Source organism: Phascolarctos cinereus, unplaced genomic scaffold (genome assembly GCF_003287225.1).
Source record: "Phascolarctos cinereus isolate Bilbo 61053 unplaced genomic scaffold, phaCin_HiC Scaffold_9;HRSCAF=440, whole genome shotgun sequence".
NCBI classification, from domain to species: domain Eukaryota; kingdom Metazoa; phylum Chordata; class Mammalia; order Diprotodontia; family Phascolarctidae; genus Phascolarctos; species Phascolarctos cinereus.
Window position 1 is genome coordinate 200711520 of NW_027556402.1, and position 1153433 is coordinate 201864952.

Here is a 1153433-nt window from a genome sequence, read left to right on the forward strand (position 1 = left end):
AAACCTTCAGACACAGAGGGTTTTGCTCCTGCACTCCTGCACACCTGAAAACGACCTGCCTCCTCCCTACCCACCCCCAGTTCCAACTTAATTGGCAGCATGGCTGAGCCCCTTGGGGGGGAGGGGACAACGTTCGGGGGAAAGTAGGCAGCGGGGGAACTACGGCTTTAATGGATCCTGGGAGGATTCCCCCGCAGCCTTATTTAAACTTCTAATTATGATTCATGGGTGTGATAATATTAATTTAATAATCAAGGAGCTGTGCAGGAAGCATTAACCTCAATTAAGCTCATTAGGGAGGGAGGCTGCGGTGCTGGGGCGGAGGGAGGGGGACTCTGGGGGCCAAGGCTGCCCGACCCTGACTCCTAAGTAAGTGCGTCCTCCCTGCCCTTTGGCCTCTTCTCTCCTGCCTCCTGCCTCTTACCTCCCTCCTCCTGGGCAGGCTTCATTCATGCCCCTGCACTTCCAGCCTTACACAGGGAAAAAAAAAAAGCCTGGGCTCGCTGCTCCTTCCCCCTTTTATTTCCCCTCTCCCATCTCTAGCCACTTGCTCAAGGAGTGGGCCTTGAGTCAGAAAGCCCTTAGAGAACACCAAGGGAAAAGATTCCTGTTCTTTGGGGAAATGGGAAAGGGAGGGAAGGAGGCAGATAAAAAGTTCGATAGACTAGATAGAAGGAAAATGATAGATGGATGGATAGATGGATGGATAGATGAATGGATGGATGAATAGATAGGCAATTAGAGAGATAGATAAATGGAGAGGTGGCCCGACGTGCATGTGGAGAGCTGAAGAGACAAACAGATGGATAGGTGGGCTGATGGATGGAGAGATGGGCAGACAAACAGATGGAAAGACACAGGATAGATAAATGAAGATATGGAAAGACAGACAAAGTAAGGCAGAGATGGAATAGCCTGGGCAGGAAGGAGCTGAAGCATCCCCAGCTAGTGAGGCCTTTCTTCCAGCCTCAGCCTCAGAGTCTCTCTTTCCCAGCTCTCTCTGTTTCCATGAAGCTGTTATTATTGTCCCCGCAGGGAAGGGGGAGGGAAGGGGGAGGGAAGGGGGACGGCTTGGCTTCCCTTCTTTTCTGACCCAGAGCCAGCAACCTTTCTGCCAGTTTAGCAGAGTGGGCTTTGCCCATAGGAAATTTGTCTAAATCGCACATCATCTTCCCATACTACTCAGCCCCTCCCTATTTCCCTACTTCATTCTGCCAGTGCCCTCTCCCACCTTCTCCTTTATCCTTTGACCCCTATAACCTCTCTTCTTCCTTACCCATTCACTATCTTCTCTCCTCAGGAAAGCACACCTGCTGTCCGGGCCCAGAGAGTAGGCAGAGTGAGCAAAACATGCTGAGATTTGGAGGCAAACCCCAGTCCTCATGTGACTCTGAGCAAGCCACTTCCCCTCTTGACCTTCAGTTTCCTCCTCTGTTCAACAGCAGAGCTGGTCTACAACTCTAAACAACCTTCAAAATCCCTTGGAAAAAAAAGATAGAATATCTGCTTTGGGAACAAATGAGACAAGAACTATGGATCTTTACATTCAAAACCTCAGGCAACATGAAATAAACAACAATAGTTGGCATTTATATATGTTCTGAAGAATGTTTTTGAAATATCTCAATTCTTACAACTCTCAAAGGTAGGTACTACAGGTATAGTATCTTCACTTTACAGAGATGAAGAAACTGAGATTCAGAGAGGTTAGCTGATGAGCTAATAGTCACAAAACTACCATGTGACATAGTATGACATAGTAGAGTTCTGAACTTTGAGCCAAGAATATATGGATTCAAATCCCACCTTTTATACATATTAGCTATATGGCTGAGTAAACTGCTCAATCTCTGTAAGCCTTAGTTTCTTCCTTTGGAAAATGGGAGTAATAACACCTACCTAAGACTGCACCTCTGGGACACATACTGGCTGTGTGAACCAGAGCAGGTCACTTAACTATTAGGTGCTCCAGGTCAATGGTGTCAAACTCATATAGAAAGGAGGGAATGGGATGAACTAAGGATGCCTGCAGCTGTTGCTTTCTGAGAGATTTAGAGACCCCTCAAGGACCAGAGTATAGGACAGGGTCATCTGGAGTGAATTCATAGACTCTAGAATTCTTTAAGTCAAGGTGGCAAAGATTTATTGTTATGCTACACAGCATATAGCATATATGTGCTGATATTACTTGGTATTATTATTTCTCTCTACTGAGGTGTTCCTTTGGTGCTCAAACATGGTATATTTCCTGAGGTTTGTGTCAGGGAAACAAAAGAGATTCAGCAGGTCTTACCAATCCAGAAAGGTTTGAAGTATGGCCCTCATATGAGGACTTGTGTGGCCAAGTAAGAGGGCTGTTGTGGAAAGGTGAATGTTTTTGGCTGACAAGGTATGCAATATTCCAAAATGTTGCCTCCTCACCTGCTCGTTACTAATAATCCCTTCATTTTACAGATAATTCAGGGACCAAGAGAATTTCAATAACTTTCCCAAAGACACAAAGCTAGTCAGCATCAGAACAGGGGTTTAAACCCAAACCCCCTGATTCCAGATTCAAAGATATCATACAGCATGGGATGATCAGAAATCCAGATTCTAATCCCATCTCTGACAATTCTTTTTTTAAAAATTATTTTTTTTAATTTTTAGGCAATTGGGGTTAAGTGACTTGCCTAAGGTCACACAGCTAGTACATGTCAAGTGGTTGGTCCGAGGCTGGATTCTACCATGGCGGGCAGAGCTCCTTAGGGAACTTACAACCTAACAGGAATGATGCTAAAGCTTATATAGGAAAAGTAGTGAATTACGTGCCAATTATACTAATTAGGTGATAACATACAACCTTGGCCACAGGTGTCATTCACTACCAGAAACAGGGGAAGAGGGTAGAAGGGGTTCCTAAAGGGTCTATTTTTGGTCTGGTCTGTCTGTAACAAGATAGTTTCAGGAGATGACGTCTATAGCTTGACCTCTGGATTGTATATGGTAATGTGGGCATCAGTCCTTGATAGTTCTGCTGGTACAAGATAGTCCTGTTCATACAAGGGAAATTCTACAGAGGTCAGCTTGTTGTTGTAACAGGGAGAGATAGTTTGCCTCACTGGGCCCACTCATGACTTATTGCCAGAGGTAGGGTCCTTGGGCTGGTGGGAAACTGCCAAGGATAGTGTTTCTGAGGCCAGGGAGAAATTGGGGTCCAAGCACAGGCACCCAAGCACCCCAACACAGCTACGTATTGACTTAGAAAACCACACGTGAATGCTGTTCTATTGTAGTTTTATTCATTTTGTTGACTATTTCCCAATCACATTTTAATCTGGTTTAGGCCTCAGTCACTCCTTTAACACATCTACTCTAGGCAGCTCTGTAAGATTCCCAGATGCAGAGAAGGTGCTTACCTGCATTGACTCAGAGACTTTCCTCAGCTGGGAGTTGCTATATTAATGAAATCACAGGACCTGCCCCTGTCAAGCCTCTAGCCCGAACACCTTCCTTATAGGGTTTTTTTGGTGATACCTCAGTGAGATGCATGTAAAAGTGCTTTGCCACATTTATGGTGCTATAGAAATGTCAGCTGTTTTAAGAATTGTCAGAGGGGCAGCTAGGTGGGGCAGAGAATAGAGCACCAGCCCTGAAATCAGGAAGACCTGAGTTCAAATCCAGCTTCGGACCAACCACTTGAAATGTACTAGCTGTGTGACCTTAGGCAAGTCACTTAACCCCAATTGCCTAAAAATTAAAAAAAATTAATTTTTAAAAAAAGAATTGTCAGAGATGGGATTAGAATCTGGATTTCTGATCATCCCATGCTGTATGATATCTTTGAATCTGGAATCAGGGGATTTGGGTTTAAACCCCTGTTCTGATGCTGACTAGCTTTGTGTCTTTGGGAAAGTTATTGAAATTCTCTTGGTCCCTGAATTATCTGTAAAATGAAGGGATTATTAGTAACGAGGAGGTGAGGAGGCAACATTTTGGAATATTGCATACCTTGTCAGCCAAAAACATTCACCTTTCCATAACAGCCCTCTTACATGGCCACACAAGTCCTCATATGAGGGCCATACTTCAAACCTTTCTGGATTGGTAAGACCTCCTGAATCTCTTTTGTTTCCCTGACACAAACTTCAAGAAATACACCATGTTTGAGCACCAAAGGAACACCTCAGTAGAGAGAAATAATAATACCAAGTAATAATACAGGTGGTATATAGTTATATGCCATCAAGTGAATCTTACGGACATTTATCTATATCATTTTACAATTACCAAACCTTTTTTAGACACTATCTCACTGAATCCTCAAAATAGTTCTAGGAAATCAGTAATGTGATCATTTGAATCACCATTTTATAGATGAAGAAACTGAGCCCAGAGATGGAAAGTGGCCTCTTCATCCAGCAAGATCAATTCAGCCTTAGAACACACACCTCATCAGTACCTCCTACTCCTGTGGCCCTTCCCTGTGAATGGAGGTTGGAGAGCTTCTCCCAGAATGTCCGTTTTAAAAGGGCACCCAGGACATCCATCTTCTTTTTCTGACTGCATGCGCTCCTCTGAACTTCTGCACTATGCCCCCGAGCTGGATACTTTCCCTCTTCCCCTTCTACCTCTTCTTTTTCATCTTTGAATCCACAGGTCCTTTCTGCTTATTTGAAAATAGGCCCAATACATTGGGTAACCACAATCCCACAATATACAGTAATACATTTGTATATGGTGAGGGTTTAATAACTGCTTGATGGTTGATTAAATGAATCCTACCTCTCTTTCACAATAATAATCCCATACTTTTGTCCCTTATAGAGACAAAAACTTTTTACATCCATTGTCTTGTTGAGATTCACAACAGCTATACTGTTATGTCCTGCTACATACAGGTAAACTGAGGCTCAGAGAGAAGTGACTAGTCCAAGTTCACAAAGCTCTCCGTGGCAGAGTTGGCAGTTAGAACCTAAGTTTCCAGACTCCAAATCCAGGCAGGATCCTTTCTAATACACCATGTTGCTTCAATTCTCCTAAACTGCTTCAGTCTCATTCCAGTGAGGAAGAAGATCAAGACAGGTACCCGGGGAGCATTAGGGCAAAGAAACAATCACTTGTGCCAAATGTCAGGTGCATTAATAAAAACATGGTGTCCTGACTAAGATCATTGCCCTATCCTCAGGCCTGGCCAGAACCCATTTGAATTATTATGTTTAGCTCTGGAGCCATGTAGTAGGAAGAATATTGACAAGCTCAAGTTATCCAGAGTAGGCTCCTTTGAAGGACCTGGGGGCACTTAGCTGGCAAAGAGAAGAAACATGTAGAACATGAGCACTGTTATTAAGCATTGGAATAACTGTTATGTGGAAGAGAGATGGGATTTGTTCTACTTGGCCCTATAGAGCATAACATGGAGCAGTGAGAGGAAGGTGCAGAAAGGACAGATTTGGGTCCCATGTAAGGAAAAACTTCTCAACAATCAGAATTGTTGAAAGGTGGAATGGGTTGCCTTGAAGAGTGGTGAGTTCTCCATCCTTAAAGGTCTACAATCACAGGTAAGTGATCACTTACTGGTAAATGTTGGAGTTGGAATAGGGAACCTCTGAAATCCCTTCCAGCTCCCATATACCATGACTCAACAGCTAGAGATCAGGGTAGCCCACTGAAAGAGAAAATCCTGCCTTAGATTTACTAATTGAATGACTCTGGGCAAGTCATTTAAGTTCTCTGTGCCTCATTTCCCTCATTTGTAAAATGAAGGAGTTGGATTCCATGGCCTCTGGGGTCCCTTACAAATCTAAAACTATTCTCCTAAGAGCTTATGAAGGAGCAAAGAGCTGTCCGCAGTGCTGAACTCCTTCTAAGCCCAGGAGGTTAAGGGTCTGGACAGAGAGGATCCAGAACAAGCCCTCCCAGCAGATTGGGAAACCTGATAGACTGAGAGATAAGGATTGCTGACAACAATAATAAGAATGGAGATGTCAACTGCATTTTAACCGAAATTCCCAGGAGAGGGAACAAGGAATAAAACAAAGAATGAAAGTCTTTAGGGGAGGAACAGGGGAGTAGTGGAAAGAGATTTGGAGTCAGGAGGCTGGATTCAAGTCTCTGCCACTAATTGGTTTGTGACCTTTGGCAAGGCTCTTCTCCTGTCTGTCTCATCACCCATAAAACTAGGGGGTTGGAAAAGCTGGTCTTTAAAGTCCTTTCAAGCCCTTACACTGAATCTATAGGGTGTAAGAGACAAATTTTGTTATTGTTGTTATTGTTATTGTTATTGTTCAGCCATGTCTGACTCTTTGTGACCCCATTTGGGATTTTCTTGGCAGATATTGGAGTGGTTTGCTATTTCCCTCTCTAGCTCATTTTACAGATGAGGAAACTGAAACAAACTTGTGACTTGCCCAAAGTCACACAGCTAGTAAGTGTCTTAGGCTGAATTTGATCTCAGATCTTCCTAATTCCAGGCCTACTATTCTATCCACTGTGTCACCTAGCTGCCCCTATGAGGTCTAAGCAGTTTCTTAGTAATGCAGAAGTCCCAGTGATCCCAACTCTTCATTTCAATATGCCAAGCCTTCTCAATTCCAATTTGTAAGTTGGTTGTACATTTGGTAGTAGGAAATGACTCCACCCGAGTACATCCCTAAGAGGCTCCTGGGCAAAGTTTGCAGGAGATCAAGGGCCTCAGGGTAACCACTACCAATAAGATTCACACTCCCAAAAGTAGAAAGAACACAAAAGACTTTCTGAGTTTCATCTTAGACACAATAGTTGGCAAGAGCTTCAGGAAAGTTACTTCTGGACCTCAATCTTCTTTGTAAAGCCTTCAAAAGATGCTTGGTGTGAATACTCCTTCCATTAATGTAAATCACATTTCCATCATACCTTCTCATTTGTGTAACTCTTATCCATGAATTTCCATAAATCTATTAGAGAAGATCCATGGAGATTCACTGGAGACCTTCATTTCAGGTTTTTATTTGTTTGTTTTAAATTTCATGACCTAATCTTGCCACACTGGAGCTGTCCCTCCTTCACTGAATTCTGGCTGCATGACTTGTCTGTGATGAAGATGTCCTTCCATTACATGCTGCACTTACAATTTCTTTTTTTTTTTTTAATTATTTTATTAATTTATTTTGATTTATCAAGAATCACTTCCATATGCTTTTGAGATTAAAATTTTTCTCCCCCTTCCTCCCCACCACCCTCCCCTAGACGGCGCGCAATCTGATATATGCTATACATTTACATCCCTATTAAACATACCTTCACATTAGTGAAGTTGTAAGTACAAATTCTCACTGGTGTTTTGCTTTGACCACTGCCTCCCTCAGTCCCTCCTTCCCTTTCCCTTTCCTTCCCTGTTAGCCTTACTGCTTCTTCCCTCCTTTCTATTCCCCCCTCCCTTTTCTTCCCCCTTTTCCCTCCTACTGCCTATAGGGCAAGTTAGATTTCTATACCTAACTGATTGTTATTCCCTTCTGCACTTACAATTTCTGAGCCTCAATCTTCTCTACTAAATAAAGATAGCAATATTTAGTATTCTACACCTCACTGACACCAGCTTTATGAAGCCACTACTGTGTGCAGAGTCTTACAATCTGACGCTGACACACATACATAAAGTGCAAGGGAAATAGAAGGGGGACCCTGAGGGGGTGAAACAATGCACAAGACTTAGAGAGCTGCAAAATGTACTTTAACATAATCTTACCTCTCATTTTTATAGTACTTTAAAGGTTGACAAAGCACTTTCTTTGCTATGTTCCCATGAGGCAGGAAGTGCTAAGAAGAGCCTGTTCAATTCACAGATGCGTCCATGGTCACATAGGTAGGAAGGATGCCAGCCAGAATTCCAGTGAAGACCTAAGTGCTTCCAGGCTCCTGGTGGCTAGGGGAGAGTGGGGAGGAGAAAGGAAGAGAAGGGAGATGAGGGGGATGGGTAGTGGAAACATCAGCCTTACTCCACCTTTACCAGCTTGGCCTTCTAATTCCTTCCTTCCCTTTTGACTTCCTTCTTGAACCTTTCCCTTCCTGCTTTCCCTCCACTGAATTGGGCCTCCAAACTTTTCCTGATCCCTAAGCTCGAAGCCAAATACAGCTCAGCCCAGTCTGTACACAGGACCTCTTCCTGAGGTACAGATTCTTACTGGATGGTATGGAGAGGCCTAGACCATCCCACACATGGTCTAATATACACACACACACACACACACACACACACACACACACACTCACACGTCCAACCCTCAGAAACTCAGAATACCTGTCAGCATCCTCTGGGCTTTGGGCCGGCCCAGATGAAGCTGGCGCAAGCGGCAAGCAGATAACCAGAGATGGCAGATGGACGGGGATTGGCCAAATGAGGCCCTAATTGACAATCAATTGTGATTAGGAGCAAGGAGATGTCTTTATAGCCTGGACATCACCAGGCAGAGACTTGGGGCTGAGGGAGGGGCTGGAGGTGGGAACAGAATGTCCCTTAGGACCTGGAAGACTGGGGCTAGGGAGTGGGGGTAGAAGAGATGATTTCTGTCCTTTAATGGTTAGCCTAATCTCTTATCTTTCCCCCATCTCTCCTCTCTCACTCATTTCTTTTTTTCTTCCCTCATTTCTTCCTTTCATCTCTCCTGTCTTTTTTTTCTCCTAGTTACTCCCTCACCTTATCTTTCCCCCTTTCCTCAGCTCCCCACTCTTCTCTTCTTCCCTCTTAACCTCTCTAATTCTCAACTTCCTCTTCTGGACAATGTGGGGGTTGAACTAGATGATCACTAAGACCACTCCCAGCTCTAAATCTCTCTCCCCTCTCTATCATTTTTCTCCTGAGAAAGCAGCCCATGGCAGATGATGAAGCCCACTACCATGCCCACCCCAGCGCATTCCCTCCCCTGGTTCAACTTAAACCACCCCCTACTCTGTTCTCCCATGCCCTCTGCCTCCTGCCTCTCCGTTCCCTCCACATAAATTGGAAGCCCTGCCTCACCTCCAGCCAACCCAGGCTTGGACTTGAGGTGGGGGAGGAAGTGGGGGAGTGAGGGAAGGCTCTTGGAACTCTCTCAGATATCCCACTCCTCCCCGTCCTTTCTCTTGATGCTTTCTGGGTCTTACTCATCCAAGACAGCAACTTAAGGGGGCCAAATGTATGTGTCTCCATGTTTGTGCCTTTGTCCCTGTGTTAATATTTATATAGTTATACTCTATTTAAGTGAATACTAATGGCATGTATATATATATAGGGAAGGCTGTCAAACACCTTACTTTACAATTCTTAGTGCATTCATCTGGCAAATGCAAGCAGGAATATAATAAACAGATCCATGCCATCCAGATGTGCTAGTTGTATACCCTGTGTGTGAACAGGTGTACCAAATATGTATGTAGATTCTGTGTATATAAATGGGTGTATAAACATATTAAACCTGTTAAGGATGGGGGTCTCCTTATTCTGCAGGATCCCTGAAACACCATACTCCAAAAAGATATTCAGAAAATTTTCATAGAGTTAATTACTAGCTGTACGTAAGCCAATACACTATCCATATACATTGTTACTATGCATCTATTCTTACTATCTGAATATAGGGTGGGCATATGAGTGGATGAATTCCATCCGTATCTATGTAGCATTGTAGGTAGATTCTTGAAAACCCATGCACTCAATTCACATACATTCACATACACTGTACGTTCTATTCATATGTTACCTTGTAAGTTCTTTGTGGGCAGGGACTATATTCATTTTGTCTATCTTTTGTGTTTCTCTCAAGTGCCTAGTACCTGGCCTCACAGGAAGCAAATCTTCAGAAATGCTAATTGAATTCTGTCGAATTGGTTCTCCAACAACAGAGTGCTTTCCCCCTGTGTATTCTCTGTGTATGAAGCAAAAAATGTATTTTATCAGTAGAGATTTGTCAGAGATAGATAGAGCTGGTCTTGGAGCCAGGCAGACATGGTTTCAAGTCCCACCAGTGACATATACTGGCTGTCTGGACAGCTCTCTGTGATCATAAGTGCCAGAGAAAGTGCTGTTCTGTATTACATTTGGGAGCTCACATTCCAGTGAAATCACATGTTCAGTCCCAGTTTCCAGCCACCCTGCCCCCATTATCTGTATGCTCTATGAGAATAAACACACTCTCCTTTTCTATAGCTATACTCCTTGTACTACTGATATATTCTATCCACTTCTGGCTAGATTATTAGGCCAAGTAATCTTCTATGCCAATACATTCCATCTATCTACATTTGCCTGGTAGTTCTTGCTCTAACCTACCCCTGCATGGATCCCAGCCTCAGCCCCAGTCTGACCTGGTCTGGTGGCTACCTCTGGAGCTGGGCCTTCTGATTCCAAGTGCCTTACCCTCCTCTGTCCTGTCCTCTTCAGGGAAGAGCTGCCTGGTCGTGACACCCCAACACACACACACACACACACACACACCACACACACACACACACACACAAACCTGTGTCTTCTCTTCCATACCTTTCTCCTTCCACTCTCCTCTGCCCCTACTCCACCTCTAGGTGCGGGGCAGGCCTTTAGGAGAGAGGCAGTGAAGACAGATTTCAAGAGCCCCTCAAACTCCCAGTAAGTCGGGGCTCAGAGTGGAGGATGGAGTGGCTGAAGTATGTAGGAAGCAACACCAATATGTATCTGGGTGTGTTCTCAGAACCACCCGCTCAGCATCAATAAAAACTCAGGAAGCTACCAAGGATACAAAAAAGTGCCCAGGTATTGAGATTCAAGAAGGAGCCTGGAGTGGGTGTGGGGGGTTGGGGATACGACAGAGACTATGGGGCAGACATAGAACTTCCAACGAATCTGTCAGGGACCCCAGATAATCAGTTCAATCCACTCATTTTACAGGTGAGGGGATTTGAGGCCCAAAGACAAAAAGAATGTGATTTGCCCAAGGTAAAATAAAACAAACGTTTGTGCCTACTGTAAACAGCCGAATCAGGACTTGAACCCAGGGCTTCTGTCTGAACCCCAGTGTTCTTTGCACTAGACTGCCTGCCCTCCTCTGGCTGCTGGTGTGAGGCTAGCTGGCCTGGAGAAAGTCGGGGGGGTGGGGGCGGTGCAGATTCACGGTAAATAAATACTTCTGTACTGTCAGAGGTTGGGGGATGGACCTTGTCCCAGAGAAGAGTTTGAATTTGAAGATAAAATCTAATGGAGTCGAGGGGCGGGGCGGCTGTTGGCAGAAGACAGTGAATGCAAGATTGTGGATGCTCCCAGCAGTGGCTGAGCTAGGGATCGGGGGAGACCAGGACCAAGGGGCTGGGAAGGAGTGGGGGAAGGCGGAGGCGGGGGAAACATCGAATCTCCCCTGAGTCCCAGCCTCCTGGTGGCTCAGCATGTCCGAGCCCCGGGCCCAAATTACAGCTGATTGTTTTACCCATTATTTTTCCCAACTTTTAATTTCTGCTTTCCAAAGGATCATTGCCCGCGGTAATTGTCAGGGACCTGTCCCTGTAGGCGTCACGGCTCCCAGACACACAGAGGGCCGCACACGCACTCGAGTACACACAGGCTCAAAAACACATATATGCACATACGCACGAAAATACACACATGCACACATAAGCACATACAGAGAATCTTACACTTGCGCGGAATACACATATGCGTACACAAACACATGGACATTGAAACACACAGATAAGGATGTAAATACCAGAAGACGTACAAATAGGCTCACTCTTACACGTACAGTGACCCAGGCACGAACACGGACGCACAGTCTTGTATTCTATTTTCCAAACACTTTTCCCCAAGTGCCAGAGGACGCAGAACCAGGACGTCCCCGCCCAGTGGCCCCCTTGGGACAGACGGAATGAGGGACTGACTGGCGCCAAACCCAATACTGAGTTCTAGCAAAGGGCCCAGGCTCTGACAGCCCAAAGCCTGGACCGCTCATCCTAAGCCTCCCGCGTCTTCCCAAAGCCCCGGAGATACTTTGTGGACAAAGGGCACTCTACTCTTCCCAGAAGCAAGAGCTGAGCCCGGCTTCAGTTGGCTAGGTTATTTCTGGGTGAGATAAACATCAGTCCCGGGTCAGAGGACATACCCCTCTCCAGGGTTTAGCTGGGGAAATGTGTCCGCCCATTTCCACTGCCTGAGCCTGCCCCCTCTGTTGGGGGGGAGGGGAGGGGGGGAAGAGTTCTCAGCGACTGTGATTTAATTTCTTTCCGAATGATTTCTATTTCCAGCTCTCCTACTCTAACGACCTCATTTAAAAATAGCGGGGGGGGGGGGGAGAAGAGAAAAAGGAAGACAGAAAGACAGAAGGGAAAAAAAGAATAGAAAGAGAGCCAAAGGCACAAATAAACGGAAAGAAAAACAGAATACGAGAGAAGAAAGACTGAGGCAGAGTGAAACAGAGAGTGCCACAGCGATTAAAAAAATTTAATAGAAGCAGAGAGAAAGGAAAAGAAACAGAAGAAGAAAAACAGAGAAAGAGAAAGAGGAAGGGGACATAGAAAAGAGAGAGTAGGGGACTAGGCGCTGAGCTCGACAGCTTTTTTTTTTTTCATCTTGAACACGAATAAATGCCTTTCTTAATCTTTTGATCCCATAACCAACTATTAGAATGAGCCAGGGCTTAAGTTGCTGCGTTGTGTGTGGGCATAATATCTCCTCTCTATTGATCCTACAATTATTTAAAAGAAAGTCCTATCTCCTCCCACTTCTCCAAATAAGGTCATTTCGATGTTTTCCAGATGAGTGGAGGTGTACTGAAACAGAGCCGACAACCAAGTATATCACCCGCACCCCATCGCTCACCGCTTGGCTCGCTCCTTGCAAGCCTCTCACACCCCCGAACTCTTCTCTCTCTCTCTCTCTCTCTCTCTCTCTCTCTTCTCTCTCTCTCTCCCTTTTTCTTTTTATCCCTTGCTGTCTGTGTTTCTCAGTAGTTCTGTCTTCTGTGTCTCTGTTCTTTCTATCTCTGTCTTTCCTAGAGATCACAGACTATCATGGGCAGGGGATTAATTTGTAGCCAATTATGATCCACTGCTAAATATGTATCCCTAAGGGCCTCCATCTGCAAGCGTCCCCCCGTGTGGGTGTGAGTGTGAATGTGAGTGTGTCAATGAGTGTGTCAGCCTGTGAGCTCTGTGTGCCTGTCTGCCAGCCTGACTGCCCATCAATGCGGGGGGAGCCCTGACGCCTGAGGAAGAAGGAGCCTCAGCCGGAGTCTGGGAGTTGCCACATCAGTCTCACTGGCGGTGCCCACAGAGATCCCACAGCAACCAGGACCTGGGGTTTTGTTTGAGCTTTTTACTTTTTTTCTGAAGACCATTTTAACTGAATTCTGACTAAAGAGCTACTAGTTCCCGCGTCTTTTTCTGCCATTGGGCCCAAAGCTGAAGTTGAGAGGAGAGAAGAGAGGAGAGGAGGAAAGAAGGGAAGGGGAAAGGGCAGGAGAGGGCAGGAAAGGAAAAGAGAGGAGAGAGGTAAGAGAAAGGGAGAGAGAGGGGTGGGGGATAGGAGAAGTGAGGAGAGCAGAGCAAACGATAAAAAAAGAACAGAGCAGAAGGGAAGAGAAGAGGAAATAGAAGAGAAAAAAGAAAAGAAAGGAGGGAGAGAGGGGAAGGTAGACAAGGGAGAAGAGAGGGAGGGGAGTGAGGAAGAGGAGAGAGGCGAAAAGAGGAGGACGGGAGAGTATTCCTTTAGGTAAAGGAGTGGTGAAGAGGCAAGGTGAAAGAAGGGTGTAGGGAAGAGGAGAGGAAAAGGAGAGAAGGGGGGGCCGAGAAGAGGAAGAGGAAGTGAAGGGAGGAAAAGAGAAGAGAGCAGAGGAGAGAAAAGAAGAGGAGAGAGCTAGGCGCCAGGGGTCGAGGGGAGGGGAAAGGGGGAGGGGGGTCTCCCCAGAGTCATGAATGTGAGCACCAAGGCTGCGCTGGTTGACATCTCCATTCCCTCAGCTGTGACTGTGGCGGCGGCGGCGGCTGCAGCGACCGGCCCGCCTGGGGCTCCGGGCGCCTGCGGCCGGTCCCGGGACAGCATGGACAGTCACGGGGAGCTGCCTCTGTACCCGTGCCCGGGCGGGCGCGAGCGCCCAGGGGCCCCGGAGCAAGCCCCCAGCAACACTCCTGCGGGGCCCGAGGCTGCTGGGGCAGCGGTGCCAGCTGCTTCCCGCCCCACTTCCTTCTCTGTCCTCGACATCTTGGACCCTAACAAATTCAACAGCCGAAGGCGCCGCTGCGCTTTGCTCTACCCAACTGCCCAAGCAGCTCCGGCGGGCCTGGGCCCGGGATCCGGAGCAGGGCCAGAAGCCGGAGCTGGAGCCGGAGCCGGAACAGCAGCGGCAGCAGACTACGGACTGACTGGCCAAGAGAAAGCCCGAGACCCCGGGCCGGACTTGGGCCCCGACGCCAAGACTCTGGCCGAAGTCCTGGAGCCCTGCGGCCCCAAGACCTCAGATCTGACCCGTAAGTACTCGTCCCCAGCCAGCGCCTGCTTCCCAGTTCGGCCCCACACGTCCAGCCCCCAGATGAGGCCCAGCTCCTCCTAACCCCAGCCCTTTCGGCACCCCTTCCCTCCTCAGCAAAGGCCTTGGAAACTCCAGCCAAGTTCGCGACCCAAGGGAGCTCCTCCGGGACAGAGTGGGGCTGGAGGGAGTAGTAAGGTGATGCTCTTCGCGCCAGGAGCCCAGTGTTCCGCACTTTGGTCTTCCTCCCTCCTCTCCCCTTTCCCACCTACCCAAGAATGCCCTAGCCTCCCTTGTCCGAGCAGACCCTGACACCTTATGGTATTCAGGACAAAATTTAAGCCGGTTGGGGTCAAGATGGAGGTCGGGGAAGGGGGTAAAGATTGTTGCGGCGGGAGTACCGCCCCGGACCTGCTGTTGTAATCTTCTGCCCTCGCCAGACTAATGTGGGTCAGGCTCAGCTTCAGCGTGGCTGGAGGCTGAGGGGGAACCTGGGGTGCTGAGAGGCCTGTCCAGAGTTGAAGCGGGGAGCTGGTGAGGTCTGAGCCCGCGGTCCGTCTCCTTCCTAGTCGGACTCCCCTTTCCCCTTCCCCAGGCCAATGCCAGGATCCAATTTTCCCCGGGGTCGTTATTAGTAGTAAATAACAATAATCGTTATCATCATCATCATCATCATCATCAATATCTCTGCTCCAGGTCCTGGTTTGGGCAGGGTACTCTGAACTCTCCCCGGACACATTCCATTTTCTCGTTCCCCTCGAATTCTCTCTCCTCTCTTTCCTCTCTCCTTCTCCCTACCCCCTCTCTCTTTTTTAAGGGCAAATCAGACTAATTGTCACAAAACGCTGGTTATCTCTGGAAAAACAATTAAATTCCTTCGATTACATTTAAGGTAAAATGTGCTTAGCAGCGTAAAGAGGCCGGATAATGGGGGAGCGCCCGGAGCGCCGGCCCGGCGGGGCCGGTCGATATCCCATTATCGAATCGCGCATATCTCTTTCAAACACCTTGCAAACTCTCTGCTAACATCTAAATTATAGGGTCAAAATTCGGATAATTACTCGATTAAAACCTATTACACTTATTAGGGGCCTCTATTGATCGCGAATTGCATTCGACCCGAGCGCCAGATTGCTTTTTTTTTTCTTTTTCGTTTTGCCCCTTTTTCCCCCGGGTCCAAAATATGCCAGCTCCACCCAAGCCCCACGGGAGACCACGGCCAGGGGAGCTTGGGTTGGGCCTGTGTCAAATGCAGGAGAAAAAAAATATTTTAAAAAGAACAACATAAAAATCTCCCGTTTCTATAGCGCTTTACTGGTAAAACGCTTTCCCCTCAACAACCTGATGCAAGCCTTCGTTGTCCCCGTTTTAAAAATCGGAAAATTGAGAGAGAAGTGCACAAGGCCAAAGAGCTAGCAAACATGGGAGCCAAGACTCAAGTCCGAGCCTCCCGACTACAGATCCATAGTTCTTTCCACCACCCCTCACTGAAGAGATAGCTTCAGCCAGCGGTTGCAGGCCCAGGGTGGAAGTTGAGAGGCATGGGCGAGGGAAGGAGGAAGACAATTTCTCTGAAAGGGAGCGTCATGGGATAAGAAGGGAGAGCAAATCGGTGGGGAGCTCCCAGAGTCCGGCTAGCCACGCACAGTGGGATCTGGATTGAGGGGACTGTAATGAAGAGTGCGCCTGTTGGGGCCGCTGGTGGGAGCTTTGAGTGGGTTTCGCCACCATCGCCACCTTTTTAGAGCTTAGAGTCCTCCCAGATCAGTGGACCCCCAGGGTTCGCACCGGTTCCGAAACGCAGTCCACTTGGGGTGGGGAGCCAAAGACTCGTAGGCCTGGAAGTGTTGGAGGCAGGGCTTAGGTAGGTCCTGTGGGGGTGAAAGAGCAGGTAGGAGAGGTTCAAAACGTCACCCCCAAGGCATTGCAGATGGGGCCGTGATGTCAGGCCTAGCGCTCCCAGCACTTCTATCTACACAGTACAGGATTCGATTGTGGCGGCAAATTCGTCTGGGCAGGAGGGCCGAGGTGAAGAGCTTGGATCGAAGAGGGAAAGCGAGACTGACTCGTTACCTAAGGTGAGGCTTCCCAGAGCGAGTAGGCACACCTTTCCCCTCCTGGTATGAAGATTACTCACCGCCTCCTAGAAGCACCTGGAGGCTAGCGCAACCTGCGTGAGATCAGCTGTCCAGGAGGGGTCCTGGTGTAACCCAGAAGAGGCCGCAGCCTCCACCTTTCATCCCAAATCGTGCGACTTTGGAAGAACCCAGGACCCAAACTGACCGAAAACCAAGTTCGTGATGTCTGTTCGGAAACAAATTTTCAGAAGCTGCTGGAGCCTGACCCAAGGACCAAAGTTAATCAGGGTTCGAAAGACCCCTTGTTCACTCCTCACCACCTTCACTCGGTCAGAAGAACGAATGCACTTGGTGGAATTGTTTTTATCCACTCACCTTTCCCCCAAGGAAAATCGGGGCGTATTTGTTATGCCACGCCCCCGGGGGCATTTGTTCGATCACTGGCCTCCGAGACCAGGCTGTGTCTGACTTCTCTTCGGGAGAGGAAGAACCGTTGCGGCAGCCGAATCCGAGTTTTTCAATCTTTGAGTAAAATCAAAGCAGGAGGTCTAGTCCCGACTTTGCCTCTAGCATATTGTGACCTTGGGCAAGTGTCTTCCCTTTTTCGGCCTCGGTTTTTCCCCTCTGCAAAATGAAGAGGTTGGATTAAAAGGTCTGTAAGTCCAGCCCAGGGGGAACACTCTGTAATTAGGTTAATTCCTTGCGGATACAGACCTCTGTCCTGGAAGCTGGCCTACACCATGTCCGTGTTATAAAAGCATGGAGAGTCACGGTGGGGCCACCCGCTAGAGAGACTAATGTGAGAAAGCAGCATGGCCCCAAGTAAAGCCTGAGTGATTCCAGTGCCTGGGAGCCTTCAAGAGGGGATCTTTACGCCTGGAGTGAACGTGGAATAGGCGACCTCCTAATCTGGGAGTCTGGGATATAAACTATCCTGTCTCCCCGGCAGAGTGCCAAGGGCTTGGACGGGTTCAACCCCAAGAGTTCAAAGCGGTGATTTGGGTGCTTGTCCCGAAGCCAACTTCCCCCGGTGCTCCCTTTCCGAAAAGTCTTCCCAGCGGGGAGAGATAACTGGCAGAGTACAGAATGAGTTGGAATCTGGGACCTTTTCCATGTATCCCAGGTAGCGAACAGATTCCTTTCCAAGGCTGAGGAGCCCGCGTCGCAACAAGGCCAAACCCGCCATTACGTCGGGTATGCAAACCCTGTCCACCCTGCGGGAGAACCCGTCCTGGGGTACTGAAGGACTGATAGACGGAACCCTGAGCTGCATCTGAACCAAGGACCTTGGGGTCCCAGGGGCACATCCCCAAGAAGAGAAAGGGATGCAGAAAGGGAAGAAAGGGACTAGTCAGGGATTCAGCCCTCGATCTGAGAATACATATGTTTGCCCCCACTGAGCTCCAAGTCATGGCCAGAGCTGCCCCAGACCCTCCAGGCTGCTGTGGATTTGTGGGGTCTGGGAGCAGTGCCCGAGCTTCTCCGACAGGCCCAGACGCGCCAGCCTAGGCTGAGCTGGGAGAGGCAGCTCGCTTCTAAGTATCGGATAATTGCCTTGTTCGGTGCCCGAGCCCCGTTAATTGGAGTATAATATAAGCCGAAATAAATTAAATGACCGTTAACTAGTTTGTACATTACACAAAATGAGTTTAATTAAGTTTGTATCTGCCCTGCTAATCAATACGAGTATTTACTACAATGTAATACTTCTCAGTTGGAAGCAGAGACAAAACAAATAAGAGGGAAATTAAAAGGGGGTGGGGGAGGTTGACAACGCCTGGTACAGGCAAGTGCAGGGGTTCGGAATGGAAGATCACTGATCCCCGCTTTGCCACTCCTGGTTCAGTGAAATCATGGCCAGTCTTCCTCTTTATAGGGAACCCGAGATGTTTAGTCTCCCTCCTCTTTCGTACTTTACTTCATTTTAAAAAAGAACTAGCCTTTCTTGACTATTTCCTTTAGTGGAGAAAGGAGCTCCGCAGAGAGGATTCCGACATATGTAAAAGAATAACCCCATCGACAAAGGAAGGAAGGAAGGAAGGAAGGAAGGAAGGAAGGAAGGAAGGAAGGAAGGAAGGAAGGAAGGAAGAAGGAAGGAAGGAAGGAAGGAAGGAAGGAAGGAAGGAAGGAAGGAAGGAAGGAGAAGGGAGAGGGAAGGGAAGAAAAGAAAGAGGGAGGGAAGGGAGGAAAGAAGGGAAGGCAGAAGGAAAGAAGGAAGGAAGGAAAAGGGAGTGAGGGAAGGTGAAGGAAAGGAGGAAGTGAGGAAGGCAGGAAGCAAGGAAGGAGGGAAGGAGGGAGGAGGAAAGGAAGAAAGGGAGGGAGGATGGAAGGGAGAGAAGAGGAAAAGAAGAAAAATAGGAAGGAAGGGAGGAAGGAAGGAAGGAAAGAGGAAAGAAAAAGGGACGGAGGAAATGTGAAGGAAATAAAAGGAGGGAGGGAGGCAGGAAAGGAAAGAGGAAGGAAGGGAGAGAGGGAAGGAGGAAAGAAAGAGAGGAAAGGGAGGGAGAGAGAGGGGAAAGAGGGAAGGAAGGAAGGGAAAAAAGGAGGAAGGAACGAAGGGAGGGAGGAAAGAAGGAAGGAAGAAAAAGAGAGGGAGGAAGAGAAAGGGAGGGAAGATAAATGAAGGGAGGACAAGAGAAGAAATAGTAAAGGGAGAAGAGAAGAAGAAAGTGGAGAGGAAGAAAAAGGCAAAAAAGAGGAGAGAGGAGAAGAATAAGGAGAAAAAAGAAAAAGCAGAGAAAAAAGGTAGAAGAAAGGAGAAAGAAAGAAGGAGAGGAGGGAAGGAAGATGAGAACAGAAATAATGAATATAGAGTGAGGGAAGAAAGGGAAAGAAGCAAAAAAGGAAGAAAAATAAGGGAAGGAAAAAAAGATGAGAGAGGAGGAAGAAATAGGGAGAGGAAGGGGGAAAGGAAGGAAGAAGGAAGGAAGGAAGGAAGGAAGGAAGGAAGGAAGGAAGGAAGGAAGGAAGGAAGGAAGGAAGGAAGGAAGGAAGGGGACAAGGGAAGAAATTGGTCATTGCTTTTGTAGGATGCTTGGCATGAAGCAGTGTAATTCAGTGTAACTGTCTAATGCCTCTTTGCCCGGATAATTTGCCAACCAAAAGGCAGAAGATGTAGCTCAGAATGTCCTCCCCCACCCCAACCCTCGCCCAGCCCCGACCCAGCAAAACTTTAGTTCTTTGAGGCAAGTACCTTGTCATTTTGTAGCCTTGCATCCCCAACACCTGGCGCAGGGTCTTTGAATATAGCAAACACTTAATAAAATTATTTAATTGAATTAGGATTTTCCAAGACCTCGAGGTCCCCGGGAGAGTTCGGTTACGGGGGAAGGATGTGCAAAGTGAGTCCGGACTGCTAAGCTAAATGTTGGGCGGCAATATGTTGCGCAGGGGTCCCTGGCTTGGCCCGCCAGCACAGAAATCACAGAGAGTCTATGAAGTTAGAGCTGAGAGCTGCAGGAAATTTCCCACGGGTCGGATCTCTGCTGGATTGAGGGGCTGCGGGTTGGGAGCGGGGTACGATAATTATTAAGGCTCCAGTACTTTCTCCCGCCTTCGGCCTAGACCTCCCTGCTATCCAACCCACCCTCCACTTCCTCGGGAAGCGGAAGACTAGCCAGCGTTCTCCTAGGAGTGGGAAGGCCACACGTGCCATAGCAAAGTTCCAGATAAATGTATGGTGCCTCCCCAGATTCCCTTATCCTCCCCCAACCCGCCACCCCTCACACACACAGCTTACACATCCTCTCAGCTTTCAGCCTGAGGACACACCGAAGAAGAAGGAAGAAGAACCTCAGTCCAAGATGAAGGCTTGTTCCTTTACCCTAACTTGAGAAACTTTTTTTTATCCTTTGCTCCTAACGGTTTCATCGTAGCCTGGGACAGGGAATACTTTCTGAATGCCCTGACGGGAAGGTTGAGGATAAGAGGAATACATTGTCAGGGACCAATGCTGTGGGGAGGATGGACTTAAAATCTAACTGTCCCCTTCTCTTTGTTTCTCCTCTGTTCCCCTGCTTTTTTCAACTTCTCTGTTCCGTCTTCTGTCTGTTCCCGTCTCCTCCTATGGCTCCTTGTTTCACCTTCCATCTTTCCTTTTATCTGTTTTCACCACCACCCTTTACTACTTCTCTCTCTCTCTCTCTCTCTCTCTCTCTCTCTCTCTCTCTCTCTCTCTCTCTCTCTCTCTCTCTCTCTCTCTCTCTCCTGCGCTTGTGTCTCTGTCTCTTCCTCTGTCCCTATCTCTGTCTCTGTCTCCTTATGTGTGTGTGCCTCTGTTTCCTTCCCTCTTAAATTCCTTTACTCCCTTTTCTGTACACATGTTTCTCTTGTCGGTGGCCCTGCACCCGCATTTCTTTCTCCTCTGTCTCTCCCTATCTGTGTGTCTCTCCGTCTCCACCCTGCGCCCTGCAGACACGGACGTCTACAAGACGGAGGGGAGCGAAGTGAACAGCTACAGCAGCAGCGGACGACCCAGCCCCAGTCAGAGCCCCAGTCCTAGTCCCAGCCCAGGCAGCGAGGAGCTGCCAGACGAGTTGTTGGGCGGCGAGGAGACCCTCAGCAGCAGCAGCAGCGGCGGCGCTGGCGGCGGCGGCATCGGAGGAGGATGTGCGGGAGGAGGCACGGAAGCCGAGGTCGGTGCTTCCAGGCACGCGGAGGAAGATGAGGAAGAAGATGCCGATCCTGGGCCTCCTGGGACCACACCGGGCCCGCCTGCGCCGCCGGCCACGCAGCCTACGTCGGGCACTCAGTCTGGGCCGCAGGCGGCAGCCTCCGCAGCCACAGCCGCTAAACCCAAACGCAAACGCACCGGCTCTGATTCCAAGTCGGGGAAGCCGCGCAGGGCACGCACAGCCTTCACCTACGAGCAGCTCGTGGCGCTGGAGAACAAATTCAAGTCTACGCGCTACCTGTCAGTGTGCGAGCGCCTCAACCTGGCGCTGTCGCTCAGCCTCACTGAGACGCAGGTGAAGATCTGGTTCCAGAACCGCCGGACCAAGTGGAAAAAACAGAACCCGGGCGCTGACACTAGTGCCCCAACGGGAGGCGGAGCGGGGCCCGGACCCGGCTTGGGCGGGCCAGGGGCCGGCCTGGCCGGAGGACTAAGCCCGCTCAGCCCATCCCCGCCTATGGGCACTCCCCTAGCCATGCACGGTCCCACGGCTTACCCCGGCCATGGCCCCGGAGGGCTCGTGTGCGCGGCACAGTTGCCCTTCTTACCGAGCCCCGCGGTGCTCTCACCCTTTGTACTGGGCTCACAGACCTATGGGGCGCCCGCCTTCTACACTCCGCACCTATGAATTTGGGCTCAGGCCGCCACTGCCTCCTCCTCCTGCACTCAGGCCCAGGCAGATGGGCCGCAGCCGCCCCACCGCCCCCTCCCCTCGACCGTTGACCCCCAATGCTCTGCCCCGCCTTCCCCATTTATAACCTTTCCCCCCACACAGACTTCTGGTGACTCCACAGCACTGGCAGCGCAGGAAGTGTGGGGCCCAAGGGCACCTGTCCGTTTCTTCGGAACTCCCGCAGCCCACAATCCCCACCTGCCCCTGAAAGAGGAGGCTACGCACTCTTCTCCGACCTGGAGGGTGTGCCCAATCAGGAAGAGGGGAAAGGGGAGAAAGAGCTGTCTGGGTCCCGTCCCACTCCCTACCCGCACTCCACTAGAGAACAACCTCGGGTAGAGATGAGGAAAGAGTGGAGTAGTAGCCAGCGAGGTGCCCAAGAAAGGCTTAGTCCCACAGGAATCAGAGTCCCAGTAACGAATATGCAAAACTCCATTAGACAATTGGTAGAGATGTGATAACTTCGCCAGGTGCTTAGCAGGGCCCCTTCTGGGCTCCGCTGTCCTCCCCAGCGGAAAGCCGTGGAGCCTGATTGAGAGGGTGCGTCTCCTGAGGGCCAGAAATAGGACTGAGGGCTCCTCATCTCTTCGGATCCTGCCTGAACTGGACTCACACGCAACCAAGTGGACACTGCGGGGCCCAGGGCCTCTAGGGCCACGAGGGTACTATAAGCATTTCCCGGACCCCAACACACGCACACGCAACTCCCTTTCCCAGGACTTAACAAGGCGGTATCAGAGCGCCCCTTCTGGCTGAGTGCAGGAAGCAGGACAGAACTGTGTGCACTCTTGGTTCAGCGGGGACCTGGTTGTGTCTGCGCCCAACCTAGCGGAGTCAGAACGGGACAGTGTCCCTGAGTACCTTACGTAGCAGGGTCAGGACAAGACGGTATCTTCGAGCTCCTCCAGGAGGAGTTAGGACAGGGAAGTGTCTGCACGCCTATCCTGACAGGGTCAGGAAAGGTGACTGCCCACGTGCCCCTCCTGGAGGGGTCAGGATAGGACAGCATCCTCGAGTCCCTACTGGAGACGTTGGGACAGGCTGACGTAGAGAGTCAGAAGAGTCTACGGGGTGCACCTACCTTCAAATGCCCGGCTGTGGCGCTGCGAATCCTCTCCCAGGGCCCAGCCCCAGAGACCGCTTGTCTGGAACTTGGACAACTATATGCCCACTTAACTCAGGGTAAGGCCGGGCCGCTCCCCGTTTCCAGCCACAGCTCCCCTCTGGGGCGCCCTCGGCTGGGCTGCAGGGCTTGTGCCACTCTCCAAAATTCGGGGTGTGAAGAAGAATGCGTTCAAACCGGGGACGTTTTTTAAGCAGAGCAGTACCAGGCCAGGGGAATACAGAAAGGGCCGGGAAACCGAGTGCACAGTTGGAGGAGAGGGAGGGAAGCCGCTATGGCGGTGGGTTTGTTTTTTAAAAGACATCAATCATTTATTATGTATATTTCCAATTGTTACAAAAAAAGTTTTAAATTTATAAATTAATGTATAAGGGATTGGGGGAGGGGGATGAAGGGGACGAGTGTGAGTCCAAAACGTTCCAACAAGCACTTTGCTGAACACTTTAAACCAATCAATAAACTTTAAGGAAACCGTGATGCCTCTTCCTTCCTCCCTCCCTGCTTTCCTTCTTTCTTTCTTTCTTTCCTTCTTCCTTATTTCTTTCTTCCCTCCTTCCCTCTTTCCTTCCTTTTGTCATTCCCTTCTTTTCTTCTTGAAACTTTTTCTTTCTTGCATACTTTTCCTCCTATCTTTCTCCTTTATTTTTTATCTTCAACAAATATTTCTTCTCTTTCCTCCACCTTCTTTTCCTCCTTTTCATTTTCTCTCCGTTTTTATCTCTTTAATGTGTCTTCTCTTCTTAATCCATCCTTCTGTCCCTTTCTCCTCGTTTTCCTGACGGTGACTACAGCCTCTACGTTGGGGCAAGGAAAGGGGATCGTCACCTGCTTTCTCCTTCCTTGTTTGTCCATCCCTCTGCCCACTTTCAGACTGTGTGGCCAGAGAGGGGCTGGTTGTCCTCTCTCCTCTCCACCATGCTCACCTTACTTTGTATCATCCCGGGTCCAAGGGCTTGGACCCTCCCCTCAGGACCCAGGCCTATGCAAAAACTAGGTGGCACCGGCCAGGAACCCTCGGTCCAGGCACGACTGACGCGACCCATCAGAGCCTCGAACCTCTAGTGCCTACCAAAGGATACAGCTCCTTTCAGCATACTACGCAATGGCCTTTGGCCACCTTTACAGCCCGCTTCTTCCCACACACCTCCCTCAGCCCTCTCCCAGTCTCCTGCCTCAAGCTCACCACCTGAGCTTTCCAAGTTTCCCCAATTCCCTGCCAATCTTCCGCAGTTCTCCCCCAAACTCTCCTCGGCCCACTCCTAAGCTGACCCTGGCCAGCGGCATTCCACTCTCCTTCTTACCCATGTCTTCTCTCTCCTGTCGCCCCCTGTCCCCGCCAGCCTGCCCGCCCTAGATAGAGACCAGAAACGGGACAGGTTTGAGGAGGCTTCGTTCTAGTCCAGCCTGTAGGACTTACACTGCGGGTGGTTTGGGGCAAGGTATGTTGTACGGAATTGGGGAGCGAGGGAGAGAGGCCCTGCTATGAGGGTAGAGCGCTTTGGAACCTTCAATCCTTCTGTAACTGTGAGTTTGTGTTATTACTATTAGGGAGCCGGGATCTGTCGTGCTGCGGCCCCGGCTGTAGGTAGGATCAGAGGTACTTGGAACTTTATTATCGGGAGGGGAGTTTTGAACAATGTGGACCAGGAAGCAGGGGGTGCGAAGCTTTGGGACCTAGGTCAGCGAGCAGGGGGCCCAACAGTGGGAGAGAGCCTGGTAAAGCTTGCGGAAGATGGAGCTGTAGGGCCAGCGGGGAGGGGTAGGACTGAGGGCAGGGGTCTGTGAGGTTGGGAGCTGGGGGCCCTGGGACTGTCGGGCGAAAGGCAGTGTTCCCATCCCGGGAAGCCCCCGCAGGCTCGGGCCGCTGACAGTATTAAATGATATCTCTCTAATCCCATTAGCTCCTTCCTCTTGTTGGCGTCTTCTGCTGAGCGCTTCTGACAACCTTTACTGCAGCGCCTGGCACTTGAAGCGTGAGGAAGTTATAATTTCTGACAGTGGAATTACATCTCTCTCTGGGGCCTTCTTCCACTCTCTCCCTCCCCACCTCCCCCTTTCTGGACCCGGACGGAGATCCATAGGCAGGCAGACAGATACACAGATTCGAAGACACAGACCTGGGATAAGGGGAGAGCCGGAGAAGTGGGACAATGGACAGCCCCTAGTCTGGGCTAACACAGGATGTCTGCCAAAGGGTGTATTCCATCTCCAGCCCGTTCTATAGCTCCCTAACCCTGGCGGGAGGCAGGCATCAGGTACACAAAGTCGGGAAGGATGAAAAAGGTGAGCAGAACAAGATAGAACACCCAGCAAGAGGTAAGTAGACAGAGGTCACAGTGTCCACTCCAGGACCCAATTTGGTATAGAGGAAATAATAATATAGTATCTGACACTTACATAAACCTTAAAATTTATAAATCTTTTTGCACACTCATTTGAGCTTCACAACACACTGGTGTGGTAGGGACTGCTACTGCGAACCCTATTTTGCAGATGAGGAAATTGAGCCTCAGGAAGGTTAAATTACTTGACCAGGGAAACACAATGCTGGTAAATGTCAATGGTAGGATTTTAAGCCTTTTAAATCGGTACTCTATCCACTGTACCACCTTTTTAGATACAGAACCCTGGAACCATTGCTAATGCAAAGTCAGAAGACCCGAGTTCAAATTCTAGTTCTGTTACTGACTCACTGTATGTCCCTAATAATCCGAACCTCAGTTTCCTCTTCTGTAAAATAAGGAGATTGTGTTAGAATTAGATGGTAGTTAAATAAGGTAAGTTTTTTCAGTCTGAGTCTCTGCAGTACTCCTGGTTCTCTGCCTCTTATTCTAACTTACCCTGGAGCCTGCTCCATACTGACAATCCATCACTAGTGATCTGTATTAGGCATTACTGCCTAGGATTTTACACACACACACACACACACACACACACACACTCCTGAAGCGGGTTGTCAGGAGACCTAGATTCTAGTCCCAAAAAATCTGTTGTGTGAACTAAAGCATACACTTTTCCCTCTCTAGACCGGAGTCCATATTTTGTAAATTGAGGAGTGCAGATTAGGCATTTCCCAAGCTCTAACTCTGTCCATTTTTCATAAGTAATTGCCCCCACAACCACAGGACCATTTATTTGTTTCCCTACCACCATCAGGCCACCCCAAAGCCAGCCTCCCCTTTTTTAAAATTCTCTTTCTGTGACTCCTTATTGGGAGGCACAAACTCACTTCATGCCCTTAGATTGGTCTCAGTTTTGCCTTTGGGAGGCAGCTTTGGCCCTGGAGTCTGCCTCTGCTGATCTAGTCTCTCTGTTCCTGTCCTGCCCATTGCCCCACCGCCAACCTTTCCTGAACTGGTTAGCCCTAACACAAAGTAGCATTCCTCAAAAGGCCCTTTCTCAGCTTGCCTTGGCTATAGACACAGAATTCACCATAGTCTATTGTATAGCCACTTTATTCTAATCCATCCTACTGCCCTCCCAACCACCCACATGGATGAGATGTACTCACAAGCATCTCCCCAGCTGCTAAAAAACCAACCAACCAAACACACAGAAAACCCACTGGACTCAAGAGAGTTAGTACATTGAACTCTTCCATTATCATCCATTACATTTTAGTCTGAAATAAGTTATCAAAGCTACATTATTCAGCTTTCTGCAGCACTGACCAAGATGGATTTTTCTACCTTTGTCTGAATCCAGATCCTCATCATAATAGTCCCCATGTCTACAGGGATGCAAACACTTCCTTCACAACAGCCCTATGAGTTACAGAGTACATGTATTATCTCCCCATTTTATAGATGATGAAACTGAGACCCAGCAAAACTCCAACAAGGGTTCATAACTAGTAAGTTGAAGAACCCAGACGTGATCCAGGTCCTCTGACTCTAAGCCCAGTGTTGTTGTTTTTTTCCTTGTAGGGAAAAGGGTTAGGGATCTGGGATTTCATTGGTATAAGGAACTGTGCATAGGAAGCTCCCAAATGAATGGATTCCCTGTGCCAGTGCAAGTCTGCACCCTCTCTGCCCCTTATGATCTCAGAGGTGTGTTAAATGATTTGCCCAGGGTCATACAGTTTTTTCCTTATACTCAGTTGAAATCTGCATCCCTGTAACTCTATTCCCTCTCCCCCCATCGCTCCTAATTCTGCTCTCTGGAATCAAAGAAGACTTATTATCATTATCAAATAGCAGAGTGGATAGCCTTTGGAGGCAGGAAGACCTGAGCTCAAGTCCATCCCATCTCTGACCAGAACTGACTGTGTGACCCTTGGCAGGCATTCAATGCCTTGGTATCCTTGGACAATTCTCCAAGACTAAAAACCATAGAGCAGTTGCCCATCTGCATTAGCAGAGAGAATAGGAGAGGTATCACAAGACTGGGAGAAGGTAAATCTATCGACTTTCTGAATGGAGCTCCCTAAATCAATGAAATCATAAGTCCAGGCCAAAAATAATTATTATTATCATCTAACATTTAGAAAGCTCTATAATTTACAAATTCTGGGCCCATCTGATTATGCCAATTTTACAGATGAGTCAATCAAGGTTCCTAGCATTGAAGAGAGGCAATATGATACAAGAGGTCAATAAGCATTTATTAAGTGCCAACTATGTACCACTCACTGTGCTAAGTACTGGGGATACAAAGAAAGGCAAAAGATAGTCCCTGTCCTTGAGGTGCTCACAATCTAATGGGGCAGATGACATGAAAGAAGCTATATGCAGGATAAATTGGAAATAATCAATAGAGGGAAGACATTAGTATTAAGAGTTACTGGGAAAGATTTCCTGTAGAAGGTGGGATTTTAGCCAGGGCTTGAAGGACTTCAGGAAAGCCAAAGATGGAGATGAGGAGGAAGAGCATTCCAGGCATGGGGAGGCAGTAAAGCATAAGAGAAAGAACCCTGAATGTGGATCACAGGATCTGAGTTCTAATCCAAACTCTGCCACTTATTGCCTGGGTGACTTTGAGCAAGTCACTCAACTTCTCTGGATCTCAGTTTCCCCTTCTGTGAAATGAGAGGACTAGCCTTGATGACCCTAAGACACCTTGCAGCTCTGAGTCTATGAACCTATAACTTGCCCAAGGTCATACAACCAATAAAAAACAAAGTCTATTGACCCCAAGGCCATTGGTCTGTGCCCCACTTCATGCCACCTCCAGATCTAACCCAACTATCCACGTTATAGAAGAATATATTCTACATTGTCTTCAACAAGTGGTTACTCAACCTTTGCTTGAATACCTCCAGGATGGAGAACTTACTGCCTCCTAAGGTAGTCTATACCATTGTGAAATAGTTCTGATTCTTAGATATTTCTTTCTTCATATAAGCTGATATCCATTTCTCTGTAACTGAAAGGAATACAGGGTCAAAGAATCTCAAACTTTGGAGAGGTCATCTAGTCCAACCCACATCTAAAGCATGAATCTTGAAGGATCTACCCATATTGGAGCAAATTCTGACCCCTGAAGCCAAGCAGAAAAATAAGTTAATTTCTCATCCCAGACAACATTACAAAGCATGGAATTATGGGACTTAGAACTTGAGAAATCTGGTCCAGCTCCATCCCTGATTAAACTGAGGCTCAAAGGTAGTAAGAGACTTGCTTAAATTCATACATAAAATAAATGGATGAGCCAGAACTCTTTTTATTATTAAATAGTATTTTTTCCAATTACATGTAAAAACAATTTTTAACATTCATTTTTATAAGATTTTGAGTTCTAAATTTTTCTCCCTTCCTAATTTCTCCTCCCTTCTCCTTAAGACGGTAAGCAATTTGATATAGGTTATACATGTGAAATCATGTAAAACATATTTCCAAATTAGTCATATTGTGAAAGAGGTAACAGAACAAAAGAAAAAACTACAAAAAAAGTGAAAACAGTGTGCTTTGATATGCATTCAGACTCTATCAGTTCTTTCTCTGGAGGTGGATAGCATTTTCCATCATGAGTCTTTTGGAATTGTCTTGAATCATTGTATTGCTGAGAAGAGCAAAGTCAGTCATAGTTGATCATCACACAATGTTGCTGTTATTGTATACAATGTACTCCTGGTTCTGCTTACTTCACTCAGCATCAGTTCATGTAAATCTTTCCAGGTGTTTCTGAAATCCACCTGATGAGCCAGAACTCTTACAGGCACCAGGCTCCCCCATCTTTCGCTTCCTAGACTCTCAGGCATAGCTGCATTCCCTTGAAGCCTTTCAGAATTTCAGGTTCCTGACAATGCCACCAGAGGAAATTTGAAAGCTTTCATCACTATTGCCTATTGAAGGTAGCATGTCTAGAAAAGTGGATTTAATAAGTAAACAGCTGGCTAAGAAGAATAGTATCCAAGAATGGGGTTTGGATTTCTGGACCAAGGCTTAATGGTCTAGTTCTTGGGTAGGGGTGGAGAGCACTTAATAAGAACCAATAAAAGTATATTCTATAAATATAGATAGGAGTCTTTCTAATGTGATCAAGAGACTTTGAATCAAAAATGGAAGATGCTGTAGAGTGACAGATAGGGCATAGGAAGAATAATGAAAGAGAAGATCAGTGACTTAAGACATACAGTATGCAAAAAGAGAGTCAGGAAGACGACCCATGACCTCTAATGTCAATGTAGGAATGGACAAAGAACGAGTAAAGGACAGAGTAAATGAGAGCTTCTAATGCAAGGAGTCAAATTTGTGCTCATAGGTATCACTGAGACTTGGTAGTGTGTTTCATGACGGAACTACCATTGTGGAAGGGCATGATCAAAAGGTTGTTATTGTTGTTGAGTCATATCCAACCCTTCACGACCCCATTTGGGGTTTTCTTGGCAAAGATATTGGAATGTTTTGCCATTTCCAGCTCATTTTACAGATGAGGAAGGTGAGGCAAACAGGATTAAGTGACTTGCCCAGGGTCACACAGCTAGTAAGTGTCAGAGGCTGGATTTGAACTCAGATCTTCCTGACTCCAGGCATGGCACTCCATCCACAGTGCCACCTAGCTGCCAAGTCAAAAGGTAGAGATTTTAAAAGAGGACCAAAAAAAGACAAAATTACATCATATGTTAAAATAGACCCATGTAAAGAAATTCAAATGATGTCATTTGGATGAGGATCAACAGAGATGAAAAGAGAAATGATATTGTCATGGGAATATGCTATAGATGACTTGGGCAGGAGTTACATGTTTGGAGTTTGGGAAAATAAATGGCATATCTGGCACAAATGCATGGCAGAGAAGTGATGGGTAAATTTATCTAGAGGTGAAGGGAATAAGCACTTATTAAGTGCCTACTAGTAACAGACACTGTGCTAAGCACTTTTACAAATACTATCTCATTTGATCCTCAAAACAACCCTATGACATAAGAGCAATTATTATCTTCATTTTACAGTTGAGGAAACTGAGACAAACAGAGGTTAAGTAATTTGCCTAGGGTCACACAGTTATTAAGTGACTAACGCTAGGTTTTGTCTCAGATCTTCCTGACTCCAAACCCAGTGCTCTATCTAGACACCTGCTAGACCCCTTTCTATTAAAATCAGAATACCTGACAAGTTCCTGACTTGACATAAATATCAATTTATTCTTGAAAACAAAGAAATGGTGAGAACTTCTAGAGTATTCTATATCCCAGAATACTCACAAAACAGGCAGGTAGGATTGCTAAGCTTTGTTAATGACTTTGGAAGTACATTAGAGCAGTGGTTCCCAAAGTGTGGTCCAGGAATCCCCAAAAGCCTTTCAGGAGGTCTTCAAGGCCAAAATTGTTTTCATAATAATAATATGTCAATTGGTAAAATGGTGTGTATTGATAGATATAACCAACATAAACAAAAGCTTTGTGAGTCTTTTTTACTTGTTTTGGATCATTGAAGAGCTGAGTCATTCATAGTTGGTCATCACACAATGCTGCTGATACTGTGTACAGTGTTTTCCTGGTTCTGCTCATTTCACTTTGCATCAGTTCGTACAAGCCTTTCCAGGTTTTCCTGAAATCTGCCTATTTATCATTTCTTATTTCACAAGAGTATTCCATTCCATTCATATGCCACAGCCTGTTTAGCCATTCCCCAATTGATGGGCATCTCCTCAGTTTCCAATATTTTGCCATCACAAAAAGGGCTGCTATAAATATTTTTGCACATATAGGTTCTTTTCCATTTTTGTGACTTCTTTTTGATACAGACCCAGTAGTGCTATTGCTGGATCAAAGGGTATGCACAGTTGGTTGCCCTTTGGGGCATAGTTCCAAATGGCTCTCCAGAATGGTTGGATCAGTTCACAACTTAACCAACAGTGCATTAGTGCCCCAATTTTCCCACATCCTTTCCAATATCTATCATTTTTTCTTTTTCATCATATTAGTCAGCCTGATATGTGTGAGGCAGTACTTCTGAGTTGTTTTAATTTTCATTTCTCTAATCAAAAGTGATTTGGAGCACTTCTTTATATGTTTATAGATAACTTTGATTTCTTTATCTGAAAACTACGTGTTCATATCCTTTAACCATTTATCAGTTGGGGAATGGCTTGTATTCTTATAAATTTGACTCTATTCTAGAACCTATTATTAAAGGGATGGTTTGTGAGCATTTCAAAAGGGAAACAGTAATCACTAAGATACAATATACCTTCATCAAGAATAGGTCATACCAGACTCACCTCATTTGTGTTATTTTTTTAATTCTGTTGGCGTGATTTCAGCAAAGCCTTTGAGAACATCTCTCATATTACCCTTTTGAATGGGATGGAGAGTTGTGGGCTAAATCAATTCAGAAGTTGTTGAATGACTAGGTCCAAATAAAAAGTCTTTAATAAATTAGATATCAGCTTCTAAGAAGGTCTCTAATGGAGTAACAGAATGCAAGGGATCTGTCCTTGTTACTGTGTTCTTGAACACTTTTTTCAGTGACTTAAATGAGGGCAGAGATGACATGTTTATCAAATATGCAAATGACACAAAGCAAATTGAGTGCTGGAACTGGAAACAAAGAAGATTTGGATTCAAATCTCATATCTGACACTTACTAGTCATGTGACCACAGACAAGTGACTGAACCTCTCTGAGTTTCTTTAAGCTATAAAGTGGGAAATAAGAATATCTAGAGTACCTACCTACCTCATAGGCTTTGGTACAATCATATGTGTGTGTGTGTATAATGTTTTGCAAACTTTACACAGTCCTATATAAAAGGCAGCTATTATTTTATAATGGAGTCATGATTCCAAAATAGCTTGATAGATTAGAACAATGGAGTGAATCTTAAAAGATGATATTTAACAGGGATAAATGTAAAATTCTACATTTGGATTCAAATAATTAAGTTCTCAAGTAAAGATGATGATAAATGATGGCTGATGATGATAACAACTTGCACTTCTATGGTGCCTTAAGATTTATAGTGTGACATGACAACCCCTAAATGCTAATTTAATTTTGGGCTTCACTACAGGAAGTGATACCCAGACTAAGGGATGTGACAGTCCCACCTCGCTCTCTCCTAGTAAGAACAGGATGACCAGGATTGTGGTAAGACTCAAAATCAGGTAATAGCATATGAAGACCAATAGAAGGAACATTTGGCCTGGCAAAGAGATGTAAGAAGTAGCTGTCTTCAAGTACCTGAAGAACTGTTGTGTGGAAAATGGATTAAACTTGTTATATTTAACTTGAGAATAAAAGTAGCTGCAACAGAGGAAAGTTCCGAGGAGGGGAACACAGGGTCCATGTAAGAAAACATTCCATAACAATTGGAAATGTCTCAAAGTAGAATGGGGGTACCTTCCTCTGAGGCACTAGGTGGCTCCTCAGTAGAAGTTGTCAAGCAGAGACTGAATAACCACTTTTCAGAGATGTTCAGAGGGATGATGTAATAATCAGATACAAATTGGAACAGAGGCTCTCAAGGACTCTTCCCAGCCTAGAATTCTGGGATTCTCTAAGGGAGTTGGCCTCCATAAAAACTACTGTTGAACAAAAAAAAAGTACTTGTTGAACAAACAACTCATATTGAGTTTAGAATTGGATCTACTATAGTCTTTCTATATCCTGACTCCAAGAGTTGGGCTCTCTGCACCACACAATTCTGCCCAAATGTTTGGAATAGTTCTTAGGACGCATGTAAGAGGGAGCAAGGGTGGAGGACAAAGGTGATGAGTTCAGTTATGGTCACTGAATTGGATGTCAGAGTGAAAATATACAAAGGGCAGTTGAAAATGTGGGTCTATAGCTTGGAAGAGAGAGAACAAGCCTGGAAATATTTTTTTAACATCCACTAATATGCAGTTTCTGGTTCCCATATTACCTTCTTCAACCTGAAGGCTTTAACACAGGCCAGCCTCCTGCCTGGAATGAACTTTATCCTCATCTCTGCCTGTTGAAAAACCTTGTCTTCTTTAGGGTTTAGCTCAGGTGGCATCTCCTCCAATGAGCTTTCCCTGATTCTACCCCATCACTAAGCACATTTCCCTACAGTCCCCTGGCTGAATCTCACTTTTGCTTTAATCATATTCAAGCCATCACCATATTTATTTGTGTATATGCTGTACCCTGCCTTCTAGAACACAGAAATTATGACATTTTGTTATCTCCATGTCCCTAGCTAGGTGGTTTTCAAAGGATAAAGCACTGGGCCTAGTCAGGAAAACCTGAGCTCAGATCTGGCTTCAGACACTTACTAGCTGTGTTACCCTGGGCTAGTCACCTAACTTCTGTTTGCCTTAATCCACCAGAGAAGAAAATCACAAACCATTCCAGTACCTTTGCTAAGAAAACCCCATGGACAGCATTGATGTGCTACGGTCCACAGGGGTCATGAAGTGTTGGGCACAACAAATTCCTAGAATCCAACACAGAGCCTGGCACACAGCTGGTGGTCAATAAATGTCTGTGGAACAGATTTGAATGGTACCAAACTGAATCGAATCATTAGTTGAATTGGGGTTGGGAGACTAGCTTAGAGCACCATTTTCCAAACTAACTTGGTCCTAAGACACTTTGGGCTTTGGAAAGAAAGGCCATAAATGTGACCTGAGGACTTGGGGATCTGGAGGTAAATGCTGCTAAGCTCTGTAACTTCACTGGCATGGGTGATCCCTCTCTACCACTAGAGGGGTAGAGCCCCTCTACCACTTAGCTGATATTCTTTGTAAATTACCGTGGCTGAAAAATGCGTCACCCTAAGGCCAAACTGGAGATGAACCTCTCTGACTTCAGCAAGGGTATGCCTCCAATGACAGACATACAGTCCATTGCCAGGTATTCCTTTTTAAAATAATTATTTTTAGGAATGAATAATATTAAGAATTCAAGGAAGTATGGGAAGACTTAAGTGAATTTATGCAGAGTGAAATGGGCAGAACCAGGAAAACTATATATATATATACAAATATATAAACACACACATATAGACACAGATATACACATAGGTATATATCCATGTTACATGTGCATGCATGTATGTGTATATAGACATCTATCCCACCATATGAACACATAACACATATACAGACATGCATCACAATAGACATATCTACACATATGTAATACACACATATATACCCATCACACGATATATACATGTTCACACATGTGTGACACATATGTATAGAAATGCCACAATATCCATATATCACACATATACGTGCAGATATATATCACAGATACGCATACACACATAAGACACATATGTATAGACAAATACCACACACATATGACACACATATCTCACACACACGCATATTCACAAGAATGGAAATGGAAAGAACAAAGGAAAAATTGATTGCTGCATCATTATTATGAATAAACTTGACCTCAGAGAACAGATGAAAAAAATGCACCTTCCTCTCTTCATTGCAGAGAAGAGCTACGTAATAACAACAACAACAACTACAACAATAATAGCTAGCATTTGTGTAGCTAAAGCACTTTACAAACATTATACCTTATTTGATCCTCACAACTCCCTGTAAGGAAGGTGCTATTATGATCCCCTTTTTGCAGATGAGGAAACTGAGGCAAGGAGCAATTAAGTGATGGGAAGTGTCTGAGGCAGGATTCAAACTCTACTTTGGCTCCAAGTCCCAAGTCACTGTGCCACCCACTTACTGCATGTGCTATTGGACACAGTAGATAATGTATGGATTAATTTTACTCAACTGCTTCTTTTCTGATTCTTCTTAAATCCTTGTCACAAGGGGTGACTCATTCAGTAGGGGAGGGGGGAAGAATGTATTCAGAAATAAATGTGATTTGATACAAGAGGCAGCAATAAAAATGTTAATGTAAAAAAGCCTCAAAAGATTATTTTTTTATTATTAACTGGACAAACATAAACATTTCAACATACAAAGAACAGAGAGAAGATTGTATATAAGACTGTCAGCTTCTATTGCATACTTTTTTTTTTTTAAGAATAAGGACTAGATCTGTGATTTCACTGACGTAGGGATCTTCCAGGGAAGAACTTTCTCTACCTTGATACCTTCTCTGAAACATCTATTTTTTTTAAGGTGGGAGGAGGCAATTGGGGTTAAGTGACTTGCCAAGGGTTACACAGCTAGTAAGCCTCTGAGGCCGTATTTGAACTCAGGTCCTTCTGGCTCCAGGGCTGGTGCTCTATTCACTGTACCACCTAGCTGCCTCCCCCACCCCAATCATCTAGTCTTAAAGCATTGCCAAAAGCACTGAAGGATTAAGTGATTGGATCAGGCTCACAAAACTAATATGGATCTGGGCAAGACTCGAACTCAGATCTTTCTGGCTTTAAGGCTGACTATCCATTATGATATGCTGACTCCCTTAAAAGCGTATATTAAGTTTAATACAGTAACACCAAAACTGTCCTACTTTTCACTTCCTTCTGAACTTTTTTATTTCTGATGGGTTTTTTTAAAGATATTTCATTAACATCCTCTTCTTTCTTTTTTTTTTTAAATCACTACTATCCCTCCCTACAAATCCACTCATAACTCTTACCTCCCCTGAAGACCAAAAACTCCACCTTGGAACAAAAAGTATAGTCAAGCAAAACACATTCACTCATTGGCAGCGTCTAAAGATGGCTGCTTCATTCTGCACCTCTCTGGCAAGAGGTGGGAAGCACATTCACCATCAGTCTTCTGTAATGAGTCATTTTGCTGACTGTCATTCTTGAGCCTTTTTAAGTTGCTTTCCTTTATGTTATTTTTGTCATTGTTGTATTTATCCTGCATATATCTTGTTTGTACATAGATGTTTTCATATTGTCTCCCTCATTAGACTGTGAACTCCTAGAGAACAAGAATTGTCTCTTTTCTTTTTTTTCTTTTTTTTTGGGGGGGGGGGCCTAGGCAATCAGGGTTAAGTGACTTGCCCAGAGTCACACAGCTAGTAAGTGTCATGTGTCTGAGGCTGGATTTGAATTCAGGTCCTCCTGACTCCAAGGCTGGTGCTTTTTCCAGCTGCACCACCATCTTTCTTTTTTTTTTTTTAGCACTTGGAACAGTGCCTAGCACACAGTAAGCACTTAGTCAATGCTTACTGACTGATGACTACTGATTACATTGTTCCCCTGGTTCTGTTCCTCTTATTTTGCAACAGTGCTCCAAGTCTTTTCATCATGGAGGGCCTGCCCGGGTCTATTTACCATTGGTATAGCTCTGGAGAGCTCAGGGACATACCTCCATGCCATGATAAGAGATCAGAGTTGGATTTTGGTGGAGGAGACAAGAAATGAAGTCTAATTTCATACCAAAATATAAGTATTTTATACATCTGTCATATTTAATATTTTAGAGGGGGGAAATATAAACATTATGCAAATTATCTCACAGAGTTCCATTTGGCCTAGAACACCAAAGTTCTCAATTCAATAAATGGTGATTTAGCTGTTCCTCTGACCTTCTGAGCTCTTGGCTCCCTTATTGTCCAGACCCACAGGCACCTTTCAATTCAGCATCTACTGACCAAGGACATCATGCAAGGCCCTCAGGGGTGATGTTGAGGAGAACCTCATTCCTTCCTTCAGAGAGCTTCCAGCTTCCCTGGTTATTCACAAATAACTAAAGGGTACAACATGCTATGAATGTTCAAAGGAATATACCTGGCTACAGTCCTTTGTATTTCTCCACCATATCCCCAGGAACCTCAATTATATCCATTTTAGTATTTATCCCTCATGAGTTCCCTACAGCCTGGGGGTCCTCTGATTGGAGAGCAAAGACATGAGCTCCTCCCAGAACCTCCATTTATGGAAGGCCCCCAGACCAACCATCCCTTCATTTCTCATCTGGCCATAGTCTTCAGGATTTATCATGCTGCTGAGCAGCTTCTTGACATTCTGTGCTGTGCTCTGAGGTCCCTCCAATACCTACCATTCTTCATGCTAAGGTCCTTTCCTTGCCCTGATGTTCTCTTTGAAATTCATGCAGACTGACTTCTTGTGCCTTCTATGAAGCCTTCAAAGGACCCCGGAAGAGGCAGAGTTCATTACGGTATTATAAACATAACAAATTAATGGGGGATGGAATGCCACCACCTTGTCATTATGCAAATTAGAGTGCCAACTGAATCAGATCTTCCACAATCTCTTGGAGGTAACTGCAGGCAGTCTCTACTCAGTGCTCATTGGGGCCAAGCTAATTAGCACCACCTTGAAACACTTGGGTAAGAAGCTTTTCCCTTAACCTTTGGTATCAGGAGTCAAGACTGCTCCCGCATCAAGGGTGAAGGCCAGGAGAGCAGCCCTGGCATGTCACTGGCCAGGAGAAGTTGCAACTTCACCCAGTGAACAAAGACTTAATAGGCTCACAGAATCTCATAGCTGTAAGGGGCTTTATCTAGTCCAAAACTTGGCTGAGTGAGAATCCTTCTACAATGTCCCAAACAAGTAATTATCCAGTCATCATCTGAAAATCTCTAGTGATGGAGAGGTTGCCACCTTCCAAATTGGGACAGTCCATTCCTCTTTGGGGTATCTCTGCCATGTTGAGTCAAAACTCTCCATTGGCCTCCCACTGCTCCCAATTCTGCTTCTGGGACTAACCAGAACAAACCTAGTCCTTTCTTCTTCAATTGCAGTGCTCCAAGTACTTGAAGACAGTGATCACATCCCCATCCCCTCTTGAGCTTTCTCAGTCTAAATATTGTATTCAGTTCTGGAAACATTTTAGGAAAAACATTGACAAGTGGGAGAGCTCAAAGGAGGGAGGCCAGGATAGTAAGGAACAAGACATATTAGGGTTGGTTAAAGGATCTTGAAATGTTTAGCTTGGAGAAGAGCAGATTTAGGAGAACACATCTACAAATATCTGCAGGGCTGGCAGATGGAAGAGGAATTAAGTTCTGCTTGGGTATAGAGGGGAAACCTAAAGACAGCACAGTGATAGGGAAGCAGATTTCAGCTATATGTGAGGAAAGTTCTCCTAAAAATTAGAGATGCTCCGAAGTGAGTAAGTGAATGCCCCACCACTAGGTATCTTTATTTTATTTTATTTTTTTGGTGAGGTAATTGGGGTTAAGTGACTTGCCCAGAGTCACACAGCTGGGAAGTATTATGTGTCTGAGGACGGATTTGAACTTAGGTCCTCCTGACTCCAGGGCTGATGCTTTATCCACTGCACTAGGTATTTTTAAATGAAGCCTAGATGGGGGCAGCTAGGTGGTACAGTGGATAGAGCACCGGCCCTGAAGTCAGGAGGACCTGAGTTCAAATCCGGCCTCAGATCAAACACTTGACACTTACTAGCTGTGTGACCCTGGGCAAGTCACTTAACCCCAATTGCCTAAAAGCAAAAAAAAAAAATTCAAAAAAAAAAATGAAGCCTGGATGATCACTAGTCAAAGAGGCTCAGAGAATTCCTGCTTAGCTATAGGTTGGAGTAGAAGGCTTCTGAGATATCTTCTAGCTCTTAGATTCTATGAACCCCCTAGTACCTTTGAACAAGCCTTGTGTTTGAGGAAGTGGGGTGGGGGAACCAGGAAAGCTCATCACTGCAGGTTTTGAAGCAGAGCCTGAATGACTACTTGTCATTCCCAGAATAAGGGAATCCTGCTTAGAGAGGAAGAGTTGAACCTGATGGCCTCTGAGGGCCCTTTTATTCAGCTCTAGGGTTCTATGGAAAAGACACCAAGAAGGATTCAGAACACATACTCATTTCTGTCCCATTGCCAGGAAGGTCACCTGAAATACAGAGCAAGTTGTGACCCAAGGAAGGACATGGAAAAAGAGGGCCATGTATTCAGAGAGCTAGGTGGCATTAGACTTAGAATCAGGAAGATTTGCGTTCAAATGCTTCCTAGCTGTGTTATCTTGGGCAAATCACCTAACTTTTCTTAGCTTCAGTTTCCTCATCTGTAAAATGGGGGTGATAATTACACCACTGACTTCATAGTTATGAAGACTGAACGAGAGAAGCATTTTGCAAACAAACTACACACACACACACACACACATGCTAGCTATTATCTTTGGGTCTCAGGATGGTCATTTTTGTGGATATTTGGCATTTGATTCCTTCTTCCTTCTCTTCCTTCAAAATCATTAATCCAACTGCATGTGGTATACTGCTCAGGCTGTAAAAGGTAACTATGAGATTCTATGATTCTCTGACCAAAACACAGCTGCAGTCTTGCATCAAGACAGACCTTCCTCTCCTTCCCTCCTCTACCTCTGTCTCCTGACATAGATGTGCAAGACTGGCCATATTATAAGGGCATTAAATCCAGGTATGCTTGGTTAGAAGGTATAGATAACAAAAAACTTTTTTGGGATGGTGAGCAAAAGTTAGGAAGTCTCTGGAGAAAAACAGCAGGGTTCCCATGGTCAATGATCAGGATATCATGGATCCCACTGTGAGAGTCTCTCTACAGATGAAGGAATTATAATAAATTCATTTTTTTTATGCTGGTAAGGTGTGTAATTAGCAGCACAAAAGTCCAGTCCTTGGGAGGGGGAAGTGCCTTATTTCAAGCAAACCCAAGATATTAAAATCTAGAGTCATAAAAATGAATCGATTAGGACCAAAAGGTCTAGAAGAGGAAGGGGCCCTAAATATCATCTAGGTCAGGGACTCTTACCTTTTTTTGTGTCCTGGACACCTTTGGCAATCTGGTAAAGCCTAGAGACCCCTCTCAGAATAGGGTTTCTAAATGTATAAAATAGAATACGTAAGATTACAAAAGAACACCAATGATATTGACATAGCTATCAAAAATTTTTTTAGAAAAGTTTACAGACCCCAGATTAAGAGCCCCTGATTTAGTCTTGCCTTTTTCAAACTATACCTCAAGGAAAGGCTGAGACTTGGAAGCCTAGAATCAGATATTTAGAGCTGGAAAGGCCCAAGGAGGTCAAGTCTGTCCCCTCATTTTGATAATGACAATAGCTCTCATTTATATAGCACTTCAAGGTGTGCAAAGTGCTTTACACGTTATCTCATTAGATTCTCACAGCGACTCTGGGAGGTGGGTACCATTATCACCCTCATCTGGCTGAGCCTACAGATGAGGAAACAGAAGCCAGATGAAGCGATTTTCCCAAGGTTACATGTGTTGTAAGCAGCAGAGCTGAAATTCAACCTCTGTCCAGTCTCGAAGTCCAGGGCTCCTTTCACTACATTCTGTTGCAATTAGGGGAACAGAACTACATTTTACAAAAGGATGAGCCATAGGACTAGTGTAGCTAGCTGGCTCTCCTAATACAATCATTCGTATTCGGCAAGCATTTAGAGGCACCTACTCTTCGTAGGGCATTGAAACTATGATCCAATTCATGAAAACCCTAGTTACAGGGTCCATGAAGAGAAGCAACACTTGGCTGCTCACCACAATGCCCCCTAGTGGTTTCTTGGCTTATAACAAGCCAGTGACTATGGAAAAGGTAACTGAGGGAACTCAGGATCCCTTAGCTTATTTTTCTATGACCGCTTTCCATACATAGCCAAATTTCCCAAGAGGCCTCTCTTTCAAGGAGAGCTTCATAGATTATTCCGTGTCACAAAACAATAGATTTAGAGCTGGAAGGGACCCTAGAGGTCACCTAGTCCATTCTATAGATTAGGAAACTGAGATTGAGTTTCTGAAGGTCATACAAATAGGAAGGGGCAGAGTCAGGATTTGAAACCAGCGCCCGACCAAATCCAGTGCTCTCTCCACTCTAACATAGGGTCCCCAGAACCTGTATGTGTAATACAAATGGTCACAGCTTTCATCTCCTTAGCATTTTGTGGTTTACCGTTTGAGTATAGGTATCATCTACATTTAAAGATGAGGAGCCTAAGGCGCAGAGCCTGTGGTCTCATAGCTAATAAGCATTGGGATCAAGTCTCTTGTTTCACAGGTCAGCACTCTCCCTAGTTACCATTTAATTTGGGGACAGCAGAGTCCTTCTGAGCCAGTGTAAGTGGCAACAAAAAGTTCTTTTTCCCTGTCTCTAAGGGCTCCAGAAGCACAGACAATTTAAAAGAAAGAAAAGATAGAATAACACCACAAAAAATAACAATTTGTATTTCCCTGGTTAAGGTTTACAGAGCACTTTCCTCACACAGGATGACAGAAGTAGAAGGGATTTGAAGAGACCATCAAGTCCCCTCATTTCACAGATGGGGAAACTCAGGCCCACAGAAGGGAAGTAACTTATTCAAGATCATATAGTAAGTTAGTTGTAGAGCTGGTCTTGAACCCAAATCTCCTGCCTTCCATGACTCATTCTACAACATTACGCTGCCAAAGAGGACTTTCTATGCATTACATAACAATGAGAAAATCATGTTAACAATAGTTTTAATTATAATAGTTAATACTAATAATTATTATTACAAACAATAATTTAAAACTCATGTAAGGCTCAGGAAAGTTACAAAGAACATCACAGTGACAAATGTGGTCCTATGTAATATAATACAAATTCATTTCTCCCCAGCCATAGTCTAATTCCCTTCCAGTGTACCCCTTCCTTTAAAAGCAGGCAGTCCCTCTCCATGCCATGCCTGGCATAGCGCAAGCATGGGGTAGCACCAGGGACTGTACCCAATGCGGGGGGCAGGATTTAAAGAGCTTCAGCTGGGTGCTGACATCAAAGGGCATCCGCACACTCATGGAGCTTAACAGACCAGCCCAGGCCCCAGAGACTGGGGGAGTCGACTGCATCACCCCATGAGCAAGCAAAAGCCCCCAGAATTTAAATCAGAACACGTACAGGACATTCCACAGAGCTCATTATGTTTACTGTCATATCCAAGTAGTCACCAGCTGATGTTCAATACACACAGTCGTGTCTGGCCCTGGTGTTATTGCTAAAAACCATGTTCATTATCAAATCTCAAAGAGTTAACAGATGGCTGGGGAGGCAGGCCAGAACCCACGTGGTGTGAGACACCACGAGATCTTGGTAGGTTCCACCAACACTTAGTTCCAGTCCCATGAATGTTGTGGCCTCTCCCCAGGGATCGGTTTGGAAACAACTTAATTTAATGCGTAGTTAAACTGGTTGGCAAACTTCTCGTGCTTCTTCTGGTCCATACGATTCATAGCCTTTATCACCCGTTTCATCGCCCCTCTGCCAAAAAAAAAAAAAAGGAAGTCACCCAGAAGAGTCAGTCATAGAACACATTGAGCAGATATAGGAGACAGATGGAGGGGGTAACAATCATAAAATCATAGACTGAGGGTTGGGATGGCCCAAGAGGCCATCCAATCCAATTTCTTCATGCCACAGATGTAGAAACTGAGGCACAGAGAGGTTAAATGACTGGCCCAGTCAAATGACTAGTGTCTGAGGCAGGATTTGAAGCCAGAGTTCCCTGACACCAAAACTAGAACCCTATGCATTCCATCCCACTGCCTCTCAAATGTCCACATAAGGGCCACCTCCTCCCTATGAGGTATCTGTGGGAGGTCATGCATTTTTTCACTGAGGCTGCCATCACTGCCCCAGCATCTGAACTATTCTAGGGGAATGGCCTTCATACTCAGCAATACAGGCATCTCCTCCATGCAAAGAGGAGGAGGAGGTAGGGGACAAAACTTCCTCCTCTGAGGGTCACTTTAATTTCTGGGAAGGATCATGACTCAACCAGAGCTCAGCCTGGTAAAGGTGGTCACACTTTGTGAAGCTGCTTTGGGTCTCAAGTAAGGAGGGCAATGACCAGAGTCAGAGTTCTCTGGCCACACCCACGGATGCATCTGAGCTCCTGTACCTTGCACTGGCAAGCCCACGGAAGACATTCCCAACCCAAACAAGGGTCTGCTCTGGAGCGGGCAGCTGACCTGTGGGCTGCTTGTTATGAAGCTTGTTTCAGGACTTGACAGTGATACCTCACAGTCTGAGCAGAGAGTAGCAGATGCCTGGAATGCTAAGTGCTGGAAGGGTCTTCCCTAAGAGGCCAGCCATTCTGAGCCCTGCCTCTGACAAAGGCTTAGGTCCTACAGGACATCAGCAGCAGAGCCATGGCTTAGACCCGGGCATCTTGACTTCTAGTCTGCTGCTCTCTCCATTAAACTATGATGCCTGAGTCATGAAAGAATGCTTAAGAAGGTTTGCAGAAAAATTGAGGGAGGGACAGGTAGAACAAATTTGTCAGGTTAACAAAATTAGCTCTTGTGATATGCAAATAGTTTTCATTTAGCAAGGCCTTATGAACAGGAATAAACAAGTTCACATTTTATTTATCCCACTCCAGTATCACACTGTTCTTGGTGCATGGCTCCACCTTCCCTAGACGGGCACCAGCCCAACAGGTGGCATTGTACACCCACAACAGCCCTGAGGTTGGCAGGGCAGATATCATCGGTTTATCTGGAAAAGGAAGTTTAGGTCATGACGCAGGAGCAAAAGTAACAGGTACAATGCTACAGTTCTGCCTGGGTATTGAGGAAGTGGTCCAGAACTAGAGGAAGGCAGATTTTCCGTGGAGGGCCTAGACAAGGAGCACCCAGCCCAGGCATGCCCTCCTCTTTCACCTCTTCCCCCTCCTTGCCTGCCACCTTGCTTCCTGGAGAAGCCTCCGCCCCAATGTCCTGCTCTCCTGACAGGTAACTCCCTCAATGAGACCACCCTTCACCTCACTCACATTCTCTCATCATCTGCCTTGATCCCCTGGAAAGGCTTTCAAATTCTGCTCTGACAACTCCCACCCAACAGCTTCTGCTTCCAGTCCCCTGCGGTCCTCCCCCATCAGAACGTGAGCTTGTTGAGGGTAGAGACCATCTTCTTGGCTTCATTTGAATCCCAAGTGCTTAGCCTATTGCCTGACACATTGTAAATGCTTAGTAACTGCTCTATCAGTCTCTCCATCGATAAGAAAGGGTGGATGAATGGTTATGGCATGTGCCAGGGCAACAACTAACCACAATGATGAGACTGTGAATCCCCTGGAGGAACAAAGTATTCTCACCACCATGTAAACCCAGGTCTTTTGCCTCCAAGTCTAAGGCTCTTTGCACTATGCCAGGCTCTTCATCAGTAAATGGTAAATATTCTGAAATAAACTCCTTGAAAAGGGAGAACCTACAGCTGCAGCTCATCTGTGATATGTCTTTCTAAATCTAGTTGGAGAAGGGGAAAGCGAATCCTTAGAGTTGCTAGGGGAGTTGGTTCTCTGGCAGACTGGGGGCTCGGCTCAGCATGCTTCGGGTAGGGGACATCACTTACTTGTCAAACACCTTTTTCCCAATCCTTGCTCGGGACGTATTGACTTGCTGCCTCAGGTCGGTCAAGTTTGGGTACTTCCTTTTCTTTCCTTTGCTTTTCCCCTCTGTTGCTTTTTTACTGTACCTGGCAGAGCCAAGGTCCACTCCAGTAGCCGCTTCAACTTCCTTCATAAACTCCACATCTTGCCACTCTGTTAAAAGGAAATAAGTGTTTTAGAAAAATACTTTGTTTTCACTTTTCTTCTATATTCCAAAGGCCTCCAAAAAGCCTCATTGTGGCACAGGTGATCCTGGCTTCACTAAGGCCATTCAGCAGGGCACAATTTCTGACAGGCTCTACCAAGCTGAAGGGCTTTCAAGTATGGACCTACTTTGGTCAAGTACAGGACTGCACCTGCTGTGTGAGTCATTACCAGGAGGATGGCCATTATTAGATAACGAATTATTCAGCCTTTAGCAACCCAGGAAAGAGAAAAAATTACAAAACAGACATTAGGTGTAGCCTCCTCTGTCCCTACAGGGACAGAGGCAAAGAAAAGTGGATATAGGGGCAGCTAGGTGGTGCAGTGGATAGAGCACCGGCCCTGAACCGAACACTTGACACTTACCCTGGGCAAGTCACTTAACCCCAACTGCCTAAAAAAAAAAAGAAAAAAGAAAAGAAAAGAAAAGTGGGCATAGAGCACCAAGAATCACACACGTGTTAGACCATCTATAAAGTAATTGAATCATTAGTATTCTAAATGTGATATTTACTACTAGCACATAGTAGGTGCTTAATAACAGATTTGTTTGTTGACTGATCCTTGTCCAATGACCACCTAGTCTATAATCGTACTGCAGGAACTGAACAATGTCAATGATTCCATTCTTGCCATATATGAAATCAGAAAACAGCTAACTGGAAGGACAGCTTGAAGAGCTAACAAAAGAGTTGACAGGATTAGTTCCATAGTATGCCCAAGGGCAACAAGAAATGTCATTTCATGAGACATGATCATCTCATCTTGAATGAAGATAATTACAATTTTTATGCTAACATCTGTTGCAAAGGATGAAGAAAGAAATTCAACAAAGAATTCAACAAGATCTTCCAAATGTATAAGTACACACACACACACACACACACACACACATTTGTTGACTTCAATGAAAGGCACAGGGGAAGAAGGCAAAAAATTTGCTGGAAAATATGATTCAGGATTAAGAAACAAGAGATCAAGAGGCTTACAGACTACTCGGAAGCCTCATGCCTATATATCATTAATACTTTCTATAATAAAAAAGGTGAAAGGTACTAGACATGGTGAGAACAGAATGAAATTGATTATACCTTAACAGTCAGAAAATTACCCATTAGTAACATAAGAATCATTTATAAGCAATGGGCTATATGTAGTCTGAAACCGTTTTATTATAACAAAAGTCAAGATCAACTCCAAATTAGAAGAAAAATAACGATAAGCAGATACGATGGGCAACTACAACAGCTTCACCCTGCCATATTCCAATAAGCTGCTGACTTTGAAAAAACAGGAAATGGATAAAATAAGATACTGACAGAGACTATCACTATTGGAAGTTTAACCAATGCAAAGCAATTAAAATAATGATGAGGCTAAAAGAGACCAGAACTTGCCTCATCTAGTAAATACTCAACCTCCTTGTCAACTGGAAAGACAGTAGCCAATGGCCACATTAGTTTATCATACAAAACAGTACAGAGGAAGATAGTGGAAGATTACAAACAATATCATTTCATAAAACAGTAAAGTACAGTGGGCGTGGGGGGAATGAGTCTTTAAAAGCTTGATATGAGTCTGAAAGAGGTCATGTTATTTCAAGAATACTTATAGTCAACTTTGAAAGAGGATAACAAATAAGTAGAAAATGTAACAGATCTGTCAGTTTTTCGATAACAAATGATTTTCATCAGTGACGGCAGTGGAACCACATCTAGGTTCTAACGCTTCTCTAAGGTGCTACATGAGAAAGGAAAAGTACACCTAAGAACACAATGACGGGAAAAGTGGCCAGAATAAACTTAGTACATTCAGAAGAAATCCACGCTGGAGTCGGCACAAATTTGAAAACATTGAGGAATAATTTACTCAGGATATCTGAAAGAGCAGAAGATACTACATGAATGGAAAAAAAGCATGAATGTTATTGTCAAATAAAAAGATAATAAAGATGGTGTTAATTATTCATATGCCTACTTTCTCATCTCTAAAATTTTTATGAGAATGATCTACACATGTATGAAGATATCTGATGAAAATAAAAGCAAGAAACAGGAATATATTACAAATATATTTCTACCTAAGACTTCATCTTTAAAGTAATCACACAATTGATTAAAAGCTATAGAAACTATAAGATCCTACTATTTGTTGACTGCAAAAAAAAAAAGTATTGACAGAGTAGGAAGAAACTGAAGCCTTAAAGGCTCTTTTCCACCATCTTGTTTCTCATTCATATATCAAGGTATTACAAGATTCCCATCCAACAGTCCTTTGATTATCAATGTCAAGGCCAGGCAGGTTAATATGTGCTTCCTACAGACATCTGCCAATGCCATCTTGCATACAGTCTAAATGCACGAAGGATTCCCTATGACAGTAAGGTCTTCCAGATGCTCTTTTCTGTAGATGACACTGGCATGACTGCTGCAGGCCCCAGAATACTGCAGCATTTCCTCAATAAGATCCATGATCACCCAGAAGAGATCAGTCCAATATGCCACATAGGAAAAAAAAATGAATGTAGAATGCCTACGTCCAGACAAACAGCTTTGAGTTAGTCTGTCAGTACATATATCCTGGAAAGGTATGCCAGATAGACAATCGACTAGACGTAGAATGAATCGAATAGGGAAAATGGAAGGGGCTGCATTTCATTGGGGAAGTACACAGTGCTCTCAACAATTCTGAGCTGCTGCTCCCTGAAACAAAACCACATTATTCAAACACTAGGAATCTTCCCAGTGATGCTGTAGGAGTCATGACAGGCCACAATCTCCGAAAAGCAAAATGGAGAACTAATGGGAGAACACAGACATGAATCACACAGGATGAGAAGCTATGAATGGATTGTAGTCCACCCTGTGGGAGAGGAGAAGCCACACGGATGACCTCATGGATCCAATTAAGCGCATGTAGTAATGAGCTCACAAGTGAGGAAGGTCAGTGACAAGTTGTCATGGTCCCTTGGGCTTCAGATAAGAAAACTGAGGCAAGGAAAGATTTAATTGTTCACAGAATCACAGAGTTGGAAGGGATCTCAAAGGTGACCCAGCCCAACAAATTCCTGAAACTCTTCTTCAATAACCTCAACAAGTGGTTACTCAACCTTTTTGAGAAGAGCTCCAGTAAAGAAGAAATGCATCCCATCTTTAGGCAGCCCAGTCCACTTAGGGATAGCTCTAAGTATTCAGATATTTTCCCTATCTTAAATCTGAATCTGCCTTTCTGCAGCTTCAACCCACTGATCCTGGTTTTGCTCTCTGGAAGCAGAGCAAACTTTTCAACATGGTAACCCCTCAAATATTGCCATTCTGTCCTCTGCCCTCACAAATATTCTCTAGTTCCTTTATCCAATCCTCAAGGCTAGACTATCATTCTTGGACACCCTCTGATGCTTTCCAGTTTGTAGACAACCCTCCATAATTATGTCCCCCAGAATGAAATACAATACTCTTGATATGGTCTGACCAGGGTAAAGGCCAGTGGGATTATCACCTTCCTAGTGCTGGACACTGTGTCCCCCTTACAGCACTAGTGGGGTTTTGACTGCCATATCCTACTATCAACTCATGTCGAGCTTTCAGTCCATTAAAATTCCCATATCTTTTTCAGATGAACTATTGTCTAGCCAAAGCTTTCCCCCTTTGGACTTGTTAAGTCGATTCTGCAAACTGAATTTAAGACTTTACATTATTCCTGTATTCAGTTTCCTTGTATGAGATTCAATCTATATTCTAGTCTGCTGAAATTTTTTTTAATCCTCACTCTATCATTCAACTTGCAAGCTCTCCCTCTCAGCTTTGTTTCATTTGCAAATAATTTGATAAGTATACCATTTATGTCTTTAACCGTGTCATATTCAAACATATAATACTTACTATGAATCATGCCAAAGGTGAATGAAAAGATAAAAACAAGTATATGTAGTTTGTTACCCAAAACGATTTGAAAGATAAAAGCAGGTATACACCCCAAAATGACTTGGATATAAGAAATGGCAGAAAAGACATTATTGATCTATCTACAAGTATTTATTAAGTGCCTACCTGCTATGTGCCTAGAATGGTGCTAAGCACTGTAGATACAGAGAAAAAAAATTAAACCATCTCTGATCTTAAAGAACTCACAATCAATTAGAAGAGGCGACGTGTATTCAGATAACTATTTACAAAATACGTGCAAATAAATGCAAGGGAATTTTGTTGGGAGTGGGAAGATCAGGTGGTTGTTATTATTGTTTATCTTTAGTTCCCAAAGAGCACCATGGCATTGGGAAGGCAAAGCTATGACTTGCAAGTGAACTGGATTTAAGTGAGGGAGGGCTGTGAAAAGTCACCAGCCTTACTTTCTCCTCCAGGACCATCTGAGTCCAGTGGCCAGATATAGATCAGGACATTAGTAAAGATGGTCACAGATGGGAAGATCAGGAAAGACCTTATATGGGAGGTAGAGGGCATACATAAAGAGATTATATATTATACAGATGAAGTTGAGTGCATCCATACCAATGAAATCCCCAAATCTTTTAAAGTATTTAAATATTTTTGCAGTTGTTTCGGGCTGGGAATGCAGAGATGAAAAAAAATTCAGGCCTTGCCTCAAAGAGCTTACAATCTAGTAGGAGAATAATTATGACACAGATGAGAACAAAGCACAGCTAAGGGAAGGCTTTATTGAGGGAGTGGAAGCTGAGTTGTCTATTTATTTGACTGAAATGATTGGCCATTGCAGTAAAAATAGTCAATTGATATGGTCACTCCTAGACACTGAGCTTCAGGATGGTGAGATATCCCAGTGCCTATCACCAGGCTAAGCAGAACCAGGCCAAAGGAGGTTGGTGGAAGGAAGTCTCAGTAAAGATAACCTTTTTCCCCACTTTAACCTAAAGATAGCTAACTTCTACCAGGCAAGGCTCTGTAGAGAAAGAGGATGCCTGGTGGACACAATCAATACATATTTGAAAAGCAGGATTTTCATTCCCTTAAACAACATCCTACCTACCCAATCAATTTAAATATACATTTGTTCTAAGCTACAAACATATGGCCCCCTGAGATCCATATGCCACCGAGGAAAGAAGAAGAGATTACAACTACCAGAGGTAGGAGAAGAAATCTCTCCCTGTTGTCCCATACAATCTATAAGAGCAAAACAAATCTCAAATCACGCCACATCCATCCTGCCCAACGCTAAACAACTCCAAGAAAACCCCCATAAGTCTGGGCACAGTTTGAAATGGACCAGGAGATAAATATTATCAACTTATTAGCTCCTGATGTAAAACATTAGCTTTCAATAACTTCCCAGCCCTCTGAGTGTGGAGTAGGCGCTTAATAAATGTTTGTTAAATTGAATGGAAGTAAAAATGAATGCATGCTGAGAACAGACCTGGCCTTTCTCCAGGCACTGTCATTGGACCAGCATTAAAACCATAAGTGCACGTGGCTAAATGTGTAAAATTAAGAGTCAGACTTAAACACAGAGATAGAAGGAGAAAGAAAATGAAGCTGTGAAGCAAAAGTTAAGAAAAGAAACACCCTGGGGAATACAACACATACATTTGACAGATAAGAAGACTTCGCCAAGTTTATTTTTCTGAAGTGAAGGAATACGGGGGAGCACAATTCAGATACAGGAACGATTAATCCAAGATTAAGGAAAACTGTCTAAACAGTTTATCTCCCAGTAATAAGAAGGCGTCACAGTTTAAGAACCCAGTGAATGGAGCAATTGTTTAAACACAACGAAAAAATGCCCGCATCCAGTAGAGACGAAATGAGCATTGGAGTAAAATGAAGGAGCAATTTAAAAGCCTTTGAAAAAAATCAATAGACTGGCAGGGAAGAGCAGCCTTTTTGAGCATTGATGGGCCCCTAAAGCTCTTCATACATTGTTACTGAGTTTAGCAGCCGGGAAAAGAAAATTACACAGTTTGCAAGGGTAGGCGGGAATCAATACTGTAGTTAGTAAAGAGATGCTATTTCACATCTGACTGGCCAGAGGCCTGCCTTCCTCGCTTGTCCTGATACCTGTTTGTTAACAAGTCACTAAGGGCTGAAAAACCAGATACTCTTCAGGGTTGACACAAAAAATAGGCACTTAATTTGCTGCCCTGTGCGCACTATTGGGGAAGGATGAACGCGGCAGATTAGCAGGGTCAGTGTAATCCCTCACAGGGCATTGTTTCAGGCCTGGGGTTTCACAGACCATTTCTGGGCACTTAGTTAAAATCTCATATTTTAGACCAAGAATCCCCATACACCCACAGCAGTCACTAATTATGACAAATAAAAAGCAGAGAGTGGCACTGTTGCTCAAAAAACCTGGGCCGGGTACTCCCATGAACTCTATTATTCTCCCAGTGTATTCATTATTGCTTTTCCTCAACGTTATATCACCTGAGGTTGAAAATGTAATTTCTCTTCCAAAGGAGCCCAGAGCAAAGGAAGCAGTGCTAAGATCATGTTCCAAATGTGTAATTTTTTCCTTTGGAAAAATTCTTCCAATAAAATAAAGATTGAACTCTTATTACACACTAAGATAGACAAACAGGGGAAATAACATCTTATGAACTTAGAAGCATTAACACAGAACTGAAGAAGGCAAGGCAAGGCAAGAAGTATTTCTGTAGTGCCTACTAAGTACCAGTCACTGTTCTAAGCTCTTCATAGGAATATTATCGCATTTTATCTCCATGATATCTTCTAAGGCAGGTGTTATGAATATCCCCATTTTACAACCAAAGAAACTGAGGCACACAGAGGTTAAAAACCAGTGAATGGGGACATGACATCCATAAGTACACAAGGTGATGGTAGGAGAAGAGCATGTTTGGAGTCCTAAGCCTGGGGTTCGAATTTTGGCTCTATTCCTTAACTGCCTGTGTGATCTCAGGCAGGTCCAGGGATCTGCTTGGGCCTCGGGCTCCTCATGTACAGAGTGAGGGAGTTCAGCCAGATGATCTCAAAGGTCTCTTCTATCTCTGAACCCCATTAATCTGTGGCATTTGTTGGTATTACCTAGAGCATAAGGCGGCGGACCTGGACTCCCACAGAACGCTTAATAAGTATATTCTTAGGACTTAGTGATGAAAGCATCCTTAAAATCTGTCTAGTACAAACCCTTCATTTTCCAGATGAGGAAACTGAGGTCCAGGAAAAGGAAGGGACTTATTCAAGGTCCCACTGGCTATAAAGAGCAAAGCTTGGAGTCACACCCAGGCCCTCTGACTCTCAATCTTAGGTGGCAGAGTATGTATAATTCATCTTCCTGAATTCAAATCTTAAACTAGCTGTGTGACTCCAGGCAAGTCACTTCACCTTGTTTGCCTCAGTTTCCTCATCTGTAAAATGAGCTAGAGAAGGAAATGGCAAACCACTCCAGGATCCTTGTCAAAAAAATCCCCGATGAAGTCACAAAGAGTGGGCACAACTGAAATGACTCAACAACAACCCACTGCCTCCCTTTAATGGTCTCTGATGCTGACGAGGGCGAGGAAGGATACTTCCCAAGTGTCCAACAGCAGGAAAGATTATCTCACATGATAAGGCTGTACTAAAGAGCAACTCAGGCACCAAGCCTGTGCATTTAAAAGAGGGTAGGAGCCCAACGTTCTGGTTTCCGAGCACCTAATGAATACAAGTGCATTTTATCATACCTAGTAGCACATCAACTTAGCTGCATTTTCTCTCTTTAAAAAAAAATTAATTTTTTTCAATTAACAAAAATCTACTTTCTCTCCCTTCTACTTCTTCCACCCTTTGGGGGAAAAAAAAGAAATGAAACAAAACCCTTGTAACATGTATTTAGCTATACTTTCAAAAGAAACTGAGTTAACACTCACCAATTTAATGTGATTTAAGCTCAATATTTACTGGCTAGAAAACAGTCTTCAGAAGGCAAGGCAGTTAAAGGCTGACTTGCTTTTGATGACCCTATTCAGGGAAGTCCAGTTTAACGACCCTGTGTTTGGACTAAAGTGATCCCTGGATCCCTTCTAGCCCTAGTGCTCTGTTCTTTGTCCTAACAACCCTCCCGGCTCTGTGCTTTGTGATTCCAAGTTGAAATATATTCTTCAGGTTTTTGAAAACTCTAATTTTATTACCTCTGACCACTTGCTAAGAAGCCAAATGCAAGAAGTCTTTCTCCTAACTGCACATTCTTACCTGCATGGTCTCCGCAAGCAGCCATGGGGCTATCTCCCCTTTGAGCCAGACGAAGGATTTAGAACTTCATTTGCTGGGAATTAGTCAACATTTCACAATGGCTCATTATTGTTATTGTTCATCCTCTGAAAACCTGTCTCCAGGATGGTTAATGGCTGAACCAATTGCCAGTTTAAAAATCACTTCAGAATGGGTGGAACTCTATTTGACACAGGCGGGCTAAGAGATAATGTGTCTCACTGGGAAGAAATGAGGTTAGTTTCTAAGTAAGTACTATGGCTAAGTCAATTAACTTCTCTTGCCTCACTCAACTGCTTCATCAAAAAAACAAAAACTTTAATCCTTTAAGGATCTGTGAATCCCCACTGGTGGGCTTCTCTCCACCAATGCAGATCATAACTTCTCTAGGAGATAGATGGTCTTCATGAATTCATGAAGTGGCTGAAAAATGCATCACCCTGTGACCAACCATCTGGTGACAAGTAAGACTCCCTACACTTAGCTCAGCTGGTCCTTAGACAAGAGTCCATCACTGGGCTGTGCTCAAGGTCTGTCTCGCTTGACAGAAGGTATTAGAAGCTGACTGTACTGAAATAGCCTTTGAGAATGTCCATAACACAATTAGGTGTCAGAGGAAGGGTTCTGAAGGAGAACGGGAGAGAAGAAGAAAGAAAGAGAGAAAGAGAGGGACAGGGAGAGAGGGGGGAGAAAGAGGGAAGGGGGGAGAGAGAGAGAGAGAGAGAGAGAGAGAGAGAGAGAGAGAGAGAGAGAGAGAGAGAGAGAGAGAGAGAGAGGGAGGATGTATAGAACATGGATACGCACAAGCAAATGAAAGTGACCCAGTCTTCAAGGAAAAATGAGACTGTTTCCAGAAAGTGAAGGATATACTCATGTTTTATATTCAATAGCACTATGAAACTGGAACCAGAACAGAAAGGTTCACATGTTTAATAATTAAATCAATCTAGGAAGCAGGAGACCTTCCACAATATGTATCTTCCTTACATAGAAATATCATGTAATCAATCCTAATACTTCTCATGAAAGCACATACCAGTCTGCCTCAAACTGATGGAGTTCCTGAGTTCCAAAAGCTTATTTCTAAGTCAGTGGTTGGGAACTCAGGGCCCATTTTTCCATTGCTAGAAAGGGGCACATAATCACAGAATCTAAGAGGCTAGCTAGTCCAACCTATGTCTGATGAAATGTTTATAACAAGAAATCACAGAACTAAAAAGGACTCTCTGAGGCATCAAGTACAACCCATTCCTGAACAACAATCTCTTGTACAAGATGACTGACAAGTGTCATACAATCTCTATCTGAACTTCACCCTCCACAACGAAGGGGAGCCCACTGTTTCCCAGAGCTATAAACAACATGTGTGTGTGTGTGTGTGTGTGTGTGTGTGTGTGTGTGTGTGTGTGTGTGTGTGTGTGTGTGTGTGTGTGTGTGTGTGTGTGTGTGTGTGTGTGTATATATATATATATATATATCTTTGGGACAACCACAGTGCTAGAAAGTTTTTCTTTGCATTAAGCCAAAATCTTCCTCTCTACAACTTCTGCCCTCTGCCCCTAGTTCTGTCCTCTGGAACTAGCCCAGTCCAAAAAGCCCTTCACTGAAGTCTTCCTCCAATGGCTCATTGTGACATGGAAATTACTATGGGCTCTCAAAGACTGGGCCTGGGGCAGCTAGGTGGTGCAGTGGATAGAGCACCGGCCCTGAAGTCAGGAGGACCTGAGTTCAAATCTGACCTCAGGCCAAACACTTAACACTTACTAGCTCTGTGACCCTGGGCAAGTCACTTAACCCCACCTGCCAAAAAAAAAAAAGACTGGGCCAGAAAAACACAAGCTTTGTCAAGTGGTACCCAAGCTGGAAAGCCTCCAAGTACAAGCTGATAATGGGCCATACATCCACCATCTAGGAGGAGCCCAGATACAGGGGGAGAAGTTCACCCTTAGAGAGTTGGCCACCAAGCAATGTTTTTGGTCCACAGCCAACTTAGGAAAACCATCTGCTAAAGCCTGCTAGGGTTGGAATTAGAGAAAACTGAGGGGGGAGCCATACCTACAGAATCACTGAAGTAGCTAACTAGCACTAAAATGGAACTACAAGACTAAGTTGGGTTATGTGGCAGCAGGAGGGCAGAAAGCAAGGTCCTCATAGGAGGGAGGAGGGAGGACAGCACAGAGCTCTAGGCAAAATTCTGAAATAGGGGAAGGTTATCTTTGGAATCCTCTTGTATAATTCCACATATACCAGCTGTCACTTTTCAGTGCCCTCTCCTTTCCAACCACAATCAAACCTCAGTGAAGCTATCAGTTAAGTTCTTAGGAAAAAAGGAAAGTTTATTGAGCTAATTTACACTAAGGTGTGAATGACTGATGGTCACTTAATATTTCCAAAGGCACCTGAATTTTTAAATGAGGCCATGTGGTTAATTCAAATCTCCGATTAGTAGAATTTCAAACAGGTTATCTGGGAGCAATGGGTAGATCAAGCCTGCCTGGGAATTTTCTCAGTATTAGTTTCTCTATGTTGTTCCCGCTTTCCCCAATTCCTTCCCTTTCTCTACTTCTGAAACCACAAGCTTTATGGTAAGAGCACCAAGTGCCAGAGGAGGAGGAGGGAAGGGAGGAAGGGCTACCGTTAGGATGGTAATGACTGAGGGGAGGACAGGGTTTGCCATTTACATGGGAGTCGGCTGTTCCCTCTTTATCAGGTTTTAATGGAAACATGTCCACCGTAACCGGTCCTTCTCCCTCCTGGAAACCCCATTTCACTTTCTTCCACCTGAGACCCACCTGGGTGCTGTGCTTGCTTCTCAAATTTCTTCTTTTCCTCTCTGGCTTTGTCTTCTGGGTTGATAGGATTTCCACACTCATCCCGGGGAATGATTTTCCCATGGAATGGGCACTAGTAAGAAAAAATAAAAAGGGTTTGGATCAAGGAGGGAAAAAGCCATGTCTACAACAGCCTCCCATCCATGCTGGAAGGCCAGGAACACTTAGGGAGAGGAAGTATGGTTTAGTGGAAGGTGAGTTAGACCTGAAGTTAGGACTCTTGGGTTTGAATTCTGGTTCAGACACTTATTAGCTAGGTGACCACTTGGGCAAGGCACTTACCCAATCTGGGCCTCATTTTTCTCATCTGTAAAATAGGAGTAAACAAACACATCTGATAGACTGAAGAATTCTGACCAACGGAATGACCATCCATGATTACAGAGGACTGATGATGATCTAAGCTACTCATCTCCTACCAGAGAGAAGATGGATTAAAGACGTGGAATGGGACATACATTTCTGGACACAAATGATGTGGGGATTTGGTTTACTTCACTCAGAATATTTGTTACAGGGTTTTTCTCTTCTTTTTTTCTTTCAAGTTGGGGAGAGAGGGTGGGAGCCAGAGAAAATAAATGCCTTTTCATTGGCTGTCCCTCATACCTAGCATGCTTCCCCTCTTCAATTCTGCCTCCTGGCTTCTCTGGTTCTCCTCAGGACTCAGTTCAAATCTCATCTTCAACGAGATGATTTTTCCACTCTCCAGTATATATCAGACATGTACATAATTGTTTGCATGTTATCTCCCCCATTAGAATGTGAGCTCCTTGAGGGCAAAGACCAAGTCTGTGCCTTTCTTTGTATTCCCAGGGCTTAGCACAGGGCCTGGCACATAGTAGCAACTTAATATATGCTTATGGATGATGATGATGATGATTTGCTAATTAAAAATAAAATCAAATAAAATTATAGATTAAAAAATAAAATAAGGTAATAATTTCACTTGTACTACCTATCTCCTGGTATGTCCTGAGGAAAATGCTTCGTAAACCATAAAAGTGCTACAAAAATGTGATTTGTGACTCACTGCTCCCATGTTGATAGGTAAGAAATTCCCACTCCTGAAATCAAGAAGTTCAAATTCTATAAAGACATCACGGCTGTTAAGAGTTCCAAGGAAGCCAAGAGAACCACTAGTCCAACCCTCTCATATTATGGTTGAGCAAACTAAGGCCCAGAGACACCCAAGCTCACAGGATCATATATCTCCTCAAAAAAGTGAAGGCCAGAAAAATAATGTGACTTGCTTGAGTCACAATTAAACTCTGCTCCTCTGACTCCCAATGCAGCCTTCTCTCCACTCTTCCATGTGGCCTGAAGTGCCAGACAAGCTAGAAAAGGGACAGATTAACCTTGGGCAGGAGACCCAGATCTTCTGGCTGCAAGCTCAGCGCTCTTTCCTTCATGCCATGTTACAAAATTATTTCTGATCTAGGACCTCTGGAAAGAAATGACTAATTTGGCATAGGAAATTAAAATCTCAGAATTTGTTTGAGATTACAAGGCTAAAAATTCATGTGCTACCAAAACTTCTTCATACTTTCCCTAGAAAGGAAAGAAGGAAGGAAGGAAGAAAAAGAAAGAAAGAAAGAGAGAGAGGAGGAGAGAGAGAGAGAGAGAGAGAGAGAGAGAGAGGAAGGAAGGAAGGAAGGAAGGAAGGAAGGAAGGAAGGAAGCAAGCAAGCAAGCAAGCAAGCAAGCAAGCATTGTTAATGCTTTTACAAGTGACCAGTTATATGAGAAGATAGAAGTCAGGAGTTTCAGAAGGGACTTTTCCTGCATCAAAATCCTCCTCTCTGAGATTCTGAAAGGAAAGTAAAGACTAGCGCTTATTTGGAAGAATAGGACCAGATTACAGGATCACAGATTTTATAGTTGGAAGGGACCGTAGAGATGATCTAAGTTTCCTTTTCTTTGTCATTCTCCTCCCATCTCCATTTTATAGTTAAGGAAACCATGGCCCAGCAAGGGTAAGGGACTTGCCCAAGGGCACATAATTACTAAGTAGAAGAGGAAGAATTAGAATCTATGTCTTTGGACTCCAAACCCAATTCTCTTTCTTCTTCAGCATGTTTCCATAATTCTATTCTCACTATCACATACAAGGTTTCTTTTAAGCTAATTTAAGAGCAGCCCTCTTCCCCATCATTTAAAATATTTAACACAATCCACCTCTCAGAACAAGTGAAAAAGCATCATTAAAATAACATGATTTATATAGGCTTGACTCCCAGGCATTGCATGGAGGATGCTCCAGGCATTATAGTTTTTTATGCTGGACAGACTTCTACTGCTCCATGAGATCTCTTTTGTTTTCTGCAACATTAGTCAAACTGCTTCTATCCCAAGAAAGTAGTTCCTAAGTGGGTGTAGCCTTCAGGAAAAATCCTGGATTCTTCCCTTTTTCCTACATTCATATCCATATGAAATTAGGTTATCCTTCCCTGGAGAGCAGGTGAGAGGAATAAAGAAGAGAAGAGGGAGACCCAAGTGATGATGATCCCGTAATGATGATGATAGAGAAAGATGAGGATGGGTTACTAAGAACTGGAGTTTTCTGTCTTTGTATAAAATCAACCCTGAGCCTCTGCCAGCAGAGTAAGCTTGGGATAATTGATTCATTTTCTGTTTCCTAGTGATGATGATCTCTCTGCATATCTTTAATATTGTTTTATTAAACACAATATATATGCAAAGAACAACAACAACAAAAAAGATTGTACATGAGAAGTAAAGGTCTCTACTATGACCAGCTTGCTTTTTAAGCATATACTACAACCTACTTATAGCTTTTAAAGCTGTCCTGCTGGTCTGGCCTTCCTTCTGTTCTTTCCATTTAAAAAAAAAAGGTGCTTCAGTAACTCTCTTTTCTTTCTCTCCTTCTTTCCCTTTTTATCCTACCATATCCCAATCCTCTCTTATCCTCCTTCTTAGGTCCCCCTTTCCCCTGGAAAAAGCTAAAAGCCGAGCCCTCCTGGCCCTGGGCGCACCTTCAGCCGATCCTGCCTCTCACAAAGGCTCCCGTTGGGCATCAGGGCCCCACACTTGTGCTTCACAGGCTCAAACTTGCCAGCAAAGGTGATGTAGCGGCTCTTCAACATCTCAGCAATTTCTGTACTTTCCACTTCCTCTTCTGTCTCATTTGGTTTCCAGAACCGATGCTCGGAACCAAATCTGTGAAATCAACAAGGGAGATAGTGTTACACATAAAAACATACTTTTTTCAAATCACTCCAGAGTTCCAAACTCTCTGTGGGTACATCCTGGTTTTTGTTTTGCTTTTTAGGAGACCAAATCAGGTACCTTTCACAGCTACATTGACCAAACAAGAGATAGATGTAATTACTAAAGATAAAATAATTAAATACAGTTTGATTACATGAAATTTTTCACAAACAAAATTAATACAACTAAGAAACAAGATAAATGATCAACTATAAAAAAAATCTTTGCACCAAAAATCTTTGATAGGAGTCTAATATCAAAGATATATAGGCAACTAACAGAACCAGCAGAACAGACCAAAAGCTATTCCCCAATAAATAAACGACTTAAAGATATGAAGACACAGTTCTCAAAAGAATTGCAAACTATAAATGACCCTATGAATGGTGCTCCAAATTACTAATAAGAGAAATGAAAATCAAAGCAACACTAAGGTTTCATCTTACACCCAGAAAATTAGCAGAGTTGATAAAAGATAGGAATAGTCAATCTTGTGGCAAGACAGACATACTGTACTGTTGGTGAAATTGTGAATTAGTCCAACATTCCGGAAAGCTTTTTGAAATTTATACAAAGAAAGTACCTGAAACATCCATACCCTTTGATCCAGAGATTCCACTGATAAGCATATGCCCCAAGGTGGTCAACAATAAAGAGAAAAGTCTACCAAATATGCACAAAAATATGTATAGCAGCATTTTTTTTTGTAGAAGCAAAGAATTGGAAACAAAGTAGATGTCACTGATTGGAGAACAGCTAAACAAGCTGTGGTACATGAATGTAATGGAATATTATTGTGCTGTGAGAAAAGACAAATATGAGGAATACAGAAAAGCAAAGGAAACAGAACCAGGAAAACAACATGCATGATGACAAAATAATGTAAATGGAAAGAACAACAAAAAAAAACACCTGAAATTGAATGCTCCCCGGAGGGAACTGAGGCTCAGAGAGGAAAAGTGATTTGTCCCAGGTCAGACGATGAATTAGAGGGAGAACAAAGATTAGAATACTAGATTCTTTACTGATGAACTCTGTAAACCTTAAAGTGCTCCAGAAACATGAGCCGTCATTATTGTTATTGCTATTACTGTTATGACTTCAGAAATGCCCTGGGAGTCAGATAAAAGCAAAGCCAGAATGTCACAGGCAGCAACTCATACACAGCCTTCTTCAGGAAAACTTCAATTGCCCCAATTCTCTTCCTGTACTAGAGGAACTACATGAAGTACCCACCAGGTACTTTTTGAGTTAACCCTGGGGGAAAACTCCTATGAAGTGGTGTAAGGGAACAAGGGAGATCTAACACTCTCCTAACTCAAACAGGCTTTGTTTCTCCTAGACCAGAGAAGAGAGCAGGAAGGACATAGGTCCTCAAGGCAGACGACCATGATGGAACAAGCACTGGTCTGGGAGCTGGAAGGCTGGGGCTGTGGTCTTAACTCAACCATCAATTCACTGTGTGTGACCTACAACATGTCCTGTTCTCTTTCAGGGAAATCCCAGATCCCTCCTATTGCCAATGAGAGATTCAGACTAAATAATCTCTAAGCTATAGTCTAGCTTGGATGTTCCACGTTCTAAGATCCCACTCCTACTTCTAATGATCCATGTTCTAAGGTTCTCCCCCCCAGTCCCTGATGTTCCATGTTCTAAGATCTCTCCCAGTCCTGATGTTCCACGTTCGAAGGCCCCTCTTGGTTCCTAAATGAGTTCTTTTGCTCCACTGTTCCTAAATGAGGATTCAGGCCCAACTATAATGAAAGGGAAACCAAAGTTCTATTGTTCATCACAAGGATCCCGGTACATTTAAACATAATCCAACTGTCTTACACTCCATCTCAGTAATATGGCTAAGCTAACATATACTAATTTGATCATCCTGGCACCTGGAACCTGAAAAAGAACACAGTGGGTTTTCTGGAATGGTGTTGATTAACCAAATGTTGGATAATCTAAAGATAGAAATGGGATGACCACCATACTCTGTGCTAGATGCACTATCCCACATACTGCAGAAAGCCAACTATACCACTATATCCAGAACCACAGAATGTCACAGCTAAGAGAGAGCTTGGGGATCCAGTCTAATCCTTTCATTTTATGGACAGGTGAACTTAGGCCCAATGTGGTAAACTGAGTTGCCCAAGTTCACACAGCAAATAACAGCCAAGATACAAACCTCAGTTTTCTGATTTTCCACTATGCCATCTTTCTCTCTTCTGGTTCTTTTGACAATGGATAGAAATCAAGGAACTGTTAACTTTCAGAGTAATACAAACCAAAGTCCAGACTTGAGTGAATCCCTAAGAAGGCCTCCTTCATGGTCCAGTGCTTGCTATGGGGCTACAACATGCTTCTGTTCTGGGCTAAGTCAAAGGCTTGGCCAATACTCTGTAATCTCAAGCATGCGTGCCGGCCTGGCGTCTCTGTAGGCTGGGAAGTCACTATCTGCCCTTAGTTTTAGTGGGGAGAACAAATACCCAACAATTCATCAAACCATTGGTAGATGCATCTGATTTCACTAAGGATTTGAAAAATTAATTTGCAATGCAAGTTAGAGCTTCAAGACAGTTTGGCTAATCTCATGGGCAAATATTCCTCAAGACCTTTGTGAAAATTTAACCATCCTAAAGGCTTTAAAAGGCTGGCTTAGTTTAGAGGCCAAGAGAGAAGCAGCCTTGGCAGTGGAAAGCTGCTTCTGTGTCTAATAATCTCTTAACGAGAAAAATATGAAAGGCAATGAACCATAATGCTTCGTGACGGTGGTCTTGAAAACACAGAAAGAAAAGGAGAAATATATCGTGGCCTAGTAAAAAGAGGCAGCCCTGATAGGAGACAGAGAGCTGGCCTAAGAGCTGGAAAGACATAGGTTTGAATCCTGCCTCTGACACATAAGGGCTGTGTGACCTTGGGCAAGTTATTTAACCTCTCAGTGCTCTAGGCAACAGCAACTATATATTGTAGAAATGATACCACCCTACACTGTTAGAGGGAGTTTTCTGACTTGGAAGTTCCCTATGCTAAGTCCCTATAATGAAAATCCAGCATAAGGTAATAAGCTTTATAGTATAAATGTTTAACTTCTAGTATAATCTACAACACAGTATGTTATAATATGTATTATAGGATGAACATTGAACTTATACAGAGGCAGAATCCAACCTCCTGGTCCAGCACTTCATGAGCTAGACTTTCACAGGACCCTAAGAATTTGAGACCTCCTAGTCCAAAGCCCTAATTTTACAGATGGCCAAACTGAGGCTTGTCATGGTAAGCTGACCTGCCCAGTACCACACCAGCAGCTAACAGCAAAGCTGGAATTCAAACCTGGATCCTTCAGGCTCACATTCTGGGTGCTCTTCACTTTATGAGGTCAGACTTACGTACATGGTCTCCTACAGAGCAATATGGCAACAGATCCACAGAATGCCATGTAACTGTGAGTTATTATGAAGCAGACATATGATCCTCTCGTCTACAATCCAGATACATTAAGCGTAAAAAGATACAGGAACAAAGAATGGTTCCTGGGGTACAGTTACAATTACAATCCAACTCACCCAACACTTATGCTCCTACTGTTATGTACACTGTAATACTACCAGGCCCTGAGAGTACATTCTCAAAGTAATTCCAGGTTTACGAGGCATTTTCCTTATAATCACTCTGTGATACAGACTATGTGAGATGATCCTCATTTTACAGATGAGGAAACTGAGGCTCAAAAAAAGATAACTGACTTGCCCAGGATTAATAGCCAGTCAATGTCAGAGTTAGGATTCATACCCAGGTTTCCTGAATCCAATCAAAGTTCATGAATCTCTCTACCAAACCAAGTCACTGCCTGCAAAAACAGTTGCTGAAGGAAATATCAAGTCTAGATAAGACAGTCTGGGTTCTTATGGAGCTTGACAATCTCCAAAAGGGGTACAACATACCAAAGGGGTTATTATTAGAAATGTAATAGTGTAAGAAATGTTGAAGTGACAGGGGAAAATGGCAATTCGGGGCAGAGCAGCAATATATCAAACTAAAGAATTATAGATAACATTTAGTCTATTATTCTGAATATGTTAGGTAATATTTATCTTTTACCACTCTTTACAAAGCTAGTTAATTTTAAGGATAAAGATGTTATAAATAATATGGGTCTACTCTAGAGTTTCACCTCATGCCCTTCAAATTGTAAAAACAACAAAAGATGAAACAATGTGAGACGGTCTGTGGGAAAATGTGCACATGAAAGCATTCTTGGTGGTGCTGTGAACTGGCCCAACCATTCTGGAAAGCAATTAGGAATTATGCCGAGAAAATGACTAAAATGTCTATACCCTTTGGCTCAGAGAGTTCACTGTTAGGCATACGTACCAAGGAGGTCAATGATAAATAAAAAGGTCTCATATACACCAAAGTATTTATATAAGCCTTTTTCTATAGTAGCAAAGACCGGAAACAAATCAGGGACCTATGGATTAGGGAATGCCCAAACAAAAAGTGATACATGAAGTAATGGAATATTACCGCTTTGTAAGAAATTATGAATAGGCAGAATAATAAAAATAGCACACATCGACATAGCTCTTTAAGGTTTGCAAAGTGCTTTGTACATTATCTCATTTGATCCTCACAACAAACCTGTGAGATAGGTGCTAGCATTAGCCCATTTAGCATATGAGGAGACAGAATACAGAGAAGCATGGGAAGACTAACATGAACTGACGAAAAATGAAGCAAGCAGAATCAGGAAAATAACACACACAAAGACTACAACCATGTAAATGGAAACAACACCACGAAAACAATCAAAACCAAATTCAAAGACATCACGCTAACTAAGCTTGGCCCCAAAGGAGAGATGCAAGGAGGCGCCTCGCCTGGCTTCTCTGGCTACAGGAGTGCAACACTGCATATAATGTCAATGCTCACTATCTCGGTGGGTTTTGCTGAACTTTCCCCTGCCACCACCACCTTCTCTTGTTGACTCTTTGGTTCTCTGAGAGAGGGAGAGAAGTACACCCTGGGAAATGCAGGCGAGATATAAACAAGATATCAATGGATTTTAAAAAATGAAAATGGAAAGAACAACAACAAAACCCAAATCAAACTGTGAAATTATCATGACTGAGCCTGGCCTCAAAGAAGAGACAGGAGAAGGCACCTCCTTCCCTTCTTTACAGAAACAGAGAACCAGCAGCTCTCTAGATACACTGCATATCATATCGGGCTTGGTTGCTGTCTTGGTTAGTTTGGCTAAACTGTTTACCCCTGCCCTTGTGCTCCCCTCACATGACTGTCATGAGACCACATGAGATCACATATTTGATCGGAAAAGTAGAAAACCCTTTAGAAATGTAAGATGCGACCCCAGGAAAGTAACACACTACACACCTCCCAAGGCCAGTGTTAGGTGATAGATGGACTCGTGCATCTGCACAGCATGCTATGTGCACACAGTGCTGGTGCTGACTTGGGAGGAGTATTTCCAAAGAAAGACCAATGCCTCTTGTGTGCTGCTGCTGACCTTAAAGGCATCTGAAGTTTTCTACTCTCCTTTCACCAGTATTTGTAAGAACAGAGTCATGGAGAGTCTCAAAAAAGCAAAAAAAAACCCCTTGGTTTTAGCTGGATCATGTGGTAGGGGCTACCTGAGAAAGGGACACACATTGTCTGATTTGGGTGCAGTGGTTGCCATAAGGAATTTGGTACACAAATATTTCCACTACGTAGTTCTAGGAAATCATTTGGGGGAGTAAAGGTCAGGTAGCAAGATCTTAAACATTTTACTGACTATTTCAAAAGCAAAATTTTCACACGCTTCTCAACTTTTTGAAATACTGAACAAGCTCTCAGCCACAAAAATAATGGCCCCCAAAGCTTTCTGCTTCGGCTTATTCTGGGCCTGCATATCTCTAGGCACTTATTCTCGAAGAAGAAAGACAAAAGGTGTCCAGTCTGCTCAGAGAACCGCTCTAATAAAAGTGAAGACACCTAGTAGAACACCAGGGAGGCGAGTGCATGCGACCTCAGGCACCACTGCCCTTTCCCAGAGACAGTAAGCCACAAAGTTCAATGTTCTTTTTATCCTTTTATTTGGTTTTTTTTTAAATGTATAGATTCTTCCTTCTTCCCTAGGGCCATAAACATTTCTGTTCTTTCTTTCTTTTTTTTTTTAAGGCAATTGGGGTTAAGGGACTTGTCCAGGGTCACACAGCTAGTAAATGCCAAGTGTTTGGTCTGAGGCCGGATTTGGACTCGGGTCCTCCTGACTTCAAAGCTGGTGCTCTATTCACTGCACCACCTAGCTGCCCCCACCATTAACATGTCTACATTAACATTCTACATTTTCTCCATAGGTCTTTTAGAACTTGTTATGTTGTTTTTTGTTGTTCAGTTGTTTTCAGTTCTGTCCAACTCTTTGTGAACCCATTTGGGGTTTTCTTGGCAAAGATACTGGAGTGGTTTGTCATTTCCTTTTCCAGCTCATTTTACAGATGAGGAAACTGAGGCAAACAGGGTTAAGTGACCTGTCGAGAGTCACACAGCTAATGTCTAAGGCCGGATTTGACCTCAGAAAGATGAGTCTGACTTAAAGCCCATTCTATCCATGGTACCCTGTTATACTATTACCACTAATTAGTTAAAAATAAGAATCTAGAGTATTTGTTCCATTTATATATTCCCATCCAGATCACAGGATCATAGATTCAGAGCTGGAAAAGGACCTTAGAGATCACTGAATTCCATGCTCCCCATTTTACAGATCAGGAAACTGAGGCCTAGTGAGGTCTACCTAATACAGCTATTAAATGTCCAAGGCAGAGTATGAGCCTAGGTCTTATGGCCTCAAAGTCCAGTACCCTGTGCACTAAATCAGAGCTTCTTAAACCTTTTCCACTCTTGACCCACAGTTTAAGAAATGCTGCACAAAATCACATGGAGACAACTTGGCAGGAGGGGAAAAACAATGGACTTGTGATTAGCCTGGGCACCACCTGGGTGTGCGCTTGGGCAAGCTGCTACACCTTGGGTCTACACCCAAACACAATAACTTGCATGCCTAGAGAGGCAGAGACATTATGCTGTGCTGCCTAGGGGTGTGTGTGTGTGTGTGTGTGTGTGTGTGTGTGTGTACGTTTATTTATAGTCAGAAGACAGGCAGTGACCTTTTCTGCCTTGCAGTGGTTTTGTTCCTAAAGACAACTCACACACGTGTATTCCCATCAGACCTTGTCCCTCACAACCATCTGTTGTACAGGCAGATGCCACCTTATGTTCAGTTGAGGGGGAGGGGGATGGACAAGAACAATAATCACCTGTAACTGTGTATTGAGCTGACTTACAATAAATTTACATATATTGAAATATACAATGTACTCCTTCTAACTAAAAAAAATCCTGTCCTACAGATTTATATTCATAAAAATACAAATACCATTCATTCAAAAAACACTTATAAGTGCCAGTTGTGTATGAAGTTCTGTGCCTTGCTATAGGCACGTAGAAACTCTCATCCCAACAGGCTCTCCTTGCAGTCCAAGGGGAAGGCATGGGCACAGGTGACTGTGACAACGAGGGGGCAAAATCGATTGCAAAATCAGGTCTCCAAGCAAAGGGATCCGAGGAACCAGGGGTGGGGGAAGGGCATCTGGGGGATGGTGTGTGAGTGGAAACTAGGAGGAAGGAGGAGCTTAAATAGAGATAGGACACTGGGGGAAGGGCAGGGTGCTGAGAGAGAAATTGGGGGAGGAGGGAGTCCATTCCAACAATGAGTGAGGAAAGAGTTTAAGAAACATGAGATGGAGGGCAATCGGATTTGGTTAGAACAGAAAGTACTTGAAAGAAAGTAGCATGAGATATGGCCGGGCAGGAAAGTAACACACGCATTCATATTACACAGATGTAAATGACAAAGAACACTATTCTGTGCCATTAGTGGGGCTGGGGGAGGTACCCATTCGATTGTAAGTTCCTTGAGGGCAGGGACTTTTTGCCACTTTTTGATTCCTCAGTGCTCAGCACATAGGAGACACTTAATAAATGTTTACTGAATTGTATACACTCACAATGGTGGGACAGAGGTGTATCTCTCTCTACCTGATAGGTCGGCTGCTCTGCTCTTTTCCTAGTGACCTATGTAAGCTCCCCCATAGTTTTCCATAAACAAATGCTAAAACAACACTAAAAAGGTTTAGTACCAGCCCATACACTGATGCTACTTGGAAATGGCAGCTTCTGGTTCCAGCTATTTAACATTAGCAGAGTGTATGCTACAGCATAGCAATTCTTAGGTTCATTATCTTGTAATAAGAGGTGCCTCCAAAGGACCTTTGGGAAATGCACACAGGGCAGAAATTTCACAGGAAAGAACATGCAATATACGTGTGGCACAGTCAGATCAGAAAATTTTGGCCACACACACACTTTTTTAAAAATCCCAACAAAGTCTCTCTCAGATCATCTTCCCTTAGGCCCTAAGCAAAAACCCTTAGCTTTAATCACAATAGAAGTATATTTGCTCTATATCTAATTTATGGAGCAAATTAAATAACTTAGTATAAAATCAGACAATACTGCACTGGTTTGGAACTTGCGAACACTTTGGAAATCGCTCCAGTTATTAGAAAAATGAAAATAGAACAGAAGTGAGGTTATGTGCCTGGCTCAAAATTTCTACAATTGGCAATGTGTTGACACAACATTCCCACCAGACATCAGTGACACTGGCACCTGGACAATGGGCCATAGTGGAAAGATAATTAGACTTTGAGCCAGTCTGAAGAACTGGGTTCAAGTCTTGATCTGTTACTAACTTCCTGTGTGACATGAGGGCACATGTGACCTCTCTGAGCTTAGTATCTTCATCTGTAAACTCTCATCAACAAGTGCTTATTAAGCGGTCACTGCGGACTGGGCATTACCTAGGCACTGGGGGTACAAGGAAAAGCCAAAACAGCCCCTGCTTTCACAGAGCTTGCATTCTAACATGGAAGAGAACATATACACACAAGTGCACATATAATCAAGAAGAGATGGAAGGCCCAACAGCTACAGAGACCAGCACGAGTCTCCTGCAGGCGGTGGCCTTGGGCTGACTCTTAAAGAAGCCAGGATTTGGGGCAGCTAAGTGGCGCAGTGGATAGAGCACCAGCCCTGGAGTCAGGAGGACCCGAGTTCAAATCCGGCCTCAGACACATAAACACTCACTAGCTGTGTGACTCTGGGCAAGCCAACCCCAACTGTCTCACCAAAAAAAAAAAAAAAAAAAAGAAGCAGCAGCAGCCAGGATTCTATGAGGCAGAGGGTAAGAAGAAATGGACAGATGTCATGAACATTCCAGGCATGCAGCACAGCCAGTGCAAAGACATGGAGATGGGAGATGAGCACCACGTGTGAGAAACAGCAAGTGAGCCAGTACAGCTGCTCTCATGGAGCCTGTGAAGGGGAGCAATGGGTTAAAATGCTGCAAAGACAGGCCATGGCCAAGTTGTGAAGAACTTGAAATGCCAGACAGAGCAACTTATATTTGATCCCAGGGTAACAAGAAGCCACTAGAATGCCCTGAGCAGGGGATCGTCATGGTTAGACCCACACTTTAGGAAGACGTGCAGGACAGATGGGACTGGGAGATGTGAGGCAGTGAATCCAAGCAAACGGCTGTTTCAATGGCCCAGACATGAAGTGACTGAGCTGGTGGTCATGTGACTGAAGAGGACAGATGTGAGAGGAGCTGAATGGAGAGGCGAGGGATAAGGGAGCTGACAGCCTCCTCCACACCAGGGTACTGTGGAGACCAAATGGGGCGTCTGCTCGATGTGATGTGAACTAGAAATGCTGCACACGTGGGAGCTATGAACACAAGGTTTATCTTCTCCCAGCGTACTGATGAGCAGAACAGAGAGGCCTTCCAAGGGGAGTCTGAGGAACGTTGGTATTGTCACATTTCAGCGAAGACTGCCAAGTTGAAGGACCAGGGAGGCTGGAGTGTCAGTCCCTTTTAGGAGATTTTTAAGAAGAGGGTCAATTGTCTACTGAAATGACAGACAAGGATAGTCCACCCTGAAGGTCGGGGGATGTCACAGGTGACCTCTCACCATCTTCCAGTTCTAATATTACAAATGACACTTAAAAGGTGATTCAACTACAGGTCTCTGACTAAACAGGAAGCAAAAAACTTGCTGTAGAAATCAGACTGCTTTTTCTCACTCTGCAACTCCTACAGAGACATGAGGAAAAGAGGCAGCAAAAGCAGCCACGGAAGGACGTCCAGGAGGTAGAAGAAGGCTATCCATGGAACATTAGAACCAGCAGGGGCTCAGGGATCACCTAGTCTGTTGATTGTAGATGAGCAGACTGAAGCCAAGGGAAGAAATCATTTGCCCAAGGTCACACAGCCAATTAGTGGCAAAACTCAGACTAGTTCTTTCTCCTATATGATATAGCCTTCCAGGAAGAAAGCAAAGGAAAAAAGGGTTTTAAAACCAATTTAATGGTTAACTCTGAACAATGTTCATAGTTAATTATCTCATTATTGTTTCTTAAGCTCTCTTAAGGGTATCATCAGGCTGATTGGGCACTAATAATAGGAAAGGGAAGTACTGGTGGTACTGTAGCTACTGCTGTTCCCTAAAGAGAAATGGATAGAAAGGACACCCAAGGTCTCCATCTGGAAAAGGAGGTGACAGAAGTGAGTCATCAGGCAGTTCCCTGGGCCCCTACCAACTATGGTCATCATTACAGGGCACTTAGAAAGCTGTATAAATCATAGGATCAGAGAATATCAGAGCCAGAAATGATCTATGACATCATGATGGTCCAACCTCCTGCTTCTAAAGATGAGGGCTCTGAGGATCAATGACCTATCCAAGGTCACACAGCCAGTAAGTGGCAAAGCAATGATTCCGGGGAGTCCAGGGAGGCTGATTCCAAATCCTGTACCTTTTGCAACATAATACCATGCTCGTCAACATTACCATTTCCAATCATATATTTCATTTTTTCAAACTATTGCCTCCTGTTTCATAACCACTCATAGAAGACTACCGAAGCAACGACTTCCTCTCTGACAAAAACTATTTCAAAGACTGGAAAGCGGTTTGGAAGAAATTAGGTTTAGACAAACATTCTGCACCATATATTGAACAATAAGGTTCAAATGGACACATGGCCTAAATATAAAAGGACACATCATAAAAGAATTAGAAGAGAAGAGAAGGAGGTACCTTGTGCACCTATGGACAGAGAAAGAATTCTTAATTAAATGAGGAACAGAGGTGATCAATGAAGACAACATGGACAATTTTTAATACAGAATATTGAAAAGTGTTTATATGAACAAAATCAAAGCAGCTAGACTAGAAAAAAGCAGCTAACTAAGAAAAAATAGCACAGCAAGTATCTTTGGCAAAGGTCTACTGTCCATGATATGTGGGGAATTGTCACAGACATGTAAGAAACAGAACTATTCCCTAATAGAAAATTGGTCAAAGAACATGGAAAGGTAGTTCTCAAAAGAAGAAATTCAAGCTATTACAATATGAAAAAAAAGCTCCAGGTCACTAACAGTAAAAATAAAGACTAAAGATAAATCAAAATTTAAAAATCTCAACAGTTTCATATCACACATTAGATTGTATAGATGACAAAGATTAAAATGGTCAGTGTTGGAAGGGCTGTGGGAAGACAGGGACACTAATGCACTGAGCACGGAGCTGTACCTTGTTCCAACTGATCTCGAAAATAATTTGGAATGAAACAAAAAAAGTCACTTTGCTGTACATACCTTTGAGCTAGCAGAAACACTACTAGACATAGACCCCAAGGAGCAAAGTCAAAGACAAAGAAGCCCTACATATACAAGAACAGTCATAGTACTCATGGAAAGATCAGTAATAACAAAAATAACCAAAACTGAATGTTGTAAAATTATCATGACCAAGCTTGATCTCAAAGAAGACATAAGAGAAGGCACCTCCTTCCCTTTCTTGCAGAGGCAGAGGATCACAACAGATAATGTCAGGCTTTTTTAATGCATGGGTTAGTTCTGCTCAACTGCTTTTCCCCCATTCTTTTTTATAAAGGGCAGTTCTCTAAGAGGAAAAAAGGAGGATGGATACATTTGGTGATATCAAAACAAAAGATATCAATAAAAATTTCTTTATAAAAACATAAATTCTGCTATAGAAACAAACAACAACAATAACAAAAAGCAAAAGGGAGAAGTGAGGTAGGCCCGTAGCTAGATGGCACAGAAGAATCCCAGCAGCTGGGAAGAGAGTCACTTCTCCTCTTCTGGGGCCCACACAGACACAGGTACTCACTTAAGGATCTTCCCGGCAGTCGGCTGCTCCTTTCCCCAGTAGTAAAGGTCCATCCCAAATGGCATCACAGGTGCTCTTGCTCGCTCTTCTGCAAGCTTCCTTTCCTTGCTGTCGTCAGCCTCTCCCAGAGAAGCTGCTGGGGCACTTCCAGATACACTAGAAATCACAGGAAAAGCCAATGATGAAAGACAGTTAACAAGGGCCTCCTGAGAGAGGCCACATAGCTTCCTGGGAAGAGCAATGGACTTGGGTGGAGCCTGAAGGCCCCACTTCCTAGCTGACACTTCCTAACTTTGTGGCCATGAGGAAGTTATTTAAAGTTATTTCCCTTTGTGAACTACAGTCCTTTCTACTGTAAAATAGGGAATGATAATTCTTCTGCTTCCTATTTGTGCCAGAAACTATTTGTTACAGGGAAAGTCAGAAATGTGAGATCTTATTCATGGGCATGTCTCCTGTCTTTGGCTGCTTAGGTAAACAGACAGGGAACTCTTCCTAATTTCAGATGAGAAGCTCCTGAATTAGACATAGAACATCCAGTACAAGCCCACCTTGGAGATGGGCACCTCCACTCAAGTATGGTTCAATGAGGGCCCGTGCCTCACATCTTAATCAGGAGGAGCCCCAGGCAGAACGGTAACCATGAAGAACACTCAGCTCTGTATTTTTTTTTCCACTGACCCAAGAAGGCTAGCCCAAGATCATGGGATTTAGAGCTTGAGAAGACCTCAGTCCTGCCAACCCCTCATTTTATAGGTGAGGAAACTGAAGCTGAGAGAAAGAAGGGATTTGCCCAAGGTCACATAAGTCTGGCTCTAAATTCAGTAGTGCTCTCTCAAAAAGGCAACTTGGAGAAAAAAGAATTGGTTTATCTACTTCAGAAAGTAATGATTCCTTAAATCCATAATTTTTAAAAGACTACTTTGCAAATACGCTCTATATACCTTTTGAAAATATTTGGCCAGTTGTGAAAATCCATTATTACTTTTCATCAATAAACATAACAAAATGCTCTTGAAAATAAAATGTCCATCTTTATTCTTTTAAAACCTAATATAGCCAGAGCAGTCCTGGAAAATCTTTACCATAGAAAAGAATATTCTTTTTCCATGATGGTCTGCTATGGCTTTCACATCCTTCCTTCTTTCCCCCCTCCTTCCTTCTCCAGCCACCCATCTTCTACCCCTCCCACCATGGCCCAGAGGCCATTTTTACAATTACAAAATCATCCTGTGACCCTGTAAAGATATGAATAATATATTCATAGACTTTCAAGGTTGGAATGGTCCATATAAATTACCTAATTCAATCTCATGTCCAACTGATGAATCTCTTCTACAACATCTCCAATAATTAGTCATCCAGCCTCTGTTTGAAGACCTCCAGCATTGGGAAACTCACTACCTCTTGGGCTACTCCATTCCACAAAGTGTGGGTACTCTGTTCCTCTGGAATTGGGCTTAAGCCTATCCTAGCATTAGATAGCTTTGCTTATTATTATAATTATTTATATTGAGCTAAAACCTGCACCTCCTGCATCCCAGTAACATCCTCCCACTGTCCCCAGTCCTGCCCTCTAGAACAAATCTATTCTCTTCCACAAGAAATCCCTTCAGATAGCTGAACAGAGGGGCAATCCCTCCCAGCCCCCCCACCCAATCTTCTCTTCCTATAAAATGTGAACCATTCATGAAGGCTTAACTAAAGAATAAGCCAGACTGGTCGTTAAAGCCTAGAGTTCCAAACAACACAGTGCCAGAAAGGCACCTCAATTATTTGGTAGCCTTAGGGATCAGTCTGTGCAGCAAGGCCCATGGGCACAGCATTTCTGGAGGAACACAAAGTCTAGAAAGAGACCTGCTGGACAGAGGAGAGAACGTGGGGAGCCTATCTCGGAGCACCCTCAGGGTAGCTGCAGCACAGGTTGGGTCCAATTCTTCTTCACTGGGTCTTGGCTTAGCAGATGAGCTGAGACCTACTGACTTCATTCCTCCTCCTTTCCTTGGGGCTGACAGATGTAACAGGGGCTCTAGCCCTAGAACAAAGAAGTGTCTGTTAGTGGTATCTTCACAGGTCAAGGTGTTTCACAATTTGTCACTGAAATCCTCTGGATTCTCTATTTGGTCAGAAACTGAAACGGGCTGACATGCTCCCACTATAGGAGCAGAGGAACAAAAGGATAGTGGGATTAAGGCCTGGCCAAAGTCTCACAGCCAAAAAGTAAGGCAGTTAGTAAGAGATGTCTTCCAGATCTGTGAGGCTCACTCTCCATTTGCTAAATCACATTGTTTCTCAGTTTAAATAACCTTTAGAATAACACAACTTCCCCTTATTTGCTACTCTTCCTGAAAAAGGAAGGAGCAAAACGATTAGCATTCTAAATCCACTCTGTTTTTTGAGCCACCCTCTCAAGGGCCTTGGGGCTCTCTAACTAAATACACAGTTCCCAAATACTTAATTCTGAAAAGGAAAATTGATTCTTTCCAACTGAACAGCCAAGCTAGGACAAAAGAGAACCATCAAAGTGACCCACCACCCCAAGACCAACTCTTAGATTACTCACTGAAGCAAGTTGTTAAATTAGCCCAATCCAGAGGCAGACTAAAAAGAAATGGTACATTTCTGTTCTACAACATTCTGTTATACAGGTTGAGACAAGAATTTAAATATGTAGACAGTGGAAAACCGATAAGATAAAATCCAAATGAAATTAACTTGTCTACAAAAATAATTCAGCAATACCTTGATTTAAACTATAATAAAGAAGGAATAAAGCAGACTTACCTTCCCCAAACATCATGCTCCATCTCCCGAGTTTTAGTAGAAATATCAAAAGAGGCTGAGACTGTCCCCCTCAAAGCCCACACAAAGAAACAGCAGCATAGTAATTGGTTAAGCCTCATACCCCCAAATCTATCTTTCTCTGTACCTTTTAGTTTACAGCTAGACCCACATCCCCTGACCTCTCCAGTGCAGATACCAGAAGGGCTGAAAAATAACTGATAGGTGACAAGAGAGGACCGTATACGTTGATAGTTCTTAAGGATACTCACTTTGGGGAACAGAGATCTCAGGTAAATTAATCCACTGAATCCCAAAAACCACCAGTTAAGCTAACAGTTTAAGGAAAATAACACTGCATTTACATACAGAACATTAAGCGTTCAAAAATACGTTACACACATTACTCCATGTAGTTCACACAACAGCCCTAGAGGGAGGTACCTACCTTCTATCATATACATTGATAATCCTAGTGATCATCTCATCTAGCCCATCCTCATAAGCTCTGGGAGGTGAAGATCACACAAGTAGGCCTGCTGGTTCCAAGCCACCCCTTCTTGGCCCCATATCCTATACAGAAACTACACTGTCCTCAGCTGAGTTGTGACCCACAAGCCCCCTTACTCACATTATGGATGTTCTTATGGTGAATGTTCTTACAGCCAGAGGAGTAATAAAAAGTGCATACACCCCCCCCTCAAAGTGGGTGATGCGATAAGTCTCGATAATTCACAACACTTAAAACCTGGACCCCTAGATAACTGACAGCTGAGTTCTGCTTCAGTGCCAATGAGACTTTGGGAACACTCAGAACTTTTTAAACTAGAACTAGAACTAGACTTTTTAAAAATGAAAAGAACTTCCCAACAAACACAATGATCATCATCCCAGGAAACAGCATTGGGCTTGGATTAAGAGTGCCTGGGTGTGTGGATAGAGCACCGGCCCTGCAATCAGGAGGACCTGAGTTCAAATCCGGCCTCAGACCAAACACTTGACACTTACTAGCGGTGTGACCCTGGGGAGGTCACTTAACCCCAATTGACTAAAAATTAAAAAATTTTTTTAAAAAGAGTGCCTGGGTGCCAGTCCTCCCTCTGCTTCTTACAGTCTACAACCAGTATGATGTTAAGCAAGTCACTTAACTTCTGAGCCTAATTTGTAGCCCCATAAAATAAGGAAGTCATACCAGATAATCTCTTAAGATCTCTTCCAGTCCCAGATCCTACCATTATCTTGCAACAGAAAGACAATTCTTAAAGTCCTGAATGAGAAAATAATACTCATTTTTTATGATCATTTTACCCCAACTAAATCCTGTTAAAGATAGATATCTTGCCAACATAAAAAGTATAAAAGTGGGAAAATAGCAAGCTTAATGAGTCAGAAATCCAGCCTCTAAGAATGTCAGAGCAATCAGGCTCACAGTCAAAGGAACAGACACCTCAGAGCAGACATGCCTATGTTCAGCCAGGGGGATATTTCAAAAATGAGACTTTTTTCCCCCTACTTCCCCTTTGGTAAGAGTTATTTATGTTGCTCAGCTATGTTAGCAAAGGTTTTCCCCCTCTAAGACTCAGTCATCAAAAGAAAGCTAAATTAAAACAATATGATTCAGAAATCTTTTTAGTAAATCTCAATTCTGTTATTAAAATCCCTTATAACGAAATCTGTTCTTATGAAATGCCCTATAACATTTTTTTTCCTCAAGTGAGGAGTCAGGATAATTATTCTGATTGTGGGTCAGTTCAGAGGGAACAGGTACAAGGGGAGGAGACGTACACTTACAAGGATCACTGGAGCTCAGGAGCCCCTAAGCACTACACCTTACCATGTGAAAAGGAATGTAAAGAAATGATCTTTCTAAAATGTGTTTTTTGGTATGGATTCAAAAGATAGACAGGGAGAATCTCTGTCCAAAAGCATCATCCAAAACAATGCTCAAATTTCCAATTTCTTGCACAATTTCAGGGGCAAACCCACTTATTGACAATGACATACATGTACAAGAGCTCGTGCACACACGCGCACACACACCCCCTCACTCACCCCCACTGAGGAAGGGCAAGACTGATAAGTGAACAATGTGACATTTAGATAGATACAATCACAACTAAAAGATCAATACAAGAATTCCTAAGAGTTACAAGAATGAAATATATTTTTCATTGATTTGTTGTTTCAAGCCATTAAAAAGATGGGTAAGCGTGTTAAAGAAGGGTAAATACTAACAGTGTTTAAAAAAAAAGCCTCCCATTTTAACATTGTTGTAGAAAATCAATCTCACTGACATACTTTTAAAGTAAAAGTCCCTAAAGCAGACAGCATTCCTCAGACACCAAGAACATTCATTTTCAGAAAGAATAATGGGCTCTTGGTAAAACAAGAAACAAAATGGGATGGTTACAAACACCCAAATCAAGGAATTTCAACTGCTTCTTGCCTCCCGGCAAATACAAGTACAGTGGCTTGGCTCAACTGTACTCCCAGAGTTGCTTTTAGAAAGAATCATAAAAATGTCCAAATCCCCTTTTTTGTTTAAATTGACCAAATGGCTCCTATTTGCCTGAAGCAATAAAGCAGACAGTGTTCAAGAGATAAATCGATAGGAGGAAATAGAGAGGCTGGGGTTTCAGCTGAAAGTTAGGCTGCTGAATGCGGACATTATTGATTTTACCTAGTTCAGCTGGCCTTGTAATTAAAATGTAAATTTGAGAAAGAGATTATGTCCTGACAGAAATGGTGGGATTAAGGGGAAGATAAAAGCCCCTCAGTGAAAATTCAGAGAAAGAAATGAGAAAGAAAAAGAGCCCAGGTTTCTTCAGCTGTGTGGATTTAGCCTAAATCTAACGACTTCAGATTCACCTAAGTTTAATTGAAAATACGGTGACAGAATATAAACTAATGTTATGAACTGCAACTCACCCAAAGGGCCATATATACTATGGAGTTTGGGTGGTACCTTTTATGAACTCCAATGTAAAGCAATCTATCCCTGCTGGGGAAAGATAACCAACTGTATTTTAAAAAATATTTTTAAAGTCATGCAGGTCCCCGGGTGCTTTGGAGCCTTTCTGCAACATCCCTTCACGGGGGGGGGGGGGGGGGGGGGGGCGGTACAGGGGGCCTCTGGAAGCCAGGGCAGGGCCAGGCAGAGGCTGGGGCTTTTTAACTCACCCTAGAAGGCGCTGGCCTCAGCACTGGACATAAGCAGATCTTTCCTATGTGCTCACTGATGAGAAAGATCAGGAGATTCAGTCAGAAGGGTCACTGGAGGTTCAACTCCCTCATTTTACAGTGGTTGAAACTGAGAGGGGAAGGGACTTGGCCACAGTCACGAGGGACAAGCATGCACATCCTCTGACTCCTAATCCAGTAAGAATCCTGTGAGATCTGGTAGGGACCTCAGAAGAGAATGCCAACACAGCCAACACTGCCAACCTTAGAAGGAAGGACACTGGTGACTCATCAAAGGGATGAAAGGCCATCTCTACAAACATGATCACATCTCCCAGAAATGGTTTTCAGCATCCTGAAGTGTTCTTGAGGCCAACAATGGTCATCAAACGAGGGGCACGGAGAAAAAAAAAAATCAAAGCAATTATCCGAAGACTTATGCTATGATTACCAGACTTTTTGATACTGTTATGCTCCAATGATGATTTTATTTCAAGATTCAACCTCTCCTTCATGAAGACCTGCATGGGACATGAGGCACCTTTAACAAAAGGGGATTAAAATTCATTGCACTGATTTTTCCACAGTAATATCATAAATCAGGGCTATTGAGTATTCAGTGGTTTATTTCAGCCAAAAGCTGTCTCTTAACCAATGTTACACATGACTCCAACACTCTACAGTCCAGGCACACTGGTCTTCTTATGGCTCCTCACACACAATCATCCATGTCCCATCTCTAAGTCTTTGCACTGGCTGTGACACATACCTGGAATGCCCTCCTTCCTCGTCTCTGCCTCTCAGAATCCATTGCTACCTTAAAAACTCAACTCAAATGCCTCCTTCCACCTGAAGCCTTTCTGATCCCAGCTGCTGGTGCCCTCCCCCTCAAATCCTCTTGCATTTATTTCACATACATTTGGAATGTATGTGAAATGCATGCATTTTTTCCCTGTCCCTCTCCAAATATATGGACGTTGCATCTCCCCATCCAACAGCACTGCAGCTCACTGAGGTTAGGGCCTTTCATTTCTGTTTTTGTATCTTCAGGCCCTGACTCCGGGAAAGGGCTTGAGGAATTCTTGTTGACTGAATGACTGATTGACTGGTTGATAAATTTGTTCTGACACCCACCAGTGACTTTGGTTAAGTCACATCAGTTTCATCGGCCTCATTTTACTTACCTGCAAGATGGTGATAAACATACTTGCAGTAATTCCCTCACAGGGTAAGGATAAAATGAGATTATGTGAAGTACTTTGTAAACTCTATTACAAATGTCAATTACAAATATCATTACTAGCACTATCAGCACTGAAAGGCAGCATGGAGCAATGGAAAGAAGGCTAGAGGGGCAACTAGGGGGCACAGTGGATAGAGCACTGGCCCTGAAGTCAGGAGGACCTGAGTTCAAATCTGACCTCAGACCAAATGCTTGACACTTGCTAGCCGTGTGACTGTGGGCAAGTCACTTAACCCCAATTGCCAAGAAGGAAGGAAGGAAGGAAGGAAGGAAGGAAGGAAGGAAGGAAGGAAGGAAGGAAGGAAGGAAGGAAGGAAGGAAGAAGGAAGAAGGAAGGAGGAAGGAAGAAGGAAGGAAGAAGGAAGGAAGGAAGAAGAAGAAAGAAGAAGAAAGAAAGAAAGAAAGAAGAAAGAAAGAAAGAAAGAAGAAGAAAGAAAGAAAGAAAGAAAGAAAGAAAGAAAGAAAGAAAGAAAGAAAGAAAGAAAGAAAGAAAGAAAGAAAGAAAGAAAGAAAGAAAGAAAGAAGGCTAGCCTGAATCCAGAGGAGTCAGGGCTCACAGAGGCCAAATGACCTAAATATGAGACCATGACTCGAAGTCAGACACCAGCTGCTGAGCTGCAGCAGGGAAATCCATTTCCACAAAGGGAATTCCCTATAGGAATTAGTTAAGAGGCACAGACACCCCCAAAACACAATTACCCTCAATAAAGGCTTTACCCAGCTTTGAAAGTGCTTTATAAATGGTAAGAGCCAACAGAAACATGAGCTGTTCGCATTCAACTCCATTCAAGTCAATTCAAATCAGAGGCAGTGAGGTCTAGTACAAAAGCATCAGACAGAGTCACAGACTGAGTTCAAATCCCAGCTCAGGTCACTTAATTTGAGTCTCAGGCTCTTCATCCACAAAATGGGAGTGACAATGCTTATGCTGCTACTTCACAAAGTGGTTGTGAAGAGGGCCCTTTGTAAAACCCCAGAAAATGATAAAAAAATAGGACGCTATTAGAATCAAACATAGTATTAACATTCTCATTTACTAACCACCTCACAAGGAAGGAAACAAGCATGCATGAAATATCTACTATGTGTCAGGCACTGAGCTAAGTTCTTTATCATTATTATCTCATTTGAGCTCCAAAACAACACTTGGAAGTAGGTGCTACTTTTATCCCTATTTTACAGAGGAGGAAACTGAGGCAAGCAGATCTGAACCACACAGCTAGGAAGTAGATGAGATTGGATTTGAATTCAGGTCTTCCTAGCTCCAGGCCCAGTAATCTATCTACTTCCCCTAAGCTCTAGAGAGATGTGAGCTATGATTATTATTGGCTTAATGTATTCTACAGAGTGGTCAAGTCAATATCAGCCATGGAGACTCAAAAGCCTAGGCTGCATAATGGGCACCCTGCTCCTCCAGTTTGTCTCTGTCCTGTTACAGTCTGTTCCTTCCAGTTCTTGCCCCACTCGTCACCCTAAAACGATAAGTTCCTTAAGTGTTGGGACAACATTGTACTTCTCCTGTCTCCACCACAGCACTTAGCACCCAGTCGGGCACCTAGGACAAGAGGCACTCAGCAAAATTTGAGCTGCTTGACCTTTACTTTGCTTCCATTTCTCTGCCAGGGACAATGCTCTTTGGTGAGGAAAGGGCAGAATAAACATGATTAGCAGGGGATAGGTACCCCAGACCAGCAGGACCAGCACCTCACTGGCCCTGAGGAGTTGAAATGGCCAGATCACAATGGCCTGTGTGGCAGGGCTCTGAAATAACTGCTGAGCCGCTGTCCCTGATCTCTGAAAGATGCAGAGAACACAGGAGTTAAGCACCACAGGATGAGGGAAAGGAAGATGCCCTAATTTTGGGAAAAGGGACAAGGAGGGAGTGTGCAGATTACAGGCCAGACAATCTGATTTCCATTCCTTTCCACGAAAATTCTAGAACGTGTCATTTGAGGGGATAGTCAGTGACCGTGTAAAAGAGGTAAAGCAGGTCACAGTGGCCAGCAGAACTCTATCAGTAGCAGGTTGCGCTGGCCAGAATAACATCATTTCTTTTTTTTTTCCTCTTGACACCAATACTAGACTGGCTACTCTCAAGGGAGATGTTGTAGATGTTGTTTACCTGGATTTTATCAAAACATACGACACAGCCTTCTCCTGTACTATTGGACTATTCCTGTAGACACAATAGAGCACAGGGGCTAGGTGGTCCAGAGTTGGATGGACTGAGAGCAGGGTGGTCATCTGGATCCCAAGAGTAGTTATTAAGGGTCCCGTGTTAACATGAAGGAAGTCTCTAGAGGAGGAACTCAAGGGTTTCTGCTTGGTTCTGCGCCCTTTAACAATTTTGTTAATAACTTGGATAAAGGCATAGCTGGAATGCTTAATGACCTAACACAATGAATAAGTCAGGCTCCAATAAGGTCTCAGTTGGTTAGAACTTTGGGCCAAATCCAAGATAATGCAATTTATTACTGACTCAATTCAATTAAATGAGCATTTATTAAGCAGACACATACCAAGCCCACTGTGTGCCAGGCTTTGGGTGAGGCACAGTCTCTGCCCTTAAAATGCTTTAATTCTACTGAGGAAAAACAACTACAGCTATCATTGAGACTTTGCCCATTGCAGTTTCAATGTATTGCAGGTTGGCATAAGAAATTAAATAGGAATTTTGGGGGAGTTTTGCAGAAGCCACAGATGACACATGAAGGCCGGCATACAACATAGAGCTTACGGCCAAACACCTAACCCAAATTTTACAATGAGGTACTGTAAACACCCCATAAAAGAAAAAGAAAAAATGCAGACTTCTCTGGTACAAAGGGAAAGCCAAAAATTTTTACACGAATTTTCCAGATCACTTGCACCCTTGACCCCCACAATGTGGAAGGGATAATTGTATAAAGATAACTAAATTTAAAACATAAACAAAATAAATATAATCTTGAGAGGGGAAATGCCAATAATTGGGGGGATGAGGAAAGGCCAGGGATAGAAAAGGACACTTGAGGTCCCAGGGGAGCCAGGGATTCCAAGAGGTGAAAGAGAAGAGGGGAAGCCTTCCAGGAATGGGCCAGAGCCTATGCAAAGGCATGGAGACATGAGGTATAAGACTATAATTTACAGAGAACAGCAAGTGGGCTAGTTTGTGTGGAATATGGCATATGAAAATGGAAGTCATGTTAAATAAGTTTGCAAAGACAGGATGAAACTGTGAGAGGACATGAATGCCAAATAGAGGAGTATGCATTTTATCTTGGGTCACCAGAGAGCCACTGGAATTTAGGGAGCAACGGAGTAACATAGTCAGGCCTGTGCTTTAGAAAAGTCACTTTGATAGCTGTGCAGGGCATGGGTGCAGAGGGGTAAGGGTAGAGGCAGGGAGAAGGCTGCTGTAATAGTCCAGGTAAGAAGCGACAAAGACCTGAACTAAGGTGGCGACAGCATGAATGAAGTGAAGGAAATGGATGCAAGGTGAAGGTAGAGTGAGAATCAACAAACCTTGATAACCAATTGACTGGGGGGGGGGGTTGAAGGAGACAGCATAAACTCAAGGGCCTTCACCCTCCTGGATGCCTTACTCTGAACACTTTCTAGCCTATCAATATCCTCTCTAAAACAGGGTGCCCAGAGCCAAATAGAATCTTCCAGAGGCAGTCTGACTAGGAGAACTGTCAAATCCCAAATTCTGGACACTACAACTTCCCTAAAACAAGCCCAAGATCATACTGGCTTTTTTGATTATTCTATCACATTTTTGGCTCATATTGAGTTTAGAATTCTCTAAAAACCCTCAGGGGTTATTTTTTCCAAATAAGCTATGATTTAGCCATGTTTCCCCCATCTTGTACTTGTGAGGTTGATTTATTTTTAAGACTGCAATTTCAATATAAGTTAAAAGCGTGATATGGTGGCCAAAAGTAACAATTCCATCTTAGGCTGCATTGAGAGAGGCAGAGGGCATGGGACTAGGGCAGTCATGATCCTGTGATGCTCTGTCTAGATCAGACCAAACTACTCTAGTCAGTTCTGGGTGACATTTCTAGAAGGACAATAATAAGCTAGAATATGTTCAGAAGACTGATCACAATGGTAAAGGGCCTTGAGATAGTGCCATCTTTGGGTGTTGAAGAACTGGGGATGGCTAACCTAAAGAAGAGGATGCTTGGGATAGCATGATCATTGGTCTGAAGCATCTGAAAGGGTGTCACACAGAAGAGGAATGAGATTTGTTCCTCTTGGCCCTCGGAAACAGAAGTAAGAACAACGGACACGAGATTCAAGTAGAGGTAGATTTAGGCTAGAGGTGAGGAAACAATTCCAAACAAATAGAGCTGACCGAAACAGGAATGGGCTGATCCGGAATTAGTAGGTCCCCTAAGGAAAAGCTGGATGTTGGGATACAAGGGGCTAAAAATTCATCTACTGGTTGGACAAAAGATTCTCTGGGGTCCCCTCCATCTCTGCAATTCTGTGAAAGTCTATGAAGTATCACGGCTGGTGCCCAAAGATCTGGAACGGTGTAGGCTGGCAGCGAAAAGGCACAGGGCCCATTAGCGCACACCTTTCCTTGCAGTGAGAGTACAGGGCTCCAGAAGAATGAGATAGAGACCCCTTTCACTAGACTGCTTTCAGAGCTCAATGGGGAACAAAATAGACAGAGCCATCAGTTTCTGTCCTAGCAACCTCAATGACAAGAACCAATGAGAGTTTGCTGCAAACACACATCCTTCTTCCTGGCTTGTCCTTGAGGACTTGTCAGCAGCCTTCATTCAGCAACGCTGATGAGGTCTGTTTCGCTTGTCTCCGACCTCACACAGAATAGGATGGAGCTTCAACCTCAAATTTTCCAGGAGTTGGGATCCAGCTAGTCATCCTCACTACAATGTCATCAAGCCCACATCTTTCCATCTTATCTACAAAAATTGCCTGAGAATCCCTGTCAAATATCAAATGCTTTGAGCACACTTACTGTTTAGTCAATAGGCTTCATTATCAAATGAGATGTACAGAATTTTAAAGGAATGTTCTAAACTAACTAAAAGCTAATCCTTTAAATTCTGTAGTTCTTGTGGTTAATTTCCCCTTCCCTTCCCCTCCAAGTCTCAGTTTTCTCCTCTGTAATATGCAAATAATAGTAATTTCACAAGGATTTTTGAGGAAACTACTCAGTAATAATAAAAATAATACTTCACATTTATATCATACTTTGAACAATGTGGAGAAATGGAGCTATTATCACCGTGGCTGGTTGATTAGGCAACATGATGTACTAGAAACAAGTCCAGATTTGGAATTTAAAAAAACCTTGGTTTAAATCCCAGCTCTGCTGCCTACTTGGTCTTGTGTGACCTCAAACAAATCACTTCCTCTTTTGGGCCAGTTTTCTCAAATGCAAAATGGGGGGGGGTTGACAAAGTGACCTCTCAGGTCCCCTCCAGCTCTCAGTTCTCATCCTTTTTGACCTCTCTACAGCTGCTGGCACTGTTTATCACCCTCTCCTCTCTAGGTTTTTGGGACACTGCTCTCTCCTGACTCCTTCTCAGTCTCCTTTGTCAGATCTTCCCAGGTCATGGCCACTAATTGTGGGTTTCCCCCAAGGCTTTGTCCTGGGCTCTCTTCTCTTCTCCCTCTATGCCATTTCACTTGGTGATCCCATCCACTCCCATGGATTCAATTATCACCTCTATGCAAATGATTCACAGATTTATTTATCCAGTCCTATCATGACCTCCAGTTTTGTATCTTCAACAGCCTATTGGACACCTCAAACTGGTTATCTCATAGACATCATAAACCTGTCCAATATGTCCAATAATGAACTCATTACCTTTTCCCCAAAACCTTCCTTCTGAACTTATCTTTACTGCTGAGGGTACCAGCATGCTCCCAATCAGCCAGGCTCACAACCTAGGCATCATTACTCTCTCTCAACATATATACACAATCTTGTCAAGTCCTATCATTTCTACCTTCACAGTATCTCTTGTATGTATCCCATTGTCTCCTCCAACATAGCCACCAGTGTGGTTCAAGCCTTCATCACTTCAAACCTGGACTACTGAAATAGAATGGTAGCCACTCTCCATGCCTCAAGTCTTCCTCCCTCCAATCCATCCTCTGTTCAGCTCCCAGGGTGACCTTCCTCAAAGTGAACATCTAACCCTGTCACTGCCATACTCAATCCACTCTAGTGACTCCCTTATACTTCTAATATCAAATAGAAAAACTTCTGGCTTTTAAAGTCCTTCACAACCACTACCCCCTTCCTACCTTGCCAGTCTTCTTCCATTTTACTCCTCTCTATACATCCTACGAGACAGTGAAACTGGCCTTGTTGGCATTCCTCTAATGACACTGTACCTCCCAACTTGGTGCCCACCCTTCCAATGGCTGTCCTCTCTGCTTCTTCTTTCCACATCCCACACTATCTTCCTCTTCATTGCAGGGTTCCAGAGAGCCTGTTTCTAAAAATCAATCCATTCCTTCCACTGCCATAAAAATCTTTGCTTTGCATAGATCTGTTCACATCACTCCTCTGCTCAAAAATCTTCAAGCCCTCTCCAATGCTCCAAGCAGCTCTCTGAAGAGCCTGCCCCATCATCACCAAGCTAGTGTGAATTCATCAGAGCCAAGGATTTAGAGCTGGAAGGGGACCCTGATGCCATCTTGTCCAACCCCCTAATTTTACAGATGAAGAAAGTAAGACCCAGGGAGGTCAAGTGACCTGTCCCAAGGTCACCGAGCTAATCAGTCACATAATCAGGACCTGACCCAGGCCCTCGGATTCTAACATAAGTGCTCTCTTTCACTATGGCATTCTGGCCATGCTGGTCTACCGACCTATCTTCTCCTCTTGTATAGCCTCTCTAGCAAAGCAATGTTTCAGGAAATACCAGAGGTTATGTCAGCCTTCTGGAATCATAAATAAACCACCTCTTTCTTTCCAGGGTTGATGTGGTTATCCTAGTCACCCCATCTACTAGTTAATTACCTTTTAAACTTGCTGACACATCCTCCATTTAAATGGTGGCTCTGTGTGTCTGAGATAAAATGCCAAGTTTACATTTTATCTTCTTCCAGGAAGGCTATGAGAGCCTGCAAAAGACATAGCCTGCTGTCCCAGCAGACCCCAGGTGTGCATAAGGGTAAATAGGGATTATACAAATGAGAGGTCATTAAAGGGCTGGTAATGTTAATTTGGCATGACACCCCTAATGGGTTATATCTTCACACTTGAGTTACCTAATCATCTAAATTCTTTTAACAAATTTACATTTCATTTTAGAGATCCAGATTCAAATTGACTTGTCCTATATCACCAACAAAGCTTTAGGTTTTGTTTTTATTTGCTAACCTACCCATCACTTAAGTTTGACTTTTGGGGTCTAGAAATATGCTTAGGTATAAATTTTTCTTCCAAAAGGGGTCTAAAACCCTGGGATGCCAAAAATTCACATTGTTAATGTAATTCAACAAACGTTTATTATGCCCCACTATGTGCAAGGCACTGTGCTCAATCCTGAGAAATAGAAAGATTAAAATGTGATAGCCTTTGTCCTTAGGAGTCCCCATTACATACTCCAGGGCACAGCACATACACACAGGTAAGTATAATACATGTTAGAATGTAATAGGAGTAAAGAAGAAATCTAGACTCTCAGATACAAGATCAGTGGAAGCTTCACAGATTATAACTGGGCTAAGCATAATTGAGAAAGAGAAGAATTCTGAAAGGCAGAAATGACAAGAACGATGCATGAGGGAGGAGAGGGAGAGCTGAAGAGGAGGGGATGGCCTAATCTTGGAGTCAAAGAATCAGATATGGAGAAATCAATAACAATAGTAATAGTAATAATGGCGAGCATTTATATAGCACTTTAAGGTTTACAAAGCACTTCTCATTTTATCTTCATGACAACACTGAAAGTTAAGTGCTATTATGATCACCATTTTGAAGATAAGGAAACTGAGGCAGGCAGAGATGACATGATTTGTCCAGAGTCACATAGCAAGTGTCTTCCTGACTCCACCAATCTATCCAGTTCACTACCTAGCTGCCTCTCAACAAGCAACAAGTAGGAAAGAGGCTGTGAGAGCTTTTGTGTCCAGGAGGCTAATCTGAATGCCTGGGATTCTGGAGCCTGATACAGAAGCTATCCCTATGCACCTCTTTTTACCTGGTTGTTTTCATCATGTCACCCTGCACCTACTCCCTTCACCCCCACCCCAACTTTTCTACCTCTTGCTCTCATAACTGAAATCAAAATACAACATCACCTACATGGTCCTATTGTTCCCCTCACCAGCTTTATGACTTCCCAGACTGTAACTCCCTACCCCTGGCTACCACTCTCCTATATGTATTGTCTCCCCCCTCAAACCATAAGCTCCTTGAGGGTTAGAGACTGTCTTGATTTTGTCTGTATCTTCAGCATTTAGCACATATTAAGTATTCAAAGAGTGTTTTTCATTCATTCATATACCTAGTAGACTACTTGACCTAGAATGTCTGAATGTGTGAAGGGGTATGATACAAAAGAAGACAGGAAAGGCAAGCTGAAGTCAAGATTGTGGAAGGCCATGAATGCCTGGCTAAAGAATTTGTGTTTCTTAATAGAGGCATTAGGGAGCCACTGAGCAGGAGAGTGACATGAACTTGAATTCAAAGGTAAATATTTTTTTTCTTTTTGAAAAATTAAAAACCCACAACACGCTTCTCTAGAATAAGTAACAAATGAAGTGTTCAGATTAAACTGTGGAGTCTGAACCTTTGTAAATTTCAAGAAGTGTGTATTATGGGTTGCTGTATCATATAATAACACAAACAGTAATTTGATTACTTGCTCAATGGGGAGGGAAGGGGTTAAGCCTACAGTTATTGAGACAGATGATAAAATACAAAAAATGTGAAACGGTAATGGAGATAAAAACAATGCCAGTCATATTAAAATTTCTTACTACTGAAAATGCCTATTCCTAAATGCTAATTTTAAAAGTTAAATCTCAAACCAATGAAACTTGGTGGCTAATTATTACAATGTGCTACAGTAGTAGCACATTGCATTTTTTTTTAAGGGCACTAAAGGGGAGGCAGTAAAGTCACCACTTCAGCTTCATGCTAATGCCCAACCTGCCCTGAAGGACGGCACACACTCTGCTTGCTGGGAATTCTGGCTGAGATCAGGTCCTAGGATAAGTCCTGCTGATAAAGGAATCTATCCTAACAGGACACAGTGGCCAGGGTTCAACTGTGCCCAGATAGTACCACATGGGAATGTCCCTGGGTCTGTCCTGTGCTACTATCTGTCAAAAAATGGTAGATGTCTGGCCTGCGGCTTGGATGCTGCCCCCTCTGATAGAATAAGGACTCCTCGGGCCTACACATGAACAAAAAGAAGCAGCATCCAACATGTAATGTATTTTGTTAAACAGACTGGCACTTTTCTTTCTTTTCAGTCTCCTTAAGATACTTGAGAAATCCCCATAAAATGCTTCGGATAAGAACAAAGAGAGAGGAAGAAACTGGGAGCAAAGAGCAGAGAAGAGGAAGGGCTATAAATGAGGATTCAATACTAAATCAGTGAAGAATCTATGTCAACACACTCAGTGAAGGAAGGAATCTATAAGTCATTTTGGTCAAATCAGTCAGTACAGTCTACTGCCATGGAAACTCTGATGTAAGAGAGCCAGGAGTAGAGACAGAAAAAGTATAGTACAGTGGACAACCCACAGACCTTGGGGTCAGAAGATCCAAGGCCAACTGCCCTCAACCCATGACCTTGAACTGGTCATTTTCTCATGATAGTGCTTTCACTACATATTTCACAGGGTTGCTGGGAGGAAAGTGCTTTGGAAACTACAAAATACTATACAGATGTCGTAATTAGAAGCATCCATCGATTTAATCACACCACTTTATACTCTTTAAGTTTTTGAAAATCAGAAATTAATTTAGGGCTCATGTAATTATGATCATCTCAGTTGACATTTATATAGCGTTTTGCCATTATAAAGTGTTTTAGATACACGAATTTGATCCAACAGCCCTGAGAGACAGATAGTGAGAGCATCTTAATCCCCATTTTACCGAGGCTCCAAGGCGTGAAATGATTTGCCTGGTAGCTGAGGGTGGAGCCCAGGCCTCCCAGCCCCAAGTCCTGTGACCTTCCATTAACAGGGCCTCTCAAAGTTCAACAATCTGGGCGAGAACTCAAGTCACTCTCCATCCGTATCTATGATAAAGGTTCATCACCTGGGGCATAATGCCCTAGAAACAAAGGACTACTGGGAAAACCAACATACAAAACATGTTGAACCCTCTGTGAACATTAAGCTTCAAAGTAGAACACAGAGAATCTAAATAATTTTGGATAATAAAATGAGCTCTGAAACAAAAAAGGTTTTGGGCTGGGAAGCCACAGCCCTCAGAGGGGACAGACCTGATTAACTTTCAAATACAGAGCACCTTATTTTTATCCTTTTAACTGAAAAGAGCTGTTCTTTTGGTTAGTGCAGAAGCTAAATTATTTTCCCTGAACATCAAGAGACTGGAGTACTAATGATAATAATATACTGAGCAGGACATCATGGTACATTTTCAGTGATATCCTATTAGACTTTGAAGCAGGGGAGGGAGGGGTTAGTTGTTTGTTAAAACTCTTCTCACTTGGTTGAAAATGTTGAAAACAAATCTCTATTAGTGGACTCTCAAAACCACAAAACATCAACACTGGAAAGAACATTAGAGGCCACCTAGTCCAACCTCATTTTACAAAGGAAGGAAATGAGGCTCAGAGAGTGAAAGGGACATACTTGCCCAAAGTCCCACAGCTCTTCTAGCCACCATCACCACACATCTGATGCTCTAGAAATGTCTTTTTTGAAGAACAGGCCACACAGCTCTTCCTCCTGGGCACTTGTGCCTCTCCTGACAAGGAGCCAGCCCCAGCCCAGAAGATCTAAGGCCCTTCTTACTGAACATCAAAGGCCCAGGTAGCCCTATGCTCTGCCAGTCCCCTGGTTTCTGCCAGTTCCCTAGCTGATGGTAAATCTACATTCCCCAAACGAGGAGAAGGGAGCAGAGAAAAGATAACTGTGAACCACAAAACACTTAAGGAAACCACACTTTGTGTGTAGCTGGAGCATGCCTGGTTCAGTGGAGTCAGAAAGTGCTGGGGAAGAGATCCAGGGCACAGGCCACAACTCATTTCCCCTCTTTTATCCTCAATTTCCTTATCTATAAAATGGGGCTAACAATATTTGCACTATTTGAGCAGCTGGAATGAGTTTTGGACCTGGAGTCAGGAAACCAGTCAGGAAACCTTGCCTCAGGAACTCACCAGCTATGTGACCCTGGGAATGCCTATCTGCCTCAGTTTCCTCTTCTATAAAATGAGGATAACAAAAACACCTACCTCCCAGAGTTGTTATGAGGATAAAATGAGCTCAAATTTGTAAAACGCTCTGCAAACTTTAAAGCACTACGTAAATGCTAGCTATCATTTACCTTGTAGAAGTATTAAAAGGATCAAAGGAGAAAACTGTATCAGCTACAAATTTGTCATCATCATCATTATTAGTACAGAACAGAAACTGGAATCTGGATGGAACGGTTTACAATAGGCAGGGCTTTGTTTGGGCTTGAAGCTCAGACCACCCCAATCTCTCATTGGCAGTGTCCTCACAAGGCATCCTGTGTACCCCAGCAAGGGGCGCTCATTCCATAAATCCATCAGCTGCATTCTGGAAGGCTGTGGGTGGCAGAGGGGGAGCTGTACTTGATGGAACTATCATTTCAGTTCTTTATGGTCCACTAATTCACCTGTCAGCTTTATTAGTGCCCAATAATGTGTTTAATCCCCCAAACCTTTCCCTAGTGGTTGGGAAGGCGGTAAGAACAAAATCCCATCTGGTCACTGATGGGCAACAAGCCCCCAAAGCACTTGGTCTGTGCCCCAGCGACCACTCCCCATCACCTTGCAGGCAGGCGAAGCCCGGCTGCCAAAAAAGACCTGAGCTGCTGATATTGTAATTGCAGCAAGCAGTGCAAAATACTACCCAGTTTCACCAAGACCTCATCATCCAGATTTCTACCCACTGGCTATTTATACACTTAAACTTTTTTCTCCCTTTGAGCAAATAAATATCTCTGTTTCCCAGGCACCCAGCAGCTTTCCTCAGCGAGCCATGGCAGAGCCCAGCTGAATGAAATAAGTGCCTGGGCTCTCGGTGGCTGCTTCTCCTCGAAAGTATTTGTTTATCTAGACCCAATCACAGCTCCCCTATCTGTGTAATGACTTCCTCCCAGCAGCCAGAGAGATTACCCACACCACTGATCACTTTATTACTTCATAATGGCTGTTTATTTACTTTACTGCAGCAGTAACACGGAGGGATAAAGCCTTTCACAGCTGGGCAAACTCACCATACTCCTTCCGCAGGTGGTCTGGAATGTGGGGCTCATAACCTTCCTTCTCGGGCACCTCCACAAAATCCACTTCATCTTCATCGGAGTCGGAGTCGGCATCTAAGGCTCGCCTCTAGGGAAAGAAACGCACTATAAGCACAGACAAAAACTCATTTGGGGCCACTTCAAGTGAAAATATTTCTCTACCAAAAGGGGGGAGGGCGGGTATCTATGAAACACCACACCCCACCTCAGTAAATTCATTTATAACTCAAGTTTTCTCCCTATGACTGGAGGACAAGTCATTATCCATTGCTGGACTATATTTCAAAATATTATCTCCCAAACCATCCTGAATCCTTAAAATCTTTCCCTAAAATGTGAGCTTTAAGGATTCTCCCTTAAAATATGTCATTTGCCAATCCAAAACCAGTCTAAAAGGAAATAGAAAGCAGGCCTATCAAAATAGCAGTCAGCTCCAAGAGCCGGCCTTCCAGGCGAGCCCACAGCTTTCTTTGTTGATGTCTTTGCTGTCAGGATTGTATAAAATAATCACTGTTTCACAGGACAAACTGATGGACAGAAAGAAAGAGGACAGAAGAATGGGGGATTTAATGCTGATAAAAGCAAGGAAATTCAGCCTGGTTTCAATGTATTTTTACTCTATCAATCCTTCCCTCTTTTCTTAAAAGCATGAAACTTAAGAGGAGCTGAAAATTCTCAGGAGTCCATGTTCTTCAGGCTTGAAAAATTTATAAAACCTATTATTGCAAAAAACATTAACCAGGCCAAATCGAACATTTTTAATTTCTTTCAGGTACAGTATATACAGTATGTGGTAACCACGTACACAATGAATACCAAATACACCATTCAAGAACAAACTACACTTCTTGAAACCAAGGCAACACTAACCTTGCTAGATACATTTTAATATTACTTGGCCGTTAGTTTAAAATGTTCTCCTTTTGAATAGCTTTAAATAAAAATAACTCATCTAAGTCACCATACCAACTTGCAAAATGAAACTGTAATCCCAGTGAACGCTAGCTAGTACCAAACTGGCTGCCTGTCAATGAGGAACATTCATGGCCAAATTCTACCTAAATGCCTGAAACCCTACCAGTCCCCCAGGCCACAGAAGTCTCAGAATGGTGATGGTTTCACATTTAATTTGCTTTCCCCCTTTTCTGCAGAACGAAAGAATTCTGCTTACTCCATTTTATTAAAAAGCAACAGAAATCAGCATGTGTTTATATTGTCTGCTCTTTTTCTGGAAATCAAAACCAAGCTACAGACTGAGAGTCAAGCTGAGGGGCACTCCTCACAGGGAACAAACGCGAAAGCCAGGTGAGCATGATGACTTCAGGGTCCCTGTTCCTTTCCAAATAGGTCTTTAGCACGGATATCTATATAAACCACTGGGTATATGAAGAAGAGGGGAGAGGGAGAGGAATATGATTTCCCCCGGCAGCAGTGTCATACCAACTCAATTCACTAATCTAATCATGTGTCACAGCAGCATAGGCTGTGATACTGCAGTTTAAAAGAAAAAGAAAAAAAAGATAGAAATCTAGAGTGGGGAAAAAAAACCAAACTCCTAACCCAGTAACCTACACCAGCACTGCATCACTTCTTGATCAGCAGTTCTTATGGACAAGAGTCAAAGCCCCTCTCCAGCTCTGCAGGCGGCAGTTTTCTCAATTGCCACTGTGACCTACTACTGTTTTTAAAGAGATCAACAGATGTACACAATAATTGTGGAAAGTTAATTCAACATTCCCTTCTACAGAATCCCCTCCCAGAAAGATACTTGCTTAAAGGGGGGGGGGCGGGAAGAAAGAAAAGAGCTCTTTAATAAATATCCCAGAAGACACAAGGTTTGGGGAGTGTCCACATCAAACAGGTTTTTATTCCCCCTATTTCCCCTTCACTGTAAATTCCTTCAACAACCATGACTAAAACCACCCCTGCTGTTTATGATAAATAGGCCTCAAAATTGAAATCCCTCTGCTGAAGCACTGCTTTCCTCTTCCTTACACAGAGAGAAAGAAAGGGTCACCAGGCTGTGTGAAGTATTTGAAAGCTACATATTTTGCTTCTGACTACAAGCATCTCTCCCTGGCCACAGAAAGGAAACTAGTCCTTCAATTCTGCCTGAAGTATATGGGATAAAAACCTATCCAAGGTGCCACACTTGGGCAACAGGAATGTCAGATAGCACACCACTATCAAAAACCTGCCAAATTATTGGCCAAGGACAAGTGTCCGTTTCCAAAGTCCAGATACAGAACAGCTCCCAGTGTACTCCAGGAAAGCAAAGTACTGTATTTGGGGCTTTTGCTCCAAGCCAGATGGGGCTGCAAAGATTTCCATCATTTAAACTCAGTGAGTCAAGTCTATGGAGCAAGAGATTAAAAGCATGAGGGAAGCCAACGGCTGTGTCTCATTATCACGAAGCTTAGGTAATTCCCATCTTCATTTTGTCAGGCATTTCTGGCCCAAGCATAAATATCCATAGAAAATTTAAAAAATGTAATTGGGAAAAAAAACACAAATTCCCCCATCTATATAGCGGCATCATTTTTATATTTCCAAGAAACAAACCAAAAAACCCAACCAAGAAAACAGAGAAACATTCCCAGTGTTGATGTATCCCTATACTTTTAAAAGGCAAGCTATTAAAGCTATGCACTAAAGGTCCTAGCTTTTAAAAACTTGGTTGTGTTTCCCAAATAAAAGCTCTACTCAAGCTTCTCTGGAAGATGATAATGAGAGGCATCTCAGGATGCTCAGAGATTTGAGCTCCCTTTTTTCTATTGGAAGAGTACAGATCAATGAAGCCCAAGCCACAAGTGTTCCAATAACCACACAAACTAGCCTAAGTTCAATGGTATCCACAACTTTAGGCCATCCTTCCTTAGTTCTCAGAGTCTAGCCTCACAGCTAGGACTGAATTTAAGACACATTATTAGCATGCTAATTTCACATAATGAGAGCATCCCCAGACTGGTATGTTAGCTCCAGCATTCAGCCTGGCAGGGATACTGAATGCCCAGGGTATACCTGTCTAAGACACTCCTAAGCCTATGAAAATCTCTCCTGAGGAAAGGCCTAATCAGATGCAAATTCACTTTGTTTAGGTCCAATCTGTGAGCTGTGCATTTAGGGGCTAGAGGAAACATTAATCATTGGAAACTGTAATTTTTGTTATCAGTCTAACACTAATCAAAAGAGAAACCTGTCACTACCGCTGACCTGTGAAACGTCCCAATTATACTCTTCGGAAATGACAGGAGCACTTAACTTCCTCACTGAGTAAATGACGACGATCAATCAAGTCTGAATAACAATGAGCCACGGAGCTGAAAATTATTTTTTGTATAGAATCTACCCAGGAATTTATGAAAGGTGAAAAGCAACCCAAGGTTTTAGGGGCATTATGGCTCCCAGCTAGTGCAGTGCATATCAAACACTAAACAGAATTTATGTGTTTTAATTTTCTAAAAGGTAGATGTGGACTTGGTGCTACAATGCATAACATATAATGCCAGATTTTAAATATGGGGGTCATTTTCATAAAATATTATGCTTATTGTTTGTACCCTTGAATTTCACTGGGGACTTTGATTAAATTTCTATTTTCTGGAAAATATTTAACTGCTTAGCTAACTAGTAGGAATTAAGCCTTCTTTTCCTCATTGAAAATGTTTATTTGGGCGGCTAAATCAGAAATCTGGGCCTCCTTTTTGTTCTGAAATTAAAAATGATGAGGCTGGGCTCCCAAGCCCAGATGTCTACAAATAAGTATGTTCATTAAGTCATTTTTTTAAAAATACAAAAGCACAACTGATTATCTTTTCTATAGCAAAACAATTCCACTTCTCCTAAAAGGATATTTGTTTAGGAACTCAGCTAGCCTCTTATGCTCTTCCTCCAGAGTTAAACACACATTTTTTCACCTTCATTTTTTTTAACAAGTTAAAAGTAAGGCAATGTATTCCATCTAAATAAATTTGGAATTAAGAGTGTTCACTACTTCTGTTCCAAAGAGTCAAATTATAAATTTTATCTTTCTCAAGCTAAATATCTAACCTTACCATACAACTGTAATACATAAGTTATGCTTTCATATAAAATACAATAAAATTATAACTCAAGGAAAGGTGGCTATTATCTTTGTTAACAACAGTAGTGAATGAGAACTCAATGGTGAGTCTTGACCTCTCATTGCCATGCAAACTAAAAATACTATATGAACTTTGCAACCCAGAGAGGCAATGTGGGATAATGGAGACCCTTTGGAGAGATGGAATGGAAGTGAATCAGTAAAAAATCTCCACTTGACCATTTTTAAACATTTTATTCTTAAGGCAACAAATAAATGGCTCAAGAGGATCACATGATTTAGAGTAATGGTTCTCAAAGTATGGTCTGAGGACTCCTGAAGGTCCTTGAGACTCTGTCATGGAATCCTCAAGGTCAAAACTATTTTCATAAAAATACTAAGACATTATTTACCTATTAAAATATTTCTCTCTTTTCCAACTACAAATCTGTGTAAGGTCAGATTTTCTTCACATACATCAACCAAAACAACCTATCACAACAGAATGAATGCAGAAGTAGATATGAGAATCGAGACATAGCCAGACATTAAAGAGATTTGCAAAAATATGTAAAGCAATGTCACTCTTCTCACTAAATTTTTGTTTTTGGAAAATGGTTGTTTTCCATTTAAATGTTATTTATGTTAACATGTAATTAGCTTATCACTATTGTTTTAAATGAATTAATAAACATTTTTAAATATCAGTTTCAACTTCCAGTATGGCAAATATTGATAGATGAAACCCACATAAACAAAACTCTTTGGGGTCCTCAATAATTTTTAAGAGTGTAAAGAAGTCCTAAAACCAAAAAATTTGAGAACTGTTGATTAATAGCATTTAAAAGGGTTTATAGAGATCTTAATCCAAACTCTTCACTTTACAGATAGGGAAACTGAGGCCCACAGAAGTGAAAGGAACTCTCTGGAGTCACTCAGCTAGCAAGTGGCAGGGCCAACATTTGAAGCCAGGTGTCCCGACTAAAAGTCCAGTTGTTTTTTCACCATACCTGAAAAAGTTGTTATACGATTGGAAGTCTTCTTTTTGAGTCTCAAATCTAGTTGAGGACACTGGTGAGGAGTGATATGAACCAAGCAGAAACTTCATTAAAAAACACCCAGAACTGATACACAGGGCACACTTCCAGAAGAAGACCTTGGCCAGATGGGCCAAAAGAGAAACCCTGTGTCTGATGGAAATGACCTTCAGAACAACCTTCTAAGAATTAAGTCTTCTGAAGAGCAGTTTCCCCAAGAGCAGACTGCTTTCAACTCACCTGAGAGCTGAGTTCTCAAATCATGATTCCAAAAGATGAATAAATAAAACTCTTTTAAAAACAAAACAGCAACAGTCTTTCCCTCACTCTATCCTCCCTCCTCCCCACTCCCCTTTCAAAAATATGTGTTTGAAGAAAATGAAATCATTCATATTTCAGTCTGCACTGTCATTTCTGGGGAAGAATGAGGATGGCAGAGGAATACTCAGGAACAGGTAGGTGTGGCAGGGATCTTTGAGGGCACACCCAAGAAGTGCTGACAGAAGCCTTTGCTGGCCAATCAAACGCTTCCCCTCCTAATGTCTGTTAGTAAAACAGGAACCACGCACGACAGAGCACACAATTGTGATGGGATTTCCTCCTCCTCCTTTTTCTTTTTTCTTTTTTTTTTTTTTAAATTTTAAGTGTTTGAGTGGAGCCCAGAGTGACGGCATCTCATTAAAGTCAAGCACACAATTAATGGCGACGGCTCTCACTCACCCAAAATTAACGCGGCACCAACACAAGCACAAACAGGGCCGCACACAGACCTAACTCACAAGGGAGAGATGAAGAAGTGTCCTTGCTTCTTGCCCTGGTTTTATACAAATTGATTCTTACCCACAGTTAAAAGGATTTAGAAAAATGAGCCCCTGCAATCATAATTAAACAAGCAATAAAGCTGCGAAAATATACAATGCAATCAGTTTACAGAACTCGATGCAGTGAGAACGCTAATTATTTGAGAGGGAAAGAGAGAGAAGGAGCAGAGGCAGTACAGAAGGAAGCCATATCTACTGACTGGAGCCTCCCGCTGGCTGGAAACTACAGCTGGACCATTAAATAAATTTTGTACGGTCTAATTAACTTGCTTCGCAATCTCAATTACTTTTCACCCAAGAAATCACTTTTGTTCAGTTTTATGTGTGTCTGTTTCCCTTTTTTAAAAAAAAATGATGTAAGGCATCCTCAGACAAGTGAACTCTAAACTTCATTTGTCTTTCAGCCGGCTTGATGGCTATGCATTTAAAAACCCATTCTATCTTATAAACTAAAAATTAAATGTACTCAGCTGTGATGGTCGCCATTGCATCTGCTATTTATATGCTAATACCCTCCCTGGAAGATCTTGCAAATTATTCCACCATGCCAATATCTCATGTGCATCTATTCAGAGCCAACTAAACATTTTTTTTTTCCTAGAGGACAGAAGATTTTGGCCAAGGGACCATAATACTTAGCACAGGGGAACCCATTTAAAGAGGCAGCTGGCTGTTGGGTGAAGATATTTTGTATAAAATAAAAATATGCATGGAATTGCAGTCAGGTCTTTTTAAATGAGCATAGCTTGAGCTTCATAAATCCAATCATATATTTACATTACCTGAGTACAAATCTTTCAAAACAAAAACCTAGAAAGAGATGCATTTTACAGAAAAATACCTTCTCGGTTTACATACTCTAAACAGAGTGGGAAAAAAAGATTTCTATCTTAATATTGAAATTTTTTAAGATTACAGGTGGCAATAGTTTTTTTCCCCCCTTTCAAAAAGATGATACTATTCCAAGCTAAACTAGAAACAAGATTTTTAACAAAAAGCAAGACTGGATGATGCATGATTATGTAATTTATATCATACGGCAAAAGGGTCTTTTTTATCTGCCTAGGTAAAAAACCTTTCTCATTTGCATTATTTCAACAAAAAAATACATGAGGACACTATAGCAATATTCTAGAACCTCCCTTTTGTACAACTTCCTATTGCCCAGATGTTAGGAGGCTATTTCCAAAAGCAGCTGATAGGCAGGGACCTAGCAGGTGCCCTGCAGTTAGTACTTCACAGTCTAAGCTTGTTAAATTGAATAGAATTAAAAGGAAATACAGTAGAAAGGGCTGAAGATTTGGGTTCAAATCTCTGTTTTGCTATTTAGTAGCTGCGAGCATGGGTAAGTCCTTTCATCTACATGGACCTCAACTTCTTTATCTGAAAAACAAGGGTGCTGAATTACAGTATGGGTTCTTAACCTGGGGTCCATGGACCCCCAAGGGGTCCTGTGGATAGATTTCAGGAAGTCTATGAACTTGGACGGGAAAAAAATTACATCTTTATTTTCACTCATCTTTAGCTAAAATTTAGCACTTCCATCAATTTACAATTCATTTTTAAATACATTATTCTGGGGCCAGACTGTAATCCAAGCTAACAGCCCTGAGGCTGGCAGGATCTCTTGAGCTCGGGAGTTTTGAGCTACAATGGGCTAAGCCTATCAGGTTTCTGCATGAAGTTTGTTATTAATATAGTCAGCCTTCAGGAAAAGGAAATCATCAGGTTGCCTAAAGAAGGGCAGACTGGTCCAGGTCAGAAAATGAGGTCATAGCTCTCACGCCTATTAGAATGGAAGTAAGCCTATGAGTAGCCCCTGCACTTCTAGCCTGGGCAAGAGAAGAAGATCCAAGCTCCAAAAACAAAACAACACAGTCTGAGGAGTCCACAGGTTTCACTAGACTTCTAAATAGGTAGAGGACACAAAAAAGGGTTAAGAACCCCTGAACTAGATGGTATATTTCTTCTAGCTCTAAATTTCTGATTGCTATTATTAATCCTCTGGTCTAGAGCTAAAGTAAAGTACAACAATATTGAGCCAATGACATACAGAGCTGTCAAATTCACCAACAACCCACCAAACTCAAGTGTGGCCCAAACCAGATTAAAATGTAATTGGGAAATGTTTAACAAATTAAATTTTAAAAAATAACACAACATAAATAATGTTAATTTGTTGTCTTCTAAGGATCCATTTCTATTTGAGTTTGACACCACCGCTTACAATATCTCAAGGCTATATGCTCAATGCTAATACCCAGAAAGGCTAAATGTAGCTACATACATTAACCCTTTCTGTTTTCAGGTAAATACAATGGCAATGCTGCAAGCTGAGTAGCCTATGACTGCTGTGGTTAAAAAAAAAAAATCCATCCCCTGGTGGCCAGGCGCCAGGGGATGAATGACATCACCCTTAGCTACACTGATCTTCAGGTTAGAGACATACAGTATGTTGCAGAGTCTGAGACTCCAGGGTTACCTTCCACCTACACTGAGGTGTCCAAAGAAGACTTTAGTCCAGTTACAAGAGTCATTCTGGTAGGTCTATAGAGACACAGCCTTACACACGATGAAGCAATTTGGCAAAGTATAAAGTCCACTGGGCTCAGCATTGGAAAGCCTGGGTATGAGGGCCACTCCAGCCACACCCTTGCTATAAGAACAGTTTCCTCATCTGTAAAATGGGGAGAAGAATACTTGCCCTATTTACCTCCCAGGGTTACGGTGAGAACTAAATGAGATAATGGATAAGAAAATACTACATAAATATGGGCTATTACAAGTCAGTTGATCTGTTATCTAGTTTTATAAACACAAATTAGCACAATATTGTAAGTTCTATGTAGGAAATACAGTTTATTTTGCTATGTAATTTGCTTACAAAGTGTGTCTTGTGTAGTGGCCACAGAACTAGTTACTGCTGAACACTGAACGGCCTAAAAGCAGTGGTACATTAGAAAAATAGGCCAAGTTATCACTTGGGTTAGTTGAACTTTACATAAAACTAACATCATATTCAATGGAGTGTGTAATAGTTTCTTAGTTAGAGCAACCTAAGATCTCAAAATCTAATAACTCTTATTCACCTCCCTCCAAGTGTTACAGCTCCCCACAGTCAGCTAACTTTGGGTTATGTTGTTCAGTGTACAGGAAAAAAAAGAAACCAATGTCTAGGGACTTGGGTTCATGCTGCTAAATTATTTTAAATGAAAATTTTACATTGAAGATATTTGCACACATGTATTGTGGGAAGGGGCTGGCTGTCTTGCATCAGTGTGTCTTATCAAACACACCTGCTCACATGAATAAAACCACTGCCAAGCGTGTCATTGCAAGTGCTTAATGCAGGCTTTTTGATTTTGATGATGATAAGGATGTTCTTCAAATAAAACGGCACTTAGCAAGAATAATCAACACTAACACTCAAGAGCTAGTGGGCGTACGACTCAATGGATTTATTTTTAACTTTGTGATTTTAATAGTTATTTTCTCTGGTCCTTAACCTTCCTTTGTTCAGTCTGTCATTTATCTAATGTCCATCAATAATAAGAACTCTAGTCCCTTGGATTTACATACAGCTTTGAATATCTACAAATCACTTTACTTATAAAATTCTGGAAGTTTGGTAACAGGAAAACTGTCATCTTAGTTTTACAATAAGGAAACCAAGGACCAGAACAGACAACTTGCTTGTAGCTACATGGTGGGAGAGGGTTGGAGCCAAGATTTGAATCTATCTGACAACTCCCAGCCCAGATTTATCTCCAATACATTGGGCTGCTCCTTTGTGCAAGGTACTGTCCTAGGTACCGTGCTAGGTACTAAAGGGAATATGAAGCATGGGCCCAAGAGCCTACAATTTTGTAGGGCTGACAAAAAATATACATGAAAAGTTAAAAAACAATACCCAGAAATGTATGATACAAGCCAAAAAATGAGAGAGAGAGAGAGAGAGAGAGAGAGAGAGATAAGCGTAAAGGTGTTATATTTCATTTTATCCTAATATTTCCTTTTCTTGGACTTTTTCACTATAGAAAGCCAGGTAGAATACAACCACACCTTCAAAAACTTTTTTCTTAGACCCTAACTCAATACCTTTCACATGTTGTCTGTTGTTCAGTTATTTCAGTCATGCCCAACTCTTCATGACCCCGTTTAGGGTTTTCTTGGCAGAGATCCTGGAGAGGTTTGCCATTTCCTTCTTCAGCTCATTTTACAGATGAGGAAACTAAGGCAAACAGGGTTAAATGACTTGCCCAGGATCACACAGTTCCTAAGTGTCTGAGGCCAGAGTTGAACTCATAAAGATGAGTCTTCCTGACTCTAGGCCTGGCACTCCACCACCTAATTGCTCCAACCTTGCACATAGTAGGTACTTAATAAATGTTCTTTCTTGTTGTTGTTGTTATTCTAACTAAATTTCAGTAGCAGTAAAACTGTGGTCTCACTTATCCAAGTCATCCTGTAAGATTATCCCAGTGAATAGGTTGCCAACTTGTCCCATCTACTAACTGGCCCACACCACACGTGGTGGAATACATTTAGCAGGGAAAACATTTTTAAACACAACACTCTCTGTTCTCTTCTTCCTTTATCCCATATTTCATTTTCTTACCATCACTGGTCTAGAGAGAGGACAAAGGGCCAATAAAAAGGCAAAAATACATATTGATTTCAAATGGATTAGTTCCTACTTCTATGAATGAGTTAATATATTTCCACTGCTAAATTTGTTGCTGCTTCATCAACCCCACATTTGGTACTCTTTTCCAATTAAGTAAAATCATTTTAAAGTTCAAAAAAACTATTACTGCTACTATAAAAATGGACTGATGCTTAAAATGAATTTTTCTAACTTATTGATTATAAGAATATTCAACTATTACTAATTGCACAACATAAACTAATTGGTAACCATAACTGCATAATTAAGCAAGTGGTGATTTATAAGTTTTCAAAGGAATATTATCATTTTAACTGAGAGAACAAGCATGGATTACACCTCTTTCAAAGTTGAAATGGCAAATTATTTGGCCAAGACTAAGTTAGGATCCCTATTTGTTTATTTATGCCACATACCTGCATACTCTCAAAAGGACTTGCTCTCCCTGGGTGCATTTTCCCCATCTGTAAAGTAAAGGGGTTGAATCAGATGATCTCTAAGGTCCCTACCAGCTCCCACATGCTACGATTATATGCCTTAAGGCGATTATTAAAGAACACACAGCAAAAAATAAGTAAACTGAACTATATATCTCTCTAACAAATTGAACCACAACAAAAAAGAAAGGCTATTACCTAAGAACTAATGCCAATGGAAAAGAAGAAATACAGACACAGAGTAAAATCTCATTTGTTCCCATCTATATCATCCTCGAAATAAAAGGACACGTTCACAAATGCACATGTGCTCTAAAATAATATAATGAACAAAAAATGTACAATTTTTTTTCTCCTCAGTCTTGAATTATTTTTTGGTAACCATAATATACAAGTTGTTGTAGTCTTTTACATATTTGTCAAAAGTTTTAAAACATTTAAATTACACATTATCAAATTAATGTTTAAAGCTAAGTCTGTTCTACAGAGTTAACGACGCTGATCCCCTGTTAAATGAGGAAACACTTGAGCAAATGACTTAAACCACTCTGTAAATTTTATTTGAAAATTAGTCAAGAACTCATTCATAATTTTTAATTAAAACAGCTATAATTAACATCAACATTCATTAACATTAGCCCACATCTGCCCTCTGTACACACCATTACAGATGCTTGAGTATTATCTGGTCCAGATCTTTTTCTACTTAAACAGCTTCCCCCTAGGCTACAAGGCAGGACTCCATCATTTACCACCACTCTCTGTCACAATACAAGCTATACCCAAGTCACAAGATAAAATGTGGCACACTCACCTACAGTTGGAATTTCCAACCAACTATGTGAATTCCCTCAACCTACACATTTGTTCTCCTTCTATCTCTCAGGTCTATAAGAGCTAACCTGAGCAAAATTGCTTGGATTTCAGATCCAGTTCCTATTTTTATCAGCTTGTCAGAAAGCATCTGGAAAAGAGTCACTTATATGACAGAGGAGGGGAGCTTTTCCCACTAACTATTAGTTCTAGTACCAACCAAATCAAAATAAGTCCAACCTGACAGACAACTTTGACCAAGGAGCACTCAAAGACCATGAAACCATTTTCTAACTAAATGCTGTAACACATCATTTCAATCTCTCTTGACAAATTCTAAAACTAATAACTCAAAATAAGTGGCCTCTCTCTCTGTGTTAATCTATGTAAGTCACTAAGGCCCTGGGTTTAAAGGGGAAGAGGGAACTAAGCACACCAGATCTAACTGTTCATTGAATGAGCAGCTCTGGCTGTTCCAATTTGCCATGAGCCATCTACAGAGTTACGGGAGTACTAAGGATGCCCATCTCCTTACTTAAAGAGTCATCTTGATGAGCCACTGATCACACCTTGCAGTCACACCAATTCCCTCCTGTATAAGTAGCCTCAACCTCAGTGCACTACACTCAGAAAACTGTGCTAACACAATTTCTTTAACCAGAGAGGTAAGTTAGCATGTCCCAAAAATTTGCTTAAAATGAAGATGAATCATGTCACATTCAATAACTAATCCATCAGGATATATGAAACAGCAGGCAAGCAGGTGAAAAAGAAATACTATGTTCTTCCTTTTACCTTTTAGTTAGATTTTTGGCAGATTTTGTGTTGGTGAGAAAATGTGAAAGTTCAATCTCAAAACTGGAAGAGACTTCCAAAACCCTCTAATCTAACCCCTCCCTGAATATGAACTCCATGCCCCATGCCCCAAGCATTCCTCACAAGTGGTGGGGGGGTTATCTTTTATTAGCAGTGTAGGTAGTATTAAAAAGACAAAAAGGATTTAGAAATAGGCTAGGAAAAATATTAGAATTTCAGATTCTTCTTTACCTGCACATTGACTAAGATTTTATTCATCTCCATTACCAATTAATTTATAACTGAATTATATATGATTACATATAATTTCAATGTAATAAGAGCCTAAGCCAGAAAGAAATGGATAATATTGTTTCAAAAAAAGGAAACAGTTAACTGACTGACATATGTTTAAACCTAAATATATAAGTAATTTATTGACAGCCCACAATGTCTTGTCTTCGTTGGCCTGGTTTTCTAAAGCTATTGGTTTCCCAGAAAAGAAAAATACTTAAAAGGGACAACATGATGCATTATTCTGCAGAAGTTGCAGGATGTATCATAACTAAAAGAACAGGAGAGAGCCTTCTTTCGGAAATATAAATTAACTGACGAGGAGAAAAGGTGCTGCCTCCACAGTCTAACAGGCCATTCCTGCAAAGACTACTATCCTGTGTATTTCACTAGGGTAATCAAAAGAAAGCAAATCTGAGGGATTGTTAGTAATAATCTAACACTGGTATTCATTAACTTTAAAATCATATCAGAATATTCCTAGCCTAGAAAACATATACAGGCATTCTCTGAGCTGTGCACACCTGACTTATTAATACTGTATATAGGACCAACTGATTATATGTTGCCTCTCCCTTCTCCTATGCATCCTGAACAATAACCAAGCCATTCTGGCACTTCGTAAATGACATATGGAACTGGATAAGCCAATATGTCTTCCCTACCATCACCGTTCTTCTCTCTTGTCGGCTATCTTTTACTGCTCAAAGCAGAATTAAATGATTCTTTGTGCAACTTTTTTCCTGAAGAAAACACACCCCTTTGAACTCCCTTCCCCACCTTCCCACAACCTCACACTGATATCTCGCCTTCAGGAAACTCTCTCTCAGTACTCTATTTGTGAACCAAAACATTAACCTGATCATTGTTGACATGCATAAGAATAATGCTAGTGATACAAGGAAAAAGATACCACTAAATTTTAAAGCTAAATAAGACAGGGGCAGCTAGGTGGCGCAGTGGATAGAGCACCGGCCCTGGATTCAGGAGGACCTAAATTCAAATCCAATCTCAGACCAGACACTTGACATAAACACTTACTAGCTGTGTGACCCTGGTTAAGTTACTTAACCCCAATTGCTCGGCAAAAAAAAAAGCTAAATAAATAAATTAAAATAATAATTAATGATTTTAAAATTAAAATAATGAAAAAGAAAATATTATTTTCTTATTTTGTTTAATTATTAATATTCCAAATATTGCATTTATTCATTGCAAACATACAGTTTGCAAATGACTCATAGGTCAATAGAAGGAAGTATGGTAGAAATATAAGTAGGATGAAGCATATTAAGAGCTTAAGAAGAGAAGAAACCCCTGGAATATTTATGACCAGAAAAGGAGGTGGGCAAATCATCTAGAGAAACTGAGGGATAACAGATGGTGAGACCAAGCCTTGAACTTGTATACACAAAGTTTTTCAAGAACAATGGGAAAGCCTGCAGTGACTAGACAGATGTAGGTGCTTTCTTGCCATCCCTCTGTGGATTAGCTCTCATTTCTGCTTTCTGTATCCGGTTTTTACACAGTTGTTTGCATGTTATCTTCCCTAGACTGTGACCTCCTTGAGGGCAGGAACTGCCTTTTGCCTTTCTTTGTATCCCCAGTACTTAGCTCACTGTCTGGCATATAGTAAAAGTTCTTATTAAATGCATGTTGACTTTCAGGAGAATTTGTGAAGGACTTCTGCAAAGACAGATAAAAATTACTGAGTCTAAGAAGGAACAGATGGTTGGTGATTTACACTGGTAAAAGAAATAACTCACACTGGGGAGAGCACAGACCCACTAAAATACTGAAGAATATAATATTCACATGTATGCAGCACATTAAAGTCTGCAAAGTGTTTTGCTCCCAATGACACTGTGAGGTAGGAAGTATGAGAAAAGAACAGGAAATGGGGATCAGAAAGGTTGACTTGCAGAGATTCACAGAGCTAACATATGGAAGACTGAGGATTTGAATCCAGGCCCCCTATGTCAATCCAGCACTTCTTCCACCATATCACATTTTAGCAACATCATGGGTTAAATAGCATTTGGTGGGGTACACTTCCCATGGAAATGTGTATTTTCACCTCACAACTACTAACTGTCCAATGAACTTGGGAGGGTTGCCTGCACTACACTGCTCACAAGGCATTTGGAAGCAGCATTAGCAGCAAGAGCAGTGATGAAAGCAACATGTATTGCACGGCTATTTACATGCAAAATACAATCTGCTCTGATCAGTCTGGTTGATATCAGAAATGGAAATGTTCTGCTACTACATGTAATTTTTTCTGGCCTTTAAATAGTGAAAACTGGAAGATGTTGGCAGAAGTGGAGATCTTTATTCAAATGACTTTCAGCTATGTCACCGAAGTCAAATCATAGTTTTGGCTTTGGAATCGATCTGGCAGTCCTAGGTAGATACAGTTTAAGATAAATGATAACACAGATATGTATTAAAATTAATTCATTACCTAAGTAAGCTAAACCTATACATTATAAGCAAGTTAGGAGAAAAGTTATAAGACTTTAATCCCACAAATGGCTGGTCAAATGACAATGGAAATTTTTTTTGTCATTAATATATTATAAAAAGATTTAATAATAGAAGAGGGAAACAAAGGATGGGAAGGGAACAAGCATTTATTAAGTACCTACTATGTGCCAGGCACTAAGTGCTTTACAAACATTATTTCTATTGATCCTCACAATAACCTTGAGAGGCAAGTGCTATTATTATTCCCATTTTATAGCTAAGAAAAATGAGGCAAACAGCAGATAAGTGACTTGCCCAGGGTCATACAGCTAGGAAGTATCTGAGGTTGAATTTGAACCCAGGTCTTCCACAGCACCACCAGAAGCCTCCATGGATAGAGGTGAACTCATAGGCATGCTGTTTCTATGGAATGGCAGATGGGATGCCTACACAGCTGCCCTCTGACGAGCAGGCATGCCATTCCTGAAAGAAGAGAGCAATGGATGAAATACTGCCAGAGCCAAGGCTCAGGGTCAATAAGGTGCATCAAGTTGTAGGGCAGTGGGGAAAGTGCTAGACGTGAATACTCACTTTGCCACATGGGATCTCCAATAATGGGGCATTCACTACCTCAGGAGGCAAAGCATCCTTCTTTGGACAACTGTGCTTTTCCTTACACTGAGCTGAAATCAGCCTAACAGTAACTTTCCCATAGACAAAGTAACTTATAATCCATTAATTCATTTGGTCCTCAGAACAGCCCTATGTTATAGGCGGGATAGGGTTTATCTCCATTTTAAAAAATAATTTAAATGAAGTTCAGAGAAGTTAAGCCACTTAACCATAGTGGCACAGCTAGGGTTCAAAATCAGGTCCTCTGAGTCCAAGCTTGGGGCACATTCATTCAAGCATTTATGAAGCACCTACCACGTGTCAGGAACTGTGGCTAGGTTCTGGGGCACAGACACAAAAGTAAAGCAGTCTCTATGTACACATTACTTACATTCAACTGGTAAGAAACACAACACAGATAAATAAATACAAAACATAAACTGTACAAAGTAAATATCAAATGATTTGGGAAAAGCAAGGTGCTAGCACATGGGGGATCAGAAGAGGCCAGGCTGGAGCTAAGCCCGGTAGGAAGCTGGTTATTATTCTAGGAGGCCAGGATGAGGAAGGAGTACGTTGCTTGTATGGGCAGACAGGACAGCCTGCACGGAAGGCATCACAGCGATGCGTGATGAGATGTCTTATAATAATGGGGTACACAAGTAGGTCAATTTGACTGGAGCATAGAATATGTAAAAAGGAATAGTATGTATTAAGCTGCAGTGAGGCTGTAAAGGACTTTAAATGCCAAATGGGGGAGTTTACATTTTATCCCCAGGAAGCTTCTCTCAGGCACCATCATCTTGGCATCCTTCATCTAGCTTAGCACAGGGCCTTGCACACAGCAGGTGCTAAATGCCACTCTGCTCAAAACTAAGGCTGGTCTTCTTAGAGGATTGCCCTGTGAAGTATCTGAGCTCAAAGGATCTTATGGGTTACATGAGCTTCACCCACATTTCTCCAGCTCTGCCAGAGAAAGCAGATCATCACCAATAAAGTACCCTTGCTGAGAAATCAAAATGATTGTTCTGATGACTGCTAGGACCTTCTAGAGAAGAGATCCATTCTTATCAGAAAAGTACATTTATTCCCAAAAAAACTTATGCCATTTTGAAAACCTTCCAGAAGCAGGAAAAAAACATTTTCTGTTTTGCCAACTTCTAAAGGCACATCAACTGGGAATTTAGCACTGTTGATGGCAAAAGCTTCTTTCAGACTAGCCTCAATCTTAACTTTCTCAAAGGACTGATGTAACTGGTCCTCTGAGGTTATTTACAGTATCATGAAATGGCTTCCAGTATAGCCTCACTTCAAAAAATGATACAGAAATCTGAGTTCATTATTCTTATTCTAATTACTAATTATTACTACTACTCTGCCTTATTAGACTGATAGAACCATTCATAAGATGGTAAATCTGGAAGGAACCTTAGAGTTAACTTAGCCTAGCCTCCTTACTATATTTCACACATGTGGAAACTGAGGCAAAGAGTAGGTAAGTGATTTGATCAAGGTTACAAAGTTCATTAGCAGCAGAGCTGAGGCTAGAATTCAGGTCTCCTGAATCCCCTCATATGGTTTCTTCATGGTCCCCTTAATGAGTTTATAGGGGAACACTTCCAATTTTTAAACGGACCCAGAAGCATATCTTTTCCAACAACAGTAACCAGTGTGCTTTCCTGAAAGGCATACTAAAATGACTAGCATTTATACCATATTTTGAAGGTTTGCAAAGCACTCAACATGTATTGGCTGGCTCATTTCATCCTGTCAACAATCCTATGAGATAAGTTTGATTATTGTCCCCATTTTACAGATAAGGGAACTGAAACAGAGAAGGTAAGTGACTTGCTGAGGGTTACACAGCTAATGTCCCACGCAGGATCTAAACTCAGGCCTTCCTGTCACAAGGCCAAAACTCCATCTACTGTGCCACTGATCTGTCTAGTAAATTCAGAGTCAAAGAACCTTCTTCTGAATGGAGGTTCTGCTACTAACTCCCTTTTGACCTTGCAATGTATGCAGCCACAACCTCTCTGAGCCTCACTTTCCTGAGCTATCAAACAAAACAGAAAGGCTGGAATGGATGATCTCTAAGGTCCTTCTCAGCTCCTCTAGTTTTCCCAAAGCTCAACCCCAAGAGTACAATGGGATTCACAGGAGGAATTAGTAGGGACACGTGGCTAGCTCCAAAATCAAGCACACTTTGGATGGAACTGCTTTCTCATCCTGGAAGCTACTTCTGCCCCTTTGGCCTTCTCAGTCCAGAAGGTTTTTCCAACTTGGCAGTCCCCTCCTCCCAGAACCTCCATTTTGAGGAAGTGCCCAGGCCAGCCATCTTTCCCTCCTTTCTGCTTCAGACTCTCTGGAGGTCACTACCAGGGTCCACTATGAGTAACTTCTCCTTCCCCTCTCTGCCTTTCATCTCCCTTTTTGGTGTTATCTTCCTCCATTAGAATATAAGCTCCTTGAGGGCAGGCATTACCTTTCTTTTTCCCTGTATTTGTATTCTCAGCACTTAGCATAGTGCCTGGCACACAGTAATCACTTAATAAATGCTTCTTGACTTGGAAATGTTTTCACTTGTTTCAAATTCTTAGAAGAATGTGAAAAATTTTAAAAAAATTTTATTTTAAAGCTTTCTTCCAGGCTTTCCAAGCATCTACATCAGTTTACATTTTTGCATGAAATTTACTAAGTTGCAAAAATAAATGCACAGCCTCTATTACAAAAAGACAAAAGGAAGGGAAGGAAGGTAATGAGCCTAGCACTACTAAGTGCTAAACACTTTACAAATATTATCTCCTTTGATCCTCACAACAACCATGAGAGGCAGGTGCTATTATTACCCCCATTTTATAGTTGAGGAAACGGAGGCTAAGCAACTAACCTGAGGGGCACATGGCTAATGTCTGAGATAGGCAAAAGAAAAATATTCCACGTGTGTCTAGAATAACATTTAACTTCCCAATCTTTAGATACAAAAATGCATCTCAGTCAAACATCACAAAAATATTTCTTCACTGAAAATGAACTCACATTCCCCCATAAAACAGGAAATTTTAGTAAACCCAACAGAAATATGCTTGTAATATTTTAAAATCATAATCATTAAACAGAGTCCTTAACCAGACTAATTTTTATTACAGCAGTTGTATTCTCAACATTAGGCTATAAATTTCCATGGAAACACTTAAAAAAGGTGTAGATTCCCAACGTTTGGAGAAAGCCATGGAGAAAAGGGAACATGCAGTAAGTACTCCCTCTGCTGGCCCTCTTCGGTCACTTTATACACACAAGGAAAAATGATGGAACAGGTTAGAGTAAAACAAATGAAAAATAGCCGATTTTTAACATTTGCAACACAACAGAACTTTTTTCTATCAAGGACATTTGGAGAAGGCGGAGAAACCCTGTCCCAGACATGAATGAATGACTTACCAGAATCAAATGGGAAATCTCGACTTTGCTGCTTTTATCCTATAAATACATGTGTATGTGTACATTTTTTCCCTTATCAAGCATAAAAAAGCTCACATTACAATTAGATGTTGAATTGAGCATTTCGGCAGCACAGTATGTGGAATGAAAGCAAACTTTTAATAAAGAGACCTGGGGGTTCAAGATTCTCTGTTCCCCCATGGTGCTGCTACAATCAAGAACAAGAGAAGAAAATATTTGGCATTAAGATCTGATAACCGATGGCACCCACAGCTGCTTCTCTGTCCTGTGACTTAGGTATTAGTTTGATCTCAGAACACTTGATGCCTATTTCTGCTGCTGCTGCTAAAGCTGTTTTGGTTGTCCCTTAAATAAAGGGAGCCCAATTAATTCTCCCATTCCTGAGAAAATCCCCAGGGCCTCCAGGCCTCTGGGTTGGAATCCACAGACTAGGATATTGGGTTGATTGCTTTGCTTATCTTGAAAAGCAGTATGGCATCCTAGTAAGTGTGCTGCCTGCAGAGGCAGAGGTGTGAGGTTTGAATCCCAGTTCTGGCACTTACTAACCCCACGACCCTGGCCAAATTACTTAACCTCTCTCAGCCTCAGTTTCCTCATCTGTAAACACAGGGATAATAACAACTTATATCATCCCCCTCAGAGGGTTGTTGTGGTGAACAGGCTTCAAAAACCTGCAGGGTTGTAGCAATGTGAGTTATCATTTTTCAAACAGCAGCATTCTGATCCTCAGAAATAACAAACCTGTATTTAAAAAATTATTTCCCTCTTTGACAGATAACCTTTTTGTCTAAATTCAGGATTGAAAAACAGCAAAATCACGTTTGTGGTAAGCACAACATTTCTAAGTTTCCCACTGACTTCCTATCTAGGAAGCTTAAAAGGTTAAATGCCACAGCTTTGACAGGGTCCTCCATTCCTTTATTTCATCATCTTCCTGTTCCCTTTAAAGAAGCATAAAAACAAGGGCAGATTGCCCCCAAAGATCCATAAACTCTTTGTGTCCGAATGAGCTGAGTGTAGGGGAATATAGCAAGCATCCTAAGGCCTTTTCACATATATACACTGAGCCTTCGCCAAAAGCTTGGATCAACAGGAGACAACGTAGGACAGTGGAAAGAGTACTGGCTCTGGAGACAGAGGACCTGAGTTCAAATCCTGTCTCTGAGGCTCATTATGTGTATAACCTTGGGCAAGTCACACTTCCCTTGGGACTCAATTTCCTCATCTGTAAAAGGGGGGTGGGTGTGGATGGTCAAAGCAGCCTGAGAGGCCCTTCTACCTCAAGCTCTGTGAGCCTGTAAATCCACCAGTATGATCACACAACTTCTCAGAGCCTCAGTCTGTCATTTAGAAAATGTGGATAATCCTTGTTCTTCTTATATATCAGGGTCATTCTGAGACAAGTGCTTTACGAACTAGAAGGATTATTGTTTTTGCTAAATATTTAGGAAATGTAATGGCCTTGTTGATATTACAAGACCTTTAAACACTGAGAAATCTAGCCTTTTCTGTTAGGGTTACTGGTATACCTATGGCCATCAAAACTCCAAAATCTAATGTTCAAAGGCTATATGTGCATTAATGTCACCTCAAGTGTGGTCATTTTCTAGCCTAGATTTAGGGTTTTTTCATATTGGCTTTGAATTTGGATGATACACACACACACACACACACACACACACAGACATATACACATATACATATACACACACACACATATTTATATAGATAGATAGATACAGATATAGATATCTGAATTCCAGGATTCAGAGCTGGGAGGGACTTTAGAGGTCCCTAAATAGTCTAACCCCTTCACTTGACCACTGTGGAAACTTGGGCCCAGAAAGGGGAAATAATTACAACGAGGTTAGTAAGTGGCAGAGCTGAGACTTGAACCCAGGCCTTCTGACTTCAAACCCAATGCTCTTTCCACTGCATTGAGATGAAATGTTCTGTGCTGAGAGTGTTCCCTATAAAGCCTGTGGGCTCAATGCTACTCAGTGACTTGGACTAAGTCTCCCCTTTTTTTACCTTTGCTCCTATTCCTCCTTCTGACCACTGACTAGCATGCTCGGGACAGCTGGCTGGATCAGTTGCAGTGTTTAGGGAATCGCCTTTCTCTATGTGAAGCAGCACACTCCATTTAGGAATCAAACCCTCCATAACATTCTCACTTAAAAAATGAGCCTCCAAGATCTTGGGAAATGATTCCATGTTGGTTAAGGAACTAGCTTAGAGACAAGAAACACATGATGGGATAAATGGGTGGAAAACTGTAAACTGTGGGGTTCCCCTCCCCAAACAGGATCAGTCTTATTTCACATTTCTGAAAATTACATAGAAGATAAGAGTACACAGTGAAACTTATCTTCCAAGGGGGAGATGCAGGACGTGTCAAGGACCAGAAAACCAGATCATATAACAAAAGATGGGACGACAAAAGATGGAATGTGGTACCAACACTGCTGCACACTAAATTGAAGTCTACAGAGAAACGATTGTGTCTAACGTCCCACCTAACAAGACAATTTTTAAAAAGTGATATGGTGACTCATTAGCTTTCCTCAGAAATATGCCCCTCCTCTTGCCTTCCCTACTTCTCTTAATGATGGGCATCACCATCCCACCAACAACCCTACTTGTGACCTCAGAGATCTCTTTGACTTCTCTGATTTCCTATATGAACAATCAATCACCAGGTCGTATTGATTCTACCCCCACAACATTATTACATCCATTTCCCCTTCCTCCTCTCTACTCACACTGCCACTGCCCTAATTCAGCCCCTGAACACCTCTTACCTTAACAGCCCCCTAACTGGTCTACCTGCTTCTAGACTTTCCTTCTCCAATTCCTCCTCCAAATTAATCTTTCTAATGCATTTCTCAGGTCACGTCACTATCCTGTCCAAACTCTTCAAACACTCTCCCTGCCCACCAAAAACAGGCCAAATATCAAAGGTTAACATTGAAGGCCCTCTATAATCAAGCAACACTTTCGATCAATTGATCAACATTTATTAAGCACCTACTATGTGCCAGGCATTGTAGTAAGTGCTGGAAATATGAAAGAAAGCAAAGACAGTCCCTGCTTTCAAGGGGAACTTGAATCTAACTATCCTTCTACCCTTGTCTCATACTACTCCCTTCTCATATAATCTCCTCTGTCTTAGACTTTCTTGCCTCTGTGCCTATACTGATGCCAGATCTCACTTGCAACTCCTCAGCGCCTCTGGTCTGCTGAAATCCCAAGGCTAAGAGACAGAAAGTAACTTGCCCAAGGTCATACAGCCAGTTATGAGCAGCTGTGATACACACCCAGGTTATCTGGCTCCAAGCACAATGCTATTTACACTTGGTGTTCACTTTCCCCCAATAATGGGTTTTTAACAAGTCTGCACATTTTGCCAGCAGGACTCAGCAAGGGTAGAATGAAGAATGACATTTCCTGCATCTCCTAAAACTGAGTGAGTGTTTGATGCACTTCAGAAATCCATGACTTCATCAATATGAGTCTTATAGCACACCGCTTGTTATGAGTTGCTATGGCTGAGCCAGCCCTCTGGGGATGAGCCTCTGCACACTTGTCTGGCTGGTACTCGGGCACAATAGGGCCCCCAGTCAAATTGGGGGGGAAGGGGACCTAGCAGGACCTGTACTTTCCCTGGCATACAAGGCCCATGGTCATCCCCACGACATGAGCAGACATCTGAGAAGTACTTTATTGAAGAGGTTTGACACAACTATCAAAACTACACCACTACACCATCCTGTCAGCTTTGAATACAAGAATATCTACATCTGAAGGCAAGGACTATTCATCTTTGTACCTGGAACAAGGCCTTGTATGCTGAAGAGACCTAAAAATGCCAATCATAGAATTTCCGAGGCAAAGACTATCTTGTCCCGTCTTTGCCTAAACAAGCATCTTTTCTACAACATCCCTTCCATGCCTTTGTCTGAAAACTTCCAACTGAAGGGACCTGAGACCTTCTGGTGCAGCCCACTACACCCATGGCTCTAATTGTTAGGAAGATGTTTTTTTTCTGACATCAAATCTGAACTCTCATCTATGCACCTTCTACCCCCTGCTTCTAGTTTTGCTCTCCTGGGCCAAGCAGGACAAATGCATTCCCTCTTCTTCATGACAGTCTTTCAGATATTTGAAGACAGCTCTCGTGTTCACCCTTCTCTTTCCTGGGCTAACCATCCTCAGTTACATCAACCAGTCCTTGTGTGGCAGAGGTTTAAGAGCCTTCATCTTCATCATTACACTTACTCTGAATACTTTCCAACTTATCATTATCTTTCCCAAAATAGGTTGAGGGGTGGGGGTAGGAAGACCTGATCACAATACCTCAAATATGGCAGGACAATCAATTCCTTAGTCTTAGACACTGCCTCTCTAATATAGCCTATTACAGCATTAGCCTTCCTGGTTGCCCTACCACACTGATGACTCATGTTGATCTGGCAGTCCAATAAGACACTGAGAACTTTTTAGATGAACTGATGTCTAGCCACACCTCCCCCATCTTATGCAAGTAAAATTATTTTTTTTTGAAGCTAGTTGGCATGGTGGATAGAATGTTAGACTTGGAATGAGGGAGACCTGAGTTGAAATTCTGTCTCAGCCATTAACTTCGCTGTGTGACCCTGTGTAAATTACTTAGCCTCACTCAACCTCAATTTCCTCATCTGCAAAATAAGGATATTGATAGCATCAACATCATAAGGTTGTTGTGTGGATCAAACAAGATAACACATGTAAAGTGCTTTGAGAGCCTTCAAGCACTCTGAAAACATTAGCTTTTATTATTTTTACGCTTCTCTTCCTTCAATTGCATCTTAACAGTTTGGGCCCAATGTTCTATCCTGTCTAGATCTTTTTTAATCATTATTATTATTATTATTATTCAGTGTGGTGGCTATCCCTCCAAGCTTTGTGTCACCTTGAAATCTGATAAGCATGCCATCATGCCTTTATCCCAATTACTGTTAAAAATGTCAAGTGGCACAAGGCCATCCATGGATTCCTGAAGCACACAGCTAGAGATCTGGTCCAAGTCAGCACTGCTCTTTGGTCCAGTCTCAACCAATTCCAAACCTACCCAAGTGGCTTCCCCTCTGGTCCACATCTCTCAGTTTGTACCCAAGAACTGCTTGAGGAATCTAAGTAAAGCAGTCACAGCATTCCCGTAGTCTCCCAAAGCCTAGTAACTCTTGTCAACAGATTAAATGAAATTAGTCTGACAGGACTTGTTATTGACAAAGCTATGCTGGTTCTTTGTAGTCATTGACCCCTTTTCTAGATATTCACCAGCTAACCCTTTGGTGCTGCACTCTATTGGTCAAGAATACAAGCTGAGCTCACTGGCCTAGAGTCTGGATAAATCCCTTTGTTGGATAAATCCCTTCCCCAGTCTGGGCTTCAGATTCTCCTTCGGTAAAATTTAGAGGCAAGACTAGATGATCAATTCAGGTCTCTTTCAGTGCTCCTGTTCTCTAAGAATGTGACGAATGAGCATCCAGAAAGAGAATTCACATCATATGTGTTAGGATAAAAGCCAAACTTAAACTAAAGCCCAGAGCAGAAGTAGGGGAACCCAGACATCAGGACAGCAGCATGCAGATCTTGCGGATTTGTCACAAGCATCAATACAAAAAGGTCTTGAGGCTGGGAGTGTGGAAATGCAAGAGTAATTCAAGTCTACTTGTATATCCCGTGACTGCTAAATGTATACACAGGTACAGATACACAGATACATAGGACACAACATAATCCACAACCATCTCATAGTCAGACATATGTGACTAGAAAAGATAACACGCTCCCAAACATTCACATTTCCCATCCTTAAATTCTGTATGAGCTATTCTCACCCTCCCCACCCTTAAAACTGGATCACTGTTTAGACTCAGCCTTGAGCAGTGAAATGAAATTTCCTAAGTTCTTATTACTGTCTGACAAAAGTTTCTAAGAGTAGGTCTTCTAGTTCTATCTATGCACTCTGAGAAAGTTAGAAGGACTGTTGGCCAAAGGATCACTGGGCCTGTCCACAAAGCTATACCAGTTTGGCAGGAGGTACCAGGGATTGTACTCCCTAGCACAGCTCTCAAAAGCCCAGGGTGCTCTCTATGGCACAAGAAAACAATGGAAAAGGAATTCAGTGGAGGTGGACCAGAAACAATTATTTAAAATGCAGCACCAAAAAATACATCAGAATTAGGTGTTTTTTAAAAAGAATCAACAAAACGTTTTAAAACACACAGAAGCAAACAAAAAAGTTCAGAAAGGAGACAGCACAATTTTGCCACTACTTTGTAATAGATGCTTTTTTAAAAAAAAACTGTACATAACTAAAGTCTGCAGTTTCTTCTATAGTTCTTTATATATTGAAACAGTGTTTGTTGATGATTATTAAGTTCCTGGTGTAAAAAAGAATTTTAAAAATACATCGTCTATTTGCCTTAACCTGCAAAAGCAATTTACTCAAGTTAGAAAAGAAACTGTGACCCAACATTCATAAGAACAGCTCAATTTTGAAAGATACCTAAAAAAAATGCTCGGCCTGTGCTTGAGGCTAAATTAAGGCCCCCAACACTCTAATGCCTGTCACCCTGGGCACAGGTCTCATGGAAGCTTCTTTCCTTTCAATTCAGTAAACATGTCCTGAGCGCCTACTGAGAGCAGGGGCCTGTGCCTGGTGCCTGGTGCCTGGGAGGCCCTCAAGTTTACATAAAACATGATGCCAGCCTATGAGAGGGATACACAAAAAGATAACATATCTGATATTATATGATAAATGGATCTGAGCAATATAAACAACAAATACACACTTGGTACAATGAACATAGTAGGTGCTTCATAAATGTACCTTAAACTGAACTGAACTCCTATTCAATCACAAAAGATCTTGGAGCTTCTAAAATCGGTTGACTCCATCCCATTGGAAACAAGGGAAAGAAGATCTGGAGTCCTATGTGACCTTGTGCAGATCGCTTCAGTTTCCTCATTTGTCAAACAAGGGGGTTGAGCTCCATGCCTGTTAAATCATCTTCTAGTTCTCAATGTATGATCCCATGATAAGGACAGCAGGACAAATGGACACCTCAGTGAAGCAATCTGAGAGTCACAAAATCGAAGGATGCCAGAGACAGAGAGAACCTTAGAGAACGTCTAGACCAACCTGCTCACTTTCATCAGTAAGAAAAGCAGGGAGGGGAATGGAGACACTCACTAGCTGTGTGACTCTGGGCAAGTCACCCATCCCCAATTGCCCTGCTAAAAAAAACGTTCCTCCAGGGAGTACAGGAAGCAGAGCTCCTTCAGCTACCCCACAGTGCTTCCAACTGTACAGTCTCCTCTAAATGTAGCTTTTCATTTGACAAGACCTCAAGGAGGCCTGGGTTCACCACCAAAGCAACAAGTGCCTCTTCTCTTTGGGACTGGCCAAAGGGGTGAGCTGTAAAGTCATCACACTAAAGGCATCAGGTGAAGAGGAAGGTTGAAAGGGAAGTGCCTTGACTCATCAGAACATTATAGATTTGTCAGTCTAAATGCCTCCTCGTGTTATCCAAAAAGCAAGAAAAGATGTGGAGTCCTGGTGAAACATGGGAGAAGGACTTGGAAGGGTTTTCCAGACCTCTTCCAGGGCTGTAATTCTAAAACAATGGTACTTTGAATCAATAAAACAGATGTTCTCCATAGGTCTCAGTACACTTCCCACTTTAGCCACTAAGAATTCTAATACTCACCATTTTCCTTTTTCGTCCTTCAGGTTCAATGTTCATTTCCTTATATTTTCCAATAGCAATTTCTAATTTCTTCTTAAGATCAATGGCACGTTTCAAACGTTCATCATGAATCCCTGCTCGAGTAAACAGCTGCAAGTCAAGGAATGACAATTACTGGGGTTTTAAATCAGCACTAGGCCAAATCATTTCAAAATGCACTTGCTGCTTCTTTCTGTAGCTTCTTCCTTATTGTAAATTTTTCTTTTCTATTGTGTATTTTTCTTTCATCTGGTTTTCCACAAAGAAAAGTCCTGATAGAAACAGTTACAGATGGCAGCGTTAGGACCATGCAAGCTTCCATCAGTCTTTTTCTGTCCCAGTACGTGTTCAAGAATAAGGAAGAAGAAATGATATTTACATTTATGTAGTGCATTAAGGTTTACAAAACCCTTTCTTCAATGACCCCGTAAAGTGAGCAGAACAAGTTTTATTGGCCCCTCTTTACAGACATTGGAAACTAAGGCTCTGACTTGCCTGTAGTCACAGAGTGAATAAGTGAGGCAGAATTCAAACGCAGGTCTTTCGACTTCAAGGCCAATGCTTGGATCACTGTGCCATACTTTCTCATAACACTTCTTCCATATTTCTATATCATCTTTCAAGTTTCCTCATGTTTTCCATTTACTAATTTTATAGTTTCATCTGAGTCTCACAAAACCTTTGTTACTGCCAATGTTTGGACTTGCCTTAAGGCCACAGCTATGTAACAACTGACAATCCGTGATGCCATCTGATAAGGGTCTTAAGATTTTATGTCAACCAAGGTTTAAAGAATTTAAAATACAAGGAAGAGTAATGCACCAAGATGTGGTGTCACCCAGCTCTTATAAACAGTTAAGAGCCTTACTATGTGCCAGGCTCTGTGCTAAGCATTATTCCTACCTGAATCCATGAATGAACAGAGGGCAGGAACTTATTTTTAATGAGCTTAAGTCCATCCATGGCACTGTTGACCACAGCTCTGTTATCTTCATTCTCATGTACTTGCAAATCTGTCAAAAATAAAACATATCAAGGGCAGTAAGCAAGAGCACACAGCAGGTTTTTTAAGCTCCTGAAATGATGCATGATTATTTATGCATTAGAGGCAGTTATGGGAGTCCGAGATTTACTCAAAGTAAGGTTGGCTCACCTGAGAGGCACTAGGGAACTCAAAACTAAGCTGGAACTCTCCTAAAGTCCTTTGATAAGCAAAATGCACTCATTTGACAGTAACTTTGTAGTGAAAGTTTGAGAGCTGGGGGAAACTCTCAGGCTGGAACTCCACAATTCCTGGCATTTCTCCATGTAAGTTGGAGGACAAAGATGGACAAGCACAAAGGTCAGTTCCCAAAGTAAAAATCCTGGTCATTTTAGTCATAACTTTATGGGCACAGCAGAAAGCTGTATCTCTCTTTGAAAAATCCTCTCCACACACCATTCATTTGAACAGTTGTTTTGCTCATGACTGTTGTAGTTTAATTTACAGAAATAAATAATGTTGACCAAGACAAACTCCAGTTTATCTAGAATCCCAACAAGAAGAAAGAGGCTCCATAAATGGAAACTTTTCTTTGAGGCTAAACAATACAAACGAATTGATACTCACAATGATGATTGCTAGGCATACAAGATCCTGGTCAAAGAAAAAAAGACTAAGTCATGTTCAGTACAACTTTAGGGCAAAGTGAATTTTCGAGTATTCCAGTTCTTTGATAACTGGTAATCACAGTGTCCTAGCTCTGCTATTTACTAGCTGTGTGACATTGGAGGAATCATCTGCTTTCCTGGGGCTTCAGTTCCCTCCTCTGAAAACTAAAGGCTCAAGAGAACTGGAAACAAAATAGATGCCCAAAGTGAGTGAAAAGATCTTGGTTCAAATCCCTCTTCTGAACCTAAAAATCTGTGTGACCCTGATCAAGTCACTCAACTTCCCCGGACCTCAGTTTCCTCATTTGTAAAATCCAAGGGTTGGGCTCAATGGCCTCTGAGGTCCCTCCTAGCTCCAGATCTATGATCCTAGGAAACTGGAGCACATGACCATAAATGGATTACTTTGCAGTAAGAAACAAGAATTATCAGGGATTCAGAGAAACATGGGAATGTCCATATGAGCAAATGCAGGGTGAAATAAGAACCAACCTTGCAGAGTTACGGGAAGAATCGAAGGAGATGCCATGGAAGCACTTTACAAAGACTGGCTTATTATTACTGGGAATATCACATTACCGATTACAGGGAGAAGGCCATTATCAAACCAAAGGAATTGTAACGGTAGACTTCTGGGCACTATACCACCTGAGCAGGAGGGAGATCTGCAGGCAAAGAAGCTTTCCTCCTTCCATGCATCCATGAAAGCTCTTTTGCTTCTGTGATGTGCTAGGAAAGTAATCTCTGCTCTCCTCTCTTTGGGGCTTATCAGAACATATATACCTTGAACTCTCCCATTGGCCTTGCTGTTCCAGGAAGTCAAAGGCTTTGTAAATGTTTTCTGGATAGCCTTGCAGTCTTATTGTGAGACAGGTATGAGATCAGGAAGTATCTCAACTTGGTAGATGGGAAGAACTTAACTGATGGAGTGACTTGTTCAAGGTGATACAAGCTATTAAAAGGCCCTGCCTGCAGTGAACCCAGATACCCTGGCTTCTAGGCCAGGGCCCTTTCTCTCACCCTGCGTGACCTCACCGTGACTGTGGGGTATAGGGATGGCTGGGAGTGTTTCCTCTTTTGCTGTGTTTACCATTGCCTCTCATCCCACACAACATTGACAGAGGCCATGTATGGTGGCTCTGCTCTGAGCAGTGCTGGTGTGTCACTAAGACTCTAGCGAGCATAATGAAATATTAGGCAGAGTGAGTCCTTACACTCTCTGTAGTACGGTAGGTGCATGACAAGAGAACAACTGACATGGCTGACAAGCAGTTCAGAGGACAAATAAAAGTTTAAAGGAAAACTTGATTGCATCCTACAAATCTTAGCCACAGCATAAATATTAAAAAGAGGTAGGTATTCAATAGTGAAGGCCCTGAAGCCTGACTTTGATTCATGGTTAACAAAAAATATAAAGGAGATAACAGAAAACCAAAGGACAGGAATTCAAGGAAAAGCCTGGGCGAGCAAGCTTATAGCCACTGTGAGATAGAAATATCCATTTTCAATAAAGATCATGCCACTCCAGACCAAAAAAAATTTTATTAAAAAAAATTCTCAAGTGGTCTCTCCAATGAACAACTTGTGGTATGACGGAAAGAAAACTAAACTTGAAATTAGCAAACCCTGATTCAAATTCTCCCTCCAATACTAAACTAGACACAGGATCACAGGCAAATTATTTAACCTCCCTGAGTCTCATTTCAATAAAATTAACAGTGAGCATTTATCAAGTGCCTACTATGCACAAGGTGTTATACTAGGGCCTGAAGAGACAAAGGTAAAAATAGACAGTTGCAGCCGTCTGGCAGCTTCATTTCTACTAAGACGATAAGACATAGATAAAGACAAGGAAACACAAGGTAATCTAAGGGAGAGGAGAACCCTAACAAGTCGGAGGAAGAAGGGGTTTGAGGAGGATTCCTGGACAAGGTGGGACCTGAGTTTCACTTTGCAGGTAGATAAGGATTGTGAGAGGCAGAGGTGAGGAGGGGCATTTCAGCATGGGGGACAGCTTGTACAAATACACAGAGGCAGGGGATGTCATGCCAAACCTATGGAAAAGCTAATAATAGTCCAGTTTGGCTGGGATGTCAACATATTACAGAATAAACTAAAAATGAATAATAAATATTCACACTAGCTACTTCATAAGATTGTTGTTAGGAAAGCACACTATATGCCATAAAGCTACAGAAATGAGGGCTGTTTTTACCTGTGGGGATTTCTAAGTTCAGAGAGTATTTATGTGAGCCAAGACCATGGCTTCTTATAAAGTCCTCCCCATCACCATCATCATCATCATCATCATCATCATCATCATCATCGTCATCATCATCATCGTCATTATTGTAGTCGTCCTCCTCCTCCTCCTCCTCCTCATCATCAGAATCATCTTCATCTTCATGTTCCCTGTGATTCACCTCCTTTGGCTCTGGAGGTCTCGACCGCACTGGCCAATCTCTGTTTCCAACCTCTTTCAGGCAGAGAGCTGGAGGAAGTAAGTCTTTGCTGCAACAAGGCTGCTCCTGGTCATCAGGCCTCAAGCCAGATGCTGGGCTTGCGATTGCACCATTCAAGGCCCCCGCCAAGGCTTCTCTCTCTGCTATAGAAACCCCAGCTGCCACTGCTTCTACCTCCATATCTCTCATGGTAAAATCAAAGGGCATTAAGAGTCTGAAGCAATTCTCCACCTCTGTTAGGCACATTTCAATTTCTTCAGACATTTCTGCCAAAAGACAGGGGAGGCATTTTTAGTGCTGCTGGATGGATTAGTAAACACCAAAATCTCAAAAGCAAATCCATACGTAGAGCCTCAGCCCCTCCCTTAGGAGGGAGATGGCAAACTCTCCTATATCTGCCAAACAATGCTCCTATATCTGCCAGAGGAAAGGTTTACTTTTCAGCACCAAATAAGATGGGCTATGATGGGCTGTAAAAGTGTTCTATGTTCACAATCACATTCACATATTCTCTTCTCTCTCTCTCTCTCTGTCTCCATCTCTCTCCCCCTCCCTCTCCCTTAAACACACACACACACACACTCTAAAAACAACCTCTCCCACAGTGTATTCTACTCAAACCCTCAGTGTGTTTATCAATGATGGCTTTTTAATTGCTTAATAAACCATAAAGAACAACAGATGGATCTGCAAGGTTGTTCTCAGAGATGACACTGGGTAATGATGCTGCAGTTCCTAAAACGTATGTTGTTCTGGCAGGCCATTGGTCGATCTATGAATACCAAGTGAGACGTTAGGGCACAAATAGCTTTGGTAAAGTTCGCCTTCGGCTTAGAATTATTAAGGGACACTGAATTCCCAATCCCAAGCTGACTTTTTACTTACCTGAGAAAAGAATAAAGGTCCTATGAATTATTCAACACTCTCATCTGCTTCCTTACTAGTTCTCCTTCCTGCCACTTTTCTTTCTGTAATTGGCCAGTTACTCCAAGTGAAGAAATCACTCCCTGGGAAGGCGGGAGCGAGGGAGGGACGCTCTCTGATGCTTTGGGGTTATTAGAACTTTTATCTAGTGCATTGGTTTCTAATTGGCTAAATGATCCCTTGGTCAGTGTTTCTCAAAGTGGGGCCTCTGGGCAACAAGATCCCCTGAGGGGTTCTCCAGGTAATTTTCAGATAATCAAAATGCAAGGGCAGATCATACTGTCACCTAGGTGAGGATTTCAAACAGCATGGAGAAAATAGCTTTATTTAGGAAACTCACCAACCAAGGCCATGGTCAGCTCAAATAAAATGCTATCTCCAAGTTTTAATTCTGAACCCAAGTCAAAAAAGGAAGGGGACAGTGTGAAAAGGGAGGTCTCATAGAATCACAGAATTACAAAGGTCTTTAGAGGGCATCTAAGTCCAAACTCTGCTTGAGTAGGTATCCCCTCTACAAATTCCCCAAATGAGTCCTCACTTAGCTTTCACTTGGAGGCCCCTAATGATACAGAATTCACAATCTCCTAAGGCAGATCATTCCACTTTTGGACAGTTCTAAATGTTAGAAAGTTCATCAGACTGAGCCTAATTCTGCCACTCTATCCTTCGAAATAAAGAATAACAAGGTCTAGTCCTCATTCAAATACTTAAAAAGCAGTAACAGTTAACTTCCTACACCCAAGTTTTCTCTTCCCTAATTCCTCTTCCCTAATTCCTTCATCCCCAATTCTTCCAACTTATCCCCTCACCCCATAGTCTCCTGTCCCTTCACTATCTTAGTCATCCTCCTCTCGAGCCGCTCCAGGTTTTCAATGCCTTTCCAAAAACACATTCCCCAGAGCCAAACACAAGAGTCCAGGGGTGGTCTGATCAGGACAAAGGAACAACAGGACTACCAGCCCTAACCCCAGTTCTGGGTACTACAGAAAACTTTCTTAAAGGAGACAACCATGACATTTCTGTCTTGTTCCCTCTCCCTCTTCCCCAGACTCCATTCGCCAACCTCTCTAGGCACCTTCCTGACATTTTCTCATGAAATGTAAACTCTGTACTGGTCAACAACGAAGCAGACCAAAGGATACATCACCTAGAAGAAATTCTTTGGCGGACAGGAGTAGACAGGATAGAGAGCTCAGAAATTCTGGCCATCAATGATCCAGAGACCACAATCTGAGCCCCCAGAGCAGGGCTTCTTACCCTTGGAACCACAGCCCCACCCCTCCAGGGCCCATGGACAGATTTCAAGGGATTCAGGAACTTGAACAGGAAAAAAAAATTACATTTTTATTTTCACTAACCTCTATTTAAAATTTAGCACCCCCTTCAATTACGAATTTTTTTTTAAATCTTCTGAGAAGGGGTTCATAGGTTTCACTAGTCTGCCGGAGGTATCCATTACACACAAAAAGGTCAAGAACCCCTATCCTAGGACAGCCTTCCTTAGGAGCAAGGATGGAGCAAGGCCACTAGATGGCGGAGGAGAGGCATTAAAATATCTCGTTACCGTTGCTTTAGAAATTGCTGAGCCATCAGCACACAGTTTGGCTTTCTTTAAGACTTCATTACAGAATAGCAAATATAAGCACAACAATGTATTTATTATCATTAGTATCATTAAATAATGTACATGTGCATCCTTCAAAGATCTGTTCTGAAAAGCAATGCAGATGTGATTATCAGAATAAGCATCACTCTAGTACCTCCTATGTCCCAGGTACTGTGCTAAGCCCTTCACAAATATTATTTCATTTGATCCTCACAACAACCATGGGAGAAAGGGCCTGTTATTATTTCCCTTTTACAGTTGAGGAAAATGAGGCAAACAGGAGTAAATGACTTGCCCAAGGTCACACAGCTAGTATCTGAGGCTGAATTTAAACTCAGGTCTTCCTGCCCCAAGGGCCAGTGCTCCATTGACTGAGCCACCTAGCTGCCTGTTTTAGGAGCAACCTCTCGGGGCAGCTAGGTGGTACAGTAGATAGAGCACTGGCCCTGGAGTCAGGAGGACCTAAGTTCAAATCCAGTCTCAGACCAGACATTTAACACTTACTAGCTGTGTTACCCTAGGCAAGTCACTTAACTCCAATTGCCTCACCCACACAACAACAAAGGAGCAACCTCTCCCTCTCAGAACCTCCAGAGCCACACTTTCCCTTACCTGTCCCAGGCCAGGTCCTATATCCTGCCTTTGGTTGAAATTGGTGTTACTTATGTCAGGAACCAGCTTGAAGTCCTCAACGCAAAGACCCAAGTTCTATGAGGGTAAACAGTGGGCACTGGGGGGAATACCACATTCTGCACTAATATCATCAGTAACTTCACTTATGCTTGAAGGAGCCAACCACTAGCTCACCCAGCTAATGTACTTGACTCAATATTCAGTACTTTATTCAATGACCTGATAAAAGAAGCCAAGCTTAAGAACTGATCCCATTTAACAGGCAAGGAAACCGAGGGTCAGAGAGGATCAGAGCCAAGCCGGAGGTCACACAGCCAGTGAGGGACTTCATTCCATGCTGTAATAGGTACATCATGGGCACTTTATAAATAGATACTTCTTGAACATGGCTATCAGGACTTGCCTTCCATTTCTTTTTCCATTCTTTTGGCCCTTTCCTTATAGATGCTGTCTAATCGTTTTTGTTTCTCTTCATCTCTTTTTCTTTCAGCCAAAGTCCTGGCGCTAACATCTTGAAAATCCACCTGAGAAATTAAAAATAAATATTAGGCCTGTCTGTGAGAAATATCAAAGAGTTTCAAATGTAGAAAAAAAAGTTATCTGCTACAAAGAAGCTTGGAGATCAAAAACAAGAGTGTGCATTTAGGTACAGCCCTTTTTTGTTAGCTGTCTAGTAGCACTTCCACACTCATTAACTTCCCATCTTCACAACAGCCCTGGGAGGTAGAGCCAATGAAAGTACTACTCAACCCATTTCACAGATGGGGAAAATGAGGCTCAGACTTGCCTGGGCTGATATGACTAATAAGTAATAGAGACAGCCATTAAACTCAGGATTCTTTCCCCTCTCCCATACTGTCCAGAATGTTTGTAGCTTCGAACTTAAGACCAATACATTATAAATCTATTAGAAATATACAATAATTCTGGGGGTTTACTACTGATAACAAAGTATGCAGCTACTTTAAAAAAGAAAAAAATTAAAAGCACCAAAAAATGAGAAAGCTAACGGCACTGGGATAGGGATAGTCTCCTCGACAATGATTTGGGAAATAAGAGGTCAGTCAGTTGCCTAGGAAGACAGACGGGGCTAAAGAATGTAGGCTGGCAAGGCTCAGGTGAGAGGCTCTGCCCCACCGAAAAAGAATCAAAGGTGCCACTCTTAAAAGAGGCCAGCACCTTATGAAGGGAAGAGCACCAGATCCGGACTCTGAAGACCCAGGTTCAAGTTTGTGCTTCGGTCACATCACCCAGGTCTGTGGCCTAGACCTCAAATACCAAGGCCTGAAACACGAGACTTTTGTGGACACACAAAACTAAGGGAAGCAGACCAAGAAAGCCACCTGGTTTGAGGGGGAAAGTCCCTTCCCTAAGCTCCATGGCTTAGCCTAGCTGAGGCTTTGCACAGCTCCCCTACCTGTCCTTCTTCCAACACAGCCACTTCTACAGCCACAAGGTCAGGTCAGCTTCGGAAGCACCAAGCCAGAGGTATAGGCTCTCCATACTCTTATATGGTAGGTACAGAGCGGGGAAACCGGTTGGTACCCTCACTAGGGTACCAGGGACAGCAGCTGCTGCCTTCCTGCTCACACAATTCAACTTTCTATTTCCCTCACACGGTAGTAATACATGCCACAGAACGATTTAAAACAGATCAAGGAATTTTTGATTGAGACTAAAGAAAAGGCTCCCATAGAATGTCAGCCTTCTGATTACTTTGTTTTAGTATTACCTTCACATAGTATACAAGACTAGGGGCTCTCCATGTCTTCTCATGGATCCCAAAGAGTTGACTATCTGCTGTACCCTAAGGACTACTGGGCCTTTCCAACTCCCCTGCAGCTGAAACCTCCTCTCCCCAGGGTCTCCTCCTACCAGAGTGTGAGCTCCCTGAGGTCAGGGGCTGTCTTGAGTTTCTGTTTTTAACCAAGAGCTTAGCCCAGTGTTTGACACATAGTTACCACTTAATAAATGCTTCTTCATTCAGTCAGTCATTAAGACTTTTTTTTTTAATCCAAGCTTTGACCAGAAGGAGCCACTTAACTTGATTTTACTAACAAACACAGGAAGTTCCAGGTGGGTGGCAGGAGCTGCCACTGATCTGTGAGGCATAAACTGCTTTCTGAGGTCTTCCCCTAGAGAACTGTCCCCCCAATATGCTCGTGGTTCCCTCAGGCCACACAAGTGACTTCAGCTTACACAAAAAGCAAGTCAAACCCCTAACCTTCAAGAGGCCAAAGTCACAGTGAGAATGGCAAAAAGAGCACGTGATCCAAAGCACATTCTCTCAGCAGTAAGTGCCCAGAACACGCAATCCAACAATGAAAAATAGCTACTAACATCATGGTGACTTCATGGTACAGTGGACTGAATGGAGGACTTGGAGTAGGGAAGGCATGATTATTTTTTTATTAATTCAGATTATTATTAACAATAATAATAATTTTAAAAAATTATGTATGCAATGCTAACTATGTGTTGTGCAATGTGCTAAACATTTTTTTACAAATATCATTTCACCTGATCCTCACAACAACCCTGAGGGGCAGGTGCTATTATTATCACCATTTTATAGATGAGGAAACTGAGGCAAAAAAAACCCATTAAGTGACTTGCCCAGGGTCACACAGCTACTAAGTATCTAAAGCTGGATTTGAACTCAGGATTTCCTGACTCCAGGCCCAGTCTCAGTTTGGGTTAAATTACAGCTTTGTTTCTGAAAGGATGTCAAGCAGCATGCTAGAAGAAAAATGGTATTTTAGGACAACTAGGGTTTTTGTTAAGCCCAGAAGCTTTGAACATTATAATTATGTTGCTTAAGCTACAATCACAATCTTCCATTCCTCCCTAAGATGGAACGTTCCTGGTTTTTTCATGCTATAAAATTCAACAAACCCGCCTAGCCTATTATCTTCTTTTCCCTTACCTTAATGGGATCTAGCACAGAAGATCGAGGTCTCTAACTACTTCTGAAAGCTGAAGATGATTGACTTAAATGCTGATAAATGTTTAATGACTCCATTACATTTTTCACAATAACTTGGATGAAAGGATAGGTGTCACAAGTACATCAAATCTGCAGATGACACAAAGCTGGGAGAGATAGCAAACACATCAGATCACAAAATCAGGGTCCAAAAAGATCTTGACAGGCTAGCTGTAAAGAAAAATTCCTCTGGATTAGAATTATCCAAAGAGGTATGGACTGCCTCAATAGGTAATGAGTTCCCTGTCACTCAAGGTATTTGAGAGCAAGATGGATGACCACTCTCCAGGGGTCTTGTAAAGAGATTCCCATTTAACTACACGCTGTACTAGATTGCCTTCCGGGATCCCTTCCAACTCTAAGATTCTAGACTATAAGAAGCAGCTTGCTACAGCAGAAAGAACTTGGAGTCAGGAGATCTGGGTCCCAGTCTTGCCTCTGTCCCCTAACAGCACAAGTGACCAAGGGACAAATCACTTTATCTGACTGGAACCCCTAACTGGTCTCCATGCCTCCGAGGAGACCAGAAAGTGATTGTTCCCTCCTGAAATTTTTCTAAGATTATTTTGTCTGGCCCTCTCCTTTATCCTATCTCACAGGACAGTAGTGAGGCTCACCAAGATATTGTTTGTTTGAAAGTACTTCATAAATGCTAAAGCACTATGTAAATGTCAATTATTACTAGTATTAAGCTCAGTTCTTCTGTACTTGTGACAACCAGGTTTCATGCTGCCTTATTAAGGGTAGGGAATATTTAATTTTCCTTCTTTGTCTCCCCAGGGCTTTGCCCATGGTAGATGCTCATTAATAAGTATTTGTTGAATTAAATTGAACAAAGATTTTCCCAGACAAGTAGTCTACAAAACTCAACATGGCACGTGCTAGGAGAAAACAGCATTGATTCAATTTAGCTTGTCAGGAAACAAGTCAAATGCCTCCCCCTCCCCCACTCTTGCCTACATTCCAAGTTCTCTTAGTAAATCAAACAGTAACATTTTCTCATTCACAACACTTGGAAATGAAAAACTGCCCTAGCGGTACAGAAAAGAGTCCAGCCACTGGTCAAGTGCTGACCCAGCCATGAAGGTTCCAGGGTTTGAATAATTCCAAAAGCAAAGGCACAAGGTGTTACTGCATATTATTGAATAAGTCTCTTTTATAATGTTTTCAGTTCAGATTACTCATCTCTATTCACCTGTAAAATGGGCTAATAATGTTTCCCTACTACCCAGAAGTATAGTAAAAGTTGAGTAATTGAGCCTTGTAAAATATGTAATGAAGTATGTGATTCTCCTGGTGAGAGGTAGTACAGAATTGCAAATATGTCACCTCTCTTAAATCATCACGTGATAAAAATATTTGCTGCTTTGTCGGGAGAAAATCAAACAGGAAAGGCCACAGCCTCAACCTCAAAATCACACTTCTCTGCTTAACAACATATGTGGTCATTTAAGCCAGTAGAAGGTGTCTCTTCCAGACTCACTCAAGGTGTGTTTGGGTACAAATTCTATTCCAACCTCTTACAAACACCGAACTGAAAACTACTTCATTTATCACCTAGACAGTGGATTCTGTCATCGTTTGTTTAAATGGTTCACTATAGGCTTTAAAAGAGACTGATCTGAAGTTTGAAGTTAAGCAACAACAACAAAGAAAATTAAATGGAGACTTTTTAAAGTTCACTCAAAAGACAGGAGAAAGAGAAGTGCTCATTGTGATGTGACTTTAAGGATTCATTATAAAACATTTATAAGGTACATATGGCCCCCATGTGCCACAAGGTTCATGGAAAAAGATTCATTTATTCAAGCTAGTCAATCCTCTTACCATGATAATCATCTTATTTCTTGTTATCCTTGCTCACGCCTAGCCTAATATAAGGAATGGAGAATTCATATGAAGCTGCCAGATCCTGGGATTTAGACTTGCAGAGAACCCAGAGATCATCTAGTCTAATCTCTCCATTTTACAGATGAGTAAACAGGTCCAGAGACACAGTCACAAAGGTTCAGAGACAGCGCAAGAGTTCATGTCCTGGGCCTCCAAATTCAGTGCTTTTTCCGGCACAGAAACAATTTCATAAGCATCATTCTCCTACCTGCAGTTTTGGGAGGTTCCAAAAAGTATGCCAAGCAACTATCTTCACTATAAACCATATCACGGGAATAATTTCCGTGGTTTAAAGAAAATATTCTATTATGCCATACTCTAGCATGGCCAATAAATAACAGTAGAAATATCCACTAAATGGCGAAGAACTGGACTTTGAGGGGATGCCCATCAACTGGGGAATAGCTAAACAAGTTGTGGTATATGAGTGCGATGGAATACTATCGTACTATAAGAAATGACAAGCAGGATGCTTTCAGAAGAACCTGGAAAGACTTACATGAACTGATGCAAAGTGAAGTGAGCAGAACCAGGAGAACACTGTACACTGTAACAGCAATATTGTACGATGATCAACTGTGAATGACTTAGCTATTCTCAGCAATACAATGATCTAAGACAATTCCAAAGGACTTATGATGAAAAATGCTATCCACCTCCAGAGAAAGAAATGATGGAGTCAGAATGCAGATTGAAGCATACTTTTTTTTTAAAACATTCTTTATTTTTCTTGTGGTTTTTTGTCTGTGTTTTCTTTCACAACATGACTAATAAGGAAATATGTTTTGCATGACTGCACATGTATAACCTAAAAAAGAAAGAAAGAAAAGAATATATTGTACAGGAGTGATGCTTATGAATATTTTATGAGTGCTTGGTTTCTTATTTCTTGATTATAAATCAGATTTCCCAGCACAAAAAAAAAAGAAGAAATATCCACTAAAGCCCTTCTCTGATGTCTCATCATGATATGGAAGTAATCTGGGGTTACAAGAGACTATATCAATGAAGCACATCTACCAAGTGGGCCAGGAAACACATAGCAGCTCCTGCAAGGGCTAGCCTTGCTAAATGTAGAAAGACTCACCATTGGATAGCCAGCCACAAGGGGACAGATTTTGAGGATCACAGGAAATCATTAAACACCCACACTAAGGCATGAAGGGGCTATGACTGAGAAGGAGCATCAACACTGATGAAATCATGAGCATTTGAAATATTGAAGTACAAATAGCCACAAATGCTATATGACTTGGTGGCAAAAATGGCCCCTCATTTCTCCTATCGTCTTTGTGATTTTACGTTTCATTTTCATCTCTGGTCTGAGACTCTGATCTCAAACTAAATACTGCATCTTGTTAGAGCCAATGTGATGATAGCTACTATAGCAAATCACTGGTTTGCTCATTCTTTAAATTCTGAGTACTGTTTGTATGAATTACAACAAAATATATTGACTCATTGACATAAACTCTTCCAGAGTTTCAAATGTTTAATGCTCTACAATTCCAGCCAAAGTCTTTGAGGGAGGAGGTTGCACCTTTCTGCCTCTACTCATTCTCACAGACCTTGAATGAATTTTGGCCACCATCTACTTAAATCTGTCTCTCCATTTCATTTTAGGTGCCACTTTCTCTTCCCTCATCCAATTTTCTTCAAATTTTCTTATAGCCTTGTATATGTCTCCACCTTGCATCAAATATGTGGGCATACTGCAATCCTTCTATTAGACTGTAGGCTCTAGGAGTGCAGGCACTATGTCATTTTTCATCTTGGCATCCCCAAACCAAGAACAATGCTTTGCATCTATCAGACTCTTAAATATTTGTTGAACTGAAGTAACTTTCCACTCTATTTTTTCTTTCACATTAAAAAAAAAACTACCTAGGAAATTAAGAGCAAAATAACCCACCTTACTCGTCTTTCTCTACCCTCCTTAGTATTCTTATGCCTGGCTGAAGGAGAGAATGCAAGGGAAATAAGAGTTAAATGACCATCTTTTACTGTAAGATGCACAACCTGAAAAAAAATTCTAAAGTAACCAGCTTGAAGAGAGAAAATAATAAATAGGAAGCACCACGGCAATTATCTTACTCCATTAGACATCTGCGTAGTTTGCTATCAACAGACCTCTGTCTTGTGGGACACAGGCTAAGGACCATCCCTAGAGTTTCCAGAAAGAAAAATCATACTGTGTCTTCCATCCCAAACCCCTCTGTTTCATACAGGTGAAATAATGTTAGAACTAACAGCCCAGGTAGCCTGGAAGGGGGAAAGTAACAAAAGTGTAGCATGAGATTGGGGAGGAGTTGAAGGTCGAGGGGACTGCAGGGTTTCCAAGCTGACTGTATTTGGACCTGGGGCTTTTCTGTTCCCTCTGCCCCTCCCCAGCTACCTCCCTAAGTCACTACCTAACTGTCAGTCAGATGAGGTTCAAGAGTGGTACAACATCATACTGGCTCTGGCTAGGAAATACCCTTTTTGAATCCTTCAGAGTAAATCAAATAACAAGAGTTCCTACCCAAAATGAAAGAATCCCAAGATCATGTGGAAAGGCTAGTTAACTATATTTTTCTACTATATTCACAGGCAGCTCCATTACATATAAAACATTTATAAAATGGATATATCTGCAAGCAAGCCCTGCCACCTCACCAGAGACCTACCCCAGGGACTGCTGTGTGGTTTCCACAGGCTACAGAAGCAAACCTGGAGGGGAGAAGGAAGGTGGTACATCTTCCTTCTCTACCTCACAGAAGAGTATTCCAACAGTTCTTTTAGCTGCTGTATTAATTCTGACAACACCTTGGTGAAGAAAAGGCAGAAAACATTTTTCCTTTTTTATAACTGAGGAAATTTAAGAGAAGTCATGAACTGCCCCTATATTTTGCATATTTCCACGGTAGGAAAAATTACAGCAATAGAATATATAATTGACAGTGTTATCTCTAAGATTTTATTGAAAATTTCTTTAGATTTATAATCTAATAATTATGAGCTATAAATGATAAAATAAGTGGATCACATTTTCAGCCTACTGATGTTATAATGATCTACACATGGGTTTAAAATAAGCTTACAAAAAAGTTAATAAAACATACATGACTGTTAGGAAGAAACCTACTCTCTACTACATCCCACTGCCTTTCCAAATAAGAAATGGGTCCAGGAACAGGGGTACCACTGCCCCAGGACTAATGTAAACCCTGCAGAATTCAGGAACTGACTACTCTTCTGCAGAAACCTTTTTGGGATACACTGATGTTTACAAATGATGCCAAAAAGTATGTGTTGAAAATAAACAGTAATTCCACAGAACAGAGAACAATCTCCTCAGGCATTGGAAAGTGCAATGAATACTTGCAAATAATGAATATCATTGAAAATTCCATCACAATATCATGGTTTTTGCTTATAAAGGAAAAAACTGAAGGAGTCCTAGTTTAGAGCTGTGAAGCAAAGTATTTTGTAAATCATAAAACATTAGAGAAACATGAAGTGCTATGATGACAAAGATGATGCAAAATACCTTTTTGTTATGTTTTAAGAAATGATATCCAAGAGAAAGCTTCTTGTAGGCATCTCCATATTTCTCATTCCATTCTGTAACAGATTTGAGGGCAGCTTTCTTCAATTTCTGGGCTACTTCTTTTGGGGGTGGGAGAGGCTGCTCATAGTCTGTTTCCATTGTGAGTTCCAGGAATTCTTGGAAGTTGGAAATAATTAATGTCCGAAACTGATGTGACCTGGTAAAGAGCTCATCCACAATCTGAAAAGCTGAGAAACGTATCTCAGCATGTTCTTGATTCAATTGAGTCATGAGTAAATGGTAAGCATGACTGACGTGCTCCTCTGAAGATCTGTTGAAATATTAACAATCCTTAGCCAACAACACAAAGCCTGAAAAACAAATTGATTTAGCATTTCCTCCTAATTTTAAGTAAGCCTTCTTTATATATAAATAGTATATAACTTTAAGCTAAATAACTCAAGATAAGTCCCCACATCAATCAATAAGCTTTTAGCTCTTAGATGTTTTTAACAGGATTCCTAGGCTGAAAACTGTTTTCTTCACACATTCCTAATATTTCTAAGGGAAGTAATTTTCTTTAAATTATCAGAAAATTATCATTCCCTGAAACCTCAGGCATGGAGCAGGAAGGGGCTCCGGTTACATACTAGACATCTTAACCACAATGCCAGAGAAAGTAGGGTAAACAATCCTTTTAAAGGGTCATCCAACAGGTAATTAAATTCATCTGGAAATAAAGATCTTAAAGAAAAAAGAACAGCAAAATCTCAGAAGAAACAAAATTTCAAGTATCCCAAAAGCTAATGGAAGTATGCACAGAGGGTATAAGTGAGCTGCAGCATATTACCAAGAACACGCACATGAGAAATGAAGTCAAAGCAAAAACAAGGACACGCATGTGTGGGGAAAGATGAATTAACCATGCATTACGAATGAGAGCCAACACATAGACAGGGGACACTGGGTACCCTCCATATGTTAAAAGAACCAGAGGAATGCCTTCAGCATCCTGGGTGATTCTTCTGTGAAACATTTACAGAAATATATGGTTAAGAATCACCCAATATGCAAAGGATTGGAAAAGCTGTGATCTGTGGAGGAAAAACTAAGTAAGTAAAGAAGTTGCCTATAAAGAGAAAGTCCAAAAGAAACCCAGCATTTTATTAACATCATTAGGACACTAAAACTTCGCAAAAAAGAATTTGGTTTCACTTCCCACCCCCACCTTCTTTCTTTCTTATAAATTTTTGGCCCAGCAGTGAGATGAAGATCGGAAGTAGAGAAGGAGAAAAGACAGATGGAGATAAGTGTGGCTGGAAGCAGGGCATAAATGGAATAGGAGATGGCTGTCTATGGGGCAGCCACAGGATGACAGATTTCCCACTGCTGCACAAACGATCCCGTGCCTTCCCATCTTCTCCAGCAGACTGCCCTCTCTATCATCCCTACTCTTCACTCATCTTCAGTCTCTCCCTGTCTATTGTTTCATTTACTGCTGCCTACAGACATGTCCACGTCTCCCCCATGCTCAAAAATCCCTCACTTGATCCACCCACCCCTGCTAACTATTGCCGCACATCTCTCCTCCCCTTTGAGGCTAAACTCCTTTGAAAAAGCTTCCATTTCTTCTCCTCTCACCTTCTTAACTCCTTGCTGTTTGGCTTCCAACCTCATCATTCCACTGAAACTGCTCTTTCTAAAGTTACTGGTGGCCTCTTACTGTCAAATCCAATGGCCTTTTCTCAGTCTTCATTCTCCCTGACCTCTCTGCAGCCTCTGAAACTGTTGATCATTCTCTTCTCCCTAGGTTTTTGGGACACTGCTCTCTCCCGGTCCTCCTCCTACCTGTCTGATGCCCCCTCAGTCTTCCTGCTCGATCTTTATCCAAGGCATGCCTGCTAAAGGTAGGGAGTCCCCAGGGCTCTGTGCTGGGCCTTCTTCTCTTCTTCCTCTATACTATTTTGCTTGGTGATCTCATCAATTCCCACGGATTCAATGATCATCTCTACGCTAATGATTCACAGATCTATTTATACAACCCTAACCTTTTCCCTAATCCTCAGACTAGTATCTCCAACTGCCTACTGGCTATGCTGATCTAGATGTCCTCTAGAAATCTTGAACTCAACATGTCCAAAACTGAACTTATCTTTCCTCCCAAGCCCTTCTCTTCCCAAACTTGCCTGTTACTGTTGAGGGCAGCACCATCCTCCCAGGTTCACAACCTATATTTCACTCTCAGCTTTTCAATCTCTCACCACCACCACCACCCCCATATCAATTTGTTACCAGGCCTGTTGATTTTACCTTTGTAACATCTCTCTTTTATGCCCCCACTTCAGGGGCTCCTTATCACCTCCAGGATCAAATATAAAAAACTGTTTGGCACTTTAACATCTTCCTGACTTGGCACTCTTCTGCCTTTCCAGTCTTCCCACATACTGTGAGATCTAATAACACTGGTCTCCTTGCCATTCCTTGCACAAGAGACTCTACTCCCTACTCCAGGCATTTTTCAATGACTGTCTCCCATACACAGAACATTCTCCTTCCTTATCTCTACCTCTTGGATTCTCTGACTCATTCAAGTTTCCGCTAAAATTCACCCTTCTATAAGAAGCCTTTCTTGATCCCCCTTAATGCTGTTGACTGTTTCCAATCAATCCTGTCTACGTCTTATTCATTACATAGTTATTTTCATGTTGTCTCCCCATTAGACTGTGAGTTCCTCAAGAGCAGGGACTGTCTTTTATCTCTCTTTGTATCCTTAGTGCTTAGCACAGTGCCTGGCCATCCCATCCATTCCACGACTCCCTAACCACAGGACATACTTGCAGATTTTCTTCACTTCCTTCATTTTTTCAGGATCCAGCTGTGGTTCTCCTGAAGTGGTGAGGTCCTCCACTAACTGAGAAAGCTTTTGATCCATATCCGGAAAGCTGCAACAGAGAGACACTAAATCGTGACATGGTTCTTTTAAAAATAATTTAAAATTCTTCTGGGAGTCTTCTCTGCGGAAAAGTATAAAAGTCCAAGGTTTTCAGTGGTTAGAGACTCACCTGAAGTATTTACCCTTTTCAGAGCAACTGATGGAAGCCCAGAGCTTGAGAACAGGAAAAACCAGATTTCAATTTTGACTTGGAGACTGCCTCTGATTTAAGCTATTTGCCCAGTTCTATATGTGACTCTTAAATCCCTCCAGCTGTGAAACAAAGTTGTACCCAAATCCCAAGAGTGCTATAAGGATTAATGCTTGCAAAGAATTTTGAAGGTACATAGTACTTAACTATTATTTTGTTCTCAGAACACCCATTTTATCTGTTCTGAAAACAAGTACGTACTGGAAAAACCTATAAAGGAAAAAATAATTAAAAAAACCCCTATCAAACAGGTTTTTATTAGCTGCTAGTGATATCATATATCCCCCAAGGCATAGTGCAAGATGGTCCACATACATCTGGAGAAGCAATTTTAGAAAGGAATACACAACACTGTACATCTCTCCAGACACCCCTTAGCAGATGGCAGACCATTTCTGATAAATAGTGATATCCCATTGCCTTCTACAGTTTTTGTCTTGTGCCAGTTCCATTGTGAACTGGTAACACTGAATTTAACAATGACTTTGAGCTGTTGGGTAGGTGCAAAGAAAGCCATGTTAACAACAAAAAAAATGGAAACAGACTATATGGCTAATGACTGGGAAATGACTAAATGAACTGCGGCATATCAACGCAATGGATTATTATTGCACCATAAAAGGACAAATATGAAGACTATAAATGAATATGGAAAGACATCTGAAGTGATACAGAGAGAAGAAAGCATTCAGAACAAACATACTGCCTATATAAAAAGTAACAGCAACAAAATCTGAAAAGTACACACACACTAAAGAGACTAGAAGCAAGTAAGATGAAAGGAATTATTATTATTGTGATTTTTCTCAGATAAGATCCTTAATGGGAACAAGAACCAATACAAGTTATTACTGTGAATCAGCACCCACCCCTCTCTGCCAAAAAAGAAAAAGAAGAAGAACCCAGTCTGACTGACTAGAATAAAAGGGGTTAGGAGGCTCCAGTGGAAGCTCACAATATGTACAGACAGGAAGCACCATCCTGAGCTGCCAGTATGCATGCAGCATACATTCAGGCCTTTTTTTCTACAACAAAGCAGATTTGAACCAAAGGAGCTGTTTATAATTGTATACTGAGTTTGATTTACTGAAGAACTGGTATCTGATTTTGTGTATAGATTCTGCTGTTTTGGGAAGTGCCTATGAATTGTTACAAGGGTACCACTGAAAAGATTTCAAACAATGCTACAGATTCTTAGGAGTTAAATGGCTTGTGAAGTGACAGAAGTAAGGTATTCAGAGAGGAAGATAATGTCACTGATGTCCTGTACTTCCTGACATCTTATAGTCTTCCCAGATCCTCAAAGAGATATCTGGAAAGGCAGCTGCTTGGGAATCAGCCATCAAACATTTTCTAAGCAGGATTTATAGACTAACATAATGTCCTTCATAGAGAAAGCAGGGTGAAGAGTAGATCATATGTGAAAAATACTGGACAGTACTCCAATGCCAGAGAGACAGGAGTTCAACCCAGAGAAGAGGCTGTCCTTCAAATGTCCTAAGGAGGCCACTGGATAATAATGGTCATTTTCAGGAGGACATGACCATGACCTGGCTAGAACATGTCCAAGGTGCTATAGTAGTGGTGAGGGACTATAGCTATGAACAGCCTTACGTACATTCTGATTATATAGTGTCTTGAAGTCATGGTGCTTAAGTGTTTAGCCAATTTTGTGGCACTGAGAGTGCAGACAACTCAAATGTGACATTATTAAGTGCCTTGCAAAAGGAGGGATAGAAAATGATTTGGAAAATGATCACAGAACCCATGATCACAAAGTGCAGTGATCCCCAGAAAACAGGTGAACTACAAAAGGATTAACTCAAGTGCCCAAGGGGCATTAAAACTCAAAAATAAATGTTAGACTTGACCTGCTCCCTGCCACCCAGGCTCCTGTGTGCAGCCCTCCCTTGTAGCTAGTCATGACACATCAGAACTTTATCAAAAAAATGTTTCAACTCCACCAAAGCCCTACTATACTCAGGTTTCCAGGAGATAGGGATAGGATGGGCAGATAGAGGTACAATGTTTACAAAATCAGAAACACTGAAAAAAAAAGCAAAGCTCTGAAAAGTTCAGGTTCAGCTACTTCTGCTTGCAAGTATCATTAACTGGCTTTACCTTAGGTTATACAGAAAATGAAACATCAGGCTGGTTGTAAACTGGGGCATTTGACAACAGAATACATGGATTTCCCATGTTAACTTTTAGACATTTACCATACTATGAAATAAAGCAGTATGTAAAATGTAATTATTAATGTGTTCCAATTCAATTGAAATATCATCTTGTTTTTGTGTTTTTCAGATTCTCACAACTTTGATCTATGCATATATGGCAAATCCAGCATTTGCTTTATAATGCATCTGGTGGATTAATTGTAATTACCTCTAATATAAAATGCTCAAAAATGTATGGAACTATCAAATATTTGCAAGTCTAGGGGAGCTGAGTGGTATCAATAAATATCTTGACTTGCTTAAAAACATTAACAGGAAGCTCTTGAAGGGAGGGGATACTGTAAATAAACTGCTATTGGTGCACCAATAGTTCCATGAGTGCTTTCAGCTGCTAAGAAATTATCCAGTTGACCAGCAAAGTAGAGGCAGAACATAAGGCAAAGTACTTAGCAGTGATGAAAACAGATCTTTTATGAATCAGAACTAACCAATCAGGTCAGGTGCAGATCACTAAGATTAGAGCTAGGTCTCACCACAATGCTTCAGCCAGTTCTGCTGGAAACTGGACTGATATGCAATCTTTTCAGAGATGAGGAGGTTCAGGACCAGCAGACAAGGCTGCACACTTCAGGGATGGCACCTAAAGAGTCTGACCCAACTATTCTGCTACAGCCTTGAACAAGATAGGCACAGAAAAGGTGGGTGCTCTCAAGAGAAAAATCTGGCTATGGTCCTCCAGCAACTGAAGGCCACCAGATTGACATCAGGAAATGGAGATGCAGGCTGCCCTAGGTCATTAAAAAAAAAAAAGATTAATCCCTGCTCTACTAGCTTTGACCAGATTCATTGTTAAACTTTATATATTTGTATGAACTTTACACACACACATATATAGTTAAACTGTAAATAATCTGGCATTTGTATATTTGTGCATTTATTCCTTATTTTGCTTGTTTTGCTGCAATTGTTAAGTGTATCATAAAAATAAAAAGTCACACCAATACTCACATTCTTAGACACAAAGCAATCAAACAATATTTTTTCAACTCACAAGTTACATAATATGGCTTTAACTGAGTATCAACAAAATACCAGATCTTAAAAGTCTCAATTTTTTTACCTGAAGAATGAGATTGGACTAGGTGACTTCTGAGGTCACTTCCAGCTCTAAAGTTCTTTAAATCTATGGCTCAATGAAATTAGTTAAGTACTTTCCCTTCCCTGCACCAAGAGAACGGAATTGAACTAAATTATGTGGTCCCTCCCAACTCTGACAGTCTATGATCTGATGAAATACAACATTCCCATACATAAGAATGGCTGTCAACACAAGAAATCCTTTCTCATTATAGTACAGTGATATATTCTCAGTCTCCAGCACCAACTCAAAACCCCAGTTTACAAAGAAACAATATTACAAATGGTGGTTACTTAAGTTCCCTAGCTATGTTCTATGTTTGCAATAGTATCACTGCTCTATTTCTGTGTGTATGTATATACACATGTGTATATATGTAAAACACATGTTATATATACACATACATACACATGCATGTGTGCATACACACACATACACACACACACACTGCACATGTACTACCTCTGACATATGTTGGTTTTGTAATCCTAAACAAGTCACTTAATTTCTAGGCAATCTTCTAAGTTAGTAAGTATTTATTAAGCCTCTCCTATCTGTCAAGTCAGGGCAGCTAGGTGGCACAGTAGATGGAGTATGGGGCTCACAGACAGGAAGCCTTATCTTCCCAAGTTCATATTTGGCTTCAGATACTGACGACCTGTGTGACCCTGGGCAAGTCACTTAATCCTGTTTGCCTCAGTTTCCTCTTCTGTAAAATGAGCTGGAGAAGGAAATCAAAAACTACTCCATTATCTTTGCCAAGAAAACTCCAAATGGAGTCACAAAGAGTTGGATACAACTGAAATGACTGAACAACAACTATGCCAAGCACTGTGCCTTTAAGCAAAACACTAGGATACCAGAATTGCAAAAAGGCAGTCCCTTCCCTCAAGGGAGTAAGTCAATAGGTATTTTTTTAATCACCTACTATGTGCAAGGCACTATGCTAAGAGCTAGGGATACAAAAAAGATGCAAAAACAGTCCCCCTCAAGAGGCTCACAATCCCATAGCAGAGACAACAGGCAAACAAATGTGTACAAACATAAGGCTCTAAGTTGCAGAGAAGGTGCCCAACTTTCATTGGTAGAAGGAGTTTCCTCACTGGCAATTCTCTATAGCAATTAAAATACAGGTCTAACCCGTATCCTTATCCCTATCTCCTTCCTGTAACCCATATTATCCAGAGTTTGGAATCCCAGGACTTTATAAGAAGAATGGGATATATTTTAAGAGGTTGGAAGATATAAGAATGTCACACAAAGGAGAAATGGGAAAAAAACTAGAACTAAAAAGAAAACATGAAGCTTTTCTAAAATAAGAGGGAGATGGAGAGTTTGAAGAAGATATGGTTACTTGTGCAGCAAAGAATGATAAGTATACACAGCCATCCACAGCTGGAATTGGAGAGAGAAGGGATGAAGACTGCTAGAAAGAATCCAGAGGAGGGCAAACAAGATGGTGAGGGGGCTTGAGTCCAAGTCATATGAGAATTGGAATTAGGGATAGTTAGCTTTTAAAAAGAGAAGCCTAGGCCCACCCCTCCTGAAGAAAGGTGGAGCCTGCTTCTGGCCAGACATGTCTAAATCCTCCGGACTTTCTTTGTAATAAATTTTCTTGATACTAAAAAACAATAAAACAAATAAAAAATAAAAAAAAGAAGCCTATGATAGGCCATGGAGGAAGAACCAGGTGGAAGGTGCAGGAAAAACTTCCTAACAACTAATGCTATCCAAAAATGGAACTGAGCTGCCACAAAATGGAATGGTTTCGCTTTCTTTAAAGGGCTTCAAGAAGAGACTGGATGTGATTGCTTGCCGAGCATGTTACAGTAGACATTCATTCTAATATGAGTGGAACTAGATGGCTGCTAGACGCTAGAATGACGTGCAGACTTCTCAGACACAAGGAGGTTCAGGATCAGCAGGAAAGCTGCCCACTTTAGGAGTGGCACCTAAAGACTCTGACCTATAATACAATGATAAAAACTAATGTTCAAAGTCCTTTGCAGCTTTAAAACTTTTTGAGTGTGTGATGTGTCAATGCGAAGATTCAAATTCTGGTCTGCCCGGCTCCCCGTTCAACAGTATTTCCATGTACAATGTACAGTATGTGCTGACAGAGACAGAAAGATAAATAGCAAACATCTGCTCTAAGAGAGAGGTGACATAACATTACATGAAGCAGAATTAGAAAAGCAGCTAGGGAGGTTTTCTGTGGGCACACAGACAGCATTCTCCCTCTTTATATTTCCTTTTATTATACTTATTCAGGACAGCCACCACAGAGGATGCTCTATGGACTGAGTGTATCCTGGGGATGAAGCAAAGAGAGGTGCTGTGATAACGAGCTTCCCGGGAGGGATCCTCAAAGAGGGGCGAGGCGCTCCCCTGGGGTCACCAGGTTAGCCCACCCTGATCTCCGAGAGAGGTCCCCTGCAGGGTCTCCTGGCGAACCCCAGCCCGGGGTCCTGGGCGCTCTCTGAGTCCGCTTCGGGGTCAGTGGATCCCTTAGAGACCAGCCCTCCAGCATCGTACAGAGGAGGAAACTGAGGTAAGGAGCCTGGAAGGGGATGGGCTGAGGTCAGAGAGCGAGTCTGAGGCTGAGCAAAGTCAGCCCCCGGAGCCGCGGGAGCTCGAGACCCTCAGGCCGCCCGCCTCCTTCCCCGCCCCACCCCTCTACCTACCCTACCCAAGTTAAAGGTCAAGGCTAATGGCGCCCCCGCCCTCTCCTCCCGAGAGGCAGCCCAGGCCCATCACCCCGGCAACTGCAGCACCTACCGGCCTCGAGAAAGGCCGCGAGACCGGCCTCAGGACTACTACTGCCACTGCCACTGCCGCTGCCGCCGCCGCCGCCGCCGCCAATGCCGCGCCCCCTACTTGGCCACGCCCCCGGAAGTTACATCTATCCGGCCCGCCCCACCCCCGCTCTGGGCGCGACCCAGAGCCCAACCAACCCTTACGTCATGGCTCCCTTCAGGCCGACCATTGGCTAATCCCGGGCAGGAGGGGTGGGGTCAAGGGGTAGGAGGGGACGGGCCTGTCTTGGATGGAAGGGGGCAGGAAGGAGGAGGCCAGAGAACAGTGCAGTGACGTAGGCACGCTCTTTGCGTGCTGCGTGGGAGGAGACGCGAGACGATCAACTAGGAGGTCTGGACAGAATTTTAAAAAAAAAACAGTACGGGCGGGCCCACCACGATCTTAAGGGAACAGTACCATAAACCCTGAACTACGGCTCTGCTTCCTTTCTCCCGTAGGTTCCCTCGAGTCAAATCAAGTCAAGTCAAGCCAACATGCGTTAATTCAGCATGTCAAGCATTGTGCTAAGCGCTGGGAATAAAAATACATCTCCCAGGACCTTATTCTGGAGATTTTCCCCAAGAAGAAGAGAATAGTTATTATAAAGCCTTAATAGCTGCTTGGGGAAACTGAGAATTTTCTGTGACTCATTAGGGTCACCCAGCCAGGAGTTGTCACAGAATCGGGACTTGAACCCAGTTCTCCCTGATTCCAACGTCAGCTTTCTATTTACTGTGCCAAGCTGCCTCCATATCCCCACTTTACGGACGAGGAAACTAAGACCTAGAGAGGGGGACTAGCCCGTGATCACACAAATAATGTCAAGAGTCGGGACTGAGGGGCAGCTAGGTGGCACAGTGGGTAGAGCACAGACCCTGGAGTCAGGAGGACCTGAGTTCAAATGCGCCCTCAGACACATAACACTTACTAGCTGTGTGACCCCTAGGCAAGTCACTTCACCCCAGTTGCCTCACCAAATAAAAAAAAAAGTTGGAACTGAAACTCAGGGCTCTATTTCCCTATTGGAAGGGCGGGGTGGGGGGAGGCGGAAAGGGGAGAGAGAGAGAGATGAGGAGGAGGAGGAGGAGAAGAAATAAAGAGATACAGATATACAGAGAAACATACAAAGCGATACAGAGAGAGATACATATACTTAAAAAGAAACATAAAGAGATACAGAGAGATACATAAAGAGAGAGAGGGTAGGAGGGATATCTGTGTGTGTGCGTGTGTGTGTATACACATGTATAGTTTTGCAAACCTTAAACAGCTATTTAATACCAGTTATTTATTACCATTGATGCCAACAGATAACTGCTGTATCCGATATCACTAATAGAAAAGAGAAAAACCAAGTGCTCTACATGACGACTGACAGGGAGCAAAGGGGCAGGTTTTCTGTAAGAGGTGACTTTTGAGTTGAGCTTTAAAGGATGGTTTAAAAAAAAGCGCATTCCAGATATAAGGAACAGTGTGAGCAAGGGAAGGGGAGAGTGTGTTCCAAGGACAGAGCCTGTTTAGCTCATAGTAAGTGATGGAGATTAATGTGAGGTAGGGCTGGACAGGTAAGTGCCACATGACTGCAGGGGGCTTTGAATACTAGGCAAAGGAGATGAAAGGGTACTCAGGAGGTAATAGGGAACTTGTGGCAGGCCCAGGTCTTCTGACCACACAACCAGTGTACTAAAAATTCAAGCATTTATCCAGATCAAATGGGGCAAAATAGGTTTTCTTGAACTAATTAGGTAATTAAGACAAGATTATTTTTGTTCCGTTTAGACAGATCTTAGAGGCATGGTGGAATCTTTATCATTCTTGCTAACTGAAATTACATGCTTTGGGAAAAGAAAAAAGTGTAAATTTGGAAAGTGAAAAGCTGATGTACAATTTAGTATATGAGAAAAGAACTTGGATTTCTGTACCTTAATTTAAAATGTAGAAATGACAGACTGCTAGCCAGGGGTGGAAAGCAACTAATTTAGGCAAGGTAAAAATCACTTTGCCCTAGAAATAGCATCAGACCCCAAACTATGTCATAAAGTAGTCATTGTCAAACTATTTGATACTAATTAAAAAACAGAAGAACAGATCAGTGGAGTAGCCTACTAAGTAAGAACAAAAAGTAATCAAAAAGAGTAGCCCAGGGTTTGGTGAACCAAATATTCCTAGGGAAATTCTTGAGGGAGGGTGGGTAAGGTCTCTATTTGACAAGAACTGCTGGGAAAAACTAAAAAGCAGGTTGATAGAGATTAGATTTAGACCAAGGTATTACATAATATTTCAAAATAAATTAAATTTGATTAAAGATCATATAAGAATTAGAAGAAAAAAGATCATGCACACTTTATAGCTATGTCTAAAAGGTAAATTCTTAACTAAACAAGGGATAGACATTATTTAAAAAAAAGATTTTAAGGTAATTTTCATTAAATGAAATTATTTTTATAGTATTTTGTAATCTATTTGATACTAAGATTTTTTTATCCCAGTTCCTGCTTCCTTTTTTATAGCATTAACTTTGTTAGTGAAATTGAAAAGCTTTTTCATGAACAAAATTGATACAACAAAAAGTGAAACAGTAACTGTAGGGGAAAACATCTTTGTATCAAATAAATATCTTTGATAAGAGCCTGACATAAACAAGAAAAATGTATGACTAAAAGTCATTCCCCCTACTAGATAAGTGGACAAAGAATAAAACAAACAGTTCTCAAAAGAAAAATTGCAAACTATTAACAATCTTGTGAAAGAATACTCTAGTCATTAATAAGCAATTTCACCTCACACTCAGCAAATTGGCAATGACAGCAAAAGATGAGAATGCTTTATGTTGGAATTGGTGTAGAAATACAGGCACACTAATGCATTGTTGGTGTAGCTGTAAATTGGTCCAGCTATTTTGGAAAACAATTTGGAATTATATGAAGAGAGTGATTAAAAGGCCAATGCCCTTTGATCCAGAAATTCTATTGCCATGAATATACTACAAGAATATGTATCAAAATATTTATAGCATTATTTTTTGTAGTAGCAAAGAATAAACTGGAAACAAAATAGTTTCCCATCAATTGGGGAACAGCTAAAAAAAAAACAACAATGAAACACATGAAGGCCTTAAGACCTGATTCAATGACAAATAAGCAGAACCAGAAAACTATGTTCACAAGGACTACAATAACATAAATTTAAACAACAGAAACAAAAATGTTGAAACTGGCTGCTATGAAATTATAATGAACAGTCTTAGGTCCGAGGAAAAACTTTGAGAAGATACCTCTCTCCTACTTCTTTGTAGAGATGGAGGACTATGGGTGTGGAACACTCCATATAATGCCAGACTGTTATGCTAGTTAGCTTTACTGAAGTTCCTCCTTTCCTTCCCCACCCCCACTAATTTTATATAAAGGATGGCTCTCTGGCAGGAGGGAAATGCATTGGGAAATGCAGGTCATTCAATAAGATCAGTGTTACTGGATTACAAAGCACATTAGAAGGGAGTAAGGTGTAAGAAGACTGGAAAAGTACTAAGAGAACAGGTTATAAAGGGCTCTGAATGCCAAAAGATTTTATATTTCATCCTGGAGGTAACAATAAGCCCCAGAATTTTATTGAATGGAAGGGTAATTGTCTGATTGTCTGGTCTGCACTTTAGGAAGATCAGTTTGACAGCTGAGAGGTGGATGGATTGAAGTAGGGAAAGACTTGAGTCACAGAGACCAACCAGCAAACTGTTGAACTTGACCAAGCATGAGGTAGTGTTAGAGGAGAAAAGCTAAGGGAGGGAACATATGAGAAATATTATAAAGGTACAAATAATAGGACTTGATAACTAAATGGATACGTAGGATGAGAGTGAGGTGTTGAGAATAATACCTAGGTTTTGAGCCTGGGGATGTGAGAGAATGACAGTACTCCTTTTTTTTTTCCTTAATAGTATTTCATTTTTCCCCAATTACATGTAAAGATAGTTTTCAACATTTATTTTTGTAAAATTTTGTGTTCCAAATTTTTCTCCCTCCCTCTCTTCCCTCACCACTCCCCAAGATAGCAAGCAACATGATATAGGTTATTCATGTACAATCATGCTAAACATATTCCCACATTAGTCATGTTGTGAAAGAAGAATCAGAAGAAAAGGGGGAAAGCACAAGATAGACAAAAACAAAAAACAAAAAAAAATGAAAATAGTATTCTTTGATCTGCATTCATACTCCGCAGTTCTTTCTCTGGATGTGCTTAGCATTTTCCATCACAAATCTTTTGGAATTTTCTTAGGTGAGAATGATAGTATTCTTAACAGTAATAGGGAAGTTGGGGAGGGGGTATTGTAGGAAAAGATATTAAGTTCAGTTTTGGATATGTGGAATTTAAGATGTCTATGGGACATTTTAAGTCTCAATAAATCTTAATTACATTTTAATAACAATTAATTGACTGACATCTAGTTCAAGATGGCAGTTGGAGATCCAAGACTAGAGATTAGGAGAGAAGTTTGGCCTGGACAAGTAGATCTGAGAGTCATCAGCAAAGAAGATAATTGAATCCTTGTGAGGTGATGATATTCCCAAACAAAACAGTATAGAGGGAGAAAAGGGCCTATGGCAGAGACTTGGGGGACACCCACAGTTAGTGCATGTGACCTGGATGAAGATCCAGCAAAGGAGACACACAAAGATGGGTAGAAAGAGAACAAAAAGAAAACTTGTCACAAGAACTCAGAGAGCATCAAGAAAAGGGTGATTGACAGTGTCAAAGACTGCAGAGAAGTCAAGAAGGCTGAAGTAATGAAAAAATAAAAGATAGCAATTTTATTTTTTTAATCATGTTTAAAAAAATGGACAAGCCATCGGATTATGTACCTTTCACAACTACAGCTAATAGGAGAGGTCTTAACCAAACAAGGAATGGAGGCAATCATAAACAGAAACATAAATCATTTTAATTGAGTAAACTTTTTAAAGATCTTTTTCACTAATGAAATCAATTAAGATTTAATAAGAAAAGAAATTGACAAGAGCAAAAATATTCACACTAAGTGTCACTTATAAAAATCTAACATACAAAATATATTGGAACTGACACAAATACATAAGACCAAGAGCCAATAACAGAGTACCTAGCACCTGAATGCTTAATAAATGCTTGTGGCCTTCCTACTAGTCAGCCTTTACCTAATACATGAATTGAAAAAGGATATGAGCAGTGTTCTTTTTTTTCTTTTGTTTAGTTGAGGGGAGGGGTTTGGGTTTTTTAATTGAATTTTTTTTTGTTACATTTCAAGTTCTGAACTGTCTCCCTCCTTCCCTATCCCACTCTAGGAAAGGCTGCCATTTGACATACACATATTCACACGCGCACATTTGTAAAACTATACTATGCTTACTTCAATTTATCAGTTCTTTCTCTGGAGATAATTACATTTTCCTCCATAGTCCTTTGTAGTTGACCTGAGTATTTATAATACTCAGAATAACTTAGTCATTCACAGTTATTCTTCAAACATTATTTCTATTACCATATACAACATTCTCTTGGTTCTGCTCATTTCACTTATCATTATCTAATGCAAGTTTTCTCATTTTTTCTACAATCAACCTGCTCATTATTTCTTACAGTGCAGTAGTATTCCATCACAGGGAACCATCCATAGTGATCTTGATCTATATCTTGCCGCTGGACCCAAATGGCTTCAGAGGAGAAAGCGAGGCTGGTGACTTTGGTTTTTTTTTTTTTTTTTTTTTTTATCACAAACACATACTATACAATAATAATCTAGGTCTGATCTCATAATAAAAATCTAATTTCTTTTGGGTTTTTTAAATGACTTACACTAGGTCCCTATTTTGGCCAAGTTCAATGATATCTGAGCACAAAGTGCCCTCAGACTCCAAATGCCATATCTTGGAACATCCTGAAAACCACCACATTTGATTGTTAGGTGATCTTTGAGAAAAGAAATCATTGGCTCTGAATACAAAAATCTTTTGTTTTCCAGCCAAAGACAAGCTTTATTAGAACATCTATCATATTGGGAAGACTCTTAAAGAGTCTGAACGTAAGTGAGCTAGTGGCTAGATTATAAGAATCTGAGCAGTGGCTAGATTTTAAGAATCTGAGCCGGCTGGTGACTTTGCACAGTGCTCCTTCACTTAAATCCAATTCACTTGCAAATCATGGCATCACCTTCCTGATGTCATGGTCCTCTTCAAGAACAAAGGACAAACAATAACAACAATAATTCCATCACAATCACATACCACAACTTGTTTAACTATTCCCCAATTGAAGGATATCCCTCAATTTCCAGATCTTTACCACCACAAAGAGAGTTGCTATAAATATTTTAGAATATAGAAGTTCTTATCCTTTTTCCCTGATCACCTTAGGAAACAGACCTAATAGTGGTATTGCTGGGTCAAAGGATATAAAGAGTTTTCATAACATTTGGGCATAATTCCAGATTGCTCCCCAAAATGGTTGGATAAGTCCACAGTTCCACTGAAGGTGTGCTAGGGTCCCAATTGTTCCATATCTTAGTCAACATTTGTCATTTTTCCCTCCTATTATTTTAGTCAATATGATAGGTATGAGATTACGAGCAGTTTTCAAAAGAAGAATTAAAAATATAAATGACTGTCTGAAAATATGTTCCAAATCAAAGAAAAACGCAAATGAAATCAAACTCAGAGTCAATAGAGATGTCAGGAAATAGGAAGTTAATATTGAAAGGGCTATAGGAAAACAGACACACTAATACACTGCTGGTGGATCTTTGAAATGTTCTAACCATTCTAGAAAACAATTTGTATTTGTGCAAGAAAAATGGTTATTCGTGCCCTTCGATATAGTGATCCTAATACTGTGCATGAGTTGAACAAGAAACAGAGGTCTGATACACAGGATGTCCCAAAAGTCTTAATGAAGAGGGAGAGGGAGAGAGAGTGAGGAAGGAAGGAAGGAAGGAAGGAAGGAAGGAAGGAAGGAAGGAAGGAAGGAAGGAAGGAAGGAAGGAAGGAAGGAAGGAAGGAAGGAAGGAAGGAAGAAGGAAAGAAAGAAAGAAGGAAAGAAAGAAGGAAAGAAAAAGAAAGAATTTAAGAAAGCTAAGATTTTGGAGATACTTTGTAAATTAGATATTCACAGCAGTTCTTTGTGGTATCAAAAAACTGGAAACAAAGCGGGTGCCCTCATTTCTAAATATATCTTACCCCTCTCCCAGCCAGCATGTAGTCCCTTGTTAACAACAACAACAACAACAACAACAACAACAACAAATTAAAGGGGGAAAAAAGCAGTTCAGCAAAACCTTCCAACATATCAAAAATATCTGACAATCTGCGTAATATTACACATTCATAGTCCCTCAACTCTACAAAGAATGGAAGGGAATTCATTTTTCCAACTTTTCTCCAGGGCCATGCTTGGTCATTATAATTACACAGTGCTCAATTTAATTTCTTTGTGCTTTTCTCATTTACGTGATTACAGTCATTGCATATTGTATTTGGTTCTGCTTACTATCTGTATCAGTTCATATAAGTCTTCCATTCTTCTCTAAAGAATTATCTAAATTTTTCCCATTTATCTTTCCTTACAGTACAGCTGGGGTAATAGTTTGTTACAATTCATGGACCACAATTTGTTTGCCTATTGCCTACCGATAGGTCAAGAGCATCTAGTTCTTTCATTAGTTTGTGAATAACCAGTGCAGCACTCAGGCAATCCACCTGGTTTTCCTTACTCTGGCTACATGATCAGTCTACTACCTCCGTTTCTACTCAGGCATGCAAAGAGCATGGCATATAGTAGGGGCTTAATCTATGCTAGTCGATCGATGAACTGATTCAGACATATCTTCAAAAATATAGGGAGACAACTTAGTACATAAAAAAGAGTGCTGGCTTTTGAGTCAGAGGAACGTGGGTTCAAAGCCTGGTTCTGCCACTTATTATCTATGAGGCCTTGGACAAGTCTCTTAACCCCTCATCTATAAAATGAAGGGATTTAGAGTAGACAACTTGTAAGAATCCTTCCAGCTCTAAATCTCTGATGTCGTGGGTTTTTTAAAGACACTTCTCATACATAAATGACAGCTTGTGTACACCCACCATGTGTCCTCTCATTCTTCTTTAAATGCGGTGTTTCAAGTCACAGCTGCTGCTTCCATTTCTGACAGCATGATGCCAGCAACAGAGGAAAGAAGCCTGTCTCAGAAAGAACATTCATCAAGACCATCACCATCCCTCATTAGGAGATGCCTTGTCCCAATCTCCCAATACCAACCCGAAGTGGCAGAGATAAATGCTGCCTCCTAGATGAAACCATGCTGGAACATCACAATTTTATCACACATGATAGCAACAAACTTTTGGGAACATATTTTTGATTGGATTTGTCAAAGACAGCAGGAAAGAGTCTAATTCTTCAAAGTTTACAGGGTATCATGTGGAAGACCTGGCTGGAGGAGGGCAAATTCTCACAACTTCTAAGATTTGGGGGAATCATTAAGGAGAAGATTGTGCAGCTGCTTTGTTTGTCTGGCTTTGAATTCCCAGCAAAAAGTCATGTCATCTAAAGTGCAGATTAAAGCTGGCATTGTAGGCTATACAGAAGAAAGCAAATGAAATCCTAACAATGTCCTACAGCACATGTAACTTTTCCCCCCACATGGCACAAGAGAACTTGTGTTCTTTTAGCACAAGAAGCTACAGGTTAGTAATACCATTCCAATTTTCTCTAGTTAGAAGAGAAGGAAAGGAATTAAGCATTTATATAGTGCCTACTGTGTGCCAGGCACTATACTAAGCACTTTTTACATATCTCAATAGCAGCTCTGCAAAGTAGGGTTTTATTTTACATTTAGAGTTGAGGAAATTTTACAGTCTTACCGTTGAAGAAACTGAGGCAAACAGAGGTTAAGGGACTTGCCCAGAGTCACTAGTCTAGTAAAGGTCTGAGGGCAGATTTGAACTCAGGTCTTCCTGACTCTAGGTCCAGAGCTTGGTCCACTATGCTCTCTCTTCACAACAACCATATGAGGTGGGTTTTAAAAATGGGACCGGTCCATGTTTCCACATCTCACATGCCATTCTGCTGCAAGAAAAGTCTGTTACACCAGGGTGGAGGCCTGTCTGGAGTCTACACATGTGATAGCAAAAGCAGCCTCAACAGCAGCAGCAGCTTCATGAGCTCTCAGCCCAGAGACTATAAGGGGGTCAGACGACTGCTCAGAAAGAGATTACAGGGCACCCTTTGCTGGCTAAAGTTTGTCTAAAGCTAAAGCTGCCACTTTACTTACTATATACTGTTACTGAAGTAACTAAAGTGCTAAAGCTGGTGCTGATTGGCAACTCTATTGGCAATATACAGTTCTGAGGCAGAAAGGAGCACTTGTGATCAGTCACAAGAAAGCAGGGACCCTGGTCACACATCCAAAGCATAGAAGAACACTAGCACTTACAGCTGCAGGGAAGCAGGGACCCTTCCTGGGTAAAGAACAGAGTGCAGAACAGGAGAGCAGTGACCATATCTCTCCCAGGATCACACCACCTTCAAAGCGCCAAAAACTTGCAGACTCACAGAACTGGCTCTGAAAATAGCAGCACACAAAAAAAAAAATCTGAAGCTTGGGACAGTGCTTCCTCATCCCCTGGTGAGCAGAGGCCACCTTGAACACAAAGTTCAAAGTCAAGAAATAGATTGGAAAAATGAGCAAACAACAAAAAAAAGTTTGACCATGATGGTGGTGGTAAAGACTAGGACATAAATTTAAAAGAAGACAACAATGTGAAAAGAGCTACAACCAAAGCCTCAAAAACTAACTGGACCCAAACCCAGAAAAAATTCCTAGAAGAGCAAAAGAAAGAGATAAGAGTGGTGGAGGAAACTAGGGAAAGAAATGAGAGTGATGCAAGAAAATTACGAAAAGAGAACTAACAACTTGGCCAAAGAGGTACAAAATTTTCCGAAGAAAAATCTTTAGGAAGAGAATTGTCCAAATGGTAAAAGAGACATAAAAATCCACTGAAGAGAACTTCTAAAAAAGCAAAACTGGCCAGATTGAAAAAGACATATAACATCTCACTGAAGAAAATAATTTCTCAAAAATTACAATTGGGCAAGTGGAAGCTAATAACTCCATGTGACACCAAGAAACAATAAAACAATGAAAAGAATGAAAAAACAGAAGAAAAATGTGAAATTTCATTGGAAAAATAACAGACCTAGAAAATAGATTCAGGAGAGATAATTTAAGAGTTATTGGACTACCTGAAAGCCAAAATCAAAGAAGGAGACCAGACATCATCTTTCAAGAAATTATCAAGGAAAATTGCCCTGATGTTCTAGAACTAGAGGGTAAAATAGAAATGGAAAGAATCTACTGATCACCTACTGAAAGAGATCTCAAAATGAAAACTACCAGGAATATTACAGCCTAATTCCAAAGGTCAAAGAGAAAATACTTCAAGCAGCGAGAAAGAAAAAATTAAAATATTGTGGAGCCACAGTCAATATCACACATGGCTTCCACATTATAGAAATGGAGGGCTTAGAATGTGATATTCTGGAAGGCAAAGCAGCTATGATTACAACCAAGAATAACCTACCCAGGAAAACTGATTTTAATCCTTCAGGGGGAAAAATGGATATTTAATGAAAAAGAGGACTTTTCAAGCACTCCTGATGAAAAGACCAGAGCTAAATAGAAAATTGGCATTCAGCCACAAGACTCAAGAGAAGCATAGAAAGGTCAACATGAAAGAGTAATCATAAGGGACTCAATAAAGTTAAACTGTTTACAACCTTATATGGGAAGATGATATATAGATATAGATATAGATATAGATATAGATATAGATATAGATATAGATATAGATATAGATATAGATATAGATATAGATATAGATATAGATATAGATATAGATGTAGATATAGATATATAGATATATAGATATGTAACTCCTAAGAATTTTATCATTATTAGGGCAGATTGAAAAAAAGTTTATATAGAAGTGTGGGTGTGAGATGATTATGTTGGAATGATCTCAAAAAAAATGGAAGTGGGAGAAAGAGGAATGTTCTGAAAGAAGGGAGAAGGGAGAGGTAGAATGGGGAAAATTTTCTCATATAAAAGAAGCTGCAAGGAAGAGTTTTTACAATAGAGGGGGAAATGGGGGTGGAGTGGTGGGCAATGCTTGAACCTCACTCTCATCAGAACTGGATCAAAGAGAGAAGAATATGTATGTATGTATGTATGTATATGTATATATATAATCTATGTGTATGTATACACACACGCAGAGAAATGTAACTTACCCAATAGGGAAACAGAATTGGAGAAGGGAAAAGATGAAGGGGATGATAAAGGGGAAGACAGATTAAGGGAAGCAGTGGTTAAAAGCAAAATAGAGTTTTGAGGCAGAATGAGAGAGAGACAGACAGACACACACACACACACAGAGCAGAATAAACAGAAGATGGGATATAGGGAAATACACAGTTAGTAATCATAACTGTTAATGTGAATGGGATGAGTTCACCCATAAAACATAAGTGGATAGCAGAATGGATTAGAAACCAGAACCCAACAAATATGTTGTTTACAAAAGATACTCTTGAGATAGAAAGACATACACACAGAGAGAGAGAGAGAGAGAGAGAGAGAGAGAGAGAGAGAGAGAGAGAGAGAGAGAGAGAGAGAGAGAGAGAGAGAGTGTTAAAATAAAGGGCTGGAGCAGAATCTAATATGTTTCAGCTGAATGAAAAAAGGCAGGGGTAGCAATCATAATCTCAAACAAAGCAAAAGCAAAAATAGACCCGATTAAAAGAAATAATCAGGATAACTACATTATGCTACAATAGATAATGAAATAATATCAAAAAAAATTAGGGCAAGTTTCTCTGATAACGGCATCATTTCTCAAATGTATACTGAGGATAGAACTGAGTTAAATTTATAAAAATAAGAACCATTCCCCAGTTGATAAATGGTCAGAGGATAGAAACAGGCAGTTTCAGAAGAAGAGATCAAAGCTATCTATAGTCATATGAAAAAAATGCTCAAAATCACTATTGATAAAAGAAATGTAAATTGAAACAACTCTGAGGTACCACCTCCCACGTATAAGAAATGACAAATGCTCTAGGAGATGAGGGAAAACAGGTACACTAATAAACTGCTGGTAGAGTAGTGAAGAGGTCCGACCATTCTGGAGGAATATCAAAGGAATTAATGAAAAGAAATGCAAGGAAAGGTGGCCTGGCCATTCCAGATCTTAAATTGTATTATAAAGCAGCAATCATCAAACTACTTGGTACTGGCTAAGAAATAGAGTGGTGGATCATGGAATAGGTTAGGTGTGCAAGACACAGCAATCAATGACTATAGTAATCTACTATTTAATAAACCCAAAGACCCCAGAATTCACTATTTAACAAAAACTGCTGGGTAAACTGGAAAAGAACATGACAGAAACTAGGCATAGACCCAAATCTCACACCATATACCAAAATAAAGTCAAAATGGGTTCATGAGTTAGATATAAAGGCTGATACTATAAACAAACTGGGAGACCAATGGTTCTGGAGAACAATTTAGAACTAGGCCCAAAGGGCTATAAAACTGTGAATACCCTTTAACCCAGCAATATCACTACTAGGTATGCATCTCAAACAGATCAAAGAAAAAGGAAAAAACCTATATTACAAAAATATTTATAGCAACTCTTTTTTTGTGGTGGCAAATAACTGGACATCAAGGGGATGTTCATTAATTGAGGAATGGCTGAACAAGTTGTGTCATATGATTGTGATGGAGTACTATTGTGCTATGGGAATGATGGGGAGGGGGTTCAGGAAAATATGGCAAGACCTTTATGAACTGATGCAAAGTGAAGTGAGAAGAACCAGGAGATCATTGTACATATTGTGTTGTAATGATGATCAATTGTAAAAGACTTGACTGTTTTGATCAATACAATGATCCAAGACAATTCCAAAGTACTCATGATGAAAAAATTCTATCCACCTCCAGAGAGAACTCTGAGTGCAAACTGAAGTATAATTTTCTGACTTTCATTATTTTTCTTCCTTTTTTAAAAATATGGTTAATATGGAAATGTGCTTTGCATGATTTCACATACATAATTGATATCATATTACTTGCCTTCCCTCAGTGGGAAGGAGGGAGAGAATTTGGAACTCAAATTTAAAAAAAAAAAGAATGTTAAAAATAAATATGTAATAAATTTTTTAATCTAAAAAAAGAAAATTTGTAGTGGAGAGTTACATAAATTGAGTTTGACTGCAGCAGCTAAAAAACTGTGTTCAGAGAGAACACAGAGAGATTTAAGACTATTAGCTTTACAGCTCAATTAAAATCAGTTTACAACTCCACTAACAATTCATTAGTGTCCCAATTTCCCACATCCCCTTCAACATTTATCATTTTTTCTTGTCATATTAGCTACATTCTGACAGGTGTGAGGTGGTACCTCAGAGGTTTTAACTTGCATTTCTCTAATCAAGTTATTTAGAGCATTTTTTTTCACATGACTTTGATAACTTTGATTTCTTTGTCTGAAACTGCCTGTTCATATCTTTCAACAATTTATCAATTGGGGAAAACATCTATTTTTAAATGATAAAATTAAATATCCCTAGAATTATAAGAAAACAAAATATGAGAATGTACAGTGTAAGAAAAGGACCAGAAAGATACACAGAAACAAACAGGAATCCAGAGTCACACAGCTAGGAAGTATCTGAGACAGGTTTTGAACTGAGGTCTCACCACTATGCTGCCTAGCTGCCTCTTGTGATGAATGTCATTTTAACATCTTTGAAGAATCCCTCTACCACCTGGCCCCCCCCCTCCATATATCACCTGAGCAACAATCATTCAGATTAAACAAACCAACAAACCACACTAAACTGCGAACCAAGAAGTTAAAGCAAAAGGGCAAAGTTTTAAAAATACTATTACAAAAGATTTAATTCCATTAAAAAAATCTGGATACTTCTATTTATTGAACAAACTGAAACTGAAGAAAATGAATAATTCTGCTTTCCATCTGCCTTGCTGGATGTGAGATTTCTTCTCTATTCATTGATTTTCCCAAATGAAAAATTAGTTACCTGTAGGCTATCACAAATGTCAGGTAACAGGTCATGGAGAGAGAGAGAGAGAGAGAGAGAGAGAGAGAGAGAGAGAGAGAGAGAGAGAGAGAGAGAGAGAGAGAGAGAGAGAGAGAGAGAAGAACTGGTGTGGGGGGGTAAAGGTGGAGGTGACAGGGAGGCATTAGATGTGAGTAATGGGAGAGGAGAAGGAGAAGGAGGAGGAGGAGGAGAGGAGGAGGGGGAGAGGAGGAGGGGAGAAGGAAGAGAAGAGGAAGAGTGGGAGGAGGAGAGGAGGAGGAGGAAGCGGAGGAGGAGAATGATGGGGGGGAGGTTCCTGGAAAGGAAAGCAGGTATGCCACACTTCACTTCTTAATGAATCAGGAACCAGTTAAGAGAAGGCGGGTGGCATGTTGAAACCTTCCTGCAGGTGGCAGTATGGTTTTGTTTACTACGTGTCTGCCGAGAAATATTCTGCTAAATATGAAGACCTTCAGTTGGCTTCTCTTCCAATTTCTCTACTGTACAGAATACAGGACTGGAAACATTATATTGCTTCGGTGCCCCCCAAATGCCCCTGCATGAGTGGCAGATTCTATCCCCTAGATTCCTACTTTCCGGCTCTGCATAGCTACGGCATCTTTAACTGCTGGCTTTTGAACATCAGTTATGAATTTCACGTATATAAAGACTTCATCATTGGCTAGGATACAGTAGCAATAGAGCATGCAAACGAACGAATTTTATGTACTCAGAGTTAGGAGCTCATGAATTCATATGGTAAAATTATGCCAAATAAGGTGGAAAGGAACATTGAACCAAGACCCCAACAGGATTTTTCTTGATGATTAACTGGGGAAAGGGAGGGAGAATGTGTGGGGGGAAGGATAGGAAAGGAACATTGAACCAAGACCCCAACAGGATTTTTCTTGATTAACTGGGGAAAGGGAGGGAGAATGTGTGGGGGGAAGGATAGGAAAAAATACCAATGTCAGGAAACCTTGTTTCAGGTCCTAGATCTGTCACCAACTAATGTGAGGTTCTGGGCAAGTCCCTCTCCCCGTCTCTAGGCCTGTTTCCTTACTTTTTTTTTTTTTAAGAGGACCACGAATCATAGATCAAGTTACCAGTCAATCAATGGACAAATATTTTTTCAATACCTACTCTGTGACAGGTACTATGCTAGATACTGGGGATACAAATACAAAGAATGAAACAAACCCTACTCTCTTTTTTAAAAAATGATTAATTTACTCATGTATTTTTAACATTCATTTAAAAATTTTTTGAGTTCCAAATTCTCTCTCCCTCCAGCCCCTCCCCTCACCCATTGAGAAGGCAAGCAATGTGATACCCTCACTTAAATCAGATGCACTTGCAAGTCATGGCATCACCTTCCTGCTGTCATGATCCTCCTTAAGAACAGAGGACAAATAGTAACAACAATATGATACCTATTATACAGGTGAAGTCACGCAAAACATATACTCTTAATAAGCTTACATTTTAATGGGGAGACAACAGATAAATACAAATATATAGCATAAGTTAGTAAACACATATGTTTACCTGTGTATCTACATACATGCATATATACACACTTATGAACATATACACAAAATAGTTAAATATTTTGGGACAGTGGGTGGCAGTTGGGGTGGGAATCAGGAAAGAAAGGCTTCATACAGAAGGTGATGCCTGAGTTGTATCTTAAAGGAATTGGAGACAGAGGTAAAGAAGGAAATCATTCCAGGAATAGGAGATAGCCAATGCAGAAGCTTCATGTCTGAATGAGGAGCACATGTCTTGGCTCTTTGCTTTGGCTCTCTTTCTCTATGTGTTTATGTTTGTTTGGAGAATGTGTGTGTCCCTCAATCAACTAGCTAACACGGCTTCCACCTTCTGTCTGTTGAGAAGACTAGCCCAAGAGGTTAAGAACAAGTATTTGCTTCTTTCAAAGCAAGGTGCTCTACTTAACCCTTGAATTTGGCACTTAAATCAGGCAGACAGGCACTACTAAATCTCCATCTGCTAGGGCCAGAGTATGGACATATGGACTCAAAAACTGTGGACATGAGAGAAAGTGGGGCCATTTAATGTAATGTCCTCTGGCTTTATTTAGTGTCTTTTACAGATATATTTATGTATCAGACTGGCTTGGTATATGACAGAATACACTGATAGGGTCTCAAGCCAGAGGTATGGATACCTGTTGACTCAAACCAATATCCCCAAACCTGGGAAACAGTGAGGGTTCTGAGAGTTGGTAGTGGGGTATGGGGTGGAGGGGAATATTGTTAAGGGGCTTTGCACAACATGTGAAATGTAAAAATGTAAAAAAAAACCCACCTCATACAACAGATAGAAGAAAAACATATTCTGTAATCACACACAGAGGCAATGAGTTAAAGCAGAGAACAAAATGGATACAGACACAGGGGCAACAAGGAAGAAGCTTCAAGGAGCTTGATCCTGGCAGTGGAGAGGAGAGCTGATCATGGATTCAAGGGAGAGCTAGCTCTGGTAAATGACAATATGGGAAAAGGAACAGAACCTATTAAGCCCATTTGAGCACCCTGCCTGGAAGAGACAATGCACCCAAGGGGGAGTATTGTGAGAGCTCCATGAGGAAAGGACATTGTGACCCTGCTATACCAGGGGCACAAGTTGCCTTTGCCTCATGTGTTCCTTACATATGTGCTTCACTACCATTATAGTATTAATTTGTGCCCACTTTTGCCACGGATGTTGCACAGATTTGTGGGTGAGTATATCCCAGGTGGTTGGCAACAATATTTTATAGCTCTGAGTCTTGCTATGCCTTCTCAGTAAATGCTTTTGCTTTTAGCTAGTTGTGTTTACTGGCTGACTGATAAGGAAGAAACTCACTGGTAGGGACTTGTGAGTACCTGTAGTTTTAGGACACACAGACACACCACAGGACCTGGGAGTAGAAGCTGTCTTTTAGGGCAGCCTGTGAGTGCAAGTTAGGGGGAAGTAGGCCCCAAAGGGGATGCCACATATACTTGTGCACATATGTATGTGTATTCTATCCCCTTAAAGGGGGTATCACACGATGTAATGGTTAGAGTTAGTTTGGAGTTAAAAGATTCAGATTAAACTATAACTTCAGATACTTATTAGCTGTGTGACATTGGGCAAATCACTTTATTTCTTTTGTTTGTTTCTTGTGAACTTTATTTCTGAGTCTCAGTTTCCTCATCTAAAAATGGGAGTGATAATAATATTTGTACTACCTAACTCAAAGGACTATTGTGAGGGAAATGTTTTGTAAGCCTTAGAGCATGATATGTGTGAATTATAATTATTTGCTCCATTTTAAAGCAAAAGCCTGATCAAGACAGGATGTCTATCTAAACTCTTGATCTTGCCCAGTCCCAACCACAGTGCTAATAAAGATTTGTTGAAGTGAATTGAATGGAGGCTCTCTTCTCACAATGCCTGGATTTTTGTCAAGTGCTACAGCACCATGTTCCCTCTCTCCTTACAAACTCCCCCTCATATTGAGCCACAAGCTGCCCAAGGGCTAGCTACAAAAGCCCCAATTTAATTTCTGTGCTGCAATTTGGAACTATGCCCAAAGGGCTATAAAACTGTGCATACCCTTTGACCCAGCAATACCACTTCTAGGTTTGTATCTCACTGTGAACATAAAAATAGGAAAAACACCCACATGTACAAAAATATTTATAGCAGCCCTTTGTGTAATGGCAAAGAATTGGAAATTGAGGGGATGCCCATCAATTGTGGAATGGCTGAACAAGTTGTGTATATGAATGTAATGGAATACTATTGTGCTATAAGAAATGATGAACAGGCGGACTTCAGAAAAACCTGGAAAGACTTGTATGGTCTGATGCTGAATGAAGTGAGCAGGACCAGGAGAACATTGCATAGTAACAGCAACATTGTGCGATGATCAGCTATGATTGACTTACTTTTCTCAGCAATACAATGATCCAAGACAATTCCAAAAGACTTGTGATGGAGAATGCTATCCATATCCAGAGAAAGAACTATGGAGTCCGAATGCAGATCGAAGCATACTATTTTCACTTTTGTTTTTTATTTTTTTTATTTCTCATGGTTTTCTCCTTTTGTTCTGAGTCTTCTTTCACGTGACTAATGTGAAAATGTGTTTAGCATGATTGTACATGTATAACCTATATCAAATTGCTTGCTGTCTTGGGGAGGGGGACGGAAGGGAAGGAGGGAGAAAAATTTGGAACTCAAATTCTTACAAATATAAATGTAGAAAATTATCTTTACATGTAGTTGGAAAAAATACTATTAAGTAAAAAAAAATCTGTGCTGCAGACTTAAGGGGCTCCCCAAAGGAGCGTCATGGGTCTAGGAGGCTCAACAGTAAATAAATGTCCACTTGAGCTGCAGCTCTCTGGCCCATCTCATTCCCAGCCCCATTCTCTCTAATACCTACTCTTTGTATAGGAAATAAAGCTGGGGAAGTTGCTTCTTGCAGGGATCCCCCCAGCTCCCCCATTTGGGTGACCCCGAAGAAAGACTGTTCTGATGCCTAGAGCCCATATCTTCCCTTCCACTCCCTACACCCTGCTCCCCATCTCACAATTTGTTCTCCTGCCAGGACTATGAACACTGAATATAGGCATTCTCATTTGCTTACTAGTGATCATTTGCTGTTTAACGTTCTCCTCAAAATCCCGACCTGGAGTTAAAGAGGTTTCTGATATTTATTTATCCCCTGGGCCTTCTGAGAGGAAGGTGGGACCAGAATTTAAGTGCTGTGTGGAGACCTTTAAATGGGTGACATTTAGCATTCGTAATAGCAAAAACAAGAGAAGCCAGGGAAAGGGTAACAGGGAAGGGTGGAGAGAGTAAAGAAGTTTATTTCAACACTTCATGAGATCCATGATTTCTGTAGTGTGAGTCTGTCCTCCACTGATGCTCGCCATGCCTTAGTAGAGCGTTTGTTTTTAGAGTAGAAAGCAGAATGGGGGTAGGACCCAGAAGTCCTGGGTTCAAATCCTTTCTCTGTCACTACTCTACCTGTATGACCTCAGTTTTATCATCTGTAAAATAAAGGTGTTGGACTAGATAGATGGCTTCTGAAGTCCCTTCCAACTTCAAATCTACAAGCCTGTGATACTTTTTGTTTTGTCTCAATGAACACTTTCCAGAAAAGGCCCAAAGAAGCACCCCTACAAAGTACATTACCTGAAAAGTTCAACAAAGCCACCTAATAGTGTGGTTGGGATGGAGGCCCATCACTTTCCACTATTCTGGTTTACCAATTATTAGCAGAAAGGAAGGATGTATATCCCTCTATATGTACATTTTCTCTCCCATTTAGACAACCTTCAGGGTAGGGACTGTTTTCACTTTGGTCTTTATATCCCCGCTGGGTCACACCACACCTGGGATATTGCAGCAAGCAAGATCTGAATGCCGCATTTTAGGAAGGATAAAGATAAGCAAGTGGTAGAAGAAGACAACCAGGATGGTAAGAGGACTGGAGAATGTCCCATACTACCATACTGGGACTGGCTGACAGAACTGGGGATTTTCTGTGGAGAGCGAAGGGTGCGAAGGAGAGAAGGAGAGCCCTTCTGGGATGTTACCTGATGGGGTGCTCCTTGATGCTGAAGTTGAACATTTGAAACTTTTCAACCCAAAGAGCACACCTTCCTTCTAGACAACTTCTAAGCCTCAACTTGTCTTTCCCCAGGAATTTGCCTGCTCCTTCTCTGCTTTTGAGCTATTTTGGCTTGGATTGAGAAGAAAACATAGATCTAACTCAGCTAAGGGACATAAGTTATGGCTGTTAAGGAGAGAGGCCCAGCTAGCAGTAAGTCCCTGGCCCTTTATAGCTTGTTGGAAATCGATGGGGGGAAAATCCTATTAGAGCTGAGCAATTATTTGCATAGAAATTATCAAAGGTCATTCAACCAGAGAAAAGTAAAAAAAAAGGTGAGTTAACAAGCTGTGTCCTCTCCTTGGGAAGGCCTACATAAACCTTTCCTTGTGCTGAATGTAATTTGGCAAAATGAGAATTTTGGGCTAAAAGAAAATGTGTATGTGACGGGGTCAAGCTTTAGCTAAGGCTCACAGATGGCAGACAATGAGTAGGTCTCGGCAGTGCAATCATGAAATCTCAAACTCAAGAGAATTCTGTGGACTATTCTATAGCAAAGAACAAACATTTGCTAGTTTAAATAAGGTGCTTGACTTCAGGTGTCAGGATTAGATGGAGGCTGGATCTTCACAGTGACATTGAGTACTGGTGAGATTAAAAACACATTCTACTTATTAGTAGGGGCCACCTCCACTGAATTTCTCTGATGTCTCAGTGTGATTATGGAGCTGACCTTGAACTCTCAAAGGCTAAGTCAGCAGCTAGCACTAGCAGGTCCTACCAACCTGGAAAGGCTGCAGGTGGCTGGTGGGGCCCGGCAACAAACAGTGTGTCTGTCTAATGCAGTGCCTATCTAGGTGTCAGCAAAAAAATGTGACAAAGGCTCTCATACTGTCTTTTGGACAATATGTTGACTTCTGAGTACATGATGATATGGTTAGGTAGGTTCAGAATTGGTTGAATGGCTAAATCCAAAGAGTGGTCATCAATGTGTAAACATCAACTTGGGAGGTCTCTAGTGGAGATCCCCAGGGATCTTTCTCTGGTAGTGTGATTGTCGAGATTTTTATTGATGATTTGTATGGGGCTTTAGGAGATGTACCTGCTAAATTTTCAGGTGACACATACCAGGGAAGGCTAGCTGAAACTTTGGGTGGTTGTTAGGATCCAGAAAGATCTCAACAGGCTAAAATGATGAATTTTAATAGGAAAAAACATAAAATTCTACATGTGACTAAAAAAAAATCAGTTTCACAAATATAATGGTACCTGTGGAAAAGATGCAGAGGTATCAGTGAACCACAAACTGATCATGAGTAAAAGAAAAGTGATATAGCAGTCAAAGGGGGGAAAAAGCCACATCATCACAGGCTCCATCAAAAAGGCGTATACCTTCACTGTATTCTGCCTTGCTCACACCACACTTGGGATACTGTGTTCAGATCTGAATGCCACATTTTAGGAAGGATAAAGATAAGCAAGTGGCAGAAGAAGACAACCAGGATGGGAAGAGGACTGGAGAATGTACCGCATGGAGAATGGCTGAAAGAACTGGGGATTTTCTCCTGGAGAAGACTAGTGGAGAGTAGGGGTGGGGAGGAGAGAAGGAGAGCTGTCTTTACGTATTTGAATGATCTATGGAAGAAAGATACATTAGTGCTGAGCAGAGAATTGCAGGCCTAACTCAGCTAAGAAACACATGACTGCTAAGAAGAGAGGTCAACGGGCAGTAAGCCCCTGGCTATGGGTACTTCCTTTCCACCAAAGGTTAGAATGAGGGGAAATAAATGGAATTTGCAGAGGCTTGATGTAAGAAACAATTTCCTATCAATTAGCATGGTGCAAAAGAGGAATGGGATGCTTTAGGAAGCAATGAATTGCGTCTCACTGGAGGCCTTCAAGAGGAAGCCCAAGGACCACTTGTATGTTGTAGAGGGGATTCTTTGTCATTTATGGGTTGGACTAGATGATTGCTGGTGTCCCTTTCAATTCCTGAATTCTGTGCTTTGGAGTTCAAATACATCTCCTTTAGGAGGCCTTCCTGGATTTCTCCATTCAGTAATGACTTTTCCCTCTTCAGACCTCATATAGCTCTTTGCATTTTTATGCACAAGAAACACCTTGATGGAGGGGAATCCAGGAGTCAAAATATGTAAGAGTCAGACCCAATTCTGCTACAGGTTTGCTATGTGACTCTAGGGAAGAAATCTAATCTCTCTGTATCTGTTTCCCTGTATGTATAATAGGAATTACACTCCCTACCTCACAGGGTTTGTAAGTCTTAAAGTACTGTAGAAATGTGAGTCATTAGTAGGATTACATGTTAAAATGATAGGATTATGTGTTAAAATAACATGTGTGTATGTATTTTTCTCCTACTAGACTTGTTTTATCTAAGCTGTGCGTCTCCCCAGGACAGGGCTCTGGGCCTGGTAGGTGTTTATTAAAATGTCGTCAGGAAATGGCCAAAGAAAACAGGTGAGTTTGTGTCTCTCTCTCCCTCCTTCTTGCCCCATTCAAGTTTTTGATGATTGTGTTCCCTGAGAAGGCGCTGGCTTAGGAGACACCGGGTTCAGGACAATTAATCCTTAGACACTCAAGCATGAGCACATTCCTCATTTGTTAGTTGTGGTCCTCTGAACTAGGAAAGCTCCATTACACTCTCTCCTGGGGAGATGGCCTGTGGGTGGAAGCCGAGATAATGGGAAGAGACAGGGAACTAATGGATCATAGCTTTAGAGCCTCAGAAGCCATTTTACAGATGAGAAAACTGAGGTCTGGGAAAGTGAATTGGTAACTCCAAAGTCATGGAATTAATAAGCAAAATAATTAATAATACACATGTATATGATATATAATTATGTATTGCCTATTAATGTATAATAATTAACAATAAGGATAATAACATAGTAATTAATAACCAAGCCTACTCCTGGGCCAATATTCTTTCTACTATACCATGTTGCTGTTGAGTCATTTCAGTTGTATCTGACCCCATTTAGGGTTTTCTTGGCAAAGATATTGGAGTACTTTGCCATTTCTTCTCCAGCTCATCTTACAGAAGACGAAACTGAGGCAGAGTTAAGTGACTTACCCAGGGTCACACAGCTAGTGAGTGTCTGCGGCCAGATTTTAACTTGAGTCTTCCTGACTCCAGGCCTGGAGCTCTTCCCATTGGGCCACCTAGTTGCCTATGTTTCCCACAAACTTCCACAAAGAAATCACAAAACATCTTGTTTTCCACAGATGGGAAATCCTCCAACTTCTGAGAATGTTCCGGGTGGAGGTGAAGAGACCATGCAGCAGGGGAGGAAAAGAAGGGCTTGTGTAGGGATAGATGACCTGACCCTAAGATAACAGCACTTGAGTAAGGCAGAAAACCTTAGTCCAACCCTCCCATTTTCCAGATAAGAAATCTGAGGTCCAGGAGAGAAAAGTGATTTGTCTAAGGTCACAGATATAGTGTTGGTGCCAGGATTTGAACCCAGAATCTTAGTGCTCTTACATATTGGTGTTTCATCTCTTCTTACATGATTGTAAACTCAGTGGAGGCAGGGATCAGGTCTTACCTAAACTTTTGTGTCTCTCCCTAACCCTAAATCTGTGCTCAGAATACATACTTATAAAATATTTGTTGACTGGATTTACATTAACTGATGCAAAATGAGCAGAACCAGGACATTGTACACAGTAATAGCAACAGTATGTGATGATCAACTATAAATGACTTAGCTATTCTCACCAATACAAAGATCTAAGACTATTCTGAAGGATTCATAAGGAAGAATGCTATCTACCTCCTGAGAAAGAACTCATAGAATCTGAATGCAGATTGAAGCACTTTTTTTAAACTTTATTTTTCTTGCGGTTTTTTTGTCTGTTTTCTTTCACAACATGATTAATATAGAAATATATTTTGCATGACTGCACATGTATAATCTATACCAAAGTGCTTGGCTTCTCAATGTGGGGAAGGGAATTTGAAACTCAAAAATTATTTTAAAAAATGACTGTTAAAAGTTATTTTTACATATAATTGAGAAAAAAAGAAACATTTTTAATAAAAATTTTGTTGAACAGAGTTGGTAACTCAGGACTCTAAGTCCTTCAAGTCCTGGAGGTCATCGAGGCCAGAACCCTGGCTGAAGACTGAAATGGAGATATCTTTGTTCATGGGGATCTGTTTTCTCTGTGCGTGGCCCCCTGGTAGAGAGAATGCTCCTGTTACAAAGTCTGAGTAACAAAGCTTCTGGTGCTGTAGGATCCCAGGCAGAGGGGAAGGTCACCTTGAGCTAACGCTAACACCCCCCCCCCACACCCTATACAGTATTGCTGTGAAGAAAATGTTTTGTAAAATTTTAAATGTTATAAAAATGTGAATTATTATTATTTCCAACCATCTATCTACTCTTTCCTCCCCTCTTGGTTCTCCACACAAACACAAAGTGAGGAAAAATGGTGGTGCACAGCATGTGTTTATTTCATCACCTCTTACACAGGTTTAAAGGACTAGGAATTTATTTTGGGGTTAGATTTGAACCCAGTTATCTTTGGGGACAAGTCTACCTTGGTATATCAGTTGAGTCTACGATCTGGCCGACTTGTTGGTCTTGGACAATGGAGGAAGTATTTGATCTGATGGGGACTCCTGGTGATAGTGGGGTGGGCACCGTGAGAGGTGAGCTCATCACATCTCTCTTGTAATGCTGCTCTTAATAGGAGCAAGGATAAGGGTGGCAAATGGGTCAACAGGAATTTGAGGAATCACAGAATGTGAGTGCTGCAAGGAACTTCAGAGGTCATTTAGTTAGTTTATGGGAGACATCTAGGCTTCAACGTGCTAGGAATTTCAATCTCAAGCATTCATTACCTGTGTACTGGGCTTAGAGCCAGGGATTCAAAGACATACACAGGCCGAGAGAAAAACACAAAGAACTATGATACAAAGGAAAGTGAGATAAATACAAAGGGGAGGTCCAGACAAAGTGTTAAGAGAAATTTGAAGAGGGAAGATCACCTTTATCTTAGGGGTGGATGTTAGAGGAGAGGGTTTCATGGAAAGAGGCAGCAACTAAGTTGGATTTTGAAGCTCAGGGCCCTTGATTTGACATAAACTTGGAAATATTATTCCTGGGTACAATGACCATGCTGAAATCACAGATCCAACTTCTTTGCCTGCCACTGGCATTTCTGTGACAGACATATTTCATTATCTGGAAGATTTTAATGCCGTGTCCAAAACCACATTTCCCCATGCACACAGATCAGTTATAAGCATGTTCAATCAGGCACAGGTTAGGTTAGAAACCTACCATTTCCAAAAAGGTATCATTCAAAACCCATTTATCTTTAGAACAATCATGCTTTAGAAACTACAGAGCCCACTAATTATCCCCTCTCGTCCTCCATTCCTGAAAGCCCAATCTGAAAGCTACTTCCTCTAAAAATGGCTAACATTTACACTAGAAATCACTTAATATGTATGATCTGATTTGGGCCTCAAACCCACATATGATACTATATAGATATTATAGGTGTTGCTACTCCCATTTTACAGATGAGAAAATTAAGTGACATGCCCACAAAGTCCAGCAGTACTATGCCATAAATGCCTCTCTAGAAAGCTTCCCTTTTGTTTCTAACAACTTTCCCCTAAGACCTCACAGAACATTTTCAACTTCTCTGATGCACTCATTATATAATTGTGTATCATTCAAAAAGCACTTATCGAGTACCTACTATGTGTCAGGCACTGTGACAAGTTCTGGGAATAGAAAGGCAAAAAACAAAACAAAACCCTCTCTGCTTTCAAGGATGTCAGTCTGATGGGGGAAGATGACATACAAATAATTATGTACAAGCAAAATAATAGGAGAAATTGGAGATAACAGAAACAGGAAAGGCTTCTTGTAGAAGGCAGGATTTTAGCTGGCACTTGAAGGAAGCCAGGGAAATCAGATGGCAGAGATGAAGAGGAAGAGAGCTCTAGGTTCAAGATCACAGTTACGGGTATTTGCAACCTCATTTCCCCAACCAGGCTGTGAGTTCCTTGTAGGCAGGGCCTGAGTTTTGATCTCTCCCAGGGCTCAGTGCAGGTTCTGTGCTCACACAGAAGTTGCCTCACACTTGTTGAATTGGAATTGGTTCGAAGGCTGCAAAGCTGTTTCGGAAGGACTGAAATTGTAGTTCATCCTGTCAGCCAGGAGATGGTACTCTAGGAGAAGCTCTCCATCCTCTCCAGGCCAGATGAAATAGATGTTGCGTCCTTAAGAGAATCACAACAGGATCTCTCATTAGCGTTCATGGGCATGCTTCATTAGGACAAAAAGCCCTGACTGCATTCTCGAGCTCCTTCTGACTGCTTTGGTGCTAATTCTTGGCATAGTAGAGGAAAAAATCATTAATTGGGACCTTGTAGATTGAGATTAAGTGTTAGTTCAAACAGTACCTTTGCTGAAGTTCACCTTTGTTTAGCAAACCTCGTCTTTATAGAGTACAAATTAACCATATGAATAAGACTGCAAGGGCAAGATGTGAAATTCTTTAGGGAGCTTAAAATACTTTTCATGTACCTCCCCTTGTCCTATGACCCCAGTGTTTAGTCATGTATTCTCAGAGCTGGAAGGCCACTCAAAGGGCCAGCCCAAACCCCATCCAAAAAGCATTAATCTTATCCACAACACTGCCCACAGTCATTGAGCTTCTGGTTAAACTCCTCCAGGGACTGTGAGGCCCTCTATCGAGGCACTCTACACCATCTTTGGCACCTCCAGAGGTGAGCTCCACCCTCATCTTCCCAATGTATTAGGCCTAGTCCTGTCTTCTAAGACCCAAGTGGAACAAATCTAATTTTTCCTTTACAAAAAGAGAGACTCTTTGGAAGACAAGCAATTAGGGTTTGTTTGATGTAAAGACCACAGCAACTGAAGTCCACAGTTGGAGACCTGGCTCTGCCACTTCCTGGATGACCTTGGACAGATTATGTTCTGTCTCTGGGCCCCCTTTTCCTCAAGGGGGCTGGACTAAGATGAGTTGTGATACCCCTGTAGTCACTTCTCTTTGAGGCTAAAACAGCCTAAGAATCTAAATATCCTATGGTTTCCAGTTGTGTCCACCTTCCTGACAGGACATGATCCAGGTTGTTAGTATCCTCATATTACTAAAAAGGGAATCTGATAAGGACAGTGGGGAGCAGGAATACCACCTCCTCCCCAGCTCTGGACACCAGATTTCAGATTAGTGTTTAGAATTCTCAAAGTCGCCCCCTTAACCCCCAGTACTATTAGCAAGGTCTAGAGTGCAGGGTCCTGACTATTGTCCCTTACAGAATGGGGAAGGGAATGGTACTCACCACTGCACTTCTTGACCTATGAGGAATATCAGGAAATCTTGGTGGTGGTAGTTGGAACAGGGGGAGCAGAGGAGAAAGGGGCACGGTTGGGACAACCAGCTTGGAGGCTCACGAGCACATTCAGTTTTCCTTAACCCTAGAATAATCTTCTCTTGACCCGTTTACACCACCCAATTGTATTCCATGTATCTCCAACCTTCCACGACCTAACTTCTTGAAACAAAAGGTATTCCCTCCACATCAATCTTTTACAAAGTCTTCCACTCTCACCATTCAGAAATAGCTTTCAGGTTACCAAGGACCTCCTTATTAAATGGCCCTTTTTTTTCAGTCATCTCTCTTGCTCTCACAATGATGCATTTCACAGAGTTGACCACTGCTCTCCTCCTTGATACTATCTTCTCTTGTTTCCATGACACCATTCCTCCTGAGCAGCAGCCTGGTGTAGGGGAAAGAGTGCTAGATATGGAGTCAAAGGAGAAGGGGCCCATCTTCCTCGTCACCAGTAGCAACAACTGCTGACCAGCTGCCACCAACAGGAGGTTAAGCACAGAAGTCATGACAGTAGCAGTACCCCCTAGAGCGGTAAGGCAGCCCTCATCGCCTTCAACAGGGGAAGCAACTTATGAAGAAGAGGCCAGCCATCCCCAACAACTGCCAACCAATGACCACACACAGTGCAGGCAAGGCAACCTGGCAGAAGCAGCCCGAGATGAGGCAGGAGGAAGCAAGTCAAACCATTACCACTATATTAACCACCCTCTTCCTTCAGACCCTGCTGGGGACAGCCCAGGCCCCTGAAACCAAGAGCCTCGGGAATAAAGCATTGACTAATGATTTTAAGGAAGGGACATTAACATCAGCCACTGCACCATAAGAAACACTGATCTTTTCCATTTGACTTGCAGCTAAAACATTCCATATGTGTTATCTCCCCATTATAACTGTGGAACATGCTTATGTCTGCATGTATAAGAAGCAGATATAATGGGGAAGACAACACTTATGGAAAAATACGAGCTCTTTGAAAGGAGGGACTCTCTTACTTGTATCCTCAATGCTTAGCACAGTACTTGACACATATCAAGTGCATGCTTCATTCACTCATTCATTTTACTCAACCTTCTGAGCAAAAGAAAAATGGTCAAAAAATGGCTGTTGAAAGCAGAGCACTGGCGTGGAGGGACAGCACAGGAAGATGAATCATGTGGACTGAATCTATATGGGGTCAGAAATACAATGCTTTTGTATAAGTAAGAAATGGAAAACAATTTTTATTAACATGTTTTACATTTACAATTTTTTTATTAGCTAATCAACATCAACATGCAAAAATAAGCGCTAAATACAAACCTCTACAATATAGTTTTGTTTAAGCTACAATGGTTGGTTGGTTGGTTGGTTTGGAAAAGTTGTCAGTAATTGTCGAAGCTGAACTATTAGTTTCTGCAATGAATATATTTAGACCCTAGACTTATGTCGCCATCCTGCAAGGCCTCTTCAGAAACTGTCCAACGCTAGCTGATTTCCATGTGAATACATTCTCAAAGCAAGAAATAAGGCAGTAGCACTAATGATTTGACATGAACCCCTATGCATCTAACTAAGAACTTCAGAAAGACTTTCACACGAGGAGGGCAGACTGGAAGAGTCTATAAAAACAAGCAGTTTGGTTTGCTTGCCATGCTATGTTTTCTTGGTATGTTGGCAGCATCTTTAAGCTTCTGTTTGGAACAAACAGCTTCTGCTTGACTCTAGGATGAAGTCATCATCTCATGATCATCACATCCCTGGAAGTGCAATGTCTTAAGCTCAGCCCTATCATCACTTCCCTACAGGATCCATAGCAGAGAACGCAAAAGGCTGTCATGGAGAAACCCCCTTGTTTTTCCATGTATGATCATTAGCAAAAAGGGAGAATAACTGGAAAAACAAATGGGGAAAAGAGTTGAGTCACATTGTTAAGTGGGTCTAAAGGTCCCTCAGTGTTTAAGTCCTCCTTAAAAGAAAATTATTTGTGAAAGATTAAAGTACTTTTCAGAAGCATCAAATTTGTGACTTATGTTACAAAATCCTACCAATCAAAACGTTGTTTTCAAGTACAAACTTATTAAGTCATACTCCTCTCTTTCTAAGAGTAGTTATTGTTGCTCATTGATCTTTGGTCGCAAGAAACAACATTGCCACCGACAGGTCTCATCCTCCAGATGGCACATTTTGCTTCTTCGCCATCCCAGGCCGTGCCTAAGGAGGCAGGCCACCCCCTACGCTGTGTCCCCTTCCGGCTGGCGCTGGCACTCCATCCTGGGGCCGTGGGGATCTACATGATGTACACTTTCTCAGCTTGTGAGAAGTTGAAAACTTCTTTGGTTCTTGGGCACACGACTTTGTCATCTTGACGAATGGAAAGCAAGGACTGAAAAACAAGATTAAGACTGATGAATGCAAGTAAATCAAAATGAGACAGCACTCCACAATTCAGAAATCAGGCTATTAAGGATCAAAACGAGCCTGTTTGGTAAAAGTTCTGTAGAAAAGACAAGCCTTTCAAAGAGAACTCTTACACCTTCTCTCCCTTCTCTTCCCTCTGAATCTGCCACAAACCATTTACTTGTCTCACCCCAATGGAACTCAATGTCCAGAAGTATTCTTCATATTTGGTTGAGATATAATTCCAAAAATAAGATTAATGGAAAAACAAAGGAAACCAGAAAATCCTGAACTTTATAAATTCTCTTACTGCAGACACGGCGATGCTCCACAGTTTGAAGCAAGAGAACACTGGACAAGAGCAGAGAACAAACTTACATTGTAGCCATAGACATATCCATTTGGTAGCATCATGGGTGGATTGTTTTCATTCATGACATCTCCAGAAATCTTGCAGACCAGCCGGGAGTTGGCACAATGGGCCATGGGCAGAGGCTGGGCCAGCTTGTTCAGTGACTTACTACACACAGGGCAGTCTGGGTTCTTTGAACTCCCGTCTTCTTTGTAACACTGTCTGTTTCATAATGTGTCAAGGAGTCATAGCTTAACAAGGATTGCTATCATTAGAAAAAACAAGGCAACAACATGGTATGGAGGAAAGAGGGTCAGTTTTGGAGTTAGGAAACCTAGGCTTAAAATGCAGGTTCCATACTTATTACCTGTAAAACCTTAGGCAACTCTGTTGTCCCCACCTGGACAATGAAGGCACTGTACAGCTGACCTCTAAGTCCTTTATGGTTCTAAATCTCATACTCATTTACTCTGGGAAAAGGAAACATTTTTGAGGAACTATTTATTGCAATATATAAGCCAAACAGCAATTAACTTAAAATTTTTACATTTCTGGTATTCTCTGTCAAGTAGGTCTAACAAGAAAATGTAGTGTACTTTTACTGGAATTGAGACAAAAAAGAAGACACTCCTCCCCCTCCACATACATTCTCTCTGATGCAGTGACACCGGCCTCCTGGCTGTTCTGCGATCAAGACACTGCAGCACTCTGACCCAGGCACTGATACTAACTGTCCCCCCTGGCAGCGGTGCTCTCCCTCTGCATCTCTGCCTCTGGGCTTCCTTCAAATCCCTGCTAACATCCCACCTTCTACAGAAGCCTTTCTCAACCCTTCTTCATTCTAGGGCCTTCTCTCCAATTTATCCTGTACATTGCTTGTTATGTACATAGTTGTTTGCATGTCACCTCCCTCATCATACTGAGCTCCTTGAGAGGAAGGAAGGTTTTTTGCCTTTCTTGGAGGCACTAAATAAACGTTTATCTGCTGACCGACACTGGTGTGAATAGGTGAAATAAAATTAATTCGAAGCGCCCGAATGAAAAACAACCCTGCTTTTCGCTTTGCCACCTCCTCCCCTTGCCTGCCCCCAACTAAAAGCAACATAAATGACTGCTGGTGTGCTGATCTGCAAAGGGCTTGACCTGGATTTAAGGATCTGGGTTTGAATTTTGCCTTCAACCTCAATTAGCTTTGTGAACTTGGACAAATAACTTGACCTAAGGTTCAGTCTCCTCCTTTATCAAATAGGGACATTGGTAATCTCTTTTGTTTATGAGAACTGCATGCCTGTAAAGCCCTTTACAAACCTAACAGCACTACAGAAATGTCAGCTGTGATGATGAGGATGACAGAGCCATTTCCCAGAGCCAGATCATGAGGTACTTAAAGGTGATGATGATTAACCATCTCTGGTTATGGAAGTGACCTTCCACGCCAGTGGAAGCTCAGGCAGGTCCCACCAGGGTGCAAAGTTTTGGAGTACTGACCCAGAGATGCATTTTGTGTATACCATGTAAGAATCAAGTTAACTGAGTTTGAAAAGTCTCATAAGCAGGATGGCTGCAGGACAATGAGTATTTGGGTCAAAGAAATTCTTGGAGATCATCTATTAAATCATACTGTAAAGCAATTTAACAAGTCCTTTATAAAACTGCATAATAATTCTGGGAGATAGATGCTATTATCAGCAGGCAGTACAGGTAATATTATCAGAAGTCCTAGATTATAATCTACAGCTAGAAGGGTCTTCAGAGGTCATTCTGGTCAAACCCCCTCACTTCACAAGGCCCGGTGAGTTAAGTCACTTGCCCAAGGTTACAGAGGTAACAGGTCAGAGGCAGAATTTGAGCCCATGTATTCTGACTGCACTATGCTGCTTATTTTATATATGGGAGAAGCTGAGCCTCAGATGGGTTGATAAAGGCCCTGCCCATGGTCATACCCCTCAGAAGTGTGAGTCTTACAAGTTTATGACTCGGGTGTGATCTACAAACAAAAATGGAAGACAGGAAGAGTAAATTACATGGATAATTAAAATGAAAGGAATTTTGTTTCAATTACCTGGCTATTTTAGGAAAATCTATTTTGGCCTGAATTATCTGTGTAAATGCTTAAAGCCTTAAAGAATTGGCTTCGGAGTCAGAAGACCTAGGCATGACACTTATTATCTGAGGACTGTGGGCAAATCATAACCTCTCTGTGTCTGTTTCCTTGTCTTTAAAATGAGGACAGAAATACTCATCACTATATCTCACAGGGTGACTGTGAAGAAGGTTCTTGGTAAACCAAATTACAGAAAATTGGCACTAATCATTATTAATTTACATAGTAATAACAATAGTAGCTAGTATTTATGTAGCACTTTAAAGTGCTTTAAAACATTACACCATTTTATCCTCACACACAATCCCTGTGACGTAGGTGCCATTATTATTCCTATTTATATTTGACGAAACCAAGGCAGAGAGAGGTTCAGGGACTTGCCACTAGCGAGTGTCTGAAGCAGGATTTGAATTCAGATTTTACTGACTCCAAGCCTGGTAGTCTCTCTACTCTGCCACCAGCTGCCTCTTAACATACGAAACCTTTTGCCCATAGGATTCCTTCATCTCTGTTGAATGAAAGTACATTTCATCATTTGTTCTCTACTTCTCACTTCACCTTTAAAAAGGTCATTTTCACTTCCTATTACAGTGCATTATGGATAGGAGAAGAATTTATGAATAAATAAGAGACAGAAAGCACTGTGGGATGTAAAGTGGGTAACTGATTACATGAAATTAAAAAGTTTCTGTCCAAATAAAACCAACGGAGATAAGATTAAAAAGAAAGCAGAAAATTGGGGAAAAAATTTTTACAGAGTTTCTCAGATAAAGGCCTCATATCTCAACTATATAGCAAACTGAGTCAAATTTGTAAGAATTTAAGTCATTTCCTTGTTGATAAATGGTCAAAGGATATGAACAAAAGTTTTTGGAAGAAGAACTCAAAGCCATATTATAGTCATATAAATTTAAAAATGCTCTAAATCATTATTGATTAGAAAAACGCAAATTAAAATAACTTTGAATACCATAAAAGAACTATCAGATTAGCTAAAATGATAGAAGGGGAAAATGACAAATGTTGGTGGGGATGTGGAAAAACTGGGACACTAAAACACTGTTGATGGAACTGTGAAATGATCCAACCATTTGGGGGAGCAATTTGGAATTATGCCCAAAGAATTATAAAACTATGTACACTCTTTGACTCAGCAATAGCACTATTAGGTTTGTTTCCCAAAGTGATCAGAGAAAAAGGAAAAGAACCTGTAAGTTCTAAAATATTTATAGCGGCTCTCTTTGAAGTGGCAAAGAACTGGAAATTGAGGGGATGCCCATCAACAGGGGAACGGATGGATAAGTTGTGGTAAAGATTATGATGGAATACTACTGTGCTGTAAGAAATGATGAGTTTGCCGATTTTAGGAAAACATGGAAAGACACGCATGAAATAATGAGTGCAATAAGCAGAAACAAGAGAACACTGTATACAGTAACAGCAATAGTGTTTGAAGAGTAAATGTGAATGACTAGGCTATTCTGAGTAATATGAATATTCAGATCAACTAAAAAGGACCTGCGAATGCAGATGCTATCCACCTCTAGAGAAAGAACTGATAACATGGAAATATGTATCGTATGGTGCCACATACATATCTGTATCATGGACTTCTCTAATGTGGGGTTGGGAGGGAGGGAGACAACTCAGAACTCAAAATGTAACAAAAGAATAAGTAAAAGAAAATTTTAAAAAAGAAAAAAAATAGAGCGTATTAGTTGTTGAAATGTTATGATTCCAAATGTGGTGACTGCATTGTCATTGGCAATGAGAACATGTTGATTGTACACACTGGCCAATTTTACATTTTTTTTTGTCTATTACACTATTTCTTGTTTTAATCTTTAAATACTGTTGGAATGATTTAGTTTGGTTTGTTTCATGCCCAACTTTCCCCCTACATTGTGTTTCGTGTGTAAATTTCCATCATTTTCCTCTGTACTGTTCTGAAAATAAGTTTGTATGCTAAACTGTGGTTGCTATTATCTGTCAAGTTCTTGCCTGGACCCTTTTGGTTTTCCTGCTGCGGCAAATGCTTTAGATCAATTAATTTTTTTTTTTTTTAGAGAAGTATCCTGGGACAGCTAGGTGGTGCAGTGGATAGAGCACCAGCCCTGAATTTAGGAGGACCCGAGTTCAAATCGGGCCTCAGACACATAACACTAGCTGTGTGACCCGAGGCAAGTCACTTAACCCCACTGCCTAGCCAAAAAAAAAAAGTGTTCTTATCTTTATCCATTTCCTATTTTTCAGCACCAACAGCTTGCCTGAATAGTTCATGCTGAAGTTGTTATAGCTGCAGTGTTCTTGTGAAACCTTTATCTTTGTAATATGGTGTTTACTTAATTAACCTTTTATCTAACCTAGCTGGTATTCTGACCACACATAAACCAGTGATTTGGAGATGATTCTGTTTGTTAAAATTCCCCATTCCCCAATATTCTTGTGGTATATTTTCAGGCATATTTACATGCCTGAAAATCAGGAAATGCTACAAACACTAAAGAATGAAGACTAAGGATCAACCCAGTGGTATTAGAGATATGTATGGAAGCACAGTGTGCTAGACTTAGAATCTGGAAGACCTGGATTTGAATCTTGCCTCTGACACTTAGTGGCTGTCTGACTATGGCTCTCTCTTCATCTCTCTGGGCTTCAATTTCCTCATATGTAAAATGGGGGTTTTGTTCTAGATGACCTGAGGTGCCTTCCATCTTTAGATCTATGACCTACGGCCTTTACAGTGGGAGCTAGAGAAGAATCCAAAAGGTGGTAGGACTATTGCTCAGGAAGGATGGGATTAAAATAACACATGATGGTTGAGAAGGCTAAACTACTCAATGCTTAAATTTGTTTCTATTTTTTCATTTAAGGAAAACGTTCTTTAATGCTAGAAAGGACGCACAAAAAAAGTTAGCAGGGAGAAGAAATTCAAGAAAGATGGTGAAGACAAACAGCCTCTAGCCCTTTTCAGTGAGTTTAAGTCACCAGTTTATGATGAACTACATCAAAGAATAATAATAATGTTGCTATCATTCAGTGTGTGTGACCGCATCTGGGGTTCTTTCTTGGCAAAGATCCTAGAGTAGTTTACCATTTCCTTCTCCATTTTACAGGTGAGAAAACTGAGGCAAAAAGGGCTGACTTGCCCAGGGTCACAACTAGTAAGTATCTGAGGCCAGAGTAACTCTATCTACTGTACCACTTAGCTATCCATCATCATTATCATCATCATCATAATGATAATAGCAAATTCTCATTTCAGTGCTCATCCTTTTTGACCTCTCTGCAGTATCTGACAATGCCTCTTTCTGGATGGCATCTTTTCTTCAGGGCTTTGTGATGCTTTCTCTTCCTACCTGTCTAAATACTTCCACAATCTCCTTTGCTGATTCATTGTCTCTGTTATGTTTCCTAACTGTGGGAGATCCCCCAAGGACCTGTACTGGTCCTTCCTCTCTCTACCTTGGCTCACTTGGTGATCTCAATAATTCCCATGGGTTTAATTATCGCTGAAATTCAGATAATCCCCAAATCCATCTTCTATCTATCCATCTAAAGGATGTTTCAAACTGGATGTTCTGTAGGTATCTCAAGCTCAATATATCCGAAATAGAACTCACCATCTTTCTCCTCAAAACCACCTCTCCTTCAAAGCTTCCCAATTTTTGTCTAGGGCACCACCATCCTTCTAGTCTCCTAAGTTTGAAATTCTGGCATCATTCTTGATTCCTCACAAAGTAAACAGAGCCAAAGTTTGAACTCAGTTCCTTCAGATCCAAATCCAGAACTCTCGTGGTAATAGCTGAGCAGCAGCTCACATGTCTATGGGACTTGATGGTTTACAAAGCATTTTCTTCACAAAGCTGTCAGGTTCAGATTGCTACTATCCCTATCACCATTTTAAAGATAAGGAAATCAAAGCTGGAGAAGGTAAAGTGATTAGTGAGTAAGCAGCAGAAGACAGGATACTTGGCCTTGGGGGCTCCAAGCTAAGTGTTCTTTCCACTTCATTATCTTGCTGTTCATTGAAAGAGAGCTCTTCCCTATGCTAGACGCTTTTTGTTCAGGGAAGGGTCTCTAGAAGAACCGTACTGGGTCTTCTAACTCCAAGATTTGTTGAGTTTGTGGCTACTCTCACAACATACGAAGGACAACTCAGTGGGAATAACGGTTCAGCTGAACAATGAGTTTCATTGTCTAGCTGAAACCTAAAGCAAGGAGTGGTCTAAACCAAACCAGCCGACCTTTCTGAACACAGATGGTACGTCCACAGTCACCTGACTATATATCCTTAGCATCACTACTTAGGTCTTCCCTGTTTCTTTCTTTCTTTTTTTTAGGTAATTGGGGTTAAGTGACTGGCCCAGGGTCACACAGCTAGTAATTGTCAAGTGTTTGGTCTAAGGCTGCATTTGAACTGAGGTCCTCCTGACTTCAAGGCCAGTGCTCTATTCACTGCACCACCTAGCTGCCCCCCCTTGTTTCTTTATTATAAACAGAACAAACTCATTGCTAATAAGTAGCAGCTGCCAGAGAGTGGACACTGGACCAGGAATGAGGGGGCTCCATCCTGACTGTTAAGAGGCACCCTGGCAAAGTCTCTCCCTTCTCTGCACTTCAGTCTTCATCTGTAAAATGAGGGATAAGACTAGAGATTTTCTACAATTTCTCTTCTAGAGCTACCATTCTATTATTCCAGGCCTGGAAAAGGGTACAACCTGCTTTAAAGTCTATTTAGAAAAAAATCAAGTCATTAAGTCCCTGAGGATATAAATTCAGTGGGAAAATATCATTCTACATGAATAACTGGACGACTTTTGGTGTTCACATAAAACCTAAGAGAATTTTCTCTGATTAATTATTTCTTACATCATTCCTTTAGAAATATGGCCATGAAATACTACCAAATTGGTATGTTCACTGGTTAAATCAAAACTAAGGAGCATCTCTGAAGGGTTTCTTCTTTTAAGATCACAGATTTAGAGTGGGAAGAGACCTCAGGGGTCCATCTAGTCCCATTTTCTCATCTTGTGTGTGAGATACTGAGGCTCAGAAAGGTTTTGTGACTTGCCTTAAGTTACACAGACTTGGTGTGCTGGTACTAGGAAGAGCACTCTGGTCCTGTGACTAATTCCAGTGCTCTTTCTACTTTATTACAAACACTCAGAGCAGACAGGGACATCAGAAACCATCTAGTTCTAACCCATTTTATAGATGGAGAAACTGAGGACCAGAGAAGGGAATGGTCCCCTGAATTTGAGTAGGCTGCACACTATGGTGGGAATACATTCCTCCTGCCCCTTCCTTACCTTGTCAAAATCTTTTGTGGAACCTTCCTTGATATTCTCAAGAGGAAAGTGCCACCTTTGCTCATATTTTCCTAGAGCATTTCAGATATCTTCTCTGCCCTTATCCCATTCCACCTAGTAGTATGCTTACCTGTGCACATGTTTTCTTCTTAGCAGACTGTAAATTCCTTACAGAAGGGACTCAGATACTAGGTTGCTGGCAATCTCTGTATCCTCACCTCTGAGCACAAGGCCCTGGCCCCATGTTTAAACCTCTGTCCAAGATCATGTAACTATCAGGTGCTGGGGTGGGATTCAAAACCAGGTCTTTTGACTTGAAGGCCTACTGACTCTTTATATCATATAGAACTACCTAGTGGGTCCCTCTCAACACACTGACACAAATGATCATAAACCTGTGTTTCTTTAAAAATCAGGCCAGGTTCATCATTCACTTCATCTCTTCTGTCATATAGAAAACCTGTTTATTTACCCAGTGACATTCAGGAATTACATGAAAAAATTTTATTTTTGTAAAATAAAATTTCACTTTGTTGTTATTTCAATGTGAACCAAATAAAAACAGGTTTAAGTTTCACGTTATGCTCATAATTTGTAGCCAGGAAAGGATACGGTGTTTTTATGGCAGAAAGGCCTGCCTGGAGTGTGATGGTGAAGACTGAGTTATTTCCCAGCTGATGTAGCCTGTAATTATCATACCTAAACTGCTGAATCAGCATCCTCCATCGGGCAGGGTCCAAAAGATCCTGTAATGAAATAAAAGGAAAAAGACTAGAAACGAGATCCCTTTCTAGCTCCAAGATTCTAGATGAGAACTATTTATCCTCTAAGCAAAATTTCACAGAATGCTCCATAATAATTTCTACCCAGATACTCCAAAGCCATCAGATAATTAAATAACCTGATTATCATAAAAAGGATTTGTTTTAATAAAAAGAGGTGAGGAGGGGGGCAGCAGGAAAAAAAAATCACCAGATGGCAATTATAAGCATTTCATTGGGAGACAGGAGGAAATGAATTTTAAAATGAAAATATTTTTTTCCAATGTAGGCATTTACAGTGTTGAAGGTCATTATTGAAACTTTGTTATTTTTATGCTTTGATTTAAAACCCACTGATGTGACCTTAATATTCTGTATTTAATTTTCTGGAATGTTGGTTTGGTTATGAAGCGAAATTAATACTTTGGAATGTCAGAGTTTTTCAAGCTACTGGGAATTAAAACACATGACTGAGCAAACTTCTGTCAAAGAAATATAAATGTTTTAAGTCCAGTCAGCTCTGCTGCATTAAGTACCCAACAGGACTCAAGCAACGGAAACAAACAACACCTAACGAAGCCAAACCTTCAAATCTAGTATTTCTAGAGCCTGAGGTTCAAGAAGATAGAGGATAGAGGAAGCCTTCATTTTAGAGAAAGGCCTCTGTTATTTCAAAACTGTAACTCAACCTCAGGCTACGAAAACAGGTTTAATCTAAATTGCATTTAAATCTATGGGATTTTAAGTAGAGGAAAATCCTATTTTTAAATTAACCCTGTCCTACAGCAAAAATCAGTCTTCTTGGTTGGTTGAGATAGAACAGAGCAAATTTGACCCCCTAATCCTTGGATGTCCCAGAAGTAGAAATCAGAGTAAGACTGTGGCTCATATAAACAGTTGGTTAGTTGTTCAATTCTAAATAAGTGCCATAGACATTCTGGTATTTGGGAGGCATGTCTATAATATCCACACACAACCCAAAGATTTTTTTTTAATTAATCTAGTAATGTTTTCTTTCATTTCTCATAAAATGTTTTGTAGGGTACAGTGCAAATGAAATACTAAACATGGCATGTGAGCAGCCTACAGATTCTGAGTCACCACCAAAAGAACTATCTTGATTATGAAAAGGCTTGAGCCTGTGTCTTGGAATGGATGAATTAATTCACAATATACAAAATGCACATATATAGACTTAATTAAATGCCTGCACTCAACAAAGAGTTCACAGACTTAACAAGGTTTGCTCTGAAAAAACTGCTTTCTATGCACTCTCTGACATGTGGCTTCTGTAAAGCTAAGTATTTTGTGTTTTTAATTGCCTCTGGGAGTTGGTATGTACCCAAATTCCAACTCTACCTCACTGTGGAGCATGATAAGGAATTTTTTTCTAAAGGTAGTTTAATTTTATTTTTAAATTTAATTTAATTTTTTGGGTTACATTTTAAGTTCTGAACTGTCTCCCTCCCTTCCCCTCCCCACTAGAGAAGGCCACCATTTGACACAGATTTATAAGCAGATTTAAAACTAAACTATGCATACTTCTATTTATCATCTACAAGTATTCCCAAGAGATGCCTAACCACTGTGGTGCCTTGCCCCAGGGTTTAAGCTTCTCTTGGTTAATGCTGGATAGTGTTTGCTCCTGCTGCCTTCACCCCACCATGGGTACTCACTCTCTGTTCTAAACATTTTTCCAGCACATATGCAAACAACTAGTTCTATTTCACACTTATTCGGGAGGGGGAGGGGATATGAATGGCCTACAGTTTTCTGGGCTACTCAGGTGCTTTACAGTTAGAAACAAATGGCAACTAGGGAATTGTTATTTCACAACTCAATGGCTGTAACACCCAAAGATCTTCATTAAGTTTTCTAAGGGTAACGGGGTGTGCACCTACCAACGAAGTAGGTGCCAAACCAGACCATCCTTGTGAAGGGATCAGAAGCAAATATGTGCTACGTTACCTTAAAGTGGTTCGTGCTCTTTGCTCTAGCTTATAACATGCTAGGCAATGTTTATGCACACACCAATAAATACATGTCTGTAGAGGCAAGCTTGGAGAGAAAGCTGAGGAAGGTGGTTTAGTGGACCTCAGAATTGGGTAAGACAGTGCAACAAGGAGGAAAGGTACATGGCGGCAGGATTTGGAAGAAGATAAATTCAAAGGTACAAATTTATCACTTTGTTGGGGGATAATTTTCACATTGATGAATGAATAAAAAAGCATTTATCAAGTACTGACTATGTACCTGACAATGTGCTAAGTGCTTAGGCAAGACAAAAAGCACGATAATTCCTCCCTTCAAGGGGCTTGCACTTTGATAGGGGAAAACAATACAAATAGGACAGCGGAGGGCAGGGAAAGAGTTTTGCTATGGGAAGTTACTGCGATGATGATGAATGGCATCATGGGGCAATTTATTAACCTGGTCTTAACAGTGTTGTTTTAATTACTATTCCTAGAGCTAGACACGAAAAGTAGGAGGTGCAGGGTAGGGAATCAGAAGGAAAACATCAGGATTAGGTCAGAGAGAAATGCGGTAATTAGAGTGACTTGGGAGTTATTCACAGAATGATTTCAACAGAAGCTATAGGAATAGTTGAAGGAGCCTACTGGCAAGGTCAGCCCTGTTCTAGAAAAGGCTGCTCCATCATAATTAGAATGATTCTTTTGAATTGGACTGCCAAAGACCAACGTTTTTAATCTAGCTTAATTCAAGGAATCAGAAATGTGAAAAATAAACAAAAAATTGTATAAAAGTCCCAACAATGAGACTTTTAGCTTAGTAAAACTAAAGAGGGATGAAAGAACTGACCTAAATATTTATGGCTTTCAAGTAAAATTCTATCTCTGAAAGTTAAAGAATTTTTATTATGCAATAGTGAGGCATTAAGAAAACAGAGGAAAAAAGGGCTATTTTCCTAACTAAGTTAAAAAAAAAGACCCGTCAAATGAAATTAATCATCAAACTTGGAGTTCTTTACTGGTCTTCATAAAAGAGGGATTCCTCTACACTGACAAAAATTACAGCCATCTCTCATTTCATAAAAAGCTGATCTGTTGACCATTTGATTATAGTCTTTTAAAAATCTTGCTTGAATGTTTTAAAACTGATGCCTCTGACACAAGGAAACCATCATCAAAGAATACTTTTATTTTCTTTTACCATGAGAAGTCTCTTCCTAATGAGTTGTTGGAATAATTACATGGGAATGAATGTACCACATATATGCCATGTAACCTACCACAGTTTGTAGTACCTTTGATTGAGAAAGCTCACATTCAGCTTAAGACTGTAGCAAAATCAAGACACCTAAGCAATCATACATCAATTTTGCACCTATCATGCCATAATAGGCTTGCATTCACTTTATGTTAAATGTCAAATTTCATTTCAAAGTCAGAAATATTCACAATGGAGTGTGGGACTGTGTAGTTCCATGTTCTTTCATCCTTACGTACAGGTTAAATAAGACAAGTATATAATTTTTCCCTGTCCAATATTACCCTACCCCTAGACAAAAACCCTATTTTGACAATAAAAGACTCAAAATGCTCAAACATTTAAAATGAGCAAGAATTCATTTTCAAATAAAAACAACTTTATTTTCTTGATGTTGTCACAGAAATATTTAGAAATATTTCTTTGTGGCACAAGATGGAAGATGATTTTTTAATCTTCTAAGCATAATTTTGTGTTTTGGGCTGTATTTCACATATCATAGATAAAGGAGTTACCACCTGCTGGGAGTTTTATCTGACAATCTGTTGGATCCTTCAGCTTTCCTGGAAAACTTTCTCAGTTTCTTACCTATTTTGGAAATTTTGAGTTGTGATTGTTTTTTTCTGTCTAAAATACTATGAAATTGCTAATCTGGAAAATTTTATTCCATGTTTAGAATTTCAATGATTAGCCTGGTATTTATATGGGAGACTAAATAATAGGACTTTAACTATCAAAAAAGTGTAACCAAGAAATTGACTGTCCTGAAGAATCTGCTTTGATGAACATGTATTACCAGGCACAGCTAAATTTTGACCATGAAGGGAAGAACAATTTAGGTCATGTAAACACATTATTAAAACCAAACATTGGTCTCCTCAGGTTACTAAAATCCTTATTGCATAACAGTAAAATAGTGAAATCCTTTTAGTAGGGTCCCAAACTTACAGAAAATTCTCACATAATGAAGAGAGTAATCAAAGCTTGAGGTCTTAATTCCACTTCCTGTTTTAGGAAAAATTTTGGTTATTTGAAAATGATTACCTGATTAACTGGAATCCCTAATAAACATGACTCAAAGCCTCTGGACTTCCTGTAATATTTGAATTGAAGAGATAGCATCTACTAAGTTCTAGCTGACCTTTTACATGATGTAGTCAAATAGAGGCTAGAGAATTGCCAGAGGAACGTTCTCGTTTCGGGATACCGCTCTATCTTGTTGTCTCACCTTTGGCTGGGGAGACACCAGGATAATTTTTACATCGGTTTTGTTTCTGAAAGTCCATTTGATTTCTGCTGAGTTAATAATGGCCACTAGGTGACCTCCTGGAGCCCTATGCTAGGAACTAGTAACACATAAAATCAAAACTGTACATCTGATTTGGTTTAATTACAATGCAACCTTAGCAAAACCTTATGACTTAGGGTTTTTTTTTCTCTCTATTACAACTAAAACTTACTTTTTATCCTTTGGTGTCCTGATTGCATGTATTCTTCTTATTTTTTTCCTGGTGCTTTTGTATTTGATTTATATAGTACTATCCAAAGATGGGGATTTTAAGCTCCCCCATTTCAAAATCTACAAGTTTTTAGGCTTTAAAAACCGTTATGCTGCTACTGATTCACTACCAACCAAAGAGGCTTCATTTAGTTACTTCACAATGTAGTACTGAATATTTTCTAGATTTCCTATACTTCTTTATTTCGTCAAGGTACGCAATTCTGGGTGGCTCTAACAGGTTAGCTGGTAACTGTAAATCTGGTTGGGGTATATTTTAGAAGGTACAAAGATGCCTGGCAGAGTTTCCAAGGGCTATTCTGCAGCTCATTGGCCCAAACTGCACAGGAAATTTCCAATCAAATTTGGAAACTTACCCTTCTCATTGGTTCCTTCTTTAACACCTTCCAAAAGTAAAGTTTCTCCCTATCTTGTAAAAACTTTTAGCGGCAGCTAGGTGGTACAGTGGATAGAGCACTGGCCCTGGATTCAGGAGGACCTGAGTTCAAATCCAGCCTCAGACAAAACATCTGACACTTACTAGCTGTGTGACTCTAGGCAAGTCACTTAACCCCAACTGCCTAAAAACAAAAAAAAAAGTTTAAAAAAAACCTTTTAATAAATCCTGTTACTTCTCACTACTAGACTATGTCTTTTCCCTTTAAAACCAAGTTTTTCAAAGGGCTGCCTTCATTTCCTCATCTCTCATGTCTCCTTTTTCCACTTCAGTTTGCTTCCACACTGACTATAACTACACTGAATATTCACCAGTGATCTAATCATCAAAATCAGTGGCCTTTTCTTACTCCCCTCCTTGACTTCTCTGCTATCTTTGGCCCTGCTGAGAGACATCTTCTATCACAATGTCTCCATGAAATATTTCCTTAGAACACTGTAGCTAGTGATCTCATCTAGGCCTGAGCTTCCATGGTTCTTTGTACCTGTGCCCCTCAAGTGGTAGTCAGAATACACTGTCTTATGCTGTAGTGTCTGGACAGTAAATGGTCACAGCACGATCTCAGTTATTTGGGCTCAGAACCAGTCACCCCTGAGTCTGCCTCTCCTCTAAACTTCCACATTGAGTCAGTGGCTAAGTCTCATCAATTCTACCTCTGTATCTGTTGTATTGGTTGTCTTGTTTCTCCCTCCAACTGCTACCATATTTGAAGCTATCATTACCACTTGCATGGTCAATTACAGCAATCTTCTATTTGCTCTCCATGCCTTCACTGTAGGCGTACTCCTGTCTAGTCCATCCTGCAAACAGTGGCCAAAATCATGTTCCTAAAGCACACATCCAAGCACTTCACTCCTTGCTCAAAAGGATTCAGAGGCTCACTACTGCCTCGAGGAGAAAAGAAAATCTCCCTACCCTGGCATTTAAGGCCCTCTACAATCTGGCTTTAATCCATCTTCTCCAGCCATATTTCATATCACTCCCTTTTATATACTTATCTTCCAACCAACCTGGACAGGTATTCTTTCAACTTGATAATCAGTCTCCAGGTTGTATACTCATGTGATCTGTCAGGACTGGAATGAGCACCTTGCACAAAATATTTGCTTAATTAAAGCTTGTTCACCAACTCCTCCATTCTGCCTTTAAGAATCCTTCTCTTCAGGGCAGCTAGGTAGTGCAGTAGATACAGCACTGGTCCTGGAGTTAGGAGGACCTGAACTCAAATCTGGCCTCAGATACTTGACACTTACTAGCTATGTGTCCCTGGGCAAGTCACTTAACCCCATTCCTTCCTACTCGAGCATTCTGTCTAGATATCTGCATTGTTTTTCTCACTTCCTATTTAATATCAGCATATTCCTAATAGAATGTAACCATCCTGAAAGCAGGGATTATGCCATTTTAAATCTAACAATCCCCAATGGCTAGCATAGTTCCATAGCTACAATAGGGGTTTAATTGCTAAATCCTTCACAATGTTTAGCAGACATATGGACTACTAATAATAGCCAATATTTATATACGGCTTTAAGATTTGCAGAGGATTTAACATATCTTCTCTGATTTGATCCTCATAATCTACCAAGGAAGTACAAAAGGTAAATTTTATAACTAAGTAAATAGATTTAGAGAAGTGATTTTCTCATAATCATAAAACAAGTTACTGTGAAAGGACAGATGGGAAACAGGTCCCTCCTCACTCCAAGTCCAGGGTTTTTTGTTTTGTTTTTTTGCATTCTATTCCACAGTCTCCCAAGAAGGCTGTCCAATAAACATTTGTGCAAAGACTAATGGAATGAACCTCTCTTGGCACTCAGTGTCTTCCTCGCTGTACACTCTTTTATATGGTATCAACGACACCTACATTCATTCTTCTTTTACTAGGCTCTAAGATCCATGAGATCTCCACGTCATTTATTTTCATGATCCTCACAGAAAAGGCCCTTTAAATAAGTGGAAGGCACCAAGGCCTAGGGAAGAGCTAACCACTAGGAATGTAACTCAGAAGTACGATGGCACCATAAGAAAACAGAAGAGGCACTGCGGTAGAGTGGATCAAAAGCTGGTTTCTGAGTGATGATGACTGGGGTGAAGTTTCACCTCTAAACCATACTGGCTATGACCCTGGGCAAGTCACTGAACCTCTTGATGCTCTGGTCCAATCTCTAAGATGGCAAGCTGTTAAATGGTGGCCTATCTGACCTAGCAGAGGGGATTTCCTTACTGGGAATTACCTATATCAATGAAATCAAAAGTTTGGACTCAGAAAAAATAAAGAATCAACTGTTGCAGAGTAAAAAATGCAGACCCAGAAAAGGGTAATGATTTTTTAAAAAGCAGCTATAAGCAGATCAAATGCAGCAACCACATTACTTATTCTTGAGGACAGAGGATGAAAAGAACTCCCTTTAAGTGGTAGTAACTACGGTTAATAAATACTGTCTACTCAGATGGAGGCTGTCTCTTGGTTGACTTTTCTGTGTTACATCAGAGTTTGGGGTTGAGAGTAGATACTGGAAAGTGACTGTGGTATAAAGAATAAAAATTCTAAAAAAATACAATAAAAAGTATGATCACACATATAAATAGTGGCACTAAATAAATGTCAAAAGAAAACATTTTGTAGTCGTTAGAAAACTATGGATAGCCACAATCCCATTACATAATAGTTTTATCTCAGTTAGTTGACTATATCGCACAATTATAAAAGTTACCTTATAAGGAGAGATATGAGTGTCTGAAGGAAAGGCTAACATTCCCATCACTTGTCGAACCTCATCCAACTGACTTCCTTCAGCTTGACTGAAGTGCTTTCTTGCGTGTCTAAAAAACAATTTGGAATATTGCAATCTATATTATTCACCTTAATGAATCTGAGATGAAAAATAAAAGCATTTGTATAATCTGTATAAAAATGATTAGGAAAAGGAAAGCTTAGCTGCAAACTCTTAGGGATTCTAGACACAAAATCACCAGTATAACATACATACACTAGACATGAAGAGAGAATTTATTTTAGTATTAAGAGAAGTTATCACATATCTGAAGCTCCAAGCTCAAAAACAGTAACATCATATTCAATTTATCTGCTCATTTCCATCTATCACAGTAATTCCTATCATTTGACAGAAAACTGGCAAAGCAATCAAGAAATCAGATCTCTGTCTATTCTGTTAGAAATAACAGTGGACGTTTTCATGCAAGTCCAAAGGTGGCAAAAGTCGTCATTAACTAAATCATTTCATTTACGAAAATGCAAACCAAGAATGAAATGAAGCAAGTATGTAACACTTTACAGGATATACTAGAGACCACATTAATCATTAGATATGAACTTGCTCATTCACATTTTACTTTCCAATCATCTGTTTTAAAAAATTTTTTATCATGGATTTATATAGCACTCTTACAAAACTATAAGACCCTTCAGTTGCCAAATAGAAACAAATGAGTTCACTTAAATTCACAAACACACTTCAAAGACTAGCTATTCTTCACTTGTCCAAATTCTTTAGACACAGAAAATGGGAATGGGCTGCAGTTAATGGTCTATTAAATTTTTGTCATTTTTTTAAACATCATGATAATTTCCCCCAGTACCCTTTCCCTTCCCTCTCCAAGAGTAATCATGTATAAAAAATATCTTAAAAGTTAAAAAAAAAAAGATGGAAAAAAAATCAGCATAAGTGCTCAGAACTTCAACAAAGTCTGAACATGCCGGCAATGGACAACATACTTGTAGAATTCCTACCTCTGCAAAAGGGGGAGGATAGACATCTTCTCACACTTGTTCTTTCAAGTAATTTTTGTGCTTTGAAATTCGGCTACATTTTCATTCAACTGTTCTTTCCATCTACATTGCTTCAGTCACTGTGCATACTGTTTCCTTAGCTTTGCTTATTTCGAGATGTATCAGGTTCATGGAGATCTTTCTCTATTCGTCATATCATCATTTTTTAGAGCACAGTAACATTCCATTACATTCATGTACCAGTTTGTTGTTGGTCATTCCCTTATCGATGGACATCTACTGTTTCCAATTTTTTGTTATCACAAAAAAGCTGCTATAAAATTTTTGGTGTACATGGGGACTTTCTTCCAAATAATGTTACCTTTGAGGTTTTATATAGTAGTGGAATCTCTGGGTCAAAATGTAGGGACATTTTAGTCACTGTATTTGCATAATACAAAACTACTTTTTAAAATGGTTGTACTGATTGACAGCTCTGCCAATAATGCACTAGTGTGCCTCATCTTCCCACAATTCCTCCAACACTGAATATTCCCATTTTTTGGTTATGTTTACCAATTTGTAGGATGTGAGGTAAAACCTCAAGGTTGTTTGGATTTCCATTTCTCTTATTATTAGTCATCTGGAGCCCTTTTTTGTATAGGGTTGTTAATAGTTTGTAATTCTTCTTTTATGAACTGTTGAGTCAAATCCTTTGTATGATCTATTTTGGAAGCTACTACAATTATGTCAACGGAGTGCAAAGTCTAGGAGGTTCCACAAAGCTGGAAAGGTCTCAAGTATAGTTCCAGTGGTAGCTTGTGTCTGCTGTCTGAGAACCAGTCTTTCTTTGTACAAGAAGACATGACACAAGTAGCTAAGCTCCTAGGTGAGCAATCCCTGGCCAGGGCAAGCTCTGAAACAAGGGAAAAGATGAAATGTTTCTCTGACCTGAGCAGTGCTCTTCCACTCCTACAGTGGCAGACTGGTAACAAAATGGGCAGAAGCTACCCAGAATCAATGTTTTTATGTGATAAACAGTAATTTAATTGTTGGTACTTTAAATACATGATACTTGTTCAATAACCAACAAGCCTATACACTACTCATGGAGAAATTAAATCACATCCATATTGACCTTGTTATATAAATAAAAGCATTAATGAAATGAAAGTTGCAGATAGATGGGAGGACAATTTACAGGTTCTCCTTGTAGAGGAATATAAAGGAGTTGGTGGAGTTGATTCTAGTGGGCATCCAAAGGCAACAAAACTCACTTCATGGAATACTTGGTCATTCTACCTTGTGGTGCTGAACGAGTACAAAGAAAAAGCTACTTTGCACATAACTGTGCCTTAGATCTAGACATCGGCATCAGAGGATAAGAAGGTGGAGAAATTCTATGAAGAACCTGGTAAAATTCTTCAAGTTAAATCAACATACACTTCAAGTTAATGAAAGGCGTATTGAAAAAAAAATGACTTAAGATCAGGAAACAAAAGAGGCCAAAGTTTTTCAGACAAAACAGATACCTCACGTTCACAACTGTGATTACTGTCTTCAAGAAGAGAGTAGAACATTGTCCTTTCTATTAAAATGGTAAGTAAACTACAAGAAGGCAAAGGATATGGACTATTAGTTTCAGTTACTCTTTAGAGAGGTCTTATTTAACTCTTCTTAACTCTGTAGAGGATTTGTTTCTTTTTTGGGAAGTCTCTGGATGTCAAAACAAAATGAAACTTTTTTTTTAAGGCTGAGAAACACTGGCACTGAATGACATGCAAAAATAAGAAATTGAATATATTGAAAATACCTGCTTACAGATGTGGAAGTAATTTCTAAATCATCTGGTTGTTTACTGTAGAACTAGGGATTTGTTAAAGCAGAGAGAAAAACTGCCAGCAGATAAAAATAAAGGAAAAAGATGAGGAGATATGGCAGGAAAACATGACCTAAACTGCAACCTGATATGTTTAAATAAGCCACTGATGTTGAAAAATAAGAAAGGGATAAAGGAACAAACAACACCATACACTATAACCATTTCATACACACACACACACACACACACACACACACACACACACACACACACATATCCAAATACAAAGCAACTAGTATAACAAAGGGTTCAAAGATCCTAGAACCACTTCAGTCAGTAAACACTTGATCTCCTGGCCAAGTAGAAAGATGTGACAGCCAGGGCACCATCAAGTTAGAACATAAAGTCATTCTGAAAACTTTAAGAAGAGAATGGAGAAAAAATATTAACAGTTTGCTCACAAAACAATAGGGAACAATGGAAAAAGAAAGTAAGGTTGCCAAAAGATGGCCCAATTAAATCAGATCATTCTAAGAGCATTTAAAGATAAAATTGGAAGGAGATGGACAAAAACTGGAAATAATCTGTCGACATTTTTATAACAAACTATTTTCTTTTAAAAGTGTCAATGGAGTCACCAAATTTGGACCCTAACATCCCAGCCCATGACACGCTACAAGAAGGAATAAAAAGAAAACTAAACATATCCGGATAAAGGTAGAAGAACAGCTCGATCTAAATATACACAGAGATGTGTGCTGAAACTAAAGCAATTCTGAGGGCCTTTAAAAAAGCAATATTAAAGAATATTATTCCTTCCCCAAAAGTTTATATGAGCAGATATCAATAACTGCTGACCTGCAGGTCTACTACTTCGCCTCTATGGTAATATTTTATACATGTGTCAAGGGTACCTTTGATGAAAAAAAAAAATCAAAAGGGACCATGTAGGCTTTTCCAAATAACATTCTCCAGTGGACTACAACTATAAACTCAGGAGTGATAGAAAAGTAGAGAGAATACAAAAGCTCAGTGTTTGTTGACTATATAAAAAGCACTTTATTTGGTAAACTCTCCTCAAACAAAATAGCTCCCACATGTCAAAACTGTACAAAATTCCTTGATAGATTGCTCTGAGAGACCTTCATTGATGACTCTGATAAATACCGTCATGAGGTGTGAAACAGAGGAAATGTATGCACGACAGATGATATCATGCTTACTACATCAAGTTTTAGAACACTAGAGAGCCTCCTAAAAGAGATTCCCAATTACTTAAGAGTTCAGCCAAGTAATACACAGAGGGAAAACCAAATGGATGACAAATACATACTTTCTAGATTATGGCATATGGTTGAAAGGGCAGTCACTTGAGTGTATCTATCAGCACATCTATCTTGGACAGATATGACAGATGGCTGAGAAATGAATAGGAAGAAGACAGTAGGCTGGATTGCATTTGGGTACTGCAATCAATGATGCTGACAAGTATCCTGAAACAAGTACTCATCTTTTTTAACACTAACATATTCTCAATGATAGGTGTGAATCATAAAGAAACAAAATTGTGGGTCACTAAAAGGCTAATGAAGAGATGAAAGATGGATATGAAGTAGGGGCTGCATCTTCGTATCTAATGATAAACTTTGTGCAAAAAGTGGAGTAAAAGATATCACAGAAATCCACAAGTAGTTTTTTTGCTGAAAAAGTAATTGGGTAAGCAAAAGTAAAGAGTAAGAGATTATTCACAATGACATAATCACATATCAACTGAAGAAGGGGCAAATAAATACATTGGACTTACAGTTTCAGTCCTTAGGGGAGACTCAGGAGCTGTAAGGATAAGCCAGAAGCTTGTTAGACTGAGTTGACACAATGGTGAATTAGGTGCCAATCATCAGGAGAATCCAATAACCCATTTTCCAGTATCTCTTCTGCTCCCCGTTACGTGAATGATGAGTTTATGATCACATTTGCAAGCTCCTTTACTACTCTATGAGGCAAACTGTCTGGGTCTGAAGACTGGAATATTTCAATTAGCTCTCATTTACTACTCTCTAGAGGAAGCTGGGTGGCACAGTGGATAAAACATTGGATCTGGAATCAGAAGACCAAGCTGAAAACTGGCCTCAGACACTTACTGTGTGTCCTTGAGCAAGTCACTTAACTGCTGTCTATCACAGTTTCCCCATGTGTAAAATGCAGATAATAGTAGCACCTACCTCCCAGAGTTTTTGTGAGCATAAAATGAGATATATGTAAAGTACTTTGGAAACCTGAAAGTGCTACACAGATGCAATTATGATTATGATTACTGTTATGATCATTCTCTTTTCTTGAGTTAATTCAATTCTTTTTTTAAAATATAAATTTATTTTTCATTTTTGACATTCACTTCCACAAGTTTTTGAGTTCCAAATTTTCACCCCATCTCCCTCCTCCCCCCACCCCAAGATGGCATGCATTCTGAATATCCCTTCTCCTAGTCTGTCCTCTCTTCTATCTCTCTCCCCTTCTCTTATCCCCCTCCCCTTCTATTTTCCTGTAGGGCAGGATAGACTTCTGTACCCCATTTCCCGTATTTCTTATTTCCCAGTACCATGTGAAAACAATTTTTTAAACATATGTTTTTTAAAACTTTAGGTTTCAAATTTTCTCTCTTCGTCCCTCCCTACCCACCCTCATTGAAAAGGCAAGCAACTCAATATAGGTTGTACATGTGCAGTTATGCAAAACACTTCCATAGTAGACATGTTGTGAAAAACTAACTCTATTTCCCTTAATCCTATCCTGCCCTCCCGTTTATTCTATTCTTTCTTTTGACCCTGTTCCTCCTCAGAAATATTTACTTCTGATTACCCTCTTTCCCAATCTGCCCTCCTCTCTATCAACCCCCTGCTCTCTTGTCCCCTTCTTCCCCTATTTTCCTGTAGGGTAAGACAGATTTCCATACCCAATTGAATGTGTATGTTATTCCCTCCTTAAGCCAAATCCTATGAGAATAAGATTCACTCATTTTCTCTCACCTTCCCCTGTTTCCCCTCCACTGTAAGAGACTTTTCTTTTCTGTTTTTTTTATTTGTGAGATAAGTTACCCCATTCTACCTCTCCCTTTCTTCTTCTCCGAGTATCATCCTCTCTTATCCCTTACTTTTATTCTCCAGATATGACCCCTTAGTCTTCAGCTCACCCTGTGCCCTCTATCTATCTATCTATCTACATATACATACGTATAATTTTTTCCCTCCAACTACCCTAATACTGACAAAGGTCTCATGAGTTATAAACATCATCTTTCCATGCAGGAAAATTCAGTTCTCTCTTAAGGATGTCAGTCCTACTCTTCACATTTTAAAGCTTGTTCTACTAGACTTAGAAGACAGAAAAAAAAATAGGAATGGAATTATTTTGCTTTCTGACTTCATTGAACATGCTACATTCCTCAAACTAAAAACTTTTCTTCTTTGTACATGTTCTTGTTCAGAATTTAGCTGGAAAAAAAAATCTCACCTCATTCTGAGTTCTGGCATTCTTGAAATGACTTATTGCTATTGCTTTGTATATATATTCTTAGTTCTAAGTTCCTTTTGTATATGGTCTTTTAAAATGGAAGAATTATATATCAAAATCATATAAGATGCAAGAATGCATTTAAATGGGAATGTAAAATCTGTGTCTAATCCAAGGAACTATGTTAAAATGAATGAGAAATTATGCAATTTCAAATGTCAGGTGGCCTTTGTAAATAGACTGATATGACTTGATAACAGGCCTGGGGCTGACATCCAGGGGAAGACAGTATTCTAAAACTTAAGGGCTCTGGAACGAGAAAGCTCTCACTCTTGAGCCAGCCGAGATTTGAAAGTCTTTTTTTGAATTAAATTGATCATAATTAAGAGAAGGAAGAACCGAATGTTAGGTAGTCCTTGATCTTTTCAAGAATAAATTCTTCCAAAGCCTTTGAAGATAAGGATCAAAGTTTTAAAAATGTTTGTCATTTTAACTGTCAAAGTTTTGCCAACAGAGACGCTCATTTATGTCAAAGTTTTCTATGTCAATTTTATGACAGCCTTTCATAACACATTTCTATTGTAGGCAGACTGATATTTGTTGATAAATTTTGTAAAGGACATACTTCTTTTATATAATAATTCACCCATTTATGCCCAATAATTCAACCATAGGTCTATCATTTGACTCAGGAAAGTTAATTCACAAGGAATTTGACCCATATTGACTAAACTTAGATCAGATATTACCAAAAACTTCAGGAAGTTAATAGTAGACAGGCCAAAGGAACAACTTATAGTCTCAGAGTTTGTACCAAGGGTACTGGTCAAGCCTGGATCACTGGAAAGCCTGGGGGAAATTAATTTTGACCCTCACAGTTCAGAAGACTACCAGGCACATAGATAAGCTGTGAAGCTCCTCTGCCATGCAAATCTGTCTCTGTGTATTTGTGAGGAGGCAGTCATTAAAGCTAGACTGTCAGGATTCTCCTTCTCCACAGGCCCTTCTGCTTCCTTCACTCTTTTCATACTTTATTCTTCCAGAATTATTTCACTTCTCCATGGGATGAATCTGGAGTCAACATTTTCTCTGAAGGACTGCCATGACAGTAATAACAGTTCATATTTTTATGATACTTTATGGTTTACAAGACATTTTCTTTACAACAATGTGAGGTAGGGAGGCAGGTAATACAAGGATTATCTTCATTTTATGTACAAGTAAATCATGACACAAAAGGCTAGGGAGTAACAGAGCTAGAAGCTGGACCATTCCAGTGCTCTTGCCACTATGCCATACTGCCTTTCTACAGGTTCCCACCAAGTGCTTCAGTTCCCATTCCCAAAATCCAATGGGAGCCATTCCCTAGGGTCAGGCTCTTAACTTCTTCTCACTGACTAGAAAAAACAGCAGCCTTCCTAATGGCTGTGAAGCGATATATGAAGGACTCACCGGCTGGGCGCCATGTTGCTGTTGAGAAAAGAGGATCATCAAGTCACCTCAAAGAGATGCTAAAAGGTCAGTGCTTCAAGTGTGCAGCAGTTTTATGCCCCAAAAGGGAATCCCAACTAGCAACTTCACCAAGAGTTGTTGATTTTTGTCCTTGCTTAACCTAATCTCACAGCCTAGAAAGAGCCATGCCAAGAATATGAAAATCCCTGTAACAGAAAGGAAGACTCCTAAAGAAGCAGGGTAACAGGATAACACAAGACCTGGCAGACTCTACTAAGAAGAGGAGATCTTGGAGTATAATTGTCTAAGCAGTCAAAGAGCCCTAAAACCAAGAAAACCATCTCCTATAAAGCTGTGTATAATTCTACAGGGAAAAAAATGGATCTTCAGTGGAACAGTGGACTTTTCTTGATGAAAAGATCAGAGTGGAATAAGACTCCTGAAATATGAACACAAGACAAGAGAAACTTTCTCTCATGGATTCAACTCTCATCTCTATGCAGATAACTTCCAATTCTATATTTCCAACACTAGTTTGCCAAATTTATATATTCATTTCCAACCGACTGTCTGTCATCTCCAATGGGATGTCCCACAGTATCTGAAAGTTAGCATATCCAAAACAGAATCCATTCTCCTTCTCAGCCCTTTTTACCTTTTGCCCAAACGTCCTGATTTCTTGCAAGGATACCATCTCCCAGTCTCTCAAGTCCACAACCTCGGAGTTATCCTTCAATCCTCATTCTGCCACATCCCACACAACCAATCAATTGCTAAACTGTATATTTCTTCCTCTACAACATTTCTCATCATTGTCTGTCCTCTTCCTTCTTACTTAGGCTCTTCTCACCTCTCACATGGGCTATTAAAATAGCTTTCTAATTTGTCTTCATGCACCCACCTTCTCAACTGTTCTAAAGCACAAATCTGCCCATCTAAGCCCTCTGGCTCAAGAAGCAGCAGTGACTCTCTATTCCCTCTAGGATAAAACACAAACACCTGTACATATTTAAGCTGCCTCATGCTCTGGCTCAAATATCTCTTTTCCAGGCTGATTGCATATACTCTACATTAGAGCCAGTTGGTCTCCTTGCTGTTTTCCATACACAACAAATAATTTATCATCTTCAGGCTCCTGTACTTAGGCATCTCTCCTTCCTCATTCTGGTTTCTCAGAACCTGTAACTCCCTTTAAAGCACAGCTCAAGCTCCATCTCATCCTTCCCCCAGGTTATTATGCAGACTCCTTTCTTTGAAAATTGCATTGTACTTGGTTCTTTGTATATATTTTATTTTTACTTATTTGTGAAGGCAAGCTTCTTTAGGGCAGGGACTATTTTCTTTTTGTCACTGTATCTGTAGCACCCAGAACAGTGCTTGACACATAATGGACATTTAGCTAATGCTTGCTGAATTGCATGATTATCATCAATACAACCGTGTCTAGGATGGTATCACTGCATGCCTGGGTTTTCTGTCCCTTATTTTTTCTCTTGCAAGTTTATACTATAGATAGCCTCAAGAGAATTCTAAATACAGTTTGCACCATCTGTCACTCTTTTCAACAACCTTGGTGGTTTGTTATTGAATATTAGTTCAGCTTTCAATAACCTCCAGAACCAGGTACTTCTTATCTTATTCCTCTCTTTCCCCAGCTCCCCCCTGCATAGACAAGTATTCCCTCTGTGCTTCTCCAAAGGCTACAAATGTGAAGTCTTTATTTCTTTACCCAGAGGCAGATTTAGATCTTCCTTGATTATAAAAATCATACAGCAATGTACTTTCTTTTCATGACCAGTTTCTATCCCTAACCTCCTTCAAAAATAGGTTCAAACAAGTTGTGATATATGATCATACTGGAATATTACTGTACTATAAGAAACATTAAGTAGGATGATTTCAGAAAAACCTGGAAAGACTTACATGGATTAATATAAAGTGAAGTGAGCAAAACCAGGAGAACATTGTACACAGTAACAGCAATATTGTATAATGAACAACTGTGAATGACTTAGCTATTCTCAGCAATACAACATAATGATCCAAGACAATCCCAAAGGACTCAAGATGAAAAATGCTCTCTGCCTCCAGAGAAAGAACTGATGTTGTCTGAATACAGACTGAAGCACTTTCTTTCTTCTTGCACAAAATGACTAATATGGAAATGTTTTACATGACTGCACATGTAAAATCTATATCAGACTGCTTACAGTCTCAGGGAGAGAAGAGAAAGAGGGAGGGATAGAACTTGGAACGTAAAACTTAAAAAAAAAACCACAACAAAATATTAAAAATCATTTTTACATGTAACTGGAGGAAAAATAAAATATTAGTTTAAAAAACAAGTTAAAAATTCTGTTTAAGAAGACTCGTGTGACCTTATTTTCCCCCAGTAACTTTTCTGCTTATCAGTGTCTAATATTGCATATTGTATACTTTCATATTCTCTCAGAAAATGAAAACTTAAATAGAACAAAACTCTGCAAGATCATTTAGCCCAACCCCTCATTTTATAAAAGATGCCAGGGACAACATAACTTCAGAAAAGCTGTCCTACTGATAACTGGAGTTTCTCTAAAGATGGAAAAGTATCCCTGTAGGCTATGCAAATTTGGTCATGATATAGATGGACTTCAGAAAGTAAAGACAGTTAATAACTACTATGGGATTGTCAGACTACCTCTCAGACAGATGCTTGATATCAAGAAGAAACATAACACTAGCTGCATGAAATGACCTGAAAGTACTCTGACAAAGATTGTGACGGGCTGTGGTGTTACTCAATGTAAGGTCAGGTAAGCTGAACTGCACATGTGAGAGTCTGCTAGTGGGCAGCACATGAATGTCTCTGCCTAAAGAAAAGGATCATTGGATAAAGTCTGAGTGCCTTGGCCTTGAGGGTCAAATGGTCTAGTAAGGAGGAAGTAAGCTACTGTAGGGAAAGAACCATGTATCCATCATTTCCTATTTTGGGAAGCAGAGTTTCTGGAGGTGGCACTGTGGGCAGTCAGAAAGACCTCGAGAGCAGAGGCAGACTGATAGTTGCTTTGGCCTTTTTGTGATGATTCACCAGAAGGGTCCTGAGGTCTTACCCTATTTATCTCTTTGGGTAAGAAGGCAGGATGGTCCCTGAATTCAGGGAGGAGGGAAAGACATATCTCACACAAGGTACGTGGATTGCTGAGGCCTGGAAAGTGCTGCATAATCACTTTCTGAAAAAGGCAGCATGATATAGTGGAAAGAACAATACAATTGGAATCATGTGACCTGGATTCAAATTCCAGATCTACTAGCTCTGTGACTGCAACCTCTTTGAGTCTCTGTTTCTTCATCTATAACATGGTGCTTCTATAACATACTAACTACACCTTTCTGGGCTGTCAGGACTAAAATGTTTTGTAAACTTTTAAGTGTTATATAAATGTGAATTCTTTCACTAAAATCCTATCTCCAAACCTTGTTCTGGAGTGGAGATAACTCTGGAGTAATGATGCTCTGATAGACCTTTTATATAAAATATAAAAGGCTTTGAGTATGTGTTAGATGGTGGTCCATGGAGCAGACTGGATAAGTTTGGGGAGGCTTATCATCTCGAGGTTGGCCACACAAATGAAAGGTGATGGATGTTTTAGCAGTAACACTGAAAGACCACGTATAGAAAAAAGAATTGCAATCTGGGGCAGTGGAGAGAACACTCAAATCCAAAAAAATTATAGGTCTTTGGTGAAGAGGAGTGAGAAGCTACTATTAAAAAGGGCATCTTAACCAGAATTAGGGTAGCTTATAGTTGCTGTGTAACCGGGAGAGCTGATCTTTGTTGTCCCTCATTTCTGGGAGATGATGTCTCCCAAATATTTGGGGGATGCACACTAATCTGTAAGAATGCATAGTTAGGTGGCTCCAGAAATCTGCCAGCCTCTTCTATGCCTATTTTTTGTTACTTTAATGTATCAATCTAAGAAACAAGGCTCTGTACTCAAAATCAGATATCACTGGCCTTGGGGGCAGAGGAGGAGGAAAAGTGAATGTTTCTTTTCTTCTTAATATAATGGGAAGCCACCTGATTGTCTGATACACTGAGACTCTTTCAATCTGTCTAATTCTGAGGGCCCTTAAGGACAGTGTGAAGGCTCTACTTTTAATATGTGAACATGGTCAGGCTTTTTCTTGACAAGATCGAGTAACCTGGGTCCCCAAATAACGGGTGTATCTGTTTGTAGATGAGTCTCTAAGAAATGCAACAACTGTTGGTAGGCTGGTGAGGGAGACCTGGCATATCGTAGCTCTTTCTGAGGTATGCTTAGTTCATTAAAACACAGTTAATTACACCTGAAAGTTAAGGAGAAGTGGAGTGAGGTGAGAAATGGTATTAGAAGCCAAGAAAAGAATTTCTTGCCTAGTTCAGGATATGTCAGTGAGTCTTGACAGAAGAGGGAATGAACTGGCTAGGAAAAAACAAAAACAGAAACTTGATAAGTTGAAAAAGTCCTAGACTTGGGAATTAGAGACCCTGAGTTCAAAACCCAGGTCTGGTATGCATTCCCTATAGGGCCTTGGGCAAGTAACTTTATCTCCAAGGCTCAGTTTCTCTGACTGTAAAATAAGGTGGTTAGATGCTATGATCCTGTAAATCTTCTCATCAGATATTTGTTTAAAATGGATGGGGGTTGGACAAAGGGGCCCTACCAAGTTCGAATCTTTCCTTGTTATACTGCTCTACTTTGATCAATGAATTAATAAACATTTATTAAATGCCTACTATGTATCAGGCACTGCGCAAAGTGCTAGGGATAAAGTACAAAGAATGAAACAATCCCTAACTGGAAGAAGAGGATCTATGGGGGAGACAACAAAGACCCATAAAACTATATAAAGCATAAATATAAATTTAATAAATACAAATACATACAAAACAGTTTGAGAGGGAGGACACTGGCTGTTGGGGAGATCAGGAAAGGCTTCCTTAGAAGATGGTGCCTGAGCTGCCATCTTAAAGGAAGAGAGGGCTTCTATGAAGTAGAGGCCAGGGGACAGTGCATCCCAGGCATGGGGAAATGTGCAAAGGCACAGAGAAGAGTGTCACAAGTGGGTGTGGCTGGACTGTAGAGTTTGGAGGAGGAAATAAGGTCCAATGAGGCTGGAAAGATAGGCTGGGACCAGGGACAGGTGATGAAGGTGAGAGATACATCCCACAGATTGTGTACCTGGATGACTTGCTTTGGTTTTGGAAGTTACAAGGAGAAAGAGTTATTGAGAAATGACAGAGTCACCTTTGGTGATCCTGGGCAAATTACTGTCTCTTGCTGTAAAATTGGGGGAAGGGGGTGTTTGGAGTAGACAGGCTTTAGGGCCCTTTCTACATCTAAGATTCCAACTTTGATTCTGTGTGAGTGTCTTTGCTCTCCCCACCCTTTTGTCTGGCAATTTGGGTCCTCTCAGTTATTCGAGAAATAAAGGCCAAGAGTAGGTACACACCCTACCTAACTCTACTCTCCAGTAACTCCAAGTGACTGGGAATGGCCAGAAAGGTTAAAACCTTCCAAAGAGTCTCATCAGCATGACTGTAGTCAACTAAAGGAAAAGCTGACCTTTCCATGTCTTAAAAGAGAAACTTCTTTAATGACAAAATAAGTTGTTGATGGTAAGACCATATGAATGTTAGACTTCTACATACATATGTTTAGTAAACAAAAAAGCCCTCAATGTTCTTTTTATGTTTTTATTTCTTAAACTTTTTGAGAACTATTTTATTACTATCAAAGAAGATATAACAATCTACCTCTGGGAAAAAAAAAGACATACATATTAAAGACATCACTGCCAGGAAAACCCAAAATATAGGAAACATTACATAGTTATCCCATACACATAAAATTGAGTTATCCAGGATTCAATAACTTGGTAAGCTATAAAAGAGGCATCTGAGCTGAGCATGAAGGAAGATGAGCATTCTAAGAGGCAGAGATAAGGAGGGAGTACATTCTGGGCAAAGAGGGACTGTCTGTCCAAAGGCAAAGGAAAGGGCCAGAGACGTAATGCTGAGTTTTAGGAATGGTGAGTAGGTCAATCTAGGTAGGTCATAAAGTGTAAAAAGGAGAACAGGAAATCAGCCTGGAAAGGTATTTAGGTGGAAGTCTACTGTGGGGGACTTTAAATACCACAATGAGGAATTCGAGGCAATAAAGAGTCACTGAGAATTCATGACTAGAGAAGGGACATGTTTGGATCTGGGCTTTAAGAATAGCAATTTGGCAGCTGTGTGAAAGATAGATTAGAGAGGGAAGAGACCAGAAGCAGGGAGACTGCTTAGGAAGGAACTGCAATATTTCAGGTAAGAGATGAGGAGCCTAAACTATGGTTGAAGGGTGTGGGTGGAGAGAGCAGGAGACAGACAGCACTGATAGGTTGCTTTAAAACAGGCAAATGCTTCACATATAGTGTCTCACTGCAGAGGTTGTTGAGATAGAATTGACAAGTGGTAAATGACTAGATGCTGGAGGTTGGGGTAGGGACAGGCAGAAAAGAAAACGGAGTCAAGGAGGACTTCAAGGGCTCAAACCTGTGGGCTTAAACAGATGGTTCTATCTCCAAGTAGTTGAATTTGAGTTGCTGATGGGGGAAACCAAGTTGGAATACCAGTCACACAGTTGGTAAAGTGGGAGCTCGGTAGAAAAACTAGGGTTGCATAGAGCTTTGAGAGTCACCTGGGTAAATATAATTGAACCCCAGGAGAAAATGAACTCACCAAGAAAAAGAATACAAGAAAGAAGAGATCCCAGAACAGAACCATAGGAAATGACATGCTTACTGGGAAGGAGAGGGATGATGATCCAGCAAAAAGACTTACTATTTTGCCACTGTTTCCTCCTTTTAAAAATGAGTGAATGTCAAGGATCTGTAATTTCACTGGTGTGTTCCTATTCTCCAATGATGCAGATTTTAATCCCCTTATAATCTAAGTAAACTTTCTTTATGAGTCGCTATGCCCCAAACCATTCATTACCCAGGAACCAACCTTTTGGCAATGGATCTTTGTGGATTCAGCAGGGTGAATACTCAGACACAAGAGGCACAGTCTATTGCCAATTCTATACTTGAAGTCTTTCCACTTTGGTAGGACCTTCCAGAGCCTAAGCTATACTGACATATCCTAGAAGTCCCCTCCAGACCATAAAGAGACAATGAAAGAGGAGTTGACTAGAAGTGAATGAATTTGAGTGGAAAGGGGGACATCAGTTTCAACTGAGTTTTCACCTATTTTTTGTTTGCATCCCAACTTTAACATTAAACACATAATTTCTGTAAATTCTTAAAGCTTGTACTTTCAAAGCTGCCCTTGGAAACTACTGAAGAGCCACTCAATAACCCACATCATGCTTTTAAAAGCATCAGATATTTAAACATTGTTATTAAATAAGATATATATTTTTAAAGCTCACATCAATTGTAGCCTAAAAGCAACATGTCACTTTGGAGGTTCTCGGTAGGCAGTAAGCAAAGCTTTCAAACTTATTTAAACACCAGCTGCGTTTCCACAAAATGTCAGCTCTCCTACTTCCACTCATACAGGAAACTACTTGGTAAACAGCCTCTTTCTCTGCTTCCTAATGGATGCCTGACCTATTTACTGCACCATGGACACAATTCTGAAAGAATCCTGCTGCAGGCACTTAACACAAGCAAGCTAATAAAAACAGGAGAGGAGATCTGGACTGGCTAACAGCACTGAGAAATTTACACACCTAGCCAAAAGACCAAACAACACTCCTTCCTCTTCTCTCTCAGACCCTGATAAACCACAAGGTAATTTTTCAAGCACTGTGTGGTCATGAAAATATTTTAAAAATACATAAAATGAGAATAAGCTGTTTAACTATTACATGAATCACTGCATTTCTGAAAAGTTGTTTCTTTTAGGACAAAAAACCAGTGAAGAAATACTGAATACAGGCTGCACTATACAATCAGTGAATTGCTTCTGTCAAAAGCACAGGGTTAGGCAAAAAAAAAGGGTAGCTTTCAATTTCTTTCAATTTGTGGAAGTAAATGAATTAAGTGTAGTATCAATATAGTTAGCACTTGAGGAAATAGAAAGATTTTAATTTTTAGATACTTCTATGAAAACTCCCAGCCACCTACTCAGTTTGGAGACTTTTTAGAAAAGCACAAAATGGACGATGGTATTACCAGATTCAACATTCCATTTCAAATCTCCCTTTTAATTAGCCACTGAATGACCCAAACCAACCCAGACCTGGCTCACCTGTTCTCTTTCCTTCCTGAAATGGTTCTACTCAAGTAATCCTTTGCCTGAGAAACACAGTGCTCACATGGGCCCAGTTACAATCTTTTCCGTTAATATCCCTTTAACAGTACCGACTAATTCAAATGAGGAATTCTGCTCTTCTAATTTGAAACACTTGTATGCCTCTCACTCCTATTTACTCAGTAGCATCTCTGCTTTCAAAAACTCATGGAACGTCAGAGCTGCCAGGGACCTGAAAGTAACATAACTGAGTTGTGATGAGGAAATTAAGGCACTGGGACATGAAGTGACTTAGCGACAGTTACAGAGAAGTAGAAGAGCTGAGGTTTTATTGTTCTCTTTGCTTTTGTTCCATTACTTGGAATTTTCTGAAGCTGCTACCATAAATATTATGAAATCATCTCCTTTTTCACAATATCTCTGATTTTGAGAAACTATTACTACAATCCATTTGTGAATATTATTCAGTTTGGGGAAAAATCTCTTCACAAAATTCTGGCACCCATTTACCTGGGATACGTCACCTGAAAACTGATATACAGACCTACTCTGAAAGCTACAGTATAGACAAGGAGGACTGCCTACCTTTCCCCTGTTGTACAGCCCAATGTAACCTGCCATTAAAATGATAACTTACACATATGATGAAGGGAGATAATGAAAAGCAATGCAGAAAGCTTGAGCATAGGACCTCTTCTTCCTCCCCACCCTCAGAAAAGGCCCTTAGGCCAACGACACCCTCTTTTTTGCCCACTATTTGAAAGCAGCATTCCATGAGGCGGGGCCAACTTTAGTCCAGCTCAAGTTAGGTTCCTGATGGAAAGCTGGCACTTGGACAACAGTTCCACTTTTATTTCCTTTTTGGCCTTTCCCATGCTCCTGCTGGTTTCATTCATCATTGGCTTACAGTTCAATCAGGATATATTAAAACTAGGTTTCTTATTTGTGTCTCCCTTTATATATGTTACCAACAACACTATGGATGTTCGGTCCATGGGCAAAAAGCAGTTACAGCCAGACCTCACTTGTATAGCCACAGAGCTAGAACAAAGTAGACTGATTCACTGACATGTTCCCCTATTATCCTCCCTGAACTTTCCCTACCATTTCATCTAGCAACCTTAACTGAGGGTATACCTGTCAAAGCAGTGCAGTGTGGGGAAAAGAACACTGAATTTGGAAGCTAAAGACCTGAGTTATAATCTTGGCCTCGCTCCTTAAACTTGGTATGGTCTTAGTCTTTCTGGGACTCAAGTTTTTCCCTTAACACTGAAATAAGGGTGTTGGCCTAGCCCTAGATGATTTCAAGCTTCTCTGTACTCTCTCTATAATCTCATGAATTATCTTAATAAAGATCAATTTTAATTTCATGCATTTATCATGTGTATGTATATGTCTGTATATAGATATACGAAACTCACAGAATTACTAGCTATTTTTGTTCAACAACTTGGAGTATAATGAAGTTAAACTCTTTGATATTAAATAGAACTTACTTTTACAAAATTTTCCTTTGAACATACATTTTTTAAACTTAGGAACTTAAAGACAGAAATTATTCAATTGTATAATGTGCACATATATGTTTACATATAAACACACACAAATACATTCCTATACACCACATATATGTAAACATTCACAGGCACATAACACTCACAGATACTCTGCTCATCGCAAAGGATATATTTTAGCCCCTTGAAGCACCTTTTCTACATTACTTAAAATCTCTTCCCCCCTACCCTCACCCCCATCTACCTGTTCTTTCATCTTACAGTCCTCTTTCCTAAGTATGGCCTCACATTGCCTTGAGAGAACAGCTAAAGAGAACATACTTATCTTTAGAAGCCAAAAGGAGCAAGGCATTAGAAGGAAATGAATCTACACAGCAAAAGAGCATCACTGTCCTCAAAAGATGTTTACAGCATATCCAGAGGAGTAAGTACTAAACAGATAAAAGATGAAAAGCTTTTTCCATAAAATTTGAGAAGCATAGAGCATTTTTTAAGGCATGAGCCTCCCACCCCCAATTCAAGCCAAATGTCACAACAATAAAAAACCCACTTGGATTCTCTTCTTCCTTTACAAAGACAGTTAAAATCCTAATGGGAACGGCTCCAATATTAAAGACAAAGGTATTATGGATCACATAAAGACAGTATCTGATGTATTGATGCAAAATAATGCTGAAAGAGCACAATGAATTAGTGCACACGTTCTGTGAGCTGAAGATGGTGTATATGCACTGTTGTCTCAGAAGGAATACAGAGATGTCATTCTCACCCTTAAGCACCCTTTCAGCCCCAAAATCTTGGAAGCTTCAGAAAACACTTCAGCTAGAATTCTGCTCAAAGGGTAGTATTTCCTTTAATGGGACTCCCCATTGTGATTTCAAACCTACTACTTCACTAAATTTTTCTGATTTCCCACTTCAAGGTATCCGTTTCTAGACACCTTGTACTGGTCGATCTTTATGCCCCTCTCCTCGCCACTCTCTAATCCAGTTTTTGCTCCAGTCATTCACTCTTATGTTAATTGAGCTAAAGTTCTTATTCAGACTAGATAATGATGTGTTGTGCTCACTTACTGGCCAAGAATTCTCTCTCCTTTAAATCAAAAGTGAAAAGTGAATACTTTTACAAAAGTAGTTTTCAACCATGTGAAAGCCTAATCTTTACGGTTCTTCACCACTGCACTTTTCATTTGCTGTCATCTTCTTTTGTCCACCCCTTCCAGCGTTTAGCACAGTGGCTGGCACACAGTAGGTGCTTAATAAGTGTTAACTGAGGGGCAGCCAGGTGGTGCAGTGGATAGAGCACCAGCCCTGGATTCAGGAGGACCTGAGTTCAAACAGACACATAACACTTACTAGCTGTGTAGCCCTGGGCAAGTCACTTAACCCCTTAACCCCACTGCCTAGCCAAAAAAAAGGAGAAAGAAAAAGTGTTAATTGACTGTTCTGCTCAGCTTTGCTTCTTTCTCTAGCTCCAATGAAAGTTTGGCTCAGGTCCTGCCATCTTCAAGAAGCCTTTCCTGTTCTTCTTCCTCATCAATGATTTTTTTCCTCAAGTGTCATTTAGCCAGCATTCTGGTGAAGCCTGACTTAGCAAAAATGAAGGAAACACCAATGTTAAATTAAAGGTCTTACAACAACCCAATATCTTCATTTTTCAGAAGAAATTAAGGCCCAAAGAGTGGAAATAACTCACCCAAGATCATAGACAAGAACAGCTAGAATTTCTCTGCCTCCACTTCCACTGGTCTGTGCAGCTAATACCTGAAATATGATTGCTTTTTGGTGCAAAGAGATCTCTCTTGTTCTCAAAACTAAATTTCCTTAAGCCACCCCCCTCCACAAAGCACTCTGTAATACATCACTAAAACAAGTAAGGCTATGAACACCAATAATTAAAGGGATATGAACTGTAGAAAAATGGAAAAGCTATAATGCATTCATTTGTGCACCATATCCATTTTTGTGAGCTGATATTTATCTATTAAAGGGGTAAGGGCTTGGTATTGTACAAGGGAGGGATGTGATCAAACACCACACTTAATATTATGTAATCAGAATTTAAATGGGTACTAACATCCCTTTATATTGGATTATAATACATTATAACCCAAATTGCTGGACTGAGGTATAGCTGCTAAGCTGCCTACTAATTATCCAAGGCTCCCAACAGTGATACCTATGATTTTTAGATTTTCCTTTAACTCTTACAGAAAAGAAAAGAAAATCTTAAGGAGGGGGGAAAAAAAGCACAAAGCATTGTGCCCTGTCTCTTTCCTTCAACTTGGTCTTTGAACAATTTAGAATAGCACCCTGCTGTGTTAAGCCTTGGGACAAAGCCTGTCCACTGCTTATAATGACCATGAGGGATGTCTCTTTCCTCTTCCAGCCTCTTTTGCTTGTCCTCAGTATCCAATACAAAGCTCCATCTTAAATTTTATTTTCACCCCAGAGTCTCTTTCTCTGTCCACTCCTCACCCGTCTTCAATGCACTCAGGTGACACTGTGGGTTACACCTGCCCTGTCTATGCACCATCCTAGAGGATGCTCTGCAGAGCGTGCAAATGGAAGATTCCTTATGCCTGGTGAGATTCTCTAGGCATCATTCAAATAGGACACTGTAATGATGGCATCAATATTGGCTGATAACAATGAAAACAAAAATCATTTGATTTGACTGAAGCAAAAAGCATCTTTGAAGGGGCTCCAAAGGCATTTGCATAAGCTGAGATCATCTGGCACCTGGCACAACGCCAGGCCCAAGAAGGCCCCACCAAGGCCTTGCTTGAGGCCAGAAGTCCTTGCCAACTCGGTACAGCAGAGGAAAACGGTCTCTTCAAATCTCAGCGCTCACTGGACATGTCTATTTCCCTTCTACTAAGTCAGGAACGACGAGTGTGGCAGCTACAATGACACCTAAGAACAAAACTGGTTTTGATGAGGGGCATCAGCAAAGGCCTCCTGAAAACGGCAGCACCTAAGGTGAACTTCCAGTGGAGTCAGAGGTACCAAGAGGAGGCACAGTGACAAACCGAGTGGAGGTCTGCGTGACTATGGGCATTAATTCCATGGCATGGGGCTGCTCACAAAAAATAAAGGAGAACAGAAGCGGCTTTCCCAGGGGCCATTACCCTAGAAAAATGTTTTACCGGCCTTTCTGAAGTCTTACACCCCAAAATTGGGCTTGTAAAGTTATGTGGGGAGCAGGGACTCTCAGGCCAAGTATGGAAAGGTTAACAATAAGCCCTAAGTGGTAGGTAACAGGAGGCCAAGTGGACTTTGAATTCTATCAGTTAATACCTAGAAATATTTGAGTAAGACACACAGGAGTGACTCCTAGGGTCCTTAGCGTTTAACACTGCCTTGGCTCTTCTCTAGGACTTGGGTGAATAACTAGGATCAGATGAAGATGGAGATTCAAAAAAATTCCATTTTCTCCTTCCTATCCAATTATGGGATCAGCTTACTGTTCATCTGCTCAAATAGTCAATGAAGTCTGTGCTGTCACCAATTTGGGAGTCCCAAAAATTCAGAGTGCAACTCATGCAGGCACACGTGACTTCTGTTCACTTTCTCCCAAAAGTTCCTGAAGCTCTCCAACACAGAGGGAATCTTTCCTTGACCCAGATTCTGTACTGATTCCCTCCATTATAGTGGCAAAGAGTTCCTGTGAGCATACATTGCTCTCTTTCATGCCTCCCTCGATATTTATCAAGGGCCACTGAATAGATTTACATCTTCCGACAAACCTTGAATGATCTTAATGTATGGATGAAAGACACCTGGTTGTAAAAGAGTTGGTAAGATGACCTTTCATTGGATCAAATGTTTTTTTTTTGTGACCAAACAATAATCATAATGGGACAATATAGTCTCTAAATTTCAGTTAATTGGTGAGATGCTAAAGACATGGCCCATTTTTGACTATTGCTTGCAAGGCTACTCTTCAAGGATGGCCTCAATTCATGTACAGATGACTCTCAAAAATTCTGTATATCTGGGAAAGCAGGTCTAGTAGGTAGTTGTGGATGTTTTCTCAGTCCTATTTTTTGGGGGAGGGAGTGGTAATTAAAAAGGTCTGGGATTTTTCCATGCCTTTGGCAGCTTAGCCTCTTTTAAATACCTTGTACATTGGTCCCTTAGTACCCTAACAACTACAACATTTCCAGAAAGGATTATATATCTACATACATATATGTGTGGGTATATATGTATATATATACAGGCATATAAACAAACACCGGGTCCAATCTGGCTGCTTTTCCTGTCTTTGCTCCCTCCCAGAGCCTGTGCGATTAGGGGCTTAGTGTTATGGTGCCAGTATCCTTCATAGAAAAAAGTCTGTTGAAACTGTTTCCTGCAAATCTTTTCTCTTTTTCTTTTCTTTCCAGCCTTCCTTCTCAACTTCCTCCCATCAGAACGAATTGGCTTTTGTTCTTGAGTCTTTGGGGCTGACAGATGAGCACTGGCCTTATATCTTGCATGAAGCCAGGTCTGCACATAATTTCCCAGCCATATCTGAAACATAACTCTCCCTCATGTTTTAGCTCTCTATTATACAATGACTTTTTCCTTTAGAATGTAAGCTACTTGAGGACAGGGACTATCTTGCTTGCTTGTGTGTATATCCTCAGAGCGTGGACCACTGCATGGCACATAGTAAGAGCTTGATAAATGATTAGTTATCATTGCCTTCATTCTTGAATGAATATCCTTGGTATGACGGTGTTTCGCTGGATATCTTGCCAAGCTTTCTTTCCTTCCCCTTCAGGGCTACTCTCTGCTTTCTGACACGATACTGCTCATAATCATCCATTATCCTTTGTAAGATTTTACAGATTACATTCTAAGCTGGTGCTATGTTTGGCAATCATCTCTTTCCATATGGTCAATCAGATGTTTACTGACTAAGATGATTTCTGGGCTTTTTTGATCTCCTTGTAGCATTTAATTTACATTAGTTTAACTTATTTTATGCCACGAAACCAACATAAATTAAAAAAAAAAACTATTCCCAGTCCTGAGTCTGACACAGAAGATAGGCTCACTATGAATCTAAAATGGTAGAAGTTGGGCAAGTAACTTTCTTATTATGTAGATGGCGCAGTGGATAGAGTGCCAGCCCTGGAGTCAGGAAGAGCCCTGAGTTAAAATCCAGCCTTACGCTGACTAGTTGTGTGATCCTGGGCAAGTCATTTAGCCCTATATGCCTCAGTTCTTCTTTTGTAAAATGAGCTAGAGAAGGAAATGGCAAACCACTGTAATATCTTTGCCAAGAAAACCCCAAATGGGGTCATGGAGAATCAGACCTGACTGAAACAACTCAATAACAAAAATTCATCTTGGCAAAAAAAGTATTAGGTTCTTTGAATGGGTACCAAAAATCAGCAAAATTGGGGAAACATGGCCCATGCCTTTAAATGGCTCATGCCATTCAATCTTTGTGAACTTGCATTTCCTCTTCTGTAAAATGAGGATAAGCATATTTGTATTAAGTGTTAGGCATATTGTGAGGAAAATACATTGTAAATCTTAAAGCATCACCAAAATGGAAAATCTTCTGATAGCTGTGATCAGTGCCTTAACATGATTTAGTATTAGACATTAAAATGAAGTTTTCCAAATATTTTACTTTAGATAGTATGTCTTCTTTCTTTCTTCTTTCTTTCTTTCTTTCTTTCTTAGGCAATTGGGGTTAAGTGACTTGCCCAGGGTCACACAGCTAGTAAGTGTCAAGTGTCTCACCTGAGGCCAGATTTGAACTCAGGTCTTCCTGACTTCAGGGCCAGTGCTCTAACCACTGTGCCACCTACATGCCCCTTTTTGTTTTCTTTTTGGGGCTAGGCAATGGGGTTAAGTGACTTGCCCAGGGTCACATAGCTAGTAAGTGTTATGTGTCTGAGGCTGGATTTGAACTCAGGTCCTCCTGAATCCTGGGCTGTGCTCTATCCACTGCGCCACCTCCCTGCCCCAGTAGTATGTCTTTAATTTCAGTTTTAATCAGATCCAAAGGGTCAGCAATGCAACACGCAACCAAAAGAGCTAACGTGATCTTGGGTTACATTAATAAAGGCACGGTCCGGAAAAAAGAGGGGGCTGGATCCACTGACCTCTTCTCTGGTTAGATAACGCCTGGAGCTCCGCGCTCTGTTGCTGGCACTGCATTTGGGGAAGGACATATCCAGAGAAAGCATCCAGGATGCTAAGAGGACAAATGGTAAGAGGACCATACCGTATGAGGAACTGGAGATGTTCCGTCTTGGGAGGATCAAACTGGGGTTCGAGAGGAAGCAATCAGAAGTTACAGTAAAATTTTTAAGAAGTGCCACATCGAGGAGCAATTAGACACCCTGATTAATGAGAGAACAGAACTAGGTACAACAGACAAGAGCTGCTGAAAGGCACACTCAGTCCATAGGAAAAACACGCTAACGACTGGTTGCAAAAAGTAGAATGGGATATTTCAGGAAGTAGCAAGTTCCACATTATTGGAGGTCTTTACAAAAGGATGGATGACAACCTGTTGGGGATGTCACCTAAGGGATTCCTTGTTCAGGTACGCTTTAGATTAGATGTCTGCTGAAATTACTTCCAACTCTTAGATGCTGTGAATTTATTTTTGTACAATTATAAGAAAACAAATACGTAAACTCTGTGTTATTCTTTTGTTTCACAGCTATCTCTAAGTCACCATGGAAAAAGATGGCAATGACACACCTAAGCATTCTTTACTTTGGAGTCATTGGGTTCATCTGCCAGGGGACTGGGTATTTAGGTGAACAGGGCTCCCATTCTCTCATACAGTGGTCTTCAAATTTCTCTGATCATGCACCCCTATCAGAGTACTTATAACTAAAATATATGCATACAAATATGTATACATGTATCATGCGTTACTGTCCTAATATGTACATTTTAAAATATATTGATATTTTTTTCAAAAAGATGAGATAAAGATGAGATAAAGATAAAGCAAAAAAAAAATTAAAGATATTTTTGTATTTTATATTATTTGTTGAGAGGTACAAAAACTCCTGGGCTGGAAGATGGTCAAGGCATGCTTTGTTGCTGTGGGGGACTTATGGGCTGGGGAATTACTGCCGCCTGCCTATACAGCAGGTGCTTAAATTTCGGCTAATTGATTGCTGCTGCTGCAGTGGGGGTGAGGGAAGGGAGGACAGGGTGCTGACTTGCAAAGCTGGGCTCAGGACCACTAGGGTATGGCTGCCAACCCACCTGATGAGGAATGGAGCGGGCAGGTCAGACAGCACGGAGCAGAGGCAGGAGGAGGAGAGCAGCAGAGGTAGGTGGTCGCTGAAAGGAGCTAAACAGCCTGTCCTACCCTCTCCTCAGTTCTAATATTCTGTGTATTTTACTCCCTGGTTCCCCCTCTCCCTGGGGGATATACACACCCACCTTGGGAGATCACTCCTTTAAGGGCCCAAATGCCTCCAATTTTCCTTGTCTTTTACAGTTCTTGACAATTGCTTCCTGTTATGTAAACCACTGTGGCACCAGGGGAAGAATCCTTGCTATGCCAAGGTGCCACTACTGATAATTACTGAGTATGTTGCTAAAAAGATGGATATGCAACCAAGAGTCTTTTGCACAATGTGTATACCAACTTTCTATATATATCCTTATGATAGCTGAGATAAACATTATTTAACATTTATAAAGTGCTAACTTCATATTAGGAACTGATGAAATAACTCTCCCAAGTATAGCCAAGTACAATTATTTTTCCAATACACAAAATGACTTATAATACTTTAGATTAATTAATTTGCTTTTATGGGTGAGTTTTATTATTAAAGAATAGTTCACAATAACATGCCTCAAAAGATAGCTTAGCATGTCATTTTTGTACACAATCTATAGTTAACACATTGGACATTAAGGTTGCATACAAAATTTGCAAGGTCCCAACATTCATCTGAAAGACAGGATCAAACCAGACCATGAGCCCATTCTATTTAAAAGAAATTAACTATTCCTTATCTTTTTTTTTCTATATCTGTAATTATTACTATTGCTCTTAAAATACTGGTCACATTAAAACTTGCCTCATCACTAAATAGTCTTTTAAATCTGAAGAAGAGCCTGGTCATCTAGAGACCCTGTCTCTACTTTCACAGGACTCAAGATGCTTACACGAGACATCAGGAGGTAGGGGGAGATAAGAGAAGAGACATTAAGGAAAGCAATCACCTTCCTTAGCTCCTCCATAACCCTTGATATCAACAGGACATAAGTGAGGAAAGAAGGTAAGGACAGCAATGCCAATCAACGCAATTCTTCGCTTGTGCCACTGCTGCTAAGCATCTCACACAGGGGCTACAGATTGTCAGAAACTTTATTGCAGTAAAGGAGCCAGGGAAAATTTTTTTTACAAGCCCTGGCAACAACAATATTTAAGGATCACAATCTTATTAAGAAAGGTTCTTTTAAGTATCTTAATTCCATACCTCACAGCATCCAGTCTCTTATTCTGTCGAATGAGTTCAATGAACTCCTGAATCCTGAGGCTGAACTCCAGACAGCTCTGAGATTAAAGATAAGACAAGAGCTTACATACTGCATATCATGTGCTTTGATGACAGCCAAACCCCAAATCCACATAAAAGAACACATATATACATCTCCCACAGACATTCACACACTGTCAGCTAAATCTTCTGTGTATTTGCAGGAAAGGAAGGCCACTTGTTACCTGAGAATATGAGCCCTTAGAATTCTGGCAAGAAGTTCAAGCAAAAATGTCTACTTACTTGTCCTATAAGTAAGGAATATAGCCTAATGCGGATCAACTAATTGGAGAAATGAATGGCTCTATCCTTACAGCAGTAAGAAAGCAGGGTAGGGGTAGGGTGTAGGGAGTGGGTAGGGACAGCTCTGGGCTATAGACGTTCCATTTGTGTAGAAAGGCAATTTATTAATGAGGCTATTAAAGCAGAGGAGCAGGATTTCTTGATGTCTTGGAACAAGAATTGGAGGGAGTAGTTCATGCTCTGGCTGCTCAGCTATGCTTAGCATGTTCACATGGTCATGTTATCATTAATATGACTAGGAAGTCAAAATAGTGTTTGAATCTGGAGATTTGGATTATTTAACAAAGAATTTTTTTTCTCAACTCCAGGAAATGAAAAATAGCAGGAAAATTCTCTTCTAACTCCTACTAAAAATAATAAGGCTTTAATAGATACCCACCCAAATCTCCATAAGAAACTCCCAAACCTTTTCAGCTTTTAAAGGATTCTCTTTGAGGCTTAATGATATAAACAGGTGTTTCTTTAAAGAAATCCATCATTAGGTCACAAAATGTATGAAATATAACCTGCTGAAAACAAATACCCACAGCAGCAATTTTAGATTATAACCCATTATTTTAAAAAGTCTTGAGAAAATGAAAGTAATCTTTGAAGGCCTTCACCTCTCATTTAAACATTTTTCTTCTTTCACTTCTTTATCTGCATGCTACTTTTGAAGTACCACAGATGACATCAATAGAAATTTCCAAGAACTCGTGCATTTAAAAAAAGTAATTAAAAACAAGTAAAAACCCTTAACTGTTTGGTTTTAGTAAATCAAGTGACTTAAGTATCACAAAGAAAGAATCAAGGCTTATGGACTTGGAAAATAATACACTGATAGGTCACATTCAATCAAGTCAGGGTAATCTGCCCTTCAATTAATTAAACTTTTGGAGTTCAAATGTGTTCAAATCACAATACAAGAACGTAAAACAGAATTTTTTTCTCAAACCATGCTATTTCTCTAAAGGACTGGGATACTTAAATTCAAGATTCATTAAAAAGTGAGACATCATCCAAAAATTAAAAACAAAGTCTGAACTTGCAGGTGAATATCTTAAAATATTTATCAATAGCCTACTATCAATAAGCATACCAATCTTACTCTTTTGAAAAACAGGATATAAATTCCATATTGCATCTTCAAAAGCCATTGTAAATTGAAAATTTGCTTCTAAATATGACCAGAATTAAGACAGATTCCCTTCGATGCCTTATCATGTCCCTAATATGTTACCATTAGAATTTTTAGTGTTTGAGGAGGGGAGAGGGAAAGGAGTTGGCCATAACAAAATAAAGGCAAATCCTTTATTCTACATGCTCAAGTTAAAGAAAGTTGATGCTTCAGTATTATTTATAAGCTAAATGAATAAAGTTTGCATAAGATCAGGTATTTATTTATTGAATGATCTAGTATAGGGGTCTCCAACAGCTTTACTTGAAGCCTCTGGCCCCATACCTGGGACCTTGACAGTGATCTGATCAGTAACTTCTCTATTGGCCCCTATTTGGCCACTAGTCCACTCTTAAGGCTTCAAACCACAAATAGGCTGGGGGCTGGGGAAGAGAGGATCATGAGTGAATGTGAAACATTCTACATTTGAAGTGTGTGTTGCTGGCCCAGCTACTATAGGCTATGTCAAGCCTGACTACATCTGTGTCGTAATGCTTTTGCACACTGTGACGTACAGAATGGCTTACTTTTCTTCAGTGTAATGATTTTAGAATTTCAAGACACTCATGGCACTCTATGTCACTCTATGTAGAGTTGGGGTGCTCAGATCAACCGGCCCATTTGATTGCTTTTCCACTTTGGCTTTGTGTGCCTATTTCTTGACCTTCTCTGGATCCTATTAGCTTCAACTTTATTTCTAGGGTAAAAAAAGCAGTAAAAACACATATCCATTTTCAAAATACAGAAGCCATCAGTATTATTTGTATAGATGGATTTTACCTCTGAATTTTCCCAAGGTGAGTGCTACCAGTCAGCAGCATTTATAGAGTGCCCACTGTGTACTGAGTACTGGACCCCATTCATGGCCTTCAAAAGGAATAATGGAGAAAGCCAAAGGGCCCTCCCTCTTAGGAAAAGGAAAAAATTATGGTCTCTGCTCTATGTCTTTGGGGATCCAAGAAGCCCTGCTACACTTGGTATGTCTCTTTGCTGATACAAACCGCCCCCCTATCCCCAGACATGAAATGATTCCAAGAACAGAATTCTTCTTGTGAGTGATGATTACAAGAGACAATCTTTTCAGTAAAACACAAGCTCACTCCCTCTTCCACCCCAAACCCAGGATAACAGAAGGTGCTGAAAGGTGAGACATTTATTTAAACAAAGGTACAGTAACATTGCCCAATGAGCTCAGTTACTCTAATAGGAAGAAGCCTCCATATCTGATTTATGCTCTGGCAAAGCAAGGGTCATTTTCATGTTTGGGAAATGGGAGGTATCTTATATGTTAGCAGTAGTCTATATATTGAGTAGGACTGGGTAGAACTCTGCCTGCCTCCTATAAGCACCACGTTCTTTGCTCTGTATTACCTTCTATTCTCTCTGGATGTCTCTAGTTACACATACCTAGATTTCCTCAGTTAAGTATGGTGCTATAGCTAATACCTAAAGCCAAAACTGGCACAGGATTGAGCATTATAAAAAAATGAGAAAGGACAAAAGTTGAGGTTTAATAAGACTCATATTTTAAACAATGAACAGGAAATTACCTTAACTGTAGCTATGATTTTTCTCAAAATTTATATGTCAGTATTTAAATAATTATTGCCTATTTAAATTATAACAACTTACCTAATCCTTAAATGAACTAACTTCCACATATGCCCAAAATGCATATACAATCCTGGGTGTAGAGGGGTCATCATCTATGGCCACATAAATGGACATTCTAACCTTCTAGTTCTAAAATTCTATGACTATAACATCATGAATAAGTTTTGCACAAAGCATTTCTTGACCTATGATCTCATCTGACTCTTCATGAAGTATGAAATCTAACCTTTCCTTCTGTGTTTTTCTGGAATTCATGTTCAGTTCCAGAAATCACTGGATTAAAGATTTGGGCACTCTAGTCCAACCCTCCCTTTTTACAGATGAGGAAACTGAGGCTCAGGGAGGGGGAGTGCCCTGCCCAAAGTCACCCTGTTGTAATCTCCAGAGACAGGATTTGAATGCAAATCCTTTGATTGAAGAACCAGGGTCTACCCATTTTGTCATGCTGTTTTTAAGTATCTTAAAATTATTTTTAAAGTGCAGTTTAGGGCTTTATTACTTTTCCTTTCACATTAAAAAATTTTGTAAATTAAAAATAATTATGTTTTAGAAGAGGTACAAAATTGCAAACCAAAAATTCAGCTTTAACTTGATTTCCATGTTGGCTTACAATTTCCCTGCAGTTTCAAGTACAAATATCTACGTTGGGCATTCATGGAGCTCCTTGGGGATTGAAATGCTCAGTTTGAATGCAAAGGGCATAGGTAAATTCTCACAAGCTAACCTGAAATTTGCCCAAAGCAGTCAAGTAAGATTCCTCTTCTCCCAACTCTGCTCTTTCAGAGCTTTACCTAATAGATAATTAGGGCTTGCAGAAATAACTTATTTGGGGGAGGGACATTTTCTTTTCTGTTCCAGGTTTTCATATTATAAATTGGTGATGGGAAATGAAAGCCTTGAAAAGCCAGGTTCTTCAGGTATCTGCCATTTCTTATTGTTCGCATAAATACTAACATGACACAAGGGTTTCTTTTTTCTTTTCTTTAAACTGTAGAAGGATGCGACAGTATTTACATACCAATTCTGGTTTTCCTTTTAGGGTTTCCATAACAAGATCATCATTCTCTCTAGGGGAATCACTGGCCGATTTACTTTTGCGTCCCGTCTTCGTTTCGCTCTCGTTTTGACGGCCCTGAGTGACAGAGAATGTCACTCTTTCCTTGTCATAAGTGCACTCAGACAATGCTCAGACAATATTGGGGGGAGGAGGGGAGGTTAAAGAAGCGCTTAGTTTAAAAAACAAAGAACAAAACCTTTCCAAGGAAGGCAGGGATTTCGGTTAATGTCAGTTAAAAACAGATTTCTGCAAGCCCTAGAATGACAACGTATTTTAAAAAGCAAGTTTAAATATTAGAGTTTAATTGTAAATGACAAGTGTATCACGGTTCTTTATCTTCAGCTATTGGTCTGGAGAAAGCATAATTTCACTACTACCAGGCTATAGAATTGGTATTCTTGCTTGACAATTATATTTTAAGTCCATTTTCTAATATTTAAGACTACTCAAAAGCCACAGAAAGATGCTATGTATAACTTGAGTGCTCAGAATACCATTTTTCCGTATGTGTTTTGAAAGTCTGCCTTATTTACACACCATACAGCACGTTTGCAACATAATAAAAAACACTCTATACAACGCCTCATGCTCCTAGAAGAAACAGTGCTCTTGAGATTTAGTCAAGCTTTGGTAAAGGGAGGGATAAAGTTTTCATGTCATTTGATTATCTGCCAAAAAAAGAAAACAATACATAAATATTGTAACCCTCCTCTAAGTTCACAACATATAGGAGCTAAGGGTATCATTTAAGCCAACAGAAGATCTGTAAGAGATCACCATACCTTCATCTTCCTGAGTCTTGATTTGTTATCATGACACCAAGCCAAACAAGTCATGGTCTCCTGTCTTTCCAAAGATTCTTCCACTTCTTTGGCTGTCAAGAACATCTCAATGTTCACCAAGTCCTTAACAGAAAGAAAGAAAAGATTTTCATTAAAATAGTAAGAGAAAAAACAAAAACCACAACACACCCAGAAGGAAGAAGAAAACCAAGATGAAGTTGAGAACATTAAATGGAGTCCATTAATTTACAGTTAGATCTCCTAATAAACAGTCTTCCCTAGGTAGTAACAAACATTTTTCTTTTACAATGAACTGAATAGTTTGATGCGGAAAATTATTTTTAGAGTCATGAATCTGTTACATTAATGTTTTAAATACATTTAAGATCGTGTATTGCCTTCTGTTTAAAAAAACAGGTAGCAGAGCCAAGATGGTGCAGTGAAAGCAATGACTTGCTTGAGCTCTCCCCCAAACCCCTCCAAATACCTATAAAAAACGGCTCTAAACAAATTCTAAAGCAGCAGAACCCACAAAAAGACAGAGTGAAGCAAATTTCCAGCCCAAGACAATCTGGATAATTGATCGGAGAGGTGTATCGCGCCAGGCAGGGAGAGGAGTGCAGTGTGGCATGGGGGCACAGGCTGCAGTGAACCTGGAGCAGGCCTCAGGGGACTGAATCGAGGGCAGCTGTGGTGGTTTCCAGACTTCTCAACCCATGAATGCCAAAGACAACTTGGAAGGTCAGTGGGAAAAGTCTGTTTCTGCAGCGAGAGAAGAGCTAGGTCTCAGAGCCAGTTCCAGAGCGCAGAAAATGGGCGCCTGGGTGGTGGCTGTGTCCTGAGCTTCCAGCCCACAGACTGACAGGGAATTGAGTGACTGATCAGAGGGGGATTGCAGGGATCTCTCTGCCAGTGCTGAGTCAGGAATCTCTTGCCCATGCTTGGATCTGGGTCACAGTTCTGGGCGGTGGTCGTGGGGCAAGGAAGAGCGCTGGTGTGGTGAAGCTTGCAGTGGCTGTGGAGAGAAAACTTCCTCACAGTTCCAGGACAGAAAGGAGTGCTTGTGGTCACTAATAGACCAGAGCACAGTCCAGGAAAGGAGTAAACACCTCGCCCCTTATCATACCACCTTGCAAGAACTGAAATTTACAGGTTTCTACAAGTATCTCTGAAAACAGCTGTATAAACCCCCAAAGCTTGGGACAGTACATTCTCCACATTGGAAGCAGACTCTTGGCTTATTTATTTTAATTTTTTTTCTGATTAGGCAATGGGGTTAAGTGACTTGCCCAGGGAAACACAGCTAGTAAGTGTTATGTGTCTAAAGCCACATTTGAACTCAGATCCTCCTGAATCCACAGCCAGTGCTCTATCCACTGCACCACCTAGTTGCCCCAAGACTCTTATCTGAACAAAGAGTTTAAAACTCAAGTAACTGGCTGGGATCATGAGCAACCAGCGCAAAAAGAGTCAGACTATATTATCTTACTTTGGTGACAAAGAAGATTAAAACATACAACCAGAAGAAGACAACAAAGTCAAGGCTCCTACATCCAAAGCCTCCAAGAAGAATATGAACCAGTTCCAGGCCTTCAAAGGGCTCAAAAGGGATTCTGAGAAGCAAGTAAGAGAAGTAGATGAAAAACTGGGAAGAGAAATGAGAGTGATGCAAGAAAATCATGAAAAACAAGTCAACAGCTTGCTAAAGGAGACCCAAAAAAATACTGAAAAAAATGACACCTTAAAAAATAGCCTAACCCAAGTGGCAAAAGAGGTCCAAAAAGCCAATGAGGAGAAGAATGCCCTAAAAAGAAAACACTGACCAAATGAAAAAGGAAGTCCAAAAGATTACTGAAGAAAATACTTCCTTAAAAATTAGAATAGAGCAATTGGAAGCTAGTGAGTTTATGAGAAATCAAGACACTGTAAAACAAATCCAACAGAATGAAAAAATAGAAGACAATGTGAAATATCTCACTGGAAAAACAACTGACCTGGAAAATAGATCCAGGAGAGAGAATCTGAAAATTATTGGACTATCTGAAAGCCATGATCAAAAAAAGAGCCTAGACATCACCTTTCAAGGAAAACTGCTCTGATATTCTAGAACCAGAGGGCAAAATAGAAATCGAAAGAATCCACAGATCTCCTCCTGAAAGAGATTCCCAAAAGAAAACTCCTAGGAATATAGTAGCCAAATTCCAGAATTCCCAGGTCAAGGAGAAAATATTACAAGCTGCCAGAAAGAAACAATTCAAGTATTGTGGAAACACAATCAGGATAACACAAGATTTAGCAGCTTCTACATTAAAGGACTGCAGGGCATGGAATATAATATTCTGGAGGGCAAAGGAGATAGGATTACAACCAAGAATCACCTACATGGCAAAACCGAGTATAATCTTTCAGGGGGAAAAATGGTCATTCAGTGAAATAGAGGGCTTTCAAGCATTCTTGATGAAAAGACCAGAGCTCAATAGAAAATTTGACTTTCAAATACAAGACTCAAGTGGAATGTGAAGAGGTAAACAGGAAAGAGAAATCATAAGAGACTTATTAAGGTTGAACTGTTTACATTCCTGCGTGGAAAGATGACATTTATAACTCATGAGACTTTTGTCAATATTAGGGTAGTTGGAGGGGGAAAAAATTTTAAATATATATATATATCTATATATGTATATATAGATATATATATATAGATATAGATATACACACACACATATATATATACATTCATAGGTAGATAGATAGATAGAGGGCACAGGGTAAATTGAAGATTAAGGGGCCATATCTGGTGAATAAAATTAAGGGATGAGAGAGGATTATACTAGAGGTAGAATGGGGTAAATTATCTCACAAAAACACGGAAAAGAAAAGGCTCTTACAGTGGAGGGGAAATAGGGGAAAATGAGAGGGAATGAGCAAATCTTATTCTCATAGGATTTGGCTTAAGGAGGGAATAACATACACATTCAATTGGGTATGGAAATCTGTCTTACCCTACAGGAAAATAGGGGAGAAGGGGACAAGAGAGTAGGGGGATAATAGAGAGGAGGGCAGATGGGGAAAGGGGGTAATCAGAAGCAAATACTTCTGAAGAGGGACAGGGTCAAAAGAAAGAATAGAATAAATGGGAGGTGCAGGATAGGATTAAGGGAAATAGAGTTAGTTTGTCACAACATGTCTACTATGGAAGTGTTTTGCCTAACTGCACATGTATAACTTAAATTGAGTTGCTTGCCTGTTCAATGAGGGTGGGTGGGGAGGGAGGGAGAAAATTTGGAACCCAAAGTTTTAAAAACACATGCTTTAAAAAAAATGTTTTCACATGCAACTGGGAAATATGAAACGCTGTCCTAGAGGAAAACAGAAGGGGAAGGGGATGAGAGGTGGGGGAGAGATAGAAGAGAGGGCAGACTAGGGGAAGGGGTATTCAGAATGCATACTATCTTGGGGTGGGGGAGGAGCAAGATGGGGTGAAAATTTGGAACTCAAAATCTTATGGAAGTAAATGTTGAAAACTAAAAATAAATAAATTTATATTAAAAAAATTAAAAACAAAAAACAAAAACAAAAAACCAGGTAGCAGTTAAGTATATTCATGCTTGACAATGAATCATTTTTTCCCCACTTCATTGTTTCACAATATTCAGGGGTGGGAGGGGCCTTACATATCACTTCCTTCAATGCCCTCACTTTCCTCACATTTACCCTGTGAAATGAATAGTGCAAGTATGAACTTTGATAGAAGAGCGCAATTAGGGTTGAAGTGACCAATCCATGACACAGAGCAAACTTCTGAGAAGCTGTTTAATTCAGAGTCTTTGGCCTCAGTACTCAGCACGCTCTTCAATTCACCATTTATTTCCTCTAGATTCGGCAGCTCTTAACTCCCTGTCCAATGCTTTGCTGTATTAATTTAACCTCTAATTATGAAATTTTGCCATGGCCTGAACAATCCTCTCTCTTAGTAGGAGGTTGGATAATTGATGACTTCTGTTTCTGAATAAATAATAAAAATTTAAGGAATATTGATTCAGTACCTACCACATACCATCTTTGGCACTGTAACTACAAAGATAATAAATGGGAACTCTTAGCTCAAAGAATTATATTCATGAATTTCTCATTTTGATGAGTCAGTAGATGCTCAATAAATGCTTTTTAATAGCCTAGAATGCAAATATTTTCTTTGGGAATAATGACACATATAACAAATCCAATAAATTAGTCTTTTAAAAGAATTCTCCTTAACAACCTAGATTCTGTGATTACTAAAGAAACAATTTTAAGTGCACATAGAATATTATTCCATTATCTTTGTTGTTTTCCAAAAAGGAACACATAGAAATGGTGCCTTTCAAGAATTTCAGTCTTTGGGCACTGAAATGAGTTTCCACTGGATCCTTCTTGCCCAAAGGGCAAATAAGGCCAGTAAATGTAAGCCTTGTTTACATGAGAGAGTTTCATGTGGAAAAGAGCATGGATATTTCTTAAAATGGAGAATCAAGACCTTCTGGGAGGCAGCAGCCACAGTCTTCCTAACATGGTGTTGGACTGCAGAAAGAATACAGGATTTCTTACCAGAGGACAGGAATTCAAATCCTAGCTCATTTGCTACTTGTCTGATCAAGGCACTTACAAATGTCTCTGGGCTTCAATTTCCTCACTTGCAAAATGAGGGTTAGGCTAAATAATACTAACTCTAATTAAGTCTAGAGTTAGACTAGCTCTAAATCTGAAGCTCCTATGATCCCAGGTATTACCTGACCCCCTCCCCCCAGTCTCCACTCTGCCAGTACTTCTCAATCATCATTTCTCCTTCTCTCTACCTAGTTCCAATTTAGAGGTTAAAAATGCTGTTGAAGACCAATTCAATCTATGAAAAGAGTGAAATAGGTAAATAAAGTTATAGAAAACCTTATTTGAAGAGGTGGGGCATAGAGGGAGTAGAACTTGGAGGGAATAGGGAAGGATCTGGTTATAGAATAAAAAGACTGAGAACATAATTTTTGGCTGAGACTTTTGCTCTGCATTCTTGTCATTATTAAAATATAGTTTCCTTTGACTTGAATGTCACAGTTTAAAATCTTGCCAGACATTTGTAATACTTCACATTGCTGGTTAGGATTCATGAGAAACCCTGTGGTATGCTGCCATTTGAATAAGCAGGAGATAAAGGATGGGAGAAAACGTGCTGGTGTTTTATTTACAAGGCCAGGGATGGGATACCAAGCAGGATGGCTTCCCTGACATGGCTATTATTCTTATAGCTGTCTATCCAATTAGATATAGGTACCATGCATTAGAGCCAGGATTCTTAATCTGGGGCCTGTGAACTAATTTCAAAAATATTTTGGTAGCCGTATTTTAATGTAATTGGTTTCTCTTGTAATCTTATGCATTTTATTGTATGCATTTAAAAAATTATTTTGAGAAAGAGTACAAGGGGCAGTTAGGTGGCACAGTGGATACAGCACCGGCCCTGAAGTCAGGAGTATGTGAGTTCAAATCCGGTCTCAGACCAAACACTTGACACTTACTAGCTGTGTGACCCTGAGCAAGTCACTTAACCCCTACTGCCTTAAAAAAAAAAGATAAACAGAGAAAGAGTACATAGGCTTCTGACTGCCAAAGGTGCCATGACACACACAAAAAAGATCAAGAATGCCCAGTACTAGAGAAAATACATTCATAAAAAATTACTTGCAATGCCAACCTGGCTGCTGAACTCTACTAACCAAGGTAAAATTGGAAATGTATTACTGTTACTTAGTTAAAAGCTTGCTAAGGACAAAGTTAAGAAAATGGCTGGTCTTGGGACAGGCTGGGCAGTTACTGTTATGTGGGGTTATAATTCCTCCAAGTTTGGTACTACTTACATGTTGTATTGTTATCTACAAATCCAACGTTCACCTCTTCTCCAGTCATTCATACTACAAAATGTATTATTTTTCTGCACACATCCACACAATTATGAATTTATATTGTTCTCATTAATGTCCAGTAGCTATAATTCATACAGCCCAACACGTAAGTTCCCTTGCCAAGCCTGGCCTGTTGATTTTACCTTTGCCATATCTCTAGAACACCCCTCTTTCTCCCTTCTTGTACTGAGACCACTCGAATGCTAGCCCTTGTCACTCAATGCCTGGATTATTGCAATAGCCTGCGGCTGGGTCTGCCTACCTCAAGTCTCTTCCCCCTCCAATCCATTCAACTAACAAAAGAATCTTCCTAACATGCAGGTCCAACCATGTGAATTTCCACCCCCAACTCAATAAACTCCAGTGGCTCCCTATCACCTCTGAGATGAAATACAAAATGCTACTTGACATTCAAAGCTCTTCATAACCTAATCTCCTCTTACCTTGCCAATCTTCTTATCCTTACACTGCATCATGACGGTCCAGTGGCAATGGACTCCTAGCTACTCCACAAAGAAGACACTCCATCTCTTGGCCACCAACATTTGTTCTGGCTGACCCCCGCCATGCTTGGGATGCTCTCTCCACTCCATCTACTGACTTCCTTGGCTTCCTTTAAGTCCCGACTAAAATCTCACCATCTACAGGAAGTTTTCCCCAACCCCTCTTAATTACAGTGCTTTTCCTCTGATAATTAGTTCCTATTCATTCTGCATAAAGCTTGTTTGTATCTCCCCCACTAGATTGTGAGCTCCTTGAGGGCACGGACTGTCTTTTCTTCCTTTTGTTTCCCCAGTGGGATTTTCTTGAAAAAGATACAGGAATGGTTTGCCATTTCCTGCTCCAACTGTCTAGCCTGGGGTCCATGTAGCTAGTAAGTGTCTGAGGCTGGATTTGAACTTAAGTCTTTCTGATTTCAGGCCTGGCACTCTAACCACTGTGCCACCTAGCTGTCCTTAGGAAATGTTTACTTGATTGACTGACTGATTATAGACAGGGACCATTTGTCTTATGCTTCTGTATAACATTGACTACTATTAGTCACGCAATAGATATGTGTACTCTATAAACACTGAGATTGAATTCTTATTACTCAAGACCTCATTCAACAGCTGCCTTGATGATCCCCAAAGCTGGTCTCTCTGTGTCCTTCCTCCTAAGTCTTCACTTTGAGTCTATGCCTGGTCCACAAAGCTTCTGCTAGGAGATCTTATGCATTACTACTTGTGAATTTTTTTTTTTTTTGGTGAGGCAATTGGGGTTAAGTGACTTGCCCAGAGTCACACAGCTAGTGAGTGTTATGTGTGTGAGGCTGGATTTGAACTTAGGTCCTCTTGACTCCAGGGCCTGTGATCTATCCACTGAGCCACCTTGCTGCCCTTCATTTGTGAATTTTTAGTAGCAGTAGGATGCAATAATTATGCTTTGCCAGTGAATGTCAACATTTACTATTACAGGTCTGAACATTCTTTCACTCAGAGTTCATATATTCTACAAAACTGTACACAATTCGATAACATTATATCAATTTCAAAGTTTAAAATCCTTCAACTGTATGCTGGATCATTTCACTTATGTGCTGGAACGTTTCACTTATATGCAACACTGTCAGGTGAAAACCCCAAATTTTCTTATCTCCCCTTAAAGAGTTGCCTATTTCAATTTGAAATGAATAGTACCAACTTCCCTCTTTCATGCTGTCTACATCTAAAAGGCTACCAAATCAAATCAACCCTACAAACACTTGCTGAATGCTAAAGTCAGCAAGTCAGTCAACAAGTATTTATTGATTAAGCATCTACTATATTCAAGGAACCAGGCTAAAGTGGTAGAGACACAAAGAAAGCAAAAAACAGGCTCTGCTTTCAAGGAGCTCGCAGTTCAATGGAGGAGACAACATGAAAACAACTATGTATGTGCAAAATATAGAGAGGATAAACTCAAAATAATCTCAGAGGGAAGGCACTAGCATGAAGGGGGATTGGACAAGACTTTTTGGAGAAGGTGGGATTTTAGCTACGATTCTCCAGGCTGCACTCTGGACTTCTTTGACAATGTCCCAACTCTTCACCCTCACTTCAGCAAGCTATGGCCTCTCCTTCTGACTGGATGGCTCCTTCCATAACGTCCATTTAAGGAAGGCATCCCGGGCAACCATGTCTCATTCTTTTTAAGGCCACACTCTGGACTTTCTCAACCATGTCCTGCCCCCGTTAGGATAGAAGCTCTTTGAGGACAGGCACTATCTTTTTTTCTACTTGTGTCTGTATTCAGCTAAAAGGTTCCTTGAACGTGTCTTCTGCAGTTGCCATGTTTTCTAGAAACACTGGACCCAGAGTATGCAAAAGGCCCTGAATATATCAAGCTTACCCCTACTCCCCACAGCTGACCTAGTGTGTTACTTGCATCCCAAGCTGGGCTCCCTATGTGTCCCTGGGAATCAAGACAGATGCCATGCAGTCTGTACTAGGCTGAGAAATTGCCTGTGCAGCTGGAACCCTTAGAGATAAGCAGACCAACCTATATTCATAATTTAGCAGTTCCCAAGGGAAAAGAGTGTGGCTTTTGTGGCTCCTGCCATCACCTTGCTCCTTCTCTTTGGGAGGGGCTTTGTCCTTTTCCCACTTTTACCAACCTCCCCCCATGCCACACCTCTTTAGGTGGAGATTTCTATCTTCTCCTCCTTCCTTCCTTTGTCCTTCTGTAGTAAATATGCCAACTTCTGTATGGATTGTGAACTCTGTGGGTTCCACATGCATGTTTTCACCTGAGTTTTGTGGAGTTATGCTTGCCTGTTGACAATTCCTGGCACAAAACAAACATTTAATTAATGCTTGCTGACCAACTGAAGGAAGTCAGGGAGGCCAGAAGCTGGAGATGAAAGAGAATTAGAGGCATGGGGGACAGCCAATGAAAATGCACACAGTCCGGAGGTGGAATGTCTTGTGCAAGGAATAGCAAGGAAGCTGGTATCCGTGAATGACCAGGTATGCGGAAAGGAGTAAGGTGTATGAAAATGGATGTCAAACAGAAGATTTTATTTTTGATCCTGGAGGTGATAGGGAGCCACTGGAATTCACTGAGTAGGGTGGTGACACAGCCAGACCTACGGTTTAGGAAGGTATGTTGATAGCAGTGTGGAGGATGTATTGGATTGGGGAAGAAAGACCAACAGTCTAAGAGCGTGGTGACGGGGGCCTGCACCAGGGTAGTGGCAGTGTCAGAGGAGAGGAGGGGGCATAGAAGAGAAATGTTATAAAGACAGAATTGACAAGACTTGGCAACAGACTGAATGTAGAGGATGAGAGAGTGAGGAATTGAGGGTGATGCCGAGTTGTCTTCCATTGTATCTTTTGCAGGTTTTTTTCATTCTTACTGCTACAAATCCTGTCCAGGGCTTTGTCATCTCCCTTCCAGATTGTTACAATGGTCTCCTAACTAGTGTCTTTACCTCTAGTTGCTCCCCCTTAAATCCATCCTGCTCATTATCACCAAATTAATCTTCCTAAAATGCTGTTTTGATCACGTCATTCCCTCACTCAAAAATGTTCAAGGACTCCCCACCGACTACAGATGGAAAAAAAGTCCAAAATCCTTTGTCTGAAGTTGAACATTCTCTACTCTGTGGCCCTAATCTCCTTTCTAGCCTACTTCCCCTAGGTACCTACAACATGCTCTGGGCTCTTCTCCCAGCCTTTTTTGCTCATGTCATCATCCCCTGGAAATTTCCACCTCTCATTTTTGTTTCTCTCAGTCTACCCATCTTTAGGAGCCTGTATTTCACACAGGCTTCTGGGAGGGCTTTCCTCAACATTCCAGCCCCATGACCCTGCCTCTGCTGGATGACTTGGCTTGCCACTGCTGCTATCAAACATTTGGTACTCAGAATCATTAATAATTCAGGGCAAAGCATGGTTTTGTTCATTTTGTCCCCACCAAGATGGTAAACTCTATAAAGTGTGACATTTCTTGGCATCTCTCACCTCACTGAACACAGTCCCTTATATTAAGCTGATGCCCCAAAAACCGATAAAATCGTTATAACAATTACGTGTATGGTGAAGAATGAAATTTCTGTATAACTAAGGATCCCTGGACTAGGTTTCAGTATCCGAAAAGTCTTGATTGGCTCTGTGCTATTCATCCATCCAATAAATACTCACTGAATACCTACTATTGTGCTTGGTACTGTTCTAGGCACCACAGGGTGTATACAAAGAAAATTTAAAGCAATCTTTGACACAGGATCATAGGTTTAGAGCTGGAAGAAGCTTTAGAGGTCACTGAATCTAGTGCCTCTGTTACACATGTGGACATATTGAAGCCTAGAGTGGTTAGGTGACTTGCCCATGGTCACATAGCTAGTAAGTACGAGGGTCAGGATTTGAACCTCAGATCTTCCTGACTCCAAGTCCAGCATTCTATCTATTACAATGCTCTGCCTCTGTCATGTGTAGAAGGCCAGATCCTAGAGCAGAGCTGGCAGAGCAGGGTCTGAATCCCTGTTCTCACACTGACGATCCACGTGACCACCCATGATTCCAGGTCATGCCAGACTGAAGGAGAGCTCCTCAGTCTGCAGCATCCACTGTGATTTAGAGCCTCATTCTTAATTCTTTGTGTACATCTTGCCTCACCAATCAATTCAAGTTCCCAGAAAATGTGCTTTGTAAACTAAATGTTATATAAGTTATTCTTTGTAGTACCTTGAACATGACCCAACATTTACAGTGGGCCCTCAATTGTCTGTAGACCTTACCTGACTTCACCAGATACTAAACAGAACATCCAAATTAGGAAATAAGATGACATTATTATTAAACTGCCCTTGGTGACTCTCACTGATTTTTTCCTGTAACATAAAGCAGGTTAGAAGTTGGCTATAAACAGGAGGCATGGATCTGAGGTCTGCCTTGGACACTCACTGCTTGGGTGGTTGCTAGTGAGCCAATTAAGTATCAGAGTTTCAGTTTCCTCATCTGTAAAATGGGAATAATAATAATATCTGTGTTAACTTAACTCACATGGTAGTTGTGAAGGAACACTTTACAAACCATAAAGCACTACGGATATGGGAGTAGTTATTTTTATTGGGATTATTATAATGGTTAAGAATCCTCTGACAACATATGACTGGATACCATTCACCCAGAGTAAGCTATTAATGTACATACACGCAAAATGATTTCTGAAGTCCATGGATGGAAAAATCTCTTACTGTCTTTGTTCTATCAGCCCTTAGTTAGAATCATAGGTCTTGAGCTGAAGGGAACCCATATGCCATCCAATCTAACCCCTTCACTTTACAGAGAAGACACCAATACTCCAGGGAGGTGAAGGGACTTAACCAAGGTTACATAGGTTTACATAGCAAAGGTGGGCTTGGATTCCAGGGCCAGAGTTCTTTTCCCTGGAACCATCAATAGATGTCACCTTCTTTAAAAATGTCCTCTTTGAGGGTGAAGGCCAGTACTTTTTATATCGCTTGCGTGGCATTTACTTCCCATTTTCTCTAGAAGGGAAGGCTACCTTGCAGCCTGAATGTTTCAATATGACAAATAGCTCTGACACCGAATGAGAACTAGCTTGAATTTAACAAAGGGAGACAAGGAAAAGCAAGGTGACTATTGCAATAATTTGGCATTAACAGATGAACCCCAGTGACTTTCCTCTTTATTCTTCAGCACATTTAGAAACTGTCCACCTGGAAGCAGGAGGACACTAGGGCCCCAACAAGGCTATAATCAGCCACATTCCATTCAGTAGTCTCCAGAGAAGGATCCAGTGACACAACATTAAAATTCTATTGCCTTGAGTGACAATATACACCCCACTGGAAGTGGGAAAGCCTCCCACAAATCCAACCTAACATTAGCTTGCCTGGGGGCAAACATTTAACAGTGCTTATACAGCTTCATATGGTAATTCACTCTGAGCTTTCCATATTCAGAGACAAAGTCAAAATGTGACCGAATATACAACTTTTCAAGACACACAGGAGCAGGTTATTAAAGGATTTCTTCATACACTTGTAGTGAAAAGACTCAGAAAGGTGTTTTCAAACTAAGATGAACTGAATCCATTTTGAACTGGCATCCTCAGAGATTATTCTGAGCTGCATAAATGTGTCATGCTGTGACAACTCATACTTAGAGGGGGAAAAAAACACTCAGTGGGGAACTGCACAATTCAATGTACTGCAAACACAATAATCCAGTGCTAAGAATGTTTGTATTAACATAAAAATGAACTTGTTCCACCAAATTTAAAGTGTATGTATTTTCTAAAGCAGGGTACTGTAAGCCATACAATTGAAATATGCTGAATATGACAGATATTCAGAATAGCTCCAGAATGAACAAAGATGCTGTCAGAGCAAAAGATGGTATTTCAGCTGTTTAAAGAGAACAGCTGAAAACACCAAGACAATTGAAATCTTAGTTTCTGTTGCCTCAAGTGCCATCTAGAGATTTTCTTTTTTCCTTTGGATGGAAAGGAAGGCTGACGAGCAGTGGTCTCAATTTCATTATTATTAATAATGCCCATATAAATGCCAGTTTAATGGCTTGTGAAGTGCTTTATATACATTATATTCATTTAAGCCTAATGCCTACCTGTGAATCAAGTACCCTAGACATTATCCCCACCTTGCAGATGAGGAACAAGCTCGGAGAGTCTAAGCAACTTGTCCAAGATTGGTCACACTGTCAGTGTCAAAGTTAGGATTTGGACCTAGGTTTTCCGACTCCAATTCCGACTCGTTTGACTCCACCACACCATGCTTCCTAATTTGATTCAATATACTTTAAAAAAAATTACTATATCACGTAAAAATTACCATACCAGGTCTTAGGCAAGTAGTGCTGCTGATATAAGGATTCAAAATAGCAGGAAGCTATTTCTTTCTAAACTATTCTGACTTGTTTTACCACATAAGCAAGTTCTTCAGGGCAGTTTCTTAAGGATACTGGAAGACTATCCTTTTCTGTGGGAAGAGACAGGTTTTTCCTGCAAATAATTCCTTATGGGCTGCCTTCTCTTCTCTTGCTTCAAAAGAATAGCAGACTCTAGGAAGAGATGACTTCACCAAAGGCAGATACTGTTGGCTAAAAACACAACCAATCACCAGTGCTGTTTGCTGCATTTTTTTTTCCTTGATGAAAAAAGTTCATTAATATCCAGGTAACCCAAATTCTTTTTTGGACCACTCAGCATTTTGTAAATCAAATACTTTTACTTCCTGATATCATCAATTATTTCATTAAATAAGACTCTTATTTATTGATTTAAATATTTAGTATAAATTAATAGGATGATTTAATTTGTACGTTGGGTTGGCTAATTTTTCGATATTTTTTTATTTTTGGCATGATAAACACATAAGCTGAAAAGAAATGTGATGATTTCATAATGTATTAATAATAAAAAAAGATGTAGGTTTGTGGTTATTGAATTATGATTTCAAGGGTATTTGATCAAAAATGCCACTAACACCCAGCTATTATCAATGTCACTTTTTTTCCCTTAGAGAATGTATATTTAACAAGTGAACATTGAAAAATTATATAGAATTCACTAAGTAGCAAGTAGAAATCCATGGAATAATAAACGAATTGGCTTATAAGGCTTGGTAAGACACTAGATTAGTGGCCACCTTTGTAACAACAGCTAAATCCCATTGGAAGGATCATCTAAAACCACTGTGCCTTAAACCTCTAGCTGCAGCACAAGAGAAAAATGGTCTTGATGGCATAGGGGGACCAAGCAAAAAAAGAAGAAAAAGCTGCTGGTTCATCTCTCCCTGTAGCATTTTTTATAGCTAGTAATTAATTAAGCCCGACCACAAATGGAGGCTCTGTTTCCTTCGAGGAGCACGAGATTACTATCAGAGATTTTAAACTGCCTCGAATTTCCTTAGGTCTCAATTAAAGGTGTCAAAATACAGATCAAATCTTATTATACGAAATCCAGTAGAAAAAAATGTTGTATAACAAAAAAGTACCAGAAAAAAAAAACATTTTCTTAAACAATATTAGCTATAAGAAAACTTAGTACACCACTAGAGAATCTGAGCAATCTCCTGCATTTGTGTGCTTAACTTTATTAAATTCAGGTATTATGAAAGTCAGTGAGATATATTGTTTTGTTTTCCCAAAAATTTTTAATGCTCTAAATTACTACTAATTAGAGAAATGCAAATCAAAATGACTCTGCGGTACTACATCACACCTATCAGATTGGCCAACATGACAAAACAGGAAAATGATCAATGTTGGAGAAGACGTGGGAAAATTGGAACACTAATGCATTGTTGGTGGAGTTGTGAAATGATCCAACCATTCTGGAGAGCAATTTGGAATTGTGACCAAAGGGCTATAAAATTATGCATACCCCTTAACCCAGCAATATCACTACTAGGACTGTATCCCAAAGAGATAATAACAGTGGGAAAAGGACCCACATGTACAAAACTGTTTATAGCAGCTCTTTTTTGTGGTGGCAAAGAATTGGAAATTGAGAGGATGCCCATCAACTGGGGAATGGCTGAACAAGTTGTGGTATATGAATGTAATAGAATACTATTATGCTATAAGAAATAATGAGCAGATGGACTTCAGAAAAACCTGGAAAGACTTACATGAACTGATGCTGAGTTAAATGAGCAGAACAGGAGAATGTTATACACAGTAACAGCCACACTGTGCGATGACTGACTTTGATAGACTTGGCTCTTCTCAGCCATGCAAGGATCTAATACAACTCCAAAAGATTCACGATGGAAAATGCTATCCACTTCCAGAGAAAGAACTATTGAGTCAGAATGCAGATAGAAGCATACCGTTTGCTCTCCTTTTCTTTTGTTGTTCTTTTTTATTGCTTTATTCTTGTGGTTCTTCCCATCAGTTCTAATTCTTCTTTACATCATGACTAATATGCCTAATATGAATGCATAAGTAGAGCCTATATCAGATTGCACATCATCTTGGGGAGGTGGAGAAAATTTAAAACTCAAAATCTTATGGAAGTGAATGCTGAGAACTAAAAATAAATAAATAATTTTTTAAAAAAATGTTCCATACCCAAAGTTTGCTGTGGGGGAGCGGGGCAGGGAGAAGGAAAGGACAAAAGAGAATTTAGAAATACTATTAACCATTCAGTGAACCTTTGTTAAACCATTATTTTAAAAACTTTCCAGTCAAGTGCAAGGGAAGAGGGGAAGGAGGATACAGTTCAGGGGAGAGTTCAGTGCTGTTGAGGAGTTCCCATTCTATACCAACACAATTATAATACACAGGATTAGTTGATAAATCCATATCCTCCCAGATGTGGAGGGGTTTGAAGAAAATGTGAAGCTGCTACCAACTAGGGGATGAGGGATAGACTGGTGGATAAGGTAGCCTTTGAGCTGTTTTTCAAAGAATAGGGAGGACAGAAGAATACAACATTCCAAGCCAAGTCTTAGCTGTATGGAGGAAGGAGAGTGTAGGGCATGTTCAGGGAGCAGGGTTAGTTCCACTATTGCCTAATAAAAATTTCCCAGTCACCCAGGCTTGCAACATAGGTGCCATCCTTGACTCTTCACTCACTCTAGCCCTTCATTTTCAATCTGTTGCCAAGTCTTTTTTTTAAAATTAATTTATCAACAATCACTTCCATAAGCTTTTGAGATTTAAATTTTTCTCCCCCTCCCTCCCCAAGACAGCGTGCAAATCTGATATAGGCTATACATATACATTCCTATTAAACATATTTTCACATTAGTGATTTGTAAGTAAGAATTAGAACCAACAGGAGGAACCACAAGAAAAAGACGACAGAACAAAACAGAAGGAAAAGTAGCAAATAGCATGCTTTGATCTGCATTCAGACTCCATAGTTCTTTCCTTGGATGTGGATAACATTTTCCATCATGAGACCTTTGGCGATGCCTTAGATCCTTGCATTGCTGAGAAGGACTAAGTCTATCAATGTTAGTCATCACACAATGTGACTGTCACTGTGTACAACATTCTCCTGGTTCTGCTCATTTCACTCAGTTCATGCAAGTCTTTCCAGGTTTTTCTGAAGTCCACCTGTTCATCATTTCTTACAATACAATAGTATTCCATTACATTCATATACCACAACTTGTTCAGCCATTCCCCAGTTGATGGGCATTCCCTCATTTTCCAATTCTCTGCCACCACAAAAAGAGCTGCTATAAACAGTTTTGTACATGTGGGTCCTTTTCCCACTGTTATTATCTCTTTGGGATACAGTCCTAGTAGTGGTATTGCTGGGTCAAAGGGTATGTACATTTTTATATCCCTTTGAGCATAGTTTCAAACTGCTCTCCAAAAATGGCTAGATCATTTCACAACTCTACCAACAATGCATTAGTGTTCAAATTTTCCCACATCTTCTCCAACATTTATCATTTTCCTGTTTTGTCATGTTGGCCAATCTGATAGGTGTGATGTGGTACCTCAGAGTTGTTCTGATTTACATTTCTCTAATCAATAGCGATTTAGAGCATTTTTCATATGACTATAGATGGCTTTAATTTCTTCATCTGAGAATTGCTTGTTCATATCCTTTGACCATTTATCAAGTGGGAAATGACTTGTATTCTTATAAATTTGACTTAATTCTCTATTTTAGAAATAAGGCCCCTCAGAGACACTGGTTGTAAAAATTCTTTCCCAGTTTTCTACTTTCCTTCTAATCTTGGTTGCATTGGCTTTGTTTGTGGAAAAACTTTTCAACTTAATGTAATCAAAATTATCCATTTTGTATTTTGTAATGTTCTCTATCTCCTATTTGGTCATGAATTCTTCTGTTCTCCATAAATCTGATAGGTGAACTATTCCTTGCTCTCCCAGTTTGCTTATAGTATCAGCCTTTATATCTAAATCCTGAACCCATTTTGACTTTATTTTGGTATATGGTGTGAGATTTTGGTCTATGCCTACTTTCTGTTGCACTCTTTTCCAGTTTTCCCAGCAGTTTTTGTCAAGTAGCGTATTCTTCTCCCAGAAGCTGGGATCTTCGGATTTATTCAAATAGTAGATTACTATAGTCATTGACTACTATGCCTTGCATATCTAACCTGTTCCACTGATCCACCACTCTATTTCTTAGCCAGTACCATGTAGTTTTGATGATTGTTGCTTTATAATACAATTCAAGATCTGGAACAGCTAGGCCATCTTCCCCTGCATTTCTTTTCATTAGTTCCCTTGATATTCTGGGTCTTTTGTTATTCCAAATGAATCTTATTATTTTTTCTAGCTCTATAAAATAACTTTTTTGGTAGTTTAATTGGTACAGCACTGAATAAGTAAATTAATTTAGGCAGAATTGTCATTTTTGATATTAGCTCGGCCTACCCTACCCATGAGGAAATAATGTTTTTCCTATTATTTAGATCTTGTCAATTCTGTCTTTGTGATATCTTTTATTCACCCCCTTCTGTTCTCTGATTCTGCCATCACTCTGGTTCTGGCCCTCATCACTTCATGCCTGGACTGTTACAGTAGCCTTCTGGTAGGTGTCCTTATATCAAGACTTTTCCCTTAAAAACTGATCTATCTTCCACTATCTGACCATGCCACATCCCCATTCAAATTCCAGTGGCTCCCTATCACCTCTAGGATCAAATATAAAATCCTGTCATTCAAAGCCCTTCATACACAATCTGTCCTCACCTCCCTCTAGTCTTTACACTTTACATCAACCCCCTCCCCCCCCAACACATGTTCTTCTATGACAATGGCCTTCTTGCTGCTCTTCCAACAAGACACTCCATCTTCCTCCTCTGGGCATCTTCTCTGGCTGTCCCCTACGCATGGAATACTTCTCTCTCCTCATTTCTGCCTTGTGGCTTCCTTCAAATCCCAGCTAAAACCCCACCTTCTACAGGAAGACCTTTGTGATCTCTTTTAATTCTAGTGCCTTGCCTCTGCTGACTACTTCAAACATCCTGCACATAGCTTGTTCTTACAATTATCTGCATGCTGATTCCTCATTAGATTGCAAACTACTTAAGAGCAGGGACTGTCTTTTACCTTGTCCTTAGCACAATGCCTGACACATGGATAAATGCTTAATAATGTTTACTGACTGATTAGACTGTCCAGAAAGGATGGCATCACTGAAATGGGGTCAAGCCTGACCCTTTACAATTTGCTTAAAACAAACAAAGCATAACCAAACCACTAGCTGTAACAGAAATGGCCAGAGTAACAACAGCAAATACAACTAGTTTTCAAAAGAGGAGTAGAATGATTTCCCTGAATTTGAGGGGTGGAAGGAATTTCAGTGGCTGCTGAGTCCAACTCAAATAACAGAAGGATTCCCTCTATAATGAAACCAGTAAGTGGTTGTCTGGTATCTGTTTGAGGCTCTCCAAAGGAAAGGGAACATGCCATCTCTCCTGGAAGCCCATTCCACTTGAGCACAGCCTGAACTAACATCTCTGACTTCCACCCACTTCTCCTGGTTCTGCTCTCAGGGACCACTTGCAACCTGGCTCTCCAGAATGCACCACCTCCTCCTCAGTTGCCACCATGGCCACATTTGAGAGTCTCATTCTCCTGACTGGTTACCCTGTCTACCTGGAGCATTATTTTAGAGAGGCCCCAGCACTACTTCACTGTTCCCACTCTTCAGATTTCATCATAAACTTATGAAATCATCAAGGTGGCCAGACACGGATGTCAGGAAGACCTGAATTCAACTCATGCCTCAAGCCACTTACTAACTGGGTGACCTTGGGCAGGTTCCTTCACCATTCTTAGCTTCAATTTCATTTGTAAAACAAGGTAACAACATCCCCTGCTTATCTTAGCTATATTTAGAATGTACAGAAGCTGGATTTAAAATAAGCACAATTCAGAGAGCATTATTTTCTATTTTTATATGCTGAAAAACCCTAAATAACCTGAACCCAAATATCCAAGACCCCCAAATTCACTAGAACAGATGACCCCCCCAAGACTTTAAAAAGATTTCCTCCTTTAATCTTAACATAAGACTGTCCATCAGAAAACCCCAAGGCTGACAGTCAAAGGGAATGCATCTATTATATTTTTGTCTTATCCATTTATTAGACAACTCCACGAGGACAGATCCAGTGACTTATCTAAAACTTTTTATTTTCACAGGACTAACCGAGCCCTGCACTGCTCTGTACACACAGGAGACACTTTACATATGTCTGCTGAATTCTAAAGTTTCCCTGTCTTACAAATGCATTTTTAAGAGAAGGTGGGACCAGGATAAATTAAGCCCAATTTTCTAAATAGCTGGTGAGGAGCAACTTTTTAATTGCAATTATCCCAAGAGCCATGAAAGTCTTATGTCACTGTGGGTCTGACAGGCCCATTAGCCCAAGCTGAGAAAGGCAGTGAAACGTATGAGATTTCTGAGGCAGTCAAGGAGGGAAGTCCCTGGGCATTCCAGTTATAAATGACTGGAGTTTATTCATCCTAGATAAACAAGGATTGGGTTGCCCCAAATAATACACAAGGAAATATGACAACCAAAACTAGGTATTCCAAGTGCAAAAGACTTTATAGTTAATGCAGTGCAATTTAATTCAACTTAATAATTACTTAGTAAGCTCCTATTACAGGGAGATCTCTGTGCTTAAAAATTGTACTAAATTGTACTAAGATGAAAAAAATAACACTCTCTGTCCAGAAGGAATTGACAGTCTAGTAAAAGAAGGTAAACATGTAATCATGACCCAAAGCAGAATGTGACAGGGAAAAAGAAGAGTTTGAAGAAAAAAAATGATCTAGGATAATCTGAGGTGGGAAGATAAGGAGATGGAGTCTGAGTTGAAACTTAAAGTAAGGAGAAGATTCCAAAAGGTAGGGATTATATACATTCCATGAATGAAAGCAATATATTTTGTAGAAAGAAGCAAATTATCATAAGAATTAAATTATTTTGCAACCCCAGCTATCTGGAAATTAGCCAAAAACCCAGAAAGGAAGCAATAGAGGCTCCATAAGAACCAATATAGATGCCACATAATTTTGGAGCAGCACCTGCTCCTATTCTTAACTAGCACAGGATTCACTTAGAATTTACTTACTTCTACTTTACACACAATTATAACTGATTTGTACATTCTTCATTCTAAATTCATAATAGATTAGAATCAAATTAAAAAGGGAGGGGGGACAAGGACAATACAGGCAGATATACTGAACATAGTAAAGAACTGGGAACTGACTAGTGGAAAAACAATATTAAAAGCAGACAAAGAAATTCCAAAGAAATAGCTGGGACCATTAAGTTCAGAGATAAATGGCACTACATCACCCTGAAGGTATCATGCTATAATATCACAGTAAAACATAGTTAACTGAAAGTTTAATAATTTAATTTTAAAGATCAGAGTTCATCATGTTTCAAGTATTTTACCTAGAAAGGCAGAGGATTGTCCAATACTTTTTTTTTCATACTAAATGGTTAAAATAAAGTTTGGTGATTAAAGGCTCACTTTGCTCAAAGGGATTATTTACATGTTTAGAATTCTTTAATCCTTGATATTGGATAAATGAACCACATTCATTGTAGCTAATTAAAAAAAAATTGAACAGAACCAGATAAAGAAAACAACCTGTTAAGAGTTAAATGGGAGGTATAACTAGATTATCCCTCTGCACCTGTGAAAATCTACAATTTTTTTTCTGCTTCAGAACATGTTTGCCTCTAAAAGAAATTTTGCTTTTTAAAAATTATTTTCTCTCATAAAACTGCTGCTAATTTTCCATACCAAGCCCAACAGCTGCAAGAGAGAAAGGGTATTTGAATTAAGAAGACTAGCTTTCAACACAATTAAGCAATGAGACATGCATTTAAATGACATTACTAAAAGGCAAATCCATTTTCCATAGTGACTGGACTAGACTTGTAAGAGAATAATAAAAACACATCAGTGAAGGTTAGTTTTTGAAGAGATGAATAAGGTAGATATTGCATTAAACATTACTTTAATTTAAATATGAAATTGGGTAATGCCTAAAAAACAAGTTAGAAATACAAAGAATAAAAAAGGTCTTCAATTTAATTTGAAGTGAATTCCTATGCTTTTTGAATAGGCTTCAACTAGCTGCAAAGAAAGGTTCAATAAACCTCTCCAATTCATACTAGGGGACTTTAATAAACATGTTGATGTCTTCTCAAACAAAATGGCCTCCCAATCAACCCATCAACTTCAACTGCCATGATCAATACCTTCACTCCTTCTCAACCACACACAGGTACTGGCACATATTCCTTCTCAGCATCACTCAAACATCTGGCCTCCATTTACAATTCTTCAATCAAAACAATCAATGAGCACTTATTAAGAGCCCATTACATGTCTGGTATTTTCCTAAGTGTTAGAGATAAAAAGATAAAAATAGAACAGTTCCTGCCTTTGGGGTGCCTACATTCTGCAAGGGAGAGAAATACACATACACACACACAAAGATATATGTAAAATAAATAGAAGGTGGTGGTGGGGAAGCCAGCAGCAAAGGGCAGAGAATGAAGAAAGACCTTAAGTAGAAGGTGGCACACTGAGTTGAGTTTTGAGAAAACGAGGGTTCGGAAGAGGCAGAGCTAAGCAAGTCCAACATTCCAGGCTTGGGGGCAATCTGGAAAGGCCTCTTCCAGAAAGTGCTGAACCATGAGGCAGAGATGATGAGGAAGGGAATTCCAGACATGGAGGACATACTCTGTTAAAGCACAGAGATGGGAAGGAAAAAAAAAAGTTTGGTTGCATCACAGAGTGGGGAATGATGAGTAATATATAATAATCTTGGAAAGGTAGGCTGGAGTCATCTCGTGAAGGGCTTTAAATGCCAGAAGAGCTCATATTTTATTATCATTGTTTTTCACCCTTTGTACTAGAAGAAGACAAGTGACACATTGACCGTGGCTGATCAGTCCAAGATGAGCTCAGAAGGCTCTACCACAGGTTAGGCTCAAATAATCCATTTGGACATTTGGGATGAAGATGACTCTAGAATTGTACATCTCATGTCTCCTTTGTGCTACTGCAATCCTGCTTTGCTCACAGAGCACAGCGTCTTTTCTGATACAGCCATGCTGGGTGGTCCTGTGCCAGTGTCTCCCATGTCTCACAACTGAAATAAAATTCTTCAGAGAAACCTTGAGAGTACCCTTGTGCCACTTCTTCTGACTTACATGTGAGTGGTTGCCTTGTGTGAGTTTTCTGCAAAATAGTCTTTTAGGTAAACACATGTTTGGCATTTGGGCTCCATGGCCAGCCCATCAGAGCTGCACTCTCTGCAGCAGAGTTTGAATGCTTGGCAGTTCAGCTCAAGAGAGAATCTCAGTGTCTAGTACCTTCACGTGCCAGGTAATCTTCACAATCTTCCTCAGACAATTCAAATGGAAGCAGTTCAGTTTTCTAGTACAGTTCTGGTGACTGTCCAGGTTTTACACGCACAAAACAACAAAGTCAGCACAATGGCTGTGTAGACCTTCAGTTTGATATGCAGCCTAATACTTCCCTCCCACACTTTCTTTTGGAGCCTCCCAAATGCTGAGCTAGCTCTGGTAATGTGTGCAGCAGCCTCATCATTTATGTGAAAATGCCTGGAAAGTATACTGCCAGGAAAGTGAACATATGCACAGCATTCAAAATTTCTCCATTTGTTGCTGTTGTTGATGGCTCCATGTATGGATAGTGTGGTGCTGGCTGGTGGAGAACCTCTGTTCTTTTGGTGTTAAGTGGTAGGCCAAAATTAGCACAAGTGGCAGAAAACTGATCCACACTCTGTGCATCTTAGCCTAAGGGGCTGCTTTGAGTGCAGTATCTTTGAACAAAAAAAGTCAAGCAATTCTCCCTCCACTTTCGTTGTGGCTTGTGGTAGCAGACCAGGATTGGTTTGGCAAAAATGATGGGGGAATTCAGAAGCTGCTAAACAAAAAACAAGAACTACACAGGATGTACCAGGAGGACAGTTTGTCTATCTCTGAGAAGGCAGTGTTTAACTCCATCAAAAGCAAAGAGCAAATGAAGCTTAGAGAGATGCAGAATTCTTGGCTCAGTAAGAAGGCAGATGAGATTCAGTTTTATGCCCATAGCAACAATCCAACACACTTCTATGATGCTCTGAAAACTGTGGGTCAGAGACCTTTGGTGCACCTCAACTACTACGCACTGATGGAGCCACACTGATCAGTGATTAGGACGTGACTCTCGAGAGATAGGCTGACCACTTTCATGGTGTTTTTTAACAGACTGTCATCAACAATACTGAAGCCACTGACCGCATAACTCAGGTTGAAGTCAATCCCTCTCAAGCTGAACTTCCAACTGAAAAAGAGGTATTGAATGCCATTAGGCTCCTCTTGTGTGGCAAAGTGCCTGGCACTGATTCAATCTCAGTAGAGATCTACAAGGCAGGGGGGATCCACTGCTCATACAAAAGCTGACTGAAACCTCCTTGGTTATATGGTAAGAGGTTATCCCCCAGGAGATCAAGGATGCCTCCACTGTCCACCTCTATCAAGGAAAAGGAAACAGGTTGTCCTGTGACAATCGTGGGGGAGGGGGGCTGTCTCCCTCTCAGTCACTGCCACCAAGATTTTTGCCAGAGTCTTCCTTAATTGGCTGATCCTTCACCTAGAAGATGGTCATCTACCTGAGAGCCAAAGCTTCAGAAAGGGTTGAGGGATGGACAACTCCAAGAGAAATGTCAGGAACAGAAGAGAGGTCTGTATGTAACATTCACCAATCTGACCGAGGTCTTTGATACTGCCAGTCATGAGGGCCTGTGAAGGATCGTGGTGAAATCTGGTTGCCTAGAAAAGTCCATGAGGATTAAGCATCAGTTTCACGACGGCGCGTTTTCATGGCTTCTGGATAATGCATGATGCTCTCGCACTTTTCCAGTCACCAATGGAGCGGAGCAGGGCTGTGTGCTTACTCTCATACTATTGTTAGCATGATGTTTTCTGAGATGTTGACAGATGACTTCAATGAGGATAAAAATGGCATCAAGGTCAGCTATTGCACTGACAGCAAACTAATTTATCTCTAGAGGTAACAGGGAGCCGCTGCAGCTTTTTGAGTGAGAGAGTGACTTGAATGCTGCTGTTGTGCTTTAGGAATATCACTTTGGCAGCTAATAGAAAAGAAGGATTTGAGAGGGGAGAGACTGGAGGCCGAGATGCCAATTGTGAGTCTGCTACAATAACCCAGTCTGAGATGACAAGGGCGTGAACTAGGGTGGTTGTAAAGTGAGGAGAGAGAAGGGAATGGATGTGAGTGATGTGAAAGTACAATTCAAAAGACCTAACAGCTGATTCTATGGTTTGCATTGAGGATTCTGAGATACCTTTAGGACACGTGGCTGGGGAAGAATAAATGCAATCAGACACGCAGGACTGGCGCTCAGAAGATATATACATTTGGAAGTCATATGCATAGAGATAACAGCTGAATCCAAGGGAAGTGATGAGCTGAGAAAGAATGGCGAGAAAGAAGAGGAGAAAGGACCCACAACAGGGCCCTGGGGTATACGCATACCCACAAGCTGGGATTTGGACGATGATCCTGTAAAGGAGACAGAAGGGAGGGACCAGCAGGCAGGAAGAGAATCATGACATGGGATCAGCTACGAAGAGACGGCTGGTTCCTCAGAGAAGTGGTTTCAGCTGAATGCTAGGAATGGCAGTCAGATTTCACAGGATTGCGAGGTTAGAGCAAGATGAGAAAGTGGAAACGATGAATGTAAATGCCCCTCTCCTCCCCCTTTTTAAAAAAGGAACTTGGCTTTGAAAGGGAAGAGTTACAGGATGATAGTTTGAGGGGATGGTATGGAGTTGGGGGAGGTGATTATAACTGATTCTTTTAAGGATGGCAGAGATTTGGTCATATTTGTAGACAGCAGGAAAGGAACAGTGGATAAGAGGGCGGTGGCAGCTGTAGACTGGTGACAGACAGCAGACGATTGAAGGGACAAGCTCTCAGGGGAGAAAGGAGGAGATAGATTGCAGGGTACAAGTAGAGGGGCTGGCCTTGATGAGGTGATGGGTCGCTTTTCCCCCCCAGAGACTGTAGCAAAGGAGAGAATGTGGTATGATGTTGAGGTGATTTCAAGTGCGGAAAGGATAGGAGAGATCATAATGGATGGATTAATTTTTTTTGGTGAAAAATGAAGCAAAAATCCTCTGGAAAGCATGATGGGGTAGCATGTGGGGTAATTAGTTTGAGGAAAGAAAAAAGACTTTGGAATAGCTATTGTGAAGAGCTGGATAGAAAGTAAATCAGAGAAGAGTAAAAGAACTGGCATGGTAGCACTGAGGGCTCAGGTGAGACTGGTTAAAAAAATTTTAGGTGGACAAAGTCAGCACAGCTGTATGACTTCCCCTAGAAAGCTTGCTACAGTAAGGTAGGAATAAATACATAGCTGTCTGGAGCCATTTTGTTTTGGGGATACAATGATTCGCTCAATGGGCCCTAAGGACATTTCTGTATTAATGACATATTACAACTACTGATATTTAAAGTGTGACCCTGATCAATTATGTCCATTAATTCAATAATTATGTTCAATATATCCAACTTAAGGAGGTGGCTTGCTCTTATACAGTAATACTAAGAAATATTTCCATCCATCCAAATAGTTAAAATTTTAAAAGTTTTAGGTGCTTAAAATATTCAAGTATTTAGAAAATTTGATTATTTACTGTGACATATCCCCCAGGAATTCCAGCTACCCTAACCTTTATGGAACAACAGCCAGCTTTGGATTTCTTTCAATTCCAAATTTATTTATCACATACCAAATACGTATAGGGGATCATACTAAGCATTTCAAGATTTGTGGGGCCTTTGGCAAATCCTTAACCCTTTCTGGGTCAGGCTCCTAATTGATGAAATGAAAGGGTTGGACTGGATGACCTCTGAGGTCCCTTACAGATCTGCATCTATGATTTTTATTGAGACAAATGAATATTAAAAAATAGCCCTAAAACCAACATCATAAAATGCTGGGTATAATTGTAATAAGAAGGGGCTTACAGAACCTATAGAGCTAAAAAAAAAGGCAAAAGGAAATTGAATGGATAAGTAAACTCAACTGAAAAAAAATCACCAATCCTTAGGGAAACAAAAAAAAACCACCCCAAAACCCTATGAAATAGGCAATATAAACATTCTCCCTCCCATTCTGTGGGTCTGTGAGTTAAGTGACTTAACCATAGTCTCCTGGTCAATCAGTGAAGGAAGACAAGCTGCAAAACAGTACAAAGATTCTAAGACAGAAAGAGGTCCAGACAAGTCACAAAATGGACAAATTAAAGTTGAGTACACTCAGTTCCTAGCTTGCTAAAGTGAAGTTTTACAATTGGCTTTGGCTTTCTAGTGGCAGGTAATTAAAGAATTTGGTTTTGTTAGTTTTTGTTTCACATAACCTCACAGTGATTTAAAAATCATAGTTGGGTGAATGTTTCAATATACAGAATATTTTCAAATCTCTCACTCCACTCTAGGCACAAATGACCATAACTGACAAAGCAAAACAAAACAACCAGCAACCAGGGGAGTTGCAAGTTGCAGGCTTGCCAATATAAGCTTCTAACTTAAACAATACTGTTTGAATTGGCAACAAAAGAGAACTCACTGAAACTGCAAACCAAATTTATCAAAAAACACCTTGCATCAGCTTGAAAGATCCCTTGAGCCCTAAACTTATGATCCACCTCCCTCCACTGCCTAAATACGTGTTTGACTAAGCAGCTGTGCACGTGGAAACATAAGTGGGGGGAGCAGGCTTACTTCGGATGAATAGACGTTACTCCCCTTTCTCTGATATTCACTTGTTTGGTAAGGAAAAGGACTGGTGGTGGATGGGGATGGCTGTCACAAACATCAAGAGAGAAGTACTTAGAAAAAATTCCAAATCCAGACCAGCCTCTAGGAGTTAGGAAAACAAATTTCCTAGTTCTTTTTTGTTTTTAGGCAATTGGGGTTAAGTGACTTGCCCAGGGTCACACAGCTAAGTAAGTATCAAGTGTTTGGTCTAAGGCCTCATTTGAACTCAGGTCCTTCTGACTTCAGGGCCAGTGCTCTATCCACTGTGCCACCTAGCTGCCTCCAAATTCCCTCGTTCTGTATGAAAACAGAGGCCAAAGAATGGTAGATTCAAAGCTTGAAGGGCTTGAGAAATTATTCTAGTCTAATCTCATTATTTTACAGATGAGGAAACTGAGGCTCGTGCAAGGTCACATCATCAGTAAATTTGTACTGTACCACACTGCCTGGACTTAGATATTTGCTTCTAGTTGGAAAAGACCATTTTAGCTCTGCCATATTAATCCTTGTGTGGTTCTGTACAAAATCATTTCCCCCATGTTGGGCTTCATTTTCCTTATCTGTAAAGAGAGGATCAATTAACAGAGTTAGTATGCAATTTTTAAATATCAGAAAACAAACATCAGCAACCTACTCAAACACGAAATCTTGAAAAGTAGGGAATAAAATTGAAAATAAAAGGACTAGAGCTGATAAAGACAAAACAAAAATAAAAACTCTGTAAAAGCAATAAAATTTTTAGAAAAATCAGATAATTTGATTTAAAAAAAGGAAGGAAAATATATTTATCTAGATAAAAAAAATGAGGAAGGTGAATTTATAACAAATTGGAAGGAAATACAACAGTGCCCAACAATTCTTGTCGATATTACTACAACAGCCTCTTAAATGCTTTCTGCTTTCAGTCTCTCCCTTCTCCACAAACTGATACATTAATTCCTAAAATAAAATTCACTCTACTATAGAATACAACGTTTTTAGTGATTCCTTGATGTCTTTAGGAAAAAATACAAAATCTCTACACTACACTGTAAAGGCTTTACAATAAGGCTGAGTGTACCTTTTAATCATTTCCTGCAACTCCTCCTCATGGATTCTGTCTCAGTCACACTGATCTGTTGGCAGGTTCCAGTACTTAGCATTCCATCTCTTGCCTTTTTGTGTGAACTCCCAGTCTGAAGTGCACTCCATTCCTCACCTCTCCCCCTTGTAGGATATCTCTAGCTTCTTTCAAAGCAAACTGCAGGTGCTACTTCTACATGAGGCTCTGACTACTGATTTTCCTCGCTGTTAATGCTTTCTCCATGTTGAAATGACTGTATACTTTTTATATAGTTTGCATACATTTTTCTGTGTACATCTTACTCCTTTTTGCATGAGGGTCAGGATTGATGTTTTTGTTTCTATATGCCTCCACAGCGTCTCTCACAGAGTATTTTGTATAAAGCACACACTTTAAGAAATGTTTGTTGAACTGAATTGTTGCATCACTGAATTAAAAATTTTTCTCTATATGCCAACAAGAATGAGACTTTGAAGGAGAAGGATAGTTACCAAAAGAGAAAATATTCCATTTAATAAAGAAACGGAGATCTCAAACAACCCTAATCTCAGGGACATCAAGCAAGTGATAAATGAACAACCATAAAACCACAGTGGGGAAAACCATAGTGGAGGAAAAAAAGCCATGGTCCAGATGATGTACAAGCGAATTCCATTAAATGTTGAGGGAACGATTAATATCTGGGCCACATAAGTTGTCCTCAGTAACCAAAAAAGAAGGCATCCTATCAAGTGATTTTGAGACAAATGAATGGTCTTGATACTTGAAGTAGGAGGGGATAAAGCAGAGACTTAGAGATCAATTTCATCAATAAAGATGGATGTAGACATTAAAAAAGAAATAGCACAGAGAAGGGAAATGCAATGCTAAATACAGGCAACAATTTTACTAGGACAGAGTCCATGAGGGCTATTAACAGAGAATATCTGAAAGGCAGTCAAAGAAATTAAAACTTAATTAGTGTTTTAAAATTGGTAATTACACTTTGCTTAATACAAACGTAAAATAACAATATCTAACAGAACCACTTATTTTTTAAGACATTAAAGTAAGATTCTGAATATCTGGCACACCATGGACCTGGACCTGTAAGCTTTAGTTAATTATTGATATTCAAAATAAATCCACAAAATTCACCACCACTTCCATACAGTACTAACAAAAACGAACAAGAAAGTGAAAATTCATAAAAATAACAAAGTAGCTGAGAGTTAACCTGTCAAGAGACCCTCAGTATGTATATTAAAATAACTATGAAACACTACAGAAATAAAGAAAAACCTAAAGAGTTGGAAAGATATTGCTTATGGTGGGACCACAATAATTTAATACAATTGACGATACTATCTAAAACAATTTACAGATTTACCAAACTGCCAAAGGGTTACTTTAGAGAACCTGACAAAATAACAAAACAATTAATGTGGAGGAACAAAAGGGTAAGACTCTCAAAGGAAATAATGAAAAAAAGTAAGAATGAAGGGGTCCTAGAATTATTAGATCTTAAACCACAACATCAAGGAGTAATTATCAAACTATCTGGTACTGGTTCAAAATAAAAAAGTAAACCAGAAGAATAGGGCAAGCAAGCAAGATCCAGAAGCAAACTATTCAATAAAATAAATAAAACTTAAATAAACTCAAGAACATAAATTGCTGGGTGAAAAACTCATTATTCAATAAAAAGTGGTGGAAAAAACTGAAAAGTAATTTGCCAGGAAGTGTCTAAACACGCATCTCATACTAGATACCCTCCAAAGCTGCAAATAGATGTTACCCTAAAGTAAAAGAACACACCATAAAATGTCAGAAGAAAATGAAAAGTTACTCCTTTTCATAACTAGGGCTATGGGGTTAATTCAAAACACCATAAGGGACAGAGGAAATTACAAAATACACAACACAAAACCTCAATTATGGTTTTGTACAAACACAATAAATGTGATCAGCATAAAAGATCAAGTATGAAAAAACTACACCAATCTCTGATAAAATCCCATTTAAAATTTGTCAATTCCCTCTAAGAGCAAGAGCCATTCCCTAATAGGTAAGTGGTCAAAGGACATATAAAGTTTTCAAAAGAAAAAAATGCAAACTATTAATAGCCATATGAAGAAGTGTCAATTAAAAGTAACTTCTGAAGTTTCTTTTTTTACGAATATTATGGATGTGAGATGATAAAAGGAAATAGTTAATGTTCAAAGTGTATTTTGGGAAGACCCACAATGTTGGTGAAGCAGTGAACTTGTCCAACAATTTTAAAAATAACTTGGGATTATGGGAGAAAAGTCACCAAACTAAACACACACACTTGGAAAAAGCATAAACCCAAAGGAGATCAGAGGAAGAAAGAAATTTCAGTCTAGTACATGCCAAAATATTCAGAGCAATGCTTTCTGTAGCAATCAAAAAGTAGACAGAGAGTGCATACCCAACAACTGGAGAATATCTAGACAAATGGTCTATTAATCTATAAAACAAGCATTCCTCAAATACCTACTCTGTTACCTGCCAGGCCCTATGTGCTGGGGAAACAAAAAGGAAATAGCTCCTGTTCTTAAGAAGCTTACATTCTAATGAGGGAAACAACATGTATAAATGTATACAAAACATGTATATAGGTATATACAAAACATACATAAATCAGTTATAAAGTAATCTTTGAGAATACATGAGCAGCTGGGGGAACTCACAAAAGCCTCAAGTAGACACAGGCACTTGAGCGGAGGCTTCAAGGAAACTAAGTGCTGCAAACGGTGGCGATGAGGCGGAAAGGAGCGCATTTTAAGTCTGGAGGGCAGTCAGTGGGAAAGGTAGAAAACAGAATGGACTATTACCACAAAAAATGATGAAGGGCAACATGGCCCAGTGGTCTGAGAAGAGGCCCTGGAATTCAGGATGACTTGAGCTCATTTTCCACCTGTGACATGCACTGGAAAATCCCTACCTCTCAATGCACCAGGCAACACTCAGATGAAAACCAGAACAGCTGCTGAGCTGCATCTGTAGAGGGCACTTCTTAATTCACTGAGAGGACCTTAGACTGATGAAATCACAAGTCTGGACTATGCTCTTCCACCAAACAAAACAAAACCAAATATGAAAAATATATGGGAACGGTGAAAATCTTGTTTTAAATGATGTAGGATGGATCAGGGTCATAAGAACCGAAAACAACCCATGAAGGTGGCTGAACTCAAATTAAATGCAATGATCAATTCTGGTTCCAGAAGAGAGCTGAAATATACTTCTCTCTTCTTAGTAGGGTGGTGGGACTGTGGAAGGTGGTAAGGACTGTGGTGTATACTGTGGTGCTACTGCTACATCAAGTTGACTTTGCTGAACATTTTTGGGGATTGTGAGTGGAGGAACATATTGAGAAGAGAGCAAGTATAAAAAGACTTCAATAAACCTTCAAAAACCAATAATAAAAGAAAAATAAAAAATAAATAAAATGGGGGGGGTGCGTGCACGCTACATAAATCATCAAGTCACTTCCAGCTCTAATGCCTTCCCCATGTTAGAAGCAACAGAAAACTAGGAACCAGTGTTTGTCAAGGCAAATGGCAGCCAGGACAAGAGTGAACAAGCCAGAGGTATCTCCAACAACAGGATGTTCCCAGTACTTGCCTTGAGGGATATCACAGATTTGTGGAGCTACTCCCTAAGAGTGAACACCTTTTGGGGTGCCTGTACAGAGAAGCTTCATAAACATTTCTTTGAATGTTAAGTAAAACTATTAATTCTATTCTATGCTTTTAACCAAGTGAATGTGATTTTTAACAAATGTCAAATAAAAAGATCACTTTTGTGAGTGGAAAATGCTGATTAAAAGAGGCAAAGGAAGCGATGTATTAAAAAAAACGTAAAACGTATGAATATAAAGATTTCAAACTAAGACATTTCAGCAACTTGTAATGTCAAGGGATCTGAAGACCACATCCTGAAAGATTAACTACAACCAGATGTTTAAAAGAATCTGGTCAAAGGCTTTTCCAAAAATTGAAAAACAAAAGAAAAAACATACACTTGAGACTGGATAAATTCTAAATAAGCATGTTTTTATTGCTGAAAGACAAATGTAGTGACTTACTATATATATAGATATTTAGGACTGAAAAAATTAGTCACTTATTACATTCCCTTCAGGTCTTCAGGAAAAGATAGTGACTAATTAACAACACACAACCATCATTTATTAAGTGCCTGCTATGTATAAAAGTGTTTAATAACATATGTTCAACTCTTAATTTGCTGTAATGAGGGTTGGGACTACATAGATCATAGGATTTGGAGTTGGAAGGCACCTCACAGACCATCCATATTTAGACACATCTAGAGAATCACAGAACGAGGGCTGCAAGGTGCCTCACAGGTCAACCAGGCCAACTCCCTCATTTTACAGATGAGGAAACTGAGGACCAAGAAAGCTTAATTAATAATAACTACTTCCCAGGATTTCTATAAAGAAGATTTGGAAAAGGCTTTGCAAAGCTCAAAGTGTTACATACATGTTACCATTATTACTGCAGTGAGAATCAAGCTGAAGGTGGATCACATGAACTTTTAATGTACCTAAAGCAGCACTGCTATGTGACTTCCTCTAGCTCTAATTCAGCAGTATTTGAGCAGGCTCAGGAAGGTGGAAAAAGCCAGGGCTGGGGTCTTACAAGGAACATGAGAAGATACAATTAGGCATTCAAAAAGATTTGGGAGCTGGTGACACAGTGGAGCTGAATTGGTACACTATGGGGTCAAGATTGGGAAGGAAGGAAAGTGAAGATAGAGTAGGGGCAACGGCCTAACAAAGTGGTCCAAGAAGCCATGCTGGCTGTAGACACTAAGTTAAACTTTATGAAACAGGGCCCTAAGTGATGGGCAGATAGTTGCTTGGTGGCTACAAATGTTAAGTGCCTTGCTCACAAATAATTGTGGTAGAAGCAGAACAGGAACACATTTGACTTCTTACTAGCCATTTGACTTAGTCAGCAAGTCAAATAAATTCTTCAGAACTATCTTTGGACTTGTTCTTTCCTTTCTGTTCCCACTACCAATCACCATAATCCAGGTTTGGACTGCCCTTTACTGGGCCAAATGCAAAGTCCACCTTTCTTTTGTGAGTACTACCTAGAAAGTATCACACCTTTGCAGGAGGTTGTCAGTGAATTCCTGAGAAACAGAATCTTGAAGAACAAAGATTCTGGAACTGAAGACTACCAAGATTAGTTACAAATAACAAAAACAAATATTCCCAGCCTTTGTTATTTTCTAGATAGAAATCTTCAGATAAAAAGCTAAAATCTCTACTGTTCATATTGAGTAGTGAATTGTAGAGTGTGACGTTATACACATTGACCCCACTACAAGCAAACCTTGTATTAAATACTGAGAGAGAAGAACAAAAGTAGTCAATGTACTCCTTGTTCTCCAGCTGATCTGTCTAATTAAGGAAGCATGAAAAAACGAAAGAAATGCTTAAAGATGATAAGCAGATTATAGCTGATATAGAAACTACTGGTTTCCTGACAGATCGTCCAATTGCTACTCTCCTCCCATTCAACATGTTCTTCACAGCTGTCGGAATCATTTCATGATGACCTCTGGGCTGATCATGTCACTTTTTTGCTTACAAATCTTCAGCATCTTAGATTTGTTTTGTTTAGGTCTGAACCTGTGACTTCATGGGTGTCGGGGAACTGTGCTGAGAAAAGTCCATCTACCAATGTAGATAATTAACTATTCTGCACCTTACAGTTTTAGAACTGCCTGGAACACTCAGAAGTTAAGGGTTCCTCTTGCCCAAGGTTCTACACAGGCAGTATGTACCAAGGAGGAAAGGGGGGAAGGGGTGTTTAGAACTAGGTCTCTCTACCTATGAGGCCAGGTCAGCTCACTATCCACTATGCTTTGCTGCTTCCTTATTTTCCATAGAATAAAGTCTAAACTCACATGCTGGACATTTAAGGTTCTTCACAATCTAACTTCAACATGACTTTCTAGGCTTATCTTATTATTCTCCTCCATATACTACACTTCATCTAAACTGGAGGCCCTAAACGTATCCTGGATTCTCTTGATGCCATGCTTTCATTCCAGGAATGAGATGTTTGCCTTTCTCTCTGTTCATCTGCTAACTTCATAACCATTCTATAAAGCCTAAGTAAAAGGCTTCCATGAAGGCTGTGCCAATAGGCAGTAATCAAGGGCTCCCTTGACTCAACACCTTGGCTCTTTGAGGACAGGATTCTTTCTTATCTTCATTTGGTATCTTCCCAAGCATTGGGCTCTGCACAAGGCTGGTGCTTACTAAACGTTTGGTGGAGAAAGGGAAATGACCTTTAGTGCTATGAACAGAAAGCACAGATCCAGAAGGGGTTGGAAGAGCTCAACATACAGGAGTAAGTGGGTTTAGTGGAAAGAACTCTTTATTTGGCATCAGGAAACTTGAGTTCAAATTCTAGTTCTGCCACTTACCAACTTTGTGATTTTGGGAAAGTCACTTTGTAAAAGTCACTTAAAGTCACAAACTACGGGGGGAAGCTAGGTGGCGCAGTACATAGAGCACCGGTCCCGGATTCAGGTAGGACCTGAGTTCAAATCCAGCCTCAGGCACATAACACTTACTAGCTGTGTGACCCTGGGCAAGTCACTTAACCCCACTGCCTAGCCAAAACAAAAAAAAGTCACAAACTATATATACTCTAATTATTTTTCTCTGCTGTAAATCATATAGGCCTCTAGATGAACAAAACCATTATTTTCACACAAAATAATTTATTTGTAATTTAAATCTCCAAGTATTTCTATCTAGGTCTGCGGAATAAAAATATTTTCATTTCCAGGTCCTCTCAATCTTTCTGGATAAATGGCTTCTATCATTAAAATGCACCTCAAAGGACTGGTTGTTTAAAAAAATGTTTTAAGCATTTTTAACATAATACCTTTGTTAAAACTCACACATATTATTGTAAAAGGGATACATAAAGAACTAGGAATAAAGACGGCAGGATTAATTTTCTTAGGATCTTATTATCCTGGGCTGGAAGACCCCTAGTAGTCTTCTAGCTTAGAACTACAATTGTATAGATGAGGAAACTGAGGCCCAGAGAGTGGTAGTGACTTGGCCATGGTTACAAACTCTAGGTACTTTGATTCTGGTGTTCTGTTTTAATGGCTCCAATTTAAGAGAAGCTGCTTAGTTAAAGCACCACTGTCTATAGAAATCTTTTCCTGTTCCTTTTCCTCCTAACACTGGCACAGTTTTACTGGATAGAGAGGCACAAAGACCTGAGGTCAAATTTATCACATACTAGCTGGGGGACCCTAAGCAAGTAACTTAACCTCTCAGTGCTCTAAGCAACTCTCTAAGACTTGAAGGTGCAGAGAAAGGCCAACCTGTATCAGTAGAAGTTGTTTCCCCATCTAGGAGCTTCCTTATCAATGAAAACCCAGTCCCAGTCCCAATCCCATCCCAAGATCTGCACAATCACACACGTTTTCTGATAGAACAGAAGCTCTTTGAGGGTAGGGAAGAGTCTATCATTTTTGTCTTTGCTATCCCAGCAACTAACATAGTAAAGCCAGCATCCTGGAGAATATGCTTGTTGATTTACAAACATGCCCTGAACCTGCAGTTTAGGTTTTAGATTGCTCACTTTCATTTAGCTAATTGTATTAAATAATGAAAATCTGGTTCTTTCATTATTGCAATTTCAAGAATACTGCTGATGAAAGGAAAAAGCAGGTTAACATTTTCTGAAGTTAGAAATTACATGAAAAACAGGTTAAACTGGTAAACTAACATATTCAGCATATTTTCCAGCCCATCAACTGTTGAATTTGTGCATGCTGTTTACTTTCCAATCAAAAATACAATTAAGGGGTTCCCAGGTTTCTACTTTCCCTACAATCAATAATTTACCTATTCAAGAACAAATTAGGACAAAGTTATCAGAATCCTGGGGTAACTGGAAATTTAAAAAGGTAGTTTAAAAAAAAACCCACATGGAGGAATAAAGCCTATCTTAATATAAGCACTCCCAAATCACTCAAGATAGGAGAACTAGAAGTGGCTCATCAATATCGGGCCAGAAATAACCCTGAGCATTCAAACCTTTTCTCTTGGTACATACTTCATTTCTTATCAGTGTGATGTCTATGCATTCAGAAAGAGTTAAAAGGGCATTGACAAGGTTGAACTATGGGTGCAGTACTGTATTTAGCTAGCTTACTGTTGGTGATACATCCTGTTATTTCTGTGTGTCCTCTCCAGAGTAGGTAGATCAAAGCTAGTAGATGGCAAAATGGAAAGAACCATGGATTTGAAGTTGGAGGACCTGGATTCAAGGCTCAGCTCTGCTAATTACTACCTGACTTTTGGCAAGTCACTTAGCTTCTAAATCCCAACCAGCAGGATGCCCAACAGTGCAGCAAAAGCAGGTGATGAAGGGAGCCACACCCACATGCATGCTGACTGCCTCTCCCTCTTAACCCAAAGCCATGCTTCATGCTGACCCTGGGTTCACTACCCCCTCTTCCCAACAGTTATAGGTTGAAGATATGGCTGCTTTCACTCCTTAGAAAAGTAGGGAGTCACCAACTACATTCCTTTGGGTAAAATAGTGGGCCACTGGACCTTCCAGTTGGTCCTGCCATTACTCCCACTGGGTCTTGCTATCTGCCTTACCAATGTGCCCTTTGGATTCCTCCTCCTCTCCTTAAATGCCATCTCCTGTTGTTCTCTATGGATTACTATCTTCCTTGCTGATGGGGACAAACCAGGGACAACTGGGCCTTTCTATCTACCTGCAGTTAAACCCTCCAGTTTGTGCTGTCTTCCCTAATGAGAATGGGAGCTTCTTGGGGAAAATGACTGACTTGTTTTTCTTTTTGTTATCTCCAGCGCTTGGCTTAGTAAGAGCTTACATCCATGTTTTCTCATACCATTCTCTGCCTCAGTTTCCTCGTCTTTAAAATCAGACGGAGTGAGGAGAAATCAGCATTTCCATAAGCAGTGTCTACTGAGAGCCAACACTGTCCAAGTACTTTTATGTTTTCATTTGATCCTCACAACAACCTTGTGAAGCAGGTGTTATTATTCTCCTCATTGAAGAAACTGAGGCAAACAGAGGTGAAGGGACTTGCCCAGGGTCACATACCTAAATGTTTGAGGTCAAATTTGAACTTGGGTATTCCCAACTCTAGGTCCAGTGCTCTATTCACTGCACTACCAGCTGCCTCCAAAGATGAGAAGACTTAGAGTGTTCTTTTCATTTCTAAAGCTGCCCTTCTATGCTCCTAATCATTATCTGACCTTGAATGAAGCTGAAAGTCTGAACTGGAATTAAGATAGCATTTCCCCATAAAATTAATGTTAGTTTGGTATAACTGAAACAGGGCCATCAATTGTACCCTGAATAAATTATGGATAAAACTAAATTTTCTAAAGCTAGCCTGGTAACTTAATCACCATTTCTAACACAATTTCTGTGAAAAAAACAAATTAGTTCCAAATTGTAAAAAACTTCATAGAGTTGGGAATGGCCTGTACTGGCAAGACTGACCCGCAAAGGCATCCTAGACAAGACTAGGAAGGCCAAGTGGCAACAACAAGCTGTATCAAGTAAGAGCTGGATATGAAAATGACTGGGAGAAAATATTCAAGATTACAAAATAATGGGACAGAATTATCATTTTGTTCAAAGGTAAGTTAACAGTGTGTAAGGTTTTCTGAAAAATTATTCAGTTCCCGACACTCTCCAAGTAAACTCTGAACAAGTGGGACGTCTTCATTTGAGAATCAATTGCACATGGAAGTTATTTAAAATTTAAAAATAACAAGTACACAAGTCTGCTGATAATCTAGCCAAAATACATGAAAGAATCATATACACAGCATGGGACTGGTGAAGCAGAAAGCCTTACTCAGGGAATCAGGAACCCCAAACTGTAGTTCCAATTCTTCAATTTAACTAGTTATATGGTTGTTCTAGGGCAGCAGATGGCACTGTGGATAGAGCCCTGGGCCTGGAGTCAGGAAGACCTGAGTTCAAATGCGGCTCATAATATCGACAGCCACATGATCCTGGGCAAGTCACTTAACCCTGTTTGCCTCAGTTTCCTCATCTGTAAAATGAGCTGGAGAAGGAAATTACAAAGCACTCCAATATCTCCATCAAGAAAACCCTAAATGGGGTCACGAAGAGTTGGACAGGACTGAAAATGACTGAACACCACAACAAGGACTGTTCTGGGTCCACTGAAATTAAAGTTTGGCTCAGATGCCACCTCTTCCATGAAGTACCGCTTGAATCATTTTTGTTTTTCCCTCTCCCATGTTCTTCAAAGCTCAAAGAGACTTTTTCCTTCTTAAATTTGTCACTTCCTTTTGTCTGAACTTTTCTTCAAAGTGATGCTATTCTGCCCTTTATCATAGTTATTTCTGTCCATGTCTTATCTCCTTTCCCCCACCCCAACATTCCGAAGTCTAAGACTTGCAGAGAAGGTGTCAAGTTGCATTGGTAGAAGGAGTTTCCTTACGTGGGAGTTCCCTATACCAACTCAATCACCATTTTGCCTCTCAATCCTTGAGGTCTGAGGAGGATGGATTTCATCTTTGCTTTCCCAGTACAAGCTGGCTGAGATAGGGCCTTACGTGTAGAAAAGTGCTTCAAAGTTTGGGGAATTGACCTGTAATCGCATTCCACGTTATGAAGCTGCTGAAATGTTACAACAGATAAAAAAGTTCTGTCCAAGTCATGCTCCTGGTTCCTTTTAAAGACTCAAACGAGAAATTAAAACACATACACCCCCCCCTTATTTCTGCATTGTCTTTTAATAACAATATGATAAAGTCCAAACTAAGTGACAATAGAAAAGGAAAACCTGGATCGCTGCCAAAATGCTCTCATTCTCAGAGATAAACAAGAAAATTAGAAAAGCCCAACAGCAAATGTTTTTATTTCATACTATTGCAGAAATTAAAAAATAAACAAAAACACAAGCCCACATACAACAGCTTGTCTTCTCCAAAGAATTTTTACCTTAAGGTCATACATTACAGGGAAACTAAAATTCAATTGTAATAATTTTTCCAAAGTGACTTCAAAATTTTGAATACTTTAATACAATTTCACTTGTGTGCTTACTGCATGCACACTGATGAACTTCACTACCTGCAAGAATGAGCAGAGGCTGCAGCCACATGGGGGGGGAAGGGGGTGGAACATCCTCAGGAGTGACTAGGTAGATGCTTGGACCATATGTACAAAGGCCATGGTTGGGCTTATTATTAGACTCTAAACTTGTCTGGCTTTGAGATCTACTGGAGCTCAGACCCCACAAGTAGAGTCATCAAGAAACCAGGGTCATCGCCATACCACAAAGAGGTGAAGAAAGACTTCAGTGATTTTTTTTTAAGGCAATTGGGGTTAAGTGACTTGCCCAGGGTCACATAGCTAGTAAGTGTCAAGTGCTTGGTCTGAGGCCATATTCAAACTCAGGTCCTCCTGACTTCAGGGCCAGTGTCCTATCCACTGCACCACCTTGCTGCCCCTATTTCAGTGATTTTACGGGGCACCAATTCATCAATATGGTGCTATGTAGCTGCCATAAGCTCTAATGGCACACCTGAGGTCTAGAATGTGTGGCCAAACTGAAGAGGGATCAGCTGTTGTGTTTTCTGCCCCCAAAATAACACACTTCAAAACAGGTTAAACATTCCAAGTAAATACAACTTGGATTTGATTATCCTAGTAGTTTCCCCAACTGATCTAACATTGGACGGTCCTCCAGTTCACTCCTGCAACTCCACAGAACAAATGGACCAAAGAATGTGCCTTTGAACTCTTCTACCCCTCTCCCAATCACCCCCCCCAAAAAAGACAAGACTAATTGTGCAGCTGATTCCCACAGAAGGTACCATAGAAAAGTCCTCCTGAAGTCCAGTCCCACAAGACTAACTGCCAGCTGGACGCCTCTACCTGGAAGTCCCATTGGCATTCAGCAAGTCCAAAACATTCCTTATTATATTATCCCCCAAACTTATCTCACCTTCAAATTTCCCTGCTGCTATTGAGGGACCCATCGTCCTTCCCATTCACACACATCTATACCTTCAGTCTTCCTCACCCCCCAAACTCCTCAGTTACCAAGGCCTGCCATCACTGCCACCGCCACCTCTCTCCACTCACAGCTCCTAGCCTCGGGCTCGGAGCTTTTTGCCTAGAGTACTACAGCCGTTTCCTGACTGGTCTTCCTGCTTCCAGGCTTTTCCCTCTCCAAGACAGCTGTCATATTGAGATTTCTAAAACAAAAAGGTGAACATATTTCCTTATTCAAAAACTTCAATGGCTTCCCTTAGCCTTGAGGAGAAAATATAAAATTTCTACACTGTCCCCAAAATCTGCCTCCTGACTCCCTTTTCACTCTCATTTCCTATTACCCACACATTGTCTGTTCCGGTTAAATTGGCCTAATTAGCTATTCTCTGCACATGATTTATCTCCATCTCTATGACTTTGCAAAGGTTGCCCTTTGTCGAGGCTCCTTCACCCCTGCAGCTCAGAATGAGAAGGCAGCATGGTTCTGTCGAAAGGCTGCTAGATTTAGAGTCTGAGGATGTGGGTTCAAATCTCAGTTCTGGGTCAAGCAGTGGAATAGATTAGGCATACGACACATGAAGTATATGAACCTAGTAACCCAGTATTTGATAGACACAAAGACCTTCACCTATTGAAGTAAAGAATTACTATTTGACAAAAACTCCTGGGAAAATTGGAAAGCAATCTGGCAGAAATTAGATGGAAAATTAGACCAAAATTTCACACCATATGCTAAGATAAGCTCCAAATGGATACACAAATTAGATATGACAGTGATATCACAGCCAAATTAGAGAAGCAAGGAATTAAAATTACCCTTTCAAATCTAGGGATAGGGGAAGCCCAGGGATGGGAAAAAGTAATCACAAAATAAAAAGGATAGTTTTGATTAAATAACATTTAAAAGTTTTTGTAAAAATAAAACCAATGCAGCTAAGATTACAAGGGAAACGGTTACCTGGGGGAGAAAAACCTTTCTAGCAAGTTTCTCTGATAAAAGTTATTTCCAGGATACATAAGGAACTGATTCAAATTTATAAGAGACATTCCCCCAATTGACAAATGGTCAAAGGATATGAACAGGCATCTTTCAATAGTCATGCCAAAAAAAGTGTTCCAAATTACTAATAATTTTTAAAAGGCAAATTAAAGTATTTCTGGGGTTCTACTCACAAGCCATTAGATTGGTAAAGTTGACAAAAATGGTAAATGACAAATGCTGGAGGAGCTAAAAGAAAACAGGAACATTGATGCACTGTTGGTAGACCGCTGGTCTAGCCATTCTAGAAGGCAATTTGGAACTATTCCCCAAAAGTTACTAAATTGTGCACATTCTTTGACCCAAAGATAATCTTACTAGGTTCAAATGCCAAGGGGAACAAAGAAAACAGAATACCCACAGGTACAAAAATATTCATATTAGCTTTTTTTGCAGTGGCAAAGAACTAGAAACTAAGGGAACACCCCTAAGGAGGATGGCTGAACAAATTATTGTACATGAATGTAAAGGAATGTTATTGTACTGTAAAAAAAAAAAGAGAGAGAGAAGGGATGATTTCAGGGAAACCTGGAGTACTTTTTTGAACTGATGCCAAATGAAAGGCACAGAATGGGAATGACTTATACTACAGCAATAACAATGTAAAAAACAAACAACTTTGAAAGACTTAAAATGTAACAACCAACCATAATTCCAGAGGACTAATGATGAGCCCTGAAAGAGAGACAATGGATTCAAGATGTAAAATGAGATATAAATTTGGGCACAGCCAATGTGGGAAGTAGTTCTGCTTCACTTTGCATATTTGTTACAAGGGCTTTGTTTTTCTTTTCACCTTCTACTTGGAAGGGGCGGAGGAGAGAGAAAATATATACATGTTAATTAAAAAAAATACTAATTTTAAAAATCTTAGTGCTGAAACTTACAACCTATGTGACCCTGGACAAATCATTCTGCTTTTCTAATCCTTTGGTAGTTCATCTGTGAAAAGTAAGGGCTGAGTAGGTAATCTCTATGACCTTTTCCAGTTCTATTCTATGATTCTGTGAGAATTTCTAGCTTCCTCCAAAGTTTAGCTCGGATTTTACTTCCTCTGTAAAAACTCTTTTGATCCCCTGCTCTCATCCTCCTGAAATTATTTTGGATTTAATTAAATGTGCATACACACATGTATACGTATATGAGGAGAATGATTTACACCTCAGGAACAATATTGTAAAAAACAAGCAACTTTAAAAGACTTAAAAGCTCTGATCAATGTAATGACCAACCACAATTCCACAGGATCAAAGATAATAAAGTACCCTGAGAGATGATGGATTCAAGATATAATATGAGGTATACATACAAATACATGTATGTGTATGTATGAACATCCTCCTTCTAACAGACTGCAAGCTCCTCCACAGAAAGGCCTGTTTTGTTTGCATTTTAGTCTCTAGTACTTCATACACAAAAGGGCTTCATGTTTAACTGCATTAAATATTATTTTAAAAATTATACAAAAATTGTAAAAACATGTAGAAGCAGCATACTTGTAAAATAAGATGTAATTCATAATCTAGGAGTATTATGTCTCAAATTACAAAAAGAAAATACACTTTAGATATTTATTAAACCAGGATTCACATTACCCATAACTTATCACTGTATGCCATATATTTACAATTATTATGGGGTGGTAAAAAGAACACAAGATTTGAAATCAAGAGACCTGGATTTAGAATCTGAACTCTCATATTTACTATTTATCTACACATCACAGGGTGTTTACAAGGATCAAATGAGTGGTAGTTTATTTTAAACCTCCAAGCATGAAATAAATATAAGCCATTTTTACAGCAAGCATGGTGCCCCTCCCAGAGTTGTTACTTAATGTTTGTTGATTCGTCACAGAATTGTTCTATAAAGTAACTTGCTCATGCAGCAAAGTAATTCTTTCCTTGTTAAGCACTGGTTTTAATGTAATGAAGGCAGAGAATGGCTAAAACTACCAACTGGTTGATTGTACTTCATTTTAAAAATCAATCCTCAAAGTACAACCTCATATGAAAAAAAAATTAATAGTTCTATAGTACAGGACAGAACTATAAATTATTTGGATAGCTTTTCACCCTCTAATACTTGCATGTGATGCACATGCATTTTTTTTGGTGCTCCTAAAAGTAAATAATCTGTTAAGAACAGCAACTATTCTGTTCATAAGGAAGCTTACCAATTTCTAAGGCTAATTATACTATGCATTGCTTTGGACCAATCCTACTTCTTGCCCTGTCATTATATATGTATATATATGTGGAGAGAGAGGTAGTACTATTACTTACTTGTATGCATGATCATAAACAAAATTAAACACTTACTGATGATCAAAGAGGCTAAGGATTTAACACAACTAAGAGACTAGGGTATTTCTTGTTCAGTTCAAAAGGCAATTCTCTTGGCTTGCCTGAACTAGTAGAAACCTGACACTTCAGTTCTCAAGCCAAGGTAGATCATTTTACTAATGCTTACTGACTCAGTTTCACCAATTACAGTATTCCAAATGCTCTTCAATTGTTCTGAGTTTCTGGGGAAAGTCATCTCTGAAACAACCTACTTTTGTTGGCTAAGGAGCCAACTTAAAAACATAATAAGGAGTAGAAAATCTAACTCAAGTTTGGACAAGTTATGTTAACTCCACACCTGCTTCCTTACCTTAAAAAAAATAGGTATTAGCATTTATATGGAGAGAATGATGAACTGCAAGTATAAAAAAGACATAAAAATAAAGATGTATTTCTTTTCCAGCCAAGTCTAACACACTGCCCAAAGAGGCAAGTTTGAGTTAAAGAAATAGTTCTGAGGATAACTGAAGAGCAAATTCTGCTAAGTTAAAAGGCAAATATTGGAGGTGATGAACTAAACTTTCTGGGGATTTCTTCGATAAATGATACTTTTCATTAAATAACTGGAGACTTATAAATATGTTTTTGTATGAGAGCTAACAATATGTGAAAAAGCATGGCTCAGTATACTGAACAATGGCCTAGGAAAGCACTAAGACCCAATGTCAACCCTGACCCTGACTACGAGGTGAACATGAGTAAATCATTATCTTGCCAGGGTTTCAGTTACTTCATTTGTAACATAGAGGAAAATGCTATATCCCACCTGCTGATGCAGGGGAGGTTGTGGTGACTGAAGAAATCTACTTCAGGTACCAAAAAGTTCTTTTAATTCAGCAAGAAAGACTAGTCCAAAAGCACCAAATAAAGTAAATATCGTATATTTATGCTAATAATTCATGAGCAATATAAAGGTGGAGGTATGTTTTAAAATTTAAGTTAAAATGCAATAGGATTTTGAATGTAAAAAAGGCTGGAATCAATAAAATATGCAACAATGACAGATAAATGGTTCATGGAGGGATGCTTAACTCAATGCATGAATACAGAGTGGAGGAAATGAAGGTCTAACAGTAGTACTATAAAAAGGGATGAGACTGCGGTGACTGATGAATGGAATAAGCTTCCAGGGTGGAAAGGGAGATACAATAATAGGATGTAGAATTAGGTTTTTTGGTTCTTATATGAAAACATGACCAATGCTCTGAAGTAGTTATTTTTGCTTGGAACCATCATCACAGATGAAAGGATGTTAGCAACATTTAGGCAAAGTAAGGTTTTGACTTGTGAAGTGTATAAACTGTTTCATCTTTAATATCCAACAATCAACTTGATGATTTGTGTGACCTCTAACACAAAGTACTCTTGGTTTTGAGGGTCATTGTTTTCAAAACGATGAAATGCCATCTATTGGGTAACAGAGGGATTTGGGAACAAGTTCCTGTTGGAATGAAAACAGGTATCGTGGCTGCTCATTGTGGACTTCTAGCTGCCCAAGAAGGTTGAATAACTACTGTATAAAACAGAAGGAGATCTAATATTACAGACCTCAACCTTGAAATTTTATGTCAGTCTATTCCTTTGCACAGGTTGGAAAGCAACTATTTTTTTTATTCACCAAAAGAAGTTAAAGAACTAAAGTTAACTTGCAGAAAAGTAGGATAAATGTGGTTGCCCTCTCGACAAGGCTCAGCTGAGTATGCCAAGTAGCTTAAAGTCCAGAGAAACCACAATGAATAAACACAGAAACAAAATTCGCTTTAAGTCAAACATCATTCAATCTTTCGTTAGAGCTTTAATTAAGTACTGAGGGAATGATGTTCTTTACTTAAAAAAAGAAAGACTAAGATAATACATACATTTTATGTCTACAAACCACAAGGGCAATATGTGTTTCTTTCTGCTGAAATGCCTGCCACTGATGAGAGATTTTTGATTCAATTGATTCTTTCCTAAATACTTTCACCAAATGGATTTTACTATTGATGAATGACATAAAAATGTTATAATATGTAATATAGCAGAACACAGAAATATCAGGTACAAATTAACGGATACCTCTGCAGCAAGTTGGAGCTGTATATAAATTTGCAAATAAAATGGTGAATTTATGATGTGCATTTTGCAGCCCAAGGTCATAACAGAATCAAATATCATTACTCAGTCTAACAAGCTAATACTGATGAGCTTCATTTATATGCCATTATACCAAAATTGTTTCTTAAAATCCTACTCATCCCTCCACCTAAACTATGCTTATCACCACTTCATTAGGGAGCCAAAAATATTAACAAATTATCTAAATGAACAACTATAAGTAGTATAGATCACTCACAAGCTATACTGACATACCAGTCCTTGATTATTTTCAGGACATACTTTTCCTATTAACCATTCTTCAGGTTAATCAAAGTAATGAAACTGAACAAAAAGACTTTTAAAAAATGTTATCTGTTACATTTATACTATTTTAGGCATTGAAATGAATACTAGACTATTCACAACTATTTTAAAGAACAAAAGAGGTCAGTATAGACTAATAAAACAACAACAAAAGACTTGAATCATCAACTACTGCAATGATAGAGCCCACTAACAGAATTCAAATGGCTCTGTAGGTTTCTAAACATTACACTAAATCCAGCAGAATCTGTTTTATGCCTCTTTGTAAGAAACTATAACCAAATTCCCAAGCCCCTGAGGTTCAATCCATTTTAGTTTCTCCAAAACGTTTCCAAGTAAACAATGCCTAAAAAAAGATGAAAGGGAAAGGGTAAAATACACCATGGGATTTCTTCACTGTAAAGTAAAACTTACAGGACAATCAACAAGATTATTTGTGAATGAATGTATATGCAAATAGAGAGCAGGATAGAACCAGAAGGCAAAGTAAAGAAAACCTAAAATGATCTTTTTCCTTTTTTGGGCCCCGTAGTGCTTCTGTACTCAAATGGGCAGCTTTAGGTTGCTATGGTGATTCTACATTGGATGCAAAAGCTCTCAGAGCAGTCTTTGCTAAGACTTTACTTGCAACTATGCAGCAGGTCAAAACAATCCTTCTACTGGCTACGTAGAAGCCAAAGAAGAGCTATGAGTCTCCCCCCAAAACCATGAGCAAGTAGACAGACAGAAGCTGTTTGCTCTTCCACCTGTAGGCAGCCACAGAGCTAGCATAGTCCTTCATAGGTGAAGGCAAATTTGGAAACTATTCAATTAAGTGAGCCTCTAGCAGTCTTTTAAAAGTTATTTATAACATTAGTTTTATTTCAAAGAATCCAGTAAAATGTCTTTTAAAACATCTTAACAATGTTCCACATTCTGGCACAATTACATAAAACTATGTGTTGCAGGATTCACAGTCATAAGACTCAGCCACAAATCCAGAAAGAAAAGCCAGGGTTTCTGAGTCTAGTGATGACAATGGATTATTAGAGTACAGATTTTTAGGGAAAAAAATGAATTCATCATGCAGCCATTTACAAACCTATTGTAACATCAAAGTGACAATTTTTAATCGGGTTTGTGCTTGAAATTCTGTTAAAAACAATATTAACATCAGCTTTAAAAAACCCTTCTGACTTAGCAACGTTTTCCAAAGTGATTCGTGCCGATTAAAATTTTCATAGGATCCTAACTTTAAAGGTCATTTAGTTCAACTCTCAATTTTGCAAATGAGAAAACTAAGGCCTGGGGAAGTGTACGACCACGTCTAAGGTCATCACATACAGTAAGTCCCAGAGTGGTATTTGAATACGAGTCCTCAAACCACCCTTCAGGAGTTCTAGCAGCTGCACCAAGGTGTAAATGTGTCTGTAACGGCACCTTCAAATGAACTATTCTAAACTTCTAAATAGGGGAGGTGTATACCCTCCAATTCTGGAAAGACCAAGCAAAAAGATGACAAGGAGGGAAGGAGGGGTACATGGTGTTCAGTGACAAGGCAAAAGACATAGAAAATGGAAAGGGAAGACTACAATGAGTGAGAGGGAAAAAATCCAACTTGAGCCCGAGAATCAATAATAAATTCTTTGGGAAAGTAGTGAGTTTACCTTGTCTAGGAGGTCAAGCACCAATGTATCTTTTAATGGAAAGGAACATGTAAACCGAAAGCAAAGTGACAGACATTTTCTAAGAGACCAAGTTGTAGAGCTTCTTCCCTGCCCCTCCTGTCAGTATCCATATGTTATGACTGCAGTGTCTCCAATTCAGTCCTTCATGTCATAGCAGCTACATCATATCAACTAGCTTCTGGTAGAAAACCCAAACCCAAACCCCAACCCATAACCCAACCCATTCACAATTCAGTTTTTGTAATGAAGGGAGATAGTGCGGTACGGTGAAAAGAATACTAGAGAGATTCCAAACACCTGGCTGCCTCAACCACCAGCCTATGTCAGGCCCTCTCTACCTCTCCCCTGGTTATTGCAATAGCTTGGTAATTCACAATAAACAGAACACCCCCCTCCTTAAGAGCCAGAGGATTTTGTGTGTAGCTCTGTTTTAAAGACTTTCTTCAGGCATTTAGCCTAAATGGACTCTTTGCAATTTTTATACTTTACTCCAGGCTCTGCTCATGTGGGTCAAACAGAACACATCTAATCTTGCCTCCACGTCATGGTTGTTCAAATACCTGAAGACAACTAGTGTATCCAAATTCCCAACAAATTAAACTTCAGAATTTAGGAATAAGAAACCAAAATTTCTAGGAATTCTCAAAACCATATTTACATGCTTTTAAATAATAAGCGACTAAAATAAAAAGTGAATCATTTTTCTGTGATAAGATTACATTAAAAGTTTCAAAGGATGTTTATAAAAATAGATGTAATAATAAATGCATGGTTTATTAATATAAATCACTATTTCGTGACAGTGATTTAAAATATATCTAGCAACGAACTGACTGATTTCCTTTATCTTTCTTTTTTTTTGTCTAGGCAACAGGGTTAAGTGACTTGCCCAGGGTCACATAGCTAGTCCTTTACCTTTTAAGAAACACTTTCAATATTCCTTAAACTCCTTACTTATTATAATGGCTAAGAATTTTGTTGAATAAACAAGAAATATTAAGTTTAATAGTATGTACAGAGAACCGTAGTCTATAGAGAATACTTAAAAACCAGAAAACATCAGTGAACTTTATTGGGTAGAATTAAAATAACAATGCTCAGATCTCCTAGCAAATTTAACAACACTACACTGAATCACGTGCTGAAATGGCCAATCTAAGGACTTATTTCCTACCAAAACTTCTTGTTTCTTGGACCACCATTCACAGAGTTTGTATATTAATACTTATTTTATTTGTAAGAATGACTCAACATTCGCGGCCAACAAACCAACAAACACACTTCTAACATGGCAGCAATGACAAGCTAGACTGATTAGATCGTGATTGCTGTTCTCTGCCATGCTCTAGTCGGGGTGCCCGGAGACATCGACTTTAACCTCTGACTCTACAAGTCAGTGTTCCTGCTCCTGCTTTCAGCTGGATATTAGTGGATTTGTTCAAATTGGCAGTATCTCCATGTTCACTACATGTTAGCCTTTAATTCTTACAGGAGAAGCATAATATTCTTTCCCAATTTCTCAACTGATTTTTCTCAGGATTTGGAAAAATATACAACAAAGTACAACACAGAAGGAAGGAAAGCCAGTTATTTGGAAACTGCCACAAAATGCTACTGCTATGATGGACATCAAACACATTTATCAAAGTGAACTCATATAGCCTTTCTCTGAAGTTGTCACTCTGGTATTTCATCACACACTGCCTTGCATAATTACTTACTTGTTGCATTTGTATCAATGAATTTTATCTTACCAACTAGATCATAAGTTTCTGAAAGCAGGTACTTATTTTTATATAACTATGATATCATACAAGATGAGACATAACAAAGGAAATTAAATATAGCTAGTGCTTTTTAAAACTTGTTATTTAAAAAAATAGAAAGAGAAAGCCTTAAAATAGGACAAGTGACCCTGGGCAAGTCACTTAACCCCAATTGTGTCACCAAAAAAAAAAAAAGAAACGAAATTAATTTAGGCCCTTCATGGCTATACCCATGAAGCCCCAAACTCTAGTAGCTTCTTCCAAAATGGAAGCATAAACTTCAGAGCAATGGCTGAACCGCAGGTGGTTGGGCTTGCCCTCAAAGGGCAAAGTCCCATTGCCAGGTGATTTTTCCTGTGACCACAGCAACTCCTGAAATCCTCTTCCAAGGCTTACAGGTTACACAAATGAAAAGGTGGTAATCTTTTTAAGCACAGAAAAAAATGCACAGAGCTAAAAGGTTCAATTCTATTGATGAAATGCTATACACTTCATTAAAGAAGAACATGGGGGGGGGAGAGAAAATCACATGGTGATTTTGTTGGACATTTGTAAGGCAATGCAAGTTATGTGTAGTAGATTTGCAGTTCATGTGCAATCATCTTTTTTATTGAACTATGTTATGGAAATGCTTGTTTTACTCCATAAATTAAAAATAAAATTTAATAACAAACAAACAAACAAAAAAGAACAAAGGGAATGAACAAGGAAGTGCCACTTATTTCATGGTTCAAATTTGGTCAATCAACATGTATTAAGCAACTCCTAGTGCCAAGCACCAACCTAAGCTTTAGGGATACAAAGGGAGCTAAAAGACAATCTCTGCTCTCAAGGAGCTCTGACTAATGCGGGAGACAACATGAAGGCAACTGGTAGGTACAAGGAAGCTATGGCTATGACAAACTTTAGATGGAATGGACTAGAGTTAAGGGGGATTAGGAAGGACTTGCCTTAGAAAGTATAATTTTAGTTGGCACTTGAAGGAAATCAGAAGGTACAAATGAAGAGGGAAAGAATTCCAGGCCAGGGAGACAGCCAGTGAAAATTTCTGAAGTCTAGAGATTGAGTGTCTTTTTTTTGGGGGGGGTGTTAGGCAATGGGGTTTAGTGACTTGACCAAGGTCACACAGCTAGTAAATGTCAAGTGTCTAAGGCTGGATTTGAACTCGGGTCCTCCTGACTCCAGAGCTAGTGCTCTATCCACTGTGCCACCTAGCTGCCTTGAGATGGAGTGTCTTGTGAAAGAAATATGAAGGGAGTAAGATGTAAGAACACTGGAAAGGAATGAGGGACACAAGTTGTGAAGGGCTCGGAATGCCAAAGAATTCTCTAACTTTGATCTGGGAGTTAATAGGGAGCAACTATAGCTCACTGAAAGGGAAAGGGGACTGTGATCAGAGCTGCATTTTAGGAAGATTGATCTGACAGTTGAGTGGAAGATGGACCAGAGAAGACAGAGACTTGAGGCAGAAAAGCGGATCAGCAGGCTACTGCAACAGTCTAGCTGCCCAGTGATGTGGGTGTACACCCAGGTAGCGGCAGCATCAGAGGAGGGGAGGTGTATATGTGAGAGATCTTACAGACTGGACGTGCGGAGTGCTAGTGTGGAGTCAGAAATGACAGCTAGGTTGGGAACCTGGGTGAATGGAAAGATAGTGGTGCCTTCCTCAATAATGAAGTTTGGAGAGGAGACCGTGTCTAGGAAGAAAGATAATGAGGGAATTAGGATTCTTCCAAGACATTGCTAACCTATGACTGTACATTTCTATGTTACCCAGCCACAAAAGGCCTCAGATGCAACAGAGTCTTTTCAACTGTTTTTAGAACTTTACATCTCATCAAGGACAAAATGATTGAAGCAGACAGTCATTCACTTCCAAGTTTCAAGTTTGTATTTTCATTCTACTCAAAGTTTAGAGACCTTTTATTCTACAAATTGAAAGACTTAATTATAGAGAGATAAAGATAAATGTAAGCTCCTAGAGAGCAAAAGCTTGAGTTATTCCTCTATCTTCCTACACTTCAGTGCAGTGCTCTGCACACAGTAGGTACTCAACGAATGCTTACTGGATTTGAACACTTGATTTCTCCCATTTCAGTGAGTTTCCAGTTGCTGAAAAACAATCTAGTCACTCCTTTCAAACTAAGACAACCTGGAAGGAACAAATTACAGATTCTTCAGGAATGAAAGGCCAAGTTTCATTAACTCAGGGATTCTTCTGCTCAGGAGACCTGAAGTCTGTGACTCCAGGAGGCCTTCTTCAGGCAGGTTTGCAGTTAAAATTTTCCAATGTTATCAAAGCAATAGTTCTTAGGGTTTATTCTTTTTCAAATACAAAAATAGGTATGTTTTTCTATTTCAAATACTGAAACTCCAAACTCATGTAGAAAGTTCAAATAAGGCCAAATTTTGTGTCAAAGATGAGGGCCACATGTTGGGGTGTTACCATAATAGCCTCCTTTCTTACTCTCTCTCAGCTTGGTTTCAAGCATTTTGGGCACCTTGTTAACATCACAATGCCAGCAACTAAAGGCGATGAAGCCTGGAATTCATCCAGACCAAGTTTCTTGCTTCTTTTTAGGGATGTCATAGGATTTTGGAGTAGGAAAAGATCTTAAAGTTCATTTAGTACAACCTGTCAACCTCAGCAGAAATTCCCTTCTGCAGTCTGTCTGGGAAATCATATTCTTTCTTTGGAGAACAACTTTTCTCTGGTCTTCCAAACACAGCCCACCTCAGAAGTAGCCTGAAGCAAACTCACTGTCCCTCTGGCATCCTCTGCCTTTTCTGACATGGGCAGGACTTGTTCTCACTGATTTTCTATTAAGCTATCTGGCTCCTCCCACAACATCACTAAATGAGCCAATCCGACAACTGCCCTTTAGAGCAGTTAGTCTCACTTAAATCACAAAGACTTTACTTCACCCAGTGGTCCAACCACATCACCCTCACCCCGATTCATTAAATTCTAGTAGCTCCCTAAGGCCTCCAGGCAAAATTCTCTGGCATTCAAAGCCCTTCTCACCTTTGCAGTCTTCTTACACCATATACAACATCTCCCTCCCTCCCACCATGTCCTCTTCCATCCAGTGAATCTAGCCTCCTGGCTGTTCCAACAACAAGACACTCCATCTCTTGGCGCCCGCCCCGCCGCGCCGTGCCCAGAATGCCCTCCCTCCTCAATCCTACCTACTGACTTTCCTGGCTTCCTTTAAGTCCCAGCTAAAATCCATCTTCTACAAGAAGCTTTCCCCATTCCCTCTTAATTTTGGTTCTCTCTGTTAATTTCCTGTGTCTCCTACATAGAGCTGGTTTGTGTGTTGTCTTACCCATTAGATTGTGAACTCCTTGACTTTTGCCTCTCTTTGTATTCCCAGTGCTTGGCTCAGTGTCTGGTATGTACTAAGTACTTAATAAATGCATACTGACAGACTAATTGGTCCCAACTATCCAGTGTGATAACTACAAAGTGCTTTGCAAATCTTAAGTAGCTTTACAAATGTTAGCTTTTATTATTGTAATTGTTTTGATGACCTCAACTCAGAACTCTTTATTTTAAACTGTCAGGGAGATATATAACCAAAAAATCTACACAGGTAGAGGGAATGTTTATCCACAATGTTTCCATTACATTCAGAGGTAAATAGATACATTTTTAAAATGAAATAAAAAGAGTGTGCCATTTCTGATGTCTATATTGGTACCATATTATCAAAGTTAAAGGATACATCCTTCCTGTCCCTTAATCACTAGAACATAAAAACAGTGTATGTCACTAGTGGTACAAACCACACAGTTAGTCAGTGTTGCTCAACTATTTTCAGAGTACTTGGCTGGGTGAGGTGGGGGTGGAATTTTCTTGGCAACTTGAGTAAAAGCAAAACGGATCAATATTCTTTTAAATAAATTTGTCAAAACAGCTCTGTGAAGACAGACTTAGTATGAAAAAAATAATCTGCCCTTCCAATTGAAGGACGTGTGGTAGCTGCAGGAGATTTCATAAGACCGTTACTACGAGGAAATGATACAATATATGTAAGAGGAAGTTCCATTGTGAAATGGAAAGAGGACTGGTCTTGGTGACAGAACATAGCATGGCCATTACTAGTGCCGTGGACTCCATCTCTTTGGAGCTCAGGTTTCTCATCAGTAAAATGGGGATAATATTTGTAGTATTTTAACTTCAGTTATGACAGAAATGATTATTTTTCTCTTACATTAATAACTGATTACTGAATTAGGACTAAGGTTTTTCCTCTTTTCTCCTTCCTCATTCAGAAATCAGTCCCTGTAGGTTATTCAGGCAGCCTTTGAAGTGCAGGGCTGATACAGAGAGGAAAAATTCAGATCTGTTTAGAAAATAAGGAAATTTTAGTTTAGGTGAATTGATACATTTTGGCCCATTGTGTTTTACCCAGAACTGGGAAAAAAGTGGATTCTCCCTTTTGTCTAGATTACCCTAGATGGGGCGATATGGATATATAGATAAGTCTCTTTGACCAAGACTGGATGATCAGTCATGTCTTCCATCCCCTCATTAGAATAACCCCACCTCTCAATATAATATTCATTCTTCTCATTAACTGTTAACCAGAGTTGATTGCCACCCTCAGGAACACCCACTCTTCCAAAGGCATATAAGTGGTGAGTGGGTCCCATGAGGGGTCGTTGCCATTTGAAAGTATCACTGGCCCCTTTTATTAATCATTGGTAGCATGATTAATAAAATAATTACCCAGAAATCATGTCTCTTGAACTTTTTATACATCGCAATTATCATCAGGTCCAATGCAGTATCAAATGCAGTAACATTTATGAAGAGTTACATTCGAATTTCTATTATTTAAATAAACTACACATGGGCCTTTTGCCACACTTTTTAATTCAATATTTCAAATAAGCCTCAGGGAATGAATTGTTTCATGTAGCTCAGTTTAACATCATAAGCACAACTGTACAAAAGGTTTTTAATAGCTATCTTATAAATGGATTACAAGCTTCCCAGCCACTTTAAACAGAGTGTACTGAATACAACGTAACCACTGCTTGATAATTCTGGGCCATGAGCACATTTAATACAGCTAGAGCGGAGCACAACTAAATGGTGCCAGGCTCGGCTATCCACGTTTATGTATGATAGGTTCTGCTTTCTTCTTTGCTGACAATTCACAGGTATGTCTAGGCATTTGGGTCTCTGTCTCTCTCTCTTGTCACTTTTAATCCCACATCTTTCTTATTACTTACATACCTTAATACTCCTTTCTCCCCAATTAGACTGTAAACTTCTTGAAGGCAAGGACTGTTTTAAAACTCTACATCCCAGTGCCTAGAACTGTATTCTGCACACAGTAGACACCAAACACAAACTGGATTGAAAACGTCAGTGTATATTATTAGATCCTTTTAACCTAATCTAACCAAGCTTGACAGAACTGTGTCAAGTACGAACAGGTAATATTCTCAGTGAAGTCTAAGAAATTTTCCTATGAGTAAAGTTACTGAACACAGGTTTTGTCACAGCTACTTTGGCTGCTTAGGATCTGGTTCTTAACTTTCAGTTGGTCTTCAGACAAAAGCATTTCAGATAAGTAAAGCATTGTTGTTAGTCTAGAAAGTTTAATTGTGAACTTTCAGAAATTATCAAAATATAGCCTTGTTTTAATTTCACTTCATTAAAGAGAAACAGAATTCCCCTCCCCCCCACAATGGCTTAGAAATCACGTAATTAAAAGACAGGAGGCAGTGATCAGATTCTGACTGATTCAAAATATTTTAACCTAAAAATAATTTATAAACTTGCTGAACAGAATCTATGCAACAATCAGAAGTGGGAAATTATGAAGCTTCACAAAAAAGTATTTGATTGCATTGCTCTAAACACTGCAAGATCACTCCCACTATCTTCCTAATAATAGTTATCTATGTTCATAGAAAAGAAAATCAACGTTAGGCTTTTCAATTTGATGAAACCTAAACATGAGATGTTTAAAAGAACAGATCTCCTCTCTATGTTGGCAGGGTATACTGGCAGGGTAGGAAGCCACCACCCCTTATATTTGACCCCCTCCTTTCACCAGCTTTGGTGGAACACATGTTAAAATATGCACTTTACGGTATAGCTGCCATTGCAAAACTGCAAAAAAAAAAAGGCTGTTAAGTGCTCAGTGGCAATAGCTTACAAGTTTTTTTTAAAATTCCTTTTTGTGTGGGTGTACCTATATATCTGTTTTTCTACTCTCTATTCTTCATTTATCCCATTCTTTTATTTTTTATATTTATTTTTAGGCAATTGGGGTTAAGTGACTTGCCCAGGGTCACACGGCTGGTAAGTGTCAAGTGCTTGGTCTGAGGCCGGATTTGAACTCAGGTCCTCCTGACTTCAGGGTCAGTGCTCTATCCATGGTGCCACTTAGCTGCCCCCAATTTATTTCATTCTTAATATTTCTCTTAAATGGCCATCACAGAGAAAGGAAATAAATCAATTATTTGTTTTGTTTCTAAAATAGTTTTTATATTACCTCTTTTTAGTTTAAAAGTGTTTGGTTAAGGGGCAGCTAGGTGGCACAGTGGATAGACCACTGGCCTTGAATCAGGAGGACCTGAGTTCAAATCTGGCCTCAGACCAAACACTTGACACTTACCAGCTGTGTGACCCTGGGCAAGTCACTTAACCCCAAGTCCCTAAAAAAATTTTTTTAAAAAGTGTTTGTCTTTGATATCAATAAATGAAATTGTTTTTACTTCATTCAGGTCGCCCTTGAATAATTTTCCTTTGGGGGCATGCATGATTGGGACCAGGTTAACACAGTAGAAGTCACGAGAAATATGAGAACATGCTGCTGTTTAAAACAGGAAAGGAAAGCCAGGAAATACAGCTGAATTGTCAATCTCAGTTAATAACCTAAGTAAAACAAGAAGTCTCTACTACTATTTCCTCAGAAGGCAAGGCTTTGATTTGCCTCCTCCTTTTCTTACCCCTCCCCCCAAACTGAAGAAAGGATTAGATGACCTAAGCAAGTTTCCTTTCAACTCAGATTCTAAAGGGGAATATATATAAGCAATTACAATATCTAGCATTTAAATAATGCTATAAAGTTTGCAAAGCACTTTACAGATATTTTCTCATTTTTCTTATCACAAAGTAGGTGCTATTATTACCCCCATTTTACAAATGAGGGAGCTGAGGAAGGCAAAAGTTAAGTGGCTTGCCCAGGATCACACAACTAGTAAGTGTCTTGAGGCTGGACCTGAACTCTGGTTTTCCTGACTCCACGTCCAGCACTCCTTCCACTGTGCCACTCAGCTGTCTTAATTCTGATGGTCGGCGTAGAAAAGCAAACTAAGCTACACAGTTACTGAACAGGAGAAAAATAAAGCTCACAGACTACTTAACACACAAAAATTTTAAAAGTAATATATTCAAATGACATAATATATGAATGAGACAAAATTCCCATGCACTATAATAGAATATGCTGTGTATATAAAAATGTATATACTATACATATACTAAGCTATGTGGATATACATACAGATATGTACATGCCTATGTGTATCTACACATACTCTAGTGAATGGAGGATACAGATATAACCGAACACTTGTTCAGTTAATATATAACTTTTTATCCCAAAATATGAAAAGACGATTAATGTTAGTGTGGTATAATAGGAAAACCCACATCTCTCTGGGAATCAGTAATACTAGATTCCAGATTTGGCTTTGTAACAGACTGTATGATCTTGAGCAATCAATTCACCTCCCCTCCTTGGGTCCCAGTTTTCTCACTGGTAAAATGAAAGACTTGAACCAGGTAATCTATAAAATGGTTTCCAACTCTAAAATTACATGCCTATTAATTTATAGCTCAATTGAGAAAGGGTTCTGAAATGGCCATGGGCAGATTCACAAGGCAATAACAAGGGAAGCTCATCATCATCATTATTACTGTCACGGTGATGGGGGGCATAGGACCCATTCCTAATTTTCAGAGGGTATGTGTCACAGAAAGTAATACCGTCCAGAGACAGACAGAAGGCTGGATTAATTGGATCTGCTCCAGCACAGCATGTCCTAAGGTATCTGCTTCTTACATTATGTGGACTGTAGAGAAAGAGATGGTGCTCATTCTCGTTTTTTATGTTGATGTCATCATAGTTTTAAAAAACGGTTTATCTTCTATCTACAAAAATGGACCCCTTTTCAATTTATTTTTTAAAAAGTCAGATATTAAAACACAGATCATACCCAATGAATAAAATTACAACAAAACTTTAAAAATTTTAACTGTAACACTATTTTAACTAACTAGCTAGTTCTAAGGGTATTAAAGAAAAAAATGCAGATGTTGGAATGGGGGAAAAATCTTCCTCTACAATTTCTCTCATCATGTACTCTCAATTTTCAAAAAAGCAGGAGAGAAAAGTTCATTGACAAATACACACACCACCTGTACAAAGGATAGTCCTTCACTGTTAATTAGTTACAAAGCAATACTATTAGGGAAAAAATTAAAATTTCCAATATGGGGGAAAAACCCACTAAATTTTTAGAGGCATATCTACTAGTTCTTGGTTCCTTTAATTCAATGTTTATTTTGATCAACAGTTTCACCATACTGAAAAAAGTACTCCATAAGCAAATCAATCAATCAATCAATCAATGCATTCAAGGTAGGATAGAAACCTGAAGAATTTAATTCTTCTACATCTCCCTCAAATTAGTCAATAAAATTCATTTAAATATATTCACTCTATCCTAAATTAAAATAATCCAACCAGCCAAGAGAAAGATTGGCCAATGAGCCAAGACAGGGTCAGAAATTTAAATAAATGTCAGCATAATGAAAACTATACAACAATCTAAATTCTACATGTTCTCTCTTTCTGTTGACACAGAATTGAACTAATAACTGTCCTTGTTTATATTTGTTGATATCAAAATGTCCCATTAACAAGTCCTCTTCTGTTTATGCTGATGCACCCTATTAAGATCTTGCCCGACACAAACAGAGGCACCCTGACCATCTGACCCTCTATCCAGCAGCTGTCTAGGCTCTGTAGGTCCTTTGGAGGGAAGTAAGAAACAGAGCACCGAGACTGTACCTATAAGATCTGGCTCTCTTATGGCTCTGGGAAGGATGTAGATCTGAGGAACACTTTCCTTTCTAAGCAATCCAGACACATTAAGTAATGTATTAAATGAGCCATTTCTCCATTTCTACAAATCCCATTTGGGAAAACGCACACCAACCTCAATGCCACTTTGCCTGGCGAGTTTAACTGCTGTGTTGTAGTAGCCGCAGCGCAAAAGATGTTCCACCATCATGCGATCCATTCGTTTTTTCTTCCACATATTGGCAGCTGCTGGCTGATCACTGCTGTGCTCTTTAAGGTGTTCAATTCTGCGTTTGCACAACTTTGCACTCTCATCCTCAGCTTGGATTGATTCGACTGCCTAGGATGTTAGAACAAAGAACAGCAGCTAGACTGGGCATCAGAAATATAGGTGACACATGACACTTACTCATCACAACTGTTTAAAGTCAATTAAAAAAAATCAATGTGGCAAAACTATTCTTCTATATTGTAAAACTCAGTCAATATAATGAAGTCTTTCAAAAACAGATGCCAAGGAAAATGTTTAAAGTAAAATTGAGATGAATTCATAGGTGCAACTGGCAAAAATTCAATGTTTAACTGATACAAAATCTGACTAAATACCCTGTTGATGGAGCTGTGATTTTATCTGTTCTGGAATGCAGTCTGGAATCATGATTTTAAAAAAAAATGACTAAAAAGTTCATACTGTTTGACCCAAGGATCACACTCCAATCACAGGACCAATACACACCCCAATATTCATGGCAGCACTTTTTGTGGTTGCTAAGAACTGGAAACAAAGTAGATAATCATCATTTGGCATATTAACGTAATGAACTATGACTGCGTCCTAAGCTGAAAAGTAATATAGGGTTAAACTATAAGTATGAAGAATTCTGAGAAGCACGATGAACTATTCTAGGACAAAGTAAGTAAAAACAGTATACCCAATGACTATAATGTAAATAGAACAAACACAAAAATTAAATTGTAATTATAATGACCAAGAAGGGTTCAGGAAAAATGACATAATATACTTTCATACCTTCTTGACAGAGGTGCAGGACTATGTTTGTGGAATACTGAATATAGTTCCATTAGAAAAAATAATCCTCTCAGAATTACATAGCTGTTAAACACAACAACAAGCCTATGAGGGAGGTAGTAGAAATATAATTATTCCCATTTTATAGATGAGAACCCTGAGGTGAAGTCCTCATAACAACTGGCTTATCTAGGCCCAGATAGCACATAAAATGGTAAGATTTAGAACTCGAAGTACCTTAGAGATAATCAAGTCTAATCATTTTACTTGGGGACAGCTTATAACTCCAAATATAGGGTTTTTTTACCCCATCAAAAACAATTAAACAAAAACAGAATGTCTTGCTTCCATGACACATTACTTTAGGGGGAAAAAAAGAATAAGGAACTGTTTAGGGCATACACCGTCTTTACAGCTGTGTCATTACATTCCCCACTCCACTCTGGAACTTAGGGAACATTTTCTATAATAGTGGCCCTAAGTGGAGAGCTACTGATCTGGATTATTCACTTTCTCTAAAATTTCTCAAGTTGATTCTACATTAGGCTGAACTTAGATAATAACTCTTGATAATCAGCAGTGCAGACAGATATTGCACTTATCAAAATCAACATTATTTTGTGAAAACTGTACAGTTCTAGATAAGCTAGGCTGAAAAACTTACTTTAAAAATGCTAGACCTGGAGTTTAAATTCAGTTCTCACAAGGTCACTTCAACAAAACTGCTTACTTAGCACACAATTCCTTTTCAACAATGTCAGAATTTAATACAATGCAATGAAACAAATATTATATAGGATATTTCCTATTAAGTTTGATATAACTATCTATGTACAGAGAGACCACCCAGGATCAGATACTTATATGTCCTCCCTAGAAAGGAAAGCATTTTATACTGATATCAGGCCATCAGAAGCAGCCTTCAGGCCCAGAGGAAAAAGCTACTAAGACTTTAAAAGCAGAGACTCAAGGGATTGTTGACGTCTAGAAAAATATTGGTAGGGGCAGGTAAGGTGAAAGTGGATCTTGGCAGATAGTTAAAGCTGGTCTTTCTTTAGAAGAATGGAGATAGGGCCCTGTCAATTAAAATGTCACAGAGAGTTAAGTAAATAAAGCTCTGACCTGATTTTCAGTTTTATCTATGTTATCAGTTCAACTACTACAAAATGAGGTAGATACAACTTCTGGAAGTGAACAATAGCGGTTCTGTACATATTATTAAACAAAAAACCATAAAACTAGCTCATCATATGAAATGAGTCAGAAGAGCCACTGAAGCACCAAAAGCTGAGGTTAAAAACAGAGTTCTTACAGGTGAAACAAGACAGAAAAGGAAGAAGCAGCTTTTCAAGTGTTTCTCCACAGAAAAACACAGCAGGCCAGCAAGTGGCCCAAAGTCATGGCCTCTCAGAGTACTTATTCTATTGATAAAAATGGGAACATGACTCTTGTATTCCCCAAGTGGGTACTTCTGAAAAAAGTGTTTTGGCAATGGAAACTCTGTTGCTCCCAATGCCCTTGATTAGAAGCGGGGTAGGCTCTCTTCTTTCCATGGTCAAATGACACTCAATGTCCTTGGCTTCTTTGACCAGGAGTTGAGCAGTGCACAGGAATGAAAGGTTCTTGCCCTTGGACCCTGAGGAAGGGGTCAGGTTCCTTGTTAACCACAAGATTCTCTGGAGTCTATAGGAGAACCTTTGACTCAAACATTCCAGGTCCTTCTCTTCCAGTCAATCTTTATGTTTTGGTAGGAAAGATGTTACCTCTTTATTAGGTTTCTGTTGCTGATTTATGATGCAATGGAAAGTATGATGTATTTAGAGTTAGAGGAGCCTAATTCAAATCCCAGCACTGTCATTCACTGCCCACTCTCCACGGGCAGTGGCCTGGGAAGATCACTTTACCTCCACAGACCTCAATATTCTCTCATTCTAACAAATGACATCTGCCTTCCAGCTCTGATTCTACCAACTTCAACTCTGGAGTTTTATGAAGACTACATAAAAGCATTACACTTTGTTGAAGTAAATGGAACAAGGATCTGTATGGTTTATAAAGTGCTATTTTTAAAAATCCATAACTGAAAGAGCAATAAATTAACTGTGAACACTAGAAGGAACATTCTAGATGGTAGGATCCTACTTCCAAGCTTGAAGAATCCTGTCTGACCAGTTTCATTTCATAAATGGTTAACAACGCTCAATAACTGGCAAAATCCCATCCTGTAAAATGTCATAGAGCACTCTATGAACTTGTTGCTTAACTGGCTACTCTACTGTTCATCAAAGCATACTCATTTCATGTCACGGCATGGACTTAGCACACCTTATAAAACAAAACAAAACTGAGATTTGTTTTGCAAATAATTTTGTTGTTTGATCATTTCAGTTGTATCTGACTCTCCATGACCCCATTTGGGGCTTTCTTAGCAAAGATACTGGAGTGGTTTGCCATTTCCTTCTCCAGCTCATTTTACAGATGAGGAAACTGACGCAAACAGGATTAAGTGACTTGCCCAGGGTCACACAGCTAACAAGTGTCTGAAGCCAGATTTGAACTCAGGAAGTCGAGTCTTCCTGATTTCAGGCCTGGCAATTTATCCACTGTGCCATTTAGCTGCCTCTATTTTGCAAATAATGACTACTTTTTAATTCTGTTCAGATCTAACTCATCTCTAGCTGCACTTTTAATAGAAATATACACATACAGATACATAAAAAGTAATAAAAATGAAATAACAAAACAGAGAAATCATGTTTTGTGTGTTCATCAAAAAGAAATCTTTACCACTGCTTCTGTAAATGTGCTATCAATAGATAGTTTTAAAATGACTTATCAATTTTTATATATCCAAGCATAATTTTTGAAATAATTAAGGTGACAATTCCTTTTTTCTACTGGCAAAACCTTGCTTTAAGGCAGAACTTAAAAACAAATAAAAACATTTAAAATGCCAAACAGAAGAATCTGGTTGCCCTATGACAGGGCAGAGAATTTCCTAAGGTTTCCATAGTGTTAATTATCCCACCTCTAACAAATACTTTAAAAAACCAAAAGCCCCCCCAACCCCTAAAAAACAATTAATCTTTTCTCCCATCTTTATGCTTTTACCCCCCATCACCCCCCCCATACACATGGGCTCTAATGTGGAAAGGTATCTTGGACAAATTAAATCCTTGGTAGGTTCAAAAACTTCTACCAAAAAAGAAAAAGCAAAAAAAAAAAACCCCAAAAAACCCCACAAAAAAACTTCTTAACATTGTTACTAATTCACTGTTCATCAGGAACACAGAAAAAGATTAAATTTTTAATATTTCTAGTAATTTATGAAGTACTCTGCTTCTTTCATTAGAAGAAACTTTGTGCCATGGTGGCAAGAGCACTGGACTTATAGTCATAGGACCTGGGTCCAAGTTCTGGCTTTGAGAACCTAGAAGCCCTTCATGACACATTTGGCATCCTCTAAAGCTACCACACATCCTAGACAAGCAGAAAACAGCAAAAAATTATTCTCTTAAAGCTATAATTTAAAACTATAAAACATACTGAAATCCATCTGGTTCTTCTATCTTAATAGATACAGATCTGACCTGTCTACTACATGTACATGTATGGATACACTAGTCATGACATTTCAGCAGGCTGACAGATGCCTTTAAAAATGCATATACAATATACAACTATATTAATTCTTTGGCAACTATATTAATTCTTTGGAACTGAGGGGTTTTTTTTACTGTAAGAGTTCATAAATTAAATCCAAGACTACATAATAGAAGGTGCCACTTCTCCATTATTTCATCTTGCAAACAAATCCACAAAAAATTGCAATGTGGTTCTAGGATACAGACTCCTTCACCCCCAATTATGGCTTATATAAAAGGGGAGCATAGCATATAAATAATGCTGTTTTTTTCCAGTGTATCGCTATGTAAATTCATCCTTTTGAGGAAAATTTATATTAAGGATTCAGCAAATTTTATTTTTGTGAGGGGGAAGGGGAGTTGCATAAATTTAGGCTTAAATATAAATAGTATGTCATGTGAAAATATTCCACCAAAAAATACTGAAACAGCACTTACCTTTCTCTTGAGGACACTTAACTTTTCAACTACTCCGTCAAGGAGACTAACAACTGAATCGACAGCAGGACAACTGCTCAGTGTTTTTTCTAATTCTGCAACTACCATGGTGACGTGACTAGTCTCTCGGTCAATGTTTTTCTGTGCAGCTCGAAAACGCTTGTTCAGTGTTTCATAGGGTACCTAAAAAAAGTTACACAAAATAGTAAATTATAAGCCAATGGGACTGAAGTAAATTTTATGAAACAAGACATCTAGACTAGATAAATCTCCATCAGAACCAACTTTTTTTTGTGGCAAAAAAACAATACAGAATCCGATTGTCGGAAGGGATCTCAAAGGGCATCTTGTTCAAAATGTGCCTTTACAGGAATCCTTGAGGTATTCTATCTCAATCTGCTCACTCTCACCTCCTTTACTGACACAGATCATATCCCACAAATGGAATGTATTTCCTTTTTTTTTCCCTCCTATTTTTTACCTGTTGATCTCAATGGTAGTATTTTATTTTTTTCAATTATATGTAAAGACAACTTTTAGCATTCACTTTTTACAAGATTCTGAGTTCCAAATTTTTCTCCCTCTCTGCCTCCCCTCCTCCCTCCTCCTAAAATGGTAGGCAATTTGATATAGGCTATATATGTGCAATCATGTAAAATGTATTTCCATATTAGTCACAGTTTTATGAAAGAAGGAACAGACCAAAAGGAAAAAAATCCACCAAAAAATAAAGTGAAAATAGTATGCTTTGATTTGCATTCAGAGTCCACCAATTTTTTATCTGAATACGGATAGCATTTTCCATCCTGAGTTTTCTGTAGCTGTCTTGGATCACTGTACTGCTGAGAAGAGCTAAGTCATTCATAATAGATCATCAGAGTGTTGCTATTACTGTGTACGAGGTTTTCCTAATTCTGCTCATTTCTCTTTGCTTCATACATGTCTTTCCAGGTTTTTCTGAAATCTGCCTGCTCATTATTTCTTACAGCACAATAGTATTCCATTACATTCATATACCACAATTTGTTCAGCCATTCCCCAACTGATGGGCATCCCCTCAATTTCCAATATTTTGCTACCACAAAAAAAGTTGCTATAAATATTTTTGCACATGTAGGTCCTTTTCTCTTTTTTATGATCTCTTTGGGATATAGACCTAGTAATGGTATTGCTGGATCAAAGGATACTAATAGTTTGATTGCCCTTTGGGCATAGTTCCAAATTGCTCTTCAGAACGGTTGGATTAGTTCACAACTCCACCAATAGTGCGTTAGTGTCCCAATTTCCTGGAATGTATTTTCACCCTTCTTCATTTGTGTCTGTTAAAAATCCTATTCTTCCTTCAGGGCTCAACTTGGATGTTACATCCTCCAAGATTTAGGCCTTCTTTAATCACATTCACCTGAAAGTATTCTCTTTCTCCTCCAGTTTTCCTAGAGTATTCTGTTGGAATTCTCTGTCTCCCCTAACACACTATATTATTATATCTCCCTACCATACTCTACAATCTATCATATTTGTGTACATACAGAAGTATTATGTCAACTTCAGTCCCTCCAAAACACACCTGAAAACCAGATACAAAATATCTAATTTTTTCTTCAAAGTTAACAATACAATTACCTTTCTATTTCCTGGATTAATGGAGTAAGAGTATAAGTAATAAAAGAATCTAAAAACACTCACTTTAGGATTCTAACTTTACTGTTACACTTGAACGTGGGTGGGTGTGGCACTGTAAGAACTCATACAACAGCTCCCACACTCAGGTACAAGTCTTTACCCTTCCTCAATTTTAAACCCTGACTGCTGATGGTTCCAAGACTACAGAAAGTCAGAGTTTCCTCTTGTTCCAACACCATGACAATAGAAGAGTAAATGGCACTTTCAGATAATAATTCCCACATTTTTGCCTTAAGTTGTAAGTAGTTTGAATAACTTTAAAAGAAATAAAAAAGCCTTTAACTGACACACGTATGGCGCTTTCACTACTTTACTTCTGCCACCAAGGAACATCCCGGGGTGGTCCTACCACACCCCCATGTCAGAGCAGTGACGGCGTTATCTTATGCCCTCTATGAAAGCGCTGCTCTAGTGACTCTGTGTCAACAGCGTCCGAGCTCTGGCAGGTTATACCAGGTGAGGTATGCGGGTTCATGGGCTGTACCTGCTGCCCAAGACAGCCTCAAAGTCTGGAGAGGGATTCATCATCTGCTGAGTGTGTGACCATCAGCTGATTCACACCCGAGAGGCAGCTCATCATCACCCGAGGATTAAGGGCCTACCAGTGCCAACGGCTGTACTCGGCACTAGGATAAAGACACGATACAAACTGCCTCAGGCTTGCGCTTCTACCTTCTGCTTTTGCAGGGACGGTAGCGGAGTGGCAGAGGCGATGGTGCTATCAAGCAACTAAAATAAAACGGCATCTCCCAACCTTCTGTTAGCAATCTATTAAAAACAAAAGTTTTAAGTGACAAGTATGATCAATCAGAATCACTATTAAGTTGTTGTACATAACTCTTTGGGGGTAAATGTGCTCAACCAACCATTTATTACATTTGGAGGTGGGGTGGAATACTTTTTCCAAAGTGTATTCTCAGAAACCACAATGAGGAACAGCCAGTGAAAATGCACAAAGTCTGTAGATAGAACACCTTTTGCAAAGCACAGCAAGGCGGCCAGTGTCACTGGTTCAGAGAGTACAAAGAGGAGAGAAAAGTGTGAAAAGACTGGAAAGGTAAGAAGGGGTAGGTTGTAAAGAGTTTTAAAAGCCAAACAGAGAATCTCACATTTGGAGTTCATTGAACAGTGAGGTAACGTGGTCAGATCCACAGTTTAGGAAGACCACTCTGGCAGTCCAGTGGAGGATGGACCGTAGTGTAAAGTGACTTGGGACTGGGAGACCAACCAGCAGGCTACTGTAATAGTCCAGACATGAGGCGACAACTGCCTGTCCCTTGCTAGTGGCTGCATCAGACGAAAGAAGTAGATATATGACAGATGTTTTGAAGAGAGAAGTGAGGACTTAACAACAGACTGGATATGAGAGTGAGCCAGAGTGAGGAAGCAATTATAAGTAGGTTATGGGCCTAGGTGAATGGGAGGATACTGGTACCTTTGACAATAATAGGATTTGAGGGTGGAGAAAGAAAAATAATGAGTTTAGTTTTGGACATGTTAAATTTAAGGTGTCTATGATACATCTGATTCAAGATGTCCAATAGGCAGTTGGAGATGATTAAGGCTTGACAAACAGAACTAAGAAACATCAGCATAGAGATAACAAGTGAATCCAAGGGGAAGGAGAAGCCAGAGGAAGTTTGAAGAGACACGAAACGGCTTGGAAAGGCCACTGTCATGACTGGGAAAATCAACTGATTAGGAAGGTATAATGATTGCCTTGCTGCAATGCAGGTCCACTTAAGAATATGTAACATAGATTTGTAGCAGAACCAGTGAGTGAGAACAATTTCACAATTTTCTCCAACTACATTCAGCAGCAGATGGTTAGAGTAATCTAAAGTTAAGGACTGGTAAGGCTTGGCAGGCCAATGGGGCAAGGGATTAATGAATAGATGCTAATGTAGAGTTGGACTGTTTCACCAAGGGATTAGGATAAGGAAATAAGAGCACAGCTTATGTAGGTCCAATGATCTACAAAAGAACTGAAAAGTAGAGGGACTAAGGTGACAATGAGGATCAGCAACAGGACTAGAGGTCATAAGACCATGGGAAAGATTTAGCATTCAAAGATTATGGTCAGATAAAGGAATTCTGGAGTTCATAAACATGGAAGTGGGACACTTGTGGGTGATGGATCAGATCACAGGCATAACCATCTCTGTGGGTAGCTGAGGTAGAGAAGGTCATGAGAAATAAGGAAATGGAAAGTTAAGTGTTTGAGGGAGTATCGATATGCAAGCTGAATTGCCCTAGTGTGAGGATGGGAGTTGGGGAGGAAAAACTGTGAGCCAGGCACTGAACTCATTGAGAACAGAGGTTCTTAGTGCTGGCTAGAGAACAGCTACCAGACTCTTGACTGGGTGATTAATATGAATTGAATGAATCTCAAAGGAAGAGAGGTTACTACAGAGTGATGGTGGCTAAGTGAGGGTCTGGAAGTATAAGAGGGAGAAAGGAATATTTGGACACCCCCACCACAACCAGCAAGCTGGAAAATATAAAAGAAAGCACAGATGGTTTTGGAAAAGGGGGGCAAGGATGCTGTGCCACCAGAAGAGAGTCAGGTCTCAGGAAGTGCTCCAAGACGGATAGCATAAAACCTTCTAGAAAGCACAGTGGGAGGGGTGAATAAATATGAAACGGGATGGGAATAAGAGACATACAAGTTTGAACCACCAGAAGACAAAAAAGAAGTTGCAGCCAAATAAAAGGATAGCTTATAAGTTTTCAGCATATAAGTGGGCAGAGTCTCACCTTAGGCTAAAGTACGATAATAACATTTCATGAGACATTTGGTCACCTCACCAAACAGTGCCTACAAGCATTAGTTAAAAAAAAAAAGTACTATGAAGACAATAATAGTAGCTGATGAACCAACATCTGTTGAAGAGGATGAAGTACAGAAATTCCATGAAGACTACAAGATTCTGCAAATAAATACATACACTAATACAGGGCGACTTCAACGTGGAGGTATTGAATCACACAAGTGAGAATGCTGAAAAAAGCTGAAAATATGGTTTGAGAGTAAGAAGTTAAAGAAGCCAAAAGCTTGCTGACTACTAAGAAGCATCACATCATATATAATGAATACTTTAAGAGGAAAATAAGAAAGAACTGGACATGCAATTACTGAATGATATAAAAAAGAAACACTGTTCCACAGGAAAGGGCTGATTACCAATGAGGAAGTCATTTCTGAATTACCTATTCAAGTGTGGTCAAATGACTGAATAATTAGAGTAAAGGTCAAAATAATCAAACTAGAAAAAAGGATAAAGACAAGACATTTGTATACTTCTTCAACAAGCCAAAAAATGGGAACGGAAAAATACTGATTCTAATAATCACCATTTCCTACAGAAATTTTACTGACATAAAGCAGTCACTATGCCCCAAGAATGAGACAAACAAAAGAGGTCAGAAACACTTCTATCCTTTCCAAGTAGAGAAGACTTGACAGCCAAGGACAATCATGAGACAGGATATAAACTCATTCACAGAACCTTTAAGAGGAACATGTTGGAAGATTATGAGAAGTATCAAAGAACAGCAAAGTAGAGTGGAGGAGAAAAATTTGTCTGCAGAAAGGTAGGTGCCGAGACTCATTTTAGCCAGATTATGCCCAAGAGCATTTGTAGACGAAACTGTATGGGAAAATATAAATAGATAAAATGGAGTTTTGCTTTGTTTTGTTTTTTAACCATTGAAGACAATGTAACTACCACATCTAGAATAATACCTTAGGACCAAATTTGTTTTATGAGGAAGTAGAAATGGCACTTAAGAAAAAGTTGAGAGGGGCAGCTAGGTGGCGCAGTGGATAGAGCTCTGGCCTTGGAGTCAGGAGGACCTGAATTCAAATTCGGTCTCAGATCAGATATTTGACACTTACTAGCTGTGTGACCCTGGGCAAGTCACTTAACCCCAACTGCCAAAAAAAAAAAAAGTTGAAAAGAGATACAGATCAAATACACATAGGAGAAATGATAATTTTGAAAGCATATTAATTTTCAGGAGATAGGAAGGGGAGATTCTAAATGATTACTCAAATCACAGGTGATATTATTACCAAAAGAGGCTTTTCAATCCATCTTAGATGAAGAGATCTCTTTCATAACATGTGTATGCATGGTTTTTCATAGGTTTTTCACACTGCCCCTTGGAGCAGACTACCTTTAGAGACAAGAATGACTAGATATTAGAGAACATGATATCCTTCTGTTGGTACTGTTTGTTGATTTAAAAAAACCAACAAAACATCTCATTTGGTGGAGTAAAATACTGACCTAACACTCTCCTCCAATAAGTTGTCTTCTCTGTTTATTGAGATCATAAAAGTGTGGAGAGGTAAGTAGGTAGCCTAAGAATAATGAAGGGCCTGGAAAGAAGAGGACTGTCACATGAGGGTGAAGGAAATAGAGATATTTAGCCCAGAGAAGAGAAGACTTAGTGGTGGTGGTGGCGGCAGTGGGTAGGTAAAATGTGCTGGCTGTCTTCAAGTATCTGAAGGTCTGTCACATGGAAGAGGAATCTTACTTCTTCAATGTGGTCCCAAATGGCAGAACTAGGAGCAACCAGTAGAAGAGAAGAGACTCTTTCCCTTCCTTTCCCTCTTCTTCCCTCTCTGACCTCCCTCCTTCCCTCCCTTCCTCCTTCTCATGAGACTGAAACTCTCCATTTTGTCTCAGCTGCAAGTGCAAGAGCTCCTGAAACATCCAATTTCCCTGTTATCAGTCTGGGAGTTCTGATCTGCTCCATTTCTGTCTTGGGATGGTTGGCTCCTCCTTCCTTACTGGAGGAGATTCATAGCTTGTTCAGCCATTCCCCAGTTGATGGGCACCTTTGTTTCCAGTGTTTTGCCACAGCAAAAAGTGCTGCTGAAAATACATATGGGGTTTTCTTCTTATCAATGAACTCTTTGGGGCATATGTCTTGTAATGGAATCTCTGGGATTAACAGATGTTTTTTAACAGAATGGGAGGATATTGTAATCATCAGAATCTGTCATCGAGTCAGCTTTCCTAGATCTTAATTCAATCATCACGTCTAGTCAATTTTATCTCCAAAATATCTCTTATATCTCAATCCCTCCTCCATACTTCCACTGCCACCAACCTAGTTCAGACTTCCCTTTACCTAGATCACTGTGAATAGCCCAACATGTATTTCCAACTCTATCCTCTCCTCCCCAATTCTTCTTTCACAATGTTGCCAAAGCTATGTTCCTCTCTGGTTGAAGGCTCACAGTGGCTCTTTACTGTTTAGCAAATATTTACAACTTCCTTATCCTGACATTCAAAGTCTTCCACAATTTTTCTAAAATCCTCTTTCAAAGCTTCATTTCATATTGCTCTTCACATAATCTATTTTTAGGGTCAAATTATATCACATACCATAGACACCATTTCTTCGACTTGACTTCTCTCTCTAGTCTTCCCATTTGCCACCTCTGCTAGCTAAAATACTTCTCTTCAAGATCCAAATGAGGTGTCACTTCTTCCATACAGCCTTCCTCTAATGCCCTAGGCTGATAAATACCACCCCCTCTTCAAAATTTTACTGCAATTTGTTTCTACCTCTTCTTGACACTTCCATCAAATACATAACTTCAAATATACAAACAAAAAAAGAAGGTAAAAAAAACTACAATAAAATTGAATTTCTGGCTTTTATAGCATTTAACAAAAAATACAATTAAATGTTAAATTAACATCAAACTTATTTGTTTACATATCCTCTCTCTTCCTTGTTCTGGGTAATTTATAGATTGTTACTGTTAATGTTACTTATATATTCTGTATATGTTGTTCTTTTGGTTCTACTTTTTTCTTCCCACTGTGCATCATTTCATGTCTTCCCATATTTTCTGTATTCATATTTGTACTTTATTAAGGAATGATAAAATTCTATTATATTAATCTACTATAATATTCAACCATTCCCCAAATGAATAGAAATCTGGGCTCTTTCAATTTCTGCCATTACAAATAACACTGCTAAAACATTTTGTACAAATAGCTCCTTCCCTTTCTCTCAATGACACTGACTGGTCCATTTAATGGAACAACTGGGTCCAAGGATACAAACACCTCTGTAATGGTTTATGTACTTCCATATTACTTTCCTAAAAGATCATGGCCATTGAAGTCCACCAGCAGTCTAGTAGTGTTTCCCCTTTGCTAAGGCAGCACCTAAGAGTTTTGTTGCAATTCTCTAATTTAAAAGTTTGAAAGCTTCCAGAGATACTGATAACTAGAGAACTATAAAAAAAAATTCCCTTTCTTCCACACTTCTCATGCTCTCACTGATATTCTAGATCAGAGTAAGAGTCTCTACTTTCACCTCAATGATAAAATTTTTTTTTGTTTTTTTTGGCAATTGGAGTTAAGTGACTTGACAGCTAGTAAGTGTCAAGTGTTTGGTCTGAGGCTGGATTTGAACTCAGGTCCTCCTGACTTCAGCACCAGTTCTCTATCCACTGCTCCACCTAGCTGCCCTGAATGGTAAATTCTTGAAAGGTGAAGAATGAAGGACAAACAACGACCTGTGAGTAGTATGGGCTGCCCAACTTGGGACCCATCCCACCAGTTCTAGTTGACTAACACAGTTCCTCACCCTCCCATCCCTCCTTCCCCTCTTGTTTCCTCCTTCTTCTCCCTCTGTCCAGATCTTTACCTGAGGGTGCTCTGCCCAAAGAAATGTAAATTTTGATCACTGAAACCTCGAAAAATATCTTGGGGGTCACAGGCCTGCGTTGATGACATGCAACCAGCACCGAAGCCCATTTCCCCGGCAGCGGAAGCCACAGCTGGAAAATCACTGAATGGAGGATGGACTGGAGTGGGGAGAGATCACCAGGCAGACAGACCTACCAGCAGGCTATTGCAGTAATCCAGGTGATTTCTCAAGGACTGTTTTGAACCATGGCTTTGGGACTAAGATGCTTTTGTTGGGTGCAGCCTGGGTTCTGCAACTCTCTTTCAGTCTTGACAAGGCCTGTTTCAGAAGTTAGGCTGAGGAATATGAGTGTGACCTGGAATGATTGCCAGCAATGCGGGGCCTATCTAACTGTGCCCATCTGACATTTTGCCACCAAGAAAGCCAAAGGTAAAGGGCATCCCCAACCCCGAGTCAACATTAATGCATCCTTGGTGGAGGACATAATCCGTCCGGAAGAGGTAAATGTGGAAATGAAGCCTGTGGTAGAAGCCCTTAAGGATAACTTCAACAAAAATCTCAATATAAGGACTTCTCCAGGGTCCCTGGATCACATAACTGTGACAACTGTGATGGGAAGTTTGCTCTAAATCAGATCGGCCAAATCTCCCTGAAATCGCCTCAGCTGATTTTAGTAAACATGACCAATTTCCCAGAGTGTACAGCTGCAGCTATCAAGGCCATAAGAGAAAGTGGAATGAATCTGAACCCAGAAGTCGATGGGACAGTAATTCGGGTGCTGATTCCCAAAGTTACAAGGGAACACAGAGAAATGCTGGTCAGGCTTGCAAAACAGAACACAAACAAGGCTAAGGAGGCCCTGAGGAAAGTGTGGACAAATGCAATGAATAAACTGAAGAAATCCAAGGTTACAGTGGCTGAAGATACAACTAAACTAACAGAGAAACAGATTGGACAAATGGCAGATGACACAGTGGCTGAGATGGACAAGCACTTGGCATCGAAGACCAAGGAACTCTTGGGATAAGAAGGAAACTCCCAATGAGGCCGGCTGTGGGAAGTCTGCAGAAGCAACAATGTCCTAGGCTGTACTTTAGGCTTTGGAGCAGTGCAGTTGATTGGATTCTACTCTCCTGTGCTTTTTGTATTACTTTTAGGAGATGTCCTTTTTGGATGTCTTATTCAAGCTAAAAGATCGTCTCCTGTCTCCAACCACAACATCAACTTGTATAGGACTGGACCATTATAACTCACAGATGATCTTAATGTGGAGTGGTTTTATGCTGGGCATGCCTCCACTAAGTAAATACTTGTTGTGAAATATACCCATACTAGGCTCGGTTTCCTTCATTTGATGTTCCTAAGGGAGCAAGAATATTAGTAAATGATGACCCTCTGTCTCCTCTCTGTCTGTGACCTTCTGTCTCTCTTTAAGTACTTCCTCAAGGAATCTTCACTGTGCTTATCTTCTTCCTTTCGATTGAGAAAGTGGGTGCATTTTGTACTACTAATTGCTCCTGAGGTTGAACTCCATGTTCACAGTTGGAAAACTTTACCTGTAATTGATAATCTGAAGCTAGGCCCCAATTTTAAATGCCTCTGTATTTTGCCTTTAGTGAGTTTTCATTGATGAATTAGGTCTAAATAAAATGAAATGAATAAAAACAAAACAAAACAAAAAAAAAAAAGAAAATATCTTGGGGTTTATGGGCCAGGTTTCTTTCTTAAAGACCATGCCTTAAACTCAGGGGGCCATCTCCAGTCATCCTGATCCATATCTTGCCACTGGACCCCGATGGCTCCAGAGGAAAAGTGAGGCTGGTGACTCACAGCACAGCCCTCCGTCACTTAAATCTAATTCACTTGCAAGTCAAGGCCATCTCCTTCATAACGCCATGGTCCTCTTCTGAGAAGGTAAGGACAAACAACAACAACGTAAAAGTACAGGTCTGATGATGTCATCCCATTCAGTAAACTTCAGGGACTCCCTATCATTGCCAGGATCAAATAAAAAATCCTGGCTGGCTTTTAAAACCTTTCATAAAACTCTGCCCCTTCCTACCTTTCCTATCTTCTTCTTCTCATTCTTCTCCACATATTCTACAAGCCAGTGACACTGGCCTTCTTTCTCTTCCTTGCACAAGATATTCCATCTCCACACTTTGGGCATTTTCACTGGCTGTTACCTATGCCTACAAAGCTCTCCTTCTTAGCTTCCTTCAAGTTTCAGCTAAAGTTCCAGCTTCTAAAAGAAGCGTTTTCCAGTCCTTTTTAATGCTAGAGCCTTTCCTCTGAGACTACCAATTTATCCTGTATATAACATGTTAGTGTGTGTTTGTCTCTCCCACTGTGAATTCCTTGACAGCAGAGACCATTTTTTGCCTTTCTCTGTATCCTTAGTACTTTGCACAGCGTCTGGCATAAAGGAGGTGCTTAATAAGCGCTACTTGATTATGACTGACTATGGCAATTTGCTTCTTAGGTAGCCTGGTGGGCCAACCTCCCAGAAGGTCACCATATTAGTTCTGGACTAAGTATGGACACCCCGAGCTCATGATCCACGGGCTTCAGCCTTCCAGTAGCAGGGAATCACATGTGTGTGTTACTATGTTCAGTCCTCAATTCAAATAACTCAATTTGTTATAGTTAAAGGCTGGAAATAAAGTCAATACTCACCAAAGGAGAATGAGAGAACTGTGGCATATGAATGTGATGAAATATTAGTGAACAATAAGAAACAATGAATTTGATGAATTCTAAGAAATGAGATCTATAGAAGTTACACAGAAACAAAAAAAGTACCAATTGTAATACATAAAGACAATAGTTTAACAGCAATTAATACATGCTATGAATACATAGCAAAGAAGATGAAAAGAATCATATAAATAAGAATGATATTGACATGTTCAAGATCATAACACTTCTCTTTTGAAATGTTAATCATTAATAGCATAAGTTTATGAACATGGTTTCAATTATTCATAAAATCACTTTGGTGTTTTTGTTTCATCTTGAATGTCTTAATTTTTTTTAATGCTTTTGTTTATACAGTATAATGCCATACTTGTTGATGAAAATTAAAATGAAAAAAGTTCTGGGTGTCAATTTTGTCACTTGGTGTAACTTGCTCTGGCCTCAGCTTCTTCATCTGTAAAATGAGGAATGTTGGACTAGATGACTTGAGTCTCCTATAGCTCAGGCTCTATGATAATGAGTTGTAAATTCAAGTAAACATTAAGGCTTAATGATAGAGCCATAGCATAGAAACAATTCTTCAAGCAAATGGATTCCTTCTACTGAAATAAACCATAGATGGATAAGAAAAAGTTCTCATATACTCCAAAATATTTATAACATTTTTTGTGACAGCAAAGAACAAAGTAGATGGTTATCAACTGGGGAATGGCTAAAATAAACTGTGGTAAAACGAACTGTGATACATGAATGTAATGGACTTTCCTGTATGAATGTAATTACTTTCCTGTAACAAATGATGTGTGTGATGAATACAGAGAAGGCTGGAAAGATCTATATGAAGATCTACATGCAGAATGAAGTAAGCAGAGCCAAGAAAACAATACACACAGTAATTACAACAATGTAAATGGAAAGAACGACACGTGATCAAAAAACTCAAAAGTAAATGTAACAAAATAATAAAGCTCAAGCAGGACTCAAATACAGAGAAATGAGAGGATATCCCCAACCTTCCCCTTTGTGGATGAGGGGGAAGAGAGGAAGGTCCACAGGTACTGCATATTCCACATGCCTTCAGACTTTTTCTATGTTATTGATCACTTGTGTTGATTTTTTTTTTCCTCTCTAAAAATAGTTTGATATGTGAAATGGCTGGGGTGGGGGAGAGGGGAGAGAATACCTGGGAGACTGTGGTGATGTAAGAAATAGAAAATATCAATAAAAACTAATTTAAAAAGAATAAGCCCTAGAGCATGTTCAGATATAGTAATACACAGCATAACGCCTTGAACACAGTGGATGCTTAAAAATGTTTGCTGATAAAGTATTTCAACTTTGTTTTCCCAGATTTTGACAGCATATGTTTGAACTGACTTTATATATTTGTATAGATGCATTCCTTTCCTGTTATTAAGTTCATGTCACTCTTCAGTAAACATATCGATTTTAAATAGTTATTCTGTCTCTAAACATATAGTGAAAGCTCCCCACCCCTCTAAACAGTATAGAAAATTGTTAAAGTATAGTATTTGTAACCAGAGCCCTGCCAATTTTTAAATAAATTAAACAACATTGGTAAAGGAGAAAATCTAGTAAACTGATGGGGAAAAAATTCAAGGATCGCTATCTTACTGTTAGATAGTATTTCTCTACACACCAGAACCATCTGATGGCATCATTCCCATATCAAAATAAACACAGCAGTATACCTCACTAACATGTACATAATTAAGAGTAGACAAGCTGAACCAGGGAACTGTCCATCTCATACAGTATTTAAAAGAATGTTTTACCACATGCAATTCTAATATATCTATCTAGTAGCTAATCAATTGCTGGCATATAGAGGACCTTCAATATTCACATTTATGAATCTAAACTACTTGGAACAGCTTACATTTTATAAACCATTTTACAAACTTTTTATTAGCAGATTAATAATTTGCCCAAAAATGATGATGCTTTTGCGGTATTTCTTTAGCAGACTATGGACTTCCTAGTCATTTTGTTCAGAAGATTATTTTGTTTTGTGTCCTTTTCTTCAGAGAAAGAGAGAGGCTAATTCAGTATCTACTAAGAAGTACTCTGTGGTGGCACAGCATAAGGGAAAGAGAGCTGGCCTCCGCCACGACATCTGGGTTGGAGTACTGTTTCCAACAGTAGTCCTGGGGAAGTCAGTGTCTCAGTACCCCCAGGTAATCGTCTAGGAAAGGGGTTCTTAATACAGCACAGGAATTGGTTTTCAAAAATAATTGAAAACTTGTTTCCTTTGTAACATTATGTAAAATGCATTCTGCATCTAAACACCTGATTCTGAGAGCAGGTCTCCAGGCTTCCTGTTACTTCAAAAGTGGTCTAGGGCACACACAAAAAATCCAGAAGTCCTGATCTAAGACAAAATTTTATCAGTCTTCATCTGTACTAGTAGATTCACCTCCCCCAGCACCTTCCATCCAGCAATACTATGTGACAAGAACTATTTTCGTCTTATGATACAAAGTCTAAGATGCAAACCATACCCTTAAGAATCTTAAAATAGAATTGGCAAAAAAGATACATATTCAAGAAATGTTAATTTTCACATGCTGTACATAGAAAATTTAAAAGGCCAACACGGTGCTTAAGCAAGCAGCACAAGTGTTCAAGAAAGAGATCCCGGAGCTGCCATGGTAAGGGAAAGCTCAGGAAAAAGATGGTGCTTCAACTGAGTCTTACAAGATGCAGATCAGTGGAAAAGGGGCCATGGAGTGGGGAGGGATACTCTATAAAAAGAACAAAAAGGGAACAGAGAAGGAGTGCAACAGAGTAGAGCAAGAGCACCAATCTTAGAGTCAGAAGACCTGGGCTCACATACCAGCTTTTATTAACATGCTCTGTTTATGAACAAGTGACTTCCTCCCCTGACCATCCTCAAGTTTTCTCATCTGTAAAATGGGTATAATGATACCTGTATTATCAACCTTACTGAATTGCTGTATGGAAAAGTACTTTATAAACATTAAAGTACTAGGTAAATGCAAGTTATAGTGTTATTTATGTGTTCAGGAGACAGTGAAGAGGCAAAACTGGCTGACTTACAGTTGGGCTGGTAAATACAGGAGCAGGGTAGGTGAGGATATCAGGCTGATAAGGAATTTGAACTTGATTCTGCAGGCAGTGAAGAATCAGTTTCTGTTCATGGGAACTGTGGGATTAACCTTGTCCTATCTGGTCCAGGAAGGAAGAATTAAGACTAATGGGGTGAATTTATTGGGAAGGCAATTTTTGCTGCTAAAAAAAAAAAGGAAACTCTTCTTAACAATCAGACCTTTTCAAAAATGAAGTGAGCAAATTTGTAAATGGATCTCCCTGTCCCTGGAGGTCTCCAAGGAGGCTAGAAGGCCCCTTGTTGTAGATGCAGCAGAATGTTTTAGGAATGGGTTAGACTAAATCGCCTGTGGGATTCTCGACAAATACAGGAGTCTACGATTTTAAGTGACAAAATAAAACTGTGTTTCAGAAAGATGAGTCTGACAGTAGTGTGCAGGATGAATGAAAGGGGGAAAGAGACCAATCAAGTGGTGCTAAACTTCAGCCCAGCCAAACTGCATCACAATGCGAAGCTAGTGCAGCAGCACGAATGAGACTATGGACATGAAATCAAGGCCACTTGCTTGCTTATCCTTGCTATCATCATCTCCTCCTAACCAAATCCCATGGAGACTAAATTTTAGTTCTCTTATTGCATAATTTAAATATAGATAGTGAGGCCCTGTAAAACGAAAATTAACTAGGAGCCAGACATTCTCCGTTCTAATCCTGGCTCCACCATTTTCCTGCTTTGGGACCCTGTGAACGCAACAAACTTCCCTTGGTCTCAGTTTCTTCATATGTAAAAAGGGAATAATTGATAGGACTAAATGAGAAGACATGCAAAAATACTTTAAAAATGTAAAATACTTTAAGGTATCTTTTTCATGTCAGAGGGCAGGCTGGTTTCCAAAGACCAGCTTTGTTCAACACAGTGAAGAGAGCTCCCTCATGAAGAGGTTTTCCACCACAGGATGAATTTTAGTGACAGCAACTCCTGAATCCTAAATCACATAAAAGGGTTGCTTCCATGGCTGTTTCACATGAAAGAAATTATAGATCCCTAATGGCTCTAAGTATTATTCAAGAATCCTGAAAAGTCTTGCTTCCTTCTGCTCCCCTTCTTGCCTCTCAGAAATTCTATAGGTTCTGGAGGGCCACCTATTTCTTAAGTGACAGAGTAATATTGAATGAATCTTGGGAAAAAAGAGATATCTGCACATCTTAAGGATTCAGAAAAATCAGTTTTCCTTGACTACAGGACAGTACAACAGAGACTAGGCACTGAGACTACCACATATGTTGGATGCCTTCAACCTGAGCCTCAAATCAGATTTTGTTCAATAAGTTATTTGAAGATTTGTGGGTTAATGAAGACAAAAGGCCTTCTCCCCTTCAGCATATATAGGCTAGCATTACCAACCATTTCTTCCTTCTTAAATAAAGCCTGAGAATGCAAATTTTTTTGGCTGAATTCCTCACTACTTTAGAGGCCTAATATTTCTTTAATCATGCAGACTGCTGACTGACGGCTTCCTAAAGTCTCAAGCAAAATAATATCGAGGTTAGGCCAAACATGTGCCATGAAGGACAGGAAGCCTGAAGGCACCTTTTCATTAGCATTCTTTCCATGCAAGAAGGAAGAGACTAAGAATCTTTGCCAGTCACACTAGCTCAGAGGAAGTTTTTGTGACAAGGATGAACGTAATGGGAGAATGAGAAATCCAGAAATATAAGCCCAGATCCATGAAATTATGAAAAAAGAGAGGAATGGGGAGAGGAACATGAACACCCAATGAAGTGCCTGGATTTGGAACCACAACAGCATGCCCTGCAGTTTTTGGATTATTAAAATGGGATTTGCATGAATTTTAGGCAATGTCATAGTCAATAAGCAGTTTTCCTTTGGTATGAAAATAGAAATAAAATGCTGATGGTCATTAAAATAGCAGTTCAGCACCTCTGTGACTTTTTTACATTTGACCTATACAGGAAGCAGTTATGATTCTTCAGTTGCATAAAATAAAATATATAAGATTATAAAAGAAGCCAAATTATATTGAAATAGTTATGAAATTATGTATTAAAAATAAAAACAGGTTTACAGCCCTCAAGTTAAGAAGCCTTGGTCTAGAAGTATGTCAGAGGTACACAGAAGGGACTTGCCCAGAGTTACACAGCTAGTGGGGGGTGAGGGGGCAGGGAACAGTTTGAAGGATGGTTTCCCTAACTCCACGAACTCTGGGAGACTACCTACTGTATCCCAGCGGTAAACAGAATTTTAGATACTAAGAGAAATAAGTTATCCAAATTAGTTTTTTAAGTTTCTCCAGATGTATACAAGACAAAGGGCTTTACCAGCTGTGCTACCAGTATTTTCTGTTGAGGATGGGTAACTATTTCAGCTTTCATTAGACTTTTTTTTCCTGGTAATATTCTAAGAAGTATATTTAATTAAATATTGCAGTCAATATTAAATTCAGGAAGTTTTTTTTTTTTAACATGCCCCTAGTATTTACAACAAAATAGGGATGCAAAGTGCAGCTAGGTGGCGCAGTGGATAGAGCACTGGCCCTGGATCCAGGAGGACCTGAGTTCAAATGCGACCTCAGACACATAATACTTACTAGCTGTGTGACCCTGGGCAAATCACTTAATCCCACTGCCTAGCTGAAAGAAAGAAAGAAAATAGGGATGCAGAATTTAAAAAAAATGCAGTAGTCCCCATGCGCAAAGAGCTTACATTCTAAGAGCATAGTGGGAAAATAGACAGATAAAGCAATATAAGGGAATTTTTGAACCCTAAAACTTCCCTTTCTGATCTTTAATCTTGCCTTTAGTTTCATACCCCCCTAAACCTATCCCTTTCCACTCCCTAGGCCATCACTCCTCTGGCCTCACTTTTTTCTCTTCATAATCTTAAACTTTTAATTGATCAGTTCAATTTTACACACACACACACCACACATATACTCATTCACCACTGATTCCTTTCCTTTCTTGTTTTATAGTAATTCTCTCTTGCTAATTCCCAACCCTGGATCACATGACCAACTCCTTTGACCACTTTACCCCCTAGCTGTACAACATAGTTGGAGGAAGACCAGAATTCTTGGTGAGGCCACTACAAATTCCTGTTATCTGATTTCAAATGGGTCCTTACTACTTACTGCCTGACAAAACTTTTCTCTTTCTCTTCTCATCTCAATCCCACATAATCCCCTCTCCCTTTTTAATATATGCCTTTTGTTATATTACAATCATTTCTGAAGATATCTCTATCATTTCTGACTATATCTTTAACCCATGAGCCTTCCCCTGCAACAAAGACTAAAATAGAATAAAAAAAAAAAGTTAAGCAAAATCAACACCCTGGCTATTTCTGGCAACATAAGCAGGGAGAGGTTCATTTTCTCAGGCCACACTTCCTAATCCCTTTTCTAACTTTCTACTTTGGTAAGAGAATTATCACTTTAGAGATGAAAGGGACCTTAGAGTTCATCTAATTCCCTCATTTTATAGAGGAAGGAATTTGGGCCCAAATATATCCAGCGATTCTTCAAGTTCATACTATAAGAAATTAGCAAAGTGTACTTGCAAATAGAGGCCCAAACTCCACCTTACTATTCTCACATTGGCTCTTAATAGAGGATATGTGCTCTTCTCTCCCTGCCCTCAAAATCCCTATGAAGAGTCTTCATCCTCTTTTCTTTTAATCTTTTCTCTAAGATCACTGACTCTGGGCTCAAATCCTGACACTCTTGCTTACTATTTGTGCGACCTTGGACAAGTCACTTAACCTCCCTTGGCTTCAGCTTCCTTACATGTAAAATGAGATTAGACTGGATGAACTCTAGATTTATAGTCCTATCATCTAAGGAAAAAAATAGCTCTTCTTGTCCAGGCCAACCTACTTTATTGGTTCCCTCTGTCTCATCCTCTCCAATACACCTAAGGAGCTTGCTTTATCTGTCACCCCCTTTCTCATCATCTTCAACTTTTCCCAAGCTCCTGCCTCTTTACAAACATGCTCATAAGCTTATGCTCCTTAAAACAAAATAAATAAAAAACACCCTGATTTGACCCTGACAAGCTTTCAAACTATTGACCTCCCTCCTCCTCTCTTTTTCCTTTCACTCCCAAACTTCCTGAAAGAATTATCAATGTCTGCTGCCACCATTTTCCCATGAACTACTCAATTCCTTACAATATATCTTTCCACCGACCACTTGACTGAAACAGTTTTCCAAGGCTACCAGTGATCTCTTAATTTCTAAATACAAAGGCTATTTCTCCATCTTTGATACTATAATCTGCTCTGACTTCTGGCTCTGCTTCTGCCTTTTGATACTGTTGACCCCTCTGTTCTCCCTTATCTTTGGAAACATAGCTCTTTCCTGCTTCTCTTCTGTGAAAGGCACCCCTACCTTTTCTAGTCACCTGGGTTCAAAACCATGGACTTAACCTTTCTTCCTCCTCCACTCCCCTTCCCTCTTAATCAGTTGCCAACCAAGCCTACTGTTCCACCTCCATTGCAGCTCTTCAATCCACTCACTTCCTTAACTCCATCTATATGACCTATACGACCTCTGAAATTGGCTATTTTAAGGTCTTCCTGCTTCCAATCTTTCTCCTCTCTGTTCCTCCTCCCCAAAGCTATCAGAATAAACTTCCTAAGGTTCAAGTCTGACCATGCCACCCCCCTACTAAAATACCTTCAGTGACTCCCCAAAGCCTCTGGGATAAAAATCCAAACTTCTTAGACTGGCATTTAAGGCCCTCTACAATCTGGCTTCTACCTATTTTTCTAGCCTCATTTCATACCATTCCCCACGATAAATTCTGCCCGCCAGCCGAACTGGCCTATTAGTTGTTTCCTGATCCTAACACTCCCAACTCTTGCATTCAGCTAGGTGCACTCCCATTCCTGGGACATATATACTCCTCCCTTATCCCTGCCTCTCAGAGTTCGTCTTTCTTCAAAGCTCAGGTCAGGTGCCACTGTCCTCCTAAAAAACTGTTCTAATCCTTTCCCACCCTCACCCACCCCCATGAAAATGTAAGCATTTGGAGGACAGAGACTTTCATTTGTGTCTTCACATTCCCAGGCAGCCCCAACTACAGTTCTTTGACTATAGGAGGGCACTTAATGTTTGCCAAATTGAATCTGAGGGAGAAAGAATACTAAAACTCAGGGGGAGGTCAGAAGGCTTCATGGAGGAGTAGCACTGGAACTGAACCTTGAAAGAAAACAAGGGTTCTGAAAGGAGGAGGGCATTTCAGGCAGCAGTGATGACGAATGTAAATACAGAGATGTATTGATAAGTTTGGGGAACACTGTACAGGCAGTTCAGTTTGGTGGGAGCTCTCTGTAGTTCCTGAAGGAGTTAGTACAAAATAAGGCTGGAAAAACAGGTTGGAGGCAGGCAGGAGGGTGCTTTTACAGACAGCCTTCAGTGTGCTCCAGCAGGTTCTTGAGCAGAGGAATAATAATGATGATGATGAACATTTATATATCACTTACTATGTGCCAAGCACTATACTAAGTGCTTTACAATTATTATTTCATTTTATCCTCACCTCAGTCCTAAGGTGGGTGCTAATTACTATCCTCATTTTACAGATGAGGCAAACAGCGACTAAGTGACTGCCCAGTTTCACAAAGTTACTAAGTGTCTGAGTCTGGATTTGAACTCAGTTCTTCCTGATTCCAAGATCTATCCACCTCCCTAGGAAGGTCACTTTGACAGCTGCGAGCTCCATAGGCAAACTGTTGCTAAAGCTTGTCAATTATCCCTCTAGATTAGAACATCTCTCCCATCCCCAATTCCTCCCACTCAAGAAGACCTTCATTCTCAGGGACTCCATCCTAATTCAGACATTTATCACCATTGTTTCAATAGATCATAAATCAGTCTTTGCATTTACAATGTTTCCCCACCATGTAACACTATCACTTGATTAGTTGTGATTGTAAAGCTGCTTTCAGCATGAAGAGCCCTTGTTCAGAGAAACCTTAGATGCTTTTCCCACTGGATCAAAACCTCTCTAAAATTACAGATCAACCTTCATTTCTAAATTTATCACCCATTAGTCCTGTCTTCTAGGTAGGAATCAAGTCAACATCCATATTCCAAACATGTTTTATTTTAGCCTCAATGCTTCACATCTTCATATAATACTTACTATCATTATTATAACTTAAAATCTTCATGTCTTTCTTGCCTCTGTCAATAAGACTATAAGCTTTTACAGGGCAAGTACTGTGTTTTTTACCTCTCTGTAGAGCAGCTGGTGCCTGGCACAATTCTGAATGCATAGTATGCAAAGAAGAAACATTTCATGGAATCCTCAAAGATAGAAAAGTCCTCAGAGACCAGCTAGCCCAATTACTGTCACAATGAATTAATAATTATTCTCATATATTGTCACTCAGCCTTTGCTTGAATACACTGAGCTTAACAAATAACAAATAAATCTGAAAATAACAAATAAAAACTGAGAAGTCAGGTGGTAACTCAGACTAGAAACCAAGCCATTTCAATGAACATTTTTGGGCCCCTAGTATATGACTAGCATTACAGACAAAAACAACGACGACAACAAAAAACAAAACAAAAACCCCCAAAACAAAATAAGACTTGGCCTCTGTCCTCAAGGAGCTTCCAATCTAGTTGAGGAGACAAAGCAAAACCAAACAAATTAAAAAACAAAACAAAACCAAAAACCATACCAAACCACAAGAGAACACTGACGTTTCAAAGAAAATGGCTTAATGGTATGTTTATTAAATGAATGGACGACATAAAGCTGGGAAGGAATGCTTATATACTATGGAATAGAATCAAAAGCCAAAGAGATCTCAATAGACTGGAGCGATGAGCTGAAACTAAAATAATGATATTTAATAAGAACAAATGCAAAATCTTCTACTTCAGTTTAAAACAAAACTGTACAGGGTGTCCCAAACATCTTTGTGCAGTTTTAAGCTTTAGTAGCTTTGCTGTTGTTCATTTGTTTTTGAATCATGTCCAACTCTTTGTGACCCCTTTTGGGGTTTTCTTAGCAAAGATACTGGAGTGCTTTGCCATTTCCTTCTTCGGCTAATTTTACAGATGAGGAAATGGAAGCAAACAGAAGAAGTGACTTGCCTAGGGCCATACAGCTAAGTAAGTGTCTGAGGCCAGATTTGAACTCAGGAAAACCTCTATCTATTGAGCCACCTAGCTGTTCCTGACACCTAAATGCCCCATTAGTAGCTCAAAACTGCACAAAGACTTTTGGGACACCCCATACAAGGAAAGAACGGACATAAGACTAAAATGCATTTTGGGGGAAAAAGCTTCATCAGATGTATAAAGGATTGCATGAACAGAAGTCTGAAACAGGGAAGGCAATAGTCCTATTGCACTCTGGGTCACTCAGAAGATCTTATAAAATACTGAATACCTACCATGCTAATCACTTAGGAGTCATGAGAAGATACAAGCTGCAGTGTGTTCATATGATGGAGATCAGGATGGAAGATAATGAATGTATCGTATGAAGATCAATAGGCTCCGTTATAATATAACTCATCTTATTTATTGTCTTCGATGGCACGAGATATTAATAGAAAACAGAAAACAATCTGGTTCTCCTCCCCCCAAGTTTTTATCCCCATCATAACCTCTTATATAATTCAATATCTTTAATATGTAGAACAACATGGGTTAGTATGTTATGGTGTTGAAAGTTCAATTTTGTAGTTGCTTAATTGGAGTCAATACAGAGTAACAGCAAACACAGGCCTAGAATTCAGAAACTAACCGTAGGTGTTTCTTGACTCAGTTTTCATATTTTAAAATGGGTACAAAATAATTCATTTCTAACATGCCTCAGAATGAGCTAATAGCATAGAGATATGTGTATATATAAAGCACTTGGAGCTCAGAAAAAAAAATGTCCACTAAATATAAGCAAGCCAGCTCCTAACTGAGCAATGGTATATCATGTTTTTTCTCAGAACGAAGGCTTCCTAAGTAGTTCTGCTACCAGCCTTCTTTATCAAAGCAGTCTCCAACTCAAGCTCTATTGTTATACCCCCACTACAAACTAGACTATGTAAAAGACCTGAGATCACATATACTTCCCACACTCTAAGCTACTTGTTAGATTGAAGAATATAATCAATCATTCTTCTTCCTGGCATCCAGATATCATCTTTATAATGCTCAGTTTCTTCGTTCTTGTTACATTTTGCCATTTCCTCCACAGTTTACTTGCTTCCCTAAAATTTATTAGCAGGAGAATATGGGACTCATTTTCTACCTGGTTATTCTAATCACATTCACTCTTTGCTGCTTCTCTTTTCCTCATCATTTAGAATCATGCAACTACCTTGAAAAATGTACAGGTCCTAATAATTACTGAGATACCAAAAGCCTCACCCCTAAACTAACTCACTGTATCAGATTTTATGGGTGAGGGGCACTCCCTCTTCATCCGTGAGGATCACAGTGCTTCTATGACTTAGTGGATAGTTGTTTTAGGCTGAGAGAGATTAGATGACCCACTCTCTACCATACATACAGCTAATGACTGCAGTAGGACTGAACAGAGGTCTTCCAGATTTTTGTATGTCAATTCTAGTATCTTTTACCATGGTGCCTCTCATTTTAGTTTTTCCAGTTTGGTAAACGTTCAAATCTAATTTGTTTATGTGACAACCACAAGAAATGCAGATGATTTGAACTCCCAAGTAATGGAGGTTTAAAAAAAACAAAACAAAACCACTTTCCCACTAAATTTGAGTTGTTCCATTAGCATACCAAAATACTTCATACCTCAGTCTTAGGGAGGGGGGATTTGAGGCTTATATGGGAATTATATTTTTTCTCCATACAATATGAAATTGTGCCAAAAATCATAAAGGAAATGAATCAGAATCAAGAAGCTATATTTACTATTACAAAACTTCTATTTCCTATGCAATTATAAAACTTAATTTGCATGATTTTGTAAAAATATGCATAGAGACATGAGAAATTAGGTATTTCTGGTCACTATTAAAAGAACATTTGCATAGTGCTTTATTAATGATTAAAAAGATACACCTTTTTTACTGCCACTTCATAAGACATGAGGATTCAAAGTATTCACCGGGTCAATAAAAAATTATGATCAAAAGGAAATAAACATTGATTTTAATATTGTCAAAAGATGAGGGGCACTGAATTTAAAGATCAAAGAATCCCTACATTTTATTGTTGCAAGGAACCTTAGTGAATATCAAATCTAATGGTTCTCCAACTTTTCCTGCTCACTGAACAGCATTACTTTTTGCTTTGAGGAATCAAGCATACTACTGGAAAATTACAAATGTAAATTCTATACAACTCCTGGTATACCTAGCCAAAACTAATGTGCCATGGCACACTCTTGGGTAACTATGGATCTAATCTAACATCCTACACTTACAAACCTATTTAAATAGAGTAAAATTAAATTTTTAAACAGACACAACAGTGTCTTCATAGAGACACACCAGATTAGTATGCTCCAGTGTGAAAGATCTGAGAAGTGAGAGGGCTGTCCCTTCTCACTTGGTTGATCAAAGTCAATTCAACCATGATGGTATGGGTAGGAAGAATGCAGACTCGTTCAAATCTCACAAAGATCGCCATACAAAGCACTGTACAAATTACATCTTCTGCCTTTCTTTCACTATCTCCAACCTCCTCAGGCTTACCTTATGGAGGACAAACACTTATTTCCACAAAGCATCCCTTGGTGCCACCGAGGAAAAATAAACACTGGGCTGGTCAGAACATGGGTCTGACTCTTCATGGATTTTTTTTTAATTTTATCTGTCAAATAATTTTATTATAAATTTAATGGTTGTTTCTGCCTTTTTCTTAGGATTACTCTGATCAAGAGTCCTTATAAGATTAACTTATTTCAGTATTCATAATCTAGCATCAACATGCTTTTCTAGACTGATTTTACACTATTCCCCCAACACACTCAACATTCCAGCCAGAGAGAAGGAAAGGAATAAGCATTTATATAGGGCATATTATGTGTCAGTGCTAAATGCTTTACAAAGATCTCATTTGATCCTCACAACCCTGGGAGGCAGGTGCTGTTATCTCCATTTTACAGTTGAGGAAGCAGGAAAACAGAGATTGAGTGACTTGTCTAATGTCACACATTTAGCAGATGTCTGACCGTGGATTTGAACTCAGGTCTTCTTGACTTTAGGCCCTGTCTTCTACCCACTGAGCATCAACCCCGCTGCCTATTTTTGCTGTTCCCTCCCTTTGAGGCTTTCACACGAGTTGTCTCGCCACACATAGATCATTTTTCCCTGTCTGTTAGAATTCGTAGCTGCCTTCAAGAGGCTTGCCTCCAGCTCACCTCCTATAGAAGGACTTCCTGGATCCCCCAGTTTTTAGTGCCCTCCCCTCCTCAAAATGCTTCTGATAGATTTTGTATGTACTTCTCCATATACACATTCTTTCTATCCTGTAGAATAAAAACTTAAGGACAGTGACTATTTTTTTTAACACCACAACTTAGTAAGTACTTAATAAATCATTGCTGAATTAACTAGGAAACTGAGGCCCAGTGACATGAAATGACTTGCCCAAGATGGATTCTTTTGAGCTGCAAGGGCCCACCCTCAGAAGCATTACACAGCTAGTAAACTGCTGAGCCAGGTCTCAAACACCAAGGAACTTGGTGTTCCTTCTGCAAAACCACATTAATCTCCTTATATCAATCATTAAATACCTGTGTCAAAATTTCTGTGCCCAAAATTATGATTTTAATCTTCTTAAATCAATCATTAAACACCTGTGTCAAAATTTCTGTGCCAAAAACTCTGATTATAAGTTATTAACAATTTTAACTCATGACCTTGAATATTAACACACACAAATTCAGTCTTGCAGATATTCACTTTTACCAAAGGCAAATTCCCACCACATGATGTTATCACAAAGTAATAATCCATTATACACATCTCCATTATTTGGTTGCTGTTTCCTTTCCTTGTCTTGGGAAAGGACCTGTCTATCCTGTCACTGGGGAGAGGATAGAAAAGTAAGCATGAAGACAGCAAAACACAATTCAAACTTTCCAAAACCACAACTTCCAGCCATATTCTCTTCTTTAGATTTCTTCTATACATCTTATGATCTTATGTAGCTGAGAAGCTACAGCCAAGATAGAAATTTCATCCTAAGCACTTTATACTCTTCATACCAAGGCTCACAGAAACATCTGTTTTTGCAACTCCATTCTATTCTGTGAACTACATCCTGTTCTTTATTTTGCCATCATCGAAAAACTATTACTCCCAAACCCAAGTTCCTTAGAGCACCCCATTGACGCTCTTCTTTTACTGCATCTCATTCCTAAAAGTATTCTAAGAAATGCTAATTCAGAAATGAAATAACCCATCAACAAACATTCATTAAGTGCTTACCACATGCCATGCACTATCAACTAAGGGTCAAAAAGAAAGGAAGGAATCACATATGACATACATAAAGAATTTGGTAGAAAAAATAGGGGAAATTCAGTTCATCATGACGGCAAATTTTTTTGCTACAATTTTTTTAAATAAACAAAATGAACAAACAAAATAAGTCTGCACCTGGCAAGCCTACTTTACATGCCATTACAATCCTCTCTTTTAGCTGTCAGTCATTATTTAATCAAAGAATGTTGAATAGATCTTTGATCCAAATGATATATTTTAGATTATTAAGTAACAAATACCTACCAACGTTCCTCTTTTTGGGGAAGCTAATTTACTTTCTGCTTACTTTCCATTAAACTGTGGCACGAAAAGAGTTAGGGAAGTTTCTTCTGCAAGGCAATTTCTTTATTCAGTAGCTCAAGTGTACATAGTGCTGCTGTGCCAAAATCCAAGAAAAGCTATGATTCCAACTCCATTTATTGTCAGCAAATAAAAAGGGCCACTGAGAATCAAGAAGAATTTAGTGTTCTTCTTCCTCCCTTTCATAACCCCTTCTACCTTATTTCAAATCTGTCACTAGGTAAAGTCATAGCACACTTTTCTTTTTCTATGATAATCACCTATTTGGACTAAAAGAGACACTAATCTTCCACATTTGCATCAATTCACCTACACTGCGTGAAACACAGATGTGGTTCTATTTCTCATCTAACTCCTTAGTAGACACACAAATACTTGTTGTGTATTAGAACCTCATGCATGTACTATCCTTCCAATACTGACATTATGCAAATAATCCTCTGAATGATTTCCAATAGGGTAGAAAGAGTTACTCTAATTCATAAACACTCTCATTCAGTGGCACTTGTGACTGCCTTAATGGTTCACCAGGATTAAGGAGTGCAGCCTGTTCTTCTGGAAGGGAACAAAGCTGTGGCCTGCCAGGAACTGAATCCATTACTTCTGCTGATTGGTAATTCAGAGCTGCGAGAGATCTTGGCGCATAGCTGGTCCAAACCTTTCATTTTACAGATAAGTAAACTGAGGCCCCGGGGAAAGAGCTTGCTCAAGGTCACACAGGTAGTAAGGTAGCAGGGTGGGGATTTAGATCCAGATCTGATGACTCCAGATCTTGTGTTCTTTTCTTTGTGCTATACTAATCTTCAAACCAAAAAGCCTTTTAAATATATTTCTAATAATCTCATGACCTTGAAATTTTATCGAGCTGGATCCAAAAATCTCAGACACTGCATTCTATTTATTAATGATCAAAGATCTGTTATGTATGTGTGGTGCAAATATATTAAGAAATATATTTGTTTCATGTTACTAAGAGAAGTTAAAGTTTGTGATAATGGTATGTGACGTAGGTAAGTGATTTCTGCAAGGTCACAAAACTATTCATTGAATGGAGAGTGCCATACAACTTTAAAGTGTGTTCAACTGGCCTCGGATTCAAAGGAGAACTATTCTCTGGGTTACCCTGGGAAAATCATTTCCCTCTAAGCTTGAGTTTCCCCATCTATAAAATGAAGGGGGTGGACAAGATGGTGTTTAAAGTTCTTTCCAACTTTAAATCTATTTCATTCAACAAATGTTTATTAAAGGTTCACTAGTATACAAAGATTGAAACAAAAATAGTCCCTGCCGGTAAGCAGTTGATATTCTATTGGAAAAGTGGATACAATATGTACAATTTAGCAAATACAGAGTATACACAAAGCAATGAAAAATAATTTCAAGACACAGAAGGCACTAACAACTGAACAAAGTCCTCATGTCAGTGATAGCACCCAATTCCTGACTTAGAGGAAATCGGATATTGTAAGAGGCAAGTATGAAAAAAATGTGCATTCCTGATACAGGTGAGTACCAGTAAAAGGGCACTAAAGGAGATTAAAAGCCACGCGCAAAGAATCTCAAGTAATCACTGAAATATTGAAACATAGGTATCTATATTGTAAGACAGACTTTATGGGTCTGGTGATGGCTAGCATAATATAGAGAAGCTCATCCCCAAAATGTCTGTATGGTGATGAATTTCTGGTCACAAAAACTCTTGAAGACTTTCTACTAGGTCACAGAGGGGTTGCTATCAGAGGACCGCATTCACACAGATGAAATCAGGTGTCACTGAAGCATGATTATCTGTGCTTGCACCTTATCAAATCCTAAGAAACTGTAATATGAGAATAAGAACTGTGTCTTATCCACAATTTTCACCTCCTTCAGGGTAGAGCATAGGGCCCTACACACAATACCCAACAACTCAAGGAATTAGTGATCTTATGAGTGACATGGAGTATACTGGACAAAGTCATGAAATCCGTAAAAGATGTCCCTCCCTCCCCCCTTTTAGGATTCTTTTTCCCAAGAACTCAGCTAGAACTCATCACCTTGTCATGCGATGTTTACTTGGAAACAGCTGGGCTCTAAACGACCTCATCAAGACAATCTTTCCTTTACTTTCCAAGTGATTTCCTTCCCCACCTCCCACAAATCCTTCTCACCCAGTGGTGGTGTAACCTAAAAAGTCCTACATGTGAAGTCAGAACATCTGGTGAAAATTCCTTGGTCTAATTACAGTGTAACCTTGGGTCTTCTCCCCCTCTCCAAACCTCAGTTTTCTCATTCGTGGAACGAGTTGGATGACCTCTAAGGCCTCTTCTAGCTCTAAACCCTCTGATTTATTCTCCCTCAGGACTGGACGAGGAAGCCAAGTACAGTGAGTGGAAAGCATGCTAAATCTGGGGTCAAAGAACCTAGATTCAAATCCCTACCTTGTAATCGAATACCTGTGTATGGTAATCTATATCCGTTCTCTCATTTGTAAAATGAGAGTCAGACTAGATGACCTCTAAGATTCCTTCCAAGATGGAAGCAATAGCGTCTACGTCCTGGGTTCAAATCCTACCTCTCATTGGGTAATTCCCCTCCCCTCCCCGGACCTCAGTTTCCTCGTCAGTAAAAGGGAGGGGATTGGGCTGAAAGACCTCTAAGATGCGCTCCAGCTCGACATTTACGATCCTCCAAGTCTCTGGTCTGTTAGCCCTCTAAAGGCTCTGAATTCGCTGACTCTCGCTCCACAGCCCCGTGTCCCCCACCCTACAAGGACCCTCGGGTCGTTATTTTATGTAAAAGGCTGTAAAAAGTCAGGACATTCAGGAGGCAGGTGGGGGGCTGTCCAGGCTCATTTCCTCCCCTGGTGACGCTCACCCCATTAACCCTTCCCAGACCAGCTGGGGGCGGGGAAGCCCCAGCCGCCCCCCACCCCCATCCCGGCCAGGACGCCATCCTCCCGGCCCCTCCCCTAGCTGGAGGGTCCCCCGCCCCCAGCCCGCTCTCGCCGCCCCCGCCCCAGCACGGGCCGCCGGGGGCGTGGACAGACCCCGCGCCCTCCGCTCTAGTGCGGGAGGCGAGTCCCCACCCGCCCTGGGCGGCGGGATGGTGTGGTCCCTGACCAGCCAGTCTCTCTCCCGGAGGGGGGTGGCTGGGCTTCCTTTCTCCCCATGGGGGGCTCCTGGGCACCCACCTTGAGGGTTGGATACTCTTGCACCTTCAGGGTCATGGAAAGCTGAGCAGCTGATTCCTGCACCGCCATTTTGGATTGGCCAAAACATTACAGACCAAAGGGAGCCAACGCCGGGGCGCGGTGCATGGCGGGTAACAGACAGCAATCCTTTCCCTCCCACCTCGCCTCCACCCATCACCGGGAGGGAGCAGGCGTTTTAGCCAATCGCTTCCGCCCAACCGCCTGTGGTGGCGGAAGAACGTACAGAACTGGGCAGGGCTGCGTGAAAGGACGTCGGGGTGGCCCAATCAATTCCTTCCTTTCATGGAGTTCTTCCAATCATAGGAAAGGGTAGGCTATGAAGATGTTTTTTACTGGACCGAAAAGAAGGAAGGAAGGCGTATTTCGTTTTTGAGACGCCAGGGGTGCAGTGACGATTCCCAGTTGGCCTGGAGGTCGCCCAGGGGCCAATCAGGGACCTAGTTTGCGCCTGACTCTGACGTGATAGGTGGGTCCAGCCAGCCAGACTTGATTGACGTTACCAGTTCCCACAAATTTAATGGTTAGGGTCCGGGGCCAATGACAAATCTTATTCTGAACATGGAGACCCTGGCGAAAGATGTTTCTAGCTCCAAGAACGTGCGTGTAAAATTGCTTGGGCTACTGAAGACGCCCTACTCCGAGACTTAGATAGTAATAGGGGCCAATCAGAGACGCCCTTATGAAGGACCACCTTTAGGGTGGGAAACCAGCAACTCCCGGAATGTACTGGCAGGGTCTAGGCCCAATAGGGAGAGAAAGCTCTCTTTGATTGACAGCTATCTCGGCAAAACAAACGTGTGAGCTATAGCGGAGGCGGGAGCTAGGGCATAGGGGTGGGTAGGAAGAGGGGGCGTGCCCGGAGGGGGTGGGGAGTTTGAGGAGTTTTGCGGTGTTCGGGGAGATAGTAAGTTGCTTGGGTGGGGGGAGGGGTAAAGGGGGGTGTGGAAGCTGGGGGGGGTGGGGTGTCGAGGAGGGGAGTGAATTGAACACACGAGGCTGCGACACTGGTGGCGGGAACAGGGTTAATTAACCCTGGCGAGACCCCCTCCTCAGAACCCAGTGAGTCCCCCCTCTCTTGTTGCCCCTGTCCCTTCCCCTCCTCTTTGCCTCCCACGCGGAGCTGAAGGCAGCTGCTGAGGGGACCTGCAGAGCAGCCAGGACCCAGGAAGGGAGGCGGGTCTGGGCCCTGAGCGCAGGAAGGTGGGAGGGAATGGGGGTGGGCAGGACCCCCCAGTCCCGGCTCCGGAGTGGGCGGCCGGGACCTCTAAGACGTTCCTAACGTTCTAACCGCCTCAACCGCTGCTCGGCCCGGCCCCGCCCCGCCCCCAGCCCCCCCGTGCGCGCTCCCGCCTTGCGCGCTCCAGTTTCTTCCCCACCCCCCACCCAGTGCGCGCTCTGGTTCTGGCGGAGCGAGCTGCCCTTCCGTTCCCTTCGACAGAAGGAGGAGGGGGCGGAGGGGAAGGAGGAGGCGGAGGGATCTCGGGACGGGGGCGGGCCGGGAGTTCCAGGAATGTCCTCTCGCGCTCTCGGGGCGGGCCCGAGAACTCTCCCGAAAAGTTCGCCGAAACGGCTTGCTTCTCTGCATCAATTCCGCCCCTCCCTCTTTTTAATAAGAATGCTTCTCTGCCTCTCCCCGGTCCGGGAACAAGCCGAGCAGGTTTCCGGGGCGAAAGCCGGCCCCCCACTGCCCCTCCACTGCGGCTGGGCTCTGGCTCTCCCTATCCCCGGCCCAGCGCCAGCGCCGCTGCTCCCGCTGCCGCCTCCTGGGGCGCAGCCGGTGCTGGATGGGCCTCTGGGGGAGGGAGACCCCCCCCCAGTACAGAAATGCCAGGGGTGAAACGCTGGCCGAACCGGCTGCAGAGGTTTCGGATCCCCCTCTTCGACGGGGTCGACGGTACAATTAACCCATTGACCTGCATGTGTCTTCGAGGTGGCGGCCACCTCGTGTTGTCACTCTAAGTGTATTTCTTGATTTCTCTTCTCCAAAATTCCTACTTATTCCTTCGGGACTTCCCCCTCCTCCCCCACGTCTGTCAAAAAGCTGCTATAAACTCCAAGCTTCAGAAATCTTGTCTGATCGAAACTTCGTACCTACAGCGCTGTACCCCATTCATTTTGTGGAAGCTATAAAAGGTACTCTTTTTGGCCTTATTATAGCCCTAGCTGAGTGATTATTAGAAATCTGACCAGGCTAAGGAGATTTTTCTGGTTTCCAACACTTAGGTTTCTGTTGCTTGAGAGACAAGGTTTATTCATTATATGGATTATTATCCATGTGAACTGAAGGCAAGCCTCATCTTCCTGGCACTTTGTTTATGTTTGGCGTTAAGGATTTAATTGTGCACGATGCAATTTTTGATGTTATGCGGTAAATAATAATTATAATATTCCTGGTACCCCCCCATAAGGTAATGTACCATAGTATAGGGCATAAAGTTAATTTACTTTTAAACTAGAAGATTTGGTGAGAAAATGAGTAGCCAAAGTTTAAGGGGTTTACTTAATGGAACAGATGGCTGTGGCACTGGCATGTCAGAGAAAACAGCATGCATTCTTAGTTTAACACAAGAGGGAGCATGTCTAATCTTTAACCTTTAAGTATTGCAACTTCAGAGACGCAGCTTTAATTGCTGAATGTCAACTGATTTACCCTTCTTGGTAGCATGTATAAATATTTATATAGTCTGTGCATTGTAAGCATGTCATCGGTTTAAGGTTACAGTTGTTGGCTTAGAATGATTTCGTGGAAAGCTTCTTAGCTTGAGTTTCTCATCTGAGGTTAGGAAGTCTGATTTCCTATTAAAACTAAGAGAAAAAGACTGAGCATTTCAGATTAATTTATAGATAAGATATTTGTTTAATGGTTGGTTTTCAAATTTTATCTTTTGGGCAGTTGGCATCCAATGTGAGCTGGTAAATTATTTTCTTTAACTTAGTGTTATGTTGTTAAGCTACGGTCATACTGAAGATTAATTGGATAGAAAATAAAGAAAAGCAAGTTTTAAGACACCTTGAATTTCAGCTGATTTATCACTTTTTATGAAAATGATCATAAGGTTAATTGGGAGCCGCATAAAATATTTTCTTAAAATTTGAGAAAACACATATCTTATACTTTGTCTTAAAAAAATCTTTGTATATTGCACTTTGTATACTTCAGTTAGCATTAAAGTTATAGCATCCAGTAGGGTGGAAAGTGATCTGAAACAAATTAATTAACAGAAACTTTTCCTGATTTATCAAGGGGTTTAGAAAAACATTCTATAAGGAAGTGATTACAGGTCTCATATTCAGAATATTTTTAAAAATTTTCTATTAGGAATTAGAGCTTAAATTAAAAAGGAGCTAGTGAAAGCCCGCAGACCTCTAGATGTTGAAGTGGTATCTGGCTTTATACCACACTGAGGCTAATCACCACATTGTAACATAAGACATGGAATAGCTAGCACTAGTGTTTTACTTCTGTGAAGTTTGTACAAGAGGGACCATGTAGCTTAAAATTTTTGTTTTTAACATTAAGGAATTTGTTTTGTATTTGCCGTGCATCTTAAATGAAACACTTCCACTATTAGCTGGGAAGTTCTTTTGGGAGGTAAAGTATAACTTTCCCTTTTGGGAGGAGTATTTTGAGTTTAAATAGTGAAATACTAGGGACCCATACTGTTTGGTCATCTGCATATTAATCAGGCATTCCAAGCAAGGATTTTTCATCTTAAAAAAAATCAATTTACTCACAGCTTTTGGAGGTCTCAGTAGCAAGACCAAGTTTTATAGCATCAAAGACTAATCTTGTTCTTCATTCCTAGAAAGATTGATGGAGTAGTGTGGGGGAAAGAAGTTTATGACCTCTAATCTAACTGTTCTGCAGTTCTACTGGGCAAAGTACTTAAGTATTCTAAACAATTAACCAGTGCCTCTTGTGTGCATTTGCTTTAAAGTTTAAGACAATTTTTATTCATGTAGTTTTGAACACTAATAACTCAATTTTTAAAAGACCCTTAGAAGTGCTGTTGTTTAGTTTTTCTTTGCAAGTGAGTAGAAAGGATGGTAGAACTTAAATTTTTAAAGAAAGTGTTTTATTCATTTGCTAGAAAAAAAATATTATTGGTTGTGGTTGTTGGAAATGCTAGAAAGCATGAATGCTGTTTTCTTTTTTTTCTTAAATAATTTTTTTAAATTCTTAAATCAATTTTTTAAAAAAAGGAATGATCTTTTAAAATGATTTTTAAAATGAACGGTGTTGCTAGGTATTTTCCTGCAAGCATTATTTCACCCTAAAAATGGGGTGTTTGGAGTGAAAGTGCTGACACAGCCTTAACTATACAGCAGCATGAAAGGAACTGCTCTAGTGATCGCCCAGGCTGTGGTTGTTTTCCCTCTTCCCCTCCCCCTCTTTTTTCCTCTCTTCTGCCCCCCCATCCCTGCTTTGCTCTTTACTAATTCATTATTTTAACTTTGGGAAAAGTTTGCAGTGAATTTAAAGCTAATGAAGTGCATAGGAAAACCTGAGGAGTCAGGTTGATAGAGTAGCATGGACTTGTTAATCTCAGCCTGATCTTGTCAGTAACAGCAGAGCAGAGGGAGAGAGAGAGGAACTCCGGCTGGGGCAGCGCTCCAAAGGTTTGTCTGTTATTTTTATACCGAAATTACGCTGCAGCAGCAAACTATTCTGTATTCAGAGTGTTCGGGGGAGTCTGTAGATTCTGTCGTTGCGAATAGGTGTGTGTTTATCAGTATTGTTTGTTTGCAAGAGGGAAGATTTGTCTGTGTGGATGGTAGAGAGTGAGTGTGTGTTACGATCTGGGAAACGCTGAAGAAGAAACCCTGTTGGTTCTCCATGCAAATGACCGCTTTGGTTGTAACAAAAGCCTTGATGTTGGGCTTGGAAAAATGATCTGACAGTGTAACAACCCCAGGCCACTTTCGCCATGTTTTTGTTTATTCATGTTTCATTCCGTTTTGCGATGCTATTGCACAGATGTTCTCAATTTCGCTATTTTTACAATCTTAATCTGCCTTTTTGGGGGAGTTAACAGTAAAATGTGTGAAAGAATGTTAACAAAACGGAGAGAGGTGTTGCAGATGTTTATACTTTAGTTCTTGCCTACTAACGCTTGACGGTGTTGGCAAAGGGAGCCACAGTACATATGAAGGAACGTAAGAAGCAGCTGTTTTAACTACCTAGCCTATAATTTTCAGATGTGCCTATTGTAACTTGATTATTCATATAAATAGTCCAAGTAAACGTGCTTCTTCTGTTAAGTTATTTCTGGTCAACCTTTTTGGTGGTGCTGTTGTTATTTATTATTATTAAGAAGGAAAAGAGCTGATGGAAAGGGATGTGTCACATACCATGTATGCTATTAGGTAAACTCCTGCCATCTCAGAGTGCCTTTAATATTTGAACAGCTTCTGTTAAGTCGAAATTGGCTACCCGAAGAAGCAGAAAGTCTAGAGTTAAGCTTTCTGGAGGTATATGCCTGCAGTTGTTTCAAAATATGACATAAAATAGAATTAATGAGGAAAATACCTTTTATTGAAAATTACTATAGGAAATATAAACGTCTTAGCACAATTAATGAAACCAGAGAAACAATGAATGAACAGAAGTAATATAATAGACAGAAGCATATATCATTTTTTTTTATGCCATGCATTGAAATGTCATGTCTCTATTAACCACATTCACAACAATCTCTGTTTATACTGCCTTCCTGGTTGTTCTACCAATCAATTTGTACAAACCTAAAAAAAAAAGGCACCTCACCTTAAATCTTAAAAGATGACTCAGTGACCAGAGGTCACTGTTTGGAGATGAAAAGTTATTTAACATCTACAAGGCAGGCATATATGAGTTTTTCTTTTTAGATTGATTTGAAGAATCTGAAGAGAAATTAAGGACGCGAGACCTGTAGGCTTAGTCAGTGTGTTGACACTGAACAAACAGACTTGTAGAGGAGGGGCAGAATTGAGATAGAAATTGGCTCCTCACACAGAATGGTTCTTCTTAAAAGGAATCTTCTTTTATAAACAAGGTAGCATTTTGTAATTACCTCTCCCTTCTAACTGTGACAGTGATGTAACTTGTATTTCCTCCATTAGCACTTTTCTTAAATATAGTATATGATTTATTAGAAAGCCACTGCTCTCTTCCCAAGACAGACATAAACCTCAGTTTTCCTATTCTATTCTGTGACAGGAGTAATCCTTGTCATCCATTTTACGTAATAGCAGCTACTTCTCTACTGCTCTCCCATCTTCCGTCCTCTTCTTCCTCCCCCCCAAAAAAACCCTTTGGGGTAAGGAAAACCACATAAAATATTGTGGTGGTGGTATCCATGTATATCTAAAAAAAATCCTAAAGTGATGTTTAAAAAGTGGACATCTTAAAGTGATAAGTACATTAATTTTAAGAAGGCCATTTTGTACTAGAACCTTTACAATTGAGTGAAATTTTGGTTCTGAAGTTTGTTGAAATGCATTGTTAGCAGTGTGGTGAATGGGTTACTAGCTCATATTTGTAGGGTATAGTGCTCAACTTGTTAGGAAAGCTTAAAAAACACTCCTGCTTTGCTAATCTGGAGAGAGATTTAGAAATGAATATTGTTGGTGAGTTTACTCATTTAGCATTGAGTCATAGTGAGATCTCAGAATCTCAGATTTATGGTTGTATTTCTTAAAGAAGTAGATTGTTTAGGATGATTTAGTTTCATTTTGGGGATGGGTATAGGCAAAATTAGAGTATAGAGTAGGTAGAAAAAGGCATATCCAGAGACTGGGTAATACCATTTATTTTTAAAGTCCCTGCAGAGTTTTTGAAAATAGGAAGAATCTAAGCAGAGATGATATGTTAATTTCTATTAAAATTAGGGCTCTTGGGCCTTCTTTATTAATCAAGCCTGTGTGTGATAATGAGTGCAGTAAATGAATAGGTGGAATACATAACATATTCTATATATGTGAAGGTAACTGGAAAGAATTACTCTTTCAATAATACATGAAAAGCATCATACTGACAAGTCTTATGTGGGCATGTGTTTAAAATGAAGTTGATGTTTTTCATTTAAGAATATATCAATAGGAAGTGCAGTATTATCTTTGGGATTTTATAGGAAGGGAAGATTAGGGTTACCAAAGAGAGACCCTCAGTTAACATTTTTAAACCAAAGCATGTATTGGGCCGGCTTACTGGATTTCTTTGAGGGTCAGATTCTTCATCTCTAAAACGAAGGGCTTGGACTAATCTAATCTCCAGGGTCTCTTATAGCTTTGACGTTGTATGATTCCCCATGGAATATAAATTATGTTTTAAAGCCTGCTATAATTAAAAATTAAGGAGCAACAGTGTCACATGGGAGCATTTATTTATCAGCCCTAAAAGTAGGCTAGATGATATGAGTGCTTGGATTACACAGGGTAGTGGTAATGGAGGATTCTTTCAGTATTAACATTTTATAGGGACCTTTTTGAGCCAGTGGTAAGGCGCTCAGAGTAAAGTGTCTTTTATGTTGTTTCACTGCATGACCTTTTATATTTTGGTCTCAGAGCAAGACATAAGTTTGCTGTGCATCCAAATGCTATTTGGAATTTTGATATGAATCCACAGTTGGAAAGATTAAAGAAATATTTAAGGAAAAATATAATACATCAAGGATTTATAATTTCATCCATATGGTTATTCCTCTAACAAGTCAGATCATAACTCCTCTATCACTTAGTAGGTCACTTTTTAGAATTAATGTGGTTGAAAATTCATCATCCAATTTAGTGAAGAGTCTCTGGGGATTTAGCTATACTAATTGTCAGATGTCAAATATATTGCTATCAAAACCTTCCCCCTCGATATAGGGCTTGCCAAAGCTTAAGTTCTATTGACAAAGCCTTTGAGTAGCCATGGTCACATCTGTGCTTTGATGGGACACTTTAAACTTTAGTTAAGGTTAATTGAAATATCTGAAACAATTTCATATGGAGAGATAACATTTATATGAGCTTTACTTTTGAGTTGATATTTCAAAGGGATCATTTTGCCACATTTACTATAGTTTTGAAAGTTAGGAAATGCCAGCTAAGTTTGCATATATATTACTTAAAAACACATAATTCATCAGCCTAAAGAAACGTCAAATAGCTTATATTAAAATTTCTTGGCTATTGAATCAGAAGCCTTTTGAATTTTGTAGAATATTTGTTTCAAAATTAAGAAAATGAAATTTTCAAATTTTCAGAATTTTTTTTAAAGCTGGTTTTGGATAGTCACCTGGAGATTTAATGAAAAGATTGCTCTGATAGTCATCTTTAAACCTATATCCTATAATAGTGTCCAAGGGTTAGTATGACCCTCCTGTTCTATTAAAAAGTATGAAAGGTAAAACTTAAAGGAACAAAATAGGAATTAGATCTTATTTTTGCCATGAGGCATCGTCTTGACTTTATTGATGGCAGAGTCCTCTTTAGAGCTTTCTCCCCTTTGAAGTTTGGGAAATGAGGACTGTGTATCATACAACAAATTTGAGATGGAGGTTCCCTTGCAATGGAAATGGGAATTAGATTTGTATAAAACTATATTATTCCAAGCTCTCAGCATAGGCAGTTTTGGCCTAAACCATAGTTATGTACCAAGTTAGCTACACTGCATGTATTCATGTATTACATGATTAGTTAGGATCGATTGGTATATAGTCGATATACCTTTTGAATGACAGCAGTGGAATATTAAAATTAAATAGGAGAAGTTTGAAAGTGATAGTATAAAATTGGTTTCCTGATTTGATTTTCTTACTTTGCCTATAACCTGATGGCTCCCTGCTGTAATTTAAAAAAAAAATACATTCATGTGCTTACTTGATAAAATCCCAGAGGCATTCAATTTCTGTTTGAGTTTACCTTTTTAAGGATATAATTTAACTGGACACCTTAGGAGCACTTTTATTTGTCATTTTAAAGTCCATAATTTATTCAAAATATAAATTTATTACTTAGTTTTCCATTTATAATGTCTTTTATTCACCGTTGTTGACCTTTTCCAGAATCAGAGAATATTAGAGCTGAAAGGAACCTTGGGCAAACCTCTTCACTCTCTGGGCCTAAATTTCCTCATCTGTAAAAATTAGAGTTAGTCAAGGCAGTGTATAAGGTTCCTCTCAGCTCTCAGTCCTAAGACAGAGTCATGTCCTTTCATATTCTAGGTAAGCAAATTTAAGCAAACAGAGGGCTGCCAGGACTTTGCCAAAGTTGTAGAGTGGCCCTGTCTGTTCTTTCTATTACCCTCATGTTGCCTTTGTAAAGAGGCAACTGTTTCATTGCTATTTGTCATTTTTTAAGCAGATTAGTCTAAACAACAACAACATGTTCATCCTATTTTGTGAAATTGATTAAAACATCAATCAGCCAGCAAATATTAAGGGCCTATTGTGAGCACTGGTTAGGTTGCTGGGGTTATATAGACAAAAAATGAAACAATCCTTCCGTCAAGGAGCTAATATCCTATTAAGGGACGTATTTACACATAAAAGTATTTATAAAATAGATACACAACGTAAATACAAGGTAATCTTTTGAGGGAGGCACTAATAGCTGAGGTATCGTATGGAAGGCGATGCTTGAACTGCTGGGCTTTCAAGGAAACTAGGGATTTTAGAGGCAGAAGTGGAGGAGAGAGTGCCTTCTGAGCATGGACTGGCAGCCTCTAATCCCTCACTCTCCCTTCCCCCCATATCCATTCAATTACTAAGTCTTGTTTCTACTTCCACAATATCTCTCACATCTAGCTCCTTCTCATATCTCACACAGCCACCTCCAAGGTCTACATCACTTCTCACCTGGATTATTGCAATGGCTTCCTGACTGGTCTCTCTACTTCAGGTTCCTTCGCTGTTCTAATCTATCCTCCACATAGCTGTCAAAGTTATTTTCCTGAAGTGCCAGTCTGATCATGTCATTCCTCTGCTCAATAAATTCCAGTGGCTCTCTATTGTCTTCTAGGATCAAAATTAAAATCCTTTGACATTTAAAATCATTCACAGCCTACCTTTCCAACCTTCTTATACATTACACTCCCATATCTGTACCAGCCAAACTGAACTTCTTGTTGTTCTTATGTGATGTCTATCTTCTGTCCCAATGCCTTTGCACAGACCATCCCCCATACCTGAAATGTACACCTTCTTCATATATGCCTCTTTGAATCCCTTGTTTTTCAAGCCTTAACTCAAGCATCACAGATTTTACATAAAGTCTGTCTTGTTTCTCTGAAGCTGATCATACCTTAAGGCCAAAATTATTGCAACTATTTTGTATGTAACTATGTATGTAACTATGTATGTATGTGTTGCCTATTCCCCAAGTACTGTGGAATTCTCCAGGGCAGGAATTATTTCATTCTTCTTTCTGTATTCTCAGCTCCTAGCTTTGTGTCTGGCTCATAATATGCATTTAATAAATGCTTGTCGATTCATGGGGGATAGTTTGAATGAAAGACAGAAGATGGAATGTGTCAGTAATAGCAATAACTCCAATTTTGGCTGAACTGAAGAGTATATGAAGGGAAATAATGTATAATAAGGATGGAAAAGTAGGTTGAAGTCAAATTGGGAATGACTTTTGATGCCCAATGCAGAAGTTTGTATTTGATTTTAGAGTTAATAGAGACCACTGGAACTTCTTGAGCAGGGTAAGAATAGAGTCAGACCTGCTTTAGGAATATCACTTTGTGGAGGAAGGATTTGAGTAGTGAGAGTCTTAAGGCAGGGAGATTAATTAGGAAATATTGGAATAGTCCATCTGATAGATGGTAGCCTGAACTAGAGTTGTGAGGGGAGAAAAGGAGCTTTATGTGAGAGATGTGAAGGAACAATTTATAAGATTTAGCAAGTGATTAGATATATTGGAGGCTGAGAGAGAGTGAAGGATTGTAGTTGTAAACCTGAGTAGCTGGAAGTGTAGTGGTCTCAGTAAAAATAAGGAAGTTTGAAAGATTGAGTTTGGGGAAAAGATAACAAGTTCTGATTTGGCCATCCTGAGTGTTTAAGATGCTTACCAGTTGCAAATGTCCAGTAGGCAGTTGATATTATATTCATATTATATTATATATTCAGGAGAGATACCAGGACTTGATATCTAGATGTGGGAATCATCTATGTAGAGATCATTTGTGATACAGTTACTAAGAGAGTATAGATAATCACAGAGGCCGAGTAAGTAGCCTTGGGTTATATTCACTTTATATTCCTTTAGATTTATATGACATACATGATGAACCACCAAAAGTGACTCAGGAGTGGTCAGATAAAAGAGCCAAGAAACAGTGGTGGCATTAAAACATAGAGAGCAGGGGGTGATGAAGAAGGTTAAATGCTGCAGAGAGGGCAAGAAAGAAGACAATTAAGATAATGTTACTTAATTATACATTAATTGTCATGAAATTTCTGGTTCTACTAAGAACCATTCCACTAAGCATGCCAACCATGTCGTTGTCCAAATCATTGATAGAAATGTTAACACCACAGATCCCAGGGACATTCTTTTGGTGACCTACTAAGACATTCATATTTTTATTTGTCCTCACTTTTTTCCATCTATATGTATAAAACATAGTACATATGACTATTTAATTTTTAAAAGTTTTTTTATTTAATGTTGTCTTATGTAAGTGAAATGCTGATAAGAATGGTTTGCTCCCTGCATTGAAATATTAGTGTAAACTATTGTCTAATGAAATGAGTAGACCAGGAAATAATTTATTGTCATTAAGTATTGTCCTAGTACCCAGAGACTGCTTTTAGAGTCATATCAACAAGCATTTATTAAGTGCCTACTATGTGCCAGGCACTGTAAGGTACAACATTAAAGAACAATGTGAATATACATAGGGGATTCTAGGACAATGAGAGTGTACATAAGGGATTCTAGGTACAAAAAAAAACTGTGGGATACCAGCAATACCAATAAGATGTATCGTGGTGACATTATTCATAAATGTTCACGTAATTAGAATTAATCACTACCTCACTTCTACTTAATGTTTTCTGGAGGAGGTGGGGATTCTATGTGTGTGTATATATCTATATGTGTGTATGTGTGTAAAAATTTTTTAAACTTTCTTTTCTGTGCCCTTCATTTACATAGCCCTCTGTCACCTACTCCTCAGGTGCCCAGTGCTCTCATACTGGCTTTGGCTGCCTGCAGTGCCCCACAGAGACCTGGTCTCTCACAAAGTGCCTCATTCTCTTTCCTTTATTTTTTCCATTACCATCCTCTGTGTAGATCATTTCAGCTAGGTGTTCAGAGAAAGGCATCTGAATAAAGTGGTGCATGCTAAAGCCACACTGACTCATATTCCCCCTTTAAAAAGGGGAGGGCTGTTTTCTTTTTTATTAACTTTTTTCTGTTCTACAAATGTTAAGTGCTTTCTGTGTGCAGTATAATGTATCATTTTTTTTTCTGGAATTCTAAGCACAAAGCATTGTTCATAAAAAAATGTTCAATAAGGATGCTTTAAACATGAGTAGAATTTTACCCAGTAGGGGAAATATTTGTGGTTACTAGGGCATGGAATCATACAGTTGGAAGGGAATTCACAGATGGTTAAATTAGAAGGGACCTCAGAAGCTATGGGGAGTGGTTCTTGGCAAAGATACTGTAGTGGTTTGCTATTTCCTCCTCCAGCTCATTTTACAGATGAGGAAACTGAGGCAAACAGGTGACTTACCCAGGTTCACATAGCTAGTGTCTGAGGCTGGATTTGAACTCAGGTCTTCCTGAATTCAGACTTGGTACTCTGTGCAACTGCACCATCTAATGACCCCCAGAAGCTATCTAGTCTAATACATACCTTAAAAACATTTCCCTCTATAACAGACCTGACAAATAGTCAGTAATCCAGCCTTTGCTTTAAAACCTTAAATGAGGTAGGGGGCTCCCCTATTTCTCATGGTAGTCCGTTCCATTTTTGGATAGCTTTAATTGTTTCAAAGTTTTTCCTTTCATTAAGTCTAAATTTGTCTCCTGTAACTTCCACCTCTCTCTCCTGAGTCTATCTTCGAGGGCCAACAGGACAAATTCAATCTCTTTCAAGTGACAGCTTTTCAGATACTTGTAGACAGCTGTCGTGTTTTCCCAGTCTTCCAGGGAAAATAATTCTAGTTCCTGAAGTTGCTGCTCATGCAATTGGAGTAGTATATTGTACAAACTAGTTTTTCTTCCCTGGACACTTTGTAATGTTATGTCCTTCCTTAAATGTAGCATGTAGAACTCAACACCATAACCTTGATATAGTCAGACCAGGATAGTATAAAGCAGCAATATTATTGCCTTCTTATTCCTGAATGTTATTCATCTTGTAATTCAGCCTGAGATCAAATTGGTTTTCTTGGTTTGGAGATCACATTTGAGACTCCTGTTGCACTGGCGGTCCCCTAAAACCCACATTCTTTCAGACTCACCACTGTCTAGCCATGTCTCCTCTAGCTTTTACTGGTGACATTTATTTTTTGAACCCAAGTGTTTGCCTTTACATTTATCTTAAATTTCATCCTATTAGATTTGGTGCAATAGTTTAACCTAGTCATCGTTTTAAATATTGACACCATCATCCAGTATAGTAGTTATCCCCTCCAGTTTTGCGTAATGTAAATTTGATAAGCTAACACACTAGGTAGAATGCACAAATGGGTAATAATATAAGAATAAGACAAGATCTCTTTGTTTTCAACTTGGAAGGTGGTCACCAATGGAATGTTCCTGAGATCTGTGGTCTTAATGTTTTTATCAGTGATTGGGACAAAGATATGGTTGGCATGCTTATCAAAACTGCAAATGCCATAAAGCTGGGAGGGATAGTTAACATCTTGACATTTACAGTTTAAAATGTCTGGAAAGACTGTAACATTGGGCTGAATGAAGTAATGTTGAGCTGAGAAGGGATAAATGTAAAGCCTTACTCTTATGAAAAAAAAAATCAACTTCAAAAATGTAAGATAGGAAAATATATCTAGAAAGTAGCTCACCTGAAAAAAGATCAGTGAATTTTAGTGAGTTACAACACTGAATAGGAAATAACAATATGATTTGGCGTCTATGAATGCTAATATAACCTGAAATTGTATTAAGAGAAGACTGGTATTCGGAATGAAAAAGTAGTATTAAAGAAGACATGTTAATTATAGTTTTTGGGGACACTCCATTAGAGACTTTCTTCCAGACATTGATCTAAAATCATGGGCAGTAGCCAAGATGGCAGAGTTGGAGGAAGCAGTACAGTCCAACTCCCCCTCACGTCTATTCATAAAGATCTAGAAAGTGAACCAGGACAAGTCCTGATAGGGAGATCCAAGGAAAAATTGCAGTGAGTCAGTTTTTCAGCTCAGGTTGACAGAAAGAGAGACATAGAGGTCTTCAGACATTGTGTCTAGCTAAGAGTATGGCACTGAGCATTCCAGTGTGTGGAAAGTGAACCAAGGACTGTGGCTATGTACCAGATTAAGAGAGTTCCTGAATCTAGTACATAGAGGCCTAATGTTATGCAGGGATCAGAAACAGGTGCCAGTTGGCTCTGTTGCTTATGCCCCAGAGCTGGGACCCAGATCCAGTGAGAAGTAAAAAGAGGGACTACGCCTTGAGGTTTTCAGAGCAAGGTAAGAAGCTGCCCTAAGGCTATGTAGTGGGCAAGGAATAGATAGCAGCTGTGTGGCTTAGTCCCCAGGAGTGAAGTATGGTCTTGGATCCATCTCCCAGCCCTATCTGAGGCCTGGAGGTGAATAACCAAGACCGAGAGCTCAGACCAAAGAGAAGTCTTCAGTTCTGTTGCTCTGATCCTGCAGAACCTTCTAGTTGGCTAACTGTGATTGAGTCCGGCAGTAGTCTTCTGGAGCTCCAACCAGGGACAGGCACCCAGTTGTGTTATTCAGACCTATACTCTACTTAGGAGCTTGCACAGCTTAGACCAGGAGAGCAGCAATCAGATTTTGCCCATGACCTGGCCCCTATATGTCTCCTGAAAGCTGGCAGGTACATAGCCTGAGCTGTCTTGAAATCCTTGAAGAATACAACATTCAATACCCTGAGGAAATAGCAGCAATATCTAAGAAAATACAAAACAAGACTAATCAAGAGTCAGACATTCACTCAAGCAGTGAATAGAACATGGCCCAATACAAAGTCCAAATTGAGGACATAAGGCTGCAAATATGAGTAAAGTCAACAACAACCATAAAGAGCTATTTTAGTGAGAAGGATGTCCAAGATATAAACTCAGAAGAAGAGAATGACCCCAAAATATCTACAAGTGGAACTTCAAAGAAGAATATAGCTTGGGCACAAGTTCAGCTAGAATTATTAAAATAAATGAAGCAAAAGTGTATTGTTTTTGTTGTTTTTAAAGAGCTATATATCAAAAAAACAAAACTCAAGAAACATGGAAGATAGATCAAGGAAAGAGAATTTGAGAATCACTGGACTATCTGAATGCCGTGACCAAACAACAACAACAATAAAAACATTTACATATTATATTTCAAGAAATCATAAGAGAAGGACAGAGTAGAAATGAAAGATCTCACAAGTCAACTCATGAAAGAAATCACATAATTAAAACTCCCAGGAATCTAATAGCCAAAACTCAAGAGTTCCCAAGTCAAAGAAAAAGTACTGCAAGCAGCTAGAAAGGAAGATTTACAAATAATGAGGAGCCACAGTCAAGCTCACGTGGCCATTTCTAAAAGGGTGGAAAAGTTGGTATATAATATTCCCTAAGGTGAAAGAAATTGCTTTATAACCAAGAATAACTTCCTTAAGTGTCCATACCATTTGGTCCAGAGAGTCTACTACTAGTCTTTATGCCCCAAGGAGGTAATTTATAAGAAGAGAGCAACCACATACATCAAAATATTTATAGTAATATTTTTTGTGATAGCAAACAAAATAAATGCCCATCAATTTGGGATTAGCTAAACAAATTATAGTATATGAATATAATGGAATATCACTGTCCTGTAAGAAATGATGAAAGTGATGAATGCTGTGAAGCATGCAAAGATCTACATAAACTGGTACAGAGTGAAGTAATCAGAGCCCAGAAAATAATAGACACAATGACTACGACAATATAAATAGAACATCCCCCCAAAATTAAAAGGTGAAAGTCGTAAAATTACAATGAATAAAAATGGTTCCAAAGAAGTAATATGACACTTTTATCCTAACCCATGCAGACATGAGAGGTCTACAATTATGGTACATTGCACATATTTTCAGAGTTTTATGATATATTGATTAGTTTTGCTCATTTTCTCTCTTTTTGCTTTTTTGTCTTTAAAAATATTTGTTATATGGTATAGCTCTCTGGGAGGGGAAGAAGGAAGGATATTGGGGGAATTTTGGTGATTTGAAAAAAGAAAAAACATCAATAAAACTTATTTTTTAACAGATAAGTATGAGTGAGAAATCATAAAATGACTTAACAGTGATAGTTTTTTATTCTACTGGGGGAGACCTTATAGACCTAGTATCATTAGGGGTCATAGAGGAAATCAAGATAGAGGGTCCTAGAGTAGATTTATTATATTTTAATAATCTTGAAAGGAGAAAGGTAAGGGCAAAGTAGAGTGGATAAAAAGGGAGAGGAAGGGTGAGGAAAACTATTTCACATAATTGACATACATAAATGGAAGACTACACAAACAAGGAGGGAAAAGGTGGAGAGAAAGGGAGATGCTTGAATTCCACTATCATCTGAACTAATGAAAGGGGGAGAAAAGTAAACAGGTTAGATGCAGAAATATATTTCACTTGACAAGGCAACAGGAGGGAAAAATGAGAGGAAAAAATAAGGAGGATAGATTCAGTGAGATATTAGTCCTAAGCAATACAAATTGTAACTACATAGTGTAGATAGATAGGGGTATGAAAGGAAAGAAAGTGTAAGAAATGTGATTGGTCTCTGGACAAGGTAAAGAAAAGAAAGGCAGGGAAACAGAAATCAGTTGCATCAAAGCTAGAGCCTCAGTGCTATGTACACACTTCCTTGCTCACCACCCTACTATTCTGTAAGAAGAGAAGGTAGGAAACAGTTAATAAATGTTAATTAAGCCTTACTCTTTGCCAGGAACTATTCTAAGTTCTTAGGATACAGAGAAAGATAAAAGACAGTGCTTGTTCTCAAGATGAGGGAAGAGTATAATAGCCAACATTTATGTAGTGTAGACTGTGCTAGGCACTGTGCTAAACATGTTACAATTATTATCTTCACAATTATCGTGGGAGATATGTGCTACTGTTATCCCCATTTTATAGATGAATAAACTGAGGCAAATAAGGTTAAGTGACTTGCCCAGGGTCACACAGATAGAAAGCGAGACTGGATTTGAACTCAGGTCTTCATGATTCTGGGTCTGGTGCTGTAACTGCTGTACCACCTCGCTGAGAACTAGATAGAAGAGAATAGGAAGAAAGCAAATAGACAAAGATCATAACAGTGGGATAAACTTACCCTGTAAATGGAAAAGGATAGAAAAATGGGTTAGAAAGTAGAATGCAAGAACCAGGAGAACGTTATACACAGTAACAGCCACGTTGTGTGATGACTAATATTGATAGACTGAACCTTTCTCAGCAATACAAGAATCTAAGACAACTCCAAAGGCCTCATGATGGAATATGTTATCCACATCCAAAGAAAGCACTGTGGAGTTTGAATGCAGATCAAAGCATACTGTTTACTATTTTGTTTTCTTCTGTTGTGTTTTGTTTCCTCTTTCTGGTAGTTCCTCCTATTGGTTCTAATTCTTACCTACAACATTGCTAATGTGAAAATATGTTTAAAAGGAATATGTATGTATAGCCTATATCAGATTGCACAACATCTTGGGGAGGGGAGGGGAGGAGGGAGGGAGAGAAAAATTTAAAACTCTAAAGCTTATGGAAGTGATTGTTGATCATTCAAAATAAATTAATAGAAAAAAGAAAGTAGAATGCAACAATATGTTCAGAGAAAATACTGGAAACAAAGATTCACATGGTTAAAATAAGGGGCTATAGCAAAATCCATTAGACTTCAGCTGGCAGAAAAAGGCAAAAGTAGCCATCATGATCACAGATAAGCATACAACACAAATAGACTTAAATTTAAAAGATACACCAGGAAACTGTGTTTTTCTGAAATGTGACATAGACAGTGAATATCAGTACTAAATATATTTACTGAGTTTCATAACATCAAAATAAAAGTTAAATGAGTTTCAGGGAAAAAAGAGTAAAACTACAATAGAAGATCTCATTGTACCATTTTCAGACCTAGACAAATCTATCCAAAAAACAAAAACAAGAAGTTAAGGACACAAATAGAATTTGAGAAAAGTTAGATATAATAGACCTTTGGTGTGAATAGAGAGGAACTTAAATATCTAAGTTGTGCAAAAATTTTTTTCAGAAATTGACCATGTATTAAGGTATAAAAACCTTATAAATAAACGCAAAAAAGCAGAAATCCTAACACATGTTTTACTGACCATTATGCAAATATATGTGTGTGTGTGTATATATATACATATATATATATGTATTATATATATATATATATATTTCATAAAGAGCCTTTGAAGGAAAAATTAAAATTATGAATTAAATACCAATCATAACAGGTTGGTGGTTTAAAAAATAAATCCTAGAAACAACAATTTCATTGAAGAAAATGACATCAAGACAGCTTACCAAAATATTTTGGATGAAGGCCAAAGCATACCATAGGAAATTTATATCCCTAAACACTTTTATCAAAAGAGAAAAGGTGTATATAGATCAGTGAATTGAGCATGCACGTAATAAATTTAAAAGCCTAGAAAGACAACAATTTAAAAATCCTCAATCAGATATCAAAATGGAAATACTGAAAAATCAAAGAAATAAACCAATCAAACTACCAAAGGATTACTTTTTAGAGCTAGAAAAAAATAACAAAATTCATCTAGAGGAGTTAAAGGTAAAGGGTCTCAAGGGAATTGATGGGGAAAAAAAAGGTGGGAAAGAAGAGGCCCTAGCAGAATCAGATTTCAGACCAAGCAATAATCATCAAAATTTTTTGCTACTATTTTAAGATTTAGGTTGATCAGAAGAAGTGATTAGGTGTACAACATATAGAATCAAGTGGATACAGTAATTTCATGTTTTATAAACCCAAGGACCCCAGTTACTGGGAGTTGTTTCTTTGGTTTTTTACCCTTGACAAAAACTGCTAGAAAAACTACAAGGCAGTCTGGCAGAAACTAGGTCTAGACCAGTACCTCACATATACCAAGATAAGCTCTACGTGAACACATGACTTAGATATAAAGGTGACATAAATCAGAGGAGCAAGGAAAGAATTACCTGTCAGATTTAGGCATAAGGTAAAATTTATTGACCTGAAAAAAAGTATGGAAAGGGGTACAGAAAATGGACAATTTTCGTTACATAAAATTTAAAAGAAAATAAAATTAGAAGAGAAACATAAGTAGGGAACATATTTGCATTAAGTTACTATAATAAGGTAAGAAACTAATTAAAATTTATAAGTAAGAGCCATTCCACAGCATATAAATGGTCCAAGGACGTGAACAGGTAATTCTGTAAGGAAGAAATCCAAGCTATCTGAAAAATTTCTCCAAATCACTGATAATTGGAAAAATCAAATTAAATTGGCTTTGAAGTTCTGTCCCATACTTATAGATTAGCAGAGTTGACAAAAACAGAAAGTGACATGTTAGAGGGTCTGCAGGAAAGTGGGCACATTAATGCACAGATAGTGAAGCTTTGAACTAGTCCAGTCATTCTGGAAAACAGTTTGGAAGTGGAGGGGAGAGAGGAGGGAAGAAAATTTATGTAGCACCAACTATGTGTCAGGTATTATGCTAAGCACTTTAAAGTAGGTGCTATTATTATACCCATTTTACAGATGAGGAAACAGGTAAACAATTTAAGTGCCTTGCCCAGGGTCACACAGCTGATAAGTGTCTGAGGTGGGATTTGAACTCAGTTCTTCCTGACTGTAGGCCCAGTGCTCTATTCAGAGTGACACTTAGTATGCCCCCAGATTTACTAAACTCTGCAACTGATATTGCTACTAGGCTTGTAGCCCAAAGAGATTAAGACAGAGAAAAAATGACCCATAGTTACAAAAACATAGCAGCTTTTTGTATAGGTGGAAAAAACTGAAAATGAAGGGTTTACCCATCAGTTTGGGTGTGGCTGATAAGTTGTGTTACGTGAATGTGATGGAATACTTTTGTAAGAAATGACAAAATGGACAGTTTCTGGAGTAATGTGGAGTGAAATGAGCTGAACAAAGAGAAGAAATTATATAGCAACAACATTGTAAATACAACTTTGAAAGACCTGAAGAACTTTAATAAAGACAATGACCATGATTCTAGGGAATTCATAATGAAGCATGCTGTGCACGTCTTGACAGAGATGATAGTCTCAGGGTGCAAAGTGAGATACGTTTTTAGATATTGCCAATGTGGGAATTTGTTTACTTGCCTATGTATATTTGTTTAAAGGGTTTTGTTTTTGTTTTTATTTTCTCCAATGGGGAAGAGGAAGTGAACAGGAGAGAAAATAGATTTTTGTTAGTTGAAAAAAAATTTAAAACAAAACTCAAAAGCTAGAGCTAACAGCTTAGAAACATAAATATATATCATATTTAACTTGATTTACTAATAAAATGGGAAGTGGGGTGGCATAGTAGACAGAACATCAGACTTGACATCATGGAGATCTGCATTTAATTTCTGCTTCAGACCCTTATTTATGTAACCCTGTGCAAATCATGCAAATTGATCTCTTTCCCCATCTGTACAGTGGAAGTAATAATAGCACTTGCCTCACAATGTTGTGGAGATTAAATTAAAGTATTTAGAGTGCTTTGTTAACTTTAAAGAGCGATGTAATTGTCAGCTATTATTAAAAGTATCAGGTTGGTATAGGCATGTACAGTGTTTGAGGAAAACCAGTAAAGGTGGAAAAATAGTTGCCTGGATTTCATATCTTATCAGCCACCCTTTAGGGTATTTCTTCACTTCAGCTCTGATCAAAATTTGGCAAATTTTGCTGAAATTTTGCTGAAATTTTCTTTATATATGTCTGGCAAGTGGTTCCGAACACAAGTCTGACCTAAAAGATCTCCTGTGCCTCTGATGGAAAGGGATTTGCCACTTATTTAGGCTTCCCATTTTACTTTTGTACTGTTAGTAAGTTTTAGCTTACAGCCACACCTCATTTGATTGCATTTCACTTTATTGTGCTTTGCAAATAATTGTGTTTTTTACAAATTGAATATTTATGGCAATCCTGTGTTGAGCAAGTCTAACTATGCCATTTTTCCAGTAGCATGCACTCAATAATGTCTCTGTGTCACAGTTTGGCAATTCTCATAATATTTTCAGCTTTTTCATTACTATTTCTGTTGTGGTAATCGATGATCTGTGGTCTTTGATGTTACTATTGCAACTGTTTTGGGGCATCACGAATAGGGCCCATGTAAGACTGAGAACTCAATTGGTAGATGTGTGTGTTCTGACCGCTCCACTAATTGGCTGTCTCCCTCTCCTCAGTCCTCCCTATGCCCTGAGATACAATAATATTGAAATTAGGCCAATGAATAACCCTACAATGACCTCTTAAGTGTTCAGGTGAAAGAAAGAGTCAGTCTGTGTGGCAAACTTCATCATTGTCTTGTTTTAAGAAATTGCCACAGCCACCCCAGCCTTCAGCAACCACCACCCTGGTAAGTCAGTAGCCATCAACATTGAGACAAGACCCTCCACCAGCAAAAAGGTCAGAACTCACTGAAGACTCAGATGATGGTTAGCATTTTTAGCAATAAAGTATTTTTTAATTAAAGTATATAAACTTTTAAAAGACATAATACTATTGTACATGTAATAAAGTATCATAAAAGTACTATATACATATATGTATATATAAAGTACTATAAAAATAACTATATGCACTGGGAAACCAAAAAAATTCATGTGACTCACTTTATTGCACTGTTAACTTTATTGTGGTAGTCTGGACTGAACATGCAGTATCTCTGTACTGAGGTGAAGTCTTCTAGAGGCAGCTAGCTGGCAGAGTGGATTGAGCCCAGGACCCTGGAGTTAGGAAGACTTGAGTTCAAGTGCTACCTCAGACAATAGCTGTGTGACACTGGGCAAGTCACTTAACTTCAGTCGACCTCAGTTTCCTCAACTGTAAATGGAGATAATAACAGCACCTACCTCAAAGAATTGTTAGGAGGATAATATGTGATAATATTTGTAAAAAGTGATCAGTACAATGCCTGGCACATAGTAGGTGATTAATAGATACTGATTCCTTCCTTCCTTTCTCTTTCCTTCTTCTATGAATTTTTTATCAGTTGTTTTTAGTACTGCCCTCTAGGGCTAAGCAAAACAAGCATTAGCCATTTTTCATGATAGCCTTTTAAATTATTATGAATCAACCATATTCCTCACAGAGAATGTTCTTGTCCTGAGTAAATGTCATCAATTTCTTTAGTTAATTTTTGTTTAACATTTCCAGACTTGTCATGCAGACCCTGAGTGGACTTTGAGAATCAACTAGGACAATGCTCACATTTTTTTAAGCCAGGAAAATAAGGCCTAGAGAAGTTTAGAGACTTGCCCAAAGGTCATATAGGTAGTAAATGGCAAAGTCAGGATTTAAGACAAAGTCATTTGATTGCAAATCCAGGCCCTTCACGCCCAATGTGGTCTTTTCCCATTGAACACTCTCTGTCTCATCTGTGGGTGGCCCTCCCAAAAATCAGTTCTTAGAACTGACTGAAAAATCATGTAGAACATCTAACCAGAGGAACATCATGGCCTTTCTCTGGGCATTATGCCTCCTTTTATTAACACAGGTTGAAGTTAGATTTACTGTTTGGGACAGCTGTGGCATGCTCTTGAGTCACCTAACTTCTAAGCCACTAAAACTCCAAGGCTCAAAATCACACACTTAGAATTGGAAACCCCTTGGGAGCCATCTGGCCCAGCCCTGTCTGACCAAGACTCAACAAGGCCTCTAGTCAGGAGGATCCCACTGCATCACAAGGAAGTTCAATGCATCTTGGGACAGCCCTTATTGTTTGGAACTTTTCCTTTTATCTTAGCCAATTCGTCTTGGCTGTCTTTCAACTTCCATGTATTGCTTCTAGTTTCTGTCCTCTCACAGGTCTTCATCATTCCAGTTATTTTCCGCTGGACATCCTCCATCTTATTAATGTCCTTCCTAAAGTGTGCTGCTCAGAACCGAATGCAATTCTTCAGATAAAATTGGCTGAGAGGAGGATATAGCAGGATTAACCACCCCTCCAATCTTGATCACTGTGCCTCCTGTAATGCAGACTAAGATCATAACAGGGTTTTTGGCTGCCATATTACATTCTTAACCGATGTGGAGTCCCCTAAAATCACAACATTTTTCCATTAAATGCAAAAATATTTTGTTGAAACATGTAACTATACACATTAATCAATATCACTAGTCATATTTAATGAGATAGAAAATTAAAATAAGTTTTAAGGACATGGTAAAATTGGGTATTTGTCTTTACATCCCCCCATTTTATGGATGCCTTTTGTTTTTATATCATATTCATTCCCAAATGTCCCCATACTCTTGTAAAAGTGAATTTCTATCTAACTATACCTCATATCTTCTCATATTAGGAAAACAAGTTCAGAGAGGCCAAATGATCTGATAGTGGTTATTTTCTTCAATATTTTTTTGGGTCTCCTTTAGCAAACTGTTGACTTGTTTTTCATGATTTTCTTGTGTCACTTTCATTTCTCTTCCCAGTTTTTCCCCTACTTCTCTTACTTGCTTCTCAAAATCCTTTTTCAGCTCTTCCATGGCCTGAGACTGATTCATATTTTTCTTGGAGGCTTTGGATGTAGGAGCTTTGACTTTGTTGACTTCTTCTTCTGGTTGTATATTTTGATCTTCTTTGTCACCAAAGAAAGATTCTATGGTCTGACTTTTTTTGCACAGTTTGCTCATGATCCCAGCCAATTACTTGAGTTTTACACTGTTTGTTAAGGTAAGGGTCTGCTTCCAGTGTGTAGAATGTACTGTCCTAAGCTTCAGGTGTTTTGTACAGCTGTTTTCAGAGATACTTCTAGGGACCTGTAAGTTTACTACTTTCCTGGCCTATGCCCTGGTCTGTGAGTGACCACAAGCACTCTTTTCTGCCTTGGAGCTGTGAAGAGCATTCCCTCTTTACCACGACTATAACCTCTGCCACGCCAGCACTCCTCCTTCCCCCAGGACTGCCACACAGAACTGTAACCCAGATCCAAACACAGGCAAAGCAAGAGAAACCTGCCTCAGCACCAGCAAAGAGATCCCTGCAATCCATCTCTGTTTAGCCACTGGATTCCCCCTCAGTCTGTGGGCTGGAAGCTCTAGAAGCAGCTGCCGCCTTAGGGCCACAGAGGGGGACTGGGATGGAGCTTCTCTCTCACAGTGGTCACATACTTTTCCTAATGACCTTCTAAGTTGGCATTAGTGGGTGGAGAAGTCTAGAAACTGCCACAGCTGCCTGTGATTCAGTCCTGCTCCAGGTTCGCTGAGGTTGTTTTGCCTGTACGCGCACGCTGAACTGTGTTCCTCTCCCAGCCTGGAGTGATAGACCTTTCTAATCAACCATCCAGATTGTCTTGGGCTGGAAATTTGTTTCACTCGGTCTTTTCGTGAGTTCTGCTGCTGTAGAATTTGTTTAGAGCCATTTTTTACAGGTATTTGGAGGAGAACTCAAGCAAGTCACTGCTTTTACTCCACCATCTTGGCTCTGCCTAGAGTTTTTTCCTGTTGTGATTGTAGCCTAGCTTGTTTTTCAACACTCTTAGAATCAAAGAATTTTAGAATTGGAATTGACCTCAGTGGACATCTAGTGCAACCCATACCTAAGGAAGAATCCCTTCTTTAGTGTACTTCACAAGTGGTCATCCAGCGTTTGTTGGAAATCCTTGTGGGGGATGTGGGGAGGAAGACTCTCTACTTCCTCAGGCAGCCTATTCCACTTTTGGATAGCTTGGTTATGAAGTTTTTCCATTTACTAAGCCTAAATTTATCTCTTTGTAAGATCTAGTCCTTGCTCCTAGTTCTACCCTTTAAGGCCAACATAATAAATTTAATCACTTCTGCAAATGATTTTCTCTTCAATATCTGTAAACAGCAATGATATTCCCCTTCAGTTTCCTCATTTCCAGTCTTCCCATTCTGATTTCCTTTAAGTGATCCTGATATATCATGAACTCAGAGGAAAAGTAGTAGTAGTAATAGTAGTAGTAGTAGTAGTAGTAGTAGTAGTGGTGGTGGTGGTGGTGGTGGTGGTGGTGGTGGTGGTGGTGGTGGTGGTGGTGGTGGTGGTGGTAGTAATAGTAGTAATAGCTTGTATTTAAATAGCACCTACTATGAATCTGACACTGTGCAAAGCACTCTACAGATATTATCTCATTTGATCCTTACAATAACACTGTGACGTAGGTGCTATTATATCCCCATTTTACAGTTGAGGATGCTGAGGCAAACAAAGGTTAAGTGACTTGCCCAAGATCACACAACTTACTAGTTAGTAAGTATCTGAATCTGCATTTGAACTCGGGCCTTATGATTCCAAGCCCAGCAATGTATCCTTCACTATACTAGATTTCCTTCTGGATGTTGTCTGGCTTATTAATATCTTTCCTAAAAACTTTGTGCCCAGAATGGAACATAATATCCCAGATGTATTTTGACCAAAGCAGAGTTCAGCAGGATTATCACCTCTTTATTCCTGCCAGTTGTACCTCTCTTAATGCAGCCAAAGATCACGTTATTTTTTTTGGCTATGGTACCATATTCTTTCAGCTTGCTATCTTTTTTGCTTCAATGGTTGGTTGTCCACACTTCTGTCATCTTGAACTTGTGTCCTTGATTTTTTTCAATCAAACTGGGAGACTTTATATCTATACTTACTGTATTTTATATGAATAAATTCAGCTTTTTTTTTTATCTTGTTGGTCTTTTTGGATCCTTGTTTATCATGCGTCACGTTTGTCTTTTCTAGCTCAGTTATCTGAGGATTTCTAAGTGTGCCATCTGCTCTTTCCTGTGAGACATTCATTAAAATGTTGAACATAGTAAAACTACACATAGATGCCTTGGGATTCAAACTTTAGACTTCCCTATGGGTTATTGTCCTTAACTGCTTTTTTCTTTGTCCACTTCTGATAAATTAGCATAATTATACTATTATTCATCCCACATTTCTCTGTCTTGTCCATGAGGATATATCATGGGAAATTTAAAAGGTCCTTGCTGAATTTCAGATATACTGTGGCTCCAGCAGATATACTGTGTCTCCTGATCTATTAGCCCTGTCTCCATGAACCTGTGCCTACTTATGTATTTATTTAATCACTTATTTATTTGTTTATTTGGCTAGGCAGTGGGGTTAAGTGACTTGCTCAGGGTCACACGGCTAGTAAGTGTTATGTGTCTGAGGCTGGATTTGAACTCAGGTCCTCCTGAATCCAGGGCCAGTGCTCTATTCACTACGCCACCTAGCTGCCCCTGATGACCTATTATTTAGAAGCCAGCCTTTTGCCATGCTTAATTCAATTCAACATTTGTGTTTGGCGCAACTCCTGAACCAGGAAAAAAAAAAGTAAAACTATAAAGAAAAGTCTGTAAACATCTAGAAAAGATCCAGAACAATTTTGTGCAAAGACTGAGTTGAGGGTGACTTGGTATTAGAAGACAAACTAGAGAAGATTGAAATCAGCTGAAATAAAAAATATAATTAGACAGTGAAGAGAGCACTGGGGTCTTGATGAGCAGACATTGTAATCAATGAAAGAGAGAAAATGAAATAGCCTAGCAGTTGAGGGAATAGATGGGATAATCTATGTTTCAATAGTTCTTGAAGGCTTGGGTATCAGTGCTGTGTGTTTGATCCACAAAGATAAATGAAAAGTTGAGTGGCACAGGACACCTGAAATACAGTTGCTCCCCTAAAGTCTTCATTGTGCTCTGCTGAAGTCATGCCACTCACTACATTTTGGTAATTAGGAAGCATTCAGAAGTATCTGTTTACCTATGTGTCTGGTTGGTGTCCCTGAATTAACAGTTCCAAAATGGAAAGCATCATCCTTTCCCCAAAACCATGCTTTCTTCATATTTCCTGATTTTTCCTTATGGAACCACCATCCTTACAATCACCTAGAATTAAAACCCTGAGGTCTGACTTTCTCAGCAGCAGCATTCAGTTAGTTGTCCATTCTCTGTCAGTTCTACCTCTGCAAAGTCCTTTCCTTCCTGTTGTTTCAACAACCTTAGTTCAGTACCTCATTACTTCTTGTATGGGTCACTGTAATAACATCCAGGTCTTCTAACCGAATTGGACAATTTACCACTGCCTTTTTGTGTCTTCTTTCTTGCCTTTTCTCAAACAGTATCCTATGCTAAAATGGAATTCAGGCTGTCTCCTATCTTTGAAATGCTTTCATTTCTTTAAGGCTCATGAACATGAAGTGGTTGGTTTTTTTTTAATTTAAAAAAACCTTTTTATTTAGTATTTTATTTTTCCCCAGTTGCATGTAAAAACTGTTTCTAACATTTGTTTTTAAAACTTTGAGTTCCACATTCTCTGCCTTCCTCCCTTTTTACCCTCCTCACTGTCCGTGAAGTGTTACATGCATATCATATAGCCATGTAACACTTTATGACTAAAAAGGACTTTCACATACGGTCTCCTTTGGGCATTGTAATCATTTAGTGAGATACAGAGCAAATATTCCCTATGTTTAATATCTGGGGGATGAATGAGTAACTTCTTACCTCCTCGTATCTAAGCCAGACCATTCTGGGTTCACTCCCGAGTGAGGGGAGGTAGACTTGCCTGGAATATGCCATCTTCTGTCTCCCCCATAGGATGCCTTGCTGTGTTAGCTAGGCTGACTCTCCTGTTCTGTAGTGTTGTCTTTTCTAGTGTGTGGCCTTTATACATACTGATTGCATTGTTTCCTATTCTTTTCCTTTATTTTTGTGGAGTTTTTATAGTAGTAGCAGAAAGCATTTTTATAGTATAGTAGTATTATAGTAGTATATTTTAATATATCTAGTATAGTAAAAATAGTTTGATATAGTATGTATAGTTTAGTGTATATGGTAGTATATTTTATAGTTGTATTAGAAGGTGTTTCCTTGTTTAATTTCAATCTTGAACTTCAGTACAAATATATATTTAGTAAGTTTTGTTTAAATTTTGCATCCTTAATGCTACTTATCAATCTTTGCCTAGCACACAGTAGTAGTAATAGTAATAATAATAATAGCCAACCTTAATAATTAATTAAAATTAATTGAAGGTTTGTAAAATGTTGTGTAAAGTGATGATAATAACTGGCATTGTTTTGAACTGGACATATGATTTCATTGGTAATGGAAATTTAGGAAGAGGAAACTTCCTCTACCAGTGCAAATTGGCACCTGTCCCATAGTTTAGGGGATTTGTTCTGTAAAACTTGGACTGAGTCAAAAGGCTGCACCCAAGGACCTAGAAGGCCACATGTGGTCTTGAGGCTACAGGTTCCCCACCCCTGGGTTAGAGTATTTGAGAGTTGCCTGGAGCTCTGAGAGGTTCAATGCCTTGCCCTGGGTAACTTAGAGGCAGTCTCAGGCAGTATCTAGAGAACTGACCTTGGAGTCAAGAATACCAGCGTTATTGTCACCATTTTATAGGTGAAGAAAGGAAGACTCAGAGAGTGTAAGTGTTACACACGTGGATGTATCAGAAGTGGGATTTGAGCCCAAATCTTCTCAATTCTAGGTACAGCACATGAGTCATGCTACTTTATTTGAACATCATAACAATTCTGAGGTAGATACTCATGTAGGTATGTAAGAAATGTTGGTTACATTGTTAAAATATGCTGTCAACTTCTAGCCTGCAGCTCTCAGTCAGTTTTGATGAAGGGTTCGCTAAATGTGACATCTGGAGCCTTTTACTTCATGCTGTGGAAGGTTTTTTTTTTATATAGTTTCAATAAAGTTGTGGTATCTGTGGGGTTTATAGCTTCTAGCAATATTAACCCTGCTGGTATTACCATATGCTTCAGGACCATTGTCAAAAGTTGGTTTTTAAAATTTTGTGGGCACCTAAGACTTAGGATGATCTCCTATGATAAAGATCTCTTCGTTCATAGTTGGTGGACTACACTAACTCATTCATTGTGATGATGCCCATCCCCCAACTACCTATAAAAAGAAGAAGCATATACATTCGTGAATGTAGTGGAATTCTTCCTAGGATAAAATAATTCTTTTTTAAGTGAGTGGTTTTAGTTCTGGATATATTACATTCTCAGTCTCGAAGTTTATTAGTAAAATGCACAAGAAAACTGAGTGATTTAAATCAATTTTGCAGATTTTAAGATGCTAACCACCTCATTTTGCAATAGAAATAGAGGAGAGAATAGATCGTAATCCAAATTCATGTTCATTTCTCTGATTTTAGTTTCTATTTGGTGAAGGGAGAAGCTGGCAGCACAAGCTCATGCTTTGTTGCTTGACAATGCAGGAGATTACTACTTGATAGAAAGACTAAATACAAGTTTCAAAAACAAACAAAAAATGAAGGGGAAGATACTCTTTTCTGTATAGCCAGCAACCACCTTTATGTGACTGAGGTTCTCAGTACTTGCTATTTTGGCAGAAGAGAAAATATATTTATTTCCCTTAAATTCACATATGAAAGTCTTGTATATATCTAGGAAGCAAGCCTCAGAGTTAGGAAGGCATGGCTTCAAGTCTAGCCTCTGATAACTACTGACTCTAGGCACTCTTAACTTGTCAGTGTCCCAAAGCCTCTCTCTAAGACTTTATGTTGCAGATCAGTATTGATGGAAAGGGAATTTCTTTATTTTTAATTTGTTTATACCAATGATATCACAAGTCTAGATCCCGTACCCTCTCCCCAAATATTTAAATCTTCCCCTACCCCCAGCTCCCAAATACAAAATCACATTTGCTGCCTAAAGTGCACAGGCTTTCTGTAATCTGATCATTTCCAGATGTTCCAACGTTTAATTTTTTTTTTTATAAAATTTGTGCTTTTTATTTTTATTTCTCTCTCATTTCTGGATATATTACTCCCTCCACCTACTGTACCTTCCCTTGTAACACAGATGAAAAACAAGACAAAAATAATTTTGAAACAATCAAAATATTAACCTTATTTGATAGTGTATTTAACATTCTACACCCACATCTTCATCCCATCCCATCCCCACCCCAAAACACAAACAAGAAAGAGAAGGACAGGGGGGCAGCTAGGTGGCGCAGTGCAGAGAGCACCAGCCCTGAAGTCAGGAGAACCTGAGTTCAAATGCCGTCTCAGACCAAACAGTTGACTCTAGCTGTGTGACCTTGGGCAAGTCACTTAACCCTTAATTGCCTTAAAAAAAGAAAGAAAGAGAAGGACAAGCATTTTCTTAACTGTTCTGGGAACCAAGATTTGTCATTACAATTTTTTTTCTGTTGATGTTGTTGTAGTAGTGTATATTGTTTTCCTTGTTCTACTTTATGCTGCATCAGTTCATATCAATCTCCCTGTGTTTCCCTGAATTCTTTATACTTGTTATTTCTCAAAGCTTAACAATATTTCATTACATTCATGTACTACAATTTGTTTAACCACTCACCATTTCCCAAGCAATGGGTTCCAGTTTTTTATTATTGGTTTTATTGCTACAAAAAGTCTGTATCTACTTGCTGTTCCTTAGACATCTGTACCCCATGTGTCATCGCTGTGTCTTTTTTGTATTGACTGCCCCCTATGTCTGGAGTGCCTTCCTTCCTCATTTCCACTTCTTAGAATCCCTGGCTTCCTTCAAGATTCAGCTCAAATGCCGTTTTCTGGAGGAGTCTCTTCACAGTGCCCCTAGCAGTTAGAGCCTTCCTTTTGGTTATTTACTTGCATCTTCTCTGTATGTATTTTATATGTTCCCATTTATTTATATGTAGTCTTCCCGGTTAGACTATAAACTCCTTGACAATGGGAACTGTTTTTGTTATTCTTTGTATCCCCAACACTTAGCACAGTGCCTGGTATACTGTAAGAGTTTGATAAATACTTTTTTATTAATTTAATGTCTTAGAATATATGGAGCAGCTCTTTTTATCTTTGACCTTCTTGGGGATAAACTAGTGGGCTTTCTCGGTGAAAGTGCTTGAACGTTTTATTTGCTTTTTAAATTTAATGCCAAATCTCCAGAATAGTCTGACCAACTCATGGATGCATTAGTAGTGTATTATTGTGGCTGTTCACCGCCCCTGCAACATTGACTCTTGCCTTCTATGCCAATTTGCTAATAAGTGTGAGGGAAAACATCCACATTATTTTAATTTTAATTTTTCTTATTATTAATGATCTGGAGCAGTCTTTTGTATGAGTGTCATTAGGTTAAAATTCTCTTGAAAACTTTTTGTTCCTGACCTTTGATTAACATTTATGCGTTGGGGAATAGCCCTCAGTCACTTATTTTTGTGTTATGTAGCCACCTCCATATCAATAACAATATCAATATCTATATCTTTATATGTATATCTATGTATGTTGACTATTGGACTCTTATCAGAAAGTTTTGGTACATTCTTCCCCTTAAATAACACTTCTTATCCTATCTGCATTAATTTTGTTCCTGCAAAAGCTTTTCAGTTTCATAATAATTGACATTATCTGTTTAGTCTTTTGATATCTTCTTTAATCCCTTATTTTGTTATGAATTCTTCTTCTAACCAAAAAAGGAATTCCATCCATTTTTCTCTGATATTTTATGATGTGACCATTTAATATTTGTTGAATATCCATTTAGAATTTATTGTGGCATATGGTGTAAGATGCTAGTCTAAACCTGTTTTTTTGTCCAGCTGCTTTTCAGTTTTACCAGAAGTTATTGTCAAATTCCAGCAATTATTTTCAAACACCAACACTTTTGCCCATCATTTTCAGTCTAGTACATTGGTTGACTGTTTCTATGGGATTTTTTTTTTAATTTCACAAATAGAACATTGGGGAAAAAGAATGGAGTACATGACATCTCCATTTAAGTAATCTTTTTAAAGGAATATTTCTATTTTATTAATCAAGGGAACTAACATGGATTTTGCTTCTTTTCCTTCTAAGTAATTCCTGGGAATATTCATACAGATTTCTGTCTCTGAATCTTCCCATTCCTACTTTAGGGCTTTCTGGTTTTTGCAGATTTGTGTTATTTTGGAATCATTCATTTATATAAAATTATGAATTTTGATATAGATGTAGATCTTTAGATACTGTTTCTTTCAAGAAATCTTGTATAATTTTGACAAGGATGGGAGGTACCTTGTTAGAAAAGATCTTTTAAGTAGGCATTTTACTCTAGCAAGTCCCATTTTTTTTGAAAAGCTGCCAACAATAAGCATGAATCTTATATTCCATACCTCTTTCATGCAATTAATTTATCGTAAAGTTATGGTCTTCTGTTCTGATGAAATTATGGTCTACTCCAGAATATTACTGCAAAAGCCTGCTTTTTCCATGCTAATGATGCCATTGCTGTGTGTGTGGATTATTCTCATAAAAATTTCATACAGTTGGAAAAATAAGCTTATAAGTTAGTACTAGTTATTTTTTTCTTTAGCTGTCAAGGATTTTCTCCTTTAGGTTTTTGTAAAGATTTACATGATTGCTGTTAGATCTCAGTAATTAAGATTTATGGACATATGTAGTAATCTGAATGTGTGGAAAATAGAGAATTTTATTATTTTTAAGAATATTAGCTGAGATAGCATTTTAAGGTAAGAATTTTGTCATAGCTATAAGTAGATAGAACTCATTTTAAATTTTTGTTTAAATAATTCCTGTACTACACTATTTAAGTAGCTTTTTCTTTCAGTTAGGTTGAACCAATTCTCTGTGAATTTGCTTAGTTAACCCTTTTTACATCGATAGCATAGTTATAAAGTTTACAGTAGATTAAAATAAAATTCTTAAGTCCAGAAGAGTGTTATCTTTGGTGTTTGAGGACCATATGCAGTGTGACATGGCAGAACAAAAGCTAATGTTATTTCTGGCTGGATTACAAGAGGCCTACCGTCTAGAACAGAAAAGGCATTAGCCCTACTCTACCCTATTTCAGTCTGATCATGGCTGTAGGAATCTTGTCACTTCTGGTGTCGCATTTTAGGAAGGTCATTGATAACCTGACCAGCATCCAGAGGAGGGTGAACAGGATCAGGATAGTAGGGGACTGGAGATCATTTTTTTAAAAGTTATTGAATTATTTTATTCCCCAGAATTTTGAGCTGATAGGCAAATTACATCCGTTGGGGACCAAGGAAAATTACCATTGGGGAATTATCTTCAAGTTTGCATTGTAGAGTGAAAATATTAATTATATTCATGGGCTGAGCAGCTCTTCCTCAGCTCTAAAAGAGCTTTGTCCCATCCCAAATAAACCATCCTGAATAGTATTCATGATGTCTGTTCTTCTATGTGCTTCATGAGAGGAGGCTCAGGGGCAGCAACTCCCTCCTTACACATTAATTTTCAGAGGACAAATGGTAATGGATTGTGTGTTTGTCCCTTGTTCTAGGTGGCCAAGCAAAAAAGGGCCTGAGAGGCTCCAAAAAATGTAGAGAAGGGGAAGGAAATATGATAGTGCTTTTGAGAATTAAAAAGGAGCATTTGAGAATCGCAGTTGAAAAACATTCCTAGCTGGTGCATAGGCATCTTCACTTGCTGCCTTAAAAATGGAGAACAAGTCAAAATATGAGAAGCATTTGCTCCCTGATCGCAGCTAAGCAAGAGTATTTCTTGAGGGGACATTTGTTATTCTATGACCGTTGTTCCTCCTTTTCAGGGATTCCTTACAGATACCTGTGGCCCACCCAGATTACTAGTCTCCTTCACAATTTATTGAGAGAACTAGAAATGTTTAGCTTGGAGAAGAGATTTTGGTGTGATGTGACAGCTGTCTTCAGGTATTTGAACGGCTGTCAGGAGGAAGAGGGATGATACTTCTTCACCTTGGTTCCAGAGGACATTTGTAAGAGCAATGGGTAGAAGTTATAGAGACAAATTTCAGATTCATTTAAGGAAAAGTTCCTGACAATTAAGAGCTTTCCTAAACTAGAATCTGTTGATTTGAGTGGCAGTGGGTTCCCTTTCCTTGGACCTTTTTAAGAGGCTAGATGATCACTTGATATTAGTGATGTTGTTGATGGGTAGAAGGGTCAGGTAAGTAACTCTTGAGAGTGATCTCTGAGGTCCCTACCTGCTTTGAAATTCTGCAATTCTCTAAAAGCATGTTGAAATTTCCCCAAGTTTTATCAGATCTTTTAGCCACCCCTACTTAATTATGGGCCCAGGTCAGATAGTCTCTCTATAGAATGTACATATTTTTAAACTAATTCAACAGGCTTTTATCTAACAGCATACTATAACCTGCCTGGGTAATATATGTTTTCATCTAGTTTTTTTAAAAATTATGAATGACTCAATCTCTTTGCCATTTCTGTGGATGTTATGAAAGAAGCATGGTGCTTCAGGGCTCATTTTAGTAACATCTAGTGGAAAGTGTAGTAGATTTGGTTAGAAAACCAGGCTTTGAGTCCTAGTTCTGCTAGGCAAGTCATTATATTTCTTGGGCCTCAGTCTTCTCTTTTATGAAATTAGAAAGTTGAACTAGATCTCCTTATGGGATTTTTTAAAAAATCAGTTAATAAACTTTAATTAAACACCTAGTCTGCCAGGCACTTTACTGGACACAGGGGTTACAAAAACTAAACTGAAAGTCTTTGCTTTCAAGGAGCCTCGATTCTGTTGGGGAACAACAGACACATACAGGGAAATACTCAGTGTTATCAGGAGATTGATTTTTCACAGGGCACAGTGCTGTGAGCTGGGGGGTGTTCAGAAAGGTCTTGTTTAGGAGATGGTGCTCAAATTGAGCTCTGAAGGAAGGGATGGATTCCGAGAGGCAGAGAAGCGGAGGAGGGAGTGCATTCCAGCCAGTGCAAAGTCACAGAAATAGGAAATGGAATGTCACATGTGAGGGACCCAATTGGACAGAACTAGAGAGTATGTGAAAGGTAGTAATGTATAATAACTCTGAAAAGGTCATGTGGAGCCAGGTGGTAAAAAAGGTGTTAAATACCCAGCTGAGCCATTTGTACTTTATTCTACAGGCAGTAAGGAGTTGTTGGAGCTTTTTGAATAGGGGAATGACATGGCATCAAAGCTATGCTTTAGCAATATCACTTTTGCGGTTGTGTCAGTTGCTCAACAAGCATTTGTAGCCCTTACTATTGGAGAATGAAGAAACTGGAGGCAGAGACCAGTTAGAAGAGTTTTACAGTAGTTCAGGCAAGAGGTGATGAGGACCTGAACTAAGGTAGCATCCAAGTGATCATAGAGAAGGGGATGAGTGGGAGGGAGGTTGTGTGGATAGAATGGACAATACTTTCCATAGTGTTATTGATGCTTAATTAATGCTTGTTGACTTAATTGTATATGTAGGTGATAGATAGGAAATTCAGGGATGACTCCACTGTTATGAACCCTGGTGACTGAAATGATTGTAGCTCTCTTGGTAGAAATAGGGAAGTCCTAGAGACATTGAATTTGTGGGAAGGATAGTGAATTCTCTTTTGGATAGCTTAAGTTTGAGATGTCCTATGGAACTAAAATGTCTAATAAAAGATTGTTGATGCAGGACTGGAGCTTGGGGGAGATAGCAGGTTTGTATATATAGATCAAAAAATCTTTTGTATAGAGGTGATCCATTGGCATCATATAAATAGCATTGAGAACCCTTGCTATCAATAGTAAGTTCTTTTATTTGAACTTTATATAGAACATCTTCCAAATTTAATCTCTTCATACTGAAAAATGGGGAAAACATGTTTACTCTGTCACCATTTACTGGAGAAATTTGTCAAAGGTAAAACAATTGCCACAATAAAGAGGCTAAAAGAAGCCAGAAACTGCCTATAGCACCACAATTTCAGTCTCCTTTTCAACAGACACTACAATAAAGGGCAACTCTGATTGAAACTAAGAGAGAGAAGATAAAAGCTATAAGCAGGGTTATCTCTTGGAACAGTCGAGGAGAAAAATCGGCCTGCAGTTTTATAAAGAAGAAATCTGGCTCACCCAGATTATTTAGAGTATGTTTTTACATGAAACCATGAGGAAAATAAGAAGCAAAATTTGAAATAGAACCGATGTGTTAGTGTTGAGTAAATGATTTTTTGTCAGCTGATTAGATTTTACCATCTTCACACTATTTTACTGTGTGGGACATTGTCCATGGGTTAATGGCCAGTTATGTAGTTTAAATGTATGATTTGTCATCAGTCTGTTCTACACATTTCTGTAGGTGGCAGTCTCTAGTGCACGGACTAAATATTGCACTCCCACCCTAAAACTCCCCTCCAAGGAAGTCTGCTCTCCTTGAGAATGCCTTGCCTTGAAATATTTGTTCTTATGGTTTGCCACTAATTACATCTCTCTACTTTTTTGGCTCTCCTGTAGAGTTTGTATTTCAACTTGGCGTGTGAATTTTCTTGGTCTCCTTAGGCATTCTTCTCCAGCCCATTTGGTAGACTTGACTAGGCATTGATCTTGGTTTGCTTCCTTCCGGCTTGCCTTCACTGTGCCACCTCCTGCCTAACTGCTCAGAAGTATTTGCTGGTATTTCTCCTTTACTGTCACATCTTTCAACCCTTTTCCATTGTCCTGAGTTAGTAGCTGCTCTTTGGGCACATTGATTCCATACAGGTATCAAATGAGTACATTCTACCCATTTCTTTGCAATTCTTTGAGCTGACATGGTAGTGGAATGATATTGTTGATTTCTCTTCTGATTCATTTTAACAGTCCTGTTACTTTTACTTCCTGATTACTAATTTATTGATGTGGGACTAGTAAGTAGTTTCACAGGATGTTTTTAAAAACTTTATGTAAATGTTGGTCATCGTGAATGTGAAACTGTTAATGGTATTGATGATTAATAACCCTTTAACTTCAAAATATTTTTTTAAATAGTAACAACTCATATCCTAATATCCTTTTAATACAAATAAATTATAATATAGTGCTTTGGCTTTTGGGAGTTTAGTTGCTTTAAGATCCTAAGCTACTCCACAAACTCTTTAATCAGTTTTGTAGTGTCATAAAATTTCCATTTTGTAGTGTTGTTGTGTCTGGCTACTTGACAGAATTATCTGTGTTAATTAGAATATAGCAGCTGCCACTACTTTTTTATGATAGAAGCTAGAGCAAGTTGATAGCTTTCATTGATGATTCAATTGTATTATAATTATATTATAGGTTTATATATAATTATGATGAATCATCAGTAAGAGAGGGACTACCATATTTAGACTTGACACCTCAATCTCTGAGGTGCTATGGGAAAGATTAAAAAAAAAAAGGAATTTAGGAATATGGAATGCCAGCTGCACCAGACCAAGGACACTCAAAGGAAATCCCTACTGGAAACAACATATAATCTGGAAAGCACTGAAGCTTAGCCTCTCAAGTTGGGAAATACTGAAAGAATGGAAAAATCATGAACTATGTTAATGCTCCTAAAATATTGCTGATCTTTACAAAATCTTTATTTTAAATAGGTTTTTGATATCACCTAGATTCTGTTTCCCCTCCTTCCAATTACCCAGAATCCCATCCCTTGTAAGAAATAATTTAAAAAAAATAAAAAGAGGAAAGGAAGAAAAAATCAGTAAAACTAATCAACACATCAAAAAAAAAATCTGACATTATATGCAGTATACTACAACTGTGGACCCTGATGTCTGCAGAGGAACAGGAGATTTCTTTCCTATGTCCTCTTCTGGGCCAAGCTTGTTCTTTAGAAATATACCATATTTAGTTTCAATTATTCTGTGGTTGTTGTTCTTTACATTTACGTTGTTATAGTTTATGTTATTATGCAGTATTGCTATATTGTTTTTTGTGGTTATATTTTCATGTTTTTTCTTCCTCTGCTTATTTAACTTTGTATCAGTTCACATGCGTCTTGCCATGCACTCTCTTCATTTCTTACAGAACAACATATTCCATTATATTCATGTGCTACAGTTTGTTTAGCCATTCCCCAATAGACTGACACCTACAGTGTTTTCACTTGTGTAAGGATCAAATGAGTCAATTAATCCTAGTTATCTATTTTATCCTAGTTAGCCCTCATACCTTTATCAGGTGATAATACCTCCATTAAGTCAATCAGAGGTATGACCTAAGTGTGAACACAGCCTAGACATTCCTATTCAGTCAGTCAAAGTTTTTATTGTAGGTGAGAAAAAATGGAATGACATTAGGCAGGAAGTATATTTGAATTAGTTGAAGAGACTTAATTCCAAATTGCTTTCCATAGTACTTATATTGATTTACAACTCTACCAACAATGCATTAGTGAGTCTGTCTTTCCTCAACCTCTCCAACATGGTCTCTTTTGGCTTTTATCATCTTTGCCAATTTGCTGAGTATGAGGTGAAATTTCAGGGTTGTTTTGACTTGCATTTCTCTTATTATTGGTCATGTGGAATATTCTTTCATATTAGCTGTTAATATTAATTTTATTTGTGCAGAGCTTTTCTATTTTATGCAATAAAATTGTCTATTTTCTTTTTAATTGCTCCTTTTCTTTGTTGGTTAATAATTTATCCCCTGCCCATCACTGCAAGAGGCATATGATCAACTTCTCTTCTAATTTTTTTTTGCTTTAAACTTTAAAATGCAGGGTGTATGTCCATATTGTATTTATTGGGCAAAATGGTGTGAGATGTTGGTCTGTGCCTAATTTCTGCCAGACTGCTTTACAGTTTTCCTAGCAGCTCCTGTCAACTAGGTAATTATTTACTAGGATTTGGGGGTTTATAGTTATTTTGGGGTTTATAAACACTAGGCTATTGATTCTTCTTTGTCTAGTCTTCATAAAATCCAGATAAGAATGATCTGCGTGTCTATGGAGAAGATCCTCAAAAATATGAAAAGGTAACAGACAGCTCTTCACAAATGATTCTGAATAGCACTTCATGTCATTGTAGTCACTAATTAACTGAAGAGTATGGAAAGTACCCTATGCCCCTTTGTTAATAATTAAGAAGAAACATCCCACTCAGCAGAACAGAACAAAGCCTCAAAACCTTTTCTGTTGGACCTCAAGTCTGTCATTCATATGTTAACCTCATAGAAGATTCCTTGGTGAATATAGCCACAGAGGTAACTGTCCATTGACCTTCCGTTTATTCATATTTAACAGGACATGAAACCATGAAAAATATACTTGCAATATGTTTGCCACGACCATGGAGTATGGGCTCATACAGGGTCCAAATGAAAGAGGTATTCTGTTATGGTAAAATCAAGTCAAGAAACATGTTTTAAGTGCCTACTGAGTGCTATGTGCTTGGGATACAAAGAAAGGCAAAAGACAGTTACTGAGGATCTCAGTTTAGTGAGACTTGTAAATACTTTTGTTTGTGCGAATTATATCACTCCCCACTCTATTACAGAGCATCTTCAATAAGATGCATGATTTTTCAAAACAGATCATCAGCCCAGGAATCCATATAGGGAAAGTTAAATGGATTTTTAAAAAATGCTTATTATCCACATTTATGACATATAGTTAGAAAGCTGTTCCATAATATTAGTATGTAAATAAACATATTTGAGACAGACGTTGCAGATATTCAGTGAGTTGGGTCCAAAATTGATTAGGAATGAGTAGGGACAGATTACATTTGGGAAATTGTGCAATTGTTCAGTTGTGTATGACTCTTCATGACCCCATTTGGGGTTTTCTTGGCAAAGATACTGGAGTAGTTTGCCATTCCTTCTCCAGCTCATTTTATAGATGAAGAAACTGAGGCAAACATGGTTAAGTGATTTACCCAGGGTCATACACCTAGTAAGTGTCAGAAGCCAGATTTGAACTCAGGAAGATGAGTCTTTCTGACTCCAGGCCCAGCACTCTGTCCATTGAGCACTTAACTGTCCCAATATATTCTTTGGCAAGGGCTTAATGCTCTACTTTGTAGATAGGCCGAGGCACCCTGTCAACTTTAAAGGCCTTTATAATAAACAATGTACCAATATTTTATTTAAGGTGTATGTTAATTGATTTAACTGGGGTAATGAAATAACTCCATCCAGTTAAATTTTATTTATCTTAAGAGATTCTCCATAGGGAAGAGTGGCTATTATGCAAGATATGAGTAAGCTATTGCAGACTAGAAAGCTAGAGAGCCAGGGAGGGTCTTTTCTCCTAGACTGGGTCAGATAATAAATATAATGAATCCCTCAGTGATATAGTTTGTATTCTGCCTACTCTGTGTGCTAAAAATATGGGCTTAAACTGTCAAGTGTGAATTCTTCATTCACTCAACAAGCCTTTGTTAAGCACCTACTGTATGTCAGTCTGTGTAACCATTCAGACTGCAAAGATATACTGAAAATGCCCTTGCCTTTAAAGAGTGTATATTCCACTAGGGGAGGAATGTATGACTTACACAAAGATCAGTTGATACCAAGTTATTGCTGAAAGAGAGGATGCTAGCAACTTAGGGGGAATCGAGGTAGACTTTATGTAGGAAATGGTACTTCCTCAGAGCCTTGAAGGATACTTGGTGTTCCAAGAGGCAGAAGTGAAAAGGGTGACTATTCTAAAAGATATGGAGATGGGAGATAGCCTGTCATCTCCAGGGAGCAGCAAGCCAGCCAATTTACCTAGGCTAAAGAGTGTGTCAAGGAGAGTGATCTGCAGTAAGCCTGGAAGATAGGCTCAGTGATAGATTATGAATGGCTTTAAAACAGACATTCAGAATGGTCAACAGAAAAGTTTGTATTTTATCCTAGAGCTTCTTGAGGAGAGTGACATGCTGGACCTCTGCTTTATAATGATCAGTTTGTTAGTTATATGAAACATGGTTTAGAGAGAAGCAGATTCTGGAAGTGGGGACAGGAGGGAGCTGCATCTAGGATTGTCACATATGCTCAAGTTATTCCAAGCTGAAAAGTAATGACAGTTGCTATCTAACCCTATGGCTAGGCTGGAAGACCTGCCAGTAGGAGGTGCTTTCCCTGTTGCCTCCCCTTAAGCCCTCCTCTTTCACCCCACCCAACCTTGTCCAGACCCCATCAAGCTGCTGGTGAGCAAGAGTGATATAGCTGCTTTTACCTACTGGATAAATTGGGAGTCATCCATCCTTCTGGTGAGATGGAACACCACCAGTCCTTCCTGCCAGGATGTGTGAGGTCCTATGGTTTTTGCCACTTGCTTTAAGCTTCTCCCCCAGGCCGTGCTATCTGACTTCCTGTTATGTACTAAAGACCCCAGGTCTTGCTACCTTCCCAGCAGCTGAATTCTCATATATGTGTTGCATAGTAATTATTTAATAAGTTCCTGTTCAGTCATTCATCCCAAGTTTATAAGGTGGTAGGTGGTAGATAAATACCTTCTGTTTTTGTGGTATTTCATGTTTTATAGTAGTCTTTTACTTGTCTTCACTTGATCTTTCTAAACAGTTTTATAAGTTAGGCAGACTTGATATTATAACTTTTTGTCAGTGAGTAAACTGAGGCCTAGAGAATTTGATTTGTGTGTCCCCTAAGGGATAAAGCTGAATTTCTAATTATATTTTCCTGACTTCTCTGGGAAACTTCTGATGAGGGCTTCAACACTTCAACTCAGTTGCCCCTCCTTCCTTGTGCAGTCTTCCTTGTATAGAGGACTCCCACCCTTCAGGGCAGGAGCTAGCTCCCTTTTTCTTGTTTACATCCCTACTCTTGTTACAATGCCTAACCCATGGTAGTCACTTTTAAAATGTTTATTGAGTTAAATTGAATTGAATATGTCAGGTTGTCCCTCCCAAATTAACTCCATCCTGTGTTAAGCTTTTTGTAAATTAATGACTTAAATATTTCTTCCTACTTTATTCACCTTCCCTTTTAACTTCCCAGGATCTTCATTTATTAGAATTGGACTAGATAACCTTGGAATTTCCTTCTACATTTCAGTCCTATTATCTTCTTTTCCTTCTTTCTCAGTTTTTTTATATGGCTATATTCGCCATTGGTGCCCCCATGTCCCCATTTCTTCCCCTTCTAAACTTACACGTCAGCCTCCAGATTTTAAAGGGTAACACTTATTCAGCTGGTTGCTCTTAACATAATATTTTACTGCATGCTCTTTCTCTTTGAGGAGTATAAATATTCAGCCATAACTAACGTTTAAATTTCTGTTGTATGAAGAGTAGTAGTATTAGTAGAGGACACGATTTTTATAAAGATACATCCCTTGCCCTTAAGAAGCTTTCAGTTTAGTAAAAGTATATGTAATTCACATGCATAACCTTACTTCACACTGTTATTGACTGTGGGTGCGTTGGTAGTGGGGAAGATTTCCTTAGAGGAGATTTCAAGTCAGGGTTTTTTAAAATAGGAATTCGGTAAGATATAAAGAAGAGAAGGATTCATCTGTGCCTAGGTAAAGTTGTCCACAAAGGGCTAGGTATTTGAGAGAGCAGAAGATGTTGGGATAGGCATGGGGAGCTGTGCCAGTCTTATGTGGCTGGAAAGTAGAGTGTACGTAGAGGAATTATATGAAAAAGTTGCCTGGATAAGGTAGCGTTAGATTGTAGAAAGCCTAGAATGCCAGGCAGATGAGTTTCAACATTACTCATTAGACAAAGAAGAGTCATTGAATTTTTTTGAGTGGATAGATGGCATGACTAGATAAGTAAGAGAAGTTATTTCAGCTGTGGAATGAATGATGGTGGTAGGAAGAGCTGTAGGGAGGCTATTGCAGCAGTGCAGGTAATGAGAATTTTTATGGGGCGGGGTGGGAGTGGGGGTGGGAAAGTGGTGAGAGGTGGCAGCCATCACAGTCAAGAGCAAAGGAGAGGTGGTAAGAGATATTACAGAGATGGGATCTGTTGGGTCTGGTCATTTTGCTTAGGAGAATTGCGGGGAGAAGAAAGAGTCAAAGATAAGCTTAAGGCCATGAATGTGGGAGATTGCATGAATAGGGGTACCCACAAATGGTAATTGAAGTCAGACAGAAATAGTGCCATTACACTTTGCTAAACATTATTAATTAACCTTTGTATGAATGGGCAGAATAATACGACATACTTCTTTGAAAAGGATGCATGTGGGATTCAAAAATGGTAAAAAAATTCAATTCATATAGAAATCCTTAAAAATTATAAGCATTTAGATTAGCACTAATTTCTTTTCCAATATGCTTATCAACAGGACGGAGTAGAGTGCTTGTGATTCCAGTCCTATCAAGACCAGTGAAGGTCAGTATTATGCATTCATGTTAACAATGCTGCTGGTCTTTTTGTGTTATACAAAAAGGTGAACATAAATGGCCACTGGAGAAGCTTATATGCTAGGCAGTGATCCATGAGACCTGCAGTCACGAGAAGATAAGACTTCACTAAATGTAATGGGACCCAGTAGCACTAAGTGGTACAAAGGACCATTGGCTGAAAAGCTTCAAAGGACAGCCGTGTTTATTCTTATATAGCCAGGGAAGCTTTGCCTTACGTAAATCCTTCATGTATTGCAGGACTGCTTACTATGATTAGTACTTGAGGCATTTCATAGCAAATGTGAAATTTATTTTTCTACATTTTAAAGGAGCAATACTTTTTATAAAAGATTTTGAGAGATAGATGAGCTTCGGGGATTACGTGGGTACTAGATAGATCTGTTTTCACGAAATCCCCTAATTTTCATGCCAGTGTGAGTGGTGATTGATTTAAGTAAAGTGGGGGAAGAATGAACAAAGCCAGGTATGTCTTGCATAGTAGATCAAATGCTCCACTTGGAGTCTGTTAGACCTGATTTCAGATGCTGCCTCACATAGTTCCTAGCTGTAGGACTCTAGGCAAGTCACTGCTTCTCTCTCTCTCTCTCTCTCCCTCTTTCTCTCCCTCTCTCTCTCTCTCCCTCTCTCTCTCCCCTCTCTCTCTCTCTCTCTCTTCTCCCTCTCTCTCTTCTCTCTTCTCTCTCTCTCTCTCTCTCTCTCTTCTCTCTCTCTCTCTCTCTCTCTCTCTCTCTCTTTTAATTGCAGATGTAAATTAGAATTAGTTTTAATAGTAATTTTTAGGTTGAGTATGGTAGCATATGTTTTTCACTAATAATCTGAGTTTTTAGTTTTTAAAAAAATAGCTCTTAAGGGTTGCTCCAAAGACTAAATGTTAATGCCCTCTGATGATATATGGTTTTTGTGGCCATTATTGCCTTTAAAATACTAAGATTTTTGGAAAAATTCATGATAGAAAATAATTTAGGATGCAAGGACATTACTGTTTTTCTTGGTAAGGAAGTGCTTGAATGAATTGTGATGACTTAAAAAACTAGAGTAGCTCTTGGAGAGTCTGCATCATCAGGCAATAAGCGATTTGGATAGTGAAGGTATAGAGGCTATCTGCCAGTGAAAGGAAGGTTTTGCCCTTAAGGGCCTCACAGGAAAATTGTGAAACTAAGGGAGAAGTTCCACCGTTTTTCTGAAGAGTGGTACTCACCCTGCCAAAGTTGTCTTCTAATGGCTTTTTGCAGTTTGGACACAGTGTCAGATTCTCAGTTTCAACTGGTACTTCGAGTTGAGGTAAGTAAATTAGAAAGGCTTCTGATATTGGCAAGTGACAGACTATAGGTCTGCCATCCAAAGTCTAAACTACCTACATCTGGAGTGTATCGTTGAGGATTGGCTCTAGCAACTCATGAAGCAGTATACTTTGGAATAAGGGAGGGGAACTGTGGTTAGCTTAGATCAGGGGTTCTCAACCATTTTTGTGTCATAGACTTTTTTTTGACAACCTGGCAAAGTCTAGGGACTCCTCGGAATACTATTTTTAAGTGCTTAAAATGAAATACATAAAATTTTAAAGGAAACCAATTATACTGAAGTACAGTTATTGAAATATTTTGAATAATAAGGTCATGGGCCTCAGCTTCAGACCCCTCTGTTCTACATGGAGTCCATGATGAAATTACAGATCCGTGATATTTTGAAGTGTAATTTATGTGAAAGTGTTTGGAAGGATTGTTGAGGTCTTTGAAATAGATGTTCTAGATCAGGGGTGGGGAACCTGTGGCCTCAAGATCACTTTAGGTCCTCAAGTTTGACCCTTTGAGCGAATCCAAACTTCACAGAACAAATCCCCTTAATAAAGGATTTGTTAGGGGCACCTAGGTGGCACAGTGGAGTCAGGAGGACCTGAGTTCAAATCCAACCTCAGACACTTGACACTAACTAGCTGTGTGACCCTTGGCAAGTCACTTAACTCCGATTGCCTCACCAAAAATAAAATTTTAAATTAAAAAAAAAAAAGGATTTGTTCTGTAAACCTTAGACTCAGGCAAAGGGCTGTACCCAAGGACCTAGAAGGCCACATGTGGTCTTGAGGCCACAGGTTCCCCACCCGTCTTCTAGATAAATCCAAGCAAATAATTATTTTTGTTAGTTTTCATTATTATTGTCTGACGTCAGAAGTTACTTTACTGTTCACAAGCTGAAGACTCTTCATTGAATAATAGTACTGGGATATGAGAACATGTTCCTTTCACAGAGTTCAAAGAAATTTGACATTACATGTATCATTTTTTTTTCAATCCTTGTGAAATAGGTATTCCTCTTCATGGATAGATAGGTTCTCTGCTTTGAATTTTTCCCATTTATGTAAAATAAACCACCTTTTTGTAAAGTTGGACCCCAATTTTTGTGAGAAAGGATGATGAATAGCGTAAATTGGTAATAATATCCCCTATTAGTATTTAAAAAATAGATTTTAAGGGTTACTCTAAAGAGTATTTGGCAAATGGTGGCAAATATATATATATTTAAATTCTAAGAAAGTTTTTAGAAATACCAGTTATAGGTAAATATTAGCCTTTTGAGGGGTTAGGGGCTAATATATTTCCCAGTGGAAGCTATCATAGTAATGATATTTAAGTAGCATCTATCATTTGTCATTAAATAAGAGTAAAAAAACCCATACTGTTTTCACGTTTTCTTTTTTAAAACATTGGAAATCTGTAGTTGCTGAAGCAGAGTGAGAAAAGGGCAAGACCATGTGCTATGAGAAATTTAGTGGGCCGAGGAAGAATGTTCCATTACAAAAAAAAAAAAAAGAAAGTGAATTTGTATATAGTAAACAATTTCAGAATTTACCTAAAGTTTTGAGCAGTAGCTTTATTTTGGAGGTAAATACGTATCTTCTCAAGGTGAGTACTTTGGAGGCCAATAGTTGTTTGGATGCATAAGCTTTAGTATGTTTGTGTCTGTGTTTGAGTCTCATTATTTTGTAGTCACATTGCCCATTTGAGCTTTAAAAATGGTTGATTAAAGGGAGAAAAGTGTTCTCGTGGTGGTACAATGCCTATAAGCTAATATACAATAATTTTGGCTGAGATGGTAAGAATTTTTCATAGGTTTTTGGGCCTGAGTCCTTAGCACTGTGTGCTTTTGAGTTTGGCTGCCATTTAAGCAAATGATCTGAGACATTGACAGAGTGAAGCTGCAACATGATGACAGAGCAAAGGCTGGAAAATTGAGTTTTACCTAGTGCATTTTAAAGGCAGGTCTTGGATGACAAGAGTGCAAGGTAAAGCTGCCAGTGCTGATGACATGGCAACTTAAGATAGCAGAAAGATTTCTTAGTTTATAATTCAGAAAAAAAAAAAACCCACAAAACCCAAACCTACCAACAAACACGGCCATTTGGTTCTTATTACCTCTACCTGCTACAGGAAAAAAATGAGTTAACAGGGCAGTAAAACAGACCTTAATTGCACTCTGCTGTTGCTTAATACAGGGAGTATAGATCTACCACATATATATATACATATATATATATATGTATATATATATCAGAATTGATCATTTTGGGATTGTTGATTTTAGTCCAAACACTGTATTGCTAGTGTAGGCCACTGAGTGTTTGGCTTCCCTTTTGTACATGTGATCCTGTTGGATCCAGGTTATAAGTCAGATGGTCTGTCCTTTCAGCATGACTTGCCCAGCATCTCTTTGCATCATAAACTGCATCGGTTATGTGTGACAGCCATGACCTTCTGAGGACCCCTTCATTTCTCTCAATTCTACAGTGATCTAAGAATTCTGATGTTGGTATTTACCGAACAGAAGCGTGGGGTCCTCCAGCATGCTCTGGAAATAACGTGCATAATCTTGCTGCATAATTGCATGCCAAATGAAAAGACGTCTCTGGATCAGTTTTTCAAAAAGCCATCGAGTGACCTTAAGCCCTTCCAAGAAATTTCCTCAAAGACACCTGTCAAAATCTACCCCAGAAAACATTCTGAGTGCTATGACCCTGATAGGAGTTCTTTCACCTTCTGATTTGTTGCAGTAATGATAAGACGAATTTAAAAAAGAAATTCAGCTAACAGCTTTGTATGGAACACTGTGATGCTGTATGTCAAGTGCACTTTTCACGTATTTAGTGACTGCTGCCTTTTAAAATTATTTGGTATGCACTTTAAAAAGCTTTATATGAGTATTTGCATTAATTTCTGAAATTCCTTTCAATTTATTAAACATTAAGTGTCTACCATGTATAAAACACCCTTCTTGGTGCTGGAGAAGATAAAAGGTTCAGATAAAGTATGGTCCCTAACCACAGAACTATTTTTTAAAAAATTGGCCATCAGGTCTCAAATTCATTATGTTGCTTATTATTTTAATGTTGTTTCTTCTGGAAAAATGGACTCTATGTAAATAATTTTGACTTAAAACCTTCTTTCTAGGAGCATAAGCTGCTGTCAATGTGAGGACTCCTTGTACTTTTTCAGCTGCAGTTGGATATTATTTGGTATTTTAGTTTTGCTTTTAATAAATTTCTTCATATGTGTCATAAGTTTTTGAGAAGCCATGCTTTCTTCCTTTTCTCAGTGTCTGTATGCCAAGAGAATTATTTACAAGAAAGAAGTCCAAATTGCAGTTCTTGGGTTCTCCTTTCAGAGAACCTTAAAGTCATCTGGGTGATCTGGGGCCAGAGTGCAGGGGGCTCAGGAGAAGACATTCAAGGAGGCACTTTTTTCTGGCGAGTTGAGTTTTCTCTTTATTTGTGGGCACCTTCTTACTTCTTGTGCTCTGTTTGGTGAGCTCACCTGAAACCAAAGCTTGCCTTCTGCATGATGTGCCAATATCATGCTAAGTTATATTCAGCCACATAAAGTGGTGGGGAGAGCACAAAATAAATACCCTTTGTATCTGCATCTGTGCACCAAAGATATAATTTATTCACAAGAAAATTTCATGTTAAGATGTTATTGCTGTCCCTCAAGCTTCCATTTTTCCCCCTTCTCTGTTCTGGCTCACTTGCGTGTTTCTGTCATTATCCCTGACACAGATCCCTTCAGCATAGGGTAGAGAGACTGAGCCAGAGGCAGTCCAGAGGAGGATAACAAAGGTCACGGAGAGCTTTGACTGGCTTACTTACTATTTGGAGGTGGTGTATTCATTTAGCTCAGAGATCACTTCAAGCAGTGATTTCAGACCAATTTTGAGCAGAAAACCTATTGTTGTTTGTCTCATCTCACCATCTTTTTCTTCCATTGCCGAAGTGATTCATAATATGTGTATGTGTGTGTGTGTGTGTGTGTGTTTTTAAAGTGACTTGTGTCATATAAGAAAGTTATTGCACTGAACCAAAGGCCATTACAAGACTTTCACTGAAAAGATGTGGGTATTTTATGATGGATTCCTTTCATAAAGATTTAGTATGTGTATGGAATATACAGAGTGTAGGGGAGATGGAAAGGCAAATAAGATGTAATCCCTGCCCTCTGGTAGCTTACAATTTAATAGGGGGAGTTAAAACATATACAAGATGGTAAAACAAAATCAACATGACAAATATTATCTTTTTGATAAATTATAGAGAAATAGCCACAACAAAGTTTGTGAGTTCAGAGTGCACAAATAGGTAACATTTTAGAAGTAATTTCATAAAAGGAAACTGAGAATCGTGTTTTTAAGAAGGAGGTATACTTTTTTTCCCTGAAAACTCTTTTACATTTCTCTGTCTAGAGCCTGGCCTGTTTATACCTCTTTTCCTAGCTCAGCATGTTTCCTCCAAAAACATGGTGAGTCAATTTTTAAAATTACTTTTGGCTGTAGCTGTCTAGTGATAATCAAGGGTAACCTGACAAAGCACTTGGCTAATTCTGAACTGCTACCTCTGGTTCCTAAGAGTAGATGGGTCAGTCACACCAGTGCCTATCCAGGCTTCTTTCTGTAGCTGTACTTTCTGTTCCATCATCTCTGGTAGTTCCTCTGGCCTGAGGAAGTCAAGGAGAACAACTTGTTTGTCACAGCATTGTTGGAAGGAACTGGTGTCAACAGTACAGAGAGATTTGCCATAGTTTTTACCTGTTTGCTATGTAAATTTTTACATGCTTAGAGTTACATATTGTGTGTGTGTGTGTGTGTGTGTGTGTGTGTGTGTGTGTGTGTGTATGATTTTCTCGATCATATTACAATAAAACTTTCAAATTCTGATTTTGACAATTTTGAGGTTTGGTGATTTGGGCTGGATGTTGTCTTAATAAAAGGAAGAAGGAAACTTATGAAGTCAATGAATAGTGTTTTGGTTTCAGAAAAAACAGCAGACTGACTTTAAACATTTAGAGTATTTGTTTACTTATAAGTACTTATAAACTGCTAACTACTCTACAAATGAGAGCTATTACCATCATCATAACAGAAAATATTATAAATATTAGCAATACAGTAAAGCCACAATGAATGCTATAAAATGATCCCTAAAAAGACTAACTAGAGGAAAGATAAGCCAGAATTAATGAAAAACCTGAATTACAGACTTTTAAAAAAAATTGTGACTTTTAATAATTTCCAAGTCTGTACAGAGAAGAGCAGCTAGCCTGAAAAACCTTTTACCTGAGAGAAATATCAGTTCTATGAATAGATATGAGTGATTTGTAATGAGTGTATCATAAACCAACACCCAGATTGTGTACTTTTCTGATTATATGGGTTTTTACAAATATCCCAGGTTTGACAAGTTTTGTTTTTATTTTTAATTTGTTTTGTTTTTTGTTAAATTAAGCCCAAGTCATTGTTAAGACAAGTTCGTGGTTGGCTTTAGTTTTATCTCAAGCTTCCATTAAGTGTAGAGGTTGGCTGAACACTTTACTAGACATTTTCTAAAAAAGGTTAGTAAAAGATTTACCTTCATTCAATAAATAATTGTAGAGTACATGTTCTGTGTAAGTCATTACTGAATGCAGTGGGCAATATAATAGGTAACACAGTGGATAGAGCCCTGTCTCTAAAGGCAGGAAGACCTGAATTCAAATTTAGCCTCAGGCACACACTTAGCTGTGTGACCCTGGACAAGCTACTATATCTCTGTATGTCTCAGTTTCCTTAACTGTAAAAGGTGGGTAATAATGGCATCTGCTTCCCAGGGTGGTTATGAGAATCAGATGAAATGATAATTTGTTAAGCACTTAGCACAATGCCTGGCATATAGTAGACACTTGAATGATTGTTTTCTTCCTTCCTCCTGCCCAGCGGTACTATTTTCCAGAAATGTGTATTTTAGTGTATAAATCAGCCTTCTAAGAGTTTCTCTGTACACTAATAATGCTCCTACTTTGTCTTTCCTTTAGTAGCACTGCCTTGGGGCAAAAGCAATGCCATCATCATTTGCATTGGAGTAACCCTAAAGCCAACAAGTCAACAAGCATTTTTTGGGTACCTACTGTGTGATAGGCACTGTGCTAAATGCTGAGGATACAAAGAAAGCAAAAAAAAAATTCCCATTCTCCCTATATAAAGAGGGAAACAACATACAAACATCTATGTGGAGATGATCTCAGGGGAAGGTGCCAGCATTAAGTATTGAGAAAGGTTTCTTGTAGAAGGTGGGGCTTTAACTGAGACTTGAAGGAAACCAAGAGACAGAGAGGAAGAGAGAGAGAGAGAGAGAGAGAGTTTTAGGCTTGGAAATAAAAATGACCTATACTCTGTTCCAGTAGACGGTAATTGATGGAAGGGTTGAAGGTAAGGAGGGTGATGGAATAGAGGACTAGGTTTGCCTGTACCTTTGTGAGCAAAAGTCACTTATTCCCTGTGGATCTTGGCTGCTTTATCTGTAAAATGAGAACGTTCCAGTAAGCTCTCTTCAGTATTTTAAACGTATGATCCTCAAAACAATTTGGTATTGGCTAAGAAATAGAGTGGATCAAAGGAATAGATTAGGTAAGAGTAGTAACTGACCATAGTTATCTAGTGTTTGATAAAAACAAGGATGTAAGCTTTTGGGACAAGAATACACTGAGAAAAATTGCTGGGAAAAGTAGAAAGCAGTTTGGCAGTAACTAGATATAGAACAACATCTCACACCACATACCAAGATATGGTCAAAATGAGTACATGATTTAGGCATAAAGGGTGATATAAGCAAATTAGGAGGCCATGGAATATTTTCCCTGTCAGACCTGTGGATAAGGTAAAAATTTATGACAAAATGAGAGATAGAGAGCATTATGGAAAGTAAGATGAATAATTTTGATTACGTTAAAAAGTTTTTGCACAAACCCAATGCAGCCAAGATTAGAAGGAAAGCAGAAAACTGGGGCAAAATGTTTACATCACGTTTCTCTGATAAAGGCCTCATTTCTCCAATATATAGAGAACTGAGTCAGACTATAAGGAGACTAGCCATTCTCCAATTGGTAAATGGTAAAAGGATATGAAGAGGCAGTTTTCAGAAGAAGAAATCAAAATTATCTGGAGTCATATGAAAAAATGCTCCAAATTACTATTGATTAGATTAGAGAAATGCAAATTAAAACAATTCTGGGGTACTACCTCATACCTCTCAGACTGGCTAATATGACAGAAAAGGGAAATGAAAAATACTGAAGATGTAGAAAAATTGGGACACTAATACACTGTTGGTGGAGTTGTGAACCGATCCAACCATTCTGGAGAACAATTTGGAACTATTCCCAAAGGGCTATAAAATTGTCTCTGCCCTTTGACCCAGCAATTTCACTACTAGGTCTATATCCCAAAGAGATTTAAGAAAAAAGGAAAAGGACCTATTTGTACAAAAATATTTGTAACTGCTCTTTTTGTGGTGGCAAAAAATGGAAGATTTAGGGGATGCTCATCAGCTGAGGAATAGCTGAACAAGTTGTGGTGTATGATTGTGACGGAATGCTATCGTACTATGAGAAATGATGAGCAGAATGCTCTCAGAAAACCCTGGAAAGACTTACACAAACTGATGCAGAGAGAATTGAGCAGAACCAGGAGAACATTGCACATAGTAACAGCACTATTATACGATGATCAACTGTGAATGACTCAGCTATTCTCAGCAATACAGTGATCCAAGACTAATTCTGAAGAACTTAGGATGAAAAATGCTGTCCACATCCAGAGAAAGAACTGATGGAGAATGAAGCATGCTTTTTAAAAACTTCATTTTATTCTATATTTTTGGTCTGTTTTATTTTACAACATGGCTAATATGGAATATGTTTTGCATGACTGCACATGTATAATCTTTATCAAATTGCTTGCCTTCTCTAGGATAGAGGAAGGGAGGGGACAAGAGAATTTGGAACTCAAATTTTTTTAAAAGCATGTTAAAAATAGTTTTTACATGTAATTGAAAAAATATATAAATATTGAAAAATAAAAACATTCTGATAAGGGAAAAATTAAATGTGTGATTCTATGTCTTTTTTTTTGTAAGCTTAATACATAGCTATCGTGTTCTCTTGAATGTTGTATCCACTTAAGAAACTTATTAAAATGTTAAATTGAATTAAATTGAATTGCTCTGCTCTAAAGATAACTTGAGGCCTGTGGATGCACACTTAGCCCTTGCCAGTTTGGACAGGTTATAGACAAACTGTACTCTTAGTTGTTTGTCAAACCTGACATTCCATTTTCAGGCTCACTCCTAGGTGACCAAATGCACGTGCACAGTATATTTCGCAATACTGGAATGCATTGTCTTCCCTTTTGTGCCTCCTAGGATCTTCCTTTTTCTTTAAAGGCTACCTGTCTGGGCCACGACCTCCACGAATGTTCCCTTCAGTCATTAGTGCCCTCACTCTTCTCAAATTACGTTGTATCCATGTATCTGTAGACTTGTTTCATCCCACCCAATAGCGTGTTACTTTATTTTACATGGAAGGCATGAGCTGTTTTTTTCTTCCCTTTATGTTCCCGGTGCCTTATACAGAGTAGGTATTTAAATGCTTATTGAATTATTCCTATTCCTGCTGCAGTAGAATCAACACTGGAAGCAGGCCCAACCCAGAGTATTAGATTACTCAAACTTCCTTGGGGTGGAGGTAGTTCCAGTAGCATCATAGCGGAGAGAGCTGTTCCCATTATGGAGGACAGAGGAAGACAGAGATGGAATTCAAGCTGCTTTTATAAAGGAAAAGTTAAGTTGTGATACTTTGCCGTGTAAATTTCTATGCTGATGAATACCGTATGTGATTCAAAAAGATGCTTCAATAGCAGTAGGAAAAAATTATCCTGTACTCTGAGGGAATTGTTTCTTTAATTTCAGTAGCTATTTGTAGTCTAACATTTGTGTTACAACATATGAGTCAATTTAATCTTAATTTGTTCATTTCAAAGTTAATTTATGCAAGATGGCTACAGGACAGAATCTGTTCTAACAATTGCATTTATCAAATTTCCTAAGAAACTTTTCTATTATCTGAAGCTCTTTGATATTAAAAAGATCATAGATGGTGATGTGATTGCAAAAGCATCTGACTTTAACTGATGGAATGCAAGTTGGAATGTTGGTCGTGACATGATTTCTCCAATGGCAAGTCATTTCATCTGTTGAAGCCTTAGTCTCTTCATCTATAAATAGAAGATCTTACTGCTTGCACTGTCTACCTCTCACAGCAAAATTTGTACTTTTGGAAGTGTTTAAATCACTATGGAAATGTGAGTTGTCACTATTTAGTGTCTCCTGCAAAGGAGGAGTGTAGGACAGCCACCCAAAGGAACCTGCAATATAGTTGGAAGATCAAACCAACCAACAAACCAATAAAACCCTCTCGGCTGTCAGTAGGAAAGAATTAGAGCATTTTTTAAAAAACTCAGCTCACGTACAAAAGGCTCCCGATTGGAAGCTGCTAAGCAAAGCATTGCTGCAAGACCTAAGGCCACTACTTGCTGATGCTCCAAAATAATTTGTCATTATTTTAATTGGAATCACATTATTTAGCCTATTATGTTTTAAAGTCAATTTATATTATGCTAAGAAGAAGAGATCAAGCTGACAAAGACTTTGAAATGTCAGTTTGATATCCTTTATGTGAACCCCAAAATCAAAGTGAATGCTTTATGGCAAGATGTGCTACTTCTTTTCTGGCAGCTCTCCCTAGAAAATAATTACTAGCCACATAAAACTGAAAAGAGGAGGTAACAGGGCAAAGCTAGTCCAGTGTGGAACTGAGGTGAGTCTTATGCTCTTTGTGATGGTCATTTGGGCCACAATGTATTGGAGCAATCGCCTGCTATTACTGGCCTTTGAGGCACTAATTAGGTCTCCAGAAGTTTAGATATGGGCATTTAAAATGGCCTGATTCTTCCTTGTGTCAAGGACATCGTGTAGGGCTCTTTGCAGCCATATGCACAAAATACAAGGTATGTCAGAAACTTTCAAGATTGGAAAAGCTTTGAGTAAAGGTCTCAGGGACAGGATGCCTGAAGACCAGTCAGTGTGGAAAGGCTCATCACCCAAAGAATGGGTAGATTTTATAGTGATGACAGCTCACAGAACTGTCTCTTAAGACATGAAGTGCTGTCTGCATCAGTGGAGTGAGAAGTACACACATAGATCTGTGTGTCACCTGAATTTAGCACACAGTTCCTTGAATATAAGAGGCATGTTACAAATACTGATTGAATTATCAGTCAGAACTGGAATGTTTCAAAGAAACCATTTATGTTTGCTAGTACTACACCTTCTCTTGCTGCTAATATTATTGTAATTCTTTTCTGCATGGTCTTTGCTAATTCCCCCCAACTGCCAGTGTGCCCTTATTCCTTCAACTTGTTCAGTTGTGTCTGACTCTTTGTGACCCTATTTGGAGTTTTCTTGGCAAAGATACCAGAGTAGTTTGCCATTTCCTTCTCCAGCTCATTTTCTAGATGATGAAACTGAGGCAAATAGGGTTGTGACTTGCCCAGTGTCACACAGCTAGTAAGTGTCTGAGGTCAGATTTGAAGTCAGAAAATTAGTCTTCCTGACTCTAGGCCTGGCACTGTATCCACTGCACCACCTAGCTGCCCAGTATGGCCTTCGTGGTCCTTTTTTGGAGAAAAGTATATGAGATCGTGTTGCCCTCTAGTGTCTGCCATCCATACTCTTGCATTATTGTCTCAGGACATAGCACAATCAGATGAAACTGAATTCTCTGATTTTTGTGGTGGAACTGATGAGCAGAAGGCTCTTTCAGAGGGAGTATAAGAATCAGACTGAGAAAGTCCCAGATGTATTAGAAAGAGCTCAGGATTTGAACTCAGAAGATGTTGATTTGAATACTTGTTCTGCTTTTTAATATTGGGTCAGCCTTGGGCAAGTCACCTTTCTCTAGACTTCAGGTTTCTTTTTTTTTCTTTAAGTTCAGGAAATTGACTAGATTCTCTAAGCTTCTATCTTACTCAAGATCCTGTCATCTTACATACGAAGGGATGAGCTAGCTTCCAGATTTGGCTCCTTCCTTCCAAGGTTTCTGATACCATGTCTATCCTGGCTCCACTCATTTCATTTCCTTGCATTCTAGAACTGGCCTGCTAACACTGTACCACTGAGGGCATGCTGTCCCCCTGTATTTATACGACCATTGTGTAGAAATTCATGCTCCTCTTGGTGAATCCACAAGGCACTTGGCAGGTTAAGTGAAGAATTTTAGTTATTAAACTAAAGGAAAACAGAATGGAAAATGAAAGTACATAAAGGCTCTGTTTTACCTGGATGAAGGTATAGCTATGTTAGAACACTCCTAAGTATAAATTTCTGAACCAATCTGCATGTTAAATAAAAACATGGATTTTTATTTCTAGGAAAATTAGCATTATTAAGCCCTTCCAGGAATCTAGTTCTCAATTTTTACTCTGGGATCAGGTTTGCTAGCTCTTTCCCTTTTGCCCCAGATAACCTGTACTTAGCAGACACTATTGACCACTCTGGGTCTGTCTTGCCCTATTTCCATGAAATAGAGAAGGTTGAGTTTGTTTTTTAATTTTTCTGCTATCCTAGATATTGCTATGCTTCAGCACTCATCTTGACATCAATTCCTTTGTCTCTTTTGGAAGAGTCTAGTTGTAGACTCTGGAAATTCCATCCTCATTTCTTACTGATTCCTTTCTGATTTTTTTTACTTTGCTTAAAGTATATTCACAAGCTAGCTATTGGTAGTTATGCCTTTCTGTAAAGTGAGGTACCTTGATCTGTTGTTCCTGCCTAACATCTTGTCTGCTCTTTCTGTTATCCATGTGACCTTTGGGGGGCAGACACTTTCTTTCACAGAAGCATCTGTCTCTTCCTCTTTCAGACCTCACTTTTATGTTTCTCATTCTCTTGACTGAGAGCCATGTCCAGAACTTCACTCATCTGCAAAAGAGGTGTTCAGAATGGCCTGAACTCCCTGAAGAGTCCAGCTGCCTCAGTTTATTAGCTCCTCCCAGTTACCTGTGGTGTTTTCTATTTTTTAACTCAATTTTATTTTCAGTTCCAAATTCTCTCTGACTCATTGAGAAGGCAAGAAAAACAAAGCCCATTATAAATGTGTATAGTCATGTAAAACAAATTACAGTATTAACCATTTTTACAATGAAAGCAAGCAAGAAAGATAGAAAGAGAAAAAGAAAGCCTCAGCCTGTACTCTGAATCCATCACTTCTCTATCTGGAGGTAGATAGCATGTTTCATCATGAGTACTTTGGAATTGCGATTGGTCATTGTTTTGATGAGAGTTAATAAGTTTTTACAGTTGATTATCTTTATAATATGGCTTTTGGGCAGCTACGTGACACAGTGGATAGAGTGACATGCCTGAAGTCAGGAAGACTCATTTTCCTGAGTTCAAATCTGGCTTCAGACACTTACAAGCTGTGTGATTATGGGCAAGTCACTTAACCCTGTTTGCCTCAGTTTCCTCATCTATAAAATGAACTAGAGAAGGAACTGGCAAACCACTCCAGTGTCTTTGCTAAGAAAATCCCAAATGGGGTCATGAAGAGTCAGATACTACTGAAACAACTGAACAGTATACCTATTGCTGTGTACAACGTTCTCCTGGTTCTGCTCACTCCTAGTTCTCCTTCACTTTGCACCAGTTCGTACAAATTTTCCCAGGTTTTTTCTGAAGCTATCTCCTTTGTCATTTATAACAGCACAATAATATTCCATCACATTCATATGCCATATCTTGTTCAGCCATTTCCCAATTGATAGGCATTCCCTCGGTTTCCAATTCTTTTCTACCACAAAAAGTGTTCTATAAACATTTTTGTATACAAACGTCCTTTTTTTCTTTCTTTAATCTCTTTGGGATACAGACCTAGTAGTGGTATTTTTGGGTCAAAGGGTATACACAGTTTAATAGCTTTTGTGGTATAATCACCTGTGGTATTTCTTGATGGCTTATGGCTCAAGCGTTCTGAGGAGACTGTCTCTAGAAGTCCCTAATTACATGCTCCCAGGACTTGATATTTTAAACATTAAAACTGTATAACATAATTCTCAACATGAATAACTGCATAGTTTTAATGGTAAATCTGACAGTCATAATTAGATATATAATCTTTACTAGCCATGAATCTTCATTTCAAAAACCAAGCCATTCAATCAATGTTAGCATAAAGACAAGAAGCCCCACTGATATATAAAATTACAGCTGTTTGTGATGACTTTAGCTAAACAGAATAAACCTTCATGAAAAAAAACTTCCCCCAAATTCTTACACAGGTACAAAGCAGAAAGTTTTCATTTAAAGAAGCTGTCAATTTTAGAGGTAGTTCTAGTAGAAACATAAGAAGCTAGAGGTGGTTATTTTTTTAAAGTACAGATTATTTTTAGCACTTCTGTAATTTTCCAGTATTACCCTCTTCCCCTACTAAAACCCTTTGAAAACAAAGCAATGCAGTGCAACCAAACAGATAAACCCCTTGATCATATCTGACAGCATATGCTTTATTTCACAACTGTAGCTTTCCACCTCTACTGGCATCACATGAGAGAGGAGGGAGATCTACCTCATTCCCAGTGCTTAGAGTCAGCATGGGTCAGCACAGTCTGATGACTTTGTGTTATATTCTATTACATAATTGTGGTCATTATGTTTATTCTGTTGACTCTGCTTATTTTGTTCTAAATCATTTTATACGGGTCTTCCCAAGTTTCTCTGAGTTCTTCATGCTCATTTCTTTATGGTTCAATAATATTTCACTACATTCAGAATATCACAGTTTGTTCATTCAGTCCCCAGTTGATGAACATCTACCTTATTTCTAGTTTTTTGCTACCTCAGAAAGTGCTGCTATAAATATTTTATATGTTATGTGAGCATATTTTACTTATGCTTATGTGTTGAGTAGCCTGTTTTCATTAGCAAATACCTGATGTTGACCTCTGATCTACTTTATGATCTACTGGCTTGAGGTGCTAATAGTGAACAAATTTCTACTTGTAGGAGTGAAGCTAGCTAAGTGGGGAGTTAAGCTAGTGTTGTTGTCATTATTGTGTAAAAAACTACAAGTGCAGCTCTTATTTTGGGAGACTTCTAAGTAGGAAAACTTATGAGCTTATATATTAAGTATGGTATATTATAATCCTTTCTTGCATGTTGACTTAAAGTTTCCTTTGAAACATGGCTGCTTATAGTTTCAAGTGGGCACACTAAAAGTTCAATAGGTTTTCTCCCCCTCCCTTGTTTCTTATGTATAATATTTCCCTACAACCTCTAAAATAAATTCTTCCAGGTGTAAATAACTGCTTCCAAGATGGTTCTGTGGATATTTCTTAGTGTCCAAGCTGCTCATCCTGAGATAACTTCTACTTTACCATGTCATCATCTGTATATCATCTTGAGGTTAATTATAAGAAACAATCTATCATAAGTTTCCCCTTCAGTGACATCAAGCACCTACATCTGAGTGTCTGCTGCTGAAGTTCTTGAATGTTGGCCCAGGTGGAATTGCCTCAGACGCCAGTCTGCATGCAGAATAGACTGTCTATGAATTAACTATGTGTACACTGACCAGTTAGTGTTCTTAAACCTTTAAAGAATGGGAACCTTACTGATAGGGAGTAATACCGAAAATAGGCTCCGATTACAGTGATGCTAAAGAATTATCCTGTAGCTCTTATATGGATACTATTACTTATATTGGAGTGGAGAAAGCTGCAGGTGGAACAGAAGATCTGCAGGTCTGGAGGACCACACCTATCATTTGGAAGTACCTAAGTGGCCCTTGGTAACTTTTTTAGTCTTTGAGTTCCCTTTTGGTCCAGGGTCTGACTTGCTGTGGTTCATGTCCTTCAATAAAACTTGTTGGAATATCCATGAGATATGCCTTGGGTTTTGCTTTCAACTTTCAGTAGATCTGGGATAGTGTTTGCCACATAACTCCATTTGGAGGGAATATACTGCTGAATATAGAGGAAAAAGCAGAAAGGCCTTTCACTTTTCCAACTCTTGGAATTAGCCCTGTGAACATAATATAGCCTATTCCTCCAAATTCTTTTTCTTATGTTATTATAGCTAGCCTTTTAGCACTGTGTCAAAAAATTGTAGAGGCAGCGGGCATTCTTGCTTTAGCCCTTTTTTTAATTGGTAAGTCTCTAGAAGTGTTTCTAATAAAACCAAGGTGAAAAGTTTCAAAACTTGCATTACCGTAATCAAGTTTAAAGTACTGTTAATAAAAATATAAAGCCCAAATTGGTTCTGTTTCTCTTAGCTAGCTGAATACTCCTAGACCAGGACATTAATTTTCCCCTCATGTCAAAAGTAATGGAAACAATTCTTAAAGCTTAAAATAATGAATTGAGAAAGTGGGAGGTTTCTAAGTTGTTAATTTTGAAGCAAGGAGTCTAAATACCTTTGAATTGGGAACATTTTCTCCATAAACTCCTTTTCTACTTCTTTCTTGGTTATTTCATCCTATACTTTTGAGCACACAGCTGGCATGTTTTCCTCTCCCATAGTCAGGAAATCATAGAATTTCAGAACTATAAGGCACCTCAGAAATTGTAATTAAATAGGAATCTCCCCCTCCCACCCCCCCCACGAGAAGCAGTCGTCTAACCTCTGCTTAAAGACCTTCTCAGCTAATCACTTCTCTTTTGGACAGCTCTGAATTGTTTGGAAATGTTTGTTTATATTGAGTTAAAAGCTGACTTTATGTCTTTCACTTACTATGAGGAACATTCATAGAATCATAAATTTAGAGCTAAGAAGAAACCCTAATGGTCACTAACATAGATAATTTTACATATTAAGAAACTGATCCCAGAGTGGTCAAGTGACTTGCTCAGGATGACACAATGACATATCAAAAGCAGGGTGCAAACCCAGATCTGAATCCAAGCCAATTGCTCTGTCCGCTATAACACAGCTAGTTTTACTCCCTAGAACCGAGTAGGACAAGTATACTATATAAATCCTCTTCTACACAATAGACTTCCAAAAGGTGTCTTCAGATTGTATCTGAAATTGATTGTTCTTAGAATTTTCTATTTGACTTATGATAATTACTAGAATCATGGAATTTTAGTTTAGAAATTTTGTCCAGATTAACCTTTTCACTTTGTACATAAGGCTGTGAGAACCAGAGAGGATGAAACATGCCAAAGATCATATAGCCTAGGAGAGACCTCGTCTAGGGCCTTTTCTTAATAATGACAAGTGTAAATTGCGTGTTTCATGAGATGGCTGTTCTATGGTAAATTTAACTCTTAGTTATATATTTACACTCCTTAGTTATGTCCTAGAGAGTAAAATATATTGAGTGATATGATTATTTTTCTAGATGATAGGATACATACATACACATATATGCTACATGAAAAAATCCCGCACCTTTGAGTCACCTAAGAAGATTGTACATTCTGTGACAATGCTGTTGGTAAAACATCTTTGGATTTCCTCTTGCTTTAAATGGCTTCTTTTCCAGAAGAAATTCAGCACTGAATTTGACAAAGAAGCTGAATATCCAAACTGGTCAGTACAATTCAAGGTTAAATATAAACATGACCACAGTGAAGTGAGAATCATTTGTGTGACTTAGAAAGAATGGCTTTGAAGCCCAGCCTACCAGTGATCTTGGACAGCTGCAATAACCTGACAGCTCTTCCCATTTCCATTCTCTCCTTCTTAATTTATCTGGTAAGAATATCAATTGGCTACCTATTGCCTACCAAGAAAAGGTCAGACTTCTTTCTTTGGCATTCAAGGGTCTCCAGAATTTGTCATCAACTCCTTTTTCCAGGCTAGTCTCCTGTCACCATTCTCTCCACAATCCATATTCCAGTCAAGCCAGTTTGCTCTCTTCCTTTGTCTTATTCCTCAAAGCATGTCCTTTAATTTCCCAAATCCACCCCAACATTCTGTAATATTTTGCAGTATAGTTTTCTGTGGTCATCCTAGGTAGTAATCCTTTAAGAATGTAGGTGTTCTAGGGAGCAGCAATTATGTCTTAGCCACATCCTTCCTCTCAGGCCTTACTTAACACAAAACTGGGAACTGAGAATGCACAATTAATGAGAACTTCCAAAAAAGTTTTGGATGGTGGCAGTTTAGGAATGTGTGTAGCTTCTCCAGATGATACCTCAGTGATGCAGTAGATAGAGCTTTCAGCCTGGAGTCAGGAAGTTTGTTCAGTCACGTCAATTGTGTCTGACTCTGTGACCCATTTGGAGTTGTCTTGGCAAAGATATCAGAGTGGTTTGCCGTTTCCTTCTCCAGCCCATTTTACAGATGAGGAAACTGAGGCAAACAGGGTAAAGTGACTTGTCCAGTCATTCAGTGAATAAATGTCTGAACCCAGATTTCAGCTCAGGAAGATGTGTTCCTGATTCTAGGCCCAACATTCTATCCACTGCCCCACCTAGCTGCCCCGAGTCAGGATGACCTGAGGTAAAATCTTACCCTCAGAAATTAACAATGTGACCCTGGCCAAGTCACTTAACCTCTGTCTGTCTCAGTTTCCTCATCCATAAAATGGAGGTAACAATAGCTCCTACCTCCCAGTGTTGTTGTGAGGGGCAGTAAAGCACTTAGCAGAGTCTGGCACGTAGTAAATGCTATATAAGTGCTACCTATTATTATTGATAATAATAATAAAGATTCTTATTGTTGGTATTATTATTATTATTATTATTATGACTTTTAAAAAAAATACGTTGTCTTCTGGAATGCTTCCTAAATAGTGACATTCCCTCAGTCTTATAGTAGTCCTGATCTGGGTCTCCTTACACTGCTTCATTGAACTCCGAGAAGAGCCAACACGAAGAACTTTAACTGACTTCTGAAGCTTTTTGTTTGTTTCTGAAAGTTCCACACAGGCTCTTCTTCTGAGTCCAGATATCAGGTCTTCTGTCTGACATTGACCAGCACCTTACCAAGCCAACTGTGGTACCAGTTATCTGAGGGTTTCTGATTTTTCACAGGCCTATTAACCAGCATGATGGAGTTCATCATACCTCTGTGGGCCATTAGAATAAGCTAGGAAGAGTTTAATGGCCTGGCTCAGTTCCCTACAATTGTTTGAGACTTAACCTACAAAATGATGTTGCCCACAACTCTCTTCTTCACCTAGTATGGCTTTCTCTTTTTATCCCTGTCCCTCTTTCTTTGCTCTGTTCTTGTAAATGCTCCTTGTAGTGAATGTCCTGACCTGAGATTTCATTAGTTAAGGGCAGGGATGAGGAGCCTGTGACTTGGAAGTCACACATGGCTTTCTAGGACCTTGGTGCCTTTTGACTGAGTCCAAGTTTTACAGAACAAATCCTTTGATTAAGGGGATTTGTTCTGTGAAGCTTGGATTCAGTCAGAGGGCCACCCTTGAGGACCTAGAGGGCCACATGTGGCCTCGAGGCCACAGGTTTCCTACCCCTGGTTAAGGGGACTTCTAATGAGGAATCCCTCTCACCAATGCAGATCAACAACTGTTCTATAGCTTCTCCTTTTAGAGACTTCCTTGGAGTCACTGAGAGGTTAGATGATTTTCTCTGAATCATATAACCAATACTTATCAGAGACTAGAACTGAATCCAGATCTCCCACTATACCTTAAATATCTCTCATTTGAGCAATACAAGTTATTCCATACATTTTTGTGTATAGATTTGTATCTGTGCACAAAATCTTATTTCTAGGTTAGCCCATATTATTATAGAATTTAAGTCTTTGAACACCTCAAAAAATAATATACATAGTATTTGCAGACATAATTGATATTTCCACTCTTCCAACTCTCCTCTTTATCAGAGGTAGTAGGAAAAACTTACTCTTGCCATTCGGCAATTAGGAATGTTGATTCACCAGTCATTGCTTAGTTGCCAAAAGATGTGAGAGTAATGTTAGGTCCTTTACTCCCCAGTGAATGTTTTTACACAGTTATAATGATAAGACTTTAATTTCCCTTTATTTCCCATCCCAGATCCTTTACAACACTGCATCAATATTATCATTTTGTGAAATGTAATTACATGTGGCCAAATAGGTTTAGTTAGTCCATCACCAAGCTTTTGTTAAGCACCTCTTGTGTGCCAAGCCCTGGGGATATAAAGAATGGCAGAAGACAGACCTTATTCTCGTGGATCTTATAGACCAATGGGAAGACAACATGAAAACAACTGTGTACAAACAAGATATGTACAAGACAGATTGGACACAACCAACAGAGAGAAGGCACCAGTATTAAAGTGTATGGAGCAAGGTCTCTTTTTTAAATTTTTTTTAAAATTAATTTATTTTTAGTTTTCAACAATCACTTCCATAAGCTTTTGAGTTCTAAATTTTCTCTCTCTCCCTCTCCATCTCCTTCCCCAAGATGGCATACAATCTGATATAGGTTCTATATATACATTCCTATTAAATGTTTTCATATTAGCCATGTTGTAAAGAAGAATTAGAACCAATAGGTGGAACCACAAGAAAGAAGAAATGAAACAAAACAGAAGGAAAAAAAAGAACAAGTAATATGCTTCAATCTGCATTCAAACTCCATAGTTCTTTCTCTGGATGTGAAAAGCATCTTCCATCACAAGACTTTCGGAGATGTCTTAGATCCTTGCTTTGCTGAGAAGAGCTAAGTCTATCAAAGTTAGTCATCACACAACGTGGCTGTTACTGTGAACAGTGTTCTGGTTCTGCTCACTTCACTCAACATCGGTACATACAAGTCTTTCCATGTTTTTCTGAAGTCTGCTTGGAGCAAGATTTCTTATAGAAGGTGCATTTTTAGCAATGATTTGAAAGAAGCCAGAAATCTACTTGAGGTAGGGCACCACCAGTTTTCAGTGAGTCAAGGGAACTGATACCATATCGTTGGTAGATCTCTAAGGACATCTTATTTAATTCACTGAGTTTAGCCTGTCCAGAGAAAACATCTTTATATCATATTTCATATTGCTTTTATGAAATAGAGCTTTAACCATATTCTGAGACTGAAAATTATATGTATTTTTTTTTGGACTGAACCTGTGATTTCATTGGTATAGGAACTGCTCTGTGAGGAAACTCCTTGTACTATGTAGGTCATTAGCTTGTAGTACAACTTACAGTCTCATAGAGTTGCCTGTAGACATTGAGAGGTTAAGTGATTTGTCCAGGGTTCATACTGCCAGGATGCGTCAGAGGCTGGATTTGAACCCAGTTCTTCCTGACTCAAAGGCTCAATCTCTATTCTCCATACTATGCTCATAATATCAGACACGATTATCATGTCAGGGAAAATTGTTGTCTGTTGCTTATTTTCCAGTTTTGTCATATCACAATTGTATCTTATTTTAAAGTTCATTTTCTTTTGGTTAGAATACTAAGTATTTAAAATAGTTTTCAGGTTACTAATTCTTTTTTTTTAATTTTGTGTCAATCAAATGCTGTGGTCTTAGGAAGGTACTTAATTGCTTGTTACAACTTTGTGTCTTATTAGGATACTTTCATTTTTGGCTTTTGTGTAGCTTTTAACAGAAATTATATCAAAGTTAGTATCAGAAGAAGAAACTTTTGTAGCAGCAAATTCCTTGAACACAGCTGACTTAAGGAAAACCAAATCTATGACTGTATCCTCCAAAGCTATGTCGTGTATTACATGGTATCTTTCTTTTAGGGATCTTTCAGGTTTAGGGTGGTTTTTTTTTTTTGGAGGATCTGACTGCCTGCCAGGCAGAAGTTTCCATTTCCTTCTTTTGTCAGAATAAAGTGATCCCCTAGACTTTGCTGCTTTCAATTCAAAGCTCAACATGAAACCAGATTCCTTCCTATCTGTAGAATTGCTGATGTAAAGTTCTTTGTTGAGAGCTCTAAGTTTAGGATGCCCAAGGCAAGTCCTGAAGCAGCTGCTAATGTTCCTGAGTCAGCAGGTGAATATTCTTTTGCCCGGACTGGCTATGTTTATCAAGTATTTGAGAAAGTTTGCCTCAAAGTGGGATGAACTTTCTCTCCATTCAGCCTCACTAGACCTGAAAGTGCTCTGCTTAGTGAGATCTCTGTTTCTTTGCATATAAAGAGAATCCCCCAGCATGCCCTAGGTCCTGTGAGTGCCTGTTTCTAAGTCCTCAGGCACCTAAGGACACCAGAGTTATTTGGAGAACAAAGTATACTCATGAACGTAGGATAAATATTGTAACAGGAGAGGTCAAACAAAAATTTCATACCTGAAGGTATGTTTGGGTAGAAAGCCTGTTAGCCTTCTCTGGCTCTCTTTTCCTTAAAAGAATTCATATGAGACCTTCTTTATGGGATAAATATCTGCACAATAAAACCTTCTGGTAGAAATCAGGTTTCTATAATTAACTTCTTTACATTTATCATCTAGATTTCCCCCTTCCTGGAATCCTCTGCCTGTAGGATGCTGGGCTATCCTAACTGAGTTGTTGCCTTATCTTGCCTCTGTGGCACTTCCTGCCCACTTGCTCCAACCATGCCACTACCACCTTCAGCCCTCTGTGCTTTCGAGTTACCCTTTTATTGTCTTAGAGTTGTCTTAGCATAAGAGCTCCTCGAATGGCTGAACAAGTTGTATTATATGAATGTAATGGAATACTATTGTGCTATAAGAAATGATGAGCAGGTAGATTTCAGAAAAACCTGGAAAGATTTGTATGAACTAATGCTGAGTGGAGTGAGCAGAGCCAGGAGAACACTGTACACAGTAACAGGAGCATTGTACAATGATCAACTTTGATAGACTTGGCTCTTCTCAGCAGTACAATGACAAATTGTATACAAAGACAATTCCAAAAGACTCATGATAGAAAATGCTGTCCACATCCAGAGAAAGAACTATGGAATCTGAATGCAGATTGAAGCATCCTCTTTTCACCTTTAAAAAATTTTTTTTTCTTTCTCACAATTTTTTCCTTTTGTTCTGATTCTTCTTTCACAACATGACTAATGTGGAAATGTGTTAAATATGATTGTATTGTATAACCTATATCAGATTACTTGCTGTCTTGGAGAGGGGGAAGGGGAAGGAGAAAAAGATTTGGAACTTAAAATCTTATAAAAATGAATTCTGAAAAAATAATTTGAAAATTAAAAAAAAAAGAATAAGAGACCCTTGAGGGCAGGAACTGCCTTGCTTGTTTGTATTTGTATTCTCCAGTCCTTAGCACAATGCCCTTTGTGTTTGATCTATGTGTCTATCTGTATGTCTGTCTGTCTGTCTATCCATCTATCCATCTATGTATCAATTTGGTAGAATAAAATAGCTAAAAGAAACAAGACATTCTTGACATCAGTTAACCTATAACCTTTGATTAATAATTCCCTGACCCTTTCCTAGAAGTTTAAAGTGATAACAGCATGTTCTCTTTATGTAGTTTTTATAGTTTAGAAAGTCCTTTCCTCCTTAGTTCTGTGAATAAGATAGTAGAAGTGTTAGCCTATTTTACAGTTGAAGAAACCCAGGCTCAGAGGTAGAACATCTCACTAATGTGTGGCTCCCCTCCCCCTGCAGCTAAGAATCGGAATTGGCGCCCCTGGACTCAAGTCTTCTCTTCCCAGTCCTCCTCACTTCTGTGAACAATGAGCCTCAGAGATCAAAGAGGCTGTTGGTTACTCCTCTGCTATGCTCTGTGCTGCTAAAAGTACATTGAGCATGTTATAAAGTTTGGTATGTCATTACAAGGAATATTGACAAACTGGAGGGATAGAGCATGGAATCTCAGTGGGAGGGTGGCACTTCAGAGTTCCTGTGCTCGAACAGGAATGCTTTCCACAATAACCACTAAATGGTCCAGGAGGATTTTCAAATGGATAAGGAAGTGAATTATTTTGTCCTATCTAAGAGAAAATTAGGAACCATAGGCAGAGATTACAGGGAGGTAGATTTCAGTTTAATATAAGAAATGATTTTCAAATGATTAGAGCTATCCAGGAATGGAAAGAACTGACTTATGAAGTAGTGAGCTCCTTATGACAACAGGGGTTCTGTAGAAGAGATCCCTGCTTTGAGTGGGTGACTGAACTATATTACTTCCTAATTGAAGAACCAGGTAATACTGCCATATTGATGAGGTGTGGCCCAAGCCAAGGTCTTTGCCCCTTGCCCCAAAAAGAATCTGGCTCCCCTTTGTCTATAGGCCCCAGCCACTCATCTCCCTTTGAAAGCCCCAGCCCCAACTTTTTGATCTTGTTCAGATACCTTTCAGTTCCTTCATTATCTATTCCCATTGTCTGTTCAATCTCTTAGACATTCCAATCTCTGGGAATTCTCACTTAGACCCTTTTCCTAGACCATTTTCCTAGACCCTTCCCTGGTCACCCAAAGTATATAACATCTACCCCGGACCTCATTTGGGGCTAAGAATCTCACGCTCAAAAGGCTGAGAACCTCTCATGCCTCCTTGTCTTTACGGGTGTCACCTGGCTGAGAATCTCAGGCTCACAAGGCTGAGAACCTCTCATGCCTGCTCATCCTTACAGGCGTCACCTGGCCTAAGTGTTTTATCACTGATAAACTTTTCCTCTGGCTGAAGAAGATTGAGTTGAATTCTTTGAAGCAGGGCATGGTACCGCGATCTTGGGGTTCCAGCAACACCCCAAAACCTCTAGACCTCTTCAATATGACTTCCAAAAAAAACTTTGAAAGTACAAAGAAGAGGAGTGGAGTATAAAAGAAGATCCCAATATAAGGATCAGAATAGGAAGGTTTAGATGCAAATAGTCTGTCAGCTCACTGATGTTATGTACCAAAAAAGGACAGGTACTCAAATTCATTGCTCATTTCATTTATTAGTGTCATTGGACAGTATTTAGAAAGGGACCTAAAGTTGGGGAAATAAACACCTGGACTACATGTTACATAATCCTATTGAAATGATTGTGTCTCATTTCTTACTAGTTTTGCTAGTTTTATTCTTTCACAAGGTAAAGTATTATTAAAAACAAAACAAAACAAGATATATTTGAAAAAACTCTGTGGGTCCTGAATGATAGTTTTGGTGCCTCACAGTTTAGATTTAAGTTAATTAAAATTGTTTTCAATTGAAAATGGAACATATATATTCAATTCAATTCAACAAATTTTATTAAGTAGTGTACTGGTGGCTGGTAAGCTCCATACATACAGCATTTGGCAGCTTGATGAGTTGAGTGGAACAAAGTCATATGATCCTGAAGCTGCAGATTAATTCCAAGGACTTGCTGAACATAGTCTGTTCTCAAAACAATTTTCCAGCACTAATGAAACTGCTGTCGTGATGCTTGGTGATAAACCAAGTGCTCTCGGTTTTCAGCAGTCTAAGGATGGGGCAGCTGTTGATCTAAAGGTTCTAAAGCTTCAGTATCAATGAAAACAGCCTTTGGTGACTGGAAAATGTTTTTCCTCAAACCCATAAAAGATATTGTACATGATATTATAAAAGTACAAGCCACTTCAATCAAGTTTTTTGGTTTTTCTTTACAAAATATGCAGAATCTAGAACCAGAGGACCTGGGTTCAAATCTATTCTGTAGGATTGTAGTACCTGTGGGGGCTTGATTATTACTGAATCTCTCTTGACCACAGTTACTACATCTTTAAAATGAAGGGATTGGACTAGATTGCCTCTGCGTCTTTTAACTACAAGTCAGTGATTCTGTGACCCTGAATTTAAGGTGATTTAACATATACATTTGCCTCCTTTCTAAGAAAACAGACCCCCCCAAAAAAAACCCAAAACTAAACCCCCTAGCTTTTCCTTTTCCTTTTTGCAGATCTCAAGCATCAAAACCTTCATGTTATATTCAACTCCTTCCTTATTTTCTATACCTTGTCACTTATATCCAGTTAGTTAGTAAAGCCTTATTGACTCCTCTTTCATAATTCTTCATCCTTGTGGCACAGTGGATAGATGGCCAAGCTTGAAGTCAGGAAGACCAGGTTCAAATTCTTTCCCTGACAAATACTAACTTTATGACAACTGGCAAAATCACTCAACGTTTCAGTGCCCAGACAATTCTTAAATTTACAGAAGAATTGTAGACTGAGTCACTCATATTGAGAGTTTAACAAACTGAAGAAATCACAAGTTCATCCAGGAAAAAAAAAAGTCTCCTGGCAGTCTTTTGTATTGTAATTTTGGCCCTCATCATCTCCTGCCTAGACTATTGCCATAATGTCCTAACTTGGCCTGAAGTCTTCGCAGTGTAATCCAGTCTTCGCATAGCTGCCAAATTAATTATTCTGAAACATCATTTCTTCTTCCAAGAGCTTTAAAAAAAAATTGATGCCTTTTGTTTTTACATCACATTTATTTCCCAATATATCCAACCTTTTCTCCCTGTCCAGCAAGTCAACCATTATAACAATGATTTTAAAACTTTTAAAAATAAGGGAAAAAAAAGTTCAGCAAAAGCAATGAGTACATTGACTGTCTGACAGTATATTCAATAGTATATACGCATAGTCCACTCATCTCTGCAACAAAGGGATTGCATTTTTCTGAACTTTTCTGCAGAGAAAAACTTGCTCATTATAATGACAAAGCATAGCATGCCATTTTCATCATGACATTCCTTTGGTTTCTCGTGGACTTATGGAATAAAGCCTCTTTGTCTCTGAACTTGTGTTCAGTCTTCTTCCCATTCAGCTGTTCTCCCTTTTCCTCTGTATTCAACTCTAGCTCAACCTCAAGGTTTGACTCAATTCCCAGCTCTTTAATAAAACCGTATGTGACCATAGTTATTGATGTCTTGTTCCTATGGACTCCTAGAACTTATTTCAGAGCATCTCAGATCCTTTCCCTGCCAGGGGGTTAATGAGTCTGTCTTCTGAGGTAGTCCTTTCCATTTGCAAGTAATTGTAATTGTTAAGAAGTTTTGTCTTTTATCATGCCTCATCTATCTCTTTGTAAATTTCACCTGTTAATCTCAGGCCTGCCTTCTTTCACCAAACAAATCACATCTAATTCTCATTTCACATGGCAGTTTTTCAAATATTTGAAGACATCTATCATCTTTTCCCCCAGATTAAATATCCCTAGTTCCTTTAACCATATGACATGATCTCAAGACATTTTAGTTTATTTGTTGCATTACTCTGGATGTTTTCTAGCCTACTGATGTTCTTCTTGAATCCTAATACCCAGAACAGACCATAATAATCTGGATGTGTTCTGACCAGGCTGGAGTACATCAGGACTCTTACCTCCCTGATTCTGGAAAGTGTGCATCTCTGACTGTAACCTAAGGTTGTGCTAGCTTTTGTGATGGCCATATCACATTATTGACTAAAAAAGCTTGTAGTCCATTAAAATATGCAGATCTTTCTCAGAGGAATTACTGTCTAGCCATTTTCCACTTATTTTGTACTTATGAAGTTTATTTCTGGAACTCCAGTTTATTTTTTGAACTATTAAATTTTATTTTATTAGATTTAACAAAGGATTCTAACCTGTCAAGATACTGATTATTAATTCACATGTTAGCTATTCCCTCTAGTCATGTCATATTTATCTCATCTGATATTTAGCCATGAACTGCTTTAAAAAAAATACTGTTTTTATTTGCTTGGTTAAGATAAGGGTGATTAATCTGATACCTGCTTCTTCTACCTTTTCCTCCATGTTTTTTGTATGCCCTTCTTCTCATACACCCCAGTTATAAGTTCTCCCTTCTTCCTCTTTTCTGTACTATTCCTTTTCTGTATATTCCTTTTACCTTCCTTTTCTTTCCCCTTTTATAATCTTCAGAACAGAACCATTCTGTTCAGTATTGTGAATCATTATCCTTTGAAGACTTTAAATTTCTGAAGTCATACTTGTTTTTTCCTTTCCATTAGAATTCAGGGTAAATTAGTTTTAGATGTAAGCCCATGTCTTTTGATTTGGGGAATATTTATGGTAATATTTCTTTCTTCTTATTTCTAGTATCAGCTGCCAGGTCTTGTATGATCCTGGCTGTAGTTTTCTTGTTACTTAAACAACCCATTTCTGGATGCTTATAGGGTTTTTGTTTTGTTTTGTTTTGTTTTAACTTGGGAGCTTTGGATTTTGGCCATGATAATCTTTGGAGTTTACCATTTACAATGAGATGATCAGTAAATTTTTTTTGATTTTTACCTTGCCATCTGGTTTTTAACGGATCTAGGCAATTTTCAGTTATGATTTATTGAAATATAGTATCCAGGCTTTTGAAAAATTGTGCTTCTCAAAGAATCCATTGATTTTTTAAAGTAAACTTTTATTGATAGCTTTTTCCCCACTGTCCTCTTTTCTCCTTCTAGATATCCACTCAATACCCACTAATTTTTATATTCTCTCCCCTTAACCTGTTTTCTAGGTTAGTTGTTTTTGATAATGGATATCTTAAATTTTCTTCTATTTTTTCAATCTTCTGATATTATTTTTAATATTTCTTACTGTCCTATGTAGTCCATGATTTAATTTATTCTAATTTTCTGGGAATTTATTATGTGGGTAAGATTTATCTCTTTCTATTCTAAGTTGTTCTTTTCCCCATTCATTCCTCCAGGGGTTTTATTTTGTTCTTTAAAAAAAAATCTCTTGCTTCATTTCTTCTAGATATTTATATAATACTTGTGAAAATTCTATTTTTTTTTCCTTTTCAGTCTGTTGTTAGTTGTTATGGAGGTATTCTCTTCTTCCATGTTGGATTTTTGGCCATCTGTGTATATATTATTATTTATAGAGGTCAGTGTTTTCTTCTGTTTGCTCATACATTTAGCCTTAGTTCCTGAATTTAGGCTTTTTGCCAAAGCCATTCTCTGCCCTCTACTGTGTTTTTGAGTGGAGTATTTGATCCTGCTTGGTCTTCACCTGGCTTCCTATACTGACCTCTACCACCCCAGAGTTAACCTGCCTGTAAGTTGTTCTCCTGTGTGTCTCTTTCCTTTCACAGACAGTCTCTTAGAAAAAGTAATCTATGTTTGTTGCCCCTACTTTGTCTCTTTCTAATTAACTCTTTTCAATCTGGCTTCTAAACTCATCACTTAAAAAAATTTACTTACACATTTTCTTCATTATTCCACAGATACTTCCCCCAGACACTTAAAGAAACTCCTCCTCTCCAGGCAGCTAGGTGATACAGTGTATAGAGCACTGGCTCTGGAGTCAGGGGGACCTGAGTTCAAATTTGGCCTCAGACACCTGAAACTTACTAGCTGTGTGACCCAGGGCAAGTCATTTAACACTGATTGCCTCTCAAGAAAAAGAAAAAAAACCAATCTGGAGCTATGCCCCTGAAAGGTATTAAAGTCAGTAACCAAAAAAAAAGAAAAAAAGAAAAGAAGAAGAAAGAAACTCCTCCTCCCCCCAAACAGCTGATCAGTTGTTATCAGAAAAGGAAGATGTGTTTAGTCACTTTGGTAGAATGGCGCTAACATTGGCCCTTGTACTTGACCAAAGTTTTGTTGCCTTTCCAGGTTGACTTTATTTACGTTATTGTAGTCTTTGTCACCTTTTTCTCCACAGCCTTCACTATGCTCCCAGATGAAGGACCACTCTGTCCTTTATGGATTTTATTCCACAAATGGACTGTTTTCAGAGGCAGCAAAGGTAAAATGTGAACCAAAAGCAAGGAGGAACACTGATTGAACGCAAACTGAAATAAAATATTCTTTTTTCCCCTGAACATCAAACTGTGCTTCATAGTTGTTTTATTTTCAAAGATTTATTGGCATCTTTCATTTTCCAGTTTACTTCTTTCCCAAGAAAATCGTCCCTTGTTAAAATGCAGTATAATGCAATGAAAATTAGGGGCATGAGTTTAGTGGCAGCGAGGTGGTGTAGATAGAGAGGTGGGCCTGGAGTCAAGAAGATCTGAGTTCAAATCCAGTCACAGACACTTCTTAGCTGTGTGGCTCTGGGCAAGTTACTTCACCTCTGTTTGTCTCAGTTTCCTTTTCTATAAAGTAGGGATAATAATCACCCACCTCCCAGGGTTGTTGTAAAGATCAAATGAGACGCTAGCTATCGATATTCTTATTCTTATTATAAATATGAAGCACTGGAGTTGGAGGCAGAGGACTTGGATTCAAATTCTCACTTTTTGGGGGCAAATCACAAATTCTTTGGGCCTCAGTTTTCTCATCCATAAAAATGAGAGGGTCAGACTAAATTTGGATGACCTTTACTGTCCCTTCTAGCTCTAGGTCTGTGATGGAAAACAGTTAAGATACCATGACAGCAACAGGCAGCATGCACCCCTACTTCCTAAACAAGAAAAGGAAGTATGCTCCACCTGTCTTTTCTAGATCAGGACTGTGCACTCTTTCTTGAAAGAACAGAAACAAAAAAATTATTCCTGGTAAACAATTGTGAACCAGACTTGTGTCTGTGTATAAAACCATTGTCACTGCCTATCATTAAACTGTGGAAGTGACCTGTGTAGTGAAAAATTGTTTTTTTTACCTTAATATGATAGTAATAAGTTTTGTCAGTTTATCATAACTCCATTTTGTTTTAAACCTCCATTTTGTGGAATACTATTGTGAAAAATTATGAATAGGCTGACTTCAGAAAAACCTGGAAAGACTTGTATGGTCTGATGTTGAGTGAAGTGAGCAGAACCAGGAGAACATTGTACAGAGTAATAGCCATGTTGTGTCATGACTAATATTGATAGACTTAACCCATCTCAGCAATGCAAGTATCTAAGGTATCTCCAAAGGCCTCATGATGGAAAATGCTATCCACATCTAAAGAAAGAACTATGGAGTTTGAATGCAGATGGAAGCATACTATTTGCTATTTTTTTTTCTGTTGTGTTTTGTTTCCTCTTTCTGATGGTTCCTCCCTAAATTCTTACTAACAACATCACTAGTGTGAAAAATATGTTTGATAGGAATGTATATGTATAGCCTGTATCAGGTTGTGTGCCATCTTGGGGAGGGAGGTGAGGAAGGAGGAGGAGAAAAATTTAAAACTCAAAAGCTTATGGAAGTGATTGTTGATAATTCAAAATAAATTAATTTTTAAAAAACCCCTCCATTTTGTGATTGCGTTGTTTTTCAATAATAAGATAAACACTTATCTGGTAAAATGTAGTAAACTTGTATGGATTCTTAAGCAATTGAAGCATGTGTGGACCCTCTGATAACTAAGGATGGGGAACCTGCAGCCTTGAGGCCACATATGGCCCTCTAGGTCCTCAAGTGTGGCTTTTTGAATCCAAACTTCACAGAACAAATCCCCTTAATAAAAGGATTTGTTTTGTAAAACTTGGACTCAGTCAAAAGGCTTCATCCAGGGACCTAGAAGGCCACATGTGGCCTTGAGGCCACAGGTTCCCCTGAGATAGACCATCAAGTGAAAACTAGATAATAAATATCTCAGATTGTAAAGGAGTTTTGAGACCAAAGAGTTTGAGATGCTCTGACTTAGAGACATGTAGGATCATAGATTCAAAAGTGGAAGAGAAATTTTAGATCATTTCTTAACGCCCAATTTGCCTAACAGATGAGGAAACTGAGTCCTTGAAAGGTAAAGTGATTTGTTCCAGGCCTCAAAGGGCAGCCAGGTAGTGTAGTAGATAGAGCCCTGGACTTGGTGTCAGGCAGGCCTGATACTAGTTGAGTGGCCTTAGGCAAGTCACTTAATCTGGGTGTGCTTTTAGTTCCTCATCTGTAAATGGGGAGTGATAATGGCACCTCTCTTGCGTGGTTGTTATGAGGATCAAATGACATAATATTTGTAAAGTGCTTTGCCAACTTTAAATCTTCATGTGAATACTAGCTATTATTATTATGTAGCAGAACTGATATTTCAATCCAGTTTTTTCTGAGTCTAAACACACTGTTTTCTTGTATTGCTATTGGACTTTTGTATATCTTGTCCTCTTCAGGTTAGGCAAGGGCTGTATCTTATATTTTGTATCTGCCATAGTGCCATGCACATAATGGGTGTTTGGTAAGTATTGGTTGAATGAATTAATAAAGAAAATTTATCAGTGGAGAATATTTCTCCCTGATAGGCTCAATCTGTTTTGCACCTGCAATGAAAGATAGTGTTTTGATTTTTTTTTTAATCAGCATTGGCTTATCTGAAGTCTATTGCTAGATAGTTGTAGAGGTCACCCTTATGATGTAGAGTTAGTGTCTAGTGTTTTTTTTTTTAATCTTTCTGCTTATCAGTGTTTCTCCACTCATTCAGCCTATGGACCAAAGCCTAATTCAGCAAATAAAATGTTATTGCAGAAAATGTCGACAATGTTGATCACCATGCATGTATTTCAGACTAACATAAAGGCCTTTCAGTTTCATAGCAAAAACACAGCTTTAATGTTGTTGATGCCTTAGATGTTGGTATAAAAAAAAAAAGGTAGAGGGTTAAGGGAGCATTGTTGAAAAGCATGGCTTCTGGTCACAAGCCCAGAAGGGACTCCTTTAGAACTCTGGAAGGCAGGGGAACACAAGGGAGCCTGTGGGGGTTGATTATCAGAAGAGTGAAAGTATACTCTTTATAGTTAGCAAAATGAATGATAGTAGGATAGATGAAGCGTACTAACTGATCATCATATGTTTGTTTCAAGTTTGAAATGCGTCATTTTCAGCCTTTTTAATGGAAAAATTGAGTCAAATCACTGGTTATTGACTGATGGAATAAATTGAGGAAGCTACGTTATTATTTTGGTTTTGAAATTCTGGTATTTGTTGTACATGGCTTCCTTATTTGGACATAGAGTGGAAATGCAAGTTTTATGTTCATTCTTGTTTCTAACTTAACATTTTTAATTTTGTTTTTAAATTTTTTGTTTGTTTGTTTTTGGCTGGGCAGTGGGGTTAAGTGACTTGCCCAGGGTCACACAGCTAGTAAGTATTATGTGTCTGAGGCTGGATTTGAACTCAGGTCCTCCTGAATCCAGGTCTGGTGCTCTATCCACTACACCACCTAGCTGCCCCCAACATTTTAAATTTTTAATATCAAAAGCATGACAGTTGTTTCATCACAGGTACAATAAAAAGATGATGCTTTGTCATCCTGAATTCACTGAGAAAATCCAGGGAGTATTTCAGATGTGAAAGAATTTTGAAAATGCTCTGACTCGGAGCATTTTCTCTGGTTGTCCTTCATGCATGGGATGCTCACTCTTCTCATCTCTGCCTATTGGCTTCCCTGGCTTTCTTCAAGTCTTAGCTAAAATTCGACCTTCTATAGAAAGCCTTTCTCAATCCCTCCTAACTCTAATGCCGTTCCTCTGCTGATTATTTCCAATTTATCTTGTGCATAGCTTCTCTGTACAGAGTTATTTGCTGTTGTCTTCCCACTAGATTGGCAGAGACGATCTTTTACTTTTCTTTGTATTGCCAGCACTAAGCACAGTACCTGGCACATAGTAGGTGCATGGAAGATATTTATTGATTAACTGACATCATCAGTTGCCTTTTGACTCCTCTCATTGAATGTGTCTTAAGCAACTCAAATTCAACATGTCCAAAACAGAACTTACCCTTTCCCCCAAACTCTCTTTTCTGAACTTTCCTGTTACTATCATGAGTACACCATCTTCCCAGTCACCCAGGCTCACCACCCAGGTGTCATCTTTGCCTCCTCATATTCATCCCACACATACAATCTTGTAATTGTTTTCTCTAGAGCATCTTTCACTATATCCCCTTTCCACTCACATAATCATCACCTTGGTACAGACAGGCCTTCATAACCTCTCACCTGGACTCCAGTAGGCTTCTAATTGGTTTTCCTCAGTGAGTCAGCAGATCTGCTTGTGATTTCTAGATGGTCTCTCTTGCCTTTTTTCTCCATTAACCTCTGCTGTCCATTAGAGTCTCTCATACTTCTCTCCATTTATTCTTGTTTGTCTTCTCTCTGTTTATTCTTGTTTGTCTTCTCTTTTGTTCCTGTCCTTCTTCTATGCTTACTTTTTGTGCCTGTAGGTCTTGGGTTTGTGATTGGTCATCAACCACTGACCGCTTGCACTGCCTCTTTTCTAATCTTCTGTTTGCTCTTCTCAGCTTTTGATGTTGGTCATGCCTGACCTCTCAACTTTCAGGTTCCCTGCTGTTGCAGACCATTGAGCATGCCAAACATCTTCATATTTCTTTGGTCTGGATAAATGAAATATCAATTTACCATAAAACATAGCGAGAGAATTAAGTTAGTTGAGGCTTGTTCATGGGTATTTGCCACTATTTTTATTAGACTATAGTGAATTTGGTGAAAATTTTTCACAAAATTTTAGACATTTAGAAAAATGGAATCATTACCCAGTGGTGAACTTGCATGAACTCTAGTAATTTTGACTAAAAGATGGTCATTTTTAGACAAATAGAAGTATTCATTTACAAAAAGCTTTTCTTAAAATATTATTTGACTTGTGATCAAAATAGAAACACTAGGAGAGCAGCATTAAAGGGCTTCATTCATTGCTCATGTCATTAGGCATCTGGCAGGTAAAAAGATTTTTGGGGGAGAATATTGCTAAATCTAATTAAATTAATGAGAAGCTTCATGCAGTAATGGCATGCCCATTAGATATCTCAAACCAAGTGTCCTATTGACATCTTAAACTCAACATGTCCAAAAGTTTCCCCTCAAACTCTTTCCCCTCACACCCTCTTTCCAAACTTCCCTGTTATTGTCAAGAGCACCATCATCCTACTAGTCACTCAGGCTTACAGCGTAGGTGTCATCCTTGACTCCTCACTCTCATTTATCCCTTCTCCCTCTGGACAATCTATTACCACCCCTCCAATACCTCCTTTCCTCTGACAGTGCCACGATCCTGGAGCGGGCCCTCGTGACTTTATACCTGGACTATTGTAATAACCTGCTGCTGCTACTCCTGACCTCGAATCTCTTCCCAGCACAATTCATCCTCCACTCAGCTGTCAAATTAATCTTCCTAAAGTGCAGATCTACCCATATCAACCCTCTCCTCCCATCCACTAAACTCCACTGGCTTCCTATCCCCTCCAGGATCAGCTATAAAATCCTTTATTTGCTGTACAAAGCTTTCCATAACCTGGCTCCCTCCTACTTTTCCAGTCTTGTTACGTTTTACTTCTCTCCACAGACATCTCAATCCAATGATAATGGCCCCCTTGATATTCCATTTCTGGCTCTTGGCTTCCCTGGCTTCATTCAAGTCCCAGTTAAAATGCCATCTCTATGAGAAGCTTTTTCTGGTTCCCCTTCATGCTAGTGTCTTTCCTCTACTGATTGTCTCCTTTGTATACGTGTATACTTGTATACTTCTTGTTTGTTCATAGTTGTTTACATGTTGTCTCCTCCCATTATACTGTGAACTCTAAGAACAGGGACTGTCTTTTGCCTTATTTCCAGAGCTTAGCACAATTCCTAGAATAAAGTAGGTGCTTCATAAATGCTTATTAAATGACTTACCGCCCCTATCCTAATTAAATTAGGTAGATGCATATTTTCACTTAAATGAAAGCTTATTTTAGTTGGGATTTTTTTTTTGTTTTAAATCCTTGGAGACTCAGTTGTACTCTGATTCTTCACACCTTTCTCTACATCTAAATAATAACACCTTTCTTTTGTGCTTTAAGATAAACAAAGTACTTTATCTTCATTATCTGTCTCCTTTGAACCTGAAAGTTCTCTGTGAGTTAGGTAGTATGAATTCCATTTTACATATGAGTAAACTGAGGCACAGAATAAATGATTTACCCAAGATTACATAACTAGCAAATAAATATTATTTGGGATTTGACCTTGGGGCCTCTGCTCCTAGACTCACTGCTCTGTGCATATCATACTACCCCAACCCAGATTTTATTTCTAGGATCATAACATATGAAGCTAGAAATTGTCTTTAAAAAAATCATCTTAACTCACTGACTCATCTTGCAGATTAGGAAAGGAGCCCAGAAAAGTGAAATAACTTGTCCGGCATCACCTAGGGACCACCTAGTAGAATTAGGAGTCAGACTCAGGTACTTTGAATCTTAAGAGCAGCCTTCTTTCTTTCCCATCATAGAGTCTATCCTTCCTCTTAACCTGGCCCAAGGTGATACCCTAATAAGACACCTTAGACTTTGAGTGGAAGGTGTTTGGGCTGTGTCTAGATCGGCTCACTCCTGACCTGGGTTTGGCACTGTGCAAGAGAAGGCTGCTGCTAGACTCTGCCCTTATCAGCCAGCTGGAAAAGTCTGTTGGCTTAGAGTGACAGAATGATAGGCTTCCCTTTAGTCCGGGATTCCCTCTTTGGTTATTCCTCTGCAGGCTGGGCTAGGTGCTAGGGGTGAGACTGCTTTGACCTTGAGGCCTGAACCACACTGTTGCTGCTGTGCACTTCAAACTTGTTCCTTTCTTCATACACAGCTGGGGCCTTCCTACCTGGAAATGCCCCTTTCCTGCCCTAGTCCCCTTCTCAGTCTGCTCTGGATCTGTGACCTGGCACTGGATAGTGGGTGGCAAGGCTGCCAGTTGCTAGCTGTCCGTGTTGCAGTGACCCGGTATAGGTTTGGTAGTACACTGGCTTGGGCATGAGGCCTCCTCTTTCACTGGTACACAGCCTCTCCTTGGGTGCTGGAGTGCTCCAGGTGTAGGGTATCCCTGGCTAACTCTGTCCACCGAATCCACAGACCTCCCTGTCTGTCTTCTGTGATGAAACAGGCTGGACAAATGCCTCTCTGTGACACTTTCTGGATTTCTCCATCAGAATTCAGTCTACTGTATTTTAAAAATGTTTTGGAGGAGTTTGTGGATGGGAGCTGAATACATTGACTCACCCCTCCATCACCTTGGCTTTACCTAGAATTTATTGTCACAAGCAAATATTTGAATAGTATCTATTGTAAGTGTAGCACCTTTGCTTCCTCAAAGCTGATGTACTTATAAACCTTTAAAGCAAGGATTCTTATAGCTAGGCTTATAAACTTATTTTTTAAAAAGTATTTTGATTATATTTTAATATAATTGGTTTCCTTGATAATCTATGTGTTTTATTTTATGCATTTAAAAACATTATTCTGAGAAAAGGTCAGTAGCTTTCACTAGACTTCCAAAGAAGTCCATGACACAAATAAGATTAACCCCCCCCATTCTAGAGTTATTGGTGGTTACCATAAAGACAGGGTGCTTCAGGAAAGAGAATCTCTGTCCCAGTCTGAAAACCTTGTCTGACGACAGACAACGAAAAAGGCAGATCATAGAGCTGGGATGTGAGTTTTTTCCCTCTTGTAATGCAGGGGGAGTAATAGCTATCCAAGGTTAGCAAGTGGCAACCTAAAAGGTCCTTTTTAAAGGAGCTTACATCATGAGAACTATCTACTTGGTTAGCAGATTTCTCAAAAGTTAGGGAAATACCTGTCAAACAAGCCTAAGTCCCTGTAAAAATCTACTTATAAATCTGTCGCCCATGAATTTAGCCAAATCTGTCCTTAACCTATTTATGTTTATAGTCTAGGCAATCTCTGAGAATAATGAGTTCCACCACTTTACCACCTGCTTTGCTTTATTAATACAGGGTTTCTTTTGCTTGCTGTCTTAAATTTGGCTCTCTAAAGCATCAGTTTTGTTCATAGGTAGAGTAGCATTGTTTGTTTTAGTAGATTTCTTGGTGATCCCATTTTGTTGGACTAGGAGGCAGTGTAGTGAAATGGACTCTGTTAGAAAATCTGGGTTCTACTAAAAGCATTTTAAAGATAGTCCTGCTCCCCATTTCTCCCACCAACACACACATATCTCAACTCAGGTGATCCCACTTTGGGACACATCTAAGTATTAGAAAGTTTTTCATCACATTGAACTGAAAATCTGCCTTTCTGTCTCTTCCCTCATTAGTCCTAATTCTGACCTCCAGGGCCGAGAGGGACAAATTTAATCTCTTGTACATGACTGGTCTTCACTTGTTTGAAGGCCACTATCATACCTCCTCTTCTTAGTTTTCTCTGCTCCAGCTTAAATATCCCCATTCAATTGTCTTTCTTTGTGATTTGGCTTGAAGTCCCCTCTCCACCCTGGTTACATATGGTTAGTATCTGCTTACTTCCTAAGAGGATAAAAGGTACCCCATGTGGTCTGACTGGGCTGGAGGGAACAGACAATAGGATTCTCTCTTTCCTCCCAAAGGACACTGTGCCATTAATGTGCCTCAATGTCATATTTGCTTTTTTTAGCGGCCATATCACTCTGTGGATTCCTTTTTAGCTAGCAGTTTGCTAGAACTGCTAAACTTGTTTTATGGGAATTGTTTTTTAGCTTTCCTGTTCTTCTGTAGTTCTTTATTCAAAGTGAAGAATTTGACAGTAATCCCTCTCAAATTTCATCCAGATAATTAAGGTAGCCTCTTAATACTTGCTCTTCCCATCTGCCTCAGCTTACCATCAGCTACTATATGAAGCCTCTCCTGATCCCTCCAGCTGCTAGTACCTCCTTCCAAAAATTACATTGTATTTATTTGTACTGACTTTTATATGTACATATATCCCTCTGATAGAATGTGAGCTCCTGGGCTCAGATGTCTTTGACTTGTCTTTGCATCCCCAGCACTTACCACTAAATCTGACAGAGTAGGTGTTCGAGAAATGCTTACTGATTGATGGATCATAATATTATCTGATAGTTATTTAGCTCTATATACTTTATTTAAAAAAACTCTGCCTCATTTCATTTAAGGAAATCATATCATGGGGGTTTGGGATCTCTATTTTGGCATTCAATATAATAGTAATAGCTAATATTTGTATAGCATTAGATTTGCAAAGTATTTTAATTATGTCATCTTATTTGATAACGTCATTTTTGTCGTCATCATCATCATCATTATTACATAGCACCTATCTCATAAGGTTGTTGTCAAGATGGAATATATGAGATAAAATATGTAAAGTGCTTTGCACGTTTTAAAGCTCTATATAAACACTAGCTTTTGTTATTATCCACATTTTACAGAGAGGGAAACTGAGACTAAGAGAGGTTAAATGACTTGCCTAGGATCACACAGATAGTAAGTGTCTTATGTTAGGATTTGAACTTAGGTGTCCTTTCTCTAAGCCCAGCACTCTATTTATTATACTACCTGGTCATTCCTTCCAATTGCATATCCTGCACAAATCTGAGCAACATGTTATCTGTGCGTTCATTTTAGCTATTTACGAAAGTGAGAGAAGACAACAATGAAGAACTGAATAGTTCTCCCTTCTTTCTCTTGGCACTGTACTGTTCCTAGGATCATACTTATTCTTTCTCTATACTCTTCAAAAATCTAATCTGCTAAAGTATGAAGGATACACTAGAATATATCTGCTTTTCACCCTCCTTATCCATCACAAATTCCAAGGTGATATCAGCATTGTTTCCTAACATTCGAGCCATTTCCACTTCACCTATCAATTAGTCCCATCTTATTACTGATCAGAATCTGTCCTAGATTATCATTACCTCATATTGTTTCCTCTGTCTTCTGAAAGATGAAATTATCAGTATGTCAGGTCAAAATTTTATCACTTGCTCTTTTTAAGTGGAGAAGATCTAGTAGTTCTGGATAGTTGAGGCTTCCCACCAGTCATATACTGCCTCTATTCCTGTTTTGTCTTCTGCATCAGGAACTCATCATCCAGACCTTCTTTCTAGCATGGCATCCTATAGCACACTAAAGGATGACTAAAAGTTGGCTATTATAAAGTGCTTGAAAATTTGCAAAGTATTTAATATACACCATTTTATTTGCTCCTCACGACAACAATATGCTAGATATCTTGTACAGGATTATCCTTATTTTTCACATTACCTAACTGAGCCTCAGAGATTTTGAAGGAGGCAATATTCAACCCAAGTGTTTCTTGATTCTATTTTTAGCTCTCTTTCTATTTCACCAAACTATCTCTTCTCACCCAAATGCTTTACCATTCTTATTCTCTCTGGTTTATAACTGAATATCTTGTACAGTACTGCTTTCTCTCTCCTACCTGATCTGTTCTTTTTGAACAAGATGATCTGTCTTCCTTTGCGATCTTCTAGTTATGAATCATATTCTACTGTATCTCTGTGATACTTGTGATGCCTCTGAAATCATATTTACTTTCCCTATGGAAAGCTCTAATTCATTCACTTTGTTTACTACCTATATTCTATGCATTGGTGTACAGATACTTGAGCATAAGGGTAATGGAATTATCTATATTCCCCACCATTGTTTTTCCTGTAGAGTTTAGCCAGAGTCTTTATTGTTATGTTTATATCATGACTGCTTCTTCTCCTTGTTTGAATGGCATCTAGGCACTTTACTCCTTCCTTCCCTGTCTCTTTTTAGTTTAAAACCCTCAATTGCATACCTAATCAACAAATTCATGTTTCTAATGGCAGTTATGTGTTGTCCCTTATTTAAACCAGAGAGGGACAAAATAACATAATGGATAAAGAGAGCCAGCCTTGGAGTCAAGAAGATTCAGATTCAAGTCTCACTTCTGACATACTCTGGCCATGTCACTGAGAGCAAATGATTTATAGCCCCAGAGCCCCTGTTAACTCTCTAAGACTAAAAGTTGCAGAATTTCTACTTACCTCCATTAATATAAGGAGTCTGATCACTGAACAGTTCCCTGTACCAATGAAATTCAGGCCCAGTATCAAGAAAACCAAACCAAACCAAACAAAACAAAACCCACCAACCCACTAAAATATCTTTCATTGCAAGATGAGCATTATTTTCTTAATAAGATTTCACATTTCTGGTTTTGTCTCCTTGAATTCCATTAAAGAATATCCTTTCCTTAATTCATTATTTATTTGAAATAGATGAATTTAAAGTCCTAAAATGTGAAATTTCTGTGGATACTCTTACCAAAACAGTTACGAACTAAATTAGGACCTTAACGGCATACTTTGAATACCTTTCCTTCACAGAGAAACAGTAAATATAAATCCTTCAAATTTATTAACTCTTTCTTATTCTCTCTTCTCCTAGAAAACTCTTAAAAAGTAGTGGTCCTAGCTGAACTCTCTCCAAATCCTCTCTAAACAACTTTAAGATTACATGTAAATAGAATTCTAAAGCAGCATAACTAACAAAAGAGCAGGTTAAGACATTTTTTCAATCCAGGACATTTTAGGAGGTCAGAAAGAGAGGTCTGTGGTATTGGGGTGGGAGCTGGCTGGGAGTTTAACACAGGGTCCTTGAAAGTTGTGGTCCTTGGAAGCAGTGGCAACAGCAGCAGTACTGAGCTCTCCATTGGAGAATGGCTGTTATTTTTATAAATTTGGCTCAATTCTCTATATATTTGAGAAATGAGGTCTCAATTTAGCTTTGATTTCTTTGTCTGAAAACTGTCTGTTCATATCCTTTGACCATATATAAATTGGGGAATGACTTGTATTCTTATAAATTTGATTCCTTTCTCTATATATTTGAGAAGAGAGGTCATTATCAGAGATATTTGTTGCAAATTTCCCCCCTAGTTTTCTGCTTTCCTCCTGATTTTGGTTACATTGGTTTTGTTTGTGTAAAAACTTTTAAATTTTACATAATCAAAACTATCCATTTTATATTTCATAATGTTTTCCATATCTTGTTTGGTCTTAAATTCTTCTCTTATCCATAGATCTGACAGGTAAACTATTCCATGCTCTCCTAATTTGCTTATGATATCACCATTATGTGGAAATCATGTATCTATTTTGACCTTATCTTGGTGTATGGTGTGAGATATTGGTGTATACCTAGTTTCTGCCATACTGTTTTCCAGTTTTATCAGCAGTTTTTGTCCCAAAGTCTTGAATCTTTGGATTTATCACACACGAGATTACTATGGTCATTTACTATAACATATTGTGTACTTAATCTGTTCCACTAAGAAAGAGAGTGCTCTTTCTTAGCTAGTACCAGATTGTTTTGATAATTATTGCTTTATAATACAGTTTGAGATGTGGTATAGCTAGACCACCTTCCTTCACATTTTTTTCATTGATTCCCTTGATATGGAATGTGGGTACCTTTAAAGAAAGAATTATTTCCTTATTTTTAAAGGTTGTAAAGCTGTATAAAAGACAGAAGTCTATAGAAAACATTTTGGAAATAATTTGTAAATGAAGAAATTGCAGGGACATAACCTCTTTTTATTATTATTATCACTAATGAAAGACAACAAATGGAAGAAAACTAGAAAATATCTGTCAAAATTTTTATAATAAGCTTGTTTCTCTATAAGTGATATTGGAGAGGTCAGCGTAAGTGCTACTTTCTACAAGGAGCCTATCCTGATCCACATCAACCCACTCCTACTTGCTAATGTCTCTCCTCTAAAAACTACTTTGTATATACTTTGCATATATTTTGTACTTAATTTTCTTTGTACATGTTGTCCCCCCCCCAGTAGAATGTAAGCTCCTCAAGGACAGGGACTTTTTCATTATTTTTCTAGGAATTCCCAATGTTTATTATGTAGTAGGAATTTAATAAATAGTTCTTGATTGAATTAATGAAGCTACCACAGATTGAAAATGTATATTATTTATATTACACACAGGACAAACTCAATTGAAACTTGACCAATTGAATATCAGGGCTATATAATGTAATTTTAAAAAATATCTGGACCCTGATTTAATCTGTCTAATCAATTTCTAGGTAAGGAAACTCCCTCTACCAATGCAGATGAGTAACTAACTGTTCTATAGTTTATGGTCCCCAGGTTGACACAGCCAGCTAATATGTGTCAAAGGCAGGACTGACTCCAAGGCCAGCTCTCCTCTACTACCACATTCTGCCTTTCATACTCTGTAATACTAAGGAAGACATTATATCTATCCTTATAGTTAATAAAGGGCTTTGTGACGAATTTTATAACCTGGAAACTACAGATAATGGAATGGAATGACCCTTTTTAGGTTTGGGAAATAATCGTACCTCCAAATACAATTGGTATTTTAGAATCTAAATCTTTTAGTTTGTAGGGGAAAAGTGCTTCTTGATGGCAATTAAGCTATCTGAGCTGGACTTAAAAGTAGATATTGAACTAAACATTTTATTATATTTTATATTTTTTATATTTTATTATTTTATTTTATTTTATTATAATTAATTCATTTAAAAAAACTGAGCTTATTATGATAATATTTTTTCTTCTAGTATGGTTGTCCTCATCTGCTATCAATGGCTTTGGTATACTGGAAGTACATATTCCACTTGAAGTGCTAGGATTAGACCATAAGATCAAACTCATTGTGATCAGACTTGTTTCCATTTTTCATTTATGTCCTCATAAATAGCAAACAAAGCTTAAACTTACTGTTTCAAAACTTGAATCACCTATTATACCTCTTAACAAATGAATTTTTTAAATGAACTTGCCAAACATCAACAAAAGTAAACATTTTTACATATGAATAACAGAAGAGGATTATGTATAAAACCATGGAATTTATGTGTAGCTTTTTTTCACATGTATACTAAATTCAACAGAATATTAGTAACATCTCTCTGTGTTGCTTTGTGAACTTCCTTCTATTTTTTTCTGTGTATTTTTAAATGTTTCATCAATTCTCTTCTCTTCCTTTTTTGTCATCCTTTTCACTACCATACTTATCCCCTCTCTCATAAATCTATTCCTCTATACCAAAAATAAATAAGTAGATAAATCCTTCCAATGTAACAAATATGATCAAAAGGATGGCACCAGGACGGCAAAGAAAAGGCAGAGACTCACCTGAGCTCTCCTAAATTCCCCTCCAAACAACTTTAAAATAATACCTTAAAATAAATTCTGGAGCAACAGAACCAACAAAAAAATGGGGTAAAACAATTTTCTAGCCCAAGACAACTTAGAAGGTTGGCAGGGTAAAGGCCTGTTGCACGTCTATAACATTGGAGCATAGTCCAGCATAGGCTGTGCCCCAACAAACTAGCAACAGGCCTTGGGGGCAATTGAATTGGCAGCAACAGCTTCCAGAGCTCTCAGGCCACACATGATAAGGGGGTCAGACAACCAGTAAGAAGGAGATTACAAGGGTCCCTTTGCAGGCACTGGGTGCAGGAGTCTGTTATATTGCCCATATACTGATCCAGGACACAGTCCTGGATTGCAGTCCCATGATGAGGAAGAGCACTAAAACACCACAGTTTGTGGCATCGGGGCAGTGGAGATCCTGATCACAGTTCCAGGGCAGAAAAGAGTGCTTATGGTCACTCACAGACTAGAACACAGGCCAGAAGACTAGTAAACATGCCTCTCCATAGATCATACCACCTTGGAAGAACTGAAAACTTACACACTCCCAGAACCAGCTCTGAAAACGGTTGTACAAAAAAACCCTGAAGCTTAGGACAGTCCCCCCTCCACCCAGGGAGCAGAGCCCAACTTTAACATAAAGTTAAAAGTCAAGAAATAGGCTAGAAAATTATCAAACAGCAAAAAAGAAGAAAGAAGAAGAAGAAGAAGAAGAAGAAGAAGAAGAAGAAGAAGAAGAAGAAGAAGAAGAAGAAGTAGAAGAACCTGACCATAGAAAGTTACAAAAGAAGAACCTGACCATAGAAAGTTACTGTGGTGACAGGGAAGATCAAAACACAAACTAAGAAGACAACAAAGTCAAAATAGCTATTTCCAAATCCTCAAAGAAAAATGTGAATTGGTCTCAGCATAAAGAGAATTCCTAGAAGAACTCAAAAGGGATTTTAAAAATCAAATAAAGAAGGCAGAGGAAAAATTTGGGGAAGAAATGACAGTGATGCAAAAAAACCTGAAAAAAAGAGTCAATAATTTAGTAAAGGGCATGAAAAATATTGAAGAAAATAACACCTTAAAAGCAGAATAGACCAATTAGTAAAAGAGAGCTGCAAAAATCCACTGAAGAGAACTCCTTAAAAAGCAGAATTGGCCAAATGGAGAAAGATATACAAAATTCACTGAAGAAAAGAATTCCGTAAAAAGTAGAATTGCCCAGATAGAAAAGGAGGCACAAATGCTCACTGAGGAAAGTAAGTCCTTAAAAATTAGAATTGGGCAAGTGGAAACTGATTACTCCATGAGACATTAAGAAACAATAAAACAAACTCAAAATAATGAAAAAGAAGAAGAAAATGTGAAATATTTCATTGGAAAAACAAGTGATGTGGATCTTGCAAGAAATTATCAAGGAAAACTGCCCTGATATTCTAGAACCAGATGGTAAAATAGAAATTAAAAGAATCCACCAATAACTTCCTGAAAGACAACCAAAAGTGAAAATTCAGGAATATTATAGCCAAATTCCAGAACTCCCACATCAAGGAGAAAATATTGCAAGCAGCCAGAAAGAAATTCAAATATTATGGAGCCACAGTCAGGATAACACAAGATGTAGTAGCTTCTACATTAAAGGATCAGAAGGTTTAGAATATGATATTCCAGGGGGCAGAGGAGCTAGGATTAGGAAGGTAGGAGAGGGTAGTGCTTGAACTTTACTGTCATCAGAATTGGCTCAAAGAAAGAATAACATACTTAGTTGGGCATAGAAATCTATCTTACCCTACAGAAAATTAGGAGTGGTTGGGGATAAGAGAAGAGTAGGGAATGACAGAAAGGAGGACAGGTTGGGGGAGGTGGTAGTCAGAAACAAAAGAGTTTTGAGGATAGACAGGGTAAAAGGAGGTTGAGAGAAGGATAAACAGGGGGGAAATAGGATGGAGGGAAACATACATAGTAATCATAACTGAAAAAAATGTTGATAGCAAATTTCTCTGATGAAGGCCTCATTTCTCAACTATATAGAGAGCTGAGTAAAATTTATAAGAATGCAAGTCACCCTCCATTGATAAATAGTCAAAAAATACGAACAGGCACTTTTCAGATTCAGCAATCAAAGCTATCCTATAGTCATGAAAAAATGCTCTAAATCACTATTTTTTTTTATGAGGCAGTTGGGGTTAAGCCCAGGGTCACACAGCTAGTAAGTGTGCCAGATTTGAACTGAGGTCTTCCTGACTGCGGGGCTGGTGCTTTATCCACTTCACCACCTGGCTACCCACTTCTAAATCACTATTGATTATTGTTGTTCAGTTGTTTCAATCATGTCACAGCCAAATGTTGTGACAACATTTGGGGTTTTCTTGGCAAAGATACTGGAGTGGTTTGCCATTTCCTTCTCCAGCTCATTTTATAGATGAGGAAACTGAGGCAAACAGGGTGAAGTGACTTACATAGGGTCACACAGCTAATAAGTGTCTGAAGCTGAATTTGAACTCACTCTAGGCCTGGTACATTATCCATTGTGCCACCCTGCTGTCCACTATTGATTAGAAAAATGCAAATTAAAACAACTCTGAGGTATGGCCTCACAAACTATCAGATTTACTAATATGACAGAAAAAGAAAATGATAAATGTTGGTGGAATATTGGAAAATTGTACTGTTGGTAGAGTTGTGGTGGTTTATACCTTTCATTTCTTTTTAAAATTTTTATTTTTTAAAATTCCGAACTTACATTGCAAAAAAGAGCATTTCCATAAATATAGCAGAACATAAAAAAGAGGATTCTATATGAAACCATGAGTGTCCATTTGATACTACTTTGTTTACAAAGTATATAATAAATTTCATATGCTACTTTCAAAACTGTCTTATTTCTCTGTGCTTCGTTTTGAACTTTGTACTTTTTCTCTGTGCATAAAAAAATAAAAATGTTGCATACCCTTCTATTTTTTTCACATCATTATTGCTAACCTTCTCTTTTCTCCTAACTTAAAACTGAGAGAAGAGGACAGGAATCTTTCAACAAACAAGCTAATCACACAGAAACCATATCTAAAATTGTATGTCTTGGTATCATTTATCCATTTATCCATGTCAAGAAATGGTTAATATGTGCGTCATGATAGGTCTTTTGAGGAAATGGTTGGTCATTGCGTTAATCAAATTTTTTTAAGTCTTTAAAAGTTGTATTTCTTTACAGCATTGCTATATTTGTATAAATTTTTCTGGTTCTGCTCACTTCAATCTGAATCCACTTATACTACCCAGGATTCTCTGAAATCATCTCTTTTGTCATTTCCTATGGCACAGTAATCTTCCATTACATTCGTATACTACGCTTAGTACTAAGCATACTCTAGGCTTTTTAATGAATTTAAATGAAACTGTTGCTTTTTACAGAGAAGAGGATAATGAGTATCTGACACCTATTTCTAGTCTTAAAAGAGATTGGTAGAAGAAGTGAAGCCAAGATGGCAGAATAAAAGCAGGGAGTTACTTGAGCTTTCCCCCAAACCCTCCAAACACCTGTAAAAAAATGACTCTAAACAAATTCTAGAGCAGTAGAACCCACAAAAAAGACAGAATGAAACAAATTTCTAGCCCAAGACAATCTGGAAGGTTGACAGGAAAGGTCTGTTGTATCAGGCTGAAAGAGGAGCATAGTCCAGTGCAAGCTGTGCCAGCATAGACCAGACCCCAGCAAACCTGGAGCAGGCCTCAGCCAACTCAATCACTGGCAGCTGTGGAAGTTTCCAGACTTCTCAACCCACAAATGCCAAATACAACTTAGAAGCTCAATCCAGCCCCAGGGTGGTGGCAGTGATGGCAGCAATGGCAGCAGCTGCTTCTGGAACTTTCAGCCCACAGAGTGTAAGGGGATCAAATAATTGATCAGAATGAGATTACAGGGGTCTCTTTGCTGGCACTAAGGCAGGATTCTGTTGCTTTGCCCATACTTGGATCTGGGTCATACTCCTGGGTGACAGTCCTGGGGTGAGGAGGGGTACTGGCATAGCAGAGCTTGTGGCAGCAGTAGAGGGGGAACCCTCCTCACAGTTCCGGGGCAGAAAAGAGTGCTGGTGGTCACTCACATATGAGAGCATAGTCTAGGAGAGGAGTAAAAAACCTCATAACACCTTGGAAGAACTGAAAATTTACAGGTCCCCTAGAATTATCTCTGAAAACAGCTGCACAAAATCCCTGAAGCTTGGGACAGTACATTCTCCACACTGGAAGCAGAGCCCTACCTTAACAAAGAGTTACAAAGTCAAATAATTGGCTGGGAATATGAGCAAACAGCAGGAAAAAAACTCAGACTACAGAATCTTACTTTGGTGACAGGAAAGATCAAAACATACACTCAGAAGGAGGCAACAAAGTGAAAGCTCCTACATCCAAAGCCTCTAAGAAAAATATGAATTGGTCCCAGGCCATGGAAGAGATGTAAAAGGATTTTGAAAAGCAAGTAAGAGAAGTAGAGGAAAATCTGGGAAGAGAAATGAGAGTGACACAAGAAAGGCATGAAAAACAAGTCAACAGCTTGCTAAAGGAGACCCCCCCCAAAAAAATACTCAAGAAAATAACACCTTAAAAAATAGAGTAGAACAAATGGTAAAAGAGGTCCAAAAATCCAATGAGGATAAGAATGCCTTAAAAAAACAGAATTGGCAAATGGAAAAGGAGGTCCAAAAACTCACTGAAGAAAATAATTCCTTAAAAATTAGAATGGAGGGGCAGCTAGGTGGCGCAGTGGATAGAGCACTGGCCCTGAAGTCTGGAGACCTGAGTTCAAATCCGGCCTCAGACCAAACGCTTGACACTTACTAGCTGTGTGACTCTGGGCAAGTCACTTAACCCCAGTTGCCTAAAAAAAAAAAATTAGAATGGAGCAAATGGAAGCAATGACTCTATGAGAAATCAAGAAATTGTGAAACAAAAACAAAAGAATGAAAAAATAGAAGACAATGCGAAATATCTCATTGGAAAAACAACTGACCTGGAAAATAGGTCCAGGAGATATAATTTTAAAAATTATTGGACTACCTGAAATTGATGATTAAAAAAAAGAGCCTACACATCATCTTTCAAGAAATTATCAATATGCTCTGCTATTTTAGATATTCTAGAACCAGAGGGTAAAATGGAAATTGAAAGAATCCACTGATCACCTCCTGAAAGAGATTCCAGAAGGAAAACTTCCAGAAATATTACAGCCAAATTCCAGAGTTCTCAGGTCAAGGAGAAAATGTTGCAAGCAGTCAGAAAGAAACAATTCAAATACTGTGGAAACACAATCAGGATAACACAAGATTTAGCAGCTTCTACATTAAGGCTTGGAATATGGTATTCTGGAGGTCAAAAGAGCTAAGATTATAACCAAGAATCATCTACCCAGCAAAACTAAGTATAATCCATCAGGGGGAAAATGGATATTCAATGAAATAGAAGACTTTGAAGCATTCTTGATGAAAAGACCAGAACTGAATAGAAAATTTGACTTTCAAATACAGGACTCAAGAGAAGCATGAAAAAGTGTTACAAGAAAGAGAAATCATAAGGGACTTATTAAAGTTGAACTAGTTACATTCCTGCATGGAAAGACGGTATTTCTAACTCATGAGACCTTTCTCATTATTAGGGTAGTTGGAGGGAATATATATAGCCAGATGGTACAGTGGGAGTTGAATATAAAGGGATGATATCTAAAAAATAAAATTAAGGGGCAAGAGAGGGATGTACTGGGAGAAGGAGAAAGGGCGAGGTAGAATGGGGTAAATTACCTAAAAAAAGGTAAGAAAAAGCTATTACAGTGGAGGGGAAAAGTGGGGAGGTGAGAAGGGAATAGGTGAACCTTACTCTCATCAGATTTGGCTTAAGGAGGGAATAACATACACACTCTATTGGGTATGGAAATCTATCTTGCCCTATAGGAAAGTAGTGGGGAAGGAGTTAAGGGGGGAGGAGTGTGTGATAGAAGGGAGGGCAGATTCGGGGAGGGGGTAATCAGAAGCAAACACTTTTGAGGAGGGACAGGGTCAAAGTAGAGAATAGAATAAATAGGGGGCAGGATAGGATGGAGGGAAATATAGGTAGTTTTTCACAGCATGACTATTATGGAAGTGCTTTGCAGGACTACACATGTATAACCTCTGTCAAATTGCTTGCCTTCTTAATGAGGGTGGGTAGGGAGAGAGGAAGGAAGAGAATTTGGAACTCAAGGTTTTAAAAATAAGTGTCAAAGATTGTTTTTACATGTAACTGGGAAATAAGATACATAGTCAATGGGGTATAGAAATCTGTCTCGTCCTACAGAAACATAGAAGGGGAAGGAGATAAGAGAAGGGGTGTGGGGGTGGTGGTGATAGAAGGGAGGACAGATTGAGGAAGGCTAGTCAGAATGTATGCTGTCTTTGGGTGGGGGGAGGGGAGAGATGGGGAGAAAATTTGAAACCTAAAATCTTGTGGAAGTGAATGTTGAAAACTAAAAATAAATAAATAAATATTTTTTTTAACAAAGAGATTGATGGGGTAACTAGGTGGCTCAGTGGATAGAGCACTGGCCCTGAAGTCAGGAGGACCTGAGTTCAAATCCAGTCCCAGACCAAACACTTGACACTTATTAGCTGTGTGACCCTGGGCAAGTCACTTAACCCCAATTGCCTAAAAAAAGAGATTAGTAGAGTTATATGCTAATGGATATAGATGGATAGATAGAGATATAGATAGATAGATAGATAGATAGATAGATAGATAGATAGATAGATAGATAGATAGATAGACAGACAGACAGACAGACAGTGGAGATATATATCTTGTGGGGCCCATGAGGCTGGGCATAGTTTTTCAGCACCACCACTCTAGTAGGCAGTCTTCTAAATTTTAACAAAGTTTTGACTTGCATATGTGAGGAGAGGCCCTACTTGAGGAAATTACATGTAATGTTTGACAGTGCTGAGATATTTGGTGCCTAGCTCTATACTAGGTGTTGTTTGTGATATGAATGAAGAAGACAGCAATCTCTTATCACTTCATGTGTGTTTTGTTCTTGGATTTATTTATTTTTTTAAAATTAGTGGGCCAGATTAGGATCATAGCTTAGATCTGAGAAGCAACTTAGGGACCATCTAGACAAATTTCTTCATTTTATAAATGAGGAAGAGACCCAGAGAGGTTAAGTGACCTCCTTATTATCCCACAGGTAATAAATGGCAAAGTAGAAATGAGAGCTCAAAGGCTGTTACTTCCAAATTCAGCTGTCTTGTTTCTAAAATATACCTTTGCTGGACAAAACATGGTATTATTGTTTTTAGTTCTGATTAACTTATATAGTGAGAAAAGTGATTATTTTTGTATTATATTAATAACCAATTATTAAATTAGCATGAAGGTTTTTTCCCTTTATTTCCTCATTCAGGGACCAACCCCTGCAGGCCAATCAATCAGTCACTGAAGGACTTGCTGGTAGACAACATTGCCCAAATCCTCCAGGAAAGTGCTCCTTAATTTTGGGCAGGACTCCACCCAACTAGAAGACTTTACTTCTGTTTAGAGTGTAAACAGAATGTAATCTAGGTGAATACTTGGCTTTACAAAATAAGTCACTGTACCCCTCCATTGGAGTTTAGGGTAACTCTTCTGAAGAAGAAAACCAATCAGAGTAGTATGGGTAGAGACGATCCCTTTGACCATATTGCTGGAGGCAGCTGAGTTGCATGATCAAGCCGTATTCTCAGTAGGAGGAGCTGAAGGCTTTTAGTTTGCCTCGTCATTAATTGTTTACCAATCAGCTTTGATTTTTACTTGTCAGGGACACCTCCTTTTCCAAAAGTATTTAAGCATTCAGGGATCTCCATGGTTTTGTCTTTAGTTACCAAGACAAACCATTGACTATCAATTTATTGATTATCAACTAGCCTAATTAATAAATTCATTATTAATTACCCAGAAACTCTATCTCTTGAGCTTTTCATTCATCTTAATAGAAGGCTTTTGTTTTGTTTTGTTTTGTTTTAAACTTTCTGTTATCTTTTTTCCTTCAGGAGATGTACAAAATAATCTAACATTAAAGAAAAAGGTATCTCAGAGAAAGTCAAAGATTAAAGTCTTAGATTGATTCCACATTTCTGTGTGGTAAAGAATAAACACTTTAAAAGTGTGCCTCTTGATAGAAAATATACACAGCTACTAAAGGCTATTTCATTCAGAGTGGGGTTTGAGAAATTGTTCTGTGGTGAAGAGCCATTTGCTGGTCACCTCAAGTCTCACAATTGACCCTAGGAGTCTCAAAGGTGGGTGCGGACTGAAGATGGAGCATCATGGACTGAGATGGTGCTAAGAGGAAATCCTGCCAGGAAATTCATATATTTAACTAAGAATTTTCACTCCAGGTGTTCTTGTCAGGGTATATTGGTATAGAGCTGAGGTGTCTTTTTTTCCCATTAAGAAACTGAATTTAATTAATAATATCTATTTATCTTAAACAATATTTAAGATTCTCTAAAAATAGTTACTGTCCTTTTCTTGATCATATGAAAAACCCATACTTTTTACATGGCATTTGTAAAGAGTTGCAGAAATTGATGATAAATGTCACTTGTGGGGTAAAAGAAAGGTCTGTTCAATAGAAGCACCTTAAAGGTAATATTCCAGAGGATGACTGCCTTGCTGTGCAGGTAGGCCCATTTGGAGAAGAGTATCCTTGGAGAACCATCTTTCGCTGTGTACGAAAAGTCTAGGGCTAATGTTTGGCAATATCATATGTGTATTCTTTCTCTGTTCTTTTCTCCCATTTTCTCTCTGCTACTGTCTGTTAGTATTGTAGCCTAGTAGTATCTGATGTGGTTGCATCAGTGCAGAATTGGAGTACTTTAGTAAGGTAGTCTAAATGGAGAGGTTCAGTGTGCCTCAGCAACTGCCTGGGATATTTCCCCTTGGTGGAGTAGGAGCATGCTGACTCTGTGGGATCTGCTTAGGAGACTATTCCTGTGAATCTAGGCATTACAGGCAAAACCTCATCTCCATCTCCCTCCAGCATCCCTGTTGGGGTAATGATGTACTAGGGTGGGAGGAGAGGGGTCAGCTGGAGAACATTTTTGACTTTTCATTGAGTTTTGTGACTTTTAAATCTTCCCAAGAATATACAGAATATGTGTTGTTTATTTAACTTAAGTTTTTACTGTTAGAGAGGTAGATTTTTTCCAGTGCCCTAGGTTATAGGGCTATTAAGGGAATGACCAGATCTTCTCTTAGTGTATTTTCAGACCATACACAAAAAAAAGATGGAAAAGATGGCTTTCTAACTTGTAAATTAATTTTTTGCCCAGGGCTTTAATTTGTGTAGTGAGTAGAAGCTCTTAGCTTATATTGTTGAACTGTGCTGTCTTCTCAACTGGACCAAATAGATGACAGCTGAGGAAATACATTCCTATGGCAATTGGAATACCTTTTCACAGTAAGACTGGAGGTTAGGCCTGGATTTAGTGGCTTCTGAATGTTAATTTTTACACATACATTTATTGCTAGTGAGAATTTTTGGCCTTGATTTTGTTGTTTAAAAAAAAAAGATTCCTTTTTCTGTAGGCAGTAACTACATGGGAAAATATTTCTCTTCAGATATAGCATCAACATTTTGCAAATTAGAACAAGGTCAATATCTCTGGACCTCTGAGCCTGGTAAAATAATCCAGTCTGTTGTTTTAAGTCTGTTTCATTTCAGTTGAGTGACGATAATGAAAGAAGTTTCTTTGGAACTGAGTTATCCAACAATGGTTCTTATAATTGGTTTTAGTGATGGCTTTTAGTTCATAATAGGGGTCAGATATTGATCTCAGTAAAATAAAACTTTGTGGATCGTTAAATCATTTATTCAGTGCTAGCATCAATATGGGTTATTACTTAACTTGTCATTGTTATAGAGAGAATTTCCTGTGAAGTCATTTACTGCTCTATGGGATTTTTAACTGTGTTAATTAATATGATTATTGGTAATTAAAGTTATTTCCTTTGTAATTAAATATCTAAAAAGGCTTTGGGGATCTTATGCCTATGTCCATTAATCTGTCATTTACCACAGTAATATCCAGATGCCTGTATCAATTCAACCTTTCTAGATTATCACTCACTCAGGTCTACAGAGAGAAGTATGTCCTATCACTAAAAACAAAAAATATTCAAGAAAGAGACAATCTATATATGCAACAATCCTAGTTGGTCCTGTGCTCCTTAATGGGTGTTGTCAGGCATAATTTTGTGGTAGCAAGAATATTCTTTTCATGAAAAAGGTTAAGATGGAATTCTGCTTCTTGGATATAACCAATGTTGAAGGTCACTTTGTTTAATGTAGTTTAATACTTCAGAGATCTTCGACTTCATTAGTGTGGATCCTGCTTTCACCAATGCAGATCGGAATTTTAATTCCTTCTAGCAGCTGGTTTTCATGTACTTCACGATTCACCACCTTGTGACCAACCCTTTATTTATGAACTTCTTTGAACTGGCCTTTAAATGATAGACATAGACACCATTACTGTGAGACTATGCCCTCTTCCTAGTTTAGTAGGACCAGGAAAAATTTGCATGGCTGACATACCCTTCAAGAGGCTTGGTACCATAAAACATTGCAGTAGGATTTTCATATAGAACAGACGTTTTTACCCTTTTTTGGGTCAGGCACCCCTTGAGGAATCTGCTGAAGCCTATGAAGCCTTCTCAGAATCATATTTTTAAATGCATAAAGTAATTTAGGATTACTAAGGAATACAGTATCACTAACATAGGATTATAAAGGAAACCAATTATTTTGAAATATAGTTATGAAAATTAAAAAAAAAGTTCATTAAAGGTGGTGGAATAAGAAGTAAGTTGCTTTTACCCTCTGTTATTAACCTCTGAAAGCCCAGAAAATATCACCCCAGGAAAAACTCTGGAACAACTGAACCAGAAGAAAGATGGGGTACAGCAGTCCAGTAGCCCAGGTAGCTTGAGGGATTAATGGGAAAGGCCCCTCTTGCCCTGGGGGAAGGGGAGCAGTACAGAACAGGAGGCATCCCAGCAAGCTAGTGGAAAGCCCCACCTCAGCATACCAGAAAGAGATCCTGAAACCCAGGTGGTGGAGCAGGCAAAAACCAACACCTGGACCCCCAAGTGCCTCAGTGAGGTCAGGGGAATCAGTGGAAATCAGCTTGGAAAACCACTAGGTGCCTCAGCATTCTACAGCAACCAGCTCTCCCAGTGCCTCAGCAAAACTGAGGGGAGCAGCACTCCAAGGGGCCCCAGGTGGATAAACATCCTGCAACATCTGTCTGAAGGGAGCTGAAGAAAACAAAAGGAAGGAAAGGACTGGGGTGAGCAGTAAATCTCCAGGAGCCACACTACCCAATCCTACCCCTAGAGTCTCAGTGTTGCTGATTCCAGCCTAACACCAGATAAGCTGCCAGAACCCTACACCCTCCAACTGCCAGCATTGGAGGTCCCAGCACACAAAGCCAGTGACCAGGCCCTAGGCTCCCAACAGGAGAAGCTTGGGTCAGTGCCCTCTGCTCCCCAGTGAGTGAACTCAATCTTTTTAAAGGCCAGGAAATAAGCAAACACCATGAGCTAAAAGAAACGTAAGATAAATTCTTATTATGGGAAGAGTGAAGATCAAGGCAGAAATTCTGAAGAGGACAACATTGTCAACCAACCCACATCTAGAACCTTAAAAGGGAATATGAACTGGTCTGAAGCCCAGGAAGCCTTAAAAGAGCTCAAGAAGGATTTTAAAAGTCAAATGAGAGAGGTAGAAGAAAAAATGGGAAAAGAAGTGAGAGGTGTGCAAGAAAGAGTCAATAGCTTGGAAAAGGAAGGACAAAAATTAACTGTAGAAAACAAGTCCTTAAAAAATACAGTCGGCCAACTGGAAAAAAATTACACTGAAGAAAACAAGTCCCTAAAAAAATACAATTGGCCAAATGGGGAAGGAGGTACAAAATCTAATAGAAGAAAACAATTTGTTAAAAATTAGAATTAGGCAAATGGAAGCTAATGACTCTATGAGAGAACAAAAATCAGTCAAACAAAAGCAAAAGAATGAAAAATAGGGGGCAGAGCCAAGATGTCCGAGTGAAAGCAGTGACTTGCTTGAGCTCTCCCCAAACCCCTCCAAATACTCATAAAAAATGGCTCTAAACAAATTCTAAAGCAGCAGAACCCACAAAAAGACAAAGTAAAACAAATTTCCAGTCCAAGACAACCTGGATGGTTGATCAGAAAGTCAGATCACGATGGGCTGGGTGCTCAGCTCCTAAATCCAAAGCCTCCAGGAAAAATATGAATCAGTCTCAGGCCTTGGAAGAGCCCAAAAGGGATTTTGAGAAGCAAGTAAGGGAATTAGAGGAAAAAATGGGAAGAGAAATGAGAGTGATGCAAGAAAATCATGAAAAACAAGTCAACAGCTTGCTAAAGGAGACCCAAAAAATACTGAAGAAAATAACACCTTAAAAAATAGCCTAACCCAAATGGCAAAAGAGGTCCAAAAAGCCAATGAGGAGAAGAATGCCCTAAAAAGAAAAATTGGCCAAATGGAAAAGGAAGTCCAAAAGATTACTGAAGAAAATACTTCCTTAAAAATTGGAATAGAGCAATTGGAAGCTAGTGACTTTGTGAGAAATCAAAACACTGTAAAACAAATCCAAAAGAATGAAAAAATAGAAGACAGTGTGAAATATCTCATTGAAAAACAACTGACCTGGAAAATAGATCCAGGAGAGAGAATTTGGAAATTATTGGACTATCTGAAAGCCATGATCAAAAAAAGAGCCTAGACATCATCTTTCAAGAAATTATCAAGGAAAACTGCTCTGATATATTAGAGCCAGCAAAACAGAAATTGAAAGAATCCACAGATCTCCTCCTGAAAGAGATCCCCAAAGGGAAACTCCTAGGAGTATTATAGCCAAATTCCAGAGTTCCCAGGTCAAGGAGAAAATATTACAAGCTGCCAGAAGGAAACAATTCAAGTACTGTGGAAACACAATCAGGATAACACAAGATTTAGCAGCTTCTACATTAAAGGACTGCAGGGCATGGAATATAATGTTCTTGAGGGCAAAGGAGGTAGGATTACAACCAAGAATCACCTACCCAGCAAAACTGAGTATAATCCTTCAGGGGAAAAAATGGTCATTCAGTGAAATAGAGGACTTTCAAGCATTCTTGATGAAAAGACCAGAGCTGAATAGAAAATTTGACTTTCAAATACAAGACTCAAGTGGAACATGAAGAGGTAAAGGAAAGAGAAATCATAAGAGACTTATTAAGATTGAACTGTTCACATTCGTGCATGGAAAGATGATATTTATAACTCATGAGACTTTTGTCAGTATCAAGGTAGTTGGAGGAAAAAAATTATGTGTATATATAGATAGATAAAGGGCACAGGGTGAGTTGAAGATTAAGGGGTCATATGTGGAGAATAAAATGAAGGGATGAGAGAGGATTATACTCGGAGAAGAAGAAAGGGAGAGTAGAATGGGGTAAATTATCTCACAAAAAAAAACACCAGAAAAGAAAAGTCTCTTACAGTGGAGGGGAAACAGGGGAAGGTGAGAGGGAATGAGTGAATCTTATTCTCATAGGATTTGGCTTAAGGAGGGAATAACATACACATTCAATTGGGTATGGAAATCTGTCTTACCCTACAGGAAAATAGGGGGAGAAGGGGACAAGAGAGTAGGGGGATGATAGAGAGGAGGGCAGATGGGGAAAGGGGATAATCAGAAGTAAATACTTCTGAGGAGGGACAGGGTCAAAAGAAAGAATAGAATAAATGGGAGGGCAGGATAGGATTAAGGAAAATAGAGTTAGTTTTTCACAACATGTCTGCTATGGAAGTGTTTTGCATAACTGCACACGTACAATCTATATTGAGTTGCTTGCCTTTTCAATGAGGGTGGGTGGGGAGGGAGGAAGAGAGAAAATTTGAAACCTAAAGTTTTAAAAGCATATGTTTAAAAAAATGTTTTCACATGCTACTGGGAAATAAGGAATACAGGAAATGGGGTACAGAAGTCTATCCTGCCCTACAGGAAAATAGAAGGGGAAGGGGAAAACAGAAAGGGGGAGAGATAGAAGAGAGGACAGACTAGAGGAAGGGATATTCAGACTGCATGCCGTCTTGGGGTGGGGGGAGGGGGGAGATGGGGTGAAAATTTGGAACTCAAAAACTTGTGAAAGTGAGTATTGAAAACTAAAAATAAATAAATTTTTATTAAAAAAAAAGAATGAAAAAATAGATGAAAACATAAAATTTCTCATTAGTAAAAGAATTAACCTGGAAAATTGATCTAGGAGAGATAATTTAAAAATTATTGATCTGCCTGAAAATCACGATGGAAAAAGGAGCCTGGACAATATCTTTCAGGAAGTCATAAAGGAAAACTACCCTGAAGTCCTAGAACCGGAGGGTAAAATAGCCATAGAAAGAATCCACCAATCACCTCCTGAAAGAGATCCCAAATTGAAAACACCAACGAATATAGTAGCCAAATTCCAAAATTACCAGGTCAAAGAGAAATTACTCAAGCATCTAGAAAGAAACAATTTAAATATCATGGAACCACAGTCAGGATTACACAGGACCTTGCAGCTTCTACATTTAAAGACCATAGGATGTGGACCGTGATATTCCTTAAGGCAAAGGAGCTTGGATTACAACCACTGATCCAACTACCCAACAAAAATGAGCATAATCTTTCAGGGGAGGAGATGGAAATTCAACAAAATAGGGGACTTCCAAACCTTCCTGATAAAAAGACCAGAGCTCACAGAAAATTTGATCTTCAAATACAAGACTCAAGAGAGACATAAAAAGGTAAACAGGACAGAAAGAAACAACATGTTATTAATAAGGGCAAACTGTTTACATCCCTACAAGGGAAGATGACACTTGTAACCCTTGAGAGCTGTATTGTTATGACACTATGTTAAAGGGGTATACATAAAGGGAGTGGGGACTTCTGCTTCTGGGAGCCAAGATGCCAGAGTGAAAAGGTAGTAGCTCTCACTCTCCCTTATCAACCTCTGAAAACCCAGAAAATATCACCTCAGAAAAAAACCTTGAAACAGCTGAACTAGAAGAAAGACAGGGAGCATCAGTGCAGCAGCCCAGCAAATGGGTCTCTCAGTGCATCAGCAAAAATAAGAGAAGCAGAACAAGGGGCCCCAGGCAGATAAGTACCCTGCGGCATTCATCTGAAAGGAGGTGAAGAAAGCAACCTAAAGGCTTCCTAAAGCCCTGGCCTTGCTGGTTCCAACCCAACACCAGGTGAGCTGTCGGAGCCCTGCAGCCTCCAATTTTGAAGAAATCCTGAAGCCCAGGTGGTAGAAGGCAAACACCAACACCAGGACCTCCAGTGCCTCAGTGAGGGCAGAGGAACTGGTGGAAACCATCTCAGAAAACCACCAGGTGCCTTGGCACTCTATCACAAAGGAATCTCCCAGTGCATTAGCAGAAACGAGGGAGACAGCACTACAGGGGTCCCCAGGCAGATGAACACCCTGCAGCACCCATCTAAAAGGAGCTGAAGAAAGCTAAAGGAAAGGAAAAACAGGCAACCTAGAATTGCCTGAAAGTTCCAGCCTTGCTGATTCCAGCCCAACACAGGTAAGCTGCCAGAAACCTACAGCCTCCAATTGCCAGCATAAGAGGCCCCAGCACACAAAGCCAGTGACCAAGACCTAGGCTCCCAACACAAGAAGCTTGGGTCAGTGCCCTCTGTTCCCCAGCAGGAGAGCTCAATCTCTTTAAAGGCCAGGGAATAAAGAAACACCATGAGTAAAAAGAAACATACCATAGATTCATATTATGAGAAGAGTGAAGATCAAGACAGAAATTCTGAAGAGGACAACATTGTCAACAAACCCACATCTGCAACAACAAAAGGGAATATGAACTGGTCTGAAGCCCAAAAAGCCTTCTTAGAAGAGCTCAAGAAGGATTTTAATAGTCAAATGAGAGAGGTAGAAGAGTCCTTCAAAAATACAATTGGCCAATTGGAAAAAAAATACACTGAAGAAAACAAGTCCCTAAAAAACACAATTGGCCAATTGAAGAAGGAAGGACAAAAACTAACAGAAGAGTACACTGAAGAAAACAAGTCCCTAAAAAACAAATTGGCCAATTGAAGAAGGAAGTACAAAAACTAACAGAAGAAAACAATCTGTTAAAAACTAGAATTGGACAAATGGAAACTAATGTCTCTATGAGAGAGCAAGAATCAGTCAAACAGAAACAAAAAAATGAAAAAATAGATGAAAATGTAAAATACCTCATCAGTAAAACAACCGACCTGGAAAATCGACTCAGGAGAGACAATTTAAAAATTATTGGACTACCTGAAAATCATGATGAAAAAAAGAGCCTGGACAGTATCTTTCAGGAAATCATAAAGGAAAACTGCCCTGAAGTCCTAGAACCAGAAGGGAAAACAACCATAGAAATAATATCACCAACCTGAAAGAGATCCCAAATTGACAATGCCAAGGAATATAATAGCAAAATTCCAAAATTACCAGATGAAAGAGAAGGTGCTGCAAGCAGCCAGAAAGAAACAATTTAAATATCATGGAACCACAGTCAGGATTACACAGGACCTTGCAGCTTCTACATTAAAAGACGCAGGGTGGAACATGATATTCCTAAGGCAAAGGAGCTTGGAATGCAGACAAGATCAATTACCCAGTAAAAATGAGCATCATGTTTCAAGGGAGGAGATGGATATTCAACGAAATAGGAGACTTCCAAACTTTCCTGATAAAAAGACCAGAGCTCAACAAAAAATTTGATCTTCAAGTACAGGACTCAAGAAGGACTTAAAAAAAATGGGACAGAAAGATACAATATGTTGTTAATAAGGGGGGCTGTTTAAACCCTACAAGGGAATATGACACTTGCAACCCTTGAGAACTGTATTGTTATTACACCTGTTAAAGGAGTATACATAAAGAGGGTGGATATTAGTTGACTTTGATGTAATGATAAAAAAAAACTAATCAAGTGGGTTAAATGGATCCAAATAAGTGGATCAATCTGATCTTAGAAAATGTACTGAGAAAGGAGGAGGCAGACAAGGGTAAATTACATTACAGGAAAAGACACAAAATCCTATTACAGCAGAGGGAAAGAAGGGAGGGGGGAGCATTGTTTGAACCTTACTCTCATCAGATTTGGCTCAAGAAGGGCATAACATAATCAGTTAGGTATAGAAATCTAACTTGCCCTATAGGCAGTAGGAGGGAAAAGGGGAAAGAAAAGGGGGGGGAAAGAAGGGAGGGAAGAAGCAGTAAGATAAAGGGGAAGAAAAGGGAAAGGGATAATAAAAGGGGGAGGACTGAAGGAGGCGGTGGTCAAAAGCAAAACACTAGTGAAGGGGGAAAGGAAAAAGGAGAAAGAAAAGCATAAATGGGGGAAAGGATGGAGAAAAAGACACAGATAGTAATCATAACTGTGGATGTGAATGGGATGAACTCTCCCATAAAATGGAAACATTGCAGAATGGATTAAAAACCATAATCCTACAATATGTTGTTTACAGAAAGCACATTTGAAAAAGAGTGACACATACAGGGTAAAGGTAAAAGGCTGGAGCAGAATATATTATGCTCAGCTGAAGTAAAAAAAGCAGGGGTAGCAATCCTGATCTCAGACAAAGCAAAAGCAAAAATAGATCTAATCAAAAGAGATAAGGAAGGAAACTACATCCTGCTAAAAGGCACCATAGACAATGAAGTAATATCATTACTAAACATATATGCACCAAATGCATCCAAATTCTTACAGGAGAAGTTCAGGGAGTTACAGGAAGAAATAGACAGCAAAACTATACTAGTGGGGGACCTGAACCTCCCCTCTCTGCACTAGATAAAGCTAGCCACAAAATAAGCAAGTAAGAAGTTAAGGAGGTAAATAGAACATTAGAAAAGTTAGGTATGATAGACCTTTGGAGAAAACTGAATGGGGATAGAAAGGAATATACTTTTTTCTCGTCAGTACATGGCACATACACAAAAATTGACCATGTACTAGGGCATAAAAACCTCACAATCCAATGCAGGAAGGGAGAAATATTAAATGCATCCTTTTCAGATCATGATGCAATAAAAATTATATGTAATAAAGGGCCATGGAAAGATAGACTAAAAAATAATTAGAAGCTAAATAATCTAATCCTAAAAAATGATTGGGTGGAACAACAAATAGAAGCAATCAATAATTTCATTCAAGAGAATGACAATAATGAGACAACATACCAAAACGTATGGGATGCAGCGAAAGCAGTTCTTAGGGGAAATTTTATATTTCTAAATGCTTACATAAACAAAATAGAAAAAGAGGAGATCAATGAATTGGGCATACAACCAAAAAATTAGAAAAAGGGAGTGGGTATAAGTTGACTTTGATGTCATGATAAAAAAAAATCTAATCAAGTGGGTTAAATGGATCCAAGTAAGTGGATTAATCTGATTTAACTAAGAAAATGTTCTGAGAGAAAAGGAAAGGAGGAGGCAGATAAGGATAAATTACATTACTAGAAAAGACACAAAAACCTATTACAGTAGAGGGAAAGAAGGGAGGAAGATGAGCATTGTTTGAAACTTACTGTCATCAGATTTGGCTCAAGAATGGAATAACATAATCAGTTAGGTACTAATATTGATAGACTTAACCCTTCTCAGCAATACAAGGATCTAAGACATCTCCAAAGGCCTCATGATGGAAAATGCTACACATCCAAAGAAAGAACTGTGGGGTTTGCGTGCATATTGAAGCATAGTATTTGCTGTTTTTTTTCTTCTGTTGTGTTTTGTTTCCTCTTTCTGGTGGTTCCTCCTATTGGTTCTAATTCTTACTTACAACATCACTAATGTGAAAATATGTTTAATAGGAATATATATGTATAGCCTATATCAGATTGCGTGCCATCTTGGGGAGGGAGGGGGAGAAAAATTTTAAACTGAAAAGCTTGTGGAAGTGATTGTTGATAAATCAAAATGAATTAATTAAAAAACAACAACAACAACAACAAAGTTCACTGACTCCAGATGAAGATATCCTTGTATAGGATCTTGTTTGTTGGCTATTTACAATCCTAGATTTTTAGTCCTAGAAGTGACCTTGTAGATTATTCAGTTCAATTGTTTTATAGATGAAGAAACTGAGGCCCAGTGAGCTTAAGGAACTTGTTTAAGGCCTCACAGTTCATTAGTGACAGAATCAAGGTACTCTAACATTCAATCCAAGGCTCCTGTCCCCCAAGAAATGAATACCTATGGTTGAGTGAGTTGCTTGTTTTTTAAAATATTTATCTCATATATTTTTGACTCTTCATGTTTAACTGAAGCAACCCCACTTACTACTTTACTTTGGCATGTCTTCCACAATCAGAGATGAGAATTTACGTCTAGAAACAGGAAATGAAATATAGGGCAGGAGATCTTAAGGATCTTAATAAGGACTGGAGATTAGAACCAGTATAGAAGCCTAAAGTGGAGAAAGACTGTGACCTAATTGGGATGAGATGATAGTATTACATCAGCTGCTGTAGGCAGCTAGGTAGCATAATAAGTAGAGCCCTGAACATGGAGTCAGGAAGACCTAATTTCAAATGGAACCTCAGACATTTATTACTTGTGTAATCCTGGGCAAGTCACATGAGTGAGTCACCTTACAGACTCATTTCCTCATCTATGAAAAAGAGATAGTAAGAACACCCACCTCCCATAGTTGTTTCCAGGATAAAATAAGATGTTTGTGAAGTACTTTGCAAATCTTGAAGTGATATGTAAATAAAAGCTAGTAGTAGTAGTAGCAGCAGCAGTAGCAATAGTATAAAAGTAAAGAAAATCCTTAGCCTGTAAAGCCCCTGGCAGGTATTTAAATTGCCTTCAATTTTGGGGATTACTCTTTTATTCAATTTTGCCAAATTAGACTTAAAAAATGGCTTCTCTGCACTTTTAGGATTTTCAATTTGACATTTTCATTAAGCATTTGAGAATCACTCTGACAAATTTTTAGAATATCATTTGACTGGCTTTCCCAGTTATCAGTTCATATCTGAATTCATTCTTCCATCCATGGTAGTATCTTTGGCACAAGATAAGCAACAAGTTTATGGATTAGAAAATGGAAATATTTGAAAGTGAGCTACAAAATAGAAGGCTATTGCACTAGTTCGTGCAAGAGAGGTAACAAGGGTGTTTATGGTGAGTGGAGAGAAGGGACCTGATATAAGACATATAGTAAAGGCTAAATTGACAAAACTTGGTAACTGATTGGATATGGAACATAATTAAGAGTCAAGGATGAGAACCTGAGTTGCTAGAAGGATGACAGTGTCCTCAAGTAAGGAAATTAGGAAGAAGAGAGGGTTTTGACATATTGAGTTTATGATATGCAAAATATCCACTTGGAAATGTCTAATGGGCAGTTGATAATGTGAGACTGGAGCTCAGAAAAGAGTTTGTCTCCATTCATTTTAATTGAAAAAAAAATTTCTTAAGTTCCTACTATGTGCAAGACACTGAGCTCTACACTTGGAATATTTTAAGTGTAGATATTACGTAGACCTTGCTTTTATAGAGTTTATAGTCTCATAGGGTGAGGGAAAAGTTATATATACAAATAGCTGACATAAGAGAAAGTTAGGCAAGTGGTCCAAGCTAGCAGAAATCTGAGAATGTCTTCAAGGAGGAGTTGTGAGGAGGTTGTGCCAAACCGGGGTCTTGAAAGACCAGAGGAAGTTCAGCAGATGGAGATTTATGGAAAGGCAAGGGGAGAGGCTGTTCTAGGAATGGAGGAGATGGATTGACTAAAAGCACTAAGATGGCAAAGGGCAGAATGAAAACAAGGGATGGAGAATTATCCCGTTCTGATGTACTGTGAGTCTCTGATCAAAGCGTTGCTTTATGAATCACAGTTTTATACTATCTCATGGGTCCCTAAAAGAAAACCTCCTTTAAAGAGGTGTCATTCCCTTTTGTGCCAAGGAGAGCTATAGCATAACCTGTAGCTCACGATGAGAGTAACAACTTAATTTGCTTTTATTTTTAAGAACTTCTTCGGATTTGCATGCCTATGAGGGGACAAGGGTGAACCAGTTCAACATTTCACATCTTTGAAGACTTGAAACCCCTCTTTGAAAACAATGCTGTAACTTTAGGGCAAATATTGTTAGGAAAAGCATTTTTCTTATAAGACCTAGTTAGGACCCAGGGACCTTTTTGGAAAACTCTGTTCATCATTTTCTACTCTGAAAACCCAGAGTTGTACAGCATTGAGAAGTTATCATTTCTACATCTTTGGAGGGTTTCCAGCTTCATCTTGGGCCACTTATTCCCTTTTTGCCTTTCATAGTAGTGCTTCTGGAGCCTTCTCTCCAGCAGTGTTGTCCAAAGTCTTTGGGTTATTGTGTGCAGAACCTCCATCATTTCCAACCATTATGTACATAGATAATATCCCAGATGGCTGGGGAACAGATTTGGGCCAAGCAGAATGTAAGTTGGGATGGCAGCTTACTTTCCTACTTGAAGTACTCTTGACTCCAAGGCTCATAGACACTGGGCCTGCACTTTCACTGACATAGAGAACTCCCAGATGAGGAAGTTAGCATCTCTTCTGCACCTTATAGAGTTAGAGAGTTGGCTCCAGCACTTCCTAAATGACCTACCCAGGATTATCCAGCCCATATATGTTTGTGACAGGACTTCAACCCAGGTCTTCCTGGCTGCAAGGCCAGATCTTCATAAGCCCTGGCAACCTCACAGGAGTGGCTACAAGATAAAAAGCTGTTTATAAGCAAAAGTTTTATTTTTCTTTTTGGCAGTTGGTTAAGTGACTTGCCCAGGGTCACACAGCTAGTAAGTGTCATGTGTTTGGTCTGAGGCCAGATTTGAACTGAGGGTCCTCCCGAGTCCAGGGCCCATGCTCTATCCACTACGCCCACCTAGCTGCCCCAACAAAAGTTCTTAAGTGCTCTACATCGACATGTATAATGAAGCTAGGGCTGACCTTATTTCCACTACTGAGACCCTCCTGGGAGCCAGATCTGGGATAACAAATAAGATCATATATAGAAAGAACTGCAAACCTTAACATGTTCTATAAATGCTAGCTGTTATTATTCTTAGCAAGTTGCTTTGCTGTCATTCCATTCAGTTCTTACACCTGACAACTGGATTCTGACATTTATGTGGCTCTCTCCCTAACCACTTAGTCAAAAGACAAGTGTACTCTAGCTTGGAGTGCTGCCAAATTCTTGGTCCTGGGCCCTTTCCTATTTCTGTTTTTGTAATCTCAGCAACCTCATCAGTACGTGGTAATGACCCTCTGTAGTCAAGTCATGCCCAGGTCTATACCAGTTGCTCCATATTCCAGGATCAAATATAAATGCCTCTGTCTGACATTTAAAATCCTTCACAACCTGGCCCCTTCCTCCCCTTCTGGTCTTCTTACGATTTGTTCCCCGCCATGTACTCTGCTGTCCGGCTAAATTGGCCTACTCACACACTTTACATTTCCCAAGTCAGCACATTTGCCTTGGCTGTCCCCCATGCCTGGAATGTTTTCCCTCCTCATTTCTAGCTCTGAGCTTCCTTGGGAGGACGTAGCTCAAATCCCCAGTTCTGTAGGAGGCCTTCTTCTCCCCTCCTTGCCCATACCCTTCCTCTCAGATTGCCTTCCATTCACACTGTATATATCTTGTCTCTCAGTTATTTTTATGTTGTTTCTCCCCAGTGGAATGTGAGATTCTTGAAAGCAGGAGCCTGTTTTTGCCTTTCTTTGTGTCTCCCAATTCTTAGCACAGCATCTGGTACATAGTAAGAGCTTAATCAGTGCTTGTTGATTGACTGACTCTATATTCAGCAGTCCTTTCTTCATTCCCATTCTCCTTATGTGAGTTCTCTTATAGCATGGTGCAGTAGAAGGGTCAGAAGACCTCAGCTAAAGTTCCTACTCTTAACCTTAGTAGCAGTGTAAACGGGGCTGTTTCACCTTGACCACTCTGAGCCTCAAATCTTTCCTGTAAAATGGATATGACAATAACAACAGCAACAATATCGTACTTTAAGGTTTTGGAAATGTTTTTACATACCTCATCTCAAAGCAAAATTAAACTGTAACAGTGGCAGGCTCTGTGTCTCATTCATTGTATCCCCCACAGAATAGGGCTCTGCAGATGTTCAGTACTAAATAAATTTCTGCTACATGTTGAATAAAACCATGTTCATTCCCAGAGCTGTTTTGGCCAGGGACTTTGGCGTGGGGAGCATGCTCATAGGATGATAGATAGCTGGAAAAGCCAGAAAGCCAGGAAGGACCTCTGTGTTGCTTTAGTGCAACACTCATTTTACAGAAGAGGAAACTGAGGCCCAGGCATGTTCAGTGACTTCCTGAAGGTAACCCAGGTAGGAAAGGTCAGAGGCAGGATTTGAATCTGGGTTTTCTGATTCCACAGGCAGGGTCCTTATTTGCACAGCCCTCATGTTGTATCACTTGCCTTTAAGGGCTTCAGTTTCCCTCAGGTGATCTCAAAGTGGCCTTCCATTTCTAATAAGCTACAAACTTTGAGGCTGTGAATGATCTTGTTTCAGGTGACTTCTACAAATACACAGGCAGCCTATAGTTTTCTGTCTTTCAGATATGACTAGTAGGAGCGAGAGACTAAAGACAGATTTTCACATGCAAGAAAGTGTAGCCTTTGCTTTACATTATGAAACAATTAAACCTCTGTTAGCTGCTGTATTGTCTCTTTCTCCCTCCCCTCCCCCCTTAGGATCCCACCTAATCACATCACTTTTTTCATACTGCTAATTATCAGACATATTGTCTCTAAACAATGGTTGCCTCCTTCCCATCTGCTTTATCTAGCAGCAATATCCAGGCGTTTTGGACATCATAGCCTTTTCAGTGGGAATAAGATTATATCGCAAACAAAGGATAATAGCTTCACTGCAGAATTAAGCAGGAATAAGCAATGAAACTGGCTAATGAGAGAAGTCATATTGAAATGCAAATATGGGTAGTTAACCGGTACATTCAGATCGTTAGTGATAGACAGATTTACAAATAGGTACAGACTATTAGTGGTAGAGTATGGTTCATGTCTATGTATACATGTGTGTACAGATACACATATATACATATACACCTATACAGTGAGGCATCCTTAACTTGGTCTAATTGGAGGGAAGTCCAGTTCAAATGAGTAAAGTTGGAATTATATAATATATGAAAAGAAATATTTAAAAGTTGGTTCAAACATAAGGTTGTTGGCACATTTTGCTCCTGAAATATTTCCTAGTAGAATCATAGAAGAGAATGTTATTGTTCAAAGGAAACTTGAGGGCATTTGGTTCAGCCTCTGCCTCAGTGCAATGGTCCCCATCCTAAGGAGCCCTGGGAGATGATTTGTCCAGCTTCCATTTGTCCACTCTCAATGATTCCCAGCTCACTACCTACCAAGGTAGCCTGGCCCATTTTCACACTGATTTGATGATGAGAAAAATTTTATTTTGTGCTGAAACCTGCCTCCCCGGCATTGGAAATGATGACCACATTTCCTCTAAGTCTTCTAAGTCTTGACAACATGAACAGGCTAAATAAATGTAGTTGTTATCGTTTTATGGGCTAATTATCACATTCCTTGATCAGTTCTCTCACGTGAAATGCTTTTGTCATCTTTTGGACTCAGTCATCTTTGTCAGTCTATCTCTTGGAATGTCACCCTGGATCTGGAGTCAGAAAAGCTGAGTTTAGATCCTGTCCCTGACTACTTGTGTTACCTTGAGCAAGTCACTTAACCTGGGTACTATGATGGCGATATGGTGTAATCAGGGCAGAAGACCAGAGGGACACAAGGACTGTCATCTCTCTTGATTTGTGCATTTTCTCTAGAATAAAATACACACCACAATGTAATTGGTTGAAAACTACTTTTTAGCCTTTTTTCACATCATTTTCATTCATCTGTGCTATGTACCAATCAGTTGAACTCCTACTTGAATTTACATCTCCAGCCTTCTCTGGAATGTACTCTTTCCATAACTCACCTGTTTTAGTAAACCCTTTCTTCACAAATAATGCTAAGGTGAACTCCTTTAATTCCACTGTATTGGAACACTAACTGTCAGACTGCCAATCAGGGTAGTGAGGCTGAGGGCAGTTTCTTTGGATTCCTGTCCCAGTGCTGAAGTTGCCAAGTCAACAAGCATGTGCCAGGTACTGTGTCAGTAAGCCCTAGTATGTAGCTAGGGTGTTGGCATCTTGTTTGACACTTAATTCAACTGTGTTTGTTAAGCATCTACTATATGCAAGAGAGCTTTCAAGTGCTGATTTTATATATGTGGAAAATGGAAGTTCCTGCCTTCAAAAAGTACATAGTCTAATAGGGTAGCCTGGTGCAGGGGAAGCATTGTTCTTGGGAGGAAGAAGATCTAAATTTCAGTCCCATATCTGCCACTAACTAGCTGTGTCATCCTAGGTGTAACTTCATCTCTATAAGTAAGTCTCAGTTTCCTCATCTCAAAAAGGAGAGGATTGTATTAAATAAATCTCTAAAGGTCTTTACCTTTAAAGGTCTTTAACCTCTAAAGGTCTTTAATAATCCATGAAATGTACAGGAATAAGAGAATTGATCATGACAAGGAGAGAGAGGGGTGGATGGTCAGATTTTGGAAGGTTTCATGGAACAGGTAGAACTTTGTCTGAATCTGAAAGGAAGAAAGGGTTTAACCTCTCAGATATGTGGGACTGAACTCCAGGAAGCTTCCAGTATCGAGATGGGAGAATGTGGATAGAAATTGTTAGGAGTACAGTTTGACTGTCTGCCTGTCTCCCCTGTTCAGGCTCACTCCCTCCTCATCTCTGCCTCTCTGAGTCTTGGTTTTCTTTCCAGACTCAGCTTAAGGTATTACCTCGTGAAGTCATTGCTGATGGCCCCAGCTGCTGAAATGCTTTGTCTTCATTTTGTATATGGTATTTATAATTTCTAACTGTACACATTGTCTCCACTATTAGAATAGAAGACCCTCTAGAGAAGGGCCTGCTTCCCACTTTTTGGCTTCGGATCTACAGTGCTTAAGTCCATGCCTGGTTCATGATAAATGCCTGTTGATTAATTAAGTGAAATGTAGCCGGAAAGATAGGCTAGAGCTAGAACATGGAGGACCCAGAATGCCAGGTTAAGGAGTTTGTATTTTATGTTATAGGCAATATGGAGCCACTGATTGCTTTTTGAGTAGGGAAGTGATAAATTTAGGCCTCCATATAAAAAGGAGGATTCTTTTAGCAGCTACTGGAGAGATAAACCAGACTGGAGAGAGACTGGAAGCAGGGAGACTTAGTACAACAGTTTAGGCTTTTACAGTTGGCTAGGCCAGAGATGGTATGGTCCTGAACAAAACTTCAGAGGGGAGGGGACAGAAGAGAAAGATACATACATATGTCAGGAAATTGGCAGGACTTAGTAACTTATTGCATTTGTTTATGTGTTGGGGGTGGAGGAGGGAGAGGCAAATATGCTTGAGATTTTAAGTCTGTGTATTTGTTAAGTTCATCTTAAGGTAGGCTTATCGTATTCCCTTTTATCCCCATTAAAGAAGAAAAATCTATTGAAATGTATAGTAAATCAAAATAGTACTTTCTGGGTTTAAGTGATCAGGTGGCACATTTTTACATATTTGGATAAGGATCATGATCTAAACATACTTGACTTTGAGATGGCTTTGACCCTTCTGTTCCTATTATCATGTATCCTTTCCTTTCTGTCTCCCCCTCTTTCTGCTCACGCTCCTTCTCTGACTTTTCTCCTTCACTTCTGTGTTGTTTTCTTGACCTTACCTTAGCATAGACCTAGAGACAACTGGAAAGACCTGCTGCTCGAGGAGTTAGAAAAACAAGCTGGTTTTCTACTGTCCTTGTGAACTGCTTTTGTATACACTGGTTCCTTCTGAAAAGCTGTAAGTCAAATTTTATTTTAAATGCTTTTACCAGAGCTATCATTTTAAAGAAAGGCTATAGTAGGTGAATCGTCTTATTTCAGTAGCCCTAATTTACCTTCCTGTAATTCCAGAGTGAATTTTATACAGACTGAATTTCCTTATGTATTTTTTTTGTTTCAGTGTGACTGTTAGGAAAGTACTTCACTGAATATGCTTTTATTTAGCATAATGGAATTTATGTAAATGCATTTTTATATTAATAGTTGCTAAATACAGTCAGCTCTAATAGCAATGGAGATTCAAAAAATGTGATTATAAAGTGCTCTGAAAAATACAAAGTGCTCTAGAAATATAAGTTGTTATTTTTTTCCTATTAATAAACACAGATGGGCTATCAGTATTTCAGTCAGTCTTGCTTCCAAATGATTCTGTTCTAATTCATCATTTCCTTAATTCTTTGCTTTTTCTTTTTTGTGACTTAATGGTCAGGAGACTAGGAACCAGCAGAAAAAGCCTTTGCAATTCAAACACTTACCTACTCCTTGGGGGATTAGAAAGAAGTGACACTGACAACGGATGGATGCGAAGCAGCTCCTGAAGCCCCACAACGACAACACCCCACACTCAGCCCAGCCTTCTTGCTTTCTTTCTGTCCCTCACACCTTCCCCCTTGCCTGAAATGGGCAAAATATCCTATTCCATCGTTGCATTTCCTTTGTTCTAGACATGATTCAGGATCTACCTCCTTTATGAAACCATCTCCACAGGTCATGGTTCTTAACCTTTTTTGTGTCATGGATCCCTCTGGCAGTTTGGTGAAGCCTGTCTTGGTGAACCCTTTTCAAAAACGTGTTTTTAAATATGTAAAATAAATACATAGTATTATGAAGGAAGCTAATTATATTTAAATAACAGTATCAAATTTTTTAAAAAGTTCATAGACCTCAGGTTAAGAGCCTTTTAAGGTTTAAGGAATATCCTCAGCCAAAAATGCTTTTTTTCATCTTGACTTTTTGGACTCCTTATATCCAGCTTGTCACAAGCTGGTGCAATATGTATGTCTTTGCCTTACCTTCCCAGCTAGACTGTAAACTCTTTGAGTGCAGAAAATAAGTCTTGTTCCTTTTTGTGCCCTATTTGGGAGAGTATAAGTCGCTCCCAGAGGAGGTACTTTTGAGAAATATATGTTGAATTTTTAAATTTTTAAATTTTGTTAGCACTGAATTCCCAGAAGATAGAAGCATCCACACTGATGTACAAAAATGTTGTTAAGTTATCCACCAATTTGCCCTCACAATAGAAGTAACTGAAAGTTGGTCTTATAGTGAAAGTCCTTTAGAGTCTAGATTTTAATGTTGCCCAGGTATCTCTCATATTTATGGAATATTTCATTTACTTCTAAATCACAATAACACTCAAGAGGCCTGCATAAGATTGATATGCCTGGAAATAGAGGTGAATCTAAGTAGACAGTCAGTCATTGAATGGGAGGAAAATGTAGAACATTTTAAAATTTAGTCTTACTATTTATTTAAATTCAGCTTGAAATGAAGATAAACAATGCTGGAGAAGGGAACCCTGAAGCAAAATTACTTTGAAATTATCTTCAAATTTGATTTCGTGAGTGCCCAGTTGCTATTTTTAAATAATGAAACTTAAATATACCTTATATGGAGAGATACATCGGTATTTTTAAATAAAACATTTTGAGGTTCCTGGAGGCAAGGAATATTTTACTTCAGAGTTCTTGATTCTGTGTACTAACTCAAAAATGCATGGGTGAAGTTAAATTTATATACTAGTTTTATCTACAGAAAGAAATATCTTATAGCCCCAAATGATAATAGTAGTTTTACTCTGAATAGACTTGCTTTATCAAATAAACTTGAATTTTATTCATCGAAAATTATACTGTCTTTGTGTCTATAAAACAAGACAATCTTCCAGCCTACATATACTATAGTGTGTCTATTCTCAGAATAAAAAAATCACAGATTAAAATTGTATTTTTCCTTTAATTTAAATTATAAAGCTAAGCATTTTCATGCTTTAAATTGTACCTTTTAAGAAATAGATTCATAAAAAAAAAAGGAAAAAGAAATAAGATTCATCCCTTTCCCTCATATCCTCTTGAAGGAACATTTTTTGTTTGACCTCAATTCATCTATCATTATAGATTTCCCCAAAACAACTCAAAGTAGGAACTGATGTTTGAAGATTGATTGGATTAGTTATAATCTGCAAAATATAGAAACTATTATTAATAGTAATGATGTTGTTGTTGCTGTTATTATTGCTATTATTCCTAGCCAACTCTAAATCAGCTTTTGTGGATTACTTTCATCTCCCTCCTGAACATATACTGCAGCTGCTAGAATCCTGGACTGTGATAGGTGAGCTTTCACCTTATCTAGAACCAGGACATCTTGCCATGTTCTATGCCACTTCCAAACCATGCCACTCCATAGTCCCTTCCCCAAGCCCCTCCCCTCTTTCCAACTCTAACTCCTTTATATACCTTTTCTTTTCTCCCATTAGAGTGTAATTTCCTCAAGGGCAGGGGCTGTCTTATTTCTTTTTGTATTCCCAATTCAGTCCTTGTTCGTTGTCTGGTCTCCCCCCCCCCTTCATTATTAAGTGCTTGCTATGTGTCAATCATTATGCTAAATAGTGGGGATATGAAAAAAAAGGGCAAAAACATGGTCCGTGTCCTCAAAAAGCTCATATTCTAGTGGGTGAGATAACATGAAACAAGACTTTATATTGTATAAATGGGAAGTAATCTACAGAAAGGGACTGGAAGAAGGAAAGAGGTAGGGTCCTGAGAAAGGCTGTTTCAGAAGATGGGGTTTGAGCTGCAACATATCTTGAAACAGACCTGCAAAGCAAGGAGGTAGGGGTAAGAAGGGAAAAGAGTCCAAGGCATGGGGGCCAGCCAGTGACAACATGTGGCATTAGGAGATGAAATGTTGTGTGCAAATAGGCCAGTGTTACAGGATTATAGATGAGGAGACTGGAAAGGGAGGAAGAGGTCAGTTGTAAAGGGACCTAAAAGTCAAAACAGATTTTCTATTTGATCCTGCATGTAATAGTGAGTCACTGCAATTTTTTGAATAGGGAGGTGACATGGTCAGCCCTATGCTTTAGGAAGATCGTTTTGACAGCTGAGTGGAGGATGGATGGGAGTGGGGAGAAGTAAGCTAAGTCCAGGTATGAGGTACACAGAATAGTTGAAAGGTCTAAGAGCTAAAGGCAGAGATAAAGAGTGAAATATCTCTTAATGAAAACTCCAACAGTATAGATAGAAAGCTTGTGAAAGAAACTGGAAAAACTTACCAAAACTGTGGAAACCCAGAAAAAAGAATGGAGAAAGGTAGAATTCAAACATTCAGTGATACAAGAAAAAAAAATTACAGCAATGTCAAAAGATAGCACAATTTGAAGAATATGTGAGGTACCTATTCTAAAAAACCCACCTGAAAAAGAGTGTAGAAAGATAAACTAAGAATCACAGGGCTCGCTGAAGAGGCAACTGGGTATTCAGCAGATAAAGCGCGGGGCCTGGAACCAGGAAGGCCTGAGTTCAAATTTGACCACAGATATTTACTGGCTATATGACCTAGAGCAAGTCACTTAATCTCTGTCTGCATTAGTTTCCTCATCTGTAAAATGGGGATGATAATAGCACTCATCACCTAAGGTTGGTAGAAGTATTTGTAAAGTGCTCGGCACAGCCATTTTTGTTGTAGCATATCTATCCTGTGAAAGTTAGAGGATATGAGAGAATCCACTTGAAGGAACAAAAGCAAATGAAAAGGAAAAGTAGAATTAAAGGGGAGCTAGCACTTCCATACCTCAACTTATATTATAAAGTAAAATCACCAAAATATTTATTACTAGTTTGAAAGAAAAAAAAGTAGATCATTGGAAGGTAAGCAAGAATCAGAAATAATTGAACTCAGTATCTGTTTGAATAATTTGAGAACGTAAACTGCTTAGGGGAGGAACTCCCAATTCTACAAGACTTGCTATGAAAACAAAAACAATTTGGCAGAAATTAGGTTTAGACTTATACCATATGCTTTAATAAGTTCAGAATGGATTTGCAGCCTGAATATTAAAGTTCACACCATAGGAAAAAACAGTTCGAAGAGAACCAGAGCAGGTAACTTCACATTTAAGGGAGAAATTCCTAATCAAAGAATATTAGCAATCATAAAATATAAAAATAATTTTAATTATATAAAATTGAAAAGCTCTTCACAAAAAGGGTAGGTACTGATTGGGGAAAAAAATCTTTTCATCTCTGATAGTGTTGTAGTAACCAACATATATAGGAAATTAACACAGATATATAAAAACCAAGACTCATTCCCTAATGGATTAGTGGTCAAAGGATATCAGAAATAGAAAAAAACAGAGCTCAGAAGGCATGTTATATAATTCCCTCATTTTATAGATGAGGGAACTTGAAGCTCAGTTAGGTTGATTTGTCCAAGCTCACCTATGTTCTGAGGTGGAATTTGAACCCAGGTTCTCAGATTCCAAAGCCGGTGTACCTTTTATTGTTCTAGTCTGTGAACCAGCAGTTCTCAAAAGAACTACAGTCTGTTAAAAATCACATGAAAGACTGATACAGATCACTAATAATAAGACGAGAGAAAATGAAAACTACTCTGAGATTTCATCTCATACTCAGATTGGCAAAGATAACAAAGATGGAAATAGTCAATATCAAAGGAGCTATAGGAAGACTGGCACGTGAATGCTCTGTTGGCAGAGTTGTCCAACTGTTCCGGAAAGCGGCTTGGAATTATGCTTTTAAAAATGACAAAATATCCATAACGCAGAGATCTTATTCTGGGAAGGTCAAAGACAGAAAAAAGGATCCAATATGCACAAAAGCACTTAGAGCAGCACTTCTTTTGGCATCAGAAGCCTGGAAACAAATAGGCACCCGTTGATTGGTGAGCAAACACATTGGAGTATATCTTTAATTTAATGGCGTAAGAAATGATGAATAGGAAGAATTAAGAGAAGCATGGGAAAACTTCGATGAACTGGTAGAAAGTGAGGTAAACAGAACCAGGGAAACCATCTACACAATGACTACAATATAAACAGAACAAAATCTCACGCTGAATACTGTATAATTGTAGCATCCAGGCTTGGGTGAAGAACTGTCAGTGTGGAATATCGTATGTGCTGTCAGACATGGTCAATATGGTGGTTAGTTTTGCTAAGCTTTTTTTTTCTCTAATCTTTGTTACAAGGGATAGCTTACTGGGTAGAGGAGGAGCAAAGCATTTGAAAATGGATGTGCTACAAAAGCAAAAAGCATCAATAAAATTATGATTTTTGTAATAAAATAAATATTAAAAACATAATTATAGAGCAGTTGTCAAAGTTTGTCTAACTTAGAATTTGGTTGAGTTTTGGGAATGCAAGAGTGTTAGAAGTCAAATATTATTTATCCCATGGAAGATGTTGAGTTTAGAGAACCATTTGGACATCCAGGTGAAGCTATCTATTATGCACTTGGAGATTTGGCTATAGAAACTGAAATTATAAATTGTGTAGAGCAGAGAATTTAGATCATGATAGAAGGGCTAAGGATGGAGGTTTGAGGAATCCATACGTGCATTAGCAAAATTAGATAGAAAGAGGAAGGGAATCTGATAAGGATAGAGAAAGTATAGTAATTGAAATGAGAGGCAAGGGATAGATGAGCATTTATCAAGTGCTCGCCTCTGTACCAGGCACTATGCTAAGGACTTTACAGATATCTCATTTGATCCTCACAACAACCTGGGAGGGAGGTGCTATAGTTATCCCCATTTTACAGTTGAAGAAACTGAGGCAAACAGAGGTTAAGCAACTTGCCCAGGGTCACACAGTTAGTAAGTGTCTGAGGCTGGATTTGAACTCAGATCTTCCTGACTCTAGTCCCAACACTGCATCCATTGCTCTACCTAATTGTCTATGAGAAGAGCTGTGATGCTAGACCATCACAGAAGCCATGTGAGTAAGTGGGGGAAAATAGCAGAACCTATCTTGAACATAAGTAGAGGAGAGGTCCTAGTATGAACCTGTGGGCAATAGAGGTTGCTAATGTTTTAGGCCTTAGGAGATGGGAATACAAAACCCCCTCATGTGTCGTTCTCGATGGTGCTTGTAAAGCAGGACACTGACCTTTTGTCTGAACAAGACAAGCAGTATGTGTGATTGTACTGTTACTTTGCCCTTTGGTTTGCATAGTGGTTATTAATGTAGTAGGTCATCTGGAGATTAATTTTAAAACATCATATAAAAATGTGTCAAACTCAATATTTTTCTCTTGTTCTACCTTTAGAATGTTAGTCTTTTTAATTCTTTGGCCTTCAGAGAATTCCTCTTTGCTTAAATTAAGGTAAACCTTATATCATATTACACCAAAAGCTTACTGCTCTTTGTCATAAAATTAATTTAGACTCTTTGAATAATCTAAAGCTTTTTCTAGAAATAAAACTCAGGCCATTAAAGTGGCGAATGGTATAGCCTTTGATAGAAATATATCTTCAATAGTTGTATATAAAATATTTGTACTTTGTTAACTATCCTTTGAATATATGTTAAGAACCAGATATCTGTTAGAATATTAGTGGCTGTTTTGACAGTGACTTTGTAAACAAACGTATTTTTTCTTTCATTTAATAGCAGTATGCCATTTTAAAGTTACATTCATCCTTTTTCTGCTGTAACTTTTGGTATTAATATGTTTTATGTATTTTATAAGTATATAATTTATAAATATATAAACATTTGATATTATTGAATAATATATTAATATTTCATGTTGATATAATTAACATATTAACAGAATAATATATCAATAATTAATATATTAATGATATTTTTCCAGGGCCTAACCTTTACAGTATAGATATGTTGCCACAAAGTAGGCTATGCATTTATTCGACATGCATTCAACAAACATTCAGGTTCCTACTTTGTGCAGAGCACATAGTCCTTGCCATCATGAAATTATAGTTTAAAGGGGATGAGGGAGATAAGACATATGCAGGTCACTATAAATATTTGCATTATGTGAATGCATTATAGACTTGCAAAACAAACTATGAGAGGTGGAAGGGGTAGAGGGTGTCAGGGCAGGCTTCCTGGAAGAGCTGGACTTAGCAGCTAGCATCTCTTTAGTCCTTTAGGGTTTGCTGAGTGCTTTACATATAGGCTTTCATGTGGTCTTCACAGCAGCCTGGTGAGGCAGGAGCTATTATTGTTGCCATTTTTAGATGAGGAAACTGAAACTAAGAGAGAGAAGGTGACTTGCCCAGGTGTAGTTGGTTAGAAAGTATATAGGGCAGGATTAGAACTCAAGTGTCCTGACTTCATATCTAGTGCTCCATCCAATATGCCACCTATGGGTAGCAAGGCAGCTAGGTGGCACAGTGGATAGAGTATTAGGAAGACTGATTTTCCTGAATTCAAATCTCTCTAGTATCTTTCCCAAGGAAACTCCAAACGGGGTCATGAAGAATGGAACACAACTGAACAACAAAAGGAATTAGGCTGGGGAAGGGGGAGCACTTTGGGTTTCAAAGTGAGAAGTTCCATGGCATATTCCTTGGGACAGAAGTTAGAGCCCTTTGGCTGGAACATTATAATTTTTTAGAACAAATTATTTTTTGGCATTGACTTCCACAGTGTTATGTAAAAAGTGCTTTCCCAGGGAAAATTTCTTACCTTGCCTCAAAGGATTTGTTTTTCTGGGTGTCATCTGCCTGCCCAACACAACTTCTAGAGATTTTTCTCTTTGTGAGGATATTAAAGTTGGTTTTTAGATGTAGGCTTTGTGTACAAACATATTTTGTCATTAATAGGTTTTCCACTTAACACAGCATAATCCAGTTTGATATCCAGGTATCAAGTTTTGTAAATCTGTCAGTTTCAAATTTTAGATTGACTTAGAACAAAGAATATAGGTATATATACACATATATAATTTGCATATATGTACATGTATAATTTTGTTGTTCAAATGAAATTGATTAGTGTTCTTTTCTCCTTTTTATTTACTATTTTTTATGATTACTTGCTTTTTATAACTATCTTTTTTAATGAAGTTCTAATGTTTATTTCCTGCATTTTCCATTGTGTTTCCTTTGTATTGTGATTCTGTGAAGGTTTTGTTTGGGTCAGAGTAGATCTCCCAGAAGGCCTCGACAGCAGAGAAGCTGCAGGTCATCTAGACAAGTAACAGGGCCTCCTGGGCCCCAGTGTCCTCATCTGTAAACTGAAGAGGCTCCAACTAAATGATCCCGGAGGTTTCTTTCAGTTCGAGAAATGGAAACAAAATCAATCACTCAGCATTTATTAAGTACCTCCTGTGTGCCAGGTTCTCCTTCCAGGTGTTTGAATACAAAGACAGAGGATGAAACTGTCAGGGGCTGGCAGAGAGTTTACATTCTTTCAGCAGGGTGGGGAGGCCAACAGGTAAAAATGAGGTTATACAAAATCAATAGAAGGGATCTTGTAGGAAAGGCTTCCTGTAGAAAGTGGCATTTGAGCTGAGCTTTGAAGGAAACTAGGTTCTAAGAAGTGGAGGTGAGGAAGGAATGTATTCTGGGTGTCGGGAGCAGCCTGTGCAAAAGAATCTGAGCAAGGGAGAGAGAGCTTGCTGAGCCAGAAGAAGAGTGATGATGAGAGTGATAAGGCCTGCAAAGGTAGCACCAGGGCAGGTTGGGAAAGGTGTGAAATGCCAGACAAAGAAGCTTTTATTTAATCTTGCAGAAATAGGGAGCCACTGGAGAGTTTGAGCAGGAGAGTGGCAAGGCCAGGCTTGTGCTTTGGAGGACCATTTTAGCCATGGTATGCAGGATGGGACTGGAGAGGAGAAAAATTTCAGGCCCAGAGACCAACTAAAAGGCCAACTAAAGCACCGCATTGACAGTATAGAAAAGCAGCAACAAAACTGATTTTGTTCTTTTTCCCCTTTCCTATAGTCTTTTAGAAATAAAAGTGCCAGATATATGTATTGGTGATGTATTTTTATTTTTACTGATTTGTTGTAGGGCAACAAGCATTAGATTTAGAATCAGGTTTCAAGTTTGAATCCTAGTCCTACTGGCTATTTCCTGTCTGGATTTTGATTTAATTGAAAGACTTGGACTGAATGGTATCTAAGATACTTTCTAACACTGGATCTCAAGATGTCTGTGTCCTGATGGCCTTTCTGGACCTGTGGCTTCGTCCTAGGGAGCCCCAAATGCCAATATCAGATGGTCCTGATGCTCACTGAGAGCTAGCTTCAAAGGAGAGATCTGGAGGAAAAGCTTTGCTGTTGTGGTCACTTATTTTTTTGCTTATATGAGAGCATAAGCTAATTTATACTGTAATAAAATAGAGGTGAATATTGAGTCCTGTGCCTGGGTTCAAGAATTTACCTGCAAAAGTGAAAGAAATCACATCTGGAAAGTAGGTCATATGAACTACAGTCCTAGTAGGGCTGGAAGCTCAACATGTGTCAGCACTGTGACTTGGCATTTAAGAAAGCTTGCTCAATCGTGTGTTCCATCGAGAGTGTAGTCTTCAAACAAGAGAGGGGCCAACCCCCTTTGCATGTACTCTGCATCTGAAGAATTGTTTAGTTCTGAGTACCCCAGACAAGAATGACTTAAAAATTTATTAGATCAGAATAGGATAAGCCAGGACTAGGAACCATGCCTTATGAAGATTGAATTGAAAAAAAAAATAAGATGGTTAGTTTGGTAGGAAAAAGGAGATTTGTGGGAGGAGAAGGGGCATTATCATTGTCTTGACATAGGAGAGTGCTGCACTTGGGGCTAGGAAGACCTGAGTTCAAATCTTACCTCAGATCTTTAACTTTGTGTCCCTAGACAAGTCACTTGTTATCTCTCAGCCTCAATTTCTTCATCTGTAAAATGTGGTTAATAATACAGGCTTGCCATGAAAATCAAGTAAGCTTAGAACTGTCCCAAAGTGTCATGGGCACTTTTGGGGTGGTGGGCAAGGGGAAGGTGGGAGATGGTGAGTTTCTTGCCCCTGTAGGTCTTCAGGTAGACTTGTCAGGAATGTCATAGAGGGCTTCTTTGCTTAGGTTTGCACTGGGGGACCCTTCTTAATCAGATTCTGTGATGTAGCCTTTCCTCCAAATCTGGACATGTTGCTTTTCTCCAGAGAGCTTCTACCTTCCAGTATGGACAGTCAATTCCTGACCTAGGAACATTGAAGCTTCTCACTTTTCCCAACCTGTACTCCACAGAACAACTTAAAATGTGAATAAATAGAATTGGACTTGTAAACTCTGAAAAATACAAAAGATTCATTGGGACCTCACAAATATTGCATATATGCTTACAAAACACTTTACAGTTGCAAATAACTTTCATATCTCATTTGGTCCTTTCAACAGTGTGAGATAGGCAGAGCAGATACAGAAATGTATAAGTAGTGTGTTAAGTTAAAAGACTTGCTAAGGTTACATGGCAGAACTGAAATGTTACCCCGTTTGCTCCTGGCGACTAATCTAATGATTATTCTACTATACCAGGTGGCTTTCCCTTCTCTAGGCCTTAGATTCCTCATTTGTAAGATGAAGGTGGTTGGTCTAATTATAAGGGTTCTTATACTTACTATGAAAGGTCTTTGAACTTCTTTTTTCTTTTAAATTTTTTTCACAATAGAATTTCAATATGATTGTTTTTTCTTTGTAATCCTATGTAATTTTATGCATGTAAAACTATAGTTCTTAATGATATACGCAAAGGGTCAGAAGCCCCAGACTTAGGTGATGTTCTTTCAATCCCTTTTAGTAGAAATTCTATAAATTTGTAAGGAAAGAGGAAATTAGGTGCATTCCCCTTCCCTCCCCTCTTTGCATAAATGAGGTAAGGAGAGGAACAAGTATTTATCAAGTACTTACTCTGTGCCATGCACTGTGCTCAGCACTTTACAAATATTTTCTCCAATTTTACATATTATGTCAGACATAGTTGATTTTTCTGAACTACTTCGTTCCTTTTTTTTAATCGTTGTTACAAGAGCTATGTATTTGGGTAGGGGAAAAGATGGAGATATATTTAGAAAGAAAAGTGACACAAAAGATGTCAAAGATATTTTTAAATATATTTATATATATATTTTAATATTTGAAAATAGGTATGTGAACTGTGTAGAAACAGTGTTTTGTCCCTTCAGCAGTAGACAGGTCTTTTTCTGCACAGCTCTTTTCACTGCTGATTCTTTATGAGGGCTTAAATTTCCTTAGTTTTTACTTTGGCTGGGTTATTAATCCATTTTACATCTGAAGGTCTTTGTCATTTTCCTTTAGACTTTAGCGACACCTAATGGCAAGGCAGAAATACTTTCTCTCTTGATGTGAAAATACATATTGTAAAGATTTTGTAGATCCTTGAAATTTTCCCCTTTTTCTTGATTTATTGCCCTTTCTTCATGGATAGTTGAATTACTATATGTTTGCTATTTTTAAAGCTTTGATAGTAATGAAGGACTAGCATTTTGGGGCCTATAAATTATGTTTTATTTTAGAGGAAATAATGGATATATGGGGATATATAGTAATTATTCTTAACTTTCTAGGACATCTTTGATAACCAGCTTCTACTTTTTTCCCCCTTGGACTATTTTTTGCCTTGAAAAAATGACATGTAATTTTCAAAATTTTTAGGCCTTCATAAAAAATATATACAAAATGTCTTTTTCAGAAATTCTGTATTTACTATGAAAGTAACATATAGGATTGTAGTATTTCAGAGCTGGAAGAAAGCTCATCTACTCTAAGCTTTGCATTTTAGAGAAAAAGACACTGAGGCCCAGGAAAAGGGGAAATGACTTACCTATAGTCATACAGGTAATAAGCACCAAAGTTGGAATTTAAACCTATGATACCAGGTTTCTAGTGGAATAATTGCCAATTCTCTATTTTCTGTAGCATGGCATAGTGTACAAGCTCCTAGATTTTTTTTTTTATTATGAGGACCCCTCTTTAATAAATCAAAACATTTCATGGATAGTCCTCTCTCCAAAGAGAGTGGTTGTGGCTCTTGGTATCCTTTGTTGAGAAGATGTGATAACAAAAGCTACTACGAAGTCAGTAATGGGTTTTTTGTTTTTTTGCTAGGCAGTGGTGTTCAGTGACTTGCCCAGGGTCACACAGCTAGTAAGTGTCAAGTGTCTGAGTCTGGATTTGAACTCAGGTCCTCCTGACTCCAGGACCGGTACTCTGTCCACTGCACCACCTAGCTGTCCCAGTAATGTTTTAAATTAAGTAATAGCAGTCATCAAAACTATCTGGTAATGGCTAAGAAATAGAGTGCTGAGTCAGTGGAATAGATTAGGTACAGAACATACAGTAGTAAATGACAATAGTAATCTAGTGTTTGATAAATTCAAAGATCCAAGCTTTTGAAGCAAGAATTCACTATTTGACAAAAATTGCTGGGAAAACTGGAAAGCAGTTTGGCAGAAACCAGGCATAGACCAGTATTTCACACCTTATGCCAAGATAAAGTCAAAATGGGTACATGATTTGGACATAAAGGGTCATATCATAAGCAAATTAGAGGAACATGGAAAATTTTACCTGTCAGATCTGTGCATAAGGAAAGAGATAAAAAGGATCATGAAAAGTAAAATAGATAATTTTGATTACATAAAATAAATATTTTTTGCACACACAAAATTAATGCAGCCAAAATTAGAAGGAAAGCAGGAAACTAGAAGGGAGGTGAGGAATTTACATCGGGTTTCTCTGATAAAGGCCTCATTTTTCCAGTGTATGGGGAACTAAGCCAAATTAAAAAAAAAAAAGACCTACTGCCCACTTGATAAATGGTCAAAGGATATAAACAGGCAGTTTTTTTTAGTAGAAGAAATCAAAATAATCAATAGTCACATGAAAAAATGCTCTAAAACAACTCAGAGATACTAACTCATACCTATCAGATTGATTAACGTGATAGAAAGGAAAAAAATGACAAATACTGGAGGGGATGTGGAAAATAGAGACACTAATGTGCTATTGGTGGAATTGTGAACTGATCTAACAAGTTGGTACTATGCCCAAAGACCTATAAAACTGTGTATACCCATTAACCTAGCATTACTACTATTAGGTGTATATCCCAAAGAGATCAAAGAAAAGTGAAAAGGACCTACATGTACAAAAATATTTATAGCAGCTCTTTTTGTGGTGGCAAAGCATTGGAAAGTGAAGGGATGTGCATGAATTGGGGAATGGCTAAATAAGTTACAGTATATGATTGTGATGGTATACTGTATGCTGTAAGAAAAGGACCTACATGTACAAAAATATTTATAGCAGCTCTTTTTGTGGTGGCAAAGAATTGGAAAGTGAAGGGATGTGCATGAATTGGGGAATGGCTAAATAAGTTACGGTATATGATTGTGATGGTATACTGTATGCTGTAAGAAATGACATAGGGGAATGGTTTCAGAAAAATGTGGGAAGTCTTATATGAACTGATACAAAGTTAAGTGAGCAGAACCAGGAAAACGTTGTACATGGTAACAGTAATACTGTAACAATGACCAACTGTGAAAGTCTTAGCTGCTCTAATCAATATAGTCATCTAAGACAATTCCAAAGGACTGATGATGAAAAATACTAACCATCTCCAAAGAGAAGTGATGAAAGCTAAGTGCAGATTGAAGTATACATTTTTTTACTTACTTTATTTTTCTTGTCTCTCTCTCTTTTTTTTTTTGGCAACGTGGCTGATATGGAAATATGTTTTGCATGACTTCACATGTATAATGGATATCTTCTTGCTTACCTTCTCAATGGGCAGGAGAAGGGCTGGAGGGAGGGAGAGAATTTGGAGCTCAAAATTTTTAAAAATCAATGTTACAATAAAAAATAAAGTAAAAAAATAGGTATTTTACCAATCACAACAGCATCTGCCAACATTTGAAAATTGATATTACATGTGTTTGAAATACATATTCAGTCTCTGGGAAGTGTGTATTTCATTTTAGCCAATCTGATAGATATGAGATGGTACCTCAGAGTTGTTTTAATTTGCATTTCTCTAGTGATTAGTGATTTAGAGCATTTTTTTCATATGACTACTGATAGTATAGCTTTCTTCCTCTGAAAACTTACTATTCATGTCCTTTGACCACTTGTCAATTGAAGAATATAAATTTGGCCTGCTTCTCTATATATTTGAGAAATGAGACCTTTATCTGAAAATTTTACCTCATAGATTTTTACCCAGTTTCCTACTTTTCTTCTAATTTTAGTTGCATGGGTTTTGTTTGTGAAAAAGCTTTCTAATTTTATATAATCAAAATGATCCATTTCCCCTTTCATGAACCTTTCTTTCTCTTGTTCGGTCATGAACTCCTCTACTATCCATAGATCTGATAGATAATTTCTTCCATACTCTGCTAACTTGCTTATGATTATCAACCTGTATATCTAAATTTTGTACTCATTTTGAGCTTGTCTTGGTATATAGTGTGAGATATTGGTCTGTGCTTAGTTTCTGCCAAACTTTCAATTTTCCCATCAGTTTTTGTCCAATAGTGAGTTCTTGCTTCAGTAACTGAGATCTTTGGGTTTACCAAACACTAGATTTCCATACTCATTTGCTTCTGTATATTGTGTACCTAATTTGTTCTGTTGATAATATAGTCTATTTCTCATCCAGTACCAAATTATTTGATAATTTTAGCTTTGTAGTGTAGTTGGAGATCTGGTGCTATTGGGCTTCTTTCCTTTGCATTTTTTTCCCATTTATTATCTTGCTATTCTCAAATTTTTGTTCCTCCAGATGATTTTGATATTATTTTTTCTAATTATATGAAAATACTTGATAATAGATTGATTGGCATGTCACTTAATAAGTAAATTAATATGGGTAGTATTGTCATCTTTGCTATATTGGTTTGACTTACTTGTGAACAATTAATATTTCTCTATTTATTTAGAACTGTCTTTACTTGTGTGAAGAATGTTTTGTAATTGTGTTCATATAGTTCTTTTGTATGTCTTGACAGGTAGATTCCCAAGAATTTTATATTGTCTGTGGTTATTTTAAATTTCTCTCTATTACTTACTGTTGGGTTTGTTGATAATATATAGAAATACTGATGATTTGTGTGAGTTTATTGCTTTGCAAACTTTAAATATATGCTTGCTATTGTTTTTCCGGGAAAAGGTATGCCAATTTGCTCCCCTACAACCTCACTTACTATCCCTATAATTTTCTGCCAAAGTGCTCCCCTATGGCCACCACATCCTAATGTATGGTTTCCCTCATTAGTTTGTAAATTCCTTAAAGGCAAAAACTATCTTAGCTTTTGCATTGGTGTCCACAGGACTGAGTACGATGCTTGGCATATTGTTGTTGTTTAGTCATTTCAATCCTCTCTGACTCTTTAGGGCCCCATTTGTGTTCTTCTTAGCAGATACTGGAGTGGTTTGCTATTTCCTTTTCCAGTTCCTTTATAGATGAGGAACTGAGGCAAACAGGGTTCAGTGACTTGCCTAGGGTCATACAGCTTAGTAAGGGTCTGAGGCTGGATTTAAACTCAGGTCTTTCTGACTCCAGGCCTGGCACTTTATCCACTGTACCACCAGGCTGCCCCTGTTTGACACATAGTAAATGTTCAATAAATGCATTTTCATTCCTTCATTTATAGTGGGTGCAAATAGGCTGCAGCATTTTACCAGTGATGACTGGGAAGACAGAAGTATTTATGACCTGAAAAGGTGGGCTTCTCTTTTCACAAAAGTTGAAACATTAACAGAAGTAGTGTAAGGCCTCTAGTCTGGTGAATAGGATCTCTTGGGAGGATTTATGAAAGGATATGGATAGGATATGCCTGACGAGAAACCACGTGACTGGATTCTGGTGCTAGAGCACAGGATGGAGCACTTGCATTGGGGAGATCAGGCATCTACTGAAGCATTTCATTTGTGGGACTTCCCATTGTAAAGAAAGGCACAGACTTTCCGTAGTTTTCAGAAATTTTTAGCCATAATTCCACATGTTAGTAGGGAGTATCTTTTTAAACAGAACTGTAACTTCATCTTTCCAGGTAGCTCCTGATGAAGATCTTTACAATGCAGATCTTTGCTTTTCTCTGCAGTCCATTGTCTTTGAGAGTTGCCAGAACCAATGAGAAGTTAGGTAACTTTCCCCAGACCACCCAGCCAATCTGCGTGAGAGCTAGGGCTTGAACCCTAGTTTTCCTGACTCCAGGCTCGCTATTCCTTGTGCCCAGCTGCCTCTCATAAAACATCTTTGTATTGATTATTCCGGAGGTAGCTGGTAAAGTGACAGTTGGGTTTTTATTTTCTTTAGAGCCTTTGTCAGTTCTGGATATATCTGCATCTGGAGATGTTGACTTTGAACTACTAGTGTTCAAAAGTCATCATTAGTATTTTCTTTATTTTTCTTGCTTTCTACTTCTTCGGAAATGTCAGTCACATAAAGGTTTATGGCACACAAGGCTGAAGGGTCTGGTTTTCTGTGTTGTGTAAGTAACTGAGCATTTATTAGGTTCCTATTTTCCCTGTACATGGAGGGTGATAAGCTTTTCCTGGAAGTTATTCTTACCTAATTCAGAAAGTATATTCTAAGAGGCTTGAGGAAACATCACATTTGCTGCATTATATTCAAACTTCATTAATAAGGAAGCCTAAGCCTGCTGCTATGGGCATAAAAAGGAGGCAGACTTCATTGCCTTTCAGTTGTTTTTCATGGAACCAATTTACAAGGTAAGGAAATTTTTCAAAGGTTTTTGAGAATCTAAATAGATTACACCCTTTGGTTAACTCCTTCCTCATGCATATTTACCCCTCCTACCTCAAAAAACATAATGGAAATTAAACTGGGAGCCTGATTTAGTGGCCAGAACACTTGACTACCACACTCATAAGGCTAGTTAGTTAGCCTGGCTTTGGCTTTTACTAATTAGGTGATTCTAGGCAATTCATTTCAACCCTCTGACCTTCAGTTTCCTTAATTATGAAGTGAGGTTAGTAATATTCCTGCTACAGAGTGTTTCTTTTTTTTGTTTTTGTTTTTTGGGTTTTTTTTTAGTGAGGCAGTTGGGGTTCAGTGACTTGCCCAAGGTCACACAGCTAGTACATGTCAAGTGTTTGGTCTGAGGCTGGATTTGAACTCAGGTTCTCCTGACTTCAGGGCCAGTGCTCTATCCACTGTGCCACCTAGCTGCCCCCGCTGCAGAGTGTTTCTGTATGTTAACATCATTGTCCATCTCCTGCCCCGCCTCCCCTCTACCCAACCCCTCCCAAACCTCTCCAGAGGCTCTTTACTGCCATCTGAATCAAGTCCAGATTCTTTAGCTTGCCATTCAAATCCCCAAATGATTAAGCCATAACCTATCTTTCTAACCTATTTTCTACTACCCCATCAGAGGGCAGAACTGGAAGCAATGGATGGAAGTTTCAAAAAAGGCAAATTAGACTTGTCTGAAAGTGGATTGGACCGCCTGGAAGCATAGTAGGTTCCCCTACCCTGGAGGTCTTCATTGTGGGGAGGGGAAGGGAGATGAATGACCACTTATTCAGTATGTGGGGATTTCTTTGGTATGTAGGTTGGACTACCTGGCCAATAGGGTCACTTCTAACTCAGAATTTGTGATTTGATGATAACAGACTGCTTGCTTTTCCTTAAACAAATCCATTATTCCTCTATCTATGTACCAAGGCTCACACTAATCCCTCGGCCTAGATTCGCTATCCTTTTTGTTCTTACCTTGTTGAAATCCAACCCACCAGTAAAGATGGAACTCAGATACTATGTCTTCCATTAAGTCTTTCCCTGACCACTCATTGCCAGCCAGAATTGATCATTCTTCTCTTGAACCCCCATAGCACTCTGTAGTTCTCTGTGTTTAGTTCTGTTTTGTACTGAACCATCTCCATGCCTTATTTGTTCTTTTAGACTGTGAGCTCTTTGAAGACAGACACATTATTTCCTCCAGCACAGTATCTTGAACATAGTAAATGCATGATAAATATATTCTGAAGGTCACAGTGTGAAGTGCTGTAAAAATTGGTTATCAATTTGCCTTGAAGTGCATAAGACCGTAATAATAAATTGCTAGCATTTCTAGGAGTAGCTAGGTGGCACAGTGGCTAGAACGCTGGGCCCAGAGTCAGGAAGATTCATCTTCCTGAGTTCAAATCTGGCCTCAAACACTTATTAGCTCTGTCACTTAACTCTGTTTGCCTCATCTGTAAAAAATGATCTAGAGAATGAAACCACTCCAGTTCTTCGCCAAGAAAACTCCAAATGGAGTCACAAACAACAACAAAAGCATTCCTAGAGCACTTTAAAGTTTGCACAGTACTTTACATAGTTTATCTCATTCAGACTTTCAGCTAAACTTGTGAAGTAACTGCTATTATTATTCCCATTTTACAGCTGAGGATATTGAGGCTGAAAGAGGTTAAGTGACTTGCTCAGGGTTTGATAGCTATTAAGTGTCTGAGGCAGGTTTCAAACTCAGTTTTTCCTGAGACCAAGAGCAGCCTTCTTCACCACACCATCCAGTGTCTATGGACCATAGGCATCCATAGGCTCCCAGATCTACAGGTGCAAGGGGCAGGGGTGACCAATCTAATCCAATCCTGTCATTTTTTTTAGTAGATAAGGAAACTGAGGCCCCAGACACTTAAATCATTTGCTTTCATTCCCAGAGTGGTCAGGTTCAGGAGGTGGGGTGGGATTAGGCCTGAGGTGCTTTGACTGACCATCCAGTGCTCTTGCCTCTATACCTGGCTCTATAAGGGAAAAAATAACTAAGAATTCTTAGGAAAAGTAACCTGATTTTCAAACTTGATTACCCCCAAATATTGTTTCTTTTGCAATGCTGTTAAGATAACTCTATTTCATATTTAAAATTTTTTTTAACTAATTCTTCTGTATTAGAACTTAAGGTTTTTGGGGTTTGTAGGAAAGATTTAAATAAGTATAAAAGTCTACAATATATTTCTATCTCTAGGCAACTGATAATCCCTATTTAGAAAGGGCAAGATGGTGTTTTTACCAGATTTCTTGGCTGTTTGGCATTCATTGATTTGAATGCTCTGTTTCTGAAGTTGCATGAAAGAACAGCACTGTTTCTTTGTTCATTTCCTTGTTCCTGCACTTCCACCTTTGATAATCACTAGAATGTGTGTAGCTGGGAGAATGGTATTTGTTTGCTGTTCTATTTATATGTAAATTTTTTATTTCCCCACTCATCCAAGATGGTAGGTAAATTTTCAGACTACAGGATATTTTTTATAATACTGTTCTAACCCCTAGAAAAACAAGCAGCTTTATAATTCCTGGGCAGATATGAGACAATTATTTGAAGATTCTTATTGAAACTCATGAAAAAGCTGTGACATTGTGTTATTCATGTCATCATTTCTAAGTATTTTGCCACAGTAAGATTTTAAAATGACACTTCATACTAAAGCAATATCTAAAAACAGCTCAGCAATGAATATAGTAGGCATATGTTTTGGGTTGGTAATGACTTGGATAGGGAAAGTGTTTCTTTTGCTTATCAATTTGATTCCATTTATGCTAAAGCAGCAGTTCTCATTGTAGTCCAGGGACCACTGGCAGTATGGGAGAACCTTTTTTGGGGAGTGGGTGGGGGGAGAGAGAATGTCTTTAAGGTCAAAACTGTTTTCCTAATAATGTTAAGATGTTTTGATTTCAAATATGGCGGATATCAATAGATATAACCCACATAAACAAAAGCTTTTGGGGGTTCTCAATTTTGAAGGTTTAATGGAGGCCTAAGACCCAAAAGTCTAAGAACTGCTGTACTAAGCTTTTCCTTTACTTGTATTCAAAGGCTAGTGTGAAATAAATTCGAAAGCTTTATTGAGATTATCATAAAGAGATATTTCTCTGTCTACAAAGGTGGCTTTTTGATGTGGCTCTCCCCAAAGAATATGTCCTTGGCTTCCATCTTCTTCCCTCCCTTAATATGTCTCTGCCACTATAAGCTTGTCTACTCCTATAACTTCAACTACTTCCTTTATACAAAGGACTCCTAAAATTATATCTTCAACCTCGAACTGTTTTCTGAGCTCCAGATCTGAATCTCCAGTTACCTACAAGTCTAGCCTACCTCCATAGTAAACCTACTTCTCTTGGCTTTGCTGTTTCTTTTTTGGGTACCACATTCAACCAGTCTTCATGTACTTAACCTTGGAATTATCTTTGCTTCTTCCCTCTCACACTCTCTTCTCATATGCTATCAGTTACCAACCTTACTGACTGTGTCCCTGCACATCTTGACTCTTCCTTGCTTTTCCCAAAGCTCTCACCACCCTCAAAAAAAGCTCTCATTAGCATTTAACAGAACTATTGCACTAGTTCCTCTCTCCTCTCTCCTTCCTCTAGTCAACTTATATTGCTGCTAGAGTTTTCTGTATGAATAGGTCTAGGACTTAGTGGTGGGGAACCTATGGACTCGAGGCCACATGTGGCCCTCTAGGTCCTCACCCCTAGCTAGATGTTAATTTTATATAAAAATCCCCAGTGGTACCCTATTGCTCATCAAGTAGAAGACATATATTTTTGTCTGCACTTAAGGCCATCTACAGTCAAATAATACTATATACTCTTTTCAGTGTCATCTCATGTACTCCTGAATGAACCCTACATCCTATTCAAAATGAAGAAATTTGGTTGCCAATTCCCTGTTTCTGGTGTGTCCTTATCCTTCCCCTTCCCCCGTGGCCTATGATTTTTTTTTTCCTTCGTTCACATTATTCGCTACCTTCGCAATGACATGCCCTCTTCCCCCCCTCAGATCTCCACTCCACCTATTGAATTGCTATCTGTCCTTTAATGTCTGGCTGAAGTAATTTTCTTCAAGGAGCCTTCCCTATTGCCTGGGGTGGCATGCTCCCTTGGCAGAACTTAACTTATAGAGCCCTTGCAGAATTAATCTGCCCAAGCATTCTAGAGAGAATAGGGAAGGTTTCCCTTCCCAATGTACTTCTGCTTATTGATCCTTGAGGAAACAGACTATTTTATTTTTATCGTATCACCAGTCACAGTGCCAAAAACATAGCTTTGGGAAATGCACGGTCACTTTCATACTTTACTGAAGCATGAGAGAAGGATTTTAGTATTTATTGTTAGTTAAATATTTCATGTTAACTATAGTAGCATATTAACTTTAAATCTTGAAGTATAAGACATTTTAACAGAATTGAGATGTGCTAGATATCTATTCTACTATATAGATCACAGAATTTATAGATTTAAAGCTGGAAAGGACCTGAGAGGCTATCTAGTTCAGTTTACTAGTTTGACAGATGAGGAAACCAAAACAGAATAAGGTTGAATGACTTGCCCCGGGTCACACAGGCAGTAAATATTGGAGGTGGGATTTGAACCCAGGTGCTCTGGCTCCAGAACCAGTATTCTTTCCACTGTAGTATACTATCTCCCATAGTACGCACTGGGAACTAAGGAGTAATAACAACAACAACAATAACATTTTTTATTGTACTTACTATATGCACTTATTAAATAGGACATTTATACCCTTTCTATAAAACTGGGAAGATGATTGAATATTGTGACTAATATTGTTAGACTTATATCTTTGTTTTCATGGTCATAGTTAATGTTTATCACGGTAAGGAATGAAGTATCTGATACCACTTATTCCTTTGGGATATGTATGATGGACTTTAGAGATATTCTGTTTATGATGGAGATTTGAATCATAGGAACCCATTGTGGCAAAAAAAATGGGGCAAGTCAATGTTCATCTTGTGTATATCATTTTGAAGACTTCAGAGTCAAGAATTATTCACCTCTTAGTGAATTTGGACTTTTTAGAATTCAGTTGTTAATAGCTGTTTCTTTTTAATGGCTGTTTAACCCATGTATCTAATATATAACTTGAAATATATTTGTATCTTTGTAGCTATTCATCTCTGCCACATTCTGTCAGTCTCATAGCTTTGTATAGAAGTGCTCTCAAATCATATTTATTAAGCCCTGTTCTGCTAATGCATAAGGTATGATTATGAAGTTGTGAAGCTGGATTATCCTCATTGCTTTATACTGGGGTGTGTATGTGTATATGTTTTTGTTGATTTCTCAAGGGCAAACTAGGTCCTTTTAGAGATGTACTAATTATATTCTAGTCAGTATATATTATAATGCAAGAAATGATATTGCACAAATGTTTTGTCAATTTCTGAAACTTCCCTGTCTATTGTTATTCACAGAACCAGGTAATTGGTTTTTGTTGTAGAGGTGGACATTTTATTTGCTAATATGCCTAGACTGGTTAGCTTAATGAAAAAGACTTTGCTTGTTCCTAATTCAGTATAAATAGTAAAATCAGCTCTCACTTAAGAATCTTAGACCTTTAGTCATGGAAAGAGACTTTGAGAAGATCCATCTCAATCCTTTCATTTTACAGATAAGAAAAGTGAAGCTCAGAGAGAGGAAATGATTTGCCCAAGGTGACATAGTATGTGTTGAGTAATTAGGTATTAATATCCAGTAGAATGAGTTTTCTACCACATTGTGAAGCAGAATTGTTATCATCGTTGTTGGGTCTTCCTGACTTCAGGCCAGGCACTCCATCCACTGTGCCACCTAGCTGTCCACAGAAGCAGAATTGCTGGAATTCAATTTGTAATTATCTAATTGGCAGCTAGGTGGTGCAGTGGATGGAGTGCTGGGCCTGGTGTCAGAAAGGCTCATCTTCCTGACTTCAAATCCCACCTCAGACACTTACCAGCTGTGTAACCCTAGGCAAGTTACTTAACCTGGTTTGCCTCAGTTTCTCCAAATATAAAATGAGCTGGAGGAGGAAATGACAAACCACTCCAGTATCTTTGCCAGAGAAACCCCAAATATGGTCATAGAGAGTTGGATGTGACTAAAACAACTGAACAACAATAACAAACTGTCAATAACCAGACTCTGCTTTTGCTATTTAATGTATACACTATTGTTTAGCTACAAGTATCTTGATTTAATGTTTGGATTGCTAAATTCTGAAAATTATGTGAAGACATGTCTTATGAACCCCTAAAATTGTTACCAAACAAGTGTATTTAGAAGGCTATCTACAAAACTTTCTCTCCTCTCTCTCTCTCTCTCTCTCTCTCTCTCTCTCTCTCTCTCTCTCTCTCTCTCTCTCTTTTTCATTTGGTGAGACAGTTGGGGTTAAGTGACTTGCCCAGGGTCACACAACTAGTGTCAAGTGTCTAAGGCCAGATTTTAACTCAGATCCTCCTGACTCCAAGCCTGGAGCTCTATCCACTGCACCACCTAGCTGCCCCTTCTCACTCTCTTCTTAACTTCTTACAATCTAGTTTACAACATTTATCATGCCACCAAAATTGCTCTCTCCAAAGTCATTAATGATTTCTTAGTTGCCGAATCCAATGGCCTTTTTCTTAATCCTTATTCTGTTTGACCTGTCTGTAGTGTTTGACACTGTTGATCACTTTCTCCTCCTTGATGTTCTCTTCTCTTTAGGTTTTTGGGAAACTGCTCTTTCCTGATTTTCCTCCTACCTGACTGACTGCTCTTTCTCTGTTTCCTTTGCTAGATCCTCTTTCAGATCATCTACAGTAGGGGTCCTCAATGTTCCGTCCTGAGTCTTCTTCTCTTACCTCTCTATACTACTTCACTTAGTGACCTCATCAACTCCCATGGATTTAATTACCATCCCTATGCTGATGATTCTCAAATTTATCTTTCCTGCCCCAATCTCTCTGTTGACCTCAATCTTACATCTCTAACTGCCTTTCAGATATCTCAAGTTGGATGTCTAGTAGACATCTTAAACTCCGTATGTTATGTCCCAAACAGAACTCATCTTTACTCCAAACCGTCTGCCCCTCCTACCTTCCCTATTACTGTAGAGGGTTCTCTCAGGTTCACAACCTAGGATTCATCCTGAATTCCTCACTATCTCTCACCCCCTCTCCCATATCCAAGCTGTTGTTAAAGCCTATCAATTTCACCTTTCTCCAATATGCCCCTTTTTCTCCTCTGGCACTGCCACCACACCTGGTGTAAGCCCTCATCATCTCATGCCTGTATTATTGCAACAGCCTGGTGGTGGATCTGCCTACCTCAATCCTCTCCCCACTCCAGTCTATCCTCCATTCAGCCACCAAAGTGATCTTTCTAAAGGCAAGTCCAACCATGTCACCCCCTTACTCGATAAACTCCAGTAGCTATTGCACATATTCTTCTACTCAGTGCCACTGGTCTCCTGGCTGATCCACAAACATATCACTCCATCTCTTGGCGCTGTCTCCCGTGGCTAGAACATTCTCCCATTCCATTCTGCCTACTGACCTCCCTGGCTTCCTTTAAGTCCCAACTCAAATCCCACCTTCTACTGAAAGTCTTCCCTAACCCCTCTTAATTCCAATGCTTTCCCTTTTAAATGATTTATTTATTCTATATATAGCTTGCTTTGTATATGTTTGTTTGTATGTTGTCTCCCCCATTAGATTGTAAGGGCAAAGATTGTGTGTTTTGCTAATTTGTGTATCTCCAGAGCTTAGTACAGCTTGACACGTAGTAAGTACTTAGTAAATGTTTAATAATTGATTGATTGAAGGTGTGTAGCATAGCATAGCATAGAAGGTAGTATACTGGAGTATGGAGCCTTGAGTTCAAGTTGAGAAATTTTCAGTTAGACATGACCACTGTGCATTTGTAAAATTAGAATAATTGTACTTTCACTGCTAACCTCACAAGTATGTTATTGTGAGTAAGATGTTTAGCAAATATTAAAGTGCTATATAAGTATTATATAAGTATTAATATTAGCTCATTTGGTCCTCTCTGTACATGAAATTTCTTACTTGTAAAATAGGAGATTGGATTCCAGCTCTAATTCTCTCAAGAGGTAGAGCTGAGATTCAAACCCAGTTCTTCTACCTTTGTGACCATTGTTCTTTCTACTATACCTTATTGGGGTTACATTCCAAGAAAAGGAAAATAAGTCAAAATGAGGCTGATTTTCCATTAGAAAGAATGTCATGAAAGTCTCAGGAATTTAACTCCTAACTTTTTAGTAGAAAAAGCCTTAAACATTTTAATCAACTACTAATGGTGTCTCACTAACCTCACTAGCTTCTATGGAGCTCCTATTGTCTCTGTGCAGATAACTTGCAGAAATATCTATTATATATACAGAAGTGAGTATGTACACATATATGTATATATACATCTATAGCTATATACACATATATTGTGTGTATATACATGTGTATATTTGACATTTCAAATTGTATATCCTGGACATATCTCAAACTCACCCTGTCCAGAAGTGAACTCTCTATCTCCCTCTAAGCCCTCCCCTCTTTCAGACTTCCTATTTCTATCAAAGACATCATCATCCTTCCAGTCCCTAAGGTCATCATCCTCAACATTATCCTCATCTCCACACTCTCCCCCACCCTGCATCTGCAATCAATTGTCAAATATTGCCATTTCTATCTTTACAACATATCTTGCATCTGACTCCTTTTCTCTACTCACCCAGCTACCAGCTTGGTTCAGACCTTCACCATCCTTCACCTACATTATTATGGCAGTCTCAGAAATGGTCTTCTGTCTTAAGGCTTTCATTACTCCAGTTTATCTGACGTATTGCTGCCTGAGTGCTTTTTCCTTAAACATAGATCTACTTAATCTGCTGGCTTCTCTCCTCCCTTCACACACATCTCTTGTCTCTTTGCCTTATAAGTGGCAGTTTCCCATGCCTGGAATGTCCTCCCTTCACAGCTCTACCTTATGGAGTCCCTTTATTCTCTTTAAGACACAGATCAAGCACTATTTTATATATGAAACCTTTCCTGATTCCCCCAATGTGAGTGATTTCTCTCCCAAATTGTCTTGTATTTGACTATTTTGTGTATGATTGTATTTATTCAGTTTATACTTAAGATATATACACGTGCAAGCTCCTTGTAAATAGAGATTGTTTCATTCTTTCTATTTATCCACAAATTTTGCAACTTAAAACTTTCTGTGGTGAATTTTAATCATTCTACACATGATAGCACGTGACAGTTCCTTCTTTTTTAAAATAGCATTTTATTTTCCCCCAATTACATGTATAAACAATTTTTAAGATTAATTTTTAAAATTTTTGAATTTGGAGAAAAGTCAAAGAGTCTCCCCAAAACTCTTCTGAATAGCTTTAATGCTATAAAATAATTCCTGGAGCAGCAGAACCCACAAAAGGATGGGATGAAATAATTTTCCAGCCCAAGACAACTTAGAAGATCAGCTGGAAAGATTTGTTGCAACAGGGTAAGAGTACAGGCCATGGCAGCACAGGCCCAGCCACAGCAAACCAGGAGCAGGCCTTGGCAGCCACTGAATCAGCAGTAGTTGCTTCCAGAGCTCTCAGCCCACAGATGGTAAGGGGATCAAACAACTGGTCAGAGGGAGATTAAAGGGGTCTCTTTGCTAGCACTGAAGCAGGACTTTATTGCTTTGCCCATACTTGGATCCAGGTTGCAGTCCTGGGTGACATTCCCAGGGTGAGGATGAGTAGTAGCACACCAGAGTTGGTGGCCATAGTGGAGCAGGGAACCCTCATCACAGTTCCAGGGTAGAAAAGAGTGTTTGTGGTCACTCACAGCCCAGAGCACAGGCCAGGAGAATAGTAAACACACCTCTCCTTAGATCATACTACCTTGGAGGAACTGAAAACTTACAGGTCCCTAGAAGGATCTCTGAAAATAGCTACACAAAACCCCTGAAGCTTGGGACAGTGCACCCTCCACCCTGGAAGCAGAGCCCTACTTTAACAAAGAGTTAAAAGTCAAGAAATAGTCTGGGAAAATGAGCAAACAACAGAAAAAATTCTGACCATAGAAAGTTACTATGGTGACAAGAAAGATCAAAGCACACACTCAGGAGAAGACAGCAAAGTCAAAGCTCTCACATTCAAAACCTCCAAGAAAAATATGAATTGATCTCAGGCCGTGGAAGAGCTCATATAAAGGATTTTGAAAATCAAGTAAGAGAGGTAGAAGAAAAGTTGGGAAGAGAAATGAGAGTGATGCAAGAAAATCATGACAAATAAGTCAGTAGTTTGGTAAAGGACACACAAAAAAATACTAAAGAAAATAACACCTTAAGAAACAGAGTAGGCCAAATGATAAAAGAGGTATAAAAAGCCAATGAGGAGAAGAATGCCTTAAAAGGCAGAACTGGCCAAATGGAGAAAGAGGCATAAAAATTCACTGAAGAAAAATTTCCTTAAAAAGTACAATTGGCTAAATGGAGAAGGAGGTACAAAAACTCACTGAAGAAAATAATTCCTTAAAAACTAGAATGGAGGTTCCTGGAAGTGGTTCCAGGAGCCAAGATGGCAGAGTAAAAAGATAGTCGCTCTCACTCTCCCCTGTCAACCTCTGAAAACCCAGAAAATATCACCTCAGAAAAAAACCCTGAAACAGCTGAACTAGAAGAAAGACAGGGAGCATCAGTGCAGCAGCCCAGCAAATGGGTCTCCCAGTGCCTCAGCAAAAATAAGGGAAGCAGCACTACAAAGGGACCCAGGCAGATAAGCACCCTGCAGCATTCATCTGAAAGGAGCTGAACTATGCCCAAAGGGCTATAAAAATGTGTATACCCTTTGACCCATCAATAACACTTCTAGGGCTATATCCCAAAGAGATCATACAAATGGGAAAAAGACCCACATGTACAAAAATATTCATAGCAACTCTTTTTGTGGTGGCAAAGAATTGGAAATTGAGAGGATGCCCTTCAATTGGGGAATGGCTGAGCAAGTGGTGTTATATGAATGTAATGGAATACTATTGTGCTATAAGAAATGATGAACAGGCTAACTTCAGAAAAACCTGAAAAGAATTGTATGATCTGATGCTGAGTGAAATGAGCAGAACCAAGAGAATGTTGTACACAATAACAGCCACGTTGTGTGATGACTAATATTGATAAACTTAACCCTTCTCAGCAATACAAGGATCTAAGACATCTCAAGAGGCCTTGTGATGGAAAATGCTATCTACCTTCAAAGAAAGAACTATGGAAGTTGAATTGCTATTTTTTCTCTTCTGTTGAGTTTTGTTTCCTCTTTCTGGTGGTTCCTCCTATTTGTTTTAATTTTTATTTACAACTTCACTAATGTGAAAATATGTTTAATAGGAATGTAAATGTATAGCATATATCATATTGTGCACCATCTTGGGGAGGGTGGTGGGGAGGAAGGGGGAGAAAAATTTTCAACTCAAAAGCATATGGAAGTGATTGTTGATAAATCAAAATAAACTAATAAAATTTTTAAAAAGCTAGAATGGAGCAAATAGAAGCTAATGACTCTATGAGAAATCAAGAAATTATAAACAAAACCAAAAGAATGAAAAATAGAAGACAATGCGAAATATTAATTGGAAAAACAACTGACATGGAAAATATATCCAGGAGAGATAATTTTTAAATGTTTGGACTACTTGAAAGCCATGATCAAATAGAACCTACACATCATCTTTCAAGAAATTATCAAGCAAAACTGCCCTGATAATCTAGAACCAGAGGGTAAAATAGAAATTGAAAGAATCCACTGATCACTTCCTTAAAGAGATCCCAAAATGAAAATTCTCAGTAATATTATAGCCAAATTCCAGAGTTCCCAGGTCAAGGGGAAAATATTGCAAGCAGCCAGAAAGAAACAATTCAAGTGTTGTGGAAACACAGGATAACACAAGATTTAGCAGCTACTACATAAAGGATCAGAGGGCTTAGAATATGATATTCTAGAGGGCAAAGGAGCTAGGATTACAACCAAAAATCACCTACCCAGCAAAATTGAGTGTAATCCTTCAGGAGGAAATGTGGATATTTAATGAAATAGACTTTCAAGCATTCTTTATGAAAAGATCAGAGCTGAATAGAAAATCTGACTTTCAACTGTAAGACTCAAAAGAAGCACAAAAAGGTAAACAGGAAAGGGAAATCGTAAGGGACTTAATAAGATTAAACTGTTTACATTCCTATATAGGAAAATGATACTTGTAGCTGATAAGAACTTTCTCATTATTAGGGCAGTTAGAAGGAATATAAATAGACAGAGGGCACAAGTGTGAGTTGAACATGGAAGGATGATATCTTAAAAAAAATTAAGGGTGAGAGAGGAATGTATTGGGAGAAAGGGAAAGGGAGAGGTAGAATGGGGGTAAATTATCTCACATAAAAAAGGCAAGAAAAAGCTTTTATAGTGGAGGGGAAGAGGGGGGAGGTGAGAGGGAGTGAGTAACCTTACTCTTATCAGAATTGGCTCAAAGAGAGAATAACATACACACTCAATTGGGTATAGAAATCTACCTTACCCTACAGAAAAGTAGGAGGGGAAGGGGAGAAGAGGTTGAGGGGCTGATAGAAGGGAAGGCATATTGAGGGAGACAGTGGTGAGAAGCAAAACTTTTGAGGAGGGACAGGGTAAAAGCTAAGGGAGAATAGATTAAACCAGGGGATGGGGGTGGAGATAGGATGGAGGGGAATACAGATAGAAATAATAACTGTGAAAAAATTTTTGAAGCAAGTCACTCAGAAAAAAGCCTCATTTATGGAGGCCTGAATCAAATTTATAAAAATAATAGACATTCCCTAATTGATAAATGATCAAAAGATATGAAGTTTTCAGGTGAAGTAATCAAAGGTGTCTATAGCCATATGAGAAATGCTCTATTAATTGGAGAAGTGCAAATTAAAACAACTCAGAGGTACTACCTTATACCTATTATATTGGCTAATAGTACAGAAAAGGAAGATGACAAATGTTGGAAGGGATGTGGGAAAAAAGAAACAATAATGCATTGTTGTTGGAGTTGTGAACTGATTCAGAGATTCTGTAGATCATTTTGGAACTATGCCCAAAGGGATAATGCTACTAGGTCTGTATTCCAAAAGAGTTAAAAACAGCAAAATTGAAAAGGACCTGTATGTACAAAAATGTTCATTGCAGCTCTTTTCTGAAGGCAAAGAATTGGAAATTGAGGGGATTTCCATCAGTTGGCGAATGGCTGAACAATGGCTGATTATGATGAAATATTATTGTGCTGTAAGAAATGATGAGCATAATGCTCTCAGAAAAACCTTGAAAGACTTACATGAGCTGATGCAAAGTGAAATGTACTGTGTACAAAGTAACAGCAATATTGTAAGATGATCAGAAGTGAATGACTTAGCTATTCTTAGCAATACAGTGATCCAAGACAACTCTGAAGGACTTATGATAAAAAATGCTATCCATCCTCAGAGAAAAAACTGATGGTGTCTGAATACAGATTGAAAAATACTTTTGTTTAATTTCTTTATTTTTCTTGAGGTTTTTTTTGTCTATGTTTTCTTTCACAACATGACTGATTTGGAAAGTTTTGTATGACTACACATGTATAACCTAAATTAAATTGGTTATCTTCTCAATAAGGGAGGGGGGAAGGAGGAGGGGAGAGAATTTGGAGCTCAGAGTTTTAAAAATGAATGTTAAAAATTGCTTTTACATGAACTGGGGGAAAATAAAATACTAAATAAATTTTAAAAAGTAAAATTGGGGAAAAATTTTTTAAAATAAAAATTTCAGTTCCAAATTCTCTTTTTCTCTCTATCCCCTCCCCCTTCCCTGAGACAGTAAGCAATCTGATATAGGTTATACATGTGCAATTATGTAAAACATTTCCATAATATAACTATTCCTTTTGAATGAGATTCCAACCCCTACATGCCTTAATCTATGTGAATTTTGGTCCCCAAATTTTCTTATATAGTTACCCATCTTTTAGTGGTGAGCCTTTCTGTATTTAACCAGCTTTTCCCTCTGATGACTGACGCATAGTATCATAATTAATCACATAAAATTACATTTAACATAAGTTGTAAGGTTTTTTTATACTGTTTTTAATCTTCATAATTGAGCCCCATTTTTTAAAATGAAACTAATTTCTAAAAGAATTTCAGAACTTGAAAGGCCTTTAGAGATTGTCTGATCTCCTTATGGATGGGGACTCTGAAGTTCAGTGATTTGGGTTAGGTTGTTCAGCACATCATTATCAGAGCTGAGACTAGAACCCAGTCCTATTGCCTTGTAGTGCAATATTCCCTTTTACTCCATCATGGCATTCAGAAAGGTAAGAAAGCACTTTTAATAGAATAAGTTACATTAAATTCCACAAAAGCATCTACTATATGAACAGAAGTAAAAAAGCAGATGGGATTAATTAAATGATTCCCCCACCTTTCACTGAAACAGAGGTTCATCCTTTTAATACTAGTATTCTTCCAGTAATTATGTGTGGCTGGAGTCATGGAAAACTGCATTATCTGAAGATGGAGGCCATGGACAAGCACATTGTGGGTGGGAGCAGGCAGCAGGCACACATACAAATAAAGAATTATGTAAGAGAAGACTAATATGGGATATAATCACACTAGGAAGAAGTGGATAAACAGATCACATAATCTGAGCAGGGGATAGATAATCAGTGAATAGCTCACAGGCTCCATTCATATCCTTGTGCTGTCAAGGAAATGTAAACACCATGGGCAGATGTCCTGCAGCAAATTTATGAGGGGACATGGAGAAGAGCACCATAGGATGAGCAGGCCTGGACTGTTCAAAGGAAGAATGTTCACATCAAGGAGATCCCACTTCTGTTGTAGCACATATGGAAAGCACAGTGTTTAGTCATGGAATTCCATGATGGGGGGTGGGGAGTGAACAGGTGTCTGAAGGAAACTTCTAGAGTGAGTTATACTTAACAGTATTATTTAAAATGGACATTTTAATGGGTTTTTTAAACATTATTTTACATATGTAACATGCCCCAGGGGTGTTTGTTTTGTTTTGTTGTCCACTTTTACATTATATATTTTCCCATAGGAAATAGAGGAATTAGGATGCAGGCTCATGCAGGATCACAGATTTTGAGTTGAAAAGCATCTTAGAGGTCATCCCGTCCAATCCCTTCATTTCATAGAGGAGGAAACTAAGTCCCACGAAGATTTAATGACTTGCCTTACGTCACACAGATAGATATTAAGTGGTAGAGACAGGATTTGAATTCAGCTCCTCTACCTCTAAATCCAGCTCCCCTTCCATCCCACCATGATGCCTAGATTTTCTGTAGCATTCAGAGCTGCTGTCTATTTTCTTATAATTGCCCGGGTGGTGTAGGTTTATTTGGGCTCCCCTTGCCATAAGGAATAGCTAAGATGTAGCTGGCAGAGCTCTATAAATAGACATCACTTTAAGCAGAGGAGATCTGTTTGCCCAGCACAGAACTCGCCAGTGAGGCAGTGGAAAAGCTAATACATCGCAACAACTTGTCTATTTTCCTTTGCACTGATATTGCTGAGGTTAACACTGTTAAGACGAGAGCAGAGTTGTGGTGCTTGTTTTCCTAAGATAGGCTGCAGATTTTTGTTGTTCAGGACCTGAAGTTGTTTAAGCAGTCTGGCCATTATGTAAATTCTTTTTCCTAACCAGTGACTTTGCCATTAAGATTAGTTCATAGCATAAAGAAAATGCTGATAGCACACCAGACACACATAGAAAGGAATCTTGCTTTTGTGAGGGAACCTTCAACCAATTAAATTTCTTGTTGTTGTAAGGTCACAGATATGGTTCTGTGTTGTTTACCTGTGGAGACTTTTTTGCAGCTTAGTGATTGGTGTATAATTAAATGTGAGGCTAGAAAGGGAGATAGGTCTAGTAAACTGTTTTGTAGACTATGGAGTGCTATGCAAAATCAAGCTGTGATTAAGCTCATATTCTCTTTCATATGCAGAAATATGTTAACTTGACTTTGAGGTGACTTGATAAAAAGAGCTTGCTGGTTTTATTTCATACCTGTCATGTTGGGTAATAGAATGTTTATGTTCAGTTTAAATTAATTTATCACTGAACATGACAGAATTGCAGTGAAATTGTTGTCTGGTGCATCCCTGCACATGCACCTCAAAAAGCAAAAACTCCCAAACACACACAAAACAAAATCAGTTTTCTGAGGAAAAACAAAAACTAGCTGTAGCTAATCTTTGCTTACATTATCAAAATGGAAGAAAGGTGGAAAATATTTGACGAAATAAAAATACATTTTTTGAAATGAAAGAAAGGTAACTTAAGGGATTGTTTCAACCAGTTTCTTTAAAAAATTATCTCTGGTAAAATTGTTTTTGGAGGAATGAGGACAATACCTTCACTTCTAACCAAAAGCAGGATTGCTCAGAGACTTTGGGGAGAAAGGACTATTTGGGACATCTGAGTCTCCTTCATTCCTGCCTACCTGCTCCTTTGTCTCCACAAAGGACTTTGCTCAGTTTTTCATTTACTTTACTTTTGTTCTTTGGCAGAATATTAAAGGTTCAGTTTAGATCAGATGTTTGTACCCTTGGGTCCATAGACACCTCCCTCCCCCGCAAGGAGTCCATGGATAGATTTCAAGGGGTCCATGAACTATATGACATAACTTTTTTTTAAACACTTTGATAAATGTATTTCAATATAATTGGTTTCCTTCATAATCTTATGTATTTTATTTTATGCCTTTAAACATCTCATCCTGAGTAGGGGACCAAAGGCTTCATCAGACTTCCAAAAAGGTCCATGACCCAAAAAAGGTTAAGAACTCCTTCTCTGGGCAACAAAATGGTGGGTTTTATTCAGAGAAAAGGGAGAAATATCTATCCCTCATGTTCTCTCTACCTGAAATGAAGGCCTGTTCTTAAAACATGTTTAAATGGTAAAATTGGTTTTGATGCTTCAGTCACCTGATAAACAGCACCTCCTCCCACAGGACCTCTCATAGGACCTATATACAGATGTATATGTGACCTATGCATATATTGTTAAGCAAAACCATCTAATGTACTTTACTAGTTGTGATTGACAGTCTGTGTAATGAACATTCTGTTGTTCTTTTTCCATTCTTTACCAGAAAGGTAGGAAGTGTATTTTACTTTCAGTTTTCTGAAACCAAAATTGACAACAGCATTTGACTTGAATTCTGTTATATTTTTAGTGTGGCCTTCACTTATGTGATTGTAGTCATTGTATATGGCATCTTCTTGATTCTGTATTCCTTACTCTGCATTAGTTGATGTTTCTCTGACCATGTCCTGATAACCCCTCCTCCACACCCTCAGCCTCCAAATACCATATGCAAACATGCAATTCAATAAGAAGTATTATCCACTCTGCTCATCACACTCTATAGGTCTGGAGTGATACAAAGACAATCCTTGCACTTAGGGATCCAACATTCTAATGGCAGAATAAGGCACATGCACAAATAAGTTATAGAAATACTAAGTCAACAGAAAGTAGAGAGGTTATTTTTTAGAGGGAAGAAGAGGAGTAGTAACAATTGGAATTATATTGGAGGTAGCTAGCACCTTGAAGGGAGCCAGGGAGTCTAAGAAGTGGAACTGAGGAGAGAAGATAATCCATTCATGGGGGACAGTCTATAATCTGTGCAAAGTCTTGAAAAAAGATGTATGTGAGAAATAGCAAATTGGCCAATTTGATTGGAATATAAAATATGTAAGGAGAGCAAGGTTGTGAAGAGCTTTCAATGTGAACAAAAGATTTTGTTTTTATCTTTTTGTTTCCTTTTTTTCTTCTTTTCCTGAGCAGGAAAGTGCCATTTTTAGACCTATGTTTCAGTAACATCTCTTTGGGAGCTATATGAAGTATGAATTGGAGAGGCAAGACAATGATAGTGGTCCAGGAAAGAGATATTGATGGGTGGAACCAGCGGGTGGTCAGTGCTCACTTTGATCACAGTGTTCCATTGATCACATACCTCATCAGTCAAACATTTTTTAGCATTTACCCTCAAGATATGTGTGTGTACATTCATTTTTAAATTGTATATATTGAAATATGAGTCAGTTGTGGACATCATAAAATATATACAGAGACAGAAATTAAAAAGAATGTGGTACAGCAGAAAATATTTTTGGTGAGAGCAGTATGATTTAATATACCTAATTATTTGTTAAAAATCCCTATATATATCCTAGAGATATGACCCTTATGAATAATAATTATTTATTACTAATTGATTTTTTCAGTTACTTTGATCGAAGTATCTAGCCATGCAAGTGAATTTTAGTATGAAAAAAATCAATCCTTACCATCAAAAGTGAAACTTAGTCAAAAGAGGCTGTTATCGACCACTGCCTCAGAACCCAGAGCCAATGGAGGGGTACCTCCATTCTTCAAGGTGATCTGGGAGGCTGGGTTAGGGAAAGAATTATTCCAACAGCCTTTGCAGCTACTATGAGTGCTTTGAGTCACAGATCTAACCAGCCTAAGCATCTAACATTTGGCACAGAAAAGAGAGTTGGGAGTTTGTGCAACAAGTCAGACCAACAGAAGAGGCCTGAAGAGGTCAGAAGAGGTCAAGGGGTCAATGTGGTGTTTGACATATGTTCAATGATTGGTTATCATGGGAAGGATGAGATGTGAGTCATCTTTCAACTGGTTGGTCCCATACTCCTTTAGATGTCTTATGAAACCCACATGGAGACCGAAAACTTGGCAACTGATGGAAACAACATGTGCATATATAAGTAGATGCAAAATTTTTCAGTAGCCTTTTTAAATTCTGAGGATCCTTATCCCAATTCCCACTCCCACAGATGAGTCAAGTCTCAAGAGCTTGGCACAATGTGTCTCTATCATTCATTCTCTCCCCCCTCTTCTCTCCCCATTCCTCTTTCTGGGTTCCAGGGTTATTCCTAAGAGGTCAGGGGTGATTCTCTAATTCTGTCAGCTAAAGTCTCCAATAGTCTATTTCTCCTCAGACATTATCAATTGAAAATTATTTTGATTCTTCAACCTTATATAGTTTTAGAAAGGGTAGATACTAAGGTGTCACAGTAACAGTTGGCACAAAAAACTACCTCAAAAGTGTAGGACACCCTCTCCCACAAAGTATGTAGAGAGTTCAGGGTAAAATGGGCTTAAGCTCGGAAAGCACACGTAAGGGGTAACTCACAGTTCCTGGTTATGAACAGTCCTTTTTTCCCATTCCTTAGGAGCATCCTCTAGGTACAGTGCAGTTATATTTGGTTTTTCTGCACTGTAGTCTATCCTTGCCTCCTAAAACACTATCACCAGGTGATGCTGGCCTAGGAGGCTAATGCTAAGATGCTAGAAAGAGGATTGGAATTCCCAAATACTCTAGACTGTTCAAAGCTTACAGGATTTTCTTCTGATTAAGAGGGGTGTGATGGGGTGAGGATGGGGCAGGCTGAAACTGGAGCTGAAATTTCTCCTCCTCCCCCAAGCAGTTCCTTTTTTAGGTATTTAGCTAAACATCCAGAACCCCCATGCTGGCTCCAACTTTAAGAATGAATCCACTTTTAATGAGCTTGGTCAATTCTAGATGACCCCTAGGGCATGGCCGCACATGTTTCTTAGGTAGCATCCAGTTTAAAGGACTTATCTTGCTTAGTCTAAAGCCTTTGATTGATTGATTGAGGTATGTTCTTAACTACTTAAGGTATGGAGACAAAAATGGAGTGGAGTGGTTTCCAGATACAGAAAAAGGTTATTTCAGAGGATGGGGAAGGCACTGGCAGCTGGGGACTGGAAAAAACAGTTAAGGCTAAATGTAGGAAATAACACTTCAGCTAAGCATTTGGAGAGGTAAGGTGGACACCCTCTGAAAATACACAGAGGTGGGTCTCTCTGTGAGGGAGTCAAGTAAGCCAAGATGTCTGGGCAAGAATAGCATGCATGAAGGGAATTAATGTGTAAGAAATCTGGAAAGGTCAGCTGGAGCCATATGTGGAAAGGCTTTAAGTGCCCAACAGAGGACTTTGGTCCTGAGGCCATAGGAAGCCCTCTGGCTTCATGAGGAAACCTGTGTATTAGGAATGGGAGTTTAGTTGAAGATGGATTGAGAAGAGAAGTATGAGGTAGAGACCAGCTTGTCAAGTCTTAGCCTTCCTGGACCTTAATTTACTCATTTGTTCACTCATTGAGCAGGTTAGACTAGATGATTTATGGTCCTGTTATACTATGAAAAAAGGCCTTGTGAGTGGACACAAAGGGATTGGATGAGTGAGATGATATGGAGGTAAAATAGATGATAGTGGGCAAAGTTGAGCATGACACTGAGGTCGGGAACTGGGTTTCTGCAAGGATAACCTTGATAGGAATAATAGTGTTAGAGGAAGAGTGGTTTTAGGGGGAGAGATAATGAATTCATTTTTGGACATTGTCCATTTGAGATTACATTGATTCCCAGTCTACTAAGAGAGACTGAGAAGGAGGAGTTTTGCAGGTATGAGGGGAACCAGGAAAAAAGTGTCACAAAAACCCAGGAAAGACAGTTTCTAGGAGGTGGTTTCAAACAGGGGTCAAAGATCAAAAGAGGTCAAGAAGGATAAGGGCAGAGAACTGGATTTAACAATGGATAGATTATTGGTTATCTGCTGGGTATTTTAACCATTGAATCTATCCTTCCTTTGGTAGCAATAGGGAGGGGAGAATTTTCTAGATAATATATAATGATAGCTAACATGTACATAGCACTTGAATGCTTATAAATATCTTTACATATATCATTTGAGCCTTAAAACGATCCTTTTAGATAGATATTACAAGTACTGTCACCATTGTGCAGATGAGCAAACTGAGGCCGAGAGGTTAGGGACTTGCCTATGATCTTATAGCTAGCAAGTCTCAGAAGTGGGATTTGAACCCAGGTCCTTCTGACTCTAAATTCAGCATTCTAGCTTAAATCTGTAAGCTGTGAAACTTAAAATTTTAATCATTGTTAATGGGAATTGTTCCAAAATATGACTTACACATTTTCCAAATAGCCTTAAAATAATATTAGCAATATTTATATAGTGTTTTATGATTTTATATATGCATACAGCTAGTTCTCTCCAAATGTAAGTGGACTCTTGAAGACCTCCTCCTCCCCTTGCGCCCTCTGCAGCTCTTAGGCAGCAGCCACAGCCTGAGGGCTTCAGTGCCTAGAGGGCAGGACCCTGGGGGCTGCACCAGTGCTGCTGCCTTGCTGCTGCTGCCTTTCCTGCCTTCCCAAAACCCAGGCACTGGCTCCTGCCAGCTACCTGAGGAGTTGAATTTGCATAATGCAAATTTGTAATTTACGTAAATTGATTACTAGCTGTATATCTTGTTGTTTGTCCTTCATTCTTGAAGAGAACCATGGTATCAGGAAGGTGATGCCACGACTTTCAAGTGAATTGGATTTAAGTGAGGGAGGGCTGTGCAAAGTCACCAATCTCACTTTCTCCTCTGGAGCCATCTGTGTCCAGTGGCAAGATATAAATCAGGATGACTGGAGCTGGTGCTGGATGTAGTGAGAGACCTTAGCCTTTAGTTCTACTTTGAATGAGGAATTGCCAATTTAGTGATTAAGGCTAGGTAAGAAATGAGCCAAGGAATGGACCCTTTTACCTAATAAAAAAAAGAAAGAAAGGAAGAAATCAATCTGGGAGGGGAAGACCCTTAGGGTTTCTGGCCAAAATAGAAACAATTACCATTTATATTCACTCTGAGCCATCTGGGCCCAAACAATGACCACTAAGTAGGATTTGGACTGGGACCCAGTGTTGGCCAATCAATGAGAGTCAGAGTGAATTGAGTTTAAGGGATGGTCTTTAAGAAAGAAATCTAACCTGTAAACCCCAAGATATCAAGGTAGGTTTCAGCCATCAAAATTTACATTCCTTTGGATAGAGCACTAGTAGGTAAGGGTGGATATAGACAGGGGAAGGGAAGGGGAAGGGGGAAAGAAGGAAGGAAGGAAAGAGGGAGGGAGGAAGGAGCTGTGTTGCCCAACTGGAACTGGCCAGTTAGGTCCCCACTGGGGCATCTTGGACTACTCACAGGTTGTTGTTTGTCCTTTGTACTCAGAGGACCATGACATCAGGAAGTTGATGCCATGACTTAAGTGAATTGGATTTAAGTGAAGGAGAGGTCTCCAGTCATCTGAGTCCAATAGCAAGATATAGATCAGGATGACTGGAGATGGCCCTGTATGTGTATATCTATGTATACACACATATATGTATGCCATTGTGCATTTTGTATGTATACACACATACATATGTATGTATAATTGTTTGAGATGCATTATCTCATTTCAGTATTCTAAGATTTAGAGCTGGTGGAAGAAAATCATTTAAGATATTTCATTTGTTTTGTGGATGAGGAAATTAAGGGCCAGAGGTCTTGTGAAGTAGGTAGAATGTGGTTTTTAATGCCCCTGTTCCCAAAGATGAAACTGGCTCAGAGAGATAGGAGAACTAGGAATGTCCCCATCTTTGACTCCCAGTCCAGATCTACCAGGCTTTCTGTCACAGGTTACTGACTGGAGCATATCCTTTTCTGTATTTTGGGGGTGTCATTACAAAAAATCACTGGTACTGTGCTCTGATAAACTGATGCCCCTGAAACGTTTTGGATCATGTAGAGCTGTTTGGCTCTATTCTAAATTGTCTCAGGCTGTTACATTTTTTGAATTGTCGCGTCTGTATTTTATAGTTTCTTCTTTCTTTTCTTAGTCAACTTTCACTTTTTTACTGGCAATATGATTCTAGCCAGGCTCTTCCAGTTTTCTTCATCTAATTGGCTATGGAATGGAAAACTCTGTAGCCAAGGCTGTTAGAATTATGTGTAAATAAAGAATAAAGACACTTGGGTTGGGGAGCCAAGGAATCCTTTTAGAAATTGTATAGGCGCTGCTTTATAGCATAGACTTTGACATCTATTTGGGGGACCTCTTTTTTTTTCCCTTAATATTTAGCAGTTCAGATGACTGAGTTCCCTAAGATTTAAGGTGTCACTTTATGTTGTTCTCATCAGTATTCTCCCCTTATTGCTAAACTGTGATGATTGTTAATTCAGTTCAGTCTTTTGGTAGAATGAAATCTAGCATCATAAAATAGCATGCCTTGTCATTTCTCCAAATTATTCATGTTGTGGTTTAGTTATTGCTATAATTGGTATTCTCATAATTATAAGGTTTTTTGTTTTGCCTTCAATATTTCTCATATGTGTTAGGTTTGTTGTCCTTTCCATCATCTGGCAGAATTTCATATTGAAGCTGGCATGATAAGAATGAACTACTCAGAGTTCATCAGAGTGACTTACTACATGACAACTTGTTATCCATAACGAAAAAGCAATATATTTTACTTTCATCATAATAGAAAAACAGTGTGAACACTGGGATTTGGCCTGTACTACTCAGAACCTAGAGACCATGGACAAATGTATCAACTTCTCTGGGCTCTCATTTCCTCCTTATAAATGGGGTGTTTGGGCTAGATGACCTCTACCGTCTCTTCCAACTCTAAATCTTTGGTAATATTATCCCATGGCCAGGTAGGAAGCTTCTAAGTAATGCTTTTAGGCAAAATCTTTTGCTTAAATGGCATTTTTTCAGTACTTGGCATTCATTTTGGAAGTGGTGATTCTTCAGTCATCCTTGTACACACATAAATCGAGAGTTAGAGAAAGGGACTTTTTGAATTACATGATTTGTGGTTTTGCTGTATGTAGCTAGTGCTCCTTTTAGATTTTCTGATTATAAGCATACAGGTTTGTGCCAATAATGTATCATAATGTATTGTTTTTCTAATAGAGTTGCTTTTAGGATCAAATATAAAATCCTCTGTTTTGAATCTAGTACCCTTTCCTGCAAGACTTCTCCTACCTCTCCAATATTTTTTATTTTTTTTGTTAATTTATTTTGATTTATCAACAATCACTTCCATAAACTTTTAAAATTTTTCTTGCCCTTCCTCCCCAATACAGCATGCAATCTGATATAGGCTGTACATATACATTCCTATTAAACATATTTTCACATTAGTGATGTTGTAAGTAAGAATTAAAACCAATAGGAGGAACCACCAGAAAAAGGAAACAAAACAGAACAGAAGAAAAAAAATAGCAAATAGTATGCTTCGATCTGCATGCAAACCCCACAGTTCTTTCTTTGGATGTGGATAGCATTTTCCATCAGGAGGCCTTTGGAGATGTCTTAGATCCTTACATTGCTGAGAAGGGCTAAGTCTGTCAATATTAGTCATGGCACAACATGGTTGTTACTTTGTACAACGTTCTCTTGGTTCTGCTCACTTCACTCAGTATCAGACCATACAGTCTTTCCAGGGTTTTCTGAAGTCTGCCTGCTCATCATTTCTTATAGCACAATAGTGTTCCATTACACTCACATACCACAACTTGCTCAGCCATTCCCCAATTGATGGGCATCCTCTCAATTTCCAATTCTTTGCCACCATAAAAAGAGCTACTATAAATATTTTTGTACATGTGGGTCCTTTTCCCATTTGTATGATCTCTTTGGATACAGCCCTAGAAGTGCTATTGCTGGGTCAAAGGGTATGCACATTTTTATAGCCCTTCGGGCATAGTGCCAAATTGCTCTCCAAAATGGTCTGATCATTTCACAACTCCATGAATCAATGCATTAGTGTTCCAATTTTCCCACGTCTTCTTCAAGATTTATCATTTTCTTGTTTTGTCATGTTGGCCAATCTGACAGGTATGATGTGGTGCCTCAGAGTTGTTTTGATTTGCATTTCTCTAATCAATAGTGATTTGGAGCATTTTTTCATATGACTATAGATGGCGTTAATTTCTTCATCTGAGAACTGCCTTTTCATATCCTTTGACCATTTATGAATTGGGGACCTCTCCAGTATTCTTGCATCTTACTTAAGCCTCTGTACTATCCAGTGACACTAGGCTCTTTACTGTTGCTCAAACAAGACATTGCATCTCCTGAGTGCAGACATTTTTACCAGCTCCTCTGTCTAGAATTCTCCTTCTCTTCATCTCTGCCTCCCAACTTCCCTAGCTTTCTTCAGGTCCTAGCTAAAATCCTGTATGCCACAAGAAGCCTTTCCCAATTGCCACAAGAAGCCTTTCCCAATTCCCCTTAATGCGAGTGCCTTACCTCTCTTGATGAGCTCCAATTTATCCTATGTATATCCTGCTCATACAAAGTTCTTTTCATGTTGTCTCCCCCACTAGTCTATGAGCTCCTTATAAGCAGGGATTGTCATTTGTCTTTGTTATCCCCAGCACTTCACACAGTGCCCAGCACACGGTAGGTGCTTCATAAATGCTTATTGACTGACTGACTAGTCAGAGATAACCCTGAAATTTGGGGAATAATGTTTTATCTGGCAGAAATAGAAGTCAAAAGAAGAAAATGGTTACTTTAGGGGATAAGATAAACTCAACATGTCCAAAACGAAACTAAGATTCCAGGGGGTTGTCTTAAGGCAGAAAACATTTGCAAATGTGAGAGAGATTTGTGGATCCAAGGATCATCTACGGAGGTGATCGATCACCTATGAAGTGGTGAAGTAACTGCATATGCCAGCATTGTGGTTATATAGAGAAAGAGTAGAAAAGAGCCAACGCCAGAACCTTGGCCAGCAGTCATTTGGGTTGAGGGGGAAAAAAAGTCAGAGAAAAGAGGCAAAAACTAGGAGAGGGCAATGGCAGCCAAGCTTCAGTATCTGTAGCTGCTGAGGAGGTTGGGCTGCAGCAGCTGCAGAAGTAGCAAGTGGTAGCTGTGTGACTCTGGGCAAGTCACTTAACCCCAATTGCCTCACTTAAAAGAAGAAGAAGTGGTAGCAAGTGACCAGTAGCAGCAAGTGGTCATATGGGAAGGAAGAACCTTTTGCATTAGCTCCACCCTTCTGCCCAAGTCGTCTTCCCAAGTGTCCTGCTCCAATTATGTTACTCTACTCAGAAACTATCGGTTTGCTTAACAAAGAAAGGAATATAAACTGTTGATCTCAGCCTTCAAAGCCTTCCATAGTTTGACTCCAAATGATCTTTCCAGCTTTGCTCTGTGTTTTGGTCAAACTGAGCTACTCTTGTTCCCCATTCTCATTTGACCATGTCCCTTTGTTTGTATCAGCCTCCATGCTTGAACAGACCTCTCCTTTCTCATTCTCACTGTTTAGTCACCATCTCTTATATACTCTCTCTTTCATCCTTCAAGACTCAACATAGGTGACACTGGAAAGAGATAGGTAAGGGGAAGAATAAGTTCTCACATTTATCAACATTAGACTTTTTTTTTCATTTTCAGGGAAATATGTGCAAAATATTTAATGTACCTGTAGTATAGCTAACCATTTTTAATGGGAAAATGACTCCCAATTTCAATTAAGGATGAAGGAAACCCATCCTAACTTGTAAAGTTGGAGTCAAGCCTCCCACGTCAGAGAAGCAGATACTGATGGGTACCAGTAGCTTACTAATTTGCATATAACAAACCAACTGATTGTAACTCTCCTCCAGGTATTCTAAATTGGGGAACAGGGCAGCAATCCTGTGAGCTGAAGAAAGGGGCTTCTCCCAAGATTTTCTCTCTGTCAGTGTTTCCATTTATAGAATATTTATAAATTTGAATTGACTACATAGTTCTTCAGCAGGCTTAAGAAAGGAAAATAATGACATTAGGTCTTTGAGGAAAAAAATTATTATAAGTGATTTTACTAGAACTTAGCTATTTATTACATGGTGATGCTCCTATCTGGTTGCTAGGAAGGAAGTCTTGTGATAATGAGATCTCTCTTTTCTGCTAGGTTTGAATGTAGCTTTTGGTAAGCTTTGGAGTGATATATTCCTGTGGTGTGAAAATAGGGGTCAAATGATGGTTCTGTTGATTGGGAGTAATATTATCTTGGTCTCCTTCCCTTCCCCCTTTCTCTTGGGTTCCAAATATTACAGGAATGATCATTGTGTATTTTTAAATACACACAATTGGGTCTTTAATTTAAAAATGGACCACTTACTGGGTCATGGTTCAAAAGTCACCTACAGTGTTACTTTGGCCCATGTTCACAGTTATACTCTTAAGGGTCTTCTGCACACAGGCTGTTACTGTGAATGTAAATGGTGGGACAGCTTTGCTTGCTAAGCCTGGAGCTATAGCTTTCATGTCTTTTGGGCTGATATAGAGTCGATATAATCTGAGGAAGGCATTTTACTGTACTTTCTCCTGTGTAACCTGCCTGTAACTTTCTCTTATCTTGTGAGATTCAGAGACAAGACTATGAAAGAGTCTTGGGCTTTTTCCTTGAAAGTGTCAACACAAAGTGTGGACGCCATTTTTATCAGGACAGTTTATTTTTATTCAGTGTTCTGGAAACATGTTCCTGTGACAGAGTGGATAATCTGATAGGACATTTATGGGGCTAGCTGTGTACATATGGGTGTATTACAAGACAAGGTTAGATGTCACCAAGTGACCAAGTCATGCAAGAGAATGCTGGGCCCTGGGGGTAGGTTGGATCGGATGGTCCCACCTCTGTTCATAAGCAGTTTCATTTGAAAACATTTAAGGTGTCTTATTTTCAAAATGAAAATGGAATTTTGAAATAATAAAACCTGGCAAGATGTATCATTAACCTGTATTTTAAATCTTTTTTTTTCTCTTTCAGGTGAAGAGTCCAGGTTCACAGTGGGTTTGTTCCCGTGTTGGGTGAACTGGGGACAAAGCTGGACACCTTGTGCTCATGGCTCTCCTAGAGAAACACAGAGTGAAGCGGCAGCGCCTTGACCGCCTGTTTGAAGGTCAGACCCGGCAACTGCTGCAGCAGGGGGAAGTCACTGGTGTGGGCGCCTTTACATCATGTGCATTTTCTCAATGGTCTTGGTATCTTAAGGAAGACAATTCCTTCATAGTTTGATAATTGGGAAAGTAGACTGGCAGTTGGTTTTGCCTGTGCTTGGAGTAGGAAAGGACCCCTAAGATCACCAGTCTGCAGTATGTACTATCACCATGCTATAATTCCTCCTCTGGATGACCCTCCAAAGTGACAATAGCACTAGCTGCCTAGGTGGTTGTCTACTTGTCTCTGACCTCACACATGTTTGTAATGGGGAGTGTATCTGAAGCTACCTTCTTGATCTAGAATAAGTACAGGGATCCCTATCATGAATTGAACTCATTCCTAGCAAAAGTTCTATGTGAAGTATCTCGCTTACTATCTGAATAAAATGCTGGTTAGAATACTTAATTTGAGAATTTGAAAGGCTTTCAGTGAATTGGGATGCTGGTCTCCCTTAGAGGGATGTTCTGTAACTTTAAGAGAATCTTCTCTTATTTTTATAAGTACCTTTCTTGATTTTTTTTTATTTTATATGTGAGAAGTACATATGTATATATTGTATTAGATTTTTGCTATATACAAAGATAAAGTGGGTAGATTCTTAAATTTTTCCTTTAATATTCAGAGTTGTTCACTTTCTATAATAGATGATTCTGGTGCGTCTGTATAAGCAAAAAAATCTTTTGTTCTTAATCATTTTCATTTTGGGAGGACTTGCCATCAAGGCTGGGTTTGGAGAATATACAGTAACTGTATAAGGGTGTGCATAAGGACTCAGATTGGAACACCTTTCTTTATTTTCCTCCAGACTTGGGATTTCATTGGTTAGGGAGTTCCCAGTGCCCAGTGAGGAACAATACAAATCGACTTGTTACAACTTATAGTTTGAGAAAGGTTAAATGATTTTTCCAGTGGTACAGAGCTACCGTTATGTTATAGGCTAACTGTAATGCTGACACTATCTCAGATACTGAGATGTCACCTCTCAGGATCCTCCTTAAGGTAACAAGAACATATGTTCAAAGATAACTCTATTGCTGTATAGTGCTTTAGGGAGGGCCTCTGGGGACATGTCCTATCAGATTGAATGTAGTCACACCTAGAAGGAACCAAAGGGAACTGTCTTCCTGACTAATTATTATCCAAATTGGCATGACTGCTGAACAAGAGAGTTCATATGTACTGTCTCCTATCATTTTGTATTTATAGCCATAAAGCAACTTTGTGGTCTTGGTAAAAGTGTATTTCTCATGAGGTTTAAAAAACTTGATTTCCTTTTTGTCCCAGTCACTTAGTTTGTTATCAGTATTTCTTTTGGCTGTAAAATATTCAGTGTATGTGCTCACATGTAACTAGGATTGATTTATGTGAATAAGAAAAAAAAACTTGTAGGTTTTTTGAAGTACATCTTATTATTTGAATCACTCTACTTAGAGAGTTTTGCTTATATCATGATCTCAGAAGTGTTTAAATTATAAAATCATCAGAGGTACAGTATTTTAGTGATCCCTTAGAGAACAAGAAAGCAAGTGGCAATTATTCTCTCTAGGTAATACCTAAGTGCTTCTCATGGACTCCTTTACTGTGCCCCACAGCCTAGAGGTCTGAGAGTACGAGAACGGTCTAATTCAGTTCTATTAAACAAATATGTTTTGAGCTCCTACTTTGTGAAAGGCCCTGTGCTGAAGTCTTAAGCTCTCTTGCAATATCTGTTTATATTTTGAACTGGCACTGGTTGCCTATAGAATTCCATGCAAAGTGGAAGGCTTGAGATATTGCGTTCCTTTTGGGGAAAATAAAAGGGTAGATAAACAGAGGCAGCTCTGTTGGAGAGCTGGAGTTTCCAGTTGTGTCTACAGTGGGCTTCTGATGTTCTAATCAACAAGGCAGGATATGAGGATTTAAGTTGTATCCTCAGGGATTTACTGATTTGTGCTGAGTGGCTAAATGAACTCTTTCTTCTCTCACTGTCTTTTACAGAATGCTAAGATATACAATCACGTGTCCATCTACTACACTATATACTATCATTTCTGTATGTATGTATGTACATATGTGTATACACAGATATCATATAGATACAATTATACATACATAGACATATATACTATCAGGTAGCTAGGTTCTTCAGTGGATAGAGCCCTGGGCCTAGACTCAGGGAGACCTGGGATCAGATCTAGCCCTAGCTACCTTCTGGCTGTGTAATCCTGGGCAAGTCACTTCAACGCTGCCTGCCTCAGCTTCCCCATCTGTAAAATGGGGATCCTGAGAGCACCTACCCCCAAGGTTATTGTGAGGATCAAATGTGATGATATTTGTCAAGAGCTGTGCAAACCCAAAAGCTCTCCATAAATGTTAGCTTTCATTTTCTTCTGGATCATACAGAAGCATATGTAGATATATGTGTGTGTATCAGGTATGTGTATAATTTTATAAGCATAGTTTAAATATATAAGATAATCCCTTTGTTATAGTGTGCCCTTCGTTTCAAGGTGCTTCCTTTTGTAGGTACTGTTTTCATGTTTACACAGTCAGAATCCTGGTTAGACAGTCTCACCTGAGGTATGGGGAATCATGGAGGGCTGAATGGATTTTGTAAGCAGCTATGGCTATCCTGCATGAAGGGTCCTAACTAATGCTCAGATTTCACCTGTTCCTAGTTCTAAGAGTAGTCTACCTTCAAAGACTCTCTTTTGCCTTTAAGGCCACAGAAAAGCCTCTCAGCCTGGAATTTGAGGTCCTACACAGTCTAGCTCTAGTGTACCTTCTCAGCGGGGATTCTGCTTAACATACTTGTTGGTTCCAGCCAAACTGGACCGCCTGATGTTTCCCAGGATCATCCCACCTCCTCTTGCTTGTATCTTTTTTCCTAGCCCATCACCTGTGCCTGGAATGTGTTCCCCTCTGATCAGAGTCTGTGGAAATCTTTTGTCTTCCTTTGAGGCCCAGATCACATGCTGCCTTTTCTGTAAAACTTCCCTGGATCTCTTTCTCCTCTCCATTATCACCATTATTACTCAGTATAGTGCTAGAAATGCTAGCTATAACAATAAGACAAGAAAAAGAAATTGAAAGAATAAGCATAAGTAAAGAAGAAACAAAATTGTTGCTATTTGCAGAGAATATGATGGTTTACTTAGAGAACCCTAGAGACAACTAAAAGACTAATTAAAATAATGGACAACTTCAGCAGAGTTTCAGAATATAAAATAAACTCATATAAATCATAAGCATTTCTTTACAATACTAACGAAATCTAGCAGGAAGAGATAAAAAGACATATTCCACTTAAAATAACTACATACACACATGCATATATGTATATGTATATAAAATATACATATATGATAAATATATATAATAAAATATAAAATATTTGGGAGTCTTTCTGCCAAGAGACACAGAAAGGAACTATATGAACACAACTTCAAAACACTCTTTACACAAAGACAGATCTAAGTAATTGGAGAAATATTACTTGCTCATTGATAGGCTGAGCTAGTAGATAGAACACTGGGCCTGGAGTCAGAAGACCTCAGTTTAAATCCAGCTTCAGACACTTACTAACTGTAGGCCCCTGGGCAAGCCACTTAACCTCTGTTTGCCTTAATCCACTGAAAAAGAAAATGGCAAACCACTCTAGTATCTTTGCCAAGAAAACCCCATGGACCGTATGGTGTGCTGTAGTTATCGACAACTGTAAGGAAAAAATGCTGTAAATCATTAATAATTAGAGAAGTGCAAACTAAAACAACATGGAGGTACTCTCATACCCATAAGATTGGTGAAGTTTGCAAAAAAGGAAAATGACAAATACTAGAAATTTTGTGGAAAACGTGCTCACTATTGGTGGAGCTGTCAATTGGTCCAGTCATCTTGGAAAGCAATTTGGAACTAAAAGCTATGTATACCCTTTGACCCATCAATACCATTACCAATTATTTCCCAAAGAGATCAAAGAGAGGAAAAGGACCCATATATACAAAAACATTTATAGCAACTCTTTTTGTGATGGCAGAGTTTTGGAAACTTAGAGAGAGGTTTTTCCTATTAATTGGGGAATGGCAAAACAAATTCTGATATACGAAAGGATGGAATACTATAGTACTTATAAGAAATGGTGAAGGGGATAGTTTCAGAGAAGTGTAGGAAGACTTGAATGAAATGATGCAAGTGACATGAGGGAAGCAAGAAAACAATATATACAATAAGAACAATATTATTATAAAGACAATCAACTTTGAAAGTTGACCCAATCTGATTCCAGCAGACTGATGTTGAAACAGGCTATCCACCTCCTAATAGAGAAATGACGGCTTCAGAATGTAGATTAAAATCTCTTTTGAGGGCATGGCCGATACAGGAATTTGTTTTGCTTGACCAAATATATATTTGTAACAGTGGTCTTGTTTTTCTTGCATTCTCAATTCGTGGTGGAAGGAAGGTGGGAGGGAGAGAAGGAATATCTTCATTTGAAAACAAAATTAATAAAATAAAATGAATAAGTGCAAATATATGCAAAGTAATTCAACCCAAGGTAATTTGGGAGGAAGGGCACCAGTAGTGGAGTGATGAGAAACAGCTTCATGCAGACGTAGTGCCTCCATGAGTGAGAATGGAGGAAGGGAGGCCTTCTAAGCGAGTGGGACTACAGTACCAAGGCACAGATACAGGAGATGGTGTGGCCTGTGTGAGAAATAGAGGAAAGATGAGTTCAGCTGGATCACAGAGTATGGGGTTGGGGGGTAGGGACAATATTCAAATAGTTTGGAAGATAGATTATGAAGAGCTTTAAAACTAAAGTAAGGAGCGTTCTTTTTATCCTAAAAGCAACAGGGAACTGTTGGTGCTGTTTGAGTAGGGATCAGATCTTCACTTAGAAAATATGGCATCATATGTGGTATGGCATGTAGCGATGAGAGATTTGAGGCAGGGGGACCAATTAGAAGTCTATTATAATGACAGAAAAGGAAAATGATAAATGTTGTAGAACATGTGGGAAAATTGGGATGCTAATGCATTGCTGGTAGAGTTGTAAACTGATCCAGCCATTCTGGAGAGCAATTTGGAACTCTGCCCAAAGGACACTCAAAGTGTGTTTACCCTTTGATCCAGCAATACCACTGTTATGTATGTATCCCAGAGAGATCATAAAAAAGGAAAAAGGGGACTGAAGCGGGGCAGAGCCAAGATGGCAGAGTAAAACCAGTGACTTACTTGAGTTCTCCCCCAAATCCCTCCAGATACCTGTGAAAAATGGCTCTGAACAAATTCTAGAGTAACGGAACCTACAAAAGGACAGAGTGAAACAAATTTCCAGCCCAAGACAGCCTGGATGGGCTGGGAGAGGAGCACAGTTCAGCATGGGCCATGCAGGCAAAGACAGGGCCCCAGAGAACCTGGAGCCGGCCTCAGGGGACTGAATCACTGGTAGCTGTGGCAGTTTCCAGACTTCTTAACCCAGAAATGCCAAAGACAACTTAGAAGGTCAGTAGGAAAGGTCAGTTGGACCTGGGTGAGAGAGGAACTTGGTCCCAGCCCCATCCCTGGTGCAGCCCCAGGGTGGTGGCTGCAGGTGCTTCAGGAGCTTTTGGCCTACAGATGGTAGGGGAATCAAGCAGCTGATCAGAGGGGGATTGCAGGGATATCTTTGCTGGCACTGAGGCAGGATTCTCTTGCTTTGTCTGTGCTTGGATCGGGGTCACAGTCCTGGGTGGCAGTCCTGGGCTGAAGAGAAGCACTGGCATGGTGGAGCTTGTGGTGGCAGTGAAGAGTAAATCCTCCTCACAGTTCCAAGACAGAAAAGAGTGCTTGTGGTCACTCAGAGTCCAGAGCACAGGCCAGGAAAGGAGTAAACACCTCTCCTTTGATCATACCACCTTGGAAGAACTGAAAATTCACAGGTCCCAAGAAGTGTCTCTGAAAACAGATGCACAAAGCCCTTGAAGCTTGGGACAGTACACCCACCACACTGGAAGAAGAGTCCTACCTTAATGAAAAATTAAAAAGTTAAGTAATTGGCTGGAAACATAAACAAACAGAGGCAAAAAACCTCAGACTATATAATCTTACTTTGGTGACAAAAAAGTTCAAAACAGACAACCAGAAGACAACAAAACAAAAGCTCCTACATCCAAAACCTCCAGGAAAAATATGAATTGGTCTCAGGCCATGGAAGAGCTCAAAAAGGATTTTGAAAATCAAGTAAGAGAAGTAGAGGCAAAATTGGGAAGAGAAATGAGAGTGATACAAGGAAATCATGAAAAACAAGTCAACAGTTTGCTAAAGGAGACCCAAAAAAATACTGAAGAAAATAACACCTTAAAAAAATAGAGTAGACCAAATGGCAAAAGAGGTCCAAAAAGCCAGTGAAGAGAATTGGCCAAGTGGTAAAGGAGGTCCAAAAGCTCACTGAAGAAAATAATTAAAAATTAGAATGGAGGGGCAGCTTCATGGTGCAGTGGATAGAGCACTGGCCCTGGAGTCAGGAGGACTTGAGTTCAAATCCGGCCTCAGACACATAATACTTACTAGCTGTTTGACTCTGGCCAAGTCATTTAACCCCAATCCCCTTAAAAAAAAATTAGAATGGAGCAAATGGAAGCTAATGACTCTATGAGAAATCAAGAAATTATAAAACAAAACTAAAAGAATGAAAAAATAGAAGACAATGTGAAATATCTCATTTGAAAAACAACTGACCTGGAAAACAGATTCAGGAGAGGTAATTTAAAAATTCTTGGATTACCTGAAAAACATGATCAAAAAAGAGCCTAGGTGTCATCTTTCAAGAAATTATCAAGGAAAACTTCTCTGATATTCTAGAACCAGAGGGTAAAATAGAAATTAAAAGAATCCACTGATCACTTCCTGAAAGAGATCCCAAAAGGAAAATTCCCATGAATATTATAGCCAAATTCCAGAGTTCCCAAGTCAAGGAGAAAATATTGCAAGCAGCCAGAAAGAGATAATTCAAGTATTGTGGAAACACAATCAGGATAACACAAGATTTAGCCACTTCTACATTAAGGTATCAGAGGATTTAGAATATGATGTTTCAGAAGTCAGAGGAGCTAGGATTAAAACCAAGAATCACCTACCCAGCAAAACTGAGTATAATCCTTGGGGGGGGGAGAAATAAACATTCAAAGAAATAGAGGACTTTCAAGCACTCTTGATGAAAAGACCAGAGCTGAATAGAAAATTTGACTTTCAAATACAAGATTCAAGAGAAGCATGAAAAGGTGCTACAGGAAAGAGAAATCATAAGGGACTTATTAAAGTTGAACTGTTCACATTCCTACATATAAAGATGATATTTGTAACTCATGACACCTTTCTCAGTATTAGGGTAGTTGGAGGGAATGTATAGGGCACAGGGTGAGTTGAATATAAAGGGATGATATATAAAAAATAAAATTAAGGGGTGAGAGAAGATTATACAGGGAAAAAGAGAAAGGGAGAGGTAGAACGGGGGTAAATTATCTCACATAAAAGAGGCAAGAAAAACCTTTTACAGTGGAGGGGAAGAGGGAGGAGGTGAGAGGAAGTGAGTAAACTTTACTTGCATAAGAATTGGCTTAAGGAGGGAATAGCATACACACTCAATTGGGTATGGAAGTCTGTCTTACCCTACAGGATAATAGGAGGGAAGGGGGGGAAGAGTGGGGAGATGATAGAAGGAAGGGCAGATTGGGGGAGGGGGTAATCAGAAGCAAACAGTTTTGAACAGGGACAGGGTCAAAGGAGAGAATAGAATAAACTGGGGGTGGGGGGAGTGGGATAGGATGGAGGGAAATATAGTTAGTCTTTCACAACAAGACTATTTTGAAAGTGTTTTGCATGACTACACATGTATAGCCTCTACTGAATTGCTTGCCTTCTCAATGAGGGTTGGTGGGGAGGGAGGAAGGAAGAGAATTTGGAACTCAAAAGTTTTAAAAACAAATGTTAAAAATTGCTTTTACATACAACTGGGAAATAAGATATACAGGCAAAGGGATATAGAAATCTATCTCACCCTATAGGAAAATAGAAGGGGAAGGAGATTAAGAGAAGGGGAGGGTGATAGAAGGGAGGGCAGATTGGGGGAAGGGGTTTTTAGAATGCATGCCATTGGGGTGGCTAGGAGTCGGGAGGACCTGAGTTAAAATCTGGCCTCAGATACTTGACACTCACTTACTAGCTGTGTGACCCTGGGCAAGTCACTTAATCTTGATTTTCTCACCAAAAAGAAAAAAGAAAAAGAATGCAAGCTGTCTTGGGGTGGGGAGAAAATTTGGAATTCAAAATCTTGTGGAAGTGAATGTTGAAAACTAAAAAATTAATTAATTAATTTACTTGATTGTCAGCACTTTCTGGACCGGGGCCGTGCCCTTGTCCTCTTTGTATCTCCTACAGCAGGGAATATTGGGCTTCGTGCATGATAATCGCTTGATCATGAACGAATGAAGGAATCCATCAATCTTTGTGAAGACATTGGTTCTTTCAACGTTGTGGCAGCAGAGGGCGCCAGAAGATCCTCGACATTTTTACTTGCTGAATAGCAAAGGTTCTCCTGCTCTCTCCCCCCACTAAAGCCATACATGCCCAAGAATGCCATTGGGTGAACTTCAGTGCCTTCTCCAAAGTAAATAAATAAATAAATAAAGATTCTATATTGGAAAAATTCCCATTTCCCCCAGCAGTCCAGGCAAATTAAATTGGATTTCCAACAGTAAAAGATACAAAAAGCACTCCTGCAGGGTAGCCATCAAATTTTTCAGCTGTAACTAATGAAGATATTTGAAGCAGCCTGAATTTTCTGCAAATGACCCAATTTTAAGTTCTGGCTACAAGAGGAGAATTTGCTTGGTAAATCAAATATAATAAGGAATGTGGTTTTTTGGGGGGCAGGGAAGGGTGGGATGGGGAATACTTTGTTTAAGAAGAGGAGGCTTCTTTGAAAACTATGGGCTATCCTTCACTGAATTCTTCCCCTGGTTTTTAATTTCTTCTTAAGTCTCAATATTTTATCAGATAAGATTTAGAAACACATGGGAAATATGCAGTGTACCTGTAACATACTGGAATGCTTTCAGTGTGAGTAAGGGAGAATAGAAAAGTATTTCTCTTCCATGGTAATTATTTGTCATCATTTCTACCACTAATGATCCCCAGTCTCTGTGCTATGATGCCTCCTGAGCACTGTGCAGAGTATACCCCTTGGTATTGTGGTGGATTTTCCTGAATAGGAGAGTTCTTTTTCATCGTGAGTCAGATTGCTGCTTTTGTGAATTGATTTTTCTCTTTAATTTGAATCCTCTTTAAGTGCTACCAAAACAATTTTGAATCCATTACAGTGGGGCAAACTTGTTCCAGTTGCTTTGCAAGTAGTTTCAAAGAAAATTGGCTTACAACTATTTTAATCTAATCCTACTTCACAGCATCTACATAATAAAAAGTGTTGCTTAGCAAGAAGATATCCAAAAATCTTGAATCCTCTGATGCGTTAAAAAAAACTTTTAAATAGAACACTTAAAATGTAAAACTGTTTCTTTATTAGAAAATATAACTGAAAAGATGAAAATGTGTGTCTGAAAATACATTTTTTCACCTATATCCACATACGCCTAAGATGTATGCTGCTGATGCATACTTGTGACTCATAAGTCTAATAAGCACAGTACTGTTGCCTAAACATTGTAATACGCATGACAAAGGTATATGTGTCACCCTGAAAAAAGTATCCGACTCCCCAGAAGAAAAGACCTAGGCCACTTTGTTACTTCAATAGAATCTTTTTCTAGGAGACTAAGCTAACTATTGGATGGATGGGAGTGAGAATGAGATAACATAAGTCAAGTGCTTTATAAACTTTAAAGTTCTATATAAATGGTAGTTATTATTATTATTATCATCATTGTCATTATTATCCAAGATGTATGTTATATGGTATTTCAGAGCCTTGCTGTCTTCTCTGTGACTGTGATTTGCAGTCTGAAAATCATCATCTTAGGACATTTGGCCAATGTCTTGTGCTGTTTAAGAATAAATGTATGAAATTGATAGGTGAGATTCTGAATGCATCAGGACTCCAAAATTATAGCTTAGCATTCATCATCATGTTAGTTCCGTGGTGCAAAGCATGCCATTCGCTCTTTCAGTAGATGACCTAAAGATTCTCTGTAGGCCAATTTAAGGGCATGTAACATCTGCCCTCAAGCGTGGAAGGCAGCAGAGAGAACATGCTCCATGTGGTCCTGACATGCCAAGATGCCATCTGGCCCTTTGAAAAAGCATCACGTTCATCTAGCAATGGCCAAGAGAGAAGAATAGTGCAAAGCAACTGAAGTGGGAAAGAGAGGGTTTGTATGTTATAGTAACTGCAGTCTCTGGCCCTCTAAGAACACTTTTACCAACAGAGTGTTACAATCAGAACCCTTGTCTTAGCTGGGCTATCAGCAATAAGCTCAGTCCTTATGACGGAGAGAGGCAGTGAGTCATGGTTGCACCTGTCTGCAGCCTAGAGCTTTGCTTGCTTTCACAGTTCTGTTACATGCTGCATGTGGACTCTGGAGAACCTTGAACTGTGTGTGACTTTGGATGGACACAAAAATCTGGTGTGACCTAACTTTCCATCCTGAGGACATGAGAGGAGACTGAACCAAACACTGTGGCGGTACCTCAGTTTGTCTCTTTCTTGCCCTCATTCCATTAGTTCTCCCTACTAGGTAGAGACTAGTTTGAGCCAAAATGCACCAGCCCCCTTTCACTGAGGCATTCACATGGTCAAATGTCATTTAATTCAGCTGTTTCTTATATCTCTGGTTTATCCCAGGGGAGTCTTCATATGCAATGAGAGGCCACGTATACTGTCTTCTACCTTTGTACCCTTGTGCCCCCAGGATTCCTTATTTTATCTCTTATACTACCAGATAGCTTTTAAAAAGTTATCAATTGAAGGCTTGACCAGTTGTTGTTTTTTTAAAATCATGTCAAGTATATCATTAATAGTTAAGCCAGTGAGGGAAAAAAAGGCGACATTACTAGTATGTTAAGAGCTCTTTAAATCCCACCTATATTAGGCTGAACTATGCTTCAAAAGGAAACAAAATGGGATCCACTCTCGATAAAACCATTTCATTGATCTCCATTTCTATTTCACTGATCTTGTATCTGATCTTACCATATTCTTTCACCCTGATTCTTATTGTCCCTGATTCTGAACTGGTCCCTTCAGCAATTAGCTCCAAACTTGGCTTTGGACTGGCTATTGTTGAGTATTTCTCACCTTTACTGCTCCTTCTGGCCCCCCTCTTGGGGAGGGAGGGAAGGCCTTGTCTAGTGGTTGACCTAAGCTGCCCTCTGGCCTCTGGTTTAGTTAAACTGTACTTGTACCTATATCCAGTGGGTCTGGCCTCCTCTGAACTATAGTGGAGCCTGAGATTGAGCAATGTGGCATGGTAGAATGAGACCTGGGGCTGGGGGTGGGGGTGGGGGAGTTCAGATGCCTTAGATTAGAATCCTGCCTCTGCAACATTGCAAACCTTCATCTACTTATGCCTGGACTGTTATAGCAGCCTGGTGGTAGATCTGCCTGCCTCAAGTCTCTCCCCACTCCAGTCCATCCTCCATAAGCATAGTCCAGTCATGTCACACACAACACACACACACACACACACTAAGTAAACTCTAGTGGTTCTATTATAAATTCTCTCGTCTGCAAGATCAAATACAAAATCCTCTGTTTGGCATTCAGAGACCTTTGTAAACTAGTTCCTCCCCTTCTTTCCAGGTCTTCTAACACCTTACTCACTGACATGCCTTCTGGCTTTACTGACTCCAGGCATTTTCACTGGCTGTTCTCCATGTCTGGAATGTTCTCCACTCCTCATCTCTCGATCCTGGCTTCCCTGGTTTCCTTTAAGTCCCAGCTGAAACCCCACTTTCTATAGGAAGCCTTTTCCAATCCCTCTTAATTCTAGTGCCTTCTCTCTGTTGAATATTTCCTATTTATCCTCTATCTATCTATCTATCATCTGTTACATATATACATATATATAGGTGGGTAGGTAGATAGATAGCTTGTTTGTACATATTTATTTGCATGTTATCTCCCTCATTAGATTGTGAGCTCCTTAAGATTTACATGAACTGATGCGAAGTGAAGTGAGCAGAAACGAGAGAACACTGTACATAGTAACAGCAACATTGGGCAGTGATGAACTTTAATAGCTCCTCAGCAATGCAGTGATCTAAGACAATTCCAAAAGACTCATGATGGAAAATGCCGTCCACACCTAGAGAAAGAACTGAGGGAATCTGAACGCAGATTGAAGTATACTATTTTCAACTTTCTTTATTTTTGTGTATTTTTTTCCTTTTGTTCTATTTCTTCTTTCACAACATGACTACTATGAAAATACGTTTTACATGATTGCATGTATATAACCTATATCAAATTGCTTACCATCTTAGGGAGGAAGGGAGAAAATTTGGAACTCGAAATTTTATTTAAAAAATGAATGTTAAAAATCACCATTACATGTAATTGGAAAAAATAAAATACTATTAAAAAAAAAAAGATTGTGAACTCCTTAAGTCAGGGCCTGTCTTTTGCCTTTCTTTGTATCCCTGTGCTCACCACAGTGCCTGTGGCAGACTCAGCGCTTAATAACTGCTTATTGACTGACTAGTCACCTTTCTTGCTGTCCTTCAGTTGCTTCATCTGTAAAATGCTTAAATGGAATCCCGGATTATTTTTAGGTTTGTTCTGTCCCTCCTCCCCCCACCCCTGGGATTCCTGTCAGATGCTTCTGAAACAGACATCTTATTTCAACTTTTTAGGGCTCTTGGAAGGAATGTACTTTATAAATCCCTGGTGTTGTTATCACAGAGGGGATTCCCATTTCAGATTTGGGTTGAATTTTGATCTCCATGGACCCTTCTAGTTCTGGATCCTAGAACCTGTTCTGGCTCTGAGCTTACCCCTACTTACTACTTTTCAGCATTTACTCAGCTCACCTTTACATTAGGTTAACTCTAGTGTTCGGGATTTATTTTTTCAGAGTTGACAGGAATAAGGAAAAGGCATATAGAAATATGATTGAATGAATGAAGCAGAATTAAGTACTTACTATGTGCAAAGAACTATGCTGAGCACTGCTGATACAAATAGAAAAGTAACACATTTAGAAAGCTTCAGAAGCAAGTCAAATGGAGAAGTCCCGCAATTAAATATGGTACAATGGCAAAGCAGATGTTCATTCTTCTTTAGTGTCATTATTTAATGTCACTGCTCTCGAGGGCTCTGGAGTTCAAGGTCCTGGGCTCTCTCTATCAGTATCTGAGGGGGCATGGTGGTTATGATGATAGTGATGGTTTGAATTGCCTGGCACATTTCTGTCTCTCAGGGGCTTTGCTGCCTCAGCTCCCCTGGTTTGATTACTTTGTGTGTGTGACAGTTGGATGATGGGGATGGCCAGCTCCTCCTCCACAAGAGTTGTTTCCCTAGATGATAGCTGTGAGGCCTGGGATAGCAACAGGAATTGTGGTCTAGAGAGTGCTATCACTCCCCAGAATCCTGGGCATGGAGCTGCCTCTGGAAGGCTTTAAATGCCAGGCCAAGGATTATGAGCTCTTCTTGAGTGTTGGAAGATAGGGTAAAGAGGAAAGGGGGCTTATATTTCATTGGGAGGTACCCTCTGCAGAGAACTGGTTTAACACCCAGTAAAACACCCCCCGTATCTGAAATACATACCTGCTTCCTAAAGACCCGTTGAAATCTTGATGTTCTCTCTAACTCCATCTCAAATACAATTCTTTGTGAAGTCTACCTTACCCCACAACCAAAAATTGTTTCTTACTCTACACTTTCTTGTCAGAATCTTTTCTTTGTTCCTATTACATTTTTTCTTGAGACATCTTATTTATATGCCTATGATATCCCCCATTAAATCATGAGCTTTTTAAAGGTAAGGAGGTATTTTCATTTTTTAATCACCATCACCTAGAATAGTGTCTTGCACACAGAAAGAACGTGTGAATCATTCTGGGTTTGAATTAAGAAGCCATTTAATTAGGATAAACATTAAGCCCCACAGCTGACCTCATCCCTGAGAATCTTTGATTCTATGAACCCATGGAAAGACTACTTTTTGTTGAAGAGGTTTGTGAAATTTTCTTCTGGACTTTTAGAAGTACGAGGTAGATTCCTATTTGTGTGGTATGTAATGAGGTATGAAACTTGGGTTCTAATCCTGAGCACAGCAGTGTGGCCTTGACTCAGTAACTTTCTGGGTTTTAGATAGCTATTCTGTCAAATAAGAGGATTGAACTAGATAACATGTAAGGTTCTCTTCTATTTCTAAATGTCTTTGATGCTATGTTTCTAATTATATAATTTTGCTTATAGGCAGGGAGAAGATCTCAAAATCTTCAATAGTCCCTACCCAACTCTTCTTACACTACAATGCAGTAACATCTCACTTGTACATTTGTTGGCAGCATAAGAGATTCTGGATTAGTGAATTTTCCACATGACTGAAGCTTTCCTATTTGGGTGACAGTTTTTTATTATAACCATTTTTGATGGAAATCTTTCCAAAATATTGTCCTGCCTTGGTAAATAACACATATATCCAGCAGGGTGGGTTTGCTTGTTTTTTGGTAATATTTCAAGGACATTATTCTGAGTTGCCCTGGTGCTGTTCAGTAGCGCAGTGATGCCCTTGGGTAGGTGTGTGTGCGATGTACATGTACACAGGCCTATTTGTCCCTAAGCTAAATTGCCCCATAGAGCAGTGCTCATTTGATTAGGGATTCCTTCTTCTCCTTGCTGTCAGAAGTCAGTTCTTGCTGCTTTCACTGGCTTTGCTTCAGGCAGCCCCCATTGTTGCTCCTAATCTGCTCTCTGCTATGGACTAAGACAAAATGGAAGATGAAACTAGACAACTGCATTTAGTAAATGAATAGCTTTAGTGTTATATTCAATATTCAGTAGTCTTTTGCTTTAATGCAGTTCTGTTCTTTTCTAGTGAGTAAAGTACATGGCTTTGTAACGACGATTTTCATAGCTGTTCATGAACCATCCTTGATCGTTGGGGTTGCTAGCCCCCATAATGGACAATGGATAAATGGGATTGTTTTTACATTTTCTTTATGTGATGTAATATAAATATGTCATCCTTCATTTGTAAGACGTGTCACAGTACACAGGATTTATCAAATCATCCCATTATAAATATGCTCACTTCAGCTGTTGAAGATTACTCCAAACATAAAGATATGATAAGTAATAAAGCTGACTTTCAAACCCAGGTGTTCTGGTTCTCAATTCAGTACTTCCCACCACTGGGGATCTTCTAGCACAGGCCAGATGACCCATGATGATCTTTGAAACTCCTTCCAGTTCTGACTTTCTCTGGTTCTGTTCTGCCGTAGTTTTACTTATCGTGTACAAGGCTTTATAACTTCCACAGACTCACCTCAATGGCTCAGTGAGAAAATGCATTTGTTGGCATACATCTGTGGTTTCTGGATATCAGCTCCCATTTCAGCAGGTGTTGCTTAGTTTCTACAACATCTACCAGCAGTTTTTGGTTGTGTGCAGTTGATCTAACCTACAGATGATTCTGTTTGCCTCTTTCTGTGCTATGCTCTACCAGCTTCCACTTGCATGGAAAGCCCAATCCATTCATTTATCAAACTTAGATAATATGGTAACCGTTATTTCTGCCTGCAGTAAACAAAAGCAGCTGCATGCAGGTGGCTACCCTTATCTGTATGAATGCCTTTTAAAAGGCTGCTCTGACAAATAACATAAAAGTTCCGTTTTTCCAACTGGAATTTGGGGCAGGGAAGTCAGAATGACTTGCTTTGATGTTTCGCAACAATATAATAATGTGGAGAATGAATTAGTTGTCATAGTAACACTTTGTTTTAATAATTTGGTGGGGCAGTGAATAGAAGAAGCACAAATAGAAGTTGTAAGAATTTTAATTACATGTTATGAAGTGTGAGTGGCTTTGTTCATTCATATTAAAATTAATTTGATTTTCCAACTGATTAAAGAAGAGGCATGCATCTTCATTTGGAAAGGCATGAAGAGAATTTTTTTCTTAAACTGGGAGACATCATATTTTACATTTTGTCATTGCAGAGTTCCCAGTTTCTTAATGACAAAATGCATCCTGTGTGCTGTGGGTTGAGTTGTTTTAAGCAGTACGGGTAGGATTTGTTTCTTGACAGCTCTTGGCAGCCTTGCAGCTCCACTAAGGCCGGAGTTTAAGTGGATGTTTTCCTAGATTACTGCCTGTGGGGTGATGGCTCAATGTCTCTTTAGTCTTATTCTTCCTGCTTCAGAGACTACAGCTGAAAAACCTTCATGGAATTAGTCTGTGTTTGCTGCCTTGAACATTCTTAGCTTGAATTCCATATTAAGACATGAAGCCTTGCTAAGGAGCCTGAAAAAACAGAAGCAACAACAAATGAGCATGAAGTACTTTTTACTTTTAAAGAAGATATCTAGGAATAGTTTGCACATATGCAGGTACGGAGAGGGTTCTCTGATTCACTGGTTTGTGAAACACAAAAGATATTTTAATTAATTATCCATTTTAAGTCCTGAATTACATTTCTCCCCCAGGATTTAGCCCATGCCTTCTATTTCTTAATATATGAGCTTTACTTTAGAAAGGTCTATGATCTCATTGGTGTGGGTATGCTTACTTTTGATATAGATTGAAGCCTCTCCATTCCTTAGACAGTTTCATGAGTTACTGTCGTCAAAAGAATTTCTTACCTGATGATCAGCCCTCTGATGATGAGACTCATTACTGACTCTGATCACAGGAAAGGTCTGACCCTGGCCTGGACTTGAAGCATTTCTACCTCCCTTAGTATGGCCTTCAGGAAGCCAAGTTTATTTGGTAGCACAATAAAGTATGAATCAAAGAAGAACTTCAGTGGAGGATATTAGCCTGAATCTACATAAAGAGTAGGAAATGTGTATTGGGGAAGAATAGTATGCTCCAGAAACAAATATGTGGACCTTTGTGAATAAACAGAATCACAGAGCACATTGTTAATGAAAATAACACTCCCAAATTTTTGCCTACTGGATCCATTGTTATTTCAACTGAAGCATAGTAGATTCTGCTCCAGCCCCTTATTTTAACTTTGTGGGTGTCTTTCTGTTTCAAATGTGTCTCTTGTAAATAAAACGTTGTTGGATTCTGGTTTCTTATCCATTCTGCTATCTGCTTCCATTTTATGGGTGAGTTCATCCCTCTCACATTCATGGTTATGATAGCTAATTGTGTATTTCCCTCCATTCAGTTCTCTTCTATTTATCTTTCTCTATTTTTTTTACCCCAGCCCCTCCTCAAAAGTCTGTTTTGCTTCTAACCATTGCCTCCCTTAATGAACCCTGCTTCTTATCATTCGTTCCTCCTTTCCTACTTCCCTCTTGGATAGGATGAATTTCTATACCCACCTGTGTGTGTATGTGTATATGTATGTGTATATTTTCTTCCCTCTTTGAACAAGTTCATATGAGAATGAGGTTCCAGTGTTGCCTGCTCCCCCACCCTATTTTTCTTCTCCATTGTAAAAACTCTTCCTAAAGTGTCTCTTTTATGTGAGCTAATTTTCTCCCTTCTTCTTTTCCCTTCCCCCTTATTGCAGTACATCCCTTCTTCTTAGCCTTCCATTTTTCTTTTGAAATTATCCCAGTATAATAGACTCACACCCATTACCTCTGTTTAGGTAGACTTCTTCTAATTACCCTAATAATAATAAAGTTCTTAGGGATTGTATTTATCATCTTCCTATATAGTAATATAAACAGTTTAACCTTATTAAGTCCCTTATGATTTCTCACTCATGTTTACCTTTTAATGCTCCTGTTGAGCCTTGCATCTGAGTGGCAAATATACTATTCAGCAAGAATGCTTTTCATCAAGAATGCTCCTCCATTTTATTAAATTTTATTAAATATCAATTTTTTTCCCTTGTAGGATTATACTCAGTTTTTCTGGGTAAGTTATTCTTGGTTATAATACTAGCTCCTTTGCCTTCCAGAATACCATATCCCAAGCCCTCTGTTTTTTTATCATGGTGGCTGCTAAATCTTGTATGATGCTGATTGACCAGAAACTCTGATGATCTTCCCTTCCCAGATTGATTCTTTTGTGATGGAAAACTAGGCCATCTTTTGTCTTGATTTTTACCTAGCCCTTAAAAAGTGAATGAGTATTGCCTCAGACAAACTGAGACCAGGAAAAGACCTTAGCTTAAAAAGGCCAAGGTCTCCCACTGCATCCTGGGCCATTGCCAGCCATCTTGATTTATGTCTTGCCACTGGACTCCAGTGACTCTGGAGGAGAGAGTGAGGCTAAAGACTTTGTTCTCTGGTCCTAATATATCTGGGAAGTTTTCTTTTATAATTTCTTGAAACAGAATGTCTAGAATTTTCAGGTAGTCCAATAATTTAAATCATCTCTCCTCAATCTGTTTTCCAGATCAGTTGTTTTTTCTTTGAGATATTTTACATTCTCTTCTATTTTTAAAATTCTTTTTACTTTGTTTTATTGTTTCTTGTCATCTCATGGAGTCATTAGCTTCCATTTAACCAATTTAAATTTTTTTTGGGGGGGTGAGGCAATTGGGGTTAAGTGACTTGCCCTGGGTCACACAGCTGGTAAGTGTCAAATGTCTGAGAACCAATTTAATTTTTAAGGGATCTTTTTTCTTTAGTAATATTTTATGCCTCTTTTTACCATTTTACCAATTTTGATTTTTAAGGAGTTATTTTCTTTAGTATTTTTGTGCCTCTTTTATCAAGCTGTTAATTATCTTTTCATAATTTTCTTGCATTTCATTTCTTTCCCCTTTTTTTTCCTCTACTGATCTTTTTAAAATCATTTTTTTTGTTCTTTACCTCTTTCATTAGCTCTTTTAGAAATTCTTGTTAGTCTTGTGTCCAATTTGCATTGTTTTTGAGGCTTTACTTGTAGATGTTTTTAAGTCATTGCCTTCTTCTGAGTTTGTGTCTTGAGCTTCCCTGTTACCGTAGTAGCCTTTTATGGTCAGATTCTTTTGTTGTTGTTGTTGTTTACTCATTTTTCCCAGCCTATTTCTTGACTTTGAACTTTATGTTAGAGTTGAGCTCTGCTCACCTATGGTGAGGGAGATATTTGGCCAAGTCTTCTGACTTTTATGTCCTTCTGCTTTCACAGTTAGGTCTGAGGAAGTATAAATTTTCATTGCCTATAAGTTAATGGGATCCACAGAAAGTTTTGGTCCATGCCATTCTGGTCTGCTCTCTGGTCCTTAACCAGATAGAGTCCATGCTCCCTCAAGACTATAGCGCTCCTTTCTATCCTGAAACTGCAACCAGGAACTAAGTAATGGGTAATGGAGATGCCGGATGGTACCCAATACTGCACCCAGTGGTGGTAGAAGAGTCCTCTGTAATCTCTTTCCGACTAGGTATCCTGTCCTCTTACCATCTCTGGGTGCTGGGCAGTTCCAGTGTCACTGCTGCTGCTGCTGCTTCCAAGGCCCACAGCCCCAAGCACTTCCACCATACTCCTGGCCAGCCTCCACCCTATTGTCTACAGTCCTCTGTTTTTCTGAGTTGCCCTGGTCTGGAAAACAGTTACTAACTGTGACTTTTTGTTGGTTTTCCCACTCAGAATTTGTTTTGACACACTTTTTAAAGTTGTTTAGAGGGGTATGATGAGAGAACTCAGCAAAAATGCTCATTTAATTCCATCTTGGCTCTACCCTTTGAATAATACAGTAGATACTATAAAGAAAGAATGGAGAAGGAGCAAAACTTCCTATACTTAATCCAATTTTCTCATTTATTTTTACTGTAAAATGAGTGACATTCCGGGGACAATGAGATGGGAACATGTTTTTGGAGGGAAAGGTATCAATCAATCAACACATTTATTAAGTACCTACCATAATACAGGTACTGTATTCATACTGGGGATATAAAATTAGGTGGAACCTCATGGCCTAGCCATTCTGAAAAGCAATTTGGGACCGTGCCCAAAAAACTATTAAGCTATGCATATCGTACAACCCAGTGATACTGCTATTAGTTATCAAAGAGTTCTCTTTGATGAAAGAGAGCAGAGAAAGAGGAAAAGGACCTGTATGTGCAAAAGAAAAAAAGTTTCTATAGCAGCTCTTTTTGTGGTAGCAAAGAATTGGAAAGTAAGGGACTGCCCATCAATTGGAGGATAACCAAACAAGTTATGGTATATGAATGTGATGGAATATTATTGTTCTGTAAGGAATGATGAAGAGGATCATTTCATAGAAACCTTAGAAAACTGGTATAAACTGATGCAAAGTGAAGTAAGCAGAACCAAGAGAACAATTTATATAATAGTATTGTAAAGGCAAACAACTTTGAAAGACTTAGTAATTCTGATCAACACAATGACCAACCACAATTCCAAAAGATTCATGATGAAACATTCTATCCACCTTTAGACAAAGAAATGATGGACTCAGGATGCAGATTAAGACCTTTTTGTTTATTTGTTCAACATGGTAATTCAGGTATTTGTTTTGCTTGATTATACATGTTTGTAACAGCTTTTATTTTTCCTGATTTCTTGGTGGCAGGGCAGGGATTATAAGGCAGAAGATGTGAAGGTGAAAATAAAATAAAATTGATTTTTTTTAAAAAGCTGGTTGAAAGTAAAAGTGTATTTGGGGTAGCCTTAGGGGCTGAGGCTTTTGCAGACAACTGTGGCCGGTGAAGGGATGAATTACAGCCCAAAGTTCTTTTCTTTTAAATCTTTTTTTTTCTAATTACATGTAAAAACAATTTTGTGACATTTGTGTTTTAAAATTTTGAGTTCTAAATTCTCTCCCACCCTACCCTTCCCCTCTCATTGAGAAGACAAGCAATTTGATACAGTTTATACATGTGCAGTCATGCAAAACATCTTATTTGGTCATGTTGTGAAAGAAAACCCAGCTCCCCTCTCCCCAATAAAAACACAAAGAAAAATAAAGAAAATAAAAGAACAGTATGCTTTCAATCTGCACTCAGACTCCATCAGTTCTTTCTCTGATGGTGGATAGTGTTTTTCATCATGAGTCCTTTGAATTGTCTTAGATCACTGTATTACTGAGAATAGCTAAGTTATTCACAGTTGACCATCATAAAATATTGTTACTGTGTACAGTGTTTTCTTGGTTCTGCTCACTTTACTTTGCATCGGTTCATGTAAGTCCACAATTTTTTGAAAACATACAGGTAGCAGTTTTGATGCTTTCTTGGGATGTTACTTATAGCCAGTGGGATGCTGAGAGATCCTTGAGTGAAGAGTCATAATTTGTTGTTTTTTTTTAATTTGATAGATGATTTGAGATAGAGTGATATAGTGGAAATAACATTGGAATTGGAGTCCCAAGTCCTGAGTTTGAGTCCTAACCCTACCACTTAATAACCATTTGACTGTGAGACTTTAATTTTACATCTCATTGCCTCAGTTTTCTCATTTACAAAATGGAAGTTTGGATTAAATTATTGCTGAGGTCCTTTTCCAGTTCTAACAATCTCTGACTCTGTGACTAGATAATGTGTGCAAAAGTAATTAGAAATCTAAAGAAAGGTCTCTAATAGGAGCATGGAGAATTGGGCTGACATTGAGAAATCTATTTTACAAAAGGTATATTATAGTCCACTGAGGGCCAGCCATCAGTGGATGTAAAATGAATTAATTTATCCTGGATAATGAACTTTATACATTATACAAAATGCTATCAGTCATTTGAGTATATTGCTTTAGGATTCAAAGGTTAGTCATTTAATTGGGTATTTTAAAAATAGACATGAGTAAGAGTTATCTGAGACAAGAACAGAAATGAATAACACTACTTGTCTTTATGAGTGAATGGATAAAATTGCCAACTGCTGTCTAATGCTGTTACCATGGGGAACACAGGGAACACAGTTTTGTCTAGCCACCAGTTCATTTGGAGAGGACTATACCTTGAGGCATCACAAATGCTTACTGGTACCAGCCAACTAAATAAAATATGTAAAGTGTTTTATAAACTTCTAAGCTCTAGATAAATGTTATTTTATTATCAAAATATTTTATGCAAAGTATTTAAGACAGAAAAGCAACACAAACAAGAGGAAGAAAATCATGGAATGAGATTATTCTCAACTTCATCCACAAATTAGAACAATACTTACCATTAGGAAGATCAAGTTCCTGTCAGACTCTCTGTGGTGTCCATATTTAGATGGATGTTCTCTTTTAGCCAGAAGTATAGCTTGACAGTGAGGCAGATATCTTTAGTGGTAGCTCTATAATATGCACATTAAGTTCTATGATCTTTTGGCTTTTCCATTAAGCTTCCTACCTTTTACACAGTATCATATTCATTCCTTATTCAGACTCATTCACTGGTGGGGGAAGAAGAAAAATTCCTGGAAAATGAGTTCTCTGAGGGAAAGAAGGTCCTAGAGTTGCTGTTGAGAAAACACCTGCCTGAGTCTCCACACTTCCCCATCTGTCTGAACTCCCTTTGTGGTCTAAGGATTTATGTTATATCCCTGTTCCTCATTCATCAAGCCTGGCTGCTGTGCTGCCATAGACATCATTCACCGAAGCTCTTTGTTTGGCTGCTGCTCTCTATCCTTCACCACCAACCCTGCCCTTGTTCTTCAGACTGCTGAGTTACATTCCGTAGGGACATATCTGAGGTGCTGAGTCCCAGGTACTTGTTCCTGGCCTCAGGGGTGCAAAAAGCATCGTTATTACCACTACCATCACACTACTGGGCCTAGTACTTTTTAAAAATTAATTAATTTTTAGTTTTCAACATTTACTTCCACAAGATTTTGAGTTCCAAATTTTCTCCCCATCTCTCCCCTCCCCCCACCCCAACATGGCATGCATTCCAAATACCCATTCCCCCAATCTGCTCTCCTTTCTATCACCCTCTCCTTCTCTAACCCCATCCCCTTCTGTTTTCCTGTGGGGCAGGATAGATTGCTGTACCCCCTTTGCCTGTATATCTTATTTCCCAGTTGCATATAAAAACAATTTTTAACATTTGTTTTTAAAACTCTGAGTTCCAAATTCTCTCCCTTCCTTCCTCCCTCCCCACCCAACCCTCACTGAGGAGGCAAGCAATTCGATAGGGGTTGTACATGTGTAGTCATGCAAAATACTTTAATAATAGTCATGTTATGAAAGACTAACTATATTTCCCTTCATCCTATCTGGCTTCCCCGTTTATTCTATTCTCTCCTTTGACCTTGACCCTTCTCAATAGTGTTTGCTTCTGATTACCCCCTTCCCTAATGTGCCCTCTTTTCTATCATCCCTCCTTCTCTTATTCCCTTCCTCCCTATTTTTCTGTAGGGTAAGATAGATCTCCATACCCAATTGAGTATGCATGTTATTCCTTCCTTAAGCCAAATCTGATGAGAATAAGATTCACTCATTCCTTATTACCTCCACCCTCTTCCCCTCCACTGTAAAAGCTTTTACTTGCCTCTTTTATATGAGATAATTTACCACATTCTACCTTTCCCTTTCTCCTTCTCCCAGTGCAATCCTCTCTCACCCCTTAATTTTATTTTTTAGATATCATTCCTTCATATTCAACTCATCCTGTGCCCTCTGTCTAGATAGATAGATAGATAGATAGATAGATAGATAGATAGATAGATAGATAGATAGATTCCCTCCACTACCCTAATACTGAGAAAGGTCTCATGAGTTACAAATGTCATCTTTCCATGTAGGAATGTAAACAGTTCAACTTTAATAAATCTCTTATTATTTCTCTTTCCTGTTTACCTTTTCAAGCTTCTCTTCAGTCTTGTATTTGAAAGTCAGTTTTTCTATTTAGCTCTGGCTTCTCAAGAATACATTAAATTCCTCTACATCATTGAATATCAATTTTCTCCCCTCATTGATTACACTTAGTTTGCTGGGTAGGTGATTCTTGATTTTAATTCTAGCTCCTTTGACCTCCAGAATATCATATCCTAAGCTCTCTGATCCCTACTAAATCTTGTGTGATCATGATTGTGGTTCCACAATACTTGAATTATTTCTTTTTGGCTGCTTGCAATATTTTCTCCTTGACCTGGAAACTCTGGAATTGGGCTATAATATTCCTGGGAGTTTTCCTTTTGGGATCTCTTTCAGGAGGTGATCAGTGGATTCTTTCAATTTCCATTTCACCCTTTGATTCTAGAATATCGGGGCAGTTTTCCTTGATAATTTCCTGAAATATGACGTCTAAGGCTCTGTTTTTGATCATGGTTTTCAGATAGTACAATGATTTTTAAATTCTCTCTCCTGGTTCTGTTTTCCAGGTCAGTTGTTTTTCCAGTGAGATATTTCACATTGTCTTCTATTTTTTCATTCTTTTGGTTTTGTTTTACAATTTCTTAATTTCTCATAGAGTCATTAGCTTCCATTTGCTCCATTCTAATTTTTAAGGAAGTATTTTCTTCAGTGAGCTTTTGGACTTCCTTTTCCATTTGGCCAATTCTGCTTTTTAAGGGATTCTTCTCCTCATTGGCTTTTTGGAACTCTTTTGCCGTTTGGGTTAGGCTATTTTTTAAGGTGTTGTTTTCTTCAGTATTTTTTTGGATCTCCTTTAGTAAGCTGTTGACTTGTTTTTCATGATTTTCTTGCATCACTCTCATTTCTTCTCTTCCCAGTTTTTCCTCTACTTCTCTTACTTGCTTCTCAAAATCCTTTTTGAGCTCTTCCATGGCCTGGGACTGATTCATATTTTTCTTGGAGGCTTTGGATGTAGGAGCTTTGACTTTGTTGTCTTCTTCTGGTTGTATGTTTTGATCTTCTTTGTCACCAAAGTAAGATTCTATAGTCTGACTTTTTTTGTGCAGTTTGCTCATGATCCTACCCAATTACTTAAGTTTTAAACTCTTTGTTAAGGTAGGGGTCTGCTTCCAGTGTGGAGAATATACTTTCCCAAGCTTCGGGGATTTTGTGCAGCTGTTTTCAGAGATACTTCTAGGGACCTGTAAATTTTTAGTTCTTCCAAGGTGGTATGATCAAAGGAGAGGTATTTACTCCTTTCCTGGCCTGGGCTCTCTGTGAGTGACCACAAGCACTTTTTTCTGCCTTGGAATTGTGAGGAGGATTCTCTCTCTACCGCCACTACAAGCTCCACCATGCCAGCACTCCTCCTCACCCCAGGACTACCACATGGAACTGCGACCCAGAACCAAGCATGGGCAAAGCAAGAGATTCCTGCCTCAGCACCAACAAAGAGATCTCTGCAGTCCCCCTCTTATCACTGGATTCCCCCTCCATCTTGGGGCTGACAGCTCTGGAAGCAGCCACCAACCTGGGGCTGCACCAGGACTGGGGCTGGGACTGAGCTGCTCTATCACTGCAGGACAGACCTTTCCTACTGACTTTCTAAGTTGTCTTTGGCATTTGTGGGTTAAGAAGTCTGTAAACTGCCACAGCGCCCTTTGATTTAATCCCCTGAGGACTGCTCCAGGTTCACTGAGGCTTCGTCTTTGCCTGCATGTCCCATGCTGAACTGTGTTCCTTTCCCAGCCTGGTGCAACAGACCTTTCCCATCAACCATCCAAGTTGTCTTGGGTTAGAAATTTGTTTCACTCTGTCCTTTTGTGGGTTCTGCTGCTTTAGAATTTGTTTAGAGTCATTTTTTACAGGTATTTGGAGAGGTTTAGGGGAGAACTCAAGCAAGTCACTGCTTTTACTCTGCCATCTTGGCTCCACCCCTGGGCCTAGTACTTCTGTTGACTGGACCCTCAAGCTGTGAGAGCCTGGAAACACTGGGGAGGGAGAGAACTAGTGGCATTGAGGTCATTCATTCTGTAAATCCAATGAATCCTTGCTAATTTTGCACATACAATTTGATAATATCTCCTATCACATATTTTATAAATTCCAAAACTCCCCAAAGAGTCCAAGAGAACAGTGTTATCAAACTCAAATAGAAACAGGGCCACTAAACCATACATAATCATAGGGATTTAGTCTTAAGATGTAATATCTGTGTTTTATTGCATTTTTATTTATTTTTATTTTATTATTTGTAATAGTAATATTATTATTTTATATTTATTTTATTTCTCAAATATGTTTTAATCTGCTTCAGGCTGCCCTAACGAGTACTGTGGGCACACGTGGTCTGCAGCCTGTATATTTGATGTTTCTGGACTAGAACTTAGTTGCCTTGCACTTTGAGAATGGTGACTCCCTTGCCTAGAAGCCCTCACTACGTGTATACACATTGATGCCATTTTTGACCAGTTTATGTATAGAAGTTCAATCAGTAAATACTCAAGTGCCTTCTATATATATAGCATATTTGAGAGGAGATGGTAGGTTTAAGTGAGACTTGCACTCTGCCTTCTGTACCACTTCTTGGCTGGCTCCATGTTATGTTATGTGACCTTATGTCACTTCTACTTAAGACCCCAAACTCATGCTCTTATCCTTAGAACCCTGGATTTCTGATTGAACATTCACCTTATGCTGCCCAGATTCAGACCCATAGCCATGTCTCAGGCATCTCCATTTCCTCTTTCTCCTTCTTCCCTTCCCCCATTTTCCAACTCCAGCTCAGAGAATAGTAATCAAATCAACACTACCATTCCCAGAAAGGACATGTCTGCCAATTACCGTATAACTCTATTCAGCATTCCCTCTGACTTTCCTGTCCAAATCACTCTTCCCTTTCTACTACTCTGCTAGATATATTGTCTTCTCCTATTAGAATGCAGACTCCTTGAAGGGAGGGACTGCCTTGCTTGCATATGTATGTCCAACATTTAGCATAGTGCCTGGCACATAGAAAGTACCTAATAAGTACTTTTAAAATTCATTCATGTAAATGCTGGAGAAGATGGAAAATTGGAACACTAACGCATTGTTTGTGGAGTTGTGAACTGATCTAACCATTCTGGAGAGCAATTTGGAATTATGCCCAAAGGGCTATAAAACTGTGCATATCCTCTGATCCAGCCATACCACTACTAGGGCTGTATCCCAAAGATATCATAAAAACAGGAAAAGGATCCACATGTACAAAAATATTTATAGCAGCTCTTTTTATGGTGGCCAAGAATTGGAAATCGAGGGGATGCCCATCAATTGGAGAATGGCTGAATGAGTTATAGTATATGAATGTAATGGAATACAATTGTGCTATAAGAAGTGATGAGCAGGCAGACTTCAGAAAAACCTGGAAAGACTTATATGAACTGATGCTGAGTGAAATGAGCAGAACCAGGAGATCATTGTACACAGACAGTAGCAGCCACATTGTGCAATGACTGACTTTGATAGACTTGGCTCTTCTGAGAAATGCAAAGATTTAAGACAACTCCAAAAGACACTGATGGATAATGCTGAGTCCAGGGAAAGAACTATGGAGTCCGAATGCAGATGGAAGCATACTATTTGTTTTCCTTTTCTTTTATTTCTTCTTTCTCATGGTTCCTCCCATTAGTTCTAATTCTTCTATACATCATGACTAATGTGAAAATATGCTTAATATAAATGTATGAATAGAGCCTATATAAGAATGCATGTTGTCTTGGGTGGGGGAGAGATAGGGAGGGAGAGAAAATTTAAAACTCAAAATCTTATGGAAGTGAATGTTGAAAACTAAAAATAAATTAATTATTGAAAAAAATTAAAATGACATCAAGAAAAAAAAACAAAAAAAAGTTTAGTAGAATGACCTCTGTACCACAGTTTGTAGTAAATATGAGAACACAGGGCATTGTGTACACTTGGGTAGGGTAAGGAGGTGTTCTTTGATTTCCAGAGTCCACTCACTGTTGCCCTTCTTACTCTGCATCACGGTGTTTTCTAGGAGAGTTTTGTGATGTGAGCCTTATTTTCAGGCAGTGACTTGGAGAGACGGAAGCATGTCATTTTCAGTTTAGCAAATCCTTAAACAAGTATCTACTGTGATCTTTCAAAGTTAAGAAGCCTCGTTTGGGCTCTGTAGTGCCTTGTTACAGAATTAAAGCCTGTTACTTTGTTGGTTGATAGGGAAAAAGATGGAGTTTAGACTAGATTGAGTCCAAAAGGAAGGTCTTAGGTGTGGATCATAATAAAACAATGTCTGCAGAGCCTGCTTGTATTTATATCCCTAGGGCCTGGCACAGCACTTGGTTTAATCAATGCTTTTTATTTCATTTATACATTCATTCAACATAAGTACCTGTTTAGGTACAAAGTAAAGAACTCTATGAAGTCCAATTACAAAATGCAATTCTGCATTATGACATTTTGGCAAGGGAATCAGGGAAGGCTTTTTGAGTCAGGGATGGCAAGTTAGATGGAATGTTAGGTAGTCTATTTTAATTTGGTGTTCAAGGAACATAACTGAAGTTTGTAGGGTAACCTGACCATATTTATACAGATGGTGAAAAGAAAAGGCCACAATGAAGAGCTCCCCTTAACTTCCATTTTAGTCCCTTTATATCCAATTGTATATGACACCAGTGAGAAGGTGGTCTGTTCCCAGTGTTCAGGAAGGAGCTGGACTATTTTAAAACTCTGAAGATGTTTTCCCCAGAAGTATTTTTTGCATTTTGCAGGAGTAACATGTTATTGCTATGAAATAAATCCATAGGAAAAAGACAATGCAGAACTAGAAGGTACCTTACAGATCATTTTGGCTGACCCCCCCTAATTTTACAGGTAAGGAAACTGAGGTCCAGATTGTTTAAATGACATGCCCAATGTCATTCAGTGAGTATTCTTCTTGCTTTTTAGTCCAGTGAATTGTGGGGCAGTAAAATTGATGGCAATGAAGATGAAGAATGAAGATGAAGCCAGAAATTATTTCCCTTAAAAGTAGCATTTAAAAATCCTAATTTCAAGAAGTAAGGATAAACTTACAGTGGAGTTATAAAGTCAGGTCTTAAGAGGAAAATCATATAAAGTCAAAATTACCTTCTCAAAAATCCCTTCATCTCCCATAATGAACATTACATTATTGTAGCTCCACTGCCCTGGTCTTATGGGCTCCTTTAGGAACTGGGGAAAAAGTGAAGAGAAGGGGATACCTGCTGTGGTGGTGTATAAGAGCAGCCAGGAGGTGGGGTGGGGGTGGGGTGCTCTGGGTAGCAACCATACTGTATAGGTAAACTGTCTTGCTAATTGATCATCTTATAGCGGGTAGGGGAAATGTAACTTATGGAATCCACACTCCTGGGGCTGTTGGATAGTTTTGTGTTAACAATATTTATTTCTTTTTCTATCTTATTTGATTGTTCAGTAAATACATAGATATTATTCAATGTGAGTAGGAACTTTTAAAATTAAATAAAACTTATGTTGTGTGATATATACCCGATGATGTAAAAGTTCAGTTTGAAAAAATGTGAAGATATTCATGTAAATTACGTTCTTCTGGATTGGAGTGAAGAGGGACATTCCATCTGGTTGTGGCCTGTGTAGATGTGGTTGGACTTTCATAGAGGTGTCATGGAGAGGTGTCAAGGCCAGAGGGTAAGAAGTATGTTGTTTCTGTCTATCTCCATCCTGGGAACTTGTACATAGGCAGCAACTGTAGAGTGGAATGGAATTTTATAAGCATCGGACCAGGAGTCATAAGAGAACAATTTTAATCTTGCTATAGCCATATACTGGAAGTTAAAGCAAATGAAAGAAGGTGTGGTTAGGATAAAAAAATGTGGCTTTGTGGCCTGACCACAGTATAGTGTATGAGTTCTAGAAAAGTACAATAGCAAGAAGAAATACCAGGCAAGGGTAAGAGTGAACAACAGGGAAGGATGGCATGAACGTTCATGGAGATAAAAGGGGGAAAGGGGCGAAAGGAACAAGCATTTATTAAGTACCTACTATGTACCAGGCACTGTGCTAAGGGCTTTACAAAGAGTATCTCATTAGATCCTCAAAACAACCTGGGAGGTAGGTCCTAGTATTATCCTCATTTTACAGCTGAGGAAACTGAGGCAGACGGAGGTTGAGTTGCCCAATAATGTAGGTGTGGCTAATAAGATGAAGTTAGGGGGCAGCTAGATGTGGCAGTGGATAGAGCACCAGCCCTGGAGTCAGGAGGACCTGAGTTCAAATCCGGGCTGACACATGATACTCACTAGCTGTGTGACCCTGGGCCAAGTCACTTAACCCTATCGCCTCGCCAAAAAACAAAAACAAAAAAGATGAAGTTAGGAGGCAGAAGGATGGCACAAGTCAGAGGTCAGAGAGGGAGAACCAAGTGATGTAGAGCTGCAGGAATCAGAAAAAGGCCCAGGTTCATTTGGAAGAAGAAGGAAGGAAGGAACAGAGACACAAGCAAACCCAGGATCAGGGTGCACGCCTCCTCCTCCCTACCAGATTTGCTGGATTTGTGTAGAAGATAACGTTCACATTCATCTTCTAGCATTAAGGCCATGATGGTACTAGCCTATTTGAATGTATGATTATTGGCTTTCATGTTGCACTTTAAGGTTCACAAAGTGCTGACACACATTATCTCATTTGATCTTCACAGAAACCCTACAGGGATGATTATTTCTATTTTACTGTTGAGGTAACTAAGTCTCAGAAAGGTTGTCACTTGCCCATGGCCACATAGTTGGTAAGTGCTGAAGGCAGAATTTGAACCTAGGTTCTTTACTGACTTCAAATCAATCAATCAATAAACATTGGTTAAGAGCCAACAATGTGCCAGGCACTGGGCTAGCCATCGTTTCCTCCACTACATTGGACTACCTTTTCTGGTCAAGGAAGAATAAACCATTTTCCATATGCACTGTGCTTATCAGTCTAAAATAATAATAATAATAATAATAATAATAATAATAATAATAATAATAATAACAAGAACAAGAATATCTGGCATTTAAATAACACTTTATGGCTACAGTTTGCTTTTCACATTCATTTTAATCTTACCAATAGTGAGCACTCTAGATATGGATGACTATTATGAGGAAATGTCCTAAGTCCTCTAATTAGTGAAGTTACTACATGGGAGATTGTTAGAATAAAGTGTCATAGATGTTTTATGTGTTTATTTTACAATCTTATTCACAAAGGTAATTCCTAAATTGTTTATTCGGTCTAATATTTCTAGACAGAAGCGTGGTGTTGAGAGCCAGAAGATCTAGGGTCTAGTGCTCACTCTGAACTCTTTTCAGTTTGTGAATGTGCATATGTCACATCCTTTCTCTGGATCCCAGTTTAGTCTCTTATAAATTGAGGAAGGTAGGCATAAATATGTTCTGGGACCCCTCCCAGCTCTGACATTCTATAGCTTCTGTGATCGAGTACTTCCTTTGTGCCAACAGTGTGCGATGTACTGTGGGGATTATAAAATAGGCATTAGATATAATTCCAGCTATTAAGGAGCATATAGTTTCATTGGAGAAAAAGATAGAAATATCTATAAAAATAACGGTATAAGAAAGTGTATGATTAGGTGGCAAAATGAGTCATAGAGATAATATGTGATATAGAAGGTTAGAGTAGGAAAAGCTTAGTGTGGGCTGGAGTCAGTAACAGCTTCGTGGAAGAGAGAGGACTAGAGCTAGTGTTTGGAGGATTGGGGAGGATTGGGGAGGATTTGGACCAGCTGCAAGGGAGGAAGAAGGGCATGCAAGTGGGGGCACATTGATTGTCTATGTGTGCTCTGTGCCTTTGATATTTGAATGATTGATGCAGTAAGGAACAGTATTGCCAAGTTACTTTGATTAATCAGCACCAAGTTAATTACTTCAGATTATATTCAGTTCCCTATTTTTTTCCTCTATAAACCAAGTTTTGTATCTGGTATCATTTCAGGGTAGCACATTTTGAAAGACATTTTGAAAAACTAGAGAGATTTTTTAAAGAGGGCAACCAGAATGGTGGGGGTCAGGTGACTCAGAACTATTTCCTATTAGAATTAATGAAAAAACTGGGATCATTTAGCCATGAGAAGGCTTAGGTAGGCGCTGTCTTCAAAATATTTAAGGGCTTGTCATGAGAAAGTACAGGTAAAATGATTATGCTTAACCCTAAAGGGCAGAATTATTGAGACAGAATTTGACTCAGTACACAGTTAAGATTCTCTAAGAATTAGAGCTGTGTAAAAAGGGAATGTGATGCCTCGAAAGATAATGAATTCTGTCACTGGAATTGTGAGGGTCAAAGTGAAGTACCTACTTATGAGGGAATATGTAGAGGAGATTCATGTGTTAGATGGGAAAGGGGACTAGATGATCCTCAAATTTTATTTTAACTATGACATGTTTTATGAACTAAATATGTCCTGGCTCAGTAAATAGAGCACTGGGCCTGGATTCAGAAGCCCTGAGTTCAGATCCAACCTCAGACACTTATAGCTGTGTGACCCTGGATAAGTCACTTAACCTCTATCTGCCTCAGTTTCTTCAAGTATAAAATGGGGATAAAAATGGCACCTACCTCCCAGGGATGTTGTGAGGATCAAATGGGATAATATTTGTAATGTGTTTAACACAGTGCCTGGCACATAATAGGCTCTTAATAAATGTTTGTTTTTCCCTCTTTTCCTCCCTTCCTAAAACTTGGAACTGGGAATTTAATATTACAGTCCTAGCTTTTCAAAGAATATGCTACCATTAGTAAGAATTGAGTAAGTTCTAGGTCTTGTTAATTTCAACATTAGCCTGCTAGCTTACTATGTAGGTAATGTTTTCAGAAGTTGTTGAATGATCAGAGCTACCACTGATTAATGTTTATGATGTCACATTTAAGAATAGATTAAGGCAGTACTAGTTTTAAAATTTTTCAAAGTTCTTACCTGAATTTTGGAAATCCAAGCATTTTTTTTAATCATACATGATACTTAAGAATACTATACCAATATAAAATTCTGCTGTTTTATACATTTGGACTGCTGAACACATAGCACATCTAGGAACTCATCTCAGGTTACAAAACTAGTAAGTGCAGAGGCTATACATAATTCCTGGCCTTTTGTTTCCAAGCCCAGTGCTTTTTTTCTTTTCTTTTTTTTTACATATTTTCACTGATTTAATTTTTTAAAATATCTTCTAGATTTTTTTTTACATTTTTTGCAAACAGGAAAGGTCATATCTATGAAGCTCTGTACTAGAGAAGGCTTATTTACAATAAACTCAAGTATTATGTTTCCCCAGTATATTAAATATTTCCAAAGAAATTAATGAAGTGTGAGTGATGTCATTGAATGGTAATTGACATTTTTTCACCTAGATAGAACCTACCAAAGTTTGAGCCCAGTTAGTCTCACCTTTACTATGATCTCTGTATCTCAATGTTGCATCAGAGAAGGGTATTAGTGGCCTAATATTTAAATTCACAGAATGCAAAATCTTTATACCTTTTAATTGATATGATAGCTTAAGCGTTATGTGTCATTCCTTGTGATTAAAACATCTTATGTGGTTTGGATTTGTTTGTAAATTGTAGGTCTGAAAGGCTTTTCTAGTTTTATGTAGGCCCCAGCAGTTGGGTCCTAGTGATAGAAATACCTCAGCATACACCCTCATGGGCACCAGCAGTGCCTTGAGGACAAATGCGACATTTTCACAACTACATATGGATAAGAACAGATGCAGTATTCTCATAGTTGGAACAAATCGTGGTTTCTCCTAAGGCAAGCGTAAGCCTCATGCTCTGTGGTTTTGGGAGAGGAAGGGTGAAGGTATGCTTTTGAGCCCCTCGGTTCCTTTCTTGTGGCTAGTGGGTAGCCAGGAAAAAATATGTCCTGTAGAGAAGAGGTAAAGCAGTATTGTTGGGGTCTGGGAAGAAAGTGGGGAAGATGGGTTGGCTTGGGAACACTTTCTTATCAGAATATAGGGATTTCTGATTTGGAACGCCAGCCAGGGAAAGCATGTAATGTAAACCAGTGGTGTTTTGGATCCTCCCCTATTTCTGTTGTAGACACTGCCATTCTTCTAGTTCTTCGGTTTCATAACCTTCCTGGTCTCCCTCGTCCCACATAGCCAGTCAACTGCCGAATCTTGTTGCTAGTTCATCACCAAAGGGGGTTGCTAATCTGGGATCTGTGAACTTGTTTTTCAAAAGTATTTTGATAACTATTTCAATATAATTGATTTCTTCTATAAAAATATGTGCATTATTTTATATATTTAAAAATATTATTTAGAGAAAGTGTATATAGGTGTTACCAAAATGTTGAAGGAGTCCATGAAGCTAAAAAAAACAGTGCAGAACCCCTGGTTTATGACATCTCTCATGTCTGGCCACTTTTCCCCATTTACATGGCCAGCACCTTAGTTCAGTCTGTATCACATCTTACCTGGACTATTTCCAAAGACTCCTAATTGGTCTTCCACCCTTAAGGCTGAGTCCTCTGCTCTGTAACCAAAGTGATATTCCTTACATGCAGAAGCTGACCACTGGCATCCCCTTACTCAGTAACCGCTTCCTAAGATCCCACAGCTGTTATCAAGCTAAGCTCTCTTCATTTAACCCAGTGGCCCTCTGTTGCTTCCAGAATCAAATTTAAATTCTTCTGTTTTGATGGTAAAGCCCTTTGCAACCTGAGCCCAAGTCCTTTCTCCAGATTCTTTCCGTGTTATCCCTTCTCCCACACTCTGTGTTCTCCCCACATTGGCTCTCTCTCTGTTCCTCACATAAAGCAATCCATCTCCATCTCCATGCCTTTGCCCTGGCTATCCAGCATGCCTGGAAAACTCTTTCCCCCTTACTTTACTTCATAGAATCAGTCACTTATTTCAAGGCTCAGTTCAGGACCTTCAGCCTTTCCTGGCTGCACTCAACTCCACCCCTACCTTGGACTTGTTGTACTTATTTAGTTTCTGCCTCTTTATTGATACATTGCTCCCCTAATGGAATGTAAGCTCCTTCAAATAAGACTATTTAATTTTTTTCTTCTCCCTGGTACCTTCCACATCTTAGGTATGTTCACTCCCCCGAAGAGGTGAAAGAGGGGCTCATGGGCACCAAAGATTTCACAGTGTCAGATTCTTTTGATATATGGATTGATTTTGTTGGGGGTTTTTTGCTCATCCTTTTTTCTCTTTAAAAAAATTCTTTATAAGGGATGGTTCTCTGGGAGGAAGAATATTGGGGAAATATAGATAGAATAAAAACAAAAAAAGTCAACAGATTTATTTTTAAAATAAATAAATGCTTAGAGATTGGATGCTGCAAGTGGCATAACAAGATCTGAAAAAACTATGAATTCTATCAGTGAGGTCCGTTTTTCCATAAGACAGATCTATGAGGTATTGTATTATACCAGGCCCTCATTCTTAGGCTATGCTATTGCCATAATGTTTTTTTAACTGTGCCTTCTCAGCACTGCAATACTTTGGTAAGGCTGCCATTTCTATGTGTATGTGTGTGTGTTTATTTTCTTGCCATTATTTTTAACCTCATAAATTCCTTTGCTAATATGTCATAATGGCTCAATAGAAGTGAATACATGTGTAGAATCATTTCATTGTCCTAGAATATATTTTTGTTAGCATTTAGTTTCAAATATCAGCATCTCACTGTTTTAGTTTGGTGAGAGTTGTGTGACACTGGACAACTCATGTTAGCTTTCTGGGCCTGTCATCATTCATAAAATGAAGGAGTTGGATGAGATAGTTTGTAAAGGCCCTTCTAACTGAAACAGTGTAGTATAGCAGTTACTTGAGGTTCATTGTCCCAGAGCTAGGCCAGCTACAGGGTCTAGGGATGTCCATGAGGGGTTGGGTTGTCTGTTCTCTATTGAAGCCCCATTCTGGTGTTGCTTCCTTACTGTTAATCTCTAGTCACTGGACCCCAGTACCATTTTTACCAGTTAACATCAATTTGCTTTTAAAAGGGGATATTGACTTTGAAGATAGAGCAAGAATGGTAGTACAAATATACCCCCCCCATCCCAGTATGCCCCGCCCCTACTCTTTGGAGGCATATCTTCCCTATACTACCTTGATCTTTTGGGAGAGTGGGTTCAGAATTAACTCACATTTTACATCACATCAGTCCCACCTGAATTCACATCCAAATTATCATTTTTGAGAGGTGAGAATTATAATTAATTGTTGCTAACAGTCGGAGTTCTTGCATTAGATGGATTGCCAGTTCATCCACTACCACCATGCTTTTCCTTCTCACAGTTTATGAGTATTTCTAGCTATGTTCTTTTTCCCTACCTGCACACAAAGGCAGATATCAGGTAAGAGTCCTACAGCCTCAGACTCTCTTCTCTTAAGGTCTGCCAATAATGTTAAGGTTGCCATTCCCAAAATGTTATTATAATAGGAAGCATTGGGGGAAGCTAGGTATTACAATGGATAGAGCACCAGCCCTGGAGTCAGGAGGACCTGAGTTCAAATCCAGTCTCGGACACATAACTCTTACTAGCTGTGTGGCCCTGGGTAAGTCACTGAACCCCACTGCCTAACCCCCCCCCAAAATATATATATATATATATATATACATATATATATATATATACACATATATATAGGGGAGAGTATTCTTCTCCTCTTTCCCAACATTGATTATTATATACTTGGGACAAATTGATGAACAGCAGTTTCTAAGTCCAGACACTAAGTTTGGACTTTGTGCTTCTTACATCAGTCTCTTATTTTACTCTCTCACTTCTGCCACCTTAATTCAGTCCTTCATTACCTGTCATCTAAACCAGTGTAACAGCCTCTAAGTCAGAGGTTCTTAATCTTTTTTGTTGTGTCATAGACCTCTTTGGCAAGTATGGTGAAGGCTATGGGCCCCTACTAAGAGTCATATTTTTAAATGCATAAAATAAAATGTTATAAGTATCTATTTCATGGCCTCCAGGTTAAGATTCCCTGATCTAAATTGATGTCCCTGTCTTTAATCTTTACCTCCTTCAATCCTTTCTGAACATGCAGCTAGATTAATATTCCAAAACAACTTTGATTGTGTCATTCCACTGCTTAGAAAATATCGCTGGTTCCCTATTGCCCAGGGGTAAAATTCAGACTCCCTAATTTGGCATTAACTCTCCATAACCTTCTAGCTTTTTTTCTACTTCCTGTATGTATGAATTGTGAAACTACATTATTCCTTCCTCTATGAAGAAGACTTGCCCTTCCTTTTCTCTGCTTATGTCATTCCCTTGGTCCCTATTGGTCTTCATGAAGTCTTCCCTGGTCCTTCCACATCTGGGACTTCCCTTAAGACAGTAATAATGTCTTCATCCTGTATTTTTGAATTTTATTTTTCCTATCTCATGGCATTTCTAATATAGTACCTTATAGTATGTTTTTTTTGTATCTTTTCCATTGTATTAGTTTTTAAACTCCAATAGGAAAAAAAACCTCCAAGAGGACATGAAGGTATCTTACTCTTCTTTGAATTCCCCACAGTGCCTTGTACATTGTAGGGCACTCAGTAAATATATTTTGAGTGTATGAAAGTACAAATACATTTTTACCTTTAAACTTTCTGTAAATGTCACTTTTTTTTGTTCTTTTCAAAAGCTAAATTTTTGACTGCTACCACTGGAGGGATATTTAACTTGCCAAGAGAACAACCTTTAATTTGCTGGTTGCCTAGTTATCCTAGCATATTTTCTAATTAATATTTGGGCCTCCAGTGCATATTTTAAAGTAGTAATACTTATTATTATTTTATTACAGAACCTTGAAAATAGTTCATCACAAATCCCAAGAAAATTACATTACAGTACTAAGTAGTACTGGTTGCCTAATCAGACCCAAATATGTCCCTGCAGGCAAGTGATGGTAAGATTATTGTAATTGCCTTCAGAACTATGGTTCTTAGATCCTAAAACCTCAAGGGCTCTCTAACTGCTTTAAAGAGATTCTGCTTGATCATCATAGGAAGAGGAGGGCAGGTACGGACGGAACACTGTGGTTAAGCCCTGAGTATTGGCAGTTCTTCTAACAACCTTTTAGCCAGGATATTCTTTTCAGTTGAACTGGTTTTCAGAGCTTCCAAGAACCTTACAAAGCCTAAGGCAGATGGATGTAACCTTTCATTAGAGAGCTAGTAGTGCTAAATCACAGAGTCTTCTTGGAAACATAAGCCTTAAAAGCTGTAGCAAAGTGTACATTAGTTAGCTTAATGGTAGTGTATAGAGATTGTAAGTTGTATATGACTTCTCTAATCAGGTTTATTAGCAGTCTGTTCCTGTTGGCATAGCAGAAACAAGTCTTTAAATCAACTAATAATCAATAGTAACCTTTATGTGTGATATTCTGGTCAGCCTGATTTTAATTTAATTGTAAAACTTATCTTCTGGAAGTGAGACTGGGCTCATGATGTTTCACACTAGTTATTTTCTGTAGTAGCCAATAAAAATGAAAACAAATTTCTGTAGCACTTTATAGATTAAAAAGTGTTTTCTTAACAGTGCTATATGTTAGCTAATGCAAATGTTGTCATCCTCACTTCCCAAGGAAGAAATTGAGGCATTTAGAGAAGGTTAAGTGACTTGCCCAAAGTTACGAAACTAGTGAGTGAGTGAGTGTACTTTCTATTATACTATGTTCTACCTACTAGAAAGGGCCTAAAATGGTCCTTTCCAGATATCAGGGGCCTCATGAATAAGAGTGGCTGCCTATAAACAATTTTTGAAGGAAGAATTGCAAACTACAAATGACCGTGTGAAAACATGTTCCTACTAACAATAAAAGATATGCAAATTAAAACAACTTACTATAAACATTAGCAAAAATGAGAGGCAGTATGATTCAATGAGAAGAATTTTGATTTTCAAGTCAGAGAACTATAATTCTAATCCTGGCTTTGTTGTTTACTATGTGACCTTGGGCCTCAGTTTTCTTATCTGTAAAATGAGGGGATTGGACAGAATGACCTCATAAATTCTCTTCAGCTTTAAATCTATGATTTTTTAATCCCATAAGATGTTTTTTAAGAAATGGAAACCTAAAGTTGTGGAGGGGCCATGGGAAGACAGGTACACTAATATACTGTTGGTTGAGCTATGAGTTAGTCTAATTGTTCTATATAACAATTTGGAATTTTGCAAGAAATATGACTAAAATATCCTTACTCAGCAATAATACTAGTGGGCTTATACCTCAAAGAAGCCAAAGTCAGAAATAAGGATCTTATTTATGCCAAAATATTCAAAGCAACACTTTTGTGTTAGAGAAGTACTAGAAACAAAGTGAGTGTCCATCCCTTGAGGAATGGCTGGGTGGAAAAATAGTATATTAAATGTGATGGAATATTATTTTTCATTAAGAAATAATAAACATTAGAAATTCAGAGAAACATGGGGAGAATTTTTATGAATTCATGCAAAATGAAAGAAGTCACACCAAAAGGACAGTATATATACAACTTATGAAAAGACGTTAAACTCTGAGTAACTGAAAAACCAATGAAGGTACAGGACAACAGATAGTTAAGCATGCCTCCATAATGATAGAAGATAGGCAGGTACAATTGTGTATGTATGTGCATGTGCGCACGTGTACTTGATAGATGCAGTTGCTATATTGGATATTTTTACTTAACTATAATTCTTTGTCACAAGGAAGATGGTTCAGTAAGGCAGAGGGAGAGGAAGTACAGAAAAAGGACTATTTAAGAAAGTAGCATGATATTATGACAAAATGAAATGATAAGACATACTTAAGTGAATATGCTGAATTCCCAAAGAAAAAAATTCAGGACCAAATCATTTCATAAATGAATTCTATCAAATATTCAAAAAACAATTCCAATATTATATAAACTTTCTATAAAATGAAAAGAGAGCATTCTAGTCCCTGTATATAATACAAATATTGTCTTTTTTAAAATTTTATTAATTTATTTTGATTTATCAACAATCACTTCCATATGCTTTTGAGTTGAAAATTTTCCTCCCCCCTTCCTCCCCCCCACCCTTCCCAAGACGGTGCACAATCTGATATAGACTTTACATTTACATACCCATTAAACATATTTTCACATTAGTGAAGTTGTAAGTGAAAATTAAAACCAATAGGAGGAACCATCAGAAAGATGAAACAAAACTCAACAGAAGGTAAAAATAAGTGATAGCGATTCAACTTCCATAGTTCTTTCTTTGGATGTGGACAGCATTTTCCATCCCGAGGCCTCTGGAGATGTCTTAGATCCTTGTAATGCTGAGAAGGGTTCAGTTTAACAATCTTAGTCATTGCATAACATGGCTGTTATTGTGTACAAAGTCCTCTGGGTTCTGCTCACTTCACTCAGCATCAGACCATATAAGTCTTTCCAGGTTTTTCTGAAGTCAGCCAATACAAATATAATCTTAATACCCAAACCAGGGAGAGAGAAAGCAGAGAAAGAAAACTACAGACCACTATGCCTAATAATCATTGATGCAAAAAAAAAATTGTTCAAGTTAGCAAAGAGTCTGCAACATATCAAAAATTTTATGTGTGGTGACCAGGTTGAGTTTATGGAATGTAGGGCTGATTTAATATAAAGAAGATTATAAATATAACAAACATTATTAATATAAATAATAAAAACTGTATGATGATATTAATAGGTGTGGAAAAAGCTCTTGACAAATGCAATACCTATTTCTGTTAAAGTTTACTTGACAAAGCACGTAGCATCTGTCTAAAAGCAAGAGCAAACATTATATATAATAAAGAAAAATTAGATGTCATTATATAAGATCCAAGATAAAGCAAGGATGCCCATTATTACCACTGCAAGTTAACATAGGGCTAAAAAAATTAGGTATGGCAATAAGACAAGAAAGAGAAATCAAGGGAATAAACAGTCAAAGAGGAAACAAAATTACATTTGCAGATGATATGATGATCTTGAGAACACTAAAGAGTCAACTAAAAATTTGTTGAAGTGATAAATTCAGCAAAGTTGCAGGATGTAAAGTAGATCCACACAAATCATCAGTATTCCTGTGTATTGCCAACAAAACCCATCAAGAAGAGATAGAAATAGAAATTCCACTGCAAATAATTATAGAATGTTTGGGAAATTATCTCCCAAGACACATGCAGGAACTATATTAATACAGCTACAAATACTCTTTAGAGAAAATAGAAAGACTTACATGATTGGAGAAATTGCTCATGATTAGGTCATACCAATATAATGAAAAAATGACAGTACTGCCTAAATCAATTTACTTTTTCAGTACCATGCCAATCAAACTAACATAGGATTATCATATAGAGCTAAAAAAAATAACAAATAACAAAATATATCTAGAAAAACAAAGGTCAAGAATCTCAATGATAACAGTGAAAAAAAAATAGGAAAGAAGGAGGCCTTGAGGTACCAGATCTCAAACTGTACAATAAAGCAGTCATCATCAAAATGATTTCGTTTTGGTTAAAAAATAGAGATCAGGGGTGCAGATGAAGTACATAGCATAGCAGAAGTAAATGAGCACAATAGCATGGTCTTCAGCAAAACCAAAAACACTCCAATTACTGAAGTAAAGACTTGTTATTTGACAAAAACTACTGGGAAAATGGAAATGTATTCTAGGAGAAATTAGGTATAAAACATCTCACATTGAAAAACAAATTGATACTTGACTTACCCTTAAAGGGTGACATGATGAGCAAATTAGAAAGCAAGGAAGAAATTGCCTTTCAGATTTTTGGATAGGGGAAAAGTTCATGACCAAATTAAAGAAAATATCACAAAAGTTAAATAATTTTGATTGTATAAAATTTAAAAGGTTTTGCATTAAACAAAACAAATATAATTAAAATTAGAAGAGAAACAACTAAGTAAATTCTTTGTAGTAAGTTTCTTTGCCAAAACTATATCCAGATATATAAGGAATATATAAGATTCAAGTTTAGAAGAATGAGTCATTCCCCCAAAAGATGAACCATCAAAGAATAGAACAAACAGTTTTCACAATAAATCCAAGCTATCAATAACGAAATAAAAGAAATACCAAGTAAAGCAACTCTGAGGTACTGCCTCATAACCACTGCAAAGAGTGACAGAAGTTGAAGTGGCTTTGGGAGAACAGGCATGCTGGTGCACTTAGAGGAGCTGTAAATTGGTCCAGCCATTCTGGAAAGCAGAAATATTTGCAACTATGTCCCCAAAGTGACTAAACTGTGTTTACACTTTTACCCAATGATATTACTATTAGGTAACCCCAAAGATATCAAAGAAAGAAGGAAAAGGTTAAAAATGTACAAAATATTTGTAGCAGCCTTTTTCATGGTAGTAAAAAATGGAAAGGGATGCTTATTTATTGGAGAATGGCTAAACAAACTGTGGCATATGAATATTATTGTGCCATAAGAAATGATGAAACAGTTTCAAAGGAAACTAAGAAAATCTGTATGAACTGATTGGTGCATAGTGAAGTAAGCAGAACCAGGAGAACAATTTATATAATGGCATTATAAAGGAAAAAAGCTTTGAAAGATGTAAGAATTCTGATTCCAGGCAGTGACCAACCACAGAGGACTGATAATGAAGCAAGCTGGCAACCCATCTTCGGAAGAAGTGATAGACTAAACTGCAGAATGAAACATAAATTTTTAATATAACTAATGAAGGAATTTGCTTTGCCTGACTATGCATATCTGTTGAGGGTTTTCTTTTTTTTTTCCCTCTTTTTGTTCAAGGGGAAAGGGAGAAAAAAGAAGTACTTATTAACTGAAAAACAAAATTAATTTTTAAAAAACTGAATTGCCTTCCTTATACAAATAACTTATAGCTTTATTTCAGTCAGTCAATAAGCATTTATTAAGCCCTACTATGCATTAGGTGTTGCATGAAGTGATAAGATTTGACAATTGGATAAGTGGATTTAATGCAAATGAGGAGTTGAGAATGACACCTAGATTGTGAACCTAGGTGACAGCAAGGATGATGGTGCTTTGGAGAGTAATAGCAAAGCAGGGAAAAGGGGGAGGGTTTTGAGGAAAAAATAATAGAAGAACTCACATTCTGAGTCTGCAGGAGCTAGGAGTCTGACGGCAGCTAGGTGAGTCAGTAGAGCTAGAGACTTGGAGTCAGAGAGACTTGAGCTCAAATCTGGCCTCAGACACTCATAGTTGTGTGATCCTGGGCAAGTGACTTAATCTCTCTGTGTCTTAGTTTCCTCATCTGTAAAAGGGAGATAATGATAGCACCTATGTCACCAAGTTGTTCTAAGGATCAAATGACTTAATGTATATAAGGTGCTTTACAGACTAAAGTGTTATGTAAATACTATTATTATTTAGTACCTATTTTCTTGTTGGTGACTTTGCAAAGGAAAAAAATAATGTCTTAAGAAACCTCTAGGCCAAGTGTCCTTTACTCTTATGTTAAGAAGGAACTACTTTCCATTTCCCTAAATCTTGAGATCACTGGGGTTGGGGTTATAATGTCTTCCAACTGAAGTTACTTTGTGGAACGCGGGAAGGTGCTGACATAAGCTGTACTTCCTTCCTTACTGGAAATTCTCACAAACCATAGGGCAGAAAAGTAGTGTTAGGCTTAAAGGTTTGCTGGCCACAGGAAGTTTTTAGATCTATGTATTGGGGACATCTGCTTTAAAGGATTGACAGGATTGTCTTCTATGTACCTTCATGCTTCTTTCCTTTTCCAAACTACGTGATCATTTTGATTTGGTGTTGTGGTGTGACGTTTACGAATTGAAATTTGACAAGTGACTGTGACATATATAAAGTATACAACATTTACATACTTTATATGAAATACTTATTGTTCAGTCATGTCCGACTCTTTGTGACCCCATGGGCCATACTTTCTATAGGGTTTTCTTGGTAAAGATTCTGGAGTGATTTGCCATTTCCTTCCTCAATGGATTAAGGCAAACAGAGGTTATGTGTTACACATAGGGTTACACAACTATAAGTGTCTGAGGTGGGATTTGAACTCAGGCCTTCCTGACTCTGGGCCCAGTTCTTTTAAAATATTTGTAGTCTAATATTTGAGTATATGGCTTATACTCCTTAACTGACACAAAAATAGGATGTAATGATGGGAAAGTAGAAGTCTAATAACTATAACAAAGTGCTATAAGAGACTTGAGGAAAGAAAGCATCATTGATTTCAGGGGTATTGGATCAGGAAACAGTTTATAAAGTAGCTGGCACCTGATTGGAGTCTTGAAGGAAGAGAGAAGAATTTCAACAGATGGAGATGTGAAGGGAGTGGGTTCCAGAGGTGGAAGATAGCTTGTAAAAATACACAGTGAGAGAGCATAGGGAAAGAACTGGGAATATCTAGTTGTCCAATGATTATAACATATTGAAATGAATGAAAAGTGTGACAGAGTTTCTGAGTAATTAATAATCAATTTATTAATTATGCTAGCAAATAATCAATAAATTGAGGTGAGTGATTTCTTGATAATCAAAGACACACCTTAGAGATAACTGAATGCTTAAATACCTTCGGAAAAGTGAAGGTTTCAGGCAGAGATCAACCTTGATTGGTTAAGAATCAGTGAGGGGGTGGACAGGGAGGTGGGCTGAAAGCCTTCAGCTCCTTCTGCTGAGAATGTGGCCTGAAGAGACTCTGCTACCTCCAGCTATCTGAACCAAAGGATCCGTCTCCACCGAGATCACTTAAGTTTAACAATGAGCCAGAGTCCACATATATTAGATTCTCTTTACCCTTTAATCAAAAATAAACTCTCCCAGTTGGATAGGGTCCCGCCCAAGCTAGAGGAGGATGTTCCTGGAGAGTTAGGCCAGTCTCATCAGCCCTGCCCTTCAGAGACTCATTGACCTAGAGAGACTAGTCTATTTTTATTTTCACTTTTGAAATTTCTCATTTTATTTTATTTTAATATTATTTTATTTTTCCCAATTATATGTAAAGACAATTTTTAGCATTCATTTTTACAAGATTTTGAGTTTCAAATTTTTCTCCCTCCCTCCCCTCTCTTCTTCTTAAAATGGTAAGTAACTTGATATGTTATGTATGTGCAGTCATGTGAATCATATTTCTGTACTAGTCAAAGTTGTGAAAGAAGAAGCAGACCAAAGGAAAAAACCATGAAAAAAATAAAGTGAAAAAAAATATGCTTTGATCTGTATTAAGAATCCATAGGTTCTTTATCTGGATGTGGATAGCATTTTACATCATGAGTACTTTGTAATTGGAGGGATGAGTCTTTAAATGAGGAAGTAAAAAGAGAAAAAAAAACCTGGACCCAATATTAATAATTGGTTATTAATAGAAAAATAATTAATTTCTCTCATTCCCCCCTTTGATTCTTTTGGAAGATGCAGTCTCCTTAATGAATTACTAAAGGATATGACAAATGCTTCATTAAGGGTTTTTAACTGTGGAGTGTATGATGGGAAACAATATGAGTAAGAGAAGGAGAGAGATTGACTGAGGCATTGACATGAACCTTTGGGGGCAGTCCCTTTAGCAAGCTGACCTTACAGATAAAAGCACATAGGTAAATAGCAGAACAATGTAAAATTGTCCATTTCATTGGTCCATCATATCTTAAGGCTCAAACCTCTCATCTTGTACAGCTCTGTGGTTGTCTGGTCCTCTGGAGATCTTATCTTCTGAGGCATTCTGAAATGGGTGGGACTTCGGAACAGCTTCTAGCAGTTAAGGTCACTTGTAGAGATCCCCTTTTCTGCCAAAATCTCTTACAAAATTGATCTTAATACAATTTTAAAGCTTTGTTTTTGTTTTTTACCAATAACCAGATCAAGTAGTAAGAATTATCTCAAACTTTATGTGTCTACCATTAGAATTTATTAGGAACTTTTTGGACCAGAGAATTTACATTTTTACATTAGCCAGTTGTTATGTTGATATATCCAAAAAATTGAAAAATTAGAAAACTCTGAACCCAATTTTTATAGTTGGCATTGTTCATTATGAATGTGTGATGAAATACAGGTGAAAGGGTAAATTGGAGCCGTGCAAAAGCATTAAAAACCAAGACAAGGAGTTTGTATATTTCTGTATTTAATGAAGAGCATTTTTTGAGTGAGGAAAATGAGAACTATGCCTTAGGAAAATTCTTAGGCAGCCCTGTGAAGGATCTGTTGGAGATGGGCTCTATTGGAGGCAGGAAGAACAGTTAGGAGTCTATCAGTTGTTGTCTGGGCCACTAATAACTTAACCAATGTGGATTTATTGAGCACCATTAATGTACCAAGAACTATGCTGGCCACCAGGGCTGCAAATTTGAATCAGCAGGCCTAAGATAAGGTGATAGCAGTGGTGAATATGAAGGAGGGAGCTGATGTGAAAAATAGTGTGGAGGAAGAATTGATAGGTTTTTGTCGACTAATTTCACATGGGAGTTAAGGGAGAGGGAAAGAACCAAGATTACTATAAGATTTTGAGCCTGAGGAAAAATGTTGATGCCATTAACAGAAATAGGGAAGTTGAAAGGAGAAAGAGGATTTGGGAAGGAACTTTTAGTTGTTCTTTTGAAGGGACCTGTAGACTAACCAGATGAAAATGTCCAGAAAGTACTTGGAAAGGAAGGACTGCAACTCAAATGACAGGTCAGACCTAGGATTATAGACTTAAATTATTAAAAAAGAGGATATTATTGAAGTCATAGGTAATCATTGGTAACTTTAGACAGAGCAATTTCAATAAGTGGTCATGTCAGAAGCCATATGTTGTTGAGGCTTAACGAATGAGTGGGGATAACAGAGAGAGGGCAATAGATTGGCAGGGTGGGGTCAAAGGGGTTTTTTTGTTTGTTTTTTGGTAAAGGATAAAGAATCCTTGAGCAGGTGTTCAGGGAAACACACATTAGGCATCTAGTGTGAAAGGATTCTCTTTAGGTCCTACAGGACATAACCAAATTGAGATAAGTAGGGTTTCTGCCCTCAAGGACTCTACGAGGATCTGGAGGAAAGAAGCTAGTAGAGAAGAAAAGGTTGAAGATGAGGGAGAAAGACAGATTTTCTTGGAGGTTCTTTGGAGAAGGTATAAGTTACATGGAAAGAACAATGAAATTTATTTGTCAGTGGTTATAACGAAACCATCATCAAAATACTGTTACATGAGGCCATTCTTTAGGACATAGGAGTAAAAATTGTAATACAGAATCTCGTTTTGTAATGAAATTTTACCTGATACCGTGTATATGTGTCCTATTATGTTTCTGTATTTTTTCTGTGTTGTAAGTTTCTAGAAAAATTAATTGTTGTTGGGAATACTGAATACTGAAACCCAGAGGACTTAAGGGACCTCCTTCTTATTGCTTTGGAACCAAAACTATAGCCTTCCTGGAAAATCGAGTCATATGTCTGAGATTATCGATTGGTAATACCTAGGATTCTCTGAGCCTTTATATACATCTGTGAATGTGCTAGATTAAAATGCCTGTCTGAATTGGTTCCTTCTAACTTAATGCTTCTTTACCTCTATCCAAATAAAGTTGTTCATGATCCAATATATCTTTTTTCTAATCTCAAAAGTACACTGCTGGAGGAATATTCTAATCCACTCTCTACCCTACACATCTTAAGGCATTATCAATTTGTATAGTTTTGTATTTTTAAAAATCTGCTTTCTTACAAATGTGAATATTTTATTTTGTAAACTGAGGGAAAAATAGAGTGTTGATTTTAAATTCCTGATCTTTTTTAATCATGTGGGATATGATTACAGCATGCTATGGAACCTAATGCCACCATCAAGCCAAGTAGGTAGCTAGGGTGTACACTCATTAGATACTTTGTGTCTTTGCTATGCTTCTTAGATGTTTGTCCCCTGAGATGGGTTTTGCATTATTTGATAATAGAAGACATCAAGGAAAAAATCTGAAATCTGGGCAACATGTTCCCTTTAGGGTAGTTTTATAGTAATGTTTATATATATACATACATACACACACACACACACACACACATAATAAATTTTGCCCATTATCTTTCCTTGTAAAATGTAAGTGTCTTGAGGATAGGGACAGTTTTAGTCAGTCAGCAAGCTTCCTATATACCAGGAACTGTGCTAAGTGATGAGGGTACAGAAAGGCAAAAATGGAGCCTTTGCTCTAAAGGAGCTATTCTTTTAATGGAGAAGATGACATGCAAATACCTTGGTATAGACTAGTTATAAAAAGAGTAGGTAGAAGGTAATATGAAAGGGGAAAGCAATAGTAGCTTGGGGAACTAGGGAAGACCTCCTGCATACAGTGGTATTTGACCTGAGTTCTGAAGGAAGCCTGAGAAGCTAAGAGGCAGAAGTGTGAGGAGGGAGAGCATTGAAGGCATGGAACACAGCCAATGCAAAGGATTGGAGATGGGAGAGAGCATCTCTAGGAGTCACTTTGGCAGCTGATTGGCAGTTGGATTGAAGTAGAGGGAAATCTGAGCCAGAGAGATTAATTATGAGAATGCAGTTGCAATAGTCCAGATGATGAGAACTTTTAATTTTCTTAAATAGTCACTTCATGCTTTTAAAATATATTTTATTGATATCTTTTGTTCAACTTTGTCTTTCATGTATATTTCCCAATATATTCACCTTCACCTCTCCCAGAGACCTATTCCTCATAATAAAGGATAAAAAAGAAAAAGAAAACTAGCTAAGCATATCTAACCAACACATCAAAAAATTCTATTCTATACAATGTTTCATACCCATAGTTCCCCTCATTTGCAGAGAGGTGGAAGAGGTGTCTTCTCACGGATTTTCTTTGGGGCTAAACTTGGTCATTATAATTTCACAGCATTCAGTTTTGATTGTTTTGTTGTTCTTTTGGTTTACATCATATATAGTCATTGTATCTGGTTTTCCTGGTTCTGCTTACTTCACTTTTGTTTCCATTCATATGTCTTTCCAGGCTTTTCTGTATTTATTATATTCATCATTTCCTATAGTGCAATAATAGTCTACTACATGTACCCACTGTATATTATGGTTTGGAGCTCACGATCAGGGTTAGACTGAAAGGTTCAGATAGTCAGAAGGTTCTTCCTTGGATATAGCACCATCTCATTGCTAGGTATAATAATAACTCCTCATGAAAAATACTTAAAAATTAGTTTCACTTAAAGGACTATTATAAACTTAGATAATTTTAAAAATTTCTATCTAAATAAGAATTTTTAGTGGGACTGACTAATTAAAGGCAAGGTAGAAGAACATTTTCATTTCTGTTTTGGAGTTCCTAAACATCAGTATTTGGTCCTGGAAATGGAGCCATGATTCTACATTTATAACCTTCTCTTAGTCTCTTTCCTTTGTAGAACTAGGCATGTTAGAAACACTCAAGTGATACGTGCCCTCAATCTTCTTCAGAATTCTCTTTCCATCGAAGAATCACATTTGCTAAGAGTGTATTTTAATTTACCTTAGATGCTGAGAAAAACAAGAAAAATGTTTTGTCTTTCTATACTGTTAACTAAGTGCTATGAGGTAAAATACAAAACAGAAACTGAATTCAAATATGTGATGCATAGTCACATCCTCAAGCTCTGAGGACCGATTTGAACCTGCTTACTGCTAAAAGGAGTGGGTGGGGATTGGGGTTTTGTAACAAGATCAAGGGAAAGCAGGCGAGTGTTTGAACTTGTTGATATATGCATTCATCTGTGCTTCATACTTTTACCTTCACAGTTGAAACATACAGGGCCCTAGCCTATGTGTCACTTTTAACAAGTTTACCAACAAGAATCACTTGTTTGCCATGTTGAGTTTAGAAGAATAAGCATAATTAGGAAGTAGCAAGAGCTCCGGATATTAGTCAGAGGACTGGGCATTATGCCCGATGTACTACTTAGTACCTTTCTGGGCTTCACTTTCTCTTGTCTTTAAAATGACAGATTTAGACAAATCTCTCAGGTTCCTTTCAGTTCTAAATCTGTGATTCTGTGATCCTAAGATCTGGTTGTTGTCATGAAAGTTAAGGAAGCAAATTTAGGGTTGATAGAAGAAAAAACCTTCCTACAATTAGAACCCTCCAAAAATGGAATGGGCTGCCTCATCTGCATCATGGGAGGTCTTTAAATAGATGCAGAAAGAATGCATTTTCAGGTTCAATTTCAATAAAGCATCAGTTCATTCAGTGGTAGGACCCCAAATGCTGAGCTGGAGTGACCCTTAATAAAGGCCATCTAGTCCAGTTCCTGCCTTTTGTAGATGAGAAAGCTGAAGCCTAGGGAGTTAAACAACTTGCCCAAAGCCACACAAGGAGTAAGCATTATAGATGAAAAACTATAGTCAGAGATGTAAAGGGACTCACTTGCCTGTAGTTACACAGGGAGTAGGTAATACAGCCAGAATTTGAAACCCAAGTCCCTGGACTTCAAATCTAGTTTTCTTTTCTCTATAAAATGCTGTATTTACAACATTCCCAGAGGAAAATGCAGCACCTCTTTTATGTTGATTTTTAGTTTTTCATTTATTTTTAAAATGCTTGATTCATTTTGCCTTTACATCACAGCCATTTCTAGACGGGAACCCCTCTCTAACCCTACAGAGTGAATCCTTTCTTGTTACCAAAAGTAATAAGAATAATTAAGCAAATACATGTGATACATTCACTGACAATTGGTAAAAATATTTTGTTATAGTAGGCTCCCCCCCACCCCCTGCCATTTTTCTATGGAGGAAGGAGATATTTCATTACCAATTTGCAAGTTTCTGTTTCTAAGCTAGTTGCTAAATCTTAGATGTAATAAATCAGAGATTAAATTATTCCATTTTGTATGTTTTTTACTAATGAGAAAACTGATGCTTAGAGGTGGTAAGTATAGCTCAGGTCATAGAACTCAGACTAGGACCCATATGTCCTCTCTGCTAAGGGCATGTATATCCCCTATACCTCACAGAAGTAATTGGGAAATGAGATTTGGAGATGTGTTCATAAAAAGAGTAAAGGGCTAGGAAGCAATCCCCCTAAAATGGCAACTCAGAAATTGTAACCTGAGTTAATGTATTCAAGGTCATTCTAAAATCTTTTCTTATGTTAAAGCTTTCTTTGACATTTTCCTACATTTCTCAAATTACTTTTTTAGTTGTTGGTAGGAAAAATTTACTTCTTGCTCCACCACCTCACCATGGCTTGAGTGAGGCAATACCAGAGTTCTACACAGTCTCCTTTCTGTAGTACAGAAGGCCCACTTTGTAAAGTGTTTCTCTAGATCAATTTTAGAGGTGGTGCAAATAGTAATCGTAATTTCACTTTGCGAACAAAGGAGGCCTTTTCAAAATCCATATCATAGAATTAAAAGACGTGGACCTTTTATATAAACAACAGTCAATAGTTATAGCTCTTGTGAACTGCTGTCCAAATATGGTCTTACACGTTGACACAATGACCCTTAAAAGCAAGTCCAGCCTTATAGGAGTGAACTCCTTACCTTAGTAAAGATTTTATCTATATCACACATCTAGAAGAACTTCTTTCTCCACTGACAAATTCTAGAGCCTATTTAGTTTATTCTCAAACACAGCCTACTTTGTCCTGTTTCATAAAGTTTTCCATTATTATTATTATTTCCATCATTTTGCCTGTTTGGATGCTGGAAGGTTTTTAAAGGCATTGTTATTGTCACAAAGTGGACCAGCCACTTCAATCTAGTTCAAGAGAGCTGAGAGCTCTACTACAGGGCAGTAGTCTTGGTAATATCTGGAAACATCCAAGAAAATTTTCCTAACCTAGGAAAAGGATGATATTTACATTATTGTACTTCACTCATTTTCATTAAAACACACAGACACACACACACACACACACACACACACACACACACACACACACACACACACACCCCTAACATGTATGTCCCTTTTGGTAGCATAGAGGACTCTAGAATGTTACTGTTACTGTACTACCTATATACATGTAGTACCTGCTCCAAAAGTCTGCTGAGTAGGGTGGCTGATGGTAGAGTGGAACTGGATATGGTTTGGGAGATTGGGATTAGATAAACTAAGTAGGAGGCCAGGCAAAAAAAATTATGCTATCAAAATGTTTATGTCGATAGCACTTTTTTTCTTAAACCTCTCCAGATGAATAGGTGTTATACTTTTCAGGCACAAATATTGATCCAGTACACTTTAATACATATTTTGATTACAGTTGTTAGAATAGGAAAAAATATTTAAACCAATCAGTGATGATCTTTATTAATGATGTCAGATTATTTAAAAATATATTTTGCTCTGTAGTGACTCCTAATGATGGGAATAATAAATAAAAATCTACTTTTATCATTAAGATCCAAAGATGTTATTAAAAGTAATTTCCAACACAAAGGACTGGCAAGAAAATAATTACTGTGGATCCAATAGCAGATTCTCTAAGCCCCCATTCCGGGCTTTTTGTGTTGTTTTGGTTGACGCTTGTAAAACATGTTTATAGACTATGTCAGCAATGTTCTTCCCCAGTTGCTGTTGCAAAGACTATTTTTGCCGTTTATCACAAAATGCCAGATTTACTCAGCATGTAATTTAATCTTATGCTTGGAAGCTTCCGTGTTACTTAGTTATCATGAAATTATTCTTTAATAAAAATGTATGCTTTGTGATCTATATTTTATTAATTTGGAAAGTCACTCTATCGATTGTCACAAATGCCATGAATGTATCATTTGTCACAGTTATTGGTTGCCTGTCAGCACCAGAGAGTACTTGGCTTGTGGGGCTTCTTAGAAATGTCTGTCTAGATCTGTAAAGGAAAATCTTTTGTATTGTAACTTGTTAATAAAAAGGCTGTTTATATCATCACTCTTTTCCTTGTACTGTAGCATATTTGTATAATAACTCGATTTTTGCAAAAATGGGTGGCATATGAAGGAAGATCAGGGATTGGATTCATGAACGTTTTCTAGAATTGTGCATTGAGTTACACATTAGGTCTCCTTTTGTTTTCAAAACTCAAGTAAATTGTGGTAAATACAAACATTATATATGTGTGGGGGTTTGTATGTGTGTATCTGTGAATGTGTAATATAGATCTGTACATAAAGATTGGATTTGTCTGTTCTAAACTGGCAAGCTTAGAAAAAATGTATTGGCAGGTTTTTGTAGAGCTAGCTTATTAACCATGAAGTTTCTTAAAGAGAAGCAAACTCCTTCTGGAAACTCAATTCCTAACTTCTAGGCCATAGATATAATGTGTTAGAATAATAGCATTTTATTTCAAACTACTTGTCTTTCCTAAGATAAGGAACGTATTATTTATTTCACAAGACCATTATTTAATCTTGTAAATTAACCACTGGGTTAAATTATTTTTTTATTTTAATATTTGTTTCAAAGGAAAATTGTATTTGTAATAATCAACAAGAGGTGCTTGTACAGACTATTCACGTGCTTATGTTTTGATTATGAAATGGATGACAAAGTGTGCATTGGGATCTCTGGACAGTAAGCTCGCCAAGGGACTGCGCAGTGCCTAACATGTAGCTATTTACTATAATAGTATTCTAACGAAGTCCTCCTAAGCCTGAATTTTGATTGAGGGGTGGGGGTAGTTTGGGTTTTTTTGCTGTGAGAATGGCCTTTGGGAACTTCCACCTATGTTTACCTCTCTCTGACACCTAGGGGCAAGAGGAGCCTCTCCACTTGAGGCAGCCCTTGGGCAGCCTGTGTCCTCCTCACCCGTGTATATGGAGTTTTTTCCATACCTGTGCTTGCTGTGTCCCATGGAGCCAGACATCTCTTCCCGCTCCTTCCGCCCATCCTGGGACTCCAGACTCCCCCCACCCCCATCCTAGGAGAAGGTGGGGTCCCTCACAGCTTGCGATGGGCGGGGCCAGGAACCTTCCTTCCCTTCCCTGACTGTCACCTCCCTCCTTTCCTACAGGGTTTTGGGGGGGGAGGGAGGCGGGGGACATGTGTGTTTCAGGCCCCGCCCCTGGCCTTGGGCTGTCGGATTTACTGGGGAGGTAGGAGGTGGTTGGATGGCATCCAGCTGCAGCGCCCGATGAATGGCCAGCCTGGAATGCTTATGCCTCCTCATTGGTTCATAGCCTCCCTGCTTCATAATTTCCTGAGCCCTAGCATATTCTGGTTGAAAAACTGAAGGTGGGGATGCAAGGTTTGTAATCCTTTTTTCCTTTTCCTTGAATTGTTCCCCCAAATGAGGCTCTGGAAGGCTGGTCTCGGCTTCCTGCAGGGCCCCAAGCTTGCTGTAGGTGGCCGGCTGCGGGGCTGGGAGAGGCTCTGGACGGGCCAGGGGTGGCCCGGTGCGGAGCCCAGCACGGGGCAGGATCCCCCAACCTCTCAATCGCCCGCCACAGCCGCAGCCCTGAGCCCCAGCAGCCGCAGCAGCGCCGGGCCCGATAGGGCTAGGAGAGACAAGAGCAGAGAGAGGCTGTTGCAGAGGGGAACCTGGTACATGTAGAGCCAGCGCTGAGCTGTTCCCGAACCGGCCTGCTGCTTTCTGCCTCCCTGAACTCTGAGGCTTGGGATGCTTTGCCTAGAGTGACCCAGGCCAACTTGCTTGCTCCTGGAGATTCCGGGATGCGGGAGTATTTACTGTGTCTGTGGTCAGGCTCTGCTTGCTGAAGGGATTCTTTGTTGTAGGAATAAAAATCATTTATGTAAATACCCCAGAGGGGAGATACAAAGGCTATTGTTCTTCCAAGTTTGTGCCCTGAACCTGCCTCTAGGCAAGACTTCGAGCTTCTGTGCCCCTTCCCTGTCTTTTGCCTGGAGAAGGAAAGAGAGAGTGTCTTCCTAAAATGGTCAATGCCAGCGGCTCTCTGCTGCTTTACAAAGATAATGGCAAGCAGGGGCGGCGCCATCCTGAGCCAGGCCAGCTTCTCAGCCTTGCTTTCCAGGTGGACTGATCAGCATGGCAGCCAGTCCTGGGCTTCCTGCTGCCACCCCTGCTCCAGCTGCGGGATGGGCCTGGGTGCTCATAACTCTTTCGGTGGATCTTGTCACTGGCATTTGCTTTCCCCTGTGGTAGCTGGTATCAGTGACTAACACTGAGATTCTAAAGTGAAATTTGTCAAAGCGGTCCTATGAAATGCCATCCAAAGCCTGGGTTTCATCGTTTTCCTTCTGCCGGAGCAAAATATATTCAGCAGATTTGTTTCGGGTTTACGGAAAAGATACATTTTACACTTTAATGTAATTGCAGCAACAGCCTTAAAGGTAGGAATGAATCCCAGGACTTTGGATTTTTATTTGGAAACAGTTGGGCGAGTCTGGAGATGCCCCTCCCTGACCTGTTGAAAATATTCAGCTTAACAGTTGGAAAGACATAGAACCTTGTGGTAAACTTATTTAAAATGGAAGATTAAAAAAAAATTCACCTCCTTTGTTTGTTCCTATATTCCTACCTCCCAGAGACCTCCTTTGAAGTCCTTTTCCACCGTTGCTCTTTGTGAGTAATTTCAGAAAGCCTCTATGACAGTCTTAAGTGTGTATATTTTTCCGGCTAAATTTGCTCAGTTCCCAGCATCAAAAGATAACCCCTTGATCCTTGGTTAGTTTTAGACATGCAAGTGTTTTTATAATTACTTTATTAAGCTTGCTTTTTAGACCAATTTTTGCTTTCTCTGCCGCTTGTTTATTTAGACCTCTACAATTCAAAGTTTTAACTCCTTAAATTCTGAGTATTCTCTTATTCACTTAAATTTATTTACTTAATATTATAAACAAAACTCATTATAATTCTTATTATATTTATGCATTTTTAACCAAATATATTCAAACAAAATGGGAAAATCAATTTGACAGCATAGTCTGCCATAATTTCTTCTTGGGTTAAGGCTTACTGGTCTCAAATATTTCATGTTAAATATTTTAATGAAAAATAGCCTGAACAGATAGGCTTTTTTCTTTTTTTGAGAATTTTTAAATGTGGAGATTATTTTTCGTTTTTTGTGGGCTTATGTTAATGGTAAATGCAGAGATGATTAAGAATGTCTTTGGGATGATTAGAACCTAGTAGAAAAGATAAGACTTGCAATAAATAACTTCATCTTAGGAAGATCTAACTTCAGAGTAGAGAATGAATTGGAGTGGGAGTAGGGTATGGGGACGGGACTTGAAGTAGAGAGAACAACCAGCACGCTATTGCAGTAGTCCAGGTGTGAGATAATGAAGTCTTGCACCAGAATGGTGGTAATAAGCATGAGGGGAGAGAAAAAGGTCATATAGGAGAGATGTTACAAAGGTCTGGTCATATCACACACTGCTGTGGGCCACCCCCAGCCCCCAAAAAACTCCAGTGGCTCCCTATTGCCTCCAGGAGCAAATACAAATGCTCTGTTCAGCATTTAAAACTCTTTATAACCTAGCCCTCTCCTACCTTACTCCTTGACACATACTCTGATCTAGTGACACTGCCCTCTTGGCAATTCCGGGAAGCTGTACCTCCTCTTCTCCAACTACTGACCTCCCTTGCTGGGATAAGTCCCAACAAAAATCTCTTCTTCAAGAAGCCTTCTTTAGCCCCTCTTAATTCCAGTGCCTTCTCTCTGTTAATTAGTTCCTATTTTTCTTGTTTATAGCTTGCTTTCTATATATTTATTTGCTTATTGTCTCCCCCTTTAGCTTCTGAGTACCTTGAGGGCAGGGACTATATTTTGTCTCTTTGTGTATCCCATGTGCGTGGTAGGCAGTTGATAAATGTTTGTTGATTGATTGATTGATTGCAAATGTAGAAAGAAAAAAAAAGGCTTGGCAACTGATTGTTAAGGAAGAGGAGTAGAAGATACCTAAGTTTCAAGTCTGGGCGAGTGGGTGAATGGTGAAAAGACAGAGATGAAAGGAATGGAGTCTTGTGTTGGGAGTCACATGACATCAACTAATACTCTACTAGGAAATTCATAATATTCCCTTCTATTGCTTCCAGTCAAAATTAGCACTAATGTATGATAGTTTGACAATTAAGATTTCCAAAGAGAAAGATATATAATTTTGGAAGGGGTATCTTGGGAATATCTAATCCAACCTGGTTAGCAGTTCCTTCTGGTTTAGTTTCTCAGTTTTCATGTATTCTTTGTTTTTGTAATACTGATTAAAATAAAGAATAAGGCCAAAAAGAACTGTTAACTTCAAGGAGTTAGGAAGCATTTCCCATGGGCAAATGAAGATACCTCTTCCTCTAAGTCCCGTGGGATCCATTAGTTCTTAGATTTCTCTATCCTATCTGTTATTCAGGGTGGCTCTAATACAAACAGTGAGCAACCTGTGTTCAATGTCAGGGGCTTGGATTACATTAACCTCTGGAATTCTTTGAATTACTATAGTATACTGAAGAGGAAAGATCAGCATGTGTTAGCACACTGCTCTAATTAACTCATTGTCATTAAGCTTCAAGGTCTCAGAAAGTTATTACTCTGGCAGGAACCAGGAAAATTGTTCTGTACTTTTTTTTTTCTTAATGTGTAATTCAGTTGTATGCTTCTTAGTCATGCTTGGCTTTGTGTAATCTAAACATTAAATGTTCATGTTAACTAGCTAATAATCTTAGAACAAGAAAATCAAACTAATATTCCATTTGGAAATGCATAGAAATCAATTTGCAACAATGTTCTAACTAAATTAGACATATGAAAGATCAGAAATTATCATATGGATGAGGCAGCTGTGAGACTGCCATCTTTAAAAGATCATGGAGAATGATAGAGGCACCACAGAACTACAGAAGGGCAAATATTCTGATTTTCCCTCATACTTCCCTACCTCCAGAAAGGGAGATCTATAAACTCCCAGTTAGCTTGATTTTAATTAATGAGCATGATTTCAATACCTGTCAAGATTTTAGAATGTTTTACCTAGAGTATGGTTAGTGAGCATAGAAAAGGAAAGAGGGATCACAAAGAACCACCATGGTTTAATTAAAAGCAGGTCATTCTAAACAAATCTTATTTCTTTTTTTGATAAGATTACTAAACCAAGGGGTTAAGGGGATGCAATAGGTATAGTTCGCCTAATTGTTAGACTGAAATAAAATAGGGATACTTGGGTTCAAAAAACCAACTTTACAAGTACAGGATGGAGAGGCTTGGTTAGAGATCAGTTTTCTGAAGAAGAGCTTGGGGTTTTAATGGATTGTAAACTTAATGAATTTGCAGTATGATGTGACAGGCCCCCCCCCCCAATTATTTGATCCTGGTCTTCATTGAGAAACACACAGCTTTTAGGAAAGAAGAGGAGAGGGGTGGTCCCACTGTCCTCTGCCCTAGTCAGATCACATCTGGAGTGTTGTGCTGAGTTCTGGGAGCGACAGCTTTAGAAGGACATTGATAAATTTGAGTCTCTAGAGAAGGGCATCTAGAATGGTGAAGGGTCTTGAGTCTATGTCATAAGAAGTTTAGTTGACGGAACTAGAGCTTAGCCTGGAGAAGAGACAATTCAGGAAGGACATGATAGCAGTCTGAAGGATTTTCATATAGAGGAGGAATTGAATTTGTTCTGGTTAGATCCTGAGAGCAAAACTCTGAGCAACAGGTAAAAACTGCAAAGAGGCAAATTCAGGCTTTATATCTCCCTATAACTAGAGCTTTCCAGAAGTGGAATGGTGTGCCCCTCTCCCCCACCAATCTTGGAGATTTTTAAGCAGAGGATGGATGATCACTTTTCATCTGTATTATAATGGATATTCCTTTTGGGCACAGGTTAATAAAAATAATAATAGCTAGCATTTCCATAGCGCTTTTTGTAAAACACTTTGTACAAGTATTAACTTATTTGATCCTCACAACAGTCTTTTGAAGTATGGTACTATTATTACTCCCATTTTACAGATGTGGATGATGTTGGTTAAATGACTTGCCCAGGGTCACATTGCTAGTGTCTGAGGCAGAGATTTGAACTCTGGTCTTCCTGAGTCCAAGTCCTATACTTTATGTACTGTGCCATCTCCTCTGAGATCCTTTCCAACTCTCAAATTCTATGATTCTGTGATTCCTAGGATTATAGATTTAGAGCTAGAAGGAACTTTGGGAGTTATCTAATTCAAACCTCTCACTTATAGATGAAGCCTAGACAAGTTAAATAACTTACTGACATCACACGTTGTCTCTGGACAGTATTTGAACCCAGTTTCTTTGACTTAAAAATCCAAGACCCTTAAAGGAATGATGAAAGAGAAGAATAATAGAATCTTGGATGTCACCCAAGGCTTAATTGAAATTTGGCCATAAATGGTGGTTGAATCCCAAAATATGAGTGTTTTCAGTAGTTTAATTTTCTAATTAAAAAGTTAAAGACATTTAGGAAAGAGGGGAAGAAAGGACATCTAAGTATGGCTGGTGATCTTGAGTTTTGATTTTCATACTTTGTAGCCAAAATCTTCTTGTTGAGATTGTAATAAAAAGCAGATATGCATGGCACTTTAGTTTATAAAGCATTACATTCATAACAAATTGTATGGGGGCTTTGGGGTTGGGAGATAAGTTTAATTATTTCTTCTCTCAAATCTTAATTTCAGTTACTTTGAATTTGACTTCATTTTACTGCTCTTTTCACTTACATTATTGTACTCATGTAAATTATTGTCTTAGTTCTACTAATTTACCTCTTAGTCAGTTCACACAGTTCTTCCTATGTTTCTTCAAATTCCTCATATTCATCATTTTTGCCATGGTTATATCACATTATACTGTATTCATATACCTTAAAATTTTTTTTAGTTATTTTTTAATTAGTCACTCAGTTTATTTCTATAATCAAAGGGACAATTCAGTTACTTTTCTTTCATGATTCCACATTGATATTCACAACAGTTAGACTGGTTCATAGCTTGAACAACAATAAGTTTTCTTTTCTTCCCAGAGACCATAAAAATTGACTTTTCCTGCCACCTTTTCTGTCTTCTTTGCCCTTGGATATGGCAAGACCTCAAAGGTATCTTGATTTGCATTCCTCTATTAGTGAATTGGATAATATTTTTGTGTATGCTTTTATACTACATACTTCTAAATTAAAAAATCATAACTTCTGGGTTATAAGCCCAATAAATTGGAGGATTAGACATTTTCTCTAATCCCTAGTAATTCTCTAAAAATCTTAAAAAACTTTGTCCCAAAAGTAGAATGATTACACCTGACTGTAAGGCATACCTATTAAGCACCCATTTAGGGATTTCCCTGCTGCAAAAGAGATTCTGATGACCTTCTGCACCCCTGCCTTTTCTATATTCCTCTGTTAAAAAGAAAAAGAAAAAGAAAATTGACCATATTAGCCAAGTATAGAGGAGGGGGAACTTGCTACTCTGAGTAGAGCATACCCTACATTAGGGAATTCCAAAGTGGCAGAAAAATATATTGCCTAGTCTTTCCTTCAACTCTGCAAAAAGTGGCAGATCAACTGATTAAATGTAGCCTATACTAGGTCTGAAGGAAAGGAAACTGGAGCCTTACTGGGACAAGTCCTGTCTCTTCTCCCTCCCCCCAAATCTACTTGGACAAAAACTAATGTTGGAGAAAAGTAAATCTTCCAAAATGAGAGTAGGCTGAAACAGCATTGCAGTATAGCCACGGGATAATACCCTTTATCAAAGAGGGAGGAGTCAGAATGAGTGACATGAGAAAATAAGAAAAAAAGCCTAAAATTATTCAGGATTTCTAAAGGAAGAAAAAAATGTAATTAAAAATCTAAAAAAACAAAGCAGGTAAATCAACAGAGAAGATAGTACAATTTGAAGGGAGGATGAACTCTGAAACATCCAAAAGATTACAAGCCTCTAAGTAACTATTTTAAAAAAAAAAAGAAAATTGAACCAACACTTGATGAAACACAGAACCATGTTAATTCTCAAGACAGCATTGAACAACAACAAGATCTTCCAGAATATTCTAAGAAAAGAGAAACAAGAATCTTGAAGAAAAAAAAGTTAGAGGGGAACAAATGGTAGAATTTATAGTTTGCACAGCAAAAAATAATAAGTAGACCGGATAAACTTGAATTTATGGTGGCTTATCTCCAAAAAAGTAAGAGAACAGAAGATTTTTTAAACACAAATATATTGAAGAGCAATATGGGAGAAGCAAAAGGCCAGATAATTTAAAGTAGACAACTTGAGTGTAGCCTGAGTCAGATTAAAATATAATTGGGAAATTTTAACAAAGTACATAAAATTACAATACAATGTAGATAATATCAATTTGTGGTTTTCTACGTCAATATACTGCCCACAGGGATTCATTTTTGAGTTTGAAACCAATAACATAAGATCTCTATATAAGCAAAAGCCATTGATTTTAATTACCAGATTTATAGAAACAACTTGAGGACTGTAGATCTCCCAGGAGAACATGAAAGCTGTTTGTATTCTTTGGCCACTTATCTTTTAGAAAATAATTGTTGGTGTTATATATTTGTGCCAGTTCCCTGTAAATTTTGGATATCATTTCATCATAAACATTTGATGAAAATGCAAATATTTTCCCCTTTCTATGATTTCAGTAATCAAATCAATACTTTCATTGCTTCTAGAAAGCATGTTGTCAGTTAACTTCTCAAACCAAAGTATCCTTCCCTAGTCACCACTCTTTTATTTAGGGTGTCTTCCCCTCCTAGAATGTAAACTCCTTGAGGATAGACTGTCTTACTTTTTTACTTGTATCTCCAAAGCTCAATACAGATCTTGGCACATAGTAAGCACTTTATAAATGTTTTCTTTCATTCACTCATATCCCTTCTAATTTTGTCTTCATTGGTTGTATTTATGTAAAGCCTTTTTAATTCTACATAGTCAAAACACCTTGTTTTTCCATTTACTGTTTTATGCTTTTGAATGATGTAACATGACATAATCTAGATCCTTCTTTGTAAGATTTTACAGACTAATTTTAATTTTCATTCACTGTTGGCTGCCATATTTCTTTGCCTGACCAAATATTTCCCCCCCCCCAAAGTAGCTCCTAGAACTTTTGGGCTGCTATTCTACCATTAGCAACTATTCCACCACCCCGTTGTCCCATGCACATCACATGCTCAGCGTTTCCAAAATGGAACTCATACCCCCCTCCCCATCACCATTCTTCCTAACATCCATATTTCAGTTGAGGATACTACTCAGCTTCATAACTTTAGAGTCATGTCTTTGTATAGGCAGTCCCCAGTGCTAAAAAGTTTTCCCTCTTCATCTCTATCTCTAGGAATACTTGGCTCTATTCAGTGCTTAGCTCAAGTGCTACTGCCTACACAAGACCTTTCCTGACCCCTCCAATTATTAATAGTCCTTGCCCCCCAAAACTGATTTGTTTGTATATATGTTTTATGTGTTGTTCCTCCCTAACTCAATAGGATGTATGGTCTTTGAGGCTAGGAGCTGTTTTTATTTTTGTCTTTGTATCCTTAGGACTTGGCACAGTGCCTGGAATATAGTAGGTGCTTAATAAATATTCATTGAATTTAATTATTGTGTCAGTTATCTTCTCTCAATTAAACTGCTTTGGGCTGCATTAATTCTTGTTCTTTTAGCCATTTCTCATTATCTGACATCAGCAGCTTTTTTTTTATTGGATTAGTTTGGATTTATTTTAATTGCACAGCTATGTCATCTTATAAGTTTATTCTTCCTAATTTGATATTGAATTTGATCTTTGCTCCAACAATTTGATGGTCTGGCTGCACATATGGCTCATTTGTTAATGATTCCTAGCACTTCAGTAACTAGTTGTTTGTATTTGTTAGAACATAACTCTTTTCATTTTTTATTATGTTATTCGGTGTTATCCATCTCTCATGTCTCATAGCTCTTAAAAAAACTCTTCATATTTTATAGAGGTGAAATTTACATGTCTACAAACCTTTTGTCCTCTCTCATCTTTTACTCCTGAATCATGCTTTCCAGCATATTTCACCTCCTCCATGCCTATCTTTGTATTGAAGTTACTGATCATTAAAGTATATATTAATTTAATTTGGAAGTTATTTAGTTATTCATGAAATTTCTTTACCTCCTTATCCTTTGTAAGAGATGTTGGTGCATATATTTATTGCATTTAGCTTCATTGTAGATTTTTTGCAGATACTTATCATGAGCCCTGAAGTATGAGGTGGCTAAAAGTAAAAGTGTGCCATCAAATTCTGTTTATTGTTTCCTTTGTACAAGCCATGAAAGCTAGCTTAGCAAGTCCTTAATTTTCTTCTTCAAGAAGAACCTCTTATCTATTAATTTAGTTTTAACTTGTTTAAATCTTCTGGTTTCTTTTGTAGTGAAAATGTTAATATTAATATGATTCTTTTCCTCCAATAGTATGTTCACTTATTGTTACTATGAAGAATCTCACGCTAAGAGTACCAACAGTTAAATTAATGCTTGTTGATAGTTTAAAAGTTTTATGATTCTTAGAGCCCTGTACCTCCTTTTCTACAACTGTGCCATTCTTACTGCAAAAACTAAAGGGAACTATATGATGGAACATTTTTTGTTTCATAATTATACTTAGCTAAACTAGTCCTTTCATAGGTCATAGAAATAGCCTATTGCTGAGATCATATTCATAGCCTTTCTAGAATGGTAGAACCTTCCAAAACTTGAACTCCTGTGACCTTGCCTTCAAGAATTCGGAGTTATTTCCACAGGATGGTAATTCATCAGAGTAGGACTTTTTGGACAAACTAAGTTTGAGCTGAAAATCAACATGAAATTTGGTTGTTTCCATAGTGCCTCTTATTTATCAGCTTCATATCCCTATGTCATGACCTCAGAGAAACCTAAGAAAAGATGTATGATATTATATTAAAAAGAGATAGCGTATTCAGAAGGTAGTATATTCAAAGAGTGTCACATAGTACCTAGAAGGCTGATCTTGGATTGAAGAAGAACTGTGTTCAAATTCCTGCTTATTACACATCCTAGCTTTTTGATCAAAGCAGCTCTCTAAGACTACAGCTATATTGATGGAGGGAGTTTACCCATAGCAACTGTTCCCTAGACTGATGAAATCACAGGTTTCATTTACAAATAATTATTTACAAAATTGATTGTGATACCTCAGCTTCAAAGAAAATGAATTAAATCTTAACAGTTTTTCCATCTATAATACTTGGAATTTTCTTGTGTAAGATACTTAATGTTTTTCATTAAATAACGTACAACTATGTTTTTATAATCTCCTAGGATCTTAATGTTTGCATCTCTAGCAAAAGTCATTCAGCATATGAAAGACCTTCAGTGACAAAAGGACTCACTAACTCATGAGACAGGGTCTTACCCTGTAGGACAGCTCTAGTTTTTTGAAAGTTTTTCCTTATATTAAACCAAAATTTTCTTCCCTGTGGTTTTCCTCCATTGGTAATTACTCTGCCTTGTAAAATATATCTAATCTTTCTATGTGACAGTCCTTCAAATACTTAAAGGATTACAGTCATGTTGCCCCTTTTCCTCTACTTCAGAATAAATACCCCCAATTTCTTCAACTGATGCGTTTATTATGACAGAGTTTCCAGGCTGTCTGCAATCCTGTTTGCCCTCCTCATAAAGGGGTGTAGTTTGTGAGTGCCTATCAGAATAATGATACCCAGTCAGCAAACACACAGGACATATACCACATGTGGCTTAACTAGAAGAGAGTACAATAAGTAGGATTACCACCTCTGAACGTGAGAATTATATTAATTCAATCTAAGATCATCTAACCTTTAAAAACAATTTTGGACTGGCATGTTGCACTGGCCTTTTTCACATGAAATACTATATTGCAACATCTCTTCCATCCTGTACTTGTATGATTGATTTACTTTTTATTCATTTTATATCACAGTCATTTGCGAATAGAATTCCCTCTTCACCTTGAGTTATAAACTCACTCTGGTAACAAAAACAGTTAAGCAAAAACAAACCCACACCTTGACCACTTCCAACAATGTATGCAGCATTTTGTCCCCAGAAAATGGAGGTATGATTCATTATCTACTCTTCAGAGCAATTAATGATTTTTAAATTCTTATTAAGTTTGGCTTGCTTTTAGTGATCTTTTCATTTTTACTGTACTTGTCAGTATGATATTATTCTCCTGTTTATCTTTATATTACTTTGAGTCAAATCATATAAATCTTCCATATTTATCTAAATTCTTCATGTTGCCAATGACATTTCAGTTCTAAGTGCAGAACTTTGCGTTTTTCCCTATTAAGTTTCATCTTGTTAGATTTAGCTCATTATGATATTTTTGGATCCTGATTTTACTATCCACCTATTTAACTATGTATTCTGCCTCTAAAGAGATAGGGACTAGATTTGTCATGTCACTGCTACATATAATTCCTGGGTAAGGAAGGTCCCTCTACCAATACATATTAGCCCAGGGGTGGGGAACCTATGGCCTTGGGACCACATGTGGCCCTGTAGGTTCTCAGGGGATTTGTTCAATTAAGTTTGGATTCAGTCAAAGGGCTGCTCTTGAGGATATAGAAGGCCACATGTGGCCTTGAGGCCACAGGTTCCTCACCCCTGTCCCTTCTTTGAAATCCATAGCCTTAGAGAGTGACTTGGAGCCCTGGAAAACTAAGAGACTTGCCCAGAGTGATATGGGTATATATCAGCATTTGCGACTATGTCTTCCTAGCTTTAAGCTCTCTCTCCACCACACCATAACTGCCTCTTCTCCACGTCTCTGGTATCCACAGACTTGATAAGCATGTCATTTGTGTCTTTAGTCACATCTCTGATGTTTTAAAAAGTTCAGCAATATAGGGCCAAGGACAGATGCCTGTGACATACAACTTGAGATTTCCCTCAAGATTTCCACCAATACATTAATATGGCTGTATTCCAAGCATTTGAATAATTTCAAATCCATTTCTAATTGCACTGATTATCCAACCCAGAACCCCATCTTGTCTGATAAAATTTTATCAAGCGCTTCCCTAAAATCCAAGTATAGCTATCAGGCTCACCAGCCCCTAGTGTGAAAAATCCACTTTCTTTTCTTTGTGTAAATTGGAACATTTGCTTGTCTCTGGTCCAACAATATATTTCCTGTTATCTATGATTTCTCAAAGTTCTCATCAACATTAGCTCAGAAATCATATATGCAAAATATTTCAGAACTCTGCTTTGAAATTGTTCCAGGCCCACTTGATTTGAATTCACTTAAGAGCACCTTCTTACTATCCCTCACTTACCTTGCATTACAATTCTGTTGTGATGATTTTTCTATCCTTCTATGTGTAGAGATATTCCTCTCGATTAAAAAAAAATTTCCCCTTGATATCTTAATCTTAATTTTTTTCTCCCTCTCTCCTATAGCACAAACAAGATAGTCACTGTAGGAAGTGACAAAGGATATTGTAAGATCCCTTAGAGCATGCCCTTTTCAGTGACCTTTGAGATTCTAAAGGGAGGCTGGGGGAAGTGAGTCATATTTTGCTACATGATTTTCCTTGCCTACCTTTCCTTGGAGGCTAAACTGGCTTACCTCAGGTGAAATTAGGAATACAGTAATCTGTAGAATTGGAAGCTTTAGGTTTTGAAGTATTAAGCCTATATATCCATGCAGAATTGCCACCTGGCATTTTTGTTTCTATCCGGCTATGTAATTGTGTTGAGGGGGGAAGGCACAGATTTTTGTAATTCTGTTACATGGATGTTGATTGCAAGCATGTTTTGGTAAGCAAGTGTTTCTCTTTAGTTAAACATAATAATATTTAGTTTTCTTTTTTTGAGAATTGATGATATAAATCACAACAGGTAATTGCTAAACTTGCATTTGATCTAGTGGTATAGATTTTATATGTAATATATATAAGTATATGTATATATAAGTATATATATATACACATATACTTGAAGACTGTTTTATTCTAGACATCATGGAAAATTCAACATGATTTAATTTTTTCTTATTTTGAAATTTATTTCTTCCTTGTCCATTTGCAAATGAAACTTTAAAATCTGCAGTTTTATACTTTTGTCTTTAATGTTGCTCTGCTAGCCTAGAGCTGTTTTTAGTGTCTTTATTGCAAGTAGACAGATGGTGATATTTGGTTTCCTGTCAGTTTTAATGAATATAGATAGAAGTGATAAGAACATTTGCTTCATTTAGCAAACTTCCTTTTCTAGCTTTTAATTAATGAAGTACTCAGTGATATGCTACTGCTTTTGAAGATAGTATGGTTAAATCATAAATTAACTCTCCATTTCAGAGTGCTGGAAGAGGTAAAGAGTAAATTGTATGTCTAATTACTGTTTTTGAAACTTGCTTACTTAGGTTTACTAGGAGTTATCAAATATGTCAGAAATATAAGATTTCTGAAACTTAAAAGTCTTTAGAGTCTCTTCATGGCTAACAATAAATTTTATTGATACTAAGTTCTACCAAACTTTGTCCTTTTTATGTAGAATGGAAGCTATTGAAGGAAATGGTCTCTAACTCTTTCCCTAGTCTGATTACATCGGGAATATTATTTTCAGTTCTGAACATCACATTTTAGGAAGGATGACTTACAAGCTATTGCATGTCCAGTGGTAGGTAAATTTATACCAGAAATTCAAGGATGTTCTTCATTAAAAAACAAGTGTCTTCATGATTCATATTAACAAAAACCACATGGTATCCATAGATACCAAATTCTTAATAATATACAACATTTATTTATGTTAAAATTACTAAAAAGCATGGAATGAAAGAATTTTTTTGTTAATTACCTTCCAAAAAGATTTATCCAAAACCACGAGTTAGTCTTATTCATAATGGACAAACACTGGGAATTTCCCCATCTAGATCATGGATAGTAGGAAGATGCACACTATATGCACTATTATTTTGCAAAGTACCAGAAATGAACAATAGAATGTGAAGAATTATTTAAGTGAATAAGTGTAGTCAAAATAAAGAGAAAATTATCTGTATTTGCAAATAAAACTTTACAGAAAAAACCCTAGTGAATTAACAAAAAATTGAGAACAATTGCTTCAGCAAAGTAGCAGAATGCAAAATAAATCAACACAAATCAGCCTTTCCATGTATCACTAACAACAAGAACAAAAACCATACAAACAAGCCCAGGAGGAGAAGGTGCAGAAAGATCAATTCTATTTAAGATAATGACAAAATATATTCATTATTTGGAAATTAAATTACCAAGACAAATGTTGAACTTACATAAATATAACACCAAAAAGAATTTTTGCAGAAATCAAGGAAGACCTGTATACTGTGAAAGTCTTTGAATTAGATATCAAATAAAAAACCTGATGCCTACAATATGTGTGGATTTGACAAAAATTTATAATATTTATGGTAAAATTATGATATTGATAATATCATTACCTAATAGATAATCATCCGAGAAAGTATTCAAAATCACTATTAGAGAAATGTAAATTAAAACAATTCTAGGAATATCTTTCTGTAGTATTCATTAAAGGAAAGATGAGAAAATCCAATGTTGCAGAAACTGGGGAAAGACAAATTGTGAATTGGTATAACCATTCTGGAAAATGATTTGAAGTTGTTCAAGGAAAGCCTCTAAATTGTTTATACCCTTTGACTTGTAGATTATGGTACTAGTGTTGTACCCTAAGGAGGTCAGTGACAGCAAGCAAAAACCCATTTGTCCAAAAAGTATTCATAGCAAAACTGATTTTTCCAACACTGTTGCTAGAGATAGTCTGTGTAAGCCAACCTTTTGTGTTCATTTTTAAAAGTTTTTATTTGAACTAAAAGCACTCAGAAGCCTAATGCCATGGTTCCCAAACTGCATATCACAGCGCAGGGTGCCACAGAGAATTCTCAGGAGTGCCTCCGAATATTTTATTTTTATTGTCTAATTTAACATTTTTATTTTATTCTGAACTTATGAAATAAAACAAACGTTTCCATAACATAGTAGAATAGAAAAAAAGATGATTGCACATGAAACTACAATTCTATTATGTACAACTTGCTATTCCTTTTAAATGTATAATAACATTATCATGTAATTTTCTTTTTTCCCTTTTTTTCTTCCCTTTCCCTACCCTGGAGATGGCTACCATTAGACACAAATATTTATGTCATAGGTAAAATCATTCTGTACATATTTCTATTTATCAGTTCTTTCTCTGGAGACAGATAGCATCTTCCTTCATAGGTCCTTTGTAGTTAATTTGGGTATTTATAATAGTCAAAATGACTTAGTTGCTCAGTTGTTTTTTTTTAAGGCAATTGGGGTTAAGTAACTTGCCTAGGGTCATACAGCTAATAAGTTCAAGTGTTTGGTCTGAGGCTGGATTTGAACTCAGGTCCTCCTGACTTCAGGGCTGGTGTTCTATCCACTGCACCACCTAGCTGCCCCTCAAAAGTTATTCTTAAAACAATATTGCTATTATTGTGTACAGTGTTCTCTTGGTTCTTCTCATTTTGCTTTTCATTATTTTATGCAAATCTGTCCATGTTTCTCTAACATCATTAAGTCATCATTTCTTATAGCAGAGTAGTATTCCATCACAATCATTTACAACTCGTTTAGCCATTCCCCAATTGATGGGCATCCCTACAATTTCTAGTTCTTTGCCACTACAAAAAGAACTGCTATAAATATTTTAGAACTTATAGGTTATTTTCCTTTTTCCCTAATCATCTTTGGAAACAGACCTAGTAGTAGTATTGTTGGGTCAAAGAATATAGGCAGTTTAATAACTCTTTGGCATAATAACTCTTTGGGCATAATTCCAGATTGCTCGCCAAAATGATTGGATCAGCTTATAGTTCCACCAGCATTGAATTAGTGTCCCAATTTTTCCACATCCCCTCCAAAATTTGTTGCTTTCTCCTTCAATTATTCTAGCCAATCTGATAGCTGTAAAATGATATCTCATGGTTATTTTAATTTGTGTCTCTGTAATCAATAATAATTTGGAGAGCTTTTTCATAGGGCTAAATTTTTTTGATTCCTTCATTGAAAAACTGCCTGTTCATATCCTTTGACCATTTATCATTTGGGAAATGACTCATTCTTACAGGTTTGACAGGGTTCTTTATATATTTTAGATATGAGACCTTTATCTGAGAAACTGTCTATAAAATTTCCCTCCCCCCCAATTTCCTGCTTTCTTTCTGATCTTGGCTACCTTTGTTTCATTTGTTAAAAAGCTATTTAATTTAATATAATAGAAATTATTCATTTTATACCTCACTCTGCTCTCTGTCTCTTTTTATTCTTAAATTGTTCACCTCTCCTTAAGTCTGATAGGTAATATATTCCATATTCTTCAAATTTTGTTGTAATAGCTCTCTTTATATCTAGGTTATGTGTCCATTTTGACCTTTTCTTGGTAAATGGTATAAGATATTGGTTTATGCCCAGTTTCTGCCAGACTGCTTTCCAGTGTTCCTAACAATTTTTGCCAAATAATGAATTCTTATCCCCAAAACTTGTCTTTACTCTTGTCAAACACAAAGTTACTATAGTACATTTGCTGCTGTAAATTGTATGTCTACTCTGTACCACTGATCTACCTTTCTATTTCTTAGCCAGTAGCAGATAGTTTTGATAATTACTGCCATACAATATAATTTAAGACCTGGTATTGCTAAACCTCTTTCCTTTACATTTTTTCATTAGCTCCTTTGACTTTGTTATTTTTTTCTAACTCCGTAAAATAATATTTTAAATTTTAGAGGAAAACAGTGATACTTGGCAATAGTCAGACACCATGAAAACTCCTAATTTAAGGTAGTTTACAGTTTCAGTATTAAATTGCTTAACATTACTTTCAGTGACATTCTTCATTGTTTGAGATACGTTTTTGTTTACTTGTACTTTCATCTACTGTAGTAACTTCTTGAACTTTCTCATTTACAATATAATATCTTTGTGGAGTTGAGTTTTTAGTGGCTGCTATGATAAAAATCATGTACCACAAGAAAATCATTGTGAGACAGGAAATGAAACAGGCAGTGTCCAGTAGGATTCCAAGGACTGAGAAGTTGTACGGTGACCAAAAAGCACATATAGACCATTAATAAGTAATTGTGGTTATTTAAGAATAAAATTAAAATATTTTTCTTTAAATTTTTGTGTATTATTTTTTCAAAGACTACTAAGTTGTTAAGACATAAATACTTACTAAGTTGTTTGGATCTAACTACCTAATAAATGGAACTTTTAGGTTTTTCTTTTAGCCTAGGTATGCTGTGAAAAAAATTACTTAGACCCTAAGGGCACTGTGAACCAAAACAGTTTGGAAACCTGTGGCCTAATGTAAACTAAGCTGAAAGATTAAATCCCTTCTGAATTTTTTTTAAATGTGTCAGTTTTTGCTTTTTTCAAGATCACCAATTTGATTATTTGGTGATATTGTTTTTGCATTTAATTTTAGAAAGTGCTGACCATACAGTGTAGGAGTATTAATATCAATTTTAATGCTTCCTTTCATGCTTCAGGTGGCAAGAGCTGAACGTCTTAGTTTTAAGAGAAAAAGCACATACCTACTCATAGCTGCCTCAAATAGTTTTTGTACTTTTTTGTGTGAATTTTTTTTTTGGAGAATACAGAAAAAAAATAAGCAGATTGGAGGTATTTTGTCCATACATAGAGATACATTTGGAGCTAGAATCCAGTATTATTTTTGTACAAAAAGAAAAAAATTGCTGCTGCTTCCCAGCAGTCATTCCCCTCTGCCATTCAGCTTTCTTTCTCTAACTCTATTTTCCTCAAGTTCCTCCTTTAGGCTAGTTTAACTATTACCAGAACCAAAATAATAATACTATTCATCTCAATTGAAAATAAAATATTCCACTTCTTGATCTTCAGCTTGTGTATATACAAAGACCAAGGAAATTCGTCAACCAAGAGAAAAGAAATGAGGGTGATTTTTGTGACAGCCTCCCCAGATGACTGACTCATCCTGTAAGCTGTGATCCCTTGACCCCAGTTGCTCTTTCCAATCTGTTCCCATCCCAGTCTGTTTAAAGAAAAAGTAGGTGAACACTTAAGGAACCCTTTTAAAAACAGTCATTTCCTGATATGTCCGCCTTCCGTTGAATCTTCCCAGTTAAGAAAACCAACCCAAAAAAGCATATCTAAGAATGTACTGTTCTCTTTTCTTATTATTATTAGCAATAATAAAAGGTATTAGAAAAATCTGTTATTAATAATTTTTTTAAATTTTAGATGCATTAATAATAACAACTGATATTTCTTGAGTTTTTGAAGGTCTTCAAAATGCATTGTACCCACTTCATTTGATCTTCATAATAACTTGGTGAGGACAGTACTACAGGTATGTTATTATTGTATCCATCCTACAAGAGAAAAAACTCAGATAGTGACAATGAATGACTTTTTCATAGGCACACAACTAGTGTTGGAGTCCGAGTTCAAGCCCATTTCTCTCTTGACTCTAAGTCCAGTGCTGTTTTGATTACTCAGTGTTGTCTCCATCAATACTTAAACATGAAAGATCCAGTCTTATTTCTGGACAATGTTAATATGTCCAGGATTTTTACTTTAGTTATTTAAGAAATAGTTTTTTGTTTACTTTCCCCCACTAACTCCAGTGGCCACAGGCAGGTGATGAAAATTTTATCTAGCATTTTCACTGAGTGAACATATTATTCATTCAAAATGTGGGGATGGGGGAAGGAGGGAGGGAATTTGAAATGCAAAAATTTTTTTAAATGAGTGTTAAAAATTTTTTGTGTAATTGGGAAATATTTAACAAAATAAATAAAAATAATTTTTTAAAAATGTGTTGTGCCTATTATGTGCAGGTGCTAGAGATACAAAGATTTTTTTTAAATGATACAATTCCTTCACACCAGAAGTTTACATTCTACAAAGGGGAAGGAGGGTTAGGAATGATATATACAGATCCATATAACACAAGTTTGTAATGGGGGAAAAGGAGAGAACCAGATTAAGTTCTCTAGGAAAGTTTAAGAAGGGAGAAAAAATTGAGGAAGGAGATTGGGGAAGGCTTCACAAAAGATGTGACACATGGGCTAAGTCTTGAAGGAACAGAAAGATACTGAAAGCTGGAAATGAAAGGTATTTCAGTCATGGCAGACTGCATGTTTCAGGGGAAACTGAATCATGCAATTTGGATTTAACAAAGAAGGGACATCTGTCTTTTGAGACCTTCAGAGCTTACATGACTAGTTTTAGGCTATTGTAGAAAGAATCCTAGATTTGGATATGGTTTGGATTACATGTCATTCAGGTTCCTTCCAACTATAAATTTATGCCTGGACTTGGGAGTCAGGAGAGAAAGGGATTTAAATCTAGTCTCCAACACCAGTTTAGTGACCATGAAAGTCATTTATTGTCACTTAGCCTTGGTTTCCTCATTTGTAGGAGATGGATACAAGACTAACACCTGTAGTTACCTTCCTCACAAGGATCTTGGGTCTTCCAGGAGAATAGGGCAGGACAAAAACCCATAGCACCGTAATGAAGGAAATAGTAGAGGAAATCTGCCCAGAACTCTAGGACAAAGAAAAAAGTAAGTATTCCTTGCAAGAAGAGATGAAGACCTGAATTTGGAGAGTGGCCTTATAAGTGGAGAAAAGGAGACAGAAGCAAAAGTGGTGGGAGTGATAGAATTGATAGGATTTGGCATTGGGTTGGATGTGGATGGGGGAAAAATAAAAAGAGGTCCCCAGGATTTGATACTGGATGATTGGGGGGATGATGATGATGACCTCTAGAGAAACAGGAGAGCGTAGAGGGGAAGATGTTGAGTTCATCAGCTTGATGATACTGAACACATTATGTTCCCCTCAAAACTTTCACCTTCTCCAAACTTTCCTATTTCTTTTTTATACTTAGAAAATATTTTGTCAATCTGTAAAGTATCCTTTCGTACTGTTCTGAGTTTTTTTTCCTAGTAATTGCACATACTCTTGATTTTCTGCATATGATTTTCTTTGGACTAGCAAACCAGGTAACCAAGCTTTAGTTCAAACTTAGCAGCCATTTACTAAGTATCTACTATGTGTTAGAGCATTATGCCTTGTACTGGTGATACCAAGATAAATATGCAAGCAGGTCCTGTATGCAAAGTTTTTACAATCTAAAAGTGGGGAGAGGATAGGGCAGGTGGAGGATATGGCATTTATACAAATAACTAATATAAGAGGGAATATGATTGTTGCAAAGGAGAAGTCTAAGTTCAAATCCTGGCTCAGACTCTTAGTTGTGTGAACCTAAGCAGGTCATTTATCTTCTCTTAATCTCAGTTTCCTTATCTGTAAAATGGGGATAATAATAACACCAACCCCCCCCAGTGTTGTTGTGAGCATCAAATAAGATAATAGATGTAAAGCACTTAGCACAGTGCCTAGTACATAGTAAACACTATATAAATATTAGTTATTATTATCGTTGTTGTGATGATCAAATAAGATAGCATATGAATGCTATTATTGTTATTAGAGGAGTTATTTTGTAGATCTTTGATAATGAGATTTTTAGCGTTTTTCCAATAGGATTGACCTACTATGATTTGAAATGGTACGTTTGATGTCTGGCTTGGAGTATTACAGCCGCATTGGTGTTTCACCTGCCATAAAGGCACCATGAATGTGATTGGCTCCCTCAGTCTGGTTAAAAATAAAAGCCCTAATACATCAAGTGCCTAAAGATAACTTCTTTCAGTTTGATAGCATCTTTCATCCTACTATGATCCTATCTTCCTCCAAACACACACACACACACACACACACACACACACACACACACACACGCACGCACACGCACACGCACGCTGTCCTAGGACTTATAAGTATTCTGTTTGATAATATACTTCTTTCTACTTACGAGATCTCGTCTCATCTCATCTCATCTCATCTCATCTCGTCTCATCTCATCTCATCTCATCTCATCTCATCTCATCTCATCTCATGTCATGTCATCATCTCATCTCATCTCATCTCATCTCATCTCATCTCATCATCCTATCCCATCCCATCCCATCCCATCCCATCCCATCCCATCCCATCCCATCCCATCCCATTTTTCACTTTCATGGCCTAGAAGCTTTGCTTAAAGTAGCAATCTGTATTGGTTCAGCAGATCAAATCACTTTCAACTCTACCCAGGAGGACTTCAGCTTTCTGGAGAAGTTTGCCTTTTATAGAGTTTCTTTTTTGGTACCTTAAAGCTTCTGTCTTTCCAGGCTGACATTTGTTCTATTATGAGAATTTAAACACAGATTACTGGCTCCATGAAAACATTCCTTGATAAAACTGCTGCTGCATTTCTAGAAAACTTATCAAAATTTTTAAGTTAGATGTTTTCATATAAACATTCAACAAGAGAAAGAAAACTGCCCTTTATAAATAGATTTCTGAAGATGCTTATCATATATCACCTTAAAATTTCTCAAACATCTTATGTCTTCAATGATTTATGTTATCCTAAAACATAACTAAGTGGAATATTGGTACAATAAATGTTTTGGAGCTAGAATTTATCTTTGAGATTATTTGATCTCAGCCTTCTCATTTGACAGGTGAGAAAACTGAGGTTTAAAGAGGTAAAAAGACTTAAATAGGGCCACAAAATTGATTAGCAGTAACGTGACTCTTGACTCTCAAGCCAGTGCTCTGTCCACTCTATAGTACTAGTTTTAGCTTTGTCACTTTGTGTTAATCTAACAGCAGTGGAGGATTAGAGGTTATTACAGTTGTGTCTGGTGCCATGTATATAGATTTGAAGTTCTCTTTCTGCTTTTTGCCTCTAAATTCTACATTCTACACACTTCCCCTCTTCTTACCTTTCTTCCCCAACTTCAATCCTGACTTTCTTAGATAGCTTGACATATTATAGTGGTTTCAATAGTAAAAGTAAAAAACCCACTTACTGGTTACCATTTAACATAGATTGGATACAAATATTTTGTTTTATTAAATCATCTCTGTGAATTGATTTATTTGCAAGTTCTAGGTACTCTTAGAATGTTTCTGGGCAATTGCCAAGCTATTTGAATAATCTATATGATTGGCAGACCCTGACCTCAAATTTAAGGGCTTCTCAATAATAACATCTGTGGCTTAGGGTCCTTACACCCAGATTTTTCCTGGGAGCATCAAAATCTGACTTGTTTTGCTTCCTACAAAGGGTTTGCTTTCTACAAAGATTTCCCCTGCAAGTACCTAAGATAACAAAGACATTTAGGATCATAAGATCATAGATTTAGAGTTTGAAGGGCCCCTATAGGCTTTCTACTCCTAAATTTCTACTCCTAAAAGCCCCCCTAAATTTTATAGATTAAGATCTGAGGCCAAGAGAAGTTAAATTTCTTATGTCTGAGAGTCAGTGCCAAGATGGTAGAATATAGAAATGCTCAGCCTAGCTCTTTCAAATTCCCCTCCAAACAGTTCTAAAATAACGTCTCAAACAGAATTCTGGAGTGGTAGAACAAACAAAAGGTCAGGTGGAACAGTTTTCCAGCCCAAAACAATTTAGGAGATCAACAAGGAAGGTTTATCTCACCAGGGTGGTAGTGAGCCTCCAGAATGGCCCTGGGGGCAGTTGCCTTGGCAGAAGCAGCAGCTCTGGGAGTGCTCAGACCACAGACAGGAAGGGAAGGGGAGTGTTGAACAACTGGTTGGAAGGAGATTGCAAGGAATTCTTTTCTGGTGCTGGGTTCAGGACCTTGTTGCATTGCCCAGATGCAGTTCCAGGTCTCAGTCCCAGGGCCAAAAGGAGTGATAGCATATAAGGCCACCAAGAAGCAGGAGTCCAGGTCACAGTTCCAGGGCAGAGAAGAATGCTTGTGGTCACTCACAGGGGAGTAGGGACCTACTTCTCACTTCCAAGACAGAGGATAGCACTAGCAGTTGCAGCTGCAAGACAGTGGGGAATCGAATCACAGTCCCAGGGCCAAGAGGAGTGCTAGAGCTGGTGGCTACAGAGGAACATGGTTCCTTTCTGGATAAAGACCAAAGCACAGAGCAGTGATCATACTTCTCCTCAGACCATACCACCTTGGAAGCACTGAAAATCTACATAGCCCCAGAGCTAGTTCTGAAAATGGCAGCAAGAAAGGCCTGAAGCTTGGGACAGTGCCCTTCTACCCCAGGAACAGAGCTCAATTTTAGCCTCAAGTTAAAAGTCAAGAAATAGGGAGGAAAATGAGCAAACAACAACAAAAAAGAACGTGACCATAACAAGTTTCTATGGCAACAGGGAAGATCAAGACACACAACCAGAAAAAGACAATGATGTCAAAGCAGCTACATGCAAACCCTCCAAGAAAAATGTGATTTGGTTATAGGCCGCAAAAGAATTCCTGGAAGCACTCAAAAAGAATTTTAAAAAATAAGAGAGAGAGTGGGAGAACTGGGAAAAGAAATGAGAGTCAACAGCTTGGTAAAAGAGACACACAAAAAAATTACTGAAGAAAATAACATCTTAAAAACAAAATTGGCCAAATGGAAAAAGAGATACAAAAGCTCCTTGAAGAAAATAATTCCTTAAAAATTAGAATTGGGCAAGTGGAAGCTATCAACTGCATGAGACACCAAGAAGCAATAAAACAATATAAAAAGAATGAAAAAATAAAATAAAATGTGAAATATCTCATTGGAAAAACTACTGACCTGGAAAATAGGTTGAGAAGAGATAACTTAAGAATTATTAGACTATCTGAAAGCCATGATCAAAAAAAGAGCCTAGACATCAAAATCATCAAGGAAAACTTCTTCAATTTCCTAGAATCAGAGGGTAAAATCAAAATTGAAAAAAATCCACCAGTTACCTCCTGAAAGAAATTCTAAAATGAAAACTCCCAGAAATATTATAGCCAAATTCCAGAGCTCCCAGATCAAGGAGACAATAATGGAAGCAGCTGGAAAGAAACAATTCAACTATTGTGGAGTCACAGTCAGGATCACAAAAGATTTAGCAGCTTCCTCATTAAAGGATCAGAGGGCTTGGAATATGATATTTTGGAAGGCAAAAGAGCTAGGATTGTAACCAAGAATAATCTATCCAGCAAAACTGAATATGATTCTTCAAAGGAAAAAATAATATTTAATGAAATAGAGGACCTTAATGCATTCATGATGAAAAGACCAGAGCTAAATGGAAAATCTGACTTTCATATACAAGACTCAAGAGAAGCATAAAAAGGTAAACATGAAAGAGAAATCATAAGGAAATCGATAAGGTTAAAATGTTTACGTTCCTATATGAGAAGCTGATACTTGTAACTCCTAAGAACTTTATTATTATTAGGGCAATTAGAAGGAGTATATGTAGACAGATGGGTGTGAGATGACTATGATGGGATGAGTTTTTTTAAATGAAGGGGTGAGAAAGAAGGGTGCACTGGGGAAAGGGAGAAGAATGGTGAAAATTATCTCACATAAAGAAGTTGTGAAAGTTAGAGGTTTTACAATGGAGAGAAAGATGGGGGCAGGGCAATTCTTGAATCTTACTCTTATCAGGATTAGCTCAAAGAGTCAATAACATACACCCTCAGTTGGGTATAAAAATCTATCTCACCAAAAGGAAAGTAGGAGGGGAAGGAAAGAAGACAAGGGGAGGGGAGCTGATAGAAGTGAGAGTGGATCAAGGGAGGTAGTGATGTGAAGCAAAATAAGACTTTTGAGGGGAGACAGTAAAAAGAGAAAGAGAGAAAAATACATAGAGAAGAAATAGGATGGAGGGAAATAACAGTTAATAATCATAACCGTGAATATGAATGGGATGAACTTACTCATAAAATGGAAGTACATAGCAGAATGAATCAAAATCAGAATCGAACAATATGTTGTTTACAAGAAACACACTTGAAACAGAGAGACACACAGAGTAAAAATAGGATGCTGGAGCAGGTTTTGTTATGCCTCCTGAAGTAAATGTTATGCCCAAAGTCATACACATGTAGTATCATAGGTGAGATTTGAACCCAGATCTCCTGACTTTAAATCCAGTACCTTTTCCACTGTACCACAATGCCTTTGTATTAAAATTAGCACAATTTTTTAAGGCAGCAGTGAACACAGAAAACTAATATAAGCTCTTAGAAAAACTTTAGGAAGAACTACTCTTTGTGATCTTAAGACTATCTCTAGAGGATTGGCACAGTATCTGTCCCATGAAGGAAATTCAAGGCCATATTTCATATCCCTCTCCAGTTACCCCCTTTCATCTGAGGAAGCATTTCTATCTCTCTACAGAACTCCAGCTCCTTCAGCCCTGTGATACCTAACTTCAGATGAACTAGGTTCCCTGATCCACTTTTACTTCCTGAGCCTCTCTGCCACTAGGCACTCCGTTTCTCTCTCACATGTGGTCTCACATCAACCAGGAATTCCTATTGGCCCTTACCAGCTACTATCGTCATTACTCCCATCCAGTTTCAATACCTGTTTGGCTCTCTTTTCCTAAAGAGACTTGGTGGTTGTTGTCATTGTTCCGTACTCTGATCTGCTGTCACTATTATCCACTACCCACTATTTCCAGAAAGAGTGGTATCTCTTGCAGTGCAGTGCCTAAAACCAATATGCCTCAGGGCTAATGAACATATCAGGATTTTTTTTTTTAGATCAAGCCTCATTTCTCTATCTTGAACATAAAAGGGTCCCTTTATATCTCTGAGAATACCTCCCTTTCTTGATCTTCTTAATCAATTGTACTTGATCCTTATTCCTAGATGAGTTAGGCCACTCATGAGGTCAGGATTTCCCACAGATTCTTTTTAGTGATGAGGCAAACCACTCTCACTACTTTGCATTCACCTTTTTATCTCCCCTCTTTCCTTCAAACTCCACTAGAGCCCAGGCCATGCAAAAGAGAAGCTTCAAGAAAGCATTAGAAACCCTACCATGACAGCAAAGACACATGTCCCCCATCACACTTCATTCCAGTAGCTTTATTTCAAAAAATTATTTGCGAGAAATATTTTTCTTTGCAAAAAGGAATCCTAGACCAGGAGTCTAGGGACCTGGTCTCTACCTCTGTCTCTGGAACTCTTCTTTGCTTAGGGTCCTTTTGGAATTCTGTATTGAAATTCCTTCAATTGATTGCTTGCCTTCCAGCAAGCCTCCCCAGCTCTTGACCCTTCCTTAACCTACTGCTAATCAGCTGACCTCAGAAGAACTCACCAGTACCATGGTATACTTATGACTCTCCCATACCATGGGTTCCACCCCTGGGCAGGGACAAATTGAACAGGCCAACAATAGGAAAGGGTAGTAGGGGAAAATAGCTATTTCTCCTGAGTGGTAATTAGATTTTAATCCCTTGGGTATCTGAACTATTCACCATCACTGAAAGACAGCCATTTCCTTAGAGACTAATGCTACAATCTGACCCCTGTGTAGAGTCAAGACCTAGAGCTTTAAGTCAATTACATATTTTCTAGAAAAAAATAATTTTATTGTGTTAATTTATTCCTTCCCTGGTTTCCTCTGAAGATTTTTCTTTAAAGAAAGTCTGTGTTCTCATTGCAGATTATCTTAATATTATGTTTTTTAAAAAGACTAAAGCTAAATTTTTGCCCTGGCAAAAGGGTGTTTCTGTTTGCTATAACATCCGAGGTTCTTCCAGTTCTAAATCTATGATCTTGTTCCCTTATGTAGCATTTCCTGCAAGGGTTTTAGGAAAATTTGTCCTTGAAAGCACTTTCTCAGTTGGAGGAGAGCAAAGCTAAAAAGGAGCAAGCTTGACGTTTCTAGTGATGCTGTGTGTGTTCTCTGTCTGAAACATGCTTTCTTCTGCCTTTTGATGAAGGCACAGCCGCTGGCTGGCTGCTAGCACCCTGCCTTCCCTGACAGTGCTGCCAAGACTTGGGGTCTTGTTTTCCCTAGTTCTTTGAGAACAGTAGCATTACCTTAACATAATTCATTTCCTCCTACTCTGACTCATTTTCTGTTAAATTTGCTACAAGTGGACCCCTATTTATTTGGGGAGTAACTTCTCATGATAGTTTGATTCTGACACAGTTATCTTTACACAGTTTTACTCCTCAAGTGGGCATACTTTAAAATATTTTAGAATGTGCTTAAGATTATATTGGCATGTATAGTTGGATATCATGTATAGCGAACACGTATAAACTCGTTTGTAGAGCAAGAGAGTATTTTATATTAGCTTTGCAATCTAACATTTTGTGATAAAGTAAGTTACAATATGTAGCATTTTAAAATATTAAATATGCCTTATGCTCACAAAATATAATACTATAGAATTATAAGACTTAAGCAACATTTTTCCTCTTTCCTGTTGAGTAAATACTGATTTGTGTTTCCATTTGCATTTTGAATAAAGAAATCAAATTAGTAATTTTTTTCTATTACAGTTCGGTGCCTTTTTATGAACTGAAGTAAAAAGAACATTGGTCTGAGAGTTAGGAGACCCTAGGTTCTTTCTAGCACCACACTCTTGTCACTTTGATCAGGTTTGTTGATTGTCAAATGTAGCAGTTTCCAGATCCCTTCCAGATCAAAGCTTCAATGATTCTAAATTTGGATTGTAGGTTTTGTGTTTAAGAGATACATAATTTCTTTATCTAATACATTTCACAGTAACAATTGATTTTTTTCATCATTCTAACTCTCCTTTTGTGCCTAGACTCTTAGAGGCTTTTTCCTGACAACAACCTCTAGTTATCAGTGGTCTTTAAAAGACTGGTAAAACTACTAGTACAGCTAGCTTACTCTCACCCACAAAGATACGTTTCTAAACCTTGGTTAGCTGTATCCAAAGGAGAATTGGCTCTTGTTCTTCATAATGAAAAAGGAGAGAGAGCTTTTGAGTAAATGCCTCCCTAGGCTTAGCTTGTTTCTTTTGTCAGCACAGTAAGAAATGGCACATAGCTACATGATTTCTAAATAGTACTGATGCCTTAATGCTGATTTGGTCAATAGTTAGCATTCTCATTAAAATTCCACCCTAATGCTAATTGATTAATATGATTAACTTATCTGACCAAGTCAGATCACTTTTAAAAATTGTTGGTATATTTTGTTTTGACATAAGAGACAAGAAAGACCAAGCAAGCACCTCACCAGAGTCTGTTCTGGAAGCATCTTGTTGCAGTGGGGAGCCAGAGAATCAAGAGAGCTAGCAAATGACTTATTCTTTCAGACCCTTAGTTTTTCCATCTGTAAAATTTGGATAATTATGATTTCACTACGTTCCTCACAGGATTATTGTGAAGAAAGTATTTGCAAACCTTAAAAGGCCATATAAATGTGAGTTATTTTTTCCTAAAAGCAGTTAAGAGAAACCAGTTAATTATTGATCAGTTAATGCTACCTGTCTCCTTTCAATTTTGTAGTTTGCAAAATAACAGAAAATGTGCATATGTGCTTTTCTTTGATGGTGCAGTACCAATATTGTTCACTGTCTGAACTAGGTTTTTGTTTTGTAGCATTGTCTTTACTTTGATTTAATCATTGTGCGTATTCTTCTTTTGGCTCTGTTGCTTCACATGTTTTCCTGAGTTTTTCTTATTTATCATTACTAGAGGGCAGTAATATTCAATTACACTCACATATGCCAATTTGTTCTGTCGTTTCCCAGCATTTGGGCACATATCTTGTTTCTGGCCTTTTATTATCATAAATAATATTACATTTTTTTACACGAGTCTTAATGTCGTTAACCATCTTGTGTTGTAATCCCAGTAGTGGGATCTTTGAGCCAAAGGGTTTGAATAATTAGTAACTTTTTTGCATAAATCCAAATTATTTTGAGTAACAGTTGAACCTATTTGGTTACATCAGCAATGAAAAAGTGTCTCTCGTTCTACAGCTCCTCCAATAATGATTGTCCATCCTGGTTCAGTGTTATCTCTAAACTCCTCTATTTGGCCTTTAAAATTCTTTTCAAACTGGCCCCTTCCTTACCTCTCTGTTCTCCTTTAAATTACTCCCATCCACTCACTCTTTGTCCAGCCATAGTACCAGTTTGTTCTTTCTCATTTGCAGTGTTGCATCTCCCACCTCCAGGCCTATGAAAACTGCATGGAAATCTCTTCATCCTTGTTGCTGCTTCTTGAAGGCCCAGCTTCCTTTAGGACTCAGCTCACATGCCCTTTTATTTTTTTTTTAGCTAGGCAGTGGGGTTAAGTGACTTGCCCACGGTTACACAGCTAGTGGGTATTTTGTGTCTGAGGCTGGATTTGAACCCAGGTCCTCCTGACTCCAGGGCCAGTGCTCTATCCACTGCTCCACCTAGCTGCCCTATCTTGTATGTATTTCTATCTGCACATGTCACCTCCTCCCTTCTCAAGGGCAGCAACTGTTTTGCCTTTTCCTTTGTTATCTCCAGCATCCAGCTTGAGGCCTGCCGTGTAATAAGTGCTTAATAAATGTATATGAGTGGTTTACCATCTCAAACATATTTCAGTTTACATTTCCTTGATCATTAGTAGTTTTAAACAGCTTTTCAGAGGGCTGTGGATAGCTTCTAGCTCTTTTGTTAAAAATTCTTTGTTCATATCCTTAGACCACTTAGTATTAGGGACAGCATCTTGATCTTAGGGATGTTGCCATAGATTTGCCTATAGATTTTGAATGTCAGACTTTCATCAGAGTTCTTTAGTGCATTCCCCCCCCAACTATATCTTCTGTTTTTATTCAAGTTGCATTTATTTTATTTTACAAAAATATTTTTATGTAAGTGCACATGGTTATTTTGTCTTTTATATAGTCCCTTCTGTTGTGTGTTGCATGACCTTTCAAGATAATTTGAATGTCAATTTAGCAGGCCGGGTCATAGAATCTTAATTGAAAGAGACTTTGGAGATAATTTAATCCCATATCCCACCCATCCTAAGGGTCTCTTCTACAACAGACCCAATTTATACTTGGCTTCTTCTAGTTAGGACCACAAAAGCCCCCTTTCACACATTTGGACACTGGCTGTGAATGTAGTTATCCTATTATTCTTCATTATAAAGACTCACTCGATGATTTTTAGCCAGTTGGAGTATGTTTGCCTGAGTCATATAACATTTTTTTCTCCCTGATGTCTAAATAGAAGCCTCACTGCCTCATCTTTTGAACATTATTTATTTGTCCCCAATTATTATTTTATCTTGGCCTCCTTTACTTTGTAGTGTAATAGGCCATTTGGGGATCATCCAGTGATATAATTCCCACTTATAACTTAATTCTATGGGAAATGAGGCTTTCAGAGACACTATTTTAAGTACATATCCATAGTGTAATGGAAAGAGAATTGGGTTTGTAGTTAAAGGAGCTGGATTTCAATCCTGGCTTTATTACTTACTATATATATAATTTGGGCAAGTCATTTAATCTCTCTTGGTCTCAGTTTCTTCATATGAGAAATCAGGAAATTCAACAAATTGATCTCTGGGGCACGTCCAGATCTAAGTAATGTGCCCTGTGATCCTCTTCCCAATCCTGTAACATCATGTAACTCATCTGAGAGGCAGTATGTCACAGTGGAGATCTGGGCTCAGATCCTGCCTCTGCCACGTACTTACTCAACTATATGGCCCTGTGACTTAACCTTTCTGTGCCTCAGTCTTCCCAGATGTAAAATAGGAGTAACAAGGCCTGAGTGAAATTTTCACTAGCTCCCTCTTCCAACCAGGTTAAAATATAAAATCTTCAACTTAGCACCAAAAGTTCTTCATAGCCTGGCTCCCTTCAACCTTTGCAGCCTTATTTCACATCGTTGTCTTTCAAACTATCGAAGTTCCATCACACTCTGCCTCCCTCCTCTTGCAGGTGACATCCATTTCTGATTCTCCTTCCTCTGCCCTGTCCTTTGGTAGAAGATCCTTTCACTTCCTCCCCAACAAGTTGAGTTGCCACCTCCTCCATGAGGCCTTCCCAGTCCCTCCTTCCACCCCTTGTGGGTGGCACCTTCTCTCTTTAGAAAGGACTTTTCAATAGTTTGTTGTATCTGTTTCTCTGTGTACATATTGTATCCCACCCAGTAGAGTATGAATTCCTTGAGGGCAGGGCCTCTTTCATTTTTGTTTCTGCACGTCTACGGCCTAACTTGATCTATTGCACCTAGTAGTCATATGGTTATTGGTAAATTGAATCAAATGAGTGTCTGCCTCAAAAGGTTGTTATAAGGCCAAAGGAGGTAACCTGTAAGATATGCTGAAAAAAAAAGTGCTGTGTAATTGTCAGATATTATTATTATGCTGAGTGTTACACTGAAGACTCTAGAACCTACATGTGATTATGGTTTAAGCTGATGGAGACATGGGCCACTAGATTTTAGGGCCAAGGAATCATCATCAGTTACTTATCTACCAACTGAATATAGAGATAGTTGCTATTGGCAAGCTAAAGAATTACATTTTGTTACTGCCAAAGTATACTTAACAATTCAGTTTAATTTATTTGTATTTCCAATTACTGGCCTTCCCAGAACTGCTTAAAAGAATAACCACAAAACATTTGTAGTTACTATCCATTTGTATAGAGAGGCAGGGTGGTGGATGGTTTTGGACTTGGAATTAGGAATGAATCAAACAAAGAATCCACAAGTATTTGTTAAACACTTTCTGTGCACCAGTTATTGTGCTAGGTACGAGAGAGGAAAAAACACACAGGTACATAGAAAGAAAGGAAGGAAGGAAGGAAGGAAGGAAGGAAGGAAGGAAGGAAGGAAGGAAGGAAGGAAGGAAGGAAGGAAGGAAGGAAGGAAGGAAGGAAGGAAGAAGAGGAAAGAAAGAAAAAGAAAAAAATCCCTGCTGCCTTCCCAAGAGATTCATACATACAAAATAAATATAAGGTAATTATTTGTGGTGGGGAAACCTTCACAGCTGGAGGGCTCAGGGTGCCTTAAAGTAGAAGGTGGTGCTTAATCTAAGCTTCGAAGGAAACTGGAAATTCTGAGAAGCAGAAATAAGGAAGGACTGCATTCCTGTTACTGAGGACGCAGAGATGCTGCATGAGGAAGGCCTGGATTCACATCTTACCTTTGACTCATGAGCTTTGTGACCATAAGCAAGTGGTTTAACCTTTCTTTTCTCTGAAGGCAACTCCCTAGGTCAAGAGCTTTTAGTGTGTGTGTGTGTGTGTGTGTGTGTGTGTGTGTGTGTGTGTGTGTGTGTGTGTGTGTGTATGAGAGAGAGAGAGAGAGATGGACCCGTCTGACAGTCTAATACATAAATAAATATGTTAATGTTTATTCTATTCTAGGTGTTTCCTTCATTCAAGGTGGCAACTCTGACTAGAAGTCTAAGAATATAGTATATTTAATAAACCATTTAAAAATTGGCTGGTTATAAGGAAGTCACATTTTTGTTGTTAAAGTTTTGAAATCTTATTATTTAGCTGATGAGTTTAAATATTTCTCATGATTGCTGCTGAAAATTAAACATTGAGAGGTATTATCTAACCAGCAAATATTTATTGAGTGCCTATTACTTAATTTTTCAGTGTTTTAAACAACTCTTTAAGACGTTAAGTTACAAAGAAGGTGCCAACCTGCATTGGCAGAGGAACACTGCCTCACCTGTTCCCTACAATAATGAAATCACAGGTCCAGTACTTGACCCGATCCCTGTTACATAGCAAGGCCCTATATCAAGTGCTCTGGGGGACCAAAGACGCTAGAGACTTTATCCCTCAGAGCCACTCTCTCATCGATTGATAAAACAGAAGTGTCTACAGTGACAATGAATAAAAGCAGGAAGTACACAAGAAGCTCAGTGTGAAGTTAGGGTGTTCAGAGAACAAGGAGATTATTCCTCTGGGGTGGTGAGATCAGACAGTACGAATATAGCAAACGTTAAGTGCCCAATAGTTGTAGAGTACGGTGTAAGTCTTTGGTGAGATACCAAACATAGCTAAGACAAGTCCCCTGCCCACCACATGGAGGGAGTAGCTGACACAGGCATGGTTTCTGTAACACTAACAGTGTATAATCAGTGTAGTGGAGGGCACACAATAGAGTGTTCTTTGTATTCTAAGAATGTTGGTTATTACCAACCTGGGATCAGGAAAGACTTCTGGTGTAGGTGATACCTTAAATTAGACTTTAGAGATTGGGGAAGAATTCAGCAGGCCAAGATGAGAAAGAAGAGCATTCTACACAAAGGTTTCAATGAGAACAAAAGCAAAGAATCAGAAGAAATGGGCACATTCCACAGGTCAACTTCTTGGTTCCTTTTACTTTTGTACCAATATACTACACATACACGTGTGTGGGTTTGTGCACATACATACACACACACACACACACACACACACACACACACACACACACTGCCTATGATTCTTTTTCCGTGGGGGTTGGGGGTGGTGTCAATCCTCCTTTAACAAGTCTTGAAAACTGATCCCTCAGTGTCTTCAAAATACTTATCTATGGTACAGCTTTCTTCAGTGTAACTCAGATACTCTTCCTGGTTTTACCTTAAGTACTATTTCTGCTTCTTAATATGCCACACCTTGGGATGCAGAGAGTTGTCCAATAATAGCCTCAAAGTCATTTAATTGGTGAAAGGTCCTCTAGAACAGAAATATCAGACAGGTTGCCCTTAGGCCACATGCAGCTCACAAGACTCCCAGTTGCCACCTGAACCAGATTAAAATGTAATTAAGAAATATTTAACAAAATAAATAAGAATACAGTAAAACATAGATAATGTTGTATTTTAAAACTAAGTCAATATGTGGCCTTCAGGGATCCTTATATGTGGATTTTTGGCCCCATTTCTACTGCAGTTTGACACCAGTGCTGTAGTGGGGTGAAGACCCACAGTTTAAGAAGTGCTGAAAGGGTTGTGAGTGGAAAAAAGTTTAAGAAGGCCTGCTCTAGAAGACCTTCAGTACTTGCCATTTTTGACAGGGTATAGCAATATCTTTTATGTAGACTAGGCTAGTTTTTCTTTAAAAGGTATTGAAACCATTATCATCATCATCATCATCATTAGTGTTGTTACGATCACTATTAATTAGCTCATGACCCACCCCCACCTCCCACAGGTGGGTTCATCTTTAGTAGTCAACTAGTTGATATAATTAGCTCAAAACAAAGGTATTTATTAAAATGACATAGCATGAACAGGAGTAATAGAATTTTCCTCCCTTAAAGCTAGGGTATGTTCTTCTATAAATACACAGGTTTAGCGGGAATAACAAGAACACATGTAGAGTACACTAGGAAAGACACGTAGGGAACACACATGGCACAAGAAGCTCACACCTTGGGTGCTGCAGAGCCCCAGTGTCTTTTCTCATGGGGTCCTCACATTGCTCCCCTTGGACTCAGTGTGTCTGCTGGGCAGCTCACTCCACTGGGCTCTCTCCTCATTGCAGCTCAGCTCAACTCTGCAGCTAGACTCTGGGCCTACTCTCCTATCTCCTGCTGAGAGAGTTGTTCTGCTGTAAGGTGTCATTGTTTATGGGAGAGGAGAGAGAAATCCCCCTTCTCACCCTTTGCCTGCTAGACTGTGGAAAAGGTAAAAAGGAAAAAGCCAAGAGCAATCCCCACTCAAGTGTTGAGTTTTTCCTCTGTAGCTGGCTCAATTCTTGACTACTACAAGTGATTCTCTTCCTTTCTCCACTGTCAAGACAGCTTTCTCTTTAAAAGCCACAAAGGTAGAGCTGTTCCTTCAGCCAACCAATGCCTAGCCTTCTTCTAAGTTTATCATGATGATTAAGGGGTTTCTTTGCCACCTCCTTTACATTAAAATGTAACCAAAATGCCCCTTATTCCCACATCCCTGAGCTCTGAAAGCCCTTATTGTTGCATCACATATTAAACTTTATAATTATTACAGCTCCATGAGGGAGCAATTCTGTATTGTTGCATTCTCATTTTCATTATCATAGTAAATCATTAAGCTAAGGGAACTAGAATGGTGTACAAAGCATCACCTCTTGTTATTATTGCAACATATTATCACTTCTCTGAAGTAGCCTCTTTTTAATCTCCATTTCTTTTAGGTTTAAGCTCTCTCCCTAACCTTCCAGAAAGGTAGATGCTCTGGGTTAATGGAGTAATTATCCCTTACTGTTTAGATTGAGTAGCCAAGCCATGACACCAGTATTTGATGAGCTCAGTTGCTGTGGCCAGTACCTCCTGGAGGGACGTGTAGCTTTCTGTGTGGTTTGTCATCCTAGCAAGCTAGTATGCACTTTGGACTATACTGACATTAAGTCAGAGCCTTCAATGATTTCTGCCAAGCAAAATAAAAAAGACCCAGTTTAATAGAGGCCCTGTGGGATAGGAGGAATGGGGGGGAGGAGAGAGACTTCAGAAATGTAAGGTCAATAATTATTCAAGTTTACATGAAACAGCTGGAATGGCTTTAGGTTATAGTCCTAGTTCATGCAAGCTAATTTTTAACAATTGTAAAAATATCCTATATGGCTTGGTAAGATTGTAACAAGAACTCAAAATTGTGAATTACTTAAAATGTGATCTTATCTTAAATCTTGAACTCATGCTAAATTATACAAAGGTTTAAAATCTGTTTTACATCCCTTATTGAAAAGATGTTTGGAATTTAGCTATATTCAGCAACTAACATAATGCCTTGCACAAGGAGGGAATTAATAAATATTTGTTTAGATCCTGTTGGATTCACTAAGGAAGACATCGTTATATGCTGTTTGGTTTATTTTAAATCCTGCCCAGGGCCTCGGATGCACTTCACTTCCAGCTCTGATGCCTTAGACTCTGAGGAAGCAATTTCGTAGAATCACTCAGAGCCAGAAATGACCACAGAGATCATTGAGGCTAACCTCTTAACTACTAATTCTCCAGAGAGTAGCAGAGGAAGGGGCTGAGAACCTGAGAGCGGAAAGCACACCTTAGAGTGAAGGCATGGACCAGGGTCTCGTTCAGAACCTAGAATAGGGCTTCCTCTTCCATACTGTCATTTCCTCTTTCACCATGAACACATTCACAGTGCCTAATAGAGACCTTTTTTTTGGGAGGGGTGTCAAAAGTTTTATTGATTGTAGACATCTGGAGTACTGTAAAACATGCATTATCTGTAGATTCTAAAAGGAGAAGCCACATCCTCATAGGGACTTAATAAATAAGAATTAGACAGTGTCTTCAGAGGACTCCTCCTTTTGCTATTCACTGTAGTAAACAGACCATAGTTGGTATGAAGAGCTGAAAGAGCCCTTCTAGGTAATCTAATCCAGAATATTTGTTTAATTTACAAATCAGAAAATTGAGACTGTGATTGGCCCAAGATCATATGAGTAGCTGGGATTCAAGTATTAGTCTTCTGTTGACATTGTTAATTGGATCTAGTTTTTTTTTTCTTCCTAACCTTAGGACTCCTTGAATTTACTTAAACATGGTTCTCTTCATAATCTCTCTCTCTCTCTCTCTCTCTCTCTCTCTCTCTCTCTCTCTCTCTCTCTTCTCTCTCTCTCTCTGTCTCTCTCTCTCTGTCTCTCTGTCTCTGTCTCTCTGTCTCTGTCTCTCTCTCTCTCTCTCTCTCTCTCTCTCTCTCTCTCTCTCTCTCTCTCTCTCTCTCTCTCAAATTTGGCATCTCTGTCTGAGTTTCTTAAACAACCTGTAGAGAGAGCATCTCAACCCAGACCCAGCTAAAAAAGACAGTGCTCCAAGGAGCCAGAAAACAGTGGTCCTGGACTGGAATAAATCTGAATTCAGGTTACAGGTGTAGATTGGTGTAGTTCTGGGAGGTACATTAGATATCATCTAGTCCAACCCCCTCAGGAAATGGGCTAAGAAAAATTAAGTGACTTGTGCAATGTCATATAGATAGTAGAAGGCAGAACCAACATTCTAACACATACCCTCTGACTCTGAAGTCTTCTTCTCTTTTCTTTCTGTATATCTTAAAGGCATCCACAGCTGAAGGATCCTTGCAGAACTTATTTTCAAGATGTTGAAAGTTGACCTTTGTAGTTTGTGATTATCTATGTCTGCATATTTCTTATCATTCTGCACTATAGAAAATAAAGTAGGTTTACTAATCAGAGCTGGCCCCAGAGCATTTCAAATTACTTGCTTACTTCAAAGGATATGAGAAAAGAAAGGAGATTGGAAGGGGCAATGTATATGTGTCTGTGTATGTACATATACATATACATAACATACAAAACACACACCTTATCTCCTTTGTGTGTGTGTATATATGTATGCACCTATCCATCCTGAGGTCCAATATAGCAGTTTCTTTATACCTTTTTAATGCACTGATCACATAACTGCCTGTTTCTCCTAGTGCTCAGCGCTTTACTCTATTACATGTATATGTGTTGAATGAATGGATGGATGGATCAATAAATGAATAGTCTGGTAGTTAGAAATACCTCTGAGACTCTTGGGCTATCATACCTTCTTCTCAGATTTTTTAAACTATTCCTCACATCTTTAAATTCTTTTTCTGGTTCTGCACTGTTGCCAGGTCAGCATTTTCTTCTACATTATACATTCTGCATCATTCATCTTCACAACTTGGTCCTTAAACTGAGCTTTCCCCTCCCATTTTGTACCTTAGATGTGAGTATTTTTATGTAAATGATGCTTTTAATCCTTGAGAAAAAGGCATCTCATACTGGTCACTTCACAAACTTTCTAAATACCAATAGCTATATGAAATTATGTCACTATTATTTTATCATAACAATTTGGGTCCTAGCTCAGGTAAACACTTAGGTCCAAGTATAATGTAAACATACCCTTAATAAGAAGCTTGTAGGGTCGTGGATTATAGATTTGGAGCTGGAAGGGACTTGCCTAGTTCCACGTCCTCATTTTACAAATGGTGATTACTTGACTAGTTCTCTGCTAGGATTTTCCTAGGTGCTGTGCCTAGGGATATTGACACTAGTGATACCTTATCATCTGGCTACAGGTTGGAGTCTCCTGGATGGGTGCAGATTCCATTGCTGAAACTCTCTGACCCTTTTTTATGAGTCTTTGTAAAATATATTACACACTTCACTGCCTGAGTAAATATTGAGTAAATACAAGCTTTTGTTGGTTGAATATAGGTTATCACCATGATCATTAGTTAATACATTGTGGTGTTTACTTACTTGCAAAGATAGTGGTAGTAAATGTGAATTGACCATGGAGGGGGGTACTCTAGAATCTTCTCTTTGAAAATGTCTCAGATGTCTACTTGGTTTGGGGCCTTTGCCTCATCCTTCTAAAGCTTGAGTGAAGGTCATGAAGCTGTATGGCTTCCTTTGTACAAAAATAGTTATTGAGTCAAAGGTTATCAGAGTTGAGGGATCAGAGATCTAGCACTAGCAAAAATCTCCACTGGTTTTCTTCCTACAGATGATTCCTTTACTCTCACTATCAACATCCTTTGACTTATCATCTGCACGTTAAACAGCTGTGATTTTGGCGTCATTAACAGCAGCCTGGATCAGCTTCTTCCCACTCTTCTAATTCACTTGAAACCTGCCTAAGTCACTGTTCAAAAAAAAAAACCTTGATTAAATTTTATTCAGCTGTAACTGGATACAGGCCCTTTACAAAAACAGCTCCATAATTTAGTCAGTGTGGGAACTGAGGCATTGCTAGATTTGTTCCAAGAAGTGGTCCTGGATACAAGTGACAGTGCTCCCAGCTTCAGCTGGAGAAGTAGATCAGCAGAAAAGGAGCTATATTTTTTTTTCTAAAAAGACTTCAGCTAGCTGTAAATTACATTTTTTCTCTGGGAGAAAACTGGTCACCATAACTTTTTTCAAATGTGGTATGAAGGAAACATGTTCCAAGAGCAGAAAATTTAGAAAAACAAACCAGGTCTTTGATTACCTTGGAATACGTGAAGGATTCTCAGTGTGAACCCTGACTTTTTAGGCATGAGCAAGCCAGAGAGACTTTGATAGCAAGAGCTTAAGGTTCACAGTCATTCACAAGCCCTGAAAATTTTGATTCCATATTGAGCAAAGCAGGGTTATTTCCTATACATTAGTCCTGTTCTGATGCCTCCTCACGTCACAGAACACAGGTGATCCTTTGTTTGTGGAGATGAATAGCAGAGCAGAAGCTCCAACAGATTCACCCAAGCTGCGGAGACTTGGGTACAGCCCTGAGATGGATTGTGTGTTGGTTACCTGAGGAACATCCTAGTTATGCCTGGAAAGGCTTGTCACCAGAAGGCTGGCCACCAGCTGTTGATTTCTTTTTTTAGCCACAACAGTTAATGAAGACTATCTACAGAGGCATGGATGGGTTGCAATCTACATGTGGGGAGTACCCACACCAGTGAAATTATGATTCTTTTGAAGTATTGAAAGTAGAGTGAGTTATGATTACTTTTCTGAAATTAGGTTAGAATCATTGCTCATGTTTAAAGATATTGGAGGAAAGGTGCTAAATTGTACTGAGAGACTTAAGTGTTTAAAACTCTCAGTGTAGGGGCAGCTAGGTGGCTCAGTGGGTAGAGCACCGGCCCTGGAGTCAGGAGGACCTGAGTTCAAATCCGGCCTCAGACACATAATACTCACTAGCTGTGTGACTCTGGGCAAGTCACTTAACCCTAACCGCCTACCAAAAACAAACAAACCGCCCCCCCCCCAAACTCTCAGTGTATTATCTTTATGTTTATATTTGACCCTTGGTGACACAGCTAATGTTTGTCAGAGCCCCAAACCAAGTCTTTCTGACTCCAAGGCCAGCCCTTTATCCACTGCTCTCCAGTACACTGTAATAAGGTTAAATGAAGGTTTATTTAATGTTCTTTTATTGAATTTAATTTTATAAGCATGGGGGGGGAATTCAGTTGAAGAATTGAAGGGGAAAATTCAACATACAAGATCTTGAACTCAAGAGTCTTACATGATCTTTAGTAAAGACACATGCGTAGGAGGAGGCATCACCTACCATGCACTAGAACATTGCCTAAACAGAGAAGAGCAGGCTCCTAAGCCCTGAAACAGATAGATATACCATGACAGCACTTCTCTGACGTGTGATGTGAAAGGAGAAATAGCCCTTCCTATCCCAAGAACTTGTGCTGGCACATTTGGTGGGGGCTTTATTCCCAAAGCTGCAAATTCTTCCTTATCAAAAGACGGTGATGGCCGCTCCCTATAGAGATCGCATGGGGAGATCAAAAATTACAGCTTCTTGATGTATAACTGTTTAAGAAATTCCCAGCATCAATCATTTTTTAAAGGAATGTTTTGATATTGAAAATATTGTATAATGTTTACATCTGAAATAATGTGCTAATACTTTTCCATGTAATAGAATTCACATTCTGAATAATCCTTTCTTGTATAGAATGAATAAATGAGATAGCATTGAGATGACATTAACATGAAGATGGCAAAAACGTCACCAAGCACTAGCCTAGCTTCCTCACAGTGAGCTTTAAAATATTCTATTTGCAGAGTAGGTTTGAGTGTCTTAGTTAAAGCTTTAAACTTTCCCCACAAGTATAAAACTCTAGTATGCCTAACTTTTTTTTTAAATAAGGTTTTTTTTCTTCCCTTTTCTACCCATCAGGGGCTACTGAGCTATATAATACTTAGCATATCCGTACAACAGATTTCCCCAGATCTCTGTGCGTTTACTAGTTGATGGTTCTGTTTTCTCCATCTTAGCGGTCTCTTTTCTCTGGTGTCACTTCCTAACACTTGTCAGATCTGTTCCTTACCTCCCCGTTAACTGCTTCTATTCACCACTTCTGAGTTGATGCTTTTTCCCCCAACCATGATAATCTCTTCATTCTTTTCTTTTATTTCTTCATCCTCTCTTTTTCTGCCACTTTTTCCATGGTTTTTTTTTTCGGTATCAGTGACAGCAATTTTTCTCTGAAGAGCATCATTAAACAGTGAGAATATTCCTTCGCTTTCTGTCAGTGAACCAACTAGCCATGTTGAATCTACAGCTCTTCTTAGCTAATTTTATTGGTTTGAGACAAGGTTTTTTTTCTAGTAACATTCAACTATGGTCCCTTCTAATGTTAGATATATCTATAGCCATTTTCCTGGTCCATAAAACAAGGGGACTGAACCATATGCTCTTAGGTCCTAGGCAACTCCAAATTATGTAGCTCTGTGTATTTTCCTTATAAAGATCATACACACTCCAGACTTTAATGCAGTGGTGATCTATTGTTGAAGTTATTCCTTCCAGTGATAGAAATCTCAGCCCATTCATACCTGTCCATCTCTTGTTTGTTATGTCCTCCCAGAAATTCTCCACATGATCTCCACCCAACCCAATGTGGGAGTCTTCCTAAAATTCTGTTTGCATTGTGAAAATATGAAAAAAGCAGTCAGGCTGTCCATGGGTTTTCACTTGCTCTTAACTGTATGACCAGGCCATCATATTATTTTTTCATCATTTTTGGTAACATCATTTATACTGTTTCCCCATACAGCTGCCCTCCAAAATATATTTCCTAGTTATATGTAACTTATGTTAATTTGCCAAGATCAAGGCCTAATCTAAGGTAATTTTCACTATAGAAAATTAGAAAAATTTGTGCTTACCCTTGATGTTTTCATGTCTTGATTTTTCATACCTCTATACTTTGTTGCGCATTTACTACTGTTGATCTATAGTGAGAGTTTCTTAAAGGAGTCTATGGATAGATTTCAAGGGGTCAGTCAGTCAATAAGCATTTTTTAAGTACTTACTATGTGCCAGGCACTTTGCTAGATGCTGAGAACACAAAGAAAATTTTTTAAAAATTCACCGTTCTCAGGTATCTCACAATCTAATGGGGGAGACATGCAAAAAACTGTAAAAATAACATACACATAATACATATATGATAAATAGGAAATAACCAATATAGAGAAAGCATTAGAATTATGAGAGATTGGGGAAAAGAATGTGGAATTTTATCTAGGACTTGAAGGAAACCAGGGAAGCCAAGGAGGAGAAGATAAGGAGGGGAAAGCATTTCAGGCATGGGGAACAGCCAGTGAAAATACCTGAAGTCAGGGAAGCCAGGAGGCCATTGTTCCTGGCTCAAAAAGTATGTGGAAGGCAAAAGACTGAAAAAGGTAGGGAAAGATTGGGTTATGTTATTTGAACAAGAGAGAATTTTGTATTTGGTCATGAAGGTGATATGGAGCCACTGGAGTTTATTGGGTACAGACTGACATGTTTGTATCTATGCTTTAGGAAAATCACTTTGGTGAATGGAGGACGGACTGGAGTAGAGAGAGACTTATAGCAGGCAGACCACCTAGCAGGCTATTGCATTAGTCCAGACATGACATTATGAGGGCCTATATCAAGGGTATCAGAGGAAAGAAGGAGGAGGCATGTTCAAGAGATGTCGCAAAAAATGAAATTAACAGGCCTTGGAAACAAATTGGATATAGGGAGGGGAGGTGAGAGACAGTGAGGAGTCAAGGACAGTGTTTAGTTGGTGAACCCGGGGTACTGAGAGACTAGTGGTAGCCTCTACAGTAATAGGAAAGTTTGGAAGGGAGGAGAATTTAGGGAGAAAGATAATATTCAGCTTTGGACATGTCAAGTTTGAGATGTCTACAGACATCTAGTTTGAGGTGTCTAATAGACAACTGAAGATGGGAGACTAGAGGTTAGAGCTAGATAAGTTGAATCATCAGTACAGAGAATCATTAACATAAAGATGACAATTAAATTCATGGAGCTGATGAGATCACCAAGTGAAGTAATGTAGAGGGAGAAGAGAAGAGGGCCCAAGACAAGTTAGTGGGCATGATCTGGATGAAGATCCAACAAAGGAGACCAAGAAGGAGCAGTTGGATAGGTGGGAGAACCAGGTAAGAAGAGGTGTCACAGAAAGCTAGAGAGAAGAGAATATCAAGGAGAAAAGGGTAATTAAGTGTCAGTGGCTGCAGAGAGGTCAAGATGGATGAAGGTTGAGAAAAGGCCATTGGATCTGGAAATTAAGAGATAATTGGTAACTTTGGAGAGAACAGTTTTGGTTGAATGATGAGGTTGGAAATCAGATTATAGAGAGTTAAGAGGAGAGAAAATTGGGGCTTCTACTATAGACTACCTTCTCAAGGAGTTTAGCCACAAAAGGCAGGAGAGATGTGGGATGATAGCAGGGATGGAAAGATCGAGTGAGGGTCTTCTTGAGGATGGGGAGACATGGACATTTTTGTCGGTAGTAAGGAAGGAGCCAGTAGAAAAGAAAAGACTGAAGATAAGTGAGATAGTGTAGATTATAGAGAAGGCAGTTTATTGGAGGAGAAAAGAAAGAATGGGGTCACTTGTGAAGCCTTGGCAAGGAGAAGTACCACCTCTTTGTGCGAGAGAGTGCTGAAATCAGAGATAGTGACAAAAGAGACGACTGATTTGAAATGAGGAGAGAAGAAGAGGGAGCTCTTACCACATGACCTCAACTTTTTCAGTAAAATATGAGGCAAGATTCTTAGCTAAGAAAGTAAGGAGGGGAAAAGCCATGGAAACTTAGAAGAGGGATGAAAGGGTTTCAAATAGCCATTGTAGTGAGTGGAATAGTAATTCGATTAAAGAGGTGTAGAAGGATTGCCTAGCAAGAGTGAGGGCCCAGTTGAGGGTATGTAACATAAATTTGTAATGCACCCAGCCAGAATAGTTGTATGATTTTCTCCACCTTTGTTCAGCAGCACATGTGTAGATAAAAGCAGAGGATAATGGAAGGTTGATCATGGAAGGGCACAATTGACCCTATAATAAGAGGACAGGGGACTGAAGAGAAGTGAATAATGTAGAGTTGACTGGTTCACTACAGAGTCAAGATGGGGAAAGTTGGAGAGTGTGGCTAGAGAATGGGGTGATAGCCTGGGAGAAGAACACTTGTGCAGTCAAGAGTTTGGAGGTTTTGTTGTAGATGAAAAGCAGGGTTTAATATTAGAAAACAGAAGAAGTGAAAAGCCAAAAGATTGTCATTAAATAAGGGAATTTAAGAGTTCATGAACATAGAGGTGGTGCATTTGTGCATCATTTGCAAAACCATCTTTGTATGTAACCAAAGTGGGGTGGAGGAATAAGTCAAGGAAAATGAGTAGGTTGAGGAACTGAGAGGTCAGGATGTTTTAGGAAGTATGCCCCTGAATGAGGGCAAAAGTTGAGGAGGAGAGAGATTATGAGCCAGGTACTGAGCTAATTAAGGAAGGAAGGAGAGTACCATGGAGGTCTGTAGGTAGCAGCTACCAGGATTTTAATTGGGTGGTTGATGTAGATCGCATAGACCTTAAAGGAAAACAGGTTGCTTACCTCTCTACATTCTTGGACATTTACTATCATTGATCTTTAGTTGGGGTTCTTAAAGAATTCTATGGATAGATTTCAGGGGCTCCATGAATTTGTATGGGGAAAAATGCACATTTATTTTCATTGACTTTAAAGTGAAATTTAGCACTTCTTTCAATTATGAATGTAAGTAACAAACCTTTTGAGAAGGGGACTATAGGCTTCACTATACTACCAAAGGGGTCCATCACACAAGAAAGAATTAAACTATTGCTCTGTAGAAATATTTGTAAGCCTTGGAGAGGATGATGAGACCAAGGCAAGGTACAAGAAGGCTTTACCAAGTTGTAGTTGGTTGAACACTACTATAACCTATTAGCCTGAGATATAGAAAGATTAACCTTAAGGCTTTGGAAAGTAAAAGGATATTGGTGAAGTGCATATTTATAATATTTGATAGAATTTCAAACTTAGAATTAGTAATATTCCAAATTGACCATAAGATTCTATTGTTTCATTAAAATTATTTTTCACTTCACTGAAACAAGCTGATATTCCCAAATTTCCTGGAAACATACTTAGCTGACACGTTTTAAATAACTGGAAAGTATGAAACACAATTTTCTCTTTATAGATTTCCTAAAATATCTCTTGTGAGCAATTTCTTGTTGTCTTGCAGGAGGAGGTAGGACATTGGTTGCCATGGTGACTGCTTCTTTCTTTTTTTTTTTCCCCACCACTAGTCAATATAGCAGGGAACCCTTAGGCAATTGGCCCTCTGCTTTCTACAGTGGAGACTCAATTCAGAGTTGGGTTTTATTATATGTTCAAGGTGACAATGCCATGGTCATTATTTAACCCAAAATAACTTTAGGCCAAAGGAACCTTTTGTAGGACTAGAAATAAAAGGAGATTCAAAGACTATCAGCTTTCCTATAAACTTAGACTCATAGAGAAAGAAAAAATGAACAAAACAGATAAAAACAGGGCTGAAGAACTTTTTTCTTTTATGATTTATACAAAAAAATGAAATAATGATGGAGTACCTACTACATGAAAGACAACACATAGAGGCTGTTCGGTTTTCACATGAATGGGACTGTTGATTCAGAGGGCTTGTCTAGTACAGATTGAGACACCCAAAAGAGAAGCATATGCTACAACTCAAGTGTATATGATAGACCTCTAAATAAGCATTGATGACTAGCTGTTTGTTACCTCTCTCATAAACCTAAAGAAAAATTAGAACATTATTGATATTCATGACTCTCATTCAGATACTCTAAACATCTTGACTGTCCTTATTTTCCTAGGCCATTGGTGTGATGGGTGGCTAGGATATGGAAGAGGACCTTGGTGAACCCCAGGGAACCAGAATTCCTTTCTGCCTGCCTCTGCTTAGCTGACCTCTGGCCTTCATCTTGTTTTTAAAGACTAGCCACCCATTCCAGCTGCCCAGAGGGAGACTTGTCCATTAGCCAGGAGCTGCGCCTGATAAAGAATGCGACCAAGGATTCATACAGACTTTACAATTACCTCTTCGTGAAGCACGTGTGAGGATGAACTCAGAATCTCAAGTGTGGGAAAGGGCCTCAGAGGCTATTTAAGCAAATCTGTACCTGAGCAAGGATACCTCCTGCAGTATTTCTAATAAGCAGTCTTACACTCTTTGCTTTAAAACCCCTAGTTAGTGGAAATGTCACTACCTCCTGAGGAAGCCCTTGCACTTTAATCTCTAATTGTTGAAATATTTACCTTCTTCCAAGCCCAGATCTTTTGCCCATTGCTCATAGTTTTGTTTTCTGAAGCCAAATAGGATAAATCTGTGTGCCAGGGCTTCCAAAGCTTGAAGTCAGCCATCATGTATTTCCTGCCTGTCTTCCACTTCCCAAACATTGGGCCTGAATCTTCTTTGCTCCAGGCTAAACATCCCTAGTTCTTCAGCCTATCGACATTTGGCACTTTTCTTCAATGTAATCTCTATCCTGCTTCTCTTTCTCTAGATACTTTTCCACTTATCAGTATCTTTCCTAAAATTTCATACCCAGAACTGAACACAGTATACCAGATGTGATCTGACCAGAGTAAAGTCTAGTGGTACTGTTACCTTCCTCATCCTAGATATCATACTTGTCAAACAGCCTAGAGTAGCATTAGCTTTTTTTTACTTACCAAATCACACTGTTGATTTAATCAGCTTTCAATTTTCTGACACCCCAGATCTTTTTTGGATGTAATTCTACACTGTAGTACCTCTCCCAACTTGTATTTGTGAAGTCTTGATCCTAAGGGCAAGATTGTATATTAATCCATTAATCCCAATTATGTTTCATTGTATTATCCAGTGCTCTAGCTTGTTGAGACCTTCTTGAGTGCTGACTCTTGTCATCCAACCTGTCAGTGCTCTGTTTGAGCTTTGTGGAATATGTCTCACTTTCCTATTTGTCTCTGATACATAGTGGGTACTTAGTAAAAGCATTTGATAAAGATGATTAATATATTGATAAAAATGTTAAACAGCATAGGACGAGCAACAGAGCCTTAGTATACTCCCCTAGAAGTCTCCCTTCAGGTTGACTTTAGTCATAAATTGCTCACTATTCTTTGGATCTAGTCATAGAATCAGTTCTGAATTTGCCTAACTATTGTCATCCTGCCTGCATTTCTCTGTCTTATCCTCAAATATAAGTTGAAGGACACTGTCAAACACTTTGCTGAAATCTAGTTTAAAAATATTTATGGCATGTCCTTGATATATAACTTTGTCAAAAAAGGAAGGACTTTAGTCTAACATGACCTATTCTTAATGAACATATGCTTGCTCTTTGTAATCACCATTTCCTTTTCTAGATGCTTACTAACTGTACTTTTAATAAAGCAGCTCTTAAGTGTGGCCAAGAATCTCTGTTGGTCCTTGAGATCATTTCAAGGGATCTGAGGTCAAAACTATTTCCTTAATGCTACTAGGACTTTTAAATTTTATGGTAACTATTGGTATATATAACCCCACATAAACAAAAGCCCTTTGAGGAATCCTCAAGAATTCTTTAAGGCGTAGAGGTTCCTGAAACCAAAATGTTTGAGGATTGCTTCTTTAATAATTACTATAGATTTTCCCCAAGAATCAAAGTCAAGCTCATTGGTCCATAATTTATAAACTTCCTTATCTTCCCTTTTTTGAAAGCCTTAAAAATATTTTATTTTCCAGCTTTGAGGCATGTTTTCCATTCTCTACAATCTTTCTTTTTTCCTTTTTTAAAATTAGGGTTTTTTTTTAACTTTTAAAGTTTAGTGTAATATGAGAGACCCGTCACATGATACTCAGATTTAGGACAACCTATGAAGAGCACAGTCACTCCAGGGCCTCAGATTGGTCTTTCAGTTTCTCAGAGTTTTTTTTTTCAATCATCTTTTCATTTAAACTGCTGTAGTCATTTTGTGTGTTCTTCTTTTGGCTTTGCTTATTTAATTCTGCATCAGTTCATTCAGATCTTCCAGTGTTTCTCTGTATTTCTCACGTTTATTGTGTCTGACTGCATAATAATTTTCTATTATATTCATATATCACATTTTGTTTAATCATTCCCTAGTTGATGACCCATTTTCTTTCTAATTTTTTCCTACTTCAGGAATTGCTGCTATGAATATTTTGGCAGATAGCGGACCTTTGTTTTTGTCTTTGACCACCTTGAACTTTATTGTATGCCCTATAGTAGGATCACTTGGGCAGCTGGGTGGCACAGTGGATGGAGTGCTGGGTCTGAAGTCAGGAAGACTCATCTTCCTGAGTTCAAATTTGGCCTCAGACACTGAACTGTGTGACCCTGGGCAAATCACTCAACTCCATTTGCCTTAATTCCTCATCTGTAAAATGAGCTGGAGAAGGAAATGGCAAACCACTGCAGTATCTTTGCCAAGAAAACCCCAGATGGGGTTGTGAAGAGTCAAATACGACTGAAATAACTGAACATCAAACAACAAGAATCACTGGGCCAAAGGGTATGAAAAGTGCAGCTACTCTACTTATATTATTCCAAGTGATTTTCTAGAACAATTGGACTAATTCACAACCCCATCAACAGTGTGTTGACATCACACAGGTCCTTCAACTACTTGAGGATATCTCTTTTATCCCCCCAAGTCGTCTCTACCCTGACCTGTCCATCCCAATTTCCTTCATTTAATCCTCGTACATCAAGTTCTTCAGTGTTCTCATCATCTTGGTTGCCTTCTTTTGAAGATATTTTAGTTTGTCTTTCCTAAAGCGTAGACAGTAGGCCCATTTAGACTGACTGGGGCAGTTTGATGGAACTATTGCCTCTCTTTGTGTACGCTGTGTCTCTTAGCACCATGTAGCGTTAGCTTTTTTGACTTCTCTGGAATTCTCTGAACTTGCAGTTCACCAAAATCTACCTTTCTTTTTCACAAGAAATGTTGATGTGCATCCACATTTCCCCAATCCAGGTACTTGTGAAGTTTTGTTTTTAAAAATAAAACCTCTGTGTGACTCTGGGCAAGTCACTTAACCCCAGTTGCCTCACCAATAAATAAATAAATGAATGAAAATAAAACCCAAATGTAGACCTTTACATTTATCCCTATTAAACTTCCTTCCCAATCTAGGCTGTTATTTGATAACCACATTTTAGGTGTCCTTCTGAGTTTCCTATCACCTACACATTGTATAAGCATGCCCCTTATGCCTTTATCCAAATCACTGCTGAACAGTATAAGGCCAAGTCACATCTTACTAAAAAGATCCACCTCATTTCATCTTGACACTATTCTTTTGATACCTCCCTAGATTTTAGGCTCTGTAACTCCATAAGAGGAAGAAGGCTTAATTCATTTAGCACTTTCTAGCTGTTGTTTTTCCGTTGTCACAAGGAAAGACACCTTAGGAGAGAATGGGTATATTTGGAAATGAATATGATATAAAAACAAAAAGAAATCAATAAAACTTACAAATAAATTCACTTAGAATCATCCAAAAACAGGAGGACACAAGATAAAAGCCATTTATCTAATGAAATCTATAGGACCCATTTCCCCTTGTTGCAGCTTTCTAGATTCTTAGAAGCTAGGTTCCCTAAGCAACCCACTTGGGAAAGGTAGACTTAATTTATTTAGTGGACAGAAGCAAGCAAAACAGTAGGATGTAAGACAAACTCCAATAATCTAATTAAATCCACCTGCCTTATTTCTTCTTGCTGCTGTTGTCCAGATAGTTCTCTTCAGTTCAACAAGTATTTCTTAGTCCATACCCCTACATATTAGGTTTTCATTTTAACAGTGCTCTATAGATGTGAGAAATTGGGATTGATATAAACCATGCTACCTAAGGACATTTGGAAAATAGCTTTGGTGAGAGGTAAGGGAGGGGGTGGCAACATGATAGTCTTCAGATGTTTGGAGAGTGGTTGTGTGAAATAGGAATAATATTTATTCTGCTTGGCCCCAGTGGGTAGAAGTTCTAGGTAGACAGATTTTGTATCAGCATAAGAAATACTTCCTATTATATCTGGCCCAAAATAGGCTAGCTTGGGAGTTAATTAGCTCTTTGTTTCTAGAGGTGTTTAAGTAGAGAGTGGATGTTTACTAATGGGAGACTTGGCAGATGAAATTCATGATTTCAGCTGGAGTTGGATGACATCTAAGGTCTATTCTTTTAAAAAAAATTTTATATTTTATTTTTCCCAGTTACATATAAAAGGAATTTTTTACATTTCTTTTTAAAAATTTAGTTCCAAATTCCCTCCCTCCTCAACCCAATCATGCAAAATATATTTCTATGTTAGCCATGTTGTGAAAGAAAACACAGACCAAAAAAACCCACACACACACGAGAGAAAGTTTTTAAAAGTATGCTTCCATCTGCATTCAGACTCCGTTACTTATTTCTCTGGATGGAGGTGGATAGCATTTTTCATCATAAATCCTTTAGAATTGTCTTGGATCATTGTATTGCAATATATAGCCAAGTCATTCACAGCTGATCAGCTTACAATGTTGCTGTTATTGTGTATACTCTTATCTTGGTTCTGCTTCACTTTACTATGCATCAGTTCATGTAAGTCTTCCCAGGTTTTTCTGAAAGCATCCTGCTCATCATTTCTTAAAGCACATGAATGTTCCATCACAATCATATACCATAAATTATTCAGCCATTCCCCAATTGATGGGCATGCCCCTAAATTTCCAGTTCTTTGCCACCATTAAAAGAGCTGCTATAAATATTTTTGTACATATAAGTCCTTTTACTTTTTCTTTGATCTGTCTGAGGTACAGATCTTGTAGTGATATTGCCGGGTCAAAAGGTACACATGGTTTTATAGCCCTTTGGGCATAGTTCCAACTTGCTCTCCAGAATAGTTGGATCAGTTCACATTTCCACCAACAGTGCATTAGTGTCCCTATTTTTCCACATCTCTTCCAACATTTGTCATTTTCCTTTTCTGTCATATTAACCAATATGGTAGGTTTGAGGTGGTACCTTGGAGTTGTTTTAATTTGCATTTATTTAATCTATAGTGATTTAAAACATTTTTTTATATGAGTATAAATAGCTTTGATTTCCTCTTCTGAAAACTGCCTGTTTATATCCTTTGATCATTTATCAATTGAGGAATGACTTGTATTCTTATAAATTTGACTCTGTTCTCTATATATTTGAGAAATGAAGCCTTTATAAGAGACACTTACTGTAAGAATTTTTTTAATTAATTTTCTACCTTCCTTCTAATCTTGCTGCACTGCTTTTGTTTGTGCAAAAACATTTTAATTTAATGTAATCAAAATTATCCATTTTATATCCCATAGTGCTCTCTGTTGCTTGTTTGGTCATAAATTTTTCTCTTATTTGTAGATCTGACAGGTAAACTATTCCATGCTTCCCTAATTTGTTTATGGTATCATCTTTTATATCTAAATCATGTACCTATTTTGATGAAGGTCTATTCTAATTATGAGACTCTAGACTTTTGTTATTCTGACTCTCTAGTTCTAATAGGAGTATTTTTCACATGAAAAACAAGACTGGCCACCCAAAAAAAAAAACCCTCACACTTCTCATTTGAAGTTACCTATGGGAAGCGTCTATAAAAACAAGATTATATACATTCTGAAAAACCTCAACCCTTAACACAAGATATGCAGTTGAACTGAGCAATCAGAACATGGTGAAGGTGATCAAGCAGATACTGATGGGGAAATGGGAAGTTGATAGAGTCATATAGTTGGGGCAGGTGATAAGTTAATATTCCTCACAGAGTCAAGAATCTCTGTAGTAAGGGGCAAGTAAAGGCCAATGAGAGGCAAGCAGTGCTTTGGTTTGGCTGCTTCTCTCAGCAGAACAGATTATTAATGAATTAAGCTGGTGTGTTTCAGAGTTAAGATTCTTTAGGGTCATGAGGACTGGGAACTCTCCTGCTGAGTTGGGATACTGCCCTATTTGTGGGTGTTGCTGGGGAATTCCTTGGAATATGCATATTTGTGGGGTTTAGATACAAAAAGCAATGCTTTTTTGGTGTTACAGGGACATGAGGGGTCCTTTCCAGAGGGCCCCAGTAGTCAGCAGGGAAAAACTGGGGAGCTCATCAGAAGAGGAAGTTGATACTAAGGAAACTTGGCTCCAGAAAGGCCAAGTCAGCTTTTGTCTGGAAGAATGTCTTTGAAGTGTCCCTTATTATTACTTCTTGCATATAACAACAGCTGAGGAAGAATTAAGAATCTTCACATCCTAAAAGCAAGAGTTCTTAGGCTTTTTTGTATTAGGACCCTTTTGACAGTCTAGTGAAACCCATGGATCCCTTCTCAGAATAATGTTTTTGAATGCATAAAATAAAATATATAAATGAAATCACTTATACTGAAATAAAATTATTAATAAAAAAAAACAACTCCACAGAATCCAAGTTGAGATCTCTATGCTACAGTATAAGGGCCTGCTGGTTTGTTTGTTTATTTGCCTTTCTTTGAATCCTTAGCACTTAGCTCTGTGCCTGAGATATAGTAGGCACTTAATAAATGCCTGTTGACTTGACTTGCTGTGTGCTTTCAGTTCTAAGAGTGAACAGCAAATTTGAGCTTCTCCTAATATGTTGGCAGACATTGTATGAAGAAAAAAGATTGAGAGAAAGAGAGAGGAAAAAAAGGGGGGGGAAGGGAGGTGGAGGGAGGAAGGGAGGATTTCTAGACAGAGAGAGAATGGCATGATGTAGAATAGATAATGTAATTCTTTTTTATTTTAGCAAAATGAAGTGGCTGTCCAGGATAAAGTGCTTCCATAGAAAGAAGCCATCCACAGAATTCTTTAAATGAAGACTTAGTGCTAACATCTGCAAATCTAGGTTGAAACCAAAATATGATTGAGAAATGGCCAGCCAACAGGGATAATCATAAGAAATGTCATCAGTTTTACCACCAAAGAATTTTGAAATGTCTTTGGTTCTGTTTCATCCCGTCATGGCTTTACAGTAGAACTGTGGGAAAACCAAAGTACCACAGCTGTAGCTGAGTATGGCTAGTATTTAATAATGATAAATAGTCCTTTCTTAAAAACTATCATCTACTTGTTGTGAAGACTTTTTCTATTCAGGCTACCCTAGAAGAGATGCTGTTTTCCAGTTCCTGAGTATTATACAGTAGTGACTGGTTCCATGTGATTCCTATAATCTTACAGATATTCTTCCAGTTTCTGCATGACACAGGATTGACTTATTAGACCCACAGTTGACCTGTTATATAGGGACCTTGCAAGTATGGATGCCATCTGTCTTCCTGTACTCTTGAACCCCTGTCTGTCTCCACCCTACCCTACTCCCAAAATAGCTGCACTATTCTTCATTTGTGCATTAATCAGTATTTGCTAGTGCCACTTACCATCTAAGGAAAATACCACAATTTATATTTCTTTCCTATTCAGAGTAACAGTCAAACAGGGCCCTAGCAAATGAATAAATAGAAGGTTTTAGTATATAAAAAGCAGATTTACTCTCTCATCCCAAGTTCTATCTGATGCCATTACAGAAGACAGATAACTAACACTGGCCTCGTGGATACCACTGCTGGACAAAGAGCTGAGCAGCCTTGGAGCTTGTGACTGATTCACTTGTTTCAGATTATATTTTAAGTATGAAATTAACCTCAGGGTAATATAACAATTAGTGGGAAGATAAGAATTTTTTCTGGAAAAAAAAATAAAAATAGTTTTGAATTGCTTTGATACTTAGTAAATGACTAAAGCTTAGCTTTATCCTTGTGAAAGAAGAAATTCAATGTTGGAAGGCCTGAACAGCAATTACTGTGGTCATCATGCCACTTAAGATGGAACTGATGAGAGAGAGTGGCATGGTATAGAATAGATAATGTAATTCTTTTTAACTTTGCCAAAATTAAGTGGCTATCCAGTGATAATGTGCTTTCATAGAAGCCAGCTACAAAATTCTTTATATGAAGACTTAGTCTTTACAACACATCTCTAGGGCCTCTAGATGGCGCAGAAGACAGAGTGCTGCACCTAGAATCAGGAAAACCCGTCTTTCTGAGTTCAAATCTGGCCTTGGATATTTACTAGCTGTGTGACCCTGGGCACCCTGTTTGCCTTGGGTTCTTCATCTGTAAAATGACCCAGAGAAGGAAATGGCAAACCCCTCTAGGGTTTGCCTAAATGGAGTCCCAAAGTGTCAGACATGACTGAACAACAGCACAATACGTTCTGAGAGTTTACAACATTGGTTCGATGAAATCTCAAGCATACGTATGTTTAACTTTAGGCAGTAGAAATTCACTGACAACTAGGGTGGCATAATAGATCACTGGCCTGAGAGGAAAGAAACTAGAGTTCTAGTTCCAGTTGCTATGCTTTCTGGTCTAATGTGTGATGATGATGATGATAACAATAACTACTGTTTATGTAGTACTTTAAGGTTTGCATAGCTTTTTACAAATGTCTCATTTTGTCCTCACAAAACCTTGGGAGATAGATGCTGTTATTACCACCATTTTACAGATGAAGGAACCGAGGCTAACAGAAGGTAAGAAGCATGTTACCCAGAGTTACACAATTAGTAGCATTCTGTGGCTGGCTTTGAATTTAGCTCTTGACCTGCTGCACCACATAACTGCCCTCTGACAAGAATCCTGTATTAATTCTATGTGAATAAATTAGTAAAGCAAAGTCCACATACATATAAAATCACTTTCCCTCCTAACCCAGTTTTCCGTTCATCTGAGAGGTGATTTTCATTACTTGAAATTCTGACCATATATACTCATTTATATGCTATATACCTGCAATGTTTTGATGAAAGCCTTTCTTTAAATAATGGAATTAGCATATTTTATTTTAACTTCAACTTTAAGCTCATGTGGTTTTAAGTATTAGATTTAATAAGAAATTTAATTTCTCCTGTTCTGTACCATTTAATTGTTCTTTCAAATTTTGTATCATATGTATTCCCATCAGTGATTGACACTTTCTGAAATCTATTCTGAGATAGCTTGACATGTAGCAGCATCATGAGAGAAATAGCTCATTGTCACATATCAAATTTCCCCACAAATTATCCCAGGCTAATTCCGGGTGAGTGCATGGTACATGCTTACCCAGATGCTTCAGGGTTTGTCTGCAGTGTGGCTATGGGTTAAATGTTTCTATGCGGCGCCTACAGATTACTTAGAATTTTCTATCTGTCCTGGAATTCTGTTCACCCTGGAGTTCATTTAGTCATTCTTGGTGTGCTCAGAATTATCTAGGGCCATCACAGAATCAAACTGATTTTCCATTTTGGGAATATGGGTGAATGACTTCACTTCGCTCGCTTTTTCCCCACGTTGAAATTCTACTATCTTCCATTCCCTCCTTCTTCAATCTCTTCTTACCATACTCCATAGAAACAGCAGGAGGGCGGCTATGAATTGAATGCATCCTATTTTGGCAGATAAATATGGAAAAATAAAAGTGTCTGACAATTATTAGCCCTGTTAACTTTGCTTTTTCAGATCTGTGAAATAATCTAGAGATCTCCCTGGCATTATAGGAGGAATGTCAGAAAAATAAAGAATGATGCCTAAAGAAAAATATTAACATTATTTGCAAAGCAATTGGCTGGTGTCTTTTGAGTGTCTCTCAATCATATGCTCTGACTCCCAAATTTATAGTACTTGGTTAGTTTTTAAGTTGTTCATTTAGTGAATTTCCACTTTATCTTCGAATATGCCTTTGGTCCTTTTAATGGTAGTAGCAATGTTAAGTAAAAGCACAAATTTTCCCAAATTTAACATTTTATTATATTAAAGAAAACTTCACAAATCATCAAGTCACTGTTTTTATGAGAACTTATCTTAATATACAAGGGTGTATGGTTGTTGCCTTAAATATAATATTAAATTATATAGCTGTGATGCTTGTAGGTGACCCCATTCATTCAGCAAACATACATTGAGCATATACTTGTATTCAGGACCCTCTGCTGGATGCTGTGGGGCATACTGAAATGTGTAAAACAGCCCTTATCCTCAAGGAGCTCACCATCTTGTTATGGGCATAGGTTGTTGGCATCATCATCATCATCATCACCAACAACAGCTGACATTTAGATAGCCCTTTAAGGTGCAAAGCACCTTATATACATTATTTCATTTGAATCTCACAACTGGCCTAGGAGGTTGACATTTCAGGTATTATCATTCCCACTTATCAGATAAAGAAACCGAGACTCAGAATGGTAAAGTGACTTGCCAGGCTCACACAGCTAGTAAATGTTTGAGAAGGCTTCAAACTCAGGCCATCCTGACTACAAGCTAGTCAGTCCAGTATTCTGTTCCCTGTACCATATTGTCTGCAGAACTGTAGTACAGAGTGCAGTAGGATTGCTGCTGTAAAAAAAAAGGTACAAAGGCTTTAGAAAAGGGAAAGCTCCATTGTAGCTGGGATGATCAGAATGCTTCGTAGGGGATAGGTATGAGTCACCAGAGATGTGAGGAAGGATTCCAGATGAAAGAAACATTCTGAGTAAAAGATCAAAAGGAGGAATGCAGAAGATGTGTTTGCTAGAACAGCCACTACATATTTCAGTTCAGTTAGAGTGTAGTTTATGCGCAGAGGTAATACATAATAAGTTGGAAATATTGATCAAGTTTAGAATAACAGGCAAAGGAATTTCTTCTGTAGGAGTAGGGAGCCAGTAAAAGTGCAGTGTTTCCCTAGGAGATTTCCCAGTAAATGCAGGCACCAAACAAGGATGTCCTATCTTTCCCTGCTGTTATTTGACATAGTTCTAGAAATGCCAGTGATAACAATAATAGGAGAAAAATCTAATCTGAGCATGATCAAAGACAGGTAGCTTGGCCTAATAATGTGGTCCTCAGCATCCTCAAAAGAAAAGTCATCTCCATTTACAGGTCAGCCAGGCTTAAGCTCCAGTCAAATGCCTACAGGAATTTTCTTATCCTTGTTAGTGTTAAAAAATACTAAAAGATGTTAAGAATCAGGCCCAAGTACATGCCTGTTTACAACTCAGTCTGATCCCAACCCTCTAATGAGCTGGTGAGTTGGATAAGTTGGGTTGGGTAAAGAGCTGGTAAGATGAGGAGTAGGCTCACTGACTCCCTTCTTGAGGTTCATCTGCCTTTTGGGTCTTTTTTCTGACCCAGAAGATGAGTTGCTCAGTTTTTTCCCTTTACTCTCACCCCTTTACTGTATTTCTCTTTATTGTTACAAATCAAAAAATGTTGAAGGACAGGCAAGTACTTGTGCTAGTTAAGTATACATATTTTTAAAAATCTATTTGAAATGGGTTCTGGTAATCTATATGTATCATTTTCTTGCAATGTGGCATTTAGAGCCAAAATATTTTGGTCTTGATTTTAACTTTCAGCATTCTATAGTGTGGTATATCCCAGCCCTGACATTGGCCTTCTTCCAAAACACCACTTTCAAGAATCTTAGCATGTAGAACTGGAAGGGAATTTAAAGATTATTTCATCCAACCCCTTCATTTTTCAGTGAAGAAGCAGAGCCCAAAAAGGACCCCAGGTCACACTGGAAGTGCTTGGCAGAGTTAGGAATGGAAGCCAAGTTCTGTCACACAAACCCCAAGCTCTTTTTCCTGTTCCAGGCTGCCTCCTTCATCAGTGAGGAGCACCTAATTTTAAAAACATGAACATTAAAAATTTTTAAATCTCTTTCTTTAAAAAGAAAAAAGAGTAAGCAGTCTTAGATTAAAACTGAAGTAGTTCTTAGTGTATTGGAGACGAGAGAGGAGAGCTTTCTGGGTATATGCTAAGACTGAATATGTAAATGCTGTGCAGATACCAAGATAAAAATCTGAAATTGTGTCCCTCTTCTTCTGGGATCCATAGCTGTACCAAGGTTCAGAATATTCTCAGCTGTGTAAGCCTCCCAGTTCATAAACAGATTGAGGCGTTTGCTTCATACTTGGTTTTACCTTCAGACTAAAACTTACTAGCAAATGTGTGACTCAGCAACTTGATAAGTATCTCTTGTTTGCCATCATGCAGATAGACGAGGACCTGATGGCAAAGGAAGAAGCCCTGTTGTGAAAAGGAGACTGGATTTGAAATCTGAGATCCCATTTAGAGACCAATTCTGGCTCTGCTCCCTATGTGTGTGACCTCAGGAAGTCATATGATCTTTTGGTAGCATAGTTTCCTTAGCTGTAAAATGACAAGGTTGAATTACACCAGGGGTGTCAAACTCACATAGAAATGGTGGCCATACATAACCCACACATAAGGATCCTTGTAGGCTAAAAACTAAGAAAATGTTTAAATATTTCTTTTTTTATTAACAAATCAACACATTAAAATCAGATAAGAACAAGATGTAACTAACATATAAAAAGAACATTATGATTATACATTTGACAGTTTTCAAAATTTATGTGTATCTTGAATTTTTATTACATACATACAAAATCAGGACGAAACATACAGAAGTACGTATAGAAGCATATAGTTTTATATTTTAATATCAAATAGATTCAAAACCATTACAAAATATCACTACAGGAAGATTAAAAATTAATCTAATCTTGTTTGCTAGAAACTTGGCGTCTTTTGCCAGACAGCATTTCATCAATGTCAGGTGTAAGCTTTTGTGAAAATACAGTTTTCTGTATGGATAATAAATGCTCATTTGTTAATCTTGCACTATACGTTTTAATAGTTTTCAGGAGTGAAAATAACTGCTTGCATAGGTATGTACCACCAAACATTGCTAAGATTCTTGGGTCAAACGTGCACATTTCAACAAAATGTGTTGTTGTGCAAGAAAAAAATTGGATTACTAACTTCATTATGCTTTTTCTTTTAGCGCTGTTATGTTGAATTTCCATAAGTTCTATTTCAATGTTACTTTTTGCTCTTTCAACATCAAAAGAAAATGGAGCACTTAATAGTAAAAAATTATTTTCACACATTTTGAATCCTTCAAATCTCCTTTCATAATCAAATAGAAATTTGTGAATACTTGCTGAAGTCACCAGAACCAAATGACTCTTGATAATTTTTACTTGTAGGAAAATAAGTCAAATCACAATTTTTTACTTGCCTTTCCCAAAGACAAAGTTTTATCTTAAATGCTTTAATCTAGTCATACATAAATGTTACAACCAGATTTCAACCCTGAAGTTTTCCACTGAAATCATTTAAATGCCCCCATAATATCTACAATAAAAGCCAAGTCCTGAAAACCAGTTCTTTTTATTAAGAACTTACTATTGAGTTGTTCTGTTGACTTTCATTTCTAAAACCATTTTGATTTCATGGCAAAGTGACAAAATTGCTTCAAAACCTATAGTGAAGTAAACTTTCCTCCTCACTTTCAGTTTCTAAGAGTAATGAAGAAAACTCATTGAGTCAGTCCTCGAGGATATATAAAGTCACTGTTTTCTGAACAAACTTCAGCACGTGTTCCATTTTCACTATTTTTGAGCACGACATTTCTGGCGTATAATGTAGTAGACACAATGAAACTTACTATCAGAAGGTATTTCATTCTGCTCAGCCAATAATTTAGCTACAAATGTGTTTGTCTTCCCTGTCATTGTTGCTGCACTGTCTGTAGCCATACATTGAGCATAAAAAATTATACTTTTGGGGCAGCCAGGTGGTGCAGTAGATAGAATACTGGCCCTGGATTCAGGAAGACCTGAGTTCAAATCTGGCTTCAGACATATAACACTTACTAGAGGTGTGACCCTGGGCAAGTCACTTAACCCCATTGTCTAACAAAAAAAAACAAATAAAAGTTAACCAGAGTAACTGACATTTAAAAAAAATTATACTTTTATAAAAGCCCATCTTTTCCTTTAAAATATATTTACCTGTTGTTAAAATCATTAAGAGAAAGAATATTAAGCACTCAGGGTAAGAATTTTGTCTTTTGTCTAACCAAACATGGCTACTTGAGCTAATCCATTAATATCCGTGTTTTCATTGACTGCAGTTGAAAAAGTCAGGCACTTTGCCACTTTTGACAAGTTTTCCACCGATGTTAGCAGCAGTTTCACTAATTCTTTCCACAACAGTGTTTAGTAATAATGAAATATTCTGAAAAGTTTTAACTTTTTCAGATAGAGAATTCAGCAGCCTTCACCATAATCCTTCACAAATTCACTTTCACTAAAACACCTTGAGTGTTTAGCTACAAATTCTGAAATAATGTAACTAGCTTTGACCACAATCCCATGGTCTTTATGGATTTTGTAAATGCTTTCTGTTGTTTTTTTTTTTCTTCCCCTGAGGCAGTTGGGGTTAAGTGACTTGCCCAGAATCACACAGCTAGTGTTATGCATCTCAGGCCAGATTTGAACTCAGGTCCTCCTGACTCCAGGGCTAGTGCTCTGTCCACTGCACCACCTAGCTGCCCTAAATGCTTTCTGTTTTTGAAGTGCAGATGTCAAATTTCTTAATTTTTCTTTTCATTTTACCTCAGTGTTGCTCATACTCAGTATGGTGTATTTCATAGTGGCATTTTAAATTGTATTCCTAGGGGACACTAGTACTGTGTCTACAATTAAAAATTTTTTTTCTGTATTAATTTATTTATTTTTAGTTTTCAACATTCACTTCCACAAGATTTTGAGTTCCAGATTTTCTCCCCATCTCATCCCTCCCCCCACTCCAGACAGCGTGCATTCTGAATACCTCTTCTCCTGTAGGGCAGGATAGATTTCTATACCTCATTGCCTGTATATCTTATTTCCTAGTTGCATATGAAAACAGTTTTTAATATTTGTTTTTAAAACTTTGGGTTCCAAATTTTCTCCCTTCCTCCCTCCCCACCCACCCTCATTGAGAAGGCAAGCAACTTTGTACAGGTTACACATGTGTAGTCATGCAAAACACTTCCATAGTAGTCATGTTGTGAAAAATTTAACTATATTTCCCTTCATCCTATCCTGCCCCCCATTTATTCTATTCTCTCTTTTGACCTTGTCCCTCCTCAGAAGTGTTTGCTTCATCAGAAGCCCCCTCCCCTAACCTGCCCTCCGCTCTATCATCCCCCAACTCTCGTATCTCCTTCCCCGTTATTTTCCTGTAGGGTAAGATAAATTTCCATACCCAATTGAGTATGTATGCTATTCCTTCCTTAAGCCAAATCCAATGAGAATAAGATTCACTCATTCCCTCTCATCTTCCCCCACCTCCCCTCTACTGTAAAAACCTTTTCTTGTCTTTTTTATGTAAGATAATTTACCCCATTCTACCTCTCCCTTTCTCCTTCTCCCAGTGTAATCCTCTCTAACCCCTAATTTTGTTTTCCAAATATCATCCATTCATCTTCAACTCACCCTGTGCCCTCTATCTGTCTATCCATATAATTTTTCCCCCTCCAACTACCCTAATACTGACCAAGGCCTCATGAATTACAAATATCATCTTTCCATGTAGTAATATAAACAGATCAACCTTAATAAGTGCCTTATGATTTATCTTTCCTATTTACCTCTTCATGCTTCTCTTGAATTTTATATTTGAAAGTTGAATTTTTATTCAGCTCTGGTCTTTTCATCAAGAATGCTTGAAAGTCCTCTATTTCACTGAATTTCCATTTTTTCCCTTAAAGGATTACACTCAGTTTTGCTGAGTAGGTGATTCTTGGCTGTAATCCTTTCTCCTTTGCCCTCCAGAATATCATATTCCCAGCCCTCCGATCCCTTAATGTAGAAGCTACTAAATCTTGTGTTATACTGATTTGTTTCCACAATACTTGAATTGTTTCTTTCTGGATGCTTGCAGTATTTTCTCCTTAATCTGGGAACTCTGGAATTTGGCCACAGCATTCCTAGGAGTTTTCCTTTGGGGATCTCTTTCAGGAGATGATTGATGGATTCTTTCAATTTCTATTTTACTCTCTGGTTCTAGAATATTAGAGCAGTTTTCCTTGATAATTTCTTGAAAGATGATGTCTAGGCTCTTTTTTTGATCATGGCTTTCAGATAATCCAATAATTTTTAAATTATCTCTCCTGGATCTATTTTCTAGGTCAGTTGTTTTTCCAGTGAGATATTTCACATTGTCTTCCATTTTTTCATTCTTTTGGTTTTGTTTTACAATGTCTTGATTTCTCATAAAGTCACTAGCTTCCAATTGCTCCATTCTAATTTTTAAGGAAGCATTGTCTTCAATGAGGTTTTGGACTTCCTTTTTCATTTGGCCAGTTCTGCTTTTGAAGGCATTCTTCTCCTCATTGGCTTTTTGGACCTCTTTTGCCATTTGGCTTAGGCTATTTTTTAAGGTGTTATTTTCTTCAATATTTTTTTGAGTCTCCTTTAGCAAGCTGTTGACTTGTTTTTCATTATTTTCTTGCATCACTCTCATTTCTCTTCCCAGTTGTTCCTCTGCTTCTCTTACTTGCTTCTCAAAGTCCTTTTTGAGCTTTTCCATGACCTGGGACTGATTCATATTTTGGGGGGGGGGGCTTTGGATGTAGGAACTTTAACTTTGTTGTCTTCTTCTGGTTGTATGTTTTGATCTTCTTTGTCACCAAAGAAAGATTCTGTGGTTTGACTTTTTTTGTGCAATTTGCTCATGTTTCCAGCCAGTTATTTGAGTTTCAAACTCTTTGTTAAGGTAGGGGTCTGCTTCCAGTGTGTGTGGAGAATGTACTTTCCCAAGCTTCAGGGGTTTTGTGCAGCTGTTTTCAGAGATACTTCTAGGGACTTGTAAATTTTCCATTGTTGCAAGGTGATATGATCAAGGGCATAGTTTTTGCTCCTTTCCTGGCCTGTGCTCTGGTCTATGAGTGACCACAAACACTCTTTTCTGCCTTGGAACTGTGAGGAGAATTACTTCTTCACCACCACTACAAGCTCCACCACGCGAGTGCTCCTCCTTGCCCCAGGATCACCACCCAGAACTGTGACCCAGATCCAAACACAGACAAAGCAAGAGAATCCTTCCTCTGCATCAGCAAAGAGATCCCTACAATCCCCCTCCGATCAGCCCCTCGATTCCCCCACAGATGGTGGGCTGAGAGCTCCAGAAGCTGCTGCCACCCCATGGCTTGCCAGGACTAGGGCTGGGACCAAGCTTCTCTCTCACTGAGGTCATAGACCTTTCCTACTGATCTTCTCAGTTGTCTTTGGTGTTTGTGGGTTGAGAAGTCTGGAAACTACCACAGCTGCCCGTGATTCAGTCCTCTGAGGCCTGCTCCAGCTTTGCTGAGGCCTGTTTTGCCTGTGCGCCCATGCAGAACTGCACTCCTGTCCCCGCCTGGCACAATACACCTTTCTGATCAACCATCCAGGTTGTGTTGGGCTAGAAATTTGTTTCACTCTGTCTTTTTGTGGGTTCTGCTGTTCTAGAATTTGTTTTGAGCCATTTTTAACAGATATTTGGAGGGATTTGAGGAGAGCTCAAGCAAGTCACTGCTTTTACTCCACCATCTTGGTTCCTCCTCTGTGTCTACAAATTAAACATAAAATGTTGGGTGATGATCTAGCTCCCATCTTTAATGAAAAATTCTGTGTTCTATGGATCTTATTGCTCTTAGAATATGACATGATTTATACCCTTCCTATAAAATTAGAATAAAGAAGTTTAAAAACAATTCATAATTTTATACTTCTAGTTACAAATAAATTTATAGTTTTCTCATTTTCCATAACTTTCAGTAAACTTATTTTTACTTCTTTTTCTTAATCTCTTTTACCTAATGACTCATTGAATATGAAAGCAAGAAAATAATCATTTCCTGCATACCACTGAATAGACATGAAATTTAGTAGTATATGGATCAAAACTATAAATCAGCTGTGGGAGCTGTGCTTAAAACAATATTAAAGACAGATTTTACTTGCATGTAGGTGGGAGGGAAGCCTTTCCTAGGCAGTTGGTAGAGAGTGAATTTCAAGTCATACCAGGTGCTTCCACGTGGGGGGAGAGAGAGAGCGAGATAGCAAGCACTAGGTCTCTCCGGAATACTTTGGGGAGAGTAGCAATCTGAGGAGAGGAAGAGTTGCCCTACACTTATGCTATTGGCTTCTCTTACTTCTCGGAAATAATGGTCTCATCCTCTTAGTTTCCATATGAACTGTGGGAGAGTGTTTGCTAGACATGGTACTTTGCCAATATGAATGGAACTTCGGAGCAAAAGCCCTCTAATCTATGACAGCTTGAGTACTGCACTGAATGATCAGTTACCTATGCACAGAAATGAATGGCAAGACAAAGTGTTGGTGTGCCACAAGGCCCTTAGTCAAATGAAAAAATGTAATTTACAGTACTAGAATACCTGCTACTATGCAAATGAAAATTGACATTTCCACTTTTTACTAACAGCCCTTCAAATACTAAAAATATCACAAAATTCTTTATAATGAACATTTTGCTACATTTTTCACTGAAAACAGACTGCAGTTTGCAAGGACAAGAGCTTGGCTGCTAACTATGAGACTTCTAGGATTGTTTTGCTCTTTTGCATATATGCTTTTATGTCAGGTTTAGACCTCTGCTTTCCATTGCTGCAAACTTATGTCCAGTTTCTGCTACAAGTGCCAAGCTGGTCCTTCCTATCATCCCTCTCTTCACTACCCTATTCTGAGATTCCTTCCCTCTGACTGCCAAATTACTGCGTAAACCACATCCTTACTTTCTATTCCTGTTACCTCCCTGCCTTCTCCAAAATTTCCAATAACAGTTAAATATCTGAGAATGGAAAATTATTCTTTTAAGATCAAGAGTTGCCATTCCAATCAACACTAATAAAAGAGAATTAGCAAACACATCAATGAACTATTCGTTTTATAATCATAAGACTACATTCAAAGAAAATTTTGGCTTTAAAATTTTTTTTTGTTTTAAAACATAATATCTGTTTTATTGTATTTTTATTTATTTTGTTAAATGTTTTCCAGTTACATTTTAATCTGGTTCAGGCTCCACTTGGGGGTGTTGTGGGCCTCAAGTGGCCCATAGGCCATGGGTTTGACGCTTCTGCACCAGATGACATTTCCAAAGTCCCTTCCAGGGTATATTAGATTGCAATAACAAAACCTAATTTTTATCAGTGGATAAAAAGACAAATTCATGTTTCATGTAAGGAAAAACTTCCATACAGAGAGAGCTATCCAAAAGTTGGATGGGCTTCCTCATGAGGTAGTGTGTTCCCCATCACTGCACATCTTCCAATGAATTTCTCTTTAGATATGAACTGAAATAGATGACCTCTGATGTCATTTTCATCTCTGGGCTTTTGTGACATCTAGAAGTGAGAGCAGAAGTTTAGGAGGAGCTCACAGTAGTAGAACACTATAATCAAGGCCATTCCATGCCTCTTCTAAGAAGTCTTTGACATGAAAAACACTTTCCATGGAGAAAGTTGCATTCTTGTCTCTCACAGGGATGTCAGGGATGAGCTATTTGAACATTTCCATCTTGAGACAAAAGCAGAATGTGAAGATGACATTTTCTTAGGCTGCACTGACAAGTTCCAACGTATGATGTATTTCCAACGTACCTGCACCATCTATGTATTCCATAGGGGAATTCTGCTATTTTCCCCAAGGAAAGTAATGCAAAATGCAAACTGCCAAAACCATGGCTTAAACATCTATTGGAAACACACAGATTCTTTCTTATACTCAGTATGTCATCGGTTTTTATGCCCATAGTATTAAAATATATCACATTGCTATCATGCTTTATATTGATCTTTGTCTCTTGAAAGATGCTATTTTTGTTTATAGTGAGTAGACTTTTCTGTTGTTTATGGAGGGAGTGAAGAAGAAGAAACCAAAAACTCAAAGGATGGATTCCTTGACTCAAGGTGGCCTTTCCTTGCTCTGTTAAGTCCCCCATGCCCTGAACCTCAAAAGTTTGGCAAAAGACTGAAGTGTAGCTTTGCCTGGCTTCTGGGAGGTTTGACTGCCTGATCAGTGACACTGCCTACACATCTTCCCTCTTTGATGTTTAGGGATTTTCACACCTTCAGCAGTTTGGAAACAAGTTTCTGTACATCCAGTCCTTGTTTAGAGCTGTGTAGAGAGACACTTTTTACTCAGTAAGAGGTTTCCAGGGAGTATTTATAGCTGTGCTTGTGAGTTCATGCAGTCCTCTAAGGAAATCACTCTGCTAGATCTACTTATTAGAATTAGGTGTTTGCTTTCTTTGTTAATGAAGGATAAAATTTATATTTTTAAGTTGCAGATAATTCCTCCTTATCAATCAAATATCAAACTATATTTTCTTCCATTCCCAAAACGATCATTTTAAAAGGAAAGTAAATAAAAAGAGGTAACCTCTAATAAACTATTGCTTAAATTCCCAAAGAGAATAAGAGGAAAATATTAGGTATTGCTCTTGTTGTCTTATAATGTTTTATCATCAGTGTGTCTTACTTCAGGCAGTTGACATCTTGAGATGATGCAGGTCATTTTGGGGGTAAATTTAATCACACTTTAAACTTTGTTAATTATTAAAAGGTGTGTTAATTATTAAAAGGAAGAAATAAACACATTAGGCTTCTTTAAAGTAATCTATAGGTCCTGGTTTCTGGCTTTTTTATGCTTTTAGATGCCTAACTTAATCATCTTGATGAAGTTGAGTAATATTTGATGTGTGCTAGTAATTGCTCATTCATTGATTTTTATCAACACCTACCTTAGCATAGATAAGTCAGTAGTGTTACTAAAAAAGCTGGAAGCAATATGGGCCCAAGAAATGGGGGGTGGCTAAATCAATTGTTGTATATGAATGAAGCAAACTGTCGTACCATAGGAATGAGGAAGATGAAGAATTCATTTTTGCATGAACTGTTGCAGAGCAAAGAAAGCAAAACCAAAGGGAGTATATAGACAGTGACTATAACAATATAAATGAAGATGATACTAAAAACAATAGAATCCAGATCAAATACAGTAGACAGTGGTATTCCAGATGACTGAGGACAAACCACTTCCTTTCTGTTAAAAATGGTAAACTAGCTGTAAGCAGAACCAGAAAAACAATAACCATAATGACTTATAATAACCTGAAGGAAAAGAGCACTAAAAGAAGTCAAGCTCCAAGCAATTATAACAACCAGTCTTGGTCCTGGAGATTGAAAGGTGAAAGAAGCATACTCAGACTGCGTGCATAGGGTACACTTCATCAACACATGGTGGATTGACTGGAATTCTCAACCAAGAGATCATCATTGCTGTCCTTTCCCCTCCTGCCTCATCCCGTTTTCTGGAGCTCTTGTTCTTCCTTCATCTTTCCTTCTAATCCCTGTCCCTATCCTTGCCCTTCTGGGACATAAGAGTGCAAGCACAAAAGCAGAATGCCTACATGACACTAACTTTGGTCCAGAAAACCACGTGGTAGCATTTGACACTATTGACCATTTGACCATTTTCTCCTCCTGCATATTCTTTCCTCTCTGGATGGCTGCTCCTCCCCAGACTTCCACTCTCCAAACCCGACCTCCAGAGAACATGCCCAGGAGGAGAGCTAAACCAGGCAACTCTACAATCCTGCTCTATCCCTGTGCTTTCTCAGACCAAAACCCCCTCCCTGATTCCCCCATAACCTGCCTGTTGTCTGCTCCTTTTAGGATGTCAACTCCTTATCTCAGGGACTATCTCACATTTCTGTTTGTATCCTCAGTCCTTGACACAGTGACTGGGACATAGTAAGCATCTAATAAATACTTTTAAATTTTCTAGTCATTCATTACATAAGGGTGAATGAATTGCCAAGACAGCCACCATATCCTTTGGTTTTGGTTAATTATTATTATTATTTTTTGTACAAGGAGAGGTTCACTTCTCAGTTTAGAAGGATTATATCTGCATATGACTATGATAAAAAACTAAGAGCATCAAAAATATTTTTTTATTGAAGGGTAAACTATTACATTGGGAAAAGTACAGTGTTGTCATTCACAATTACTATTAAATGGTTGTGTTTAACTTTCATGGGAAGGTACTATGGGTTAGGCATGAGCTGAAAACAGGTTAGAAATAAATTAAAAAGCAATTATTAGGCCCTTACTGTATGCCAAACACTATGCAAGCAGTAGGATAGAAATGCAAAAATAAAGATAAAAGCAAAGGCCTTGCCTTCAAGAGATTTATGGGGAAAGCAACATACACAAGAATAATAGTGAAGTGGAATTGGTTATAATCCATGGTTGCCCCTACAAGGCAGTGGGGAAGGCTGTGAAAGAGAAGTCTAGGAAGTCAAGAGTGAAGTGAAACATGGTGGCCAGGGTGTGCCTGAAATAGTAGCTGAGGTGAGATGGTCACCAGAGTGAAAGTCACTTGAGGGTGGCAAGGTGGTGGGAAAGGCTGTGGAAAAGGTGGAGAGTGGAGACGGAGAAGAATTATTTATCTAGAACTATACCAGACCTTAGAGGTCAACTAGTCTGACCCATTCATTTCATAAATAAAGAAACTGGAATGCAGAGATTGGTAACCTGCCCAAGAGCACAGCCAGGGACAGAATGCAGGTTCTCTCCCTCCAGAATCAGTGAGTGCTCTTTCTGTTGTACTACAGTACCTCTGACTGAAGTGGCAAAGCAAAATGTATAAATTTTATCAACTTGTAATTTACCCTCATATTGAGTGTAGTATCAGATGTGTGTTTTGAACATAAAGACTGACACCAACTAATGATCTTTCAGAGTTATCTGGTCTTTAAAGACATTATTAAAGAAAATAACTTTGAGATGCATTCAATATTTTTGAAAGTCATTCTAGCATATGAAAACTCCACATACCTCTACATCAGTCTTTCCTGTGCCTATAATGTCCACCCTGTGGTGGCTGTAGGTTACTTCATAAATAATTCCTCATCTGTACAGATATTGTTCAAAAAGAGATCTGTTCTTTCTCTGGGAGCATTTTTCCCAAAATTTTCTTCACCTTCTACTCCATGTTGAAGAACTATGGGAAATATGAATGTGATTTGTTTTATGAAAGCTAGGACTTCTATTTACTTACTAGGTTTCTGGCTTTATTGTTGTTCTTCAGGAAAGTGTGGAACAGTTTAAACTGATTCAGTCATTTGAATTGGGTGTTTTTGCCATCTCCTGTTACAATTTCACAGCACAATCATTGCCTTTATTTTTTGATGATTCTTTAACAACGATCTAGAAGTACATTTCTCGGGCCAACTGGGCCCTTTTAAATTGAGTCCCTAGGATTTGATTGCCATAAAGTTGCTGTTTCAAATGGCATCATTCCAACTACAATGAAATTTCCCCATCATGTTACTCTTTTCTCTCCTTCTACCTCCCTGCTGGCAATCCAGTTATTGAGAACCCTTTTACTTGGTTTGGGGGAAAAGGTCTTATTGTATTTGGAAACTGTTCATTCATTCGTGGAGTAACTGGCAACTGTTTGCTGTAGTCCAGCCTTTCTTAACCCAGGGCAAGACACAGTACATGGTTCAGGGTCCAGATGTGGGGTATAGCACATTGGCACAAACTATGTCACCTTTCATGGGCCCTTAGTTCAACAATTACTACTACTACCTACTACTACTACTACTACTACTACTAATAGTCATAATAATAACTAGCATTTATTTAGTGCTTTAAGCTATGCAAAGTACTTTATAAATATTATCTCATTTTATACTCACAACAACCCTGTGAGGTAGGTGTTGTTATTATCTCCATTTTACAAATGAGGATACTAAGGCAGACATCAGTTAAGTGACTTGCCTGACTCCAGCTTCAGTGCTGTATCCACTATACCATCTGTCTAGAAATGAATATGTTAAAATCTCACTATGCTTAGATGAATCCAATGATCTTATCAATGTGGAAACTCACTTCTCCAGTAGAGATCTTAACTTGTCTATGCTTTCTTGTCCTGCTCAATTTTGGTCCGTTATTGTCCATGAATTCTCTGTCAAGCATCCATATAATGCACTGGAGACCTCCCTTTAGGGCTTTAGCATTTAGTGAACAGCAGCTTATTACTTGGTTTGTCCTATGTAGGATCAGAGATCGAGAGCTGCTTTCATTTTACAAATAAGACGATGGAGGCTCAGAGAAGGGAAGAGACTTGCCCAAGGTCACACAGAGAGTAAGTAGCAGAGCCAGGATACAAACTCAGATTGTGTGTGTGACTCTCAATTCAGCACTCTGTTTGGAAGGGTCCTCATTGGCAACTTCTTCATAAACAAGAATGCACTCTACGCTGTATCCTACAAGTTGTAATCCAGCCTTTGCCAAAGACCTTTAAAGGAAATGCCACTCATTTTCCAGTCAGTCTACTCTAAACAGTTTTCATTGCTAGGAAGCTCTTCCAAAGTGTAGCACCCCTTTGGACTGCCTCCCAGTGCACTCCTTGGCTCCTGGAAGATGACTGCCTCTGGTTCACCATGCTCTGCAAATTTGTATTCCTAAAGCTGTTAACCCCTTTGTAGTGCCCACTATGAACAAACTGTTGTTCTAATTTTTGTCCTTTGGGCACAGGTGCAGCAAATCTAATCTCTTTTCCTTGTATCAGCCTTTCAAAGAGGTTGAAAATTGCCCTCATGTTCCATATAATACTTTTCTTTTCTAGACTAAATATTTCCAGTTCCTCAGCTGATCCTTATGTGGCATAAATGTCCTCCCTAAAATGTAGCCTTCATTTGAAGGGCTGCCATGGAAAAAAATGGATTAGCCTTGTTCAGCATGGCCTGAGGAGCAATGGATAACAGTGGCTTAGTGTACAGAAATTCTTCCAACAATTAGATGTTCAAAATAATCAGCACAGCTTAACTACTCTTCTGATAAAGCATTCTTGATGATTGCTTTTATGCTACTTCCTGTGTATACATTCCCGTTGGTAATATGCTGTAGCCTGGTATACCCATTATGCATTTTCCCATTGCTATTTGGATAACCTGTAATTTTAATTTTTTTGGAGATCATGTGTTTCATTATTTGAGGTCATCTACCATCACCTTGAGAACATGCATGTTAAAAACATGGGTTTTTCTATCAGAGAGCAGCTTGGGATCATTGAAAACACCACATAATCTCCCCCTTTTATTTGGAAAATCCCTCTGTATCATAAATTATCAAGGTACTTAAGGGGTTGTATGAATTCACTACATCAGAGGTTGTCCCATTTCTGCTGGTTCACAAATCAGCTTACTCTATTGCTAAACAGTTCAAAATATTCCAAAGTTGTTGACCACTCATGTGCTGTTGTGTGCATCAGTGACATTTCTAATACTTCTGGAGAAGGGAGGTTTTATGAAGAAAATGACAGAAGATGCCTAAGCCTCACCCCTTAAAACCACATCTAAGCTTATCATCTGATCACTGCCTGCTCCGTAGTTGCTGCTTTTGTACTATAACTTACTTTAGAACTCTAGGACTATGTGTACTATTGAAATAGAACTTATTGTATTTTAAACACCATTTTAAAGCCTTTTTCAAATTACTTAAATGGAGCCCAGTACTATATCCAAAATGATCATAGTTTCACTTAGGCTTATCATTTGGAGAGTTCAGTCTTTTAAAAAACAAAGGGTTTCCTTCCTTGTTTTAGTTCTAATTTACTGACACCTCACCTAAGTTGTAACTTGAAAGAAGAAAGATGGAGTTAGGAATTGAGTAGGAGGGAATGGAAGAGAAGGGAAGAGGGAAAAGAAGGGAACAGCGAAGGGAGTAAGGAATACAATTTGTCTGGAAGCAAATGTGCACAAAAGTGGAATAGCATTAGATATGGCTGGAAATGTAGGTTAAGGCCAAGATGAATGGTCCTTGTATGCCAAGATCATGATTTTTATTGCTATGCTGGAGTCAGTTCATGTTTCAAGAGCTAATTGTTAAATTTTCAGTATGAGTATTTACATCTCAGAAATTGGCAAATGCTATCAATTAGGGCTTGATTGATTGTAATGTTGATTGTCTACACTTAGAAGATGATGGAGAAAATAGTAATAATGCAGAATAACTTTAAAATGTATCATGCATACATTTTTTTTCTCAGAGAGCTGGTTGTTATACATTTACTAGCACACCTCTGATGAATTTATACTTTAGTAAGCAGTGAGGATCCACTGATGATATGGGTAGGAGAGGAACATTGTGGTGTGAAATGACTTATTTTCTATGAGAGAAAAATTGGTTACAATTAATATTTTTATTATATATAATATTTTGTTTAACATTTTGAAAATACCTAGCCCAGGGGTGGGGAACCTGCAGCCTCAAGGCCACATGTGGCCCTCTAGGTCCTCAAGAGTGGCCCTTTGATTGAATCCAAACTTCACCCTGTAAACAGCCCTGTGAACACCTCTGAAGCCAGATGGAATCTCCTGTCGAAATTAAGTCAGAGGCAAAATATCTGTTGGCTTAAAAATGCTAATTTCTTTACTTTAATAAATTAACACATCCTGTGGCTCTGCAAAAACTGTTAATATTGTGTTATTTTTCATAATGTTTGCTTTGTTCCTATCATCAACCAATATTAGTGGTGCTAGGAGCCTTACTTCAACAAAAGCTTAAGTGGTGAATATTCAGATTTTTCTGACTGGGGTATCAATGGATTCTCTTGAAATACTGTAATTTATGACAGGGCTTGCTGCAAGAAGTCTCTTTTGCACACTGAGAGTGGCATTGGTCCCCATGATGCTACTCGCTTTGTACGTATATAGTTTGTCCTTGGTTCAGGCCCAGTTATTTCAGCTACTGCCACACCTCTTCTACTCTGCCCTTACTTGATCTCCTGCTGCCTCTCTCCATTACCCCCTACTTGCTTTGCTTTTTATCTGGTTTGCCTAGATCCTCCATTCTCCAGAAGTATTATTTTTAATGTTTCTTAGATGTTCAAGTCATAGGGTTTTTGTTGAGAATGGTGTTAATATATACATTGCTCCTTTTTTTTTTCTTTTCGGTGAGGCAGTCAGAGTTAAATGACTTGCCCAGGGTCACACAGCTAATAAGTGTCAAGTGTCTGAGGCCGGATTTGAATTCAGGTCCTCCTGACTCCAAGGCCAGATTTCTATCCACTGTGCCACCTAGCTGCCCCCTACGTTGCTTCTTTTCAAAAGCTCTTAACAAGTCTAGAACTCTGGACCAACTCTCTTAGGGTACAGTTTGATAAGGATAAATGTTTAATCTTAACTTAGGTTTAAAGAATCAACTTCACAGATTCAAAGGGGGGAGATGTGGTCATCTATAGAATTATAGATCTAGAGATAGAAGAAATCTTAGAAGCCATCTAGTGCAACCAAGGATGAGGCAACTGAGGCCCAGAGAGGCTAAATTATTTGCTCAAGGTCACACAGGTGGAAGGGAAGGGAATGAGAATGTATATAGTTCCTGCTCTGTGCCATGCACTATGCTAGGCAGCTTTTTACAAATATCTCATTTGATCCTCACAGTCACTCTGGGAAGTAGGTGCTATCATTATCCCCATTTTATAGTTAGGAAACTGAGGTGGGCAGAGGTTGTGTCCAGGGTCACATAGCTAGTTAAGTGTCTGAGGTCAAATTTGAATTCAAGTCTTCCTGACTTCAGGGCCCAAGCTCCATCCACTGAGTCACCAATTTCCTTTTCCTTACACAGGTAGTAAGCAGCAGAGGTTGGGATTTGAACTTAGATCCTGTGGCTCCAGAGCAGTAGCTTTCCACATTAAGTCATCTGAAAATGATCAGAGGGCTTTGGTGAACTTTAAGTCCAGTGAGCCAACATTATGATATGGGAACCAAAAAGGTTGATGTCATCTTAGGCTACATTAAGAGAAGGCGGAGTATCAAGGACTACAGAGTATAGGCCTGACCTTTCTAGACCATACTAGAAGTCTGACATTCAGTTCTGAATATCAATTGTACGAAACACATTGATAAGAGGAAGAATGTCCTTAACCATTAGAGTAGAAACTGCCCCATTAGGATTGGTTGAAGGAACTGGAGATATATAGCCCACAAAAGAGAAGATTTAGAAGAGCTATATCATTATGTCACCAGTCCATAGCACAATGCCTGAGACATAACACATGCTAAATAAATGTTGGTTTGGGTTTTATTTTTTTGGTAATTTTTATTCTGAACTCAAAACATCAAAAAAAAATTGAGCATTTCCATATACAAAGTAGAATATGAGAGGATGCTGTGTGAAACCATGAGTCTCTATTCTGTATAGCTTGCTTTTTAAAATATATACATACATGTATATATATAATATATATGTATATATGTACATGTATATATAAAATATATACATATATATGTATATGTATATATATATAAAATATATACATATGTGTATATATATAAGATCAATTCAATATTACTTTTTAAAAAATAGTTTTTACATCTTTTGTTTTTGTTGTTCAGTCATTTTTCAATCATGTCCTACTCTTCATGAACCTATTTGGGGTTTTCTTGGCAAAGATACTGGAGTGGTTTGCCATTTCCTTCTCCAGCTCATTTTACAGATGAAGAAACTGAGGCAAACAAGGTTAAATGACTTTCCCAGGATCACCCAGCTAGTATGTATCTGAGGCCAGATTTGAACTTATGAAAATGAGTCCTCCTGGCTCCAAACCCAGCACTCTTATCCACTGTGCCACCTAGCTGCCCCATCTCTTATTTTTGTGTTACCTAAATTTCCCTTTGCAGACTTTCCTATCTCTCTTTCAGAGAGCCATCTCATATAACAAAGAATATTTTTCAAGAGAAAAAGAAGGAAAAAACCAGCAAAACTCATCAATACATTGAAAAAAAATCTGAAAATATATGCAACATTTCACATCCATGGACCTCCCACCTCTTCACAGGAGTGGTGGGATGAGAGGCAACATGTCAAAGCTGTCTTGCTTGTCTGTTTCCTTCTGCCCTTCCTTCTTTTTTTTTTCTGTGCACTTAAAAAATGTTTCAGTGACCCAATCTTCTTTTTGTTTTTTGCATAACTTACAAATCATTCTCCTCTCTCATGCCCCAACATTGAAGGGAAAAAAAAACCACAGAAACCATTTTAACAAACAAGCATAGTTAAGCAAAAGAAACCTACACGTTTGGCTACATCCAAAACTTCATGTTTCATTGTGAACCTTGTGTTCATCACCTCTCTGTCATGCTTAATGACATGCTTTATGGGCTGGTCATTGCATTGATCAGAGTTCTTAAGTCTTTTAAAGTTATTTTTCTTTATAGGGTTTATTTTTCTTTGTGCAATTGATGTAATAATTGTTTTCCAGATTCTGTTCACTTTACTGTGCATGCAAATTTTTCTGGGTTTTTCAAAGATTATCCTTCTGGTCAACTCTTTCAGCACAGTAATATTCCATTATATGCATATGCCATAATGTGGTTAGCCATTCCCCAACTGATAGGCACCCCCTTAGTTTCAAGTTCTTTTCTGCAGCAAGAAGTGATGCTATGAATATTTTTGTTTATATGATTCTTTTCCTTTGATCTCTTTGCGATTATTGACTAGCTGAAGTACTGCTGGGTCATACAATACATGCAGTTTAGTGACTTTGGGGTCATGCGGTCAAATAGCTTTCTAAGATGGCTAGACTAGGGGTTTTTAACCTAGGGTCAGTGGATACATTTCAGGGGGTACATGAACTTGAGCTGGAAAAAAATACATCTTTATTTCAAGTAATTTTTTTTGGTAATCCTATGTATTTTATTTTATATATTTTATAAACATTCAGGGATAATAAATACTTGTTGACTAATAGATTGATAACTGTGTATAAATATTTAAAGAGCTGTCACGTAGAAAACTTATTCAGCTTGGCCCTGGAGGACAGAGCCAGGAGCAATGGGTAAAAATTACAGATTCAATAGGAGGAAAACTTTGCTAAAATTAAAGCCATCCCCAAGTGGAATGGGCTGTTTTGGGAGATAGTTCATTCTTCTTAACTGATTTCTACAAGGCTTAATAGCCACCTGTTGGCTGTGTTGTAGAGGCTGTTCTTCCACTGTAGGGTAAATGAACTGGCTGCTGAGGTTTCTCACAACTCTAAAATTCTATGATCCCATCTCCTATTTCCTGTAGAAGTTCTGCCCTTCCATTATCCTTTCTCTCTCTCCAATAATCTTCAACCTCTATCTATTGGCTCCTTTCCTCCTGCTTATAAACATGTCCAGATTTCTCCAGTCCTTTAAAAATTTCACTTAACCTTGCCATTACCTCAAGCTAAAATCTGTCTCTCCTCCCTGTCGTAGACAAATGCCTTAAAAAAAGAAAAAGTGTCTCTACTTGTTACCACCACTTTTTCATCTCCCATTCACTTCTGAAACCCTTGCAATCTGATTCCTTCCCCCACCATTCTAAGAGAAATAGCCCTCTTTAAGATCTTCTAAGAGCTCTTAATTGATAAGTCAAAATAGCTTTTTCTAAGATTTTCTTATCCTTCTTGAGATCTCTGCAGCAATTGGCAGTGGTGACCACCCTTCCTTCTGAATATTCCCTGTTGTCATCTGTTTCGTGTTATTGCTCTCTCCCGCTTCTCCTCTGTCTCAGTATGAATGTCCTTAATCTCCTCTGTAGAATTCATTGCCTGTGTCCAACATCCTATGTGTAGGTATACCCCAGGGCTTTGTGATGGGCCCTTACTTCTTTTCTGTCTACACTTCCTACTTGGTGATCTTGTCCACTCTCATGGGTTCAGTTGTCACATCTGTGCCACATGATTCCCAAATCTAACTATCTAGCTCTTTTCTTTGTGCTGAGCTTTTATCCTGAATCTCCATTGAACTCCATGAGCATTTAATCCTGCTGGGTATCTCCATTAGAAGTCCCACAGGTATTTCAAACTCAACATGTTGAAGAACTGTCTCATTAGCCTTCCCCCTAAACTCAGCCTAATTCTACTTCTCCTCTTTCTGCTGTGGGCACCCCTATTGCAAGCTCAGTTATCTGGAACTCTTCCCTTTTCTTCCATGCCTTGTATTCAAATCAGTTGCCAAATATCATCCATTCCTCTTCTTTACCATCTCTTTCACTGAATTCTTCCTTTCCATAAAAACTACCACCACCCTAGGTCAAGCCCTCACCATCTCTCACCTAGACTGTTGTACTAACCTCCTCATTATTAAGACTTCATTAGTCTTCCTGCCTTCAGGCAAATTGAGATGCCAAATTGAGACTCCTAAAACACAGGATTGACCAGGCCATTGTTTTTTTTTTTTTTTGGCATTCAAAGGTCTTCCCAGTCTGCCTTCCACCTAGAATGCTTTCCAGAATGGTTTCACATTCTATGCCCTCATATACCCGGCCTCCTCACTGTTCCCGTGTGTGATGTTCCATTTCCCATCTCCGTGCCTTTTCTCAGGCTCTCCTCATCCCCGAGACGGTCTCCCTTTTCTCCTCCTTTCAGATCTTGAGCTCTCTTGAAGGCTAAGCTCATGGATCACCTTCTGTAAGAGGCCTATCCTGATTTCTCCATTTGTTTATGTTCTCCCTCTTCCCCATGTCCCCAACAACATAATATGATTTTGTGTATGCTTATCTGTGTATAGGAACCCCTCATAGAATGTGCACTCAGTAAGGACAGAGACTGATCATTTATTTTGTTAAATCATTCTCAACACCGAGCTGTGCCTAGCACATAATAAGTGTTGACTGCATAGAAGATCCCTTTTGTTTTCTCTCCACAAAAGTCAGAGTTCTCTCTGGCAGGTAGAGAGTTGATATGGGGACAGCATTTTGTTTTAAATGGATCCATAATTGCAGAGTTGCTTCCCAGTGGCTTTTTAAAAAATCATCCCGAGGTTTTGTTTCTAGATCTCACCCCTTCACTCAAGAAACTCCAGTGTCTTCCTTCTGCCTCAAGAATAAACTACGAGGAGCACTGGCTCTGGAGTCAGGAGGACCTGAGTTCAAATCTGGCCTCAGACACTTGATGCTAACTGTAGCTGTGTGACCCTGGGCAAGTCAGTTAACCCCATTGCCTAGCAAAAAAACAAAAAAGAAAATAACAAAACAAAAGAATAAAATACCAGCTCCTGCTTGACATTAAAGCCCTTCACAGTAGGTCTTCAGCCCTCACTCCCCTTCATGAGCTCGAGTCAGTCCAGACTGGCTTACTTGCTGTTCCTAAAGCCCTGTATTCCATCTCCTACCTCCACACCTTTGCACAGGCCCAGAGTGCTCTTCCTTCTCACCTCTACCCATTGGAATCCCTTGCTTCCTTCAGAGCTTACCTCGAGTGCCACCTCCTACATAAAGCCCTTGCTGATTTCCTCCTGCTGCTGGTGCCTAATTTCCCTCTCTACCTTTATCATGAATTTAATTTGTGTGTAATTTCTGTCTAATTATATGTGTCTATGTTCTGTCCCGTGATAAAATATAAGTTCCTTAAAGGGAGAGACTGTTTCATTTTTAACTTGTATCTGACGTGCCTGGCACAGTGATGCCTGGTACGGAGTAGGTACTTATTGTGTTCCTTTTAACTGATTGATTGATCTTAGTGATGATACAAAGCAGTTTTGAGGAAAATTGCGTTGAAGAAATGTTCACCCTTTGTGGTGCTTTTTTTTTTAACTTTTAGGCAGTTGGGGTTAAGTGACTTGCCCAGGGTCACACAGCTAGTAAGTGTCAAGGGTTTGGTCTGAGGCCGGATTTGAACTCAGGTCCTCCTGACTCCAGGTGCTGTATCCACTGCACCATCTAGCTGCCCATGTTCACCCTTTAAAAATACATATTGCTTCACTGGACTAAAAAGCAGTAAAGGCCTGTTGGTTTTATTGGATACTTAAAGAATCCATTATCAGGGTAGTCTGAAAACAAAATTTGGCTCAACTGAACCTTTTCCTTCAGAAGACAGAGTTCAAGGGGCAGCTAGGTGGTGCAGTGGATAGAGCACCTGGAGTCAGGAGGACCTGAGTTCAAATCCAGCCTCAGACACTTGACCCTAGCTGTGTGACCCTCAGCAAGTCACTCAACCCCAACTGCCTCACCAAAAAAAGAAAAAAGAAAAAAAGAAAAGAAGACAGAATTTAGGTTCTAAAATTAATTAAAAGAAGCCAATTAGAACACAGCTCAAGAATTGTCAATGTTTGTAGAGTAGATTTACCCCTACTGAAATCAGCACTGTTTTCTACAGGATTTTAATGCCTTATTAGAATAAAATTTTATGTAGGTCATCCCCATCAAGGCAGGCCATGTCTTTGACTACCAGCTATTACATGGATATTTGTTACATGAAATATTTAACGTCTTCAAATATTTTTTCTCATATTTTGGAAGTCATTTTCTGTAGGACATCCTTTACCTAATTCAAGCAGTTGTTGAGCATATATGCTTTTAAAAAGAGGACCTTTTCAGAATATAGGAAAAAACCTATGCTATCTCTTCCTCTGTTGAAGAAGCCAGTATGGTCAATAGTTAATATACTGTTGCTGTTTAGTATTTCTAGAGTACCCTCATGTGCCAGGAACTGGTATTGAGAAACTTGTCTATAAACTAAAGCATTTCTTGCTTTTCTGAAGTTTTTTCCTAAATATGTATACAAAATACATATCAAATCCAGCAAACAAAATGTATTAAATATTTTACATAATGGTAGAAAATGCACAATAACCTGGTTAACATGCCATTTGCACTAGCATGACTATACTCTCTTGGAACATGGACTAGAATAATATGTCACTCAGTCTTGTCAAAAATTCTATGAATATTCAATGAGAATTTTAATGTATTGTCATCAGGGAGGCAATTTCTACACAGCCTTATTAAGCACATTGTCATCTCTTTGGCTTAAATGCATTGTTTTGCCCATGAAGTGACCTGAAGCAATTTTAAAATGATCTTCCTTCCTCACCACCACCATTAACTTCCTCTATCCTCCACCCGAATTGGGCCATGTGATATAAATCAATTTTTTTTTCTTAATAGAACTCTAATAGAGACCCCATAGGTTGTGGTAATTCTAAGACAGCATCATCACCAGGTTTTTGTGTTCAAGCCAACAAATAATAAAAAATGGAATGCTTGAGCTAGGCCACTTACACGCTTCTGCTTATAGGTGAATTATGCTTATTGACTGAAAGCTCATTTCTAGTAGATGGGCTGCTCCCTTAACACCTCCTCTCACCCATTTAGTCATAGGATATAGAGTTAGAAGGGATCATCCAGACCATTCCCCTTATTTTACAGATAAGGAAATTCAGACCAGAAAGCTTAAGTAACTTGCCAAGCTTGACATCTTGCAGTATGTTGTCCTCAGGTGCCATGGTACAGTTATTATATGTCACTCACTTTCTCAAGAAACGTCCATACTCTTTATATCTAAATTTGTGCCCATTCTGACTTTATGAGAAAATACAGACTCCTCAGTTTGGCCCTTCACAGTCTGGCTTCAGCCTCTCTTTCCCCATCGATTACACATTGTGTACTTTAATCCCCACATTCAACACTTTGACCAAACTAGCCAAGTTGTTGTTCCACAAATATCAGCCTTCCCTTTTTGGCCTTCATGCCTTTGTCTCCTATGTCTGGAATGTGCTCCTTCCTTGGTTGCCCTCAAGGCTCAATGGAAAGGACATAGCCTTTTTCCTAAGCCTTCTAGTTGTTAGTGCCTTCTGCCAAACCATGATGTATTTTGCACGTGCCCTATCTTGTGAACGTGTCGTGTCTCCCTAATAATAAGCTTCTTGAGGTCAAGGACTGTCTTACTTCCACTCTTGTATCCTCGTTGCCCTAAAGAGTATCTGACACAAAGCACATATTTAATGAATATGAGTTGATTTATTAATCAGTCAGGTGGCCTGACTAATGCACATGACCCGACATTTCAGTTACCTGTTCCCACTCTTGGATGTTCCATAGTTATTTAGGCAACCTTAGGATTGCCTGCTCCCCAGGCCAGTAGGCACGAAGGCTCCCCCTTTTGACAGTAGTCAATCAATCTATTCATCAACAAGCATTAAGTGCCTTCTCTGTGCCAGGTAGTGTGCTGGGTACTGGGAATGCCAGGGCAAAAATGAACTAGGCTATCTCCTCAAGGAGCTTCCATTTTAACAGGGGAGAAAGACAGCATTTATGTGTATTCATGTATGTCTGCATACACTTACACATACACGTACATGTACACATACAATAAATACCAAGTAATTTCAGGGAGAAGAAAAGCACAAGAAGCTGATAGATTAGGAAAGACCGCAGAAGAAGATACTATCAGCTGAGTTGGGTGAAAAGAATCTCTCCTAGGAACATACAAGGAGAGATTCTGTTCCAGCATGTGAAGGCCCAGGCAGGACAACAAATTAATAAAAGTCAGGTAAATATTGTCATTTAAAAATAGCAATGTATACAAAAACACACATGTTACTTTAGGAAAACTAGAAAATGAGAAGTTATAAAACAGGTAAACAATGATGGGCCAGAGGGGAAGGAGAGTGTAATTTGCATTTTAGAAGGTATGGCACACTGGAAAGAGTGCTGAACTTGGAGTCACAGAGCCTGAGGTGGAATCCTCCGTCTGCTACTTACTGCCTGAGTGACTGAAACAAGTCAACATATCTCTCTCTGTTTCAGTTTACTAATCTATATAATGAGACATCTGGTCCAGATGACCTTCTACCTCTAAAAACTTAGAATTTAAAGCCGTCTTGTCTTTCCACAGCTATGATATGGAAACATCATATTTAGTTGTGTGTGTGTGTGTGTGTGTGTGTGTGTGTGTTTGGACCCAGTGATAGGCCATAGTCTTCTGTCCAAAGACCAGCTGAGTTCAGAGAAGCTCATTGCTAAGGTTGCTGTCATAGTGATGAATGATTTGACCTCACAAGGGTGGTAATGTTCACACTGTCTTTTTAGGTTGTCTCAAAAGTCTTAGTGCATTTAAGTTTTAGTATATTATATATTTAATGAATATGTATACATATATACATTATATGTATGTGATATAGCATTGAATATATGAGAGTTGTCTTTGTCATATTGTATGTATACATGTGTAGTCTATATCTCATATACATGCACATGTATGATATACCTAATAGTTATGTGTGTGTGTGTATATATATATATATATATATATATATATATAAGGCTACCCTTTTTTGCAGTAGTGAAGGAACACACTCAGGTCAAAGTGGGTTGGCTTTTGTCGAGGGTGAGTTGGATTGTTGGTCCTCTGGGGCCTCTCCAGTGCTAAGATTCTGCAATGTGCCACAGAATTGGAAAATGGCTCTGTGGTTGCTGGAGGAGAAGATCCTCTCCAAAATTTCACGAAAACAAGCCCAAAGAGAACTTCTCCAATTATACATATGCACATACGTGTTTTTTATACCGACTCTAGTGTCATCTCTGTAGGGTTCAACTTATTGCTGAGCCTTTATGGACAACTTGTCCTCTGGAGCAATTTGAACAGAAGCCTCCTGAGTCCCTTTCAAGGACTAGAGCCATCTCCAGGCTAATGGGGCTCTGAGGAATGCATCTGTCATCCTCTCGGAGATTGATTTGTTCCACTGACTGAGGTCAGAACAGTCAATGAGAAAATAAATCATATGTTGTGCTCTTGCTGCTGTTCCCCTCCCAATGAATAGAGCGTAGTCCCGTGTAGATTACTAAAGCAACATCACAAATAGTGACTCACTGTGTGAACTTTGCTGCGAAATGAATGATGAGGTACTTTCCTGAGCCATTTATTTTGTATCCATGGCATTTGGGAGTATTTCTCTGACTTGAGTACCTTGCTGTCACCCGTGATGCCTCACTGAGCAACGGCTGCCAATTTGCTGCTGAAGCCCCTCTGGACATCTTTCCAGGCTGAAAACGATGGTGAAGAGATGGCACTGGAAACTAGCAATGTGCAGATGTTGTTGTTAACAAAAACGGGAGAGGAAGAGGAAGGGGCTGTATATATATATATATGGGAGTAAAAGAAATGTTCATGTCACTTTAAAAGCTTAGTGAAGCTACAGCTTGGAACTTCAGGCAACCATTTTAATAAATTCTGAGGGATTAGGAGAAAGTAAAATAGAGGCTGACATTAAATAATCACTGGAGAAAGAGAACAAAAGCATGCATGTTTCATTTGGGGTTGAAGCCAGCCACTTACTGTGAAAATCTGACTTTGCTCTCAGCCTGCATAAGTTGCTTAAAAAAAAACTATTTTAATAGGTACGGGAGTACCGTTGGACTCATCCATCCTCCCAGCATGTTTAAATAACCAGACCTGTATTTGAAATTCATTACCAAACATTGATGGTTAAATGAGAGCTTAATTGGAGAAGAAATGCTTCAACTTCCCCCTTCCCCAAATGCTTATATTCTTTCCATGAAAAACTAGCCTTTTTCTATATACTCATGTGCATATGTTTTAAAAGTATAAGCTAAAATCTTTCAACATTTTATGTCTCTTTCAACAAGTGTCCTTTATAATTGTGTTTGGTGCTTTTTCCATGCTTTTCTGCTACTTTGACTCGGTTCAGAGACGTATCTGTTAATAAAAGATAATATTACTTTCCTGATGCCAATGTAATGTCTTGATAACGCCATGTTGATGTGGAAAGAGCCCTCAATTTGGAGGCAAGAAAGATGTGGTTTTCATTCTGGGCTCCGGCAGCTCTGAATTTATCCTCATTTAATTGAAACCACTGTTTTGGCCTATAGAGCCAGGAGACAGTATCTGCTGACCCAGATGTGTGGCGGTTAAGTGGTGCGGTGTGGGTAAGAGCACTGGACTTGGAATCAGGAAGACCTGAGTTCTAATTTGGCCCCATTTGTTAGTTGTGTGACCCTGGATGAGTCACTTAAATTCTCTCAATCTCTGTTTCCTCATCTGTAAAATGAGGATAATAATAGCACTTATTCCTTAAGATTGTTGTGAAAATCAAATGAAATAACATAGGTACAGTGCTTTGCAAAGCTTAAATTGCCATATAATTTATTATATTGCTAGATGTCCTTATTGTTTTAAGAGGAGTTAAGTGGTTCTTTCATTCCTAGTACCTTGCCTTATTTAGTGAAAAGAACGCAGGCTTTGTAGTCAGAGTCAGTCCACACTCCAGCGCTGATGCTGACGAGCTGGGTGTCTTTTGCACATGTCAGTTCATGTCTCTGAGGCACAGTTTCCTCATCTACAAAATAATGATACCTCTGCTCCCTGTCACAGAGCCCTTGTGAGGACAGTACTTTGTAACCTTAAAAGCCCTGTGGAATTATGAGTTGTACTGGCCTTGTCTGTCCTTTCCATTCCTACTTTCACCTCCCTGAGCACTTGATCAAAAATGTCTGTAGTCCCCCTGACCCACGTCCCTCTAACACATGCACTATTATCAGATTAATGTCCCTGACACAGTGCTTAAACTAGACCTTGCACAAGAGTCTTCAAAGTTTCCTTTCTGCCCAAGGTCCTTTGGCTGGCAACCAAGGCACTTTGCACTCGAACCCAGCCCTACCTCTCCAACCTGATTGTCCACTGGTCTTCACTATATATAGCATGTTGATTCTTGCCTCTGGCCTTTTGCTCTTAGGATATCCTTCTAAGCTGCTATGTAGCTGTAGCTGTAGCTGTAGAAAATAAAATAAAAAGAGGGAATATGTCACTACATAGGAAATGAATTAAAGGTTTTGTCTAATTAGATTATTTGTCTTCGACTTTTGACAAAAATTCATTAATTCTTATTTCTCATAATGCAAATAAAATGCAGGGGAAACTCAGAATGCAACAATGACAGAATTTTTAAAAATAATTGTTAGTAGAATAATTAACAAACTCTTGTTTTCATGGAAAAAAATTATGTGTGTTGAATTGGTATATCATATTTAATCTATATTGAAAGTTTTGCTTTATTTTATAAGAAAAATAAATTCTACCCAAAGTTATAGAGGTTGAAAATTGTGTCAGCACTGTTTTTGAAAATTAAATATTATATGAAATGCTTTGCAAGTAATGATGAGTCTTAGCAATTATCAAAGATGAGTTTTAAAATAGTTCTTTGGTAAACTTGTTCACTAATGCATAGTCCATCATTACTTGTTTCTCCAAGTTTCCATTTTAATTCTACCTTTTGATTTGTGATTGTCATAACAGCCACAGGCAGCTTGCAGGCACTTGGGGAGGAAATGCACCACTGCCCATGCAGTGTGTGAAAGGTTCTTCCCTATGAAAGTATTTGCTTGTATACAACCATATTGAAGGGATGCTTTCTGGCAGAAGGCTAATTTTTGCCTGTCTGGGGGCTATTTGGAGTAAAGTTCATGATTTGTCTTGTCTTCAGCAATTCTCTGGCTTTCTCTAAGTTAGCTCATACAGAGATAGTAGGCCAAAGCTGCCCCTTAGGGGATACACAATAAAATCAGCTACCTCAAATTGAAATTGGGTCCTTCAGAAAGTAATAGGCTTTCTCTCACCAGAGGTCTTTGAACAAAGTGTTGATACCCACTTGTCAGATATATGTTGCAGAGATGATTTCAGTCCAGGTAAATATGGAATGAAGTGTCTTCTCAAGTCCCTTTCCCTTCTGAGTTTCTTTGGTTTAGATTTGCTTTGCTATATTTCATTCTCATTTTAAACTTCTCCTGACATGGGCTTTTTTGCATGTGTGCTGTGCCCAGTTCCTAGATTGGAATCAAAGCTTTGTGACTAATTTATCCTTGAAAGTAATCATGCTATGTCATTCACCATCACTTGGAAGATTTCCTGGAAGCTTGATCTGTAATCAGTTTGTTTATAAAATAAAATTATAGATCTTCCTTAACTATGATAAGGCCATTTAGGAAGATGGCAACGTCTGCATATTTGTATTTGAAAATGTACCTGGGGCTATGTAATTAGGAGTAAAAGTAGTCATTGGAGAGGAGAAATTTTGAAAGCAGTTAGGGTGTAATAGAGTGTCAGTCCACAATTTATATAGCTATTAAATAGATTTGGACAGCAGAAATAAAAGATAGTTCCATTTTTGTATAATGGCAGAGCTGCCAAGGACCTGGAGGCACTGATTTCCAAAGTGTGGTCTAGGGGGCTGTCCTGGTGTCTCAATCCTCTTGTAATATCAATTTGTATAACATGTTACTGTGTCTGGCATAAATTACTATTGTACTATGCTTTCCTGCTTTTATATCTCAGCAAGAAGCATCCTGTTCTTCTGATTGTTGAAATGCACATCCTTTCTCATATTTGCCCTTCAGAAACCTTATTTCCTTCAAGGCCTGCTTCAAGCACCACATTTTCCATTTGACCTTCCCTTCTTCCTACAGCTGAAAGTATTCTCTCTTTCCTCCCATCCCCTTTCTCTCCTTAAAACATCTCATCTGGACTTCTGTTCACTCTCTTTGTTGTATTGAACTTATTCTCTATTTATATGTCTAAATACTCAAATCCCACTTTTCTTGTTTGCTACCTGTGTAAGCTTGAGCAATCTATTTCAACCCCTGCAGACCCCACTTTTCTCTTTTATAAAATAAGAATGGACTAGAAGATCTCTAAGTTTCCTTCAAACTCTAGATGTTTAATCCTGTTATCCTATGAAATACCCAAATGGATTTGTGATCTCACCAGTTTCCTCCACTGATGCAGATTACAATCGATCCATACTTGCCCACCCTTTTTACTGGTTCATCCATGTCTCCATTTATGTCTGCCACAGGGGATCGACCCAATGTACTAAGGGCTTTCTCAAGACGTTTTATAGATACCAGTGCCATAGCAGATTGTCTACTTTTTATCTTTTGCATTTTCCAGGGGACCAACCCATCTTCTTTTTTAATCACACACATATGACATTGGAAGATGATGTGTTGAGTTTAGGGAACAAGTAGTAGTTCAGTTTTATTGCAACAAAGAATACAGGAAGGGCAGTGAAGTAAGGCCAAAAAGATTAAGTTGGCTGCACAATGCTTTGGCTGTACAATGTTAACTTAAGGAGATTATATTATATCTTATGGCAATAAGGAACCACTGAAAGTTTTTGAAAGGGGAAATGACATGGTCAGACCTATGACTTAAGAAAATTATTTTGGCAGCTGCATGGAGGATGAGTAAGAGACTCATTTCCTGCCTCCAATTTGAAGACTATTTCAATAGTCCAATTAAGTAGTAATGAGAGCCTGAAATAGAGTATTGGCAGTGAGTGGAGAGCAAGGGATGGATTAAGAGGTGTTGTAGATATAGTACCAACAAGACTTGGCAACTGATTAGTGTGAGAGTTTATCAGGGATAAGGAAAAGTCAAAAATGACTTGAGTCTCAAAGCTGGATGTCAGAAATAATCATGTTGTTATTATTAAAAGACATAGGGAAGTGTAGAGGAAGGGAGGGTTTAAGGGGAAATATAACTGATCCTTGAGGTAATTAAAGAAAGTATCCCTGTTATCAAAGATTAAATGGAATAGATCCACTGTTTGTACAATGCTTTGGGGTAGAGTGCCTCATGCCTAAGAAAGCATAAAGACGAACCTGGACACATCACAGAGAAGGCTGCCCAGCAGGGAGGTGAACCTATTCCTGTAGGATTCAGGCAGACCAATATCTTTAGATTACTAAGCAAGCAACATAGATAAAAGTCTTCGAAAATATGAAGTAGATAAAGGGAATCAGTTCTCTTTCATCCAGAACAGTGCTCTTTTCCTACTACTGGGTCAACTGAAATTCAAGTTCCATTGTCATAAGTAAATATGAGGAATATGATCTGATAGAGATATAGCTGAAAGTTAACATCCTTTGTGAAAAGCAACAAGCCGTGGTAGAGTATTCTCAAAGTGGTGCTTCTTGAAGCACACTCACAAGAAGAATGTCTTCCTGGCATAGGTAACAGAGTGAATATTTTCCGTTGTGGGTGCTGTGTGATGTGTAGTAGTGGGAGCAGTGCCTTTCCATCCTCTGGCCTGATAGCACTTAGCTTTTATATGCCAAGAAAATATAGTGTTCAAGATTAAAGTCATAAATGGGTAGCAGGTTTCATTTGCCAAGATTGAGTCTCATAAAGCCAAATACTTATATATTAGAGGAGATAATGTTACCATTTCAAGGCATTAAGATTTTTTCAGATTGAATTCTATTATTAAGCAAAGGACTTAGGGTTTAATAAATTTGTTAATGTTTTTCTAGTGTGTAGTACTTGTCATTTTCTCTCTATCTGTACCTATTGGTCTCAAGCTCAGAAGTTTATTAGACTGAGCCTGTGAACCTGTATTCACTTGTGCAAATGTAAAACTACTCCTCCTTCCTCAATGCAGAGTCTGACTTTTCTCATGAGAAGCTCTTTTCCAACTTAAATTAAGAGAGTCTTTTCTCTGCTAGAAGTTCAGTGCATCAATTCTTGTCATTGGGCTAGATCTCTCCTTTGTTGTATTGTTGAGGACCAGGGAGAATGGAAAGGTAGGGGTGTGTGTGTGTGTGTGTGTGTGTGTGTGTGTGTGTGTGTGTGTGTGTGTGTGTGTGTGTAGCTGGTAGCACAGCTGCAGCAGGCACCAATGTGGGAGCTCTTCCAAAGAGAATGTGAATTTGGCAGTGATTTTGGCAAAATAACTGTCCTTTTCGCATAGCTCAACATCTGTGTGTAGTTTAGCGGTTTTGTTACCTCTCTAGGTAATTAGCCACATAGCTTTTCAGTTTGTTTTTAATGTGACAGAACATCCTGATACAAAATATACTAACATTCCCAAGTGTTAAAAGTTTAGTTCAAAAGGATCAATTTATTTCAACAGAGTACCTACTGTGTGTTAATGAGAGATGAGAGAATGTATCTACTCTCAAAGCAGATGAGAAAATGTGTCTACTCTTAAAGAAATCTAAGTCTAATAAGGGAATAGATAAGATACGCAGAAGGCAATATTATACAATTTTATATAACAAATAAGAGGCTTCCTGGTTAGTAGAAGAGGTGACATTTGATTTGGGCTTTAAAGTATAAATAGTAATTCAACATATGGAGACAGAATAAAACATTTTCGGTGCTGTGCTAGATATAAGAAGTACAAAGAAAGGTAATACCATTCAACAATTTATTGTGTACCTACTGTGTACAAAACACCATTGTGCACAAGTGCTATATGGACCCTGTATGCAAGCAGTTTAAAATCTAATAGGGAAGTGGATATATGTAAATGACAATACAAGAGAAAGTGAGATAAATGCAAAGGAGAATTCCAGTTGAAGTGCTAGGACAAATTTGAAAAAGGAGAGATCACTTTTACTCGAAGGGAAGGTGGGAAATAGTATCAAGGAAAGCTTCCTGGAGAAAATGGCACCTGAATGCTTTCAGTGTCTTTGAAACTAACTTTGTTTCCTATATATGGGTCTGGATCTAGATAGATCTACTCATCAGTATCTCATGCCTTCTGGTTACTGCTTTTTGGCCTTAGAAATATTTAAAACCACATATCCCAATAGAAATGAGGGAAAATAGCTGCTGATAGTTTAACAGATAATGGGACTGAAAGTCTTTCTTTATCAAACTGGGAATGGCGAGGGTGGACTGTATGGTCTCTGATATCCCTTTGAGCTTGGTCATTATATCCTGTGTTGTATGGGGCCCTTCAAGCCATTAAATTATGTAACTTTATGAACTTTTAAGTCCCATATGCCTGGAATATATGAAAAGGAAGACAGACCCAGATAATAGGAATGGTTCTCAAGGGAATACATTGTAGGTGTGACTGAGTCTCACACCTTAGAGGTAATCTATTCCAACCCTTACCTAGGATTTTCTTTTCTGTAAAAGTAGACAGAAAGTATTATGAAGTTTTGAAAACAACAACAACAAAAAACCCTTGACTTATATTGGGCATTTCTAGTTTCAGAAATAATTATTTGCATTCCATGACCCTTTCCCAACACAGCATTGCATTACATCTGTTTTGTAATTCATTCACTTGAAGAGTATTAAGTTTCCTGATGAATGAATTTCTTTAGAAGTATATATGGGGAAGGGAAGAGTGAAGGGGGAAGTCAAACTAATGGGAAATTATCTGGTCAAGTAGAGATTATTTTTTTTCTAAGCTACGAAGTAAATTTTTCCTTTTTCAGTATCATTATAGTATCTTTCCAAAAGTAAGCCATTTAGATTTCTCTACAAACCGGAAAGACACTATAATTTGTTGGTAATTTGTCATTAGTTTGTTCTCCATTAAACCATTTACAGATGTATTTAATCATTGGATAAAAATAAAAGTAGCCTGTTTTATTCACAAGTCATTTTCCTTCTAAATCAAAACATAATACTTCTTTTTAAAAAATTGTGATGTGTTGTTATTCAATGAAAATCCATTTTGTTAGCAGTTAAAACAGAATGTTTCTTAATAGTTTACATATTTGGTGCTTTATGATTTTTTTAATAGCCTGACAAAATAAGTAGAAGTATTATTATCCCCATTTTATAGCCAGGTAACAAGCATTTATTTAAGCACTTACTATGTGCTAGGCACTGTACTAAGAGTTGCAGATACAAAGAAAGACATAAACTGGCCTTGCCCTCAAGGAACTCACATTCTAACGAGGAAGGCAACATGCTATCAACCATGTACATATAAGGTATAGTAATCTCAAAGCAATTACACTAACATTGAGAGAAACTGGGAAAAGCATCTTAGAGAGAGTGGGTATTGAGCTGAAACTTCAGGGGAGCCAGGAGGCAGAAGTGAGGAGGGAGAGTATTCTAGGTATGGGGGACAACCAATGAAAAAGCAAAGAACTGGGAAATAGCATGCCCAAGTAGGCCATTGTTCCTGGATTGTAGAATGCATAGTGGGGAATGAAGTGTAAGAGGACTGGAAAGGTAAGATGGGTCCAGATTTTGAAAGGGTTTAAAACACAGCTTTTATACTTCATCCTAGAGGTAATAGGGAGCCACTGGAATTTATTGAATGTGGCTGGGCGGGTAGGTGACCTGGTCAGACCTATGCTTTAGGAAAATCAAAGTGAGAGCTGTGTGAAGGATTGACTGCACTAGAGACATTTGTGAAATGAGGAGACTGACCAGAAGAAAATGGTCCACAGGTGACAAGAGGCTCCATCAGGCTAGCAGCTATGTCAGGAGAGAAAGGGGTAGATGCAACAGATGTAGTAAAGATACAATCAAAGAGAGGACTTCTGCTCTGAATGTGTATTCCAAATTGACATATTGTCTTAGGAAAAAATGTCAATATCCTTTTAAGGAAAAAAATACAATTTCTACTAGGGCCATATTGAGAGTGAAATATTTTAAACTATTGAAATTGTGGTTTTGGTTTATAAGCAAATTGCATGGTCCTTCCTCAGCCTCCACCCGCTCCCCAATTATGGAGAAAATTCAGTGCCATGTCATGGTGAGTTATTCTATAAAGCCACTATATATAAAATAGTCCATTCTATTTTAAAATGTATCTCCAAAGTTTTTTAAAGCCATCAGAGAAAATTTTATTTGATCTTAAAGATAATAGGAAAGACATTGTTCTTGAGTAGGGGAGTGAAATAGACATGCACTTTAGGAAAATCATTTTAGCAGGAGTATAGAAGAGGGATTGGAATGAGGAGAGATTTGAGTCAGGGAGAGAGTTGTAACAGGCCAAGTGGGGAGTAATAAGGGTCTGCCCTAGAATGGTTGTCAAATGAGTAGAAAGTTAGGATCAAACCTGAGAAATATAGAGATATAGAAACAAGATCTTGCGGATGATTGGGGACTGTAGTTACATACCTGGAAATTTTTAAGAATGATCAGCCAGAAATAGGGAAATCGGAGAAAAGGTTGGTTAATGAGTTCTGCTTTGGACTTGTTGAGTTTGACACGTCTCTGGTATATTCTGTTTGAAATGTTGATGATGCAACCCCAGCTTCTGGGATAAGAACCCACTCTTTGAAAGAGACTGCTGGGAAAACTGGAAAAGAGTATGGCAGAATCTAGGCATAAACCCAAATCTCACACCATATACCAGAATAAAGTCAAAATGGGTTCAGGACTTAGATATAAAGGCTGATACTATAAGCAAACTGGGAGAACAAGGAATAGTTTACCTGTCAGATCTATGGAGAACAGAAGAATTCATGACCAAACAGGAGATAGAGAACATTATGAAAAGCAAAATGGATCATTTGGATTACATTAAATTGAAAAGTTTTTGCACAAACAAAGCCAATGCAACTAAGATTAGAAGGAAGGTAGAAAATTGGGAGAGAATTTTTGCAACCAGTCTCTCTGATAAAGGCCTCATTTCTAAAATACATAGAGAATTAAGACAAATTTATAAGAATACAAGCCATTCCCCAATTGATAAATGGTCAAAGGATATGAACAGACAGTTCTCAGATGAAGAAATTAAAGCCATCTATAGTCATATGAAAAAATGCTCTAAATCATTATTGATTAGAGAAATGCAAATCAAAACAACTCTGAGGTACCACATCACACCTATCAGATTGGCCAACATGACAAAACAGGAAAATGATAAATGTTGGAGAAGATGTGGGAAAATTGGAACACTAATACATTGTTGGTGGAGTTGTGAAATGATCCAACCATTTTGGAGAACAATTTGGAACTATGCCCAAAGGGCTACAAAAATGTGCATACCCTTTGATCCAGCAATAGCACTTCTAGGGCTATATCCCAAAGAGATCCAACAAATGGGAAAAGGACCCACATGTACAAAAATATTCATAGCAGCTCTTTTTGTGGTGGCAAAGAATTGGAAATTGAGAGGATGCCCATCAATTGGGGAATGGCTGAGCAAGTTGTGGTATATGAATGTAATGGAATACTATTGTGCTATAAGAAATGATGAACAGGCTGACTTCAGAAAAACCTGGAAAGACTTATATGGTCTGCTGCTGAGTGAAGTGAGCAGAACCAAGAGGACTTTGTACACAATAACAGCCACGTTATGTGATAACTAATACTGTTAAACCGAACCCTTCTCAGCATTACAAGGATCTAAGACATCTCCAGAGGCCTCAGGATGGAAAATGCTGTCCACATCCAAAGAAAGAACTATGGAAGTCGAATCGCTATCACTTATTTTTACCTTCTGTTGAGTTTTGTTTCATCTTTCTGATGTTTCCTCCTATTGGTTTTAATTTTTACTTACAACTTCACTAATGTGAAAATATGTTTAATAGGAATGTAAATGTAAAGCCTATATCACCTCCTTGGGGAGGGTGGTGGGGAGGAAGGGGGAGAAAAATTTTCAACTCAAAAGCACATGGAAGTGATTGTTGATAAATCAAAATAAATTAATAAAATTTAAAGAAAAAAAGAAATGTTGATGATGCATACTTAGAACTCAGGAGAGGGACTAAGACTGGGTATCTAGCTCTCAGGGTCACCTACATACAAATGATAATTCATCCCATGGAAGTCAATGATGTCAACCAAAAGTGTAGAGAGAGAAAAGAAGAGGGCCCAGGATAGAGAATACCTCCATTTAGAGGATGTGATAGGGTGATGATGAATCAGCAAAGGAGATTGAGGAAAAGTTCAATAGATTCGAGAGCCATGAGAGAACAATTTTATAAAAATGTAACAGAGAGAGAGTGTCCAGAGGGAAATGATGGTCAACAATGTCAGATGCTACATAGTGGGAGGAGCGTAGAGAAGAAAAAAACTGTACACAATGTATTCACAGTTTCACATATAATCTCCTTTCTGTTTTTCTTTGCATATTGAAATGTCCATGTTTGTTTATATTTCTTAAGTTCATAATAATTTTAGACAATGTTAGTTCCTCCAAAGAGGACAAGAAGGATGAAGCAATCAGATTAGGCAATTAAGAAATTATTGATCCTCGTGTTGGGGAATGACTAAAATTGTGGCATAAAGATATTATGGAATTATTTTTTGTGCCATAAGAATTGGATGGATTCCAATTCTTCCAAATCCAAGAATTAGAAGGATAATATCTGAGGAAAATGGAAAGACCTCAATGAACTTATGTCAAGTGAAGTGAGCAGAACTAGGTGAATAACTTACACAGTAATAACATTATGGAGAAAAATGTGAAGGACTTTTAGAATTTTGATCATCACAGTGGAGAACCATAAGTCCAAAAGAATGAAGATGAAGCTCACTCACCTCCTGCCAGAGAGGTGATAAACTTGAAATGCAAAGGGAGACATGTATTTTCAGACATGGCTAATGTGAGAATATATTTTGCCAGAGTATGTAGCTATGTATTAAGATTTTTTAAAAAATTTGCTCAATGGAAGGGGGAGTGGAGAAGAATAGATTGATTTTTAAAATTAAAAAAGTATGTTTGGTAAGGATGTAAGGTAAAAGTTTTACATTTTTACGTACAGAATGGACATGGATCTGTACCTATCCACAAAAGCTGAGGAGAAAAAAGAGAAAAATCATTAGTAAGTTTGGATTGAGTAGATTCAGTTGAATTATCAGAATAGTTTCAGATTTCAATGAACTGAAATTTGAATTCAAGTCTTTTGACTCCAGAACTTTTCTATTAATAATACTAGAAATTTTTTGTTACTACATCCCTATGTGAACTATCTGCTTTAATATAGGTGTTTCCACTGTTTCCTGAATATGGCTTGTACTTTGTTTATGCCATTTCCCAACAATTAAGTCCTGTGCATAAGACTCTGCTAGAATTCTACCTTGTGTAGGAGGCTTTTCTTGACAACCCTAACCTAGCCTGATCTCTTTTTTCTGAATTCTTATAGCACTTACTATCTACATCTACACTGCTTGTTCAGCATTTTTCCTTTCCTGCCTTATATTATTATCTTTTCAGGCATACTAGCAAATGGGAGGAATTCTGCTAAGACATTCCATTCCTCCCCCACTGAAAAAGAACATCATTGTAGTTGGTATCTTTGCTCAAGAGTATTGTCATATCTACATCTGACACGGCCAGTCAGAAGGTGTGCTTTCTTGTGTAGTTTGTATCCATGATTTGATAATGACCCACCAAACCCACTACTGTATTCTGTTAATTTTGCTTCGGAGGAGGTTGATGCAATCAGAAAAAAAAAATCTAAACTCATTTTGAGAAAGAAGAAAATGCATTAAGGGAGGGGAAAGCATTTATTAAAAACCTACTATGTGCTAAAACTTTACAAATATCTCACACTGTGTTCCAAGTAATAGGGATACAGACAGAAAGGAGAAACTGTTCTGAAGTTGCCGATAATCTGTTTGTGAGAGACAACACGTCTGATTGCAGTTCACCTGCAAGATAGTTGAAAGACCTGGGAGTCCTAAGGGTTCCACAGCCGTTCAGAAGGGACAAGGCCGGGGATTCTTAGGAATCATTGGCCTATCAGATGGCGAATGTAATGACCGAGTAAATGATAAGGCCTTGAAGACCTCCATCTTACTACTGTAGTTGGTGACTCCAAGTCCAGTGCTCTATCCACTGTGCCACTTAGCTGCAAGGGATTGGGGGGAGGAATCTCTTGAGAGGCCCCATGGTGAGTGAGCTTGAGGCTTCCCATTGAGGAATGGGAGTTCTTGGTCCCTCCCTCACATGATAGGGGGTATCAGTGTTCAGCAAGGAATGAGTGAGAAGAAAGGGGAATTGGCAGGAAGGTTAGTTAGTGGAGGGCACCCTACAGCACTTGCTCCACCAGGCTCCCTGGTGTCATACTGGGTAGTGGTAGACCTAGAGCAGGGAGGGGTACTAAGGACCCTACCCTTACCCCACATAGGTGGGACCATAATCTTCTTATAGGTCCAGGAATATTTCTCATAGAAAGAGAAAGGAGGCTATGGAAAGTGAACAATTTGCTTTCTACATGGTATTGAAGAAAACAGTTAAGGTTTCTGGACTATGATGTAGAATACCACAATAATGACTATAAATAGAGCGCATCTCAAGAAACCTCGGGAAAATGTGTGAGTCAGAAAACTCCTCAATCTGATCGATCCCTTGGGTTGCATAAGAATCCCATCTTGTTGTTGAGTCATACCTGTCCTTAATAAATCCTTTTATCCTTTTTCTCGTTTAAAAGTCATCACTAGTAATATGCTTTAGCTTTCCTCATACCCACCATGCATTTTTCCATTTCCCTTTGGATTGCAATAAGAATCCCAGTTTGTAGACTGTCTACCATCAATGATCTAACTGCTGATATTCTAAATGTGCTTACCTAATATAGATTATAAAATTCTCACAGAGGGATATCAAGGATGAAAGCCTTAATCATCAACATATTTGCTGGAATTGTTATTCTGCTTTGTGGACATAGAATGAAAAAATACATAATTCTCCTAAGATATATGAAGGGTTGTCATATAAAATACCTAAATTAGCTTTATTCTGTTACTCCGAAGAGTGAGACTAGGAATGATTAGAAATGTCCCTTGTAGCGGGCAGCTAGGTGGCGCAGTGGATAGAGCTGCAGCTTTGGAGTCAGGAGGACATGAGTTCAAATCCAGTCTCAGACACATGACACTTACTAGCTGTGTGACCCTGGGCAAGTTACTTAACCCTGTTTGCCTCAGTTCCTCTTCTGTAAAATGAGATAGAGAAGGAGATGGTAAGCCACTCCAGTGTCTTTGCCAAGAAAACTCTATGGACAGTCCATGGGGTCACAAAAAGTCAGATGTAATTGAATGACCGAACAACCAACAAATGATCACAACAGTTACATTAAGGTGTATTCTTACCCCTCTCTCTGACCTGGTGCCGTTATGTTCAACAGAAGGGAGTGGGAAGGAGCTAGGTGAATCAACAGTGAAAAATGACCATGTCAACAGCTCTGAGGAGTCAAAAATGGAGATGGATGAGATGTTTTGGATATTTAGGAAAGATAATCTTAATTCTATGAATTGAGCAATTTTATCTGATCTAATTTCTTTTTCAACTCCCAAATATTAATTTGATATTAAACTAGCCCTTTTCTTATATTAACAGAGTAATCTCAACTCAACAAATCTCCCAGCTTCCCATTCTCTTTCACCTCCCATATCTAATCAGGTGCCAAGTTCTATCATTTGTGCTTTGACGTCATCTCTTGTTATGCCCCTTGCTCATCTCTGACACTGCTACAACCCTGATGCAGGCCCTGATGACCTCCTGCCTGGATTATTTCAGTAGCCTGGGCTCCTTGCCTCATGTCTCTTCCTACTCCTGGCCATTTAAATTGATCTTCCTAAAACACAAGTCTTACCCATATTACCCCCCACCCCTATTCAGTAACTCCAGGGGCACCCTCTTGCCTTGGGGATCAAATATAAAATCCTGTTTGGCTTCTAATGCCTTTCATAACCTGGCCACTTCCTACCTTTTCAGTATTCCTATACCTTACCACCCACTCCCCACCCCCCATCCTGTCCATGTACTCTACAACCTAGAGACACTGGCCACCATCGTGTTCCCAGCACATAACACTCTGTCTCCCATCTCTAAGAGTTTTCACTGGCTAACCCCCATTCATGGAACCCTCTGCCTCCTGGCTTCTCTGGCTTCCCTCAAGTCTTAGCTAAAGGCTCACCTTCTACAAGAAGCCTTTCCTGGTCCTCCTTGATCCTTCCCTCTGAGATTACCACCAGTTTATCCTGTGTATAGCTTGTTTGTGTCTAGTTGTTTGCATCCCCTATTTGACTGTGAGTACTTTGAGAGGAGAAACTGTTTTCACCTTTTTTTTTTATCCCCAGCTCTTAGCACAGTGCTTGATGCTTAATAAATCCTAGTTTACTAATTCAGCAGAGAAACTCTTAATGCAGTCTGACAAGTAAGCATAAAAAAAAGTTGGAATTCTCAAGAGTGTTATAATTATTATATGTTAGAGGTTTCTAAACAGTTGGATAATAGGTAATTCACCATGTCACAAGGTCCCTATCATTAGGGGAGTATAACACAGTCGGCTAAATCACATGCCCCCCTCTCTTCACATGATTTCATTTGGATTAAATATGATTTAGGTCTTACCCTGGGGTTAGACTTGGTTTTTACGATCACCTGTATAGATGGTGCTAACTCTCAACTCTACCTTCATCTTTACTTCAGTGTATCTCTTTCAGCCTAAGTGGAAGAGATGTCCCCTCCTTCCCAAGGTTATCCTATGCTCTTTTATTCTGTTTCCATCTTACCCCCCAAAAGGCATCACTGCCACTCAAATTCCCTTGCAAAGCATTCCTCCCTGCTCAGGCATGTGCAGGTCTCCATTTAACTTTTTAAAAAGCAAAGAAATCTAGCTTCACCAACCTGGTCCTACTACTCCCTTATTTCTCTTCCCTTTGTTTTAAGCTTCTGAGATGAACAGCCTGTGCCCTTTGTCTCTACTTCCTCTCGCTATCTTAATTGCTTGCTATCAGATTTCTCTCCCCTACCACTCTATCAAGACTTTTCTCTTAGAGGTCACCACTAACCCCTTTTTAACCAAATTCAAAAGCCTTTTTCTGTTTCATCTTCCTTGAACTCTTAGAAGTATTTGACACTGCTGAACTACTAGTTCCTGGTTTCTATGGGGCTATCTATACAATCCTGATTCTCCTTCCATCTTTCTGATCTCTCATTATTTGTTTTATTATCTTTCATTTTCATTTTTAAGAAGGCTTTTTGAGAAATTTCTAACTAAGCTTTGTTACATAAAAAACATGTCTGAGTTAGTGTCTCCATTTTCTTTACATTCCTCATCATGCAGTGTTCGTTTGTGTACCTGCCCCTGACACTTTGCCATCGCCAGCAGTATGTGGTGGGTTTGGGAAGTGCTTACCTTAGCCCAAGTCATTTTGGGGCGAGTTTTGTGTAGCCACTCCCCATTTTAGACGTTTGTGATGGGTACAGTCCAGAACACTCTTCTTTACTGTGCTTATATATCCTGTGAAGGAGCTCTCATTTTCCCCTGCTTCTTCCTTCTAGCAGGGAAATTAGGTCTGTCTTTGTCCTTAAAAGAAAAGATTCATGCAAAATAGGATGGTAGTCTTACTTTATTATATTGATGTCCTTGATTAAATTACATCAGAAAAGATAGTCTACATTGAAAACAGTTGTTTCTGGAAGTAGAATTTTAAGAGCCCTAAATGAAGCCTTGATCTAGTGTCCCAGTGTAATAATTCATTTTGACATATTTTCTCTCTTTGCCACAGGGTAAATGGGAGCTACTAATGGCCCAACTCCAGACCTTTTTTTAGAACAGAAAAAAAATTGCTTAATATAATACTGAATTGGGATTACATTAAAAACCCCAGAGCTCCTCAAGATACCCAGAAACAGACAGTCAGGGGTAATAGACCAGGTTTATAAATGTCTTTGGAAACTTAGTAGTGTTTCTCAACCCAAATAATACTATACTCATCCTGGGTATGGGTGTAGACATTTTTGGCTGCATAGTACTATAACTGGGAACATCCAGATAAAGATGGATTGATTCTGACAAACCTGAAGTTTTTCTCTGTTCAGTGTCAGCAGAACAGTGGTGAGGGTAAGGCCCCCAGGAACATTTGTTCTACTCAGAGCTTGTTTAAATTAGCCACATTTTCCATCCTTGCAGTATTGATGCCTCCCGTTCCACCACAGCCAATTTTATCTTTTCATCAAAACTGTGTAAATTGGGCCTGCATCAAACATGGGATCACAGAATTTGAGAGTTGGAAGAGACTTCAACAAGAGTCTAATCCAATCCATTCAACAAAGGAATCTCCACCATAGCATACTTATCAAATAAATGGTCATCTAGCCCAGGCTAGCAACAACAGCAGCAACAATTCCATTTTCAGAGAGCTCTAATAAGTGATAGAAGAAAAATTTCATGTCCTAGGAAGTTTCACATACAATATTTACAAGTAGCTGTAGTATGGACCAGTTGGAAAAGTGAGACTTCCTTAAATACATAAAGCTTGCATTTACCATTTTGTTGTCCGGATGGATAGGAAGCAGTCAGTTATGTAATAATAATAATAATAGGTTACATGAAAAGCCATGAGAGAAGAATTATCTTAAGACAAGGCACATTGATGAGTTGCCCCCACACTCTCTTTGAGCAGCCATTTAATTCAAAACCGTAGAAGTTTATCAGTACAGCCTATAACTTCATTCACAAATGAAAGGAATTATGTTTGTTTCTGGAGTGGTGTTGCTTGTTTTAAACAAATCAGCAAAAAACTGTTATTAAAGAAACACATGATGCTATGGGTAATTTCTCAAACCCATGAGAAAGACTAAGTTATAAGTGCAACTTTTGTGAATAGCATGGGTTGACTGTGTAGGCCCAACCTCTGCTGGCATCACAAAATGGCCTTCATTTTGAATGATTGCAGGCCCCAGTGGGAGACCCTTTGGTAGCCCAAGGCTGCTTCCTCCAGACTTGAACTTTGGCTGAAAACATCTTCTCTCTGTTCTTTTAGCCTAAAAGGGAAAGATAAGTTATGGAACTGGGATTTTATTTTAAATGGAAAATTATTTGTTTTCTTTAGTCTGACTTGCATTTTTTGTGTAATATAGCTCTTTGTTCAGTGAATTACTGTTCAGTCATCTCTTAGAACTCTACCCTGTGCTGTGCTGCTGGTTACCGTGTAATATTCACTGGGCCAAAAGAGCCAGTCCAACCCTCATAGTTACTTATACTTCAGTGGATCCTTTTAGAAATATGTAAAAGATCCATCCTGTTCCAAAAAAGGGATATTCTCTACTATATTCATTTACTGTACTCTGTACTACACTTCTTCTTATTTGTTGATTTCTGTAATGTCCTAGGACAAATGTGAAAAGTTCCACTGAAAGGATGGGGGATACATGTGTGCCTCAGGATTTAAACTTCACTGAGTTTGCCCATTTCTCTTTCCTTTTTAAGGATGCTATGTTACATACACTGTATTTGCTAGCTTTGGCTGCTTTGCAAGTATGGAACTGGAACCACTTGACTTAGGCTTTTGTCCAGCTGCCTTTGCATTTCTCCAGGTAGCCTAGGGGTTTTCTTAGGAAAGGAGCCATGTTGAAAATCACCTAATGAAACTTTAGGACTATTCATATGCTTTATAATAAACCTTCTCAACCCCATGAAAAATAATTTTAAATTAAAGATTTGCTAGTTTATCACATTTTTGTGTTTTATTGAGTGAAACTTAATTCTTTCAGAGTTTGGAAAATTCATTTCTTCATAGTTGGGGCTGGTAAATAAGTGGTAGGTGGGGAGAATAGCAGTTATGAGGAAAAAGACCAGGCCTGGCTTTCCTGGTCCTGCTTAACACTCCTTCCACTTACACAGGAGCATATTGCAGAGCCTCTAGAAGCTTCCAGGGTTCATGCCAAGGAGTACAAGGAGTATATAACTTGGTCCATAAATAACCAAAAGTCTCATATACTTATCTACATCAGACTAAATTGAACTACATAGAACACGAGGCCTTCTAGAATCAGAGACCTGCTTAGACTACAAGAAATAAAAAGTAATAGTCTCTGTGTTCCAACACACCTTTTTTTTCTGTTAGGTAAATGTGCAAACTTTTATGTGAAGAATGAATCTACTGTTAATAGTTGTTGAGTTGAATTTTGCTCTTACTAAATAGTCTGAAGGCTTTAGCTTTGACCATAATGGATATATGCTTCAGGGTAGGCTTTCTTTTTAAGAGACTGTCCTGAAGCTTTTTATTTTTTAATAAATTGATTCAATTTATACCATGTCCAGTTCATTTCACTGATTCATTCATTTTTTCATTCATTCATTTGATAGCCATTTTTAAGCATCTGTTATGTGTGTGTGGCACACAGTTTACATAGACACATGTAATATCCTCAAAAATATGCAAATCTATATAGTAACTATTAGGCAGAATTGAATATAAGAACAAATGAGGTGTACAGAAGACTGTGAGAGATTTAAGGAAGAAAAAGACCGTTATTTAATCTACTCTAATTAATGGACTTAAAACCAAATGCTTTTTCTAAATAGGTTATTAATAACAAATTGTGAATAATCAGATTTGGAAATATTTTATAGGAGGACAATCATTTAAAGCAATGTCACAATATACTGATAATTAAATTTTTCTTGCAAATTAATTGATGAAGGTGGGACCAAGATGGAGGAGCAGGGCAGGAACTTGGCTGAACTCTTCCAAATTCCCCTCCAAGCTACCTAAAATAACACCTCAAAGCAAATTCTGGAGAGGTAGAACCAACAAAAGAATGAGGTGAAACAATTTTGCAGCCTAAGACAACTGAGAAGGTTGACAGGAAAGGTCTCTCTCACTGAAATAAGAGTGGCATGTAGTCCAGTGCAGGCAGCACATGCAGGACGTGCCCCAGCAAGGCAGTAGCAAGGCCCAATGCCCTAGCCAAAGCCAGCAGCACTGTCCCTCAGCCTGACTAGAGCCAGGAGCAGGCCCCACATCAGCAAGGTAGTACAGGCCCTGGGGGTAACAGAATCATCAACAACAACTTCCAGAACTCTCAGCCCACAGACAGTAATGGGGCTAGACAAATGGTCGAAAGGAGATTACAGGGGACATTTTTCTGGCATTAGGTATAGAACTCTGTTGCTTTGCCCAAATAGGGATCAAGGTCACAGATCCAGGTCACAGTCTCAGGGTGAAGAGGAGCACTAGCACACCAGATCTTGCAGCAGCAGAGGAGTGGGATCTTGGTCACCATTACAGAGTAGAAAAAAGTGTGTGTGGTCTGTGACAGAGTATAGTCCAGGAAAGCAGTGATCACACCTCTTCTTAGCTCATACCACCTTGGAAGAACTGAAAACTTACAGGTCTCCAGACTTAGCTATGAAACCAGAAGCACAAAACACCTGAAGCTTGGGACAGAGTCCCCTCCACCCCAGGAGCACAGCCCAACTTTACCATAAAATTAATGGTCAGGAAATAGACTAGAAAATGAGCAAAATAACAACAGCAACAACAACAACAAAAGAACTTGACCATAGAAAATTACTGTGACTCAGAAGAGGACAACAATGTCAAAACAGCTATGTACCAACCTCAAAGAAAAATCTAAATTGGTGTCAGGTCCAAAAGTAACTGGAATAGCTCAAAAAAGGTTCTAAAAGTCAAATAAGAGAAGTAGAAGAAAAATTGGGAAAATAAATGATAGTGATGCAAGAGAATCATGAAAAAAAGAGTCAACAGCTTGGTAAAGGAAGCACAAAAAATGGGAAATGTACAAAAATTCACTGAAGAAAACAATGCCTTAAAAAAGGTGAAAAAAAACTCACTGAAGACAGTAGAATTGGGCAAATGTAAGCTAACACCTCCATGAGAAATCAAGAAACAATAAAACAAAATCAAAAGGGAAAAAATAGAAGAAAATGTGAATTATATCATTGGAAAAACAAATGACCTGGCAAATAGATCCAGGAGAGATAATGTAAGGATTATCAGACTATTTGCAAGCCTTGAGCAAAAAAATAAATAAATAAAAAGAGCCTAGACATCATATTTCAAGAAATTATCAAGGAAAACTACTCTGATATCCTAGAACTGAAGGGTAAAATAGAAATTGAAAGAATCCACTGATCACTTCCTGAAAGAGATCTCAAAATGAAAACTCCCAGGAATATTATAATCAAATTTCAGAGCTCCCAAGTCAAGGAGAAAATACATCAAGCAGCCAGAAAGAAAAAATTCAAATGTCATGGAGACACAGTCGGGATTACATAGGATTTAGCAGAGTATAATCCTTCAGGGGAGGAAATTAATATTTAATGAAATAGAAGACTTTCAAGCATTTCTGATGAAAAGACCAGAGCTGAACAGAAAATTTAATTTTCAAATACAAGACTCAAGAGAAGTATAAAAAGGTAAACAGGAAAGAGAAAACTTAAGGGATTCGGTAAGGTTAAACTGCTTACTGCTTACATTCCTATGTGGGAAGATGATAACTTGTAACTCTTAAGAATTTTATCACTATCAGGGCAGGCAGAAGGAGTACACATAGACAGAGGGGCACAGGTGTGAGTTGACTATGTTGGGATAATACCCAAAAAAAACAAAGTGAAGGGGTGAGAGAAGTGCACTGGGAAGAGAGAGAAGGGAGAGTTAGAATCGAGTAAAAATATCTCACATAAAAGAGGCACAAAATAACTGTTATAGTGGAGGGAAAGATGACAGCAGGGTGACAGGCAATGCTTGAACCTTACTTTCATTGTAATTAGCTCAAAGAGTGACTAACATATAATGCTCAGTTCGATATAGAAATCTGTCTTATGCTGTATGGGAGTAGGAAGGTAGAGGGATTGGGTGTAAAGCCTTGATAGAAAGCAGGGCAGATTTGGGGGGAGGGCAGTGATCAGAAGCAAAATACTTGTGAGGAGGGATAGGGTGAGAGAGAGAGAGAGAGAGAGAGAGAGAGAGAGAGAGAGAGAGAGAGAGAGAGAGAGAGAGAGAGAGTAATCATAACTGTGAATATAAATGGGATGAACTCACCCATAAAACAGAAGCAGATAACAGGGTGTATTAGAAACCAGAATCCTGCAACATGTTGTTTATGAGAAACACATTTGAAGCAGAGAGGCATTCACATAGCCAGAGTAAGGGGCTGGAGCAGAATCTATTATGCTTCAGTTGAAGTATTTTTTTAAAAAAAGAAACAAACAAAGAAACAAAAAAACCAGAGGTAGCAATTGTGATCTCAGACAAAGCAAGGCAAAAATAGGTCTAATTAAAAGAGAAAAAGAAGGAAAATACATCTTGCTAAAAGGCACCATAGACAATGAAGCAATATCAAATAAACATATATATACTAAATGGTATAGCATTCAAATTTTTAAAGAAGTTAAATGAGTTATAGGAGGAAATAGATAGCAAAACTATACAACTTTCCCCCCTCAGAATAAGGAGGTGAACAGAATAGTAGAAAAGTTAGATATGATAGACCTGGAAGCAACTGAATGGGAATAAAAAGGAATATACTTTTTTCTCAGTGGTATATGGTACCTACACAAAAACTGACTATATATTAGGACATAAAAACCTCACAGTCAAATACAGAAAAGCTGAAATATTAAATGCATCCTTTTCAGATCATAATGCAATAAAAATTACATTCAAGAAAGGGCAATGGAAAGATAGATTAAAAATTAATTGAAACTAAATAATCTAATCATAAAGAATGAGTGAGTCAAAGAACAAGTCATAGAAACAATAATTTCATTAAAGAGATAACAACAAGACAACATACAAAAATTTATGGGATGCAGCCTAAGCAGCACTTGGAGGAAAATTTATATCTCTAAACTCTTGCATCAGTAAAATAGAGAAAGAGCAGATGAATGAATTGGGCATTCAACTAAAAAAAAGGCTAGAAAAAGAACAAAGTAAGAATCTCCAATTAAACACTGAATTAGAAGTTCTGAAAATCAAAGGAGAGATTAATAAAATTGAAAGTAGGAAAACCATTGAACTAATAAATAAGACTAGGAGTTAGTTTTATGAAAAAAATAAAATAGACAAATCATTGACTAATTTGATTTTAAAAAAGAAGAAAACGAAATTACCAGCATCAAAAATGAAAAGGGTGAATTCACTACCAATGAAAAGAAAATTAAAAGTAATTGTTAGGAATTATTTTGTCCAACTATATGCCAACAAATTTGATAATCTATGTGAAATGGATGAATATTTACAAAAATATAAATTGCCCAGATTAACAGAAGAAATAGAATATGTAAATAACCCTATTTTAGAAAAAGCAATCAAACAAGCCATTAATGAACTCCCTTAGAAAAAATGTCCAGGGCCAGATTTGTTCACAAGTGAATTCTACCAAACATTTAAAGAAAGATTAATCCTTTAATACTTTATAAACTATTAGGAAAAACAGGCGAAGAGGGAATCCTATCAAATTCCTCTTATGACAAAAATATCGTGCTGATACCTAAGCCAGGAAGAGCTAAAACAGAGAAAGTAAACTACGGACCAATTCCATAATCAATATTGATGAAAAAATTTTCAGTAAAACACTAGTAAGGAGATTATAGCAATATATCACAAGCATCATACACTATAACCATGTGAGATTTATGCCAGGAATGTAGGGCTGGTTTAATATTAGGAAAACTATCAGCATAATTGACCATATCAATAAAAAAAACAGAAATTATATTATCTCAATAGATGCAGAAAAGGCTTTTCACAAAGCACAGTACCCATTCTTATTAAAAACATTAGAGGGCATAGAAATAAATGGAGCTAAGTAGTATCTATCTAAACTCATCAGCAAACATCTGTAGTGTAGTGATGCAAGGATGCCCATTATCACTACTATTGTTCAACATTGTACTGTAAATACTAGCAATAGCAATAAGAGAAGAAAAAGAAATTGATGGAATTAGAATAGGCAGTGAGGAAACAAAACTATCCCTCTTTGCAGATGATATAATGGCATACTTAGGGAATCCTAGAGACTCAACTAAAAAGCTGGTTGAAATAATTAACAACTTCAGCAAAGTTGCAGGATATAAAATAAACCTGTACAAGTCATCAGCATTTCTGTATATTACCGACAAAGTCTAGCAGGAAGAGATAGAAAGAGAAATTTCATTTAAAATAACGTAGGGACAGCTAGGTGGGGCAGTGGATAGAACACCGACCTTGAAGTTAGGAGGACCTGAGTTCAGATGTGGCCTCAGACCAAACACTTGACACTTACTAGCTGTGTAACCCTGGGCAAGTCACTTGACCCCAATTGCCTATGAATGAATAAATAAATAAATAAAGTAACTGCAGAAAATGTAAAAGGAGTCTACCTGCCAAGACAAACCCAGGAACTATATAAGCACAATTACAAAACACTTTTCACACAAATAAATTCAGATCCAAATTATTGGAAGAATATTAATTGCTCTTGGGTAAGCTAAGCCAATATAGTAAAAATGACAATTTTACCTAAATTAATTTATTCAGTGCCATACCAATCAAACTACCAAAAATTATTTGATAGAGCTAGAAAAAATAACAAAATTAATGTAGAAGAACAAAAAGTCAAGAAAATCAAAGGAATTAATGAAAAGAAAGTGTGAAGGAAGGTTGCCTAGAAGCACCATATCTCAAAATATATAATAAAGTGGTAATCATCAAAATAATCTGGTCCTGGCTAAGAAATAGAGTCATGGATCAGTGGAATAAATTAGGTATGTAATATACAGTAGTCTAGTGTTTGGAACTCAAAGTTTAAAAAAAATGTTAAAAATTGTTTACACATGTATTTAGGAAAAAATAAAATATTATTCTAAAAAAAAGTTAACTGACTACATTGTACCTTTATTACATTAGTATCTCATTACGGCAGTTATTAGTCGAGTAGACTAGCCTCTAAGATAGTGTAGTTACCTTGGAGTTACTTCACTTATCCCATAGGCCAAGTCCAACATTAGGAGTAGTTTTCTGTATTGCAAAATCTTGCAGTGGGCCATAGTTAACAACTGCTCTTTCTGGGGAGCACAAATTGAAGTTATTTTAACCAAATTTTACTGCCCTCATAGCAAAAAGACTTTGTTGATCCCATGCCTTTCAAGTCTTCCTAAACTAATTTTGTCATGGAACACTTAGTGATTGAAGTATATTGATAGGACACATAAGTGTTGGAGGAGAGGGGAGTGAAGAAGGATTTGGAGACCTGCAATACCCTGAAATGAACAGGGCTAGAGAGAAGAGGTGTTAAGGAAACTTTGGAACCAAACAAAGGAAATCAAGTCAACTTCCAGACAAAAAAAATTGTGGTGCCTAATAAACATGTTCTTTCATATTTAATTTGAGGGGAGGGGAGGTTCTGTACCTGTGACTTAACATAGGGAGCTTCTGGCGAGGAAAATCAATGTGCTGTTGTTGTTTGTTCTTCGTTTTTCCAAGAAGACCAGTGATATCATAGGGTGATGTCTTGACTCTTGTGCATGAATTGGAATTAAGTGAGGCAGAGTTGCATGAAGTACTTAGCCTCACTTTCTCTTCCTGAGTCATCGAAGTCCAGTGTCAAGACAAAAGTCAGGAAGACTGGTAATGTCCTGGGATGCAGCGTGTGACCTTGTCATCTTCTAAGTCTAACCAAATTCTAAATGCTGCAGTGCCTTCTTCAGATGCCTTCATGACCATTGGAACAAATTGTTCTGCTGTTCTGCCAAGGGAAGTCTTCACATGCTTGGGGTAGATATTCTTCTAACTCACCAAAAGGTTTGCAGCCTGTTAAACTTTGACTTGGTTTAGCCTGTCTGCCAAGATGGTTTTACCGGGACCTGGCCCCTGCACATGCTACAGCTTCTTAAAGCCACAGGTGAGATTTAAGTGCCCAGTAGACACCAAAGATGGATGAGCACCCTGGAAAGGGCTAAGCAAGCCTTCACACCAGAAGTTCTCCTTGAACACCCCATCCAACTCAATGTGATTCAGTATGATTTAAAGTCCTATAACTTTTTTAATCCTTGAGAATTGTCTGGGACACTGAGAGGTTAAATAATTTCCCAAGGCTTCACCACCAGTTTGTGTTGAAAGTGGCAGCTTAAGCTCTAGTTGTCCTAACTCTGAAGTGCACCCTCTCCCCCCTACACAGTGCTGCCTTTCATTCAATTTTTGAAAGAAGGGAAATAGGGGCAGCAAGGTGACACAGTGGATAGAGCACCAGCCCTGAAGGCAGGACTTGTGTTCAAATCCAGCCTCACACCAAACACTTGACACTAGCTGTGTGACCCTCGGCACATCACTTAACCCCAATTGCCTTAAAAAAAAAAAGGGAAATAACTCAGGCTTCTAAATTCCCTTATCAGACTCCCATTTCACATTGTACAGAATACCAGGGATCTGAAGAATATCACTTGGAAAATAAAGTTTTATTTTTCTGTGTTAATTCAGTAGCAATTTAGGTGAAGTTATGAAATTAATTTGCTTTTCTGACACCTAAGCCTGCCATAGGACTGCCCAGGACCTGAGACCAACTGAAAATGTTACTGAAAGTACAAGATAGCCTGGAATAACTAATCAGTTAGCTTGAGAATTAAAACAATAAAAAACTAAAGCTATTTGGATGGCCTATGTTTAGGATGACTTCTAGAGGACTACTGATGTCATCTGTGACAAGGGCCTGTCTGTACTATTTGTCAAAACTAGTGTAAGTGGAGATGTCCTAACCTCCCTTAGAATTCCCTCCCTTACCTTACCATCCATGAATGCTTTCCATGTGTCTAACATAATCCTTTGGATACAGGTGAGCCCTGATTCCTATTGCTAGACTCTCTGGTCCCACAAACTCACTTTGTAGTCAAGACTCCTGAGGCCAGTGCTTTCCTTGGAAAACTTTTAAGTGGAAGCAGTGTGACTGATGCCTCTCCACTCCCCACCCCCAGGTCTTCTTTTCCCCAGACTGAGAACACCTAATGTAGTTCCTTCAGAATGCCCAGTGTCCCTGTCCCAGTCAGGGTGTTTTCAGCCATAGGGGTATGTCCTAGTTCAGGGGTGGGGAACCTGTGGCCTTAAGGCCACATGTGGCCTTCTAGGTCCTTGGGTGTGGCCTTTTGACTGAGTCCAAGTTTTATAGAATAAATCCTTTTTTTAAGGAGATTTGTTCTGTGAAGTTTGGGTTCAGTCAAAGGACTGCACTTGAGGACCTAGAGGGCCACATGTGGCCTTGAGGCTGCAGGTTTCCCACACCTACCCTAGTTAATCCTGATTTTTAGCTAGCAAAAGAGAGTTTACATTTTCTTCTTGAGCAGTGTCTTGTTCTGGACCAGTCTTTTCTCCCAACTTATCAAAATCACTTTAAATTACATTTCTGGCTTCCAGGGTACTAAAAGAATCAACCTTTTAACATGACTTAATATACCAGGGATCTTACTTAATGAGAATGATGAGTTTGTTTGCTATCAGTGTTTTACAATTGGGAAAACTATTAGATGTATAATTGCCCACCTTTCAAGATACTTCATAACAAATTTCATTTTTTCCTTTACTTCATAAGTCATTTTAAAGTTTGGCGTATTTTGTTAAGTGCCATTGTAATGTTGCTGGAAACATGAAACTTTTTTTAAAATGAGAACATAATGGAAACTATTAGAAATAAACCAATTTTTAAAATAGCTCTCATCATTTTTTGTGCATCTTCCTTATTTGAGGTTTGCAGTTCAGAGTAGATGCTTGGATATTTTCCATTAGTCTTAGTGAACACTTATTTTCTTTTTTCTACAGAACTTTGTGCTTTTAAACATAGTGTCCATTGGTACAAAAAAAAGTAACCATTAAAGAAATAAAATAAGAAATTCATAGTAACTATTTTGTACACACTGTGCTGAAGCAGAATGCCTGTCACTTGATACTGCTTCCTAAATCACTGGGCAAATTGCATGATGAATTGTAGAACAATAAGATGTCAATTTTTCAGTCATGGGATTCATTTGGACCAATCTCTCACAGTTTTCTCCAGCAGAATGTGCAAATTCTACACACCTGACAGCTAAGCAGGATGTTTTGTTGGGTATAATCATCTATTGGAGCTTTTTCTCTTTGTGGAACCCTAAGAGTACATGGGACATGTTTGAGAAACTCTGAATTGGAGAATAATAATACCATACCTCACAATTTAACCATTCAGTGCTAAATTATGTGGTCTGGTTAGAGGTTTTAAGGAAAGAGAGAATAATATGGTTAGTCTTGGTTTCTTGGTGGAAGTGAGATGTAATCTGTGTCTTAAAAGACAAGTAGGGATGATAAAGAAAAGAGGAGAAAGAGAATTATAAGGAACAGAATATCATGAGTAAAGGAATGAAGACAGGAATGGGCTTGAAAAGCTGCATCAATATCATATTTTTATAAACCGTATCTTTTTTTAACCTTTTAAGGATATAGGTATCAAGAGGGATTTAATATCTGGAGAAAATCCATTTTGAGCCTTTGTTTAAAGCCAAACTCTTTTTTTTTTTTACCAAATAGAAGAAAGCCCCCAGTTTCTTTGTTGTATAAACATGTCAGCCACTGGAATTGTCTGAAATGCCCTTTTATTTTCTCATTGTCTTCCCAGTCCCCTCTTACTGATGTGGATTGGCAGGTCTTTCTTTGATTCACCTCAGGCTTGATTTGTGAGTTACAGGAAAGAAGTAATAGAATCTCTAAAATTAGGATGTCTGGGTTCTCTTTCTAACAGTCACTGATAAAATGTCAGAAAGTAATCGAGGCATCTAAAATATCTGTCCTTTTTTTCCTGTTGGAAACATGGAGATGAAAAAATTGTCTTTTTCTATGACTGTTAAAGATACAAGTATTAAGAGGGTAAAAAGCACTTTAGAAATGCCATCTGTGTATTTATCAATCAGTATGCATTTATTAAGCACCTCCTGTGTCTCAGACACTATGCTGGATGTTGGGTCTACAATGGCCAAAATGAAACAATCCCTGCTGTTAAGGAGCTTACATTTAACTAGAGGGCTACAACACATTCACAGAGAAGTAAATATAACATGCAAAAGAAATGCACGATGGAGGGGGAAGTTGTGGAGACACTAAACTAGGGGAATCAGAAAAGGCCTCTTCAAAGAGGTCAGCTGCTCTGACCAATACAATGATCCATGACAATTCCAAAGGACTCCTGATAAAAAATGCCTTCCACTTACTTCCAGAGAGAGCGGTGATAAATTCTGAGTGCAGATTAAAGCATATTTTTTCACTTTCTTTATTTTCCTACCTTTTTTTTATAACATAGATAATATGGAAATGTGTTTTATAAGATTTCACATGTATAATGGGTATCATATTGCTTGCCTTCTTAATGAGCAGGAGAGAAGTTCAAGGGAGGGAGAGAATTTGGAATTTAAAAAAAAATTTTGATTTAATGTTAAATAGTGTAGGAGTGGAGTGGGGTGAAGCACTGAAGGAACTAGGACCAGAATAGAGTGGTGAAAGGAGCCAGGGCTTCCTCAGGATGGAGGTGACGAGGGAAGAGCACGTCAAGCAGAAAAGCAGCATATACAAAGGCACACAGAAGGGGAATGGAATGCCATGAACAGTGAGTGAAGAATGATGTGTGTCAGGGGGTGAATGTCCCATCAACTTGAAAAGATAAGCTGGATCCAGATGGGGAAGGGCTTTAACTGCCGAACAGAAGAGTTTGTATTTGGTCCTAGAAACAATAGGGAGCACTGGAACATTCTGAGCAAGGAGTGACAGACATGGCTAGAGCCACACTTTAGCAACATCAATTTGGTAATTGTATGAAGTTTGGATTGTGGAGGGGAGAGACCAGAAACACAGAGGTCAAACTGGAGGCTTTTAGGACAATCCAGGACAGAGATGATAAGTAGTTAAATACAAGATAGTTTGTGATGGACCATGGCCTAACTCGTGTGGTCTGTAAGGTCTGGAGAGGAACTGAATGGAAAAGATGTTGAGGCAGAATCAACAAGACTTGGCACCTGGCTGAACAGAGGCAGTGAGAGAAAATGAAGAGTGAGATTGACTCCTATGTGTTTTGAAGAATGCTGGTACCATTAGCAGAAATAGGTAATTTAAGAGGAGGCATGAATTCATGGGTTCTCTTTTGGACATGCTGAGTTTGAGGATATAAGCTCCTTGAAAGTAGGCATTGTTTCATTTCTCATGGTTGTATCCCAGAACCTAGAACAGTGACTGGAACATAACAGGTATACAAGAAATTCTTGTAGATTAACTGATTGTTTGATCCCCTTAAATTACCATCCTATATTTCTCTTACCTCTCTTAGCCAAACTCCAAGAAAAAGCTTTTTACACTCATTGTCTCTACTTCCTTTTCCCTTCACTTCTCAACTTTTGGCAATCTGTCTTCCATCCTTATCATTAAACTAAAACTGTTCTCTCCAAATTTACTAACAACCCCAATTGCCAAATCTGATGGTCTTTTCTCAGTCCCCAACTTTCTTGACCTGTGTCCTACATTCAATGCTATTGACCACTCTCTCCTCCTGGATACTCTGTGATCCAGGGTGGGGAACCTGTGGCCTTGAGGCCACACATGTGGCCCTCCTGGTCCCCAAGTATGGTCCTTTGACTGAATCCAAACTTCGCAGAACAAATCCCCTTAATGCAAGGATTTGTTCTGTAAAACTTGGACTCAGTCGAAAGGCTTCACCCAAGGACCTAGACGGCTACATGTGGCCTCCAGGCTGTAGGTTCTCCACCCATCTGTCATCTCTGGATTATTGCGACATTGCTCTCTTGGTTCTCCTCCAAACTGTCTAACCAGTCCTCCTCTACTTTCTTTCCTGTTATCTTCCATATCTTCAGACCATTGCATCTCTCTACATTTTCTCTTTAGTGACCTCATCATCTCCGAAGGGTTTAACTATTATCTATTCAGATGACTCCCAGATCTATATGTCCAGTTGAACTCCAGTCCCATATCACTAGTTACTCATTGGATATTTCAAACTGGATGTACCAGAGACATCTCAAACCCAATAGGCCTGAAATAGAACTCATCATCTTTCTACTAAAATCAGTGTTGTCAGACTCAAATGGAAATGGATCCCTGTCGGTGGTATATTGGCTTAGAAAACCTCAAATTAATATTCTCTAGATTGTATTGTATTTTTGTATATTTTGTTCAACATTTCCCAATAAATTTTCATCTGATTCCAGCCTTCAGCTATGCATTTGACACCTCCTCCCTAACTCATCTCCTCTCCCAAATTTCTTTGTTTCTGTACAAAACACCACCACTCTTCCAGTCTCCGAGCTCTTGCCATTGTCCTCCATTGCTCATCCTCTGTTATCTCACTTGTCTAGTCAGTAGCCAAATCTTGACATATCTGTCCCCATAGCATCTCTTACATACAACCCTTTCTTTCGCCTCATATACCTACTGCCTTAGTTCAGGCCCCTATCACTACTCACCTGAACTGTTGTCATAGACTCTAATCAGTCTGATTACTCCAAATCTCTCCCTGATACAGTCCATCCTTCACATTGTTGCCCTAGGACTTTTCCAAATGCAAATCTGTCAGTTCCCTACTCAGTGACCTCTTGTGGCTTCCCATTGGCTCTAATATAAAACATGAACTCCTCTGTTTAATTTTTAAAGCCCTTTACAATCTAATTCCTATTTATCTTTCCAGCCTCATTGGAAATTACTTTCTCTTCCTCTCTCCTCATCCCCGCTCACTCCCCAACAAGTCTCCTTTGTGATCTAGTCAAAGTGGCCTTCTCTCTGTTGTTCACACAAGACACTTCATCTCCATTTCTGGGACTTTGCTCTTTTCAACCCAGATGCCTAGAATATGCTCCTTCATCTCTGACTCATAGAATTCCTCTCTTCCTTTACGATACAATTCAGGTATCACCTTCTGCATGAAGCTCTTCCAGATACCTACAATTGCTATCTCCTTCCCAAACTGCTCTGTATTTAACTATTTTGAATTTATTCTCTCTAAACTTATTTTGTATATAATTAGATAGGTACTCCTTGTCTCCCTGAGAGTAGGGATTGCTTGATTCCATCTATCTCTAGAATCTAGCACAATAGCTAGAATATAGTAAGGACTGCTTAATTTTTGCTTGTTGATTTATTGGAGCTGTCAAGCAGTCTTTCACAGAAAGTCTCCATCTTTTGGTTGATAGCCAATCTAATTAATTAACACATTTATTGCTTTAGTATACCTTTTAGCCAGTTTATTTTTGAAGGGATTTGTCAAATCAAAATTATGGTATGGTGTTAAAATTAATATTAGCCAAGTCTAACTAACTTTAAGTTTTAATTGTTTACCAACAGATCATGAAGTCCCCTTAGCTTCCTTTCTAGAATCAGAATCCATTAGGAGATTAAAATTAAACAGAAAGAAGGGGGAGGGATGATTAAGAGATTCTTCAATAGTAGTTTCCTAAGGGCCCCTGTGGGAAGTGAAATGCAGAATGTACAGGGTCATGCAGCTGGCCAAATGAGGGCTGATGAGTTCTATCAGCCCGCCCAGCTTCTCCCATGTGTATGTAGTGTCTGTAGTTTTGTTGTGGTTTGGGATCTGAGAGAAGAATTTTCAAATGAAAATATTTGAAATCCCCAAAAGATTAATCAAAGTTTGGACAGATTTGGAATCAGGAGCTCTGGGTTTCATTTCAGATTCTGCTACTTAGCAACTATGTGACCTGGAGCTGAACATGGAAGTTGGGGGCAAGAAAGTCGAAATGTATACTGCTCGGGGTTAAATATGACTCTTATATGTGGTATGGATAAACATGCTTTATTTGTCAGATGATGTAATTCACCTCTTAAGCTATGGAGATGCCATGGTTGCACATGTATAACCTATAACAAACTATTTGCCGTGTCAAGGAAGGGGGACGGAGTAAAGGAGGGAGAGAATTTGGAACTTAACTTCTTAAAAAAACTAATGTTTTTATATGTAATTGGAAAAAATGGAATATTATTTTTAAAAAAGTTATGAAGGTGCTATAAACATTAAGCTGTAGAGATCCACAGAATTGGTTTAGTATATATATCCCTTAAATAGAATTTGCAATTCCTAATGCAGTTCATTTTGATATTTTGAAACAAGATAAACAACTATAGAAAAATATTAGGTTTGGAATCTGAGGAGCAGAATTTTAATCTTGAATCTACTCCTTAATAACTAACATTTCTATAGCACATGCTGTGTGCCAGGCTCTGTGCTTATACTTTACTTTTATTATCTCACTTGATCCTCACAACAGCTCTGGAGTCAAGAGGACCTGAGTTCAAATCTGGCCTCAGATACATAACACTTACTAGCTGCATGACTCTGGGCAAGTCACTTAACCCCAGTTGCCTTGCCAAAAAACAACCAAAACAAACAAACAAACAAAAAAAAACAAAAAAAACCCCCAAACAAACAGGTTAAGTGACTGCCCTGGATCACAGAGCTAATAGGTATCTAAGGCCTGATTTGAACTCAGTTCTTCATGACTCCAGACCCAGTGTTCTATTACTTGCATCCCTAGTTGTTCCTTATTACCTGTATGACCTTAGGCAAGTCACAACTTCCTAATAACAACAATAACAACAATCATAGCAATAGCTAACATTTATATAACACTGTGCTAAGCATTATCTCATTTGATCTTCACAACTCTAGGAAGTAGGTGCTATTATTATCCCATTTTACAGTTGACAAATCTGAAGCAAGCAGAAGTCAAGCAACTTGCCCAAGGTCATTGAGCTAGTATGTGTCTGAGGCTGGATTTGAACTCAGGTCTTCTGATTCCAGGCCCTGTACTCTATCCACAGTTGCTCCTTGTTACCTGTGTAACTTTAGGTAAGTCGTAACTTGCTTAGGACTTAATGTCCACCTCTCTAAAATTTGATTCTTAGGCTAGATTCCAAGGTCCCTACATGCTAGCTCTAAAATATTGTTAATCTGAACATTGTTTTGCAAGTATAAAAAGAAACACTTCTCAAATTAGGGTTTTCCTTCCAGACTGCTTAAAAGATGATAGATGTTGGGAGGTGGAAGACGCTCCCAATACTTTCTCAGTTGCACAGCCTAGAGGCTCCAACTCTGGACCCCCAGCTTAGGAACCGGGACTTCTAACAATTCCAAGAGAGATTGACATCAAAGGTACTTGATAAATGGCAGAGTAGCTTGAATGTTCCTTTGCTCAGGAGAGAATTCTTTTCCTCTGTTTTTATTTTTGTTTTTAGTTTCTTTTCATTTCCTATTTGAACCATACTCTGCCGGGGTACCCAGCATTTGTACATGACTCTAAGATTTTAGATAAAATGTAGTTGACTCACTTCACTTTAGCACATTGTAGTGTGCCATAGTAACATTTGCAAATTTTCTGTGAGTATGAACAAAACAAAGACCCTACATATTACTAAAATATACTTTAGTAACAATAATGAAAGTTTTTCATACAAGTTGAATTTCTCGAACCATTGTGAAGGTTTTGTTCCATCCACGTGGCCATCCTTGGCTCAGGCCCTCTTCACCTCTCACCTAGACTGTTGCAACAACCTCCCAATTCATTTTCCTTTTTCAATACAATTTCTGCTCAGCTACCAGCTAAAACACAGACCTAAGTAACCACCATTGGACTCTCTTGCTCAAGAAGCTTCACTTAACTCCCCACTGCTTCTAGGATAAAATGCACACTATTCTGCTTTGCATTTAAAGTCTTTCAGAATCTGGGTTTGATTGAGATTATATCCAACACATTGCTCCCCTTGACATACTCTGTAGTCCAGCCAAACTGGCATGCTTGCTGTTCTTACCCATGGAATTCTGGTTAAGCCACCTCCTCTCTGCCAGGCCTAGAATGTGCTCCGTCTTCACTCTGTTGTTCAGTTGTTTTTCAGTCATATCCGACTCTCCATGACCTATTTGAGGTTTTCTTGGCAGAAATACTGGAGTGGTTTGCCATTTCCTTCTTCAGCTCATTTTATAGATGGGGAAACTGAGGCAAACAGGGTTAAGTGACTTGCCCAGTATCACACGACGAATAAGTGTCTAGGGTCAGATTCGAACTCAGGCCTTCCCAACTCCAGTCCTGGGACTCTGTCCGCTGAGCCACCTAGCTGCCCCTGAAGTGAAGATTATTATGCCATAGTTGGGAGCCGGTGGGGGGTGGGGAGTGGGAAGGTTGCAAAAGCAAAAGACAGGGGAGGGATTTGCTTTCCCAAGTTTGAGAATAAAAAAAAAAGTTCCAATGAAAATGGCAATTTTTGTGTCAGCTCAAAACCATGAAGGGTCAGTCCTTTCAGCAATGGGACCCATTACATTCACTTGTTAGGTCATGGAGTTGTTAATATTTGAATTAGCATTTTAGCCTAACAGTGAAGTTTGGTGGGATAATTTTGCTGTGGAGTCTTTTCCAGCAAAGGAAAGGTTAACACTTCTTGCTCTGCTAGCCAAAGGACAGAGCTGGTTTTCGACAATAACTCCTTTGTCCGGAGTTTGGGATTTCAAGGACTATACATAGGACCTACTCCTAATGTGTAAAGGCTTGAGTCTGAATAGAGGGGAGGAACTAAGGCAGTAAATACACTACTGTCTTCGAGCATTTAAAGGGCTGTCATGTGGAAGAGGGCTTAGGCTTGTTCTGCTTGGCCCCAGAGGGGAAAACCGTGGGCAAAGGTGGCAGAAAAACAGATTTGGGCTTGATTTAAGGAAAAGCTTCCTAACAGTTAGAATTCTCCAAAAGTAGAATCAGCAGAATGATATGGAGGTCCTCCTAACTAGAGGCCCTCCAACAGAGAAGCTAGATGACTATGGAAGGTCAGGAGATGGGAGGCCCACTTAGCCGGTATGTAGACCTGATGCCTGCCAGATCCTCTTTCAGCTCTGAGACTGTGCTGCCACTTTCCTCTTTGCTCTCTCTTCTCCCTTTCTATGTGTTCCACATTGGGCCTTTCTATGTGCTGGGCCTCTGGACCAGTGACCATTCAAATTAATTTGGGGATGGGGAGGTAGGCAACAAGAAGACCAAAGTAGTTAGTGAAGTGGGAAATGGAAACTTGACGTAAACTCCTGGAGGTCAGGGACTATTTTGTTTCTGTCTTTGTTTCCCTGTCACCTAGTACAATTTCTTGCACACAGTAGGTACTTAATAAATGTTTGTTTAATTGAGATGAGATCCCTACTGTATACAGACATTATGATATGGAAAGAATATTGGATTTGTATTCAGATTTGGAATAAGCTTGTTTTAATCACTAGTTATATGACCTTGGTTGGGTGAATCCCTAACCTCTTGGATCCTTAGTCTCCCCATCTGGAAGATAGAAATGATTCTACTACCTACCTTAAAATGTTGTTTTGAAGACCAATTGATGGGATCTAGATAAAGCACTTTATTACCAATACAAAATGTTTAGACTATAAATATGGGCAATTACATGCCAAGCAATGTGCTTCATACTATGGGACATAAGAGAGACACACATCAAACATTAGCAGTACAAGAACTAAATCAAATAGCAGTTGGAAACAATAATGGAAGAGAAATCACAAGGTAATACAGGATTGATTGCCAGATGAATGACTTATAATAAGTTCAGAGGAGAAATGCCACAGCCCAGTGTGTTCAGAAAAGACTATCAGGAAGAAGTCAGATTTGAGCTGCACCTTAAAGGATGGGTAGGAAAAGAAGGGAGCAAAAGCACTGAGGCAAGTTAAAGCACTGTTTAATGGAGAAACATTGAGTAAAGCCATTTTATTTGATTGGTGGGTTTCATTAGGAGAAGTAGAGAAAGATAAGGTCTAAGCCAGGGGTGGGGAACTTGTGGCCTCAAGGCTACATGTACCCTTCTAGGTCCTCAAGTGCAGCACTTTGACTGAATCCAAACTTCCCAAAACAAACCCCCTTAATAAAAGGATTTGTTCTGTAAAACTTGGACTCAGTCAAAAGGCTGTACCCAAGGATCTAGAAGGCCACATGTGGCCTCCAGGCTGAAGGTTCCCCAGTCCTGGTCTAAGCAGTACAGTTGCATTATATTGTAGAAGGCCTTGAATGCCAAGAAAAGGTTTGAGGCAACATCCTACACTGGAGAGAATGCTAGTCTTGAGAATCAGAAAACCCAGGACTGAGTCCCAGTTCTGTAGCTTAGCAGCTTTGTTTCTTTGGTCAGGTCATTTGACCTCGCTAAGGGTTTTCATTTTTGTACCTTTAAAATAAGGGGCTTATTCTAGTCGATCATTAGATTCTCTTTCAGAATCATACTGACTTTGGTCAGTAGGCCCATCAGAGCCATTGACTAGTTTGAGCAAAAGGCACAATGATATAGTGAAAGGGATATTTTCGGAAGATTAAGCTACTGGTTCTATGCAGAAGGGAATTCAGGCAGTGGTAGATCAGGAGTGTCAAACCCAGATAGAAATGAGGGGCCACCCACCCATGCATAAGGCTTCTGTAAATACTGGCGTCATTTTAAACGTGATATTATCTAAGTGTTATTGTATTTTTATTTGTTAATTATTTACCAGTTACAAGACCACATGTGGCCTAGGGGCTACAGACATTTGACATATCTGTGATAGATAACCCATTGGGAGGTCATTTAGGGAGCACTAGTCTAATCCTAATAGATATATTTTTTAAAAATCTGTTAGGGAGCATATTGTGGGAATGGTGACAGAAGAAATAGAAGTAGAGGAAATGCCTTTGAGACCTGATGGAAGAATGATTGCCAGAGATGATTACTGAATTCATTCATTCAGAAAGCCTTCATTAAGTCTCTACTACTAGCCAGGCATAGCATGAGACAATAAAGTTATAAAGACAAAAATGAAACAATGATTGCCCTCAAGGAACTTGTATTTTAATATGGATAGAGAAGAAAGAACCAAAGGTCCTGTTAGCTTTACAAAGAATTTTATTTGTGATTAATAAATCAAATAGTGCATCACATGTTGCTCAGACCAGTGGGGAAAGAAGTAGGCTGTTCTGTTTTCATAATAGCTCATTTGTATTTCTTAAATATAACTTTGTTTTCCTTTTATAAGTTTGGTTTTTACTGTGTAAGTATTCTTTTTGATTGTAGTCCAAGGGTTCTTCTTTGTCCAACTTAAAATGTCCCCATGGAGTCAGTTTTATGATGCCAAAAGCCATCATCATTCAGGAGATGATGTTGACCTAGTTGGCCTGAACGTAGGTGCTCTGTGTAAGTGTGGAGTTTGAGAAGGCAGAGAAAAGGAAGCTATAAAGTCTCTAGATAATAAAGACTGTCCATCTACATGACATCTTTTGTAGGCCATGTTCCATAGTCTTCTCCCTTAAGTAATTTTCTTATTCAGCACATGTCCATGCCATGTTTTAATGTTAACTGAATCCAAAAATGTTCAGTTAAAACAGAACTATATTTTATGTGCCTATTTCTCAAGCCATTACCTAGAAGGGCCAGAGACCATACAGGCATATCTGTGCTAGAACTCTAATGCTTAGCATCTACTGTTAATAACATTACTAATAGAAATGTTCAATACTACTTTATTATATTGACACTTAATATATAAAGCATCCTTGTGAATTTTTTAAGAATGGTCATCAGCTACAAAAGATGGGAACAGTCAGTGTTGGAGGACTGGTGTAAAAATAGGCATACTAATACATTTTTGGCAGAGCTGTGAATTGAAACAACCATTTTTTTAAAGGGATTTAGAATTATTCACCTAAAGTGACTAAAATGTGCACACCCTTTGACCCAGAGATTCCACGGATAGTAATATACCCCCAAGGACTCCACTGGCAACAAAGAAAAGCTCCATATAAATCAATATATTTGTAGTATCACTTTTTGTGACAGTAAAGAACTTGAAACAAAGTAGATTTCCATCAATTGAGGAATGGGTAAATAAATTGTGGTCATAAATATACATTACTCTATTGTTAAAAACTATAAATGTGATTAATACAGAGAAGTATGTAAAGACAGGTGAACTGATACAGAAGGAAGTAAACAGCCAAGAAAATAATATGCAAATTAACCCAAAAGAAAAGATAGGGCCTCTTTGCAGGGGTTGGAATCCATGGATGTGGAACATTGCATATAATGTTAGATTTTTTCAATATATTTCTAAGCTTTGTTGAACTTTTTTCTCTTCTTTTTCCTTTTCTTTTTGTTATAAGGAATGACTTCTGGGAGAGAGAAGGAGTAAGTATATTGAAAGAAATCTAGGTAATATAAAAACAAAAGACATCAGTAAAATATTTTTTAGTAAAAGAATGATCATTAGGAAATAACATTTATGGTAATAGTATTCTAGAGCCATTTGGTTTTCTGGAGTTTAAAAAAATTAATCCTCACCTCATAAATGAATCTTTAAGTGCATTACAAAATACTCTTAACTTTATTATCTAGGATCCAAAATGGCTATTAAGAGTTGATTAATTTGGGAAGTCATATAAGTGAATGTGATGATGGTCAAGATTATTGAAAGTCCTGCAGTTTCCATTATAGTAAAGCTCACTCGATATTTGTTACAGAAATAAGCATTTCACAATCAGTTGTCGAATATTACTTACTCAATAGAAGACTTGATAGTCTTCTTGATAGGCTTGCTTTCCTAGGTAACTGCTTGAGCTCTATCTCCAAAGGTCCAGGAATGCCTCATGCTCATGTCACTTTGTCCCTGTGCTTAGATTCTCTTGAGAGACGGGCCTCCTCTTCATTCAGACCAAAGGCCTTTAATAGATTTATTCTTAATCTGTATTTTTTCCTAGTCCCTTCCAGTCCCACATAAGGAAGAAGGTTCTGGTGGCTGGGATAAGTCAGTGCCCTCAGTCTGTAGCTCAGGTTTAGCAAAGTATCAGAGGCAGTCTGGAAGTTTCTGTTTAGAAAGGCGTTGGGCCAAAGGCCTTTGCCTGCAAGTAAAAATGAAAAGAGCAAACATGACCACATTTGGAATTTTTCCCTTGATATGGGAGAAGGAACAAAAAATCTATTAATCATTGCTTCCATCTGTTCATAGTGCCATTATCAGTTAAGCATTCCCCTTGTCATAATATTATGCACCATACCCCTTTTTCTCCCTCCCATTATACCAACAATTGCACTTTTAGGTCAGTGTTTACCTAAAATAACCACACACAGCATGATCAGATCAATATGTGCTTCCCCAATTATGTTATAGTTTAATCAGATTTTTAATCTGAATTAACTATGTGATGCTAGTTTTCTGTTGCTGTTGTAGGTCATCCCAGGAGTTCAGTTTTTAGCCATAGAGGGGAAAGCCACTGTCTCTCTGTGTGTGGGGTAGCACATCCTGCATTGTTCCCTGTCAGTGTGTAGCCAACCATATTAACAAGCTATTTTGTAATCCTGATATACATTCAGACGCTACAGTTTTGCATTATCTCTTTCTGATTCTCAATTTGAAACAGTGTTCTTTTAGCTAATTTAGCTATACTGCTGTAAGATTTAATTACAACTGCAAAATATGGAATTTCCTTGGTAGAATTGGACACCCTTAAGTAAATGCATCGTAAAACGCTCACGTGTGGTGAACCTGAGAGGAAGTCAAAACATTACTGATAGTTAATCGGTATTTTCTTACCTTGCTCAACCGATTAAAAACATACATATATACACATATATTAAATCAAATCAAAGGAGCTGGCAACAGTCATTCAAATGACATACAGTAACCCAGGAGGCAGAATCAGTGCATGGTGAACTCCTTTCCTCTAAGAAAGAAAAGGGTCCCCGCCTTTAATCTGCTCCATACTTTGTATCCATTTCTCACCAGAAAAAGAAACACCCCCAAAATGGTGTATTTGAGTTGCTCTTTCTTAGATAAGTAACTTTAAAAATATCAAACTCTTTAATAAAAATTATACTCTAGGAGAAAACAGCTCTCATTCTCTCTTTGTAGCTTCTCCTAGAGCCCACCGCCCTCCGTAAGCAGAAGGAGTCTGCCAGCGGGCCTGCTGCAGGACGTGGGTGCACATTTCAGAGCTGGGCGGCTGCCTGCCTACCTCCCCCCTTCCCCCCCAAGCCCTTCGGACACTGGCTCTCGAGGCCTGCTCTTTGAAAGCGGCATGTTGCAGAAGGAGGGAGGGGAAGGGCTGGGCTGTTTTCTCTCGCTGGGCAGTTTGGCCTCAGCAGATTTGTTTCACAGGTTTTAAGTCCACGCCTGTCTAAATGCCAAGGTCTTTCAATTCCCCGAAATTTTTAGAACATAAAGTTTTCAAAGGGTCAAAAAGAAACTCTACACCCAAACTTTCGTCTTAGGCATGCGTTTTAGCGAAAGGAAAAACGGTTCGAGGAGGATGAGTAATTATTTATCACTTGATGATTTGGAGAGACTCTAGGGCCCAGCTCTTGGGGCCCCTGAAAGTGATTAGGCCTTGAAGTGCCCGGCCATTATGGGAGTGAATTGTGTTCTGGCTCGGTCTCCTCTACATACAGTTTAGTGTGTACTGCATTATACAAGTCAGCTGACCCAGCCTGGCTGGAGAGCTCCGAGAACTCAATCTTTCGGTTTCTGTCCTCGACCTTCTCCTCGTCAGCTCCCCTAAGCTTTCTTTGCGACGGTCGGTATGGGGGAAGGGGGGTTACCTGCGGTTTCACAAGAACCTCACAGAAGTAACAGTTTCTGCCTGAAACTGATGGAGGTGCAGCGGACCTCATACATGTTACTCCTGTTTTGGAGGATCGCATTTTGGATTGAAATGTAATGTTTCACTCACTGTATGGAGTTTTGTTGTGATTTGGTTTTGTTTTGCTTATTTGGGGGGGGAGTGTTCAGATCGCTTTAATGAAGGGAGGATTCCAAAAGAGAGAGAGCAGCACTGGACTGCAACTTAGGGAACCGATGCCTCCTGTGATTCAATTTAAAGTTAAGGGTGTGTCCCAGCGTTCAAGTCACCAGAATTTTCTGCTGCCTCTACACCCCTAGGCAAAGAAGGAGCCTCCGATTTGGATTCGGAAGATCTGGTTTTGAATCCTGCTCTGCTATCACCACTCATGACCCTGGAAGTCACTTAATTTCTCAGGGTCTCAGTTTCCTACTCTGTAAAAATAAATAAGAGGACAGGCAGTGTTGAGTCTCTTCCTCTAAGGAGCATCAGGTGATGTCTAGTCCACACTCCCCCCACCCCCATTTACAGATGAGGAAATTGATGCCCTGGGAGGCTTGTCCGACTTGTCCAAGGTCAAACGGGTAGTAAAATCAGAGGCTGTATTGGAAGCCAGGGAGGGCTCTTTCCACCACACTCTGCTCCCTCCCTCACCCAACTCTCTACCAGAGCCATTCTTCAGCACCCATCCCTTCTGTTTCTCATGACTGACCATTGCACTGTCCAGAGGTTCTTGAAACAGATTAGAAAGAAAAATATACGTATACTATTAAGTATATACAGTACTTAATCTTCTGTAGGGGCCTACTTCTGGAGCAGGGCCTTGTTCCTGGAGCCTAGGCACAATGGCTTTTTCTGTTACTAGTTGCTCTCTGATATCCATTGCACTATTTGGTAACCTACCTTTTCTCCTAACCCCAGCACAGATCTATTTCTACCAAGCGTTTTCGTGGAGTAATCTTGATGCTTGCTTTGGCTGTGGACTCACATCCTCTTGACTTTGAGTTTGTGACTTTCAGAGGTGATTTGTTGCTTGGTTCATTTTGAAGAAAGTCACTTTTATCCTGGGGTGGTTGGAGGTAGTTAGGGTGGGGAACCATTTAATTAGTTTTCTGATCACGAGGAAAAGCTTTTTCTGAATGGGAGTAGATTTATTTAGCGGTAGTCAGTCACCTTTTGTCACAAAGTAACAACATTAAAAGCCCAACATTCAGTGGTTTCCTTCACCCCCCCCAGTCTGTCAACTTCCTTATGGATTCTCTGTGAAGATGTATTTTTAATGTTAACTTCAGTTCGAAGAGGAGGGGCAAGGCACTGGACTACAATATTGTAGCCAAGGATTTACCAGAAAACTGCATACCATGTTTTCTTAGGGACAGAATTGCTTTTTATACTTAGTTACTCTCTATGGATTTGATTTCAATAATAGTTAAGTGTCACTGTGTAAGATTCAATCCTTTGAAATGCCTACAGTATGGGCTCGGTGCTGGATACATCAGCAAGCTCTCCCATATTTTTTTTTCCCCCAGCTACTAAATTTGTTTTTCTTGTCATTCACTGACCTATTTTTAAAGGAGACCATCCTATCCGGGGGTCGCGGGCGCTTTTGGGCGGGTCCGCCTTACCCTCCCTTGGGTCTCACTTGCCTTTTCCTTTCTCCCTCCGTGCCTGTTTTGCCGGGCTTTCTTGTCTGGAAACAAGAGATTAATTTTGCTCGCGCCAAGCCCCGCCCGCTCGCCTCTCCCACAGAGGAGACAGCCGCACTCGGGCCGAGGGTGAGGGAGGGAGGGAGGCCGTGTGCGGGGAGTGTGTGCATGTGGGGGGGCGAGGGCGCGCGCCTCGGGGAGAAGCGGAGCGGCCGCCGCCATCTGCGGACCAGCGGGAGCCTCACTCCCCCAACTTCTCCCTCCGCGCCCCCGGACCTGCCTTTCAATGGGAAGTTCGCACTTGCTCAACAAGGGCTTGCCTCTCGGTAAGGACTACGGCCTCGGGCGGGGGGCGGGCTCCCTTTGGGAACGGAGCGGAGCGAGCCGGGGAGACGCCCGGCCCGGCCCGACCTCGGCCCCGGCGCCAGGGCAGGAAACCTGCGCGGGCCGCCGAGGCTGCGGCTGCTGGGACCGGGCCGGGCCGGGGACGAGGACGAGGACGAGGAGGCTCCCCCTCCCCCTCCCTCCTCGCTCCCCCCTTTCCTCCTCCCTTCTCCCTGCCTGCGCCTCTAGCCGCTGCTGTAGCTGCCCGCTGGCTTTGTGTGTGTGTGTGTGTGTGTGTGTGTGTGTGTGTGTGTGTGTTGTGTGTGTGTGTGTGTGTGTGTGTGTGTGTGTTCGTGTGTGGGGGGGTGCGCAAGGCGGAGGGGGTTGGGGCACTAAGAGAACCCTTTTTTCTGGACTTGGGGCCGGGAGGGGGGCGTGCTCCGCCGCCGCCGTGGGGCCTCCTTCAAGTCGAGCCCCAGGGTTGACCCGGATGGTGACTGCGGAATCCTGCAGGCCCCAGGCCCAGGAGGGGGCCCGGCCGCGGCGGGTCGGCGCCTGGAGCTGCTAGCTCTCTCCGTGTGAAACAGGAAGTCCCGCCGAGCCCGGGGACTGGGCTGGGGCCTAGACACCCCTCCCAGTGCCCAGCCCCTCCCCCGCCTGCTGCTCCGGGGGTGGGGGGGCGGGGGCTGTCACCGCCGGTGCTGGGCCTGGGTGTCACTGGGCAGAGACCCTGGACTGCGAGCGAGACACAAAGAGGGCGAGCTTGGGAGAGAGCAGAAAAAACAACTTTATTTTGCCGCCCAGATTTGATTCAGTCTATTGTGTTTCTTTGTTTTGAAAATAGTTTGGGGAAGCAGATGGTCGGTTTTGCCTTTTTGATAATGAGTCAGAGTATCTTCGGAAACCATCTTCTGGGTGAATACTTTTGTAAAAATTTCACCTGTTGTAGCCTTAAATGTCATTCTGGTTTGGAAGCTATCCGTGCATTTCAGTAACCATTGCTTTGAAAAAAAAAATAAAATGCTCGCTTTTAGAGGACAGCCGAGCACCCATCAAAGAAGGGATCATCCTTTTAGCTTCTCTTAAAAGAATAAGGCCGGTAGAACTCTTGTGACTGACTTCTCCTGCTATGTTATTTTTTAACTGCGAATTGGGACAAACAACCGAATTTGTGAGATATGTTTGATGCCCAGGCCCCTTGCAGCCTGAAAATCTATAACTCTGTAATAATGCATCGCAGAAATGGTGTTTGCCAAGTAACTGTGACTCTAAGTACTAGATGTGCACATAGCAACTGCAGTCATTTTGCAGATGGTTAACATCCAGGGATTTTTAACATCATTGCTACAGTATGTTCCAGTGGGAAACGGCCAAGTCATCCAAGTCTGATTTAAATCCTTACTGCAGAAGACAGAAGCACAACTAGGTCATTTTTTTTTATCGTTCTGACTGCCTTTTGGAAAATAAATTCACAAATATGAATTTTAATATCAATGTAAAAACAATTTCCCTGAGGTTTTTCCCACTATTCTAAATATAATTTAGTGCTTTTAGATTAAACCTTTTAGTCACACATAGTAATATTACCTGCCAACTTTCTTATATTAAAAAAAAGTTTCTGGGAATCATATTAGCTTTAAGATGTTTTACTTTAATCAGCACTTTGTAATGTAATATATATATATGATCTGCTTTTGTTATTATGTTAATATAATAATAACCACCAATTTCCATTTAACTCTTCCAACTTATAAAATTAACCTGCAACCTTATAAAGAGACTTTGAAGTTGCTGATTTTTTTTCCCCATGTTTTTTCCTGGCATTTACAAGAACTTTTTGAAGGGGGTGGGGAGGGAGCTGAGAGGAAGGGGAAGTTACTTTTCTAAAGAAACCATTCTTTGGTAAAAGTCATGTCTTCACTCTTAATTTAAAAACTCAAACAGAATGCAACACAATTTAGTCTTTTTGAACAGATGTTGGTAGATGTACTTGAAATAAATATTGTTTACAGTATTCAATGTGTTCCTTTTAAAACCATGTTCACACATTAAAGGCTGCTTTTTCATTAATAGTTTGTTTTTCTACTATTCAGTGGTTTATAAAGTGTTTTAAATACATTATTTTATTTTACTAATGCTATTCTCCAGTTCTTGGATAGAATTGAACTCTAATCCCAGGCATTATGATTTTTTTTAATTGCGCTGATATTTAAAAGTTGTGTAATAACTAACTCCAGGCAGTGGCCAATAACTTCCTCCCACTTTCCATTATTTATGTGTGTAATTAGCAGAAATAGAATGGTAGTAGACTTTGAACAGTAACTGATCTCAAATGATTTCTGTGATCCTCAAATCTAAGAACAGAATACATTTAGGATACTGTAAACTGTTTCTATTTATTTCTCTGCCTCTGTTTGAGTCTTACTTTATCTTTAAAGTGAACAGTTAGACTAGGCTTTATGTAAGGGCCCTTCCAGCTCCAAAATTCCATGTCTTTAAAGCTTTTGTTGGTGCAACTTTTTATTTCCCTGTTTCCTTTAGCATTATTTTATGTTTAAGAAATATAATCTTTTGTTAGGGGCAAGTAATCTCAGATCTGTTCTTTTAACATTTTTTTAAGTTATAAAATTCATGGCACAGTGGAGCTAGCAGTCATGGCTCTCAGTTCAAAAAAAATGTCCCCTATCCAGGAGATCAGCATTAGACCTCACACCATAGTGTGTTACCAGACAGCTCCTGTACTTACGCAGCATTCTTCATTGCAGTTTCACTGCCTTTGTGTCACAGAAGGAAGGAAACCTGAGCATTATACAAATAAAGACTTGGGCCCCTGCAGGAAGGGAACATTTGACTGAAATGGCTTAAAATTTAAGAGATGCATCAGCATGGGAGCTATATTTAATCAGGATTTTTTTGAGAGTAGTCGGTATAAGACAGATACATGGAACATCTTAAGTGATATGGGATAAGGCTTGATCATTTTTACCCAGCTCTTTATGGTACTGCTGTTGTTTTAAGCACTTGAAACCATTGGTAGCTCAAAAGAATTGCAACTTGTTTTTCCTGGCCTGGCACAAAGTGAATTGTTTTATTTTGTGAGTGTTTAAGGGGGCAGGTAGGAAAGCACACAGGTGAACTCTTGGGGCTGTGATCCTAGATCTGTGGGATCTTAGGATCATAAATGTAGAGCCTGAAGAGACCTGAAAAGTCCTCTAATCGAACTCCCTCAATGTACTGATGAGGAAGTTGAGGCCCGAAAAGGCTGAATTACTTGCCCAAGGTTATGAGATCATAGCTCTAGAGTTGAAAGAGACCTCAGAGGTCATCTACTACACTTCTCCATTTTACAGATGGGAAAATTGAGGTCCAAGGTCACCTTGTTAATAAGTGTTAAATTCAGATTTGAACTCTTGTCCAGTGAGTTCAGTGCTCTTTGTCCTGTCCCATGCTACCACTTTTCCTTTTGCAGCTTCTGAGCTGCAGGTGTCAGGATTTTAGTGGTCTCTAGCAGCAAGCAAGCAATAAAAGTAGCATGGCAGGCTTGAAAGCAGGACTCACCCCTGCCTGATATCTTGCCCCCTTTAATGTGAAAGGGATCTACAAAACAGAAATCGTTCCCTAGCCTTTTCCTACAACCCCTACTGTGTGCATAACCCCACATTTTTGACGTGTCTTATTCTAAGGCTTTACCCTCATAGTATACATTTGTTCCCTGGCTAGACTGAGAGAAATTGTTCTCTTGAGAGTATCAGAGAAGCTACCCGAGAAGTGCTGCCTCAGTTAAATGCTAGAACTTTCCTTGGCTAGGGGCCAAAGCACTTGGCCTAACTTCAGGGAAGGGGGTGCCAAAAAGAAAGGGAATTGACCTGGCTCTGAAATTTTGGAAAGTAAGAAACAGAAACATACTTCTTATCATTATTTGAAAAGGTTAGTTTTTATAACACGTATTTTCTATAATAATTTGAAACCAAGATTTATCCATTCAACTTTTTATAGTTTTAGGCTTATAAAATGAGAAAAGATAACTGCCATTAAATAATACTTATTTTATTTGGTTGTCATTAGTAATACTTATCATAAACACTTATCTCTTAGCATCTATCTGTTGTTGTTTAATCCTTAAAGACATACTGTAACTCTGGGACCAGGCTCTTGCAAAACAGGGGGAAAAAAATGAAAAGTTAGAATTTCCATCTGTTGTTTGAGAACTCTAAGGTTGTGCATAAAACTGCTAAGTATGTATGGCCTTATCCTAGAACTAGACTTTTAAGAAATCTAAACCCTTCTTCCCTCCGTGTGCATCTCTGTCTCTCCCTCTCTTTCTCTCTCTCCCCCTTTCCCCACCCCTTCCTTCCCTTTCTTGTAACTCTTAAGATAAGGTTTGAAGCCAGCCCCCCAAGAAGAATGCCTGTATCTAAAACACCTTTCTTGGAAGTGAGAGTATCTCAGGGACAGTTTATTGGAAATGGAGGAGTTAGAAATAGGGAATGAGTGAATAAATGAACAAGAAAGCATTGGAGAGGGGAGGGGGAAATGGGCTTACTATTTAATATACTTGTTTGCAAAATACTGCCCTAAAATACAAAAATAGAAAAGTACACAGGCATAGTACTCAGAGTGCTTCATGAACGTGGCAGTAGAGCTGGACCTTGAAGGAAGGGAAGAATTTCAGCAGCCAGAAGAGTAGACAGTGCCTTCTAGACATAGAAGAGAGACTTCACAAAGCACATAGCGGGGGGGGGGGGGGGGGGGGGGGGGGGGGCAGGATGCAATCCACACAACACAATAAGCCAGTTTATTCTAATAAAGACTACCCCAAAGGGGATAATCTGAAATAGGCTAGAGCAATGTTGTGGAGCCAGTTTGGGGAGGGCCTTGGAAGGCTAAGATAATATAGTGTATTTTATCTAATAGGCGTAGGAAACTACTCTGCATTGTACAATTTTAGGTGACTATTCCTAAAGGAGATATCTACTCTTTTGCGCTGGAGTATGTATATACTGAACAAAGTGGCTTTTTCCAGCCTGTGAGTGTACATTTTTAATAATTTGCTCTCTGGTGTCTAAAACACGTGCTGTACTGCCAATCCCTTTTCTTTCTCTTTCAAAGTATTCCGTAACCACACCTTCGCCGTATAGGATGAAATTGAACTTTTTTTTTCAGTCCATTTACAAAATAAGTGCTTTGTTAGCTGGGGGAAAAGAAATGTTTAGCTGAGCCATGGTCCCATCTTCCACCTCCCTTCTAACCTCAGCACTCTATCCTCTCCTAGCCTCTTTAACCAGCTAAACTGGACTGGGCCATGCTGACTGTCCCATATTATTTTTTTTAATAACTGAAATCTTAAGAATCTGTTTTATTCTTTGTGTTTTAAAAATCTTTGTTAGTACTATTTGAAAGTTTTGTTGTTTTTTTTCTTTAAATTTATTTTCAAGCTTATGGCCACTCCAGCTCATTTGAAATGTAACTTGAATGGATTTAACTTTTATAAACATCTCATAATTCAAAGCCAACGGTTAAATCATCACTACCCAGTAATTTTCAAATTGTACATCACTGTTAACAAAGTAGCACCCATCTTTGTGATTCTTTGGATAGGCTGTGCCTAGCACAGCATCCTAGGCTGTTGTGAGAACTCATGGAGATAAGAGTATATATAAAAATGCTTTGTCAACTCTAAAGTACTATGTATACATAATGATAACATTATAATTCATCACCAAAAGTCACTTTTGTACCCTCTGTTAGAGATAAGTGATGAAAACTTTTTTTTTCATTCACGATTACAGTTATCCTGTTTAGTTATCAAAGTTGTTAATGAAGATCACAAAAATGTATCTTTTTTCTTTTTTCCAGAAGGCTACCTCTGTTGATGTCACAGAGTTTTTACATTGTTACCACAATAGTTTATTCACTTGTTCGGAAGGAAAAGTACCTCATTGTTTTTAAGCGCTTATGTGTGTGTCAGTATATGGTAGGAGAGCTTCCATGGGAAGGGATAACTTTATGTGAACCAGAGGAATGAACACTCAAGGGGCTTTGCCCTTTATGGAATATACAGTCTTAGTCTTTGCAGAGTCAGGCTGCACTACCAGTGTTGCTCAAGATAATTGAAAGTTGATTGACAAATTCTCAAGGTGTTGCCTTTTTCACCTTTGGAAAGTAAATGCCAAACTGATTTATCTGTTTTGAACTGAAGGTAATCACCATTGTTAGGTTTGTGGACTGCTTCAGCAATTGCCTTCCCTGGTGACTCACCAGCTCTCTTTAGTGGATCTCAAGGGCCAGCTTTCTCTTTGTAAAACTGGCAGAATGTAGAGTAAACTGACTGGTGGTGCTTTTGAAATCTTTGCCTAATTTGCCCTGTAATTGCTCCGGAAGTACTTACTCCGTTTGTTTGGACATACTTTAAAAATGTATCTTTTAAGGCTATTTAATGGCATTTGGACTAAAACCACAGACATTAAAATTGTGCATTCTAAGTAAAATGTCCTTAATATGTCCAGGAACTTAAATCCCACAGGCGTGTGTCTTCTCCCTGCCAGGGAAGAATTGATGGTGGGGTGCTACATCCACTTTGCTACGTGGCTCTGACACATGTCCTGTGGGTCTCAGGTCTTTGCTCAGAGGCCCTTGCTCAAGGATCAGTCTCAAGGGCCTTGGATTTCAGACGGTATTCCTGTGGTGGGTTTTTTCTTTGCTTCTTCCCCCACCCTTTAGGCTTCTTGGTCCAGATTTGTTTGTCACACTTGTTAGGAAAAGACAAGTTGGATAAAAGATTGTTTTATGAGCTATGACAACTTTATATTTGCATATAGTATCAAATTTTTAAAAAATCCAACCAAGTACATTTTAAAAAAGAAAGTACTTTTAAAAATTCTTTTTTACTCAGTATAATTCTCTATTAAGATTTCAGTGTTGTAAATACAGGAAATGACAAATTAATTATAGCCAGAGATTTTTCTGTGGGAGTTGAATTTTGTTTACTTAATTTCCTGGGTACTGGGTACAATTTCTGGTTATAACTGTGCAGCAGATTGATTTGTAATGTTGTAGTACATGTCATTATTTCAATCAAAGCAAGAGTTTTCCATTCCCCAACAGATTAGTTCTGTGGAGGTGCTAGGCCTTTGCTCTCAGGTGTGGGTACCCCTTGGCCCAGAGAGGATAGCCCCTATCTGCCCATCCACTAAAGTGAGTTGTTTCAGACCTTATGCCTCAAAAAGACAGGGTATGTTTAGCCAAGAGACAAAAAAGACTTACTTGAATTATTGTTATCCAAAGAATTAGATTTCTCTTTGGCCTTAGAAGGTAAAACCAGAAGCTGAGGGGTGGAGACAAATTTTGACCCGATATAAGAAAAAGATGTCCTAATAATTAGAGCTGTTTAAAAGTGGAATGGGCAGCTAGGTAGCACAGTAGATAGAGCCCCACTAATGGAGTCAGGAAGAATTGAGTTCAAATCCAGCCTCAGACATGTACTAGCTTTGTGACCTTGGGCAAGTTACTTAACCTCTCTATGTCTCAGTTTCCTCAACTGTAAAATGAGGATCATTTTATACCCACCTCCACAGGTTGTTGTGAAGATCAAATGAGACAATATTTGTAAAATACTTAACACAGAGCCTAGAACATAGTAGATGTTTAATAAATTCTTGTTTGCTTCTTTTCTTCTTTTCTTTTCTTAAGAGGCTGGATGGCCATTTGTCAGGATATTTTAGAGGGAGATCCTGCTTCAAGTTGGCTAGATGTTCTCTGATATTCCTTCCAAGTCATATCTGTGAAAAAACATCCAAGGACAGTTGCAAGCTCTGCTTTTCCCCAGTGAATCACTTAAAAACTTATTAAGTGCCTATTATGTGTCAGATCCTGTGCTGGTGTTAGGGATATAAAAGCAAAAATGAACAGTCCCTGCCCTCAAGCAGCTTAGGAGACAAATGTGTACAAATAAATATAAAATCAATACCAGGTAGTTTTGAAAGGGAGAGAGCTGACAGCTTGGGAAGCACGGGAGGATCAGAAAAGAACATGAAAGTAGTGTTTGAGTTAAGTCTTGGAGGAAGTAAGGGACTCTAAGGTGGGGGTGAGGAGTAAATACCCTCCAGATACTGGGGGACAGCCAGTGCACATGCATGAACATGAAACATCATGTATGAGGAGCAGCAAGGAGGACAGTTTGGCTGGACTGTCATGGGGAAAATAACATGGAAAAGTAGGCTTGAGGTAAGGAGATGAAGAGCTTTAACATTCAAAAAGAGAAGTTTACATTTGATCCTAGAGACAACAAGGAAACACTGGAGTTTATTGAGTAGGAGAGTAGCATGATCTGGGGCCTAAGGGAAAAGCCCTTTGAAAACTGTGTGTATGGGTGAGGGTGGGATGGATCTGAGGCAGGGAGACCAATATTGCAATATTCCTGGTGAGAGGTGATGAAGGGCTCAGCCAAGGTAGTGGAGGTATGGATATTCAGTCAACAATCTTATTAGGCACCTACTTTGTGCTGGTTACTGTGCTAAAACTCTAGACATACAAAGAAAGGCCAGAAAAAATTATCCCTGTTCTCAAGAAGTTCACGTGGAGAAGACAACATGAAGGAACTCTGTGTGTGTGTGTGTGTGTGTGTGTGTGTGTGTGTGTGTTGGAGGTAATATCAGAGAGGAGGTACTAGCATTACAGGACACTGGAATTGTATAATGTGGCATTGTATAAGCTTCTTGGAGAAGGTGGCATTTTAGTTTGCACTTGAGGGAATCCAGGGAAGGCAGAACGTGGGGATGAGGTGGGAGAGCATTTGAGCATTGGGGCCAGCTGGCAAAAATGCCCAGAGTCTGGAGGAGTGTCTTGGTTGACAAACATTGAGGGCAGCCAGTGTCCCTGGATTACAGCATTTGGAGCTGAGTAAGGTGTAAGAGTAGAAAGGGAGGAAGGGACCAAGTTATGAAGGACTTAAAATGCCAAACAAAGGATTTTCTATTTGAGGCAACAGAGAGCCATTGGCATTTATTGAAGGTGGGAATGGGGATGTGACCTGGTCAGACCTATGCTTTTAGGAAGATCCCTTTGACAGCTAAGTGGAGAATGCTCTGGAAAAGGGAGACACTTGGGGGGAGGTGATGAGAACCTCCATCAGAGCAGTGAAGAAGGGATCAGTTATGTTGTGGAGGTAGAAAAAAACAAGATTTGAGAAGTACGTGGATATGTGGAGTGAAGGAGAAAAGAGTTCAAAAGGCAAACCTGGTAGACTAGAAGAACAGTAGGATTCTTGACAGAAATATGGAAATATGGAAGAGGTGTGTGTCATGGCAGAAAGATAATGAGTTCTGTTTCCTATGTGGTGTTTGCGATGTTTATGGGACATTCAGTTTTAATTTCTACTGGGCAGTTAGCAATATGGAACTGGAGCTCAGGAGAGAGCCTAGATTTGGGCTATCTAGATCTGGGAGTCATCTGCAGAGAGATAATAATTAAACGCATGAGTCACTATGAGTTGAGGTTACAAAATGAGAGAGAAGAGAAGGCTTTGAGATATATCCACCATACAGATTATGGACCTGCAAACATTAGACTGAGAAGGAACGATCAGAAAGGTGAGAGGAAAACCAGGAGAGAGAAGTGTCATGAAAAGACAAAGGAGAGAATGTGTCTGAGTATAGAGATAGACATGCATCCGAGAGGTAAAGAAGGATGAGGATAGCTTGGGACTGAGCAGTTCCAAGTTGAGTGAGGAGATAAGAAGCCGTATTTCACAGGCTTCAAGAAGTCAATCAACAAGTATTTATTAAGTTCTTCCTTTAAGCCAGACACTGCTAAGTGCTGGGGATGCAAATAAAAGCAAAAAACATCCCCTGCCCTCAAGGAGTATGAAGAGAGGAAATACAGGCAAAGAGTGTAGGCCACTTATTCTTAGTAGTAGTAGTAGTATTTTTACATTTAGCTGAGAAAAGGGGGAGATATAGGGCAATAAGCATTTATCATCTTTGAGAACACAAATTCCATTCAAACGTTAAAGTTTGTCTACTGCATATGCAACTGAAACCCAGATGGGTCGCTGCATGAGACACACCCTAGAAATGCAGTTTCCAGCTTCTTCCAATTTCTGTGCCTAGCCTTTGTTTTAAAACTGCAATTCTCATGAAGAAATTCTAGTATGCTACAAAGTAAGAAGTTCATGTGAGAGGAAATTCTGAAACTAGGAATTTGAATAAATGAACAATTTGTAGCCTCTGAGAAACCCTTCAAGTTATCTTATGATTTTGGACAAATATGCTGTGTGAGACTGGGGGATTCATCCTTTATGCCAGTGTACAGTATCCTCAGAGTGTATGTTCTAGAAAAGCATGGGTGTCTTCCAAGATATCCACCTAAAAGATTTGGCATAGACGCCTAAACATTTCTAAGATTGTCTTTATAAGGGACAGATTATCACTAGTTGGGGACAGCCCACCCTAATCTCACTCCTGAACTCCAGCCCCAAGTCATTACCTGCCTGCTGGCCATTTCCAACCTTTTGGCCTGTAGGCAGCCCAAACTGTTCTGTTGTAAAAAATGGATGCTGAAAGGCTCCGACGGGCCATGCTCTCTTTCATTCTGTAGCTCCAGCCTGGCACTTCCCTCTTCCCCCCACACATACTTTGTTCAGCCTAGCTGCCTAGTTATAATGATAAACATGAAGCTGGCCATTTCACACCCCAACAAAAAAATCTTCAGTGGCTGCTGGTTGCCTCTAGGATGTCTTCTAGGAATTTAAAGCCCTTCACAATCTGGCTGTGACCTATCCTACCAGTTTCATTGTGTGCCTCTGCCATGCCTGCAGTGCTCACCTCCACCTCTGAGCTTCCTTTAATCTCACCTCCAGTCCCACCTGCAGGGTACTCTTTCCGCAGCACTGTCTGGTGCCCTCCCCTTTCAGTTACCTACTCTTTTTTTTTTCAGAAGAGTAAAAAGTTTAATTACCATCAGCTGATGGGCAATTGCCAGGTGGCTAGCAACTCCCTCATCTATTCTTTACATAGTTTCTGTGTCCCTAATTATTTGTAGGTTTTCTCCCCCATTCCAATAGTATAGTGCCTTGCAGACAGGGTCTTTTTGTTTTGTTATGTTTGTTTCTTAATACATTGCCTGGCATATAGATAGTAAATGCTTCATTAATCCTTGTGGATAGACTAATACACTCTGTTCCAGCCACACTGCTCTGTTAGCTATTGCACATGAACAACACTCCATTCTCCACCTCTCTGCACCTTCCAAGGGACTCCCCTTGTCTGGAATGTTTCCTCAGTACCTACTGGTTGAATATTCAGCTCCCTTCAAAGCTTAGCTCATAAGCCACTTCATCCTTGAGACCTTTCCCGGCCTTTCCTGACACCCCCCCCCCCGAAATTAGTAGCACCACTTTCTCCATCTTGAAATTACTTTGTGTTCCTTTATATTGACCTGTACAGTGTTATATCCTTTTAGGAAGCTATGAGCTCCTTCAGGGCTTGGACCGTGTTTAGTCTTTGTCTTTGTAACTCTAGCCCTGCCTGAGCTCAAGCCTTACATGTTACAGGCACTTAGTATTTGTTGAGTGGAGTGGAGTTTAGGGTATATATGATTCTTCTTCAGCTGTCAGATTGGAATAGATGGACTAGTTGATGAGTCATTGCTTCCTTTCAGGGCCGATACAAACCTACATCACACTCCAGGGATGGGTGTATTAGGGATTTGAACAAAGTGAGGGAATGTTTTCTGCCTTTGATTGTACTCATTTGAAGTTTGTGCCTAGCATTACATGGAGGTAGTAGATCCTTCGTGTTTGCTGAATGAATCAACAGAGTTCATTCTTCTCTCTTAGAGACAGATAGATATTTCTGAACCGAATGTTGTATGTTAGTTTTAGTTTTTCATTCAGTGGCATCTCGAAGGGCTGTTTGGTATAGCAAAATAAAGTGTTGGATCAGGAGTCACAAGAGACCCTGGGTTTGATTCCCAGCTCTGTCACTTAACCACATGACCTATGACTAGGTCATTTCAGTTCCTCATCTTCCTTATATGTAAAATGGGGGTGATAATCCATCCATTTTCCTTCATGAAGAGATGAATATATTAATACAGTTGTAGATAAGAAACAACTTTCAATTTAACTTCTGAAATGTAAGAAAAATGATGCATATGCAAAGTGTGCATCTACAAAAGAGATTAGTGAAAGCATTTTGAAATAATGTAAACAGTGTTTTGAACTGCAGTTATGAGAAATAACTCTTTATACATGAGTGACAGTGCTTTTGAGTTGTAACTGGCATCTTGGCTCCATCTTTTTGTCTTCCATAGGCCCATTTTGATATTTTCAGTGAAATTTACTCTTCCTAAATCTCTACTAAATTTTTTTCAGCTCCTTACATCTTGGGCACCTAAATGTATTGGTCCAGTTGGCCAGATAGTCTCATAACTGAGAGAGGCTTTTTTACTGGCCCAGTGCTGGAGCATTTGGACTAATATCAGCTATTATCTTCTCAATCTTTGCAACAGACCATATGATTTCATGTCTGTGATCCACCTCTTTACTACTTATGCTGACGGGAGAGTTTGGAAAGAGGGAAGTGTAAATCCCAAAGAAAGAATGGAACAGAATTCTGCATTTAGGGCTGCCTAAGTAGCCTCTTGGGAATGAATATAGGGTAGCTTCAGTGATGCAAAAGTCTTTGGTTTTGTGATTGTGAATACTGTTGGTGCAGATCATAGCCCCTCTACAACTTTATAGATGCTTTTTGAGAGTTATTATTTAAATTTTTTTTTTTAGGCAGTTGGGGTTAAGTGACTTGCCCACGGACACACAGTTAGTGTCAAGTGTTTGGTCTGATGCCAGATTTGAACTCAGGTCCTCCTGATTTCAGGGCCAGTGCTCTATCCACTGCGCCACTTAGCTGCCACAAAAAAAGGGTTTTTTTCCTCCAACAACCAACCTGATCCTTGGGTAACAAACATGGTCACTAAACCAATTAGTATTTCTTAAATAACTCCTATGTGATAGGCATCAGGGGAGAAAAGACAAAAATCAAACAGTCCCTGGTCTTAGAGGGTTTACATTCTTTCAAAAAAGGCAACATGTACAGTATTTTAATATATACAAATAAATAGGTGATATTGGAGGGGAGGACACTGACAACTGGGGGGAATCAGCAAAGTGCATCATAAATTTTGAAGGAAATGAGGCAAAGATATAGAGGGGAGAGCATTCCAGGTTTGTGGGATAGCCTGGAGAGGGGCTGTGGTATGCCATGTCTAATTCACATCAAGCAGGTCTTTTATCATTGGCCGACCTGCATAATATTGGAAGATTAGTGATGTATGTAATGAGGATAGAAAGGTAAGATGGCCTCTGACTGTGGAGGGCTTTAAAAACCAAACAAATCCAGGTGACCTCTGGTGTACTTCCCAACCATAGCCAGCGTAGGGAATCTTTTGGCAGTCAGCTCCTCTGTGATCTCCACTCCAGAGCCACTCTGGGCTTCACTGTGCAGCTGCCTGAATCCAGATCACTGCAGTACCCCCTGGGCATCTCTAAGCCTTCCTGTTTGCAATTCCTTACCTCTCAAGCCCTTCACACTTTTTCTAGCTCCTTTTTATGCACTGTCTCATCCAGTTCTAATAGAAGCTTCTTGAAGGCAGGGACTGTCTTGCTTGCTTGTGTTTGTATTCTGGGCCCTTCTTTGCCTGTCATGAAGTAACCACTTAATAAATCCTTTCTCTATCTTCTGATCTAAAGCTGGGGCTTTTAACCTGGGGTTCTTTATTTTGATTGCACTTTCCTTTGTGATCTTAGTTATTTTATGCATTTAAAAAGATTAATCTGTGCTGGTCTTCTTCACGAAACTGCCTAAGGGATCAGGCCACTAAACTGGGTTAAGAACCCTTGATCTAAAGATAAGAGGAAGCCATAGAACTTTTGAGTTAGGAGAGTGATGTCAGTCTACTTTAGGTGAACTACTTTGATGTCTGAGTGGCCAGATCTGAGGGAGAGGAGGTGCCTCGAGGAAGGAAAACCAAATTTGGAGGCTGCTGCTGTAGTCCAGGACAGAGGTGCTGAAGCCCTCAGGTTTGGTGGTGAAGGCTCATGTGTGAATGATATTGTGAAGGGAGGAACTGGGCCAGTACTTAATCTGTCACAGATCCTTTACATCCTTGCTGCCCTTGGCAGTGCTTTTAAGAACCCAAGGTCACTGCTAGACCGTGATGAGGCATGCATCAGCCCCAAGAGAGCTGCCTAACTAACTGACTTAAGGTTTGAACAAACAGTAAGTTTATAACATTGTTATAATCAGCAGAGCCGGTTCTTGATGCGTTTTGCAAAGAGTAGCAATTAAGTTTAGCAACATTCTCACATGTGATTCTCATGTTTTCAATTCAGTTCAGCAAATCCTTATAAACCCAAGCGGTATGTGGCGGGCTGAGACTGTTGATTCAGAACAGTAAAATAACACGATCGCAACCCCCCACAAATTTATCATCTGAAAGGGAAGATACACATTGCACACAAATAAGTGTGATATGGAAATCAAAATGTTCTAGAAAAATGTGAGGAGGAAGAGATCTTTTTTTCAACTAGAGAGGATCAAGGAAGGCTTCTTGGAGGAGATGGCAGCTGAGCTGAGCCCTGGAAGATCAAGAAAGGTTTCAGGGGTCAGAGATGTGGAGAGAGTGTGTTTCAAGCCTTCGTTGGGCAGCAGCAGACAATCTATTAGATTGGAACAGTGTGCATGAAATTGGTCAGTCAACGAACATTTACTAAAGTGAACTGTGTGCCAGGTATAGTGCTGGGGGTACAAAAAAAGAGGGAAAAAAATTAATCCCTGTCCTCAAGCAGTGAACATTTTAATGGGAGAGACAGCATGTAAATAACTAAGTATATATAAGATTTACAAAGAGTAGATAGTTGATCTCAGAGGGCCCTGTTAAAGAAGACTGGAGGAATAGGTTAGGAATGGATCATAGAGGAATTTAAATGCCAGGGGAAAGAGTTTATATTTTTATTCTTTTGGCAACAGGGAACTACCGATTTGTTTGGCTAGTGACTATAATTATGAATCAAGAATAGTGAGGGTGGGGGAAAAAAGAATAGTAGGGGATATTAATTTTATTTTTTTATTTGTGCATGTGGCTGTTCTTCACACATGCAGACTTTAGCTTCTCTGTATCTTGGCCATTCTAGCTCATGCTTTAAACAAAGCCTGCTATAGATGAGAATTATTAAGAATAAATAACATTTATATAACACTTTACAAAATGTTTTCCTTCCCATGACCTTGTAAGTGGTTAGAAGAAGAATTCACATTTTACAGATGAGGAAACTGAGAAAAGATAAAGGATGCATGTTAGTCAGTATGAGAGCTGGGATCCAAATTCAGGTCTCCTTTCTCCAGTTTTGTGCTCTCTCCACTTCCTTTCCTTTTGGGATCTCAGGGGTACTATTTTGTCACTTCAAATTGTCCATCTGTCCTCTCATTCTCATTAGATGACTGGCCTACCTCCTTTTCCCAGTCATCCTTATCTTATGGTTTCATTTATAATGGCAGGATCAATGTAGATATGCTTCATTTATTCTAGTTAGTATATCAACTTGCTGGACATTAGAATGCCTGCAGATTAATTAATATCAATAGGCTGCTTTAAAACTATGATTTTTTAACACCTCCTTTTCCAACCATTCTACCACTATAATTTTGAACATAGAAAGAGGGTTGAGTGTGTCTAAGGGCTAGTTTATATTTTTGCTTCATGTGTTGCAATGTACAAGAAATTAATCATCTGGTGACCAGCCTTCTAGTAAGGGTACTGTGTAAGCTTAGTTGAGGTGGCTCTTAGTAGACACAGTCCATAATTAAACATTAGTCTAGTTGGGTGCACCAGAATTTCTTTTTCACTCCCATGGCCTTTAAAAACTTAAGGCCCTCTCTGTGCCAGGATGAGGCATCAGGAGAGGATTTTGATGAAGGATATAATGTAATGTGTAGATTTTTTCCTTGTCCGGGTAACTTCTCTAAACAATGTACTACTTACTATTTGAAAGTATGTTATTTTAGATAATTCTGCAACTTTTGTGGTAAAGACTTGAATAATTTCTTTTTATTAATTTATTTATTTTTTGAATAATTTCTAGATAATGATTTTGAATGGTGGGATTTTAATAGTTTTCCAAAATGTGTTTATTTGCAGAGGAAAGCAAAACCATTGCTCCTTGATAACTTTTTTTTTCTTTTCTTTTTTTTTTTCGGGGAGGAGAGGTAGATCAGTTTGGGACAGGTGTCTTCTGTAGTAGACTGAGAGCTGGCCTCTGATTCGGGAAGTGATGGCTGGGTTCAAGTCTCTGGAAGAGTGATTCTGGGCAAGTTGATTAACCTCCCAATGCCAGGGTCACTCTGTAAGATTGAGTGTCTACTACATGGCAAGCATTTTAAGCCTGTTTATTGAATTGAATTATACTGTTCTTCCTGTTTTTTTCTAACTTCCAGCCATATACCTGGTGACTGGTGTACAAAACTTTTGTTACAAATAATCAGCTTTTTATTCTAATTGAATATTTGTGCTCAGGACAAAATTAGTTGCTTGATTTATTTAGCAGAAAACCAAACTGTGCAGTGAAATATACAGAGGAATTTAAAGCCTTTTAGTAGAGATGAGCCTATCTTTTCATAATATAGCCCTGAAGAATTTGATATAAATTGAATTTTTAAAAATTGGATCATACTTCCTAATTGATTTTCAGGTGGCAAGAGTTCCTGAATTTTGCCATTGTTTCCAAGTTTCTCAATGCTTTGGAACAAATGAAAGATCATTGAGCATCCTTAAGCAAAGTATCAGAGGGTGCCACTGAAAGGATATCTTCTATGGATTGAAAATATTTTATGTGTAAATACTTAAGCCTCAATTTGTTTTTGTTTGGTTGGTTTTTTTTTTAAAGTTGTTTTGTTGCATGTTAGATTTTCCAAAAGTAGAGCAAACCTGAAGTTTAGATTTCTCTTGTGGACACAAAGGCATAGTACCTTGCTAGAAGGGATGGGAAGAGAGGTTGTTTGCAATTCATAGTAGTGATATATAAGATTTAATGTGGTGAAAGGTAAATCACATAATTATGCCTTCTTTGCAGACAATTTACAAAATTTAATTGGCCTGCCAAGAGCCATTTTGCTTGTTACCAATTTCTAGACAGGTCTCTTTTTGATGATTATATTTGGTATGTGAGGACTCTAGAATTTTTCAGTGTTTGTCATAGGAAAACAAGGGGACTTCTGTGTCCAACAAGGGAGTGCAGAAAAGAGAAGTTATTTTCCTAAGAAATATAAAAGTGCTAATTATTTTCTGGAGTATTGTTTTGCGTCTTTGAGCCAGGTGGACCTTATGTTCTTGACCTTGCCTCTCTTCTAAACATGACAGATTGAACTTTGTGTTTCTAATATCATGCAGCCAGAAAAGTCTAGCAGAGTGAATAGTACATGCCACCACTAAGATTAGAAAATTGCATTCATAAAATCTTATAAAGTAAGAGAAATTGTAGACTCTCTCTCTTCTAAAAAACTGCATAGGGCTTTTTCTTAGTGTCTTATTTCTGCTGTGATGTGAAGAGATTCGAGTCCTTTAATAATCATTTCCTTAGATCCTTCCTGTTCAGTTATTTAAATTGGTATTTTTAAAGCAGCTTGTAAAGGTCCCTCTTCTGGAGGATCAACAGACTATAGCTTCAGTACATAAAGTGAGAATTATTCCGACTTATCCCAAACAGTTATGTTTTGTTAAGGTTGTTAGCAATAGGAGAGAAAATGGCATAAAATATTAAATGAGTGGGTGGTCCAGTTTGGGGTTCAGTTATTCAAGTGTTATTATTGAAAATTAAATTCCATTTTAATCACTCAGAATACCTAGTACATAATATAACTGAGATTTCATTTTGCATCAAAATTTATTTTGAGTGCAATTTGAATAGCCAGTGGATTATTTAAAAATATTTTGGCGTAATTTTTGTCCAGCATAACCATATTTTCAGAATAATTTAACCTCATCTTCCTTTAGTTCAAAGGGTCATAGATTTTTGAGCTGGAAGGGCATTTAGGGAGGTCATCTAGCCAACCCATTAATTTTACAGATAAGGAAACTGTAGCCCAGAGGGGTTAAGGGACTTAACCCAAGATCCTATACTCAGTGGCAGAGGAAGGAGTCAAGCTAAGGTCTTCCGATGCTAGATTTAGTGCTCTTTCCACTGTGCCATGCTGACTTCCATATTGAATTCGTTTTGGTATTTATTATGGGCCTGTTATGTGCAGCCCGTTATCCTGGACCCTGGGAATATAGCCTACTTGCTATTCCTCATACATGACATTCCATCTTCCATCTCTGAGCCCTTGTCTAGTTTATTCCTCTATGCTTAGAATTCATTTTTTTTCTCATTTCTGCTTCTTAGAACCCTTAACTTAGGTATGCTTACCATACCTCTTCTGATCCTCTGGTTGTTAGTACCTTCCTTCCCATATTACTTTGATTTACTTTGTATATATAACTTGTTTTTCTGTATACCTTCTAGTTTCCCTCCAGATTGTAAGTTTCTTGAGGACAGGAGAATGATAAATTTTTTATCTTTGTATACAGAACAGTGCCCAGCACATACACACTAGATTTTTAATAAAAGCTTGATAAATGGATGAATTAAAGGGTCTATACCAGGGATAGTTAATCTGGGATCCATGGAGAGATTTCAGAAGGTCAAGGAAGTTGGATGGGAAAAAAATTACAGCTTTAGCTTCACTAACCCCTAATTAAAATTCAGCATTTCTTTAAATATTAGTTTAAAAAACCATTATTTTGAGACTAGGTACATAAGCTTTTAAGATTGCCAAGGGTACTCATGGCAATAAAAAAAGGTTACAAACTCCTGGTCCATCCCAGGCCTTGGAGATAGCCAGACCAAGAACTAAACAGTCCATGGCCCAGTTGGCATCAATACAACACATAGCAAGCGGCAGAAACCTAGTGGGGAAATGGCATCTTAAAGAGGTGCAAAGAGCTTTAGAACTTGAACTATACTGCTTTTCTGAAAGGAAGATAAAATGCTGGAAATTGTCATTCTGTAAGATAGGTTTTGTCCCATAAAAGATCTTTCAGTCAAAGGTGTAAGTGCTCTCCATAGAAACCTCTCAGACCAAACCCTGAGTCTTATATAAAAGAAATCAAGTTAATATGAATACCTTTGGCAGCCTTGAAGGCAAAAGAATTGGAAGAGAAGGTCTCAAAAGGGTTGAAATGACTATCGTGAACGTGGATTTAGAGAGACTATATTCTAGTACTTTATTATGGTGACTGGGGGCAGGAGTGGTGTAAATATTACTAATTCATTTACGTAGTCTATGGAGTGGATGATCTGAGAGAATTATTATTCCCATTTTCCAGATAGCAAAATTGAAAGCTCATGGAGATTAAGTAGCCTGTCTCTGGTCATCTGGGATTGGAATTTGGTTTTCTGACTTCAAAGCCAGTGTTCTTTCATCGGGCCTTGCTCTCTCTTTATGAGTTGACAGTGTCTATCAGCATTAGCTGAGCCATCTCCCCTCTTCCCATTGTTAATCTGGTGACTAGTTCCTGTAGTAGTGTTCTTTCTCCTCAGGAGTTGTCAGCACTGTCAGAGACGGCAGAGAAAAGTCTGAAAGGCAGAAATAAAGAGAGCAGGGTGTGCCTGACATGGGAACTGGTGTGTATAAATGCAAGGAGGCAGAAGATGGTGCATCAAGTTCTGGGAATGTCTGCTAGTTCAGTTGGCCTGGATTCTAAAGTTCATGAAAAGAAGTAGTATGAAATGAGGCTAAAAAGATAGGTGTGAGGAGAGGGCTTTCTGTTCCATTCTAAGGAATTTTGTATGTTATCCTATATATATCTTGGCACCTCTCAGGGTTTTTGAGCAAAGGAATGACATGGTCAGACCTGTACTTCAGAAAAGTTATTTTCGCAGCTGTTTGGAAGTATTAGATAGAAGAGAAGCCAAACACAGGGAAACCAATTAGGCAGCTAGTTTAGTCATCCAGGCGGCAAATGGCAAAGCTTTGATGAGGTAGAGTCAACATAGACTTGAGAAGTGATAGAATATAAGAGTTAAGGGAGAGGAAAAAGGCAGTGATAACTGGAAAGTTATGAACCTAGATGATTGAAGGTGAGATCCATGAATTTCGTTTGGGACATGACAACTTTGAGATGCACGTAATTAGATAAATGCTATATCAGATCTTTACTGGCTTCTCTTTTTTACCTTCTAGACTCTCCCTCTTTCCTTTGCCTAGTGCACATATCTACCAGAAGTTAGGATGAAGTAGCCAGATTAATATTTGGTTGATATCTACCTACAGGTCAGTCTCAGTTATGAGTTGAGGTGGTAAAGGCCATTGTATCTACCTATTGGGCACTTTCTGCGAAGCAACACGTGTTTATTCTCATTAATTCTTCCGGTTTGTGGTTTATTGCATCATATTGGAAGATTCTTACACTCCAAGAGCTTTTGAGAGATGGAAACTGGCTTAGTCAGTTTAGTTTGCCCAAGGTAAACGTGTCATGCCTGGACCAGACTCTTGTTCAATTGTCTCTGTTAAATGGGGTTTCTTTGTATGAAAATATTTTCTCTAGAAAAAGAGTTCAGAACTCCCTTGGCTTCTTTAAGGTAGGGAAGGAACCCTGGTTTTGTCTCTTCACTTGATTTAAGCAAAAACTCCTTTATTGAAGAATGTCAGCCCTTGGGAGTAAGTAGAATAGTTTCATAACAAAGTGATGTGGAAAGTAAGAATGGAGAAAAAGAACTTAATCCCTTTTAGAGTTGGCATTCAAAGTCTTTCTGAACTTACACACACACAGATTTCCAGTCTTCTTTCACCTTACATCCAGCCCATGTCCTCTTCAGTCCAGTGACATTGCCCTTCTTGCTGTTCCTCAAACATACTCTCTTCTCTGGGCTACAGGCCTTTTCATTGGCTGTCTCTCATGCGTGGAAGGCCCTTCCTCCTCTTCTCTGCCTCCTGGCTTCCTTCAAATCCCAACTAACATCCCACCTTCTACAGGAAGCCTTTTCCTTTCCCTCTTAATTCTAGAGCCTTTCCTCTGTTGATTACTTCCTATTTATCCTATATTACAGCTTGTTTGTACATATTTGAGTGTTATCTCCCCCATTAGACTGTGAACTCCTTGAGAGTTCACTGTATCACCAGTGTTTGGCCCAAAGTAGGGGGTTATAATGAGTGTTTATTGACTACAGGTTTGAGGGACGGAATCTTTCAGACTTGTCAGACCTACAGGCAGAAGGTTATTGTAGTGTAATGAAGAGTGCTAGATTTGGATTGAGAGTTAACCTGGGTTGTACCTCAGCTCTGTTACTTACTAATTGTATCATTTTAGACAAGTCACTTAACCTTGGTGGGCCTCAATTTCCTCATCTGTAATATGAGAGAATTAAGGTTATTAAATGTACTGCATGATCCCTAAGGTCCCTTCTGATGTCATCAAACTTAAGCTAAATTCATCCTGCATCTAAGGTCTCTTTTGAAGTTATGATCCTGTGTATTATTAATGTAAAGTAAGACAGCCAAATTTTTATTATTTATTTTATTATTTATTTATTATTTATTATTAAATTTTAAAATTTAACTTATTTTTTTAAACAACAGATGATAAACATCTACTTTGTTTCCAGTTCTTTACCAGTACAAATAGTGTAGCTAAACTTTGGTGTATATGGGGACTTTCTTCTAATCAATGGCCTCCTTTGGGTATAACCTCGGTAGTGGAGTCTCTGGGTCAAAGGGTAAAGATATTTTAGTAACTTTATTTACATAATTCTAAAGTGCTTCCCAACAGAATTGTACTGATTGATAGCTCTACAACAATGCACTGGAGTGCCTAACTTCCCATAACTATTCCAACATTGACTATTACCAACTTTTGGCATTTATGCCAATTTGTAGGATGTTAGGTGAAACTTCAGGGTTATATTGATTTGCATTTTTCTTAGTGATTTGCAGTAGGCTATTCTTTTGAGAACTGTTCGTATCCTTTGACAACTTATCTATTGGAGAATGGCCTTGGGTTACACACACACACACACACAACCACACACACACACACACACACACACAAATGTGTGTGTGTTTTGTTCATACATCTTGAATACCAAATCTTTATCAGAGAAATTTGACACAAAGATTTATTCTCATTTAACTGTTTCCCTTATTATCCTGGATGCATTTTGTTTGTGCTAAAACTTTTCAGTCCCATATAATCAAAGTTATGTATTTTAGCTTTTGTAATTGCCTCTGTCCCTTATTTGGACAATGAATGTCCTACCCATAGCTAGGAGAGGCATATGATCTGTTTCTTTTCTAATGATTTCGTGGTAGTTATTTTTAATATTAAGGTCAACTATCCATTTAGAATATATTGTGGAATATGGTGTAAGGTGTTGGTCTAAACCTAATTTCTGCCAGATTGCTTTCCAGTTTTCCTCATTTTAATCAAATAAGTGTTCTTAAGTACAAAATTTGTTTTAAAGTTTATCAAACATGGAGTTACTGAGTTCTATTGTTTCTGACTCTCCCTTGTTTAATCAGTTTCAATGATCTATTTTAGCTTTTTAAATATTTTTACCAATTACATGTAAAACAATTTCTAACATTCACTTTTTGAAATTTTGAGTTCATCAGGGCAGCTAGGTGGTGCAGTGAATAGAGCACCTGTTGTTGAAGTCAGAAGGACCTGAGTTCAAATCTGGTCTCAGACCCAACACTTGATACTTACTAGCTGTGTGACCCTGGGCAAGTCCCTTAACCCCAATTGCAAAAATAAAAATAAAAAAAAGTTTGAGTTCCAAATTCTCTATGTCCCTCCCCTTCTCCTTGAAAAGGCAAGCAGTTTGATATAGATTATACATGTACAGTCATGCAAACTATATTTTCATAATAGCCACATTGCAAAAGAAAACACAGATTTCCACCTCCACCCCCCCCAAACAAACAAGAAAGATAGTTTAAAAAGAAAGTATTCAAACTCCACCAGTTCATTCCCTGGAGGTGGAAAGCATTTTTCATCATAAGTCCTTCAGAATTGCCTTAGATCGCTGCATTGCTGAAAATAACAAAGTCATTCACAGTTCTTCATTCCACAATGCTGCTGTTACTGTGTACAAATTATTTAGAACTCTTCAGGATATTGTGCATATATAATAGGAGGCTGTATTTTTCCTCTTGTGTAATGCTTAGTGGAAATATAAATTAAGGTTCTTTGTTCCACTTAGCCTCAACTATGAATAACTATGTCTGGAAAGGTGGCTTTACTTCAATGTCTGGAGAAAGGGAAAAGAGACTGTTGAAGGTAAAGTTGTGCTTTTAAAAAAACTTTTGCGAATGGTTACATTCATTTATTGTGTATTTGTGCTAGGAGAGAGAAATCTGAAATGACTTTAGAGCAACTGTGAGGTGGACAGAAAAGAGACCTGGCTTTGTTGCAACATTCTCCTCCTGGAAATTGAGGCAGGTCACTTCCTTTCTGGGTCTCAATTTGGTTATCTTTAAAATGGGATTTAGAATCCTTCCCCTCTCTCCCTCATAGAGTCCTTCTGAACATTAAATGAGATAATGTGTATGCAAGCATTTTGTTAGTTTTAAAGTTGCATATTTTAATTGTTTTAGGTTCTGAAAACCATACATTTTTTGGTTTGTTTGCTTTTTTAAAGTCTTCCCAAGTTATTAAAAAAACTCACCTCTTCATTACACCTGTTCCCCATTGTCATTACCTGGCTGTATGACCTTGGAAAAGTCACTTAACTTCTGGGGACCATCTTGGTGGACTCTAATAAACTTCCTTGCAGCTCTCACCTTTTGTGATGCTGTGTAGGATCCTTGACACCTTCCTTAGCAGAAACAAGAATGAGTTGATATTTCCTGCATTTAATTTCTAAATGATGACTCAATATCCCACAAACATTTATTAAGCACTGAACTATGTATAGAGCCTGGTGCTCTGAGCTTGAGATAAATTCAGCCTCAGTTTGGTGATATCTAGTTGTTCTTTTAGTATTGTCCAGATTTTCCTTAGTCTTGGGGGAGAAGAGGGTGGTGGGAGAATTGTTTTGGTACAGTTTTAGAACATTGAAGATAGCTTTGATTATCTGAATAGAAACCCAGCACCTGGGGTTAGCTATCTCCTTAGATCTCTCCTGTTAGTCATTTTATGATCTACTTTTAGCAGGCGTGTAGGGTTGATGCAGTCGTTTCTTGTAAACTGTTCTTTTCCCCTCAAGACTTTCTAATGCTAGGAGAGGTTGGCTTTGCAGGGAGGAAGAACTTCTCCTTTGAAGTGAAAGTCCCACGTTTGCTTGTGTGGCCTGTAGGTAGGCTTATTGAGGGTTGATGGCTTCTAACTGGCCAAGAAAGGCCACACAGAGATTTTTGTGCTCATTCTATTAAAGCTACTACATAATGATATTATGGCCTCAACTGTATAGGCGGTATTCATCAGGTGTAACTTTGAATTACAAGACTAATTTTTTTTAAAATTTATTTTTAATAACCCGTCATCCACATATCTGAAAGTGTGTTCTTCAAAGTGCTCCCCTTAAAACACCACTGCATGCTAATATCAGCAAGTCTGCCAAGGCTCACTGTCTGAAATTGGCCTTAGAGACGCAGAAAATCAGCTTGCACACTTTACAGTGTGCGGCATATGTATTTAGTACTGTATTTTGATAGTGCCCTAAGAATACAACGAAATAATTTTCCTCTATTCAAGACAGTTAACAAATATTATTTGCACATGGGTTCCATCAAATACAGCAATGTCAAGGCAGTTTTCTAGTTAATGTTTTGTATAGAGGATGTGGGGGGGGGGCCCGGGGAGACTGAGACTTAGATTAGTTAATACTTTTGAAGTGTGTCTATCTTGGTGTATGACCAAGACCTAAGAAGTTGGCCAAAGCAGTGTTTCCCCTTCCGTTGGCTGCAGTGCTCCAAGGCTAAGCTGTATTCTAGCCACCACTGATATTTCCATAGGACCATAGGTTTAGATTTGGAAGGGATCTTAGAGGTCATCTAGTCCAACTTCCTCATTGTGTATAAGAGGAAACTGAGGCCCAGAGAAATTGAGTGACTTACCCAAGGTCACACATTTAGTAGCATTGTTTGAGAGGAAAACTTCTCTAGAACTTTATTCTTGCTATCAATAATTTTATTAAGTTGTAACTAAATGTAACATGGTCATCCAAACCTAGCTTTCCCCTTAAACTGCCTGCTTTCCTTGGCTGCCAGTTTGTTGTTTCTGGCCCAGGCTCCATGAGCTAGTCATTTTTATACATCCTGTTTTCTGCTTTCACAATGCATAGCTTTGAAAAATCGTCCTCATTCCAGATTTTTGCCACTGAGCTAAAGGTTAGCTTCCAGAAGCTCTAGGAGAGATTTGAAGGAAATTTGTGCCTTTTGTGATGCTAGGATTTTGTTATTGTTGTTGTCACTATTTTAATGACTGAGCCTGACAGATTGTTAATAATGACTCTTGAGATTTATCTTTGAAATATGACAATAGAGAACTAAAGTAGTTCTTTACACCAGCAAGGAAATGTTTTTGCATGGATTCATACTTGGAAGTTACAATAGTGGAGAGCAAAGTTTGGCCTGTGATTTCCATTTATTGAGGGGACATATTGTAATAATAATAAACATTCATGTTGCACTTTGGCTGCAAAGTTCTTTACATATCTCACTCCTAATACCGTGGGGTAAGTAGTTTGAGTGTTATACACATTTTTCCAAAGAGAAAACTGAGGCCCAAAGAGAGGTAATAACTACCTCATAACTTAGTTAATCAACTCCAGATAAGTTGCATAAATGCAAAAAACAGTTTTGTTATTTAATGTCTTGACAGCTTAACAGTTTCACTGAGAATCTTAAGACATCTTCCCTTTACCATCTTCCCTTCCCCCAAAACAAACAAAAAACCAGGGATTGTTTGAAGATCTCTTTCTTTTTCTCCTTGAGACAGGGCTGTGGCACTTGGTTTTATGGGGTGCATGATGAATAACACCTGCTGTTTTACCAGTCCTTTAAAAGATCTCTAAGGGAATAATTTCATACCAAGTATTACACTTGGTTACGCTTTGGTTTAAAATATAAGCATCCATAGTTTCACCATATTTTGCCAGTATTCTGCAGGCATATATTTTATGAAATTAAAAGATGTTTCTGAGGGCTCCCTCAGGTTTGTTTAACCTTAGCTTTTTGATAAGGAGAAATAAATGAGTGCCACCCACAAGAGATTACTGTTCTTGGACAAAGTACAGGTAGATTCCTAATGAAATGGGTTTTCATTTCATGCTCAGTGCAAGGGAAAAAGAGATTTTAGTTGATGACTGCTTCACAAGCAGTATTTGAGGCCTAAATAATAAATGAGCATACATCTTTCTTAATTGCTCTTTTTAAACAAAATTAAGCAAAAACATAATTTATGAAAAATGGCAATGAATTGTTGGGACCTCATATTCTTAAAATATCTATGGCAGGTACAGAATGGAAAAAGATAGCCTCTTATTCCAGGGGCCTGTGGCACTGTTACTGAACTCTGAGGAATTGGTCATATTTGGGTAAAAGAGGGTACTATTTTAGACACAAAGCCAATTAAATCTGTAACACAAGTACTAACAAACCTCTGTTCCAAGCAATCATGGGGTAGTTTTACTCTATACACTAGACATCTGACTAAAGATCACACATTTCATTCATAGTTGTCTATATGTTTAAAAAACAGAACAAAACAAAGCTCTGTTGGTTATTCTGGATTTGAATCTGTTCCATATAAACACAAGCTCCTAAATCCTGCTTGTAATAGTAGAGGATATCTTGTTGTTCACTCATTTCAGTCATGTGTGACTCTTCGCGGCCCCCTTTTCTTGGCAAAGATACTGGAATGGTTTGCCATTTCCTTCTCCAGCTCATTTTAGTGATGGGGAAACTAAGAGAAACCAGATTAAGTGACTTGCCCAGGGTCACACAGCTAGTAAATGTCTGAGGCCGGATTTGAACTCAGGAAGGGGGATCTTCCTGACTACAGCCCCAGCTCTCTATCCACTGCACCACCTAGCTGCCTCGATGATGTTTTACTGTGATGCAATTTGAGGTTAGAAGATTGATCGGGGCACTTAATAATAGTTCTACATTTTATCTCTCATCAAACAGATTGCTTTACCAGTTCACTAATTCAGAAGTAGAGACTGCTATATCAAAGTAATTTTGGAGCTGCTTTCAGGGACTTTCTCCCTCAGAAGGTTGGGATCCCTTTAGAATTTGAGGAGTACAGAAAACTCCAAAGTACTACTCTTAAGGACCCTTAGGGGGTAAAAAAATCTTTTGGAACCTTGGCATTATTTCATAGTCCTCAATGAAGTCCATCTTTTGCTTGAAAACTTCCAGCGCACTCGTGAACTTAACCCTTCAGGAAGCAGCCCTTGCAGAGTCACTTGGAGCTTTGCTCTCTGACTGCTTCATAATTTGGTCTCGTGTGTTTATGGGCGTTCTGGTTTGTTTTCTAAGAGAAGAGATCATGTACTAAAAGGATCCTGTGCCTGTAACATGTTAATGGACTGGGCCTTGGCATCTTGGATCTTATACATGTCTTCTAGAACTGAAATTTTGATAAATCAAAAATTGAAAAAGAAAGAATCATAAGTTTAGGTGATATTTGGAAATGTGAATTGTTACTCAAGAACTGAAAATGCTATAATAAAGCTTTAGTTCTTGTATCTGGTGTCAATTAGGATTATTGGTAGAGAGTGTTAGTTGTAGAAAACTTTGTTTTGAAGGTACCATTACTAAAGTTACAAATGTCTGTCTCAAGAAGACCTGAGATCTCCACCATGCCCCTGAGGGTGCCTTCTCCCCCCACACCCTTTTTGCTCCTTTTATGTGTTGTTATCCCCCATTAAAATGTAAGCTCCTTAAGGTCAAGAACTATCCTTTTACTTGTATTTCTATTCTCTGTGCTTAGTTTTGTGCCTGACTCGAATTAAGTGCTTAATAAACACTTGTTGACTAAATTCAGCCTTAGAAACATACTAGCTCGGTACCCCAAGGTAAATAATTTTAATTTTCCCCAACTTTTCTTTCCTTATCAATAAAATGAGGATTAATATCTAGCTCCTGCCTTACAGAGTTGTGACAGTCAAATGACTGCAATAGGTACGTTTTGCAAGCCTTTAAGTGCTATAGAGATGTTAAATATTATTATGGCTAGGCTTGTTGGTGTCTTATCCCCCCACTAGACTCTAAGATCTCAGGACTGGGACCCTGTAGTTGCCAAACTTTGTGTCCCCCTAGTCCTAAACATAGCGCTTAACCCAGTAGGCACTTCGTATTGTATTGTACTGTGTCATACTAGCATGAGATCGTGGGCTTTAAAGATCAGCTACTCCAAGCTGAATGGATACCTAAAGTCTTTCAAGAGGGTCCTTTCATCAGTCTTAATCACTTCAGTGAGAATAAGAGTCTCTAAAGTAGGTTGGTCTGGTAGAGTCTGATGTTTCACATAGAGCTCAGACCTTGAAGTAGTTCTTTCAAAGAATTTGTTTTTTAACAGCCTGTCATCAGTAAATGACCATTTTTAAATGATAGCACTTGGCATACAGCATGTGCTTCAAACATGGAAATTTCCTGGGCTACTACTAGATTTTGGTAGAGCTTTCATTCCCCCAGAGCCTTGCCTTTTTTTTTTTTTTGTAAACCAATTTTATTCAATTAAAACATTTTGCACAGTCATTCACTCTGTTGTTGCCATTAATTTATTTGACACTACAAAGGTGTGATTCATACTGTTTCAAGGTTTCTTTGAAAGCATCTAGTTAATATTAAGCATACTGTTCTAACCTTCACAGCATAAAGGTGTCTCTCTTGTGGGACTTTGTGACAAACTTCTAGGTAGTTAGTATATATTAGTGCTCATATGACTCTTGGAAATAAATGTTTAACAGCTTGACTGTTTCATCCAGTGATTTGTGTTTTGTGCAGGTTTGTGTGACAGCCACGGCTTGGATTAAGAGGTCTTGGTTTTATATCCAGCTCTGCTCTAGGCTCTTAGTGGCACCCTGGGCACAGGAGGGGTATTTGGGCAAGTCATTTAATACCTTTCCTCACTTACCACTCATTTTTCAGCCCTTTATGGGCTACCTTCAGATCCAACCACTTGAATGAAATTGTTTTCTCTATGGCTAATGATAACCTCTTCACTGCTCAGTTTCATAGTTTTCTGTCATTCCTTATCCTGCTTAGCCTTTTTTTCTGTCCTTGACGCTATTGACCAATTCTTTCTCAGTATATAGGTCAATCAACAAACATTTGTTAAGCGTCTACATATATACCAGACCTTGTGCTGTGGGAGGGAGGAAGCAAAGGCAAAAGCAATTCCCTGTCCCGAAGGATTCTCATGAAGAAGATAATATGTCTACATATATAATACTACAGCAATTCTACACATAACCAGTAGGCACTTGTTAGGTAAGTACTAGGTCAGTTGAAATGGCATGCTTGCCAGAAGTGCTTCCTTTTTACATGATCCTACCCAAAGAATATTGCTCCAAGAGACTCTCCCTATATATAATAGGCCTTCCACTACTATGTTAAATTACTCTAGCACACTCCAGAGCTTTGGATAATATCACACCCAGGCCTCAGCTCCTTCAATTCTCAGGCTTATCTGGAATGTCGTTGGACTAGGGGGTTAGGTTTCTGACCTGGAGAAATAAAGAAAACAAGAATTATTATTGAAAGTAGATAAATCCCCTTATTTTAGCTAAATTAGAAGTTTGTCACTTTGTGAACTTTGGTTTCAGAGTTCAATCCTAAGATTAAAGTTTCTGTACACAATTAAAAATTTTACAAATAAATACTTTTATAGGAAACATTGTTTCCCCCCTTTTTTTTGTTTGTTTTTTGTTTTGAGAAGCAATCAGTATTAAGTGACTTACCTATGGTCACACAGCTAGTAATTATCTGAGGCTGGATTTAAACTAATTATTATCCTCAGTAAATATTCACCGCTCGCTTGCTATGTGAAGGATACTTTGCTATGGATGAGGTATGCACAGAGATACAAGAATCTGTGCTTTCCTTTTTTTTTTTTTGTTTGTTTGTTGGGGGGGGGTTGGCCAGGCAGTGGGGTTAAGTGACTTGCCTAGGGTCACACAGCTAGTGAGTGTCAAGTGTCTGAGCCAGATTTCAACTCAGGTCCTCCTGACTCCAGGGCCAGTGCTTTATCCACAGTGTAACCCAGCTGCCCCCTGTGCTTGCCTTTGAAGGGCTTGCAGGCTGTTGGGGGGAGGGAGGAAGGGAGGGCAAAGCTAGGTCCATAGCACCTAGAGGTCAGATGAGGAGTGTGTCAGTCTCTGCCATGGCTAGTAACAAGTAGGGTGACTAGTTCTTCCCCTTTTCAAGATGTGTTCTATAGCAGAACAAACAAAACACCCCACCTTTGTGCTCCCCTTACATACACACACATATAACAACATACACATATGTTCTTGGTTCCACTTTTATTCAGTGATGTTCATAAAAATGCATATTCCACAACTGGCCAGTCTTGTTAAGGGTGACACTTAGCTACCTTTGGCTAAGTTCCCTAAGAGCACATGTCTTGTGCCTTTGGGAACATGGCCACCCTCATGTCTACACAGAAAGAAGCGACATAAACCTAACTGCCCATCTCTTATTTTAAACAGCTTTACAACATATGCCTCTTCAATCTATAGGTCAGCAAGCATTTATTAAATACCTGCTGTGTCCCAGACACTATGCCAGGTGCTGGGGATACATGTACAAAGAATGAAACTATCTCCACTCTCAGGGAGCTTACATTTTTCAGGGGAGACAATAAATGCATATGTAAGTACATAGAGAATAAATATCAAGATAATGAATACACACAATTCGAAGCAGTTAAATGGAAGGTAGTTGATGGGATGAATCTTGACCTGCATCTTCTTGATCTCTGCCTTAGACTCACCAGCGTTTTAATTTGTCGGAAGATGAGGTGCTATCTCCCTTCTTAACTTCCAAGTCTTTACTTTGAAATCTTTTAATCTTTTGGTTGGTCATGCTCCTACTTCTGTAATAGTCCTTGGCGTGTAGCCTAGGCCTGTAAGCCAGGGGTTCTTAACCTGGGTCCAGGCACTTTAAAAATCTATACCTATTTTTATAACCATGTTTCCATATAATTTGTTTCCTTTGTAATCTTATTATTCTAAGAAGCGGCGATAGGCTTTACTAGATGCCAAAGGTGTCCATGACACATAAAAAGCTAAGAACATCTCCTGCAAGGTTTTGACAAAATGTATTTTTATATAAGATTGCCAAGGAATATTGCCAAGCAGCCAGAAATTTTGCAATTGCATTTCACCTATTGGGTGGTGAGGTGTACAGAATTTCACTACCAGAGGTTTTGCTTTTGTGGTTCCACAAGAAACAGTAAAACTTTCTTAAATTTCAGAGCAGATTAGTATCTCTACAAGTAAGTATTTCTTGGAATCAGAAAGAGGTTTTTCTTGACCAGAGGTGCCCATTCTGAATTGCTGATTAATTTATGGAATTGTGAAATGTGGGCAGGCATACATGGTTATTTGGACACTCTCCCAGAAAGGCTGTAATGGCAAAGAGGAATAATTCTTCAGTCACATTTTAATAAGGTACAGAGGGTGCAGAAGCAAATGGCACAGAAAATACAGGACAGATAGCACAAAAAGGGATGCAAAAGCAGACAGCATGGGGATAGGGATTGAGTGGTGGAGGATGGCAGGCAGGAAAGAGAATGGGGTGAGGGAAGGCACAGAGAATCACTCATGTAACCATGGATTAGAGTTGGGAGCATTTAACAACATGGACCCAGCTAGAGATAAAAGAGTGCTGAGGGAGAGGGAGACAGGAATTTGGGGTCTCATTTAATAGGATTTTGGTGGGGGACAGACTAACTCTTATCCATGACACTTTGGATCAAAGTTAACGTTAAATATTTGTAGAATCTATATCATCTCAAAATTATCAGCAGCATTTGGTGTTCTGCTGGTCTTACTGTGGATGTCTGGAGTTTATCTAAGGTTTACGTATCATAGGACCAAAAGGCCCTGATAGGGGCAGCTAGGTAGTACAGTGGAGAGAGCACCAGCCTTGGAGTCAGGCAGACCTGAGTTCTAATCCAGCCTCAGACCACTCACTTGACACTTCTTAGCTGTGTGACCCTGGGCAAGTCACTTAACCCCAATTGCCTCACCCCCCCCAAAAAAAAAAAGGCCCTGATAATAAGGCTTAGATGGCCTCCTCTGTTTTAGCGCAGTCTCAGGGTATGATTTTTAGTCAATAGGTGATACTGTTTGCTATTTATGTTCCTTTGAGACAGTCTGTATGTGATTTCAAGGTTCCCTTTGCAATCTTATTTCCTGCTATTGATATTTTATACCATCTGCTTACAAACTTAATCTACTAACTAGAAGAGGGAGGAGGTGGTCAGAGGGACCAGAACAAGATAGAATTTTAACACAGTCTGCCATTATAGGCGGGCAGATTATGCAAACCTTTGGGCACTAGACCAACCTAACAGTTGCTTCATGGACTTTAGTCCACCCAATTAGTCACTAGACATTGAAATAATAGGATAGATAGATAGATAGCAGTATAAGATCTTATACACTAAGTGCTGCCTATATGTTAGATTAATAAAGTGCCTTTTTGTTTTTGTTCTTTTTACAGAATATAATAGCATCTTTGTATCATAGTTGATATTTTTCAAAGCATTTTGCAAGGTGAACAATGGCTCGTGTTTGAGCCAACTCACTGTGCCAGCCTTTGTGGAATAAGTAATTCTGGAGAGCCAAGGTTTCTGAGGTTTTACTGCTTAAAGCAGCAAATTTATTTTTATCAATTTTTAATAGAAGTCTTTATCTCAAATATATTGTATTTCTCTGCCTTCTTAAGGACTTCTTTCATTGTATGATCTCCATTAGTGCAGATAACAACGCATTCATGCCTTTTCGTTCTGTGTGATTCATATTTGATCATAAACTTTCCATAGAGGGATCTACTTAGTGCACCAAGTCAGCCTTTTAAAGCATTACTCTCTGTGTGTGTGTGTGTGTGTGTGTGTGTGTGTCTTATTTATATACAGTGGTTGCTGGTACAGTACAGAGGCTGTTCATTTGTGATCCCTAGCATTCTGCATTATCCAACTTCATCCTTTTCCAATTGACATTTCATTGATGTTCTATGTTTATGCCGCTTACTGCACATAAGTCATGCCTGTCCGTTTCTTGTAGCCAATTTACACCTACCAAGCATCTTTTACTTGCTCTTTGAGTGGATACAATTTTGGTTCTTGTGAGACTAAAGATTGTTACAGAAATGGATTTCAATTGGAAGCTTTATTAAGTAGAATCTCCTTAGGACTGTTGAGAACCTGTGCTTGAAGAAGTCAATCAGGAGTCAGGAAGCATTTATTCAGACAGCCCCTATTATGGGACAGGCATTCAGCCAAGCACTAGGTACCAAAGGGTCATCATCTTCATTTCGCCTGCAGATCGCGCCAGAGATGTCGGTAAGGTAAGAACAAAGGACAGACCATCTTTCTTTTATTCAGATAATTCAGTTCAAATCAGAAACACTAAACACATATGAAAGGTAGCAGTGTGCCTCAGGAAGTTTGTATTCTGTGGTGGGGGGTGGGAGTTTGAGGGGCACAGGAGGGAGGATTGTAACTTGCACACAGATAAGATGATACAAGGTCATTTGAAAGGAGAGAGAGAAAACTACTGTGAGTGGGAGTAGGATTAAGGCAGAGCTTCCCTAGAGTAAGTCCTGGAAGTAAGCTAGATTGATCTGTAACTGCATTCGGGATGATACACCAGTGAAGTTCAAGTGCACAAATATCTCTGGGACCTTGTCTTTTGACACTTGACAGAAAGATTAGGTCAATGACTAGCCTCCTGATTTAGAGCCAGTCCCTTGTGTTCTTTGGCCTTCCAATACTTATAAAATAGGTGGGTTGAAGTACTTGATCTGCTAAAAATCAGCCTGGTTTAATGGAAATGGAATTGGAATTATAGTCAGAAGACCTATATCCAAGTCCTGTATCTGACACCTACTAGCTTACACAAGTGGACGAGTTGTTCAGACCTCAGCTTCTGCTGTGAAATAGGAATAGTGCTATTTATACTATGGTGATGTTGTAAGGAAAATGCTTTTTAAACCAAAAACAAATCGGGAAGCATTTATTGAGAGTCTACTACGTGCTAGGCACTGTCCTGGCCCCTAAGGAGGTTAGGTTCTATTGAGGTACTTAACATATAGATATGCAAGTATATTCAGAATATATGCAAAAATAAATATAAGGTAATTTTTTGGGAAGGGGTGGCACTAACAGCTGGAGGGATCAGGAAAGGGTTCTTTGACAAGGTAGCTCTGAGCTAAGTTTTGAGGGAAAAAGGCATTCTAAAAGACTTATATAAGTGTAAATGTAAACTGAACTCCCAGAGGGCAGATGATGTAATTGTTTCCTTCTTTGTATTCCCAGAGCCTTGTATAGAGTAGCTACTTACTAAAAGTTTGTTGAATTTATTTAATAGATTAGCATGGTTTTGCTGTCTCCTTTCCTGCTGTTAGCTGTTGCCTGTTACCTGCTGTTAGCTCCCCCTCCTTTGCTTATGTACTCATCCCAAAGGCTATGTATTGAGAAAATATTACTGAATTTATGTGTAAAGTAAGAGCAAATAGGCCTTTAATATGGACCCAAGACAATCGAATGGTAAATCTCCTAGATTTTGTTCCCTCTTTTTATCTTTCTTGCTTCCTTCCTGCTTCCTAACTATGCTGGATAGGGGAGATTGAGTTCTTTTTCAAGTTGACTGCTTGTGTTTGAGAGGAATTCAACTACTTGTACTTCATTGTAAGTCTGTACTAATAGCCATTCCTTTATTTTCTATAGTTAAATTTAAGTGACAGATAACTACTTAGAATGGCAGGCTATTTTCACATCTTTTTTTTTAAACAATGGAAATGAGTTTTATTTATTATATTGGTTAATAAGATGTAGTATAATTATGGTGCAGAATAGCACACTTCATCCAAGACTTAACAGCTTCTCACCTTTTACCAACAATCTAGGATTCAATGTTAACTCTTATAGAAGAGTTATATACTCTTACATACTCAACCAAATTGTTGTTCTGTGAGTGTATGTACACACAGAAGTCTAGGGACATGTACTATGTGCCTGTTGCAGACAAAGTGTTACTAGACGCTGTAGAGATAGCAAGATGGGAAGTGTGCTTCATAAGAAAAAAGTTTGAACTGTAATATTCTCCATTATTCTTCTTTATCCCTAATTACTTGTCAAGCCCTGTTGCTTCTATCTCCCTAATACCTCTTGAGTTCTTCTTCTATCTGTTCTCCCCATCTTTCTGTTTATTCCCATTGCATTTTCCTCCTGGGGATCTAACCATGTTACTCTTATACTAAAAAAACCTTCACCAAATTCTGCTGGCCCACTACCTAAAGCTCAGCCTCCGTAGTCTGGTGACAATAGCTTTCCACAAAGTAGAAGCACCTGGAACTTTCCAGTTTTCTCTCTTCTTCCTTGTGTGTGCTCTACACCTTGAAGTCACCTAACTTTTTCTTTACTTATGTTGTATCTTGGGCCTGGAATGCCCTCTCTCTCTCTCTCTCTCTCTCAACTCTACTGGTTGAAATTATTAATAAAAGAGTGTGAAATTTAAAACTGGAAGGAACCTTAAAAATTATCTAGTTTGACTCTTCAATAGTATAAGTTGAAGTGCCTACAGCCCAGAAGGGTTACCAAAAGTCAAATGAGTAATAAGATTTTCAACAAAGTGTTCTGGTTCTGAATCCAGTGTTTTGCTTTGTTTTTTCCACATTGTCACACTGTTTATCCATCCTTCAAGACTCAGCTGAAATACCACTACTTTATTGAATTGTTTGGTTACTCTCTTGCTCAGTTTGGGCCTCATAAAACACTTAATTATACTTCCTATTTGTGCTTATCATATAAGATTTTGTATTTGTGGTATATGAAGGTGCATAACATCTGATAGATTATAAGCTCTGGGAAGGCAAAGACCGTGTCTTTTTAATTTTTATGTCTTGTTTAGGACCAAGAACAGTGCTCTGCAAACATTTATTAAATATTTGTTGACTTGGGGCAGCTAGGTGGCGCAGTGGATAGAATACTGGCCCTGAAGTCAGGAGGATGTGAATTCAAATCTGGCGTCACACCAAACACTTGACACTTACTAGCTGTGTGACCCTGGGCAAGTCACTTAACCCCAATTGCCTTAACATATATATGTATGTGTGTATGTATGCATGCATGCATGCATGAATGTATGTATATATATATACACACATATATGTATATATGTATATGTGTGTGTGTGTGTGTGTGTGGTGTGTGTGTATCTTTGCTGAGTTAAACCAAATTATAGGCTCAAAGTAGGTAATAAACTGAGGAGACCATTTGTCTACATGTGAAATAACCAAGTATTTTTACAGTGTAATCAGTCAATTAGTGTGGATTACAGCATACTTTTGGTTTGGAAGTACTAAGTAAACACAGATGAATTAGTCAGGTGAGGTAGTAGTTCCAGCATAATTTTTTTTGGGGGGGGGTGGAATTGAAGTTCATGGTTTGTAAAGATTGTCCAAGCAAAAACCTGAAGTGCACATTTATAGGGGAAGATACCCTTTAGCATGGCTCAGCTGGACCTGAGGTATGTAGAGGAACCAAGTCTGTTGAAGCTTTGATGATTGATCACTTCATGTTGAATATTTCTAATTGGCAATGGTTTTTGCAAAGTGGTTGCTTTAACAGAACAGGAGCAAGCATCCCAAACATTGAGTGTTCAAATCTCCTAAATTTCATGTGGCATAGTTAGGAAGCTTACTTATCTGTAATTAGTACCTATGTATGCAGTGGTTTTCTTTATCTTTCTTAATAAAGACTTCTCACTGATGGAACAAGACAATGTTCTTTCTTAAATGTAACAGAAGGCTTATGATCATAGACTATAGCTAGTACTGGACATAGCTCTAGAGGGCATTGAATCCCCTCCCCAGATTCCATGCACACTGAGACTGTTAAGAAACTGAAACCTCTCTGGATAGGTAAGGAGATTTGAACTTTCCCTTCCTCAAGGACCTGTTCCAATGTTTTTAGAACTCTTCTTGCAGTCAGAACACTTCACCTAGTGATATAACATCATGGCAAAAAGAGTGTGCTGGCTCCACTTGGTTGAATTGGAGAGGTTGGCATAAGCACTATTACAAAACAACAGTCATAGTAATGTTAGTGAGAGAGGTTCTTGTTTTCCCAAATACATTTAGATAATGTTAAGGGCCTGACTTGAAGCTACCAGAACCAGTAAATTCAGAGTTAAGGCTTCTCACTCCGTCTAGAGCTCTCATGGCAGTGCCTGGCCATTCCAACACTGGGTCACAGAAAAGGAAGTCCATGCACTGCCCACAAACCCATCCAATTCTCAGGCAAAAGGTTCATCTGATGACTGCTGCCCAGTGTTCCAAGTAGGTCAGCACTGACCACCCCTGCCAAGCTCTGGAATGGACCAGGTATGGCTTAACCTGCCATTGGTAGCAACTGAATGTGACTGGATGGTGATGGCATCTCAGGTCTGGTGGAGAACCAACAGGGACTGGGACAAGGTTAAGGATGCAGTGAGAAGCTTTATCTTTCTTGAATTTCCTGGATTTTGTGAGTTTAAGTCAGACCCTTAATGTTATTTTAATGTATTTTTTGTGTTTAATTTTTAGTAAAAATTTGAACACGATCCAGGCTTCAGTGGTTGCAGTGGATAAGAAGTTTAAAAGCTTTGGTTCAAGAAAATTTAAAGACATGGAAATAAGGATCCAGTGACAGGACGCTATTCTCCCTGGGAATTCTGAAGACTATAAAGCGTTGAAAAATCGAATTCATGATCCTGGAACTCGAGCTCATATTAAGAAATGTCAGGTTGGTAGGGGTTCCTGAAGTTTATAAATAGGCTAAGCTATATCTCTTTTCAGAATTCATTAAGAAGAAGCTAGCATATGGGAATGGGTGCTTTAAATTTTTTCATATGAAATTTAAAATCATACTGCACATTGTAGAAAAGGACAACAGGCATAATCCTGTTATAATGTTTTATCATAGTTCTTGGGGCTTGAGACTCTTTTTTTTTTCCTGTCTTCATTATATCATTTTCTTTGCTATTGACACATTTCTTTAATTTTACTAAAAGTATTAATCCAGTGAGCTTGGTGTACAATTTTATGAGTTCTTCATGACTTCTGGGGGAAATGCCTATTATGTAGCAAATACTTTCTCCAAAGAATTCTGTTATATAATAGGATGGTAGCTATACAAAGTTAACATTTTTTTCTGTTTACTTTCTACCTTAATGTTCCTGTTGCTGACTATGTCTACATGCCATTTTATTCATATTAAATTTTTGCATATTTAAAAGTTGTATCCATGGAGGTTTGAATTGCTACTTTGGGGCACCCAAAAGCCAGGTTATCATAATTCAGGATAGACAGGCATTTCCGAATCCAACCATGGTCAGTGACTAGAAATGGAATATTCTGAGTCATCTTGCTGAGCTAGAAAGGAGACAGTAGTACTTCAGTCCTTGTTTTTAGTTACTTTAGGAATTTTATCATTATGTTATATTCAGAGTACTTCAAGGAGTTTTAAAAACTTGATCATAATTAGATGAAATAGTAATAAAACATTTGAAAACTGTACTTGAGACACTACTTCTGGGAAGAAGAAAATATTAATAGTAAAATAGACCTAAGAATCTAATTTTTGGTTGTTTCTAAAAAGCCATGTCATAATTACTACTGGTCATACTCTGTCTCTGTGGTCTTGAGAGAGATTTATACTGTCCTAGCCTTGGACTTATTCATGCCCTGGAATGATTGCTGAAATTTCCATTCCCCATCTAAGGGCTTGGTGTCAGCTAGACTTAAGTCACTTCATTATGCTCTAGTGGAAAGGTCTGAGCTCTTTTATCTATTTTCAAGACTAAATTTGTTAACCATCTGAGAAGGGAATGTGTAGGGCAAGAGAATGATCTTTAAAATAAATATTCAAAATATGTTCATTTGCCAGGTTTATTTGCCCCAAGATGTATAGCAGGCAGTAATATAATTTATATTAGCATTTGTTGCTACTCTGGCAATAACTTAGTGACTTGAAAAATAGGTGTTACTCATGTCACCAGTCTCTTTTAATTCCCTTTCCTAAACTGGTTTCAGCAAAACCATGACTATCAATATTCTCACTCAACATTTTTGTATTTTGTCTTCTAATATAAATTTTTATAGCCATTGTCCAACTACAAGACTGAAAATTATTATGTTCAAAATTACAGTAACATGTCATTTATCTATCTCATTTATTAAGCAGGTATAAGAATTGAAATGGGTCATTTAGGATCAGGTAAACCAATTCCATATAAGAAATAGGGCAGATGCCCTGAGAGCACTATTATGCCATGGGAAAAAGGACTGGACCTGTAATTTTGTTGGTATAGGAAACTCCTTCTACCAGTGCAGGTCATCTTCTTCTCTGCAAATTAAAGTCTTAAAGAGTTGCTTAGAAGATGTAGAGTTTAAGTGCCTTGCCCAGGGTCATACAGTGTGATCAGAAGCAAGACTTAAAGACCCTCTAGACTGTACCATGCTACATGGTGCCATCACTGATCTTTGTAATGGAGACCTCAAATTATCAAAAATTATCAAAAATGTAGACCATTTAAGAAGCAGAGAAATGTGTCAAACATTTGAAGAAAGAGTTCCATCTGAAGTAGTTAAAAATAAAAAGTATTGGTGCTTTAAGTGGGGTGTCAGTTAGCTGAAATATTTGCTTGTGGAGAATAATCAGTTTCCTAATGATGTCAGATAATTGAGATGTGGGTACATTATACTAAGAGGATTTTGGTTTTGTTTATTTTTTAAGTGAATAAAGAAGTGCTGCCTTTTAATTTATTTTCTTTTCTCCTCATCTGGCCCTGAGATTTCTTTAGAACAGTATCGAGCATTGTAGTAGAAGCTTAAGTAGCTTTTTTTAAAAAAATTACTTTGTTTTGGTCACTAAATTTGTCTATTCATTTTCTCCTTATGACATGCTATGTAATCACAGAATTCCTTAGAGTCTTTTAGTACTAGCTAGAAAAGAAGCATTTGGACATTCTTTTAAAGCTCATAAAATTCTTGTTTTTATGCTACATACAAATAGTAGCAAAAGTAACCCAGTGCTTTGACAGAGTGAGGAAGTCTCAACTATGGTTGTAAATATATAGAATTTTATTTTAGCCTAACATCACCTTAAATTTTTTTAGCTTTCATTGTCATCTTATTTTCTTGACTTCCAACATTGGAACATTGTTCCTTGCTTCTCCTTGGTCCGGAGCAGAATAAATCCCTGCCTGAGAAACTGCTAAGCAGTAATGCAGTGAGCACCTTCCTTCTGAGTTGGCCTACATCCCTTCCAAGCTCCCCAGGGCCTGCTTTATTTGCCTGGGCCTGTCTGTGTAGGAGAAGCTTCTCTGTGTCAGCTTGGTCCCTGTGTAGTTTGGGGATCAGGGGCTGCTTTTGTTTACAGTGATGCCATGTTCCATTTGGCAATAGGAAACACAATGCTTTAGCCAGCAGGCAGTCTTCTTGATCAGTTTTTCACTTGTCTTTCTTCCTTCTCACTCCCTCACTCCAAATGAATTTGTTTCCAGGGAGAGGCAAACTTGGGGCTGTCAATATTTTTAATATATATATATATATTTTTAATTTGCCAACACAAACATTAAGTGGTAAACATTAGTCAGGTTTGTGGTTTGTTTTTTTAAAAATAATTTTCCTGAATATAAGTTGAGTGTTTTTCCTCTTACTTTCTAGGCATTCGACCTCCAATCATGAATGGGCCCATGCACCCACGTCCATTGGTAGCATTACTGGATGGCCGAGATTGCACAGTAGAAATGCCCATTCTGAAAGATGTAGCCACAGTGGCATTTTGTGATGCACAGTCCACACAAGAAATTCATGAGAAGGTAACTTAAAACTATTTCACCTACCTGTTTTCTTAATTAGAAGATAATACTCAGGTGTTTATATTTCATAAGAGAATTTGAACATTAGGCATTTGCCTTCTATCCTAGCAGTTCAATGATGAAAAGCTGATTTGCTTCTGCTTAGAAATGGGGCTTCCCTAGCTCGGCTCTGGTCAATAGAGTTGTTTCTTCTAACTTATCAGCATTCGCATGGAAGTTGAGTTTATGTAAGACTGAGCATTTTGTGTTAAAATCACTGTTTCTAAAAGAATAAAAAGAAAAATAAATTCAAGGAGGTGTGATGATGCTGACCAATCTTGGCTCCAGAGAAGAGATGAGTAAACTCATCTCCCTGCTTTTGTTAGAGAGGGTAGAGGACTATGAGTGTGAAATGTTTTATCTAGTGAATAATTAATTATATTGGTTGGTTTTGCTTTTTTTTTTCTTTATTGTTAAGAAAGGTTCACTCTTGAGGTGAGAATATATATACCAAAATAACTGAGATTTTAAAGAAAATTTCAACAAAACTTTTAGAATAAAATAACTTTCTGCAATACTTTCTGGCCTACCCAGAACAGAGACCTACATGCTGTTCACTCTTGCCTCAGTATGCTTATAAATCACTACTCTCTTTTAACAGCAGCCAAATTTTACCCAAGAAGGTGAGTGAGTAGTGTCAACCCAAGCTAAGGAGAGCAGAGATAGTTCTTGGGAGGAGCCTTTTCTCATGCATGTAGCCAGCAACTGTCAAATATTCTGTAATGGTCAAAATGCAAAAGAAACAGGAGGCTGCCCTCAGAGCAAGCCCTGCCCACAGAGGTTTTCTTGCCTAATTTGTCTACAGCTTGGATGATTTTATATATCTGCTTATTAGATTTATCTGTTATCTTTCCTCTACAGTATAAAATGTATGAATGTGCATAGGACCATGTTTACATAGGAACCTCTCATGACTGGCTATTTTAGGTCTTTGAAGTGGAGGCCTCTGTGGTCAGCATTGTGGCATTTTCAAACTGCATACTCAGGATCCTTTTATATTCAACATATTGCAGGAGGATGAGAGGAATTAGAATTGGAAAAGGAACATGGGAGATCATGTGATCCAACCCTCTCATTTCATAGATGAGGAGACCTAAGGCCTAAGGAGTTTGAAACAATGTATCATGAAAATAATATATTTCAATATTATCATTCAGTATTATTTCAAAGGCACTATCATGCCTTTAATCATAGTACCTCAAAAAGAAATATGATAATAAACAGAATAGGCAGGAAGCTAGGAGAAAGCTATTATTGGATAGCATAATGTTTGTTGAGTTCTTGGTATGTGAAAGCATCTATAACAAGAGATTGTGCCAAGCAAAGGTCTCTTCCTTTCTCCTCTGCCTAACATTGTTAGCTGGTTCTAAGGAAACCTGATTGGAGGTGAAACAATGTTACAAAGTCAGTTCCACAAGAACAATTTTATGAACAGGTAGTAAGCCAAAAGATACTACGGTGCAGTTTCATAGCTTTATGGTTGTGTTTGGATATAATGTATTAATAGTGTAACCACATTAAAAAAAGATTTATTGGGTCATCCTGGGAGAGGGAGGTTGTTTTTTTTTGTAGCTCTATATGAAAGGTAGTATGGCATAGTAGATAGAGAACCAGCCTCAAAACCAGGAAGCCCTGGATGTAAGTCCCACCTCACAAATAAACTGGTCCTGTGACCCTAGGAAAGTCATGTATTCTCACTGTGATTCAGGCAAAGATCATAAGAAAAGGTGCTAAGCTGCATTGACAGATACTGTTTTCTCACCCAGGAATTCCATACACCCATGAAATCAAAGGTCTAGCCCAGGGGTGAGGAACCTGCAGCCTTAAGGCCACATGTGGCCTTCTGGGTCCTTGGATGTGGCCTTTTGACAGAGTCCAAGTTTTACAGAACAAATACTTCTATTAAGGGGATTTGTTCTGTGAAGTTTGGAATCAGTCAGAGGACTGCACTTGAGGACCTAGAGCACCATGTGTGGCCTTGAGCCTAAGGTTCCCCACCACCAAGACCTTGGTCTTTATCACTATAGACTATTTGATCAATGAAGTGGCAAAGCTCCAGGAGTAAGGTAGACTTGAGTTCAAATCCAGCTTAACCCACTGACTAGCTGTGGGACCCTAGGCATGTCACTTAACTATGTTTGCCTCAGTTTTCTTGTCTGCAAAATGAGCTGGAGAAGAAAATGGCCAACTATTTCAGTACCTTTTCCAAGAAAATCCCAAATGGGGCCATGAAGAGTCGGACACAACTTAAATGATACAACCACAACAACCACAACCACTATCACCACCTCTCAGGACCATTGTGAAGAAAGCACTTTTAAAATCTTAAATCCGCATAGAAGTGTGAATTATCATTATGACAAATACAATACATTATTTATTGTTTCCTAATGAAATGTGATTATGGTACTTGGTCATCAGTGCTAATAAAGGTTATCATAAGACTGACTTGCAATGCCCAAATGCTGGCTTGTTCAGTCAGTCAAAAAGCAATTATTGTTCTTTATGTACCAGGCGTTGTGTTAAATAGTGAGAATACAAAGAAAAAGTAAGAACAGTCCCTGCCCTCAGGAAGCTTACATTTGGAGGAGACAATATGTACACAAATAGGTATGTACAAAATAGTTATTGAGTAGATGCAAGTAATCTTAGAGGGGAAGGCATTGTCAGGGTTAGGAAAAGCATCCTGAAAAGGTGGCATTTGAGCTGAGTCTTGAAGGGATCTAGGGAATTCTAAAAGGCAGAAGGGAGAGCCTTCCAGGCAAAGGGAATGGCCACTGTAAAGGTACAGAAATGGGAGACAACGTATGTGAAAAACAGCAAGTAATTCCATGTGGCTGGATCATAAGGTACATGGAGGAGAGTGTGAGAATACTGGGAGAATAAGAAGGGACCAGGTCATGAAGAGTTCTAAATGCCCACAGAGAAGTTTATATTTGAGCAAAGGCAACATGGAGCCTCTGGAACCTGTTCAGTAGGAAGCAGGGCAGGATCAGACCTGCCCTGTAGAAGTCACTCTTGGCTCTGCGGAGGGTGAATTGGGGTTGAAAGATGCCTGAGGCAGGAAACCTAATCAGGAGGCTATTGCAGTAGTTTGTTATAGGTGATAAGAGCCTGAATTAAGATGGTAGCAGTATCAGAGGAGAGAAGGGGGACAAAGCAAAGAGATAGTGTGGACAAAGAAACAAAAAGATTTAGTAATTTATTGTATATGTGGGGTGAATGAGAGGGAGGAGAGCAAAAAGATGGAACTGCTCTTCACCAGAGACTAGAGTAAAAGAAATGGTGGAAACTGATGTGTCCAGGGATATGGGATGGGGAAAAGAGGGATCTTGGAGTGAATCACTTCAGATAGGTTTTTGTTTGTTTGTTTGTTTTTGTTTGTTTGTTTGTTTCCTCAATTGAAAAGGTGGGGATTGGGGGGGGGAACTGCTATGGCTGGGGGAGGAGAAGAGAAGAGATAGTTTTGCACAGTCACCTTGTGAATGGGAGAGAGAATACATTAGGGAGTAACAGGATGCCTTGCTGACTTGAGGACCCAGTTGAGATTAGATAACATAAATTTGTAGTGGTCCCAGTCAATACAGTTTTATGATACCTTACAACTCTGTTTAGCAGTACATGAGTAGGCCATTGGAGCAAGTACTCCAGTGATAACTGGCTATAGTACAAGGGAAGAAGGGATTTGAGAAGATAATATAACATTGAACTAAGTCACTAAAGCCTCTAGATTGGGGAGGGAGGAAAGTATAGGTAGGACTAGGATTATGGCCCAGGAAAGTACTGAGGCAGTTTGGAGGTAATGGCAAAAATGAAGAAGTAGTTAAGAATTAATAAGGCATGTGGAGAGATGGAATTATAAGAGATAATAATTAAACAAAAGATTTTCAGAATTCTTAAGCATGGAAGTAAAACATGTGGGCGACAGCAAACTCACAGGCTTGGCCAACTCTGTGTAGCTGCAGTGGAGTTGAATTGAGGAGTAGAGTGGGAATTGAGTAGACTGAGCTTTTTCAGCTACCATTTACACATTGTCAGAACCAGATCTCTACTTGTTTAAGATCTGATATAAGGTTCATCAGTCAGACAATCAATAAGCAGTTATTAATGCCTGCTATCTGCCAGGCACTGTGCTAGGTAATGAGAACCAAAATCAAAATTAAGTAGTTCTTACCCTCAGGGAGCTTACATTCTATCTGGGGAAGCAACATGCACACACATAAGTATATATAAAACAGATATAAAATATCTGTGAGGGGACCACTAGCAGCTGTGTAAATGGTAGCTTGAGATAAATTTTGTAATAAAAAAGGATTGATTCTTGTTGAGAGGGAGTGCAGAATAGGGGGCAGAGCCAAAATAGCAGATTAGAGGCAACCCAGTCCAACTCTCTTAACATTCTCCTCCAAACAACTTTAATATAGCACCTCAAATCAAATTTAGGAGTTGGCAGAGCCAACAAAAGATCAGGGTGGGACTTTTTTTTTTAGCATAGAAAAATTTAGGAGGTCAGCAGGAGAAGTTTGTGACTTTGGGATGGAGGCCTATCTGGAACCCATATGTGGAGCAGCTGTAGCAGCAGCAGCTTCAGGAGCTCTTAGCCCAGAGATTTTAGGTGGGTAAGACAACTGGACAGAAAGAGATTACAGGGGACCTTTTGCTGGCACTGGGTACACCTGGCAACTGTATTGCCCATACACAGTTCTGGGTTACAGTTCCCGGACAGAAAGGAACTCTCGGGGTCAGTCACAAGGGAGAGGGGACCCTGGTCACAGTTATAAGACAAAGAGGAGTGCTAGTGCTTGTGGCCACAGAGGAGCAGGAGCCCTTCCTGGATAAAGACCAGAATGTAGACCAGGAGGGCAGTGACCACACCTCTCCCAGGATCACACCATGTTGGAAGCACCAAAAACTTGCAGACCTCCAGAATTAGCTCTGAAAACAGCAGTACCAAAAAGCCTGAAGCTTGGGACAGTGTCTCCCCTACCCCCATATGAACAGAGCCCAACTTTAGCAGAAAGTTCAAAGTCAAGAAATAGGCTGGGGGAAAATGAGCAAACAACAAAAAAATAATTTGACCATCAAAAGCTACTATAGCGGCAGGGAAGACCAAGACATAAACTCAGAAGATGACGGCAATTTGAAAACAGCTACAAACAAAACCTCAAAGAAAACTAATTGGACCCAAATCCAACAAGAATTCCTGGAAGAGTTAAAGAAAGCAATAACAGTGGTGGAGGAAAAATTAGGGGAAAGAAATGAGAGTGATGCAAGAAAATTATGAAAAGAGAATTAACAGCTTGGTAAAAGAGGCACACAAAAAAAATACTGAAGAAAATAACACCTTAAAAAACAGAATTGGCCTAATGTTAAAAGAACAAAAATTCATTGAAGAAAAGAACTCCTTAAAAAGCAGAATAGGCCAAATTAAAAAGGAGGTACCAAAATTCATTGAAGCAAGGAACTCCTTAAAAAAAATAGAATTGGCTAAATGGAAGAGGTACAAAAATCTCACTGAAGAATGTAATTCCTTAAAAATTAGGATTGGGCAAGTGGACTGTAATAACTCCATAAGCTATCAACGAACAATAAAACAAAGTCAAAAAAATGAAAAAAAAATAGAAGGAAATGTGAAATATTTCATTGCAAAAACAACCAATTTAGAAAAGAGATCAAGAAGAGATAATTTAAGAATTGTTGGACTACCTGAAAGCCATGATCAAAGAAAGAGCCTAAACATCATATTTCAAGAAATGATCAAGGAAACCGTCCCTGATATCTTAGATCCAGAAGGTAAAATAGAAATTAAAAGAATCCACTGATCACCTCTCAAAAAGAGATCCCCAAATGAAAAGTTCCAATGATATTATAGCCAAATTCCAGAGCTCCCAGGTGAAAAAGAAAATACTTCAAGCAGCCAGAAAGAAACCATTCAAATACCATGGAGTCACAGTCAGGCTCACATAAGATTTAGTGCCTTCCACATTAAGAGAGTAGAATTAGAATATGATATTCCAAAAGGCAAAGGAGCTACCTGCTAGGATTACAACCAAGAATAACTTACCCTGCAAAACTGAGTATACTGCATTAGAGGGGGAAATGGATATTTGATGAAATAGAAGACTTTCAGGCATTCCTGTTGAAAAGACCAGAGCTGATTAGAAAATCTGACATTCAAATACAAGACTCAAGAGAGTCATTAAAAGGTAAACAGGAGAGGGAAATCATAAGGAACTTAATAAGGCTAAACTGTTTTTTTTCCTGCATGGGAAGATGTAAGGAATCGCGTAGTAAAAACAACTGACCTGGAAAACAGAGTAGAGAAAAATTGAAAAATCTACCTGATTTTTCTATGTAACTACCTGAAAACTATTACTAAAAAATTAGCTTAGACATCTTATTTTAAGCATAAAAGAAAATTGCCTAGATGTCTTAGAAGCAGAGGGCAAAGTAGAAAGGATTCACCTGCTACCTCCTGAAAGAAACACCAAAAAGAAAACCTCCATGAAAGTTATAACCAGAAACCAGAGTTTCCAGGTTAAAGAAAAAATTCTCCAAGTAACTGGAAAAAAAGAATTCTATACTGAGGAGCCATAATCAGGATCACACATCATTTAGCAGCCATCACTATAAGCAAAGGGCTTAGAATATGATGTTCCAGAAGGCAAAAGATCTAGGTTACATCCAAAAATAATTTATCCATCAAAACTTAAGTATAATCAGGGGTGGGACAGGGCGCTGGGGGAGGAGTGGACTCATAAGCATTCCTACTAAAAAGACCAGGGTTGAGCAAAAACTTTGAAATTAAAAGACAGGAGTCAATGGAAACATTAAAAAGACAAAAACAAGAAAACATGAACAAGCCATCATAAGGATTAGACAAGTATAAAATATTTACGTTCTGATGTGGGGGGATGATACATGTATTCCCTCAGAATTCTGTCATCATCAGGGTTCATAGAAAAAGTCAGATTAGACGGAGGGACTGGGAGAGGTTCAATTATATTTGGATGATCTTAAAAGAAGAATAAGAAAGGGAGGGAAAGAGGAATATACTGGGGGAGAGGAAAGGGAAAATTTTCTCATATGATTAGAATGTGCAAGTAGAAGTCTATACAATATTAGACGGAGAGAAATAAGAGACACTTAAATCTCATTCTCTGTATTGGTCAGAGGATAGAATAATACACACATACGGAAATACATTTCCCTTAGCAAGGAAATAGGAGGGAAAGAAAAGATACAACAGAGGGTAGTTAAAGGAAGGATTATTGATAAACTCTAAGGAGAATGTAGTTGGAGTAGGATTTAAAAGAAAAGAAAGGGGAGGCGGAGCCAAGATGGTGGAGTAAAAGCAGGGACCTGCTTGAGCTCTCCCTCAAACCCCTCCAAATACCTGTAAAAAATGACTCTAAACAAATTCAAGAACAGCAGAACCCACAAAAAGATAGAGTGAAACAAATTTTTAGCCCAAGACAACTTGGAAAGTCAACAGGAAAGGTCTGTTCCACCAGGCTGAGAGATGAGCACAGTCTAGCACAAAATGTATCAGCACCAACTGAGTCCCAGCAAACCGGGAGCAGGTCTCAGGAAACTGAATCACTGGTAGCTGTGGCAGTTTCCAGACTTCTCAACCTCCAAAATGCCAAAGACAGCTTAGAAAGTTAGTAGAAAATGTCTATCAGACATGGGTGAGAGAGGAGCATGGTCCAGCCCCAGACCCGGCACAGCCCCAGGGTGGCAACAGCAACTGCTGCTGCTTCTGAAGGTCTCAGCACACAGACTGCAGGGGAATTGAGTGGCTGATCAGAGGTGGATTGGAAGGATCTCTTTGCTGGCACTGAGGCAGGATTCTTTCACTTTGCCCCTGCTTAAATATGGGTCTCAGTCTTTGGTGGCACTCCTGGGGTGAGGATTGTGTTGGTGTGGCAGAACTTATGGTGGCAGTGGAAAGGGTTCTAGGGCAGAAAAGAGTGCTTGAGATTTCTCACAGACCAGAGCACAGGCCAGGAGAGAAGTAAATATTTCTTCTTAGATCATATCACCTTGGAAGAACTGAAAATTTATAGTTCGCTAGAAGTGTCTCTGAAAACAGCTGCACAAAACCCCTAAAGCTTAGGACAGTATGCCCTCCACACTGGAAGCAGACCCCTACCTTAACAAAGAGTTTAAAACTCAAGTAATTGACTGGGGAAATGAGCAAACAATGAGGGGGAAAAAACCTCAGACTATAGAATCTTACTTTGGTGACAAAAAAGATCAAAACAAACAACCAGAAGAAGACAACAAAGTCAAATCTCCTACATCCAAAGCCTCCAAGAAAAATATTAATTGGTCTCAGGCCATGGAAGAGCTCAAAAAGGATTTTGAAAAAGCAAGTAAGGGAAGTAGAAGAAAACTTGGGAAGAGAAATGAGAGTGATACAATCATGAAAAACAAGTCAACAGCTTGCTAAAGGAGACCCCCCAAAAATATTGAAGAAAATAGCACCTTAAAAACTAGACTAGACCAAATGACAAAAGAGGTCCAAAAAGCCAGTGAGGAAAAGAATGCCTTAAAAAGCAGAGTTGGCCAAATGGAAAAGGAGGTCTGAAAGATCACTAAAAAAAAATAATTCCTTAAAAATTAGAATGAAGCAAATGGAAGCTAATAACTCTATGAGAAATCAAGAAATTATAAAAGAAAACCAAAAGAATGAAAAAAAAAGAAAATATCTCATTGGACAAACAACTGCCCTGGAAAATAGATCCAGGAGAGAGAATTTAAAAATTATTGGACTATCTGAAAGCCATGGTCAAAAAAAGAGCCTAATAAAATAAACCCACATAAACCATCGCCATTTCTATATATTACCAACAAAGCTCAACAGCAAGAGATAGAAAGAGAAATTCCATTTAAACTTACTGAAGACATTATAAAATATTTGGGAGTCTACTTCCCGAAACAAACCCAGGAACTCTATGAACACAATTACAAAACACTTTTCACACAAATAAAGTCATATCTAAATAATTGGAAAAACATCAGTTGCTCATGGGTAAGCAGAGCTAATATAATAAAAATGACAATTCTACCTAAGCTAATTTGCTTATTCAGTGCCATACCAATCAAACTACCAAAAAATTATTTTGTAGAGTTAGAAAAAATAATAACAAGATTCATTTGGAAGAACAAAAGGTCCAGAATATCCAGGGATCTAATGAAAAGAAATGCAGGGGAAGGTAGCCTAGCAATTCCAGATCTTAAATTGTATTATAAAGCAGCAGTCATCAAAACTGCTTGGTACTGGCTAAGAAATAGAGTGGTGGATCAGTGGAATAGGTTTAATATGCAAGACACAGTAGTCAATGACTATAGTAATCTATTATTTGATAAGCCCAAAGACCCCAGCTTCTGGGATAAGAACCCGCTCTTTGAAAAAGACTGCTGGGATAACTGGAAAAGAGTATGGCAGAAACTAGGCATAGACCAAAATCTCACACCACATACCAAAATAAAGTCAAAATGGGTTCGTGATTTAGATATAAAGGCTGATACTATAAGCAAACTGGGAAAGCAAAGAATAGTTTACCTATCAGATCTATGGAGAACAGAAGAATTCATGACCAAACAGGAGACAGAGAACATTACAAAAAGCAAAATGGATAATTTTGATTACATTAAGTTGAAAAGTTTTTGCACAAACAAAAGCCAATGCAGCTAAGATTAGAAGGAAGGTAGAAAATTGGGAAAGAATTTTTACCACCAGTCTCTCTGATAAGGGCCTCATTTCTTCTAACATATATAGAGAATTAAGTCAAATTTATAAGAATACAAGCCATTCCCCAATTGAGAAATGGTCAAAGGATATGAACAGACATTTCTCAGATGAAGAAATTAAAGCCATCTATAGTCATATGAAAAAATGCTCTAAATCATTATTGATTAGAGAAATGCAAATCAAAACGACTCTGAGGTACCACATCACACCTATTAGACTGGCCAATGTGACAAAACAGGAAAATGCTAAATATTGGAGAAGATGTGGGAAAATTGGAACACTAATGCATTGTTGGTAGAGTTGTGAAATGATTCAACCATTTTGGAGAGCAATTTGGAACTATGCCCAAAGGGCTATAAAAATGTGCATACCCTTTGACCCATCAATAACACTTCTAGGGCTTTATCCCAAAGAGATCATACAAATGGGAAAAAGACCCACAGGTACAAAAATATTCATAGCAGCTCTTTTTGTGGTGGCAAAGAATTGGAAATTGAGAGGATACCCATCAATTGGGGAATGGCTGAGCAAGTTGTGTTATATGAATGTAATGGAATACTATTGTGTTATAAGAAATGATGAACAGGCTGACTTCAGAAAAACCTGGAAAGACTTGTATGGTCTGATGCTGAGTGAAATGAGCAGAACCAAGAGAACATCGTACACAATAACAGCCACATTGTGTGATGACTAATATTGATAAACTTAACCCTTTTCAGCAATACAAGAATCTAAGACATCTCCAGAGGCCTTGTTATGGAAAATACTGTCCACGTCCAAAGAAAGAACTATGGAAGTCGAATCGCTATCACTTATTTTTACCTTCTGTTGAGTTTTGTTTCATCTTCCTGATGTTTCCTCCTATTGGTTTTAATTTTTACTTACAACTTCACTAATGTGAAAATATGTTTAATAGGAATGTAAATGTATAGCCTATATCAGAATGTGTGCCATCTTGGGGAGGGTGGTGGGGGAGGAAGGGGGAGAAAAATTTTCAACTCAAAAGCATATGGAAGTGATTATTGATAAATCAAAATAAGTTAACAAAATTTTTTTTAAAAAGAGAAAAAAACAAAACAAAAACAAAAAAAGAGCCTAGACATCATCTTTCAAGAAATTATCAAGGAAACCTGCCCTGATATTCTAGAACCAGAGGGTAAAATAGAAGTTGAAAGAATTCACTGATCACCTCCTGAAAGAGATCCCAAAAGGAAAACTCCTAGGAATATTGTAGCCAAATTCCAGAGTTCCCAGGTCAAGGAGAAAATATTGCAAGCAGCCAGAAAGAAACAATTCAAGTATTGTGGAAACACAATCCGGACAGCACAAGATTTAGCAGCTTCTACATTAAGGGACTGGAGAGCTTGGAATATGATATTCTGGAGGTCAAAGGAGCTAGGATTAAAACCAAGAATCACCTACAGAGTAAAACTGAGTGTAATCAGTGGGGGGGGGGGGAAATTGGCATTCAATGACATAGAGCAATTTAATGCACTCTTGAGAAGCCAGAGCTAAATAGAAAAATTGACTTTCAAATACAAGACTCAAAAAAAGCATGAAAAGTTAAACAGGAAAGAGAAACCATAAGGGACTTATTAAAGTTGAACTATTTGTATTCTTACATGGAAAGATATTTATAACTCATGAGACCTTTCTCATTATTAGGGTAGTTGGAGGGAATATATATATAGACAGAAGGCACAGGATGAGTTGAATATGAAGGGATGATGTCGAAAAAATATAATTAACGGGTGACAGAGAAATGTACTGGGAGACAAAGAAAGAGAGAGATAGAATGGGGTCAATTATCTCGAATAAAAGACGCAAGAAAAAGCTTTTACAGTGGAGGGGAAGAGGTGGGGAGGTCAAAGGGAATGAGTGAACTTTATTCTCATTGGATTTGGCTTAAGGAGGGAATATAACATACATACTCAGTTGGGTATGGAAATCTATCTTACCCTACAGGAAAGGGGGAAGGCGAGGAGAAACAGGGTCAAAGGAGAGAATAGAATAAATGAGGGGAGGTATGGGATGGAGGGAAATATAGTTAGTCTTTCAGAACATTACTATTATGGAAGTGTTTTGCATGACTACAGATGTGCAACCTGTATTGAATTGCTTGCCTTCTCAATGAGGGTTGGTGGGGAGGGGAGGGAGAAGGAGAGAATTTGGAACTCAAAGTTTTAAAAATTAATGTTAAAAATTGTTTTTACATGCAACTGGGAAATAAGATACACAGGCAATAGGGTATAGAAATCTATCTTGCCCTGCAGGAAAATAGAAGTGGAAGGGGATAAGATAAAGGGGGGGAAGTGATAGAAGGAAGAAGTAATCAGAATGCACACTGTTTTGGGGTGGGGGGAGGAGAGAGAGATGGGAAGAAAATCTGGAACTCACAATCTTGTGGAAGTGAATGTTGAAAACTAAAAATAAATTAATTTAAAAAAAAAAAGAAAAGAAAGGGATAAAAACTTATTGTTGGGCTCTGGACAAGAGAATGAGAAGAAGGGGCAGGAGAGCAGAACATTATACAAAACCAGAGCACTGGTGCTGAGCTCACTCCTTTCTCACTATGGTCTTCTTTATAAAAACAAAAAGGAAAAATATAAGAGATTTGGATGGAGGGAAATACACAATTAGCAATCATAACTATGAATGGAATGAATTCATAAAACAAAAGAGGATAGCAGAGTGAATTAGATAGCACAGTCCAACAATACATTGTTTACAGGACACACACTTGGAACGAAGTTGTGCACAGTTAAAATAAGGGACTGAAACAAAACCTATTATGCTTCAGCTGAAGTTAAAAAAAAAAGGCCAGGACAATAATCATGATCCCAGACAAAGCAACAGTAAAAACAGACTTAATTTAAAAAATAGTAATAATAAACAGGGAAATTACATTTTGCTGAAAGGTCGTAGACAATTAATATCAATACTAAACATATATGCTCCAAATGTCAAGGCATCTCAATATTTATATGAAAATTGAAACATTACGAAGGAGAAATTGACAGCAACATTATAGTAGCTTTATAGTTTGCATCTCTCAGACCTAGATAAGTATGACCAAAAAATAAAGCCCCCAAAAGTGAAAGACCTAAATAGAATTTTGGAAATATGGAGATTACTGAATGGGAATAGAAAGGAGTATATATATTTCTAATCTGTGTATGGCATATTCATAAAACTTGACCATGTTCTAGGGCATAGAAACCTCACAAGCAAATGCAGAAAAGCAGAAATGTTGAACTCATCTTTTATGTACCACAATACAATAAAAATTAAAAAAATTTATTAAAAATTAAGAGGCTAACTTAATCCTAAAGAATGAGTAGATAAAATAACAAAGCACAGAAACAATCAATTTCATTAATGATAATGAAAACAATGTGACCTCATGCCAAAATTATTTGAATTCTATCAAAGCAGTCCTTAGGGGTAAATTCATATCTCTATAAACCATTTTATAAGTAAAAGAGAGAGAACAGATCAATAAATTGGGCGTGCAAAATCTTAAAAATAAAAAATAGAGTAACAATTGTAAGCAAAAAAAATCATTGAATTAATAAATAAAACTAGGAACTGATTTTTAAAAATACCATTAACATGGTTTTTAGAAAAAAATAGTAAATTACCATTATCAAAAATGAAAGGGGTGAATTCATAGCTAATGAAGAAGAAATAAATTATGAAAACTTTCCACTCAGTTATATGCCAATAAAACTGACAATCTAAATGAAGTGTATAGATATACATAAAGGTAGATAATGCCCAGATTAACAAAAAAGAAGAGAGGGGTAATGGCAGATTTACAGAAGGATTAGTCCAGGGATGGGGAACCTGTGGCCTCGAGGCCATACATGTGGCCTTCCTGGTCCTCAGGTGTGGCCTTTTGACTGAACCCAAACTTCACAGAACAAATCCCCTTAATAAAAGGATTTGTTCTGTAAAACTTGGGCTCAGTCAAAAGGCTGCACCCAAGGACCTGGAAGGCTATATGTAACCTCAAGGCTGCAGGTTCTGTATCCCTGGATTAGTCCTAAGCAAAACAAACTCTAAGGATGTATAAAAATATTTATAGCAGCTCTTTTTACAGTGGCGAAGAATTGGAATTTGAGAGAGCGCTCATCAATTATGGAATGATCAAACAAATTGTTATATAAATGTGATGAAATATTATTGTGCTGAAGAGAATGATGAAGGGGGTGGAAATTTGGAAAGATGTATATGAACCAAAGGAAAAATGAAGTGGACAAAACCAGGAGAACAGTTTATTCAGTGAAAGCAATATTGTAATGACAAACAACTTTGAAAAACTTAGGAAATTAACTCTGATCAGTATAACCTACCCACAATTTCACAAGTCTTATGATAAATCACGTTGCTCACGTCCTGATAGAGCAGTGATGGATTCAAAGTGGAATTTGAGCTCCACCCCCCTCCTTTCTGTTTTTGAACATGGCCTATTAATGTGGGAATTTGTTTCATTTTAACAGGAGCTTTTTTTCTCCCTTGCTTTCTCAACTTGGGAAGTGTTTAAAATTTTTAACTTAATGGGGCAACTAGGTTGCACAATGGATAGAGCACTGGCCTTGGAGTCAGGAAGACCTAAGTTCAAATCTGGCCTCAGACACATAATACTTACTAGCTGTGTGACTAGGCAAGTCACTTAACCCCAATTGCCTCACCAAAAAAAAAGAAGGATTTAAGAAAATAATTTTAAAACTTTTAAAATGTTTTAAAAAGAAATTCTTCTGATAATTCAGATGAAGGGTAATGAGGGCCTAAGCTATGTAGCTAGGAAGCCACGTTGGCTTTGGGAGGGTATTAAAGCACTCGTCATATTGCTGGGGAAGGGAAGGAGTGAGGATACTTTGAGATCAGCTAACTTGCTGGCAATTTAATGATTGTTCCTAAAACTGACCTATAAATATAATTTTATAACATTATTTAGGAAGAGTAAAGCCAAGTTGACTGAGATATCCCTCTTCCCAAAGCAAGGAGAACATGAGTGGCAGAGATCTAAGTTTCATCATTTCACCACGGGCACTCTGTTGAAGGCATCATCTCTCCTCACTCCTTCATATGTCACACTCAATCTCACTGCCCTACTCTTTTTAAAGACTAGGTCTCCTCTCATTCAGGCTGAGGGTACTTCTTGGCACAGGATCTGGATCAGTTTGCCCCTCCTTTGGCAAGCTGATGGCATCCCCAGCTCCCAGAGGCTCATCATATTTATGTGAGACTTAATTTGGATACACACTCAGCTAAGGCCACTGCCACTCAGGACTTTGTTGGGGAGTTGGAGGAAGGGAATAACCATTTATAAAGCTCCTGCTATGTGCCAGGCACTGTGCTAAGCATTTTAACAAATATTTGCTATTTGGTCCTCACAACAATCCTGGGAGATAGATGCTGTTATTATCCCCATTTTACAGGTGAGGAAATTGAGGAAGACAGAGGTTAAGTGACTTGCATGTGGTCACAAACAGCTAGTAAGTATCTGAAGCTGGATTTGAACTTGGCTCACCTTAACTCCAGGCCCAGCACTCTTATCTACTGTACCAGAGATTTGCCCAGCTCAGTGTCCTTGGTTTCTGGGATTACTAGCATACACCACCGTGCCTAGCCCCTTCCCCACTTTTCTGAATGAAAATGGGGAAATCTCATGCCCTTCTTACAGTATCTACCTTCTTAAATCCGGTTCTTTCCAGATTTTTTCTTCTTTCCTCCAAGCCATCTACCCAACATACCTTCTAACCCTGAATCCTGGTATAGATTGTGTGAGACAATTCTCTCCTTATCTTGATCCTATTTAACAAATGCTTTCTTTAGGCACAAAAGTTTCCGTATGCTCAAAACCATAGGATCACAGAATGGTGTCCTAGCTCCAGAGGTAGATAGAACCTGAATAACTTAAAGCCCCGATGACTAGTGTTAATGTCCTCATAACACCTTGTGGATCATTTTTGGTGCATAATGAAAAAGATATTAAAAATTATTCTGTAAATTTGCATCAAACCCACACCTATGAAAAAATGATCAAGTTTGCTAAGCAATTTTGAAATCTTTGTAAGCAAGCTTTTTGTTTGTTTGTTTGTTTGTTATTGGATTTCTTAGAAGAGAGACCTTGTTTGGTTTTTTTCTGGCCTCCTGTCTAAATGTGATTTAAAGACCTAGATAGAATCCATAAGCCCTTTTCCAAGAAGTTTCTTTAGATCTGTACTATGGTTAACAATCATTGCCATTATTTAATGCCTCTTGAAATTATATTTTAATCTTTTAACCTTAAAGGCTTTAGTTTGCCAGCTGGAGTAACAATAGACTGTACTGGGTCATTTGGGGTGCCGTTTGGATCAGGGACTGCTCAGCAGCCTAGATGTGATACATGGGCTCCATGTGAGGCTATAAGAAGATTAGGTCTTAGGACCTTTACTTTGGCTTGGAATTAAATGCCATGTTTACTATGTTAGTGCTGGAGCAGACTGGAAATAAGTTCAGCAATAGATTAGGTATATCTTGGAAGACAGTCACAGTACATATGTTAGGGGCATCCCTGAATCTGGGAAGTTTGTTTCAATTGTATTTGTCTACTAACCAAGTTTTGGTGCTCCTGTCAGAGACAGTATCTTAAGCTCCATCGAGCCCTCTTGTGGTAATTGGTCTCTCTTACTGTCCACGCAGCAAAATTGATTTTATGGGAGAAAGTGCTTTATTTTACATTATTATGTGCAAAAGTCCTTCTTCTTTAAGTCTCTCTCCTAATCCATCCAGATTTTAAGTAATAGCATTTCACATGTCTATAGGAGATCAATCACTTAGGGCTTTTTTTTTTGCCTAGTTTCAAGGTTTAGAAAAGAGTTGGAAAAACTTTAAAGAAAAATCAGGAAGTTCTTTTCCCTGCCACAGTAAAGCCTGAGGAATATTTCTTTTTTAAGTTCCTAGCTATTTCTAAAAAGATAATTTTCCTGGCAAGATGAGGATATAAGAAAGCATAAAGGATTTTTAAAAGATCTTTTGGTTTGGCATTTACTTCTTAGATGTTCTTTTAAATTCCAAGCCCTTCTATTATCTTTCTGGAGCACTTGAAAAATAACCACTTCATGAATATTGTCAGTCTTCTATGTATAGTAACCTGATCTCATTCTATAGTCAATTCTAGAGAAGGTAATAAAGGGGGAAAGTATAAATATCTTGAGGTTAGTACAGATGGCAGATACAATGAAAATATTATAATGAAGAAACATTTTTATTGAATTATTTCATGCTTGACAACATACTTCTGTATTTTAATCAATTGAAGTTTCAGCAAAGACAGGTCCAGATGTCTATTTCTTTGTGATTGGACATTGAAGTTTTTTGTACATCTGGGTTAACCCTGTTTCAGCAGTTTTGTGCCTTCAAAGGTTATAGAACAAAGAAGAAAACTGTTTTATTTGATGTATGACCCTAAGAAAATCTCTAAGGTACCAACCTACATTGGGATAGGAACTTAACTTCTTAACTGGAACCACCTCACCTATGAAAACATAGGTCTGGTTGCCACTGTAGGAAATACCAAGAATACAGGTTCAAAGGGACAGCTAGCTGTTATTTATCAATTAAATAAAAGAACCAGTTTCCTCTTTCCTAAATAAATAAACAAATAAAGCATAGTTTGTCATATTCTTTTTAAACAGTAAGTAGAAAGACAGTAGGTGTTAGGAGGCCTAGTTTGAGGCCTGGTTCCAGTGTCTGCTGGTTACATGATCCTGAGCAAGTATCTAGTTCCCATTTATAAAAGGGGACAGTGATCTTTGCACTACCTTGCTGCCAGGTTGTTATGGAGAACTTCTTCACAAACCCTAAAGTGATGTAAAGATGATAGGTTATTGCTGTTCTTTGTGTGATGTTGTGAATGCTTCCAGAGGCTGTTATCCTGGGAGGAATCCAAGGGATCATCTCATCTAAACCCATGCTTATGGAGCATTAAATTTGGATCCAGAAGGGAGAGGGAACAGTCACACAACATGTTCACTGGTGGAAATACGACTAGACCCCAGCTCCCTAACTTTTGTGTTTGGATACCATGCTGATTCCAGTGTAAGGGATTTTTTAAAAAATTGCATGAGTTTAAACTGTCAGTTTTTAGTGAGAACAGTTTGTCAGAATTATGTGGCCAAGACATGGAATAATTGTGATGGCCCTTCCCAGATAGATAACTTGGCTTCACTTAATTAAGTAAGCTTTACCTGGATTCCCAGAAATTTTCTAGAATGTGTTATTTAAAGGGACATAGTCAACATTTAGAAACAAAAAACAGCTGTGGCTTCATCAAGAACAGATCATACCAGATGATCCTCATTTTCTTTTTTGGCAGGACAACTTGACAAATAATCATAAGAATCCAATAGAAATAGCTCACTCAGACCATATCAAAGTGTTTGACAGATTTTTTTATTGTTCTTGTGACCAAGTTAGGGAAATTCAGGTTTAGAAAGGACTGAAGGGGATTCATAATTACTTGAAAGGCTGGATCCAGAGAGTGATGGTATGGCAGCCCAAAAGCTAATTCTGTCTTAGGCTGCAATGAGAAGAAGTATAGGCTAAGACTAGGGAGATAGCAGTCCTAGTTACTCTGCCCTAGTCAAGATCATGTCTATGGTATTGTATTCAGTTTCATTTTAGGAAGGGCATTGATAAGCTAGAGTGTCTAAGATGTAATGAGTTTTGAAATCATCCCATTCACGGAACAGTTGAAGGAATTGACAGCAGTCAGTTATAAAAGTGAAAACTAATAGAGGTAACTGGTGATGGCTGCCTTCAAGTATTTGAAGGGCTGTTGTGTGGAAAAAGACTTAGATTCATTCTTCTTGCCCCAGAAGAGAAGGAAGAAATAGGAATAATCAGTGAAAGTTACAGAGGCAAGTCTAGGCTTGATGAAAGGAAAAATGGCCTCATTGAGCTATTCACAAGTAGAGTGGACTGCCTTGAGAGATGGTGGATTCTCCCTCACTTGAGGTCTTCAAACAAAAACTAAATGATCACTTGTAAGGTCCGTTGGGAAATGGATTCTTGTTCCAGCTATTGGTTGGATTAGATGGCTACTCAAGTCCTTTCCAACTTCGAGATCCTCTGATTTGAGGATGTGAAGGGCCACAATAATTATTGGTTCAATTTGATACTTGTGATGAATGCCATTGATTGTTAGTTTAATATTTAAGAACTGAAAGCCAGAAGGTCCTTTGTTTTAAATAGGAAATCTCTTTAGTATATAGAATTTGCATATATAAATGCTTTGGGATCCTTTGTTAAAGAATAGTCTGACAAACACTGGAAAAACTTGAAAAAGGTCTTCCTTGCTGGATAGAGGTGGGATATAGTTGGAAATGAAGCTGATGTAAAAAATTAAGTTTTTTTTTAACTTGAGAAAGAAAGGACTATTGAAATCTAGGTCAAGTTTTTTATCCTTACTATTCAAATTGTACACAATTTGGAATCTAAAATTCAGTAGGTATTTATACCATCTCTTGATTTTCTTTTAACTTGACTGGAACATTCTTTGGAGTACCAGCAATATCAGGAGGCAGCCCTGGATGTGAAGTCAGGAGCCCTAGCCTGGCATCCAGCTTTACCTAGGGGACCTGGAGCAAGTAACATCATTTCTCTGGGGCTCACTGTCCTTATCTGTGGAAGGGGGAGATGGAGCACCTGTCCTGAGGGCCCTCTGGGCTGGGTCAGTCACAGATGCTGAGAGCAGGGGATCAGTCTGTCTTGTAGTGTTCAAGCTTTCCTGAGGAGAGCATGGGGTTGGAAATGACTGCCAGGCCCCACTAGCTGGGGACCCCTGGCTGTGCCTCTACATCCCCTCTCCAGAGCTGCCTAGGAGTCTCTGGGTACTTTTCCCCTGCTATAATTTCCACAGTGATAATGCTTGTCTCCTGGGCATAATAGAGAAGTTTGGTTCCCATAGCAACACTGTAGCTGCCCAGATTTAAGAACTTCCTGGTTTGCCTTTCACGGCCTCAGAGAAGAAGCCCAGATTCTGAGAGCCTTAAAGCTTTCTCTTACCATGTCTTTGTTTGATGGGTAGGGCTCCTTGGTACCTTCTTCACTGAGTGGGCACCACATTCACATGGGGGCACTTGCTGCTCCCTTGCAATTATTAATCTATCTCAGTATCAAATTCTTGATTAGATTGCTTCTGAGAATGGTAGATTGCCCTCTTCCATTTTCCCTCCCTTTGTTTGGATTTTCGCCACTAGGAAATTATGAAACTATAAACCTCCCAGAACTACAGCAGAGAAGATGAAACACATCTAGTATATTAATGAAATGTCTATTTTCTTTTGTTTTTTTTTTCTTTCCAGGTTCCCTTAAATTGCCCATTTTCAGCTCTGATTGACTCCCCAGAATGTAATATGCTGCAGTGAGGGAAATGGGAGCTACTACTGCTGGAGCCTGGAGTTGGCCTACCAGGGGTAAGTTAAGTGCCATTCTCCCTCTCTAGTGTGGTTTTGCAAGATAATAAGTTTATGTAAACAAAACCTCACAATATGGCAAAAAAAAACCCAACGAAATAAAACTGGCACTTAACGACCCATGTAGGCTAACTCCCTCAGAACTCCTTTAATAATGTGGTGGGTCCTCCAACCTCCTGCTTTCTGGGGCTTCAATTAGAGGAGGCCCATTGTCCTTAGGGTTTTTTCTTATGTGCTAAATGTGCCCCTCAGGAGTCTGACCCTACAGATTGAAGCATTCAGTTTGTTCTATTAACGTAGTTTGATAATATATTAGCAGGGAATGTTAATCCCTGTCCCTGTGCTCAACCCCAAAATGGTTTTATTTCCACCAGCTGCTTGGAGACTGATTGACAATGCCCAGCATAGCTCTAAGCATTCAGTGTTACTATGCTATCGAAAACAGCTTAGAACCTGCCACTATGGCTTGTTCTGGCAGGCAGCAGAGAAGGGAGCTTTTGGTTTCTTAATGCCAAAGAATCTGTTATCCCTTTCTGTACTGTTATCATGCCCAACAGTCTGAAGCAGGAGAATCAAATAAGATGATAAGTGCTGTCAGCCACTTCCCAAATCAGAGCTGTAAACCAAGACTGATCGTCATTTGGTGTCATAGGCTCACTGAGGTCAACGCATAAGCCCTGCCCCAGATCTGTAGGGAGAAACAAGAAAGACCTGCATTGGGTCTTGCTTTCCTAATTTCCCTTTTCTCAGAGGGCTTGAGAAATAGAAGGGAGAAAGATTATCCGTGGACCAGAAAGTAATCACGAGTACTATCTCTGTTCTAAAAAATATTCCCCTCATGTTTCAGGACCAAAGTACTATAGCTATTCAAGAAAGAAAAATTTTTTAACTTCCTCCTCCTGAATAGAGCAAATACTTGACTGATCATGTTTTGAAAGAATAGAAAAATTCAGCATGCTATTTATATCTTATGTAGGTTGATACCAATTTATATTTGTGAAATAAAATTACATCTGTCTATCTTAAGCTCTGTTAAGCTTGTTATTCATAGTGAGGTTCCTTTTCAGGAACATGCCTGTGAACAAGCATGCTAACTTAGTACAATGTACCATGGTTTCAGTGTTTGATGCTAATGGGAACATGAAGTGGTAAAATCCACAGATAACCTAAAAATCTTTTAAATAACATTTTTTGCCTTTACCTTAAAACAGTGCTGCCTCCAAGAAACAACTTTTATTTAATAAAAGTTTCCTTTTTCTTCCTTTCTTGGGCTTGCCAGTCCAGGATTTAATTTTATATTCCCCAGCACTCTGTTTAGCGCCATATACATTGTGGACAATTAATCCATATGGAATTAAGTTGATGGGAGGGCTAAAGAGCAGTGATATGACCAAACAGTAAGTGGAGGAAGAAGAATTAGAGAGAATGAAATAATCTACATTATCAATAGGATAATAGTTTAATGTTAGCCTATATTAACTTATTTCATTCAGTGTTACTGAGTTCTGACTGTTGATATTTAGTTTGGGTTGCAATTGTGTCTTTTATTGCCTGCTTGAAAATACAAAAAAAAAATTATCTCAGTTCCTTTATACAGTAGACTGTTAATTGGATTTCATTAGCTAGGTACAGGCAAAGATAATAGATATTCATAATGGAAGAGCCCCATAATATTTCTGTGAGTCATATTAAAGAAAGAATAAATTATGTTCAGGATACTTTAAGTATTAAGGGTATTTTATTTTAATTCTTTGAAAATTGATAAGACATATATGGAAGGCTTTATCAAGCAGATATTTAATTAGTACTTTCCATACCAAGTAACCAAGTCTAAGGTATTTCCTCAGTTTAAATAAATTAAATCTCTGCTTTGTTTGAACATTTGATACTTAATACAATAGAGACTTCCATTCATTAATGGGATCTAGGAATTACTATTGTAGCAATGAACCCCATTGGTCAAAAAATTCTTTTCTCTATATAAAAATTCATCTTCTGTACCTATTAGGAAAATAATCCCTGTTGCCTTGATATCTTCCAAAGAGCACAATATGGTGAACCTTCCAACACAAAGTACACCCTTGGAAGAAAAGATCTTGACAAAATGTCATGTCTCCAGAGATCATGGCTTGATCTAGTTTTTCTGAAAATTTGGGAGCACTTTAGAAAAACAAGTTTGCTTAACAAGCAAAATTTAGACCTTGTGGAGGCAGAGTAAGTTCTGTTCTTAAGTCTTTCAGTGCCTCAGATACAAACTTGACCTGCTCTGATAGTTAGCAACTTCATTATTGCTTTTATCTAATTGAAATACAACCTAGTGCCATCTCATGGCAGTTTTCAAAATTGCATCAGACTGGGGTCAGGGGGCTTGCTATCTGTGAACAGTAAAATTTTCATCTGACCCAAACAGCTAATGTTTTCCCAATACCGAGTATATGCCTATGTAATTGATACAAGGGGACAGGGTAGGGAGTGGAGGTGCAGCTAGGTGGCTTGATGGATAGAGTGCTGAGCCTGGAGTTTGGAAGACCTCAGTTCAAATCCGGCCTTAAGATACTTGCTAGCTGTATGACCCAGGGCAAGTCACTTAATCCTGTTTGCCTCAGTTTCCTCATCTGTAAAATGACTTGGAGAAGGAAATGGCAAAACTCTCTAATATCTTTGCCAAGAAAACCCCAAATAGTGTTACAAGTCAGACATGACTGGAACAACTGAAGAACAACAATAATTGATACAAGAAAGAATCTCCAACCTGGCTTCATAGTTTCTTTTTTCTTCACAACCAGTCTTGCCTTTTTATTTTTAAATGTAATATCATCTTATCATAGTTGTTCTATCTGAAACCATCGCTCTGTCATCTTTAGCCTTCTCTGCCAAATTAAGTTTAAAAGAGGGTATGAGAGGAGATGCTCACTGGAGGAGAAAGAGCCCTGGATTTGGGGTCAGAATTCTAGATCCCAAGTCTACCACTGTGTTACTGCCTGTGTTATCTTGGGCAATCATTTTCTTGCTGGATCTCAGTTTCCTTGTTTGTAAAATGAAAGTGTTGGACTAGATTAGGAGTTCTTAACCTGGGGTCTGTGGACTTTTTTTCAGTTAGGCAATGGGGTCAAGTGACTTGCCCAAGGTCACACATCTATGTGTCTGAGGCTGGATTTGAACTCAGGTCCTCCTGAATCCAGGGCCAATGCTCTATCCACTGCGCCACCTAGCTGCCCCAGTCTGTGGACTTTAAAAAAAAATTAATAACTATTTCAATTGAATTGGTTTCATTTTTATTTTTTGCATTTAATAACATTATTCAGCGAAGGGGTCTATAGTCTTCCCCCGGCCTGTCAGAGGAGTCCAAGACAAAAAGTTGAAGAACTTCTGCACTTCATGATCTCTAAGTCCATTGTGACTGAAACCTTATTCATCCATGTTCAGCTGCGTTTCTCTCTCCTAACTTATCTTTCTCCCTGACATAGCCATTTCTTGTTCTTTTTTCTCTTCCATTTGAACTTGTTTTCCCCTCCTATTTGTCCTTCCTTTCTTCTTTCCACTTGGTACCTGCCTTCATCCCTTCTACTTAATCAACTCTTGTCTGGGTACTCTCATCGTAAAATAGTTTGATAGCAGTACAGCCAATATTTATTATGCCCCAACCTTGGAGTCATCCTCAGGTCCTCACATTTCTTCACCCCCATGTCTAGTCAGTTGACCAGTCTTGTTGATTATACTTCCCCAGCATCTCCCACATCCATCCTCTTCTTTCTTCTGACATAGATACCACCCTGGTTAAGGCTGTCATCACATCTTGCCTGGGTTATTACAATAGCCTCCTAATTGATCTCCCTGCCTCAAGTCTCCCCTCACTAGTACCTTCATGCAGGTACAAAGTGGGTTTTTTTTGTGGGGGGGAGTGTTTGCTTTTTCATGAGGCAATTAGGGTTAAGTGACTTGCCCAGGGTCATACAGTTAGTGAGTGTCAAGTATCTGAGGCCAGATTTGAACTCAGGACCTCCTGATTCCAAACCAGAGCTCTATCCACTGCACCACCTAGTTGCCCCTCAAAGTGTTGTTTCTAAAGCACAACTCTGACAGTCTCAATCCCCTGTAAAACTCCAGAGGTTCTCTATCACCTCTTTAAATCAAACACAAACTCACCTGTTTGCCATTCATTTAATGCCCTTCATAATCTAGTGCTGGACTACCTTTCCATGCTTGGCCTGTATCACTCCCCTTCATATGCTCTATAGCCCAACTAAACTGGCTTTCTTGCTGTGTCTCACACATCATATTCTATTTCCTCTCTCTGTGCCTTTGCATAGACCGGGTCCCATGCCTGACATGCATTCTCTTCTCACCTCTGCTTCTCGTCGTGCTTAGTGTCTTTCAAAGCTTAGCTCGAGCATCACCTCCTACGCTAGACATTTCCTGAGTGTCCCCTCCCACAGCTGTTAGTATCACCACCCCCACGACCACAGTTCTGTATCTGTTCTGTACATACTTACATGTACTCGAGAATGAATTGAATTTGAACTGAGGGTGTTGTGGATGAGTGTGGGAAATATTTAGTGAATAGTTAGTAAGCAGGCTGCGGAGGAGAAGATGAGAAGCTGGTGCCTTTGCCCAGCCCTCCCTCACTTAAATCCAGTTCCCTGGCAAGTCATGACATCATCTCCCTGATGTCATGGTCCTCTTCAAGAACAAAGGACAAATAACAAGCAGCATGGATTGGCTAAAATTAGATTAAATGAATGGACAAATGAAAGAAAAAGTCTCTACTTGTGCTTACTGTGTGCCAGGTACTGTGCTGAGCACTGAAGAGACAATAGAATGAGACTGTCCCTGCCCTCAAAGAGCTTGCTTTCTAATATACCTAATTCTCATACACCTATATGAGAATGGTGGCCAAGGCAAGGTAATTGGAGAGTTTCAGTTATTCTTTCGATCCTTAATGTAGCTGACATATTCTTTCCAGTAACAATGGCGGTATGTTAGTTATTGATTTGAGAGGGCAGTGGGTTGAAGAGGAGCAATAGGAGGTCAAGGTAGAAAGTCAGGGTGGAACCAGCTTTGAACTTCATACTGAAGAGTTTGAGGCAATCACTGTAGGGTTTCTTGGTTTGTTTTTAAAGCAGGAGAATGATGTGATCACAGGTGTGCATTAGGAAGATTAATCTGACAGCGCTGCATAAGGTAAATGGAACGCTTCGTCTTTCCTGAAGCTTTCTCACACTGTTAAAGACTCTGGTACATTGGAACGCTCTTCAGCGCTCTGCCTTGGGGCCAGAATGCTGTAGTGACCTTGTGACTGATGTAAGCAGGCCAGTCAGAGGCGGTTCACTGCCCTCATCTATTAGCTATGCAGTTTTAAATATCACCCAGGCATTATATAATTGTTTTCCTTGAATGGATAGGGCTAGCCAGAGCTCCTAGTGCCTCTTGGGAATTTATTTTCAAATGGTTCTACTTCATTTTGTATGTATGTCCCTCACTTTAAGTTTGGCTGCTTAATAGAAAATGTGAAGTTTTTTTCAAGCACTGAAAATTCAGTTGCACTTCATGTTCTTTTTGTGAAATTATTACTGAGGGCAGGGATAAATATGCTAATTGATTTCACAACAAAAATGGAATAGTACCTTCAAGCAGGAATCACTTGAAGCAAAAACCAAACCAACCCCTATTATTCTTTGATAAGATAATATTGTCAGATTTTGGAACAATTGTCATGGGCATAGGAACTCTGCAGTAGTGTTTTCCCATAGTGTGACGGGTAGAAGATGCTAATAAATGATTGTTTCATCTTGGGCACTGAGAGTATTCCATGGAAGAAACAATGAATTGTGAGTTTAGGTAGAGGATAAGCGGCGCCCCTTAGAAAATAAGATGTTTTCCCTAGAGAATTGTCTACCAATGACTTCCCTTTAACCTTTAGAGACTCATTCAATTGTATTTTGATCTCATTAGCATAGTGTAAGTTAAATACTCTTATCCCTAAAGTTCCCAGTTGAGTAAAGCTTTTCTAGTCCACTCTAAGCTAGGGAAAGTGGAGCTCTTTGGCATTAATATTATAGCACTGGCAAGTCTCGATGGCCCTGCCACCTGCGTCACTGGCGATTCTCTCCTCCCGTCTGGTAAATCCCTCTCTAAACTTGCCTTCTCTGCCCTCAAGGTCATCATCTCTTTCATTGTTTAGTCATTTTTGGCATCCTCTATTACAGCTTCTTTGGAGGACTTCCCTTTTTCCCATTCTAGATCAGATACTAGGCATTCTTCTTTCCTTCTCTTTGCTCCACTGTGTGTCAGTTGGTCTTAGATTTGCCTCCCTTTAAAAGTGAACCGTCCAACTTTTCCTTGTCCTTGTCTTATCGCTACTTGAAGTTGAATAAAGTAGGATTGCACACTGATTCTGTGACTCATCCATTCTCCACAAGAACTTATCTTTAATCCAGGCCTCTCATTGTCCAGCTTGGTGATAATCTGTTCATTTGTTTGCCAAACTTAACATTTGAAAGTTCCCCTGGCTCCACATTGACCAAGTGTAACACTTTCCCTTCCTTCTTTCTCTTAGGAACTGTCTGCCTCTCTTTTTTTATCTCTGCATTAGTAGTGGCAAACTCAAATAGAAACAAGGCCACTAATCCATACATGAGGATCTCTGCAGGCCACGTATTGAATTAGTTTTAAGAGGTAGTGTCTGTTTTATTGTATTTATATTTATTTTGTTAAATATTTCCCAATTACATTTTAATCAGATTCAGCCTATACTCAGGAGTGTGTCATGTCATGGACTGCATATTGGACAGTTCTGCTTTACGTGTTATCCCTCCTTGAAAGATTCTCCCAGACCCAAAGAGAAATAGGCCTGACTTTCACCTCTCTAGCACAGCCCATGCAGTAACTATTACACAGCAAATCAGCAAAACCAGGAAATACGAAAAGAGAATGCCACTTTCATTGAATTTAGCTTAACAAGCATTTATGAAGCACTTACTGTGTTCCAGGTCCTGTGCTAAGCTCTAGGGTATCATTATCATATCTAGCATTTACTGTTGTTCAGTTATTTTTCAGTCATGTCTGACTCTTTATGACCCCATTTGGAGTTTTCTTGGCAAAGATGCTAGAGTGATTTGCCATTTCCTTCTCTAGATCATTTTATAGACGAAGAAACTGAGGCAAACAGCGCTAAGTGGCTTGCCCAGGGTCACACAGCTAGTAAGTATCTGAGGCTGGATTTGAACTCAGGATGATGTGTCTTCCTCATTCCAGCCAGACACTTTATCCATGGCTACTCACAAGCATTTATGTAGTGCTTTAAAGTTTGCAAAGGGCTTTATGTATGTTAACTCATTTGATCCTTACAACAACACTGTGAGATAGGTGCTGTTATCATTCTCACTTTATAGATGAGGAAATTCAGACACATTAGAGGCTAAATGATTTGCCCAGGATCATATAACTAATTAGTAAATGTCTGAGGCGGAATTCAAACTCAGGTCTTCATGACTTCAAATCCTTCACCACTTAATTGCCTCAGATACAAAACAAATATAATAAAAAAGAGAAATGGTCCTTGCCCTCGAGGAGTTTCCTTTCTAATGCCTGGCAGAATGCCTAGTGTATAAGTATATGTTTAATGGATGCTTTTTGACTGGACAGTGGGGGAAGACCACACATAAAGGGAACTGAGAGGGGAGCAGGTCAGGAAGGACAGGGTACCTATGCCGGGAATAATAGAGGAGTTTAGAGAATCAAGAGAAGAGCCACAAGAAGAATGAAAGTGCTTGCCTGGCCTAGGCACTGCCTCACAATGGAGGTTCCAGGAGGAACTCACCAATCAGAGGATGAGAGCCAAGTAAAAGTGAACACACAGATATACTCGACACTTAGGGCCCAAAAAGGTTGCTTAATTCTTAGTTCAAAGGACTGTATCCAGGAGTCCCATTACAAATTGCCCCCCATCCCATGAGTTCAGCAAATGGGAATTGTGTGAAACTGTGTGTATGAATCAGTACAAGCCATTCCCACTATTTGAGACATTGCCCAAAGACAAGCCAGTAACACCACTTTTGTACTTTAGAAAAACAAAATTTAGAGTATATTATAAAGAAGATGTGGTCTTGCTTTCAGGAATTTCTATCCCACCTAAAGAGCTGTGCTTACAGTCATCAGGAGTATCATTGGTCTGTTTGGCTTATGTTTACTACATCTAACTAAACCTAGCTTGGCTACATTCTCTTCTGTGTCCCAAGGAGGAAAAACTAGCTTTGGCTGTCAGATCACACCCTGGGCCAGAGGACCTCCCTGCCACAAACCAGGCCCTCTGGATTGATTCAGATGAGCCCGGAAGGGTCTTGGCCTCTGCTGCCTCAGTGTGGAAGAAGCATGAGTAGTTCCTTGTCAGAGCCAGCACTTTGAACCTAGAACACATGAACCCAGCATCCCTTTGTCCTTCTATGATTCTGCCACATGTCCTGGACTTGAAGAGTTTGAAAGCAGGTGAACTGGACATAGCTGATAGAAGAAAGGAACAAGGAATTAGGTACTAAAGCAGTTTCCAGGTCTTTTCTCATCTTTAAGAAACAGTCCAGTCTTCAGCTAATACCACCCCCTAGGGCCTGGCTCTCTAAACCCCTAGTCCCGTGTTCTGACTTTGTCCTAGAGAAACAGAAAAGAGGTTCTTTGTAATTTCTGCAGAAATGCAAATTCTGCAGTCTGGAAAGATTCTCACAAATGGGGAATCGTTTTATTGCTGGAGGCCCTGGTATTTAGTTTGAAAATGTTTCCTAGATTGTCCAAAAATTCTTCATTATCTACGGTAGACATTGAGGAACCTTTACCCCAGTGTGTGTTCAACTAGGGCACATATTTGGAAGCTATAGATGTGATAATTGACTAATTCGAGAAGTTGCTCATGGGGTCTTGATAAAGATCCTGTGCTAACAGGGCAAAAAAGGTAGTAAATGAAAGCTCGCTGTCCTTTGTCTCCCTGCCGCCAACCTTTTTTCTGAGTTCCTGAGCTAAACATATTACAACTCCTGATACAATAGGACTTGGAATTAGAGGATATGCATTCCAATCCCAGACTTGTTATTTCATGCCTCTTTGGCCTTGGGTAAGTCTACCACTTTGTGGGCCTCAGTTTATCATCTATAAAATGAGGGCATTGGCTTCTAGCTCAGAATCCTATGATGTAAGTGAATTTCAGTGATTTCAGTGAAAAAAGATTTAAAGCCAAATTTTATCAAGTAAGGCAGTCATCAAAAGCATAACTAGGTCTAATATGAAGAAACTGGGTGGAATTGGATGGCCAAGGGGGAGGGAGCCTAATAGAAATCAAGCCGTGAACCTATGACAGAGTCGGGACCTTTTCATTTGGTTTTCATGGCAGCCTGTCCTCAATGAGCCATGAGCATGTTAGCCATGGACACATGACTGTGCTCTTAGAAGAAGTAAAAAAAAAAATAAATTAAAATAAAGTAGCAGAGACAACTATTTCTGTATGTGGTTGGGACTCATGCAAATCTTCTAAGCCAGCAGACTTTCCCCCCATCCTATTGATGATTTTATAACCTTTTTAATAGTCTTCAAAAATCAGCATTTACGGGACTATTTTTTTATACCCTTGATTCCAGGTACTAAATGAAGCAGTGGGTGCCTTGATGTATCACACTATCACTTTAACACGAGAAGATCTGGAGAAATTCAAAGCTCTTCGAATAATTGTCCGAATTGGCAGTGGTTTCGATAACATCGACATCAAGTCTGCTGGGGATTTAGGTAGGAGTCTTACGGTGAACTGTTATTTGAACTTTTATAGTTTTAAAATATGTGCATGGGAGCCCAGTGTATGCCCAATGCCATCAACATCACAAAAATTGTTCATTTTGAAAACAGAACTTGTCTATTTCTGTTATATAGTTCCTTTTGCCTCTCCCTCCAGAGAATAAAATGAATACACCAGGTTATTGAAGACCTGTTATGGCAGCATGGAACATAAACTAAAACTGGAATAGCAGACGGTAAATGTTAGGCCCGTACTTTCTAGTTTACCACAGTTTAAGAAAATGTTTAAAATAGTTATTCATTACTTTGGAATGATTCAGAAAGCAAAGCTACAATAGTGTAATTTTCACTGATTTCTTCTTTCTTGAAATGATCTGCTTATATTGGTTGTTGTACATGTATTTACTTCTTAGGTGAGAGGAATCATCCTAGCCAAAGCTTCCTTTGTCTTCTCTATTTGTGAAGATTACATCCTTATTGGGAAGCAGTCTTTTGGGTTTTCTTGTTGTTGTTATCCACATGGAGAATTGTTGGGTCTTTCTTAGGAGAAGGCTTAAGAAAGCATAGCCTCCAAGAACTAAGGCCTTGGTTGTGATCATGCAGAAGGGCATTTCTCTGCATTCTGAAGACTAGAGGCCTTTGGGGATTTTTTTTTTTATTCCTTGGGTGTAAATGGACATCCTTTGAACTTTAGTTCTTTAAATGTAATTTAAAATTGTTGGAGCTCCCCTGTGACTAAAAAATATGAGGCTTTGTTCATTTCTCCCAAGTCTTTGCCAGTAATAACAGTTTGAAGTACTAGGATCACTATGCATATTATCTGTGTTTCAGGAGAGGCCTTTTAAGTGTCTTCTGATTTTTCCCATTCACCCCCATTAAAAATTGTAGTTTGGGGAGCCTTTCTCAAATGATCAAAAAAATTCTCTCACATTTGGCAAGTCTGAAAAATAAATCTCTTTTTAAAATGAGGGTCCTATTTGGATTAACTTTAGAAAGGAACTAAAGATCAGAGGTCCATTAAAACTCTTTTTCCTTTAGTGATACAAAATTGTGACTCAAGAAAAGTCTACACTATCAGTATTAATTTGGGGGTTTTGGTTTTGGTTTTTTTGTTTGTTTTTGGTGAGGCAGTTGGAGTTAAGTGACTTGGCTAGGGTCACACAGCTAGTAAGTGTTATGTGTCTGAAGCTGGCTTTGAACTTAGGTCCTCCTGACTCCAGGGCCAGTACTCTATCCACTGTGCCACCTACTGCCCCTTGTTTTTATTTTTTTGCAAGCAAGGGAAGATCCTTCCTGGTAGAGTAAGAGAATTCACATTTTGACGATAATTATTCAGGTGATATTCTTCCTTTTTTTTTTTTTAATTGAACTTAACATCAGTTGCAGAAGCCGCAGTTAGAAATTCATTGTAATGAAATGTTAGCCTTGGCTAGTTGAGGTTTTTCTCCCTGAATATTTGGAGATTATTTTGAGGGTCTTTGAGAAGGAGGGCCCTTGAAACAATTTGATTACGAATCAATGGAGAAAAGAAGATAAGGCCAGTCCAGCTTTTTGTTGTTTCTTGGTGTGTTTATTTCTGTAGTGAGACTTTTCTTGATTGTTTGAAGTCAAACAAAGTTTCACCTCATAAACATAATTGTATGTACTCCATGTGACAGACCCAACTAGCAACCTGGCCATGTATTTGACCTGGGACAAAAAAATGATGCCTAGAGAAGAAGCATATATGGAAGCAGAACAGAAAAGGGACTGCTTCAAGGAGCATACAGACTTTATTTTAAAATGTATTTTAGGATGATTTTGATGATGAAAGTAAGGAGACATGTTTAGTCATTGAAATATCCAAATGTTTGAAATTTTATCACTAGAAAAAATCCTATGGGCAACTCAGAGTTAGAAACAGAGTCCCAATAATACAGACTTTCTGTTGGATTTGTTTCGCTGCTAATTTGATAGAAAATTGATGTTCCTGAGGCATTTAGGAGTCAGATCATTGAAATCGGAAGGAGAGGAGACATTGACTGATGAAGATGGAACTGTGCTTTACTGAATTATTTTCTCCATATCCAGTATAATCTGGGTGTGGTTATAACATCTGTGGATGAAATTTCAAGAGAGAGGAGGCCTAAGGATGGATGAAACATCCAGAATTAGCAAGTTCAGTTTTTCCATCTGTGGCACTGGCCACATGTTGAGACTCAGATAAATCAGTCAAATTCCACTTGGTTGAAAGTCACGTAAAATGCAATATTGTTTCGTGGGAAGTATACCAAGTCATAAGAATACTACTGCTCTTAATGGTATATAAAAGATGAATAAAGACTATTTTTTTAAGTGTTTGCTATGTGTCTTTATTTTTTTTATTTTATTAATTTATTTTGATTTATCAACAATCACTCCCATATGCTTTTGAGTTGAAAATTTTTCTCCCCCTTCCTCTCCCCCACCCTCCCCAAGATGGTGCACAATCTGATATAGGCTTTATATTTGCATTCCTATTAAACATATTTTCACATTAGTGAAGTTGTAAGTAAAAATTAAAACCAATAGGAGGAACCATCAGAAAGATGAAACGAAACTCAACAAAAAGGTGAAAATAAGTGATAGCGATTCAACTTCCATAGTTCTTTCTTTGGATGTGGACAGCATTTTCCATCCCAAGGCCTCTGGATATGTCTTATATCCTTGTAATGCTGAGAAGGTTCAGTTTAACATATTAGTCATTGCACAAGGTGGCTGTTATTGTGTACAAATCCTCTTGGTTCTGCTCACTTCACTCAGCATCAGACCATATAAGTCTAATAAAGACTATTTCTGCATTAAAAGTTTGGCCCTTTTCTCTTAGATGTGGTGATGCCCAGACAAAAACCTGTGTTTCTATGGGACAAAATCAAATTCAGAATTGACAGTGAACCACTTATTTGTGAATCCTAATTTCAAATGAAAAGTTAAAAGGCATAGAAAAAGAAATCCTAATTTCCTCTGTGTGTGTGTGTGTGTGTGTGTGTGTGTGTGTATGTATGTACGTCTGTGTATTTCCCTTGCTTTTTTCCTTCTGTAGGAATTGCAGTATGCAATGTGCCAGCTGCATCAGTAGAAGAGACTGCAGATTCTACCATGTGCCACATCCTGAATCTATACAGACGCACTACCTGGCTCCACCAGGCATTGCGAGAAGGCACGAGAGTCCAAAGTGTGGAACAAATCCGGGAAGTTGCTTCTGGAGCTGCCAGGATTCGAGGGGAAACCTTGGGCATTATTGGATTAGGTATGTTAACTTGGCACTGCCAGTTATTTTACTTTGACTTTCATCTTTTCTTCAAAATTGGGATCTTTCAGGATTAGAGAATTTTGAGCTAGAAGGGACCTAAGAGATTGTCTGGCTTAATCCCCACCCCACCCTTTTTTTTTTTTCAAATAAGAAAACAGAAACCCAGAGAATGACTCTCCACTGCCACTTACAGACACTCCTTCTGTGATTCTATTACTCAGTAACCTCTCTTCTTTGAGGTTCATTCAATCTAAATTTTATTACTCAGTCAGGATTCTGGTAGCTGTTTTCTACGAACCCTCAGGACACTCCCCTTCCTCAGTGATTTCAGGGGCTGGCTCATAGTCTAGAACTCTTCCCCAGCTCCTGCTCTCATACTAAAGGACTTCAACATATATTAAAAACTCCTTCAAACATCCTAATTTCCCACTTCCTGTTAGTCATTTCCTGTGATCTACTCCTCCATTTCAGCCACACACAAAGATTGTCATATTCTTAATCTTGCCATCACCCATGAGTGTTCCCCTTCCATACTCAAATTTGGAAATTTCTTCATCTGATAATAATCATTTGATCATTTGACCATGCCTTCTCTGCCTTATCACCCCCAATCCTGTACTCCGTCCTCACTCACCATGACCTTCAGTCCCTCCATACCTCAGTTCTTTCCTAGACCAGCAATCCTTCACTGGCTGTGTTCTTCTCCTTCCATATTCGGGCCTTTGGGGAACTAGTTCAACTCTACATGTCCCTTTCCCCTTTACTCTGTCACTCATCGTCCCTTGATAAGACCTTACCTTGGGTTATTCTCACCATCCACTGCCTTTAATTTCTGTTAATGGGCTGCTAAACAGAGTTGGAGAAAATCACATAAGCAGGCTGATTGGGGCCATTACAATGTGTTATGTAACAAATGTCACATAATGTTGTGCTACATAATATCAACTGGGTTTTCACTGCAGCACAGCAATCCTTTTATACTTTCCTAATTGATTCTTGTCCCACTGGCATTAGCTATTCCAAACCATTCTGTGTTTCCTCAAGCCTCTCATAGCAGCCCTTCTCCCCTACTCTCAGCTGAGTGACCTAGCCTCACACTTCATTGAAAAAATTGAAACTGTCCACCAAGAGCTCCCTCCTCATCTCATATCACTCAGATGTCTTCTACTATATCTGCCTTCACCCCTTTTCTCAAAAAAATGACATCTCCCTGCCAAGTAAAATTTCTTTTCATGTACCTTTGATCCCATCCTGCCTTCTCCAGCAGAATGCCCCATTTATCATCCCTACCCTTCCACTAAATCTTTTTTTTACTTCAGCTTTATTTATTTCCAAATTCTCTCCTTCCCACCTCCCCTTACCTCACCGTTAAGGAAATATGGAAAAATAAAACTGTTACAAATATGTATAATCAAGCAAAACAAGTTCCCTCATTAGCCATTTTTTTATAAGTATGCTTACCCTGTTGTAGTTATTGTTGAAATTGTTCTCCTGGTTCTGATCGCTTTGCTTTTCATCAGATCATACAGGTTTTCTCAGGTTTCTCTAAAATTCTCATCTTCATGATTTCTTATAGTATAAGAGCATTTCATTACATTCATATGCCATAATTTGTTCAGCCATTCTCCAATTGATGGGCACCCCCCCAAGTTTTCCATTCTTTGTTACTAAAATCAGAGCTGCTATAAATATTTTTATTTATACACACGAGTCTTATCCTTTTTTTTTTTAACATCCCTTTGAGGTATACACCTAGTAGCTGTATCACTGGGTCAAAGTTCAATAGCTTTTGGGGCATAGTTCCAGATTTGTCCAGAATTCCTAGACCAGCTCATAGATCCAACAGCAGTGCACCAGCAGTACCTGTTTTCCCACAGTCCCTTCAGTATTTGCCGTTTTCTTTTTTTGTCAGTTTTGCCAATCATATGCTTGTGAAGTGGTATGTCAGAATTATTTTAATTTGTATTTCTCTAATTGTTAGCAGATTAGAGCATTTTTCCATATGGCTATTAATAGCTTGGATTTCTTTCCCTGAAATCTGCCTTCACATTCTTTGATCATTTATCGATTGAGAAACATCTTTTATTCTTATGAATTTGACTCAGTTCCTTATATGTCTTAGAAATGAGACCTTTATCAGACAAACTTGCTAAAAAGATTTTTCCCAATTTCATGCTTCTCTTCTAATTTTAGCTGCACTGATTTTATTTGGGCGAAATCTTTTTAATTTTGTGTAATCACATTTGTCCATTTTACCTCTTGTGACCTTTCAGTAATGTTCAACCTCCTACAAACACACACACACACACACACACACACACACACACACACACACACACACACACACACACGTCTTTGCATCCTTTAAAAAAAAAACCCTCACTTGACCTAACTATTCCCATTAGCTGTTGTCCTATATTTTTCCTCCCTTTTGTGGCTAACGTCCTTGAGAAAGCCATCTACAGTCATCGTCTCTGCTTTCTTTCCATTCACTCATGTGATTGCAAATCCTGTGCAGTGTGACTTCCAACCTCATTCTAATGAAGCGGCTGTCTCCAAAATTACCAGTGATCTCTTAAATTGCTGAATCTAATGTCCTCTTTTCATCCTCTTCTTTTTCCACCTCTCTGTAGTCTTTGACATTTGATCAGCCTCTTCTCCTGGATGCTCTGTCCTCTCTAGGTTTCAATGACACTGCCCCCTCCTTGTTCTGCAGTCATGACTTAAAGACAGCTATTTTTACTATCTTTCTCTAATATGCAAATTTGACATGCATACTGTCAATTACTATTTTCAAGACATTAATAAATGTGTAAAATAGCTTGTGGTCAAGGACACTTTGCTGAGGAAATTCACTAGAGACAATGACTAGCTTAAAAATCCATCTTATTGGTGAAGATATGAGTCTCAGATCTCTTTGAGAGTTTATTATTTAAGCTAATCTTATCACAAAGCAAGAGAAAACAGAAGCCTCAAGACTGACCCTAACATTGTGCATTTGATCAAGATTAAAAATAGGGGTAATAGAATGTTGTTCACTTACTTGATTTACTTGAAGTGGATGGCTCAGGATTTGAGTTAATCTCATATTTATCACTAGAGTGGTAGTCCCTCTACCACTGGATAAAAATGATTCAGGAATAGCTGGTCTTGCTGTGAGCAGCTATATTTCTTAGTTTGACTTCAGCTCAGTTTCACTGTGAGCAGAGACACCTGTTGACAAAGTTTACCCAGTCTGTTATGCAGTACTAGATACTTGGAGAGTTTGGTCAGGCAGGGGTAGATCTTGACTTCATCGTGTGCTTTCAGTGGTTAATTGAACTGATTCACCACCTGGGTAAATTCTGTAGCCCATAGACCAGGGAGGAAGGGAACAAGCATTTGTTAAGCACCTACTCAGGTCTTCCTGACTCCAGGCCCAGTGCTTTGAACCACCTACCAGCCCCAGGGCTACTTCAGGGATGGTAATGAGGCTTCTCAGCATTCTTTGGCTATACAATGTTGTACACACAAAGACTGTATTCATTCCTCTATTCATTCTTTCAGTCAATATTTCTCAAGCCCCTGTTATGTGTTAAACATTGGTTGAGGGGGGTGGGGGGAGTGATGGTACTAACACTTGAAAGACTTTACATACTCCATCTCTAAAGTAGGAGATTGGGAGAAGAGGAACTAGATTAAATTTGTTTTTTGTGGCCCTGGAAGGACAGAAGTTGTTAAAAAGTAAACTTAAAATTTATACTCGATATAAGGAAACATTTCCTAACAGTTAGAACTACCCAAAAGTTGGAATGGACTTCTTCGGGGTATGTGGAGGGAGGAAGGGAAGTGGTGGGTTCCCCTTCAAGTAAAGGTTAAATGACTACTTGATTGGTATGCTACATATCAAAAGGGGGATCCCTTTTCAGACTAGATGGTCTCTGAGATCTCTTCTAACTCTTGAGATGCTGTGATTATGGATGGTATAGATCATAAATCATAGATTTAGGGCCCCAAGAAACCTTAGTAATCTCTGGTCCAAACTCATTTGAGAGGTGAGAAGACTGAGGCCCAGAAAGGGGCAGTAAGCTGTGCAAGGGCATACAGGCGGTAGTGAATGGCAAAGCCGGAACTCAAGCTCAAGTCCTAACCCAGTGCTGTGTGAGTGATGGAGGAGCTGCACTGCCTTCTGCTCCACCCACTACCGGTTTATGCTGCTGCCTCCCTCCCCCTCCACTTCTCTTTTTTCACGATCAAGGCTGGCTTCTAGCCACCACTGGATGATCCAGACAGAATGGTAACTGTGGTGGCAATGAGTAGCAGTTATATATTTCAAAGTGCCAGTGCTCAAATCCTGGTGGTGCTTTCAGTGAATTACTGGAAGTGTTGGGTTTTTTACTCCTAACCCTTGACTTCATTTGAGTTCGTTCAGGAGAACAACAGGTTGGGCCTATTAAGTGACTATGGCCACGCTAACGGCTTTTAACATCCCAGAGAAATTGGGGCAGCTCTTGGAGTTAACGAAACTGTCTGTGGTTAGAAATCAAGCCGGGCTCGGCTGCTGAATTCATGGTTTCTTTGGGGCAAAAGAAAAGCAGTTATAAATTCCCCTTTGATAGAAGAAAAGTAATGTTCAGGTTTGTTTGCAGTGTCACCTCTGCCTTCCAAATAATGTTCCAGTGATTCTTGTTTTCTGTGTTATTTCAGAATCACTTTGTTCAACACCAAGCTCATAATCTTTCTTATAAAACTGGCTCCCCATCTGCACCTGGCCATTATAAGTAGTAATGCCAGATTTCTTCCAGTCCTAAAGCTGGAACCTTGGAGTCATCATCCTTCAGCCCCTATCTATCCAATTGGTTACCTTTTCTTTTGGATTCTTCTTCCAAAGTATTTCTGGAATTAATTCCTTTTTCTTCATTGCTACCTACTACCTTAGTCCAGACCCCACAGCCAGTAAGGAAGAGTAAGGAAGTCAGCCAACTCAGGTTAAACAACACACAAGGAGACTGGGGGATATTTTACACTATAACCCTTTCTAAATGGGTGAATGTTAAATGCCAGAGACAATTTGGTTCTCCCTAATGCCTAGGAATTGATTTTTGATAAAGAAAGTTTCAGGGGCTGCAGTGAAAGCTCAGAGACTGATGAATAGAAACAGGGCATCATTTTTATACCTTGCCTAAGGCATCAAAATACCTTGTCCCAGCTCTGCCAGATCCTCACCACCTTGTGCCTGGGTTACTTAGCAGTCTCTTAGTTGGTCTTCAGGGGATCCTTTAAAATTTTCCTTTCATCCTGTGCTCTCTTAAAGCACTGCATTAAATGTGTGACCTCTGTTTAAGAATCCCGCATTTAAGGTATAATGGTAACAGAGGTCTGGAATCATATGACCAGTATTCAAAGCTCAGCTTTGCCATCTCTCACCTTGGGCAACTTTCCTATCCTCCCTGGACATCGCTTTCCTTTTTGGAAAAATTAGGAGGTTGTACCAGATGGCTTCAGTAGTCCCTTCCAGCTCTATAGCTATAGTTCTGTGATTTCACAAAATGGCTTCTTATTACCTTGTTATCAAACCCAAGCTCCTCTGACTGACTTTCTAGCCCTTCCATGATCCTGCCTAAACTTAATTTCCACTGCTTCTTAACATAAACTGTTTACTCCAACTCACACACATTTCTTGTTCCCACCTAGCTTTCTCACTACCTAAAATAACTCCTTTGACCTTCTCTAACCATGTCTTAGCTAACCTTAATGACCCAGCTCAAATACCCTGAAGACCTTCTCCATCTGTCTCCCACTCACCACCTTCTGCCCCCAATCTCTCCCTTCTCTCAAATTTTACAGGCTTTATAATCTGAAACACCCACTAAAGATCTTGTTTATATTCAGTTTTGTGGTTTTTTTTTCTTTAGAAAATGTTGGCTGTTATTGTTATTGTTTTCCCAAGATAGGGGTGGGTTGGGGGGTTGAGGTTCCCCAGCTAGACTGTAAATTCCTAAAAGGCAGGCACTGAGTTTCACATCCCTTACATCTCCCAGTTTAGGGATGGGCACATTGATTCTCAATGCCTACTTACTAAAGAATTCATATAATGCAGTAGGATCATACTTAAGTCCAAAGGAAGTAAATTATTTTAACCAAGTATAGAACAAAAAGATTAATTAGCATTCATCTCAGTATCCTCAAACAGAAGAAAGCATAAGCTCTAATTCATCTTCATTTTTTTTCAATAAAGTGTTGAAATCTAGAATCTTCTTATAATTGCCAAATTTTATTAGCCTCTGAGAAATGTCAAATTATTTCTAAAACTTCATTCACAGTTTTAAATAGCAGTCTTGTGAATGTATAGAAGAAATTTGTATGTCTCAACAATAAAATCAGTAAGGTTTTAGTAGGAGAATTGAGTCTATGGGTAGGTCAGTTTAATTTTCAGACTCTTTTAGTGTTAAATAGGAAATCTGGTTTCCCTGCAGTTGCTATTGTTGAAAATCATTATAAAATATATATATATTTCTGCCCAAGTAAAGAAAATAAAACTTAGAGGGGCTTCACACCTCTCTTCCGGTGTGAGGAGTTCATACTGCCTTAGCATCAGGTTCAGCATCAGTAAGCTACCTCCCTTGCTCTGTAACAGTGGAAAATCATTGAACCTCTTTGGGCCAGTTTCATCATTTACAAAATTAAGAGTTGATCTAGATTTCTCTAAGAGCCCCTCCTACCTTTGACATTCTGTGACCCCGTGATAATACTTGATAGAAGCTCCTTTTTTCTGAATTTGCTATTTCTTCCTAACAGTGGAACCCCAAATAAGTTTGACCTGCGGCTTTCAGCTTGTAGAGATAGTTTATTTCAGATAATATATATCTAATTTTCCTAATAAAGATAGACAAGGAATCAAGAGTCATCATGTTGATCACAAATCCCCAATTGGCACCACAGGCCCTGTAAGTCTTTTAAGTAGCCAGTGGCTGTTGCCAAGCCCCGTTCGTGATTCTCCAAAGCAGTGGTCTCTTTTTTGATCCTGTCCTTCCCTGGTAAAAATTTTTGAGCATATGCCCCCCAATTTATGTATAGTTATTTAAATATTTACAAACTATATGCATTTACTGCTGTATATTACAAAACTTGGGGCGGGGGGCAGGATTTGTTGAGCAGGAAGTAACAGTCAGATTTGTCTATTACTCTGGCACTTATGGAAGATGAATTATAGAAAGGAGAAAATGAGGCAAGGGGAGCAGTTAGGATGCTGTTGTTACAATCCAGGCGAGGGGTCATGAGGGCCTAAACTCTAGGTAGTGGCCAGGGACAGATTCCAGAGGTTTTATAGAGGTAGAAGTGACAAGATTTGGCACATGATTTGGGATGGACACCAGGGTTGTGAACCTTGGTCCACAGCCAATCTGACTAGATTGTGGTGCCCTCACCTGTAATAGGAAAGTTGGAAAGAGGGATGGCCTTGGGAGGAAAGATGGTCTGATGCTCGTCAGGGAAGATTACAGCCCTCACCCAGAAAAGAAAAGAAGGGAGACAGCAGGGCTTGTAGCATTCAGTGCCTCCAAGTGCACCTGCCAAAGCCATGAGATGAGCTGAGGGCAATGGGTGTGCGGATGTTGTGGGGGTAGAGAATTTTCCCAGTGGCACCTGCACAGCTGCTGCTTTGGGTGCCTGGTTAGTGGTTAGATTATCATGCTATAACTTCCCCAAGAGGCCCAAACAGGCTCAGAAACAGGAAGATTAAGGGCTTACACAGCAGAGGGAGTGAAGAGTATTAGAGGTTAAGGGGAGGTGGGGTTGTATTGCAGAAAAAATGCAGTTAGCTGTTGAGGAGAGGGTGGGATACTAGGGATCTTCCCACGGTCTAGTCAGTCAGCTAGTAATCATTAAGCACCAGTTAAGTGCCAAGCACAGTGCTAAGCTCTGGAATACAAAGGAAGGCAAAAGAAAGCTCTTGCTCTCCAGAAGCTCACAGTCTACTGGGGGAGACATCATGCAAGCAGCTGTATACTACAATCAATTTACAAGATAATGGGAAATATTCAGCAGAGAGAAGACACTAGATTGAAGAGGTGTTGAGAAAGGCTTCCTATAGAACGTGGAATTTTAGCTGGAGCTTGAAGGAAGCCGGGAAGCATAGATGAGGAGGGAAGCATTGCAGGCATGGAGGATAGCCAGTGAAATGCCTTTAGTCAGGAAGTGCAGTGTGTTGTGCAAAGAGCATGTAGGAGGTATAAGATGTAAGAAGACTAGGAAGGTGGGAGACCATAGATTCTAAAAGTCTTTGAACACCAAACAATTTTATATGTGACCCTGGAGCTGATAGGGAGCCACTTGAGTTTATTGAGTAGGGAGAATGATATGGTAGGGCCTGTACTTTAGGAAAATCATTCTCCATCCAAAGGGATGAATTTGTGGCAGGCATAGCAACCAGTAAACTCTTATAGCAATCCAGGGGTAAGGGGAGGATAGCTTCTGCCCGGGTAGTTTGGAGAGGTGGGAGAAGGTGTTTGGTTTTTATTTTTAGGGGGACGATAACAAGTTCAATTGATATTTATTTATTTATTTTTAGGCAATTGGGGTTAAGCGAATTGTTCAGGGTCACACAGCTAGTAAATGTCAAGTGTTTGGTCGGAGGTCAGATTTGAACTCGGGTCTTCCTGACTTCAGGGCCAGTGCTCTATCCGCTGCGCCACCTAGCTGCCCCAACAAGTTTGATTTTTGACTTGTTAAATTTAAGATATTGATTGTACCTCCAGTTTAGATGTTGAATAAGCAATTAGAGATGTAATACTGGAGGTCAACAGAGGATAGGGCTAATTAGTTTGTGGATCAGCAGCGTAGAGTGGATAATTGAACTTATGGAGCTGATGAGATCTCACAAAGGAGACTGAGAAAGGCAAGTCAGATAATAGGAGAACCAGGAAAGAAGAATATCCCAAAAACCTAAGGAGAAGAGAATGTCACGGAAGAGGGTGATGTGAGGGACGAGGATTGAGAAAAGGCTGTTAGATTTGGCAGTTAAGAGATCATGGTGACTTTGAAGTGAGCAATTTTGGCTGAACGATGAGGTCAGAAGCCAGAATGTTAGGAGTTCAGAGGCATTGGAAGCGTTTATCTTAGGTGGCCTTCTCAGGGAGTTCAGCTGCAGAAGAGAGAGATGTGAGAATGTGAGAATCAAGTGTTTGACTGACCAGACACTCCTGTGGGTTCAGGCCATGGCTGCCACTTTTTGAAACCATTGCACTAGAATGGCAGGAAGCAAGAGAAAATAGCTCAAAACCTAGTATCTCCTGCTTTCTCCCTAAGCACTCAGGGACTTTTAAAAAGCCCCTCCCTCTACTCCAGACTTCAGTTGAGCTTGCTTTCCATAGGGAGTGTGCCTCATTTACATGAGCAGCAGCTAGTTACTATTTACAGTTTGGACAGCATCCTTTCCTGCAAAAGCTTCACTATTTTAAAAATACTTCTTTAGCCATTACTAAAACTAATGTATTTAAGCTCTTTTCCAGTTGAGTAAACATGGATGATCTGTATGTACTTGGAGATTTTTTTCATAATTATTTAAATTTCCCCTTTTCTTTTTCCTTTTCGTTGTGTTTGCTTACTGAATCATGCTGATTCTTATTTGCCCTTTTATGTATAATGTAGTTGAAGGCAACAAACATCTTCCAATTTTAAAAAGAAAAGTTACGTATTTATCTCTCAGTTATGCAAATGTTAATTCATCACTTGTTTAGACCAAAGGAGAAAAACAGATCTGCTTTTGTATTTGAATTATCCCTACACATTAGTAGTGTGTGGGGTGTTCAGGGAGGACTAGCACCTCTGGTGTGAGAGCTGCCAAGCCCTTGTCGGAGCTGCCCCTCTCCCTTTGGCATCCACTTGATTCACCCACCTTTCGTCGGTGGCTGTAAGAGGCTGTAGCATGTGCAGCGGCTACACCTATAAACTGTTGTGGCAGATGGGCTACCAGTGGGCCTCAAACCTGTCAGTGAGTTAGGGAGATGTCTACCCTACCATCTAGAGGGATGTGAAGACTTCCCCCCAGAAGAACAGGAGGATGAGCACAATTTGTTCAGTGGCCGTAGAGGCAGCCAAAGCAGGAACTGTGAAGTGCGTAGGGTTTGATCAGACGTTGAAGGCACCAAGGTCATCTGCTGAATCCCAAGCCATCACTGGGATTTAAATGGCATTACCATGGGTGCAGTTCAACCTTGTGTAAGCAATTAACATTTCCAGTTACAAGTTTCTTTTAATTGGAGCCAGAGGGACAAGTGGACAAAGTCATGCGCTTAACTCTTTGGTTGTAGCAAGCTGTATTCTGCAGTAAGGGCCTAGACAGAGGAGGCTGAGCTGAAGGAGTGTGCTTATCAAAGCTTGCTCGGCTTGCTCACTGTCCCTGTCAAGATTCTAACAAATGGTTTAAGGGAATGAAGTAAACAAAGTAGGGTATTTTTTTTCTGTTATAAAACTAGGGAAATGCAAGTACCAATTAAATGAATGCAAAGTTGTAATTTTTATCTACAAAGTTGTATTTTCTTTCTCCTGTGTTCTATGCCTATAATATTGGATCAAGGCCCATTTTTCAAAGAAAAGCTCATGCCACTTAAAGTATTTTCTGCATTATTCCTTCTTCTCTTCCATATGCACAGTCTCAGCCTCAGCCCCAGAAATATTCCATTTCTCTTCATCCACTCAGCAGTTATTTATTAGGCACCTGCTGTGAGCTATTTTCTCCTGTGAACCTTGAGTGACAGAGCAGCAGCAGGCTGAATCTCTCTGCCTTTGAGGCATAAGAATATTGGATCATAGATTTAGAGTCGAAAGGAACATCTTAAATATCCCTTAGGTCATCTTAGGTCAGCCCTGTCATTTTCTGATCAGGAAACTACACTTAGACTTCTGTTGTGGAATCACAATGTATGTATAGGAAATGAGGAAATGTGATAATAACTAACATTTGCTATGTAATGCTTTAAGATTTGCAAAGCTCTGTGTGTGTGTGTGTGCGCGCGCACGCACGTGCGTGCGCATGTATGTATGTGTGTATTGTTTGATTCTCTTAACTTTAAGAGAATCCACTGAGAAAGTGGATATTATCCTTGTTTTAAGGATGAGGAAACTGAGGTTTTTTAGTGGTTTATCCGAGGTTATACCACTAATGAGTCAAGATTTGAACTCGGGTCCTTCTGACCAGCACTCTGTGCAGCTGCTTAACTGTTTAAACACCAACAACAAATGAGCTTAGCAAGGTCATCAAAGTGTAGCTTACAGCCAGTGTCAAACATGTGACCCACGACCCCCTTGAAGGGATCTGAACTAAATTAAAATATAATTGAGAAATATTTAACAAAATAAATGAAAACAAAACAAGAATAACATTACATTTTAAAACGAAGTCAATATGTAGCCCATGGGATCTTCATTATGGTTTAGTGGTCCCCATTTCTATTTGAGTTTGACAACATTGGCTTAGAGTGTATCTGTGAGAGGTAAAGGAATTTAGAAGAGAATATTGTGAATATAGGGTTTTGTCAAGGAAGACTTCTGATGGGAGGTGACTGTGGAGTGTGAGCTTCATAAGGAGGAGGAGAGGAGGGTTGGGTTTGGGTTTGACCTGTGGCTCCCAAGATCTGTTTCCAGCTCTGCAACTCTGTGGCCTGAGGTCAGCACTAAAAAGATTCAGTGAACATTTGCTAAATTAAGTGGAGACGTTTCTAGTAAAAGAAACGTCACAAATAATAGCCCTGAAGCCAGAATGAACGAGCTGTGCAGGAACAATGTCAAGATTAGCAAAATATCTACAGTGGAATTTTGGAAGATGAGATTTGAGAAGAATACTGACCAGGCCATAGGAGAGACCATATGAATGCTAGGATAGAGATTAAAACTGATCCAGCAAGCCAGAGGTATTCATCTTTTTTCGGAGAAGGAGTTATGTTTAATTTTCCAAAAATCTTATGATAAGGACTAGATATGGTTAACAGTGTAAGGTGAGCAGAATTTGAGACACGGCAGTAGCCTGGTGGTGTTCCCTGCCCATTAGGATCCCCTTGAGCTAGGTAGTAGCCAACCTGCAAGATCAGCCACATAAGGCTTTAAGAGCTACTTGTCATTTATCATCTACGTATTGGAGAAGAAAGCCATTGTAAAATTGGAGGCAGGAAAGTAACATCATAAAAAGGGACATGAGAACGTAGGATGTAGAGTCAGAATGGATCCTGGGCATCGTATAGTCCAACTCCTTGATTAGTTACCAACTATGTGATAGTAACCAATCCTCAGTATAGTGCATTGGTCTGGCATTATTAGGGATGAGCACTGCTTGTGCCGGTTTTCAAGAACATTGGAGATAGCTTCTTTAAACATCACATTTTTAAAAAATTGACCCTTTTGGATGGAAGTTATTCTAGAATGGTTTTATATACTTTTCTGTATTTACAATAAGTGATGGGGTGGTGGTATCAACGTAGGGGAGCTTCCAGTGAAGAAATTCCATCTCCCAATGCAGATGAGCACCTCTTCTTCAGCTTTTGGTCTTAAGAGAGATGTGAAAAGCTGGAGAGGTTAAGAGATTGGCCTAAGGTCATGTGGCACAGGATGTACCAGAGGTAGGACTGGACTCTGAGGTCAACGTTATCCACTCTGCGAGCTTGCCTCTCAAAGTAAAAGTGTATTGAACATAATTAAAGCTTTTCTTGATGACTTAATTATCCTAGAAGGGACTGAGGTGTGGTGGCCTGGACAGAAAAAGACAAACAGAAACCCATGAACACTCTTCATATATCTGCAGGTTGATCTATGCAAGAGGAACTTGCCCCGATTGACTTCAGAGATCAGAACAAGATCAGAACACATCAGAAGTGACTGGGAGGCAAATGTTGGTTCAAACTTCTTAATAAAGTCTCCAGAAATATAAGGTGCTGCTTAGGAAAATAAATAGAGGCTCAATAACAATAATAGCCGTAATAGCTAGCATTGATTTAGCACTTGGAGATGTGCAAACCTGTGCTGTCATTTGTCGCTCAGACCACCCTAGGAGTTAGGACCACTGTCACTCCCACTTACAGAGGATGAACCAGAACCTGAGGATGTGGTCACTCCTGGCCCAACGCCATTCTCAGGATCCCTCTCCCCCTTGGAGAGACACCATAGAAGGATTCCTCTGAATGTGGACATTGGACTGGATCATCACTGAGGTCTTTCTCTAACTGTAATTTAGTTCATGCCACCAGTATTTGTTAAACACCACCTACATGACTGGCGCTGGGCAAAGACCAAAATGACAGAGTCCTTGTCATGCTCGAGCCTTCTGTTCTCCGGGGGGGGAAACAACATGTACACAGGGAAGTAAATACAAAATAATTCCAGGTGAAGTGGCGCTAACAGTTGGGGGGAATCAGCTCAAACTGAGCTGAGCCTCTAATGAAACTAGAGAAACTGAGAGGCAGATGCGAAAACGAAGAGCATTCCCTATATGAGGCACAGCCAGTGTAGACATAGGAGAAAGAAGGTCAGCTATAGGGAAAAATGCGTAAGCCAGTTTAGCTAGAATGTAGAAGATGTGAGGAGAAGTAATGTGAAATCAATCTACAAAGATAGATTGGAGGCAGATTTTGAAGTACTTTAAATGCCAACAGAGGAACTTGTATTTTATCCTGGAAGTAGTGGGAAGCCATCAAGCTTCTTGAACCATATGCATTAGGTAGGGAAGATGGATTGGAGAGAGCAGATACCAGAGGCAGGGAGACCAATGAAGAAGAGACTGTTGCAATAGTCAAAGCAAAAGGTGGTCTGGCATGGTGGCTGTGTGTGAGTAGAGAGAAGGGAATTGGATGTAAGATATAAGAGGTAGAATCAATAAATGTCTATCCACTCATATAGGAAGAGTTGAGTCGTGAGTTGAAGATGACTGATCTCACACATCTTGGAAGATGGTGGTACCCTCAATAGAAATAAGGAAGGAAGTTAAGAATAATCAGTTGTGGAGGAAGGATAACAAGTGATCAATATGAAATTCAATTTTACTGTAAGACTTCAAATCTTTCATGAGCTAACTTTATGAGACTAACACCTGTACTTTAGGAAGGCAAAACCTGATGAAAAAACATTATTAGCACTTGTAAGCAAATTTCTTTTCTTGGGTTCTTTAGAATTAGGTCTCTGCTTTCCTATTCTGTCTTCTCTACTTGCCCCATCCTCCACAGGAGGGTTTTGTGCCTCTTCTTTGGTGGTAACTGTGGACATTATTAGTTGGCGTTATCGAATTGTATTTTATCTTGTGAGTCGTATTACAAATACACGTAGAGATCCTAACCCAGATGGGAAGGACCAGCCTAAAAAAGGCTTGGCATGAGGCTGCACTAAGGGCATGAAATATAATGGGGAAATTTTTGGACCTGGAATCAGGCACACTTAGGTTCAGATATTGCCTCTGACATTGTAGAATGTAAGTGTCATGCACATAGTAGGGATTGTTTCCCTTCTCACATTGGTGTCCACAGCACCCCAAAGAGTGCCTGTAGGTGCAGAGTAGGCAAGTCATAAATGTTTGTTGGTTGATGAATTATTATCTTGTATGACCCTGGGTGGGTCATGTCACCTCTGAGACACAAGTTCCTCATCTAAGGGAAGAAAAAGGCTATCTTATCTGGAGCATCTAAATCACAGGTTTGTCGTGAGGATTAAATGAAATGGTGTACGTAAAACACCTTATAATTCTTTTTTTTCTGCTTTATTTTTTTATTTTTTTTTATTTTATTAATTTATTTTGACTTATCAATCACTTCCATATGCTTTTGAGTTGAAAATTTTTCTCCCCCTTCCTCCTCCCCACCCTCCCCAAGACAGCACACAATCTGATATAGGCTTTACATTTACATTCCTATTAAACATATTTTCACATTAGTGAAGTTATAAGTAAAAATTAAAACCAATAGGAGGAACCATCAGAAAGATGAAACAAAACTCAACAGAAGGTAAAAATAAGTGATAGCGATTCGACTTCCATAGTTCTTTCTTTGGATGTGGATAGCATTTTCCATCCCAAGGCCTCTGGAGATGTCTTAGATCCTTGTAATGCTGAGAAGGGTTCAGTTTAACAATATTAGTTATCGCATAACGTGGCTGTTATTGTGTACAAAGTCTTCTTGGTTCTGCTCACTTCACTCAGCATCAGACCATACAAGTCTTTCCAGGTTTTTCTGAAGTCAGCCTGTTCATCATTTCTTACAGCACAGTAGTATTCCATTACATTCATATACCACAACTTGCTCAGCCATTCCCCAGTTGATGGGCATCCTCTCAATTTCCAATTCTTTGCCACCACAAAAAGAGCTGCTATGAATATTTTTGTACATGAAATACCTTATCATTCTTAAGGCACAATATGAATGTCAGCTGTTGTTACCTTGACAAACAAGTTGATTCCTTGCCGTGACTGTTGTTCATGTGTTTGCCTCTCTGTTTAGGTCGTGTTGGACAGGCAGTTGCACTTCGTGCCAAAGCCTTTGGCTTCAATGTCATTTTCTATGACCCATACCTTTCCGATGGCATTGAGCGTGCTCTGGGGCTCCAGAGGGTGAGCACTTTACAAGACCTGCTATTTCACAGTGACTGTGTAACCCTACACTGCAGCTTGAATGAACACAATCATCATCTGATTAATGACTTCACCATTAAGCAGGTAACCACGTCAGGCACTTGGGTCCTGTTGGTCATTTGGGTTGGTGTGATGTACAGTGTTCAGACAGAGACCTTCTTTTTTTCTGTGGAGCTGTGGTGGCTAGTCTGCCTTTCCTGCCTTTTCTTTGCTGACCCTCATAGTTAGGAAATAGTTGATGCCAGATTTATCTGTTTAGTGGTGCTTTTCATTGGATTTGACTTAAATCAAATTTATAAAATGGGCTAATTAATAGTATCTACCTCCCAAGGTCATTGTGAGGATCGAATGGAATAACACTGCATAGGAGGTTTAATTGTGTGAATTTGCCCGAAAAGCAAAAATCATGGCTGTTTTCTTTATATTACCATCAAATTTGGTTTTAAAGTATAGCTCATTAATTATTTATGAAGCCTCACCCTGCACTGTCCAATGTCCAAAGGCTACACTGGTAGAAACACTGTCTTTGGTGTGAGCTCACTGTTGCTCTGTAATTTACCTCGTCCTGATGAACAGGGTGGGAATCCTGGATTTCCTGGTTTCCAGGGCTAGATGATGAAAATTGTCATAGGTCTACAGAACTCAAAAGACAGAACTTAGAATGGCACAGATCAAGAAATGAGTCAATCTGTACCTGCTTTGCCTTTAAAAGCAAGAGAGCAAGTTGGAGGAGGGAACCACCTGCCCCCGCCACTTTCCCATTTAGACCTCCACTCCTCCCAGGCCGGCACTCCTCCTAAAAGGTAGCCTCCTCAGGGACGGAGCAAAGAAATCTGGGCGTGGGAGAGACACGGCGTGAGGAGACGGCATCGGGTCAGTTCTCCCTGAAATAAGCTTGGGTTATGGGGAAGGGGACAGGGGTCCAAGGCTCCTTCTACCCAAAAGGCAACTTTCTGTATTCCCAGCAGTGAAAGGGGGAAACTGAAATCCGTTGTGGAGCAGAATTCACAACTTGAAATGCCCTTCTTGTTCAGAAACATACCGGACTTGAAAAAGCACCATTGGTGCATTTCAAATAAGCAAGTATTATGACTGCTTAGCGCCCCCTTGTGTTCAAAGCGAATGCTCGCAGAGGCTGATACTATTTAAATAGTAATCTGGACTTGAATTTTCCAAAATTGATTGCTAACTTCTCCAGTCCTTTACAGAGCTTAAGATGTATAATAGATCAGCTTGGGTATCATCTTAAAATTCCTTTTTTTGAAGTAAAATAGCTGGGGATGAACCCAGCTGCTCCTGGTCCTGTGTCTGTGAACACTTAAATGCTTGTTCTTCTTGCTGTGGGAAGTCAAGATTCAAAATCCACAACTTAAAATGGCCCCACTGGAATGGAAGCTTTCTGGAGGGCAGGGACTGCTACTGCCTTTCGTTGTACCTCCAGCACTTAGTTTCTGGCATGTAGTGAATGGTTGCTAAATACTTATTAACTGATGTTTTAAATGATGCCCGGTAGACTTCAATTATGGGATCAGAATCCATGAAGCCTTCTGTCACTGGAATTAAATGTTAGTTTTGATTTCAAGTATAGACTTGGAGTCAAAGTATTTACTTTGTTGAATTGAAATTGGATTAAAACAGTGGAAAGTTTTCTATAGGTGACTTAATTTTTTAATGTCGCCTTGGTCAGCTTTTCCCACATCAGTTTACCTTCATTGTTTACATCAGTACTAGCTATGTCCTTTTGTAGTCATTCAGTGCTTAAAGAATAGTTGTAAGGTTTTATGGTAGTGAAGTTCCTAACAAGTGATTAGTGTAGCTAAATATTGTTAAAAGTTTTGATTAAAAAAAATTAGCTGCCTCTCCACATAAATATTTAAAATAAAATATATTAAGAAAAGTAGATAAGTCACAAGAATAGTTCCCAAAGGTTATTGCATCATTGGATTTAGACCTAGAAAGGGCCTTTTCGAGACCATTTAATCCAACCCCTTTATTTTTCAAAGAAAGAAACTGAGGCCAAGAGAGGTGAAGTGACTTTCTGTGATTCTTTACAATTCACAGAGTGCTTCCCTCCTGACGACTTTGTGAAGTAGGTATTATCACCTCACGTTTTTTTACAGTAAGAAGCTGAAACTCAGAAAACAACCATAGTATTAAAAATATTGTGTATTTACAAATGAGGGAAGTGTCCTTAGAGTAGCTAAGTGATCTTTGAGCAGTCCCTCAGCTCAGCAGAGTTCCCTAGAGGGGACCTTCATCTGCTCTCTCTCTTCCTGCTCACCCAGGCTTCCTCCACGTATGAAGACTTAGGAAGTTACTTTTTTTTTTCAAGAAGTTGAATTTAAATTTAGACCAGAATGATTAAAAGATGAGATCAAAATATTTTCTCACTTGAAATAGCCACCTCAGTGAGACACTAGAAGAATAACATTTTAAGTTAGGAAAGAATGCGTTGTAAGTACATGATCAAAGTGAACTATCTAAAGTTGGCATGTCTGTGTAGGAGGAAGTTTTTCATGCACATCATACAATGTGCATTATGAAGTTTGGCTATTTATTTTTAGAAACATTTGTTGCATAAATGACTGTGCCCCCAGGTCCCCCATCCCCACAACTCAGGATGCCTAGCAGCACACACTGTGTAGGAAACCCCCTCCGAATGGCATGCTCTGCATGTGCATGCTCTCTGTGAGCAGGGAGCTCAAGGTTGCCAAGGGAACCTCAACACTGAATTTCCCTTCCTTTAGAGTTAAAATTGTAGCCTGGCTGTTAATGTAATCTTGTGTGAAAGCAGTTTTCCTGAAATGGCTTCCTACATATGAAATCAAAGTGAGGGTGGGAAGAACTGAGGGGCTGGACAACAGGCTAACTTCTGGCTCACTGGTTTCTAGGAACTGGAGGTTGCAGTTTCCAAAAACAGAATTACTTAAACTTTCATCTGTGTCTAGTTTATAATAGGCTTATTAAAATCAGATTATTTTAAATTGGATCTTGATAACACAGATGAGAAGAGAAGTAGTTGAAGTGCTGCCAACAGAAGGGTGAAGCATCAGGACCCTTTGGGCAAAGGCTTTCCTGGAGCTCGGACACTGCTTGGGCCACCTTGGCCCCATCTAGGAGGGATGTTGTCATTGCCAAGGAGCCAGGGCCAGCCTGAAGAGACATCTAGAATCACTGACTGTCTGTCTTCATTCTAGCCAGTTTTTCTGAAGGCTCATGTCTTTGTGAGTCTTTCTGTGTGACTTTTGCCTCAAGGCCTCTCTTGCTGCCAGAGTCTGTTTGCATCATACTAGGCTGGCACACGAGGATGTGAGAGTTAGCTACAATAGCCTTGAGAATTTCATATTGCCAACGCTGTGTTCCCTCTCCTTTCTTTTCCTGTCTTCTTTCTCTGCCTCTGTCTGTCTCTTTCTTTCTCCTTCTCTTCCTCCCCCCACCCCCATTTATTTTAGGAATACGACAGTTTTTCTTACGACTCCAAAATAGGGTTGAAATCTTCCCCCAATTAGAGATCATAACAGTGAACAGAAATTAAGTTTAATGAGATTGATTTGTCTCTACCTTTGGTTTACTCTTTATTACAAGAGCCTTCCCTCGTCCTCCAAACTCGTTGTCATTGAGGTATGCCCAACTAGTTGTTCTCCCACCTCTTTGCAATTTATGCAGTTCAGTTTCTTTGCAACACTAAAGCATCCCTTCCCAGCCTTAGGCCTGTCTTGGGAATTCTGTTGATAAACTTAGTGACTGAGTGTGCAACACCATCTTAGTTTTGAGCAGCTCAACTCTGACACCACAGATTGAATTGGTGTGAATGACTGTGTTATATCTGAAGCTCAAACAAAAGTTCCTCCCTGGGAAATTGTGGCATAATGTCTTGTTTTTCAAAGTAGATAGAGAGTATAAGGATAATCATTCTCGATGCTTAGGCTTTGTTGTAATGGATGCTTCTTTTGAGTAAATGAGAATGCCTCTACTTTTATTTTATCTTATTTTTAATTTGATTATTATTTTTTAATTTTTCCCAGATGAGACAAGGGGCTTTCCTGGTGAACACAGCACGAGGTGGGTTGGTAGACGAAAAAGCACTGGCACAGGCCCTGAAGGAAGGAAGGATACGAGGGGCAGCCTTAGATGTACATGAGTCAGAACCATTCAGGTGCTTTTCTGTTTGTTCTTTTGTTCCCTTTCCTTATTTTTTCATTATAGTGGATGATGTCGCCAATCAGCCAACTCCCACCCCCACCCTACAACCACCCTCACTGATAGCCAACGCTGTGATCCGTCCAGATGGAGTAAGACCTCTGATTGCATGGGAAAAGTCCATAGGTCCAAGCCCCTTTTTTGTCCCAATGAAGGAAAAGGTAGGGGTAGGAAGGAGATATGGCCATCAATCCATGTCTTCTGGAGAACACTTGGGCATAGTAAATGTCACTCAGAACAAGCCTCTCAGCTGAAGGAAGTCATAGTGATCATTCCCCAAAATACCCACCCAGAGTAGAGAAGGAGAACTAGGCTCTTCCTATGAAATTACACAGATGCAAATGTGATCTTTGAGTGTCGGTATTTAATATCTAAGATGTACATGCCCTTCCAGGAATGATTGAAGCAGGAAGTTACAGTAACCAGAGGAGAGTTCTGTGACAGTCTCATGGGCTTCAGGAAGGCCTGGGCATCACTATCACCCTGTCTCCCATAGGTTTCTGCTAGTATAGATGGAGCTGATGACTACAGTATTCAGCCCAGTAGCTTTCATTTCCTCCTCTACCCCCTCCCCCAACCCTGTCTATTTTTGTTAAGAGCTGGTTTTAAGTCTGCCCATGCTTCTGAAATGAAAGCCCAAAATGCTACTGGCCTTGCTACCTCATCCTGTCCCCTAACAGCTCTGTGAGAAACACTGGAGATAGTGATATCTCCTCAGTCACTATGACCCTGGACCAAATAGAAAGATGCAAGTTCAAATCCATCAGGAGAAAATTAGACTGATTGTTTTAACTATAGAAACCCACATAACACATGAGAAGAGATACTGAATATGGATTATCAGAGACCAGCCACTAATTGATGGTAATCGACAACGAAGTCTTTTACAATCAATCCTAAAAGGTTACTTACAAATAGAAAGCTTGATACTCTATTGCCCAAGAAGCCACCACATCCTCTTGTTTACTTCTAAGTGTAACCATTACAACAAGGTGATTAATAGTGTGTACAAAGAAGGCCTCAGCCTTAATGGCATTCAGAATATCTGATAGAAGAAATGGGGTGGAATGAGATTTCCAAGATAATTTTCTTAAGAAAGTCACATAAACCAGGGAGCAGGCATTACTTGGCATAAATATGTATTGCCTGCCTAAGGCAGTAGCCTGTTACTACACAGTTCTCAGCAGCTAACAAGCCTCAGTTGGATGGAACCATTTCTGGGCTTCATGTCCAGGTCACCTTGTCAAGTCCTTATCCATCTAAATCAACAGCTGTGCTAGAGGTGAGATGGAGTAACACATTAGGGTGTTCACATGTCTCTCCATGTGACCAATGAAAACAGTAGGGGTAGGGCCAAGGTCTGTTAACAGCCTGTGGCTCTATGTGAGGAGGTTATGATACTCATGTTCTGGCTTTGCCATCAATTTTTTGGGTGGCCCTGAGCATAACATTTTCTGTCCACTGAAAAATCTGTCTCGTCAGATTTTATGTTTGAGCCTCATTGAAGGCCTATTGTTGGGGGGCAGGGAATAATATACATATATGTGTATGTGTATGTATATGTGTATCTATACATACAGATATATATAAAATCATTGGTCCTTTATTTTAATCTTTCTTGCCTACCATATATGTTAAAAAGAAAGTATTGTCTTTGTGACTCTTGATGTTATGGGAAGCCTATTTAAAAGCTGATGCCATGAAGTGGGGTGGTGATTATAAGCTAGCTGGTATCAGACTTCCAAGACATGCCAAAGGACACTTTGTAAATGTTTTGATAACTGAAAATCAGCCTTCTCTCACTATATCTGTCTCTTCTCACCCTTTTACGCTTCTGGTTATTCTAATTATGTTTTATGACTGTGTTTAGCTTTAGCCAGGGTCCCCTAAAGGACGCACCAAATCTGATCTGCACTCCCCATGCAGCGTGGTACAGTGAACAGGCCTCCATTGAGATGCGAGAGGAGGCTGCTCGGGAGATCCGGAGAGCCATTACAGGTAGCCATTATACTCTGATAGCTTAGCTTCTCCTCCCTAGGGTTGGGTGGGAAGGGGGCCAGTTGCTGTAATTCAGTCACATGTGAAGAAGGAAAGTACTGTTTATTCAGCCGTTTACCTCTGGCCACAGGGTACTTGGGGGGAAGGGGCTTTTGCTGTGTCATCCTGTGAGTACATCTCCCCAGCAACAAACATTGATTAAGTTCCTGGCATGCTTTGTGCTTAGAAAGATGAAAGTTTTTGATACACTGTTCCCTCAAGAGTGTTGGAGGAGTTGCTAGAAAAATTTTGGCACTAGCAAAGATAATTTGTAGTCAAGAAAACTAGAGCTTATTCTTTAACAAATGAACAAAAAAAAAAGGGCCAGTCTTCATGAAGAAATTTTCAGGAGGGCCGATGCCAGAGAAAGATTCATATTCCTCTGGGTAAGAAGCTGCACTATGCTGAAGGAATCAGGGTCATGCCCAAGAAGTGTGATTAAAGGCCAGGAAAGTAATCACTTTGAACCCATGAAGGATGATAGAGGGTTGAGGGGAGTCATGGGGTTAATAAAAACCTGGTGTCGTATGAGGAAATTGTCATGTAGAAAAGACTCAGAAAAATAGTGAGGCCCGGAAACCCAGCTGTTGCCCACTTTGGTGTGGAATCCTGTAAGGTGCCCAGAGGTCTTAGTGCACGCCATTTTGACTTGTTAAAGCTATGCAAGCTCTTAAAGATTAAGATGACTCTTAAGACCTTAGGGACGCCCTCTGTGTGCATGGAGTTTTCCCTTGACTGACTAGAGCTTACACCCTCATTTTGTGTTATTGCTGGAGACTGGTTATTGGACTAGATTGACCAATTTACTGCAGTGGTTCTGATGTTCTAACTTTTATGACCATTTCCAAGCCATGTTAGCTTTGGATTTTGAGAGCATGAGTAAAGAAACATTTCAGGTAGGAACTGGGTTTGACAGTGGGTGAGGGTACATCAAAGTGAGGCTGAATTAAGGCTCATGGCTACAGAATTATTTTCTGTAGTTGACCATGTTGGTACCAAGAAAACTGAATGAACAGTTCTGGGTAATGTCCTTTAGGCTACTGGACAGATTTGAAAGGAATCTAGACTAGTTTTAAAAAACATAAAAGTATTGGCAATAACAAAGGGGAGTAATCAGTCCTTCAACAAACATTAAGTACCTCCTCTGTTTATCACTGGGGATTCAAATGCAAAAAAATTAAACCATCCTTATTCTCAGGGAGCTACATTCTAGCAGGAGAGGTCACATGAACACAAATAAGTATTTGCAGAATGAAGATAGAGGGAGGACTTGGGGGGGGTCAGGGTGCAAGAGAAGACTTTGTGTAGAAGGTGGTGCTTGAGTTGTGCCCTGAAGGTAAGGAGAGCTCTCTGAAGGGGAGGTGAGTAGGCAGGGCTGTAGAATGCAGGCAGTGCGGCGGAATGATAGGATAGACCCAGGCTGTGAAGGATTCTGGTACATTGGACTCCAGAGACAATAAGGAAGTACTGGAATTTACTGAGGAGGGGGTGAGAGGGCCAGACCTGCACTAAGGAAAACTGTGTTGGCATAAATGTGGAAGATGGATAGGAACAAGGAGACTTGAGGCAGAGAGACAGATTAAGAGCCCTCTGCAGTGGGGCAGACAAGAGGCAACAAAGCCCAGGGAAAGGCGGTGGCTGGGTAAGCGTGGAGTAAGGGATTCGGTATATGAGGTAAGAGACAGTGAAAGAGCTTATGAACCATGAAGATTTGGAAGAGTGGTATTGCCTTCCCCAGAAAAGGGGAATATGGGAAGATGGGTGGGCCTATATCCAGTAGAGAGTTGGTGATGTAAGACTGAAGCTAAGGGGAGAGACAGGTCAGAATCTATGAGACATGTGCATAGGGATGATAATTGAACCCACAGGAGCAGATAAGGTCATCAAGAAAATATAGGAAAAGAGAAGGCCCAAGATTGAGCCTTGGGGAATACCCAGGTTGTGGGCGAGATAGGGTTGGTGAGCCATACCAAAGAGGCCCAAGGAAGAGGAGAAAGAATCACACAGGAAGGGAGGGAGCCAGGAGGGAATCACGTCAAAACTCAGAGTGGAGAAAGTATCTAGGAGGAAAGAGTGATCAAGTGTAAAATGCAGCAGATAGATCTCTTAGCAATTAAGAGATCATTGGTAATTTTGAAGAGAGCAGTTTCAGTCAAGTGATGGGGCCAGAAGCCAGATTGCAAAGCAATGAGTAAGAGAGGGAGTAGGTGAAATGAGTGGAGAGAGCTTATTTGAGGTGTAAGACTGAGAAAAGGAGATGAGAAAAGAGATGATAGCCTGAGGGAATGATAGGACCAAATGAAGGTTTTTTTAAAGATGGGGGAGACTTGAGCATGTTTGAGGGAAGCAGGGAAGGATCTAGTAGAGAGGGAGATTGAAGACTCGAGAGAAAAAGGGGGCATGATTGAGAGGACAATATGCCAGAGAAGGTAGAAGGGGATGGGAACAAGGGCCTGCGTGGAGGGTTGGCTCTAACAAGAAGAAGGGCCACCCCTTTGTCGGAGACTGGGGAGGTGATAGGAGAAGTTTTAGCATGAGGAGGAGGAGTGGGTGGGGAGAAGGTTGAGGAGATAAAGTTTAGGGCGACATCCGTGAGGAGTGAGATGGGGAAAAAATTAGTAAGCAATCAAAGGAAAGCCCACTTGGAGCGAGATGCCAAAAACATGTGTGATTTTCCCTTCTACATCCAGTGCAGGTAAGTGAAGGAGCTGGGCAGCGGAAGAGATCCAAGACTGAGGGTTAACCAGGGGTGCAGGGATTAGAGAGGAGAGGCCGATAATGTGGAATTGAATGGTTGACTGTAGGGTCAAGTCAGGACAGGATAATGGTGGCTTATTGAGGGGCAGAGGGATTGGATATTGTGAGTTGGGGGAAGAACAGGTTTAAGAGGGATGAAGCAGGAAGCTCCCAGTATTTGGGGAGATAGCAGATGTACATGAGAAACAAAATAATCATGCCTTTCTTTTTGTGATGTGAAAAATAGACTCTGGCTTCTTATCTCAGAAAATAATAATGATGATAACAGTTATAATCACTAGCACTTTTATAGTGCTTTGAGGTTTGCAAAGCACTTTACAAATATTTTATCTTCACAACAATCCTGGAGAAAAATGGTGTGATAGGAGGTTACGGTCAGATGGAATGTCAGGAGTTTTTGATCAGGGATATGAGTGAGTTCTCTTTGCCAAAGCTACCTTCCACATGTGCCTTTGATCTCATACTTTCCCATCTTTCCTAATGTGATCATCCCTTTTCTCTTTAATATTCAGTCTCTCCCTGTCTACTGCATCCTTCCCTGCTTCCTTTAACCATGAACAATTTTCCTCCATCTTTCACTTCCTACCATCCCCTTAAGCTATCACCCTAAATCTCTTCTCTCATTCTCAGCCAAAGTCTTAGAAAAAGATATTTGTACTATGGGTAATGATTCTCCTTATGCTTGGCTTAGGTGGAATGGAGGAATATGTCATAGGATTTAAGGAAATTGAAGAATTGGGAAGTTGGAGTGTTTGAGGAAGCATCGCCATGAATTTTGGAGTCCTCTAGTATAAGGGTAGGGATTAGGGAAGAGAAAACAGGGAGCCAAGTGCTAAATTCCTTGAGAAAGGAGATCCAGAGAATGAATGAGTGTGCATTTATTAAGCTCTTGCTGTGTGTGAAGCCCAAGAATACGAATAGAATAGTAATACTAAGCTGAGCACTAAAGGATGACAAGTTTGAAGTGGATTTCAAAGGAGGAGAGGTTACTGAGCGATGGAGGCAAAGAGAGGGTCCGGAAGCCGCTTTGGGGAACAAAGAGTGTTTTGACTCCCCCTTCATAATATGTGAGTGAAAGTGCAGCTGTGGGTACACATCCTGGCCACGGTGACCAGGGTGCCGGTCATCATTAGTGAGAACAAGTAGATGGAGGAAGCTGGGAGGAAGAGGACCAGAGTGAAGAGAAGTTTGTTCATTGTGGAACAAGAATTCCAGAGGCTGTAGTGGAAAGGGGTCAGAGTTGGAGTGCAACACTGATAGGGGCGGTGTGAGAGAGTGATAATTGGAGGTTGGGCATAGTTTGCTTCTATGTAGTTGGTAATTAAGAAACACTGGGACTGGAAGCATAACAACTGGTGTTTTCTAGCCATGGTGTGGTAGTGGGTGGCAGATAGATTCTAAGGCTCGTTTCTACCAAGAGATGTTACAGGGCCTTGGTCTGCCTTCAGCGCTGGGGTGGAGCAGGTCACACTGTAGTAGAGCCAGAGAGGTGTTAGGCTTTGGTCTCCTGCCTGCTGGTAACAGTAACTCAAAGATTTTGAAAAACCATAAATTTACCACAAATTTTTAAAAAGTATTCTTTTTTTCCAATTACATGTAAAAATTCTTAACATTTGTTGTTTTTTTTTAAATTTTGAGTTCCACATCATCTCCCTCCTTCTCCTCCCCCCTCATTGAGAATGCAAGCAATTTGATATAGGTTAAATATGTGCCACAATTTTTTAAAAGGTATGGCAACATTTTAAAATAAGTATACTTATTTCCAGAGATAAATTGCACCTAAACCATTGAAATAAGGTTTTTGAAAACAAAATAGTAGATGTCTACATTTTTTGAAAGCTGTCTTATCTGTAGTTATGACACATTGAAAAGGATATAGTGCAATAACTGAAGAAAACTCTGAATGCCAGATTGAGGGACCAAATAACAAATTATAAACCTTTGTTTGAATCTAGGTCTGTGGAATGAAAGTGTATAAAATCAGTAGTTTAAAACAAATGTATTGTTTGTTTCCTGCCTTTCCCCCCCAATCTCCCAAGGTCGTATTCCAGACAGCCTGAAAAACTGTGTTAATAAAGATCATTTGACTGCAGCTACACATTGGGCCAGTATGGACCCAGCAGTAGTTCATCCAGAGCTTAATGGTGCCGCATATAGGTGAGTGGGGTGGGGGGGTCTATGCTGAGGGGAGAGGGGCTTTCCTTTATTTGTCTAAAATGTTGAGAGCCACATTTCAGCCTAACACCCTCCAGTCCACCGGAAGGAGTACATCAAAGTAGTGTTCTTTAGAAGTTACTCTTATTCCCTTCAAGTCCTATAAAGAGGAAAAAGTTGATTCAGGTGAGCCCGTGGAAAAGGGCTGAACAGTTGTAGACTGTTCAGTCATGTCCCAAGGTGTTTAGTGAGTATTAAGTTACCAGTATTTTGTGGGATAGCAGATGTACATGTGAAACATGAACTATTCATATCTTTGTCTTTGTGATATGAGAAATAGACTCTGCCTTCTTATCTCAATAATAATAATAATTGCCAGCACTTATGTGGTGCTTTAAGGTTTGCAAAGCACTTTGCAAAGATTATCTCATTTTATCCTCACAACAACTCTAGGAGAGAGGTACTATTATTAAATCCTCATTTTTCAGATGAGGAAACCGAAGCTAACAGAGATTAAGTGAATTGCCCAGAGTTACACAGCTCATGAGTGTCTAAGGTTGGATTTTAAGTTAACCAGGTCTTCCTGACCCTGGGTCCAGTGGTTCTCTATCTACAGTGACATCCAGCTGCCTCTTTTCCTGGGATCTGTGATTTTATCCCTGTGGATCCTCCTCTCACTCTTGTCCATCACAGCCCTTGTGTACATTAAGGAAGCCAGTTCACTAACTGTTATGGCCAAAAAAAATTCATTACTCACTAGCCAGCGTTTTGGTGAGAAGAATTTTTGTGATCATCCAGCATTAAAGACTTAGAGGGGCAGCTAGGTGGTGCAGTGGATAGAGCACCGGCCCTGAAGTCAGGAGGACCTGAGTTCAAATCCGGCCTCAGACCAAACACTTGACACTTACTAGCTGTGTGACCCTGGGCAAGTCACTTAACCCCAATTGCCTAAAAAAAAAAAAAGACTTAGAAAATTGACCTTCAAGTAACATTTCCAGTAATATATGGGGTGGGGGTGGGGGTGGGGGTGGGGGGAGGAATCATGCAAAGTAAGGCTAGAGAAAACTATGGACCCTAAAAATATATATATATATATTACAAGGTAAAATACTTGTGACCAAAATAACTATAATACCAAAAAATTGCCAAACCTTGGTAGCAATAACCTGCTTCCTTAAAACAATATTTGATGTGATTGAATCCAGGTCTGACCCAGCAGTTTGGCCAGGGCACATCTATGGACGCACAGGTATTGTAAGGTTCAGCTGAAAAACTGGCAGATGCTCAAGGGGCCACTGACGGTAAAGTCCGTCCCCAACCCCTGCCAACAGGGAGCAGGATGTTAGCAGCAGGCAAGGCCTGCTCAGCCTTGGTGGTCTAGGTATTGCCAGGAGTGAGACGAAAGGCTTCATAGTCACCAAGCATCTGGAAAGGCCATGTCTCCGCTCAGTCTGGCGTTCTGAGCGATGGCGTGGCCGGCACGGGAAGCACAAGCAGCACGTTCTTGGGCTTCTCTGGGCTGGTGAGCAGGAGGTGCCTGCACTTGTCAGGGGCCGGGGAGGACGTTCTCCTCTGGTCATGGCTGTTGCTGGACCTCTTTTTAGGAAGGGGATGTTACAGTGGAAAGGAAAGCCATATGCCAGAAAGGCAGGTTATGAAAGGAATGTCACATTTTCGACAATTTTTTCCCATGGAAACATCATAATATCTGGAATTTTGGCTGTATCCTTTAAAGGAGAATAAAATAGTGATTTGGTTCAAAGTATATTCCTAAACTGAATGACAGAAGCCATAGCAGGCCCCCTTTATTTACCCTGGATAGCAGAATTTTTTTCACTAAATGTTCTTGCTTATCAACCTAGCTCTGCAGTTAGATATTCTAGCTAAGATGAGGCCAGTAACGGAAGCCTGGGCACGTTGAATAAGTTGTTTTTCCAAGTTTAGAGGTGATAGATAGTTGCTTCTCAGTTTGGCTAATGTGATCTAAAAACTTCTGCTTCCCCAGCCTGAAGAGGAAATATTTGAGATATACCCTTTTCCCCTATGGTTTTAGATTCAGAGCATTTTCCCTTAAGAAGAATTTAGCAGCAGCAATGGCTGTTTCATCCTAGAGTGAGCTCCCAAAGGAGCTGGGTGTGTACAGTTTCCTAGAGTTCTTCACTGACAGGGCTGATCCCACATTAGAGTGCTGGGCTAGGTGGGGCACTGGCTGGGGTCTTCGCATCAGCCCTGTGTACTCTTCCCTATGCCCACTCTTGTGAAAAGGAGCTTCAAGCCTGGCATCCCAAGGACTGGCTAATCCCCATGTCATTCAAAAGAGACTTCTTAGCAGTAGGCACCTAATAAATTACCTCTTCTCCTCACTTTATGGATATTGAAGTTAAAATGAGTCTGTTTCCTTAGTACATGTGCTCATAATGAGAAGTGTCCTAGAAGCAGACTTAGGGGTTAGAGGAAAGCAGCCTGGAATTACAAATCGACAGCTGTGGTCCAAATACAGATGATGGAGAGAACAAGTGGTGCAGGGAAGCAATCTTGCTTTTTCTCAGAATTCCAAAGGAGGCTTTGGCTCGACAAGCCCCATGGAGTGGCTCCAAGATTCCTAGTGGTCAGCATGGCCCTTAGGGATCTTTACTGTGTGTTGTTCTTTACCTCTTGCAGCAGATACCCTCCAGGTGTGGTGAGCGTGGCTCCAGCTGGCATCCCTGCAGCAGTAGAAGGAATAGTCCCCAGCGCCATGTCCTTATCCCACGGGCTCCCCACTGTGGCCCATCCTCCCCATGCTCCTTCCCCTGGCCAAACCGTCAAACCAGAAGCTGAGAGAGACCACCCAAGTGACCAATTGTAGCCTAAGAAAATAGCATTCCCAACATTGGAGCTTTCAACTTTGAAGATGACGTGGAAAAAAATCTGGATTTTTGAATAGAGGCAAAACCATGAACTTACAGGAGACCATAATTGTTTTAGAAACTGGTCCAATATACAGATATAAAAGGCAAAAGGTATGGGAGGTGAGAAGAAGATTTGGAAAACTTTTTTTCCTCCGTATAAATTGTAGTTTGTCCCCCGTCCAGTGGACTGATTCACTGTTTCTGTGTCCTATGGGTTCTTTGTTAAGCAAGAGAAGTTAGTAGTTAATTATATCATGAATGTACTTGTCTGTGTACAGTTTTTAGAACATTAAAAAGGATTTGTTTGCTTAGCTGTCAACAAAAAAAGAAAGCAAAAAGGAGGCATTCAAAAAACCAATTTTGAGATGATTTTTTTTATATGTTAAAACATGCCCCAAGATGAGGCAGTTGGCAAACTTCTCAGGACAATGAATTTTTCCCATTTTTCTTTCTACGCCACACAGTGCATTGTTTTTTCTACCTGCTTGTCTTATTTTTTAGACTAATTTAGTAAACAAAAGAAAAACCATTTCTTCTGATTTGGGCATGAATTTCCCTTCTTTCCAAATGAAGACAACATTGCAAAAAGATTTTGAGGAAGATAGAGGTTTTGTATAAATGAGCATTGTGCTTTTGGTCACCAGTTAAAGTATATATTATTGGTGGTTTGCAAAAAGGCACTAGACTGCTGAAGGGTAGCAGCATTTCATCGCCTACATTGATTCCTTCCTGGTAATGTGGTAGGCTAGCAATATTTTTGGTTAAAATCATGTTTGTGACTGTAACCATTTGTATGAATTATTTTAAAGAAATAAAAATCCCAGACAAATATTATATGTGTAACATTTTTATTTCTAGTCATTTTTAGCCAACTGTTAGTTCCATCTCTTAGCTGTCAGTTTGAATCTTACCATTTTGAGAAAACTTGATTTTCCATGGTTGCTAACAAGATGTTGATAATGCCCTCTTGGAAGCTGACAAAGAAGCAGGCCTCACCTTCACAGATTCCCCTCCACAATTAGATAGAGATGGAAAAGATAGTCTAAGAACAAAGTGTCGCGTAGTTAAATACAAATTAACTCATTTTTTCCCCTTTGAGAAGCATTGATTTGGGTTATTGTATTAAAGCTGAGGGTCTCAAGTGTATGGTTCTATTCAGTGCCATCCCAGCAGGTGAGCGGACCCCCTCAGACAAGAGAAGTCGGAGCCGCAGGCCCTAATACAGGGATGCAGAGAAAAAATCCAAACTCCTTTGGTGGACCTTTCCTTCAAGTGGACTCACAAAGTGTGTTTGGTAATCAGTAAGTAGGAGGAATTCTAGGGCCTTCAGACACACTCCCTGTTCCTATACATAATCAGGCCATAATGTGAACAGTGACTTTTGAGAGGAAGATAATTTGAAGTGTCTCATTAATATCCATTTCCCTTCCAATGAATTCCAATCCCTTTACTTCTTCTCTGACTGGCCTGGCAGCAGGAAAGCCTCTCACTGCTTAGATGTTGCATTCATGAACAAAAGGCTGGTTGTCTAACAGCAAAACTGAAACGGCATGTCCAGAGGTGGTACAGCTGAAGCTGATGAAAATGTAATTGGGAAATGTTTAGCAAAATAAATAAAAAGACAGTACTATATGTTACAATGTTTATTTGTTGCTTTCTAAATCAATCTGCAGGCTGCAGAGATTTGTTTCTGTTTGAGTCTGACACCGCTGATGCAGTCTGTCAGACTGATGGGAAGCTGGCCGCAGGACTTGGATGTTTTCATGACCAAAATGACATTTGAGTTGGGCTTTAAAGGATAAGTAGAAATTCCACAGGGGGAGTACATGAATGAGGAATTTAGCATAAATACCTAGTAGAGAGAGGTTAGACTGCTCACCTACCAGAATAGCCTTACTAGCCAGAGCTGTCTTTAGTTAAAAATTGCCTACCACAGCCATTTTCAGAAAGAGGAAAAATTGTTGTTGTTCAGAATTATCCAACTCTTTGTGATGCCATTTGGGGTTTTCTTGGCAAAGATCCTGGAGTGATTTCCCATCCAGCTCATTTTGCAGATGAGGAAACTGAGGCAAACAGGATTAAATGACTTGCCCAAAATCACACAGCTAGTAAATGTCTGAGGCCAGATTTGAACTAAGGAAGATGAGTCTTTCTGACTCCAGGCCTGGCACTCTATCCGCTGTGCTACCCAGCTATCCAAGGGAGAATGGGCAATGATATGAAAAGACATGCCTGGTAACAAGAAACTTAGGAATATGTTACAGTCTAGGGCAACATAGAACTGGCATTAAAATGAAAATTCATGTCACTGAGAAGTAATTTAAATAATTATTTCTTCCCCTGCTTTGCTTTAAAACTTGGAGTCAAGTCCCTTAACCTCTCTTCTACTGTCTGCTTACTTACATGGGATTTAAGGATTAACGTTCTTGGGACCCTAGTAATAAGGAAAGAGTGAGAGGGCCCTTAGTTGTCCTAGATAAGCTCAACCTCCCCCAGACCCAAATGAGCTACTTTCTAAGGTTCCATTGCTGAATTACCCAGTAATCAGATCATGAAGAAGAGGAGTTACTGTGGGACTGGACATGGGCAAATGTTCTGATTTTCAGAAAAGGGAATAAAATCATCTACAAACTGTCAACCAGAAATCAAGCAAATAAACATGTGTTTTGTTAAGCACCTACTATGTGCCAGGCCCTGTGAATACAAACACAAAAGTGAGACAGTCTTGCCCTCAAAGAGCTTATGTTTGTCACAGATAGGTAGATACAGGATACACACACACACAAACACAAAAATTATGATGTTGGGGGGTGGGGCCTACAACAACAAGGGTAATGAGGAAAAGCCTGTGCAAGAGAATTGGTGTTCCTAGCACTGAGAAAGGAGAGCATTCACAGATGGGAGCCAGCCCGTGGAAAGGCATGAGCAGTAAGCCAGGCCATTCTGGCTAGAGCATGTGTTGTGAGGGAGAGTGGTAAGTCATCTAACTGAAAAGATAGTCTGGAGCCAAACCACAGAGGTCCTTAAATGACCACGTAGGAGATACGGTTTTATTCTGTAGATGGTGGTGAGATGACATGGTCAAACCTGCTTTTAGATTATCTGTTTGGCAGCAGCATGTTGACATGTTGAGAAACTTGGGGGCACCAACTGGGAGGACATTGCAAGTCTAGGCAAGAGGTGATGAAGGCCTGAATCAGTATCGTGATTAAGGGAAAGAAGGGGGCAAATGCAAGTGATGCTGAGGAAGTCGAGACAGCAAGAGTTGGCAGGTGATTGGCCTCCATCAAGAAAGAAGCATTTATTAAGTGCCTGTCATGTGACAGTGCTAGATAAAAGAGGTGAAGGATGAAATGGAAGTGTCAGGAATGACCACTAGGCCACAAACCAGAGTGAATAGAAGAGTGATGGTATCCCCTACAGAAACAGAGAAGTTAGCAGGACAGTTGGGTTTAGGGAAAGACGAGTTCTGTTTTACACTAGTTGTTTTTGAGGTGCCTAGAGGATGTTCAGGTTTAGATGTCCAGCAGGAAATTAAGAGATAGGAGACTGGAGCTCCAGAGAGAGATGAGGGTTGGAGATGTAGATTTGGGAGTCATTTGCAGATGGTAGTTGAATCCATGGTAGTGAAGGAGATAACCGAGAAAGAATGTAGAGAGAAAAGAAAGAGACCACGAGCAAAGCCCTCAGGTATGTACATGTATAGGAGTGAGGCAGAGAGGGAGACACAGGAAGCCAACAGACCGATAGGAGAATCAGGAGAGAGCAGTATTATGAAACCCATGGAGCAGAGAGTAGCCATAAGAAGGGGGTGGCCAACAATGTCAAACTGCAGAGAGGTCAAGCAAGATGAGGACTGAGAAAAGGCTGTTAGGTATTTACCAGCTAAGGGAGCACTGGTAACCTTTGGAGGGAGCAGTTTCCTTGAACCTGAGGATGGAAAGCCAGACTGTAAAGTCAATCAGTCACCAGCACTTATTAAGCACTATGCCAGGCTGTGTGTTAAGCTTGGGGAAAGGAAAAGAAAAAAGACAATCCCTGCCCTTAGGGGAGGGGAGGGTGTTAGAAAGGATACCCACCACAGGGGCATGATGAAGTCCTGCAGCCAGGGGTAAAAAGCTGAGATGCCCTCCTCAAATAGAGGATCTAGGAGGAAGGAGCTCAGTCAGAAAGAGGGAGGGAGGGAGGACCCCAGGGACGAAGGGCACTGAGGAGCTATGAGTTGCAGAGTTGATATGATCTTGCAGGAAGACAAGTTTCTGAATACAGGATGAAGTCCAGGAGAGCAGCCAGGTGAGAAGTGAAGAACTGAGAAGTGAGGAGGAGGTGAGAACGAGGAAACAACAAATGGAGGCAATTTTTTCTAGGAGTTTGTCAGTGAAAAGGAGAAAAGTTTTAATAAAGTCAAATAAGCTTGGCTTCAGTTCTTTGTAAAAACAAGAATCCATTATCAAGGAGATGTCTTGTGAACATACAGAAAAGGAAGCAGTGATCACAAAGCTATAGTTTCCTCAAGAATACCAAGACGTTACTGGTATTGGTGATGGTGATGGTGGTGGTGGTGGTGGTGGTGGTATTGATGATAGTGTTGGCGATGACGGTAATGGCAGTGGTGGTGGTGATGGTGGTGGTAGTGGTGCTTTAATCTAGCACAGTTACAGTAACTGGCACGTAATAGCATAATACTAGGGTACATAATAAGGCCCTTAATAAATGCTTGTTGAACGTAATTAAATCGAACAGATTACGCCAGATGAATCTCATTTCCTTTTTTATTTTTAAACAGGATTACTAAACTGGTAGATTAGTGGAATGCTATAGATTATATATAGCTTACCTACATCATAGCAAAGTATCTAATAAAGTCTCCTGCTATTTTTGCAGCAAAATTGAGAGATTTGAGGTTGAAAAAGAATATAGCTAGGTGTATTCAAAGTAGTTGAGCACTGAGATCCAAAGAGTAGTTATAGAATTGAAGCTAAAAGGTATGTTATAACTCATTAAGTCCAACCCTCTTATTTTAAAGATAAGGAGACTGAGGGCCTAAGTGTCTAAATGACTTGCCCAACATTACACAGGCAGTAAGTGGCAGAATCTTCTACCCAGGGGTTGAACTCAATGACCTTTAAGGTCCCTCTAGGTCCTGTACTTCACTGTAGGAATCCCTTCTAAATTCTACCTAACAGGTTGGAATCCATCCTTACTATAGACACCTACAGTGATAAAGAATTCACTTACAAAGCCGGTTCCATTGTTGGATAGTTCTAACTGTTAAACAATTCCTCCATGTGTTAGGCTGAACTCAACCATAATAGTTATTAAAAGTTACATGTCAGCTTGGAAGAAGGTCTCTAGTAGAAGGCCCCAGGGATCTTCACTTGGCCTTGTGCTATTTAACGTTTTGTTTTTTTAATCAATGACTTGGATAAAGGCATGCTTATCAAGTTTGTTGATTAAAAAAAAAAGCTAGGAAGGATAATTAATAAGATAGGGTTTTTTTTAAAAGTTGAGATTCAAAAAGATCTTGGCAGGCTAGAATACTGAGCCAAATCTAATGAGATGAAATTTATTGAGGATCAATGTAGTCTTCTACTTGGCTTCAAATAATTAAGTTCATAAATATGAAAGCAAATAACAGTGTTTATAGAATGCTTTAAGGATTACAAAGCATTTTGCCAACATTATCATCTCATTTTACCCTCACAACAACCTTGTGAGATAGGTGCTAATATTTTATCTCTATTTTACAAATGAGAAAACTGAGGCAGACAGAAATTAAGTGACTTGCCCAAGATCACACAGCTAATAAATAACCGGGGACTGGTTTGATTTCAGATTCTCCTGATATCAGATATAGTCCTCTTACTCACTACCACCTAGGGGCATAGCTAAACAAGCAGTTTGAAAAAGATCTGGGGGTATTCATGGACTGCAAGGTCAGTGAGTACCATTGTGATATGGCAGCTGGGAAAACTAAAGCCATTTTCTTATATTTGAAGGGTTGCCCTGGACTCTATGCAACATGTTTATAAGAGAATGCCGTCTCTTCCCGTTTCCAAACCACGAAAAGGAATAATTAGCCAGAGTGGCCGAGGTTTTCACAATTCATACTCCAAACCAAACTCCCATTAGGCATTTGATTAATTTCAAAAGCCACTGATGAAATCAAAAGTCCAGAAAAGCTTAAAGCTATATTTGATCAAAAGGAAATCTGCTCATCCTAAAAAACATTTAATCCAATTTATCCTTATGTTTTCATATTATTGTACATTATTTGGTTTGGTGTTTTACTCAAATGTTTCTCTGAACTCTTCTCTTTGGATATTGCCTCTGGTGATGCTGAGCAGAACTCATCTGGCCAGTCCTTTATGTACAACTCTTGCTAATAAGTTTGCCTTAGGAGGTCCACTCCAAACGTGCTTGGAGCTCTTTCTCACTTTCTCTGTGAATTGGGAAGTGAGGGTACCAGTGATCAGACCATCTTTTTCTATCATACACTTCCCTGACAGCCTTCACACCCATTTTTCTTCATCGTTCCTTATTTGCTATATGTTGAAGCCTTCTCATACCCACCATTCACCTCTCTATTGGCTTCTGTGTGATAGTTATTCTTAATTCCTCTGAGACTTTAGTGTTCCGTGACTTATGGTAATACAATGCCAGTGTAATATGGTATTTAAAAAGATGGGCCTTTGTTTCTGGGAGAAGTCTGGGGGGAGGGGTCATTAAGTGAACTTTGCAATTTACTGAAGATAATCCAGCCCACTTTTTGGGACCATCTTATTTTCCATTTTCAGTGTTATGTCCGGAGTATGTATTGTGATGGATAAGGTTGTCTATCTGTAGGTTGTTCATCTGGCTACATCATACCATGGGCTGGACCATCTCCAGTTGTCCTGATCTAGATCTTTAAAATAGGATTTTCTAGCTAAGGGAATACCAGAGATGGCAAATGATTTAGAGATCATCTAAAAGAGAAAGAATTGAAGTAAAGTGACATCTACTAGAACAGTACAGCAAACATTTTATAAGTACTTACAATATGCAAAGTACCACACTGAGGGAAGAGAGAGGTTTGAGATAAACGAGTTCCTACACAGACTTCACAAGGGTTTAATAGCTCAAACTCCTAAACTGAAGCGAAATAAAACACTAAGCACAGATAGAGTATGAAATTATACATAACAAACACCTTACAGAAGTGAATACAAAGTGCTGGGAGAAAGTCGAGAGAGAATGTGATTTTTAACAAGGAAAATTCTCCTGGAGATGTCCTTTGAGTCAGGGTTAAAGAATTGGTAGAAATTCAGCAGATAAAGGAGAGGGAGGGGCTCCCAAGATCAACGGTCATTGTATGTTATCAATGTTAAATGTGTATGGATTCATTATAGTGGGATGTATACATCTAAATCCTGAATTATAAATGTAAAATCCTAAATTTTCTTTCATAGGTCAAATGAAAAAATGAGTTAGACTTTTCATGGTTTAAAATACATAGACACATGCCTGTGTATGTGTGTGCACACGTGTGTATGAATATATTGTAATACTGAGCCAAATCTAATAAGATGAAGTTTACTGGAGATCAACGTATTTCCCGAGCAGACTGAATTTCAAGTGATTTAGGAATGTATTCCCTGCTGATCAAGGAAGGAAAATGTTCCAAGAACAGGTATCCCTTTTCTACCACCATCATTGGCCACCCACATTGGCAGAGAAAGATAATAATGGGCCTCTGAAAGGCTACAGAAAGAGAACCCACGACAGATGATAATCCAGCAGCACCTCCGGAGACACCACACAGCCCTACAGAGAATAAAGAAACATTTAAAAGAGAGGGCACACAAAATAACCCTCCTGCAAGGCTAACTAGGGGATACTCAGGGGGTAGACTGCTTCCTCTTGTGAGAAATCATTCATTTGGACCCGTGCTCTATTCTAATCAGTATTGATCAGTTTGATAGTTTACATAAATCATGTAGGATAATTAGATGAAATAGGTTCTTATAGTTGGGCTTGAATTTTAATGTGATGTTCACTTCTTGTTTACCAAGTTACGAGGCTTGCTTGCACAACCACAAGAATGCTGACAAATAGCTCCTTCCTGTTTTGCTCAAATTTCATGTCCAAACCCAGCATGGGTGGGATGCTGGGATTCTTTGAATGTCCCCCAACTTATTTTTTTTACCTCTGCAACTCTCTCTCTTGTCCAACACAAGCAAGTGACCATCTTATGACCGTCTTATGACCATTTAGTCAGTGGAAATACCCCATGTTTCACCCAACCAGAGACCCAGCCCCGTGCTGACAAACCATTTCTAGCAGATGCATCAATTTTTGGCCCTTGAAGCAAGATCTATCAACCAATGGGATTCTGTATTTTATGTAGCCCTTCTAGAGTGTTCAAGTATCCAATCTGGTACCAAGCCTTATAAAAATAAGGCCCTGGAAGAAGGGAACATCTCTGATCATGAGGAAGATCTGAGGTCCACTTCATTAGAGGGGACCATGGATCCTTTAGTAAAGTCCCATTGGATCGGAGTTCTACCTAAGTGGGTTTTCTCGCAGATTGGGTGATTATAATCCCCATACCCTTTTGGATCTGCTACCCAGAGAATTCGTTCTCACGTGTGACCGTGGGATTCAGTCCATCTCTCATTTGTGACTTGAATCTTGCTGTCATCAGAAAATTACTTTTTTACCTAAGTAGTTGATTTGGACAAATCTGTTTCATGGTTAAATGTGGTGTATGTTGGCCAAGAAACTTATTAGTGGAAACATCTCCAACTTATCGTTTACCATTCAGACATTGACCCTGCCAAAAAAAAGCCATAGAATTTCAAGATTGTAAGGGAGGGGCCTCAAAGGCCAAAAGTGCAACCTTTAATTGTTCAAAAAGTCATTTTACAACGTACTGCACAAGGGTCACCCAACCTTTGCTCAAAGATATCCAGTGAGGGGAAACCTATGAGCCCCCAAGACAACCCATGCCACTCTAGGATACTTCTCCTTGTTAAGAACTTTAACCTTGTTATCCAAACCTAAATCTGTCTCTTGGCAGCCTCCACCCATTGTTCCTAATATAGTACCACTCTCTGTAGCCAAGCAGAGCTAGTATGGATAATAGACCACGATGCCCACACACACACACACACACACACACTACCACACCCTAAAAGTTTTCTCATTTCTGGATTAAACATCCTTCATCTAATGTTTTACCATAGAATTTTGAGGCCCTTCTCCATCTGGTTACCCCCACTCTGAGTATTTTCCAAATAATCAATGCTCTTTCTAAAATGTGTCACTCAGAACTGAGAAAGAAAGAGTAATCATAACAACTGACATTTATATAGAGCTTTATGGTTTTCACAATACTTGTTTTCTACGTATTATCTCACTTCAACCTCCCAGCCATCCATGGCAGAAGGTGCTATCGTTAGACCTATTTTACAAATGAAAAGCCTGATGCTTTAAAAAATTAAAAAAAAAAAAACAGCAGCCAACCAACACCCCTAGGTTACTTGTCCAGGATGACATGGCTGGTAAGAGTTTAAGGGAAGATTTTGCTGTGGAGGCAATCGGGGTTTTGTCCAGGGTCACTCAGCCAGTAAGTACATGAGGTCAAATTTGAACTCGGGTTTTCCTAACTCCAAACTCAGCACTATGCCTGATAATGACTCTGATAAGGATAACAATAAAGATCATGCAATGACTTCTATGAAAGAAGGAAGAGGAAAATGAAGAGGAAGGGGAAGAGGAAGAAGAAAGAACAGCCACAGCTCCTATTTTTGTGATGCTGTAAAGTAGGTGAGAGGCAGTGTGGCACAGTATGGGTAGAGCCCTGACCTTGGAATCAATAGGCCCAGAAATTCAATCCTGCCTCAAACACTGGTTAATTGTGTGACCCTGGGCAAGTCACTTGATCTTGCTTGGCCTCTATTCTCCCATCTGTAAATGGGAATAAGAATAACACTTACCCAACAGGTTGTTGTGAGAGTCAAACAAGATAGCATAAGTAAATTGCTTTGCAAACTTTAAATCACTATATAAATGCCAGCTATTATTGGAAAGACCAGGATTCAAATCCTGCCTCAGTCATTTACCAGTTGTCTGACCCTAGGCAAATCACTTAGCCTTCTAGGTTATTATTATTATTTAGGATGGGGCCCATCTCTTAACAGATGAAATCACAAATTTTGGATGTTGTTTTTCCACAGACCGTGAGATTGTAGGATTGAGATCCGGAAGGGACCGTAGAGTCCAAACTCCTGATTTGATGGAGGAAAAACTACTGCCCAAAGAGGTCACAAAGCTAGGAAGTCTGGTACCCAAATCATGAGACTCCAAGATCTGTGCCTTTGCAATCTCAAAACATGGCTTCCCCCATCTCAAGAATGGGAAGGGGACTAGAGAAGTTATGTAGCCTTACCCTCTGCCCACTGAAGGAATTTCTACTCTCACCCCATCCCAGAGTGTGTGTGTGTGTGTGTGTGTGTGTGTGTGTGTGTGTGTGTGGTGGGGAGAGGCTCTGGGGCCTCCAGCTGGGATGTCTCTGGGCTGAAAAGGATGACTCATGAATCAGAACCGCCACTGGAACCAAATTCCTTACAACCCAAACAAGCATTTTCTAAAACAAATAAACAGTAATTAAAAGCAGGAGGGAATGTCGAAGGATTGGGAGGTATTTAAAAGGGTAACCAAGAGCGGAGACAAAGCAAGGAAATGATAGGGTTCAATTCCTTTAATTTGCCTTTGAGTGACCACCTAGGTGGCCAAGCCAGCCCCTTAAGTCCGTGATTAGGGGGCAAGGCGGTACCTGCATGGTGGCATTGGGTAAGTCCCTCCCTTCAACTCCCTTAGTCCAGTTTTCTTACCTGTAAACGAAAGGAACTGAACTAGAAGGCCTGTAAGGTCCCTTTCAGCTCTAGACCTTGAATCCTAAACCAAGAACAGAACCCGGGGGAAATGGTCTGCCTTAGCATGCGCTCTCTCTCCTTTCCTCTCCCTAGGAACCCTCACTGGCTCCCTATAAACTACAAGACCCAAGTCCCCACTTCTCATCCTCACATTCAAGGCTTTCCACCTGCTGATAGCCCGCCTCCTCTTTGTTGTTCAGTCATATCCAGCTCCCCTGACCCCTGCTCTCACTGCTGCACCTGCCTTGAGGGCCCTCTTCTTCTCCTGACCCTTAGCTATGTTTTACCCTTCCTATGAAGACCAGCTCACGCCCGACCTTTATATGAGCTTTATATGTCTCCCGTAGCCCAAGGAGAGCTGCACCCTCTTATTCTACTGGGACAACCCAGTTAGAGAACTGGCCTGGGGGTCAGGAGATGCATCTCAAACAAAGGTTTAGTAACAAGAAAGCTTGAGAAATTAATAACTGGTGCGTGCACTATTTGGAAGGGAGTGTGTGTGTGTGTGTGTGTGGAGGGGATGGGGGATAAGAAGGGATAGACCTAGACTGGTAGGAGGAAGCCAGATTTGAAGAGGACCTTGAATGTCAGATTAGGGAGTTTGTAATATATTTTATTTAATAGGCCGTGAAGAGTGATATAAAATACAAACTATATCGCATCCAAACCGAAGCACCCACTGTTCCCTGGGCTTAGGCATTAGCACACAGGCCATTTCTCACGTCTGTGATCGACCATTTACTACACTTGGGATGTACTAGACATCTAGAGGATGCAGTAGATAGAAGTCTGGGCCTGGCGAGTTCAGGCTCAGCCTCAGACACTTACCAGCTGTTTGACCCAGAGTGAGTCATTTAACCTGTTAGCCTCGGTTTCCTCAACTATAAAATGGGAATAATAATAACACTTACCTCCCAGAGTTGTTGTGAAGGTCAAATGAGGTAATATTTGTAAAGCTCTTAGTGCGGGGCCTGGTATGTAATGGGCACCTGATAAATGCTGGCCATTACTACTACCACCACCACCACCACCACCACTACTACTAGTACTTCTACACTGGGATGTGTGGGGCGTTTAGGAGGACTAGAACCTCTGGCAGTAGGGAAGCTGAGCCTTTTTCAGAGCTGTTCATTCACCTTTGGCATCTACCCAGCACCCAACTCTCATCTGTGACTCCAAGGAGCTGTCGCACGCACAGCAGCCCCATCAATCATCTTGGCAGGAAGACTAACCCAACAGTCCTCAAACCCATTGGTCAGTGGGGGGGGGGGGCCATCTGCCCCACGTGTTTCCAGTCTTCCCCTGGCAAGACCGGGCAGATGAGAACAGTTTGTTCCAGTGGCCAGGAAGGCGACCAAGGCAGGTGCCGTGGAGTGCTCAGGTCATCCCCAGTCTTCCTGACTTTGATCACTCAGGAAGATGGAGTGAAGCTGATGACTTTGTGCACCTCTGCCTCATTTAAATCCAGCGCACCTGAGCGCCAAGACGTCCCCCCATGACATCATCGGTCCTCTTCGAAAAACAAAGTGTGAACGACTGCTCCTGCTGCTAGTATTAGTACCACCACTACTACTGTACTTTCTCAGATCCAGTTGTTATGGCTGCTGTCTTCACTTCCTTCAAGCTCCAGCTCAAGGGGCCACCTCCACCATGAAGCCCTCTCTGATCTCCCCCCAGCTGATAATATTGCCTGCTCGACGTGTTTTCCTTGAGCATTTCATCTGGGTCTTTCTTTTGCCTCTATGCTACTCTCCTTTGAATCATCCTATTTAATTCTGTGCATGTTCTGTATCTCCTTCAGTAGATTTATGACACTGGAAGTCAGGATCTGACATGTTCCTTCTTCGTCTCCCCAGTGCCAACATGGAGTTCTTTCAAATACTGTGGATGATAGATTTAGAGCTAGAAAGGACATCTAGTTCATCTAGTCCAGTCTCTCCCTTTTACAGATGAGGAAACTGAGGCTCAGAGAAATGAAATGATTTACCTTCAATCTCAAAGACAGAAAGTGGCAAAGTCAGGATTTGAACCCAGGCCCTCTGACTCCAGATGCAACATTCTTTCACTTGTATCACCATGTCATTATCTCCTTTTTTTTTCCCTGAGGGTTTTTTTTTAAATTTGGTGTCTTTTTAGCAGTCTAGGAGTTTGCAGGGGGAACCCCTTCCCTTGTATTTAAGATCCACTTAATTAGGCACACACTCCTGGCTCCTTCCTCCATTCCCAATTATCTTATTTCTCCCAAGTAGACCATGGAGGTTTGGCTGATGGCTGGTTTACTGCTGAGAGGGAGTCATGAGATAACAGATTTAGTGTTGGAAGGGGGCTCAGAGACCATCTAGTCCAAGACTCAGAGTAGTAGAGAAAGGGAAAGCTGCCCCATTATCTAGTCAGCCTTCTTCTCAGAAGCCCCTTCCCTTCTATTCCTGAGACAGCTGAATCCAGGGATGTGCATGTAATATTTAACAACCAGCTCTCCAAAAAGGCATAGCACATTTTTAAGTGCATTATTAACATTTTCTCTATTACTCTTTTAAGTCTAGACAATCAACAAAACAATAAACCAAGCCTTAATTTGTAGCATTTGCTGATTTCTGAAGTGTAAATGTGCACTATGAAAATTTAACAGTCAGCTCTCCTGTTGAGCTGACTCTAACACACTTCTGGTTGTATCTGGCTCTGACCTTTAGGCTCTGGCTTTCTCTCATCCAGACTACTAGGGCTAGGCATTGTCCTTCCTCTGCTCTCCCTTTACTGAGTGGCTGCTCCTGGCTAGCCCAGAGCTTAGGGAGTGTCTACAAGAAAATGAAAGATCCTCCTTCTGCTGCCACCTTCCCCCCCCTTCCCAGTCAAGTGGAGTGTAGAGTACAGGCCTGTGAGTGGGAGCGCTGACCAGAAATACAGGCTCTGGGTACTTTTTTTCTATAGGAATGTCTTTGCAGGAAAATGCATCCTTTCTTTTCTGCTTATAGTTTTTGTTACTTTATCTGGTGTGTTTTTTTAGGGGGGTTCTGAGATGGTGGTGGGCAAAGGCTCCCCCTAGCCCAGGACTAGGCATGTCAGGAGTTAGGTTAAGGTGTAGCCTCTCAATCATCCACGTAATAGAGTTGGAATCTCGGCAGATCAATCAATCAATGAGCATTTATTACACTTCTGCTACGTGCCCCAAATGACTCCAAACACTTTATGTTTGGTCAGTGATTTCACAAGCATGTTTAGACTGAGGAGTCTGGAGCAGAATTTAAACCCAGGGTTTCCTAACTGCTGGCCTGGTGCCCTATCCACTACACTGCTTGGTACTTCTAAGACGGAGGGCCTAGGGCTCTGGCTGGTGGAGAGGACTGGCTGCCTTTACCTTCCAGATTTCAGCTCATTGTTACTTAGGGGAATTGAGCTACAAAGCAATGAATTGGGGAAGCACATCACATTGGGGGAGGACGTCATAGAATGATCATGGGCATGGAAGGGACCTTAGTAGTGACTGAATCCTACCCTCTCATTTTACAGATGAGAAAACTGAGACCTGCATGTTAAAGAGACTTGCCCAGAGTCACATAGCCAGCCAAGAAGTGACAGAGGAGAGATTCAAAGGGATGTCAGAGGGATCCAAAGATCTTCCTGGCTTTGTGCAACACTGTTCCCTATATTTAGAGTTGGAAGGGATCTTAGAGATAATTGTAGTCCAACTTTTTCATTTTACAGATGGATAAACTGAGGCTCAAAAAGGCAAAAGAATTTGTGCATGCTCACACACACTGGAACATGAACCCAGGTTTTATGGCTCCTGATTTGCAACTATAGAGAGAAAAAAAAGGCAAGTCATAAGTTACAGGACTTAATGCCCAAAGGGACCACGGAGATCATTTTCTAACTTTTTGGTCTCAGGACCCCTTTAAACTCTTCAAAAAAACTATTGAGATACCCAAAGAGCCTTTGTTTAGGTGGGTAATATCTATTGATGTTTTCTTTATAAGAAATTGAACTGATAAAAATTTTTAAATGTTTACTAATTACTTTAAAAATAATAAATTAATCACTCATTAATATAAATAACATGCTTTTATTAAAATAACTATTTTCTAAAATGAAAAAAAAATTAGAGGAGAAAAGTGGCATTGTTTTACTTTTTTGGGGGGGATGGGCAAATCACATAAATATCTAGCTTACCAAAAGATAGTTGGATTCTCCTACTCATTTAAGCATTCAATCTGTTGCAATATTGTTGTTTTGGTTGAAGTATATGAAGAAAATCTGACCTCCCATACACGTGTAGCTGGAGAAAAGAGGAATACATTGTGTATTTTAATAGGCAAATAACATCTTAGCATTACGATGAAAATAGTTTTGACTTCACAAAGCATTTGAAAGGGTCTCAGGGACCCTCAGGGGCCCACCGACCAAACTAAGAGAGTTGTTGATCTAATTCAATCCCTTCATTTTATATAGTAAAAAAATCTGAGAGCCAGAGAGGTTGTGACTTAGCCAAGGTCACACGGCTAGTAAGAAGCAGAGCTGGGATTCAAAATCATGTCATCTTAAGGTCAACGCTAAAGTTCCTTCCATGGCTCTGGATCAGCCCATCCAGTGCTCCTCTGCTGGCCAGTCTTGTACTTAGTCAGTGGGAGGGGATGGAGGAGCCAGGATGGAAGGACTCAGTTCGTGATATGCTGATGTAAGGTTTAGCAATGGAAGGCTGTTCCCTGGACTATTTTTTTTTCCTATTGCATTATTTAAAAGTTAAACCTTCTCATTCAGGGAAAGGAGAAGGACCTGAGCTGTTAAACTTAGCTCTAAGGTTCTGCCCAATCCTATCATGGAGCATTTTGGTTTCCTATTCATTTCTTCCTTCTGTTTATTTAAATCTAGAGTATGTAAGGTCAGTCAATCAGTAAACATTGGTTAATCACCTTCTAGGTGCTAGGCCCTGTGCTAAGGGCTGAGGATACAGAGAAAGGCAAAAGATAATGCTTGCCCTCAGGGAGCTCACAGTCTAACATGCAAGCAAGTTATAGGTGAGACAAAGAGGAAATTCTCTACAGAGGGAAGGCACTGGAATGAAGAGAAATGCAAGGCTTCCTGGACTTTAAAGCTTGTCCTTTGAAGAGGACATCAAAGGAAAGAATCTTTTTCCTTCTCTGTCCAGGAGGGGGTCAGACCCGGATTAATTCCTGAGGCTCCCTCCACCCAAAATCTATGCAGTTCAAGAGAATAGGGTGTGTGCCCCTCCTCTCTGGCTCCAAGATATTTTTCAGAGCCTTCTCTGGCTGAAATCTGCTTTGAGAAGAAAATGTAAGCGAAGAAAAATGCTGATGTGGGAACGATGTTGTTTTTAAGCTCCAGGGAGAAAAAAACCCTAAAGTTTCTAAAGTAACTCATTGCAATTCACCAAGACTTTGCTGAGCTCTCTCCTCTTTCTGCTGCCCCCTAATGTGCCTAGTCCTGGGCTAGGAGGATCCTCACACTCTGTCCTTCCTGGAGCTCCGGAAGAGCACACTCAGGCTCTGCCCACTGGGAGTAGAGAACGGACAATACAGGGCCTGAATTGTCACAGGCTACATTGTGATCACAGGCTGCATTGTTCAATGTAACTCAACTAACAGTTTATTAAGGTACAGCCCTGAGCCTGCCTTCGATAGCACCCACATTCCTGCCACGTTGTCATTTTTGCAAAGACTTTTTCCCTCTCAACAGCCTTGGTAGGTGGAGAGAGCAAGGCTGGGAGCCTCATTTTTCAGATGGAGGAAGAGGCTTAGATGCCTAGGTTTGTGTGGTACCTAAACTCCAGCCTGTCTTCAGACTCCAAATCTGGTGCTCTTTCCACTCCCCCAGGCTGTCTCTCATTAAATGAGTTAAACTAAGAAAAAATATTGTACGGACAAGAGAGGCTGGTAATAACTGGGGTCCTCAGAGTCCTTCATCACCATCTTCACATCATCATCATCAGGCAGCTAGGTAGAACACTTGAACTGTCATCAGGAAGCCCTGGGTTCAAATCCAGCTTCAGATATTTTACTAGTTATGTGACCCCAGTCAAGTTGTTCCCTGCCTCTATATCCTCATCTGTCGAATAGGGATAAAATAGTACCTACGTCATAGGGTTATTGTGACGCTCAAATGGATTTTTTTGGGGGTGAGGCAGTTGGGGTTAAGTGACTTGCCCAGGGTCACACAGCTAGTAAGTGTCTGAGGCTGGATTGAACTCTGGTCTTCCTGATTCTATCAGTGGATAGTTCTCTATGCACTCCAGCTTCCCCTTGCGGACCTTATAGTGCTATATAAATGCTCGATATTATTATTATTATTGTGGCTGACAATTATACATCACTGTAAGGTTTGCAAAGTGCTTCACACTCATGCTCTCATTTGATTCTCATGAATCTAAAATAGGTATTATTATCCCCCTCATTCTACTGATGAAGAAACTGAGGTTCAGTGTCACATACATCTGAGGTGGAATTTGAACCCAGGTCCTCCTGACTCTGTCTAGACTGTCTCTGATACTTAGTGCTCCCTCCTTTTACAACCTGATCTCAACCTAGCTTTCCAATGGAATTGAATGTTGCTCCCCTCTCTCTCTATTTTCTCATCTAGCCGCTTGGCCTTCTTGCTCTTTCTCACACAGGACCCCATCTCCTGCCTCCACACCTTTGCTTTGGCTGTCTCCCATGCCTAGAATGTCCTGCCTCCTCACCTCCTCCTCTTAGAATCCTTGTTTCCCTCAAAGCTTTAATTAAGTAGCACCTTCTACCAACTTTCCTAATCCCCTCAGCAGCTTCTGTTCTCTCCCCCGTATGCTCCCAAAATTACCTTGCATATATCATCTATAGGCTTTATGTATACATAGCTGGGAACAGACTGTTTACCTTGATATTGCACAATTGCTTGAGAGTAGGAGCCACGTTGTTTTTTATCTTTGTTTCCCTAGCATCCAAAGATGCAGTATCTGGCGTGCTCATAAATGCTTTCTGATTGGTTGCTTACTTCCCATCATTTTAGGGTCAAGAGCTGGAACCTGAAGGGTAGGGAGGATTCTAAAACATATTGCTGGAAACAACGGCTGAGGAGGTAGAAATAAGCCTGGTGTGTTCAGGAACAGCAAAGGGATTTGCCTGGAAGTACAATTAGAACGACCCTTCTATGTCACCTCTACTACTCCGATGCCTCAGTTTCCTCATCTGTAAAATGACAGGGTTGGACTAGATAGTCTCCAAGCCCCTCTAAGCTCTGAGATTCATAAGGTCAGAGAGGTCATTTGGGGCAAAATTGTAGCACATCTTGAATGCCAGGTTTAGAGACACAGATTTGGCTCTAGAGCCCTGGAAAGCCTTTGAAGGGTATGGAGAGGAAAACAATGACATCCAGGTTTTAGGACACTATCCTTCTGGCTGCCTGTGGGTGGAATCACCCTCCCAGAAAGAATGCCAAGGCCTGTATCAGCAGGAGGGGCTGATGCTCATAGCTCCCTCCTTCTTACCAACAGCTGGGTTGCTTGTTTTCTTTCCCATGACCCAAATGGACTCCCTTGACAAGCAGATTCCATGGCAACATTCTCCCACCTCATTCTCTGAGACTAGATCCCTTTTTCTCCTGGGAAACTCTCAGCTGCTACTATCCTTGGCAGGACCAGGAAACTGAGAGGGCTGACCTGGTCAGTTCTTGCCCCTTCCAGCTGACCACAGCTGAAGGCGGGCCATTGAATTAGAAACCAACTGTGTAAGACATCCAAAAAAAGAGGAAAGGGTTTATTTGTACAAAAATATTTATAGCAGCTCTTTTTGTGGTGGCTAAGAATTTAAGAATTGGAAATCAAAGGGATGCCCGTAAATCAGGGAACAACTAAACAAGCTATGGCATACGGTTCTGATGGAATATTATTGTGCTATAAGAAATGATGAGCAGGATGTTTTCAGAAAAACCTGGAAAGACTTACATGAACTGATGCAAAGTGAAATGAACAGAACCAGGAAAATGTTGTACACAGTAACAGCAATACTGAATGATGAAAACCTGTGAATGACTTGGCTATTCTCAATAATACAATGATCCAAGACAATTCCAGAGGTCTAATGATGAAGTGTACTGTCCATCTCCCGAGAAAGAACTGATGTTGTCTGAATGCAGACTGAAGCATGCTGCTTTTCACTGTCTCTAATTTTTTGCTTTTATTCAAGTCTTCTTGTACAAAATGACTAAAATGGAAATGTTTTACATTATTGCACATGTATAACCTCTTGATGGCTTGCTCTTTGAAGAAGGGGGAAGGGGAGGGAGGAAGGAAGAGACAGAATTTGGAACTCAAAACTTTAAAGAAAATGTTTTTAAAAGTTAAAAAGAAAAAGAAAACAACTGTATCCATTTGAGTGAAGGTTCAATAGATCACAAAATCACACAGTGTCAAGATCAAAAGGAATCTTAGAGATTATCTGGTCACAGGACCAGGAGATTTAGAGCTCAAAGAAAGGAGCTTACAGATCTGAGAAGGAGACTCAGAGGGGAAAATAAGACCCAGAGAGGAAAGGGGACTTGACCAAGGTCACCTAGGAGACTGTGTGACAGCCGAGGCTAGAACCCAGCTCTTCTGACCAAGCCTCTTTTCAGTCTATTGAGAGAAAACAAAGTTTAGGGGAAAAGTCAATGGAGCTGGAAATGGAAGGCATGGATTCAAATCTTAGCTCTGACGCTAATTGTGCTATCACTTTGAGTAAATCACTGAACCTTCCATATCTGTAAAGTGGGATAATAATATTTGTATATCTTATTTTCTAGGAGTGTTGTCCAGGAAAGTACTTTGACAATTTAAAGAGCTAGAGCAGGAGTGGAGAACCTGCGACCTCGAGGCCACGTGTGGCCCTCTAGGTCCTCAAGTGCAGCCCTTTAACTGAATCCAAACTTCACAGAACAAGTCTGTAAAACGGGGACTCAAGGCCATACCCAAGGACCTAGAGGTCCACAGGTGGCCTTGAGGCCACAGGTTCCCCACCCCTGGGCTAGAAGGACAAGTTCTTTTGACCACTCCTCCCTTTTCCTTGGACTATGAATGCTCATGACAAATTAATTCACACAGAAGTGCCAATGGAAGACAAACCTCGCTTCTTAGCCACAGTCTGGCTGGGATCATTCGCACTATAAGGAGCAGCTGTGTATTTGGCAGCTGGTGAATAGAGCATTGGTCCTGGAGGCAGGAAGACCCGAATTCAAATCTAGCCTCAGATGCTTACTAGCAATATGACCCTGGGCAAGTCATTTAACCTCGTTTGCCTTAGTTTCCTTATCTGTCAAAGGAGCTGGAGAAAGAAATGGCAAACCACACCAGTACCTTTGCCAAGAAAATCCCAAATGGGGTTGTGAAGAGTCGGACACAGCCGAACAACAACAGCAAAAAATAGGAGCATTTTTGCTTGAAGAGAAGTCCTTTGTCTCCCTCCTCTCCCCCTCTCAGGAACTCTGTTGGGGCCTCAGCAAAGAAAAACAACAGTACATAGTTCAGCTCTGATTTACTTAAATAGAATAGTGATTGTGAATGCAGCAATTCCTCTAGCTAACCACTCCCTCCAAAGATTCCGGGTTCATTCCAGTCTGAAGTGGGCAAAGAGACACCTCTCTTAATCTGCATTCATCAAAAAGACATTCCCACTCAGTCTGATCACAGTAAACAGAGCTTAGTCTCTTAATTTCAGGGAAGCAAAATCCCTCTGTGAAATTGGATCTTCTATTCAAGGAAGACTGATTAAGACTTGATTATAATCATTATTATATAATCATCAGGTCTTTGATTCCAGTGAGACCAAGGATTCTAGGCTGTACTGCTGTCAAAATAGCTCTCTCTCTCTGATAATGAGTTCATCGACATGTACATCCCCAGAAAGTACACTACCAAGGTAAACGAACTCATCCATGGCATTCAAACTTCTCCATATTTTGTAACCAATGGTTTCATGTGTGGGTGGTGTGGTGCTAGCTGATGGAGTATCTGTGCTTTCTTAGCATTAATTGTTAGGCCAAAATTAGCACAAGCAGCAGAGAAACGATCCATATTCTGCTGCATTGAGTGCAAGCAGAAGATCATGCACCACCGCTCCCTCCACTCTGGTGTTGGCTTGTAGCCTTTTCAAGAAGGAGAATTTACCATCAGTGCGGTCGCTGACCTGGATCTCGTGTTCGTCCTCATTGGAGGCGTTTGACAGCCTAGCTGGAAACATCATGCTAAAAAGCAGGGGACAAAGCACACAGCCTTGTTGCGCTCTTAAGAACTTTGGAACTGATTGTGCGACACGGGACACACTTGTACAAGACTGCCCAGCGTGGCGTGCCCTCATCGGAGAAGATTCTGTGCTCTAGAAACGAAGCAGAATTGAAGTAGCTGGAAAGAAATTTGAGATGCACCGATTTAGAGAATCCACCCCAAATGTTCACGTGGACTATCTGTGCCCGGCCTGTGGCAGAACATTCTGAGCTCGTATGGGTCTGATCAGCCACGGCCGGACACGCTGTAATTTGACTCTAACATAGTGATGTCTTTTTGGTCCTCTTTGAGGACAGAGGGCAATTACCGACCAACCATCAAAATCTTGTTCCTTAACATTTCTTCACATGAGCAACATCTTAGTGCTTGCCATATGCTTCCAAAACACTTCATGATTTAATATATTATGGGAGGTCTCTAGGTGGTACAGTGGATGGAACACCGGCCCTGGAGTCAGGAGGATCTGAGTTCAAATCCAGCCTCAGACACTTGACACTTACTAGCTAATGTGACCCTGGGCAAGTTCCTTAACCCCCATTACCTCCAAAACAAACAAACAAACAAAAACAAAATAGGGAATGGGGTCTTTGCCCCAAAGGATTTTGGAGAAATTTCAAGCATGAGGCCAAGCATTGAGGAAAGTTTGGGAGCCCTTTTTGGCCCTCCTAGCATTGCATCCTATAGTTGAGTCTAGTGCTGAGGATAACATGAATGATAAAGGCCCAAGACTGGCTGTGGGGGAGGCCCTGAGAACCTGGGTTCAAGTCTTGGCTCAGCTACTGATAGTCCACTGGACCTCGGTCTTCTTCCCTCGCTGGACCTCAATTTTCTCTTCCGTGTAATGAGATGGTTAGAGTTGACCTCTTGGTGTGGGCAGGTCTCAGAGTCTTTGCTGTCTGGGCCTGTTCCCAGGCCACCAGGTTCCCAGATTCACCATGGCTGAGATGGGGTCTGAGCTCTCTGTTTAAAAAGGGGCTGATTTTCTCCAGCCAGATGAGTGCTTGCATACCTGGGGAGATCAGAACTGAAGAGATTTCTCATCCCTCATCCCCTTCACTACTCCCCAGGTTGCCAGTTAGTTAGTATCTGGCCTGGGCATAGGGTGCCATTCCCAAACAAATCCTCAAAAAGTCTCTCTCAGGCAAATGGTCTTTCAGGGTCCCTGGAGGTGAAGGTGAAATAAAGCTTTGCACTGAATCTCTGGATTTATCTTGCTGCTTTTTGCTTCTTCTTCCCTGGGGGGCACCGCAGAACATGAAGACAAGCCCTTGCAAACCCCCGCTGTCAGACAATCACACACATGCACACACGTGTACCTGTACACGTGTGTCTCAGCATCGCTCACCAGAGAGTGGGGACTCAGGGACCAGAAGACGATGCATAGTGCCTGGCAGAGGGAATTAAAAGCAGGTCTGCTGTATTAACAAAAGATCTCAACCCTGGTTCCTGTCACTCCCAGGGTGGTCGGAAGGCTCACTGTATGGGACTTGAGGATGGTATGAATTCTTTCCATGATGTGATCAGAGCCCAACATGCTTATGGCTTAACCCATGCTTGTGGGCATCCTGTTTGGGAAACAGAAGAAACGCAAAGTAGTTAATTAGAAGGTAGTTTGAGAAGGAGGGCAGCGTAAGCAGTAGAGCAGGGGGTTTGTGCTAACAGACAAGCTCCCCTGAATGCCACCCACCCACAGACACTCTCATACCCTCCGTACTCACATTCTCCCACACACAGTCCCTCCCACTAATGTACATACAGCCCCATGCACAATGTTCTCCTAAGAGATTCCTAAAGGGAAATTTTAAACAGCAATTAAGCTCACCAAGAGCTGAGAATTTGGACAGATACCACTAGACAGACTTACTCCATATGCCCTGCTCACTTCTGTGGCTGACAGTCTTTTCTTCTGCGATCCCTTGACCAGGGAAATGACTTTCTCTTTTGCTTCTCCTCCTCCAAGACCTTCTCAGCCTTGAAGGCCCAGTTCAGCTCCCATTTCCTCCAGGGAGCCTTGGCTTCTTGCCTCCAGACCTCACTGACCCCTTTCTGCTTTCAGTCCCTGCTTGTCCACACTGCTCGTTGTCTACACTGTTCAATGTCTACACTGCTCATTGTCCACACTGCTCATTGTCCACACTACTCAAAGGGCTGCACTTGAGAACCTAGAGGGCCATATGTGGCCTTGAGGCCACAAGTCCCCCACCCCTGGTTTAGCTTCTAAAGCCCCTTTGCCACTTGGCCTCAATCTATCTTTCAAGCCTTATTGGGCATTAGCTCCTCTCCTGCACTCTGCCTTCAAACATGTGCTGGGGACAACTCTGACCACCTCAGGAGAGCCAGTTGTTAAATTTTAGCGTGAGTATCTGTACTTCAGAAATCCATCACGACAAATCATGGCCGGACTTATTGTTTACTTTACTGTCTAGGCTTTTTGAACTGTTAATAATGCAGATTAAATTTAAAAGTGTGTGGGCACATGCTCCCCTCCCCCTCCCCCACCAGCCTCCTCAGCCTGCTTGTTAAACATTTACCCATCCACCCCTGTATTGCTATGAATGTTGCTTGAGCCCAGCAGGAGCGAAGTAGAAGGCTCAGGGAGCAGAGTGATGGCAAAGTGACCAGAAGATAATAATAACAATCACAACAACAGCAGTGATTTAGATAATGCATCAGAGTTTACAAAATGCTTCGTTTGAGCCTCACAACACCCCTGCCTGTAACCCACTGAAGCTGCCCTTTTGTTCCTCTGCAGGTGATGCCCCGTCTCCTCTCTCCACCATCCTGGGAGGAATAGGAGGAAAGGACCCAGATCCTGCCCTCAGGCAGCTCCTTTTCTCCATTCTAGAAACAGCTGATGTGGCACCGTCTACATGAAGCCTTCCCTGATCTCTACACCCATTAATGCCCTCCTCTCAAACTACCTTGTAGTTGATGAAGTTTGTACTTATTTGTACTAATTCTCTTTCTACTGATATATGTACCTGTTGTCTCTCCCATTAAAAGAGAAGATCCTTGTGAGTCAGGATTTTCATTATATTGCATATCTATCGTCTAACAGACTGTTTAGCAATAGTGGGGGGGGTTAATAAATGCTTATTGGCTGATTTAATTATACACCCATAGCCTATCTCTCCAACCTTGAGATGACTCCAAAGTTATGAGGCAACTCATTGTTATTAATTCATCCTTGAAAATGGATGGTTCAAATACAGAATCACCCTGGACCTTCCTACTGGACAAACCATACAATTATATTGTTGCCACTTTCTAGTGGACTAGAAGCTGCCTGAGGGCAGGATCTGGGTCCTTTCTTCCTATTCGTCCCACAGCAGAGCTTGGCACACAGGGCAGTTCATGTTGAGGTGTCACTGGGAGAAAGAAGATTACCCAGTTATGGAGAAAACAGACAGGGGAAGAATTTGAGAGAAATGCCTTTCTGGACCACTGAGGTCCTGTTGTCTAGACCTGAGCTTAAGAGGCCTCAGAGCCATCTAGTGACAGGTAGTTAGCCAGCCTCCTCTAAAGGTTTCTAAATTATGAGAAATTCACACCCTTACAAAGCAAGGAAGGGTCTTAGTGTTTGGTCTTTCCCTTTGTTTCATCTAATTAGGTGGATCCTAATTTCCTAATGGAGATGTAGAGATTTAACCCAAAAAACAACATCATCGATCTAGAACTGGAAGGGACCTCAGAGGCCATCTCATTCATTTTACAGATGAGGAAACGGAGGTCCAAGTTCAGTAAAAACACACATCCTTCATTTCTAAGAACCACCAATGGCATTATGGGCAATATAATTGCACATCAATTGGATTTAAGTGAGGCAGAGTTGCACAAAGTCATTAGCTCCACTTTCTCTTTCAGAGTCATAGAAGCCCAGTGGCAGGATGAAAGTCACCATGGCTTGCAGCAGGTAACCTTGGCATCTTTAATGTCTGACCAACATCTAGGGGCTCTGCAGGGCCTGCTTCAGTGCCTTTATGGCTATCGGAACCAATTGTTGTCATCCGCCTACTATACAAGGAGAAGTCTTCACATGTTTGGGCTAGACATCTCCCTAACCCACCAATGGCTTTGAGATCCCTTGGTTAACTTCAGCCTGGTTCAGTCCGTCTGCTGAGATGGTTTACTGGGAATGTGTCTGCTGCATATGCTATGGTTTCATGGAGCCATGGGTGAGAATTGGGTGAATCAGGTGGACTCCAAGCCCTGAAAAGGGCTGGGCAGCCCTCACACCAGAGGTGCCAATCCTCCCTCTGATTCTACAGGCAGAGATGCTTCCATTGAGCCAAACTCTTCATCTAAGACCTGAACTCAGGAACAAGATTCCAAAAATCATGTCTATCACCTCAAATGGGCTCGAGTGAATTCTTGCTGCATTGGACCATGGGGCCTTGGAGAAAGCTCAGTCCTCACTTGAACCCTAGACCCAGAAATATTCCACAGAAGTCTGAGTCCCTCTTGTAAGCCCAGATTCCTGGAGGCAAAGGCAATTGTTGGACTAGAGAATTTGATTCCTGTCCTTAGGGAAAGTGACCCGAGGATTTTATCCCCCTTGGAAGACTCACCAGTATCACCATGGTGACCAAAGCAGCAAGTGTTGCCATGGAGACCTTCAGAAGTCCCAGGGAGTCCTTATCATCTTTCTATGATGGGACTTGAGAGGTGTGGCTTTGGAGAGAGGAAGGAGAACATGAAAAAGGGTAGAGGGACCAGATGTCAGAACCAATAGCATAGGCCACAAGTCATCAAGGGGAGTAGACGGCTCAGGGATAACTGCTGCTAGACGAGGAAATGCAACCAGGGAGAGCGGATTCCTGGCCAGAAAGGGAGGACCAACAAAGAAAGGATTTCAGCCCTGTAGAGGCGGGTGGGCAGCTAGAATCCCCACTCCTCCACCCCCTAGCTGTGTGACCCGGAGCAAACCACGATCTCTCTGAGCTGCAGTTTCCTCACCTGGAAAATGGAAACAATAATCCCTTTGTACGCCCTACCTCAGAGAGGGATGTGGGAAAGGTGCGTGGTCAACCTTAGAGAAACAGAAGCTGCTTCTATCATCATCATCATCATCATCATCATCATCATCATCATGATTCCTATCACCTCCATTTGACAGAGGTTGAAACTAAAGGGCAGAAAAGTACAGTAAATCAGAATCACAGACTGTCCAAAGTGGGCAGAACCTTTGAGATTATTCAGTCCAACCTCTTCATTTTACAGTGGAAGAGACGGAGGTTCAGACAAGTGATTTGCTCAAGTTAAAAGAACTTGTTAGTGGCTGAGCTAAGATGAGCTCCCAGACCTCCTTCTTGCAGCTGAGGGCTCCTTCCATCACAAACATGGCACCCCTCAAGGTTTATCTAGCTTTTCCAGGAGGCAAAATAAGAAGTAATTAGGGGGAATTTAATAATGTTAGCTAGCATTTACATGGCTATTTAAGGTTTGCAAAATATCTCATCTGATCCTTACAACTGCCCTGGGAGGTAAGTGCTAATATTACCCCCATTTTACAGTTGAGGAAACTGAGACAGTTGGAGATTAAGTGATTTGCCCAGGGTCACACAAGTAGTAAGTGTTTGAGGTTGGATTTGAACTCAGGTCTTCCTGACTCCAGGTCCAACACTGGATCTATTGTACCACTCAGCAGCCTCTTATAGCTTACAGGGGGAAGCTTTAGGTCAAAACTAAAAGAAAAGAAAACAAAACTTCTTCCTAACAAGCAGAACTGGCCAAATACCTTGGAAGACAGTGAGCTTCCTGTCTCTGGAGGTCTGCACTCAATTGGCTGGATGACCCGGTAGGATGGTAGAGAAGGGATTCCTGTTCAGGTCTGGGTGGGATTGGGTCACTTATAAGATTGCAGAAGCAACCTTCTGACTCTGAAATGCTGTGATTCAAGGGAAGGGAGCTCACAGCAGGGAACAAAAGAAAACTTAGAAGGAAGCAAAGCAGAGATGGACAGCTCTGAACACAATGCATAGTATTTATTATATAGACTTTCTTGAAATAGAAATATATTGCTGCATATTTTGAATCCTCTCTTACATTCTGCTGTGTGCATAGCAATGCATTTTTTTCCTTTTCTTATTTTGTATTTTAAAAAAAGTTTTAAAAAAGAAAACTATTGGGAGGCGTAGAGGGATGCCATTCAGAGCATCACAAAATCAGAGAATGTTTAAGTTGAAAGGAACTTTAGGCATCACAGAATCACAGACTTTAAAAGTGGCCTAGGGGCCACCTTGTCTAAGCCATACCCCCAAAAAAGAATACTTTCTACAACACCCTGCAAGTAAGCCATCTAGTCTTTTTTGAAGAGCATCAGTGATGGGGAACCCACTGCCTGTTGAAGTGAACCATGATACTTTGGGATCATCCCTTATGCCTCCACCAAAACTGCCTTCTCCAAAGCTGCCAATGGTTACTGCCAAGTGCAATGACAAATTCCTGGTACTACTCCTCTTCCTGTCTGAGCACCCTTTGCATTATTGACTGTCCTCTCCTTCTGGATACTTCCCATTTTCTGGGTTCTTGAGATGCATGTCTCTTGATTCTCCTCCTGCCTGTCTCACCTGTCTTTCTTAGTCTCTCATGCTGAAACCAAATAACTGTGGGTATAAACCAAGACAGTGGCCTGAGCTAGTCCTGCCCCCTAATTTGACACAAAAGGACATGGAGGCCCAGAGGTAGAAAATGTCTTGCTGAGATGTCACAGGTAGCAATAGTGCAGGCTTCTGATTCCAAATGAGGTCCTCTTTTCAACTACAGGCCCCTAAGTTGGGGGAATGAGCTCCCTCCAGCTGAGTAATCTAGCTGGTTATTTGTAGCTTACACTTTTCATGAGAGGAGAGGTGTTCCTGCTGCTGTGAGGGGCCTGCATAATTGTATATGACAGATGCCAGGGACCATGTTTCTGTGTTAATATGCATGTGGATGCTGGGTGCTGGCACAGATGGAGTCATCACCACCACCCTCATACAAATGACTCATGCTCATGAGAGCAGTTTCCAATTAGCAAGAGCCCCAAGTGTTCACTGTGACTTAAAAAATAGATAAATAACAACAAACTTTATTGCTATCATTTATTTTTATGCCACTTTCATTCCTGGATATACTCCTCTCCCTTCCTCTGCCTGTTGAACCATCCTTTGTAGCAAAAATTTAAGACGAAGAAAAAGAAATCAGCAAAACCAATAGGTCCATCAAACCTGTCTGATAATATATGAGATATTCTGCACCCATAGTCCCCCACCTCTACTGACAGAGTAGGGAAGTACATTTTCCCAACCTTATCAACTTTCTATATTGCGGGTCTGCCTTTGCGTTCATGCAATGAGAGCTGTACCCAAGACATTTCATCTCACCCCCCCCACCCCCACCCTCAACCCTAATCAGTCCCTGGATCACTTAGGACAGTGTAATGTGGTCCACAATTTCCACAGACACTGCCCCTTCAATTCCTGCTTGAATTCTAACACAAAACCAAAGGTCTGTTTCTTCTTCAGTCAGAGTGGATGAAAGGAATTAATGAGGCTGTCTTATGCCACTTCAGCACCATTAAATTGAATGGACAGTATCTGCAGACATTTGAATACTGGAATACCAGGGCATTGCATCTTTAAGAATCACATGAAATTAAAGGCAGATCCCTTAAGGCTCTCCATTAGTTTCCTGTGTTCCTCTGCCTCACTACCCCAGTACTCTTATAAGACCCCTACGGCGTGCCTGAGCCAGGACTCAATGGAATATTCTTCTGAAAGACAGTGGCCTGCCCTAATGACCCCAAATGCTTTTTCCTTGAGGCAAGGGATGGGGCTTGAGTTCAGCGTACCATGACTATATGATCACATATGAGCATAGACTGGGTGCTCTAACAAGTCAGTGGTCTGACAATTCATAGATAGCTAATCTAGGATTGACTCATATCAGAAATGAGTCATTGCTTTTCTATTAAAATACAAATTATTCCATTGTTAGTGACATTTTTGGCATTCTCCACATTCCATGTATCCTGATTCTTTTCTCTAAGAACGTTTTCATGCTTTATAGATATGAGGCTTCTGTGTAGTTCCATCAACCTTTGACCTCTCTCATGCTTCACTCCTAAACCATATTTCCAGGCTGTTTTTCACTGTCCTCTCCTGTATCCACATTAACATTGAACTACAGTGTCAAAATACATCCTGATTTAATTTGAAGTGTCTTGTAGAATTCTTTAATTTTTTTAAATTAATAAGCATTTATTTTTTCTCCCTCCTATTTCTTCTCCTTCCCTAACATTCCCCCCAAAAAAGAAAACCCTTTTAACAAAATGTGCATAGCCAAGCAATTCCCCTATTGTTCATGTCCCAAAGTATCTCATTCTTCACTTAACCCCATTGCCTAGCCAAAAAAATAAATAAATAAAAATAGTGATTTAGAACATTTTTTTTCCATGGCATATACTATCTTTTTGTGCATGGAAACACATTATGAAAAGGTTCTGAAGAAACTCACCAAATATATTCAGGAACAGAATGAGAAGATTTATGCTCCACAGGGCCTCCTTCTGACAGACCCAATTGAGAGAGGACTTTGTGTTATTGAAATTACCATTTATGAAGACAGAGGCATGAGCAGTGGAAATAAACCCTGGAGTCCAAGAGTCCATCTCAGAGTGAGACTCTTCTGTTCACCAGCCAACTGCAGAGTGTCCCCTACCTCCTCTCCAAGCATCATTCCTTTGTAGCTGCTACCAGAGCCATGGTGCCATTCTACTCCAAGGACTAACTTTTTAACATTCCGCTCCTGGGGTGACATCTAGTCACTCAGCATCCGAGCCATCATTGGTCCTCTAGGATTATGGGTAGTCATTACATTGCGTTCTCAAGTCATTCAAAATTTCTCTTTACGCTATTTTTGTTATTGTGTAAATTGTTCTCCTGGTTCTGCTCACTTCACTCTGTATCAATTTGTACAAGTCTTCCCGGGTTTCATTGGACCCACCTCCTTTATGATTTCTTAAGGCATACTACTATCCCATCATATTCCTATCCAATAATTTGTTCAGTTGTTCTTCAATGAACAGACATCTCCTAAGTTCTTAGACAGTTCTATGACTTTCTCTGCTTCCTCCCCCTCTGCCATAACGTTGGCACACAAGTGATAATTATTTTCATAGTGGTTCTTTTGCAAATACTTGTGAGAATTGTGATGTGAAGTGAAGAAAAGTTCCATAAAAGGTTGTTTCTTGTTGCATTTAGACACATGATAAAACCAATCTGTCTACTTCTCTTTCTCTCTCTAAGAACAGGCTATGAGCTGTCCTGCTGAGGTCTCACAGGGGCTCCCATTTGCAGATGGCATTATGCAGGTTGCATCAAATCCTGAAATATTGCAGAGCCTATTGAATGAATGAATGAAAAAGCACTACTCAACATTCACTATGTGCAAAAAGCACATTAAGCATTGGAGACACAAATAGAAAAGCGAGGTGATAATTGGTCTCAAGGAGCTCACGTTCTGTTAAGGAGACTACACATATAGGAGGTTTCAGCTGCAAGTCAGATGGAAAGGCATGAAGCCCCTTGGGATATGGAAGCAAGGCAGATGGGAATACCTCTTCTTTAATGTCACTTCCACTGACAAAACCAAACCCATTTCTGATGCTGAATGCCAAGGGCTTTAGTTTCCCGCATTTTCCTTTCTAAGTCTTCAGTAGTGGCTGCTGAGCAAGGTGGGGCAGAAGCACCTGCAGAGGCTTTGACACTCTGCATCTCCCAAAGGGTGGGTTCCCTGGATAATTAATGGCTTTCAGGTTGGGCTACAAGCAAGGGGTCTGGAGCAGATGGGTTCAAAGTTCTGGCCTCTGAGATTAATCAATCAACAGGTATTTATTAAGAGCCTACTAGGGGAAGGTGCTAGAGAATCTCTACAAAGGATGAAATAATCTGATTCCAAGAAGCTTACATTCTAATGGAAGAGACAAGAACATAAAAGAATACAGTTATTCTTTCCATATCATGATTTCCCCCCTTGTGTGTCGGCATAAGAAATTAAGTGGGAATTTTGGGGGGATTTTGCAGAAGCTTCAGATGACACACGAAGGGCAGACGATGACACAGAACCTATGGCCAAACACTTAAACCAAATTTTACGATAAGGTGCTCTAAACACCTAAAAGAAAAAGAAGAAAATCAGACTTCTTCTCTGATATGAAAGGAGGGCTAAAAAATTTTATGGGGATTTTCCAGATCATGGGGGCCATGCCCTTGATCCCGCAATGTGGATAAAGTGTCCATAGAGCATAAATATGAAGACAGTATGTAAACTAAGTAATTAAATGGAAGGTAGTTTGCAAGGAAGGCCACTAGCCACAGAGGGATCAGGAAAGGCCTTATGCCAAAGAAGGTAGCTGAGCAGCACCTTGGAGAGAGGAACTCTGAGACAGTGGTAAGGAGGGGCACGGGAAAAACTGGATGAAGGAGGAACGCCTGCTGTCTAGAACAGGACGTGCTGCTGGACATATAGAGCTCACCCATCGGCATGTATTACATACGTACCTTTATATAGGTGTACGTTGCATGTATATACATGTGTACATACATGTATATGTTATATGTGCACATATAATGCATGTGTATATGTCCATGTGTATGTATTTATATACATTATATATACATATACATAGTCATTACAAATGGTGAATATGGGAGCGGGAAAATTTCTAAATTCTTTTTAACAATTCCAAGTTTCTTCCAGACAAGAGTCAACCTTTTTTTTGATACAATATTTATCTGGTGATATTTTATAAATAGGAACATAGAACATCACAGTCTCCAAGCTAAGGTTGTGTCTCCATCAAAGGGCAATGGAGAGGCATATGGTGGGTCTGAGTGGGTGATGATATGTTATAAACAAGGAATTAAGTAGGGAGATGTGGCATAATAGAGGTCATCAATCGATGATCAAAAAAAAAATTGTGCTGGTCAGGTGGTAAGAGGCCGGGCTGACCATTAGATAGCCTGGGTGTTGTTCCATTGGCATCCTTTTGAGGTTGAGAATGGGAGGAGGGCTTCTAGCCTATTGGGCGGACCCTCTGTGCCACCCATGAGGAGGCTCACAGAATTGGAGGATTGGGAAGGAGCTCCACAGCCATCCAGCCCAACCGTCCATTAATAGAGTCCCCAGTGCTACACTCCCCCAGAAGAGTCATCCAGTTTCTGTGTGAAGACCTCTAAGGAGGAAGTCCACCACTTCTTGAGGCAGCCATTCCACTTTGAAAGTTCTTCCTGACCTTGCGCCTAAATAGATTTCTCCATAGCTTCTGCTCACTGTTCCTGGTTCTGTCCTCTTAAGCCAAACAAAACAAATTTAATCCTTCTTTCACCAGACAGGCCTGCAAATATTTGAATAAATCTATCATGTCTACCCTGAGTCTTCTCCTTTCCAGCCTACACATGCCCAATTTCTTTGACCAATTCTAATATGATATGGACTCAAGGTCCTTTACCATTCTGGGGCTCCTCGTCTGTCATTCTCCAGTTGATCAAGGTTCTTCTTAAATTATGGCACTCATTCCTCAAGTGATTAATTGTCAAAGAAAACTAGGCAGTTTTCAAAGAAAGAAATCCAGGCTATCAACAGTTACATGGAAAAAATGCTCCGAATTATAATAATTAAAGAAATACAAATTAATGCAATTCTCAAGTTCCACTTCATGCCCATTAGATTTGCAGAGCTGTAAAGAAAAAAAAAGACAATAATAAATGTTGGAGGAGCTGAGAGAAAATAAGCACATTAATACACTATTGGTAGAGCTTTGAATTGGTCCAGTCATTCTACAAAGCAATTTGGAACTATGGCCCAAAATTGACTAAACTCTGCATCCCCTTTGATCCAGTGATAACTCTATTAGGCTTAAACCCTAAAGAGATCAAACAGGAAAAAGACTCATGCAGCTCTTTTTGTAATGGCAAAGAAGCAGAAATCAAGGGAGTACCCAATCATTGGGGAATGGTTGAACAAACTGTGGTCTACAAGTGCAATGGAATACTATCGGGCCGTAAAAAATGATAAAAGAGTTTCAGAGAAGTCCGAGATTTGCATGAACTGATGCAGAGTGAAGTGGGAAGAGTCAGGAGAACAATTTCTATGACTATAACATCGCAAAGACAAGCACCTTTGAAAGACTTAGGAACTCTTTTTGTTTGTTTTAGCTGGGCAATGGGGTTAAGTGCCTTGATCAGGGTACACAGCTAGTGTTATGTGTCTGAGGTCACATTTGAACTCAGGTCCTCCTAAATCCAGGGCCAGTGCTCTATCCACTGCATCACCTAGCTGCTCCAAGACTTAGGAACTCTGATGAATGCTATGACCAGTCCCCAATCCAAAAGGCTGGTGATGATTGCTGCCCATCTCCACTGGAGTGTTTGGAGAGCTAGCCTGAATGTTTGCATGGGATTGGAGGTCCTTTTTCCATCTGTTGAGATCTAGATACTAGGTAGATTCTGGATTCCCGGGAGAAACGCTTGATAGGGGCTAACTAAGCCAAATTCTAACATTTTCTAGGTGGCAGATGTGAGCCTAAAGGAAGGATTTATGAGATATTCCTAAGATGAACCTAGTCTGCATAAGGCCTTAGGTTGTGAGGCACAAGTAACATGATGTCTAGATGGTCATGCCATTCCTTCGATCAAAAATCTTCAACACTACCTATTGAGTCACATCAGGCTTGTTGGCCCGGCATTCAAGGTCCTCCACAATGTGCACCATGACTTCTCTAGCCCGTGCTCCCCTCCTTGTACTCTGCGGTTCAGTCAGCTGTACTAGACCCTGCACCTGAGGCATGTCCGGGAGTCTCCTGCCTTTGTGCCTTTGTTCAGGTGGTTATTGTGCCCAGGATGTCTTCCCTTCTCTTATTCATCTACTGCGTTCCTACTCCTCTTCAAAGCCCAACCCCAATACCACCTTCTCCAGGAAGCCTTCCATGATTCCCACAGGTCAGTGCCAGCCTCCCACCTCAGGTCTTACATAACCCTGTGGCCCTTTCTAATGCACTTAACATGTATTACTGTGGATTACAGTTACCCATGTATGCTTTATCCCTCTACTAGACAATAAGCTCCATGATGGCAGGGTACTATCTAAACTCTGTACAGCTTCTGGTTCAATCCTGTGCAAATGATAATAATTATAATGATAATAACTAATATAGCTAATATTTATATAACACCTGCTATGTGCCAGGCACTGTGCTGAGCACTTTACAAATAAATCTCATTTGGTCCTCACAACAACCTTGGGAGGTAGATGTTACTATCCCCATTTTACAGATGTTTACACGGAGGCAAACAGAGGTTAAGTGGCTTGCCCAAGTCCACATAGCTTGACAGACTGAAATGGTAGATGTTTCATAAATATTTACAAATGTTGTAAATCCCTCTGGATTTGGGGTAGAAAACCCATTGACCCGTCAGTTATTTTCACTGGCTTTGGAGAAAGAGGCCTGGGCTGGGTCAGATCCAGAGCTTAGAGTGCAGTTGCCTCAGAAAGCCCTGGACCCAGGGAGAGACCATTTTGTCCCATTTTGGGGTACAGGGGCCTATAATCCCGTACCCCAAGCTGCTTAGTCAGTGGACAAGCCTTTGTTGCTCCCCAGGAAATGAAGCCAATGGGACTCAGGTTTTCCAAAGCTCTGCCTCCCAGCCCACTCCCCCCTAGGTAGGCTTGGTGCGTTTATAAATAAGAGAAGACAGGAAAACTTCCTTCTTTTCAGCTGTAGACTCAAAGCCAAAGCCACTCAATCATTCACGCCTCTTTGGTTTTTTCAAACCCTTTGCTGGAGAATCCTTTTTCTTTTGTTTGTTAAGGGGGGGCGGGGAGGGGAGAGGGAAGGAGGGAGGAGAATAAAGATGGGCCAATTCGTCTGAAAACCAGCCCCGGTTTTCAACCAGACCTAGAGCTCTCCCCCCTCACCCTCCATGACAAAAAGTCTCGGAAACCTGTAATTGTAGTTGAAGTCTCCAGCAGCCAGATTAATAATGCATGTAATTATAATATACAGTTTTCTGTAGGCATTTCTAATTATGAAAAAATTACCAAGAGCATCAACAGAGTGACTCTGAAATGCTTCCCGTTTATTCTATGGCGCTCTTAATCAGTGCTCTGCCGGGGAAAAATCGAGCCCGGATGTTATTACGGGCTCTCCTTCTGGATTTAATTACAGCAGTAACTCAGAGCTCAAATTCGGAGAAAACACACCAGGCACTTTATGGTTCTGAAGAATGGCTATTAATCGTCCGCTCCCACTTTCTACCTTGGAAGGCCAGCAGCCATGGCGTGGATTTCAAAGGGAACAGGGACCTCGGCACTGAGAGACTGACCGCCAGCACGAGTGATTGTGTGTGCACCGGTGAGCTTGGGCGCCCGAGGGTCAGCGTGTGTGCTTAATGATAGCAATTTCATCTGACGGATATTTCCTCACCAATGAAGAGAGGTGACGGGGGAATGTGGAAGGCCAGGGTTCAAAAGGGGCTCTGCCCCTTCTGTGCCCGGGAGAGAGGCACAACTTTTCTGAGCCTTAGGCAGTTCTCTGCAATTCTCTGTCATGGAGGCTTTAGGGGAGAGAGTCTCCCTGTCCTGATGAAATCTCAGTCCCTTAACAGTGATTAAATGCTGGGGCAGAAATTCTGCTTTCTAACCAGTTTTACACTGAACTACTGTGGGATCACTTACTAGGCGTGGATGGTGGGCAGTCAAGAACACACTACAAATCTAGCCTCAGGCACTCTCCAGCCGTATCACCCAGGGCAAGTCACTTAACTGCTGTCTGCCTCAGTTTCCTCAATTGTAAAGTGGGGATAATCATAGCCTCTAGTCACAGGGTTGTTGTGAGGGTCAAATAAGATAATATTTGTAAAGTATATAGTAGGTGCTTAGTAAATGTTTTCCCTTTTCCCTCCCACTTCCATCTTAGCGCTAGAAGGGACCTCAGAGGCCATCCAGTTTAAACACTTACATTTTATAGAGAAGAGGTGAAGTGATTTGCCCAAGGTCATGCAAATCAACACCACGGAGCCTCCCTAAAAATCAGGATTCCTAAATTATACCAAGGGCAACCCAAAGTGTGGTCTACTCACAGAACAAATCCTCCCTCATCTTGTCACCTGATGGCGTGCTGGGCCTGGAGTTAAGAAGACTCGTCTTCTGGGTTCAAATATAGCCTCAGACACTTACTAGCTGTGTGACCCTGGATAAGTCACTTAACCCGGCTTGCCTCAGTTTCCTCATTTGTAAAATGAATTTCAGAAGGAAATGGCAAACCACCTCGGTATTTTTGCTGAGAAAACCCCAAATGGGGTCTCGAAGAGACACAACTGAAAAACAAATGAGTAACAAGAAGTACTCAATTAATCCTAAATGGAGATAACTGAGTCAGTTCTTGAAATGCTATTTCGTTAGCAAAACAGCCGGACTGATTCCTGTTCTTGAACATGGAGCAATTCATTCTGTGATGAGAAGCACGGATATCTTATCAGCCTGTGTCCTCTAATATTGTCCATTGGAGGGGTTTCTGTCGTCCTTTACTCTGAGGGTGACAGAGTCTGGGACAGCTCAGCTAAGTGGTTCTCTATGAAAATCCCTTAAACTCAGTTGAAGTCATTGTAGGCTCATGCCCAGAAACAGTAGAATCTGGCAATCTAGGTAGTATCATAAATATGTGACGGCCCTTTATCCTCACGGTGCTCACAGACTAACTGGTCCATAGGCTGCATACACAAAGAAGTAGAATACCAGGAAGAAGGTGACAGATTTTTTAAAAATTTTTATTTTTGGGGGGTGTTTAATAATTTATTCCTATTAATTTATTTATTTTTAGTTTTCAACACTCACTTCCACAAAATTTTGAGCTCCAAATTTTCTCCCCATCTCGTCCCTCCACCCTCCCCAAGATGACGTACATTCTGAATACTCATTCCCCTAATCTGCCCTCCCTTCCATCTGTCCCTCTTCCTTCTCTTATCCCCTTCCCTTTCAATTTTCCTGTAAGGTAGGATAGATGTCTATATCCCATTTCCTGTATATCTTATTTCCCAGTTGCACGTGAAAACAATTTTTTTTAACATTTGTTTTTAACAGATTTTTTTTTTAAAGGTGAAGATGTCAGCTTGTGGCAGAGACAGTAGGCAATGCAGGATTCAGAGAGAGTACTGCACACACACACACACACACACACACACACACACACACACACACATTCATACAGTCGATCCCCAGCACAATCACATATACTACAGGGGATTGGTTGATGTAGGCCTGGTCTGGGAGAATGACAGAGGTTTGGTGAGCCTGTTTCTAGAAGTGCCTGCCAATGTGGAATGGAGAAGTCTGGCCCTGCACTTTGGAGCACTCAGAGTCATTCTGACTCTTCTAGAACATCACTACTTGGTACAAAGGAAAGAAAAAAAGCTTTTAAAGTGGTTCTTGAGTGTGCATACAAAAGGCATTAATTGTCCAAATGCCCTTTCTCTTCCCCTACCAAGTTTTCCTCTGAACAAGGCGTGGATGGATAGATGCTAGCCTGCCAGGCCCGTTCACTGGTGGGCTGGATCCTTCAGGTCAGTGGAGAACCTCCCCCCCACTGGCCTGCAGTGGTCCCAGCCATCCCTCCTGGACTCCTGTTTCTTAATCTCTGGATGGCTCCTCTGACCCCCTCCACCTGCCTCAAATCTCCAACAATCCTCTGAGTAAGGGGTGGAAAGAATAGCCCAGACCCAAAACAGCACAGCTACCATGTGGTTTTGAAGTCATGTGGTGGTGATCCAGTTGGGTAGCATCTCTTCCTCTTCATTTGAACTGCTAGGGTAAGAGAGGGAATAACTTGGCTAGTTAATGCCTTTTCTATTCACAATCAATTCCTGCTTAGCCGGCAATCAAAAGTCTTTTCTTTATCCTGTAGTAAGCAGACAGGAAGCAATCACAGATTTGGAGCATAGAGCATGCTGCAAAGTAGAGAGCCAGGCTCCTTCATTTTGTTTCATTAAGTAGGTTCACCAAAAGTCCCTGTGGGTCCCCTGCTCATGCTCTCAGGACTGAGCTCTCCCTGGCCAGTTGTCTTTACCTTTCTATCGAGCATCTGCCACATGCAGGGCACTGTGCTCACTTCTTAGGGAGGTACCAAGATTAGGTGGACTGTGGGTTCCTGCCCTCATAATAAACTCCCTTAATCTCACATACACTGTTTTCTCTCTAGGCTTTCCTACACTGCTGTCCTCTGGTTCTCCTCCTTCCCACTGGACGGTTCCTTTTCTGTTGCCTTTGCTGGATCTTCACCCATGCCATACCCACTAATGTTGGGGGGCCTCTTCTCTTCTCCCTTGGTGACATTTCACTTGGTGATCTCATCCACTCCCATGGTTTCAATTATCATCTCTATGCAAATGATTCTCACCTCTAACCCATTTCCCAAGCTAGTCTCCTTATTAGATATTAGATATCTTGAATTGTATGTCCATAGATATCTTAAACTTAACATATCTAAAACCATGCTAATTTCCTTTCCTCTCAAACCTTCCCCTCTTCTTAATTTCCCCCCAACTGTTGATGGCACCACCATCTTTTTAGTCACCCGGGCTCACAAGCTAGGTGTCGTCCTTAATTCCTCACTCTCAGCCTCCGTATTTAATCAGTTATCATGTTCTGTGGTTTCCATCTTCTTAATGTCTCTTGTATATTCCTCTCTTCTTTCCTGTGACACTGCTAACATCTGGTTCAGACCCTCATCATTCTGTGCCTGGACTGTTGCAATGGCCTGCTGGCTGGCCTCCCTGCTTAAGCTTCTCCCCTCTCCAAACCATTCTCCACTCAGCTGTTAAAAAATTGAACTTCCTAAAGCCCAGCTCTGACCATACCCTCCCCTATCCATTAAAAAAAATTCCAATGACTCCCTATTGCCTCCCAGATCAAATATAAATCCTCTGTTCAGCCTTTAAAGTCCTTTGTAACCTGTCCTGCCTTTCTAGTCTTCTCATGCCTTTCATCCCTCCCTGCCTTGTACTCTGTGATCTGGTGACATGGGCCTTCTTGCAGTTCCTTGAAGACAACACCCTTTCTCCTGACTCCCAACTTAGAAGCATGTTCACCTGCATCCCCTCTGCCTGGAATCTTCTCTCTTCTTATTCCACCTCCTGGCTTCCCTGGCTTCCTCCAGGTTCCACCTAAAATCTGACCTTCTGCAAGAAGTCTTTCCTGGTCCTCCTTCATCTTGGGTTTTCCCTCTGAGAACACACCCAGCAGATGCTGTCTGTAGCTTACCCTACATCATGGTTTTCCTCTTGTCTCTTCATTAACCTGTGAGCTCACTTACAGCAGGGGCTGTTTGGTGTTCTTTTGCCTTTCTTTGTATGCCCAGCACTTAGCCTGATGCCTGGCTTGTAGTAAACACTTCATACACGTTAGTAGTACACTGCCTGACTGGCCCATAATCACGGATTCCCCCAGTCACACACATATATGGCCACGTGTTCACCCAGTCACAGTCTCTCACACTTGAAATAACATATGGTTGCCTACCACTTTGTGTGTCTGTTTTGACATATTTACATTTTCACAACTGAAGGCACACAAATAAACACATTTTCTTACATACTTTGAGGCTTGACTCGTGAGGGAGTAATGAAGGTGTCCAAATGTGCAGGCCTGGGAGAGAAGAATGTGTCTCAGGTAGAGATATAGGTCAGAAGGGAGGCAGTAGGAAGTGACCAGGGCAGGAAGAAGAGTTTGCAGGAAAACTGGCCACGAGATAGTGAGTGAGTCCTGGTCATCAGCCTCTGGGATGTTCCTAGAGAAGGGCAAAGAGGGTCAGGCAGCCTGCCTTCACTGCTGCCAGATCCAGATGTTCCTGGGAGGAGAAAGGAGTTTGGGATTTGCCCAATAGGGGAAATGGCTGGGGTGCCTCTTCTTGTATACTTTGGACTTCAGTTTCTCCGTCTAATAAATGGGCCTAACGATATTTGCCCTGTCATTATTCAGGATTGTTGTAAAGATGAAATGAGATCATGTCTTTGGAAGTGTTTCATAAATTGTAAAGCACCACACGCAGGTGAGGGCTTCTGGTTTTCCCCAGGGCTTCTCACTCCCAGTCAAGGAAGGACTACAGCAGTAGTCTCAAGGGAGCCCAGGTTTGAAAGTATGGATGGTTTCATGCAGTTTCTCCTGACTGCCAGAGACATGGTTCATTTTCATGCGTGAAGGACATTCAGTCTATCATTTATCCAATAAGACTTTATTAATTGTTTCTTGGGGCAGACTTCCATGAGACAATTAGTAAAGTCTAATTGGATAAATCCAGCCTCAGATACTTTACTAGCTGCATGACCCTGGGCAAGTCACTTAACCCTGCTTGCTTCAGTTTCCTCATCTGTAAAATGAGCTGGAGAAGGAAATGGTAAAAATCACTGCAGTATCTTTGCCCAGAAAACCCCAAAGTGGGGGCATGAAGAATTGGACCTGATTGAAATGACTCAGCAATGACAGTGACAATTGTCTCTCCCTGCTGTTTGGTGTGCCCAGTCCTGTGTCCAGTGACTCGGTGAGGGAGACAGAAGAGCAGAGCCAGGTCCTGCCCTTGAAGAGCTCACAGGCTGGAAGGACAAAAGAGGAACAGAGCCAGATCCTTCCTTCAGGGAGCTTGCAGTCTGGGGGGCTGGGGGTGCACAGAAGAGGACGACACCTTTGGGTTTAAGACTAGGTGCTAGAGGAGTAGCTAAGAGCTATACCTGAATAAGTTAGAAGCTGATCCCCCACAAGCCCCATCATGGTCTGGGTTGTGCCTTCCCTAAACCAGATCAAGAGCAGATGAGACTTCCCTGAGAAGGCATCCCAGAATGCCCTAGGCTGGACTCTCCTACCTCCTGCTAGCCTTGGGCTAGATATTTTTCCTCTGAAGTTTGGATCCATTCCCCATTCCAAAGGCCAGATAAGTGTTTCCACTTTCAAGGAAAGAAAAACAAAAGGAAAGAGAAGCCGCCTCTTGCAGTAAGATGTTGGTTTCCAGCCTCAGAGGCAGAGCTCAGTGAGAGGATCTTTCAGGGCCTGCAAAGGGACTTTTGGAAAGGCTGGGAGGACAATATATAAAACTAAGAGGAAATTTCTAAAAATTAAATTAAAAAAATAAAAACAAAACTAAGTTAAATTCTTCAATAGTTAAGTAGTAGTCAAAGCATAACAACAATTTTCAAGATGAGAATTTCAAGTCATCAACAACCTAATGAAAAAAAAAATGTGCTCCAAATCACTAAGAAGAAATAGAAATTAAAACTCTGAGATGTCACTTCATTCCCATCAGATTGGCAAAGATGAAAAAAAGACAAAAATAGTATTAGGAGGACTGAGGGAAGAGAGACACATTAATACACTATTAATGGAGCTGTGAATTGGTGAAATCATTTGGAAAACAATTTGGAATTAATGCAGCACAATTTATAAAGATGTTTAATATTCCTTGATCCCATGACCCCACTATTGGGCACACACCTTAGGTCATTCAGTCAATCAAGAAGCATTTATTAAGGGCTTACTATGTTGCTAGGCACCATGCCAAGCTTTGGGGTTACAAATAAAGACAAAAAACAGTCCTTGCCCTCAAAGGACTTAGATTTTAATAGAGGAGACAGCATGTTAATAACTAAGTACATATGAGCTATAACTGAGTACATAGAAGATAGCCTTTGAGGGAAATCACTGGTCATTAGTGGAACTTGGAAAAAACACCTGCAGAAGGTGCAATTTGAGCTGAGAACTGAGGTGAGACTAAAAGTCTTTTAGTCATATATGACATGTCCTTGTCATATATGACAAAATATTCATAGCACCTTTCGTAGTATCCAAACAAACAAACAAACCTTAAACTTCAAAATCCTAAAAACAGATTGGGTACCTGTTGATTGGAGAATGGCTACACAAATGGTGGTACATGAATGACCATGAGATGTTATGTCATAAGATCAATAAGTATGAGGAATCAAGAGAAACCTAGAAAGACTTATCTGAACTGATAGAGAACAAAGAAGACAGAACTTAGGACAAATAGGTAGGCAAAGACTACAAGAATGGAAATGAGGACAATACTCAGACTTCACTGAAATCAGAGGGAAGGTAATGAGACATTGACCAGAATTTGTTCCAAGAGACAAATGATGAAGCTCTTACCTCCTCCTTTTCTGAAGAGGAGTGAGGGGCCACCATTAGCACGTGTTGCACACGCTGTCAGACAAAGTCTCTGTAGTAGGTTTACATCACTGTTGCTTGGTGACAAGGGAGCTTTATTGGAGGAAAAAAAATCTTAGGATATAGATGTCATTCTGGGCTATTACCCCTCATTGATAATTGGTTGTTAAATTTTGACAATTGGCTATTAATTTTTATAATTGGCTATTGATTTTCTAAATATGAACAAAGATGAGTACCAACCTAAAAACATCCAGAGGCCCAGCTCCATTACTGGATCCATTACTAACGAGGGGATGAGGGTGTGCTTATAATTTTTCAGAAAACTTTGATAAACCTGTCCAGATACCGGAGAAAGATGTCAGAGCACGTATAACAACTCACAGCTTGAATGCAAAGTATGCGGATTCTGGGAAAGCACAGAAGGAGCCAATCTACAGTGACAGTCGCCTTCCCACATGGGGTCCAGTGAAAGCTCCCTCTCATCGAGCGATGGAAGACTCCTGAACTTGTATTTTTAACAATAGTAGCTTTACTTTCTGCTCAAGTGTATAATGCATACAGTGCTCAGCACTGGACTTATTTTTCCTTTTCCACCCTGGATGCAACCTCTCACATATATGGACAAATTGGGACTATATATACACTAATAACACCTGTATATTTGGAAGACAAGAAGATCCCTATCTCCAGGATAAAGTCAAGATTACAATTGCCCTCAGATCTCTAGCATCCAGGACACCTATATGTTTTGGTAAAATTTAGCAACAATATTGAATCATGTCTGTTCCTTGTTACATCATTTGTTAATACCAGTTTATCTATTGGATATGTAAATTTTATTCAATCTAATACTATTTTTGAATTGAAATGATACTTGTATCAATTGTACTCTCAATGTATTGGTCATAATGACTATATTGTACTTTTGGTAAAACAATAATCATTTGTTATTTTCCCTACTAATATTACACATGAATAGTTCCAGAACTCTGGTAAATGTGTTCCTAAAATTATCATTTCCTCCTTAAGTCAATCAAAACAATTTATTTGTCTCCTTATTATTGGTTTAATCATTGTTGCTTCTTTTATTGTATCTACTGCTGTTTCATCTATTATGCTACAATCTGAAATCTAAACTGCATAATTTGTATATGACTTAGCAAAAAATATGTTTAGTACTTAATGCACAAGAAGCTATTGATACATTGTATAAAGTCAATTTATTAGAACAATCAGTATTGTATTTAGCAGATAAGTTAGAACCCTTGAAAACAAGGTTGCTATTGCAATGTGATTACAGATATTCATATATTTACATTATCCTGCTACCCTATGATGCTTTAGATCCTAATATCTCATGAGACAAGACAAGTGCCTGCCTATTGGGGGCCTGGCACAATTCTAAATACCACCCAGGTGATTGCAGATAGTCACTCCCCGGGGATTAACCCAAAAAATCTGGCTGTAGAGATCTTAGAGAAATTAAGTGAGATCAATATATTTAAGAATATACCTGCCTTGTTACTTCATGCATTTTCTTGGGCAGTGTTATTATCCCCTGTATTGTTACCTTAATTAAATCAAGGATCACAGTGTTGGGAATGGATGTTCACCACCTCAAGCTGCTTGCTAATTCGAAAAGGGAGGAAATTGTTGAAGGCCGATCTTAGGAGTCTGATAAGGATTTAGGATCCAAGGTAGAGTTTGACCTCTGCCCAGGCTTTTACCCGAAAGGGCTCAATGATTAAGTGGTACAGCTCTCCAATCCCTTCCTGATTAGGAGGTCCCTGAGACATTCCTTCTCACTCTTTGAACCTTAGATTTACAGATTCACTCCTCTATGCAAGTAGCGCCAAGGCGCCTGGGAAAACCTTGGAAAATACAACCCAATCTAGGAACCCTGATAACGAGGAAATTCATGTTGTCACATCCTCAGCAGATGTTCTGGGGAGTATCTCACTGGGGAGGACTCTTTGAAGTTAGGCTAGATTTTCTATATATATCCTGTACCCTCAGATGAATAAACTGAGTCAGTAATTCTGCTCCGCCTGGCCCATGTCACAAGTTATTTCATGCCTCTCCGTTCAGTGTACAATCTGGTTGCAGGCAACATGTCATGTAAAAAAAAAAAGCCAAGAATAAAACTTTTAAAAATGTGTGTGTTGGATGGAGGGGGAGCCGGGGGGGGGGAATGGGGCAAGGACAGGAGGCTATTTATTTCTGAAAAGAAAAAAAATGAGCACATCTTGCTAGGGCATTTCCTGGTCAAGTATAGAGTAGTGCAAAGCCCTGAGATTGGCAGACATGTCCCTTCCACTCTCACCCTTCCTTGTTAGAGCCTATTAATGAGTCCTTTGGGATTCTCTCTTCTCTGTGAAATGTGAGGAATTGATGTAAGCAATTCTTTATTCTTTGCAGTCTGATTGTCTGGGGTCTTGCTTCCTCTCTTCCGTCTGTGTCAGTCACTTTGAACCTCTGAGTCCCCATCCACCTCCCCCCAAAAAGACTTTGAGGAGTTGTGCTGATCTTTCATATCAGTGATTTCCAAACTTTCCTCAGACCCCTAGGTGTTCCCCCACCACATAAATAGGGATAATAGGATCTAGAACTAGTAGGAATTAGGACATAGAGCACAATGTTAGAACTGGAAGAAAGTAAACTCTTTGAGGGTAGGGGCTGTCTCATTTTTGTGTTAGTTTTCCCTAGGACTTATCACAACACCTGATATGTAGTAGACATTTATTAAATGCATGTAGATTGATTGATTGACTAGGAGGCTCCTTAGAATATAAAGCAGAGAATGTGAGAATGGGTAGGAAACTAAACATATAGAATATTTCTGAGGGAGGGAGTTTAGATCTTAGAATGTGGAATATCAGAGTAAGAAGGGACTTTAGAACCTTGGACAGAGAACAGAAGTTAGGTGACTTACCCTGGGTCACACAGCCAATATGCATCAGAGAAGGGGTCTGGACCCAGGTCTTTCTTTCTTCATGGCCAGTTCTTTAGCCAGCGTACTTCACTTGCCTTTCAAGGCCCAAACTATCTCATCTAAACTATATATCTCTGCACATAGTAGGCAACTAGTAACAGTTTAATTAATGCAGTTGCATTAAGCCCTAGTCCCCAGCACTATTCTACGCAGTATAATAATAATGATAAATCTAGCATTTACATTGCATCTCAAGATTTGCAAAGCACTTTACAAATATTATCTCATTTGATCCTCACAACGACCCAGGAAGGTAGGTGCTATTATCACTTCCATTTCAGAGGTGAGGAAATGAACAGATAGAGGTTGAGTGACTTGTCCAATACCTAGTGAGTGGTGGAGGCAGGTCTTCCTGACCCCTAGTCTAGCACTCTATCTGCTGCAACACCTAGCTTTTCATAAGCATTTATTAAATACCTGCTAGTTTCAGTAAGGTAGGTATTAGAGACAAAAAGAATGAAACAGACCCTATTCGTACATTATTACATCAAAAACTCACAGGCAGCAACTTTTGAGAGATCTGAAAGCAGGTACAATTTCCTCTATTTTGCCACTAAAATTCCCTACTTTGCCCTTCTCCCCTTCTTGCCCAGCAAGTTTGTCAGTATTTCCAGCCCCAGAACGAATGGGTCAATCCTTTTGGGAATCTTTCTCTTCTATGGCAGCAAGAGCATGAGCTTGCCCAGGTGAATTGGAGGCTGGCCCTGAGTCCCTGGCTACCTCTTCCAGTTTGTATTTCTTTTCCTAGACACGGGCAACTGACCTACCAATGATCCTGATATAGCTTGGGTGGCTTCTTGGAATCCAAGAGTTCCTGGGTTCCCAAGTTGGTGTGGATTGTCCAACAGGCAGTACTTCCTGGTGCTTGGGGGTGGGGAGAAGACACCCCACTGCCAGGATCCAAGAAAGGTCAAGCTGGGCCATGGCTGGACTTGTGAGATGCTGACAGAGTAGGTCAAAGAGGAAAGGGAAATACCTGTGGTACCTTGCTTTTTCCCACGAGTGCAACTGGCCCAGCGGGTTTTTGTGTTGTGTTTTCAGTATTTGTTCATGCATACTTATGAATCCTTTGTGTTTTAAGCACTTCTTTGGAGGTGGAGGAAATAGCTCTCCTTTACCTGGGGCACAGGGAAGAAATCTCTCCTGTCTTCCCAAGTAATCCCTTTTCTGTAAGATTTTCCCATCTATTTTCTCACATGATCCTTCCAGCAGCCTGGAAAGGGATTTAGTTCAGGGATTAGTCTCCCAATTTTAAGATTACAGGATTTAGAGCTGGAACACTCCTTAAAAATCTGGTCCACTTTACAGGAGGAGGAACTGAGGCCCAGACAGATCAAGAGACTTCACATTACTCAGTTTGTAGACGTCAGAACCAACCAATTGCAGCAGGGAAATGAGAAGGAGGGAGCAGAGGGGGACGAGGATGGGTGACGTCTCTCGAGCTTCATTCCTGCAGAAGCGGTCGTTGGGGATCCCCGGGGATGGGGAAGGAGCCCAAGGAGAGCGACTCACCCTGAGGCAGACAAGCATAGACTCAGGGAAGTGGATTTCCCAGAAAAAGGGGATGGTTGAAATCTTGAAACTTTGTTCCCAGATTCAAGATGAAAAGAGAAAGCATGAGGGTTTCACAATAATAATAACTCTGAGATTGGTACAGCACCGAAAATTCTCTCCAGACCTCTCCCTTACTTCATCCCATATGTCTGGGAGAGTAGTACAAGTCTGTGGGGTTTTGGGTCCAGCCCCATGATTTCATAAGAGAGGCTAGGTGGCGCCTTGGACAGATCCCTGGATCTGGAGTCTGGAAGATGTGAGTTAAAATCCAGTCTCAGAAACTTACTGGTTGTGTGGTCCTGTGCAAGTTACTTGATCTCTGTCTGCTTCAGTTTCCTCATCTGTGAAATGGGGATAATAATAGCAGCTACCTTTCAGAGTGTCTCCAAGGATAAAATGAGATAATATTTATAGAGCACTTTGAAAACCTTAGAGCTCTATATAAATGCTTGCTATAATAATAATTATTATTGTAAGTATGGGGAACTGTTGGTATGGAAGTTCCCTTCACTGATGCAATTTATTGTCTAAGAGAGTCATCATCTTAGAGATTTGCCAGGGGACACTGAGAAGTAGTTATTTTCTTAATTAAATGTTTTTTTCCATTATCAATTTTTTTCCCTCCCAATCACTGGGAGAAAAAAAAAACCTCTCTAAACAAATATGCATAGTAAGAAAAAAATTCCCTTATTGGTCATGTGCAAAAATGTATGTCTCATTGTGCATCTGGAGTCCACCCCCTACTTCTCTGGCAGGAGGTAGGCAGATGCGTCATCATCAATTCTCTGGAATCATGGTTGATCATTGCATTGATCAGAGTTCTCAGAGTCCTTCAAAGTTGTTCATTTTGGCAGGGTTGTTGTTATAGTACAAACTTTCTCTTGATTCTGCCCATTTCACTCTGCATCAGTTCATACACACCTTCCATTTCTTATAGCACAATAGTAATCCTTTATATCACATGCTGTGATTTGTTCAGCCACTCCTCAGTCAATGGGCAACCCCTTAGTTTCTAGTTCTTGGGTCCTAAGAAGTTGTGACATGGCCTAGGTCACAAGGCCATTGAGTGGCAAAGGCAAGACTTGAACTCAGCTCTTTTTAAATTTATATTTCTTAAGTGTATTGCCTCATACAATAAATTATAACTTTTGACATCTTTAAAACACTTGTATTATGAAAAGATGTTCTGTTGTTGCAATTATTTATACGTGCTTTGGCATTGTTTTTATAAGATTTTGACACATGCTTTAATTCTCTCTTTTTTCCAAATTATTTCTTTATTTTTAGTTTTCAACATTCACTTCCACAAGATTTTGAGTTCCAAAATTTCTCCTTATCGGTCCCCTCCCCCACCCCATGATGGCATGCATTCTGATCCCCTTCCCCCAATCTGTCCTCCCTTCTATCCCCCTGCCCTTATCCCCTTCCCCTTCTATTTTCCTGTAGGGTAAGATAGATTTCTGCACCCCATTGCCTGTGTGTCTTATTTCCCAGGTACACATAGAAACAATTTTTAACATTCATTTTTAAACCTTTGAGTTTCAAATTCTCTCCCCTCCTCCCTCCCCACCCACCCTCATTGAGAAGGCAAGCAATTCAATATAGGTTATACACATATAGTCATGTAAAACATTTCCATAATAGTCATGTTGTGAAAGACTAACTATATTTCCCTTCATCCTATCCCCCTACCCACCTGCCCGTTTATTTTATTCTCTCCCTTGACCCTGTCTCTCCTCAAAAGTGTTGGCTTCTGATTACTCCCCTCCCTCAATCTGCCCTCCCTTCTATCACCCCCCCATCACCTTCCCCCTACTTTCCTGTAGGGTAAGATAGATTTTCATACCCAATTGAGTGTGTATGTTATTCCCTCCTTAAGCCAAATCCAATTAGAGTAATATTCACTCATTCCCTCTCACCTCCTTCCTCTTCCCCTCCACTGTAAAAGCTTTTTCTTGCCTCTTTCATGTGAGATAATTTATCCCATTCTACCTCTCCCTTTATCCTTCCCCCAGTACATTTCTCTCTCACCCCTTAATTTTATTTTTTAGATATCATTCCTTCATATTTGACTCACCCTGTGCCTTCTGTCTATATCTAGATACATTCCTTCCAATTACCCTAATAATGAGAAAAATCTCATGAGTTACAAATATCTTTTCATGTAGGAATGCAAACATTGAACTCAGCTCCTACTGACTTCAGAGCTTATCCTTGTTACCCTATGCTGCCTTTCGAGTATTATTATCCCAATTTTTAATGAGGAAACTGAGGTCCATATGAAGGAAAGGATTGGTCCAAGGTCACACAATCATAGAACGTCAGAGACAAAGAGACCAGCTGGTTCAACCTCCACATTCTCTAGAAGGTGGAACCGAGGACCAGGTTTGCTGAAATTCACACGGCCAGTTGGTGGTCTTATTCTTCCTACCTTTCCACCCAACTTTAAGCTTCTTGAGGGCACAAAATATATACTGTGTAAAGCATTATGTAGGGAAAAGAGCAGATAGACCTTGGAATCAGATTGGATACTTAGACCCTTACTAGTTGTATGACTTTGGGAGGTCACTTTTCCTGCCCGAGTCTTAATTTTTACTTCTGTAAAATGGGAACAAAAATATTTGTCCCATCTCCATCACTGGCTTTTAAAAATTAATTTATTTTGATTTATCAACAATCACTTCCATAAGCTTTTGAGTTGTAAATTTTTCTCCCTCTCCCTCCCCTCCTCCCTTCCCATGATGGGGCGCAATCTGCTATAGGCTCTACACATACATTCTTATTAAGCATATTTTCACACTAGTGATGTTATAAGTAAGAATTAGAACCAATAGAAGGAACCACAAGAAAGAGAAAACAAAACAAAACAGAAGAAAAAAATAGCAAATAGTATGCTTCAATCTGCATATCACCAGTTTTTTAAAAGGAATATATTTTGCAAATTATAAGGTGGTTACATAATTGTGAGAAATTCTTATAAACTCTTTAGCTCTTCAGTGGGCTATATAGGGGACAGGTATGGGACCTCACACATAGGAGGTGCTCAGTAAAAAAAATATTTGAGTCCAAAGCTTAATACAGTGACTGGCATGTAGTAGGCACTTACTGTTTATTGACTGATTTATGGATTGAGTCTCAATTTACTTTTTGTATAACTTTGGAAGAGTCACCTCAGTTTCCTTGTCTATAAAATGGGAATTCACAGGCTTGTTATAAGAAAATTATAGAAATGTGAATTACTAATATAATTTTTGAATTACAGATTTAGACTTTGCCTTTTTGGGAAATGTGAATACCTCCCCCCACCTCCCCAGGAAGGAGATTTAACATTATTAACTCCTCTGAGTGAATTCTCTGATCCTGTCAAGGTTAGGTCAACAGAGGAAAACAGAGTATCAGAACAGAGTTTTGGCTAAAACTCGTATCCAGAAGGCTAAGGGCGTTGCAGGAAGAGGCTGGCACTGGAGGTACACTTTACTGACTTCTCAATCTTCTTGAGTGCTGGCCCCATTTCCGTAAGCTCAGAGCTGGCCAAGACCCTCCTACCATTGACTAAAATTTACTGTAAAGGGTCTGGCCTGAGGTTATTCTAATGTCGTTCAAATCCAGCAGGCCACACACAGCCTGAGCAGCTGGTGCCTCTTTGCAGTGGCCCTGACTAAGGAATTCCAAACCCTCTGAGAGCCTGAGTCCAGCTGGCTACCTCCAATGGGTCAGTGGGCCATCCTCTACAGTCAACGAGCTGAGCCCCCAGAAGAAAAGACTCAGGGGTCACATGGGAGCTGTCTTCAGACATCAGAGGGATTGTCATTGGGGAGAAGGAGTAGAACCATCCTGTTTGGCCCTGAGGGAAGGACTATGTTGTGTGTGTGTGTGTGTGTATGTGAGAGAGAGAGAGAGAGAGAAACACTGGCAAAGAAAAACCTTCCAACAATCAAAACTGTCCCACAGTCCAATGGCTACTGGACATTATTGGCTTTTTGTCATTGGAAATGTTCCAAAGAGCAGAATTTCATCATAATTATTAATAAATAATAAGTCATATTATAGTACTTTAAGATTAATAAAGTTCTGTCTTCTCGGTGACCCTGGTGAAGTAAGTAGTGCAAGTATTTGTGTGTCTTTTATATATATATGGGGAAACTAAGGCTCAGAGATGTTAAATGACTTGCCCAAGATCACACAGCATTTAATCAGTATGAGGGCTAGATTTGAACTCAAGACTCCTTGTAGGTCCAGCATCTTTCTGCAATGAACTTTTCATCAAATCATGAAATCCAAAATATCTCACAGAGAGCAAAACCAGGCAGCACTTGGCAGCCGTGCCCATGAGCTACAGTCAATTCATCAATGAGTATTTTTTTTAAGGCAATTGGAGTTAAGGGACTTGCCCAGGGTCACACAACTAATAAGTGTCAAGTGTTTGGTCTGAGGCCACATTTGAACTCAGATCCTCCTGACTTCAGGGCGGTGCTCCATCCACTGCGCCACCTAGCTGCCCCTATCAATAAGTATTTTTAAATCAGCTACTATGTTCCAGGCCCTGTACAAGGTGCTGAGAATATGAAGGCAAAAAAGAGGGTGTGTCTGTCCTCAGGGGGCTTACATTCTAGGGAGGTGGCATACAATAACTTGTACAAGGGGTCCTGTTTAGATCTTTCAGTGAGGGAGCCCACTCTTCCTTCCCCACCATGGGGAGCTCCATGATGGCAGGACTTGGGTCTTCTTCTCCTTCTCTGCCTTGCCTGTCCTGGGAGGGAGCATCTTCAGGGCAGGGACTGTATCTTCTCCTTCCTGATCACTGGATCAAACACATAGGAGGCCTCAGTTTCCTCACCTGAAAAATAAGGAGGTTGGACTACCCGATGATCCCTAAGGCTCTTCCCAGATCTGACGTTCGATAGTCTGTGTTCTAAGGTTCCCCTTCGCCACCCTCCATAGTTCACATTCGAGACTACTGTGGGGTCTGACTTGTTAATATTCTCCATTCTAAGGTTCCTTCCAGCTCTGACAGTCTAGGGTTCTATTAAGCAGTTGATAGATCCTTGCCTGAGACTTTTGTGCAAAGGCTCCTGGGAGTGTTGGGCTGGTGATCTCGTGGATAAACCTTCTGGATAATGTGACTGCTTTGACCTCAGGGGGAAATAAGAATAATAAATAACATTTATGTAGTGCTTACACCAGACACTATGCTAAGCACTTCATAATTATTATCTCACTTGGTCCTCCCAATATTCCTGCAAGGTAGGTGCTGCTCATATTGCTATTTTGCAAGTGAGGAAACTGAGGCAGATATTGGTTAAGTGACTTGCCCAGGGTCACACAGCTAGGACATATTGGAGATAGGATTTGAAGTCGGTACTGACATTCTGTCCATTGGGCCACCAGCTCCCTGAAAAGTTCAGTGAGTATCATTCTCCTGCCATAGCTCAAGACCCACCCTTACTCTGGTCCTTGCTCTGTCTCTCCACTATACCTTGCCTGTTCAGCCACAGCTTGAAATCACAAATGAAGTGAAACAGAGACTCAAAGGTGAATGTTTTTCTTCCTTCCTGAAAGGCCTGAAACCTCTACTTCACATTTGCTAATTAGAAGATTAAGTCCTGACCCTGGTCCTGACCCCAGTCCCAGATGGATCTATGGCCCTGCTCATAGGCTGAATTTTGACCTGGGCCCCAGATGGAGCCCTGTCCCTAGGCTTGTACTGAGCACAGACTCTGGTCATATATTAAGTCCTGACCTGAGCCCCAGATGGATTCCTGATCCTGGTCACAAGCTGAACATTGACACTTGCCCCAAGCAAAGCTCTAACCCCAGGCCTGCACTGAGCCCAGACCCTGACTCTAGTTACAGATGGAGCCTTGACCTCAGTTTCCAAATTGAGCCCTGACCCTGGCCCTTAGACTGAGCTCTGACCCCAGGCTGCCCCTGTTTGAGCCCAGATGCAATCATATTTAAGATCATTTATGAGGAGGGGATGAGAGAGCACAGAGGGCTCCCCATAGCCTAACCACAGTATCAAGGCCCTATTGACCTTAGATTAATTGTCTAGTCTGGGGTGGGGAACCTGCAGCCTTGAGGCCACATGTGGCCCTCTAGGTCCTCAAGTGCAGCCCACGGGTTCCCCACCCCTGGACTCTAGTCCCTGGATTATTTCAGTCTAGTCAGGACAGAGTCAGTTTCTCTATGCATCACCTAATGTCTGTAGAGTGCTTCCCAGACAGTGAATGGGACGTATTAACAGTGCCCATAGGATCATGTGAGTTTTGCTGCTTTGACTGCTAAAATGACTCTTTCAGGCCCTGAGTGAGGGGATAGCTGAAGTGTGTACTTTCTCCAAGGGACTGGAATGAAGGAGGGACTCCCTGCTTCAGGCAGGGTTTAGAACAGATACCCTGTAAGGAACCTTCCATGACTGAATCGTTAACTTAGGCTATATATTATCCCCCTAGCCCCAGACACACGCATTTTTTTCCCCAAATAGGGAGTGGGGTTGGGGAGTGGAAGGTTGGTTAGGAGACTGAAGGACAGATCACAAGCTGGATCCTGTGAAATTGAGGTTGAGAGATTGCCACTTTAAGAAGTGGGATGCTGGATTGGACACCCACTAAAATCCCTTCAGGATGAGAGTCTAGGAGTCGGTGATTAAAAAGGGCTGGTCCCATTGGAAGCAAACCCGGCATAGTGTCTGAAAGTCCAGACTTAGGGGACCGCCAAACAGAGGGGCTCACCTGGGGTTCCGAAGAGAATTTGTACCTAGCTCTTTTCAATAAAGGCTTTCCATCTGCTGCCATTGAAATAGGATCTAATTGACAAAAAGTCAGTTTGCATGGGTCATAGCAAGAAAAGACATGTTTAATGATATTCCACAAGCCTGTATTAAGTCCCTACAATGGACTGAGCTCTGTGCCAAGGGGATCAAGATAAAAACTGAGGCTGTCAATGCCTTTCAATTCATTTTAGTTCGATGTGTGTCCTCCCTGCCCTCAGGGAGCTACCTGTCTAGTGGAGGGAAGAAGACACAAGCACAGATCACTATAATGTAGAACGTCACATGATAAGTTAGAGATGGACAAACCAAGCCCTATGATCATTGCAGACCAGGGTGATCAAGGAAGGCTTCCGTCTCTAGAGAAATGCACGTCCTTTAAAGACAAAGGCTGTTTTAGTTCTGTAGCTGTATTTATCCCCAGCAACTGGTGCTGTACCTGGTTGTAACTAAATAAATACATGTACAGTTATCCCTTCCACATCGTGACTTTTCTCATGGTGGTTTTGATATATCGCAGGTTGGCATAAGAAACTAAATGGGAATTTTGGGGGAGTTTTGCAGAAGCCAGAGACGACACAGAAAAAGTTTGGAAACTTAGAAATGCATAAAATATATGTATAGTATTTTACAGCATCAACATATTTTATCTTTTAATATCGTAATAATTCAGACTTCTTCTCTGGTACAAAGGGAGGGCTAAAAAATTTTACTCAGATTTTCTAGTTTGCAGAAGGGGTGCCACACCCCTAACCCCCCATAATGTGGAAGGGTTAACTATAGAACTGAATTGAGTTGGACTTTAAAGGAAGGGTAGGAATCCAACATTAAAAGAAAGGGAGAACTGATATCCTAGGCACCACAAGGAGCAAAAGTATAGAGGCTGGGGAGCCCAGTTTGTGTGCCAAGGGAAGAGAATTGTCCAGTTTGCCTGCAGCAACATATTGGGGAGTGATAAGAGATAGGACTGGAAAGACAGAGAGGTGCCGGATTTGAGGGGGCCTTAAATGCAAGGCTAGGGAGTTTGAACTTGACTCATCAGTTAATAGGGAATGACTAAAGATTTTTGAGCAGAGAAATGACTTGATCAGATCTATATATTAGGAAGATTTTTCTTTTTTTTTTTCTTTCCTTTTTAGGCAATTGGGGTTAAGTGACTTGCCCAGGGTCACACAGGTAGTAAGCGTCAAGTAATTGGTCTGAGGCTGGATTTGAACTCAGGTGCTCCTGACTTCAGGGCTGGTGCTCTATCCACTGTGCCACCTACCTGACCCTGGGAGATTTGTCTAGCAACAATATTCAGGCTAAGATGGAGCAGGTTGGAAGTAAGATGGAAAGAACTGGCATGAAGCTTTTGCAGTTGTTTAGGCTGGTGGTAACAAGGTTCTGTGCCAGAGTGGTGGTAATGAGAATAGAATGAAGGGGATAGGAATGTATTTATGACTTTATTGGTATAGGGAACTCCCAAGTGAGGGGATTGCCTCTAAGCTATGCAGGCTGGCATCTCCTCTGCATCTTCTGGTCATGGAGCTCCCGAGAACAATGAGAGGTGACATGATTGGTCACATAGACAGCAAATGTCAAAGGATTTTAACCTATGTCTTCCTGACTTCAAGGGTACCTCTCCGTCTGCCATAATTCAGAAATGAAGACTTGTTATTTAAGAACTATTTCTGAGCTAGAATTTATCAGAATGAATTAGTAGTTCCATGAAAGCAGGGACTGAGACTTATCTAAACTTTATATTTCCTCCAGAGCCTACCCTAGTAGGTGCTTAATTATGCTGGTTTAATGGAATTGGTAACTGACCAAACACAAGAGATGTGTAAGAAGAAAAAGTAAAAGCTTATACCAAGGATTATGGTCTTCCTAACATAGAGGTTTTTTTTTCTGATATAATTTAGAGTTTTCCAACCTCGAATTCTTGGTATAAATTAGTCTGGTTATAGTGTATAATCTTTGTGATTGTTTGTAGCTCATTTGCTAATGTTTTATTTAAAAAAACTTTTGTATCAATGTTCATTAAGGATCTTGGTCTGTATTTTCTTTCTTTCAACTCCTTCTGTTTTAGGCATTAAGATGAGATTTATATCATAAACAATTTAGTATGAGCTCTCATTTTGCTATTTTAAAAATAGTTATTTGGAATTGATCTGTCTTTAAATATTTAGTAGAATTAATTTGTAGGTCCATGGGGGCCTAATTTTTGTTGTTGTTGCCTTTAGGAGTTCATTTATGGCATATTCAATTTCTTTGTCTGAGATTGGGTTATTCAAATTCTCTATTTCTTGTCCCGTTAACCTGGGTAGTTAAAATTTTTGTAAGCATTCATCAATTTTATCAATTTGTCATTTATCAATTTTGTTGGTACATAATTGGACAAATAGTTTTTAAATAATTTCTCTTCATTTGTTGTGAATTCTTTTTCATTTTTTTAAATTGGCAGTTTGATTTTTCTCTATTTTAAAAAATCTGATGAGCTAATGGCTTATTTTATGAGGATTAAAAAAATGACTCCTGGTTTTATTATTGGTTCAGTGAATTTTTTACTTTCCATTTTATCTCTTCTTTGATTTTTCAGAATTTCTATTGTGATTTTTAGTTGGAGTTTCTGATCTCATGCTTTTCTGTTTTTCTATTTTTTTGACTGTATGCCTAATTCATTGGTCTTTTCTTTCTCTTTTTTGTTGATGAATATGCTTAGTGATACAAAATTTTCCCTGAAGACTGTTGTGGCCACATCACAAAAGTTTTGAAATATCATTCCATTGTTGTCATTTTCTTTAATAAAATTATTTATTATTTCTGGGCTCTGTTCTTTGACCCACCAATTATTTGGGGTGAGATTATTTAGTTTCCATTAAACGTGAATCATTTTTTCCCAAAGGCATTTTGTTGCATTATTGTCCGTTAAAAATTTGTTTAATATTCCTGCTTTTTAAAATTTTGTTTGTGAGGTTTTGATGACTTAGCACATGGTCAAATTTTGTGAAGATGTCATGCATAGTTGAGAAATATGTATACTCTTTTCTATTCTCATCGAATGACTTCTAAGAGATTTCTAATATTTACCTTTGTCACAGTTCTATTGATGTCCTTAACTTCTTTCTCATTTATCTTTTTACTAAAATTATCTAGGTCTCTCCAGGTAGGATTTATACCAGGAATGCAGGGTTGGTTCAATATTAGGAAAACTATCAGCATAATTAAGCATATCAACACCAAAACCAACAGAAATGACATGATCATCTTAATAGATGCAGAAAAAGCTTTTGATAAAATACAACACCCATTCCTATTAAAAACACTAGAAAGCATAGGTATAAATGAAGTCTTCCTTAAAATAATAAATAGCATATATCTAAAGCCTTTAGCAAGCATTGTATGTAATGGGGGACAGGCTAGAAGCATTTCCAATAAGATTGGGGGTGAAACAAGGATGTCTATTATCACCACTGTTATTCAATATTGTACTGGAAACGGTTAGCTTTAGCAATAAGAGAAGAAAAAGAAATTGAAGGCATTAGAATAGTCAAAGAAGAAACAAAGCTATCACTCTTTGCAGATGACATGATGATATACTTGGAGAATCCTAGAGAATCAAGTAAAAAACTACTTGAAATAATAAACAACTTTAGCAAAGTTGCAGGCTATAAAATAAACCCACATAAATCATCAGCATTTCTATATATTACCAACAAAGGCTAACAGCAAGAGATAGAAAGAGAAATCCCATTTAAACTTACTGTAGACATTATAAAATATTTAGGAGTCTACCTCCGAAACAAACCCAGGAACTCTATGAACACAATTACAAAACACTTTTCACACAAATAAAATCAGATCTAAATAATTGGAAAAACATCAGTTGCTCATGGGTAGGCCGAGCTAATATAATAAAAATGACAATCCTAACTAAGCTAATTTACTTATTCAGTGCCATACCAATCAAACTACCAAAAATTATTTTATAGAGTTAGAAAAAATAATAACAAGATTCATTTGGAAAAACAAAAGGTCCAGAATATCAAAGGAACTAATGAAAAGAAATGCAGGGGAAGGTGGCCTAGCAATTCCAGATCTTAAATTGTATTATAAAGCAGCAATCATCAAAACTGCTTGGTACTGGCTAAGAAATAGGGAGGTGGATCAGTGGAATAGGTTAAATATGCAAGACACAGTAGTCAATGACTATAGTAATCTATTATTTGATAAACCCAAAGACCCCAGCTTCTGGGATAAGAACCCACTCTTTGAAAAAAACTGCTGGGAAAACTAGAAAAGAGTATGGCAGAAACTAGGCATAGACCCAAATCTCACACCATATACCAAAATAAAGTCAAAATGGGTTCATGACTTAGATATAAAGGCTGATACCATAAGTAAACTGGGAGAACAAGGAATAGTTTACCTATCAGATCTATGGAGAACAGAAGAATTCATGACCAAACAGGAGATAGAGAACATTATGAAAAGCAAAATGGATAATTTTGATTACATTAAATTGAAAAGTTTTTGCACAAACAAAGCCAATGCAACTAAGATTAGAAGGAAGGTAGAAAATTGGGAAAGAATTTTTACAACCAGTCTCTGATAAAGGCCTCATTTCTAAAATATATAGAGAATTAAGACAAATTTATAAGAACACAAGCCATTCCCCAATTGATAAATGGTCAAAGGATATGAACAGACAGTTCTCAGATGAAGAAATTAAAGCCATCTATAGTCATATGAAAAAATGCTCTAAATGTTATTGATTAGAGAAATGCAAATCAAAACAACTCTGAGGTACCACATCACACCTATCAGATTGGCCAACATGACAAAACAGGAAAATGATAAATGTTGGAGAAGATGTGGGAAAATTGGAACACTAATGCATTGTTGGTGGAGTTGTGAAATGATCCAACCATTTTGGAGAACAATTTGGAACTATGCCCAAAGGGCTACAAAAATGTGCATACCCTTTGATCCAGCAATAGCACTTCTAGGGCTATATCCCAAAGAGATCAAACAAATGGGAAAAGGACCCACATGTACAAAAATATTCATAGCAGCTCTTTTTGTGGTGGCAAAGAATTGGAAATTGAGAGGATGCCCATCAATTGGGGAATGGCTGAGCAAGTTGTGGTATACGAATGTAATGGAATACTATTGTGCTATAAGAAATGATGAACAGGCTGACTTCAGAAAAACCTGGAAAGACTTATATGGTCTGATGCTGAGTGAAGTGAGCAGAACCAAGAGGACTTTGTACACAATAACAGCCACGTTATGCAATGACTAAGATTGTTAAACTGAACCCTTCTCAGCATTACAAGGATCTAAGACATCTCCAGAGGCCTCGGGATGGAAAATGCTGTCCACATCCAAAGAAAGAATTATGGAAGTTGAATCACTATCACTTATTTTTACCTTTTGTTGAGTTTTGTTTCATCTTTCTGATGGTTCCTCCTATTGGTTTTAATTTTTACTTACAACTTCACTAATGTGAAAATATGTTTAATAGGAATGTAAATGTAAAGCATATATCAGATTGTGTGCCGTCTTGGGGAGTGTGGGGGGGGGAGGAAGGGGGAGAAAAATTTTCAACTCAAAAGCATATGGAAATGATTGTTGATAAATCAAAATAAATTTAAAAAATTAAAAAAAAATAAAATTATCTAGGTCTCTGAGGTACATTCAGCTTCTCAACTATTATAGTTTTAATGTCTGTTTTACTCTGCTATTCAATTAATGTTTCCTTTTCTTAGATGTTATGTCATATTAGCGTATGTAAATATATGCACACATACACATACACATATACATAAATACACCAATATGGCATAATATGTGTTTGTGTATATAAACACATATATGTATATAAAAATGGCACATCTCTATATATATTACTGATATTATTTTATTGTCTATGGAGAGCTTAAGCCTAATACAGCTTCTCTGTTTATCTCTTTTAACCATGTCTATTTTTACTTTTGCCTTATCTGAGATCATAATTACTACTCTTGTTTTTAAAAATTTACCTAAAACATAATGCATTTTGCACCAGCCCCTCATTTGGACTCTATATGCATTTTTATGCTTCATGTGTGTTTCTTGTAAACAAAATATTTTTGGATTCTGCTTTCTATTCATTCTGCTTTCTTTTTCTGTTTTATGGGTGAGTTGATCCCAGTCACAGTTATGATTGTTAACCATTAATTTTCCTACGTCATATACTCATACTTTTCCCTGTCTTTGCTTCCATCTTCTCTTTCCGTAGAAGAATGTGGTGAAAAAAGAAGAAATGTGATTAATACTAGTGATTTATAATTTTTATCTTTTGCTTCATTTCTTTGACATACTGTTGTAATAAGCTACCCCCCACCTTCAGTCCCCAAGGATCTGTTTGTACTTGAGGAGTTACTTTCTTTTGGGCACCTCTTTGACCCCTATGATTTCTCCACAGTATTTGGTATCTTTTTCTTTTTTTTTCATACCTCCAGGTTAAATTCCTGATTTGAGACTCCATGCCAGGGCTAGGTTATTTCCTTTTCTATACTCTTACATCATATGGTCAAGCCCTATTTGGTCCTGACCTTGATTTCTTGGGCTTTTGCTACTGGCTTTTACCTCCCCTCATCTTTCTGAGCCCAGAGTTCTGACCCTTTTCAATGTCCCTGGTCTGTGGTTGGCTGTCCCCAGTTAGGGCACTGCCACTGACTTCTGAACCTCTCAAAGCCTTCCTAGTTGGGATTCTGCTACAGTGTTCCCTCTTTCCTGGTGTTACCAAGGTCAAGGTGATGCTAAAGGCTTCTGATCCCCCATCAGGCATTCCTGGTTGATGTGCTGCTAAGAAGTTCTGGCCTATTCACTTATGACTTTTCCTGATAAGGCAATAAAGTAAGGTAAGGTAAGGTAATAAATAAGATAAGGTAAACCTCTTTAAGAACTAGAGGTTTCTGGCTGCCTTTGTTAGCAAAGTCTTAGACTGGATGGAGGTATTTACTGTTTCTTTTTTAATTTAATGATAATTTTTCAATCTAGTCTTCTTTTTTAGATTATTGCTGGAGTTTATATGGCAGAGTTGGAATTAGGTTCCTCTGTAGCCTTTCATGCCACCATCTTAGCCAGAAACCTTATGGACACTTTTTCACAACAACCCCAGAATACACGTAGTACAAGGACAGTTGAAGAAACAGCTCTTCTTGTAAGAACATGGATTCCTTCCAATGGAAGAAACATGGGATGGGGAACCAGGAGAATTAGGTTTGAGTCCCAAGTCTGCTACTTACTACATTTATGTACAAATCAGTTCTCTATGGGCCTCAATTTTCATATCTATAAAATGTGAAAATTGAACCAAATTATGTTTAAGGACACATCTAGTCCTAAGACACAGAAAAGTTAGATATCTAGTTAGAGTCAAACTGCAAGGAAATGTTACAGCTGGGAATGTGGACCTGGTCTGCCCATTCCCACTTGGGAATCACTCAAGTTGTTAGGAATTTTTTTTCTTGTAATTGGCAGGAATTTGTCTCTGGGATGCCCCCCCCCAATTGCTCCTAATTCTGCCCTCTGGACCCAAACAGAATAAGTGTACTGCTGCTTCTTTGTGATAACCCCTCCTATGTTTGAGGACAGCTATCTTGCCCCTCTCTCTTCCCCTCCTTGCCAAGACCTCTTTTTTCCTAATGACATATCCATAGTCCTTCAAGTTAAGCCTTGTATTCCTTCACCATTTTGATCAGCTGACTCTGGCTATGCTCAAAAGTTTTTCAGTCTTGTTTCTTAACCACAGCACCCAGAATGGCACCCAATGTACCCCAGATTTGGCTTGAGGCTGAGCACATCGAGAATATCACCTCCTTTGTTTGGACTTATGCAATCTAAGGTGATGCTAGATACTTAAACTCCTACATCTCCCTGTTGGCTCATATGGAGCTTGCAGGCCACTAAATCCCTCACATCTCTTTTATGCAAACTCTGGTCTAGATGTGCTTTCTCCATCCTGTATCTATACAGTTTCATCTTTCAAAACCTTGTGGAGCATTACATTTATCCTTTTAAAATTTTGCCCTCTGAGGTTCGGGCCATAGTGCTAACCTGACAAAAATTAGCCAGTAAGCATTTATTAAGCACCTACTATGTGTCACACACTTTTCTAATCTTTTTAGATTCTGACTACCATACAACCTGTCTTCCCTACTCCTGATTTATGGCATCTGAGAAAAGACAAGCATATCTTCTATACTTTCATCAAGGTCATTGATTAACATATGAAGTAGCACAGGACCAAAGACAAATCCCTGGGGCACTCCACTGGAGACCCTTTCCTTAGGGTGACATCTATCCATTAATCATTTATCTTTAGGTACAGTTATTCATTCAGTTTGAATTCCCCCTAAATGTACCATCATCTAGCCCACATCTCTCCTTGTTCACAAGGGTGACATGAAAGACTTTGTCAGATGCCTTGCCCAAATCTAGCTATACAATGTTCCACTAATTTGGTGACCCCATTAAAGAAGGAAACCAGGTCAGTACAGGACAGCTTGTGTTTGAGCCCTTGATGACTTTTATTGCTTACCACTTCCTTTCTAAACGTACACAAAATCCTACCTCTTCTGCAAGAAGCCTTTCCCAAACTCCCTTGACTCTAGTGTTTTCCCAATGAGATTATTCCCAATTTGTTCCATTTGTATATATCTGTTTGTAGTTGTCTCTCCATTAGACTGTAAGCTCCTTGAGGGCAGGGACTGTCTTTTGGCTTTCTTTGTATTTTCAGTGCTTAACACAGTACCTGGTTCATGTTAGGTGCTTAATACATATCTGTTACTTTCCTTGACTATTAAATTATAAATTCCTTGAGGGCAGGGATGATGTTTAATCTATCATCCTATCTACCACTGACAAATAAGAATGTTATGCATATTACTTGCTTATTATATCAAATTGAATTTGCATCAGTGTGATAAAGGAAGTTACGAGAATATTTGAGATCTCTGCCCCACTCCTAATTTATCCTTTGGCTGGGACACCTTATTGAACAGCTCAGCTACAGAAGCCATAAGTGTCACTCAATGGATGAGGAAGAATGTTGTAATGGAAAGAATAATATTTTGAGCCAGAGGCTCAGATACTTACCATCCTTGGGAAATGGGTAGCTTAACATCTTTAGGCTTCAGGCTCCTTACCTGGAAACTGACAAGATGGTCTTGAATTCACTTTTAGTTCTAACTTTACAATTCCATGAACTTCCAGAGGCACAAATAAAAATAATTCCAAAGAAGAAAAAGGGAAGGTTGTCTAAAGAGAGCAAACAATGTAGCTTCACAGGAAATTCATTAGTCAACTTATCAAACAGATAATATGTAGAGAAGATTGAAGTAAGGGCAGGTAACTGCAGATGAATACAAAGGAAGAGATTGGATTACTCAACATAACAATAACAATACTTACGTTATATTAGGCTTTAAGGTTTACAAAGTTCTTTGCAAGTACTATCTCATTTTATCCTCTCAGTAACCCTGTGAGGTAGGTACTGTAATTATCCCCATTGGGCAGATGAGAAAACAAAGTGAAGCAGAAAGGAAGTGACTTCCCCAGGGCCACACAACTTGTAAGTGTTTGAGGCGAGATTCAAACTCAAGTCCTCCTGCCTCAGTTTGCTTGTGTTCCCGCTCCCACCAATGACAATCTCAGACCAGGGAAAGACAGAGCAAAAATTGTTAATAGATGAAGAGATGAAACCCAAAAGAAGGAAAAAGATGGTGGCTGGCCTCAGTGAGTCCAAGTTACCAAGGCCTGAAGGAACTATACAGGCAGAGGTGATTTCCAAGCCTTTTGAGAATAGTAAAGGTGCTACAAGACTAGACAAAGGGACACGTTGCCCACGTTTTCACAAAAGGGTGAGGGTAGAGCCTAAAAGCCTTGGGCAGTTTGACTTCAACCTTAGCTTCTCTTTCCTTTCTTGTCCTTATCTTCCCCCCTTTCCCCATCTGTTTATTAAAATCTCACCATCTTCCAAGGCCCAGATCAGGTATCAAACCCCCTAGGCAGCCTTTCTGAATTCCTCTGGGTCAGAAATACTCTTTTTTCATTTAATTTGGGGATTGGGGGGACCTTAGCAGCCACCTCTAAAGACAGTCAATAGGTATTAAGTATCTACTATGTGCTCAGAGGCATTGTGGTATAATGGATAGAGAATCAACTTTGAAGTCAAGCAGACCTGGATTCAAGTCTCACCTATGATACATCCTGGCCATGAGACCTTGGGCAAGTGATTCACTCCCTCCAGGGCTCTAGGCAACTATGTGTTGCAAAAAGAGTGAAAACTTGCTTTGGTAGAAGAAGTTTCCTCACCTGAGAGTTCCTTATCCCAGTGAAATCCTAGGTCTAGTTCCTAATCCTACTATTATGTGGGGAACTCTATGCTAGGCATGGAGAACATGAATACAATGAATAAGAAACAATCCCCATGCACAGAAAGTTGACATCCTAGTGAGGGCGACAAATACATATATAAGTACATACAGGAGAAACATAAAGAGAATAAAAAGAAATCCGTGCACAGTAGTTGAATGAAAGGTAGTCTGGGAGGAAGGACACCAGTAGACGAGAGGAGCAGAAAAGGCTTTGTAGAGGTGATGCTTGGGCTGCATCTCAAGAGGGATTCCATGAAGACAGTAATATGGAGAGGAGGGCTGCATTTTGAGCGTGCAGAGATATGGGAAAGGGATCTCCACTTTAAAGTACTTGTAGGCTTCCCACACCATTCCTCTGGCAGCTCTCTGGGCTGGGAATGCAAAGACCAAAACTTATCAGTCCCTGCCCATAAGCAGCTTACAAGATGGGCTTCCTCAAGAGGTACCAGGCTCTCCTTCATTTGAAGCCAAATTACCATTGGCCAGTATGTAATTGGGAGGGAATTCTTATGAGGAAGGGGCAGAATTGGGCTAGATGGCCTTAGAGGTCTCTCAACCATGAAATTCTGTGATTTCTGTGAACTTACTGGATTTTATTTTGGTTATTTCTCTTTTATCACCCCTTCCTGACTATGAATTCCTCAAGGAGAGGGAGGGACTTAATGAGCCAGAAGGTTGGTTTTTATTTTTTTTTTAGGCAATTAAGGTTAAGTGACTTGCCCAGGGTCACACAGCTAGTAAGAGTCAAATGCCTGGTGGGAGGGCAGATTTGAACTCAGGTCCCCCTGACTCCAAGTATAGTGTTCTGTCCGCTGCACCATCTAGCTGCCTCTGAACCAGAAGTTTAAGAAAAAGCTGATCCCTTCTGTAAAGAGTAAGGTTTCTCTAGGACTGAACCCAGTCCCTGTGAGTTCACATCTAAGGCTTCTAATGGGAGGAAGATCCTTGGACATGGACATGGGTGACAAGCTTTATGTCTCAGTTAAAAGCACTGGGAATGTTTAGCCTGGAGAAGGGAAGACTGGGGGGGGGTGGGAGAATGGTGGGGGGAGGGAGGAGGGGGTGTGATAGCTCTCTTGGAGCATCTGATTAGCTGTTTGTCAGGAAAAAGTTGTCTGTCTTGCTCAGTTCCTGATGGCAGAATTGGAAGCCAGGGGTAGAAGTTGCAGAGGGATAAATTTTGGCTTGATGTCAGATACAACTTCCCAACAATTAGAATTCTTTACATGTGGGAGGGACTGCCTCATAAGAAGGGGTTCCTGGTCCTTAGAAGGCTGCAAACAGAGGCTGAGTGATGACCTGTTAGGTATGCTATGGAGGATTGTCTTGGTTATGTCCAGGTTAGACTACAGACCTATCAGTTCCCTTTCAACTCTTGAGATTCTGATTCCACGGGGCAGAAGAGAAGATCCTTTAGGGGCTGTCAGCATCTGTGGAATTGAATTGAGTTGAATAAAAACTGCCATCGGCAGTGAAATGGGAACTAAAGTCTTCCAAATTCATCCTCCATAATTAAAGGGATTCCCCCAGTGGCCAGGGAATGAGACCATTGACCCAAAGAGACCTTGGTTTCTTTCCAGCTGTCATGTTCTTGGATTCTGGAGTCCCAGAAATGCTCTGCCTTAGTCCCTGAAATGAATGTCTCCCCAACTTCTATGGAGGCCTCTGGGAAGACTTGACCTACAGGTTTCTTTCAGCCCTTGCCTCTCTCCATCCCTCCCTCCCTTCTTGCTTTCCCTGTCCTTGGTGGGGTTGGGGGTGGGTGCAGGGTGGAGAGACAGGTGTTGGTTTACTCTGTATTTTTTTGCAAGCCCATTCTGGAGATTCATGCAGTTGCTGGGGTGGGGGAAGAGTTTTAATAATTCATCTTTAAATAGCTCTAGGCCAAGAGATTGCTTCACTATTTCCAAGTCTTCAGGTTTTATTATTCCCACCAAGTCTGAATAAAAACAAGGTTGTTTTATCGCACTTGGCCTAATCAGTGGGTTGCCTCCAGTGCTTTAGGCAATAAATGATCCGGTTTTTCATTTAAAACATTTTTAAAATCAATGTATTTTGTAAAAGAGTCATAAAAAATCTTCAAATTAAAGGTTTTTGAACCATAAAAACAAGTAATATATTTAAGATTTTCTCCCCTTTAAAGGCAATAATATTGTCCTGTAAATCGGAGATGGGCTCCTTGGGTCCTCTGAATGATTATGCAGCAGCCAGCTTGTCTTTGCCCGAGCCTCCCTCCCTAGGAAGGTCACCTTCAGAAAGGGTGTTCCTTCACATCACCACTCACAGAGACTCTGTCTCTTTGTCTCTGTCTCTCTCCGTCCTCATGCACACACACTTTTTTTTTCACTCTGTCATAAGCTGTTGAGTGAGACTCAAGAGTTTTAGGTTTTAATCTTTGCTCTGCCCCTTACCCAGCTCCTGACCTTGGGCCAAGTGTAATAAATCACTTTCACCTCTGTCTGTAAAATGACAGAGCCATACTAGGTGGTTTCTGAGCTTTCCCTTGCTTCATACATTCTGTTCTATGCTCTGACCCTGTCCCCTCAGTCTCACTGCCTGCTCTGACAATCCATGTTTTTCTGTGCTAAGGTCTCTACCAGTTCCAGAACTTTCCTTTCCGTGTTCTAAGGGCACACTCAGCTCTGCCATCCTCCAGGAGGCAGCACAGCCCAGTGCAAGGAGCACTGGTTATGAAGTCAGTGGATCTGGGTTCAAATCCCACCTTTACTATTTATTACTTTGTGACCTTGGGCTAGTCATTGACTTTGTTCATCTGTAGAATGAGGGGATGAGACCACATGGCCTCTGCGGGGTTTCTGAGTTCTTAACTATTTTCTGTTTAAGGCCCCTTCCAATTCTGGCGTTCTTTGTTCTAAGCTCTCTTCCAGTTCCCGTATTTTATTGGGTCCATGGACCAGATGTAGTATTCTCATTCTATTTCATCTTCTGTCTCTCTCTTTCATTCTCTCTTCCTTCATTGTAAACATCAACAGAGCGAAAGTGGTGTAAAAGTCTATTTCGTTGATCTAGTTTGAAGTGAGGGGGAGAAGGCTAGGGTGAAATCTTTATGTTTAATCCCTGAAGCTCTGGGGGTGACAACTCCATGTTTATGTTATGGGCAGTTAGTTGGCACTGGTCCTGGGGTCCAGAAGACTTGAGTTGGAATCCTTCCTAGCTGGGCAAATCACTTAACCTCTCTGTCTCCCTCAATTTTCTCAACTTTAAAACTGGAATAATAATAACACTAACCTCCCAAGGTTATTGCAAGGATCAAATGAGATATTTGTAAAGCATGTTACCAACCTTAAAGAGCATATAAATGCTATGATGATGATGATGCCGGTTGGTAGCTGTGAGGTAACTCTTCTCTGGGTAATATTCTTTTTGAAGACAAACAATGAGTTAGGGGCCATGCTGTCAGACATAGACTCATAGGTAGAGTTGGAAGGGACCTCAGAGGCCATCTAGTTCAATCATTTTACAAATGAGGAAACTGAGGCCCAGAGAATTTTATAAAGTCATATGGGTAGAAAGCATCAAACACAGGATTTGAACTCAGGCCCTATAGTGATGCTAGTCTAGGACCAAGCTTCACCAAGTTACCTTTCTAAGCAATCAGGTAGTCTTCCTGCCTCCAAATCCCACATTCTCACTACTGTGCCACCTAGCTGCGTGTAACATAAAAATATGTTCATCGCCCACAGAGCTTCAGAAAGTTAAAAATAATTTGTCTTCCTGCTTCCATCTCTTCCTTCTCTAAGCTGTTTTCTACACATCTGAAAAATTGGTATTCCTGAAACACAGATTTGACCATGTCCCTCAAGAATCTTCAGTGGCTCCCTATCACTTCTTCTTTTTTTCCTTTTTAAGTGAGGCAAGTGGGGTTAAGTGACTTGCCCAGAGTTACACAGCTAGCAAAGTGTTTCTGGTTGGATTTGAACTCAGGTCCTCCTAACTCCAGGACCAGTGCTTTATCCACTGCACCACCTGGCTGCCCCTTCCCTATTACTTCCAAGATAAAATCCAAGTTTCAGAGCCTTCCACTTAAAGCCCTCCACCTTCTGGCTTCTGGTCTTAGTCCCTTCACTCATTCCCTGTCCAGTCCAACCAGACCACTAGCTGCTCCCTGAATGTGGCATCCCATCTCCTGCCTCCAGACCTTCCAAACCTTTGCAGTAGTAGTATGTTCGCATTAATCACGTATTATTGAATCTTATCTCTCTCCTAGACAGCGAGCTCCAAGAAGGCATGGATAACTACATATTTACACTTTGTATCTCCCCCAGCATTTTGTACCGTGCTCGGGAATTAGGGGACATAGGATACTTTGATAGATTGCATCTTATAAATCACACACAGATTTCTTTTTGAAACCAGGGGCTATACTAATGGAGCACCTGAAATGTAATACACATCGATTAATCTGGGAAATTTTCGTTTCAAAGACAAATATGTTAATCGGCCAAGCTAATTTCAGCACAAGAGAAATTTGACTGCTCTGAATTCTTAATCACTCAAACATGGATCCCAAGAGAATGGACATGAATTATGTACTGCCCCTCAATCCCCACGGAAATATGATCTTGGCTCAGAGGTTTGGAAACACTGGAACCCCCAACCACAACGTCAAGGACCCCCCAGGAGCTTCTGCTCCCTCAGGGCACTCAGGAATGCTAGGCTACAGAGGCAAGGAAGAATACGTGCCTAGTTTTTTATTTTTACCACTTTTAATCTGTCCAAAGGTCACAGGATCACAGATTTAGAGTGAGAAGGAGACCTAGAGGTCATCTGGAACAACCCCCTCATTTTACAGATGAGGAAACTGAAGCCCATGGAGGTTGTGACTTACCCAAGGTCACTCAAGTAGAAAGTGGTAGAGCCAAGACTCTAACCTTGGTCCTCTGACTTCAAATCCAGTTCTCATTTCCTCTTCTCTACTTACTAGTTGTGTGACCCTGGGCAAGTCACCTAACCTTGGTTGCCTCAGTTTCCTCATCTGTAAAACGAGCTGGAGAAGGAAATGGCAAACCCCTCCAGTGTCTTTGCCAAGAAAACCCCAAATGGGGTCATGGGGAGTTGGGCAAGACTGAAAAACGACTGAACAAAAAACAGCAAATAACAATAACAACAACAATGAAACAGGGCAGCTAGGTGGTGCAGTGGATAGAGTGCCAGGCCTGGAGTCAGGAAGAGTCATCTTTCCGAGTTCAAATCTGGCCTCAGATACTTACTAGCTGTGTGACTCTGGGCAAGTCACTTAAGCCTGTTTGCCTCAGTTTCCTCATCTGTAAAATGAGCTGGAGAAGGAAAAGGCAAACCCCTCCAGTGTCTTTGCCAACAACAACATTGTCTCCACCCGCTATGTGTACAAGCTATCTCTCACTCTCAGAGAGCTGGTATCCTCTTTCTTCTGAGTTCTGCTCCTTAGTGGAAGTGATCACTCTTTACAGATGTGCAGATTGCCCAATCAGGTTATGAATCAGTCCCCATCTCGACCCAGAAAATTCCTTCAGTTTGTTACATCACCACCATGGGCTTCATTGATTTGTTTACCAAACATGTTGTATAAAACTTTAATCAGAATGTTAGAAATGAGGAAAGTAAATAACATCATTGCACACAGCAGGGGCATTCTGCTGGAGATAATTAAATCAATTAAGAGGAGCCTGTCTTAGTAAGCACCTACTGCGTCCTAAACGTTGTCCTCAGACCAGCAGCAAGCCCCCCGTCTGTCAGGGTGACCAAAACCGAGAAGCTCTGTTCCCGTCCCAGCCACTCCCACAGAGAGCTAGCTGGCAAAGCATTTATTGTGGGACTTTTCCACTCATGGTAAAACCTCTTGGTGGATTAGTTTCTAGTTTGTTGGAGTGACTCAGAAACTCAGAGCCCTTCTGCTGGTTTCTCCTGAGGCCATGCAGGCTCTGTCGGCAGATGAATCCTTATCAAGGCACCTCACTTCTCCTCTTAATCCCTAAGGTTGTGCACTGGCTTCACTGGCATCCCTTGCACTTTCATACCAGGCAAATGTGGTTGGGAAGGGAGTGGATTTCCCTTTCAGGACATGAAAACTTTGGGTCTTAGTGTCCCGCCCAGGCCGTCGGAGACGAAGGCTACCAGGCTGCCATTTTACCCTCTGCATTTCTTCATCTTCTGCTCAGTCCCTCTTGGAAGCTGCCCAGGTCCTCAGCTTTATCTGTCATTGCCTGGAGCTCTGGAGACCACCATCTACCAGTCACTCAGCCTTGCAAATCTACCTGTCGTCCTCAACTCGGTCTCTCTCAGCCTCACATCCAATCCCTCATCAAGGCTGTCACTTTTACCTTCTTAGCTTCTCTTGTATATGCTCCCCTTCTCTGACTGTGCCACGCTTCCCCCCCGCCCCCAGTCCTCAGACCTTCATCACTCCAAGCCTGGACTATTACAATAACCTGCTGGTTTGCCTCCCTGCCTCAAGTCTCCCCCACCCCCTGCCTCAGTCCATCCTCCGCTCAGCTATCAAATTGATTTTCCTAAAGTTCAGGTCTGACCTTGTTATTCCCCTACTCTATTCCCCTATTACCTCCCGGGTCAAATACAAAGTCATCTGGCTTTTAACGCCCTTCATGACCCCCCTTGCTATTGTCCTGGTTTTCCTACACTTTATATTCCTTCATATTCTGTGATCCAGTGACCCTTGTCACCTTACTCTTCCATTTCCCTACTCTGGGCACTTTCTCTGGCTGCTCCCAAGCCTGGGACTCTCTCCCTCCTTACTTTTGCCCTTTGGCCTCTCTGACTTCCTTTAAGCTAAAGTCCCACCTTTCTAGGAAGCCTTTCCAGGTCTGCACTAATGCTGGTGCCTTTCCTCTGAGACAGCCACCAATTTGGCCCATCTACACCTTGTTTTATAGGGTCATTTCCATTAAACTGTGAGGTCCTTGAGAGCAGAGACTGCTTTTTTCTTTCTTTGTCTCCCTAGTACTTAGCACAGTGCCTGGTACTAGTAGGCACTTAATGATTTCTTGTTGACTGACTGTGGGTGGGGCACAGGCATTCCCCTAGTAAGAGTGAATAGGGGAAAGACAACTCCACTTAGAGTGATGGGACCTTAGTTCAAATCCTACCTATATAATTTTGGTCAGGTTGCTTTACCTCCCCAAGCCTGTGTCCTCATCTGGAAAATGAGAGGGTTGCTCCAAATGGCTTCTGTAGTCCCTTCTAGACTAAATTGATAATGCTGTTATGTAGAACTCAGGTTCTAGATTGGCCATTAAACCAGCTCCCTTATCTGACCATAGGCAAGTTAATTCTCCTCTCATGGTCTTAATTCCCTCTGAAGAGATCATGTTTCAACTCCTAAGTTCTCTCACTTGGCTCTGACGTCTTAGGTCCCAATCTCGAAACCTCAGCTTCCTTTTCTATCAGAGAGGATTTGGACTCAATAATCTCTGAAGTTTTTTCCAGATTTAAATCCCATGATTCTATGGGCTGGAGAGGTCAGGAGACAGAGGGAGGTCAGAAATGAACGGCCAGAAAAAGCCATCCATTTCTGAGTTCTGAGAGGGAAGGAGGCCTGAAGACAAATGCTGCTGAATTCACTTTTTGTTTTGGCCAGCCCTCATTGGGGGTACCAACAAAGAGCCACCTGATATCTCCCTCCAAGGGACAACAATATCATGTGGCCTTCACAGAGGCCTCTGAGCAGGGTCTTCCTCCTCCCTTCCATTCCCTGCAGACTGGGCTGGGAAGGCTCTCTTCAGAATGAATTTTCCAGAAAAAGAGAGAGAATGAAATTGAAGTCAGCATCAGCTGCACATTGTCCTCTTGGCTGCCCCAGTGAGGGACCTCACCTCTGTCTTCTCTCACTGACTTGGCAGCTAGATTTGGAAGATGTTAAGAAAACCATCTGGGCTCCTTGGCCTGAGCCCTTGCCACTACTCAGGGGAAGGAGAATTTCCCTTTGATCATAAAACAAGGACTCACCCCAAAGGCAGGCGGTGAGTGAGCTCCAGACCAGAGTGGACCTAAGTGATGGGTTTTTTCCCTTGGCTTCAGCCAGACTCCTGGATACCCCCAGTTGCCATTTGTAAATATCAGGTCTGAGTCTGGAAGGCTCATTGAGGACATCTCTGTAAGGTCAAGGAAAACCAGAAACACTATCCAGAGAGAGGGCCTAGGCTAATCCAGCTGAAAAGGGGATCTTAACCTGGGATGCACAGATGGATTTCAGGGGGTCCCTGAACTTGGAAAGGAATACAAAATTACATCTTTATTTTCATTAGCTTCTAACTGAAAATTGGCATTTCCTTCCGTTATGAATTAAAAAAACAAAAAACAGCATTCTGAGAAGAGGTCCATAGGCTTCACAGACTGGAGAGTAGTCCAAGACACAATAAATGTTAAGACCTCCTGAACTAGATATTGGGACCTCAGCCCAGCCCTTTTCTGTCACTTAGAGGAGCACTGAGCCTAGAGGTCCTTACTGTATGGAGAGCAGGGACCTTCTCAACCCTCCTTGTTTGGGGGGAAGAGGACGGCCGTGCACTGGGTTAGTGTTTATAGAATTGTTGTTTTTCAGTTGTTTCAGTCACGTCTGACTCCTCGTGACCCCATTTGGGGTTTTCTTGGCAAAGATACTGGAGTGGTTTGCCATTTCTTTCTCCAGCTTATTTTACAGATGAGGAAACAGAGGTAACCAGGGTTAAATGACTTGCCCAGGGTCACACAGCTAGTAAGTATCTGAGGCTGGATTTGAACTCAGGTACTTCTGAGTCCAGGGCAGGTACTCTAGCAACTGTGCCAACTAACTGCCCTGTTTATGGAGTTATAAAATATCAGAGCTTGAAGGGACCTTATAACCTAGAATGCTGTTCTTCGGAGGGACCTTTGAGTTCATCTAGTTCCCTAACTCTATGGATGGGGAAAATGAGGCCCAGAGAAGGGAAAGTTACTTTCCTCATATCACATGGCTAGTCTCCTAATTTCTAGCCCGGGGCTCTTGCCACTAAGCTGCACCTCTACACATGGGGAAACTGAGATCTGGAGAAGGCAAATGACTTGCCCAAGGTCAAAAAGTCTGGCAAAGAAGGAACTGGTGCCTATATTTCTTAGTCCCCAGTTTAGTCCTCTCTGGCCACACTCCTCTCCCTTATTTGATGGAGGTGGTCTGGCAGGTGAGGGATAGCTCTGAGAGTAAGCCAAAACCTTCCATCAACAAATGTAAACCTGCAGTCAAAAAGCAGGCTCCGTGAAAAGCCACCGGCCCCCTCTTCTGTACTCTCTCACTCCTTCTCAACCTTATGCCTTACGGTTAAGCTGATCTTCCTTCTCCAAGGCTGGGCTGCCTGCTGGCAGAATGGGGACCCACTCAATCCTTGTAGTGTACGGGAGGCCCCAGAAGGCTTTCCTCCCTCCTCTCCACACCCCACCTCACTGCGGAGAGGGGAATCATTGGGTAGCTTAAGGAAAACTTGTTGTCCGGATTCCTGGAATCCAGAGAGGACATTTGGGGGGCAAATCTGGATCCTGGCTGGGTGTGAAATTCAAGGCTGATCGTGGGAGGTCCAACATATGATCATTAGCTGCCAGGCAGTAATAAAACTGAAAAAAGGCAGAAGGTTTTTAGTTCCAACAAATGTTTGGGTTTGACAATAGAGCCATAAATTGGACCCTAGTTAGTATTTGTCTACTTAATGCTTTTGCTAATTCCTCTTGTGTTGGACATTAGTAGATTATGGGTCTTTAGTTATGAAATAAGGATGTCAATTAGCTTCCCTGCCTCCCTGACGCTTCTTCCATGGGAAGTGGGTCATAAGAGCTGAGGTCCAGGCCTGCTTTTCTTGGGCAGGCCTGGTTTGGACTACATGGTCTCTGAGGTTCCATCCCCCTCTGAAATTGGATGGAATTTTTCTCTTTGGCCCTGACCTCTTTCCTAAGCTTTAGCCCATTGTCTCCAACTGCCAAGAAAGCCTTTCCACTTGGATTTCCCACCAGCATCTCTAATGCAACATGTCTAAAGGTAACCTCATTCTCTTTTCCCCTAAACTATCTCCTCCTTCTCAGTTCACCATTTTTCTTCCCATGGTGCTACCTTGCACCTGGCCTCACCCACAACCCGATGTCACCTCTGACTCTTCTCTTGACCTCACTTTTCATGTCCAACCCATCCTCAAGTCTTGTCAAGTCCGCTTTGGCAACATTTTTCATATCTGTCCCTTCCTCTCTGTTGCCACAGCCACCGCTTTAGTATAGGTCCTCATTACCATCCACCTGGACTATTGCAATGGTCTCTTAACAGGTATTTGTGCCCCCACTGTCTCTTACAATTTATCCTTCATGCTGCCGAAACAATCTGCCTAGCCACATCAGTCCTCTGCTACAAATTCCTCAATGGCTCCCTATCACCTAAGACAAAAGTCAAAAGTCTGAGCTTGGCATTCAAGGCCCTCCACATTCAGCACTGCCCTGCCTCTGCGGCTTGGCTCATGTGACCCCAGAGCACTCACCTTATGCTTCCCCCAAACTGGGATCCATTACTTTGTGCTTTTTTTCAGGCTGTTGCCTATGTTCAGAATGTTCTCTCTCCTTCCCCCCCTTCTAGCTCCAAATTAGCTCCTAATCATCTTTTAAAGTCTCCAAATCAAATGCCTCCTCCTCCTCCTCCTTGTCCTCCTCTTCCTCCTCTTCCTCTTCCTCTTCTTCCTCTTCTTCCTCCTCTTCCAGTAAACTGTTTTTGATCCTCCCCAGTCGATAACAGCCTTCCCTTAGGACCCACGAGGCATTTGCCATGTGTTCATCTACATGAGGTCCACCAGGGCGGGCACTCTCTGAGAGAAGTTTCCCCTCTCCTGGTCTCAGTTTTTCCATCTGTAAAATGAAATAGTGGGTCTAGATGACCTTTAAAAGCACTTCCATCTCCAAGTGTTAAAACCCTCTGACTAAAAGCTGGCATTTCCCTATGCTTCTCATAGAGGATGCTTTCACAAGGCTCCAGGTCTCTATTGGAAGGTCCTCTTGAGTAGAACCCTTCCAAAGCACCCAAGCAAAAAGGGAGAGGCTCTAACAGGGAGATGGCATTGGAGAGTCAAGTATTGGAGACTCAGCAGTGGGGGAAAGTCTGGGGACAGCTCACTTGGAAACACAAAAATAAGCATCTGAAAAGTCCCATGAGACCAAGAGAGGTATACCAAGAAACGTCTCTTCAGGTAAAGTCCTTCCCAACATCAGGAAGGAAAGTAGGATCCGAGAGGAAAACTTCCCAGACACACCTGGGCTTTGTGGGCTCAGATTCTTGTGATAACCCTGTTGCTTTTGTCAAAATTCTCTAGTAACAGAAGGTGCTCAATAAATGATTATGAAATTACATGGTGCCTGGCTTGGCATTCTGTGGGTGGCTAGTGTAACAGAATGAGCCCCATGCTTGGGCCAGGGACTTTGGTTTAAGTTTCAGTTCTGTCACATAGCTGAGTGACCATGGATAAGTCACTCCCCTTCTCTAGCCTCAGTTTTCTTATCTGGAAAATGGGTGAAATATGACTTGCCCTCAGAGGGCTGTTGTGGTGATCAGATGAGATAATGTATGTGAAAGTACCTTGAAAGCTATAAAGTGGGTTCAAATGCCAGGGAATATTAATTTCTATCCCATTAACATTTATTGAGTGACTACTGCGTGAAAGACCTTGTACTAGGCATTTGGCTAGATATGTTCATAAGGGGACGTTGAAATTCTAACTTTAACATTAGATCTATTTTGAAAGACACTTCCCGTCCAAGGGCTAGCAATGAAAATACATCATGGCTGACATTCTAGTAAACACCTTAATGCCCTAGAGTATATATATTTGACATATAGTAAATAGAGAAGCTAAGTGGTGCAGTGGATAGAGTGGTAGGCTTGGAATCAGGAAGACTGAGTCAAACCTAGCTGTAGACACTTAGTAGCTGTGTGATCCTGGGCAAGTCTCTTTACCCCATTTCCCTCAGTTTCCTCATCTGTCAAATGAGCTGGAGAAGGAAAGGGCAAACCACTTCAGTATCTTTGCCAAGGAAACCCCAAATGGGGTCACAAAGAGTGGGAAACTTCTGAACAAAAAAAAACCCCAAACAGACCAGTATGTTCTTAAAAGAGCCTTGCCCACTAGACAAGCACAATCAGAGGTCCTTGCTGTCAGACACCCTGGGACTGACAAAGCCTAGAACCATATGCACAAGGCGGAAGAAGTGTAGCAATGTACCTACATCGTGTTCTGCTGAACATTTCCCCATTGAAGGCAGTTAGCCTTCTACTATGAGACTACTACAAGTTAGAGTCACCTCTGATGCTGGTAATCTGCTTCTGGCCACTTATGTTAGCCTTACTGAAGGAAGTCACTATAGCAATAACTTTGTGTGATTTCATAAGCAAAAAGGGCAAACAGAACCATGAACTCAGGTCATTTTTGACCCCTCTTCTCCTCCCCCACAGTATTTTGGGAATCAGTCCCTTTCTAACATTGTATAGGAAATCACGTGTCTCCTTCAGGATCCATCCTTTTAGGGTGGGTCCATGGAAGCACATCTTTGCCATGTATTCCCAGGAGAGAAAGGGCCATTGAACTTGGCAATTAAAAGGTCGCTGGTGATCTTGGAGGATTTTCAACTTAGTGGTAGGGAAGGAAGACAGATTGTAGCAAGTTGACGGGTAAGTGGGTGGTAAGAACATGGAAGTGTAGACTACTCTTCCTAGAAGTTTGACTAAGAAAAAAAGAGATGGGTAACTTGGGGAAATAAAGAGTTGATGGAAGGGAGACAGGAGACCTGACTATTTGTAGGAAAAGAGGAAGTAACCATAATAAAGAAGATACCCAAAATTTGAGAGAAAAGGAGTGACTGAGGTCTCAGAGGAGACCAGAGGGGAGGGAATTGGTAACACCAAAGGAGGAGTTAGCTTTGACAAGGAGAAGGGTTTTCAAGGGAAGGAACTGAAGATGTGTTCAGTCATGGAGAGGTTTGGAGAGGCAGAGGACCATAAGCAAGTCATTTCTCTGTGCCACTGTTTCCTCAGAATGCTCTCACTACTTCCTCTCTGGACTACTCCTCTGAGGAAGGGGCTTTAAAAGAACTTTAAAGGAGGGAGAGATTATGAACTGAATGAGGGCACTAGGAGCTTGAGGATGGAGGAAAACTTGTGAAATTCCATAGGGAATCTAGAAAACACACATGGAACTAGGAGGGTCAGGGAAAGGCTGGTTTCTTGACGTGGGGAGTGGATGAATACATGGAGGAATACTTAATGAAGTCCAGACATGAATGTTTTCCATAAATCCGAATAACCAACCCAAACAAAGACCAGGTGAATTCAAGCTCATTTCCAGAAGGGTGTTTTGCAACTCCATGCTTGGTCAGCTTGGGATAAAGGCCATCACTGCACTGGCTGCTGGGGCCCTCAGGCTCTCCTGGTCCTAAGTGACCCTCCCATCCCACTGCAGCCCAGCCTCCAGAGACCACCCAGACTATTGGGAGCTTGGCCAATCATAGGTTCAAAGATTTAGAGCTGGGAGGAACTTTAGAAGTCAAATAGCCCACCCCTCCTCTTCCTCCTCCTTCATTTATCAGGATTTCTCTGAGGAATCTCTCCCCTCAATCACATGTCCCATCTGTTAATTTTAATTCTCATTATAAACACCATAAAACAGCAGAGGGGGAAACCAAGTGGGCTTGAGGACCATCAATTACCCTTAGGCTAAAAAGCAAGCTCTTAACAGTACCACGCAAGATTCCTTGATAGATCTAACCCCAGTGAAGGCTTTTTTTCAATAATCCTCTGAGCACGATACCAAGCAAGGCATAAAACAGGGAGAGAAGAATACTCAGCAGAGACATTGAGTATCATGGAGGCTGTCTTACGCACACTGGGTATTAGCAATTCCCAACCTTTTTTGTGTATGGTGACCCCACTATTTTAATGTCAAGAAATGATGCAAATCCTCCCATGATATACTATTAGTGCTCATGGACTGAAAAAAACACATAATGGGAAAAAGTGAGTGAATTTAAGAAGGCTTTTAAATGTGTATTTCATTCATCCCAATACTGTCTACATACATGCAAAAATGACAGTGCTGCATATATGCACGAGACAGGATTTATTCAGTTTGCAGTAGGTTTATCTGCTTAGTTGTTATGCGGAGGCATGTCTTATATTGTGTGGGAGCTAAGTAAGAGTCAGAGTGATATCATTTGGGGTGCATATGGATTTTCTGACCCCCTGTAATAACTCCTTGGCCCTTAGGGTGCTAAATTCTGGTCTAAATGGAAGCAGGATTCCCTCTATATGTTTGTGGATGACGTTGTGCTGATAACATCTAGCCCAGAGCCTCTTCAAAGAGATCAGTCAGACTATCCACATGGGAAAAGCCAAGTGGGTGAAGGATGCTCAGATTCTAACATGCCTCTGGATGGGCAGGCCAGTGAGTGAGCGTATCAGTCCACATATCTGGAACAAGCACTGCAGATAGATGACGAATGGGGCCCCGCAACTGGACTGGAAGAAGAAGATGGGCTGGTTGGATTATCTTTAGGCAACTGTGCTACGATTCTTCTATTTTTGACACTCGTATTCTCACAGGGATGCTATATGTCTGTTCATTATAGAATCCCAGCACATCAGGAGGATCAAAATGGCGGGTGGCCCCAACTCAGTTAAAGTCAAGAGCCATCTGTTGTCGGTTATCCGTTTAGGTGTGTCTGACTCGTCGTGATCCCATATGGGGGTTTTTGGTCAACAGACTTTTTTTGTTGTTGTTGTTCTTCAGTCACATCCAACTTGTCATGACCCCATTTGGGGTTTTCTTGGCAAAGATACTGGAGGGGTTTGCCATTTTCTTCTCCAGCTCATTTTACAGACGAGGAAACTGAGGAAACTAGGATTAAAGACTTGCCCAGGGTCATACAACTAGTAAGTGTCTGAGGCCAGATTTGAACTCAGGTCTTCCTGACTCCAGCCTCAACACTCTATCCACTGCACCACCTAGCTGCCCTATAGACATTTATTAAGCACCTACTATGTACTAGACATTTTTCGAGTAGCTGGAGGATAACAACATAATTTAGGAAACTCTCAAGGAGTTTATATTTTAGTGGAATGATACAGTACAAAGAAGTAAATACAAAGTATTTTTAAGAGGGGGGGAATGTTAATAATTGGGGATGTGGGGGTTGGGGTAGAGATCAGCAAAGGCTTTGTGTGGGAGGTTAGACATGAATCAAAAATAGACAATGCCAGGTAGTATAGGGCGAAGTGTCCTCTGCCTTGACCAACTCACTTGTGACATCAGGCACGTTTGCTTCTACTCTGGGCCTCAGGCTGATTCCAAGTTAAATAAAGAGATTGGGTCAGACTGCCTTTCAGGAACCTCCCAGGGCTGTTGTTCTGGGTCAAGCTGTAATCTTACCTCCTGCCCCCTGCCCCCTCCTGGGAGGGTTCAGGGACCGGGCTTGGAAGAAGAGAGGAACCTCCTTTTGTGAATCCAAAGGGTTTAATTTATTGTCTTTACTTAATGAAGCCAGAGTCTCTTTTGGGGGGAAGAATAATGGCTTCTGGGCTTCAGGGAGATTTTGTGATTCATGGAGTCATGTTCTCAGGCGCACTCCAATGATATATTTTCCCTTTTAAGCTGAATTTGGAAGAGAAGAAAATGTCACTGAGAAATACGGTCGAGGCATCCTCTTGCAATGGAAAGAGAATTGAATTTGGAGTCTGGAGATCTGGATTTCAGGTCAGGCTTTGCTGCTTATTAGCTATGTGATCTTGGGAAAGTCCTTTCCCCGTTCCAAGTCTCAGTTTCCTCACTCTGAAATTGTAGGAACACTTCTCCTCTGGCTGTGCTCCTGACTCTTCCTCCACCTCCGGTTCCCTTTACCCTCCTTTTCCAGCTCCCTTTTATGCAATGTCTTCCCCCATTAGAATGTAAGCTCCTCTAGGATAGAAACTATCTTTTTTGTTTGTATTTGTATTATCCATACTTAGTGCCTGGCACATAGTAAGCACTTAATAAATGTATCTATCTATTTAACTGGAGTAAACTTGTTATAAGGTTGACTATCATTGTGGATTCATTTCCTCCTTCCTGCTGGACAGTGGCAGAGCCAAATCCTTCCCAGTCCTTGCCTGCATCCTCCATGGACGGTTGTTTAACGTGTGATCTTTCCTTTAGCCACCAGCCTCTCCTTCCTAGTCTCTTTCTCTCTGGAGATCTAATCAGTCGTAGCCAGCTACAACAATGAGCTCGCTTTTTAGCCTAAGGGTAATAGATGGCTCTCAAGTCCACTTGGCTCCCTCCTCAGCTGTTTTATGGTGTTTATATCAGAAAAGAAAAATTAATAGCATAATCTTAATAGCTTAGAGCCCCCAGTTATAAAAATTCCTAACATTCAGTAAGAGGTTTGGCTCAGGCCCTAATTAAAATTTTCGTGTATCTCCAGATACCTCCTGACTTCTCTGTATTTGAGGGAAGATAAGGACACGATAAACATTTGTGTAAAAGAAGTAAGCAGAGTACGCTATACTTTACTTTGTGTCTATTGCTGGAAAGGCATGGGGAAGGGAAGTTGGGAAAGAGTAAATATTTTTGTAACTTCTTTTAGTCCTTCAAGACCTAAGTAAAAGTAATAGCTTCAGCTCCAAGTCCTCTCTTTCAAGATGTCTGTGGAGGCCTGATATTCCACTCTGATCTCTCCTTTTTCTGCGGCAGCTCTTTCCCTCCTTCAGTTTCTTTTTTCAGTTCCTCTTATCTATTGCTGCTCTGTACCACAACCCCTCTCCTTTCTCTCAGTCCGCCCTCTTCAATCAATCAGCCAACATTTACTAAGGGCCTACTATGTTCCACATACTCTGCTAATCTCTGGGGATACAGATATGAAAAAGAAAGACAGTTCCTGCTTTCATTGTTCATTCACTTGTTTCAGTCATGTCTGACTCCTTGTGACCCCATTTGGGTTTTTCTTGATAATGATACTACAGCGAGTTTGCCATTTCCTTCTCCAGCTCATTTTACAGATGGGGAAACTGAGGCAAACAGGGTTAAGTGACTTGCCTAGGGTCACACAGCTACTAAGCGTCTGAGGCCAGATTTGAACTCAGGAAGATAAGGCCCAGTACATTATCCGCTGTACCACCTAGGTCCCAAAATGCTATCTGATTTTCCCAGTAGTTTTTTTTTTTGTCAAATAGTGAGTCCTTACCCTGGTAGCCGAGGTTTTTGGGGATGGTGAACACTAGGCTACTGTCGATTGCTTCAGTGTATCGTGTACCTCAACTGTTCCACTGACTGATTCATTTTTTAAAACTAGCATCGTCACTTTTATAATGACTACTTCATAGCATGGTCTGAGATCTGATACTGATAGGTATTCTTCTTTCTTCCAACTTACTATTTTTCATTATTTCCCTTAAGAGTCTTTGGTTCCTCCAGATACATTTCATTATTATATTTTCTAGTTCCATAACATAATACTATGATAATTTGATTGGAATGGCACTGAATAAGCAAGTGAATTCAAGTAGTTTTGTAATGTTTATTATATTAACTTATCCTACTCATTAGAAAATGTTTCTCCAATTATTTGTCTATCTTTGTTTCCATAAATAGTGTTTTGTAGTTGAATTCACACAGTTCGTATATGAATTTTGTAGGTAGACTCCTGTAGCTTTTAAAATGGAATCTCTCTACTTCTTCTTGCTGAAACTTTTTGATAACATAGAGAAATAATGATGTTTATATGGATTTATTTATCCCACTGCTCTTTCTACCATACTGCAATTCTGGCCATGAGTGGCAACTTGGAGGTACCAGGATGGGGATTTGCTGAGGCACAAGGAAGTGAAGGGGGTATCAGGAACCACAGAGGTCTGTTCAGCTTTTAAAATTTATTTGTGAGAGTGCTGATCTTATAGACAGAAGCATGTTCCCCAGACTTTTGGCAGAGTCTTAGAAAACATCTTCAGATCTGTGTTCTCAGCTCTTCTGTAGGGGAGACTAGAAGTGAAAGAACCTTGAGGAGCATCTAGTGTGATTTAGGAGAAGAGAATCACATACATTGAACAGAAGACAAGACTATGGAATCACAGGCGTGTCAGGATATGGTTGCAACACCACGTGCTGTAGGAAGTCAGAGGAGAGAGTGATCACCATTGACCAGAACAGCCAGGGCAAGCTTCCTGTAAGGGAAAGGATGAGACATAAAAAGTGGGTAGTGTTGAAATGGGTGGAAATGGGTGGGGAAGACAGTTCAGGATTGAGGCAACAATCTTTCAATGAATTAGAGGATTTATTGCTGGAAGGGTCTCCCAGCCAATCAGGTGGCATCTTTCCTTCCCTATGTGAAAGGTCACAGGGCTGTCAGGAACATCTCAAGAAAACCTCCCCAGGCTTGGGTGGAAATAGGGTTACAATTCAGTCTACTCCCCCTCATTTTGCAGAGGAGTAAAACAGGTATCCATGGTCACAGGGGTTGCTGAAGGTAAAGCTTAGGGATGCTCCTCCTCTGTTTCTCTCAGACTGTGAACGCCCATAGTAGGTGCTCAGTCAATACTTGCTAAGAGGAAGTATGCTATGCTGGAAAGGTTACTGGCCTGGAGATGGTCAGGGAAATATGAGTGGCCCCTTGAGAAGTATTAATGGGGTCCCTGCCTTCTGTCAGGGCACCCACCACAACCATGAAGGAGGCTGCTCCTCAGAGACTCCTCCTCACTTCCTTTCCTAAGAACTAGTTCCTTGTAAATCCAGGGAACTCTTGATTGTTGGCAGTGTCATCTCCTGGCATATAACACCTAATTAATCTCTTACACACAGGTTTCTATTTGAAAACAACACTGTATATTGAGGAAACAGAAGGAGGAGTTGAAATACGCACAGGGCTAGTTGTTGGTCTCTTGGATTGTTTTAATTCTAGAAATTAGGATCCAGCCTCTCTTTGTGTCTTACCTATTCCCCCAATAAGAATGGTCCCCTTAGGTCCTGCAATGACAATTTCCATTCCTCTGGGCATAATCATGAGATATTCCTAATTCTAAAGACATTGAAACAAATGAGAGAATTCCTGTTTCAAGATATAGATTAGATCAAAATGGCACCACAGGTCCTTTCTGTGGAGGGGACAACTGGGTCTTTGCCCCTAAGCAATTACCAGCCTTTGAAACAAGCCTGGGTCTATTGTTTCTGTAATATCAAAGTTGGCTCCCCAGGGGAGGAGCACAGGGGTCCTGGAAGGCCACTTCTCAAAAGTATGGAGAAAAGGGATTTTGAACAGACATCCAAGAGACTGGGGTGAAATGTGGGGTGGTGTCCAGGGGAGCTCCCCCCCCCTGCTCCACACCATACCCAGCATGCTAGGCTGAGGCTAAAGGACTTTCCAGGTGTTCAGAGAAGGGTGTGATCGGTACCTGTCAATCTAGGAGCCCCACCTGGCACCAAGGGTGCTTAGCTTTTCCCTTCTGGGCTGAGTTTCCTCCAGCCCTGAACCACCTCTAAGGGCTCCGGCAAGTCTGGAATCTATTTTCCAAAGTTATATACTTCTCCCTCTTTTTCTGCACAGATGGTAATCTTGGGATGTCCCCAAAGAGTACTGGAGAGGTTGAAGAGTTTCCTTCTTCCCTCTCTAGTCCCATAAATGTGGTCTGCCCAGGGGAGAGCTGATCCAAGTTATCGCCTCCTTCTGGTCTGTTGATCTCAGTTACTAGGGGCTGCTGCTGGCCTTTTCCCCTCTGTGGGCCTGTGTGGAAACACACAATTAGCTCTCAATGACCACGTGCCGTCTCTGGTAGGATGGGGATGGGGGGGATGACAAGATGTCCCCATCCCTTTTCTGGACTGAGATTGATTGAGCTTAGGCTATATCGACAGAGGCGACAGTTTGGGGTCAGACTGCATCTGGAGGGCTCTGTCCAGTTCTGGGGCCTAGCGTTGAGCAAGGACGTTGATGAGCTCAAACTGACCGAGAGGACAGTGACCAGGATGAGGGGAGATACCATGCTGTATGAGGATGAGCTGAAGAAACCAGGGATATCTGGCCTGGAGAAGAGAAGGTCTAGGGGGCACATGGTCACTGGCTTCAAGTATTTTTTTTTAAGGCCCATCACAAGGAATAGAGATTGGGCTTATCCTGTTGGCCCCTAAAGGCCAAGAGCATCAGGGGGTGATGGCACCTCATCAGAGAGGCAGAATTAGTCTCAATGTAAGGAAATCTTCTGAAGGGTTAGAGCCAAGCCCTCGGGGAATGAATGGCCGAAGGAGGCTGTGAGCTCCTTCTCCCCTTGGTTGTCTTCAGGAGAAGACTGGATGATTGCTCTTCAGGGATGGGGTGGAAAGGTTGAACTGGGTCCCTCTGAGGGGCCTTCCAGCTCAAGGATTCTGGGATTTCTCCTAATACCAACTCAATCTTTCTATAGCCCCTTAAGGCTTACAAAGTGGTTTCCTAAAAACAGTCCAATGAAGCTGCTTTTTTGGGACTTAGAGGTTTTTTACAGAAGCCAGACTGACCAGCAATTTTAAAAGCAAGAGGCCTTTATTTGTCATTTTTAACTCACACAAGGGAAGGCTTTGTGGTTTAACTTGAGACTCCCAGGGGGGAGGGAAGAAGGAGAAAGTCATTGGATAAGCAATGACACAAAGGGATCTTGAGAGAGGACAAGCTTTATCCTTGATTTGACCAGCAGAGGAGTGGAATAATCTGCATGGGCACTGAGGGAAGGGGAAGGGAAGTGGGTGGTGATGAGCCAGCAGGAGGCAGCCACATTGGCCCTGAGTTCAGGCCAAGCCAAGTTCTCTTCATTTCTTTTAGGTCACGGCTGGACCACCTGGATCATGTCACATCATAGGCAGGAAGTCTGGGGCAGGGTTCTAGAGAGAGGGTCAGGTTCCTAGGAGGTTCAGCCGATTGGTTACCTGTATCTGATGTCACGGGGGGGAGGTGCCCATAGCAAGGCTGGAATTTTCCAACATGGAGGAGAACAAATATAGGGGAAGGGGCCCAGGAAGAGAAGTAGGACAGGGAGGTACCAGGTGGTAGCAAAGACTGTCATTTGCAAGAAAAACTAGGCTCTGCAAACCAAAGATTTGTTTTTGTTTTTGTTTTTTTACTACCTGAGTCTAAATTCTTCTCCTGACATTCTTAGTGAGTGGCAACTTCAGTTTATTTATCTGTAAAATGGGGGTGATTAAATCAATAGTACCTAGTGAAAATAGTAGCCTTTTAAGGTTATTAAAGTATATGTTATCTCATTTGGTCTTCCCAACAACCCTGTGAGACAGGTGTTATTCCTATGTTATAAATGAAGAAACTGGGGCTCAGACAGGTTGTGATTTTCCCAGGGTCGAACAGCTAGTAAGTGTCTGACATGAGACTTGAACTCAGGTCTTCCTGACTCATGTCCATCATTATACTGTGCTGCCTCTGTGGAAAATGCTTTCCAAACCTTAAGTTGTATAGTGCTATATAAATGTCAAAAGACCCCTTTTTGCCTTTCCAGAAAGCTGTTTCTCCAGTCTGATATTATGACCCTGGGCACCCTCTCCTTAGGCCTTCTCTGGCTAGACTGCCACCGTGGGTACCCCATAAAGCAGATAGAATATAGCAAGTCATGAGTTAATTTACTTCATGGCTCTCCCAGACATGTAGCAAAGAGCAGGAAAGAGACAAGTAGGGGAAAGAGCTCTGGTCTGGAAGCCAGGAGACCTGGGTTCTAATCTTGTCTCTACCACTCGCTGGCTATGTATCCATGAAGCAAAAGGAGAAGGGAATATACATTGATTTAGTAAGCTCCTATTTTATTATTTTATTAAATTATTAAGCTTATTAATTATTAACCTTAATTAAGCTTATTAAGCTCCTGTATTACTTTAAAAATATGATTTCATTTGATCAAACAATCCTGGAGGTAGGTGGTATTATTATCACTCCCATTTTACAGATGAGGAAATTGAGGCAAACTGAGGTATAGTGACTTGCCCAGGGTCACATAGCTAGTACGTGTCTGAGGCCAGCTTTGAACTCAGATCTTCATGACTCCAGCCTCAGGACTCTATCTACCTCTTCCCCTTTCTGGGTCTCAGTTTCCTCCCCCATAAAATCAGGGACTGATTCAGATGATCTCAAATATGCCTTTACAACTCTACATCTCTGGTCTCCAGCCAGCTGTTCCTCTGTGCTCATAGGTCACCAACAATTCATCCCGCGTGTGCTAAAGATTAGTCCAAAAAAGTACAAATCTCTGGAGTTTCCATCTTTGCTTGGTTTATGGAAAAAGTGAGCGATTTGTAGGAGAAGCGCCTGGGATGAGAAGAATCAAAATGAGAGCTATTCATTCTGCAATGAATATTTCTTAACATCTGGACACTGAGGGAAGAATCATTGAGCCCAGATCATTTCCCTTTTGATTGGGTGTGAGAGAAGTACTGTGACTGTGGCCGACAGAATCATCGAATTTGGAGCTGCAGAGGACGCGAGAGACCATTTGGTCCAACCCTCTCATTTTACAGAGGGCTTAAGGATTTGCCCAAGATCCCCCAGGAACGGTGTCCAAACCTGAGCCCTCTGATCACCCTTTTCAGTCTACCTTGTCGCCTTTACACAGCTTGGGATGTCTCTGTCCTGAGAGGTTAGGTTCTCACCCCATCCGCTCCTCTTTCCATCTGCCTTACTTATATCCGTATGCATCTCAGACCCTAGCCAAGGATCCAAACAAAGCCACCTCTGACCCACAGTATGTAAGAAAACAATCATTTTGGTAGGATGTCTGGGGTAGCTGGAAGAGAGCTGGATATAGGATAGAGAGGTCTTGCACAATTCCTCCTTCTTTGGTGACCCTGGACATAATTTCTTAACCTCTCTAAATCTGTTTCTTCCTGTATAAAATGCAAAGAGATGATCCCTGAGCTTCCTTCTAGATCCTCTGTCTTACAAATCTTTGAAGCTGCAATGTACGTTCAAGCCCTCTGGAAGGTTCAAAGACTTTTGCAGATGTGTGTGTGTGTGTGTGGGGGGAGTTTGATTCATCATCAATGCCCTCCCCCTCCTTCTTCAGGTTAGTCCCCTGCCCCCTCCAGTATCTTCTTCTCAGGGATTGAGGCCACCACTCTTGTATAACCTGATTCCACTAAGAAGGCATGAATGGAAATTGGAAATGCAGATGTAATCCTGGACCATCAGAAGAGGAAGGAGACCCTGCACTTCATCTTGTCCAACCCTGTCAGTTACAGAAGAGGAGATTGAGGTTCTGAGAAGGGAAAGGTTGATACTGCTTAAGGTTGGGCTGCTCAGAAGAGTTTCGATTTTTCCCCCTTTTTCTCTGGATCTCTTTCCCCTCATTAGCATTTACAACCACTCCTGGCCTGACATCATCTTTGCCAAAGCCAGGAGTCGGGGATTTTCCATCCCCGGTGACAACTGTGCATGTGTTTGTGCAGGATGGGAACCACACGGGTATTTGCAGACTTTAAAATAAGTTATGTCCTGGACCACAGACACATCCAGCCAGATGACACACAGCCCAGACACCTCCTTGTGGGTGGAAGCCTGGTCCTCCAGGCTCCATGTTTGCTATGGTGCCAGGCCCCTAGGAGGGACCAGGACAAGACAGAGAGGAAGCAGAGACAGCATAAGGGGAAACTGGGGGTGAGGAGGAGGAAACAAAGAGTAAAGATCCTTTAAATCTCTACTTTGCTCTCTAGTGACCAGTTACCGTCACACCCATTGCCATCATCAATATTATTAACAACAGCAACACATACAATTGCTCTCTGCTGATACTGTGGCGCACAGGGAAGAGAAGCAGTGGGGGTAGAAAGATTAGGAATCAGGGGCCTGCATTCGAATTCTGGCCCTGATACTTCAAGTTGTGTGACTGTGGGCAAGCCATTTCATTTCTCTGAGCCTCAGTTTCTTCATCTGTAAAATAGGAATGATAATTCCTGCTTTGCAAGGCTGTTAAGAAAATCAAATCGGATCACTTTGCAACCCTTACAGAGCTGATTCCTGTAGGAATATCAGCTACTATCACTCTGTGTTCTTCACACACTTCAATACTTCCAGGAGCCATGTTTTTCTTGATGTGGGCACATCCTTCCACCAATATAGATCACATCCCTTTGTGCCCTGTAGGTTGTCTTCATGAGTTAGGGAGCGTAATAGGAGGAGCTCTGAACTTAGAATCAGCAAGAACTGGGTTCAAACCCTATCTTTGACACTTGAGCAGGTCATTTTAACAACTTGCAGCCTCAGTTTCCTTATCTGTGAAATGAGGGTAAGATTAGCTCTCAGAGTTGTTGAGAAGCTCAAATAAGTTAATGTATATAAAGGGCACTAGATAAAGGTCAGCTATTAATATTAGGACTTGCCGTGGCCAAAATATTCATCTTGGTCAATCCTCTGGGTGATGGACCCCTCTGCACTTAGTGAGGCAGGTCTTCCAAAGACAAATGGCTTACCCAGCTAGGACTGGAAGCTGTCTAGTTTGGCAGAACCTGCTGGAGCTGGCACAGAGTCTTAGAGAATCCGGAGTGACCACCTACACCACAGTGAGGCATCTACGGGGAATCTGGAATGGAGGATTTTGAATATCTTGTGAGCATCCTACTTCCCAATTCTGTCCTGCTTTAAGGTCTACAAAGCACTCTTCTAAAACCCCACCTTCTCTAGGAAATCTTTCCCAAGCCCTTCTGATTCTAGTACCTTACCACCCTTCTTTATTTCCTACTTATCTGCAAATAGCTTGTTTGCACATAAAAGTTTGCTTGTTGTCTTCCCCATTAGATTGTAAGCTCATTGAGGCCAGGGACTGTCTTTTGCCTCTTTTTGTATCCCCAGCACCTTGACATAGTGCCTGGCATGTAGTAGATACTTAATAAGTGTTTATAGACTGACTGATTCTTCTTATAGCAGTCCCTTGAGGTAGCTCAACCATTATGATTATCTCCATCTTATACATGAAGAAACTAAAACATAGTGAAGGGAGGGGGTAGTTTTAGATGGTAACTTGAGAATACACACACACACACACACACGTGTGTGTGTGTATATACATATGTGGAGAGAGAGAGAAAGAGAGAGAGAGAAGCAGTTAGGTGGCTCAGTGGATAGAGTGGATAGAGCATTGGGCCTGGAGTCAGGAACACTGATCTTCCCCAGTTCAAATCCAGCCTCAGACACTTACTAGATATGTGACCCTAGGAAAATCTCTTAACCTCTGTTTGCCTTAATCCATGGGAGAAGAAAATGTCAAACTGCTCCAGTATCTTTGCCAAGAAAACCACACAGATAGCATTGATGTGCTGTGGTCCACAGGGTCATGAAGATTTGGACACAACTGAACAACAACAATGATAAGAGAATGTATTATATAGGTCCCACAACAACCAGAGCACCCAGGAAATTGACCGAGGAAGAATCCCAGCTTGCATTGTGTCAGGAGGTCTCCAGGTTTTTCTTTGATCACTATGGATACTGACTCAGCATTATTCCCATCCTTCTAAGACATGTTAGGAAGCTCAGTGAGGGCAAACAGGTTGTCCGAGATCACACAGCTATCATGAGTCATAGCTAGGACTGACACCAAGATTTCCTGATAGGAATTCCAGTGCTCTTTCTGCTATACCATGAGAAGGATTGAGATTAAAGGGGAAGAAGAAAAGGGGTGGCTATCTAGGCAAGGGCTATTGAATGAGTAAAGCCGCAGAGAAGGGGTGAGCCTGGTGGTGGGATCTTTGGGTAATGAGGAGACATTCCTGGTTCAAGTAGAGAAGGAGGTATCATGGGGAAGAGTAAGAGAGCAGGTTGGACTAGTAGCATGGAGGTATTTTGTGAAGCATCTTGAATGCTGGGCTAAGTGGTTTGGGCTTCTTTGTGTAGGGAACAGTGTCTGTATGAGGTAATAGCAGGCATAGGGAGCTCTGAGTTATCTCCACTCTCTCCCCAGCTACGTTTGGCTATGGCCAAACTTACAGGTTCAGACACAAAGCATTCCTGATAGCAGAAGCTGGAGTTTTTGCCTGTGTGTATCTCATTGGGCTATACAATGGTCACACTGGTGGTTTTAGCCTCAGTGATCCTGTGGCCTGACCACTAAATGGAAGAGAAGGAGCCAGATGTCTGTAGAAGCCCTGGGTCCTCTAGCCTTCTTGGTCTTCTTGCTGTAATTCTTTTTTCATAGCTGGAGAAGAAAATGTCTCAGCCTTGGCTGGCTTGGGGCCCGGCCGTATCTTGGTAATCATGCGAAAATTATGCCATTTCAGAGTCCACATTCGCCATTCCTGGGGCCCCTTTTTTATGAATTTGGGCAAACCAACTTGATGTCTCTAGGCTTCATTTTCTCCACCTGTAAAATAAGTGGGTTTTTCCACGTAGCATTGTTTTCAATTATTCTTCACCAAACATGTGTCAGGTATTGCTATTTTCAAAGCACTGGGTGCACAAAGGCAAATATGAAGAATCCCTGACTTGAGGGATTTTGCATTCTACTGGGGGAAACAATGTGTGTTGCATCTCTGTAGTGCACTCATCATGTCCTACTGTGTATTATATAATGGTGTCTTATTCCACCTGACCTACCTGCTTCCTGCAGAGAGGCAGAGAATTCCCAGAGGGCAATCAATCAATAAATCAATAAACAGTTATTAAGAGTCTGCTACGTGCCAGGCACTGGGACAAGTACTGTAGCCATCTACTTCAAGCCCTTCTTATCAAATCATAGGATCTAGAATTGTTGTTGCTCAGTTATTTCTCAGTCATGTCTGACTCCCTGTGACCCCATTTGAGGTTTTCTTGGCAAAGATACTGGAGGGGTTTACCATTTCCTTCTCCAGCTTATTTCACAGATGAGGAACTGAGGCAAAGAGGGTTAAGTGACTTGCCCAAGGTCACACAGCTAGTAAGTATCTCAGGCCAGATTTGAACTCAGGAAGATGAGTCTACCTGACCCCAGGCCCAGTGCTCTATCCACTGCACCATCTAGCTGCAATAAGAGCTAGAAGGGACCTTACAATTAATCTTATCCACCCCTCCCATTTTACAGATGAGGAAGCTGAGACCTAAGGAAGTTAAGTAACTTTCTCAAAGTCTAACGCTATTCCATTATATCATGTTGCCTTCCAGGAAGGACTCAGATTCAACGCCAAATGAAACCTCAGTGGTTGAATCCAATTCCTTCATTTTGTTAATGAGAAAAATGAAGCCCAGAAGAATAAAGTGACTTTCTGTACTCATACCGGTAGTAAGTGGCAAATCTAGATTTGAACCCTACACTCAATACATTGCCTTGAACATAGTAAGTGCTTAATAAATGCTTTTTGACTGCTGGAAGTCCTTCAGCTCCAAATCTAACACTCTTTCCTCTGGGCCATGTTCCTCCCAGAGTTACCAACAACCAGGCCACATTTATTTTATTTTGGGTGGCTGGCAGATTTTTATTCCCAATTGTTTATCCATCTCTGTAGATTCAATTATTGGAATCATGTTCTGTGGGAGGAAGGATGGAAGAAGGTCAGATGGGAGGAAGAAGCAAGAGGGGGTTCTCCTTTAGTTATTGGCTGTGTGTGTGTGCTGGGGCCAGAGTTTCCTCCCTTTACAGATATTAATGAAATGGCCCCTTTCCTCAAAATGGTTGGGCAAACCAGGGAGCAGCAGGGAGCTCACCACAGAGGCGGTATGAATATCCGGCCAGGAATGGGGTTGAGTGTTCCAACCCTCTGGGGGCTGAGACCTTGAAGACCTTCCACATCTGGAAACCCAACAGCCCAGAAACATTGCCTGACACTTATTAAACTCGAGATCTGATGCCCCAGGTCCCCAGCCTCAGTGTCTAACTTCCGCTGGCTTTTTATGACTTTCTGAAGCCTGTCATGACTCAAGCTGCCCAGAGGAGGACAGAGGATGCCGGATTCGACCTTCTGGACCCCTCTCCACAGTAACCGATGAAATGCTTTCCACTCAGGCTTTGGAGTTCCCTCAGGTCTCTGCCTGAGTTACATTCCCCATATCCTCACAGATGAACTTGGCTTCTTCTCCCTACAATCTCCTTGTCATTGAGCCTCAGTTGTGGTATATTGTACATATCACAATGTAACAATAACATTTATACACACAACAATATTGTGCGCACAAATCCCACCCATCCTCCACTTTTGCTTCCCCTGCATAGATAATAACATAGTAGTAGAAAGTGTTTCCTTCTGTTTGGATTTAGGAGTCAGACTGGAATTCTACTCTGTCACCGGCTCCCTGGGTGACTTTTCCTTTTGGGCCTTGGCTTCCTCATCTGTAAAATGAGTTTTTCAAAAACAGATTAGAGCATCTCAAACATCCTTTCCATGTCTCGGGCTTGTTATCCCACGATTCTTCTGTAGAGAGACCAGCAGTTTTGCTGCTGGCAGAAATACATAATAAAGGCAGGAAGAGACAGTCAAGGTCCCTAGATCTTCCCTGCTCTTCGGGTCTTACTCCAGACTGATGTTCCCAACAACCAGAGACATTATGGAAGCCGGGAAGAACCTGGTCATTCTAGCCCCACCGAGTTCTTCTGTAGTTTCACTCGCGAGAATTCCTGGTATGTTTTCAAAGGATCCAGTCTAAGGTTTCACAGGAAGTAAATAGCTGGTTTGGGATTTGAACCCAGGTGCTTTGACTGAATTTAGGAGTGAATCATGGGCACTGAAATTTTCTAGCCCCAAATAAGATAGGACGACTCAAGTCCAACACAAAGAGGGAGTTCAAAAGACAGACATTATTCATAAAATATCTGAGGGTTCTCTAGCTAGCTGGCTGGGTGGATCTGCCTAGGGGTTTCCTTTAAAAACTCTCTTTCTGTGTATACATATATTGTATACACACACACACACACACAGATATCTATCTAACATATACATATACATATATACATATGTCTATCTCTATCACTATCTCAACATATACATATATACATGCATATCTGTATCTATCTATGGAGAAAGAGAGGGAGAGAGAGAGAGAGAGAGAGAGAGAGAGAGAGAGAGAGAGAGAGAGAGAGAGAGAGAGAGAGAGAGAGAGAGAGAGAGAGATGATCTCTGGGGCTACACTTAAAAAAAAAAAAGAGCCGGCAGACCCCCATCCCTAAGGAAATATAATAGCTGAAGACCAGCAGATGGTAGCAGAGAGCAGCAGCAGCTACAGTCCCATGGAGGCGCAAGAAGAGTCCCAGCAGCAGGAGGAGAGGAGGCATCCAGGAAGGACTCCCAAAGAAAGCGGCAGTGTGAACAGCCGGGGGACATTCAGTATTGGGGATGCATCTGGCAGACTGATGCGAGGCAGAAAGAACATCTCAGAAATTCAACAGAGAAAGCGACATCGGTAGGTCTGCAGCACAACAGCCATGAAGCATCCTGGGTGCATGCCTTCCTGACCTCAAGCTCTTAAGATCATGGACTTAGAACTGAAAGGGGCCTCAAAGGTCACTTCACTTTAGAGATCAAGAAATTGAGGCCCGCAGAGGGGAGATAACCCTCCAGCATCAACGCGGATAGTGAGTGGCAGAGCTGGAATTTGAACCCACAAGCTGAATCTAATATTCTTCCTAGTCCACCGTGTGGCTCTAAGATGTTCCCTACATACCTGCCATGCCATGCATCCTCCCTGTGCATACTCACTCTCTCACTGATGGAGTAGTAACCTTTGTGAGCGTGGACCTACTCGTGTCCGAGGAAATCTTTCTTGTCATTTCTCTTCCTGAGATGTTTAACTAAATGTCTTTTGCTTTGAACTGATGTGTCTTCTGGTTGGCTGGTTAAAAAAAGCTCCTCTGAGGATGCCCATCAATTGCGGAATGGCTGAACAAGTTGTGGTATGTGAATGTAATGGAATACTATTATGCCATAAGAAATGACGAACAGGCAGACTTCAGAAAAACCTGGGAAGACTTGTGTGGTCTGAAGCTGAGTGAAGTGAGCAGAACCAGGAGAACGTTGTACACAGTAACAGCCATGTTGTGCGATGACTAATATTGATAAACTTAACCCTTCTCTGCAATACAAGGATCTGAGACGTCTCCAAAGGCCTCATGATGGAAAATGCTATCCACAAAGAAGAAAGAACTATGGAGTTTGAATGCAGATTGAAGCATACTATTTGCTATTTTTTTTCTTCTGTTATGCTTTGTTTCCTCTTTCAGGTGGTTCCCCCTATTGATTCTAATTCTTACTTACAACATCACTAATGTGAAAATATGTTTAATAGGAAAAAAAAGCTCCTCTGAGCTCTTAGAATACATAAGCTAAACAATTCTAGAAGAATATGCAAGCTGAATGATTCTTTTTGCCTTTAATCATTCACCACCTAATGTTCCCCTTTCTTGTATGAGTACTATCTAACCCCAGACTATGATTTCCCTAAGGTCCAAATCTCATTCATTCCTTTTCTCTTTCTCTCTAGACTGTAAGGCCCCTGAAGGCAAACTTGGTTCTGCTTCCCTATTACCACACTGATACCTGGGAAGAATGGGACCTAAAGTGTTTGCTATAAGGCATCCGCCTCACAAAGTGAAATTTCTTTGTATGCAGTTGTACTTTATTTTTAAAAATATTTTATTTTTTCCTCAGTTACAGGTAAAGACAATTTTAAACATTCTTTTTTTTAAAAAATTGAGTTCCAAATTTTCTCCTTCCCTCACCTCTCCCCTCTCTGAGACCGCCAGTAATATGAGATAGTTTATACATATTCAATTATGCAAAACATGTTACTGTATTAGTCACGTTGTGAAAGCAAACACAGATCCAAAGGGGGAAAAATCCGTAAAAAATACATAAAGTGGAAAAAAGCATGCTTTGCCTTGTGTTCAGACTCCATCAGTTCTTTCTCTGGAGGTAGGTAGTGTTTTCCCTCATGAGTCCTTCAGAATTGTCTTGGATCATTATGTTGCTGAGAAGAGCTAAGTCATTCATAGCTGATCATTGTACAATGTTGCTATAACTGTGCACAATGTTCCTGTAGAGTAGCTCTCTTCACTCTGCATCAGTGCATGTAAGTCTTTCCAGGTTTTTCTGAAATCTGCCTGCTTGTCATTTCTTATAGCACCATAATATTCCATTACCATTAAATACCACAATTTGTTCAGCCATCCCCCAATTGACGGACAGCCTCTCAGTTTCCAATTCTTTGCCACCACAAAAAGAGCCGCTATAAATATCTTGTACAAATAGGTCCTCTGCTCCGCCCCCCCTTTTTGAGCTAACAAAGTTCATTTCTAAATGCAGCTCAGCTGATGAATTCAATCCAGCATCTTGGTATCAGTCCACTGAGCTGGGTTAAGATGCTCACTAGGGGCTTTGCTCCTCATTGGACTTGGCTGCCTGCAAGCTGGCATGGGCTCCCATCCCTGGAACTCAGGCCTCTTTCCTAAGTTTTCAAAGCTCACAAGTCACACCTAATCCTTCACCCTAATACTCCTTCGCCTAAGGCAGGAAAGAATGGACACCAGAAGGATGACTACAACCACAGGGCCATGTGTTCATGGCCAGCAGCAACCACAAAGCCATGTGTTCACGGCTTAATGTCAGCTTCGTTGGGAGCAGAGGCAACATCAGGGCTCACTGTTGGAGGTGAGTGGGGGCTCAAGGCCCCTCCCCCCACCAGGAGGTCCAGGGCAGTGCAACCTTCTCATTCCACTGCCAGAGAAGGAAAAATCTTGGTTTTGTTCTTTCTCAGTTTCCTTCACAAGGCTGGGCATACAGGGGGCTCAAAAAAAAACAACAAAAAACAACCCAACTTGCAAGACAGCAAAGGCTAGAGGCACTTTTGTCTCTGGAGGCCGTAACTCATTTAAAATATATTCGTGTTCTCCTGAACCCTCTGCCATTAGCACTCCCTGGAGTATGAGGGATTATCTGGCTGACCCCTTAAGCCCTGAGAGGATGGTATGAAGCTCCCAGAAGTGTCCCTTAGCACAGGAGGAGAGCTGTGGAAGCTGGGCACTGTAGCCATAGCCTTTAGATCAGGGATGGGACAGTTCAATCGCAGATTTAAGGGTATGAGGCCCTTGATTTTGTGTAGGCAATGTTCAATCACTTCTCTCTTATACCCTGTCCTTGTTACCCCTCTCCGCCCTGGGCCCTGAATTTAATCACTGCCATCCCTGACCCTAGATGAAGGCTCAGCATGGGCTTGGCTGCACTCCTGGGCTTTTTGTAAACAGGTGGTCCCCAGGAGCTGCAAAGAGCCTGCCTCTGATCTGTGGCTCAATCACCCCACTCTGGCTCACTGCTGCCTCTTTCTCCCTAGCTCCTTGCAGGGTCTGGCAAACCCCATACCAGAGAAACCCCATCAGGCCATTCACCTGGCAGCAGTCTCAGTATCTTTGTCTCCAGGGATGGCTCAAGAAAAATGCTCTGATTTGGGCCATAAACATGTCAGATCTCTTCCTGTTTTCTCTAATAGTCCTGTCCAAAGTACTGACCTTTGAAGTCCTGGAGAGGGGGTGAGTTTGCACAACTCTGAGGAAGTCAGCTGTTTTCATACTATTTGTAGATTCTCCTGGTGAGGGATGGAGTCAGGACCCTCATTTTTTCTTTTCTTTCTTTTTTCTTTTCTTTTTTGCTGAGGCAATCAGGGTTAAGTGACTTGCCCAGGGTCACACAGCTAGTAAGTGTCAAGTGTCTAGTCTGAGACCGGATTTGAACTCAGGTTGTCCTGACTCCAGGGCCGGTGCTCTATCCACTGCACCACCTAGCTGCCCCCAAACCCTTATTTTTAAGGGACCAGCCCCAAGCAACCCCATCATAAAGAATGAAGGACAATGGTCATCCCTAGGACATGCCCTTCTAAACAGACCTCAGCAGGAGAACTTAAAAGTAACGTTGGTAGTATATGCGTGGCACTGAGGCCAGCTCATCCACAGATCTTTGGGGACTAATACTCTTCAATGCAATTCATTTAATTCAATTCAATTCCCTGTGAGTGAGAATCTCCTATGTGCCCAGGCCTGTGGCCAGCTAAGTTGTTAGCAAGATGGAGGCACTACCATATAGCTGATCTCAGTCAGAGAGGTTGGGGAGGGGGAAGCAGATAAAGAGAATTTGCAGATGAGGGGCACAGTTTAATTGGGGAGACAGTTTGTGATACCATGAGCCAAAACTGGGACCTGGCACAAAGTGGGGCTCATTGAAGAGGAAGAAGCCACATCTCAATTCATTCAGGGTCCTTTCCTCCCTCTTGCCCCCATCATGGATCCCACACAAGTGCTTCGTTCTCAGTTGCTGGACCCCTGCTCCCCCAGTCCCAAGGTCTGGAAGGTATTACTTCGATTTCATTCCCCTCTAGAGGAGGATCAGGAGCCTAAATCATCCATTGGTCTGAGAAGTCTTGGCATCACAGCAGCACACATCAGAGCTGGGATTCCAACTCAGGTCCCCTAACTGCACACTTGGGGCTCTGCCCATGGCACTATGCCAAGATGATAGTCAGTGTCTCAGAACCAAAGGCTGGACCTCAGGAGACCATTTCTCTCTGAGGGAGCTGTCTAAACCCACCCTGTCCCAAACATCCTGGGAGATACCGCTCCCCACTTGGGTCACCAAAAATGGCGTTTCTAGAGCAAGTGGGTCACCTCTAACAACCATTCTGGGACTATAAAAGATGGCCTTTAGAATCCATCATGAATATCTGTTTTTATCCCCACCTTAACGAATCACTTTCATTTCCCCTCCCACTTCCCCTTTCTTTTTGAAACCAAAGAAGCTGGGGAAAGGCCGGAGCTGTTTTTTCACTTAGTGGGTGCTTCCCTCCCCTGGGCTGAACTTTGGCAGCTGGAGCCAGGATCCCCCCTCTCCCTCTCTTTTTCCAAGAAATTTCCAGGGTCTTCCATTTGTGAAAGCACTTAGTGATTTTATTGAAAAGCTGAGCACCTGGCATTCCCATCATTCCCATCTCACTCCAGCTTTGGGGTCAGAGTGGCCCAGCTGCTTTGGAGACAGGCGTAATGGGTGGTTTGTACCCTCCTCCCCCTAAGATGGGGAAAGAGACAAACAATCAGCACAGAGCTTTTCTGGAGCACCTCTGTGTGAGCAGGCCAAGGCCCAGAGCACGACTGCATGCTGCCGTCACAGTACTCACAGGTTAGGAGACATGAAACTGGGGTCCTGCCCTGTGAGGGCTCATGGTCCTGAGAAGACAAAGGAAGAGCAAACCCAGGCCCTGCCATTGAGAGCTTACGGTCTGGACCGGCAAACGACCCACATGAAGTCATGCATGATAGATACCCAGCCATCTCTGCCTTCTCATCTTCTGTGACACTTGTCCGGGTGCTACCGTAAGTTGTACAGGGGGCAAAGGGGGGTCTGCTCAGCCTGTTGAGAGCCTTCCCCTAGGTCTTTTAACACTCCATGAGAACACATGCAGTTCTCAAACTGCCCATCCACTCCCCTTCCCTCTTGCTTTTTGGTCAGTCCGGATTAGTTTCTGATCATCCAAGTCTTTGAAAACATCTTGCATTTTGCTTCTTGAATGCACCATCTGTAGCATGCTGAAGTCTATTGATGCCCACCCACTATCTGTCTCTGCACAAAACAAAATGAGTGCTATGGTCGGCCAAAGCACAGAGGAGGTTTGTCAGAGAAGGCTTGCTGGAGGAGGTGGACCCTGAAGAGTGCAGACCATGGAAGCACTTTAGAATAGAAGCTCCTTGAGGGCAGGTCCTATTTTTGCTTTTTCTTTGTATCCTTGGTGCTTCACCAGTGCCAGCACTTAATAAATGCTTTTTGATTGATTGATTCAGGGAAAGGGGGAGGACAGATGATTTCATTCCAAACGGGAGAGGATGTGGTATTGAGAGCAAAGGTGCAGGGATGGGAACCCACAGTGTGTACAGAAAATAATATGCCTAGCCTCATAGCATGCTGCAGAGACCTTGAAGATATTTTTAATCAATCCTTTCATTTTACAGTTGGAAAAACTGAGGCCCAGAAAGGGAAAGAGACTTGCCAAAGGTCATTAGTGTTAGAAGCAGTAGAACTTGGATCTCCTGACCATTAGCCCGGGGCTTTGTCCATTGCACCACCTGGCCTGAGGGCTTATTGCATATTATACTTTGGTGAACTGAAGCCCTAGCTTCCGGGTACTTAAAGGACTGAAACAGGAAAGTGAATCGGAAGTCCAGTTGGTTTGGGGAATAATCATGGCAATAACTCATGTTTCTCAAGGGACAGGGTTTCCAAAGTGCTGTCCTCAACAGTGCTGTGAGTGTAAGGCTTTCCCAGGCCTGGGACAGAAGGACTTGTGTTCCTTCCTCCCACCCCATTCTTGGGCATCCCCAGAAAACTTCGGGGGCAGAGTGTATGTAAGCTTTGCAGTAATTTTCTCGAGGCCCTAAGTGGAAAACCACACAGATGTCTCTGGGCATTGGACTTTCAAAGAGAAGGGAGGAGAAATGGTGGCCCTGACATGAGGTTAGCTTTCAAGGAAATGTACAAGGCTGGATCAAGGCGGAGTCATTGGATTCTAGGGTAGATGGACCACAGGCCTGACTTAGCTGAACTCATTTGATTCATTTGTTTCTAGAGTTGCAGAATCTCAGAGCTACAAAGGACCTTGGAGAACATTTAATTCATACCCGAAGAAGAATTCTCTTTATAATGTACCCACAAATAGTCATCTAGCTTAAACACTTTGAGCAACGGGGACCTCACTACCTCCTCAGCCCATTTCATTGTGGGAATAGCTGTGATTATTTGAAAGTTTCTCTTTATGTCAATCCTAAATTTGTCTCTGAGATGTTCAATGATTGGTTCTTATTTCGTCTTCTGGGGCCAAGGAAAACTCATCAAATCCCTCTTCCCCACAGGAGCAGACATAACAGTATTTTTTTCAGTATTTGCTGAGTCTGGTCTGCTGCTTTTTCCCCTTCCACAAAAGTATAGAGTGCTAGTCTACAGATGACACAAGGTCATTGTGTGTCACATACATTTTGCTTAGGGGCAGTGCCTAGAATACTCCCAGTAAACTTCAAGTCCAGAGCATCTCTTAACCTGGAGATTTTGCTTCTGCAGTTTCTAATTCCCACTCAGAGCCTAAAACATATGATTCTTTCCCTTCTCTCTTTCCTTCCCTCCTGTCCTTTCCCCTCCTCTCCCTTCTTTTCCTCTTTCCTTCCTTCCCTTCCCCTCATCTTTTTCTCGCATTTACGTTTCCTTTCCCTCCCAACCCCTCCCTTCCCTCCCCTCCTCTTCCCTCTCCTCCCCTTCCCCTTTCCTCCCCCTTTCTCCTCCTTTCACCTTCGTTCTTCTCCCCTCCCTTTTCCTCCCCTCCCTTCTCCTTGCCTCCCCTCCCCTCCTCCACAAGGCTGGCCATCCAGTGACTGCACGCTCTCTGTACCTTCCTCCTCTTTCTAGTCCCCTCTGTCCCTGCCCTCTTCCCACTCCCTGAAAGCGGAGGACTCTAAATCATCTTGCCTTCTGCCTCTCTCATGGTGAAGGAAAGAACAATTATGTAGAATGTCAATTCAGCTATCTGAGCTTCAGTTTCATCATCTGTCAAATGGGAACAATAGTATCTATGCCCCTACCTACTCTGTGGGGTAATTAGGAGGAAAGTGCTGTGTAGGGGAGGGGGCTCACAATGGTATCCCACAATGGGAGCATGGTGACATCATCACAGAACTAGGAGTCAAGAACCTAGTTGTGGTCCCAGTATTGCTACTGACCTGAGTGTCCTTGGTTAAATTACTTCCCTCTCTGGACCATGATTTCTTTATCTGTAAAGTGGGGATAATGACCCTCTCATTAGCCGCCTCCCTGAGTTGGTAGTTCTGAGCATTAAATAAGGTAATAGGTGTGAAACAGAAAACACTTGTATAGCGTGATGATATTGATGATGATTAAGATGATTCAACGCCACATTTCTTGAAGTTAAAGTGTTAGAACTGCATGTGCTCCCTTCCGCGAGAGAAATCTCTATTTCAAAGGTGGGGCCCTGCAGAAGGGCAATGATTAACCCAAAGGAATGAAGAGCCAATGGGAGAGTTTCAAGCATGGTGACAGGCCAGCGAGAGAAATATTGATATGGGGGGATGGAACTTGGTGGGGCTTTTCATGTCAGGCAGTGTAGGGGGCTGCTCGGTCTATCTAAAACCCACAGTTAGCCAAGTTAAACTCATCACTGAGATTGGTTTAAATGATGAGAGTGCCAGATACACTGGATGCTCTGTCGATCATGGCACTATGTGAACAGACCAGGCTAATGAAGATTTCAGAGAGTGAAAAGGCAAGTCTGGGGGAGGAGGTATCCGAAGCCTGATTAAGGGTGACAGGAAAGAAAAGAAGATAAAGAGAAGACAAGGCACTGAAAAACAATTTTCTACCCCAGACTATTTCATAGCAAATAGCTGAAGGCAGCAGCTTAAAAAAAAAAAGATGGGAAAGCATCCCTCAGGAGAAACTAGTGACTGACTTTCCCTTTCATCCCCCTCCCCATATAGTGAACAAGAAGTCTGCTGTGGCCATTAGCCACCAAAGCTAGCAGCAAAAGCAACGGACATCTTGAGATTTCAGGATTGGTAAGTATGGATTTACAATGACCAGAAGGCACTGCCCTGTTTGGGCCAATGCCAAGTAATAGCTTTGTGTGGACAAAACACATGTGGGTTTCCCTGTTGGGAAGAAGGGTAGAGGGATCCCTTTTGATTCCTTGGCTTAGCAGTGAGAATCAAATATTGCCGGAAGTCATGGAAGAATGAATTTTCAAGGAGGAAAACAAAGGAGAAAAAGAAACAAGAGACAGAGGGGGAATTCTAATCTCTCAAAAACTGAAAGGCAGAATAATGTGACACAGAAAAGGAAGGTAGGAAGGGTCCTTTGAGCTTTGGAACTGACATAAGGTTATTTCCACAGATTTCAGAGATATCTCTCTGGGGAGATTTCAGCTTCCTGTGCTTCAAGGAATGGTGGTGTATATCCCCAGATGCCCCCAGAAGAGAGGCCATCCGGCACTGGTTATTAGAAGAAATGAGTAGCGTTGGTGGCTTAGTTCATACTGAGGTTCCCTGAGGTATGCTGACCCAACACATAGAGTAGGGAGGTATGTTGTCTTCCTAGAGTGTTTGGCAACCTAAAGGTTATAATGGAAAGCTTCCTGGGACTTGTAAAACTTGGTGACTATTAGCCACACCTGGTGATTCACTGGGGGATAAACAGTAACCCCAAGAAGCCCCTAGAAACCACTGCTATGAATTATGAAGTCTTGGGCAAGATGCCAGTGACCTTAAGGGCACAGGTGCTGAAAATTGAGTATAAGGACTTTGAAAGAGAAAGAAAATTTGGGACGCAAATAATTGGTTAAGAACATAGTGTCTGTGAATGCAATTTGGATTTCTGGACCATAGATTAATATATAGGAATGATGAATCCATCTCCAGAGACAATAGAAAACACATATTTTTAAAAACCTGGAAACATGCAAACATGGCCAAGAGAGTTTTAAGCTGAAAATGGAAAATTACCCACATATCTGGCAAGCTACATATACCACAGAGAATATAAGCATGACATAAGAAGGAGAAAATGGTGGAGAACTGTAATTTACTGAAGACAATGTCCAAGAAAAGGGAGAGTAATAAAAGCTATGTCTTTAGATATTTATAGATAAATGTGCAGAGTATGGGTAAGAAAAAAGTGAACTAGACATCTTTTTTTTTTAAAAAAGGAGGTAAATTTGACCTTAAAGATATGTGCCACACAGACTGCGTGAGGTATATCAATTACTAGAATACAGATACAAAAGAGTGTAACTTTTGAAAAATTTTATTTTTATTTTCAGTTCCAAATTCTCTTTCTCCTTCCAATCCTTCCTTCCCTCCCCCCCTCAAATTGCGAAGGCAAGAAATATAATACATATTACACATATGAAGTCATGTAAAACATATTTCTGCGTTAGCCATAAAAGTATGACTTTTACAAAAGAAAAAATAATTTTATTAAAAGAGCAATGAAATAACATTAAAGAATAAGAGACATTCATATAAAAAAAAATTAGCACTCTGAAGAAGGAAGCATGATAAAAAATGATGGAGTGAGAGGCAGCTAGGTGGAGTAGTGGACAGAACACTGGCCCTGGAGTCAGGAGGACCTGAGTTCAAATCCGGCCTCAGACACATAACACTTACTAGCTGTGTGATCCTGGGCAAGTCACTTAACCCCATTGCCTAGACAAGAAAAAAGAAGAAGAAGAATGGAGTGAGACAAAGAAGTGTTGGGATTATACTGCAAACTATCCAGCCAGAAAGAGGAGATAGAAGATGAGGTCAGAAAAAATCACAAACCTGGTATGGAAGTATGATATAGTAATGATGGGGAATGTCAATCACCTGGACAGCCAATGGCGCTCTTTCTTTGGTGAAAATAGAGTAGCTAATAAATGATTGAATATACTTAATGATAATTTCATTTTTTTTTCAAATGGTAGTCCTAACATTGGAGGATCTCACCATCCATAGAAATCTTTCCTCAACTAAAACTTTGTGCTGGATCTCCTCCATCAGAATGGTGAATACCTTGGGTGAGCATATATCTCACTATTTTTTGCCTAAGCCATATTTATGATCTGTTTAACAGGATAGTCTCTATTGTATCAGTCAAGGAATCTTGTATAAAGGAATCTTGGGAAGAAGTAATAACTCTTTCATCGAGTTCATGATAGACAAATGCAGAGGGAGGCTGAAGTGCCCTCTAGATCTGGGAAGAGCGGTTTGTAAAGGATTCAGAGAAAGGCCAGAGAGAAATCCATGATCTACACTTCTACTGGGAAAAATTAGCCCAATAGGGATCTTATGTTCTCAAGACTGAAATTTTGGTGACAGAAATGAAAGTGGTTCTGATTACTATAAAAAGTAGAGCTGTCTAAAGAGACTGATGTAGATGTAGAGGGAATTCACTGACTACTTTTCATGTTAAGAAGACATAACTAAGACACAGTGGCAAGGAGGATGAACTCAGTAGCACAGTTCTGTAAGAATCATGAGGGTGACAGTAAATGCTGGTGTTTTTTAAAGAAAAATCTGCTTTGTAGGCAAGAGTAAAATCCACGAATGGGTAGAATATTTGCTCAGGTAGGTGGGATGATATTATTGGATGATGGAGAAAAGGCTGAATGATTTATCTCTGATTTTGCTTTTTTCCCCCTTTTCCATGAGCAATGATCTTCCGACTGAATATAGAACAAAAATGGTTAACAGGAAATTAAAATCCAAGATCAAGTAAGACAGCATCTAGTTTCCTTCAATTCAATTCCAAAATACTTCTGAGTGTAAGTTACCAACCTTGGATAAATCATATTCTATCATTATCCTATAATCCCAAGAGAATTAGTATATGTGATTGCAGGGATAATGTTAGCAATCTTTGCAAGATCATAGAGCTACCAGAGGGCTTGAGATGAACAAATGTTCCAATCCAAAAAGGAAAGAAGATGAACCCTTTAAACTATGGGCAAAAATCTAGACTGTAGAATTAAAGGTATGGTTTAAGCCCACAGCGAGGGAAGTAAGTGATGATCACCAAAAGCCAGGATGGGTTCATCCAGAATAAGACATGCCATAATCATGTCATTTTCTTTTGGGCAGGGAAGTAGATCAGGCAAATGGCATCAACATGGTACAAAGTATTCTCACTTAAGGCCAAATAATCCAATCCATACGGAACACCCATTATAACATATCCAACAAGTGGTCACCCAGATTCTTCTGGGAGACTTCTAAGAAGAGAGAAACTACTGACTTCCAATGGAGTCAGTTCCACTTTTAATTAACTCTAATTGTTAGGAAGTTTTTTATTCTGATATCAAGCTCAAATTAGCCTCTTTACAAATTCTGTCTGTTGCTCCTGGAGTCAAACAGAACAAATTTAATTTGCCTCTCTCCCCAAGTCTTCCCTTCTGCAAGCTAAGTATCCCCAATTTCTTTAATTTATCCTCATACAACATGGATTCAAGGTGCTTCACCATCTTGGTTGCCTTCCTCAATGTCTTTCTGAAACTGGTGCCCCAAATGGAACACAATGCTTCAGATACAGTCTAATGAGGGCAGAGTACAGAAAGGCAATCTATCACCTCTTTATTCCTGGAAGCTATACCTCTCCTAACGCAGCCCGAGATAGTAGTAATTCTCTCCTGTTCTTCGAGTTCAGGCTCCCCAAGGACAAAAAGAGCCAATGGTTCCTATCCCAGAGAGAACGTAAATAGACCAGCAGTGCCAAAACCGTCTTGTGCAGGAGGCTTTCTTCAATCCTGTCCATCACCCCACCTGACAGTGACAAGGTTTGAGGATTTATTTAGATAAACCAGAAGCACAAGCAGGACAGACAGTGGCAATAAGGCAGCTGGCAATGGCTCTCTGTAGGAAGGTAAGTGTTTCCACACCTGTAAAGGCTCCATTCCAAGCCCCAAGGGAATGAATAGGCCATCTCTTTAAATAACCCCTCTTCTCCCAACCTCTGATGCGGCTGTGTCTCCTTGGCCTCCCTTCTCATTCTGGATATGCTGTCTGTCCTCACTGCCTCACTGCCTCTTGAGGACATAAATGGGGCTCTGTGGCTCTCAGAGAGGAAAAATCCTCTGCTCTTTTTCTGGAAACCACAGTCTCCTTTTAGACCTTGTTTCAGACCTCAGCTGCATGGTAAGACTGATGTCACCTCTTGTAGACTGCAATAAGGAAGGTTGCTCACTGTTGATGTCTCCAGGACTCCTGTGTCCACTCCCAGAGATACAGAGGCCATTCATCAGTCCCAATGCCTGTCCCAGCATGACTTGGATCAAGAGAATCATGCCAAATTTGGACTTTGATTTCCCCAGCTGTGAAATGAAGGGGATTAGACTAATGGTCTTTGCTGGCCCACGGTTTTGTGATCCTGTAAGAAGTATTTGCTAATGACTCGGATCACAGATCTGGAGCCAGAAAGGACCTCTGAGACCATACAATTCAGCTTTCTCATTTTATAGGTGAGGAGACTGAGACCCAGTGAGTGAAATGAGTTGCCCAAGGACACACAGATGGTACCATATGCTTCACTGGAGCTGCATTCTTGGCATCTCACAGTCTGGAAAGTGACAGGAACAGAGGCCCTGCTTTCAAGGAACTCACCATTTGGGAGGAACTAGGTCTCACGCCTATGGAATACGAGAAAATAACTGAGGACACAAAGGTATGATCGAGTATTGAATTTGGTTATTCAAATTACAAATTCAGTAGGATTTCTGAGGAGAGATCAGGGTGAACTAGGGTTGTTAAAGACACTTTTACGGAGATGGTGGGGCTTAAGCTGTACCTTGAAGAACAGAGAGGGATATTCTAGGCAAGTAGGTAAAGTAGTAGAAAAATGAGTGGGCCTGGAGTCAGGAAGACCTAAGTTCAAATCTGGCCTCAGACACTTTCTAGCTATGTGACCCTGGGTAAATCACTTGATTCCTGCCTGCCTCAATTTCCTCATCTGTAAAATGGGGATAATAATAGCAGTTACCTCCCAGGGTTGTTATAAAGATCAAATGGGATAACAGTTGTCATGTTGTTTCAGTCATGTCCAACTCTTTGTGACCCTGTGGACCATACTTCCATGGGTTTTTCTTGGCAAAGATGGTGGAGTGGTTTGCTATTTCCTTCTCCAGTGGATTGAAGCAAACAGAAGTTAAGTGATTTGCCCAGGGTCGCACAGCTGATAAGAATCTGAGCCAGACTTGAACTCAGGTCTAGTTGGTTTATATTGCATCAGATTGGATTGGATTGGGTTTATTATGAGAGAATACATTGGACTGGATCAGACTGGATTATGATATGTTGTTTTGTGCTGTATTGCATTATATTATATTACTTTATGTTACGTTATAGAGAGCTGGATTGGATTTAATTGAGTTAGGTTGGTCTGGGCTGTGTTACTTTGCATTAGTCGGTGTGGCGTTGGCTTTGATCGATCAGTGTTGTGTTACATTGCCCTGGTACGTTGGGTTGTGCTGAGCGCCGTTGCCCAGGGTTACGCTGGGCTGGGTTGTACTATGTGAGATTGTGCAGTGTTGGTGTATAACATCGATTTATGATACGCTATGTAACGTTGGACTTGGTTAGACTGGATGGTATTCACATCCCTGTAGAAGAGACAGATATAATTTTTATTCTCTCTCCAGGCCATGGGGACCTGGATTAGTTACTGAGACTACAGCTTGCATGTTTCCTGAGGGCAGGAGCAAGGCCAAGGTGGGGTAGGGACATATATTTCAGAAACAAAATCCTTGGCTGAGTACCCATGCCCACACAGACTGGATTGGAACCAGGGCCAGTCCAGAGCCAGATGGGTTCTCTTACCTCCCCCCAAAACAATGAAAACCATATGAACTGTTTTGGTGGCTGGAGCTCTGACCTTCTGAGGAGATGCTGGCTTGGGATGGTAGAGGAACTGATGATTGAAAGCTGGGAAGTCTTCCCAGCATCCATGCCCCTAGCATCCCCATTCTGTGCCTTCCTTCCCTCGTTAGGCTATTTCTGCAGGCCAGGGAGACCCTGGGCTGTGTAGAGCTCTCTGGGTCTTTGTCTATTAAACCTAGGACTGATGGATAGAAGTTACAGAAAATCAATTTTTGGTTCAGTGTAAGGAATAAGTGCCTGAAAATAAGAGCTCTCCAAAAGGGGGATGGGCAGCTTTAGGAGCTGAGGCCAGCTTGGCAGGTTGCTGCAGGAGACATTTCTATTCAGCTATCATGATGTACTGTTCTAGCCATTTCTTCCCCAGTTCCTTCAACTTTACGGTCTTATGACACAATTCCAGGTTCTGTGGCACCCTGGTTGCCCTCTTCTATACAATCTCCAGTTTGCCTATCTCTTTCCTAAAATGTAACAACTAGACCAGAAAACAGTACTCCAGATTTGGCCTGACCAAGGCAACAGGACTATAATTCCAAAGGTCTAAACCACTCATTTCTCATTTCTCATATAGTGCCTTTATTGAACATTGAGCTATGTGCCCCCTGGGAGCCCTTCTAACTCAGATTTTATTTCTGATTCTAATGACTTACAGTCTTTGTTCCCTTTAACCCTGAACTTCCACATAGGGTATATTGGATAATACATATCCCTCATTTGGCTTAAGCCCTTATCTCAGTTTCACTAGGAACTACCTAAACTCACTTTGAACCCAGCTAGCAGACTAGAAAAAGAATGTGGATTTTTAAAGTAAAACATTGAATTAAAACTGAAACAATGAGTGAAAGAATAAGAAAACACCCTCAAAATACTCTCTGATGATGATAATCTCACCCCTAGGTGACTTATAAGAGAAATAATCTATTCAGGGACTTCAATCTCCAAATAAGGAAGAGCCTCCCTCTGGAATCCAAACAAGGTGGGTGTAGCTTTCAGTGTAGACATGATTGCTTTAAGATCCTATCTGCTCTCGCCCAGTTCTCCATTCTCAGCATCCATTTGAAGCTAAAGTCTCAGGAGCATGAAAAAAAAAAAGAGATGATGCCAGGAAGATTTTATTCTCAATAAGAAAAGGTTTATGGGACTCCAGGGCTCTTAATTTTCTCCCCTGCAATATCCCCTCCACAAGGACCCTGTTCTTAGAAGTCTCTTTACTGTCTGACCAATCAGAATCTATGCCTCGTAATGAAACCTCCCTGCACAAGAGGCATAATATAAATTAGTTTCTGAGACTAGAGCCTGCATGTTTCCTGAGGGCAGGAGCAAGGCCAAGGTGGGGTAGGGACATATATTTCAGAAACAAAATCTGTCTCTTGGGAAAGGGAGTGTTTGGACCATCTGGTAGATCTTGACTTGAAGCCCTTCCTTTGGGTCTATCTCTGTTATAGACTGATAAAGCTTAATGTGTCCTATTCTTTGTCCTACTCTAGGCTTGTCAAAGCCTTTACCCAAAAGGTTACAGCCAGGTATAGACCAAGGAACATTGTATTGAGTCAGAAGACGTGGCTCATTCTAGGTTCTACCATTTATTAGCCATGTGACTATGACCAAGCAACTTGCTCTTTGTTTCCGCATCTGGAAAATGAGGATTGTACTGGCTGATCTCTGAGATCCCTTCTGGCTCCACATCTTATGTAAACCCTTCCTAACCTATACGCATCATATTAGTAGTTATAGTGATGATGGAATTCCAGGCAGGGTAACAGGCCATGAAGAAGATAATTGAGTTGAGATGGAGAGGATGGCTCATCTTGAATCTCATAGACAGCCTGTGGACAAGGCGAGTCATGCCTTTGGGGACTTGGCCTGAGCTCATCTGGGTAGACAGGATGGGAACATGGCCAGTAAAGGGAAAAGATTGTTTTGAAGGTTACATCAATCCCAGGAACAGACCTTTCTGTGATGAACACCAGGCAATGGTCTTGTAGCTCCATGGATGTTAAAATGTAAACTGAAACCACCAAAGGCTCCCACCCTTTCTGGACACTGTCCTCAAGTTCTCCGGCTGGTAAAGACATTGGATGGACTCTGGGTTCTGCCAGCAGGAAAGGTTTCAAGGGCGTTTGCTTCTTCAAGGCCTTTCTTCAGGCAATCTTCCATTCCCTTCTCCAACCTGCCTGCCCCCTCCCTCTTGGCTAGTCTGGGGTCAGAGAAAGGAGATGGAAAGACAAGCACAGAGGGGGATATAGCAATTTACCCAGGGTCCAGAGGGCACAAGGCATGGACTCCGGCCCCAAGCTTGTTTCATTCATTGCCAGGCATACTGGGAAAGTGGTGGGGGAAAGCATGGCTTTGAACCTCCACGGCTGTATCTACACATCACAGAAGATTCAGTTCAGTTCCACAAACATTTATTAAGCAATTATGCCTTAGTCATTCAAGAGCTCCGGATTTTTGAAGTGCAGGACCTTAGAGCATAGAACTTGGATTTTATGATGATGAGCGATCTTAAAATATAGAATGGCAGAGCTGGGAGGAAACTTAGAGCAGAAACTGTCAGAGCTGGGAGGGATTTTGGAAGATAACATGGGGTTTAAAAGAATCTTTGCCCAACTCCCTCATTTTACAGAAGAAGAAACTGAGGTTCAGAGAAGGAAAGGGAATTGCAAGAAGTGCAAGGATTTCACGCTTAGCACAAAGACAAATAAGACATTATAAATGCTATAAATATTTTGGTGTATATGAGGTCTTTATTTCCATTTTTCACCTGCCTTGGGACATTTTGGACAGGAGGAAATTCCCTTTCATCTTTGCCTATTGAAATCCCTCCCTTCATTCAGACCCCAAGTCAGGTATTTCTTCTTCCATGAAATCTCCACTGACTCTCCAGGTGGGTTTTTCTTTTCTTAAGTTTCTCATAGTATTTGGCATTGAATCACCTCTTGACTTGTATCACAGTTATTTGAGTTGTATTGGAGCCATAGATTGCTAGAGTTGGAAAAGACGTGAGAGATCTTCTGGCTCAATCTCCTCATTTTACACAAGAGGAAAATGAAGCTTAGAAAGGTCAGGTACATTGCCTAACATCACCCTTTCAGTTAGTAGAAGAACGGGGTACTGACTCCCAGATCAATGTTCTTTCCATGGCACCATTCCCTTGCTATTAGATTGTAAGGTCCCTCTGAGGACAGACTCTGTCACAGGGGCCTGAACACAGTAAGTGCCTAATAAATGCTCAAAATGCAGAAGACTCTTCTCAGTGGAGACTGATTTTTTCAAGGCCCCATGCCTGTGTGAAGGGTGGAGTTGGTGAGAGCTTGAGAAAAGAGATCTTCGTCTTCTGGCTTCCAACTTTGAGAGAGAAGGCATGTGGTTTCAGGAAGAGGTCCCTGATGGGAGAGAAACTCTGGGAAGAAGCTAACATGTAGAGGAGCTGGCATTTCAATCATGTCCCTATCCCTAGATCATTACACTATAGGGTTTGGGGAATTTCCCCTTGTGCGAGATCCAGAGTTTCTTTTCTCAGTTGAACTGAGCTGTCTTGCTCCCAGTGGGACAGCATATTCATTCTGTGTATTCTCTGGAGTTTATACTCATCTGGATGCCATCTCTGGTTTCTGCTTGACTATTGACTTGGGTAAATGGGTTTATTTGCTAGTTGCTGTGTGTGGTCTTTGTGGAACTGGTGTTTGGAGGGAAGGGAGCCAAGCACTGGATACAGAATTTGGAGCACTCTTCCTTGTTAAGTGATAATAATCAGGAGCTCAGCTTGAACCTAACTATAAATAGGGTGGGCAGGGAGTTATGTATCCTGGTACCGTCTCTCAGAGGACAGTGAAGTGGCCAGTATATAGCACCAATCTCCAACTTCCCCTCCTGGCAGGAATTAAAGTCTCTCTTGGAGAAGGGAGGGCAGATGAGACCGGATAGCTAGGTATGCCTCCTGAGGAGTCACATCTAGACAGACCCATATGGACTTACGTACCTTACAAGGGCAAAACAGCCCCTACATAAATATTTGTCGAATTCAACTGAGTTAGCCCTAAGACTACTGCAAAGGCAATTCAAAGAGATCCTGTCCTCACATACTGCAGTTTGGAGGAAAATTCTGTGTACATCCTTCTCTTTGGCCTTTGTCTTTCCAGACTGGACTCTGTCATGGAATGTACGTAATTATTTACATGTTGCTTACCTAGTAGAATGTCAGCTCGTTGAGGACAGGGATGGTGTTTTTGGTTTTCTTTGTTTTCCCAGTGTTTAGCACAGTACCTGGTATACAACAAGTGCTTAATGAATGTTCTTGATCAATCCTATTGATCATAGGATTATAGCTCTAGAGCTGGAAGGGACCTCAGAAGTGATTAAATCTAATCTCTTTATTTTACAGATGAGAAAGTTGAGACCTAGGGAGGTTAATTGATTGCCCAAGGTCACGTAGCTAATGAGGAGCTAGGCACCAGAAGAAAGAATGTCCCACAATGGAAAGGACGTTGCATTCAGAGTTGGCAGACTTGGTCTGAATCCCAGCTCTCATATGTCCCAGCTTTGTCACTGTGGGGAAACTATTTAATCTTTCTGAACTAAAGCATCCTCATCTGTAAAATGAAGGCAGGCTTTTACAATCTATTTCCCAAAGCTGTTGAGGAGAATGCCTTTGGTAGACCTTATGGGCTATTGGAATGTGAATTATTGTTATTCATCATAAACATTGATTCATTCATTGTTATTCTCCATGCCATCAATGATTTGCACTTATTTTTTCAATGAACAAAATTTTCTTTTCTCTTTTCCTTACCTCTCTCTCCCATGAAAAAAGAAAAAGAAAATCCTTGTAACAATCAATGGCCTTCAGTGGAAGCCCACCCCTCCATCACCATTTGCTGAAGTCCCTCCTCCCTTCTTTCAAGCCCCATCTCAGGTGTAACCTGCTCCACGAAGCCTCTTCTGACGCTTTCAAGGCAATGTCATCTCTCATTTCTCATAGTACTTTACTTGGACCTTTTCTCTGGCATTTGTTTCACTCTTCCTTGTACCAGTTATTTTCCTGTTTTTCCTTCCCCACATAAGATCCTTGGGAGTGGGGTTGATGTTGTATCTATCTTGGAATTCATGGTATTGAGCACAAAGGCCTTGATCAGAGGAGGTGGTCACTAAATATTTGGAAAATCACATTTATTCAATGAACACTTACAGAGCGCCTGTTCTGTACAAGAGCTCTGTGCTAAGCACTGTGAGAAAAACCGAGGCGAAGAAGACAAGTCTTTGATCTGAGGAGTCTTTCAGTCGAATAGGTGAGGTCTTGTGAGATGACAAGACGAGCTCCTGACGGGTCTAAATGGAAGAAGGATTCCCTAAAGATTGTGAAGTTCTGCAGGCTCTTATTTGCAAAAGACCATGATTGCTTCAAGCCCTAAATGATGTTCTTATCAATTACTCAAAAGAATTCAGTCTAAATATCCACACAGGAAAAGCCAAGTGGATGAGGAGTGTCTGCTGTCCAGTCAATGATGCACAGTTGGATGGATAAATGATAGAGCTGGTCCATCAAACCACCTTTCTCGGGCAAACACTGAAGAGGGTCAATGAACTGGGCACATAAAATGGCACAGGAGGAAGAAAACAAGCTGGATTGACATTAGGAAATAGGGCAGAGCTTTTAACGGCCCAATGCTTGTCCCACACCCTGTGATTTGAAAAACATCCTTGGAGTGAAACCACCGTCTCTGTAGCATTAAAGCTGTGAGTAACTCAAAGGGTGACGGAGCACTGGGTGGTGGATGTGAGTTGGCTGCGACGTAGAACCAGTGAAGACATTGCACAGGGGAAGGAATGTAAAAGACATTATCAGAGGGACACATGACGGAACGAAGGAGTTGCACTGCTCACGGAGCAAGGCTGAGGAACGGATAAACCCTTGGGCCTCACTACTTCCCACATCATGTCAAGGGGGTAGAGGAAGGCCCCAAGCACTTTGTGGGAACTCCCTGTGGAGGGTTTACAGAAGGATGGCATCACACAGGATGAGTTGGTGTGCACAGAATGGTCTGGAGAGCCCACATTGGCACAATAACAGATTCCATGAAGTTTCCAAGAAGGCGGGGTGTGAAAAAGACCTGGGAGAGTATAGGCAAAGGGTAGTGAGGGCTTGGAAGAGGGAGGGATCACTTCTGGTTGGGAGGATGGATGGAGTAGTCAGTCCATTAACCTTTCCTATCTCTGTAGCTGGGGCCACTTGACTCTCACTCACAAGCTCATTTGTGTCCCAGGGAATGGAACCATCCATCTTTAGCCTGGGAATTAGGAGGATTCCTCACCCCTAGCCCAGGCTCAGGAGTGAATTAATTAGTCCTCTCCTGCTCTAGAAACTGATTCTAATAACTTTGCTTTTAGAACCAGAGGATGTCCGAGTTGGAAGGGGCTTTAGAACAGAGAACATGGAATGTCAGAGTTAGAAGGGGCTTTAGAACAGAGAACACGGAATGTCAGAGTTGGAAGGGCCCTTGGACTAGAAAACCATGTCAGAGCTTTGAACTTGGAATATGAAGAGCTGGATAAGACCTTAGAACACAGAGCATTGAATGTCAGATCTGTGAGGGGCTTTAGAACACAGAATGTGAGAGCTGGATGGGATCTTAGGACATGGAACACAGAATGTCAGAGCTTAAAGGGGCCTTAGGTCATAGAACACAAAACGAGAGAGCTGAGAGGAAGCTTAGAAACCACCTACCAGGGGTTTCTTAATTTTTGTGTGTCATGGCCCACATCAGCAGTCCGGTGAAGCCTGTGACTCCCCTTCTTAGAATCTTGTTGTTAAATTCACAAAACAAAATATGCAGGATTATAAAGGAAACTAAAAGTTATGAAAATAGAGATGTAATTCCCCCTCTCCCACTCAAGTTCCCTTGAAATTTGTCCAACCCCCCTGAAAATTATCCATGGACCCCTGGCTGGGTGGGATTAAGAACCCATGACATAGACCCCAAACCATTCTGCAGATGGGAAAGCCAAGTCTCAGAGAGGGCTAATGACTTGCCCAAGGTCACACCAGAACCAGAACCCAGGTCCCCAAGGTTCTTTCTGAGGTTCCTCCTCACTTTGTCTTCATTTCTGTATAGCACAGATTAGGCACAAAGAAACAGGGGATAGAGAGCCAGTCCTGAAGTCAGGAACACCTGAGTTCAAATCTGGCCTGATACTGACTAGTTGTGTGACTCTGGGCAAGTCACTTAACCCTGTCTGTCCCAGTTTCCTCATCCGTAAAATGAGCTAGAGAAGGAAATGGCAAACTACTCCAGCATCTTTGCCATGAAAACCCCAAACATGAAGAGTCAGATACAACCAAAAAATGACCACTACCAACAAATAAACAAAAGTGTTTACTACATTATTATAGGCTCATATAAATGGAAGAGAAGATCCAGGGGTTCTTAGGGTCTTTGAACCTGTTTTTTTAAAAAAAATATTTTGAAAATTGTAATTCAATGCAATTGGTTTCCTTTGCAATTCTATGTACTTTGTTTAAAAAAAAATCTTTTGCATTTCACCAGACTGCTAAAGGGTTCCAGGACACAAAAAGAGGTTAAGAGTCCTTAGGCTAGTCTGATTTTACTCGGAAAGAACCTCAGGCCCAGCTGGGAAAGGTTAAGAGTTCAATCCAAGGTCCCACAGCCAATTCATTCCAGAAACATTTACTAAGCAGCTTCTGAGAGGCACGTAATACAGCAACAAGAATCATGGGATATGAAGTCAGATCTGAGTTCCAGTCCTGGTTCATTTAACTTTAAAATAAGGTACTTTCACCGCTTCCTTGGGTTGTTGAGAACACAGACCTCTGCAAACCTTGTAGTACTAGATACATGAGAGTTATGATTCTTCTTTTTCTGCATTTGAAAAAATTAAACCTTCATTATACATTTTATTTTTACACAATTTTCTTTTTCTAAAGCATCCCTCTCCCTGAGCCCCTCCCCCATTGCTTTTCTTTTTAATTCATTTTTATTTTGTTTTTAATTCCAAAATTTTCCCTCCTTCTCTTCCTCCCCTACCCATTGTGAAGGCAAGAAAAACAAAACCCATTACAAATATATATGGCCGTGAGAAACAAATCTCCATGTTAGTCATATCCAAAAAAAGGCAAGAAAACATGCTTCAGTTTTCATTCTATCAACTTTCCGTCTATTGGTGGAATTGTGCTTTGTTTCTGATTGTTTCTAATTGATTAGAGTTACTAATCCTTTTACAATTGATTATTTTTATACTATTACTGTTACTGTATAAATCATTCCCCTGGTTCTACTCCTTTTACTTGGCACCGGCCCATACAAGTCTTCCTAGGTTTTTATGAAACTGGGCCCTTTATTATTTCTTACAGTAGAATAATATTCCTTCACCAGACCGTACCTGGTTCAGCCATTCCCTGACCGATGGGCATCCCCTCAGTTTCCAAATTCTTTGCCACCACACAAAGAGCTGCTATAAATATTTTTGTCCGTGTGGCTCCTTTCCCTCTTTCCTTGATTTCTTTGGGGTCTTGACCTCGTAGTGGTATCGCTGGGTCAAAGTGGTGGCCCTGCAGTTTGATAGTCTGTTGTATGTAGCTCCAAAACACATTGCAGAATGGTTGGACTAGTTCACAGATTCACCAGTAGTGTATTGGGGTGCCTGTTTTCCCACAGCCCCTCCAGCATTTGTCATTTTTTATTATATGATCCTTACAGACGCTGTGTGCAGAGCATTTATAAATAGCTGAGCCATGGCCTTTGCTCCTGCCCTTATGGGGTTCATAGTCCAATAAGGAATGCAACACATGGGGAATTATCTATACTATGCAACATTACATGACTGAGTGTGTAAACCAAATGATCAGTGATGTCCCAGAGGGAATTGCTTTCTTCTGCTTCATAAATCCCCATCCTCCTCACTCCCTTGGTCATGTTGCCCTCAGAATGATACAGTCCACTCTCTGGGCCCCATTAGTTACTGAGTAAAGGGAAGGGATGGACCAGGGAAGCCTTCTTGGATAAGGTGACCTTTAACACAAGGATTTAGGGGATTGTTAGCAATTCAGTAGGTGAAGAGATGAAGGAAGGCCATTGCAGGCATCAGAAACAACATGAAAGGAAGCCAGCATGTGTGAGAGTACGGAACATGTTTAGGGGCTCTCCATTCAGTCTGAATGGATTTCTACAGATTTTCTGTTCATTTCATGTGTATATATGTTGTTTCTCCCAAGGGTGCTGGTAAGAGTATGGAGCAACATGATTCAAGGTTAGGAAAGTAGAGTGGCCACAGATTACAGAGAGCCAGGCAAAGGAGTTTGGACTGGAGGCGGTATGATGTAGTGGATAGAACACTGGACCTGGCATCCTAAAGACCTGCGTTCAAATTCTACTGGAGATGCTTACTAGCTGTGTGACCCTAGCAACTCGTTTAATCTTCTGTTTCCTCATCTATATAATCAGGGACTTGGCTGTGGTGACCTCTAAAGTCCCTTCCAGCTCTAAACCCATAATCTAGTGAATTTTACTCTTGCAGCTTTATGTAAAATGGGGATTGGCCTTCCAGGGTGTGAAAGATGGCTTAGAGAGGAGACAGGAAGAACTGGGTGGGAACTACCACTGTAGTCTAAGTGAGCGGGGAGGAAGGTTTGTACCATAGTTGCAAAGGCAGCCATGGTAGTGGGGAAATAGTACCAGTGCCAATGATAGAACCAGCAGGATAACCAGGTTCTCCCAATTCTTACTCCAGAGCTGTGTCTACCTCATGGTCATGGCACCTTCCATTCGGACCCATTTTCTGTGGGTTTGACTAGTCTTTACCTCCCTCTTCCTTGCCCACCCCTGCAGGCCCAGAAGACGATGCAGAGTCCACTAATCTTCCCTGGCTTCTCCACAGAGCCTTGGAAATCCAGCCTAGAGTGGCTCTGCTGAATTGAACTTCTGGGAAAAAAAAAAAAGGTTTTTACCCAAGTGAATTCTTCAGCGTTCCAAACTTTTCCTCCAGGCCCAGTTCCTCTACATGCAAGCCCCAGCAAATGATGGTCCTCTTGTAATGAGAGATGCATATAATGAAGACTCATTGGCAGCCCAGCATACTTTAATGTACAAATTACTCTAAATTAAGCTTCCACCATCTGCTGCAGTCTCATTTACGATTGTAAGAAGAACATATTTTACAATTGCAACAGTTAAAAATCATCTCTGAGCGGCTGGAGTGCAGCGTGGCCGCTGGGTGTTTGTTCCAACAGAGCCCTGTACAGATGGCTTGGGCCGGCCTGGCTTGGGGTCCTGAGCCCCAGAGAATGCAAGGACGGGTTACTTTGGACTTGTAAATTTGCCATTATTATGAAGCATCTTGTTATTGATCACTTGGACCTTTGGGGTCGGGGAGAAGAAACAGCACTGGGGCTTTATCCAGCTCCTCACAAAGCTTGTTAGAGCACCTGCTTAGGACAGGCAGTGTGAAGCAATCAGAGGCTGAGAAGGGGACACAACATAAGGGAGGAGACTATGGGCCAGGGTGTGGACGTTGTGCCATCTGGCTCACAGCTACCCCAGTCCAACATGGGCCCAGGCTATTGCTATGGCTAGATCGGGTGAAAGGACCTTGTAGGGTCTGACAACAGAGGAGAAAAGAAACTAGTGATGCTAGATGCTAGGAAGTCATCTCCCTCTGAAGCAGACTGGCTAAAGGAGGGGGAAGGACAGGAAATTTATTAGGCAGAGGAAGCCAACAGGCAATGTTGATATCTTTTTTTCCTCTATTTTTCTACCTTTTCCAGGTCCCTCATGGTTCGACATTTTCAAGGTATGACTGTAAATTGGGATTGATTTTTTGAAAAAATCTTTGGTATAGTTTTTAAAAAATTATTTATTTTTTAACATCCCTTTAAAAAAATTATAAGTTCCAAATTCTTTCCCTCCTTCCAGCCCCTCCCCCACCCACTGAGAAAGCAATCAATATGATATTGGTTATACATGTAAAATCATTCAAAACATATTTTTGTATTAGTCATGTCATAAAAGCAAGAAAAAGAAAGAAAGTGAAAAAATTATACTTCAATTTGCTCTCTCAGCTCATCAGTTCTCTCTCTGGAGGTGGATAACATTTTTCATCATGAGTCCTTTGACATTATCTTGGATCACTGTACTGAACAGAGGAGCTGAGTCTCTTACAGTTGATCATCATTGTAATGTTGCTATTACTGTTTATAATGATCTCCTGGTTCTGCTCACTTCACTCTGCATACATTCAAATAGGTCTTCCCGGATTCTTCTGAAACCATCCCCTTTGCATTGCTTATTTTTGTTATTTTTGTTCTGTTGTTTTCAGTCACGTCTGACTCTTTGTGCCCCCGCTTGGGGTTCTCTTGGCAAAAATACTGGAGTGGTTTGCTTCTCCAGCTCATTTTACAGGTGAGGAACTGAGGCAAACAGGGTGAAGTGTCTGAGATCAGTTTTAAACTCAGGAAGATGAGTCTTCCTGACTTTAGGCCTGGCATTTTATCCATTGTGCCACCTAGCTGCCCCATCATTTCTTAAAGTATAGTAGTATTTCATCACAATCAACATACCACAACATGTTCAGCCAATTGATGGCTATTCCTTCAATTTTCCATTCTTTGCCACCACACACACACACACACACACAAAATTCTGCTCTCAGTGTTTTTGTACATGTAGGCCCTTTTTCTTTTCCTTTGATCTTTTTGGGATACAGAAGTAGCAGTGATTTTGCTGGGTCAGAAGGTATGCACAGTTTTAAAGCCTTTTGGGTATACTTCCACATTGTTCTTCAGAATGTTTGGACCAGTTCATGACTCTACCAACAATGCATTACTGTCTTTATTTTTCTACACCCCCTCTGGTATTCATCATTTCCCTTTTCTATTATATAAGCCAATCTGTTGGGTGTTCAATTTGTTGTTTCAATTTGCATTTCTCTAATCAATAGTGATTCAGAGAATTTTTTCATACGACTATAGATCGTTTTGATTTCTCCTTCTGAAAACTGCCTGTTTATTGGGGCAGCTAGGTATCACAGTGGATAGAGCACTGGCCCTGGATTCAGGAGGACCAGAGTTCAAATCCAGCCTCAGACACATAACACTTACTAGCTGTGTGTCCTGGGCAAATCACTCAACCCTGTTGCCTAGATAAAAAAACAAAACAAAAAACCAAAAAAAAACCAATCCTGCCTGTTTATATCCTTTGGTCATTTATCACTTGGGGAATGGCTCTTATTTTTATAAATTTGAATCAATTCTCTATATATTTGAGAAATAAAGGCTTTCTCAGAGAAACTTGATGTAAATTTTTTGATATGACTTCATTGTCTATGGTACCTTTTTAGCTGAATGTAGTTTCCCTGGTTGTCCCTTTCAATTAGGTCTATTTTTGCTTTTGCTTTGTCTGAGATCACGATTGCTACCCCTGCCTTTTTTACTTTAGCTGAAACATGATAGATTCTGCTCTGGCTTCTTATTTTAACTCTGTATGTGTCTTTTTGTTTCAAGTGTGTTTCTTATAAACAACATATTGTTGAATTCTGATTTCTAATCCATCCTGCTATCCCCTTCTGTTTTTATGGGTGAGTTCATCCCATTCATATTCACAATTATGATAGCTATGTATTTTCCTCCACCCTATTTTCTTCTGCTTATTCTTCTCTTTCTCTCTTCAAAAATTTGTGTTGCTTATGACTACTGCCTTCCTTAACCCATCCTCCCCTTTGTCACCTACTCCCTTCCTCTAATCCCCTTCTCTTCCTACCTCCCTGTTGGGTAAGAGAGATTTCTATACTCAACTGAGCATATATATATATGTATTCTTCCCTCTTTGAACCAATTCTGATGAGAATGAGGTCCAAGTATTGCCTGCTGTTTCTGTTTTCCCTTCTACTGTAAAAGCTTTTCCTTGTGTGCCTTTTTTATGTGATGTAATATTCCCTTTTCTTCTTCTCTTCCCCCTTCTCCCAGTTCATTCCTCTCTCTTGTGCACTATGCTAAGTGCTGGGAATACAAATTAAAAAAACCCAAAGAAACAAAAAAGGAAAAACATCCCTTTACTGAAGAAGCTTAAAATCTAACTTTAGCCTCAGTTTTTTTAGACAACAATTGGTATAGTAGAACAACAGCAACATAGGACTGGACTTGGAGTAGGAATTCAAATTTTGCCGCAGACACTTACTAACTGTTGTGACTCTGGGCAAGTTGTTTACCCTCTTTCAGCCTCATTTTCCTTATCTGTAAAATGGGGTAATAATAGCATCTACTTCATGGGGTTTTTGTAAGGACCAAAGGAGATAAACATATGTTAAGTGTTTATAAATCCTAAGGTGCTATATTTTCTTTTTTTCTTTTTTTGTCTTTCTTTTCTTTTTTTTATTATGAACTTTAAAAACAAACAGATACAGACATCTAAAATTTTTGTTTTAATTTTTGATTTAAGGAATAAAGCAAGCGTTTCCATAACATAGTATAATAGTAAAGATGATTACACACGAAACTGCCAATCTACTATGCATAACTTGCTATTCCTTTCAAATATATAACAAAATTATCATGTAAATTTCTTTTTTTTTCTTCCCTCTCCCTCACTGTCTGCCCTAGAGATGGCTACCATTAGACACAAATAGTTAAATATGTGTAAAATTAATCTGTATTTTATTTTTAATGCTATATTTTCTTATTATAAGTTCTAAGTCTTATTATTTTCCCATCTGTAAAATGGATGTGAAGATCATACTTGCTATATAAACCACATAGCCTGTTTGGGCCTCAGTGTTCTCACCAGTAAAATGGGTATAACATTCCTTGTATTTGTACATATAGGGTCATTCTAAGGAAACTTTTTACCCAGAGAAAGCTCTCTTACGACAAAGAAAAACAGTTAAGCAAATCAGTCAGTCAACAAGCATTCATTAAGAGCCTACTAAGGGGCAGCTAGGTGGCACAGTAGATGAAGCACCAGCCCTCAAGTCAGGAGGAGCTGAGTTCAAATCTGGCCTCAGACACTTGACACTAGCTATGTGACACTGGGCAAGTCACTTAACTCCACTGCCTAGTCAAAAAAAAAAAAGCCTACTAAATACCTGGCACTATGCTATTTCCAATAGCATATAAGCTCCTTAAACATTATGGACTATTGGAGTATTTTATTTTTGTCTTTTATCTGCAGCAAACAGTACAATTCTTAGCACAAAGTAGGTTTTTAATAAATATATTTTTGTTACAAGTTGTCATTGCATTAAATACAAAATAGATACAAAGTATAATGTGAAGTACTAGAATTATTACCAGCCATGTGAGCTAGGGAAAATCACTTTCCCTTTTTTGGGCCTTGATTTTTTTTCCTCTGTAAAATGGGGTTAACAACCACTATCCTACAGGTCATGAGATTTGAATGAGGGAATGGATATAAATACACTCCATAAACTACTGACTCCTGCACAGATGGGAGTTATTAATATTAGATTCCTGTATTGGGAGGGATGGGGGATAGATGAACTCCTTTTTAATTCTAAAGTCCATGAGTGTGTGTCAGATTCTGCTGCGGTGTTAGAAATCCAGCTGAACTCACCAAGGACCTGAGCCCGAGGCACGGGGCTGGGCCAGGTGGCTACTAGCTCCAATGTTTCTAGTCCTCAGATTCTCCAGCAGTCAACTGGGTAGAATATTAATTCTCCAGCTGTACTATGCAGAAACTAATCTACCACCTGCAGCCCCAGCCCAGTCCAACTCAGAGAGGTTGCTGGCTCAGTTAGCAGAATGAACAAAGTCTGGGTTTTAAAAGACACGAGCAGTCACAGAATCTTTTACTGATGGAGCTTCTGGGGGTACCCTCACTTTCATATGGGTCCCCAAAAAGACTACACCAGGGTTGAGGTACTCTGTGGGTCAGCACTCAGTCATGAACTTATGAGCCCCTATGGATGAGTTTACTTTTAACAGTCAAGCAGAAGATATGCTAATTCAAACAAAGTCATTAATCAAATAGCACAGAAAGTGACAAGGTTTTGACCATATGCCTGAAAGCTATATTTTCCCATAGGTTATCACATCACCAGTGTTTAGACACCTATCAGTATAAGTTCACATTCTAGGGAACTGTTTGGAGGAGAAACAGTGAGGAATGACTTATTATTTAGATTTTGGGCAGAGTTTATCCTACCTAATTACCCAACAGAAGAGGTGAAGAAGAATTTCTTCTACATTATTCCCAACAAATGGTTGTCCAGGTCGTTGTTGTTTATCCTTCATTCTCAAAGAGGATGGTGACATGAGGGAGGTGATGCCATGGCTTGCAAGTGAATTGGATTTAAGTGAGGGAGGGCTGTTCAAGGTCAGCAGCCTCACTTTCTCCTTCAGAGCCATCTGGGTCCAGTGGCAAGATATAGATCAGGTCAACTGGAGATGGCCCCTAAGTGGTTGTCCAATCTCTAACTGAAGACCTCCAATAAGGGGGAACCCACTACCTCCTGAAGCAGTCTATTCCACTTTTGGATGGCCCTCTGCCATTTCTACCAATTGCCATTTATTCTGTTCTCCTGGACCAAGTAGTTAATCTTGGATTAGACCAAGTGTTTAATCCCTGTTCTACAGGACAGCCCTTAAAATACTCATCCAGAGCAATCATGTTGCCTCTAAATAGTGTCTTCTAACTCAACATGCCCACTTCCTTACTTTGAACACTCTGCCTCACTTGATTAAATGCACTGCTGGCCTGGCAAGATCTTTTCAGAGTTGAATTTAGCTGTCTAATGTGTTAGCTCTATCTCTTAGCTTTGTGTCATTTGCAAATTTAAGAAACAAGCTATGTATCACTGTGTCAAAGTCTGTGATAAAAACGTCAAAGACCACAGGTCAGGGACAGGTCCATCAGAGACCTTCCTCCAAGCTGACATGGATGAATTGATGGCTATTCTTTGAGGCTAGTCAACCAAGCAATTCCACACCCATGCAATTATACCCCCATCCAGCCCATTCCTTTCCATCCTGAGGAGGGCAGGCATCCTGGTGAAGGGCCTTGAGTCCATGTCATATGAAGGTGACTTGAAGGAAGTGGGGATGTTCAGCCTGGAGAAGAGAAGACTCAGAGGAGACATGAGGATTGTGGCCAAGTATGTGAAGGTGCTCAGGTGGAAGAGAGTTTAGATGTGTTCTGTTTGGCTCCAGAAAGGAGAACCAGGGTGACAATGGGTGCAGGTTGCAAAGAGACATATCTGGGCCAGATGTCAGGAAAACCCTTCCTAGAAATTAGAGCTACCCAGAAGTAGAATGGATTACTTCTGGAAGGCATGACTTTCGCCTCTTTGGAGGACTTCATGCAGAGACTGGATGACCCCTTGTCTGGTACGTTATAGTGGGGTATCTTTTCAGCTATACGTTGGACAAGATGGCAACGGAGGTCCTTTCCAGCTGTCAAATTCTGTGATTCTGTGAAGGTGCCTTCTGAAATAACGTACTGTGAAGCCGTAGGAGAGTTCCAGATCACACCCAGCTGGGAGTATCCTGGAGAGTTTCCTAGAAGAAGTGGCATTTAAGCTGAGCTCTGGAGCGTGAAAAGGATATTTAAAAAATGGATGGTCCCAACACTGTCCATTGAAGGTGGCTAGAAAAGGAAAGAGACTGCCTCCCTAAAAGTGGATTCTTCAGCCTCAGCCTTTGTCGCTGGCTCATCGATCGATACAGTCAGAAATGCCTGCATAAAAAAACCTGAACTTATCATTTGTTGCTGTTGTGGGGGTTTTTGGCTTCTCATGCTTGAACATGTCTTCATCCAGTTTTTGCAGGGAATTTAAATCACCCTTTCTCTTTGCTGCTTATCCACAGCTAATTCTCCCTCTCCTGCCTTCCTGGAGCCACTCACTTTTCTTTCAGTGCTGCTGACGCCATTTTAAGTAGGCAGCAGAATTCATGCCCAAGAGGCTGACAATCTATCCTGTGGTGTCGACACCTAATGCAATCTCTCAGATGATAACAGGCCCCAAACTGGGTCCATCTGAAATAGTCATGGGATGCATTCAAATTAAGGTGGGTTAGGGAGGGCAGGAGACTGAATAGATCTTAGATCTTGACTATCACAGTTATCTACTCATAGGTAGCTTAGGATTTAAAGCTGGAAGAAGCTTTGGGAATTATCCAGTCCAATTCCTTCATTTTACAGATGGGGAAACTGAGGCCCAGAATGATTAAGTGAATTGCTCAACATCATACAGCCAGTAAACGGCAGTTCTGGGATCTGAGTCCAATTGCTCAGATCCCAGATTCAGTGTTCTTTCCCTTGTACCCTACTGCCTCCCAATGCCTCTTGTGCTGAGCCTCGTGTTCCAGTCTGGGGGAAATGCAAGGTTGAGATGAATTTAGTTCCTACCCTGATGGAACTCTTGGTCTGGAGTGTCCTGAGAAGACATCTTAGAGAAGGTGGGACTTGAACTGGGGTACATGTGATGGGTACAGTTGAAATAGGCAGAGAGGAGCAGAGAGGACATTCTTCATCAGCTGATGGAGAAAGCAAAGGCAGGAAGGTGGGAAGGAGCCTTTTTAGTTTAGGGAAGTCACTCTGGCTCTATTACTCATGCGCCTTTCCCCTCAATAGAATCTTTAGTTTCTTCTGATGAAAGATTTAAAGATTTTTAACTCAAATTAGGCCTGAACTCAATGAAAATTTTGAACACTATCATCTACTTAATTTCCTTTTTTGAGCCTTCACTTCATATTTTAGTTTCTTTCTTTCCCAAGGCTTTCCACCAAATGAGCTATTTAATAACATAAGCGAATGGCATTTTTTAGATCCTTCATCAACAATCTTTAAAAAAGAAAGAAAAAGAAATTCACATTTGGCCAGAGAAATATTGCTGCGGTCAGATTAAGAGGAAATATTTTGATGGGGTTTCAGCCAAATTTGTTATTTGTCCAATTAGGTTATAATTCAAACAGAATTCAGAAGCAGGCCGATGGAAGGGGAGAAGGCGGCTTAACAATGGATGTTAATTAAAACCCGCCTGGAAATGGATGGAAGCCCACACTGGGGAGAGCTCTTGCTGTCCAGAAAGTTCTGTGTCTGAGGTTAATTGCTTATGTCTTGTACGAAATAAATCTCTATTAAAAACTTTATTTTTAAAAAATATTTTATTAAATAATAATTTAAAAAACAGGGCAAGGAGGGGCAGCTAGGTGCCACAGTGGATAGAGCACTAGCCCTGGAGTCAGAAGGACCTGAGCTCAAAATCCAACCTCAGACACTTGACACTTACTTGCTATGTGACCTTGGGCAAGTCATTTAACCATAATTGCCTAACCCCCCCAAAAAAAAACAGGGCAAGGAGACAAATGGATAGAAGACCCTTTGCGCTAGTGGATACCTCTTTCTCTCTGCAACCTGTGAACAAGGAGCTATGCTTAAAAAGCTTTTCTTGAGAGCACTCTTGATAGCTGCCAGGTGTCCAAGGAATGAGAATTGGCTTCTTTTTCCTTTAAGAGAAGATGGCCCATTTGTGGCCTGCTGCTAAGAGCACAGAAAAGTGAAGATAACCCCAAATCTGTCTCCATCACTGGCTTTTTCTCTGAGCTCTAATTCTGCATTATCAACTGACCTCTGGACATCTCTCCTAGACGTCCTGCTTTTAAGTTAGCATGTCCAAAACGGAATCATCTGCCCATCACTTATCCTCACCCCTACTGCCCCTCCTCCAAACATCCTATTTTCTTTTGATGACACTGTCATCCTCCCTATTGTTCAGGCTTGAAACTTTGGACTTTCCTTTACCTTCTCGTCCAATTTCAGCAGAATCTATCTTCATAATATCTCTTTATTCAAGGCCTCCTCTCCATACCACACTATTTTTAAAAAAAGAATACCATTACATCGATCACAGATCCAGAGCTGGATAGAATCTTGAGGGCCATCTCTTTCAACTTTCTCATTTTATAGATGAGGAAACAGAGACCCAGGAAGGACACATAGGCAGTGAGCTCTGCAGGCAGGATTTAAGCCTACCTTGCCTGAATTTCCCTCTATCACTTACGTTAGGCCACGTGGCCATTGTACAAGTTCAGGCCCTCATTACTTCTTGCCTGTTTTATTATAATTGCCTCCTAATTGATCTCCCTGCCTCCAGTCTCTCTTCTGCCCAATTCATCATGGCTGCCATTCTTTCTAATATAGAGGCTGGACCCTGCCTCTCTTCCATCATTCTCCTGATCAAAAACCTTCACTGGGGCCTACAAGAAAAAGATACGCTCTTCTACATAATAAGGTTCTAACCCATCTTACTTCGATCACTTTACTTACATCCTTGAGGTTCCATACAAGCTGAACTACTAGCTGTTTCCTGAATTTGCCTTGCCCATCGATACCCTTGTCCCTGTGTTCAGGCTAGAATGCACTCCTATGGGATCTCACTCTATCGAAATATTCCTTTGCATTCAAGGCCTCTTTCATGAAGCTTTCTCTGATTCCTTGCTCCCTCTCCCCAAGTTGAAAGGATTCTTTTACTTCTCAACTTTTTCTTTGTTTTTTTTTTTTGCCCCCATTGCGCTCTATTTCTATCAGACTCACTTTTCAAGGTGTCGTATAACTTTTATTATTCTGTAAACTCCTTGAGAGACTGCATTTTCCCTTTTTGTATCTTCAGGGTTAAATATAAGGCTTGTCACATATTAATAGAATAGAAATTAGAACTGGAAAACCCCTTAGAGATCATTGAGCTCATATTCCATGCTCCTACATGGCTTTCCCCGTGTGTCTGTATTCTCTTATGGTGCGTGTATGTCCATTGAAAAGTCTTAAGCACTGATCTGTGCTGTTTGTTGTCTGAGGCCTTGGATGCAGACAGCACTGGAGAGTCTAGTAAATGTATGTCACACATTCAGTGACAACTATGTCTGACATTCTGAGTTCTTCCCTCTCCTCCTCAGTAGAAGTGGGGAGATCGTAAGAGGAAGACCAGCTGGTTGGAAACCAGTAAAGACCTCATTCTGCTAATAGTTTTCCATGCACCAAAATCTCCTGCCTGTTTCAGACATGCAGGATACTGAGAACAAGATGCTGGATATCCTCAAAGAAAAAGCAGAGAGTAATTTTTCACTGTGCACATTGAATCTATAATGGTTTGGAAAATAGCAATCAACAAAGTCTCCTTTTATGCGACACTCATTTTTCTCTTGTTTTTACATTATACTTGCCTTGTGGCTTCAATAACCATTGTGAGGCATTTGCATTCTTCTGCCAGGCCTTTAATGAAAAGATTTCTTCCCCTGATGTCTTTATTCTTTTTCCCAGTTGCTGGCTGAGCCAGCTCCTTTTTCCCGAGGGAACGTTGGGAGGATAGATAGAAATAGCTTCAAGGCTCCTGGATGTGGGTGCAGCAAAGGGCAGGAACCCAAAGCTTCCCTCTTAGGAAAACATTACATAGTATTAGAAAGAATATTGGACAGGGAATTGAGAGAATTTGAATTCCAATCTCATCTCTGAAGCATATTGGTCATGTGAATATGAACAAGTCACTTAACGTCTCTGAGCCTCATTTTTTTCATGTGTAAGATGAAGACAATAATACTTGTCCTACTTACCTTGCAGAGCTTCTGAGAGAAAAATACCTTGCAAGCCTTAAAGATCTTTGGAAACGTGTTGTCATTCTTTTGTCTTTATTTCTAGAGTTTCTTCCACAGCTGATGAATCTACCCTTGGACGCCTTCACACGGCCCACACCCAATCTGAAAGAATTCCTGAGATGGGAGTCAGGAGACCTGAGCTCCAGTCCCAATTTGGCTACTGACTGATGTGGTCAGTCCCCTTCCCCTCTCTAGACCACTGTAAAATGAGCAGGTTTAGGTGATATAATCTGTAAGGTTTCTTCCCAGCTCTGGTTTCATAGGATTTCAAGCTATAAGGAACCACAACAGCGATCTATCTTCCAAGCTGGTGTGAAATCTTCCTGAGCAGAGAGGGCTTCCTGGAGGAAACTGGGCTGCAGAGAGGCTTTGGAGGATAGGCAAGACCTGGTCTAGGAATGAGGATGTTGGGGTCTCTCGCTAACTCGCTGTGTAACCATGGTCACCTTTTTTTTTTTCTTGTGGGGACTCAGTTTCCTTGTCAGTAAAAGGAAGCAGTTGGCCTGGGCGATCTCTGTGGTATCCACTAGCTCTGTGAATCAGTGATGCCAAGATGCCAAGCAAACAAGGGCTTGTAGCCAAGTCAGGGATCCAGGACAGGTGCTAAGAGCTATGCACGGCAATGACAGAAGCACTCTACTTGGCCCCAAGAGGCCAGGGTTCTAGCGCCAGCTCTGACACTGACTCAAGAGTTATGTGTGTGACCTTAGAAAAACTCCTTCCCCTCTCTGGGCTTCCAGTTTTCTCCTCCATAAAACAGGATGGTCCTCTTCCAGCTTTCCCATGTGTTTGGTCCTAGATATGGGCTAATAGTCCTGTCCCCCTCCCTGGGGTGGTGTAAGGATAGGAAAATACTTTTTAACCTGCAAAGTGCCCTGCTTGTGCAGGGATTAGCCTTGTTAGTGACTTTGAAGGGGGCCAGGGGCTTTGAGAGGGATGTAGGCCAGCTAGTGACAAAGGCTCCCATCCCTCCTCCCCCCGGGCCTGGCCTCCTGGTCTGAAACCCACTCGTACTTACAGTCCCCTCCCCCATCCTGGAAGCCTGGCTCTGGGCCATTGCCCCCCTCCTCCCAACTAGACCCGGGGGAAAGTCAGCCGAGTGAGCAGCGGGAAGAAGTGGCTTTCTTTCCGAGGAGGCGGCCTCCCCCAAGCCTGGAAAATCTGACCACGTGCCTGAGCCAGCTCACGTGGCCTCCCTCCGCAAGCCTGGGCTCCAACCTCTCCTCATGGCCTACTTTTCAAATTAATTTCAGCAGAAATATGGGTCAGCATTTGCTCTCCCTGTCTGGAGCCAGAATCAACGAGAAAGAAAAACAAAAAAAACCTAAGGCCTCCTGGCAGCCGACCAAAGCAGCCACGTGGAGAACAGAAATGGCAGTGAACAGGGCTGGCTTCTCCCCAAGTCACAGAGACCCATCCTCTGCAGACCCCCTTAGGGAAACCAGTGATGTCCGAGCTTAGAAGGCGGGAGAAGGGATACTGTGAGTCAGGAGGCCTGGGTTCAAGCCTCAGCTCCACTGACTCACTCAACAACTTATGCCTTGTCTTACACCCTCAGTTTCCTCATCTGTAAAATGGGACTAACCGTGCTTGCATTCCCTGCATCATAGGGCTGTAAATCTGAAAACCTATGAGAGGTGTTACAACCTCAAATTAGATAGGAGAGCACGTATAAATTGTAAAACACAGCGGAGATGTGGAGGGCAGAGATGTAATGGAAAGAGACTTCTCCAGTACCTTTCACAGGATAGTCTTCAAGGATACAAAGACAAAAGGAAACATAGCTCCCTGCTCTCAAGGAGCTGACACTCCATTGGGAAAAAAACATGTACAGAGAAGCAAAAGGAACAAGTGCCTACTATGGGCCAGACATTGTGCTAAGTGTTTTTCATATATTATTTGATTCTTACAGTATCTGTGTGAGATAGATGCTATTATTATCCCATTTTATAGTTGAAGAAATTGAGGCAAACAGAGTAACTTACCTACTTACACTAGTAAGTGCCCAAGGCTGGACTCGAACTCAGGTCTCCCTGACTCCAAACTCAGTGCTCTCACCCCTGCATCACCTAGCTATCATACAAATCCAAAATAGATCCAAAGGAATCCAAAGGAATTGTGGGGAGCAGGGAGTGCTAAGTAATGGAGAGGGAGAGGGAGAGGGATTGAAGATACCATTATCGGGGGACCTGGTGGATGAAGGGAGCTTTCAGTTTTGAAGATGATGGAAGGGAAGGAGACCTGCTTTAAATTAGAAAATATGGGTTTGGAGGGGGAAAGAACTACACGTGGGGTGGGGGTGGAGATCAGAAAAGGCTTCATGGGGGAGTCAGCACCTGAACTGAGCTTTGAAGGCAGACAAAGATTTCAAGAGACAGGAGTGCGAACTTGGGCTATAAAGACAGAAGTGTGAATGAGGTGGGAGTAACCCTACTGTATTCTCCATTGATTACATCACAGCTGGAATGTTACTATCCATTGGGACACAGATTGGCTGCCCTGGAGTCAGAAAGACCTGAATTCAAATCTGGCCTCAGAAACTTACTAGCTGTGTGACCCTGGGCAAGTTACTTAACCCTGTTTACCTCAGTTTCCTCATCTGTAAAATGAACTGGAGAAGGAAATGACAAACCACTCCAGTATCCTTGCCAAGAAAACCCCAAATGGGGTCAAGGAGAGTTGGACATGACTGAAACAACTAAACAGATATAATAACTGTCAGATCAGAGTATAAGAGGAGAATACTGGCTAGGATGGCAAAGGTATTAGGATCACAGGTTTAGAGAAAGAAGGAAACATTAAGGTTGTTTAGTACAGCTCCCACATCCTACAGCAGAGGAAACTGAGGCTCAGAAAAGTAAAGTGGCTTGTTCATAGGTCACATAGGTAATGAGGGGAAGAATTTAGCACTTGAGCCCAGGTCCTCTGTCTCCACTCCAAGATTCTTTCCAAGGTACCATTTGTTATTTTTCAGTTGTTTGGTTGTGCCCGACTCTTCGGACATATTGCCTCTCCATGTACCATATGGGTATCAGTTGAAGGAAAGAAGAATGGTTAACCTGAAGAAGAGGTCTTGGGAAGAGGGAGAGAGAGCAGCAGGCATGATAAGAGTCTTCAAATATCTGAAGGGCTATTTTTGTACAGCTCAGGGATCAGTTCTGTTTGGCATCAGAAGGAAAGCCAAGGAGCACTGGGTAGAAAGCATAAGGTGGGTTGCTTTGGGGTCAACACAATAAGGAAGGCATTTCCTGACATATCTTTTTAAAATTTTATTTTTTAGGCAATTGGGGTTAAGTGGCTTGCCCAGGGTCACACAGCTAGTAAGTGTTAATGTTTGATCTGAGGCCGGATTTGAACTCAGGTCCTTCTGACTTCAGGGCCGGTGCTCTATCCACTGCACCACCTAGATGCCCCCTGACTTATCTTTAAGCAAAGACTGCATATGGGACAGCTAGGTGGCGCAGTGGATAGAGCACCCACCCTGGAGTCAGGGGGACCTGAGTTCAAATATGGCATCAGACACGTACTAGCTGAGTGGCTCTGGACAAGTCACTTAACCCTGATTGCCTCCAAAACAAACAAAAAAAAGAGACTATGTGAGTCACTTTTTGGGGATGTTGCATGCAGAAGAGGTACCTCAGGAAGGTATGGTTTGAATTAGATGGCCTGTGAGGTCCCTTCCAGGATGCAGCCTTAGAGCTGCCACTGATTCACTATGCGAACTTTGAACAAATCATTTCTCCTCTGGGCCTTGGTTTTCTTACCAACAAAATTCAACCAATCATTCTTGCTTTCTCCTTTCACCAGTGGTTTCTTGATAAATGCTTGACAATTAAAAAATGTACCCACAATACACTTTTACGTTTAATTCAAACTATTAACATTTTCTTCTTCATTTTCTCAAGTCTAGACAGCCAGTAAAACAATAAATCAAATTCTCATTTATATAAATAAAGACATGAATGAATTGAGAAATAAATCAAGAATGAATCGAGTCCTGATTTGCTTCATTTGCTGATGTCTGAGGTGTGAATGTTCACACTGAACGTTTTACTACTGGTTCTCGTGAAGGCCAGTCGGAGCTTGGCCCAGCACACCCCTCCCTTCTGCAACTTGTGTGTGTCATGGACCTCACTGCACAGTCTGCTAGAAGCCTATGGGCCCCTTATCAGAATGTCTTTAAATGCATAAAATATAATGCAGAGGATTTACAGAGAAAACCAATCAGAGTGAAATATGGTTATCAAAAGATTTTCTTTAAAAAAATCAAGTTCACAGACCCCTCCCCACTTCTGTTCCAAGTCTTGCTGTTGCCTGAAGCTCACCCCCAAGCAACTAAATCTCATGATGTGCCTGAGGGTAAGAGCACAGCATCCAGCTGGACCCAGTTCTGACCATCCAAAAGTCAGTTGGGTCAGAGACCGAGGCTGGTGAACCATGATTTGCCCAGGGTAGAAAGAGGCTGAGAGGTTTTGAGATCCAGTTCCCAAGGAAACCACAATCAGAGGGAAGGGAGTCAGGAAGCGAGCAATAAGAAAATAAGGTAAAGAATGGAGAAGAAGAGACAGATACAAGCTATTATGGAGATGAAATTGACAGTTAATTGACTAGGTATAAGAGCTGAGGGAGAGGAATGAGTCAATGATATTTCCAAAGCTATCAAAATGGTACATTGAGTGAATGGCAGTACCACAGGCAAGAAAAGTCTCATCATGGGGATGAGATGTCTGGAGAATCTGGAAGCAAGCTGCATCCAAAGGTCCAAGTAAGTGGCCAGTATTGACAAAATACTAAGCTAGCACAGGACTGGGCTCAGCAATGACTCAGTAAATGGCTACTGGTGAATCAACCTCTGGGCCACATCTGTGGGCATGATAGCCTCCAGACCTCTGGCTATGGGTATCAGAATCCCGCAGCCTCTGACTGGTCCTTGGCCAAGAAAATAAGGAAACGCTGAAAATATTATTGTCAAAGATAAAGCTACTGCTGACCTTGGGACCCAGAGTTGTCCTCATTGACCTAGTCCTTCAGCATTTTCTGAGAGCAAGACCTCACACAGCTGGCAACATAACTGGATGCCATAGAATCTCCCAAAGACACGTGACAGAGGGGAAAAAACAACCCCCTGGGGGAATAGCATCCCAGTATCTCAGCATCTCAGTCAGAGAGTAGCCTTACAAGCACTCCCCCTGCATTCTAGACCCTCAAGTGCATATGTATGATTATAGCATGATAACAACAGCTGTATTCCTATGGCTCTGAGTGCTTTCATCCCAACAACTCCATGAGACAAGTAATACAAATGTTACCATCCCTATTGTACAGACATGGAAACTGAGGCTCATAGCAAAGCAGGGACTAGAACCAAGGTCTTCTGACTATAAATCCAGTCTTCTTTTTACTGTCTTATTTGAACACATTCACATATATAATTTAATACTTCACTGGACCAGTGACCTAGTTGATGTGGGCATTCCTTCCAATGATTAATAATAATATTATTAATAATAATAATTATTGCATTTACATAGCACTTTAAAGTTTGTAAAGCAATCTCATTTTGTTCTCACAACACTGGGAGGTAGGTGTTATTATTATCCCCATTTTACAGATGAAGAAACTGAGGCAAACACAGGAAGTAGATCACAAGCCATCAGTGCCTTTTGATCCTGTATGACTCTTGTGTAAATCCTCCCATAAATGCTCTATAGAGGACCTACATTCTGGGAGACTTCCTTTAGAAATACATCTCCACCTGTTTAGCAATATATGGAACGCCCTTCTCCATCTTTTTAGGTTTTGCCTATCCTCCAAAGCCTCGCTTCAGCCCAGTCTCCTCCAGGAATTCCTCTCTGTTCATGAAGATATCTTCGCCACACCAACTTAGAAGATGGATAGTTTCTGCAGTAAATGAATTATCCAAGGTCACACAGCCAGTGAGTAGCTGGTTCAGTGGATAGAATCCTGGACCTGGAGTCAGGAACAGCTGAGTTCAAGTCTAGGCTCAGACACTTACTAGCTGTGCGACCTTGGGCTAGACCTTTCTAAGCTTTTAGTTTCTTTATCTGTAAAATGGGGATAGTAGCACTTCTCTCACAGTAGTGTTTCAAGAATTGAGTGATATTTATATATATGTGTGTGTGTGTGTGTGTGTGTTAATATACACATGCATATATGTGTGCATGCATATGTGCATACATATATGTTTTTATGTGTGCATACATATAAATAAACATGTGTGTATATATGTATATATGTGTATGTATGTGTGTGTGTATATATATATATACACACACACACACATGTGTATGTAATAGCTAGCATTTACATAGCACTTTAAAAATATTATCTCTGGGCAGCTAGGTGGCACAGCGAATAGAGCTCTGGCCTTGGAGTCAGGAGGACCTGAGTTCAAATCCGGCCTCAGATACTTAACACTTACTAGCCTTGTGACCCTGGGCAAGTCACTTAACCCCAATTGCCTCACCAAAAAGCAAAAAAAAAAAAAGGAATATTATCTCATTTTATCCTCACAGCAATCCTGGAAAGTAGGTGCTATTATTACTTCCACTTTTTATAGATGAGGAAACTGAGGTAAACAGATGATGTAGAAGTAGATTGCAATTTTCCAGTATATTTCAAATATATGTGAGTTCATCTTTATTATCATAACTACTGGAAGGGAAGGGGAAAGGGAAGGGAATAAGCATTTATTAAGCATCTGCTATGTGCCTGGCTAAGTGCTTTACAAATGTTATCTCCTTTGATCCTCACAACAAACTTGGGAGGAAGCTGTTATTATTATACCCATTTTACAATTGAGGAAACCGAGGCAGATAGAGTTGAGTGCCTTGCCTGGGGGTGGGGGGGGGAGTTGTCACAGCCATTACATGTCAGAGGTTATATCTGCACTCAGGTCTTCCTGACTGTAGCCCCAGCGCTCTAACTACAGTGCCACCTTGCTACCTCTAAAGCTTCTTGGAGTGGTGCAGACTTTAAAGTGATGTGCATGCACACACACACACACACACACACACATGAATACATGTAAATACACGAACATATGTATATACATGAACACATGTGTATATGTGGACATATATGAACATGTAAATGAGATCGTTTTTTAAAAGCACATTATTATTATTATTATTATTATTATTATTATTATTATTATTATTATTATTATTATTGTTATAAGAGTGGTCATTGGAGCCTCTATCTTCTGATTCTCTGTTCAGCATCCTTTCTGAGTGAATGAATGGCTTCTCACCAAATGGTGGGACTTCAGGCACCATAGAAGTTGGGTTGATATAAAAGACACAACCCTGGGTCTCAAGACTTGTAACACCAGGACAGCTTCCCAGGGCACCTGCTTCTCCCTGACATCAGTTTAGAAGACTCGTTTTCAACTCCAAGGCTTTTCAGCCTTTGCTGTTCTCTAAGCTTCCCTGATTGCCAAAGCCTGAAACAATCCTGAGGCCTTCTGGGCCTTCTGGGCCCTGAACCCACTTCGCTCCCTGGGCAGGATGGGGGAAGGACTGTCGGCTGAATCCCTGGTTACCATCTTCCTTCTCCTGCTACTGCAACAGTATGGCCCAATCTGGCTTTTGCTTCCTCTTCCCTTTCTCTTCCTTGTCTTCATATACTCCAAACCATTGGAGCATCTTTTCTAGGCTTTTATTCAGAAGAGATAAAAAATAATATTCAGATTAAATAGGAGGAGGGTATTAGATGTATGATAAACTACCCAGCCTGGGGTCTTTTTTTCGGAGGCAACTGGGGTTAAGTGACTTGCCTAGGATCACATGGCCACTAAGTGTCTGAGGCTGGATTTGAATTCCTGACTCCAGGGCCAAGTGCTCTATCCACTGTGTCACCTAGCTGCTGAGGGGGTTCTTGATAATGCTTAAGAATTTACAGTTATTTGGGCAGCTAGGGGGTGCAGTAGATAGAGTGCTGGCCCTAAAGTCAGGAGGACCTGAGTTCAAATCCAGCCTCAGACCGAATGCTTGACACTTACTAGCTGTGTGACCCTGGGCAAGTCACTTAACCCCAATTGCCTAAAAAAAAAAAAAAGAATTTCCAGTTGTTCTCTTAAGTGTCAATGTAGACAAATGCAAAAATGAAAATTCTACACCTGGAATCAAGAGAGCTCAGTTCAAATCATGACCTTGGCTCTTGTGTAATGATGGGAAGATCACGTCACCTTCTCTGGAAAATGGGGCTAATAATACCTGCCTTATGAAAGTCACAGTCACGAGAAATTGTTGTTGTTCAGCTGTGACCAGCTCTTCCTAACTCCATTTGGGCTTTTCTTGGCAAAGATACTAGAAGGGTTTGGTATTTCCTTCTCCAGCTCATTTTACAGGTGAGGAAACTAAGGCAAACAGTGTTAAGTGACTTGCCCAGGGTCATATAGCTAATAAGTGTCTGAGGCCGGATTTGAACTCATGAAGATGAGTCTTCCTGATTCTAGGCCTGGCACTCTATCCACTGTGCCACCCAGCTTCCCAGTTGTTAGAAAAGCATTTTGTAAACTTTAAATTGCTATATAACTATGAATTATAATTGTAATTCTTTCCCAGGCCTCACTTGGCCCATGAGCCTGACAGGAAAAACCAGTTTCTTCAGGGTACCCAAAAGAATGTTATTTTCCCTCTGGGAATACCAGCTTGCTGACTCGGGGATTTGTCTCCCTAGGAGGTCTGAATCTAGTCCATTTCTCCATTCTATTGTTTCAGAATCATTACAACCAGTCAGGAACGTTCCTGATTATTTATGGATTTATGGGCTTGGGGTATCCCACTCACATTATTATAAAATCTCCTAGTTAACCAGATAACTTCTTGACCTCCTCTCAAAAAGGAGAGATAAAAAAATACCTATCAATACAATTTAAGCTGTTTCCATTGCCTCAAGATAGAGCACAACTCTGCCTCTTCTTCTCCCCTTTCCTCACTGAAGGTTCATTTGACGTATCTGTGGACAGGAGGGTGTTCTAATCCCTCTCACATCACATTATACAGGTGACCGCCTCTTCTACCTGCGTCTAAGGACAACTTGGGTCATAAGAGGGAATGGCTTCCCTCTAAGTATGGTTTGCCTTCATCCATACCATTCTACATGGCCCACCCTGAAGGCTCTGCTTATAGGAAAAATAATAATAATAACATTTATATAGCACTTACTATATTGCAGGCATCGTGCTAAGTGTTTAAAATAAAGCCGTCTTCTTTGGATCACTCTACGTTCCAGAGCCAGGGAGTAAAGAGTGCTCATTTTCACATCTCCCTTTAGAGGATGAAGGAATCATAGGCCTGTCTCTGCCACTTCCCACTGGCAGGACTCTGGGCAGATCAGTCCATCTCTCCCCAGAGAGTTTTCACTTGACCTCTTCACAGTTTCCTGAACTGTAAAATGAGATGATTTTTTTTTCTTCCACTAGATAATCTCTATAAGTCTCTTCCAGTTCTAAATGTCAATTACACCATTGAGACCATTTCCTCCAGACTGGCTTTTTTCAGAATAGACATAGGAAAGACTGAGAGCATTTCTAAGACACTCCTCTTTTTAAATGTTTGCAGAATTAGAGCTTTAACCTTCTCCAGGAGAGAGAGAGGAAAGAGAGACAGAGATGGAGAGAGACAGAGAGACACAGAGAGAGAGAGGAGAGACAGAGACAGATCGAAGGGAGGGAGGGAGAGAGAGACAGAGAGAGAGAGGGGATGTAGGAAGGGGGGAGAGAGAGAGAGAGAGAGAGAGAGAGAGAGAGAGAGAGAGAGAGAGAGAGAGAGAGAGAGAGAGAGAGAGAGAGAGAGAAGACACAGAGAGACAGAGAGGAGAGGGAGGGAGGGGAAGAGACAGAGAGAGAGGGAAAGAGAGAGAAAGAGAGGGAAAGAAAGACAGAGAGAGACAGAGAGAGAGAGGGGAGGGAGGAAGGGAGAGAGAGAGACAGAGTATATGTGTGTGTGTGTGTGTGAGAGAGAGAGAGAGAGAGAGAGAGAGAGAGAGAGAGAGAGAGAGAGAGAGAGAGAGAGACAGAGACAGAGAGAGAGACAGAGACAGAGACAAGAGAGAAGAGAGAGAGAGACAGAGAGAGAGAGACAGACAGAGAGAGAGAGACAGAGAGAGAGAGAGAGAGAGGAGTCAGGGGAGGAGAGGGCAGACCAGAATAAGTAGGAAAAATAGAGCAAGTCTCTTGATGTACAAGAATGTTCCAAAGCCATCTAGACATTCCCCTTGTCTCTAATCTCAGAGACAATCAGAATCAGAACATCTCAGAATTGGAAGGGACCTTTGAAGTATTTAGGCTCACAGGGTTTTGAACCTGAAGACACCATAGAGCACACCTCAACCAACCCTTATTTGAGCAGAAACTTCCTGGACATCACTAACAAATAGTCATCCAACCTCTACTTGGAGACCTCCAGCGATAACATCCCATTCTACATTGGAATGGCTGGAGAAGTTGACCTCTGACAAGAAAGAAACACCATTTATTAAATACCTACTACGTGCTGGACACTGTGCTAAGCACTTTACAAATATTATCTCATTTGATCCTCACAGCAACTCTGGGAGGGAGGTGCTATAATTATCCTCATTTTATAGTTGAGGAAACTGAGGCAGAAAAATTAAGGGACTTGCACAGGGTCACACAGCTAGTAAGTGTCTGAGGTAGGATTTGAACTCAGGTCTTCCTGACTCCAGACCCAGTGCCACCCAGCTGCCTACCCCTAGGATGATGGGGCAAGCCCTAGCATGATAGGTCAGAATCTTTTGGAGTTGCTTTGCCAACTCATGTGGCTTATCCTGACCTCATTAACCATGGTGAACCAGCCAGGGGCAGTGATGCTTTGGTCTGATGCTACAGTCCCCAGCAAAGGAGGGCAATCAGGCCACAACTATAGCAACACCCATAGCAATGCTCTGGCTAGGGGAACAGAGTAGGGCCTGGGCACAAGAGGTCAATACTTATTCCAATGTAGGAAGAAACTCAGGACATCTTCTTGTTAGAGATTCTTCTCTTGCTGTGGCTAAGTAAATTTCCTTTTGTTAATGGTTGCGTGACCTGGGGATGTCTCATTTTGTTCCACTGCTGAACGTAAATTCCCTGAGCCAGTCCCAAGTCAGAACACCTTGTGATTAATTTTTTCCTAAGGATGTATTCTGTTTATACTTTCACATTTCACCATTTCCATCTCTGTCTGAACAATTGGACTAATGGCTAAGTTTCTAAATTCCCACTGAGTTTCTAAAACTGTCCATTTAGGATCTTACAAGGTCCGGGTTCTAAGACAGATCAATCTTTTGTCTGTCAGTCTTAATATGAGGCCTACTCCTTGCCCCAAATCTGTTAAAGGCCAGTGAGTTCTCTGTAGCTAGGGAGTCTTTCTAGGTATGGACAGTAGGATCTTTGGTAAAGCTAAACCACCAGATAAAGACAAAATAGAGAGAGAGGTATTTTAATGAGAATTAGAAAACACATGGATGGATAGGGAAATTTCCAGCTTGGTTTATTGTTGTTCAGTCATGTCCAACTCTACGTAACTCCACGGACTTTGTCTGTTGGGTTTTCTTGGCAAAGACGTTGGAGCAGTTTGCCCTTTCCTTCTCAAGTGTGTTCCCATTTTACAGATGAGGAACTGAGGCAAATTGAGGTTAAGTGACTTGCCTTGAGTCACAGAGCTAGTAAGTGTCTGAGTCTGGATTTGAACTCAGATCCTCTTGATTTCAGGCCTGGTGCTCTATCCACTACACAACCTAGCTGCCCATTTCTAGCTCAATACAAATATATGGATCCAACATGACTTTGATAAATGGATATTATAACCCTTAATAGTAACCCCAGAAACACACAAATATTCCTGAAAAGAAGATAGAAGTGAATTACCAGGTGATCTTTGTCCTAGGTGCAGTAGGGTTTCCTGTCTCACAGCCAGACAGGAGTAAGAAAGCCTGGCCAAAGTTTCCTGCTCCTGCTTTGCAGAGAGAAGATCATTATGAGCATATTTACATATCACTTTCAGGTTTGCAAGAGACTTCCATACATAAGCCTCCGGGGCCACCAGGAAGAAGAGAGAAAGGAAAAGCCCAGAAGCCTCAGAAGGCTCTCTTTAAACTCCACCCATGCCTTTCCTTTTGGTCAGGCCATATAGCAAAGCCTTCATGTTTGGCCTTTATCTTCTCCCCAGGGCTAGAGGCAATGATGTATAATCTTCCCTGTCAGTTTTGAGTCAGGGGAGTCCTGCCCTATTGATAATAGAAAGCCTCATCCTCAATCCAACTGGTGTGATTTGCTGGGACTCACCTATTGTTCTAGCTAGAAATTAGTTGGATAAGTGGATTTATGATGTCCCCATTCCAAATAGCTAGAAAGTAACTCAGGGTTAGTTGAGAATTAGTATATTGCTAAGGATGTCTAAGCAGAAAAGCTCCTAACAAAAGAATGGATGAACCAGAAGGAAGCTCAGAGTCAGTGAGCCAGAGAAAATGGTGAGGCCTCACCAACAAAGTAGGATCAATAGATGGCTTCTGTCTCTGATGGAGAGAAACCCCGAGCAGGTAACACAGTTGTTTGTAAGGGCTTTTGTTGCCAAGCTGGCTGGAATCCTTCTAGCACTGAGCCTAGGAAGGTCGGAGACCAGGTCTTAGCTATCTTTGGACCTCCTTCAGTAACCAGCTCAGTTCTTTGCACATAGGAGATGTTTAATAAATGTTTGTTGACGTGAATGTTAATTGGAAGAGCTTGGATTTGAGACTTAAAAATTGTGAATTGAAAAAAAAAGTGGTTTAAAAAAGTGAATTTAAAAAGAGTGGTATGGGGGCAGCTAGGTGGCACAGTGAATAGAGCTTTAGCCTTGGAGTCAGGAGGATCTGAGTTCAAATCCAGCCTCAGACACTTAACACTTATTAGCTGTGTGACCCTGGGCAAGTCACTTAATCCTGATCACCTCACCAAAAAGCAGAAGAATAAAAATAAAGTAATCTAGTAAAAAGAATGGTACCAAAGTCAGGTGGGAAAAACCATGACTAGCATCATAAGATTTAGAGCTCAGGGAGGACATAATACTATGTAGTCCAGCTCCCAAAGAAATGGCTTACCCACGGTCCCATATTAATGGTGCCTAGAATCAAGTCTGTGTCTCGTAACTCCAAATCTTGTGCACTTTCCAGCAGGTGACCCTGAAGCTCTTAGATGTGCAGTGCAGGTGAACAAGAAAGGTTAGCTAACTACCTAGGCGTCTCTATCCCAGATCTTTCTCTATAAATGTGAATTTTTAATATTCTGTTTCTTAAATTCGGTTGTTTAAATGAAACTATACTAACTATAGGAAAAGTATGACTGAGCCTCTCTTCCGCCTTAGCAGCCAGGCCAGAGGACCTGGCCCTCTTCCTGCAAGGCCAAAACCAGGTACCACCTACTGGCAGGTTAGCCTAATTGTGGACAAAGTGACCTGAGGGGCTGGTCATTCAGCCCAAATCCATGAAGTAATGGGAGATCCTTTCAGAAGAGTGGGGAAATTGGGACCTATAAACAGTGTCCACAGGATCCAACAGGATTAGGTAGTCTGAAAGCAGAGAATGCAGTAAAAGGCCTAAATGTTTTCTGCTTTGAAAAGAGAATTTCGGAACATAAACATACATCCTTGATAAGTGTTCTGTCTTTGTCTGAATCATCTCGCTGCTCTTTCCTCCCTCGTTGGCTCTCACTGGGAATTCACTTTTTAACTGTCATAAAATCATTTGGACAACATTTTTCCATGCGACACTGCCTCCGTCTTATCTTGCTAATGCGCATCACGAGATGACAATCCAGCTTTAGAAGGAACTAATGACTTTACCAATGACACAGAATCTGAAAGAAGGAAGATGCATTAGAAAGAAAAAAAATCAGAAAACTGAAATGTAAATACCCACGAGCCCACAGTGAGGGGGAAAGGACAGCCTTACCTCCCCCACAGACATAGCCAAATGGCAGTCGTTCATAAACCTCACCAGCACCAACAGGAGCCGCCATCAGCCCCACTTGCCCTCTGGGAGTTTGTTCATGGAGCTTGGAAACTCTTGTGTTGAATTTTGTCTTAATGAAGCAGTTTGGCAAGCCCTGTTGGAATCAAATGGAAAAGAAGTCTGTCTTCATGCAGCTGGACACAATGTTGATTCATAAGGACATGGGCTTATTGATTTCAAGCTGGAAAGGACCCTCAAGGTCACCTGGTCCAATACTTTCATTTTTCAGATGAGAAAACTGAAGCCAAGACAGGTTGAGTGCTGCTCGTACAAGGTCACACAGAAGAGCATGGGGATTAGAACCCAGGTTCTTGCACTCCACATCAGACACTCTTTCCACTCTTAGAGCTCATTAAACACAAACCCCTCATTTTACAGATAGGGATACTGACATCTAGAGAGTGGAACTTGTAGAATGCTAGAACCAGAAAAGATCCTGGAAATTAAAATCATTTCTCAGGTCTCAAAGGAAATTCAGAAGCATCCACTCCAATTTATAACTGAGCAGGAATTCTTTTTATAGTACCCCTAATAAGTGATCACCCAGCATCCCCCAGAAGACCTTCAGTGTTGGGGAATTCAGTATGGTGTAAGGCATCCCATCCCATCTTTGGATAGATTTAATTGTTAGGGAATTTTTTTCTTAGAGCAAGATGAAATCTATCTCCTACAACGTTCTTTCCATTGCTCTTAACTTTGCCCTCCAGGGTCAAACAGAACAGTGGAGCCAGAAAGAAGCAGAGAGAAGATTGACTTCAGAGTTGGAGGATGGGAGTTTAAATCCTCCCTCCGATTATTATGACCCATATCCCCTCAGGCAAATCATTTAATCTTCCTGGGCCCCAGTATCTTCCTCCACAAAATAAAGGATTGCATTGGCCTCTGAGATCTCTGCTGGCTCTAAATCTGACTTAAAGCTTTCAAATGCTTGAAGGTAGTAATCATGTCCCCTCTAAGACTTCTCTTGGATCATTTCAACAGACATTAAGCACCTACTGTGCTGAGCTCTTATTAGGCACTAGGTAGATACAAAGTTTGGGCAACACTCAGTCACTTCCTTCATGTAGCTCACAAGTCTACTAGAGGAATAAGAAACCAACTCAAATGTCTATAATACACGCACAGCCATTAAAATGGAGCAAAGTCTTATGCAGGCATGATGGTCTTCACCAACCAGGTTGATGGGGTAAGTCTTCATGTTGTATAAACTAGGCTTTAAAGGATGGATTGGAATTCAACAAGGAAAGATAGAATGTTCCAGTCACAGGAGTGGTGTGTGCATCTAAGCCAAGCCCTTTATTTTCAACAAAAGAAAATGAGGACCAAGAATTCCCCTTCTAGGGCACGTCCTAGAATATTGTCCCAGAAGGGATTTTAGAAAGTAGAAATCTAGTCCCTGGCTTTATACTTAGGAAATTGAGGCTGGGGGAGGGAATGTGATTTGCCCTAGGTCATTGACAAAGCAGCAGACTGGAACTCATGATTTCTGGCTCCCAACCCAGGGTTTATCTCAACATATCACACCATGCTTTCTGGACCAGGCCAGGACCTTCATGGCTTGCTAACCCCATGTCCCGTTCTTCCCAATGGTGAGGCAACATGCCTGCACTACATCCTGGTCCTTCTCTGGTTGAAGCACGTGACACTTTAGCATGGGAATGGAGCTGCCCCTGTATCTCCCTGGGAGGATGGAGCCAGGGGATGTGAGACTACCTGCAAAAGCCCGGGCTCTGAGTCAGAGCTCAGGTAGCCATGGTAACTGAAGAAGAGCGCACAAGGGCATCTGTTGTCTAGAGCAGTGCCTCAGCTCCTCTAGGGAGGGACAGAGAAGCCAGCTGAAAGATCTGTTCCTGTTCCCTCATCCCCCTACCTCCACCCTTTGTCTCAGAGCAGGGGTAGCTTCGAGGCCACATGTGGCCCTCTAGGTCCTCAAGTGCGGCCCTTTGGCTGAATCTAAACTTCATGGAACAAATCCCTTTAATAGCAGGATTTGTTCTGTAAAACTTGGACTCGGTCAAAAGGCCACACTCAAGGACCTAGGAGGCCACATGTGGCCTCAAGGCTGCAGGTTCTTCCCCCCCCCCGCCGTGACCCAGAGCATTTTTGCCTGTGATATAAAGAAGGTTTGCTAGATCTCTCATTTAAAAGTGTTTATTAATAGGATAATATTAAATATGGAATCAGAACTGGAAGCATTCTTAGAGATCTAGCCCAGTCTCTTCCTTTTATAGAGGAGAGAATTGAGATTAAAATTGGGCAAGTGACCTATTCAGGTCACACCCAGATCCTTAAACATAAACTCCTTGAGAAATAGGACAATAATTTTTTTCTTTTTATCCACAGGGCAAGGTATATAGTGGGTGGTTAATAAATGCTTATTGATTAATGGATTGGTTGGTTGATGGCTTTGGATGGTGAAATACTCAGGGCTCATTCCTTCTGGCCTCCAGGCTAGCGTCACTCCATACACTCCCTGTAAGTGGCTAACTGTTCATATTCTGATGGTGGCATCTCCCTGTTGGGATGTATTCCAATTCTATTCAATACTGACTTCCCAAGCACCTCCTACGTGCAGGATACTAGCTTTCTCAGTGCTGGATAATAACTAGACAGTGTGGTACAGTGGAAAAGAGCACTGGAGGCCAAGGACCTGGGTTCAAGTCCTTCCTGATTCTCACTGCCTGTGTGACCTTGAACAAGTCACTTTGCTTCCCCGGGCCTCAGTTTCCTCATCTGTCAAGTAAGGAGGGTTGGATTAGATGGTTCCCGAAGTCCTTTCCAGATCCTGTACTATAGCATCTTCTGGAATACAAAATGTTTTCTTCACAGTGACCCTGTAAGGTAGAGAGTGAGGCTATTCTGAGCCTCCTTTGATGGATGGGACCCTCTAGTGAAGTCCTCCCATGATGGTGCTACCATGTGGGATTATGGCACTAGAGTTAGAAAGGACCTCAGAGGCATAGCATCCAACCCCCTCATTTGACAGATGAGGAAACTGAGGCCAAGGGATGAGAGAATTTGTTCAAGATCAAACAAATAGGGGCAGCTAGGTGGTGCAGTGGATAGAGCACCAGCCCTGAAGTCAGGAGGACCTGAGTGCAAATCCGGCCTCAGACCAAACACCTGACACTTACTGGCTGTGTGACCCTGAGCAGATCACTTAACTTCAATTGCCAAAAAACAAAACAAAACAAAAACAAAGATCAAACAAATAGTAAGCAGCAGGGCCAGGCTTTGAAGCCAGGTCCTTTGGTTCCAGATCTAGTATTCTTTTAGTTTTTCTGTGCTACCACATCATGGCTGGGGATTCCCCTGGGTTCTCAAAGTCTATGGCTATGGCATTAGGGGACAATTTCTGGCAGGTCCCAGCAAACAGGCCCACATGCAAACAGATGGCTATCGTCTGAGGTTCAGCCTAGCTAAGCTCTGAGACTGTCATCACCAGTAGCTTGGGCCACAAGGTTGCTAGATCTTTGACTTATAATAATGGAAGATGATTTATAATGAGAGGATGAATCATTTCTGCCATGGCCACTCATTGAAGTTTGGGGAGAAGCTGCAGTCTGCACTCATGGCTAGCAGCCCTATTGATGAGATAGATGATAGATCCTTGAAATATTGACCAATGAAGGAGTGATGAGGTGACGAGCATTGCTCAGCTAGCTCCCTGACCCTCTGTTGTGTGAATGGATTCCTGGCTCACAACAGTATGTTGTTGGTGCCTGAAATCCCTCCATTAAAGCTTCTCCATTTTAGATTGTCACTGTTCCCTATTAAAATGCACCTAACCTGGGGGAGTGCTGTCAAAGGCCATTAATGATCACTGACTGGCCTTCACAGAGTGCTTTAGGGTTTGTAGAGCACTTTATATAACTTACCTCATTTGATCTTCACGACAACCCCGCCAGTTAAATTCTTCCAGTGAGACAAGGAAACAGAAGCTCAGAAAAACTAAGTCATTTGCCCTTAGTCACATAGCTAATAAATATCAAAAGGTGGTATTTGAAAGCAGGTCTCTTCTTGGCTCCAAGGCCAGCATTCTTTCCACTACATCATACTGCCTTTCACACTTAAAAACAGGCACAGGGCCTGACAAACAGAACAGCAGAGGAGGTGTGGCAGGTTTGATAGGGAGAAGGAGAAGGAGAAGTCCAGGGCATGGAGCACTGTCCAAGAGACAGCAGGTCTGGGAGCAGGGCACTGTGTGGTGTTTTATCCAGAGGGTGGTTTGTGAGCATTTAGAAAAAAGACTACAGGGCAATTTGGAACTATGTCCAAAGGGCAACCAAATTGTGTATATTCTTTGACCAGGCAATACTAGGTCTATATCCCAAAGAGAATAAAAAAAGGAGGGGAAAGGACATACTTGTACAAAAAATATTTATAGCAACTCTTTTTGTGATACCAAAGAATTAGAAATTGGGGGGATGCCCATCAATTGGAGAATGGCTGAATAAGTTGTGGTATATGAATGCAATGGAATACTATTGTGCTATAAGAAATGACGAACAGCCTGACTTCAGAAAAATCTGGAAAGACTTATCTGAACTGGTGCAAAGTGAAGTGAGCAAAACCGGGAGAACATTGTATACGATAACAGCAATCTTGTGCAATGATCAACTATGAATGACTTAGGTACTTTTAGCAATACAGTGATCCAATATAATTCCAAAGGACTCATGATGAAAAATGTTATCCACATCCAGAGAAAGAACTGATGGAGTCTGAATGCAGATGGAGGCATACTGTTTTCACTTTATTTTTTTCATGGGTTTTTTTTGGTTTCTTCTTTCACAGCATGACTAATCTGGAAATATGTTTTACATGAGTGCACATATATAACCTACATCAAATTTCTTACCATCTTAGGGAGGGAGGAGGCAAAGAAAGGAAAGAAAAAATTTGGAACTCAAAATTTCAAAAAAAAAAAACCCTGGATGTTAAAATTTATCTTTACATAAAACTGAAAAAAAATACTACTAAAAATAGTTGAGAAAGCAGAAAAAAAGACTGCATAAAGTTAGAATGACTCCACCAGGAATATGTCATACCAAGGTATAATAATTTCCTTTTGTAGAGATGGAAGCCGGGTTAATTAGATTGGCAGATCAAGACAGTACCTTAGGTGTAAGATGCCTGGATTTCAGTAGAGCATTTGACAAACTCTCTTGGATGTCCTTGTGAAGGAGATGGAGAGATGAGTCCTAAATGATAAAGCTGATAGGTGAATTTGCATCCGTTTGAATGACCAAACACCAAAATGGTCATTAATGGATCCATGACGTCTACCTAAAAGGAGATGGCCAGTGCTGTTCCATGAGGATTTGTTGCTTGCCCTCTCTTGTTCAATGCCCTTGTCAATAGCTTTTGATAAATGAGAGGCTTGTCGCAGATGGAATACTTCAAAAGTCAAGCATAATGTGAAACTGCCAAAGATAGTTAATACGTTGTACGAGAATTGGATTCCAAAATGATCCTATAGGTCAGGTTAATAGGCCAAGTCTATGAAATTAGAACATTTCAGGAATAAATGTAAAGTCTTACATGTGGTTCAAAAACTCAACCGCACAAGTTTATGGTTTTTAATGTGTGGGAAAAACAAGACTTTGAGCGTTCTGCAAGCTTAACGTAAGACAAAAGTTCCAAGACAGCACCCCAAAAAGCTAATGTATTATCGGTTGGGGAAGCTTGATGATGCGTAGAGTGGACAGAGTGTTGAACCTATAGTTAGATCTGTGTTCAAATCTAAACTCAGATACTTCCTAGCTGTGTGACCTTGGCCAAGTTATTTAAACACTGTTTGCTTCATTTTCCTCATCTGTAAAGTGGGAATAATAATAGCACCTGCCCCCCAGGGTTGTTTCAGTATCAAATGAAATAATAATTGTAGTCAAATGCTTAGCACAAAGCCCAGCACATAGTAAGTGCTATGTAAATGTTAGTTATCACATTATTATTATTAACAGATCATAGCATCCATAACAAGGGAAATGTAGTCTCTCATGTTTCCTAGTTACTCCCACCAGGAACATTCTGTTAAGTTCCGGATGCCACATATTAGGAAGCCCATTGAGAAGGGAAAAAGGTATCTCCAGGGAAAGGCATCCAGGATGGTGAATAGACCATAGACCATACTAGTGGTGTCAAACTCAAATAGAAACAGATCCTTGCTGGCTTCATGTTGACTTACAAAACCACAAATTAATATTACCTATGTTACATTGTGTTTGTTTTTATTTTGTCTGACATTTCCCGATTACATTTTAATCTGATTGGAAGCCCAAATTCGATAACTCTGGAACTTACCATAAAAGGCTTTGTTGAAGGAATTAGGAATCTTTAGCCCAGAGAAGAGTCTGGAGGGAAGCATGATAGACCTCATAAAGTAACAAATAATGAAACCATGTCAACTTAGAGGGTGATTAGTAGAACAATCCTAGAGGTCTGTCCTTTGTCCTATGCTTTTCAACATAGAAGTTGTGATTATCAAACATGCTTAGATTACACAAAACCAGGAGAAATTTAGGTTTTTTTTTTTTAACATGGGTTCAAAAAACCAGTTTTATGAGTGTAGTCTGGGGAAAGATTAGAACAATTCCTATGAAAAAGCGCTGGGAGTTTTAATGGACCGCAGGCTTATGATGAGTAAGCAATGTGTCATGGCAGCCAGAGAGGTAATGGGAACCCTGGCAGTATTGAGACACTGTGTCCAGAACAAAGGTGGAGACCATTCTGCTGTCCTCTGCCCTGGCCAGACCACATCTGGGGGATTGTGTGCTTTTCTGAAGGCCACATTTGAGGGACAGCTTTAACAATCTGGAACTCATCCAAAGGAGGATTGTTTGAAGAAGCCAGGGGTGTTTAATTGTAGGAAGAGATTTAAAGGAGATATTAAAATCATATGATCATAGATCTAGAGGGACTGTAGACACCATCTGGTTCAATCCTGGGCTTTTACAAATAAGGAAACTGAAGCCCTCAAAAGCTAAGTGACTTGCCTAGGGTCACACAACAGTAAGCGAAGAGGCAAGATTTGTAGCCAAGATATGAAGTATCACTGAGTGCACGAAAAAAGGAATAATATGTGTGTGTTTGGGGGGTGGTGCAGATGGGCAGTTTGGGGATTTCACGAGGAATATAAGAAAAAAAAATAATTAGAACTGTGCAAAAATGGAATGGGCTTCTTTTAAGGATCTTTCCATCCCCAGAGGTCTTTGAGTGAAGGCCAGATGGCCATCTACTGGGTGTGTTATACAGAGAAGTCATGGTTTCGGTAGGAGTAATTGAACTAGATGCCTTCTGAGGTCACCAACATTGTGACTCTGTAATTCTAAGACACTTCCAACGGGGGCTTTTGAAAGAAGAAGGAGTCTCCAGATTGGCTTAGAGGTGGTCCTTCAAAGCCATCCTTTTATTTTAGTAGTGCTCCCTTACTTTGCTGTGCTCCTTAAAGGGGTAGCAGCCATTCAGGATTTGAACTGACACGGAACATTTTATAGTGGCATGAACCACCTCTATTTAGGAATGAGTGATCCTTCCCCCACCCCCCACCAGAGGGGCTCTGCTGTCTCCTCAAAGCTGGTCTTACATGAGAGATGGAGAAGAGCTCAGGTCCCTTTCATTTTCCCATTGGCTTGCTAAAGTGCTTGGTACTTCAGCACTGAATGTGTTTGTGATCCTTTTCGGCTTAGTTCATCATACCCTCCTTTGCTCAGTGCTGTCTTTTCTTGGCATTTTCCTAGCTGTGTCAGAAAAAAGAAACTTCATTTGGCTTGGGAGCCAGACACAGTTATAGTACCAAAGGTCAGACTGGAGGTCTGAAATGAGAATCCCCAAAGGATGGTGCCCCTGGACTTGGAAAGGTGCACTGTCCCCACCCTAGCTTCATAACTCAAGGGCAAGGAGTGGGCCTTAATAGCATCTCCAGTATGTGAGCTCCAGCACACTCATACACACACACACAGAGTCCCATGCAACTTGTTCAGAAAGATTTTTACTCAGGATGCTGCTCAAGTAAGAGAAAAGGAAGACTGGATGATGTCTTCTCCACTTCTACAAGGGGTTAGATGGGGTCTGATAGGAACATGGGACCGTGGAAGTAGAGCAAAGAAAGAAAAATAGAACTGGGGTGTGGAAAGGGGGTAGGGTGAGGGGGGCAGGAGAGCAAGCATGAGAAAAGGGGAGAGGTGCTTAATGAATCTTGAATGAATGAAGGAAGAGAGAAAAATTAAGAAGGGAGGAAGGAGAGAGAAGAGGGAAGAGAGAGAGACAATCAGAGACAGAGACACAGAGAAAGACAGAAAGAAACAGAGACAGAGAAAGAGAAAGAAGGGGAACAAGCATGAAGGAAGGAAAAGAAAGCAAGACAAAGAAAAAGAAAGAGGGAGAAAAAGCATAGTGCTTTATACATAAGTGCTTTTAAAGTGTGGAATGACATCTCTTGCACACAGTGGGTACTTAGCGAATGCTCATTACGTTGAATGGATAAATGGAGAGAGGAAAGAAAGGAAAAAGGTGGAAAAAAGTGAAAGAAAGAAAAAGAAAGGGGAACAAAAGAAAGGGACAAAGAGAGAGGAGATAGCAGAGGAGAAAGGGAGGGGAGGAGTGATCTCAGGGAATGTTTGGCAGAGGCATCATTTTGTAGCCATAAACTTTGGAGGGCAGTTGGCCGGCCCTCTAAAGAGCCTCACTCCCCCCAGCTCTGTCAGGGCCAGGAGGCGGGCGGCGTCATCCTCCCCCCAGAACTCGGAACCTCTTAGCAGCAGAGCAGAATTCCCGGCGCTGGCGCCACAAAACTTGAGCTGTGGGTAAGACTTTCCCCCCCCTCACATGCTTTGTCCATTCAGCAAGGGGAGGGGATGTGTGTGTGTGAAAGGAGGGGTGCTGGGGGTGGGGAGGGAGGTTCTAACCCGCCCTTGGCCCCATCGGTCCCCAGGGGGCCGCGGCCGGAGCCAGAGCGTCAGAGTCCGGCAGCTTTGGAGGGCGTCGAACAGGAAGGTCTAAAGGTGACCCTTCCTCGTTGGCCAGAGGGGGCCCCTGCTCAGGCATAAATAGGCTGCTCGGGCTGCCCTGCTCACAGACGGCCGCCGAACAGTGCTGTCCGCTGCCAGCCCTCTGCCAGCCAGCACAGGTGCCCGCAGCCCCCAGCCTGCCACCCTCGCTCCTGCCCGCAGCTATCCGAGTGAGTACTGGCCCCCGCCCCTGCCCTATGGACCCCAACCTACAGGCTTTATCTCCTTAGTATATTAAAAGAGACAAATTCATCGGTTCTGCAACGTCTTGTGCCAGAGTGATAGCAGCTCTCTCCAGACCGTGTTGCTAGCGGGTCCTCCAGGTTCGTGCCCGAGAACAGCCCCGAGCCCCTCCAGTAGTACACCTGTAATTCCTTTAGCTAAACCTCTCTGGCAGCAACCAGAAGTTTGAGGACGTCAATTTGAAATTCATCACAATGTTGGCACAGAACCCATTCTTTAAAAGAATAAATACACCACTGATGTTTCCCACAGAAACATTTGCCGGTCTAATTAATTCCAGATGTGAGTCCAATAGGATTGGAGAAGAAAACCAGGACTATGTTTCTCCAGGTGCCTGATCAGAAGGAATAAAGGGAAGGGTATTGGGGTTTTCCATTGGAGGTGCCCATCTGGAAGCTGGAGCCAGCCTGGCAGTGGGTGGGGAAATGGGATACTGTACATGGGGAAAGAAGCCTGGTGATGTGTTCAGCCAGCCCTCCTTCCACACCCAAGTACTTTATATGTGTAGTTCCTTGTGGAGAGGTCACTGTTCACAAGGAGAGCAGACAGTGGTCCTTGTCATCAGCCTGTCCCCTGCCTTTCTGTGTCTGTGATGATCTGTCATACCAATGCGGGTATATCCCCCCCTTTTCCACATTCAGGAACATGGAAAATTTGATGCGTGTCTGCCGCTCCTGTAGAGCTGTGGGGACCCTCCTCCTGACAGCTCTGAGTTGGAGCAGCTGCTTGCCAGTGGGGGAAGAGGCTGTTTGCACAGCCCCAGGTCTGGGGAGGTACACTATCTCCTTCACTGGGAAATGGAGCCAGACAGCCTTCCCCAAGCAGTACCCTCTCTTCAGACCCCCGGCGCAGTGGTCCTCCTTACTAGGTAAGTAGAGGCAGCCTGGTAGAGCTAAAAGGATGCTGGACTTCAGTGGTGAAATGGAAAGATTTGGAGTTGGAAGATGGGGAGTTTGAGGCCAAGCTCTACTGGCCTCAGCTTCCTCTTCTGTAAAATAAGAGGGTTTTTTTTTTTCAAATGGTCTCCAAGGTCCTTCATTTTCAATTCTAAGAGACCTGGTCTTGTAGTCAGGAAGACTCAGGATGAATTCCTATCTCTCATACATGTATCTATGTGACCTTGGACAAGAACTTGATTTCTCAATGACCCTACCTCCCAACTCCCTAAGACAATAGTTTACATATTGGTAGCGGGTATTTTCTCACAAGGAGCTCCCTTCACTTAAGAAATCACAAATCTCCTCCCCCCAAACCTCAGTGCTTAGCATAGGAACCTGAACATAGTAGGTGTTCAATAAATGTTTCAAAGTTGTTTTTTTTAAAGAGCCCCACATTTATATCATGTTTTAGTTTCCAAAGCACTTTACAAACCTGATCTCATTTGATCCTCATAGAAATTCTGTGAAGCAAATCGTGTAAATATTATTGTCCCCCAAAAGAAGCTGAAGCCCAGAGAGGGCAATTAAATTGTCTAAGCTCATGTAGTTAGTCAGTAAAAGAGCCAGAGCCCACACCAGGGTCCTTTGACTTCTAATCTAGGAAGGACTCTTTCCACTCTACAAGCTATGATTTTTATAGCACAGAAACAATGGCTAATTATGCCCCCTAATGATGTTCTATTTAGTGGCTCCAGAAATCTGATTCAGTACCAACAGCACCAGGAGGATATGTCTGGAGGGAGAGCCCTTGGACAAGTTTAGCTGTAGGGTCCAGAATTCAAACTTATGTCAGTTCTAAAAATATTTAAGTTCTTCCTTCTTCCCCTCCCCCCAAATGGAGATGTCTAGAACTGTTGGGTAAACAAGGTCAGGCTGGGGAAGTCTAAGCCAAAAAAACAAATGGGACCATCTTGGAAATCCAAGGGTAAGGCCTGGCCAAATCTGAGCTTTAAGGATCCAACTCATTCAGATAACACTCACTTACAGCTTTGTTTACTTTGTGTACATTGTCTGATTTGACTCTCACTGGCTCTGTGAAATAGATACAATGATCATTCTAAGGCCCAGGGAGGATGTGAACTTCTGGGGATCACTCAGCAAACACTTCGGGTCCCTGGGTAAGGCACCCAGGTGTCTCCTGACATTAAGACCTGTCCCCTACCTACTATACCGCCTGGCCTCTCTAATGTCTGTCTGGCTAATATCTGCCCCTGACAGGTGCGACACACAGCTCTGACTATAGCATGTGGAAGAAGGATGAGTATGTCAGCAATGGGGTTCGGGATTTTGCTGAAAAGGGTGAAGCTTGGGAACTGATGAAGGAAATCGAGGCGGCCGGTGAGAAAATTCAGAGTGTGCACAGTGTTTTCTCAGCATCAGCAATTCCCAGTGGCACAGGACAGACCTCCACTCAGTTAGAGGCTCATTCAAGGCATTCACTAGTAAGTGGATTTCAATGTCTTTCAGGATCATCTTCATCCTCATTTATTTTCCAATAAAGGGCAGGTATCATAGAAATAGTGTTCTGCCACAGAAAGGTTCCTATCAGGCAAGGGGTATATAGAAGAGACCTGGAGTCTCAAGACCTGGGTTCAAATTCCAGCTCTGAAACTCACTAAACTGTATGACCAACTGAGCCTCCCTCAGCTTTCTTATCTGTAAAGTGAAGATAACAGGAGCATAGAATCATTAAATTGGAGCTGGAAGAGACCTTAGAGGCCATCAGGATTCAGAGGCAGAAATGGAGACGTAGAAAAGTTAAGTGACTTGCCCAGGGTCACGCGGGTAGTAAGTGTCTGAGACAGAGTGTGAATCCTGGTCTTCCTGATTCCACATCCGGTGCTGTATTCACTGTACTATTTATACAGTGAGGCAAGCACAGTAGAAATGGGATTTATTATGATAAAATGATGATGATGATGATGATGATTACTATGCTAACTATTAACACTGATTGGAAAAGGCCAACTGAGACATGCATTAGGCATTTGTACCAGTATAGAAGGAACATTAGCTGGGCATGTGAGTGAGCCATTCCAGGAGGAGGAAAGGACATTACCACTGCCCGTGCACTGGTAGGCAGGCTACTTCCTTGGTGCCTTTGGGCTGATTCGGTTGTTTGCAATGTAGGGGATGTTTGCCAGTATAGTGAGTGTGCATGCTCAGGCTTGCTCCAGGTAGAATTCTACCCTGCCTCACTTCTCCTTGGGCTGACCTGGTCCACCTACGCTCTCCGTTGTAGATGTAGAATTGCCTGGACAAGGCAAGTTCCAACCAGTATAGGTTACTCAGGTAGGTGAGTCTGTGCCAATCAAGCCACTCAAAGGCTGCCCCTTGTTGGACAATTTTTCTGATCAACCAATCTGCAAATTTTTAGTAAGCCCACACTATTTGCCAGGGAATGGCATAACCCCTACTCACAAGAATCTTATGTTCTAACAGAGGAGACAACAAGAATATATATATATGTATATATATATATATATATTATATATATATGCATTATAAGAATAACATAGTGAATAAATACAAATAAATGCAAAAGAAGGTAAATGCAAGGATACCTGGGAATGAGGGTTCTAGCTGTTGGGAGAATCTGCAAACACTGTATGCAAAAGATAGTCCTTGAGTTGCATCTTAAAGGAAGAATGGGACTCTTCCAGGCAAAGGGAAAGATGGAGGGCATTCCAGGTATGAGGACTAGCCAGTGCAAAGGTATGGGGACAGGAGATGGGTCTGTGTGTGAGGAACAAGAGAAGGCCAATTTTGCCTGAATTTCAGAGTGCAGGAGGGGAAGTCATTTTCAATGAGGCTGGAAAGATAGGGTTGCATCCTGGTTGTGAAGGGCCTTGAAAACTAACAGAGGAATTTCTATTTTACCTTCGAGGCAATAGGGAGCCACGGCAGGTAGTTAAGGAGGGGAATCACATGTGAGATCAAAATGACTTCAGCAGCAGAGTGGAGGATGAGCTGAAGTGGTGACGGAGACTCTTCCACGTCATCTGTAGCTATTTCAAGCATCGTTGACAGAACTCCGACAGAGCTTCCCCTCCAATCCCTGGTTAAAGTGTCAATTTTGTCTTATACAGAAGCCCTCGGAAGTTACTGTGTTTGTGGTCTTACCCTGCAGGTGCTGAGCTCAGCCCATCCTACTCTCCAGCCAGGGCTTCCAGGAGAGTCACACTCCTCATCAGAGTGCTAATTCTAGCTGCCTTTCCCTTGCTAGGTGTCATTCCTAGTGCGAATTGTTCCCAGCCCTGACTGGTTTGTTGGAGTAGATAGTATCAATCTGTGCGAAGGAAACCGATGGAAAGAACAAGTCACCTTGGACCTTTTCCCCTACGATGCTGGGACAGACAGTGGCTTCACATTCTCCTCTCCCAACTTTGCCACCATCCCCCAGGACACGGTGACAGAGGTAAGGAGCCTTGGAATCAGAGAGGTCGTTAGGGTTTAACCCTCAACCGCCCCATGCCCTGTGGGCTGTGATCATTCTGGAGAACTGGCTTCTCTCAAAGTACCTGAGGGAGAAGGGGTGCAGGATGGGTCTCCAGACTTCTCTCAAGCCCACAGACAACTATCTTGGGTCACCTTACTCCATTATCTGATAACTGTCTAGACCAGACTGCCTAGATAAAGCTGTGATAAAACCTGCTAGATAAGAACTGAGGGGCTAAGCAAATTGCCTAGTTAACTTGGCCTGGGCTTGGACTATTACAGGGAATATGCTTATTTAGGCTACATCCCTGAATCCAGTGGAGAATTCAAGCTACAAGGAGAAATGTGGTTTTTGGCCTATGGTCTGTGTTGGCTGGCTGGGCGAGCTGCTGCTGGAGTTTCCCAGCTATCTGACAACGGTATCAGAGATTTTTCTGCAGACTGAGCAGTCTTAACTGAGCAAATGTCTGCTTTGCTTAAATTCCAGATAACATCATCATCTCCCAGCCACCCTGCAAATTCCTTCTATTACCCCAAGCTGAAATCTCTGCCACCTATTGCCCGAGTGACCATGGTGAGAATCAAAAAGAGGCAAAGGGTCTTTGGCCCCACTCCCCCTGTCATGGTCCGCATGGGGAATGAAATCGAGGATTCCCTTTTGGGTAAGTCCATGGGCTTCTCCCACTTAGGCATATGCTCTCTGGGGCGGTGGGGTAACCCCAAAGCAAAGGCAAGCCAGTGACCCAATTGGAAGTAAATTTAGCTCCAGCAGCTGTATGGAATGGTGCCACCACGGGGGAGGAGGAGCTGCCTTCCCCCTGGTTCCCACTGGAGGCTTTGGGAAAGAATGAGATAATGTAGGGGAAAGTGGTTGGAAAAGCAGATGCAAATGTGAAGAATTTGGTGGGTTTGACTTTATTGCCTTTGAGAGATGACCTAGTGTAGTGGATAGAAGACTGGTCCTGGAGTCAGGAAGATCCGAGTTCAAATCTTGCCCTTGGTACACATTAACTGTGTGAATCTGGACAGTTGCTTAACCGCTCAGTTTTTTCCCCTCCCTTCTAAGACAGGGGTTCTTAACCTGGACTGTTTGAGTTAAAAAAAAATTTTTTATAACTGGATTTCAATCTAATTGGTTTTCTTTGTAATTCTATGTACTTTATTTTACACATTTAAAACATTATTCTGAGAAGGGGTCCATAGGCTTCCCCAGACTTTCCAAGGGGTCCATGACAATTGTTTAAGTTATAGACGAGCTGCCAATCTGCATTAGTGGAGGGAGCATTCACACCAGGATGTCCCTGCAATCAATGAAATCCTAGGTACCCGGTAAAAGAGTTAATTTGAAGTAGAATAAGTCTTCTTGTCAACCAGAAGGGGCCTTAAGGACTAACTAGTCCAGAGGAAGAAATAGATGATCAGAGATGAGAAGGGCCTCGTGATTTCATAGGGCATGATTATTCCATAACATCTATCATTTGAAGACTTTCATCCTGTAATTATGGCTTTGAAAGTAAATAAATAAAATGGCTACATAAAGAGGTTGAATAAATTTCCCCCCTTCCACTAAAAACAATCCAGTGCTTAGCCCAAGGCACTGCACACAGTCGGATCTTAAACACTTGATTAATTGAATTGAAAAAGCACACAATGTGATTTATGTTTTAGGAATACAGATTCATACTGATTCATGTTGTGTCAGGGGAGAACAATTAACTAACTTATTTGTTAGGGTTCTACCTCTCCTTTTATTATAAAAATTAATCAGAATGAATTGGGCAATCTATTCCTACCCATTAAGGTCCTTCATTCATAAAGACACTCCATCCAATTCTTTCTATCCTTTGTACCATCTGGCCTGGAGGAAAGAGGACTTAAGTGCGTGGGATGGGGATGAGGGGGTGGTTGCCTGCCCAGTGATATCTGAAGGGCTGATCTGGGACACTTGCCTTGCTGAGCTCCAGAGCGCAATAATGTAGTGGAGAGGACATTGGACTTAGAGGCAGAAGACCTGGGTTAGAATCTAGGCAAATCCTTCATCTTCTTGGGATTGTTTTCTCCCCTGTAAAATGAGGGGATTGGTCCTTTCAGCTGTAATTCCTATAAGGGAGGCGCATTGGGTGGAAGCCACAGAGAGGCAGGTTTGGACATAATGTAAGCACAAATATTTGTCGTTCGTCCTTCATTTTTGAAGACGACCAGTGACATCACACGGTGATGCCTTGATGTGCTCCGAAGTGAAAGGGGTATCTTTGAGAAGGAGAGGGTCAGTTCTCAAGCTCTCAGTACCTGGAGAGCTTTCTGGGATGCTATGGAGGGGACTCATACGCAACCAGAGGGGCCTGAGCTTGGCTGCCTTCTGAGGTTCTTCCCGTGAACCTATGATGCTGAATTATTAGAGATCTACTCAGCCCTCCTCCCCACCCCACCCTCAGGAAAAACACCCCAAACCAAGTTCTTTAGGTCTTCATATGGGCTGCACATTATTAATCTTTCACATGTTTACTCTGAAGTAAGTCTTTCTATCCTGTTGAAAGACACAGCATAAAGGGGAGACGGGGACTTAGTGAGGATCATAGGATTCGGGGCCATTGGTTTGGGACAAACAGATCTTTATCTTAATGAATAAGGAACTTCTGTAGACCTTAAATTAATATGGATTTGAAACTGTTTCCAGAAGTAAGATGAAAGACCGTAGTATCGAATCTCTGGGCCATAGCAATCAATTAGGCTTTCAAAAAGCGTTTTCTGGTTTTCCCTCTCTTCCTAAGCCTGCACTGGGGGTTATTGAGGGAGACGGAGACAGAGGCCCTAACCCTCAGAGTCGGAAGACTTGGGTCCCCTCCCCATGAGAAGGGATGTTACATAGGGAACAGAGGGGTTGACCTGACCTCTGAGGTCCCATCCAAATGCAAATCCTAGGATTTTAAGTTTCAGAATTCCCATTCTGTCTTTCCAATATCCCAGGAAGAGAGGCTGTAAGAGAACTTCTTGTATTTTGCTCACTGGGAAACCGAAGTCCATTGGAGGACAATAGCTTGCTTTAAGTTGGGTGGCTGAGCCAGATGGACCCCCTTCCCTTCCCCACGAAGCGTCTATCCAAACTTCCTACCTTGGCTTGGAAAAAAATTAAGTTAAGTGGTTCAGCCATAAAGCCCAATGGATTCTTTTTTATTTTTATTTATTTATTTATTTATTTTTAATTTGGGGAAATGAGCAAGACATGGTGAAATGAAAGAATGCAAAGACAGGATGCTGCAGCCCACAGTGCCCATGGTGCCCACACAGGGGGGCCGAGACCCTCCACCCAAGCTGTGGGAGGGGCCTGCCTGCTCATGATGATCTGGGGATCTGGCTGCTCCCTTTGGAATCCATTAGGGATGAAAATCAAATGTTGCAGTTTTGTCAAAACTGTTGTCAGAGTGTTTGTCATTTTTTGAGCATTTTCTCACAATAGGAGAGCTTGGCACTTTCCGGCGGAGTAAACACAGCGCACACGGCGGCGGTGGCGGGGGCCAGGAGCCTTCAGGCTGCCACAGAACGACAGCTCATTTTCAAAAGCAGAAAACAGAAGCTTTTATTTACCAGGCAACATATGGCCTTTATTATAGGAATGTAAAAATCAAATCCTTTGAATTCGATGTCCTTAGGCAGATCGAGCAGCTATGGGAGATGTAGTATCCAAAATGTATTGGTTTGAGGTTAGAAAAATTATACCATCGCAAAGCTGAAAAGGACCTTAAAACATTGAATATAAAATGTCAATCAATCACCTACTGAGAGCTGGCAGTGACCTGGGAGTCTCTATCTAGTCTAGCGCCCTCATTTTACAGATGAGAAGCCTGAGGCAGAAAAGTGTAGTAACACAGGGAGTAAGTAGTAATAGCTAGCATTTATAGAGCGCTTTAAGCTTTGCAAAGTGCTTTACAAATAGTATCTCATTTCATCTTCACAACAACCCTGGGAGTAAGTGCTTTTATTATCCCCATTTTACAGATGAGGAAACTGAGGAAGACTGAGGTTAAGTGAAACTTGTTAGGGGTCACACAGCCAGTAAGTGTCTGAGTCACAAACTGACCCTCACGTTTTCTCCACTCCGGGCCCAGCTTTGTTATACCACCTAGTTACAGGAACTTGGATTCGAACCCAGTTCTTTGACTCAAGAGTTAGTGTTATTTCAACTGGATTGCCCTGACCTTGGAATATAGAATGTTAGCACTAGCATGGACCATAGAACATGGAATGCTCAGGCTAGAAGGGATCTCAGAAAATAGAATGTTGGAACTGGAAGGGGGCTTAGAAAGTAGAACATAGGGGCAGCTAGATGGCGCAGTGGATAGAGCACGGGCCCTGAAGTCAGGAAGACCTAAGTTCAAGTCCGGCCTCAGACCAAACATTGACACTTACTAGCAGCTGTGTGACCCTGGGCAAGTCACTTAACCCCAGTTGCCAAAAAAAAAAAAGTAGAACATCCAAGCTTGGAGGGGGCTGAGTCTATCAAACATGGGATCTGGAGCTTTAGGACACAGAATGTTACCCCCAAAAAGAACTTTAGGGCATAGGACATAGGATTTTAGAGTTACAACAACTGTCAGAGACAATGCAGTCCAATTCCCTTTACAAAGAGAGAAACTGAGGCCCAGGGAGGAACAGAGACTTGCTCAAGGTCTCACAGTTAAATAGCAGAACTGAGGTTGGAACCCAGGTCCTCTGATTCCAAGTCTGAGACTCTTCTTATGCTGTGCTCTATATCTTACTAGCAGAGCTACAAGTAAACAAACAAACAAACAAACATAAAAGTTACTAGTCTTGCTTTTTAAAAACAGCAACAGCTGCTCCCTGGTTTTACATGGGGGGCAGGAGGAGCAAATATGTCTGATTTTCCTGAAAAACATCTACTCATGCTTAGTTTAATGCTAGCTGGATGTCTTTGTGCTTTGTCCATTTCCAGAAACACCTCTGGACTGTGAAGTCTCCCTGTGGTCTTCCTGGGGTCTATGCACAGGCCCGTGCGGAAAGACAGGAGCCAAGAGCCGCACCCGCTATATCCACCTGCAGCCAGCCAACAATGGAACCCCCTGCCCAGAACTGGAAGAAGAGACTGCGTGTGAGCCTGACAACTGTATCTAAGGAGCATGACAGACCCAGCCAGCCAAGTGCCCAGACCCCCTCCTGGGTAACCAAGCTGGGCTGCGGGCAGAAGTGGGCACAGGAGTCAGTCCTGGGGAATTCAGGTGTGGCCTTGGTTTGGCATGGGACATTATCTATCGAGCGACCCTCTGTTCAGCCTGGGTAACCAATTGTGGGAGATGTTTCTGATAAATCCCTAAACGTTCATGCAGCTTTCTGATTTGGGATGAAAGACCCATAGCCTGAATAATCTCTCCCAGGATGGTAGAAGTGCTCACACTACCCTCTAGTGGCTAAATGGGAGATTTCTTTCTAAGCAAATTGGATTCACTTCTGAAAACCGATTTTTCTAATATACACGGGAACCAGTATGTTCACATCGTCCAACGCTGGCATGCCTACCCCATCATCTTCCATCTCCCGTAATCCCACATCAATTACAGGATTCTAGAAAAACACAACATTTGGAGAAGCAACATGACAAGGGGCTGTGGCATGTTCTGTATGACATCGTACTTTAAGGATCTGTGATTTCCTGCACAAAGTCAATCCTTTCCACTGAGGCACATTACAACCCCTCCTCCTACATACCTTACAGATTTAAAGCTTGAAGAAAAAACCTTAGAAATCATCTAGTTCAATCCCCTCATCTTACAGATGAAGAAACTGAGGCCAGAAAAATTAAGTGACTTGCTCTGAATTATACAGGTACACAAGTACAGGGTCAGGATTTGAATCCAAGTCCTTTAACCACAAATCCTGTGCTCTTGCCATTGACTGCATCACATTGTCTCCCTACATTTTTATATGAGTTATTGTGGCAAAAAAAAAAGTCACCCCCCCCAGCTGGTCAGTCCTATTGAGACACCCTTCTCCTCACTTGGCCACCCTTCTTTATAGATACCAGATACATAGATTTCCCCCCAGCCTACACTTTCTAGCTTGATAGACCATTTGAGAGGTTTTGCTTTGCTGATATGGCCTTCCGGGGCTCACGGCTACCTCTACCAGCCATTGGACCTTGGACGAAGTCTTCAGTGAAGGTTAATGTTGTCTTAATGGTCACTCAATGATTGGCTAATGAATGTCACAGTGGTGCCTCTCCAAAGTCACAGTGAGGTTTGAGTCATGTATTAATAGTGTCGGTCAGGGCAATGTTACATGGGTCATGCCTGAACTAGAATTAGTTCCTCCAGAAAGTTTATTTATGTACATTTGAGGCTAATGATAATGATGTCCTGGATTATGATTTTTTTTTTACTAATTTATTAGCTTTAAGCAAACCTTTACACGGCTTTTTATTTTCTTTTAAATTCAGAGAAAGGATACTTCCCAGGAACCATTAGGCCTCAGAGGAGTGGAAATGAGGGAAGGTAGAGAACTCAGTGAGACCCCCAATTGCCCCTCCAGGCAAATACTCCCATTTGTGCCCAGGTTGAAGCAATCCAGATGCTAGCACCTGAAATGTGGTTGTGTCTGGGATCCCTTCCCATCTAGCTGGCTTTGATCCTGTGGTTTTGTCAGATATTCATCTGAACAGGGGTCAAAACGAGTGATGATATGAATGGACAATCTGGAAAGATTCACCTCATTTTTTTAAATGTTACTGATCTCTTTGCACATAAATAAAATTTCTATCTTTCTTCACAAATGTCCATGAATCAACCTTACTCATGTCTACAAAAGTCACCAAGTTGGAAGGAGGATCCTCTCACTGGATTTAGGGTTTAAAAGGAAGCACAAAGCTTATCTTGTCCAACCCCTTCATTTTATTATTATTTTAAATTTTATTTTATTAGTTTTCTAATTAACAAGCATTCATTTCTTCTTCATTCCATTCCCTCCCCTCCTCATTTGAATAACCAAAAGAAAAGAAAAAAGAAAAAAAATTTAAATGCTGTAACAAATATAACTTCCCCACTGGCCCTGTAAACTTGTCTTTTTATAGAGGAGGAAACCAAAGGAATTGAAGTGGTATCCAAGGTCACACAGGAAATGGCAGAGGCCAGATATGAATCCTAGGTTCTCTGACTCCAAATGCAGCATGCTTCTCACAGAATTAACTCAAACCAGCAGAGTAGTCTTAGGATTCTAGGAACGTTGATCTAGGGCTGGAAGAGACCTCAGGAGCTAGCAGTCTAGTCCAACTCCCAGATGAGGAAACAGAGGCCATGATTTTAAGGGAGATTAAGTGACTGGCTCAGGGTCACACAGATAATAAGCTACAGAAGCAGAATTAGAATCCAGGACCTCTTACACCCATGCCAGTGTTTTTTCCGTTATATCACCTTCTCTCTGTATTGGTTAACTACAGCTAACATCTATGTACGCCTTAAGATTTTTGAAGTGATTTACGTATGTGATCTCATCTCTCCTCACAATAACCCTGAGAGGTGGGTGCTGTTATTATTCCCACTTTATAGATAAGGAAACTAAGAATGAGAGGTTAAGTGATTTGTCGGTGACCACACAGCTAGTGGAGATCCGAGGCAGGGTTGGAACTCTGGTCTTCCTTGACGCCATGTCTAGTGTTCTGTTGCTGTTGCTGTCCTGGCCCCATGTGGGGTTTTCTTGACAAGGACATTGGAATGGTTTGCCATTTCCTTCTCCAGCCCGCTTTACAGATGAGGAAACTGAGGCAAACAGGGTTAAGTAATTTGCTCAAGGGTCACATAGCTAGTGTCTGCGGCCAAATTTGAACTCCTGACTCCAGGTCCCATGCTCTACCCATTGTGCCACCCTGCTGTTCTATGTCTGACTCTATCATCCCACTAATCTATATCTGGAGTGCGATGTTCACGGTGTATAGTCAAGTGTTAATTATTTGCTGACCAATACAAATGAATACGTTGGCATCATCCAAGGATCTTTTTATGCTACAACAAAACCATGTCTTTGAGACTGTTAAGCTAACGTCAGATACGATGGAGAAACAGAGCATTCTCTCTAAAAATTGGTGTTTAACAGGGGCATCCACTCTCACTGCTGCTATTTGACATAGTTTTAGAAGCTGTAGCCATAACAACACAGTGTGAAAAATAAGTTGAAGGGATGGGCATTAGCAGCAAAGACATTCAAGTCTATTTGCAGATGATGTGATTGTTTACCTGGAAAGCAAGGTGGTCAGCAAACAATAATGAAAGACCTCAGTCAAGTATCCACTATACTCCATCGACCCACAAAGGTCACCTGCATTGCTAGATTCCTCCACTAAAAGAGGGAGAAACAGAGAAAAAGAAATGCCTTTTTTAATAATGACACCCAATATTTGGGTGTCAACTTATGGAGACATCAAAGAGACCCGTACAAAGGCAATTTCAAAATGATTTTGATAGAAACAGAGGAAGAACTGAGAAAACGGAGAGACTGCTCATGTGAATGAGAAAAACAGAATAAAAAGGACTGCTGTTCTCAGACAGATTTAATGTGGTATCAGTTAAAAGAACAGCAGGTTATTTCATAGAGCTAGATAAAGTTATAGTGGAATTGACATGAAAAAATTGAGATAAGATTATGAGGAACTATGCAAAAGAAGATAAGTGAAGTGGGCCCAGCATAGTACTACCTTATCTCAAAATGTATCGTAGATCTACAGTTATAAAAATTGCCTGACTCTGGGAAAAGAGTAGGGAAATAGATTGCGTGATTTGTATTCATTGACTGCTAAAACCTGAGAATGCTAGAGTTCAAAGTTGTCATTGGAACAAAGAATGTCAGAGCTAGACACACCTTAAAATGCAAAGTATAGAATTTCAGCGCTACAAGAGACCTTAGAACATAGAGTGTCAGTGCTGGAAGAGACCATAAAACATAGCCTCTAAGACGTCAGAGCAAGAGGGGTCTTTAAAACACAGAAGTAGAATGTCAGAGCTGGTAAGAATCTCAGATGTCATCTAGACGAAAGTCCTCATTTCACAGACGAGGAAACAGGCTCAGAGAGAAAAAAATTACTCGTACAAGGTCATATAGGAAGAAGCAGAGTCCTTTGACTTCAAATCCAGTGTTCTTTCCACTCAGACACTATGTTTAGTGACTGCATGTTTGGAAAGATGCCAGGATCCAGAGGTCTTTCTATTTCATTTGGCAGGTGTAGCTGGAATTACCTGCTTGGGTGCCACCACCACATGTCATTTCTCCCAGAAATCAATTTCTCTGGCTTATCTAGTGAGATCCCAATACCTAATAGGCACTTAGCACAAGGCCAGACAGTGAAGACTGGTCCGTTGGAAAAGGAGCTCTGGGCAAAGGCTGAAAGAATGGAAGTTTACATTTTTCTTTCGCTATTTAGTTTCTGTTTGTCAATGTCATCAGCTTTCTATTTCCATGTAGCAGAAAGACAGGAGAAATGCATCATAGAGGATATTCCCAGCAACACCTGGATCTCAGGTAAGCTAAATTCCTCCTGTTCAATATGGAATGTCATATATGGCTTTATGGATCAGAGGATGATGGGACAGAACCACCACTACCGCCACCCTCTCCTTCTCCTCTTCCTCTTTCTTCTTCTTCTCCTCTTCACTGCTGTAGTCATTGCATATATTGCTTTTCTGGTTCTGCCTGCATCAGTTCATATAAATCTTCCCAGGCCTTTCTGAATCCTTCATTGTCCCTGTTTCTTACAGTACAGTAATAGTGAATTATGTTAATGTGTCACAATTTGTTCAGTTCCCCAACAAATGGGCATGTTTTTTTTTCTAGTTCTTTTCTATCACAAGTGGTACTGCTATGAATGTTTTGATGTATGGATCTTTTTTATCTGTCTTGGGCTTTCTTGGGATATATATGCCTAGCAGTAAGATCTCTGGCACAAGTGTATAGATATTTTAGTCACTTAAAAAAACCCCATAATTCCAAATTGCTTTTCAAAATGGTCAGTTCGATTTACAGCCCCATAAACAGTGTGCCTGTCTTCTAAAGCTCACTCCTACAATGTCGTAAGGTCTTCCTACTATAGTGGACAGAGAACCAGCCTTGGAATCAGGAAGTCAGGGATTAAATTCCAATTTAAATTCCAGCCTCTGAAATATACTGACTATGAGATACTGGATAAGTCACATATCTGTTAGTACCCCCAGGCAACTTTTTTTTTTTTGGTGGGGGAGGAAATGGGGTTAAGTGATTTGCAGAAGCATACAGTTAGTAAGTGCCTGAGACTGGATTTGAACTCAGGTCCTTCTGACTTGGCCTGGGCAGTGCTCTATCCACTATGCCACCTAACTGCCCCAGAGTCCCCATTTGGGGTTTTCTTGACAAAGATACTGGAGTGGCTTGCCATTTCATTTTTCAGATCATTTTATAGAAGAGGGAACTGAGGCAAACAGGGTTAAGTGATTTGTCCAGGGTAACACAGCCAGTAAAAGTGTCTAAGGCCAAATTTGAACTCAGGTCCTTCTGACTCTCGGCCAGGCATTCTATCCACTGAGCCACCAAGATGCCCCTCAGGCAACTCTTTAAGGCTATAAATTACAGACAATTGTCAATGTGATTTGGTAGAGGTGAAACAAGGTAGACAGAACGTCCCTGTACTTTACCTCCTATAAGATCATTTTGGCAGCTGTGTGGAAGAAGGATTAGAGAAATGAAAGACTCCAGACAAAGACCAGTTGGAAAGATATTAAATTAGCTCAAGCAAGAGGTGAAGAGAGACGAAACTAGGGTGGTGCTTCTGTGGGTGTGGGGAATCAAAGAACATTTGGTTGCCCTGGATGTTCAGAAGGGTGCAAGACCAGAAAATCAGTGGGGAAATTAGCACAGATCAATTAATTTTGAGTGCATAGGCTGAGTCAGTATAATCATCCTTACCACCTTTCCCTGGCCAAGATAGATTCCCAGAATCTCTAAGCAGGGCATCTGAGATTATAGAGTCTAAACTCTACCTAAGGAGAAATCTCTCTCTCTCTTTCTCTCTCTCTCCAGCATCCTTGATAACTGGTCACCTGGCCTCCCTTCAAATATCTATAGGGATGGAGAACTCCTTACTTATAAGGACGTACTTTTGGACAGCTCTACATACTTTAGAAGCTTTTCTTTTTCTCAGACTGGAATCTACTTCTGTCGCTTCTACTCTTTCTCTGAGGTTCCCTCCTCTGGAGTCAACTAGAATCCATCTCCAAGGTGACTGTCCTTCTCTTGAAGACAGTGATCGGTTCCCCTAACCCTTCTCTTCTCTAGATTAAACATCCCCAGTCTCTTAGATTGACCCTCCTATGGCATGGTCCCACCCTTCTGATTACCTTCCTTTGCACGTGTTAAAATTTGTTCATGGTCTTAAAATGTAACTCCCAAAGCTGAATACAATACTCCAAAGGTGGCCTAAATAGGCCAAAAGAGAGAGAGCCTATTACTCTACCTCCTTGTTGTAAACACTGTGCCTCTCTAAATATGGCCTAAGATTTTCCTCTCTTGTTTGCCTTGCAGTTCACTAAGATCCCCAGGTCTTTCTGATAGCACTCATTCATTCATTCATTCAAAGAAACATTTATTGCATGCTTATTTTGTGTAGGATCCAGTGCTTGGAGCTATGGGTGATACAGAGATGAATAAGCCTGGGTCCCTGACTCCAAGATACTCACAGTTATAAGGGTTGGGGGGGGGAAGGGGAATAATTTGTGCACACATAACTGTTATACAAAGTTCAGACACAAGAGTGTGTCAATAATTAGGGTGAGACAACAGGGGCTTTGCTCTGAGGTGTCAACATTTAGGGGAGTTAGATTTTCTCCCCTGGTGGTCCTCTACCAATCCTGTACCATGACCTCTGAATTTTATCTTGCTATGTTCAACACTGAAGGAGCCAATGAACACTGCTTTCCCTTCCCCACCCCTGGGGTTTTCCTGGCATTTTCCTCTTTCTTTCAGGAGTAAAGAGGGGGTGGGGAGTTCATTGGCTGTGCTCCTAAGACAAGCTGACTTCTCCAGGGGCCAGGCTGCCCCTCTTTCTGGTGGGACTGCATCTGACAACAAGTGACTTACAAGAAAGCCCTCTTTCTCATCCCCCTGCAATGAAGGTCAAGGTCAGTGGGTCTTCCTGAACGCCAAATGACCCCTGCTTAGTTGGTTCCATCCTGTTCCCTTGCATAGAAGCCTCAGAACAGCAGCCAGCCTCTTAATCCATCCTCAGTCCCTTGGAGACTTTCCCCACATGGCAGAATTTCTGGTTACCTCTCTGCCTTTGCCCAGCCCAATCCCACCTGGCTGAGCTAAAGTGTCCTTCAAGGAAAGAATCATACTCCTATTGCCCCAAGTGGAGTTTTATGGAAAATCTAATACAATGTTTTACATTCCAGTCAGAATTTATATCGAATCTGCAGCTTTTTAGTGCAATGAAATAAAACATGCCATAGGTCTAGCGGTACTTTCCAAAATGTTGATAGCGTTTTTCTATTCTGTCCTCAATCTCCCACTGAATATCACCATATTCTCTTCTCAATTTATCTCTCCAGTTACATTGGAGAGCTCTAGCACACAGAGCTGTAGCAGCCATTGTTTAGATAACCAGAGAACTGGTGGGACTTCTGAGATGGGAGAAGAGGTAGAAATGCAGGTGAGCTTTGGGGGATGATGAAGAAAGGGGGAGAGAGAGAGGATGAGTAGGAGTCCTCTTAGCAGGATTCTAATGCCTTGTTCTTACCAATAAATTCTTGAGCCCACACTCCTTCCCCCACCCCATGCCTCAGGAAAGGAACTCACAATAAGTGACCTTGAATGCTCAGTTTAATTACTCTCACGGCTCCAACTCCTCCAGCTCCTCCCCGACCCCTGCCCCAGACATCTGGGAATTTTCCCAGTGACTTTTGCCAGTGGCTCCTTTTTTTGCCCACCAACTTCAATCTCCTCTGCTTGGCTATCGAGGCCCAGCACAATCTCAATCAATTAATTAATACACATTTATTAAGTGCCTTTTATGTGCCAGGCACCATACTAAGCTCAATCTCATGCTTCTTTCCGTTTCTAGCTTTATTTCATATTACTCCTCTCCATCTAGTCCAAATGCCCACCCCAAATGGAAAAATCCTCCATGCCTGGAATATGCCATTCCTTTGCTCATATTGATTTTTGTCTAGGAGGTCCTCTCTTCTCCTCTGCACCTGTTGAATTCCTATGTACCCTTGGACATCTAATCAGGTTACTTTCAGGCTCAAAAATCTTTAGTGGCTTCCCATTGCCATCATCAGTCTGGCATTAAGCCCCGTTCCCCCATCTGGCACCACAGTGCTTTTCCAGCCTTTTTTATTTAAGCACCATCCCTTCCAGAAAGCATTTCTGACCACCTTTGGTTACTGTTTTCACCATCTAACCTCTGACTCACTCCTTTGAGCTCCCCCCTCCTCCTAATTTGTACTCATACTTGAAGGTTGGGGTTGCCCAGAGGAGCTGTTGCTAACTTAGGCTCTAGGAATAACTCTGTGAGTGGCTAGACTCCTAACATAGCAGCTCTTGAGTCCCACCGGTGTGCTTTCTATTAACACTAAGCCACAGATTCATTTAACGCTTAACAAAAGAGATTTAACTCAAATGGTATAGCAAGATCCATAGTTACAAAACATTCCTTGTATAAATCCAGGTCATATTCTCCCACTTTGCTAATTCCCTCATAATGTTAGTATGGAAAGCACAGAGGGAAACTCAGTTCATTTACCTCCAATTTATCCCATGTAGATCTTATTTGTACATAATTGTTGCCTGCTATCTCCCCCAATAAACTGTGAAATCCTTGACAGCAGGGTCTGCTTTCTGCCTTTCTTTGTATCTTGTACTGTTCAAAATGATATGGAAGTGCAGTCTCCTCTTAGAGCAACATCCCGGCCACTCCTTTGTATGGCTGGGCTATTTCTCTGCCCAACGACACTTCTTCAACTGGGATAATGCTACATTCTTTCAAAAAGGGCAGGAACTCTTTGCCTATAACTGGAATCTTTCTTATTTAATTCTTTCCTTTAGGTTCTAAGGGTTTTTTTTTTCAATCTCTTAACTAGATAGAGGGTGTGTAGGGAAGTATAATTTCCCTTTCTTTTCTTTGATTATCCTTCTTGGTTTCCAGTTGGGCTCCTCTCAGAAAGAAACCTCGCTTTAACTTACGGTGACCTTCCAGTATCTCAAATCTTCATCTTTGTAAGCTATGGCCAGTTATCCAATCATCAAGCAGCTCTGGGGTTTAGGGTTCTCCCAGTCTTTTAATTCTAAGTTTCTCCTGATGACCTTATGCAAATGAGCTGGGAAAGGAGGTACTGAGGTGGTATAGACCACTGAGTGCATTGCCTTGGCTGTTTTCCTGACTTTGTGAATCAGCTACTCAGTGCCTAATACTGTTATCTATCTATCCTTGCCCCTGAGGACCTACAGATTTTGCAAAGTCTGAAAGGAATGTCCCCTCATAGGAATTGCATTTTGTTCACTCCTCTCTAATGTATTTTTCATGTACTAATGCATAGCATAATGATCAATGTCGAAGTCTTACCCCACTATTGGAGTCCATGAAGTCAAGGACTGAAGTCAAGCTCCTTTGCTGCTTAATCTATGTGTCTTAGATGCTGAATCTACACTTTTGAAGTCATTTTCAGTTCAGAGGAACAGGTTTGGCTGGGTAATCATTCCTATCTTCATCAGGGATCTCCAGCTAGAATTATATCTATCTACCACACCAGAAATGTTGGTAATGTAGGGGTAAGAACCCCTTTGGGGTTCAGAATAAAATGTACTTTGCCACATCATTCTAAAAGGGAAGCTAACATTTAACTCACTCTCACCAGCTGAGACTCTTCCCCCTAAATGCTGGTTACAGAAACAGTAGTCATCCTGAGAGTTAGTAAACTTCTTTATCAAATTAATCAGGAAATAGAAATCAGAGATGTTACCGTATATAGATTTGATGAATGAATATACAAGAGTAAATGAGGCTTTCAGGAGACAGATAAGATCTCTGCTTTCCCAGGACAGGGCCAATACACTCCTAGCAATCTCTGGGGATGTTAGCACAGGAAGTCAGGGTATGTGCTGGGGGTAGGCTTTCCCATATGCCTGAAGCTCCAGGGAGATGTCCCAGCCCCCATTCAAAAGTTCTTCTTATCTTTCTCTGAAACTTCCTCTCCTTTTCTCCCAGCAGTCTCTCCCAAGAAATCCCTTTTCCACAAGGGCTAAACCGCAGAAAACAGGTTGGTCCAGGTTTGGGGCAGAAGTCGAGCTTTATATATGCATACGTGTAGGTATTCATATACACGTATTTGTGTATATATACATATCTGTGTGTATACATATAAATATATGTGCATTTATACACATATACATATATATACATACATATGCATAGTATATATAATTTTATATAATATAAAATTTATATATCTTTTTATCCCCAAATCTGTACAGAGCTTGTCACATAGTAGGCACTTAATAAATAGTTATTGACTATCAGAGGGTTCCTCTTTCCCTAGGAGGGGCTCATTCATATTCTCTTCTCATGGAGGGGTAAGCCTGGCTCCATCTTCTTGGTCCCGACCTTCTGCTGGGCTGGTTTTCCTGACCCCAGTCACCTGAAGAAACCTTTGCCCCAGAAGCTCTACTAACTTTCTCCCCATCCTGACCCCCAACTTCCAGCCTTCCTCTTCTCCCAGGCCCTAAGTCAGACTCAGCCCCCTTTCAGTCAGACAACTTTATGATGAAAGGCTTTGAGGCTTCAGAGAAAAGGGTGGTTTTTGATGTTTTTCTTTGATCCAAAGGTAATCACTCACATGGCTGGTGACTCGTTACTTGATCAATCTCAGCATCGCTCTGCCACAGTGTCTCAAATGAGTCATGGTTTGCAAGGAAATACAGGCTGGAAAGAGAATGCAGGATATTTTAATGGCCTCATAATGTACGTGTGTGCCAGGTAGCTAATCTCCAAGGCAATTCTCCATGTGACCAGAATTTCTTTTCTCCCAAAGAAAGAAGCAATGTGGGATAAGAGAAAGAGGCTGGATCTGGAACCGAAAGTCCTAGGTTCCAAATCCATTTCCACCATTTACTAGGTATCTGTGTTGGCCTACCATGTGGGTGGGAGCAGTCTTTTTCCATTGGCTGCATAGCCAAAACTGTCCGTCTTTAAAACTTCTCATGCATTTGCATCTGAGGGTGACAACAGGTCAATGTAGAATGTCTAGGCATGTGCTAGTTTTGCTGTTTCCCAGAAGCAGGTCTCCCAGCATCTTCATGTGGGTAATGCCATCTTAGGTGGTGTAGGCAAGGGTCAAACCCCTATTAAATGAGGAACATTATCCCCATCTTACAGATTGAGTAAACCAAGTCTCAGACCCAAGGAAAAATAGTTAATCAGACTTCCCAGGTAGCCACAAAATAATTGGCAGCAGTTGCTATTTCCAATTCCTCTTTCTGACTACCCTGCCTCCCTGATGGTGCTAATATTCCAGTTCTGGATTGCAAAGAAGTTGGTAGGGGTTGGAGGTGGAGAAGCTGTATTCCTCTCTAACCCTTTAAGAAGCCACAGCTTTAGGAAGTGGTGGGTGGGTCCCTTGCCCCGGGAGAGTGCTGGTCAGGCTATGGTTTAGCACTTAGGAAGCCAAGGGGCTATTTTGGACCACGTCTTTTCACTGGTGCTTTTGGAAACTGTCTATTCCTCAACAACACTATGAAATCAAGGTCTATCTGGAGGATGTCTTTTTCTCCTTCTTTGTTCCCTTCTAGTGTTCCCTCCTACCCCGGGGACCTGCTACCATCCCATACCACACTGATTCTCAAACTCAATTTGTTCATGGCACAGTATTGTTCACTGCCTTCAGGAATGGGCACTGGGCAAGAGGTAGAGACACACACCCGTGGAAGTGTAAGTCCCTTACATTTTGTGGCACACTTTAGCCCAACAAATTCTTTGAAAACCACTCTCATATTGTGTGTGCTCTCAGTTGGCTATCAGACTTTGGGAAGCTATTAATGTTTCTCTTCCCAGGAGTATTTCCGTTTTAATAGAGAATTTTTTTATACTGGAATGCTTCTAGAGCCAAAGGATGACATGAATAAATAAATCAATCATTCATATCCATTCAGCAAAGATTTATTAAATACCTAATGTGTTCAAGACACTGCAGTTGTAATAATAGCTAGTATTTACATAGTACTTTATGGTTGGCAAAGCATTTTCCAAATTGTATCTTGCTTTATCTTCACAACAACCCTGGAAGCTAGGTGGTATTATTATCTCCATTTTATAAGTGGGGGGATGAGGCAGATAGAGGTAAAGTGACTTGCCCAGGGTCACATAGCTAGTAAGTGTCTGAGCCTGGATTTAACCTGCTGGATTAGAGAAAACTGTATCTGTCTCTATCTCTATCTCTATCTCTGTCTCTATCTCTATCTCTATCTCTGTCTCTATCTCTATCTCTATCTCTGTCTCTATCTCTATCTCTATCTCTGTCTCTGTCTCTGTCTCTGTCTCTATCTCTATCTCTATCTCTATCTCTATCTCTATCTCTATCCATATCTACATCTATATCTATATCTGTATCTATGTGTGTATATGTACACATATGTATATGTGTATATGCATATGTGTGTATATGCACATATGTGTATGTATATGTATGTATATATGTATATATTCCAAGTAAATATAAATACAAAATAATGTGGGGGCAGAGAAGCAGGAAAGACTTCATATAGGAGATTACATGGGATCATAATATTTGTACTACCAACCTCTCCAGGCTTCATAAGACTAGTATATGTGGCACGGCGTTCAGGAGAACTATCCTGCAGGGTTTAGTATAGATAAAATGACTTCGCAATCCTCACCTAGACTCTTGGGAATGAATCTATTGGTTCCTGTACTTGGCTTCAGAACTGTTTTCTCTATAAATCATTCCCTTAAAAACCCAAATTTGGTGGTTTTCAGAGGCTAATGTAGAAGCCATTTATTTGGGTTGATGTCTTGTGAATTTCTAGATGTCTCCATTCATTTTATTTACTGCATTAAGGATGCTCCAATGGGCCATAAAGAAGGGGGAGTCACAAAGACATGAGAAGCTATAAAATGTGACAACCCCCCTTTATGGGTCTCCTGGCATCTTCTCCTGCAGCATTGCCTAACCTTATGTCTTTGTCACAGGCTTTACTTCGATAGTTTTGGGGTGGAGATACATAAGTAATTCATACGTACGGCCTTTAAAAAAAGGTTTATTAACACTTTTTTGTTGTTTTTACAGCTCTGTCATTTCTGAATATAGTATTCCTCCTATGTTGCCGCCCTCCCCATCACCCCATCACTGAACTGAAACCTCTTTTGAATCAAAGAATAACTGTTCATTAAAAAAATTGATGCTGTGATTATGTCTGACTATGTATGCAATATTCTGTACAATAGTCCCCTATCTTTATGACAAAAGGATGAAGGTATGTTCATTATTTGTTCTCCAGGAGCATCACTGGCTTTTTTAGCTACTCAAAATTCAGTCTCCTTTTAATAATCTTTTCATTTGTATAATTGTACAGTTACATATGGTTGTTCATGTATGTTTATGTTGTTCTTACACTTGTTTTGCTCTTCATCCTTTTCTGCAAATCTTTGATTCAGTTAAGAGAGACCCCAAAATGTAGTCCTATAGGAGACTCAGGAGAGAGGAGTATTATAAAAGCCAAGAAATGAGAGAGAATCCAGAAGGGGGTGGTCGGCAGTGCTGAAGTTGGCAGAAAGATTAAGGAAGATGAGAACTATGAAAAAGACCATTGGATCCAGAAATTCAAGTTGTCTATGGCTTTAGAAGGCAGCTTCGAGGGAACGAGACTGTTGGAAGTCAGAGTGCAAAGGTTTAAGGAGTGAGTAGGAAGTGAGGAATTAAAAACAAGAGTGGATGTATAGACAGTTCTTTCTTGGAGTGGAGCAGTGAAAGAGAGAAGGACAAGGAGGATCACATGAGGGGAAGGTAGGGTCAAAGGAAAGGTTGGGTTGGGGTTTTTGTTTTTGTTTTTAAGGAGGGGAGGGATGTGAACATATTTTTAAGTAGTCAGAGAGGAAACAATAGAAATGGAGATGATGATGATGAAAAAGAACCAGGCAAGGAAAGCTTCTGAGGAGACGGGAGGGGCTAGGCTCAAGTATATAGACAGATTTATGTCTTGTGGAGCTAGAGCAAAAGAGGAAATGAGAGATGAAAATGTGATGTAAAATCCGGAAAGTACCAGATAAAGATGAGCTGCTGCTTTTTCCCCTCCCCCAGACCCTCTGTGATTTCATCAGTATAGGAAACTCCAGAGGTGGAAATTCCTTACACCAATGCAAATTGACAACAATAGAGTCTTAGAGTTGACCGGGGCAATCAGTCAGTATGTATCAGAAGCAGTACTTGGACCATGGTCTCCTAGACTCCTTTTTCCACTGCGTCATATGGTTTCTTATTATTTAGTCAATCAACAAACTGTAATATACCAGGTGCTCCAGGAAAAGACAGAAATAATAGAATACCTGCCCTCAGCGGGTTTGTAATTAAGAGACAACATATACATATGCAGTATATACAGAATAGACAAAAGATAATTTGAGAGGGGGAGGGGGAAGCCCTAGCACCTGTAGAAGGTGGTGCCTGGTCTAGGTCTTGAAGAAAACCAGGTAGTCACTATTGCACCCCTTTTGTTGTTATTCAGTCCTATCTGACTCTTCATGACCCCATTTGGGGTTTTCTTGGCAAAGATACTGGAGCGATTTGCTATTTCCTTCTCTAGCTCATTTTACAGATAAGGCAACTGAGGCAAACAGGGTTAAGTGACTTGCTCAGGGTCATGCATCTAGTAAGTGTCTGAAGCTGGATTTGACCTCAAGAAGAGGAGGCTTCTTGACTTCAGGCCACCCAGCTGCCTTTTAGCAGATTGTAATTTCCCTGAGAGCAAAGTCTGAACTGTATTTATCTGTACATACATGCCAAAATGATTTCCCTAAAGTTTAGACCTGACCATGTCACTCTCTCACTCTGTATACTCCAGGAGCTCCCCATTATCTCTAGAATCGAGCATAGACTCCCTTGTTGGGCATTTAAAGCTCTTTACCACCTGGTTCTTTCCTACCTTTTCAGTTTTCTTAGACATTACTCCCATCCACACATTTTGCAATGCAGCCGTACCAATTGACGCACCAACCTACATTTTGTGTCTATCCATGGGCTCTCTCTCATGCCTAGAATGCTCTTCCTCTTCTCCACTGGCCCTTGAAATCTCTGGCTTCCTTTAAGACTCAGGTTCCTTCTTCAGTAGGTCATTACTGATATTCTCTTGCCCCAGTCACTAGTACCTATTCTAAGAATACTGGGCCTGGAGTCTGGAAGACTGGAGAAAATCTAGCCTCGGATGCTAAATAGCTGTGTGGCCCCGGACAAGCAACTCACTCTCCATTTGCCTCAGTTTTTGTAACTGTAAAATGAAATAATAGCAGTACCTGAAGGCAAGAATCAAACGAGATAGTATTTGTGTAACACTTAGCACAGTGCCTGGCTCCTTCCCTTCCCTACCTCGAATATAACTATTTCTATACATATGGCCTCCACCATTAGAATGAAAGCTCATTGAGGGCAGGGGACTGTTTTTGCTTTATCTTTGTATCTCCAACTCTTAGCACAATGCCTGATACAAAATAAACCTCAATACATGGTTGCTGATGGATCAATTGATGTATATCCCTAGCTCTTAGTCTCTTGAAAATCATAGTTAAATAAATTTTTGTTGTAGACACCGAAATTGATCAAGAAGTGAAAAGGAATGTAAATGAAAAGGAGCTCAGCAAAGTCAGACCCACATTTTCCCTTATGACCATGTTTCCCTTGAGTGTGTCACAGAAGGTCTCTTCCAAACCCTCCCTCGCAAGAAAGTTCCTTTTTCAGTGGACTTGCCCAAAGCAGTCGTCAGCCAGACTTCACTGAGGTGCCCTCACATGGACGGTTGCCCATTTGAGGTTTAATCTGATTTGATGTTTTATGGAATATTGCGTAGTTATACATTATAGACCATGAGGTGACATTTTTTTCTTGACTACTGTGACTGTTATCGTTTAAAAGTATTCCCAAATTATCTAAATTCCCTGCTAATTTGACTGCCAGGTTAGTGGAAAGAATCCTGAGTTTGCAGAGTTCATTTATTCTGTAATGGTAACAAGCGACTTCAAATGAGTCTTACTTTCCTCATATGGAAAAATGGGTTGTTTTAAAGACAGCATTTATGTGTATATGTGTATGTATGTGTGTGTGTATATCTAGATCTATATCTATATCTATCTATCTAGATAGATATAGATATAGATCTAGATATACACACACACATATATACATATACATCAGAGGAAATAGTGTGCATGTGTAAAATATATGTAAATATGTGCATATATACATATACATACATATATACATATACACATGTATGTAAAATGAAAAACTTTTTGGCAAGGAGGCACTAACAGCTGGGAAAAAGATTTCCTTCACATAAAACAGCCTGGGAAAATTGTGTAGAATCTGAGTTGGAAAGGACCTCAGGGGTGAGTCTGGTCTGGCTCATACCTGAGTAGGAATCCCCTCTATAATCTTCATTATCAGCCTTCTTTGTGGTAACAAAGGTCAGGAAACAAAGTGGGTACCCATCAGTTAAGGAGTGGTTGAAAAACTGGTGGTATATAAATGTAATAGGATATTATTACAGACAGCCAAAGATCATCTGGGCCTCATTTGAAGATCTGCTGTTAACAGGGCACTCACGCCCATCTTAAGGCAACTTATTTCACTTTGGATCATTCTGACTATTAAATCCCTCCTTACTTTGAGTTGTAACATGTTTCTCTGCATCTTCCACCCACAGCTCCTGATTTGGGCCTCTGGGGCCAAGCAAAACAAGTCCTAATCCCTCTTTCCTATGACAGTGTGATCATATCTCCCACAAATCTGATTGTCCCCAGGCTTTTCAATCCATCCCCATTAGAGTGGTTTTAATAAACAGTGCCAACATCAGGATACAAGTTAGCAGGTGCTAAAGGAAATGGAATATTGGGAAAGGATTTGAATGGAGGAGACATAGGTTCGACAGCATCTTGAAGTGTGTTTACTTGAAGCAAAAAATTTTAAGATGGTACCTTTGGCCTTCAAAACATTACAGCAGATGGACATGCAGAAAATATTGGTTAGTTGTCTGGTTAACTTGGTATATCAATAGCAACACCTCCCATTCTGGAGGGCATTTTATGTCATGGCATCTTTGCAGACAAGATGGGAAGATGTAGGCTAGATGATAGCAGAATCAGGTTAATTTTGAAGGAGTTCAATGTCTTCATGTGAGGCTTATGACTATAATTTTAATATGAATCAACAAAGTGACATGGGGGCTTAGGGAAAAAAAAGCTGTTATGCTTTGAAGCCATATTGATGGGCTTAGTGTCTACAGAAGGGCAAGTGATAGATAATAGATTTGAACTTGCTGTCTTCCACCACAGTCAGAGGCCCTCTGGAGTTCTGGGTACTACATTATGGGAGGACCCTTGACAATCTAGGACATGTCTAAAGTGGGGGAACCAGCAATAGGATTAACTACAATGTCAGATGAGGACTGATTAGCTGAAGGAAATAGGGATGTCAATTCTGGAATGGAAGATGCTTAGCTGAGACATCACAGCTATCTGTGACTCAGTATCTTCAGTCCTGCCAAGTTCCACTGGGTATCCAGGGGCATAACTGCGTGGAATGGGTGGAAATTAGAAAGGTTGATTTCAGCTACCTTGAGAGTTTCCACCAATGCAGGTCTGAAGTGGACAGAGGCTGGACAACCACTTATTGGGACACTAGAGAAGAGGGATCATTGTTCGCATAGAGGTTGAATGACCTAGATCACAGGTGTCAAATACCTAGCCTACAGGCCACATTTGGCCCAAATGTGGCAGACCCAGATTAAAATGTAATTGGGAAGTATTTAATTAAATAAAAATATGGTAAAACACAAGATAATATTACATTTTAAAACTAAGTCAATAGGTAGGCTGTGGGGATCCTGATGTATGGATTAATGGCTCTTGTTTTTGTTTGAGTTTAATCCCACTGACCTAAGTGATCTCTGAGGTCTCTTTCAGCTCTGAGTCTGAGACTCAACAAATATTTATTGAGTATCTACTGTCTGTCTAGGGAGGGAAGGTGTGGGGAAAACAATGATGTGTATTGAACTAAATTAATAGGCATTTCTCAAATGCCTTTTAGAGTACCCAGCCCTGTGCTAGACTCTGAGCTAAATAAGACATGAACCATAAGCTTACATTTACTTACAAAAGCCCTTTGAGGTTTATTATTTCCATTTTACAGATGAATAAACTAGGGCCCAGAGAAAGGTGAAATGACTTGTACACTCACCCAGTTATTAAGTGGCAGAGCCAGGAGTCAAACCTGGGTATTGGGACACAAACCCTTCTTCCCCCAGTCCAAGGCTCTTTCCACTACACCATACTGCTTCTGGCTCAGAGGAGAGGAGAGAAAATAAGACATTTAATAATCCCAATGTGACTCAATAAACATTTTGTACAGGATTCTGTGCTTGTGGTGAGGAAAAGGGGGGGGGGAATGGTGCGGTCCCTGCCCTCAAGGATCTTACAGTCTAATGGGGGGAGGGGAATATGCTCAAGTTAGGCTGTGAGAGGGGCAAAGGGCAAATCCAGACCACATGCTCCAGAAAAACTGGAGGAACGGGCAGCTTCTTCCAAGTGAAAGACCCCGACACATACAAAAATAACAAATACAATGGGAGTAGTGTGTAAGAGATCTACAGACCATGAGAATTCAAAGGAAGGAGGACCCAGGGCCAGAACTGGAACTCAGGTCTTCCGACTTCCAGGGACTTTTTTTTTGTTCTACTACATAACATGGGGCACTAAGAGACATGTAAACACTGCTACCGCACTTATGATTTCGATGAAATGAAAATGCTGGATTCATTGACTGTGGCTGTAATTGCTTCTTACCATTGCTTGCGTCTATTTTATAATAAACATCTTTTGTGTTTTCTAAATAGGGATTTACAAGATAGAGCAATGGGATATAAAACATCAAGATTTCCTTGACTCTGCTAAAGGTTTAGGGCTGTTTGTGACTGTTACAACTCACAATGACGAGGTAAAACAGTTTCTGTATTTCATCATTAAGTTTTTTTCTAAAGCGAAGACCTTAAATATTATCTATGCATGCATTCAACAAACAATTGTTAAGTGTTTACTGTTTACAGAGAACTCTGTTTAGACCTGGGGGAGATGCAGTTTATAGACTACATGATCTCTGCCCTCATGTGGCCTACAGTCTGTCCTCCCTATGATGCCCAAAGACTCACATAACCAGAATCCATTTGACAAAAGCTACTGGTCGTCTAGGTGGTATAGTACATGGAGTCAGGAAAACCTGAGTTCAAATCTTACCTCAGGCACTTACTGCCTGTGTGACTCTGAGCAAGTCACTTCTATTTCAGCCTCAGTTTTCTCATCTGTAAAACATGGTAATCATAACAGTACCTCATGGGGTTGTGGTGAGGATCAGAGAAGATGATGTATGTAAAGTGTTTTGCAAACATGAAAAGGCTATATTTAAATATGTATTATATATTAAATATATTTAAATATGTATTTGCATATTAAATATTAAAGTGCAAGTTTAAAGAGATTATATATTTTATATAATTGCACAGTAAGCATTAAAGTACAAATTTTTGTACTTTATACATATATATGTATACACACAGAAATTTGCTATTTTGTGGTTAATTACAGGATCACTGCTGTACAAGTATAGCTTATATATATGTATATATGTGTTTATGTATGTGTATGTATATATGTATATATACATATACACATACACACATATATGTATATATATATATATATATATATATATATATATATATATATATATTATAGCTCCCGGGGTGTGTGTATATATGTATATATACATACACACACACACACACACACACACACACACATATATATATATACATATATATATATATATATATACATATATATTATAGCTCCCAGGGTCTCTCTGTCTAGTGTAGTTCAAAGAGCCTAGAACCCCAGCTTTGAGAAGGGGGAGCGCTCTGGAGCAGCTAGGTGGTGCCACCGCAACAGCTCTGGAGTCAGGAGGACCTGACTTCAAATCCGGTCTCAGACCAGACACTTACAAGCTGTGTGACCTTGGGCAAGTCACTTAACCCCATTGCCTAGCAAGGGGGAAAAAAAGAGTGAGCACTCTTCATCCATTTGGACAGTCCTATATATGTGCGATGGTCAGAGGGAGCAGGCTCTTCATTGCTTCTCTCTTCAGGGTCCTTTTTAGAAGAAGTTCCCATGGTCTTCCTGGCCTCTCAGGCTTTTTAAGCACTTATGACAAACAACAGATTACCTTTCTGTATATGACAATAGGGACCAGAACATATAGTTTTTAACTAACCAGGTTTTGTTTTGAAAAGTTTTACTAAAGGTCAGGAAAGTATTGCCAAAATTCTCTAGGACATCCTATATCAAATTTCAGAGACTGATTTTTTAATTAAAGTAGAAAAGGACTATTGATCCAAATAGAGACTCTTTAATGTCTTAAATCTGACTTACATAAAACCCAAGTGCTGCTTATAATTGAATTATGTGAAAAAACAACAGCAAAAGTGATCGCGTCTGTAAGTAGTGAGCTTAAAAATGAATAAAACATCTTTATGTGACTCTCGTGTCAATCAGTCTCACAGGATGTGAAGAGCTGTCTACGGTGCACGTTGGGCACTTTCCCATTAATTTGCCTCGTTGCTTTTCTCCAAACTTCCCTAAAACCTCCCCTTACCAGCTCTCAGTTCATAAAACCCAAGGAAGAGAAGGTTCACTTTCATGCCAAATAAACCAAATGGAAAGTACAACATATTTCATAAGAAAACAATGACACCTCCTAAGGATAGACACCCACCTTCTCCAGAGGCCTGTAGAGACAGCCTCAGTCACTTGTCACTTGCCGCATTAGGGTTTCTGGCAGGGGTTAGCTATCTCCCAAGATTCTTCAGCCCCCTGTGTCTTCCTATAGTCTTCCATAGCTCCCAAGAGGTGGCAGTGGAACAATTCTGCTATCATCACTTCTTCTGTACCTCTCTTTATTTTAATAACTACGTTTAATAAATATATGTCTCTATTTTTGCTAGCCCATTTCCAGAGAGCAATATTTCTCTGTCCTGGCTCCATCTGGGTATAGCACAAAGAAATATTTCAGACTTTCCATGACTTTAGCAGGAGCCATCATTTTCCCTGTACATAGCTCAAATATAGACTCTGAAAGGCAGATCTCTGCTATAAAATCTTTCCTTGACACATTTCCTGCTGACCTCAGGCTGCACAGAAGCTTGCCCAGGAGTAAGAAACATCTGACCCTTTGATCTCTGAGCAAGCCTGTCATTGACACCAACTTGAGATATGGGGACTACAAAGTCTGATGTCTTCTCTTTCCTAGGAACTTCGACAGTGAATGGACACTCCCTACTCTTGCAGAAACTGAACAAAATATCCCAGTTTCTCCCTAATAATTAGTTCTCAAATTACCACAAATGGGTATATTATTCAAATTGCTTTTAGGGAAGCTGCTGCTGAGGGAAAGTAAATATTCTCCTAGCATCATTATGGCCAAGAAATTAGTGGGAAGAGAAAATAATTCCACTTCCTGATACACACACACACACACACACATACACACACGCACACACACTCACACACACACACAAATACATACATATATATATATGTGTGTGTGTGTGTATGTATAATATTTTATAACAAATACATATTTTGATTTGTTTTTATTTGACTCTGTATGGAGCTAGGTGGCCCAGTGGATAGAGTGCCAGACCTGGAATCAGGAAGACCTGAGTTTAGATCTGACTTCAGACACTTACTAGCTGTGTGACCCTGGGCAAATCACTTAACCCTGTTTGCCTCAGTTTCCTCATCTATAAAATGAGCTGGAGAAGGAAATGATAAACCACTCCAGTATCTTTGCCAAGAAAACCCCAAATAGGGTCATAGGGAGTTGTACACAACTGAAAATGACTGAAGAAATGGAGAACCCCTGATAGGGAAACTCCCTCCACTATAACAGGTAGCAGCCAATATGTAACTTACAATCCTTAAGAATCTTCTTGGGTGCTGAGAGAGTTCCTGGGGTATCCATGGTCATATAACTAGTATATGTTAAGGGCGGTACTTGAATCCAGGTTTTCCTGACTTTAAGGCTGGCTTTTTATCCAATATGTTATGATAATTTGTGTGTGTGTGTGTGTGTGTGTGTGTGTGTGTTTTCTTTCAGAGTGATCTCCTTTTAGTTTTATGCTCTATATGCCACAATGACCTATAATCAGACTAATATAGTATGTGACAATCCTGGAAAGGATCACTCCTATAACTGTATTCATAAACCATTGAAACACTTCCATTGTAGGTATTATTGTCAAGGCTGTATGGATCACAGGGGGCATTCACATTCACATCATACTCACCTGGAGAGCACATCATTTGCTTAAAGTCTAACTCTACAAACCTCATCTCCTTTGGTGGTAGTAAGCTGGTAAGTTGTATTCCTTTAATGTCTTTGTTAATGGAACCCCTGACAGAACCATTCAGGCATGACGCTAAGATGGTTATACTCAGGGCCGGTTAGACATTTCTTCCAGTATTGCATCCAGATCTGGACTTAGTAACTAAAGAGGAAGCTGGGGAGCTTGGAAAGAATTCAAAGTAGAGCCACAAAGTTAATTAAAGGGTTGGAAAATAACTCTAAGGGATGGCTGAAAGAACTGTGATTACTCAGGCCTGAAAAAAAATGGAAAACTGAATGGTGAATTCCTAGTGGTAATTCAAGTAAACTTGTACTCTTACAGATGGTATGGTGGCCCATTCTTTGTTTCTGCTAAGAATCCAAGAGTCATAGACCTGCTAGATAAGAGATTTGCATTACATTTATGAAGGAGGCCACGACAATGATAGCCATTAAGGCCAGAGTCGTTCCCAAGCAGGTTGGAAATATGGCATTGAGAGTGGTTTACAAACTCTTTCTGGTTACTGGATGACCATTGAATGCATTGCTTCTATAATGAAAAACTGCCTGGTGGGGAATGGAGAAAAAAGAGACTGCACAAGGATGTTTTACCACTGAGAAGAGTATGGTCATGTAGTGAGAATGAGGGCTAGCGTATGGACGACCCATAGGTGCTATTGGTACCCAGAGTCTCATCGAGAAGTCTAAAGGAAAATTGATGGAGAGAGAAGGGGGGGGGGGAAAGAGAGAGAGAGAGAGAGCGAGAGAGAGAGAGCCCTCATGCTAGACATTGTGCTAAGTGCTGAGAATCGCAATTGTTTTTTGTCCTTCATTCTCCAAGGGAACTAATGGCATGATGAGGGTGATGTCTTGACTTACAAGTGAATTGGATTTAAGCATAAGCAAATAAGGCAATGCATCCCTCAAGAAGCTTACATTTTAATGGGGAAAGGCAACAGATAAAGAGGAACTGGAAAATGGAGAGGGCTACCTGTTTAGGGATAAGAACTAGGAAGAATGAGTGGGACGGGAGTGAAATGAGAGCATGACAAGAGCCCGTCATGAAATGATCAATGGACTATGGGAAAATGGACCCCAGGGAGGTTTGGCCCCTAATGGGGCCCTTGCAGGGGAAAATATATGAGCTTTTAAAAAATTTTTGGTGAGGCAATTGGGGTTAAGTGACTTACCCAGCATCCCACAGCTAAGTAAGTATCAAGTGTCTTGAACTTAGGTCCTCTTGACTCCCGGGCTGGTGCTCTATCCGTTACACCATTTAGCTGCTCCAAATATATGAGCTTTCTAAAGAATCCTTCCCCACTTCCCTGTAATGCTAGTGCCTTCCCACTGTTGAGCATTTCTGCCTCCCCTTTTAGAGTATGGGATCCTTGGGAGCAGGGGATGGCTTTTTTTCCCTTTTATTGTATCCCTGGCACTGTGCCTGACAAATAGAAGGTGCTTGATAAATGCTTGTTGACTGACAATGAGAAAACATGGATAGATTATGATCTGCATTATTGAAGGCATTATCTATATAGCTTAGATCAGAGATCAGTTAATTTTTGGAAGTATTTCTAGGACCTAGTATAGGCTACTAACGGCATGTAGAAGGTGCTTAATAAATGTTGCTAAATGGAAGACAGGAAAAAACTTGGGAGTCATACTAACCAATCCACTAAAAGTTCCTCCCACTTTACATCTATTATCCTGTGATTTGGTGAAGAAAGAATTTCATTTAATAGCATCTACTGTTTTTTTAAAAATTTTATTAATTTATTTTGATTTATCAACAATCAATTCTACATGCTTTTGAGTTGAAAATTTTCTCCCCCTTCCTCCCCCCCACCCTCCCCAAGATGGAGCACAATCTGATATAGACTTTACATTTACATTCCTATTAAACGTATTTTCACATTAGTGAAGTTGTAAGTAAAAATTAAAACCAATAGGAGGAAAACATCAGAAAGAGGAAACAAAACTCAACAGAAAGTAAAAATAAGTGATAGTGATTCGACTTCCATAGTTCTTTCTTTGGATGTGGACAGCATTTTCCATCCTGAGGCCTCTGGAGATGTCTTAGATCCTCGTAATGCTGAGAAGGGTTCAGTTTAACAATCTTAGTCATCACATAACGTGGCTGTTATTGTGTACAAAGTCCTCTTGATTCTGCTCACTTCACTCAGCATCAGACCATATAAGTCTTTCCAGGTTTTTCTGAAGTCAGCCTGTTCATCATTTCTTATAGCACAATAGTATTCCATTACATTCATATACCACAACTTGCTCAGCCATTCCCCAGGTTGATGGGCATCCTCTCAATTTCCAATTCTTTGCCACCGCAAAAAGAGCTGCTATGAATATTTTTGTACATGTGGGTCCTTTTCCCATTTGTTTGATCTCTTTGGGATATAGCCCTAGAAGTGCTATTGCTGGATCAAAGGGTATGCCCATTTTTGTAGCCCTTTGGGCATAGTTCCAAATTGTTCTCCAAAATGGTTGGATCATTTTACAACTCCACCAACAATGTATTAGTGTTCCAATTTTCCCACATCTTCTCCAACATTTATCATTTTCCTGTTTTGTCATGTTGGCCAATCTGATAGGTGTGATGTGGTACCTCAGAGTTGTTTTGATTTGCATTTCTCTAATCAATAACGATTTAGAGCATTTTTTCATATGACTATAGATGGCTTTAATTTCTTCATCTGAGAACTGTCTGTTCACATCCTTTGACCCTTTATCAATTGGGGAATGGCTTGTGTTCTTATACATTTGTCTTAATTCTCTATATATTTTAGAAATGAGGCCTTTATCAGAGAGACTGGTTGTAAAAATTCTTTCCCAATTTTCTACCTTCCTTCTAATCTTAGTTGCATTGGCTTTGTTTGTACAAAAACTTTTCAATTTAATGTAATCAAAATGATCCACTTTGCTTTTCATAATGTTCTCTATCTCCTGTTTGGTCATGAATTCTTCTGTTCTCCATAGATCTGACAGGTAAACTATTCCTTGTTCTCCCAGTTTACTTATGGTATCAGCCTTCATATCTAAGTCCTGAACCCATTCTGACTTTATTTTGGCATGTGGTGTGAGATTTGGGTCTAGGCCTAGTCTCTGCCATACTCTTTTCCAGTTTTCCCAGCAGCTTTTTTCAGAGTGGGTTCTTATCCCAGAAGCTAACAGCATCTACCGTTGATCAAGCATCCACTATGGGCTTGAGTCTATGGCTAGAGGGAGTTTAAAAATGTGAAGACACCGTCTCTGCATCCAGGGAGCTTGCAGTCTAATGGGGGGACATGACCTAGACAAAGCTGCATGCGATCGGAGCAAAGGAGACATCCGGACATAGTGTTCCAGGAAAAATGTGAGCAAGGATAGTGTGCTTGGGAATGAGGAGGGAAGACCAAGGAAAGCTTTTTGGAGGACAAAGTGCAAATAAAGAAATGAAAAAGGAGAGAGAGAGGAAAGACTTTCTACTGAGGCCAGCTTCTGAGGGTTGAATGTCAGTGGCGGTTTTCAGAATCGGGAACGCTTCCTTTCTTTTTCTTGTGTGTTTAGCGGATCCACTTGGGTATTCGAGTTGGAGAACATGACCTTCATGCAGCAATTGCTCAAGCAAAGGACAAAGTTAATAAAGTTAGCTCCAGACTGGAACATCTGACAGAGGAAATTGAGCAAATCATCAAAGAGCAGAACTATCAAAGGGTGGGTAAGGCTGCTGGCACAGTGGAATTCTCTCTGTACCAGGCTGTGTAGACTTCTTGGGAGAAGCTCATGAGACCAGGAGAAAATGAATCCACTGTTCCCAGGAGCTCTTTTCTTGACTGAGTGGCTCTATGTAGACTCGACTGCTGTGCTTGCTAGCTTAGCTCCTGGCTTGGCTCTTCTCTCCATTTTTTTTTTAATCTTTAAAATAAAGGGATTGGGCTCGATGTGCTATAAGGTCCCTCCCAGCTACCAGTCTTATAACTGGGCAAGCATTTTTTGCACAAGGACAGTCCTGTGAATAAGCAGACTAGCTCAGAGACAGCTCGTGCTTTCCTTCACTCTGTCTCTGTCCTGCTTCTAGCCACACCTGCTCTGGAATGTGCAGTCCACAGGACCTGGGCAAAGGGAAGGCAGGCAGGGAGAGATCTGCTGAGGAGATTGACACACACTTCCCTCTACAATGGAGGCAGCTAGCGGGTGCAATGGCTAGAAAGCAGAAGACCTGACCTCAATTCAAACCTGATCTCAGATACTTACTAAATGTATGACCCAGGGCAAATCACTTAGCCTCTACCGGCCTCAGTTTCCTCATCTGTAAAATGAGGATGATAATAATAGCATCTACCTCCCAGTGCTGTTGTGAGAATAAAATAAGGTAATATTTGTAAAATAGAATACTATATAAATGCTAGTTGTTTATTATCATATTATATAGTAATTTATAATATAATAATAATTATTATTATCCACCTAATTTTGTTGGGCCTACCACTGTGTAGAACTCAACAGGTGCAGATCCTGTCTACCTAGAAGAGAGAGAATCTAGTTGATTGATAAGTATATGTAATATTTGTTGGTTATTAGTAACATAAATTGTATAAAGCATGTGTTATTTTCTTAATATTTCATGTGGAAATATACTGTGGTATTTTGTAATGTTAAGCCTCACTTTCTGATAGTTGGGTAAACAGCACACTCCAACTCATAATATCAAATAGGATTCTTGTGCATACATACAGATCATTGCCTGATAATAAAACTACCTTGAATTTATATAGAGCCTTTCCCCCAAAGAGCATGCATTTTTATGTACCCTTATGAAACGAAATCTGCTCTTTTTTTTTCCTCCCGCATAGGAACGTGAAGAAAATTTCCGAATGATCAGCGAAGACACAAACAGCAATGTTTTGTGGTGGGCTCTCGCTCAAATGTTACTCCTTATCTTGGTTGGAATTTTCCAAATGAAGTCCCTTAAAGATTTCTTTATAGCTAAAAAGCTGGTTTGAAATGAAGTTAAAAGAGGCAAATAAACTGTACAATGATTTGCATAATGTCTAAGTTAATAAAACAAAATACATAAATATGTATTACTTTGTGGGTAATTTCAAAGAATCAAAAGTTGAAATTAAATCTCTGTTTGATAAGCATCATAACACCCTCTGGCAAATAAATAATGATTACAAAAAAAGAGTTTAGCCAATAACTGAGTTCCTGGATTTTGTTTACTAGTGGGGTGGGAAGGAGGTGCAGTGGGAGAGGATCCAGTTTTCATCTTAACCTTGATATGGGTCAACTATATAACTCTTCATGATACATGATTCCATTGTACTTTACTAGAATTTCTGCTTTTTCTTAGTATTTCTCTATAATAGTAATACCTTTATTTCAGTGATATTTGAAAGTTTGTTTCAGAAAGACTATACCTCAGCTGCCGTCATTGAGAAGAGAGAGAGACAGAGAGATAGAGACAGAGAGGAAGAGAGACAGAGACAGAGACAGACAAACACAGAGAGACAGAGACAGAGACAAAGACAGACACAGACACAAAGACAGAGACAAAGGCAGAGACAGAGACAGAGAGACAAAGAGAGACAGAGGACAGAGACAGAGGACAGAGAGACAGAGACAGAGACACAGAGACAGAAACAGAGAGAGACAGACAGAGATGGACAGACAGAGAGACAGGGGACAGAGAGAGACAGATATAGAGAGAGAATGCCATTAGAGACAGAAAGACCAAGAGATAGAAAGGGAGATGTGGAATCAGGGGTTTTTAAACCTGGGTTCCATGAACTTGTTTTCAAAAATATTTTGACAAATATATTTCAAAATAATTGGCTTTCTGTGTATTTTATTTTATATATTTAAAGACCTTATTCTGAGTAGGGGTCCACAGGCTTCACCAGGATGTCCAAAGGGTTGATGGCACAAAAAAAATGAAATACTCTTGTACTAGGTGATTGTACATTTATGTGGATTTGGAAATTGTCGAATGGCTGGACCTAAAGAGCTGTCATTAATGGTGTTCTGTGATACCATGAAAGGCAGTCTCATGCAGAGTGCCCCGTGGACCTGTTTCTTGACCCGGTGCTGCTTAAAAATTTGGCAACAAAAGGATGAAGGATGGAGGATGGATGGCTTACTTGTCCGCTCTGCTGGTGTCACAAAGGGGGGAAGTTGGATGACAGAGTCAAGATCCACAAGGATCTCTGTGGGCTTGAGTGCTGGACTGAATCTAAAAGCATAAAATTTAATAGGGATAAATGCCAGATACTAAACTTGAGTTTAAAACACCAGCTTCACAGAAATGAGACAGGGGAGACATAGCTAGATATCACTTCATGTGCAGGAGGCTTGGGAGTTTTAGGGGGCTGCAATCTTAGCACAAGTCAACAGGGAATGCAGCTGTCAAAAAATCTAACGGGATCTTTTTGCTGCTGTTCGGTTGGGTTCCACTCTTCACGACCCCATTTAGGGTTTTCTTGGCAGAGATACTGGAGGGGTTTGCCATTTCCTTCTCCAGCTCATTTTACAGAAGAGGAAACTGAGGCAAACAGGGTTTAGTGACTTGCCTAGGGTCAAACAGCTAGGAAGTACCTGAGGCCAGATTTGAACTCATGAAGATGAATCTTCCTGATTCCAAACCCAGGGCTCTATCCACTGTGCCATTTAGCTGCCCTCAAAGTGATCTTAGGTTGTAGTAAGAAGTCTGGGGCTAAGTTTCACTATCTTCTATCTTGCTTTGGCTCTAGAATAGATCATGTTGTATTCTACTCTGGATTCCATATTTTAGAAAGGCCTTTTATAAGCTAGAAAGACGCCCGAGGAATATGGTCTGGATGGTTTGTATTCTGACTTCGTGACATGAGGATCAGTTGAAAGACATGAAGATTTTTAAGGTGGAGAAGAGGAAACTTAGGGGGAGCTTAATACATGTCACTGAGTATCTAAAGGCTGGCTATGTGGAAGAGGGGTTAGATTTGCTCTTCTTGGCCCCAAAGAGCAGAAGAAACAGCAGCAATGCATGGACATTGCAAAGAGGCAAAGTTTTGTTTGACATAAGGAAAAGTTTCCCAACAGTTGGAGCTTCCTCAATGTGCCCTGGTTTGCCTGAAAGGCTAAATGGCTCAACAGAAGTCTTCAGGCAGAGGGTGGATGACCCCAGTCTGGGGATGGCATAGAAACAATTCTTGGTCAGGCATAGGTTGGACTGAAGTTCTTTCTAAGGCTCAGATTCTGGGCTTCTTTCTAAGTACCAAAGTCCCAGAAAACCACATGATTTGCAATTTGTTGTAATGAAAACTATGGTTGTGCAAATTATTGTTGTCAGGACTCAGGAAAATGAGGCTTGTGAGACTGTTTGTGGCTCTGTTCAAAGATGACAGGTGCCCAATTGGGCACTGGCAGGTGCCCGATTTACGGAAGTTACATGTTTAAAACATAGGATTTTGCAGTTTTGTACAAACACAGCTAACAAAGGTAAGTGGCTAGTGTCCAAAGAAGATCGATTTGACAAGCTTTGCCATTTGATGAACAATACCAGATTTAGAACACGATTTGCAGGTTGCTCTTGGATTTGTGGGTATCAGCTTTCACTCTCCTCCCACACATTCTTTTGTCGAGAAGCCTTTAATTTCACCCCAAATATTGCAGCTATTTCTTAGCAAGCACTGCAATGACTGAATCTGGAAAGGCGCTCAAACCAGCTTAAGTAATTCTCTAGCTCTTTGGAGATGTTCTGTGTCAAATTATTCGGGAATCTGGATGACAAAAAGAGACGACTCGGTGAACCAAGTGTTAAAAAATTTTATCCTATTTCTTTTGCCCATCTCAGCCATTCTGATCATCAGAGATCACACAACCAACATCTCCTGGCTAAAATAAGTGATTTTTAATATCAGGAGGCATGATGGTAAAATAGGAATTATGGAGGATTTGGAGTCAGTGGACCTGGGGTCAAATCCTTACTCTGTTACTCTTCACAATGATTAAAAAGTTTGAGAGACATAGTTTCTGGGTAACTTAATCATTTTATTAATAAGGCCAGCACATTTATTAATAAGACAATAGCCATTTGGCTGTCTCTCTCAGACCAAAGACCCTTCATGGTGGTGGGCTCACAGTTTATATGCCCTTTGAAGAGTAGCCGTTCCTGAGAGGTGGCAATCAACTCTGATTGGTTAACAATTAATGAGAAAATGAATATTGCAATGGGACGTTGGTCTATATTACAATGAGAGTCTCTGGATAGTGACTTGGATCACCCAATTCTTGGTCAAAGAGACATCAATTTCCATATCACCTGTCTGATGAAAGGGAAAACCAACACTTTCCCAGACCTGTCTGAGCAAACACAATAAGCAAGAACACACTCATTAGCCTAAAATTAGAATTTCTTATAGTGCTGTTGATTAAATCTTAGCCATCCTGGCTGGGAAATCTCTGCCTAAGATTTTCCACATTGGTTGGTTTCTGGATGAGGAAGTAGAAAAGGGGAAAAACCCTGGTCATAATACAATTATCAATTATTAAACACTAGAGAAATACTAATTTCTCACATCTGTATCCTTGGGCAAGCTTATTTGGGCTTTAGGTCCTCATCTTGCAATGGGTAAGGTATTCTTGAGTTCAAATTTTGCCTGAGACATTTACTAGCTGTGAGACCTTAATCTCTCAGCCTTAGTTTCCCCATCTGCAAAATGGGGATATGACCTATTTCACTAGGTTGCTGGGAGGCTCAAATAAAATAGCATATGTTAAATGTTTGGAAAATCTTAAAGCACCATATAAGTGCTATTATTATTATTATTATCTGAAAAATGAGGGGGTTAGAGTAGATGGCCTGTTAGGTATTTTTTCAGCTCTAAATCTATGATCTACTAAGTTCAACACATGCAATTGAATAACACCGCTTCCATCCACACAAGCATACAAAATGTCTACTCTGTATTCACATATCCCTTTGCAATTATTGCCCTAGTATTGCTGGGGTAGAGATCTATTTAAACCCATTGCTCACGGCCTCACTCCACACCTCTTCATATCTCTTTACTAAGCCAAATACAAAGACAGCAAATTCAAAGCAAAGGCATTTAATGAAACAGAATAACAGGTAATAAACATGAAATGAAATCGGGGTATTAAACTGCTCGCACTCATTTCCAAATGGCTGCCATCCATCCCCTGACGGTCTAGAGAGTACGAGTGTCACTCCCAATTAACCCATCAGTCTTCCTAGCGCGGGGGGCGGAGGCACTCCTGGCTACACCAGGCACAGGTGTGATGGGCCCCCCTAAGCTCCTGCTCCTGCCCACCTGCCCTGAGTTCAGCACTCACGTCATACCCAATGGTAATCATTGCCTCCTATTTCATTTGCCCAACTAAGCAAACAACTATGGTCATACACAACATATACAGTGTAAATGGTGGGTCATTTCAGAGGGAAAGCAATAGAGGGAGGGATCAGGAAAGGTCTCCTGAAGGTGAGGATTTCTGAATGCCTGAAGCAGAAACCTCCGAATGACTGAGGGCAATTGAGTAAATTACGTGATCTTCCCCTCTTCCCCCGGCACTCACCGGCCATTGTGGTACAATGGGAAGGGTACTGGATTTTTTTTTTTTAAGAAGGTCGGTGCTAGCTGCTAGGGGGATCCACACAGATCTCTTGGGAGAGGTCGCTTTTGAGCTTAGCTTTCAAGGAAACTTGGACTCCTCTCTTACCACGCTGTCTTGATAACACGTTCAGAAGCCCAGTGTTTAATTGTTGTCCCAGACACTTACCTGTGTGACCATGGGCAACCCATTTAGCCTTTATACCTCAATTTCCTCATCTATAAAATGAGAGTAGCAGAATGTAAAGTCCCGTCTTCTACAATCCTCTGAATTCTAGTACTTTCCCTGTGTTACCTCCTATTTATCCTATACTATATATATGTTTGTACAGTTTATTTGCACGTTGCCTCCCCAAGCAGATTGTGATATCCTCAAGAGCAGGGACTATCTTTTCCTTTTTTCCGTATCATCAGCGTTTAGCACAATGACTGGTGCATAGCAGGGGCTTAACGTTGTCAGTACCGCAGAAAACTGTGTTCTTGAACTGACAGTTTTGTGAGTGGGAGCTGCCTACGCCTACACCAGCTGTGAGCAATGGGTCAGATTAACCTTTTAAAAGTATTCTAGTAGATTGGAAACTCCCTTAGGGCAAGGAACGTGATTTTTAAGAAAAAATAATCTTTGTACTAAGAAGATAGCAGAGTACACATATATCGTTCGTGAAGTTCCTTAAGTCCATCTATCTCCTCTCCAGGTCTCCCTACCCAACAGGGTAATGAACATAAGTTGCTCAGTCAGCCGCTTAAAAGGCTGCAGCGTTTCCCCTGGGAGGTACCATCATTGAAGTGATGGGGGGGAAGATGCTGTGATTAGGATAACTTCCCTACGACCTCTGTCTACACATCTGCCTCTGCAACTGGGGAGACAGAATGATACTGAAGAGCTGTTTAATCTCTTTCCCCCAAGCTGGGCCAGAGGGGGAGACTGTCATCGTCAGCCCTCCCCAGCTTAACACCCACCCCCTTGGTTTTTCAGTGGGCTCATTCCAACCTCTCATCTCTCCCACTGGGAGCGGGAAAAGTCCAGTAGTACGCAGGCGCTGCAGGGGCTCGCGCCTCTTTCCCTCCTTTTGTTCAGAGCCTGGGCGCCATTGGCCGCTTTCTTGTTGCCGAGACCTCAGACCGCGGCGTCCAGGCATGGCTGTCCGGATGTTCTGCAACCGCTGCTTCCAGCCCCCCGGCAAGTCCTCCTCGCAGTTTAGCCTGACGAGCTGCGGCCACGTGTTCTGCCACCTCTGCCTCCAGCAAGGTAAAAGCGGGGAGAAGAGGAAGGGGAGGAAGGCTTCAGGGTGGGAGAGGCCTCAGCCGGAGGTGCCGGAATTGACGTCAGAGGTCCGCGAGGCCTCGGAGCCCTCCGGCTATGGGAAGCTCATTATTATCCCCGAAGATTATTTTTGTGGGCACCGCGGTCCTCCCACCCAGCCCCTTAGGCTCCCAGCGTGGGAGTCATCCAGGATTCCTCGATGTCTGCTACCGGACATCTCCAAGCTGCCGTTGACGAGGACTGTCAGTTTCACTTTTGTAGCATCTCTTGACAGCTCTCTGATGCTGCCCCCACGCTGGTGCACGATTGCCTCGATTACCGCATTGGCTTGATGAATTTTATGATCTTTTGTGTCCTCCTGGCCAGAAGCAAACAGGAGGGTGACTAAGATGGTGAAAATGTAAGATGAGGAAGATCAGTCGTAACAACTAGGAATATTTTTGCCCGGTATCTTTGGTCTCTGCCCTCCCATCTCCTTCAAGACTTTTCTCCTCCAATCCCTCTTTATCTCCAGTCTTTCTTTCTGCTGTCCCCTTTCCTTCTATCTTCAAACATCTGTTCAAAAAAGACATTATTTTGGCTACAAGCCTCTTAAGCTGTCTCCCAATCTTTTCCTCTCCTTCGGCCAAACATCCAGAAACACGACTGCTCTTGACATCTCCACTTTCTTAACATTAACTCACTCATTTGTCAACTCTTGTACTTTCTGCCCTTGACTCCAGACTCAAGTGATGCTCTGGAAGTCACCAATGACCTGCATTCAATCCCTATTCTACATCTCTGCAGCTGAAAAAATATTTCTATTATTTTTGTTTTTTTATATCACCTTCATTTAGAAACCTTTAGCACCACTTTCTCTTGGCTTTCCTCCTATTCCTCTTAATAGCTCCTTTTCAGTGTCCTTCACAGGCTCATTCATTCTCTAAATGCTGGCATTCCCCAAGGTCCTAGCCTTGGACATTTTCTCATCAATTTATTTCACTCACATGGCTACTACTAACACTTGTACTTAGCTGACAAGCAAATCTACAGTACAGACTAATCTTTTCGTGGAGGTCCAGACTTAAGTCTCAAACTACATGTAAGAAATCTTTACCTATATTTCCCTCAAGCACATCAAACTTAGCATGTTCAAAAGTGAACTTCTTATCATTCACCAAAATCTCCCTATTTCACATTTTTCCTTTTTCTGGCAATGACTGCAGCATTCAGCCACTCACCCATTTTTGCACCTTTGGAGTTATCTGACTAAGTCTACTTTTCCTTACCTCTCACATCTTAGTTATCAAGTTCCATGCATTCTTCTTCTATTTCTTGTGTTTTCCCCTACTCTCGCCAGTCTCTACTATAATTCCAGGCCCTGTTTACTGCCTTCTTTTTCAGTAGCAGCCTTAATTCCTTCATCCAGTCTTCCCTCTCTTTAATCCATTTTTCAGACTACTGCCAAATGAATATTCCTTATGGACAAATATGATTTTGTCACTCCTTTGTCCAAAACCCTTCAGTAGCTTCCTATTGCCTATGAAATAAAGTTAACACTCAACTCAATTCAAAACACTTATTAAGCACCTATTATGGGCAGTTAGGTGGCGCAGTGGATAGGATAGAGCACCTGGCCTGGAGTTAGAAGAACTTATCTCCCCGAGTACAGATCTGGCCTCAGACACTTACTAGCAGTGTGACCCTGGGCAAGTCACTTAACCCTATTTATTTTAGTTTTCTCAAATCTGAAAAATGAGCTGGAGAAGGAAATGACAAACTACTCTAGTATCTTTGCCAAGAAAATCCCAAATGGTGTCACAAAGGGTTTAGTCACATGACTAAAATGAGTGAACAATGAAAGTACAAGGAGCTTCCTAAAAATAGGACTTTGAGGTGGGACTGATTGAAAAAAGAATAGGTGGAGAGCAGAGAGGGTTAGCGTTCAAGGTGGAAGGGAACGAAACAGTATGAATGAAAGTATGAGGGAACAATATAGAAGTCGGGATTTTACCTGCTACTTGAAGGAAGGCAGGGAAGCCAGGAGAAAGAGGTGAGGAGGGTAGAGCATCTCAGCTCTGAGGGACAGCCAGAGAAAATGCCAGGAGTTGTGGGAGGGGAAGAACAACCTGTAGGCCAGTGTCACTGGATCGTAGAGTATGTGAAAGGGAGCAAGGGGTGAGAAGACTGAAGAGGGAGGAAGGGGCCAGGGTTTAAAGGGCTTTAAAAGCCATAGTAAGTAATGATTGGAATACTCTTTTATATGATTGTTGATGGCTGGCAATTCTTCTTTAGAAAGCTGTTCACGGCAGTCAGGTCAATAAGCACTTCTTAAGTGCCTTCTCTGGGCCAAGAATTGCGCCGGCACTGGAGACATAAAGACAAAATAAAGGAGTCCCTGACCTCAGGGAGATTAGAGTCTGGCAAAGGAAACCCCCTGTGCCCAGGTAAGTAATTCAGACCTGGCCCTGGCTGCAGAGGCGTTGCTGACAAGGCACAGTGGAGGCTCTGCTTGTAGTTAGTCCCTTTTTTTTTTTCTTCACCCTTGCCAGGTGTTGTCCTTGTCCTCTCATGAAGATACCAGGGCACTTGCTCACACGTCTTAGTGGAAGAGACGTGCACCAATTGATTGTGTGATACCTCCCCACCTTGTATATCTGATTTAAAAAACAAATCATGGGAACATTGTCAGTGTTGCTGCTTTAGTTGAATTCAGAGTTACCTGGATGACTTTTGTCATATTATTTTTAGCACTCATGGAGCATTGAAAATATCGTGTTCTTTTTGTCCGTATTCATAGTATCGTAGATTTAGAGCTAGAAGGGAACTCCGAAATTAGCTAGGCCAATCCCTGAATTTTATATGTGAGAAAACTGAGGTCCTGGGAGGCTGAGTGATTTGCCAAAGGTCACCCAGCTCAGGGCCTCTGACTCCAGAGGCAGTGCTCTTTCCACCATACCATTATACTCATATTCCTAACCACAGCCTGGACATGGAGAGCAGTTTTATGTGCTATATTCATTTGTGAAAAAATTTTGTAATTTCAAATCTAATTTTATATAGTCATGTGTACTTTAAACTATTTGCCAATTTTATACATACTGTAAACTTACCTTTTTTTATATAGGTAAAAAGGAAGAATGTTTGATTTGTGGCACTCCTTGCCGCATAATTTTACTTTCAAAACAAGTAAGTTGTTAGTTTTGCAATAATATTTACTTTTAAATATGAAGATTCTTAGTCACTCCTGTATTAGAAACTTACATTTTTTCTATCAGTTGTACTAAAAGATTTTATTAAAATTTTGAGCATCTAAAGAATATATATTAAAAGCTGTGAGATAATTTTTACATTATTAAAATTTGTTGATTTGTAATGTAGTTGGTCTCCAGGGTACTGAAAATTAGTTGTTTAAATAATTTCCGTTAGAAAACAGTTCTTGAAGAGATTTCTGAGATTTATGAGAGTTCAGTTTGGAAAAAAGAAAGACCTCAGATATAGTTCTTTAAGACATTACAGAGATTTAGGCTATTTACTAATACCATATAAAATTAGAGTTTTTTTTTAAACCACCTAAATATGAGGCTAATTATCAATGAGTTCTGTCTAGTATAGTAATTTTGTTAAGATTATGTTATTTCGTTAGATGTAAAGTCAATCCGAGTTGTAAAGTAGCTTGGTTATAACTGTGACTTTTTGTGCCCTTACTGAACAATAGTTACTCTCCTGTACACAGAGTGCTCCCCAGAGAAAGCTTGGGCAATGGCTTGAGGTTTATTTTATTTTATTTTTAAATTTTATTAATTTATTTTGATTTATCAACAATCACTTCCATATTCTTTTGAGTTGAAAATTTTTCTCCCCCTTCCTTCCCTCCACCCTCCCCAAGACAGCACACAATCTGATACAGGCTTTACATTTACATACCCATTAAACATATTTTCACATTAGTGAAGTTGTAAGTAAAAATTAAAACCAATAGGAGGAACCGTCAGAAAGATGAAACAAAACTCAACAGAAGGTAAAAATAAGTGATTTGAGTTTTAAATATATCTACTGTACATACTTATTGTTAGCATGTTGAAATTAAGAAGAGAGTATTTTCAGTGGACAAAGTCTATCAAAGAGAGTCCTTTCAGATGATGGCTTTTTTTTTTTTTTGAAGTGAGGAGCATACAATTTCAGAATGAGTTTGATTTACCTATAGCTATATGGAATAAGTTTAAAAACTGGGGATTTTACATTCTGCTCAGCCAGCCTTGAAAAACTGCCCCATCCTGCAGTAAGCATTTGAATCTGTTAGAATGATGTGGAAATAATCGAGTTGTTTTTTTTTAAATCAAGGTTACTGACTTTTTTTGTGTGTTAAAGGCCCCTTTTACAATCTGGGAAAGCTTAATACTACTGTGGTTGGTTACCTACATTCATAATGGGAGGAAATGCCTAATTTCATTTAGAGGTTAGTGAAAAATAAAGATGTAATTTTTCCTATCTACTTTCAGAGATTCCCCTGAAATTTATCCACAAATCAGTTAAGAACCTTGCAACAAAATCAGTTTTTTAAAAACAATTTGCAAACTTACGTCTTGAACAACCCTATCCTATATGTAATCATTTTTGCAAACAAACTATATTTAATATTTTTCATCATTCGCTCTTGTTTCCCATTTTATGTAATAGAATCACAGAATTTTTAAAATGAAAGGGACTTTAGAGAACATCTGTGCTCTTAAACTTAGGTTTTATGATTGTTTTCCCCAAAGATTGGTTAATCTGAGAAGTGAAGGGCTGCATAATATACTTTGTTGGGTCTAAAAGCAGCCTACTGAGTAGGTTCTAGTAGAACCTTCTAATTTTCAAGCTGAGAAACTGAGGCCAAGGGAATTGAAGTGACTAGACCAAGGCCATGCAATACTAACATTAAAATAAACAATATATGAAATACTTTTGCTTTGAAATTCAAGGTCTACATTTTTTCTAACATTTTGAAAGACAATTTTAATGTCACTCAAATCCTGTATCAGAAGTAGTAATATGTAGATAATATTTGTTTCCTTCTTCAGACTGATTTTAATATTCAGGCATTCTTTATGGGAATAGATGGATTATGCAAGAGATATTCAAAAGAAACATCACAGGTGAGTTATATATGAAGTATTTTCTAAGGCTGCCAGTCAGAATATAAGTCCTTTTGGGATAGTGACTCATGATTCTGGCTTTGAGATCCTCTGAGATATTTCCAATTATGTCTAAAGAGGAAAATCTAATTAAAAGGCTGAAAAATTACTTTTGTGGAACTTTCTTGCTGTTTTACTTTGCTCCACGTATAGAAATAGAGTGGTGCAGATTTAGTCTGAACGTTTTTATATCAATTGTAGCTGTGTTGATGTGATAATAGAAATCTAGATTTCAGATATTTTTAGAAATTATAATTTTTATTTCCTATGATTTTTATTTCATCAGAGACCTATAATAATTATTCTTTAGTTTACTTTGTTTGGTAGACTTGAGAAACTTCTGAATCATAAAAATTAGACTTGGAAGAAACTAGTGGTTAAGAAGTTCAGCCTGTACCTGAATCATCAGTCTTCTCTACAGCATCTCTCTAAAATGTATCTGACAAGCGGTCATCTAGCCTTTACCAGAATAGACTTCCAGTGATGGCAACTCACTCGCTTATGAGGCAGAACAATTTTAGTTTTGCATATTTGTGAGCGTTTCCTCATTGAGTTGAAATCTGTCTTTACAACTTGCACAAAGCTTCTAGTTCTGGATTCTGAAGACAGCTTTAGTTTATGTCTCTTCCTAAGTCTTGTGTTCTCTAAGCTAAGCAGCCATGGTCCTTCAACTTATCAGGTCATGGTATGATTTTTAGTGTCCTTTATCTTCCTCATTTTCCAGTTGGATATGATATTCTAGATGTGCTCTGTCTGCAGAGCAGAGCTTGAATGGCTACTTGTTAAGGATAGGGGAGAGGGAATTCTTGCTTTAAATATAGGCCATACTCTATGATTTAGGAGATTTTTTCTGGGATTTTATGATTTATTGAACTGTTTCCCTCAAGAAACATGTTACTGGATTATGTGAAATACATTTCTTTAAAAATAGTCTAGGATTTAACAATTGAAAAATTCCTTCACTCTTAACAGGCAAACCTTAAATAACATTGTGCTAGGAAAATTATTGTGTAAAAACATCCTTAGTAGCCCATAATAACATTCTGCTTAACAATCAACACACATTTATTAAGTGACTACTATGTGAAGGACAACATTGTGTTAGGGGCTGGGGAAAAATGATTCAAAAGTGACAAATCTTTTCTTTCAGAAAGATTGCGGTCTGAGGTGGGGTCTGAGGCGGGGGGAATGTAGTTAATGGGGCTAAGGAGATGTAAAAAAAAAGTTAATTTTTTTTTGTTTTGACACCAGTTACTTCCCCTTAATTCTCCCTCATCACACATATATTAAAACCTTCCTGCTAACAAAAGCATTTAAGGAAAACCAACATGGTAACCATCTCTGACAATTCATATTCCACACCTTTCATTTCCTACCTTTCTCTTGAGAGGAGGGGTGTTTCATCACAAGTTCTCTGGAACTCTAATGATGGTCAAACTTGTTCAGTTGTCCCTCTTGTTTTGCTGAACTTCAGCCTTCTTTTACTGCTACCATCTGCCTTAGGAAGTCTCAGCCATGTTGCCTGGGTTCATTACAAATTCATGCTTCGAAGCCTCTCAACTAGGTCCTCACTTCAGCAAGGCAGGCCTTTTATTACACCCCCACTGATATCCTATCTCACTCCCCACAGAAGCTATTTTGATCCTTAGTTTTCCTCCTCAACACCACCACCCCACTTCCTCCTCCCTCCTCACTTTTAGCTGAGGACTGCTTCTTAACTTAGTGAAAAAATATTGAGCCTTTTCATTGTGAGCTTCCCTGTTCTGTTTACCTCCAAACCCTTTGGCATCATCTCCCCCTCTCTTCTCCTTTCCCCATTTGACAAAGAGATGGCCTTTCTTCTTGCCAAGGCCAACCCCTCTCCATGTGTACTTTATCCCACTACCCACTGTCTTTATTCTCAGTCATCCTTTCTTCCCAATCTTCAGCCTCTTCCTACCAAGTTGTGTCTTCTTTGTTGCCTTCAAACATGTCTAAGTTTCCCCTATCCTTAAAAACCTTTCACCAGATTCTACTTTCCTCTATAGTTCTTTTTTCAGCCGAATTCCTTGAAAAGATTGTCTATGCTTGATGCCTCCACTTCTTTCTTCTCATTTGCTCCTGAGTCCTTTGTAATTGGGCTTTTTAGTTTATTCTCAACTAAAACTGCTCTCTCCAAAGTTAACAGTGATCTTTTAATCACCAAATCTGATGGCTTTTCCTCAGTTGTAATCCTTGTCCTACATCTGACACTGTTAAGTTTTTCCCTTTAAAAAAATTATCTTTCTAACTTTGAGTGGTATGAAATGGTATCTCAGAGGTGTTTTTGTTTTTGTTTCTTTTGCTAGGCAATGGGGTTAAGTGACTTAAGTGTCAAGTGTCTGAGGTCAGATTTGAACTCAGGTCCTCCTGACTCCAAGGCCAGTGCTCTATCTACTATGCCACCTAGCTGCTGCTAGTATCTCGGAGTTTTGATATACATTTCTCTTCTTATTAGTGTTTTAGAGCAGAGTTTTCTATCATAGGTGAAGGTTTATAATTTTCTTTTTGGAAGGCTTGTTCATATTGTTTGAATGCATATTTTTTAGGGAATAGTTCTTGGTCCTTGTTTTTTTATCCTCTCTATAGTGCTCATACAATGTAGGATAGAGTTTTTTTTGGAGTGGGGAGGGCAAAGATGTTACTCTCCTCTATCCTGTTTATCTCAGTGAAATTCACTATCATACCTGCTCTTCTTTTCACCATTTTTAAAAATGTTGTTATATTTATGTTTTTTAAAGGACATTTTCTAATGAGACTTACTTCTTAAGATCTTAATTCATGAAAGAAGCAGTGTGGTAGGACACAGTTCATTTCCTGGTCCTACTCTATGCCCCTATCATAAGGACATCATATATCTTTCTGTTCACACCAGATGATGGTACTCTGGACGTGTACTTTTCCTGGGTTGAGACATATTTCTGGGATGGTTTACCTTTGCTTGGAGAAGGGGAAAGGGTGTCTTTTGAGTTATCCAGTCCCCTCTAATAATACCCATTATTAGGATCTTAGGTCCCTGTTGCTCCCCTCTGCACACTTGAGGATTCCCTTACCTGTTTCAAAACGTGCTTCTTGGTTCCTTAACCCACATCCTTCACTTCCGCTGTTCTTACCCTATTGTGTCACATCCCTCCAGGCAAATCGGAGATACCGTAGAGACCATTATATCTTCTCTTCTCCACGCCAAGCTGAGCAGGAGTATATTTCCTGCTTCCTCCTATCATTTGCTTCTCTCTTCTTGAGTGACTTTCCTTTGCATTAATTTCCCTTCCATTCTACAGATTTTGATTGACTTATAAGATCATGTAGGTTTCAGGCTATGGAATGTTAATTCAGTTCTTCCTGCTTTTCTTCTCCTGACTCTTTAATCCCCTTTCCTACCCTTAAATCTTTGGTTGCTAAGCTCCTTTTGCCTCTATATTATCTATATTCTTTTTAACCTTCAACTCGGGTATTTTTGAAATAGTAGCCTTTTCTTGCCCTAGAATCATGAGAAAATTGATTTCAGTATTTTGTCTTTTCATGTTAACTACAGTTATTTACTTTTTGTGTGTGTTTCTCTCATTTTAAGTGTTTGAAGTCAAATATCTTGCTTCTATCTGGTTTTTCTTGGAATAACAACTCTAATGCCTCACATTTTTCAAATGTCTATTTTCATTTACATCCTAATATCCTTTGCTTTTCAGAATATCTGATTCCAATCTCTTCTCTACATTCTTTTAGATTAGTAGTAGTCTTGGGCTATTTGAATTTATTTTCCTTAATAGCTAAAGGCTTTTTTCTTGGCTTCTTGCAATATTTGTTATTTGACATTGAAATTTTGAAGTTTAATCACTGTATTCCTTAATGAATAAAGCTTGGAGTCTATGTTGATGATTTGTGGATTCTATCATATAATAATAGGCCCTCTATTTTCAATATTTCTGGTCAACTTTCATGTATTGTTTCTTATAGTATTTAGGATATTCATGTCATATTTTTCTTGAAATTTGTGATCTCAAAATTATTTATGTGCATACTGTCCTGAAAGGTCAATATCTTTCAGTTGTATAGTACTTATGTATTCTTTAAATATTGTTTTTTGGGGGCAGCTGGGTGGCACAGTGGATTCAAGAGGACCTGAGCTCAAATCTGGCCTCAGACACATAACACTTACTAGCTGTGTGTAACCCTGGGCAAGTTACTTAACCCCATTGCCTAGCCCCCTCCCCCAAATATATATATATATATGTTTTAAATAGGTGTTGGTACATATGGGGCATTCTTTGGAATTGCTTTGCTAATTTTCCTTAAGATCTTCATTTTTGAATTCCCCATCTGCCATTCTCTCTTTCAGAGATTCATCTGGTATGGGCTGTGAATCACCTGATCTCTCACATACCCAGTTAACTTCTTTGTGAGGTCTCCATTCTACCCTAATTGTGCTAGATATTGAGAATGTAAAGACAAAAGTGAAACACTTCCTGTCTGTGAGGGCCTTGTATTCTCTTGGCAGGGAGATGTCATGTATGGAGATAACTAAATGTAAAATAATTTTAGGAGGAAGGGAGCACTGATAGTTGGGAACATTACAGGCTTCAAGAAGAATTTTGAATCCTAAATCCAGAATCCAGAATTTTCATGTCCTCAGCATGAAGATCAGAAAAAAAGACAATCATTCTTCCCATTTCTGCATCATGCCTGTGAGGCCTCTCCAGAGACCCTGCTCTGAGGTCCTCTGAGTTCTTGAAGGTTGTACCAGTGGAACCCAGGCTCCATCGGTTCCTACCAAGCTAGGAAGGTCTGAGCTTGGGCCCAGCAACAGCCTTTCAACAGCCAGCCTACCTACATGGGGTCATCGATTTAGAACTGGCAGGGGCCCCAGAGACTATCTAATCCACATACGGAGAAACTGAGGCTCACAGAGGTTAAAGTGAATTGCTCAAAGTCATATAAGCAGTAAGTGACCAACGCACAACATGAACCCGGGCCCTCTTATTCCCAAGCCAGTGCTCTTTCTGCTACACCACACTGCCTTTGTGAAGGGACACATCACCAGACTGATTATAGGATGATTAATTTTTCAGGCAGAACAGCTTTTACAGACTGTCTAATGACAGATCCTTGAAGTATGTTTTGTGGGGGCTTCTTAAACCAAATTTATTCTTTCACCTTGTTGTGTTTTGTCCTTTTGTTTTTTCATCAAATTTAGTTTTTTGGTTTTTTGTTTATTGTACAGTAATATCTCACTTAACCAGAGGTCATTTATCCTGCTATTGCCCCATTCAAGAATCTGGACAGAAGCAAAAAAGAAAAAAAAAAATCAGCCTCCCTCAGTAGGTGTGTCATGAAGTCTGTGCGTTAGCCTGGGGGTTTGGCTTATATGAGAGGCCTTTTAGGCCTTATTCTTGTTAGACACTATTGTCAAGAAACTTGGTTATCTGCTTTTTTGTCCATAGCAAATTAATAAGTGGAGCAAGGTCTACTAAATATAAAGATTTGACAGATCATAGAAGGAGAAAAACCAGGAAAAACTGTTAAACCAGAAAAACGCATGAGAATTAAAATAGCAAATCAACCGGAGGCTGACAAGTGGCCTTCATCAAGACACTGCCTCCTAAAGTATGTTGTATTATATCATAGCATAATCATTGATGCTCATAAAGAAAACACCTGGTTGTGGGCTTGCCTTTGGTTCAGGCTTAGCATTAAAACAAAATGAGCCAGTCAGACACAATCCAACACTAACAAAAACTAAGTTTACTTAACAGTAGTGTTGGAAAGGATAATGGGCAAATATACAGCACGGGTTTAGTTAGACAGAATCCCACTTTTCTCCAAGTAAGACATCTTCAGGTCTCAGGGTCACTGACTCTTTGGAGGCTGACCTTCTTATGTCTCAGGCCACCAGGAAACTGGCCAGCAGCTCTTTCTCTAATACCTTGCACCAGTCAAGTCTCTGGGATTGTTTCCATGTCTTTTAAGAGAAAACTACCCGTGCTCAAGGCTGGGACCCTAGTAAATATTATTCCTGCCATACCCTGAGGCATCAAAAAATTTTGTTTCCTTGAGAAGACAGGAAAGTACGTCATATATTTTAGGCAGATTTTTATCCCAGATAGCTCAATTGTTTAAAATTCATAGGATTTGTAGGGTCATAGATTTCAATCTGGAAGGGGACCTATAAGGCCTTCTAGGCCAACCCCCTTCATTTTATAGATGAAACTTAGTCCTAGAAAGGGCCCGAGGTCAGGCTGTGGTAGTCAGTGGGAGAGCCAGGACTCAAAGCCAGGTCCTCTGACTCTTGCTTTTCCCATTGTACTACACCACCTTCATTAATTTCGGTGTTTAAAAAGTTAAATTTCAGTTATTTAGAAAATTGTAGGAATAGCTTTTTCCCTAGTTGAAGTTAATAATAATAGCTAACATTTATATAGCTTTTTAAGGTTTGCAAAGTGCTTTATATGTGATAAATAATAATAGTAATAACAATAGCTAATATTTATATTATGTCTAAGTCAATTCTGGGAGGAAGGTGCTGTTATCATCCCCATTTTACAGCTGAGAAAACTGAGGCTCAGAGAGGTTAAGTGGCTTGTCCAGGGTCACACAGCTAGTTAGTGCCTAGGGCAGGATTTGAGCTGGTCTTCCTGCCTTCAAATGCACTCCTCTGTGCATAGCAAAACTAGAAGTCTAGCTGCCTCATAGAATGCCAGATTAATGACACATTACTGTATTCAGTAAAAATCTCATTACTCTTTAGTCATAGTTAGACTTAAACAAATTGTTTTCAGTGAGCTTCCCATACTGAAACTGTGGGGCAATTTATATATGCATTTGATTACATTTCATATAAAAATGTTACAAAAATGTTTCCGACTTAAATACTTTTCTTCAGACCACTTAATTACTGCTAATAAAGTAATAATGCTGATAAAGTAAAATGGGGCTTGTGGATAGGAACATGTCAACAGCTGAAATTTATATTTTATTTTTAGATTTCAGAATTTCAAGAAAAACACAGGAGGAGGCTGTTAGCATTCTATAGAGAAAAGGTAAGTCTGATTTTGACTCTGAATGTCAGAGTTGCTGTTTAAGGTTGTGTGCTCCCTGAGTGTTATGAAGCTGATGCTAGAATAATGGTCAGTAGGACAGGACTTTTGAATTGCTTTTTCAGTATTGGGAATGGGTTTGCCCTGTTCCATAGAGTGTCTTACATAGCTCCCCCCATATGCACTGGCACACATTTACATGACATCTAGCTGGGGCTGGGAATGTACTCTCTCGTGATTTTTTTTTTCCTAGAGACTTAGTATAATGTAACTAAAGTGGACCAAATGTTTATAGTTTATAGTTACTAGAGGTACTGAAAAAGATTCTCACATATAATGTTGCATTACAAAATTGGAGTGGTCAGCTAGGTGGCACGGTGGATAGAGTGTTAAACCTGGAGTCAGGAAGAGTCATCTTTGTGAGTTCAAATCTGGTGTGTGACAAGTCACTTGACCCTGTTTGCCTCAATTTCCTTATCTGTAAACTGAGCTGGAGAAGAAAAGGGCAAGCCACTCTAGTATCTTTGCCAAGAACTCCAAATGGGGTCATGGAGAGTTGAACACGACTGAACAAAATTGGAATAAGTCGATAGAGTGATATCACTTAGTCTTTATGACACAGATACCTTGGTTTTAAGTAAAACAACAAATGATTTTTAGAACTTTTATTCCCTATTTTATTGAGTTAGGGTAGGGTAAGGAATAGGAGGGCTTCTATGGAAAATGACTAATTGATAAAAACGTTTGAAAAAAATGTCCTTACTATGTGCCAAGCACTGCGCTAAGTACTGGGGATGCAGATAGAAGAAGAAGAGTCTTTGTTCTCAAATGACTTACACTCTGATTGGGGGAGAGAACACATGTAGAAGCATGCAGCCTTAGGGTGGATGAAAAGGCTGAGGGTCCTAAGAGCTCAGCAGCACTGTGGATGGCAAGACCCAGGAGTCCTGAAGGTGCTGCGGTGCACCACAGTCCTGAAGCTTGGAGGGGATAAACCAGCACCTTGGAGAGGAGGGGAGTGGGCTGAAAGGTTAGAGCAGAACACACATTCTAGGTTCCTTCTGGCAAAAGTGGGAGGGGGGCAGCTGTAAGTGAGGAAGGGATCATTGGCAGGAAGGTTGGGGGTGGAGAGAAAAAGGAGGTGCAGGGAAATGGGGCAAGAGCTGAATGGGCCCAGGGAGAGAGAGCGGGAGGCCGAGGTACTCAGAGAGGGAGAAAGGAGCGGAAAGTTGTTGGACAGGCTGTGAGTGGGATGTGTCAGTGTTAAACTGTTCTTGTCTACTCTGCTCTTCACCTGGCTGTGAATGTCAGAGTTAATTACCAGGAGTTATCACTGTCCTTTGAAGTCCTGCAAAACCTCTTGTGTGCTTTTCTTTTTAGACTTCAAAGTGAAACTTAAAGCTCTTTTTTCATAGCTTTCTAAAGGTTTTTACTATATATGTGAAGGAATGACTTGGGTTTAAGAAATTTGCTTTGGAACCTTAGAACTCTATCATCAATTTACATAGCTATCAGCCTGAAAGTCCCTTTGACAGGCCCCAAACTTCCTCATCTTTGTTCTTTCCTTCTTTGAGAAATCAGGCTGCTCCATTCAGATAGTGCCTAAGTATTACACTAGAGCTCTGTCTCCATTAGATTCTTTCCAGGTTGATGGAATTAAGGTGACCTGAAATTTTGGTGCCTAAGGCAAAAGAGGGGTGGGGGCTGGGGAAGAAAGAGAAGACAGCTTCAAGAAGGGACAGCACAGAGGAATGTGTTGGTGATCTTACCTGAGAATACCTTCACCTTCATTACCCGTAGGTGGCTTTATTTCATTTGGTAAAGTACAGCTTGTGCCCTCCACAGCAGAAGCCAGTGACCACTCATGACCCTCAAGGTAGAGGAGGAGGATATGCTATTTTACTCAGCCTTGGGTTGCAGGGAGAAAAAGCAGATGGGCCCTACCTTCAGGGGTTATGACTTGCGTAAGGGAGGGAATGGTAGTTGCAGTGGAAGCAAGGCCAGTAGCATGGGGTCATGTGAGGGGCCAGTGGCATTTGGGAGGCCGAGGCCCTCAGTTTGTGCCCTAAGCCCTCAGCTACCCTTCCCTGTACTCCAGATTATTTGCCTCATCCTCCCACCCCCAGTTTTTATTATACTTTCTGGCTGAGGTATCTCGGCTTAAAGAATGGTGTTAATAATGAAACTTTTGAAATTATTTTAAGAATTATTATACCTTCTCAGTCCTGGAGGTTGAGAGTTTTAAGAATTTTTTTTCAGTATAGAAGTCTTTGTTTTTTATAAGGGCAGTAGTTTTCACATCTGAATTGTCTGTACCCCATTGCCTAGCTAACTGATTTGGCAAAGGGTGGTTAGTTGAAGTTGAGAAGTGACTCTATTGTAACTTGTTTGCTGACCTCCAGAGGTTTTACTGTGAAATTTTTCTGAAAAAGCGTGTGTGTGTGTGTGTGTGTGTGTGTGTGTGTGTGTGTGTGTTGGGCTGCTAGAGGAGAGAAGAACAGTTTTAATCCTCACCCACATCATATTTGGGGTTTGGGAAAGATAAAGACAATTCTCTTAGTAATTGGGCTGTTTTTACATATAATGCCAGGACCTAAATTGTCACTGGGTGATGGAGGGAAAGGATGCGGAAGTGGCACCCTTCTAAATTTTTGTACCTGGGTAAACCCCTGCTGTGGATTTCTTGTTTTATTATTTTTTTTTATTAATTTATTTTCATTTATCAACAATCACTTCCCTATGCTTTTGCGTTAAAAATTTTTCTCCCCCTTCCTCCCTACCACTCTCCCCAAGACAGCACACAATCTGACATAGGCTATACATTTTTTTTGGGGGGGGAGGGTTAGGCAGGGGGGTTAAGTGACTTGCCCAGGGTCATGTGTTATGTGTTTGAGGCCAGATTTGAACTCAGGTCCTCCTGAATCCAGGACCGGTATTTGATACACCGAGCCACCTAGCTGCCCCTAGGCTATACATTTACATTCCTATTAAACATATTTTCACATTAGTGATGTTGTAAGTAAGAATTAGAACCAATAGGAGGAACCATCAGAAAGAGGAAACAAAACTCAACAGAAGAGAAAAAAAATAGCAATTCAACTTTCATAGTTCTTTCTTTGGATGTGGATAGCATTTTCCATCACGAGGCCTCTGGAGATGTCTTAGATCCTTGTATTGCTGGGAAGGGTTAACTTTATCAATATTAGTCGTTGCACAATGTGGCTGTTATTGTGTACAATGTTCTCTTGGTCCTGCTCACTTCACTCAGCTTCAGACCTTGCATTTTTTTCCAGGTTTTTGTGAAGCCAGCCTGTTCATCATTTCTTATAACACAGTAGTATTCCATTACATTCATATACCACAACTTGCTCAGCCATTCCCCAATTGATGGGCATCCTCTCAATTTCCAATTCTTTGCCACCACAAAAAGAGTTGCTATAAATATTTTTGTACATGTGGGTTCTTTTCCCATTTGTATGATCTCTTTGGGATATAGCCCTAGAAGTGCTATTGCTGGGGTCAAAAGGTACGCACATTTTTATAGCTCTTTGGGCATAGCTCCAAATTGCTCTCCAGAATGGCTGGATCATTTCACAACTCCACCAACAATGCACTAGTATTCCAGTTTTCCCACAGCCTCTCCAACATGTATCATTTTCCTGTTTTGTCATGTTGGCTAATCTGATAGGTGTGGTGTGGTGTGGTACCTCAGAGTTGTTTTGGTTTGCATTTCTCTCATCCATAATGATTTAGAGCATTTTTTCATATGACTATAGATGGCTTTAATTTCTTCATCTGAGAACTGTCTGTTCATATCCTTTGACCATTTCACAGTTGGGGAATGGCTTGTGTTCTTATACATTCGTCTTAATTCTCTACATATTTTAGAAATGAGGCCCTTATCAGGGAGATTGGTTGTAAAAATTCTTTCCCAATTTTCTACCTTCCTTCTAATCTTAGTTGCATTGGCTTTGTTTGTGCAAAAACTTTTCAATTTAATATAATCAAAATGACCCATTTTGCTTTTCATAATGTTCTCTATCTCCTGTTTGGCCATGAATTCTTCTGTTCTCCATAGATCTGATAGGTAAACTATTCCTTGTTCTCCCAGTTTGCTTATAGTATCAGCCTTTATATCTAAGTCATGGACCCATTTTGACTTTATTTTGGTATATGGTGTGAGATTTGGGTCTATGCCTAGTTTCTGCTGGACTTCTGTTTTGAAGCCAAGTGAGGGTTAGAGGTTTCATGTTTCTTCTGGAGGTATTTTCAATCTGGAGCAAGCAACATTGCAAAAAAGTGAACATATGGGGCAGGGTCCACAAACTTTTGGGGGGAAGAGGAGTTCCGTGTCATTTGTCTGTGTTCTCAGGATGGCTGTATTATTGATCTGTAGAGTTATGTGCCTGGGCTGGGGGTGGAGGGAGCAGGAGAAGGAACAGCATTGCCTAAAAATACTGATAAACCTCAGGCTGCATCCAGCTTGGAATCCAGAAGGATTCAGGATCTTTTGGTTCATCAGACTCTCCTGATTAGGGAACCCTGACAGAGAATCACAGAAAGGGGGCTTAGAGATCATTTAGGTCAAGCCCTTCATTTCACAAATGAGGAAAGGGACTCAGAGGTGAAGGGATTTGGCTTGGCCAAGGTCACAAGGTGGAGAGTAGCACTCTGTATATATTATCATCTGTATGTATATTTTATCTCCCGTGACAGAATTTAAACTCCTTCAGGGTAAAGATTGTTTTATCCTTTGCATTTGTATCCTCAGCAGCTAGTCAGTACCTGTTGTTCAGTTGTTTTTTAGCCCTGTCCAATTCTTTGTGACCCCAGGGTCAGGGGACTTTCCCAGTGTCACACAGCTAGTAAGTGTCTGAGACCAGATTTGAACTCAGGAAGATGAGTCTTCCTGACTCTAGGCCCAGCATTGGGCAGTAAGCTGGCGCCACATCTGTGAAAGGGCTTTAAAAGCCAAGCTGAGCAATTTATGTTTGATCCAAAAGGTTATAGGGGGCCATGGGAGCTTTCTGAGCAGGGAAGTGACATGGTCAGACCTGTGCTTTGAAAGTATTTGTGACTAAACTGGACAGAAGAGTCAGACAAGGCAGAGATGCTAATTAAAAGTCTGGTGCAGTGGTCCAGGTGAGAAGTTAGGAGCACCTATATAAGATGGTGACCATGTGAGTGGAGATGGTTGTGAGAAATGCTGTAGACGTAAAATTGACAGGATTTGGCAAGTGATTGGATGAATGAGATCAAGGAGAATAGAAAGATGAGGATGATTCCAAAGTTGTGAACCTGGGTGACTAGAAGGAGAATGGTGGTGTCCTCAACAGAAATAGGGAAATTAGGAAGAAGAAGGAGTTTATGAGTTTTTGATGCCTATAGAACATCCAGTTGGAACAGGAGGAAGAAAGTGGTCAGATTCAGTTTGAGAAAAAGCACACTGGTTTCAGCAATCCTAAGCTGCTTCCTGATGAGAAAACCCAGTTTGTTAATTCTCTTGTAATATTCTCTTGGTAATCCCATAATCTCCAGAGAATCCAAATTAAGTTAGGGGCCATAGACAGACTTGCAATGGGAGTAAAGTAGGTTGCAGTGATGACCTCCATGCAAAAAGTAACATAAGGGATATCATCACAGAAATGTATTGTTGAAAAAACAGGTAGTCCAGTTAGGTAGGGAGAGCAAGGAAGAACTCGTGGACGCCTTGAATATTGCACTGATGTTCAAAAAAGGTTAACAACTTTGAGGAAAGCCTCCAGGACCTGAGAGGATTTTGTGTTGGAAGAGTTATAAGAAACTATGGATAAAAATCTTATGTGAAAAGTGGCAAATAGGTTGGGATCTGCACGGATAGAGGGAACACCCCTATTGAAGAGGTCATGGATGCATGGAAGTGTGCAGATGCTGTTGTGATTAATAAAATGTGCCTTTGTTTAAATCATGATAAAATTCATCGTAGCTTTTTTCATCATGTATTTTCTCATTGTCTCCTAACTACCATTGTTATCATGTGGGAGGTCACTGAAATTTGTTGTTGTTAAAAAGTGGTCCTCATAATAAAAAAAAAAAAAGAAGTAGAAACATTGTCCTGGATTAACCAACCTAGTGTTATTTCTGAAAGAATTATTTGTAATATTAAGGTAGCTAGAGAGTGTCTCTTTTTGATGCTTGGGGTGGAGCTAGTTTTTTTAGACTGAAACTTCCAGTGAGTGGGATGTGGTTAATTTTATTTTGAGCGCACATTATGTGGAGTTTGACCAATTTTTTTCCTGAGATAATTGAATCGAAGTTAAAATGGCAAGAAGATCAGGACTCTATATTAGCCAAACCCCTGTCCATAGAATATAATACTTTTCAATTCCTAATCTCCAAAGCAGATGTTTTCTAAGTAAATATGTCAATTTATGCCACTTATTGAACGTGCTAATGTGTGGCATAAGTGCTAATTTTATGTAACTTTGATTTTGTCATGTAGTAACAAATTTAACTGTCAAAATATATTGTTAATTAATGAATTAATATTGGCATAGCTGGTATATTAATTCTGATACATGGGAATTGTTTGATTATATTTAGATTTCAAAATTAGAAGAATCTCTTAAAACATTAACACAGCAGATACAGCAGATTCAAAGGTAAGATGAAATTAAAGTTTTAGTAAGTCTTCAAAAGTAAATTGCAGTTATGTAGCACTTTGAAGTTTACAAAACATTTTCCTTGCAACCATCCTGTGAGATAATCAGGGCAAAGATTACCAAGATGAGTAAGCTGAGGCTCAGATTATATAGCCCATGCCTGAGCAGGAGTTTGAACCTAGGCTCTTGACTGCAAGGCTAGTGCTCTTACTGTGAATTTTGTATCTAGACTCTGCAACAGCAGCAGCAAGCATTTTAGTTGTTGAACCAGTATTCATTCACCAACCCAGGCTCTCATGTTCATTATCTTGGTGTTACCTTTAACCCTCGCTATCACTTCTCATATCAGATTGATTACTGAGTTTTATTGAGTCTTTCTCTGCCACCTTCACATCTCTAGCATCCTCTCTTTTTCGTCACTCTAATGAAGACCCTCATTCCTATCCACATGGACTATGGCAACAGACTCCTCATGGGTCTTCCCCTGCTCTTCTCTTCTTCTTCCAAACTATTCTGCACACCACTGCTAGACTTAGCTTCTTTTTTAACCTACTGATGTCACATTTCTGTTCAAATCCCTCAAGATTTTCCTGTTGCATACCAAGTAAAGTTCGGCTTCTTTGCCTAATATTCTTCCATTGTCTGGAGCCATCCTACCTTTCTAGTCTTTTTTAATCCTAGTTCCTTTTACGCATTGTGTATTCTAACCTAACTGAACATTTGCTGTTCCTGACATACACCTTGCCCTTGTCCCTGTCATTCCCTTGGTCATACTGTACTTGGTGTAGTAACTCATTTGATCTTCTTCCATGTCTGGATATACACTACACTGCCCATTAACGTTCTTGCCTGCCCTTTAAAACAGAGGTTATTAATCCTTTCTGTGTCATGGACCTCTTTGGTAGTTTGGTAAAGCCTATGAAATAAAAACAAAAAATACATAGAATTACATAGGAAACCGCATATATTGAAACATGTAAAAAAAAAGTTCAGAGACCCCAGATTAAGAACCCCTGCTTTCAGTCCTGATTCAAATACTTTTTCTTCCAAGAAACTATCCTTGATCCTCCCAGTTGGTAATGATTTTGTCCCCTTTGGATTTCAGGTGGCACTTTCTTGTACATCTCTGAAGACACTTCATATATTTTATTTTCTTCTATAGTCATTTGTGTGTGTCATCCATTCCACCCATTGGATTATAAGCTTGCTGAGGACAGAGACTATGCCTTATCTAAATATCATATCTCACCCAGGACTTAGTATAGTATTTTTCGTATAGTAAGCCCTTAAAAATTATTTTTTGAATTAAATTAAGTGCCCTCAGAGAGCTCTTATATAAAATAGAGCCCTACTATTCTGAAACATTTTGTTTATGCATGTAAATAAATGATTTAGTTGTTATATTAGCTTATCCTGGTACAATGGAAAGAGCACTGATGTTGGAGTAAGAGGACCTGAGTTCAGATCTTGCCTTTGGTACTTGTTACTTGTGTAGCAATGGGTAACTCAGTTACTTTCTCTGGGCCTCACTTTCCTCCTTTATAAAATGAGAAGGTTGTTGTGACATCCTGTTCAGCTCTGTATCTGTGATCCTGTGGTCGTGAATGTCCTGGAACTGTTATTTCAACAGGAATAAAATGTTCACAGTGGTAACAGTTAGGTGGCACAGTGGATAGAGCTGAGCTCTGGCCTTGGAGTCAGAAAGTCCTGAGTTTAAATCCAGCCTTAGACACTTGACATTTAATAGCTGTGTGACCCTGGGCAAATCACTTAACCCTGACTACCTCACCAAAAAAAAATGTTCACAATGACAGTTCTTTTTAGGATACTTAAAAATATAGTATGATGGATTAAGTAGCTGTTAATGTTAAATTTTTTTTTTATTTCATGTGGACCAATTAGCCTGAAATTTACCAGTAATAATAATTATTTATGTAGCTTTCTGTAGTTGATGTTGCAAAAGTTAAGGTTGCTCAGTAGTGCAAGTATTATCCCCATTTTCCAGATGAGGAAACTTAGGTCCAGAGAGATGAAGTGACTTGTCAGGCTCATAAGTAATAACAGTTTGGTAAGTGAATGAAATCACTAATGATGACTTCATTGTTTCCCCTCAGTTTTCTAAATAACCACCATGCCAGGCAGGGAGGCAGAAAAGTGTTTTGAAATACTTTTTTTTTTTTTGAAAATCATGACTTCTATAAATAAAACTTATTTTCAAAAGTATTGGTTTTTTAATTTTATGGTATTCTGTACTAGTTTAAATGAATCCATTTATACTAAGTTTTTAATGTTTTAATTTGATTTCTTTTCTTACCTCTTTTTAGTAAGGGGTCATCTCAACAAACCGTGCAGTTATCTGTTTCTAAGCCAGTAAAACACTCAGTTTCAGGTAAGTATAATAATGAAAAAAGATGCATAATTTTAAAGTATACGTCCTCAAAGTCCACTAAACAAGATTCTGAAATTAAATTTACTGTTTATCACAGCTCCTTCAGCAAAACCAGTTGGGTATTCATCATATTCATTCTTGCCAGCTTACTCATCAACCTCCAAAATGTATGTATATATCTGATGATGAGTATTTCTCCCACAGAGTTGGTAGTGACTCAATTTAGCCTTACAAAGAATTTGGGAAAAACTTTAATTTGACCTGAGAAATTTACACAAGCCCTTTCTTTCTCTTTTTCTCCTTTTGCCTTGTCATAAAGACTGCATACCTTATATACACTTGCATATAATAGCTACTTCACTGTCTTCCCTTTCTTAAGATTTCCCATCTGTTGCTGGTGCCATATTTGAAACCTTTCTAGTTTGGTAGAGCCTTAACATATTGTATGGTCATCTCTACACTAGAATGAAGCTTCAAAGAAGGGCTTTTGTGGATGTTTTGAGTTTTAGGCTCAAAAAATCCTTAGATAAAATGGTCCACTAATTTAGAAGTTAGCAACTCTTGGTAAAGGTGCCGTTGATTGGCACATAAGTATTTGTTGACATCATTTTCCACCGTGTGCAACGTTTTATTTTTCTCTTTCACTTATGGTATACGCTGCCTGTAATTCTGTAATAGGCTTTTTTATAACTATTTGGTTGGGAGATTGGTTGCTTTTTCCCCCCACTTCCTTTTTCTCTGCTTTCTTTCTTTCTTATTCTATATTCTTATTTTTCTTCTCCCTTTCTAATTTTTCCTTAGACAATCTATGCGACACCTAGGCTAGTTAATTCAGGTTTTTTAATATTGTTGTTAATATGTTGTTTTGAACATTTTTAATAGAGGCTTAGTCTGATACATCATCGTAGCATGGAGGTGAGGCTCAGGGCTTTCAGAGGTCGTACCAATGGGTCACAAGCTGTGGCAGGACCAGCCAATTTTGAAAGCTTTTAAGTATGGAACCAGTGGTGGAGTGTAGTCTAAGGACCAAGTTCGGTTTGGAGAGACTTATCATCCTAGTGTGGGCCCCAGGATATGGTTTTCTGGGAGCAAAGCAACTCATTAATCCCCCTGAAAGAGTTGCTTTATATATTAGTAGGAAGAGTACCAAAACAGCTAAAGTCATGGATCCTTGAAATATTGAAGTTTACTAGTTAAATGTAGTTCAGTGCTGGGGTTAATTCATATGTTGTATATTTACTAGAGTGGAGTCAATGGACATTGATCTTTCACCTTCTCCAATGAGAAAAGTAAGTTAATTTATTTGACATCCTTTATCTTTATACAGTTGCTTGCAACTTGATAAGCTCCATGAAAGTGAACCATAGGTAGTTCCACAAATTCTTCCAACTTTGTGATTGACAACATCTTTACTTTGTGTTAGGCTGTATCTGACAGATTTGGTGGTAGGTTCACAAAATACCTTCTGTCCTCTAGATACCTTCTTCCCCTTTAGTCTCTGCCAAGTGCCTGAGCTGAGATGATAAAGTCAGCAAATAATAATAGTGCCAAGAATCCCAGGTTTATGTTTAGGAGTGTTCAGCAGTTATAGGGAAGGTGGAATGTCATAGACCTGTAAATTGTCTGCCTCCAAGGTTGTCAGAACTAGTGTTAATAGCCAACATACAGGTCCAAGATTCAGCTATGTGAGATTGCCAGAATACTTGAGGAGATGAATGCAAGCAGTTCAGTGGTTGTAAAGTATGGCTATAGATTACTTTATTTAAACATTTCAAATAAGAGACTAAATATCTATATCTTAAAATAGATTGCTCCATGGGCCTGGGTCTGGATATTTAATATTTCTTCTAGATGTATTTATTTGATTCAAGCTCCTTTGCCTGACAATCAAGGTCGTCCCTGATTTGGTGCCAGTCTGCCTTTCCTGGTTTATTTCAGCACACTCCCCTCCACACAGTCTACTGCAGCCATCCCTCAGACATGTGGTATACTCCTGTGCCTCCACAATCTTTCCTTATGAAACAATCCTGCAAACTACTACTGCACTCTCTAGGTCTAGAATGTGTCCTCCCTCTCCCTCCCTCTCTTTACTTGTTTTATTCCTACTCATCCTTTAGATTCTAATTCACATTTCATCTCTAGCAGGAAGCCTTCCCTGATTCCCTGGTCGTTAAGGACCTTGCATCTCAGACCCTCACACGGTGCTTTGTTTGTGCCCTTCTAGGACCCTTCACCTGTCACATTATGTGGCAGCTATTTGTGTTGCTGTCTTGTGCCCTGACCCAGTGAAGGCAGAAGCAGGTCTTACCTGAAGTTGAATCTCCCTAGTAATAAGCACCCTGTGTGAACCATCTTTGAGGCAGATTTTTTTTTAACTGGCTTTATGATTCCATCTGTGAAGGGAGCTCTGGGGAGGCCCTCTGCTGAGAAGTTAAGGAATTTGCCCAGGGTCCTACCCGTTATGTATCAGGGCCATCACCTAAACACACCGAAGGCTATCTCTACTCGTTGGGCTAGTTAAAGCATAGACTATTAAAATTAATACTCAGTTAAGAGTATGGAATTTTAGAGTGGGAAAGGGCCTTGAGTATTTTGTTGAATTAATTTTTTTTTTGCTTTTTGGTGAGGCAGTTGGGGTTTAGTGGTTTGCCCAGGATCACACAGCTAGTAAGTATCTGAGGCCGGATTATTTTGTTTAATTATACAGAGATAGGGATGGGACTTGTGGTTCCATTGGTACAAGGTGCTCTTGGGCAAGCATCTTCTCTGAAACTGAGAGTTGCAGAGAGTTGCCTAGAGCATTGAGAGGGGAAGTGATCTGCCCAGGGTCACATAGACGGCACATGTCAGAGGCAGGACTTGAACCATATCTTCCTGGTTCTGTCTCCTGTACCAGCTTACCTGATGAGGTAATTATAATTAATTCCTTTCTGTTTCTCTGAAAAGGAAGTTGACTATGTCTAGACTAAGAAACTTGGACTGCATTCAGTGTACAGTAAGGAGCCATTAAAAGATTTCTGAGCAGGGCAGTGGCATGATTATTTCTGTGTTTGATGGACTAGAATGGAATGAGACAAGAGAATAAGGAGGTTGTGGTGATGGTGCAGGTGCAAGGTGATGAGAGAGTGAAGCAGGGGAGCAACAGTGAAAATAGAAATGGAAAAATAGCAGGAGAGATGTTGGAGACACATACTTAGAAAAGAAGTGAGGGAAACTGCAAAGAGAAGAGAATCTGAGTCTCTTGTTCTTAGCCTGATCCTCTGTCCATTATTCCTGGGGGGTTAATTTAATGTAAGATTGCAGTGTCCTTTCTCGGAGATTTTCGATAAGATATTTTAAAAAACCCAACTCTTAATATCATCTATGCTGTAATCACATTCTGCTTTGTATCATAGAAGTTTTTATATATCTTAGAACACTCCCATACTTGAGATTGTAAGATTCTTGAGAGCAGGTACTGTGTTATTTTTCACCTTTGCATCCTTAATTCCCAGCACAGGGTTGTGAACATAGCAAGTGCTCAATAAATATTTCTTGAATTGAAAAAAAGAATTTGATTCTGAAATCTTTTGTGCTCCATCTCTTCAAAAAGTTGTCAGTGAGCTCACGTAAAATATCATATCAATTATGCTGTTGATCTTACTAAAATATTTGTAATGGAAAATACTAATTTTATAACATTTCGTGTTTTTTAAACATTTAACTTAGCTTGAGACAGCAGCAGGCCCTGCAAGGCTCTCACTGATCAGTCCACCTCAAGATGGACGAATGGGTATGTAAAAATAGCATTCTTGCAGCTTCATCCTAAATTATTTCATACACACATATGTACACACATACACACACACACACACACACATACATGAAATGGGATTCCAATCTATAGCCATTGTTAAGAACAATTTTGGAACTCTTGACTTCAGAGCCAGTTAACAAGTCTCACAACAAAGTCAAACTCATGACTTTATGTTCAAATTGGTTTTGACCAAACATTTCTGTTGTTTAACTTGACCCCTCACCTTTTTCAGTGTACTTGGTTCCAAATGGCGGTTTCTAGAAATCAGCTCCATATCTCTGCCATCATCACTTCATCTCATTGTGTAGGATTTTGTGTAGATTTCGACAAAGATTGCGATAGGAAGAACAGCATGAGCCAGAGCTTGGGGGTTCACAGAGCGTAGCACATCTCTGGGTGATGGGAATGTGAAAACCTAACCAAAAACAATAGCTGCCTTCCAGTCTTTAAAAAGCTGTCACATGGAAGAGAGAATAGATCTGTTCTGCCTGCCCTGGAGGGATGAATTTGGAACTGTGGGTAGAAGCTTCAAAGAAGCAGGTTGAGGCTTGATACAAGGAGAAACATCAATCATCAAAATCTATCCAAAAGGTGGGCTAGCTGCCCCAGAAGGTGGGGGGTTGCCTTCACTCGAGGTCTTTATCGGCTTCCTCTCAGCTTGAGCACCGGACAGCAGAAAGAACGTTGAGCTTTGAGTCAGAGGATCCAGGTCTAAGCCTAACCTGGCTGCTAATTGGATGTGTGGCTGTGACCAAGACACTTCTCTCTGGGCCTTAGTTTCTTCATCTGTTAAAAGAAGCAGTTGGAAAAATCTGAGAGGACGTATGAAATAATGCAAAGTGAAGTGAGTAGAATCAGGAAACACTGTACACATTACCAAGGATATTATAATGATAACTGTGAAACACGTAGGTCCTCTGATCAATGCAGTGATCTGTGGCAGTTCCTAAGAACTCATGATGAAGAACTGCTGTCCACCTCCATAGAGAGAGCTGATGGACTCTGAGTTGCATGTCTTTCACTTTCTTTTCTTCCTCTTTGTTACAGCATGATTGATATGAAAATATGTTTTTCATAACTTCACACATATAATGGATATCTTGTTGCTTGCTTTCTCACTGGGTGGGGAAGGAGCTAGAAGGATGGAGAGAATTTGGTACTCAAAACTTAAAAAAAGAATGTTAAAAGTAAAATATTTAAAAATTAAAACATTTTTTAAAAAATCATTGAACTAATAAAGCTGTTAAAAAAAAAAAAGCAGTTGGACTAGTTTATCTAGAAGATCCCTTCTAATCCTTTGAAATAGTCCTGCACATTATTGATATCTTTGTCTTCCTAAAGTTCACATGTAGTAACCCATTCCTTTACTCAGAAACTTTAAGTGGCTCCCCATTGCCTTACAAATGAATTACCCATCCCAGAGCCTCATATTCAGAACCCTCTACAACCTAGACCTCACTGCCTTTTCACCTTCTACTCCCACTATTTTGCATTCTTAATCTTTTTTTAAATTAATTTATTTTAATTTATCAACAATCACTTCCATATACTTTTGAGTTTAAAGTTTTTCTCCCCCTCCCTTCCCACCACTGTCCCCAAGGTGGTGCACAATCTGATATAGGCTATACATATACATTCCTATTAAACATATTTTCACATTAGTGCTGTTGTAAGTAAGAATTAGAACCAATAGGAGGAACCACCAGAAAGAGGAAACAAAACTCAACAGAAGAAAAAAAAAGTAGCGAATAGTATGCTTCAATCTGCATTCAAACTCCATATTTCTTTCTTTGAATGTGGATAGCATTTTCCATCACGAGGCCTTTGAAGATGTCTTAGATCTTTGTATTGCTGGGAAGAGTTAAGTTTATCAATATTAGTCATTGCACAACGTGGCTGTTATTGTGTACGACGTTCTCCTGGGTCTGCTCACTTCACTCAGCAGCAGACCATACAAGTCTTTCCAGGTTTTTCTGAAGTCAGCCTGTTCATCATTTCTCATAGCACAATAGTATTCCATTACATTCATATACCACAACTTGTTTAGCCATTCCCCAATTGATTGGCATCCTCTCAATTTCCAATTCTTTTCCACCACAAAAAGAGCTGCTATAAATATTTTTGTACATGTGGGTCCTTTTCCCATTTGTATGATCTCGTTGGGATATAGCCCTAGAAGTGCTATTGCTGGGTCAAAGGGTATGCACATTTTGATAGCCCTTTGGCCATAGTTCCAAATGGCTCTCCAGAATGGTTGGATCATTTCACAACTCCACCAACAATGCATTAGTGTTCTAATTTTCCCACATCTTCTGCAACACTTATCATTTTCTTGTTTTGTCATCTTGGCCAATCTGATAGGTGTGATGTGGTACCTCAGAGTTGTTTTGATTTGCATTTCTCTAATCAATAGTGATTTAGAGCATTTTTTCATATAACTATAGATTGCATTCTTAATCCTAACCACAGCCAGAGCTGTAAGTGGAAGATGGTCAACAACAGCTACTGGGACTTTACGCTAGTGTAGCAAAAATGAGAGGACACTTAAAACACTTTCAGTCTTTTAGCATCTTAGAAACAACTGAACTTTGTGCCTAAGTAGGTTGAATAATTAGCTAAAATAGGAAACTCCCAGGGTAGCTCCACGTTTCTGCCTACCATCTCTGCCATGCCCTTCTCAAGTAAACTCCTGGGCCCTCCTTCCTTCCCTTCTCTTCATCTAATGTTTTCCCAAGATCCTACCCTAACTCCCACCCCTTTTATAATGCATATCCCAAACATGCTTGCTTTGGGGTATAAAAGTTGCTCATTTTTGTTTTGCCTGTAGTAGTAATTCTCAATGATTTTTGGTTCCAGGAACCCACAAAAAGTGTGTTGTGAATCCCTAGAGTAATTTAATGTTCTGCTCATAGTATTTTTAGTTTTTATTCATTAAATGCTAACTACATAGATAATTTCTGCTTCCAAAAGTTCCAAATTTAAAATTGATAATTTTTTTTGCCTAAAAGTTTAAAACTAAATATAAAATTATAAAATTCAAATGACAAAATAATCGTGCATATTTTATGGGGGACATTCCATAAGAAATAAAAGAAGTAATACAGCCAGACCTCATATATTATGATGATCTGTAATACTTCATATTGAATTTCTTTAATAATTTTTGTTAAATATAAATAAAAATGCAATAAATTTCATCTTATAAGAAACTTCACATACTATGCTAATCATATGTAAACTTAGTTTTGGTGGACTTTTTTTGTTTGAGCAAAAGTTTGAAATATTTGGCTCAACAATAGTCTTAAATCTAGTTTTTCATCGAGTTTAATTCTGTATTTTTATTTAAAACAAGAATAAAATTAAAATACTCATTCACCCAAAAATATGGGGAGGAGTATGAAAATTTTACAAGTTCTCTTGCTGAGAAATGGAACTTAATTTTTTTTTTAGCCAAAAATGTATAAGGGTGTCAATTTTGAATGATGTTTGTAGTCCCAAATCAATTGAAAAAAATCATTTTTCTTTTTCATCTGTTGTCAGTTCACCAGCCCTAGACCTAAAAGACTTGTCAAATGGGCTGTGAATCCAATTTGATTTATTGTAAATTTCTGGAAAATTGTTTTATTCATTGAAAGTAACTTCTAAGAATTTTAGATGCTCCCAGATGTCTTTCTTGACGGCCTGATCCAAGGCTAGTTCAGAGATAGTTCCAAGGACAGAGCTAAAGCTCTAAGGAGAGTTCATTTTGTAGTAAGAGATGATGTAATGTCATAAAGCGCGCAGTACTGTTCCCAATTGTGTAGTTCCAAAATTTTAGTTTCTTAATCACGTCTTTTACCTTGAACATTGAAAATTTATATTTGTGCCCTATAATAATGTGTTGAGCTCATTAATTTTTAAAAAAGATATCTGCCAAATATGGTAATCTTCTTAGTCATTTCACTTGTACATTCAGGTGAAAAGGATGGTCGGTGAAGGTAACAACTAACTCGTTTTTCAAATCCACTAGATGAGTAATAATCTGACTGGGGGAAAGTCACCCAGCAGCTGTCTGTTAGAAGCGTAACATGCTTGCTACCCATGTCTTTGCACGAAATGATAAATAACCAAGTAGGTCTTGATTTTATAAAATGAGTCATTGTGGCTGTCTGTTTGGTGTCAGCACTTCTATGTGGATGCTTTAGTGTGTCTGTACTATATTTGCATTCGTTTTTTCAGTACATGAAACGGCACCCCTAAATTGCTGAGCCGTCAATTATGCTCTGTCTGTACACATTCCACAGCAAGAGGACCGACTGATTTGTTTCCCTTCAAAGTATGAATTAGGTTAAAAATGTTTTCTCCTTCTCTTAACTGATGGCAAAACAGCATATTTTCCTCTACTTTACCATTCTGCAGATGTATCTTATAAACATAATTAAAATTGTTGGGTTACGAATATTAGCTGTCCCACCTAAATTGCAGAGCAGAAGTGTTCTTTTTGTAGGTTTTTCTCCAATAACTGTTTCAGAACTTTTTGATGCAATAATGTCCAAAGTTAAACTTGATAATTGCTTTGGCACATGTCAGAATTAAATTTTTCTGTAATGATGTGAGCTTCCTTATTTATTTTATTTTTTGCAGTTTGATAACTTATTAAATATGAAGTTCAAATTGCTTTTTTTACTTGTTTATTCACAGAAAAAAATGAGTCAATATTGTGTGTTTCCAGATCTTGTTCTGTCCACTTAAAAAAATCAACAGGCTTATCAATATTGCTTTCATGTTTTGACTGTAAATGGCAAGACAAAAGGAAAAGTTTTCAGCTGCTATATGCAAGAACTCCACAAATTATACATTGCGATCATGGATAGTCATTTTATCCAATAAATGAGGAACCAAATTTAATGTATTCTTCATTGTATTTCGTCTTTATCATTCTTGTAATTCAGGTATCTCAAACATCTTTGTGCATTATTCAGAATTATGATTTATCCATTGACTTTTACTAATTTTTGGATTATAGTATGCTGAATTTGAATGAATATTTTGAGATTCCTCATTAAGACATCTTAAAGCATTCTTTTTTTAATGTACTTCTAGTCTCAATCCAGTGATCCATTGGGACTGTTATAATTTTTCAAATAAAATGAAAATATTCATACAAAACTTTCATTTTTGTATTTAATAACTTGTTAAATATATATTAATTCTATGCCAGTACAATTGATATAAATGTGTATTCCTGTGTATTTCCAATAGACAGGCATTAGGACACTTATGCAGCTAAACACTACTGTCACATTTATACATGGACTCTAGAATATATGGCTACTTAACCAGTTAACAAAAATGAGTAGCTAGTTATAATATAAAGAATTTGTTTTTCTACTGGCTAATGACAAATGCTATATGAAGTGATAGATGTACCCAAAATTTAGTTGCATATATTGTTTTAACAGTGTATGTATATAAATTAACCTTTGTAAGAAAACAGTCTCTTCAGACTTAACTTTCTTCCCTTTTATACACGGGCTACACATTCATAGAAACTCTAGTGAAAGGCTGACCAATGTCACCAACCAGATTGAAAATCCACCAGATAGAAGAAGAATAATAACATAAGCAGGAATAAGTTTAAATTGGAAAACAGCCTTAGTACTGCATTGAGAGGCTATGAGCTTTGTTTCTGCCAAGCCACGAGAATGACAATAAGGGCACTACTGTGATGTACAGAATACAAAAGAGGGTATGCATATGCTTTGGAACGTTTTTGGGGGAATCAGTTTACATCAAATGTTGAATCCTTGTGGTATTTTGGAAATAATTTGATGATTGATTGAGAAACTGTAAGAATAATTAAGCGTAGAAGTGGTCAGAGTTTGATGTAATTGCTGCGAGAACACCAGTAGTTGTGTTCGTGATCATGATGGTTCCAGATCACTGCAGAAACTAACCTATAATGTTTGGAACACACATGTTCTTGTTGTCATATATGTGTGTGTAGATAGATACTTTATACATATATAGTATATGTAATATAATTGGACAGTTGTTTACTGATTAAGAAACCATTAAAGAATTTTTAGCATAAACCCTTTTGGACCATCACAAACCCTCATGGGGGGTTCACAAACAACTAAATGGGAACCACCGCCCTACAGTAATGAAAGCACAGGTTCAGATAAGAATAATAGCTCATGTTATCAAGTTTATAAAATGCCTTACATAGTTTTTTTAGTTGCTTCTCACAAACACCTTGTGTAGGTATAGGGATAGGCACAGAGTCACAGATTTTAGATCAGAGTATTTAGAGCTGGAAGGGAACATAGAGATTATTTTGTTCAACCCATTTTACAGATGAGAGAATTAAGGCCTCCAGAAGGAAGGTAACTTAACTGAGGCCACACAGGTAGAAAGTAACAGAGCTGGATTTTGAACCTGGTTCCTCTGACTCCATGTGCAAGTCTCTTCCTCCAATACCACACTATGATGTCCTACAGCTTTACATTCTGTGGAGTGAGAGAGCCAGAACTGGAGCCCAGGTTTTCTGGACACACACACACACACACACACACACACACACACACAAAATGTGTATGTGCATTGTTCAGCCATATTTATCTATACTCAAGTGTATGTTTGGCATAGGAGTTACACTCTTGTGCATCGTGGGGCAAGAAAGTTGTGTCCTAAACATTAATACATTAAGTAACATTTATTTGAGGAAAAAATGATAAAAAAAAATTAAGTAGAATCAGAGCAAATTGTTTTATCTTTCTAAAAGGTGTCTTATTGAAGCAAGTATAATATTTTAAAACATTATTTCACAGGAATTGTTTCTCACAGAGGGCCCCAGCTAATTGGACTTTCCTCAAGCCAGAATAGCGTATCAAGGTCTGTATGGTCATTTATGTGTACATAAAGGAGGAGGATATGTTGTATGTTTAATGTTATCTTGTAATCATTTTGTTGTTAGGAAATTGCTTACTTCGTATTTTTCCTTATTGAATATATTGTATATATAGTTTATTGATTGATTCTTATAATGTTAGGAAATGTTGAATCATTGTTTTGGAACTTTGCCCACTAAAGTGAACGAAGTATGTTGTTATTGTGTGTAATCATCAAAGAAATGTGTTAAAGTAAGAATTTCTCTTATGGCATCCAAGGAAATCGGAAAGGCTAACATTTTAAAAAGTAAACATGGAAGTGAGCGCCCTCGCTTGTTTCAAGTTTCGTCATCCAGAACTGTGGCTCTGCTTGTTTCCTTTTTGGTGCCATTAGGGTTGATAGCTCAGTAGATCTAGTCCATCCACTTTGGAAGTTTTATTTATTTATTTTTTATGACTCATCTCCATTTTCCTCTAGGATCAAAGTATAAAATCCTTTGGCTTTTAAAAAGCCCTTCACAAACTGGCCTCACCTACCTTTCCAACCTTTTAAATTATTATTCCACTGCCCACTCTTTAGTCAAATCGACTTTACTGTATCTCATCCCTAATACTCTGTCTTCCATCCCTTTGCTTTTGCACTGGTTTTCTCCCATTCCTAGAATGCTCTCCCTCTTTATCTTTTCTTCTTCCTTCTTTTCTTGCTTCCTTCAAAATTCAGCTCAAACACCACCTGCTTTGTGGAACCTCCAGTACCACTATAGCCCCTCTTCCCTCCAAATTACCTTATATTTTTTTGGCCTCCCCCAATAGGATGTAATGTCCTTGAGAGTGAGGAGGACAGTCTACTGGTCTAGCTTTATCTAGTGCTATTTCTCGTCCCATATTTTGTGTGCTACCCACACCAGACTCTTCTCCATTTCCTTTCTGGCCTTCCCTGTCTCTAAACTTTTACCTACATCATTTTCCACGCCTGGAATAACTTCCCTCATCTCTTTTTCTCCTCTCTTCCCCTTAGCCTCCTTCCTTTAAGATGTCTACTCAGTTGCCCCATTGTCCATGAACCTTCCCTTGCCTTTCCATTTTAAAGTGCTCGCCCCTCAGATTTCTGACAGCATTTTACCTGTTATCTTTTCTTAGCCTTGTACCATAGTCATTTGTGTTCTTTCCATCAAATTGTAAGTTCCTTGAGAATGTATGTTTGCTGTTTTTCATCTGCCCTTGTATTCCTAGAGTCTGACCTTGAGTCACATCACCTCCTTAGCTATGAAGGGAAGGAGTTGGAGCAACGACCTCGGAGGTCCCTTCTAGTTCCATATCTATGATATGAAATTGACATTAATTGTTAATGATAGTGCTTGACTTGTTCTTGGTGAGGAATGCTGGTTTTGTCTGTAGTCTAGCCATGCCTCTTCCCATTTATGTACATATATACAGTTTCCATTTTAAAATCCAGGACTGGGGCTTTCTATTTATCATGGTTAAGTTTCCTCTTGTTAGGTTTGCCCATAATCCTAGTCTTACATGAATGAGAATGATTAGAAACAGCTTTCATGTGCGTGAGGGAGCCTCCTTGTTCTCTCAGGAGCTCTTGGTATCTGCAGATGACATGAAGCTGGGAGGGACAGCTAAAACTTTGGGTGATGGAGTCAGAATCCAAAAGGACTCAACAGGTGAGAAAGTTGCGTGGAATCTTAATAATATGAAATTTAATGAAGACAAATGGAATATCCTACACTTGTGTTCCCCAAAATTAATTTCATGGGGACAAAATTGGATAGGAATACCCAGAGAGAAGCTCGGATGAAAAAAAGATCTTGGTGAACTCTAAGCTAACATTATGAGATAATAGTACAAAACAGGGGCCCAAAAAGCTAAACTGCATGAGAGGAATGTGGTTGGTGTCCAGGCCTTGGGAAGTGATAGCCTCTCTTTGTTCTGCTCTAACCATACCGTAGCTCAGACGGCATCCTATATTCTGATGGCATATTTTAGGATGGGCTTTGATAAGTCGGAGGACCTCTGAAGGAAAGCTTAGAGCCCAGTGGATGATCTTGACATACAAGGATTTGGTGACGCATAAGTTGGAAAACAGAAAACACGCATGTTAGCTCTCTAAAATGCTTGAAGGAAAGGGAGTTAAATTGTTCTGTTTGGCCTCAAAGGGAGCCACTAGGACCAATGGATGGAAATTTCAGGGAATTATTTTTAGTCTGAATAAGGAAAAACTTCATAATAATTAGAGCTGCCTAAAAGAAGAACAGGCTGCTGGGGGTCGTAGATTCCCCTTCACTTGAGTTCTTTGAAGAAGAACGCATTCATTGTCCTCTTGTTGAGGATGTTGCAAAGGTGATCTCAGGTATGGGCTGAACTGGATGGCTTTTGAGGTTGAGGTTCTGTGATTCTCCACTCTTTATTCACTTTCCTATAGTACCCAACCAAGCTTCCCGAAGGACACATCTGCTTCCTTTTTTTGGTTATTTGGTTATTATCAACATATGAATAAGCTCCCAGAATTCAATGATAATCACTTTTCAGGGGGTAAAGGTTTCATATTCTCATTTATTCTAATCTTTAAAAGTTTATTGTGACTGGTATGGTAAGGTGTTATATGGTTATTTGAGAATAAGATGAAAATGATAAAGCTGATTGATTTTAAGTTATCTGATAGACAAGAGCGTAGACATCAAACCACTTAACCACTCAACGATTGAGGCAATTGTTCAAAACTCTCAGGTGCAGAGAAGGTATAGACTTGTATTAGTAAAGGGAATTTCCTCATCAGGGAATTCTCTATCACTGAAATCATAGGCTGGTTTTTGTTCCTTTTTCGAAGAGGTCACATGAGTCTGTTATCTGTAAGATAACTTTTAGCATATTCTGTGCCTTACATGGGTGTATAATATGCTTCCTAGTTATGTAAACCATAAGTAAAACCTTGATTATCTGTATAATCATGTATTAATATATGGTATAGTAATTGTATATGTGCAAAAATTATCTATATGTAAATCATGCACTTTGATAAGTAATGTTATATTAAACTAAGGAAAATATGAGGAAGGTAAATCTGCAGCCGAAGGTAAATTTTAAAACCAAATTTAAAAGACTTGGGTTAATCTACAGTGGATTTCATTATTTAGCATGTATAATCAAAATCATGTTGTTAAAAGAAATGTGTTAATGATTATATTGCATTATGTTTAAAAGGACTCCACCATCACAGATTCCTTATAATGGACCTTCACATGTTCTGTCATCTTCCTTGCAAAGTAGAATAGGCATGTGGGATACTTCTGGCTTCAGAGTTCCTCAGTTTACACCTCCTCCATCTCAGTCTTCAGTGCCAAGACAGCCAATTAGCATATCTAATCTTCTGCAGAGGCAATGTTTAGGCAAGTGAATGATCTAATTTTAAAAATTAAGTAACTATAAAAATACTTTAGTTCTTGTATAATAGAGTATTAATTCACTTGTATTCAAGAGTTGTATTTATGAGAGAATTTATTTTAAAGAAAAGCTACCAGTTGAGAAAATAGTGAATATTCATAGGAATTCTGTTTCTAATCCTTTGTGCAGATAATGTAGCTAAAAAATTTATTATTGTTTATTTTTCTGTGGAATTTGTGTTCAGACTTTGGTCTACAGCAGTGATATATATAGATATAGATATAGATATAGATTAGATATAGTTAAGTGACTATGGTCACACAGCTAGGAAGTGTCAAGTGTCTGAGGCTGGATTTGAACTCAAGTCCTCCTGACTCCCAGGCTAGAGCTCTATCCACTGTGCCACCTAGCTGCCTTTTTATTATTGGTTCTTTATAAAAGACTTTAAGTACTCTGGTTCTCTGGTGTACTTGAGAAATGGGAAATCTGAATTTTAAAAATGTGTTCCAATGTGTGTTTCTTGTACTTCCCTAAAGGATGTGTTTATTTGAATTTACAGAGACTGATTTTATTTCCATTTTTCTCAAATACACAAAATTCCAAACTTGTTTTAGGTAGCTATATGTTTTATATGCACTTAACTATAATACATGTGGATGCAGGCATATATATATATATATATATATATATATATATATATATATATATATATATATATATATATATATATATATTTCATATATGCTTATTCTTTATTACAGGATCTACTCTTCTTGGAGGAAACACACTAGGAAGATGATTGTGGTTTTTGTGATGATTGCTTTCCTTTAATTTTTGAGTGGATTCCTCTATCAACATTTGTCTATTAGCCATTTGCATGTTGTGCCCATTTTTCTCGATGCTACAATTAAGTGGATAATGTCATTGAATAAAGAATATTTTTCTTATTTCTTGGAGAACAAACATCTTTCAAAAAAACTTTTCGCATAGTAAAATTATACCCCTTTAAAATGTTAGTCTTTGGGAACAGGTTTAACACTTTAGCATCAATACTATAGTCTGTATATATACTGTATAGACTCTTCTGTGTGTGTTTCATTTTGAGGGAACATGATTTGATCTGTCTTTCTGTAACCCTGCAAACAATGACTATTCCTATTTTGGGTCATCTTTGCTAATTTGCTGACTGTAATGTGGCACATAGGTGCTTGGTACATGTTTATTGACCTGGAATAGAACAAAAAGAACACAGAATTATTGTCAAAAGAGTCAGATTCTAATCCTGGCTCTCTCATTTGCTGCCTCTGTATCCTGGGGCAAATCATCTCACTTCTCTGGGCATGTGTTTCCTCATTTTGTAATGTAAGAGACTAGATGATCTGTGAAGTCACTTCCAGATCCTAAATCCTATGAGCTACTAAATCAACTGGAAAATTAAAAAAGAATTTAGTTTGGTTGGTTAAATCTATTTGGAAGGGATGCTAAAAATTAAAAAGGTGATTTGATGCATTTGTAAAGACAACCCAATGTTTTGTCCAGATTGGCTAAATATTTCGCTTTTTATGTGTATGCTATCACTATCATGCTGATGATAAATAGCCAAAAGTCACTTCCCAATAGATAAGTGGTCGTGAGCAAACAGTTCTCAAAAGAATTGCAAGCTGCCTAAAACCGTATGAAATAAAACTCAGAATTACTAACAGGAAGAAGAATACAAATCAGGATAGGCTTGAGGTTCCATAGCATGACCAGCAAATTGACAAAGCGAATGAAAAATGGAAATAGGCATCATTATCAAGTGCCCTCACCAGGCACTATGGTAGTAGACATTGGAGACAGAAGTATGAAGAATGAAACACTCCCTGCCCTCAAGGAACCTATGTGGAATCATGAATCAGGCCTGCTTTTCTGGAATGAAGTTTGGAATCTTGCTAAGAAAGTGACCAAAAGGCTTAGGACCCAGAGATCTCATTTCTAAGAATATACCCTGAGGACTTAAGTGATAAAAAGAAAGGTTCCATGTGCACCAAAATTTTTGTAGGGTCAAAGAACTAGAAACAAGGTCGATGTGCAGCATGGATTAGGTGCGGCACTTCTTAAGCTGTGGGTCACAGAAACTTTGACAGCAGTAAAAGGTTTCTGGACGCACAACAACCAAAAATTAATTCAAAATCAAAAGCATAATGAATCCGAGGTAGTCCATGTTGCATCTGCAGCCTCCGTTCTGAACACAAAGCATGTGCACTTTGCACTGCGCCTGCCCTCAGGTCATGCCGTGCCAACCAATGCTGCTGAAAGGTGAAAAGGGGTCATGAGTGGAGAACGTTTAAGATGCCCTGGATTAGGGAATAGCTAAACAAGTTGTGATTTGGGACACAATGGACTATTACTACTGCTCAATAAGAAATAATTAATGGAGAGAAGCATAGGGAGACACGTGAACTGAGGCAAACCCAGAAAACCAGCTGCACAGGGACTATAACAGCATAAATGGAAACAACAGCAAAACAGAAACTGAACGTTGAGGAATTATGGAGACGGGGCTTGGCCCCAAGGAAGAAAAATGAGAGTGCATGTCTCTCCCTTCTTTGCAGAGGTGGGCCCAGAGGGTAGGTGTGAAACACCGATTTGGAAGGCAAAGGGGTTAGTTTTGTTGAGCCGTCTCCTCCATCTTTTTAAAGTTTCCATTATTCAAGAAACAGTGAAATTTGTGTTTAAAATGCACTGTGAGGGTTTTAAAGCTCCAGAGATGTTATTTTGCTCATCTGTTAAAAACCAGATAAAATCTTTGTAAGACAAAGCTTGTGAAAATAATAATGCAGGTACTGGAATACAGGGTGTCCCAAAAGTCTTAGTGCAGCTTAAACTTATTAGCAATTATGTCACATAAAGCAAAACTGAAGCCCAGTTATATAAACTATTCCAAAGGCAAGCTCAATCGACAGTTTCTTTCTCAGAAAGAAAATTTACAGTATATCCTTGGTACACTAGAGGGTGCTCTGCCCCCAATAAACTCTACCTACTGTAAAAGTTGAATTTCCTTTCACAACAATAAAAAGCTACCTATCCACGATTGCCTTTGTCACAGTTTATGAAGGAAATAGGCAACATGAATGCAGATTAAGAACTGAGAAGATTAAATATTGTTGTCTTGGCCAACTGTGAGACTGAGGAAGGGAACTCTGAGTGAAAAAAAACCTGACGAATAATAAGACTACAACCAGTCTGTGCAACATACATACGTATATCATAGAGGCAGCTAGGTGTGGTGCCTTGGACAGAGAGCTGGGTCTGGAGTCTAGAAGATCTGACTTCAAATCCTGCCTCAGGCAATAGCTCTGTGGCCTTGGGCAAGTCACTTCACCTCTGCCTCAGTTTCCTCAGCTGTAAAATGGGGATAATAATAGCACCTTCCTCCCAGGATTGTGAGGATCAAACGAGATTTGCAAAAGCACCTGGCACAGGGTCTGCGCCCAGTAGGCTCTGTATAAATGCTAGCTATTCAGCTCTTTGTGTGGTGGCGGAGAATTGGAAATTGAGGGGATGCCCATCAATTGGGGAATGGCTGAACAAGCTGTGGGATATGAATGTAATGGAATAGTGTTGTGCAATAAGAAATGATGAGCAGGCGGACTTCAGAAAAACCTGGAAAGACTTAAATGAACTGATGCTGAGTGAAGTGAGCAGAACCAGGAGAACATTGTACACAGTAACAGCCACACTGTGTGATGACTAACTTTGATAGACTTAGCTCTTCTTAGCAATACAGAGATCTAAGACATCTCCAAAGGTCTCATGACAGAAAATGCTATCCACATTCAAAGAAAGAACTATGGCGTCTGAATGCAGATGGAAGCATACTATGTGCTCTTTTTTTCCTTCTGTTTTGCTTTGTTTCCTCTTATGATTCCTCCTATTGGTTCTAATGCTTCCTTGCAACATGACTAATGTGAAAATATGTTTAATAGGCATGTATATGTAGAGCCTATATCAGATTGTGCGCTGCCTTGGGAAGGGAGGAGGGGAGGGAGGGGAAGAAAAATTTACAACACAAAAGCTTATGGAAGTGATTGTTGATAAATCAAAATAAATTAATAAAAAAATAAATGCTAGCTATTAGTGTTATCCTTTTGTACTCTAAAGAATATAAGTGAATCACTATTGCTTGCCATTGAATATATACATACATACACACATTTATGCATGAAAATATTTATAACCAAGGCTTTTCTCACTTGTTAGGACTTTTGTGTATTGGAAGTTGATTCCTTCTCCTTTATTGAGTTAGCTGCATATGCAATCCCAAGGGAAAAACAAAACAAAACTCTAAATTCTTCTAGGAGACCTTTGATTCCTCACTTGAAAATGCAACCAAAGGCCCTTCTGGCACTTGCCAGAAAATTGGCATGTATTCTGTATTACTCCTTGCTCTCATCCTCCCCTCCACCAAAACTAGCTGAGCTATCCCCACTTTCCCCCCAATAACTACATAGATAAAAGTGTCCAACTGGGTCCTGATGATGGCGTCCCCCACAATGCCCTTGTTGGCTTTGGATAAGTCAGAAACACGTAACGTGGGGATATGCGTATTATCTAAAGCAGGGGTGCATGGCAAGCTATTCCTTTAAAAAAAGTTATTTGCCATTTCATCCAAAAATAATATTGATGTCATCATGTGATAAATTATTTAAGATGACTTGAGTGAAGGGCTAGATTCTGAGAATAAGAGGTATATAAAAATTCTAACTGACATATATCTGCTCATCATAAAGTAACCCTCCACAATGACTTGTTCTTTTTAAATATTTGAAAATATTGGTACTTAGAAGACATACCAAGAACTTACTTAAGTAGCTCTCTGAGCTCATGTGGAGAGAGTTTCATAAACATTAGTTAATGGCTCCATTACACATCAGAGACTTCTGAGAATGAAAATTAATTTTTACGGTTAAAATGCTTCTATTTCAAAAAGTATATTAGAGCAGATGTCATTTTAAGACTTTTTTTTGCCATAAATTGGTCAACATTTGGGATTCACTAAGGTTCCTAGAAACTACTTAGATGTAAATGTTATGCCTAAATGTTCCTATTTGAAGGGAAGTTATCTTTTTTAACACTGGTATTTTAGTGATATATAGCTGCAAATCATCCATCAGCAGTCTCACAAGAACAAAAATTACAAGGGGACCCCAAAAGACAATGGAAAAATTCATGGCGGTCGCATATTGCAAATAGTCACTTCTTGTGACAAGTGTTAGAAAAGATATTGTTCATGACATCCAGAACCAAAAAGGGATAGGGGATGGTTATGTAGCCAGAGTGACCAGAACAGATGGGCATTCTGAGTGCTGCTGATAGCCATCAAATAGCAAAAGAACCAGGAAAAAAAAGCCTCCACTGTAACAGGCAGATACGCCGTGGAGAATTTGTGGAAAGAAAGAAATAGACAAGAATTACTCAGGATGAGAAGGAATGGGCATGGTTGATTTGCAATGTAAAACAGAGGAGGAGAGTATCCATTGAGAATATACCATGATCTGGTATTTAAGCATTTAAGATGCTGAGAGCGTCAACAAAAATAAATGCTATATTTTTTGAACCGTACCTTTTTTTGGAAGGTGACTGCAAGTTGGCTTTGGTTACTATGGAAACTGTACTACCCTCTATCTACTTTCAGTGACAATACTAGTTCTACGTCAGATAACATTTTCTTGTAAATCTTTTTGGAAAGGATATGCTTATTTAATAACATCACATATATGACTTGGATTATAATATGTAAAATTTTTTAAAAATATTAACAGCATATGAAAACATCTTTGATTTCATTTATTTGCTAGGTCTTTGTTGTCACTTAAAGTTTGCTTTAATTTTTCTTAAAAGATGCACTGACCACGTATGGTATTTGGAAGAGTACATGTAAGAAGTCAGCTGTTGACTTGTTTAGTCTCTTAGCTACAGTATTTAAATCATCACTTGCCAAATAGCATTCTTTGCATTCAAAATAATTAAGCTGCCAATTGCTACTTGTTCATTTCTGCACTTGGGTTCTGAGGCTGATGGAGGACACTCATCATCATGCATACCATCAGGAAGGCATTTAGATATAATACAGCAATCTATGTTCCAACATTCTTGCTCCTCATTTGTCACTTCAAAGCAATGTGAGACTCAATAGGTCCTGCCATTTGGCAGAATACGTTTTCAGTCTTAGAACCATCATGGACGGAAGAAAGATCAGTGAAGGACAGCAAAGGGGAGGGAAATATTTCTCCTTATCAGTCCTGCCTTGGCCCAGGATTTATTGGAGACTTCATACTCTTCTTCAAAGTGAGGGATTATTTAACTAGCACTATTTTGCCAATGTTAAGTGAAGTGTTTTATTAACAAAAGATTCTACTAAGTAAATTACCATCAGATAATTTACTCAAATGAATCTGTAATCACATGAATTCAGGATTTGCCTGCAGTAATTCATACTGCAACCCATCCAGAGTTTTGACTCTCCAAGAGAGTTGTTTGTCTTGTGCAATTCTCCGTGTCCTCTTATCTAGAGCCTGATAGTAGCATTCTAGAATATTTCACTCATTTCTTTACAATGCACTACAGTACAGGGCCAACAAAACTTTTAACTGCTACAATGTTTTCTGTAATCTCTGGTCTCTTTAGAGCTAGACCCCCTTGATTTAATTAAGTGAGTAAGTACATGGTTTTGCTTCCTAAAATCATGTAACTGCAGCAGCTATCCTAGGCAGCTTAGGTGACATCACAGTGAATCCATTCAACATGTCAGAGGTCTTCCTCGTTTTCTCCCAGCCTTGGAAGGTACCAGTAGTTAATTCTCTCTCAGCCATTGTCTAGCCCATCTTCTCTCTCTGTCATCCTTTACTCCTGTTCTTTGTTGGATTTAATGATATTTAATTCGGTATTTGGATCTGATTCAATAATGTTTCAATATATTTCTTCCTAACTTGTCCCTTCAAGGCCATGTTAGTCAGAAGCTTTGCTCAAACTGTGCTTTCAAGACAGGAAACATTGGTTGGCAGTGGCTGCTTGTGTATAAACTTATTTTTTCATGTAATGTTGAGTAGTTAGGCCTTGTCCAAATTATGTATTATAAATCATAGAACCTTAGTGAAATCTATGATGAGAAAAAAATGACATTCTTTAGTAAATTTATGATGAAAAATGAGATTATTCTAATATTTTCACATAATCGATTCTAGGTAGATCAATGATCCAAATATTTTTAAATCATTTTGAAAAATTAGAAGAAAGTAGAATGGTTTATTGTAATTGAGGAGGGGTGATTCTTATCTGTTGAACAAATAGAAAAAACATTGGAGTCAAAACAGATTGGATTACATAATGAGAATTTTTGAATAATGAAAAGCCATGCATCCAGAATAAAAATGAAACAGATTGGAAAAATATTTCTGATGACATTTTTCATATAAGTATGTTTATTTGTGATACAAATGTGATATCTAAAATCTACAAGGTATTTACATTTATTTATAAGAGCAAAATCCAATCTTCCAGAGGATAAATGGTCAAAGAAGATGAATAAGCAGTCCTTAAAAGGAGTAACACAGATTATTAATAACCACCTGAAAAGAGTTTTAACTCTCTAATCAGATAAATACGTGTTAAAACAACTGTGAGATACTTCTCGCCACTTACTAATTTGGCAAAAGATTAAAAATAACATTTAACTTTGGAGATGACAGGGAGGAATGGATTGATAGAGCTATGAATCTTTTTTCAGATTTTTTTTTACTATTAATTAATACATATCAACATCCATATACAAATAAGAGCAGAAAAAAGATTATATGTGAAACTATGACAGGTTTTTTTAAGTGTATATTAAATTTAATACCATAATTATAAAACTGCTCTGGTTGTCTATATCCTATTTTAAGCCTCCTTCTCTTCTGTGTATTTTGAAACAGTTTCATTGATCCTCTTCTTTTTTTTTTATCACTGTCCCTATTCCCCCATCCTCACTCTACAATTCTTTCCCATCTCAAAATAAAAGACCTCCCTTGTCTCTATGCAACCTTCTTGTAAAGAAGCAGGACAATACACAAATACTAAAAAACAAACAAACAAAATTTTCATACCTTTTGACTGAGAGAGCTCACAACTACTAAAATGATGCCGTAAGGGTGTTATTGAAAAGGAAAAAAAAGCCTCTCTAACAAAAATATTCATAGCAACTCTATTCATAATAGCAAAACACTGGAAGCAACCCATATGTAAAGCGATTGAGAAATATATGAATAAATTGTTGTACATTAACATAATGGAATATTGCCCCATAAAGAGTGTCATGAGCATCAAAAAAAGGGAAGACATATGAAGTACTACTGCATGAACAAAGTAGGATGAGACCAATAATATACATATCGACTATGACTACGTAAAATTAATAGCAACAAAATCATTAAAAATACATAAAAGGGAGAGACCAGAAGGAGATGCCAAAGAAACTGGATGTTTTTGTTATACAGTTTAAATGCAAATTACAAATAATTTGGAATTTATGACTTTATGTCTTAGCATTTTAATTTTATTGTTGTGAAAGTTTGTTTTTGTCAGTGGTTATTAACTTCGGAATTTTTTTTTTAATTATAGAATCTTAAACCTGAAAAGGACCTGGCTAGTATAGCACTGCCAGTACCTTAAGCATGAATCGCATACAGGACATCCCCACATGCAATCGTTCAATCTCCATATGAAGATCTCTGTGCTGGGGATCTCAATACCTTTCAAGGCATCTCTTTGCACTTTGGGTCATCACCAATGAGGAAGTCCTTTTGTTTATTGAGCCAAAATCTGTTTCCCTGCAAATTTTATCTGTGGGTCCTAATTCTGCCACCAGTGGCCATGCAAAGCAGATCTAATCCCTTTTCTATGACAATTTTTCAAGTGTTTAAAGATGGTGCTAATGGCATGGCTCATTTAATTTTGAGACAGCATTATCATGTTTTCTCTTAACCAGCCTAAATATTCACAGTTCCTTTCCATGACAAAGATTTAAGTCTTCTTTTCATTTTGAATGCCTTCTAACTTCTCAATGTCTTTCCTCTAAACTGGTGATCAGAACGGAATACAACTTTGCATATGGAGTCAGCTTAGGATAGAGTATTTAATGGAATGGTAATTTTCCTTCCTCTCAACACTTCCTGTTAATGCAAGCCAAGATCAAATTAGGGTTTGTTAGTTTGTCTGTTTGCTTGTTTTTGATGACAGTGTCACACCCGGATTAAACTTGCAGTCCATCAAAATCCCCAGATCTTTCCTTCTCCTTAACTCTCTAACCATATTTCCTCCATTTTGCATTTGAACAATTTTTTTAGACCAAATTTCTCCCCGTTAAATGTCATCTTAATCCATACAACCTCTTCTTCCATTCTTTTAGCCTTTCTGGATCCCTTTGATTTCTCTTGTGGCAATCAACATATTAACTATTTTCAGCCCCTGTCATCTGCAGAATTGGTGAGCACACATAGAATTTATGCTTTCGTCTAAGTCATTGATGAAAATGTTGATTAGAATTGGACAAAGGATCACATCATGTGACACTTTGCTTGAGACCGTTCTATGGTTGACGGTGATCCACTAATCACTCTGCTCTGGGTCTCCTAGTTGAAATAGTTCTGAACCTATCCCACATCTATGCCACATCTCTCTACCGTGTCTGTATAATGAGAGATTTTAGATGACTCAATAAAATCTATGTATATTCATTCTGCTGACACCATTCCTTTGGTCTTGTTTTGAAGGGTTTTTAAAAATAAATTTTATTGATATTTTTGTTTTTACGGGCACAAAGTTTCTCCCAGTATGCTTCCCCTCAACCCTCCCAGAGAGCCATCCCATATAATAATAATAACACCCAGAACTTACTGTGTGCCGGGCATTGGGCTAAGAGCTTTAAATTTAAAAAATAAATAAAATTTTGAAAGAAAAAGAAATCATCCAAACTAATAAGTACTTTGGAAAAGGCTGAAAATATATGCGATGTTCCACGCTGGTGGCCCTTCCAAAGGAGTGGCGTGGGGGAGGGGGTCTTCTTATGTTTCTTCTTTTGGTCTTTTTTGTTTTTCCTTGTAATTTTGTATTTACTTTTGCTTGTCATGTGTCCTTTCTGTTTATACTGTGTTGTTTTCTTGGCTGTGCTTACTCCTCTCTGCATCAGTACATGTATGTCTTCCCATGCTTCTGTATTCCCCTGATCTGCAAGTCTCCTAACCTTGTCAGAAAAGGAAATGAAGTTAGTAAGGCACATTATTTTTTAAAATCTATTTTATCACTGTCTTTTGGTTTTTTACTTCATGTAAATTTTCCCCAATGTCACCCCTCCCAGAGACTGATCCCATATAACAAATAATATTCTTAAAGAAAAAAAAAAAGAAATCAGCAAAACTGATCAAGGAATTAAAAAAGTCAGAAACTATATACAGCGTACCACACTTGTGTACCTTCTACAAAGGCGTAGGGTTGGGGATGTTGTTTTGTGTCATTTTCCAACTCTTTTGGTGTTTTGCTGTGGCTCTGGAAATGCAGTATTCTTAATGAATGTATATGCTTTTAGTGATCACTAAAAGGGCAGCTAAGTATCATGGTGGATAGAGTGCCAGGCCTAGAGTCAGGAAGACTCCTCTTCCTAAGTTCAAATCCAGCTCTAGACAATTACTAGCTGTGTGACCCTGGGCAAGTCACTTAACCCTGTTTGCCTCAGTTTCTTCATCTGTAAAGTGAGCCAGAGAAGGAAATGGCAAACCACACCAGTCTCTCTGCCAAGAAAACCCCAGATGGCTTCACGAACAGTCAGACATGACTGAGAGGACTCAGCAACAGCAAAAGTAATCACTGCTTTTTTAGGTATTCAGAAACCAACTTTTAAATAATGCATTCTAGGCTTTTTGTGGTTGTTGTTGCTTTTAAAATGGATGTGAGGGGTGGCTAGGTGGTGCAGTGGATAGAGCAGCAGCCTTAGAGTCAGGAGGACCTGAGTTCAAATCTGGCCTCATACACTTGACACTTACTAGCTGTGTGACCCTGGGCAAGTCACTTAACCCCATTGCCTAGTAAGAAAGAAAGAAAGAAAGAAAGAAAGAAAGAAAGAAAGAAAGAAAGAAAGAAAGAAAGAAAGAAAGAAAGAAAGAAAGAAAGAAAGAAAGAAAGAAAGAAATAGATAAATAAAATAAAATAAAATGAAATGAAATAAAATGGATGTCAACTCCACCAGCCTTAGGTTTGAATTATTTGCCATTTTGAAGACATTTATCTATCTTCTGTCCTAGGACACCTCCTTATCCATACCCCAGAGTTTCTTAAAGTTCTTGGACAGTAATTCAGCAATCATCGCTAGACATTTATTCAGCACACTGGAATGTAGTTTGTTTGTGAAGTCAGTGGGCTTGCATTCATTGAGGGCAGGTAGATAGCACGTTGTTTAATGGAAAGCACATTAATTGCATTTTGAATTTTAAGAGTTTGGTTGAATTATGGCTCTGCCATTTGCTGTGTGACCTTAGGCAAATCACTTAACCTGTTTCAGTGTCATTTTCTTCATATGTAAAGTGATTGTATTAGATAATCCTTAAAGTGCTTTCTAGCTCCAAACTCTGGGATCTTTCTTTCCATCTCTTTACTCATCTTAGGTTTCACTTTCCTTTAAACCAGAAGTTCTTAATTTTTGTACGTGTCATGGACCCCTTTGGAAATCTGATTCTGCTCACTTCACTTTGCATCAGTTCATAAAAGTCTTCCAGGGTTTTCTGAAATCTGCCCTGCTCATCGTTTCTTATTGTACAATAGTATTCTATTACACGTGTACCTCAACTTGTTCAGCCATTCCCCAATCAATGGGCATCCTCTCAATTTCCAACATTTTGCCACCACAAAAAGGGCTGCTATAAATATTTTTGCACATGTAAATCCTTTTCCCTTTTTTATGATCTCTTTGGGATACAGATAAGGCATATTTATAGGCAAGAGAGAGACTTAGCCATTCAGTGAAAGCACAATAATGCCATCTTCTTGAAGACACTGTGGCTGGAGGAAGTAGTGAAGCTGATAACAGCTAGCTTGGGTCAGGATAATGGCTAGGGAAAGCAGCAGAGTCAGCCACCACTGGGCTGACTGATAATGATGTGTGTGTGTGGTGTACGTGTGTGTGTGGTGTATGTGTGTGTGTGTGTGTGGTGTATGTGTGTGTGTGTGTGTGTAAGGTAAAACTGGGAGATATAAGGAGATGGTACCTGTTAACCAATAGTCAGTTATACTGAGCACAACATGGAACCTCTGGTGGACTTTGTTACTTGTGGATGGAGAGTGCTTTAGATGCCAGATGCTTAAGAAGGATAAGGTTGCCTTATTTAGGGCCCTTAGGTTTCCCTGATGTCTCTGAACAATGATGTGACCTTTCATCCCCCACAAGGCAGTGACCTAGAGACCCTCAGGCACCCTCCCCATTTCCCAACTTTCAGGTCTTGGGCTGTGGGGGTGGGATCAGTGCAGACATGAATGCTTACAGCTTGGATAAGCAGTGTGTCATCAACTCTAATCTTTCCAATAAGATAGAGGACCACCAGGCCTTATCCTCTGACCTGCCACTGTGTCCTCTAGACCCCATCTAGACCCATGTTATTTGACATGCCACTACTCCCTGAGGACAGACCACTAAGCTTTTCTATACATCCTATAGCTTAACTATATTTGTGTTGACCCCAGTTGGAATCTGAGCTCCTTGGGAACAGAGCCCATCTCATTTTCAATTGGTATCTACAGTATGTAGCACAGTGCTTGGCATGTAATAAGCAATAAATGTTTTCTCATTCATTCATTCATTCATTCATTCATTCATTCATGTCTTCCTCTGAGAGTGCTAGTTCATGAAAAGGTAGTTAGGAAAGCAGTTTGGCATCATGGAAAAGGCCCTAGCTTCAGAATCAGAAGACCTCTCTGCCTTTGGACAAGTCCTTTGATCTCTTTGGGCCTCTGTGTCTTCTGTTAAATAAAAGGATTGAACTAAGCTGCCCCCCACCCCTAACCCTAAAGTATGAGTTTATGTTCAGATTAGTATCTTCCTTAAACCTGTTTGCTAAAGGATCAACTTCCTGGTCCAACTAAATCTATAACAGTAAAGGCATTAAAAAGAAAAAAAAGGCCTGCTATGTGCCACACCGTATGTGCTAAATGCTGAGGATGCAGAGATAAAACAAAAACAGTCTCTACCTTCAAGAAGCTTGTTTTATTAGAGGCAAGTAAATACAAAATCATTTTGAGGAGGGAGAGAGCATTAGCAACCCAGGGAGTCAGGAAGGCTTCTTCTAGGAGGCGACATCTAGATTAAGGCCTTTCAGAGACTTTGTTTCTTCATCTGTAAAATGGAGTAAATATTTGAACCATCTACTTCCTAGGGCTGTTGTAAGGCACTAATGAGATGGTGTGAAAAGTGCTTTGTGAACTTTAAAAAGCCATACGGTTTCAATTAAATTCAGCAAATATTCATTAAGCACCTACTGTCTTCAAGGCCTTGTGCTAATCCTACAAAAGAATGTTACTCTCATTTCTTGGTAGGGAAGGTGTTTGAGAAGGTGCATTACTCCATTCAGGCCAGTAGGGGACTGTACAGGTTTAAAAAACCCCCAACAACAGACTATATACAAAGGTGGATTTACTGATTCATAATCAGCAGGGTTGTAGATATCCTTAGTATTTGATATTTTTCCCCAGTGATGGAGTTGGTTTTTCAATGATATATGCTCGGAATTCTTTGTGATGAATATTCTAATGTTGCTCAAATCTACCTAGCTTGTCCCAGTCTCACATCTCCAGCTGCCTTTGAGACCTCTCCAGCTAGATATGCAATAGCCATTTTAATTCAGTGTGTCCAAAACCTTTCCTCCTGAAGCCTCCCCCTTTCCAGACTTCCATACTAACATGAAGGGCGACACAGATCTCCCATTCCCCTGGGCTCAATCTAGGAGTCATTCTGCACTCACTATCTCTCACCCCGCCATATCCCATCTGTTGCCGAGGCCCGGAGATTTCACCGTCGTAATATCGTATACACCCCCTTCTCTCCTCTGACACTGCCACCCCTCTGGCCCATTCCCTCATCAGCTCGTGCCCGGATATTGCAGTTGCCTGCTGGAGGGTCAGCCTGCCTCAAGTGTCCCCAGACCATCCTCCATTCAGCCACCAAAGTGATTTTCCTAAAATGCAGGTTTGCATCAACCTTCCGCTCTATAAACCCCATGGGGTCACCTTTAGAAGAAGATATAAAATCCTGTTTGGCATTCAAACCCTGGCATAACCTACCTCCTTCCTACCTTTCCAGTCTTCTTACTCCCTGACACGTACTCTTCCAACCAGTGACGCAGGCCTCCTGGCTGTTCCACATAAGAAATTTTGTCTCTTGGCTCCCAGCATTTTCTCTGACTGTCCCCCACGCCTGCAGTGCTCTCCCTTCTCATCTCTGCCTCCCAGCTTCCCCAGCTTCCTTCAAGTCCCAACCAAAATCCTGCTCCTGCAAGAATCCTTTCCTGATCCCTCTTATTTCTGGTGCCTTCTCCTAGTCCCGTGCTAGCTGTCTCCCCCAGTAGATGATGAACTCCTTGAGGGCAGGGATTGTCCTTTCTTTGAATTCCCAGCGCTTAGCACAGTGCCTGGCCTCATAGTAGGTGCTTAGTAAATGCTTATTGTGACTGTGACCAAAGATGGGGAGTTTTTCAGAAAAAGCACCCAAATTTTCTCAGAGACATGGTATTGCCATTTTGAGGAGGGAAACAGTGCAGTGAGGCTAGAATTGGGGGAATGGGGTTAACTTGCCCAAGCCTATGTAGATTAATTAATCAATAAACATGTATTGAGTGCCTACTATGTGCTTAGTGCTAGGATTCATTGAGAGGAAACAGTAGAGCTGGGGTTAAAACTCAATGACCCCAAGACCACAGTTCCTCATTTCGCAGATTCAGAAATGGAGAATCAGACAAATGTTGCGACTTGCCCAGGGTCACTCAGCTAGTAAGGATAGAGCCGAGGGGACAGCTATCTTCAAATAACTAGCTTGTGGAGGAAGGATTAACCTTTATGCTAGGTGGAGGTTGCGAAGGCTTGAGGTAAGGTCATATTTCCTCATTTCTTCAGCCCAAGGAAGAATAGGCTTTCCCAGCAGGGAGTGCCCCCCACCCCCCTCACTTTGAGCACAGTCCAGATGAGCACTTGGTGCAGACAGTGTAGGGGAATCTTGTTCAGTTATGGGTTTGCCTGGGTGGCCTCTGAAGGCCCTTCTAAATCCAAGACTCCGTGACCACCTCCAGACCATCATGGAAGGCATCAAGGAGACTTCAATGGCTTGTACTGCCTTCTACCAGTAGAGGCTTCACATTCCCAGCTTCTACCTTCCCAGCCTTTCCTTTGGCTTCCTGGTACTCCCAACCTTCCTGACCCTGGCCATTTACCTCTACTGATTGACCTTTTTTTTTTTTTTTCAGCAGGGATTGAAGCTCATTCACACTAAAGTGTTACCTGTGTCTGTGTGTTTGCATTTTAAAACTTCCCTCCCTGATTGTGGAATGAAGACTTTCGCTTATTTATGGTAATTCAGGCACTTTGTCTTGCAGGTGGAGATTTTTTTTTTTGAGGTGGGAGAATGAAGAAGACTCTGATAATACCCTAAGCCTATTGGCTTAACCCAGAAGATAAAAAAGATAAATCCTTTTAGGGCAAGATTTCTTCACTTTATTTTGTATCAGGGCTCACTTTGGCAGTCTGGGTGAAACCGGGGGACCCCTTCCCAGAGTAATGTCTGGGACCTAATTTCAGAATTGAAGGAACATTCATAAATTTCAGTTAAAGGTTCATAAATATAAAGATAATTTTCTTTCCTATCCAAGTTCATGGACCCCCTGAAATCTATCTGCTGATCCTTTGGGAGTCTGTGGATCCATTGTAAAAATCTCTAATTTAGAGTGACTGTGGCGTGGATCCGAAGGAGTCTACCCCAACATTGGTTTCCTGGGACTTTTTTTCCTCCTGATTTCCTGGGAAGTTTGAGCAGGGGGTGGTCTTGCTAGGGACAGGGGAACCTATGTCCCTTATTATCAGTTTATTCTAAATCTCAGTCCCACCTCCCTCCCCAGACCAAGGCTGCCAGCAGGCCTTTGATTTCGTTTGAGCACAGTTCAGTCTCAGGCTACCCCACTGAGGGGGACTGGGCATCATATGTCTGCCTGGTCACTAGCCTAATGGTCTTGTCGATTTCTGTGGTGTCCTTGCCACTTCTTCATGCTCATTTTGGATTGGGTCATTAGCCTCAGATAAACTAGCCAGTAATTCCAATTTTGACTTATAGATATCCCAGGCCAGCTGGTATCATCTCCGGTACCTAATGAGTCAAGCAGTCTAGGAGGCCCCAGTTTGGGGAAGGAGTAGGGGTGGAATTGTGCAGCTACAGAACCCAGTAGGAGAGGTCCAGGCCTCCTGCCGCCTAGGTGGTGCTCCCTTAGGCTAGGGCTGTCTTAGAAGGCTTATGCAACCCTCAAGAGGGTACCAACATGCAGCTTCCTCTGCATCCAGAGGCTCCATGTGGGCCATCATCTGGCACCAACTGTCTGTCTACAACTCATGGATAGGTTTCCCCTGGATATCAAGATTTTTTTCACAGGACTTTATCCCCCAGCTGGAGTTCCTGAAAGCAAACTTTTTCTGTCACACTCTTACTTCTTTCTTTCTTAACTCTTCTGAGCTGATGTTGTGATGAGATGATAGGTCTCCTTTAACTTAACTCTCCATTAAACTACACACTCGTCTGGTGTCTCTACTTCTCCATCTTCCAAGACTCCAAAGCACAGATCAGCGGGTAACTTTGACTCTCTTTGAACTGTCGGCCACGCATGGGATAAAGCCTAGGGAGGCCACATGTGGACTCCGTTGAGCCTGCTACTCATGCCTCCGGGTCCTGAGCATGTTCGTCAGCGTATAGTTAAGATGTTCTAGGTGTTGAGCTGCTTGAATGTGGTAAAATTTCTTGATTTCTGCAAAGACTATCGTGCCTTGAGAAGTTTGCTCTCAATATATCCACATCTCCGACATCACCCCTTCCCTCCATTCACGTAGCTACACCTTTAGTTCAGACCCTTATCCCCTCCTGTCTAGATTATTGCAACAGACTTCTAACTGATTTCCCTGCCTCAAGTCTTTCTCCTTGCTCCAGTTCTTCCTGTACATTACCACCAAAGTATTTTCCTGAAGTACAGATTTGACTTTGCTGCTCAGCCAATTCCAGTGGCTTCCTATTGCCTCCAGGATAAGACGTAAGCTCCTTTCTATAGCTTTGAAAACTCTACCCAGCCTGGCACTTTGGGCTTCAGGATAAGCTTGCAAGCGGATTAAACCTGTCCAAATAACTAACGGTAAGAACAGAGGACAAGGTACAAATTCCTTGCTCCTCCATGTCATGGCTTTGGTCTCTTGCTGATGCTTCTCCCATCACCAATAGCCTCTTGTGTTCTCCTCTTCTGTCCTCTAGAAGCTCTGTCACAATGGAAAGTTGGATCCATGGAATCTCAAACTTGAGGTTAACCCACGAAGGAAATCCTGAGACTGACAGAGCCATGCCCCTCTTCTTTGCTTAGAAGTCTGGGTTCGACTTCCGCTTCCAGGAGCCAAGATGGCTAAGTAAAAAGGTAGTTGCTCTCACCCTCCCCTATCAACCTCTGAAAACCCAGAAAATATCACCCTAGAAAAAAAAAAAAACAAAACCCTGGAACAGCTGAACTAGAAGAAAGATGGGGAACAGCAGTGCAGCAGCCCAGCAAACGGGTCTCCCAGTGCCTCAGCAAAAATAAGGGAAACAGCACTACAAAGGGCCCCAGGCAGATAAGCACCCTGCAGCATTCATCTGAAAGGAGCTGAAGAAAGCAACCTAGAGTCTTCCTAAAGTTCCAGCCTTGCTGAATCCAGCCCAACACCAGGTAAGCTGTCAGAACCTCCAACTGTCAACCAGGAAGAGATCCTGAAGCCCAGGTGGTAGAGCAGGCAAACACCAACATCTGGATCTCTGAGTGCCTCAGTGAGGGCAGGGAAAGCAGCAGAAACCAGCTCAGAAAACCACCAGGTGCCTAGGCACTCTACTGCAAAGGAATGTCCCAGTGCATTAGCAGAAACGAGGGACACAGCACTACAAGGGGCCCCAGGCAGATAAACACCCTGCAGCACCCATCTAAAAGGAGCTGAAGAAAGCTAAAGGAAAGGAAAAGCAGGCAACCTAGAATTGCCTGAAAGTTCCAGCCTTGCTGATTCCAGCCCAACATGAGGTAAGCTGCCAGAACCTACAGCCTCCAATTGCCAACATAAGAGGCCCCAGCACACAAAGCCAGTGACCAAGACCTAGGCTCCCAACACAAGAAGCTTGGGTCAGTGCCCTCTGTTCCCCAGCAGGAGAGCTCAATCTCTTTAAAGGCCAGGGAATAAAGAAACACCATGAGTAAAAAGAAACATACCATAGATTCATATTATGAAAGAGTGAAGACAGAAATCCTGAAGAGGACAACAATGTCAACAAACCCACATCTGCAACAACAAAAGGGAATATGAACTGGTCTGAAGCCCAAAAAGCCTTCTTAGAAGAGCTCAAGAAGGATTTTAAAAGTCTAATGAGAGAGGTAGAAGAGTCCTTCAAAAATACAATTGGCCAATTGGAAAAAAAGTACACTGAAGAAAACAAGTCCCTAAAAACACAATTGGCAAACTGGAAAAAAAGTACACTGAAGAAAACAAATCCCTTAAAAATACGATTGGCCAACTGGAGAAAGAAGTACAAAAACTAACAGAAGAAAACAATCTGTTAAAAACTAGAATTGGACAAATGGAAACTAATGACTCTATGAGAGAGCAAGAATCAGTCAAACAGAAACAAAAAAATGAAAAAAAGATGAAAACATAAAATACCTCATCGGTAAAACAACCGACCTGGAAAATCGATCCAGGAGAGACAATTTAAAAATTATTGGACTACCTGAAAATCATGATGAAAAAAGAGCCTGGACAGTATCTTTCAGGAAATCATAAAGGAAAACTGCCCAGAAGTCCTAGAACCAGAAGGTAAAATAACCATAGAAAGAATACACTGTCACCACCTGAAAGAGATCCCAAATTGACAATGCCAAGGAATATAATAGCAAAATTCCAAAATTAGCAGATGAAAGAGAAGGTGCTGCAAGCAGCCAGAAAGAAACAATTTAAATATCATGGAACCACACTCAGGATTACAGAGGACCTTGCAGCTTCTACATTAAAAGACCACAGGGTGGAACATGATATTCTAAGGCAAAGGAGCTTGGATTCAGCCAAGGATCAACTACCCTGCAAAAATGAGCATGATTTTTCAAGGGAGGAGATGGATATTCAATGAAATAGGGACTTCCAAACCTTCCTGATAAAAAGACCAGAGCTCAACAAAAAATTGATCTTCAAGTACAAGATTCAAGAAAGACATAAAAGGTAAATGGGACAGAAAGATACAATATTTGTTAATAAGGGTGGACTGTTTACATCCCTACAAGGGAAGATGACACTTGCAACTCTTGAGAACTGTATTGTTATTACATCATGTTAAAGGAGTATACATAAAGGGGGTGGATATTAGTTGACTTTGATGTAATGATAAAAAAAAAATCTGATCAAGTGGGTTAAATAGATCCAGTAAGTGGATACTGAGAAAGGAGGAGGCAGACAAGGGTATAAATTACATTATAGGAAAAGACAAAAAAAAAATCCTATTACAGCAGAGGGAAAGAAGGGAGAGGGGTGAGCATTGTTTGAAACTTACTCTCATCAGATTTGGCTCAAGAAGGGAATAATATAATCAGTTAGGTATAGAAATCTAACTTGCCCTATAGGCAGTAGGAGGGAAAAGGGGAAAGAAAAGGGAGGGGGGAAATAGAAGGGAGGGAAGAAGCAATAAGGCTGAAGGGGAAGAAAAGGGAAAGGGAGGGAGGGACCGAGGGAGGCGGTGGTCAAAAGCAAAACACTAGTGAAAATTTGTACTTACAACTTCACTAACGTGAAAATATGTTTAATAGGAATGTAAATGTATAGCATATATCAGATTGTGTGCCATCTTGGGGAGGGTGATGGGGAAGAAGGGGGAGAAAAATTTTGAACTCAAAAGCATATGGAAGTGATTGTTGATAAATCAAAATAAATTAAGAAAAAAATAAGAAAAAAAAAGAAAATATTACATGATGGAAATGCTTGTTTTATTCTTTGAGTTAAAAACAAATTAAAAAAAAATTAGAAGTCTGGGTTCCAGGATCACATCTCCCAGGACAGCTCCTTCTCTCACAAGAAGTCTAGGTTCTGGAACTCTTGAACCAGGGGCTGCTATAGAAGCAACACTTAGGAACCTTTGGGAAATCTACCACTGATCTGGCTGCTGCCATTTCTTGTACCAGGAAAGTCTACTCTCAAGTTTCTCTGCCCCAGCCCATGCTGCAAAAAGCCGGGAGCCGGGAAGGCAAAAAGCAAGTAAGAAATTAGGGTCCAGGAACCCTCCTCTTGGGCCACTTGGATAAGAAATGTCCATCCCTGCCATATGTCTCTCCAGGGCCTCTTGAGGGTCTGTTTCTACCCTAGCTTCTGCTATCTCTTTGAGCTGATTTAGCACACTCTCAACCTGACATGTTCAGAAAGAGAAAAAAGAAGGAAAAACAAGCAGCCAGGAATTTAAGATACAAGAATTCTCCTCTTAAGTCATACAACTCACCAAATGCCTTTTCCCAAAGCTGCTGTTAATGGCTCCCAGGGGAGTGGAACAAGTGGTGTTTGTACTATGCTACCCGAATCTCTGTAGAGGGCAGGAGAAAGGGGGGAAAGAAACACCGAATGGTGTCTATAGTCTCTCTCTTATAGGCTTTCATAGGTCCTACTTACCCTTCCCCAAATAATGCATCCCACAATTGCGATAGCCAGTCAGTTCATTTCATGGGCATCATGTCAATGCAACCAAGGGGCACAAAAGGGCGGTTCTAATATAACTAGCTGATCTTTAGGATCAGCCCCAGTCACTGAGATTTAATCTGGAGATGCCTTTAGCCCTCTCAGCAAGGTGCAGTTGGTCATGTCCACACCATTCATTGGGAGAGGTTTTCAAAAACCCTCCATGAAGGCTCCCTTCTTGTAAGCTCATCAAGTCAATGTGGAAACTCTCTTGATCAACCCCTACTTTTGCTTTTTAAACCCATCTACTGCCATCTTATTTGGGTAGACATGTTCAGCACCACCTCCAGAATGTTCTCTTGGCCTAAGTATCTGGTATAATCATGGAATTCTTTTATAACCAGGGATCAGTAGGCTTGAGACTTTCCTTGCCAACTCTCCCAGCTATACTTCATGGTCTGAGCCAAAACCCATATTGCTAGTGAACCACTTCCTAAAGGGGAAGGTGATGATGCTGGATCATGAGCTACTGGAAAGTGGACGCTACCTTTTACTTTACCCTTAGTCCACCCTGTTCTCACCAGGAGGGTTTTAAACTTTCTCTCCATCTCTTGGTCAAGAGTGGGGAGGCTAGTAATGAATTTCCAAGTCTTCCCCACCCAAACCCCAGTTTTCTCTTTGCGAATTTGAGACTCCCCCTTACTTTGAGGCAGTTCACACAGTACAGCAGTAACACTGCCTTCCTTCTTGCATGTTTCATTCTGTGCTTTACACGCCCTCAAAGATTCCAAAATGGGGCATCAAATCCTTCCAGTAGATTCTTCACACCAATATTGGCAGTTCCTAATGAAGCTCTAGTCCCACCCCTGCGCACCAGTTCTCCAATACCTTGGTAGTTGTGGTGTCTTTTCATCGCAGAACACAAGTACTTCAAAACACACTTTGGTACAGTGCATTTCTGTGCATACGCAACAAGGGACTGAGATTAGCCAATAAGAGCCTAGTCCTTATCTATATGTGCAGCATGAATAAGAATCAGACTTGCCTGGATGGTCAGCAGGGGTTTCATGGAATAAGCTGCTTCCAAAACTAGCAGTCTAGACTAGACCCACTTTTTTTTTCTTTCAAGTCACTATAGTGTAAGTTCCAAATGTTAATGTACCCAGCCTTTTAAAAATTGCAACACAAAAATCAGTGGATCCCCACAGAGCTAGAGAAGTGAGTTTTTGGATCGATCTGGGGTTCTATAAGCACCCTTAAATGATCAGTTAACAATCCATAACTAATTTATAAAGATCCTGGACAATGTTGCAAATTTGCCAGCTAGCACCAGGCCGTTGTGGACTTTGGTTCATGTTTTTGGGTGGTATTTTCTGCAGTTTACCAAATATAACTTGAGCTCCCACGCCAGTAAGAAACTGGGGGTGCCAAAACTCAGGGTCTAGATATTCAGTTACTGCTGTGCTTGCAGAACCCTAAACAAACACCAGAGTAGAAATGGCAAGAGGCATTTCATTGTAGCAGAAAAGGAATTTTAAAAAATAGCACCAGAGATACTCTCAGTAACCATTCTCCGAATGTCAGTGTAATCTGAAGAAGCTCCCCCCTCCCCACACCCTATCCCAGCATGCTGCCTGACAACTGGGGAAAAACTATATAATATCTTGGCAACCTCGAGCACCTGCTGCTCTTAGCTCTTAGCCTGCCACTCTCCTGAGCATCTACACACCCCAGGCAGACCCTAAATGTTTTTGAGGCTTAGCCAGCTCACCACCTCATAACTCAGCCAGCAGCCTTCTTGCCTGGTCATTCTTCAGCTCCAGTTCTAGTCAATTCTACTTCTTACTCCTTCTGTCTACTTGCTGTGACAACCACCATCCCCTTTTGGCGGTGTGTCATCTCATGGGAATTTGAAGTCTTTGTCCTTTATGCTTGGGGCCAGGAGAGGCACAGGAAAGTAGTCCCTGATCAGGTAATCATGTTCTTGTTGTGTGGTACTCTAGGCAATAGGAGCTTCTTCCATCAGCACTGTCAAAGGAAGGTGAAATCATAGACTCAAAGAATCTCAGTATTAGAAAAGACCTCAATTTTGTTTCCTCTTTCTGATGGTTCCTCCTATTGGTTTTAATTTTTACTTACAACTTCACTAATGTGAAAATATGTTTAATGGGTATGTAAATGTAAAGCCTATGTCAGATTGTGCACCATTTTGGGGAGGGGGGGGGAGAAAAAGGGAGAAAAAATTTTCAACTCAAAAGCATATGGAAAAAAATTTTTTTTTAAAATTACAAAATGGGAAAAAAAAAAAAAAGAAAAGACCTCAAGGGGCATGTGGGTCAACTTGTGCCTGATTACACCATTCGTGTAAAGATTATACCATTCCTAATAGAGGGTCATCCTGCCTCCTCTTGAAAGCCTTCAGTGGTGTTTATAAAACCATTGCACTTTTGGATAGCTCCAATCGTTAGAAACCAGAAATCTATCTCTAACATCTTGCCTCTGGTTCTTTCCTTTGTGGCCAAGCAAAGCAAGTCTCTCCCTTCTTTCTCACAACACACCTTAAAATACTTTGTTACAGGATCCAAAACCTTAGAGGTAGAAGGGACCTTATTTTACAGATGATCCAACTGAGGGCCTGAGAGGTGAAGTCCCTTGTCCATGGTCACACAACTAGCACGAGGCAGAATCAGGACCTGGATGCACTTCCTCTGATTTTAAATCCAGTGATTTTCCTTTCCACCACATGGCCTCTGGCAAACAGGGACTAGGCTGTCTTCAAAGTTGTCTCTCTTTCAGACTAAACATCTCTACTTCTTTCAAACCATGCTACCACTTAGGGGTGGCTCTAATTGTTATGCTTTGTTATTGTTGTTGTTGTTATTGTTCTTCCAATGAACTGGATTCTTTTAAGGCAATTTCCCTTTATTGTTTCTGGTTCTGTCCTTTGGGGCTGGGCTGAGCGAGTCTCCTCACTCTTCATCCCCACAGTCCTTCCCATAATCAAAGACAACAATCATAACCCTTTGGGGAAAAAAAAAAAAGCTATTTGCATTTTCCTCTTCATGTTCCTTTTTACTTAAATGCATGAAAGGTTTTTTTTAAAATGTTTACAAGGAACCTCTGACATCAAAGGATATTTTTGGTCGTCCCAATAGCGTTTGGAAGTGCATATTCCATTTGATAACGTTGGCCAATCTTGAGTGGGTTTTTCCTCCCCCTCTTTGAGAATGACTTGCAGCCTTGAAATGCTTCCATATGCTAGAAATTGGTCTCACCATTTTGCTGAGGGGGGAAAAAGGGAAAAAAAATGTGGTTTAGTGGCTAGTTTGCTCATAAACATTAATCAACAGATTTAGTGATGGCGTCACCTCACAATTGCCTGGGAAAACTTTCCAGCCCCGTGGCCTCACCTCATTTTTAAGGTTGAATGTGGGACTTTGCCACAAAACAGCCCATTAATAGGAATCCATGATGATGTCCATAGGCTATGTAAATATGGGAATGTGGCTAAAATAGGTTAGTATTCTCAATTCATATATATATTCAAACACTTTCCAATAAGAAGATATGCTTCCTTTCTATTTTTCCTTGTAAATCTTAAGTCACAAGAACTAAGAGGAACAAACTTGCTACTTTGCCTCCTAACCCAGAACCTTTCTCTTCATCATCACTCTTGTACATCTGGATACTTTTGAGCCAGTGGGACATTTATCATGACTGTAATCTCTATAGAAATAAATGGATGTTATGGCGAGAAATAAGAAAGTTGGGAAGCAGGAAGGGAAGTGAAAAAGATGAGAAATTCAGTTCAGGATGTGTTAATTTGAGATACTTGTGGGTCATCGAGTTGTAATTACCCCAGCAGGCAGTTGAAGATATGGAACTGTTGAAGATATAATTTGGAAGCCATTTGCATAGAGGTGATAATTGAACTCAAAGGGAACTGATGAGATAACCAAAGGAGAAAAGATAAAAAGGGACCAGGACAGAGCCTTAGTGGACAGTTAATCCATTTAGTTGGATTTAGGCATTTAGGGTGTGAGGGAAACAAGGGTAACTGAGAAGGAATGGCCAGACAAATAGGAAGATGAAGAGAGAGAAAAATCATGGCAGCAAAGTAAGGGGTGAGTGAGAAGTAGGTGGCTTAGTCACCAATTTTAAAAGGAGTAAAAGTCAAGGAGGATGAACATTGAGAAAAAGCCAATGGACTTAGCTTTTTTGGCAACATCTTCTTACCAACTTAAGTCAGCAGGACATTAAAAATATCTAAGTGGTAGCAATGTACATTCTCAGTGGTATTGTATAGTTACGGGATCATGGGATATGTAGCTGGAAGGAAACTTAGTGATCATATAGCAAATCTCCTTTTTGCAAATAAGGTTGAATAACTTGCCCAAGGTCACACTGGTATCAAGTTGAAGATCCAGGATTTAAACCCAGGCCCTCTTCCGTCCAAGAGCTTTATCCACTAAAGATTCAGAATTTCAGAGGGAGGAGGGACTTTGGTGGTCATCCAATCCAACTGCTAGCTGAACAAAACTTCCTGAAAATATGGTCATCCAGTCTGTTGCAGAATCTACAACAGTCACCCAAGCCTGAGCTCAGGGTACAGATGGAGCTATGCAAAAGGCCAGAAGAGGGCTAGGAGATTTTGCATGGGGCAAGGAAGCTGACCCCTCTAGCTTTTGGCCTGGCTTTGCTCTTGGGAAAGACTTCAGGGCCATGCTTCTCATTCAGGCTGTTGGCCAACCACCCTTGCCTTGCTCCTGGTGAATGGGCATGCTGCTGGCTACCTGCTATGGAGGCAGCCTGAGAGCTGGGTGAGTTGGGATAAGTTCTGAAGAGTTGCGGTGACCATGGCAGAGATGCCTAGCAGAGATGGATACAATGTTTGGGGGATAAAAATGGATTCACCATCAGAGCAAAGATGGAATGAAAGTGAATTGAACTGACAATTTGCAAAAATCTCAATGGAAGGTAAGACAGAATCTCTCTTTCCTGTATTTTCCCTTGGGGTGGGGTAAGTTCTGTCTACCACAATGGGGTCTAGAAGTACAACTTCTTTTTTTGATCTTCCCATCACCTTAAGGTGTTGAGAGTGTTTGGGACTGGGGCAGCTAGGTGGTGCAGTGGATAGTGCACTGACCCTGAAGTCAGGAGGACCCGAGTTCAAATCTGGCCGCAGACCAACCACTTTATACTCACTAGCTGTGTGACCCTCGACAAGTCACTTAACCCCAATTGCCTTTAAAAAAAAAGGGAAAAAAAAGAAAAAGAGAATGTTTGGAACTTCTCCCTGTACCCCTAAAAACTGGTCATAAAGAAGGTCATGAGTTTCAGAAGGAATCTGTTAGACTGAGCACTCCACAGAGTGGCTTTTAAGAATCCTATCTTGTGTGTGTGTGTGTGTGTGTGTGTGTGTGTGTGTGTGTGTGTGTGAGAGAGAGAGAGAGAGAGAGAGAGAGAGAGAGAGAGAGAGAGAGATAATGTGCCTATAGTATGGAATGCCTATTTGTTAGAGATGGGAATCAGAGAGCGGGTAATAATTTTTGTCTCAATCAGTCTGTATCATACTGCTAGACTCATGTTCAGCCTGGGGCCAGCACTACATCATAACCTTACAGAGGACTTGGGGTGGTGCAAGGCTGAACGGTGCAAGAGTTTGCAGGCTGCCTTTGAGAAAGCCTAAAGACAGTCTCTGACAAAGCCCTTGACTGGTGAACTTTAGAGTAGCACCACCTCATGACCAAATCCTATATCATACTCCCTAGATGGCGAAATAATTAATTATATGATAGCCTGCTTTCCTGCAGGTTGCAGAAAGCAGGGCAATGGGACAGGTGAGGTTGCTAATGCTTCTGCAGCTGCGGCAGGTATACGCCGAGCCCGCACCAATTGCTATGAGTCTTTCGTATCTCACATGAGAAGGCACCCTTTACCTCTAGAGGCATTCTATTCCATTTCTTAAATTGCTCTACTTGTTGGGAAGTTTTTTCTTTGCTCCAATCTATGTCGTTGAGATTTATCCTTCATTGTTCCTAGCTCTGCCCTCTGGGGCCAAGCAGACTAAATCTAATTCTTCTTCCATGTGATAGACCTTCAGATATGTGAAGAGAGCTCTATCATGTTTCCCCTACATCTTCTGTCTTCTAACCATCTCCAGTTCTTTTGCCTGATCCTCATCTATGGCATGAACGCAAAGTCTTTCATCTTCCTAATTGCCCACCTTGGACACTCTCCAGCTTATTTGTGCCCTTCCTAAAATGTGGTGCCTGTGGTCAGATCAGGGCAGAGGAGAATGATATTATCACCTCCTTATTCCTGGACGCTATGCCCCCCGGTGCAACCTAAGGTTGTACCAGCTCTCTGGCTGCCATTATCTCGCTGTTGCTTCTTACTGAGCTTATGGTGCACTAAAACTCCAAGGGGTGTCTAGGAGGTACAGTAGATAGAGCCCCGGACTTTGAGTCAGGAAGACCTGAGTTCAAATCCAGCCTCAGATACTAACCGTGTGACCCTGGGCAAGTCGCTTTACCCTGTTTGCCTCAGTTTCCTCATCTGTAAAATGAGCTGGGGAAGGAAATGGCAAACCACGCCAGTATCTCTGCCAAGAAAACCCAAAACGGGGTCACGAAGAGTTGGACACAACTGAAATGACTGAAAAACAATCACAAATGCCACTTACCTCTCAGGGTTGTTTGAGAATCAGATGAAATGATGGGTATAATATGCTTCATGACCATTTAGTGCTATATAACTGTGAGGTATTTTATTCATTACCTGAGCTGTATTATTCATTAGACTGATATGGAAGAGGATTTGACTCATCTTTTTGGGGGTATGCTTTATTAACTCTTGTTGATAATAATATATGAATGATATTAATGGTTCATATTGATATAGTAATTTAAAGTTTGCAAAGTGTTTTACATATATTATATCATTTGACAAATAGAAATTACATGAAGCTCTCAGCATGAGATTTAGCTGGAAGGATACTAAATGTTGTGCTAAATACCAATATTGGAGAATTTGATACTATCAGAATTCTACCACTGCCACCAGCCCCCTTCGACATTTATGCGACATCATTTATAACTGCTGGTGTTTCAGTGGTAAAGAGGTTTCTCTCATTTCAAATGTTACATTTTCTTTTGAAACGCCTTCCCGAAAAGGAAATTATCTTCAACTAAAAAAAAACCCTGATATTGCATCTCAGTAGCAATTATAATTTAAAAAATAAAAGCTATTGAGAAATAGGAAGATGAACTCTTATAATAAGCTTTCCATGAGATGAAGGGGTGGGAGCAATTTTCCATATGAAATGAAATAGGCCAGAGACAAAAGAGGCTTCATCTCCATGGCATAGGCTTTAAAAAGTAGCTTGTCATCAGCCAGGATATTAAGTTCAGATTGAAAAAGCTGATAGATTAAAGAAATAATCAGGCCTAGGTGATGCCCCTCCTTTTCTCCTCCCAAAACCAAACCATCGGATGATTTCCTAACTCAAAATTAATTATAACCCAGCCACCTTTTATTAGTTTCAGTTTTCTTTCCTAAAATACCTTGCTTTCAAAATGCTACCAAAGCAAAAGATAGTGTATTTAAAGACTTCTTTAAATGCCGTCCCCGAGTTCTTGTAAATTACAATATCAAAACTAATTAGAGTCAGATTCTCCTCTCAGTCATGCTGGTCCAAATCCCACTGATGTCAATGGGAGTTACAATGCTCTATCTGGGGAAATTAGGTTTCAGTAGAAAGTTGCAGCCCGCTGAAGTGATCTCTTACATAGCGAACATTGTCTTGAAAGTGAGCCTAAGAAAAATCCTGTAGTTAAAAATAAATCAGCTTCAAAATATGCTGTTGAGGTAGCGCCAAGATTTCTAAATTGGTTATTAAAATGGCAACTGAATGTGAGAGCGGTGGGGGGGTGGGGGTGGGGGGTGGAGAGAGGAAATAGCTTTTACAAGACTTATTGTAGGGCCTGTCAGAAGTGTTTCAAGAGTCATAGTTCTGGCTAGGCAATAAACCAGAATCCCTGCTGCGTTTCATTTAGGCTTCCAAATTCATAGGAACAATCCAGTTCCAAAAAGTTTAATTTAGATCATGAATAAAACAAAGTTTCAATAACATGCTATAAGGCTCTTCTGGAAAATGCTAATTTGGGTCCTGTTTTGCATAAATTCTTTCTCTAAAATTTCTTTTTTTTTTTTTAAATAAATGGAAGTTATATGAGTGTAATGATGGGGTGGGTAGCAAAGGAAGAATGAAAACCTAGAATGAAACATTTCACAGTTGGGGTGTTAGTATTACCTGGGTCCCCCTTTAGTTTTGGATTGACGTGTGGGAGAGGGGAAGTGGTTATATGAAAGTTTATTCTCCCGTAATAACAAAAAGACACAAATCCTGAGTCATGCTATGATGTATAACTCATAGAAGCTCATTTATATAGATGTTAATTTAGCCCTATTAAAAAGATCTAATATAATTCAGGACAGAATTAAAAAAATAGAATTTCTCTGCCACAATCCTTCATGTTGTTTCCAACTCCTGAAAACTATCAGTAATGCCTCCTTGAAGCCATCTTTAAATGAAACAGCAAGGCAATTTCAGAAGCATTAAGGAGCTGAAGAAGTGTGTCGTCTCAGGCTAAGAGGCAGCCCGTCACATATTTTCCATGATTAGCCCCCCCACCCCACCCCCCACCCCCAAGTCCCTTTCACTGATGCTTGAAGTTCTCCTAAGAGTGATTCATTCCTTTGGTTTCCTCCTCACTAAAGATCTTCAAGCAAGCACTGGATGGCCACTTAAGATCATAGGGTCCTAGATATTTGGACCTGGAAAGGACCCTAGAGGACATCGAGGCCAACCCCTGTTAGGAATATTGTGGAGTGGACATCTTATTCTTGTAGGAGTGACCTCGGTTGGCCCCTGATGTGGCATCCTTTAGGATCAAGGGTCACCTTCCCCTAGATGTCCTCTCCTATACATGGCCCTGGGAACCATAATACATTCATTCCTAAACAACCACATGATTAGTTTCTTATGTAGAATCTTTCTTGCCCTACAAGAAAGGAGGAAGCTCAATAGCTTCCTAATCACCCAGGTTTACACCTTCGCACCATCTTTGACACTTCCCTCTTCTTCAATGCCTTAATTCAAACAATTTTCATGTCTTACTGACTCCAGCTCTACATCCTCTTTCAATCTCCATATCTTTCCCTTTGTCTCTAGTCATGACATCCTCTAAACTTGTTCAGGCTCTTAACATCATTTGTTTGTTCTAATGCAATAGAATCCTAATTCATCTTCTTGCTATTAATTCTTTTTCTCACCGAGCCATCCTCCACACAGATGCCAAGAAAATCTCCCTAAGACATAGATTTGAACATGTGTCCTCTCAGTTCAAAAATATTCCATGACTCCTTATTTTCTGTGGCATAAAATATAGCTCCTTAGCTTGGGCATTTAAAGCCCTTCACAAAGTAAAATGGGTAATTGTGATTACATTAAATTAAAAAAGATTTGTACAAACAAAACCAATGTGACCAAGATTAGAAGGAAAGCAGGAAACTGGGCGGGCGGGGAGGAAGAATTTTATAGCAAGTTTCTCTTATAAAGACCACATTTCTCAAATATATAGAGAACTGAGTCAAATTTATAAAACTGCAAGTCATCCCCCAATTCATAAATGGTCAAAGGATATTAACAGGAGATTTGCAGAAGAAGAAATCAAAGCTGTCTGTAGTCCTATGAAAAAATGTTCTAAATTGCTACTGATTAGAGAAGTGCAAATTAAAACACTGAGCTACCTACTACCTTACACCTATCAGATTGGCTAACATGGCAAAAAAGAAAAATGACAAATGTTGGAGGAGACATGGAAAAGTTGGGACACTAAGGCACTGTTGGTGGAGTTGTGCATTGGTTTGGCCTTCTGGGGAAAATTTTGGAACTATGCCCAAAGTGCTATAAAACTGTGCATACCCCTTGACCCAGCAACTAGGTCTGTGCCCCGAAGAGATCAAAGAAGAAGGAAAATTACCTATACGTAACAAAATGTTTATAGCAGCTCTTTTTGTGGTGGCAAAGAACTGGAAATTGAGGGGATGCCTGCCAACTGGAGAATGGCTGAACAAATCAGGGTATATGCTTATAAGGAAATACTATTGTGCTATAAGAAATGACAAGCAGGATGGTTTCTGAAAAACCTGGGAAGACTTACATGAACTGATACAAAGTAAAGGGAGCAGCACCAGCAGTATACGCAGTGACAGCAAGATTGTATTTATGATCAGCTGTGGTTGACTTAGCTATTCTGATCGATACAGTGATCCAAAGCAATACTGAAGGACTTCTGATAAAAAATGCTATTCACTTCCAGAAAGACAACTGATAGATCTAATGGAGGAGACAATACATCTAGGAATTTTCAGGTGCGAGTCACCTGGAAAGAGCCCATGGTCCTTAAGGTATAACAGCAAAGCAGATGGTAATGGATCTTCTTGAATGTCATTTTCAATGGTAAGACCATGCCCATGTCTGATGCATTTGACAGTGCCAAAGATTTTGGTGACATAACTTCTTTTTTTCTGGATCTTCATTAGATGTGGCTGCTAGGGAAGCAGCAGGATCCGCAGCCCCTGCAGAGATACCTAGTCACTGCTCTAGTCTCTGCCAGGATTGCTCCTTTGGGCAACGACTGACAGCGTTGGTGGCAGGTGGTTAGTGTTGCCGTTAGTGAGGGCAGGCCCTTTCTCCACAGAGGTTGTTCCCCTTGATGGTGACCACAGGGGACTAAGTGGTTTGGGGGATATTTCTGTCCCTTGGGCTCTTGAGCTCAAGGTGGTAAGGCATATTCTCTGGAGTCTGAGGTGAAGTAGTGGTTGGGATATTTGATGATTTATAGTCATATATAATCACAGGAGCATTAATCGAGAGTTGAAAAGAACCTCAGAGGCCATCTGGGTCAACACCCCTCAATTTAGAATCGAGCCCCAAGGCGTTTAAGTGACATGTTTAAGCTCACACAGATAGCGAGTGTGGGGGTGTGGGCATTTGATCCCAAGTTCTTTGACTCAAGGATGGGTGGTGTTCTTGCTCCCTGTACCATGCCCAGACTAGCTTATTGAGCTATCCACCAGCATCTCTATACTAGATGGCTGTTGCACAGATCAATAATTAGCTAGGTCTCTACTTGACAAGGAGAAGATTGGGCTGTATTGAATTTGGTAAATTGCATGGTACCATCGACAATCCCAAGCTGCTACCTGCCATCGAAGGCTGCTTTCTTTTAAATACCGGTATTCTTCCAGCAATGCATCTTTGAGCTCACAGATACTCCAGCATGTCAAAGCATTTCATAGCCCCATGATTTCAACAGGATACCGATGCAAGACAAGTCTTCATGGTGTGCTACAAGATAATTTAGCACCTTATATGCCCAACCTCCTGATCAATCTCCTCTCCATCCTCAGCTAAGCTGATCCTTGAGATACAGAGAAAACCCCAGCCTTTCTACTCTGGTAAGATGTGCTGGATCTTCCACTCCCCTGGTACAGCCTCCAAGTGCCTGGGGTCAGTCAGTAGTGGTAGCATATATAAATCCTGCAACTGGAGAGGGAGGGAGGGAGGGACACACACACACACACACACACACACACACACACACATATGCAGAAGGATAGAGACACAGAATGGGAGAGGGACAGACAGACATAAGTGGATCCCTTGGACTCAGAAGGCTGCCTAAGGTGGGGAAAACATGCTCAGGTTGGAAACAGAATGGATCACAGTTGTTTCACCAGTCAGTAGGTGTGAGTGGCCACTAATCGTCCAGCCAGGGTAGACAAGGAGATGCAATCTTTAAAACAAAAACAAACCAACAAACCAGTTCACCTGGGTACCTCAGTGGGAAATCAAGGCGAGCTCTAGTAGAGGTCTTGAGAATTTATTTTCCAAAGATTGTTCCTACTCTCCATTAAAGTACTTTACTCAATGCCAGAGCCAGATTTCCAATTTCTCATGTGAGGTGAGAAAACACACATCCTACAAATGGATATATTTGAGCCTTTTAATGACTCACCGATTCTAACGACTGAATTTTTTCCGCCCTCTCCTGTGTTTCTGCAGCCAATAGACACTTTTTCCCTCTGGGGGAAATGCATGCAGTATTAAAATAGTCAATGTTAGAATTAATTTCTCATGTTAATCTCTTGGGATTTCCATTTCTTGTTGCTGAGCCTCTCAGGTGTAGTGTTAGTCATTGATTGTGTGCCCAGACAATCCCTACTACTACATGAGCTTTGCAACGTGTTGCTAATATGGAAAAGTACCGAGGGAACGACGTTCCTCTTGGTAAAGTACTGGCTCCGTCCTAAAATGGGGACATCTGCCCCGCCTGTTCCCTTGTTTAGAAAAATCAGTCAAATGGGATCTGGTTTTTCCCTCACATGTCAGACAACAATGCAATTCCATAACATCAGATTTTTCATGTTTATTTCTTCATCCAATTTGTTTTCTAACCACACGCACATTCATGAGCATTTTATTTTTAAGAAGCATCTGAGTGTTTGGCATGCAAGGAAAGGAACGGAGCGGTGGCAAGCAACAAAAACAGCAAAGACATTCGTTGAGCGTCTGTTTCATCAAGACATTTGTACATCAGTCCTTTGTAACATATAATCATAGATCTGAAGGGTTGGGAGGAGATCTTAGAGGTCATTGTTTTTCTCGCTGGTTTCTCTTCTTCCTCCCACCCCTAAAATGAAAGCATTCTCCAAGACTCTGTCCTTGGCTTTCTCTTGCTATGTAGCCGCCCTTGTAGATGTTCTCCACTGCCAGGAGGGAAGGGGGAGAAAGAAATCCTCTTGGCGTCTTTCTGCCAGTTAGATACAGGCGCTGCTGCCATCACTCAAGAATCCCTTCTCCTTTGAAGATAGTCCATCCGATTATGTCACCCTTCCTTGCCATCAGTCAGATTCTGGGACACCCTTTCACTGTCCTCGTGCCTTTGGCACATGGGTCACAGGCTTCTTTTCCATTCCAGCTGCTGCTGTCATATCTGATGTCCACTTTGATGACTCTTTTTACCTACTGGTCTCTCAATTCACCGACCTCCCATCACATCACCTGTATCACCACTGTACTTCAGTCACCCACAAGGACCAAGGTCACACAGCTCAGACCTCAACATCACCTGATTGGAACTTCTCCTCTTGAATCAGTCTTCTTTGACTTCTTCAGTGAAAGATGCTCCGTTCTCTGGGTTCTTCTCCTACCTCTCTGACCAAGCCTTTTGTCTTCTTTGCTTAATCTTCTGGCTGACTCCTGAAAGTGAGTGTGCTCCCCAAGACCATGTCCTGGCCCTCTTCTCTCATCCACACCCATAGCTTCAACTACTGTTTGTGCACAGCTGATTCGTGCATCTCTACCTCTAGGCCTGATTCCTTCTGGGCTCTGGACTCATACATACAAATCTTTTGTTGTTCACTGGTGTTGGACTCTTTGTGATCCCATACGGGGTTTTCTTGGCAGAGATGCTGGAATGGTTTGTCTTTTCCTTCTCCAGCTCATTTTATAGATGAGGCAAACAGAGTTAAGTGATTTGTCCAGGGTCACACAGCTAGGAAGTGTCTGAGGCTGGATTTGAATTCAGGAAGATGAATCTTCCTGACTCTAGGCTTGGCGCTCTATGCACTACTCCCCCCTAGCTGCCTTCAGGAATCAGGATTCCTCACCACTACTTCAAACTCAATATGTTCCAAACTGAACTATCTCCCTTCTTGTGAAATTCCTACCCAGCCTTTCAAATGCAATGCACATGCATGTTCCTTTCTCCAGGGAGCCTGGAATGCCTTCCTGCCTCTTACAGATCTTGTTTCCTGCAAACTCTGCTAAAGAGCCCTTCCCCCGCCCCCACCCCCCAAAAGAGGGCTTAGTTATAGGGTTTATCACTGAATGTTTTTGAGCCTTGTTGCCTTTGTACCTGTGCTGTCCCTCCTTCTGGCCTCTAAGTTGAGGGCAGGGATCCTATCTTATTCATCTTTGTATTTTGCACAGAATCATACATCGAGTAGGCCCTTAACGAATGTGTATTAAATGATCTTATCTGATCTGTCCCAATGAGTTAGCCTCTAGGGATCTTTCTTTGACTCCTAACTCATTATCCAATGTGTTCTCCATCCCACCCAGCTTTGTGTCATCAACACATTTTATCAATATGTTAATTATTCCTTTTTCCAAGTCATTGAAAAAAATGTTAAGCAGCTCAGATCCCCAGGGCATTTCACTGGAGACCTCCTTCCAAGCTAGCATCAAAGCCTTTCATTCTAGCCATTGACTCAGTTCACCTAACTCTACTGTCATCTTGTCCTCATTTCTCTTTCTTTCAAAAAAAAAATAGCATGGGTGACTTTGTCAATTGCTTATATGGAGCTTTAGAATACTTTTAGAGGTCCAAAGGTGGTGCAGGGGAGTCAGGTGGCCAGCAGTCAGGAAGAGTTAAGTTCAAACCTGGCTTCAGGCAATTTACTAGTTGCCATATAAGTCACTTAACCTCTGTTTGCCTCAGTTTCCTCAACTGTAAAGTGAGGATAATAACAGCACCTATATCCCAGGATTGTTGTGAGGGTCAAATAAGAAAATATATGAAAAGTGCTTAGCACAATGCCTAGCCCATATTGTTGCTGACTCGTATCTGACTCTCTGTGATTCCATTTGGGGTTTTCTTGGCAGAGATACTGTAGTGGTTTGTCATTTCCTTCTCCAGCTTAGATTACAGACGAGAAAACGGAGGCAAACAGTGTTAAGTTACCTTCCCAGGTCACACAGCTAGTAAGTGTCTAAGTCTAGATTTGAACTCAGGTCTTTCTGACTCCAGTGCTCTATCTACTGTGCCACCTAGTTGCCACCTAGTCCATAGTAGGTGTTATATAAATATTAGCTACTTTTATTTTTCTCATTTCAGTAATTGTTAGCTTTCTATTATCCTCTACAAGCTTGTCCTAGTGGATAGAGTACAGGACTTGGAGGCAGGAAGATGTCAATTCAGGTCCTGCCTCTGACACTTACTAGCTCTAGGCTCCTGGATGAGTTGTATGAACTGGATGTGCTTGGGACAAGTCCACAACACCAAGTAATAGCTGTGACCTTTAGTTCCATGCTCCATGTTGCAGATCAGAGATCCTTTGAGTTAGTGGCTCTTATCCTGCCAAGTCACTTGGTCTCCCTGAGCTATAGTGTCTTCCTCTGCAAAATATGGATCTCGAAATGTCTACCACCTCCCTTATGTGGCTTGTGCAACAAACTGGACTGGTAAATCCTCAAAATGCTGTAGGAATGTCATCCACATCCATCACCACCACCATCACCATCATCAATATAGGTGAGATAAAATAAGTCCAACAGAGTCTTGAATTAAGAATTATCTGAATCATACTTGGAGTTACTCTCCTTGGGTAATGCTCATGAGCTTTAAGGCAAAGTCCTACTTCCTTCTGATTCTCTGGGAGTATCTCTGCCTGTGGGCTTCCATTTTAGACCAAGAGGTGGCATGTTGAGGATTAATAGAAGTTGTTATGCTAAATTTTTAAAAATGTGTACTGAATGATTATGGCATTTAAGGTATTGTAATATATTTAGTAGCAGAACTGAAATAGTCCATCCTGTAGGGCTCTTCTCCATTAAGGTACAGTGGCCCCAGACCAGGGGACTAGATGTATCACTTTATCCAGAAGTTATAGCTGTGACATGTGGGAACATTATGTAAGACTTGCCTTTGAGAAGTTAAGCCCCTACCTTTACTTAGCTACTGGCTTCCATAGACATCCAGGAGGGTCACAGGATTATAAATCTAGAGGTAAAAGGAACCTCAGAGTCAGGTCAAGTCAAGAAGTATTTATTAAGCACCTACTATGTGCTAAGCACTGGGAATACACAGAAAGGCAAAAAAAAAGTCCCTGCCCTCAAGAAGCTTGCAGTCTAATAGGAGAGACAACAGGTACACACAAGTACCTGTTGTACAACCAAGATGTAGACAAGATAACTTGGGCATTGTCTCAGAGGGATGGGCACTAGCATTAAGGGGGATCTGGAAAGGTTTCTTGTACAAGGTGGAATATTAGCTGAGACTTGAAAGATGCCAAAGAAGCCAGGAGGTGTGGAGATAAGGAAGGAGAGTGTTCCAGGCATGGAGGACAGCCAGTGACAATGCCTGGAGTCCAGAGATAGGAGGTCTTGTGTAAGAACAAGAGGGAGGTGAATGCTACTGGATCACAGAGTATTGTAGGAGGGCGAGAGAGGTAGGAAGGTTTGAGAAGACTGGAAAGATAGGAGGGCACTAGATTATGAAGGACTTTAAAAGTCAAATGGATCCTGGAAATATTAGGGATCCACAAGAGATTATTGAAGAGGCTGGTGGTTTGGTCAGACCTGTAGTCAGTCAGTCAATAAATATTTATGATGCCTCTCTAGAGCTCCAGGCCTGGAGTCAGGAAGACCTGAGTTCAAATCTGGCCTCAGACACTTACTAGCTGTGTGACCCTGGGCAAGTCACTTTACCCTGTTTACCTCAGTTTCCTCATCTGTAAAATGAACTGGAGAAGGAAATGGCAAATCACTCTAGTACCTTTGCCAAGAAAACCCCAAAGGAGCTCGCAAAGAGTTGGGGTAGGACTGAAATGACTAAACAACAATGACCACACATGTGAGGAGCTGAGGATTAAAAATGAAAACACAGTCTGCCCTCAGGGAGCTTACAATTGAATGGAGGAAGATAATCTAAAAAAAGAAGCTGAAGAAGGGGTCTGATGGAGAAGTCTGGAAGCAGCGCAACTGGGGGGAAATGAGGAAAGAAATTTTGGAAGGTCACTTTCACAGCGGCGGAGTGGAGAATGGGAACAGAGAAGCAGTGAAGCCAACCAAGGCTATCGCCATAGTCCAAGTGTGGATGAAGAGGACTTACGCTAGGATGGTGGGGGTGTCAGGAGAGAAAAAGAGGTGTCAGAGGCTATGTGGTCCAAACCCCTTGATTTACAGATGAGAAAACTGAGGCTCGGGGAGGGTAAGGGTTCTTTCTACCCTACACTCTGTCTCTCATTTTGATAATCTCATTTCTGTAACCATAAGCAGGGAGAGAGTACTTACAACCGAGGCGGGGGAAAAGGTTGTTTTGGGCTACGTATGAACGACGCCAAAAGATCCAGATGGAAAGTCAAAAATTCAGTTAATCATCCAGATGTTCTGTCTCCACGATGCCAAACATATGACTATTAGGAGACATCCTCCAGATCGGTGGGAGTTTTCATTTTCTGCCTTGGGTCTTGGTGTTACACAGACCTAGATTTAAACTCTTCCTGAGCCAGGAAGAGGCAGCGGCTGGAGTCCTCAGCTGCCAGACAAGAGACTGGGGGTCCCTTCCCAGGACATCCACAGACACAGATGGATCTTTGGAAGGCCATGTAACAAAGAGCCGAGTAAGCATCCTCACGACTCCCCTCGGCCTCGGCAGACCCAAATGAGAAGAGCTTTCCAGGGCGCATCTCATTCAGGGTGTGTCTTTCTTGTCATTCGGAGTTAATGAGAGTATTACAAAGTGTGTGGTACTCCAGCATGAGGCAATACAAAGATCATAGGAAGAGAGATGGAAAGAATCTCAAGGTCAAAGTCCAGCTGAGGTCAAGAGAGGGGAAGCAAGAGAAGTGACCTGCCTAAGGTCACAGAGGCAATTGCTGGCAGAGCAGAATTAGAACCCAGGATATCAGACACCCAATCCAGCTTTTTTCCATCACATCATGCTGCCTGCCCTGAGCTCAAACCCCTGGTGGCTTTTTACTGGACAAACAAAAGCACCACCACATGGCAACCATAAATTACTATTGAGGCACAAGAGGTGTGATTTTTAAAATACTGATGGGAAAACTTTCCAAAGTAACTCAGGAGAAATCTGTGGTTGGTTTTTAGGCTTTTTGTTTGTTTAGGCAATTGGGGTTAAGTGACTTGCCCAGGGTCACACAGCTAATAAATGTCAAGTGTTTGTTCTAAGGTTATATTTGAACTCAGGTCCTCCTGACTTCAGAGCCAGTGCTCCATCCACCTAGCTGCCCCTCTGTGGTTGGTTTTTGTCTACCCTTCTTTAGCATCATGATATGAAGAAAACTGTGAGCGGCAGCAGAGACTGGGAACCAGAAGACCTGTGTTTGAGTCCCATCTTCCTTACATAACCATAACTAGCATTTATATAGTATTTTTAAGGTTTGTAAAGCACTTTATTAATATTATCTCCTTTTATCCTCACAGCAATCCTGGGAGGGAGGTGCTATTATTATGCCTGTTTTACAGATGAGGAAACTGAGGCTAAGACTTTTCCCAAGGTTACAGAGATAGTATCTGAAACAGGATATCAGCTCAGATTTTTCTGACTCCAAATCTTGCACTCTGTCCATTATGCTACCTTACTGCCTCTCATTTTGTGATTTGGGACAAATGACTTCCTTTTCTGGGACTCTCTTTCCCCCTCTGTAATAATAAGGGGGTGGACTAGATGATCTCAAAATTACCTTCTAGCTCTGAGTGTCTATGATTCTGTGCCTGTGAATCTAAGGTTTTACGCTAAGCTAAAGACTTTACTGGAGTCCTGACCTGGGTACTGGACGTTGAACAGTGGACATGGAGAGACAACATCAACACGAGGCAATGGCCAACGGCTGGTGCAGCCCATATGTAGCTTGTTAAGCTCTACTCAGTCAGAGAACATCACGTGTTCCTCTGAACACTTCTGTAATCCAACACGAGATGAGGAAGACACTCCAGTTCTAAAGCAAGGAGAAGGAAAAACAGGACCAAAAGATGTTTAATGGAAAATAAGTTTTCTCATTTGAAACCTAAAGTTTTAAAAACATGTTTAAAAAAATGTTTTCACATTCTACTGGGAAATAAGAAATACAGGAAATGGGGTACAGAAGTCTATCCTGCCCTACAGAAAAATAGAAGAGGAAGGGGATAAGAGAAGGGGGGAGAGATAGAAGAGAGTACAGACTAGGGGAAGGGATATTCAGAATGCATGCCATCTTGGGGTGGGGGGAGGGGGGAGATAGGGAGAAAATTTGGAACTCAAAATCTTGTGGAAGTGAATGTTGAAAACTAAAAATAAATACATTTATATTAAAAAAAAGAAAAAAAATAAATGTAAGTTAGTTCAGACATTCTAAAAAAAAAAAAAGAAAAAAGAAAAGAAGTTTTCTCATCAGTGATATAAATGAGTTAGAATAGGTGTGATCTTCAGTTTCACCGTGGTTGCCCTACCCTTCATGTCCACTCCTTCTTCTGCATTCCTCTCAAGGGTCCCAGTGTCCCCTGGGGCACTGGATGACCCACCCCATGCTGTCTCAAGGGCCTCTGATTCTGCCCGAGCACCCTCCTGATCCCTGGGGTATCTGTTATCCGGAACGAGCTATCTCTTATGCTGACCCACAGAAAGGAGGAAATGTCCTCTCCTCTTCCTGGACTGAAAAATTGAGAGGCTGGAACTCAAGGCTGGAAAAGGCTTGTGTTCTCTGCCTACTACTTCCAATTCCTTCCCACTCTCTCCCTTCTCAAATCTAGCTTCTGCCCCTCCTCTCACCGAAATGTCACACTCAAAAGTCCCCAGTGATTTCTTCTTCTTCTTCTTCTTCTTCTTCTTCTTCTTCTTCTTCTTCTTCTTCTTCTTCTTCTTCTTCTTCTTCTTCTTCTTCTTCTTCTTCTTCTTCTTCTTCTTCTTCTTCTTCTTCTTCTTCTTCTTCACCACCAATGGATATGGTGTAACCAAAAGAGTGCTGGACTTAGAGGCAGAAGACCTAGATTTGAACCTGGGCTCTTCCACTTCTTAGATGTTTGATGTGTCTGGAGCCCTCTCTCTCCTCATCTCCACCTCCTGGCTTCCCTGGCTTCCTTCATTTCAGCTAAAGTTCCACCTTTTACTAGAAGCCTTACCCATCCCCTTTCATTTTAGTCCCTTCCCTCTGCAATAACCCCCCAAATGACACTGTTTATATCTTGTTTGTGCCTAGACGTTTTCATGGCATCTTTCCTGTTGGGCTGTGAACTCATTAACAGTAGGGGCTTAATAAATGCTTATTGACTGACTGACCTTTAGAATGTAAACTCTCTGGGGCACCAGCCTATCCATGTTCAGAGATGATCATCACTGTAGGATTGGATGACAGAGGGAGTGATTTATTTTATTTTATATTTTATTTTTTTACTGGTACAATCCATGAAGACCACCTACCTACCAAGCTGTGTAGGGGCTACAAATTGTTTTCTTTCAACAAAGGGGAGGACCAGTTAAAACACAGATCTTTTGAAGCACTGAATCGAGAAGAAGCCTAGCCCAGTACCATAAGCTAGGTGGCTCAGTGGATAGAGCTCTGGTCTTAGAATCAAGAAAACCTGAGTTCTAATCTTACCTCCAACATTTAGTAGCTGTGACCCTGGGTAAGTCACTTAATCTTTCTCTGCCTCAGTTTGCTCAGCTATAAAATTTGGCTTCCAAAGTTGTTTCCAGCTCGAAATCCACGATCTTATGAGTGTGTAACAGGTGCTTCATGAATGGGCAATGAATTCCTATTTATCCAACTTTTTCTAAGCCAGTGCTCAAATGAGAGATATACAGCTCATAATCATATACCCAGAGCCTTTATAATTTGGTGGGGTGTGCCAGAACTTGTCACAGTAGCATAGCCTTTTAGAGCCCAGGGTTACTACCATGCCATGATGAGGCAAATAGAAAAAGACTTCATTGGCATCCTTACCCTGCCCCAATTACTTTGTACTTAATCTATGTGTATTTTGAATATATTTATCTGAGATTATGTTTCTCTCTGTCCCTTAAAGAATATATTTCTCTATGCCCATGTTCCCCTCATTCTCTTATCCCAGATGTTAAGCATCTTGAGGGCAGTGATTGTTTTTTTTCCTTTTTGATCCTAGTGCCTGCCACAGCTCACAGTAGGCACTAAGTCAGTACTGATTGCATAGAAAAAAATTCTTGTTTTGTGTCTGTTTTCTCTTGTAAGGAGAAGTATCACTGCCTTTGAAAGGAAACAGCAAATAGAGCTAGAAAGGAGTCAATGCCCAAGATACATCAGGAGACAATAAGAGAATATGTAGCTGACCAAGACATAGATTTCAGGGCTGCAGACCTTTGCTGTAGCCCAGACCTTGCCTCTGAAACCCAAAGGAGAAAGCACAGAGATAACACACCTCAAGTCTTTCTGGCCCTGCCTGATGCCTGACTCTTGAATCTACCCCATGACCTAAGTGTGGTAAGTCCTGTTTTGTCAGATTCAGTTCAAATGAACAAATATCTCTTAAGCCCCTGCTCTCTCCCATTGGCATGGTTGCTAACTCTGGCCTGAGGTGGTAACAAACCTCCACTGGCTTCCATGGTAGGGCAACCTCTTGACTGCCAGGGGAAGTGAAGGGTGCCTGAGGCCAGACCCTGCTGGGTTGTTTGACAATACAGAAAAATGGGAATCTACTCTCTTCTTCTTTTTCACTTGGTTTTAATGAGAACCAGTGTTTATAAAAGAATTCCAAACAAATCAGCTATAGGCAAATGTTTATCCTTCTTTAGTCACATGACATAGGGATCATTGGGAAAGAATGGACTAAGGTCTAGAATGTTAAAGCCAGAGCTTGAAAGGAGCTTAGAGCCCGTCCAGTACAGGCAGTCTGAAGTTTTTCTGCCCTTTGACAATCAGTCTGGGGAAGTCTGTGAACTCCTGCTTAAAATAATGTCTTTAAATACATAGGATTATAAAAGGAGCCAATTATATTGAAGTAACAAATAAAATGTAAATATATATAAAATATATGTGTATGTATTTTTGTTTCTTCAATATAATTGGTATATTTACACATGCATATATATACACATATATATGAAACAAGTTTGGGAGCCATGATGGCAGAGTAGTAGGAAGAAGCTCAGTGAGCTCCCCTTACTCCTCCAACAACTCTTCTGCACAGATCTAAAAAAGTAACAGACCAAATCTTGATCAGGAAATTTAAATTATTTTTCCAGCCCAGGTCAGCATAGAGAGACAGATAGGGAGGTCTGTATACACTAGGGCTGGGGCGGAGGGTGTCTGGGCAAGAACATGCCAAAATTCCAACCCAAGGAGAGGCTGTATACCAGGGAAAGAAGCGGTCCCAGATCTAGCATAGAAGGGTACTTGTGTTGGGTGCAGGAATGGGTGCTATTGCTCACTACCCATTGGAGATCATAATTTCAGGGCAGACTGAGGAAGGGACCTGGATCTGGGGCAAAGAGTGGTTGCAGTTATAAGCTCTAGGCTGCATACTGAGCAAAGAGCAATGTCAGAAGCAAACAGCAGCTATGTGGCTTGGACACCAGGCCTAGAATGGGTTATCAATCCCACCTTCTAGACCAGCCTGAAGACTGCAGAGGAATAAGAAGACCAAAGAGCAGCCTACAGTTATCACAATGAATCAGTAGAACTGTGCAGTCACCTTGAATAGTGACTGAGTTCAAAACTCCAGCCGCAGAACTCCAAATGGGGCAAGCCCACAAGTGTGGTGCTCTAACTCAAACCCAGGACAAGAACTTGCAGAGCTCAGACCAAGGAGGCAGTAATCATACTCAGCCCTGGGTAAGGCTGCTTTGGGAGTGCTGAAAGCTTGCAGGGTCCTCAACCTGACCTGCCTAACTCTCAATACCCGCAAAAAGCAGCAGTAGGAACAGCTCAAACATTTCCTCCCGAAGTGTCCAAAGCCCAGCCCTAATATAAAGTCTAAAGCCATGAATTAGGCTGGGAGAATAAGCATGCAAAAAAAGAATCCATCATAAAAATCTATTATGGTGACAGAGATTCTCAGACACAAACGCGGAAGAAGATAATAACACCAAAACATCTGCAAGCAAAACCTAAAAGAAAAATGCATCTTGAGCACAGATTCAACTAGAATTCTCAGAAGACATGATACAAGAGTTTTAAAAAGGAGCTTAAAATGTTTTTACAAATAAAATGAGAGAGTGCTCAAGGAAAAAAAATAGAAAAGAAATTAGAGTTAAGGAAGAAAGAATTGTAAAGGAAATTAACAGCTTAGCACAAGAGGTACAAAACTTCCAAACAACAATATTCCTGAAAATTAGAATGGACCAAATAGAAACTAATGACTCCATGAGATAACAAGAAATATTAAAACAAGGTCAAAAGGCTGAAAAACTGGAAGAAAATGTACAATGCAAAGCAACATATCTGGAAAAACAGATTGAGGGGAAATTTAAGAGTCATAGGAATACCTGAATATGACCAAAAAAAAAAAAAGATCTGAGACATCATATTTAAAGAAATCTTTTTTAAAAAAACTACTCAGATCTCTTAGAATCAGGAAGCAAAGTGGAAATAAAATTTATTGGTCATTTCCTGAAAGAAATCTCAAAATGAAAACTCCCAGGAATATTACAGCCATAAAATCTAGAGTTTCTAGGTCAAATAAAATGTATTATAAATAGCCAGAAACAAAAATAAAATCAAGTACTCAGGAGCCACAATCAGACTTACACAAGATTTAGTTGCCATAACTTCAAAAGAGTGGAAAGCTTGGAATGCAGTAATTCAGAAGGCAAAGGATATAGGTCCATAACCAAGAATAACTTGCAAGAATGGAAAGGGAGAGGAAAGATAATATGCTGGGATTAGGGAGAGAAGGGAGAAGAAAGATGGGGAAAATTATCTCACATGATCAGGGTGGGCAAGTAGAAATCTACACAAATAAGGAGAAACAGGTAAGGAAAGTAGATGACTCTTGAATCTCAGTCTCATCAGAACTGGTTAAAAAAGGGAAGAATACACCCACAATCAGGCACAGAAATGTTTCACTAAACAGGGAAACAGAAGGGAAAGGAGGGGAGAAGTGAATAGGAGGAAGATTAGATTAAGGGAGACATTAGTCCTAAAACAAACTAAATATGTACAAAAATATTTATAACTGCTCTTTTTGCAGTGGCACAGAATTGGAAACTGAAGGGGATGTCCGTCAATTGGGGAATAGGTGAACAAATTATTGTATATAAATGTAATGGATTACTGTTGTGCCATCAGAAATAATGATAGGGGATAGTTTCAGAAAAACCTGGGAAGGGGGCAGTTAGGTGGCCCAGTGGACAGAGCACCTGCCTCGTATTCAGGAGGACCTGAGTTCAAATCCAGCCTTGGACACATAACACTTACTAGCTGTGTAACCCTGAGCAAGTCACTTAACCCCATTGCCTAGCCAAAAACAACAACAACAGAAAAACCTGGGAAGATTTGTATGAACTAATGCAAAAGGGAGGAGGACCAGGAAAGCATTTTTTTTTTTTACCATGACAATAATACGTGTAAAGACAAACAACTGCAAAAGACTTAGAAATTCTGATGAGTGGATTGAGGACTCATGACAAAACAGGCTACTCACCTCCTGCTAGAAAGGCGAAGGACTCACAATGTGGAATGAGACATGGTTTGTTTTTTGACATGGCCAGCGAAGAAATTTATTTTGCTTGACTATACAAGTTTATAATGGGTTTTGTTTTCTTTCTTTCTTTCTCAATTGGATGTAGGGGGTGGGAATGGAAAAAAAAAGGGGGTAGATTTTTGCTGATCGAACAAAATTTTTTAAAAGTTCATTTACCCAGGGTTATGAACAATTTATCTCGTCTAACTAACCCCTCGTTTTATAAATCAGGAAACCGAAGGGAAGAGCCTTGCCCCAGGTCCCACATCCTGATAAATGGTGAAGCTGGGAACTGAACCAAGGTCCCCTGATTCCAAAGCTAGTTCTCTTACCACCAGACCACATTGCCTGAGGAAGCAGACACAGTGTTTAGAGTGGATGAAGACTGTCTGGTAGTAACTTTGCATGAGATGAAAATGTCTGTGTTTCCAACCTTGTCATACGTTTTCATTTCAGAATCTAGATAACAACTAGATTTCAGAATCTAGCTGTTATCGAGTGCCGACACAGCCCGGATACATCAGCTCACAGGTTCTTCGTACCTTCCTGAGACCTGATTCCTAAACCTGCCGAAAGCACTCTGTCCCGAACCCAAGCTGAAGTGGAAGTCTTTTTCCATAGTTACCAGGCACCTGTCTTCGGGCTGATCTTTTACCTTTCATTTTGTCAGTACCATTCCAAAACCCGCTAGAATGCGGCTGTGATTACAGGAAACATGGAACCCACCACGAGGCTGTCCCAGACTACTGAACTGCAATTGGTCCCAGGTGCCTGCTTCACAAAAAAGAGCACTCTGTTTCGGCTCCATCTTGGCACCGTGTTAGCCCTGCCTAATTTAACATGAAAGCTACATGCAATGTCTGACTTGGACATTGTTAAGTCCAAATACATTTGCCAAAAACTACAAACAGACCGAGTATCTGCTAAACAAATAATCCTGTCACTTTGCATCAGGATTGCACTGCGTTAATGAGGAACAGATCGGCCTCTCTTTTTGAAAGCGTTTTTCAAATAAAGATTATGATGATTTTAAAATAGATGGCACTCGCTGAAAGACAAAGAGACGCTTTGAGAGCGTTGACCTCTGTCTTACTCACGCCAGCAAAGCGAGTGCATTTGCCTCCAAAATCCTACTGCCTGTGAGCCCCAGAAACTGAACTCATTTGCTGCATCCAACACTTCTCTTGAAAATTGAAACCGACTGCCCAAATCTACCTGAATTCTGGGCTTCGTGCACAATGCTAACTTTTAACTCTCAGCCTGAAGTTGGAAGCAGATGTGACCACGGAGAAGAGCAGATGTGTTACCAACCTGCCCCCCACACCTCACTGAGTCTAACTCATCCAAGTACTGCTGACTTTCCCCAAAGTGCTAAACCCTAGCTCCAGAGACAGAAATCATTACTAACCAGAGCCTGACGCTCAAGTGAGGGAGGTTGTAGCCTGGATTTTAGCCTATTGTAATAATAGCAGGCATTTATGGTTTACAAGGTGCTTTGCAAATTATCTCATTTGATTCTCTTGTAAGGTATTATTATGCCCATTTTACAGATAAGGAAACTGATGCAAAAAGGGGGTAAGTGACTTGCTCAGAGTCACAGGGCCAGGATCTGAAGACAGATTCAAACTTGGGTCTTTCTATCTACTGTGCCACCCAGCAGGTTCATACAATGCATAACTGTGTGAATATGTGTATTTGTATAATTTAAGGATCCCTGTTCCCACTGGTTTGCATACTCTTTCCCTCTTCTGGGAAGATGGCAATCTCTCAATGACTTCATCATGAACTACGGTGGTTTCAGTTGAGACTGAAAAAAAAATGTACCCCATGGGAGCCCACTTTGTGCTGATGAGCATCTCCACATTTTCTAGGCTAGCGTCCTTGATGATGGGCGCCTAGTCCATTGCTGGGCCCAGTTGTCCCAGATTGATAGGACTCCGCCAGAAATTGTCTTCCACTGACTGAGCTTGCAAAAGTCCAAGGTCACTTGCTTCCAGGTTTCTGATTGAGGTACCTTGGTCCAAGTTTTGACCCGGACCCATTATTGGCTACATGACCCTGGGTAAGTTGATTAATATTGCAGCGTCCTGGCCAACTTCCTTAAGATTAATACTCGCAGACCCTGCATTGATGAGGGAGCTTCATACCCATACCAATGAAATTATAGGTCTAATCCAAAAAAGAAAATGTACATTATGCATATATGTATAATATATACTATTATATATGTATGTATAATTGTTATAGATAGAATATACATGTGTATGTATGTATCCATGTATGTACTGGTTCCTTATAGTTCTTCAGAGATCGGAGAATGTTATTCAAGGGTCATGCTCACCAATTCTTTCAGTATCCTGGGATAGAATTTATTCATATCCAGGAACTCAAAACAGGAGCACTTTGTACCATCTTCTCACTTAATAACCCAGCTGGGATATGCATATAAATGCAATGCTGAAAGGGTAGCTAAGTCTACACTGGTCCTTTTGGAGACACCTAAACCAATGGAAGGGTAGCCAGGTAGTGTAGTGGATAGACTCAGGAAGACCTGAGTTCAAATCTGACCTCAGATACTTATTAGCTTTGTGGCCCTGGGCAAGTCACTTAACCTTGTTTGCCTCAATGTCCTCATCTGTTAAATGAGCTGGAGAAGGAATTGGCAAACCCCTCCAGTATCTTTGCCAAGAAAACTCTTAATGGGGTCATGGAGAGTAAGACACAAGTGAATTGGCTGAATGACAACAAACCAATGGATCCCATATCAACAGCATATTCATAATGGAAAATAAAATATGTTGCGCTTGTTATGTGTGTGTTCTCCTTTAACACAACCCAGTGTATTCACATGGTGTCTACTGGAGTCACTACCTTCTTCAAGGCTCAGCGTAGGGGTCAATCCCTAGAAGAAACCTTTCCAAGTTCTCCTAGCCCCATCTTCACCAAAACTACTTTATATTATTTTATTTTTTATACTTACTTACTTGTGACCAAAATACTGGTGAGGAGGAATGAGGTGAAAAGAGAGAGGAAGAGAAGAATAAACAGGGGGGAAAGGAGATGGAGGGAAATACACAGTAATCATAACTGTGAATGTGAGTGGGATGAACTCACCCATAAAATGGAAGCAGATAGCAGAGTGTATTAAAAGCCAGAATCCTATAAATATATTCGTTTGCAAGAAACACATTTGAAGCAGAGAGATATATTCAGAGTAAAGGTAAAAGGCTGGTGCAGAATCTATTATGCTTCAGCTGATGTTTAAAAAAAAAGAGTTAGCAGTTATGATCTCAGACAAAGCAAAAACAAAAACAGATCTAATTAAAAGAGATAAGGAAGGAAACTACATCTTGCTAAAAGATACCATAGACAATGAAGTAATATCAGTACTAAACATATATGCACCAAATGGTACAGCATCCAGACTTTTAAAGAAGTTAACTGAATTACAGGAGGAAATAGTAAAACTATAGTAGTGGGGGACCTCAATTTTCCCCTCTCAGAACCAGATAAATCTAATCACAAAGTAAGAAAGAAGTTAAGGAGGTGAATAGAACGGTAGAAAAGTTAGATATTATACTCCTCTAGAGACAATTGAATGGGGATAGAAAGGACTATACCATTTTCTCAGCGGTAAATGGCACCTACACAAAAATTGACAATGTATTAAGGCATAAAAACCTTGCAATCAAATGCAAAAAACCAGAAATATTAAATGCATCCTTTTCAGATTATGAAGCAATAAAAATTACATTCAATAAAGAGCCATGGAAAGATAGATTAAAAATTCATTGGAAACTACATAAGCAAATCCTGAAGAATGAGTGAGTCAAAGAACAAATCATAGAAATAATCAATAATTTCATTAAAGAGAATCACAGCAATGAGATACTATGCCAAGATTTATGGGATACAGACAAAGTAGTATTTAGGGGGAGATTTATATCTCTAAAAACTTACATCAATAAGTAGAGAAAGAACAGATCAATGAATTGGGCATGCAACTAAAAAGAAAAACTAGAAAAAGAACAAATTAAAAATCACCAATTAAACATCAAATTGGAAATCCTGAAACTCAAAGGAGAGATTAGTAAAATTGAAAGTAAGAAAATCATTGAATAAATAAAACTGGGAGCTGGTTTTATGAAAAAAAAATGGTTGGTTAATTTGATTTTTTTTAAAAAGTAAGAATATATTTAATTTACTGTGTATATGTTGTTTTCCATAAGTAGAATATAAGCTCCTTGAGGGCAGGGACTGCTCTGCTTTTGCCTGAATTTCTGTTGTGCTTCAGTCGTGTCTGACTCTTCATGACCCTATTTGGGGTTTTCTCGGCAAAGATACTGGGATGGCTTGCCATTTCCTTCTCCAGCTCATTTTACACATGAGGAAGCTGAGGCAAACAGGGTTAAAGTGACTTGCCCAGGGTCATACAGCTAGTAGGTGTCTGAGGCCAGATTTGAACTTGGGAAGACGGGTCTACCTGACTCCAGGCTTGGTGTTCTATTCTCTGTGCCACCTAGTTGCCCTGTCTTTGGATACCCAGCACTTAGAATGGTGTCTTTCACAGCAGGTATTTAGAAAAGGTTTACTGAATTGGAATATACATTCTTTGGTAGCTTGGATAATTATTGCTTTATAATTTGAGATCTGATGATGCCAAACTCCTTTCATTCCAATCCTTTTAAAAGTTATTTTCCTAGATATTCTTGACTCCCTCCACCCCTACTCCATATAAATTTTATTATATAGTCAAATACTATAAGGTATCACTTTGGGATTTTGATTGGCATAATATTAAGTTGCATAGAATCAGCTTTTACTATATTGATGCAGCCTATTTTCATAGCCATTGACTATCTCTCCATTTATTATGTCTTATTTTATTTTTGTAAAAATTGTTTTGTTGTTTAATTCATATAGATTCTGTGAATGTCTCAGTAAATTAACTCCTACATACTTAACAATTTTATTTTAAATAGCATTTCTCTTTCTAGCCCTGATCTTTCAGTAGTATGGGGAAATGTTAATAATTTTGTATAATTCTTCTTTGCTGAAGCAATTAATTTTATTGATTTTCTAGGGTTTTCTAAATAACATATCATATCACCCACAAATAAAAATTGTGTTGTTTTTTTATTTACCAATATTTATATTCTTATTTTGGTTTTGTGGGGGGGGGTCACTCTTATCACTATGGCTTGTATTTCTAATGATGTCAAGTAGTATTGGTGACACTGGGCACACTTTAATTTCTACTTTTATTTTGAAAACTTCCAGTTTTTTTCCATTATGTATAATGTTTTTATTTTGTTACAGAGTTTTCCTTTTATTTTTATGCTTATTAGTGTTTTTCCTTAAAAAATATTATATTTTATTGAAGATTTTTCTAAATCTATTGATGTAATCATGTGTTTTTTCTAATTAATATTATTTTATCACATTAATGATTTTCCTAATGTTGAAGCACCGTTGTATTATTAATAAATGTGACATAGTCAACGAACTTTGAAGTATATTTCTATAATCCTTTTGACAGTATATTATTTAACATTTCTACATCAATGTTCATTTATGATACTGGTCTGTTCTTCTCTTTCTCTACTTCATCTTGCCATAAGTTGGGAATCAGGAACACGTTTGTTTCATATAAAGAGTTTAGCAGAGTGTTTTCTTTTCCTATTTTGGAAAACCGCTTATGTGCCATAGGAATTATTTGTTCCTTAAATATTTAATAGAATTCACATTTAAATTCATCTGGTTCTGGAGCTTTTCCAAGGGAGTTCATTTAAGTTTTAAGTTCATTTAAGATCATTTCATTTAAGACTTACTCAATTTTGTTTTTGGAGATCAAACTGTTTTGGGTGTCTATTGCAAGTTTCGCTAATTTTTGTATTTTTAAATTGTCTTACTATGTAATCCTTTTTAATTTCCTTTAAGAAATTGGTTGCTACTTCATTCAACGTATATATTGCTATTGTTTCATTATCTAAGATGACTTTACTCATGCTATAGTTTCCTGGTGGTCTCTTTTAATGTTACCTATATACCATTACCTTATCTGAAATCAGTTGCAGCTTCTGTTTTTTGGAATTACGCTGAAATAACAGATTTTATTCAGACTCTTCACCTTAAATCTAAATAAATCGTTCTGTGTCATATGTGTTACTAGTAAACAACAAATTTTTTTAATCCGTCTTACAGTTTGCTTCCTTTCTGAGATGGAATGGACTTTAGAGTTCCTCAAGCCTAGCCCCTTCATTTTATACATAATGAAATAAGGCCTGGAGGGGTTCAGTGATTTCTTCTAGTATCACATAGCTTAAAAGTGTTTGCGGCAGGACTGAACCCCACATCTTCTTGGCTCCAGCCAGGTCCAGCACTCTAACCATTGAACCAAAGTTAGCCATAAGCACCTCCAGCAACAACAAACACAGATAAAGCTTATCTCCCTTTAGACAAATCTGGTCTTAATGACACACACATCCCCCTCCCGCCCACGAGTCATATCAGAAGATCCCACTTTTACTGATATGTCCCCTCCCCTTTTTAAAAACCCTTTCCTAAATAAGAATGTGGATTAGAAATTATTCTCTTTCATCCTCTACCTCTTTGCTCAATTGCTCTTCCCTGCAGTACCAGATTTCGAGAAACTGTGTTTCATTTCTTCCCCAGCCCACCCAACCCATTCCCTGTTGGTCCTTAAGACAATCTAGTTCTATGTGTCCCTCTTACTTTCGTTTTTTAAATAATGCTTATCTAAGTGTGACCTTAAAACTCAGCAGACTTATCACCTCCATGTTACTGAGTCATTCTTTACTTCTTATTTACTCAATTCTAGATTCTCTTGTTTAAGTTTCTTCAACTTTGGTTAATGTGTATGTGAAAGCCCTGCCCTGTTTTGGAATTCTCATTAGTAAAGAATTAAACTTTGTGATCTTAATGAAGAATCATCTTTCTTCATGATTTGGTATTGTGGGATGGGTCATTTTGGGGATATGGTTCCATTCTCTCCCTCCCTCCCTCCCTCTCTCTCTCTCTCTCTCTCTCTCTCTCTCTCTCTCACACACACACACACACACACACTGAAGTTTTTGTATTTGTTTTTGTTGTTCTTGGATAATCTTATACAATTTAAATTGGCTCTTGTGGACAGTATGGGGTCCAGAAGCAACATGGCCTAGTGGATAGAGCACTAGATTGAAATATAGTATCATGCACTTCATAGCTGTGTGTGACCCTGCAAAAGTCGCTGTACCTTCCTTTACCTCAGTTTCCTCATTTATAAAATAGAGAAAATAATATCACCTATCTGACAGGGTTGCTACGAAGATTAAATGAGATAATATATGTCAAGTCCTTCCTAAACCTTAAAGAACCATGTAAATGTGAATTATTATTATTATTATTGTGTTGTTTTCTTGTTTTGATCTTATATTTGAAGTAGCTCAGGTAGAAAAGGTCACTGGTGGACTACTGTCATTTCATTTAATGCTTGGTTAACTAGTATACAAGTAGATAAGATTATTGCCGACCAATGTTGGGTTGTAAGCTCATGAGTTAGATGCTATGTCTACAAAGGCCCTGTTATGTAGGCTGGGTTAGGTAGTTGTTTGTTTTTTTGATTTCCCTTAAAAGCAAAGAAGCTTTCCCATGACTTAGTTGGTTTAGTGGATTAAGGCTTGAGCTATTGAGGCAGCTTCCTGGTCAAAAAGAAGATCCAGTCTACAAGGAATCAGTGCCCTTCAGATCTGATGGATGTCCCTCAGCCATATGAATCAACACATCTTTTCTGATCAGATATGTTCCTGTATGAAGAAAGTGGAGGAGGTAAGGACTGCATGGACATGAACTGGGCTTATGGCCTTTTGAGTATCCTTTCCACACCATTGCTAAGTAAACCTCATTTTGTTAACTGCTGAATGGTCTACTTATGCTGCATTTCCTTCCAATCCCAAACCTGACGCTTTGGAATATCCTAAGTTAGGCCTGGCCTGGAGCCATAGACTTCCATAGGTTCTCTGAAAGCATACAGGATGGTGGAGATGATATGCACCTCATTTTGTTTTAATTTTTTTTCAACTGGGTTTCTATGTTTTAAGAACTGTTCATTCTATGTAGATTGGATGCAATGAATTTTGGGGATTGTGACATCTATTATAACAAAACTACTAAATTTTAAATGAGTTAGATTCATGTACAGGCAACTGTGAACAGCAGTTTGTCTATATTGATGCACCGGTTCTATTACAATTAATTTAATTCACAAGGATGCTTTGGGCTTTGTATTTGTATTGATTTAAGAAGGATAATGAGCTTCTGATGCATAATTTGGTCCACTTAATTGTGTCTTGCTAGGTGTTTGGTAGGTGCCAAATTATTGCAATCTGCAGTGATGCAGTTTCAACATTTCCTTGTTCAATCTGCATTGATTGATAAGTCTGTGCTCCTGAAGGATGACCTTTCCGTAATTTTTAGTAGTAATGACCTGGTCTTCTACTGCTTTCATAAACACATCTGTTTCTATAAACAAATCCACATGACTCAGCCGATGATCTGATGATTTTTTGTCTATATACTGTGGTTGAGTTCATGTTGAGTTCAAAATCCCCTGGGGGGACTTAACTTACTCAGTTCTGGAACATCTTCGCTGCAGTTTAAGCTGTCCAGATTGGTGAGTACATAAATACACACTCAGTGAGTATGTGGACACATACACACACACATTGTATCACTCCCCAGCCCTACCATTTTCACTGTTCCTTTTTATGGGTACCATAATAATATGAGTACTGTCATTACTACTAGAAAGGGCATGTCCATCGAATTCTCTATTGCTCCATTCACTGTGTCTTCCCAAACTCAAATGCCTTTGCCTGGTCACCAATTTCCTGTATATGTTATCCTCCCCTATTAGAATGTAAGCTCCTTGAGGGCAGAGATTATATCATCTTTATATTTGTATCCATAACACTCAGTCCAGTGCTTGGGTAATAACATACTTAATAAGTATATTTTAATTTTTTATGCATCTATCTATCTATCTATCTATCTATCTATCTATCTATCTATCTATCTACTTATTACTCTCTTTTGACTGCTGCTAAGCTTCCTTCTTGAAGTTCTGGGAGTTAGTGGCAATATTTTTCTTTTTATTTGAGCTCAGTACTTTAACTGAGCATCTGGGGTTCTCAGTCAATGCGCTGTGATTTCTATCGGCTTGCATTCTGTTCTCTACTTCTAATATGTGTGTGTAGGTTTCTTTTATGTTTTCCCAGAATGTGGTGTTTAGACTCCTTGTTTCTTCCTTTGTTTCTGAAAGCTCAATCATTCTCAAACTGTCACACTGAACTCTGTCTACTACTTTTGTTGCTTTGCTTTGTAGAAATCAGAAGTCTTCTTGTTTTTTATATATAAATATAGATAGATAGATATAGATATATTGTTCTTGTTCGTTTTTTTTATTATGCATCTCTTCAATTTTTTTTTTCATTCCATCTAGGAAGTCAGATGGAACAGTGGATAAAGTTTTCCTTCCAGCTCTGTGCCTGACTATCTGGAGTTCAAAACCATGCCTTACAGTTTTCAGATAAAGAAATTAAAGTCATCTATAGTCATATGAAAAAATGCTCTAAATCACTATTGATTAGAGAAATGCAAATTAAAACAACTCTGAGGTACCACCTCATACCTATCAGATTGGCTAACATGACAAAAAAGAAAAATGATAAATGTTGGAGAAGATGTGGGAAAATTGGAACACTAATACATTGTTGGTGGAGTTGTGAACTGATCCAGCCATTCTGGAGAGCAATTTGGAACTATGCCCAAAGGGCTATAAAACTGTGCATACCCCTTTGATCCAACAATACCACTACTAGGTCTGTATCCCAAAGAGATCATTTTTTTTTAATGAGAAAATGACCCACATATGCAAAAATATTTATAGCAGCCCTTTTTAAGGGGCAAAGAATTGGAAATTGAGGGGATGACTATCAATTGGGGGATGAACGAACAAGATGTGGTATATGAATGTAATGGAATACTATTGCTCTATAAGAAATGATGAGCAGGCAGATTTTAGAAGAACCTGGAAAGACTTACATGAACTGATGCTGAGTGAAGTGAGCAGAACCAGGAGAATGCTATACACAGTAACAACTACATTGTGTGATGACTAACTTTGATTGACTTAGACAACTCCAAAAAATTCATGATGGAAAATGCTATCCACATCCAGAAAAAGAACTATGGAGTCTGAATGAAGATGAAAACACACTCTTTTCTCTTTTTTTCTTGTTTTTTTCTTTCTCTTGGTCTTTTTTCTGATTTTTTATTCTTTTTTTCTGATTCTTTCACAACATGACTAATGTGGAAATATGTTTAATATGATCATATATGTATAGCCTATATGAGATTGCATGCCATCTTGGGGAGGGGATAGAGAAGGAAAGGGAAAAAAATTGAAACTCAAAATCTTATAAAAGTGAATGTTGAAAACTAAATTTGCGTGTAAGTGGAACTAATAAAATACTATTAAGTGGGGAAAAAAACATGCCTTAGCCGCCATCTCATCCTAGAACAGCACTTGGGGCCTTCTCATCCTGGAATATACAACTATCTCTTCAGTCTTCTTACCCCAGAACATCCTTCCACCTGGCTGGCTTTCCTCCCATTGGCGAATTCCTCCTGGAGTTTCTATATTGTTGAGGGGCCCATGCTGGCCAAATTTCATTCTCCTACTGGAAAGGAAGAATGTTTGGGGAGCACAGTTAGAACGAGGACTATAGATAATCCAGAAAAGAAGACTGAGGAGGAGAGGTCAGGGAGGTAGGAGTATTACCAAGAGACAAAAAACATTACTAAAACACAGAGAGGAGAAAGTATCATAGAAGTACTTAAGGGTACTTACCAGTGGCTGGTGTTACAAAGAGGTCAAAAGGATAACACATGAGAAAAAAACACAAGATGTGGCAATTAAGAAGTCACTGCTGACTTTGGAGAGAGCCTCCCTTTGTGATTCTAAACTACTCTGGAGGTTTGTGCAATATGTCCACTCTTTTGTTCTTTCCTTCCGAAGATTTCTTCTCACTGTTATCTCTAATGGAATTTAAGTTATCAGAGAGAAGAGACAGTGAATGACATATGGTAGATACATAATAGATGCTCCTTGAAAAAACAAATGATTTTATTGTGTCAGACCCTTTTTTTTTTTTGGCTCACTATTTTATTTGGGATTTTCCTTTAGTTTTCCTGAAAGGCTTATAAAGATTTCTTTCCTTTCTCTTGCTTTATCTGATGCATTTGTCATTGGTTTGAGGTGACACAGAGTAGCTGGACTTAGTCATGACCATTCAAACCACCATCTTGCCAGAAGACTGAGCCTATGATAACTACACTCTGACCCCTGACTGAATCTTTTGTATTCTCCAAAGCCACTTTTCCAAACTTTCTTTCTTTCCTGAAGCCCTCAGGTCTTCGCTATCTTTTCCCTGACTCAGCAAATGATGACCTCACCTGTTTTATTAAGGTCATCTGAGCTGAGTTCCCTCATCTCCCCTACTTCAGAACTCTTATGAATCTTCATCTTTCTCTTTTCTTTTGCTTTGACCCACAAGGAAGAGTTGTCCCCCTTCTCCTCCCCAAAGGATAAACCCTCTACTTGTATCTTTGATCTTGTCCTCTCTGAGCTACTTTGGGAGCCTGCCTTGATCCTTCCCTATCACTCCCTCATACTCCATCTCTCTTTTTACACTGGTTCCTTCCCTGTTGCCCACAAAGTCAACAAACATTTATGAAGTGCATACTATGTGACAGGCACTGGGGAACACAACGGCAAGAAGAAAGAAAGAGTCCCTGCCCTCAAGGAGCTTACATTCCAAAGGGGAGAGGGAAAGACAACGCATGAAGTTGAAAAGCAAAGAGGGAAAGAAGGGAGAAGGTAAGTCAGGAGAGTCAAAAGGGGACCCCAAAGAGGACTGAAGACACAGTTGCCATAGGCACCTTCCTTAAAATAGAGATTCTGGGAGGCGCCAACCAATCAGAGGATGGGGCTTCAGGGGCAGAGTATATTTCCAGTGTGAGAAAGCCAGAGATAAAGTGAACTTCCAGGCAGCAGAGGAGGGCATAGGGTAGAGTGAGGAGGCTACTATGGCATGGTGGAAGATATCCTGAGAGTCAGGATTGGAAGCCAGAGAGGAACGAAGCTGGCAAGTCTGTGCAGGTCTCCCCTGTCTTAAAAACAAACAAAAACCCTTCACTTGTCCCTGATAACCTCTCAAGCTGGTGTCTCGGTGGTTTCTCCCCCTGTGTCTGGGGGAGAGTGTCAGTGAACCTGAATGGGAAAAAATACATCATTATTTTCACTTCTGAATGAAATTTAGCATTTCCTTCAATTTTTAAAATTATTCTGATTTAACTTAATTAAATTTAATTATTCTGATAAGGGGCCCCATTCTCTCCTTCACCACTTTCTAGCTTCCTTCTATGTGTTATATACCCTCCCCCATTAAAATGTAAGCTCCTTGAGGGCAGGGACTGTCTTTACCAGATTAGCAGAGGGCTCCATGACTCAAAAAGGTTAAGAACCCCTACTCTACACTTTCTTCTTTGGTTGATTTCATCAGCTCTCATGGGTTTAATGATCATCTCTAAGCAGATGAAGACTAATCTATGTCATCAGTCGTTCCTTCTGACCCAATTGCTAGTCTTGCTAGACATCTCCACCTGGATGTTCCACTGGCGCCTCAAGCTCAACATATCCAGAACAGAGCTCTTCTTATCCCTAAACCCATATCTCCTCCAAACTTCCTGATCTCTATGGCGTGCTCTGCCATCCTCCCAGTTAGTCAGATTTGTGACCTCAGAGACATTCAGCACTCTTCATTCTCCCTCCCCAGCCCCACGTTCAACCAGAGGCTAGGTTCCTTGATGTAAGCTCCCTAACATCTCTCATCTACGTCCCCTTCTCTCTAGTCATAGCCACCACCCCACCTCAGGGCTTTCACCTTCTTCCTTGTCTTCTGCAATAACTTCTCAATTGGTTTCTTGGCTTCTGTTCTTTCCCATTCCAATCCATCCTCCTCACAGCCACCAAAAGAATCTTCCTACGGCTCACGTGTTTTGCTTAGGAAAGTTCAACTTCAGACGGCCCCCCTCTCTTCTAGAAGAGAGGATCACCAAGTCCAAATAAGTGAGGAGCAAGTAAGTGATACATTAGAGAAAGCATGGAACTAAAGTTGGAGCACCTGGATTCTAGCTGTCACTCTGTGTTGTGTGGGGGGGGCCCACAAGGCTTGAGTTACCCCCAACAACACCAACCAGGGCTATTGTGAGCCAAGATACCATGGAGAAGATCTGAAGGCATCTTGAGTTAACTTTGCCCCCAAGTGAACTGATCTAGGAACCACCTTCGAGCCCTTTGGACAAGGAGGATATAAAAACCATTTTAGGACTTTGGTGGAGGCGTTCCCAAGACCTCAGGGAACTGTTTCTTTTGCCAACTGCTCTCAATTTCCTTGCTGGTGGCTTTTACTACTTTTACTTTCTTGGACTGCTTTTTTCTGCCTTTTACCTTGGTTGCTGGATAATTTAATTAAAGGCATTGTTTACCTGAAACCTCTGAGAGATAGACAGCCTTGTACTAAGTGTGAAACCAGGATGGAGACTTTGATTCTTATTAGCTGTGTGACTGTGGTTACTGTCTCTCCAGTTTGCCCATATGTAAAGAGAAAGGATTGGGCTTGGTGATCTCAAGTGTCTCTTCTATCTCTGGCCTTCTATGATTGTGTAGAACCAAGTGCTAGAGTATGGAATTGAGGGCTATTGTGAAGGTCAAACTAGATAGTGTATTAGAGCGGTCTGCAAACCATTTTTGTTGTTCAGCCATTTCAGTTGTATCTGACTCTCCATGACCCCATTTGGGGTTTTCTTGGCAAAGATACTGGAGTGGTTTGCCATTTCCTTCTCCAGCTCATTTTACAGATGAGGAAACTGAAGCAAACAGGGCTAAATGACTTGCCCAGGGTCATATAGTTAGTATGTGTCATATAGCTAATAAGAGGCTGGTTTTGAACTCAGGTCCTTTGGACACTAGGGCCAGAACTCTATGCACTGTATCACCTACCTATAAACCATGAGGCCCTATATAGAGGTGAGCTATTATTAGTATGATTCATCTTCTTCTTCTCCTTTTTTTTTGATAGAGTACAAATAGAAAAAGCCCTGAAACAAATCACTACCTTCCTATTATTCTTTCATATTTGATATCCTATAGTGCACTCTTGAATTAAAATATCTACTTTTTGTTACTGAATGAAAATCTTAGGAGGTAACCTCATTATCTGTAAGTTCTTTGCAAGCATCTTTGGGACAACTCCTATAGTAGAAGGGATGGCAAGGATGAAGGTACTTCATTTTCTTCCCACATAGTTTTGATTTTTTAAATTAGGTCTCTACATTTTAGAAGATTTTCATTCTACCTAGCTTGGAGAATAAGACCTTTTGGCATGGGTCTATTCTATTTTTAAAAAAAAGCATTGTTCTTTGTATAATGGCTGTCATATTGGTAGCTTTTTCAATGAGTGGGGGAGGGGCTGAAGGCAGGAAGAGAATTGGGACCTCAAAATATAACAAAATGAATGTTAAAAATGTTCAACTGGGTCTGACTGTCCATGACCCCGTATGGGGTTTTCTTGGCAAAAATACTAGAGTGGTTTGCCATTTTGTTCTCTCTAGCTCATTGTATAGATGAAAAAAAGGAGGCAAACAGGGCTAAGTGACTTGCCCAAGGCCACAGAGCTAGTAAGTGTCTGAAGCCAGATTTGAACTCCACAAGATGAGTCTTCCTCACTACTGACCTGACACTCTATCCGCTGTACCACCTAGCTTGCCCCAGCTGTAAAAAATAAATAAGCATAATTTTAAAAATATCGTTCTTAAATTTTTATAGATGGATGCTTTATCTGGATGATTATGAGAAACAAAATAAATAAACGTAATTAAAATATTGTTCTCAAAGTTTTATAGATGGATATTATGCATGGGTGATTATGAGCAACTATTTTGTCTAAGAAAAAAAGATCCATTTCCAGGAGAGTTTATTTATTGAGATCCCAAGGATATTTAACGTCTGTATCTAAAGTACAGGGCTCTGTCATACGTTAGTTTATGAAAGGTCAAGAGCTTGGGATGGATAATTGGAGACACCACGTTGTACCTTGCCAGGTGCTAAATTTTTGCAGCCTTTAATGATACATTGCACATTTTCCCACCATTTCCTTATATAACCTGCCTTGATCAATTGTTGTAGGCTTCGCAATGATAACCCTTCTGTGATCTCTGATAGTTATAATAATTATCTCATTCTCATTTTTTTTTTTGATGGGGTTCAGATAGAAATATTCCTGGGACAAGTCATTCCATTGCTATTATTGTTTTCTATTTAATGTTCTATGGAATGTTACAGAGGTAGATATAAGTAACTGCATTTTGTAATTCAGTAGAAGTATTAGAATGTAAGTAGAGTGGCTGAAAGCATTCTTTTTGTATTTTTAGGCAATTGGCATTTAGTGACTTGCCCAGGGTCACACAAGTGAAAGCATCCTTGATACAATTCTAGTTGAGAACAGGGCAGCAGGGATGCTATGTACCTCATCCTGTTCCCACATAATGTTGAACTCCTCCCTTAGGTCTCTATGTTTTGAAAGCCTTTCATTCCACGTAGATGGAGAGTCTAAGTTCTCACTATTGCTTGATGAAATTAGAATAGGTAGGGGCAGCTAGGTGGCACAGTGGATACGGTGCCGATCCTAAAGACAGGAGGACCTGAGTTCAAATCTGGCCTCAGACCAAACACTGGACACTAGCTGTGTGACCCTGCAAGTCACTTAACCCCAACTGCCTAAAAAGAAAGAAAGAAAGAAAATAAGGGAACATCAGAGATTATCTAGAAATTAGAGTAGGTATAGACAGGTAAATCAGAGCAATGAGCATTTATTAAGTTCCTACTATGTGTCAGGCTCTCTGATAAGCACTGTGAACACAAAGAAAGGAAAAACCAGTGTCTGCTCTCAGGGAGCTCACAGTCCAATGACGGAGACAGCATGCTAACAACTATGTCCAAACAAGCTAAATACAGGATAAATTGGAGATAATCAACAGCAGGAAGATGCTAGCTTTTTGTTTGTTTTTTAGGCAAATTGAGTTAAGTGACTTGCCCAGGGTCACACAGCTAGTGTCCAGTGTTTGGTCTGAGGCTGGATTTGAACTCAGGTACCCCTGACTTCAGAGCTGGTGCTCTATACACTGCGACATCTAGCTGCCCCAAGGGAAGATGCTAGCTTTAAAGGGGATCAGGAAAGGCTTCTTATAAAGTTAACAGAGAAAATGGTTCAGCTCACATGCCGCCTCTTCTAAGAAGCCTTTCTTGATTCTCCCAGTTTTTTAAACACTTCCCTTCCTCAAAACAACTTTGCATTTTGTGATCCCTTACCTATTTACATGTTCTCTCCTCTCCCCCACTCCCACTAGACTGTAAGCTTCATGAGGGCTGGAGCTATTCTGTTTTTGTCTCTGTGTTCTCTGGGACCTAACACAGTGGCCCACCCACACTTACCTGAAGAAGTAAGTAACCAGGACTCAGACCCAGCCGTGCCCTACCTCACTTAAGTCTAACCCAACTTGTAATAGCTGACATTAATAGAGTACCCTTGTGTTTACAGGGTGCTTTAGATACATCGACTCATTTGTTAAAAGCCCCCATGAGCGGAGTCTGCACTTTTGTCCTGGAACAAACCCGGTGGCTTCTGGAATATGAAAGGCCTATGGACTTTCTGGAGTTGGCAGCCAGGCATGGAGGGAGCCTTGCTTTCCTCTCCTGACTGGGCATGGATTGTGCCTTTTTGGGACTTGTATCCCAGAACTTTGTGTCCCAGGCTGTTGCATGAAAGTGCAGCATCTTCACCATTAGGGCTTCAGCCAGAGCTTGGAAAGGTGAGACAATGTAAGGCCAAGTGATCACCGTCAGATAAAGGCATCCCTTGCACATGCTCATACTGGCTGGCTATAACATGTCACCGGCATTGGGGGACTCGGCCAATTCTTGGCCCTCCCTGCCTTTTGGGCTCATCTGTGGGCCTTTAGACACCTCAGAATGAGATCTCGCTCAGTGGGAGCTTGGATCCTTCATGAAATGCATTTTTATTGGTCTTTTACATCAGCTTAATTTGTCTTCTTTTCAGCTTCTCAATTCTGCTTTGTAATCAAACCAAAATGCCAAGTGGAAATTATGATCCTGTTCTCTCTTCCCTTTCCCCCAGGCATTTTACAATTCATCATTGCAAACATCTTTTTGGGGAAGCTTTTGAAGGCTGATGGTGTGAGGATAATCCCAAAAGCTCGGATATGTTAAGCTAATGAACATTTTTTTTCGGGGGACGTGTCAGGATTGGGGGGACGAAGGAGGAGTTTCGTTTCCTCTGCAGTGTTTGGATAATGGATTTTTTAGGTGTTTTTTTGTCATCTGAGAGTCATAAAGCATGCAGGAATAGGCGGCTCTTCAAACCTCCTTAGAATGTTCACTGAATGGCAAAACAAAAAACCCAGACATATGGCCTTCCTTCCTAAAAATGTCTGAAAGGCCTGAGATTATTTTCTAATGATAGATTGACAAAAATTATTTGGCCCAGGTAAAAGGCATGCATTTATATTTTTCCACCAAGGTCAAAGAATGTGGTTATGGGCTTCAATTGAGCTGACTTAGACATTTCTTTGACTATTTTCATGTGTTTGAGGCCAGGATTTTTATTCCCTGATTTTTCTTTTGTGCATTCAGTAGATAGATCACTTTCAGGAGAGGGTTCTTTGTAGTTTCTGATGCCCCAGGATAATAACACATCAAGGATCTGAGATTTCATCATTGTGAAAGCTGCCTCCCACAGCAGATATAACTGAGCAGATAAATCTCAGACACTCAGTTGCATGGTTAGAAAATGTCAAAGGCAGGATTTGAACCCATATCTTCCTGACTCCAACTCCAGTGCTCAATCCACTAGATCACTGTCCTCTGTCTTTGACAGCTATGCAAAGGATGATTTGGAGAGGGAAGAGAAGAGGCAGAGACACAAACTAGAAGGCTATTTGAAGAAGCACAGGTAAGAGATGAAGAGATCATGCACCAGAATGGTGGCTTTATGAGTGCAGAGAAGGAGGAGAAGTAAAAGAGATATAGAAATGATAAGATTTAACATCTGGTGAATCAGGGATTAGACATGTGGAATAAGGGAGTGCGAGGAGGTGACAGTGACAATGAGTCTGTGAAATCCTGGGTGACTGGAAGATCAGTGGCACCTGCAACAGTAATAGATCAATGTGGAAGGTGGTTGGGTTTGGGAGGGGGAAGATAATTAGCCATTCATGACTGTTCAGGCTGTGTGATCCTCACTTTGCCAAAGCAAAACCAAAAGGCTCTTACTCACCTTCTTCATCTGTCACTGTCTTCAACTAAGAGTGGGTCCTTCAAGAGGTGCTCTGGAGCAGGGGCAGAACTTCCCCAGGGGCATCTGCCCAGCCGCCATGAGTAGTGAACAGTTTAGGTCATAGCTGCCTTAAGGAGCTGACCTCTGGCTCAGGAGAGGGGAGACTGGAAGCTTGCAGAGCAGCCAGAGGGAGTTATCTGATGGGAGTGTTGGGGGATAAGGATAAGGCACATTGTTCTGGAGACAAGCCAGCTATTGCAGCAAGCATAGGATGTGACCTGTGTTCCGATTGCATGATTCCACACCCCACGCCCTGCCACCTCACCACGATGATGCCATAAGCCCGAGTCCCCGCTTGGGAGAACACTGGTCTACAAGGGCACCTTTTTCTGTAGATAGGACCACATCTAATCCACAGGGCGTCAATGATGATGTAACTTATTTTTAAGGTCCATGCTTCAATTTACCTTTATGGGAAATGGGGGAGACTAAGTAATCAGTCTCCAAGGCCCTTCTATCTGTGTGACTCCATGTTTATTCCTACTATAACCAATGCTGAATCTTCCCCTTCAAGATCCATTCATTAAATCACTTGCTCATAATCTCGAACACTTACTTTCCCCTCTTTTTTTTTGAGCCCTGGGATGATATCTGTCTGTCTGTCTGTCTGTCTGTCTGTCTATCTATCTATCTATCTATCTATCTATCTATCTACTCTATCTACCTATTCATCTATCTATCCATTCATATGTGTATCTATTGCTTCGTATAGATTGATATAGAGATAGATCGATATATACATATATACATATATGATAAGTAACATATGTATAAATATACATTTTTCCCTGAGTACACATGAGAACTTGGAGAAATTACTGATGGTGAAACAGAGTATGAAAGTCTTTCTGTTTTGTTTTTAAATCTCAGAAGGATAGACTTCAGACTTCTGCTGATTCAACTTGACTCAACAATCAGTTATTAAGCTTCTACTGTCTGCCAAACAGTGTCTGAGGCACCAGGGACCAGGCATTTTTACCTCTTAGATGAACAAAGTCCCTCTCCCAATGCAGGTTGACACCTATTCTGTAGAAGTGACGTTCTTTCACCCCAGAGGGATCTGTAGACAAATTTCAAGGGGTCTATGAACTTGGATAGTGAAAAAAAATCTTTATTTTCACTGATCTCTAATTGAAATTTAGCATTTCCTTCAATTGCAAATAAAAAAAAATATTTGAAGGTGTCTATAGGCTTAAGCAGATTGCCAAGGGGGTCCATGACCCATAAAATTGGTTAACAGCCCCCGACTTGGGGAATTGTTTACAGTGGCGAGATGCTAAATGGCTTGTCCTGGGTCACAGCCAGTGTGGGTCAAAGGCAGAACTTTAACTTATGGCTTCATGACTCTGGAGTCAACTCTCTGTTCTCTGTACCATGTCTTCAAGGTATCCCTGCCTTCAAGGAGCTTACACTCTACATGGGGAAAACAAGGGGTACACATATAAGTAAATACAAAATAACATGAGAGGAGGACCCTGATAATGGTGATCAAAGTGGGCCTCCTGTAGGAGGTGACATGTGGGCTGAGCCTTGAATGGATTCCAAGAGGTAATGAAGGGGAGGGTAAATCTCTGGCCAGCCTCCTTTACATAAAAGTGTGTAGTTGGAGTTCAGATTGCCATGAATAGGAAAGCCGGGAGCATCCAAACAGACAGCCTGCTCTGTCTTTGTCACTTTTTGGCAGAGTCGAGCTCATTGAAAGGGGAATTTTGCTGCAGCACTGCATCCATTACTGCCTGCCAGGACTCTTAAATATGAAGAGCCTGAACCTGATCCTTGGAAACACTTCCAGATGTCTTTGGCACCGGGAGAAGCCTCCCATGAAACTTGTAAAGCTAGATGTTTCGGGGAAGGATGGAGGTCTCTGGTTTACCCAGTGGGCACTTTTATCATCTGGTGTGTCAACTGCTATGCATGAAAGAATGCCCATTTCTCTCCAAAGAAAACAGCCTGGCTCGATGGAGAAAGAGGCCTGCAGTGAGGATGTGGGCTTGACATACCTCCTATGCCATGAACCTTTTCCCCAGCTGGGCCAGTGGTGGGGACGTGCCGAGGAAAGTCTCTTCGCCGACTTTCAGAAGGGGCTGGAGGGGAAGGAAGCTTTTTGGGTTAGCACCTGGACTTTTTCCATGAGCTTGTTCTGTACTTCACACGTCCAAGAAGGGTTATTTGTGCCTGGAGCCCACAACAGTGGCTTTTACCAGCCAGCGCATACACCCACTCCCCAACACCCTACCAATAATTATGTTTGATGGGCTTCACCAGGGGGAACGTGGGGATTCTAGGGCTCAGAACCCACTCTCCAGCGAGACTATGAGACCAAGAGGGGAGGATCATTCCTTTTTTTTTTTTTTTGGAGAGTGCTTGTGGTTTTTGGTGCTAGCATCTGGGCAAAACTGGGCCCCTTTGGCAAGTCTAGTGAAGCTGATGGGCCCCTTCTCAGAATAATACTTTTTTTGCATCTCTTCTTTCCTTTTATTGAAAAAAAATCCATTTAGAAATGGCAGTTAATAAAGGACACACAACAGAAATTAAGAAATATGAGATTGGGGGGGCAGGGTTGGGGGGTAGCCAGGAAGGACATAAAGAGAACTAAAAATGCCATGGATTGATTTGATTGGTCAAGAGCACAAAACCTGATGTCCAGAAGAAGAATCTCTCCTTCCCCTGGTCTGTTTTCAACAATTTAAAGTGATGGATATTGTGCATTATTACTTTTTAAAGTCACCCCTTGCCCAAATTCAGCCAAATTAATACTTTTAAATGCATGAAATACAAGATTGCAAGGGAAACCAGTTATATACAACCATAAAAATCTAAAAAAAAAGTTCATAGACCACAGGTTAAGAATCCCTCCTCTTTAACATACGTAGTACTATTATTGAGAGGCAGCATAATGGTTATGGTTGAAATAAAGAAGACCTTGGTTCAAAACTCACCCCTTCTACACACTGGCTGTGCAACCCTGGGCAAGTCACCTTTCCCCAGGAAGGCCCCTCCCCCACCCAGACAAATTGCGAAGCAGTTGCTAAATCTATATTGGTGGAGAGAATTTCCTCACTGGAAATTCCCTAGACCAGTAGGCCATGAGGGAGAATCTTTGCTTTCTGGGCTTCCAATGTGACTTTTCCTCTTTGGGATGGGTGATCCTTGGGGATTGGGAGACTGGATCCATGGATCACAGAATCTTAAAGTTAGAAGAGACCTGAAGGACCATCTGGTCCAACTCAAAGAGCAATCCCCTACACTACATCTCTGACGCATAGTTAACCAGCCGGCACCAGAGGACCTCCCGTGATGGGGAAGGGACACTCTCCCAGAGCAGCCTGTTGGACAACTTCCTCATATCAGTCCAAAATGTGCCTCCCCTAACTTCCATCCATTAGGTCTCATTCTACTCTCTGTGGCCAAGTAGAACAAATTTAATCCCTCTTAAATGTGATGCTCCTTCATGTAGACAGTCATCCTGCTCTACCTCTTCCTTTTCTCTTTCCCAGTCTCAGTATGACCATCTTCTTTACCTGGTCCTCCTGACATATGATTTCTAGGCCCCTTGTCTGTCTTCCACGTCACTCTCCTCTATGCACTGTCCAGTTGTTCAGTTCCTTTCCTAAAATGCAAGACCCCAAACTAAAAACGATACTCTAGGTGTGGATTTACTCACTGGTTCTTGAGAATCACTAAACCATAAAACGTCAGAACTTGAAGAGATCTCAGAGGTCATCTTATTTACTCCTTCATTTTTCTTTTTTTCTTCTTTAATGTATTAATCCTTTTTTTTTAAAACCTCATTTTCATTTCCAAACATATCCCCCCCACCATTTTTTGAAACATCTTGAACTTGAAAAGAAACTGAAAAACTCTCTTCTCAACTCACTCACCAACTTTACCTCTCATCTTAAACAAGCACAAGGCATTGATCTCTACCACAGAAGACAGTTCCATACCAATGGACTTTGGGATTCGGTTACAAAGACCTTTCAGCAAAACTAACCAATTCCAGTAAGTCGGAGTGCATACGCAATGCTCCATACCCCTATTGCCTCACCTCTGCAAAGAAGAATGGGAAACACATTTTCTCATCTCTTCTCTGGGGCCAGCCTGAGTCTACATACTGTTCAGTTTGGTTTGTGTGTGTTTTCCATTTGCATTGCTGTAGTCATTGTGTAGCTAGCCTCCCAGTTTGTCATACTTTGCATCAGTTCATGTAAGTTTTCTCATGCTTCTCTTTATTCTCTCATTGTTTCTCACAGTGTAGTAGTGTTCTATTGCCTTCACAGATGGCAGTTCATTTAGCCACTCTCCAGTTAACACAAGTCTGCTTGTGTTACCAGTTTTTCGTTGTTTACAATAATACTGCTATGACTATTTTGCCAACTCCCTCACTTCCCAAATGAAGAAACTGAGGTCAGAGTGAGGAAAATCACTCCCCCAAGGCCAGTTAGCTAGAATGAAACATGGGCTTCCTGATTCCTTATTTGTTACTCTTCCCATTGCAATGCAGTGGTTCATTATCTGATCATGGCCAGGAACTCTCTATCTCCATTCCCTCATTTATTAAATGGAGATATGAAAATAGCTTTTCCCTCACTTCCTAGGCCATGCCAAGATGAGTACTGGGCTCAGTGGAAGGTTGCTGGGTTAAGAGTCATCCTTGTGGGGAACTAAGACAGGAAATGAGTCTGGAGGGTTCATCTCTTCTCTTCCTCTGCCTTTAGCTAAGATGTCATCTGATCTGACCAACACAGATAAATATCTCATTTCTTAAAGTCTCCAAGCAAAGGAAATCCGGGCTTGTTTTTTGCTGTTTAATAAGTCATCCTCAGATTCTGTAGTGCTCTCTGTCACTCTTGACCCACTCCCCCCCCATTTCTTAAAGAACCTTGCCCTGCTGCAGTGAATCAAAATAATCCTAAATATGATGACCTTTCCTATCCTTCAGCTTTAATTCAGCAAATATTTATTAAATATCTACCTTGTTCAGAGTCCTGTGTGTGATGTACCGGGGAGAAGCAAAGTTTAGATGCGGTGCCTGTGTTTGTGCAGTTCATAGACCAAGAGGGGAATAGCACACATGGAGATACCTATGAGAAGCAGTAATAATACATAAGAAGCACCCAAGGCAGGTGCCAAAAAAAAGTGCAATGTGAGGTCCAAGTTGGGCAGAACCATTATTGATAGAGAATCAAGACAGGCTTCCTGGAGGGAGGTGGCATTTGAGTTGGGCTTAAAGAGATAAATAAGTATTTAATGGGCAGCTAAATGGTGTAGTAGATAGAGTACTGGGCCTGAATTTAGGAAGACTCATCTTTGTGAGTTAATTGGGCCTCAGACACTTACTAGCTGTGTGACTCTGGGCAAGTCACTTAACACAGTTTGCCTTAGTTTCCTCATCTATAAAATGAGCTGAAGAAGGAATTGGCAAACCACTCCAGTATCTTTGCCAAGAAAACTCCAAATGGGGTCACGAAGAGTCAGACATGACTAAAATGACTAAACGTTATAATTATCCAGTGTTTGGTTTCTGGAAGATTTTACATGATTGCAGTAATTACGTATAATTCTAATTACTGCATTCCTTATTGGTTTCAATAAGCATTTACAAAGTGCCTACTCTGTACCATGCATTAGGAACACAAAGACACAATGGAAAATGTCTTGTCCTTCAAGAAGCTTACATTTTTATGGGAAGAGAGGGGAGGGTGTGAGGGAGAGAGGATATGTACAAAGAGAAATTGTATATATGATGTGCATATATGACACGATAGGATATGATCTATCCTATATAAACATATAAATAAATAAAGCAAATAAAAAGCAGTTTCCTATGGAGGAGCATTGACATTTGGGAGAATCATCAAAGAAAAAGTTTAGGAAGTGGTAGCCGAGCGAGCTGAGCTAAGCCTCGAAGGGAGCTAGGGGTGGAGGTAAGGAGAGAGAGGGTTTCAGATGTGGGAAACAGCTTAGGCAAAGGCATGGAGGTGAGAGATGGCAGGTCATGTATAGGGAAGAGCAAGGAAGCCAGTTTAGTTGGAATATAGAGTCCATGGTGTGTAGTGGTGGGGTAGGGAGTAGAGTTGGAGAGAGTGTAAAATCATGATCATTTTGGCTAGAGCTAGATTACAGGGCTATCACAGAAGCTTCTTAAACATGCGGTCGGGCCTCTGCTTTAGGGATATAACTTTGGCAGCTGTGTGGAAGGTGGATTGGAGAGAGGAGTGCTGGCCCTTCTGACTGATGCCCATTAGTTTCCCTGTTTTCCTTCAAGATTCAGCTCAGATCTCCCTTCCTTAGGAGGCCTTCCCTGGTCCCTTCAGGTTCTAGTGTCTTCTCTGAGATTACCTCCCTGTTACTCTGTATCTATCTCATCTGTTCTTTGTTATCTACACTTGTCTTCCCCATTAGACTGTCAACTCCTTGAGGGCAGGGACTATTTTTGCCTTTCTATGTATTCCCAGTGCTTAGCACAGTGCCTGGCACATAGTAGGTGCTTAATCAATGCTTGCTGACTGAATGACTGACTGACAGGAAGCAGGGAGAGCCATTAGGAAGCTATTTGTGATAATCAAGGGGAGAAGTGATGAGTGTCTGAGCTAGAGTGTTGGCCAAGGGTTCGAGGTTTGTTGAATGACTATGTTGTCCGCTGAATCAAACCCAGTGAAATAGGGCCACGTTCTCCCCTTTTCCACAGACCCACATAGAAGTGTGTTCTTACCTGTGCCCAGGTAGGCAGACTAGACACCTGTCTCCTCTCTTGATAGGCCATCTTAATTCAGATCTAGGTCCTCATTGGCTTCTTTCATCTAGAACACACTTTCCTAATCAATTAACATATCTTTTTATTTATTTTTTCTTAACTCAGCATCTACTCTATACCCAGCCTTATGCTAGGTACTGTGAGAGAAACAGAGAAAGAGCAGACTCCTGACCCTGCCTTCACAGAGCTCAGTCTGGGGGAGACGAAAGAAGCGGCTCTCAAATCCTTCAGACCCTTCAAAACTCATATAGCCGTCACTCCACAGGCCAAAGGAGGGGGGAGGTAGGGAGAAGATCTGGTTAAGGCTAAAGATGCTGAAAAGCCACACACTTCAATTCCTGGAAATCAACTCCTCACATTGCTTGATAATTTATAGACAATTCCTGGGGTGGGGCCAAGTTTCCTTGGCCTATCCAAGGAAATGTAACTCCAAACACAATCCTTGTGCAAGAGTTGTTCCTGTTCAGAGGCCTCTTAGCTCTTATTCTGAAGCCAATGAGTGATTGATTGTTCTCACCTAGTTAAGGTATCAAAGGCTGAAGTGGGGTGGGATGGTTCTGATTCCACCTTTACCAGTAAGTACCTTAGGGTGTCAGAAAGGAAAGAAAGAGGGAAGTGCTTTTTGAAGGAGGTGAGGATTGCCTGAGCCTCAAAGGACGGGAGGATTGGGAAAGGGAGAAATGAAGGGGGTTGGAAATTCCAGGTAAAAGTAGGAAAGGCCTGCAGGTGAAAAGGATTCTGGATGTTGAGGAGCCATGAGGACAGCAGCATAGCTAAAGGAGAGGGTAGCAGGTGGTAAGATTCAGTTCAGTCCAGTCCAGTCCAACTCTGCACTTCTGTCATTCTTTGATGCATAGACCAGTGATCATACCACAAACACTCCCCACCGTGCCCCCGCAGGTGCCTCGGTTTGGGAAAGGCCCAGGAAGCCCTGGCAGCCTCCCTGAGATACTTACCTCTGTGCTATGCAGAAAAGAAGCAAAGGTTCAAACAAACCTCCCAGTGTATTAATGATACCCAGTTACCCTAAATTGTTAGTTCAGCTGGGACAGAAGCCCCAGCTCTGTCCAGAGAGCAGCGCAATCTGCCAGTTCTGGCTTGTTGAGTGAGAAACTAGATCTGTTTGCAAGTTTGCCTGGATTGGATCCAAGGTGAAATGGGACTGGTTTTCCAGTGGAAACTGTGTAATGGGAGACAATGGCTGTGACCTTCCCCCGAGTAACATGAGTCCTCTGTCTTCTGTGTGACAGCCCCTTTTGCATTTCTGCGGGATTCTTTAGGTCTAACCGAATAACTGAAAGTGGTCAAAGAGATGCTTCCCTGTAAAACATCCAAGACATATGGTTGCCTCTCTCTATAGTGTCTTCCCTGAGTAGCTTTGTAAAAAACTCTTCTTGCGTCCGAGGCAAAGACGGGCATCATCTGGACTGGCCTTACATGTGGGTGGCTGCCTTGCTGGTGGGTCGTCAGGGGTGCCAGCCTCCATACCTCAGGTTGCTCCCCCCCTCAACATCTAGCATTTCACCATTAGGGTTTTTGTCGCTTGCACAGAACATACTCCTGGGAACAGCACAGGAAAACATTTATCAGTTATTAACACCTTGGTGGGAATCCATTTAGCCAATAGCTTTCTCAGGACGTAGACTGGGAGTGAGTTGCTATAGGACAAAAGAGAGGGAAAGAAAAGTCTAGAGCGGAGGGAGAGCAGGCTTCCTGGAGCTGGGAGTAGTGTGAAGGTGTTGGGCACTATGGGCAAAAAAATGCCACGAGGAGGGGCAGCAGGGATCAAAGATAGCATGGCCAGTTTACAGAAAACTTTCTTTTCTATGACCCTCTGAAGGTAGGGTGAGGAGTGTCCCTATTTTACAGATGGTAATACTGAATTTCAGGGAGAGAAAGAGACTTGCTCAGGGTTATATAGCTGGTAGATATTGGAGGTAAGACTCAAATCCAGACCTATTTTCTTGCATACTGAAATAATCTTCATCATGTGCTCCTACATTCAACGCCACCCTACTACTTATGAGATAAAATACAAACTTCTAAATCCCTTTGGTTGACTTTTAAAGCCCTTCTTCCTTTAGCCTTTTCCTTGCCTTTCCAGGCTGCTCACACATTAGCCAGGTGTTATCCCATTCTCACTTACTCTGTGAGCCAGACACTGGCTCAGCGCGTTGACCTTCATGCCTGGAATGCTCTCCCTTCTTATCATCTCTGTCTCCTCGCTTCCTTCAGGTCTCAGCTAAAATCCCTTCCCTTGCAAGAAGTCTTTTCTGATTCCCCATTAGTGCTAATGATTTTTCCTCTGAGATTACGTCCAGATTATCCTGGCACTATTTTGCTTGTACATAGATGTTTGCATATTGGCTCCCCCAATAGAGGTAAGCTTCTTGAGGACAGGGACTGTTTTTTGCCTTTCTTTGTATCCCCAGCACTTAGCACAGTGCCTGGCATATAGTAGAATTCAATCAATGCTTATTAACTTGACCAGCGAGTTCTGCCCCCGATCCATTGTCTGCTCAGTCTAAGACCACTGGAAAGACTGGTCTTGTCACCAACCTGGCTGTTTGGTAGCTGAAATTATCTAAGGCACATGGGTGGCTTGGCATCACATAGGTATTGCCAGAGAGAAGGCTTGGGAAATGTTTCCTGCCATCAGCACCTAGGTGTGCCCCATACTGAGAATCTAACAAAGAAAATCCAACATATAGCTTAAGAGCTGGACGGAGCCAGCTTGGGAGACCCTCTTGTCCTTGCCCTGTTCCCTGCCCCCTACCCCCTACTTTATAGCTGAGAAAACCGATTCGGAGTGTAGAAGTGATTTCTGGTGAGGTTTTTGGGGAAAGCAGGGAAGACTAGTGTTCTTGTTCCTTTATCTTCAGGACAAGGGGACCAGAAGAATAAGCTGCGTTTAGTAGGGGAGGGAAAGGAGGGGTAGTGGAGGAGTGAGTTATGAGCTGGCATTGATTCCTACTCGTGCAGAACTCATAAAGGAGTCTTAGGCTGGTGAAAATGGCAACATTATCGACCAGGTTAGCACCGACTTTGTTGCAACAGCTATTGTTATAGATTTACCTAAATTCAAATGAACTGAGATTCAAAATTCAGCTTCAGGCAAGAGATGAATCAGAGACCTTCAAGGTGATTTTCCTGGAGCTCTTCCCTGTACAACTCCTTCAGCAATTAAGATTAAGGAATCTCAGAGAGGGAAGGAGCCTCAGCTGGCATCTAGTCCAATCTTACCTTAGCAGGAATCCCTTCCACAACATCCCTGAGGAAGGGGTCACCCAGCCTGCACTTGAAGACTTCCACGGAGGAATGGACTCACTGCCTACTGAGACAATCCAGTCCACTCTTGGACAGTAATGATTGTTAGGAGGGTTTTTCTGAAGGTGAGCTGACATGGAGTGCTCTCACTTCTTCCTGGTATTCCTACGTATGCCCTCTGGCCAAATCTAGCTCCTTTTCCCCCAGATAGACTCTAAGATAACCTGAAGACAGATATCTTGTTCTTCCCACGTACTGGCCCACCCCTGTTCCTTCGTAACACAGTCTCCCAGTTCCCTCACCATCCAGATTACCCCACTATTGACACACATCATCACATCAATATTCTTCTTAAAAAGTGGATGCCAGAGCTAGCCATAACATCCCAGAAGGCCTTAGCAGAGCAGAGAATAGTGTGATTATCTATCACCTCCCTCATTCTGAGCATTATACCTCTCCATGTAACCTAAGATCAAGTAAACTGTTATCTCCTGCTATTGGCTCTTAGTCCACTAAGACCCTCAGGCCCTTTTCAGGAGTGTTTTCTAGCCACATCTCCACCATCTTGTTCTTAAGCAATTGATTGTTTGAACCCAAGGTAGGATTTCACATTTATCTTGCTTAACCCATGCTCCCTTCTACCTTCAATTTTGTGTCAAATCCCCAAAGGTGATAAATGGATTTTAGGATCCTTGATTGAATGTTCAATAAGGCCTTAAAGACCATCTATCCCGGCCTATCCTCTCCTTTTATAGATAAGTAAACTAAGGCCCATGGGGTTAAGTAATTTTTCCAAGGTGATGTCAGAACCAGATTCAAGCTCACGTCCCCTGAAGTTGCAGAGAGTTAGACTTTAAGCTAAGGGAAAATTTCCAAGTAATTGGAGCTATCTAGAAGTGGAATGGTAGGCCTTGGTGGGTAGTGTTTTCTTTCCCATTACAAGAGAGGTTCAAGGGAAGGCTGTATAACCCTTTGTTGGCAATACTCCTAAAGGGGCTCCTATTTTGCTTAGGGTTGGACTGTGTGGCCACTGAGGCCTCTTTCAAATCTAATGTTCTGTGCTTTCTGCTCTGTTCCCCATAGGCACCTCTTCATGAATCAGCATAGTAAGAACAAATATGAAAGGAATACAGACATCTGATTTAGGAGATTTTTCTTTAGGGCTCCCAGACCTTGGGTATCTGAGCTGAGGTCAAACCCACTAGGGTTTACACAAACTGATCAGCTAGTTTAGATAAAACTGCTCTATGAAAGGCTACTCATGACAATAATAGTTTAGACGATAAAAAGAAAAGGGTGATTATTTAATTTCCTTTGTAACTTTCACTCATGACAATAATAGTTTAGACAATAAAAAGAAAAGGGTGATTATTTAATTTCCTTTGTAACTTTCACTCATGACAATAATAGTTTAGACAATAAAAAGAAAAGGGTGATTATTTAATTTCCTTTGTAACTTTCTTTCCAAGAGGTCCAATTCCATTCAATTATGCCAACATTTATTGAGTAGCTACTAGATGCAAAACACTGGGTTTTGGACTGAGGAAAGATCCCAACTTCAGAGAAGACAGAATATTTGCCCTCATCGGGCTTTTATTCTAGGAGAAGGAGAAGACAGCAACTCTAAAAATTGTAACGCAAAACATTACATGATAAATCATTGAAGAAGTACAAACAAAGTGCTATGTTAGGTTCAAGGGAGAGAGTTGTTACTGATAGGGGCTCAAGGGCATCCTGGAAACTGTAGCTTTGCAGTTGGGTTTTAAAGATGGGCAGGAATTTTAACAGGCAAAGGGGGAGTGGAAAGGTGTTCCGGGCATAAGCTACAAACAACCTGAGCAAAGGTACAGGGGAAACAATAACCACAGACTTTTCTAACCGCTGAGAAAGTGTCAAAACCTTGCTCTCACCTCTCCTTGGAGGATCAGGGCTCCCTCTGGTTTCTTTCCACAGCTTTGATGTCCCTGTGGGTCTCCCTTAGCTCCTTAACTTCAATTGACCCCTTCCTTGCTCTCATGACCTGGAGTCACCATGACCACTTCACTCTGTTCTTGGGAAGGCCAGGTTGTGTGGGATAGAAAGTATTTTTCACAGTCTTATAGAGATGGAAAGGGTCTTCATTTGTATGAGCACTCAGATTGCTGGCCTGAGAAAAAGCGAGAGATGGCTACATTTCTGCTATAAATGAGAAACAACTGCAGACCGGATGTGTCCAGTGGGAAGCCCACAGAGCCCAATGTAATCCCAGATGAACTTTGCCATCAGCTATAGTGAGTTTTTGAGTCTTAGCCAGGGCAGCAAGAGGTTACTAGAACTCTGGCCTTTGCTGAATCATAATAATAACTCCCATTTGCCTAGGGGTTCAAGGTTTACAAAATATTTTCTCCATCATGACTCAGTGAGAGGCATTATGGCCTAATGGACAGAAGTCTGGCCTTAGAGTTGGTAAGACCTGGGTTCAAGTCCTGCTTTTCATCTGTGCCATGTGGGTGACCACACACAAGTCACTTAATATCTCTGTGTCCCTAGATAACAAAATATTTAAGTTCCAGAGAGGGAAGGAGGGAATTTCCACCAAGAACTTCCCTTCATCAACAAAATCACAGGAAATAAGAACAGGTATTATTTCCTCCATTTTACAAATGAGAAAACTGAAGCTGAGAAAAGGGAAGTGACTTGCCTGGGGTCACACAGCCTGGAAGGGGCTGAGATGGAATTTACACATAGGTCCTCTCTTTCCAACTCCCATTTTCTTTCTACTGTCTCCAAACTGCTGCCTTTCATGATTGATTATGATTCTAAAGAGGTTGCATTGGGCACCACGACTGAGCCCATTAGAACATAGACCCATCAGCGTGAGCTACAGCTGGGTGTAGACATCTGGCTCCTTCTCCCTCCTCCCAAACTATGACTTCTACCTGGGGGCCTTCATGAGAATGGAGAGCAAGGAATTGGGGGGCAAATCGAGGAAAAGTATCATTTGGTAAGCAATCAACATCTCCCCAAAAGATAAACATACTTTGCTGTTTCCTTTGGCAAGTATTTCCAGCCCCTTGGGGATATTTTTAGATTATGCAACATGTATTTTTTTTATAATGGCTTTTAAAGATTTATTTCTGTCCGAGCAAAGACATGTTTCTTTAACCACGGGCCCAGCCCTCGCAATAGAGGTAGCCAAACTTTACACATAATCATTTAGGTCAGATACAGATAATAGGCCCCATACTTTGCGTAAATTCCAATTTTAGCTGTTTTCTAAAATATCCTAATGTTTTATTGAAAGGTCTTTGGATCTGGTCAGGACCAAGCTGGCTTCTTTCCTCCTGACTCAAAAACACTCTGCAATGTTCTTTTCTTCTTAGTGAACTTAAAAAACAGTTTCCCATTAGCAGGAGCAACAGATAATGGTAACAGATGCTAGTGGTAGAGGGCTCGGACTTTGGCAACGTTTTGCTTTCCTCCCAACAACCAGGTGAGGTAAGGATTTCAAGTCGTATTCTCCCCCATTTTGTGAATGGGAAAACCAAGGCACCAAACAGGTCATTGAGTTTTGGAATCAGTACTGGGACCTAGGTCTTTCAGAGGCTTTATTGGTCCATCACTCTTTTCTGGACCTCTCGGGGTTTTACGACTTAAAAACCAATCGATTCTCACACTTTAAAGGTATTCCCCAAAGCTCTGTCCTTGTGCCTTTTCTTTCTATATGCTTCCCCTTGACCAACTTATCTACTCCCATGGCTTTGATTATCACCTCTGTGTAGCTGTCTCCAAAAACCCAACATTTCCAGCCCTGTCCTCTCTCCCAAGCTCTAGACCGGGGGTGGGGAACCTGAGTCCTCGAGGCCACATGTGGCCTTCTTTTGACTTCTTTTGACCGAGTCCAAGTTTTACAGAACAAATGCTTTAATTAAGGGGATTTGTTCTGTGAAGTTTGGATTCAGTCAAAGGGTCGCACTTGAGGACCTAGAGGGTCACATGTGGCCTCAAGGTCGAAGGTTCCTCATCCCTGCTCAGACCCATATTTCTAGTTGCCTGCACCTTGTTCTAGCTGTGTGTTGCTTTAATTGAATTCAATATTCATTAAGTGCCTAACAAGAACAGCTCCCATTTACGTAGAATTTTAAGAACTTTTACAAATTTCATTATATTTGTTATCTTCTTAGAATCTTATCACAGTCCTCTGAGATAGGCACTGTTATTATCCCCAACTTATGGATGAGGACATTGAGGATCAGAGACATGCCTGGAATCACAGAGCTAGTAACTGTCTGGAGTGGGATTCGAACCTAGGACTCCCTACTCAAACTCAGTTGCTCTGTCCTTTACACTCTACTGCCCCTAACTGTGTGTGTGGCCAGCCTTACAAAGAGGAAACAAGACGTACTGGTATCTTCCCAGTCACCCAAACCTGAAATTATACCCATAGCTTTCCATTCTCTGTCACTTTCCCACTCCTCAACTTTGTTACACTTCTCCTGGCCTCTGGTTTCACTGTCTGGTCTCTACCCCTCTAATCTGTCCTGAGCACTAGAATCAGCTTCTTAAAACTTGCTGGTCATGGTACCTGGCCCAGTAACATAGCATGGCTTTGAAGGACTTCCAGAGTATGGCCCCACATTCTCTCTCCAGTTTTATCTACCACCACTTCCCTTAGCCTGCCCTATACTGGCTCTTACTGCTCTGCTCTTACTCAGTTTCCCTTCTGTGCCCCCCCTCCTTCATTCTCTCTTCCTCTCTTTCCCTCCCTCTTCTACTTCCTCTCCCTTCCACTCCTTCTCCTTCTCTCTCCCATTCTCTCTCTCCTACTCCTTCTCCCAACCATCTTTCCTTCTCCTTTTCTTCTCTCCTTCTAGAAGACCTTCTAACGAGCCACAGCCCTTGGGAGTTATGTTCAGCAAAATGTTTACCAAGTTAGGGAAGTGTATGATGTGTTTTAAAAAGATTTGTCTGTAGTGGTTAAAATTTAAACAGATCCTGGTTTTGGTGTTTAAAGGATAATTTCTAGTCTTCGTGGCTGTGTTAGCCTGGGTAAGTCATTTGACCCTTCTGAGTCTCTGTCTCCTTATCATTGGGGACAGAAGCTGCATGTGTCATTTTATTGGTAAGGAATTCCCAGATGAGGAAGCCTCTCCTCATAGTCTTGGAGAGTAGCCTGCCCAGTGGCATCAGACTTACATAGAAATAGGGACCACTAAACCACATTGACTTTAACAGGATCTGTGTTCTATTGTATTTTTATTTCTTTTGTTAAGTGTCTCCCAATTATATTTTAATCTGGTTTGGGCCACGCTGGGAAGCATCACCCCATAATGCAATGCGACCTGCAGCCAGTGAGGGCATCAGTCATCTGTGCCCCAGAGTCCTGAGAGGTTGAGATTTGGATCACACAGTCAGCATGTGTCAAAGGTGGCACTTGAACCCAGATTTTCCTGTCTTACAGGCAGACTGTCTAGCCACCTAATAATAATGATAATAGCTAACATCATTATAATAAGAAATAGCATTATATAGTGCTGTAAGGATTGCAAAGTGCTTTATAAATAGTATCTCCTTTTATCCCATAACAACCCTGAGAAATAGTAGCTATTATTACCTTATCATACAGATGAGAAAACTGAACCTGAGAGAAATTAAGTGACTTGCCAGGGCCACACAACTAGTAAATGTCTGAGGCAGTATTCAAACCCAGTTTCCATAAAATATGAAAAATGATACCAGTCCTACCTACATCATAGGATTCTTGTTAGGACCAGATAAGAAAATGAATAGCAAAGTGCTTTGTGAAAGGGGGTAGCATGGTGCAATGGAAAGAATACTGGGTTTGGCATCCAAGGATCTGGGTTCACATTCAGACTCTGCTACTACTATTATTTTGGGCATAGCACTTCAATCTCTATGGGCCTCAGTTTCCCCATCTGTAAAATGAGGGAGTTGGACTAGAAATGATTTCTACGGACTTTCCAGCTCTAGATCCACCATCCTCTGATCTCTATTCCTAAGCCACAAAGCACTATAAAAATATAAAGTATTATTGTTCCCAAATCAGGTCACATCCCACATACACATCCCACTCTTCCTCCAGCTTTGCTATTGTTAGAGGCAGCGCCACGTACTGCAAAAAGGGCGCCAGGAGCCCTGTATTCCAATCCCCCTCCCCAGTACTCACCAGCTGACTGACCTTGGGATAGTCACCTTCCAGATCTCAGCCTCAGACTCCTCATCTGTAGAACTGGACTTATCGTGACAGCATGCCCCACCTTGCTGGGTTTGTGGTGGGGGAAATCACTTGATTGTGAGGGGCCATCGCTGATATTGGGACCTTTTACTGCTGAGCCTGGGGTGAGCAGCTCTGGCACACATGCTCCCCATGCCTTTGGCAGAGCCTGCTAACACCCTGCAGCTCTAACCTGGCTTTAACTGGAAGCGTTCTCTGGGACCCTTGGCCTGGGTAAAGCCTGGCGTGAATGGGGAAGGAGAAGACCAGAGCCTCTGAGGGCCTCACTCATACAAAGGCCTCTGTTCTGTTTTATTTTCTCCCAAGTCCATTAAAACGAAGCATCCAGCATGTTCTTCCAGATTCTTTGAAGTAGACGCCGTTCATCCCCTAGTTGCAGAGGCCCTGGCCCACAATGCTGCCGCTGCTTGCTGCAAATGCCCTTTCCCTGAAGTGCTGGCTGACTGCTGAACAGGAAACTTCAGTTTGGATCACCATGGCATTAGCCCATTGGAAGGAAATCAACGTGAGGGGTAATGAGGCACAAATGAGTCATTTAAGGCCAAAATCTGCCTTTTCCAACTTGGAGAGTTGGGTCCTTCCCTCCCTGTGACTTCAGGGGGAGCTGGGGCCCAGACTGGGAAGAAGGAATTTGGCCCTTCCTGGGAGGGAAGTGTATCCTGCACAAGCTGGCCTTCTGGGGCCTAGCGCCTCCCAAGGCCTTTTTAAGCAGGACTCCATTCACAAGCTAATAGTCTTTTCACTTTAGTTATCCCTTTCCCATAACTGATTCAGATCTTATCTGGTTCTCCATCTCTCACTTCAGTGGGGGTGATGGAAAGGAATCATTGAAGTCTAGTGTATTATTACTCCTTGTGTTTGTCTCCCCTCTCCCACCTCCCTCCAGACATTCCTACTTCATTCACTGGCATAATGAAAAGGAGACTGGATTTGGAGGCCAGGAAGCTGGGTTGGACCACATCCGTTTTGCCCTATAACTGTGATTTGGGTCAAGCCCATTCACCTTCCTGGGCCTCAGTTTCTTCATCTGCAAGAGAAGAAGAGTAGACAAGGTTATCTGTGAAATCTAACACTCATACGCCATCATCCCTGCCCATGGGTTACCATCTTTGATCATGAGCTATCCTAGTATGATAACCTCTCAACAATCTACTGCTAAGTTTTTAGTATGGGTGCTTTGTTAGGAAGAAGTTCACCCAAAATACCAACCGGCAGGGAAAGGCAATGGGGTGCATGGTGACGCCAGCTATACATTGCCAGCATTTATATAGAGCGTATCTTGTGCCAAGCACTGTGCTAACTGCTTTAAAAAATATGATCTCATTTGGTTTTCCCAACAATCCTCAGAGGCAGTTGCTATTATTATTAACCCCCACCCCTTTTTACAGAAGAGAAAACTGAGGCAGACAGAGGTTAAGTGACTTGCCCAGGGTCACATAGCTAGTAAAGATTTGATCTCAGGTTTTCCTGTCTCGAGGCCCAATGCTCCATCCACTTAGCCACCTGCCTTTTATTAATATTATTTTATTTAATGTTCTGCAGACCATTGTACAGATAGATACAAGGACTTTTGTTTCATTAAATAAAAGTATTAGCATCCTTAGTAGCCACCTATAGAAGAATGACATGCACTTTGTTACCACTCCCTTGTAATTTTAGGTTTTTCTATCTTAGTATTTTTAAAGCTTTTTGCTCCATATAGTTTGGAGGTCTGGGGACCAGCAAACATCAAAAATATTGTTCTTAAATTATTATTATTGTGATTATCTTATTCTCTTATTTAAAGGAATTCAGACAGACATGGTACTAGAACAATGCCAATCTTTCTACTCTTCTTTTATCTTTAATAGTTCCATGGGTTATTGCACAAGGAGATCAAATACTTGCTTTTGAACACTTGAGCTGAAGTCTTGGTGTCTAAGCTCATCCTTTGGAGGTTCACTGCAAGTATGTTCAGGACCATTGCGGTTTCAAGGCAGGCCAGCTTACCACCCTATGCCTCTCTACCCATTCCTTTGACTGGATTGGGGGGTCAGCACTTGCATCATTCTAACCAAAGGACTAACACAATCCATGGGATCCTTGGTCTCAGTGTTTCTACCAGAATTCCATGATACCATAATGGTCTCAGTGCCCCACTGACGTCCCTGGAGTAGCTCATCCAGGCTGGCCCTCCTCTGATTTGTTATCGCTATTCCTCCTTCTTTCACGGTTAGACTTTGAGGAGGTTATTATCATTGCAACAGTGGTCTGGCAAATGACCAGACCACCTAAAATGGAGGCTTCCATGGGTGGTGCCATTTTAAGTGGCCTAGGCACATGGCAAACCTGTAGGTACACAGTCTGCACTTAATAAATGCTTGTTCCCTTATCCTTCCCCCTTGTTCTGTTTGGTCCCATAGGAAAAAACTAGTAGCAACTTAGGGCAGAAATCCAAAGAAACAAATTTAGCCTTGAAGTAAGGAAAAGCTTCCTAACAATAGAGCTAGCCCCAAAGTCCCATGAACTGCTTCATGGTGGAAGTTTGTGGGTGCTTGCTCACTGGAAGTCTTCAAACACAAGCTGAGTGACTACTTACCATTATATTGTAGGAGGAATTCTTTTGTTGGGGAGTGGGGGGGGGGACGGGTAGGGGTTGGGTTAAACGGCCACTGACGTCTCTTCTAATTCTGAAATTCTGCTAGACGATGGAAACCAAGTCGAGGAGATGATGATGCCCAAGACTATGCTAGAGAGAATGGAAAACCTGTCTTGCTCGGAACGTGGTTTGCACCAAAGGGCCATGTGGGAAATATGGCCGGAGGGAGGGTAAGGAGGGCATCGAACACCACGTTAGCCTATAGGGGAAGCAGAGCCATGGCAAGGCTGAGACCGGTGCAATTAGTGATTTAGAAAGATTGATGTGGAAGAAACCAGATGTTCAGAACGTCATTTTGTAATTGATTGAAGTGAGTAGTTCCTGGATTGAGCTGTTTTTCCTGTGATCCCACGAGGTGACGTGGATTAACAGAAGCTCCAGGGTCCGGAGGGAGAAGGGCGGTGGCTCAGCCATTCTCTGCCGGAGTCGAACCCCAGATGGACTGCGTCCAGCGCTTCACCACGTGGCGTCCTCTGACGCACAGCAGCCTTTTGCCGCGAGGTAGGGAGACAGCCTGGCACTAGAGTACGAGGGTGCCCCCAGGCTTCCTGAGGCTAGAGTTGGTCATCATTGTCTGCAGCTGAGGGCTGCCCCCTCCTTCCCCCAGCTCAGGGCCAGCAGCTGCCAGGCAGGGAGGGAAAAGAATCCCAGGGTCCCAGAGGAACCTCCCGACCACTTTAGAGATCGTTTACCTGATGCAATCTCCCCCATAGGAAAGAAGAGTCACAGTCAGGCTCTTCACATGCAAATGTGCTTCCCAGCCCCCCTCTTCAGTTAAAAAGTCACTGGAAAAAGTCAGTGCAGTTCATTGTTTCACACTGAGTAGACCCAACAGCGATCACTTTCACTTTGGGCTCGGTTCTACTGACGTGCTTTAGGGACTATTTAATGGTGCAGAAATGAGAGAGAGAGAGAGAGAGAGAGAGAGAGAGAGAGAGAGAGAGAGAGAGAGAGAGAGAGAGAGAGAGAGAGAGAGAGAGAGACAGAGAGAGAGAGAGACAGAGAGAGAGAGAGAGAGACAGAGAGAGAGAGAGAGAGACAGAGAGAGACAGAGAGAGAGAGAGACAGAGAGAGAGACAGAGAGAGACAGAGAGACAGAGAGGGAGACAGAGACAGAGAGACAGAGACAGAGAGAGACAGAGACAGACCGACAGAGAGACAGAGACAGCGACTGAGAACAGAGACAAAGAGACAGAGACAGACAGAGAGAGAGAGACTGAGAGACAGACAAAGGCAGAGACAGAGATAGAGGCAGAGAGAGACAGACAGAGAGAAGAGAGAGAGAGAGAAGGGGGTGGGGGAAGAATAGTCCTAATCTCTCCACAACAAGAGCTGATTGGGACCCAGGGTGGGGAGTCAAGGTTTTTACTCAGGGGGATGAATGGGATCTCTATTCTCTGCAGGATTTGTCTGCACCCTCAGATGTAGTGTTTATATGGCATAACTAATAATAACTAGCATTAACTAATCCCTAAAGGTTTGCAAACTGCTTTACAAATCATATTTCCTTTACAATGCATTTCCTGTTAAGTTCATTCAGTCCAACAAACACTTCTCAAGTTCCTACTATTATTGTGTAAACCCCCATATTCAGGGTCGATGACACATAGATCGATGTTACACATCTCTCTCTCTCTCTCTCTCTCTCTCTTCTCTCTCTCTCTCTCTCTCTCTTCTCTCTCTCTCTCTCTCTCTCTCTCTCTCTCTCTCCCTCCCTTTATTTTTTCCACTTCTCAGAGCTTTCTTGTTTCTAGTCCTGAAGAGAGGTAAAGTATGACAGAGGTTAAAAGCAGACAGGGAAGAGACCTGGGTAGGACCCAAGGCAAGATGGCATAAGCCTGGGGCTGGGGTGGGGGATGCCCAAATTGCTTTGAGGAATCAGAAGGAAGACCATTTCACAACTGGGGTCTGGGAAGGTGTCACGATGACACAGTATTTAGTCTGAGCCTTGAAGGAAGAGAATTTCTGTGGGTGGAGATTAACCAGCACGTTCTAGGAAAGGGCCCAAGCAGGGACAATGAAATGGAAGCTGTACAGTGACTGATTCTAGCTTGATAAAATTAGTCCGTCATAGGATCACAGAGCTGGAAGAGACCTTGGAGGCCATTGAGTCCAAGCCCTCCCCCTGTCAGTTTACAAGAGGAGGAAACTGAGGCCCAGAGAGGTTAAGGGATTTGCCCAGTGTCACACAGCTAGGAGGAAGCGTGAGAGCTAGAATCTGAACTTCCTGACTCCAAGCCTTGAAATTAAGGGTTTCGAGAAGTCACATAGGGAAGGAGACCATTCCTGGAATGGAGGGCAATCTATGCAAAGGCAGGGAGGTGGGAGATGGGATGTCTCATATAGGAAATAGCAAGTGGACTATGTAAATACTTACTATTGTTGTTATTATTACTTAATAGATATTATTCATCTGGTCCCAATCAGGGATGCCTTGAAGAGAAGAACCATGGTTTTTTTTGTTGTTGTTTTTTTCATTTTCAGCCCTAAGCTGGCCTTGTGAGTAGTAGAGATTTAAGAAATGTTTTAGGAAATGAAATTAGGTGAAATTTGAGGGGGGCAGGAGAGAGGCCAGGCCACTGGCGGCCCAATAGCTCCCAGATGTGCCGAGCTGAGCTGTGCAGAGGCGAGGTGAGTCACTATCAGCCAGGGCTGCTTTGATAGATCCCCCTGTGTCATTAGATGGAGTGTTTCATATACTCCCCATATTACAGCATGGCAGAGGAATGTTCGGCCTGGTTGAGGAAGTGCTTCTGTAGGGAATCTGGTTGCTGCCCAGTGGTCAGTCCAGGGCACTGGGCGGGGGGCCACAAGGCCCCAGCTGGACAGGGCCGTGGGCCACCTCAGGGCCAGACTCTGCAGCTGTTCAGGCCAAGGGTTTCCTTCCAGGGCCCACAGCATGCCAGGTGTGCTGTTCAGGCCAAGGGTTTCCTTCCAGGGCCCACAGCATGCCAGGTGTGCAGCAAAGAATGAATACAAGTATGCAAATTGGAAAAAGGTGGAAAAAACAAATGAATCTGAACTTTCCAAATGGAAAGCCTGCAGGAAAAAACCAATGATGGTGCATTCCCTCAGGTGAGGTTTTGGCCTGAAAAATATCCCATCTAGATTCACCAACCAATCAACCAAAGATATATTTCCTGCCCCCTTGAGAATGGATCTTGAGTGCTCTGCAGATGGTGCTCTGTGGGAATAGTGTGTGTGTGTGTGTGTGTGTGTGTGTGTGTGTGTGTGTGTGTGTGTGTCTGTTTGGAGAGAGGAGCAGTGTTTTCCTATTTTCTTGTTAGATACAGAGAAAAGTTCATAGAGTCACAAGATCCTGGAGATGGAAGGGGCTTTATAAACCACCTACTTCCCCCCCCCCATTTTACAGAGGAGAAAACAGGCCCTAATTCCCTTAAGATCCTTATCTTCTGGTGAGCCAGGCCATCTTCCTGCTAGTGATCATCTTCTCCTCCAAAAAATGTTGTAACAGGGCACGCTGCCCACAGGGCAGCCAATGCCAACAGAGGGATCCAAGAGCTTTTCACCTCTTGAACGCACAAGTTGTCCCCAGTACTAGGAACATTCATCTTAGGGACACTGGTCACTTCTGGTCAGCTCAGTCTCACCTAGGCAGTGTGGATGAGTGATGATGTGTATGAGCAGCCACTGTTGTTCCTCAGGGAGAGAAATGGGAAGGACAGGAGAGGGGAGAGAGAGGGAGGTAGAGAGAGAGAGAAGAGGAGAGAAGAAGAAGAAGAAGAAGAAGAAGAAGAAGAAGAAGAAGAAGAAGAAGAAGAAGAAGAAGAAGAGAAGAAGAAGAAGAAAAGAAGAAGAAGAAGAAGAAGAAGAAGAGGAGGAGGAGGAGGAAGAGGAGGAGGGGGAGGAGGAGAGAATTCCATGATATCCATTTCAGAGGGAGGAGGGGAAAAGAGATTTGTTTCTCTTCTTTAAGTCTTTTGAAGGGATGGCTTTTCATGTTTAATGGCCAACAAGGGAGAATGCTTCATCATTTCTAGGTGTCAAGTGCTGCAGCACTGCTCCAGAACCAGAATCACTCACTTGAATTAGCCAGGGGAGTTCAGCTTACCTCCACAAATACTTCATGGGAAGGAAGTTCAACATGAGATCTAAGCAGGAGATGCTCCCTAGTAATGCAGAATTCCAGGAAAGATTCCTGGAGGAGGCAGCATTGGATTAGAACTTTAAAACATGGGTAGGAACTCAGCAGGTGAAGAGAGAGAAGGAGCACAGTGTGAGCATAGAAGCTGAGAGTGGGGAGTGCTGGGGAGGCAAAGAGGAGTCTAGTTTGACCAGAACATAGAGTATATAAAGGGGAATAATGTGAGATTAGGGTGGGAATATAGGTTGGTGCCAGGCTGTGGGAGGCTTTGAATGTTGGGTAAAGGAATTGGCACTGCAAAATTTTCAAAACTGTTCCTTCAGCCCCCTCCCCCAAGGAAGAGAGCTCCAGATCAATGGCTCACATTACTGAGTAGGTGCCACTCCTATGGCAATAAACACATCCACTTATTTCAATGAAACCTAAGTTCAAACAGAATCCACAAAGGCAATGCTAACATGGTGAATTATTTCCAACTCAGTGCATGGAGCACAGGGATTAATACAGTCTGTGCAAACAAAGTCAACTTTAAATTAGTGATCAATAAAGCAAAGTTCCTCCACTATCAGTTACCTTGGCAGTTGACATAGACTGATAACTTAGATGAGTTGTGTTGTTGAACTTCTTGCTGCGTTTGAACATTGAGTATGTAAATGCTAAGTTAAACAATTATGTAGAAGTCAAAAGCACCATGTTCAGTTCTTAATGTCATTTATTTATGTAAGTACAATATGCTAAGCTGTTTTTTTTAAAACCTATAACTTTTTAAAAATTGTAATAGTGAGAATGATCATAGGTAATCCTTTAAAATTTTTAACAAACCAGAGGGCAAAATAGAAATTTTACAGTCACCTCATGAAAGAGATCCCAAAAGGAAAACTCCTAGGAATATTATAGCCAAATTCCAGGGTTCCTAGGTGAAGGAGAAAATATGGTAAACAGCCAGAGAGAAACAATTCAAGTATTGTGGAAACACAATCAGGATAACATAAGATTTAGCAGCTTCTACATTAAGGGATCAGAGGGCTCAGAATATGATATTCCAGAGGTCAAAGGAGCTAGGATTAAAACCAAGAATCACCTACCCAGCAAAACTGAGTAGAAGCCTTCCGGAGGAAAAATGGATAGTCAATGAAATAGAGGACTTTCAAGCATTTTTGATGAAAAGACCAGAGCTGAATAGAAAATTTGACTTTCAAATACAAGACTCAAGAGAAGCATGAAAAGGTAAACAGAAAAGAGAAATCATAAAGGGCTTATTAAAGTTGAACTATTTACATTCCTGCATGGAAAGATGATATTTGTAACTCATGAGACCTTTCTCAGTATTAGGGTAGTTGGAGTGATATCTAAAAAATAAAATTAAAGGGTGAGAGAGGATTGTACTGGGAGAAGGAGAAAGGGAGAAGTGGAGTGGGATAAATTATCTCACATATAAAAGGCAAGAAGGTTTTATAGTGGAGGGGAAGAGGGGGGAGGTGAGAAGGAATGAGCGAATCTTACTCTCATCAGATTTGGCTTAAGGAAAGAATAACATATACATTCAGTTGGGTATGGAAATCTATCTTACCCTACAGGAAAATACAGGGGAAGGGGATAAGAGGTGGGGGATGATAGAAGGAAGGGCAGATTGGGGAAGGGGGCAATCAGAAGCAAACACTTCTGAGGAGGGACAGGGTAAAAGGAGAGAATAGAACAAATGGGGGGTGGGATAGGATGGAGGGAAATATAGTTAGTCTTTCGCAACATAACTATTATAGAAGTGTTTTGCATGACTATGCATGTATAACCTATATCGAATTTCTTGCTCTCTCAATGAGGTTGAGTGGGGAGGGAGGAAGAGAGAGAACTTGGAACTCAAAGTTTTAAAAATGAATGTTAAAATTTGTTTTTACATGCAACTGGAAAATAAGATATATAGGCAATGGAGTATAGAAATCTATCCTGCCCTACAGGAAAATAGAAGGGGAAGCAGGTAAAAGAAGGGGATGGAGATGATAGAAGGGAGGGAAGATTGTGGGAAAGGGTATTCAGAATGCACACCGTCTTAGGGTGGGGGAAGGGGAGAGATGGGGAGAAAATTTGGAACTCAAAATCTTGTGGAAGTGAATGTTGAAAACTAAAAATTAATTAATTTAAAAAATAAGATTTTTGACAACTAAATTTCAATCTATGCCTTGTTATTGCTTTTATTTTCTTTTAATGAAATAATATGCCTTCATGATAGACAAATACATAACCTATTTGGAGAGAAAATCTACTGCAGCAGGTGAAAACAGCAAAGATGGTGGAAGAAAGTTATGTAGCAGAAACAAAGAAATGCAAAGCCAAAAGCCCAAATTCAGAGAATACAGTCCACTATTTTTATCATGGGGCAGCTAGGTGGTGCAATGGATAGAGTGATAGGTCTGGAGTCAGAAAGATTCATCTTTCTGAGTTCAAATCTTGCCTCGGACACCTACCAGCTGTATGATCATGGACAAGTCATTTAATCTTGTTTCCCTCAGTTTCCCTATCTGTAAAATGAATTGGAGAAGGAAATGGCAAACTATTTCAGTATCTTGCAAGAAAACCTCAAATGGAGTCACAAAGAATTAGACAAGACTGAAAAATGACTGAACAACAATATATCATTAGGATTCATAAGGACAGATTTTTTTAAATAATTTTCTTTTTTTAAAAAATTATTTTATTTTATTTTTATGCAATTGGGGTTAAGTGACTTGCCAAGGGTCATACAACTAGTAAGTGTCAAGTGTTTGGTCTGAGACCAGATTTGAACTCAGGTCCTCCTGACTTCAGGGCCAGAGCTCTATCCGTCATGCCACCTAGCTGCCCCCATAAGGACAGTTTTTAAAAATTTATTATTTATTTTGACATTATTTTTTTTAATTTGTTCCAAATTCTCTTTCCCTCCAACCCCCTCCACACATTGAGAAGGCAAGCAATATGATATCAATTATACCTACTAAATCATGCAAAATATATTTCCATATTAGCCATGTTGCAAAAAGAAAAAGCAAGAAAAATGAAGAAAGTGAAAAAAAATTATACTTCAATTTGCACTTAGTATTCATCAGTTCTCTTTCTTGAGGTGGATAGCATTTTTCATTATTAGTCTTTTGGGACTGTCTTGGATCACTGTACTGATCAGAGTAGAGGCTGGTTGTCAGTGAAAGGGAGAGATTGCTAAGTTTGCTTCCTATGAATGTGTGAAATAGAAGAAATTGAAGTAATATCTTGAAAATGTACATTGAGGGGGGCAGCGAGGTGGTGCAATGGATAGAGCACTGGCCCTGAAGTCAGAAGGACCTGAGTTCAAATCTGCCCTCAGACACATAATATTTCCTAGCTGTGTGACTATGGGCCAGTCACTTAACCCCAATTGCCTCACCAAAAAAAAAAAAAGTACATTGAGAAAACATTGGCAAGATGATGTAGTTATCCCTTCTACATCGTGATTTTCTCCATCAAGATTTTGATATGACATGGGTTAGCATAAGGAACGAAATGGGAATTGTTGGGGAGTTTTATGGACAGAAAAAGTTTAGAAACTCAGCAATACATAAAATATATGTATAGTGTTATATAAAATATAGCCTATGACCAAATACTTAACCCAAATTACATAATAAGGGACTGTAAACACCCCATAAAAGAAAAAGAAAAAGAAATTTAGACTTCTCTGGTACAAAGAGAGGGCCAAAAATTTTTAGAGGGCTTTTCCTGATCACCAGGGTGCAGAGTCCCTAAGCCCCACGATATTGAAGGGATGGCTATAATTTTCCTAAAGAAAATGAGATATTTTAAATAAATATAAACAAATATTGTTAAAACCCATGTCTGAGACATCAGAAAAATTACTTCCAATATATAAGATTGCTTACATAGTGGCTAAGTGTAAAAAGTCTCATTTAATAGGAGAAACGTTGCAGCTATTAGTATGGTCAAAGCAGTGCTTTACGAATCACATGTAGAGCAGCTTCCACTTGCAGATAATATGGTGGGAAGGAGAATTGCTCACATGTCTGAAGAAATTCTTAAGATCTGTATGTTGCTATGTTTTGGATCACTTCATATATGTAATAGATATATTTTTTGGCCTCAATGGGTGGGGAGGGGTGGAGGAAAGGAGAGAATTTGGAACTGAAAATCAAAATTAAAAAACAAAAGAATATCACTTTCTAAGCAAAAAAACTGTTGATGTAAAACTATGAAAAATTTAATTCTGTTTGAATAAAATATAAACTTAGAAAATTACATCAATTGTTTTATGAAAAGTGGGAAGGTGACCATTTTTGATAAAAAAAAAAAAAGGTGGGGGGAGGCATTACCTCCCAAATTTTGTAGACTGTTACTTTACTGGAGAGGAAGAAGGAAGCCATTGAGGATTCCTGAGCAGAAGAGTGATTTAACCAGATCTATTGATAGAAAATTATTCTGAAAGTGGTAGGAAGGATATTAGAAGTAGGAACACCTGCCGAGGAGCTACTGTTACATTTCAGGTAGCTTGTGATGAGATCGAATTCTAGGGTGGTAGCAGTGGGGAGAGGGAGCAATAAACATTTATTTAGCACCTAGTATGTGCCGGGATCTGTACTGAGCATTTAATGGCAATGGGAACAGAGAAGGGAATGAGTGAGAGAGAGGTTGTGGAGGCAGAATGAACAGGACTTGGTGACTGATTAGATACGAGAGGTGAGGGAGAGGAGGGAAAAGTCATGAACACAGGCTGAATGGGGGGACCATTGACAGAAATTCTGAAATCAGAAGTTGGAGCCGTTTTTGAGAGATAGATAATGAGCGTAGCTCTACACTTTCTCCGTTTGAGGTCCCAGTGGGACATCCGGGTGGAGACGTCCTGTTGGGGACGTAAGACGGTAGCTAAGACTGTAGCTGGGGACTAAAGGTAAGAGATGAGGTGTGAGTCGTTTCCATAAAGGGGAGAGTCGAAATCATGGCCGTGAGTGAAGCTCAGCAAGGGTGAGTAAGAGAGAGAAGAGAGGACCAGGTAGAAGCCCTTGATGAACATTGAAAGGAATGGACCTGGAAGAGGTGGAGGAGGCAGCAAGGGAGACAAAGAAAGGGCAGTCAGAGGTGAGAAGAAAGCCAGGCAGGTGTCTCTGAAGTTAAGGCAGCACAGAGTGTCTTTGGCAATAGATGTGGTCAATAGTGTCAGAAGTTACAGGATGACATTTGGAGCTCAAAATTTTAATAAAATCAATATTAATATCTTTACAGGTAATTGGAAAAAATAAAATACTATTAAATGTTAATTATATATATACTTATGGGAAAATAATAATAAAAATAAATGTTAAAATTGTCTTTATATGTAATTGGGAAAAAAAATACTATTTAAAAAGAAAAGAAGTTACAGGATGATCAAAGAGAATGGAGAATGACCAAAGCTATTGGAGTTGAACATTCAGTGGTCTTTTGGTGACCTTTGAGAGAGAAGTATCAGGATGCTCATGAAGGCAGGAATTCTGTGGTCAAGGCGAGAGGGGCTCTAGAGGAGAGGGGCTGAGGCTGTGGATACATCGAGTGTGTGTAGACACATTCTTTTCAAGTTTAGAAGCAAAGAGCATTTGAAAGATCTTCAAACAGAATGTGAAGAGATGCTGTGGGGAATGAGCTGAGTAAAGCGGGCTAGTTGAGAGGGCCCAGCTGAAGTTATGTTACATAAACTTGGCGTGGGCGAAGCCAGCTTAGTTTCGAGATTTTCTCCAGGGACGTCCAGCTGTACTAGAGCAGAGCAGAGAAGTCAGCTGAAGGGGGCTCCCGGAGGGTAAAGATTTGCAGGTTGGGAACTTTGGAGCTCTAGGAAGACAAATGATCCCAGAGTGGTGGCCTGTGGAATATTAGCAGGTCTTTCGATGGTCTAGGTTGTATCTGGAGGCAAGTGAAGTCCAAATGGGAGAGTCTGGCAGGGGAAATAGAGGCTGTCATTCTCCCCAAGTTGCTAGTGCCTTTTCCTTTACGGCTGCTATGTATCTACTTTAAATAGATTTTACATAGAGGTGGCTTGTGCTACAGTGGAGAGAGGATTGGGCCTGGAGTCAGAAAAACCTGAGTTCAAATCCAGCCTCAGGCACTAACTAGGATGATCCCAGGCAAGTCACTTAACCCCTGTTTGCCTCAGTTTCCTCAACTGCAAAATGGGGATAATCATAGCAACTGTCTTGCAGAGCTGTTGTGAGGGTCAAATAAGTCAATATTTGTGAAAAGCACGTTTTTTCCCACTCAAATCTGAGGGCAGATTTGAACTAAGGTCTTTCTGACTCTAGGCCAGGGTTGGGGAATCTGCGGCCTTGAGACCACGTGTGGCCCTCTAAATCCTCAAGTGCAGCCCTGCATGTGGCCTCGTGGCTGCAGGTTACCTGGCCCAGTGCTATCCTCCTGCCTCAAAGAGTGGATCTGGATCTGCTCCTCTTCTGCCTCTCCAAAGTGTGGGTGCTAAAGGGCAGGGCTTGACTTCTGCCTTTGTTACATCTCCCACACCATGCCCTGGAGGAACTTCAGCCATGGAGGGCCCTCTCCTGCTTGGTGACAGTTCGGTGAATTCAGACATGCCTCACTTTACTCCTTCCTCAGTAGCCACCTCCTTCACAATCTCCCTGCCAACCGCCTCCTGTGTCTCCTTTCCATCCTTTCCCCCTTTCCTTTCCAATTCTAGAACCATGAGCTATACTAGAATCAACTTGGCCATTGTATCTGGATGGGATGTGCAAAACTACTGACCGGTAGCCCCACTCCCCCATCATCTCTGTAGCTTTCCTGACCAAAATGCCCCTCCTTAGACATCATTCCCCGTTGTGGGTTGCCTCTCTCACTTACTGAGGACAGGGACTATCTTTTCTTTTGTATTTGTATCCCCAGAGCTCAGCACAGTGCTTTTCCATTCATTCATTCATTCACAGTGCCCAGCCAAACAGGACTGGGCAAACAAGAAAGATTCATTGCATGAGTGAATTATTGAGTATTTTGATGTAATAGAATCCTGGCTCATCAAGCTTCATCCCATGCCCTAGCCTACGTGAAAGACGCTGGGGAGCTTGTTTCTAGAAAAATCATGTAACGGAAGGATGGGCCGTGCTCTCCTCTTTGGAGCCAGCGTCAATATTCTGTTACTGGTCTGCTGATCATGCTGTGACTGGCTGCTGAGCTGGAATTGGGGTGCCCCTAGGAAGCATTAACCAGTCCAAGTGGACTCTTTCTCTTTCTTGCTTAGTTATGTTCAAATGAGGAGGCAAGGACTGCTATAGGGCCTCTGGGAGAAAAGAGACCTCGGGTTTTTCTCTCTCCCATTGGGCTTTCCCCATGGGGTCTGTGACTGCACCATCCTGCTGTTGCTTCTGTCTATGGTAGGTCTCATCTTCCAGACTTGAAGTGAAGGAGTCCTAGAGACAGACAAGACTTCGTGAGCTAGGAAAGGCAGAAGATCTAGCCACCAAAGATCTAGGAATACAGAGTCCATGATGGATATCATAGGCAGTCACGAAAAATGAAGTCCCTAGTGACCTGGTCAACACAGCATAGACCGAGTCCAGCCAAGAGGAGAGAACAGCTAGACTGAATTTGGGTAGAACAAATGTTCATAGTAGCCTTATGAAGTCTGAACCCACCTCTACCCAGGGATCGAGGTTACATAGAGGACTGTGACCCTCAGATTTTTGGGGGAGGGGCTAATGTTTGTACTTCTGTCTTTGCTATATCTTCTCAGTAAATGTCCCCTTGTAATGTTAATTGGTTAAATGAAAACAAGCACCAGTCACTGGTGGTTAATGTTGGGGAGAACACACTATAACTGGGAATCATTAGTGGAAGAAACCTCTGATTTCTCAGAACACCAGCCTAGAACCCCGACAGGGGAAAGATAACCTTTCTAGGGGAACCTGAGTCACTAGTAAGAGTGGGAATTGGGATGAGGATTTCCAGAGCTTAATAACATCTTCAGTGGTGTCAGAGCTGCTCGGCCCGTGCAAGGAGTTGGGGGTGCGCCATTCATTGCATGTGAGTGTAGTTAAGAGCACCATCCACGTAAATTAGGAGGAACCTTCACCAATCTACTCAGCACAGTAAAAGACCTGTCCTCCATCCCCTCCCTGTCCCCATTCCTAACCCATCAGGACTGACACTAAGGGTCTCATCTGCTGTTTCCAATGGGAGGATCAAGTGTTCCCTGAAAGCGGGGTTTGAACTGTCTTGATGCTATCACATCGTGTGACATAAAGGCCCTATTCTGCCATCAGCCAGTCTGTCTGGTCCAGGGCTGTGCTCTTGCAAAGTGAGACTCCCTTCTCAGGCGCTCACCCCGGCTACCGAGGCTGGATGGGGTGGGGAGGAGGGGAGTGCCTTTCCCAGGCCCTTGGCAGGTCTGGCCTCTCTCTCCGGGTTTGATTGTCTTCCTATGAAATCAAAGCAGCTCCCGGTAAAATGGTCTGGCTGTGAGAATGGAGCCCCCACAGAGCCAGGGAAGGAAAACAGTTGCTTTCTTTGGTGAGATAAAGATCTGTCGGTCTTGGCTTTCACCTTGAGATGCAGGTGGAGGCTTGAAATGCATCCACATAGATGAGCAGATGTGAATAGGGGATCATTCGGGGGCTACTCACTGCCCTTCCTGGCCTCAGCCTCATTGTTGGAGGAAGGGAGTGAACCTGGCTTATCTTAGCCTAGGACAACAAAGGCAGAGGGGAGGTCTGAGAGCGGGCAGAAGTCCTTTCCTTCCAGGTCTGCCCTTCCATGATAACCACAGTAATGACTAGAGCTGGCAAGTATGAAAGACTTTAAGGTTTGCAAAACTCCCCAAGTCCAGCACTGTATCAATCACCCCATGCTATATATAGCTCTCACTTTTGAAGCACTTTAAGATTCACAAAGCAGTTCCCTTCACAATAACCTTGTGGATGAGGCATCAAGTAGACCCGGGTTCAAATCCTCCAGTCCTGCCTTCCACACTAGTTGTGTAATCATGGGCAAGTCTCTTAAACTCTCAGAACCTCAGTTTCCTGATCTGTAAAATGAACACACAGGTATTGCTGGGAGACTTCTATTTAGGGCATTTTGCAAACCTCAAAATCTTTTATAAATGCCAGCTCTATTATTGTGGTTATCACGAATGCAAGGATCATTATCCCCATTTTGTAGGTAAAGAAACAGAGAATCAGGGAGGCAAAGTGACCTGTAGAATCATAGAATCTTACGGTGTTTAACAACCAGCTCTCCAAAAAATGCCAACACACTTTTGAGTTTAATCTTCGTTATTAATATTTTCTCCATCGATTTAAGTCTAGACAACCAACAAAATACTCAATCAAAGCCTGATTTGTGAGTAGTGTTTGCCAATTTTTGAGTTATAAATGCTCTCACTTAAAAAGGAACAATTAGCTCTGGAGAGCTGGTACAAAGCCAGCTCCAGCCCATCCCTGTACTTTAGATATCATCTATTCCACCCCCCACCTGAAGCACAAATCCCCTCTGAAGCTTCCTCAACATGGGACCCTCCAGTGCCTACCCAAAAGAGAGCTCACTTTCTGCCTCGACAACGTCCTTCCCTGAAGGTGGTGCCTAGACCTGAACACAGCCCTCTAGGTGTGGTCTAACCTGGGTGGAGAGCATTAGGATGGCCAGCCTCCTCTGAGCCAATTGATGTGGAAAAAAGCAGAGTGTGGAGCTGGCAGATGAGATAAAGACAGAAAAGAAGCTTTACTCCTGAACATACAACCCAAGGGAAGAGCAGACTTACAGAGGCATGAGTGAGCTGGGGTCCTGGGAAAGGTGATTCTAGGAGAAGAGCCTCCATCATTGACCCCAGAGCATGGCAGACGGGCTGGCCCAGGCTTACAAAGCCAACACCAGTAAGAGCTGGGATTCATAGTCATGCCTCTGGCTTCAGGTCCCCTACACGGACATCTAGTGTTGGCAGAGAAAACCAGCTAGGGCTGTTTGATCTTGTATTGTCAGAGGATGGTTTTGAGGATGGAACAATGACTGTTTACAGAATTCTAGAATCTCAAAGTTGAAAGGGACCTCTGAGGCTGTCTAATCCAACTCCGAGTCATATCTGAATCATGATCTTCTCTAGCACACGTCTGACAAAAGGTCATCCAGCCTTGACCTGAAGGCCTCCAGTGAGGTGCAATCCACTACCTCCTTAGATGCACCACTCCATCTCGGGGCAGCTCTAAGTGTTAGGAAGGTCTTCCTGACATTAAGCCAAAATTCTCCTCTTTGCAACTTTTATCTGCACCTCCTAGCTCTGTTCTACGTGACTAAGCCCAACAGGTCTAATTCCTTTTATTTTATTATGTAGGCAATCAGGGTTAAGAGACTTGCCCAGGGTCACACAGCTAGTAAGTGTCTGAGAGGTCACATCTGAACTCAGGTCCTCCTGACTCCAGGGTCGGTGCTCTGTCCACTAAGCCACCTAGTTGCCCCCTAATTCCTTTTATCCATGACAGGCCTTCCAATATTTGAAGGCAATCGTGGCTTCACCCCCCTCAACACATTTCTACCCCACTCCCCAACCACCAAGACTTATCTTTTCCAATCTGAATATTCCTGTTTTTTTAATCTCCATTATCATCACCATCAACAGCAAAACGCATTAAGCACCTAGTATGTACCAGTCACTATGCCAAGCTCTAGAGATACAAAGAAATTTTTAAAAACCCTACAAGTCCCTGGCCTCAAAAAGCTCACAATCTAACGGGAGAGACGATGTGCAAAGGACTATGATACACACCGGATTAACTGGAGGTAAAGGACAGAGTGAAGGCAGTGGCAGTGGGGGTGGGGGCCAGTGAAAGGCCTCTTGAAGAAGATGGGATTTGAGCTGAATCTCAGAGGAAGCCAGGCAATGGAGATAAGGACGGAGAACATTGCAGGTGTGGGTGGACAAAGGCGAAGGGGTGGAAGATGGGCTGTCATGGCTGACGAGCCCAACCCTGCCAGTTCCTTGAGAATGATGAGGGCACACACAAAGCCCTCTCCCCCATCTCGCTCACTTTTGTTGTGGTTCACTTTCCAAAGAGATAGAGCTGCAGGGAGCAGGAAGGCCAGGCTCAATTAGCCAAGTCTCCCCTTCCCCTTCCATCCCCCTCACCCTCACCCCATCCCCACCTATCCCAGGGCATCTGCCAGCGGCAGATCATGTCCAGAAAGATGGCGTGTTGATTACAGCCCTTGTGGTCAGGAAAGAGCCTTCGAAAGGAAGGCATTGATGTAATTTATCCGAGGTTACTGTCTCCGATGGGTATTGGATCCAGCAGTTATTCATGCTTTGTATCTGAAGGCACCGAATCGACTGTTGCTTTTGGAAAGACGATCCGTTTCATCTGTCACATTCATTTAGGCCCCAGCTGCAGGGAATGTTGGGTTATTACCACACATTTCTGGGTTTCTCCCACCTATCCTTTGAGGCCCAGCTGGAATGCTACCTTCTCCAAGAAACCTTCAATACCACCAGGAAGAAATGATGCCACCTCCCTGTCCCTGAATGTCCCTAACACCCTGCTGGTACCACTTTTTTGTTTTTATTATATGTATTACATTATATATTATATTTATTATATTATATATTATATTTTTTATTATAAGCTCAAATCTCACAGACATTTAAAAGCTGTTTGACACTGGGAAAGTCACCTGACCTCTGTTTTCCTCAGTTTCCTCAACTGTAAAATGTGGAAAATAATGGTGCCCCCTTCCCCTCCCAGGGTTGTTGTGAGAATCAACTGAGATCATATTTGTAAAGAGCTTGATTCACTGCCTGGCACACGGTAGGGCATCTAATAAATGCTTGTTTTCTTCCTTGCTTGCTACAAGCTTGGTGAGAAGGATCGAACCTAGATTTCACTGAACCTGGATTTCAGGTCCGGCTCTAACACTTACCGGTAGGATGGCCTTGGGTAAACCACATCTCCACTCTGAACTAACATTTCCTTATGTGTAAAGTATAAGTTAGGATAATGCTACTTATGTTATATCACAGGGTACTTTGTGAACCTTGAAAGCTAAAGAAATGGTAATATGATGATGATGATGATAATATTGGACTAGGTGGTGTAGTGGATAAGAGACTTAAGCATGAGGGAGACCTGAATTCAAATCCCTCCTCAGAGACTTATTAGCCCTACAACCTGGGCAAGTCACTTAACTTCTGTTTGCCTTAATCCACTGGAGAAGGAAATGGTAACACTTTGCCAAGAAGACCCCAGGGGCCATCTCCAGTCCTCCTGATCTATATCCGGCCACTGGACCCAGATGGCTCTAGTGAGGCTGGTGACTTTGCACAACTCTCCCTCACTTAAATCCAATTCACTTGCAGGTCATGGAATCACCTCCCTGATGTCATGATTCTCTTCGAGAATGAAGGACAAATAATGATCTATATGACCTGGACATGACTGAACAACAAGAAAGCAGTAAAATACCAACACTTATTGCTGTAATGTGCAACATCATTAGACAACTTCACGAGAGAGGGAAAACAAAATGCTTGTGTGAGAGCCCAGGGAAGGTCCCCTGGAAGAGGTGGCTTTTAAATGGAGCCTTAAGGTATGAGTAAGAATTCAACTGATAAGAAGAGGAGAAAAAGTGTCCCAGGTATGTGGACGAAATGAGCAAAGGACCCAAGATAGGAGTGAGTATCGAAATACCAGATTTGGAATCCAGAGGACCTGGCTGTTTATCCAGTGTGACTCTGGGCAAATCATTTAACCCTTCTGAAAGGCAATAGGATATGAAAGGTAGGATGCTGGATTGGAAGCCAGAAAGATCTGGGTTCAAATCCTGCCTCAGATGCTTTCAAGCTGTGTGACCTCAGACCAATCATAACCTCTCTCAGCACCAGTTTCTTCCTCTGAAAAAATGGAGATATTTATGACATCTATGTCACAGGATTAAATGGGAAATATATGTACAGCACTTTCCAAACCTTAGCCCCCAATGTAAGTGCTAGCTGTCATTATTATTTGAGCTTCCATTTCCTCATCTGAAAAATGAGTCTTGGACTAAACCTGTGATTCTGTGATTCTAAGTGCTTGTTGGGGTGGGAGAGATGGGAGGGATGAAGGTGTCAGAGAGTATCCCACTTGGTTTGGTGTGTGCCAAGTGTATAGGGAATTAACACAACATGAGTCCAGAAAGTGCCAGACAGTGAATACTTTGAATCCTAATTGGAGAGGTCTGAACATTAATTGGTAGGTAATCGGGAGTAATCGAGGATTTTTGAACAGAGAGGTGACATGATGAGGAGGAACCCTACACAGGAGAGATGATTCCACTCTGAGGTAGGGTGGGTTGGAGGGGGCAGGGAGTGAAGCCACAAAGGCCTCGGGAGAGACTGTTGCGATAATCCAGGTGGGAGGTAATGAGGACCCGAGGAAGGATTGCTGGGGGGTGGTTTATTAAGGTAAGACTCGGTCTCTTCCCTCGAGGTGTTTATCGCACCTTTTAGGTTGTGAGGCTGCTTCCCACTCAACTAGTCATCCATTCATTCATTCATTGATGCATTCAGCAAATTCAACAGTCATAGCTAATATTTATATAGTATTCGGAGGCCCCCCGGGGCATCCTTTCCTGGGATGCTCACAGCTCTATAAGGTAGGTCCTGGCAGTATTCTTGTCTCTGTTTTACAGCTGAGGGGAAGTGATTTGTCTGTGGGTAGTTACGCAGCTAATAAGTGTTAGAGGCAGGACTCCAAGCGTGACTCCTCCTCTCCAACCACTGACCTCCCTCAGTTCCTTTAGGGCCTAACTAAATGTTCACCTTCTACTGGAAGTCTTCCCCAACCCGTCTGCTAATTATTTCCTATTTATCCTCCACATAGTTTGGCTTCATGTAGTTGTATCATGTTTTCTCCCCTTTTAGATTGTAAGCTTCTTGAGGGCAAGGACTGTCTCTTGCCTCTTTTCAAGTCTCCAGTACTTAGCATAGTTCATGGCACATAGTAGGCACTTAATATTATTGATTGATTGATAGAGTCTGCCCACTGTGCCTCACTGGAAAGGGCTTTGGAAATGTTAATGTTGGGGGGTGGAGAGTAAGACAGGCTCGCTATTAATATATTTAGCCAGAAGAAGAGAAAATTTAAAGGAGACATACTGACCCCCACTCCCAAGTAATGGAAAGCTGACATTGGCAAGAGGAAGAACATAGAAGTAGCAACAATGATCAGGAAAGGCAGTTCAGAGTCATGGGAAAAACACTGTGCGATTTACCCCCTGGGGTACCTCGGGCTAATTGTTTTGGTCTCAGCCTCCTCTCTGGCAAAGGGGGTTGCACTAGTTAATGTCTAAATTTCCTTCCAGTTCTAAATCCTATGAATCTATGAATCCTCAAATTGCAAGGAGGCAGGCTTGCTACTATAAAAGGAAGAACTGCCTAACAATCAAAAATGTCCCAAAGTGGATGAAATGCCTGAGAAAGCAGTGAGTTCCCTATCATCAGAGGTGTTCAAGAACAATATGCCTTATCAATAGTGGGGAAGATTCCTGGCTGGACTAGGTGTTCTCTCAGCTCCCTTTCCAGATCTGAGATTCTATGGTTTTTATCAAAAGAATGAAAGCAATCAGGGCATTCATGCGGCTCTTTAAGTCTTCTAAAGCCGTTCACAAACATCTCCTTGGATCCTCTTGATAGCCCTGGAAACAGTGGTGTGCTGGGAAATGTTTCGCAACCCACTCTCCAAACGACATATGTAGGACTCACACTTTTAGGTTAAATTTGCATTATTGCCATTTTCTCCATCACTTTCTTAAGCCTAGAAATCAATAAAACAATAAATCTAGCCCTGATTTTTAGTGTGTTTGTCAATTTCTGAGGTTTAAATGTTTACACTGAAAGTTTAACAATCAGCTTTTGTGGATTCAAGTTGTAGCTGGCTCCTGTACATCCCTGCCTGAAAGTCAAGTAGGGCAGGTCTAATCCTGGAATCACAAGATGGGAGTGGGGGGAACCTTGGACATCATTTAGTACAGCCCTGATTTTACAGGTGAAGAGAGGGGAGAGGACCTGGAGACAGCCAGCAAGTGATGAAGCTAGCACTAGGATGAATGTTCTTTGCCTTGCTTGGCTGTGTCTCGTGTGACTCAGGCTGGAATATCATATTCCAAGCCTTCCAATCCTGTAATGTAGAAGCTGTTTAATCTTGTGTTATCCTGACTGTGGCTCCATGATATTTGAATTGTTTCTTTCTGGATGCTTACAATATTTTCTTTGATCTGGGAGCCCTGGAATTTGGCTATAATATTCCTGGGATTTTTTCATTTTGGGGTCTCTTTCAGGAGGTTATCGTGGCTTTTAAGTAGTCTGATAATTCTTAAATTATCTCTCCTGGATCTGTTTTCCAAGTCAGTTTTTCCAATGAGATATATCATATTTTCTTCTACTTTTTCATTCTTTTGATTTTGTTCTGTTGCTCCTTGATGTTTCATGTAGTTATTAGCTTCTACTTGTCCAATTCTAATTTTTAAAGAATTATTTTCTTCATTGAGCTTTGGTACCTCCTTTTCCATTTGGCCAATTCTACATTTTATGGAGTTCTTTCCTTCAGTGAATTTTTGTACATTTTTTTCCCATTTGACCAGTTCTGCTTTTTTAAGGAGTTCCAATCCTCAGTGAATTTTCACATTTGCCAAATTCTGTTTTTTAAGCTGTTGTTCTCTTCAATATTTTTTTTGTGCTTTCTTTACTAAGCTGTTCACTCTTTTTTCATGATTTTCTTGCATCACTGTCATTTCTTTTCTCAATTTTCCCTTTACCTCTCTTATTTGATTTTTAAAATCCTTGTTTTGAGTTCTTCTAGGAATTCTTTCTGAGCTGAGACCAATTCACATTTTTCATTGAGGCTTTGGATGTGGCAGTTTTGACATTGTTGTCTTCTGAGTTTGCGTTTTGATCTTCCCTATCACCACAGTAACTTTCTATGGTCAGATATATCCTGATCTTTTTCTGCTTTTTGCTCATGTTTTTCCAGTTTCTTAACTTTTAGCTTTGTATTAAAGTTGGGCTCTGCTCTCTGGGTGGAGGGGGCACTGTCTCAAGCTTCAGGTTTTTTGTGCAGCTGTCTTCAGAACTAGTTCTGGGGGTTTGTAAGCTTCTCTAAGGAGAGGCGTATTTAACTCTCCTGGCCCGTGCTCTGGTCTCTGAGCGACCACAAGCACTCTTTTCTGCCCTGAGCCTGTGACCACAGTCTTGGCTACACTGTGGCCACAAACTCTAGTGTGTTAGTACGCTTCCTCTCCCTGGGACTGTGACCCAGGACAGCAACCCAGATCTAAGTATGGGCAATGCAACAGAGTCCTGCACCCAGTGCCAGCAAAGGGATGCCTGTAATCTCCTTCTGACCAGTTGTCATTTACCTTACCATCTGTGGCCTAAGAGCTCTGGAAGCAGCCACCACCACTGCTGATTCAGTTGCCTTCAAGGCCTGCTGCTGTGCTGAACTGTGCACCTTTCTCACCTCAGTGTGATAGACATTTCTTGCTGGCAATCTAAGTTGTCTTGAGCTGGAAAATTATTTCACTCCATCCTTTTGTGGGTTCTACCACTCCAGAATTTGTTTTGAGATGTTATTTAAAGTTCTTTGAAAGGGGATTTGGAAGAACTTGAGTGAGTCCCTGCCTTTTCTCTGCCATCCTGCCCCCATTCCCACCCTGACCCCTCACATACTTCTTAAGGATTGTTTTATGCCCCTTCACCTATGTATGTCATGGGTAATATGCTGTAGCCTCCTGGTACGGGTAACTCATTTCTCCAACCCCTTTGAGTTCCCTACAATTCGGATTCTTTAGTCGGAAGGGTGTTCTGTGATTCATACTGAAATAGCATCAGTCAAAGAATTGATCTCAACTTATTGAACTTGGCTGCTATCTTCTTCCTATCTTGATCTGACCTGAGTCATCAGCCATGCTGATGAGGTTACCACCATTGATGATGTCACCATTTTGAGTGTTATTGCTATCCATGAGAGAAGTCTATTCCCATCCTGGTAGTGTACTTCCTTTTCACCCCCAACTTTAAAAATTCTCAGGGCCCCAGGCAAATCCAAAAGATTACAAATTTCAGACAAGTTACTTATCTGCATTGGCAGAGAGAGTTCTACACTGGGAATCGCAGATCTGGCCCAAAACAAAACAAAAGATCAGGGGAAGGACATAGCCATGGTATGCCTGGATTTTAGTAAGACATTGACAAAGTCTCTCATGATATGTAAGATGGAGAAATGCGTGTTAGGTGATAAATAATACAGTTAGGTGAATCGGAGCCTTTGTGAATGTCCAGAACCAGAATGGTGATGATGGATGGATGGATGGGTGGATGGATGGATGGATGGATGGATGGATGGATGGATGGATGGATAGATGGATGGATGGATGGATAGATGGATGGATGTCAACCAGTTTGTACATTTCTTTTAGAGTGCCACAGAGCTCTGTCCTTAATCTCATTCCATCAATATTTATATGAATGAATGAGTTGGATGAAGGTATAGATTGCAGGTTCATTGGATCTATGACTTACACAAATCAGCGAACCGTAATTCCATGCATTTATGTAGATTTTTTTGAAGTTTAGAAAGTATTATATAAATATTAGAAGCTGTATAAATCTCTGTCTAATTATGAGTGCTAGTATATACAAATACAGACTGAACTTTGGTCCTTGCTATAAACTTTATGAAATTTCAATAGTATCTCACATAGATTGGATATGGACTAGAGGCACAATAAATACACATTGCTGGATAATTATAGAGCGCCAAAGACCCTATAATTTGTTGACTGTACTGATGATTATAATTATTCTGAGAAAGCTAATTCAAATGAATTAGTAAAATTCCATTCAATTCCCCTCATAATGGGGTATGTGTCTTATCCCCTAATTAGACTGTAAGCCCACTGAGGGCAGGAACCCCCTGCCTTTTCTAAACCCTATACTAAGCCAGCATCAAACCCAATGCTTAATAAATGTGTACTCAATGGAATTGAGGAACTGAGTTTAAAAGATCTGATGCCCTAATGGATTGGGTTCTGTACAAAAGGTCCCCCACCTTTTCATTCTCTGTGATTTTTGTCTCTGTCCTCCAAGGAATCTTTCAGCCAGCATCTTTCTTGTAGCCTGGCAAGCCATTCTTGTGGGTTTTAAAAGATGTCCTAGACACTGTTGCTACAGTTGGGTATCCCAACTGTGAGCCCACTTCCTTTTCCAGTCAAACACTTACGTGATGATATCTTTCATATCATTTCTCATGTATCAGTGGCTTCCTTCTACCTAATCCCATATCTCTGTCTTTGGATCATGGGCAATTGTGATTCTTCTGAGATCATGATGTCCCATGAGGCAACAAGGTGGCACAGTACATAGTAATAGTAAATAGAACCTAAATTCACATCTGCTCTTAGACACTCTCCCTGTGACCCTGGGAAAGTCACTTTACCCTATTTACCTCAGTTTCCTCAGTTGTAAAGTGGAGATAATAAGATTTATAAACTGTTTAGCACAATGCCTGGCATATAGTAGGTGCTTAATAAATGTTTGTTTCCTTTTTCTTCTTTCCATGATACATAACCGTAAGATTAGCAAACACTTATATAATGTTTTAACATTTGCCCAACTTCTCATGTATTGTGTCATTTGATACATCAGCTCTGTGAGGCAGGTGCTTTTATTTTCTCCATTTTATAGATGAAGAAAATAAGGTTTAGAAAGGTTAAGTTATTCACCCAGGGTCACACAGTGAAGAAATGTTTGAGACAAGATTCAATAAAGCACCACTGGGAGAACATTGCGGCTGAAAAGATGATCTTTTGTGACAGGGTGCAGGTTGGTGACCAAAAAACCCTTTTTTCCCCTTTACCATGATGACTCATGAAACACAGAAAAACATTTTTTGAGGAAATTTATTATTTTAAAATTCATTTGTTTTGCACTAAAGGGCAGCTGAATTCAGATTAAATGCAATGACCATTCTTGAAGAAGCAGTGGGAAAAGCTATAGTTTGGGCACAACCTTCACATAGAGAAGTGAAGACCTACAGATGGGGAATGTTGACCTACAGATGGTCTGGGTTCATATCCCAGCCTTGCCACCCACAACCAGTGTGACTGTAGGTGAGTCCCTGGGCTTCAATTTCCTCATCTGTAAAATGGGAGGGGTGGAAGAAAAAAAAATCATGACTCTATATGTTGGGCACCAGCCTGCCAAAGACAAATGTATACTTAAATGAATCTAATTCTAAGCATCACTGCTTAGAGAGAAAATCCAACGGGACAGAAATTCATCCTGCTTTTGAAAATTTCTCTCACACACAAGCCCTACTGGAATTACAATTTATAGAATTCCCAAACAAAGGCAAAATTCCACAATAAGATAAAACGTCTTTACTGGGCTCTGTAGGAAGTTGGGTTATCAGTCTTAATTCTTCAGACAGAACATAGGAAGTTGGGTTATCAGTCTTAATTCTTCAGACAGAACAATAGTCCCTTTAAATGTCTCAGCATCCCAGAGAATCATTTTCCTGAGCCATTCAATCTGGCCAAGGGTGGAGATAGGTAATTAATTAGATGAAACTCTTCTGCACTAGAGCTAGTTATCAGCCTAATGTATTTCCTAGGAGTTTAGAGCTTCCTCTTTCAAACTGACCCAGATTTTTCCTCCGGAAGTGGTTAGGCTTTTGATAAGAATAATGTAAAAAGATTACAGTGTAGGACATTGTTTAAACCTGGTAGCTAAAGGACTGATAAGGTTTCTCTTTCAGGTGGGATCAAAGACTTCAGACTATAGTGTTGTTCTAATATTATTTTGTAATACATACTCTAAAGAAGCAAGGGGGCAGAAGGGAGTCAGTCCACTTCCATACCCAGATAGCTATAGATTCATGGTCCTTTGTTTCTATAGAGTAAATGATGGATACTTCCCCAAAACTCAATAGAGAGGTGGAGGTCTATATAAGGAAATGACTTTTTTTTTTCTTTTTAAACAAAGGCATCAATAAAATTGTTTGGAAAATGCTTTTGTTCATTCAATCCATGAGCAAATGACACCCAAGGTCTCCTAACTTTGAATTGGCTTGATGAGTAAGTGGAGTCAGGCTGCTTCCCACACACTATAAGGTTATGGGTGCTATGAAGCCCCAGGGAGGGGGCTTTGCTCCCCCAACTCCACCCTACCCCCTGAAATGCTCTCTTTTAGACTTACCAATAGATTCTGCAGCACAGATAAATAGCCCCAGAGAAAGCCTACCTGGGAGCCAGAGGAGGATGTTAAAGTGGAAGGTTCCTATCTGTGACTATCAGCCCCAGGGCACAGATTTATGTATGCTCAGTAAATACTTGTGGGAGGGACAGATGTTTGTTCATTGTAGTCTGGGAAGGAAAACAGAGCCAAGCCCTGAGCCCAGTAGATATAGGACAGAAAAGGGGCTAGACCTAGAGTCTTATTGTATCATTTTATAGATGAAGTAGTCGAAGCTGAGAGATGTGTGTCTCCTCTCCCTCCTCGTCTGTCTAGGCTGGGTGTCAGCCAGCTTTCACAGCTGGGCAGGCGCAAGACCAGGATCATTAAGTCCCTTCCTTCTGCTGCCTTAGCCTCTCAGTCATTTCCAGCTTTTTGAGGCTGCTTCCAGAATAACCTATGAGTTCTAGGGTTCCTAATAGCTCTGATAGTCTGTTATTCTGTGTCCTAATAATTTGAAGAAAAGTGGACAGCTAGGTGGCACATGAATAGAGCACCAGCCCTGGAGTCAGAAGGGCCCAAGTTCAAATTTGACCTCGAACATTTACTGGCTGTGTGATCCTGGGCAAGTCACTTAACCCTGTTTGCCTCCAAAAAAGAAAAAGAAAATCAAACCTATTTATCCTGATTCTAGCTTGTTTGTACATATGTGTTTGTATGATGTCTCCTCTATTAGATGAAGAATTCCTTGAGAGCAAGGACTATCTTTCGCCTTTCTTTCTATCCCTAGAACTTAGCATATTATAATCACTTAATAATGTTGTTGTTTGTCCTTCGTTTTTGAAGAGGACCGGTGACATCACGGGAAGACATCTTGACTTGCTCGTGAATTGGATTTAAGTGAGGCAGAATTCCACAAAGTCATCAGCCTCACTCTTTCAGAGTCACTGACATCCAGTGGCAGAGCAAAAATCAAGATGACGAGTGGCTTGGGATGCAGTGGGTGACCTTGGCATCTTCAACATCTGCCCAAGCTCTAAGCTCTCCACAGCGCCTGCTTCTACCGGCTTCATGACAGCTGGAACAAATTGTTCTCATCCCCGCCGTGCTGCTGGCGGAAGTCTTCACATGCTTAGGGTAGACATCCTCCTAACTCACCGATGGGTCTGAGACTGGTCGGTTACTCTCAACCTGGTTTAGCCCATCTGCCCAAATAATTTACCTGGGTGTGGCTGCAGCGCATGTTACAGCTTCTTGGAGCCACAGGTGAGAAGTGAATGAATCAGGTGGACACTGAAGGTGGGTAAGCAGCCCTGAAAAGTAGCCCTCACACCAGAAGTGCTGGTCCTCTTAAAGACCCCCTCACTTAGTAATACTTATTGACTGACTGACTTTTCCATTGACGAATCAATCAAGTATTTAAGAGCTTATTGTGCTAGGGACAGCTAGGTAGCACCATGGTGCATAGAGGGCTGGGCCTGGAATCAGGAAGACTCATCTTCATCAGTTTAAATCCGGCCTCAGACACTTACTAGCTGTGTGACCCTGGGCAAGTCACTTAACCCTGCTTGCCTCAGTTTCCTTTTCTGTAAAATGAGCTGGAGAAGAAAATGGCAAACCATTCCAGTATCTTTGCCAAGAAAACCCCAAAATGTGGTGACAAAATGTTGGACAGAACTGAACAACAACATGACAACAACAATTGTGCTAGGCAAATGTGTATGAAGCAGTCCCTGCCCTCAAGGAGCATAGACTGTCTGGGAAGAGACAATACATACATACATAAATAGATAGACCATGGCTACCAAAAAAATGTGATTTGGGGGAGAAGCAGCTACTGTGCACAGCCCAGTGCTAGGTACCAGTGAGGACACAGATCAGCCTGAGATGGGGTGGTCCCTGCCCTCAAGGAACTCACGGGCCTAGATGTAAAGCTAGAAATGACCTCAGTGACCATCTATTCCAATTACCCCAATCTTGTTTCCATTTTACAGATGAAAAAACTGAAGTCCAGCCATTAAATGCCCTCAGGTCATACAAATAGAAGCAGCAGAGCTGAGATTCCAATCCCAGTTCTCTCTTGCCTATCAGGCCTCTGTCCACTAACTCAGAGAAGATAGCAGGCCATCTGGGTTCAGTGCCAGATGAAGAGGGTTCTCTGAGAAAGGGGAAGGTTTCTTGGAGGAGGAAGCGAACAGAGCTGTGCCTTGAATGGTGGGTAGGCTACTAATCACTGGGGGATGGGGCAGAGCAGGGAGGAGGTGAAGGGTCTGAACATGGAGATAAGAAAAAGAAGGCTTGTTTGGGGTGGGACAGACACTGGCAGGCTAGATGGCGGATTATTTGTGCTTCGTTCACAGAACGTGAGGCTAGGGACTTGGGAGGGGGAGAATAAATCCATTCAGATCAACTCCTTTAGGTTCCTCAGGCTGAAACTGTGGAAATGTCCTGCCTCCGAAACAGGAGAAGGAATGAAAACATAAACCAGGAAAAGGGCCTCTGGGCAGTGCTGGAAAAACCGTTCTGTTTAGACTGCAGTTTTCCATGGAGCATTTGCGGTTCTGAGAAATGAGCACATTACGGCTTGTGATCACCAAGGCCTGAGTCTTTCATTCCAGGGACTGTTTACCTGGTCACAGTTACAGCCCCTGGAGCCTCCATCAGCCTGGGCAAGAGGACCGGCCCTAGCGCCAGCATCAGGGAGAACGTCGGGGTCAGCATTGGGTCACCAGGAACACTCTTTGGAAGAAGCCCTCATGGGAGGCATGGGGATTGTACCCTGAAGCCCACCAGCACCCACATACAGTTCCTCCCTCTGGTAGGCATTCCCATATGGATGTGATCAAGACCCAGAGCAGCCAAGCCAGTGAGTGCTAGAGCTGACCTTGATCATCATGGAACCCAACCTCCTCTTTTACAGAAGAGAAAATAGGATCACAGGGAAAGGAAGTGAATGGCCCAAGGTCTCAAATCCAGTCAGTGGAATAGCTGGAACCGTGTTCTTCCAACTCTTAGGTCAAGGTTTTTCCTCTTATACCACCATGCCTGCAAGAAAAGAGACAATTGTGGACCACAGGATCGTAGATTTGGAAAGCACCATTTAGGTCAGAAGTCAGGAGACCCGAGCTGAAATTCTGACTCTGGCTTAAGAGCTATGTGTTCTTGGGTGAGTACCTTAACCACTCTGGGTCTTAGTTTCCTCATCTGTAAAATTAGGGGATTAGATGAGGTCTTCTGTCAAGTCCCTTCCAATTGCTCTGGCACAAGTTTATTGGATTTTAAGGTTCCTCCAAGCTTTGACATCCTATGTTCTAAAGTCTCTCTCAGTTCTGACATTCTATGTTCTGAGGTTCCTCTCAGTTCTCACATTCTGTGTTCTAAGGTTCCTCCTAGCTCTGACATCTTATGTTCTAAGGTCCCTCCCAGCTCTGACATGCTGTGTTCTAGGGTCAAGATTCTTTGTCTTCCCAAAGTGCTAATATCCATCTTTCTGGAATGGTAGAGGGTCCCTCTTGCCTGGTAGTAGAGGAATGGATAAGATGACCTCTGAGGGCTTCTCTAGAATTTAAATTCTGGCCAGAAAACCACTTTGGCCATGATTTAAAATAAAAAGAGAGAGAGAGAAAGAGAGAAAGAAAAAGAAAGAAAGAAAGAAAGAAAGAAAGAAAGAAAGAAAGAAAGAAAGAAAGAAAGAAAGAAAGAAAGAAAGAAAGAAGAAAGAAAGAAAGAAAGAAAGAAAGAAAGAGAAAACCAGAAGCTGGTCTCTGCCACCGTGAATATTTTCAGACTGTGAGCCCTCTCTCCACTTTCCCAAAACCTGTCATTCCACTCATTTCCATGGCGGCAATGACTTGACCAGCTTCCAGAATAAACACTATGTGGAGTGAAGGGAGGAAGCCAGTGACTTCAGAGGTTTGAGTGCTGCCCTGCCTGATCCAGCACAACTGAACTCATTTTGGGTTCCCAGTTACTTTAGCCAGAATTTTTTTGCCTGCAATTTTGTGCTAGATCTCTAAGGTCCCAAGTAGGCAGACAAGGTACCACTCAACTTGTGAGAACATAGCATCATAAAACTTTGACCTGAAAGGGAACCTGGAGCTCATCTTCCTCATTCTCCTCATTTACAGAGAAGGAAATTCTGTCTTTGGGAGCTGTGGGGAAAGTGCCGGAAAACCCAGGACACCTGAATTCAAGTCTGCTCTTCCAACATGTAGGATCACAGACTCAGAGATTTGAAGCTGAATTTTATGGAGCTCATTTTGTGGATGGGGAAACTGAGGCTGAAGTGACTGGCCCAAGATCACATGGTGAACATGTGGCAGGGCTGGAATTTGAATTCAAGCCTTCTCTAATTCTAGGATGATTTCCACTGTTCCACCCTTCCTAAACCACACTGTACAGCAGCTGAGGCCAACCTCGTCTCACTTACTGCCTCACCTCAGACCTGCCAAGCCCCAGGGCCCTTTCATGAGACAAGGCAAACACAGCAACTCTACACACCAGGTCCAACAATGGGCCTTTGTCTCCCAGGGAAGTTTGTTCAGTTCCAGGGGATTTAAACAGGAATTTGTGGGATTGCAGCTGATGGGACATATTAGACATGCACAGGGCTTTGATCTATGGCAGATCAAGAACTTCTCCAGACTCACCCAGGTCTTTGTGTCTTCATTGTCAGGAGCTGAAAAGACAAGGACAAAGAAGGTTTTGACCCAAAGCAGAAGAGAGAAAGCAAGAGTCAGGGAAGAGCTACATCTGACCTTGGCGGTAAAGATTTGTGTCTTTCTTTGGCCCCTCGAGTGGAGTTGGAGGTTACACTGCCACCAATGGTCCTTAGCTCCTTGCAGGTCTGTTCCAAATGACCAATGATTAGAATATTCATTCATTCAACAAACACTGAGAACCTACTGTTTTAGGACCTTTGTGCTGCAGGTAGGCAGGGAGAAAAAGAGAGTGATAATGATAATAATAACAGCTCCCATTTTTTGTAATGCTTTAAAACTTGTAGTGCACTTTTACCAAAATAGCCCTGTGAGGTAGATAGTTTATTATCATCCCATTTTCCACATGAAGAAACCGAGGCTTGGAAGACAATGAAATGCCCATGATCATACAGTTAATGAGAGAGTCAGTGTGGCAAAGTGTATATAGACTGTGCTAGACTTGAGGTCAGAAAGACCTTTGTTCAAATTCCATCCCAGACACTTAAGAGATGTGTGTCCCTAGGACAAATCACTTGACCTCTCTTCAGTTTCCTCATCTTTAAATAAGGGGGTTGGCAGTGCTAAGTCTATATCCCAAAGACATTCAAAAAAAGGGAAAAGGACCTATCTGTACAAAAATATTTATAGCAGCTCTTGTCATGGTGGCTAAGAACTGGAAATTGAAGGGATGCCCATCAACTGGAGAATGGCTGAACAAGCTGTGGTATATGACTGTAATGGAATATTATTGTGCTATAAGAAATGACAAGCAGGATGAGTTCAGGAGAACCTGGGAAGACTTACATGAACTGATGCATAGTGAAGTGAGCAGAACAAGGAGAACATTGTACACAGTAACAGCAATATTGTTCAATGAAGAATTGTGAATGACTCAATGATTCTTAGCAATATAATGATCCAAGACAACCCCAAAGGGCTGATGATGAAGCATACTATCTGCCTCCAGAGAAAGAACTGATATTGTTTGAATACATATTGGAGCATGCTGTTTTTCACTTTCTTTCATTCGAGTCTTTTGTACAAAATAATTATTATGGACATATTTTACATAATTGCACTTGCATAACCTATATTTTATTGCTTACTATCTCAGGGAGGTGGAAGGGAAAGGAGGAAGGGAGGGATAGAATTTGGAACTTGAAACTTTTAAAAAAATGTTAAAAATTGTTTTAACGCATAATTGGGAGAAAAATAAAATATATATTAAAAATAAATTAGGGGATTGGACTCAGGGGCTTCCAATGTCCTTTCCTGCTCTAAATTTCTGATCCTATGATCCTAAATGTTAGAAGAGTAAACCGGAACCCAGGTTTCCTCAAGCCAAGCCCAGTGTTTTTCTGGCCATATGACAAAGATATAGAATCTGCCTTTGAGGAGTATATGGAGCAAGCAGGAAATATGACACCCAACAGAACAGGATGGAAAGTGGCCCAAGCTTGTAAAAAGAATGTCAGAACGTGAATGCTCTAGACTTTAATAAGGAAGAATGCTGACATCCTGGAGAAACAAACGCCTTGTAACAAATATGCATAGTCAAGGAAAGCAAATTCCCGCAGCATGCATCTCCAAAGATGTATGTCTCCTTTTGTAGCTTGAATCTATCATCTCTCCATCAGCAGGAATTCTTTATCAGAGTTTCAAAGTCTTTCAAAATTGTTTGTCTTCACATTATTGTTGTTACTGTAGATATTCTCTGATTCTGCTTACTTTACCTTGAATCAGTTCATATAAGTCCTCCTGAGTTTCTCTGAAATAGTATATTTCATAACTTCATATAATCGAACAATAGTCCATTATATTCATGTGCTGTAATTTATTCACTTATTCCCTAATTGATGGAAACACCTTTAGTTCCCAGTTTTTTTGCCACTGCAAAAAGAGTTTCTAAGTTTTTTTTGTATATGTGGATCCTTTCCTTCTTTTGTTGATTTCTTTGGGGTATAGGCTTGCTCATGGTATTGCTGGAGGTCAAAGGGTAAGGATAGTTTAATGATTTTTTTGTGGGGTGAGGTTGGTATAGTTCCAACTAGTTTCCTAGGATTGGCTATACCAATTCTCAACTCTACCGGTGGTGCACTAATGTCCTCATTTTCCCTTAACCCCCTCCAACACTTGTCATTTTCCTTTTTTTTAAAACTCTGACAATTGAATGTGTATAAGGTGAAACTCAGAGTTGCTTTAATTTGAATTTCTTTAATTATTAGTGATTTGAAGCATTTTTTCATATAGCCGTTGATAGCTTATATTTCCTCCTATGAAAACTACCTGTTCATATTCTTTGACTATTTTTCAAGTTGATGATTGGCTCTTGTCCTTATAAATTTGAATCAGTTCTTCATATATATATATATATATATATATATATATATATATACACACACACACACACACATACACATATATATATATACACATACATATATACATATATATACATATATATATTATGAGAGAAACTTGGTATAAATTTTTTTCTCCCAGTTTATTGATTCCCTTCTCATTTTAACTGCATTGATTTTATTTGCACAAAAACTTCTTAATTTTCTGTAATCTAAATCCCATTTTATCTTCTGCCATCTTCACTATCCCTTATTTGATCATGAATTTTCACCTACCCATGGACCCAAATGTTATTTTCTTCCTTAATCCTCTATTTTTTTATGATATGACCTTTAATATCTAAATTCTGTAGCTATTTGGAGCTTATATGGTATATACAGTGTGAGGTGTTGGCCTAATTTCTGCCAGTCTGCTATCTACTTTTCCCAGCAATTTTTTTTTCAAATAGTGAGACTCTCTTACTTTGCAGATGAGGATATTGAGATATCAGAAAGTTCAAATGATTTGGCCAAGGCCTCATAGGTAAAAAGTGGCAAATCTGGGATTATTTCAGGGCTTCTTGGGAACAGAAACTTCCAACTGAAACACTTACCAGATGTGTGACTATGCAAGGGGCCAGCCCTCTCTTAGTATCCCTTTTCTCCCCTACAAAGTGAAGATAACAATAGGTGCAATACCTGTGTCCCAGGATTGTCATGGACAAAACACATTGGAAGCCCGAAAACTATTTAGAAATGGAGCTAATTCAATTCTACACATATTCTAGTGAATGCCTCCTATATATCACCAGAACCTAGCATAGTGCTTGCTATGTAGTAGTTACTTAGCACATTTGTGTTCATTGATTGATGTGCTCAAAACTTCTTGATGCTAGAAATACTACCAAACTTACCTATGTACCTGAAAAGGAAAAATAGACCCTGTCCTCAAGGAGTTTACATCCTACTGGGGTGTGGGGTGGTAAAAAGAGGAAACAGAAGGAAAGAAAGACCTCACTAGGATTTGAAAACCTGGCTTCCTGCTCATGAAGCAGATATTTTAACAATTTAAGACAGTTTTTTTCTCTTCCTCCTCCTCATTATTATTATTATCATTATGTTGGCATTAGACTGGATCAGGAACTCAAATTTGTAGCCACAGCTCATAGTAGGTTGAGGCTGGGACACTTGGTTAACTTTTTTTTTTCAGGCAACTGAGGTTAAGTTACACATAAGTTAGTGGGTGTTATGTGTCTGAGGCCGGATTTGAACTCAGGTCCTCCTGACTCCGTGGCCAGTGCTCTATCCTCTATGCCACCTAGCTGTCCCAACCCACTTGGTTAACTCTGTGCAATGTGAGCCACTGGAGCCCTGTATGGCATGTTTGTAAAGCTGAGATCTCAGGGAGTAAGTCTTGCCTGTGGCTATCTTGAGGATGGTGCAAATATCTGTGAGAGCTCCCAGTAGTGAATAGCAAGAGTAGAATCCATAGGATTTAGAGCTGGAAGGGATCTTAGAGATCCCTTGGGAATCTAGTCCCACCCCCCACTTATTTTACAGAAGAATCAGCTAAGGTGCAAGAAGGCAAAAATGATTTGTCTAAGGCCACACAGGTAGTAACAGAGCCAGCAGACAGGTTGAAAGATCTAAGTTGATTACAATCAGCCTGGGAATAGCCAGTGATGAGAGACTGACCCTAGCCTGGGCTCCGTAGTGTTAAACTGAATAGTTTGTCCTGAAGAATTTGCTTCCCTGACAATACAATAAAGAAACATAGACACCAGACAGATAAAAAGCAAAAAACAAACACAAACAACAACAAAACCAAAGCTCAGACTCCTTTAGAGAATAGTGTGGCTGGAGGGGAGGAGCCTCAGGAAAATGAATTCTTTTTTGAAGTGTGAAATAAGATGGGAGAGAGGAAGATTCAGACTTGAAGGTCGCAGATTTTTAAATTCTTAGTCCTGGAAAGAAGGATCTTATGGGTCATCTGGTTCAGGGTTTCAAAACCCCAACTAAATTGGCAGTTGACAAAGAATCTAAATTCTCCACCCTGGACCACTCTGACTTTGACCTCTCAGGAGACCAGGGAATCCAGAACTGGAGAGAAGGAGGGAGCCAGGGATGAACAGGACGCAGGAGGAGGAAGAATGGAAGGAAGTGTAGACAGTTTTAAAATTTTGCTGATTTTGACCATTAGGAAGCAACAGTTTTTCAGGTGATAAAAATTTGCCCCCAAGCCAATGGATGGCTTAAATACTGAACAGGAACAGGAATTCTATGAGATCACTGATAAGTGGTCATTTAGCTTCTGAATAAAGTCCTACAGTGACAGGGAGGTCATTACCTACCAAAGCAACCCATTCTATTTTCAGGCAGCTCTGGTAGTTAGAAAGCTCTTTATATTGAACCAAAATCTGCTTCTCTTCAATTTCCTCCCATTGCTTCTAGTTTTGCCAGCACAAGACGTAGTCAATGTTATACCCAAGGCAAGGATATAAAATGGTGCCCCCACGCTAATGTCATGCTGTGCTTTGTATATTATCTGCCCCTCTCAGCTTTAGCCACCCGAGGGACTTGTCTCTCTTGTCTTAGCCTTTCTATAGCTCTAATTCCTGCCCTTTAGACCAGGGGTGGGGAGCCTGCAGCCTTGAGGAAACATGTTGTCCTGTAGGTCCTCAAGTGCAGCCCTTTGACTGAATCCAAACTTCACAGAACAAATCCCCTTAATAAGAGGTTTTGTTCTATAAAACTTGGACTCAGTCAAAAGGCATCACCCAAGGACCTAGAAGGCCACAGGTTCCCCACCCCTGGTATAGAAGATCTAATCTCTCTTCCTCATAGCAGCCTTTCAGGTGTTTGAATACATCCATCATGTCCTGAGTCTTCTCCAAGTCATACCTTCCCCGTTCTTCCATTCAGCTCTCATATGGCCCGCTCCAGTATTCTCATCTTTCTGATTCAGCCTCCTCTAGATACACACTAGCTTGTCCTTCCTAAAATGTGACATCTTGAATTGAATACAATATTTCAAATCTGAAAGAGCTATGGTGGCAATTGATCTTAATAGCTATGGTGGCAATTTTCTCATTACTGACACTATGCATCTTTTAATGTTTCCAAAAATCTCATTGACTTTTTTTTGGCTTTTCATGTCATACTGTTGACTCAAATGGATCTTGCAGTCCACTGAGAACCCCAGATCTCTTTCATGTGACCTGTTGTTCATCCCATATTTGAAAAGTTGATTTTTTTGATCCCTATTCAGATTTTTTTTACCAGACCTATGATTTCTTTGGTGTAGGGAGGAAGAGAACATTTATTAAGCACATAGTATGTTCCAAGCATTGTGCTAAGCATTTTGCACATATTATCTCCTCTGATCCTTATGATAATCCTGGGAAGTAGGTGCTAATATTACCGCATTTTACAGTTGAGGAAACTGAACCAGACAGAGTTTAAGTGACCTTGCCCAAGGTCACACAGCTAGTAAGTGTCTGAGGTCTGATTTGAACTCAGATCTTCCTGACCCTAGCATAGTTCTCTATCCACTGGGGATCTACTAGCTGGAACAGGGAACTCTCAAAGAGAAAACTCACTCTATCAATGTCCCTTATAGGCTTGGAGGATTGCCTGGAACACTGAGAGTTTAAGTGATTGACCAAGTGCCACATATTTGTATGTGTCAAGACAGGACTTGAACCCATGTCTTCCTGATATCAGGGCCATTACACTACTTTGCACCTTGATTTATATTTCTCTTCACTCAATTTCATCGTATTAGACTTGACCCATTGTTTCATCCTATCAAGCTCTTCTTAGATCCCCATTCCTCCATCCATTATATGAGATATCTCTTCCATAATATCCACAACTTTTATAAGAAAGGTGATATGTGTACCTCTTTCAAAGTCATTGATAAGAAAGTTGATAGGCCATATATCTTGAGCAGGAAAGGATCTCAGAGGTGATCTAACCCAATTTGCTCATTTTATGGATCAAGAAACTGAGGGAAAAAAAAACTGAGGCCCACCATGGTTAAGTGACTTGCTCAAGGTCATACACATAAGAGGTATCAGAGTTCCCAGGTCCTCTGATTGCGTAGTCAACCTCTTTTTACTGTACTGTGCTAACCAGAATAGGACCAAGGGCAGAGCTCTGTGGCCCTCCACTTCTTTCTGGGTTAATATTAATTAACATGCTTTGGATCTATTTACTTAGCTCAGGGGTGGGGAACCTATGGCCTCGAGGCCATATGTGGCCCTTTAGGTCCTCAAGTGTGGCCCTTTGACTGAATTCTACCTTAACAGAACAAATCCCCTTAATAAAAGGATTTGTTCTGTAAAACTTGGACTCAGTCAAAAGGCTGCACCCAAGGACCTAGAAGGCCACATGGGGCCTCTGACTTAGCCAATTGCCAATCCACCTAACTGCAGTACCATTTAACCCACATCTCTTCAACCTGTCTACAGGGATATCATGAGTAACTTTATCAAAAGCCTTTCTAAAATACACACGTACATACATGCATAGTATGTATACATGTGTGTATATGTGTGAGTGTATGTATGTATGTTTATGTGTGTGTATATGTCTTTAACATTCTGTGATATACCAGACTAGTAACCCTGTCAAAGATGAAAATGTGGTTAGCTTGGTCTTAAAGATCCTATATTGATTTTCAGTGACTGCTATTTCCCTTTCCAAATACTCACAAACTGTCTCCCCGTAACTTTGTCCATTAGCTCTAGTAACAAATATAATCCCACCCCACCCCCCATGCTAGCCTGTAAGCCATTTGAAGACAATGATGGCGTTCCATCCATGGTTACTTCTTTTCCTCCAATGAGCAATATTTTACCCAGGAGATGTATTTTTATCAGACAGAAGGCTCAGACGGTGAAACCCCAGGAAGAGGACAGGATGTCATTTCAGGTCTGTGTACACAGAGACCCTATTCCATCAGGGAATTGGGTTTGCCTAGGAGGGAGAGGATGGAGAATGGAGCTTTTGATGTTGGGATCAAGCTTGTGAAAGCCTTCTTTTTGTGCTGGGCGTGGGAGAAAGAGGACAGGTGTGGGGGGGTGGGTAACGAGGTGGAGAGGGGTAAAGAGGTGGGGAGGAGAGCTCCACCTTTCACTGAGCAGCCAGGAGAGGTTCATCTTTCAATTCAGTCACGAGAAAGAATAGAGAAGCACTCAGAGACAAGACAAGGCCCTTTGAATATGATGCCGTCCGGGGAGCTCTGAGTGACTTCCACTATCCCTGAGCTCCAAGGGAATTGATTTCAGCTCAGTTTGAGGATTATGAGGCACAGCCTCCTACACTTCCAGCTTGGACCTAAATGGAGAGGCTGCTGTGCCAGGGACTAAGATCCTTGTTAATAAACATGTCCGAGCAGAAGCTGGAACATCCTCCTCTGGATGGCCTCTCAGTAGCCAACTAATTCAAGCCTCTCATGTTACAGGTGAGAAAACTAAGCCCATCGAAGTTAAGTGACTTAAAATCTCCAATTCACACAGGTAGTGTTCAAAGCAGTATTGGATTACAAATGAAGACACTGAAGCCCAGAGAGATAAAGTGATTCATAGGAAGGAAGCACAGTCAGGATTTGAACCCAGATCCTTTGTGTCCAGATCCAACTTTCTTTCTAATTGTACCACAGGGCAGGCAATTGAGTTCTGGTTCCACCCCTTGCTGGCTGTGTGACCTCCCTCAGGGCTCTTCCCTTCTCTGAGACTCAGGCACTTCACCAGCAAAATGGAGCCGCCCTTGAGCCTCTTCCCTCTGAGGCAGTTTTAAAGAGAATCCTACAAAAACAGGAGCTGCTCTTGTGCTAAGCTGAGTCAGGGCTTTGGGTTCTGTCAACGTGTCCACTTTTATGACTTTGTATTTTGTTTGTTTTTCCCTTGTGTCCTCTGGGGGAAAGAGCTTTGTCCACCGGAGCCTGGTTTTCTGGGCAAGATGGGACAAGGAAGGCAGAGCAGAGGGCTGCAGGCAGGAAGGGGGCTGGGAATCCCAGGGAAAGCAAATGGACCGGTGCCAGGCTGTAAAGGAAAGCTAGGAATAGCTGAGGCCAGCCATCCTGTTGTTTCTCCCTGGCATTTGTCCTGGCAGGGCCTCACCACATTTCCCCAAGGGATCCTGGACTGTGACCTCAAGTCAAAAAGGTCTTCTAATGCTACTCTCTGTGTCATCCACCGGTCCCCAAGGCTGGCCCTGAGACACTGACCCTCTGGGCCTGCGGATTCTGAGGCTCTGAGGGACACTGGGGATTGGGATGTGGACTGTAATCAAATGTTACCCCCCCCCAAACTTGGCTGACCAGAGCCTTCAAGGAGCCAAAAAATCTCACTCTGCTTCCCCCTGGACCTCCAGGCCAAAGACTCGTGTTGCAATTTCTCTGAGCCTGAGATTTAATTGGTGAGAATTGGGTTCTTGGCAGTCAATGCTCACCCAGGCCACCTTCCCAGAGCTCCTCCAGCTCTGACTCCCACCAAGATGAGGCATCTCCTGCCCTGGTGCTGGAGTCTGAGTCCAAGCTGGGGTGGTATGACCCAGAGAGGAGGTGAGGATGCAGACCCAGCTCCCGGCTCCCCCTGGGAAAGAGCCCAGGAACAGATGACAATGGGGTGGGCAGACGACTAGGATTTCTGGGACCATTCCCCATTCTCTTTCCGTGCCCAGGAGAGCCTGAAGTTGTGGGAAGAGCCCTGGACGAGGAGCCAAGAGATATGGGTTCAAATCCTGGCCTGTCTGCTAAATGGCATGGGTTTGGGCAAACCAATTATCTTATTTCAAGCCTTAATATTTTCAACGACAAAATGGCTTATCTCAGAGTCATTATGAAGAAAATGCTGTTAAATCCTAAAGCTCTTTAGAAGTGGGAGCTACATTGCTATCATTGCTAACAGACAGGGACCCCAAGCCTGTTCTTTTTCTCTAGTATAACAGAAGCCCCCTCCCCCAGCAGGTTCTGAAAAACAAATTCAAGGCAAGGAATGAAAAGTTATGGACTCCCTGGAGTCTTTCTCCAAGGTAATTTGTATTAAGGCAGCAATGTGGCACAGGGACTAAGGTACTGCTCAGGGAGACCTGAATTCAAATCCTGACTCAGAATCTTACTAGCTGTGTGACCATAGGCACATTACTTAATCTCCCTCAGCCTCAGTTTTCTCATCTGCAAGGTGGGGATAATAATAGCATCTACTTCCCAGGGATACTGTGAGGATCAAATGAGATAGCATGTGTAAAGGGCTTAGCAAACCTTAAGGCATCTCATAAATGCTGCTTAGTAGTAGTAGTAGTGGTAGTAGTAGTGGAGGTGGTGGTGGTGGTGGTGGTGGTAGTGGTAGTTGTAGTAGTGGTGGTGGTAGTAGTGATAGTGTTGGTGGTAATAGTAGCAATAGCAGTAGTAGTCATTGTGATGGTGGTGGTGGTAGTAATAGTAGTGGTGGAAGTGTTGGTGGTAGTAGTAGTAGTAGTAGTAGTAGTAGTGGTGGTAGTACTAGTAGTAGTAGTCATTGGTGGTGGTGGTGATGGTGGTAGTGATAGTGGTGGTAGTGTTGGTGGTAGTAGTAGTAGTAGTAGTCATTGTGGTGGTGGTGGAGGTGGTACTAGTAGTAGTAGTAGCAGCAGCAGCAGCAGTAGTAATAGGAGTAGTAATGGTAGTGGTGATGGTAGTATTAATAGTTCAATGAGGAGAGGGCACTGCTTCCTTCCCTCAAGGTAATAAAGGTCTGATGGAAGGAATCCAGTCACTGGGAAGCAGTGAGATTCAGTGCAAAGAGCCTTGGGCCAGGAAAATGGGAGCTCAGAGGTCTGAGTCTTGGCTCTGTTACTAATTTGCTCTCTGATTTGAGGCCTCTCTGAACCTCTGTAAAATAAGGGGTTGAGTGAAATACCCCCAAGGACCATCCTTGCTCTCATGCTTGCTGCTGGCCAAGTAGGGAGATGCCTGAAGTTGGTCTCAGGGCACATAAATACGCCTAGGGCAGCCCTGGCCTCCAACCTCTCTGGAGATGGAGGTGACTCAGCCCTGGGTCCTGTTTGCTTTTCTGGGCAATGATTGATTAATGAATGGATGGCTTTCCAGTTGCTTTCTTCCCTCCCCTGAGGCAGAACAGATGTTGAGATTCACCCTGAGGTTCAGATGCTAATATCCTGGGGTGCAGGAGTCCTGGGTGGAGAGCAGAGATGCCAGGCCCAGTGACTCTGGGGGAGGGCTAATGATTTGCCATGAATAGTACATGGGAAAAGTATCATATTTGAAGCCAGATGTGTGTTCAAGTTTGGACTCCCAGTAACTAATTGACTTTGTGATCTTGGCCAAGTTACCTTCTTCCTTTGGGTCTCAGTTCCCTTGTCAGTAAAATGAGAATAACGATCCTTGATCTGCTTGGGTTTCCCTGTGTACAACATTTCATCTTCCCACTCTGTGGCTCGACACAGTCATGGGTTCTCTATGCCTGAGAGGTTATCTGTCTTTGCCTAGGGTTCCTTCCTAGAACCCTTCAAGCTTCAACTCAAGTCATCTCCTACAAGAGAGCCTTCCTGATTCCCTCAGTTGTTAGCCCTCCCCTAATTACATAGCATTCATAAGCCCAAATCAGCCTCCTGAGATCTAGTCTTGCATTTCCAGCTATCTACTGGGCATCTCCACCTTGATGTTCCACAGACACCATTAGCTCAGCTTGTCCAAAACTGATCTCGTTATTTTTTCCTCCAATACTTTCCCCTTTTCCTCCTTCGTGTTACTGTCTAGGGTACCACCATCTTCCCCATCACCCAGGATGGTAACCTAGGTGTCATCTTCTCCTCCTCATTCTTTTTCATCCCTATATCCAAACAGTTGTCAAATCCTGTCATTTCTGCCTTTGTAATATCTGTCACATGTGCCTTCTTCTGTCCTCTACACTGCCCCCCCCTCTGGTGTAGGCCCTGATCACCTCACACCTGGGCCATTGCAAAAGCCAGCCTGTTTTAGGAAAGCCTGTGCCCCAGAAGCAGTCTAGGAGTTCTGCTTCTCTCTTCCCAGGTCTTCTCTGGCCTGAGCTCAATGCAGCAATGATGGGCACAGCTGGGACACTCAGAGTCAGGCTGGCTTCCCTGCTGGGACCACCGAGAAATGCTATCCCTACCAGACAAGTTTATTTTCCTTTCATTAAGGGATGACCTGGGCCATGCCCTGTAGGGCCCTGTGGAGGAATCAAGGCCCTAGACCTATTCTATGGGGCATAGTTAGAGCTACTGGTGAAAAATCAGTCCAAAGGGAAAGGACCTTAGGAATTTGGACTGATGAAAGAGACTAGATCTGGCAGAGCAAAGTCTGAAATCTAGAATATTACTTTGTTAATGCAGTATTTTCAAATACAGTCATATTTCAGGCAGCCTAGCTGGAGACACATGAAAGGGCCCTGGCCTGGTAATCAGAAGGCTTGAGTCTGAGTGAGGTCTCTGACCCTAAGTATTGTTGTGAGGACCTGGACCTTAACCTTCTCTGGGCCAAGTTTTCTCATCAATCAAGAAGAGAGGTTTGGAAATCTCTTCCAGCTCTAATAATAGATGGTTCTATAAGTACACACAAGAAGGAGTCAGGAATAGCAAATAGAAAATTGGTTTCAATATCTAAAAGACCTGGGTTCAAATCCTGCCACTGACTCACAGGCTGTGTGAACTTGGGGAAAAGTATTTAATCTCTCAGTATTCTAGGCAACTCTCTGAGAGTATAAATTGTAGAAAGGTATTGGACTGCATTGGCAGAGGGAATTTCCTCACCTGGACAGAAGAGGAGGAGGAGGAAGAGGAGGAGGAGGAGGAGGAGGAAGAGGAGGAGGAGGAGGAGGAGAAAAAGAAAAAGAAGAAGAAGAAGAAGAAGAAGAGGAAGAAGAAGAAGAGGAAGAAGAGAAGAAGAAGAAGAAGAAGAAGAAGAAGAAAAGGAAGAAGAAGAAGAAGAAAGAGGAGAAGGAGGAAAAGAAGAAGAAAGAGGAAGAGGAGGAAGAGGAGGGGGAGGAGAAGGAGGAGGAGGAGGAAGAGAGGGAGAAGAAGAACAAGAAGAAGAATAAGAAGAATAGGAGGAAGAGAAGGAAAAGGAGAAGGAGAAGGAGAAGGAGAAGAAGGAGAAGGAGAACAAGAAGGAGAAGAAGAAGAAGAGGAGGAGGAGAAGCAGGAGAAGGAGGAAGAGAGGGAGAAGAAGAACAAGAAGAAAAATAAGAAGAAGAGGAGGAGGAGAAGGAGAAGAAGAAGGAGGAGAAGAAGAAGAAGAAGAAGAAGAGGAAGAAGAAGAAGAGGAAGAAGAAGAAGAAGAAAGAGGAGAAGGAGGAAAAGAAGAAAGAGGAAGAGGAGGAAGAGGAGGAGGAAGAAGAGGAGGAGAAGAAGAACAAGAAGAACAAGAAGAAGAACAAGAAGAAGAATAAGAAGAAGAGGAGGAGGAGAAGGAAAAGGAGAAGGAGAAGAAGAAGGAGAAGGAGAAGAAGGAGGAGGAGAAGAAGAAGGAGAAGTAGAAGAAGACGAAGAAGTACTTAGCATTTATCTAGTGCCTACTATGGGTCAGGCACTGTGTTAGGCACTTTACAAATATTATCCCAGATTTGGACAGTAGGGAGAGTTCTCCCCCACCCCCAGAGTCTACTTAGGCAGCACAGCTCCTTAGTAAGAGTCAGAAGATTTAGGTTCAAATTCCATCTTTGATATTTAAGTGACTTTAAACATGTCACTTCACTTCTCAACCTCAGTTTCTTCATCTGTAAAAAGGAGCTAACAAATACTAACCAGCATTTATATAGCACTTTAAAGTTTGTGAAGGCAGCTGGGTGGCTCAGTGGACAGAATGCTAAGCCTGAAGTCAGGAAGACCTGAGTTCAACTCAGGCCTCAGGTGTGACCCTGGATAAGTCATTTAACCTCTGTTTTCCTTAATCCACTGAAAAAGGAAATGGCAAACCACTCGAATATCTTTGCCAAGAAAACCCCATGGACAATGTTGGCGTGCTGTGTCATTAAGAATCAGACATGACTAAATGATGACAGCATTAAATTAAAGTTTGCAAAATGTTTCACATGTGTCATCTCCTTTGATCCTCACAACAGCCCTGTGAAGTAGGTGCTATTTTTACCATCTCCATTTCACATATAAGGAAACTGAGGCTGACAGGTCTTCACCCGGACTTACCCAGAGTCACACAGCCAGGATGTGTCTGAGGCAGGATTCACTCTCAGCATTCTATCCATGACACATTCTCATTTTAGAGGGCAGCACGACAGAATGTACAAACTTGGAGTCAGGCTGGGTTCCAGTCTCCACTTCACCACTTACTAGATGTGTGAAAGTGGACAAGGCATTCAACTCCTTTGAACCTCAGTTTCCTAACCTGTAAAATGAAGATACTAACACACTATCCAGAGTTCCTCACCACAGAACTTTTTGGAGGAAGGTTCTCGGAATATGCAAAACACCATAGAAAAAAGATTCATAATAATGGAGATAGTGTCAGAAAATGTTTGTTGACTGAATAAAGGTTCTGTAGATGTGGGCCCAGCCCTCAGAACTGGCTATGGGAGCCTTTGGTAATTCAGCAGAGAGAGGCAGAATGGAGTAGGAGAAATCCGGATGACCCGTGTTCAGGTCGCACGCTCCACATATGCTGGCAATGCAGCCAGAGCCAAGATTCCTTTTCTGTAAAATACGGGATGATCACGCACGTACTAATGACGTTACAGGGTTATCGTGACGGAAACTCAATGTAAACGATCTGGAGGGCTAAAGAAAGATGAGGGGCTTCTTCACAAGAGCCCCACTCCCCAACAGTGAGGATGTTCAGGAGACTAGCATCCCCGCATGGGGAGGGAAGAAATGGGATGTCAGCTTCCTCTGACCACTGCCCATCTCTGAACCTTCTTTAATATCAGTCAGCCAATAGAGCAACAAGCATTTATTAAGCCATTACTATATGTCGGACACCATGCTAAAGTACTTCAGGTAGAAAGAAAGGCAAAGATAGTACCTGCCCTCTAATGGTGAGACAAAATGTGCTGACAACTAGATGCAGGTAGGAGATACTCCTTGCAAATGGAAGGAAATCTGTGAGAAGGTGCCAGCAGTGGGAGGGCCCAGGAAAAGCTTCTATCGGAAGGGAGGATTTGAGCTGAGCCTTAAACTACTAACCAAGATGTCCTGATGCTGACTGTGTGCCTAATTCTGGACTGGGCATTGTGGGAGAGAAAAAAGAAGAGCATCACAGCCAGGCCCTGCCCTCAGGGAACTTACAGTCTAGGTAGACAGATACATAGAGACTTTAAAAAGAGAGGGGAAATATAGGGAAAGAGAGCTTGACTAGGAGTTGGAAAATCTAAATTCTCATCATCACTAGATGACCCTGGCCTGAGCCCTTCCCTCTGGGCCTCAGTTTCATTCTCTAACCTGATCACCCCTCAGTTCCTTCCAGTTCTAACATTCCACGTTCTATGGCTTTAAATGAGCGAGACAGATATGTACAATACAGCTTAGGAATGTTGTAGACACTCAGGGAAGGGCAAAGATCAACCCACGGTGGCAGAGTTATGGAAAGCTCCTTGGAGGATTCTGGGCTTGAGCTGGGCCTTTGAAAACAGGCAGGGTTTGAGTTCATGGAGAGAAGGGAAGGAGGACGTCCCAGGAACCGGGTTTTCGAGGGGGTAGGAAGAAGTGTGGCCGGGACACAGTGAGCAGATAGGCCGACTGTAAAGCCATATATGCCCCTTACCTGTGCTCTGGATGAAGCCAGTCTCTCTGAGGAGACCTGGCCTCTGCTGGCTCAGACCGGACCAGAAGTGTTGCCTTGTGGGAGCTGAGTGAGGTTCCAGCCTGGCTTGCAAGACTAATCTAATTTCCTCCTGTACCTTAATAATGACTTTTTCTTCGTTTCACAACAAAGAGAGGATTATTTCTGTCCCAGCTTCAGAAAAGGGGGCCAATTTTTCCAGAGGTTTCTGCGTGTTTCCCGCTCCAGCCGAGACCAGACCCATGAAAAGAGGGCCTATGGTAAAGGTTGACTTTTATTGATCTGGGCTGAGATATGGGGATAGGATTTCCAGCCAAAATAAGAATTTGACTGAGGGGCCAGCAAATGTGGGATTTTCTTAAGCTTTGATGGAGTAAGTGAATGTCTAAATGCATCTTGGAAAGCAGCAGAGAAGGCCAAGAGGCCATGTAGAAAGAAATCCATGTGGAACCTCAGCCAGCTCATGGTAGGCCCCTGGACAAGGACTCGCTGTTCCTTTGTGCAGGGGAAGGATGGAGCTACGTGTCAGGTTAGGTAGGCAGGCACCTTGGCTCTCTTCCTCCCTGGGGAGGGGAAAGGGAGCCTCCCTCTAAGACTCCCAGTATCACAGTCTCTGAACTGGATGGGATCTCAAAAGTCATTCCATCCAACCCTTACCTGAGCAAGAATCCTCTCCTCCAGTCCTTCTTTGAAAATTCCCAGGGATAGGAACCAAAGAAACGTACTACACCTTTGGACAGATCTCATCATTGGGAAATTCTTCCTTATGTTAAGTCAAAACCTGCTTCCCTGTAACCCAGGAATTCTTAACCTGCAATCTGGGAACTTTTTTTTTTAGTATCTTCATAGCTACATTTCAATCAATTGGTTTCCTTTGTAATCTTGTATATTTTATTTTATGCCTTTAAGAACATTATTCTGAATATCTCTGGGTTTCACCAAGCTGACAAAAAGGGCCCACGACACAAAAGAGATTAAAACCTCTGCTTTAGCTTCTATCTATTGGTTTTTGTGCAGCCCTCTGGGGCCAAGTAGGACAAATCTAATTCCTTCTGTCTGTATGCAGCCCTTCCAATAGTCAAAGACAGCAATCCTGTTCCCCTGAAGTACCTTTTCTTCAGGCTAAATATTTCTGTTTCTTTCAATCAGCTCTTGTGGAAGATTGCATCCCATCCTTTCCCTTGCCCTGGTCCCCCGCCTTTAGACTGGCATTGTCAAAGCACTTCAGACTTGACGAAAGCACAGGTTTTTAGGAAGCCTGCCTTTGGGATAAAAGCAGTGTCTATAGGGCTGGAGGACACCAGTGCGGATTTGGCTGTCCAGAGATCTGTCCCATCTCTACCACCAGCTAGTCGTGTAGCCTTCGGCCAATCTCTGACCCTCTCAGTTTCCTTGTCTGTGAAATGAGGGGGTTGGACCAGATGATCACTTAAGGTAGAGACGGTCAGTGTCAATGAAGGGAATATAGAATTTAGAACCTGAAGACCTGAATTCAAATCTTGACTCTTCTGTTTAATAACTATGTGATCTTGGGCAAATCCCTTAATTTCTCTGGGAGTCAGTTTCTGGACTAAACAATCCCTCAGGAGCTTCCATCTAGTTCTGACATTTGATGAGTCTAGTCTCTAGATGCAGAGGTGGGGGCCTGAGAGAGACTCCAAGCCATGCTGGGCCAGGAGGTAGAGGGGAAGCTGGACAACTGAAGCTAAGCTGCACATACAAGAAAGCAACTTGTTTGCTCTCCATGAAGTCTGGGGGTGGGAGGGGAGAGCTAGGCCTCACTCTGAGGAACAGCCAACCCCTGATTCTGTAAGTCCAACGCTTTCTGCTCAGCCTCCCTCCCCTTCTCCAGCCTTCCTCTCCGGCAACTCTGGCCAGGGACTGAGCTTTGGGATTTGTTTTTCTGGGCTCCACGCAGTTTGTTTTGGGATCAGCCGTCAGACCCAGCGCCATCTGCAGGCCTGGAATTGGGGATGTCTCGCCTGCTTTGTTCTCCTTGGAGAGTCATTCTGCCCTGTGATAATGATGTTAAGCAGAAAAATATCCCCATTCCCACCGACATGCTAAACCCCGATCTCCACTGCCTCCATTCCTCCTCAGCCAAATCCGAAGGAAGAAAGGAATTTTGTGGACCCAGTTTCTTCAGCTCTGGGGACAGGAGTTGAGAGAGACTATGTTGGAAGGCCGGCTCTGTCACTGTTGGGCAATGTCACCAAAAATAACCCTGTTACATTTTTGAACCTTTAAACGTGGCAAAGCCCTTTCCTTATAGCAGCCACCTTAGGCAGACTATACTGACATTATTCTCTCCATTTTACACTTAAGGAAACTGAGGTGCAGAACAAGGGCAGTGACCTGGCCAAGGCCATATAGCTATTAAAGGTCATAACTGGGATTTGAACCCAGGTCTTTGGCCCCTGTTTCCAGAGTTCTTTCCCAAGAAAGAAGCATACAATTAATAGTTGGAAGGGACATAGAAGATCATTTAGTCCAGGGGTTCTTAACCTTGGGTCTGTGAACTTGTTTTTCAAAATGTTTTGAAAAGTTTATTTCAATATAATTGGTTTTCTTTGTAATACTGTATGTTTTGTTTTAAACATTTAAAGATGTTATTCTGAGAAGGGGTCTGGGGGCTTCACCAGCCTACCAAAGGGACCCAAGACTCAAAAAAGGTTGAGAATTCCCAATCTAGTCCAACTCCTTTGTTTTACAGATTGGAAGCTGAAGCCCAGAGAGATGAAGTGTGTTGCCAGTGGTTATTCATAGTAAATGGTCGAACAAGGACCCTGAACTAAGTTTTGCAACTCCAAATACAGTGTTCTTTCCAGAGAACAGAAGTCATCTTTAAGTGGAAAGACTTGGAATGGAGGACACAGATTTCGCAAATGCTCTCTCTGTCATCTGCCAGCTATATGACCTTGGGCAAGTCTTGGAGCCTTAATTTCATTATCTACCAAGTGAGAGCGTTGGACTAGATGACCCCTGATGTCCCTTCCAGCTCTATAGCTATGATCCTAACTCCCTCAGTTTCCCCATTTGTGAAACAAGGAGATTAGAATGGATGATCCCTAAGGTCTGTTTTGACTATGCCACTCTGTGATTTTAAGCTTCTAATACCAAATAATTCTTCAAAAAAGACCTGGGAAATGTCTTACATGGTAAGGGAAAGTGTGTTTGGTAAGGGATGGCATGGAGGGAGTAGGAAAGTAATAGGAATAGGAAGGGAATGTGGTTATCATTGTCTTCCTTCCATAGACTGAGACATCTACCGCCATTTTATCACTTTATATGCGGTCAGACCTCATAAACACCCTTATTGGGAATTTGTGATACTGGGGACTGAGCCAGGCATGATTTCCTAGCCTGCAAATTTGCTTAGCAAATATAGTCTTTGAATAAAATTGCTGGACTGAGTTGAGCTCGCATGGAGGGTACAAAAAGTTCTTAAACACATTAATATTGGAATGAAAATGACTGTAGTTATAAGAATCCAGAATATTACACACACATACACACACACACATACACACACACACACACACACCACTATTGTAGGGGAGATGTGTCAAGGATAGGAGAGAGGCAAATGACCAAATTTTCAAAAAATGGGGTAAGTGTAGATTCTTCTACTCTAGACCAGTAAGGTTGACTTCAATCTCTTGCAAAATTCTAGAATGTACTACCAAGGTAATTGTTTATGAGAACCTAGAAAGGGAAACAGTGATTGCTAAAAGCTAAACATGGACTCATTAAGAATAAATAATCCCAGAGTAGCCTCATTGGTAGCTAATCTCATAGCTAAGGGGTGAGTGGTGGTTTACTAGGATCTCAGCAAGGCATTTGATGGGCTCCCCTGATATTTATGGACAACATGGAAAGATGTGGGCTGAAAGGTGGGTTTGAAACTGGTTGAATGACCAAAGAAAAACGACTATTGGATTAACATCAACTTGCAAAGAAACCTCTAAGGGAGTGTCTTAGGGACCTGTCCTTGGTTCTGCTCTGTTCAACATGTGTTTCAGTGACTTAGATGAAGGCACTGATATCACACTTACCAGCTTTGTGGATGGCACAAAGTGGGAGTCATCGCTAGTGTTTTGGGTCACAGAGACAAGATCCAATAAGATCTGGACATGTCAGAATGATGAGCTAAATCTATTCCAGTGACATTTTAAAAAGGGATCCATGGAAAGCCTTTCACTTAAGTTAAAAAAATCAGCCTCCAAAGTACAAGGTGGGGACATCATTGGCCAGTTAACATTTCACACGAAAAAGACCTGGGTACTTCAGTGAACTGCAAGCCACCATCTGACTTGACAATATGGAGAAACAGCTGCAGCTGATGTAATTGTAGGCTGCATTAAGAGATAGAAGAAGAAGAAGAAGAAGAAGAAGAAGAAGAAGAAGAAGAAGAAGAAGAAGAAGAAGAAGAAGAAGAAGAAGTAGCTAGCATTTATATACTACTTCACAGTTTGCAATGCTCATTACAAATATGATCTGTTTATCCTCATAATCACCTGAGGAGGTAGGTGCTATTATTATCCCCATTTTACAGATGAGGAAACTGAAGCAGAATGTAGTTAAGTGACTTTCCCACAGTCACACAGCTAGGAAGAATCTGAAGCTAGATTTGAACTCAGGTTCCCCTGACTGCAGGTGCAGCACCCTATCCATTAGTCCACCTAGCTGCCTCTCTAGGTATTTTGCCTAGAGCCAAAGAGGATAATCCTTTTGTTCTCAACTCTGATCAGATCATATGTGTAGTATTGCATTTAGTTCTAAGCCTGAGCAACAAAGAATGAGGCAAAGACTATAACAATGACCACAACCACCCCAGCAATAACAACATTTATACAAGGGGTTCCAAAGATCTTGGAAGCGGTATTAAGCTTACTAAAGCCTGTACAGTAATATAAAGTTTGCAAAGCACATGACATATATTAGCTTGTTTGATCACGGTACATGAAGACTGGTTTCAAGAACTGAGAACTTTATCCTGAAGAAAGAAAGACTGGCATTTGGTTGGACGTGATCTCTGCCTTCAAGTATCAAGGATCATGGAAAAGAAGGATTAGACTTTTTCTGCTTGGCCCTAGAGAAAGGAACTTGGGCCAGTGGGTTGAAAGCAAATTTGGGCACAATTTAATGAAGATGGTTTAATAATTAGAAGCCAACAGCATGAAACAGGCTGCCTTCAGGGTTGTGCTGAAGCCAGCTCTGACCAGCCAGCAAAAGTCAATGATTACATTTGCAGAAGGAGCATTGACACCTCAGAAATTTGCAAGGGCTAAAATAAGAGCTTGATTTACTGTTTTGTTCAATCAATCGATAAACATTTGTTAAGTGCCTGCTATGTGCTAGGCTGGGTTAAGCTCTGGGGATACAAAAAGAGGCAAGAAATAGTTCCTGCACTCAAGGAGCTTACAAACTAATGGGAGAGACAACATGAAAACAATACAAAGCAAGCTATATACAGGATAAAGAGTGAGAGAATTTTGCCATTTTGTGCATCCGGGAAAGTGACCTGCTCACTCTCCCCCTCCCAACTCCTGAAAATTGCTCATCTCCTCCCAACTCAGAAAGTCCCTAATCTTTCCTCCATTTAGAAATCAGATGACCTAATCTTATTTGTTTTCTTTTCATGCATAAAAATCTGTCTTCTCCTGTATTTGGGGTCCAAGGCATTTCTGAGGGGCCTGATCTGTTATGTCAATTGGCATGTCAATACGCTTAAATCAACATGCTTGGAATCTCGCACCTTTGTTTCCTCAGTCATTTCTGATTTCACCCATCACAATAGAAAATAATTAATAGAGGGAAAATGCTGGAATTAAGGAGGATTGGGGAAGGCTTCCTGTAGAAGGATTTTAGTTGGAACTAAAAGGAAGCCAGGGAGGTCAGTGATTGTTGGGACTTGGTAAAGTATTAACAATGCAGATTAAATCTAAAAGAGCGTGTGTATATATTCTCCATCCCATTTCCCACCACAGCCCCGTTGTTAAACATTTACCAGCAAACCTTCGTCTCTCTATAAATAATGCTCGAGCTCAGCAGGAGCACAGTAGAAGGCTCACCTAATGAAGTTATCACCAGACTAGAGGTCTAGTGCCTGAGGCTAATAACAACAACAAAAATAGCAATAATGACAAAGTGCTTTACATCCATGATCCATTTAGAGCTTCATCACAGCCCTGACTGTCTTCTATCTAATTGGAGTCACTAAATCTCCTGTCCTTTCTAACCCCTGAAGCAACCCTGGGGAGCCAGAATGGTACAATTGAAAAGAGCTCTGGCTTTGGAGTCAGAAGAACTTGGATTTCAATCCTAGATCTGTTATCACCTGTGTGATCTTGGGGAAGTCCCTCAGAGCCTCTAGATTTCAATTTCCTTCTTTCAAATGAGGGGATTGCACTAGATGTCCTAGAAGCTCTCTTTCAGGTCTACACCTGTGATCATTATTTAGGTAGCACAAGCACAGTCCATCTCATTTTATAGACAATAGAAGTGGAATGGTTTTCAGTGGCTAGAGGACAAGCTTTGAACAGAGGAAGACCTGGGCTCAAGTCCCATCTCTGACATGAACTGGCTCTGTGACCTTGGTCAAGTCACTTAAAACTGCCAGTGCCCACAGGCAGCCAAGACTAAAAATTACGGAGAAGGTGCTGACCCTCACTGTAAGAGGGGGTTTCCTCATCCAGGAATTTCCTGTATCAGTGAAATCACTGACTTTTTTCTATTCCTTTTTACAGATAAAAAAAAAAACTGAGGTTCTTGAAGGTTAAGTGATATGTTTGGAAGCGTGAAAGCTTGGGCTTGAATACGGTTCTTCTAACCCCAAATCTTGGGCTTATTTCAGCTCGCCCCCAATGTCTCACCACCAGACCATGTATTACCCTGTGGCAATTCCATCATCTTTGACCCTGAGGAGGTAGATTTTCCTCAAGCTTAGCTTTGTTTCCAGGTCTGCTCACAAACTAAGTCCCTCTGGCATCCAGCTAAATGTTAGCCAGGGGAAAGCTCTTTCATTTCTCACGATAACCTCCTCCTTCCTTAAGAGAATGGAAACTCTGTCTCGCCCAAAGGTCAGTACTGAGGACCTTAGACTTAGCAGGAGGGAGAGAAACAAAACCTGCTGAGGTGGCTTGTGCTGGCCAGCCTGGGACCTGCCTAGTGAGATGGGTCTTCTGTGCCCTCTCCGTACACAAAGAAAAGTACAGCTCTGTCTTTCTTCTCCTCCTGGACACAAACCTGTATGTTTCAGGGCAGGCATGAAATTCTCCAGCCAGAGGTCCAGGGCCAATGGAAGGAGGCAGCACAGAGAGCAGCTTTGTCTGAATCCCTTCACCAACTGAAAATGGTCCAAAGGGAGCTGGTCTTGAAAAGGCTCCCACAGCCTTGATAGAGAGGCATCATTGTGCAAGGCAAAGGGAAGGGACTCAACCATTCTGAGACATGGGTTCAAATCCTGCTGTGCCACTCGCTCATTCTTCAACCCCTCTCCCGCACCACTCATGGCCCTAGCAAATCACTTCCCCTGACTGTACCTCAGTTCTCCGATTTGTGAAATGACAGTGTTGGGCTTGTGAGAAAGAATCCTGTACTCTCTATTTCTGGCATGAGCCTTACCAAAACAACTTAATACATATCTTAAAATATGGAATAGTATTTACCATTGTCATAATAATATTAACAATTTAAGAGTAATTTAGATTAAACTAATTCTAAACAGTTCTGCTTAGAGAGAGAGGTTCAAAGAAAGGCAGCATTATCCTATGCCTTCGAAAATCTCTAACACAAGCCTTTTGGCATTACAATTTCTAATATTGTAATACTACAATAGCTAGAGGCAATTAGGTGGTGCAATGGGTAGAGCACTAGGCCTGGAATCGGGAAGAGCTGAGTTCAAGTCCAGCCTCAGACACTTACTGGCTGTATGACTGTAGTCAAATTACTTAACCTCTGTTTACCTCAGTAAAATGGTGATAACAATAGCACCTATCTGGAGGCATCGTTGTGAAGATCAGATGAGATGATATTTGTATGGGTAGCCCAGTGCCTGGCAAAGAGCAGGTACTTAATAAATGCTTATTCCCTTCCATCATGGTTGGAGAAACTGAGGTAGACAGATGTTCGATGGCTTCTTGCCCAAGTCATCATTTTTACAGTGTAGTTTCTGAGGCAGTATTTGAACTGTGGCCTTCCTGAGGCACAGGACTCGATCCACCATGCCACCTTGCTGCCTCGAAGGCCTTTCCTGATTTCCCCAGCTGGTAATGATTTCCTCACCATTCTATATTTCTCACGTGTACATTTTCTATTTACTTCTCTGTGCAGGTGTTGTTTCTCTTATGGGGGGGCTCCTTCACGTCCCTTGATGAGGAATAATCTCATTTGTAGCATTGTATGGGGTCATCCCAAAAGTCTTAGTGCAGTTTTGAGTTATTCAAAGTTCAAAACTGCACTGTGACTTTTGGGATACCCTATACTTCCAGTGCCTAATGAAGTGCCTGCCACATAGTAGGCAACTAATTTCTATTGTGGCTTAAGGAAAATCTGATCATGGGAGACTTTGTTACTGATTGTCTAGGTCATTTTTCCCAGCAGTGGTGATAAGCTATACCCAGCCTATCTCTGCTTTCTCATTCTACCCACTTTGTGATCAACACATGACCAGTAGGTGACCATCCTAGGCCAATCCAAGGGGACAGTCTGGAGCCACAGAACAGCTTTTCACTCTGCAAGTTTTAGGAGTCCATGCAGGAGCTGAAGACTTAACTTAACCAGGTGAGTACAAGCCCTTTTGTAAATTAGAAAACTGAGGCTGTTGGTTGAAGTTGAGTGTTGGCCAAGCTCCTCAGGGCCAAACCACAGATATGGTTGTACCCTTTGAGTTTCTTTCTTTCTTTTTTTTTAACTTTAATATCAAAAAACAGCCTTTCCAAACACATAGCAGAACACAAAAAGAGGATTCTATAAAATTGTGAAACTCCATTTCATAGCATTTACATTGTTGAAAAGTATATAATAATTTCATGTTACTTCCAAAATTATCCTATTTGTGCTTACTTCTGAACTTCCTTCTGTCCTCTTCTGTGTGTGTGTGTGTGTGTGTGTGTGTGTGTGTGTGTGTGTATATATATATAATTTTTTAAACTTTTTTTTTTTTGGTGAGGCAATTGGGGTTGAGTGACTTGCCCAGGGTCACACAGCTAGTGAGTGTTATATGTCTGAGGCTGGATTTGAACTCAGGTTCTCCTGACTCCAGAGCCAGTGCTCTATCCACTACACCACCTAGCTGTCCCGGTAATCATGTTTAAAAATGTAGGTCTCTGCATCGTGTGTCCATTATCCACTCTGTTAGGAGTTAGGCTACATGCTTCATCAGAGAACCTCTGGAGACATGGTTGACAATTATATTGATCAGAGTTCTTAAGTCTTTCAAAGTTGTGTGTCTTTGTAATCCTGTTATGATTGTATAAAGTGTTCTCTTGATTCTGCCCACTTTACATCAGTTCGTGTATCTTTTCAGATTTCTGTTAAACTTTCCCTTTCAACATTCCTTATAGTGCAATAATATTCAATTATGTTCACATACCACAATTTGTTCAGCCATTCCTTAATCATCTACTCCTTCCTCCCTCCCACCTTTAGAACCTCCTTCAAGATCAGGAATTTTGTTTTGCTTGCAGTTATTTGCTTACCTTCCTCTTACCAATTCTTTCCTCAACCCTGAATATTTCCGTGTTGAGTCTGATGTATTTTTACACCAAACTGTTTGTGTGGGTATATGTGTGTTCATTCTTCCTTTTTCCATTTCAGATAAGGGTGGGGTTCATCTGATATCACCCTCCTCTAGTCCTTCCTCCATGTTTGTATGCTTTTCTCACCTACCCCAATTATGAGAAATATCAAGTCCCCCCCTTCTTCCTTTTTTTTATGTTAGTGTGTCCCTCCTCATACCCTCCCTTCTCTTTGTCCTCTTAAAATTCTCTGAACAGAACCAATCCACCCTTAGGACTTCTATTTTTCTTCTTTTATGTCATCAGTATCCTTTGGAGACATTAAGGTTTTGAAGGGACATTTGTTTCTTTTCCCCCTAACAGAATGTTAGCACTACATCATTATACTGCTCCTTCCAATTGCTCAAAGAAATTTATGGTTTTAGGTTTCCCTGGACACATGTTTATATTTCAAGTTCCTATTCAGCTATGGTAATTTCATCAGAAATGCTTGAAAATTCTCTTTCCATTAAAGGTCCATTTTTGCCCCTATGCAATTATACTCAACTTTCCTGGGAAAGTTATTCTTGGTTATAAACCTACTTTTTTTTTTGCCTCTTAGAGTATTGCATTCCATGATTTCCTCTCATTTTTGGTTGAAGCTCCCAGGTCTTGTGTGATACTGATAGTAGTTCCTTAGCATTGAAACTCTCTGTTTCTGGATGCTTGCAGTGTTGTTTTTTATTTGTTTGTTTTTTGTTTTGTTTTGTTTTGTCCAGAGTCACACAGCTAGTGAATGTTATGTGTCTGAGGCCGGATTTGAACTCAGATCCTCCTGACCCCAGGGCCGATGCTCTATCCACTGTGCCACTTAGCTGACCCAATTTTTGCTTTTTATATGGGAACTCTAGATCTGACATTCTTGGGACTTTACAGTTTCAGGAAATGATCCTTTATTTTGCTCCCTGGTTCTAATAGAGCTGGGCAGTTTCCACTTATGGTTTCCTAAAATGCAGTATTATTCTTCTTTTCCTCCTCCTCTCCTCCTCCTCCTCCTCCTCCTCCTTCTTCTTCTCTTCTTCTTCTTCTTCTTTCTCCTCCTCTTCATTCTTTTCCTTCTCCTCTTCCTTCTTCTCCTTTCTCTATTCTTCCTCATGGTTTTCAGGTCATCTAGTGATTATTTAATTGTCTCTTGACATATCTTTCAGGTAAATTATTTTTATATTATTATATTTTCTTCTTTTTTTTTCAAAAATTTTATATTGCCCTGCTAGTGGTCACTTTCCTTTTCCCTAGGAGCTTCTGGATGACTTTTTGTGCAGTTTTGAGGTGGAAGAAGTCATTGTAAACTATTGGGTTTCTTAATCATTATTTGGTCTGGTACAAGATTCAGGGTTTTGTTAGAATTAATGTGAGGAAGCTAGACATCCTGCCTCCAGTTCGGGTGGCCATCTTGGAGGAAGTCACCTCTCCCACACCAGTTTCTTACTTTACTTTTATGAAGAAAGGCCAGATGATTGGACCCTTCAGCTGTTTCAGAGCCTAGACCTAGGGGAGAAGAGGTCTAAAAACAGTTGAGAGCTGAGTATTTTTTTCCCAAGTGGGGTAGGGCTACACTGAGTTCTTGGTATTGAGGATTATCTCAGAGGTTGAGGGCAGTAGTTGGGAGGGCTGGCCATCTCCCACACAGCATATCCCATGATCAAATGAGGTGATACTTACTTAAAAGGGCTGTACACATGTCAGTTATTGTTATTTTTATTATTCCCGTTCCTACTAGGTTCCCATTATTCCTACTAGGTTAGGCCCTCATCAACTCTCATCTGGACTATTGTAACTATCTCACTGCTCTCCCTGTTTCCATTCTTTTCCCTACTTCAGTCCATTTAAAAAATAATACCAGACTTGGCAAAGAATTGGAAATTGAGGAGATGATGCCCATTAATTAGGGAATGGCTGAACAAGTTGTGGTATATTAATTAATGGAATATTATTGTGTATAGAAGTGATGAGAGGGCAGATTTCAGAAAAACCTGGAAAGACTTACATGAACTGATGCAAAGTGAAGTGAGCAGAACCAGGAGAAAATTGTATGTAGTTATAGCAACATTGTGAGATGATCAACTATGATGGACTTAGTTCTTCTCAGCAATACAATGATCTGAGATAAGTCTAACAGACTCATGATGGAAAATCTTATCCACATTTAGGGAAAGAATTGATGGAGTCTGAATGCAAATCAAAGCATACTGTTTTCACTTTATTTTTTGTGCTTTTTTTCCCTTTTTGTTCTGTTTCTTCTTTCACAACATGACTAATATGGAAATAGATTTTACGTGATTGCACATATATAACCTATAACAAATTGCTTACTGTCTTAAGGGAGGGAGGAGGGAATGAAGGAGGGGGGAAGGAGGGAAGGGGGGAAGGAAGGGAGAAAATTTGGAACTCAAAATTTTATAAAAGATGAATATTTAAAATTGTCTCTACATGTATGTAATTGGGGAAAATAAAATACTATTTAAAACAAACAAAATAAATAAAACAATACCAGGCTAATCCTTATTCATAGGTCTACTATGTCATTCTGCTGCTCAAGGACCTTTAATGGCTTCCTGATGCCTACAGGAGAAAGTCCAACCCCTGGTCCTTCCTGATCTAGCTGTTCCCTAATTTTCCAGTTCAGCCAAACTGAACCAAAATTCATCCTACTTTTTCCTGGCCTCTTTCATTTTGCTCACCCTACTCCCTGTACCTGGAATCTCTCCTCCCTCATATTTGCCTTTTAAAATACTATCTTCCTTGAATTCAAAGTCCAAACAACATCTCCCTTCATCCCCGCAGATGGAAATGATGTCTCTGAATCTTCAGAGGACTTGGTACTTTTCTTATGGCTTTTAGCTTGGGTGAGTGTAGCTGGTTCTAGAGTTAGGAAAGAAGATTATATCTAGATTTAGGAGAGAGGGCTGATTCCAGAGTTAGGAGAGAGGGCTGGCTTGAGTTGGGAAAGAGAGCTGACTCTGGGGGCTAAAGCTTGAGCAGGAGAGGGGGCTGGCTCCAGAATTAGAAAAGAATTTGGATCTAGAGTTTGGAGAAAGGGCTGACTCTAGAATTAGGAGAACCGATTTAGATCTAGAATTAGGAGAAAGGGCTGGCTCCAAAGTTGGTAGAGCAGCTCGCATCTATAATATGGAGAGAGGACTAGATTTAGAAGAGAGGGCTGGGTTTGCATCCGGGCTTCCCACACTTAGAAATTCTGGGAGGGATGGGGGTGATAATAGGATTGTGTGTCTGTCTGTTTTATCCCACTGCTGGCCTATGAGCTCTGTAAGGGCAGGGCAGGGGGGATGCTTCATCTCTTCCTTTTCCCTCTCTCCTCCAAACTCAAGGCTGTCTGGGTACACAGTCGGTGCTCCATATATGCTTGTGTTTCTCAGGAGGAAGGAGTGAGTGAGAGCCATACCAGGCTTCCCCAAAAGCAGTATTTGTGTAAGTGTAACTAACGCCTCCGTAACCCAGACTAGCCGCTGTCCTGCTGTCAATAGGGCTTTGTGTGTCTCTGTGTGGGAGCCTGTGGTGGAGAATTGTGTTTGGGGGCTGTCCAAGAGCAGAGGGGAAAATGGTTTTTAAAAGAAAATGAAAAATGAATTTTAAAAAAAAGCCTCTGAAAAGAGGCAAAGAGTCAGCCCGTGGGCAGCATCGGGGCTGGCTGGCTGCCCTTGTCATCCCCAGGGTCCTGGGGCCCAGCCGGTCTGTCTGTAGCCAGGAATCCAGAGGCAATGAAGTGTAATGGGAAGAGCATTGGATATGAAGTCAGGAGACCTACATTTAAGCCCCAGCTGCAACATTTCTTAGCTATGTGACCTTCAGCAAGTGACCTGATGTTTCTGAGCCTCAGTTTCACCACCTGTAAAAGAGGGACCATAGTGCCCATACTACTTTGTACAAGGTTGTTATAAACAAATGCCTTTCCAGTTTGTGCCTCAGTTTACTCCTCTGTAAAATATCTTTAAGGTCTCTTGCAGCTCAGATGTTCTATGGCCAGAGTAAAGACATCGTAAACCTCAAAAGTCTATAAAAATATGAATTACTTTCATGATGAAGCTGGGGGTAACACCTAGAAGCCATTGGGAATAAGTCCCGGGTAAAGCTGGGGTACTGGGACTAGGGCCTTCAGGTCTATTTGCCCCTCTCTATGGCTATGCCCAGGAGCTCAGCTCAGTCATTTCTACAAAGGACAGTTCTTGCAGAAACATGGAGGGGGGTCGGGGTGGAGAGTAGAAGGCACATGTGAAAAGCCTGTGGCCATGAGGGAACTATCACAAACCTGGGGATCTCTCTGTGAGCCATGAACCAGTCAATGGACAAGCAGCTTCAATGCATGCCCACTCTATGCTCAGTGGCTACACCATAGGAGTGAGGAAGCTGATTCAGACCCTGCCCCCCAAGGACCTCCCATTTGCCTAGAGAGATGAGATTCACCCATGGACAAGACAGAGTACCATCTCTGCAATGTTGGAGAGGGGAGCTGGAGAACAGGTCCTGGGTCCTGGCAATTTGCTGGCTTTGTGATTTTAAGCAAGTCAATTAATGTCTCTGGCCTCAGTTTCTTCATCTGTAAAATGGGAGTGTTGGACCCAATGATCATTAAGCTCCCTTCCAGTCCTGATAGCCTAAAATTTCAGCATAGACCCAATCAATCAGTCCATCATTCATCAAGTATGCATGAAGTCCCTACCTTATGCCAAGCACTGTGTTAAAGTTGTGTTACAAGGCATAAAATTATAGGAGGTTAAAACAGGAAGAGATTTTTGAAGGCAAGAGTGATCTATGATATTTGCCCATGATAGAAAACTAGGATGGGTAAGTTACCCTGTTGGAGGATGATCAGAGGGGCTGACAGCTTGCCATTAGTAGTATTCAGCAAAAAGCTCCAGATTTGAAGCCAGAAGATTTGTATTCAAGTTCTGACTGCCAATAATTAACTGGCTCTGTGACCATTTTCTTCCTCTAGGTCTCGGTTCCCTTGTCAGAAAAATGGGAATAATCATCCTTGGTCTATTGGGGATTCTCCATATACAGTATATCATCCCCCCCACCCTGGCTTGTCACAGACATCAGTCTTTGCCTAGGCTTCCAGCCTAGAACCCCTTCGAGCCTCAGCTTGAGTCATCTCCTACCAGAGATCCTTCCGGATTCTCACCATTGTTAGCTCTCCCCTAATTACTTTGCATTTATGAGCCTCAACCACTTTCCAGTCTTACATTTTCAACTGCTTTTTGGACATCTCCAGCTGGACGTCCTATAGATATCTGAAACTCAACATGGAGAAGAATGTAAAGTCTCATACTTGGGTTCAAAAAACCAACTTTCCAAGTAGAAAATGGAGGCAGCATGGCTAGACATCTGGGAAAAAGGTGGAGGGTTTTGGGCACTGCAAAAAACAGTCTCTCTTCATTTCTTACACCACAACAGTATCCCATTACATCCATATGCCACAATTTGTTCAGCTGTCCCCCAATTGATGGGCGCCCCCTCAGTTTCCAGTTTTTTTGCTATCACAAAAGGTACATTTATTTCTAAGATCACAAAAGATACACTTATTTCTAAGCTGGAGCTGAATTGAACTCAAGGACCTCATGCCATATGGAGGCCTGGTTAGAGAAGCTGGAGGCACTGGGAATAGAGGAGGAAAACCTTGGGGAGGGGCATGAGATCGCCATTTTCATTGTGCTTCAATGGCTGTCAATTTGTTCTGCTGGCCCCAGAGGACAGAATGACGAACTATGGGTGCAAAATTGCAGGGAGGCAGATTTAGGCTTAATAATAATGATAGCAACAACCACACCACAAATAATAACAATAATAAAACATAGCTAGCATTCTATAGCACTTTGCAAAAAGATTGCAAAGTGCTTAACTTAGGTTATCTCAATTAATATAAGAAAAAAAAAGTCCTAAGACACAGAGCAAACCCAGAGTGGTCTCTGGAGGTGATGGGATACTTCTGCCTCGTAGTCTTCAAGCAAATGTTGGAGGACCATTTGTTAGGAATGATGCTGAGGGGATTTCTGCTCAGGTCTGGGCTGAACTCGATGGCCCAGGAGATGCCTTCTGAGTCTGAAATTCTGTGACTCTCTGACTAGTCTGAGAGGGATGACAAGCCAGAGGCCACTTGGGGGCTGCCTAAAGCCTTGAGATCTCTCCGTGAGCCATGAGCCAATCAATGGACAAGCGGCCTTAGTGCATGCCCCCTCCATACTCAGTGGCTACACCATAGGAGGGAGAGGAAGATAGGGATCATAGTACGTAGAGCACTGTACTTGCAGTGTGAGGAGTTCAAATCCTGACTCAGATACTAGCTGCATAACTCTGGGCAAATCACTTAACTGCTCACAGCCTCAATTTTCTCATCTGTAAAATGGGGATAATATTACCACCTGACTCACAGGGTTATTATGAAGATACAAGATTTTACAGATATATACATTAAATACATACGCATATTTATGTTGCTTCAAAAACTTTAAAGACCTATATGTGTCAGCTATAACTATCATTACTTTTAGAGTCAATTTGTATACTTGTCTCATTCCTCTTGCTGGATGGTAAGCTCCTAAAGGGCGGAGAGCACCTCTACCCCCCATCCCATATTCCATCCCACACACTCAATGCCTGACCTTGCACTGATTTTTCCAATGCTTCTCCATTCAGCCCATGCTGCAGAAATGACTTTCTGGTATGGGCAAAGGGAAGTGAGCTCCTGGGCTCAGCCCTAGGGAGGGGCCCAAACATTTGTTGAATGAATTTTTAAAAGGGGGGAGCTATTAAAGTGGGGATTATTGGGAATGACTTCTTAGAGAAGAGAGGGTTGGGGTGAGGTAATCTGTTAGCATGAAAAGAGTCAGAAAAGTTTTCCTCTGGAGCAGATAGACACGAAAATCAGTTCAGATGGGAGCAATCAGGGAAGGTTTCCTGGAGGAGGTAATGTGCAGTAGAATGATCGCGGATCTTGGAGTTGGTTGACCTATGTACTAGTCTCGGTTCTGTCCAAGTTTCTCTGACTGAAAAATGAGACTGTTAGACTAGACGGTCTGGAAAGTCCCCTCGAGCTTGAACGGATATGATCCCTAGGAGTGGAAGTTTTGTGGGAGGGCCAAGGGGAGGGGTCAGGGAGCTGCTTCTAGGGGGAATGGGCATAGGAAGCTGGTGAAGGTAGGAATAAGCAGGAAGGTCTCCCTGCTGAAGAGGGAGCAAGCACTGTGGAAGTACTAACAGGCATGTGAGGCTGCCTGGAGGAGGGGGAGATTTAGCAGGATGGGAGTTATAAAAGAGAACAGCCTAAGGTAGGGGCTTGGTAGGGTGAGGACTAACACACAGTGGGACATCGTACCTTAAGGTGTAGGCTGCTAGAGCTCTCCAGGGCCCCAGGGGTAAGAGGACAAAGGTGGTTCTGCCAAAGGCAGGAGACGTACCTCAGAGGTGGTCCATCTGGCCCCCAGCATGGGCTTTCCTAGAGGATCCAGGGAGATGGGTGTCCTGGACACTGGGCTTTTGTCTTCATCATCTGGTGAGCCTCCCTACCCCCCACCCCATCCCTACCCCTACCCAGGCCCTGGCAATAGAAGTTCACCTGTTCCATCCCCTTCCTTCCATGTAGGAACACACCTAAGTCGTGGCAAACAGATGTCACCCCACTGGCTCACTTATTTGGTGTGGGGGTGGGTGGGGTCTAAAGGACTCCTGTCTTCCCAGAACCCAGTCTGTGCTTTCCATAGAGTAGGTCCTTGGGTGTTGACTGAATGAAAGAATGAATGACCTGGTATAGAGAACTTTCCATTTCTCCTCCCATCCATCCCCTTCTCCCTCTGTTCAGTTTCTTCACATGGTCTACGGAAAAAAAGCATGGCTTTTGGAATTAAGGAAACTGGGTTGCAAGTTCTGGAACTGACTGACATCAAACCAGCCATTCCACAGCTCTGAATCTCAAGTTCATTATCTGTCAAATGAGGGGGTTAGACTAGATCCTCTCAGAGGTCCACTCTATAGCATGTGGTCTAATGAGCCCTGACTTCAAACCTGAGTGTGGAAGGGGTAAAGATCAGGATGGGGAGAGTTTGAGGTCTCTGCATAGTGGGAAGAAGCCTACCCTTGGCTTACTCAGGACAGAATCTACTAGACTAGGGGTGGGGATGGATTCAGTTAAAGGGCTGCACTTGAGGATCTAGAGGGCCACATGTGGCCTCGAGGCTGCCACTTCTCCATCCCTCTCCTAGACTGTCAGAGAAGGAAGGGACCCTAGAACATGAAAATGGGGGAGAGAATAGGTATAGAAAATTAAGGGAGACCCAAGATAGAGCAGAGCCCAGCCCTGAACAGACTTCCTCCGGCAATAGTTTGTTGTTCATGAAGGGGCCAGTGCCAGTTCCATTTTAAAACTTTAACAAGCTTTCTTCCAGGTGGTTGCCCTCCCCTCCCCCATATCCCATGGGGTTTTGCCCATTCCCTCCACAGTCCTTCCTTCATCTAACCTTGCAATGGGCAGTTCTCGAGGTGCCTTCTAGCCCTACTATGGGTGAGGGATACATCAATGAGGGGGCACACGCCCCAGGAAACCCGCTGTGATCATCCAGAGGTTGGAGACATGAGCCCTGGATAAATAGGCTCTGACTTGGGAGTCAGCCCTTCCATTCTATCCTGTCCTCCCCGTCTTCCCTTTGCCAAACAAGATTTCAGACATTGGAAGGAGCAAGAAGGGGTGGATGTAGCTGAGATGACGACTTGCCAAACAGAAATCCAAGAGGCAGCCAAAATGACTTTGTCTGAAAGCTTCTCTTCCCAATCACTTCCCAACTCATGCCGCATTCACAGCTCTGCCTCCTTCTTCTCTTGTCTTTTTATGTTGCCCTCCAAAGTCCCAGAGAGACCCTTTCTCTGTATACTCGCTGACATCCTCCTCAAAGCATCCTAGGGGATCCAAGAAGTTCCATCCTCCCACCTCCAGGAAGCTCTGAAAGAGTTCCCTGGTTCAGGGCCAGTTCCAGAACCTAAAATTGGGTACCCAATAGTCATGGGATCATAGGAAGATACTTCAACATCCTAACTCTTGACCAAGAAGTTAGAGCTTTAAAAACCTTTTGAGATCACCTCATACAGTGCCTTCATTTCACAAATCAAGATACTGAGACTCAGAGAGAAATTGTGACTTAACTGAGGTCATGTGGCCAGGTATTGGAAGATGTGGGATTAGAATTCATGTCTCCTGGCCCCCAAGTCCAACGTCAATTCCACCAGACCACAATGCTTCTCACAAAATAGTTTAGAAATAGGCTTTAGAACAGTCAGTCATTAAATATTTATTAAGCACTTACTATCTACTAGGCAAATGCTGGAAGCCTTTAGAGATAAACTAGTCCAATACTTTAATTTATAAATAAGGAAACTGATCCTCAGAGAGAGGGAGAAATTTGCTCAAGGTTACAGAGCAAAGCTGGAAATGCAAACTCAGGTCCTCTTCTAAATGCAGAGGCCTTCACATTGCACCTGGCTGTCTCCTTGTTAGAAGCATGGTAGTGGCTAGGGACCCCATCCCTCCCTGTTAGCCTGGATATGGCAAAGCCAGCCTCAAGCCAGGCATTTTATTCAACATTAGTTTACACCTGGGGAGTCAGGACATAGGAGAAGAAAATGCCAAATGAGAAATCAGTTTGATAGGGGCGATGGAGAGATTCACATAAGGTGCTCTATGGTAATTTGATAAGGGAGAGAGAGACCACTCTCAGCATCCTGCGAAACTTCCTGAAGAAGATGATCCCTAAATTAGACATGGAAAGAAGAGGAGAATTTTGACAGAGATGCAGAAGTAATGAGAAAGCATGGAAGGAAAGGCATGGTGGGAGAGGGCAACACGAGACGAGGATTTAGCAATGTAATCTTATCCATATACAAATGAAATGCTCACCTCCCTTTCTAGCATCATTGCCTTGGAAACCATGGAGAGGTGGGAAATTACTATGGCAGCCAAGCAGAGAGCACGCAAAGTGAAGGTTACAGCTTGTAGTAAAGTTTGCTGCAACATAGAATGTGTAAAGGGGAGTTGTGTGAAATTCTGATGTGTTGGAAAGGGAATTTGGGGGAAGACTGTGTACCTAAAATACTTAGATAATATATAAAGAAAGGAGATAATATAAAGATAATATATGAACAGAGGAGAGACTGGAGGTAGACCAGATGCCAAATAAGCTGCTACAAGAGGTGACAAGGGCTTGAATTAGATATTAGTAGAGAAAAAGGGATGGATATAAAAAAGACCAAGGAATAGGGGTAAAGTGACAAGCCAGTTTAAGGGGTTCTCTGCAACTAGTTACTTTATGAAAGATGAACAGTAACCAGCAGTGTGAAATTACTATGCTGTCAACGACTCTCTAGGAAAGCAGACAGCATTCTGCAGGTGGTCGGCTTTGGCTACCAGAAGCTATGGACAAACCTAAGGGTTTCAATATATAAAGCAACTTACATCACAACATTTCTTTTAAAGTAAAGATTAAAGCCAAGGTTTAGTTAAGATTGAGAGTGAGTAGCAATTAGAGAAGCAGTACAAACCTATTCTGTTCCTAAGAGATAATATTTGTTTTTGTTTTGTTCCAAATGGATTTCTCACAAATGAAATTTGCAGTTGTTGATTAATAGGTATTCATTTAAAGTACCATTGTCTACCTGATAGAAGCTATAGGAATTTCAAGTGGAAACTTAGGAATTTCCTGAAAAGGGAGGGAGAGGGGGGGAAAAGAAGGGGGGGAGGGAGAGAGCTCTCATTTAATAGATGGGGAAACTGAGGCTCAGCATAGGGAAATGATTTGTTCAAGGATGCACAAAGAGCTAGTGTCAGACCCAGGATATTTGTAAATGAGCAATTGGAAGGCTAGGGCAGCCAAGGTCTCTGCTCTCCCAGGGAGTGATGGAGAAATTCAGGCCCTAGAGATATAAGCTTCACCCAGGGCAATACAGCAATTGGGAAAGAACTTTAGGTCTTCCACCCCATGTGTTAGGAAGGACCGTGAGAATTACAGAATTACTCATCTGTAAAATGGGGATCATAACCCTTCCACAAGGCCTGCAGAAATGGGAGGGGATGTTATAATTTCCTAGGACATTTTTGCTCAGGTGAGAAAAGCCAGGTCTTGTGGTCCATTGGTGGGAAAACCAAGGTATAGATGCAGAAAAGATGGGAAGGACATATGCACTTCCATGGGTTTTTCTTCTGTTTTCTGAGGGAAGATTGATGTGTTCTGTAGGACTCTCCCCCTTTCCTCCCCTCTGGGGTCACAGACTTTCCTATCAGTAATGAAACTTCAGGCCAAAGGGAACAGAGAGTTGGAGCTGTGCAGCTGGAAGGCTCCTGGGTGACATTTTTACAAGATGAAAACATCACTGGTTCCCAACTTGGGACAGTGTGATTGACTCTCCAGAAGGAGTGTGTTGTGACTCCCACAGACATCCTTATGGACCCATGAGTCAGACACATTATTGGAAGTCCTCATGGACTTCGTGGGCATGAAATGGGCCAGATTCAGCCGCTGAGACACTGGAGGGATGGTCGTACATATGACCATTCGTATGCAGAATAAAGTGACTGGAAGAACCATGAGAATGATTTACACGGTAACTACACTAGAGTAACTAAGCGCTAAAAACACAAAATAACAACACTGAACACTTTCAAATAACTCTGAAAGACTCAAGAGCTCCGGTCAGTGAGTGCCACGCCCAGCCAGGTTCTACAGAACCAATGATGAACCATGCCACCCAGCCCTAACGGAGAGGGGAGGGGCGCAAGAGGCAGCGCGAGACGTACATTTGGGCACTTGGCCAATATGGGAATTAGTTTAGCTTGACGACGCATATTTATTACAAGGGGATTGTTTATCTTTACCCCTCCTCCAATGAAGACAGTGGGGGAGAAGTGGGAAGGAGAGAAAATAGATGCTTGTTAATAAAAAAAAAAAATTAACTCTCCTCACCCTTCATGAAAGCTGCCCTTTCTTCCTAGTCTCTTGCTAATCAGTGAGCAGAGAATGAGTTTCCTCCTTGTTTTAATGAAACACATTTTCTGGTCTGTCCTCTATAGCTAATACAACAGCAACCCTCCCTGCCTTGCAAGGGATTGGAAGTGTTCTTCCTCCCCACCATCTACACACAAATTCACCTTTCCATGTGCTCGAAGCGGACCATAGCCTCTGTTTCTATAGGGCTTTAAAGTTGGTAGAATGCTTTCCTCACAGTAAGCCAGTGAGAAAGGGAGTTAATGTTATCTCTATTTCATGGATGAGAAAACTGAGATCCAGAGAAGGAAAGTGACCCATCCATGATGGCACAAGCAAATATTAAGAGCCAACAGCTGAATCCACGTACCCTGACTCAAGGTGTAACGCTTACTTGGTCACACTAGTTAAGACACTTACTCTCCGCCTCAGTTTCCTCAGGTGTAAAATGGGAATAATGACAGCATTTACCTTGAAGGGTTGTTGTGGGATTCCAGTGAGATGATATCTATAAGGCAGTTCACACAGTTCCTATGTGGTAGGTGCTATATAAATGTTCATTCTCTTCTCTTTCTTTCCCCAATTCTTGTTGTTCAGTCATTTTTCAGTCGTGTCTGACTCTTGGTGACTCCATTTGAGATTTTCTTGGCAATGAAGTGGTTTGCCATTTCCTTGTCCAGCTCATTTGACAGAGGAGGACACTGAGGCAACCAGGGTTAAGTGACTTGTCCAAGGTCACATAGCTAGGAAGTGTCTGGGGCCAAATTTGAACTCGGGAAGATGAGTCTTCCCGACTCCAGGCCCAGCGCCCTATCTCCTGCACCACCTAACTTATACTTTATTCACCTCCATACACTCTTTGATCCAGCTACATTGTTCCACTTGCTGTTCCTCGAACGTGATACTCATTTCCCACCTCCATGCCCTTCACTGGTTGTTCTCATGCCTTGAAAACTCTCTTTGTCGTTACCTCTGCCTCTTGGTTTCCCTGGATTCCATCCAATCCCAGACTTTGTAGCAAGCTTTTCCTATTCCTCCCAGCTATAAGAATTTCCCTTCTGAGATTACCTTCTGTCTAGTCTATATATCTCTTATATTTATTTACATGTCACTCCCCCTGTTAGAATGTGAGCTTTGTGAGATCAGGGACTGTTTGTGTCTTTCACTGTATACCTCATGCTTAGCACTGTACACAGTACACACAACATAATAAGTGTTTAACAAATGCTTGTTAAAAAATTTTTAAAAAACAAAAAAAATTAAAAATAAATAAATGCTTATTGAGTGGCACCCTTTGCTCTTGATCTTTTTTCCTAATTATCCATTGGTTGGATGTGATAGCCTGCTCACTCCCCTCATGAGCCTTTCCATCGCCTTCTATGTGCTGCTTATCTCTAGTTCTTCAAAGTTTCAATGCCAAACAGTGTTCAGTTACCGTACAATACTGATAAAACATTCATATTGAAGAAATGGGCCTTTGCTGTTCTGAGAATCTTGGTATCATTGAAAAATAGTTTTTCCCAAAAGCAATCCAGCCGTATCTCCTCCTCCTGTCCAACTCTGGGCCCAGTTCATTGTCCATCTATACTGTCTGCCCCAGAAAGACATATTGTTGGATAAGTTACATATGGCATGTCCATTCAGATGCATGTTGAAATCTGGCCAATGAGCATTCCTAATCCATTTGGTCTTTATTGTGTGAATGAATAAACCAAACTCCTTTGAGTGCTTATAGATATCTTCTGGGAGGCTCTTCAGTGCCTTGGGGCTTGATATGACCAATATGATGTCATTCACAAACAGGAACATGTGAAGGACCTCCCCACCTACTGTGAATGCTTCCTTGACCTGAGCTCTGCAATGGATCTTCTCCATCCTAGTGACAAATATAAAAGACAGAAATAGTGGTAAGTCTATATCTCCTTGTTTTATGATGTTTATTGTCAGAAGGTCATTGAACAGGGTTATTTCGATTATGCCATGTTCCAAGGAATCTTGAATGAGCTTAATGTAGGAATTGGAGACACCTTGTGTGAGACAAAATGGCGATTTGTTCTACAGAGTCCTTGGTAATTAACAAAAAAGAAACACAAAGGGATCTTAGAGTCCCTGCATCTTTCAATCAGCTATGAGATGGCCAAGATGTAGTCCATTGTTGAAAATCATTTGCAAAAGCTGCTTGTTCCCTACAAATTCCATTGTCAATGATGCCTTTAACTGATGCATCGAGGGCCATGATAAAGCTTCTATGTGGATTGGAGAATGGGCATATAGATCAGTAGTGCTTGACGTTCCCTTGGCCATTTTTTTCTTTGGTATTAATAAGGTCTAATATTTTGTTGTTCTTGTGGAGTCTTTTCTGTCATGCCCAACTCTTCATGACGCCATTTGGGGTTTTCTTGGCAAAGATATTGGAGTGGTTTGCCATTTTCTTTTCCAGCTCATTTTACAAATGAGGAACTGAGGCAAACAGATTAAGTGACTTGCCTAGGGTCACACAGCTAGTAAGTGTCTGAGGTCAGATTTAAACTCAGTCCTCCTGACTCCAGGCCTGGTACCCTACCCATTGTGCCACCTAGCTGCCCTAAGGTCTAAGATACCACACCTCTATTATCTTCTCCCCCTCTAGATATCTTGTAATCGGTTCCTAAATCTATTCAAAATTGGATTGCCCCCAACATGGATCTCCTCTCTATTTGATCCAATCTGGTCGCTTCCCACATCTTTGTTTTCTTTAATGTCATCTCTACCTGCTCTATAAGCATTTCAAGAATTGGGATGTTACAGTCCAAGTATGGTGGTTCCACTCATTTTTGGTGGAGAAAACAGTACATTATAACAATTTTTGCAAATCCTTTCCATTTTTCTAATGTTTGTAGTTTTCTTCCCATTTTTAGCTTTGAATGCCCTTGGGATGATTTTGCTTAAATAGATAATGTTATTAAGATTGTTTTTTGCTGGTTTTACCCTGTACTCTTTCCCTTTGCTTGATGAGATGATAATGCTCATAAATGGCCACCATCATTCTTTGTAAGATTTTACAGAGAAATCTATATTTCCACCCAGTGTTGCCTTGGCCAGTCTTCTCTCTCCAAATCTAGTATGGAAGCATGATATTGGAGTGATGAGGACTCGTATCTCTACATTTGCTGGAGCTCTATCTCTGTCTCTGTCTCTGCTGAAAGCAAAGCAGCTGATAAATCTTCATTTGTCTTGAAGACAATTTCTTCAAAAGGTGGAAGGAGTAACAAAGAGAGCTGTTATTCTAAACCTAATGCTAACCAATTGCTAAAGTAGAAATGATGGAAGAGCACCAGCTCTGGATTCAGGAAGACCTAAGTTCAAATCTGGCCTCAGACATTTGACGCTTAGTAGCTGTGTGACCCTGGGCAAGTCACCTCACCCCATTGACTTGCAAAAGAAAAAAAAATGATAGGAACCAAAGGGGTCAGGGACTCTTCCTTCAAAGAGCTTATGACAGAGGAGAGAAAAGCCAGGCAGAGTCTGACATGCATGCTTGATTTTTGGAAAACAGATTTTAATGCATTCTGAGAAAAAATAAGTAAAGTCCAATGGCCTGGTCCAATGGGGGGAGTAATCTCAAGATGGATTGAAAGCTCTCAAGAATGAAATTCTTAATTATAGGAGAAGAAATTATTCTGTTGAGTAGGAAAAAGGGGAACTTGATGTACTGAGAACTCATCAACCATGTCATGTTTATCTAGAATACGGAAACACTTGGAAACAATTATGAATGATTACATATGAGTAGCACAGTCCTGTGAGACTTACAATGCAATGAATTGCACCCAACTGAAAGATTTAGGAAGTCTGATCGACACAAGGAGCAATCACAATTCCAGAGGACTCCTGAGGAAACTTGGTGCCCAACTCTGGACACAGACAGGTGATGGATTCAGAGTTCAGACTGAGACATAGTCTTTTTTTCTTTTTTTGACACAGCTAGTTTAGGAATCTGTTTTGCTTGACTCTACTTGTTTGTCACAAGTTTTGTTTATCTTGATTCCTCCACCGGGGAGAGGATGTAGGAAGGAGAGAATTCAGAGCTGAAAATAAATTGAATTTAAAAAATAATTGTGTCAAGAGTGCTAAAACCCAGAATTAGAACTGGCTGAGCCTGGCAAAGAACATGAAGAGCAAACGAAGGTATTCTTTATGTTACGTTGGAGACAAGAGAAAGACTAGAGAAGGGATAGGAACCCTGCTCTAGATAGATGCAATTAAGATAACAGATGAAGGTTAGAAGGGTGAAAGTAAAGATGGGCTTGTCAAATTTGCAGATGGGAAGTTGGGAGGAAAGTTACAACATTGGATGGTAGGACACAAAAAAATCTCACTAAGTTTGAACAATGTGTTAAATCAAATGAAATGTAATAGGAACAATCATAAAGTTTTATAGTTGGGTTAAAAAAATCAAGTACCAGTGTGGAGAAAGCTTGGCTGGATCATGGTTTCCTTAAGAAATTGTTGTTGTTCAGTTGTTTCAGTCCTGTCTGACTCTTCACGACCTCATTTGGCATTTTCTTGGCAGAGATCCTGAAGTGGTTTGCCATTCTCTTCTCCAGCTCATTTTACAGTTGAGGAAATTGAGGTAAACAGAATTAAGTGACTTGCTTAGGGTCACACAGCTAGTCACACACACTGGGGTCAGTTTCTGGGCTCTCCATTTTAGCAAAAACATCCATCTTTCCTAAGGCTAGAGGGTGACCAGGATCATGAGATGATTGGAGAAAATGCCATACCAGGATTGGTCGAGGGAACCGGAGAAGAAAAGAGCAGCCTGAGGTGGAGGAAGAGGGCTAGGGACATGACAAATGTCTCTGAGTACCCAAAGGGAAGGGGGATTAGACTCCTCCTGTCTGCCTCCAGAGGAAGGAAGTCGGAGCAGGAGGCGTCGCTTGCATGGGTGCTGATGTAAGAACAGTCTACTTGACAATTAGAGTTGCCCCAACATTCTCTGTCACTGGAAGTCCCTAAGCAGAGGCTGCCTGGTCACTCATGGGTGCCATAGAATGGATTCTTTGGTAAACAATGGACTGGATGTTCTCTGAGATCCCTTCCAGCTCTAAAATTCTGGGATTCTTAGGCATTCCTGGCTCAGGACAACACTATAGAAATTCCCCCAGGTCACCTCACCTGGCTAACTCAGAAGTGGAAGTCTAGCTTCCTTGTAGGATCCTGCAGATAAATACAAACAGGGAGCCACTCATCCACACATAAGGATCCCTGCCCTCTGCAGATTGACTTAGATTGAAAAGAGGATGTTATCTATGTTTTATTGTATTTTTATTTATTTTGTTAAATGTTTCTCCACTACCTTTTAATGTGGCTCAGGAGTCTAACCAATGTTTGATAACTCTAGTCCACTGCAGGTAAGAGGAGCAAGAAGAAGACTGAAAGGGGCTGAGTGTGAGCTCCTATCTGGGCGCAGGGAGAAGTGGGCCTGGGCTTTCAGTATCCCACAACGCCAGTATCCCAAGTTTCCCTCCTTGCTCTGGGCTGGCCTGAACTGAAATAATTGGGTTGATCTTGGATGGACTAGACTGAGTCGGATTAGATAGGACTTATCTAGGCTGACCTAGGCCAGATTGGACAGGACTGAGTTGGGCTGGGCAGTACTAGATTAGGTTGGACTGGACTGGGTTATCTTAGGCTAGGTTGGACTAGAAAAGAATGAACTAGACAGGACTGGATTGAGATAGACAGAGCTGGGTTGGGCCGGCCGGGCTGGCCTGAAATTTGTTATGTTTTCCTGGGCTGGGCTAGACCAAGCTGGGCTGTCTTGGACTGAGCTGAGCAGGGCTGGGCAGGGTTGAGTTGGACTAAGTTGAATTGGGCTATGTTCCCTGGCAAGATCTGGCCTAGAGGACTTTGGCCTGGGGGGTTGGTTTTCAGGGAAGGTAATTTGAGGCTGCTAAATATGAGCAATAAAGGTGAATGTTTCCACTTGGAAGAAAAGGGGCTAGTCCATAATTAGGTGTGGAGGCAGGGGGAGCGGGGGTAAGAGCCTAGGAACCTATGAAGAGGGAGGGAGAAATGAGAAGAGAGGAGCTTTAAAAGATGGAGAAAGAGGAGGGTGAGGGGTGGAGGGATGGAAGGGGCCTACTCTGTTCCGAAGCTTACCCATCCCAGAAAGGAGAGAGAAGCAGCCTACCCCAAGGGGAGCAGAGACCTGGCCCTGTCTCAGCCTTCAGCAGAGTAGGGTAGAACATTTACAGCAGGCCTTCTACAATGTACCACCCCCACCTTTCTTCCCCATCCCATTGCTCAGGATCCTAGGCTGCCTGGTAGCCTCTGTTAGAACTGAGAAGATCAATTTGAGGGGCTACCATACCAAAGCTGGGCCTCCTTCCCCACCCATAGGAATCTGATCCAGAGCTCAGATTCCACCAGCTATGGCTTCCCCATACTATTAGCAAGCTCTGCCCCTGACTTCTTCCTTAAAGGAATAGAAGTGCTGTCATACATTGTCGAAATTTCTTGCCCAGGGACAAATTTTCCACCCTGGGGCAAAGCACCAATCGCCTGCTCTAGTTTTGGCCCTTGGAGAACCTTCATCTTGCGGGCAACATGGAATATTATGTTTCTGGAATGTGTATGTGAAGGGGATCAGGTGGGCTTCTGACGACCACCCTGTTCAGAGCTCAGCAGCCTCAGGTACTCTCAGCATTGGGTTCTGAGTGTGAATCTGCACAAACACAGGGTTGACTGCAGATCAGACTGTCCTTTTACTGAGTCTTCTAGGAGAGAAGAGACACTCTACACATTTTCTACCTCTCTTATCAAGCTTGCCTACACTCCAAATCCATTACCAGCCTATCCGTACTCGAGGTGTTCTTTGCCTGGCATCCAATGCCTGGAAGTTGAATCCCACAAAATGAAGACACAATTTTGACTGAGAGAGATGTTTAACAAGAACAGTAAAGTACACTTGACTCCCGGGGGCCATTATTAGCTCAAACACATGGACCTGCAGAAATAATTCCTGGCTCAATTAAAGTATATAAATTTATCAAATATGATTCTCTATAGTGAAAATAGAATTCTTAAAAACAATCCTAACAGTATGGTGCACATAATTTTTCCTGAAAGTAAATGGCAGTGGATTGATAATACGTACTTTGATAAGAGGTCACATAGGCTTCCCAACTCCTACAAGAAAGAGGGAAAAGGAGAGAAAAGGAAAGAATCCAGTTGCCAGCTGCTCTTCTGCCAGTCAGCAGAATCGCCTTCTGTCCATGCATGCAGAGAAGCTAAGAAGACCCTATCATTGTTTCCATCCTCCAGGCCTGCTAAGAGTCACACAACTACTAAGTTGGTAGATTTGAATTCAGCTCTTCCTGACTCCAAATCCAGAGCTCTATCCACTACAGATAATTGTGTAGGTAGGGCTGGAAGGGGACTTTGAGTACACTCTAAAGAGCCTTGTTTTCCAAAGTTTCGCAGAATAAGCTGAAAAAAGACGAAATGCCAACCAGAAGCAGGGGGGAAGTGGGAACACCTTGGCACTAGGAGAGGAGTTAGGACATTCGGCTCCAAACTGGGCTGCCAGCCAAGCTTCAGGCAGTCTAGTCTGCAGAGCTGTTGAGGTGGAGATGCAGGGGTGTACTGCCAGGTCCTGGAAATCGTGCATTGAGGTCCCAGTCGCCTAGCTTCTAGTCCAGGCTTGCCTTAGGATAGGAGTCCTAGCCATCCCCCCAAAATCTCATCAAGACCTCATCCTGGCTTCCCATCATGGACAAATCAACCTAAGCCTGTGGCATGGCTCTGGCTGAGGCTTCTATTGCATAGCTCCTCACTGACCCCTTGCCAACAACCGATGGGTCTGTGTCCCTGGAGGGAAACCCTAGAGCAGAGACAGCCGATCAGAAGCAGGAGACCCTGCCAAGATAAAGGCATGGAGGTTTAGGGGTGGGGAGGCGTCAGATCTTGAACCTGGAAGCGACTGCATTAAACCAGATGTGGACCTTTGAGGACTGGAAAAAGCAACAGATCCTATTTCTATTCAGCTCCAAGGCTTGACATTTACCGAGTACAGTAATTTTCTCACAATCGTCCTATGAACTATGGTAGTACAGATTATCCCTATTTTTCAGATGAAGAAACTGAGAGCAAGAAGGGAGTGGGTAAGTGCCAGCGTTCAGGTCTGGATCTCCTGAGTCAGTGGTCAGGCCAAACAGATGCCAGCTTGAGCCCACAATGAAGCCACAGATATTCCTGACCACCCCCCTCTATCTCTATAGTCTCACTTCCCTTGGTATCTGTAATGCTGCTATGACACCTCTGCACCCATGAGTTCGGTGGGATGCTTTTGAGGGAGAGTTCTGTGACCCTGGTGCTGTACGAGAAAGGGTAATGTGACTCCTGCCCACCTAAGAGAACATTAAGCTGCTATGATGCCTATTTGTATAAGGTAGGAAAAGATTTTTTAAGATGAGAGAGCATTGGAGGACTTGGGGAGGTTGAGGGAATTGAGATGCAGACTTTTGGGTGGTTACTGGGAGCCCATGTTCCCATACAGACTCCCAGACACATAAGGGGAACCAGTCCCGAAACATATCCCTTGACATTTATTTTGGAGGCAATTGGGGTTAAGTGACTTGCCCAGAGTCACACAGAGAGTAAATGTCTGAGGCTGGATTTTAACTCAGGTTCTCCTGACTCTGGGGCTGGCTCTCTAACCACTGTGCCACCTAGCTGCCCCATCCCTTGGCTTTCAATGCTTACACCATAGAGATTGCCCTGAGTGAGATTACTCTCAGAGCTGAGAGCTTCTCTCTCTCCCAGCTGAAGAGTCCATTACTCTTTATCTGATCTATTCTAATCTTCCCCTACTTCTGTTTATTGCTCACTTTTTCTTTTCCTTTTTTTCTTCTCACTGATTTCTTTTTTAAAAGTGTTCTTACCTTATTTGTAATGTTCTTTTGTGCAACCAGTGTGGCTAAGATAGAGCTAACACAGCTCTCCTCCAATCTCTCTTCTTACCTACAATAGTTCTCCTCTTCCATCTCCTTCAAAGGCTCTTCATCCTTATTCTCCTCTTCTCTACAAGAGTAAGCACTCTCCAAGGCTTCATCCTGGCTCTTCTCTCTGCACACTCCCACCCTTGGCCTTTTGTTCCACTGATTTGTTCCAATGGCTTCAACTACAGCCTCTCACAGAGAGCTCACAGATATCTCCAGCTCTGATCTTTCTCCTGAGTTCCCCCTTATCCCCAGCTGACCACAGGGCTTCTCCACCTAGATGGGCCATTGAATTCTGAAACACAACTTGTCCCAAACAGATTTCATCATCTCGCCCTGCCCTCGCCCTATCTCTGAAGCCGGTCCCTCCTCCCAGCTTGCCTACTTCTGTCTATGGTATCACCATCCTGCTTCCAGTCATTTGGCTTGAAATTAGCTGTTTCCTCTCCTTCATCCCCTATATCCATTCAGGTCCTATATCAGGCTGATTCTACCATCAAAAAAAAATCTGGCTTCTGTCCCCATTTTTCCTACTTTCACAGCAACTCCTGTGGATCAGGTCCTTACCATCTCTCATTTGGACTATTGTGATTTCCCACCCTGGTTCCAGTCTCTCCCTCTGCTACTAAAATCATCTTCCTAAGGCACAAATCTGACTACATCACTTCCCTGCTCTAAATCTTCAGTGATGTCCTATTATTACAAGATAAAATTTAAACTCTTCCACCTGGTCATTGAAACCCTCCAAAACCTAGATCCAGCCTACCTCTCCAACCATTATCCTTCCCTAATCTAATTTATACACTGTACATTCCAGACAAAATGGACATCTTGCTATTCCCCAGTCCCTCCCAGACTTGGTTTACACCACTGTTGTTCTGAACAGACTATATACCCAATCCCTGGCTGTCAACATTCCTCTTCAACCGTGTCTTCCATGAAATCCTGGTGATCCCAGCTGAGCAATTTCTCCACCTGGAGAAATAGCCTCCTTGGACCCTCTCTCTCCTCTCTCTGATCCATCTTCCACACAACAGATGGATTGGTACTTCTAAAACACACATGTGAACGTGTTGCTCTCCTCCTCAAGAAACTTCAGTGGTTCTTTATTCTCTTGTAGTAGAAAATGGAAAATCCTCGATTTGGTATTTAAATCCCTTCACAAGCTGACTCCTGCTTATCTTTCTAGGGCTGTAACACTCTCCCTTACCCACTACCCTCCCACTGGTCTGCATACATGACATTTTATTTCCGGCTTCCATGTCTTTGACTGGGCTTTGCCTGGACTATTTCCCCTGCCCAAACAAAGAGCACAAAGCCTTAGAAGATAGAGAAATTTGGGGAAGAGGGAGGGGATCCTCACACCACTTGTGCCCTCAGTGACGCCTGTCAGATATACAGTGCTTAATTTGCGAGATATGTTATGTACATGATCTGGTTGAATTCTCATAGTAGTCCCATAAGGTAGATAAAATGAATATTATTATCCCTGTTTTATAGGTGAGAAAACCTAGGCCCAGACTTGTCCAGGGTCACACAGCTCTTAAATGTTAGAGGGAGATTTGAATCCAAATCTCCCTAACCCCAGGTCCATCACTCTAGCCAATACGCTATGTTACTTCTCTAAAGTCTTGGTCATAAACTAACACAGAGAAAAAGAAATACCCAGATGTCCCAGACAATCACACCACTCCATGGCTCCCAGGATTCTTGCTGATAGACACTGAAGAGGTAGCAGCTGTGCCCTTGAGTTGAAGTGGGTTCCCAGTTGCTCCTAATGATTGATGAGCCCTCACCTCCAGCAAAAGGCATCAGGAGAAGGCCTGTAGATGACAAACACTGTCCTCATTGGCAAAATGGATGTAATTGTAGAGGCTATATCACAATAATCAAATTAGATAACATATGCAGAGTGTGTTACAAACTATAAAACATATAAAACATAAACATACGTAAGTTATCATTATTGCTATTATTATTTTTATCCAGATGTGATCTGAACAAGCAGAGTCCAACAGGACTGTTACTTCCTTGGTCTTGGAGACTCTGCTTTCATCAAGACAACCTGAGGGCATAAATCATCATTCAAAAGTGATGATAATGATGATGACTAAAATTTATTTATTTATTGTTCAGTCGCGTCCAACTTTTTGTGACCCCATATGGGGTATTCTTGGAAAAGATATTGGAGTGACTTACCATGTCCTTCTCCAGCTTATTTTACAGATGAGGAAAGTGAGGCAAACAAGGTTAAGTGATTTGCCCAGGGTCACACAGCTAGTAAGTGTCTGAGGCCAGATTTGAACTCAGATCTTCTTGATTCCAGGCCTAGCACTCTATCCACTGTACCAGCCAGCCACCCTAACATTTATAGGTCTCTTTAAAGTCCACAAAGAACTTTAGATGTGTTATCTCATTTGGTACTCTTATTATCCCCTTAGACAAATGAGGAAACCAAGGCCGAGAGAGGTTACCTGGGGTCACACAGTTAGTAAGCATCTGAGACAAGATTCAAACTCAGGTTTTTCTGACTCCAAGTCCAGCTAGCCTCTGTCACACCTAGGTGCCTAGTACTTTTAAATAAAACCTGAAGCCCAAGGAAAGAAAGAAATTTACCTTAGGTCACATAGCAAGTCAGGTCAGAATTGAAACTGGATCTTGGTTTCCTGATTTCTTGGTCTGGGCCCTTTTCTGCTGATATAATGACATTCTAATGCTAAAACTCCAGATGGAAAATGGTCAGACTCTCAGGTGAGAAAAGACATTCTAGGAGCTTCCATTATATAGAGAGAGGACCAAGGCCAGATTCATCTGGGAAGCCTTAGCAAGCCTCTGCTGCCATTAGCTGGGTGTGGGTTCCCTATTCACTCCCAGGAACGTTTATAGTACTATAGAAATATGGAGATTTTATTCCCCAGTTTCCACAGGTTTTCCCAAGACCTTGCCTGCCTCCTTGCTATGACTCCAGCATTTCCAGGATAGAAAGAAGTAACATCCCCTTCCTTTCAACCCCCAGGTAGGAGGCAGCCTGGCCAGAATGCCAGGGAGTCTCAGAAGCTGTGACTTGTGGGAGAAGACTTTGTCCCTGTGCATGGTCTGGTTTTGTTGTAGAAACAGGAAACATCTCAACATATAAAGTCTGAACTTGAGATGCCCTCTGCTGTGGAATAAGGCTCTAGAAGAGATGCTGGTGTCTCTGATTTAGAGGATGCTTGGAGAGTTAGGCTGGCATTCAAGGCCCTCCATGTTATGACTTGAATCTCTCTTTGAAGTTTGATCTTTCATTATGCTCACAGGATCATCAAATCTGTTAGAAGGGAATTCAGAGGGCATTCAGACCAGTATCTACCTACAATAGGACTCCCTGCTATACTATTCAGCCAACAAACTTTCATTAAGCATCTACTGTATGCAAAGCACTGTGATATAGTCTGAGACTACAAAGATATATGCAACATAGATATTGCTCTTGATGAATTTATAAGCAAAGGATTATAGATTTAGAGCTGGAAGGGACCTCAAAGATCAGCAAATACGTTCCCCCCCCCTTCATGTTACAGATGAGGAAACTGAGTCCCATAATCCTCAAGTGACTTGACCCAGGTCCTACAAATGGTGTCTGAGGTAGGATTGGAATCCAGGTCTTCCTGACTCCAGATCCTGCATGTTACCAACTATGCCATCCTGCCTCTTATCAAATAGAATGAAGATAAATAACTAGAGAGGTAACCGTAATGGTGTGGAAATCATGATAGCTGATATTTCTGTAATACTTCCCAGCTACCACCTCCAAGCCATGCAGCTTCCAGAAGCAAAGGCAAACCCTGTCCTTTCTGGCTTCCCTTTATATGTTGTCTTCCCTGTTAGAGTGTAAGCTCCTTGGGGGCAGGGGCTGTCTTGCTTGCTTGTATTTATGTATCCCCAGGTCTCAGTACAGGGCTTGGCACATAATAAACTATGAACAAATGCTCTGTCTATCTCTCTGTCTATCTATCCATATATCTGTCTATTCATCTATCGGTCTGTTTGCCTATCCGTCATCTATCTGTCCATTGTCTATGTATCCCATTTATTAATCTATCTGTCATCTATTCAATCTACCTACCCATTTGTCCATCTATCTATCTACTTTAAGGTTCACAAAGTATTTCAATACATTTCCTTTTGTTTTTTACCTGACAGAGCAGTTTCCAGATATTTCTCACCCCCCCACAACCCAAAAGCTCTCTTGTAACAAAGACACTTAACCAAAACTGAGTCAAGAACACTCTGATAAAATATGCCACATCTTGCACTCATCTCCATCCCTCTCCCCTGAAATAAGTGTCATTATCTGCTCTCCATGACCAACACAGGTCACCACATTTAACCTGAATTCAGCTGTCTTTTCATATTATTTTCATTATATGTTATTGTAGTCATTGTGACTACTGTTTGATGGGTTCTACTTTTTCATTATGAATCAGTTCATACAAGCTTTCCCATGTTTCTCTAAATTCATCATATTTTCCTTCACAATACTTCTAGGGAGAGGGTCAGCTGAACATTGAAGTGATGTAGCCCCTTGGAGCCTGGGACTTCTCCCGAAGGCAAGTAGAGTGACACCAGACATTTGTTTGCATGAAGTCCCTACCAGCTCTCCCCCTCTTGCTATCAAATGTATTCAACTGCTTCTTTATTTCTTTAATCCTGGCCAAATCTGAGGGAGCTGGTGAGGAGGTTGCACAGCCTGTCACAATTCTTTTCGGTTTGTTTTTACAACCCTCACAATAAACACAGATAGTCCAGGAAAGCAAATTCTCACATTGGCCATGACCAAAAAAAGAAAGTTTCATTCTGGATTTTAAGTCCATCACCTCCCTCACAGGAGGTGGGAGGCATGTTTTCTCTTCAGTTTTCTGTCAAAGAGGACAAAACCCCCACGTCCCTCTGTCCAGCAGAAAGATGTCCACCATAGCTACCCAAGTAAAAAGACGCCTACATGCTCCCAAGAGATGGGGTGGGTGGAGTGGAGGGATAGGAAGGAAAGTTTCATTCTTTCCAATTTCAGACTTAGGTTAAAATAAACACCAGTTCTGTTTACATTATTTGTCCTGGCTGTTTACCAAGCAGATACCAGACAGATAATTAGGCTGTTCGAGGCCACCAGCAGTGGGTTGTGGGTTGGCCAAGGCCTTTGTCTTTTGATGCAGATGATAAACTATCCTCTTCTTCCCTGCCACTCCCCACTCAGTAGAGGCCCAGCAAAGCCACATCATTCCAGAAGTGTTCTTTCCAGGGGAAGATGAGGGGTTTGGGATCATAAGCTCAGGGGTCATCTGGTCCAATCCTCTCTCACCATAAGAATCCCCTCTAGCTCTCCACTGCCCCCAACAAGTGATGCTAGAACCTCAACTTGAAGACATACATCAATAGGGAACTCAGTACTTCTTTATAACACAGTTCATTCCATTGTTGGACAGCTGTCTATGGTGGAAGGGAAAGAGTTCTGTGATTGGGGATCTGAACACCTGTGTTCAAATCCTAGCTCTGCCATTGATTGGACCTTGGGCAAGTTACCTAAAACCTCCATATGCTTCATTTCTTTTTCTGTAAAAGGAGGGGTTTGAACTAAATGACCTTTATGAAAATACTTCCTATTCCAAATCCTACATTAAGCTGAAATGCATCTCCTTATAACTTCCTTTGCCTTCCCCTGATTCCCATTGTTTGAATCCTCCAAATCTATAAGATGGAAAGAAGTAGGCTAGCTGATGGTACAGTTGCATTGCTTTCGCCTGGTTGAAAGACTGGACTTATCAAGTAGTTATTAATGCCATTTCTGGCTCTCTAGTGGAGTGCTCCAGTCCTTGGTATTTTTAGCAGTGACTTGGAAGAAGCCACAGAAGGCATGCCACATTACAGGTAACACAAACCTAGGAGGCATAATTAACATATTGAGTGACAGAGTAAGATTATAAAAAGAACTCAATGGTCAGATGGCCAAATCCAATAAAATGAAGTGTAATGAGGGTAAATGCAAATTTCTATAATCTGAGTTCAAAAAATCAACTGTTCAAGTACAGGTTAGGGAAGGCATGGTTAGATGATGATTCTCATGAAAAGAAGTGTACTGATTTTAGGGGAGACCAAGCTCAATATGAGTCAACAGTGTCATGTGGCAACCAATGAAATCCTAGGCTACCTGGGATCTGATAAGAGGGATACTATAACTGGTTTAAGATTTTCCACCATACCCCGAAAAAACTCCTCTACCAGAAAATAGTTTTGGATTTGGAGTCAGAGGGCCTGGATTTGATTCCTGGCTCTGCTTTTTACTACCTGTGTAGTCTTGGGCCAATTGCTTAATCCTTCTAGACCTTAATCTGTAAAATGAGGGAGTTAGACTAGATGACCTCTAAGACCCCTTCCAACTCCTGGTTCTCATGTCTATCTGACTACTGCTCATATTCAGGCTCCTTTGACAGATCATCATACAAGTTCTGCCCCCCCACCACCACACACACTCCCCCCACCCTTTCCAAATGTGGGTTTTTACCAAGTCTTTGTCTGGTGCCCTCTCTTCTTTTCCTTTGATACCATTTCACTGGGTGATCTCATCACCTCCTAAGGGTTTAGTTATCATGCCTATGTTGATAACTCTCAGATGTTTATATCCAGGCTTAACCTTTTTTCTGAGCTCTAGTTTTGAATCACCAACTGCCTGCTGGACAGCTCTAGCTGAACATCTCATTTCTATCCCAAAACTCATCATATCCAAAAATGAAACTCATTCTCTCCTACTCCATTCCCCAAATCCCTTCTTCCTCTAAACTTTCTTATACTATTTTAGGCATTCTTTCAGTCATCAAGGTGTGCAAGCTTAAAATCACCCCCAATTCTTCATTCTCCCTGACCACACATATCCAATCACTTACCAAGTCCCACATTAAAAAGCAGGGATTGTCTCACTCTTTGTCTCACTCCCTAGTGCCTACCACAGTGCCTGGCACATAGTAGGCACTTGATAGATGCTTTTTGATTGGTTATCATTCTACTTCCCTCACATCCCTTTGTATCTATGCCCCTCTCTCCACTTGCATGATTAATGCCCTAGTTCAGACTCTGATCACTTCTCAGTGGAATCTTTGTACTAGCTTTCTAATTGGTTTCCTTGCTTCCAGTCTCTCTCCTCTTGAATTCAGCCTGCACTCGGCTACCAAAATAATTTACCAAGAGCACAAGTCTGTTCCTCCATGTACAATATTCCATCTCCTGTCACCATTCCTTTTCATGAGCTGTCCCCAACATCTGGAATGAAATTCCACCTCAACTCTCTTGCAGATCCTTAGTTATTCTTCAAGTCTCAGCACCTCCTACAGGAAACCTACCCCAGTTCCTAATGTTTTCCCCCTGCCCTGTCCCCAGAAAGTAATTTGTAATTTACTTAGTGTACTTTATATTTATTCATCTTTATTCATGTTGTTTTCCCCCAAACACAATAACTCCCTTGAGGACAGGCTTGTTTTTGTCTTTGTATCTTTGTGTGGAACTGCTCCTCTTCTGGGTCTCTCTGATTCTCTTCTGGCTGCTATGCCCATGTCATCCCTTTTCAGGGCTGCTCTTTCAGACAAAACAGAACCCCTAAGCCTAGGAACTGCAGAGCTTTTTCAGTTCTTTTCCATTGGCTAGGAAATGAGGTCCTACCTCTCAGGAAGTAGATGGGAGCTCAGGGAAAGGTAAAGAGAGAATCTTAGCTGACCGATCAACTTGTCTAAGCAGCAAAACTTTTTTTTCTCTAATCACCTCTTTCTCAGACATTAGCTGTGTGGCCCTGGGCAAGTCAATTAACCTCTCCATGCATCGTTTCATCAACTCTTAAATAAGGAAGTTGGACTCAGTGACCTCTAAGGTCCCTTATATCTCTAAATAGATGATCCCATGATTCTGTGATCCAGGCCACAAAGGTTTTCTTTCAATAAGCACCTCCTAACAAAAGAGGTTTTCCCTCTTCCAAGTAGCATATGGAGCAGGGGTGGAGTGAGTATAGGCTCTGAGGTCTAGCTGAACTTAGATCTGAGGTTGCTTCTTAGATCTGACTCTGACCTACTTGGATGTCTTGTCTTTACCAACTCTAATCATCCAAAGCAGAGTATGAAATGCTCCCCTTTATCTTATGGCAAGAAACAAAAATCCACATTTGTTTTAGCCATACCACAACTAGGTAATATGCAATATTCCTATAGTCATCAAATAGTCCTAGATAGTAGGGTTTCCCAGCTAACAACCTTACAGTTCTCATATAAGTAATATATAATTTAAATGCTAGGAAACTATACATCAAACATCTTAACCTTGACTATCTTCTCTGTGGGATTGGTTTTTTAATGTTTCTCATACAACTGTCTTTTTTTAACAAAAAAAAATTCCCAGTCTGAAAGGGACCTCCTTACATAACCTTAGAAAATATCGATTACACAGCTCACTAGATTTCACCAAAGATTTGAAAAAAAAACTCCTGTGATACCTTAAAAGCATATCATGGGAAATTGATAGATAGATGATCTATCAGTGAGGTAGTTTCAGAAATGGTTAAATGACTAGACCAAAAGAAGAGTCCTCTATATACCAATGACAACTTAGACATCAGCAGATATTATAGAACTTAGGCCTGGAAGAGTCCCAGTGCAACTTAATCATTTCACAAACAAGCAAACAAAGGGCCAGAGAGGCTAATTGCCTTGCAAAATGTTCACATTGACAATAAATAACAGAGTACAGACTCAACCCTATCATCTAATTCCAAATACAGTGGTCTTTCTACCACACTGTGATCGTCTCTAGTGGAATGCCCTAAGGATCTGGCCATGGCCCTATTTTACTAAAGATTTTGTTCAATGACTAATATGAAGGTGTAGAGGGCATCTTTACAAGATTCGGTTATGGCACAAAGCTGAAAGGTATAGCTAATATGGTGGACTACAAATTCAGAATCCAAAGAGGATTCAGTAGATAAGAACTATGGGCTAAATCTAGTAAGTTGAAATATAACAGGGATAAATGTAAAGTCCTATATTTGGGCTCAAAAATAAGTTGTATGAGTACAGAATAATTCATTTAAAAAAACAACCCAGGAGATTTCATAAACTTTAAGCATTATATGTGTCGACACTATAACATGACAACCAAAAAAAGCTTAGAGTCTTAGGCTGCATTGATAGAGAAACTACATCCATAAACAAAAGAGATGATTGCCCTGTTGACATCTGCCCTTGTCAGAGCATGTCTGGAGCACTGAGTTCCAGTTCTAAGCGCTACATTTTAAGAAAGACCTAGACAAGTTAGTGCCTGTCCAGGGAAAGGTGACCAGGGTGTTGAAAAGACTGAAAGTCATACTCTATGAGGATCAGGAAGGAACTGGGTGTGTTTAATCTGAAAAAGAAAAGATTTAAGAAGGACGTAATCCCTCTCTTCAAGTATTTGGAAGGTTGTCATGGGGAAAAGGCGTTAAATTTGCTCTGTACGCCCCAAAGGCAAAATTAGCAGTAATAGTTTGTAGGTGCAGAGAAGTAGTTTTCAGTTCAATAGTTGGAAACATTTCCTAATGATCAGAGCCCATATGTCCAAAGTCAGAAAGGGCTGAATATTGAAGTAATGAGCTTTCCATTACTCGAGGTATTCAAGAAGCTGAATCATGACTCATCAGGTATGTTATAGAACAAGGCATAGTTTCTTCTACTTGAGTAATGGAGGAGTGTTTCTGTGAGGCTGGCTTTACAGCTACTTTCCCAAGCCAAAGTGAAGAATCTTTACTCAGAAAGAAATCATAAGCGCCCTGAGGAGCTGTGTATGTATCCCCCAACCCACATCCCATCAGGGACAGTGGACAACACATGAAAAAAAAAAAACCACAAGGGTTAAGTTCTAACTTGGATGCTTCCCTAGCTGTGCCTTCTTTATTCATTCACTTTCAGGGAGTGGGATTTGGGTTTCTCTCTCTCCAGAGGAAAAACAAAATGGAGGCAGAAAAAATGCTTTCTGGATCGAACCCTCACTCAAAGAGTGTTTCATGCTGGCCTCCTGCGGGAAGAGCCACAGGCCCCATCAGAGCAGAGGAGGGTGGTGTTAGCAGCGCTGGAGAAGGCCTTTAAGATTCCACGCAATGAGCCTTGGGTTGTTTTTCAAGACTTGAAAGTTTTGGTTTTTCATCTTTCTCCTTCAGAGACTCATTCCCTATGATGTCTGCCACGTGAATTGCCCCTTCTTCCCCCCTGCCTGCTCCTCAGTGTCGGAGAGTAGAGAATTTAGCTACTGAAATTTCACTGGGGAGTGATTTGTTTTCAGAAGGCTGTCTTTCCCCCTGCTACTTCCCCCCCAATTTGTTCCAATCAGAGAAGTCTGCACAGACAGTCCTTCTGTTTCTGAACTAACTCCAAACCCCCAAGCCCAAAGCACAATTCACCCCTGAGCTCCTGGCACTCAGCCTCAAGGGGCCCTTTCCCAGCCTGCCTGTTGTCAAGAAGGAGAACGTGGACTTTTGACAAAAGTGGCCCTGAGATATCTTCACAGATTTGCTGTGTGGATGGTGGGTGGGTATTATTACATGCTTCTCCTTGGACATGTGAGCCTGGAAAACCTTTAACCCTGATCCTTGGCCATTTTTTTGGCCTAACCCTGAACACAATCGCTCATCGATGTTTTAGACACTGCTTCAGAATTGGTATAAAAATATTAGTATAAAAGGAAGCAAAACAGAAATGTAGAATAGGCTGCTCCCCATTTCCTTTCAAGGCCAGATTTATGAAGTGAAATGAATTCCAACAATTTGGGTCAAGCCAGCTCTTCCATCTTAAACACTGGCTACAAGGTTAAAATAACACGCGTAAATATTATGATAAAGGTTTCACGTCCTGTTTGGAGGAGCTGTGGAGAATTGCCTTCTGTGCTGGGTGCTTGGACTGCATGCCCTTTCATCTCAATCTGGGGATAAAGCTGCTAAGGGGGGCTTTGTCCAGGCTTTTCTGGGCATTAAACGGCTAGAGGAGGGGTGTTGGGGAGGCTAAAATGTCATCCAGGAGATTGCCTTCTTGTTGA

The 1153433-nt window shown here is 40.3% G+C and overlaps 7 protein-coding genes, 1 long non-coding RNA gene and 1 pseudogene across 17 annotated transcripts; 7 read left to right on the forward strand and 2 right to left on the reverse strand.

Annotated features, from left to right (window-relative positions):
- Positions 1-20820: 20820 nt before the first annotated feature.
- On the forward strand, positions 20821-21801 carry NKX1-1 (NK1 homeobox 1). Its single transcript, XM_020992067.1, has one exon. The coding sequence runs from the start codon at positions 20821-20823 to the stop codon at positions 21799-21801; it is 981 nt and encodes a 326-aa protein (XP_020847726.1).
- A 19629-nt stretch (positions 21802-41430) lies between these two features.
- Positions 41431-143325, reverse strand: UVSSA (UV stimulated scaffold protein A). Its single transcript, XM_020992249.2, has 14 exons — positions 143228-143325; positions 136823-136930; positions 133989-134319; positions 125987-126107; positions 122174-122686; positions 119212-119321; positions 118291-118419; positions 91041-91155; positions 73264-73441; positions 71407-71562; positions 58852-59035; positions 55821-55932; positions 44602-44791; positions 41431-42507 (listed from the first exon to the last, which is right to left on the reverse strand). Exons 2-14 carry the CDS (start codon positions 136918-136920, stop codon positions 42414-42416), a joined length of 2331 nt encoding a protein of 776 aa, XP_020847908.1. The 5' UTR covers positions 136921-136930; positions 143228-143325; the 3' UTR covers positions 41431-42413.
- A 28269-nt stretch (positions 143326-171594) lies between these two features.
- MAEA (macrophage erythroblast attacher, E3 ubiquitin ligase) lies at positions 171595-312939 on the reverse strand. 3 transcript variants are annotated; one of them, XM_020992257.2, is made up of 10 exons: positions 312729-312923; positions 283594-283776; positions 278618-278821; positions 220219-220341; positions 219398-219511; positions 215247-215323; positions 189200-189308; positions 181151-181284; positions 173149-173344; positions 171595-172756 (listed from the first exon to the last, which is right to left on the reverse strand). In XM_020992257.2, the coding sequence occupies exons 1-10, from the start codon at positions 312795-312797 to the stop codon at positions 172661-172663; spliced, it is 1305 nt and encodes a 434-aa protein (XP_020847916.1). In that variant the 5' UTR covers positions 312798-312923; the 3' UTR covers positions 171595-172660. The 3 variants fall into 3 exon arrangements, with proteins under 3 accessions (XP_020847916.1, XP_020847917.1, XP_078004871.1); XM_020992258.2 differs by lacking the exon at positions 219398-219511 and having other exon boundaries at positions 312729-312916; XM_078148745.1 differs by lacking the exons at positions 173149-173344; positions 181151-181284 and having other exon boundaries at positions 312729-312939.
- Positions 292185-292987, forward strand: LOC110212256 (ribosome-recycling factor, mitochondrial pseudogene; annotated as a pseudogene).
- A 1642-nt stretch (positions 312940-314581) lies between the features above and the next one.
- Positions 314582-755922, forward strand: CTBP1 (C-terminal binding protein 1). Of its 6 annotated transcripts, none has more exons than XM_078148244.1 (11): positions 314582-314882; positions 356098-356144; positions 471759-471891; positions 692008-692162; positions 722048-722192; positions 725260-725466; positions 740919-741133; positions 745075-745205; positions 747120-747247; positions 752083-752200; positions 754859-755922. In XM_078148244.1, the coding sequence occupies exons 3-11, from the start codon at positions 471834-471836 to the stop codon at positions 755043-755045; spliced, it is 1344 nt and encodes a 447-aa protein (XP_078004370.1). In that variant the 5' UTR covers positions 314582-314882; positions 356098-356144; positions 471759-471833; the 3' UTR covers positions 755046-755922. The 6 variants fall into 6 exon arrangements, with proteins under 6 accessions (XP_078004370.1, XP_020847911.1, XP_020847910.1 ...); XM_020992252.2 differs by lacking the exon at positions 314582-314882 and adding an exon at positions 317231-317369 and having other exon boundaries at positions 754862-755922; XM_020992251.2 differs by lacking the exon at positions 314582-314882 and adding an exon at positions 317236-317369.
- LOC110212257 (uncharacterized) lies at positions 525770-574398 on the forward strand. Its single transcript, XR_002325615.2, has 2 exons — positions 525770-525923; positions 571135-574398. It is a non-coding gene; the product is annotated as an uncharacterized LOC110212257 (long non-coding RNA).
- A 149951-nt stretch (positions 755923-905873) lies between the features above and the next one.
- SPON2 (spondin 2) lies at positions 905874-917582 on the forward strand. Of its 3 annotated transcripts, XM_020992285.2 has the most exons (8): positions 905874-905978; positions 906107-906352; positions 906678-906755; positions 907067-907293; positions 908582-908805; positions 910590-910781; positions 911289-911463; positions 915753-917582. In XM_020992285.2, the coding sequence occupies exons 4-8, from the start codon at positions 907071-907073 to the stop codon at positions 915929-915931; spliced, it is 993 nt and encodes a 330-aa protein (XP_020847944.1). In that variant the 5' UTR covers positions 905874-905978; positions 906107-906352; positions 906678-906755; positions 907067-907070; the 3' UTR covers positions 915932-917582. The 3 variants fall into 3 exon arrangements, with proteins under 3 accessions (XP_020847944.1, XP_020847943.1, XP_020847945.1); XM_020992284.2 differs by lacking the exon at positions 906678-906755; XM_020992286.2 differs by lacking the exons at positions 906107-906352; positions 906678-906755 and having other exon boundaries at positions 905881-905978.
- Positions 917583-919792: 2210 nt separating this feature from the next.
- LOC110212288 (transmembrane emp24 domain-containing protein 11-like) lies at positions 919793-943605 on the forward strand. Its single transcript, XM_020992295.2, has 6 exons — positions 919793-919804; positions 919933-920317; positions 934937-935037; positions 938383-938508; positions 942037-942183; positions 943323-943605. Exons 1-6 carry the CDS (start codon positions 919793-919795, stop codon positions 943470-943472), a joined length of 921 nt encoding a protein of 306 aa, XP_020847954.2. The 3' UTR covers positions 943473-943605.
- Positions 943606-948457: 4852 nt separating this feature from the next.
- RNF212 (ring finger protein 212) lies at positions 948458-984647 on the forward strand. The gene is made up of 11 exons (XM_020992273.2): positions 948458-949326; positions 952448-952509; positions 954384-954458; positions 961493-961549; positions 968129-968187; positions 970512-970576; positions 970674-970743; positions 971820-971865; positions 974285-974348; positions 981185-981248; positions 984455-984647. Exons 1-11 carry the CDS (start codon positions 948948-948950, stop codon positions 984645-984647), a joined length of 1134 nt encoding a protein of 377 aa, XP_020847932.2. The 5' UTR covers positions 948458-948947.
- The last annotated feature ends 168786 nt before the right edge of the window (positions 984648-1153433 follow it).

Coding starts and splice junctions, on each gene's coding strand:
- NKX1-1 (XM_020992067.1), top strand. CDS start 20,821: ATGTTTCTCTTGTCGGTGGCCCTGCACCCGCATTTCTTTCTCCTCTGT.
- UVSSA (XM_020992249.2), bottom strand. CDS start 136,920: ATGGATCAAAAGCTTTCTCAGTTAGTGGAGGACCTCACCACTTCAGGA. Junction 91,156..118,290: donor AAGGACGAAAAAGGAAAATG/GTGAGTATTAGA, acceptor TTCTTTCCCTAG/AGGCGAGCCTTAGATGCCGA. Junction 59,036..71,406: donor ACTGCCGGGAAGATCCTTAA/GTGAGTACCTGT, acceptor TTGATTTCACAG/ATTTGGTTCCGAGCATCGGT.
- MAEA (XM_020992257.2), bottom strand. CDS start 312,797: ATGGCGGTGCAGGAATCAGCTGCTCAGCTTTCCATGACCCTGAAGGTG. Junction 219,512..220,218: donor CAAGACTCAGGAAGATGAAG/GTATGGTGATCT, acceptor TCTGTCACTCAG/GGCCGTCAAAACGAGAGCGA. Junction 172,757..173,148: donor GATATGTCTATGGCTACAAT/GTAAGTTTGTTC, acceptor CTTGTTTTTCAG/TCCTTGCTTTCCATTCGTCA.
- CTBP1 (XM_078148244.1), top strand. CDS start 471,834: ATGGCTCTCCTAGAGAAACACAGAGTGAAGCGGCAGCGCCTTGACCGC. Junction 741,134..745,074: donor ATGACTTCACCATTAAGCAG/GTAACCACGTCA, acceptor AATTTTTCCCAG/ATGAGACAAGGGGCTTTCCT. Junction 752,201..754,858: donor CTTAATGGTGCCGCATATAG/GTGAGTGGGGTG, acceptor TACCTCTTGCAG/CAGATACCCTCCAGGTGTGG.
- SPON2 (XM_020992285.2), top strand. CDS start 907,071: ATGGAAAATTTGATGCGTGTCTGCCGCTCCTGTAGAGCTGTGGGGACC. Junction 908,806..910,589: donor CTCATTCAAGGCATTCACTA/GTAAGTGGATTT, acceptor TTCCCTTGCTAG/GTGTCATTCCTAGTGCGAAT. Junction 910,782..911,288: donor CCCAGGACACGGTGACAGAG/GTAAGGAGCCTT, acceptor CTTAAATTCCAG/ATAACATCATCATCTCCCAG.
- LOC110212288 (XM_020992295.2), top strand. Junction 938,509..942,036: donor CCTTTGGTGGTAGTAAGCTG/GTAAGTTGTATT, acceptor TTGTGTGTTTAG/CGGATCCACTTGGGTATTCG. Junction 942,184..943,322: donor AAGAGCAGAACTATCAAAGG/GTGGGTAAGGCT, acceptor CCTCCCGCATAG/GAACGTGAAGAAAATTTCCG.
- RNF212 (XM_020992273.2), top strand. CDS start 948,948: ATGATACTGAAGAGCTGTTTAATCTCTTTCCCCCAAGCTGGGCCAGAG. Junction 949,327..952,447: donor CCACCTCTGCCTCCAGCAAG/GTAAAAGCGGGG, acceptor TTTTTTATATAG/GTAAAAAGGAAGAATGTTTG. Junction 981,249..984,454: donor AGCCAGAATAGCGTATCAAG/GTCTGTATGGTC, acceptor TATGTTTAAAAG/GACTCCACCATCACAGATTC.